The sequence below is a fragment of the Bos mutus genome, chromosome 26, assembly GCF_027580195.1.
Source record: "Bos mutus isolate GX-2022 chromosome 26, NWIPB_WYAK_1.1, whole genome shotgun sequence".
NCBI classification, from domain to species: Eukaryota; Metazoa; Chordata; class Mammalia; order Artiodactyla; family Bovidae; genus Bos; species Bos mutus.
In genome coordinates, this window is record NC_091642.1 from 15604562 (window position 1) to 16757994 (window position 1153433).

At 38.9% G+C, this 1153433-nt stretch overlaps 3 protein-coding genes, 1 long non-coding RNA gene and 1 pseudogene across 7 annotated transcripts; all 5 read right to left on the reverse strand.

Annotated features, from left to right (window-relative positions):
- Window positions 1-48867: 48867 nt before the first annotated feature.
- LOC138985804 (uncharacterized) lies at window positions 48868-69347 on the reverse strand. Its single transcript, XR_011462770.1, has 3 exons — window positions 68879-69347; window positions 55936-56082; window positions 48868-49946 (listed from the first exon to the last, which is right to left on the reverse strand). It is a non-coding gene; the product is annotated as an uncharacterized lncRNA (long non-coding RNA).
- Window positions 69348-76698: 7351 nt separating this feature from the next.
- On the reverse strand, window positions 76699-884208 carry ATRNL1 (attractin like 1). Of its 3 annotated transcripts, XM_070363366.1 has the most exons (29): window positions 883785-884208; window positions 848223-848306; window positions 847016-847129; window positions 836760-836888; window positions 834917-835125; window positions 821953-822127; window positions 818838-818925; window positions 814888-815143; window positions 775813-775996; window positions 749353-749507; window positions 725914-725998; window positions 724041-724249; window positions 722677-722795; window positions 718316-718448; window positions 714564-714745; window positions 700045-700258; window positions 698217-698405; window positions 683849-684067; window positions 661756-661893; window positions 638063-638156; window positions 616182-616234; window positions 597245-597339; window positions 590291-590369; window positions 588250-588407; window positions 548437-548498; window positions 519132-519210; window positions 362388-362495; window positions 207657-207771; window positions 76699-79389 (listed from the first exon to the last, which is right to left on the reverse strand). In XM_070363366.1, the coding sequence occupies exons 1-29, from the start codon at window positions 884078-884080 to the stop codon at window positions 79265-79267; spliced, it is 4146 nt and encodes a 1381-aa protein (XP_070219467.1). In that variant the 5' UTR covers window positions 884081-884208; the 3' UTR covers window positions 76699-79264. The 3 variants fall into 3 exon arrangements, 1 of the variants encoding a protein (XP_070219467.1); XR_011462739.1 differs by lacking the exons at window positions 76699-79389; window positions 207657-207771; window positions 362388-362495; ... (4 more) ...; window positions 597245-597339; window positions 616182-616234 and adding an exon at window positions 675373-675454; XR_011462740.1 differs by lacking the exons at window positions 76699-79389; window positions 207657-207771; window positions 362388-362495; ... (13 more) ...; window positions 722677-722795; window positions 749353-749507 and having other exon boundaries at window positions 724202-724249.
- On the reverse strand, window positions 319924-320456 carry LOC138985773 (cytochrome b-c1 complex subunit 6, mitochondrial pseudogene; annotated as a pseudogene).
- Window positions 884209-1001280: 117072 nt separating the features above from the next.
- On the reverse strand, window positions 1001281-1034424 carry TRUB1 (TruB pseudouridine synthase family member 1). 2 transcript variants are annotated; one of them, XM_005900282.3, is made up of 8 exons: window positions 1034106-1034424; window positions 1030070-1030168; window positions 1023799-1023854; window positions 1017930-1018011; window positions 1009600-1009672; window positions 1008054-1008193; window positions 1004902-1004958; window positions 1001281-1004129 (listed from the first exon to the last, which is right to left on the reverse strand). In XM_005900282.3, exons 1-8 carry the CDS (start codon window positions 1034395-1034397, stop codon window positions 1003870-1003872), a joined length of 1059 nt encoding a protein of 352 aa, XP_005900344.1. In that variant the 5' UTR covers window positions 1034398-1034424; the 3' UTR covers window positions 1001281-1003869. The 2 variants fall into 2 exon arrangements, with proteins under 2 accessions (XP_005900344.1, XP_070219556.1); XM_070363455.1 differs by lacking the exon at window positions 1030070-1030168.
- Window positions 1034425-1107684: 73260 nt separating this feature from the next.
- On the reverse strand, window positions 1107685-1145039 carry FHIP2A (FHF complex subunit HOOK interacting protein 2A). Its single transcript, XM_070364005.1, has 17 exons — window positions 1144680-1145039; window positions 1138336-1138414; window positions 1131454-1131623; window positions 1129625-1129729; window positions 1129053-1129175; window positions 1124711-1124989; window positions 1124338-1124534; window positions 1123034-1123148; window positions 1122344-1122420; window positions 1121844-1122036; window positions 1121503-1121672; window positions 1120964-1121107; window positions 1119689-1119779; window positions 1116548-1116691; window positions 1110937-1111077; window positions 1110250-1110353; window positions 1107685-1110149 (listed from the first exon to the last, which is right to left on the reverse strand). The coding sequence occupies exons 1-17, from the start codon at window positions 1144722-1144724 to the stop codon at window positions 1110044-1110046; spliced, it is 2283 nt and encodes a 760-aa protein (XP_070220106.1). The 5' UTR covers window positions 1144725-1145039; the 3' UTR covers window positions 1107685-1110043.
- Between the last annotated feature and the right edge of the window lie 8394 nt (window positions 1145040-1153433).

Consider the following 1153433-nt stretch of genomic DNA (forward strand, 5'->3'; position numbering starts at 1 on the left):
GTGTGTTTGTACAAGGTGGTTGCTCAGTCATGTCTGATTCTTTGCAATCCATTGGACTGTAGCTCATCAGGTTCCCCCGTCCCTGGGATTCTCCAGGCAAGAACACTGGAGTGGGTTGCCATTGCCTTCTCCAATGCATGAAAGTGAAAAGTGAAAGTGAAGTCGCTCAGTCGTGTCCGACCCTCAGCGACCCCATGGACTGCAGCCTACCAGGCTCCTCCATCCATGGGATTTTCCAGGCAAGTGTACTGAAGTGGGGTGCCATTGCCTTCTCTGAGCCATTGCCTAGTATGTTTAGGTAAATGTAAATAGCAATAAGTCAATCATAGGACTGGTATTACTTAGATGCTTCCTTGGTGACTCAGTGGTAAAAAAATCCACCTGCAATGCAGGAGACTTGGGTTTAATCTCTGGGTCAGGAAGATCCCCTGAAGGAGGAAATGGCAACCCACTCCAGTATTCTTGGCCTGGGAAATCCCATGGACAGAGAAACCTGGCAGGTTACAGTCCATGGGATTGCAAAAGAGTTGGACAGGACTGAGTGACTAAACAACAGCTACACTACTTAGACATGGCAGGAGACGTGAAGACAGTTGGAGAATGACTGAGTTTTGGAAACCACTGCTGTGAAACTTTGTCTCTCCCCAGACAGATAAGACAGAAGTTCTGACTCCTCTTCCTGGGAAAGAAGGCTGGGATGTTGGGAGGGTGTTTAGATGGCATGTGTCCAACACTCACATTGAATTCAGATACGTCAGTGTTCTCTAGTGGGCTTAAAAACAACACCAATTAGCCTTCCCAGGACTGTCAACACATTGTCCTCAAAATTACAATCCAGACTTCGATTTTGGCATCAAAATGGGAACAGCAGAAGCAAAACAATGTGTGCCTCTTTGGATTCTATGCCTTTGAGTCTCCCAAGCCCTGCTTCCAGGAATCTTACCCTCACAGATTCAGACTCAACCAATTATAGAAACACTGAGACCTGCAGCAGCAGCAGCAATGCCCAAGCTGTACAGGGGCAGGCCCTGCTCTAGTTCCTTAACCGGAAGTACCTCATCCCAGCCTCCCACTCCTGGGGCAGGATCGTTAGTCCCATTGTATGGTTTCCATTATTCATTTGGCTGCATTGGGTCTTAGTTGTGGCATGTGGGATCTTTTATTGTTGTGTGCAGGCTTTTCTCTAGCTGTGGCCTGCGGGCTCAGTAGATACAGGGTCAGGGCTTAGTTGCTCCACGGCATAGAGGATCTTAGTTCCCCGACGGGATACCCATGTCCCCTGCATTGGAAGGCAGATTCTTAACCAGTGGACCACTAAGGAAGCCCTAGTCCCATTTTAAAGATGCAGAAGCTGAGGCATAGAAAGTTCACCCCTTGTACATGGAAGAACCTAGATGTGAACCCAGATCCAGAACCTTCACTGATAACCATCACAAGTGTTATAAACACCTCAAACTTTCGGTCACTCCATGCTTCCCCCTCATAAGGTGCTCTGAAATATGAAATTCACAGTGAGGCCCAAGTCCAGACCTCCTGAGCCAGGCAGGAATGTGGAGGTTGCTGAGGCATTACCTATGTAAACAATTATCTGTCCCATTTTCTGAAGGCTGTGTCCTTGGCTGATGAGCCATTTTCAAGAAAAGAATGCAGGTGCTGTCAATAAAGAGTGATGCTTGCAAGAAAGTGATAGGTAATTGTTTTCTTTCTTTTTATTTAAATTTCTGGTAAATAAGAAATTTAATATTATGGTAGCATGATAGAAAAATATCTGACCACTGTCTCAACTTTATCAGGAAAATGAAACTCCTTTAGTCATCCTTTTCAATCTTTAAAAAAAAAAAAAACTTGATCTTCTCTCCCAAACTCCATCACTTCAGGATCAGATATGCCTTTTGAGAAAACATGATTGAAGAGCATCTGCACCTCATTTCTCAGCTTTCCTTGGCTTTTCCCAAAGAGAGTGCCTGTTAGGAGGCACAGAGATGATTTTTCAGCTCTGCTGTCAAATTGCCTATGAAAACGACTCTTCTTCTCAAGGTCAAATTAGTCTTTGAAGAATATTTGGGATCACCAAAGGAAAATTATTCTTAGGCATCCTAATGATAGGTAATAGAAAGAGAACTCCAATCCCCTTTTAGAGTTATGAGAATGAATCAAATGCTAAAATTAGGTAATAAGAAAAATAAGTGCTGTGTGGAGAGACACACAGTATTTGAAGTGGGTAGGGAGCAGGCTAGGAGTTAGTTCTACTGTGGCACTGACGCTGGTCAATGTCAAGTTTCTGACATGCACATGGGAAGCTGCTGGACCAAAGCCCTGGGTATATTTGCAGGTTACAATAAATTTGTTACCTTAGGTTGCAAGAAACCAATTGTGCTTACCAGGGGAACAAGACAAAAAGCCGTCTAGAAGCTCTTATCTCCTTCCCCCTGTCTGAACAAAGGCATGAAAGGAAAACTTAAAAAAAAAAAAAAAGTCGAACTGTTTGTGTAGTTAAAACAAACAGCCTAGGAGAGAACTCCCTAAAGCCAATCAGTCAAGATTCACCTAGGTTTTGACATTGGATTTCTCTCCCGTTTTCTTTCTTTTCTTCCATTATCTCTGTGTCAGATCAGCACCAGCCAAAGGCAAAATCAGATCTACCACCCTCTCTTGGAGCCTGGGTTTTGTGAGGCAATCAGATGACTGGCGGAGAAGGCGATGGCACCCCACTCCAGTACTCTTGCCTGGAAAATCCCATGGATGGAGGAGCCTGGTGGGCTGCAGTCCATGGGGTCGCTAAGAGTCAGACACGACTGAGTGACTTCACTTTCACTTTTCAGTTTCATGCATTGGAGAAGGAAATGGCATCCCACTCCAGTGTTCTTGCCTGGAGAATCCCAGGGACGGGGGAGCCTGGTGGGCTGCCGTTTATGGGGTCGCACAGAGTTGGACACAACTGAAGCGACTTAGCAGCAGCAGCAGCAGATGACTGGGCTTCATTGAGGGGCACAGCCAAGTTCACGGCCCCCAGTGCTTCTTATCAGGGCAGCTGACTGACGCCCTATAGACCTGTCATTGAAAGCCCATTCCCAGAAGGAAATGGCAACCCACTCCTGTATTCTTATCTGGGAAATTCCATGGACAGAGAAGTCTGGCGGGCTACGGTCCATGGGGTCACAAAGAGTCAGACAAGACTTAGCAACTAAACAGCAACAAAGGCAAATTGAGTCTTATGATGCCTTGTGGCAGAATGATTGTCACTAACACATCTGTTTGTGAATAATTGTAGAAAAAATCATAGGAAGAAGGGAGAAAATGTGACAGAATTCTGTACATTAAGATGCTTTTTAACATCCAAAGTTAGATATTTCTTTTTCATACACAATTCCTGAAAGTGTGACCCCCATCATGTGAGCACAATTTGACAAAGAAATAAAAGTATGGGAAGGAAAGAAAAAAAGAAAGTCCATTCCCAAAATTCCCTGGCAGTTGAATGGTTAGGACTTTTTTTTTTTTTTCTGTATGAAAAAGAAATTGTAGAAAGTTAGCACTTTCACTGCTGAAGGTCCAGGTTCAATCCCTGGCTGGGGAACTAAGATCCCTATACTCTCTGACATCTGCATTCTTAAGAATTCATGAATTAATGAAGCCCATTGTCTACACTGCCTTTCTCATGGCCAACACCAAAGAGTCGACCAAAGCCATCCCTCCAGTTCAGTAATAACTGACATTACCCAAGCTTTTTCTGTGTGTCAGGCACTGGGCTACCAACTTTGCTGAATTATGATTTTTCTTTTCTTTACAACAATAAAAACTCATTTTGCAGGTAAAGAAACCAAGAGAGGGAGAGGTTACCTTGCTATGAAGAATATGACTGGACCTGGCCTGAGACTCTGGCAGGGTAATAAACCCCAGAGCACACACTGTCAGTCCTGGTTAGTTCAAGTCTACCTGAAGGTGGGCTCCTGAGCATGACACTGATGCCCACTGCTGTGCTGTACAAATCCTTCAGGAGGGACCCACCACAATGGCAGAGTTGCCCTGCAAAACACATTTTTTCTATTCACTAACTCCATGCAGATATGAGCGCCTCCCATGATCCAGACCCTGCTCTGGATACTCAAGATATAGCTTGGTTAAAAAAAAAAAAAAAGTCTGTGAAGCCAAGAAGCTTATATTCTAGGGAGGGGTGAGAGACAGCCCCCTCTGTCTGAAGAGCAAAGAATAGGGCCAGTGGTTAGTGATAAAGAAGAATGAAGTCCAGTAGGGAGTGGTGGTGTTTCACACCAAGTGGTCAGGAAGGTCCTCTTCAATGAGGAGACACTGAGTGAAGACCTGAAGGAAGTGAGGGAGGAAGTTACGCAGATAACTGAGACTGGAGTGTTCCAAATGGTGGGAACAGTGAGCATCAAGCCTCTGAGCAGCAGTGTGCTTGGAGGAGCCTCACAGAAGGATAGAACGGCTGGGGTTAGAGAAGGTGGGACAGTGGGACCCTGTGACCACTTACTCACTGAAAAACACACTGAGCACCTCCTGTGAGCTATGAGGCCAAGGAAGAAACAACAAGGAGCAATCCAGCCTTGAAGGAGGAAACACACCCACTCGTGACTCAGGACACAGAATCCCGGAAGAATTACTTGGGGGGAGCAAGACAGAATAGTGCAAACTGAGCTGAAGGAGGACACAAAGGAGTCAGGAGAGATTCCTGTGGCCTGGGAGCATCTGAGAAGGTATAGGAGGAAGTGGAAATGTTCTTTGATCTTGAAGGGTGGCAGGATTCCTATAGGCTGAGAAAAAAGGGGACCAGGCTTATTCAACACAAGCACAGTGCCTGGCACATAGAAGATACTCCATGAACGCTGGTTGCACAAACTGAATAAATTAATCAACAAACAGGGAAGCAATGGGACATAAAATTGGAAGGCTAATTGGGGTCATCCTTTCAAGAGAGCTGAAAGCCACCCTACCACATTCCAAAGAGAATTAGGGCCTTTCTGTTCATTTCAGCCTTAAGAACAATTATTAATGTACTTTTAAGATTGCCATCTTATTTTTATTTCCACAGGCAAACATTTAGAACATATTGTCTAGGCTGCTAAAAAGGTATCAGCACATGAGTTTAAAGTTTTTTTTTTCAGTGGTTTTGGCCCAACTGTCATTAACAAGACCAGTCTGTAAAAACTTGTGATGAAGTTGTATGTTTCATAAAGAGATGGAAGGCCAGGCAGTGCCCAGATCTTGTGAAGGAGAAACTCAAAAATTCACAGATAATTGCTTCAGTAACCCCAGATTCTTGTTAATGTTAGAGTTGCATGCCAGTGTAGATTTAAAGTGCCGATGGGCCTGTTTCTTGGGAAATGGCAGCAGTGTTTTACCACAATCCCTTATTGCAGCAAAGCATTTGAAGGAGACTAGTAAATTACATCACACTGGTTGGGAGAAAAACCTTTGTTTTATTGTGGACAAAGTCTCAAGCTAGGTAGCTGTTCTATTTTCTCCTCCAGAATTAGGGCAGCATGTAAACTTCAGAAATGGATCATCTGCATCCAATTGTCAGGAGAATCGGTTTTGATGTGAAATTGCAATTTGGACTGAAGACCAATATCTTATATGCCATATTAAATAAAACATCACATAAAGCTTAGAAGCAGTAGGAGAGAGAGAGAAAAAAAAAAAGTTTGAAAAAATTTAGCAGAGTCATAGATGCCAGTTAAACCTGAGACAGAAGCTCTCTTCCCAAGACACTGTACAATGGCCTATTGCTTCTAGAACAATGCAAAAACAACACAAGCAACTGAGCCACCGTAGAGCTCAGAACCATTATAGGAAAAAAGTGATTTGTTTATATGATCAGCAGAACTCTCCAACAGCAGCAGCTGCGCTACAAGAGGTAATTCACAATCAACCACCACTTGGCACTGTTGCTGAATTTATTAAAAATTAAAATAAAAATCAACTCCTCCTTTTGTTGACTTCTGAGAAAACCAGGCCAAGGTTCAGCATTTCAAGTTGAAATGAGGGATGATAATGTTTCCTCAAAGAGGGACAGGTAGAGGGCATAGAACACCAACTCTCAACTTCGTTCTTTCATTTCCCACGAGCTCACTGCCCCTCCCGCTCTCCCTGGCAGTGGAGATGCGCACCATACCAAAGGCTTTGGCGTGGGGTTGGATGAAGGTGAGGGGAGAAGGTTTTCTAGCCTCTAATTTCTACACACCCTTTCATCTTGGCAGCCAATAAAGGAGACGGTACTTCTTTCACTACATTCTGCTCTCACGTACCGGGCTTCCTAGGTGGCTCAGTGGTAAAGAATCTTCCTGCCAATGCAGGAGAATCGGGTTTGTTCCCTGGGCTGGGAAGATCCCCTGGAGAAGGAAATGACAACCCACTCCAGCACGCCTGCCTGAAAAATCCCATGGACAGAGAAGTCTGGCAGGCTACAGTCTGTGGGGTGGCAAAAGAGTCGGATATGACTTGCTGACTGAACAACAACAAGCTCCTATTTCCACCAATGGCAAGAGGGCACTTAGAGGAAAAGGTCTCAAACCCAAAAGAAAGTTCAGCTCCCTGGGAAAGATGAAGTGGCTCCCGTTTCTTTTAAAAAAAAAAACACACACACACAAAGGCCAATAAATGAGCACCTTCCTGTACCTCCTCAGGGCGATGACTCAAGCCCCAAACCCAAGAGAGACAAGTTTGATGAATTTTCAGGAGATTAGGGCAGGGACTGCTGTGATCGATTCCCCAGAACTGCACATCTTTAAGATGGAAAATAGGCGTGTTTCCTGTGCTTGATGAGGACTTCATCTTCTCAAGTCCGGGAAGAGGAAGAAAAGCATGACTGATCTTTCTGATGACGGCATTATTAAAACTTTCTGTCTCTCATCATTCCATTCCTTTCTCATTGTCTAGTGACCTTTTTTATTGGATGGTGAAGACAGAGCCTTGTTGCCTGAAACTTATGATCCATTGCCTCGATTTAGTATTCTATTTACTCAAAAACATATCTATTGCCCAGAACCTCTGGCAATATGTTGGAAATATAGATGGGAAAAATATGACTCTTATCGGCTCAAGTGCTTGGCTTAAAAAATAGCCCAAAGTATTATCTAGCAGAAAATATCAGACAATGCACACAATGTGTTGCATCCCAGGCAAAAATGTCAAAAAAGTGGGAAGGTGGCCAGGTATGAGGCTTCTGGGTTTTCCAAGGACATCGGTAAGGTCCAAATCATTGGCTACCAAATTGAAGTTTCAAATCTGCTCAAAAATATGGGTAAATCTTTATGTCCTAATTCTTCCCTCCTCGATGTAGTTGTCCCATTTATAGATTTGCTTTGATGAATTACAGTAATGGTTCTGAATGGTACAAGACTGCTTGCAACATATATTTATAGAAGGCTAATTTATTCATCAGATAATCTCCAGGGAAGAGGGTTTGACTGATGGTATAGGAACCTATGTATGGGAGAAAACAGCTTTTCTCCTTTCTTGTGGAAATAAACATCCATTTCCATTGCTGACACAGGGAATTAGAAGTTCCAAATAGAGAAATGTAACTTAACAAGTCCAGCTCTTCATGACTGTCTGCTGTGGCATCTAAAACTTGGAAATGTGTGGTTTTCTAGTTAGTTCAGTTGAACTTCTGGTGACCTCAGAGAGAAAGGCAGTGGGTCGAGATCATCATAACATCTGGGTCTGGGGAAACTGTGATCTTCAGGGGCGGCCAATGAGGAAATGAAACCAAAGATTAAAACTCCTGGAGGTCGTCAAGCCTCTGTTTAACATCAGCTCTGACAAGCATGTCTCAAGTTCTCAAATGCCAGTGGTAGGAGGTACTACAAAAACAGAAGTTCATGGCTTTTATTCCTGCCCTCCTGGTGATTATAGTGTTAGAAAAAAAAAAAACCTACTCAGGTTTTCATTTCATTTTCATTTCATTCAGGTTTTCATTTTATTTTTCCCTGAATAAAAATTTGGCAAAGAAGAAGAGAAGTTCTTTTTCCAAAACTCTTCCAACTCTACAAAACCTGTATGTACCACATTTTAAAAAGTTTAGTCAACTGTTCAAATCATGTTAGGATTTGAGAAGCAAACACCAGTTGAGAAAAAAAGAATAAAAAGATCATTTTTCCAAAAATAAAACTATTCCAGATCCAAGATCCAAAGTTAAAGAGCCAAATGAAATTTCTAAGAAGAAAGAAAGAAACTAGTTCTAAATATTAAGAGTTCTAAAAATAGTGGCAGAGAGAAAAATGGTGGCATGAAAAGTAATCACAGTCCAGAGTCTGCAGCCAGCAGGCACTCCACTTAGAAGACTAGGTGAGATCAGGACTGCTCTGCTGACCTGGAACTCTGCATCTAGATCTGAAGCTATCCCTGAGGACACTTCATCAGCAGGTAAGGACCCCAAATGAGAAATACCTGAGACCAGAGACCCTCCTGGTCTTCCCACTGAGGCTGTAGCTAAATCTAAGTCTGACAAGTCCTTCAGAGAAAAAGAGCATGTGAGTCCAGGACTTCTTCACGGAGTAGTTGCATTTAAAGCGCTACATCAGGAAGTGAAGTTCAATTTCTCTGCCAGCACTGGGGCTGGTCCTGTGGCTCCTTTACCAGTGGAAGGCTATGGAAGTGATGATGAGCAGTTTCTGAACCTAGGCTTTCAGGGGACTGGCAGCCTCAGATTCCTTCCTCCTGGTACACATGTGTCTCAGAGAGACTGAGCCCCCAGATCACAAAATCTGGTTATCCCACTGGAGCAAACATAGCAAGAGACTGCGCACAGAAAGAGGTCTTGAGGCCAGGTGGAGAGAGAGAGAGGCCCAGTCATTCTAGCATCCCATCGGCCTTCATACAACTCCAGCCCCATTTTATTGCAGCCACCTGTGAGGCTCAAGACCAGCAAAAGAACTTCCAGGTTGAACCCACTCAATCCACAGAACTGTGAGATGTAATAAAATGGTTGTCATTTTAAGCAACTAGGTTTAGGGGTTATTTGTCACACAACAAAGGAAAACTGAAACACAAGGACATCTAAGTGTTTTGTTTTTTGTTTTCCATTCATTCTTACATTTGTCTTTTGACAATACTTGCTGAGTACCTTAAACATATGAGGCACTCTTTTAGTTGCTGGGGAATCAGTGTATGTGAAAGTCACTTAGTCGTGCCCAACTCTTTGTGACCCCATGGACTATAGTCCATGGAATTCTCCAGGCTAAAATACTGGAGTGGGTAGCCTTTTCCTTCTCCAGGAGATCTTTCCAACCTAGGAATCGAACCCAGGTCTCCCACATTGTGGGCAGATTCTTTACCAGCTGAACCACACGGGATGCTCAAGAATACTGGAGTGCATAGCCTATCCCTTCTCCAGCAGATCTTTCTGACCCAGGAATCGAACTGAAGTCTCCTGCATTGCAGGTGGATTCTTTACCAATTGAGCTATCAGGGAAATCAGCAGAACACAATATACCTGGTTTCTGCTCCCTTGGAGCCCCTAGCTCAGCATTGGAGCCCCTAGCTCATCATCAGAGATAGCCATGGCCATCAACAACTAGGATGCTGTGGAAGGAGCACAAAATATCCAACACCAAAAAATGTAAAATTCATAATATTTGGCATCTATTAAAAATTATCAGGTGTGTAAAGAACCAGGAAGAAACAACCTGTAAAGAGGAGGAAAATCAATAATAGAAACGGACCAAGAAATGACATAGATGCTAGAATTAGTAGGCAAGGACATTATAGCATTTATAACTACATTCCATGACAAGGAAAGACATGGTAGATACTTAAAAAACTCAAGTCACATTTCTAGAGGTGAAAATTACAAAGAGATGGAAAATATACCAGATAGTATTAACAGCATATAAGACAATACTAAAGAAAATTGAACTTAAAGACAGAGCAACTAAAAATGCCCAAAATAAAGCACAAGAAAAGAAGACTAAAAAGCAAACAAATAAACAAACAAACTACAAAACAGTGATCTGTGAGACAACATCAAGTCCTCTGAATAAGGAGGAAGGGACAGATAAAATATTTTTAAAGTAATAGCTTTAAAAATATTTTCATCAATTTTTCCCCAAATTTGATGAAGACAATAAATTCACAGACCAAACAACCTCAAAGAACCTCAAGCACAAGAAATACATATATTAACTATTCGAAGATACATCATAAGCAGGCTGTTTAAAACAAGTGGGCTTCCCTGGTGGCTCGGACGATAAAAAATCTGCCTGCAATGAGGGAGACCTGGGTGTGATCCCTGGGTTGGGCAGATCCCCTGGAGAAGGGAATGGCTACCCACTCCAGTATTCTTGCCTGGAGAATCCCATGGACAGAGAAGCGTGGCTGGCTACAGTCCATGGGGTTGCAAAGAGCTGAACATGACTGAGCAACTTAACACTTAAAACAAGTGACAAAAAGCAAACTCTTCCAATCAGACAGAGGAAAAAGAGTACATTGTTTACAGAGGAATAAAGATAGCAATGACAGAAAATACCTTCTCAGAAGTAACACAAGCCCAAAGATAGTGGTTAGATACTGTTAAAAGGCTTTTTGTTTGTTTGGTTTGGGGCTTCTTTTGTAGGGGAGGGTTTGGGCTCTACAGCCAGCAAATGTATCTTCCAAAAATGAAGATGAGAAGTTAAGTCAGCTTGTCGTCTCACATTTTCTGGTTTCACAACAATTTTCTACTTTTGAAGTTGAGGAAATAAGCTTGGAAAGGCAACTCTCAGTTCTCCTCAAGTTGATCTATAGGTTTGACACAATGTATTCTCAATAAAAATCTCAGCATTTATTTATTTATTTTTTGTTCACGAATTGACTGGCTATTTCTAAAATTTATATGCAAGAGGAAAGAACCTAGAAAAGCCAAAGCAAATATGAACAAAAGAACACATTTGGAGAGCTTGCACTAAATGGTTTCATGACCTTGTAAAGGTACAGTGATTACAACAGAATGGCATTGGTATAAGGTAAATATACAGATCATCATAACAGGTTAGCATCCACAAACAGGCTTCCTCTGGTCTTTTTGATTATACGAAAGGTATGAAAACAATTCAATGAAAATTGTACAATATTTTAAGCCAGTGGTGCTGGAATAGCTGATTAGCCAATAAATAAATAATTAAATAAAGCCAAAAAGAGCAACTGGATTGAAAGAAGAAAAAGTCCCTCAACCCTTACCTCATATAATACACAAAAATTAACTCATTGGATCATACACCTAAAAGTAAATGTTCAAACTATAAAATTTTTAGAGGAAAATGTAAGGGAAAAATTCTAAGCAATTTTACATTTCCCAAAGATTTTATTAAACAGGACATAAAAAGCATGAACTACAAAAGAAACAAACTCAATACATTGGGCTTTATCACGTCTAAGTTGTATTTAAAAGGCACTATTAGTGTGAAGAGAAGAGAGCGAAAAGCAAAGGAGAAAAGGAAAGATATAAGCATCTGAACGCAGAGTTCCAAAGAATAGCAAGAAGAGATAAGAAAGCCTTCTTCAGCGATCAATGCAAAGAAATAGAGGAAAACAACAGAATGGAAAAGACTAGAGATCTCTTCAAGAAAATCAGAGATACCAAAGGAACATTTCATGCAAAGATGGGCTCGATAAAGGACAGAAATGGTATGGACCTAACAGAAGCAGAAGATATTAAGAAGAGATGGCAAGAATACACAGAAGAACTGTACAAAAAAGCTCTTCACGACCCAGATAATCACAATGGTGTGATCACTGACCTAGAGCCAGACATCCTGGAATGTGAAGTCAAGTGGGCCTTAGAAAGCATCACTACGAACAAAGCTAGTGGAGGTGATGGAATTCCAGTTGAGCTATTTCAAATCCTGAAAGATGATGCTGTGAAAGTGCTGCACTCAATATGCCAGCAAATTTGGAAAACTCAGCAGTGGCCACAGGACTGGAAAAGGTCAGTTTTCATTCCAATCCCAAAGAAGGGCAATGCCAAAGAATGCTCAAACTACCGCACAATTGCACTCATCTCACACGCTAGTAAAGTAATGCTCAAAATTCTCCAAGCCAGGCTTCAGCAATATGTGAACCGTGAACTTCCTGATGTTCAAGCTGGTTTTAGAAAAGGCAGAGGAACCAGAGATCAAATTGCTGACATCTGCTGGATCATGGAAAAAGCAAGAGAGTTCCAGAAAAGCATCTATTTCTGCTTTATTGACTATGCCAAAGCCTTTGACTGTGTGGATCACAATAGACTGTGGAAAATTCTTCAAGAGATGGGAATACCAGCCCACCTGATCTGCCTCTTGAGAAATTTGTATGCAGGTCAGGAAGCAACAGTTAGAACTGGACATGGAACAACAGACTGGTTCCAAATAGGAAAAGGAGTACATCAAGGCTGTATATTGTCACCCTGTTTATTTAACTTCTATGCAGAGTACATCATGAGAAATGCTGGACTGGAAGAAACACAAGCTGGAATCAAGATTGCCGGGAGAAATATCAATAACCTTAGATATGCAGATGACACCACCCTTATGGCAGAAAGTGAAGAGGAACTCAAAAGCCTCTTGATGAAGGTGAAAGTGGAGAGTGAAAAAGTTGGCTTAAAGCTTAACATCCAGAAAACGAAGATCATGGCATCCGGTCCCATCATTTCATGGGAAGTAGATGGGGAAACAGTGGAAACAGTGTCAGACTTTATTTTTCTGGGCTCCAAAATCACTACAGATGGTGACTGCAGCCATGAAATTAAAAGACGCTTACTCCTTGGAAGGAAAGTTATGACCAACCTAGATAGCATATTCAAAAGCAGAGACATTACTTTGCCAACAAAGGTTCGTCTAGTCAAGGCTATGGTTTTTCCTGTGGTCATGTATGGATGTGAGAGTTGGACTGTGAAGAAGGCTGAGCACTGAAGAATTGATGCTTTTGAACTGTGGTGTTGGAGAAGACTCTTGAGAGTCCCTTGGACTGCAAGGAGATCCAACCAGTCCATTGTGAAGAAGATCAGCCCTGGGATTTCTTTGGAAGGAATGATGCTAAAGCTGAAACTCCAGTACTTTGGCCACCTCATGTGAAGAGTTGACTCATTGGAAAAGACTCTGATGCTGGGAGGGATTGGGGGCAAGAGGAGAAGGGGACGACAGAGGATGAGATGGCTGGATGGCATCACTGACTCGATGGACGTGAGTATGAGTGAACTCCGGGAATTGGTGATGGACAGGGAGGCTTGGCGTGCTGTAATTCATGGGGTCGAAAAGAGTTGGACACGACTGAGCGACTGATCTGATCTGATCTGATTATGAATACAAAAATACAAACCACAGCATGGGAAATAATATTTGTAGAACATATACCTTATAAAGGACTTGTCATTATATTACATAAAAAAAAACTCTTACAACATAATAATAAGAATACTAGCAAGTTACTTCATCAGTTACTTCTACAGATGACAAATAAGATCATGAAAAAAGACTCAACACTATTAGTTATTAGGAAACATAAATTAAAACCACACTGATATACCATTATACATTAATTGGAATAAATAAAATTACAAAGCCCGACAAAAACAAGTACTGGCCAGGATGGGAAGCAACTGGGACTCTCATATGCTGCTTTGGGAAATGTAAAATAGTACAACCACTTTGGGGAATAGTTTGACAGTTTTTTTTTTTTTAATTTAATCATGCAGCTCCCATGCGGCCCAGTCACTCCACACCTCGGTATTTATCCAAGAGAAATATAAGCATGTGTTTACATATGGACCTGTTTGAAATCAATGTTTATTGCAGCTTTATTTTAACAGCTCTAAACTGGAACTAAACCAAATGTCCATCAAACAGTGATAGAGCTCTAAAAGGAATAGTCATTAATAAAAACAAATAAACTGTTGATGCACACAGCATAGATGAGTCTCAAAATAGTTATGCTGAGCAAAAAGAGACAGAAAATCAAGAGTGCATACTGTATGATTCTACTCATTGAATTCTTGAGAATCCCCATACACCACCCTACATTCAGCCCATAGCACCTCTTTGTACAACAACTTCCAATATGTAAAAACATTCAAATGCACCTACCCCTTAATCTGGCGACTCTACAAATATAAATTTAACTTATAAACAGCCCAACTTAAAAATGAGAAAAGGTCTTGAATAGCTACTTACCCAAAAAAGATATGCAGACAGCCAATTTACAAACCAAAACAGACACAGAAAATAACCAGTGTTGGCAAGGATACGGAGAAATTAGAACCCTTGTTCATTGCTGATGAGAGTGTAAAACGGAACAGTCGCTGGAAAATAGTATGGCAGGTCCTCAGAAAACTGAATATAGAGTTACTGTATCATTCAGCAATTTCATTTCTGGGTAGATACCTAAAAGGAAGAAAAGCAAGGAGTCAAACAGGTATTTGCTTACTCATGTTCATGGCATCATTTTTCACAATAGCCAAAAGGTAGAAACATCTATTGATAGATGAATGGATAAATAAGTGTGGTACATGCATAATATGGAACATCGTTGTTCAGTTGCCAAGTTGTGTCCGACTCTTCACAAACCCACGGGCTGCAGGACGCCAGGTGTCCCTGTCTCTCACCATCCCCCAGAGTCTGGAATATTATTCAGCCTTAAAAAGGAAGGGAATACTGATGCATGTTATGATATAGATGAGCCTTGAGGACATTATGTTAAGTGACATGAGCCTGTCACAAAAAGGACAAATAATGTCTGATTCCACTTATATGAGGAATCTAGAGTAGTTGAATTCCTAGAGACAGAAAGTAGAATGGTGGCTGCCAGAGGAAGGAGAAGGCAGGGGCTGTGGGGTGGCAGGCCTGGGGCAGTGAATAGGAAATTATTGTTTAATGGGTGTAGAATTTTCATTTTATAAGATAAAAAATTCTGGAGATGGATGGTGATATTTGCACAACAATGTGAATGTACTTAATACCACTGAATTGTACACTTAAAATTTTTATTTAATGCATATTTTATCACAATAAAAAAGAAAATATGTTAACATGAGATATTCCCTGCAATGCTGTGTGTAATAGCAAAATACCAGAAGCAACCTAAGTGTTGGTGAATTGGAAGCTGGTACAAAAACAAAATAGCACATTTAAGAAAATGTAGCTGTTAAAAATAATTAGCTGGCTCTCTATGTATCAATAGAAAATGATTTCCAAACCTTCCTTGTAAAAGGGAAAAAAGCAAGAAAATAGTATCTGCTCCCACCCAATTACATAAATTAAAAGGGGGGTAACTGGGATTTTACACACAAACTCAGGCACATACCTAGTTACATGTGGATACAGTATCTAGAAGGATGCATAAGGAATTGGTGCCAGTTACTTCTGGGAAGAGTGAGAGAGACGCTTTATCATTTTCCGAAGTTTTACCATGAGCATGTGTAGTTTTTTTCTTTAGAGAGAATTAATTAAAGAAATTGTCACCTGTGAACTAGATTTCATCCTCTCATACCTCCTGAGAAACTTCCCTCCCACTCTTAGCACCTCCTTCTAGTAAATTCCCCAGCTTGCTCTTCACCAGCTTCTTGCCATATTCCCTCAGAATAACACCATCCCTAGAAAAAGCCTCTGCTCAGACCTGCTGCCTTCTCTAGAGATGGGTTTTCTATCTTCCTTTCACTGATAAGCCTCCTGAAGCGGTGGTGACGGCGGCTGTCTCCACTTTCTTGCCTGCCAATCACTCCTCAGTCTTCCGAGATCTGCCTTCTGCTCTCTTGATCTCCCTCAGATTGCTGTCTCTCCTCAGTTCAGTTCAGTTCAGTCACTCAGTCGTGTCTGACTCTTTTCGACCCCATGGACTGCAGCACGCCAGGCTTCCCTGTCCATCACCAACTCTCAGAGCTTGCTCAAACTCATGTCCATCGAGTCAGTGATGCCATCCAACCATCTCATCCTCTGTCATCCCCTTCTCCTCCCGCCTTCAATCTTTCCCAGCATCAGGGTCTTTTCCAGAGAGTCCGCACTACACATCAGATGGCCACAGTATTGGAGCTTTTGCTTCAGCATCAGTCCTTCCAATGAATATTCAGGACTGATTTCCTTTAGGATTGACTGGTTTGATCTCCTTGCAATCCAAGGGACTCTCAAGAGTCTTCTCCAACACCACAGTTCAAAAGTATCAATTCTGTGGCTGTCTCTCCTAGCCTCTGGCAACAGCTGCCTTCTTGCCAAACCCAAAAGCTCTACTCGGGGCTCCCTTTCCTCATTGACTTCTTGGCAGCAATTGGCAATGACCACTTCCCTGTTTCCAAATCTATCTTCTCTCATTGAATCATATATCCCATGGGTCTCGGAGCTGCTTGGGTTTTGAGCAGCATCGTCACCATCATTTCCCCAGGATCAGCAAGATACTTTGCACATAGTAGGTTATCAATGAATATTGGCTAAGTGAACCAAGCCCTCCTTCCCCATCCTACTTAACCACCTGTTCCTTTTCTTCTGCAGAATGTCTCTCACTGTGGCTTTGCCTTTTTTCCCTTGTCTATGTCAAGACATCTGTACATCTTTTGCCTAATGCAACCAATGATGTGCCAGACCCACACGCTGGTCCCTCTACAACTCTACCTCCAATGCTTTGTAGAAGCCATTCCTTGGATGGCTCTTCATCCATTTACGGGGAAGAGCGGGTCTGAATTTATCTGTTCCTCCAGGCCAACAACTTCTCCACTTTTTAGGAACTTTGCATTGCTAATTATCATCTATTTATCCATCCAGCAATCTGACCAGCTCTGCCTGTAAATGTTCTTGGCTCTTCCTTATCCAGTCACCTCATTCCTGCTTCCCTGATACAAGCCTCAGAAGCTCCTTAGACCCAGTGCCCTGCCCAGACCTCCAACTGGCCTCCCTGTTTCCTACCTTTTTCCCTACCATGACACCCTTCATACAGCCACCAGATTAATATTTTAAAAGTTTTTTTCCCCAACCACAACTAGATGTTAAGGTACGCACTTTGAAATGGTTCATTTTATGCTATTAATATGTGAATTTCATCTCAATTTTTAAAAACTCAATTACTGAAGCTGTTGTATCATTTTACTAGCTCCTTCATTAATTACTGAGTTAAATAAAATTTTCAACAAGTGTTTATTTTTTAAAAATTCAGTGACTATGCCCTCAAGAATCTGCCTGCAATGTGGGAGACCTGGGTTCGATCCCTGGGTGGGGAAGATCCCCTGGAGAAGGGCGTGGCACCCACTCCAGTATTCTTGCCTGGAGAATTCCATGGACAGAGGAGCTTGGTGGGCTAGGATCCATGGGGTTGGAAAGAGTCAGACAGCACTGAGCAACTAACACTTTCACTTTACTGCACCCTCATGTAACCTGCTTAAATACCATAAATGATCCCCTCATGTCCTTATGAAAAATCCGTATTCTTCAGCATGGTGTTGGGTATCCTAGGATGTCCATTAGAACTTTCTGCAGTGATGGAAATGGATGTTCTATAATTGCACTGTCCAATAGAGTAGCCACTTGCAATGTGACTAGTGCAAACATGGAACTTAATTTTTAATGTATTTTATTTAAATTAATTTAGACTTGAAAATAAATAGCCACTTGTGGCTACAGACAAGCACAATGGACAGCACATTCCTAGACCATCTTGGACACCGGTCTTTCCACCCTACCATTTCTTCTGCATGTCCCCAGCATGAGCTTTTTTTAACCAGCTAGGCTGGTCTCTTCTGAATGGGTTATGTCACTGAGGATTTTCTTCCTTTGCTCTGATTGCCTTTCCTATGCTCCTGTACTTACCAAAGCCAACCCATCAATCCAGCTCCATTCTCTGTCGTTGCACTTTCTCCTAGAAGTTTTATTATTGGTCCGGTCAGCAATGCTCTCCCCCTTGCTAAGTTCCCAGAAGACAACCTGGAGTGCTCACTCTGGTGCTCAGTGAAACTCTGCCCTTGAAGAAGTGGTGTCCTCTGGGTTCATCTAGACTCCCTCTTTCCTTCTAGATTGTGAACTCCCGATTAAAACACTTTGTCCCACTGCCTTTTCCCCGCCTCCAGCGCTTCCAATGCCTGACTCATAATCCACAATCAGAGTACGGTTTAGGGGACAGCTGCGCTGTGAGCAGATGACCACAGTGAGACCATATGCTCACACTTCCATTCACACCGACCACGACGACGTGCAAATGAGTGTGAAATGCTAAGATGAGAAGACTCCTGAGCTTCTATATCTAGGAGGAAAAATGGTGAGTACTGTCCCATATGGTCTTCATGGTTCTGTCTAACAGGAGACTTCCTTTTCAGTTTAACCCCCAAATGTTGCTTAACATATCCCACCAATCATGGCCTTGCACCACATGTAAAGAAAACTGCGACCCAAGGGGACTGAGATTTGTGCATTAAGCCAAGAAAGTGAGAAGCTGGACTTAGGCTACTGAGAAAAGCAGGAAGCAGCGTTTGGGTGGGTGTTGGGAAGAAAACACTGTCTCGTGTGCAATGGAATTGATAGGTCTGTGCTTAAATGTGAGCAAGTCCAAAGGCACAGACTGAGAGACAGATCTTAGTGTGAGGAAGAAAAATCTGAGTGCTAAGTAGGGAAACATAAGGAGAGGGTGACACAGAAAGAGAAAATCTGATAATTTGGACAATGCCTGAAAAGCCATATCAGTGTTTGACCATGAAGTCTCTCTTCTTTTTACCCACTTTTACTGAAAGATTTACTAGTTCTTTAGTTAAAAAAAAAAAAAGAGAACTGAAGCAGAACCTCACTAAATAATAACTACTACTGCCCCTCCTAGAATGGAGTAAGAGGAGAAACATTAAGAAGTAAACAGCCTAGTTGATGGTGATAAGATGTATGCAGTTTTCCCTCACACTGGGTTTTCAGTTGTTCTCAACTAATTTGTTGGCTGTCTTTATAAAGTCCCTGACTGAAAGAACATTTCGACATGCCCTTACAGATAAATATCTTAACTGAGCAGACCCTGCCTGACTTTGCAGTCAAAATTATAGTGCCCAGAGCAGATAAAAGCATGGAAGCAGTCAATTCCCGTGCAGAACTGTGTCTTAACAAAGCTTATTTCTCTCGGGGTCAGTGTAACTCTAAGGCTTAGAAGAGAGTAGCCCTGGAGGATAATGAGTTGGTCTTGTGTCTGAGATGTGAGTAAACAGCTGAGCTGTAGCCACTTTGCATGACTATTCTGAGGATTAGAGAAAATACGTGTAACTGCTCAGAGCATAATAAAAGCTTAATAAATGGTGGAGACGACAATGACAAGGAAGTTTCCCAGGACTTGGCAATGGAGTGGAAAGGGTCTTTTTGGCCTACGGCTCTAGAGAAGTGGGTCCTGTCTTTGAGGGGTTTGCCAAGCCAGCCTCACGGACACTGGGCCACGGTCTTGAGGGCAGAGGTCAAGCCATGGAGAAGAAATGCAGAGGAGACGGAGCCTCCTCCCACCCAGGGACTCGGAGCAGGTGATGTTGCAGATGGAGACATGAGGCCAGATCAGGCTTGCAATGCAGTCACAGACCACACAAACAATGGAAAAGCTAATTCTAAGAAATAAAGATATTGTGAAAAATATCATGACCCCTCAGGGTGGGCCCTTGTTTTAGAGACATAAACACATGTACTCTGATCATCCCAGAATGATCATTCCCAACACCCCTTTCCATGTCCAAAAAGGTGGAATACATTTCCTTTTGTTGGGCTATCGATTTTGGAGGAGGACAATGTCGCGGAGGGACTTCTTGATTGGAACTTAAGTGACCAAAAATGTGGTATAAAATATTCGAGTTTGAAAGGAAGAATGCCAAGTCTCAGCTTAATGTACGAGGTTGGGCATTTGTAGATGCAAACAATCAGCAGGGAACAACGGAGCCACCTGGAAACTAGCCTCCTCTTTCCGTTGGACCATTCGAGTCCTGAAAGCCCGTGACCTGCGACCTGACATACATGGTACCTGCTGATGCTGCTTGTAACAGAAATCCACGCTGGGTCCTTTTCACCGTTCTGAAAAAGACGGAAGAGCTACCATCGGGTTACCAGCCTCTGGGCCAAGGACTCCATTAAATCCTGTCAATTACCCTATGAAGTAGTTGCTGCCGGTGTCCTCATCTTTGGAAACGATCTCAGGGAGGATAAACCATTTGCTCAAAGCCCACAGCTGCTAAATGGTAAAGCCAGGATGACTGGCATGGAAGCCCCTCCTTGTCCTGCCATACTGTGCTGTGTTTTGAGTGTCTCTGAGAAATGTTGCCATATGCCCCAGGTCCTCTGCATCACCCCAAATGGAATGGCTGCCCCCTGACCCTGACATGTCCCTGAGCTGCTGGGAAGTTGACTCAGGGAAGGCAGTTTGGGAGAGGGAAGGGAAATGTCCTGCCTCAGTTTCTCTGCCTCTGGAGATGTGGATGCTTCCAGCCCAGCTTACAGGTTCCTCTGTCCTTGATATTATGGCATCTGCTCTGTCCTGTCTCCTCTGGGAACCTTTCTTGGAAATTCCAGTCCCCATCCCCCATTCATTTCTTCCTAGTAATTCAGTACAGGGTCATAGTGCCCACCTCCTGGGCTGACTTGGCACACTTCTCCTTAAACCATCACGTGGCTTTTCCCAAACAGCTGGCAGGCATGAGAGAGTGAGCACAGCTTGTTAGCCTCAACCTGAGCTGCCCGTTATGGTACCACCAGCCACACATGGCTATTGAACTTGAGATGCGGCCAGGCTGGAACGGAGATGTACTATGTCAGGTACACAGGATTTCCCAGCCTTAGCACTGAAAACAATTCTTTTAATAATTTGTTTATATTTATTCCATGTTGAAATAACGTTTTGAATATCTTGAATTAAATAAAACATACTAAAATAATTACACCTATTTCTCTTTTACTTTTTTCATGTAGCTATTAAAAAACGTATTATTTCATATGTAGCTCATGTTATTTTTCAGCTGGACAGCTCTGACTTAGGCCACCTCTTCTCTTGGGAGTTCAAGGGCACAGACTGCCAGATGACAGGTCCCTAGAACCAGGAAGATGTCCAAAAATGCCCTCCAAGGACAGCCTCCAGGTACACTTGACTTAGTATTTCCCAGTCAGCACACAGGAGCAGAGGGGAGCCAGGGGCAGGGCAGTGTTGAGTTAAAATCCAGAAAAATCCACAGGAGAGTCTCATGAACTTTGCCTCTAAAGGAATTTTAAATAATGAACAGGGGAAATAAAAACTCAATTTGCAAAAATAAAAAAGAGAGAGAGGGGGAAAGACAAATTAAACTAAATTGAAAAAAATAACTTCGCAGGGCCGTCAAACACCAGAAGAGAATTTGTGAAAACGTATTATTTTAGTTTCAGGGGTTTACCAGATAGATTGATTTGGTGATCAGGGGCTCCGAAAGCTATTTTCTCAGCTTCAGCAGAAGTTAACCACCTCAGAATGCCTCAGTATTTAGCTCTGCAGCTGACAGCAAACATGTCGGGGAAAAAGCAAGATAAATGAATGAACACACTGGATCAGAGCCCCTAGCAATCTGTACCGCTTCATCCCCCATGGCCCTGATTAACACCAAGGCCAGTTTAGAAATCTCACATTGTTTTTCTGGGAGCAGGACGGCAGCCAAAGTTCAGTGACGTGGAACCTGCTGTCAGCAGCCCCACAAACCAACAGGAAAGTTTTAATTGGGTTTTTAGCCAGGCAGACAAAAGGGGAAACGGAGAGCTTCTTTTGCCTTTTGGTTTTTTTTTTTCTTCTCCTGTAAGCTACTTCCAACCCCTAGGTCCCAACCCCCCAAACACACACGCTCACAACATTCCCTTCTTTTGCTCTGGGCAGAAAGCATAGCAAAATAGTGTATTTATGTTCCTCACCGTGAGACCCAGCAAATGACACACTTATAAACATTTGTTCTTGCAGAGAAAAGGAGAAACCTAATTTCTTTTGTGACACTTGTACAACCCCACTGTGTTTGGATATTTTTTGAGATGAGAAATAAAAGCTCTGTCTTTAAAGGCTGCTTTGTTCTCGCCTTTTCTTAAAATAAAGGTGTTCTTGAAAAACACATCTAGAAAACACTCAGATTCCAGGTACCGCTCTGGTTCTCCCACCCCTCCCCCTGCCCAGCCTCTCTGGGTAAATTCTAATTTCCCGTCAGATCCCAAACCACAGATATATAATATTGCTCTTCTAGCCGTCAGGGAGAAGGAACTGCCTTTTATTAAAGGCTGATCAAGCAGAGTGACAGGCTGAAAGTTCTGGATGGGATTCACAAGTCGGAGTGTGTCTCGGGTTTTGTTGTTCTATCCGCCCAGGACAGTTGTCATTCTGACCTTTGTCTGACCTTAAGATTATATCCGATCAAAATTGTCTCCGCTTATTCCTCCATCAGTCAACAGACTCACGTAGAGTGAGGACTGTATGCTATGCTCCTAAAAGACACTGAACAAGCCAGCCAAGTTCCTGAGGTCTGCCAGGGTATGAAGAGCATGCAGGCTGGTTCTCTGTGGTTGAACTTGAACTCCAAGGACTTCTAGCTTAGCACGAGGCAAAGAATGATGAGATTTTAATCATATGTGATGCTGGTGTGCAAAACATATAAATGCTCCCTCTTCCATTAGCCCATGGATGGGCTTTAAGCTCTTGTTGAGAATCAAAATACACTTAGGGAGTAATAAATTTGAGAGACAGGAAAATGAAATGGTCATGTATACTGTGTTTAGAACCAGACAGACCTGGGGTCAAATCCCAGCTCCTTCAATTACTGCCCATGTGACCCTGAGTTATTTATTAACCTTTCTGAGCCCTACTGTCCTTCCTGTAAAATGAAAATAATAGCCCCTCTGACTGTGGCTCTGAGGCAGTGATGTCCAGCAGAAATATACTGAGAGCCACAGACATAAGCCATTGACACAATTCAAACTTTTCTAGTAGCTACTTAAAAATAAATAAAAAGAAAACGGGTGGAATTAATTTTAACTAAAGAGTCGGACAGACTGAGCAACTGAACTGAACTGATATTTTATTTAGCCTAGTAGATCTGAAATAGTAGGTTTTCAACATACAATCAATATGAAATAACGATGCCTTACTCTGTTTTTTTTTTGGCTGCTCTGAGTCTTAGTTGCATCATGGGGGATCCAGTTCCTTAAGTAGGGATTGAACCCAGGTCCCCTGTATGGGGAGCTCAGAGTCTTAAGCACTGGACTACCAGGGAAGTCCCAATATAAAATATTATTGATGTCATTAATGAGATGTTTTATAATCTTCTTGTCACACTACGTCTATTAAATTCAGTGTGCATTTTATACTTACAGCTCATTCAGCTCAGGCTGGTTATGGTTACTTTTCAAGAGCTTAATAGTCATACACGCAGGACAGTGGGGCTCTGGGAGTTAAATGAGATAAGTCAACCCAAGTCCAGACTTGTAGAGAGAAGTCAATAAATGCTGGTCCCTATGACTGGGCTTCCCAGGTGGCTCAGTGATAAAGAATCTGCCTGCCAATGGAGGAGATATAAGAGACGTGGGTTCAATCCCTGGGTCAGGAAGATCTCCTAGAGTAGGAAATAGCAGCCCACTCCAGTATTCTTACCTGCTGGAGGGCTATAGTCTATGGGGTCACAAAGCGTTGGAAGGACTGAGCACACAGGCAAATGAATGTTATTAACATAACTACTCAGGGAAAAGTGATCAGGGCAGTTTGTGATTCTGGCTGCACTGGGACAAGATGAAGACCACCCACCCTCATGTCAACTCACAGGACTTACAAGGCTCCCCTAATGACTATCAAGAAAGCTGAGCACCCAAGAACTGATACTTTTGAACTGTGGTGTTGGAGAAGACTCTTCAGAGCCCCTTGGACTGCAAGAAGATCCAACCAGTCCATCCTAAAGGGGATCAGTCCTGGGTGTTCATTGGAAGGACTGATGCTGAAGCTGAAACTACAATACTTTGGCCACCTGATGAGAAGAGGTGACTCATTTGAAACAACCCTGATGCTGGGAACGATTGAGGGCAGGAGGAGAAGGGGACGACAGAGGATCAAATGGTTGGATGGCATCACTGATTCAATGGACATGAGTTTGGTTAAACTTTGGGAGTTGGTGATGGGAGGCCTGGCGTGCTGCGGTTCATGGGGTCGCAAAGAGTCGGACACGACTGAGCTACTGAACTGAATGCGCTTAGCCCCCAGCTGGGTCTTAGAGGGCAAAGCATATCTGGGCCAGGAAAATTTGCCATCCGTGCCTGAAAGAAATGTTCAGACTAATGGATGATAGAGTTAAAGAACCATGGAAATTTTATTAAAGAAAAAAAAAATAAAGCTGGAGAAGGGAAGGGGCTTTTTTAAGAGAGGAAAGAGAGCTTAAGGCCAATGATCTTTACACATAAAACAATCAACCTCTAATTAAGTACTTGGTTAAAAGCAGAGGGATGCGACTTCCCAGGTGGTCCAGGGGTTAAGACTCCACACTCCCAATGAAGGGGCACTGGGTTCAATCCCAGGTTGGGGAATTAGATCCCACTTGCCACAGCTAAAGATCCTGCATGCTACAACTAAGACTCAGTACTTTCAAATTAATAAATTTTGGGAAAAAAAAAATAAAAAAGCAGAGGACCGTAGCCAGTAGAGGGCGGGTTCCGCCAAGGCTGCAGGATTCCAGGCGTCTTTAGCTCAGAGGCTTATGGGGAGAGGCTGGGAAAGGCTACTAGAGTTGGGGCCCCCGGCCATCCTCTCTTTTCACCACGACTCACCCATGGTAGGTTGTGTCCTTGACAGTGTCGATGAAGGACCATTGACTTCAGCAGCTACCCCAGATAAAAGAAAATATATTTCCCTCAACAGGGTAAGCCCTCTCGACAAATGTGACAGCCCATTTATTAACCCTGAAACTCACGACATTAACGGGAGTTCTGGCTTTAGCGCAGTCTGTGGGTGAAATGTTTGGGGTCAGCGAGACCCTCCAATCCCGCTGCATGGTCTGCTACCCTGAGCAGCCCTGGTAGGGCATCAGGCAGGGCATTCATCCGGCTCCATATCTGGCAGCTTAAGCTTCACTTCCCTTCTTTTAGGGGCTGGGTGGTTTCTTAAATTTATTCAAGTTCTGAATAGTGCTTCACCAGCAATCAACTTCAAAGACCAGGAGAAGGTGAAGGAGCCAAATGCTCAAATGAAGCAAAGCAACCAAGTTAAACTCATTAAACAATGTGCAAGTTTGCCACGGGGTATCAAAGGACCCCCTGCCCAGCCAGCAGTCCTGACAACCAGTCAGGTGACCTCTTATCTGAGGGTGGGGGAATTGTTAAAGGTTGACTCTCTAGTCCTGTTGTTAGCTACGTGTTCCAGGAAACAAGCTCACTCAGAAGGACAATGCAGATAGTGGAGTGCAGTTTATTACACAGGTGGGCCCAAGGCAGAGTCTTCTCTTAGCCAAGGACCCTGATCAGTTTTTGTGAAAACGTTATATACCCTAAGCCTACGTGCCTAAACCCACCTCCCCAAATTCCCTGAAACTAGTCTGAACAATGGAAAAAGAAAGATACAATCAAAGTTAACCAGTGGTTCATATGCCTTAAGCCTAGGTAGTTAACAGTGGACAGTTATCAATAGCTTGTGGTAATACCCCAATAAGCATAATAGAATGTATGATTCTATTCGGTTACACAGATAATTAGGGTATTCTTTTAGGCGATGGAGAACCCTGGGGCTCTTCCTTCCAGGGGCCTGGTTTTCCAGTTGGCAAGTCGTTTCCATAGATACTGGGCCTATAGCTCAAAGTCCACAGTCCGGCCCAAGATTGAGTCCTGCTTTCAAGATAGAGCCTGTTCTGTTTCCTCCTTCAGTCCATTCCCAGAGGCTCAGGGGAACCTGGATGCTTGGAGAGGGCTCTTCCAAAGGCCATTAGAGCCACTTACCGCTTCAGAGCAGATGTCCAGCCTGCCTTTCTCAGCCATCCTTGCCCCTTTCCCCTCCCTGGTGGCTCAGTGGTAAAGAATCTGCCTGCCAAGCAGGAGACGTGGGTTCTATCCCTGGGTTGGGGAGATCCCCTGGAGAAGGAAATGGCAACCCACTCCAGTATTCTTACCTGGGAAATCCCATGGACAGGGGAGCTTGGTGGGCTATAGTCCATAGGTTTGAAAAGAGTTGGACACGACTTATTGACTAAACTCCCTCTCCATCTGGATTAAAGAGAAAAGACTAAGTCAGGAACAGGGTACTCAGAGAAGCAAGGTTTCCCTTTGACCAGGTCAACAGCCTAAGAGAAGCTGGCTTAGAAAAGCCTGATGAGCCCTGAGCAGAAGTCCTGTCTGGTCACTCTCCTGTCTCCTCTCTGAGGGTTCAAGAAAAAGTTTCTTGACTTCATTCTGGATGATAACGCATGGCTCCAGAGAAATCCCTGCTGGGAGTCCAATCACTTTTCTAGGCGATTTTGTGCTCTGAGCAAGAGTGGGCCCCAAGCGACTGGAGGGGCCCCCACCCTGGCCTGAGGTGGGAGACTTGAGTTGCCTGGAGGGCCTCCCCATGTCCTGGGGGGCTGCAGCTGTTAAATGACATTGTATAACACCAACAGATTTCCTAAAATACTTCTGTTTTGCCACCCAAGCTTCTTTCTAATAGCAGAATTCCCTTTTTAAACATAGGGATCCTGTTGAACCCCAGCCTATGATGGAATTGGGCCTTGTGTTTGTTGCTCAGAAGCTCCCCTCAGGGGCTGGCCCTCTCTCCCCTTTAAGCCGCAGGGGCTCAACTCTTGGGAGTGGTGGGTAATCCGCAGATGCCATGACGCACTCCCTCATCTTCTCCAGGAGCAGCCCTGGCCTGCTCTACAGTGTTCCAGAGTTGCCATTGCAAGTACTGCAAAGTGAGTGGCTTACATAATAGAAACGTATTCTTTCACACTCTGGAGGCTGGAAGTTTGAGGTCGAGGTGCTGCAAGGCCATGGTCCTTCTGCAGGCTCTTCGAGAACGCTCTGTTCCGGCCCTCTTTCCTAGTTTCCAGTAGCCCTCTGGCTTGTGGTGACATGACCATCTTCATATGGCATTCTTCCTGTGTGGGTGCTTGTCTCCGTGACCATCATTTTTCTTTTTGATAAGGACATCAGTACGGGTGTGAAACTTGGTCCATAAAGAAGGCTGAGGGCCAAAGAATTGATACTTTTGAACTGCTGTGCTGGAGAAGACTCTTGGGAGTCCCTAGGACAGCAAGAGATTAAATCAATCCTAAAGGAACTCAATCCTGACTATTCATTGAAAGGACTGATACTGAAGCTGAAGCTCCTTTGGCCACCTGATGTGAAGAGCCGACTCATTGGAAAAAGACCATGATGCTGGGAAAGATTGAAGGCAAAAGAGGAAGGGGGCGGCAGAGGATGAGATGGTTAGATAGCATCATGGACTCAATGGACATGAATTTGAGGCAACTCAGGGAGATAATGAAGGATAGGGAAGCCTGATGTGCTGCAGTCCATGGGGTCACAAAGAGTCAAACATGACTTAGTCACTGGACAACAACAGCAATAACCTCATCTGAACTTGATTACCTCTGCCAAGACCCTATTTCCAAATTTAGGTCACATTCTGAATTACTGTAGGTTAGGAATCCAACGTGTGGCTTCCCTGGTGGCTCAGCTGGTAAAGAATCCATCTGCAAAGCAGGAGACCCTGTTTCAATTTCTGGGTCAAGATGATCCCCTGGAGAAAGGATAGGCTATCCACTCCAGTATTCTTGGGCTTCCCTGTTGGCTCAGATGGTTCTAAAGAATCCATCTGCAATGCAGACCTGGGCTTGATTCCTGGGTTGGGAAGATCCCCTGGAGCGGGGCATGGCAATCCACTCCAGTACTCTTGCCTGGAGAATCCCCAAGGGCAGAGGAGCCTGGCAGGCTACATGGGGTTGCAAAGAGTCAGACACGACTGAGCAACTAAGCACTGTTTAGAAGGACAAGAATCCAACATATCTTTCTGGCTGACATAATTCAATCCCTCGTCTTTGCTTCTGTCCCTTAATATTAGCTAACTTCCTTCCCCATTTCCATAGCAGCTTTCAGCTTCTTAAAGCAATGCCTTGCATCTCAAATATCTCTATTTCAGAGAAAAAGTTTTGTCTTTACATTTCCATAAAGACCCCAGTTGGATGTTTTTCTGAAAACAAAGAAACCTTTTGCCCCAAAGGAATTTTGACATTCCCACTTCTTACAAGATGATCAGTTTTGGTTTGTTAAAAGGCAGGTTGGATTTTCTTAGTTGCTTTTTTTAGCTCTGCTCAGTAAGATTTCAAAAAATCTTAGGGTCTACTTTTCTGCTTAGGTACTCTGCAACATTAATATAAATTTATTTCATAAGTCCAAATGATTAAACATTTGTGAATACAATGACGACAGTCAATGAGAATAATGAAGCTATTTTGAGGAACATAAAAATTTGAAATCTGTGTTTATGGAAGAAAATGGTAATCTTATATCAGTCTCAGCATGTAATTTATTTCTGTATGAGATTTAAGTTGCATAAAATGGAGAAAATCTTGATTCATGTCAGTAAAACTGACACCCTTTACAGCTTAATAGCATGTGTGGCAATCTCAGAATAGTCTTCAATTAAACATCGATGCCCAGAGTTGTATTCAGAGAATTGATCAGGTAGTGTAAGTTAATCGACTGGAGGTCAATAACGTGTTAAAATTTAGTGTAAACCAAATTTGCATGTGCCGATGTAATCACATTACTGTTTAAAATGTGTAATTTGGAAAATTAAATTTAAATTATTTTCAGAGCTCCAGGAGTACCTCTGCTGTGCCTTGGGGCTTCTTGGGAGAACATAATTAGAAAATCTTTGACCTGCTCAGGCAGGCTCAAGCTCTCATGAATTTCACTTTCCCCTTTCAACCTCACTCCCTTTGCTCCCACAAAGGGCACTTCCATCCTGGAGGTGGGGAGTGTGGGGTGAGGAGGGGGTGTCGCTGGGCTTCTCAGGGCCCCTGGGCAAGTCTTTCTCAGCACTGTGTGTCTCAATAATCCCCAGATTTTGAGTGCCACCCATTCTTCAGGTTCAAGTCCATCCACTCACCCCCACCCACCATTGCTTGCTGGGTATCAGGGACCCACTGGACACTGCCATGTACAGCCTGGCTATAAAGACAGCAGACCACCATCGTGTCCCATGGGGCGCCCAAGGGCCGGGACAGGGGTCAGGTGTGAGTGGCCATTTGAATGCAGTAAGGTCCTACATAAGGAGGCAGGCACAGGGACCTGCAGAATCACAAGGGAGCTAAAGACGTCATTCAGAAGCCCCTGGCATGCCCTCATTTCTGTAGTCTCTGAATTTCAGTTTGCTCCTGGCTTTTCGCTTTGCTGTTCATTAATGTGCTCACAGGTTATCCTCTCTTTTCATAGCTCCTCTTCCATCTTAATTTCTTTAGGGGCAGAGCCTCAAACACCTTTTCATGCCCCTCATTGCCAGATACAGGAATAGGCTCATTAAGTGTTCAGGAAATGCGTGTTGGTTGGTGTTATGAACCAGCAGGATAGACAAGAAGACAAACGTGGGTGGAGTCAGAGGAGAGGACCATTGTAGGCAGAAGGGTGTGGGGAAGGGATGCCCATAAAGCTCTACAGTGTACCCGAGGGTCACATTGGCCCTCCCAGGGTGGCATCCTGTAGGGACACATTTGGTTCTCATTCTGGCAAGTGTTCCTTCTTTCACACTCCCTTGAATGCAATAGTAAGATTCTGTATTTTCTGAGCAGATATGACTGGTCAGTCCCAGAGTCAGTGGGCTCCCTCTATGTTTAATTTCCAGCCAGCGATATGCCTTCTGAACAGGGATTGGGAAGAGATGTGTACCATCATCCAGGGCGAGCTGACCAGAGCACAGAACTGATTGGAGTCAATGTTTCCTGCAAGGCATCACATTCAAGGAAGGGTTCTATAATCAAATACGACGTCCCGTCTTTGATTAATTTCAATTGCAGTCAAAAAATAGCATATAAAAGAGCTTATTCACAGTACAGGACAGACAGCCTAATGCCTCCCTTCCTTCTCACTGTCTGTTTTGATGAGTAAATAATGACTGACTGGCTTATGGATGAGACAGATCAAAACCAAGAACAAGATGCTCTGCTTGCAGGACTCTATGATGGTCCCTGCTCCCGAGTGATTTGTTACATTTGAATTCCAGAAGCCAAACCTGCCTTTCAAGATCCTACACAAAGCAGACCACCCCGTGGTGCTCGGAAATTGTCTCAAAATCACCCTCACATTCCAATCCAGTAGGTTGGCAGTAAGGTCCATGAAATAAGCACTCAGGTTTAAGAACCAGCCCTCCGTGGCAAGATTTTGGGGAGAGAAGAAAGAATGTTCATGAAACAACCTGCCCTGGGCCAATCTCTGCTCTGGGTGCCAGGGACACAGCGATACACAAACCAGATGCAGAATTTAAGATTTACTGAAAAGTATTTTAAAGCCTAGCTAGTTTCCCCTTTCCAACTCACCTTCCTCCCACCCCCACTCCCAATTACTATCCCTCAGCCCATCTAGTCTTACTGTAGGAACTTCCTTCCCAGAAAAGGGCTGGATCTGCCTTCCTGGGGGCCGGAGGGCTGGAATTGCCTCAAATGGCTCATAGGAGCTACGCCCCTGACCTGGGTGGGGTAGGGGATGCACCCAGCCCTTTGGTCCCACCATCATCTTGCTGTGGGACTCAGAGAACACAAACCTCCGACTCCACAAGCCCAGCATTTTTTTGAGGCAGATGCCTTGGAAAGGAGTAAGGCTTTGTCAACACACACCCATCTGTCAGAAGGAAACTTCTCTCAGAAAGACACAGCCCTGCCACTGTTCCAGTGCCCCACCATTGATAAGTTCACTGCACATCTTTCACTGCATCATTTTCCCCGTTCAAGGTCACCAGTTCCCACTCACTGGGAGTCGCTTAATGGGCTGAAGAGAATTCAAAGAGATTGGGGTCTCTTGACTACACTTTCATATCAAATGTATGAAAGCTGCGTTGTCAGTAACAGTTGCTGCTTTGACTGATGAGCCAGCCTCCAAGAGCAATGATTAAAAGTGATTTCCTTGAGATAGTTATTCAAACTTCTCTTTCAGTCCCTGAGCCGTCATCTGCCTGTCCACACTGGTTTTGAAATGCAGATGGCGGCCATTATTGTTCTGTATCCGAATACCCTCCTTAGAAAGCTTTGGCTTCCATGAAGGAAGAAACAATCCTCTGAACTGCATGCATGTAAAGCCCATCTGTTCGAGTCCTCCTCTGACAGGCACCTCGGGTGTAGGCACGCCTAATTTGTCTCTGTCTTGACTGCTGCACGGTCCCAAATTCCTGAATGGGAGTCTTTGCTCGCCTCCTGTAATTAATCTCTGTCTCATTGGGAGAAAACCCAGCTAGCAACAATGCAGCTTGTGTATCTGCAGGCAGCAGGCACCACACCTATTAGAAGTGCATGCACCAAGTTCATTTTCCCATCATGAACTCCCTCAGGTTTCTAAACAGAGACAGCTGGGTGAGCAAACAAACGAGGCTATGTAGCGTGGCCACCAGGGTCAGCGAGCAATGGACAAGGAACTTCAGGCCCGAGGACTTGATGCTTAATGCCCGCCCCAGGGAGCATTTTCCTTCTTGGCACATGTCTGTAGCTGAGTGGAGGACAGACCAGAAGCAGCTTTCATTTAGTCAAGAGACCACAGGTCCCTTCTGCTGTGTAATGCCCACTACTCCTGAGCTGGCAATTAATGTGGATGCTGTTGTTGTTCAGTCACTCAGTCATGTCCAACTCTTTGTGACCCCATGGGCTGCAGCACACCAGGCTTCCCCGTCCTTTACTATGTCCTGGAGTGTGTTCAAACTCATGTTCATTGAGTCAGTGATGCCATCCAACCATCTCATCCTGTGTGGCCACTTCTCCTCTTGCCCTCATTATTTCCGAGCATCATGGTCTTTTCCAGTGAGTCATCTCTTCGCATTAGGTGCCCAAAATAGTGGAGCTTCAGCATCAGTCCTTCCAATGAGTATTCAGGGTTGGTTTCCTTTAGGATTGACTGGTTTGATCTCCTTGCAGTCCAAGGGACTCTCAGGAGTCTTCTCCAGCATCACAGTTCGAAAGCATCAATTCTTGGGCACTCAGCCTTCTTTATGTAATTCTTCTCACATCTGTACATGACTACTGGAAAAACCATAGCTTGACTATATGGACCTTTGTCAGCAAAACGTTGTCCCTGCTTTAGAATACGCTGTCTAAGTTTGTCATAGCTTTTTTCCCAAGGAGCAAGCATCTTTCAATTTCATGGCTGCAGTCACTGTCCATAGTGATTTTGGATGCTGTAGTGGCTTATAAGAGGTGCCATTTTCCTTAAGTGGGCTCCATCTGTGAACTTGCTGAGCTCTGGCTGCCTCTGTGTGTGTGGTGGGAGGAGCGATAGCATGACCTTGGCCATTAACTTCCCTGTTGGAAATTTTTATTCTCTCCTTTTCTGCAGAAGAATGACATGTGTGATGGGGTGTGTGTGCATGCACACACACACACCCCAAATCCTGCTCCAGAATACAATCATCAGTCACTGGGACATTTGCTGCTCTGGGCCATGTGAAAGCACTCCCTTTTGACTATGCACTGAGTGGAATCTCCTGGCTTGTGGAATCTGTTAAAGTAGAACAGATAGGGCATAGGTGGGATGTTGGAGGTGAGAAGGGGAAGAGCGCTGATTAAAATATGGATGTTTATTACCTGAGGCCAACTGGGCTTCCTTCATAGTTCAGTTGGTAAAGAATCTGCCTGCAATGCAGGAGACCCTGGTTCAATTCCTGGGTCAGGAAGATCTGCTGGAGAAGGGATAGGCTACCCAGTCTAGTATTCTTGGGCTTCCCTTGTGGCTCAGTTGGTAAAGAATCCACCCATAATGCAGGAGACCCTGGTTGGATTCCTGGGTTGGGAAGATCCCCTGGAGAAGGGAACCACTACCCACTCCAGTATTCTGGCTTGGAGAATTCCATGGACTGTATAGTCCATGGGGTCGCAAAGAGTCAGACACGACTGAGTGACTTTCACTTTTAACACATGCAAACTACCTTTTGAATGAAGGTTAAAATAGAGTCTTTAGAGAAAGTGTTTACCTTCTAGAAAGTCCTCTGGACCTGCTGTATCTGATATCTTGGGTGCTTGTTTTCCTTCTACCTGTCTGGCTATTCCTGCTCAGTCTTTAGGTGGAGATTCTTCTATGAGTGTTCCATAGGACAACCTTCCTCAAACTGGCTGTACAAAAATAGGACAGAGGAGCCTGGTAGGCTGCAGTTCATGGGGTTGCAAGAGTCGGACACGACTGGGTGACTTCACTTTCACTTTTCACTTTCATGCATTGGAGAAGGAAATGGCAACCCACTCCAGTGTTCTTGCCTGGAGAATCCCAGGGACGGGGGAGCCTAGTGGGCTGCCGTCTATGGGGTTGCACAGAGTTGGACACGACTGAAGCGACTTAGCAGTAGCAGCAGCAGGGGAAGTCCATGCCTTCTCTTGGAGACCCACCAGCCCCTTTAGTGCTTACATGCTCTTCGTGGATTGATTGACTTCCAGACAATTATTCCAGCCCCCCTCCCCATTCCCAATGATTGGTACAAGCCAGCTGGTCCAGTGCTCTTGCTGTTGACTGATACAGGCATAGGCTTGCAGCCCAATTCAAGCCAACACAATTTGAGAAAACTTAGGGAAAGAGAAACCTTAGGAAGAAGCACTTTCCTTCCCCTCTTCAGCAGATGTATCCAAGTGCCCACCCTGCTGAACCAAGACATGCCTGTTCCAGAATAGAATCCTGCATCTCCATTTTCCAGTCTCCATTTCTCTCTTAAGTGTACCATCCCCTTTTCCGGCTGCTCATAAGAGTCCCAGCTCTGTGCCCTGGGAAAAACTGTGGGCTGACATTCGGGAGAACTGTTGATTCCTAACCTTTCCAAAACTGTTCATCTATTGGGTTTGATCCACATGACTCACGCTAGATTCCATTTTTACAATAAAAACTTGACTCCCACCTTCTGAGCCCCCAGCCCTGAGAGCAACTAGCTGCTCCTCTGTCATCTCAGTTGCTAATGCTGCTAATGCTCCTCTTTCTCCTGTCAGGGCTCTGTAATTCCTTCTATAAAGGTTTCCTTCTTTCCAGTTTGGAAACTGTGCATTCCCCTGAAATTCTTCTTTCCTTTAATCTTTATTTTTCTTTTCCATATCCAACCAGTACCCTTCCTCATAATCCAGTCATGCTCCTGCCCCTCTTGTAGTTTCTCCCTTTAAAAATAAGGAGAAAAATTATAATAGTTCCGGATTTAGGGCACTTCACACCATCTCTTCCTTCTGAAATTATCTATGTGGATACTACACAGATTCTAAACGTGGTGATCCGACCACCCTCTGTCTCTTGTTCAGAAATAGAAAAAGGCAATCCGTTGCCTTTAGAATAATCTCAAACCTTTCTTTATCAATCTGCACTCTTCATCAATTTCAGTTTTTATCACTTGCTACACTCCCATTTCTTGATGTAGCCTTTACAGAACCTGAAAGTGAAAGTTGCTCAGTCGTGTCCAACTCTTTGCGACTCCATGGAATTCTTCAGGCCAGACTACTGGAGTGGGTAGACATTCCCTTCTCCGGGGATCTTCCCAACCCAAGGATTGAACCTAGGTGTCCCACATTGCAGGCAGACTCTTTACCAGCTAAGCCACCAGGGACTTGATGTACCCTTTACAGAGCCTGGGACCCCAACATTCACTTCTTCCCAGAACCTCAGATGTTATTTGAAAACAGAATTTCTGTAGATATAATTCTTTGAGATGAAGGCGTACTTGATCCAATAACTTGTAGTCTCATAAAAAAGCCACGTGGAGACACAGATATATACAGAGGGATGCCAACCATGTGAAGGTGGAGGAAGAAATTGGGAACTGTGCTGCCACAAGCCAGGGAACACCAAAGATTGCTGGCAAGTACCGGCAGCTGGAATGGGCATGCAAGGACCCTCCCCTGGAGACTTCTGAGGGAGTATGGCCCTGCTGACTCCTCCATTCCAGATTTCTGGTCTCCAGAACTGTGAGGAGCTAGTGTTCTGGCCAACCGTCCATTTGTGGCCCCAGGAAAGCAACACAGAACCTCTCACCCAGGGCTCCAGGCGACCCCACCTGCACGCTTTGGTCCCTATCTCTGAAAAGATGTTCCCTCACTACGGGGGAGCGAGCTCCACCCCTGGCAAAGGTCATGAGGAAGGAGGCTCGGCATACGCAAAGGCGGGATCAAGCCTCAGGAGTCTCCCTGGAAATTCTCGAGCAATCTCCCCCCAAAACCAGAGTCTGCCTACTTTCTGCTTTGTGCTTTCACCTACACCTCTGACTTTATGGGGGGCTGTCCCCCACTACCTCTCTCTGAAAAAAGAGTTAGCTTACAGCTCCAGTTAATAATTCTTGGGTGTGACAGTGTTTCAACCTACAAACTCCTTTGGAAATCCTCTAGCCTGCCTGAATAGGTTTTTCCGGCCACATGTGATTGTTCAGAGCCTCCCAACTGTGAGAGGCAGGAGATGTTCTCAACTGTCTAAACACAGATTCTTTTGAGTAGTTAAAAGATTGATTAGAAATTGTATTGGTGAAGGGATTTTCACTTGTTGGGCCAATGTTTGCTGCTAAGTTTCCATATCCCTTACCTGCTGTGTCCCTGGCAGTGTATTGATTAATATAATTGGTGTAAGTAGTAGCTTTAATGTTTGTAACCTGGGACCCTTGAGTTAATTCTTTTTCTTGTTATAGCCCACCACACCTTTGCTCTGTAGGAATGCAACTTTATCTAATGCTTTTGGAGGGTGGCTCCTGACCAATCACCTTTAGAGAAAAATAAGTTTTCTGAAGAAAGGGTCTTAAAATGTTAACAGGCCTCTGGGCCAGAAGATGATGCAAATTACCTAAGCTTTTGCATATGATAAGTTTGCAGGAAGAAAGCCTGGCTTGCTGCACGACTCTACCCCTTCCCCCATTACCCTCTATGCATAACTTAAGGTATAAAAACTACTTTGGAAAATAAAGTGCGGGCCTTGTTCACCGAAACTTGGTCTCCCCATGTTGTTCTTTCTCTTACCTTCTGGCTGAATTATTCAGCCTCTTTTCTTCACTGAATTTCCTCACTGAGCTATCCTTATTCCATTACTCTTTATATCCTTAATTAAAGTTTAGTTAAGCAGTTGTTTCCTGATCTTCGCCTACGCCGTCTCTCCTTCGAATACCCTGGATCAGCCGGGGCTGGTCCCCGGCACCTCACCTCTGATCATTTGACATCTGTACATTTCTCAAGATCCAACTGATACATGACTACAAACAGTCTCACCCCGTTTCTCATGTGTGCCCTGTGGGCTGATTTTCTGACTGTTTCCCCCTCAACAGGGAGCCAGGGGCCCCTAACGGGATGTTCTTCTTCTCTGAGTGCCACACCTGATGCCATGGGTGCGTGGTCTGTGGCAGGATCTCACATGTAAGAGAATGAATGAGTGAATAGTTTACTCCTTGATAAAAGGCTGTGCCAGTCTTCTTTTTGTGGGAAAAGGAATGACAAGTATACAAGGCATAACAAGGTAAAAAGAGAGGCGCCTGTTTGTTTGCTCCTGAAGGTGAACTTTAAGATAATTTTTCAAACACTTAAAAAAATACATGCAGACTTCATAAGAATCTACATCTTTACATTATGTATGCAATTCTTTGTATTAAAAATTTTAAACGTCTTTCATTGAGATATATTTGTCATATAATAAAGTGTCCATGTTGAAATTACACAATCGATACTTTTACATTTACACATACCCATGAAACCATCATAATCAAGATAGTGAACATACCTATGACTTCCGTAAGTTTTTTTGTGTCTTTTTAAAAAATTATGATAACATACAGTAATATAAAATTTACCATTTTAAGCATATAGTTCAGGGGCTTTAAGAACATTCACACTGCTGTGCTAATGTTATCATGATCCACCTCCAGACATTTTTTATCTCGTAAAACTGAACTGCTGTATCCATTACATACTGCGTCCTATTCCCCCACTTCTGGCCCCTGGCAACCACCATTCCACTTTCTGTTCCAAATTGCACTATTCTAGATACTTCATGTAAGTGGAATCACACAGTATCTGTCTTTTAATGACTTGCTTATTTCACTTAGCATAATGTCCATTGTATGTGTATATTGCATTGCATTGAATGTATATTCAATCTGGGAGAACTGATACATTAGTAATAATATCCAGTTTCTGGATATTTTAACAAACTATACCTCTCTATTTAGCTAGGAATTCTTTAATTTCTCTTAGCAATGACAGGAATTTTAGTTGTACATCTTTTTGTTAGATCAATCCCTAGTTTCATTTTTTGATGATATTGTAAGTGATATTTCATTTAAAGTTTCATTCATTTGTTTCTGGTAATTAAATATATAGTTGATTTTCTTGTATTGATCTTGCCCCCTGAAACCTTGGTATAGTTAACTTATTAGTTCTTATAGATTTTTAGTTTTGTTTTTATTTTGGTAGATTTCTTATGCAATCATGCTGACTGTGAATAAAGAGAGTTTGCTGTTTTATTTCCAATCTGGGTGTCTTTTAAACTTTTTTCTTGCATTGTTGCACTGGCTAGAATCTCCCAGTGAGTAGAAGTGATGGGAACAGACATCTTTGCCTTGCTCAGATGTTAGGTGCAAAGCAATCAGTCTATCACTGTTTTATATGATGTTAACTTGTGGTATGGGTTTCTCTTACCTTGGGTGTGGTGTATCTCTTCACGGCTGCTCCAGCAAAGCGAAGCCATTGCTCGTTACCTTGGACGAGGGGTATCTCCTCACCGCTGCCCTTCCTGACCTTCAACGTGGGATAGCTCCTCTAGGCCCTCCTGCGCCCTCGCAGGTGTTGCAAGAGGGCATCAGACGGCAAACACACTGAAACCATACTCACAGAAAACTAGTCAATCTAATCACACTAGGATCACAGCCTTGTCTAACTCAATGAAACTAAGCCATGCCTATGGGGCAACCCAAGATGGGCGGGCCACGGTGGAAAGATCTGACAGAATGTGGTCCACTGGAGAAGGGAATGGCAAACCACTTCAGTATTCTTGCCTTGAGAACCCCATGAACAGTATGAAAAGGCTAAATGATAGGATACGGAAAGAGAAACTCCCCAGGTCAGTAGGTGCCCAATATGCTACTGGAGATCAGTGGAGAAATAACTCCAGAAAGAATGAAGGGATGGAGCCAAAGCAAAAAGAATACCCAGCTGTGGATGTGACTGGTGATAGAAGCAAGGTCCGATGCTGTAAAGAGCAATATTGCATAGGAACCTGGAATGTCAGGTCCATGAATCAAGGCAAATTGGAAGTGGTCAAGCAAGAGATGGCAAGAGTGAATGTCAACATTCTAGGAACCAGCGAACTGAAATGGACTGGAATGGGTGAAATTAACTCAGATGACCATTATACCTACTACTGCAGGCAGGAATCCCTCAGAAGAAATGGAGTAGCCATCATGGTCAACAAAAGAGTCTGAAATGCAGTACTTGGATGCAATCTCAAAAATGACAGAATGATCTCTGTTCATTTCCAAGGCAAACCATTTAATATCACAGTAATCCAAGTCTATGCCCCAACCAGTAACGCTGAAGAAGCTGAAGTTGAACGGTTTTATGAAGACCTACAAGACCTTTTAGAACTAACACCCAAAACAGATGTCCTTTTCATTATAGGGGACTGGAATGCAAAAATAGGAAGTCAAGAAACACCTGGAGTAACAGGCAAATTTGGCCTTGGAATACGGAATGAAGCAAGATAAAGACTAATAGAGTTTTGCCAAGAAACTGCACTGGTCATAAAAAACACCCTCATCCAACAACACAAGAGAAGACTCTACACATGGACATCACCAGATGGTCAACATTGAAATCAGATTGATTATAGTCTTTGCAGCCAAAGATGGAGAAGCTCTATACAGTCAGCAAAAGCAAGACCAGGAGCTGACTGTGGCTCAGACCATGAACTCCTCATTGCCAAATTCAGACTTAAATTGAAGAAAGTAGGGAAAACCACTAGACCATTCAGGTATGACCTAAATCAAATCCCTTATGATTATACAGTGGAAGTGAGAAATAGATTTAAGGGCCTATATCTGATAGATAGAGTGCCTGATGAACTATGGAATGAGGTTCATGACATTGTACAGGAGACAGGGATCAAGACCATCCCCATGGAAAAGAAATGCAAAAAAGCAAAATGGCTGTCTGGGGAGGCCTTACAAATAGCTGTGAAAAGAAGAGAAGTGAAAAGCAAAGGAAAAAAGGAAAGATATAAGCATCTGAATGCAGAGTTCCAAAGAATAGCAAGAAGAGATAAGAAAGCCTTCTTCAGCGATCAATGCAAAGAAATAGAGGAAAACAACAGAATGGGAAAGACTAGGAATCTCTTCAAGAAAATCAGAGATACCAAAGGAGCACTTCATACAAAGATGGGCTTGATAAAGGACAGAAATGGTATGGACCTAACAGAAGCAGAAGATATTAAGAAGAGATGGCAAGAATACACAGAAGAACTGTACAAAAAGCTCTTCAACAACCCAGATAATCATGATGGTGTGATCACTGACCTAGAGCCAGACATCCTGGAATGTGAAGTCAAGTGGGCCTTAGAAAGCATCACTACGAACAAAGCTAGTGGAGGTGATGGAATTCCAGTTGAGCTATTCCAAATCCTGAAAGATGATGCTGTGAAAGCGCTGCACTCAATATGCCAGCAAATTTGGAAAACTCAGCAGTGGCCACAGGACTGGAAAAGGTCAGTTTTCATTCCAATCCCAAAGAAGGGCAATGCCAAAGAATGCTCAAACTACCGCACAATTGCACTCATCTCACACGCTAGTAAAGTAATGCTCAAAATTCTCCAAGCCAGGCTTCAGCAATATGTGAACCATGAACTTCCTGATGTTCAAGCTGGTTTTAGAAAAGGCAGAGGAACCAGAGATCAAATTGCCAACATCTGCTGGATCATGGAAAAAGCAAGAGAGTTCTAGAAAAACATCTATTTCTGCTTTATTGACTATGCCAAAGCCTTTGACTGTGTGGATCACAATAAACTGTGGGAAATTCTGAAAGAGATAGGAATACCAGACCACCTGATCTGCCCCTTGAGAAATTTGTATGCAGGTCAGGAAGCAAGAGTTAGAACTGGACATGGAACAGCAGACTGGTTCCAAATAGGAAAAGGAGTTCGTCAAGGCTGTATATTGTCACCCTGTTTATTTAACTTATAAGCAGAGTACATCATGAGAAACGTTGGGCTGGAAGAAACCACAAGCTGGAATCAAGATTGCTGGGAGAAATATCAATAACCTCAGATATGCAGATGACACCACCCTTATGGCAGAAAGTGAAGAGGAACTAAAAAGCCTCTTGATGAAGGTGAAAGTGGAGAGTGAAAAAGTTGGCTTAAAGCTCAACATTCAGAAAATGAAGATCATGGCATCTGGTCCCATCACTTCATGGGAAATAGATGGGGAAACAGTGGAAACAGTGTCAGACTTCATTTTTCTGGGCTCCAAAATCACTGCAGATGGTGACTGCAGCCATGAAATTAGAAGATGCTTACTCCTTGGAAGGAAAGTTATGATCAACCTAGATAGCATATTCAAAAGCAGAGACCTTACTTTGCCAACAAAGGTTCGTCTAGTCAAGGCTATGGTTTTTCCTGTGGTCATGTATGGATGTGAGAGTTGGACTGTGAAGAAGGCTGAGCGCCGAAGAATTGATGCTTTTGAACTGTGGTGTTGGAGAAGACTCTTGAGAGTCCCCTGGACTGCAGGGAGATCCAACCAGTCCATTGTGAAGGAGATCAGCCCTGGGATTTCTTTGGAAGGAATGATGCTAAAGCTGAAACTCCAGTACTTTGGCCACCTCATGCGAAGAGTTGACTCATTGGAAAAGACTCTGATGCTGGGAGGGATTGGGGGCAGGAGGAGAAGGGGAAGACAGAGGATGAGATGGCTGGATGGCATCACTGACTCGATGGACGTGAGTCTCGGTGAACTCCAGGAGCTGGTGATGGACAGGGAGGCCTGGCGTGCTGCGATTCATGGGGTGGCAAAGAGTCGGACACGACTGAGCGACTGATCTGATCTGATCTGAATGAGGCCTTGGGCTTCCCTGTGGCTCAGAGGTAAAGAATCTGCCTGCAATGCAGGAGCTACAGGAGACTCCTGGGTTGGGAAGTTCCCTGGAGCAGGGCATGGCAACCCACTCCAGTATTCTTGCCTGAAGAACCCCATGGACATCTGAGCTTGGTGGGCTTTTGTCCATAGGATTGTAAAGAGTCGGACACGACTGAAGAAACTTAGCACACATGCATGCACAATGAGGCTTCCGTAAAGACCCCAAAGGAGAGGATTCGAAGGACTTCCAAGTTGGTGATCACGTGGAGATGCTAGGAAAAGGATGCACCTGGAAAGGCACGGGTGCTGAGTCCCTCCCACATGCCTTTCCTGTGCAAATCTGCCATCAGGCTGCTCCTGAGTTACAGCCTTTTATAATAAACCGGTGATCTAGTAATTACAGTTTTTCCTCTAAGTCTGTGAGCCTCTCTCACAAGGTCATCAGACCTGAGGAGGAGGCCATGGAAACCTTGGATTTATAGCCAGTTGGTCAGAAGCACAGATAACAGCCTGGGCTTTCAACTGGCTTCTGAGTAGGTGAGGTGCTGGAGGCGGGAGTCTTGTAGGACTGAACCCTTAACCTGTGCAATCTAATGCTGGCTCCTGGGGCCAGAGAGTGTCGGAATTTAGTTGAATTCTAGGATACCTTACTAGTGTCTCAAAATCATTTGTTGTATTTTTGGGGAACCGCCACCCCGTCTCCTACCCCAAAGTTGAAACTGAGTCTCAGAACACCAAGAACTGTGTTTTTTATAGACGCCTTTCTCCACCTGGCTTGCCAACATCTACTAGGCATACATACTGGATTTTGTCAAATACTTTTTCTTCCTTCCTTCTTTTCTCTTTTTTTCTTTTTGCATCTATTGGAGGATTATGTAGTTTTCCCCTTTTATCCTGTTAATGTGAAATAAATTGATTGATTTTTTAACGTTAAACAGTCTTGTTGTTCAGTCGCCCAGTCATGTCTTACTTTTTGTGACCCCATGGACTGCAGCATGCCAGGCCTCCCTATTCCTCACCATCTCCCGAAGTTTGCCCAAGTTCATGTCCATTGCATCAGTGATGCTATCTAGCCATCTCATCCTCTGATGCCCTCTTCTCCTTCTGCCCTCAAACTTTCCCAGCAGTCTTGTATCCCTAGTATAAATCCCACTTGTTATGGTGTACTTTTATTTAGACATTCTGTTTAACTGTTGGATACTGTTAGATGGCATCACCGACTCAATGGACATGGATTTGAACTAACTCTGGGAGATCATGAAGGACAGGGAAGTCTGGCATGCTACAGTCCATGGGCAAAGAGTTGGAAACAACTTGCTGCTGCTGCTGCTAAGTCGTATCAGTCGTGTCTGACTCTGTGCGACCCCATAGACGGAAGCCCACCAGGCTCCTCTGTCCCTGGGATTCTCCAGGCAAGAACACCAGAGTGGGTTGCCATTTCCTTCTCCAGTGCATGAAAGTGAAAAGCGACAAAGTGAAGTCTCTCAGTCGTGTCCGATTCTTAGCGACCCCATGGACTGCAGCCTACTAGGCTCCTCCGCCCATGGGATTTCCCAGGCAAGAATACTGGAGTGGGGTGCCATTGCCTTCTCCTGGACACAACTTAGGGACTGAACAGCAACAACAAATGCTGTTTAGCTCTATTTTTTGCTAAACTTTAGTTGAGAATGTTTGCATATATATTCATGAGGGATATTGCCTATAGTTTCCTTGCAATGTCTGTCTAGTTTTGGTATTAGAGTAATGCTGGTCTCACAGAAAGGTTTGGGGGATAACCCACGTCTATTATCTGGAAGAATTTTTATAGAATTGATATCATTTGTTCCTTAAAATGTTCAGTTGTAATTCACCAGTGAAGTCAGCTGAGTCTGGAGTTTTATTTCATGGGAATGTTTTGAATTTACTTAAAATGTAAAGGAATTCAGTTTATTTAAAGCTATAGGGTTATGCAGGTTACCAATCTTTTTCTTGAATGAACTTTTGTAGTTTGTCTTTCAAGACATTTGTCCATTTATCCAAGATTTTACATTTATTGGCATATTTGCTTGTATTATGCCCTGATTATCCTTTTAATATCCGTAGAATCTGTGGTAAAATTATCTCTCTCATTCCTGATATTAGCAATTTGTATCTTTTCTCTATCTCTTCCTCTTTTCCTGATTAATCTGGCTGGAAGCTTATTAATTTTACTGATGGTCTCAAAGAACTAGATTTTGGCTTCATTCCTGTCTATTTTGTTTTTTTCCTACATCATTGCTTTTTACTTTATTTCTTTTGCTTATTTTTGGCTTTATTTGCCTTTACTTTTCTAGTTTCTTAAGATAGAAACTAAGGTCACTTATTTTAGGTTTTTCTTCTCATGTATAGGTGTTTCATGCTAAAAATGGCCTTTTAAATACCACTTAAGCTGCCTTCCACAGATTTTGAAACGGTGTGTTTTCATTTTCATTCAGTTCAAATATTCTGTAATTTCCCTTTTGATTTCTTTGGTCATATGATATTTAGATGTGTATTATTTAGTTTTCAAGTATTTGGGAATTTTACAGATATCATTCTGTAATTATTTCTAATTTAATTTTATTGTGGTCAGAGAAATATTTTGTGTGACTTGAATCCTTTTGCATTTATTGGGACTTGTTTTATAACTCAGAATGTAGGCTGTCTTGGTAAATGTTCTGTGCATACTTGGAAAAAAAAATGTGTATTTTCCTGTTTGGAAGTAGAGTGTTTCATAAAAGTCAACTAGGTCAGGTTGGGTGATATTGTTGTGCAAGTCTTTTCTATCCTTATTGATTTTCTGTTTTTCTTTCTTCCTTCAGTTATGGAGAGATGACTGATGAAATCTCTGACTGTAACTGGATATGTCTATTTCTCTTTGTAGCTCTTTGGGGGAGGGGAATGTGGAGGTCAGAAAGTTGAGTACCATCCCCACTAGAAGCTGAGAATATTAATAAAACCCTGTAGTTGAATGGTGGGGAAGAAGAGGAGGACAGGGTGCCAGGAGGGACCCCACCATAGTGGCAGAGATGGAAGTCATGTCTCTTCCAGAAGGAAAGATGCTTTGTTGGGCTAGATTCTGGATTAAACAATTTACACTTCCTCTAACATGGTGATTCTCCAACTAGGATGTGGATCAGGATGACTTGGGAACTACTTAAAATGGGCTTCTCGGCCTGCCCCACTCACAGAGTTTCTGATTCTGTAGGCCTGCAGTAGGGGCCAAGACTTTGCATTTCTAACAAATTCCTAGGTGATGCTAGTCCTGGACTGCTGCTCAAATGCAGCCCCCCCACTTCCACTTTGGGCCTTACACCTGCTGTCCCTCTGTCCCCACAGCCCTCCCACCCTCTGACTCCCAGCCTTCCCACCTGGTTAATGTTTCAGCAGCTTCCCTGAGGCTCCACATCCAGATGAATTGCCTCCCTAGAAGTTCCTCGATCCCCCTGCGTCTCCATGTCACATTATGCCGTGACTGCCTGTTACCTGTCATCCTGTCCTCCCCCTGGACTGTCAGACCTCGAGAACAAAGGCCCTGTCTGTCTTGTTCACCATCGTACTTCCGGAGCAGAGCGCACGCTCAGACATTCACTGCACAAATGATGCCTAATTCCTCAAAGTGTGAATGGTCACAAAAGCCTCACCTGAGCTTTCCATACCTTCTGTGAACTGAATATTAATCAAAGCGACAATAAGACACCTGGAAATGGGACCAGAGTCTCCCAAGACCATCCCTTCCTTCTTGGGTGTTAGATTGGGGCAAAAAACACGTGAAACAGGATTGGGGTTTGGGGGAGCAATAATTTCAAACACACCTCCTCTCTTTGGAATTTCTTCCCCCAAAGCACACATCAGAAGTCACGGGGTGCTGTGGCTCCCTCTCAGATGAGCTGTTCCTGTCACTTCCTAGCCCTTCAGGGCAGCATCTGCTATGTGTCGACGGCAGCTGCCAGGTGTAAAGATGAATGACCCAGGTTCCACCTTGATGGAGAACTGCCCCCAACAAATTGGCACATGATCTACAGAGATCTTCTTTAGGAAATGTGACGCACAGAGATGGATGAGGAAGGAGGGCTGTACTACTGCTACCAGACACACCAGACCTGAAGACACTTTTCTGTGGCAACTGAAAACCAGGCCACCACACAGATCCAAAGGGAAACATCCCCATTCACTCAAGTCGTGGAAATTAACAACACCAGGCATTTGGATAATTTTGTACTTCTCACAGATCACTTTCTCTCAACTATTAAAAAGCAGAGACATCTCTTGGCCGACTAAGGTCCCTACAGTCAAAGCTATGGTTTTTCCAGTAATCATGTATGGATGTGAGAGTTGGACCATAGAGAAAGCCGAGCACCGAAGAATTGAAGCTTTTGAACTGCGATGCTAGAAAAAGACTGACTCTTGGGAGTCCCTTGGACTGCTAGGGGGTCAAACCAGTCAATCCTAAAGGAAATCAACCTTGAATATTCGTTGGAAGAACTGATGCTGAAGCTCTAATACTTCAATCACCTGATGTGAAGAGCTGACTCGTTGGAAAAGACCCTGATGCTGGGAAACACTGAAGCCAGAAGGAGAAGAGGGCGACAGAGGATGAGATGGTTGAATGGCATCATCGACTCAATGGACATGAATTTGAGCACAGTTCAGGAGATACTCAGAGAAGGCGATGGCCCCCCACTCCAGTACTCTTGCCTGGAAAATCCCATGGACGGAGGAGCCTGGTAGGCTGCAGTCCATGGGGTCGCTAAGAGTCGGACATGACTGAGTGACTTCACTTTCACTTTTCAGTTTCATGCATTGGAGAAGGAAATGGCAACCCACTCCAGTGTTCTTGCCTGGAGAGTCCCAGGGACAGTGGAGCCTGGTGGGCTGTCGTCTATGGGGTCGCACAGAGTCGGATACGACTGAAGTGACTTAGTAGTAGCAGCAGGAGATACTGAAGGACAGGGAAGTCCGGCGTGTTGCAGTTCATGAGGTTGCAGAGTCTGACACGACTGAGTGACTGAACAGCAACAACAATAATTAAATTATCAGTGAGATAGACAGGATAGGTATCACTATTTCCACTTTTCCTATGGGTAAACTGAGGCTAGAAGAGGTTAAATGTCAACTCCAAGGTCCCAAGTGCACTGGGGCAGAGCCAGGGCTGCAGCCTGTCATCTGGTTCCCCACTCCCAGCGGTCCTTATACCCACTCTCTGGACAGCAGGACGGGAAAAACACTGTCCCTTGTTTTCCTACAGAGCAGTCAAGAAAGGGCTGACTGGTAAGAAATGTTTGTGTACACATGCCTTGAGGCTGATTTATGGGAGAAAAACATCATGGGAAAGCATTTGGTTGGAGCTCAGAATTAAAAAGAAAAGTACATTTCATCACTACTGGTGCACCGCATGCCACGTTACGCAGCAAGCCCCAGGTGAGAGGGGCCAAAGCAGGTGGCAGCGACCATGTGGCAACAATGACCCAAGGCTTTATTCCTCTTGTACAAGGCCTTGCGGAAGCAGCTCATCCCTTCTCCACTACAGTGCTCTGTGCATTGCTTCAGGGGACAAAGCTGGGGTCCATGTACCAGCCTCAGGCCAATTAAGCCTAAAACAAGTGCTTAGGCTGCCAATGCACTGAAGACACTTGCAGTGCCGGGGGCCCCGACCCACAGCAGAAAGCCTGCTGGACCTGCCCCGGTAATTGTGCTGATGCGCCGGCTCAGCGTCCACGGCTTCCCTAATGACCAGTGCTGCCGGCTGTTGGTTTAGGAGCATTTAAAATGAGAAAGCACTAGAAAACACAGGTGCGGTGAGCCCACGAGTCAGGCCCCTCTGGAGGCCACTTGCTAGATGCACATTATAGATTTTTCGACTGCAGCTAGGGGCATATGTAGGAAAACTGAGATGAAAGGTCCAAAGATCTAGAGTTATTAAAAAAAAAAGGGGGTTGAGGTGTCTCCAAGTGTGAGAAGAACCTCAGATCAGGTGGGGAAAAAAACGTAGATTTTTTCATTGAGAAAACAAGCTTAATTTGGAAGAGGAAACAATTATTCATAAAATCCACACGTTGTAAATGTATGACCTCTTGTCCCATCAGAGAGAGATTCCAAATGGCTAAGAACTTCAGGATGATTAACCTGGGTTAGATTAACTTTGTGTTATAAATGGATCAAGTCCACACGGTTACGCAATTGTCCATTCCCACTAATGTATTTTCATAAGCAGCAGAAATAAGAAAATGAGACATAAGAAGATAACTCCATCTACTTGATTCCCGAAATGTTTCCTGAGTACCTACTATGTTTTGATGGGAAGGGTGTGATCCTCTGGGAAGAAAGAAACAATCTCCTAGGAGTTTGTGGTCTCTGGCAGAAGGGGTTCACTGACTCAGCATCTGGATGGGGAGGGATCCTGACAGTCATCACTTTCTCCAATTAGTCTCAACCAAGGTGCATGCATGCAAAGTCGCTTCAGTTGTGTATGACTCTGTGACCCTATGGACTGTACCCCGCCAAGCTCCTTTGTCCATGGGATTCTCCAGGCAAACCTACTGGAGTGTGTTGCCATGCCCTCCTCCAGGGGATCTTCCCAACCCAGGGATCAAACCTTCCTCTCTTACATCTCCTGCATTGGCAGGCAGGTTCTTTACCACTAGCGCCACCTGGGAAGCCCCTCAACCAAGGAATGCACAACAAAATACACAATCAGCCCCTTCCTCAGAGACTATCAAATAGGTCAGGGCCGGGCAGGTGAAGTGTTAGAAAGCTGTCCAGGTCATTCCACGTGATGAAGATCTAGTCTAATTCTTGCACTGTCCGGAGGTGCCAACTGAGGCAGTACAAGGTCTTTACTCCTTCTTGCAACTTCTTTTCATCGTCACATTTTTCACTGCCTCATTGACAGTCACCTCCAATGCTAGAGGATTAAGACAGGGAGGGAAGGAAGAAACTGAGTTCAGCTATTTGACGTGATATAGCCTCCAATACAGGAGACTTAGGAAACACGAGTTCATTCCTGGTGTTGGGAAGATCCCCTGGGGGAGGGCAGGCAACCCACTCCAGTATTGTCCCCTGGGAAATCCTATGGACGGAGGAGCCTGGTGGGCTACAGCCCAAGAGGTCACAAAGTCAGACACGACTGGGCACACACACCAGGCTCATGGTGAGCTATGAGTAGTAGTAATAATAGTAGATGGGGAAGGACTGGGTTGACGGGACCACCAGTTTCTGCAAACATCATTCTCCCCGCATTCGTGACATAGCATCAGAGAGTGGTCCCTGCTGTGGTGGCTCCCAGGACAGAACCCAGGACCACAGACCTATCAGGTGGCCTGAGCTCATCCAGCTCTTGACTAAGACATCAGGTGCCGTTGATTCATTGCTCAGAATATCAGAATGCCTTTTACATCTTCATGCAGGCCTGGGTCATTTCTTATTTCTTTTCTCCCTTTTCCTTTGATATTTTAAATTGCTTTGGACACACCAGGAGCAAAAACCAGAAGCGGGCTAATGCAAGTCTTCCCCAGGACCTGAAACTGTTGGAGTTGCGGTACAGGCTCCTGGCTCTTGAGATCAGAGTGAACCTGCGAGTAGAGTCAGCTTTAAAGAAAAACCCAACTCAAGAAAAAGCCCGAGTCAAGAAAAAACTGCGTTCGTTAGGAGAATTCATGGGGAAGGAAAAAAGCCTTCACAGGAATAAACACGATTTTTTATTAAAACTCAAAACTTGCCAAGTGTGCGCAGCTTGCTGTCTGATTAGGGTCCACAGGGAATTTGAAAATCCAGGGGAAAATAATGCACCGAGGAAAAAGTGCTGGATCAGGGAAACAGCGGAGAAGCAGCGGAGGGCCCAGGAGGCCAGTCATTACAGATGCGGGAGATGGAGGGTGTCAGGGAGCAGAATATCATTTGAAGGCCCGGGGGAAAAACTCAGATGAGGGAAAGATGGTGTGGGATCACTTCCTCTGCATGCACCTCTCCCCCTCCCTTTGGGCAGTACTCCAACTTTGCAAGGCTCCTTCACCAGGATCAGGAAAAGGGGAGGGTGAGCATCATTGAGGCTCAGGATGAAGTCACTGGTTCTACCCAAGTCCAGGCACTCACGACCCCAAGAGCCCTTTCAGCTGGGATCAGACTTCATCTTTGCCTCTCAGTAATCCTAAGCAAGCTTCCCTGGTGGCTCAGAGGGCAAATACTTTGTCTGCAATTCAGGAAACGTGGGTTTGATCCCCAAGTGAGGAAGATCCTTTGGAGGAGGGCATGGCAACCCACTCCAGTATTCTTGCCTGGAGGATTCTATGGGCAGAGGAGCCCGGTGGACTACAGTCCATGCAGTCGCAAAGAGTCAGACTTGACTAAGCCTGCATCCTGGTCTGTTAAGATATTTCACAAGAAGTCTTTGCTGGGCAGATGAAAAGACAAGAGAAAATGTAAAATTCCTTGGCCCAACATCTGTGCCTCCCAGCAACTCATTTTCTGTTGTTCAATCACCAAGTCAAGCCCAACTCTTTGTGACCCCATGGACAGGCCTCCCTGACCCTCAACATTTCCCAGAATTTGCCCAAGTTCATGTCCATTGAATTGGTGATGCCATCCAACCATCTCATCCTCTGTCAGCCTGTTCTCTTTCTGCCTTCAATCTTTTCCAACATCAGCGTCTTCTCCATTGAGTGGGCTGTTTGCATCAGGTGGACAAATATTGGAGCTTCAACAACTCAGTGCCCATCAGTTCGTCCATCCATTCATTCATTGTCAATAATTTGATGGTTCTGATTCTCCCCTGGAAATGAACCTGAAGTGTGTCCTACACAGAACTGCCAGATTAAAAAAAAAAATTCATTAAATAGCAAAGTGATCCATGAGAAAGAAACAAAACAAACTCTCCCTCCTAGAACACAACCAAGAGTCTTAGGCAATAGGTGTACATACTTCAAACGTCACAGTTCTGCCCAGTGCTCTCCCAGCTTCAAGCTGTTTTTGTGTGTCTGAACTATCCGGGTTGGTATGTGTAGTAATAAAGGCTCCTGTTTGTCAAGTGTTGCTTGAGCTATGGGGCCCAAAACTCAGGAGTCACCCTGTGGTTGCCGACCAGACAAATGTGAAGACTTGCTGTCTCGTCCATAGCTAGGGAGCCCAGAGCCCAAATTCACAGCCCTTCCACAGGCATCCTGCACAAGCTCAGGTCTCCTCAAGCTGAGGCATCTTATGGGAACAAGGCTCAGGGTGAGGATGGAGAACCCCCTGCCTCCCTGTATCACCCATTAACTCATTCTTAAAAATTTCACCAAGTGGCTGGTTTTCCAACAGATAGTAGGTAAAAGGGATCATATTACAGAAAAATCGGAGCCCTGTTGAGTAGCTTCAAGTCTTCCTTTGGAGGTCATTAAATACGTAATCTGAGATGAAACCGAGGTGTTTTAAACAACTGCTGATTAAGGAACAGTTAGACATATTTAAGAAAATAAATTCGACTGGTGGCTCAGATGGTGAAGATGATAACGAATCTGCCTGTAATGTGGGAGACCCAGGTTCAAGCCCTGGGTTGAGAAGATCCGTTGGAGAAGGGAATGGCTACCCACTCCAGTATTCTTGCCTGGAGAATTACAAGGACAGAGGAGCTTGGTGGGTTACAGTCCACGGGGTCCCCAAAAAGAGTTGGACACAACTGGGTGACTAACATAGTGACAAAAAATATTAAAAAATCCTCACATATGGAGATGCAGTCTTGAAAGTTTTATTCTGCTGTTTGTTTTTATCATTTGGTTTAGTGGGTGCCTCCAGGGCTCTGAGGTCCCCCTATAGCACCGATGCCGTCTCCCCATCAGCCTCAGGAGAGACGGGACCCCTGGAGACCAGGGCTGAGCCCCATCCCACCCAGGGCTGGGGCATCTGCTTTTCTGCTGCTGCAAGTCCAATTTCTGAAGTTGACTTCCAGAAGGGACTCTAGAAAGCCCTTGAGCTGAGATGAACGTAGAGCTGCTTCAGACTCAGGGTTTATAATTCCCTTTTCCCAGAGAGAGACATAGCCTGGGGAGCATTTCCAAAATTGTTGCAGTTTGGGACCGCGAGATGTTTAGTCTAACAGGCCTCCCTTCCCACGAGGCAGTTTCCAAAAGTAGAGAAGATTCTGGCTGCCTTTGAAAGAGCCTCCTGTGGGCTTTCTTTCTCGGGGCTTTGCATTCTTCCACAGCAGACAAGATGTTTAGAAAGAACTAGAAGGTCTTCTCCCCATATGCCCTGAGCTGGCCCAAACTGTCTGAGCCTCTCCTCAGGGAAGCAGAGGGAAGCTGATCAGATGGGCAGGCAAGCTGCCAATCAGGAGATGGGGTGGGTCTGGAGAAGTGGCAGAGCTGGGCACACCCCGCCGACCAACCCCAGCAGAGGGCAGGGGACATGCCAGAGCCCCAGGCCCTACTGGTGAGGCAACTTCCTGGGCTACAGTTTCTGCCACCCCTCAAAGGAAATGAGCCAAGGGCTCAAACTGAGTCCTAGAAATTCCTGAAGTCTGTCCAAAGATTTTTTTTTTTTTTTTTTTCTGTCCACAGAACTTTTGGAGCATCTATTAGCATCTCCAGGCACTGTTCCTGGAGACCCTTCCTGATGGAAGAAGACAGTAAATACACAAACTTGGAAAATAAATGAAGAGCACCCAAAGGAGAACTAGGGATCGAGGATTCCTGACCCAGGGATTGAATCCGGGCCTCCTGCATTATAGGCAGAGTCTTTATGGTCTGAGCCACCAGGGAAGCCCAAAGGAGAACAAGCAGAGGCTATTTATTGAGTGCTTCCTAGGGCAGGGAACCAGCTACCCTCACTCATATTCAGTTCAGTTCAGTTGCTCAGTCGTGTCCGACTCTTTGTGATCCCATGAATTGCAGCATGCCAGGCCTCCCTGTCCATCACCGACTCCCAGAGTTCACTCAAACTCACATCCATTGAGTCAGTGATGCCATCCAGCCATCTCATTCTCTGTTGTCCCCTTCTCCTCCTGCCCCCAATCCCTCCCAGCATCAGAGTCTTTTCCAATGAGTCACCTCTTCGCATGAGGTGGCCAAAGTACTGGAGTTTCAGCTTTCACATTATTCCTTCCAAAGAAATCCCAGGGCTGATCTCCTTCAGAATGGACTGGTTGGATCTCCTTGCAGTCCAAGGGACTCTCAAGAGTCTTCTCAAATACCACAGTTCAAAAGCATCAATTCTTTGGTGCTCAGCTTTCTTCACAGTCCAACTCTCACATCCATACATGACCACTGGAAAAACCATAGCCTTGACTAGACGGACCTTTGTTGGCAAAGTAATGTCTCTGCTTTTGAATATGCTATCTAGGTTGGTCATAACTTTCCCTCCAAGGAGTAAGCGTCTTTTAATTTCATGGCTGCAATCACTCATGTTAGGCAGAGTCAAAGGGAGGCAGGATGTGGGACAGCTTTAGACGTAAGTGGATGTAAAAGGAAGGCTTCAGGTGTGCCCTGACTGCAGGCTGGTGACCTTGGGCAGCTGAAGAGGGGTTAACAGAAGCAGAGCATCCTATGTGCTTGGTTGGGGGAGCATATTTGACTCTCTTGAGTAGGTCCTGAGTTGGAAGTGCATGGGGTGCAAACATTAGAGGAAGCTGGTACTCTCTGACTCAGGCTGGACCATTGTGTGCTGGCTGCTACAGAGGTGGTGGGTTAGAGTTCTACTGTCACATGGGGTCTAGCCATTGTCCATTTGTATATATAGACTCACAAATCAACAGGTAATGACCGCCATGATGAAATACCGCTGTACGTTGGTTAGAATGGCAAAACAAAAACAAACCAAAAAACCCATAACACCAAGTGCTGGTGAGGATGCAGAGCAACTACAGCTGTCACCTCTTGCCTGTGGAAATGTACCGTGGTACCGCCACTCTGGAAAAGGGTTGCAGATTCTTGTAAAGTTAAACATGCAGCTACCATAGGGCTCAGCAATTCTTACTTCTACTTATTTACCCAAGAAAAATGAGACCTCATGTATTCGCAAGAACCTGATCACAAGTTGCGGAGGAACTGTAATCACATTCACTCAAAACTGAAAACAACTCAAATATCCTCAATAGGGAATTAACATTGTGCAGTCATCCACACAATGGAATACTACACAGCTACAAAAAGGAACGAACTGCTGGATCCAACATCATGAATGAACCCCACACACGTTACGCTAAGAAAGGAAGACAGACATGAAAACACCACATATTATATGACTCCAACATTTATATGATGTTCTGGAAAAGGCAAAACTACAAGAACAGAAAACAGATTGCTGAGGACCAGGTGTGGAAGGATTGACTCCAAGGGGGCTTGAGTGAATCTGGGGAGTGATGGAGCTATTTCAGATCTTGACTGTGGTGATGATTAAAGGACTGAAGTTTCTCTCAATGCTCAGAAAACTGTGCATTAAAAGGAGTGAGTTTTACTGTGTGTAAATTCTATCAGGAGGATGGAAAAATATAATGGGAAGTTATAACGATTATGAAGAAAAACAAAACAGGCTAAGGGAAGAGAAAGAGACAGCTAAGGGGTTGTGTTTTAGATGGGTAGTGGGGGAGGCAGGGGAGTGACATTGGAGCAGAGAGCTAGTGGGTCTAGTGGGGCATATGACCCTATACGGGAGAATGTTCCAGGCCACAGGATACAGAGCAGGGGCCTGCGGCTGGTGCTCCAGGGAGGGTTTCAGGAATAGTTGGTTGGAGAGTGAGAGGGGGCATCAGAGCCACAGCCCTAAGCCCCAGCAAGAATTTTAGGCCTGAAGTCAGCTGGTGGCCATCAAGTCAGAGAATGACTCACTGTGACTTACACCTTCAAAGGCCCACCCTGGATCTGCTGGGGGGGATGGAGCAGGGGGCACTGGTGAGGCAGTGATGGGTGATGATGGCTCAGACCAGACAGGTGATGGTGGGGACGTGACGGTGGTCCTCTGATTTGGCTTTGGAACCCCTGCAGTGGTTGAGACGGGATTTGCTGATTGCTTCTCTGTGGATGGTGAGAAAATTAAGAGAAGAGAAGGGTCTGGAGTGAGTAAGCCAGTGAGGGTGGGCTGGGCCTTGGGCACAGCCAGAGCAAAGGCCAGGGAGGCCAGGGAGAAGGGGTGTAGGGTTCTGAGTGCAAGGTAAGCTGATCCATTTCCTGCAGGGATCTTGCTCTGGATCCCAGGCTCTGCCTTCACCAGTCGCAATCCTTGGAAAGCCCTGAAGGAAATCTCTGCTCCCACCTCTGCCACTGCTCTCTCAAGACACAGCTAGCAGTAGCCAGCCCATGGCCCACGGACCACCCCTGCCTGCTCTCTGTCTCTGATTCTTGGGCTCCTCTTGTTCCCTCATCTCCCTGACAGTTTTTCTCAGGCCTTGGCCTCTCCTCTCTCATTTCAGGCATCCCTTCCTTTTCAACATCTGTATCTCCTTTGGCTATTCCTGAATCTACCTTTTAAATTTCACTCCTTTCCCATAGGTGGCCCCACGTTTCCTTCTGCCTGTAGGAAGCTCCTCGGCAACTCAAGTTCAAGATTTTGAAAATCAGGTATTTAGTCTGTGCCCTCCGAGTGAGCTGAGGCATCTCTAGCCGCCCACACTAGACCTGTCATCCGTCCGCAGTCTTCAATGACAAGTTCCAGAGTTGTGTCAATTAACCTCTGGTCAAGAGGCTCTTCCTTTCTTGTTACTGTCACAGCCACTGCCTGGGCTCAGGGCCACATTCTGGACCCCGGTCATGACCTCCTGAGGGGTCCCTCATTTCTCTCCAACCCCTCCTCCTTGCTATCAGGAAAACTTTTCCAAAACTTCCGTCTGCTTCCTTAGCAAGAATCTCCTCCTGGCTTCTCCGTCTGGCCCAAGGTAATGATGCAATTTACCATCCAGACCAGGACGTGAGTGCATGCTAAGTCACTTCAGTCATGTCCGACTCCTGGTGACCCCATGGACTGTAGCCCACCAGGCTCCTCTGTCCATGGGCTTCTCCAGGCAAGAATACTGGAGTGGGTTTCCATGCCCTCCTCCAGGGATCTTCCCAATGCTGGGATTGAACCCAGGTCTCCTGCTTGGCAGGCAGATTCTTTACCACTAGTGCCACCTGGGAAGCCCCACACCTACCTCCCCTCACCCCCTCCCCAAGACCAGGACACTTCTGAACCAAGAGGGAGCTGTTAGAGGCAGGCCGGGATGACAGCATTCACCAGAACACAAGGGCATCTCATTCTGGCCTCATCTGCTAGCCTGTCTCCCACCCCTACCCCAGTCATGATCCCAATGGGGTCACAGGCATCAGATTAGCCTTGGATCTGTGGCCATGCTGTTTTTTGATATTTGAAATGACTCTCCTCCTCTGCAGTTATATTTAACCCTGCTTCTCCTTCAGACATGGCTCTCCCCCGACGTGTCTGCCAAAGTTAGCTAGAAAGTTGCTGGGGTGTCTTCAAAAATCCCTCGTACTTCCTCTGGCTCTGTACCCATGATAGCTTTGGCCCTGGACTGCGGCAGACAAGGCTGCAACCTCGAGAATTCCTTAAGAGTAGGCACCTCAGTCTCCACATCTCTAAAATGGGTGTAATAGCAGTGCCTCCAGGCCCTTGTGGGCGCTGAATGCTGACGTACTGATTGTGAATCACTCAGAGTGGTGAAGGGGAGGGGTACTCACATGCTTGCTCTGATAACTGTCTCACAGCACCTATCATACTGTGTCGCAGACAGAGATTCACCTCATAAAATCAAAAAGCTTAAAGCCACAGTTTCCTCCTCTCTCCAACCCTGGTTACAGTCCTGACTTCCTGGTAGATGCCAACACACACCTGAATAATGGAGGTCTCCAGGGGTGGGGGAGGCGACAGAAAAGGCTGGTGGTCTGTCTCAGCGACTGTGGGCTCTTGAGGGTCAAGCGGAATCATTAGCTGCTCCTTTGCAAGGGGTCCCAGGAGGAAGCCGAGTCCTAGGAAGGTCTGGAGAGATGCAGTTTATCAGAGGTGGACTTGAATAAAAAGTCTACCTGCAGGATAAAACCCCCGGGCTTCTCTTCGCATGGTTCCACTGGGTGTGCTGTGAGCTCATTAGTTCTAAGCCCATGTCACTGGTTTTGAATATTTCCCCATCTTTTGGAGCATCTTATATGCATGTTTAAATCCCATCAATGCTGCACTTCACCACTGTTCAACAGCCTTTTGCATTATTTCTGTTCTCAGCGGAAGCTGTGTGCATTCCTACCACCTTGCAGCCCCCACCACCTGCCCTGGCCCACTACGTTCTAACAGGGTCAAGGGGACCAGTAGAGGAACCAGAGGCCTTTCTTGAGGAATCCTGCATCACCACGGACTGTGTGACCCCCTAATCCAAGGAAGGGAGAGAGAGAGAGCACACAGGACTTGAAACAGAGGCAACAGCTATTTGTTATTTTGCTAAAGGACAGAGGAGCCTGGCAGGCTGCAGTCCACGGGGTTGCAAAGAGTCAGACACAACTTAAAGACTGAACAACAACAAAAGCTGGAACAAGAGGGATTCTTTCATGGAAGATAAAAGGCTAAAAAATCAATGACAGGGTTGTCTGTAGGCTCAAGTTTCATCTTATCTCAAGAAAGGAAACACACACATACACGCAGGAATCAGTTACTCCAGCCTTTCTCTATTAGATTTAGTTCAAAGATGTCACTTGCATTGGCAGTCAAGTGGTATGGGCTATTTATTTGAAGGATACTTGATAATCCATTTGTTTATTGATCAAGCTAAGCAGATGTCTGTAACCCTGTTTACTTGGAAGGAAAAGACATCTTCTATTATGTGAAAGAGAAATCTTCTATGGGTTAAAAAAGAGTTCTGTTCACATAGAAAAACAAATTTATTGGGGTAGAAAAATAAAATCAAGTGCTGTCTAAGCTATGAATATGTTCAGAAGAACCCAGAAAGTTATGTGAAATTGAAGATCTACAAAGAGGTGGGACATTTTCTCATTAAATCATAGTTGGAGAGAAATGAACCAGAGCCTGGGGAGTGGGTGGAGGGGCGGGGAGCTCCAGAGAGATTGTTCCCCAGTTTTGGAGCATTGGATGCCTGCAGACACGATTTCTTGGGAGGAACACGAAGAGGGAGTTGGACATTCAACTGTAAAGATGGCAAAGTGAAATGTTAGTCTGTGTGAAGGAGGAAGTGCGCCAGAGGAAAATCATTGGAGCTTTATAAAGGGTCAGGTATTTTAGATAACAGTGAATTTTTGATTGCTTAAAAAATGTTCAGAAAACAAGCTATGCATGGACAAAGATGTAAGTCAGTTCCTTTGTGGCAGGAGCAAAGAATCTTTTAAACAGATTTTTGTAACTTTGAATGCCAATCACATCACCAGGAGCCATGGGCTTTCTGAGAAGAAAACCATTTCATGTACACTCTGGACTGACTGCAGTTACTTGAGGCTGAAGTCAGGATTTCTCCATCAGGTGCTGTTGTCTGAATACTGGTGCACTCCCTGCCTGCCCCCCGCCCCCCCTCCCCCCCATTTGTAAGTTGAAATCCCAACCAGAAAGGCGATGGTGTTAGTAGGTGTAGCCTCTGGGAGGTGATTAGGTATTAAGGGTTGAGCCTTCATGATAAGATTAGTGTCCTAATAAGAGACTCCAGAAAGCTAGCTAGTTCATTCTGCCCAGTGAAGACACAATGAAAAGATCACTGTCTGGGAAGCACTGAGTCTACTGATACTGTGATCTTGGACTTTTCAGCCTCCAGCACCATAAGAAATAAATTTCAGCTGTGTGTAAACAATTGATGGGATTCTGTTATAGCAGCCTGAATGGATGAAGACATTGGAGCTAAACCCACTTTACTATAATGAGAGAATCACAGTGTGTTGGAACTGGGAGTGGCCTCCACGATCCCCAGCACTCTCATTATGCAGAGGAAAGTATAAGAGAAGAGGTAACTGATCCCTCATCACACAGCTACTTGCTCAGCAGAGGTAACTGACCCATGAGCACAGAGTTAGCTGCTGGCATCCTGAGGATGACCCCTGGGCCAGCTCATGTGTGTAAATGCTGGCCACCAGAGGGAGAGGATGGTCATTTGAGGAGACGATGCCAGGCATTCTGGCACGTAAATATTCCTTTAGAGTCTGAGCCCTCTCTGCTTCATTACTGACATTGAGTAGGAGAAGTGATATTCAGTGACACTTGGGCCATGCCTAACTCTTTCATTAACAGCTAGGTTTCTAGGTTCTGTGTTGGATGCCATGTTATTCTGCTATACATGTTATTCTTTGACTGTCTGTGGGCTTATGATTTTCCATGTGACATCCATTCAATCAGATCCTTTGGTGTCCCACAACTTGTTGTTTACTGATTATGCCTCATCTCAAATTATTTCCTCAACTACCATCTGTTGGACTGAACTCCAGCCTCTAGAGAGTCAATCCCCCAGGCTGAGGCATCTCTAGTCCGCTAGAGGGTCTGATTTGCTCAACGTTGGTATTTTCTACCTTCTACCTCTTAAGTCTCCTGTGGGTCTTATATTCAGTGTACTTCTAGATTTCCTTGGCAAGGCAGTACAGTGCGAGTCATGCATTGTTGGGTAGACCACCGAGAGTCTGCTTTTTTCTCTGCAAGTGGAGAGTTACAGCAACCACATCACAGGTCACTGAATGGAGCAAGGTATTTTCTGAGAACAATGGTGTCACAACAAGTATTAGTGTTAGTCCCCTTTGGATGGCTCTTTCTCTATATCATGGGTACTTTTAACTCACATGTGAACCATGTTCAATGAGTTCACAGGGTGAATGAGACCATCCAGAGGAATCCATCATTTGTTCACATCAGCCCTGCTGGGAAGGCTAGAAAAGGCAGTCAAAGTAGATGAAACGTCCAACCAGACTCTCTCCAAACAGTCAGCTGAAATGGAGAGCTTAAAGGAAATATTTTTTTCATGATGTGCTGTGTGTGTGTTAAGTCGCTTCAGGCATGTCGGACTCTTTGTGACCCTATGGACTGTAGCCCACCAGGCTCCTCTGTCCGTGGGGTTCTCCAGGCAAGAATACTGGAGTGGGTTGCCATGCCCTCCTCCAGGGGATCTTCCTGACCTCCAGGGATTGAACCCATGTCTCTTACATTTCCTGCATTGGCAGGTGTGTTCTTAACCACTAGCACCACTTGGGAAGCTCCATGGCAGTGGTGAAATAAAATGGGCATATTGGCTATACTACTTCATAAGCCACTTAACTCAGGTGTGTAAATAGTTCAACTATTCCCCACTACTCAAACCATTTATTTTCCCAAGCTTCCATTCCAACTGTGGCAGAATTTAAGGCAAGTTGAGGAAACTCAGCTACTTGAAGGTCTCGCCTAAGGTTTCCAGTTGTATCTCTCCCTTATGGCACATCTACCCTCCTGTGGGCAGAGTGATGGGAAGCAGGGGGTGTGCCCATGTCAGTGGGAAAGATGGTCTTTGTCTCCTGCCACCTTTTATTCATGGAGGCATCTCTGTGAAAGGTTGCTGCTGAACCACGAAAGACGCTGGGATTTTTGGCCTCCAGAGGAGAAGAATTCAATCCGGGGCCAGAGACGAGGCTGCTTGCTCAGAGCTTTTGTGTAATAAAGCCTTATTAAAGTATAAAGGAGACAGAGAAAGCTTCCGACATAGACATCAGAAGAGGGCAGAAAGAGTACGCCCCCACTAGTGTTAGCAATGGAGTTATATACCTTTAATTAGTTTTTACAGTGAATCAAAAGAATGTCTGGAGGTTGTAAAGACCTTACTAGACCCACTCCCATAATTTACATTTTAAGATAACAGGATTAGCCAGAAGGTTTTTTTTCCGGAAACTGTCCTCAAGCAGCATACATTATTGTTATATAATCCTAAGGGATGTAGAGGGAAAAAAGTTTGTCCTTTTCTCCTCCTTGAGAATTCCAGACCCCTTTCTCCTTGGGGACCCCTGGACTTCTTATCAACCTGCCTAGGAATTGACTCATCTGAGGATGGCTATCACTCTGTTTTGTTCTGCCCAGCAACATCCCCATTGGTATCTGCTGAGGCAGCTGGTTCTCTGCTAACCTTGGACTTGCATGATCCACAGGCTGCTGTCAACAGCTATGACCTTACGGCCCTGACACACAAAGGTATGGACATGCACACTCCCGTGACCTTTTGTCTTAGAGCAAAGGTGGGACAAGGCCTTCAACTCTTGGTCCAGCTTTCTCTTCTTCTCTAGATTCTCCATGTCATCGGTATAGGCATCTCTCATGGCTCCTTTCCATGGCTGAGCATGGCTGAGGGTAGAGGTCCATTGACTAAATATTCTGTCAAACCTATTGCTCCTGCTAAGCTTTGGACCTTGGAATCTTAAAACTCAGAACTGAATGTTAATGTATTTTCTATTTTGCTTGGCCTTTCTTTCTCTGGGAACAAGAAACCAGGTCTGCTCTGCTTGACTATCTGTTTTATAGTGAGGTTGAGGTACACCACAAAGATGATGTAAACAAACAAAAAAAGGGCAAAGTCCAAGAAACAAAAATGAAAACAGAAACCCACCTAATAAATGTCACATGGCAAAGATGCTTGCTCCTTTGAAGAAAAGCTATGACAAACCTAGACAGAGTATTAAAAAGCAGAGACATCATTTTGCAGACAAAGGTCTGTATAGGCAAAGCTATGGTTTTTCCAGTAGTCATATACAGACGGATGTGCGAGTTGGACCATCAAGAAGGCTGAGTGCCAAAGAATTGATGCTTTCAAACTGTGGTGTTGAAGACTCTTGAGAGTCTTTTGAACAGCGAGGAGATCAAACCAGTCAATCCTAAAGGAAATCAACCCTGAATATGCAATGGAAGGACTGATGCTGAAGCTGAAGCTCCGAATTGACTCATTGAAAAGGAACCTGATGCTGGGAAAGATTGAGGGCAGGAGGAGAAGGGGGTGATAGAGGATGAGATGGTGGGATGGCACCACTGATTCAATGGACATGAATTTAGCAAACTCCAGGAGTTAGTGAAGGACAGGGGATCCTGGTGTGCTTCAGTGCAGGGGTTGCAAAGAGTCGGACTCAGCTTAGCGACTAAACAACAAGTCCTCTCCACGGGCAAAGCACAGCAGTGGTGGAGAGAGAGCTGAGCGGTGAAAGGTAAGCTGGCTCTTTCCAAGAGAAGGAATGAGCACCAGGGTCGAGGCTCTGTGCTCTGCACAACTGGAGGTGAGAAGCTGGCTCCCTAGCGCCCCGGCTCCTCGGCAGGCAGTGGGATGAGTGGTCACCAGTATCGTTTAGCAGCACAGGGCGTTTAGGAGCAGACATCAAGGCTGAGAGCTCACTTCTGAAAAGAAGCTGTGCTTGCAAGATTGTGACAGCTCCTTCCCCCTCCTTCCCAGCAGTGCAAACAATGATTCTTCACATTAGTCTGCCTCCCTCCAGACCCTCATCCATCTCCATCTGAACGGCCCGAGATGAACACTGTCCAAAGAGCTCCTTTAAAAGCCTCCCTCAGCACAAATGTGCCGATGCCAGCCATGGCTCCTTCTCCCTGCTGGAGGTCAGGTCCCCCCACCCCTTGTCTGCAGAATTACCGCCTCCCCTGAGACCGCTGGCGCTGTGACCTCTGCCCACCCGGTGGCAGCCCCTGCTTTGCATGAGACCCTAGTGCCCCTACTAAGCCTTTTCCGGACCCATCTTGTGTCTCTCCATGGCTGCTAATGACCACCCTTTATTCATTTCAGTGGCCTGTTGGGTCTCCTCAGAGCTTCTGCTTTTGACCTTTCTCAGTCCTTATTGTCCCGTCAAATGGTTTTGGCAGAGAAAAGTGCAATTGACTCAACTCACTGTAGAATGGCAGCTGGCAGGCATAGGTGAAGCTGGTTTTCTAATTGTCCTTCTTCTCTGTGAGCTGCTGAAGTCAAGCTTAGCTTCTCCCTCTCCACCACCACCGCCCCCCCCAAATGTCCTTCCTCTTTCTGGGAGGGAGAAGATGGTAACAGTGACATCATGCACAGGTGACTGCCTTACTAGGCTCCCTCGGTCTAGTTTCTTATCCTAACCCAAAGAGGATCTTCTTTTGACAGTGTTTGAAGGTCTTATAGAAATGAAACGATTAATTCCATCTGCAAACTATATTAAAATCATGAAAAGGTAACATGGCTGGATTATAAATTGTGCCACAGGGAATTGCAGGGACTGTAAAGCTGGTGTGTTAGTTTCCTATGCCTGCTGTAACAAATTGCCACAGACCTAGTGGCTTAAAACAAGAGAAATGTATTTCTTCCTTTCTTTTTTTACAGCTCTGGCAGCCAGCGGTCTGAAATGAGTCTTTTGGGACTAAAAGCAAGTGCTGCTTCGCTCTGAAGCTTGAGGAGAGAATCCCTCCCTTGCCCCTTCCAGCTTCTGGTGGCCAATGGCATTCCCCAGTGGGTCACTCATCACTCCAACCTCAACTCTGGTGTCACACTGTCTTCTCTTCATCTGAAACCAATCCTCCCTCTGCTTTATTCTTACAAGGACATTTAGGGCCTAACTGGATAAACTTCCCATCTCAAAATCCTTTGTTTTTGTTGTTGAATGGCTAAGTCTGTCAACACCTCAAGTAGGGCACAATGCCACCATCCATCTCTTGGAAAGGGACCAAATGGCCAACTGACTTGAGATTAAGCGTTGCATGTGGCATTCTGGAACATTCATTCTGCCCCAGGCAACGAAACATTACCACCATTTAATCTTCCCAATTTAGCAGCTAGGAAATCCTGGTGGTGGTGGTTTAGTCAAGTCTGACTCTTGGAATACCATGGACTGTGGCCCACCAGGCTCCTCTGTCCATGGGATTTCCCACACAAGAATACTGAAGTGGGTTGTCATTTCCTTCTCCAGGGGATCTTCCCAACTCAGAGATCGAACCCAGATCTCCTGCATTGAAAGGCAGATTCTTTACCTCTCCACCACCAGGGAAGCACCTCAAAACCCTTACTTCCATAATATTTGTAAAGTGTCTTTTGCAGTAACTTGTACAGGTTTCAAGGATTAGGACATGGGTATGTTTGGAGGCCATTATTCTGCCTACCCAAACAGGAAGATCATTTTCAGCTTGGGCCCTACACAGGAAGGGATCCCTCTTGCCAAGGGGAGTGGATGACACCCAGCACTCAGGGAGATCACTGGCACGATCTGAGTGCCAGCAGATGAGGGAGACTGCTGCAGGGTCACTCAAGTGGACCAGAAGTACTCCGAGGGTTAGCACATAACATAAGCAGATGACATTTTGCAGAGTTGTGTGGAGAGAAAATCATAGTCAACAAAACAAGCGATGACTCCAGGTGATTTGAGACTAGAAGATTGTGGCAGATACTGATGGCTGCCTACCCCCAATGCACTTTCCGTCTTTATTGCTACCATAATCCTGATTTTCCCTTGAACATGCCCAGCCCCAGAGGCTGAATCATCATTGGTCTAAAGCTGGGATCACGATGTCGACTCAATAGGTCTGGGGTGGGTCTAAGACCCTGCAATTCTAACAGGCTCCCTGGTGAAGTAATTGTGCTTCTCCTTGGGCCACACCTTGAGTAGAGAGGGTCCGAGCCAGTCACAGAAATCACATTACCCCTTGCTGGGGACTGGTCCACGGTGAGCATGTGACTCAGTCTTGGCTAATGAAAGCTAAAAGAAGATGAGTTGAAGGTTAGGATGGACTTCCAAGAGAGATTTTCTCCCTGATGAAAGACCAGAGAATTCTAAGGAGAAACCAAGATCGCCCTTTGTGCAATGTCACAGGAAGACGAGGCCTTGAATAACGGCAGCTATCTTGTGACCAAGAGAGACACACTTGAGGAGAAAAGTCAATCCACTGAGGAGGAAAACGAGGGGGACATCTCTGAGCCATCAAAATCTCCGGACTCAAAAAAAAAAAAAAAATCTCCGGACTCTTATTGCCAGATTTTTTTGTTAAGTAAAATATAAATTCCATATGGTTTAATCCCTGTTTGCTCAGGTTGCTATTGTTTGTAGCTGCATATACCTGACTTCAGAAGAAACCTAAAGAAGAAGGAAAGGCATGGAGAACTGGAGTCCAGATACAACCACCAGAAGGAGACTAAAGGACTAAAGACTAAAAACCCACCAGTTCTTCACAGTGAGGAGTAGAATTAAACTCCTGTGTGAACCTCCAATCACCACTATGAGGCCTTATGCACTTACTAAATGGGAAGTGTGCCTTTGGTTCTCATTCCAGAGTTTATAATAGGGTCTCAAGAATCCTTTAGTTACTTCTGTAAGTTGCAATTGGGTAGATCCTACCTATAATAATTAGGAATCTAATGTTGACATTGAGCTGCTAAACCCTTTAGGTCACTTCCCCTTTTATCTAAAATATATAAACCCCCTCCATGTAAGATATTTCTTGCATGTCCCTTTCAGTATGTTTAATTCAGTCTGGGCACCACATCTCATGCAAATATCTCCCAAATCCTCCAAATGCTCCCTCAGCTCCATGCATCACAGCAATCAGTCACAAGATTAATTAATCCTCAGTGTAACTTGAGCTACTTTAAAGAAAATCCCAGGCAAATAGACATAAATACCTATTTTTCTGGTAGAATTGTTTGTTCAAATTCCCTCACTGAGATCAGACTTAATTATGCAATATCATAGAAATATATAAACATCTGCGATTTTATTTCTAAGCACATTTGAATGACAAAGACTTCAATATCCTGTGTGTTTTCTGTAACATGATGGACCTTCTTGAAGCTGGGGGTAGGGAGAGAAGGGAGTTAAAGAAGAAGGAAAAAAATGACTTCCTTTATTCAGAGGCTATGGAATTCAAAAATATAACAAACAATCAAAAGAGAGAGACCCGGGACATTTCATAGTGCAGATTCTAGGTTCTATACCAACTTTTCTTTTAAGAAGCAAATCTTAAGGACGTCACCATTGCCTCTGGGATACGGCTATAGCATGCCTATAGCACTGATTAGCTACATAACTTCTAAAGGAGAAGGTTACTAATTTGTCCGACAACTCCCCTCCCATCAGTGCTGTCCTTCTGTTTTCTGAGTCAGCACACTTACTCATAGAGGAGCCTGCATCTTGCAGAGCTGTCACTTCCATCAAACACAATGCCCTCAGGGTTTATGCTCATCATTAAAGGGGGAAAAAAAACTTGTTAGAGTATTAGCCGAGCCCAGTGCAGCACTGTTAAATTAATTTTTAGAGATGTATCTAGGTCAGACATCTGCATGTTGCATATAAACACACCAGCTAGTTACCTAGCTTTGGCATGTTTCTAAAATGTGAGAGCCATGCTTGTTGGAGACTTGCTGTTTATTCTGGCCCTGAATGGAGAAATGACTATTTCTCCACAATATAATCTTAATGTAATTGGGATGTCTCTTCTGAAAGTTGGCTGCCACAAAAATATTTTCAACCATCTCTTTTGGAGACTAAAGGACATTAACATTTCTGTTTCTGTTAACTAGCCGTTCTTCATATAGAATCTTTTAATGTCCAAATGATTGACTAATTCTCTGCATCTCATTTTATCTTCTGAATAGAAAGAACGTCCCTTTAGAGGTGATGAAGGTTTGACACACAGCTGAAACAATGAAGGCACAATATGTTGTCCTTTGGGTAGAAATTAAGCTTCACTGAGAAATAAAACAAGAATTGAGTATTCTGGTGGTGGTGAATAAAAGATATTTGAAGTATGTGTACCTCAAAGGCTCTCTTGTAAAAAAAAAATAAAGAAAATGTGTGAGAAGGCTATGATACCCATTTCTTTCAATGTGATACCATGCCAATCTGAAATATAACCAAAGTGGGACAAAATCAGAATAAAAACTGTGACCTCGAAAATGCCACCCCTGTGAAGATTTCTGTGCTGTTTTAAGGATATATATTTTTTGTGAAGGGCTTCCCAGGTGGCTCAGTGGTAAAGAATCTGCCTGCCAATGTAAGAGCCTCAGAAGTCTCGAGTTCAATCCCTGGGTCAGGAAGATCCCCTGCAGAAGGAAGTGGCAACCCACTCCAGTATTCTTGCCTGGAGAATTCCATGGACAGAAGAGCCTTGTTGGCTACAGTCCATGGGGGTCACAAAGAGTGCCCACAACTGAGGGACTGAGCATGCTCACACGCATGCACTAACCTGATGGGTTCTAACACAGCCCTCTTGGAGCTAATGCCATAAAAATCTAAGGCACAGTAAACTAGGCCGGCACAATAGCATTGCCACCTGGTAAGAATGCAGAGAGAACCAGCCAGCATGTCCTGACGTGGGCCTTTATGACACAGATGAGAAAACTAAGATTGAGGAAAAGTGAAGTCGCCAGACTAGTTCCACAAACACACTTTCATTGAAAAGCGTTGTGTGTCAATTCCTATTACTGTAGGACCTATGTAAGGAAAGGAAAAAAAGGGACGGTTAGTCCCTCAGTCGTGTCCGACTCTTTGCAACCCCATGGACTCTCAGGCTCCTCTGTCCATGGGGATTCTCCAGGCAAGAACACTGGAGTGGGTGGCCATTTCCTCCTCCAGGGGATCTTTCCAACCCAGGGCTCAAATCTGGGTCTCCTGCATTGCAGGCAGATTCCTTACCATCTGAGCCACCAAGGAAGCCCAGACCTATGTAAAGAAGTCTTCTGAACAGCTAGTTCTTATGAGAATAATACAAGAGTTCTGGGAAAGAACTGGAATGCCTCTTCTTGCAACTTGTAATGCGATTTGAACTGATACAAATACAGGGCACCCATTATAGCCTGTGCTTTATTCTCAGAGAGCTCTGAACCCTGGGAAGAGTTGGGTAAGCAACAGTGCAAGATAGAATCCAGCAAAGAGAGGTTTGTTCAGTACAGGGTGTGGAGAGAGTCAAAGAGGGCAGTGTGATAAATGCTATCCAAATGGAGTAGAAACGATGGACAAGTGAGTCTCTGCAAGGGCCCTGACCACCTTTCTGATGACCTTCTGCTCTGGGCTTTGATGAACCGCCCAACCACAGAGATATGTAAATCCCAACCAAGTGGAGTGCTGACAATATGATCACATCAAGATGTAACTTGTAATTGCAAAGTCACATTCAATTAGATCACTGGCACTTTTTGTGACCCGACGATATGACATGATTAGGTCTGAAGCCAGCCCAGGAACACGCACGGTGATTGTGTGATTAACTAAGTCGGTTCACGGGCACAGTAAGTCATGGGCATTTGAAAGCCTGAGGCTGCCTAGAGCTGGGGAGACTTACAACTCATTTTTGTGATGGCTCGGAAAGCTCAGATTGCTCATTAGAAAGGGCAAAATATCCTTTCAATTAAAACTGTTTCGATCGTTAGATATTATAGTAAGGGTATGATGGCTGGAGTTTTTGACATCATTTTTCTCGATGTTGTCTGAAAGCTGTGTGTTAATTAATCACCAGCAGGTTTTGGGGCACACTCTGATAGATCCTTTCCCATATCTTCCACTTGAACTTGGGAAGGTCAATTTTCTCACCTGTAAAATAGGGGATTCTAATCACCCTTTCTTATTGGTTGTAAGAGGATTAAATAACAGGCATACTTTCTGGCACATAGTAGGTACTATTCACTATTGGAACTTTTAGGAGATATCTGTCAAAACAGAATCATCTTCAGGAAGCTTATTCCATACCTATTGATTGATTTTAAGGGCAAACGTAAACAATGAAATGACCATTCATGCCTCTACAGGAGAACCTAGTCTCCCCAACACCCAAACTGCCTTATGACACAAGAGTCAGAAGAATTGATGGAAACAGCAAATCACATCAAACTTATTACACAATGTGGCCTAATTATACAACTGAGAGATACACCAGGCCAATTCATGACCCACAGAAGTATGCCACATGTCAGGGAAAGCTGAGCAAATGAGGTCAGTCTGTGCAGTGGGCGGGCACTTGGCCCAGATGGAGGATTTATGAATGGGCTTCTCTCTGAAGCTCTATACCAGCAAATTCAGCACCACTATGAAAAAGAAAAAAATGCTCCTTACATCCAGTTCTCCAGACTTGTCTGTTGCGCTAACTGGAGCCCTTATTATAAGCACAGATATCTGACAGAGCCCCAGATCATTCTTATCAGCAGGGCTGGAAAACATCATCCTGGTCTAGCTTTTTACAGGCCAGTCTGGCTTCTGGCAAGGCCCACTAGTACAGGTGGACTAGAGTCTTATTTTTATTCATAAGTTTGTTTTCAAATGTTTGCGATTCCAGTAAGGCCCTCAAGGGAACTTCCATGAATTAAAATATAGGCACTAATGTCATCTCCCTGCCCAAGTTCACCACTTAGCCCCTACCCAACTGATCCAGAAATTCCCCAGAGTTCACCCCAGAGACACAAGGTCCAGGTGCTTCCTGACAGCGCATCTCTGAGAAACACACTGGAATACATGAAGGACCTGGAGTCTTTGTTCAGTGGTGCATTCAAACCATGGCCATCTCCTTCTGATTGATTTGTTTACAACAGGAGCTCTGAAAGTGGGGTCACCAGCTCCTGCCTCAGCATCACCCGAGAACTTATTAGAAATAAAATTCTTGGGCTGCGTCCCAGAACTTTTGAATCAGAAACTCTAGTATTGGGCACCAGAAATCTATTTTAATAAGCCCTCCAGGTGATCTTGATGTACTCTAAAAGTTTGAGAACCACTGGTTAAAAAAAAATGTTTTTTCTTTCACACTTATTTCAATACAGGGAACCAGTAAGTATTTAACTAGTTAGGCCTCTCAAACATTTCTTTACATTTGTCTATATTCAGTTGGTTAGAGGAAGGAAAAAGAAACCCACCTCATTTCACATGATTGACGTTCCTGCAAAGTAGACTTGACTTGAAGATATCAAAATGAGATGATCAGAACCTTTTTATTAGAAAAAGCAGTATTTTAATTCTGTTACTTTGAATATTTATATTCATAAGCCAGTAGTCTCCTGCTGAAGTCATTTTTTATATGAACTATGATCTAATCATAGTGTAATGCCTCTTCAAGGTGCAACTTCTCCATAGATTATGAGTGTTTCCATGTACATAATGCAATGTGATTCAGCAGCTCAAGCTGTGAAGTCATTCAGGCCAGTTGTTTGAGGAGTGAAAAGAATTTTTTAATTCTTTTAAATTATGACTTATGACTCAACCTCTTTGATTCTTTTGCTATTGCTAAGTCACTTCAGTCATGTCTGACTCTGTGCGACCCCATAGACGGCAGCCCACCAGGCTCCGCCATCCCTGGGATTCTCCAGGCAAGAACACTGGAGTGGGTTGCCATTTCCTTCTCCAATGCATGAAAGTGAAAAGTGAACGTGAAGTCGCTCCATCGTGTCCGACCCTCCGTCCATGGGATTTTCCAGGCAGGAGTACTGGAGTGGGGTGCCATTGCCTTCTCTGGATTCTTTTGCTACCTATATGTAAATTACTCTTACATAAGCATGTTCTATAAGTGTTATAATAAATAAGGGTGTGAGATGTATGTATAAACACAACTATACAGACAGAGAAATGAAGTTTGTAAATAAATAGGACTTAAATGGGAGGTCTATGAAACACACACAAATGCATAAGGAAAACCATATTATGTAACACAATATACTCTATTTAATAATTCTCACATTGGTGTCTAAAACTCAAAAGAGCAGAGTTAAATGAACGGGAATTGAAAGTGCATGATAAATGCGTCCCTCATAGCATTTAAATCTCTTCCACTTGATTAAAAATTCTTAGTTCCTCTTCACTGAATTGTTTAGAGTTTTTGAGCAGCCTCTGCCCTGATTAAAACAAATTAGCATCAAAGATCCCCTGTTGAATGAGAAATCATTAATTGAGAAACATGCAATGCTCCTTAATTACCTTTAGAACAGTGAGAGAACAAATAATCTCAGGTTCCAGAGGGGCCTCCTGCTCTGCACTGTGGACTCATTTCATGTAGCTGCTGGAATAAAACTCAAGTTGCAAACACTATTGGGGACTATCAATGTGAGATTCAGTAAACACACTGCTGATTGTTTATCTAAAAGAAAAATATCTAGATAAGGACTCAGAAGGAAAGAGGGGGAAATGTCTGAGTTTATTATCTTGTTGAGAGCTTTCAAAGTGTTTTACATGTGCCAATATTGGTTGAGAAATAATATAAGCTGTTCTTTCTGGTACAAATTTTAATGCTTTGTGTAAAATACTTCATTTATGTAATTATCTGCTAACACTTCAGATGCTTATATACAGATGAGTAACTTTATCATTTAACAGTAGGATAGAAAGCAGCAATGTTAAATTTCACAAAATCCAGCTACAAATGGAAATTCAAATCATTATGTTGCACCTGAGTCATTTATTTCTTTATCTAGCGATACAATAAATACAGGAGCTTCTGTGGGTCCAGGGAGACCTGATGTACCCTTCTGCCTTCTCAGTCTAGAAAACACTGAATGCTACCCCCACAGGGTTAGCATTAGGAAATCAAATTATTATAGGTGCTATGACAATGTAAAGAATATCACTAAAGGTTCACACACACACTGCCATCTGGACAGCTTTCTGATAACAACAGCATATGGGACTGGATCTGAGTTTTTGAAAACTCTCTATTTCTCCTAAGTACCCAGGAAGGAAGGAGGCATGGTAAGACTTGTTATTTAGCTGAGGATAGTATCTTGGTTTTATTCTAGTTTTCTCCATTTTATCCACTAGCTCATGGGTCAACAGCCTTTGAAAAAAATGACAGAATTGATTCAACCACCTCTGCTTCTTTGGGTGTTTTTGGTTCGTGTATAGTTTAAACTGGTTCATGTAATATAAAGCACAAATGACCTCAACAAGGCTGCCATTTCAAAATTGATATTAATGTGGTTAAGACCCAATTCTGGGAGTTTGCATTTAATTTGAGTAACATGAAGTGACTTGTTTTGCATGTGGAATCAAACTTTTTACCAACAGTCACAGTGGATTGCAAACTTTGTAAAGATTTCTGATTATTATTATCTTCTATTTCATCAAGATAATAAATTTGACATTGTCATAATCTTTGAAAATACTGTAAATAAACCCTTGAAGACTACATTACAAAGAGGACATTGAGAATATCTACACAAAGTAATTGGCATGAGAGAGAGGAGAGGTTGAGAGGGACAGAGAAAGGAGACTGTCATTAACTGAATCAATGTATTATGAGAGGATATAAGAATCTTATGATATATTGAAACAGTAGAAAAACTGTTATTTTTTCTCATGGATTCCCATTAAGGTATATTCTTTATTTGGCCATTCTACTTTAGGACAAAATAAATCTCAATTCACTAATGTGCAAAAGGCCATGTGGTTCATATACGCTATCAAAGTAAGAATTACTAATGAAAAGTCTATCCCATAACTGTCTTCTATGTATGGTTTAGGAAAGGAAAATCTTGTCACTAAAACAGTGCCTATTATGTACAAAAACACAAACAAAGTATCCTTATATATCTTTACAAACCTCTAGTTTGTAAAGCTTATGAGAGAGAGACACAGCCTCTTGAGAAACAAAATGATGCTATTTGGTATTTTTCCCTTACAGAAGGGTTGTTTCTTTTAACAGTCAACACATTGCATTTTTGCAAGGTTGAAGGTCAAACTGGAGTTGTCACTTCAGAAATCAGCAAGGGCTGGATGTTGCGTACTCAGAGTTTGTTTCCTCTTCCAACTAGTTCATCTGCACATAAATGTTCAGAAGACCGTATTCTCTATCCTCACAGGGCAATGAGCTTCAAATGAACCTGGAGTTCTAACTCTCCGCAGGGAATAGTCCTGATAAGTAGGATATCCCATTTGCCATTATCTATTTGTGCTGCAAGGTAATTCATTTTAGGTTGAAATCAAATTGTTTTAAGCTGAGCTGGTATTTTTATTGGTGTCCTTCCAGCCGGCCTTCCTTTTAAGTACCATCGTATTTCAAACAAGCTGATCTAAAGGAAAAGATTACCACTGCCAATGCGCATTGTCACAAGGGAACAAAGATGTTCAAGACCTATTTTATGTTATTTATTTTTTTAAGCATTGATAGAGATATGAGAGTGCTAGTCTGCTACAGGCGGAAACAAGCTGACTAGTTGATGAAGGGTCGGAAAGATGTGTGATGATGGGAAAGAAAAACAATCTGTTGGTATTTGCTGTAAAATTACCCTCTAAAGTTGAGAAAATATTTGCAGAATGTAATAAATACTTTAAGAATCCTGAAAAGCACAACTCTGAATTACCAGGTAATATATACCATTGGTTTCTATTATAATTTGGTTATTTGGGAACTCTGGCACATATATGCCCTTTCAGTTCAGTTCAGTCGCTCAGTTGTGTCCGACTCTTTGCGACCCCATGAATTGCAGCACGCCAGGCCTCCCTGTCCATCACCAACTCCCGGAGTTCACTCAGACTCACGTCCATCGAGTCGGTGATGCCATCCAGCCATCTCATCCTCTGTCATCCCCTTCTCCTCCTGCCCCCAATCCCTCCCAGCATCAGAGTCTTTTCCAATGAGTCAACTCTTCGCATGAATTGTTGCACATGATTCTCTGAATTTAACTTTGAATCTTCTCATAGTACAAGGATAAAACATCAAACTCTGATCTACTTCCTATTTCAACAACAACATAAACCCATCACAATACCTAGGTAAGACAGATGAGCATTTTTTATCCTAGGTTACTTAGGAATAGTTTAGACAATTGGTCCAAGCCATTAAAAGAATTGGCATTTGAACTCACACTAGAACTCAAATATATCCCATACAAGACCTATTCTAACACAACCTATACATCAGTGAAAAGCACAAAATTTAAGGTATCTTTCAGCAACAGGGGCTAAAGAGGCACAAAGAATTGTTTCAAGAATTTGCTCAGTAATGCCATCTTCTAAGGCAGATTTTCTAGAGTGAGATCTCCTATCTGACCATGCTTATAGCTGGTTTAAAGAGGATGGTGCTTAAACTGCTGTCTTGCCTAACTGAACACTGCCAAAAATACAAAAAACACTCTGCCAAAAATAAAACTGATCAAACCTTTGGATGGATGAGAATACAGCATATCTGGAGGGGTCTTCGAGGGGTTCAGTTTCTTGTTCACTCAGGGCTGCTGCACAACCAGTCAAGCAGGACACAATTATTTCCTCATCAAAGGGTGGGATCCCTGGAAGGCAGACAGGTCAGAGTGGAGGTGGGGTGCAGTTTCTAGAAGCTCATCCAAAATACAAGGTAGTTTCACATTTAGGAGGCAAAATAATAATACTTGCTGTTTTCATTTGAGCGCCTGGAGAAAGTAAAGGTCAACAATACTTCTTGGTGGTTGTAGCTGTGCCAGGAACCCTGATGCTAAACAAGAAGAATGCATTAGAATTTGGAGATGGGGTTGCATGTTCACCAGAAAGCACTGTGAGTTTGAGCTGAAAGAATGCCAGCCCCTCACTCCAGCCACTTACAGGTGACTTCCCAGAGGAAATCTCTTCAGGGCAGAGAAAAATAAGTGTTGAATTGAAATCCTCAAATCCTCCGACAAGCACTGATCCACCATCAAGAAAACGGAAGAGGAGGATGCTCCAGGCTCAGACGTTCAGAGAAGTTGCTGCTTTTTGTTTTAAGAGGCTCCAGGGTTCAACTCTAAGTGCTACGTGCTTCAGACACATCTTCCTCTGAGGCCCGCCCCCCAAACTCTCATCTTTTCTGGGACATGCTAGCAGACTGGGCATGTTTTTCAGGGCAGAATGGTCCCCTTCCCTGACCTGACCTCTGGGATGTGTGGAGTTGGGCTGCCTGGGAGAAAGGGTCTGTCATGTTATCCCCCAGAGCACTAGCAGGGCCACCCTCAAGGTTCGGCCTTAGGTCAGGAGACAGAGGGTTTGCCTGAGCCCCTGAGCGCAAGAAGGGTCAGAGATACTTGGTCCTCCTGTGGGGTTGGAGAGAAGAGAGGCATTTGGATCTGTCTTGGCTACTCCCTTCTTAATAACGCCAGACTGAGGCCCACAAGAGCAGTGACACAGACATGGGTCAGGACACAGAGGGCAACGTGGGGACGAAACCCAAAACTCACCAGAGAACAAGCAGACTTTTCTTGGAAACTCCTCAGCTATGCCACGACTGCACCAGAGTCAGAAGGAGGCCTTTCACTGCCTCCTTGGTGGCTCAGTGATAAAGAACTCACCTGCCAATGCAGGAGACACAGGTTTCATGCCTGAGTCAGGGAAGATCCCCTGGAGAAGGAAATGGCCACCCGGATGCTCCAGTATTCTTGCCTGGGAAATCCCATGGACAGAGGAGCCTGGCGAGCTACAGTCCATGAGGTCGCAAAAGAGTCGGGCACGAATAAGTGACTAAAGAACAACAAGAACAACTTATGTAAACACAGAACACATGGTTTGGACAGAGATCCTCAGTTTGGGCTGGAATCTTGGGCACTTAGGCGTCCATTCTCAGAAACAGTTGAAATGTTCAGCTTGCAATTCAAAGAGAACATGGAGGGAAACTTCGCTGGTGGTCCAGTGGTTAAGACTTCACCTTCAAATGCAGGGTGTTCTGGTTTGATCCCTGGTCAGGGAGCTGAGATCCCATATGACCCGTGGCCAAAAAACCAAAATGTAAAACAGAGGCAATACTGTAACAAATTCAATAAAGACTTTAAAATGATCCGCATCAAAAAAATCTTAAAAAAAAAACAAACCCAAAGAGAACATGTAGAAAAGGCCAACAAAAATCAGGTGAAGGAGAGAGAAATATATTTTGAATGTGGAATTCAATAACCCAATTTTATAACCAAGTCATAGATGGCAGATAAACTTATCCTTTGGTTGAGTGCTTTTTCTTAGATGATCTTGGGGAGGTAAAAAATATATATAACAAAACTGCATTGGCAATGGGGGTTGGAAGATCCAATGTTTTTATTTCAGCAATTAAACTCCTGATGAATAGCATACTATATCATAAAATGTTGGCTTTTTAAAGCAGGTTTGAACTTTTACACAATCTGTTTCAACACTGGCATGCATACCTGTATACATATACACTGAGATGGTTCTAATTCTTAATTTAAAAAATTTGATACAACTAAAATGTTACATGTACACTATAACGAAAACACTGCTGTAACACCAACCAGATGGCTTGTATTCCTTGAAAAATTATTTAAAGCATTTTGACTTAGAATGATGACTTCATTATTTAAAGGAATTCTTCTAACTGTAAATAAAGGCAGCTCTTTGGCCTAGTGCAATGTATCCTTAATTTGCCTAATCCTAAGAATCACTGAGGTGCTTGCTTATTAAGCACATGAATCTCCAGGGTCCAATCCAGTCCTTCTGTACTTTAATCTCTACAGGCAGAGGCAGGAATGTGCACTGACCCAGGTAGTTCACATGATCAAGTTCCAAACTCATCTAAGTAAACTCACACCTATTTTAGCAAAGAGGCTTTGGAAAGCTGATTTTTTCTTAAAGCGGGTAGAATTCATTCATTTGATCAGTTTTAATTTTTTAAAACATTTTATATGAAACACTTTTCAAATCATAGTTTTATGTTCAATGCCACAAAGATGTATGACGTATGACAACCAAATGTAAGGATTGATCCCTTCTTGCCAACTTTGAACATGAAAGTGACAATCGGTGTTCCTGTCTAAATGTCACCAAGCAATCATTTAAAAAATGCTTTACTAAACCTATATATTTTGAAAGAGTCAAAGCTGATATTGACCCAAATATCCAAATAGATTTTTTTAGAAATCTCTATAGTCTAGAAATATAGGAACTGACTCAAGGTTTTTATGAAATCTTCATTTGCAAAAACCTACGTGGCTTTTACAGATGGTGAAAATATGAATGAAAAATTAAGAGATGAATTTATACAACAATTAGTAGAAAAAGAGTGGCCCCACGATTGTTAAAAACCAGCTACATATACTGCACTGAGGGCCCATCGTGGAAGCTTTGTGTTTATTATGTCCACTGTCTTGTAGGTTCACAACAGCTCTGCAAGGTGAGTACAGTAGCTTCCCCACACAGATGGTAAGTCTGAGGCTTCCAAAGGGTAAAACTTGCCAGCATCACACAGCTCAAAGCTGGTTGCAACATCTGTTCTCAGGCCCAACCACCAGTCTGCACTCTAAGTGACCCTGCAGCAGCACAAAGCCATGTAGTCACTGCTGTCTTTCTGTAACCCAAAGAAAATGAGATATTGGGAAGCACAGTAAGGATCGATTACAGGTTGAAATATACTCTATTTGTAGTTTTCCTACTGAACATAACACCATAGTATATGGCATACATTTTCCTTCTATGTGTCTCACTAAATAAATTTTCGTTTAAAAGCAATTATGAAAATCTCAGTCCTCTTCAAATGTATTAAATTGATCTGTGAGCATGTGCATCCTCTTTAACAAGAAATCTCTAATTTTCCACTATTAAAATGATTAAAAATTTTTTTAACTAAAACTTTTCATTCTATTTACCAAAGCTTTTCATCTTGGGTGGAATAAGAAATCCTAAAAGTTAAAGAATTTTTCAGTCATTCTAAACTGAAATGCACAGAGTTCCATTAAGGTAAATTTTCAAGAGAATCAGTCATTTAATGCCTAACTTCTTGAACAGTATCTGCGTATACTTGTGGTTTCTTTTTTTTTTTTTCAAAGGAAGCTTCCAGATTAAAAGTGTTTGGGATGTGGGGAAAAAAGAAAATGATACAGATTCAAAGCGATTATCCCCAAGGTCTTTTCAATCTATTTCACATAGGGTGAAGTATTTTCTTGCCAGTAAAAAGCTTTGGACAGTTGAGAAGATATTGCATAATTTAGTCACAGAGTTAGCCAGATTTGGCCCAGAAACATAGAGTATATGACTTTAACCTAACATTGCATTATGTCCCATAATTGTCTAAAATTCAAATTTACAAATTTTAAGAACTCTGAGATTTGAGATGAATGAGGCTTAACAATTCTTTCACAGTAATTCCATTTGTTTAGCCTCTCTAAAAATACAGCTGAAATAGATTTTACATTCAACTCTGTATATTTCTGTCTCTTTGTTATATATGCTTTCATTATAATTGTTACAGAGTATTAAGCAAACTGGGCAATCATTTTATTTTTACATGATTCTACTTTTGTATTCATCAGTTTTGTCAATCTATTTTTCCATGAGAAAAAAATCAACATTTAAAGGGCTCCCCCAGAAAGCTAATAAAATTGCTCGATTGTTTTCAGGAGACATTTACAAACTTCGCTCAATTTCTTTCTTTTTTTTGAAAGAACATTTCATAGGGAGGTTAAAAACAAACAGCTCCACTTCCTATCCCTACCCAAACCCCATAGGCTATAGATTAAATTGATCTAAGAATTAGTCTAACTTTTAATGCCTGGAAAATAGCAAAATTATCATGCCAACATAAGGAATATATACTATAATTCATAAATGCCTAATCATCAAAACAATGACATAGTCGTGGTTAGACGCAACCTAGCAATCTTATATATGATGCAACTACATATTTATGATCATTCCTGCTATACATCACATTCGATCCTCATCAAATTAAGCTGGCTATGTAAAAGTGGCATTGTGAAATAAACATTTAATATCACAACAGGGTCATATTCTGCTACTGTACAACCAGAGCATGCAAGTAACTATGCATTAGCTGTAAACAGTAAAGTGTCATTATCTTCCAGAAATCCAAAGAATGTGGTAAGTACATAGAGAGTACTAAACATCAATTATATTTAAATGACTTTCATACTGAACAAAACTCTGTTGCACAGGGCAGCTTTGGATGTGTCTCTTGTCACTGCTCTCTTCATATATTCTGTAGTCACCTTGAAGTTAAGAAGTTGCAGTTCCAAACAAGCTCTGTTCATCTACTGAGTTCTAGTGGACGGCTGTCAAAAATTAGGACACGCGTGATTCTACGTTCCAATGTGAAAGCTGTCTTAAACCGTCCTCCCTTTCTGCCATAATTCAGATGTTTGAATCATTAAGAATATGCTGAATGCGGGCAGTGACAAACCTATTTTATTTCTCAAATTGGAGACTTTCGTGACACCAATGTGCTCGTGTTAGAAATAGGAATACTCTAGATGCTTGCCAGCAAATGCTCTTCTCTACTTGGATTCTAAGTGAAAACAGTTGGCAGGAAGAAACCTGGGTCATATTATGACTTAGAGGGGGTTTTGACTCTAAAATGCTTTTCACAGCGTTTGTAAAAGGTAGATAAAATCTAGCAGCTAGGAGAGGAGGGCCAAACGAATGTGATCCATTCTTATAAAAATGCAGATGGATCACTGAGGTCTGATCCAATGATTCCGAGGCCATTAAAAAAATTACCATATTAGAGCAGAAGCTTGCATACTGTAAAATAACTATTTCAGCTCTCTTCAGGTTTGTGGCATTGGAGGCTGGTTTGGGAAGGAGGGGAAAAATTGATTGCTGGACAGGCTTTTCCATGCTCTATCAGCTCTGATAATGAGTTAGGCAGTTGGCATGGACGACAGCAATGTCCTCGTTACTCAGAATTCTAATAAACCTCCTGTGAAGTTGCACAATACCATCTAGCCAGATGGATTCATTTTGGTCTGCATTCCAGTTAGGTGAAAAAGAATCACATTTGAAAACTGAGTTTGGACATGATACGGTCCTGTGAAATATTTAAATACATTTACCTACATCCTACTAAATCAAAATCTTGCTTTTACATTTACAAGGAGATAAAATAGTATTTAAAGCCATTGCAGTTTGTTCATTTCCTGTTCATATACAAGTGACGTAAGTTTGCTTAGGAGGCAAAAACTGTACAATTCTCATCACTCAGGCATTATAAAATGTCTTTCTTTAAAGTCCTGGGATATAAACAGTTTGGTTTATACGAATTACATATTTTTCATCTGCATTAAGAAACAATATACATCTTTTTTTTCCAGAGTACTTTAATGTTATCTATGATAAGCCTAAGATAGCTGTAAAAACTAACTTTATCACCTGTGACCATCAATACTATTAATTTTATAAAACTCATGAACATTCTTTGGCCACTCGGGTCATTCCCCTTTCAGAGGGAACTGTGTTTGGGCCCTGGAACCATACAGAGATTTGTCTCCGTGAAAACTGAGGCCTTGGACCAGCCTTTAATGGAAGCCATTTACAGAGTCAAACATGACAGAATCTACAGGAGCAGTTTCTGTTTCTCAGACACAAGTTCCTTGACGCGTTGAGAGGTGGTGTTTTCGATTTCGGACTCCTGAAGTTTTGTCTTTACTATCTGAAGGCTTCTGCTGTGAAATATCTATTAGGGCACTGGCAATTGCAAGGCCTGGAAGAAGAGGAAAAGGCAGGTAAATGTTTGGTTAGACATTTTGGGGATTTCAACAGTGGTGGCCTAGTATTGTGTTATATTCAGCGATCAAACATATAGCTGTTTACTGGAAGTTGTCAAGTGGTTTACCCTTTACTTATATCTTGTTTTACTTTTTTTCAATTGAAACACAGTTGACTTACAACACTGTAATAATTACTGCTATACAGCAGAGTGATTCAGTTATATGCATAAATACATTCTTTCTTACATTTTAAAATATTTCTAACCTTGGACATATGAACTGTATACATGAAGAAGAGCAAGGACCTAACAAAATTAACTGACTCTGACTTTGGACAAGCAAATTGCTGTGTGACAAAACACCACGATCAGTGTGGATATGACTCCATACCCTTGTTACTATGTCCAAACACAAGTGTGTTCTAAAAGTATCAGGAACTTTCAGTGTTACTATTGGGTGTGTGTGTGTGTGTGTGTATCACAAAAGCCAGCATATTGTTTTTTTTTAATTAGAGTAGTTTTAGGTTTACAGAAATGTTGAACCAATATTGATACATGATTATTAACTAAACTCTCTGGTTTACATTAGGGATCACACCTTGGGCTATACACAAAGTTCTGTGGGGTTTGATAATGCATATTGTCATACACTTGCTGTGAAAGCATCATACAAAATAGTTTCATTGCCCTAAAAATTTCCTGGGCTTTACCAGTTTCTCCTTCCCCTTCCCCTGAGCTTCTGGTAACCACTGATCTTTTTTTCAAATATCTCTATAGCTTTGCATTTTCCAGAATGTCATAGAGTTGGAATCATACAGTATGTAGCCTTTTCAGATTGTCTAGTTTCACTTAGCAATATTCCTTTAAGTTCCACCATATCTCTTTTTGGCTTGATGACCCATTTCTTTTATTGCTAAATAATACTCCATTGTATTGATGTACTATAGTTTGTCCATACAGGCACAAGACTTGGAGACAACTTGGCAGCTAAACAAAAGCAGAAGCAATAACATATGATGTTGAACATCTTTTCCTATACTCATTTGTCATATGCACATATTTCTTTAGTGAGGTATCCATTCAGACCTTTTGTCTATTTTTAATTTTCTTGTTTGTTTTCTTATTGTTGACTTTTAAGAGATTTCTTTTACATTTTGGATAGCAGTCCTTTTTCAGATACAGGTTTAGCAAATATTGGCTCCCAGACTGTTGTCTGTCTTTTCATTCTCTTACATTGCTTTTAAGAGGTAAGAAAGTACCCTAGGGATAGAGCTGTGAAATGCACACAGAAGAAAGACAACTTGTAGAAATTTAGTGAAAAAATATCTTAAAATAAGAAAAAGATCATTAGTATTATCAATCGAATATCTACATGAAAGTGGATCTCTAGCTATCAAAGGTAATGAAGAATATTGTTTTGTCCACTGATTGACAGGAACATGTGTTAATATGTACAGAAATAGTAAAGCCTTTCCTAAATTTATACAAGCAACGGCTGCATCCGATACCCTGGTTTCAGTTCAGTTCAGTTCAGTCGCTCAGTCGTGTCTGACTCTCTGCGACCCCATGGACTGCAGCATGCCAGACTTCCCTGTTCATCACCAACTCCCCGAGCTTCCTCAAACTCATGTCCATTGAGTGGGTGATGCCATCGAACCATCTCATCCTCTGTCGTCCCCTTCTCCTCCTGCCTTCAATCTTTCCCAGCATCAGGGTCTTTTCCAATGAGTGAGTTCTTCACATCAGGTGGCCAAAGTATTGGAGTTTCAGCTTCAACATCAGTCCTTCCAATGAATATTCAGGACTGATTTCCTTTAGGATGGACTGGTTGGATCTCCTTGCAGTCCAAGGGACTCTCAAGAGTCTTCTCCAACACCACAGTTCAAAAGCATCAATTCTTCAGTGCTCAGCTTTCTTTATAGTCCAACTCTCACATCCATACATGACTACTGAAAAAACCATACCCTTGACTAGATGGACCTTTGTTGGCAAAGTAATGTCTCTGCTTTTTAATATGTTGTCTAGGTTGGTCATAGCTTTTCTTCCAAGGAGCAAGCATCTTTTAATTTCATGGCTGCAGTCACCATCTGCAGTGATTCTGGAGCCCAAGAAAATAAAGTCTCTCACTGTTTCCATTGTTTCCCCACCTACTTGACATGAAGTGATGGAACCAGATGCCATGATCTTAGTTTTTTGAATGTTGAGTTTTAAGCCAACTTTTTCACTCTCACTTTCATCAAGACGCTCTTTAGTTCCTCTTCATGTTCTGCCATAAAGCATGGTATCATCTGCGTATCTGAGGTAACTGATGTTTCTCCCAGCAGTCTTGATTCCAGCTTGTGCTTCATCTAGCCTGGCATTCTGCATGATGTACTTTGCATGTAAGTTAAATAAGCTGGGTGACAATATACAGCCTTGATGTACTCCTTTCCCAATTTGGAACCAGTCCGTTGTTCCATGTCCGGTTCTAACTGTTGCTTCTTGACCTGCATGTAGATTTCTCAGGAGGCAGGTAAGGTTGTCTAGTATTCCAATGTCTTGAAGATCATTTTCCACAGTTTGCTGTGATCTACACAATCAAACGCTTTGGCATAATCAATAAAGCAGAAGTAGATGTTTTTCTGGAACTCTCTTTCTTTTTTGATGATCCAGTGGATGTTGGCAATTTGATCTCTGGTTCCTCTGCCTTTTCTAAATCCAGCTTGAACATCTGGAAGTTCACAGTTCATGAACTGTTGAAGCCTGGCTTGGAGAATTTTGAGCATTACTTTGCTAGTGTGTGAGATGACTGCAACTATGTAGTAAAAAAACTGACCTTTTCCAGTCCTGTGGCTACTGCTGAGTTTTCCAAATCTGCTGGCACATTGAGTGCAGCACTTTTACAGCATCATCTTTTAGGATTCGAAGTAGCTCAACTGGAATTCCATCACCTCCTCTAGCTTTGTTTAAAGTGATGCTTCCTAAGGCCCACTTGACTTCACATTCCAGGATGTCTGACTCTAGGTGAGTGATCACACCATCATGGTTATCTGGTTCATGAAGATCTTTCTTGTGTAGTTCTCCTGTGTATTCTTGCCACCTCTTCTTAATACCTTCTAATTCTTTTAGGTCCGTAACATTTCTGTCCTTTATTGTGCCCATCTTTACATGAAATGTTCCCTTGGTATTTCTAATTTTCTTGAAGAGATCTCTAGCCTTTGCCATTCTATTGTTTTCTCTATTTCCTTGCACTGATCACTGAGGAAGACTTTCTTACCTCTCCTTGCTATTTTTTGGAACTTGCATTCAAACGGAACCTGGATTTTCTCCTTTGCCTTTCACTTCTCTTCTTTTCACGGCTGTTCGTAAGGCCTTCTCAGACAGCCATTTTGCCTTTTTGCATTTCTTTTTCTTGGGGATGGTCTTGATCACTACCTCCTGTACAATGTCACGAACCTCCATCCATAGTTCTTCGGGCACTCTATCAGATCTAATCCCTTGAATCTATTTGTCACTTCCACTGTATAATCTTAAGGGATTTGATTTAGGTCATACCTGAATGGTCTAGTGGTTTTCCCTGCTTTCTTCAATTTGAGTCTGAATTTTGCAGTAAGGAATTCATGATCTGAGCCACAGTCAGCTCCCGGTCCTGTTTTTGCTGACTGTATAGAGCTTCTCCATCTTTGGCTGCAAAGAATATAATGAATCTGATTTTGGTGTTGACCATCTGGTGATGTCCATGTGTAGAGTCTTCTCTTGTGTCGTGGGAAGAGGATGTTTGCTATGACCAGAGCATTCTCTTAGCAAAACTCTATTAGCTTTTGCCCTGCTTCATTTTGTACTCTAAGGCCAAATTTGCCTGTTACTCCAGGTATCTCTTGAGTTCCTATTTTTGCATTTCAGTCCCATAAAATGAAAAGGACATCTTTTTTGGATGTTTGTTCTACAAGGTCTTTTAGGTCTTCATAGAACTGTTCAACTTCAGCTTCTTCAGCATTACTGGTCAGGGGACAGACTTGGATTACTGTGATATTGAATGGTTTGCCTCGGAAACGAACAGAGGTCATTCTGTCATTTTTGAGATTGCATCCAAGTACTGCATTTCAGACTCTTTTGTTGACTATGATGGCTACTCCATTTCTTCTAAGGGATTCTTGCCCACAGTAGTAGATGTAATGGTCATGTGAGTTAAATTAGCCCATTCCAGTCCATTTTAGTTCACTGATTCCTAAAATGTCAATGTTCACTCTTGCCTTCCCCTGTTTGACCACTTCTAATTTACCTTGATTCATGGACCTAACATTCCAGGTTCCTATACCATCTTGCTCTTTACAGCATCGGACTTTACTTCCATCGCCAGTCATATCCACAACTGGGCATTGTTTTTGCTTTGGCTCTGTCTCTTCATTCTTTCTGGAGTTATTTCTCCATTCTTCTCCCGTAGCATATTGGGCACCTACTGACCTGGGGAGTTCATATTTCAGTGTCCTAAATTTTTGCCTTTTCATACTATTCATGGGGTTCTCAACGCAAGAACACTGAAGTGGTTTGCCATTCCCTTCTCCAGTGGACCACGTTTTGTCAGAACTCTCCACCATGACCCATCTGTCTTGGCTCACCCTCATACCCTGGTTTATCACAGCTATAAAGGAACCATTTTAGTTTCTGTCGACTTCCATAGAACTTTTGAATAAAATGAGATGTGCCAAATCCCCATACTAATACATGAGACGAGATTGCTTGCTTCAAGAAGTCACCAATTTCCCTTCCGCAAGGTCTTGAGGACTTGACTCTGAATTGAGTTGAACCAGTCCCTGAGCTCTCACAGACATCTTCTCAACGTGCTAATCTTGAAGTCCTCACATTGGAATCTCATGCTATGCGAGGTGTTGTTGAATTATTTTATTTCTGTCGGTCAATGTATACTAGATAAGTCTCAAATATGATCTGGCAAGAACAGAACTTCAGAGATTTATGAACAGAAAAGAATGTCAGCAAGGCAAAATGGGCACTATAAGAAGGTCAACTAGTCTCCTGCACAGCACTGTGCTGTAGAAATCAAGGGAAAGGGGGGTTCATGTCATCTGCATGAAGTACACAAGGGGCCAGCAGGCGAGGCTCGCCGCAGAGGCCTTTGGATCTGCTCAAGGAAGATTCTGGTGATACTGGAGTCATTTCCGTACTTAGCTGAGGATGGAAGCCAGACAATTCAGAAGGTAATGAGGTGAGAGGGAGTGTGGCCAACAGATATTACTTCTATGTTGATGACATTTGTCAATGGAAAGAGGTAAGTAAGCTGGTACACAGAGGAAGCAGCAGAGACTGCTTGCTTCTACAGATGAGATCTAGGTGAATGCATGTGATGGTCTGAGTACATATACTTTTTAAAGCAAAACAGAGTTTCAGGTACATTTGAAAACAGAAGAGAAGGTATTTATGGAGAAGGAGAAATGAATGATGTTATAGAGGGAAGGGATTAAAAAATTAATCACTGGCTAGGCTGATAATCTTCCATACTTCCCTTTTAAGAGTTGCTGCTAAATAAACTACTCTTTCAGGATATAAAATAACTATCCTGAGTTTCTTAGAGATAACACAAGCTCACAGGTTCAAAGTTTAAGTAAAAACTGCTTTTGTGACCTATGAAGAGCCCACATGAACTTCTGAAGTGTAAAAAATGGACGTTTTAACCACTTACTCTGCTGTAAGAAATAATTATTTGGTTATTTCTTTAAAAGAGGGAGTTGACGCACATTATTTAAAAAAAAAAATAAACCACAGACCATGGTTGTGCTAAGCGACAGTTCTGTTCAGACAGGCATTAAGTTTCCAAGAGTATCCTGGCACACTTCTGTCAAAATTTACAACCTTCTGTTATTTTATCCTTGGCACCATCTTATCCAGAGACAGCCAAATATAAAAAATAATACATGTCTTTTTTAATGTGGACAGAGACCACTTACACTAATTCTGATGATCACAGCATCCAAATATGAAATCATGTTATTCATTAAACTACTGCATGACCTCGTCCAAAGAGCCCTGAGAAATAGCACTTTCCCACTTACATGTGGCTGCAAACATTGTTTTCCATACAGAAGATACATGGCCAAGAGAGAAGTAAACAGTTTAAGTGGCCAAAACAGGAAATTTTATGCTAATCCTAAACTGTGACTGTATCTGTGTATTTTGGGGTATGTGAATGTGAAGTCTGGGTTTACTGATGATTTGTAAGCTTAGAAACATTCAGTTGAAACTAATCAGTCATAGACCATATTTCAGTCCTTAATTTAAAACTAAAATTAAAATCACGCTTGTTTCTAATTTGACAGCTTTTTATCCTTTCTTATGAAAACTGAACAACCAATTGCATTTTCAGATTCTACATTAACAGCAATTTGTATTCAAGAAACTGTGCTTTCCTCCAGGCAGTGATGTTTAAGTGACCACCACGTGTACTCATAGAGGACACTCAGAGGGCCATTTGCCCAGGTCTTATCTTCTTAATGGGCCAAACGATGCTTTTATTCAAATTTAAGCTTGAGTCCTTTCACTGGGCCACACAACTGGTGGCACACCATGAGTTCTTCTGCATTTAAACCCCGTAATCTGATTAGAAACAGCACAATCATCATAACAACTGCATGTATGTGTGTGTGCCTTGTGTTAAGTGCACGTTTTTATTACTATGTTTGCATTTCTTCATATTTTCATACATGTGTGTACGTGTGCTGAGTTGCTTCAGTCGTGTCCGACTCTTTGCCACCCTTTGGACAGCAGCCTGCCAGGCTCCTCTGCCTGGAATTCTCCAGGGAAGAATACTGGAGTGGGTTGCCATGCTTCTTCCAGGGGATCTTCCCAACTTAGGGATTGAACTCAGGTCTCCTACGGTTCCTGCATTGCAGGCAGATTTGTCACCACTCAGCCACTGGGAAGCCCACTCATATATGAAGAACCTTTAAAAATGGCAATAATTGATAGGCCCTCCTTCAACCTGAGGAGGCCCTGGAAACAAAAGTAAACTGGAGAGACAAAAATCCTATCTTCTTAAATTGTCTTAAATTTAATGAGTGTGTGAAGGACTCATTAAAAAAGAGAGAGAAATTAAAGTAATTTCTGTCATTACTTTTCAGCATATTTATTGTAAGGAACCTACTTTTCTTAATTGAGAAAAGGAAGTCAAATCAGTAGCCCTTTAAAGAAAGAAAATATTGCCTCCCTTCTCCCAGAAAATGTAACAGTTATATGCTGGTAAGAGACTAAAGATACAGACAATGGCCAGATGATATATGAAAACAGAACTCCGGCCCACAGGCTGTAGCCACCTGCACAGGATACCAACCTCTTATCTACAGTCACCGGCCCAAGAACCCCACCTGCTATGTGAGGCTTACAGGAGTCAGACTGCTATCTTTAGTAACAATTCAGGGTACCAAACAATTACCCCTGTAACAATGAGCCCTGAAAAGTCAGGACTTGATTAATGACTGACAGCTTCCCTAATTCTTGTCCCTGTTTTCAACTTAGGACCTACTGGAGAAAGGTAAATATATATATCCATAACCAACCATGTGGGCTTCCCTGGTGGCTCATATGGTGAAGAATCTGGCTGCAATGCAGAAAACCTGAGTTCAATCCCAGGTCGTGAAGATCCCCTGGAGAAGGGAACAGCAACCCACTCCAGTATGCTTGCCTGGGGAATTCCATGGACAGAGGAACCTGGCAGGCATCCTTGCGGTTGCCAAGAGCTGGACATGACTGAGGGACTAAACACACAACCAATCACATAGGATGTCCCACTTCTGGTTAGCCCGCCTCTAGCCTTCCAGCTCTCTGGTGCCAACAATCCCAAGAAGCACATACTTGAAGGCCTCTCTTTTTTTCCATTATAGAATGTTTCCACACATTTGCCTGTCTCTTAAGTCTTCACCAGGCTTCCCCAGCAGCTCAGTGGTAAAGAATCTGCCTGCATTGCAGGAGATGCAGATTCGATCCCAGATTCGATCCCTGGGTCAGAAAGATCCCCTGGAGAAGAAAACGGCAACCCACTCTAGTATTCTTGCCTGTGAAATCCCATGGACAGAGGAAGCCTGACACGCTACAGTCTGTGAGGTCGCCAAAGAGTCAGACGTGATTTAACAACTGAACAACACGTCTCTGCCACAGCGCAAGCAAGCAATGATGGATGACTCCCTCACTGGGTAGCAAGTTCTGAATGAGCTGTCTGCTTCTAATTTGGTTGGTCTTGGTTTATTGTCACACTGGCAACGAGGAAATAAAGGCAGCTTGAGATCTTTCCTGGATTGTTAAGAAAACGTACATCGAGAAAATCAAAGCAACTTAGAAATTAGGTCTCCGTATTGGTCTTTGAAGCAAATGCTTTCTCCTGGTTTAGATTTTGCTAGGAACTTTTTCCTAGTGAGAGGTTTTTCTGGTGATGATCCCACATTCCGAGAGCCACTGGAGAAAGTACTTCCTCCCGGCAGGAGGCTGCGCAGTGGCGCACGCACCATGTTCCATTAAAATCGGGTCACTTGCGAAGATCATTTTTCAAAAAGTCACACAAATCATCTGATGAAATCCACTTATTGTGTTCTCTAGGCCTAGCACAGTTTCTTGTTATCAAAGCAATACAATTAACTGGGGAACAATTCATTATTTTAGACTGGTGGTCTAAAGGAATTTCATTTACCATGTCAAGATGATGCACAGACGCTACAGGCTAGCAAAATTTACATCAAAATATGCCAGGAGATTCAATACATATGCTGAGGTTTAAATATTGATTATAAGCTTTACCTTTTTGCACTTTTAGTTCTTATACACCAGATACTATGACATTTAGATTATTTAAAATATGAATTATCAACCTTATAAGGAAGAAGGTGCCATCTTCTATCTCCTATTCCATTTTCCATGGCCTCTTGGCATTCTGAACTGGTGCTTGCTAATTGGGAGTGTCAGCAAGGCTGCCCTGGTTCACCAGGGTGCAGCAAGCTGGGAGGAAAGCAGGCTTCTCTGGGGCCATGCATGTTTCTTTCAGAACACTGGCACTGCTTCGTAGTCACTGGTTCGCATGCCAAGAGCGACCAGAGATATTTAGAACATGTAGAAGATGCACCCAAATCAGGCCTTTACTCAGGACCTTGGATTAAAAAACTATGTTTTCCTCTTAAATTTAAGAACTTCATTTCTCAGTAAATATGTACAGACACACCCCAAAGAGAAAGCAATGAAAATGAGTACTAGCTAAATAATTTAAATGGTAAATATATCTTTCTAAGACCACTAAGTTTGAGATAAAAACCACCAAGGAGAAACATTAGGAATTTAGTTATCTTGAGTAAAACGTTAGCTTTTTCTAATGGAAGTGAAATGGTATTAGTAGGTGCCAGCAGTAACAATCTAATCATAAAATTACTGATGTGTGTTTTTTTTTTTACAATTATGCAGAACAATTAATAAGTACAGGAATAAAATACTGCACATCAAATGAAATTGCCTTGGAAAGAACACTCTCGCTTTATGTACAAACATCGCACTTCCATTTTACATTTGAACAGAGCCTCAGAAAAGTCATTCATTTCGAAATGCTCTCCTCCCAAGTCTGTGTAAGAGCAGGAACCACTATATATTTTAATTTTCCAAGAAAACAGCTTCATTAGGCGTGAAAGGTTAATTGCAGGTTTAAGTGGAGCTCAGGGAATGGTTCTGGGTCTGTAGTGAATTGCACAGCCTGCTTCAGGAAGACTTGAATGAGTGCTGTAAAGTGTTTGGCCCGCTGGAATGTTTTACTACCTCATTTACTATCTGTCTTCTTTTACGGCTTGTATTTGTAGTTCTTCTAAACCTTTAATGGCTACAGTTTTATTTCACTGTAATCAGATTTAAATGGAAATACCATGCTGGGATGTTTAAATGCTTTCCCTCTGATTGTATACAGCTACATACTACTGATCGGAGTCTTGGCTATCCTTCACACGATTAAGAAAGTGACTTTGGGAAACTTTGGTGTGACATAGACTTGTGCTCTTGTGCAGACTGAATTTAATATTCAGTGTGGCCACCCTTGCCAACAGGCAACCAGGGCTGGATGCATAATTAGAAAATATGCATTTCCATTTTAATTTATCTGTTGGAAGGCCAGCACCACTGAAGTCATTATTAGGCAAAACTCCAAAGGTTACATTGTTGAACAAAAATGGAAATACTTCAAGTGCTGAAGATACTGGAATGACAAATGGACTAGTCATATTTGTCTGAGAGTTAAAGAGAGCATTCCCTTCACCTACTAAAAACCAGTGATAACTACAGATGCCAGTGTTTAAATACAAATGATTATTGTCTTCTGGTTTATAAAATTTTGTTTGGCCTTTAACACATCATAATATTTTAAATTTTCATTTAAATACACACTATAAAATTCTACAAAATGTAATCTTGCTTGAGCACCACAGTGCTGAGCACTTCCTGAATTTTATATGAACTGTTTCCTCATTGGAATGAGCTGAACAGATCATGGACGGTACTGTCTCAAGTCACTGTTTAAGGCAAATCCTCATGGTTCTTCACAAGCAAAGTTTCTCTTAGATCTTTTCAGTTCTGATTTTAATTACATACTAGGAAATTTTATTGACTCATTTGAAATACTTTGTGACTCTTTTTTTAGAGCCACGAACACTGTAAGAACCAGCTTTGCAGCTGCCTCTTCATGCTTTTAAGTAAATTTCTAATTGAGAATTCCCTGTTTCTAAGCCAACAGGGAAAATATATCCTAGTATTTTCTTAATTCAATTTAAAAAATCTGTTATATGATAATCCCTTATTTTAAGCCCTAATTATCTTTTATTTAACAGCATACTGTTCATTGAAGAAACTGAACTAGAGCAGTTTTATAAACATTGCAACATTTTATTTTCCATTATGTAGAGACACTGTATTTTAGCATTTCTAGTAGTACCATGTCATTGTTTGCTTTAGATTAAATGAAATTATATGTGAAAGTATTTTATAAACTATAGAGCATTATACAAAGTGAGCTAATCATTTCAATAATAGAATAATAGAGTTTTTTTTGTGTGTATGTGAGTGTGTGCTCAGTCATATCCCACTGACCCTGTGGACTGCAGTTCAGCAGGCTCCTCTGTCCATGGAATTTTCTAGAGTAAGTTGCTAATTCCTACTCCAGGGGATCTTCCCGACCCAAGATTGAACATGTGTCTCCTCCACTGGTAGGTAGATTCTTTAGCCCTGAGCCATCTGGGAAGCTCAGAATAATAAGATACTACCACCAATAATAAGAAATCACAATCAAATCATAAATGTTCAGAAAACTCTGAATTCCTAAGGATCAAAAAGTTGTTTCAACAGCAGATCACTTCATTCAACTATTATTTCTTGAGTGCCTACTATATGCCAGGTACTGCTTTGGTCCATTAGAGTTAAGTTAATAAGACAGACAAGACATAAAAGATTCTGTAGCTCCTGATGTTTACATTATAGTGAGTCAAATTCATGTATTCTTTTGACTAAGTTACTGTGAGGATTGAATGTGAAGGGCTTAGAGAAGCCCCCGGCATATAAAAGCTCAAACATATCCATCACCATCATCATCATCAACAGTGGGAAGTTTGAAGTCAAATAGGAAATCGATAAAACATTGGCCGTTCAAGATTTTGTCTCTATCCTTTAGGTTCATTCATTCAAAAATTCACTCAAAAACCAGTATAGCTATCATGTGGAATGAAAAAAGAAGGGGAAAAATTTGATAGAAAGACAGACTTAAAGACTCACAGATGGTATCATTTGAGAACAATACTGTCTGTGAGGTGATACTTTATGCAAAACTCAAGTCAATTGTTTTGATACTCTGGATAATAAACGAGAACTTGCTCATGAACATATGAATGACTTGGGTATGTTGCCTGCTCATTAAGGAATATAAAAATAACTGAAAGTGATAATGGCAAAATAGATGAATGACAATAGTAAAGAAACCATTATATTAATATTACTTGTACTATTAAAGACACCACTAATAATTAACCTGCATCCATTTTTTAGAATTAAAAATGCTTTTACATTAATTATCTAGGTTGTTCCTTAAGACTGTTCTGTTGAAGTAGGCCAGGAAGCTATTTTTATCCTTGCGTCACAGATGGCCAGAACAAGCCACAGACTGACTGAATGACTAGTTCAGGCTCACACAGCTGGTGGTCATGGCGGGACCTGAACTCAGGATTTTAGATCCTTTGACTCCCACTTTGCTCGATTTATTGCCATTAGCAGGAAACTTCTGTGTTAGTACAAATGGCTTTGATTTTGAACCAAAAGAAAAAGAAAAGAAGAAACTGGTAGGGATTTAAATTCAGTTATGGTCAAAGGCATTAATTATTGCTAATAGTTATGAAGCATCGTCAACTCAATGGACATGATGAATTGAAGGGAGCTCCAGAAGATAGAGAAGGACACGGCAGCCTGGAGTGCTGCATTTCACTGGGTCACAGAGAATCGGACATGACTTAGTGACTGAACAACAACATAGTTATAAAAACAACAGTAATAATATAAAAGAGTATGCCAGGCATTGCCCTCCACACTTTATATGCATTATTTTATCCATTTATGCAGATAGGAGTGGATGACAATACAGGTTAAACCCATCAACATGCATTGAGGACAATACAGGTTAAACCCATCAACATGCAACTACAGGCAGTGTGGTTGAGGTTGGTTGTTGTCAAAGTGTGAACAAGTGAAAGTGAAAGTAGCTCAGTCATGTCTGATTCTTTGTGACCCCATGGACGGTAGCCTGCCAGGCTCCTCTGTCCATGGAATTCTCTAAGTCAGATTAGGGAGTGGGTAGCCATTCCCTTCTCCAGCAGATCTTCTCGACCCAGGAGTTTAACCAGGGTCTCCTGCGCTGCAGGCGGATTCTTTACCAGCTGAGCTAAAGAGTCACTACCAGATAGCATCAAGCGAGGACAATGATGTTGTACAAAAGCTCCTAGATTTGCTAACAGTGGCACAGAGACAAATTCTATAAAGTAGGCCTGAGGCAAGAGAGGAAGAAAGATACAGGTGAGATCTGAGGGCTGGGTATGGAGGTGGAAGATTCCCAGGGAAGATTATCTCTGAGCTGAGGTTGAAAGATGAGAAGGAAGTAGTCAGATGAAGACTACTGGCATGAGGAATGCGGTATGCTCTGGGTAGAGGAACTAAAACACGCACAGCACAGAGAGGAAGGATGTTTGGGGAACCTCGGGACATTTGCTATGGGTGGAACATAGGTGTGAATGGAGAATGATGAGAGAGAAGAAAGATAGTTAAGCAGAAGTGGGTCCACAAACTGGCCTTAGGTGCCAAAGCAGGAAAGAGACTTCTAACCTATAAGCCAGAAAGAGCCATGGGATGGTTTTTAGGAGGGGAGAGGCATAATCAGACTTTTCAGAGTCACCTTTGAAAAGCATTTCAAAGAGATACCTCTACTCGTAGCACTGACAGACTGGAGTGGTGGGTGAGTCTACAATTATTAAAGCCAGATAAGATAGAGACAGCGAGGAGAGAGAAAACTGGGGGAGAATGGAGACAAGTACATGCATGGCTGAGTCGCTCTGCTGGGCACCTGAAACCATCACAACACTGTCAATCGGCTACACTCCAATATAAAATTAATAGTTAGAAAATAAAAAAAATAAGGGAGAAAGGAGATGAACAGGACAGATATTTAAGAGAGATTAATACGGGAGATTAAAAACAGGGAGGAGCCTCGTATGACTTCCATCTTTCCAGTTTGGGTGGCTGAATGCATACAGATGCTATTTGCTACTATAGGAAAGAGGACCAGGAACAATCAGGATGTGCGGAAGGGGGTGGATCACTTGCTCAGTTCTAGACATCCCGAGTTTGATGACCTGTGGAACATCAAGTGGAGATGTCTAGTTGGAGATGCAGGTGTGAAGCCTGGGAATAAGTCTAACCCCGTGAGGCTATTTGCATGTATTGAATATGAAGACTTTGTAAACGTATGGATGAGTAATGCTAGCTGTTACAATAGCTAAATCCTGCAGTCTCAATGGCTTAACAAAAAGAGATTTATTTCTCACTATATACAGACTCAGGTGGGAGTCCTGATTGGTGTCAAGATGTGTGAGGGGATGAGGAAAGCATCAATTCTATGTAGTTCCTCAGGGACCCAGACTGATGATGCATCACTCTGGGGTTTCCAGAGTGCCTTGAGCACTGAGATACTGGGGTGTGGGGTTTTTTTTAGATTTATTTATTTACTTTTGGCTTCACTGGGGCTTCGTTCCTGCATGTGGGCTTTCCCTAGTTGCAATGCACAGACTTCTCACTGCTGTGGCTTCTCTTGTTGCTAAGCATGGACTCTAGGTGCATGGGCTCAGTAGTTGTGGCTCACGGGCTTAGCTGCCTCACAACATGTGGGATCTTCCTGGACTAGGGATTCCTAGTGTCCTCTGTATTGCAAGATGGATTCTTAACCACTAAACTGCCAGGGGAGCCCCCTAACTTTTTGGCCAATTTTAAAAACAGTTTTAAGACATTACATTTTTCACTTACAATACAGTGCTGGTAAATGCAATGTTACTTCCTCGCCCTGTGGATACATTCCATGTTCAATTATCAAGAATGCCCAGTTATTTACTACAGCAGTTCAACTTTAAAACTGCCATGAAATGGGGCCTTCAATATTTTGTAAGGTAGCAGGTGGGAGAAGAGAGGGTGAAGAAGGTTCAGCCCCTTCTAAACCACTTTGGACCAGAAAAGCGCAAGACTCTGTTTCAATGCCATCAGCTTCCCAGAAACAATTCTCCCTGTTTGAGGGAAGGAGAAATCTTGGCTGAAGGGCCAGCAGCCTCCGCCACTGGAGTGGATAAAGCCTGGTAGCAAGAGAGTAAGAGGGAGAGAAGGACCAAGCAGAGGGCTAGTAATGGAGAAGGGGAGCCCATGAGAAGATCTGAACACCCAAAAACGTAGGAGAAAGACAGGACTGAAACAGTCCACAGACTCTTTAAGACGAGGCAGTGGCTAGTTACAACCTGTGGCTCCTGTTTCTGTTTGCAATAAATAGCCCCCAAATTCCATGACAACTGTAAGCCAGCTGAATTCGTGGCTTCCAAGTTTTTCTTGGTTTGGAATTCAGAATGTCCCCAGAGATTTCTCTTGGAAGGAAGTTGGAGAAGGTGGCTGCTAAGGTCACTTCTGGCTCCATGAATTTATGACTGCAGCTGCCTTTCTCCAGCAGGCCAGCAGCGGGGACCCAGCCTCTCTGCTGACCTCCTCTCTCACATGCGTTCTCACGTGACTGCCACAGGCACCACTGTGAAGTCAGGGGACTAGCTGGGTTCAAGATATTCCTTGCTAGAAATCTGCACTTATTTTTGGTAGTTAAGGACTTGGGAAGGAATGGATATATTCCTACCTGAGTGAGAACCACACTGGTAATATCAGGTATGTGTTGTTACTTATTCTTTGTTAGGTGTGGTTTCTACGAATATGATGTCATTGAAGAAACTGGCTCTAAGTCTCACATCAGAGAAGTAAAGAGACTGGGCAGTGTCAAAGACCAGGCTGGGACTTGATATTACACCTAGAAAGCTATGAACAAGCTAATAGACATTTTTTTTTCAGTTTAATTTTCTAATTCCTCACATTACATTACAATTCTATCTTTATAACTCTGCCTACCACTCATGATTGGGAGCACCTTGAAAGCAGGGATTACATTTTCATTATCTTTATATCCCAATGCTTACTTTAAGATGGGTGGTTGATAAATATTACTTGCATGAGAATTAAATGGTGTATCACAACGCTCAGTTGTGTTTGACTCTTTGTGACACCATGGACTGTAGTCCGCCAGGCTTCTCTGTCCAAGGAATTCTCTAGGCAAGAATACTGGAGTGGGTAGCTGTTCCCTTCTCTAGTGGATCTTCCCGACCCAGGAATTGAACCGGGGTCTCTTGCATTGCAGGCGAATTCTTTACCAGCTAAGCTACCAGGGAAGCCCTCTGTTTCTCTATGTATTTAGTTGCAGAGAGGTTACAGAGAGGAAGGTGGGAATCAGGCATGGCAGGGGATGGACACCCCAGCACCAGCATAGCTACCATTAACCTATTGTCCAAGAAGGTGACCCAGAGGAAAGTTTCCTGCATGAAGCCACTGTGCTGCAAAGTGTCCACACCCCTTCCTGAAGACTGGGTGTGCTCATGCCACGAGAGTGAGAGCTACATTCGTGAGCGTTGGGCTCGCGGTATCTCGGTCAACATTGTCCCTAAATGGGTTTTAGTATGTGTGGCTGTGTGTACAATACTGAAAACCTGAAGCGCCTGCAACATTTGCTTGGCATCAAAGCATTAGCCATTTAATTCTCCCCGAATGTCTTTGCAGAGACTTTTAATATTTTAAATCAACTTTAGCAGTACAACCAGAAGCTTCCTTTGGTTCCTGGATGGACCACTTCCCCAAAGGAAAAAAATCAGTTCACCTTTCATGTACTGAGATCTTCCTGGAAATTGTGCAAACATAGAGCCAACACAAAAATACAAATGAATCTTTTTAAAGAAACTAGATTACAATTTTAAATCAAGGTTAAACAGTGCTGACTGGTGATGTGAATCACTGCTGCCCATAACATTTATAGGAGTGTATCGGAGATGGTTACAAGCAGGGACTTCCCTGGTAGCTCAGATGGTAAAGCGTTTGCCTGCAATGCGGGGACCTGGGTTCGATCCCTGGCTCGGGAAGATCCCCTGGAGAAGGAAATGGTAATCCACTCCAGAACTCTTGCCTGGAAAATTCCATGGATGGAGGAGCCTGGTAGGCTACAGTCCATGGGATGGCAAAGAGTTGGACACGACTGAGCAACTTCCCTGACACTTAGGTTCTTTATACAGATATTCTCTGTCGTTCAGTTGTTAAGTCACATCCGACTCTTTGCAACCTCATGGAGTGCAGCCTGCCAGGCTTTCCTGTCTTTAATTATCTCCTGGAGTTTGCTCAAGCTCATGTCCATTGAGTCAGTGATGCCACCCAACCATCTCATCCTCTGTCATTCCTTTCTCCCCCTGCCCTCAGTCGTTCCAGTATCAAGGTCTTTTCTAATTACTTGGCTCTTTGCAACATGTGGCCAAAGTACTGGAGCTTCAGCTTCAGCATCCATCCTTTCAATGAATATTCAGGGTTGATTTTCTTTAGGATTGACCGGTTTGATCTCCTTGCTGTCTAAGGGACTCTCAAGAGTTTTCTCCAGCACTACAATTTGAAAGCATCAATTTTTTCAGTGCTCAGCTTTCTTTATGGTCCAACTCTCACATCTGTACATGACTACTGGAAAAACCATAGCTTTGACTACATAGATAAACCCCTGTTGAATATTAAAGGACAAGTTACCAACCAAAAATAAAAAATTAAGTATTGTCCAAGGTGATGTTTATGCTCCTCTAAGTTCCTAACAGTCAATATTTTAAAAGAAATTTCAACATTAAAACAAGTTGAAAACATGGAACTATATCTGCATAGTCAAAATACTATTTTAACAAACTTCAATGACAAATTTATGCCTTCTATATAAAACTCAGAGCCTGACAAAAATGGGAGGGAAAAAAACAGATAAAATTATGCAAATCCTCACTTCTAGCCATTTAGATAAAATGGATGAGAAAAATGCTATAAAGAATCATGATTTTTCCATTAATACTATTATAAATTGCTTAGACCTTACCAAAAGTTATTAAGGATAACTTAATAGCCAAAGGCATTTTAACAAAAACAGATGTGTCTGTAGCCAAATTGATCCTTGATAAATCTCTTTCACTGAAGGAAAGGCAATATAGTTGGACAGTGTATTTCTCAAAACAGACTTTGAACCATTTCTCTGATATTTGGTAAGTGATCCAGAACCCCAGATAGTACAGTTTCTCTCCAGTAATTCAAAACAGGGACTTGGGGGAAGTAGTTTGTTAAAATGACCTCCTTTAATCTCACAGAGGATAGTATAAAAGAAACCTTCATTCTCTGATGCAATTTTGAGAATCCGGCTGAGCACGTCCCATAAATGCTGACCCTGCTGAGTGAAAAAGGTATCTGTTTGCCCTACTTTGCCTTTGGGAGCAATGAATGTGGCCTCTGAGCCACTGTAAATTGAGAAGTGTCACAAAGAGTCAGCGCTAGTGGAAACCTTACGAACTCCACAGGCAGGTAAATCATAGAGGGAGCAGCCTTCAGAGTCATCTGGAACTTTCTGATGTTATATCCAGGGGGATAAACATGGCCTTGCATTCACTCCAAGCTATCTCCAGACACAAAGAGAATTCTCACGCACTGTTCCACAAACCCTGACTATGGTTTCCTAAGTGATCTGCCAAGTGTATTTGTAGAAGGGACGTCTTGCTAACCATGGGTTCCCCAGAGGTGGCGGGAAATGGGTCAAGAGATGGGTGGGGATAGAAATTCTTAATAGCACGTCATTATAGAAGGTCCACTGGAGAATCAGAAGGTCATTTGGGAGAAATGGAAGACTCTGCCCTCTTTATCGGGCACATTCACTTTGGATATTATCTACCTACTTTCAGTAAGGGCCTCAGCTAGCAGGAAGATGAAAAAACTTGCTTTCAGGTCAATAAAGGCAATCTCTTATGATCAATGGTTGATTAGAGCAGGATCTTCTAAGCAGGAGGCTCTGGGCTGCATTCTGTAAAGAGTTTGCAAATTAGTCTTACTCCGAGATCTGGGCAAAAGGCCAGTTCACCACCCAGCTGCTGATGACTTTCAACCCAATGGTCGATGAGTTCCCATAATTAGAAGAAAAAAAGAATTCTTTTTAAATAATCAAAAGAAACTTACATCTTAAAGGCATTAAATTTAAGGTAAGTATAGAGAAGAACAGCAGAAGGATGGTACTATCAGATTTTAGAAAGTACATATATTACATCAGATTTGTTTCATATTCCTTATGCTAAACCCTTGCATTAAAGTTGGAGAAATTCTGATTGCAATTATTTGCAAAGGTATTTAAGACTTGCCCAAAACAATGTAAAAGAGGATTTTGAAAGAACAAACTATAAATGTCTTATTTATAATTGACTAAATTGAGTCTTCCCTGTGTGTATAAAACTACCTTTTTGAAAGTATTTTGACAAACTAGGATCATAATAATCAAAACAAAAGCAAGTCCTTGATGAATAACTGCAGATTTTAATTATATATCATTCTCATTTCACTTTCTAGAGCTGTAAATAGACAATCAGTTGTTTGTATTTCTTTGGTCAAGACAGAATTGAGAGAAGGAAATAGAGACGTAAAAATATTGATCTTGAGTTAATGAGCCATGATGTCAAAGGGCCACCCATTATTTGTAACAGTTAGCATAATTTGCCAGAGAAGGCGATGGCACCCCACTCCAGTACTCTTGCCTGGAAAAATACCATAGACAGAGGAGCCTGGTAGGCTGCAGTCCATGGGGTCATGAAGAGTCGGACACGACTGGGTGACTTCCCTTTCACTTTTCACTTTCATGCACTGGAGAAGGAAATGGCAACCCACTCCAGTGTTCTTGCCTGGAGAATCCCAGGTACGGGGGAGCCGGTGGGCTGCCGTCTATGGGGTCGCACAGAGTCAGACACGATTGAAGCAACTTAGCAGCAGCAGCAGAATAATTTGCAAAGGATGGAAAGTCAGTGTTACAAAAAAGCAGATCCTAATGCTCCTGACTTAGATGTCTACTGTCTATCAGCATGACTCTCAGTTGCATGTTTACAACACTCTTTAAAGGGGATTATAAACAACATTATTCGTAAAAAGCGTTGGGTGACCTGCCTGAGATGGAGGACTGTCTTTGTAAAAAATGAACCTACTTGTTTGGCCAGAAGTGACACTCAGCTGAATCAATAGCAAAACCAATTCTATTCAGAATTTAATTTTAATCTAAATAAAAGCAGTTGAAGTGGAGGTGACTGAATTGCCTGGCTGTTTGAACCACTCCTATCAGTATCCACTTATGGTGCTCTTCGTGTATTACTAGATCATTTTCTGAAGTTTATGATCCAACAGGATGAGTTGTTACACTCCAATTCTGAGCATGGCCTTTATTTAGATGTGTAATTAAACATGGCAGAAGCAACGTCGAGGCAAATGTCTAATAAATCTCTACTGTTCTGTGGGATGAAATAGATTATTTAGTAATTTTAAATGACTAAAGTTTCATTTGGGAAAAAGCCTGTTTAGAAGAAGGAAACAGACCACAGGAGGCCATGGGGAGATAATTTTAAAGTATGGAGCACTGGCATTAAAATGTGAATTCAACATAATATATCAAATATAGTCACACCCCCTTAGGCCAGGTACATGAAGACTTTTCCCTAAGTGTCCCAACATGTCCTATATTTTATTATGCAAGAATGCACAGCACAATCTATGAAAAAATGTTGGCAACTCTACCACCAAACTTCAAGAGGTGCTTCTTCCATAGGGTATTTAACCTTTCTCAAACATTTACATTGGATTGATATTTGAAAAGAAAGGTGAACTGAAAAGAGAAAAAATATATTTTATATACATAAGCAATCTGTTCAACTTTCAGCCTTTAATATACTGACTTGTGTTTTGTTCTAGTATTGCTCAAAATTAGCTTTGAGATAAAAGTTCATGTTAATTATCCCATAATATAATCTAATCACTGCTGACATTTTGAAAGAAGACATGAGGCAGCCAAGACAAACTAAAAAGTGGGTGAAAAATATTACATATGTTCATCATGGGAAGCCAGTGGTTCTCCTCCATGAGTTCATTTCTTTTCTTAACTAAAACCTGGAGGCAAGATAGACTAACTGGCCCCTGTGACATTCTCAAGCACAGGTTCCTTCATATTGGGCACTTCTCTGGTTCTTAAATGATGAGACAAAAAGATTTTTGGATGCATTTCAGCTTTAATTTCATCGTTTTATCGATTTTTATGACTTTAAGTATGACATAAAACTAAGATAGGATGTGTCAACAATTTCCCTTTCTCAATTTAAATGATTAGCCCTAGAATTAAGTAAAGATTAAATCTAAGCTGGCACTACCTTTTGAATTTAGTGGATACTGCAAACTTTAAGATAAAAAAAACAGGTACTTTTATTATTACACAAAAATTCCTAAATCCCAGTATGAAGTATGTGCAACCAAACTTAGCATCTGCAAATTTTTTTCTTTTTAAAAAATAAGCATAAATGAGTTCCTCTAGTTTGTATTTAGTTTGTCAATATAAAAAAATTGAAATTTCTTCTCACTGAACTGAGTGAAAAAAAAAACAAGCATAAATGCAGTTATAATACAAAAGCAAAAGAAAATACTGACTTAAAGAGAATCTCGTGTTCTTCAGGATAAGTATTTAGAAAATGAGGTTTGTGGGACTATGTGAGTTTGGAAATGCCTTTATTTATTACAATCCTATTGAAATGAATTTAACAATTTTAAAAGGATGAAGGAATCAAGTTCACAGGACAGGTTTCTAAAATCATCCTTAAAATCTTATCCTACTAATAAAGATGCCTTCTACACATAAACACAGGCATATAAGTATGAAGTATTAGATTAAGTCTAAGAACCAACAACTTGCAAAAGATCCTATTAAATATATACTGGTTCTGTTTGTACTATCAATATGAACAGAAACAAAATATTCTCTATGTAAAAAAAAGAAAAAGAAAAAAACTTTTATTTCTGATTTTGATAAAAAATATTCAAACAAGGAAAAAGGTAAAACAGTGATCATTAAAAACTAAATCTGGGACCCTTGGTTTGAGATAGTTAACTAATCAATAGACAATTCTTCAGGAACACACAGGACCAGACATTTATTCAGGAAATTCTCAGAGTTTTATACAAGGTAATTAATACAAGCTTCACTATGGAAAATTACATTTTAATGACTTTCTGTGCAAGTTACATGAATTTTATGTAAGTAAAAGCTTATAAAGTTTAAGATTTTCTTTCCAATCAAGTTATTAAAATTTATATTTGAATATAGTTCCTTTCATTACCATTAAATCAGTTAGCTCTAATTTATGAAAAAGGACTGCTAAATTTTACCACAATAGTTTGCATGGCTTTGATTTGCATTTGTGAAAAAAAAAAAAACACAATAAATTAATTTGCTGCTTGGAAAGAATTTGACAAATGCATTAATCATGAAGAAACTGAATTCAGTTTTCTTTACTCTTTCTCACGAAGATAGATGTAAGATAAGAGACTACTGATTTAACATTCTTGAAGCAAAATGAGGTGTAATGATAATAGACATATTCATAGAACTAGGAATTTTGGAGCTGGAAGGAATCTTAGAAATTCTCTGGTTTAACAAATGCGGAAAGAACAATTTCTTCTCTAAAACTGTTCATGGAGCAGGGTAGTGAAGAGGGTGTATTCTCATTTTCTCCACTGGAAACCAGCACAGAAGTTAGAATTATTCAAGTGCTGACTAATTTGGCTTTTAAATGACTTCAGTTCCTCCTGAACCATGCTACTTCCCATCCCTAAGGTTTAAGAGTATAGTCTGAGCTGAGAGATCATGCTGAATCATAACTTGAAATACCTACTGTAGAATTTAGATTTTTAAAAACTAGCATGAAAACAGCACTAAAACTGTTCCTGGCATCTACATTGTACACTGATTCCTTTGACAAGTTAATGAAATATTGTCAAATACATTTACAAGCTTGTATCACTGTGAAATGGTTTGGATAAAGAAACATTCAACAACAGTCTTTAGTTTTTGTAATGGTACTGCAAATATTTCTATAATTTTGCCATTTGTCTTTTTACTTTGTTTTATTTATTTTCTCTTTTAGCATCAAACTTTTGTTTTCAGATGTAGTTTCAAGTTACAAATCATCTTTAGAACTCCTATGCTTATGTGCTGTTTGAAAAAGTCTCTCTTACTTAGACTGTCACAAGGTATTCCTATGTTGTTTTCTATTGCTTTTTTAAATTTAAATTTTGGTATTTTTTTTTTAAATACAAAGATTAGTAAAAGCAACAGTAATCACAATATTCTAAGCAAATGTTCAAAATTTTTCAATGAAATGTAATTATGCTTTTGATCCCCTACATATGTATTATGTATGTGTATATGTGTATATATACATGCATGCGTGCTAAGTCATTTTAGTTGTGTCTGACTCTTCGCAACCTTATGAACTGTAGCCCTCCAGGCTCCTCTGTCCACAGGATTCTCCAGGCAAGAATACTCGAGTGGGTTGCGATGCCCTCCTCCAGGGGATCTTCCCGATGGAGGGCTCAAACCCGTGTCTCTTACGCCTTTGGAATTGGCAGGCAGGTTTTTTACTACTAGCACCAGCTGGGGAAGCCCGTACATATACATTAATTACTGAGTTGCATAAAGATGTTGATATAAAAAGTTAAATCATGGAACCAATTCATCATAGTCATTTCACCACCATTAGAAACCTTTCAATCCTTAAGTAAAGACTTTGGACAAGAAAACACTGTAAGTGCCTACAGAATAATCTTAACAAAGAATTGAAAAGCTTTTTAAGATTCACACATTATGTTGAATTATGGAAATAATTTATATTCTCCTTTTACTGTGAGGGAAAGAAACACTACTATCTTAAGGAGAGAAGAAAAGAATCCATGTGCCCACTTACCACACATGAGTTGTGTTTTCCTTGTACTAAATTATTTTTACTCCATCGGTTCTTTGTTTCCATAGAAATAAATTTAATTTCTTCTCCTTTAGGCCTATAATTATTTTATCTATATGTTATTCTTCATATAGGAGAAGGAAATGGCAACCCACATATAAAAGAGCTTGCCTTAGTTCTCATTAGTTTAAAAATTTTAATCTGTTCTTATACTACCACAGATGTCAATATGGAAAAGAGTATTTTTTGCTAGAGATAATCCTACTGACTTTTCAGAAAGAATACTACCCTGGTTATTTATTTATATATGTAGAAGGGTTGTTGTTGTTTAATCGCTATGTTGTGTCCAACTTTTTGCAACCCTCTGGACCACACACAGCCTGCCAGGCTCCTCTGTCCATGGGATTTCCCAGGCAAGAATACTGGAGTGGGTTGCCATTTCCTCCTCCGGTGGATCTTCCTGACTCAGGGATTGAACCCAGGTCTCCCACATTGCAGGTGGATTCCTTACTGTCTGAGCCACCAGGGAAGTCACCTTAGAAGGGTCACATTATCTTATAGTTAATTTTTATGGGCTATTTATCCTCTGAAAATTTTAATGATGTCAATTCTAACTAAATGATTACAGACAAACCACTCTTCATTCCATTTTCTTTAGAAAAATGTACAAATCCCAGTGGACAAAATGTACTGTTTCTCTAAGAGATAAGAATTAAAGTAAAAATATTCTCCCAAGCTCAGGCAATGCCAAACTGCCTACATACATACACAAAAGTTTTCACTTCAGGTAAACTTGGAGCATAAAATATCTAGTGGGAATGTGAGACTGGGTTCAGAGAAGTTTCAGGCCCAATCCAGCACTGTCACCCACAAGCCCTGGGTACTAAGGCTGACAAGCAGCCTCATTCAGCCAAGCAAACCTTAGCCCTGATACTCCAGGTGGGTCCAAACCATTGAGACAGGGAGCGGATGAATGTTTAAGAAATATTGGGTTGGCCAAAAAGTTCATCCAGGTTTTCTCCCTGTAACACCTTATGGGGGCGGGGGCGGAGGGGGGGAATCCCTGAATGAACTTTTTTGCCAACCCAATACTTTCACTCATAGGTTTGAAAATAGAAAGTTTTGGTTAACCCTGAATTACTCACAACATTCAGGTGATCTCTTTTTATTTGACAATGTTTGAAAATGCAGTTATAAAGAGGTTATTAAGTTGAAGATAATTTTACTTCGATATGAGGGGATTCACTAATGTTTTATACTGACGTCCGTCTTAGAAAATCAATTTCTGCTTGAAGTGAGGCTTTGTTCATGTTACATTTCTTTTGGTACTGATGCTAGGTGTGCACTCGCGTGGCACCTGCTGCTTGCTGTTTTCAACACCTGAGCGATCTTAAGATTCAAGCCCTAACTATGAAGAACAGCTGCAGCCAGAAGGTAAATGGGGACCGTATTCTTCAAACTGCAGCGCAGAACAAGCTGGTAACATGGAAGCAGAAGGTATTCAAGAATGAAAGAACCCTAACATTAAAAGATGTTGCAGCATGAACCTCTTACTCATCCTTTTTTAAAAAAAAAGGTGCTAATTACTACAGTTTTCTTTTTATCCTTAATACATATTAGTTAGTATGCTGATATACACTTTTGAGAATAATACTGCTTAGCTACACCCATAACTTTGAGACTGTATGCAATTATGTTTTTCTCTTCCTTTTGTCATTTATTCTTCTTTTAAAAACACTCCTTTTTGTTCCTGGCTTCCTTTACTTTAAAGAGCAGATGGTTTAATGGCTGGTATTTGACATTCTTGATTAAATAATTGCATTATCTAAACCATCTTCTAGTTTTCAGAAACCTCCTTTTGTGAAACTACAATAATGTCTATTAAATTTTCTCTAATACTCTCTTAGTCTGTGACCAACTTAGACTGTCATATCAGTACCTGATACTGTGAAACTTGGAGGAAATTTCAAATGGTTTCAATCATCATTTCTGTTATTGTGCTATTCTGATCTCCTCATTTTGGTTAACAGATGATTTATATTTCAATATCTTCCATATATACATCAGTTATAGAAAAAAGTATTGATATTTTGATTATTCTTAACATCTTCATTTTTCTCTTAAATTTTGTGGGTTTTTTTGCAATTTCAGTAGCAATATCTATAAAACATTGAGTTCATATGACTTTGTTTTATGTATATTGATTAGAAAAGCTCACTCTTTTATAAATGTTCCCATCTAGGGTTACGAAGGTGACTTTTTTCAAAAAGCACAGTGGAAATGAATCCAGATTTTGGTTAACAGTGGACGGTCACTTTAAGGGACAGTTTAAAGCCACGTCACGCACTTTGGGGCAGGTCTGCCCCTTCTAAGTGTTCCTCCTGAGCATCTCTAGCACATGAGTCTCATGCCAGATCTGACTACCTAGGCTCTTGTGCCCCCTCGGCCTCTGAGTTCTAATGCAGATAAACAATCAGAGTCTTCCCCAGCAGGGATGTGTGAGTCTCGGAATGACTGTCTTACTATCACCTCTTCCTGCCCATAATCTGGCTTTTGCCATTTCTTTGGAGGAGCTTGTGATAACTTTAGGTTTTGCTGGTCTTGAGTTCCATAGGTAGTGGCAATGGTGACTGGGATGAGGACAAAATACGTTTTAGCACAATTCCTCAGGTGTGCTAGTGTCAGAATGAGGTTCTGTTCACCAACGAGCCCAGAGGAGAGATCAGAGAACAGCATGTGTCAGAACACAACAACTCTCAACACTGACATCCAAATCATCGCGTCCTCATGGGAGGAGGGATGTGGATGGTGGGGGTCTACGGTGACTATGGGAGAAGCAAAGATCTAAATTCACTGTGCTTTGTTGTAGCTTTGGTGCAACATTTTGTATGGCATGAAAGTGAAAGTGAAGTCACTCACTCATGTCCGACTCTTTGCAACCCCAAGGACTGTAGCCTGCAAGGCTCCCCCATCCATGGGATTTTCCAGGGAAAAGTACTGGAGTGGGTTTGCACTTCCTTCTCCAGGGTATCTTCCCAACCCAGGGATTGAACTGAGGTCTCCTGCATGGCAGGCAGACTCTTTACCATCTGAGCCACAAAGGAAGCTCATCATGTTCACTTTGTATGGCATCAGTTCAGTTCAGTTGCTCAGTCGTCTCCAACTCTTTCCGACCCCATGAATTGCAGCACGCCAGGCCTCCCTGTCCATCACCAACTCCTGGAGCTTACCCAAACTCATGTCCATCGAGTCGGTGATGCCATCCAGCCATCTCATCCTCTGTCGTCCCCTTCTCCTCCTGCCCCCAATCCCTCCCAGGATCATGGTCTTTTCCAATGAGTCACCTCTTCGCATGAGGTGGCCAAAGTACTGGAGTTTCAGCTTCAGCATCAGTCCTTCCAATGAACACCCAGGACTGATCTCCTTTAGGATGGACTGGTTGGATCTCCTTGCAGTCCAAGGGACTCTCAAGAGTCTTCTCCAACACCACAGTTCAAAAGCATCAATCCTTCAGCACTCAGTTTTCTTCACAGTCCAACTCTCATATCCATACATGACCACTGGAAAAACCATAGCCTTGACTAGACAGACCTGTGTTGGCAAAGTAACGTCTCTGCTTTTTAACATGCTATCTAGGTTGGTCATAACTTTTCTTCCAAGGAGTAAGCATTTTTAATTTCATGGCTGCAATCACCATGTATGGCATGGGTGACAGCTATTCTCTGCATCAGAAATATAACTGAAAATGTTATTGCATATTAAAAACAGAGATCCCTTAGCTTGCTAATAATTTTAATGCATTACTTTCAAGCACTCCACTGACTTAAAGCTTTGTCTCTTTATTCTCCAGTTGAATGATACCTTATATTTCATTGGTTTTTTCTATTTCTATTTTTAGGAAAAACTATTTTTAGTTTTCAGAATCAAGCTGGCATCCTAGCTAGCATACCTGGGAGGAATGATCGCTGATTTGCCCATTATTGAATGGGTCAGCATATGTACTATTATGTACCAAGATATGTATCATTCTTACAAACTGACAGTGGCCAGGCACCATCCTAAACACTTGAAAACATTAACTCTAACCCTACCAAAACTCTGCAAGGTAGTTGTTATTAATATTACCTTATTTTACAAACAAGAAACCTTAATCCTGAAAGAGGTAAAAGTTACTAACTCACAGTAAGTGGCAGAACCAGGGCTTGAATCTGGGTCTGACTGTCACTCTACTTTGCCTCTCAACACATCTGCAATGATTGAGAGCAATGGTTCTCAATATGCAATGCTTGATCACAGCTATGAGTAGTCATATCATTTCACTTATTAAAGACTCTCCAAGAATTGTTCAGGTACAAATGCAGATTGTTATCAGTGTCTTTTTGGTGAGGTTTTGAACAACTGTGGAAAGATGATAAGCCAATAAAGGTATAACCTGCTATCAACTTACCTGCTGGTTCTATTTCTGGAAAAATTCAGTCTATAGTAAAAACCATTTAAAATTGAGTTCAATATAAAACAGAACTTAAAACAGTTTTTGTTTTCACCTTCATGAATGTCTAGCAGGGCCCTCTAAACTGGTGAGGGAGTTAGGATAATTCTTTGCTGTGGCACTGTCCATGTTCCACAGGGCATCTAGGCCCTCTGTATCCTGCTGCTATCTGCCTTTCCAGTGGCCCCAATCATTATGAAACTCCAGTGTACTACAGATGTCTAGAAAAATCCTAGGCGGCAGTATTGCCCCCACTGAGAATCACTGTTGTCAATGTGTTCCTTTGGTCCAGATGTGAAAAAGAACAGAGGTGGACCAAGGCTTATCCTCCCTTTCTAAGGCCTGTCAAAATAAATGAGGAATTCTCATCTAACTCCTTGAATTTTTTCTGTTTTATTTTTTGTTTTTACTTCAGGATAACACTTTATACCTGACCAGTAATGCTGAAGAAGCTGAAGTTGAACAGTTCTATGAAGACCTACAAGACCTTCTAGAACTAACACCCCCAAAAGATGTCCTTTTCATTATAGGGGACTGAAATGCAAAAGTAGGAAGTCAAAAAGTACCGGGAGTAACAGGCACATTTGGCTTTGGAGTACAGAATGAAGCAGGGCAAAAGCTAATAGAGTTTTGCCAAGAGAATGCATTGGTCATAGCAAACACCCTCTTCCAACAACACAAGAGAAGACTCTACACATGGACATCACCAGATGGTCAGTCAGACTGATTATATTATTTGCTGCCAAAGATGGAGAAGCTCTACACAGTCAGCAAAAACAAGACTGAGAGCTGACTGTGGCTCAGATCATGAACTCCTTATTGCCAAATTCAGACTTAAACTGAAGAAAGTAGGGAAAACCACTAGACCATTCAGGTATGACCTAAATCAAATCCCTTACGATGATACAGTGGAAGTGACAAATAGATTCAAGGGATTAGATCTGATAGAGTGCCTGAAGAACTATGGATGGAGGTTTGTGACATTGTACAGGAGGCAGTGATAAAGACCATCCCCAAGAAAAATAAATGCAAAAAGGCAAAATGGTTGTCTTTGTAAGGAGGAGGCCTTACAAATAGCTGTGAAAAGAAGAGAAGTGAAAGGCGAAGGAGAATGCAGAGCTCCAAAAAATAGCAAGGAGAGATAAGAAAGCCTTCCTCAGTGATCAGTGCAAGGAAATAGAGAAAACAATAGAATGGGAAAGGCTAGAGATCTCTTAAAAAATTAGAGATACCAAGGGAACATTTCATGCAAAGATGGGCAAATAAAGGACAGAAATGGCATGGACCTAAAAGAAGTAGAGGTATTAAGATGAGGTGGCAAGAATACATAGAAGAAATGTATAAGAAAGAGCTTCATGAACCACATAAGCATGATGGTGTGATCATTCACCTAGAGCCAGACATCCTGGAATGCGAAGTCAAGTGGGCTTTAGGAAGCATCACTTTAAACAAAGATAGGGGAGGTGATGGAATTCCAGTTGAGCTATTTCAAATCCTAAAAGATGATGCTGTGGAAGTGCTGCACTCAATATGCCAGCAAATTTGCAAAACTCAGCAGTGGCCACAGGACTGGAAAAGATCAGTTTTCATTCCAATCCCAAAGAAAGGCAATGCCAAAGAATGCTCAAACTACTGCACAATTGCACATCTCACACGCTCGCAAAGTAATGCTCAAAATTCTCCAAACCAGGCTTCAACAGTTTGTGAACCATGAACTTCCGTATCTTCAAGCTGGATTTAGAAAAGGTAGAGGAACCAGAGATTAAATTATCAACATCTGTTTCATCACCAAAAAAGCAAGAGAGTTTCAGAAAAATATCTACTTCTGCTTTATTGATTATGCCAAAGCCTTGACTGTGTGGATCACAACAAACTCTGGAAAATTCAAGAGATGGGAATACCAGACCACCTGACCTGCCTCCTGAGAAATCTGTATGAGGTCAAGAAGTAACAGTTAGAACTGGACATGGAACAACAGTTAGTTCCAAATAGGCAAAGGAATACATCAACACTGTATATTGTCACCCTGCTTATTTAACTTATATGCACAGTACATCATGAGAAATGCTGGACTGGATAAAGCACAACCTGGAATCAAGACTGCCAGAAGAAATACCAATAACCTCAGATATGCAGATGACACCACCCTTATGGTAGAAAGCAAAGAGAAACTAAAGAGCCTCTTGATGAAAATGAAGGAGAGTGAAAAAGTTGGCTTAAAACTCAACATTCAGAAAACTAAGATCATGGCAACCGGTCCCATCACTTCATGGCAAATAGATGGGGAAACAGTGGAAATAGTGACAGACTTTACTTTCTTGAGCTCCCAAATCATTGCAGATGGTGACTGCGGCCATGAAATTAAAAGATGCTTGCTCCTTGGAAGAAAAGCTATGACCAACCTAGACAGCATATTCAAAAGCAGAGACATTACTTTGCCAACAAAGATCCGTCTAGTGAAAGCTATGGTTTTACCAGTAGTCATGTATGGATGTGAGAGCTGGACCATAAAGAAAGCTGAGCACTGAAGCATTGATGCTCTTGAACTGTGGTGTTGGAGAAGACTCTTGAGAGTCCCTTGGACAGCAAGGAGATCCAACCAGTCTATCCTAAAGGAAATCAGTCCTGAATATTCATTGGAAGGACTGATGCTGAAGCTGAAACTCCAATACTTTGGCCACCAGATGTGAAGAACTGACTCACTGGAAAAGACCCTGATGTTGGAAAAGATTGAAGGTAGGAGGAGAAGGGGATGACAGAGGATGAGATGGTCAGATGGCATCACCGACTGGATGGAGTTTGAGTAAACTCCGGGAGTTGGTGATGAACAGGGAGGCCTGGCATGCTGCAGTCCTTGGGGTTGAAGAGTTGGACACGACTGAGTGACTGAACTGAACTGACTGAACACATTATACTAAGTCACTGTATACAGTATCAATATATATAAAATATAAGGAAGTGAAGTGAATGGGTTAGTCACTCAGTCGTGTCTGACTCTTTGTGACCCCATGGACTGTAGCCCGCCAGGCTCCTCTGTGCATGGAATTTTCCAGGCAAGAACACTGGAGAGTGTGGCCATTTCCTTCTCCAGGGGATCTACTATCTGAGCCATCAGAGAAGTCCTAATATAACAAAGTACCCTCAAAAGTAGATATTTAGAATAATAAGCATTTTTTAATCTCACTGTTTCTGTGAGTCAAAATTTGGGCAGGCTAAGCCGACGGTTCTGGTTAAAGCTTCTCATGAGGTTGTAAGTAAGATGCTGGTCATGGCTACAGTCATCTGAATGAAGGCTTGATTGGGATCTGAGGATCCACTTGGAAGCTCACTTACATGGCTGTCAGCAGGAGGCCTCAATTCCTTCCTGGCTGCTAAACAAAGTCCTCAGTTCCTCACCATGGGGACCTCTCGGTAGTCTGTGTCCTCAGGACCTGGCAGCTGACGTTTCTCAGAACAAGTGATCCAGGAGAGAGAATGAGGGGAAAGCTGAAATGCCTTTTATAACTCAGCATCAAAAGTTGCACACTGTCACCTTTATCTTGTTCTTTTTGTTAGAAGGGAATCACCAAATCCAGCCTACACCCAGGAGGAGAATTAGGCCCCATCTTTTGAAGGAGGGAGTATCAAAGAATTTGTGGACATATTTAAAAACCACCACAGCCGTCAAAGCTGGGAACAAGCCGCCCCTGTTTGGAACATGAAAGACCTAGAGAATTAATAGGATTCCCACAAATGTAACATAACTTGGGCATGGAGTCATGGGAAACACTGGGAAAAGAATGGCTGTCTGTAGGTCTAGGTTCTGAGATGAATGAGGAAGGATGGGATTTTGTAGAGAGACGAGAAGAGGGTACAAGGAAGTAACATGGGCAGGTGAGCAGACTCTTAAGGCAACTATGAGTGTTAATTTACATATCACCTGTATGTAAATCTGTGGGCTTCCACGGTGGCTCAGCGGTAAAAAATCCGTCTGCCAATGTAAGGGACTCAGGTTCGATCCCTGGGTGGGAAAGATCCCTTGGAGAAGGAAATGGCAAGCCACTCTAGTGTTTTGTGTCTAGGAAATACCATAGACAGAGAAGCCTGGTGGGCTACAGTCATCCATGGGGCTTGCAAACAGTCAGACATGACTGAACAACTAAACAACAACAACATATATATATCTGGAACTAAATACTTACACTTGTATATTTATATATATCATCTATAGCACAGAATTCTAAAACTTTCATCATTTTATCTGAAGGTAAAATTCCCTGTGATTCTTAAATGTCTGCACTTTCGGATGACAGACTTGGCAGGAAATAATGAGACATGTGGAGAGCTCCCCACGTGCCTTCTCTACCTATCACTGGGGAACTCTGAGCTGGGATCGTAATGAGCAGAGCTGTGTTAGAAAACAGTCTCCATTCTGCTGCACTTCCTCCAGGCTGAGAGAACCCATCATTTCTTATCAAGTATGTTCCATTTAGCATTTCAGCCAGCTTTCCAATTTAGCTAACTTTCAAGTTCTCTTGTTTCCTATTTGCTTGTGCTCCCAAGTAGAATTCGAATATCTAATTTGCATAAACACAATCTGTTGACCCCTTACCCTTTGAAGATCTGCCTGGAAAAACTCAGGGCAATACTGGCATGCCAATTGGAAAGGTGGGCCTCAGTAGGAGCATTACCTCTTTCCAGGGGGTCATCTCTGTGAAGTTTTACTGCTGAGTTAAAGGCCAGTCACTTTAGCCATTCATAGTCAAGCTCTTACATTTGCTAATTATCTAGAAATGTTTTACACTCTTATAAGGTGAAAGAGTTCACAGATTCTCACTGCAGACCAGAGGTGCAAAACACTTAAGGAGTATATTTCGTCTGCCTATCCAAATTCTGTTCCCCTGTTTCTCAGGATCCAGCCTAAGACCTGACTTCTCCACAAGCTTTTCTGATTACCAAAGAATGCACTAAAATTTCTCTCCTGAACTTATTAGCACCTGAAGCTTGCATTACATAATTCAACTCCTGGTGGTTTTTATTGTTTAATGTTCTATCCTTAAGACTGAAGAGGATCTTCAAATCCCTAACCCCACTACACCTCTACTGTAGAAACACTCACTTGTAGTATTTTCAAAAAAGCTAATTATTTCCTAAAATTTACTAAACTAGTTGCCCTACATTTTTTTAAACTTTTCCTGAGAGTTTCTTAATCCTGTATTCTATGAGCTGTGTAAGCTACTACTACTTATTCATCCATAACTACTCAGAAGGCAAAAAGAAGATACTGGAACATAAACTGCTGTAAGCTAGAACACATATCACTCAAATTTCAGATGCTTTATTTATAGCAAGGCAAGAAACACCTTTAAAAAGATTTTAAAATGATAGTAATCATTATTTCTGGGACCTATTATTTACTATTTTAACAATTATTAGAAATAGGATTTCATATAACAAAAGCCAACCAATCAAAATACCTGTGTGTCATAATTATAATAGCAGGGATTTCTGTTGATCCTGCTCATTCTGTGGTTGCTTGTTTACAGGGAGAATACCAGGTAAGTAAGCACCGAGCTGACCTCATGTACTAATAATCAACCTCTGCAGAAAGTTTTCATTCAAGCACTATTATGAACAGAATATAGTTATCATAACTATTTGGTGAGCTTATTTCACAGTGTCTCTGTTTTTCTTTTATGAAACAGCATCTGAGAAAAATAAATAAGCTTTTTTAAAAAATATTAATCACATAAGGACTTTTTACACCACAGAAAGTCTATAATATTTAAGTAACCCTTCTCATTCAAAACAAAACCAACCAAACAGAAAACCACTACCCACTGAGCAGACTTTTGGCATACCTAATCACGTCTAGTTCACACAATCACTCCAGAAGGTGAATATTATGGCTTCCTCTTATAGAGGTCATAGATGGATTGCCCAAGATCTCACAGCTACTAAACTTGAAGGCAGAATGAGAATCCATCCCCAAACGCCTACAACATTCCCTCTACTGTGCTGCAAGATGATGGCATTTGCACTGTTGCCATACGTGGGGTGGGCTGGGCAACCTGCATGGCTGTATATGGCTTATCCTCTTCATTTGCATTGCAAAAGGGAAAGCTCTGGACTCAGTGCCCCACTTAGAGAGGACTTCTGATGGAGACCAATCCTAAGCCTGGTCCTACTGAACATTTTAAATACTGGGACAAAAGAAAAGAAGGGGTGTGGGTACACAAAGTCAAGCAAGGTATCTTAAAGTAGAAGAAATAACTTTCTAAGGGTCAGAGAAAGAGTGCCCAGCAAAGAGAGATTCTGAGCTCCCAGGACTGCAGTTGGTCCCAGCATGGAGAGGTGCCTTACAGACACTGGACAGCTGGGGACCTGGGGTGTCTGGCAGTTAACTCATCTGGATCCGTCCCCATTGACATTTTCAAATAAGACTTTTGTGAATTCTAATGCGTGTGGAATTACAGAATGGGAGTCCGTAGAAAATTAGGATTTGTTTTACAGATATTAACTGGGCAGCCACATGCTGTAACGCATAGACCATAAGGTGAGGGAGAGCCGAAATCACCAGGCTGTGTTCACCGCTGCACAAGTTCACGTGGCTTTAAATGTTACATTTACAGCCCTTTCCCCTCTTTGCAGTTGTTGCTGTGGGACTGATGGACGGAGACTGTTTCAAACAAAAATGTCTCTGAGGGTCAAGGCTAGGTCGACTTAACGTGCCTTGTAGAATACCACTCTGAGCTCAACAGGCATTTTAGGAATTTGTAATGTTATTTGGGGTTGGTAATTATGATTAGGCTAAAGCTTCAATCTGAAACAATTCAGCAGCAAAATGGAGACTAAAATGTAAAGTCACTGCCTCCCAGCAGTCACAATCAGATTACTGATGCGTGAGTATGACACGAAATGCTGGGGAAGGAAGCTGCCCTTTAAAACGCTCCATTCAAGCTGGAAAGCCTTCTGGACAAACGAGTGAGGAGCTGACTCACTAATGTGCCTGAAAACACTTTAAAAGTGTGCTTTAAATGATGCTCTGCTTTGAACAGATAATTGGCCCAATTCTTCCCTTTCTCTGAGTCTGTAACTCCCATTGAAATCAATGAGAATTGCATATTCAAAAGGATGAGAGAACAAAGTTGCAGGTCGAATTAATGGGATAAAGGACTGCAGATCTCTTAAAGCTTGTGCAATTAAATTGTGGCCTCACACAATTCTCTAGGGTCACTGGCAATTTGCTGGCCTAGGAAAGCTACCTGACTTCGTTTTCAGAGGTGTCACAATTTATAGAATGCACGCTTTTAGACATCAACACGTGAGCCTTCTCAGCTCAAAATCTACCTCCTTACTCTAATCTCTTTAGGATCCTCTACCTTGGGAGTCCAGGATTTTATTCACTTGTTCTTATCACCAGCTAAGATCATCAATCAATCAGCAAAATCTCCATTTAAAAGTCATGCAGACTAAGCACGTGTGAATATCTTATTTTTTCTATGAAAAGCTTTCTTTTATGCATCATTTGTATACATATTAATTATCTGCTGTCTTTCCCAACAGCTTTCTAGGAAGCTCCAACTGGCAAAAACTTTGTCTTACTTATCGTTACATCCTTAGCACTTGACCTGTTTGTAACTGTCAAATATTTTTAATCTTCAAAACACTTATGAGCATGTTTGATTAGATATTTCCAAAGCCACAGGAACAATACTGACTTTTAACACCACAAATGCATAAAATGCAATCTTTGCATTAAACGTTTCTCTACTGAAGAGAAGGAAGGGATTCACTGTTTAATATATGCTTGCTTCTCTACAAGTATTTCTTTTTACTGAATTCTCACAAGAGTGGGGTGGGATATAGTATTTTTATACTTATGTTACAAATAGGAAATGGAGGCTTAGAGAAATTAAATAGCTTTCCCAAGGGCTATAAGGAAGTAGCAAAGCTGAGGTTTGAATCGTCTTCTGTCTCTAAAGCTCATACTTCAGTGCAGTTCAGTTCAGTCGCTCAGTCCTGAACAACTCTTGGCAACCCCATGGACGGCAGCATGCCAGGCTTCCCTATCCATCATCAACTCTCAGAGTTTGCTCAGACTCATGTCCATTGAGTCAGTGATGCCATCCAACCATCTCATCCTCTGCCATCTCCTTCTCCTCCCGCCTTCAATCTTTCCCAGCATCAGGGTCTTTTCTAAGGAGGCAATTGTTCACAACAGGTGGCCAAAGTATTGGAGCTTCAGCTTCAGCATCAGTCCTTCCAATGAATATTCAGGACTGATTTCCTTTAGGATAGCCTGGTTGGATCTCCTTGCAGTCCAAGGGACCCTCAAGAGTCTTCTCCAACACCACAGTTCAATGGCACTAATTCTTCGATGCTCAGCTTTCTTTATGGTCCAACTCTCACATCCATACATGACTACTGGAAAAACCATAGCTTTGACTAGACAGACCTTTGTTGGCAAAGTAATGTCTCTGCTTTTCAATATGCTGTCTAGGTTGGTCATAGCTTTTCCTCCAAGGAGCAAGTGTCTTTTAATTTCATGGCTGCAATCACCATCTTCAGTGATTTTGGAGCCCCCCAAAATAAAGTCTGTCACTGTTTCCATTGTTTCCCCATCTATTTGCCATGAAGCAATGGGGTTGCAAAGAGTCAGACACACTGAGCAACTGAACTGAACTGAATGGGACCAGATGCCATGATCTCAGTTTTCTGAATGTTGAGTTTAAGCCAGCTTTTTCACTCTCCTCTTTCACTTTCATCAAGAAGCTCTTTAGTTCCTCTTCGCTTTCTGCCATAAGGGTGGTGTCATCTGCATATTTGAGGTTATTGACATTTCTCCTGGCAATCTTGATTCCAGCTTGTGCTTCATCCACCCTGGCATTTCACATGATGTACTGTGCATATAAGTTAAATAAGCAGGGTGACAATATACAGCCTTGACGTACACCTTTCCCAATTTGGAACCAGTCTGTTGTTCCATGTCCAGTTCTAACTGTTGCTTCTTGAACTGCATACAGAATTCTCAGGAGTTAGGTCAGGTGGTCTGGTATTCCCATCTCTTGAAGAATTTTCTACACTTTGTTGTGATCCACACAGTCAAAGGCTTTGGCATAATCAATAAAGCAGAAATAGATGTTTCTCTGGAATTCTCTTGCTTTTTCTATGATCCAACGGATGTTGGCAATTTAATCTCTGGTTCCTCTGCCTTTTCTAAATCCAGCTTTAACATATGGAAGTTCTCGGTTCACGTACCATTGAAGCACAGCTTGGAGAATTTTGAGCATTACCTTGCTAGCATGTGAGATGAGTGCAATTGTGCAGTAGTTTGAGCATTCTTTGGCATTGGAATAAAAACTGACCTTTTCCAGCCCTGTGGCCACTGCTGAGTTTTCCAGATTTGCTGGCATATTGTGTGCAGCATTTCTACGGCATCATCTTTTAGGATTTGAAATAGCTCAACTGGAATTTCATCACCTCCACTGGCTTTATTCTTAGTGATGCTTCCTAAAGCTCACTTTACTTTGCATTCCGGTATGTCTTGCTCTAGATGAGTGATCACACCATCGTGATTATCTGGGTCGTGAAGAGCTTTTTTGTACAGTTCTTCTGTGTATTCTTGCCATCTCTTCTTAATATCTTCTGCTTCTGTTAGGTCCATACAGTTTCTGTCCTTTATTGAGCCAGTCTTTGCATGAAATATTCCTTGGTATCTCTGATTTTCTTGAAGAGATCTCTAGACTTTCCCATTCTATTGTTTTCCTCTATTTCTTTGCATTGATCACTGAGGAAGGCTTTCTCATCTCTCCTTGCTGTTCTTTGGAACTCTGCGTTCAGATGCTTATGTCTTTATTATAAAGCCCATATTTATCTTCCATTATTTCACTGCTCAACATTTGAAAAATAAGGAAACGCATTCATAAATTGGAGAGGAGCTCAACATATGCCTCATTTTCCTTCTACTTTGACTCATTTGTGGCTTATTTCTCTCCCCCAAATGCCTGCTTTCTGGACATGGGACCTTAGGATTCCATCACTTCCACATGCTTTATAGATCACACCACATTTCTTCCTCTCAATGCATATCCTTTCCCAGTGTTCAGTCTCCCTGACACATGATCCGTCCCAGTTTGTCCATGAAGTGTTTTCAAATGTTAACCACTCCCAGTTTCCACTTACACTCAAAACCTACATAGAAGTAGGGATCCACGGTTTGGAGTTTACAGTCTGGGGAATCCACAAGCAGTCTGGATGTCCACTGGGATTTCTACCAAGTTCTGTAACATCACCTATGCTTCTTGTGCTGGCTGACATGTCCTGGACTCCTTAACCGACCACGTTAGAAGCACTGCTCTGTAACTGGAAACCGAAAGCCATGCAGGAGTTTGGGGCAGTAGAAATGATAATAATAAATCCTATATCATTTATTGTTGACTCTGTGCCAGGTATTGCACTAGCCAAGCCCTTACATGGACCATTTCATTTAATCTTCCCATGGCCCCAGTGGGGTTGAGGTTCTTATCTCCAACATCCCCATAGTAGAAGAAACTGTGGATTTACAGCAGTGTAAGCACGCTGACAGGTTTTGTAACAGGTACTGTGACATAGCTGAGGTTTGAACCAGGTGTCCTGACCCTGGAGCTGATCATCTTAACCACAATTCTACTTTGCAAGGCTCCATGTGAGGCCAGAACCATCTCTGGGAGCTGGGGTAGGTGGGTGTGATCAAAGGACTCATAACTGTTTGAGTGAAAGGAGCTTCCTTGGTGACTCAGATGGTAAAAAATCTGCCTGCAATGCAGGAGACCTGGGTTCTATTCCTGGGTTGGGAAGATCTCCTGGAGAAGGGAATGGCTATGCACTCCAGTATTCTTCCTGCAGAATTCCACAGACAGAGGAGCCTGGTGGGCTACAGTCCATGGGGTCATAAAGAGTCAGACACAACTGAACAACTAACACTTTCACTTTCTTTTTTAAAGATGCTGATGACAGCTGGGGAGATGCATGCTCTCTATGTGGAAAAAAATGAAGACTAGGAATGAATTGAAATATTAAACATAAACTGAAAAATTAGTTTATAAAGTGTGTTTACAGTTACTATGGCAATGGCAACCCACTCCAGTACTCTTGCCTGGAAAATCCCATGGACGGAGGAGCCCGGTAGGTGCAGTCCATGGGGTTGCTAGAGTCGGCACGGCTGAGCAGCTTCACTTTCACTTTTCACTTTCTTGCATTGGAGAAGGAAATGGCAACCCACTCCAGTCTTCTTGCCTGGAGAATCCCAGGGATGGGGGAGCCTGGTGGGCTGCCGTCTATGGGGTTGCACAGAGGCAGACATGACTGAAGCGACTTAGCAGCAGCAGCCTCCCTCCTACTACTAATTTTCCCTCTTGAGCACCTGCACTCTATACTAACAGCAGCCAGCTTCACCACCACAAGGCAGTTCTCATACACATCATCTTACAGTTCTCACTCTGAGGCAGAAGCAGAGGGCACTGGGAGGAACTGGGAGATCTGGGTAGTCTAGAGACCTTGCCAAGGCCACCTGGTTAGTTAGTGGTGGCAGCCAGGGCATCTGGTCCTCAGCCTAGGGTCCCCTTCCTGCCTCACATGCCCTCTTAGATATGGAGACTGTCTCTTCTTACGTTCTCACCATATGAAGAGCCATGACATTCTTCCAAGATTTAGGTGAATGAATTTTGAACACTTAACAAATTGACATTTCCCCTTGTCATTAAATATTCTTTGCATTATTATAACACATGGCTACATGATCATTTACGTACATTTTTCTTGCTATTATTTATCTAAGCTTTCAACTTTATACTATTAAAAATAATGCTGGGTTGACCTTCTCTGCTTTTGATTATTTGACCAGACTTCTGTTTTGTTTCCTTCAAATAGATTCCTAAAAATGAAATTACTAAGTGCAAGAATGAAAAGTGAAAAATGAAAATTTTCACTAAGGGCTTCCCTAATGGCTCAGACGGTAAAGAATCTACCTGCAATGTGGGAGACCTGGGTTCGATCCCTGGGTTGGGAAGATCCCCTGGAGGAGGGCATGGCAACCCACTCCAGAATTCTTGCCTGGAGAACCCGCATGGACAAGAGTTTGGCAGGCTACAGTCCGTGGGGTTGCAAAAGGCTGGACACAACTGAGCAACTAAGCACAGCACAAGTGCAAGAATATGAACCACGCTGAAGCTCTTGATACAGGGTCCCAATTATCTTACAGAGACTTATATCTCTACCCATGATGTTTAAAAATAGGCCTATTTCATGGTATACACATATAATATATATTTTTCTTTAATTTGACAGATGTTTTAATTTGACACATTTTAATATCTATTTTATTGACTACTACTCAGATTATAAGCTTTTAATATTTTTTATTGGTCATCAGTCTATTTATCGATTGCTTCTTTGTGTATTTTGTCTCTTTCTGTATTGATGTATTAGGTTTCCCTTATTTGTATGAGCATTCCCTATAATAAAACAGTCAACATTTTATTGTATTTGTTGGTAATAGTTCCCTAGATTGCCCCTCCCCTTGCTGTGGTTGTCATTTCATATCTTCATTATCAATAAAAATCTTCAGGACTGGGGTGCCACTGCTTCCTGCAGTTCTTCCAACCAAGTTCTTCCTGTTCTCCTAATGGATTGGAAGCTGTTTAAGTCAGAAAATGACTATTAAATCATTTAATAGTCTGATGTTAGCACATGGTGTGGTGGCAAGAAAAACTGCATAAAGGAGACACATCATATGGGGCTCTTTTAAGGTATGCAGACATAGGAAGTGAATCACAAATTATGACCTTCCAGATTTCAAACTTTCCAACTGGGCATGGAACAAGTTACTCAAATGATAGGTGGCTCAAATAAGCAGTAAGGGGGAGAAACACAGGATGGGGCATGGGCTAAGCAAGGCAGCAGGTCCTTGAGGGGCAAAACCAGAGCTTGTGTTTCCTTGTGCTGTTACTAGTGCCCAGGACATGCCAGCTATTGCTGTCTGCCATGGACAAAGCAACCTGGTGGGCTACAGTATATGGAGTCGCAAGAGCAGGACACAATTGAACAATAAACCACCACCACCATCACCTCTTCGGGGCTTCCCTGGTGGCTCAGATGGTAAAGAATCTCCTGCAATGCAGGAGACCTGGGTTTGAGCCGTGAATCAGGAAGATCCCTGGAGAAGGGAATGGCTAGTCACTCCAGTATTCTTGCCTGGAGAATTCCATGGACAGAGGAACTGAGCGAGCTATAGTCCTTGGGGTTGTAAAGAGTCAGACACCACTGAGCGACTAACACATTTCACTTTTCACTTTTAAAGGCTTGTTGGAGGAACGGTAGATGGATGACCACACCTTCCTTTCCTAACTGTCACCCAATGACTCTGTTACTTTAAACGGTTCTGCTGGGCCTTGATTTCTCCATCTGTAAAGTGCACTGAACAGGGTTGTGGTCAAGATCCAGTGAGATAACGAACATGAAAACAACCTGTGAGCTGTAAGGCAAAAAAAAAAAATATCATACATTCCCGTGGAAGTTTTGCTGTTGTTATTTAGTATCTTAAAGGAAAAGTTCATTGTCAAGTAGGGTGAGAAGCTTATGGTTTTTCTCAGATGATTAATCTGGTTTCATTTCATTCCCTCTCCTTCTTGCTTCTGCCTCGCGATACACATCTAAATGTCCCTGAAACACAGACATCATAGCCAGTTAACTTTACTTCTATGGTGGCCAGTTTAGCCTGCCGGACAAAATGTTTTATGAAAATACTGCAGGGAAATTCTGCTATACGCATATACATTCGGTATAACACATTAAAGGTTAGCATACAATATTAATTAATGACCTTTCCTGGCTGTGTCTGATGGGTTGCACCGGTCATTAGGAAGAGCTTCACAGATCTGATGTAGACAATGAGCAGGAATGGCCTGGTGTGCTGGTGGAGGGGGGTAAAAGGCTGATTCGGCTGCAGGAACCGCATGTACAAAAGTCTCAGGGTATGAAAGGGCACAACGTGTGTCCTGGGTGGCTTCTCTGAGAGGTGGAGATGGGTGTTGGGGAAAACAATCCATCAAAAATTCATCCACCAGAACAATTGGATTGAGCACGCTTAACACAGCTCTTAAAAAGTGAAAGAGGACAGTGTAAAGGGCAGAAGGATGAAGAATGAGGCTGAGAACGAAGGCACGGCGGCCCCTTTCCTCTGTTACCACAGCCCTGATCCCCAGCACAATATTCTCTTGGTTTAGGCATTGTGCCTCATAGGAAAGTGACCTGAGGAGAGTGTGATGCTAATGACCCTTGAATTGTTGCTTTTCACCAGGTAACCGGTGTTAAGACATCAGGTGACTCAGAAGGGGGATCTTCAGAGATGAGAAGGACCCTTCCTGGTCTCCATGCTCAACCCTCCCCAAATCAGGCTGTGATATCCCAAGAAGAAGCTGCTTTTCCATTATTTGCTTACTCCTAATGTCCACTGAGTGAAGCAGGAACTCAGTTATTCTTGGCCTGCCCATCTACTTTGTTTAGGGAAGATAAGGCTTGATGTAATGTGTGCATACTCAGTCGCGTCCAGCCATAGCCCACCAGGCTCCTTTGTCCATGGAATTCTTCAGGCAAGAATACTGGAGTGGGTTGCCATTTCCTACTCAAGGGGAATTCTCCTGATCCAGGGATTCAACCTGCGTCTCTTGCATCTCCTGCCTTGGCAGGTGGATTCTTTACCACCAGTGCCACCTGGGAAGCTCAAGATAAGGCTTGAAAGTGAAAGTGAAGTTGTGTCCGACTCTTTGTGACCCCATGGACTGTAGCCTATCAGGCTCCTCCATCCATGGGATTTTCCAGGCAAGAGTGCTGGAGTGGATTGCCATTTCCTTCTCCAGGGGATCTTCCCGACCCAGGAATCGAACCCGGGTCTCCCGCATTTCAGGCAGACGCTTTACCGTGTGAGCCATCAGGGAAGCTCAAGATAAGGCTTAATAATGCTTAAAACATCCTTCTGGCCAGGTATCACTTGCCACTACAATGTTATGTCTGATGAGCATACATTTTTATCTGAATTTAAATACACTCTATTTCCTCTCCTTTTCCAAGGCAAGATAATCATTCTAATATTTTAGAAAATCTCTCAAACAATGGGTCTCTCCCCCAGCCCCAGTTTTTCCTATTCACCAAAGAAGGAAAAAAAAACCCACACAGAGTGAACTTCGTCATCTCCTCTCTTGAGCACGTTTGGGGCCAGGCAAGAAGGGTTTTGCTGGAGGGCTGTGTGCAGTGGAAGCAATGAAAGACGAAGTTGGAAAGTTCGGGTAGGATCAGACTTTGAAAAGCCTCTGTGCTGAGGAGTTTGTCCTCTATCCTGCAGGCAGTCTTGAGGGCTGTTCTGGAAATCAAATGGGTTCCAATAAAAGACAAAAGTGAAACACTGGTTCCTGAGCGCAGTATGAAGCAGAAAATTGACCGCCATTCCCTTTTCTGTATGAGAAAACTGAGGCACAGAGAGGATCAGAAATTCACTGAGGACCACAGGTACATGGCAGATCTGACTCTGATAGCTTTACTCCCCTGCTGCCTCTGATTCCTTTAAATGATGGGGGACAAGGAAGAAGAGAAGTGGGGAGCAGGGGAACAGGGTCATTATTAGCCACGTCCATTAGTAACTCATACGGCATCTTGAAAGGACTCTCTGCATGTGGCAATTTTCTTAAAACTTTTTGTCCAACTAAAAAGTAGAGAAAACAGATAAATACAGGATAGAAAAATGTCAGTATGGATATGCAGACATCTCACACACATATCTGCGAACACAGCTCCCGTTCCCATCAAGGGTCTCTCACAGGGTATTATTATCAAGAGAATAAAAGGAAGATAGTGAATCATACAACTTCCCTATCATTAGGTTTAAGGGTAAAGTAATGAGTAGGAAGAGATGCAGCAGCAACTTGAGAGGTAGAACTCAAGGTGCATTAGGGGAGCCGTTACAAGGAACACAGCAAGATGAGCTGAACAAGCTTTGGAAATCACTCAGAGCCCCGAGGAGTCTACTCACCTAGAGCCTGCCAAGTGCCTCTGGTGGGCAGAATAACACCACCCACTAAAGATGCCCACGCCAAGTCCTAATTCCAGGAATCTATTGTACGTGCAAAAGGGACTTTACAGATGTAACCAAATTAAAGATTTTGAGATGGGAAAGACAATCCTGGATTGTTGGGGATCTGGGAGGGCCCAATACAATCGAGGTGGCATGAGTGGTAAAGAACACACCTGCCAATGCAGGAGACCCAGGTTGGATCCCTGGGTCACGAAGATCCCCTGGAGAAGGGCATGGCAATCTGCTCCAGGTTCTTGCCTGGAGAATCCCACGGACAATGGCGCCTGGAGGGCTACAGTCCATGGGGTTGCAAAAGAGTCAGACATGACTGAAGTGACTTAGCATGCATGCAATACAATCATGTGGAAGTGGTGGGCAGGGTCAGTCAGAGCGATGCAATTGAGAAAGACCCTACCAGATAGTTGGTGGCTTTGAAGATAGATGGAAGCAGGGGATGGGGAGAGGGCAGGGTCGGGTGGGAGCTGCCAGTATCCTCTAGAAGCTAGAAGAGGTGAGGAAACAAGTTCCCCCCTACCCCAGAACCTCCAGAAGAAGTGCAGCTCTTCAGACCTGTTTTAGATTTCTGACTTCCAGAACTGAAAGATGATAAATCTGCCTTGCAAGCCACCTGGTTTGTGGTGGTTTGTTACAACAGCATTATGAAACCAAAAAGCCTCCAAACTGCTGAGGACTGTACTAGGTGCTGAGAGGGAGTCATGGGATATTCAAAATAATGCAAATGGGCTAAGGGCCCTGGTTTATGTATTCACAGAACCTTTATGCATTCACAGAGTTTTCTTGGTCCCAGGCGTGTCACTGGCCTCAGGAGTTTATGATCCGGGCGGTGAGCTGGTTCACCTGCCACTCCCAGCCCTTCCTTCTCAAGCTTCCCCCCTCCCGCCTTCCTGATACTGCCGTTCACTGCTGCTTCTTCCAGGGTGCATTTCTTAGAATTACAAAATCAGAAGGCAGAGGAAGCATAATTCAAATATTTGCATGGTAGTATTCAAGAAAAATACCTATTAATTTTTACAAATTGATTACATACGAAGCTTATAAATAAGACAATGTACACTTTCTTCTTGACTCCACTCAGCATGGCTGCTGTGTACAAGTACAGACAAGCGGGCCACATGCTACGGAGTTTGTGAAGGACTGAAGTGAAATGAGTCATTACAAGGTTATTTTAAGACCTTCATAGATCCCTCTATACATCATATCAAATACAGTAAAATATATTGACATGAAATATATAGTATACAGGATTTGAAAAGTTTTTATAATTTTTATTTAAAAACATTTACTATAATATCTCATGGAACATATGATTGATTATGATTATTCAGTGATGATCCTGCTTACTCAGGGATTCCAATGAAGTAGGCAAACCTAGACTGTTTGCAAGTGTACTGAAATGTTTATGAGTGCGAAATTGACTAATTAATAAAGTTGGTATTCTACTACATTTTCTAGATATTCCTTAATTTAAGTTTTGCCTTATTTTACAGTAGAATTTTTGTTTCCTTTCTTAAACACTTCCTTATGCCTGAGGCACTGTGCTCACAGTACTGATAGATAAGATGGTTCCAAGTATCAAGACCACACCCACAACACCCAGAGCTCAACTAGACAAATGCTTCTTTTATAACACACATAATCCAATTTTCTTGGGCTCCAAAATCACTGTGGGAAGTGACTGCAGCCAAAAAGTTAAAAGACGCTTGCTCCTTGGAAGAAAAGCTATGACAAACCTAGACAGTGTATTAAAAAGCAGAGACATCACTTTGCTAACAAAGGTCCACGTAGTCAAAGCTATGGTTTTTCCAGTAGTCATGGACGTGAGAGGTGGACCATAAAGAAGGCTAAGTGCCAAAGAAGTGATGCTTTCAAACCTTGGTGCTGGAGAAGACTTTTGGGAGTCCCTCGGATAGCAAGGGGATTAAACCAGTCAATCCTAAAGGAAATCAACTCTGAATATTCATTAGAAGGACTGATACTGAAGCTGAAGCTCCAATACTTTGGCCACCTGATGTGAAGAGTAGACTCATTGGAAAAGACCCTGACGCTGGGAAAGACTGAAGGCAGGAGAAGGGAGTGACAGAGGATGACATGGCTGGATTGCATCATCGACTCAATGGACATGAGTTTGAGCACACTCCAGGAGACAATGAAGGACAGGGAAGCCTGGCATGCTGTAGTCCATGGGGTCATAAAGAGTTGGACAGGACTGAGCAACTGAAAAACTACATCCCAAGACTGAAGAGTTAAGGTTACTATGGAAACCACAATTCAAGTCTAGTGCTGAATGATTGCTAATTCAATCAGCTTGCTATTGCAAACTCCCTTTTGGGTGATATGATCATCACTTTCATCAAGAGGAGGCAGCACTGTGTAAGGATCAAGAGAATGGACTTTGAAGCCAGGCAACGTTGAGCTCCATCTGACTCTACCACTTGCTCAGCCCTATGACTCTAGTTAGGTCACTTAAGCTGTCTGTGCCTGAGTCCCCATCTATAACTTGGGTGTGATGAGAGTAGCTATCTCAGAGGATCATGCCGATGAAGTGGGTAAACATTTACAAAGCACTTGTAGCAGAGACAGATACCTATAAGGGTTATTCATGTGTTTGCTGAATTAAAAAATAGTATTTATTCAGAAGTTTACTGAGTATGATTACATGGCCCCCATTGTGATGATGAAGACTAGGACACAGTCCTTAACCTTAAGGCACCGAAAGTCTAGTCGGAGGTATGTGCTGGAGCAGAGGTATAAAAAATATGTAACATAAAACACTGGAAAGTCGTTAATTTTAATAATAAAAATTGTTTTACCCAGTTATAGTTAAAATTATTTAAAATAAGGAAAATATCTCCAAATACTGAAAATAAAATTAAAATAAGTGCCTATTTTGTTTGCCGTCCTGTATCGTCCACTGTATAAAGCCATATAGAGAGCTGCTCTGTGCCAGGGGCTTTGAAGATTTTACTTAGCTCTCTCAATTTTTACAACAAACTTTGAGTTATATATAATCACTTCCACTTTACAAAAGACTTACCTGAGTCTCAAATATGTTGTGACAGAGAACTTGAATCCAGATAAAACTCTGGCTCAAAGCCAACTTTACTGTTGCTAAATTAGTGATTTTCAAACTTTATTAGCAGAAAACTAGCTTTAAAAAGATCACACTTTGTTAAATGATTTTTTTACTTGTATAAATATGCTTTGTTTATAACCATTTAAGCAGTTACAACAGTAAACATTTGTCATAAAATGAATGAATGAAAACGGCTATAGTGATGAATTTTAAATCTGAGGTTACAGATGACAGTGAGAGTAATATTGGCCTTAGAGCCTGACTTATTTCTACTTTTCCTTTTTTGCATATATTTAGAAATTCCTACATCACGTAGTTGTAAATTATAATAGATATTTTAACAGGTCACCTTGTAAACCAGGCTATTTTTCAACTAAGGGCATATAGAAGCTCGAATGACATGAGTGGGAATTATATTCTATTACATTCTATTTTATTACAACAATTATTTATCAAGCCCTTCTGTATGCTAGGCATAGTTCTGGGTGCTAGAAATTCCATGGCTCACGTGACAGACATAGTTCTTGGCCTCAAGGTGAGTGTTTGAAAGGAGAAGTCCTGGGTCAAGAACACTCACTGGAGTGGAACATTTAAACAGATGGATTTTTTGCCCCATAGATATAAATGTATAAAGCCTAATTAACCTCTTATGGAAAGATTTTTCCCAGTTGACTTTATTCTCACAGGTCATGGATTCTGGGCATTAGGCATAAGCGGCCTGGAATTCTTGGGAGACTAGAACCAAGATTTTCTCCATCTACCCTTCACTAATTTACCACTGACTCTCTGCTGCGGTTTGGGGGATGGGATAATTACACTGGGGCCTGGGGACCAGCTCAAGGTCTAGTATGGATAAGTATGACGTCAGGGTTGAAATAATCTCAAGATTTGTATGAACTTCATGGACTCTTTCAAAATTACCCAGCAATTTATGAAGCACTGAAGGAACTAAATCTATCCTAATTCTGGACAGTCCACAATGAAGCTGCTAAAGAAACTCTAGCTCCCGTAGGTATCAAGAATCCCAGTAGTTGGCCCTGAACAACATAAAATATTGGAGAGAGTAAACTCTTTATTTTTATTTTTTTGAATTTTTTTTTTTAAATTCAGTGGGGCAAGAGAACCTGATTGCAGACTTCATTTACTTTGAATTTCAATTTGTAAAGTTATTAAATATTTGGATTTAAATGTCTTTGCAGGAATTTGAAAAATGGGAGTGGGTTTCTATTCAAACTTAGGGCGTCTTCATATTGGCAGTCTTATTAAAGAGTCTTAATGGTGTTTGATCTCTACAACCTGTTATGTGCTCTATTAGAAACATGGCTATACATAATTTGAAATGGGGAACAGGAAATGGATTTTCAGCCTTGACTATAGCATTGCCTTGGAGCTAATTTAATTGATGTATGGTTTTCATCAATTTCCGAGCTTTCGGTGGGGGAAAGATCTGCACTGCCCATCAGGGATCCCATGATGATTCTCAAAAGAACAATAGCTGGTACTGGGAGATTGGCCAGAAGGAACTGACTGCTCTGATTGTTTGCTGGTATCTTACCCTGAGGGCAGTAACTATGCTGCAAGTGGGGAAAACAAACAGCTGGGTGCGGGGGCCTAAAAAGGTGTCAGTTTGATCTACACAGTTGCCTGACAGCTTCAGTTGCCACCTCTTGGGTTCATCCCTGTGTTCAGGATGCCAGGGTTCTCCCAGGTTGCTCCCTGCCAGTGCTGAGCACGGTGAGAACCAGTGCAGGTCCACTCCAGCCTGACGAGGGACTTCTCCAGCAGGTGACTGGCTTGAGGACTTTCCCACTGGCCTTCCAAAGCTTTCTGAGAATGGTGCTGGGCCTACCCAGTCATCCTTTCCTCCCCCTCCCCTTTCACAGGTGTCAGATGTACATCCAGGTCGAAGTGTCTCCTTACTCATCCATGCTTACTCTATGTACCTTTACAGGCATTTCTCCCAATAAAGCTCTTGTTGGTGTCAGTTTCTTAGGAGACCTGAACTAACACACCGGGAAATGTTGTTTTAGTCACTAAATTGTGTCCGACTCTTTTTGGAATCCCATGGACTGTAACCTGCCAGACTCTGCTGTCCACGGGATTTTCCAGGCAAGAAGACTGGAGTGGGTTGCCATTTCCTTCTCCAGGGGATCTTACCAACCCAGGGATTAAACCCAAGTCTCCTGCATTGGCAGGTAGATTCTTTACCACTGATCCACCAGGGAAGCCCTACTGGGGGACATTAGGGGGAAATAAAAGTACTTTAAAAACATAAAGTTAAAATAAAATGCCTATGGGGCCTCCTTACTGTCCTCCCTACTTCCTCCAACATCAGTTTTCCTTGGATACATTTCTCAAACCACTTCACAATACTGAGGATGAAAAAAACAGGGCTTTGTTATGAGTGGGGGATAAACAGGATGATTCTTTAGGGAATTCTGACAACAGTATATCAAGGTTGAATTGGATCCCAAGACAAGGGAGAGGATATTAAAAGTGATTAATAAAGGACTGGGATACGGTCACATTTTAAACTAAAAAAAGAATGCTGGCTACAGGAGCTGAATCTCTTTTGGTTCCAAAGAAAGCTGAAGATAATGCACTGAAGCACGGAATTTGTTATAGTTGAGAAAGGAAGCAATTAAAGTAGGAAACATCTCAGAAGCATTTTCCGGGTCAGTATGAATAGTAACAAAAAAGGAGGCAGAAAATGATACTACAGAGCCTGGATTTTGTAGTCAAAGTCCAGGCTAAGGAGGAGGAGGACAAGACTGAAAGATACCAAGGAGAGGGCTGTTACTCAGAAGGGCTGCCTTCATCTTTGAAGTTTAAAATCCAATGTAAACTCAACATCTGCCAGATGTAAAATGAACGTCTCAATATTTTGAAAGAAAAGATGATGGCATGGGGACCTAGTCACACTTTAAATAATTTGACTCCCAGGCAATTAACTAGAAAATAAAATGATGAAAGAGAAGCTTGCCCAATTTGCATCAGGTTATGGGCTGCAGTCCATGGGGTCGCTAGGAGTCGGACACGACTGAGCCACTTCACTTTCACTTTTCACTTTCATGCACTGGAGAAGGAAATGGCAACCCACTCCAGTGTTCTTGCCTGGAGAATCCCAGGGATGGGGGAGCCTGGTGGGCTGCTGTCTCTGGGGTCGCACAGAGTCGGACACGACTGAAGCGACTTAGCAGCAGCAGCAGCATATCAGTCTAACATTTAAAGCTTTCATAAGACACACAAGTGGGCTAAGAGGATCACTGATTCAGAGGCTACACTGAAAAGTCAGAAGCAGTTTCCAGATTTTGATAGGTTTCAGGCAAGATATGTCAGAAGAGAAGCCTGACATGGACAGACTGGCTCCCCTGAAAATTCAGCTTCTGTGTACAGAGTTCTTCAGGTAACCAATTTCTACTTTCACCTCTGCCTCCAAAAGCAGGTCTCACAGGACTCTGCTTCAGCAACAACCTGTCAAGTCTCCCGGCTGCTTTTCATTGCCAAATTTCTCCTGTTAAGTTGTGTCATTCGTGCTAAAATAACAAATTCACATCCGATTGATTTGTGGAGGATGGAACTGCCTTGAAATTATTCACTGATTTTCTTTAATATACAACAAGCAGAAAGCATAGGGGGAAAACACATTTGTGAACTGAGCTGTTGGCTTTTTGTGCAGCTTCTCTAGAGAAAAACATGGAGATGTTCATGCCAGACTCTGCTTTTTTTTTCACTTTCTAATATGATGGCTCCACTCATCTCTATGCAAGTGTTTCCCTTCCATTAATGTTAATGGAAGTCACTCTTGTGTATCAAGGGGAGAATAGACCCCTTTGTCTTTTTAATTGGTCCTATAAAACAATAAATGAATGCACTATGTGAGTTCTGTCTAAAAATAAATTCTGGCCATCCATACTAGGTTGCTTTAAAAAAAAACAAAAACTTTTTTTTTTAAAGAAGATAATATGTAGCTTCCTGGTTGGACACTAGCTAGAAACCAAATACATAAAAAAAGTACATCAAAATTAAAGGGATAATAGGTAATTTCGTTCTTTAGGAAGACAATGTTAGTAAGTGCGTCTGCAGAGCATGGGGCAGAATACAAAGCACAAATCGCCTGTTAAGTTGAAGCAATTGCAACCGCAATTTAATGGAGGACAAGAAAGCAATTAACAGTGTAAAGTCATTGACGCGAAGGATAGACCTTGAGATTAGAATCTTATTAAAACAAAGGCTGGTACAACTTGATTATAATGAGCAAAGTTGAAAGATCTCCAAAACAATCTCAGCGTGCAGATGTGGAAAAGAAAACATAATCTACCCTATTATTATACTTCGGGCCCCATGAGCTGCTGTTAGCATCCGGATGCTTCACAGATCAATATCTCAAACAAACTGGACAGGAACCGCCTCTCAGACTTAATTTTTGCAGGACTGGACTGAAGGATGGAGAGGAGGCTTTTGTTTCTGTTTTTAATCACTATGACCATGATAGTTTAAACATGATGATTTTTAGCACTGATGTTAGGAACCTTTCTAGAATAAGAAGCCTCTTTTTTTTCTTAAAATCTTTCCTCTCTGGCCTTCTTATAATAACATCACTGAGACTGTTTTGCAGGCCAGTGGTAAAGATACACATTGGTTTGAGATGAACTGAGCTGTAATCTTCTGACACTTCTCTTATTGATTCAATATTTTAAGATAAATATCATACAAGGAACAGTGAGAAATGAGGCAAAGGACACTAGATTAAGTGATTAATAAAACACAGCCTAAAACCCTGCAATTAATTAACAGTTATTATTTTGGTTTGTCAACCCCTCCAAAGCAGTATAAAAATCCTTCTTAAATAGACTCAAGAAAACGTTAAATACTTTTTTCACTCAGATATGTACCCTCTATTTAATGAAAATAGACTTGAACGAGGCTCAATTTTTCCATCAAGTTTTAAAGACTAATTTTATATTTTATAAGCCAAAACTTCATAAGCATATTTTATAAATTGAAACATATCTGCTTCCATTTTTAATGGGACTGTTTCATGTGTCCATGTTAGACAAATGTGGCCTAAAGAAAAATGTGGCCTAAAGGGAGCTAGGATTTTTTTTTTTTAACAAAGTCTTTAGATAGTAGGACCAAAATACCAATTAATTAACTCTTATGAGGATAACTTTAATATATTGATTGATTTACAGTCCCTGTATGCCTGATGTTACAATATTTGGCAAACTTTTTGATCCTGGCCAATCAGGTGAATGTGCAATTATAGCTCTTTGTAGCTCTAATTTACATTTCACTGATGGCTAATGAAATTGAGCATTATTCACATGACTATTGACCACTGATATTTCCTATTCTGTGATGTGAATGTTAAATCTTTTGCCCATTTTTTATTGTAGTTAGTCTTTTGTTATTGATTTGTAGGTGTTCTTTATATATTTTGGATCATCATGCTTTATTTACTATAGCCGAGGAAGTATAACACAGTGTTCAAGTGGCTAAAAGAACGAACTTTGCAGCAAGTCTGCCTGGGTGCAAATCCCAAATTACCACCTACAGTGTGGACTTGCGCAAATTTCCTAATCTCTCTGTGCCTCAGTGATATCCATAAAGTAGGGATGACAATGTGACTTGTCTAACAGGGTAGTTGTGAAAATGAAGTTCATTAATATAGGCAAAATTCTGAGTACAGTATCCATCACACAGTAAGCACTCAAAAATTACTAAATAAAAATATTTGCCAGTTGCAGATTTTTAATAGCTCTTATGTTTTAACTTTTAATTTTTTAATGAAGTCTTTTCATGAACAGAAGTTGTATAATGAAGTTGAATTAATCTTTTTTTTTTGGCTTGAGCTTTATAGTAAATAAATCCCTCCCTTCTTCCCAAGTCATTGAAGTCTTTTGTAGACTGTCTTCTAAGAAATGTTTTATATTACCTTTCCTATTAAAGCTTTAAAGCCTTGTGACATTAATTTTGAGTTACTATGTGAGGCAGGGGTCCAGTTTCATTTTTCAAATTTGGATAGCCAATTTTCCAACACCAGTTGTTGGAACATGCTTCACACTTGCTAGCTTTGTATCAAGAATCAAGTTTCTAGATATGCATACATGTTGAACATTTCATTATTGGTTCATATACCTGTATTGTGCCAGTACCACACTGTCTTAAAGTTATTAGAGTTTATAATAATTATTAAAATCCTGATAAGCAAGTCTCCGCATTTTGATTATTTTGGGAGGACTTCCCTGGCTAGTTTTGGCTCTACAATCAAGTTTTTAGGAGAAGACAGATATTTACTTTTTTTTAGGGGAAGAAATCTTCTAATGGGATGATTTTATTATCGTCTACATGGCTCCTGAGCTTCTTTCAACCATCAATCCTCTAAGGATATTAATTATTTTCTTTCTACAAAGATGATTTGTTGTAGAAAATAAAAAATACAGAAAAATACAAAAACAGAAGTAAAAACTGTCCTAAGCTCCACATCTCAAGAAAATCACCATCAACTGGTTTTGTATATCCTCCAGAATTTTCTTTAATATGTATACCTGTGGTTGTTTACTCACTAAGTCTGACTCTTTGCAACCCTATGGACTGTAGCCCATCAGGCTCCTCGGTCCATAGTATTCTCCAGGCAAGAATATTGGAGTGGGTTGCCATGCCCTCCTCCAGGGGATCTTCCTGAGCCAGGGATTGAATCCGTATCTCCGGCTTCTCGTGCCTTGCAGGAGGATTCTTTACCACTGAGCCACCAGGGAAGCTCTAGAGCGTGGGGTACATAAACTCATTTCACAGAAGGGAAAGCCAATGTGGGGCCTGTATACCCGTCTACCACAAAGATGGTTATATAGTATCTCACAGTATAAATTAGGTGGCACAAATTGGTGTTTTGTAGGTCAAATTTGACATGTATGTGTAAGTAAACCCACATGGTGTTTTCTTTTATCATTAAGCTTCAGAATCCAATTTCCAGCTTCTTTTACAGAAAACTGGAAAACCTGGCAGCCCAGCTGAGTTCTGCAATTTCACAGCAACAAGTAGCTGGAGCTGAGAGGCGGTCCCCTTGAGAAAGGAACCGCCCTCCTGTTCTCTAGAGTCCCCACGTCTTCCTACAGCCTCACAACTTAACCCACTTCCCTCAGTTCACTCTTCAGCGTAAGAGATTTCTGTACCTCCTAAGAGAAACTCTATCTCCTTCCGATAAACATTTAGGGCATTTAAAAATTTTTCATTATACAAAATGCTGAAGTCAACAGTGTTGCATCTACCCTTAAATACGGGTTTGGATATTGTTAATTTCTAGATCACTTCACGGCAAATAGATGGGAAAACAATGGAAGCAGTGAGAGACTTTATTTTCTTGGGCTGCAAAATCACTGCAGATGGCGACTGCAGCCATGAAATTAAAAGATGCTTGCTCCTCAGAAGAAAAACTATGACCAGTATAGACAGCATTCTAAAAAGCAGAGACATTACTCTGAGAAAAAAGGTCCATCTAGTCAAAGCTATGGTTTTTCTAGTACTCATGTACGGCTGTGAAAGTTGGACTATAAAGAATTATGGATGGAGGTTGGTGACATTGTACAGGAGGCAGTGATCAAGACCATCCCCAATAAAAAGAAACGAAAAAGGCAAAATGGCTGTCTGAGGAGGCCTTACAAATAGCTGTGAAAAGAAGAGATGTGAAAGGCAAAGGAGAAAAGGAAAGATATACCCATTTGAATGCAGAGTTCCAAAGAATAGCAAGGCAAGATAGGAAAGCCTTCCTCAGTGATCAGTGCAAAGAAAGAGAGAAAACAATAGAATGGGAAAGACTAGAGATCTCTTCAAGAAAATTAGAGATACCAAAGGAACATTTCATGCAAAGATGGGCACAATAAAGGACAGAAATGGTATGGACCTAAAAGAAGTAGAAGATATTAAGAAGGGGTGGCAAGAATACACAGAACTGTACAAGAAAGATCTTCATGAACCAGATAAGCATGATGGTGTGATCACTCACCTAGAGCCAGATATCCTGGAATCCAAAGTCAAGTGGGCCTTAGGAAGCATCACTTTAAACAAAGCTAGTGGAGGTGATGGAATTCCAGCTGAGCTATTTCAAATCCTAAAGGATGATGCTGTGGAAGTGATGTACTCAATGTGCCAGCAAATTTGGAAAACTCAACAGTGGCTACAGGACTGGAAAAGGTAAGTTTTCATTCCAACATGAAATAAAGGCAATGCCAAAGAATGCTCAAACTTCTGTACAACTGCACTAATCTCACATACTAGCAAGGTAATGCTCAAAAATTTCCAAGCCAGGTTGCAACAGTACATGAAATGTGAACTTCCAGATGTTCAAGCTGGATTTAGAAAAGACAGAGGAACCAGAGATCAAATTGCCAACATCCGCTGGATCATGGAAAAAGCAAGAGAGTTCCAGAGAAACATCTATTTCTGCTTTATTGACTACACCAAAGCCTGTGACCGTGTGTAGATCACAACAAACTGTGGAAAATCCTTCAAGAGATGGCAATACCAGACCACCTGACCTGCTTGCTTCCTGAGAAATCTGTATGCAGGTCAAGAAGCAACAGTTAGAACCAGACATGGAACAACAGACTGGTTCCAAATAGGCAAAGGAGTACATCAAGGCTGTATTTTGTCACCCTGCTTATTTAACTCATACGCAGAGTACATCATGAAAAATGCCAGCTGGATGAAGCACAAGCTGGAATCAAGACTGCCAGGAGAAATATCAATAACCTCAGATATGCAGATGACACCACCCTTATGGCAGAAAGCGAAGAGGAACTAAAGAGCCTCTTGATGAAAGCGAAAGAGGAGAGTGAAAAAGTTGGCTTAAAGCTCAACATTCAGAAAACTAAGATCATGGCATCTAGTCCCATCACTTCATGGCAAACAGATGGGGAAATAGTGGCTGACTTTATTTTGGGGGGCACTGCAGATGGTGACTGCAGCCATGAAATTAAAAGATGCCTGCTTCTTGGAAGAAAAGTTATGATCAACCTAGACAGCATATTAAAAAGCAGAGACATTACTTTGCCAACAAAGGTCCATCTAGTCAAAGCTATGGTTTTTCCAGTAGTCATGTATGGATGTGAGAGCTGGACCATAAAGAAAGCTGAGCATCAAAGAACTGATGCTTTTGAACTTTGGTGTTGGAGAAGACTCTTGAGAGTCCCTTGGACAGCAAGGAGTCCAACCAGTGCATCCTAAAGGAAATCAGTTCTGAGTATTCATTGGAAGGACTGATGCTGAAGCTAAAACTCCAATACTTTGGCCACCTGATGTGAAGAACTGACACCTTGGAAAAGATTGATGCTGGGAAAGATTGAAGGTGGGAAGAGAAGGAGATGACAGAGGATAAGATGGTTGGAGGGCATCACTGATTTGATGGACAGGAAGCTCTGGGAGTTGGTGATGGACAGGGAAGCCTGGTGTGCTGCATTCCACGGGGTTGCAAAGAGTCGGAATGAGTGACTGAACTGAACTGAACTGAAGAGAGGTTGATAGAGCACTCCACAGTTTGATAAGTGTTGCCTCCAAAAGTGTGTCCTTCCATCAACGCATGAGCATGTTCCTCTCTTCAAACACTGTTAACAGTGGATAGTACAGACCTGTTTCATCTTTGCTTCTCTTTGTTGTTGTTCATTTGCTAAGTTGCGTCCAACTCTTTGCAACCCCGCATACTGCAGCACTCAGGCTCCGCTGTCCTTCTCTATCTTCTGGAGTTTGTTCAGATTCATGTCCATTGAGTCTGTGGTGCTATCTCACCATCTCTTCCTCTGCTGACTCCCTTTCTTTTTACTTTCAATCTTTCCCAGTGTCTGGGTTTTTTCCAATGAGTCAGCTTTTAGCATGAGGTGGCCAAAGTATTGGAGCTTGAGCTTCAGCATCAGGTCTTCTCTAACAGGTCATAAAAATTATTTACTATAGTCACAACTCTGCATTTCCTTCAGTTCAGTTGCACAGTCATGTACCATTCTTTGCGACCTCATGGACTGCAGCACACCAGGCTTCCCTGTCCATCACCAACTCCCAGAGCTTGCTCAAACTCATGTCCATGGAGTCAGTGATGCCATCCGTTCCTTAAATATTAGCAAAGTTTAATACCTTTTGCATTCTTATAGGCCATTCGTCTTTCTTTCTTTGGTATGCAGGTTTGTCAATTCCTATTCACTTCCTTTGCCTGTTTCCTACTGGCACATCTGTTTTCAAAAATTAATTAATCAGAACACTTTCATTAGGAATATTGAATCCATTATAAATATTTTAACTAGTTTGTCAGTTGGGTTTTAATCTTTCACTGTGGTTTTGGTTATGGAATTTATGTTTCAGTACTGCCATCATGGCCATTTAATCTTTTTCTTGGTGAGTCTTTTCAATTAAAAGTTATAAAACTGTTTACTCATATTTTGACTTTATATATTTAATGTGTGTCTTTTTATAGTATGTTATTTTATCCATCTCAAACTTATTTGGAAGTAAGGATAAATGAATTCATATTTTTAATAGTATAAGGCAACTGTCCCAATATCATTATTGAAAAATTATCCGTCTTTTACATATTTGATGTTCTTTATTATTGCATTGAATTGCCACATATATTTGTGCATATTTCTGTACTCTTTATTTTTCATTTTATTGATTTGTGATTTAGTCCAAGCCCTGCAGTGTTTTAATTTCTGTAGCTTTATGTTTTAGTATCTAGAATAATTATTCTTTTCTCATCATTATTTTCCAGGCTTTTACTAGATATTTTTATACCTTTATTGTTTTGAATAAATTATATAACCATTTTGTCAAGATATCTTTTTACTGTGCTTTCTTTGTCAGGTTTTGGACTATAGCTATACTTGCTTCAGAAAAAGTTGACTTAGATCTCTACACTCTGAAATAGTTTAATTAGCATTTGAATTGTTTTTTCTGAAAGGTTTAAAACAATTTGCCTATAAAATCATGTGGATCTAGCACTTTTTAGAGTATATGTTTAAAATACCTTTCTAATATTAAATATTTTGTGATTATTGGCCAATTTAAGCTTTCTGACTTGTGGCTCATGAGTTTCTTTATAACTTAATAGTATAGCACAGGAAGAAAAATAATCCAAGAGAACATGTGACACATGAGGAAGACAACATTCCACCGGATCCATTCAGAGCGGGCAATGTGGCTTTTTTATCAACTTGCTGACTATATTAGTGGAATGGATAAGGGAAATATAGTTTGAGGAGGATGTGATGGCAGTAACAGTGACAATAACAGAGAGGAATCTAACTGGGGTTCCAGCATGCATCCCATTTTCTCGTTTTATGGTCTCTTTCTTGGTTGATGGCATCCTTATCCACGTGGTCAATCAAGCGAGCAGATATAAAGCCACTCTTTCCACCTTCATTCATGCTCTCTCCTCTGTCTGGTAACATCTCTGCCCTCTACGTAATCGACCTGACAAATTCCTCACAACTTTCTAGACCCAGTTCAGGCACCAGCTCCAGTAAGAACGCTTCTAGGAATCCTCTTTTGCACATGCCCTTTGGATGATACCCACAGAACAAAATGCCATGAGCAAAAAGCAGGGGGAACACCCACTGCTCTGAAGTCGATTTCCTTCACAGGATATTAACATCTTTGAGTACCGGGCTGGCTCTTACTTACCTTGTCTGGTGTTTAGTGTTATCTTGTATAGTGCATGTGCTCACTAGGCATTTGCTGAATGTACAAAGCCGGGGTGCTGGCTCTCCTGGGTAGGGGAGACAGAAGATGTTTCACTCTGCTCAGATGTAGGATTCACAGGCAAGACTGGGGAGGAAGTGACCATAAGCCCGTGCTGGAGTGTCCCAGAGCTGGAAGTAGTGCATTCACATTAGAATAACATGATGCACCGAGACTGTGTAAAAACATACCGCTGGAGGGATAACTCTCTGGCAGCTGGGAATATACTGCTCTGTGTGTGTGTGTGTGTGTGTGTGTGTGTGTGTGCTAGGTAGCTTCAGTCATGTCTGACTCTTTATGGCCCTATGGACTGTAGTCCGCCAGGCTCCTTTGTCCATGGGATTGTCCAGGCATGAATATTGGAGTGGGTTGCCATGCTCTTCTCCAGGGGATCTTCCCAACCCAAGGATCGAACCATCATCTCTTAACTTCTACCTGCACTGGCAGGAGGGTTCTTTACCCCTAGCGCTGCCTGGGAAGCCCTTGTACTGCACGAAAGAATGTGAATTACAACAAATACCTCTGATAGATTCAGCTGTGTCCCCCAAGGACCAGAGTGGATTTGTTCCTTCAATACACACAACCACCGTGGACTTTGTACCTCTGGTCTCATTTCAGATCATGCAAATCTTTGAATACTTGTGCTAAAGTTATGAAAGTAAATTGCTCCTTTTATTGTGTTTTTAGAAATGATCTTTGGAGAAACCAAGAGGACATTAACAGTATAACAGCAATTTAAAATAAGAAGCTTTTGATGAAATTGCTTTAATTATATAGCCCACTTTGGCCTACTTCAGTTTTCATCATTATTCTGGATCTCATGCACACGGCAATTTGAGTTTTACTTAAGAAACAAGTAAACTAGAATTACCACACACAGCTTGTGAGTGAAACCAGTTACAACTGAGCGATTAGGAGCCATTTAATTGACCTAGAGGTATAGTAATTAACTACCAGGGGATAAACTAAAAGCTCATTTTGTAGACTCCAAGTGTTTCTACACAGGCCCCCATGTTATTTCAGTCTGCCAGAAGCAAAAGCCATTATGATTGCCTTTGTATAAACAGAAGGAGGTAGATATTTGTGGTAGATTTTATAAGGAATTTCATTGCCACTCTTACTGGCCAGCGGTATCAGGTGGTAGCATCCCAGACACAACATGACTTTGCTATTGTCTTAAATAATTATTAATAGGATAAAGATTCCTTTTATAAGAACATATTCTTGACCATGGTAACAATTCAACAGTGGTTAAAATCTTAGTAGCTACTTCAAACACTAGCTTTCCTTGGTAGTTTTTGGAGATTACCAGAACATTTATATCGCAACTCCAGTATATTGCAGAAGCCTGGTAAATGTCCTTGCAATGATAGACAAGGAATAAAATTCCCTTAGGTGTTACTGCTTTACATACATGGCACCTGGCTATAGCCAATTTCAAAGCTCTTAGATTTTTGAGGAAGTGACTCTAAAGTACTGTCTACTGGATGAATAGTGACAAGGCCAGCAAGTTCCTGAACAAAGCTCAATGTGACTTCCTAAAGGACAGCAAAATTAAGGAAAAGCAACATGATGCCAAAGTTCTGTTCTAGTCATTAATTTCATGGCCTATAAAGCAGAGAAATATAACCATCATCTCAGGCCTATTCCTCCAACCGCTTGGTGGAGAGTGGGCCATCAGCAATCCCCTCTGGTGCATCTTCAGTCAAAAGTTATGCTAATTAGCATCACTGATTCAATATTAATTATGTTTAAGACACTAGGCTTTATATGCAGCCTAGGAGTTAGCACAGGACTTCCTTGTCCCCCAAAGTCTCATTGAAATTCACCTTTATTCCTCTTACCTCTTTCTTCATCCTGTGGAAGCATGAAGTACTTCAAAGATTTTCGTTCCTTCTTGAAGGTGAGGTTATGGTGATCTTTTAAGTTTCCTTGAATTCTGGCTTCCTCGGGAAACTTCCTTTGTCATGTTGACTCAGGTATGTAACAAAGATCCTTGTTTGTTTCACATCATACGAATATCCATACTCAGCATTTGTGAGTGCAGTAGGCATTAGAAAAATTATCTTTGGAGGGAGTTCCTCAGAGTCACATTTCATACCCTGTTAGCTGTCTTTCCCCCTTGCTGGCCTTCCACTCCCACTGCCATCTCCGCTGCCAGCCCCTGGCCCCCAAGTCCCCCCTGGGAGCAATCAGCTCTCTGTGTTCTAAACATAGAGCAACTCAGCCGCCCTCAGGCTTGCTTCCAAAGTGCAACTGCTAGTCCAGCAGCATGCTCAGCAGAACCCAACGTCTTCCAAATGGACAGGATGCACCCTTCTTGTAAGAAAGGTGAGATATAAAGAAGAGAAACATTCTGTTATATACATGACAAGGAGCTCAATTTTATTTTTAGATTCCAGATATAAGCAAGATTATACAGTGTTTTTTGGTCTGACTTATCTCACTTAAGCATAATTCCCTTGGGATCCTTCCAGTTTGTCACAAATGGCAAGATTTCATTTTTTTTTATGGCTGAATAATACATATGTGTGTGTGTGTGTGTATATATATATATATACACACCTCACATCATTTTATCTATTCATCTGTTGATGGAACACTTAGGATATTTACATATCTTGGCTATTATAAATGAGACTGCAAAGAAAATTGAAGTGTATATATCTTTTCAAATGAATGTTTTTGGTTTCTTTAGATAAATACCCAGAAATAAAACTGCTGAATCATACGGTAACTATTTTTAATTTTTTGATGACCTTCCATACTATTTCCATAGTGTCTGTACCAGTTTACATTTCCTCTAAAAATGCACAAGAGTTTTCTCTTCTCCACATCCTTGCCAACATTTGTTATCTCTTGTCTTTTTGAAAGAAGTCATTCTAATAGGTGTGAAGTGCTATCTCATTGTGGTTTTGATTTACATTTCCTTGATGGTAAGTGATGTTGAGCATCTTTTTATGAACATACTGGCTATGCCTTCTTTGGGAAAATGTCTACATATAATATTTTATAATTGATCATGGAGTATGCTCCTTTTAATGTATTGTTGAATTCAGTTTGCTAATGAATGACTAAAGATTTCTGCATCCATGTTCATCAGAGATATTGGCCTATAATTTTCTTGTGGTGTCTTTGGTTTTGATATCAGAATAATTCTGGCCTTGTAAGATGAGTTTGGCAGTTTTCTCTTCTTTTTTAGTTTTTGGAAGAGTTTGAGAAGAATTGATTTTACTTCTTTGAATATTTGGTAGAATCCACCAATGTAGCTCTCTGTTGGGAGGTTGTTGATTATTGATTCAGTTGCCTTTGTAGTAATTAGTGTGTTCAGATTTTCTGTTTCTTCATGATTTAGTCTCGATAGGTTGTACATTTCTAGGAATTTATCCATTTCCTCTAGGTTTTCCAATCTGTTAGTGTTTAATTGTTTATAGTAGTCTTTTATGATCATTTCTATTTCTTTGGTATTAGTTGTAATGGCCTCTCTTTTACTTCTGATTTTATTTATTAATATTTGAGTCCTTGTTCTTTTTGTTTTTTTCTCCTTGTCCATATGCTTGAGGTGATTCTTGTATAGGGAGCATATAGCAGGTATTTTTTTAAAACCCATTCAGCCACTCTATGCCTTTTGATTAGAGAATTTAGTCCATTTGTATTTAAAGTAATTATTGATAGGTAGGTACTTTTTGCCATTTTGTTAATTGCTTGGGGGCTGTTTTGCAACTCCTCTGCTACTTTTTTCTTCTCTTGCTCTCTTCCTTTGTGTTTGATGACTTTCTTTAGTGGTATGCTTAGATTCCTTTCTCAGTAACTTTTCTGTGTATACTATAGGTTTCTACTTTGTGGGGGCTATGAGGGCTACACATAACAACTTATATTTGTAACAGTCTATTTTAAGCTGTCAACATCTTAACTTTTAACAACACATTCCAAAGCGCTACATTTTTACTCTCCCCACCACAAAGTTTTATGTTTCTGATGTTATATTTACCCAACAATCTTTTGGTTTAGGTATTGTTATTTTGACTTTATAGAAGTAATGGATAGATGCTCAAGGAGTTAAATACATTGCCCAAAGTACACAGTTTGCAAATCCAAAGCCTTGTTCTTTTGCTCTGTATCATACCCTTTAATAATTAAAAAGTCCTTCCCAGATACAGACTGTCATTCTTCTCTGTAACTTCTTTCTCATCACGTCACCTGGCTGATGAGTGATACACACAGTCAAGGTCTCCATAGCCTACACCCATCTCCCTCCACCTCTTGCTTAATATCTTGGAATTCAGCTTTTGCTCTCACACATATAACGAAACTTTAACCTGGACAGTCAGCAGTGGCTTCTGAGTTGGCAAACCCATGGTCTGTTCATATTCTTTATTCTCCTCCTATTCTTGAGGCATTTGACACAAGAATTTCCCTCTCATTCTTGAAACCCTTTCCCCACTAGCTTTCCATTACATGCATGTCCACATATAAGTCAACAGCAATTTTTTTTTTTAAAGCAACTGGTCTTGCTTAAACATTTCTAAAGCATTAATTCTAATTGAAACAATTTTTTGAGCTATCATTTTACTGGTTTCCAGAATATATAATTAGATCACTTAATTGTAATACAGTACAAATATAATTAAGGGTAAAATTACAAACACAGGGGCATAAACAGGCTTGTGAAAGAACTCAGTCCTTCTTCCTTACCCAGTTGCCGGAACTCCCTGTTTCTAAATGCTCTCTGATCATGAAAGATTTCTACCAGAATTCAAATCCATTCTGTAGTATGCAGTGCTATGACTCATTAATATGGGTGGCTTGAGGGGGCTTCTGGTCTTCTGTAATCTCCATTTGCATCTTCCCCAAATAAATATGCAGTATGTTATAAATTCTATACTTGCTATGTCTGCTTTCAAAGAGTTCATAGTCTTATAAAATACATATCAGCATGAAATATTGCTGCCCTAGAATCCACTATTCTTATTAAAATACAATAAGAAAAGTTGCATCACTTTAAATGATGCTGTGTCATATACAAGTTTTTAAGATTTACTGTACATATTGAAATTACTGATGGCTAAATAGGGCAGAAAATGCATTACCAGAAGTATAAACTACAAAGAAAAAATTGGATAGCTTTTACTTTGTACTTTTGGAAACTGTAAATTCACCCTTATTGAGTAAATGGTCTCTTCCACAAAACTTTACTGTACTCCTTTAACAGGGATTAGTAACTGGTTGTGTTTGTAAATCTGGAAAGTTTCTGAAACTGAAGCCATCAAATTTTGTTTTAATGAAAACTGCCTTTGTAATGTCATGAGATTTCAGAAATATCCTTGTGGGGTGGGGGGGGGGAACACCTAAGCTATTTGATAGGGTTTCAGCAGACTTAGTAGACTCTCATTCCTATTCAAATTCTGAATCTTAGTTCACAATTTTACTCTCACCATATAAGGATGAAGTTTTTTCTTACCCTGCATCCTGTCACTCTGTAAGTCAATGGCTAAGCGTTTGCACAACGCATTTGTGATGAACTGGACTGATGAGTTGAATTAATAATGTCCTATTTAAAGGGTAGGATATTTCATATATGTAAAATTATCTGATCAGTGTAACAAAACAACGTAAGTTTTATTAATAAAAGAAAAACAAGCTTTTATTAGTTTATCAGACTAAATTAAATGAATCTCAGCCAGATAATCTAATTGCCAAAACTAACAAACAGAAACTAAAGCTATCATTTCTTGTGACATTTGAAAGTTCTTCTCCATTTTGAGAGACAGATTCTTTACAATGAAGAACTAAATGATCTTATAATATAGTATTTGGAGACAATGCATTCTGAAACAGAAGAAATTAAGGAATAAATTTCCAATGAGTGGATCCAAGGACAGGGAAATAACTGATAGGAAGTCTATGATAATTCACTTTGAAACTAAGTCATTGCTCCAAATGTGGCATAATTCTAGGTACAATGTAATTTTATATGTTATCCTTGTGAACTTTTTGTATGAAAATAGTTAAGTATTCCCTCATTTATCAATATGTGCCAAACTGTGCATTTCAAAAGAGAAAGGCAAAGCAAGTTCACTCCCAAGTGTGTTTCTGGATCAGGTTGACAAGCTTAGGCAGTTTAGGGCTAAAATTTGGCTTTCCCCCTTCCTCGAGACTTTCAGGATTCTATACCTTACATTCTCTGCTTCCTGATCTGAATTTCTCCTTCTATAAATGTCCTCATTGTCCATTTTCTTCTTTGACTACTCATGTTTTTAATATGACAATGGATTCTATTTTACATATTGTAGGCTATCATTTATCATTTAAAGAATATGTCTAACGTAAGATGAACGTACGATTTTAAAAATAATGTATCCAGGGAAGACAAACACATTTTTAAAAAGTTCCCATTAATGCTGGAGGTGCCCTTACATGCCCCATACTTGGACTTGCTCCTTTAAAATCAACCATGAGTTCCTCTGGCATTTCACGATTCCCTAGTCTGCATCAGCAGTAAAAGGTACCATTTGAGATAAACCAGAGTGCCCACCTCCAACTTGATGACCATAACTCTAACATTCAAATCGAATATTCTTCTTATCAGAAACCTCCCTCAACACTAATTTGGCACAGAGGCAAACAGGTCATTGAGCAAACCTGTAAACCAAAGGTGTCAGATACTAAAAGGTATCATTAAATTGATAAAATATCTTTGCATATGAGTAGGCATCATTATGGGGCTGTATTTCTTAGTACCTACAGTTTATCGGCTCCTTCTTCAAACCTGACAGCGTCCTTCATGAACTATCAAACATCATGACACACGTTATTAAAGGAAATAGAAAGTATACATTTCTCTAAGTAATCTTTTCCTGTAGCAGATAAGCCTAGTGCAGTTGGAAAGAAAGAATGTGAAATAACAAGAAATGACAATTTTCAAAAAATGAGCTGAGAAAAAAAATCTTATTTTATAGGCACAGTAAGCCTTTTATAAGCACCATTATTGCAAATCTTAACAAAAATACAATGAAAACAGGAGATGAATGAGAGTGGTAGAGAAGGATTCATAGTGCCAAGTGCTCAATCAAAGGTCTTTACGTTCAATAAACAGCTTTAAAAATTAACCCTATTAGAGCTTGTGAAAAAAATGGACTCCTTCAGCCTCTCAGTCTGTGCTAAGAGATTCCACAATCTTCACCCCACACAGGCTCCCACTCTTGCCAGCATGCTTTCACGGCCACCGCCCACAGCAGTGTGGGTGCAGAGACAATGAAGAAAGGGCTTACAAGGGCTTCTTTGGCTTTCTTGTGATAAACAGTTTCACAATTTAGTGTTTTGACTGCACATAAAGCTAAACATAAAGCTAAGGCTGGTCTGACTTATGCAAGTGTAGATGAGTTTATATATCAAAGGAAAAAGGAACAAGGCACTCTGTGGCTGTTCTATCAGTTGGAAATCTCCCTCCCCTACAAGAAACTCATCCAAAGCAACACTAACCAATTGTGGGGATATCACCTTGGCTTTAGAGTTGTTGTTGTTTAGTCACTAAGTCGTGTCTGACTCTTTGTGATCCCATAGAGACTGTGGCCCTTCAGGCCCCTCTGTCCATGGGATTTCCCAGGCAAGAATACTGGAGTGGGTTACCATTTCCTTCTCCAGGAGGTCTTCCTGACCTAGGAATCGAACACACATCTCTTACATTGGTAGGCGGGTTCTTTGCCCCTGAGCCACCAGGGAAACTCTGGCTTTAGAATACAAAACTCAACTAAACACAGATACTTACATTCTTTGGAATTTGCCTGCAGTCTTGGCAAAATTCTAAAAGTGATCCCTTGGAGTCTATTATCCAAGTTAGGTCATGAGGATTATGATGGATAGATTAATTACACTACTTGTATGCACTTGTTCTTAAGGTGGATAAATATTCAGATGTTTAACAAACTCTTCAGTGTGGCATCATGGCTAAACACATAGGCTTTAGAGTCAGGCAGCTAATTGTGAGCTGTGTGGTCTAGAACAAGACACATAAGCTCTGAGATAAGAATGACTATATCAGAGAATTGCTGAAAGAATGACTGCATGGCAGAACATATAGACTGCCTAACACACTATCCAGCGTATAAACATTACAAGCATATCTTGTTCTTGTTTTATTGTGCTTCTCTTTATTGAACTTTGCAGGCACTGCATTTTTTTTTTTACAATTAAAAATTTGTGGCAACCCTGTGCTGTTATGATGGCTAGCATTCTTAGCAATTCAGTATTTTTCAACTCAAGTATGCACATTGTGTTTGGGAGCATAATGGTATACTATTTCACACTTAACAGATTACAGTATAGCAAAAAATAACTTTTACATGCACTGGGAAATAAAAAAATCCATGTGACTTGCTTTATTGAGATATTCACTTTATTGAGTGGTCTGGACTCAACCTGCAATATCTCTGAGGTATGTCTGTATTGAGAAAATTTTCATTAATATCATCACAGAATAGGAAGCCATCCAACAAAACCTGACTTTTTTGAAGGGAGGGAGGCTCAGGCTGTTGAGCAGGTGAGTCTGCATTACCAAAACCCGTGTCAGTACACGAAACAGCAATGGGTTTTAAAAGAAATATCTGCCAATCTTGTTCTGTACCTGCCTTTCTGTTTCTCTCTGGCTTTGTCTCCTGTCAGTTTTTATCAAATCTGAACATTCATTGGAAGGACTGATGTTGAAGCTGAAGCTCCAGTACTTCGGCCATCTGATGTGAAGAGCTGACTTATTGGAAGAGATCCTGATGCTGGGAAGATTGAAGGCAAAAGGAGAGGGGTGTGGCAGAGGACGAGATGCTTGGATGGCATCACCAACTTAACGGACATGAATCTGAGCAAACTCCTGGGAGACAGTAGAGGACAGAGGAGCCTGGTGTGCTACAGTTCGTAGGGTCACAAAGAGTTGGACATGACTTAGCTGCTGAACAACAGGGCAGCAGATTTTATCTTCTGAAAACTTAGATTATTCATTGAACCAGTAATCTATGTTAATTACCAAACAGGTAAAAGATCAAATAGTTCAGTGTTCTTATAATGATGACTCAGACCTTGACCTTGTCTTCTTTCAGGAGTTTACAGTTCGTAGGATTACGGGTTTTCATTTGTATTTGGTTCTGTGCACATTCTGAGGCATATGGAAAGATTATACTCCACTGTCTCATCCATTTAGGATGGATCAGATTATTAATGCAGTAGAAGTTACATGTCACTTCTGGGCCAGGTCATTTAAGAGACTATGAGGCATCTCCATGCCCTGTGATACCCTTGGGAGCCACATGCTAGGAAAACAGCAGGATGAGATGAAGGGAACATAACCTCTGAGACACTGGACGGAGGACTTGGTTCACTCAGCCCACTGGACTGACTGTCATGAAAATTAAACTTCTGTTTAACTTTTTAGCAACTAGGGGCTATTTACACCAATTAAAAAGTTATAAAGAAATTATTGTAGAAGGTAGTAAGTACCATATAAGAGGTTTTGAAGAGCAGTTTAGCTGGGAAGACCACATGCAGGAGCTCAATCTCGAAAGACAGGTATCATTTGTTATCTGACAATGGGGAGAAAAGAATTCCTCACAGAATTCATGAACAAAGGTAAGAACCTGCAGGACTTTGCCTATTATCCTTCAGGCCCTAAACTAGGTTACAGTAGTGGGAAAAATCATACGTGGTACCTTAACAGACCTTGCAGGCTCATGGGAATGTTAAATATTAACCAAAGGTTCATCAAAGATATTAACCAAAAAAAAAAAAAGAACATTGAGTTACAACTGACAAGAATACAGGAGAATAAATGAAATGGGTAAGATCACAGAATAAGAGGAAGAGATGTAATTACAAAGGCCAGAGAAGATTCTCTGTGGAAGGAATGATTGAGCTAAAGTCTAGGGAAGAATGGGAATCTACTAGATAAATTGTCTGGTGGTAAGAGAGCAAGGTGTGAGATGAGTGAAATCTTAAAGGACATGGTGAGTTTGGAGAGGCCGGTAGGAGGTAGATCTCCCAAGACAGATTTTCATCTTTATCATAAGAGCAATGGAAGGTCATTGGAATGTTCTAAGCATTGTGGAAAGTGAAAATAAGTTGGAGTGGGTAAGGATCAAAGAAGGGAGCCATTAGGGAAGATACTGCAAAATGTCCAGGTAGCAGACAATGATAGCTCAGACAAGGACGGTGACAGTGAAGAGGGCGATGGCACAGAGAGGACGTGAGAGATCCTGAACTTGGTGATAAATTATAAGTGGAAGATAAAAGAGCAAGGTTTCCATGTACATGACCAGGTGGATGACTAGTCCACTCACTGAGATGAGGTAACCTAGAAAAAGAACTAGATATGGTGGAAAAAATATATAAGTTTTACTCTGAACATGCTGATTTTGAGGTTCCTTTGAAAACCAAGAAGAAATGCCAGGGAAGCAGTTCTACCTTTGGGTCTGGTTCTAAGAACAGTGCACCTTAAACTTGAATATGACCAGAAATCACTGGGTGATCTTGTTAAAATGCAGATTCTGATTCAATAGACCTGGGGTGGGTCCATGGTTCACAGGTGATGCCAGTGATGCTGGCCTATAGCAGCTAAAGTTTGGAGGACAAGTTTGATTGGAGCTAAAATTGATGAGAAACTATAAAGAAAGCCTTGGGTGTGTGTAGGGGTGCTTTAGAGGGGGTGCAGAGAAATGATGGTCTAGGAGTAGTACTAGTTTTTGCTGTGGCTGGATAGAGGCATGGAAGACTGCACGACGGCAGAAAAGAGACAGACAGAAAGATAGAAGGAAACAGAAGAATATTGTGCAAGTCAAGTCAAGGCAGGGGAGTATTTTAAGAAAGAGAGAGCAAGATGGTTTGGGTATATGAGAAGGCCAGAATGTAGGCTGGAGTGGAAATGAGGAGATGGAGGCTGTGCACTTCACTTTATACCAGTGTGATGTGAAGATTAGAAAGATGAAGTAGTAAATGTGGGGTTCTGGACTTCTTGTTTTACTGATATGTTCTTAAGCAAATTCCCTGATCTTTGCTGCTGCTGCTGCTAAGTCTCTTCAGTAGTGTCCAACTCTGTGCGACCCCATAGACAGCAGCCCATCAGGCTCTGCTATCATGGGATTTTCCAGGCAAGAACACTGGAGTGGGTTGCCATTTCCTTCTCCAATGCATGAAAGTGAAAAGTGAAAGTGAAGGCACTCAGTCGTGTCCGACTCTTAGTGACGCCATAGACTGCAGCCTACCAGGCTCCGCCATCCATGGGATATTCCAGGCAAGAGTACCAGAGTGGGTTGTCATCACCTTCTCCGCCCTAATCTTTGAGTTTCAGTTTAATCGTTACTTGGCTATGAACCCCTCTTCCGACTTCCACTCAGCCTGAGGCTCTTTCTCTTATGCGGCCACTGTACACAGTGCATCCATCCATCACATAGTAATCACACTTCATAGCAGTGGTTCTCCAAATACGGTCTCCAGACCCTTACAGGTCCTTGAGGCCCTTTTAGGAGGGTCATTAAGTCAAACCATTTTCATAGCACAAAGACATCATCTACGAACATAATGTTGCTTAGTTACTAAAATGTGTCCAACTCTTTTTTTCGATCCCGTGGATCGTAGCCTGCCAGGCTCTTCTGTCCATGGGATTTCCAAGGCAAGAATACTGAAGTGGGTTGCCATTCTCTTCTCCAGGGGATCGTCTTGACCCAGGGATTGAACCCATGTCTCCTGCATTGGCAGGTGGATTCTTTACTACTGAGCCACCAGGGAGCCTTATCAACACTAAGACATTACTGCCCTTTTTTTTTTTTTTTTTTTGAGTATTTACCCATTTATTTATCCTTTTTCCCTAGAACTTTGCCACTGAAGCACAGTTTCAAACCATTGGATTTTTGCTAAGCCAGTAGATGAATAATAGCAGCACTGTATAGTTTTTAGTTTACATTTTCTTTAGGAGTGAAATTAAGCAGAATTTATAAGTGCAATGGCCCTTTCTACTTTCATTGGGTAGACATTTACACTGATAGTGCAAGTGACATGTTGGGTACAATTGCTAGAGCTGTATAGTGTGAATCAAGACGGTGGTACCAAGCTTAAGAGCACTGAGGTATTACTCATCTTCTCCACACTCGTGGCAAAAAAAAACAATAGCAGTTATGCACACAGCACTTCTGCTGCATACGAAAGTACGATGGCTGTCTCAAGGAAAGCACTTACGTGATGGTTTGAATTGCCAGATGAACTAGCTGTGTTCTTTCTTCTTTTACAGGACACCATTTCTTTCTTAAATGAATGACTGACAAATTGTGGTTATTCGGACTTGGGTATATGGAAAAATTTTCTCTAAAATGAACAAAGTAAGCTTGTCATTTCAGGAAAAATGAGTAACAGTACATCTGGCCAATGATAAAACATAGGCCTTAAAGTGAAAATAAGAATCATGGCATTTAAAAAATTTATCCATTTTCTAACAGAATACATATCAATTGACATAACTCATCTCCCCAAAAGCTATTTGGGGCCCACAATCATTTCTAAATGTGAAAACAAATGTTTGAGAATCACTGCCTTATGCCATCGCCTCCCTGTGAGTGGGGGCTCCGGAGCACACACGGAGTTCTTCTGCCTTTGAAGGCCCAGTAAGAAGCATGATGCGTATGCAGGGTAAACTCTCAGTAAATATTTGCAAATTGAAGTAAGTGAATTACTGAGGAAAACATTAAAATGAAGACAAAACTAAAGGAAGGAAAAGTAACTTGAAGACTCTGAACTCAAATTTGAGTTCAAAACATCAAAAACCGTAGAATGTTTACAACATTTGACAGTAATTTTATGTCTAAGAAATTTCCCCAAGGAAACAATTTATTCTAAGAATATGCATAAGGATGTAGCTGTGAGAACAGTGCAACCCAAATTGAGAAAATGTATAGATCCATTTTAAAAGAAAACTTCTTACAGCTCCCTCAGTGTTAGACTAAATTATTTTCACTGTGTTACTTAAATGTGTAAAAATATGAAATTACATAGTAACTATTTATGACTACAGTTCTTATACAACCAAACAATTTTAAAACAAATCTATACATTAAATAAAATATTTAAAAAACAAATACCATTCAAATCAACAGCATTAATTTAGAGTGACTGATATTTATTTGAACCTTGATTACTATCTGCTATGTGAATATGGTGTCAACTTCTTTGGTTTTTGTATCTGTGCTACTGCTGATGACACAACCCTACAACCACTTTTCTTTATTCTAACTTCCATTTGTCATGCACCCTATGAAGTTTTTTGGTTTTGTTTGGTGGTATCAAGTACACAAATAATTGCATAAGTCAACCTCCACCCTTTCTCATTAGTCCATGACAATGAAAGTGAATCACCAGGGCTCCAGTAGGGTGTGAATACAGATGTAAACTCAGGCACTGAAATTGTCACAAGGTAACTATTTAAAATAGAGAACCTAGAACATGATTTCATGAAAACATAATATTTAAAATTTCTCTTAGGGAATTCTCACACAGTGAAGGGCAAAATTGATAATTAAACGGTGGCGTGGATGTGTGCTCAGTCACACCCAACTCTTTGTGCCCCCATGGACTGTGGCCCCCCAGGCCCTACTGTTCATGGAATTCTCCAGGCAAACATACTGGAGTGGGTTGTATATTACATAAAAGGCCAGGCTAGATGAATCACAAGCTGGAATTAAAGACTGCAGGGAGAAATATCAACAACTTCAGATATGCAGATGATACTACTCTAGCGGCAGAAAGCAAAGAGGAACTAAAGAGCCTCTTGATGAGGGTGAAAGAAGAGAGTGAAAAAGCTGGCTTAAAACTCAACGTTCAAAAAGTAACATCACGGTATCTGGTCCCACCACTTCATGGCAAATAGATGGAGAAAAAGCAGAAACAGCAGTGACAGATTTAATCTTCTTGGGCTCCAAAATCACCATGGATGGGGGCTGTAGCCACAAAATCACTTTGCAGACAAAGGTCTGTATGGTTTTTCCTGTAGTCATGTATGGATGTGAGAGTTGGACCATAAAGAAGGCTGAGTGCTGAAGAATTGATACTTTGAAACTGTAGTGCTGGGGAGGACTCATGAGAGTCCCTTGGACTGCAAGGAGATCAAACCAGTCAATCCTAAAGGAAATCAGTCCTGAATATTCATTCAAGGACTGATGCTCAAGGTGAAGTGCCAATATTTTGGCCACCTTATGTGAAGAGCCAGTTCAGTTCAGTTGCTCAGTCATGTCAAACTCTTTGCAACCCCATGGACCACAGCATGCCAGGCTTCCCTGTCTATCACCAAATCCTGGAGTTTACTCAAACTCATGTCCATCTAGTCGGTGATGCCATCCAACCATCTTGTCCTCTGTCATCCCCTTCTCTGCCTGCCCTCAATTTTCCCCAGCATCATGGTCTTTTCAAATGAGTCAACTCTTCAAATGAGGTGGCCAAAGTATTGAGTTTCAGCCTCAACATCAGTCCTTCCAATGAATACTCAGGACTGATTTTCTTTAGGATGGACTGGTTGGACCTCCTTGCAGTCCAAGGGACTCTCAGGAGTCTTCTCCAATACCACAGTTCAAAAGCATCAATTCTTCGGTGCTCAGCTTTCTTTATAGTCCAACTCTCACATCCATACATGACTACTAGAAAAACCATAGCCTTGACTAGACAAACCTTTGTTGGCAAAGTAATGTCTCTCTGCTTTTTAATATGCCATCTAGATTGGTCATAAATTTCCTTCCAAGGAGTATACGTCTTTTAATTTCATGGCTGCAGTCACCATCTGTAGTGATTTTGGAGCCCCCCAAAATAAAGTTAGCCACTGTTTCCTCATCTATTTGCCATGAAGTGATGGGACCAGATGCCATGATCTTAGTTTTTCTGAATGTTGAGCTTTAAGCCAACTCTTTTCACTCTCCTATGAAGAGAGTGAAGAGCCAACTCACTGGAAAAGACTCTCATGCTGGGAAAAATTGAGGACAGGAGGAAAAGGAGGCGACAGAGGATGAGATGGTTGGATTGCATCACCGACTCAATGAACATGAGTTTCAGCAAACTGTGGGAGACAGTGAAGGACAGGGAACCCTGGTGAACTGCAGTCCATGGGGTCACAAAGAGTCGGACACGACTTGGTGACTTAACCACAAAATTGTGAAAAACTGGAAGTAAATGTCCATTGAAAATGGTTAAATAATTTAGGAATTATCAGTATTACGTAATATTACGGGATCATGGGAAATATGATGAGAAATAATACTTCATTAGAGGGTTCAGAATATACTGCTTTAAAAAGCAGGTTGCAATGTTTTATGTATATGTATACATATGCTTATATATGTGTACACATACACACATACACAGAGAGAGACTGATTCATTTGGAAAGAGACTCAAATTCTCCAGAAAGTGGTGTTGGGAAAATTGGACAGCCCATGGAAATCAATGAAGCTGAAGTGAACAAATCCTCACACCATACACAAAAATATACTCAAAATGGCTTAAATACTGAAATATAAGACATGACACCATAAAACTCTTAGAAGAGCACATAGGCAAAAGATTCTGTGACACAAATCATACCAAATGTTTTTCTAGGTTAGTCTCCCAAAGCAAAAGAAATAAAAGCAAAAAAAAAAAAAAAAACAACTCACAAACAAATGGGCCCCAATTAAACATACAAGCTTTTGTACAGCAATGCTATGCTGTCACTTCAGTCGTGTCCGACTCTGTGCGACCCCACAGATGGCAGCCCACCAGGCTCCCCCGTCCCTGGGATTCTCCAGGCAAGAACACTGGAGTGGGCTGCCATTTCCTTCTCCAATGCATGAAAGTGAAAAGTGAAAGTGAAGACACTCAGTCGTGACCGACTCTTAGCGACCCCATGGATTGCAGCCTAACAGGCTCCTCTGTCCATGGGATTTTCCAAGCAAGAGTACTGGATGGGGTGCAACCGTAAACAAAGTTAAAAGACAACTATAGATTGGGGGAAAATATTTGCAAATGATGCATCTGACAAGGGTTCAATTTCCAAAGTATACAAACATTTTATACAATTTAATAACAAACAAACAACCCAACCGAAAAATGGACAGAAGACCTAAACAGGAATTTCTCCAAAAAAGACATACAGATGGTCAAAAGATAATGAAAAGATGCTCAATATTGTTAATTATTAGAGAGATTCAAATCAAAATTACAACGAGGTACCACTTCTCATTAGTCAGAATGGCCATCATTAAAAAGTCTACAGATAAAAAGTGCTGGAGAGGGTGTGGAGAAAAGGAAACCCTCCTACACTGCTGGTGAGAGTGTAAAATGGTGCAGCTACTATGGAAAAAAGTATGGAGATTCCTCAAAACAGTAAAATAGGGTTGCTATATGATCTAGAAACCCCTTTCCTAGGCGTATATCCAGATAAAAACATGTTTCAAAAAGACACATCATCCCTATGTTCACAGCAACACTATTAACAATAGCTTGTTATAGTAAGTCAAGTAAGTCAGAAAGAGAAAAACAAATACTATATGATATCACTTACATGTGGAATCTAAAATACGACACAAAAAAATTTATCTACAAAACAGAAACAGACTCACAGACATAGAGAACAGACATGTGGTTGCCAAGGAGGACGCAGGGGTGGAGGAGGGAAGAATTAGGAGTTTAGGGTTAGCAGATGCAAACTATTACATATAGAATAGATTAAAAAACAAGGTCCTACTGTATAGCATAGGGAACTATATTCAATGTCCTATGGTAAACCATAATGGAAAAGAACATGAAAAATTATATATATATAGTTAAATATATATATAACTGAATTGTTCTGCTATACAGAAGAAATTAACACAATATTGTAAGTCAACTACAATACACCAGGGCTTCCCTGGTGGCTCAGATGGTAAAGCGTCTGCCTGCAATGCGGGAGATCCGGGTTTGATTCCTGGGTTGGGAAGATCCCCTGGAGAAGGAAATGGCAATCCACTCCAGCACTCTTGCCTGGAAAATCCCATGGATGGAAGAGCCTACAGTCCATGGGGTCGCAAAGAGTCAGACACAACTGAGCGACTTCACTTCAAGTCAACTACATTTTCTTAAAATAATTTTTTAGAAAAGAGACAAAGCATATAAAACAAAAAGATCACACAATACAGTATTATAATTTCTATTTTCTTCTGTTTTTCAACACTTTATGAATTTTCTACAATCAATACATATTAATTAGCATTATAATCAGATAAAAATGTTATTTTTGAAAAGAATTATTATAAAAAGCACCCAACACAAAACTATAGGGCTTAGTAGCTTAGACACAGGCCATATTTACAACTACAACTTCTAAGCATTTGTGCTTTGATGTACACCCAGAGAAAACAGTGAGAACTGCTGGATGGAACTCATCCCTCGTGGTGAGATGTACCACAAGGGACATCTTCCTGACCGTGGGGCAGTACTATCATCTTTCCAGCTCCAAGGAGTAACAGTATTATTATTAATTCTTGACATGCTATCTAATCTCCCTGAGAACAATGGAATTTACAATGAGATGTGATTCTTTGAAACTGTTTATTTTTTATTTTTTGTATAAGACACATTTTATATAAGTACTCTCTACTTACACAGTCACTGTTCATCATTTAATTATATAGTTAATGCTGTGGATTACAATAGCAAGTGCACAAAGATGTAATTATGGGATAAGTACCTAGTAATTTCTATTCTCTAAAGTGAAGATTGAATGTTAATTAGCTTTAAGCATATTACAGTAGGTGCAATTATCAGGTAATCTTTGGAAATGTGTACTTTTTGGATCAGCCTTTATTAAGGTGATCCCATGTAGTTACTGAGGAATGTCATAAAAATCTGCAGACCTTTGTGCATTGATAAAAAGAAAGAATAATTACAGAAGCTAATTCCACTGTCACCTTATTGGTATAACTATATTCCCACTGCTTCCTTGTAATTCTGTCCCTCTAAATGCTCAATTATTCAATATTTCCAGCTACCTGGGAAGCTTGGAAAAGCTGTACATGTGATGCATATCTACAAAATGCCTAAAGAAGCCAAGTCCATCGAGTAGAACCGCTCTTCAGCAGTTTTGCATTTAAATATGAAATTGTAATGAACTGTCCAGGTGGCAAAATTTTTTGCTCCAGCAGCTGCAGCACCGACTCAGGAATTCAAAAGCAGAAGCCCAACAGATTAACGATTCCCCATAATATTATCTCTGTAACATGCAATTTGTTCTCAATGATAATTAGATATTTAGAGAAAGACATAATTAGGAAGAAGAGGCTTAATGCTTTTTGTTGTTGTTTGCTGAGAATCTCCTAACAGCCAAGGGATCTACTCTGGGAGTAATATGATTCTGGTATCAGAGTTTGCAATAGCTGGCTATGTTGAGAAATGACTGAACATTCTGCACGATGAAATAAAACCATCCCAAATCCAAACTTTTCTATAGTTAATGTGTGTCACAGCTCCCATCCTTGAAAATAGGCCAGGATTCTGTTTATAGGTGCTTTGTAAGCGTGGATTACCAAAAGAAATATTGGACCAGATAGAAAGAGTAATGAGATAAGATACCATTTCAAATCCATTTTGGAATGATGATGGCTGAAACAGCCATGGAAAGGTAAGGTCCAGATGGAAATTGCTATTTTCTTTTGCCTTTTTATGACAGCCGGTTTCCCTTTCTCCTCAGCTCTAGCGCTGCTGCTACCAGATCCTGTATCTAAATGCACACTGTTTTCCCTGGAATTTTGTCTACAGTATCAACCATCAGGTTTCTTTCTATGAGCAGAGTGGATATCAAGCTACTGAAAAATGTCACTCCCCTGCCTCGAATGCAAATGCCCCACCATAGGCTGAAAGTAAAGAGTACAAAAAGATTGCATCTGCATTCAGATCCAGGAGACTTCTGAATGAGTCAGAGATCTATATGCCAGTGCAGGATCCAGACTTAGCCAGAACATTTACTCCTCAAAGTCAGTTCTCTCCATATCAAAATCCTGGAAGACTCCTTCTGCTCTCTCTTCTTCAAGGGTAACTACTAAACTGACTCCTATTATCATGGATAATTGTCATTAAAAAAACTAAATTAATATAACATTGTATATCAACTATACCTTAAATAAACAAACCCAATATATAAACGGGATCATCATGGCTTGCCAGGTGGCATTAGTGGTAAAGAATCCACCCGCCAATGCAGGAGACAAAGGAGACATGGGTTCAATCCCTGGGTCGGAATATCTCATGGAGTAGGAAATGGCAACCCACTCCAGTATTCCTGCCTGGAAAATTCCACAGAGTGGCCTGGCAGGTTATATAGTCCATGGGGTACAGAGTCGGACATGACTGAGTATGCACACAGGTACTGTAGGCACACTTCTGTGGCTGGCTTCTTTTGCTTAACCTTACCTGCATCTGCATTGCTGCCTGTAGCCATAGTTTATTATTCCATCGTTACATACTATTCCTGTGTATGAAAATACCTACACTTTACTTATCCATTCCACTGCCATGGCTGTTTGGCTTGTTTCCAAACTTTTAGCTATTCAGGAATACTGCCATGAACATTCCTGTTCAGGTTATTTTGTATGTATTTCTATCCATTTCTGTTGGGCTTGTAACTAAGGATACCATTGCCCTGGTGACTCCTAACAGCTGTTAACTCATTAGATAATTTGTAACAGAGAGTTTTGTTGGGGAATGGGTCTGAGATGGAGGGAGAAGTATGGAAGGAAATGGCATCTATTTTCCCACTGGGTCTTGTCAACTGGATGGGAGTTCCCTGTGAAGGAGGGGTAATAAGGCACCTACAGGTTGGGATGGGTATGAAGAGAGGTATGCAGGTGCCAGACGATTCACTCCCACTGTCCTGTCCGGGATTATAAAGAGGACACAACCTTGGATTGCTACTTGCATCTGTTCCCCTGATAGGTGAAGGAAGGGTGGAGGCCTCTAACAGCTTTGTGGGCAGGGGACATGGACAAGAGAGCTGGAGCCAGAGGGTTCAAGCAGAGTGGAAGGCTCATGGCAACTGTGGCTCATTCCTTTGAAGACTTCCAGAAATAACTAGTAGCCTACTGAGAAGCAGAGAGCACTGAAGGCTTGCTGTTTAGCCAGGGTTGAGGTATTTGCAGATATCTGGCTAATTATAAAACTGGCCAACACACAAAGTGGTTGATGCTACTATAGTAAGACAAGCAAACTCTCACTTACCCAAGAGTCAGTAAGGAAAGAAGAGATGCCATTCTCTTCCCTCTTCTGCTTCTCACTCTTCAGTTCAGTCCCCTACCTCCTCAAACTTTCTGTCTATTCCTCTGTCACAAATCCACAGAGAACAGTTTTTAATACCACTCTGGAAAGAGTCTGGAAGGCTTCAAAGAGGAGACAATGATGTGTGACCCCAGGAAGTGACCAAAATTCTCCAGGTGACAAACTGCCTTTATAGGCTGGGGGGATATCGTTGGATAAGGGAACGGATGTATGAACATACAAGGCACTTTCAGGAAACCATGAACCGTTCAGTGTGATTAGAAAGAAGAATGTGGCATCAGAGCCTGAGTGGTGCTTTTAAGCCCACTTATTTAGGTAGTTCAATAAAAATTGCCCCAACAACACTGGGTGATGTGAAGCTGGCTGCTAGTTTTCACCCCACAAAATCCAGTCATCACACATCCAGTCATCTAGACACTCTGTAGGCATCCCAGTGTACATGAGTCCTTGCTCATATCTCAGTTTTTATTTAAGACCTTCTGTGTCTCAGCTTCCCCACCCCCCAATTCCTTCCCCAGAGACAACACCTGTGTGTGAAGGCTCATGGTTGAGTGTACGGCATCTCCCAGCCGCCATTTATGCTCAGCAGCATGGGTGTGCTGGTCTCAGTCTAGTGGTGTTGGAAATGAGACCTGAGTGTTAGAAAATCCAGTTGGAAATATAAATGTGGGCTGTCATGTTGAAGTGGTTGAACTTCCCCTGTCAAAATCAGCTGGCCCTTGCACAACCTTAAGAGCATAGGCTGAATGTGCTTGAGGTCCTTACCTCTAGCTCCCAGGAGGGTGGGGAGGTGAGAGTGAAGTAGGGAAGCCATTCAGAGGCCCTGGAGCAACTGACGAGCACAGGGCAATGTGCTCAGCAAAAACACACAGGACTTGGAGTCACGCAGGTTCATTTGGATCAAAATACTTAAACTGTCTAATCAGAAGTTTCTGAATTTATAAAATGGACATAATGGCTGAGAAAGATAACCTGTGGTGAGTAAAAAAGATTCACAGTTCCTAGCTTTTTGAACTATAGAAATCGTATTTCAGAACTCAGAATTGGGATCAGACTAGCATTCCATTGCATGTGGAGATTGAGTAAGGAGTCAAAAATGATTTTCATATTTTGGTTAGGCAAGCAAGTGAGAACCAGAGAAATAAGCAGTTGTGGGGGAAAGCTACTGGATTCAGTTACGGCTCCAGTGCGTCTGAGTTGCTTGTACATCATCACCAAGGCAGAAACGGAAGCAGTCCTCAGGGTGCTCTGAGTGGCTGTGCGAGCTCACCACTGAGCAGGAACCCTAGGGAAGGGGTGAGTGTGGGCTGACATGCAGCTCACACTCTGGGTGCCAATACATGAACTCTGGGTGGAACTGCATTTGCTCAAAAGCGATACGTGAGCCAGCGGTGGCCCTGGGCATACAAGACCCCCATCTATAATTGAGAAGTGAGCAGGGTCGGTAGCCTGGCCCCGAGAGCAGTACTCAGAGATGGGAAAGTGTCTGCTCACACCACCCAGTCACTGACCAAAGCACAAAACTGAGGAAGCCCTTGGTAGAGGGGGGGGCCCCCCTGCCCTTGAAAAGACAGTTCAGGCTCTGAGGTCACAGGTACAAGTGCGGCTCCACAGACAGATGCATGCCCTCTGCTGTTGTTCAGTTGCTAAGTCATGTCTGACTCTTGGTGACCCCATGCACTGCAGCACCCCAGGCCTCTCTGTCCTTCACTATCCTGGAATATACTCAAACTCATGTCCATTGAGTCAGCGATGCCATCCAACCATCTTCTCCTTTGTTGCACCCTTCTCCTCCTGCCTTCAATCTTTCCCAGCATCAGAGTTTTTTCCAATGAGTCAGCTCTTCCCATCAGGTATTGGAGCTTCAGCTTCAGCATGTCCTTCCAATGAGTAGTCAGGGTTTATTCCCCTGGGTAATTTCCACTTGATGGGCATCATGTGATTCAGACTTAAGATACATCCAAGTAAGAAGGGGGTCTCCTAACTACCCACCCAAAGCTTGTTTATTTTGGTTTCTCAAGGGAACAATCCTTTATCTTGTGATTCACTGCCTCCCCCTGTCTCTTCTAAGGCAGTCCCTTCACCCTTATATACTCTGTACATTGTAAACACTCAGGAGCACAACTGCCTTTACACTAAGGTGTGCAAGAGAGTCAGGATAAAAACTCAATACGATGGTCGAGGTGTTTCACAACATTAATTACATTCTTCCAGGCCCTTTCAGTTTCACGCCTTTCCAATGATCACAGGTCTTCTTCTCTAGCCAGAGGCCAGGATTTTCTCGCTTTTCTCCTAAACCCGCCCTCTACGATGGCCAGGTTCAGGTTGACCCAACCGTCTCAGATCCATGGATCCTTCAGAAAGTGAGCTTTTCCATCTGAGCCACAGATCTACCTCCTGGGCTGGCAGCACTGCCAGTCTAGGTAAAGCTGGAGCAAGATGACTGAAGGCTGATGACTGGAGCAAGATGACTGAAGGCTCTACCTGAAGGCTGGAGCAAGATGACTTTATCCTGAAATAATTCTGCTTCAGCATATAAGACACTTCATGTCTGAGGCAATCTTTGCCTCATTTCCAGATACTTTTTGGCATCAACTTTGCTGTGTCGGCTTTTACCATCTGGTGAATTTTGATTTCTAGCTTCCGAAAATTGTCCTGGCTCTTAAACTCAGCTTTTACTGCTCCACTGTGACTCTAGGCTTCTTCATACTGTTATTTCATCTAGCTCCCATCCATCATCCATAGCTTCATTTTGGCTTTGATTTACTGGTGCTGAGTGCAACCTCAGTTTCTGGTTGAAAATGCTTTCCTTGCAGATGTAATTTGAATTTCCTTGCAGCTACTTGAACACAGTTGGACCAGAACCTCTCATCATTTCTTCTTAAAAAAACTTATGGTGAGGATTATTTATAATTTATCCACTATCTATTTCTTAAAAAGAGTTTAAAGCAGCTAAGTGACTATTATTTTTATTTGCAATTTTAATCATCATAGTCAGGGTCTTCCCTGTCAACCTTTGTCTTGATTCCTTTCAAAGTTCCTAATTTACAGGGTAAACAAATTTGTTTGCCCTATTAAACAGCCTCAATGAGTTCACACCCTCCTTTTACTTTAAAAAGAAATCTTTGCCTTCTACCTTCACATCCAGCAGAGGGCTCTCCCAGCCCTGTGGCTGCATAGCACAGAGCTGAACACATTGACTAGACAGCCAGACTGCCTGGGTTCAAATCCTGTCACTTGTTAGCTGTGTGATCTTGGGCAAGATGTTTTACCTTGGCTTCCAGATCAATGAAATTTCAATAGTGAGTATGCTGATCTATGGGGCTGTTGTAACCTTCGAGTGTATGAATGCATGCACACATACTATTTTAGGAGTATCTGGCATAGAATATGCAACATATATGCAATAGCCATTATAATTTTTCTGTTATACTATTAGTATACATAAAAATCCCACACTTTACTTTTTCTCATCCTTTCTACCGGGATTGTCCAATCCTTCAATCAAACAGTATTTGAGGGCTTAGGAGATAAATTCTACATGTACAGAACGTGTCACTGCTGGCCCAAGAAGCTACTTGCACTACCCTGTATACAGAGTATCAGGGGCACTAGCATTAAGTCGTAAGGGTAGTAACAGAACACGCACCTTATACAGCAAAGAACACAGAATCTTGAAACTATACGGTCATAATACGATGTCAAGTTGAATCTTCTTATTCTGATTATAATTAAAGCACATTCCAGATCCCTCTTGGGGCTTCTGCTGGTGGCTCAGTGGTAAGGAACCTGCCTGCAATGCAGGAGCCACAAGAGACGTGGCTTCAATCCCTGGGTCAGGAAGATCCACTGGAGGAGGGCATGGCAACCCACTCCAGCATTCTTGCCTGAAGAATCCCATGGACAGAGGAGTCTGGTGAGCTACATACAGTCCATAGGGTCTCAAAGAGTCAGACACGACTAAAGGGACTGAGTACACACGTACACACACTTGAATAGGAAAAGAAAATATATCCTGGAGGATATATGGCTCCTGCCCCAGATGAATCTACCAAGACTAGAGACACAGATATTTACTTATATGATACTCTTCAAGTTTAGACAACTGTGGGGCAGGTTCAAAGCATTTGGCTGACATGCGTGTGTGTGTGTGTGTGTGTGTGTGTGTTCAGGTATACTGAGGCTTCTTTCAACTTTTCCATATCTATTTCTGTCTCATAGTTGTCCATTTCCTAGGAGAAGAGTCTTCCTAGTGGTATTCTCTCCTGCCTACACCATTTGCTCTTCTCAAACCCTCGCTGAGAAGAGCAAATTGTGGAACTTCAGGGTGGTTAAAAGACACTCGCTCCTTGGAAGAAAAGCTGTGACAAACTTGGACAGTATGTTAAAACGCAGAGACATTACTTTGCCAACAAAGGTCCATCTAGTCAAAGCTATGGTTTTTCCACTGGTCATGTATGGATGTGAGAGGTGGACTGTGAAGAAGGCTGAGCGCCAAAGAATTGATGCTTTTGAACCGTGGTGTTGGAGAAGACTCTTGAGAGTCCCTTGGACTGCAAGGAGATCAAACCAGCCAATTCTAAAGGAAATCAACTCTGAATATTCATTGGAGGAACTGATGCTGAAGCTCCAATAAATTGGCCACCTGACGCAAAGAGCCAACTCATTGGGAAAAACCTTGATGCCGAGAAGACTGAAGGCAGGAGGAGAAGGGGACGACAGAGGATGAGATGATTGGATGGCATCACTGACTCAATGGATATGAGTTTCAGCATGCATGAAGGACAGGGAAACCTGGCGTGCTACCATCCATGGGGTCAGAAAGAGTCAAGCACAACTGAGCGAGTGAACAAGGATGGTTGGGATGAAGTTCTGTGTCCTTGGTGTGTGACCAGGGTGGGAGCCCAGCGCTCAAGATCTGAAATCGATTTAGCCACGATGGTGTCCTGCAGAGCAGAAAGAGGCACCCATCTGCATGTCAGATCACATGTAAAGTGGTTTCAAACTAGGTCCTCAGAGCCCTACAGAGGTTTGCCCAGAGGCCAGTGAGGGGAAGAGGAATGAGGTTTCTTGCCCTGTTCCATTTCTGCCAGAGCCTCTCCATTTTTATCTCCTGGGATTCCTCCAAAGTTATCATTTGCAGAAAGGATCCCATGGCACCACTTGATTCCTGTCTGTCTCTTGCACTAGATCATAAGGGTTCAGAAAGGCAAGAGTCTTAGTTCGCCGTACACCCACTTCTTAGGAGTTTGCCTGTACTCAGTAAATATTTTTGAATACACGAGTAAATGTATGTCAAATCTACTTGTTAAGGAAAACGTACTGCCAAGTCCCTAGTAAGGTTAAACTAACATAGCATTTATGGAGATGTATGGTTGGCTGAAATATTTAAGTTAAACCTGTATTGTTTGTTGTTTGCATTTACTATGATTTTCATATTCTCAAGTCATGCTTTTGTCCCCAAAACCCAAATAAAATAGTCTCATCCAGGTATTATCACAGGAGAAATATTTGAATGTGAGTGTACCTTACTGGGCTTCCCAGCTGGCGCTAGTGGTAAAGAATCCATCTGCCAAGGCAGAAGAGGTAAGGGATACTGCTTGGATTTCTGGGTTGGGAAGATCCCCTGGAGGAGAAAACGGCAACTCACTCCAGAATTCTTGCCTGGAAAATCCCATGGATAGAGGAACCTGGTAGGCTATGGTCCACAGGGTTGCAAAGAGTCGGAAATGACTGAAGCGACTTAGCACACACATACGTACATTACTGACTTGTCACTAACCTATTCTTGATCCAACTGTTTATACTAATAGGGTCTACCTGCACCCCCATATTCTGGAGGAAGAGTTAAGGGGAGATTTCAGTCTAAACTACCAACAGACATTCTTCATTTGAGTAAATTTGGAACAGTTTTTGCAATGTGATTTCTGCAACGATCTCCTCGGGTCTGACTGAACGCAGGGACATTTTGGTCTATACAGGCAGCTTCATTTCTGACCATGTGTACAGGCTACAGATCTTTTTGCAGAATGCATTCTGAGAAAGAGTGATCTCTCTATTCACATTAATAGCAAATAAAATGACTGCCATTCTGCCTAAAGTGAAGTACAATGCAAGTATCTTCCTAGCGTCAATCAGATAGATGCCTTCTTCTCAATTTTGTCCTCATGCTTCTAAGAAAGCCGGAAAAGTATTCTATGGTAATAGCAGCTCAAAGCAGCTCTATTACAATATACAGGCTACTCATTTTAGTTTGCAATTGCTTATAAAGCATAAAAGTTGTATGGTTCTTGGCTGGAATCCATAAGGCAGAAAATTTACTGTACTATACTTCTAATTGTCTACTACAAAGGGAAAAATCATCGTAGATAAATCGTTTAGCTGAAATGCTAGAAATGTTTTAACAGAAAAAAATGTTTTCTTTCCTGGAACTGTCAGAACAGTTCTCTAATTAAGACATGGTAGGCTATTACTAAGAGAATATTCAGAGAGCAGGAGGTTAGAATCCAGTTTACCAATCACTTAAAAACACAAAATACATAAAGATGCTTTGAAACCATTCTTTAATATACACTATCTTAGCAATTAATTAACTATGCTTATCACTGTCAAATCTCTATAATTATGCAGTAATCATTCATTCATCAAATCTTTAATTGAGCACACACTGAATCCTACGTCTCAGTTTAAGTAAATTTAAATGCTAATCCCCTCATCTTCCCTGGATCTGGAGATTTCATTTCAGAGAGCCTCAAAAGTAGGAAACACAATTACAATTTGAGAAAAAGGTGGAAAGGACTCAGACAAGCTTCTGAGAAGCAAAGAAAATGTCAGGTATAAAGTTCATGCATTTTACTGTGTGGGTAGACAGCTTCACATTATACCCAAACAGACATGAACCAAACAGAAAGCAAAAGCACTGGCGACACAAAGAAACAGCGTATCTGTTAGACACTGAACTGAGCACATGACAGGCATCATCCCTTTTGAGCCTCATGTCATTCTTTAGAGATAGGTAGTATTTCCCCCATTTTATAGAAGAAAATCTAAAGATAAGAGAGGCTACATGTCTTCCCAGGAAGAAACACCTAGGAAGTGGTCCACATGCATCTGACTGCAAACCGGACATTCTGACCATTAAGCCACGCCACTTTTTCCATCTAGCTTGTGCCTATAGGTTCTGGGCAGGATAACACGGGAATCTACCAAAGGCAGCAGTTCACCTACATACTTAAATGTGTCCTATTGCTTCTCTGTCTTCAAGGTTCTCAGTATTTGGTTTCCTAATTTGCCTTTCAAGTCCCTATGACTGAAAGTTGCCTTAAACTCTGCTCTGGTCTTTAATAGTTGGTTTGCCTCAGGGATTAAGTTCCCTACACACGAACTCAAATCTCCTGATGACTAATCTCCGCCCTGCTGCCACACCTTTGGCATGCCAGGAGCCAGCCCCCTGGCTCCCTGCAAATCACTGGCTTCACTCGCGCCCCCAAATCTCTTTCTTTTAGTCTTTGCCTGACTAACTCCTGGTTATCCTTCAAAGTTTCCACTGCACTGTCATTCATTCAGGCTTCCCAGATGGTTCAGTGGTAGAGAACCCGCCTGCCAATACAGGAGATGCAGGAGACATGGGTTCAGTTTCTGGGTTGGGAAGATCCCCTGGAAAAGGAAATGGCAACCCATTCCAGTATTTTTGCCTGGGAAATCCCATGGACAGAGTCATTTACTCAGGGAGATCATTTCTGCCTGGCAAATCCAAATGAGGAAACCTTGCTATACTCTCATAACTCTCTGTATTTTCCTTCCTGCAATGACCACAACTCGCAATTAGATATGTATTCGTGTGATTATTTGTTTGATGCCTGTATCCCACATCAGAAAGTAAACTCCATAAAGGCAGGGGTCATTTTGACTTTGTTCACCCTGAGCTTACATCTAGTAGGTGTCAATGCACATAAATGAAAGAGTCTATGCAAAGCTCTGAGCACATAATAGATGCTCAATAGGCATTAGGATTATTATTTCAATTTTTTAAATCGCAGTGTCCCTGGTGGCTCAATGGGTTTCCCTTGTGGCTCAGCTGGTAAAAAATCCACCTGCAGTGAGGGAGAGCTGGGTTCAATCCCTGGGTTGGGAAGATCTCTGGAGAAGGAAAAGGCTGCCCACTCCAGTATTCTGGCCTAGAGAATTCCATGGACCATATAGTCCATGGGGTTGCAAAGAGTCAGACACAACTGAGTGACTTTCATTTTGCTTCACTTGGTGGCTCAGTTGGTAAAGAATCTGCCTGTAATGCAGGAGACCCAGGTTCGATTCTTGGGTCAGGAAGATCCCCTGGAGAAGGAAATGGCAACCCACTCTACTAAGCTTGCTTGGGAAACCTCATGGACAGAGGAGCCTGGCAGGCTACAGTCCATGGGATCGAGAGAGTCGGACACGACTGAGCGACTAAACCACCACCCATAGTTGCTTTATAATGTTTTGTGTGTGTTTTATTTTTTTTTAATTTTATTTTATTTAACTTTACAATATTGTATTGGTTTTGCCATATATCAAAATGAATCTGCCACAGGTATACATGTGTTCCCCATCCTGAACCCTCCTCCCTCCTCCCTCCCCATACCATCCCTCTGGGTCGTCCCAGTGCACCAGCCCCAAGCATCCAGTATTGTGCATCAAACCTGGACTGGCGACTCGTTTCATATATTATATTATACATGTTTCAAAGCCATTCTCCCAAATCATCCCACCCTCTCCCTCTCCCACAGAGTCCAAAAGACTGTTCTATACATCATTGTCTCTTTTGCTGTCTCGTATACAGGGTTATTGTTACCATCTTTCTAAATTCCATATATATGTGTTAGTATACTGTATTGGTTGTTTTTCTTTCTGGCTTACTTCACTCTGTATAATAGGCTCCAGTTTCACCCACTTCATTAGAACTGATTCAAATGTAGTCTTTTTAATGGCTGAGTAATACTCCATTGTGTATATGTACCACAGCTTTCTTATCCATTCATCTGCTGATGGGCATCTAGGTTGCTTCCATGTCCTGGCTATTATAAACAGTGCTGCAATGAACACTGAGGTACACGTGTCTCTTTCCCTTCTGGTTTCCTCAGTGTGTATGCCCAGCAGTGGGATTGCTGGATCGTAAGGCAGTTCTATTTCCAGTTTTTTAAGGAATCTCCACTGTTCTCCATAGTGGCTGTACTAGTTTGCATTCCCACCAACAGTGTAAGAGGGTTCCCTTTTCTTCACACCCTCTCCAGCATGTATTGCTTGTAGACTTTTGGATTGCAGCCATTCTGACTGGCGTGAAATGGTACCTCATAGTGGTTTTGATTTGCATTTCTCTGATAATGAGTGATGTTGAGCATCTTTTCATGTGTTTGTTAGCCATCTGTATGTCTTCTTTGGAGAAAAATATTTATTTATTTGGCTGCACTGAGTCTTTTGCAGCACGTGGGATCCAGTTTCCCAACCAGGGATCAAACCTAGGCCCCCTGAGTTGGGAACATGGTCTTAGCCACTGGACCACCAGGAAAGTCCCTACAATGTTGTGTCAGTTTCTGCTGTACCGTGAATGAGAAGCTGCTGTATAGCACAGGGAACTCTACTTCACGCTCTGCAATGATCCAAATGGAAGGAAATCCAAGAAAGGGGGTATATGTATATGTTGGCTTCCCAGGTGGCTCAGTGGTAAAGAATCCGCCTGCAAATGCAGGAGAGTCAAAAGACTTGGGTTCATTCCCTGGGTCAGGAAGATCCCCTGGAGAAGGAAATGGCAAGCCACTCCAGTATTCTTGCCTGGAAAATCCCATGGACAAAGGAGCATGGCAGGCCCAAGTCCATGGGGCCTCAACGAGTCAGACATGACTGAATGAGCATGCACATACGTGTATATATATAGCTGATTCACTTTGCTGTACAGGAATATTATTTCATGAATGAATAAGCTCTAGTTGGATCCTTGCATCTTTAACCTCATTCCATGTTCCATTTTGTTTCAGGGACTGATACCCTGGTTTAGAGGGATATGTTTTGGGGTCCCTTTCCTGGCTATTCTTAGGAAAATCAATCCTGAAATTTTTCTTTTATTTGTCCTCCAGGATATCTAACCCTAAAGTACCTTCTGACTGGCTAGTTACTGTCCCTTCAAAACTGGGTAATGACATTAAGTTTTAATGGTCTCAATGTTGTATTTATATAGATTACCTGATTTTTAATGATGTCTTGCTTACTAAAATCTTTAGGGTAATTCCAACACTGTAACAACTTCATTCAACTGGAAAAGAGCTCTCAAATCAACTTATATTAAGAACTTTGCTGTTAACATGAAATTATCTTTAACATATAAAGGCAAGATGCACAAAAGAATAAATGATATATTAGTGAACTTAATTCAATTTTGTTACTGGCAGGCTCAGTCACTTCAGTCATGTCTGACTCTTTGCGACCCCATGGACTGTAGCCCGTCAGGCTCCTCTGTCCATGGGATTCTCTAGGCAAGAACACTGGAGTGGGATACCATGCCCTCCTCCAGGGGATCTTCCCAACCTAGGAATTGAACCTGCATCTCCTACGGCTTCTGCATTGCAGGTGGGCTCTTTACTGCTGAGCCATCAGGGACACCAAATTCTATTGATTCCTACTTTGCAATAATTTTCAAATCCATCAGATACTCTCCTTTCCTATCACCATCTGGACTCCAACCTGCCTGGATTACTGCAATTTTTTTCCTAAGTAGTCTTTTACTTCTGCCTAATCTTGTACAACTGAGTTTGTGTACTGCAGCAAAGCTAATTTTCTTAAACCCTGTGTTTTTAGATCATTCTCTGTTCAACAACCCATCATGGTTTCCTAATTCCCACCAAATCAAATTCAAATGAATCTTGGGAGTAAGGGCCTTCCTGCCATCTTCCAACTGCCTTAGCAACTCCCCACTTACAAGTCACTATGATTTCTGACTCTTCTTTGCTCATGAGTCCCTTGGCTTGGATTGACCTTTTCCTTCTATACTGTCTGCCTGCATCCTGCCCATCACTTGAAAATCTCAAGTTCTACTGACTCCATTTAATTTTTAATGCATTAGTCTTCCAGGGCTGCCATGAAAAAATATCACAAGTGGCTTGAACAACAGAATGCAGCTGTGGAGACTGGAATCCAAGATGGAGGTACTGGAAGGCTTAGCTTCTCCTGAGGCTAAGATTTCTCCTTGGCCTGCAGAGGATTGCCTTCTCTCTGCATCTTCACAAGGCCTTTTCTCTATGTACACACAACCCTAGTGACTCTTCCTCTTCTTATAGGGACCCCAGTCCAATAGAATTCAGGCCCCACACTGTGGGTTAGCACAGCAATGTGTGAATTCAGAGGAATATGGTTCAGTTCATAATGTGTAGAAAGTGTTTTTTTCTTCTCATTTTTGTCTTCTGTAGAAATGTTATGTTTCATATATTTATTGTCTGTCTGAAATTACAGTCTCCTTCAGAAAAGTAATTATCCAAATTTTCTTTTCTGTTCCTGAAGTTTGTGCATAATTAACATGATTTTCTTTCTTTAATAATGCCAAGTACTTGAGAAACAAACTCAAGAAACATCTGTAGAAGTAAACAACAGCTTATCCCAAGCTAGAAGTGGAGGGCAACCTACAAAAAGGCTTGACCAAAAGGCTAACCTGATTCCAGCAGGTAATGCCACCTGCTTCAGTTTGTACTGGTCACTGTGAGAATAGAAACTTCAGTTGAGAGGTAGGGCAACAAGGGAGGTGATCTTCAAGCAGGAGGAACTCAACCCAGGAAATACAAGGCACCTTTGGCCTCGGACTCTGTGTCCTAAGGAAGCCATAGGGTGGAGCCAAGATGAGGAGGCAGATGTCACTGGAAGGCAGAAAAGGCTACCGATCTTCTCCAGCAGGCCATTAGAGAGAGATCTCTGCCCCCAAGCTGAGAAGCATGGAGAGCTGTGCAGGAAATAAGGGGATGGGCAAGACGAAAGAGAGGAGAGTGGTGGTCCTACCTCTGGGCATTACTGTGCTGTCTCATTTTGGTTCTACCAGATCTATTATCCCTAGCAATTCCCACTACATCTTCAGAACCTTGCCTTTAACCATTCCAGCAGTTATTTGTATCTGGGTTAATATCCTTACCTGACCAATCAATGGAATTACTTAAAAGTTTTTTAAAGAATATATACTGCCTTAACTAGTACAGCCACTATGGAGAACAGTGTGGAGATTCCTTAAAAAACTGGAAATAGAACTGCCTTATGATCCAGCAATCCCACTGCTGGGCATACACACTGAGGAAACCAGAAGCGAAAGAGACACGTGTACCCCAATGTTCATTGCAGCACTGTTTATAATAGCCAGGACATGGAAGCAACCTAGATGCCCATCAGCAGATGAATGGATAAGAAAGCTGTGGTACATATACACAATGGAGTATTACTCAGCCATTAAAAAGAATACATTTGAATCAGTTCTAATGAAGTGGGTGAAACTGGAACCTATTATACAGAGTGAAGTAAGCCAGAAAGAAAAACACCAATACAGTATACTAACACACATATATGGAATTTAGAAAGATGGTAACAATAACCCTGTATACGAGACAGCAAAAGAGACACTGATGTATAAAACAGTCTTTTGGACTCTGTGGGAGAGGGAGAGGGTGGGATGATTTGGGAGAATGGCTTTGAAACATGTATAATATCATATACGAAATGAGTCGCCAGTCCAGGTTCGATGCATGATACTGGATGCTTGGGGCTGGTGCACTGGGACGACCCAGAGGGATGGTATGGGGAGGGAGGAGGGAGGAGGGTTCAGGATGGGGAACACACGTATACCTGTGGCAGATTCATTTTGATATATGGCAAAACCAATACAATATTGTAAGGTTAAAAAATAAGATAAAATTTAAAAAATATATATGAAAAATAAAACTACTCTGTGTGTGTGTGTGCTCAGTTGTGTCTAACTCTTTTGTGACCCCATGGAATGTAGACTTCCAGGTTCTACTGTCCGTGGGATTTTCCCTGCAAGAATATGGGAGTGGGTTTCCATTTCCACCTCCAGGGGATCTTCCTGGCCCAGGGATCAAATCTTTATCTCCAGCATCTCCCGCATTGGCAGGAGTATTCGTTAACCACTGAGTCACCTGGGAAGCCCATATAATCCAGCAATTCCACTCCTAGGTATATAGCCAAAGAAAATGAAAGCACTAATTCAAAAAGATGCATGCACCCCAATGGTCACAGCAGCATATTTATAATACAATAGCCATATGGAAGCAACCTAAGCATCGCTCAACAGATGAATGGATAAAGAAGATGCATGTGTGTGTGTGTGTGTGTGTGTGTGTATAATGGAATACTACTCAGTTATAAGAAGAATGACATTTTACCATCTGCAACAACTTAGATGGACCTGTAGGGTATTACGCTTAGTGAAACAAGTTAGACGAAGACAAATATTGTATGTTATCGCTTACACGTAGAATCTAAAGAATAAAAAAAGTGACTGTAACAAAAACAGATTCACAGATACAGACCAAACTAGTGGTTACCAGTGGGGAGGGGGAAAAGGGGATGAGGAAGATAGGGCTAGGGGGTTAAGAATCACAGACTATTACATATAAATTAAAGAAGCTACAAGAATATATTGTACAGCACAGGGAATATTGCCAACATTTTATGCTAGCTTTTAATGTATATAATCTGTAAAAATTTTGAATCACTATGTTGTACACCTGAAAGTAATATAATATTGTAAATCAACTATACCTCGATTTAAAACAGATTGAGAAAAAAGAATTCTCAATATGATTTTTCTTACTTGCACGCTAAAATTAATTAAGTTACTAATTAAAATGTGAAATAGTCCATAGGTATTCTGAAATTAGTCTTTGAATTTCTAATGAATTCATGAATATTGAATAATGAATGAGAAGTTGCCAGTTTATTTTTCTTTGTCATTTTGATTGAAAGTAAAAATGTTTACCCAACAGACAATCTATAGAGTAGATCCCAGAAAAAACTTTGGTGCAACAAAGTGCTTTTTCTATCTGGCCTCCTTTCCCCAGGCAAATATTTCTTTAAGGCATAGAATTTCAGACCTGAGCAAGTTAAGGAGAAGTATTTTATGGACGGATTAGAGTGTTAAAGGAGAAGGCAATGGCACCCCACTCCAGTACTCTTGCCTGGAAAATCCCATGGACGGAGGGGCCTGGTGGGCTGCAGTCCTTGGGGTCGCTAAGAGTCGGACACAACTGAGCGACTTCACTTTCACTTTTCACTTTCATGCATTGGAGAAGGAAATGGCAACCCACTCCGGTGTTCTTGCCTGGAGAATCCCAGGGACGGGGGAGCCTGGTGGGCTGCCGTCTATGGGGTCGAACAGAGTCGGACACAATTGAAGTGACTTAGCAGCAGCAGAGTGTTAAAGAGAGAAGGGCCACAGTTCTTAAAGTCATAAAGTATACAACTTCTCACTCTGAACAAGAGTTTTTTCAATCCTTACACACATTCATCTTGTGGATGAATTTTAGTAGGAAGTGAAATATACACAGAAGACTCTTGACTTCATATTTGCATCTCTGGTTTTCTAGGTCCTATCTTCTGGTCATCTTTACTATGACACAGTTGCTCTCTCTCTCTTATTGTAGCATCTTTACTGAATCATAAAAACAGCTTCTCTGCTGACAGCACAGACAGAACTGAATGAAGGTCACAGACAAACAAACAGGTAGACAGACAAAGGGATAGTTTTCTGAAGCCAGCCATATCCGGCATGAGGGTCTCAATTGATTACCCTCAGCTGTTATACAGCTATTGTCTCCCATTTCAGGGTACTTATCTCACAAAGAGGAAAAACAACGAAAGAAGACTGTGAAATATTATCGGAAGGATCTCCTTAAATGGCCAATAAATAGTGTGTACAGCTTGATTGTAAGGAATGGCAGCTATGCTGTAATCTTTGAAGATTCCCAGAAAATCTCGGCTTCCCAGAATTCTGGCTTGATTTACAAAACAAATCAAGAAAATGTTTTACTCGTGGATTCTTCATTATTTCTCTGACAAATGCTAGAAAAAACTGGCAAACTGAAGCATCTGCCTGATTACAGTTGCTCTTTCTCTGGCTCTCCTGCAGTTAGGATGTAACAGTATCTCCAAGAAACTGCAAATATTCACTTTATTTCAATTAGTTTTCTCCACCCAGTTCGCTGCCTCTTCAGCCAGCTCAAAAAACTCAACTTTTGGTTTTGCTTAAGCTGCTTGACTTGTGAGATAAGCATTGAACTCCTACCTCGTCATTCCCTAGGAAGATTGGGTCCTTTGTGTCTTATCAGTTTACCTGCTGGCATTTATTTAACATCATTTATGATGAGCTCTCACCTTTTTTTGCCCATTTGAATTCTGGCTTGATATTAATTTATCTTTATCTTCTGATTAACACAGTTCTACCTTTGTGACCTAGAGTCAAATTTTTCTTTGAATAGGCTCGTCTAAATACAAACCGCAGAGTTGAACAGTACTCACTTCTGAATAAGATTTTTAAGCTGGCACAGTCCCTATTAGGCTTTTGAACTTTTAACAAGGGAAAGCACTGACATCTCTGTCAACATTTTCCTGAACCACAAATTGCTCATGCATTAGAAATTCTCTAGAAATGACAGAAAAAAGGCTATGAAGCAAATGTATTCTTGTAGTGCAGGTCTGCAAGTCAGGGTAATTTCAGAATATACCACATAAGCTGAAAAGATGGCAGATGCAAGAATTGGATTTAACCATAGATGATAACCCAATTTTCTCCGTAGCACTGTAACTCAATAAGTCTTTAATGGCTTCTTAGATAAACAGATGGATGTCATCAAAAGGCACAGGATGATAAATCTGATTGGTGTCTGAATAATTTGCACTGCTTTACCCCCAAAACAAGTAGCAAGAGCAAAATGGGAGAACCCACCATGAATCCCCAGCACAGGAGTTTAGATTATTCGATTAGAAATAGCTGCATTTTCCCAGGGGCATGATATTGAAAACAACCAGAATGGCAAAGTTCAGGAAGTATAATATATCTTTTTAATTAGGGCCATGCTTTTGAAGATTTATACTCTTCAGTATAGCTGTGTTTATTTTTATTTGGTTGACTCCCATTTATTTTCATACAGACTTCCAAATATTCAATTAAAACCCTTTGGGAGATTATGACTTTCAATTATCTGTCACAGCCTAGAGTTTTCAGACTCTTAAGTCCATGGCCTAGTTTCTGCTGGTCAAGCAGTTCCTGATTTTTTGAACAGTTCCTTTACTTGGATGCTTTCTCATTTAGCTCATTTGTTCACCAGAATCATTCAGTGGAATTAAATTTCAAACAGTTTATTGATGGAAGTCCAATATATACACATGAAAAATCTGACCAAGCCTTTCTAGGGATGGAACTGTCAAACTTTAAACACACACTAATACCCTTAGATTTTTCCAAGTGAAGCCAAGTGAAAGAATATGGCTAAAACAGTTCTGAAAGGAAATAGGTTGCTTGTACTCACTGCCATTGTTATGTGTGGGTCGTTGTGAGATTGTGGGAAAGTTTCATGGTTTTTAAGTGTTAATTTAGGAAATTTCTTGCCTTCAACAAGATAGAGGGCTAGATGTTTTGAAAGATGTCTGATGATAAAGTATATACGTTTTTATATGAGAGGGAAAAGTGTCAAATAGGATGGGGATGGTAATGGTTTATGTCTCTCATAGAAGACATGGTTTTCAAATATTTCTGAGAGGTGCAAAAATTAACTAAGTATAGCTGCAATTAAAAACTAGTTTGCTTCCTTCCTTTCTTTCTCACTTTTTCTTTCTTCCTATCTTTATCTCTCTCTCTCTCCCTACTTACCTACTTACCTATATATCCTTTTCAAGGACAGAACCAGATTATTCTGGGAATCTACTTGAAAAATAGTCTTTGTTTTATTGACAGAATCCAAGCAATTGCTTTAAAATTTTTTATTATCTAATATTGTCTGTGGAAGTTAATTCTTAGGAATTTGAAATAATAGAAATAGAAGATTCATCTATAGTGTTACTATGGGTGTGCATATTAGTATTTTAGTTATATTAAGCCATTTATCCTTCATGGCAATTCTAAAGGAAAGAACTACTATTATCCTCAATTTATAGATGAGAAAACTAAGGCACAGATATATTGAGTAACAGGCCAAGATAACACAACTATTAAGTGGGAGGGCTAGGAATTAAACCTCGGGCAGTCTGGCTCCAGAGTCTATGCCCTTAACCATTTACATATTTTACTGCCTCTTGATTGATGTATAAAGATATTCATCATATTATCAGTAATCAAGTAGCGATGGATTGGTTAGACTCCACTGAATATAGGGATAATAATCTCTGCTTTGGAATCTGGTTGCTCAGTCATGCAGTGGGGAGCTCAGAGAACACTGCAGGAGGAAGTCTCAGATGACCAGGGCTCACCTCAAATGTCTTAAGGTGGAGTATATGGACTGCAGCCTGCCAGGCTCCTCTGCCCATGGAATTTTCCAGGCAAGAATAATGGAGTAGGTAGCCATTTCCTTCTCTGGGGGATCTTCCCAACCCAGAGATTGAATCTGGGTTTCTTGCAATGCAGGAGGATTCTTTACCATCTGAGCCACCAGGGAAGCCCAAATGATAAAGCACATTCTGGTGGTTCGGACATTAAAGAGTCTACCTGCATTGCAGGAGACCTGGGTTTGATCCCTGGGTCAGGAAGACCCCCTGAACAAGGAAATCGCAACCCACTCCAGTATTCTTGCCTGGAGAATTCCATGGATAGAGCACAGTCCATAGGGGTCGCATAGTGTTGGACACGATCAAGCAATTATGCATGTACACACACACAGCATATGTATAGATATATATTGAAAAACTTTTCTTCCAGCTTCTTCATATGCTAACGAGTGACCTTTTCTTAATTTCAGATGATTTCTACTGTACTCCTCCTCTACTAGGCCTCTGAAGAGGCTATGGTTTACTGAATGCAGGAGTCTGTCACTCAGTTCAGTTCAGTTGCTCAGTCGTGTCCGACTCTTTGCGACCCCATGAATCGCAGCACGCCAGGCCTCCCTGTCCATCATTAACTCCTGGAGTTCACTCAAACTCACGTCCATCGAGTCAGTGACAACATCCAGCCATCTCATCTTCTGGCATCCCCTTCTCATCCTGCCCCCAATCCCTCCAAGCATCAGAGTCTTTTCCAATGAGTCAACTCTTTGCATGAGGTGGCCAAAGTACTGGACTTTCAGCTTTAGCATCAATCCTTCCAAAGAAATCCTAGGACTGATCTTTAGAATGGATTGGTTGGATCTCCTTGCAGTCCAAGGGACTCTCAAGAGTCTTCTCCAACACCACAGTTCAAAAGCATCAATTCTTCGGCGCTCAGCTTTCTTCACAGTCCAACTGTCACATCCATACATGACCACTGGAAAAACCATAGCCTTGACTAGATGGACCTTTGTTGGCAAATAATGTCTCTGCTTTTTAATATGCTATCTAGGTTGGACATGACTTTCCTTCCGAGGAGTAAGCATCTTTTAATTTCATGGCTGCAATCACCATCTGCAGTGATTTTGGAGCCCCCCAAAATAAAGTCTGACACTGTTTCTACTGTTTCCCATCTATTTCCCATGAAGTGATGGGACTGGAAGCCATGACCTTAGTTTTCTGAATGTTGAGCTTCAAGCCAAGTTTTTCACTCTCCTCTTTCACCTTCATCAAGAGGCTTTTTAGTTCCTCTTCACTTTCTGCCATAAGGGTGGTGTCACCTGCATATCGGAGGTTATTGATAATTCTTCTGGAAATCTTGATTCCAGCTTGTGCTTCTTCTAGCCCAGTGTTTCTCATGATGTACTCTGCATATACGTTAAATAAGTAGGGTGACAATATACAGCCTTGACATACTCCTTTTCCTATTTGGAACCAGTCTGTTGTTCCATGTCCAGTTCTAACTGTTGCTTTCTGACCTGCATACAGGTTTCTCAAGAGGCAGGTCAGGTGGTCTGGTATTCCCATCTTTTGAAGAATTTTCCACAGTTTATTGTGATCCACCCAGTCAAAGGCTTTGGCATAGTCAATAAAGCAGAAATAGATGTTTTTCTGGAACTCTCTTGCTTTTTCCATGATCCAGTGGATGTTGGCAATTTGATCAGATTGGTTCCTCTGGCCTTTTCGAAAACCAGCTTGAACATCTGGAAGTTCATGGTTCACGTATTGCTGAAGCCTAGCTTGGAGAGTTTTGAGCATTACTTTACTAGCGTGTGAGATGAGTGCAATTGTATGGTAGTTTAAGCATTCTTTGGCATTGCCTTTCTTTGGGATTGGAATGAAAACTGACCTTTTCCAGTCCTGTGGCCACTGCTGAGTTTTCCAAATTTGCTGCCATATTGAGTGCAGCACTTTCACAGCATCATCTTTCAGGATTTGAAATAGCTCAACTGGAATTCCATCACCTCCACTAGCTTTGTTCGCAGTGATGCTTTCTAAGGCCCACTTGACTTCACATTTCAGGATGTCTGGCTCTAGGTCAGTGATCACACCATCGTGATTATCGTGGTCATGAAGATCTTTTTTGTACAGTTCTTCTGTGTATTCTTGCCACCTCTTCTTAATATCTTCTGCTTCTGTTAGGTCCATACCATTTCTGTTCTTTATTGAGCCCATCTTTGCATGAAATGTTCCCTTGGTATCTCTAATTGTCTTGAAGAGATCTCTAGTCTTTCCCATTCTGTTGCTTTCCTCTATTTCTTTGCATTGGTCGCTGAAGAAGGCTTTCCTGTCTCTCCTTGCTATTCTGTGGAACTCTGCATTCAGATGCTTATATCTCTCCTTTTCTCCTTTGCTTTTCACTTCTCTTCTTTTCACAGCTATTTGTAAGGCCTCCCCAGACAGCCATTTTGCTTTTTGCATTTCTTTTCCATGGGGATGGTCTTGATCCCTGTCTCCTGGACAATGTCACAAACCTCCAGGCACTCTATCTATCAGATCTAGTCCCTTAAATCTATTTCTCACTTCCACTGTATAATCATAAGGGATTTGATTTAGGTCCTACCTGAATGGTCTAGTGGTTTTCCCTACTTTATTCAATCTAAGTCTGAATTTGGCAATAAGGAGTTCTGATCTGAGCCACAGTCAGCTCCCAGTCTTGTTTTTGCTGACTGTCTAGAGCTTCTCCATCTTTGGCTACAAAGAATATAATGAATCTGATTTTGGTGTTGACCATCTGGTGATGTCCATGTGTAGAGAATGGACAGAATGTGGTCCACTGGAGAAGGGAATGGCACACCATTTCAGTATTCTTGCCTTGAGAACCCCATGAACAGTGTGAAAAGGCAAAATGATAGGATACTGAAAGAGGAACTCCCCAGGTCGGCAGGTGCCCAATATGCTACTGGAGATTAGTGGAGAAATAACTCCAGAAAGAATGAAGGGATGGAGCAAAAGCAAAAACAATTCCCAGTTGTGGATGTGACTGGTGATAGAAGCAAGGTCCAATGCTGTAAAGAGCAATATTGCATAGGAACTTGTAAAGTCAGGTCCATGAATCAAGGCAAATTGGAAGTGGTCAAACAGGAGATGGCAAGAGTGAATGTTGACATTCTAGGAATCAGTGAACTAAAATGGATTGGAATGGGTGAATTTAACTCAGATGACCATTATATCTACTATTATGGGCAGGAATCCCTTAGAAGAAACGGAGTAGCCATCATAGTCAACACAAGAGTCCAAAATACAGTACTTGGATGCAATCTCAAAAACGACAGAATGATCTCTGTTCATTTCCAAGGCAAACCATTCAATATCACAGTAATCCAAGTCTATGCTCCAACCAGTAACGCTGAAGAAGCTGAAAGGTTCTATGAAGACCTACAAGACCTTTTAGAACTAACACCCAAAAAAGACATCCTTTTCATTATAGGGGACTGGAATGCAAAAGTAGGAAGTCAAGAAACACCTGGAGTAACAGACAAATTTGGCCTTGGAATACGGAATGAAGCAGGGCAAAGGCTAATAGAGTTTTGCCAAGAGAACGCACTGGTCATAGCAAACACCCTCTTCCAACAACACAAGAGAAGACTCTACACATGGTCTGTCACTAGTTAATTGCAACTAATCTTTAGATTGTGGAATCTGACTGTCTCCCTATCTCCCATGGCATGCTAAGTTGCTTCAGTCATGTCTGACTCTATGCAACCCTAAAGACTGTAGCCAGCCAGGCCCCTCTGTCCATGGGTATCTTTAGGCAAGAATACTGGAATGGGTTGCCTGTGCCCTCTTCCAGGAGATCTTCCTGATCCAAGGATCAAATCCGCATCTCTCATGTCTTTTCTGCATTGGCAGGTGGATTCTTTATCACTAGCGCCACCTGGGCACTTTCATTAGGGAAAGGATGTGGTCATAATTCAAAACAATGGTTTTCATGACATTCAAAATGCCTCAATTCACTGAATATAAATTGCTAAAACTTTTCTGAAAAGCAACTTAACAATATTTATTGAAAATTTTAAAAAAAGGTTCACACCTACCAGTTTCAGAACTAATACTGTATCCTTAGGAAGTAATCAGAGATTTGGAAAAAAATTTTACATAAGAATCTTTATCATGGCATTATTTACAATACTCTACCCTCCCCCAACCCCTGCCAAAGAGCAGCAGCAGCTGCCTGGGGACAACATAAATAGCCCTTAAGAAGAGGAGAATAATTAAGATGTTTATGATACATCCATAAAATCCCATATTATACAGTCATTAAAATTGTTTTTGAAGAATTTTTAATGACACAGAGAAATGCTCATTATATAACATTCAATAAAAAGGCAGAATATAGGACTTCATGAGAAATGATACCACTTATGTAAAATGAAATCTAAATGTGTCTCAAGTCCTCAGAGGAAACATATCTTTTGTTGGTTATCTCTGAGTTGTAAGTTTTTGGTTTCTCTTTTCCAAATTTTCTAAAACGAAAAGATACTAATTTTATAATCAGAAAACTGACCAATAAGACATAAGTACCCATGAGCTACAGGGAGAACTGGCAGGTGTTTGTGAGGTGTTGGTGATGGTGGTGGTGGTGGTGGTGGTGGTGGTGGGAAGCAGTGGAGGTGAGCTGCAAAAGAGAAATGAGGCCTCCTTTTTCAGAAGAGACATCAGTGTCCCTTCACCCTCTTCCACTTGCTCAGTCCTCAGCAGCTGTGTGTGTGCGTGTGTGTTCACGTGTATACACACATGTACAGACATCTGATCACCAACCTTGTGTAGCTCTTTCCTAAAATGATACAAGATACATGAAAACTCGAGCTCAATCAGTGCTCCTCATTTCCTTCCTCCCTCTGTCTTTACAAGTTAAATCCTTGCTTTGGAAAGAACATGAATCCAAGATGAGTAGGATTTGGGCATTGGAGGAGTGAGAAAGGAAAGGCATTCCTGGGAGAAGGAACATCATAAGTGAAGGCTGAGAGTTGGGGCCACCAGGCTCTGCATGAGAAACACTGAGGATTCTGTTTCTGCAGAATGAGGGATCATCAGGTGGGAGTAGTGAAGAAGGGGGATCACAGAGACTTCTGGGAACCTTAGGATGATTCCAAATATAAAACCCACCAATCAAGAGAATATAAAGACTCAAGAGACTATACCACAGGCTTTGAAAGCAATTCAAAAAAGGAAGCCAAAACTTATTTTGAGCACTGGCAGTATGGTATGAAACCAATTGGCCTGGGAGTTAGAAGACATAGGGTCATATACTATTTCTGCCAATAATAAGTTGTACTGCTTTGGGCAAACCGTGGGCCTTCTTTAGGGCTTCTGTCTTTGTACATAAAATTAGAGGGAGAGAATTTATGAATGCATTCATTAATTCTTTCATTCAGCTAAAGTGTTGAGGGCCTGTTGTGTCAGGCGCTGTACTGGACATTCAGGACACTATGATAAAGGTAGATGGTGCTCATCTAGGTAAGATGAGCATGGAGCTCAGTCTAGGTAAGAAAGCTTTCAGTGTAATGAGTGGGTCACAGAAAGTGATAGTTTACCAAATTGTCCCCATTAAGAGAGATGGGGGTCACTGGTGACCTCAATAGGACAGATTTAATTGAGAAATAGTTGCTGAACAGCGGGCTGGGGAGTAAATGAAGATGTGATAATAGACACTAAGCATGAATTTCAGCTGAGAAGATGAACAAGAAGGAAGGGCAAGAGATTGAGTTTCAGTCTCATGGTAGTAGTAGTGGTAGTGAAAGTTGCTCAGTCGTGTCCGACTCTGCAACCCCATGGACTATACTGCTGCTGCTAAGTCATTTCAGTCGTGTCTGACTCTGTGCAACCCCATAGACAGCAGCCCATCAGGCTGCCCCGTCCCTGGGATTCTCCAGGCAAGAACACTGGAGTGGGTTGCCATTTCCTTCTCCAATGCATGAAAGTGAAAAGTGAAAGTGAAGTCACTCAGTCATGTCTGACTCTTCGCAACCCCATGGACTGCAGCCCACCAGGCTCCTCCATCCATGGGATTTTCCAGGCAAGAGTACTGGAGTGGGGTGCCATCGCCTTCTCCCCCATGGACTATACAGTCCATGGAATTCTCCAGGCCAGAATACTGGTGTTGGTAGTCTTTCCCTTCTCCATGGGATCTTCCCAACCCAGGGATCGAACCCAGGTCTCCCACATTGCAGGCGGATTCTTTACTAGCTGAGCCACAAGGGAAGCCCTTCAGTCTCATAGCCCTTTCCATTTCTAAAATACCAAGATTCATATCACTCAAGTAGGTATATTTAACCTTCCAAGGTAACAGCCTTGAAGGGAGCAGCAACCAGTTCAATGCATCAGCTCTAGTATGTTTGTATGAAAATCAATCACGCAGTGGCTATGTTCCAAATACTAAAAGGAAATTAAGATCTGGAAATTATTGCGGTGAAAACCTGGATAGTCTCAATGGGTGGATATATTTAAAAATATGAGACGGGCTCTGCACAAGACAGAGGGCTGAACAAAATGAACTCAAGTTGTCTGATCCTGTTATGCTAATAATACTGAGCTGGGAAAGGAGGAAAGAGGGCCAGTTCAGGGAGGAACAATCATACCAGAAACCCTAAGCTGCCTGCCAGGCTCCTGTTTCCAGTAAGCAGGCTTTGACCTTGTCTCTACCATTCTTTTGCTACTAAAGATGGTGTAAATAAATGGAAGCTTCCTCTGATTATATGACATTAGAGAGATGTTACTGCTTATGCAGTTGGTTGCTTAAAATTCCTGGATGTATAATCAAGATGACATTAAAGCCAACAAGTGACAGTGTGGAATTCTATTGTTCTAAGAAAATGCAACAGTGGAACTGAATTTTATAAAACAGCTAATGTTGGGGGCCAGAGTGAGGCACTCCGCCCATGGCAAAGGTCATGAGGAAGGAGGCTCGACATACGCAAAGGCGGGATGGAGCCTCAGGAGTCCCCCTGGAAATCCTCGAGCGTCTACCCCCATAACCAGAGCCTGCCTACTTTACTACTTTGTGCTCTTACCTACACCTCTGACTTTACGGGGGGCTGTCCCCCACCACCTCTTTCGGAGAAGGAGTTAACCTAGAGCTCCAGTCAATAAAAACTCTTGGGTGTGACAAGAGTGTTTTAACCTACAAACTCCTCTGAAGGTTCTCTAGCCTGCCTGACAGCTCGTCCGGCCACATGTGATTGCTCACAGCCTCCCAACCGTGAGAGGCACGAGATGCTTTAAACCTTCTAAAAACAGGTTCCTTAGAAAAGTTAGAAAACTATTAGTATAAGTATAATGGGCTGATTAGAAATTGTATTGGTGAAGGGTTTTTCATTTGTTGAGCCAATGTTTGTTGCTAAGTCTCCACATCCCCTGCCCTTACACACATTAATGAATATATAGAAGAAATAAGTATTAACCTTTGATATTAATCACGTTAGACCTTAGGCTAAGTAAATTCTTTCCTTAACTAAAACCCACTACACCCTCACCCTGTAGGAATGTAACTTTACTTGGGTGGCGTCTGTTTTGAGAATAATCAGCCCTGGAGAAATAAGTGTCCTGATTGACTGACCGCTGTCACAAGGAGAGGGTCGTAAATTGTCAGCAGGCCCCCCTGGCCAGAAGATGATGTAACACCCTAAGACCTCTGTATACATTTGTGTGAAGCACCTGACTTTAATAAAAGTCAGGACTGCTGTCCCCACGTGACTTTTTGTATAACATCTTAGTGTATAAAAACAGACTCTGGAAAATAAAGAATTGGGATCAGTTTCTCAAATACTGGTCTCCCCATGTCACTCTCTCTCTCACTCTGGCTGAGTCTCCATCTGGAGCGGAACCCACCATGCTTACTAATTATGCCTGGGCTTCTAAGATCCGACCGGGAGGCCTCAGTGTCTCCTCTCCTTCGGGAGAACGGAAGGGCGCCTGCGGCCCCACGTAAGTGGTGCAAACTTCTTCTTGTCTTGAAGTTTTATTGGTCTCCAGCGTAAACCAAGCTACTCAGCCTCTTTTCTCCACTGAATTTTCCTACTGAGCTATCCTTATTCTATTACTCTTTATATCTTTAATTAATATCTAATTGAAGCTATTGTATCCGGATCCTCGCCTATGCCGTCTCTCCTTCGAATACCCTGGATCAGCCGGGGCTGGTCCCCGGCAAGCTAACATCTGCAATTAGAATTTCTAGTAATCCAGTACCAGTTTAATGCTAATAATTTTTAAAAACACAAATATGTCTTTATTTTTTAAGGGAATTTTTTTTTTTTCTGTGTGAAAATGTAGGGATTTCAGAAAGGCAATTACATTAATCTTTGTGGTCAGAATTCAGAGGTACTATGGTAAAGGTTTGGATGTACTTTTTCATTAGCATTTTATCGATAGGACCAATTGGTCTGAACAGGCCTGAAACTCCCAGGATTTCCTGAAACTGACACCTGCGCCTTTCTTAAGCCGGTGGTTTCACACATGATGTAAATTTACCAATTACAAGACAGAGATGGGTGTGCATCTGCAGTGGTGGAGCCTTGGGTTTGAATCTCAAGTACCCTGGGTACAAAAGATAACATAATGTTTGATCTCTGAAACACTCTTTAAAATTCCTCCTTTCTTTTGGCTCTGTTTTTTTTTTTTTTTTAAGTGATAAACTAGAGCAAATTAAATGTAAGCTTAATATATATCATGCAAGGTCCTTTTTCCTGTCTTAGTTCTCTAGGCTGTATTTAATATTTCCCTGTCAGGGATGCATTAGAGAATAGGGATTAAAGGTATTAGCTCTATAGACAATGGGCAAGAATGGGAACCTCAATTTTCCTAACTTGTAAAATACACACGCACACTCAGCATCTAAGTAATAGGATTGTTACAAGATTAAGTGAGAAAATATAAGAAAACAATTATTACAGCCACTACAGACACATAGGGGCTTCCCTGGTGGCTCAGACATTAAAAGAATCCGCCTGCAATGTGGGAAACCTGGATGAGATCCCTGGGTTGGGAAGATCCCCCGGATGAGGGCATGGCAGCCCACTCCAATATTCTTGTCTGGAGAATCCCTGTGGACAGAGGAGCTTGGTGAGCTACAGTCCACGGGGTCGCAGTCAGTCATGACCGAGAGACGAAGTAGGGCACAGCACAGATACACAATAAGTATCCAATAAATGGTAGATGTTCTCAGTTTTGTGTGTTTGTGTGTCTGCTCACTTTGTACATTTACATAGCCTACCGAAAATATTGTTAAATTGAGAAGAATCAATAATAGTAATGACATTTGCTTTAGAAGCTTCACCCTCTATAATTGTTGATTACAACATGTCTGTGTCAACATAATTTAAGAATGTTTCTAATAGAAAGAAATTCTTAGTCTCAACATGATCTTGAGCTGTTTAATTATTTCAAACATTTTCAAAATTTTCACCAAAAATATGATAATGTGTGTTAAGTACAAATAATTCAGTAAATGAGTACCATCTTGCTTTAAGCTTTCATTAACTTTGCTCCTCCTGTTGCATGAGCAGTTCTACACTTTCTAACTTACCCATTAAATATGATTTGAAGATGGAAAGCAGAATTAGAGAAAAAAAAAATCTACAAGTTACTTAAAGCTAGTATTTTAAGAGTAAGGCATTCTAACGGACAAAATAAAAGATGACCACATAGTTCAAGGATCAGGGAACAATTCAAGAGACTAGCACAGGGACACACATGACATTTTCACTGTGTCCAATATGTGAGCAAGTGGACTGGCAGATGGGACCTCAGAGACTGCAACAATGTGGCAACTCCCATACAGGCCACACAGACTCGGCTCTAAAATCAGCTCTACAACTTGCTTGCTCTAAAATCTTTGGCAAATAAAACATTTTTGGCAAGTATAAAGCTTTTCTGAAGCTTGGTTTCTTTAGCTGTAACATAGGCAAGATTCCCTTAGGGGTTGTAGTAAGAAAATGAAATACACAAACACACCCCTGAGATAGTGACTGTACGTGGCAGGTACTCAGTAAATTTGATCCTGTTTATTTATATACCATACATTGAGTTTTCATTTATACGTTAACATATCATGAAATGGCTAGATAGACTTTCACTAAATTTGGAGGTATGCTTGGGATGGCCTGACTTAAGATATACTGTGGAGTCCATACAAGACTCACTTTGGAAACTGAGGAGAAGCTTCAAAGACTGTGATACCCATTTTCTTGAAAGGCTGAAACTGAGGCACACAAAGTTCGTGTGGCTGTTGACTGAGAGAGGTCATGTGCACAGACAGAACTCCTTTCAAAATCTGAGCCCCAAACTGAAAGTCACAGATACTCCCAACTGAGTTGCGAGAACAGATTTGGGATTGTGTGCGTGCGTGTTCAGTCACTCAGTTGCGTCCGATCCTTTGTGACCCCATGGACTGTAGCCTGCCAGGCTCCTCTGTCCATGGGATTTCCCACCAAGAATACTGGAGTGGGTTGCAATGCCCTCCTCCAGGGGATCTTCCCAACCCAGGATCCAACCTGCATCTCCTGTACTGCAGGCAGATTCTTTACCATTGAGCTACATGGGAAGCTCCGGGTTTGTGATTAAGCTGCTCCTTATCTGGGCAACTCTGTGTAGCATTTTCTTGGATAAGAAGCAGCGATGCTCCTGATGATGATCAATCATTTTTTCAAGGAGCAGCCATGAAAATGGTCATGGGGAACATTTCTTCTCTCCTGCCAGAGCTTCTTGGCATGCTAGCAGATTGGCCAAAAAGTTTGTTCAGGTTTTTCTGTATGATCTTTTGCAAAATTTACTAGCTACCTGGATATTTGCTTAAATTTCTTTATTTCTTACATAAAGGAGAGCATACTCTGGGTATTCTTTTGCAGTTAACACCTTTCACTTAATAATATATCCTGAAACAATCTCACATCAGTTTATAGCGATCTTCCTCATTGTTTTTACTGATGCATTATACTCCATTTGTGGGTGTATCATAATTTATTTTACTGCTTCCCTAGTACGGTTATTTAACTTGAATGAACTTTTTTGGCCAACCCCCAATTTTTTTTCCTCATTCTTCCACCACTCCCTACTTTGCTAGATTCTGTGCAGGACCATTTTCAGAATTTATAACTAGAGAAATCTGAGTCCCCAGTGTTCATAAGTGTGTGTGTGCATACGTGTGTGGGAGTATGCATGTGCATGTATGGCTGTGTGTGTGCATGTGTGTATGTGTGAACTCACATGCATAAGGATCATCAATATGTATTATCTATTCTTAATCCACTGTTTCTCTGGTTAAAACTCCAAAGAACACAGTCAGAGTAAACAGTTTACATTCTAGAACACATTGAGGATAGTTTATAAGTAAATGGAGACACACATACATTTTCGGTTAAATAAGCTCTTGGGTGCTAGCCCAGCAACCATATAGCCAGGTAAATATAACTTCTATGAGAAAATATAGCCTGTCATCTATGGGTTAACTTTTGGAAGGGGGCTATGCTCACCACTATACCACCAACATGGACTATGGATTAATTTTTGGAATGTGACCCATTTGAAGAAGAGGCCTGAAAAATGCTTTTTACTAACGTTTCCCTTTGAAATAATTTTAAACTTACAGAAAAGTTACAAAGAATTAGAGTTCTCATTTGCCCTTCATTCAGCTTCTCTAATGATAACATTTCACATAATTACAGTATAATTGTCAGAACCAGAAAATGAACATTGGCATAATACTGTTGAGCAATCTGCAGACCTTATTCAAATTTCACCAGTTTTCCTGCTAACATTTTATTTCCGTCTCAGGATTTAGTTCAAGATCTCACTGTGTGTAACGTCATTAGTCTCTAATCGGTGTTAATTCCTCAGTCTTTCTTTGTCTTTCATGATCCTGACACTTTTGAAGAGTTCTGGTCAGTTTGTTTTATAGGCTGTTCCTCAATTTGAATCTGTCTGATCTTTTCTCGTGATTACACTGGTGGTACACGTTTAACAAGAACACTTTGGAAGTGATGTTTTGCTCTTTTCAGTGCAACGTATCAGGAGATATACAATTTCTATGCTTTATTACCAGTGATATTAACCCTGATCATTTGGATAAGGTCATGTCTTCTACAGTTTTCTACGATAAATGTATTATTTTCCCATTTGTAATTAATAAATGCCTTGTGGGAGTATGTAATATCAATACTTTGAGGCTATGCAAGTGTACAGTTTATATTATATATTCTCCCATTAATTTTAATTCCATCAGTGGTTCCTGCCTGCAATAATTACTACTCTAGTATTTATCTAATGATCATTTTCATATTTTCCTTATTTTCTATATACTCATTAACTGAAATTCCACTGTAAGGAAGAGCTCCCCTTCTCTCTTACTTATTTATTCATAAATGAACAAATTTTATTCAATTTTAATTTAAAATTATATAAATTTTATTATTTATTCAATAGTCTACACAATTATGTTAATGTAGACTTACAAATATTTATTTTTTGAGTTATAATCCAATAGTATACTTATTTATTTTTTTGTTCAAGTTGTTCTAGCTTTGGCAATTGGGTGCCTCTGCATGTGGGCTTCTGTATCTTTTCAATATGTCATTATAATTTTTTGAACACTTACTTTCTGGGATCAGATGTTCTATTTCAACCTGCATTTTCCCTTCCTAGCCTTGGAGTCAATCATTTCTTCAAAAAGCCCCGGTTCCCTTTATTGAAAAACGGTGTTAAGAAACCAAGATATGGGTGCTAGGAGTGTTCGCTGCTCCTGAAATATCACTGCTTCCAGGCCCTCTCAGCAGACACAGCTGGGAAACATACATATGTATACCAACCCACTTACACACATCTCTATTTCTATTTTAATCTACCTGTATGTGAATGAGTCTATGCAGATCCCTCAAATACCAATTCCACAGGATTCATTCTACCCTTCTTACTTTCCTCATAAGTATCTGTTTTTCTCTGAAACTGAGAGAATTAGCTCTCATTATCCGCACCATATTTTCTTCTTTGTTCAATCCTTGCACAGACATAATGTCTTGTCAGAATTGCTAACTCAGGCCCCTGTTTCCAGAAGAAACAAATGTGCTAATCATAGTACAATGTGTATTTTTCTCTTTGCATTTAGCCTTACTCTATACAGTCAAAATAGTATTTTCCAAAATTACATAGGTTTTTCTTTTCTTCCCTATCCCCTCAGTGTATTTATGCTATTCATTTGTAAAGCATTTAAGTTCATTTTCCACTGTTCGTATTCCATTTTGGGTTCTCCACCTCCCAGTTTGATTTATTTATTAGGTATGTGAAACATTAGAGTGTTTCCAAGAGTCAGAGGTTTGTAAAAAGGTCCACTCAAAGAAATGTCTCTTCGTCCTCATCCCTGTTCCTCTCTCTCTCACTCCCCCATTTTATACTCCATTCTCACTTTACTTTCTGTAGGTAACCAATCTCATTAGTAGCCTTCTGGTAATCTTCTGCAAAATTTAGTAGATTTTTATATATGTGATCAAATTTCTTTATTTCTATAAAGGATAGCATACTCTAGGTAATCTTTTGCAGTTTACATTTTCCACTTAATAATATACCCTGGAAATAATCTCACATTAGTTCATTGAAAACTTCCTCATTCTTCTTTATTGATGCATTATACTCCATTTGCAGATGTATCATAATTTATTTTACTACTTCCCTACATATGGTCATTTACGCTGTTCTTAATATTATGTGGCTGCAAACAACACTATTGGAGAAGGAAACGGCAACCCACTCCAGTGTTCTTGCCTGGAGAATCCTAGGGACGACGGAGACTGGTGGGCTGCCGTCTATGGGGTTGCACAGAGTCGGACACGACTGAAGCGACTTAGCAGCAGCAAACAACGCTGAAATAATCAATGGCTGTGTATTTTCATGTTGCTGGAGGTTTATTTTAGGGTACATTCTTAGACATGGGACTGCTGGATCAAAAGAGTACAAGGGTAGCTTTCTTAGGTATTGTCAAATTCTCCCCCAGTAGGGCTGTACCAGTTTGCATTCTCATCAGCAATGTATTGTCATACTTATAAATTTTCACCAGCATGATAGGTGAAAAATGATATCTCAGGATTGTTTTAATTTGAATTCCTTAGAAATATTTTCAATGCAGATAGACAAAGGGCGTTGAGGGAAAGCTCAGATGGACAGACAAAACCTTCACAAAGAGATAAAATCGAACTTAGGAATGTCCTAACAAGGGATATATGTATACCTATGGCTGATTCATGTTGAGGTTTGACAGAAAACAGCAAAACTCTGTAAACCAATTATCCTTCAATAAAAAATAAATAAATAAAAAATTAAATAAACAAAAGACTAAAAGTCACTTACGGAGCTTAGGAAAAGATGATGCTTCTGAAGCACTGGAGAAAGTTAAGAAAAGCTGTTTCTGAAGTGTTAAAGAAAGTGAAAAACACTAATGCAAAGATTGACGTGGCCCAATGGAGATATAAAGGGAAACAGAACACTATCTGTAGTGCATAAGATAGGCTTAAAAAGACTGACTTATTTCTACATGAAAGATAAAAGGCTAAAAAATTATGCTCTGAGACTTCCTTGGTGTCCAGTGGTTAAGACTGCTTTCCAATGCAGGGGGTGTGGGTTCAATCCTTGGTCAGGGAAACAACATCCCATAGGCTGTGGGGTACAGCCAAAAATTAAAAAAAAAAACGTAATACACATTAAAAATTTTTTTTAAAATATGCTTAAAGCAGACTTGATGTCTTAGAAAAATCTGTCTTAACAATAACTGTGATCTAAAAACCAGCAACAAGGGATGTTAAAGCCATGTAGCTCAGCAAGATTAGGAGAGACTGAATATGGATGGTTGGGACAGCAAAAGCAGAGTATGGTGACCCACCTAGGCCACGAAGTCCCTGGTAGGGACTCTGATCTACTTAAAACACCAAGAATGAAGAAGAGCTTATGAAACATTCAGTTTTAAGAATAGGCAAAAAAGGATGGCTTTAGAAATGATCAAACAATGATTATATGAATGATCAAACCATCCAAGTGAGATTTTTATATGTGGGGGAAAAATAAAACACCCAAAGAAATTTGTCAAATGTAGAAGACATTTGACATCTGTCAAATGTCATATTGCAAAATGAATAACTGACCTGTGACAAACAGGCCTCCAGAATGAGGCTGAAATGATAGTCCTGGTCAGCAGTGACGAAGCAGTCATTCTAATTTCAGTAAAGTTTTCAATTCTATTTCACAAGCCAAAATTTAGACCAGAGATTAAGGAGGCTTTTTTTTTTAAAACCTAAGAAGTCTTTAGAATTAATTTATATTAAGGTATAAATAACAAGTACATGGATAAAATGCAATCAGGAAGTATTAATTCATAGGTAGCTTAAGAGCTGGACTCTGGGAAGTTAGCACCGATAAGGACGAGTAAGTAGGAGAAAGAAGGAAAATAATCGGGCAAATATTAATATATTGTGTTTCTTTTGTGCTCTAAGTATCACTTAGACCCTGGAGATATAATGATAAATAGAGGGGAAATCCCTGCCTTTAGCTTGTCTGGGAAGAACAGTGACAACGTAATGAAATTTTTATCAGTTCAGTTCATTTCAGTCGCTCAGTGTCCGACTCTCTGCCACCCCATGAATCGCAGCATGCCAGGCCTCCCTGTCCATCACCAACTCCCGGAGTTCACTCAGACTCACGTCCATCGAGTCGGTGATGCCATCCAGCCATCTCATCCTCTGTCATCCCCTTCTCCTCCTGCCCCCAATCCCTCCCAGCATCAGAGTCTTTTCCAATGAGTCAACTCTTCTCATGAGGTGGCCAAAGTATTGGAGTTTCAGCTTTAGCATCAGTCCTTCCAAAGAAATCCCAGGGCTGATCTTTTTTATAGTAGTACATAAAAAAATTTTTATAGTAGTACATAAAAAAAAAACAAAGTAGTGGACTGAAAATGGGCAGAGATGGGGACAAGTCTCACAGAAGAGGTGATCACTGAATAAGAAAGTCTGTTGGTGGAAAGGGTAGGCGTGTGTATTAGAGGACAGTTCAGGCAGAAGGACCAGTACTTGCAAAGGGACAGAGGTATGGTGGACCCATAACAAGTGGTATTTTAAAAGTCATGTTGGATTCCAGTGAGGCACTTAACATCTCCCTAAAATCATCATATTTGCAAATAACACAAACGGGGACAGGGTATGAGAATGGTGTTTGGAATGACATGATGAAGCTTCCAAAATAACCCTGAAATCTCAGAGAAATGAACTGAATCTCATTGCTCCCTTTTCTTGTGCAAGAAGAGTAGCAGGCATAAACACAAAATGCAGAATGGCAGAAAAGGTTAGGTGCGGCAGAGAAGTTCCACTGAACTATAAAGTGGGGAAGTAACCAGTGAACAGGGCAGTTCATTTCACAAGAGAGGTCAGGCACCGAAAAACAAACAAGAGTCAAGCCAAAGAAGCTTTTTGGATTCTAGCACTGGTTCTGCTGTGTAATAAATATTGGATTCCAAGGAAGACTGATCAGGTAAACCTAGGTATCCTCATCTGTCAAAGGGAAAGAATTATCTCTGTGTATGTGCTGTCATGTCCGGCTCTTTGTGATCCCATGGACTGCAGCCCACCAGGCCCCTCTATCCATTAAGATTTTTCAGGCAAGAATACTAGAGTGGGTTGCCATTTCCTCCTCCAGGGGATCTTCCTGATCCAGTCACCAAACCCATGTCTTCTGTGTCTCCTGCATTGCAGGTGGATTCTGTACCTGCTGAGCCATTGGGGTGGTTCTTAAGCCAGTGATATCTGGGAAGGCTGAAGAGCATTCTAACAGTTATAAGGTGACCTAAGCTGGAAGTCCTAAGGCAGGGTGTCCTATATTGAACCTGAACTGAAGGCTGGGAGGTGATCTCCAAACTGCTTTCTACCACCCACGTGATAGATGATTATAAGGAAAACAATCAGCTGCTCTCTATTTCTGGGAAAATGAGAACAAGAAGAAAAAGAACAAAAGAAAATGGGATCAAATTGCAGTGTGAAGACTGTTAAATAATAGAATGAATTTGTCCCGGAAGTTCTGGGTATGCCTTTTGGGAAAGTCTTTAGAAAAAATCTGTCTGTCCAAGATGGTTCTGGGCAGGGTCACCAGCTGTGGCTGCAAGCGGTTGGATGAGCCAGATGTCATTCCAGTGCCCTTCCTATCTCTGGTTTCTGCAGTTGTATAATCATGTGCATCAACGGAGTAATACCTAATTACCCCATTTATATACTTTATGTGTCTATTAATATGGACAACAGTTTCCTTTCTATTTTACTAGTAAAGTTTTGAATACAAATGTGACTCGGCCTCTCCCCATTACAGCTCTGCATTCAGAGCTAATTGCCTCACAGAACACTTAAGGAGTCATTTTTCATTATGATGGTGAGCAAAGGGAAGGCAGATGGCAGAGTCATGTTATTGATTTGATGATCCTTCCCTGGCTCCTTGAATAAATGGAACTGAATGTGTGGTCATTGTATCCATACTTTTAGAGCCTTCAAGGTTCAGTTCAAATTATGTCAGACAGAAGGATCATGGGGCAAAAATCCATTTATTCCTCCAAGGCTTCTACACGATAATCCCAGGGACCATGTAGAACTCAAACCACCTCCTGGGTGCCTGGTGGACTAATTTAGACTCCCAGGTCTTAAGGAAAAGGATGAGCTCTCTCTTAAGTTTTGTTGGTGCTTTAGCTGAACTTGCTGCCTGTCAGTTAGGGATGTTGGCCCAATTCAGATGGACTCTGCTAATTTGCAAATAAGGTGGGGGTAGGATAAACTGGGAGACTGGGATATACACACTGCTACATACAAAACAGATAACACTAATGAGAACCTACTTTATAGTTCAAGGAACTCAGTGTTTTGTGGTGACCTAAATGGGAAGGAAATACAAAATAGAGGGGATACTCCTTCTGATGTACAGCAGAAACTAACATGATCTTGATAAAGTTATTCTATTCCAATAAAAAATAATTTAAAAAATTACCCTTATGGAAGAAAGTGAAGAGGAACTAAAAAGCCTCTTGATGAAAGTGAAAGAGGAGAGTGAAAAAGTTGGCTTAACACTCACCATTCAGAAAACTAAGATCATGGCATCTGGTCCCATCACTTCATGGGAATTTGATGGGGAAACAGTGGGAACAGTGGCTGACTATTTTGGGGGGCTCCAAAATCACTGCAGATGGTGACTGCAGTCATGAAATTAAAAGACGCTTACTCCTTGGAAGGAAAGTTATGACCAACCTAGACAGCATATTCAAAAGCAGAGACATTACTTTGCCAACAAAGGTCCATCTAGTCAAGGCTATGGTTTTTCCTGTGGTCAGGTATGGATGTGAGAGTTGGACTGTGAGGAAAGCTGAGCGCCAAAGAATTGATGCTTTTGAACTGTGGTGTTGGAGAAGACTCTTGAGAGTCCCTTGGACTGCAAGGAGATCCAACCAGTCCATTCTAAAGGAAATTAGTCCTGGGTGTTCATTGGAAGGACTGATGCTAAAGCTGAAACTCCAATACTTTGGCCACCTCATGCGAAGAGTTGACTCATTGGAAAAGACTCTGATGCTGGGAGGGATTGTGGGCAGGAGGAGAAGGGGACGATGGAGGATGAGATGGCTACTGACTTGATGGACATGAGTTTGAGTAAACTCTGGGAATTGGTGATGGACAGGGAGGCCTGGTGTGTTGCGATTCATGGGGTCCCAAAGAGTCAGACACGACTGAGCGACTGAACTGAACTGAACTGAACTGAAAGTGAATGAAAGGAGGTAAATCATTCACTTTCAGAAGGCTATTAACTCTTTCCCCGAGAGCCCTTAGAGAAAGATGCTCTGGTGTTTTAAGGCATTAATTAATTATAATCAACATTTACCTTTTTTAGAACCACATTACTACTACTGCTGCCTGTTCCTCCACTGTCCATTAAAAACTAAGGCATAGCAAACTCACAAATACCTTTGGTCGATAGTAAAAGGTAGGATCTGGGACTAAATCAGCTAACAATGTAACAGAATTTTGATGAAAACGTGAGTGTACTCCTACTGGATTTATTAAGGAACCACTGGTCCTCTGAAGTGGTCCTAAGAAAAACATTTAGATGAGAAGACAGAATTCCCAGGACCCTTGAGCCACGTTTTCTTAGCATGAGAAAGAAATTTTGTCAGTTTGCTGGTAAGGAGACATATTTCCTCAAGTTACTTAATTCTCCTTTTTGGATCTAGGGAGTTCCTTTCTGTATGCCTTCTGGTAAGAAGTGGATTGTTATTATTTTTTTTTTCAGGTTATATTTTTCAACCTGGCTTAACGAACAGGAGGAAGAGGCAAAGTCCCTTCCTGCATGAGGGATGCAGAGAGTTTGGTTGTAGTTCCTGTCCAGTGTTAACCAGAGACAATTCTCGCCCCAAATCTGGCTCTCCAAGTTTCTTCTGCAAAATGTGGGACAGAACTAAGTGATTTCTAAGGCCATTTCCAAAGTTCCAAAAATTCTAAAATTCTCTGATACTCAGGCCACCCAACTGTCCTTGTTGAATGCAGGAAGTAGCCTTCTGCTGCTTCTGCATCGATTCAGTAGTGTCCGACTCTGTGTGACCCCATAGACGGCAACCTACCAGGCCCCCTTGTCCCTGGAATTCTCCAGGCAAGAACACTGGAGTGGGTTGCCATTTCCTTCTCCAATGCATGAAAGTGAAAAGTGAAAGTGAAGCCGCTCAGTCGTTTCCGACCCTCAGCGACCCCATGGACTGAAGCCTTCCAGGCTCCTCCGTCCATGGGATTTTCCAGGCAAGAGTACTGGAGTGGGGTGCCATTGCCTTCTCCAAGCCTTCTGCTAAATTCCCCTAAACCTATGTAATGCAGGACTATTTAATTCATAATCAGCTAAAAGTAAAATGTCTTTTTATTGGCAGTTTTTATATACACCATGGTGTTAGCTATCAAAAGAAATACCTATGGGGTCAGGGGTACTGATTAAGCTTTTGCAGTTTATTCATGCCCACAAAATTCTTATTTTGTTGTTTTTTTGCTTCAAAGGCAGCTTGCCTATTCCAAACAAATCTTGATTTTCCCCTTTGACTTTGTAAGTTGATTTGCTGAGTTGATATTTTTTCCTATTTTTCTCTTTGACCACAGTAATTATTTACCAGTCATTTCTAGAAATACCTGAAAGGGGTGGCACGTGGGAAGAAAAAAAAAAGAGAGAAATGTATTGACCAGGCTTTCAGTGCTGATGGTCTCATTTTTCACGTCCATAAATTCTGACCATTTATGTGAGTTTGTTTCTAATTACTCTATCTTGAAAGTATTCAAATCAGTTAATGTTTAGGGTGTTTCACTCACTTCTGCAGTATGTTTAATTAGCCATGTTCACTATGCTTCAAGTTTGTTGTCTTTATTTTCTTCTTTGGTTCATTTATACATTATCAATTTCTCTCAACTGACAATAATACAAAAATAAACTAATATCTCAAATAGGAGAACGAAGGCGATGTCACTTCACAGTGACCCCGGTCAGTAAAAGGAAAAGCTTGCCAGCTTGTACTATCCTAAAAAGGCACATGGCTAACCTCCAAATCCCCCCTACCCCGCCGCACCAATCCTGCAAAAAAAAAAAAAAAAAAAAAGATTTGGAAAGAGCACAATGGTGTGAAATTTTCTGGTTTTAAATTCTGGCTCCATCACTTAATTACTACGTGGGTAAGTAACATGGTTTTCCTGATGGCTCGGCAGGTAAAGAATTCTCCTGCAATGCAGGAGGCACAGGAGACACAGATTCCATTCCTGGGTCAGGAAGATCCCCTGGAGGAGGGCACGGCAACCCACTCCAGTGTTCTTGCCTGGAGAATCCCATGGACGGAGGAACCTGGCAGAACACAGTCCAAAGGGTCTCAAAGAGTCAGACACAGCTGAGCGACTAAGCACGAGTACACGTGCACAGGCAAAGAAGCCCCGTGAATTAATTTCCCTCATCTGTGAAATTAAAGTGATAATATATATATTCAACAAACATAAAGAACACAGAGTAGACTGGGCTAATGGTGTGGGTTAATGGTAACAGCTACACCAGACACTGATACTTTTTATTTGCCAGATATATTTTGTGAGGTTATTTGTTCTGTGTATAAGTAATATGTGGACATTTATTTCACAAGGTTCAGTATATATTTTTTGGTCATAAAGGGTGGACCTGAGTTGTGCTCTTTCAAACTTAAATAAAATGGTTTTGCAAAAAGTTATTATGGAAGAAAGAAATCAAAGTCCAAATTACAAAAATAAAACAATTTTATGATAGGTTTAGTACATGTTACACTGAAAATATAATGTTTTATTATTTTGTGTCATCTTTCACTAATATTCTGATTTTTCTTGAACCGTAAATCTGAGCAAGTAAGTTTTATAGATATTTTTTAATCAGAGGTACAGTGTTGGGCTTGATTTTAGTCCCTAAGAATGTAGCTTGACTCCTACATGAATCATAAAAGCATAAGGTCCATTCTATCAAAGATTATGGGCCTGTAATTATACTCATTAAAAATAGACAAAAATAATTAAAAAATGATTATGGGCCTGAAGTGAAATTTTACCTAGTAAAGTTTACAGTTTTGTAGTATATATCTACATATTTTCTACATATGTTTTGGTAAAGAAGTTCTATCACTTAAGGATGATTTTTACTCATTAATTGAACACTTATCAAGCAACTCCTAAGTACAAAGAATTTGTTAGCTACAAGGGATCCAAAGATAAACTGAGATATAACCACTGCCCTCAGAGAGCTTAATACCTGGGAGGAAAGTTTAAACAAAAGTACACAGTGACTTTGATACATATCACAAAGCAGTAAAGAAATGACCCAGCAAATTGTGTAGGATTTCATGAGCACAGGTCACATTTATATGGAGGAAACTGAAAAGGCTCCATGGAAGAAGTGGCATTTGAACTGGGCTTTGAACACAGGCAGCTGAGAGGGAGAGGGCATTTCAGAACAAGGGACAACAGTGAGCATGACAGATGACATACACACACTCATGAAATCACAGGAAGAAATACACAGGTGGAATCCCAGTCATAAAGACCTTCTACCCAGTCATCGTTCTTATCTCCTAGATGAGGAAACAGGGCTCAGGAGGTTAAAATCATTGCACATGGGCCCCAAACTAGCCAGAGGTGCCATGCTCGTGGGCACTGGCAAGGACGCCATGCCTGCTAACCCTGAAAGAAGGCTGGACAGAGGTCAAGGAGGGCCTTACATCCCAGAGTGAATGTCTGGACTCACTTCAACAGGCAATGAAAAGTTAGCAAAGGACTGGAAGAAGCACAAGCTGGAATCAAGATTGCCGGGAGAAATATCAATAACCTCAGATATGCAGATGACACCACCCTTATGGCAGAAAGTGAAGAGGAACTACAAAGCCTCTTGATGAAAGTGAAAGAGGAGAGTGAAAAAGTTGGCTTAAAGATCAACATTCAGAAAATGAAGATCATGGCATCCGGTCCCATCACTTTATGGGAAATAGACGGGGAAACAGTGTGAGACTTTATTTTTCTGGGCTCCAAAATCACTGCAGATGGTGACTGCAGCCATAAAATTAAAAGACGCTTACTCCTTGGAAGGAAAGTTATGACCAACCTAGATAGCATATTCAAAAGCAGAGACATTACTTTGCCAACAAAGGTTCGTCTAGTCAAGGCTATGGTTTTTCCAGTGGTCATGTATGGATGTGACAGTTGGACTGTGAAGAAGGCTGAGCGCCAAAGAATTGATGCTTTTGAACTGTGGAGTTGGAGAAGACTCTTGAGAGTCCCTTGGACTGCAAGGAGATCCAACCAGTCCATTCTAAAGGAGATCAGCCCTGGGATTTCTTTGGAAGGAATGATGCTAAAGCTCAAACTCCAGTACTTTGGCCACCTCATGTGAAGAGCTGACTCATTGGAAAAGACTCTGATGCTGGGAGGGATTGGGGGCAAGAGGAGAAGGGGACGACAGAGGATGAGATGGCTGGATGGCATCACTGACTTGATGGACATGAGTCTGAGTGAACTCCGGGAGTTGGTGATGGACAGGGAGGCCTGGCGTGCTGCGATTCATGGGGTCGCAAAGAGTCGGACACGACTGAGCGACTGATCTGATCTGATCTGATGAGAAAGGGAGTGAGAGAATTGTGCCTTCCTTTGGCAGAAGTCCAGATGGGAGGCAAACAGGGCCCGAGCAAAACATGGAGGGAGTGAAAACGGCAGAAGGAAGTCTGCTCTATCTGCCTCAGGGGTAAAACCTAAAGAGCTTCGTGGCTACAGGGATGTTGAAGGGGAGAAGAGAAGGAAGAAAGCTAACTCCAAAGTTTCAAACTTGAGCCACTGAGAAATGGACTTTACAAAAACAGTAAATTCAGGGGACTCCCCTGCTGGTCTGTTGGCTAAGACACCATGCTCCCAATGCAGGGGACCCAGGTTCGATCCTAAGTCAGGGAACTAGATTTCACACAGCACAACAAAAGATTCTGCATATCCTTAGCACAACCAAATAAATAAATTTAATTAAAACAAAACAAAACAGTAAATTCAGAGGAGGGGAGTAGGGGGCAGTAATGGGAGAGAGGGAAGGAAGAGTGACTTTACATTAAAACTGGAGAAAATCCAGTGATGGCTGAAGATCCATGGAGTTGGGAGTTAGCATCTGAAAAGTTCCTGCAATGAGCAAAGAGAGCATCATCCTAAAGAGAGAGGGTGGAGAAGGATGAGAAATTGGCTCAGGACCAATCCTTAGGGAATGCCCACCTATACTTGGAGTGCTGGTGAAGCAGGCAATGAAAACATGGGAGGTGCCCTACATCCATTATCTCAAGTAAATTCTCAGTAGGCACCTGTGATAGATCGAGGCGAAGAACACCAGAGAGAGTTTCCAGAAGGTGGAGAGGCAAGATGGGGAATATTCAACAGTCAAACACCACAGAGACACAATGACAAGAACTGAGGAAAGGGTATTTTAATGACTGTGTTTACCGTTTTGCTACTACTGCTGAAAGATATGCAAGCTTATCAATTGTACGTAAGTTTTATTTCACCTCTTTCTCATAACACTGTCTATTCTTCATTCACAAAACTTAACCTGTTTCACAATTACAGGTTTATTTGCATGGTTATTCGTTTCTGGGCATCTCCACACAGGCACTAACATCTGTGGGGGCAGGGACTCTGTTTTGTTCTCTACCATATAATACAGTGCTTGACCTGTAGCAGATATTTTTACATGTTATTTTTAATAAATAAATATAACAAATGAAGATGCATAATAACTATATTTTGGAAAGAAGATAAATTCAGTTTCTTCTGTAGATTTTGTTTACTTTGAATATCAGAGTTTTTTGAGACAAAGTCATATTATTCACAATAGTCCCAGACATTTGTTCTTATCTCTGTTGCACCCTGGGCTCTCTTTCCTCATTTTGTAGTTTATTTTGCCACGAGTGCCCACTGTTTCTTCCTTCTTTATGAAGACCCATATGCTGGATGAGACACTAGTGGTAAAGAATCCTCCTGCCAGTGCAGGAGATGCCAGAGATGTGGGTTTGATCCCTGGGTCAGGAAGATCCCCTGAGTAGGAAATGGCAACTCACTCTGGTATTCTTGCCTGGAAGATTCAATGGAGAGAGGACCCCGGAGGGCTACAAGCCTGATGGGGTGACAAAGAGTTGGACACGACTGATCACGCACGCACACTGCCTATGCTGGATGTAAACAATGTCTGAACTTGAGGTTAAAAGGTAACCTACGTGACAGATTGTTCTAATAAGTTGTGATACAATTCAGTGGTTTTATTTCTTATTCCAGCTACCTCAAACAAACAGAGTGCTAAGGTCAGATCAACAGGTGTGTTTCTGTAATTTGAAGATACTGTGGCAGAGTTATGGAAGGAAAACAGAGAGTCCTAAGGGACAGAAAACTGTAGAAGCTTCTGGAAAATGTAAATCAGTTAAAAAAAAAAAAAGGCTTCAGAGGCCTGAGTGCTGCACTGAGAGTCAGCAGACCTGGAGTCTGTTTCCAGTCCACCTCAGAGACCCTCAGTCTCTGACTGGTGCTATGAGACTCCTTTACTCACTGAAGTAGGGCAACATGAATGATCTGCCTTATCCAAACATGCTGCAGAGACTGGGAACTAGACTTTTTAAATAAAATTAAGAACTTTTAAAACTTTTTAATTGGAGGATACTTTACAATATTGTGTTGGTTTCTGCCATACAGCCACATGGATCAGTCATAGGTAAACATATGTTTCCTCCCTCTTGAACCTCCCTCCTACCTCATCCCACTCCTCTAGGTTGTCACAGAGCACCAGATTTGAGCTCCATGCATCATACAGCAAATTCCTACTGGCTAGCTGACTTCTCTAGTGGCTCAGCTGGTAAAGAATCCGCCTGCAAATGTGGGAGACCTGGGTTTGATCCCTGGGTTGGAAAGATCCCCTGGAGAAAGGAAAGGCTATCCACACCAGTACTCTGGCCTGGAGAACTCCATGGACTGTATAGTCCATGGGGTCACAAAGAGTTTGACACGACTGAGCGACCGTCTAGTGAAGGCCAGTGGTCATGTATGGATGTGAGAGTTGGACTGTGAAGAAAGCTGAGCGCCGAAGAATTGATGCTTTTGAACTGTGGTGTTGGAGAAGACTCTTGAGAGTCCCTTGGACTGCAAGGAGATCCAACCAGTCCATTCTAAAGGAGATCAGTCCTGGGTATTCATTGGAAGGACTGACATTGAAGCTGAAACTCCAATACTTTGGCCACCTGATGTGAAGAGTTGACTCACTGGAAAAGACCCTGATGCTGGGAGGGATTGGGGGCAGGAGGAGAAGGGGACGACAGAGGATGAGATGGCTGGATGGCATCACCGACTCGATGGACATGAGTTTGAGTGAATTCCGGGAGTCGGTGATGGATAGGGAGGCCTAGCGTGCTGCGATTCATGGGGTGGCAAAGAGTTGGACATGACTGAGCGACTGAACTGAACTGAACTGAGCGACCTTCACTAGTATTCTTTCCTGGAGAACGCCATGGACGGAGGAGCCTGGAGGGCTATGTCCATGGGGTTGCAAAGAGCCCAAGATGACTGAAGCGACCACCAGTTTCACTTCACAATGTGTATGTTATTTTTTTAGTTCAACGATTGGTGCTAGTTACTTTTATTCCCTAACATGTAATATATGGAATATAGTTTCTTAACTGGTCTTGAGCAGCTGGAAAGGCAAGTTAAGCTACACCTCAGAAACAATTTATTGCTCTTCTTACCCCAAACTGGCATGATTTAGCATAATGGATAGTAGAACTGTACAACAGGAATGGAGTGAAACCCATCCTAGGAATCAAACCCAATCCTGTCATCTCATACACGTAAAAATACGACCCAGAAATGAAAAGACTTGGCCACCCAGTTAGCTGGTGGCAGAGCTGGATCTGGACTTTGGGTGGGACTTGTGACTCACACACATATGAGCTAAAGTTGTGGTCCTAATAACATGTGGCCCCATGTTCTTAATACCAAATGGAGTCATATTTTCACTAGCAGATATGTCGCAGCATGAACATATTTGCATTCTATCAAATTCCTATAGTTAAGTCACCAGGAAGGAGAAATTTACCTTTCTTGTGCCTTAAACCCAATGCTTAGCAGAACCTCCATGTCCTTCCTCCTTCATCTGGATATAAAGCTTTTTCCAGAAGAAGAGCAATTGAGAATCCCACTGTATCTTTATCCAGAGAAGCACAGTGATAAGGCAGAGTCTTGGCTGCTGAGGATCTAGGTGGCCTTGAATTTGACTTCGGGTTTACTCACTCACTGGCAGTACTGGCCCTTGGATGAGTCATTTAATCTCTCTTGAGTTTAAGGATATATATTTTTTAATTTGTAAAAGTGGGATAATAATAGCTACTTCTCAGATTCATTAAGAGGATTAAACAAATTAGTGTATATAAAGAACCTGCTTCAGAGCTCTCTTCCCTCTTGTTCTGCTTTTTGTTATCCTTTCTTTTCATCTGATCAAATCAAAGTTCTCTTCTTGTCATTATTATCCATGATACTGTGGGTAGACTGTCATTTTAAAAATCGTACAATATTTCTAGATTTTTCAAAATAACCTGGTCAGCCTGCCAAAACTTCAAAGCCTTAGGGAAAAGAATTTCAAAACCTTAGAAATTCCAGTAGCTTTCATTTTGTTTGTTTTGCCAAACATGAAGCCAGATCAGGGCAAAATTCTACATTTTAAGTTAAGCACCTAACTCCTTTCGGGCAGTGGACATTTGGGCCACCAGATTTTTAATCCAGTGATAAAAGTTAATCTGCTTCATATTAGTAAGAATCCATAAACTATGAAATCAATCATCCTCCATCACAAAGTGACAGCAATCATGATCATTTTCAATTTATGCTTTTGAAGAGCTCTCTTTGTCCACATTTCATCTTAATATGACTATAAAATGCGTGGGGACCTTGCTCTGCAAGGTGACGGGTGATATGCTTGCCCTGCTTTCATGGGGACGTCAGCCTTTCAACCACTCTGAGGTCAAGAGAAAGTGGCTGTGTACATATGTCCACAGCAGAAATCCTGCTTTAGCCCAGAGAGTCTGGCGTGGTTGGCAGTGGTGGTTCATAGGAAATACAAGGATGAAGCAGCAGGTTTACAGAGCTAGGGAGCAGGGAACCTAATTAGCCCAGCGCCAGGAGTGCCAAAAAGCCTATTTAGTATTTTTTGCTTTTCTTCTTCTAAGCTACCTAGAGGGAGAATTGCTCATAAACATCTACATGCATTATATGGAAAAAAAAAAAAAAAAGACTACTGAATGGAGTAATCTAAAGGATGAATCTGCAGTTTCTCTTCTGACGTCTGCTAAGATGAGCCACAGAAGGGACTCCATGCATTTTAGACAGACACTAAAAGGGCCATGTCTAATATTACTTGCTAAATAATACTGGAATATCTGCTGGTAGAAAGAGCATAAAGTCCAAAGACAAGGCCATGCTTTGAATTAAAAAAAAAAAACAAAAAAACACACTAGTTGCTACTTAAAAGAGATGGCCAGAACTAACCTTTGCTTTTTTTCCAAATCACTTATTTGTTAGTGCTGACATGTAGGCTCTGAGAGAAAGCCACCATGCTTGCAGGATGCTTCCGCCTTCTCCATATCCTCAAACTCATCCTTCTCTTAAATGCTTTTATTCATGGTAATGAAGAGTGCATTATGAAAAGCATCATTTGACATTTAGGAAGCTATGTTTCAGAAAAGGGCCTGATTAAAAAATTAGAAATCGTACAAAGTACTGCAAGAGGACTTTTAATCTAATAATTAATGTTTATTCATCACTGAATAGATACATTCACATTAGGAGACATAAACAGCCCAAGAACCAAGAGAAGACTCTGGGAACCCTGTCCTTTACACAGTGGGAATGGCGTTTGTCCATGAGGCTCCTCCTCCACTTTCTTCTTAACTCCCTCTCACCTCTAACCCTGCACCAATGCTGGAGGAGGCTCTTCAGAACATAAGGCTCCTGGTGGTACAATTAGAGAATCAATGAATGGATTCTAGTCCAACTGCTCATTTTATTATTGCTCACTGAGTCTCATAGATAGAAGTGGTTGCTCAAGGTCATGTTTCCCAGGTCTCCTATCATTATCATCAAAAATATTTATGAACTGCTTTCTATACACTGTGATAAGCAGAGACACACATCTTTATCTTCCTGTCAAGGTACGAGATGAACCGAACATTAGCAATGAGATAACCAATGTCAACATTTCCCTCTGAAGAGCCAATATGGTGCCCAAACTATCAATGGAATGCATTTCTTCTCAAATACTTGATGATACTATGGTAAGTTTCCATTGACAAGGTACACACCAAATTATCTTGATGAAAAGGGAAAAAAATAAGCCATTTAGTTTGCATACTGGTGTCAACATTTGCCTTGATTAGAGAAAACGCGTATGTGAACATTAGAAAATTTCTATTGGCATTGTCTTTTTTACCCCTGGAAAGTCAAGAGTTTTTCTTAAAAAACATATTGTTTCCCACATCTTACCATGAAAAATTTCAAACACACAGAAAAGTGGAAAGAATTTTACAGTGGACTCCAGGATTCACATCACCTAGATTCTACAATTAACATTTCTTTACTTGGTTTATATCTTCCATCTGCTCATCCTACTATCCACCCATTAGTAATATTATGTCCTTTATGCATTTCAAAATAGACTGCAGACAGAAGACAACATTTTATTTTGAAGGAGTAGAATCAATGAGTTTTCCTAGTCCTATACAATTGGCTAAAAAAATTTTTTTTTCCAAGGAAGAACAAACTCATCCTGAATGGTGCACACAGATACTCAACAGAGTTCAATGTATAGCCACTATAAACAGTGTGGCAAATTAGCTCAAGTTTTTGTCTACTTTTATTAACCCTGTAGATGTTTTCAGTACTCCTCCAAATGTTTGACTTTGTGAAGACATGGGCTGTAGATTACAGAAAAATAAGCTCTCTCCTATAGATCATAGGAGAAAATTACCTGGAATGTTAGTAATAAATATTTTTGTTGGTGTTTGGCTCTGTACTCTAATACTTTCTAATTATTCCTTGAGTGTAGGAATACAGAGATTTATATACATAAATTCCTTTCATTTATAAAGTGAGTTTTATGATACCTATAGCTCATGCTTGTCATAAGGATCAACCATGAAAAATAGGAAAACACTTGGTAAGGAGTAAAAATCTGTGTGCATCTAATATAGCATTATCATTAGTAATTGCAATGCACCTTCATAAAACACAGCTGAGGTAATGGTCCCCACTGCTGTTCGGCTTTTTCAAATCAGTCAAATAGATTTCAAAGGTTAAAGGGACAGAGTATTGGCAGTTGCCTTCACTCTGCCTTTCAGTACGTCATCTTGTCAAGGATCTAGAAGAACCTTGGTGTATATCGCATAGACTTGTTTTCATTAGCAAAGTGTTTGTTTTGGACATCATCCCATCCTTGAAACAATCCTTCCATTAGCTGGGCACACTACCTATAATTATCCATCTTATCTGACCAGTGCCAAGGTATTCTGTTCACTGCATCCCCTTTACCTTGGTGGTTCTGAAAGGAGAAAGGGGAGGCACTCAATTCAACATACGAGAAGGTTTATTTCATTGAATAAAACAACTACAAATGAACTGTGGGTAGAAATTCCTACAACAGGATATCATCAGGCACCATAACTGACAAGTTTGGAGGTGATGGAGATCTTCTGTTGCCATACGGAAAAAAATATATTACATGAATATCTTAAAATTTATAAGCTATAAAGTAGGGTGGCTTCCATTTTTGTATCTTGTTGGGCACAAATCGAGAAAGTAAGGAGCAAGGTCAGAGCTAACTAGGGAATTAAGGAAAGAAAAATAAGCAGGGAGATGAGTTCATCATCAATTTCCATTACTGAGAACCTGCCCACATCCTTGCACTTTATTTTACCCTTAAGGGGAATTGAAGAGAAAGATAGATTTGAAATCACCCTTACCCTTAAAAAGCATCCATTTCACTAAGAGTTGTTTAGATAAAACAATTGGGAGAAAGAACAATTAGAAACTGTGATCAGAAAGAAGAGGATATGTACAAAGAGAAATAGACACACTTTCTGATTTAGCAACAAGTTATACTCAACATTGGGCATGTTTACAATATAGACAATGGTCAAAACAATGGGAAGATCTCTAAGAGGATACATGGAGTTACTTCAAATTTAAAACATGCTTTTTATGCAGGAAAACAAATATCAGAGGAAAAGGCTGGCTGTGCTCAACTAAAGGCGAGGGTCCCCAGGTCTATGAACCACACCTGGCTGGTGCTGACAGCAAGAACATATTTTAAATGTTCCAGGATGGATGCATCAAGCTCTTATCCTCTGATGCCACAAAACATTCCAAACATGCAAGTGAGTTCCTTAATTAGATTCCGTATTTATGAAGCAAGCTTCTAATCGCATTTATAATTTGGCAACCTATATGATACACATACTGGGAGAAAAGTAGCTGCCCAAAAGGGTCAAGAACTTGTTTTCCCCGCTAGTGAAAGTACTCCTTGTAATTACAATGACCAACTGAAGTGTGTGTGTATATACATACATACATGTGTATATTACATACAAATACACACATATATTCAATATGCATTTCTAAGACAAACATTGGCAAATCTGAATTTATAGCAAGGCAGATAGTGAGATACTTGGATAGAAGTTGTATTCTAATAAAATTTAACCATACTCTGAATTAGAACCTTGCAAATATCTTTATTATGCTGTCTGGTAGTATTGTTTATTTCTTCTGTTCCGTCTACATGTTTTGCTTAACTGTTGATGGTGCCTCATTCATCTTACCTGACTGCCCAGGGGGAGGGGCACCTGATGGCCCTCGCGGTAGACAAAGAAACACGGTCAGAACTGCAGCTCTGTTCCCAGCACAGGGTTCAATGGCTATTGGTTTGGGTGCTCCCTGAAAAAGAAAACCCATTCTAAATTTGCATTGTTTACACGATACTGTTACTCTACTTTTCTCTTATGCTTCAGGCAGCTAAAATGTACATTCTTAGTAGTTGAAGAGACACCACATTTCAATTTTTAATAGTTCAATTGAGTATTTTATTGTAGTACTATTTTGGTTTTTTTTTTTTTTTGTAGTGGTGGTCATTTACATTTGGAAAACATTTTTCTTGGGACATGTTAGCATGTGTTTTTGCAATTTTTGAAAAGTGCTCATTGCTTTGCTCTATTTTCATCTTTTTTTCTCTAACAGTTTATTTTTTAGTGAAGTGAGGTTTACAGAAAATTAAGAGGAAGCTATAGATATTTTCTATCTATATTATTTATCTTTTATTTTTATATATATCTATCTTATTTAACTTGTATGCAGAGTACATCATGAGAAACGCTGGGCTGGAGGAAGCACAGCTGGAATCAAGATTGCTGGGAGAATTATCAATAACCTCAGATATGCAGATGACACCACCCTTATGGCAGAAAGTGAAGAAGAACTAAAGAGCCTCTTGATGAAAGTGAAAGAGGACAGTGAAAAAGTTGGCTTAAAGCTCAACATTCAGAAAATGAAGATCATGGCATCCGGTCCCATCACTTCATGGCAAATGGATGGGGAAACAGTGGGAACAGTGGCTGAACTTTATTTTTCTAGGCTCCAAAATCACTGCAGATGGTGATTGCAGCCATGAAATTAAAAGACGCTTGCTCCTTGGAAGGAAAGTTATGACCAACCTAGACAGTATATTAAAAGGCAGAGACATTACTTTGTCAACAAAGGTTCGTCTAGTCAAGGCTATGGTTTTTCCCGTAGTCATGTATGGATGTGAGAGTTGGACTGGGAAGAAAGCTGAGCGCCGAAGAATTGATGCTTTTGAACTGTGGTGTTGGAGAAGACTCTTAAGAGTCCCTTGGACTACAAGGAGATCCAACCAGTCCATCCTAAAGGAGATCAGTCCTGGGTGTTCATTGGAGGGACTGATGTTGAAGCTGAAACTCCAATACTTTGGCCACCTGATGTGAAGAGCTGACTCATTTGAAAAGACCCTGATGCTGGGAAAGGTTGAGGGCAGGAGAAGAAGGGGACGACAGAGGATGAGATGATTGGATGGCATCACCGACACAATGGACATGGGTTTGGGTGGACTCCGGGAGTTGGTGATGGACAGGGAGGCCTGGCATGGTGCAGTTGATGGGGTCGCAAATAGTCGGACACAACTGAGCAACTGAACTGAACTGAACTGATAGATATTTTCCATAAACCCACTGCCCCCATGCACAGCCTCCCTGATTATTAAGATCCCCACTAGAGCAGCACATTTGTAAAAAGTGATGAACCTAGAATGACACATCTCTAGCAACCAGAGTCCTCAGTTTACATTAGAGTTCACTCTTGGTGTTGTATGTTCCATGGGCTTGGACAGACATATAATGACATGTACTCATCACTACAGTATCATATAGAACAGTTTTGTGTGCTCAGTCGCTTCAGTCTTGTCTGACTCTTTGCGATCCCATGGACTGTAGCCCATTAGGCTCCTCTGTCCGTGGAATTCATCAGGTAAGAATACTTGCTTGAGTGGGGTGCCATGCCCTCCTCCAGGGGATCTTTCCAACCCAGGGATCAAACCTGTGTCTCCTGCACTGCAGGCAGATTCTTTACTGCTGAGCCATGAGGGAAGCCCATAGAGTAGTTTAACTGCCCTTAAAGTCCTTTGTGCTCTGCCTGAAACTCCAGGAAATTACTGATCTTTTTATTGTCTCCATAGGTTTGCCTTTTCCAAAATATCATAGCATATAGCTGAAATCATACAGTATTTAGCTTTTTCATATTGAGTTATTTCACTTAAAAATACACATTTAATGTTTGTCTGTGTCTCTTCAATGTTTGGTGCTCCATGATATTCCATTGTCTTGATGTATTATACTTTATTTATCTATTCAACTATTGAAGGACATCTTGATTGCTTCCAAACTTTGGCAATGATTAATAAAGCTGCCCAAAACATCCATGAATAAGCTTTTGTGTGGACACAAATTCTCAACTCCTGTGGATAAATATTAAGGAGCATGACTACTGTCATGACTACAGTACCTTGTGTCATTTAACACTAAATCCTACATCTAAATAAATAAATGTATTTCAATATATTTGATATTTGATATGTAGTCTGTGAGCCACAAAGTTGCATAACTTCTGTTGCTTTTTCACAATTGCTTCTTCTCACCAATGATAAAATAGTTTAATCAAATTATCACAATCCAAAATATTATATCTTTAAAAATATTTTCCCAGTTTTATTGGGACATAATTGACATAGAGCAAGACACATCTTTAATATCATTTCAGTGAAATACATATGTAATAATCACCCATCAATATATTTTTAAATTAATTAATGAACTGTAATTTGGGCTACCCTGGGTCTTCATTGCTGCTCATGGGCTTCCTCTAGTTGTGGCAAGTGGGGGCTACTCTAGTTGTAGTGTGAGGGCTTCTCATTGTGGTGGCTTCTCATTGCAGAGCACTGAGAAGTGCCTAGTGGGCACTTCTCATTGCAGTGCCCACTAGGGCACTGGCTTAGTGCTGCCCCATGGTAAGTGGAATCTTCCTGGACCAGGGATGGAATTCATGGCTCCTGCATTGGCAGGTGGATTGTAAACCACTAGATCACCAGGGAGGTCCCCACCAATGCATTTGAATAAATGCATTATATTTGTATTAAATAATATAACTTTCAGTTCAGTTCAGTACAGTCACTCAGTCTTTGCAACTCCATGGACTGCAGCACGCCAGGCCTCCCTGTCCATCACCAACTCCTGGAGTTTACTCAAACTCATGTCCATTGAGTCAGTGATGCCATCCAGCCATCTCATCCTCTGTTGTCCCCTTCTCCTCCCGCCTTCAATCTTTCCCAGCATCAGGGTCTTTTCAAATGAGTCAGTTCTTCATATCAGGTGGCCAAAGAATTGGAGTTTCAGCTTCAGCATCAGTCCTTCCAATGAATATTCAGGAAAGACTTCTTTTAGGATGGACTCATTGGATCTCCTTGCAGTCCAAGGGACTCTCAAGAGTCTTCTCCAACACCAAAGTTCAAAAGCATCAATTCTTTGGCGCTCAGCTTTCTTTATAGTCCAACTCTCACATCTGTACATGACTACTAGAAAAACCATAGCCTTGACTAGATGGACCTTTGTTGGCAAAGTAATGTCTCTGCTTTTTAATATGCTATAACTTCAGAAATAAAATAAGTGAATACATAAAAATGATTACACGTGATGTTAGTACTTTTATTAAGTACTTCCTATGGATTAGTGTACAAAGTGCTCTCTATATATTAATTTATTTAAGTCTTACAACTGGATAAGCTAAGAACACTGAAGCAAGAGATTAAAAAAACTTGCTTAAATTTACAAAACCAGAAAGTAGCAGGGCTGAGATTTAAACACAGATAGGCTGTCTCCTGAGTCGATGTTCTTAGCAACACAGGGAAGTTTATCGTATTATGAATGTAGGAAAATTCATGCACCCACACACATATACATAAACACATGTGTAAGTGCACATGTGTGAACACATACAATCCACGCACACACAAGTGAACAAAAGCACATACAGAATTTAAGTTTAAATACAATGTCACCTTTGAAACAACAGGAATGTCATTTTACCTGAGGAATGCTGATTTTGGCTATTTCCCTCAAAAAGTACCGGTGGGACATGCTTGACTTATCAAAGAAACATCTACACGTTAAGGCAAAATTAAATAGAAGAAAAAGTACCATTACTTTAATTTTTAGAATAAATGATTTGTTTAGTCTTGGCTATTTCACTTTAAAAGTGCAGGTAAGACATGGTTGACTTATCAAAGTAACATCTCTACATAAAGGTAAAATCAAATAGAAGAAAAAAATACCACTGCTTTAGTTTTTAGAACAAATACCTTGTTTAGTCTTTTATTTTAAACTGATATTTGAATTTCTCAGAAGAAACACAGACATATGTATTCATCCACCTCGAATATTTTAGAATACTGCCAGTTCCAGAAAGTTTAACGAGGCATTAAAGATAAAATATGTCCCTTTTCATGTAAAACTTAGACTGAAATTTCTGGTGACAACGGTTTTATGTGGTTATAAAGGATTTCTCCTTTATAGTGATATAAATCTCATGTTTTAAAATTATCCTCATACAGATTCATTTTGGGAATTTTCTATATAAAGGTGAAAGTGGCCATGGTAACAGAAGAAAAGGGCATAAAACTCTTCCAAGAAAATGCTGTAAGCCATGTTGCAATACCTGTATCAAGTTACATGGTCTATGGTTTTCCCCTTTAAAGCTTACATTTAATTTAACAGACTTATTTTTGAAAATGTTAAGCCAAAATCAGCATAAGTACACAGATATTCTTCGATGATGCAAATATTTAGAGAATAGGCTTGTCATATTCCAAGGATAACAGAAAAACACTATGAATGTTTTGAACCATATTTCTAGGCTCCTGAAATTTATCCTAATTTAATAAATGCAAAGTATATGTAAAGGTCAATTGGTTAAAATATACTAAGAGAAGATAGAATGAATTCATGTTTAAATGATGGTGATATATTAGAAATACTCACATCCCTTTTAATATACCTAAGAAATAATTCATCATTTCCACCATCAGGCAAGGTTTTCTTCGCTATTTTGTTCTTAAGCACTCAATGAAAGTGAAGAAGTGAAAGTGTTAGTCAATCAGTCGTGTCTGACTCTTTGCGACCTCATGGACTGTAGCCTGCCAGGCTCTCTCCAGGGAATTCCACAAGTAAGAATACAGGAGTGGGTTGCCATTCCCTCCTCCAGGGGATCTTCCTGATCCAGGGATTGAATTCGGGTCTCCCACATTGCAGGTGGATTCTTTACCATCTGAGCCACCAGGGAAGCCCTAAGCATTCAACAGCACTACTCAAAATATCCAAAGCCACGCTAAAACACTTGATTATAAAACTAAGAACGATTTCGCAATTATAACACGTGCACACACACACACACACACACAAAACAACAACCAGTTGAAAAACGGTGCTCTTGGTTTACAAGATTTATAAAAACAAGAAACAATTTGAGAGTACATCAGCTGATAAATAGCTAACATTTATTAAGTGCTTACAATATGCCTTGTGCATATTATGTGTTGTCAGGCTGCATTTCTGCTGCTTTAAGCACTAGAAGAAAAGGTTTTAAACATCAGACGCCAAGGCCGAAAGCACCAACTGAGAGAAAAATTAGTAAAACAAAAAACAAAAAAAACTGTAAATTTCAAATAGAAAATGGCTTAATTATTTAATACTTTAAAACTTCAGAGAGTCAGCAACAGATAAAAGACAGTGTAATAAAATACCTTGACTGTGGGAAAGAAATTATTTGCATAGAGGCCACTTCTGTAGAATCTTCCTTAAAATAATTCTCTCACTCTTAATTTTACTGCTATTGCACAGAAAACATTCAGAAATTTCATTATATTGATAGGCTATATGAAAGGAGATTATAATCCTATTTTAAAATCAAATTGGCTTACAACTTTCTCTATTTTTAGCTATAAAATTTTCATAAAAGGATATTAGCAAAAATATGAATTATTTATTATGTTTAAAATATTAGTGACTAGCACAGCTCTTTGACACTTCTGGCAGAAATTCATATAATTTAAAAAATTATTTCCAAAGACTTTGTGGCAAATATTACTTTCAATAAAGTATTTTAAACAAAAAAGAAAAACAGTTTATAGCACTTGGGTTTTGCAACAGAAGACAGCAAAGCCCCCTGAATGAAATTTCTGATACCTTGAGTTTGTCAGTTGTTTAGCAATAAATACAAAGCCATGCATCAAAATCATTTCACAATGACATAACATGTTCACTGAACTGTGCAATTTATCATACATTTTCCATGGCTGCCTTTGAAAGCGATAAGGCATGGGTTTGTTTGCCCACAGCACTCAGCAACTGTGATTTACTTCTAGGCATTTTCATATTTGTTGTACCAAAAGAACCAGGCGTTAGACCGTGCCAGAAAACATCACTGACAGTTATGTAATTAGCAGTCCTTGTTTATTAAGCACACAGAGCTTTTACAAAAGACTTGTTTTGTTCATAGCAGTTACTTCTGAAACTATTGTACTCATATCTTTAAGTTCTTGCTTTTTTTTGGAGCAATTCTAAAACTTTTTCTGTTTTTGAGCTATCAAAGACCAGCAAGTTACCAGAGAAGCTTCTGAAATCATAAGGATTTTCAAGATTACAGTTCTTAAAACTTCCAGTAACATATTCTGAAACGGAAACCACCTTGTGAACCCGGGGTCTGTCCTGGAAAACTGCTGCTACAAGAAGCCCTGGGTGTTTAGAAGACTTCAGTGGGCAAAAGCTGGCTGCTTGTTCCCTCCTCCAGTGTTTGCTTCTCAAAGAGTAAGTGAAGGAGGAAGTGGGTGACTTACAGAAATCACACTGAAGCCCATCACTGGAAACTAACCCCAGAAGCTGAGGATTTGAGAGAATTACATGTAACTGATGGAGTAGGAAGTGGCTACCCACTCCAGTATTCTTGCCTGGAAAATCCCATGGACAGAGGAACCTGGCGGATTACAGTCCATGGGGTTGCAAAGAGTCAGACATGACTGAGCATGCACGAATATATAACTGAATCGCTTTACTGTATACCTGAAACACTGTAAATCAACTATACTTCATTAAAAAAATAAAACAGAAAACAAAACCAAAACTTTTAATACTGCCAAAGTAGGGCTTGCCAACTCAAATTACTTCAAGGAACAGCTCACATTTATTAAGTGCTTACGATATGCCTTATGCTATGCCAAATGTTTACATGGGTTTAATCCTATTCCAAGAGGTAGGGGCTATTCCCATTTCATAAATTGTGATACTGAAGCTCAAAGAGTTTATGTAACATAACTAAGGTTGCAGACCTAACAGGTGAACAAGCCAGGATTTGGAAAAATATAGCTATCTTCTCACCTTGTATGCCTAACCATTATGCACGCTGCCTGTACTAGGTAAGCAGATTGTCTTAACCTGTAGAGTAAGACAGTTAAAAGTGATGGGCACCACAGTGAACTGGAAAGTACAAGATTTATTTAAAACATTCACCCTCAAAAATGTTGCTGCCAAAAAAAAAAGTCTATGTGTTAAAACGGGCTGAGAGCCACTACTTTGTAAAATGGAATTCAAAATGTCACTTCAGAGTTGCCAGGCTCTTGTGTCTACCCAAATACCAAACTTCATCTTTTATTCTGCACAAGTGCCATGTTTTAGTCAATGTAAGTGCTTACTCTTCAGTACTCGCACCCGGGGTTTCCAGAATCTGTTCCTTCTTCATTCATAATATTCCTACTGTCCAGGAGATCCTTCCTATAGACCTCTAACTTTCCAAAAATTATATATCCCTCAGGGACAACTCATGCATGAAGTTTCCTCTGGTCTGAGGTATGTAGTCTCTCCTTCCTTAGTTCCCTAATTGTTATGGCCCTTTTCATTTTCCAAATGACACTTAAGCAAGTGTATTGTCTTCCCACTGGAACAAGCTCCTTGAGGGCAGGTCCAGTTTCTTATTCATGTCTATTGACCTTGTACTGACTTCCTCTATTAGAAAAGTGTAAGCACAGTGCCTGTGTTACCTTTTGGGAATAATTGTTTCCCAGTCTTATAGTAAAAGATTGATCCCAATCTTAGAAGATTTATAAGATAAATAAGATTTATAATCTTATAACAATCGTTAAGATTTTTTCCCAATCTTTTAGTAAAAGTATAGGTACTGATGTACATGTTGTATATCTCTATTAGATTCCTGCTCTTCCAAGGCAGATATCTAGTTAGACTCTTTTTTTTTTTTTTTACCTTACCTAAAACCTCCAATGGGGTGCTGGTGGTGGAGTGGGGTTGGGGAGGGTTCCCAGTGGCACAGTTGTAAAGAATTCACCTGTCAATGCAGGAGATGTAGGTTAGATCCCTGGGTCAGGAAGATTCCCTGGAGTAGGAAATGGCCACCCATTTCAGTATTCTTGCCTGGGAAACTTCATGGACAGAGGAGCTTGGCAGGCTACAGTTCATGGGCTCGCAAAGAGTTGGACATGACTGAGTGATTAAGCACACACACAGCATCTAATGGAATGCATTTTTACACACGGTAAGTGAATTAGTAAATGAAAGAATACATGGAATCATCACATGGTGAGATAACTGGTGGGCATGACTCAGTTTCTATCCAAATTATGAAATATTAAAGGGATAAAATAAAACACTGAAAAAGAATATTAGCTAACGTTTACTGAGTACTTACCAGGAGCCAAGAGCTGTGCTAAGCACTATATTTGATTACTGTCTTATTTTCTATTTTATACAGATGAATGAATTGAAATTCAGAGAAGTCAGACAATATTCTCAGGGTGACACAGCTAGAAAGTGGCAGGTTCAGGATTGGAACCTAGGTCTGTTTTTAACTGTATGATACTGTTAAAAAACATAGCTTAAGAAGTCAAGAAGTCTCTTATTCTCTCAGCTTGACTATTAATAGGAGGAATCAACTTAAGATATCATATTTAAAAGTTATATGTGTGTATCTGCCCCATTTCTGAGCAGGGCTCAGAACACTTGAGTTCCAGAACCAGTTCTGTCAGTATTTAGCTGTGTGATCCTGGGCTTATTACTGAATCCAATTTTCCCAAGGGGAAAATGAACACGTAGGCTGGATGATTTTAGGATCTCTTTAACATTCTGTGACTATGATTTATGGAAAACCTTCAGAACTTGTGACATAACAATATCTAACACTTACTCTAAGTACAGTGAAATTTGAAATGTCCAATCTTCAGTAATATTTTTTCCTGTTCAGGTACTTCAAATGACACATTTAATTTTTAAAGCACATTATTATACATATGATGAATACATCATATATTACTAAATGGCCACCACTGCATGCCAGAAAAGCAATTAGAAAATTGAATCAAGGAATTAAGGATTAATGTGGATATGCTATACCTGTCAGTGGTAGTAAGTGTTTTGACAAGGACAGAATAAAGTCTGACAGTATGCACAAATACTAATCTGATATATGAGTGAAATATTAAAAATGCAAACAACTGCACATTAATCACTCTAACATTTCCTTATTAGAACACTTTTAATGCTATTCTTATCCAAATCCATTTATAAATAAAATGAGTCTTTCTCAACAGCTTGCACAAGTTGGTATTTGAAGTTTAATGAGTATTTATATTGATATAAAATTTAGCTTTTAGTCACATTAGTAAAATAATATTAATTTACTGAACATAGATTTAAGTCAGCCTGATGGTCTGGCTCACAACTGATCAACTATGTTGATTCTATAGGATTAACAAATGCCAAGATTCCAGATCTCAGAAACGGATTCTCTAATTTTGTTGTTTAGACTTGAGAGAAAACCAAAAGTAAAAATCATATTCTCTCCTTATTTACCACTTGCATGAAATGATAAAGGAAAAAACCCATTAGCTAGCTTTACTTGCTAGGAGGATAATTCATATTAATAAAAGAAATTAAGCTGATGGACACTCTCAAAACCAGGGTTAAACTGCATTAGAAGAAAATTCAAAGAGAATAAGGTATTACACGTGGGAATAGGTGAAGGAATAAAACATAATTCACAGAATCAGTATGCAGCTCATGAAGTTCCAAAGGTATTCCTATCATAAGCTTAATTTTCGTATCGTAGCAAATATTTTGTCCTTTGTTAAAATGTCTCTATGTTCAATCTCTGTTCATAATCTCACTACACACACATATGCACACACACACATACACGCATTTTAAGGTTTATATCTATAGTAAAATATAGAGTTTAACTGAGTTTTACTGTTATTTTAATTGTGCGGCACTGCTTTGGGGAACGAATAGGCTAGATTATGGCAGCAGTTATTTGTCACTTGCTTTTTCACAGGTATTTAGGTCCCCCAAAATAAGATATTATCTCTTTTTGAGATATGATATAATCATGCTTTGCCCCTGAGTTAGTCAATACACAGGCATGTTAATAGGGGGTGATTTTGAACAGATTATCTTTAAAAGTTGATTCCTGGTAGTATTTTTCAAAAACTTGAAATAGATTATCTGTTAAATAATTGCCATAATTAGATTTTTTACAACCTGTACTTTTCTCCATAGCTCTGTGCAAAAAGCAACCTAACCATTATACTTCATGTATTAATTTCAAAACTGGGACCATCCTTTCTGACCTCAGAAAATACTGCTAAGTATGAGACAAATGTGTCTGTCAAATCCACTTGCTTCCCATCTTGCTTCAGCCCACCCTGTGCTCTTGTTCAGGCCATTTCATCTACCCAGATTTCTTGCCAACATCTACTATTTGCACACGATTCAGCTCAAAACTCTCAATCTGCAAGAAGCCATCCCAGGTCATTTCAGGCTATGCCGGCACCTTCTCACTCTACTCTATCTCAATAATTAGGAGTAAGCTATTTTTCCTATTGTGACCACTGGGAGGAAGCATAATGTAGTGGTTAAGAGACCAACCATTAGCAACCACTGCCTGGGTTCACGTCACTGAGCCTCTGTGCCTCAAGTTTCTCAGCTATAAAATGAGCTAACTATCCTTCTGCATGGGCTTCCCAGGTGGCTCAGTGGTAAGGAACTTGCCTGCCAAGGCAGGAGAAATAATAGATGTGGGTTCGATCCCCGGGTTGGGAAGATACCCTGGAGGAGGAAATGGCAACCCACTCCAGTATTCTTGTCTGGAGAATCCCATGGACAAAGGAGCCTGATGGGTTACAGTCCATGGGGTTGCAAACAGTCAGACACGACTGAGCACACACACATACACACACACTGGAAAAGGGAATGGCAACCCACTCCAGTACTCTTGCTTGGAGAATTCCATGGATGGAGGAGCCTGATAGGCTGCAGTCCACAGGGTCGCAAAGAGTCTGAATGACTGAGCGACTTACACACACACACATGTATCTCACAGTACTTGATAAAAGTCATCTATTATTATTATGATGCCATTCTGCCCAGTTCCCATTTTGCTTTTTTATTTTCTGTCCCATTAAATAATATGTTCAACTCAAAAGTAAGCTGTCTAAAGGCAGATACCATATTTTTAAAAGTTCTGTTAATGGCTTGAAATTAATTAATTAAGACATTAAGCCTCAAAGACAGAATTCTTTTAATTTAAATTTATTTATTTTAATTGGAGACTAATTACTTTACAATATTGTGTTGCTTTTGCCATATTGTGGGCTTCTAGGGTGGGAAAAATCTGATCTCAGTGCCAAATTTCCCACCTGTGTCATATCAACACTGTTTCTGTGTACCTGCCCATTTTTTCATTTTAGTTCTCTGCTTTTATCGGGGACTCCGATCTGACTGTGAGCATTATGTGCTACATAGAGTAAACTTGTCCTGGCACCTAAGACTGTGTGTTCAATAAATATTTCATGGATAAATGAGTATTTGATTTTTCTTTTCCAAATTGAGTACATGGTAAATCTCTAAAAGTTGTGACAAAAAAGTTATAAAGAGAAGTTTAGTCTACAGCAGATAGATATAAATCAGCAGGATCCTGGTATCTCTGTGTGTTTTGATCCTTTCCTAAACACATTACGTCATAAATGCAAGATGTGGCCTTGGTCATGAAGCTGATAGAGCAATTCAATTTAAAAGGTAAGTGTGTGGGGCTTCCCTAGTGGTCCAGCGGTTAAGACTCTGCACTCCCAATGTGGGGGCCAGGGTTCAATCCCTGGTCAGGGAGCTAGGAGCCCATATGCTTCACAGTGAGGAAAACAAAACAAAAGGTAAGTGTGTTAGGCCCCCTGCTGGCACATGGGGGTACAGCATGACACAGGCACGGTGCCTACCCTGGCAAAGCTTTCTCTGGGACAATGGGACTGGGGGCATCTAAGACTATGTCAGAGCTAAATGCACTCACAGAGGTATGGGGGTAGGAGTGGAGGGAGAAGGAGGATTTGAGTAATTCTCTGGGGAAGGACTTGACCTTGCAGAGGATGACTATGAAGGATGGAGAGTTCTGATAGAAGGAAAAGCATGAATGCAGAGGCATAGAGGCACGTAACTTACTTGGGAAATTACTAGAAATTCACGGTGGGTCCAGCCTCGGAAGTGCTGAGTAGATCAGGACAAGAGGAGGTCAGAGGAAAGCAGGGTCCTCTGTGAAACAGGACTCTCATCAGCCCCTTCAAATCCTTCCTGGTCAAGACTGAGATTGTCAGCACCTGCTGACAAAGTTATACCTAGATGCTCAGATGGAAACGGAAGAGTGCAGAACTCAGAGGGCCTCTGTGCAGCCTTCAAAGACCTGCTGCAAACTGTCCCCAGTGGACACCCATAAACTTTTCTTTCTCAGGAACTCACAATGCTTTTTTATTAAACCATTGTTCACATCTGTGATATCAATTAATTAATCTATTGTTCACATCTGTGATACATACCATGTGAACATTAAAACATTTATTTCTGAAACTTCAACCATAAGACTAAATCAAGAAGCTCTGCGAAAACTAGCCGTCAGCAGAAAAAATAAAAGTGCAGACATGGCAATATTTTTAACAAGGAATCAAATGTTAATAGATCCAGCATAATAAATGAATTTCTGGTATGATGATTATTATACCAATCACAGCCTATTATAAATAAGGAAAGAGTGGACAAAATTCTGAATGAAAGATCTTACCTGACTGGTTATGAAAACATGTATGTAATTAAAATACAGCAAAACCTACCTAAATCTCTAAGGGAATGAGTCATTCTGGATGACAGATTTTTTCCAAAAAGTTGGACATTAGCCCTATAAAGACTTTGCTATTTTAGGTTTTTTTTTTTTTTTTAAGTAAGGGTGAAGTCTCTTAAAATAAATATCCATTTCTCTGCTTCTCAACCAGACTGTAATATACTATAGGGAATTTAACATTATCTCCATGTCCCATGGTCACTATTATGAGTATAAATTTCCATAATATACTGAGGATACATGGAGTTGCAAATACATGTTTGAATATGTACGTTAAATGAATTGAAGGCCTGAAACCACAAATCTCCTGAAAGAGAATAGGTAGAACACTCTTTGGCATAAATCATAGCAGTATTTTTTTGAATCTGTCTCCTAAAGCAAAAGTAAACAAACGAAACCTAATTAAACTTAAAAGCTTTTGGACAGCAAAGGAAATCACTGACAAAACGAAAAGACAGTCTACTGAATTGGAGAAAATACTTGCAAATGATGACCAATGATGCTGAAGCTACAATACTTTGGCCAACGGATATGAAGAGCAGACTCATTGGAAAATACTCTGATGCTGGGAAAGACTGAGAGTAGGAGGAGAAGGGGATGACAGAGGATGAGACGGTTGGATGGCATCACCAACTCAATGGACATGAGTTTGGGTGAACTCCGGGAGTTGGTGATAGACAGGGAGGCCTGGCGTGCTGCGGTTCATGGGGTCACAAAGAGTCAGACATGACTGAGCAACTGAACTGAATTGAACTGAACTGAAGGACATTTCTCTGCTTCTCAACCAGACTATAATATACTATAGTTGGTGATGGACAGGGAAGCCTGGTGTGCTATATTCCATGGGGTCGCAAACAGCTGGATAGGACTTAGCACCTAAACAATAAACAAACTGGGGTTAATGTCCAAAATATATAAATATCTCATACAACTCAATATAAAAAATGATCTGATTAAAAAATGAACAGAAGACCTGAATAGAAATTTTTTCAGAGAAGATATACAGATGGCCAGTAGGCATAAAAAAAAATGCTCGGTGCTAAATGTCAGAGAAATGCAAATCAAAGCCATGATGAGATATCACTTCACACCTGTCAAAACAGCTATCATCAGAAAGTCTACAAATAACAAATGTTGGCAAGAATGTGGTGAAAGGGAACCATAGTACACTGTTAGTAGAACTGTAAATTGGTGCACCCACTATGGAAAACAGTATGAAGATTGCTCAAAAAGTTAAAAATAAAACTATTAAATGATTCAGCAATTCTTTACCAGCTGAGCTACCAGGGAAGCCCCCAGCAATTCCACTGTTGGGTATATTTGAAGAAGGCAAAAACACTACACTGAAGAGATACATGCACCCCAATGTTCATAGCAGTATAATTTACAATAGCCAACATATGGAAGCAACCTAACTATCCACCAACAGATGAAGAGATAAAGATGTGATATTTATATAATATGTACATATAAACATACACATAGACAACAATGGAATATTACTTAGCCATAAAAAAGAATAAATTCTGCCATTTGCAACAACATGGATAGATGTAGAAGATATTAGGCTTAGTGAAATAAGTCAGACAAGGACATACTGTACAGCACAGGGAAACACCGCCACTGTTTTATAATAACTTTAAATGGAATATAATTTATAAAAATATTAAATCAATGTTGTGCATTTGAAACTAAAATCGTTTGAATATGTACATTATAGGGCTTCCCATGGAGAAGGCAATGGCACCCCACTCCAGTACTCTTGCCTGGAAAATCCCATGGACGGAGGAGCCTGGTAGGCTGCAGTCCATGGGGTCACGAAGAGTCGGACACTTACTGAGCGACTTCACTTTCACTTTTCACTTTCATGCATTGGAGAAGGAAATGGCAACCCACTCCAGTGTTCTTGCCTGGAGAATCCCAAGGATGGGGGAGCCTGGTGGGCTGTCGTCTCTGGGGTCGCACAGAGTCGGACATGACTGAAGCAACTTAGCAGCAGCAGGGCTTCCCAACTGACACTTGTGCTAAAGAATATGCCTGCCAATGCAGGAGACATAAGAGACGTGGGTTCAATCCCTGGGTTGGGAAGATCCCCTAGAGCAGGGCATGGCAAGCCACTCCTGTATTCTTGGCTGGAGAATCTCATGGACAGAGGAGCCTGGTGGGCTACAGTCTATAGGGTCATAAAGAGTAGGACACGACTGAAGTGACTTAGCACACACGCACACATGCACATTACAGCTATAGCCCCAGGAGTTTCTTTTCTTTCTAATAAGCTACTAATGCAGAACTTGCTGTTTATTTGTCCCCTTATATTAATATAAAGGCAGCCTAAAGACTGCACAGCTGCTATATGAGTAACATGGCCACTTTTCTACAAAACCCATCAGTAATGTGAAAATTAAAGTGATCTTCTTCTCAAGGGGTTTTCTCATCCTCCCCAACATCTTTCTACCTGCTGCTATCCATGTGCTGGGACCTGTCAGCACCGTTCAAAGCACTGACTGCATCACCAATCCCAAAGATCACAGACATCTGGACAGTTTGTAAAAATCCTCCTATGTCACTTGAAGTTTGTGGGCACAGTAGTCTTTCTCATTTTGAGAATTTTGACAATAGTGTTTGGGAATAATCTTACCATAAAGTCTTGAAGGATTTCTTCAGGCCCAAATGACTACCAAATACGAAACAGGCTTGAATCCAAATCTAATGGGACTTAGGGCAAATTATTTAACTTTGCCTCAGCTTCGTCAACAGAAATTAGAAATGTATAAACATCAATCCTGTAAGGTTACTTTGAGGCTTATAAAAGATAATATATGAATAAGGGCTTTTAGCACAGTGCCCAACAAAACACTAGATGTTTAAATTTTTATATTAAGTCAAATCACTTGAGATGTAACTTTTGTTCATCAAAACCAATCGAATGTCTGCCATTTTTATCTGGCTCCACCTTAATCCTGTGGGCTTCCCTGGTGGCTTAGAGGTTAAAAGCGTCTGCCTGGAATGCAGGAGACCTGGGTTCGATCCCTGGGTGAGGAAGATCCCCTGGAGAAGGAAATGGCAACCCACTCCAGTACTCTTGCCTGGAGAATCCCACGGAGGGAGGAGCCTGGTAGGCTACAGTCCATGGGGTCCCAAAGAGTCGGACACGACTGAGCGACTTCATTTCACTTCTTCACCTTAACCCTTCCCTGCCCCTTTGTTTCGGCGATACATGGTGGGGCTGTGTGCGTGCGTGCTAGGTTGCTTCAGTCATGTCCAGCTCTTTGCCACCCTGTGGACCACAGCCCACCAGGCTTCTCTGTCCATGGGATTCTCCAGGCAAGAATACTGGATTGGGTTGCCATTTCCTCCTCCAGGGGATCCTCCTGACTCAGGATTGAACCCATATCTCTTGCATCTCCTGCATTGGCAGCTAGATTCTTTACCACTGGAGCATCTGGGAAGCCCAGGTAGGGCAGTAAGGGAGGTTTATTATCCAGATCTTTTTTTTTTTTTTAATCTTTTCCTCCTGAGACTTTCATTGGCTCAAACTTGGTTCCAGGTATGGGATCAGTGTTATAGATATCTGTTCATTAAAGGTGGAACCAAGCTCCAGGTTTTTTTAGAGAAGATGATAATTCATTGAGGCAAGTGGTGAAAAGTTCAGAGGGAAAAAGAACACACAAAAGATAAAGATTCCCTGAAATCTTTCTTAAACAGCAAAAAGAAAACTATCTTATGATGGACATACGTAGAAATGATTCCTAAGTGTGCTTTTATATGTCTGTGCAGCCTGGGAAACTTCTTTACCCAACATTATTTGCTGGATTAAAACTTCCTTAATTTTATAATCAAGAGGGCTGAGGGGAAAAATGAGAGGAAAGTGGATAATAGGCAGAAGATGCTTTTAGTAAGACCATGGGGTCCTCATGGAGGCATCCTGGTCATTCCTGGGCTCTCTGGAACTCACAGGATAGGCCTGCAGTTCCATTTAGGACCTGAGATATATTGAGGGATCATACTAAATATATCTGCATTCTTTTTGGCTTTTTCCTCTAATGATTTGATTGTGTGAACTCAACAACCTCATCGGAGCTTGCTTTGGAAAATGAAGTATGTAAAAGTGAATAAAATCTCTCTCCAAATCTATTTCCTCCCCCTCAAAGCTCCTTTCTCAGTATAACTAAAAGTTAATGGTCAGAGTCTGTGTAATGATCCTTCCTCTAGTTTTACTCATGCTGCTTTACCAATTCCCTCTTGGTCTTTCTAATTATCTAATTGATTAAGCCTTTGAGAAGCCTTCTGTCACTGGGTGTGGCCCACTGCACACAACTGTCTCACTGTATTTTCTTCAAAATAAAGAGCAGGCTAATGAAAACACTCGCAGCACAAATAAAGCTACCAACAGAGAGGCAAACCTTGTCTCCCTCCTCACCTGGTCTTCGTAGTGGCCTGAAGAGTATCCTCTCTCAAATTCCGTGCCTGCCCAGAACCTCAGTGTATGTGTGTGAGTGCGTGCTCAGTCTGTGCGACTCCACGGAATGTGGCCCGCCAGGCTCCTCTGTCCACGGGATTTTCCAGGCAACAATACGGGAACGGTTGTCATTTCCTACTGCAGGAAATCTTCCAAACCCAGGGACTGAACTTGTGCCTCTTGAGTGCCCTGCATTGGCAGGCGGGTTCTTCACCACTGAGCCACCCGGGAAGCTGCACAATGTGACTTTATTTGGAAATAGGGCCTTTGTGCATGTAATGAATTATTAAGACGAAGTCATGCTGGATTAGGATGGACCTGGTGTCCTTATTAAAAATAAGAAGAGGCCTTACAGAGGCTACATAGAGAAGAAAACTCCACGTGGATCCAGCGGCAGAGACTGGGGTGATGTATCTACAAGCCAAGAAATACCAAGGCTTGTCAGAAACCACCAAAAAAACGAGGAGAAAGGCAGGGAACAAATTCTCCCTCAGGGCCTCCTTAAGGAATCAACCCTGTCAAAAGCTTAATTTTGGACTTCTGGCCTCCACAGCCATGAGAGGAAACATTCCTGTTGTCTGAAGTCGCCTTGTCTCTGTTAATTTCTCATGGCAGCTCCAGGAAACAAATATAATCTCTGCAGTCACAATCTGAACCCTGACTGGATGGTCAGAGACTAGTCCTGGGTTGCTACCTTTTCCCCTTGTTTTGGAAATGATTATGGGGTATAACACGGGAACTATAATAAATACTGATCCCTCAGGGCATTTCTGGAGAAGGCAATGGCACCCCACTCCAGTACTCTTGCCTGGAAAATCCCATGGATGGAGGAGCCTGGAAGGCTGCAGTCCATGGGGTCGCTGAGGGTTGGACACGACTGAGCAACTTCACTTTCACTTTTCACTTTCATGCATTGGAGAAGGAAATGGCAACCCACTTCAGTGTTCTTGCCTGGAGAATCCCAGGGACGGGGGAGCCTGGTGGGCTGCCGTCTATGGGGTCGCACAGAGTCGGACATGACTGAAGTGACTTAGCAGCAGCAGCAGGGCATTTCCTCTATTTTGAGGTCATTTAAACTCCTTTCATTTGAAGAAGAAGGTACATATCACATGGTATGGCAAATGTCAATGGGAAAATTCCCTAGGTTAGGGGAGTTTGGTGATCATCATAAAATTGATGACATTCATAAATTTGGAAATAGTCATAATAATTGTTCCTCAGAATGTAGACAGAATATATGTTGTATGTCAAGGTTTCCTAGGAAACAGATTCTGAGACTCCAAGAATTGTGTGCATGAAGTTTACTGGAAAGAACCCTCAGGAACAACATCTGCGTGGGATGATGGAGGCAGAAATGGGCAGAAGGAAAGGTTCATCTCTGATGCATTTGCAACAGAGGCCTCTCTGCAACAGAGGGGTGGTCCTTTAGAGCTGTATCAAATCAAGGCAAGAGGCCAAGCCTCTGAACCTCCTAATGGATGTAGGTTGTCCCCAGGGAGGTGGCATAACGTTGGGTGAGGCAGCTTCTTCCAGCAGAGGGCGACTCAGCTGTGAGTTGTGAAAACAGGAGGCTCAGTCTTAAAGTGTATCCCAGCCCCAACAGTGTATTCATACTTCAAATAAAAAATGGCCTTGTTAGCTCAGAAAGTGACTTTGGCCAGACCCATACACAATACATTATGGCACAGATAAGATTACTGGACATGCACACTTTTGCTTCTTCTGGGGTGGAGCTGCTTTATTATTGCCATCACTAATCTTCCTATAAGGATGCTCGTTCTTCAGAGCCATGATTTCCCTCTTTAATTTTCCTACCTTGGCCAGCAACTCTGATAGTTATTTTTCTCTTCAAGAAAAAGGGCAAAAATTATGATCTCAGCGCTACGTCTATGGTTAGGTCAATAGTCTAAAGTACTGAGTAAGCATGGCTTACCCTTCACATTTATTCTGCAAATGACTCAACGCATCTTAGTTTTTGTGAAGTCATGAAGCTTCCAGAGAAAGAGGTCGTCCTTATTTTGCATGCAGGCACAGTGGAAGATGAGATAATTAATCAATATCACTGAAATTTTGTAAGTCATCAAAAGGAATGGCAGAGAAGATACCAATTTCTTCTTTTTGCACTGCTAAGTCATATTCTCTTCTGGTAAACTGCAAATTTATATGGCTTTTCTCTAATAATAATAATGGCAACTATTATTCACTGAGTCATTATTTATTGAGCACTCCCTAAGGCAGAGGGAGTAAGTGGGAATAAAAAGCAATTACTGGACACTGTGCTAAATACTAATATACACAGTAGCAAGATTTAAAAACTTTTTAAACACAGAGCATACGTAAGTCATACTTGGTTGTTAAAAAAATATTTCTATAAACAAACTAAATCTTTTGGGGAGAATGCTTCCATCAGTATCTTTAAGACAAAGGTTAGCTCCTATCATAGTAAGGCAAGAATATACACACTAAGGTAGACTACATAAAATTGAGGATGAACAGAGGGTACCAAGGGGAGGTATCAGGTCACAAAACTGTAGGACTACAGTGCAGACATCCAACTAGAGACATAACAAGGACGATGCTTTCTTAATAGCAGTTTCAAACCTAACACTAGCTCCATGTCTCCTGGCAGTCTCTTTGTGTTCAATGTTTCATTCTGTTCAATGCAAGCAGAAACTGATCATATGACCTAATTTAATTGATGACAGTTTCATTTCTCAGGCTAAGAATGAAGAAGCTGATATCCTGGTCTGGTTCTGAACAACAGAGACTTAAACAGGAATGACAAGAACTTTCAAAAGCACAATAGCACTCTTTGAGATGTAAATACTGAGCAAAAGCAATTCATTCATCTCACACCCACTCCAGTGTTCTTGCCTGGAGAATCCCAGGGATGGGGGAGCCTGGTGGGCTGCCATCTATGGGGTCACACAGAGTAGGACACGACTGAAGTGACTCAGCAGGAGCAGCACAGGTACTTTTTAAACACACACTTGGAGTAGGACTGTTCCAGGTATTAGGCAAAGAACACTGAACAAGCAGGTAGGATCTTCCCCTTCACAGAAGAATCTAAAATATGGCTCAAGGGATAGGAAGGTTTAAAATCTGTCATTTAAAATACAATAAATGACAATGTAAATATGATTTAAAATAAAATAAATGAAAGGATTTAAAAAAGGAATTTTGCATTTCTCATGGACGACAGTAAGATACGTAACAGTACATATCCACAGACTCAACAGACCTCCTGGGGGAGCAAGCTCTTGGGGCGGACCAAAGATGTAGGAATGGAGGGACATGCCAGAGAGCTGGCTCCTGGGAATATGAAAGTGAAAGCCCTTCAGTTGTGTCCTACTCGTTGTGACCTGCCAGTCTCCTCTGTCCATGGAATTCTCCAGGCAAGAATATTGGAGTGGGTAGCCTATCCCTTCTCCAGGGGATCTTCCTGACCCAGGGGTCTCCTGCATTGCAGGCTGATTCTTTACCAGCTGAGCTACCAGGGAAGCCCAATAGCAAATGTTTTAACTCTAGGTAGAAAAATGGTTAGTTACAAGCAAGTCCATTTCAGTGTAAGAGTGAAGAGCCCCAGAGACTGGGCAGGGCACAGCTGTGGGGAATCACTCCATGAGATATATTTGCTCCCTAGCATGCCTCACCGAGAACGAGAAAGTGCAAGTACAAGTGGCTCAGTATGTCCGACTCTGCGATCCCATGGACTACACAGTCCATGGAATTCTACAGGCCAGGCCAGAATACTAGAGTGGGTAGCCTTTCTCTTCTCCAGGGGATCTTCCCAACCCAGGGATCGAACCCAGGTCTCCCACATTGCAGGTGGATTCTTTACCAGCTGAGCCACAAAGGAAGCCTAAGAATACTGGAGTGGGCAGCCTATCCCTTTTCCAGCGGATCTTCCCAACCCAGGAATTGAACCAAGGTCTCCTGCATTGCAGGCAGTTTCTTTACCAACGGAGCTATCAGGGAAGCCTCACTGAGAGCATCCAGATATTAACTACAACTGCTGAAGGGCAGGTTACTACTGATTAGGGAGACCTTGCCACTACAGTTCTCAAAGAAAATATATTTTTTAAAAGAAATTCAAAGAAGTGAAATTAAAGCAAAAGTAAGTATGCAGTTGATACAGGATGGAGGTTACAAATATAGCTTCTGATACGATGCTACCTGGATTCAATTCTTAACTCTACCACTTACTATGTGAACCTGGACACATTTCTTAATTCTCTGGGCTCGGTTTCCTCATCTGTAAAACAGCAATAATTACAATACCACTTCATCTGATTGATGTGAGGATAAAATAACTTGACACTTTCAAAGCCCACTCGGGATACTGCCTGGCATAAGTCAAGTGTTCAACAAATGTTCAGTTCAATTCAGTTGCTCAGGCGTGTCCGACTCTTTGCGACCCCATGAACTGCAGCACGCCAGGCCTCCCTGTCCATCACCAACTCCCAGAGTTCACCCAAACTCATGTCCATCGAGTCAGTGATGCCATCCAGCCATCTCATCCTCTGTCATCCCCTTCTCCCCCTGCCCCCAATCCCTCCCAGCATCAGAGTCTTTTCCAATGAGTCAACTCTTTGCATGAGGTGGCCAAAGTATTGGAATTTCAGCTTTAGCATCAGTCCTTCCAAAGAACACCCAGGACTGATCTCTTTTAGAATGGACTGGTTAGATCTCCTTGCAGTCCAAGGGACTCTTAAGAGTCTTCTCCAAGACCACAGTTCAAAAGCATCAATTCTTTGGCGCTCAGCTTTCTTCACAGTCCAACTCTCACATCCATACATGACCACTGGAAAAACCATAGCCTTGACTAGATGGACCTTTGTTGGCAAAGTAATGTCTCTGCTTTTGAATATGCTCTCTAGGTTGGTCATAAATTTCCTTCCAAGGAGTAAGCGTCTTTTAATTTCATGGCTGCAATCACCATCTGCAGTGATTTTGGAGCCCCAAAACATAAAGTCAGCCACTGTTCCCACTGTTTCCCCATCTATTTGCCATGAAGTAATGGGACCAGATGCCATGACCTTAGTTTTCTGAATGTTGAGCTTTAAGCCAACTTTTTCCACTCTCCTAGCTATTGTTATTTTGTTTTGCTATTCTTAAATGTTCGATTAAATGCACCATGCATTTTTACTATAAGAATAATTTATAGCTTAGCTTAAATTTTCTAACTTATGATGGACCATCCTAGGAGCCTATATGTGGCTCTGGTATGACAACAGACTGTGAGGAGCCTCTTATAGGCAGGTCCTAGATTCAGCCCACTGCACTATGAAAAGCAAAACTGAGTTTGAATCCTGGCTCTACCACTTATACAGCATGTCACTTAGACAGCGAGACTGTTATTTCTAGGCCCAAGTCTCCTCAGCTGCAAAAAGGGAAAAAAGCCCTTTCAGAAAGGGCTTTGTAATGAGTGAATCAGATAACGTATGTAAAGTACTTGATATATTGTATAACATTCAATAAAGGGCTATATAATTATTTAGCCCTTTTTTTTCCTCTCCTTAATTTGAGATATCTTTAACTTGCCTGCTTATTATAATTAAACACTATAAATTTTTAGTTTGCTATTTCAATTTCCTTTTTTTTCTCCTTTCTTACATGTCCTGAAAAAATTAAAAAGAAAAACTCACTAGAATGAAATATTGTGCCATGAAAATACTTGTGATGGCCATTTTCCATTTAGAAGGGAATTACCTTGCTACTTTAGAAGGGAATTACCTTGCTACTTTAGAAGGGAATTACCTTGCTACCCTGCATCTCTTAACCATAGATCTTTGTACATTGAAACTATAATTCATGTTATTGTCAGAGCTGGGCAGGGCCAGCCAGGGGTCAGTGACCAGAAGAGAGACAGAGATGAAGTATCAAGAAGGGGTATATCTGAAGCAAGCAAAGGCAGCATAAGAGAGAGAATGGATAAAACCATGTATGGGTTTACAAGTAATATGCATAATAATAACAGACATTTTTTGAGTACTATATATTTCCCTTGCCTGTGCAAGGTGGGTGGAAGAGTCAGGAATTGAACCCCAGCCTGACTCTAATGCTTGGCTCCTTCCCTCTCTTCAGACTGGCATCTGGAAGGTATGAGATGGTATAGGAGAGAGGCAGACACATGGCCATTCATGCCTGGTTCATGGCTCAGAGATTTCCCTGGTGGTCCAGTGGTTAAGATTTTTGCCTTCCAATGCAAGGGATGTGGGTTTGATTCCTGGTTGGGGAGATGAGATCCCACATGCCTCCCCACCAAAACACCAAAAGATAAAACAGAAGCAATATTGTGACGAATTCAATAAAGTCCTTAAAAATGGTCCACATCAAAAAAAGTCTCTAGAGTTCTCTAAAGAAGACATACAGATTGCCAATTCACACATGAAAAGATGCTCAACATCAATAATTATTAGAGAAAAGCAAATCAAAACTATAATGAGGTATCACTTCACACCAGTCAGAATGGCCATCACCAAAAAAATCTATAAACAATAAATGCTGGAGAGGACGTGGAGAAAATGGAACCCTCTCACACTGTTGGTGGAAATGTAAGTTGATACAGCCACTATGGAGACTAGTATTTGTTGCTGTTGTTCATTCGCTCAGTCGGGTCTAACTCTTTGCAACCCCATGGACTGCAGCACGCCAGGCTTCCTTGTCCTTCACCATCTCCTGAGTTTGCTCAAACTCATGACCATTGAGTCGGTGAAGCCATCCAACCATCTCATCCTCTGTCATCCTCTTCTCCTCCTGCCTTCAATCTTTCCCAGCATCAGGGTCTTTTCTAACAAGTCAGGTCTTCACATCAGGTGGCCAAACTATTGGAGCTTCAACTTCTGCATCAGTTCTTCCAATGAATGTTCAGGATTGATTTCCTTTAGGATTGACTGGATTGATCTCTGCAGTCCAAGGGGCTCTCAGTAAAGAGATTCCTTAAAAAAACTAGGAATAAAACTACCATGTTTAATGTTATGTTAGTTGCTCAGTCATGTCTGACGCTTTGCGAGCCCATGGACAGTAGCTCACCAGGCTCCTCTGTCCATGGGGATTCTCCAGGCAAGAATATTGGAGTGGGTTTCAATGCCCTCTTCTGAGGGATCTTCCCAACCCAGGGATAGAACCCAGGTCTCTTGCACTGCAGGTGGACTCTCTACTCTCTGAGCCACCAGGGAAGTCCCTGAATCACCATACGACCCACCAATCCCACTACTGAGCATAAACCTTGAGAAAGCCGCACTTCTACAAGACACATGTACCCTAAAGGCCATTGCAGCACTATTTACAATAGCCAGGATATGGAAGCAACCTACAGATGAATGGATAAAGATGTGGTATATACATACAACTCAGCCATAAAAAAGAATGAATTTGAGCCAGTTCTAGTGAGGTGGATGAACCTAGAGCCTATTATACAGAGTGAAGTAAGTCAGAAAGAGAAAAACAAACGTCATATATTGGTGCATATATACGGAATCTAGAACAACGGTATAGATGACCCTATTTCCAGGGAAGGAATGGAGATGCAGATGTGAAGAATGGACTTGTGGACACAGTGGGGGAAGGAGAGAGAGGGATGAATGGAGAAAATAGCATCAACATATACATACCTCCATGTGTAAAACACAGCTGGTAATGAGCTGCTATATAATGCAGGGAGCTGAGCCTGGTGCCCTGTGTTGACTTAGAGGGGTGAGATGGCAGAGGAAAAGGAGGCTCAAGAGGGAAGTGATATAAGTATAATTATGACTGATTTGCATTGTTGTATGGCAGACACCTAAACAACATCGTAAAGCAGTTTTCCTCCAATGAAAAAATAAATTTAAAAGAGTCTTTAAAATGAGAGAGGGGAAATTTAAAATTTATTTTTCTTTTAACACCAAAAACATTTTGTATTAGGGTGCAGCCGATTAACAATGCTGTGGCAGTTTCAGGTTAATAACAAAGGTGTTCAGCTATACATATACATGTATCCGTTCTCCCAAAAACCCCAAAAGAAAAAAAAAAACTAAAAAACAAAAACAAAAAATAAAGTTCAAGGCTCAGAACTAGGAGATTCTGTGAGATTTGAAGGAATGAGACAAGAGCAAACAAATATTGAGTTGTGAAGAAATGTAGATGGACCCTCCAAACTTCTATCCCTCCCTAAGCATTGTCCTCTGGTTCTTGATGGCAGGAACCGATATCCCAATGGGGTTGGTGGAGGCACGAGATGACCAGAAGCTCCTGACCAAGACAAGGCTCACAGGAAAGATGCCATCAGAACCAGCCCATTGTGAGGAAATCCTATATTCTTCCCTATTTTACTCTGGCTCCCCAGACAACTATCTGACCTAGACAATAGTTTTATTTTTTAAAGGATCATGCCCCCTGGTTTCCTGGGTGGCTCAGTGGTGAAGAATCTGTCTGCCAATACAGAAAATACAAGAGACACAGGTTTGATCCCTGGGTTGGGAATATCCCCTGGAGAAGAAAATGGCCACCCACTCCAGTATTCTTGCCTGGAAAATTCCATGGACAGAGGAGCCTGGCAGTCTATAGCCTATGAAGTTGCAAAGAATCAGACAAAACTGAGCACACACACATGACTCCTATTCATGGAACCCATACATTTTAAAAAATAGGAATACAAACTAATTTCCCCAATTCTAGCAACCACGAGGCCTCAAATTTTTCATGACCTTAGCTTTTTTCCTTTATTTACCTCATAAAAAGGAAGTTAGGACATATTAATCTCTGTAAACGGCTCTATATTTTCTGAGATCTCAGAAGAAGAAGAGTATTTGAATAAGATGAAATTACTATTTGTCAGAGAATTTAATCATATTATTTTTCTTCTTGGTTGTAAAAGTTACTTATTGCTGTTGGCTAATAGCAGCTATAGTAATTTTAAAGTCTCTTTCAGTGACAGCAATCTCTACCAACTTTTTTTTTTGTTTTTGGCACTAAAGAGTTGACAAAATTCTTCAAAATATCACTTGAAAAAAAATTCTCCCGTGACTCTCACAGCTACTCTGAGGGGGTGGTTAAAGTAATAATCACTATCTAAACTTTACAGTCAAAGCTGGGGCTCTGGGTGTTGAGTCTTGGAAACATGAAATTGCGGTTATATGTTGCAAGAGGTGCAAGAGGATTGACTCTGGGGCTCTTCATAGTACAGAGTCACAGCCTCCGGTTTGCTTTCCACACCCTACTCCATCCTCACCCCAATGCCTTTGCCACTGGAGAACTCTCTTATGAGATTCCATGGGCTCTAGGCTTTATCATGTCCATCCATTTGTACTCAAGACTTTTGAGTGTCCCTTGGACAGCAAGGAGATTACACCAGTCAATCCTAAAGGAGATCAACCCTAAATATTCATTGCAAGGACTGATGCTGGAGCTGAAGCCCCAATATGCTGGCCACACGATGGGAAGAGCCAATTTATCTGAAAAGCCCCCGATGCTGGGAAAGATTGAGGGAAGGAGGAGAAGGGGTGACAGATGAGATGGTTGGATGGCATCACTGACTCAATGGACTCGAATGTGAGCAAACTCTGGGAGCAGTGAAGGACAGAGAAGCCTGGCGTGCCACAGTCCACGGGGCCACAAAAGCTGGACATGACTGAGTGAAGGACAGAGAAGCCTGGCGTGCCACAGTCCACGGGGTCACAAAAGCTGGACATGACTGAGTGACTAGACAACAATGAGACAACAAATGAGACATTTATTCCTATTTACTAAAGAAATGTAATTTGTCGGGAAAAAAAAGCAAACAAAAAACCCCCTAGATTCCCAGTTCTCTCTCCCTTGACAAGTCCATACACTATTGTAAACATTGAGACCTAAGACTGAAAGGTTGAAGGGAGACACACGAAAAGGAGGAGGAGAAGAAGTGCCGGGAAAGGAGAGAACCACAGACTAGCACGCTTCGGTCTTTTGTTTCCACTCTCGTCTCTCCCAGCTGCAGGCAGTAGGGGCAGCTCGGGATACTTCTGCTGGGGCGACCAAACCACAAAGAAAAGGGAAACAAGCAAACATCAACAACAACAACAAAACCAAAGCTTGGTGTGCTTCTTGGTGAACAAAGCGGGTAGGCAGGGTTATTATTCAAGAAAATAGCTTTTCTTAATATTTTTCACAAAAAACGCAGGCAGGACATTTGTGAAGGAATATGAAGAGAAGGAAGCAACAGCCAGAACGGTGTATGTGGTTTAGCCCACAGACACGCAATGAGTTTGCATCCTGAACTATGTTTCGGTTTTTCCCACTGCATAGCTTCATATGAGTTAGAGAGAAGTCACTCAGGCAGTCACGGTGAGGACCGATGCACAGAATTTAGCTGACGTTGAAAGGGCTATCAAGAAGCCATCTTAGCACCACTGACCAAAGGCATCTCGTTTTCCATGAAAAATGACCAGGCAGCTTTGGCCGAGTTTCCCCAAAGAGCAAAATTCAATTGTAAAGCTTCCTCAATATGTTTCCTGGTGCTTCTGCTCCCATCTACGGCCATCAGTGTAAAGCAGTCCCACCTCCGTGCCTTTTATTTGAAAAGCAATAGATTCCCAGATATTGCAATATTTTCTGACAGAGGATCTGCATCTATCTCACTTGAATTTTAGGAATTTGTGAACACAAACCCAATTGGAACGATCATCATCGCAACTCATCCCACTCAAGCAGATGGTCAGACTAAAACCTCTAAAGCTTATTGCTGCAAAGTCTTGGTAACAAGACAGTCATTCAATAAATGTTTATTGAGCATAGCCTATGTGCAAGATACTGTAGCCATGCCAGATTTCTTATTACTCAGTGTACTGCTTCGCATAATGAGACGGCTCGTCTTGCTGAATTCCAAATGAGAGATACCGCGAATCCTACCTCAACCACTTCCAACAGTATAAGGATACAAGAATTTATTCTGCTTGTAACTCTGTGTCTACATAGTCTTAGTTCAATTGGCCAGATTCATTTATTTTTACTAAAAAAAAAACCCAAAAAACTCCTTAGTCTATTCATTTGTACATCCACACATCAAGTATTTATTGAGAACCTGCAATGCACCAGGCCCCGCCCACATGCAGCTGGAGTTGTAGGCTTTTGGAAGTCATGGGCAGAATTTTCCAGCAATAAAGGCTGCTCCTTGCAGGTCTACGGATTAAGTCAGAATAGCTAACTCATAGAACACACTTCTGTAGAATAGGGTGAGTTGTAATATGAATATTTCACACAGCATAGACCAAGATGAGTTCCTATCACATAACTAGCCTGGCTTTCCTGGCTTCCCAGGTGGCTCAGTTGTAAACAATCTGCCTGCCACTGCAGGAGACGCAGGTTTGATCTCTGGGTCAGGAAGATTCCCTGGAGAAGGAAATGGCAACCCTCTCCAGTATTCTTTCTTGGAAAATCCCATGGACAGAGGAGCCTGGCGGGCTGCAGTCCATGTGGTCACAAGAGAGTCGGACATGACTTAGCAACTAACCACCACCACCACCAACATTAAAACCTCCAGCTGGCTGTCTTCTCCCCACACTCTGCTCCTCCTGACATGGCTGATGCCCTCAATTCTGGTCTCCCAACGTGTTTCCTTTTTATCCTAGAAATGTCTGCAGGGATGAAGGACCATCTTGCTATAGGTCTGGTCATTCTTTGCATTTTTTCCCTCAAATGCTATATGGGACTTGAACCTCATATTCAAAATAGTTCATAAACTATTACCTATTCACTTCTGGTTCTCCAGTGATATTTATGGAGTGAAATTCTCCAGATAGGAAGATTAGGGCAGGGGTGGGGGAAAGGGATGATGTAAAATAATGCCCATCCATAGAAATTAGAACTCTTTATCTTTAATCCAAGTCCTCTCCCCTAAAAATGCTGCCAACATACATAGATCTTGGGGTTTCTAATAACATTAGGAATTTGGAGAGGGCTAATAAAGTGTCATTGCATTTTTTAAAACAGGAATTTAGTAACACTCTTTCAAATTTATTTGAAAACTCTTAAATGTGTCCTACAGAGGCTGATAAATGCATACATATTTCACTATTTGCACAGCCTAGACTGAAGAGAAACTTGGCTGCAATTTAATAGACTACTGTGAAGGTTAGATTAGCAAATAACTCCCCCACAAATGGACTGGTGAAATATAATAAAATTTAGGGAGGTAACTATAATGACTATCATTTGCGCTTGTCTAAAGAATACAAAAATGTAAAACATTAATAAAACCCTGAGAAATCAGACAAGAACACCAGCAAGATAAACAGGTAGACAGCTGCCGCCATGCTACATGTCTCAGGGAGAAGTAAACACTGAAACTGCAGCTATCTGACTATTCCAACCTTCCCCTGCAATTGAAACGTCCTTTGGAGTGAAATAACTGACAAGCCATGAAGAATCTCTGCTTTATTTCCTTGATTTCCATTTTCCACAGAGCCTTTCCACACAGCCTTAACAGCTGCACACAGTCTGCTGTCCTGAGCCATGTGCCAGGCTTGGTGTTTCCTGAGGCATTCATGCCAGTCCGTGTGTGTGAAGGCCCTTGTTGAGGTCTCTGTTCCCCCGTCCCCATCTGGGCTGCCGCAGTTCTCTGAGGTCCACTTCCCTCGGGTGCTGAACGAGAATCAGCTCTACTGGCAGTGCCATCAGAGGCAGCTCCCCTGGGAACATTCTTTAGCCATGACCTCATTGTGACCGCAGCTTGAGGGCAGTCTGGGTTTTGTTTCTGACCACCTGCATGCTCACTGGGTCCAGGGTCGTTCCCTTGTGTCGTATTTGACAACTGTCTTTGCTCTTATGTCATCTCTTACCTATGCCAACATGAGGCACATGGAAGCCAGCCTGTTGACAAGGGAGCTCTCATTCCTCCTCTGATTTAAAATCTCTCCTAGGCAGCGGGTTGTACAGCTGTTAGGATGTTGTCAGAATTCTGTCCACAAGAAAAGTGAGCCCCACACCACATTTCGCAATAGGTTCATGATGTGGTCATTCCTCTGGAGAATCATCAACATGTTGCTGTTGTTGTTGTTGACTTGCTAAGTTGTGTCCGACTCTGCAACCCCATGGACTGTAGCCTGCCAGGTTTCTCTGTCCATGGGATTTTCCAGGCAAGAATACTGGAGTGGGTTGCCATTTCCTTCTCCAGGGGATCTTTCCAATCCAGGGATTGAACCCACGTCTCTTGCATTGGCAGGCACTGGCAGGAGGATTCTTTACCACTGAGCCACCAGAGAAGCCCATAATCATCAACATGAACATCAACTAATACCCAGCTTCTGACTTCAGAGGGCCTCAGACTGATGCAACAAAACATGGGAAATACACCCTCTGAGACAGCTTGAAGCCTGCCAGCATTCTGGGCTCAAACGGTACATGAATGCTTAGATAGCACATTAATTGCAGGCATGAATCGAGCATATTTTAAATTGTGAAATCCCAGAGCATGGGCCAATGTTATGATTTTTCTATCCTGAAACAGTTTGCAAGAATGTAAGCCTATAAAATTTGTAGGCTGAGTTGCAATGCTTTGGCTCTTCCCTCGTGGGTTTAGTTGTTTACACCTTTAATAAGGCAGTGACTTGGAGTCACGATGCTATTAGATTTCAGGCTTCGGGGGACCCTCTCAGGCAGGGACACTGTCTCCTGGAGCTCTGACTTTGGGCATATTAATGTTCTATCACACATCATAAGAGCAGGGCAGCAAGGATGCTCACACCCACCCAGTTTCACAAATGAATCTCTCTGTGGGGTTGTCCACTTCAATAAATGCAGTTCCTTGATGTGTGCTACCTGAACATAAGATGCCAGCAACTCTAGAGAAATTGAGGCAAATAGATCTAAAGAAATGGGATAGTATTTCAGTTGATTTATTTCTGAAAGCACAGTCAGGCTATGATCATTGCTAGAGTGACCATCTATGGTTTTTCCCGGGAGACAGCTCTCCAAGATGCTAGCTTTTATTACATGTGTATATTTCATGTAAGTTCAGCCTTGCAAAAGGTTTCAAGATGTTTAACAAAAAATATGTTTTTTAGTCACTAAGTTGTGTTTGACTCTTTTGTGACTCTATGGCCTGTAGCCTATCAGACTCCTCGGTCCATGGGATTTCCCAGGCAAGAATGCTGGAGAGGGTGGCCATTTCCTTCTCCAAGGGATCTTCCTGACCCAGAGATCAAACCTGTGTCTCCTGCATTGCAGGTGGATTCTTTATCACTGAGCCACCACAGAAGCCCAACAATAAAAGACCAAAAACTAAATCAATAAAAGTTAAAATCTCATGTGCATATATACTAATTTCTGTTGACAGCGTTCAATTATTCAGCAAACATACTGAGCACCATTTCTGTAGACACTGAGCGCTACATTCACCAAGTGGAGAATGTATAGTCGGAAAGACACCTAAGGAAGCAAAGGGTTGTGACACTGCAAACGTGGGCTGTGCAAGCTTATACAACTTGACTGCCTGCTTAAGGACTAACCACTGGGCCAGAGACCTTCCTGGAGAAGCCAGTGTTTGGCTAAAGAGCTAGTCTTAAAGGAGTAGTGCTCATTAGTATGTTTGTGAGGTCCTGAGAGAGCTTGGAATGCAGCTTGACATGATTAAAAACAGGGGTTACAAATAGGGAGGTGGTAAAGAATCCATCTGCCAGTGCAGGAGACATAAGAGACACGGGTTCGATCCCTGGGTCAGGAAGATCCCCTGGAGGAGGGCACGGCAACTCACTCTAGTATTCTTGCCTGGAGAATCCCATGGACAGAGCAGCCTGGTAGTCTACAGTCCATAGGGCCACAAAGAGTAGGACACGACTGAAGCAACTTAGCACACACACATAAATAGAGGAAAGGCTAGAGAGAAGGCTAAAAGGACAGAGTGTGGACAAGTCTTAAAGGACATCTGTCCCATTTGTAGGCCAAGGTTTTTAAAACTTCCAAAATCTGTTTGGTAATAGGAAGTCATAGGGCTTCCCTGATGGCTTAGCAGGTAAACAGTCTGCCCTGAAGGAGACACAAGAGATATGGGTTCAATCCCTGGGTGGGGAAGATCCCCTGGAGAGGGGAATGACAACCCACTCCAGTATATTTGCCTGAAAAATCCCAAGGCCAAGAGGAGGCTGGTAAACTATAGTCCAATGGGTCACAAAGAGTCGGACATGGCTGAGTGACTCAGCACAGAACAGGGAGCTGTAATTGGGGAGGTGGTAGGGGCAGAAGGGTTTTAAGGGTATAACATATTAATAATGCCAACTACATGCTAGATACCCTTCTCAGTATGTCACATATATAAACATTTAATTTTTATCTTTACCTACAAGGTAGGTGCTTTTATCATTTCTTTAGAAAAGGAAGAAATTGGGGCAGAGAGTGGGTGAGACAGGGGATAGAGCTAATAGATAAAGCTGTCAGAATAGTAAACTGCAGAGTGCCCCCTCTTTACAGCTCTGACCTGCCTCTCAGATAAAGGTCCAGAGAAGGAGGTCTGGGGACTGGGAAGAGTGGGCTGGTTAGAGAAAACAATGGAGCCAGAACCCTTTGACTCTGACTGTAGTAACTTGGTGTGATACAGCTCAGGCCTGTCTATATTCAATAGGAAAAAAAGTTTCAGAGGTCAGTTGTTAATTCATGAAAATCCAAGGCCTTGACATGTATTGCACAAAGCACTTAGTGATTTACACCTCCCCCCTCCCCCAAATGGCTCTATCTCCTTTTTGGATCCTGATGAAGGAAGCACCATCACTGACCTAGACCCAGACATCCTGGAATGTGAAGTCAAGTGGGCCTTAGAAAGCATCACTACAAACAAAGCTAGTGGAGGTGATGGAATTCCAGTGGAGCTATTTCAAATCCTGAAAGATGATGCTGTGAAAGTGCTGCACTCAATATGCCAGCAAAGTTGGAAAACTCAGCAGTGGCCACAGGACCGGAAAAGGTCAGTTTTCATTCCAGTTCCAAAGAAAGGCAATGCCAAAGAATGCTCAAACTACCACACAATTGCACTCATCTCACACGCTAGTAAAGTAATGCTCAAAATTCTCCAAGCCAGGCTTCAGCAATATGTGAACCATGAACTTCCTGATGTTCAAGCTGGTGTTAGAAAAGATAGAGGAACCACAGATCAAATTGCCAACATCCACTGGATCATGGAAAAAGCAAGAGAGGTCCAGAAAAACATCTATTTCTGCTTTATTGACTATGCCAAAGCCTTTGACTGTGTGGATCACAATAAACTGTGGAAAATTCTGAAAGAGATGGGAATACCAGACCACCTGACCTGCCTCTTGAGAAATCTATATGCAGGTCAGGAAGCAACAATTAGAACTGGACATGGAACAACAGACTGGTTCCAAATAGGAAAAGGAGTACATCAAGGCTGTATATTGTCACCCTGCTTATTTAACTTCTATGTAGAGTACATCATGAGAAACACTGGACTGGAAGAAACACAAGCTGGAATCAAGATTGCCAGGGGAAATATCAATAACCTCAGATATGCAGATGACACCACCCTTATGGCAGAAAGTGAAGAGGAACTAAAAAGCCTCTTGATGAAAGTGAAAGCAGAGAGTGAAAAAGTTGGCTTAAAGCTCAATATTCAGAAAATGAAGATCATGGCATCCAGTCCCATCACTTCATGGGAAATAGGTGGGTAAACAGTGGAAACAGTGTCAGACTTTATTTTTGGGGGCTCCAAAATCATTGCAGATGGTGATTGCAGCCATGAAATTAAAAGACGCTTACTCCTTGGAAGGAAAGTTATGACCAACCTAGAGAGCATATTCAAAAGCAGAGACATTACTTTGCCAACAAAGGTTCGTCTAGTCAAGGCTATGGTTTTCCCTGTGGTCATGTATGGATGTGAGAGTTGGACTGTGAAGAAGGCTGAACACCGAAGAATTGATGCTTTTGAACTGTGGTATTGGAGAAGACTCTTGAGAGTCCCTTGGACTGCAAGGAGATCCAACCAGTCCATTCTGAAGGAGATCAGCCCTGGGATTTCTTTGGAAGGAATGATGCTAAAGCTCAAACTCCAGTACTTTGGCCACTTCATGCGAAGAGTTGACTCATTGGAAAAGGCTTTGATGCTGGGAGGGATTGGGGGCAGGAGGAGAAGGGGATGACAGAGGATGAGATGGCTGGATGGCATCACTGACTTGATGGATGTGAGTCTAGGTGAACTCCGGGAATTGGTGATGGACAGGGAGGCCTGGCGTGCTTCGGTTCATGGGGTCACAAAGAGTTGGACACGACTGAGCGACTGAACTGAACTGAACTAAAGGAAGCACTATAATTCTGTGGCACTTGGGTAATGGGGGTCCTGATAATAAACACTGGAAAGCTGGAGAATTCAAATCAATATTGTAACACAACCTTACTAATCAGTCCTAGAGTGAATCTGATTGGCAGGAAGATGACACTGACGTGTGACAGAATGAAATGATGAAGAATAAAATGAATATTATGTTCTGATAATTTATGGAATTTCTGTCAGTTAAAACCACAGTGATTCTGAGTGTGTCTTAAAGAGGAATTTACCTAAATGATAGCAGGAGAGTAGCTTCGTATTAGGCTACCTTCTGGAGACCGTTTCCACATGGTTTGGGACTATAGTTATAGAGTAGTATCAGGGCATGTTCTAGTTTAATCTCCTAATAAACAACCTTCGTTCCTGCTCCCCCACCAAGCCCTTTTCCTCATTTTAACCAGACGTTAAGATTTCTTAGAAAGTGTATTTCCTGGAAATGGAATTTTGCCTTGCAAACGAAAGAAGAAGAAGGAGAGAGGGATTTTCCTGGTGGTCCAGTGGCTAAGAATCTGCACCCCCAATACAGGGGGCCAGGGTTCAACTCCTGGTCAGGGAGCTAGATCCCACATGCAGCAACTAAGAGTTTGCATGCTGCAACTGAAGATCTTGTACGCCACAATCATCCCATGTGCTGAAAGTAAGACCCGGCACAGCCAATAAATTAAAATTTTAAAAAAGGAGGAGAAAGAGAACTTATGAGATAAGGCAATGGTTAGCGTTTAATTTGGTGTTCAGTGGCAAGGGCCAGTGACAGGGTGAAAGAACATAACAGACTCTGCACATCTCAAGCAATTGCATCTGCACTGGGGTGTTTTATAAAATAAAATTTAATGGGGGTGTGGGGTTCCATTGAGAGACATCGTGATACAGACAGAGATACAGAGACAAAAAGAGTGTCTCTGTAAAATTATAAAAGAATTTAAAGTAGATAGAATGTTGTAATGATAATGACAAGGGGGTGAATTCCAGAGAGATTTGGGGATTTTCAGGACTAAAGAATCACTTGAACCCATCTTACTAATTGTGTAGGATACAGAAGATTCAAGACAACCTCTAATTTACTCAACACATACTTTCAATGCTTCGATTTATTAAGAACTAGAGATGTAGACCTGGTCAGGACAGTCTTCTGCGCTCATAGAAATCTGTAGTGAAAATATTCTAGGTAGACAGCAATACCATTAGCTAAGAAAAAAGAATATAATGGGGGATGGGGGAAATAAACGTCTGAAGAATAGATATTAAAACTAATGAGTTCAACTTTGAACATGCTGAGTTTGAAGAGCCAAAGGGACCCTCAGGTGGAGATGTCTAGCAAGCTCTTGGCTAATGGGTTTTCAGATCAAGAAAGTTGTCATCACAGGCACATCAAAGGTGGATGAGGTCTGGTGAGATCACCTACAGGGAACGGGTAGAGCAGAAAAAGGGCCTAGACAGGAAGCCCGAGGAACAGCAATATTTAACACAAAGAGCATCCAGCAAAAGATATTGTGATGAAAATGACTCAGAAAGAAAATAAACTCTTGCTTGAATAAAGTCATAAAATTAAAGGGGAGAGAGTTTTGTTTTCTGTAATTGCCTGTTTGCTTTGAATTCTTCACTGGGCAATAATCTCTGTCTGGGAAACGACCATGGTTATCTTGTTCACTTTGTCTTCCCAATGACCAGAATGGTATTTAAGATGTATTTGTGAGAGACTTAAGAGAGCACTAACCAATAGCAAAACATGCTTCAGTCAAGTCCAGTAGGACAAGGACTGCAAAACGTCTACCAGACTCACCAGTTAGGGAATTAGGCCATGTGGGGGAAGAACCATCTAAGTACTGGATGGAAGGACACCTAATACATATCACTGGCTTTGAAACTATTAGACGTATAAAGAACTATTAGGGAGAGAAGCGTAAACGCACAGTTTCTAGACAATAAGCCTTTCTTTGACAACAGTTCCTTTAACTAGTATGGAGTTTTATTATATTAATCACTTGCTGACTGCTAGACTGATATGAAAATACAATGCAGAATAAGATAGTTATAATGACAGTAGTAAAAAATTTTTAGATGGCATGAGTCCATCAATATAATGCTGAATTCTTTTAAAATCTGGAATAGTCACTTGAAAATTCTTAAGCAAAAAGCAATGCTGCCTAACCAGAAACAGTTTAGGAAGAGTTTGACCAGCTTATGATGTGCCTTCATGGACCGCATAGACTCCAACTCCTTAAAGCTTCAGCAATTGCATGTTCTGGTTCTTATTGACAGAAACTGAAATTACTGAGCAAAGGACTGGCTGATTGTCAAAAAATTACATTAAATGGATCCTGGACTTCAGCTTGGACTTAAGAACATTTGTTTCTAAACAAGCACTTAGAAGCCCTGGAAAGCAATAAAGTGAAATGCAATTTGCACCGACTAACGGAGCAGCTAAAAGAAAGGGAGTGGAGAATGGGTGCTGGTGAGAGAGGATAAGTTTTGTTGGGGAATTCTGTTGTAAAATAGTCTTTCCCTGATGATGAAACACTGGCTAATGACATCTAGAATTTTCAGCTGAAGCCATAATAGCTTCAAGTTTGGGTGGCTGCACATTAAAACAAGAAACAATGCAACATAAAGGCAAAGCCATATACTAAAATTTGGTATTTGGGGAAGTAGCCTATTTTATAGGGCTAAATATCTCTCAGTTAAAAAGCAAAACAAAGCAAACCCCCCACTTTTATGTTGTAGCTTAGACATTTAATGCTAAGTGCTAATTCAGCTCATGAAATAGCTTGACAGTTGTTTCCTTCTTGTATAGGAGGTGGTTTTATTTTCCTAAATACAAATGGTATAAGAAAGAAAACTATTAATAAGGTCTACTTCAACACAATCACTTGTAAGAATTTATGATTAGGTGTACGCATGTGGCTCACTCTTTTTTTATATTCTTCGATCATATATGTACATGTCTGTCTTTATTAGATCATATATAACTTTAAGGTCAAAAGCCGTGTCTCACTGGATTTTTGCCTGAGTGTTATATTTTATACTTAATGCTCAATAAACGCTGCTTAAACAAACAAATGATGATGTTTCAGGTGCTGGAGGCCCTCAGATAATTTAGTCTCATGAAATCCACATTAAGAATCTAAATCACATTCATTATTGCCTCATAAATAATTTCATAATTTTTCCCGAGATTTTAAAAATAATAGTAGTCCAGCATAATCAGATTTGCTCCCCAATTCAAAGGTCAAGGGAAGAAAAACCCTATGTTCTTCGTTATTTAAAGTAGACCAGGAGGTAGAGCTTAAATTCTTGGCTTTAAAGACGTCCGTAGAGGCCTTCTGTGCTCCGTTGACTCTGGGGCCAAATTTGTAGAAGTAAACATGCAGATGCCTGTTTCTGATTCTGAAGGGGAAGTGGGATGATACATAATACCTAAAAATGGACTCCGAGCGCGTTATTTCCAATCTGGCCTGGGATTTGTGTTTAGAGAAGCAATTTCCTTGCAAATTAACCAGCAGCACAGTAAGAAAAGGAAAAGTTACGTAAAGGAAAACAGTTTCTATTTGAAATAAACAGACAAATATGATTTGGAGAATACCTGCTATAACCCACGGGCAAATCTAGACATGATTTTATTCCAACTGTTGAGAGAGACTTGAGAGGTATGTTATGTATCAGAGTTATGGATTTTCTTCCCCCACGGTGAGGGTATATTACACAGATGAAAGGGAACAGGCATTAAGGCATTACACCAGAAATATCTGGACTTGAAATATTCATTTATTTGCTTGTTTATTTTAAATAAAACTATATATATTTAAGGTGTACAGCATGGTGTTTTGAGGAACTTTAACACAATGAAATGATTACTACTGGTGCTGGTGGTTTAGTCGCTAAGTCATGCCCGACTCCTGGGACCCCATGGACATAGCCTGCCACCCCTTCTCTCCATGGGATTCTCCAGGCAAGAATACAGGAGTGGGTTGCCATTTCCTTCTCCAGGGGATCTTCCTGACCCGGGGATAGAACCTGGGTCTCCTACATTGCAGGTGGTCTCCTGCATTTCAGGATTATTTACTGACTGAGCCATTAGGGAAGGGAAATGATTACTGGGGTCAAGTTTATCATCATCTCCACACAGTTATCACTTTTTGTGTGTGGTGATAGCACCTGAAATCTGCTCTCTTAGCAAACTGTTCAATACAATGAAATGATTACTACTGGTGCTGGTGGTTTAGTCGCTAAGTCATGCCCGACTCCTGGGACCCCACGGACATAGCCTGCCACTCCCTTCTGTCCATGGGATTCTCCAGGCAAGAATACAGGAGTGGGTTGCCATTTCCTTCTCCAGGGGATCTTCCTGACCCTGGAACTGTATTCATCAGGTTGTATATTAGGTCTCTCAGCTTATTGATGCTACATAACTGCAACTTTGTGCCTCTGATCACCATCCACCCCTAACTGTCCCTATCTCACCATTCCTGGTAACAGCATCCAACTCTCTGCTTCTAAGTATTTTACCTTTTTAGATTTCAAGTACAAATCCTTACAGTGTGTGCCCAAGTGTCTGGTACACAGTAGCTGTTCACTAAGTATGTGTTGAATGAATGAATGAATTATAATACATCTCACTCTTATTTTGTTGTTGTTTACCACTACATGTTTATTATGAGAAATCCAAAAAAAAATATTAACAATGCAGTGTGCTGACAAAGATGTGAAGCAAATTGAACTCTCCTACATGGCTGGTGACTGTATAAAATGGCACAGCCACTATGGAAGATACTTTGTCAAATTTTTTAGGGTTCAGGGTGGGGAGCACATGTATACCTGTGGTGGATTCATTTTGATATTTGGCAATACTGATACAATTATGTAAAGTTTGAAAATTAAATAAAATTAAAAAAAATTTTTTTAAAGTTTAACATATACCTAACGTGTGTGTGTGCACACGCATGCGCTCAGTTGCTCAGCTGTATTCGACTCTGCGACCTCATGGACTGTAACCTGCCAGGTTACCATTTCCTCCTCCAGGGTATTTTCCCAATCCTTGTGGCACAATGGTAAAGAATCTGCCTGCCAATGTCAGAAACACAAGAGACATGGGTTCGATCCCTGGGTTGGGAAGGTCCCCTGGAGGAGGAAATGGCAACACAGTCCAGTATTCTTGCCTGAAGAACCCCATGGATAGACAGGGTTGCAAACAGTCAGACACGACTGAGAAACTGAGCATACACACACAAACTTAATTTAGGATTCAGCAATTCCTCTGTTGGGATTTATCCTCGAGAATGAAAATTTATATTCACACAAACTTGTATATAAATTTTCAAAGTATCTGTTGTAACATCCCCAAACTGGATGCATCCCAAGCGAATAGATAAACAAATCTGTAGTATATTCATACAGGGGAATTGCACTCAGGAATGAAAAGACATGGAATATTATAAGTAGGTACATCTCATCCTTAACCTTTCACCATGGTCAACTGGGTTTCCCACTGTTCAGTGTCACTCATGCTGGGCAAGAGCCCAAAGAACTTGGGGATGCATAGTAGCCAGGGGTCCCTTATAGAACAAACTGGCAGATTGTGAGAAGCTGCAGTTGGCAGATCATACCCTGTGACAGCAGACACAAAGAATTCCAGCAATTTGGCAGGTAGACAGAGCTAGATGTGAAGTGATTAAAGTTTTGTGCTCAGTGGAGTTTCGTGGTAATGTGAATGTTTCTTATTTTCTACTGTCACATTGAAGAGGGATTTCGTTTTACTTAAAATTATCTTGTTTAGCCCCAAGACTGTAATTCACTGAACCCATTTCTAGAAAGTGTTCTCGGAGAACATAATTAGCCACATACCGCATGCTTACGTGGAACAGTACTGAAAGTTCATACAATCAGCTTGGCTTCCTATTTATTCTCTCTCTTACCCAGCAATCTGAGATTGAAATATAATTTTTTTAAAGAATTACAAGGCAGGAAATCATTGAGAAGATAAAATATACATCTATTCAGAGTCCCCCCACATTCTTATGTTCTAGCCTTTATAGATTTGAGTCTAGAGGCTCCTCTCGCTACTTCCACTGATTCTGTGCACACATTTGTACTTATTTCTATTGTTTTGTTTTGTTAAATCCTGCTTGATAAGGAGACAAAGTTAAAGGGAAAAATTTTTCCATTCTTAAATCAACCTCCACTTAAAGACAGGCCACTAACACTGATCTAAAGAAGGGAGGCTAATTTACAGTGAAGTTAGTCTTTTTGGACATTTGTCAAGCTTCACTTAATCTGTGATTTAAGAGAAGCACTGAAGAAAACATAATTTAAAAAAACAACTGGACATGTTGGTGGTGAAACTCAACAGCAACTTCATTTTTAGGTACTTGAAATAAAATTCAAATTCATGAACAGACTAATTTTATTACTTTCAAATAATAAAACTCTTATTTTTCTACAGTGCAGGTTCTCACAATTTAGTACACATTCTCAGCACCCATTCTTAGTCTTTATCATATTATACTCAAGTTAAAGTGTGAATAAGATGAGTGTGAGAGAAGTCTTGAAATGGACTGGCTTTTAGGAACTACAACAGGAATGAGCGAGGGTCTGAATTTTTAATGTTTGTGTGCTCATCTGCTGAATGGCTGCCACCTATTCATACATGCATTATGCAGGCAGGTATGTGCCTCTGCAAACGTGCCTCTCAGATTTCCTTCTACCCCAATGGTGTATGTGAGCAGTAACTGATATGTATCATGCTTTGCTTTGTGAGAAAGGTTTTTCCCAGGTACCTACAGAATTTAGATAACACAATAATTCTGTGAGGTCGATACTACTATCATTTTTAACAGATGAAGAAACTGAGGCCCACAGAGGCTTGACAACTCATTTCAGATTTTATATCTAATAGACATATAGAGGTTCAACTCACACCCAGGTCTCATGGCTACTTCCTATGTGCTTTCTTACAAGCTAGACCGTAAGAGAGGCACTATGAAAATTAAGAGTGCTTTCTCCTATAACCATACCAGAGCTGCCTCAATCTTTCTTTCTTCTGCCTGACTCTCTTGGCTAAGGCCATTTCCGAGCCCTGAGGGTTAATGTTCTGTAGCAATTCAAAGGCATGTCACAGAACATTGCATAATCCCAAAGGAGGAAGACAACGTTCAGACTGCCGAGGCCAGCTGCCCACTTGTTCTTTGTAACACTTCTCTCTCTCTCTCTCTCTCTCTCTCTGTGTGATTGATAGCTTACTGTTATATATGTCTCTGGAATGCTTCCTGCAAATTAGGAATTTATTTTAAATGATTAGACTCTATTCTTTTATTTTAATAAGATCTAGTGGGTAGACTGAGATTCCCCCTGGGAATCTCCCTGCAATGCAGGAGATGCAGAAGTCACGCGTCCTATCCCTGGGTCAGGAAGACCCCTTGGAGGAGGGCATGGCAACTCATTCTAGTATTCTTGCCTGGAAAATCCCATGGACAGAGGAGTCTAGTGGGCTATGGTCCACACAGTTGCAGAATCTGACATGACTGAAGCGAGTAAGCACTCATGCACTGGGAAGATTAAAACAATCAAAATGATAAAAATAAGCATATAATATTTTTCATTAAAAAAGGAACCACTATAATATTCTGATCTTCAGTCAATGACAAGTTCTGAGGAATCAGAAGGCTGAATTAGTTTATTCAGTTACCTGATCTTACCTTTATGTGATATTCAGAGACTGAACTGGCTTTTGACCTATTTTATTAAGGTTGCTTTTTAAAAAATCAGATATCATTTTCTCATTTTCCCAAAAAACAATACATACTGTAGCTTCCACCACTAGGATAATGAAAATGAAATTCACCACTATGGTTCAAATGAAAAAGAACTCTAATAAGATTCTCCTTTTCAGACTGTAGTTGGTTGTCAAAGAACATTTTTTGTAGGTACAAGATGTTCTAAGAATGTCTGATTAAAATTAATTAAGGGAGTAAGAAAAAATATACTTGAAAATGTCTGCTATAATTATGTTTTCTATAAATAGATAAACCACATTTCTCATCAAGACCTATTACTGTAATTTGTCTTATAAGGATTTTTAAAAACTAGACATCTATTTATTATTTAGTACCATTTACAGTTGCTGCTATTTGGATATCCTAATGGTGATGAATTTTGTTGTGGAAACTTTAAAAAGAAATTTAGAAAAGGTTATTTAAAATTTTTGTGATAATCTCATGTAGAAAGAATCCTGTTTCATAAGGGTACCAAGCACAGTCAGCAGCCATCCTATTGCAATAGCATAAAATCAGATTTTGATACTCTGCCAGTAATATGATTCATATTACCATTACTGAAAAACAATAGCACTGAATTTTCAACAACTCAGCTTTAGTTTTCTAAACATATACATGTGATTTTTTTTTGTTTGATAAAAATAGAAATTATCTGAGAGAGAGCCTTTTTTGGGTCTTACTCTCTGAAAAATAACAAGACAAAAATGCCAAACTATATTGTGGTTAAACAGATTATATGAAAGTGCTAGCCACTCAGTCATGTCCAACTCTTTGCGACCCCATGGACTGTAGTCTGCCAGGTTCCTCTATCCATGGAGTTCTCCAGGTCAGAATACTAGAGTGGGTAGCCATTCCTTTCTCCAAGGGCATCTTACTGACTCAGTGATCGAACCCACGTGTCCTATGCTGCAGGCAGATATTTACATTTTGAGCCACCAGGGAATATGTAAGGGAAATATGTCCCTGCAGAGATGTCAGGGGACTCTCAATATTTTTATTGAGATGATCTCAGGGAGGATGGGTAAAAGAATGTGTAGTGGCACTTCAAAAAGAGATTCCGGGAGTGACACAGTGCAATCTGTCTAAAGGGCTCTCTTTTTTCAGAGAAAGACATCTTTATTGGCCCTCTAGTCTATTCCTTCTACACAGAGCTTTAATTAAATAATCAGTGTTAATAAGACAAACTAGTGTAGGTGAAGCAAAGGTAAGGCAAGGTACCTGATCTATACGAAAAGCTCCCTAGTGGAATATAATCATTACTGTGGCAAAAAGGATGAGCAAGAATTAGTCAAGTGACACTGAGAAACAGAGGAAGACAGAGCAGAGAGAAAAAAGGCAGAGAGAAGAACCTGTGAAAATATCAGGAGGCTGCGAAAATGTGCCCCGTTGAAGGAATTAGAATAAGCTTATAATGTCCATACGTAGAGTAGAAGAAATGTTATGAAACAAGTATGATACTACAAAGGTAGGGCAAAGCCCATAAAAGGACCTTGTAAACAAACAATATAATAGATTTTAATCCAACTATATTGATTATTACATTAAATGTAAGTGGTCTAAATATATAAATTAAAAGACAGAATTGTCATATTCCAAACACCAGTTAAAAGGAAGCTGGAGTGGATATATAAATAGAAGAAAAAGTAAATATCAAATTAAAAAACCATTACCAGGAAAAAGGAAGGACGTTATAAAGTGATAAATAAGTCAATTCATCAACACAACAAAATAATCCTAAATGTGTACACAAGTAACAAAACAGCTTTAAAATACATGAAGTATAAACTGATAGAACTTAAAAAAGGATTCCACAAGACCACAATTATAGCTGGATATATAAACACTTCTCTTTCAATAAGACCATAAAACTAAGGCCAGATCAGTAAGAATACAGAATTAAGGATGTAGAAGACTTGAATAATATTATCAATAAAACTGACCTCACTGGCAATTCTAGAACTCTACAAAAGAACAGAATATACATTCTATTTAAGTGTACATGGATCATTCACCAAAACAGATCATATATGAGCCTTAAAAGATACCCAAACAAAGTTCAAAGGATGGAAAACATATAAAAATATTATCTGGACACAACAGTGTTAAACTAGAAATAAATCACAGAAAGTTATCGGAAAATTCTCAAATATTTTGAAATTCAACAACATGCTTTTAAAGAACCCAAGAATCAAAGAAGAATTCACAATGAAAACTGGAAAATGCTTTGAACTGAATGAAAATGAAAATACAACATATCAAAATTTGTGCAATGTAGCTAAAGGAATATAAAGGGAACTTTATATCTTTATACCCTTATACTAAGAAAAGAGAAAGGTTCAAATCAATAATCCAAGCTCCCCTTTTAAGACACTAGGAAATAAACAGTAAATTAAACTCAAACAAATAGAAATAACAAAGATATGAGTATCAATTACATACAAAATAAAAATAAAAGAAAAAATATGTAAAACCAAAAGTTGTTTCTTCAAAAATATCAATAAATTTGATAAATCTCTAGCCAGACTGATTGAGAAAAAGACATAGATCAGAAATGAAAGAGAAAACATCACTATGATACTACAAATATTAAAAAATAATAAGACAACATTGAAAAGATAATAAAAGCATCCCAATTGATTTGACAACTTAGATAAAATGACTAATTCCTAAGAAAACACAAATACTAAAATGTACTCAAAAAGAACAGCCTTTAAAGAAATACAGTCTACTAAAGTGCTGGATCATCAAAAAAGCAAGAGAGTTCCAGAAAAACATCTATTGCTGTTTTATTGACTATGCCAAAGCCTTTGACTGTGTAGATGACAATAAACTGTGGAAAATTCTTCAAGAGATGGGAATACCAGACCACCTGACCTGCCTCTTGAGAAACCTATATGCAGGTCAGGAAGCAACAATTAGAACTGGACATGGAACAACAGACTGGTTCCAAATAGGAAAAGGAGTACGTCAAGGCTGTATATTGTCACCCTGCTTATTTAACTTATATGCAGAGTACATCATGAGAAACGCTGGACTGGAAGAAACACATGCTGGAATCAAGATTGCCAGGGGAAATATCAATAACCTCAGATATGCAGATGACACCACCCTTATGGCAGAAAGTGAAGAGGAACTCAAAAGCCTCTTGATGAAAGTGAAAGAGGAGAGTGAAAAAGTTGGCTTAAAGCTCAACATTCAGAAAACGAAGATCATGGCATTTGGTCCCATCACGTTATGGGAAACAGATGGGGAAACAGTGGAAACAGTGTCAGACTTTATTTTTGGGGGCTCCAAAATCACTGCAGATGGTGACTGCAGCCATGAAATTAAAAGACGCTTACTCCTTGGAAGGAAAGTTATGACCAACCTAGATAGCATATTAAAAAGCGGAGACCTTACTTTGCCAAAAAAGGTCCGTCTAGTCAAGGCTATGGTTTTTCCAGTAGTCATGTATGGATGTGATAGTTGGATTGTGAAGAAAGCTGAGTGCCGAAGAATTGATGCTTTTGAACTGTGGTGCTGGAGAAGACTCTTGAGAGTCCCTTGGACTGCAAGGAGATCCAGCCAGTCCATTCTAAAGGAGATCAGTCCTGGGTGTTGTTTGGAAGGAATGATGCTAAAGCTGAAACTCCAGTACTTTGGCCACCTCATGCGAAGAGTTGACTCATTGGAAGAGACTCTGATGCTGGGAGGGATTGGGGGCAGGAGGAGAAGGGGACGACAGAGGATGAGATGGCTGGATGGCATCACTGACTCAATGGACGTGAGTTTGGGTGAGCTCCGGGAGTTGGTGATGGACAGGGAGGCCTGGCGTGCTGCAGTTCATGGGGTGCAAAGAGTCGGACATGACTCAGTGACTGAACTTAACTGAACTGAAAGTGTGTTAGTGCTCAGCTGTGTCTGACTCTTTGTGATCCCTTGGCCTATAGCCTGCCAGGCTCTTCTGTCCATGGAATTCTCCAGGCGAGAATACTGGAGTGGGTTGCCATTCCCTTCTCCAATAATCTACTAAAGGATTTCTTAAACCTGCCCCCCTACCTTACCTGCGCCATCCCACAAACCCAGGGACTAGACGGCTTTACTTCTTTACTTAGTGATTTCTATTAATAGCAAACATTGAACATTATATAATACCAATTCTGTATAAACTCATCAAGAAAACAGATGGTAAGGGAACATGTTCCCACCCATTTTATGAAGGTAGCATTACTTAGATATCAAAGTTGCACAACAACTGGCAAATAATCAAAATTACAAACCAGTGTAACCTAATGAACATAGAGGTAAAATAAAAACCTTTAAAAACAGCAAGTTGAATTCAGCTATATGTAAAAAAATGAAAAAAATGACATTATCAAGTGAAATTAATTTGCAAAACACAATTGTCAGTTTGACACTGGAAAATCAATCAACTTAATTTACAATATCAACAAACTAAAAAGGTAAAACCATGAGATGATCTTTGAAAGTGCAGAAAAACATTGTCAAAAGTCAGCATCCAATCCGGACAAAAATTCTTAGGACCTTAGAAGGAAATTTCTTACATCCAATACAGAAACTTTTAGAAAAACCTAAATTTAACATTATTTTTAATGGTAAAAGACCAAATTTTTTTCTTAATATAGCAATAAAGCAATAATGCTAGCTGACAACATTTTAATACAATAGTGTATTAGAAGTCCTAGCCAATGCAACAAGGTAAGTAAAAGAATTAACAGACATACAAATGGGAAAAGAAGAATTAAAACTGTTAATTTGCAGATGACACGATTTTCTACATAGAAAATCTTAAAGAATCCATGAAAAATTCTATTCAAATAAATAACTTGAGTTTAGAGAGATCACAAGATAAAGGGTTAAATAGGCAAAATTTGACTGTATTTAAGTATTCAGTGGCCAGAAACAATAGAAATTAAAACAAAAAAGTACCATTTACAATAGCATAAAAAGTGAAAAATACAAATTTAATAAACTATTTCACCACAACACATTGCTGAGAGGAGTTAAAGAGAACCTAAATAGAGAGATCCTGTCATATATATAGATTAGAAGAAACAAGACTGTTAACATAGCAGTTTCCCCCATATTGATCCATAGAGTCAGCCCAACTCCATTCAATACTTAGCTAGGGTTTTTCATTTTTTTCTTTTGTAAAAAATGAAAAGTTGATTCTAAAATTTACATGGAATTTCAAAAAATCCCAAAATAGCCAAAATGTATTTAAAGAGAAGACTCACCATTGTAAGATTCACACTATTTGTGGGATTGGTATAAGGATAGACATATACATCAATAGAACCAAATAGAGCCAATAAATAGAAACATACATATATGGTCAATTGATTTGCAACAAAACAGCTGAGGTAATACAAATAGGGCAAGGAAAGTGCTGGAGCAAATTAGATATCCATATTAATATAAAGAACTTAAGCCCATACCTCACACTATATCAGGCAAAAAGCAAAGAAGAAAAACTAACAAAACCTCAAAGTGCAGGATAGAGCTGAATCTAAGAGCTAAAGCATAAAACTTTTGCATGAAACCTTTTGTGACCTTGACTTACGCAGACATTTCTTAAATTTGAAACCAAAAGCATAATCCATAAAGGAAAAAAATTAAATAAATTGAGCATTATCTAAAGGACATTTGTTCTTCAAAAGACACCTTTAAGAAGAGCAAAGGGCAAGCTGGGAGGAAATATTGGCAGAACACATATAGGACAAAATACTTGTGTCCAAAATGTATTTTTAATCTCATAATTCTTACAACTTAATAGCAAGAAAACAAGCCAATTAAAATTGGGCAAAAAAACTGGAGCAGACACTTCATCACAGAAGTTATATAAATGGTCAATAAACAAATGAAAAGATGCTCAACATCAGGGAGCTATAAAATGAACCTATGATAAGATAACCAATAGAATTTCTAAAATTAAAAAATGTTACTATACCCAGTGTTGGATGTGGAGCAATTGTAACTTACAAAGACTTCTGATGAGAATGTGTAGCAGTGTAGCCTCTTCAAAGACAGTTTGACAGTTCTTCACAAAGACATCTATTTATCACACAATCTACTCTTAGGCATTTACCAAGAGAAATAACAATATGTGTCCACAAAAAATATCTTTACATAAATGTTCACAGGAGCTTTACTCATGATAGCTTTAAACTGGAAACAAGACAAAAGTTCATAAACTGATGAATAGATAAATTATTAAATACTATACTAAAGAATTCTATTTACTTACAGTGATAAAGAAAAATTTCTTCCTAGTACTGGTTTAAGTGTGCTACACCAAAAAAGATACCATTTTGAAAATGTTGCAAATGTCATCTTAAGGCTGAAAAACAACATATTAGCAACATTTTCCATACAATAACCTTCTCCATTGTAGTCCACTTAAACTAGTGCTAGGGGAAAAAAAAAACACAAGGATGAAAGTATTAGCATATATATTTTAGCCATTTTATTAACATTTGTTTGTCACTCATAATTATTAGTTAATAAAATGTAATAGCTTAATAATTCATATAGCAAAGATAAATTATACTAGGTGGAATGATAAAAGGTATTATCCCTTCAACTTTCCTCCATCCTAGGAAGAAACGTCTCAAAACTAGGGGCCCTTAATTAACTTGAGAAATTAAAAGCAACTTTAAAAGGCAATCCCAGTAATCAGACACACCCAGCTGAACACATAAGCACACGCCAAAAAAGAACAAGAAGCTATTTCAGGTATGTCACTGACTACACATTTCCATGCAGTACAAACAAGTGAAGTCAAAGTGGCTCATTCGTGATCCAGCTCTTTGTGATCCCATGGACTATACAGTCCACAGAATTCTCCAGGCCAGAATACTGGAGTGGGTAGCCTTCTCCAGGGGATCTTCCCAACCCAGCGATCAAACCCAGGTCTCCTGCATTGCAGGTAGATTCTTTACCAGCTGAGCCACAAGCGAAGCCCGCAGTACAAACAAAGCCACAACTAAAATTTGTTAGTGCTGCTAACTAGAGAAACAATACAGTCAAAGCGGCATACATCTTAATTCTACATTTGACAATGTCTTTATTTAAATTGCAAGACATGTTGATTGTAGGATGAGGATAGCCACAAGTGTGAAAAGGCAACCACGCTCTGAAAGCCTGCTGCCGTTCCCAGCGTGGCTGAGTTGCAGATCTGTGAGTTCAATCAACTGCAGCCCGCCAGGCCCCTCTGTCCATGGGATTCTCCAGGCAAGAATACTGGAGTGGGTTGCCAAGCCCTGCTCTAGGGGATCTTCTAGACCCAGGGATTTAATTCTGGTGTCCTGAGTCTTCTGCTTTGTAGACAGATTCTTTACCTTTGAGCCATCAAGGAAGCCCAAGTTGCAGATCTAAATGTTGGTAATTAAAGGTACCAGCCGCTGTGTTTCTTTGGGTATCCTGATTAACTGTTGCTGCTGCTGCTGCTAAGTCGCTTCAGTCGTGTCCGACTGTGCGGCCCCACAGATGGCAGCCCACCAGGCTCCCCCGTCCCTGGGATTCTCCAGGCAAGAACACTGGAGTGGGTTGCCATTTCCTCCTCCAATGCATGAAAGTGAAAAGTGAAAGGGAAGTTGCTCAGTCCTGTCGGACTCGTCGTGACCCCATGGACTGCAGCCTACCAGGCTCCTCCGTCCATGGGAGTTTCCAGGCAAGAGTACTGGAGTGGGGTGCCGTTGCCTTCTAGTATTCTTCCAAATGTTTTTTCAAGAATTTTCTGGATTCTCAGCAAGAGGGATCTTTTTACTCCCCCGTATTATCAGACACTTGGATTTTGTACTCATAGGACTGACTTAAAAGTATGTTTTAAAAAACGTACAATCAGGGGTTCCAATTGGATTCCCAGGCAAATCACTTAAAAAGTAAGCAAATTAATGTGAAAGACTCAAAAACTAAATAAAATTTGGGAGTTTATTTTATAAACTTAAATTTCTCTTCCAAAGATTTGGTTTCAATGGTTATGGGAAGAGATAGCTAATGAAAAGATATTCAACAAAATAATATTGAAGAAAAAACAAGTGCAGTCAAATGTGGCACTTGCTATGTACCAGTACTATACATATTAACTCTTTTAATTCAAACATCAACCCTATGAGAAAGGTTTTATCTTGGTCCTGATTTTAAACACAAAGAGATATAAAAGATTAAGTAAGTTGCCCAAATTCCCACTGCTAGTAAAGAGCAGACACAGAATTCAAACTCAGACAGTGTATTTCTAGAATCTATTTTCTTAACCAGCGAGCCACACTGCTTAGCACATTTCTGTATCTTAACCAGTTAATTAAATAATCTATTTTATATTAAATTTGACTACTTTCAGATTTTTGTCACTTTGGTTTCTTTGTCAAAGTTGCTTAAGAATTAAGAAACTTCAGAGAATTAAAAAAAAAAAAAAAAGAAACTGTGCACCTTAATTTATTCTGATGAATTTTAGTGACTTGCAACTGTAGCATGTATTTACTCTTGCTGGCCACCTCCCTCTTTCACTTTATTAATTTCCTACAGGAAATTGCAAGTTAATAGAAAAAGCAGTACTGGAACTGCCTCACATCCTATAGTTATTAATTAAAGCAAAATCTGGTTCAGTAACTTTGGATACTAAAAATATAGAGTTAAACAAAGCTGACTGCCTCTTGAAATGAAATTTCAACTTCAATAGTCTGTCTAAAAAATTTATGCATTAAAATCCACATCTTCCCTTAAAGAAAGTCTCCAGAAAATTTTTAGTGAATAAAGCAACTCAATATCTGACTGCTCCTCTCTAAGACTTCAGAAGTGAAAAGAATACGAGAGACATTGAAAAAAAAAATGACTCAAGTTTAAATACGTTTCTTTTAAAGGCAGTTAGTCACATCATTCTACTATATTCCCTTCTACAGGTTATTACCCACAATCAATAAAGCAAGAAACTGTATAAACTATCTTATTAATTTTATATAATGGTTAGTAAACTTTAAAATACTGTACTATAAAACTTTTAAATGTTTCTGATGGTTTTAGATCACACTGGATAATTTATCGTTTTATGTGGCATAAAGTGTTAGGTAAGTGGATATCATGCTGGGAAAATGCACATAATTTCTGAATGTGAAAATCCATTCCATTGTAGATTTTTCTTACATAGGTTATTATTGGGATGATTTTTAGAATCTAGGTCTGTAAAAGTCTCTAACAGACAAACATGCTGGCTATGTCTTCAAGCCACAGACTACCTGGGTGTCCAAGTATCCTCCCCATCATGCAGCTGGAGAAAACAGGAGTCTGTCAAGTTAAAGTTGCTTTTTGGTTCTGTTCTAGTAGATAGAACTAAACTCCCTGGCACTCTCTCAACACACCTCTAGCAGAGCAGAGGCAAGTAGGTGGTGTAGCAGTGGAGTGAAATAGCTGGAAAGAAATCATGAATGGTAAATGTTTGGTTTAGAAGAGCTAAAACATGAGTTGTAGGAATTTTTGAATGATCTAACCATTGTTTTATGTATTTATGAAAATGATTTTACAGAATCATAAATGGTGAGAAGAGACAAAATGGACCTGTGGAAGTAGATAACTGTAAGATTTAGAGAAGAAAGAATCATGACACTTAAAAAAAAAATAAGGCAGCACCTTGAAACCAACACAATTTGCTTTCACAGGAGAGTGAGACATCCAAGAATAACCTTATAATGTCCTCTTCTGGGATGGGCAGGATTTCCTGTAGTTAGGAACAGGACAGACTAAGGACTGTAAAAGAGGCCATACTGGATTTTTAGGCTGGTAAACAAATGGGCATTCTCTTCTACTATTCTTGGGGAGACGGGGAATATTTGGGCACTGGATGTGTAGCCCTTTGAAAAATACCTCCACATTTTCACATATTTTCCTAGAGGGCATACTGCTTTGAATTCCATCTAACATACACATATAACAAATACACAATTTGTAAATTATTCTTTTGATTTAATCTATGCTTTATTAGACAAACCTATAAACTACACTACTGTTTAACTAATCTTAAAATAAACAAATGTATGTTTATTTTATATATATTGAAAGGACTGATGCTGAAGCTCCAATACTTGGGCCACCTGATGCGAAGAGCTGACTCATTGGAAAAGCCCTTGATGGTGGGAAAGATTGAAGGCAGGAGGAGAAGAGGGCAGCAGAGGATGAGATGGTTGGATGACATCGTTACTCAATGGACATGAGTTTGAACAAACTTTGGGAGATAGTGAAGGACTGGGAAGCCTGGCATGCTGCAGTTCATGGAGCTGCAGAGTCGGACGCGACTTAGTGACTGAACAATAAAAACAAAGGAGTCTCAGAAAATACTTTGCCTATTTAATAATATTTTCAAGTTGACTGCGCTATAATTTAATGTGTTCTCACTTGGGTGACATATAGGAGGGAGGAAAACCACCTCTGCTTCACAGTGTCACAACAAAAAGTCACGGCTTTCATTTTAAGGTTTCTGTGCTGTTGGTGTTTGTGGTCTGCACGGATTCATGCATTGTGTGTGTCCTGGGAAGATGTTAGTCAAATGATCAACCAAGACAAGTACGTCTGAAAGATACTGCATGAAAGTAGTTAAGAATTGAACAACTTTTAGTTACTGTGTGTCTTTAACCTCTACAATCTGAGCTTTGCTCCTTTCTAAAGTAATGCTGCACTAGTTCCTGTAAGAATTTTAGAAGACAATTAAGTGATGTACCATCTTAGTCATTTCAGGTTGCTATCACAGAATACCACAGACAGGATGGCTGAGACAACAGACATTGGTTTCTCTCCATTCTGGAGGCTGGAAGTCTGAGATCAGGCTCCAGCATGCTCAGGTTCTTAGTGAGGACCCTCCTTCTGATGCAGAGAGTCAGTTTCTTCCTGGGGTTCATGGGGTGGAGAGAAAGGTCTCTTTCTTATCTCTTCTTTTAAGGACACTAATCCCATTCACTCCAACCGCACAACTAAATCAGCTTCCAAAGGCTCCACTTTCAAATACCATCACACAGGGGATTAAGGTTTCAACATCTCACTTCAGAACCTGGCACACGGTAAAAATGAATTAAATGTCAGCTATACGAACCTGATTGCTGTTTAGTCGCTAAGTCATGTCCAGCTCTTTGCAACTCCATGGACGGTAGCCCTCCAGGCCCCTCTGTTCATGGGATTTCCCAGGCAAGAATACTGGAGTGGGTTGCCATTTCCTTCTCCAGGGGATCGCCTCATGCATTCATTTAAAAGGCATATCAATTATTAGCTATCAAAAATATATTTCATAGTTCATACACATCTCAAGATATTTATACTTATTGGCAGGGCCATGAGCCTAAGGACCAAGGAGATGTTCATAACTGGAGAAAAACACATGATATAAAACTGGAATAAGTGAATATTTATATAATAAGGTACACCTGTTCTGATTTTGCTCTTGGAACAGACCATTTATATATTAGTAATTATGGTTACTAGCTACAAAAAAGGGGAATGAATATACAAAAATGCTCTGTACTGAGAATCTCATTAGTATTCATCCTGTAATAAAGTCTGTGCTTAATAAGAAAAGTATACAGAAAGCCCATTCATTTAAAATGTGAAAAAAAAAAACCCACTATAACAAAAAATTATGCCAGAGTAAAGCCTCTTCCATATTTCTAGGGGAAAGTACCCATGAGGGGAAACTAGAAATAAAATGTGATTCTATTTGTTCTCATTAACAGTTTACATAGTGATGTTTTATCTGCAAGGTCATATAAAATCATAAATATAGTCTATGTAAAATGTAGTCCTTGCTCCTATTTCAGCAATGGGTTAATTTACTTCTTTCTTTAATGACTGCTGGTAGATTCGTGTCAGTGCAATATATTATGTCCTTCAAGAAAAGAATGATGCACCATTTAAAGATATTAACATCTAAATTTCATTGTAAGAGGATTAGGACCAAAGTAATCCTGCCAAATTAATTTAGGTAAGTATACTAGGTAAATAAATCAGCATCCTTTCACTTCCAGAAAGCACTCCAAGCAATTTCAAGTCATTAAAAATACTCTTAGCCACAAGATTTTGCCTTTTAGTGCAGTCTTAATGGTTATATGACAGCATTTCTACTGCGGGCTGTATGACTTTTACGCCCTGGTAGCAGGAGCATTTTAGAAAACTCCAAAGAAAGCTAAAATCAGGAGTAATCTTGGAACAAGTCTTCCAGAATTTTTAAATCAAAAATGACACAAATGCTGTAAGCTCTTGTAAACTCGAATTGCATACATTCCTTTTGCCAAGCATTCAGTGGGAGACGAACCCTTCCTAAAAGGAGGTATGAAACAGGTAACGAATTGCAGAGGAATAAGGAGTCCCTAGAGAGTGTTCTGGAAAAGTTTTATCAATTTTCTGATTGGCTGATTTATGAACTACTCTTACAGGTTTGTGACTTAATTTCTCTTATGTCTACAAATGTCTCACATAGATGAATGTCATTAGGTTTCATATCTATTTAGATTAAAAGCCAAGTCCCACACAGCAAGAGACAGTCAATTATTTTCATTTTATATTGTTATTATGAAATACTTCCATTTTACAAACGTACTTCTGGAGAATGAGAATTGTTCACCAACATATTTTAAAGTGAATTTCAGGTGTCTGAATGCCAGGGAGAAAATAAATCTCAAAATATAACTTCAAATGAATTGTTTTTATAGCGGTTTTGTATTTTTTTTCCACTTAGTTTCCTCTGACAAAAATGATTAATTTTTTTTCCATTTCTATGCTTACTATACTAAGCTTTTGACAGTGGGAATACTTTTTCCTCAAGGAAAAATATGATGAGCTTACAGATTCTACAGGATAAAGATGAGCAGCTTCTCTTTTCTGGGCAGAATTAGATCTTTAATTTCCTAAGCCTGAGAGGAAATGGTTTCAATCACCTTCATGTTCTATGTTGGCTCCCTCACAATACCAACAGAATAAAACTTTTTCAAGCCCATTAATAAGTTGAGTTCATTGCTTACAATCACAAGGGAGACACCTTCCTTGCACAGTTTTAGAGATCTTTCAGAAGCAGGAGGGCAAAGTGGGATTATTTAAGGAATTCAGTGGTAAAGAATCTGCCTGTAATGTAGGAGACTTGCAGGAGAATCAACTTTGATCCCTGGGTTGGGAAGATTCCCTGGAGAAGGAAATGGCAACCCACTCCAGTATTCTTGCCTGGAAAATCTCCATGGACAAAGGAGCCTGGCTGGCTATAGTTCATGGGGTCGTGAAGAGTTGGACACTACTGAGCATAACAACAACAAAAGAATTTTTAATTTTTATCTTCCTGAGGGAGACTTTCTTAGAATGGTAAAAATCATGTTGATGAAGATGGTAGAACAGTAAAGTCACATTAATAAAGATGACTGAAAACTCAAGTCACACTAATGTAGACATTAAGCTGTGTGAGTGTAGATCATTTGGGTGTAGTCCATGAACAATATCCTCTCTCCCCAAGTTAAATGATCAAAGGATTTAGAAAGTGAACAATGGTTAACCACATAATTTGCATTTCCAAGATAAAATTCCAAAACCCTTATTGCAAATAAAGGGGGAAATGATTTATTAAACACATGTGGAAACATAATTCACTGAAATTTCAGAACCTTCTGCTTCAAAGTCTTATTTCTCTTTTTCTCTTAATGATATTTGCTCTTTCTTTTTTCTTTGTTTCCTCCACAGTAAAGTACCCTACCCTACTTTAAGGTTTTCCAAGTGGCCATAAAGATTATAGTTCCTAGAAGACTCATTTCCTCAAAGTCAAAAGAGGCCATCATTTAAAATCAGACAAGACAGAGAGTTAACTAGCCATCATACCAGAGGTTTGAGTCCCCAAATATAGGGCATTAAATCAAGAGAGGAAGGGATAAAGACCAGAGATAAAGACCAAACAAGGACTAGATGGCTGGGGAAATCTTGGGTTCAAGTGCAAAAAAATGTCCAGAAAGACAGAAAGTCTGCCATCTCCAACAAGAGCTGGAAAATGGGGATGTGAACCTACCTCTGAGATGGGTCTGGCTGAGGGAAAGGCCTTTCACTTGAATATTTAAAGAAAATGAAAAGTCATTTTCTCAGTAAGTTCAGCTGCTATAACAAAGTACCAAGTATGAAGTGGCTTAAACAGGCATTTACTTCTCCCAGTTATGGAGGCTGGGCAATCTGAGATCAGAGAGACATTACGGTTGATGAGGACCCTCTTCTTGGCTTACAGGAATCCTCACATGGGTTGTGAGGTGGGTACTGTGGATGGTGACTGCAGCCATGAAATTAAAAGGCGTTTGCTCTTTGGAAGGAAAGCTGTGACAAATCTAGACAGGGTATTAAACAGCAGAGACATCACTTTGCCAACAAAGGTTCCTATAGTCAAAGCTATGGTTTTTTTGCAGTAGTCATGTATGGATATGAGAATTGGAATGTGAAGAGCTCTCAGCTCTCTTCTAGTAAGAGCATTAATACCATCCCGACGACCTCAACTTTATGACCTCTTCTAAACCTAGGTACCTCCCAAAGACCATACCTACCACCCCATTAGGAGTTATAGCTTCAATGCCCTCAGGAAACATGAAAGTTCCTAAGAGTCTTGGTGGGAGTCTATGGTGTGGGAGATAAGCAGGAAAAGGAATAAAAACAATGGATAATGTTAAAAGCTTCTTTTTTCCTGGGCAGAACTGACCTCTGGGACTAAGAAAACAGAGCTGCTAACATATTTTATTTATTTTTCTCTGTTTCAAAAATGCCTTTCTCCACCTTTCTGTTTCTTTCTCAACAGTTTTTTTCCCTCTGATTTCCTTTCTTTTATGAGTGAGTGTAATTATGTAGAGTATGACATGAGAGTCAGGCTTGAATTCAATTCTAACTTTCGACTCCCAGTTATTTAGCTGTACAATTTTAGGCCAGGGATTTTCCTTCTCTTCGCATCAGATTTTTTGAATCAACAGAATTAAGATATCAGTACCTATCACCTTGTAGGCTACTATAAAGATTAGAGATAAAGCATGTAAACTGGCTGACATAGTATTGGTATACAGCAAGTTCTTGGAAAATGGTATAAAAGTAGAACCCTGCCATAATGCAAACAGTGGTGTCTGTTACAGACTGAATTGATGCTTGTGTCCCCCTTGCAATTCATATGCTGAAATCTTAACTCCCAGTGTGAGGGTACTAGGTGTCAGAAGGCAAGAGCTTTGGTAGGTGATTAGGACAAAAGGGTGGAACCCTCATGAATGGGATTTGTGCCCTTTTGAACTGTGGTGTTGGAGAAGACTTTTGAGAGCCCCTTGGACTGCAAGGAGATCCAACCAGTCCATTCTGAAGGAGATCAGTCCTGGAATTTCTTTGGAAGGAATGATGCTAAAGCTGAAACTCCAGTATTTTGGCCACCTCATGCGAAGAGTTGACTCACTGGAAAAGACTCTGATGCTGGGAGGGATTGGGGGCAGGAGGAGAAGGGGACGACAGAGGATGAGATGGCTGGATGGCATCACTGACTCGATGGACGTGAGTCTGGGTGAACTCCGGGAGTTGTTGATGGACAGGGAGGCCTGGCGTGCTGCGATTCATGGGGTCGCAAAGTGTCGGACACGACTGAGCGACTGAACTGACTGACTGACTGACAAGTGGCCCCAGTGAGCTGGTGATGCTCAATGAACCTGGAAGCAGGCCCTTACCACACACTGAACCTACCCACACCTTGTTCTTGGATTCTGTAGTCACCAGAACTGTAAGATATAAGTTTCTGATATTTATAAATCACTCAATCTATGACATTCTGTTATATCAGATAAGTTGGACTAAGACTGTGTTCAAAAACTTCAGCTGTGTGAAATGTGAAGTTGTGATATTACAAAATTAACAAAATGATCAAGCTGAGCCTGTGCAGCAGGCCACTTGGGAGTGTAAGGTCCATCTGACCCAAACTCCACCTACTCTGGTTTGAAGTTCGGCACAGCCTAGATTCTAACCCCAAAGAAGGGCGATGTCAAAGAATGTTCAAACTACCACACAATTGCACACATTGTACATGCTAGCAAGGTTATGCTAAAAATCCTTCATAGTAGGCTTCACCAAGACATGAACTCACAACTTCCAGATGTATCAGCTGCATTTCAAAGAGGCAGAGGAACCAGAGATCAAATTCCCAACATTTGTTGGATCATGGGAGAAAGAAAGGGAATTCCAGAAAAAACATCTACTTCTGCTTCATTGACTACGCTAAAGCCTCTGACTGTGTGAATCACAACAAACTGTGGAAAATCCTTAAAAAAAGAAGTACCAGACCTATGTATCTCCTGACAAACCTGTATGCAGGTCAAGAAGCAACAGTTAGAACCAGATATGAAACAGTTGACTTGATCAAAATTGGGAAAGGAGTACGTCTAGGCTGTATATCGTCACCATGCTTATTTAACTTACATGCAGAATACATTATGCAAAATACTGAGCTGGATGAATTCCAAGCTGGAATCAAGATTGCCAGGAGAAATATCAGCCACCTCAGATACACAGATGATACCGCTCTAATATCATAAAGCAAGGAGGAGTTAAAGAGCCTCCTGATGAAGGTGAAAGAGGAGAGTGAAAAAGTTGGCTTGAAACTTAACATTCAAAAAATGAAGATCATGGCATCCAGTCTCATCACTTCACAGCAAACAGAAGCGGAAAAAGTGGAAGCAGTGATAGACTTTATTTTCCTGGGCTCCAAAATCACACTGGATGGTGACTGCAGCCATGAGATTAAAAGATACTTGCTCCTTGGAAGGAAAGCTGTTACAAAACTAGACAGTGTATTAAAAAGCAGAGATATCTCTTTGCTGACAAAGTACTATATAGTTGAAGCCATGGTTTTTCCAGTAATCATGTACAGATGTGAGAGTTGGACCATAAAGAAGGCTGAGTGCCAAAGAATAAATACTTGCAAATTGTGGTGCTGGAGAAGACTCGTGAGAGTTCGATGGGAGATCGAACCAATCAATTCTAAAGGACATCAACCCCTGAATATTCTTTAGAAGGACTGATGCTAAAGCTCGAACACTTTGGTCAATTGATGTGAAGAGCCAGTTCATTGGAAAAGACTCTGATTCTGGGAAAAACTGACGGCAAAAGGATAAGGGGGGTGGTAGAGGATGAGATGGTTAAATACCATTACCGATACAATGGACATGAGTTTGAGCAAACTCTGGGAGATAGTGAAGGACAGAAGAGCCTGGAATGCTGCAGTCCATGGGGTCGCAAAGAGCTGGATATGACTTAGAGACTGAACAACAAGAAGTAATGATCACTCTAGCTTAAAATTGATGGGGACAATTCTGGGACATCTTGACATTCATGGACGTCTTGCAGCTGTGATTCTAGGAATCTTCTGGTTAGCTGACAGACATTGTATTGGCTGATACAGAAAGACTGAGTTGGGTGATTACTGGGGATCTACTTTTCACCTCACTGCTTCCTGAGATAAGACTGCCTGAATTTTCTCTGCCCCATACTATCCTAGCCTCCAATGTTTCCCTATTTTTTTCCTGAGGAACTTTGAGAGATCAGGTAGAGGACAGGAGTCACTTGCCAACTATTCTATGTAAATGATAAATTGAAAGTTTGATGGAGGATGTGAAATTTCTGTAGTTGCAACTTACCTTCCAGACAATATTGGGTTGGCCAAAACGTTTGTCTGGGTTTTTTTTGTGTGATGTTATGGAAACTATTCTAGACAAAAAAAGACTAAATTCAATGCCTGGGTCTCAACTGGATTGTTTTGCTATAATCTGGCTATAAGTGACTGAGCCAACTGATGAAACCTGAATGAGGCTTGAGGATTATATGGCAGTAATGAATTAATATGTAATGAATTAATTAATAGTAATGAATTAATTTCCCCACTTTGATGGCTATTTTGTAGTTATGGAGAAGAATGTTTTTATTTTTAGGAAACATACAAAGTATTGGGAGATAAGGGGGTTTCAGGCAGCAACTTACTCTCAAATAGTACAGGAAAAAAGGTTGACACAAATTATCTATAAATTTGTGGTTGTTTAAAAGAAAGAAGCATAATGTGTTGCAAGGCCCGAGTCTGCTTGTACATCTGAAGTAGAACCACCACTAATCCTAAATTCAAGTGATCTACCTTCTTCAGGACTGCCTAATAAAGTGCTTGATGCATACTTGCCTAGCTGATCAACACCGGCTTGAAGTCAATATTATAATCTCATTATGATGTTTTTGTCTTCCAGCAATAAAGCTTTATTTCTAAATAGCTTTATTTAAATCTAATTCACATTCTATAACATCCACCCATTTAAACCTAATTACATGGATTTCCCTGGTGGTCCAGTGGTTAAGAATTTGCCTTCCAATGCAGGAGGACATGGATTCCATTCCTGGTTAGGAAACTAAAGTCCCATAACCCTCTAGCTGCAACAAAGAGCCTGCACTCCGCAACTAAGACCCAACACAGCCAAAAACAAATAAATATTTTTAAAAGTAAACTGCATTGCATAGTTCAGTTTTTATCATATTCAAAGGTGTGCAACCAATACTGCAATCTAATTTGAACACATTTTTATCACCTCAGCCCCAAATCTTACACCCTTTAGCAGTCATTCTTCACTTCCGTCCTTATTAATTTCATTTTAAAAACATTTAATTTTCTACTGTTTCAGGATGTGGTAGCATACAGGAGGTAGTCAATAAATATTTGATGAATGAATGAATGAATTGCCAACTGACTGATATTACAGCTATTTATGACTGGCATCTTTAGGGGTAATTCCTATCTGCTAGTTTCTATATTTTCATTTTTAAAAAATGTGGTTGGTCTTCAAGCATCTTATATTAAAATAAATGAAATTTTCAGTCTCTTGAAAGTTATTTTATAAAATCCATGGTGGTAGTATTATCTTTATTGTGTCTAATAAAATGTGGATGATGAGCTACTATTATACCAATATGTTTTGGAAAGTGTTGAGGTCACTTTAACACAGATGATAATAATCAGTATATTTGAACTTATAACCTTTGCCACATTGGCAACCTATCATCAATTTCTATGATGACAGACTAAACAAAATTCTTCAAATGCAGGATAACTTTATTACATTGTTGAGCTGGAGACATATAAAATAAAATACTTCTTCCAATATGACCTTATGCTAAAAAGTGGAATGAGCACAGACTATGCATAACCACAGATTACCTTTTTTATAAACCATATTTTATTTTTATTTAAGATTGTCAGCAAAATCTTCTTTTCAAGAGCAATTCAATGCACAACTCTCAAAAGTGATCAATTATTATTTGTGGTAATGGTAAAAAAAATGTTTAGGCCTCCACTTTAAAATATATCCCTAAAATTTTAGTTCTTATATGGATACAATCACTTATATAATTGCATTCTTCCAGATACCAGTTATTTTTAAATGTTTGGAATAATAAATCTCTCAAAGAACTGGTTTAATTTGCCACAGAAAATAGGTACTATCTCTAGAAAGAATGACTGTTATAAAATAAATTTCTCAAACTGAAAATAGATACTTCAATTATATTTTTTGAAGTACAGTTTTATTGTGTGTGTGTGTGTTTTAGCCTATTTAAGCTTCAGTTTATTAAAGAGGATATAATCATCTCAATCATCACTTGAAAATCTGTTCTTTGAATGAAGAAAGAAATGCAAAAATATTAACACTATTGAAGAAAAGAACTAAGCCAAAAAATTACATTTTTTTTCCAAACAGAACTTTCAATATTTCTCCTTTACCAAAGGAATTCCTAGACTATGTATGGATAATCTATTGCTCCACAACTTTTGTTTCTGGTAAAATGCAGCCAATGCAGAGAAAAGGTAATTCACTGATAAATACTACAAGGAAAGTTAATTGAGATTTTTTGTTGTTCTTTGGTTGATAAGTCACATCCAACTCTTTTGCTATCCCATGGACTGTAGCCGCCAGGCTCCTCTGTTTATGGGATTTCCCAGGCAAGACTACTTGGACTGGGTTGCCATTTCCTTCTCCAGGGGATCTTCCTGACCCAGGGATCGAACCCAGGTCTCCTGCATTGGCAGGCAGACTCTTTACCACTGAGCCCCCTGAGAAGCCTAATTTAGATCTATACTGTTACTCTAACTGCATAATGCTTTGGATAGTTAAAATGGCAATATTCTAAACAGAAGATTTAGATGCTACACCTAACATATGTTGATAGTGCAGTGATTGCTGAATCTAAAAATTCATTTCGGAGGACAGTGACACAGTGATTGCAGCTATTGTAGAACTCAGATTGTGGATGAATGATACCTTTAATTCTAACAACATAAAAAGAAAATGAGCAGGTCTCTGGAGTCCAACGTGTACAAAAGAAAGGTGGACACTGTTCAACTGAAACCCTGTAGAAGAGGATAAGAGCGAACTCCAGCTAGGTGAGGATGAAGGACACTTGCAAACAGGCAGAGGTCCCAATGACGAAAACGTTTCATTTGCATAACCTCTGATTACAGATTTTGATTGTATATGAAATGATTGGGCACACTATCAACACAAAATGAGATCATCTGTGAAGCAGTATGCTTGTTAGGATCTTTGGAATAAATCGAAATGAAAATGGTGATTTGTACATGCGATAACCCTCGCCAAAGCAAAGTCACTCTGAGGACTGGACCAGGGAACAGAGAATTTGGCTGTCAACACAAGACTGAGCTGCTACTAGAATGGGTAGCAAATATCAGAAACTCTACCACCACTGAAATTTGTTTCAGGAATGAAAGAAACACCTGCCATTTGCCCAGTAGGTACTTTGGATTCTGAAGGGTGAATAATTTTCAGTAAAATTAGACTACATTGGTCAGTTGGTTCTGACCTAAGTCAAAAGAGAAGACTGTCCTATTAAGAGAACTGGGAAATAATCTGAAAATCCAAAAAGGGTAAATACCAGAGACTGAATAAATGCCAAGCAACGGGAAAAACTTGTGGGGTGAGGTGGGAGATTGGGGTAGAATAGATGTAGCTGAGATAGCTGGTTATGGAAGAGGCAAAGGTTAGACTATGAATGGGTTTTGGGGTGCTCTAGAGTAGGTCTAGAAATTCATTTGTACAATGAATGCCAAGTATCTTGATCTATTATTCTGACTATGATAAATAAAGAAACGATGTATTATTATTAATATATGCAAACACAGATGATAAAACAAGAAAGAAATGTAAAGGAATGGTTATCAGAAATGTTAAGATAGTGGTTACCTTGGGAAATACTACAGGGGAAGATTCATATTTCTTATCCTTGGGTGTGGCTACACAAGTGTTTGCTCTCAATTGTACACACGTTTTTTTACACTCTCCTGTATGAATGATAGCTTTCACAAATAAAATGAGCAAAAGCACATGTAAGATGCTGATGGGTGTTATGGAGAAAAGTAACACAAGGAAGGGAGGTGACCCAGGGTGTGTGGACATGTGGACAGGGAAATACAACTTTAAGTGAGCAGACTTGGCAGGGCCTCACTGATAGGGTGACATCTAGGCCAAGACTGGGATGAGGTGAGGGATTAAGTTATGCTGATCTCAGAGGGGAAAAGGCTCCCAGGAAGAAGTAAAAGGAAGTTAAAAGGCCCTGAGACAGGAAAATGTCATAATATATTTTTCTTAAAATTACCATGGTTACTAGTAGTTGCCTGAAAGATTCTCAGCTTCCATCCATGTCTATAACTCCTTTGGGTTGCTTCATGTAAATCACATAGAAACTGCATTTGGTTGGGAGATGGCAGAATCAGAGAAAACGTGTTTACTCAAAACTTTCTGACATCTTTTCTTTAATACTAATGACACTTCTACATGAAGCATGAAACGTATGTGAAGTAAGAAACTCAGAGTAAAGAAAATAGGTGGCTTTTAATTTTCTTCTAGTTTTAGCTTATTAAAATAGAGTAGCCAGAGACATAAAATATAGTTAGAAAAGTAAATGAAATATTACCTTTAAGCATGGTGGTGGTGGTTTTAGCCACTAAGTTGTATCCGACTCCTGCAACCCCATGGACGGTAGCTTGCTAGGCTCCTCTGTCCATGGGATTCTCCAGGCAAGAATACCATTTCCTTCTCCAGGGGATCTTCCTGATCCAGGAATTGAACCCAGGTCTCCTGTATTGCAGGCAGATTCTTTATTGACTGAGCTATGATGGAAGCCCCAAAAGCATGGGCATTCTAAAAACATATCCAGGCTAGGTCTCTCTGAAACCAACATATTCAGCTACATTTTTTAAAAAAAGTCAAGTTGCAAGTTTTTACAGCTAAATTAAGTAGAGTACCGAATGTCCCCTCTCTCTTTCTACCCTCACCTCAATTTGACTAGTGTACCTCTGGTTGAATATAGGTTTAATTTAGGTATTGTTTTGACACTCTTTAACAGAACAGACAGCTAAAAATAAAATAGGAAGAGGAAGGGACTGGGGATCAGGAAGAAAGATTTAGCACATGGGCCTTTTGATATCGGAAAGGTTGTCATTGTATTAGGGTCAGATCCTTTCTGTGGCAGCTTTGGGGACTAGAAATAGGACAGGACCAGTGGGCAGAAGTTACAACGAGGGAGTCAATTCAAATAAGGAAACGCCTTCAAACAATAAGAGAAAAACTATATAGAGAGAGATAGATATAGATATAGATATAGATACACACACACACACACACGCACACACACACACACATATATATAAACTAAAAAGGCTCTTTGGGAGTCCCTGGGTTCATCATTAGGTAGAGGCTGGATAACTACTGTCAGATTATCCTGCTCTTTAGTATTTGACATCTCAGACCACATATTTTATGGTCCCAAAATTGACTTAGAAAACATGCAAATACATGCAAACACACAAATAAAATGTGTTTTGGGGAAAAATGAAAGCAAAAAAAAAAAACCAATGTTTAAAGGCATTAAAATATCTTTATTCTCTGGCTAATAATACTATTTGAAATTACATGTTAAGCAAAATCTACTTATTCTTTATCTGTCATGTAATTAATGTTTTCAACCCTTCTTTTGTAGTATATCCTTCAATCATTGCTAATTAAAAAAATAACCTTTTGATTATGCATTTATTTTAAATATATTTTCCAAATTTTGATCCTCAATTGTGCTGACGCATTTAAACTGCTCAACCTGTAACAGCAGATTTGCATTTCTTTTGACTTTTGCTTCCAGGTAAAACTTTTCCATAGTCCTAGACACTTTGCCCTGGTTTGCAAGGTAGGAAGTCCTGATGGAGGTTACTGACTCAGAGGGGATGAGAGGCATGATGGGAAAACAGAACACAGGCCAAAGAAATTTAAAAATAGGGGAAAAAATGACAAAGGCATTTTCCCCAGTTAAATCATTAATTCTTCTGGCATACTTGTTCTATTTCTGGAGACTCTGACCTTATCCTCCTTAGCTCTTTCAGGCAACTCTCTGCCCAACCCACACAGCTGAACCCTTTTAGCACTGAGAACTGGGTGCTGTGGGCGGAGCTCCCTGGTGCCAACACCGCCAGCACCACCAGGCACACTGTAATTTGTGCTGTGTGCTCCCCTGCTGAACTGTGTCAGGAGAGGGAGTGATTCCGGCTTGTGCATTTCTCTTGACAGCAGATGCAATGTTTTCAGGTATTCCGAGTACCAAATATTTCAACGAGTTTTATTTTCTTGTTACTTGGGGGAGAAACTGTTTGACTTGCTGTCAGATGAAAACACATTTCCCTATTTCTAACCCTTCTCATTTACATGACTAGTTTATGACTGAGTGACAAAGAACAAAAAGCTAAACTGGAAGCTTAATCGGGCAGAAAACCTGCCAGGATTTCAACAACAAAACCTGCTAACCACAGGAAGCTTTCTGCTCAAGGTGAAACATTTGACTGAAATTCTGTTACCTGAAGAGCTGGTCTGGTACCATTGAAAACCAACGCAAACCAACATGATGTTCCTCGCAGGACACTTTCACAACACGTGAAAAATGGATGCTGATAACAAACCACCACCCCAAATCACTACAGCAGAATGGATTTCACAATCTGTTAGTCTCAGAATGAAAGAACTTTGAAGATTGTGATGATCCTGACATGGATCTAGGTTCAGGTGCAAGTTTCCTGGCAGGTTATTATTGTCAGTAGAGAAACGGCCCCAACCGCAGTCTTTTGCCAGAGGTAGCAAGACTCCGACAGCCCCTTCAGAGAAGGTTACATATAGATCCAGGTGGGTCTAGTCTGTGGTTTGTTTTACAGCTTCTCATTATGATATTGCCAGATGCATTAAGTCTCCTATCACTTTCCAGAGACTGGTTTTTCCTGCCCAGGAGACACTGGTACCATTTTGGTGGGTACAGTTTTCATTCTTGTAATTAGGTATGGGCACTGCTAATTGCTTTTCTAATTACCTGCTTGAGAATGCCAATTATCTCCTTGCTCCAACATAAGCATATGCAATTGGCTAATTAGACCTTCAAGTAGGCAACTAGAAATATAATTAGCCATTTGAGAGAACAATTCCTTGTACCATCAATTTTGCACCCATAAAGAAAGGAAGCTTTGGTTTAATCTGTAATTTATAAAGTGGAATGAAAACTGAATAGAACTTGAGCCTTTATAAAGGAATATAAATGTTTACAAAAGGAGGAAATCCAAAATACGCTATTCAAGTGGAGAACGATGTAGCTATTTTTTAAATGACATCACTGAAATAGTTTCCAAGTTCAATAGGAAAGTTCAGAGTTAATTCTGATTACCAGATTAGGTACAACTTCTAACATCAAAGGGCAGAGAGGTTACTCAAAACTCAGTAGATGCTTACTCCAAAGAACTACTAAGAAACAAAGTTATTATATATAAATCTAGATGCATAGGAAACAACAAGAGAATTTTATGCCAGTAAAAATGCTGCCAGCTTGGACCGAAAGGGACAGAGATGGGAGGAAATGAAGGAAGAAAGACTCTGAGGGCAGAGCCCCAGATGCAGAGGCCAGAGAGGACAACTGTGGGTCCAGAAGAGAGAGCATTGGTGGGGTATTGTTTTGGGTAGGATATGGTGCATCTCACATCTTCTAAGAGAAAATGTTAGCTGCTGTAACCACTCACATTTGATGACCTATAGCAACAGAAATTTACTCTCTCACAGGCCTGGAAGCCAGAATTTCAAAATCAGTTTCACTGGACCAAAATCAAGGTGTTGGAAGGGCTGTGTCCCCCTGAGAGGCTTTGGCAGGGGGGCATTTGTGCCTTGACTCTTCCACTTCTGGCCTTTCTTGGCTTGTGTCTCTATTACTCCAGCCTCTGCTTCTGTGGTCATATTACCTTTTCTGTTGTCTAATCTTCTTCCTCTGTTTTATAAGAAAACTGGTGACTATAATTAGGGCCGACTTGGATAACCCAGAATAATCTCCGGACCTGGATAATCCAGAATAACCTAGATCCTTAACCTAATCATGTGAAAGGCCCCTTTCCCAAATAAGGTATCATTCATGAGTTCCAGGGGAAAAAGTATTGTTTTTTTGTGGGTTTTTCTTTTTCCTTTTTGGAGTGGAGGAGGGTTTTAGCCTACAACAATATCTAAATGAGCATGTTCTCCTTAAGAACTTCAATGAACAACACCCCAGCTTATAACTAGTATGATGTATAATTTCTAAATATGATATCCCTACTACAAAGATTGAGCTTCCCAGGTAGCTAGTGGTAAAAAACCCATTTGCTAAGCAGGAGATGCGAGTTCCATCCCTGGGTTGGGAAGATGCCCTGGAGGAGGAAATGGCAACCCACTCTAGTGTTCTTGCTTGGGAAAGCCCATGGACAGAGGAGCCTGGCAGGCTACAGTCTATGGGGTTGCAAAGGGGCAGACATAACTTAGTGCCTAAACAGCACCAGTACAGGATTGCTATGAAGATAACAGAAGTAAAACCTAGTCAAAGTATTGGTGAGCAAAGGGGCTTCCTTAAAACGGAAAAGGATATTGCATCATAGGTTTCAAATGATAACATAGATATTCATTTTCTAAGGGCTAATCAAGTAAAGTATAATATTATTGGAATTATCTACATCATGTGAAAAGAACTGATGTTGTGAGCATCAGCCTGATGAGCTGGAGTAGAAGTTCAACTACACATTGATGTTTCAAATCTCCACTCTCAAGAGCTTAGAAAGTGCAATGAATTCATGGTCTTGGATATCATTCTTTTCTTAAAGAATGACCTTCAATTACAAACAAGCTAAAAGACTATTGACTACAAAGATAACTTTCAAAATCACTAGCAACTTACACATTGACTTTGCCACTGATTGATATGTTAAAATAACAAACCTCAGGCTGGGTAGACAGGGCAGACCATGTATTAAATGTCAATTCAGGGATTCATTTAAAGAACGCTTGATATTTTCAGCTTGAGCAAGTAATTAACTATGAACAAAAACAAAGATTATTATTTAACCACAGTCAGCAGCAGGCAGACATATTAATCCAATGAACTAAAAACAATGTTTTACTGTTTCTGACCTCACCTTGGCAAAATTCCCATCTCCAGAGAAACATCATGTTCAGATTTCTCAAGACATTGCCATCAATCAGCCCATCTGTCAGTTTAAAGGTTTAAATATTCAAGAAACACAGTTTGAAAAGAAACAGGGGATAAAAATACAGACAGTAGGTCAAATGAGTAAACTTTCATCACAGCAACTTCATATTAGCATTTTCAATCAAAACAGAGGATGCTGGATAATCAGGGATCTATAAGAAACCATATTGAGTTGACTTGCTGTTGTTTAGTCACTAAGTTGTGTTCGACTTTTTCTGACCCCTGGCAGACTGCAGCCTTCCAGGCTCCTCTGTTCATGGGATTTCCCAGGCAGGAATACTGGAGTGGGTTGCCATTTCCTTCTCCAGGGGATCTTCTCAACCTAGGTATTGAAGCCATGTCTCTTGCGTCTCCTGCATTGGCACGTGAATTCTTTACCACTGAGCCACTGCAGAAGCCCACAAAGTTGAATAGTGTCCATTTAAAACTCACATTCACCTGGAACCTCTGAACGCTATCCTTTTTGGGAAGACGATCTTTGCAGATGTAGTTAGTTAAGATGAGGTCACATTGGATTAGGGTGGTCCTTCTAAGAAGGCCTTATAAAGACACACAGGGAAGAAGTTCATTTGATGACAAAGGCAGAAATGAGATTGATAAGAAATGTTGAGGACTGCCAGAAGCCACCAGAGTTAGAAGAGCGGAAAGATTCCTCCCCGGATTCTTCAGAGGAAGCATGGTGCTGTTGACATCTTGATTTCAGACTTCTGGCCTCCAGGACTCTAGAGAATAAATTCCTTTTGTTTCAAGCCATCCAGTCTAGGATAATTTGTTATGTCAGCCCTAGGACACTGATATAGATTTGGGCACCAGGAAGTGAGGTGCTACTGTAATATACCCCTAAAGGCCTGCAAGTGACTCTGGTATTGTGTAATAGGTATAGGCTGGAATTATTTTTAGGCACATGATAGAAAAAGTCTAGATTTCCTTGCAAAGGCCATTGGTATAAATATAAATGTTAAAGGTGATTCTGGTGAGAGCTCAGAAAGAAGTTAGGGAAGCTATAGAGAAAGCATGTATTGTCTTAGAGAATAATATATACTTTCATTAACAATGTTGATAGAAATATGAACAATTAAAGCTGCTTCTAGTGAGCATGCTAATGGAAACTGGAAGAAAGGCATGGTTTAACTGTTACAAAGTGACAGAAATCTTAGCTGAATTGTGTTCTACCGTTGGGCAGAAGGTAGAATATGTAAATGATGAACTTGGATAAATTAGCCGAGGAGACTTCCAAGCATAGAAGATGTGGCCTATTTTCTCCATGATGCTTATGGTAAAATGTGAGAGGAACGATCAATTGAGGTATGATAAGCAAAAAGGAAACATCACTTAATGATGTGGAAAATTCTCAGCCTATTCAGACAGCAAAAGATGAGACAGTGTGTCCTGGAGAGAGTACAAGGGTTCTAACTAGACTACATTTTGTTGAAAAAATTAGGTATATGACTCAGGGATCAAATAAACTAATCCTGGAAAAAGTTTGCAATAGAAATAGAGTTATTCAGGAAGGATCTGTGGAGAACCTGATGTTACATGGTGTCATCTCCCTTGTGCTGCATGGGAGACAAACGGGAGAATTTTATACCAACAGAAATGGTGCCAGCTTGGCCTGAAAGGGGCAGAGATGGGAGGAAACGAAGGAAGAATGACTCTGAGGGCAAAGCTACAGATGCAAAGGCCAGAGAGGATAACCGTGGGTCCAGGTGATAGGGCACTAAGCCAAAGAGGATTATTCTCAGACCTTAAAATCTAGTAGAACCTGGTCTGCTCAGAGATGTCAACCTACTCCAGTATTCTTGCTTGGGAAATCCCATGGACAGAGGAGCCTAGCGGGCTACTGTCCATGGGATCACAAAGAGTTGGACACGACTTGTCAATTAAACAACAATGCTGGAATGAGTTAAGAACTTTGCGGATGTTGAGATGGGGTGAATGTATTTTGCACATGAGATGACATGAATCTGGGGGGACCAGAGGGCGACTGTACTGGGTTAAATAGGTTTCATGTTCCCCTAAAACCTTACAATGTGACCTTAGGGGTTTTTGCAGATATAATTAGTTAAGACGAGGTCATACTGGATTAGGATGGGCCTCGCTGAATCCAGTGCCTGGTATCTTTGTCAGGCCGTGTGAAAGCACACAGGGGAGGCAGCCCACATGAGGACCAAGGAAGAGATCAGAGCGATGCAGTGACAAGTCAAAGAATGCCAAGGATGTGTGGCAACCACTGGAAGCTAGGAGTGAGGAATGAGATGGGTTCTGTCTCAGAGCCTCCCTGAGGAACTCTTTCTTCTAGCTTCCAGAATTGGGAGAGAATAAATTTCTGTTGTTTTAAGTCACCCAGTTTGTGGTAATTTGTTACGGTACCCACCCCAACAGAGCCCATCTTTCAACTGACACATATCTGACTCAACTGTCAACTCTAGTTTAGGACCATTTCGTCTAAGAAGCCTCTGATTCCACTGCTCTGTGCTCCCTGCAATACAGTGATCACAGGACTTGGCACTCCAAATTGATGTTAGCTTTTCATGTGTTATTTCCTCCATGGGGGTCTATGGATTTGAAGGAAGGACCCAAGTTTTTCCTTATTTGTACCCAACCATCTAGGACTATGTCAGGCACAAATAAAAATCTTAGCAATCCTAATAGCTAATAGGACCTGTGTGTGGTGGTTATATAGATAGTCTACTTTAAGTTTCACTGGCTACTTCATGGCTTCCCCCATGGCTCAGATGGTAAAGAATCTGCCTGAAAAGCAAGACACCCAGGTTCGATTGCTGGGTCAGGAAGATGCCCTGGAGAAGGGAATGGCTATCCACTGCAGTATTCTTGCCTGGAGAACTCCCTGGACAGAGGAGCCTGGCAGGCTATAGTCCATGGGGTTGCAAAGAGTCAGACACAACTGAGTGACTTTCACTTTAAGTTTCACAATGCTGCATAAAGTGCAGTTTTCTAATTTAATAGAAAAGGAAACAGGTTTAGAGAAGTTAATTTCTTGCTTTAGCTCACAAAGCAAATAAGTGACAAAGCTAGGTCTTCATGACAGTTCTAACTCCAAATCACTTTGTACCTCTCCCTCACCACTATCCAAGCTAAGGAGTTCCAGCCTACACCTGTAAGTAATTCACTTACAAGAATTTTGTAAAGAGTTACTACTCTATGAGCCTATATAAAATTGTATTTAATTGTTAAACCTCATGGATAACCTAAAGGTTATTTTAATAATATCTGCATTTCAAGATACTTTGCAATCTATGCATATTTTAACATTTATTATCATATCCAATAGTCAAAACAAAGTTGGGAATTATTGACCTCTTTTTCAAAATGAGTCTGCTGGGGTGAATGGAGGTTGAATAATATTTCCATCGTTATTTAGCTAGTAAGTCTGACCTATACACTGTCTCTAAATATGAACTCTTTATGAGATCATGACTGAAGTTTATATCCCTGTGGATATTTATCAGTCCAATTTAGAGCTTTAAAAACATTTAGTTTTTTACATGCCTCCCACACATGTTTGTGTGTGTGTCTGCTCACATGTGTCTACTTAACATCCTACAGGCAATGGGAATCCACAGCCTCCAACAGCTCATCATCACCTCTATGGAGCCATCAGACTGCAGATATGCACAATGAATTATACTCATTGTTCATTTTTAGGATAAGTATGAACTCAGGCTGAATAATACTAACCAGATCACCAAGTACGTTCATGTCCTCAAATGCTGTATCTAAGATTTGGATACTTTTTCTTTTGTAAGAGGACAAGTCATGTGTACGATTAATAAAACAGCCTCCAACAAATGCATTGGATCAATTAACATGCCAACACTCTCTAGAACTTACCAACACTATCCTGTTTATTTTTAAAAATAATATGTCACAAAAAGATTTGCTCCATTCGTAACATCCTGGAAACCCTTTTATAGAGTTATAATCTTTTATTTTTATGACTGCTATTACGTTAAAAGTCACCACTCAAGACATTTCATTGCCAAGGGTTATTATTAGCTTATAGATTGAAAATAGGAGGGTCAGAGAGGTAAAATGATTTTCCTAAAAGGTCTAATAGGATGACCAGTGGAATCAGGAATACGACAGACTCCCAATTTCAATTTCACAGCCCTTTTGCTCTTTCCCAAGCACTGTCATTCTGTAGGATAAGCACAAACACTTTACAGTTGGTATTCTATAAGGTGAATAGATTTAGTTACCCAATATATAGGCGAGTGGAATCAGATGCTGTGACAAGGTGACTTCCATAATTAACAAAATGACAAATTGTGATTATATCAACATTTCTTCCTTTCACCATTATTCTCTGAGCTGGAACAACAGCAAATGCCAGGGTTAAAATAATGTTAACTGGACCTTGTGTGCGTGTGCATGTATGCTTGGTCATGTCTAACTCTTTAGGACCCCATGGACTGTAGCCCGCCAGGCTCCTTTGTCCATGGGATTTTCCAGGCAAGAATACTGGAGTGGGTTGCAATTTCCTCCTCCAGGGGATCTTCCTGACTGAGGGACTGAATGCGTGTCTCCTGCACCGCAAGGCGGATTCTTCACCACTGTGCCACCTGGAAAGCCTTAAGGAGTGATAATTTTCCTGTTCAATCCTTTGATCCCAAATTTAATATGGGTACTTTAAAAACATTTTTTGATGTACTTACTATAATTCTCTAAGGAGCTTGGTTAAATAAACCATGAAGTTGAGATGATATATTCAGGTTCTGTGGTACATGGCTTACTTATGTACCATGCTGTGTGTGTTAAATAGGTATGAAGGCATGTAAACCCAGACACTTACGGACCTTCCACTGACTCTTTAGCCCTTTCTTGGGTTCATGTATCATCGTTTGGCATAAAACCCTGAAGTATCTATCTAAGGATCTACAGGAATTGTCATTTAGGGCAGAAAAGCAACAGAAAAAAAATGTGGATGAAAAGAGTTGTTACTAACTGACCATAACAGCTCAACATAGATTTGAACCAGTGATGAAAGACTATTACATTTTTTTGAGGGAGAGAAATTGTTATTGAAATGTAACATACAGATACAAAACTACAAAAATCTGAAACTGGCAGCTTTTCCTGAAGTGAACAGACAGACCCCATGTAACAGTCTCCCATATTAAGAAAAAAAAAAACAACACACTCTAATCATCTCAGGATTTTGCCTTAATTTCTTTCTATTCTCAGAATGGGTAACCACTACGTTGACTTACATTACCATAGATTAGTTTTGCCTGTTACTAAACTTCATATAAGTAGGATACACTCTTTTAGTCTGACTTCTTTGCTCAACATATGTTTGTGAGATTTATCCATATGGTTATATCTAGCTGTAACTTGTTCACTCTGGAATCCCATTATGTGACTATACTACAATTTATCTATTTTTAACTCTTTTTTGGGTGAGAATATTTAAATTCTACTCTCTTAGCATATTTCAATTATATGGTACAGTGTTATCAAGTATAATCACCATGTTTTACATTAGATTCTCAGAACTTACAGCTGAAAAGTTAGTATCATTTTACCAGCCTCTACTTCCTTCAGCCCTCAGTCCCTCAGTCACTCTTTTCATGAGTTTGCCTTTTTGATTTCACATATAAATGATACCACACAGTATTTGTCTTTCTCTGTCCTAATAATATTCCTTGTGTGTGTACATAAAAATAGATATATATATCTCACATATTCTTTTTATACATTCATCCATTGAAGCACACTTTGGTTGTTTCTTGGCTACTGAAAATGAGGCTTCAATAAACACGTGGCTGTACACACCTTTTTTCTTAAATATATATTTGCTTATTTATTTGGCTACACTGGGTCTCAGCTGTGGCATGTAGGATCCAATTCCCTGACCAGGGATTGAACCCGGCCCCCTGCAATGGGGTGCAGAGTCCCAGCCACTGGACTACCAGGAAATCCCTATACGTATCTTTTTGAGTTGGTATCTCATTTCTGTTTGATAGCTATCCAGAAGTGAATTCAGTACAGTTCAGTCGCTCAGTCGTGTCTGACTCTTTGCCACCCCATGAACTGCAGTATGCCAGGCCTCTCTGTCCATCACCAACTGCTGGAGTCTACCCAAACCCGTGTCCATTGAATCGGTGATGCCATCCAACCATCTCATCCTCTGTCATCCCCTTCTCCTCCTGCCCTCAATCTTTCCCAGCATCAGGGTCTTTTTCAATGAGTCACCTCTTTGCATCAGGTGGCCAAAGTTTTGGAGTTTCAGCTTCAGCATCAGTCCTTCCAATGAAAACCCAGGACTGATCTTTAGGATGGACTGGTTGGATCTCCTTGTAGTCCAAGGGACTCTCAAGAGTCTTCTCCAACACCATAGTTCAAAAGCATCCATTCTTCGTGCTCGGCTTTCTTTATAGTTCAATTTTCACATCCATACATGACCACTGGAAAAATCATAGCCTTGACTAGACGGACCTTTGTTGACAAAGTAATGTCTCTGCTTTTGAATATGCTGTCTAGATTGGTCCTAACTTTCCTTCCAAGGAGTAAGCATCTTTTAATTTCATGGTTGCAATCACCATCTACAGTGATTTTGGAGCCCCGAAAAATAAAGTCTGACACTGTTTTCCCCATCTATTTGCCATGAAGGGACGGGACCGGATGCCATGATCTTCGTTTTCTGAATGTTGAGCTTTAAGCCAACTTTTTCACTCTCCTCTTTCACTTTCATCAAGAGGCTCTTTACTTTTTCTTTACTTTCTGCCATAAGGGTGGTGTCATCTGCATATCTGAAGTTACTGATATTTCTCCTGGCAATCTTGATTCCAGCTACTGGAACATATAGTTGTTCTATTTCTAATTTTGTGAGGAGCTTTCATACTGTTTTTGAAAGTGGTTGCCTCAAACACATTTCTATCATCAGTGTACAAGAATTACCCCCTTTTCACATCCTTATCAACCCTAGTTACTCCTTGTCTTTTTGAGGATTGCCATTCCGAGAGGTGTGAGGTGATGTCTCACTGTAGTTGTGACTTGCTTTTCCCCGATGATTAGTGATGTTGAGTACCTGTTGGCTATTTTTAATGAGATTTTTGTGGGGGGAGGTCATTTTGCTGTGTGAATACTTTACATAATTTGGATGTGTGCTTAGTCACTCAGTTGTGTTTGACTCTTTGCAATCCCATGGACTATGGCCTGCCAGGCTCCTCTGTCCATGGGGATTCTCCAGGCAAGAATACTGGAGTGGGGTGGCTATGCCCTCCTCCAGGGGATCTTCCCAACTCAGGGATCGAATCCAGATCTCCCACATTGCAAGGAGATTCTTTATTGCCTGAACCACCACAGAAGCCCATGAACACTGGAGTGGGTAGCTTATCCTTTCTCCAGGGGATCTTCCCAACCCAGGAATCGAACCAGGGTCTCCTGCACTATAGGCAGATTCTTTACCAGCTGAGCTACCAGGGAAGCCCATATTGGATATTAACCTCTTACTAGATACATGGAGAAGGCAATGGCAACCCACTCCAGTACTCTCGCCTGGAAAATCCCATGGATGGAGGAGCCTGGTAGGTTGCAGTCCATGGGGTCGCTAAGAGTTGGACACGACTGAGCAACTTCACTTTCACTTTTCACTTTCATGCATTGGAGAGGGAAATGCAACTCACTTCAGTGTTCTTGCCTGGAGAATCCCAGGGACGGCGGAGCCTGGTGGGCTGCCATCTATGGGGTCGCACAGAGTTGGATACAGCTGAAGCAACTTAGCAGCAGCAGCAGCAGATACATGAGACTTGCAAATATTTTATCCCATTTGGTAGGTTGCCTTTTCATTTTGTTTATGGTTTCCCTTGCTATTCAGAGCATTTTTAGCTTAATGTTTATTTGTTTATTTTTCTGTTGTTGTCTTTGGCTTTGGTGTCAAATCCAAAAAATTCATTGCCAAAACTGATGTCAAGGACATTATCATCTATGTTTCCTTCTAGTTCCATGATTTTAGATCTTACATTTAAGTCTTCAATCTATTTTTAGTTGATTTTTTGTATATGGTATAAGATAGGGATCCAAGTTTCATGGGGTTATCCACTTTTCTCAATACCATGTATTGAAGAGACTATACTTTAACAACTCATTTACAATTACACAGAAAAGAAAAAAATACCAGAGAATAAATTTAACCAAGGAGGGGAACTGTATATTGAAAACTATGACACTGATGAAAGAAACTGAAGAAGACACTAATAAATGGAAAGATGCTCTGTGCTCATCGATTGGAAGAATTACTGCTGTTACAGTGTCCATAACACCCAAAGCAATCTATGGATGCAACACAATCCTTATCAAAATTTCAGTGGTATTTTGAACAGAAATGGAAAAAAAAAATCTAAAATTTGTATGGAACCACTTGAAGACCCTGAAGAGCCAAAGCAATCTTGAGAAAGAACAAAGCTTGAGGCATCACATTTCCTGGTTTCAAACTATATTACAAACCTATAGTAATCAAAATAGTATGATATTGGCATTAAAAACTAACATGTAGATCAACAGAACAGAATAGTGAGCCCAGAAACAAACTCATGTGTGTATATGGTCAATTAATTTACAAAAAGGAGCCCAGCTTATCATTCTAATATTGACTGACATATGGGTATAATGAATTATAGTTGCTCAAGTGCTCTGCTCTTTTTCTCTATTGCTTAGACTACATCTTTTCTTATAATTTGAAGGAGGTCTTTATATATATATAATGAGACAAGAGTCTTTTGTTATATATTTAAGTAGTAAACACCCTGTCCCATTCTGCAAGCTATATATTCACTCTGTTAATGGTATCTTTGGCTAAAAAAGGGCCTCAGTATCATTTAATATATCACATTTTCCATTATGGCTACCACTTTTGCATCATGTTTAAGAAATCATTAAATATTGCCATAAAATACTCTTTTCCTTTTAAAAACTTTATTTCTCTATTTTATCACACTTTAAGTCTGTGATCTATTTGAATTTTGTATACAGTGTGAAAAGGGAATCCCAATTTTCTTTTCCTATATCTATATCCAATTAACCAACCATGATTTATTGAAAAGGTGATTCTTTCTCTACTACAAGGCAATGTCACCTCTGTCATATTCATACTACACTATCCATTGGTCTATCTGGCTATCCTTAAATCAACTCCAAATACTCTTAATTAATACAGCTTTATCATAGGTCTTGATATCTAGTAGCATATAGTTTATTTTCCCCCCCTTTGGATATTCTTTGCCATTCAATTTCCACAAATATTTTACAATCAGTTTGTCAATTTCCAAAAAAAAAAAAAAAATCTCTAGGATTTTGACTGGGATAACACAGAGTCTATTTTCAATTTGGGGAGAATTGACATCATTATAATATTGAGGCTTCTGATTCTTGAACATGGTGGATCCCTCCATTTACTATGACATCTTTGGTTTTTAAAATGTTTTCAATTTTCAGTATAGAGGCCTTACACATTTCTTGTGTTATATTTACTCCCAAGTATTTAATAATTTTGATGTTATCCTAAGTAGTACAAATTTTAAATTTTGTACCGTGTTGGTTGTCTGCTATCTCAATTTCATTCTAAAAGCATAGAAGATTAAGCTTAAAATGTCCCTTACAGACCCAGAAACAATAGCTAGCAAATGACAGAAACATACTTTGGATATACAGTCTAAGGATAAAGCCTGGATGAGTGGATAAAACACATGCAATGGAAGTTAGTGAGATCTCTGTTCAGTCTCCAGCTTCACCATGAGAAAAGTCACTGGTTCTCTGAGCCTTAATTTTCTCCCCTATAATATGGTAATACTCTGGTTGTGTTATTTGCTCAGTTGTGTCCAACTCTGCGACTCCAAGGACTATAGCCCACCAAGCTCCTCTGTTCATGGAATTCTTCAGGCAAGAGAACTGGAGTGGATTGCCATTCTCTTCTCCAATACTGTGGTTATGAGACATAATAATGTAAACTACCTAACACCATATATGTATAAAAATGGCAGTTGTTATTCTTATTTGAATTATAGGGACAGTCCTTTTTTCCCCAATATACTGTGCTATTCTTTCTGGTTCTTCCTTTTTGGCTACTTCCTTTACCAAAAATTAAAAAAAAAAATACCATTCAGCGTCACACATTCAACTATTTATCATTATTATGCATAATTTATAACCTGACTTATTCTCTAAAATATTTGAAATAGCTAACAATGAAATTCACATGTATACCAGGGCAACTAAGAATAAAGTCTAAAGAGAAGTCCATATCCATATAGATGAACTAGGGAGATTGTTCTGCCAGCTGTTGAAGATAAAATGGCTAATGCACTCAATCATTAAATATAGTTCTAAAATTTCTAACAACCAAGATCAAAAGGGATCTTTACCGCCATACAAAAGGACACATAACAATCATTGGGAAAAGAAAATCATTTTCCAGGAACTAAATTATAAAAGGGACAAGTCTAGAGTGTGTAACAGACAATGCGTCTAATGCTAGCTTTGCAGACTACTTTGACATTTTCCTTATGTTTTTCACCAACCCTGGAGGAATGCCAAGGCAGACTATTACCCTGTAAATCACTGAGAGTATTTCTTTAGGCAGTTTAGTTCTAATGCAGTCACTCTAAACTAAATTCTATAAATTTTTAAATTTATTTAGGTATAAATAATTAGCCAATTAATTAAGCTGCAGTGACAGATTTTGGGGGGGGGAAGGAATCCACTTAAAATCCTTCATATATTTAGCTTTCAAGTATCAATGATTTCAACTGTAGTACTGGCTGGAACTGCAAGGAAGGCAATTGAAGATGGAGCTTGCTGGCAAGTGGCCCGGATTATACATATCTTGGGTATTATTTGGCTTATGATCCATATGCTTTAGAGACCAGATATGTGAGTGAGTTATAAACATCTCAGCCCTCAAAGCTAGAGACTCTCTACCTGCTTCAGCTGCACCACCTCTGAATAGATGACTCCCCAACCACAACCTCTGCTCTAACTTCTCAGCTGAGACACACCCATTCTCACATTTCCAATGAAGGGTATAATCACTTGGCCATCCCATCAGTAACTCATATTTAACACGCACAAAACTGAACTCACTTTCATATCGGCTGTTTTATCTTTTTCTATTAAGAGCACCCTCAAACCCCCAGGTGTTAAACTTAAATCTGAGAGACTTCTTTAATTGCTTCTACTCCCATGCATACAAAGGTGGGAGGCAGTGGCAACAATCTTCCCTGGGTGCAGGCAATAAAGCAAGCTCTGTCCCTAGAGAATGCAAAAATAATAAAAGTGACTAAAAACTGGCTGTATTTTATCATCACCACATGTTGGCATTCTAAACAATGTCAGTCACCCCCCTACTTCGGTCTGCGCTGGTGCCTCCCTGGCCCTGGATGTTGAACTAGGTTATGTCCTTCTCCTCTGAAATAGCTCCTTTTGTGTCCCTGGTTCAGGCTCTCATTGCCTTATAGTCATTTTGCAGATTTTTCTTCTTCTAATTCATCTGACAAACCTACCAGATTAAAAACAAATAGCTAAAAAGTTCTAAATATTTCATTCTTCAGTTCAACAGAATAAATTTCAAAGTATTTAGCTTGGTATTCAAGGCCCTGGTGGCGTGGCTTAATCTCCTTTGCAACCATTCTTCTCTCCCTATAGTCTCCAGAAAGAACCATGTACTCGGTTTCATGTGTATGTTTTATTTCTGTGTCTTGGTTCATTCTTATCCTTTACCTTATGTATCTCTGCCCACATTCTGCTCATTTTTCTTCAAAGACCAACTTGGTGTTATCTCCTGCATGAATATCTCCCGTATATGTTAACTGTAAGAAAACTTTCTTCTTTAAATTCACCTAGCATTTTATCGAATCTTTTTTTATGGCACTTGCTCTTTTATACTCTGTATATCACAGAATTTTTTTCCCTTAGCTCTTCTAATAGACTGTAAACTTCGACAAGCCTGCCATATACTTGGCATTTAATAGATAGTGCTGTTTAATGTCACTCATAAACTCCTTGAAGTCAGGGCCAAATCTCATTCATGTTCGCCCTCGGCACCTCTCCCAATTCTTTATATGAAGCAGACAGTAAATAAATGCCTCTTGAAATGAAGGAAGGATATAATATTCAGCTACTAATCTTGTGATTGTTGTTACATATTCTGTTCTCATTCTTCCCTTCTGTTCATAATTCCCAAGGAAAGGCCTGCCCAGAACATTACTATCACTTTAATCATGTTCTGTGTTCCACCAAAACCACACCTTCTCAATAAGTTTCTTTCATATTTCAAAGGGCTGAAATAGGCATGGAAGCCCCAAAACTTCCACTTCAAGGCCATATATGATTTTTTCCTCTTCTGAACTCTCAGCACATATTATCTGTATTATTCATTTGGTTCTTAATCATATACTTCTTTGTTACTTGTCTTATATTTTTAACTCATGCATTGTTCTTTTTTCCCAGGGGCTGGATATTTCCTCCTAACCACACTGAGAGTCTTTTGTGGATGAAGGTCTTGTATTTTCTCTCTCCAGTTTCAAACACTGGGCTCTTTTTTGTTGAATGAGTTGTTTTGCTGAAAACAATGCATTGGTTAGAATTTTATACTAGATATCTTCTTTCTTGTTAGTAAACTAGAGTTAAATTTAAATTTCGCAAAACTAATCTTAAAGCACATCACATACCATGGAATTTATGTCAGTTAATTTTCCCTAATACTATAGAATTATTGCTCAATTTTGATATTATAGGAAATATATTAATTCCTCAGCAAGAACTTTACATTTCTTGACATAACCAAGTCGCAATTCCAGTAGTGAAATTAATCTTCTAAATTTAGAAACTTTTTAAAGGAAATTAAGATGCATACATAATTTTATTGTATTCAATTTCTAGTAGACAAAAAATAGTAAAATCTGTAAAAACAGTAACTTCTATTTTTTAAATGTTATTGCATATATTTAATTCTTACACCTACACTATATGGCAGGTATTATTACACTCTTTTTATAGATGATAAAATAAGAGGCTAGTGATTAAATTAACTTGGCCAGGGTCACACAGACACTATGTGGAAAAATAAGGATTTCCATCTTGGTCTGTCCGACTATAAATTCTGTGTTCAAGTGTGTAGCTAGGTCGTCTGCCTTCCCAACCAGAAAAATGATTGCTCCCCTTTTCTACTGATAAATGCATTTCCCAACAACATGTCATTATGAAAATGTTCAAGCATGCAGAAAAGTTAGAAGAACTGTATAGTAACCACCATATACCTGTCACCCAAATCTATAAATCTTAACATTTTGCTATATTTGCTTCATCACAGCTTTATCACAGATCTGTCCATTTGGCCATTTCATCACTCCATCTTTTTTGAGACATTTCAAAATAAGTTGAAGACATCAACACATTTCATTGCTAAAGCTTTCATATATATTCCTAATCGATGTTCAAGCTTATTTGTTCTAGGGAGAATTTTAATTTGATTGGGTAGCACTTTATCTGGCACAGAAACTTTCAAAAATTCTTTACAAATATTTTTCTATATGTGGAAATGCAAATCTTCAAACTTTCTTTACCATACCTTTCAAAGTATATACCTGTGTCATATGGAATGTGATATGAAAGTGCTGGTTCTTGTATTTCTTTAAATTGGGGGACCATTCTACTCTCAATGTCAATGTCAAGCTGGTAGCCAAAGTCTGAAAACAGTAGCTCCTTTATGTTGTCTTTGTCCAGTTTCTTAGATACACATACATAGAAGAGAAAAACCAATGATATCATATCATTTCTGTGATACTTATAATCTAAAAGCCCCAATAATAAACAATTCATATGTTCTAAAGATTTCCTATCTCTCTGACAATTATGTACATGGGTACCTTACCCTTGTACCCACTCCATGCTACTGTGATAAATTGTTTGTTGCATAATAACTGCCACGGAGTCATACTGAAGCTGCTACTGGCCTTCTAAGGCCTTTTGAGAGGTGTCTTGGAGTTTTGTGATGGTGCTGAGATGACAAAAGTGATCCACCCCATTCATACAGTTCCTCCTCAGTGCAAATTCCTACCAGGATCTGGGTTTTGGTAGTGGACTCATTGGGAAAGACTTTGATGCTGGGAACGACTGAAGGCAAAGGAGAAGGGGGCAGCAGAGGATGAGATGGTTAGATAGTATCACCGACTCAATGGATATGAATTTGAGCCAAACTCTGGGAGACAGGGAAGGACAGGGAGCCTGGAGTGCTGGCAGCCCATGGGATTGCAAAGAGTCAGACATGACTTAGCAACTGAACAATAATCAAATCTGAACAACAATGAAAATAATTGTGAAAGTAGTTGGAAGAGACTGGTATTTTTCTAAAATCCTGCTGTTGGTTTTATTCATCAGAATTCCCTAGGAACTGACCTGTTTTAGAGTTCCTGCTCCAACCCTTATGCTTGCTTGGATAGGGCATTTTCCAGTAGTTATGCTCAGTGGGCAAGTCCTTAATCAGTTCAGTCTCTCAGTCATGTCTGACTCTTTACGAACCCATGAACTGCAGCACGCCAGGCCTCCCTGTCCATCACCATCTCCCGGAGTTCACTCAGACTCATGTCCATCGAGTCGGTGATGCCATCCAGCCATCTCATCCTCTGTTGTCCCCTTCTCCTCCTGCCCCCAATCCCTCCCAGCATCAGAGTCTTTTCCAATGAGTCAACTCTTCGCAAGAGGTGGCCAAAGTATTGGAGTTTCAGCTTCAGCATCATTCCTTCCAAAGAACACCCAGGGCTGATCTCCTTTAGAATGGACTGGTTGCATCTCCTTGCAGTCCAAGGGACGCTCAAGAGTCTTCTCCAACACCACAGTTCAAAAGCATCAATTCTTCAGTGCTCAGCTTTCTTCACAGTCCAACTCTCACATCCATAAATGAACACTGGAAAAACCATAGCCTTGACTAGATGGACCTTTGTTGGCAAAGTAATGTCTTTGCTTTTCAATGTGCTATGTAGGTTGGTCATAACTTTCCTTCCAAGGAGTGTCTTTTAATTTCATGGCTGCAATCACCATCTGCAGTGATTTTGGAGCCCCAAAAAATAAAGTCTGACACTGTTTCCACTGTTTCCCCACCTATTTCCCATGAAGTGATGGGACCAGATGCCATGATCTTCGTTTTCTGAATGTTGAGCTTTAAGCCAACTTTTTCACTCTCCTCTTTCACTTTCATCAAGAGGCTTTTTAGTTCCTCTTCACTTTCTGCCATAAGGGTGGTGTCATCTGCATATCTGAGGTTATTGATATTTCTCCCTACCGGCAATCTTGATTTCAGCTTGTGCTTCTTCCAGCCCAGCGTTTCTCATGATATACTCTTACGAAGGTAAGGAGCAGTGGCTGCACTTTGCCGGAGCAGCCATGAAGAGATACCCTACGTCCAAGGTAAGAGAAACCCAAGTAAGAGAAGTCCTTAATAAATTTTCCATAAGACATGGGCCACAGAGGACAATCTCATCAGTAGTAGCTAAGCAGCTCAGGTTAGAACATCCTGAGGATCACCCGTTCTCCATCCTCAATCTCTCTCTTTTATACTCTTGCCATTTCAGCAGAAGATACAGAAAACAAAAAGCATCATTTAGAGTATTAGGTCTCAGTGATTAGAGACTCTAACACATTTAGACACTCACAAGACTCCACAGGGATGCTTACAAAATGAAGAATTCAGGACCCTACTGAGATCAGCTAAGTGAAAATGTCAGAGGGGATGTGCCTGAGAATCTTCATTTTAACAGCATTTCCCTGGTGATTCTGACACACACCAAAATTTGAGAACCACTATTTAGAATAGTTCAGCAGTTAAAGAATATGCTGGCCAATGCAGAACACACAGGAGATGCCTGTTTGATCCTTAGGTTGGGAAGATCCCCTGGAGGAGGAAATGGCAACTCATTCCAGTATTCTTGCCTGAAAAATCACATGGACAGAGGAGCCTGGTGGGCTGTTAGTCCAAAGGGTCACAAAGAGTCAGACACACGACTGAGTGACCAAGTACACCCATCTGGAGAAAAAAGAGACTTAAATTCCCATTAAGATGTAATAAAAATACAACCAACCTAATAACTTGCAGGTCAAATCTCGTTCAATAAAATTCAGAGGATAGCTAAACTGTTTGGAAGTGTTTAAACTTTGTTCTTAATAAAATTTCCAGCTTTACAGAAAATGACCTAACACTATGGAGTAAATTCTTTTTACATACTCTGAACATATACTGTACTCAACAGAGTAAACACAGACACACTTTCAAAGCTATTTAATTTCTATAAAATGCCTAGATATTTGTTTGAGTTGTAGAGTTGTACTGTCTTTTGCTTTTTGTTTTTCTGATAAATGCCTGAGGAGCTTCATTGAACATTTCTGGTACAAGTGCCCATGAGGTGAAAAGAACTAGAGTCCTATAACCGTAATTTCTGTTTGATGATAAAAGAAAAGGAGTAATGTAATCTCCTTCCTATCTGTAATGTAAATAGCATCTACTCTGGTGCTCTCATTAAGAGTGAATAGTCAATCAATGGACAAATGTGGTGCTAGACTCCACGAAGGCTTCCAGAGAAATATAGATTTGTTACCCGCCTTTCAGAATATTATGCACCATTGAGAGAAGTGAGACATGGATAGGAAGAACTATAAAGTAAAGAAGTCCATATAATCTACAAGTGGTACACAGAAGTAGGGGAATAGAGATGGTAATACCAGGCACCATCATGAAGAATAGTTTCGCAAAAATATGAACTCAGTCTTTAGTGATAAGTTGGATTTTTAGGAGATTAAGCAAAAGTTCAAGGCTGAGAGATGAGCAAGGGTGTGGCACAGGGGCATACACACAGATTTTTTAAGAACAGAGGTTTGGTCTGGAATCATGGAGGGAGAAGAGGCCAGAAAATGTAATTGGTACTTGATCCCAGAGGCATTTTAATGCCAGGTTGAGGAACTTTACTAGTAGGTGGTAGACTGGCACTTCGCCACCACCCTGAATTAACAGAATGATTGAATGACTGAATAGCATGATAAAAATTAGTGTTTTATATCTTTAGAAAGTTATAACTGGGACAAATAAATCTCTATTCAGAGAAGCTGCTCTACCTAAAACTTCAAAAAAGTATCCAAATTAACCTGTCCATTGTTCAATCCAATAATTATGGGTTCAGCATGGTTCTTGATGTGGGGCAAGGCCTGTTTTGAATACTTAGTACACACGCACAAGCTTACCATCACCAACCATTCTAAGGGCCGACAATGTCATATTCATCCTGCCTTGTGAAAAGGGATATTGTCCTGTTTCCCAATCGAAAGAAATATTGGAGGAAACGTCTAAAGAAAAGATACAAGCCAAGGATATACTTAGTCTTTTCAAATCCTCTATTCTTTCATATTTGATTCCTTACCTCCCATGTAATCTTATAAAGCTAACTGCTGCTGCAAATAATTCTAACAGTAGAATTCCCTGATGCATCTGAATCTGTAATTTGGGCAGGACTTGGAAGGGGTGGGCTTCCCTGGTGGCTCAGCTGGTAAAGAATCTGCTTGCAATGAGGGAGACCTGAGTTCAATCCCTGGGTTGGGAAGATCCCGTGGAGAAGGGAAAGGCTACCCACTCCAGTATTCTTGCCTGGATATTTCCATTGACTGTACAGTCCATGGCTTTACAAAGGGCAGAGAGGAGCTACTCCACATTCAAGGTCAGGATGGGTGACCTCGTCCAAGGTAAGGAGCAGCGGCTGTGCTTTGCTGGAGCAGCCGTGAAGAGACACCCCACGTCCAAGGTAAGAGAAACCCAAGTGAGATGGTAGGTGTTGCGAGAGGGCATCAGAGGGGAGACACACTGAAACCATAATCACAGAAAACTAGCCAATCTGATCACACGGACCACAGCTTTGTCTAACTCAGTGGAACTAAGCCATGCCGTGTGGGGCCACCCAGGATGGATGGGTCATGGTGGAGACATCTGACACAATGTGGTCCACTGGAGAAGGAAATGGCAAACCATTTCAGTATTCTTGCCTTGAGAACTCCATGAACAGTATGAAAAGGCAAAATGATAGGATACTTAAAGAGGAACTCCCCAGGTCAGTAGGTACCCAATATGCTACTGGAGATCAGTGGAGAAATAACTCCAGAAAGAATGAAGGGATGGAGCCAAAGCAAAAATAATACCCAGTTGTGGATGTGACTGGTGATAGAAGCAAGGTCTGATGCTGTAAAGAGCAATATTGCATAGGAACCTAGAATGTTAGGTCCATGAATCAAGGCAAATTGGAAGTGGTCAAACAGGAGATGGCAAGAGTGAACGTCGACATTCTAGTAATCAGTGAACTTAAATGGACCAGAATGGGTGAATTTAACTCAGATGACCATTATATCTACTACTGTGAGCAGGAATCCCTTAGAGGAAATGGAACAGCCATCATGGTCAACAAAAGAGTCCAAAATGCAGTACTTGGATGCAATCTCAAAAATGACAGACAGAATGACCTCTGTTCATTTCCAAGGCAAACCATTCAATATCACAGTAATCCAAGCCTATGCCCCAACCAGTAACACTGAAGAAGTTGAAGTTGAACAGTTCTATGAAGACCTACAAGACCTTTTAGAACTAACACCCAAAAAAGATGTCCTTTTCATTATAGGGGAATGAGTGAGTGAGTGAGTGAAGTCGCTCAGTCGTGTCCGACTCTTTGTGACTGTAGCCTACAAGCCTCCTCTGTCCATGTAAATTTCCAGGCAAGAGACCTGGAGTGGGTTGCCATTTCCTTCTCCAGGGGATCTTCCCGACCCAGGGATTGAACCCAGGTATCCTGCATGCAGGCAGACGCTTTACCATTTGAGCCACCTGGGAAGTTCCTTCATTATAGGGGACTGGAATGCAAAAGTAGGAAGTCAAGAAACACCTGGAGTAACAGGCAAATTTGGTCTTGGAATATGGAATGAAGCAGTGCAAAGGCTAATAGAGTTTTGCCAACAGAACTCACTGGTCATGGCAAACACCCTCTTCCAACAACACAAGAGAAGGCTCTACACATGGACATAACCAGATGGTCAACACTGAAATCAGATTGATTATATTCTTTGCAGCCAAAGATGGAGAAGCTCTATACAGTCAGCAAAAATAAGACCGGGACCTGACTGTGGCTCAGATCACGAACTCCTTATTGCCAAATTCAGACTGAAATTGAAGAAAGTAGGGAAAACCACTAGATCATTCAGGTATGACCTAAATCAAATCCCTTATGATTATAGAGAAGAAGTGAGAAATACATTTAAGGGGCTAGATGTGATAGACAGAGTACCTGATGAACTATGGACGGAGGTTCGTGACTTTGTACAGGAGACAGGGATCAAGACCATCCCCATGGAAAAGAAATGCAAAAAAGCAAAATGGCTGTCTGAGGAGGCTTTACAATTAGCTGTGAAAAGAAGAGAAGCAAAAAGCAAAGGAGAAAAGGAAAGATATAAGCATCTGAATGCAGAGTTCCAAAGAAGAGCAAGGAGAGATAAGAAAGCCTTCCTCAGCGATCAATGCAAAGAAATAGAAGAAAACAACAGAATGGGAAAGACTAGAGATCTCTTCAAGAAAATTAGAGACAGCAAGGGAACATTTCATGCAAAGATGGGCTTGATAAAGGACAGAAATGGTATGGACCTAACAGAAGCAGAAGATATTAAAAAGAGGTGGCAAGAATACACAGAAGAACTGGACAAAAAAGAGCTTCACAACCCAGATAATCATGATGGTGTGATCACTCACTTAGAGCCAGACATCCTGGAATGTGAAGTCAAGTGGGCCTTAGAAAGCATCACTACGAACAAAGCTAGTGGAGGTGATGGAATTCCAGTTGAGCTATTTCAAATCCTGAAAGATGATGCTGTGAAAGTGCTGCACTCAATATGCCAGCAAATTTGGAAAACTCAGCAGTGGCCACAGGGCTGAAAAAGGTCAGTTTTCATTCCAATCCCAAAGAAAGGCAATGCCAAAGAATGCTCAAACTACTGCACAACTGCACTCATCTCACGTGCTAGTAAAGTAATGCTCAAAATTCCCCAAGCCAGGCTTCAGAAATATTTGAACTGTGAACTTCCAGATGTACAAGCTGGTTTTAGAAAGGCAGAGGAACCAGAGATCAAATTTCAACATCTGCTGAATCATGGAAAAAGCAAGAGAGTTCCAGAAAAACATCTATTTCTGCTTTATTGACTATGCCAAAGCCTTTGACTGTGTGGATCACAATAAAATGTGGAAAATTCTGAAAGAGATGGGAATACCAGACCACCTGACCTGCCTCTTGAGAAACCTATATGCAGGTCAGGAAGCAACAGCTAGAACTGGACATGGAACAACAGACAGGTTCCAAATAGGAAAAGGAGTACGTCAAGGTTGTATATTGTCACCCTCCTTGTTTAACTTATATGCAGAGTACATCATGAGAAACGCTGGGCTGGAAGAAGCACAAGCTGGAATCAAGATTGCCAGGAGAAATATCAATAACCTCAGATATGCAGATGACACCACCCTTATGGCAGAAAGTGAAGAGGAACTAAAAAGCCTCTTGATGAAAGTGAAAGTGGAGAGTGAAAAAGTTGGCTTAAAGCTCAGCATTCAGAAAACGAAGATCATGGCATCTGGTCCCATCACTTCATGGGAAATAGATGGGAAACAGGAAACTGTATCAGGCTTTATTTTTTTGGGCTCCAAAATCACTGCAGATGGTAATTGCAGCCATGAAATTAAAAGACGCTTACTCCTTGGAAGGAAAGTTATGATCAACCTAGACATCCATCTAGTCAAGGCTATGGTTTTTCCAGTAGTCATGTATGGATGTGAGAGTTGGACTGTGAAGAAAGCTGAGTGCCGAAGAATTGATGGTTTTGAACTGTGGTTTTGGAGAAGACCCTTGGACTGCAAGGAGATTCATTCAGTCCATCCTAAAGGAGACCGGACCTGGGTGTTCACTGGAAGGACTGATGCTGAAGCTGAAGCTCCAGTACTTTGGCCACCTCATGCGAAGAGTTGACTCATTGGAAAAGACCCTGATGCTGGGATTGAATGGTGGCAGGAGAAGGGGACGATAGAGGATGAGGTGGCTGGATGGCATCACTGACTTGATGCACATGAGTTTGGGTGAACTCTGGGAGTTGGTGATGGACAGGGAGGCCTGGCATGCTGCGATTCATGTGGTTGCAAACAGTCGGACATGACTGAGCGACTGAACTGAACTCAACTGAAGTGGAAGGGGTAGCTTATCTCTTGAGGATCTCTGCCAGAGTGACTCATGTGCCTAGAAAAGTGCTTTTGTCATTCAGCTGTCAACTCAGCAAGGATTATCAGTGAGGCCTTAGTCCCTTCCCATATGGCTCTGTCCATACACTGGAATGTATGTGCTACCATACATTATGACAGCTTGTTTTCAAGAGTGAATATTCCAAGACACAGGATGTGGAAGCTTCCAGCCTCTAAAGAGTATGAACTCCCAAACTGGAAAGCTTCATTTTTACTATATCTGTTGGTCCAATAGTCACAGGACACACCCAGATTCAAGAGGAGGAAACCTAGTTTTAGATCCCACCTTTTGATAAAATGAGTATCAGAGAATTTGAAGCCATTGTTAATCTACTTAAAATATAAGATTGTTTAGCAACTGCTCATTATTATCAAATGGTCAACTCTGATCAAGGGCAGGGTTTACCATTACATTCTAAGCATAACATTAAAAATTAACAGTTAACTGTTCAAAAACTCAATGCTATTCATTTCTCAGCTAATGTCTTATGACTATTCATCAGCATTATAAAAAAAGGCCATTATTTCATTTAACTTTTCTTGATGCCTGTGGGATAGAGCTGGGAGAAAGAAAAGATAGCCTCAAATCAAAAGAATGACCTTTTTCACTCTGAACAGAACTGTGTGAAAGATCAGAAGGTCAGATGTGTTATCAGCTTTTTTTTTTAAAGGGAGTTCCCTGGCAGTCCAGTAGTTACGACTCTGCACTTCCACCTCAGGGGGCATGGGTTTGATCCTTGGTCAAACCCATCACCTAATCTTAAAAAAGAAATTAAGAAAAGTCCTAGGGCATTCTGTCAGTTGTGGCATTAATATAGAATTAATTATAGTGACATATAAACCAAAGATGAATTGAGAATTTAATAGAGGAATCAAAAAGCATGTTACTGTCAGACTAAAGTCAAAATAGGCTAGAAAGGAAATGGGTATCGGCTTACACAGCAGTTAACTCAATTTTAAACAGGAATGTGAAACCTATTCCACCCAGAGGTGCTTTTTATAGCTTAGGTGACCAAGACTCTTGAAGGCTTAATTTTCCTATTAACTAGGATCTCAGAGATCCTCACCCTAGGAACTCCTAGCTCTAGTTAATTTAATTCAAGGATTTGGCATGGCTACGTATGATCCATGACTATGTATGCTAACCTCAAACCTGGGGCTGGGAAAATGGCTGATTATTCTAGGATGAGTCTCGGCTTAAGGAGCCTAGAGGGAGCAATTCTTAGCTTTTTGCACCTGACTGGCTAAGAGCTAGGAATGACAAATGCGGACAGGGATTTTGAGCGTCAGGTTTAATGATGACAAGAGGTCCGAACCTGCAATACTAAGACAGGAACTCATGAATCCTGTGTATTCGCACAGGTCAGGCAGATGTGGAAAGATGGATAGGAAGATAAAATAGATCATTTGGATGGAAAAATATTGGATTTAGTGATTTCTAAAGTCCCACATTAACCTATAAAGAAGGGTTTGAATTTGGGTTTGAATTTTTGGTGTCAGTGTTAAGAATTCATAAGTCAAAATGTTTTGATATCTTTAATGAAATACTTCAATCAACCCAGGAAGCGTGTCTACCACTTTAATGACTAAAATGAAGGCTAACTTCATGGGCATGTGGCCTATGCAGCTACACAAAACCCTACACTTAGAATGGCCCCAAGCTTGCAAAAATGCTCTGCTGAAATTCTTAAAATTCTCCATCTTGAAATTTTTAATAATTTTTGAACAAAATGATTATTTGTATTTTGCATTGTAGATTATGTAATAGGTTGGCCAAAAAGTTCACTCAGGCTTTTCCATAACATCTTAGGGCCCAACAACAGTTGGTCCAGAACGTTATCCACTGTTTCGAGGTTATGTACCAGTTGTGAGAAAATAAAGCAAATGTTAAGGAAAAAAAGGAGGTGCTGGTGAGACTGTCATCTAGTAATCTTCCTAAAACACCCCACTCTTCTGAAACCTAATCCTCCCAAAGCAATTTTCTTGTGTTCTCCTTGTACAAGCCCTACCTGATGCAGGAAGAAATTAACCTCTTCTGGGAATATGAGTTTTCAAGGGAACTGATGAACAAACCTGATGAAGAAATCTAAAAGAAATGAATTGCTAATGGTGGGCATGTAGGGTAAATGTTCTGGTGGTGGCTTTTTCTCCACCTTTCCTTTTGTAGAAAATACACACTTGATTTCCTTTCATTGCCTGAGCTGAAAACTTTAAAAAAAGAGACACTGACCCTGCTCTTGCTCCCCTACTTTGATGTCACTTCTCAGCCAAGGAGGGTCCCTCTTTCCCTGCCTACCAGCAATAGTTTTCTTTACTAAATCTTCCCAAATGTTCTTTGCTAGTTCTTTGTATAAAGGGGATGGCAGGAAAATGCTGTGTCCCCAGTCAAATACCAGTTGAAACTATCTATTGGCTGTGGTTGATTTTTATCTAGTTACAATTTCCAAGACAATTTCCCTTTATGCTCATTTACACCACCCCCAAATCTCTCCCCTCCTAGCATAATGAATCTCGATGCAGCTGAATCATGCAGGTCTGATTTAGCCTGCAAAAATGTCAGTCAAAGCAAGCAAGATGTACTCTTTGGCCTTGAGTGCTCTAAGCTGCTATGAATCACAGGTTTAGTTTTTGCCAAATGAAAAGCAATTTCACTTGCAAAAAAATATCTGTGGGGTTACTTATGGCTTTTAGCTCATAGGGAAAATGTATGAAAATTGTCCAGGGAAAAGGACATTGTGCATGTGTATATGTGTATATCAATCTTTCATGAAACCAGAAAAAAAAAAAGCCTGAATAACTGCATTTCACTTTCAATTAAAATCTTTTCGTTTCTCAGCTTCATCTAACAGGTATTAACCATTAGACTAATAAATTGCTTCTTCAAATGGACCATGTCAAGGAGTTAAGATACTTTAAAAGGTTCAGATTTTTGTAGGGGAGCAATTTAGTTAAATTCAGTTAGGGAGACTTTTGTAATTAGTTGGCAAAATATTGAACAATATGATATTTCTCTAACTCCTACTTATAAGCACCAGGTATAGAATAAAATTGTCTCTATGAATATTGCATTCAGTAATTTTGAAATTTCTGTTCTTAGGAAAGAAGAATTTTTACAAAAAAATTTTTAACCTTCTTTTTCTCCTTGGAATCCAATTTCACAAATTGCAAGCTCTGTTCTGTGTGTATGGCACTTCATCTCTAGCCATAGAACACCTATAATGGTCAAAGGAGCTTTTATTTCTTATGAGGACTGTCTATCCTGACTTTTAAAGTGCAACTTAAGACATTTTTCAATATGTTCAGTCTATACTAGCCTTCAGCTAATCCAAGACTCCTCTAAACAATGGTTATCTAGTACAGTGGCAGCCCCATTAAGCTGTCTGAAACATTTCGTCTTAGTTTTTTTTTTTTCTCCAAGATTGTTCTTGTTATGAACAATTTTTGTAGCGTAGAAAAGAATTGTGAAGGAGTAAGCATTTCAGATAACATTTCAGATTAGGCTATTATACTAAAATTGAGCATCCCAATCAAGTCATCGAGCTTCTAAACTGATTTACTACATCTATGATCTTTTATATTTTTAACGATTTGGAAGAGATGGAAAACCATAACTGAGTTCTTTCCTGAAACTGTTCTCAAGGAAGGAAAGCATAGAAAAGAGGAAAGCTGGTATATTAGATTCGCAATCTGCTGAAAACATAATAAAAAAGGGCATTTTCTAAAAATGCTGAGAGATGATGTGAACTAACAAGATTAAGAAACAGACTGGAAGCAAGAATCCGAAGACTGCTTGTTCTGGTTGCAACAATAACCTTGGGGAAATTATCTAATCCTGGTTATTCGTACAGTTCTTTCTTTTTAAAATGGGAATGATGTTTTGTATCACAATGTAAGGAAACATATTGATAGATAATAATAATCTTTTCTGCTACTAAACGTGCTTTAATTTCTGTAAGATCTGGCTTCCTGAAAATTAGTGTCACCTATTTATTAAGATTAAAATTTTGTATTTTTTAGGTCAAACATTTTTAATATATTTTATTTACCCTCAAGTAGTTATGCTTTTTTTAAAGTTGGGGGTATACATTTTTTAAAAACCTGACTTATAAATCAAGTGTATTTTTCTGAACTGCTTTACATTGGATTTTTCATATGTTATACCTACTGAAAGAAAGTCTATCAATAAATTCTTTTAAAGACCAAGATTAACAATATACATTATAAGGCATTTACAGTAATTTTATTAAGACTTTATTCAAACTGATATCACCAGAAAAACTTTAAAGCAATATTTTCTCCAGTTTTGAAGCTAACTATCTAAAAGAAGAATATACTTTCTGTGGACTGTGGCTTATTTTTGTAATACCAGAGTTTGTTTCATTGATTTCAAATATATAACTTTCTCAGTTTCAATTACTGCATGTGTAAGTAACAGACATTTAATTTATAATTTGTTGGAAGATATGTGCCTCAGTATGCTTTTGAACAGTTGACTCATTGGAAAAGACTGATGCTGGGAGGGACTAGGGGCAGGAGGAGAAGGGGACGACAGAGGATGAGATGGCTGGATGGCATCACTGACTCAATGGATGTGAGTCTGAGTGAACTCCGGGAGTTGGTGATGGACAGGGAGGCCTGGCGTGCTGCAGTCCATGGGGTCGCAAAGAGTCGGACACGACTGAGCGACTGAACTGAACTGATGCTTTTGATACACTTTAAGTTGAAGAGCGACTGATATTGGTTTTGAACAAGTTTAATCGGTTAACTTCCTCATTGACCAGTTAAAACTATTTTCCCTTCTTTAAGGAAAAACAGCTTAGGAAACACCAAGTATAGAAAATTAGACAGGGACTTCCCTGTTAGGGCGGTGGATAGGAATCCGTCTTCCAGGGCAGGGGACATGGGTTTGATTCCTGGTCCAGGAAGATTGCATATGCTGTGGAGCGACGAAGCCTGTGTACCAGAACTACTGAGCTCTCATTCTAGATTCTGTGAGCTGCGACTACAGAGCCCTCAACTACTGAGTCTAGAGCCTGTGCTCTGAAATGAGAAGCCCAAAACTGTAGCGAAGAGTTCCCCCACTCACTGTAACTAGAGAAAGCCCACACAAAGCAACAAAGGCCCAGGACAGCCAGAAAATAAAACAAAACCAAAAACTTTAAAAGGGCACGCGTGACTAAAAACACACGTAGCACAGATAAAAAAACAAAAACAGGACTACTTCATAGCACTGATGACATTTCTTTTGAGTTTTACTGCCAACTCAAGTTACCTCTAATTTCCACTGCTTAACATGCCGTTTTTACTTGCAGCATCATTTTGAAGTTGAACATACAACACAAAATTTATGGTATTTGGGTTTAAAATAGGAACTTAATATCAATCAAGGTGTTCATTAGATGGGATCAACTTTTGGACTTCCTTAGAAAGAGTTTCCTTCAAATGTTTCAGTTATAAAGCAAGAAAAACAACGAAACCTTCAGGGCAGCAAAACCTAGATCCAGGTTTCACTGGAGCCTTGGCGTTTAGGAGGCATTCTTTAAGAAAAAGAATATAAAATTGAGAAGACAGCAGTAAGCATGAATCTTTGGAAGAGGCCTGTGCAAATAAGGAGCCTTTAGGCTTAACATTCATTAGTTTCAAAGTCAATCCACTCTGGGCAATAGGTGTTTGACTTTTTCATATTGTTTAAAGACATGCAGACACTGTATTTAGTAGCAAGAATATGAGTAATAAGAGCAACTACTCATTGAATCTAATAATTTGTATCAGGCACTGGAAAGCCGTTTATGTGGATAGTCTCCTTAAATCCTCAGGACCATCCTATAAGGCCACTATTTATTTTTATTTTATTAATAAGGAAACTGAGTTCAGAGAAGTTTAAGTAATTTGGCCCCAATCAGCCAGTTATCAGGTGATAGATCTGGAATATAAAACCGGATGTGGCTAACTTTGAAGTCGGCGATATACAAGACTGATCTAACCAAGGAACACTTTTTTTTCTCTCTTGAATCTCACTCGAAGCCCACAATAACACACAAGTAAAATAATGAAACCTCTTGAGAATGACTGCAGTCGGGGCTACTCCTCACCATAGCATCTTCTCAAAACAGCATGTTCCATCACCATAGTGAGCAACTATGTGGCTGGCCTCATGCTAATTCAATCCTTCCAGCAATCTGATGACGTGAGTACCAATATATTCATGTAACAGAGGAGATGAGAATCAAACATACATTTGTCTAACACCGTAAATCTACTGTAAGAAGGGTCATTCACAAAATTTTTCAAGCACTTTCATTTTAATTCTGAGCCCTCAGTGTTGCTGACATCTGTGTAAATTTCAGCTACAAATATTTTGGGAACTGAAAATGTGCACTGTTTAGTGGTGCTGTTTCTTTAGGTTTTGCTTTTTATGTGACTAGCCCAGCATCGAGTAACAGGCACTCCAAAGTCACCTGTACAGTTTCTAGCTCTAGTGTAGAAGCAGATGGCCTCCATATATTACTTCAACTTTGAACCTGAAAAACCAGTGTAAATATCCATGGTTGAAGAAGTGATATCCTTCATTTAGTTGCTCTGAGCATTTTCTCCTATCTTTGGTTAATTCCTTTGTTATTATTTTCCCCTAAATTATCAGAGAAAAGTCACTAACTAATATCACTCTGCCATATGTCTACACTTTGTATTTAAAAATAAGATTTCCATTTTTTCATCAGTAAGCAATGAAAAATATGAAAACAACTCATTTAAGATAGAACTTAATTAGCAAATGTAATTTAAGTAGCAACTTTTTTTCCCCTGTGGGAAACAAAGTACTTTATATTTTCTTGCAATTCTCACAAGAATATGATAAATACTATGGGTCTAAATTTAATAGAATAAATTATTATTCTCTTGATTTAAAAATTAAATGGAATACCTATAAACTGTAAAATAAAAGTGAGCTAAATTAACAAATAAAAGTCTTTTGAAGTGCAGTTAGAGGGAAGAAACAGCCACTTGACATTGTCAGGAGAAGAGACTAGGATGCGTAAATTTACAATATTCATGGCTTAGAATTGCTGCTGGCAAGAAAAATCTATAATGTTGCATATTCTCTTATAGCAAGGGAATAGTCAATGAATGGATGGTCAGAAATGGGACACTCATTTGCTTCTTGAAATAAGAAAATGTAATCAGATTTAAAAGATATAAAAACTGCAGTGATATGATAGGGCCTAGATCTTCAGTCTTCTTAATTCCAAGCAAATCTACCATGTCAGAAACTAATGACTCCTAAAGCAAGAAGGAAACGGGGATCCCAGCATCTCCAGAAGAGCAGAGAGGATATATAATATTAATATTAATAGAAGCATTCACTATTTATCAGCTGTTTAGCTGTGATAGATGATTTATACATCTCAGTTCTACCTCTCATCATATTTACAAATATAGATGTTATCATTCTCATTATACCTATGGAGATATATAAAGCTAACAGAGAATAGGTAATTTAAACTAAGTCATGGAGCTAGAAATTGGGAGAGGTAGGATGCAAAAAAAATAAAAGGCTTGCAGAAAATAAATATGAAATGAGAAAGAAAATAAATAAGAAAATAAAAATGATTAAGGAAAAGAATATTCAAACTATCAGTCAAATGATCAATTATTGACCATAAGAAGTTATCGTTCTCAACACCAAGATACTTATAAATCCTTGGTTAGCAAAGAAAAATGAAGTGCTTAATATATCCATGAGAATGTTCAAACCACTGTGTCAAAACTAGAATCACTAAGCTCCATCCAGAACTAGAGTCTAAAAGAGTGGTCCTGGGGATGGATTAGGTATCACAATAACTAACAGAACCTTCCTGAGGTGATTCTGATGTGCAGCCAGGGCTCAAATCCTCTATGAAACATTAAGGGAAACTGGCCAAGAAGAATGAATTAAGAGATAAAGAGATCAGATAAGCTGAACTATAGAGAAACGGAGAACATAGAGCAGTGGGAATGACATAGGTCTTGAAAGATGGTGCTGGTTGATAGGTGAAAGAACAGAGAAAATTCTAGGGCAGAGAATATTATGAACAAAACCCCACAGAGGCAGGAATGAGCTTGGCACAAAGAAAGGAAAAGTAGTTAGAAGACGGAATTGGTGGGGGTAATGACTAATGTTAACAGAAATACTTTGGATTTAAGGTGGCAGCCAACAGGAATTTACAGTTAGAGGGAAGGAACTGGAAAAGGTAGCTTTTCGTTTTTGTTGTTTTTAGTCACTATGTCAGGTCCAACTCTTTTTGTGACTCCATGGACCATACCTGCTGGGCTCCTACGTCCATGGGATTTCCCAGGCATTCTGGAGCAGGAAGCCATTTCCTTCTCCAGGCGATCTTCCCAAACCAGGGATCAAACCCACATCTCCTGAATTGGCAGGAGGATTCTTCACCACTAAGACACCAGGGAAGCCTGAAAAAGGTGGTACTCTATCTAAGTTTGGTCAAGGTACACAGGAGCTACAGGACAGGGGGTACAAGCAAGGTAGACGACTGCAAAGCTCCTACTCTCAAGGCTAGATTAACAATGGCATAAATAAAAGCAGAGCTGTTGGAAAGGAAAGCCAGTTTAGGGAAAGATAATCGTGTTTAATGTATCAAAATATTGAATGAATGAATGAATGAATGAGTCTACAAGATATTTGCTCAGTTAGCAGGAAAACTGTATTGCAATGATTTAAAGATTACAGAGTTAGAGGAAAGGTACAGTAAGGGTACAAAACGTCAATGTTGAATAAATAAATGAGAATAGTTTGAAGGGATTACTAAAGTACTGAGAAGAGATAAACTCTTGGGACACTATGAGTCATAAGATAAAGCAGTGGTCATAAAACCTTCATATAATTATCCTAAGCTCTTGCATTCAGAAAACTAAGATGAAGGCACCTGGTCCTATCACTTCATGGGAAATAGATGGGGAAACAGTGCAAACAGTGGCAGACTGTATTTTTGGGGGCTCCAAAATCATTGCAGATGGTGATTGCAGCCATGAAATTAAAAGACGCTTACTCCTTGGAAGGAAAGTTATGACCAACCTAGATAGCATATTCAAAAGCAGAGACATTGCTTTGCCAACAAAAGTCCATCTAGTCAAGGCTATGGTTTTTCCAGTGGTCATGTATGGATGTGAGAGTTGGACCGTGAAGAAAGCTGAGCGCCAAAGAATTGATGCTTTTAAAGTGTGGTGTTGGAGAAGACTCCTGAGAGTCCCTTGGCCTGCAAGGAGATCCAACCAGTCCATCCTAAAGGAGATCAGTGCTGGGTGTTCATTGGAAGGACTGATGCTAAAGCTGAAACTCCAATACTTTGGCCACCTCATGCAAAGAGTTGACTCATTGGAAAAGACCCTGATGCTGGGAGGGATTGGGGGCAGGAGGAGAAGGGGACGACAGAGGATGAGATGGCTGGATGGCATCACTGACTCAATGGACATGAGTCTGGGTAAATTCCGGGAGTTGGTGATGGACAGGGAGGCCTGGCATGCTGAGACTCATAGGGTCGCAAAGAGTTGGACACAACTGAGCAACTGAACTGAACTGAAGCTCTTGCAACTGTGAAAGGCTTCACACTTTGAAAACTGAATTCTTACAATAACTCAGTGATGTAAAGAGAGCAAATGTTATTGTCCACCAATTTTATGTGAGTAAATTGCAGTTCAGAGTTTATGTGACTTCCCCAGGGAAGCACAACAAGCAATTAGGAAGACCTGCATTTAAATCTAAGTCTTTTGAATTCAAAATTTGTTCATTAATTAAGACCTACTCTCAAATGAATCAAATGGATGAACGAGTCTATCAGAGACTTGCTCAGTTAGGACAAGTGTACTACAAATCTACAGAGAAGATTCAGTCCGTGAAGTCGTAACAGTATGCAGGTAAGAAAGGATTTGTAAAACCTAGATATTTTAACAAAGGCACATAGCATTTTTTTCCAGATGATTCCAGATTTCATACAGTCACTTTATCCCTTTACCTCTACAATGGAAAAACAACCTTAGCTTCATCCCTACAGAGTACAATGACAGGGATTCATCATACCAAAGTTGTATTAAAATGCTTTTAATAAAATTTATATATGACTTCATATGTAAATTAAAACCATGAGATAATAGTTTCCATCATCAGATTTCCAACAGCAAAATGTTTGCTAAAACTTGATAGAGTATTGACAAGGTTGTGGCAAACAGGAACTGTCATGATTTGGGTGGGAATCTAAGATAGCATAACATCTGTAGAAGTATTTCTTAACAAGGGAACACTTGTGAAGTCTGGAGACATTACAATTTGTTATCACATGGGAATAAGTTTTCATTCCAATCCCAAAGAAAGGCAATGCAAAAGAATGCTCAAACTACCGCACAGTTGCACTCATCTCACACGCTAGTAACGTAATGCTCAAAATTCTCCAAGCCAGGCTTCAGCAGTACGTGAACCATGAATTTCCAGCTATTCAAGCTGGTTTTAGAAAAGGAAGAGGAACCAGAGATCAAATTGCCAACATCCACTGGATCATGGAAAAAGCAAGCGAGTTCCAGAAAAACATCTATTTCTGCTTTATTGACTATGCCAAAGCCTTTGACTGTGTGGATCACAATAAACTGTGGAAAATTCTGAAACAGATGGGAATACCAGACCACCTGACCTGCCTCTTGAGAAACCTGTACGCAGGTCAGGAAGAAACAGTTAGAACTTAACATGGAACAACAGACTGGTTCCAAATAGGAAAGGGAGTACATCAAGGCTGTATATTGTCACCCTGCTTATTTAACTTATATGCAGAGTACATCATGAGAAACGCTGGGCTGGAAGAAGCACAAGCTGGAATCAAGATTGCCGGGAGAAATATCAATAACCTCAGATATGCAGATGACACCACCCTTATGGCAGAAAGTGAAGAAGAACTAAAAAGCCTATTGATGAAAGTGAAAGAGGAGAGTGAAAAAGTTGGCTTAAAGCTCAACATTCAGAAAACTAAGATCATGGCATCCGGTCCCATGACTTCATGGCAAATAGATGGGGAAACAGTGGAAACTGTGTCAGACTTTATTTTTGGGGGCTCCAAAATCACTGCAGATGGTCACTGCAGCCATGAAATTAAAAGACGCTTACTCCTTGGAAGGACAGTTATGACCAACCTAGATAGCACATTCAAAAGCAGAGACATTACTTTGCCAACAAAGCTCCGTCTAGTCAAGGCTATGGTTTTTCCAGTGGTCATGTATGGATGTGAGAGTTGGACTGTGAAGAAAGCTGAGCACCAAAGAATTGATGCTCTGGAACTGTGGTGTTAGAGAAGACTCTTGAGAGTCCCTTGGACTACAAGGAGATCCAACCAGTCCATCCTAAAGGAGATCAGTGCTGGGTGCTCATTGGAAGGACTGATGCTAAAGCTGAAACTCCAATACTTTGGCCACCTCATGCGAAGAGTTGACTCACTGGAAAAGACCCTGAAGCTGGGAGGGATTGGGGGCAGGATGGAAGGGGATGACAGAGGATAAGATGCCTGGATGGCATCACCAACTCAATGGGCATGAGTTTGTGTGAACTCCAGCAGTTGGTGATGGACAGGAAGGCCTGGTGTGCTGCGATTCATGGGGTTGCAAACAGGCAGACACGACTGAGCGACTGAACTGAACTGAGTGGTTAGAGGACAGTGATATTGATAGACAGTGTACAGCACACAGTACTCCAGAGTAAAGAATTATCAGGTTGAAAATGACTATAGCACCAAGGTTAAGATATCTTGCTCTATGAAGGTCACTTTGGCAATATTTGTCAAATTATAAATGCACGGTCCTCTTAAACTAGTAATTCTACTTCTACCATATCTTCCTAGACATAGTCATACATGTACAAAATTCATTTCTGCAACAAAGATTAAATTGAGCTAGCAAAACAGCATCTCTCCTTGCTGTTGCAGGAGATTTTTTGCTTTGTTGCAGAAATGAATCTTTGTTGCTCAAACCAGTCAAGTCAACCTTAGAGGAAATCAACCCTGAATATTCATTGGAAGGACTGATGCTGAAGCTGAAGCGCAATACTCTGACCACGTGATGTGAAGAGCCAACTCACGGGCAAAGACCCACCAGAGGATGAAATGATTAGATAGCATCACCGTCTCAAAAGACATGAATTTGAGCAAACTCTGGGATATAGTGGAGGAGGACAGAGGAGCCTGATGTGCTACAGTTTATGGGATCACAAAGAGTCAGACAGAACTTAGCAACTGAACAGAAACAACAAGAGTACAAAAGAGAAAAAATCAAAGAAACACCTCTGCCTTTTGGAGCTAACATGCTACTGTGGGGTTGGAGTAGGGACTGACAATAAAACAAGGGAACGAAAGAATTGGATGATGCTTTAGGATCCAGGCTGGGGTAAGTGGGGGGAAGTTAATAAGAAGAGATGGACAAGAATATTCACTGTAAGACTGCTGAAAGAGCTAAAGGTTGAAAAAAGACTAACTGCACATCAGAGGTTGAAGAGTTAAATTATAGTCAAAGTGGAAGAGTGGTTTAAATTTCATTTTCGCTATATCTTCTTTAGTACCTTTTGAGTGAAAAGTTTTAATGTTAGTCGCTCAGCATTGTTCGACTCTTTGCGAACCCATGGAGCCTGCCAGGTTCCTCTGTCCATGGAATTCTCCAGGCAAGAATACTGGAGTGGGTGGCCATTCCCTTTTACAGGGGATCTTCCTGACCCAGGAATCAAACCCAGGTCTCCTGCATTGCAGGCAGATTCTTTACCATCTGAGCCACCAGGGAAGCCCTGAATTTTGAGTACGAATGTTATATAACAGGCATTTAATACCTGTTAAAACAATATTTAATGCAATATTTTCTAAAAGTATCTTCATGCTATACAAGATTTTTAAAATATACATACTTATGTATACATGTATATATACATATATGGATGTGTATATATGCATGCATATATTATCTATCTACATATACATATAACACATACACCAAACATGCACACACTTTCTCAATTTATTAAACCCACAACACAAAACAAAGGTTTACTTAGAAATCACGCTTGTCCTGGATGAGCAACTCAGTTGGGAAAGGATGCCTGAAACTTTTCATGCATAGGAATTTTGTGTGTTTTTTTCAATGCTGAATCTCTAGTGCCTAGAACAGTACCTGATATACAGTGGGAAATCAGATATTTGTTAAATAAATGAATGAACTGAATAGCCTTATTTAACTCTTGGCTTTCCAAGTGGCACTAGTGGTAAAGAGTCTGCCTGCCAATGCAAGAGAGACATAAGAAACACTGGTTTGATCTCTGGGTTGGGAAGATACCCCGGAGGAGGAAATGGCAACCCACTGCAGTAATCTTGCCTGGAGAATCCCATGGACAGAGGAGCCTGGCTGGCTACAGTCCATGGAGTCGCAAAGAGTTGGACACGACTGAATCGACTTAGCAAGCATGTATTCCTATTTCTTTTCTGACTTAGTAGCTTTCTAATATCTTTCTCTGTCTTCAATCTTTTTCTTCTAATTTATTTCCCATAATACCACCAGGAGGATTTATCCAGAATACAGATGTATTGTGCGTTAAAATCTTCTCCAGTTCTCCGGGACCTACAGAATTCAGACTCTGTGACCATCCACTGCTCTTCTCCTTTGGCTCTCACCATTTCTCTTGGACCATGTTGCTGCTTGGCCAACCATACTGTGCTCTCTCTTGACCAGGTTTTGGGAAGGCCCTCTCTTCTTTAGGGGAACACTTACTTGCCCCCTCTCCCCCTCCACCAAGATCCTGCTCAAATATTGCCCCTTTATTGAAACAATTACTCCACTTCCTCTCTGATCCTATCTGTTCCTCTTTTATCTCTGTTCCTAGAGAATATGTACCTTTTATTGTTATTTTACAAGTCAAGCTTCTTGTCTCTCCCTCAACAGACTCTTAGGGCCTCAGGGCCAAGGCCTAAGTTTCATTAATCTTTTCATATAAAGTCTTAGCAAAATGCTAGACCTATGATAGTTCCTCAATAACTATTCTTGAGTGATAAATAAATGCATTAGTAAATATATTAATAACTCCTAACCTTTGATACAAATTATATACAGTAATAGGATTAAAATGTTTATGTGAAACGTAAGAAAACCTTATTGATAAGAATTTCACATATATACACAACTACGTGCAAAAGAGATAGCTAGTGGGAGCCTGCAGGGAGCTCAGGCCAGTGCTCCGAGGCGACCTTGACGGGCGGGGTGGGGGATGTGTGAAAGGAGGTCCAAGCGGGAGGGATACACATACAGTCGATTCACTTCATTGTGTAGCAGAAACTAACACAACATTGTAAAGCAACTATACCCCAACTTAAAAAAAAAAGAACTTCAGTACATTATTTTTATTGCATTGTAATTCTTATGATAACCTGTATGGATTATTCATTTAAACTTTCACAATTTCAGATGTTATTCATATTATACCTATGCTGTGAAAAGAAGCAGAGAGTATATTTTAATATAACATTTTTATATTTTAAGTATTAGTGTTTCTACAGACCTGATTTTTAAGTTGATAGTTCAATAATTTAAACAAAAGTAGGTAAAGATATTTAAGCACAATTTAAAAATTATAATCTGTCATTTTCTAAGCCATTAAAGAAATGAAAAAGGAAACCTGTTAGAGAATATTTTCACCTTTAACTATTTGTAGTTAATTCTTGTCCATAGTTAGAATTTGTCAATATAAAATATTATTGTTTTTATTTAAGTATAGAGCAAATTTTAATTATTGTACTTTTATAGAGTATTTATATAGCATTTTTTGAGAGGCTTTAGATGGGATGTAATGTACCCTTTCTCTCCAACTCATGGTATAATCAAGAGAAATTACATAGAGGTATCAATTCCTTAAGTCTTGATTTTTTTTTTCAGTTATCGAGTTCTATACCAGTACATCGGAGAAGGCAATGGCACCCCACTCCAGTACTCTTGCCTGGAAAATCCCATGTATGGAGGAGCCTGGAAGGCTGCAGTCCACGGGGTCCCCAAGAGTCAGACACGACTGAGCGACTTCACTTTCCCTTTTCACTTTCATGCATTGGAGAAGGAAATGGCAACCCACTCCAGTGTTCTTGCCTGGAGAATCCCAGGGATGAGGGAGCCTGGTGGGCTGCCGTCTATGGGGTCTCACAAAGTCGGACATGACTGAAGCGACTTAGCAGCAGTAGCAGCAGCATACCGGTACATTGATTCTTCTCATATTAAGTGACCATCTTATCAATGAAACCTTAATATTGAACTTTTCATTATTACTTAGGAACTACTAGATTTTATACATTCAATAAATCTGTCTCCTCTATACATTTCCAACCATCATGGATGAGGTCATACAAATCCTGGTTAATCTGCCAAATTGAACAGGTCATATCACTGCAGTCTGAGTCAGGAGGAATATAGCTCCCAGGCTTAATGACACATCTACTCAGAGTTTTCAAGACAGGAAGCAAGAAGAAAATTGAGGTTTCTTTTCATTCCTTTTTCCAAGGAGCATGAAGGTCCTTCCTGTCAGGACTGGGGCATTTCAACAGCTCTACATGCTGTCCTCAATGGTTCATACCTAGGTGTATTATACAGAGTAGACGTTAAAAAAAAAAAAAGTCTGATGAGTAACTGAACGCTGCCAAGGGACAATTTCTTCCATATGTAACTTGGATATTCTTTCATTATTGTGATCTTGGATTCTTAAAAAATAATAAAAATAATTAAAAGTATTAAAGAATTAATACTTTTAATTATTAATTATTTAAGTATTAAATACAAATAATTAAAAGTATTTGAAAAGGAATATATATCTATATATATATCTGTCTGAATTGCTGTGCCGTGCACCTGAAGCTAACACAACACTGTATATGTCAAATTAAAAAATGCTTTGATAAAAGAGGAAGAAAAAAGTCCTTCTGGGCAAGCTTCCTTGAAACTTCTATTCTTAGGGAAGGGAAAGTCAAGGGAAAGACATGTTCATGAGTGAGCCCCATTTTGATCCAGGCATTATACTATATATTTCACCTGTCTTAGTTCATTTAATATTTGCAACAATCCTTGTTGCTGTTCAGTGGCTAAGCTGTGTCCGACTCTTTGCGACCCCATGGACTGCATGCAGCACACCATGCTTTCCTATCCTTCGTTATCTCCCAGAGTTGCTGAAACAATCCTTAGGTAGTCATTAATGCACCTCTTTTGTTGAAGGAAATGAAGTTCAAAGAATTGAATTAACCTACCCAAGACAAACAAGAGAAAAAGCTGGAATTTATAACCAAGCTTGTTTGACTCCAAAGCTTATTCTAATGAATCACTATTTACTAAAAATAAACAAATCACACGAACAACCACCATCAACCACAAACACTGTGCTTCTGTCTGTCCTGTTCACTGTGAATCACCTCAATCCTCTTTTGGAAATAGGGGAGAATATAATAATGGGGAAAAAATCCTAATGCTGTCAATAAGGACATTGCTCTTCAATATCATTTGCCCAAATGGGGACTTTAATTGTAAGCAATATATAATGGGGGGAAATTATTTATGGCTTTTGTGTCTTATTAACACAGGTATGGATCATGAGGTGCTGCAACCTTCTTTTGAAATCAGGTCACAAACTATTAATAAATAAGGGATTTTGCTCGTCTCATCCAAGTATGTGTGCTTTTCCCACCTCTCAGACTGTTCTACTAGGAAACAACAAAGGATATCTACAAAGAGACAAACTTACAAAGGTAATTATTGTCTTCCTTAATACATGTTAATATTATTTGAGGCCAATTTCAAGCACTTCAAATACTGTATTATTATAATAGAAGAAAAGTTTTTCTAATAAAAACAGCTTTTTACGATCATTTCCAGTTTTCTTTTGATAATGTGAATTGATTTTTTTAAAAAGAGCTCCAACCGCACAGTCTTTGAAAAGCTACCTCAAATAGGTCAGAGTCTTACTTACTTTCCTGGTTGTGCCGTTCAGCATGAAAGGCTGCCTGCGTTTTCTCATGACTTTACTCCTCTGGGGACTTCCCGTGGATCATTTCTCTTAGTAAAAAAGAATCCATTGACTGAGCCTTTCCTAAAGCTAACAAACTGAGCTTTCCACGGGGAAACAACGGCAAATTGAGTACAGTTATTGACCAATCTTCTGTAGTTAAAAATACAACAAACTCTACTGTGTCCAATCTATTCTTGAATTACTGGTCATTTTCATGTACTGCTGGCATTACTTACTACTTGATAACATTTCAGACAAGTAGAACAAAAGTTTGGCCACTATTTTCTTTCTGTTTTTGTAATCTGTGCCTGTGTGCTAAGTTGCTTCAGTTGTGTCCAACTCTGTGCGACCCTGTGAACTGTAGTCTGCCAGGCTCCTCTGTCCATGGGATTCTCCAGGCAAGAATACTGGAGTGGCTTGCCATGCATGCCCTTCTCCAGGGGATCTTCCAGACCCAGGGATCAAACCCAGGTCTCCTGCATTGCAGGTGGATTCTTTACTGTTTGAGCCACCAGGGAAGCCTTTCCTTTACTCACAGTTAATCCCAAAGAAAGGCAATGCCAAAGAATGTTCAAACTACTGGACAATTGTGCTCATTTCACATTTTAGCAGAGTAATGCTCAAAATCCTTCAAGGTGCCTTCAATAGTATGTAAACCAAGAACTTCCAGATATACAAGCTGGATTTAGAAAAGGCAGAGGAGCCAGAGATCAAATTGCCAACATTCATCAGATCACAGAGAAAGCAAGAGAATTCTAGCAAAACATCTACTTCTGCTTCATTGACCATGCTAAAGCCTTTGACTGTGTGGATCACAACAACCTGTGGAAAAGTCTTAAAGAGATGAGAATACCAGAATACCTTATCTGTCTCCTGAGAAACCTGTATGCAGGTCAAGAAGCAACAGTTAGAACCGTACATGGAACAATGGACTGGTTCAAAACTGGGAAAGGAGTATGTCAAGGTTGTATACTGCCACCCTGCTTATTTAATTTCTGTGCAGAGAACATCATGCAAAATGCCAGGCTGGATGAAGCACAGGCTGGAATCAAGATTGCCAGGAGAAACATCAACAATCTCAGATATGCAGATGATACCACTTTAATGGCAGAAAGTGAAGAGGAACTTAAGAGCCTCTTGATGAAGGTGAAAGAGGGAAGTGAAAACGCTGGCTTAAAACTCAACATTCCAAAAACTAAGGTCATGGTATCCAGTCCCATCACTTAATGGCAAATCGACGGGGAAAAAGTAGAAACAGTGAAAGATTTTATCTTTCTTCTTCAGCTCTAAAATCATTGTGGGTGGTAACGGCAATAATGAAATTAAAAGACGTTTGCTCCTTGGAAGAAAAGCTATGACAAACCCAGAAAGTGTATTAAAAATAGAGAGATCATTTTGCCGACAAAGGTCCATGTAGTCAAAGCTATGGTTTTTCCAGTAGTCATGAAAGGATGTGAGAGATGGACCATAAAGAAGACTGAGCGCCGAAGAACTGATGATTTCAAACTGTAGTGTTGGAGAAGACTCCTGAGAGTCCCGTGGACAGCAAGGAGATCAAACCAGTCTATCCTAAAGGAAATCAACCCTGGATATTCACTGAAAGAACTGATGCTGAAGCTGAAGCTCCAGTCCTTTGGCTACCTGATGCAAAAATCCGACTCACTGAAAAAGACCCTCATGCTGGGAAAGATTGAGAGCAGAAGGGGACGATAGATGATGAGATGGTTAGATGGCATCACTGACTCTAGGGACATGAGTTTGAGTAAACTTGGAAATACTGAAAGACAGGGAAGCCTGGTGTGCTGCAGTCCATGGGGACACAAAGAGCAGGACATGACTTAGCGACTGAACAACAACAATAAAAAATTGTCATGCTACATATATTAAACACACGTTTTGTTTCAAAGTAATGGTACTTAAAACTCAATGCTTTAATTATACTAATGATAACCCAACATTTATATTTTTCTTTATTTTACTCAAGGATAATAGGATAGTAAGAAATGATATACCCTGATCAATTCAGTTCAGTTTAGTCGCTCAGTCATGTCCGACTCTTTGCGACCCCATGAATTGCAGTATGCCAGTCCTCTCTGTCCATCACCAACTCCCAGAGTTTACCCAAACCCATGTCCATTGAGTTGATGATGCCATCCAACCATCTCATCCTCTGTCGTCCCCTTCTCCTCCTGCCCTCAATCTTTCCCAGAGTAATCTAATTATACTACGAATTGTTTTATTCAACATTTTAAAGACTTCTAGACATATTACTTAGGAGTGGTTAAAATTATTTATGAATAATTTAATTACAAATTCAATAACAATTTAATATATTAAAATATTTTTTCACTTTATACTGTTTTTTTATATTCAATATCTTTTATTTATTTTTAAAATTTATTTAATTGGAGGCTAATTACTTTACAATATTGTAATGGTTTTTGCCATACATTCACATGAATCAGCCATGGGTCTACATGTGTTCCCATCCTGAACCCCCCTCCTACCTCTCTCCCCATCCCATCCCTCTGGGTCATCCAAGCGCACCAGCCCTGAGCACCTGTCTCATGCATCAAACCTGGACTGGCAATTCGTTTCACATATGATAATATACATGTTTCAATGCTATTCTCTCAGATCATCCCACCCTCGCCCTCTCCCACAGAGTCCAAAACACTGTTCTATACATCTGTGTCTCTTATGCTGTCTCGCATATAGGGTTATCATTACCAACTTTCTAAATTCCATACATATGCGTTAGTATACTGTATTGGTGGTTTTCTTTCTGGATTACTTCACTCTGTATAACAGGCTACTTGCACTTATAGAAAAAAATCTTTGTGATGATATGACATGTACTAGAGCAAAAATGAATAAACAAACTTCTTCCCTCCTCAAATTTAATTCATATTTGTAAAGTCAAAAAAAAATCAATGAAAACCAATAACACAAATATATTTAGTACAAATTTAGCAATTTTTGGTAAGAAGTATAGGGTAATGAGCTATGTTTTGTGGAAGCATTAACTGAGTAAATCGTATATAATGAGGTATATAGAAAGAAATCCCTGAAAAAATAAAAATAAAAAAAAAGAAAGAAATACATATATATGTATATACACACACACATATGTAATTTCCCTTTGACTAAAATTCACATTTTTATTTATGTAAATTTTTGTCAGAATAATTTCATAGGTTCACAATTATAAAGTTCTATTTACTTAAATATTTAGTGATTATATTATAAAATACCTTAAAAATCATTGTCTTTACTTGCTACTAAAAGCAAAACACATTAATCAGAACTTGGCTAATTTGCTGTGCTAAAGTTTAAAGCAGTAGTTCTCCCTGTTTCTCATTTGCTCTCATTCATCTGTTCTCACAAATGTCCCCGGGTTACCTCCAAGGGGACCCTTGACACTGCTGGGAGATGTTTTTGGTTGCCACAGCTTTAACAGGGGTGCTGCTGGCACCTAGTGGGTAGAAAGGTGCATGTGTGCATGCTCAGTCACTTCAGTTGTGTCCAACTTTACACGACCCTATGGGCTGGAGGCAACCCAGCTTCTCTGCACTGGAGTGGATTGCCAGATCTCCAGGAGATCTTTCCAACCCAGGGATCGAACCCATGTCTCATGTCTCCTGCTTTGGCAGGCAGGTTCTTTACCACTAGAGCCACCTGGAAGCCCCAGATGGATGCTGCTAAACATCCTACAGTGCTCAAAAAAAAAAAAAAAAAAAAGAATCACCAGCCCAACATGTTGATACTGCCACGTCAAGAAATCCCGGTTTAAAGATAAAGGTTAAGTCAGAACAACAAAAAAATTATTTAAAATACCTATCTCCCTAATACAGGACACATTTCAGTGTAACTACTCAAAACTTCAGCACCTGCATAAACAGTACAGAATAATGAGGGCTAACATCCAAAATGGTATACCTGAGCTCGTGTTTTAAATTTCTGAGATGGGGAGAGTAGAAATGCTAACTCAGCAGGCTGCTGTGAAGACTGTGTAAAGTATTTTTAAACTGTAATGCAAATAGTTTATTTATATTGATACAACAAAAAGATTCTCATAAAGTAATTGATTCTGTTACATGTATTCTACTTAAAAAGGTAGGGAAGCAATTTATTTTATAGTATATTTATGTTTAACCTATGACAATTGAAATATACAACGGTTGATAATTAAGTTAACCTGAAATTTTTTATTACTGATGATAATATGCCACTGAATATACCAACAAGCACCATCTGTCTATTTCATTTCACACTCACATCATCATTAAGGCAAGCATTAGTATGCCTATTTTCTAGACGAAGAAATGGAGCCATTGGTAAGCTAACTCATCTAGGATCTCAAGGCATTAAGAGGAAGGAGGGAGTTGCCCAGGTTTCTCCCTCGTCCTTGACCAAACTCATACATAACAGTTCTCTCTCTGGATCTTTCAATTTAGCAAGGTTCTGGAAACATTTTGTTTCTGTGGGATTTCATTAGTAAAGGAAATGAAGTGAAAAGAATAATCACCATACATTTTGTGATTTTGCAGTAGGGAGCTCATGATCTGAGCCACAGTCAGCTCCAGGTAAGAGCTTCTCCACCTTCAGCTGCAAAGAACATAATAAATCTGATTTTCGGTATTGACCATCTGGTGATGTCCAAGTGTAGAGCTGTCTCTTGGGTTGTTGGAAAAGGGTGTTTGCTATGACCAGCATGTTCTCTTGACAAAACTCTGTTAGCCTTTCACCTGCTTCATTTTGTACTCAAAAGCCAAATTTGCCTGCTGTTCCAGGTATCTCTTGACTTTCCACTTTTGCATTACAGTCCCCTATGATAAAAAGGACATTTTTTTTTTTTTTTTTTGATGTTAGTTCTTTTTTTGCTGATCACTAGACTTTATTAAGATGAAATCACTGATAATTACACAGAAATTACTTGCCTAAGCCAAAATCCTTGAGATTCACATGAACTTAGTTACACAAATAAACATCATGTTCAAAACTGAGGAAATATCCCAATGCCCAGGTGATGAAGGCTGGGGTGAACAAATATGCACACTTATTTCAAGCTGTTAAACAGTTTGTGGGCCACACAATGGTCCCTTGCATGCAAGAAATCCAAGAGCTCCTCTGTGCAGTCCTCCTCTGTCTGTGACATGGAGGATACACGCTCATCACAGAGCTCGAGCCGCTCCCGAGCCTTTACACATTTCTCCAGCTGCTCGCATTGCTCTCTCACTGTTGTTAGGGGATCCACTAATTCCTCCTCCTCCTCTTCCTCCTCCTTGGGATCTCCGGACCCGGTCAGCATCCTTTGCTTGTCCTCTAGTCCCATGTCCGGCTGCGGCCCTGGACTCAACACAAGCAGCAACAGCGGCACCTATTCCACTTCAGGATCAAAAAGGACTTGTCTGATGTTAGTTCTAAAAGGTATTGCAATTCTCCATAGAACTGGTCAACTTCAGCTTCGTCAATATCAGTGGCTGGGACATAGATTTGGATTACTGAGATGTTGAATGGTTTGCCTTGAAAACGAACCAAGATTATTCTGTCTTTTTGGAAGTTTCATTCAAGAGCTGCATTTCAGATTCTTTTGTTGACTAGGAGGGCTAATCCATTTCTTCTAGGGGATTCTTACCCACAGTAGTAGATATCAGTTCAGTTCAGTCACTCAGTCATGTCCGACTGTTTGTGACCCCATGAATTGCAGCACGCCAGGCCTCCCTGTCCATCACCAACTCCTGGAGTTCACTCAAACTCATGTCCATCGAGTCGGTGATGCCAGCCAGCCATCTCATCCTCTGTCGTCCCCTTCTCCTCCTGCCCCCAATCCCTCCCAGCATCAGGGTCTTTTCCAATGAGTCAACTCTTCGCAGGAGGTGGCCCAAAGTATTGGAGTGTGAGCTTCAGCATCAGTCCTTCCAATGAACACCCAGGACTGATCTCCTTCAGAATGGACTGGTTGGATCTCCTTGCAGTCTAAGGGACTCTCAAAAGTCTTCTCCAACACCACAGTTCAAAAGCATCAATTATTTGGCGCTCAGCTTTCTTCACAGTCCAACTTTCACATCTATACATGACCACTGGAAAAACCATAGCCTTGACTAGATGGACCTTTGTTGGCAAAGTAATGTCTCTGCTTTTGAATGTGCTATCTAGGTTGGTCATAACTTTTCTTCCAAGGAGTAAGCGTCTTTTAATTTCATGGCTGCAATCACCATCTGCAGTGATTTTGGAGCCCAAGAAAATAAAGTCTGACACTGTTTCCACTGTTTCCCAATCTATATACCATGAAGTGATGGGACCAGATGCCATGATCTTAGTTTCCTGAATGTTGAGCTTTAAGCCAACTTTTTCACTCTCCTCTTTCACTTTCATCAAGAGGCTTTTTAGTTCTTCTTCACTTTCTGCCATAAGGGTGGTGTCATCTGCATATCTGAGGTTATTGATATTTCTTCGGGCAATCTTGATTCCAGCTTGTGCTTCTTCCAGCCCAGCGTTTCTCATGATGTACTCTGCATATAAGTTAAATAAGCAGGGTGAGAATATACAGCCTTGACGTAACGCCTTTTCTTATTTGGAACCAGTCTGGTGTTTCATGTCCAGTTCTAACTGTTGCTTCCTGACCTGCATACAGGTTTCTCAAGAGGTAGGTCAGGTGGTCTGGTATTCCCATCTCTTTCAGAATTTTCCACAGTTTATTGTGATCCACACAGTCAAAGGCTTTGGCATAGTCAATAAAACAGAAATAGATGTTTTTTTGGAACTCTCTTGCTTTTTTGATGATCCAGCAGATGTTGGCAATTTGATCTCTGGTTCCTCTGCTTTTCGAAAACCAGATTGAACATCTGGAAGTTCACGGTTCACGTATTGCTGAAGCCTGGCTTGGAGAATTTTGAGCATTACGTTACTAGCGTGTGAGATGAGTGCAATTGTGCGGTAGTTTGAGCATTGTTTGGCATTGCCTTTCTTTGGGTCTGGAATGAAAACTGACCTTTTCCAGTCCTGTGGCCACTGCTGAGTTTTCCAAATTTGCTGGCATATTGAGTGCAGCACTTTCACAGCATCATCTTTCAGGACTTGAAATAGTTCAACTGGAATTCCATCACCTCCACTAGCTTTGTTCGTAGTGATGCTTCCTAAGGCTCACTTGACTTCACATTCCAGGATGTCTGGCTCTAGGTGAGTGATCACACCATCATGATTATCTGGGCCATGAAGATCTTTTTTGTACAGTTCTTCTGTGTATTCTTGCCACCTGTTCTTAATATCTTCTGCTTCTGTTAGGTCCATACCATTTCTGTCCTTTATTGAGCCCATCTTTGCGTGAAATGTTCCCTTGGTATCTCTAATTTTCTTGAAGAGATCTCTAGTCTTTCCCATTCTGTTGTTTTCCTCTGTTTCTTTGTATTGATTGCTGAGGAAGGCTTTCTTTCTCTCCTTGTTATTCTTTGGAACTCTGCATTCAGATGCTTATATCTTTCCTTTTCTCCTTTGCTTTTCACTTCTCTTCTTTTCACAGGTATTTGTAAGGCCTCCCCAGACAGCCATTTTGCTGTTTTGCATTTCTTTTCCATGGGGATGGTCTTGATCCCTGTCCCCTGTACGGTGTCACAAACCTCCATCCATAGTTCATCAGGCACAATATAATGGTCATCTAAATTAAATTTGCCCATTCTGGTCCATTTTTTTCCACTGATTCCTAAGTTGCCAATCTTCAATCTTCTCATCTCCTGCTTGACCACATTCAATTTACCTTGATTCATGAAGCTAATATTCCAGGTTCCTATGCAATACTGTTCATTACAGCATCAGACACATCCACAGACACCAGACACATCCACAACTGAGTATTATTTCTGCTTTGGCCCAGCCGCTTCATTCTTTCTAGAGCTATTAGTAATTACCCGTTGTTCTTCCCCAGTAGCATACTGGACACCTACCAACCTGTGGGGCTCATCTTCTGGTGTCGTATCTTTTTTCTTTTCATACTGTTCTTGGGGTTCTCCAGGCAAGAATACTGCAGTGGTTTGCCATTTCCTCCTCCAGTGGACCACATTTTGTCAGAACTCTTCATTATGACCTGTCCATCTTGAAAGGCCTTGCATGGCATGGCTCATAGCTTCATTGAGTTATGCACCCCCTTCACCATGACAAAGCTGTGATCCATGAAGGGGAAATAAATAATATATCTTGCTTTTATATGTATTATTGCTTTTCAAATGTATGTACTTATAGTGGGATAAGTAAAAAGCAAATTAACTTTTAGAAACATTGCTAATTTTATTCTAGTTTTTGATAATTCTTAGTTCAATATCTTAATTTTTTCCTTTTATTATCATTAATAAAGTAATGCTACTATGTAGTTAAAAAAAATCTCCAGAGGAGAAAAACAAATTGAATTTTTTTTTCTTACAGTAAAATCTTGAGTTATATATCTAAATGGTACATGTGGCGGAATACTTATTCACACATATCACTTACATAATTAAATGTTATTAGTATACTTAAAATTTATGATTAAAGTTATTTTTAAGGTTATAAAATCTATGATTAAAATGATTTTGAGGTTATAAAATGTAAATGTGCTCTTTGATAACTAGATAAGTTGTAATTTATGCATCTTTTCAGAAAAATGCTTCCTTATCTAATGATATGTCAAATAGTATTTAAGTTTGTCTATCTTCAGTAAGCTCTACCTACTTAGGGTAATCATAATAGACATAAATATTTCAGAAGTTGGATAGTATGATTGAGTACAAAATAACTGCAACATTAATATTAATATACTTTTTGTCCGTTTACAGATAAAGGAAACATTCATTTAGTACTATCTATTAAGTGCCTACTAAAATGCAAGCTCTATGAAGGCTTCTTAAAAAGTAGGTAGGATATATCACACTACATAGCACTTGGTTATGAAATTTCTCTTTCCATCTATGCAGACTATGAGTGTCTTGGTGATAGGAATGTGTTTGCTCTTGTCATGGTCAACAATGCTAAGTTTAATGGTTAATTTTCAGTTTTTATCTTTTACTTATTGTCTGCCATTTTTATCTCCACTAGAATGTAAGTTGTGTGAGGGCAAGAGTTTTGAATGTTTTAATAACTGCTGAATCACAGTGCCGATAACAAAGTTTAACAGAGTAGGTGCTCAGTAAGTGTCTATTGAATATATAACCAACTAAATGAACACAAAGTTTTACTAGTCTCCTGGTGGGATGGGGTGGGAAATGGTAGAAGGATTCAGGAGGGAGAGGACATATGTATACCTGTGGCTGATTCGTGTTGATGTGTGGCAGAGGCCAACACAATATTGTAGAGTAACTGTCCTCCAATAATTGTATTTTGTTCTATACTTCTCAATATTATACAATTATAATCTTTGATAATTAAAAAAATCTTGATATCTAACAATACTGATTCTTGCTTTTATATTATAGTACAATTTAACATAAAATTACATATTATATCTAATAATATAATTAATAAAAGTAGATTTATTTGTAGTTTCAATGTCAGTCAAGTCAATGAAGTTGCCTAGTCTTCCCTGGTGAGCCCAAGGGAAGACTGAGCGACTTTGACTTTCAATGTCCACCTTGCCACTTTCATTTAACAATATACCTGAAATCATTCCATAGCAAAATATAGAAATTTAAGAAAATAACTACATGATACAACATTTGACCACTCTTCATTCAACCAGTCTACTATTGATAGATATTTGAGTTGCTGTCAGTCTTTTTTACTATTACAAATAGTACTGCAATAGCCTTCTACATACCTTTTCATATTTTTCACCATGATAGAGATGGTCTGCAGGATCTAAGAGTAAGCATATATGTAAAGAAAGTGAAAGTGTGAGTCATGTCCAACTCTGCGACCCCATGGACTGCAGGCCACCAGGTTCCTCTGTCCATGAGATTTTCTAGGCAAAAGTACTGAAGTGGGTTGCCATTTCCTTTTCCAGTAGATCTTCTCAACTCGGGGACTGAACCTGGGTCTTCAGCACTGCAGTCATTCTTTACCATCTGAGCCACCAGGGAAGCCCCAAGCGTATATGTAAACACAGTTAAATTTTTCTCCATAACAGTTATACAATTTGCATTCACAACAAGATATGAGAGTGCCTGCTTTCCAAAACCTTTCTCTTAGAGAACTGAACTATTTGACTACTGCTATGGTGACAAATTACTACAAATTTAGTAGATTTAAAGCAATACAAATTCATTACTTAATAGTTCTAGAAATCAAAAGTCAAAAAATCGTTCTCCCTGGGCTAAGATGAAGGTGTCAGCAAGTGTTTTCCTTCCAGAGGCTCTAGAGGAGAAGTCTGTTTCCTCTTGCTAGAGGCAACCCACATTCCTTCGTTTGTGGTCCCCTCCCGTTTTCAAAGCCAAGGATCACAGAAGTCTGACCTCTGCCCTGATTACCACATCTTCTCCTGGGACTGACTCTCCTGCATCCTCTTCATTGGTAAAGAATGAGAGATTATGATCATACACTTATGATCATAGACTTAGTCTAACAGGATAATCCAGGATACTCTCCAGGTCTCACAATACTTAATCTAATCACACCTGCAAAGTACCTTTTCCCATGCAAAGTTCTGGGGATTAGGATGTAGACATCTTTGAGGGCTAATATTCTGCCTACTACAAATATGTTGCTAACCTTTCAGATTTTTGACAATCTTATTGACAGTGAAAGTATTCTCAATGAATTTTAATTAACTTTAATAATTATGAGTGAATTTGAACATAGTTTTCTATATCCTATGCTCTTTGCATTTCTTTTCCTATGAACTGTTTATATCTCTTGCCCATTTTTACAGTTGGGTCTCTTTGTTTCCATTTAAAAATTTTTGGGTCATTGTTGAATTTAATTCTATTCAATTTGGAACCGATTCTGTTTTCCCTTTTTCTATAAAGCTCTTCAGTTATCCCACGGCCACTTACTGAGAAGCCTATCTTTTCCCCACTGATGCATTTGCCACTTTTTTCATATACTAAATTTTCACATATAATTTTATCTATATCTAGTTTTTAAATTCTGTTTCATTTTAGATCTTTTCTTTTAAACTTTCATAATATATCTTACTAATATAAATATTGCTTGTTCTTAGGAAACATTCAGCAATCAACATTAAAGCCAATGACTGAAATGCAAGTATTATATTTATTATGCATTCCAATGTTTTTCCCACTAGAATTTGAAGTGGCTGGGTATTATATTATCTACTTTTATTTCCCTGGTCTCTAGCAGTGTTCCTTGTACATTAAGGATAATCAATAAATCATTATTAAAAATGTATAAATGAAAATGTTGGACAGTAAATCTCTGCTAGAATACTTTATGTTTAGCTAGCAATGTTGTGTTTGCTATCTAAATGTAGCAGACCTTATTTAAGCCAATGAGGACTCTGAGTGCTAGGCACCAAGGTATTTCTTACCTCTGGCTTTATAAATGAGGAATGTGAAGCTCAGAAATGCTTAAGCTACTTTCTCAAGGTCACTAATCAGAAAGTAGAACTGGAACTGGAATTAAATCTTCTGACTTCAAATTTAATGCTCTTTGTATTAGAGACTACATTCTTGCCCTTGAGTTCATTTCTCTATTTCTCTTACAATTCTAAAACAACACTCATCCATCAGATGTACATGTTACTAAGGTCTAAACCTGATCACAATGAAATGAACAAACTATTCCTCATCAAAAGGAGTGCATGAGAGCCAAAATAACATTTTCAAATGATCAGCTGTAAACATTATTTTGAGTGTGATAATATTACTATACCAAAGCCTTTGACTACGCTAAAGCCTTTGACTGTGGAACAACAAACTGTGGAAAATTCTTAAAAGAGATGGGAATACCAGACCACCTGACCTGCCTCCTGAGAAATCTGTATGCAGATCAAGAAGCAACAGTTAGAATTGGACATGGAACAACAAACTGGTTTCAGATTGGGAAAGGAGTACATCAAGGCTGCATATTGTCACTCTGCTTATTTAACTTATATGCAAAGTACATCATGAGAAACACTGGGCTGGATGAAGCACAAGTTGGAATCAAGATTTCTGGGAGAAATATCAATAAACTCAGATATGCAGATGACACCACCCTTATGGCAGAAAGTGAAGAACTAAAGAGCCTTTTGATGAAAGTGAAAGAGGAGAGTGGAAAAGTTGGCTTCAAACTAAACATTCAGAAAATTAAGATCATGGCATCCAGTCCCATCAGTTCATGGTAAATACATGGGGAAACAATGGAAACAGTGACAGACTTTATTATTTTGGGCTCCAAAATCACTGCACATGGTGACTGTAGCCAAGAAATTAAAAAACACTTACTGGTTGGAAGAAAAGCTATATCCAACCTAGAGAGCATATTAAAAAGTAGAGACATTACTTTACCAACAAAGGTCTGTCTAGTCAAAGCTATAGTTTTTCCAGTAGTCATGTATGGATGGATGTGAGAGTTGGACCATAAAGAAAGCTGAGCACCGAAGTATTAATGCTTTTGAACTGTGGTATTGGAGAAGACTCTTGAGAGTCCCTTGGACTGCAAGGAGATACAACCAGTCCATCCCGAAGAAAATCAGTCCTGAATACTCATTGGAAGGACTGATGCTGAAGCTGAAACTTCAACACTTTGGCCACCTGATGCAAAGAACCGACTCGTTGGAAAAGTCCCTGATGCTGGGAAAGGCTGAAGGCAGGAGAAGAAGGGGACAATAGAGGATGAGATGGTTGGATGGCATCACCCACGTGATGGACATGAGTTTGAGTAGGCTCTGGGAGTTGGTGATGGACAGAGAAGCCTGGCATGCTGCAGTCCATGGGATCTCAAAGACTCAGACATGACTGAGTGACTGAACTGATTGAATTAAATAATTAAGTAGTTTTGCTTAACATTTTTAATGTTTATAAGTTTTTTACTATTTTTATACTTTTTTACTAAAAGATTTGGGCTTCTCTGGTGGCTCAGAGGCTCTGCCTGCAATGCGGGAGACCAGGGTTTGATCCCTGGGTTGGGAAGATCCCCTGGAGAAGGAAGTAGCATCCCACTCCAGTATTCTTGCCTGGAGTATCCCATGGAGGAAGGAGCCTGGTAGGCTACAGTCCATGTGATCACAAAGAGTCGGACACGACTGAGCTACTTCACTTTCACTTCACTAAAATATTATGAAGACTAATTTTTATTAAGTTTTAAAATTTATCTATAAATCTATATGTTCAGACACCACCACAAGGCTGCACACAAAAGAAGCCAAGGAAATGACAATGCTGTATTTCTAGGTACAACTAACAGGATAGAAAGGAAATGAATGAGAAAAAAAATAGTAAGTTTTCCTTATTTGGAGATGCTTGGTTCATTGTTTCCAGTGATAGATGAGGAAAGAAACTAAAATAGAGTAAAAAAAAAAAAAAAAACAGATACTAAGTTATTATAATAATGTCGCTGAAACCCACTATATTCTCATATGTTAAGAGTATAAGATGTGTTTAGCAAAGTTGCTTCAATAATATGGTATTATATTTTAGATTTTTAGACAATATATTAACTAATTGATTAAGAACATCAGTTTTGCATCTGAACTCTGGTTCTTCATGAATGATTTACTGTAATATCTGTAGTTTAAATCAGTTTCATTGTGCTTATATTTAAAATCATCATAGACACTAATAAATTGCCATATACATTTTACTGTTACTCTATAGATCTATCTTTTAAATATGTATTATTCAAGCTAAAATATATTTACATTTAATAAATGAACATTCCAAATCTAGATGGAATGCCTATATCCAGAATTAAGGCTCCTAAGGGAGAAAACAAAATTTCTGCTTGTGGAAGCTAAACATAATGTTGTGTAATCGATTGGTTCACTTAAAGGCATCAGCCATGCTCCCTTTGAAGATAGATTAAGTAAATATGAGAGTAGACAGCACAAACATTATGGGTATTATACAGCCTATTGTAGTAAAAGACTATCAAAATTGGTCATGCTCTAGAGCAAGCAATATAGATGAAAGTGCTTTATGATAAATGTATTTATAAAGAAAGAGAGAGAAATGATTATATTAATTATATAAGTGGTGAATAAACAGTGACATACAGGGTAAATGAAAACCAAAATAGTCTTTAGGCTTTTCCAAAGCAGAAAAGAGCTCCAGACTTAAAAACAGCCAAAAGCATCAAGCATCATATAGGTTTATTCATTATATAAAGAAAAATCTCCATTTACACATGCATGGAAAAATCCAAAGTAACAAGAAGAAACTATAAGCCTAACAATTTGCAACTGAGAGACAAAAATGATACAGCTGGTCACTAACACTAAGCAAATGATTTCTAGATTAGATGAGCAGGACGGATTTTTGAGCAGGATGGGCTTTTAGCCTTCCTTAATTGTATAAACAGCACTGAAACTTAAGGACCCACAAGAGTGTGCTTCCACATTGCCAGCTGCCTTAGGGGTAGATTTCGTTGTTAAACCACACCGGGAGAATAATGACCTTACACATTCACCAGCTTGACTCACAAAGCTAGGAGGCAAAGCTACTGCAGAAGCGGCTGGCTACAAAGAATAGATTGCTATCAACAGTGGACTTTTTCTCCTCTGATCTTACTTAACCCCACCAGGTATCTTCATTATTCCTTCTCTGCCTATCACTGTAAAGTAAAAAACAAGGACATGTCTAACACCACACACAAAAAATCTGTACTTTGGTCATATTCATTACACATGCCTTGGTTAAAATCAGTATCCCCTTAATAAGTACTTGGTGGTCATCATCCTAGGGCCAGTCTGCAAGAATGGATAGACTTGAATTTGAACCCAAAGCTCATTTCAACAGCAGGTGACATGACACATTATGAAAGGCTGAAGGTTGTATTTTGTTTCCTTTCTGTGATAAGTATGTTCCTTATCAAAGTGAATACCAACTTCTATTGCTCATTAAGGCTGTCATGTTTTTCACAGTCTCATCTGCCTTATAATTGAAATTCTTATTTTAACAGCATTATCTTAATGTTATTGCTAGCTACAGAACATCTTGCGAAGACTGCAACATTAAAGTTAATTTGGCCCTACATCTTTGGGTAATGGACTGTCTGGAATATAACAAACTATGGATATTCATACTTGGACTGAAATATATCAAGGTTACTTCCCCCATTATTGCAGTTTGTCATAGGTGGCTCTTAAAATGGTTGGTTATAATTTCTCCCATCTGACTAATCTCATGCTGCTTATGGTCTTTTGTTAGAGTGGCAAAAATCAAAATTCCTAATGATGTAAAGTTTCTTTTTCTTTCATTCTTAATTAAAACTGGTTATGCACTTCAGTTGAGATTCCCAGTGAGAAAAATTAGATCAGCATTATAATAAGAATTAAGAAAGTACTCCTAGGATTATAGTCAATGTGTAATTTAAAAATTGTAATACTGAAAATAAAAATATAGATCAAATGACCTATATTGTTAACTTAAGTAGCACCTTCCATTAAGCAGAGCTGCAATTATTATAATTTAATGTCTATACAGTACTACCAAAGAAACAATATACACAATATGCTAATAAAGTAAAACAATTTCACTTAATGAGTTTTTATTTCCCATTCAGGTATGATGATTTCCCACAGCTTATTGAATAACACTTGGAATAACATAACTAGCAAATACTTTATACTTTACATATAAATAGGTCTAACCAGAAGACTGATAAAACCTTAGAGATAAATACTAGAAATTAATTTTTTAAAATTTAAACATTTAAAAATAGTTATGTTCAATACTAATAAGATAAATCAAGAGCTCTGAGAGTCAATTAAAATTTAATCTTTGATGTCTGGGATTTGCTTCAAAATAACCACCTGTGGAGCTGGGGAAAAACAGGGCAGAGATGAAATATGATTGGCCATGAGCCACCAACTGCTAAAGCTGGGGAATATAACTGATCTATTTCTATCTAGCTTAAATTTTTTATTATAAAATTTAAAAATTAATCTGATATTAATATTTCATTTCTTATTTAATGATGTTATTTCACTAAAGAGGGCCTCATAGAAAGCTGGAAAAATACAGCTGTATTATGAACATATTTTTCCAAAGTTACATGAAGATATTCTTACAAAGTTACATTTCTAGATTCTTATTTTATTGGAAAATATTAGATATCCTCTATTCGCAGTCTTTTATTTTAGAATATTTCTTAGTTGATGTCTATGCATATTATGTTTGTGGAAAAAATTAATATTTGAAGATATGGATAACTATAAATGGATAGGCAGGGGCTCCATCTATCTTGAAAAGACATTTAGGTCTCCTCAAAATCAAATACGACAAAGATATACCATCATACACATATCAGAGAAACAAAAGACAATCCAAAGTCACTAATAACTTGTATATGTTGCTGACAGGAATACAAAATGGTACAGCCACCTTTTGTTCAGTCACTAAGTCGTGTGCAACTCTTTCTGACCTCATGGACTGCAGCATTTCAGGCTCCCCTGTCCTCCACTATTTCCCAGAGTTTGTATAAATTTATGTCTATTGAGTTGCTGATGCTATCTAATCATCTCATCTTTTGCCACCCCCTTTTCCTTTTGCTCAATCTTTCCCAGCCTCAGTCTTTTCCAATGAGTCATCTCTTCACATCAGGTGGCCAAAGTATTGAAGCTTCAGCCACTTTGGGAAATAGTTAAATATAATTTTACCATATGACCCAACAATCTCATTGACAGATATTTCCCCAAGAGAAATGAAAACATATTTCCATTTAAAGACCTATGAGTGAGGAGTGAAAGTCACACAGTCGTGTCTGACTCTTTGCAACCCTATGGACTGTAGCTCACCAGGCTCCTCTGTCCAAGGAATTCTCCAGGCAAGAGACACCTCCAGGCATGGAGTGGGTTGCCATGCCTTTTCCGGGGGATCTTCCCCACCCAGGGATGGCACCTAGCTCTCCCGCATTGCAGGCAGATTTTTCATTGTCTGAGTCACCAGGGAAGACATATGAAAGTGTTCATGCCAGTTTTATTTCCAGTAGTTCCAGACTGGAAATAATCCAAATGTTCATCACCTGGTGACTGAATAAATAAATTGTGAGCATCCATACAACGGAATGCTCTTCAGCAACAGAATAAACTACTGACACCGATAATGACATGGATGCATCCTGAAAACATTATGCCAAGTGAAAGAAGTCAAACATCAAAGGCTACATACTATGTGCTTCCATTTATTTGGCCTCTCAGTAAAGGCAAAACTATAAGGAAATAATCAGATCAGTTGTTGCCAGGGGTTTAGGGCAGAGAGATGGAATTGACCCAGAAGGGAATGAGGGCACTGATTGAGTATGGATGAGGCGTCTTATGTTTATAATATACTTTTCTGTATTTTCCAAAGTTTCTATAATTAGAATGTTTAATTATATTAAACTTTGGGACAAACTAACATAAAATTAATAACTGATGTTATGACATCTATATTGCCTTGATAATTCTTGAATACATGGAAAAATAGTCAAGTAATATGTCATTAATAAGTCAACCATATATTCTCTCAGTATGTGATAAAAACTGCACATGCATTTATACAGGCATTTATGTACTCATACATTTACACTTCATTCACAGTGGGAGACTGGAGGTATTTAGTTAATTAAATGTTATGATGGAAAGAGTGATCTTATGTTACTCTCACTATAATAAAATAGCTTTATTACTAATTATACCAAAATTAAACTTTCTATAATGAGCCAAAAGTATTCTGAGATCTCATGGTGCTTCAGGTTTATTATCATGTGCATGAGTTTTTATAATGCCTGAGAGTGTGAGGAGCAACAGGACGAATCTGGGAAGAAAGGAAGGAGCAACAGGGGCAGAGGAGAAGGAGATACTGATCCATTCTCCATAGACAATAGACAGTCTGCAGCACTGATGATACCGGAGACACCTGTATATTTTCTGGAGCACCTAGTGCACGGCACATTTTCTTGCTACTTTTTCCTCAAATAAATGGAACCATCAAAAGCTGATGTACTTTTAATAAAATATTCTCTGGGACTTCTTAAAATGTAATTTATATAAGGTAAAATTATTCTATTTTGAGAATGTACTGCCTAAAATTTCCCCAAAACATACACACCGAGGTCATAATGCATCATTTCAAAGAGATATTCAAGGGCCACATATACCATATATACTTCAAAAATTTATAGAGTTTTGAAAGTGAATATTCTAACAAGAAGTCATAAGCAAAAAACTCATGTAGGGTATGTGTGAGAGCAGTGGACAGGCATATGAGAAATCTCTGTAATTGCTTCTTAATTTTGCTGTCAACATAAAGCTGCTCTAAAAAAAGTAAAATATGTTTAAAAAGTACGTAGGTTTAATAAGACTCAGTAATAACTCATTTAGAGTACGTAACTCATTTATACTTGCTTTCCCCCTGCATGAAGATACCTGCGTGCATGAGGACAACACGGTGTTTATATGACATTTTCCAATTTGGTCACCAAAAGACTTCGTTCACTCAAAATTACCATCTTCTCTAAAGAAAGCTTTTTTCCTGCTTTTTTTTTGTTTTTTAAATTCTGGGACATTGTGTGTTTGTGTGTTACAGTACATTAAAGTGAGGTATGGAAGTTGTAGTATTCAATGACTAGAACACATATCAGGCTTCCCCAGCAGCTCAGCAGTGAAGAATCCACCTCCAGTGTGTGAAAGGCAGGAGACTTGGGTTCAATCCCTGGGTTGGGAAGACCCCTTCAAGAAGGAAATGGCAACCTATTCCAGTATGCTTGCCTAGGAAATTCTGTGGACAGAGGAGCCTGGTGGGCTGCAGTCTATAGGGTCGTGAAAGAGTTGGACACAACTGAGAGAATGAACAATAACAACTCTATGTCTGGAGCAACCATATTGTCAGCCACAGACCTTTGCATTCCCTATTACACTCCTTATCTGCTCCCCTCAGCAATTTTAAAAGAGGCTCTCATACCAGCATCTCCCATTAACTTGATTATCCGTATTCAGCTTTCCAGTATCTAATCCTGAGTCACTTCATGGGAAATAGATGGGGAAACAGTGGAAACAGTGGCAGACCTTATTTTTTGGGGCTCCAAAATCACTGCAGATGGTGACTGCAGCCATGAAATTAAAAGACGCTTACTCCTTGGAAGCAAAGTTATGACCAACCTAGAGAGCATATTCAAAAGCAGAGACATTACTTTGTCAACAAAGGTCCATCTAGTCAAGGCTATGGTTTTCCCAGTGGTCATGTATGGATGCGAGAGTTGGACTGTGAAGAAAGTTGAGTGCCGAAGGATTGATGCTTTTGAACTGCGGTGTTGGAGAAGACTCTTGAGAGTCCCTTGGACTGCAAGGAGATCCAACCAGTCCATTCTAAAGGAGATCAGCCCTGGGTGTTCTTTGGAAGGAATGATACTAAAGCTGAAACTCTAGTACTTTGGCCACCTCATGTGAAGAGTTGACTCATTGGAAAAGACTCTGATGCTGGGAGGGATTGGGGGCAGGAGGAGAAGGGGACGACAGAGGATGAGATGGCTGGATGGCATCACTGACTCAATGGATGTGAGTTTGAGTGAACTCCGGGAGTTGGTGATGGACAGGGAGGCCTGGCGTGCTGCGATTCATGGGGTCGCAAAGAGTCGGACACGACTGAGCGACTGAACTGAACTGAACCCTGAGTCAACCCTACTAGGTGTTTTCCTCACTTCTGATTCCAGCTTTAAGACAAAGTCACTGTTGATGCTAAAATTCATGCTAAGTTCCTTTGGGTTTTCTTGCAATCCTTTTGTCACCTTAAGATAATGCTTTTCATTCACTTCTTCTTTTATTCAAACATTCTATTTTTTTTTTCTTTTCAGAGTAGAAGAATTAGTTGAATTCTACCACCAGATAGGCAAGTTCTTCTAGGACAAGTGAACAGCAGAAACAAAGATAGAGGCAAGGGACACTGAGCAGGGATCTGGTTATTGGCATGAGAAGGCAAGTAAAGACATAGTAAGAACGAACAACAGATTGCAGGATACAGTAAATTATGCAGAGGAATTTGAATTTTCACCATAGGAGATGAGAATCCAATGGGGAATTTTGGGAAGGGTGATATGAATATTTGCACCCTACGAAGAAGAATTTTGTAGCAATGTGACAAAAAGTCTGGAAGAGGGAAGTAGGTTGAAGGAGGGCAACCAGGAAGGAGGGTAACAGAATAGGATAAGGAAATAGATCTTGAGGCTTGAAACTAGAAAATCAGTAGTGGGGATGAGGTGATGAATTTAAGATATGTTTACACTGAAGATATGACAGAGGTCAATGACTGATAGAAAATAGAGACCGGATTAGGAGGAGGAATATTGGCTAACTCCTGGTTTTTGCTCTTAACCAATTATCATAGCCTTTCTTTTTTTTAAAATTTAATTTAATTTTTTAACTTTACAATATTGTATTGGTTTTGCCATATATCAAAGTGAATCCGCCACAGGTATACATGTGTTCCCCATCCTGAACCCTCCTCCCTCCTCCCTCCCCATACCATCCCTCTGGGTCGTCCCAGTGCACCAGCCCCAAGCATCCAGTATCGTGCATCGAACCTGGACTGGCAACTCATTTCATATATGATATTTTACATGTTTCAATGCCATTCTCCCAATCATCCCACCCTCTCCCTCTCCCACAGAGTCCAAAAGACTGTTCTATACATCAGTGTCTCTTTTGCTGTCTCAAACACAGGGTTATTGTTACCATCTTTCTAAATTCCATATATATGCATTAGTATACTGTATTGGTGTTTTTCTTTCTGGCTTACTTCACTCTGTATAATAGGTTCCAGTTTCACCCACCTCATTAGAACTGAGTCAAATGTATTCTTTTTAATGGCTGAGTAATACTCCATTGTGTATATGTACCACAGCTTTCTTATCCATTCATCTGCTGATGGACATCTAGGTTGCTTCCATGTCCTGGCTATTATAAACAGTGCTGCAATGAACATTGGGGTACATGTGTCTCTTTCCCTTCTGGTTTCCTCAGTGTGTATGCCCAGCAGTGGAATTGCTGGATCATAAAGCAGTTCTATTCCCAGTTTTTTAAGGAATGTCCACACTGTTCTGCATAGTGGCTGTACTAGTTTGCATTCCCACCAACAGTGTAAGAGGGTTCCCTTTTCTCCACACCCTCTCCAGCATATTGCTTATAGACTTTTGTGTCACAGCCATTCTGACTGACATGAAATGGTACCTCATAGTGGTTTTGATTTGCATTTCTCTGATAATGAGTGATGTTGAGCATCTTTTCATGTGTTTGTTCGCCATCTGTATGTCTTCTTTGGAGAAATGTCTATTTAGTTCTTTGGCCAGTTTTTTGATTGGGTCATTTATTTTTCTGGAATTGAGCTGTAGGAGTTGCTTGTATATTTTTGAGATTAGTTGTTTATCAGTTGTTTCATTTGCTATTATTTTCTCCCATTCTGAAGGCTGTCTTTTCACCTTGCTTATAGTTTCCTTTGTTGTGCAGAAGCTTTTAAGTTTAATTAGGTCCCATTTGTTTATTTTTGCTTTTATTTCCAATATTCTGGGAGGTGGGTCATAGAGGATCCTGCTGTGATGTATGCCGGAGAGTGTTTTGCCTATGCTCTCCTCTAGGAGTTTTATAGTTTCTGGTCTTACGTTGAGATCTTTAATCCATTTTGAGTTTATTTTTGTGTGTGGTGTTAGAAAGTGTTCTGGTTTCATTCTTTTACAAGTGGTTGACCAGTTTTCCCAGCACCACTTGTTAAAGAGATTGTCTTTAATCCATTGTATAGTCCTGCCTCCTTTGTCAAAGATAAGGTATCCATATGTGCATGAATTTATCTCTGGGCTTTCTATTTTGTTCCATTGATCTATATTTCTGTCTTTGTGCCAGTACCATACTGTCTTGATGACTGTGGCTTTGTAGTAGAGCCTGAAGTCAGGCAGGTTGATTCCTCCAGTTCCATTTTTCTTTCTCAAGATTGCTTTGGCTATTCGAGCTTTTTGGATTTCCATACAAATTGTGAACTTATTTGTTCTAGCTCTGTGAAGAATACCGTTGGTAGCTTGATAGGGACTGCACTGAATCTATAATTTGCTTTGGGTAGTATACTCATTTTCACTATATTGATTCTTCCAATTCATGAACATGGTATATTTCTCCATTTATTAGTGTCCTCATTGATTTCTTTCACCAGTGTTTTATAGTTTTCTATATTTAGGTCTTCAGTTTCTTTAGGTAGATATATTGCTAAGTGTTTTATTCTTTTCGTTGCAATGGTGAATGGAATTGTTTCCTTAATTTCTCTATTTTCTCATTATTAGTGTATAGGAATGCAAGGGATTTCTGTGTGTTGATTTTATATCCTGCAACTTTACTATATTCTTTGATTAGTTCTAGTAATTTTCTGGTGGAGTCTTTAGGGTTTTCTATATAGAGGATCATATCATCTGTAAACAGTGAGAGTTTTACTTCTTTTCCAATTTGGATTCCTTTCTTTTTCTGCTCTGATTGCTGTGGCCAAAACTTCCAAAACTATGTTGAATAGTAAAGGTGAAAGTGGGCACCCTTGTCTTGTTCCTGACTTTAGAGGAAATGCTTTCAATTTTTCACCATTGAGGATAATGTTTGCTGTGGGTTTGTCATATATAGCTTTTATTATGTTGAGGTATGTTTCTTCTATTCCTGCTTTCTGGAGAGTTTTGTATCATAAATGGATGTTGAATTTTGTCAAAGGCTTTCTCTGCATCTATTGAGATAATCATATGGTTTTATTTTTCAACTTGTTAATGTGGTGTATTACATTGGTTGATTTGTGGATATTGAAGAATCCTTGCATCCCTGGGATAAAGCCCACTTGGTCATGGTATATGATCTTTTTAATGTGTTGTTGGATTCTGGTCGTTAAAATTTTGCTAAGGATTTTTGCATCTATGTTCATCAGTGATATTGGCCTGTAGTTTTCTTTTTTTGTGGGATCTTTGTCAGGTTTTGGCATTAGGGTGATGGTGGCCTCATAGAATGAGTTTGGAAGTTTACCTTCCTCTGCAATTTTCTGGAAGAGTTTGAGCAGGATAGGTGTTAGCTCTTCTCTACATTTTTGGTAGAATTCAGCTGTGAAGCCGTCTGGACCTGGGCTTTTGTTTGCTGGAAGATTTCTGATTACAGTTTCAATTTCCATGCTTGTGATGGGTCTGTTAAGATTTTCTAATTTTTCCTGGTCCAGTTTGGAAAGTTGTACTTTTCTAAGAATTTGTCCATTTCTTCCATGTTGTCCATTTTATTGGCATATAATTGCTGATAGTAGTCTCTTATGATTGTTCATATTTGTGTTGTCTGTTGTGATCTCTCCATTTTCATTTCTAATTTTATGGATTTGATTTTTCTCCCTTTGTTTCTTGATGAGTCTGGCTAATGGTGTGTCAATTTTATTTATCCTTTCAAAGAACCAGCTTTTGGCTTTGTTGATTTTTGCTATGATCTCTTTTGTTTCTTTTGCATTTATTTCTGCCCTAATTTTTAAGATTTCTTTCCTTCTACTAACCCTGGGGTTCTACATTTCTTCCTTTTCTAGTTGATTTAGGTGTAGAGTTAGGTTATTTATTTGACTTTTTTCTTGTTTCTTGAGGTATGCCTGTATTGCTATGAACTTTCCCCTTAGGACTGCTTTTACAGTGTCCCATTGGTTTTGGGTTGTTGTGTTTTCATTTTCATTCTTTTCTATGCAAATTTTGATTTCTTTTTTATTTCTTCTGTGATTTGTTGGTTATTCAGCAGCGTGTTGTTCAGCCTCCATATGTTGGAATTTTTAATAGTTTTTCTCCTGTAATTGAGATCTAACCTAACTGCATTGTGGTCAGAAAAGATGCTTGGAATTATTTCAATGTTTTTGAATTTAACAAGGCTAGATTTATGGCCCAGGATGTGATCTATCCTGGAGAAGGTTCCATGTGCACTTGAGAAAAAGGTGAAATTCATTGTTTTGGGATGAAATGTCCTATAGATATCAATTAGGTCTAACTGGTCTATTGTATCGTTTAAAGTTTGTGTTTCCTTGTTAATTTTCTGTTTAGTTGATCTATCCATAGGTGTGAGTGGGGTATTAAAGTCTCCCACTATTATTGTGTTATTGTTAATTTCTCTTTCATACTTGTTAGCATTTGTCTTACATATTGCGGTGCTCCTATGTTGGGTGCATATATATTTATAATTGTTATATCTTCTTCTTGGATTGATCCTTTGATCATTATGCAGTGACCTTCTTTGTCTCTTTTCACAGCCTTTGTTTTAAAGTCTATTTCATCTGATATGAGTATTGCTACTCCTGCTTTCTTTTGGTCCCTATTTGCATGGAAAATCTTTTTCCAGCCCTTCACTTTCAGTCTGTATGTGTCCCCCGTTTTGAGGTGGGTCTCTTGTAGACAACATATGTAGGGGTCTTGTTTTTGTATCCATTCAGCCAGTCTTTGTCTTTTGGTTGGGGCATTCAACCCATTTACGTTTAAGGTAATTATTGGTAAGTATGATCCCGTTGCCATTTACTTTATTGTTTTGGGTTCGAATTTATACACCCTTTTGGTGTTTCCTGTCTACAGAATATCCTTTAGTACTTGTTGGAGAGCTGGTTTGGTGGTGCTGAATTTTCTCAGCTTCTGCTTGTCTGTAAAGCTTTTGATTTCTCTTTCATATTTGAATGAGATCCTTGCTGGGTACAATAATCTGGGCTGTAGGTTATTTTCTTTCATCACTTTAAGTATGTCTTGCCATTCCCTCCTGGCTTGAAGAGTTTCTATTGAAAGATCAGCTGTTATCCTTATGGGAATTCCCTTGTGTTTTATTTGTTGTTTTTCCCTTGCTGCTTTTAATATTTGTTCTTTGTGTTTGATCTTTGTTAATTTGATTAATATGTGTCTTGGGGTGTTTCTCCTTGGGTTTATCCTGTTTGGGACTCTCTGGGTTTCTTGGACTTGGGTGATTATTTCCTTCCCCATTTTAGGAAGTTTTCAACTATTATCTCCTCAAGTATTTTCTCATGGTCTTTCTTTTTGTCTTTCTTCTTCTGGAACCCCTATGATTGAATGTTGTAGCGTTTAATATTGTCCTGGAGGTCTCTGAGATTGTCCTCATTTCTTTTAATTCGTTTTTCTTTTATCCTCTCTGATTCATTTATTTCTACCATTCTATCTTCTAATTCACTAATCCTATCTTCTGCCTCTGTTGTTCTACTATTTGTTGCCTCCAGAGTGTTTTTGATCTCATTTATTGCATTATTCATTATATATTGACTCTTTTTTATTTCTTCTAGGTCCTTGTTAAACCTTTCTTGCATCTTCTCAATCCTTGTCTCCAGGATATTTATCTGTGATTCCATTCTGATTTCAAGAGTTTGGATCAATTTCACTATCATTATTCAGAATTCTTTATCAGGTAGATTCCCTATCTCTTCCTCTTTTGTTTGGTTTGGTGGGCATTTATCTTGTTCCTTTACCTGCTGGGTATTCCTCTGTCTCTTCATCTTGTTTATATTGCTGAGTTTGGGGTGTCCTTTCTGTATTCTGGCAGTTTGTGGAGTTCTTTTTATTGTGGAGTTTCCTCGCTGTGTGTGGGTTTGTACAGGTGGCTTGTCAAGTTTTCTTGGTTAGGGAAGCTTGTGTCGGTGTTTTGGTGGGTGGAGCTGGATTTCTTCTCTCTGGAGTGCAATGAAGTATCCAGTAATGAGTTATGAGATGTCAATGGTTTTGTAGTAACTTTGGGCAGCCTGTATATTGGAGCTCAGGGCTGTGTTCCTGTGTTGCTGGAGAATTTGCTTGGTATGTCTTGCCCTGGAACTTGTTGGCCCTTGTGTGGTGCTTGGTTTCAGTGTAGGTATGGAGGCATTTGATGAGCTCCTGTCAATTAATGTTCCCTGGAGTCAGGGTTTAGACTTAAGCCTCCTGCTTCCAGTTTTCGGTCTTATTTTTACAGTAGTCTCAAAACTTCTCCTTCTATACAGCACCATTGATAAAACATCTAGGTTAAAGATGAAAAGTTTCTCCACCGTGAGGGTCACCCAGAGAGGTTCACAGCATTACATGGAGAGAAGAGGGAGGAGGGAGTTAGAGGTGACCTGAATGAGATAAGATGGAATCAATAGAGGACAGAGCGGGCTAGCCAGTAATCACTTCCTTATGTGCACTCCACAACTGGACCGCTCAGAGATGTTCACAGAGTTATACAGAGAAGAGAAGAAGGAGGAAGGAGACAGAGGTGGCCAGGAGGATAAAAGTGGGGAATGAAAAGAAGAGAGACAGATTCAGCCAGTAATCAGTTCCCTAAGTGTTCTCCACCGTCTGGAACACACAGAAATTCACAGACTTGGGTAGAGTAGAGAGGGGTTAGGGAGGAGACGCAGGCGACCTGGCGGAGAAAAAGGAGAGTCCAAAGGGGGAGAGAGCAGTCAAGCCAGTAATCTCGCTCCCAAGTAAAATATGCGTACTGAAGATTGGGTTCTTAAAAGTACAAAATTGGTAACAAATACCTAAAAGCAAAAATTAAAAATCTAGAATAGAGTTTGGAATTTCAAAAATACAATGTTAAAGAAAAGAAGAAGGAAAAGAAAGAGGGAGAAAAAAAAAGTCACAAAAATTATAAAGAAAATATAGGTACAAAATTGATAACAAATACCAAAAAGCAAAAGTTAAAAATCTAGAGTTTGGAATTTCAAAAATACAACGTTAGAGAAAAAGAAGAAAAAAAGAAAGAGAAAAAACAAACAAACAAAAACAAAGTCACAAAAATTATAAAGAAAATATAGGTACAAAATTGATAACAAGTACCAAAAAGCATAAATTAAAAATCTAGAGTAGAGTTTGGAATTTCAGAAATACAATGTTAAAGAAAAGAAGAAGAGAAAGAAAAAGAGAAAAAAAAAGTCACAAATATTATAAAAAAAAAATAGGTAGAAAATTGATAGCAAATACCAAAAAGCTAAAATTAAAAATCTAGAGTACAGTTTGGAATTGCAAAAATACAATGTTAAAAAAAGAAGAAAAAATAAAAAAAAAAGAAAAAAAAAAAAAAAAACAAGGTCACAAAAATTATAAAATATATATGAAGTTTGCTTAAAAAAAATAGGGTCTTTTGTTTTGTTTTGCAAAGTAATAGTAGGTTATAAAAGTGAAAATTAAAGGAGTAATAGTGGTCTTAAAATTTAAAAAAAAATTTTTTTAAATAAGAAAGAATGATAGTAAAAACAGTAAAAATATACCTAGGACTTTTTCTGGTGTTATTGTGGGTATTGTGGGGTCATTTCATTTTCGGCTAGTTCCTTGGTCCGGCTTATATTTCTCAAGATCTACAGGCCCCTTCCTATATAGTTGGTACTAATGACAGGGTTTTAATCTATTGCCTGTCACTTCCAAGGCAGTTCCCTATGTTATAGCTTCTTCTGTTTGCTAGTCTCTTCAGTGTCTGATTTCTGCCCTCATATAAAGGGGGCGGTGGTGGACACTTTTTTTTTTTTTAGGCTCACTTGTTCAGTCATGCTGTGGGGAGGGAGAGACACTGCAAACAAATAACAGTGGCGTGTGCTCGCAGTGCCTCAGCCACACTGGGCCTGCCCCCGCTCACGGCGTGTGTAGCCTCCCTGCCCACACTGCCCAGGCTCTAGGTTGCTCTGCCAGGAACCATCTGAGGCTGGCCCTGGGCTGCTTGTAGCTCCCAGGTCTAAGCCGCTCAGGTTCAGGCACTCGCGTAGTCCTCAGAGGTGCAGACTCGGTTGGGCTGCGTTTTGTGCCCTTCCCAGGTCCGAGCAGCTCAGGTGATGAGGTGTTTGGTGAGCGCGGCTGCTGCGACTTATCACCTCCCTGCCGCTCGGTTTTCTAGGTGTACAACCGGCGCACCTTTTCAGGCGGATGTTGACCGTCCAGATCCCCAAGAAGTCTTAGTTAGAAAAAAAGCCTGCTTACAGTTTTATAGATAATGTCTCTCTGGGGCTGCGATTGCCCCCTTTCTGGCTGCCTGTCACCGGAGGGGAAGGTCTGCAGCCGGCTATCTCTGTTCAGTCCTTTGTTCTGTGTGCGGGCCTGGCGGTATCTTAGGTTAGGGCTGGCTTTTCGCGTGGTAATTATTCCACAGTCTGGTTTGCTAGCCCAAATTAGTTAACTCAGATAGCGCTCGGGGTATTCAGGCCAGATCCTTACTCTAAGCGATGCAGCCCGTGCCTCCCTGCCCATCCCCAGCTTGCTAGTGGCGGGTGCAGGCATCTGCGCTACTTCTCCACTGGGGGAGTTACTGTTGGGCTCGTAATCTGTGGGTTTTAATTGTTTATTTATTTTTCCTCCCTGTTATGTTGCTGTCTGTGCTTCCAAGGCTCTCCACAGACTCAGCAGTGAGAGAGTTGCCTAATGTTTGGAAACTTCTCTCTTTTTAAGACTCCCTTCCAGGGACAGAGCTCCGTCCCTCCCTCTTGTCTCTTTTTTTGTCTTTTATATTTTTTCCTACCTCCTTTCGAAGACAATAGGCTGCTTTTCTGGGTGCCTGATGTCCTCTGCCGGCATTCAGAAATTGTTTTGTGGAATTTACTCGGCGTTTAAATGTTCTTTTGATGAATTTGTGGGGGAGAAAATGGTCTCACCGTCCTATTCCGCCGCCATCTTAGCTCCTCCCGCCTATTATAGCCTTTCAAACAAGTGTTATTCTTAAGGCTCAACCTTACACCCCCAGCTCACAAAGTTAATTAATTCATCTTTACTCATCATTTTCTTATCCTGTCTTATCTTTACAAAATTAATCCTTATACCTGTCTCCTTGATTCCCTTTCTGCTTTCCCTTCTCCTTGACCCTAACAAGCATTATGTCTACTTCAAAAGTTTTCTCCCAGAGTAACTTTCCCTTGAAACCACCAATTTCTTAAACTACTGTCTCATTTCCTTCCTTCCTTCCAACATTATAGATTTCAAAACTGTAATCTACCTTGTTGTATCCATGTTCTCATCTTCAATCCAGTTCTGATGGTCTTGTTTCTGCCCTTCAACAGAAACAACTTTCACAAAATTCATTACATAGAAACCTACATTACCATAGGTAAAATAGATAGCCAACAGGAATTTGCTGTATGACTCAGGAAATTCAAACAGGGGCTCTGTATCAACCTAGAAGGGTAGGATGGGGAGGGAGATGGGACGGAGGTTCACAAGGGAGGGGATATATGTATACCTATCACTGAATCATGTTGAGGTTTGACAGAAAACAACAAAATTCTGTAAAGCAATTACCCTTCAATTAAAAAATAAACAAATTTATAAAAAAAGGAAAAGGTGGGAAAAAAAAAAGTCATCAATGACTACATAGTTACCAAATTCCATCTCCTGTAGTTCTCAGGTTCACTGACTAAGAAATGGAGGCATTTTTTGCTACTTAATCCTTTTTGGCATGGCTTCTTTTTCTTAACTCTAATGGTCCAAAACTTTTCAATTTGATTTCTTCCCAGTCTGGCATTTAATACTTTCTTTCCTTCTGTATGCCTCCAGTATTTCACTTGTAACAATTTCCTGAGATTCTGTCTTTTATTCTCTTTTCTCAAGTCTATGATTTCCAGTATGTATGAGGAACTCCCACGATTCTGTCCTTCCCTCTCTTTGCTCTAGACATGCTCAAACTACCCCACAATTGCACTCATCTCACACGCTAGTAACGTAATGCTCAAAATTCTCCAAGCCAGGCTTCAGCAATACATGAACTGTGAACTTCCAGATGTTCAAATTGGTTTTCGAAAAGGCAGAGGAACCAGAGATCAAATTGCCAACATCCGCTGGATTATCAAAAAAGCAAGAGAGTTCCAGAAAAACATCTATTTCTGCTTTATTGACTATGCCAAAGCCTTTGACTGTGTGGATCACAATAGACTGTGGAAAATTCTGAAAGAGATGGGAATACCAGACCACCTGACCTGCCTCTTGAGAAACCTATATGCAGGTCAGGAAGCAACAGTTAGAACTGGACATGGAACAACAAACTGGTCCAAATAGGAAAAGGAGTTCGTCAAGGCTGTATATTGTCACCCTGCTTATTCAAATTATATGCCGAGTACATCATGAGAAACGCTGGGCTGGAAGAAGCGCAAGCTGGAATCAAGATTGCCAGGAGAAATATCAATAACCTCAGATATGCAGATGACAACACCTTTATGGCAGAAAGCCAAGAAGAACTAAAGAGCCTCTTGATGAAAATGAAAGAGGAGAGTGAAAAAGTCGGCTTAAAACTCAACATTCATAAAACTAAGATTATGGCATTTGGTCCTGTCACTTCATGGGAAATAGATGAGGAAACAGTGGAAACAGTGGCTGACTTTAGTTTTGGGGGCTCCAAAATCACTTCAGATGGTGACTGCAGCCATGAAATTAAAAGACGCTTACTCCTTGGAAGGAAAGTTATGACCAACCTAGACAGCATATTAAAAAGCAGAGACATTACTTTGTCATAAAAGGTCCACCTAGTCAAAGCTATGTTTTTCCAGTGGCCATGTACAGATGTGAGAGTTGGACTATAAAGAAATTCGAACACCAAAGAATTGATGCTTTTGAACTGTGGTGTTGGAGAAGACTCTTGAGAGTCCCTTGGACTGCAAAAGGAGATTCAGTCCATCCTAAAGGAGATCAGTGCTGGGTGTTCATTGGAAGGACTGATGTTGAAGCTTAAACTCCAATACTTTGGCCACCTGATGCGAGGAGGTGACTCATCTGAAAAGACCCTAATGCTGGGAAAGATTGAGGGCAGGAGCAGAAGGGGACAACAGAGGATGAGATGGTTGGATGGCATCACTGACTCAATGAACATGAGTTTGGATAAACTCTAGGAGTTGGTGATAGACAGGAAGACCTGGCGTGCTGCAGTTCATGGGGTTGCAAAAGTCAGACACAACTGAGCGACTGAAGTGAAATATTTCTATATTTAATCAGCTATTCAGTTCTGTAAATTCTATCTCTTCATAGCTTTCAATATGTTTGCTCCTTTACATTCTGATAGACACTACTTAAGGGCTTAACTTGCCAACTTGTTTCTCCATCTCAATTACTCTTCAAAACAATTAATGCTATAGAATGCTGCCAAGGATAAACTTTCTAAAATCAATCACAAAATTCTGCTCAAAAAAAACTTCTGTGTGATCTTTAGCATCTTGTTAAAACTGACTTCCATAATATGTTCCAAGATCTTCTATCTTGAACCCCACAGTTTCTTCCTCAGTCAGCTAATTCCGTCGTTTTTACTGTTTCACAGACAACACTCTTTTCTGTCTCTTGTCTTTTACTCAAATTGTTCTCTCAGCTTCACAGGTCCCTTTACTCTTCCTTAATCTCAGTTCTACTCCTTCCTTTTATCTACTGACATCTCATCTATCTTTAGCCAAGAACAACTATAATTTTTCATGAAACATTCAACAATACCCTGAGTTTTAATTTTTTTCCTCTCCTTTGTGTTCTTTGTCCTTTTAGCATTACTCACTTTGTATATACATATATATGTACACATATATATACATATGATACATATTTATGGTATTTTTATGTCTTATACACTGATGGGAAATCTTTCCCATCAGTGTATAAATTCCTAGAAGGTAGAGAAAGTATCTTTTCTATATCCATCTGTACTGATTTGCATATAGAAAGTTTAGTAAATATTCGCTAAATCAATTTATTGTACTATAGAATTTCTACAATTGACTTTCCGTTATGAGATGTGGAAAAATAAATTTAGGTATTGCTTTTGTTTCCTAAAATGTGCTGGAGAAAGTCCTAAATAATAATGACCCCTTCTCCATGAAAAATTGCATATAAACTATTTGATAGTCTTCTCTATTTTTATATTTCATCAATGGTTAATCCAGTGCCTTTTTTTGTGAACCAAAAATTAAAAGAGGCCTAAAATAAATATGAACAAAATCATAAAGTATAAATATGAACCAAAGTCTCTGCTATAAAGGATAAAACTGTAATCCTTGATTAAAATGGAAATATATATTAAGATTTAAGGTAAATTTTCAGATTTAATGCCCTAAATTTTGACCTGGGTGCTATTTTATCTTCTAAGAAAGCCAAGTATGAGAACATATGAAAATGTTTGCTTAGCTAAAGTATAACATTATTGGTTTCTTAGATTTCTACATATAAAATATCTAGCACTACACTTCCAATATCTGGGATTATACTTTATAAGATTTCTATTTGATTTGCCAGCATTTTACAGAATTTTTTCAGTCAGTTATTCCACTGAGGATATGAACTTGATCAGATTATCTACTAATGCATGTATGGAAAGAAGGAAGAAATACAAGTTAAATTAGTAAGTGATTTTACATGAAAGATAAGCAAAAAGTAAACAAAGGCATAAATTTAGTGTAATAACATCTGCTATAGGGAACTATATAGCCTAATAAAATATTTAAGCAGGTAATCTGTTTAATAAAAATCAGAAAATAAATGCTGCACACTATCAGATATATAACTAATGCTTCTAAACAATCTAAAATGTTAGAAAAACAAGATAAAAATATACCTAACTTTGCACTCATCTCACACGCTAGTAAAGTAATGTTCAAAATTCTCCAAGCCAGGCTTCAGCAATATGTGAACCATGAACTTCCTGATGTTCAAGCTCGTTTTCGAAAAGGCAGAGGAACCAGAGATGAAATTGCCAACATCCGCTGGATCACAGAAAAAGCAAGAGAGTTCCAGAAAAACATCTATTTCTGCTTTATTGACTATGCCAAAGCCTTTGACTCTGTGGATCACAATAAACTATGGAAAATTCTGAAAGAGATGGGAATACCAGACCACCTGATCTGCCTCTTGAGAAATTTGTATGCAGGTCAGGAAACAACAGTTAGAACTGGACATGGAACAACAGACTGGTTCCAAATAGGAAAAGGAGTTCGTCAAGGCTGTATATTGTCACCCTGTTTATTTAACTTATATGCAGAGTACATCATGAGAAACGCTGGGCCAGAAGAAGCACAAGCTGGAATTAAGATTGCCGGGAGAAATATCAATAACCTCAGATAAGCAGATGGCACCACCCTTATGGCAGAAAGTGAAGAGGAACTCAAAAGCCTCTTGATGAAAGTGAGAGTGGAGAGTAAAAAAGTTGGCTTAAAGCTCAACATTCAGAAAACGAAGATCATGGCATCTGGTCCCACCACTTCATGGGAAATAGATGGGGAAACAGTGGAAACAGTGTCAGACTTTATTTTTCTGGGCTCCAAAATCACTACAGATGGTGACTGCAGCCATGAAATTAAAAGACGCTTACTCCTTGGAAGGAAAGTTATGACCAACCTAGATAGCATATTCAAAAGCAGAGACATTACTTTGCCAACAAAGGTTCGTCTAGTCAAGGCTATGGTTTTTCCAGTGGTCATGTATGGATGTGAGAGTTGGACTGTGAAGAAGGCTGAGCGCCGAAGAATTGATGCTTTTGAATTGTGGTGTTGGAGAAGACTCTTAAGAGTCCCTTGGAATGCAAGGAGATCCAACCAGTCCATTCTGAAGGAGATCAGCCCTGGGATTTCTTTGGAAGGATGATGCTGAAGCTGAAACTCCAGTACTTTGGCCACCTCACGCGAAGAGTTGACTCATTGGAAAAGACTCTGATGCTGGGAGGATTGGGGGCAGGAGGAGAAGGGGACGACAGAGGATGAGATGGCTGAATGGCATCACTGACTCGATGGACGTGAGTCTTAGTGAACTCCGGGAGTTGGTGATGGACAGGGAGGCCTGGCGTGCTGCGATTCATGGGGTCGCAAAGAGTCGGACACGACTGAGCGACTGATCTGATCTGAACTTTATGTTAGTTACTCAGTAATCTGTATTAATTGACATTAATATTGGTTTTATGTTAATATATTATATATCATTATTTTAACATACATACAAGGAATGAGTGTTGGAAACGTTTGACATTATTCAAAGATAACCATGAATACTGTGTGTTCTTGGTTGCAGCAAATTTAATCTGCCCATAATTTTTTTTGTATGGGTCCAATATACTGTCTGTTTTATCTGAGAGTAGGTGAAAGATAAGGATGTTGGAAATTCAATCTTTTTTGTCAGAGCTGGCTGGGACACTGCCCTCAAGAATTGCTAAACTGTATTTATGACTTCCCAATAAATGATACTGTAGCCTACTTTACATAGCCACTTCTTATTTGCAAAACTGCAACCATGATATGACAGTATCCTTAAGTAATGTATTATTCTGCTGAATGACAGCCAATATGGATATAGGCAGTCAGGGTTATAAGCCTTTTGTATTTGTAAATGTTTCTGTTTATCATATCAAACACCATGAGGTGAAACTGGCTTATCTTTTTGTTGTTGTTTATTCTCATCTTTATATTCTTCTCCATCATAGTTTACATTCATTTTCAGTGATTTAAGGCAAGATAATCTCAATGTTTTAATAGCAAAATGAAAATTTCCATTTATAAAATTTTAATTTTCAAAGTGCATAAAAATATAAATATATATCCTTGGCTTTGAACTCAGTGAATTCTGAATGATGCTAGCAGTATTTTACTTTCAAGTACAGTTAATCGTTAATCTAGAGCATTTATAAAGCTATGCATTAAAAATATAAACAGATGACTTCTTGCACCTAAACATACTATGACTTCTGATTATATTAATTTAGGGGCAAGAAGGGAGAAGGCAATGGCATCCCACTCCAGTACTTTTGCCTTGAAAATCCCACGGATGGAGGAGCCTGGTGGGCTGCAGTCCATGGGGTCGCTAGAGTCGGACACGACTGAGTGACTTCACTTTCACTTTTCACTTTCATGCACTGGAGAAGGAAATGGCAACCCACTCCAGTGTTCTTGCCTGGAGAACCCCAGGGACGGGGAAGCCTGGTGGGCTGCCGTCTCTGGGGTTGCACAGAGTCGGACACGACTGAAGTGACTTAGCAGGAGCAGCAGCAGCAGGGGCAAGAAGATTTCAGTAATTTAAGTATTGTATTATATTCATCCCATGTTAATAGGTTCTATCCTTATCATGTTAATTCTGAAGACTCATTCATCTTTAATTCTTAACTCATGCTTCGTTCAATCATGAAATCCATTATAATTGTTGTAATTTCAAACCTCATAAATTCTAAAATCTTTTTGGAAAACATTTTCTGCTACTGGAGAAGTCTGACAATTTTAAAAGAAAGACAATGAAAATTCTAAATGCAACTAGGGAAACCTGTTACTTCAAGTACTGTTTGTAACACTGTTGTACTGTTTTATATTAATCCTTTTTCCATACTGTTGGTGACTGATGCCCATGGGATATCAAGTTAACAAAATATTTAGTATACTTTGCTCTACCTGAGTATATATTCAAAGATCTTTATTTTGAAAAATGAGAGCTGTAACTGAGGAATACCTAAATGGACATGGGCAATAGTAGGAAAAAAAAAAAAGTACACAAAAGTACAAAAGCATTAATTACTACCAGTTACTTTCTTACTTCAAGACCAAAGATGTACATATAAAAATCTATTTTTTCTAAATAATTTTCTTAAAATAAGAAAGTCATTTGTCTTCTAAAGCATTTGTTATGAAGACTGTGAGAAGATGTGACCTTAGCAGTTTCCCTGTCTCTACTACTAATGGAAAATCATCTCCTTCTTTGAGGCAAACAGCCCCTGTAGCCTGTGAGTATTTATGTGCAAATAGGGCTTGGGTCCTGTGACAGTTCTAACTGAGGGGACTCCTGCAGAATGCTACCCTCTTTGAACTGGGAAAGTGAATAGAAATCAGCATCAAGACCCAGGGCAGGGATATTACAGAGACTTGGTCTACAGAGCTCTGTAAACACCAAGAAGGTCAATATAATCCCTGACAGAGCTTCCTAGGGCCCTCTGGTCCCCAAGAGGCTAAAAAAAAGCTTAATATGTGTTCTGAGTCTTTCTTGTTCTTGAGCATTAGAGGGTTTAAAAAGATCAGTAGGAAGTTGGTGGCTTGACTGTTTCTACACCACTAATCCATTTACAAGTAGGGAGAACCCTCCCTACCCTATTGCCTGCTATCCCCTCAGAGGTAGTCAATACTGGAATCTCAGTAGTGAAAATGAATATAATTAAGCTAATGCCAAGAGAACAGCAATCCAAAGAGAACCTGCATCCAGGGAAACTGAGCTCCTGCTGAAGACAAAGCTATTAATAATATTTAAGCAGGGTCCTCTCACTACAAAATAACCAAATTATAAGCATTGCAGTTAGGGAGTGCTCCAAGACAAACAGCTAAAACTGGAAAGGGGAGCAGGGAGTGGCAAGCAAACATAAAAGCAGAGATTCCCTGAGGATAAAAGCTGATATAAGTAATTTACAAGATAAGAAAGCTGAGTTTGAGATCCCTGTGCCATGCCATGGATCCTGGAAGAAATGGCTGGAGGAAAGCATTCTTTATTTAGGCCTTCAGGAAACCACAGATTAAGATCAAACAAATAAGAGTTTACAAGGATCATCAAACTCACAAGGAAATAAGCCACAGTAAATGAGAGCCCATAGAAAGAAACTGATAGATTTAGATTTCCAAAGATTTCAGATATGAAAATGATCTTTTAAAATATCTATTTAATAATGATCTATTTAATAAAATGATTTCAGATATTTAAATATTTTTATTTTATATTATAAAATAAAAATAATTATGTTTGGAATGAAATGTGAGGCAATAAAAACTAGCAAGCAAGAAGACTTTTGAAAAGTGCTAAGTGGATTTGAAGAAAAACCAAATAGAACTTTTAAAAAAAAAAAAAATCTGTTTAAAGATATCCAGTGGCTAGGGTAGAGAGCAGTTTATATACTACTGAACAAGAATTACTGAGCTGTAACAAGGCTCTGAAGAAACAAGCCAGAAGAAACAGAGAGAGAGGAGATAGAAAGCACTAACCTGAGAGATTAAGAGATTCTGAGGGTAGAATGAGTTAATCTGATATCCAACTAATCAGTATCTTAGGAGAACAGAGACAATGAAGGAGAGAAAAACTCAAAGGGATAACTGAGAAATTTTAGAAGTAAACAGAAAGAAATTCTAAAAGGTATGAATCCTTAGATCTAGAAAGCACAAAATAAGCCAAAGAGAATAAATACAAATAAATGTATGCTTAGGAAAATCACCATAACACTGCAGAACACCAAAGACAAAGGGATTTTAAAAACCATTGGTAAGAGAAGCTAGATTAGCTCTAAAAGGATGACAACTATACCATCAGAAGAATTCTCAGTTGCAACAATGGAAGCCAAAAGCCAGAAAAATTTTCACATAAGCAAAGTGTTTGAGTAAGGCACTCCTACTGCAAAGTAACTAGATGGTTGATAATGTGTATTTCCAAAACATTTTTTAGATTGTAAGCAATGGTGATGCTCCAAAGCCTTACGTGAAACTAAAGAGGGGGGCAATGCGCAACAAGCTAAGAGTTTATCATCAGAAGACATGTGCTAAAGGAATTTTAAAGAAAAATAATAGGCAGATGGAAACACTTCAGAAGGAAGCTCTGAATGCAAAGAACAGTGATCAAAAAAAATAGTGACTATACAGGAAAATTTAAACAAATATTGATCATGTAAAACAGCAAAAACAATAACAATGTTTAAAACTCACAAAACTACAAATAAGATAATTATGATACATAAGAGGAAAACAAGGTTTAAATTGTTTGAAAACCTTCTATTTATATTAGGGAAGAGCTCATTATATTCAGACTGAAACTATACCTGCTAAAATTTTAAGAGTATTGGCCAAAAGAGGAGAAAGAATGTGAAGGTGAGGAGAAAAGGAAATAATGATTTAAAAAAATCTTCAATTCAAGAGAAGGCCATCAAAGAAGCAAAGATCATTTAAAAATTTAGGATTAAAAAAAAGCAAGAGTAATATCTGAAAATATTACTAAACCAGTTTGATTAGTAGGAAAAAAATAGAGAAAACATAACATTTTAATAGCAATATCCAGAAGGGAACTATTTGTAACAGAAAATTACAAACATTTAATAAGCAACTTAAGCAAAAAAGTTCCAATAGAAGGATGAAGAAAGATACTGAATTAGTTAAGAAACATTTTCAAATTTTCTGTAACTAATAAAAAATTTCTTATGTAATCCAATTGTCATCAGTAGATGATATCAAACAGAAAAGGACATGGGAATAACAGTTAATAAAATGAGCTAGGAGAAATGCAAATGGTTAAAAATATGAAAATATTTGATGTTACTTTTAATACTAATAAGTCTGGTGGAGAATATAACATTTCTTATACAAAATTACCAAAATTGTTTTAAAATTGCTTTTAAAATAATTTTTAACAAAGATGTAGGAAAACAGGAATTCTTACTCCTTGTTAAAGGTAGTTTGAAAAAGGACCTTTCTGGAAAGTAAGTAAGCAATATATCAAGATGCATAAAAGGTCACAATTTTTGACCTAGTAGTTCATCTTTTTGCAGATTAGGATCAAGAGTTATGTACAAACATTAATTATAGCCCTATTTGTAATACTGTGAAATTAGAATCAAGCTATTTCAAAATAAACAGTCAAATAAATTATGTTATACTACAGACAACTGACAGGACATTTTAAAATAAAACTCAGAAGTACAAATTTTTCTTTTCTTTTTTTTTTTCAATGCCATTCTCCCAAATCATCCCACCTTCTCCCTCTCCCACAGAGTCCAAAAGACTGTTCTATACATCAGTGTCTCTTTTGCTGTCTCATATACAGGGTTATTGTTACCATCTTTCTAAATTCCATACATATGCGTCAGTATACTGTATGTATTGGTGTTTTTCTTTCTGGCTTACTTCACTCTGTATAATAGGCTCCAGTTTCATCCACCTTTAGAACTGATTCAAATGTATTCTTTTTAATGGCTGAGTAATACTCCATTGTGTATATGTACCACAGCTTTCTTATCCATTCATCTGCTGACTGACTCTGTAACTATGCTGTCATTTTGGGAAGTTTTTTTTTTTTTTTTTTTGCAGAATATATTGGGAGTTTGGACTGATGTTCATTTCCTCTGTTAAAATGGCATTCAGTACTAATTTTATAAGTGCATCTTGTGTGAAACTCAATAAATTCAATTTTATAATCTTTTTAAAAAATTAAAAAAGAAATTTTTCTTATTATAATGAAAAACAGGATGCAAAATCACGTATAGAATATACTTTGAATTTTGTAAACATACATATATGCAAAAGGAAAATGTTGGAAGGATATAAAAGTTTCAGCTGTGGATACTTATGGGTGAAATATTTTAATTTTGATTATTTCTGTATTTCTCTACAATGAGGATTTATTGTTTTTATGATCAGAACACTAAGAATAAGTTTTAATAAAATAATTAAAATATGAAGTACTGCAAGACAGCCATAACAATCTGAAAAAAATCAGAGACCCAGGAAATGCTCAGGCCAGCCACTGGAATTACTGTCCATGAAGATGCCAGTCCAGGAATGAAACGCTAGAGAGGCTACCGGCTGTGTCCATCAGCAGAGAACTGGGCTCATGCTGCTCTGGGAGCAAAGCCAGCAATGCTCTTAACATGAGAGACGCTCACTGTGTCTGGCCTTGATTTAAACAATGTGCCTGTCACCTTTTTTCTTGTGTAGTGTAATAGGTTGAACTGTCTCCATTACTCATGAGCACCAGGAATCAAAGAACACTACATAAATATTAGGTAACTCTATGCTCATAAACAGCTTTACAACAGAAAGTACTCCAGAGATACGTTGGGGCCTAAAATGTATTCTCAACATGAACTAAAATCAGCATATTTGAGAATGCTGTGAAAGAGAAACTCCAGGGCCAATCTCAGATTCAAACTCTATGCTTACTCTCTTGTTTAGTTGCTAAGTTGTATCTGGCTTTTTGCCACCCCATTCTCTACTGGTGACTAAACTGTGATCTTGACCAAAGATCTTAAGTTTACAGAGCCTCAGTTTCCTCAAGAGTAAATAGAACAAACAAAATCTGCTTTGTATTTTGTAAGATTGACATAAGGCTCAAATGAGATTGAGACAGTGTATGTAAATAAGTTTTGAAAAACAGTATCTTAAACTCAATTTAAACATTTCACTTGTTCTCATGACCTAGGAAGCTCAGGTTTAAGTTCCTTACCTTGACATATAATCTTTACCTGTATTGTTTGGAAAGCACTCTTGAGTGTAATGCTTGGTGAACACCTAAGTACTAAGCTTGTAGAATAAAACCCAATGGTCACCTACATTTTCAAAATTTGAAATGTGGATAAATTAATCATGATGGGTAAAAATGTTAACAGGGCAGTCCAGAATATGTATAATACGTTTATGAGTTTCTGTTCCCTAACACAGAAATGATGGTTGAAAATGTTTATTTTGAATAACTGGCAAAATTTCAAGCTCCAATATGCAGTCAGTACTAGCGTCTAAAACTTAAGGGAAAAACTTAATATTTTATATTTTTGCTTTGTTGTTGCTTTTATTTTTTCCTTGTTAAAAAGAGCCATGCATACCGTAATAAAAAGGACAACACTGACTTGCAACAAGAATAACCCATATATGCCACCCACCTATACAACATTTATTATTAAGAATTTATTATACCAGACTTTTTTCAATGTTTATCAAAAATTAGATCACAATTTATACAACATTTTGTAAAATATAATAAATTAACTAACAAATGCTTTACTTTTGGCCATTAAAATGTTTTCTAGTTTTTCAGTATTAGAGGTAGAAATATTATTTTGCTTCAGTATTAGAAGCAAAAAATAATTGGCTAAAATAATTTGAAATAAAAATAGAAACAAAGAACAATATCCCAGCAAAACCTATCAGTGACATTGGAGGACGCATCCAAGTTTATAAAACTGCCAACTCCTTCCCTCCTTCCTTCCTACAACTACTCTCTCCACAAAACACCATGAACAAGGAAAGTACATTTTTAACATCAAACTAAAGGGCTATCAATTAACTTGTTTGTGATCAAACTGTATACTTTTCACGTGACACCAGATCTAGGAAGCCCAGCCAACCTAAGTCACTCAATGGCCTCTTGGGTCTTTTACCTCAGTTTCTCATGGTTTCTGTCATTATAGAGGAAAGGCACGAATTTTGTTGTTGCCACAGTCACTGAGAGACTGACTATTTCTCTTAGTGATTAAGTACAACAGCATCAGAAGCTCTAGATCCATTACAGTGCCAGTTAAAGAGAGAAAATCGTGTCTTCTTTTCTGTTTGGATCTTACAAACACAAAGTCTCTAGAAAGACTTTCAAAATGAGAACACATCATGACTTAGAAACAAAGTCCAGAATCAGACACTTCCCTGCTAAAATCCTGGTCTCGCCACCATTACCTCCTGCACGGATTCCCACAGGAGCTTTGTAACAAGCTTCTCTCCCTCTATACTTGCCCCTCATAGCAGAAACTTTGGGTTGATTTCCAACCTCTCAGTTACCATGTCAGTTTTCTGCTAATTTCCAAGGCCAACGCCTTCATTTCTTTGCCTGGGGGCTTTCTCTGACTTCCTGGGAAGTGGCCCTCAGTCAGTGACTGGAGGGACTTGAGGAATAAACACTCAGCTCTGTTGCCCTGATGTCCATAGTGTGCCATGCATTTTACCCTGACTCTCAGAGTGTCTCCACGGAAATCAAGCCGTAGTTTACCATGTGGTATTAGCTGGTCTCCATTCCCTTTCTCATGGCTCCATTTCCCTACCAGCATATTCTTCAAATGAACCAATTCCTTGTCTTGATGTCTGCTTGTCAGGGAACCATCTAATGATATTCCACGTCAAACTATTGTCAACCCCAAAAAGCAGAATGATCTTTTAGAAACAGATTATGTCAGTCAGTCCGGCAACTGACTCTCTCCTCTTCGCTTAGGATTGAAGTCAAAGTTTTTACAAAAGGCCTACAAGACCCTGTATCTTCTGCCTCGTCCTGTACCTGCCCCTGCCCAAAGCCTGCTATTTTATGAACTTACCCGCCATGCCCACCTTAGCACCTCTGCTCTAGCCATTCTCTTTGCTGGGAACACTTTCCCTTGAGAATCTGCCACCTGGTTAATTCCTTTACCTCTTTCAAGCCTTGTTCAACTCTCACCTTCTCAATGAGGTCACCCTGACCACCACTTGATTCAATATGCACGCTCTCCCTCACCTCCACAAAGCACTCTCCAAGCCTTATCTTGTTTTATTTTTTTCCTGTTCCATTGCAATTACCACCTCCTAACATATTAAATACGGAGAAGGCGATGGTACCCCAACTCCAGTACTCTTGCCTGGAAAATCCCATGGATGGAGGAGCCTGGTGGGCTGCAGTCCATGGGGTTGCTAGGAGTTGGACACGATTGAGCAACTTCACTTTCACTTTTCACTTTCATGCATTGGAGAAAGACATGGCAACCCACTCCAGTGTTCTTGCCTGGAGAATCCCAGGGACGGGGGAGCCTGGTGGGCTACCGTCTATGGGGTCACACAGAGTCGGACACGACTGAAGCGACTTAGCAGCAGCATCAGGAGCAACATATTAAATAACCTATTTTCCCTGTTAGAACATGAACTCCACGAGGACAGGGTTCTTTGTTGTGTTCCCTGATGCTTCTAAAGTGCTAAGAAGAGCCCTTGACGTATACGCAGCATGCCATAAACATTTGTTAAGCAGTTACTATAAATTATCATGTTATTCCTTAGTGGAATAAAATTGATAAATACACACTATATGGGTCACAAGGTCATCACAAAAATAACCCTATTTTTTTCTTACAATAAATTTAAAACCAACTGACAAGTTGAGTTTATAAATTTATATTCTAAGTGTATTTATTAAATTTTAATAAGTTCTTAATTTTTCACTATAATTTAGAAAAATATAATGATTCAAACTTGCTTACAGATAATTTTGGGGGTGATTATTCACACCAAAATCTTTTTTTTACTCACAAAGAGCTTTTACACCTAGGGTGTACTACACACAGTTCCTATGAAGACTGAATACTCTTCATCCATTAAAAAAACATAATCAACTCATACAAACTTTTAGGAACATGTCTACTTCATAGAATAGAACATTTTGGTGTACAGAACCATTACTACGGATGCATCAAGTATAAGTAATTCTATATTACACCTATATTCTCCCCCTGACAATATAGATGTGGAACTCAGAGTGGCACATGAGAGTCCAATTTAATTTGAAAGAAATCCATTCCTTAAATTACCACATTATGAAGACTCAATGAATATTTACAGAATAGTAATAGCCAGCTAACCTATGGCTTTGGGTTGAACTTAAACTCTGAATTTTAAGAAAAACCCAGCAAAGGAATTTTAAAATTACTTTTATTTTCTAGGATTAAATGAAGTCCTTAATGTTATTTCAGAACAGGCCTAGGCTTCATATTTTGCTGTGTAAGCAAATCAGTGCCACATCATACTAGGTTATGTATATAAAAAGAGAGATTTGCAGTGGATCTAGAGTACTGTGACAATGGAAAGTAAATCTCACATGCAACATACAAATGTATATGTACACACATGTATGTGTATATATAGCAGAGAGATAACTTCCAGTTAGTAGTAATTACAAAATGCAAAGGAAAAAACAAAACATGATTTTAAACCTTATGCTTCTACCTCTATTATTTTCCAAAGAATATTAAATAAATTAGCAGTTAGCAGCCATTATTTATTTCTGATATTAAATTCATATAAGAAAACAATTTAAGCTCTAAAAATTACTGAAGGACAATATTTTCAACTTGAAATTAAAAAAAAAATTAAGTTGTCAATTTACTTGAGATCAGAAATATATGGATATAGGGAATTTTAAATATCAGAAATCATATTTGTTTATCAAGATGAAGAAAATCTGATATTGAATTTAGAATCCTAAGTTTATTTGGAGCATGGATAAAGGTACTCAATTAACAAAGCTACCACCTTAATAATGTGCATGTTAAGATATTGTTCAGTTCAGTTCAGTTCAGTCGCTCAGTCGTGTCCAACTCTTTGTGACCCCATGAATTGCAGCATGCCAGGCCTCCTTGTCCATCACCAACTTCTGGAGTTCACTCAAACTCATGTCCATCGAGTCGGTGATGCCATCCAGCCATCTCATCCTCTGTCGTCCCCTTTACCTCCTGCCCCAATCCCTCCCAGCATCAGAGTCTTTTCCAATGAGTCAACTCTTCGCAAGAGGTGGCCAAAGTATTGAAATTTCAGCTTCAACATCAGTCCTTCCAATGAACACCCAGGACTGATCTCCTTCAGAATGGACTGGTTGGATCTCCTTGCAGTCCAAGGGACTCTCAAGAGTCTCCTCCAACACCACAGTTCCAAAGCATCAATTCTTTGGTGCTCAGCTTTCTTCACAGTCCAACTCTCACATCCATACATGACCACTGGAAAAACCATAGCCTTGACTAGATGGACCTTTATTGGCAAAGTAATGTCTCTGCTTTTGAATATGCTATCTAGGTTGGTCATAACTTGTTAAGATACTGTAAATTCTCCCAAATTGATTTACAGATTTTATACAATCCCTATTAAAGTACTTGTGAGTTTCTTTGCAGAAATTGACAAACTGATCCTAAAATTCCTGTCAAAATTCAAACGACCCAGAAAAGCCAACATTCAAAACAAATAAAGCTGGAGGACTCATATTTTCTAATTCTAAAACTTACTACAAAACTATAGTAATCAAAATAGCGTTGTACTGTCATATTATAGATTTAAAACTATAAATGTCTATAGATTAATGGAATGGTATTGAGATTATAAAAACAAATTCTCACACTTATGGTCAATGGATTTGAAACAGGAGTCCCAAGATTATTCAGTGTAGATAGAAAGTCTTTTCAACAAGTAATAAAAAATTACCAAATTACCCAGAAATTCAATTCTTATTTATATATTCCAATGCAAGGAAACAAAATTTGTAGACAAATATTCACAGTAGCATTTTTCAAAATATTCAAAAAGTGGAAATAGCCTAGATGTTCATCAACTCACAAGTGCAAAAACAAACTGTGCTATATCAATAATGTGTGTGTGCATGCTCAGTCACTTAGTCATGTCCAGCTCTTTGTGACCCCATGGACTGTAGCAAGCCAGGATCATCTGTCCCTGGAATTTTCCAGGCAAGAATACTGGAGTGGGTTGCCATTTCCCACTCCAGGGCAATTTCCTGAGCCATGGATTGAACCCATGTCTCTTCATTGGCAGGCATATTCTTCATCATTGAGTCACCTGAGACATCCCTCTTGTATCAATAATATCAAATATTACTTGGCAATAGAAAGAAATTAAATACTCATCCACAATGTGGGATGAAACTTGAAGACGCTAAGGCTAAGTAAAAGAAGCTAGTCACGAAAGACCACATATTGCATGACCCCATTTATATGAAATGGAATGAAAATATACTATAGGAAACTCATATAAGGACAAAAAATAGATTAGGGCTTGTCTATGGTTGAGAATGAGGCTTGAGGAAAAAGAGAGGGGGTGAGAAGGGAGTTTCTTTAGCGGAAGATGAAAACGTTCCAAAATTGATTTTTGGTGATGGTTACACAAGTCTGGATATACTAAAACCCCTAAATTTCACAGTTTAAATAGGTAAATTGTATGGCATATGAACTACATTTTAATAAAGCTGTTTACAAAAAGCCAACAAAACTACACATTGGTAAGTAGAACCAGATCTCCAGAAAACTTTCTAAATGGGAGTAGGTAGGTAGGTTTTATTCTTCTGTGACGTTTGGAATTTAAGTTTTAGAAAACAAGGGATACACACCAGTTATTCATCTAACTAGTAATGACAAAAGGACACAGAGAAGTCGGAAACACGCGAATAAAGGACTACCAAGTAAACGTGAGCAAAAGGAAAGCAGAGGCAGAAGTTTTTAAACTCTACAAAATAAACTATTTATTATGTATATTTATTACATTTGTTCCTTAAGTTTATGAGTGTTTTATCTCAACTTACGTATGCATCATTTACATTTGTTTTTCTCTTATGAGTTGAGTTTTAACAGCATTCAAGAATGCTTTAAATCGATGAGGAGAAAAAGGAAGTTAGATTCAGATAGAGTTTTCAATTTGTTAAAAGTTTTGTACTAAAGGTATTTGAAATTAAGGGTCAGAATGAAATTAGAGCACTTACTGCGAAGTTAGAAATTAGAGCACTTCTCCCTAAGCAATAGAAGATATACCCACACATTATCTAATGTTCTAAGCTTCGGTGACAGCCTGTGATCTAGAGTAGTAAAAAATCAAGGACACAAAAGCTAAAAAAAAAAAAAAAAAAATTACTTAGAGAAATGTCTCCCAAAACTGTCCTTTGTGCATCATGTCTGATTTAGTTTTAGTTTTTTCAGAATAACCAAAAATTTTATGGACAAGATCAATTATATTTGTGCCTAGGTATTTGGAGGAGTTTATTTTTATATCCCTTGCTTTCCTCAAAGAAAAGCAAAGTCTAAATATAGCAACATGAAGTCAGTCACATAAGAGCACTTTTTAAAAGGTGAATAAAATATTTCAACTGTAAGGTATTTTTAAATCTTTCTGTTTAAACATCTTAACATGTATAAAACAAAAAATTTGGAAAATAAGCATAGAATAAAATTGCTATGCCTCAGAATGCTGTCATGAGTTGTGACTCACAATCTGTGGATTTTTGCTCTTTGGGAACCCCCATTATTTTCAGAAACCACGTCATGCACTATTTCAAGATCTGAAAACCACATTTACTCGCACATAATCATTTCTCTTTCACCATACTCCATCTCCCCATTTGCAATATGATACTGTACTAATACAGCCATAAAATAAAAATAGTCACTATATTCTACAACCTTCAACATTCAAAAAGTGAAACTATGTAATTAAAATGCAACTCATCTCCACCCACCTTTTATAGTCAACTTTGTTAATAAAGATAGATGTGACCTGTTAACTGAGGGGTGTTGGGCACTCCTAGGACTAAATACAGATGCGTTGTTTCTTTCATCGTACCTGTATCTTAAATTCCTTCAGTTCCTATCTGACAGGGAAAGGGTGCCAGGTGAGCAGTCTGTCACTCTTGCCTAGACTAATAGACTCTCCAGTGGCTTTTGTTACAGCTCATGTCATACTATTAAAACTATGTGCCTTGAAAATGGCATAACATATGTAGCTGAATCTTGTCAACTCTAGATAATCAGACTCTGTTTGGCTTCACAAGCAGATGCAGATTAGAGAAGTAATATAAATATGCAAATCACAGCAGTCCCCTCTCACCACCACTGTTCCTACCTCTAATGACCCTCGCAGAAAGTCTGTGTGTTCAGCTCCCACTTCCAGGGCTACATCAACAGACGCAAAGGGACGGCTGGCCATCTGCTGTCGTTCTCGGAGCAGTTGCTGGAGGGGGTTAAAAAGCACTCGTTTTAAGACAGGTTTTAGGACACGTTAAATTCAACAATATCTAGTCCTGTTTGGAAAAAAAATGGCATCTAAAATTTAGAGGTAATACACATATTCATATCTAGATCAATAAAAATGAAAATTATTTTCTCCTCATGGCCTGGGTTATATTTCCTTATAGGCTTGAAATGTATGGTGCCTCCTGACCGCCACCTCATAGGCCAAGTGAAAAGCACTTTGAAAACTTCAGGTGAGAGGTACTACTTAAGGAAAAACTGCTATTATGATGACAGGTGTGCCAAGTCTTTCCACTCAAAATAACTCATGCCTGTGTCTTAGCTGAAAGCAAACAGCAGTACAAATGATTGAGAAAAGAGAATGAAAAGTTGTCAAAATGCATTAATAGAGATTAAAGGAACATACACCTGCCAAGACCCCAGTCTTGTAAGTCATCAAGATCCCCCTTGTCAATTGCTATAGCACCAGCAGGGATTTTTATTGTCAGTGTTTTTAACTTTATTCAAAGCCATGGTGTTTATTATTTAAATGATTAGTAGGTTGCAAAAACGTGTGCCAGGGCTTCTAAAACACTCTTCAGATATTTGTTTCTTCTCTTTGCGTCTCTTCTCGGCTTTGCCCAAACAAAAACCAATAAACCAGCAAGTCCCAACCAAGTACCCAGCTAATTTATATTTCTGCCTCCCCTTGTAATTATAATATTCATTAAGTCATGATAAGAAAAAATTGATGACCAGTACTAGATATTGCGAATCTTGCCCTCCTCATTCGACACAGCTAATAAAATTATTATTAAATATTAAAAGTAGATGAGCAATGCAATTAAACACTCTTTCAAATGAGAAGAAAATCCTATCGCTGAAGACAAAATCCTTGAACACAATGAATGGCTTCATTATTCACAGTGATTTCTAAAGATTCACTGGCAGTAACTTAAAACATTAACAACTGGTCTTTGAATGTAAATGTACGGAGCACTGTGATGCATCATTCATAAAGTTCCCTTTCTCATGGTGAAGGAACAAAAGCCAACACCTGATGGCTCTTTATTTTTAACATTTTTATTTTAACACTTGTGACACCGCAGTGACAGTGTTCATGTAATGAGCATCTCAAACATAATCTAAGGGCTTGCTTTTCTTATTGAAGAGAGAACATCCGCTTGCGAATATGGGACAGAAATAATGCAACTATTACCTAGCTAGAGTTCAAGGTCTTAAATTGTATGTATTTTTAGAAGAAGATACATAATGAAGACATATTAAAAACATATTCAGAGTAAAAAGCAAATGTGATCTAAATCACCCAAATTATTCACTTTAGTATAAACTCAGACTTGCACTATTAAAAATACAGCTGCTGGCCAAGAGAATCTTATTTGTGTCTCTTTCGATAGGAGTGGCCAATTGATCTGAATACTGTGTCTATGCAAAATGCAAACATAATGTTACTCCAAATACCAGTGGATGCTAAGTGTAGAAGACACCATGTTCTTTTTATCTGATAAAACATAAATGCACACACAGATACACACACAGGAATACACAAACTGCCTCTGTTACAGTTAATATAATAATTCCCTTGAGAAAACTATAAATTCTAGTTTGGATTAAGGCAATTTTCTAACATTTGTATTAAAGTTTCTTCATTTTTACTAGTTTCCCTTAGCTTATAAATGGCATCTCCTATAATTGATTCTTTAAAAAAAAACAATTTGTTTCTTCACCTTGCCTTTTTGCTACACCTAAAAGTAAAAGCTCTACAAAATATAATTAATGAGAACTCAGTCCCACAGATTGTAATGTAAATCTATGATTATTCTAAATTCACTATCTTTAACAAAGACTAGATTTCTCTGAAAAAAAATGTATTATTTTGACCACCTGCTACACTCATAATAAAGAAAAATCAGTGATTGATAGTTTTATTCATTTTACAAAGTTTACCAATAGGACAAAAAGGCACTTTAAAAGATTCCAGTTTGTCTTCTGAGCATTGAGTTTTCATCAGTTTTTAAGAACTGAATGTTACTACAGTACTCTTCGCAAAGAGGAAAGACACTGTTCTTGCCCAGGACCGTAACACTGAAGTTCGTAAAACAAGATACGGTGAAATAAAAATAATGAGAGCACAAGACAGTGTACAGCAGAGGTTACAAACAGGGAATTCGCCAAATTAATTCACTCGGGGTCACGTAACAGAGGACTAGTTCGAGGACTTTGGCCAGTGTACCAAGTTTCTGACTTTGGGGAACCTAATGAAATCGTTCTGACCCGGGAAACTTAGAGGGAGTAAAAAGTTTTATCCTAAAACACTCTTGCTTTGATAGGATGACCCTAAAATAATAACATGGAACAAAGTGAGATTTGTCATGCTACTAAATTCCTGGCTCTCGGCTGAGTCCTTAACAATCGTCCTTTCTTTTGCCAGTTAACATCTATGTGCATTACTTCTTAAATTTTGCCCCTTCTGTGTCAGAACAAAAGAGACATAAACAATTCACATTTTATGCTTACAACTCAAATTTCCTGGAAATTTAATGATGATACTGACAGGCAATTTAGTTAGACTTTAGAGTTAAAAAAATCTGTGTTTGAATACCTGGTTTTCCACTTGGTAGCCGTTTAAGGTACTATTTATACCTCTCTGAATTATTTAGACCTCTATAAGCCTCATATTTTCTCATAGCAAAATTGGGCTATCAATAGTGTCTACACCTACAACTAGCCCTTAGAGAACTTGTTTTGATTCCCAGTTTCTCCACCCATTACCTACTGCACCATCATCAAATTACATAGACCTTTCTAAGGCTTATTCTCTATTAAACGGGAAGAGGAATGCTATTAGAAGTTTTGCTAATACTAAAAGCATTTGCACTGCTCTACACAGAATCTGGCACATTGTGAGAACTCAGTAACAGTTCATTGGTACAATTATTATGTTAAAATTTCAAGCCGTAACTTTGTCTTTAAAGATGGCACTCTAATTACCACAAGCCCATTTTCTTGGGCACTAGAGACACATTTTGCTCTATTAGTCTCCCTTTTAACAAATGTTGCAAATTTACGAGACAGTTGGAAAATGTCATGATTGTGGTAAAAATGAATTTAATTTGGAACCGCTTCCTGCCATTTGTGACTAAATGATAAAAACTCAACCTAAAAATTGTGAGGAAATATAGAGTACTTCCGTAAGAACTTTCAAAAATTATTTGTTGGTTGTGATTTTTATATAAAATGAAGTTTGACATTTTGCATATAGATAAGAAACCATATAACAGATGATCTATTTTATAACTAATCTGCAGTTGCCAATTATTCAGCAGAAAGAAAAGGCCAAAAGAACAAACTGATCATAATGCAATAGATTATAATCACGTTGCTGTAACCACTGTGGTGAAGGACATTTTAAAATTATGGATGTTCTTACTATCATGTTCGTTATGTATGATTGTTGTTTTATTATTCAAAGTCTCTTACAAAACAAACCATGAAATTAAAAACAATATGAAAATCCATGCTTACAGATGGAAACTGAGAACAGTCATTGATTCTATCAAATGTATATATGAAATGCTTCCACACGCTAATACTACTACAAATATCATATTAGTCCCCAAAGTTCATATTAATGACTTTTCCAATCACCCCTAAAGCTAAAACTCTAATGGATTTAGGATAATAATCTTTAAAAACACACACACTAAAAAAAAATCAAATCAGTAACCAACTCGCTTCCAGTTGTCTTCCTGTCGCCTGCCTCCTATGTTCAGATTCCATCTAGCCTCCCCCCATACCTCCAAATACCCTTCCACTCCATCCCAGGCGTGAAGTTATCATCTTATCTACAAGTTATTTATGATATTAGTGTGGCACTATCTCCTCAAACCTTCATGCTTTCCTGAAATCTTTAAGGCAAAAATTTATTTCTGTTTTTTATTTTGCTCAGCACTTAGTTTGTAGTCAATAGTATTTGATGACTAGACAATGAATGAGTGACTTAAAGTATAAAAATCTGTATCACCTGAATGTGACTGAAGGCAAGTTTTTATTAAACTGATTTTAATCATTGGAAAAGACCCTGATGCTGGCAAAGATTGAGGGTAGGAGGAGAAGGGAACGATAGAGGATGAGATGGTTGGATGGCATCACCGACTCAATGGACATGAGTTTGGGTAGACTCTGGGAGTTGGTGATGGACAGGGGAGGCTTGGTGTGCTGCGGTTCATGGGGTCACAAAGAGTCAGACATGACTGAATGACTGAACTGAATTATGAAGAAGCTTTTAAAAGTATATGTCCTCTGATATTCTGCTTTCCGGTGGCTCAGTCAGTCAAGAATCTGCCTGCAATGCAGGAAGACCTGGGTCTGATTCCTGGTTGGGAAGATCCCTTGGAGAAGGGAATTGCAATCCACTCCAGTATCCTTGCCTGGAAAATTCTACGGACAGAGGAGCTTGGTGGGCTACAGTCCATGGAATTGTAAAGAGTCAGACACGACTGAGCAACTAACACAATCACACTGTTCTGATATTCTACAATGCATGCCTTATGCTCAAAAGTAAGGGGATATTCATTTTTTTAAAATGGGTCAATTCTGTGGATCCAACAAATCACCACTAGGCTTCTTATCTGTCTTCATTCACTTTATTACCATGCTATAAATATTATAAGGAAAACTGCCATAAAGTCATCACAATGCATTCATATTTTAATAGAAATTATTTAGATTTAGAAAGGTATAAAAGGATCAATCAAAATTCTTTAGTCATTATTTTTGAGCTTACATACTAAAATGAACAAGGAGCTTGAATTATATGTAAAGCAACATTTCATGAAAAAGTATTTCTATTATTAACACAGACACAACACAAAGTATAATAAGCAAAAGATCATTTTTTTTAGTGGAAGGATAGTGCATCAATGAATTAGGAAAGCATGATAATTCTATCATTTTTATAACTAAATCTGCAAGCTACAAGTTTACTCAGTTTTTCTTCATTATTTTAAAGTAAAATGTCCTTAACTGTCAAATGGTCACAGCAGACATTCAAGGTAGATTGTTCAGGTATGCAGGTTTGTTGTTTAAGCAGTAATATGTCAGAAACAAAACCGACCTTTACTGTCATCAAGCCTACTACCAGAGAGAAGAAGAGAGTAGAAATGGAAATTTTTCTAAATTTTCCAAAATACAAAGTTCAATATTTTCTCTAAAATGCCAAGAGATTATATCAGTATAAAACATACTCATGTCAATGTATGTGTGAAAGTGTATGTGTGAATATTCCTAAAATTATATATATAATTCAAAGTAACTGAAACTCAAAACTAAAACTCTTATATAAAATTTCAAAGTGTTAGTTGCTCAGTTGTGTCTGACTCTTTGCAACTCCATGGTCTGTCCATGGATTCTCCAGGCAAGAATACTGGAGTGGGTTGCCATTCCCTTCTCCAGGGGATCTTCCTGACCCAGGGTTTGAACCTGGGTCTTCTGCATGGCAGGCAGATTCTTTACTGTCTGAGTTAACAGGGAAGCCCTTAAAACAAAATAAAATGTCAAGATAAAGATTAATGCCTGCAAATGAATGTCTTTGTTGTCATCTGAATAACATTGAACATATCACTGATATGAATAAAAGACAGTCATCACAGAGTTTAGACTTAAAAGGGACCTATAGATCCTCTGGTCCAGAGATTTTTTAACCTACAGACTATATAGACCTATAACGGGTAAATAGATGAGCACTAGAAAAATCTATGAATCTACGAATCTAGCACTAAAAGATGACACTTTTATTAATTTTTTTTCCAATTTCAGTAGATTCAATAATTTAACTTACTACTGTCTTTAGAAACTAATTGGCCCTCTTTTAGAATCAAAATGTAACTCCACTGTTTTCTTAAATTCTTTTAATAAACAAATCTATCAATATATATTCACGCTTAAAACAGAATGGAGTAAATTATAAAAGCAAGCAAGACAGCTTTAAAATTCCCTACACATCCCTATTTGCTAAATAAGAACTTCTTAAGTGCAGAATGGGTTTGAAGTTCAAACATGTGTTTCTAAAGTTTCCTTTTATTTCTTCCCTTTGTTTAGCTCAGTGTTTCCAAGCTTTGGGGTTTACACAGTTGTATGTGCAATGTGACCTATACTCTGTAGTGAATTATCTTGACTCTAAAGGTATCATTTATTCATACCCATTTTATGATATCATAACTTCCATGTGAAATATATCTCATGGAACTCTAAAAGTTTTCAATATTATCAAGAAGAGAGAGGCACAAACTATGAGGCTGATAGCATCACCATCATTTGCATGCAATAAGGTCTTAAAGGGCTTCCCTGGTCGTTCAGATGGTAAAGAATCCACCTGCAATGCAGGAGACCTAGGTTCAGTCCCTGGGTGGGGAGATCCCCTGGAGAAGGGAAGAGCTGGCTACCCACTCCAGTATTCTTCCCTGGAGAATTCCATGGACAGAGGAGCCTGGCACGCTATAGTCCATGGGGTCACAAAGAGTAAGCTTTCTACCGACAGGAATTACAGAAAAAGACATTCAACTTTTGTGAGTATGGGCATTTTAAGTCTGAGCTGGCTTTGTTTAGGTTAATTTAGGAAATGACAAAAGAAAGAGAGCATGACAGATCTTCCTTATCCTCATATATTTATGGTTATGCATTATTAATTAAACATCATCGAAACCAAAACCATACTTCTTAGATGGCACAATTCTTCCCAACTGAAGTTTGAAGCCAAGAAAATGGAAAGAACATCCGACAACTGTCTGTACATGTCAATCACTCTAAGTCCTCATGGAAAGTAGGTTTAATATTAAAAGGATGGAACATTTCTTAATACAAAAGCTGTAATTTCCAGCACCCTACAAGGTTGCTTATCAAATAAGTTAAGCTTCATATCATTGGATAGACCCTGGTCAAACCCTTTGTTTAGAGAGATCAAGCTGGTTTGTGATGTATAGCAAACAAAGAAAGTAAAACTCACTAGCCCCACCATCCCTACCAAATTCCCACATCTACTCCAGAAACTGCTAGCATTTGCCAACAATTCTCTTAATATTTTTAGGAAAATTAGCAAAGAATGAGTAGGTTCATCATTTCTCTCTAGTCTAAATGCAATATTGATACATGCTCCAGCTCTGTCAATTGCTGGTTTTCATCAACTGTGTGTCTGTTGACTACACTAATGGAGAAGTCCATCTTGTGAACACTTTTTCAGAAGAAAATCATCTGTAACTTAGTAACAGTAAACAGTTGATATTCCATGCAAAATTTTGATTATGCAGATGATATACTTGTGTATACTTGCTTTTATCTTACACATGGCAACATGTCTTGTATAATTCACTGATGAGAAAACAAGCATGGCTGTTACATCACGTGGTCCATCTCTTCACGCAGTAGCGATAAGAAAACAATTCTCAGGGACTTCCGTGGTGGTCCAGTGGTTAAGAATCTGCCTTCCAGTGCAAGGGATGCAGATTCGATCCCTGATTGGGGAACTAAGATCCCCCATGCCACGGGCAACTAAGTGCATACACCACAACAATTGAGCCTGTACTCTCTGGAGCCCATGAACCACAACTAAGTCCTGACACATCCAAAAAATAAAACAAATCAATATTTTTTAAAAGGAAAACAATTCTCAGTCAACTGTTACTGTGTTGTCAAGGAATTTCCTAAGGAACAGAAGCAGATGCTGAAATTCTTCTTTATTTGGTGTTCCAAAGGGTGAATCTTGAAGAATTTAGATTTAGATTCTAGGCAGAGTTTTCATTCCTTCCCTTCCCTCTCTCCACCTAAATAAATAAATAAATAAATGCCTAGTCTTAGAACAATTTGATAGGAAGTTCTTGATTTACTTGGTGACTACATTTGGCTGTGATCATTCACTCGGTGAATAGGTTTTACTGAGCTCTGTGTTCCAGACACTTTTCTAGGAACAGATATATGAGGTGAGTCTTTTGTTTCTATGTAGCCAGCATTTCCATGCTACTAAAAGAACACTGGTTTCCCTGGTGGCTCAGAGGGTAAAGAATCCACCTGCAATGCAGGAGACTCTGATTCAATCCCTGGGTTGTGAAGATCCCCCCAGAAGGGAATGGCTACCCACTCCAGTATTCCTGCCTGGGAAATCTCATGGACAGAGGAACCCGGTGGGCTACAGTCCATGGGGTTGCAAAGAGTTGGACACAACTGAGCAAGTAAGCATGCAAAAAAATATCAGGGATCCCTCTAGATCATCTACTGGGAGAATGGAAGGTGACAAATGGGGGAACCTTGTGATGTGGAAGAATTATTCAAGTAGCCTGGATTTGAAAGCAACAGAACCTTATCTGTTTCTTAGTGAGCTAAAACCTGAAGACATGTAAAACTACTGCAAACATTTTTGAAGGTTACTTTGGACAAGTGTAAAATTAAAATATGGATTCTTAATTCTACATTGACAGAGATGGCATCACTGATTTTGACTTTGCCAAAGATGATCTCATGTCCAGATGAAAGAAATAATGCAGAATGGATTCATCTAGAAGAGCCAATTACTCAGGTACTACTTGATACAAGACCATCTTTTCTAATGAGCAATAGAAAATTTAACAGAGTTTTGTAAGGCAGTATTTTGTTCTGTTTGTACTTTTTGACAATTAAAACAAAAAGTCAAAAAATGAAATGCTTATTGACAATTTTGAAGATTACTCTGGACACTTAAAAGCATAGTTTACAGCAGATAAAAGTCTTATTTGTTCAACATATACATATATAAACAAATAATGAAAATATTAAAGAAAAAAGCCGCTACAGAAAATACATAAGGGTTGGGAGAAAGACAGTGGAGAGAGAAGGTGCTTCAGACCAGAAGGATTACAGAAGGTCTCTGCGGAAATCACATTTGACCTGAAACCTTGAATACTCAGTCAGAGTAGGTGTGCATTCTCAAAACTCCGTTTAACACAAAAAAAGTGTATTTCTGGCTCACATAAACTTTCTATAACTCCAGGTAACTTCACATCTGGTAACTTAGCAATACGGATGCTCCAGTCCTAAGACTCTTACCATTTCAACCCAGGGATTCCTTAAGTGTAAAGGCAGAAAAGAGACTAGTGAATCCTGCATGGACTTTTCAATGTCTCAGGCCAGACATAAAATATTTCCATAGCCATAGAGCTCACCCTAACTAGAGACCACAAAATGCAGAGGAACAAGTGCAATATTACATGAGTGGAACAGGAACAAATAAAGCCAAAAAGAACTTTTCAGGCAGAGGTAAGAGCAAATACAAAGTTCTAGAGTTCCTCAGGCTTTAAGTGTGAGCTTGAAGTGTTCAACAAAAAGAAAGAAGTTTGAGTTTTATTAAGCAAGGGGGCAAAGAGCAGATGGTCAAAGGATAATTTTGGTTTTATCAAGGTTAAGAGAAATTGAAATAACATATACATATCATCAGGCATCATAGGATTCAAAAAAATCAGATTATTTTTTTTAAACATAATTTCCTTTTGTATTGCACAGACAGCCCATTCTTCTGGTGTTAGAAGTAGTTTGGAACAAACAGGCAAAAGAAATAGGCTTTACCCTCCTCAAATAAAGTTATTCAAGACATAACCAGAAAATAGCAACAGCAGTTAATCTCAAATACAATGAACCTAGCTCTCCCAGTAAGAATCGAAAGGTCAATTTTGTATGTAACCTTCTTTAATACAAAAGGCCAGGTGGTTGTAATTTATCTGAGCAAATCAAAATGAACAAAGGATGAGTACTGAAAAGGTCATTTAAAAGCTAGATCACTAGAATGGATGTTTAATACATATTACTCCTCAAAGAGCAACAATGAAAAGCCAAATAATTTCAAATTTTGAAACCTGCACTTGGAAAAACTTTTTTACCCACAAAGAATACCCCTATAGCCCCACTGTAAAATATATTACTTCCCCAAGTTAGAGGCCTAAGTTGCAAGAGGAGAAAATAGTGGTGCTGCTCTCAAGAAGAGCAAAGGAATGACTTTGACAGCCACGCGGCACTCAGCATGATCTAGTCAACCTTGACGCCTGGAAATCTAAAAGCAGCTGATTACAATAGAAATGACACATCGACTCTTGCTTGTGTGCCAGTCATTTATGACTAGAGGCTCTTGTTACAATAAAACTCAGATCAACCCTTCAGTAGCTTTATTCCCCCCTTAAGAATTAATTTACGAAAGAAAGATGTTTTTTTTCCTCCCTGATTCTGGGAATCAATACAAAGCTCAAGTTTCAATTCTGAACCACAACATGCTCGCTTCTAGGTTAAGAAATTCTAAATGCTACATAATCCGGTTAGCTTTTACATTTAGTGTATAAGGAGTCCATATTGAACATTTTAGTTTGTGACAATAATTTTGAAGTTTTTCAAGAGGTACTTAAAATCTTCCTGAAAATATAAATGATTCAAACACTGGCATTTTCCTCTTAAACAATGTTTTAAAAATATTTTTTCCTCTAAGAAAAATGTGATTATTTTGCTATTAGCTAATGGAGTCATTTTCAGTTCATTATTGAGAAACTCTAAAAATTGTTCTTTTGTAAAATATTTTGTTGTAAAATAAGACATCTACTTACTATAATGTATTTAATTCTCCATTGGAAGGTACTTATGATGCTCAGACGAATCACTGTGACAGATTAATATGCAGTATTATTTGTTTTCAATCTTTTCTGAAAGTAGGTATGATAGAACTATTTTAAAAAGCTAATTTTAATCATTTGGATTTTTAAAATGTAAAGGGCAGTTTGATGCAGCATAGATGACTCATGACTGGTATAAATTGGCTTTCCTACGCACTTGGAATGGTGTGTTAAACCACAAAAATCAGAATCACAAAAATCAGACAATCAATGATCATAACAGATTCATTGAAATAACTCATTATCAGAGCTGGAAGGAATCCTAAATGTTACCTGGTCCAAATTTCCCTTTAAAGTGGGATCAAAAGTACTATTACTTTTCTGACAGATGGTTGTCTAGTATCCTTGAATATATCCAGCAGAAGAACCACTTTTTATTAAGATGGTATTTTCCCCCAAAGGTTTATAACATTGTTAGAAAGTTCATTATTTTGGGGACATTTGTGAACCATTAAAATTAAATAGGATACTTCTAATATAACTAAAACTGCTTTAAATTTGTTATGTGTTTGAAACTTTTCTAATATATTCAAATAATTCTAATATTCAATTTTTTCATTCATTATTTTGCAACAGACATTTATGGAATATACCAAAGTTCAAGGAAGAGGGTCAGGTTCTCATGTTTAAGCAATACGAAACACAGTCTTATCCTCAAGGAGCTTACTCAGTCTCCTAAGGAAGACAAAACTTTCTATAATATGGTTTTCAGCATTTGGTTTTTCAATGACCTTCTTAAAATGTAAAGTGAACACAATATTCTAGATGTGATCTGATTACTGTGGAATATGGTAGAAATTTCCCTCTTAAATCTTCTAAATTAACATACCTTTTTTCTATTTCTTTAAAAATAGCCTCTTGTTATGTTTAGAAACATGCTATTGTTGGAACCAATCAACGATTTCAGGTCTTTTTCACATGAACTCTGATCAAAGCAAGTGTTCTGTACCTAACACTTCTATAAGTAAATTTTTTAAGCTAAATTCAAAACTTCATATTATATTTAAGTTTTCATATTTTATTGTTACTGTTGTTTTAACGTATTTTTCCTTGAGTGCAGAATTTTCTTTGATCCTTTCAACTTCCAACTAACATGACTAACAGCTGTCAAGCCCTATTCTATTCCCTTGACCAGGTCAATAGCATTTGACGGCAAAGAGAACAGTAAGACAGTGAGTTGCCTTGTTGGTGAGTTATAAGTTGCTTCAGTCGTGTCCAACTTTGTGCCACTCTATGGACTGTAGATATGCAGATGACACCACCCTTATGGCAGAAAGTGAAGAAGAACTAAAGAGCCTCTTGATGAAAGTGAAAGAGGAGAGTGAAAAAGTTGGCTTAAAGCTCAGCATTCAGGATACTAAGATCATAGCATCCGGTCCCATCACTTCATGGCAAATAGATGGAGAAACAGTGGCTAACTTTATTTTTCTGGGCTCCAAAATCACTGCAGATGGTGACTGAAGCCATGAAATTAAAAGACGTGTACTCCTTGGAAAGAAAGTTATGATCAACCTAGATAGCATATTCAAAAGAAGAGACATTACTTTGCCAACAAAGGTCCGTCTAGTCAAGCTATGGTTTATCCAGTGGTCATGTATGGATGTGAGAGTTGGACTATAACGAAAGCTGAGTGCCGAAGAATTGATGCTTTTGAACTGTGGTGTTGGAGAAGACTCTTGAGAGTCCCTTGGACTGCAAGGAGATCCAACCAGTCCATCCTAAAGGAGATCAGCCCTGGGTGTTCATTGGAAGGACTGTTGTTGAAGCTGGAACTCCAATACTTTGGCCACCTGATGTGAAGAACTGACTCATTTGAAAAGACCCTGATGCTGGGAAAGATTCAGGGCAGGAGGAGAAGGGGACTACATGAGATGGTTAGATGGCATCACCGACTCAATGGACATGAGTTTGGGTAAACTCCAGGAATTGGTGATGGACAGGAAGGCCTGGTGTACTGCAGTTCACGGGGTCACAAAGAGTTGGACATGCTGAGCGACTGAACTGAACTGAACTGGAGATGGGGGATAGATTGCAGATAAAGTCCCAGCTTTAGGTAAAGAGTGTCATTAAAGTTGATTTGATATATGTACTGTTTTAATCCATTTCAGGGCTTTCTGAATATAAAATAAAAACTGACTGCTACAGGTACCAGGGCTTCCCTGGTAGCCCAGATGGTAAAGAATCTGCTTGCAGTGCAGGAGGTCCAGGTTGGATTCCTGGGTTGGGAAGATCCCCTTGAGAAGGAAATGGCTAACCATTCCAGTATTCTTGCCTGGAGAATTCCATGGACAGAGGAGCTCGGTGGGCTACAGTCCATGGGGTCACAGAGTCGGACATGAATGAGTAACTAACACACACACACACACACACACACACACACACACACACAGCTACCAAGAGACTATCCAGAGAAGCTGTGATTGGCTTTGGTGCCCTCCGTCCTGAAGCTGAGAATAGAGTTATCTGGAAAACTTGTTGATCTATTTCCTCAGGGTGTATAATCAATGCCATAATTGACAATAGGAGGAGGAGTGACTTATTGTATTGATGAATTGGGATTGTTCAACTCAGGTCTGCCTCTCTTATTCTTAGGAAAAACCTGTCAATTCTACTCTGATCATTCATCTCACAACTTATCTGGAATGATTCCTACATGCAAACTATGCTCTATTCTAGCATTATCTATAGCAGATAACTATGCTAATTCTGGAGTTCATTATGTTTAGAAACAACCATTTAATTGTTTAGTTCATGTTTATTTGGAAGATAAGTGGAGAAGAGAGTGCTAGTTATTGCCCCCTCCTCAGAAACCATCAATAATAACTATAGTACTACACTTTTCTGTTTATTTCAAGAGAATATCAGGTATTGTTAAATCCCTTGCTGAAGTCAAGACGCATTGATACACTGTATCTGCAGCATATCATAGATGTATTAGTCAAGTTAACCTAACAAAAAAGTAAGAAGCTCAGGTCTGGTCTTAATTCACCAGCTGCTTTAGAGTTTCTTAACATCATTGCTTTTACTAACTAAATCAAGGAATAAACAAATGAATGATTAATTGTTAGGATAGTCAATTTTATTCTAGCATCTCCTGCCATGTGATCAAACAGCTTTTCTGTAAACATTTTGTAATCTATCCTGTTAAAATCTGGTGTACATATATGCTTAGCGCCTATGTTCCTTTTCCTCACTTTTATATACTCTAAAATGATATAATCAATTTCCCCTCTCTCTCAGGACTTATACTCCCCCAACCTGGACCTCCACTATTCCCTCAACCTTCTGAGAGGTGAAGTTGTCAGCAAAGCAAGTCAAGGATTGACCCTATCTTCAGCTTTCAGCAGAATGTGCCTTCTAGCAGATGTCCAGACGGGTTTCTATTCCCCTACAATTACTCTCTCTTGACTCAGTGCCAGTTTTGTAATCTGTCTTGGGGCAAAGACAATTTATCATAAGTCCTGCAATTACGACTGAACACACTTTCAGCTCAAGGGATACACTTTGGAATTAATTCCAGTTCAGTACTCATTAGAACCACCATCTCTAAAATGTAAATAATCTGATTCATGTACCCCCTTTCCATTTATCACACCCTTTATATTGATACTATCTTGACTCACAAGCCCCAGTCCTTCATCTCAGGATTATCATATGACCAAAACAAATAACTTACTCATGAACTACATGTTTCAAAGCTTCTAAATTTCACCCAAGTCTGCACGCTCTTTCAATGCTATTTTAGCTTTTAATATAGGGTGAGTTAGTTTATTTGGTGAACAGTGGTATATATTACACTCAATCAGTCAGTTCAGTTCAGTCACTCAGTTGTGTCCGATTCTTTGCAACCCCATGGACTGCAGCATGCCAGGCCTCCCTGTCCATCATTAACTCTCAGGGTTTACCCAAACTCATGTCCATTGAGTCGGTGATGTCATCTAACCATCTCATCCTCTGTTGTCCCCTTCTCCTCCTGCCTTCAATCTTTCCCAACATCAGGGTTTTTCAAATGAGTCAACTCTTTGCATCAGGTGGCCAAAATTTTGGAGTTTCAGCTTCAACATCAGTCCTTCCAATGAACAACCAGGACTGATCTCCTTTAGGATGGACTGGTTGGATCTCCTTGCAGTCCAAGGGACACTCAATCAATCACTAGAAAATTGAGAATCTTCCATAATATAAGATGCTTGGCTAAGGCTGTGGAGTTTAACAAGAATTAGGGCAGAGTGCTTATCTTCCAAATTTATATTCTACTTACAAAATTGAGATTTAAGGTATGAAATGTTAACTGACAATAGAATACTTTAGTGGCAAAACAAGTCAGAAATGCAAATGTGTGAAGAGTTGTCAAGTCAGTGACATAAACAGATGCTAGGATCTCAGAAAAAGATCATATTTCCATAGGCTGGACTGGTGCTAAAGGCCTTAAGAAGTCTGTCAGACAGACACTTAAAGTACGTGTAGAATTCAAATGAGCCACATCATGACCATTAAATAATTTGGGTCAGAATAATTATTTTATCTCACAATTCTGCTTTTTTGAGAATAGAGTCCTTTATCCTTCTTCTACATACTACAAAATCCTGTATATTATTCCTTTCTTTCATGCCTTCTTTCTCTCAGAATCTTTCAAACTATCTCATTTCTGAATCCCACAAATCTTTTTTCATCCTGCCTTTTTAATTCCTTTTTTAGTTAGAGTAACCACAGGAAATAAGATTTTACTTTCCAGACACATTGGAATTAGTTTGTGATCTGGGATTTGAAAAACATAGCTACCTTGTATCAACCATTCCTTCGACACAAGCTTTAATTACCAAACACTGCAATACATAGGAGTTGGACATGCATGGTATCAGAATGCGTGACATGCCAACAAACAGGAAAGGAACTCTGCCACGGTACTAGATGTTTAAAGATTTGTTAACTAAGAAACCATCATATATCCATCAGCCACTGGAAAGCCAAGTAGACAAAATTTCAAAGAAATTATATAGACTATAGGAAAGTGAAAGAGTTTTTATAAATACTATTAAAGTAGGCATGAAAATTCAATTGCCTCTGCCACTTTTCATACAGCTCTTCTCTACATCAGTAATAAAAGACTATCACATAAATTATTACTCAATCCACAGAATGCCACAGTTTTCAACAAAACACATGCATGTTTTCTAAGAATCCTAAGTAAACAATTATAATTTATTTTCCCAAATTATTGTTTACTTGATACGAAAAGTGAAATGACTAAGCAAATGATCCTCTAGTTTAAATGTTGCATTGACCACAAAATTAAAAAAGAGAAAGAGACCAAAATAATATTTTAATTCAAGTTAGAAGCTATGGTAAGCTCATCAGTCTAAGGAATATGTACCACAGACATTAGCAAATACACAAAGTAAATAAATGAGTTAAATCGTACCCTATAGCAATTCTGCTGCTAACATTTCAGCTTGAACTTACAATAACATTTATGATAATTCACTATATTCTGCTGACCTAAAACATTTAACTGGAAATGATGCAAAACATACCTTTCAGAGAAAAATGCATCAAATCTGGCTAGATTTTTGTTAGTGCAAACAAAAGAGCAGGAAGACAGGGCATAATGTTGGAAATAGTACTCTCTTCTTAAGAAAAGATCTCTGAACCCTTTCAAATAAACAGCATTAAAAAGAGATCAAGAGTTCATGAATTTTCAAATATCATTTTAAGTATTATCTACTGATATACTTTTTCATTAACACAATGAGTCCTTTAGGAATACCACACTTTGAAAGTGATTATATCTTCACAATACCTTTGTGAGGTCAGGCTCCGAGTTTCTCAAGGAACGGTAACGCACAAAGTATATATGGGACTAGCTAAAGTCTGCTGCTGCTAAGTCGCTTCAGTCATGTCCGACTCTGTGCGACCCCAGAGATGACAGCCCACCAGGCTCCCCCGTCCCTGGGATTCTCCAGGCAAGAACACTGGAGTGGGTTGCCATTTCCTTCTCCAATGCATGAAAGTGAAAAGTGAAAGTGAAGTCGCTCAGTCGTGTCTGACTCTTAGCGACCCCATGGACTGCAGCCCACCAGGCTCCTCCATCCATGGGATTTTCCAGGCAAGAGTACTGGAGTGGGGTGCCATTGCCTTCTCCAAAGTCTAGTCCCATATATACCAGTCTAGTCCCAAAATAAGAAGCTAGAGAACCCTAGGCTAATTAGGTAAAGAGTATTTATTCTCTGTTCCAGCATCTAATTCTTGACATCTATATTATATATATATATATATATATATATATATATCTCTCCTCTATATATCCATCTATATATCCTCCAATATTAGTTCAGTAGGTTGGATAATGATGATTTTTAGATATACTTTATTATGTATATAATATCAATAATTTAAAAGGAAAGAGATTCATAAGATAAATTGGTAACAAGAAAACATTAGAGTATTTTAATTTAATTAGCAAAAATTAATGAAAAGCTTCAGTAATTGTATTAAGAGAATCCAAATGATTTGGCCTTTCTGGAAAGCTATTTGCTAATAGATATCAAGAACATCATTAGTGCATATATCCTTTGATTCAGTAATTCCACTTTATGACTCCATATTAATGAAGCAATCAGAGACACAAGCAAGAGTTATAAATTTCTGCCAAAACATAGCTTATACTAGTGAAAAGGTGAGGACAATTTGGCCAAATAAACTGGATAACCAAAAGGTTAATTATTTATGACCATTAAAATTATGTTTTCAAAAAAATTTTAATGACATTGGAATATGCCAAGGATAGAACTTTACATGAAAAGTAAGGGTAATAATAAAAAAACCAGAAATCACAAAAAATTATATACATATATGTATGTATGTGTATATATATATATTAAAAAAACATGATCTGGTATAATGTTTACTTAAGGTTGACGGGTGAAGAGATGGAATAGGGGAGGACCAGTACAATTAATGGGCTTCCCTGGTGGCTCAGATGGTAAAAAATCTGCTTGCAATGCAGGAGACCAAGGTTTGATCCTTGGGCTGGGAAGATTCTCCTGAAGAAGGAAATGGCAACCCACTCCAGCATTCTTGCCTGGGAAATCCCACGGACAGAGGAGCCTGGCAGGCTACAGTTCATGGAGTCTTAGAGTTGGACACGACTGAGCAATGAATACACACACATTGTATAACTGATACAATATTTTGCATGAAGCACAAAATAAAAAAGATCACTGTAAAGAATTATTCCAATTATATGCTGCTGCTGCTGCTGCTAAGTCGCTTCAGTCGTGTCCAACTCTGTGCGACCCCATAGACGGCAGCCCACCAGGCTGCCCTGTTCCTGGGATTCTCCAGGAAAGAAGACTGGAGCGGGTTGCCATTTCCTTCTCCAATGCATGAAAGTGAAAAGTGAAAGTGAAGTCACTCAGTCGTGTCCGACTCTTAGCTACCCCATGGACTGCAGCCCACCAGGCTCCTCCGTCCACGGGATTTTCCAGGCAAGAATACTGGAGTGGGGTGCCATTCTCCAATTATATAACTATATTTAAATCATCTATGGGATTCTCTTGTGGCTCAGCTGGTAAAGAATCCACCTGCAATGCAGGAGACCCTGGTTCAATTCCTGGTTAGGAATTCCAAGATCCCCTGGAGAAGACAATGGCTACCCACTCCAGTATTCTGGCCTGGAGAATTCCATGGACTGTATAGTCCACGGGGTTGCAGACTTGGACACGACTGAGCAACTTTCACTTATAGTATCTATATCTAAACTATATCTATATCCCTATGCCTGGGAGGAAAGGGAAGGAAGTTTTATCTTTAGAACATGAATTTTAATTCACTTAAGTTTATATTTTCCCCAACTTTTATATACAAGTTTCTGTATAGAAAGGGGAGTATTTGTCATGATTTCTATGCCTCTGGATTTCTGAACCGCTATCATGAGACTGTATGACCTGGAAAACAAAAACACTAGAGAAATAAAGTAATAACTTTTCATATGATAAACAGTTGGCATATTTTGCATATTATTTATAAATTATGCGATATTACAGAATAAAAGTGGCAAGGATTAGTACTTGCCTGAGATAAAAGTATTAATAAAACAAAGTTTATAAGAAATCCTGTACATAAACAATTACAATTAAGATAAATAATGGTCAGTTACAATTAAATAAATATTAGTCAATAGTCAATTATTTATCTTAACTCAAATTATTTATATATAGTCAATAAAATTTAGGAAATATACAAGTAGTTTTTGGAAAAATAAGTGAATACCATACTGGAAGAATCTTTTATTGATATTAGATGTTACTTGAAGAATCTTTTACTGATGTTAGAACTAGATTAAGTAATCTGTTTCAGAAGCATTAAGGTGGCTTGTAGGACAATGTAAAAAAAAAAAATTGATTGTGTGTAGTTAATCTCATCAGAAATGATCTAGTATAATAAAAATTCAATTGATCCCAAACTGAGTGGCTTTTAACTGACTTTAAATTGGCATATTTAGACTGTGGAATTAGTTTGAGATTAGGATTAAGAATACAGTGACAAAGCTTGCCATCTGGTGGTCAGTGTGATACAAATCAGATGTCTTTATGTATTATGTTTTTATGTCAGAATTTTGAATTGGGTCTAAAATTGTGAAGCAATATTGATACTAAATAAATCCATGGATAAAATGAAAGTCACAGTAATGAAAAGTGTATTGCCTGATTTGGTCAGATAACAGCTGTGGTGGGCTGAATAATGGCCCCCAACAACAAACAACCACAACCAGAAAAGCATTCAGGTTCTAATCCATGGAGCCTGTGAACAGTATTTTATTTGGCAAGAGAGATTTTGCATATGAGATTAAATTAAGGATTTTGAGATAGGGAGATTATCCTGGATTAGTCAGAAGGATCCTAAATGTAATCATGGTGTCTTTATAATGGGAGGCAGAGGAAGACCTGACTACAAAAGATGAAGGCCAGGGCAATGTGATTGCTACACTCCAGGCTTTGAAAATGGAGAAAGGGGCCAGGAGCCAAGGAATGCATGTAAATGCAAGGAATGCAACTTCGGAAACTGGAAAAGGCAAGAAAATGGATTCTAGAATTTCTGGACAGGATGTGCCCTAACTCTGACTCTGATGCTGGGAGGGATTGGGGGCAGGAGGAGAATGGGAAGACAGAGGATGAGATGGCTGGATGGCATCACTGACTCGATGGACGTGAGTCTCAGTGAACTCCGGGAGTTGGTGATGGACAGGGAGGCCTGGCGTGCTGCGATTCATGGGGTCGCAAAGAGTCGGACACGACTGAGCGACTGATCTGATCTGATCTGTGCCCTAACACCTTGATGACAGCTCAGTAAAACTGACTGTAGGCTTCTGACCTCTAGACTGTCAGAGGGTAAGCAGATGTGGTTTTAAGTGTACTTTTCTTTTAAAAGTATTGCTTCCCAGGTGACTCAGTGGTCAAGAATTTGCCTGCCAATGCAGGAAATGTGGGTTCGATTCCTGGGTTGGGAAAATCCCCTGGAGGAAGAAACGGCAACCCACTCCAGTCTTTTTGCCTGGGAAATCCCACGGACAGAGGAGCCTGGTGGGCTGACAGCCATGTCTGTCAGTAAGTAATATATGCCACCTAAACTAATTTTTTCAAGGCTGAAAAAGTCATCAAATTCTTCAGAAAGTAACCAACCGGAAAGCACATACAAACTCTTTTCTGTCATAATCCCTGTGATCTGAGCAGGTAATTTAGAGAAATAGAATAGTGAATGTATTTCACTCAACTATTTAGGGGCTCGTCCTAAAAGCATAGCAAACATCTTAAAAGTATATTCATGTGTCACTCACCAATGTACTGTGAATGTTAAATATTAAGCAAAGGAGAGAGCTAGTCTGTGGTGGAGCACAGACTTAGAGTAAAATGAGGCTTGAGATAAAATTCAGTAAGTTCAACAAAATGAAAAGACATCCGGTGTGACAAGTAATCTACAGCGTATTCCTTCCCTGTATTATTTTTACCAATACCTCTATGATTTTAACCAATCCTATTTAAAACCCTGGGAAATGAAGAAGAACATTTTTCTACCTGTAATGCTAAAAATTTGTATTAGTATTTGAATCACTGTAATGTGTACTTACACTTGAAAAACAGAAACAGAGGACCTTAGTTTTTAGTTTTCAGAATTTAAAGGGAAATTGGTAGTCTGGTCAAGGTCAGAGAAACATAAGAGAAACATAAATGTAAACTAATTTATGCAGTTATTTAAGATCCAGGGCTTAGTTAAGCGAACATTTACTGAGTGCAGATCAGATTCTCGTACTGTACTAAACACTGAGAACAGAAAGACAGGACACAATTGAAATATTCCACAAAAGAGAAACCCACACCAGCTGCAGGGACAGAAAGGAATGGTCACTTTATACATACTGGGAGTGACTGCTTGGTGGGCTAGGGAGGCTTTCAGATGAATGTGTAGAGAAGGAGGAATGTAACGTGAAGAGACAGAGACATAAGGAGAATTCTACGTGAAAATGATCGGGGTCATGTATCTGCAAACCAAGGAATGCCGAAGGTTGACAGCAATCCACCAGAAGCTAGGAGAGGTGTGTGGAACAGACTCTCCTTCATGGTTTAGAAGGAACCAGTCTTGTCAATGTATTCATCTTGGACTTACAGAGTCTAGAGCTAGGAGAAAATAAATTTTTATTTCAAACCACCTAATTTGTGGTACTTTATTGTAGCAGTCCACTTACTCACAGATGCTCAAGGAAAGGACTTATCAGTATCTTTTAAGCTCCTCTGTTCCTTTCTCATTGTGACTCTCTCCTTCCAGAGACCTATATCCTGAATATTGTGTTAACTGCTCTCTTTATTTTAAATAGTTTTCATATATGTTTGACCTCAACCCATCAATAGAAAATTGGATTAAAGATTTACTGAACATGGCCCCACCTATCAGAACAAGACCCAGTTTCCCCCTCAGTCTCTCCTATCAAAAAGCTTCCATAAGCCTCTTATCCTTCTCCATCAGAGGGCAGACAGAATAAAAACCACAATCACAGAAACCTAACCAATCTGATCACATGGACCAGTCTTGTCTAACTCAATGAAACTACGAGCCATGCCTTGTAGGGCCACCCAAGATGGATGAGTCACGGTGGAGAAGTCTAACAAAACGTGGTCCACTGGAGAAGGGAATGGCAAATCACTTCAGTATTCTTGCCTTGAGAACCTCATGAACAGTATGAAAAGGCAAAAAGATAGGACACTGAAAGATCAACTCCCCAGGTCAGTAGGTGCCCAATATGCTACTGGAGATCAGTGGAGAAATAACTCCAGAAAGAATGAAGAGACGGAGCCAAAGCAAAAACAATACCCAGTTGTGGATGTGACTGATGATGGAAGTAAAGTCTGATGCTGTAAAGAGCAATATTACATAGGAAACTGGAATGTTAGGTCCATGAATCAAGGTAAATTGGAAGTGGTCAAAAAGGACACAGAACATTGACATTATAGAAATCAGTGAACTAAAATGGATTGGAATGGGTGAATTTAACTCAGATGACCATTACATTTACTACTGTGGGCAAGAATCCCTTAGAAGAAATGGAGCAGCCCACATAGTGAACAAAAGAGTCCGAAATGCAGTACTTGGAAGCATTCTCAAAAATGACAGAATGATCTCTGTTCGTTCCCAAGGCAAACCATTCAATATCACAGTAATCCAAGTCTATGCCCTGACCCGTAATGCTGAAAAAGCTGAAGCTGAACAGTAATGCTCAAAATTCTCCAAGCCAGGCTTCAACAACAGGTAAATCATAAATTTCCAGATGTTCAAGCTGGATTTAGAAAAGGCAGAGGAACCAGAGATCAAATTGCCAACATCTGTTGTATCATCATGGATCATCGAAAAAGAGAATACCCCCAAAATCTCTATTTCTGCTTTACTGACTATGCCAAAGCCTTTGACTGTGTGGATCACAATAAAATGTGGAAAATTCTGAAAGAGATGGGAATACCAGACCACCTGACCTGCCTCTTGAGAAACTTATATGCAGGTCAGGAAGCAACAGTTAGAACTGGACATGGAACAACAGACTGATTCCAAATAGGAAAGGGAGTATGTCAAGGCTGTATATTGTCACCCTGCTTATTTAACTTACATGCACAGTACATCATGAGAAACACTGGGCTGGAGAAAGCACAAGCTGGAATCAAGATTTCTGGGAGAAATATCAATGACCTCAGATATGCAGATAACACCACGCTTATGGCAGAAAGCAAAGAACTAAAGAGCCTCTTGATGAAAGTGAAAGAGGAGAGTGAAAAAGTTGGCTTAAAGCTCAACATTCAGAAAACTAAGATCATGGCATCTGGTCCCATCACTTCATGGTAGCTAGATGGGGAAACAGTGAAAACAGTGGCTGACTTTATTTTTTGGGGGGCTCCAAAATCACTTCAGATGGTGACTGCAGCCAAGAAATTAAAAGAGGCTTACTGGTTGGAAGAAAAGCTATGACCAACCTAGACAGCATATTAAAAAGCAGAGACATGACTTTGCCAACAAAGTTCCATCTAGTTATGGTTTTTCCAGTAGTCATGTATGGATGTGAGAGTTGGACTATAAAGGAAGCTGAGCATCGAAGAATTCATGCTTTTGAAGTGTGGTGTTGGAGAAGACTCTTGCAAGTCCCCTGGACTGCAAGGAGATCCAACCAGTCCATCCTAGAGGAAATCAATCTTGAATATTCATTGGAAGGACTGATGCTGAAGCTAAAACTCCAATACTTTGGCCACCGGATGTGAAGAACTGACTCATCAGAAAAAACCCTGATGATATAAAAGACTGAAGGTGAGAGGAGAAGGGGTCGACAGAGGATGAGATGGTTGGATGGCATCACTGACTCAGTGGACGTGAGTTTGAGTAAATACCGGGGGCTGGTGATGGACAGGGAGGCCTGGCGTGCTGCCATCCACAGGGTGGCAAACAGTCAGATACTACTGAGAGACTGCACTGAACTGAACTGAACTGAACAGTTTTTGAAGATTTACAAGACCTTTTAGAAATGTCATCCACAAAAACGTCCTTTTCATTATACGGGACTGGAATGTAAAAGTAGGAAGTCAAGAGATACCTGGAGTAACAGGCAAATTTGGCCTCAGAGTACAGAATGAAGCAGGGCAAAGGCTAACAGAGCTTTGCCAAGAGAACACACTGGTCATAGCAAACACCCTCTTCGAACAACACAAAAGAAGACTCTACACATGGACATCACCTGATGGTCAATACCAAAACCAGACTGATTATATTCTTTGCAGCCAAAGATGCATAAACTTTATACAGTCAGCAAAAACAAGACCAGGAGCTGACTGTGGCTCAGACCATGAACTCCTTATTGCCAAATTCAGAATGAAACTGAAGAAAGTAGGGAAAACCACTAGACCATTCAGGTATGACCTAAATCAAATCCCTCACAATTTTACAGTGGAAGTGACAAATAGATTCAAGAGATTAGATCTGATAGACAGAGTGTCTGAAGAACTATGCACGGAGATTCATGACATTGTACAGGAGGCAGTGATCAAGACCATCCCCAAGAAAAAGAAATGCAAATAGGCAAAATGGTTGTCTGAGGCCTTACAAATAGCTGTTAAAAGAAGAGAAGTGAAAGGCAAAGGAGAAAAGGAAAGATATACCCATCTGAATGCAGAGTTTCAAAGAATAGCAAGAAGAGATAAGAAAGCCTTTCTCAGCAATCAATGCAAAGAAATAAAGGAAAACAACAGAATGGGAAAGACTAGAGATCTCTTCAAGAAAATTAGAGATACCAAGGGAACATTTCATGCAAGATGGGCACAAGAAATGACAGAAGTAGTATGGACCTAACAGAAGAAGAAGAAATTAAGAAGAGGTGGCAAGAATACACAGAACTATACAAAAAAAGATCTTCAGAATGCAGATAACCACGATGCTGTTATCACTCACCTAGAGCAGACATTCTGGAATGCAAAGTCAAGTGAGCATCACTATGAACGAAGATAGTGGAGGTGATGGAATTCCAGTTGAGCTATCTCAAATCCTGAAAGATGATGCTGTGCAAGTGCTACACTCAATATGCTAGCAAATTTGGAAAACTCAGCAGTGGCCATAGGACTGGAAAAGGTCAGTTTTCATTCCAACACGAAAGAAAGGCAATGCCAAAGAATGCTCAAACTACTGCACAATTGCACTCATCTCACATGCTAGCAAAGTAATGCTTAAAATTCTCCAAGTCAGGCTTTAGCAGTATGTGAACTGTGAAATTCCAGATGTTCAAGCTGGATTTAGAAAAGGCAGAGGAATCAGATCCAATTGCTAACATCTACTGGATCATCAAAAAAAGCAAGAGAGTTCCAGAAAAACATCTACTTTTGCTTCATTGACTACGCTAAAGCCTTTGACTGTGTAGATCACAACAAAGTGTGGAAAATTCTGAAAGAGATGGGAATACCAGACCACCTGACCTTCCTCCTGAGAATCTGTATTCAGGTCAAGAAGCAACAGTTAGAACTAGACATGGAATAACACATTGGTTCCAAATTGGGAAAGGAGTACGTCAAGGCTGTATATTGTCACTCTGGTTAATTAACTTATATTCAGAGTACATCATGAGAAATGCTGGGCTGGAAGAAACACAAGCTGGAATCAAGATTGCCAGGAAAAATATCGATAACCTCAGATATGTGGATACATCATGCTTACAGCAGAAAGCAAAGAAGAACTAAAGAGCCTCTTGATGAAAGTGAAAGACGAGAGTGAGAAAGTTGGCTTAAAGCTCAACATTCAGAAAACTAAGATCATGGCATCCGGTCCCATCACTTCATGGCAAATAGATGAAGAAACAGTGGAAACAGTGTCAGACTTTATTTTTGGGGCTCCAAAATCACTATGGTGACTGCAGCCATGAAATTAAAAGACACTTACTCCTTGGAAGGAAAGTTATGACCAACTTAGAAAGCATATTAAACAGCAGAGACATGACTTTGTCAACAAAGGTCCATCTAGTCAAAGCTATGGTTTTTCCAGTAGTCATGTATGGATGTGAGACTTGGACTATAAAGAAAGCTGAGCACCGAAGAATGGATGCTTTTGAACTGTGGTGTTGGAGAAGACTCTTGAGATCCCTTGGATAGCAAGGAGATCCAACCAGTCAATACTGAAGGAAATCAGTCCTGAATATTCATTGGAAGGACTGAGGCCAAAGCTGAAACTCCAAATACTTTTGAAGAACTGACTCATTTCAAAAAACCCTGATGCTGGGAATGATTGAAGGTGGGAGAAGGGTCGACAGAGGATGAGATGGTTGGATGGCATTACTGACTCAATGGACATGAGCTTGAGTAAGCTCCTTTAGTTGGTGATTGACAGGGAAGCCTGGCGTGCTGCAGTCCATGGGGTTGAAAGAGTTGGACACGACTGAGAGAATGAACTGAACTGATTCACTGCTAAACAATATGGCTTAGATAGGCACCTTTCATTCATTACATGTTGTATATTTCCTGCAATTTGCTCTTCTTATACGTAAGTTTCATGATTTTGAGATTCATTCATGTGATGCCAGAGTAGGTAATTCTTTTCTTCCTCTCATAATGTTTCACTAGATGAATACAGTGCAATTTATTTCTAAATGGACATCTGTGTTAGCTGCAGTTTTTGCTGTCACAAATGTATTGCCAAGAAAATTTTGTACATGCCTCTGGCACACATATGCAAGCTTCTTTTTGCTATTTATCCAGAAATTCATGTGTATCTTAAACTTACTAAGATCCTATCCTGTAATTTTTTTTTTTCAGGTGAAAACTTTGGCTTTTGTTTGAAATGAAATTTTATTAATTTTAATCTGAGTTTATCTTTTGTTCCAGTTGACATCCTATTTCATTTTTCAATTTTTTTTTCATTTTTTCAATATGGATAATCAAATATCCCACCATGGTTTATTAAATAGCTTATCTTTTCCCCACTAATACGGAAATCAAGTCACAGATCAAATTCCCACAGGTTTTTATATATTCATGTGGGGTCTATTTCCTTTGTAAAGATTTACTTATTTATTTGGCTGTGTTGGGTCTTGGTTGCAGCACACAGGATCTCAGGGTGCCACGTGGTATCTTTCACTGTGGCGTGTGGGCTTAGTTGCTTCACAACCTGGGATCTAGCTCCCTGACCAGGGATCGAACCCACCTCCCGTGCATTGCAAGGCAGATTCTTCAGCACTGGATCATCAGGGAAGTCCATATTTCTGGACGTTTTATTCAATTCCAAGAGTGATCTATCGTTATGCAAGCACTACATTAAATTTTGATATCAGAAAAGGCAAAAATCTTTTCAAATATTTCTAAAGTATCCTGGTTTTTCTTTCTTCTATTTATTTAATATCCGTTTATTTCAAAATATTTAGACATACACAAAAGATTATATTTTAATGTATATAAATACATATGAGTTAATGCATATGTTGCCTGTATTCAATTAAAAGCATAATAAAATGAACATCAGAATCATCACCCTACTAAAGAATTAGAAATGTGACTACAATTTCCACCCACCTGTGTGCTCCTTTCCCATTCATTCCCCCACTTTCCCACTCCAAAGGTAACCACAATTGTCAATAGTCCTGGTGCTTTCTGATATTCATACAAATGTTCTCTAGCTGTGAACAGTCCTTTACAACTTGCTCTTTTCATTTAAGCGTATGTTTCTAACAATTATCCATGTTGTTGTATGAGGTTATAACTTATTTTATCCCAAATAATTATCACTGATGTATATCAAGTTTCCAAACATATGTGGGATTTTGCTCGCTTCTCTATCTCTACCCCTGTGCAAAATATGCACTTTCTCCATTACTCTAGCTACATATTAAACCTGGATATCTTGAAAGGCAAGTCATTTAATCTTATTCTTCTTTGTCAGGAATGTCCGGGATAGTCTCAATACTTTGCTCTTCTATGTAAATCTTAAAATTATCTTTTATATTCTATAAAACCCTGTTGAAATGGCAATTTCATTAATTCTACAGAACAATTTGAGTAGAACTCATATCTTAACTACAGTAGATCTTCCCAGCCATGAAGTTACCTCTCTCTACTTAGTTGGATCTTTATTAATATTTCTCAATAAAGCTTTATAAAACTTTATACCTTGTGTTGCACATCTGTTAGAAATATTCCTAAGTAGCTTATATTTTTGTTGCTACTATAATTTTTAAGAATTACATTACTCTTTTACTTGTGTATATAAAAATAAAATTTTCTTTTGTATATTTAGTTTATTTGAGGTTTCTAACTTTTTAAATATTTCTAAAATTTTGTTCATAGATTTAATCAGATTTTCTTTGTAGATGAGTACATAATCTGTAAACAATGAAAGATTCATTTATTTGTTATCCTGCATACTTTTAATTTCTTCTTGACTTACCGCACTGGCTACATGCCCCAGTACATTTTACATAGAAACAGGATAGATGGCATCCTTCTACCGTTTACAATTTTAAAAGGTGTCCTTTGTATATTTCTCCACTGAGTTCCATGTCTGCTATATGCTGGACTTCTACAGATACTTTTTAATCAATTATGAGAAATTTCTTTGTATTCATAGTTTTCTAAGTGTTTTAAATCATAAATAATGCTGAATTTTTTATTAATATCTACAGAGATGACCATATGATTTTTTCTATAACTATGATAAACACCAGTATTCAGAAATTGGAAATCAGACAAATAATGAGAAGGAATAATCATGACGTCGTTAAATAATTAAACCTGCATAAAGTTACAGATGCAAAGGAAGAGAGAGGTTCAAACAATAGGAGGGCTCTAAGGTAGCAGGCATACCCTCTTCTGATTTTTGTCTCTGACCTCTAACAGCCTGTGTGACTCAATCAGTGCTTCCTAATTCCTCTTGATATTGTTCTGACCTGGTATTAGCAACACTTAAAAAAAAATTATCTGCTTTATTGAGTTCATGCACCAGTGTTTTTGAACTTAGTTTGGCAACAGGTTCCTGTTTCCAAAGGATTGACTTTCCCCCATTATTCAGTTTAATTTTATTGGTCATTTCATTTTCTTGGCCCTAAACTGTTCTTGTGCGTCTCATCACTTGGAAGTTTAATAGGAAGTCCTTGGCTCTCTTCTCCTGATAATAATTTTTAAAAAACACAAAACTAAAATTTCAGTAGGTCGCGGCTGACCGCTGCTTACAAGATGTATTTCTCAGCCTATCAACAGTCCTAGGTGGCCTTACTCTAAAGGACTCTCCTTGTTGCCCATTAGACTTAGTACTGTTCTAACTCCTCAAAACAAATCAAAACAAGCAAACCGCAAACCCCTCCCCTCAAAGAAATAAATAAATCACTGCATGATGAGACTGTGGTTTGGATTTGCAGTTCTATTCACTTTGACAACTGTGTAAAGTTTTTGTTTTCAATGAAAAAATTTTAACTTGTCACTTTCTGAGTGTCACTCAGTCTATTCGTATTATAAGAATGTTAAAAATTAATCATAAGAGTAAAGATCTCCAATAGCTCAATTCAGTAGCTAGAAGTACCAAATTTACGTGATTAGAAACTTTACTGCATAGCCCCTAACACTTCTGCCAAATAGTAAAAGGTGTGAGAATATTATTCCAAACAGTCTTGATTTTCTTTTTGTTCCTCTGAGTTAGCTATTCTACACAGACTGTGTGAGCAGAAAGCACAATTCTGTTCATGCATGCACTGTGGATGGTCTTTTCGAGTGGGCCTTAAAAAGCATCACTACGAACAAAGCTAGTGGAGGTGATGGAATTCCAGTGGAGCTATTTCAAATCCTGAAAGATGATGCTGTGAAAGTACTGCACTCAATATGCCAGCAAAGTTGGAAAACTCAGCAGTGGCCACAGGACTGGAAAAGGTCAGTTTTCATTCCAATCCCAAAGAAAGGCAATGCCAAAAAAGCTCAAACTACTGCACAATTGCACTCATCTCACACGCTAGTAAAGTAATGCTCAAATTCTCCAAGCCAGGCTTCAGCAATACAACCGTGAACTTCCAGATGTTCAAGCTGGTTTTAGAAAAGGCAGAGGAACCAGAGACCAAATTGCCAACATCTGCTGGATCATGGAAAAAGCAAAAGAGTTTCAGAAAAACATCTATTTCTGCTTTATTGACTATGCCAAAGCCTTTGACTGTGTGGACCACAATAAACTGTGGAAAATTCTGAAAGAGATGGGAATACCAGACCACCTGACCTGCCTCTTGAGAAACTTATATGCAGGTTAGGAAGCAACAGTTAGAACTGGACATGGAACAACAGACTGGTTCCAAATAGGAAAAGGAGTACGTCAAGGCTGTATATTGTCACCCTGCTTATTTAACTTATATGCAGAGTACATCATGAGAAACGCTGGGTTGGAAGAAGCACAAGCTGGAATCAAGATTGCCGGGAGAAATATCAATAACCTCAGATATGCAGATGACACCACCCTTACGGCAAAAAGTGAAGAAGAACTAAAAAGCCTCTTGATGAAAGTGAAAGTGGAGAGTGAAAAAGTGGGCTTAAGGGTTCAGGATGGGGAACACATGTATACCTGTGGCAGATTCATTTCGATATTTGGCAAAACTAATACAATATTGTAAAGTTTAAAAAAAAAAAAAAAAAAGCTCAACATTCAGAAAACGAAGATCATGGCATCTGGTCCCATCACTTCATGGCAAATAGATAGGGAAACAGTGGAAACAGTGTCAGACTTTTTGGGGGGGGCTCCAAAATCACTGCAGATGGTGACTGCAGCCATGAAATTAAAAGACACTTACTCCTTGGAAGGAAAGCTATGACCAACCATATTCAAAAGCAGAGACATTACTTTGCCAACAAAGGTCCATCCAGCCAAGGCTATGGTTTTTCCAGTGGTCATGTATGGATGTTAGAGTTGGAATGTGAAGAAAGCTGAGTGCCGAAGAATTGATGCTTTTGAACTGTGGTGTTGGAGAAGACTCTTGAGAGTCCCTTGGAATGCAAGGAGATCCAACCAGTCCATTCTAAAGGAGATCAGTTCTGGGTGTTCACTGGAAGGACTGATGCTAAAGCTGAAACTCCAATACTTAGGCCACCTCATGAGAAGAGTTGACTCATTGGAAAAGACCCTGATGCTGGGAGGAATCGGGGCAGGAGGAGAAGGGGATGGCAGAGGATGAGATGCCTGGATGGTATCACCGACTCGATGGACATGAGTTTGAGTGAACTCTGGGAGTTGGCGATGGACAGGGAGGCCTGGCGTTCTACAATTCATGGGTTCGCAAAGAGTCGGACACGACTGAGCGACTGAACTGAACTGAACTGAATGGAAAAAGCACTGAGCAGAATAGTGCTAGTAATGGTGGTCTCTGGACAGCTGCTTTCTTACGTTGCTTCTGGATACTAGTGACAACTACAGCATCTTTTGAACTCTACTGAACTTTAACAGTGTACCATGTGCAATGCAGTTCCATCATGCTGGGATGCCTATTGTATCCCTCCTCTTGTAAATTCAGGTTCAAGGGCATTCAGATTCACCAAAATTCACCAAAATCATGGTGATACATGTCACCATGGGTTTTTTTTCCCCTACTTGATTTTTTCCCCTCTTTTAGAATAGTTTGCCTCATAGCATTTAACTAATTGCATTAACTTGGTAATCTCTATATGTCCCTGTCCCCTCTGTCAGATAGCATGCCCTTTTTAAAAAATGGTTACTCTAGTAGTACATTTAAGCTGGGCCCATTTCTCTGACTGTTTTACAGTCAAATAAACAGAAACTATGAAAGTATTTATAAATAGTTAATTCCTGTTTCTTTATCTACAATGAGTTGCTCAATATCCATGTGACAAAAAGGATAAATCAAAATACTCTGTCTGGAATTTTAAGTTCTACTTAGTGTGTTTCAAAAAGGAAAAGTTGGACAATTTAGAGTTCATCAATTACTTCACATTAAATTAGCCTCCATCCTTGACTTGGCTCAACAGTCTTCATCTATTTTAATTTACAACAAAAAGGACAGCCAAGTACAGGATAGTAGTAATGACAGGGTCAAAGGGAGGCTCTGTCTTTTTAGTTATAAAAAGTGCTTTACTTGGGTACCAGTAAGATGTCACTAAAGTAAAGATCTCTAACCAAAGGAAGTTTCAAAATAGCATAAAATATGATATAGCCCACAATACTAGCATTCATAAAAGCTGATTATAATGGAATTCTATGACACACTAAATTTTTTCATTAAGTAAAAAAAAAAACAGATGATATGCTTGTATTATAAGTTATAAATTCCAAATGTATTAATTTGTAGAAATTACCAAAGTTCTTTACACGATTTACCAGTCTTTACACTGCACAACCAGTTCTTTACACTATTTACCATTTTGTTCCTTCAGATGTACATATTTCTCATATAATTAAAACAATATTTTACAAACATTACTGGGTGAAGTATCAGCCTACCCATGACACCAAGCAAGAAGAGTAAAACATCTTTAATTCAGTTAACTGCTGCTGCTGCGTCGCTTTAGTCGTGTCCAACTCTGTGCGACCCCATAGACGGCAGCCCACCAGGCTTCCCGTCCCTGGGTCTCTCCAGGCAAGAACACTGGAGTGGGTTGCCATTTCCTTCTCCAATGCATGAAAGTGAAGTTGCTCAGTCGTGTCCGACTCTTAGCGACCCCATGGACTGCAGCCTACCAGGCTCCTCCGTCCATGGGATTTTCCAGGCAAGAGTACTGGAGTGGGGTGCCGTTGCCTTCTCCGTCAGTTAACTGAAATCAAAGCAAATGTAAACAGCCAAGGCAAGTTATGCGATGTGTAATGGAGTTCTCGGCTTTGAAGTTGAATAATACAGGGAGATTAATGGGGAGGACTTGATGTGTTAACTGACAATTCAAAGACAGAAAGAAATAGAATACAGATATAGAAAGACAAACCTTTATACTTCACTTAGTAGAAAACAAGAACATTCATGGAAAAGATAAGCGCAATCTTAGAAAGACTGTAAGATAAGCCTTTGCATATTTAAAAATAATATACTGATTTAATAAACATTAATTTATGTAATAACACTTGCTTATTTTTGCTTTTTGCTATCTACGCTTTTGGTATTAACTCCAAAAAAAAACCATTGCTGAGGCTAATGTCAAGGAGCTCTGTTGGTTTTAGAATGACATTATGCTAGATTCAAACTATTGAGAGCCTGGATTGTATGCTGGTAGATTCACAGACTCACTTTTCACCAACTTCATCTTCCATACTTTTAAAGAGATGACATTTAAATACCATATATATTTATAAATATTTCACACGTTTTAAAATTAAACTGTCACAGAAATAAACTATATTTTCACAGTACTGAAATCCAGGTGAAGATTAACTTCTTGGTTTTTATTTTTTGCACTTTTTATTTTGTATTATGATTTGGCCGATTAACAATGTTGTGATAATTTCAGGTGAACAGCGAAGGGATCCAGCTAACCATACACATGGACCCATTCTCCTCCAGTAACTTCTCACTTGTGATAATGGCCCCTTGAGATGAAATCTAACAATTATAGAAAACTCTACTTCAGAACAGCAATGCTAAAGTCAAATTTGGAAGATGTCAACCTGCTGACACCTGTCCTTTCTAGGTATGGGGAGGGAGGAGGGAGGAGGGTTCAGGATGGGGAACACATGTATACCTGTGGTGGATTCATTTTGATATTTGGCAAAACTAACACAATTTTGTAAAGTTTAAAAATAAAATAAAATTGTACTTGGAAAAAAAAATAAAATAAAATTTACCACCCCCCCCCATAAAAAAAGAGAGTGTTTGGGATTTTTCTTTTTAAATTAAAAAATAAATGTTCTTTTTGTCAGTTATTTGATCTTTCCCAAAGCTTACTTTTGAAAGCATCACATTTATTTCATCAAAATCAGTATGCTTTTGCTATTTAGGACACATCAGCTAAATCTACGGAGAAGGCAATGGCACCCCACTCCAGTACTTTTGCCTAAAAAATCCCATGGACAGAGGAGCCTGCTAGGCTGCAGTCCATGGGGTCGCTAAGAGTTGGACACGACTGAGCAACTTCACTTTCACTTTTCACTTTCATGCATTGGAGGAGGAAATGGCAACCTGCTCCAGTGTTCTTGCCTGGAGAATTCCAGGGACGGCGGGGCCTGGTGGGCTGCCGTCTATGGGGTCGCACGGAGTCGGACACGACTGAAGCGACTTAGCAGCTAAATCTAAACCATGTTTCACAACCTCATTCTTCTCCCCAGAGTCTTATAAATAAATAGATGGAGATCTTTAGTGTTTGTGTGTGTGTACATGTGTGCGTATGTATGTGTGTATGGTATTTTATAATATTTGTAGATGACTGGAAAAACAGAATTCAGTGCCCTGAAACTGCATTTCTATTATCCTTTGCTCTCCCAAATAAAGCAAGGAAAAGTCAATCTAATATTTAGTCTAATCATAACATATGCTTTATTCCCAACCTTGGGAAATTCTTTTCCAAATGTCTCCTCTTTTATAGTGTTTTTGTGTTCTACTCACAACTTTGTTGTGCTGAAAAATCATGTTTAAATAAGTTTTACTACTCCCTCAAATATTATTTATTTACTATCAAGAGCCTAAAAAGAACACCAGAAATGGTGTTAAGTGCATACAAAATATATATAACAGTATCAATTTCTTTGGAAATGCATTTTATAGGTAAATTTGAAAGTCATGTTTCTTCATATAACACTGTTACCTGCATTCTACTTTAAGCAAGATATTTGTTTAATATTTCCTTTATAAGAACTTATCCAAATTAGTTCTATAAGTTTAGAACACATGAAGTCTTATCTGTATGCACATATTTTCAGTAATAAATGATATGTACATAGTCATACACAAAATACTTTTATTACTATAAATATACACATATTTATGAACATAACCAATCATAAGACAAGTCTGTTTTAATATCTTGATATAGAATAAAGAGAACTTGACAACTGTCAGAAGAGAGGATTCAGGTTTGCTGTTGTCTAGATATGACAAATCACTAACCCTTTCAGCCTTGGTTTCGTTAGCTGATAAATGGGGACCCAATAGCTGCATCACCCACCCAAAAGTTTTTTATGAAGAGCAAGTGAGCTAGTGCAGCTTATCAAGTTTAACTAATTTCAGAACTGCCTTAGTAAACTTGTCATTTTCCCCTGTACTATTAGTTATATAACCTTTTGATTTAAATCCACTCACCTTTTATAATTTATTTCAAAATAAAACTAGTGACATTCTGTTTCGGATTTCAAAAGAAAAAAAAGACAATTTACAAATGAACATATATTTCAATGCTTCTAAATTCCAAATGTTTACATATCACCCCAAACTGCCTTACACATTCCACATCAGTGGTAGACTGGTTCTCTGCATTAAGTTAGTAAGCAGCTAACTTACTTCAAGAAATGAGATTATAAGCACTACAAAAATCTAAGGTAGTATCACTATTAACATACAATTCTAGAATATTATCATAATTAGGTAGTCAGCCAAATGTATGATATTCATGAAAGTATTTAATGAGTTCTACCACTGGGTAAAACTTAAGTCTTTGTATTATGCAACTGAATATAATGTTTGGGGTGTTAAATATGATGAGGGAGGGGAAACTAACTTATTTTGTATTACTAATATTAACATATTAGCTACATGTTTAATGGATGTATGTCAATTACCAGGGCTTTAAGAGAATGAATCCGAGCCTAGAACAGATTTGTTTTGGTAGAAAGCAAACAATTGAGTGGTGTTGGAGCAGACTCTGGAGAGTTTCTTGGACAGCAAGGAGATCAAACCAGTTAATCCTAAAGGAAATCAATTCTGAAAATCTACTGAAAGGACTGATACTGAAGCTGAAGTTCCAATACTTTGGTCATCTGATGTGAAGAACCAACTCAGTGGAAAAGACCCTGATGCTGGGAAACATTGAGGGCAAAAGAAGGAGGCAGAGGATGAGATGGTTAGATAGCATCACTAACTAAATGGACATGAATTTGAGCAAACTCCAGGAGATAGTGAAGGACAGGGAGGCCTGGTGCGCTGCAGTCCATTGGGGTTTAAAGCACTGGACACAAAGTACTGACCAAACAATAACAACATCAAACAACTGAGAAAGTTGAATGATTAGGTGTTCCTCAGAAAAGTGGTAATGGCTAGGTTCTGTTAGTGAAGGATTACCGAGAGAGGAAAGATTAGTGATGGAATGAGCAATTTCTTTACTATCTACTTAAAAATTTTGCTTCTGATCTGATCTTTAGCCACCACAGTGGTGGTAGTTGGTAGCTGAGTCATGGCTAAGCCACATGTCCAAATCTTGCAATCTCATAGACTGAGTCCATCAGGCTCCCCTGTCCATGAGATTTCATAGGCAAGAATACTGAAGTGGGTAACCATTTCCTTCTCTAGGGGATGTTCCTGACCCAGGGATTGAACTGGTACAGTCTTCTGCACTGCATGTGCATTCTTTACCAACTGAGTCCCCAGGGAAGCTCTTTAGCTACCATAGGGTATGCTTAAGAAGCTGACAGTGATCAAGAGTGGGCTCCGTGTATATGTATGTGTCTGTGTGTGTGTTTCTTTGTAGACTGTGGGAGAGGGGGTAGATACAGGGGTGGAAGTGAGAAATGGGAAAGTGGTGTCTAGAATAACAGAAGTGGCAAATACAATACAGAGGTTATATCAGAAAACAGTATGAGGGTTGATGTAGGATTTGTAATTAGTTTACCAGAAATACTGACAGTCATTTAATTTACATGTTATTTGATTTTCCACTCAAATATACTTTTTTGAAATGCACTTTAGTGAGCTTCCCAGGTGATGCTAGTGGTAAAGAACTCGCTTGACAACGCAGGAGATGTAAGAGGCACAGATTTGATCCCTGGGGCAAGAAGATCCCCTGGAGAAGGGCATGGCCTGGAGAACCCCATGGTCAGAGGAGCCTGGCGGGCTACAGTCCATGGGGTTGCAAAGAGCTGGACATGAGGGAAACAACTTAGCATAGCAGAATATAGCATTAGTGGTAGAGATATGGGGCTGGGGACACAGGAGGATAAAAGCTGACAAGGCTCTGGCCCCTCCTGTCTTCTACCACTGTCAAAAAAGCTTGTATTTATTTTACATGTAGAATCATGAGCAATTTGATTCAGATAAAGGGTACTGAAGTTAACCAAAAATGTGGAGATCAACGTTCTGTTGAAAAACTATAAACCAGCCATTGGATAAATAGATTTTTCTGGTCCAGTAGATTCGCTAAATCTCAGCCCATGTTTGCTCACATGAAATAGTGGTGCATTTATAGCTATTAGAGTAATGGTAATAACCTGAACTTAAGTATAGTTTCATTTCTGCCCACAATAGGATATTAAAAAAGAAATGAGTGCAAAAACATTTTGAAATAAGCAGTCATCTTTATGCTATATAAGTACAGCAATACCAAAGTACTACTATATATCAAAAAAAAGGTTGTGATATACCCTTATTTGAATAAAATCTCCCCTTTGTATTCTATTACATATTAAAAAAATTCAACTAATTTAAGAAAGAACTTTCTACAGAAATTGCTCCTCAGCACATAAATGTATCAAATTTGAATGGTTTTGCTAAGTGCCTGTTTAAGAATGTGGTAACTTGGAAGCAATCATGCCTATATATAAAGAAGTATATTGCATTTAAAAGAGACTATGGAAAAACAAAGATCCTGCCTGACTCATAGATTATATCTACAGTCAAATAATAATGGCTAAAGGCATACACTTTACAATGAGTCAAAGTATTTTCTAAAATATCAACATTTCCTACAACTACTATTTGGTTTTACAATTATTTCCTAAGTATTGTTTATGTTGGATCTCAGCAGGTTAAAACATGCATTCAATAAACTTTTTATAAGGCTATTTTTAAAAAATGCTTTAACAAGCCAACATCTGTTGTCTAAAAAAGCCTTCCAGGACCCATTGGCTCATAAATGTAATAGAAACGCCCTCACCTGTAACATATCTAGTACATGTGCTTAGGGTTCAGGGCTCCTGACTGCAACTTTGCACACTGGCAGTGCCATATGGCAATTTATTCTGCAAGTCCCTGCACTGTTTTGCTTACTGACAATCATACCTGAACTCTTGCCTCAAGTATAGTAATGGAAAGACAATTCAGGGTGCAATGACGTCCTTAAAGTAATGAGGTTCCATCAGACACCTGTCAGCTTCATATATTATTAACTAGAGCTCAGTTATTTGTTAATAGCCAACACTTTAATTACTGTAGTTGAGGGGAATACCATTTTCTTCAATTGTTCAGGAGTCAGGAATTTAGATTATATTATTTTATTCCACTCTAGAGAAGAATCTTAGAACATTACTGATCAGAAATGCTTCATTGGTGAAGTTCATAATATCTCATTCATCACTCACTTTTTATACACATTACTCAACGCAGTACTTGGCCAACATGTGTTCCAAATGTAGTCACGGTTTCTATCACTTGTTAATAAACAAGTCCAGAGAAAACTGGAAGACAGTAATTTGGATAGCAAGCCAGGAGTGCAAAACTTGAATTAAATGACTTATCTAAAAGTGACTTTAACAATTTAATCATACATCTGACATGTGAACGTCCACTGGCTTGAAATCTATTCAGTTTATAAATGCCCACTGAGTCCCAGCCAAAGCGTCAACAGTGTCACACTACATACTAGAGACGAAAAGTAAGACAGTACCCCTGCCACTCAAGCTTACTTTCCAGGAACAGAATTTTGTAGTGCCCCCAAAACACAGATGAGTGAGGCTGTAGGGCAGCTCCTACCAGACCTTCCTATTTTCTTATCCTGAGGACAAAGGGCAACGATTACATATTTACGAAAAATGTGACTAAAGCTTCTAAATGAACATGTCTCAAGGAAGAGTCAGACTAGAATGCTCTAAAAAAAAAGTCTGCAAGGGAGCAATGCTTTTTGCTATAAAGGAATTATTTTCAATACTGCATTATTTTCTTCCTTAAAAGGTGATGCTTTCTCTTTAACCATTGAAATATGTGGTTGTAGGTTTTCTCCCCCATGGTGTGGCATACCATTAATAATTCAGAATTAACACAATAGCACTTCCTCCTGAGAAAAACAAAACAAATGCGATTCAAATGAAAGGAAATGCTAAGCTTTTTATTAGAAAGTTATCTAATGATTGTTTTTTCACCTTGCGATTCCTTACAAGAAGAGAAGAATAAATTACAAACACCACTCTAATTTTCCTAACTTCAAGAAATAAACTATACAAACAACTCAAGAAAAAAAATTAAAAATTAGATCTCATATTTGGCAATTATTTATTTTTATTTATAATCAAACTATGTAGGCCTCCATCACTGTGCATTCGGTATGTAGAAAAAGACTTACTTTAAGAAATTAATGAGAAAAAATGGAAGATACGAAAATTTTAATAATTAAGTTAGATGTAAAAATTATGTAGTCATAAATTCTTTTCTTGGGCTTAACATAAGCATCAAAGCATAATCTAATACAAAAAATAAATACAGGGCTTTAAAAATCAGCAAATAATGTATAAACGATGTTCAATGACTATTCAACTTATTACAGAAAATAGGGATGTTTTGTAAAATTCTTTCATTTAAAAAATTTTTTGATACTCAATCACAAAGTCAACAAAGACAATCTCTGACTTTAAGTATTACGTCACCTGCCTATATAAGATTTCCCTACTTTAGAGGTAATTTTGGCATAAGATGAATTACTACATGCGTGATTGCCAGCATTTTAGGTTCATAGACAAGTGATTATGACAATAATTTAGCAATTCATGGAACTCTTCTCATGTTCCAGAACTCTTCTAAGAGTTTTGATTATTATCTAATTTTATTTTAACAACAATTAGTTGTGGGTTTCCCTGCTGGCTCAGCAGTAAAGAATCCATCTGCAGGTTGGATTCCTGGGTCCAAAAGGTCCCCTGGAGAAGGAAATGGCAACCCATTCCACTATTCTTGCCTGGGAAATCTCATGGACAGAGAAGCCTGGTGGACTACTGTCCATGGGGTCGCAAGAGTTGGGGACGACTTAGTGACTAAACCACAACAACAATTAGTTTTGGTATTTCCATTCTATGGATGAGAAAACGATGCAAGGAGAGGCTAAATACTTTTTGCCTTAGATCACACAGTAAGTGGCAAAGCTGATATTTAAAATAAACTTTAAAAGAAATTTGAGTCCCAACTTCTTTCTTTTGCTATGAAAAGATATTTTAAGACACTAAACTTTACTAGTTTTACTTTAATTTCATTGAAAATATTTGAATCACAACACAATTAGGAATAATACTTCAACAAAATTAATTTAGCTTAATGAAAAATTTATTATCCTGATTTTTTTAGTTGTACACTGAACATGTGGTCATAGATAGCACCCATCCACTGACTCATGATTGGAAATCGCTGATGTAGTTTAAGTAGTTCGTTTTGCTGATAACTACAGATAACTATTGCGTTTCATTTTTTACATTTTAAAGTTACTGTAAAAGAAACATTGATGTAGAATACTCAGTATTCTGCAGTAATAGCTACAAACCAATTAAATTACTAGGAAAAGATGTGGAAGAAGACCAACATTTTTTAAGCAACACTACGTGCTAGCCGCTTATACATACAGTGTCTTCTTTAATTTACCCACAACTCCATAACAAACATATTGTTATTTCAGCTTATATAGAGGACAAAACTGAGATTCAGAGAGGTTAGATAACTAATCCAAGATCACTGATAAGGAACACAGTAGAATTTTTTTTCCTAGGGAAGTTTTACTCAGAAACTATTATTTTAATTTAAATTATACTTTACTATGAACAACACTCAACTTCATTTGAATGAAGGCTTCCCAGGTAGCTCAATGGTAAAGAATCTGTCTGCAATGCTGGAGACCTGGGTTTGATCCCTGGGTCAGGAAGATCCCGTAGAGAAGGGCAAAGCAACCCACTCTAGTATTCTTGCGTGGAGAATTCCATGGACAGAGGAGCCTGGCAGGCTACAGTCCATGGACTCACAAAGAGTCAGACACAACTGACTAACACTAGTAATGTTATTTCTTCATATACACGTCTTATTCCAAAAGAATTTTAAAAACCTTAGAGTAAATCAACTATACTCCAATAAAAAATTTTTTAATTACATACAAAAGACCTTAAAGATTTAAAACTGTTTGGGGGGACATCAAAACATAAGATGAAAAGCTTTTAAAATGTTTGCTTGCAATAACATTATACATAACCACAGTGAGTCATGAGAAAAACAGAAAAATGTTCCCCATTATGCTTCATATTAAAGTTTTAATACATCTTTCAAATGCATTGAAATTGGAGGGCTCATGAAAAATTATTTTATTAGAAATATCTTATTAAGTACATAAATATCATGTAAAAGAGACATGACTGAACAACTAAGCACATACTTAGTAAACAATATATTGCCAAGTAGTAGCAAGTTTAATTCACTGGAAGGAGTGATGCTGAAGCTGAAATTCCAACACTTTGGCCACCTGATGCAAAGAGCTAACTCATTTGAAAAGACCCTGATGCTGGGAAAGATTGAAGGCAGGAAGAGAAGGGGACAGTAGAGAATAAGATGGTTAGATGGCATCACTGACTTGATGGATACGTGTTTGAGCAAGCTCCAGGAGTTGGTGATGGATAAGGAAGCCTGGCATGCTGCAGTCCGTGGGGTCACAAAGAGTCAGACACAACTGAGCAACTGAAATGACCGAGCAAGTTTAAACTAAAAACCTTCAGCTAATAGAAATACATTTTAAAGACATTACTGGATTTCTTAAAAACTTTCCTTTCAATTAAACAGCTGTGTAATTATTAATATAGGCTATATATAATAATATAGGAATATGGAGACAGTTATCCTGAACTATCTACTGATACTAGAAGAACTCATGACACATTATTAGACAAAACTCTATATATCAAAAATCTATATTACTAGCCTAGAATCTAATTACTACTACTACTAAGTCGCTTCAGTCATGTCTGACTCTATGCGACCCCATAGACGGCTGCCCACCAGGCTCCCCCATCCCTGGGATTCTCTAGGCAAGAACACTGGAGTGGGTTGCCATGTCCTTCTCCAATGCATGAAAGTGAAAAGTGAAAGTGAAGTTGCTCAGTCGTGTCTGACTCTTAGCAACCCCATGGACTGCAGCCTACCAGGTTCCTCTGCCCATGGGATTTTCCAGGCAAGAGTGCTGGAGTGGGTTGCCATTGCCTTCTCTGAGAATCTGATTAGGCCAAAACATTTAGAGTCAATGAAAATCTTCTTGGGAGGATTATTTATCTGTTTGTATGCTTTATCAATGGTTATGAAACATAGTAAATTTTTAACAAATATTGATGTTTATACAAATTTCAACCCAGAAATTTGGAGACAAAGTTCAACCCAGAAATTTGGAGACAAAGTTCTACCACTTCTGGGCCAAAGCAGAGATGTGAATTCTCCGTGAATTACCTATGGCTGCACTGGTTGACCAATAAGAACACTACTTCAGTAGTGTTCAACTCTTTGCGACCCTTTGGACTGTAACCCACCAGGCTCCTCTGTCCATGGGATTCTCTAGGCAAGAATATTGGAGTGGGTTACCATGCCTTTCTCCAGGGGAACTTCCTGACCCAGGGGTTGAACCTGTGTCTCTTATGTCTCCTGCATTGGCAGGGAGTGTCTTTACCACTAGCGCCACCTGGGAAGCCCCTAATAAGAACTGACAGTGAGAATCTAGATGTTGCTCTCATATTACTCTAAGTCCCTGGGTGCTATGTAGAAGAGAAGTCCCTGACTGATCACGTTTAGACATGTTACCAGAGTAAGAAATCAACCACCGTTGTATAAAGCTTGAGATTTCAATGTTAATTCATCATCACAGCATTACAAAGCATATCTTGACTAATCCACAATTGAAAGTTGGCATAAGGCACTGCTGTAACAAAAACCTAGCCACGTGGCATTGATTTAGTAGCTAGGTTATGAGAAAATTCATATTGGTAGTTGACTAGATAGCAATCCATGTTATCCAGTGGAAAGATATCTTGTTAAATGCTGTCTTTGTTAACTTGGGAAACAAGCCATGTACCAAGTACATTCAAACTTTAGGGGAAGAGATTGGAAAACAGAGCATTAGTGGAGTGTGTTAGGTTGCATTTTTCAAGGCATCTTTGATCATGAGAGAATTAGTTTGCAAAGAGACATGAAGGAAATGAGAGAGTACAAAAATTCGAGTTCTTGCAATATCGAGAAAGCTAACTGCTATAGACCCTAAACAGAAAATAATACAGCTGAGAAAGACTCTGAGTGACAAAGGCTCATTAAAATTTAACATTGTGTCAAAGATCAAATTAAAGTTATAGCCTTCTGCCCAGTTTGAAAATTGCTGAGCTGATTATGATGCCACAGGGCAAATATAATATAGCAATGATGTACCCTAAAATATTTCAATTGGATAAAATAACTTAGAACAAAGATCAGATTAAAAGCTCGGCCTTTGCACAGAAGTCAGATAGGTCAATGAAGCCCCCGCTATGTCTAAAGAGTGAGGTAAGGACAGAGAAAGTAAAGAAAGCAGCAGATCTGAGAATTATGTCTCTAAAAGAACCATGGACAGAGTTACTTGTACATGGAACTTACTGCAATCAAATAGAGAAGAAGCCCTATGAGTTTCTGAGAGAAACCACAAATCTGCAATAAAAAAATAATGGCATCATTCAAGATATAAAATTTCCCGTAAGCTATCAACTTTCTTTAAGCAGAAAGTGTGAAGAGAAAGCTTCACAGCCCCCATGTAAGGTATATTCTACCACACCTACTTCAGATGTGGCCAAGGAGGATAATAGAAGGGAAGTTCCTTCCTGAGAGTACACCCAGGGACTACAAGAAACAACAGACAGCTGAGATTCCTCACCCTCACAATCACCGCACAGGGAGTTTTCAAAGTGCTTGGAGACCAAGTGCTTGCTGCCTGTCTTCCATTCCTCATATTTCTGAATACAAGCATTTGCTCTGTTTATCCAGTTCCTGGTCTACCATTGTGCACTGAGTATAGCGTGAACAGAGACATTATCCTTGCAGTTCATAAGTCTCAAGACTAAGAAAGCCAGGTCCAGATGCAGTGACTGGACAGGACTTTTGGGTTATTTCCCTCGCTGGCATCTGTGACTCACGACATCTTTAGTGATGTCTGTAAAAAACACGCAGCCTAAGCATTTGACTTAAGATACAAGTTCCTCTCAGTAGGAGATGTGCTGTGCTAAGATGCTTTAGTCATGTCTGACTCTGTGCGACCCTTTGGACTCTGATAGATGATACAGTAAAAGGTTAACTCAAATAATATATTACAGGTATTAAAATGACATTAAACAATTACAAACAATCTCTCTCTTAAAAGAGAAGCTAGAGTGAGTTTTTCTAATACATAGTAGAACAGTAATAAAAGTACAATTATGATTCATTTTTCTTCAGGGGTTTAATTCATTCTCCCATAATGAATTCTCCATATAATATTCCTTTTTTATATTAATAAAAGTGAAAGTTTATTTCATAATCAATTTTCATAAAAACATTACTAGCTTATTTCTTAATCTATGGAGATTGGTATTTATTGTTCAGTTGTGGTTTCACTGAAACTCAAATCATAGAAATGATCATTAATTTGAGTATGTGTACACTGGTATAAATTTGTTCCTTACCATGATCTAATCTTTTAGCTTGACGTGCTTGAAAAAATTAAGTATATGAAATAATGCTGGGTAAAAGCCAATAAACTCACTTCTTCTCTTTCTTGAATTATTATCTTTTATATCCTGTTTACTTACTGTTATACAAATGAGCCAAACATCATCTCTGCACTTAGGTTGTTTATTTCTTCACAGAAGGATGAGACCCATTAGCTCAACAGCCCATCAGCACCTTTTACACAACCTATGGCCCAGACAGTAAAGAATCTGCCTACAGTGCAACACGTGGGTTCCATCCCTGGGTTAGAAGATTCAGTGAAGAAGGGAATAACTACCCACTCCAGTATTCATGGATGGGAAATCCTATGGATGGGAAGCCTGGCAGGCTACAGTCCATGGAGTTGCAGAGTTGGACACGACTAGTGACTATAACTCTATTGTCTAAAACATAGCCCAGACAAGCAGATTTTTAGTCAGCTAGAGCATTACAATCTCCAAAAAAGGCAATGACAAAGAAGGTTCAAACTACTGTACAATTGTACTCATTTCACTTGCTAGCAAGGTAATGCTCAAAATCCTTCAAGTGCATGAACTGAGACCTTCCAGATGTACAAGCTGGATTTAGAAAAGGCAGAGGAACCAGAGATCAAATTGCCAACATCTGCTGTATCACAAAACAAAAAGAAACTACTTCTACCTCATTGACTACACTAAAGCCTTTGACTGTGTGCATCACAACAAAGTGTGGAGAAATCTTACAGAGACAGGAATACCAAACCACATTACCTGCCTCCTGAGAAACCTGTATGCAGGTCAAGAAGCAACAGTTAGAATCCAAGATGGAACAATAGACTGGTTCAAAGTTGGGAAAGGAGTACTTCAAGGCTATATATTGTCACCTGGCTTATTTAACGTATATGCGGAGTACATCATCCAAAATGCTGGGCTGGATGAATCAAAAGCTGAAATCAAGAGTGCCAGGAGAAATGTCAATAGGCTCAGTTATGCAGATGATACCAGTCTAATGGCAGAAAGTGAAGAGGAACTAAAGAGCCTCTTGATGACAGTGAAAGGGGAGAGTGAAAAAGCTGGCTTGAAACTCCACATTCAAAAAACTAAGATTATGGCACCCAGGCCCATCACATCATGGCAAACAGATGGGGAAAAAAGTGGAAATAATGGCAGATTTAATTTTCTTGGGCTAAAAGAGCACTGTGGACATTGAACACAGCCATGAAATTAAGATGCTTTCTCCTTGAAAGAAAAGCTACAACCAACCATACAGCATATTAAAAAGCAGAGACATCATTTTGCCAATAAAGGTCCATATGGTCAAATCTATGTTTTGTTTTGTTTTAATTTAAACTTTATTTTTTTAGGGAACCATTTTTTGGTTCTTAAGGTTCACAATAAACTTCAGGGAAAGACACAGAGATTTCCCATACACTTCCTGTCTCAACATATGCATAGCTTTCCTCATCATCAGCACTCCCCTCAGTGTGGTACATTTGTTAAAACTAATGAACTGCATGGATAATTGGGGTTTCCAATAGTCATATAATGGTGTGAGAACTGGACCATAAAGAAGGCTGAGTGCAGAAGAATCGAAACTGTGGTGCTGGAGAAGACTTTTGGGAGTCCTTTGGACAGCAAGGAGATCAAACTAGTCAATCCTAAAAGAAATCAACCCTGAATATTCATTGAAAGGACTGAAGCTGAAGCTGAAGCTCCAATACTTTGGCCACCTGATGCAAAGACCCAACTCACTGGAAAAGCCTCTGATGCTAGCAAAGATTGAAGGCAGGTGGGTAAGGGTGCGACAGAGGATGAGATAGTTGGATGGCATCACTGACTCACTGGACATGAGTTTGAGCAAACTCCAGGAGATAGTGAAGGACAGGGAAGCCTAGTGTGCTACAGTTCATGGGGTAGCAAAGAGCTGAATATGTTAGCAACTGAACAGTAAGAGACTATCTGCTTTGTACACCCCAGATAACTGCCCTGCATCGGCTAGCCCCAGGATACAGATTAAAAAAAAGTGAAGTCGCTCAGTTGTGTCCAACTCTTTGCAACCCCATGGACTGTAGACTACCAGGCTCCTCCTTCCATGGGATTTTCCAGGCAAGAACACTGGAGTGGGTTGCCATTGCCTTCTCCAGAGGATCTTCTCAACCCAGGGATCGAACCTGGGTCTCCTGCATTGCAGGCAGACACTTTACCATCTGAGCCACCAGGGAAGCCCTAAAGGCAGATAATAATAAGTACTAGTGAGGATGTGAAGAGACTGGAAACCTCACGCACTGCTCATGGGATCACAGAACAGTGCAGCTGCTTTGCACAGCAATCTGGCAGTTCTTCAAAGAGTTAAATAGAATTAACACGTGTTCCAGCAATTCCACTCCTTGGTACACAACCAAGAGAGATGAGCACATACATCCACACAAAAACTGGCAGACAAGTGTCCACAGCACCATATCCATGATAGCCAAAGGTGGCAACAGCCCCAAACCCATCACCCTAGGCAGAGGTAAACCAAACGTAGTGTATCCATACCATGGACTATCGTACCACCATAAAAAGGAATGAAGAACCACGCACTATGACATGGAATAAATGTCACCCCACACGAAAGAAGCCAGACACAGAGGTGTATGATTCCATTAATATGAAGTATCCTACACAGGCAGATCACAGAGACCTAAAGTAGATCAGGGTTTGCCAGGGGCTGGGGGCTGGGCTATACCAGGGAAGACTGACTCAATGGATATATATTTGAGCAAATTCTGGGAGATAATGAAGGACAAGGAAGCCTGGAGTGTTGCAGTTCATAGGGTCGCAAAGAGTCAGATGTGATTTAGCAACTGAATAGCAACAAAAACATAAAGACTCAAACGCCCTTTGGAGCTCTCCAACCTGAGCAGACTCTCCAAGTGCTCCTGAACCACATCATGTAAACATGTAAGCTCCCCCTCTTTACCACTTCTCCCCTGGAAGCTTCCTTTTCATCTTCCCCCTTTGAGTGGTGGCTCTTCATGGTACATTCTAGAGTTTCCTGCTGTGGAGCAATTGTCAGAGTGTCACCCAAATAAAATGTGTGTGATGTTGCCACCTGTGGTCATACGTTTTTCATTAAAGAGCCCCCAAATCACTCCAAGATTCCCCTATGCTTACTTTCATAGCATCTATGCCAGGAGAGTAATTATGCATATCCACGACCCCTTTATCAGCTTATTTTCTTCTGTTCATTCATGCACACATGCATTTATCCAATAGATACTAACCAAATGCTTACTACATGTAAGACACTATGTTAGGCACTGAGAAAATGAAGATAAATAGAGCTAAATGCAGCATAATCAATTTTCATGGAGGCTTATATATGCTAGCAAGCAACCAGATACAAAACAAGCAATTATAGAAGAGAAATAAGTACTGCAGAAAAGATATATAACAGGAACCATAATGATTCAGCTATCTTTTGTTTCTACTTTAACTGAAATGTTAGGATTTTCAAAGAAAAATTAGGAACCCAGCTGACTCAATGAACATGAATTTAAGCGAACTCCAGGAGATACTGATGGACAGGGAAGCTAGGTGCGCTGCAGTCCTTGGGGTCACAAAGTGCTGGACACAACTTCCAGACTAAACAACAACAAACATTTCTGTACCACATTTTCTCCATCTTTAAGATGGGACTAGTAATAAACCACATTATAAGGCTGTTAAGATAATCAGAGTGAATAATATATGTAAAGCGTTTATAAGACTAGCTGGCATTGTGAGCACTCAATAAAGTGAGCTATGACAGTGCTATTAATGACATCAGCCAGGTGTACAACCACAGTAGGTGCACTGTCCTTTGAACTCATGTTCTTCCCTATTTTTATTTGCGGTAATAAAAATAGCTGTGGTGAACAAAATGAACAGTGAACCTTGGAGTTTAATATGTCTAGAGGAACATCTGTTAAAGGACCTTCATTACTATGTATTTCCAGGGGAACAGGAACATAAGGCAAGACAGAAGCTCCTAAAGAGTCTGTTTGGCTTAAGCAAATAAATAATGTGATCTAGGACAGAAAATGAGATTTTCAGTCTGAAACTAATGAATGTTACATTGTCTTTGGTTCACTCCAAATGTTAATATACTTTACTTTCTGAATTTTATTGGATTTTGAAGTCAGAATTGATCATTCATGTAGTTTAGGGCATCTTCCTCTTTACTCTTTAAAAATCTATACCTAGAGGTGAAATTTGTTGATTTAAAAGCATTCATTAATATCAAATAATTAAAAATTGATCAACTTTATACAGCAAATTTAGATTCCTGGGTGTTATAAGATTGTTGTATTCACATTTCAGCTGTTTTTTCTCTTTCTCAACAGTTTTGATACACTAATCTTCATTTTGTCAAGGGAATAGTAACTGGAACTGGAATAATGGAATAGTAACTGGAATAATGTCAAGGGATAGTAACTGGAACCCCATTTTCATATATTCATACTTTATCAAATTTTGTCTTATACTTTTAAAATCCATGATACATTCATGAACAAATGATGCAGCTGCAGTTCAAGGCACTGTGTTCAACTCAGTTCCATTCAGTAAATATTTGTTGAATGCTTCCTGTGTGGAATATTTCAATCTAGGTGGTACATAGGATATAGATAAAAATAAGTAGCCTTTGTTTGCAAGGAACTTACAGTCTAGTGGGAAGGAAATATAAAGAGATGGCACAAATTATTATTGAGCTTTCAGCAGAAAAATGTATCATATTTGGAAAGGCAGTCAGGAAATAGTTCCTGGAGAAGTAGTATTTAAATTGGGTTATAAAGAGTGAGTTGAATTTTGAAGAGCAGAGATAATTTAGGTCATCTTGCAGCCATGAAATTAAAAGACGCTTGCTCCTTGGAAGAAAAACTATGACCAACCTAGACAGCATATTAAAAAGCAGAGGCATTACTTTGGCAACCAAGGTCCATCTAGTCAAAGCTATGGTTTTCCCAGTAGTCATGTATGGATGTGAGAGTTGGACTATAAAGAAAGATGAGGGCTGAAGAATTGATGCTTTTGAACTGTGGTGTTGGAGAAGACTCTTGAGAGTCCCTTGGACTGCAAGGAGAGCAAACCAGTCAATCCTAAAGGAAATCAGTCCTGAATATTCATTGGAAGGACTGATGCTGAAGCTGAAACTCCAACTTTGGCCATGTGATGCAAAGAACTGACTCCTTGGAAAAGACTCTGATGCTGGGAAAGATTGAAGGCAGGAGGAGAAGGGGACAACAGAGGATGAGATGGTTGGATGGCATCACCGACTCTATGGACATGAGTTTGAGCAAGTTCCAGGAGTTGGTGATGGACAAGGAAGCCTGGCATGGGGTCGCAAAGAGTCGGACACGACTGAGCAACTGAACTGAATTGAGAAATATAGATTTTTTTTTTTTTTTTTTTTTTTTTTAGGAAAATCAGATTTCTGGTTGGAAAGTGCTACAGAAAATAATAAATGTATGAGAAGTCAAGGTCATATTTGAAAGGTATTGCATTCTAGGCTAAATACTTTAGACTTTCAAAGATCTCTTCTGGACAAAGTCTGTAAGTGGCAAGTAAACAATTAAGTATTTAGAAAAGTTTACCCTAAGACTCTGACTCCTTGAGATCTAAGATTATGTCTTAGGTGTATGTGTTTAGTCACATCCATCTCTTTGCAACCCCATGGACTGTAGCCAATCAGGATCCTCTGTCCATGCAATTCTCCAGGCAAGAATACTGGAGTGGAATGCCATTTGATGTTTCTGACTCAGGGATCAAATCCAGGTCTCCTGCAATACAGGTGGATTCTTTACCACTGAGCCACCAGGGAAGCGCTCTTTCCCTGATACCTACCACCAAATATCTCTTTGCTTTCCTCTTTGCACATACAGAACTTCATTCACAGGTCTGAGACCTGGGTTGAGTGACTTGGAGTCTTGACCCAGTTGAGTATGTCAACTGAGTGCCTGCATGGGCCTTCCTCATGTGACCTGGACTTTTAACATCATGGTAGCTCCCTAGAGGAGGTATGTTGAAAGGAAGCATCCAGATGGCAAGTGTTTCAAGATGCCAGAACTGCAAGAAGCCTTGCGGCTTCTTCCATCCCCAACTTAGAAGGAATACACTCCACCTCTGTTGTAAGTGAGTTGCTTCCAGTCCACACTTAAAGGGAGAAGAGTAAGATTCTACCTAATGATAAGGGAGTAACAACAGGGTTCTAGTTCTCACTATTCATTCCATAAGAAGATAAATGTCATATGCATTTCCATTTGAATCTTGGCATATATTTTTCCAGTAGTTATTGTACTGGAAACCAGAAGTTCTTTTATAGTAGCCCTATTAAAAAATATAGTGCTAATAACTCCATGTAATCATTATTAGTATATTTTTTTATTTAATATACATTATTTAAAGATGTTCTTACAAACATAATTCCATTTACAAGTATCTTACAAAAATTAAGTTAATGAACACTTGGCATCTTGTGTATACTTCTATCATCCACTGGAATATAACTTCTTTGAAAGCAAGGAATCTTTCTACTCTTCATTACTATAGTACTAGGACCTAGCTCAAAGCTTGGTATATACTAGTTCTCAAGGGGTACTTTTAGAGAAAATAAATTAATTATTGCACTTGTTATATATAATGTTCTGCATCTGCAGTGGGTTTTCAATGATTTGAGGGAAAGTTTCAATCTCTTAATTTTCATTATGCCTAAGAACAGTGGTGTCTTCTGTTTTATTTTTATTAATTAAAATTATAAAATATCTCATATGAGAACACAGTTATAAATTTACATGAAGAAAGAACAAAAATTAATCCCTAGGTCACTGTAAGAGAAATTAAAGTCAAAGGCATCAGTGGGGAGGTGAAAGTGGAGGTGGAAATAAGGAATAAGGCATCTGACAGTTCAAAAACAGCTCATTCCGCAAATGTATTAAGCTCTCTCACAAAAAGTTTTCTATCCATAGAACCAAAAGCTGAAATCTAAGTTGGATGGGGAGAAAGAGAATGGCATGAGATATATGATGTTTTCTACTAAGGGTTTTGCATCCCTTAATTTTAAGTGTCTAGTGCTGAATGCTTAATTTACTTAGGGTTATGTAAATTAGGGATTCTCTGGTGGCTCAGATGGTAAAGAGTCTGCCTGCAATGTGTGAGACCTGGGTTTGATCCCTGGGTCGGGAAGATTCACTGGAGAAGGAATGGCAACCCACTCCAGTATTCTTGCCTGGAAAATCCCATGGATGAAGGAACCCAGCAGGCTACAGTCCATGGGGTTGAAAAGCGTCCGGCACGACTGAGCAACTTCACTTTCTTTCTTTCATTCTTTATGTAAATTAAGCTTCCATGATGGCTCAGCAGGTAAAGAACTTGCATGCCATGCAGGAGACACAGGAGATGCAAGTTTGAAACCTGGGTTGGGAAGATCCCCTGGAGGAGAAAAATGGCAACCAACTCCAGTATTCTTGCTTGGGAATTCCATAAACAGAGGAACCTGGTGGGCTATAGTTCAAAGGGTCTCAAAGAGCTGGACACGACTGAGTGACTAAGCACACACACACATATGCAAGTTAGACAGGAAACTGAAAACATCATTATTGTTAAGTTTTCATCAGTGAATGGGCTGTACCCTGGGCTCTAAAAGTACTGTAATTGTTGGCTCATTTGTCTTTCTAAGAGATCTAACCCTTTTTAGTAAAGAAATTGCATTTAATTCTGGTTTTCCAGACATTATCCAGTGACTGGCATGCAATCAGACCTCCAAAAGCATTGGTGGAATGATAATAACCATGCAAACATACGGATATATTCTTAGACACAAGGCTTATAAAATAACACATGAGATTATTTATTCAACAAATACTTATGTGAAAGATACTAATCTACACAAAACAAATGTATATAAAAATAGAATGAGGTTACAATACATCCATAATTGCATAGTTGTTAAAATAGAGAGCTTAGGACTCACTTATAATTGCATTTAGTCATAAAACTTATATTTGAATAATACTTAATTATATGAAGAAATACTCCTGATATAATGAAAGTAAAAATAGCACAATACTAAATCATACAGATAGCATAATTTTAATATTCTTTTTTTAAAAAGCCTGGTATATAGTAATATCACCAAAAGCACTGGTTGAATGGATAAAAACAATAATACATATACAAATACATACATATCCTTACACATTTACCTCTAAAATAACTATGTTGTTAATTCATTTCTGTGATGATTAGTATAAAGGAATGGAGAGATACTCTGAAATTTTAGTAGTGGCTATCTCTGGAGCTATGGGTGATTAAAATTTCCTCTTTAAAAAGTTCTATTTTTTGAATTTTCAAAAATGAATATGTATTATTTTTATAATCAGCAATAAGTAACTATGTGAAAAATATATCATTCAAGGCTTATGGTGTGCAGAGATAAATAAGATACAGTTCTTGTTCTCAAGGAACATATGACTAAATAGGGTAATATTGTTGTTTTTAGTTGCTAAGTCATGTCCCACTCTTTAGCGACCCTGCCAGCTCCTCTATCAGTGGGATTTCCCAAGGAGGAATACTGGAGTGAGTTGGCATTTCCTTCCCCAGGGAATCTTCCCAACCCAGGGATTGAACCTGCATCTCCTGTGTTGTAGGCAGATTCTTTACCTCTGAGCCAGAAAAGAGTTCAGGGTAATATTATTCCCTGTAATGAAATATTACAACATAAGTCCCACAGGAGAAAGATGTGTGATTCTCACAGAGGTCTAGGGGAGAGTGATCATTCACTGTATCTGGGATGATTAAGTAAGACTTCTTGGGAGAGATTATCATTATATTCACATCCTAAGATAAAGACAGATTGTAACAGGGAAATGAGGGGTAGAAAAGGTCTTCAGATTCTTTATTTGGGTTTTTGAATTTGGGGATTTTCATTTTGTTCAAAATTTTAATAATATTTTAATTTTGGTTTTATAGCTTTATAAGGGCACAAATTTACTATATCTAATTTAATATTTATATACATAGAAGAGAATAAAATTAAAGTGAACCGTAAGAATGACGAGAGTTCTTTTTTCAAAATTTCTTTTAAAGGTGGGTGTTTTATCATTCAAGTTTGAAACTATTGTCTCAGATAAGTACCCTGAGCTCTGACTTCACTTGTAGCATCCTAAACACCTGCTGGATTTCTCCATCAGAATCCATCTCCATGATACTTCCACAACCACATGCTTCACTCAACACTGAGAAAAAATTAATACACACTTCTGGGGCATCTCTTGGTGAATACATAGACGACATACATCATTTTCTCAAAATCTGTAAAATAAAATATCAACTGGATTTGAAATGGGAAAAATAAACTGAGAAGTGGGAAGATTTGTCAGTGAATTAAGTAGCTGAAACAAAGTGTACGTGGAGGAAGGGAAAAACTACTAAAGTATCATAAACTGAACACATAAGACTATTTAATTTGCTATTGACACATGACTTCAACATGTATGAGGATTCAAAAATTGATTTCTTTTCTCTTTTTCTTCTTTTCTCAAATGAAACAGGAACACTGGATCCAAAAAAATTTTTTTAATATAAAAATTAGCCAATATAATTCAGTAAGTTGGAGACATTAATAACCTATGACTAGTCTTTTTTAAAAAAAAATATTATCAGTGTCTTATATAAATACTTTCTGCAACAGGAAAGGTTATTGTTTTGAAAATCTAAGAAGCTTATATTCTTAACTTCTCAATGTTTAGCTTAAATTTGCTTAAATTAATACTATTGCTTTGGGTTATTTTTATCCTCTTAATCATTTTCTTTGTACCAATCCAAACATGTTCCATTTTTATATACTATTTTCTAAAGTGCTATGATCTAAGATTTGGTATATGACATTACAAATATGAATTAGTGGGAGATACTTCTACAAGTAATTGCTGAAATAAGTTGTGTTCTTTCCAATGGGACATAATAAGTTGGAAAGAGAATAGGCTTTTGGAGTCAACCTCAAGCGAAATTCCAATCCTGAAATTTTCTACCTGTGTCATCTGGGGCAGATCAACTGTGCTTTCTTATTCCCATCTTCAAAATAAGGATTTAAACATTTACAGTGTTTCAAGTTATTGTTAGGATTACATGATATAAAGACACCTAGAACTGGCACCCCACTCCAGTACTCTTGCCTGGAAAATCCCATGGACGGAGGAGCGTGGCAGGCTTCAGTCCATGGGGTCGCTAAGAGTCGGACACGACTGAGCGACTTCACTTTCACTTTTCACTTTTATGCATTGGAGAAGGAAATGGCAACCCATTCCAGTGTTCTTGCCTGGAGAATCCCAGGGACGGGGGAGCCTGGTGGGCTGCCATCTATGGGGTCGCAGAGAGTCAGACACGACTGAAGCAACTTAGCAGCAGTAGCAGCAGAATAATTCCTGGTTTTGGCACTCACATATGGCAGTAGGTTTTATTATCAAAAGAATAATATACTACATGTAATCCATTGTTTTTATTGACTTATTTTCAAGCTTTGACCAAAATATTTAGTTTTAAAGATTATATTTAAAGTGAACATTTGCAAAAATCCAGTGGTGTTATCCCTGTATTTTCTAAAAACAAATCTGTATGTGAAATTTATTCAGAAGTCTTTTTTTTTTCTTATTTGTCATCAGTCTCACCATAATGTCATATCCAAAATTAACTCCAAGTACCCACAATCCAACCCAAAAGCCATGAAATGAGATGTAAAATTTCGGTTATGATTTTTTAGGATAAGAAACACATGGAAATTTGTGATATATATATATAATGGACTACTGTTCAGCTGTTTAAAAGGAGGAAATCTTATCATTTGTGACAACATGGATGGATCTTGAAGGCATTATGCTAAATGAAATAAGTCTGACAGATAAAGACAAATACTGCATCATCTCACTTATGTGGAATCTAAAAACAGATAAACAAAACTCACCAAAGTCATAGAAAAAGAGATCAGATTCATGGTTACCAGAGAGGTAGAGGGAGGAGAAATTGGAGGACTAATGTCACAAGATACAACTTCCAGTTATAAGATAAATAAATACTAGGGATGTGACGTATAACATATATAACACTGTCATATGATGTATAGGAAAAGTTGTTAACAGGATAGATTCTGTATGTTCTCAATACAGGGAGGAATACTTTTATTGTATTTATATGAGATGATAAAGTTAACTAAACCTATTGTGGCAATCACTTCATAATATATATAAATCAAACCATCATATGGAACCATTTAAATACATACAGTATTTATATCGAATATTTCTTAAAAAACTGGAAAAGAAAAGAAAAAGTTCTTTTCCTCTCCCTCTTAAAGAAACATCTTTTTAGTCAAAAGAAAGTCTTAATCTTTAATCAAGGTAAGAAACCACAAACTATCCACCATTAAATGCTTAAAGAATAACACGTATATGTTACCCCCCAAATGAGATGATTTTAAAGAGACTACTTACTTAGTAGGTAATATAAATAATTTGTTTTCCCTAGTTAGGATGGTGTTAGTGTCTCTGGGAATGGAGACAACCCATATATTATTAAATTCTCAATATCTAATATATTGTGAAATATACATATAAATTCTCAATATCTAATAATATGTGCTATATCATATATAAATATTAACTACAACACTTAAAATATCAAATAATGGTGAAGGAATGGGCTGCCTTCTTCCTCACTGTTGTTGGTTAGCTGCTAAGTCACGTCCAACACTTCTGCGACCCCACGGACTACGGCCTGCCAGGCTTCTCTGTCCATGGGCCTTCCCAGGCAAGCACAGTGGAGTGGGTTGCCATTTCCTCCTTCAGAGGATCTCCCCCTGCCAGGGACAAACCGGCGTCTCCTGCACTGCAGGTAGATTCTTTATCACTGAGCACTGGGAAGCCCTTTTTCACTGGAGGAAACTTGAAATAAATTAACAGCAATGATTGGAACGAAATATGTTCAATATTTGGAGCAAATGTATTTTCATTTTCCTTCAAAAGCAATAATGATAGCAATCACAGAATGTCCTATATGATATTCACAATATTAGAAACTCGAGTGGTAGTCGCTCACTCAGGTCTGACTCTTTGTGACCCCTGGATTGTAGCCTGCCAGGCTCCTCTGTCCATGGAATTTTCCAGGCAAGAATACTGGAGTGGGTTGCTCAGAGCTATTGCTCCCATTTAGATGAATATTATTTCCAGTTTTGAAGAAGAGGCTGAAGTATTAAGAGAGTAAGTATTGTGCACGAAGTTAAAAACAAGTTAAGAGGCAGAGCTGATATTAAAAACTCAAAATGTCTGGCTTTATAATAGAGCTCTTAACCACTATGCTAGTATGTGCTAAGTCACTTCAGTCAGGTCAGACTCTGCAACCCCACAGCCTGTAGCCCGGCAGTCTCTTCTGTCCATGGGATTCTCCAGGCAAGAATACTGGAGTGGCTTGCCAAGTGCTTCTCAGGGGATCTTCCCAACCCAGGGATCAATCCGATGTCTCTTACGTCTCCTGCACTGGCAAGCAGGTTCTTTATCAACAGTTCCAATGCTAGAAAATCCCTCTCAAATTATTCTTGTTTTTTTTTTTTTTTTTAATGTATATCAAATGTGAAACCTTGCAGGAGTGTAACACATTTCTAAATCAAAGTAGAAGGAAACAACAAGTTATGAAATTTAAGAACTGTTTTAAAAACACCTCTAAGTAATAACACCTCTTCTTATTCTCAGTGTTTCTATTCCGCTGGGAATTCAGTTGAAAAATCTAACAATGTATATATGAAGTTCAGAAACACAATTATACACAAGAATTAAATGCCTTAAATATTACCAAAATTGCATAAGAAAGTGCATTTGATTGAAATCTCCCTACTAGAATGTCAATTTTACCTGGCACATCACTGACATATTTTTGTGCTCCAGTGAATATATAGATGACTTACTGCTTGGCAGAGTGTTTCTGGCCTATTGTTACAAAGTGATGCTTTGCTGGAAACCTTTTGCACTTGTATTATGTCAATAAAAAAGTCACTGTAGTTCACAAGGAAGAGATTCTCTCATGAAAGGAAATGATGGGAATATGTCAGAAACACAATGAACCTGAACATAGAATGCCAGCTACAAAAGTGATACATGTTGCCAAGTTGGCATTTACCTTATGATAAGTCATATACATTTCTTATAGCTGCAATGAAATACCACCTTGTGGTGAACTCAATAAGGAAATCCAGTGTTTCTATATCTAGATACACTCCAGTTCTTGTGTGTATCTGCTACATCCCTATTTATAAACATTTTATATTCTTCAGAAAACTGTTACATTCTGCTGGCAATATGAACAAGAAACAAACAAGATTCAGGCTTTCAGTGATATAGTCTGAATGTACTTTAACATAATAAGGGTGACATATAACAGACCCACAGCTACCATCCTACTTAGCAGAGAAAAGATGAAAGCTTTTCCTTTGAGACCAGGACGAAGATATGGGTACGCATTTTTGCCACTTCTATTCAATAAAGTACTGGAACAGCCAGAACTATTAGGTTAGAAAAATAAATAAAAGGCATACATATGGACAGGAAGAAATAAATTGTTTGCAGTTGGCATGCTCTTACATAGAGAAAACCCTAAAGACTCTACCAAAACACTGCTAAAAGTGAACAATAACTTTTTTTTACAGTGACTCTTAACTTAGATGTCCATTGACAGGTAAATGAAAAAGAAAATGTAATGTATATATACACAATTTAATAGCATTCCTTCATAAAAAGGAAGGAAATCCTGCCATTAGCTACATGGATGTACCTAGATCGCTTTATGCCAAGTTAAATAAGCCAGATGGAGAAAAAGCAAATACTATATGATCTCTCTTGTATGTGGAATCTAAAAGAAAATAAGTTGAACTCACAACAGCAGAGAGTAGAATGGTCATTGCCAGGGGCCAGGAGGGTGAGGGGAACAGGAAGGTGTTGGTCAAAGGGTATAAACATGTAGTTTAAGATGAATAACTTCTGGGGATCTAGTATACACCGTGGTGAATGTAGTTATAGTAGTGTATTATATACTTAGAATTTGCTAAGACAGTAGATCTCAAGTGTTTTTACACACACACACACATATACAAAACAAGGTAACTGTGATTATGGTAATAATTTCACTACATATGAAGTCATCACATTATGCACTTTAAATATATACAATGTTATTTGCAATTATACTTCAATAAAATTGGTGGGGGATGAGAAACTACTCAGACACAATAAATCAAGGAGAGGAACTACCTTTAAAAAAAGCTCTTTTGGGTTTGAATTATTAAGACCAACTCTCTCTAACTGATACAGTTCAATTTTCAGCTTGACTGATTCAATGAAAGTCAAAGCATTGTTTAAACATCAAAATGTGTGAAGACTAATGAAAAATAAAAATAAAACTTTACAATATATATGTGTGTTTGTATATGATGGGGCCCAACAATTATACTCTCAGGTATTTACTGAGTGATTTAAAAGCATACATTCATACTAAAGCCTACAGACAAATGTTTATAGCAGCTTTCTCCATAATAAATAAAAACTGGAAGTTTCCAAATGTGGTTAATAAGGAAGTGAATAAGAAACAGTGGTATATCTATACAGTGGAATATTATTCAGTGATAAAAGAACGAGATTTTATTTTCCCCAACGCTGTGAATAAAACTTAAGTGCATTTAAAGAAGCTGGACCCAAAGGTTATGCAATGCATGATTCTATTAAGATAACATTCTGGGAAAGATAAAAATGTAGAAATGGAAATGGACTAATGGTTGTTAGAGGTTGAGGGGTTGAACAGTGACTACTAAGGAGCCACAGAAGGAATACTGAAGAAGGAACAGTTTTTTGCATTATGTGGGTGGTGTATATATGAAATTATGCATTGGTCAAAACTCAGAGAACTATACATCAGGAAGAACTTTTATGTATGCAGTATCACAGGTAAGAAGGGGCTGAGGAGACATGACAACAGTGTGGTGCCTTGGACTGGATCTTGGAATAGAAAGAGAAGATTAGTGGAAAAACTGGAGAAATCCAAATGTAGTTGGGAATTCAGTTAACGGTAATGTGCCAATGTCGGTTTCTTACTTTTGACCAAGGTAACATGGCCATAGACAATACTAACAATAAACGAATGGTCTGGGGTGTATATGTGAACTCTGCACTATCTTTGTAACTTTTTATAGATATAAAATTCTTTTAAAACAAAAAGCTTATTAAAATTAATATTACTTGTTCTGTGATTTCAAGTCGACATGCTCACTATTTTAGCTTTCCTTTTCCACTTTTAAGATGAAGGGAGGTGTTATTATTTTGTTAGTCTAAAACCTCTTAAGGTTGCAAAAAGAGATGGGTGAGTGACAATCAGTGCTATCTAACTCAGTATCTATCAAGTACTGGAATGCCTTTAGAACGCCATGCACTGTGTCACGCACTTCCTGATTTCTATCTCGCTGTTGTTCCATCAAGGAGTTAATACACCTAGTGCTTGGTTTCTCAATCTTAATGCTATTGACATCACAGGCCTGATGTCACTTCCTTTCTGTGGGAGCCATCTCAGTCTGTTCAGGCTGTTAGCACAAAACACCATTAACTGGGTGGCTTATAAACAACGAACATTTGTATTTCACAGTCCTGGAGGCTGGGAATTTCAAGACCAAGGCATTTGGCAGGTTTGGAGTACTGTGAAGGCCTGCTTCCTAGATAAACGTCTGCTTCTTAGATGAATGTCTTTGCCCTGTAACCTCCCATGGGAAAGAGGCAAGGAAGCTCTTTGGGGCCTCTTTTGTAAGAGTTCCACCTTCATGGCCTAAATACTTCCCCAATCTCCTAACGCATCACATTAGGTATTAAGTTTCAACATACAAATTTCAGGAGGCACAAACATTCAGTCTCTAGGGAGCTGTAGGGGGACAGTCTTGCTCGTTGTAGGATATTTAACACCATGTCCAGCCTCTCTTCACCAGGTGCCAGCAGCATATATTATGACAACAAAACTGGAAACCAGACATTACCAAACATCCTCCAGAATGTCAAAATCACACCCCACTCCTACTGAGCACAATTTCTATAAGGTAAGATATTATATATTATCACTTTGCTGGTTCACAAAATATTGCTGATTTCCAATCAGTAAGGTATCAGGAGGTAAATTACTGTTGTACAGAACAACAGTTTTATCAGTTCCTCAAAAAGTATCTAACAGAGAACAGCCAAATAGTGCAATAGAATTGACTCAGTATTCCCAACTCAAATTTTAATGTGAGAAATGAGTATTTTGAATCTAAAAATCCTAGTTATATGTGCTAATGTTTCACTTATTCATTTGAAATTATAAATTAAAAAAATATAAAATGAACTCATCTTTTTTAACCAAAGGTAACAATATTAAGAGTTTCTTATATATTTCCTGCCAAATGTTGGTGTCTATAACACAACAATGTGTTTAAATTTCTTTTTTAAAGGACACAAGAATATTGGCTGAGATTAATAAGATGGAGTTCCAATCTTGGTTAAATTAACTGCCTGGGTGCACTTGGGTAGGTCACTTATTTCCTCTGTGCCTTGGTTTCCTCTGGGAAAATGAGAAATTTTTACTAGAAGATTTTTAAGGAATTTTCATTTTAACAATCCATGGCTCTGCAATATATTTCTAATAAAAAATAATGCCTCAGTCCCTCTCCTCAACTCCTGTCTTGCACTCCACAACAGTCTTTAGTGTCTTAATAATTTTTATTTTAATGTTGGCTTCTACAATGAATATATTGTTTCTTCCACAGCTGCATTTTCTATATAAATGAGAAACCATTAGATGTTTTCCCATGCGGGCTTCAGTTTCAGTAGCCAAATGACCAAGTACACTTAAAAACATTTCCGGGATAATGTTCCTAAGCCAAACCAATTTAGCTGTGGCTTTAAAATTAAATCAACAAAAACTGAGAATTTAATGTCTAATAACACATTTTAAAATACAGAAACAGTGAAGAATCGGAGTAGCTTGACACAGAGCAAGGTGACCTGGATCCTGTGCAGTTCACTACTGGATACAGGCATAGTGAGGTAGGTTAAGAAGTACACAAGTGGCTTGGATTCTGACTCTGGGAGTGGAAGGAAGGGGGGAAAGCTGATTTTTTCCCTATGTCTAAAAATAAGCCTTGAAATGTGAAGAGGACAAATTTTATATCAAATTATTCATATGGTAATTTTCATGTATTGGAAAGTGACTGTAAACCTTGAAGATAAAAATAGATTAACATGAAAAATGCACAACTATTTTATGTCTGAATCTGTTTTTACTGCAAAACATTAAATTGTTGCAAAGCTGTATGCTTATTCATACATAATGGCAGGACATAAAAAGTTAATAAGCAAAATAATGACTCACTATCTTGAACAAAACTATTTTCTTTCTATATATGCATTCTCATAGAAAATTAGAAATAGAAATGATCAAAAACCTACATATTATCCTCATAAATCATCATTGTTCAAATCTAAAAGCACAGCAAGGAAAATGACATTTGGGATTTAAAATGGTGTGATGATTCACTTATTCTCTTTGCCATGTCTTTGTCATGGTGAAGCTGTCTCCGCCACTAAAACCAAGTTCAGGACATTTGACTCTGCCATGGAGACCACAGCATGTGATTAACTGTGAGGCTTGTTATACATTAGTACAGGAGTCAGCAAGTTGCTGAGGCCGTTAGCCACAGAAGCTGGCAAATATTTATACTTAGCCATCTCTTTAGCAGGGAACTTTGATTAAGGGATCAAGAAGGAAAGCTCAATGAGACCAGAAACCAGGGAAAGAAGCTACAGTAAGAAGGTTTCCTTTAAGTAAGAATAAGGTGAAGCACATCCTCCAGAATGAAACTTAGGCATTATGACGAAACAGAATGGACCAAGCAGAGAAATGTCTCAATTAGCCGAGTGGGGTGTCAGAATTCCAAATAAAACACCTTGGCTACATCACAGTAATATAGCTGCTGTACTATAAGTAGCTTCAGAACAAGAAAAGAATGGGACTGTTCAGTTTTACAGGAACCTTAATTCTAAAGTGGATGGATCTCAGCAAGTCTGTTCTCTGCATCTAAATCAATTCAAGCGTCTTATATCCATTAATGACTGCTCTCATTTCTTCCGAAAGACTCTTCTAAATGACACATGCCCCCCGAAATGGAATATGTCATCAAATTCTCTTTTAAAATTCCTATAGAATTTTATTTTAAAACGTCTATATAATTTACAAACATTTTTGCATATTATACAGTTATATGGTACTATATAGCATACCATTTGGCCTATACACTATTTTATTTGTATGTGTTATACTTTTTAGCTCGATTGAATATTCCTTGAGAGTAGAAAGCTTACTATACATTTTGAAACCCATAAAGTCTAGCGCTGTTCTATGCATAATAATAGTTACTACATAAATATTCCTTAAATACATTTAAATATATAAACAATAATAGCCAATTACATTATGGCTATTAATAATGTATTAATAAGGTAATAATTATGGCTAAGTATAAATATAATACTTAAAGTATAAATCACATGTTACAGATTGCCAAGATTATAATATGTATATGTAGATAGTACAACACAGAGATGAAAAGCATTGGTTTCCAATTCAGACTAACTCAGATTTGACTTCTTTTGCCTAGTTACTAGCTTATAGTCATATCAAGTCAATCTAAATTCTCTGAACCTCAGTTTATTAATTGGTAAATGGCAATAATAATAGTAATAATAGTTTATAGAACTGTTATGTAGATTAAATGAGATAATGTATAATAATATTTATACTTTATATTATTACATTTATTACTATATAAATAAATATTATTATATTTATAATGTCTATTATTATATTGTTTATAATAATAAAGAACTTGGTACAAGCCCTGATATATACTAATAAAGCAACACAGAGACAGCCAGTTTAAAAAACTGCACTAAATTTTAACTTGTATGGTAAGAAAAATTTTAGTCACTTTTCAGAAGAGACAACAGTATATATTTTTCACTTAATAGTTTCATTGTTTATATTATTTACTTTATATATTTACACAAATTAATTTTCATCAGCTAATGTTAAGAATATGTCAACTGTTTTCTTTCACCCTTAAACTAATAAGATTTTCAGTAAAATTATTTTTGTCTTATGTGGAACACTAATTTTTGTGGCATAAGAAAATCCAGTTACCATCAAGCTAATAATTCTACTTTTCTGATGGTGAGTCATTGGGATTTAGCTTCTCCTATCATTTAAAAAACAACTATTTTTTGGTGTTTTGAAATTGTATTATGAGAGATAGCAAAAATGAAAAAATCCACAAAGTCCTCCAAATATAAGTGTATTTTTAAGAATACATGATTATTCGAAATGCTTCAGAAAGAATGACAATGGGATGCAGAGAAAACACATCACACTCCCGCCAAAATAACATTCTACTACCACCAGTATAACCAGATGAAATGTCATTTTAATTGAGTCGTGGCCAAGTCCATGAACTACGTTGTGATGTATTATTACTGAATCCAGATAACTTCTGATCATTTATTACATTTTAAAGTTTAGCATGACAGAGAACCATGTGGCTGGTATGCAGTCTTAATCTAATGTAAACAGACTGGAGTCTCTTGAAACTGAATCAATCAATACAAAAGAACAGGTGAGATGTGGGACCGAGAAAACAAAAGCTGTCTACCCGTAATCATCTTACTCATACTGTTGGAACCTATATATTGAGTAAGGTTTGTCACATATCTCACTGATATCACTGTGGAAAAAAATGTCGGTTCTTCAATCTGTATTTTATTAAATTTAACCATATTGGTTTTACTCATGTCTCACATTTATCACTTTTTTTTTCATTTAGTGCATATTAGAAAAGCCCTGAAATTATACACTTAATACCAATTCAAAACTATTAAAACTGTTATCAAATGTCTGAGGTGGATAATTTAAAAATGTTTCTGTAGATAAAATACATAAGGAATGGATGTCTGACAAATTTAAAGATGGGATATAATGAAAGTATTGGCCCAGGATCTTGGGAGAGTTCTGAGGGAAATTAACTATTTTAGCAGGCTGTTGTTCCCGCTTTCCATCAACTAAAATACAGAAGATCCTACTACTATTCCCTAGGTAACGTTTTACATGCTGAGGATACAAAGAAACTTATAAATTCTGCCTTTTCAGTACCCAAGCTATCAGGAAAGAACAATGTAAACTGATAATATGGTTCCTTTCCTATCTTCTCATGGATGCAAATTTGTCAATTATTCTTTTACTGAACCTTTAATTTACTACCTATTGCCTGTTTCTGTTAGCATCTAGACCTCCTTAATCACTTCAGTTCAGTCACTGAGGCACGTCCGACTCTTTTTCGACACCATGGACCGCAGCACGCCATGCTTCCCTGTCCATCACCAACTCCCGGAGATTGCTTAAACTCATGTCGGTCAAGTCAGTGATGCCATCCAACCATCTCATCCTCTGTCGTCCCCTTCTCTTCCTGCCTTCAATCTTTCCCAGCATCCGGGTCTTTTCCAATGAGTCAGTTCTTCACATCAGGTGGCCCAAGTAATGGAGCTTTAGCTTCAGCATCATTCCTTCCTTAATATACCTCCATTAATGTACATGACTGAATGTACATTTATACATGTCCTTACATGTGTTCATACATATATTCCATCCATGTCCCTGAGTCACCATCGTCTCCACCAAAACTGCAGCCCTTGGAGAAAGAAATGACAATCCACTCCAGTATTCTTGCCTAGGAAATCCCGTGGACAGGAGAGCTTGGCCAGACTTCAGTCCATGGGGTTGTGAAAGAGTCGGGCATGACTTAGCGACTAAACAACAATAAAACAATCTTCTCCCTTGCAGAGAAAAAGTCCCTGAAAGGGTTGTCTATGCTCATTCTCTTTGCTTTCTCACTTCTCTAATCTGGTTTCCATACTCACCTCTCCATCAAAACTGGAGGAAGGCAATGGCAACCCACTCCAGTATTCTTGTCTGGAAAATCCTACAGACAAGGGAGCCTGGTGGACTACAGTCCATGGGATTACAAAGAGCTGAACACAACTGAACACAAACACACCTCATCATTTTCAGCTGTAAGCATTAATATATGCAAAGAACTCAAGCAGATTCACATTACTAGCAATTTGTAGCAGTTTATTACCCTTATCTTGCTGCCATCTAAGTGGGTTGGACTTGCCCCAAAAGTGTAAAATGCCTCAAAACATCCAAGTCAGACAAAAGTATTTACAAAATTCAGAAGAGACAGTTACTACAGGATGAGATTTTTCTCTATCCCCTAAAATTTACTCTTTTAAACCGCGCAAACTTTTTTCATGCCAGTATTTAAATAATAAAAGCATAAACTGAATAATTTATTAATAAATATACAAAATTATGACAACATGAGACAGCTGCCAAGGATGATGAAGATATAACTCATAATTCACTATTTTTAAGCTGTATAATGAAGACATTTTCAACGTCTCTTAACAGCTTTCAAATAAAATATAATAATTGCTTTGAAAAATAATGTATTTTTGTACTTATTATTCATGAAGTAGAGATGAAACTATGGCAAGCTTCCATGTTATTGCCTTTGTTCTGATTATGTATTGTAGTTTAACAAACCATACAAATGCTTAATTCACAATTTTGTGAGTAAGGAATTCTGGAAGAACGTGGGATACTCGGTTCATCTCTGACTCATATTGTGTCAGCTGAGGGTACTGGGAACGGAAAATCCACCTCTGAGACGGCTTTGTCAGTCATATACCTGGTGTCTTGATGCTTCTTTGTATGTCTCTTGCTCCTTCTATCCGAATCTCATTCCACTCCCTTCTACCCACAACACTGTAGTGTCAAAGAAGACAGACTTTCCTACATGACAGCTGACTTACCCTGAGTAAATATTCTAAGATCAAGTATTCTAAAAGAAAAGAAGTAGAAGGTGCCAATCTTATAAGGTCTGGGCCTGTAAACTAGCACAATGACGTTTCCACAGTGTACAATGGAACAAAGCCATCATAGAGATCACCTCGATTCAAAGGGAGGCGACAGAGTATCACCTATGTATTAGTGTAATGCCACAGGATTTGTGGTTATCCTAAATTCAACACATCTTATTTGAAGGAATAATGAAAATTATTCATTTTCCTGTCCAGTTCTCACACTTAGCTAAGTGAAAGTGACAGTCACTCAGTCGCGTCCCACTCTTTGCGACCCCATGGACTGTACAGTCCATGGAATCCTCCAGGCCAGAATACTGGAGTGGGTAGCTGTTCCCTTCTCTTCCCTGGATCCTTTATCCTTGGATCTTCCCGACCCAGGAATGGAACCCAGGTCTCCCACATTGCAGGTGTATTCTTTACCAGCTGAGCCACCAGGGAAGCCCAAGAACAGCCTTTGTACCTTTCCTGACCTAGGAATTGAACCTGGGTCTCCTGCACTGCAGGAGGATTCTTTACCAGCTGAGCTACCAAGGAAGCCCGTGTTATCTAAACATGAAGACCAAGTACATATAAAACAGCATGCTAAGTGCTATACAAAACACAGTGTCTTACTACAGGGAATCAAACATTTCACTCGAAGAACGAAAATGCAACTACAAACAGTTAACAATATTTTAAACTAGTCAAGGAGAAAAAGAGTAAGAGTGAGAAACAAATTTATTAGAAACCCTCAGATTTCCATTTTTCTACAATAGCAATGCCAACCTCTCTCATGAGGAAAAGACTAAAAATCACCCCTATTTTGACAAAATGTCAATGATGAATAGAATGATTCAGATTGCATACACTGCATTCAGTTCTGAGGATAAACACATTACCAGGGACCAGTATGGAGAGCTATTTCGCTGTCTCACAAGAGAAACCAAAGATAATCATATTTAATAGCAGCATTCAAGATACATTATCTAAATTTAGAAATGATGCATAAAAAGATATGAACATAGGCACATTTAATATTACATGTGTAGGTGGACCTCATGAATAATTTTGTTTTATAAACACTAATGAAACAAACATTAATTTAGTACTAGCTCTGTGCCAGGGTGTTGTGCTGTGCTGTTTTGGAGATATAAAGACGAAAAAAGACACCATTTTTGCAAACAAGGAACTCAGATAATTGGGGGAGAAATGAGTAAACTGGGAATTCTAAAACAGCCTAAGTTCCACAATATGGGGCGTGCAGTCTGGGGTAGGAGGACTTAAGGGAAATGTCAGCTGAAGGTCCATTACAAGGATATTGTCATTGTTTGGCAATGGAGACCAGTTTGGAGTAATAGAGGAGTTTGCAAACATTCTAAACAGAGGCACCAAGGTTATGAACAGATTTGGAAAAAGAGAAATCATGGCGGATTCAGAACAAGCCAGCGTAGCCTGACGAGATCTGAGGCAGAAAGACATTTTGAAACATATGCCCGGGGGAGATAACTAGTCTTAGCACTTAGTGCCTTTAATTTGATGCAGTGAGTATGATTTCACACTGAAAGCCACGAGGAGGCACTAATAGACAAAGTAAATGAACATGATCATTTCAGATGAATACTTACATATGCACAGCCACATATATAAAAGCATACTAGTAATCAACCAGTATAGCATTTTTGAAAAGTCACATATCAGAGTTCACAAATAAAAGCACATGAAAGCTTTCAAATTTAAAGTCATAAATCTGAAGGGTTTTATTTATGAGCTAAATGTGTTTTTTTGGTTGCTGGCATTTATTACAGTACCTATTGATTTAGTGTTTATAGTTTTATAGTAATAATTATTTTATGCAGTGAAACGTATAGACTATTATTTAAAAAGTGACTATTAAAAAAGCTTCAGTTCTATATTTTAACTAGAAACTATATAATATTTAAATTGGCAATAATAGACTTTGCATTTCACTACATTGATGGAAGATCTATATTCACTATAAACTTCTTATAATAATTCATCTATACTAAATAACCAATAATGATCTGGAAAAGAAGAAAATTCAGAAAAAAGTCCATTTTGTCAAAATAAAATTCAAGATTAATAGCAAACATTTTGTATCTAATTTTTTGGCTTAATAAAATGTAGTGGACTAGTCAGTTATAATACAACAATGTAACCATTAAAAACAATATTTAATCTTTATATGAATCATTTTCTAGGAATTGAATGATGAATGATTTTCTTATCTAATATACAATAAGAAAAACACAAAAGAGAAAAATCTCTAACTCTCTTTAGACTATGTTAATCTAACGCTAACACAAAAACAATGATTTTTGGAAAATATTTTTGGGAAAAGAGAAATGGTATCCTTAAATATGAATGAAAATATGAAAAATATATATAAACGGCTAGAAGTGCAAAGAATAATTACTAACAATTTTTAGGATTCTACTGTGTAGCATGAAGTTATTAAAATTTATAATAAATGTGTTCACACAATGGTCACTGAGTATAAAGAAATAACAAATTCCTATAACCTTACTTTAAAAAGGTTTTAATCAAGAAAACTATAGCGGTCTTTATGATCACAATGGTAGGTAACTAAAGAGTTCATCCTAGTGTATAATTTGGTTGCCTAATTTTAAGTTTCATATACAACATTTAAACACTGTTGTTATATAGAAGAGAGATCAATTCAGCACTGACCAACCACTGACAAATGACAAACAGCTGTAAAAGTCAACTTCAAAGTAAATAAAAGCCAGAAAGAAAAACACCAATACAGTATACTAACACATATATATGGAATTTAGAAAGATGGTAATGATAACCCTGTATGTGAGACAGCAAAAGAGACAAAGATGTATAGAACAGTCTTTTGGACTCTGTGGGACAGGGAGAGGGTGGGATGATTTGGGAGAATGGCATTGAAACATGTATAATATCATATAAGAAATGAATTGCCAGTCCAGGTTCAATGCAGGATACAGGATGCTCAGGGCTGGTGCACTGGGATGACGAAGAGGGATGGTACAGGGAGGGAGGTGGGAGGGGGTTCAGGATGGGGAGCAGGTGTATACCCATGGTGGATTCATGCTGATGTATGGCAAAACCAATGCAATATTGTAAAGTAATTAGCCTCCAATTAAAATAAATAAATTTAAATCAAAAAAATTAAACAAACAAACAAAGAAAACAAAAAACAAAGTAAATAAAAGAAGTTAGTTATATGTAACATCTTTCATCTTCTTATGAATCCCCGTTGTTGTTTGGTCACTAAGTCGTGTCCAACTCTTTGTGACCCCATGGACTGTAGCCCACCAGGCTCCTCTGGGATTTCTCAGGCAAGAATACTGGGTCAGGTTTTTATCTCCTCCTCCAGGACATCTTCCCTACCCAGGGATTGAACCGTGTCTCCCACACTTCAGGTGGAGTCTTTACTGTTGAGCCATCTGGGAAGCCTTATGATCCCAACAGAAATACATTTAATAATTCCTAGCAAGGTAGGCTGCCGTCTATGGGGTCGCACAGAGTCGGACACGACTGAAGTGACTTAGCAGCAGCAGCAGCAGCAAGATGCTAATTTCTTCTTTCTCTCTAATTTTTCATAATCTGTATGACTTTCATGAAAAGTTTGGTTATCTTTTTAAAGATAACTCTTCTTTTAATTCATGTTGAACTAGGATCATGGATCTTCCCCCTTATAAACTAAGAAAGTGAAAGCATTAGCTATTCAGTCAAGTCCAACTCTTTGTGACCCCATGAACTATAAAAGCCCACCAGGCTCCTCTGTCCATGGGATTTCCCAGGCAAGAATACTGGAGTGGGTTGCCATTTCCTTCTCCAGGGAATCTTCCTGACCCAGGGATCGAACCTAGGTCTCCTGCATTGCAGGCAGATTCTTTACCATCTGAGCTACCAGGGAAGCCCTGTATACTAGGTGGTGGCCAAAAGGTGAAATAAGGGCTGTGGTTAAGTATTTCTCCATGGCAAGCCAAGAGAACACTCAAACTGGCTCCTATTCTGCCTATAACTAAGTACATTGAAGCAGCATATGTGGATATTTCTTAGAACATGTCCCACATGGTCAAATCTAAACAAGTTCAGCATTATATAAATTAGGAGACTTCAGTCACTGGTACCAAAAGAGTACTGCAGGGAGAAATTATCCAGGTTGGGATAATCAACTAACCAAATGACAGAAATGGGAACACAATAATAATAATAAACACACTATTAAGCTTTTCCTCTTATAAAGCAGCATTTAGTACTTTTAAGATGGCTGACTTAAGTGTGCCATTTAACTTTTATTGACATAAAAGAGAAAAATGATAGACAAAATTAAAACAGAAGGCAAAGCAATAACACAATCCCCTTATAGTTTATTTTCCTCTTTGGTTTCTTTAAAAATCTTCTTAAATCCACATGGTCAGTTTTCCTATTCAAGTCAATCTATGTGTGTGTGCATGTAGGTATATTATATTGGGAGTAATTTGTTTTGCTTCACCCATATCATTAAATATCATATTATCTCCCTGATTTGATACCTCTTTAATAATTAACAACAAATATCTACTAATTTCGTTATATTCAAGCTTCCTAGGTGGTGCTAATGGTAAAGAACCTGCCTGCCAATGCAGGAAACATAAAAGACATGGGTTCAATCCCTGGGTTGGGAAGATCTCCTGGAGGAGGAAATGGCAACCCACTCCAGTATTCTTGCCTGCAGAATCCCATGGACAGGGGAGCCTGGTGGGCTACATTTAATGGGGTCACAAAGGGTTGGATACGACTTAGCGACTAGCACACACACATTCAAGCAATAACTTGATTTACAGCAAACAGTCTTCTGATCAATACAATTTTATTTCTATATGAATCATGATAAGCAAAGACAAGACAAGCAGAGCTTCTATGATATGAACAAAGAGCATACAGACTGAACTAGTAGCATGTTGGAAAATAATGCTAATTATAATTATAACCACTGTGCATACACTAAGGCCTCAAAGTCTTTGAACACATTGGGATGAAAGTCACTGAACTGATTTATTCTGCATGTGCACAGCTTAAGTACTATAATAATGAAATCACGTTCTCTTGGAAGAAAATTGTCCAGTGTTAAGTTGCCAAAGGCCATGTTAATAAGGCTTCCTACCTAACTTGGCTGATAGAAGCTTCCAGCTCAAATGCTATTAATTTATTTAGTAATTCTAAAACTCACAAGTGAAAGAAGGAGAGGAGATACTCTCTAAAGAAACACAGATAATTCAGGAGGTCTATTGTTGTTCTTTATAACAATGGAGCTTTTAGCTCTATTCTCTAATTTACTGTCACTTTATCACTTTTATCTTCCATTTTAAGTCTGTTTCTTTTATTGGACTATCTATTCAGCTGATAATTCATTTAGACTTTTGAAGTTCTATGCCATAAAAATTCCATTTAACTGCTTCCTAAATGGTGGTTAATCTGCACAAATTTTGAATTTGACCTTAATGGAACAGCTTATTCCTGAAGTTATTAGGACATTGGAAAACAGATCATGTCCTTAAAAGTGCACTTATTTGAAAGTTTTTTTTTTTTTCCTATCATCCACAAAACAAATTTTGCACAGAGAGATGTTTGCAAAATGTATCCTTTTACAATAAACGCAGAGTCATTTTCCCATCTGAATTCCTTCTGCACAGTTCAGAATTCCACTCAAGTATCAGATGAGGTGTCAAAGTGCTTTGTTAACAAACTTATTTCCCAGATGTGGCTAAAACAGGGACAGAAGGCGTGAATGCTCGAACATACCTAACAATTCAATTACAGTTATCTTATGGTGCCATCACATATTTTTCTTCAACGATCAAACAACCTCAGCTGGAAACCTCTAGCAATAACATAAATAAAGGACCATCTGGCTAGAATAATTAAGGAAGGCTGGAAATAAAACATTAATTAGTGCAGTATTTCAAACGACCTTCAGAGGCCTTATTATGAAATTATATCCAAACAGGTAATCATTTATTTCATGTTGCTGTTAAATTTAACTAGGCATGAATAAATACAAATACCAAAACTTTACTCTTTCAGTAGGACTACTGACTTAAAATGACCATGACATTATATTAAAGTGACAAATAAGTGAAAAAAATCACACGACATACTTTAAAAAAAAAACTGCATAACTTAAATGTCATAGAATTTTAACACTGAAAGGACTTTTGGAGATCACAACAGCCCCTCAATTTAAGGATGAGGAAACACAGGCTCAGGGAGATTAAATGATTTTCCCAAGGTCACACACTTAGAGAGGGTAGAGACTAGCAGCAAATACAGACCTGATTCTCACGCTGGAAATATTCTTTGCACTGTCTATGAGAACTTGCGTGTAAATGTTCTGTACAAAGTGTGGTGGTTGCTATTTTGCTGCTCCATTGAATTAAAACAAAATTTTGCAAAACCTGCTAATGTACTAAATTACAGGACCACATAATGAGACAATAACTAAAGTAATAAATACCTTAAAGAGTCCGTGCCAGAGATGACTAGCTATCCATCAATGGACAAAACTGCTCTTCTTAGGTAGCCTATGACTATTTCACAACAAGGCAACACAACAGATTTGGATTTGTATCATTTCAAGCTCCTGGTTTTTAAGAAGCAGCTGTGCCTTCTGCACTAAATATTCACTGCTCTGCTCACTGGAAGACCTAGGGAATGAGGGAGCCACAGATGGAAGGGAAAGGGCTCCTTGACGTACAATATGAAGGAAAACAGACTACTGGCAGGAATAGCTATATTAAACTGGTCCATGAGAGAGAAATAAATTCCTTTGGCTACTAAAATTAGCATTTCTATATTATCTTATTAATAAAGAGTTCAAACCAGATCTGATGTAGACTAATTTTCATGCTAGAGCAGCTATTATTATAAGGTATCAATATATAGTTTTAAATGAATAATAATTTTTACCTATTACTTTAAATCAATAAAACTTTTAAGACCTTTGCAAAGAAAATCATCTCTTTTATATGTCTTCCATGACTTCTGCTGTTCCCTTGGCTTAAGTGTGTGTATCATGCAGATTAAAAGTTAAAACATACAAAAAGAGAACACATGGGCTGAGCATAGCGCCACAAAGAACATGTGACCAGAAGGCAGAAGCCTGGTTTCTAGCGTCAGTTTTGCCTTGAGATGCCAAAGACTAAAACACATCTGTGTTCACCTTCCCCATCTTCACTCTTCAGCTTCTACTTCAAACACAACTGGGCGGGGGTGGTGTGAAAGGAATGGGACTTCAAGGTCAGTTCAGTGACAACTTCAGGCTAACTCTACCCTGAGTCACTACCAGAAAACAAACGGAAGAAATAACACCACTAGATAAACATTCAAAGTATGTGTCTATTGTCTACTTGGTCAAGTCTCTCTGCAGGCACTCTACAGATCCCCGTGCTATGGCACAGATCTTTTCTTCTTAATGTTTGTGGTAAGAACCCAGTTTGGTTACATGCCAGAATTCTTAGCAAATGCTGTGGTGCTTGTATATACATAAAAAGGAAAAAAATTGCTGAAAAGTACATATGGAACTTAACAATAGTGGAAACCACTAAGAATGGGTTGGGAACTGTGCAGGATGAGAAATGAAAGATGAAGAAAATTTTTCACTGTATTACTTTTTTGACAGTTTTTCTCTAAGAGGGACAGTGCATTTAAGTGGAGAACACATTTTTTTCTCATGAGTAAGTTAGAGGTTTAAATAGAGAAGCTTTATAGCTTCTCATCTACGGTATAAAGTCTCATGTAAGTATGCACGGGCAAGCTAGATATACACCTCCTACCACTGAACACAGAAACCACAAGCAGGGCAAATCTTATTGTTTCACAGAATCTCTTGGAAGAATATTCAGCCTTACACTAGGCTTCAGTGATGAGGTAAAATCTTGACATCTTAGATAACATCCCTCACCATATATTCTCTAAACTCAACTGAGAAATAACATGAAGTGAAAATATCTGATTTTGTCTTACAAATAACTACTTCAGAGCTGAGTGTTTCACTAGAAATTTTAGATAAAATGTTGGGCACTTAAAAGGATTTTAAGAGTGAGCCTGCTGGAACAAAGATTTCCACAAATACTCATGCACAACAAAGGCGGGAATGATAAGTGTTACAAGTTATTGTTTACTAACAACATGCCAGAAATGTTGCCTCTAAGCACCTTACAGGTAGCTTTCTAATTACCATGAAATCTCCCTTACTTCAAAATGAGGAAAGGCAGTGAGGCATAATAATAGTTATAATGTATTTAGTATTTACCTGAGACTAAAAAAGATCTTCATGACACAGATATCATGATGGTATGATCACTCACCTAGAGCCAGATACCCTGGAATGTGAAGTGGGCCTTAAAAAGCATTACTACGAACAAAGCTAGTGGAGGTGATGGAATTCCAGTTGAGCTATTTCAAATCCTGAAAGATGATGGTATGAAAGTGCTGCACTCAATATGCCAGCAAAGTTGGAAAACTCAGCAGTGGCCACAGGACTGGAAAAGGTCAGTTTTCATTTAAATCCCAAAGAAAGGCAATGCCAAAGAATGCTCAAACTACCGCACAATTGCACTCATCTCACGTGCTAGTAAAGTAATGCTCAAAATTCTCCAAGCGAGGCTTCAGCAATACGTGAACCGTGAACTTCCAGATGTTCAAGCTGGTTTTAGAAAAGGCAGAGGAACCAGAGATCAAATTGCCAACATCCGCTGGATCATCAAAAAAGCAAGAGAGTTTCAGAAAAACATCTACTTCTGCTTTATTGACTATGCCAAAGCCTTGGACTCTGTGGATCACAATAAACTGGAAAATTCTGAAAGGGATGGGAATACCAGACCACCTGACCTGCCTCTTGAGAAACCTCTATGCAGGTCAGGAAGCAACCGTTAGAACTGGACATGGAACAACAGACTGGTTCCAAATAGGAAAAGGAGTACGTCAAGGCTGTATATTGTCACCCTGCTTATTTAATTTATATGCAGAGTACATCATGAGAAACGCTGGGCTGGAAGAAGCACAAGCTGGAATCAAGATTGCTGGGAGAAATATCAATAACCTCAAATATGCAGATGACACCACCCTATGGCAGAAAGCGAAGAGGAACTAAAGAGCTTCTTGATGAAAGTGAAAGAGAGTGAAAAAGCTGGCTTAAAGTCAACATTCAGAAAACTAAAATCATGGCATCTAGTCCCATTCAGTTCAGTTCATTTCAGTCACTCAGTAATGTCTGACTCTTTGTGACCCCATTGGTTCATGGCAAATAGATTGGGAAACAATGGAAACCATGACAGACTTTCTTTTCGTGGGCTCCAAAATCACTGGAGATGATGATTGCAGCCATGAAATTAAAAGAGGCTTGTTCCTTGGAATAAAAGCTATTACAACCCTAGATAGCATGTTAAAAAGAAGAAACAATTACTTTGCCGACAAAGGTTTGTCTTGTCATATCTATGCTGTTTTCCGGTAGTCAGGTATTGATGTGAGAGAGTTGGACCATAAATGAAGCTGAGTGCCAAAGAATTGATGTTTTTGAACTGTGGTGTTAGAGAAGCCTTTTGAGAGCCCCTTGGACTGCAAGAAAATCAAAGCAGTCCAACCTAAAGGAAATTAGTCCTGAATATTCATTGGAAGGACTGATGCTGAAGCTGAAACTCCAATACTTTGGCCACCTGATGTGAAGAGTTGACTCATTAGAAAAGACCCTGATGCTGGGAAAGATTGAAGGCAGGAGGAGAAGGGGGTTTGAGGATGAGATGGTTGGATGGCATCCCCGACTCAATGGACATGAGTTTGAGCAGGCTCCATGAGCTGGTGATGGACAGGGAGGCCTGGCGTGCTGCAGTCTGTGAGGTCGCTAAGAGTTGGACGTGACTGAGCAACTGAACTGAACTGAACTGAATTCTTTGTGTGAGACTATTATAAATAATCGTTGTAAATGTTTAACATTATCTCTAGCCTTTACCAGTAGCAAGCTCCCAAATATGAGAACCAAAATGTCCTTGGGCATTGGCAAATATTTTCTCTCCCTGGGAGTGCAAAACAGTGCCCTACTGAGAATAATTACTTTAGAATATTTTGAAATTAGGACTTCCCCGGTGGCTCAAGTGCTGTGAATCCTCCAGTTTGGCACTTTCTTAAAATTGTTTTGGCTACTCTAAGACCTTCATATTCTCATATGCATTTTAGAGTAATCTTACTAATTTATATTAAAATATATACTGGAATACTGATCTGGGTTATATGAAATCTATAGATCAATTAGAGAACTACTGAAATGTTAACATTATTGATTCTTCCGATTAATGAGAAAAGTAGATTTCTCCACCTAGGGCTTTGACTTTTTTTTTTATCAGTCTTTTGTAATTTTCAGCACATAATTCCTTAAATATTACCTAAATATTTCACGTTTCTCAGAGATATTCTAAGTATCACCTTTTAAATTTATTTCAATTTCTCACTGTTCACTGAGTGTATATAAAAGTCCCTCAATTTTATGTATTGACCTTGTAAACTCTGGCCATGCTAAACTCACTGATTTTTGAAAACTTTGATACTACACCACATAATGCACTTGTTTTAGTTTTATCGAGTTATAATTGATAAGCAACAAACTGGACACATTTAATGTCTATATTGTGATGAGTTTGAAAATATATCCAAGATACCATCATCACAACCAAGATACTAAACACATCAATCTCTTCTAAAATCTTCCTTGTGTTTGTGCACGTGTGTGTTTTGGTAAGGAGAATTAAGTTGAGATCTTTCCTCCTGATAATTTTTAAGTGTAAAATATCACAATTTAAAGTATAGATACTTTATGTATATGTTGTACAGCACATCTCCGGAAATTATTTTATCTTACATAAAAGAAACTATATACTCTTTGAAAGGGCTTCTCTGGTAGTTCAGCTGGTAAAGAATCTGCCTGCAATGCAGGAGAACCTGGTTTGATTCCTAGGTCAGGAAGTTCCACTGGAAAAGGGATAGGCTACCCACTCCAGTATTCTTGGGCTTCCGTGCTGGCTCAGATGGTAAAGGATCTTTCTGCAATGTGGGAGACCTGGGTTGGGAAGATCCCCTGGAGAAGGAAATAGCAACCCACTCCAGTTTTCTTGCCTGGAGAATCCCCATGGACAGAGGAGCCTGGCAGGCTACGGTCCAGGGAGTTGCAAAGTCGTGAGCGACTAAGCAAAGCACACGGTACTCTTGAAAAATAATTTCCCATTTCTTCCTCCCCGTAGGCTCCAGCAACCACCAGTCTCTGCTTCTAAGAAGCACTATATTAGGTTTGTGAAAAAATAATTGAAGTTTTGCACTGTTGAGCTTTGCTGCTTGATACTGGAATACACTCTTAAATAAATGTGGTTATATTATACCTTAATTTTGATGCACATTTCCTGCTTTATGTTTTTGCCAATGAATTATTACTTGCTGCTTATTGTATAATTATTTTGGATGATGGAAACGATGTGAGACAATAAGCAAAGTCCAGTGATTTTCTTATTCAACTACAAAATGGGTCATAAAACAGCAGAGACAAACTCATCACATCAACAATGCATTTGGCCCAGGAACTGCTAATAAATGTACAGCGCAGTGGTGGTTCAAGAAGTTTTACAAAGGAGACAAGCACCTTGAAGATGAGGAGCACAGTGTCTGGCCATCAGAAGTCGACAATGACCAACTGAGAAGATCACTGAAGCTAATCCTCTTATACCCACAGGAGAAGTTGCCCAAGAACGTCAACCATTCTATGCTTGTTCGGCATTTGAAGCAAACTGGAAAGGTGAGAAAGCTTGATAAGTGGTTGCCTCATGAATTGACCAAATTTTTTTTAAAAAAAACTGTCATTGTGAAGAGTTGCTGCTGCTGCTGCTGCTAAGTCGCTTCAGTTGTGTCCAACTCTGTGTGACCCCACAGACAGCAGCCCACCAGGCTCTGCTGTCCCTGGGATTCTCCAGGCAAGAACACTGGAGTGGGTTGCCATTTCCTTCTCCAATGCATGAAGTGAAAAGTGAAACTGAAGTCACTCAGTCGCGTCCGACTCTTAGCGACCCCATGGACTGCAGCCCACCAGGTTCCTCTGTCCATGGGATTCTCCAGGCAAGAGTATCGGAGTGGGGTGCCATTGCCTTCTCCGTTTGAAGAGTTATCCTCTCTTATTCTATACAATGACAACAAACCATTTTTTGATTGGATTGCAGTGTGTGACAAAATGTGGATTTTATACAACAACCAGCGATGATCAGCTCAGTGATTAGACCAAGAAGAAGCTCCAAAGCACTTCCCAAAGCCAAACTTGCACTAATAAATGGGTCATGGTCATTGTTCTGTTGTCTGCTGCCTGTCTGATCTACTGCAGCTTTCTGAATCCTGGCGAAACCATTACATCCGAGAAGTATGCTCAGCAAATCGATGAAATGCACAGAAAACTGCCATGTCTGCAGCGAGCATTGGTCAACAGAAAGGGCCCAATTTTTCTCCGTGACGATGCCCAACTGCAGTTGCTTCAAAAGTGGAACGAACTGGGCTGAGAAGTTTTGTCTCATCTGCCATATTCACCTGACTTCTGGCCAACTGACTACCATTTCTTCAAGGATCTCAACAACTTTTTGCAGGGAAAACGCTTCCACAACCAGCAGGAGGCAGAAAATGCTTTCCAAGAGTTCGTCAAATCCTGAAGCACGGATTTTTATGCAATAGGAATAAAATATCATTTATCATCAGCAAAAATGTGTTCATTGTAATGGTTACTATTTTGGTTAATAAAGATATATTTGAGCCTAGTTATAATGATTTAAAATTCAGGGTCTGAAACCACAATTACTTTTGCACCAACCTAGTAAGTTGAATCATATAGTATTTGTCCTTCTGTGACTATTTTCTTTCACTTAGGATAATGTTTTCCTATTGATGCAAATAGCAATTTCTTCCTCCTTTTTAAGGATAAACTGGTATTCCACTGTGTGAATATATCATATTCCCCTTATCCATTCATTCATCTGTGTACATTGGGTTGCTTCCATATCATGGATATTGTGAATAATGTTGCAATATACATGGAGGTGCATATGTCTCTTTGATAAGTTGATTTCATTTCCTTCATATATATGTATACCCAGAAGTGGGATTACTGGATCATATAGTAACTCTTATTTTTATTTTTTGAGGAACTCCCATGTATATGTGCTTAGTCACTCAGTCGCGTTCGACTCTCTGTGGCCCCATGGACTATAGCCCGCCAGGCTCCTCTGTTCATGGAATTCTCCAGGCAAGAATACTGGAATAGGTTGCCATTTCCTCCTCCAGGGGATATTCGAGACCCAGGGACTGAACTCACATTCCCAGCATTGGCAGGTGGTTCTTTACCACTGAGCTACCTGGGAAGCCCATGCCCCTCTATTCCTCAATTGCTGTTTTTTTTTTTTTTTAATAATCATGAATCTATGTTGAATTTTGTGAAATGCTTTGTCTGCATCAATTTATATGACTATTTATGATAAGAGTTTCATTTGCTACATATCATGGACAAACTCAGCATTGTCTTTTCATTTTAGCCATTTGATAGATGTGTAGTCTTCTCTCATTGTAGTTTTATTTTGCATTTTCGTAATGGTTAAAGAAACTGACATGTTTTACATATGCTTATTGGGTATTTGGATATTCTCTTGTGAAATGCCTGTTCAATTATTTTCAAATTTATTTTTATTATTTATTTATTTATTTTTAATTTTGGCTGTGCTGGGTTTGTTACTGAGCGCAGGTTTTTCTCTAGTTGAGAAGAGCGGGGACTGTTTTCTAGTTTAGGTATGCAGCCTTCTCACTGCAGTGCTTCTCTTGTTTCAGAGCGCACGCTCTACGGCACACAGGCTTCCGCAGGTGCAGCACATGGGCACAGCAGTAGCAGCCGGCAGGCTCCAGGGTGCAGGTTCAGCAGTTGTGGCACGTGGGCTTAGCTCTCCCGCAACATGTGGGATCTTCCCAGACCAGGGATGGAACTGATACCCCTGCACTGCGAGTCAGATTCTTAACCACTGCACCACCAGGGAAGACCTGTCTGTTCAAATGTTTACCCCCTCTTCTATTGGGTTACCCATCCCTTTTTACTGATTTGTAAAAAGTTCTTTATATATTCTAAATATGCTTCATTTGCCAGATTTATACATTGAAAATATTTATTCCCACTCTGTAGCTTATTTTTCACTATCTTAATCATGTACTTTAATGAAGATAAATTATTAATCTTAATATAATCTAATTCATTAATTTTTCTTTTATGGTTAAGATTTTTATGTCCTGTTTAAGAAATCTTTGTCTACTGTAAGGTTATTAAAATATGTTTTAATAAGTAACACATATTTTGTTTCCACAAATTTTGTAATGTGTATTTAAAAATACATCTAAAATATTTAGAAGTATAATTTATTTAGAATAGACCAATTGCATCTACTTTTTAAATTACTGAGCATAACGTTTACTACTAGGTAGTAAAAAAAATTAAATAGCTTAAAATCTTTTAGATTAAGCATTTTCCTAAATTTCATTCAAATAGTAAAGGACAGTTATGATTTTCCAAAATACAGTTTTACTCAAATCCATTGGCTTATATAGGATATGGCTATACCAGGCTTAATGGACTACTAAATTACAAGAATTTTTGACATCTTATTTGCTTACTGTCTGGTGGTAAATTAAACTCATTGTTCCAGTATGAATTTTATCAGCCATAAAATATGTTACATTTTACTCAATTCTAAGACTCTCAAAATCCAAATATACATATCAGTATTCTTCAAACTATTCTGGAAATAGGTCAGTGTTTAATATGGTTGATTGAATTCAAGTGCCATTATAGACACTAATGAATTGATACTGTGTAGTGTGAAATAAAAAAATCTGTTTCACTGCAGTGACTTAGAAAATAGCAAAAATAATTTAGCAAGATAATAAAATTATATAATAATAATGGCATGCGGAGCCTGGTGGGCTGCCATCTGAGGTCGCACAAAGTTGGACACTACTGAAGCGACTTAGCAGCAGCAGCAGCAGGTTGGTTTATTGGATAAGATTAGTGTGGTTGACTTTTTTCACTGACACTAATTTTAATTTTCAGATCTTGGTATCATTAGTATTATATTATCAAGATATATAAAACACTTGCTTCCCCTTCCCTTTTCTCTATTATAATAAAGATTTTGAGGATAATAAAAAGTAAATATAATAAAGGTAATTTTCTCTTATAATAAGAAAAACTTTACCCACAGCCAATGCCAAATACAGGCCTTCTCTCATTTCTACCATGGGACACAGGAAAAGGCTCACTTTCTAAGGCATCCTTGATGTCCAAGTACTTCAGGATTTCCGTATTTGATTATTTCTAAAGAATCTGTTGCCAGAAGCATTAATGCGAAGATACATTAGTTCATGCTTACAGTATTTACAACTTATAAAATGCCTACGTCACACACACAGTGTTAATAGTAAGCTGCCACACATTCTATTTATGGTAGAAACAATTAGAAACAAATGCAAGCAATCATTTATTAGCATTACTGACTGGGTTTATTTTTAAATCAGAGCCCATGGCTATATGTCTGCTACCAAAACATTTCAACTCATGCCTTTGAAATGACTCTAAAGATTATAGGAGAAAAGAATGTTTGTTTCCTTACAGTGTATACCTATAAACTAAATTCAACACATTGAAAGAAACTGTCCAAGATGAGTCCCAAAACAACCCAACCTGCCAACTTAATAGTGATAAAAATACTTGCATTAGCATAAACAGAACTGAAACTCAAAGATCGTCTGTACTTCATGATAGAAATGGTTTTCCCATTAGAGATACACGCATTTTTGCAATGAATAATTGACAAGAATACTGTCTCTTGAAATTTTAGCTTTAGGGCCTAGAGTTTGTATTTACAATACTGACTCAGGATTTTAAAACTTAGTTTTATATTATTCATGTACTGTGGCTTACCAAAACACTGTATGTGTATGTGATAATCTCAGTATACCTACTAGAATTTCCTAGTGTGATTAAAAAAACAAATAAATAATGGAGCATATTCCATCACTCGATGCATATTCCCTTTATTATTTATGGTTTTTGAGAACTCTAAAGAAATACCCAAAATATCACAACATGTAAAATTAGGTAGCTTGCTAAGACAAATAAAATCAGCTAACATTTGAGTGAAATGAGAAACAGAAAGACAGTTAACATCCTACATCAAATAAATTTTTAAAGAAGTATAAAATGCTCATTTAAGAAATACTCTACTTCTCATCTCTATCTTTACTTTGAATACAAAAGATAAGGAGTTCTTATTTATAGTCAACTTGCTTATTCGCTGAAGACCATAGAAAAATAATCAAGCATTGAGTTTTTTCTTTCTCTCTTTATCCCAGCCATAAAGATACAGTGCTCCATTCCCAGTAACATTGATTGGATCTACAGGGTTGTATTCCTTTCCAACCTCATAAGCATGTAATAAGCAATTCCTTCACATCCAGATAACTGGACTACCTGCTTATATAATCTCCTTGCCTTTACCTAGTCACTAGAAATCACCTGTCCCACCCCATGGATTTATGTAACTCTGTTAACTATTCTCCAGAATTAATGCTTCCCTTCTTTCTTTTAATACCAGAATGGCCTGCAGGAACAGAGCTGCAGAGCCCATATGTTCCATAGTGCTTTGAAACTAGTATATAAATTTTGAGCACTGAAATGTGAACCAAGTGATGGGTATCAACACTGAAGAATACTCTTCAAAAATGATTTTGAAAAAGTTCTGATTTCTTATGGTTACATGGGCTGGAACGTAAGGACGTGCTACTTGAGAGTGAGCTGCAGCATATAAATGAGGAAACATCTGGAGCACAGAAGAAAATGAGAGAATGGACCTCGGGTCCTGGATGAGCTTGTGGAACACAGTTGCCTGTCTGCCCTGAACCATTCTCCAGCCCTGGAATACCATAGCAGACACATTTCTATCATACTGTTTTCTGAAGGGTGTCCATGACAGCATTCAGTCTGTCTGCTAAATAATATGAATAAGATAAACTAAACGTATATATGCTATGAGAGATTAAGATGTGTTTACTATATTTTTGTTGCTTCTCAGGTGGTTTAGTGGTAAAGAATCCTCCTGTCAATGCAGAAGATGTGGATTGGGAAGATCCCCTGGAGAAGGAAACAGAAACCCAATCCAGTAAATCCCAAGGACAGAGGAGCCTGAAGGGCTACAGTCCATGGGGTCGTAAAGAGTTGAACACGACTTAACTAGTACACAGGCAGTGTAGTTCTGTTATACAATTATACAGTACACAATGCTTATGTCTATGAGTGGAATTAAAAACTTTTTCTTGAGGAGACTAATGAACCATTACCTAAATGCTATGTTTTCCCAAAGATCTTCCCACATCATCTTTTAGCAGAACGTGCTCTAGAATGAAAAGCATCTACATAGCAAGGGATGTGAGTTTTCAAGGAAAGGCCCTGCTTTAACCAGTAGAACCTCTTTGTAGAATATCAAACTGTACTTGCTTATATGAATCCTGCTAATCTGAGAACAAGAGAAGAGAAGAGGACTAGAAAATCTTATATTTTCATTATACAATGAAACGACTACAGGATTATTGAGTCAGATGCCCAGAGGTCAGGCCCCAAGCCGAATGGTCACTTGCTCTGCAACAATGGGAAGATCACTTTCCCTCTAGGAGTCTATATCCTGATCAGATGGCTATCTCACTTACTCTACTGTGGCATGAAATGGCACCATGTTTACAACGGATGGAAGATAACAATGGAATCCAGGGATACTGGCTAGTTGATCAAGTATATCTTTTAGCATGGATATTTCAACTGGCCTAGAAGAGAGAACAACTTCTGGTTTTTGGACTCATAAACCCAGAAATTTGATTTTATCAATGTTTTCGAAATGGAATAACTATATAGCAATAAAATACCTATTAGAATAATTTATTGACTACAAACTTTATGCCAAGTACTGTTCTAGACAATTCAACGTGGACAACATTTGATTTTCACAACAACTAAGAAAGGTTCTATAATTATTATCCTTTCATTCTTTCTTAGAGGCAAAGAATTTAAGTGGCTCTTGGTTACACAGCTAGTATGTGACCAAGCTAGTATCCAAACCCAAAAAGGAAGGCTGGTTCCAGAGTGAGCAGTCTTAACCAATACACTATACAGCTTTATCATAATCATGACTCAAAAAAACACTGAAAACTAAAATAACACACAAATTCATTAATTTATATTGGGGAAAATATATCAGGAATAATCAGTAGTTTTGCCAGTCTGAAAAGGGTATTCTTTTGTTAAATCCAGGCAATCTGGGAAATTAAATCACAATGAAAACATAGTGTTGTAAGCATTACTCATCCATGGAATTCTCCAGGCCAGGATACTGGAGTAGGTGGCCTTTCCCTTCTCCAGGGGATCCTCCCAACCCAGGGATCGAACCCAGGTCTCCCACACTGGAGGCAGATTCTTTACCAGCTGAGCCACCAGGGAAGCCCAATTTGGGAAATTAAATCACAATGAAAATAAAAGTGTAGTAACTGTTACCATCTGAAGAAGCAGAGTTTCTGCCACAGATGGAGGCACTCCACCCTGCTGCTAGTAGACTAGACGGCCATTCTATCAGTATATTAATAACCCATGCTCAGTTCTAGAAACTCACTAGAAATGTTCTCATGATGTTTATCCTCCTTTCACAATATGATCTTGATTATATCAGAAGGCGTCACCACCTTATGTTTGGTAACAAGACTCGTGAGAGTCCTTTGGACAGCAAGGAGATCAAACCAGTCAATCTTAAAAGAAATCAACTCTGAATAATCATTGGAAGGACTGATGCTGAAATGACGCTCCAATACTTTTTGACCACCTGATGCGAAAAGCTGACTCATTGGAAATGACTGTGATGCTGAGAAAGACTGAGGGTAGGAAGAGAACAGGGCGACAGAGGATGAGATGGTTGGATGGCATCACCAACTCAATGGACATGAGTTTAAGCAAACTCTGGGAGATAGTGAAGGACAGGGAAACCTGGCGTGCTGCAGTCCATGGGGTCGCAAAGAGTCAGATAACTTAGCAACTGAACAAGTGTATGTCAGATTTAATATACTACTATAGGTAGACATTAACTAGAACATACCAGGATCTTTTGATTATGACTTCGATGTTTTGAAAGTTCCTCAATTAAGTTATCACTTCGATGTGGTATCAGCACCTCTGGCTTCAACAAATATTTGTGTATTCAAGCATGTCACCGTTGAGCTCTGGAACTTCTCAATGTCTCTCCTACTTATTCCCTTACACTCACTAGCCTCCCTAACTGGGTTGACCTGAAAACTAAGAAGCACAATACATGTGAGAACACACGTTGTCTTTGTATATCTATATCCATTATCCTAAGTATACTATAAGAATCTTTGTTAGCAGAGCTCGTGTTTTATTCTTTGTAATCACCACTTGGTGCTCCTTCTTGCAATGCCACTTTCCTTCTTCTTTGCTTAGGTAAGTGCTATCTGTTCTTTAACATTCAATTCAAATATCTTTATTTCTGGGAAGCTGTATCTGATCTTTAGTCATACTTAGACGCACCTCTGGCACTATGCCCCCCTCATAATAAGGATGTTTCAAGTTCAAGAAAGATAATTCCATGTTCAGGCTGCCATAAACAGTAAAGAAATTTATGAGCTCACATAAAGGTAGTTCAGTCCTCAGCATTGGTTGAGCCAACAGTTCAATGATGCCATTAAGGACTCAGTTCAGTTTGGACTCTCTGCTCTGCAGTCTCCACTGCAGCTTCGCGGAAGACTGCTGTTACCATTCAGGGAACGCATTTCCTAATTCATTTCCATTGGAAAGAGATCAACTTTCTATGGCTTTCTCTTTAGAGTAATAAAACTTCATTTCCGTAACCCCTTAGAAACCTCTCCTGAGACTTCTCCTAGCCTAAAGTGACTTAGGCATACGCTGTCATGAAAAAAAATTCCTGGCAAAGGACATAAGGTCCCATGGTTGATTTAGACTAATCATCTGCAGTTGACATAGCATCCTGAGCCCACCTCAATATTACCACTTATCGGACTGAACTTAAATTGCTGATTTACTTATGGTGGCACCACGCTAAACATGAAGCTCTTCCTGGGGAGGAGGGACAGTGTCACATTCAACTTTACATCCCCTTCTGCCTAGCACAGTGCCTACAACACAGTATCTACATCAATGTGACAATGAAAATTATAGATTAATAAATTTAAAAGTGTAGATAACAAAATTTCTATGAAATTTAGCTTATGTAAGGATAAACACATAAGCCAATGGAATATAATTGAGAGCCTAGATAAACACATACATCTATGGCAAATTGATTTTGGGGGCCAAGACAAGGTGGTCAAAACCATTCAGTGGGGAAAATAGTGTCTTTAAGAAATGGTCCTGAGACAAATGGAAAATTTCTGTATGACTCAGGGAACTCAAACTGGGGCTCTCTAATGACCTAGAGGGATGGGAAAGGGTGGGAGGTGGGAGGAAGGTGCAAGAGGGAAGAGACATGTGTATGCTGCTGCTGCTGCTGCTGCTAAGTCACTTCAGTCGTGTCCAACTCTGTGCGACCCCACAGATGGCAGCCCACCAGGCTCCGCCGTCCCTGGAATTCTCCATGCAAGAACACTGGAGTGGGTTGCCATTGCCTTCTCCAGTGCATGAAAGTAAAAAGTGAAAGTGAAATCGCTCAGTCGTGTCCGACTCTTAGCGACCCCATGGACTGCAGCCTACCAGGCTCCTCCGTCCATGGGATTTTCCAGGCAAGAGTACTGGAGTGGGGTGCCATTGCCTTCTCCAGACATACGTATACCTATGGCTAATTCACTTTGATGTATGGCAGAAATGAAATCAATACTATAAAGCAATTATCCTTCAGTTAAAAATATAAATTAAAAGAAATAGTACTGGGACAACTGGATATCCATATGCAAAAATAAATAAATAAGAAAAAGGAAAACATGTCAAATTCCTTTCTCACAAGAAATACAAAAAAATGAATCAATGACCTGAATATAAGAGGTAAGACCACAGAACTCAGAAAAAAACATAGGGGTTAATCTTGATGACCTTAGATTTGTCAGTGAGCCCTTAGCTAGGATATCAAAATCACGAACAACAGAAGAGTAAACACAAATTAGACTTCAACAAAATTTAAAACATTAGTGCATCAAGCAAGATTTGTAAGAAAGTGAATAAAAAAACAACCTACAGAACGGTACTGTTTGTAAATAATATATCTTATAAGGGCCTAGTATCCAGAATATATTACAACAACGGAAAGACAAACAACTCACTTAAAAAATGGGCAAAGGACTTAAACATTTCTCCCAAAAAGATTCACAAAAGGCTGAAAAGATGCTCAGAATTATTAGTCATTTGGGATGCAAACACAAACCATGAGATACCACTTCATACCCACTAGGATAGCTACAATTTTTAAAATGGAAAATAACAAAAAGTTGGCAAAAATGTGGAGAAATTGGAACCTTTGTACATGGCTGAAGGGGATTAAAAGGGTTCATTTTGTATTGTGGAAAACATTTGGTGAGTCCTCAAAGGTTAAAGACAGAACAAACATATTAACCATAAGTTCCACTCCTAGGACTATACCCTCAAAGTGGAAAACTGGTACTCAAATACAAGTACAGTCATGCTCCTAACAGCAATATTCATAGCAGCCAAAAGTTGGAAACAATATCTATGTCCATCAATGGAAAAAAAAATCATCGTATACACATACAATGAAAGACTAATACGTGCTACAATATGAACTTTGAAAACCCTGCTAAGTGAAAGAAGCCAGACACAAAAGGCCCCGTGTGTGACTCCATTTATATGAATTATTCATAACAGGTACATCCATAGAGCTGACTCAGACTGGTGGAGGTCAGGGATCTGACTGGTGCAGGGTTGGGGGGATGAGGTATATGCTTAATGGGTACAGGGTCTTATTTTGTGCTGATGAGAAAGTTTTGAAACTAGATGGAGGGGGTGGCTGCACATCATTGTGAATGTTTGAAAACACATTGAATTGTTCACTTTAAAATGGCTAATTTTAAGTTTTGTGAATTAATTTTTTAATTGACTCATTTATCTGCCTAATTATATTTCGATCATCAGAGCATGAAATATGGAGATTTTAAGGAGGCAAGAAACATGTTAAACATAAGAACTGAGAAATACATATGTGCCAAGGATTTTCAAGAGGGGCTAATCAAGAGCATGCCACATTTACTGATTATTTCCACATGTGGGGATGACTCTTCTCTGGGCGCTAGAAGATAGATTCCCTCTTACATGTAAGCTCAAAATAATGTCATAAATTGAGTTAGGAAAAACATATTATTTTTTTCTATCAATCAGTGATAAAAATCTTCCTTTGTGACATTTTCACTTATTTTGTTTCAAATTAGCCCCAATTTAGTTTGTGTACTCTGAGAAGCTTATTTGCAAGTTAATCACTAATATAAAATACAAATAAGATGAAAAGCAGATTTATTAAGAACTTAAAATAATTTAATGTGCTGCCTGTGTAAGGGAACTTGGTAAATATTTTCCAAGGGCTATCAGAAAGTCTACGGTTTTATCTAATTATTATAACAGAACAAAATATGCCAAACATGAACCAGAACATATTGAAACATTACAAAAACTAATTCATGGACAGATGCTTAAGCAATATAGAGACCAAAAATAAACTGTTTGAGCCAAATCACTGTTAACTCTAAGTATAATTACCAGGACAGCTGATGCTTCAAATAAAACTCTGCTGCTTTGTCTACTGGATAATTTATAAAATATAATTATTCCTAATCCTTCCCGAAAACAATTGCTATAGGAAAACAAACTATTTATCCTACAATTTATAGGTTATATATTGAGAGAAAAGTGAAAGTGTTAGTAACACAGTCGTGTCCAACTCTTTGCGACCTCATGGACTGTAGCCTGCCAAGTTCCTCTGTCCATGGGATTCTCCGGGCAAGAGTGCTGGAGTGGGTAGCCAATCCCTTCTCCATGAGATCCTCCTGACCCAGGGATCAAACCTGGGTCCCCTGTATTTCAGGCAGATTCTTTACCACTGAGCCACTGCTGTGTATGAGTTGACCAAAAAGTTCATTTGGGTTTTCTATAATACATAAGCCAAACAAATTTCTGACCTACCCAATATGTCTTAGCAAAAGTAGTATATGTGTAGATGTGTGTGTGTGTAAATGATGATTGATATATTAATATATCCAATCTACTCAAGAAGGACTAACTGGACATGGAACGACAGACTGGTTCCAAATAGGAAAAGGAGTTCGTCAAGGCTGTATATTATCATCCTGTTTATTTAACTTATATGGCGAGTACATCATGAGAAATGCTGGACTGGAAGAAACACAAGCTGGAATCAAGATTGCAGGGAGAAATATCAATAACCTCAGATATGCAGATGACACCACCCTTATGGCAGAGAGTGAAGAGGAACTAAAAAGCCTCTTGATGAAAGTGAAAATGGAGAGTGAAAAAGTTGGCTTAAAGCTCAACATTCAGAAAACTAAGATCATGGCATCCGGTCCCATCACTTCATGGGAAATAGATGGGGAACCAGTGGAAACAGTGTTAGACTTTATTTTTCTGGGCTCCAAAATCACTGCAGATGGTGACTGCAGCCATGAAATTAAAAGACGCTTACTCCTTGGAAGGAAAGTTATGACCAACCTAGAGAGCATATTCAAAAGCAGAGACATTACTTTGCCAACAAAGGTCCGTCTAGTCAAGGCTATGGTTTTTCCAGTGGTCATATATGGATGTGAGAGTTGGGACTGTGAAGAAGGCTGAGGGCCAAAGAATCAATGCTTTTGAACTGTGGTGTTGGAGAAGACTCTTGAGAGTCCCTTGGACTGTAAGGAGATCCAACCACTCCATTCTGAAGGAGATCAGCCCTGGGATTTCTTTGGAAGGAAAGATGCTAAAGCTGAAACTCCAGTACTTTGGCCACCTCATGCGAAGAGTTGACTCATTGGAAAAGACTCTGATGCTGGGAGAAATTGGGGGCAAGAGGAGAAGGGGACGACAGAGAATGAGATGGCTGATGGCATCACTGACTCGATGAACGTGAGTCTCAGTGAACTCCGGAAGTTGGTGATGGACAGGGAGGCCTGGCGTGCTGCGATTCATAGGGTCGCAAACAGTCAGACACGACTGAGCGACTCATCTGATCTGATCTTGTTTCAGGTCAGTACCAGTCTCAAGTGGCACAAAGATATACCACACACTAGGAATTATTATTAACAAGATATTTTCCCTGCAGGGCTGCTGCTGCTGCTGCTGCTAAGTCGCTTCAGTCGTGTCCGACTCTGTGCGACCCCATAGACGGCAGCCCACGAGGCTCCTGTCCCTGGGATTCTCCAGGCAAGAACAAAATTTTGCAGGGGCAAATTTAAGAGGTGAGAGAGAAGGTGTGCAATCAGTAAAGTAAGGGTGCTTCATCAAGGATATACTAACAGAGGGCAAGTTGGGATGCTGGAGGGATTTTGATTTAGGCGCATTAAAGTTTACTCTGGAGAGAGAAGCTGTTCAATGAAAGAAAAACTATAAGCATGCAGGATCATCCCTCATCCTCAGCATCCAAATCCTGGGTTCTCCATGATCAAACTGCTCTCAGAAGCAAGAATAATATTCAGCAAACTCAGGGACAGCAAGTATCTTCTAGTTTCAATTGTGGTAACATAGATTGGAAAGTGCCACAAATAGTAGAATGAATGATGACTGTTGGAATGCCAGTTCAATAGGGAAAACTTCTGTCAAACACTAAATGCATATACAGTGATATTAGTTAAAGACACATCACGCAGATGATTGCTTAAAGTAGTACCCAATTTAAACATTAGATTGTCTGACATTCCTTTCAATAAAGTCATATCTTTGTGCTGAACATTCAGTACTTGTTACGATAAAAGGCAAGAAACACATGAAAATCAACACAGAATAGGATATTTACATAGCACAATCGGATTCTAAGGCTTTGGAAGCCATGCAGTATCCAGCAGACATATATGTGTCCCAATAGTAATTGACAGGGGTAAATCAGAATGAAATAAAATATTAATCTTTTTTAAATTTGTATGCATTTTAAAAATAGCTGTTAAGTCTTTAGACTATAAAAACTTGTTAAGCTGTCTGTATGTAACTATTTACTAAACAAAACAGGTACTTCTTTGGCTTCAGAGCACAGAGACACTAAAGGTACTAGAACAGAAAAAGCTTTGGAAACGTCTTTGGAAAATACAGCTCACATAACATGAAAGTCCCTTAACCTAAATATACAAAAGGAAGAAATGACTGACAATGAAACTCAGTCAACTAAGATATAAATCAAAATAAAAGAGTTAGCTGTGGTAAAAAGACTGGTGTGCTCAGTTGCTCAGTCAGGACTGACTCTGTGACCCTCTGAACGGTAGCCCACCAGGCTCTACTGTCCAGGGGATTTTGCAGGCAAGAATACTGGAGTGGGTAACCATTCCCTTCTCCAGTAAATGGACTGGTAACATATATCAAATCCATCACAATACATAACCAACCACAAGAATTCATAGACTAGAAGGTGACCCTTAGAAGTCAACACAATATAGAGAGTACACAAATAACAAAATTGGGAGGATGGTCAGGGGAGATGTGAAGTTGTGATGAAAACACTTTTATTTTCTTTTATCAAAGCAGCTAATCAAATGATACACAGAAGAACTATACAAAAAAGATCTTCATGACCCAGATAAACATGATGGTGTGATCACTCACCTAGAACCAGATATCCGGGAATGCGAAGTCAAGTGGGCCTTAGGAAGCATCACTATGAACAAAGACAGTGGAGGTGATGGAATTCCAGGTGAGCTATTTCAAATCATTAAAGACGCTGTGAAAGTGCTACACTCAATATGCCAGCAAATTTGGAAAACTCAGCAGTGGCCACAGGACTGAAAAAGGTCAGTTTTCATTCCAATCCCAAAGAAAGGCAATGCCAAAGAATGCTCAAACTACCGCACAATTGCACTCATCTTACATGCTAGTAAAGTAATGCTCAAAATTCTCCAAGTCAGGCTTCAACAGTACCTGAACCATGAGCTTCCAGATGTTCAAGCTGGATTTAGAAAAGGCAGAGGAACCAGAGACCAAACTGCCAACATCTAGTGGATCATCGAAAAAGCAATAGAGTCCAGAAAAATATCTACTTCTGCTTTATTGACTATGCCAAAGCCTTTGATTGTGTGTACCACAACAAACTCTGGAAAATTCTTCAAGAGATTGGAATACCAGAAATACCAGATTTTTCCTGAGAAATCTGGATGCAGGTCAAGAAGCAACAGTTAGAACTGGACATGCAACAAAAGACTGGTTCCAAATAGGAAAATGAGTACGTCAAGGCTATTGTCACCTTGCTTATTTAACTTCTATGATGAGTACATCATGAGAAACGCTGGGCTGGATGAAGCACAAGCTGGAATTAAGATTGCCAGGAGAAATATCAATAACCTCAGAAATGCAGATGACAACACACTTATGGCAGAAAGCTAGGAAGAACTAAAGAGCCTCTTGATGAAAGTGAAAGAGGAGAGTGAAAAAGTTGGCTTATACTCAACATTTAGAAAACTAAGATCATGACACTTGGTCCCATTACTTCATGGCAAATAGATGGGTAAAGAGGTGGAAACAGTGACAGACTTTCTTTTTGTGAGCTCCAAAATCACTTCAGATGGTGACTGCAGCCATGAAATTAAAAGATGCTTGCTCCTTGGAAGAAAAGCTATGACCAAACTAGACAGCACATTAAAAAGCAGAGACATTACTTTACTAACAAAGTTCCATCTAGTCAAAGCTATGGTTTTTCTAGCAGTCATGTATGGATGTGAGAGTTGGACTATAAAGAAAGCTGAGGGGTGAAGAATTGATGCTTTTGAACTGTGGTGTTGGAGAAGACTCTTGAGAGTCGTTTGGACTTCAAGGAGATCCAACCACTCCATCCTAAAGGAAATAAGTCCTGAATATTCATTGGAGGGACCGATGCTGAAGCTGAAACTCCAATACTTTGGCCACCTGGCAGAAAGTACCAACTCATTTTAAAAGACCCTGATGCTGGGGAAGATTAAAGGCGGGAGGAGAAGGGGTAGACAGCGGATGAAACGGTTGGATGGCATCACCGACCCAACAGGCATGAGCTTGAGTAAGCTCCGGGAGTTGGTGATGGACAGGGAAGCTTGGCATGCTGCAGTTCATGGGGTCACAAAAAGTCGGACACGACTGAGTGACTGAACTGAACTGAACTGAATAAAAAGATTCTCTAACAAAGTTAAGTGGCAAAACCAATACAATATTGTAAAGTTAAAAAATAAATTTAAAAAAATTTGTTAATGTGGTGTATTACATTGATTGATTTGCGGATATTGAAGAATCCTTGCATCCCTGGGATAAAGCCCACTTGGTCATGGTGTATGATCTTTTTAATGTGTTGCTGGATTCTGGTTGCTAGAATTTTGTTAAGGATTTTTGCATCTATGTTCATCAGTGATATTGGCCTGTAGTTTTCTTTTTTTGTGGGATCTTTGTCAGGTTTTGGTATTAGGGTGATCGTGGCCTCATAGAATGAGTTTGGAAGTTTACCTTCCTCTGCAATTTTCTGGAAGAGTTTGAGCAGGATAGGTGTTAGCTCTTCTCTAAATTTTTGGTAGAATTCAGCTGTGAAGCCATCTGGACCTGGGCTTTTGTTTGCTGGAAGATTTTTGATTACAGTTTCAATTTCCGTGCTTGTGATAGGTCTGTTAAGATTTTCTATTTCTTCCTGGTCGAGTTTTGGAAAGTTGTACTTTTCTAAGAATTTGTCCATTTCTTCCACGTTGTCCATTTTATTGGCATATAATTGTTGATAGTAGTCTCTTATGATCCTTTGTATTTCTGTGTTGTCTGTTGTGATCTCTCCATTTTCATTTCTAATTTTATTGATTTGATTTTTCTCCCTTTGTTTCTTGATGAGTCTGGCTAATGGTTTGTCAATTTTATTTATCCTTTCAAAGAACCAGCTTTTGGTTTTGTTGATTTTTGCTATGGTCTCCTTTGTTTCTTTTGCATTTATTTCTGCTCTAATTTTTAAGACTTCTTTCCTTCTACTAACCCTGGGGTTCTACATTTCTTCCTTTTCTAGTTGATTTAGGTGTAGAGTTAGGTTATTTATTTGACTTTTTTCTTGTTTCTTGAGGTGTGCCTGCATTGCTATGAACTTTCCCCTTAGGACTGCTTTTACCGTGTCCCACAGGTTTTGGGTTGTTGTGTTTTCATTTTCATTCGTTTCTATGCAAATTTTGATTTCTTTTTTGATTTCTTCTGTGATTTGTTGGTTATTCAGCAGCGTGTTGTTCAGCCTCCATATGTTGGAATTTTTAATCGTTTTTCTCCTGTAATTGAGATCTAATCTTACTGCATTGTGGTCAGAAAAGATGCTTGGAATGATTTCTATTTTTTGAATTTACCAAGGCTAGCTTTATGGCCCAGGATGTGATCTATCCTGGAGAAGGTTCCATGTGCGCTTGAGAAAAAGGTGAAATTCATTGTTTTGGGATGAAATGTCCTATAGATATCAATTAGGTCTAACTGGTCTATTGTATCGTTTAAAGTTTGTGTTTCCTTGTTAATTTTCTGTTTAGTTGATCTATCCATAGGTGTGAGTGGGGTATTAAAGTCTCCCACTATTATTGTGTTATTGTTAATTTCTCCTTTCATACTTGTTAGCATTTGTCTTACATATTGTGGTGCTCCCGTGTTGGGTGCATATATATTTATAATTGTTATATCTTCTTGGATTGATCCTTTGATCATTATGTAGTGACCTTCTTTGTCTCTCTTCACAGCCTTTGTTTTAAAGTCTATTTTATCGGATATGAGTATTGCTACTCCTGCTTTCTTTTGGTCCCTATTTGCATGGAAAATCTTTTTCCAGCCCTTCACTTTCAGTCTGTATGTGTCCCCTGTTTTGAGGTGGGTCTCTTGTAGACAACATATGTAGGGGTCTTGTTTTTGTATCCATTCAGCCAGTCTTTGTCTTTTGGTTGGGGCATTCAACGCATTTACATTTAAGGTAATTACTATGAAACGAGATGCCAGTCCAGGTTCAATGCACGATACTGGATGCTTGGGGCTAGTGCACTGGGACGACCCAGAGGGATGGTATGGGGAGGGAGGAGGGAGGAGGGTTCAGGATGGGGAGCACATGTATACCTGTGATGGGTTCATTTTGATATTTGGCAAAACTAATATAATTATGTAAAGTTTAAAAATAAAATAAAATTTAAAAATAAATTAAAAAAATAAAATAAAATGAACATCAAAAAAAAAAAAAAAGAAATTAGATTCTGAAATCTTAACATTTTTCATACTTTCTTGCAACCTTAGAGGTATATTTTAGAAATTACTATCTTTTATGGTAATAAAATTTTTGAATTTCAAGAATTATTTTACTTTCAGTTAAGTTTCCATTTCTTAAAGTAAAACGAAATATAATTATTTTCATGAAAGTAATACCCATGTTTACCATGAATCTTTCTGGTTGTTTTCATTCCTTTCATCCCTCATTCTTCTACACTCATGGATGAGAAAATGGCAGGAAAGATTTTCAGAATGTTATGGGTGATGAATACTAGACAGAGATATTTGGATTCTTTGTTAATATAAGCATTTAAGCCTATAAATTTTCTCTAAGTACTGCTTTTCCTGGCTTCCCAGGGGACTTAGTGGTAAAGAATTCCCCCTTCCACTGCAGGAAACTCAGAAAACACAGGAGACCCATATTGGATCCCTGGGTCAGGAAGATTCATTCCTGGAGAAGGAAATGGCAACCCACTCCGATATTCTTGCCTGGAAAGTCCCATGGACAGAGGAGCCTGCCAGGATAAAGTCCACGGGGTCACAAAAGAGTAAGACATGCCTGAGTATGGCTATTGCTGTATCTTGTAAGTTTTCATAAGTAACATCTTCAGTATGACTCAACTACACATAGTTTCTGATTTTTACATCAATTTATTCTTGGTCCCATTAGCATTTGCTTTTAAAGATTTTTCTAATTCCTGGAATTTTCTAGTTAAATTTTTTAATATTAATTTCCCACTTTTCTGCATTAGAGAAACACAATGAGATTCGTATGAAACTGATTATTTAAAACATTCTTGACATTTTATCAAGTTTCCCTTTATGAACAAATGCCAACAGGGCACAGAGAAGGCAATGGCACCCCACTCCAGTACTCTTGCTTGGAGAATCCCATGGACGGAGGAGCCTGGTAGGCTGCAGTCCATGGGGTCGCGAAGAGTCAGACAGGACTGAGCGACTTCCCTTCCACTTTTCACTTTCATGCATTGGGGAATAAAATGGCAACCCACTCCAGTGTTCTCTCCTGGAGAATCCCAGGGACGGCGGAGCCTGGTGGGCTGCCGTCTATGGGGTCGCACAGAGTAGGACACGACTGAAGTGACTTGGCGGCAGCGGCAGCAGTCGACAGGGCAAAACTTCCTCAGTGCTTTTTTCTATCAATTCTCCTTTACCCTAGTGTTTTGCCTTATAACTACCATCTTGTCAACTTAACTCATTTATGCTTTTGGGAAAACTTTTAAAAATTATATAGTACTTTAAAATCCAGTGGAAAAATTGATCTGGTTAACCTCTTCTGTCAATATGAGTCTCTAAATTACTGGCCCTTATTTTTTCTATATAACATTATTACAAGCCACAAAGTATGATTAAAATATTAATCAAACCAATATTAAACAAAAGCTCTTTATGTCTGTGTGCATTACATGAGAACTGATGGCATTTAATTAAATATCACACCATTTTGGGCTTCCCTGTGGCTCAGATGGTAAAGAATCTGCCTATGTAATGCTTTGATCCCTGGGTCAGAAAGATCTCATGGAGAAGGGAATGGCGACCCACTCCAGTGTTCTATCACACCATTTAGCTACTTAAAAATTATTCTTTTCAAAATCAATAAAAAGTATGCTATAAATACAATAATTCTTCTTTCATTACATAAACGTTTCCCTTAGAACATAAACATGTGAAAGACAGTAGACTGAGATGCTTCATGAATATACTTAAGAAATAAACTAAATCCATTGAATTATATAATCCTAAGGTACCCATTCTATTAATTTATATTTTCTACCTCTGTTTAACTTTAAATGCTTCATTTTGATAGTATCCAACAAATGCTATATGAAATAAAATCTAAGCAACTTGATATAAATAAGTCTCCAAATGAAATGTATATATTTTATAAGCTCAAAAAGCCACCTATAAATAATTGTACATTAGAAATAAATTTATTTTCCCAATATTCTTATTATTTTCTTTCTTTATGTTACTTACATTAATCTCCTTATTTAACAACACTATCACATGGACAATTCAACAATACCCACATAGGTATACAAATGCCCAATCCAATCAGTTCCACCTTATTAAGTTCTTCTCTCACGATTTCATTGCATTATGCAGTATATAGTAAAAAGAAAAAGAAACAAAGTCCTTTGAAACCTACTGTGTTGTTTGGGGAGGATTTGTATTTTGAAGCTCTACATTTGTATATTATATCATCTATATAATCAGCTGAAGCTGAAACTCCAATACTTTGGACACATGATGCAAAGAACTGACTCATTTGAAAAGACCCTGATGCTGGGAAAGATTAAAGGCAGGAGGAGAAGGGGATGAGAGAGGATGAGATGGTGAATGGCATCACCAACTCAATGGACACGAGTTTGAGTAAACTCTGGGAGTCGGTGATGGACAGGAAGGCCTGGCATGCTGCAGTCCATGCGGTTGCAAAGAGCTGGACATGACGGAGCGACTCAACTGAACTGAACTGATAAATTCAAAATTTTAGAACAAAGGTAAGTGATTACATTTGTTATTTTATTTTAATGATACTCTTCATTAACTCATAATGTTACAATAAAAACAGTCTTTATTCTATCATTTTGAATGCTGCTTAAGTATATCATAAAAAAAAAGAAAAACTCCTGATGAGGCTTTTGGCTCATTATTGCTACAGAAATAAAGCTACCAAGAGAATATGAAAGTCTTTAGTAGACAGATTTTTCTAGTTCTAAACCATTTTCATAGAATTCAATTGCTTTCCTTAATTTATTAAATTTATTCTATTAGCTAATGAAATCTGGTTTTACTCCAAGTTTGGAAAGATGATACAGTGTACCAGAAAGAGCAGTTAAGAGCATGGTTTCTGGAATAATGATGCCCAGGTTTGCATTCTGGTTTCTGCCTTACTACCTGCATTATGTTGGGTATCTACATAGCCTCTACAAGCTTGGTTTATCAAACAGGGATAATAACTTTATCTACTTCACAAAAGTAAAGGGGAAAAGTGAAATACATTTTAAAGGAGGCACTTAGCATAGAATTTAACGTAAATTTATAACTTTTGTCAATTATCTTATGTCCTCCTGATTAGACTCAGTATCTCATGATATCAGCATACTTATGCCCTATCGCCCCACCCTGTGGATGCAACTTCTTGCAGGTTAGAGAAGAGTTCCTTTGTTTGGATTTCACCGTAGTCTGAGCCAGTGTTCTCACTACACATATCCTGGCTACTCCTTTGTCAGACAATCAGTGTGCTCCATATCATATTAACAGAGAGCAGTGAAACTGAAGAAGCAGTGATGCTTGCGGAGAAAGCAGGATAATTTTGGTAGAGTGAAGCCTTAATAGCCCTACTATAATTATATACCTTTTTAAAAATTCATAATTTTCACCAAACATTATTCATAGTAATTAGTGTTATTCCATTCTAATAACATTAAAATAAATACTTCAACTTAATTTTTATTTTTGAATGTATCTGTTAGTTACAAAGTATTTATATTAACAGTATAAGTACTTATATATCTGTAATTCATGTCATCCAATTAGAAATTTAAAAATAATCTCCAATCAATATTACCATTTATACACAGCAAATCAGACAAAAGTTTAAAGAAAATTTTTCAATTATGTCTCCTGAAATTTTAAACTATTAAGGAATTCACTACTTCCAATCAAAACTTCAAACCATACATTTTTTAAAATAAAGCTAAGAAAACTAAAGTGTGCAGCTTTATTTAACCTGTAGGCACTCCACTGAACCTAATCCTTTTGGGAATTTATGTTCCCATAAAAAAACAAAAAAACAAAACAAAACAAGAAAACTCTTCAAACTTCCAACAATGGAAATTATTCTATTTAGTAACAGTAAAATATATTATTGGTATGAAAGTGAAAGTCGCTCAGTGATGTTCAACTTTTTGCGACCCCATGGACTAGAGGGTCCATGGAATTCTCCAGGCCAGAATACTGGAGTAGGTAACCTTTCCCTTCTCCAGGGGATCTTCCCAATGCACTTTTACCTTTTGGATTTTTAATTAATAAAAAATCTAGTTATTATCTATATAACACAATTTAAATAGCTGAAAATATGAATGTCTATTTTTTGTAATAATTTTGAATTGTCACATATATGAGCTACTATGATACATGGCTATAAATTTTTGTTTAAAAGTATCAGCATAAGTATGCAATGCTCATGATCCTTGATTTTTGACTTATGGGGAATTTTCTAAACAAAACTTCTGACACAGAACTCAACAGTTCAGATATAGTTTTCAAATTAACTCTTGGTATAAATTTATTGATCTTGAGGATTTTTGAAATCCAGATTTCAGGTTTTCAAGTTATACATTTTTCTCTTTTAGATGCTTTATTGTAGAAGAGTGGTTATAAGGAATTAATTTATGCATATGACATTGCTAATAATATAGAATTTAAAATTTTACAGAGCCTACTTTGAAGAATATTGTTGGATAGCATAACTTTGAGTGAAAATTGTGTCCCTAAAAAGTCTAAAGTGCTATGGGGAAATTAAAGACCAAATATCACAGACAGGCAGATTGTAACTGGAAAGACAGCTGGCATTAATCCAATAGCATATGTTCCTGCATGCTAAGTCTCTTAAGTCATGTCCAACCCTTTATGACCCTATGGCCCATAGCCCGCCAGGGCTCCTCTGTCTGTGGAGTTCTTCAGGCAAAAATACTGGAGTGGGTTGCCATGCTCTCCTCTGGGGGATCTTCCCGACCCAGGGATTGAACCTGCATCTCTTATATCTCCTGCATGGGCAGAAGGGTTCTTTACCACTACCACCATCTAGGAAGCCCTAAAAGAGTATGTTGGGTCTTATTAAATCAATAAAATGAAATTATCCCATGCCAACACTTGCAATCAATAGGTACTCGGTGAAATAAAATCAACTATAGTGAATGAAAATCTTCAAACAATGGTATTTCTTATCTGTGTAAATATTTCTCTTGAAATGACTGTATGGATATATGGAGGAAAAATAGGGTTGGTAATGAGCCACAGAAGTTTGGTAAGCAATGAGGTGACATCACTTAAGAGTGATAATTTAGAAAAATTAATACAGAAGCAACCATGGAACAACAGACTGATTCCAAATAGGAAAAGGAGTACATCAAGGCTGTATATTGTCACCCTGCTTATTTAACTTATATGCAGAGTACATCATGAGAAACGCTGGGCTGGAGGAAGCACAAGCTGGAATCAAGATTGCTGGGAGAAATAATAACCTCAGATATGCAGATGACACCACCCTTATGGCAGAAAGGGAAGAGGAACTCAAAAGCCTCTTGATGAAAGTGAAAGAGGAGAGTAAAAAAGTTGGCTTAAAGCTCAACATTCAGAAAACAAATATCATGGCATCTGGTCCCATCACTTCATGGCAAATAGATAGGGAAACAGTGGAAACAATGTCAGACTTTATTTTTTTGGGCTCCAAAATCACTTCAGATGGTGACTGCAGCCATGAAATTAAAAGACGCTTACTCCTTGGAAGGAAAGTTTTTAATATGCTATTAAAAAGCAGAGACATTACTTTGCATATTAAAAAGTAGAGACATTACTTTGCCACCAAAGGTCCATCTAGTTCAAGGCTATGGTTTTTCCAGTGGTCATGTATGGATGTGAAAGTTGGACTGTGAAGAAAACTGAGTGCCGAAGAATTGATGCTTTTGAACTGTGGTGTTGGAGAAGAGTCTTGAGAGTCCCTTTGAACTGCAAGGAGACCCAGCCAGTCCATGCTAAAGGAAATCAGTCCTGAATATTAACTGGAAGAACTGATACTAAAGCTGAAACTCCAATACTTTGGCCACCTGATGGGAAGAACTGACTCACTGGAAAAGATCCTGATTCTGGGACAGCTTTAAAGGCGGAAGGAGAAGGGATTGACAGAGGATGAGACACTTGGATGGTATCACTGACGCCATGTAGATGAGGTTGAGTAGGCTCTGGGAGTTGGTGATGGACAGGGAAGCCTGGTGTGCTGCAGTCCGTGAGGTCTCAAAGAGTTGGACATGAATGTGCGACTGAACTGAACTTTTTTTCTATGAAAACACAATGCTATATTTATGCCAGTACTATGCAATGTTTAAATTATCAATAAATATAAACAAATACGAATGGAACAGAAGGAAAGGTATTGGATTTGAGGCCAAAAAGCCTAACTTTAAGTTCAAGCTGTTTGATCTTAGGGTATTAACATCCCTGAGTTCAATACCTTCACCTGTAAAATGGGGATAACATTTTCTGAAATACCTACCAAAAAACTGTTATCAGAATGAAAATAAATATTGCATGTGAAAGCAAGTTATAAACTTCAAAGTACTATATGAATGATAGATGATTATTGAACAAGGAGAATTAATGGCTGGCTAATATATAATAATAACTATTTTACAAAACACTTTCCCTATTCACTGAAGTCGCAAACAGGAAGAAAATGTAAATGGATTAGAGAAATCTACAATCCTACCACTGTTATATTTCATAAGAAACAACAAAAAGAAATTCAAAATGTGGTTTTATATATTAAAAAAAAAGAGAAATCATAGTTGATTATTTAAAATAAAATTAAAGGTTAAAAATGACAGGTTCTTTAAATTGTAATATATATTTGCCTTAAAATTTAGCAAGTACCTAACAAACTTAAGGAAACAGTTTAAGATAAAAAAATTATATTGATTAATAAAGAAATTGCTGAAGAAATAACAGATGAATCTCATTATTTTGACCTTGAGTAAGAAGTCATCGGGAAATATCCTCCTGCATTAATACATTTAGCAATGCAGGAAGACAATGTCCCTCACACTTTATCACGCATCACTGAACTGTAACAAATGCTGACAGTTAGAGAGCATATCTCTAAACATTATGACACCATCTTAGTGACAGCTAAAGAAGAAAGCTGAGTACATCATTGTTTCACATTTACTACCACAGGCCTAGCTTGAAAATATAAAAATAAATTGATTTAAACCATTTGGATAAACATCTTTAATTCTGACATTCTAGGGGGGGAAAATGGGTGCATTTGTTTAGTCTTTTACCACCATCAATTTATCTTCAGGTCTTATGTATAATACTATCGCAGATACATTTATTTTTAAAAGAGTATTCAATAACCTTGCTCCATTACAAAGTAATTCATGACAAAGGTCTTTTGCAATAGCAATAATATTTGCATAATAACTGCAAGCACAGGAAAAAAAATTGAAATGCTACAATCATATTCCAGGAGTTTTCTTCTTCATAAATTAAATTTCCCAAAAAGCACTTGGAAAAGTCAATATTTTATTTCTGAAATTTGTTACTTAAACATTAATTTTTAATGGAATATAACATTCTTTTGTTGTGTCTTGAAAATGAAATGTAGATAAGAACACTTCTTAATGAATTTTTTTGATTGAAAATATTGAGCAGGAAGGGATATATTTTCCATGTAGAACTAAATTAAGCATGCAGTTCTCATTAACAGTTTTGGCAGCTGTGCATTTAATTCTATGAGTGCCATGCTGAATATGTACATTCCAAAATCAAATATGCAAAGCCTAATCTGTATAACTGCTATCTGAACTTCTGCCTCTCAATTAAATGGTCTGTGTGAAAAATATTTTTGAAAAACACAACATTGTACATTTGCAAAATGACAATCCAAGTCATGTCTAATACATCTTAATTTACTCCAGAACAATCAATGTCAGGGAATGGATCTTGGACTTTTAACACATGATGATATGATATACTCATCAAAACACACTACTTTTATTTTTTCCCTACCATTTTTTTTCAAACCATTATGTATGTTATTACTTAATACATGGTAAGGACCATGACCCTCAAATTCTTATTTAGAAAAAGTAAGTTTTCTACAACTCAGTCTGTAGAAATTAAGATAAATATAATTCAGAAATAGCAAAATGTAAAGGAATTAAATACTTTGATGAATGAGATCCACTGATTTTTGCCTATGGATTTCTGTATAACATACTGAAAGACACTGCTCTACCGTAAAAGATGTTTGAAAGGTAAAGATGAGAGTAAATGTATTTAATCTATGAAAAGCGTAAAGGTGTTTCATTAAAATATTCTCTCTCTTCATATATACATATACATACTGCTGCTGCTGCTGCTAAGTCGCTTCAGTCGTGTCTGACTCTGTGCGACCCTATAGACGGCAGCCCACCAGGCTCCCCCGTCCCTGGGATTCTCCAGGCAAGAACACTGGAGTGGGTTGCCATTTCCTTCTCCAATGATGAAAGTGAAAAGTGAAAGTGAAGTCTCTCAGTCGTGTCCGACTCTTTGCGACCCCACGGACTGCAGCCCTCCAGGCTCCTCTGTCCATGGGATTTTCCAGGCAAGAGTACTGGAGTGGGGCGCCATTGCCTTCTCCGACATATACATACAGACACACTTAAATATGCATGCATGCTAAGTGTAGCTACTGGACATTCTCTTATTAGCAATTATGTTTGCACATTCCTCTAGAGGTAAGTTTAATTCATCATCAGGATCTAGCATATTATTTGCAAGTAAGCCAGGCAAATTACTACCTTCAAATGAAGGAAACTAACAATCCTATTGTACTTCCAGCATTCAGAGTTATTTTTCCTGGTGAACACAATAAGAGCAACATCGAACGATCTTGCAATCTAAGGCATTATAAGGAAATAATGAAAAAGAACTCTGCGATCCAAGGCATTATAAGGAAATAATTGTCATAAATGAACTGATACCAAAAGAGTAAACATTAGAGTCTTTCTGCACAGAGGTCACAATTTAAAAGAAAAATCTTTGATAATATGTATTTTAGATACCAATTTTAGAAACCTAATTGGAAATACATTTTTTTAATTAAAAAGCAAATTAAGATGCCCACATCTGGCTATATGATTGAGTTACAGAGATTAGATTTATCCTCCTGTCAGAAACAATTAGAAAAGTGGACAGAGTGTAGAATTGCTTCTAGATATTGGACAATAGGCAGAATAGCACTGCAATTCCTGAGAAGAGAAACAAATCAAGTGAGCTAACAATTGCCCTGGTTTTCTGGTGGGATATCACAGCCTGGAGAGCAGGAAGTACAACCAAAAGGAGAGGTGACTTGAGTTAAAAAACCTAAGTTCAGGGAGGCTGAGGTAGCGGCCAGCTGTAGGGCTCCATCCTGGAGAGGAGGGTACCTGCAGAAAAAGAACTTCAAATACATTTAAATTTCCACTGTTTCCTCAAAGGAATAAGGCGAGGCAAAGAATGGCCAAAGAATGGTGAGTTTCATAGTTTTCTGAGCTCAGAAATGGCTGGAAGACACTTGAGCTCCCATCAGCCAGGTTGTTGAGTCTTTGTTAGTCATTATAAGTACTCAGTAGAGAACACAGAAAGCCTGTACCTTAGCGGTTTCAATCTTAAAGAAAAGGATAGTCTGGATTGCTCTAAGAAAGCTCAAAATAATCCTCAAAAGAATTAAGTTAAAGTATAATTTACTTATACTGCCTGCCAAAATAAAATTCACTTAGTAAATATTTATTTTAAAAATGTTTATTAAAAAAAAACCAGATAGTCAAAAACGTAAAATATATTATGTCTTGAACCCAATACAAACTTACTAGACATGCCAAGAAGCAGGAAACTGAGCACAAGGAGAGACAAATAAATCAGTGAATAAACACAGACCCAACACAGAACCCCCCAAAAAATGACATTATGCCTAGATGAACAAAGACTACAGTAGACTTAATCTTCTTCACCAGAGGTTGTGCAATTTCAGCCCTTTAAAAACATCTTTCCTTTTTCCTCGTTGCATAGTCAAACCATATTACAAAATTAGCCTGAACTGATCACAGTCAAACATAAAAGCTAAAACCATAGACTAGAAAAAAACCACAGAAGATACATTTTTGTGACTTTTAAATAAACAAAATATTCTTAAATGTTCACACAAAAAGCAGAAGTAATAAAAGACAAAAATTATGAAATTCATCAAAATTAAAAACTGTACATATTTGAAAGACACTAAGAAAATAAAAAAAGCAAGCTTTTAGGTTTGGAACAAATGACGTGAATTGCATAAACCTAATACAGACTTGCCCAGGATATATTAAGAGCTCTTCCATTTCAATAAGATTAAAAAATAATATAATGAGAAGATTAAAGACATACTTAGCCAAAAAGATATGCAATTGGTAAATAGACACATGAGAAGAACTTCAATATCATTAGCAACAAAAATGAAAATTTAAACCACTATAAAATCACTAGAATGACTAAAATTAAAAAGACTGACAGTAGTACATGTGGAACAACTGGAATTCTCATATATTGTTGGTGGAACATAAAATTGTTCAACCATTTTGGAAGAGAGTTTGACATTTTCTGATAAAGTTAAAATGGACTTTTAGAGTAATATCAAAATATTTTACTCCTCAGCATTTACACAAGAGAAATAAAAGCAAATGTCCACTAAAAAAATTGTAAACAAATATTCGCAACAGTTTTGAAAAACAACTGAGCCATAGAAATTATTGAACTGGTTGTTGTTCCAGTTGCCAAGCTTTGTCCAACTCTTTGCCACCCCATGGGCTGCAGCAAGCCAGGCTTCCCTATCTTTCACAGTCTCCCAGAGTTTGCTCAAACTCACGTCCATCAAGTCAGTGAGGCCATCCTACCATCTCATCCTCTGTCTACCCCTTCTCCTTTTGCCTTCAGTCTTTCCTATCATCAGGGTCTTTTCCAAAGAGTTGGCTCTTCGCATCAGGTGGCCAAAGAACTGGAGCTTCAGCTTCAGCATCAGTCCTTTCAATGAATATTCAGGGTTGATTTCCTTTAGGACTGACTGGTTTGATCTCCTTGCTGTCCAAGGGACTCTCATGAGTCTTTTCCAGCACCACAGTTCAAAAGCATCAGTTCTTCAGTGTTCAGTCTTCCTTATGGTCCACTGCTCACATCATAAAGAAGGCTAATCTCCAAAGAACTGAACTGGTGTCAGACACAAAAATACTTATATATCTCAAGACTATTGTGCTGGGTGAAAGAAGTCCTATACAGTATATGTATTTATTGAAACTCTAGGAAAGAGAAATAAAATCTATAGTGATAGAAAGAACTTCATGAGCTTCCCTGGTGACTCAGTGGTAAAGAATCCAGTGCCCAAACAGGAGACGTGGGTTAGATCCCTGGTTTGGGAAGATCCCACGTGCTCCAGGGCGACTAAGCCATTGTGACACAACCAATAGCTTGTGCTCCATCGCCTGGAACTGCAACCACTGAGCCCTCGTGCCACAGCTACTGAAGCCTGAGCACGCTACAGTCTGTGCTCCACGACAAGAGAAGCCGCCACAACGAGCAGCCCAAGTGCTGCAACCAGAGAGAAGCCCTTTCTTGCCGCAACGAAAGAAAAACCCAGGCAGCAACTAACACCCAGAACAGCCAAAAATAAAAAAATTAATTTTTTAAAAAATAAAGAAAGCACATCAATGGTGCTTTAGAGTGAAAATGGAAATGGGGAGTGACTATGAAGAGATACAAGGGAATCTTTGGAGGTTATGAAAATATTATTTATCTTCACTGTAGTGGTAGATAAATGACTGCATATTTCTCTCAAAATTCATTAAAGTATACAGCTAAAATGGTGCTCTTTATTGTAAATTTCATTTTAATTAAATTTAGTTTTTAAAATTAGCAAATTGATATAGAGCAATAGTAGTGTGAATTATAGATTCTGGGAAGCTCTATAGCGGAGAAGGCAATGGCACCCCACTCCAGTACTCTTGCCTGGAGAATCCCATGGATGGAGGAGCCTGGTAGGCTGCAGTCCATGAGGTCGATAGAGTCTGACACGACTAAGCGACTTCACTTTCACTTCTCACTTTCATGTATTGGAGAAGGAAATGGCAACCCACTCCAGTGTTCTTGCCTGGAGAATCCCAGGGACGGGGGAGCCTGGTGGGCTACCGTCTATGGGGTCACACGGAGTCGGACATGACTGAAGTGACTTAGCAGCAGCAGCAGAAGCTCTACAGAACGCATCTGGGTGTCTACTAACATTTTGACGTGAACTCTAGGATGCCATTTGCCTTTCACACTGTGTGGACATTTACACAGACAGTGCAAGAGTAAAACTGCTGGGACTTCAGCACAAATCACAGTGGCTCCAACCTCCCAGTCATCATGGAATTTCACTGCCAAGCTCTTGTAGAATGACAAAAACAAACAAAAAACAAATTCACTTAAATTTTTCCTTGATAAATGAGGAGAAATTACTGATTTAAAAAAATTGCAACTCTTGAGTGCATAAAATGGGAAGGACACACACAGCATTTCTGCTGCATAATGAAAGGTGACTCAGAAATGCACTTGTGTGATTGCGTTGCCACTGATCCAGCTGCCTTTTTTGTGGAGCACTATTTATCCTTGAGGAGCTTCCCAGGTGGCCCGAGTGGTAAAGAACCTGCCTGCCATTGCAAGAGACACAAGAGACACAAGTTTGATCCTTGAGTTGGGAAGATCCCCTGGAGGATGGCATGACAACCCACTTCAAAGTATTCTTGGCTGGAGAATTCCTATGGACAGAGGAGCCTGGCAGGCTACAGTCCACGGCACTGCAAGAGTTGGACACGACTGAGGAGAAACGGTATGCATTTCTCCTTGAAGAACGACTTACAGACAAAGCTATTAAGACTGGATATTTTGCAGACATTTTCTCAAACATTAACAAAGGAAAATGACGGTGTTGTCAGCAATGATAAAATAGGAGACTTACGGAAAAAAATTATATTATACACTGTGATTTTGACAGCTTCCCAATACTTAGACTATTTTTATTCTTTGATGGTGATATACTTTGATACGATAATATGAAATAGGGCAATATTTAGAAGACCTGAATTATTCAATGAATCAGTATTCTCCAAGTGACCAGTGCATGATGCTATACAATCATGCATGGGTACAAAAATTATACTGCTGTATTTTCAGATTACATATTGAAACTAACTTTAAGAAATTACTACATGTCAGGTTTTGATGAAGTATCAAAACAAATATTCTCATTATCTGAAAAGACTTTAAAAACACTCCTTTTTTTTTTTCCAACTACCTGTCTGTGTGGTCAGACTGTCTTGCTGTACTTCCCAATAAACATATCTCAAAACATTAAATGTGAGAAACAGGTTTGAGAATTCAGTTATCTTCTATTGAGCAAGATATTAAAGAGATTTATTAAAAGTGAAACAATGCTACTCTTCTTACTGATGTCTTAAAAAAATACTTTTTTCTTAAAGAATATGTTATTTATTATAGCAGGTATGAGTTTTAGGTTGTTTCTTAAGTAAATTTTGTTACATTTAAAATTTTGTCAATTTTAATTTGTAAAATGATAAACATATATACCTAGATCCCACATACATAAAACCTCTCTGGGGTCTTCAAGAATTTTTACGCATAAAAACAGTCTTGAGACCAAAATATCTGAGAGCTGCTTTATTGAATGGAATTATATTGTTGCAGTCACTGCGGTGACCTTCCTGAGCTCCTGAAATTGTTCTCAGCCTGTTTCCTCCCCATTTCTTTTCTCCTCGTGGCCCTGCAACAGTTAGGAAAGGTTGGCCCTTGTGGCCCAGGTAGTGCAGTGGTAAAGAATCCACCTGTCAAGCAAAAGATGTAGGTTAAATCCCTGGGTTGGGAAGATCCTCTGGAGGAGGAAATGGCAACCCACTCCAGTTTTTGACTGGGAAATCACATGGACAGAGGAGGCTGGTGGGCTATAGTCCATGGGGTGGCAAAGAATCAGACACAACTTAGTGACTAAACAATAGCAAATTCTAAGCCTCATTACTCTCTGACACATGCATACAGTAGGTTAACTGTTGCTTTCGCCACATGAATATTTCAACTTCAACCTTTAACAAAGCAGGGCATTCCTGTTGTAAAGAGGCAGAACAAAAATGAAAGAAATTGCTATTTTACTTTACAAGTGAGAAAACAGAGAAACACAGCTAGCAAATATCAATGCTAAGAGTGATCAACATCAGAAGTGGCTAAAAGCAGGTAACATCACTGAGTGACGCAAACTCCATCGGAAAGCAAGAGAAAGTGGCGAGACCTGGAGTGAACTAAATACCGTGCAGCCTGTTTAAGTGGAGCAGGCACTATTCACTCCCAGGTAATTTGTCATTTTGAATTAAGTCTCTTGCTCCTATGTCTCACAATTTTTAACAGAAGCTGAAAATCTGAATTTTTATGTGAAGTATTTTAATTTTAAAAATCCTGTTTAGACTAAAAGAAACGTCGGTAGGCTTAAAGAAATGTATATACCACTAGGCAACACATTCAGTTATATGACTATAATTCTCGCTACTATAGAAATTGTACAAAAATGTTGAGGATATCTTTGTTTAAAGAGTCTGCATCAATGTTTCAGAGTATGTTTTCAAAATATTATCCAATACTTTATAATAAAAATTTTAACATGATTAAAACATATTTGTATATAATTACTATTTTAATTCATATAGTAGGCAAGTATTTAGTAAAACAAAAATATTTTTCTAAAATTTTATCATAAAATAGACTGAATATATAGAAAGATATTATTCTACTTTGCATTCATGTCCTCTTATTTTTCAACCACTCCAAGAGAAAGCTAGAGTAGCAATGGTTTTATACCCAAAATAGACTATAAAATTTTCAATAATTATAACTAGATTACTATTTTATTTATTATTATATTAGATCTGATAGAGTGCCTGATGAACTATGGATGGAGGTTCGTGACATTGTACAGGAGACAGGAATCAAGACCATCCCCAAGAAAAAGAAATGCAAAAAAGCAAAATGGCTGTCTGAGGAGGCCTTACAAATAGCTGTGAAAAGAAGAGAAGTGAAAAGCAAAGGATGCAGAGTTGAATGCAGAGTTCCAAAGAATGGCAAGGAGAGATAAGAAAGCCTTCCTCAGCAATCAATGCAAAGAAGGGAAAACAATAGAATGGGAAAGACTAGAGATCTCATCAAGAAAATTAGAGATACCAAGGGAACATTTCATGCAAAGATGGGCTCAATAAAGGACAGAAATGGTAGAGATTTAACAGAAGCAGAAGATAAAAGAAGAGGTGGCAGGAATACACAGAAGAACTGTACAAAAAAGATCTTCACAACTCAGATAATCACGATGGTGTGATCACTCACCTAGAGCCAGACATCCTGGAATGTGAAATCAAGTGGGCCTTAGGAAGCATCACTATGAACAAAGCTAGTGGAGGTGATGGAATTCCAGTTGAACTATTTCAAATCATAAAAGACGATGCTGTGAAAGTGCTGCACTCAATACACCAGCAAATTTGGAAAACTCAGCAGTGGCCACAGGACTGGAAAAGATCAGTTTTCATTCCAATCCCCAAAAAAGGTAATGCTAAAGAATGCTCAAACTACTGCACAATTGCACTCATCTCACACGCTAGTAAAGTAATGCTCAAAATTCTCCAAGCCAGGCTTCAGCAATATGTGAACCATGAATTTCCAGATGTTCAAGCTGGTTTTCGAAAAGCAGAGGAACCAGAGATCAAATTGCCAACATCTGCTGGATTATCAAAAAAGCAAGAGAGTTCCAGAAAAACATGTATTTCTGCTTTATTGTCTAGGCCAAAGCCTTTGACTGTGTGGATCACAATAAACTGTGGAAAATTCTGAAAGAGATGGGAATACCAGACCACCTGACCTGCCTCTTGAGAAACCTCTATGCAGGTCAGGAAGCAACAGTTAGAACTGGACATGGAACAACAGACTGGTTCCAAATAGGAAAAGGAGTACGTCAAGGCTGTATATTGTCACCCTGTTTATTTAACTTCTATGCAGAGTACTTCATGAGAAACGCTGGGCTGGAAGAAGCACAAGCTGGAATCAAGATTGCTGGGAGAAATATCAATAACCTCAGATACGCAGATGACACCACCTTTATGGCAGAAAGCGAAGAATTATAGAGCTTCTTGATGAAAGTGAAAGAGGAGAGTGAAAAAGCTGGCTTAAATCTCAACTTTCAGAAAACTAAGATCATGGCATCCAGTCCTATTACCTCATGGGAAATAGATCGGGAAATAGTGGAAACAGTGTCAGACTTTATTTTTTTGGGCTCCAAAATCACTGCAGATGGTGATTGCAGCCATGAAATTAAAAGACACTTGCTCCTGGAAGGAAAGGTATGACCAACCTAGACAGCATATTAAAAAGCAGAGATCTTGTTTGTCAACAAAGGTCTGTCTAGTCAAGGCTATGGTTTTTCCAGTGGTCATGTATGGATGTGAGAGTTGGACTATAAGGAAAGCTGAGCACCAAAGAATTGATACTTTTGAACTGTGGTGTTGGAGAAGACTCTTGAGAGTCCCTTGGACTGCAAGGAGATCCAACCAGTCCATCCTAAAGGAAATCAGTCCTGGGTGTTCACTGGAAGGACTGAGGTTGAAACTGAAACTCCAATACTTAGGCCACCTGATGTGAAGAGCTGACTCATTGGAAAAGACCCTGATGCTGGGAAAGATTGAGGGCAGGAGGAGAAAGGGACGACAGAGGATGAGATGGTTGGATGGCATCACTGACTGGATGGACATGGGTTTGTGTGGACTCTGGGAGTTGGTGATAAACAGGGAGGCCTGGTGTGCTGCAGTTCATGGGGTCACAAAGAGTCAGACACAACTGAGTGACTGAACTGAACTGAACTGAGATTATTATTTTAAGTAGTTTTGAGATTTATTTTTGAAAATATTTGTTTTTTAGAACTTGTACGATTCACTAGCTGAAATGATGAGCCTCAAATCATTTTGGTAAAACAATGAAAATAAAAAAGTAATTTTATCTTTTCTATTGAGAAAAAAATCTTTCAGCAAACACAGGGAAGATACCGTCTTACTGTTAAAATAATTTACTTATCTATCTTTTGAGGTAAATACAATCCAAATACTAGACTGTTTAAGATCAATTTATTTAGGGCTGAAATACGAGATGTGAGTAATAATACCAAAAGAAATTAACATTACAGTGAAAGGTTTTTTTTTTCAAGCTTATTGTTCATGTTTATTTTTAACTAACTCAATAAATAAGAAATAAATGTAATACAAGTTAGTTATGGTATGCAACTTGTAAGTTTAACCTGATTTCAGGATAACAATATGTGGTTTTTATGACAAAGAAATGATCTCAGATGTGTTTTTAATATTACATATTAAGAATAATGATATTTAAACTAACTGTAAAAATAAATGGATTAATCATTTCAAACTAATTTAAAGCTTGACAAAGTGAATTTTTGCATAAATATTACTTCCTATTGACTATCATGTAAACATCAATACATATGAAATCACAGGTATGCAGTATTATCCTAGCACTTTTCCCCAGTTCACATAAATCTGTACACTCACTGAACATGAGTGTTCCTTCTACTCCTTTTATTAGCCCATTTTCTCTACTATAAAATGTTAGAAAAAAGTATAAAGCCTTTCAATCTGTTACTCCTTTTGTTTATTTATGAATGTCTTTGTGTTTACCATGAGTTGAAAATAGTATTTGAACATGTATTTAAATGCTACCCTATGCCTATTAACTCAAATGAGAAAAACAGGTAATTCTTGTGACTCATTTCCAATTACAAGCACACCATAAACTGTTAACACCATTCCAAGTAGTACTTTTCTAATTACAAGATCACAGGGAGAAAAAAACTGAAGGAGAACTTGAAGACAGTGCTGTCTACAGAATCCTGCTGGAGTTTTCATGATCACTAACCGACAGATGAAACTGACAGACTCGTGAAATTCTCACCTCATTCAAGTAGCTTCACAATAAATAGACTGACCTTTTGATTTCAAATTCTAATTATCAATCCTTAATGCTTCACTATAATTAAATCTAACCTTTCAAACTGAGAGCAAATTGTAACATTTTGAGTTAATAATAAAACAATTCATAAAATGCTGAGTCATAAATATAAAAATGTCAACAGCCATATTGCTATTTTTAAGGTAGAAATTGCTGGGCAATCAGTATAAGACTCTGAGACCTAGATCTTATTTTCAATACACATCCATTGGCCTAAAGTTAATTCCGTGGTCTGATAAATTATCACACTCAGATTTAGGGAAGGGCAGTAATTAACTTCTGTTCCATATGCCTGTGGGAACAACAACTGGTGATCATTAATCTTTAGCTCATACATCTGGTCCACTGTAAACTGGCCAGGGAGCATGAAAAAGGCTGATGACTTAATCCGAGGATCAAGAGAAACCATAAAGATGTTAAGTTAAGCATCTTGATCTTTAAAATGATTAAAAATGATGCATTTTAAGGACAGGAGACAACCAAAAATGTAGATATTCAGGCTATTAAAACTGCTGCCCCACCTTTGGGGGACTGTCTAACCCCTCTCAGAGTCTATGCTGAGAGGTTTGTACTTTCCTTCTTTAATAAATCCTATTCGCTTGCTTGTGTGTTTGTGAAATTCATTCTTCAGCTCTGCGAACAAGAACTCAGATTCCCATTTCATTTTTATGTCTAAAAAGATTCAAATGCATCATATATTGTGACAGTTGAATCTTGAGAAAAATAAAAAATTAACTCTGCCCACTAAATAAAATGAGTGGGAATATAATATATATGTTCAAAGAAATGAAAAAAAAATGTTTTTACATAAAAATAGAGCTCCTAAAAAAAAAAAAAAGCTCTTCACTCTTTTAAAATAATTTTCTTAACATATTAACCAAACATAAGTTAAATCTAAAAATGAATAAAGTACCAAGTAAAAGGTGGTACAGCAGCTTTTAATAGCTATTTTTACTAGATAAAATATAACATTAAAAATTTCCGCTTGGGGCTAGTGCACTGGGACAACCCAGAGGGATGGAGGAGGGTTCAGGATGGGGAACACATGTATACCTGTGGCGGGTTCATTTCGATATTTGGCAAAACTAATACAATTATGTAAAGTTTAAAAATAAAATAAAATTAAAAAAATAAAAATAAAATAAAAAAAAATTTCATGGTGGTCTCTATTTAAACAAAGTAAAAACATTTCATTTATGCTTGAGATTTTCCATTTGGAAATGGACGATATCAGATAGATTTTATGGGTATCTTGTATTCGACCTCTTGTTAATTAAAAAAAAAAAAAGAAGTGAAGGAAGGAAGGGGAACTTTTTTTCAAATGCCCAAAGTGGCCAGAGATGATTGTAATTAAGATGTTGAAACAGTATTATTATTTTTTCTTCTTTTTTTTCTTTTCTTTCCTTTTTTTTTTTCCTTTCTTTTTCTGTCACAGTGAAAAAAAAAAAAAAGAACAATGTAGGGCAGCACTGTTTATAATAGCCAGGACATGGAAGCAACCTAGATGTCCATCAGCAGATGAATGGATAAGAAAGCTGTGGTACATATACACAATGGAGTATTACTCAGCCATTAAAAAGAATACATTTGAATCAGTTCTAATGAGGTGGATGAAACTGGAGCCTATTATACAGAGTGAAGTAAGCCAGAAGGAAAAACACCAATACAGTATACTAACGCATATATATGGAATTTAGAAAGATGGTAACAATAACCCTGTATACGAGACAGCAAAAGAGACACTGATGAATAGAACAGTCTTATGGACTCTGTGGGAGAGGGAGAAGGTGGGAAGATTTGGGAGAATGGCATTGAAACATGTGAAATGTCATGTATGAAACGAGATGCCAGTCCAGGTTCAATGCACGATGCTGGATGCTTGGGGCTGGTGCACTGGGACGACCCAGAGGGATGGTATGGGGAGGGAGGAGGGAGGAGGGTTCAGGATGGGGAACACATGTATACCTGTGGCGGATTCATTTTGATATTTGGCAAAACTAATACAATTATGTAAGGTTTAAAAATAAAAAAAAATAAAAGACGAAAAACCAAAAAAAAAGAGAAACAGTATTATTTTAAAAAGGACTGTGCTTCGGTAGGGGCTAAGTAGACCTTCTGTAGTGCAATTCTTTATATAAACATATGTGGATGATGGTTACACAGGAGTTCTCATTCTGTGAAGATGCTAAGGTAAATAAATTTATCTTGATGCATTTCTGATTTATTTAATGATTCATATGCAGCATACAGATTAAACCTCAACAGGTACAGTCCTACACATAATAATTAATGGAAAGGTTTTTTCTTTTTTAAATCAAAGAAAGAATTGCTAAGCTTCCATTACCAGAGACTTGAAAAGGGAAGATGGCTCAAGAAGGATGGCAAGCAGATTCTGAGAAATCTACTGTGATTTGGAGCCATCAATCACCAGGTGACCTCTTTGGGGAAACAGAGGATTACAGGAAAATAAGATTACTGGAGAATTACTTTCTTACCCTAGAGTCCCTGGTGAGGCAATGAAAATTGAGACACATCCAAATTCACACTACCTAAGACTCTTTGTAAAAGTCAAATTTTCAGAGTCTTCAAGCAAAGTTTATGGAAGCAAAATGAAATTCCCCCAGGAAAAAACAAGAAAAGAGCCTAAAAATCAGCTTACACTTAGCATATATTTATAATAAAAGCAAATCAGTTATATGTGATGTTTAAGGGGGATACGAAATAGGCAACATTTTATTTGTGATCTATAATTCATGTATGCTTACATATATAGATAGATAGCATTTCAAATCTTGAGGAATTTATTGCATTCAGATATGAAAGATGGGTTAAATGCTTCTTCCTCTTCTAGGAAGAATCATTAAATTATAGTCATAAGAAAGTATAGTTATATTCATTCTAAACCAATAAAAGTAAATATGAATTGTGTTATAGCTGATTTGCTGTTGTTGTTTATCACTAAGTCATATCTGACTCTTTGCGACCCCACAGACTGCAGCCCGCCAGGCTCCTCTGTCCATGAAATTTCCCAGGCAAGAATACTAGAGTGCGTTGCCATTTCCTTCTGCAACAGATCTTCCTGACCCAGGGATCAAACCATGTCTCCTGCATTGCAGGTGGATTCTTTACTACTGAGCCACCTGAGCTTCCCACAGTTGATATAAATAGATCAAAACCAAACATATCTGAAATCTTACTGACCAAATTATACATTTCAGAGTTTATTTCATAGTGCAGTATGAAAATCCATCTCTTAGGTTACACACAGACACACACACATATACAAGCCTATATTGAACAAAATAATCATACACTACGTGGGGTAAAAGATAAGAAACGTAAATCTTTGTTGTAAAACAAGATAATGAGAGTATGTAATGAGCAAAATACCTATCCTTTTAAAAGATTTTTTGATGTGGACCATTTTTAAAGTCTTTACACTATTTGTTACAATATTGCTTCAGCTTTATGTTTTGTTTCTTTGATCCTGAGACATGTGGGATTCTGTCTCCCTGACCAGGAGAACTACACATTCTCTGCATTGGAAGGTAAAGTCTTAACCACTGGACCTCCTGAGAATTCCAAAAATATCTATATTAAAAGACAAACTACCTATTTAACTATTGTCTCAGAATTATTACAAGGAAGAGCTGATACTAATTTTCTTACAAAGTAAATTTTAGATATAATTGTTAAAACTGTCATTAAAGCAGAGATGTGTTGGAAATGTTTATGATATGATGTTCATTAAAAATAATATAAATTTCCATATATACATGTTCATAAGAACATATTAGGTGCCAATGTAAATAGACATTTGTGGCAAAATGATGAGATAATTATGATGTTTCTGTTTTTTTCAAATATCACTTTAATGACATATTAGTTTTCAATAAAAAATAAAACACAGAAGAACTATACCAAAAAAAAAAAAATCTTAATGACCCAGATAATCATGACAGCGTGGTAACTCACCTAGAGTCAGACATCCTGCAGTGCAAAGTCAAGTGGACCTTAGGAAGCATCACTTTAAACAAAGCTAGTGGAGGTGATGGAAGTCCAGTCAAGCTATTTCAAATTCTAAAAGATGATGCTGTGAAAGTGCTGAGCTCAATATGCCAGCAAATTTGGAAAACTCAGCAGAGACCACAGGACTGGAAAAGGTCAGTTTTCATTCTAATCCCAAAGAAAGGCAATGCCAAAGAATGTCCAAACTACCTCACAACTGCACTCATCTCTTAGGCTAGCAAAGTCATGCTCAAAATTCTGCAAGCTAGGCTTCAACAGTACATGAACTGAGAACTTCCAGATGTTTAAACTGGATTTAGAAAAGTCAGAGGAACCAGAAATCAAATTAACATATGCTGGATCATAGAAAAATCAAAAGAATTCCAGAAAAACACATACTTATGTTTCATTAAATATGCTAAAGCCTTTGACTGTGTGGATCACAACAAACTGTGGAAAATCCTTTACCAGATAGGAGTACCAGACCACCTTACTTGCCTCTTGAGAAATCTGCATGCAGGTCAAGAAGCAATAGTTAGAACCGGACATGGAACAACAGACTGGTTCTTAATTGGGAAAGGAATACATCAAGGCTGTATATTGTCACCCTGCTTATTTAACATCTATGCAGACTACATCATGTGAAATGTCGGGCTGGATGAAGCACAAGCTGGAATCAAGATTGCCGGGAGAAATATCAGTCACCTCAGACATGCAGATGATACCACCCTTATGGCAGAAAGCAAAGAACTAAAGAGCCTCTCAATGAAAGTGAAAGACGAGAGTGAAAAAGTTGGCTTAAAACTCATTATTCAAAAACTAAGATCATAGCATCTGGTCCCATCATTTCATGACAAATAGATGGGGAAACAATGGAAACAGCGACAGAGTTTATTTTCTTGGGCTCCAGAATCACTGCAAATGATGACTGCAGCCATCAAAGTAAAAGACGCTTGCTCCTTGGAAAAAAAGCTATGACAAACCTAGACAACATATTAAAAAGCAGAGACATCACTTTGCCAAAAAAGGCCCATATAGTCAAAGCTATGGTTTTCCCAGTAGTCATGTATAGATGTGAAAACTGGATCATAAAGAAGGCTGAGCACTGAAGAATTGATGCTTTTGAACTGCGGTGTTGGAGAAGACTCTTGAGAGTCCCTTGGGCTGCAAGGAGATCAAACCAGTCACTCTAATAGGAAATCAGTATTAAATATTCATTGGAAGGACTGATGCTGAAGCTGAAGCACCAATACTTTGGCCACCTGATGCAAAGAACTGACTCACTGGAAAAGACTCTGATGCTGGGAAAGACTGAAGGCAGGAGAAGAAGGGGATACAGAGGATGAGATGATTGGATGGCATCACCGACTCCATGGATGTGAATCTGAGCAAGCTCTGGGAGTTGGTGACGGACAGGGCAGCCTTGTGTGCTGAAGTCCATGGGGTCACAAAGGGTCATATATGATGGAGTAATTGAACCGAACTGAACTGAACTGATGAAAGAAAACTTTAAAAATTAGAACACTGATACATGGTTTGCTAGTTAGAGATGTATTACTAAAATAAACCTGCTAGAAATCTGTCACTTGATTTGCTGATAAACTGTGGAATAAAAATGGAATTCAGATCAATTATGTGTCCCCAAACCAAACTCCTTGATCAATGAAATTTACAGACTGGCGCACATTCAAGCATTTGAAATATTCTAAAATGGCAAATGAGTTAACGTTTAATAAAACTCAGGCAAACTATGGAACAGAATCACTCTGTGTTTGATTTCAAAAATCCTGCTTTTCGACTCTCATAATCAATATTCAGTGTTGCATCATCAAAATATAAGCTCCTATTTGAAATAAAACTTTATTTCCATGATAGAAATGGAATTCTTTTTCTTGTAAGACTCTCAAATACAACAATAAACCACATAAAATATTCTGAAACAGTGAACAAACTATTTAGATACTAATCACTTCATTCATTTTCTTACAAACTGGGAGTTGCTAACTGATACAAAGAAAAAAGTCATATATTTCCTTTCTTTTCACAGACGATATCACAAATATCCTCTTGCCACCCATTTTTCCTCATGTGTCCTGCAAGGATTCTTCCCAACCTATTGATTTTGGACTTGATTATGTTCTTTGCTTTGGTCAATGAAATGTGCACAGACATGATATATGCCATATTCTAAAAGAGCTTTAAATGCAATTACACCGTTTGGCTTGACAGCTCTGTTACTACTGGTCTCTGCCATAAGAACAGCATGTCTTCTCAGATGGGTGTTGCTGATGCAATTAAAGTCTTAGGATAAGAAGAACATGGAACAGACTCACAGTCAATCTGCTGCCTGGAGGAGAGCCACCGTTAACAGTCCCCACCATCATACAGTAGGAACAATTTCATTACCTACTACAATTTAGGGGTTACTACAAAAAATGCTGATTACAAAAAACAAAAACACAGAAAAAAAAGGTACCTAAAACTTGGGTTGTTACAGTAAACTAAAGTACACAGCATTGGCTTCAAAACCAGGAGACAGATAGGACAGTATATGTGGAGGCTGGATAAAGGCAAGCCTTGTTATAAAGTGACAAAATAGTTGGTAAATCTATAACACTTTAAAGTATAACAAATCATTTCATATATAATCAACATATGATTGTAGACAATAAGTTCTCAAAGAACAATTATTACAATGTGAATTAGCTATTACTGCTAAAAATAATGAGCTAATACATTAAGGAAACGATCTCAGAAAAGAACTGTCACCCTGTTCAGGAAGAGATGAAACTGAAAACAGACAGGTCAGAAATTCCATGACATGTATGCCTTTTGTTGAAGTCTGTGGTTAGATTAAGTCGATCCCAGTAAATCTATTAAGTTGAACAAAATGTCTCAGGGAACACAAGTAAAAAAAATATATATACCAAAATGCCTGATAAGCTCAAAGTACCTATAACTAGTTAAAGGGAAGAGAGTGATCAGTCAGATACAGCATTTCCTGTAAAGAACTGTGAGTAGGCACACGTTGCTGACTGCACTCAGAGAGTAACAACAAAAAGAACTATGTTTTCCAGGGCTTCGTACTGTCAAAAATGCCACCATCCTAGATGAAAAGAGACAATGACTGCTGGAAAAATACGACACTATATTTAATATTCTTCAACAACAAACAGGAATGAAGTACTGATACACGATACATCACGGATGAACGTCAAAAAGACAACGTTAAGTGAAAGACAACAGGACAGATCTGGTACAACATGATTTCATTTACAGAACTGTCCAGAATAAGTAAATCCACAGGGACAGAAAATACAGACGACTGCCAAGGGCTTGGTGGGAGAAGGAGGGGGGAGAAAATGGGAGAGTGCCTTTCAATGGACAGGGTTCTTATGAGAGTGATCAAAATATTCCAAAATTGTGACAACAGTTACACAATTTTGTGAATACATAAAAACCACTGACGGGTACACTTTCAATCAGTGAATTGTATGTGTACAAATTATATTTAAAGAAAGTAGTTATTTTTAAAAGGACCATCTTTGAAATCTCAAACATCCAGGTAGAAAATGTCTGAATGTGACGGATATTTTCCAAGAACATTCAAGACTTTATGGGGACTTCCTTGGTGTCCAGTGGCTAAGACTCTGTGCTCCCAATGCAGGAGTCTGGGGTTCAATCCCTGGTTAGGGAACTAGATCCCACATGCTGCAACTAAAAGATATGGCATGCTGTAACAAAGATCAGAGATCTCTTGCCCTGTAACTAAGATCCAGCGCAGCCAAATTAAAAAAAAAAAAAGACTTTATGAAAAAAATATTACTGGCAAATTACACTAAAGTATAATGAAAGAGCAAACAAATCTTAGAAGGTAAAGATAAGGACTTAACAGAAGATTGAGGAGCATCTCCCCCAGAAATATCTGTTCACATTCCAGACCAAAGGTCCCTCTCTCCATATCCAGATCTGGAAGGGAGAGGCACAAGTACCAGCTACGTTATAGAAACTCCAAGACTCATAATTTCTCCTGTGGTACAAACCTCACTGCATGTGCAGAATAAATCTGGTTCTCGCAGGGTCACCCTGCAGGAAAACAAGGCACAGGGAAGCGAAACAAGCTACAGTGTGGGCAAACAGTGTGTCTCTGAACCAGAGTTTTCAAACTCTGTTAATATAATGTGCATGTTATGTGTGTGTGTGTGTGTGTGTGTGTGTGCAAGGCCTGTGTATACACCTGCATATATATACATACATATGTATGTGTGTATGCATATATGCATGTTGTAAATAACTATATATGTTTGTATATATGTGTATCTGTACCAAACCCTTCATGGTTTTAGACTCAACACTCAAACTCCAAAGAAAATAGATTCTGCAACGCCCTCTTCATATATGACCAAGCAAGATCATGGTAATAGAAGGATTTCCCAGAGGGCAGAATCAAGACCCATGAGCAACAGACTAAGGAGTTGCTACCAGAAAGCCTAAGCAAAGAGTTCTGACTCATAGTGAAGAAGACGAGAACATACGACTCGCAGGAGTGCAGAAGTGCCGTGGGCTGTGTGCCTTCATTCTTCCCTTTCCAATGGAAGTGTCTGTGATGGTCATCCTGTCTCGTTTCACTGCCGAGTGCTGAATGTGGAGGGAGATGGGGCTAGACACCTTAGATTTTTACCTCAAGGTTTTTAAACCATTAGATGAGACATCTGAGCTTCCTCCTGGATGAGGGAGCTGGGCAATGAGTGCACACTTTATATAAATGGAAGGGAAGGTCTTATGTGTGAGAAAATGGACTGTAGTAGATTTCACTATTGTTTACAAATATTTCTCCTCTCTTTCCCCATGACACGAAAAGAGTATATTTTCTTTTTATATTTACTTACTTACTGGGCAAGCAATGTATTTATCACAAATAATGGAAAACACAAATAAAAAATATTAAATATCTACCCAAAAACAATAATTAGGAAATTAAAGGTTAATATATACATTTTATCAAATGCATATACTTTCAGCAAAGTGCTAAGGCAAATAACATAACTTAAGTTACTTATGATCATAACGAAAATAGGATGCCACTGAAATAGTTACAAGCCTTTTTCCTCATGATGAACAAAGTATAATTCAGAGGCCAGAATAAGCCTACTAATCTTGTTAGAACATGCATTCATGTAAAATCAGTTTCCGCATTTCTGTCTAAAAGAAGCACTTAGACCTTTTAAAGTTTTGTGGCCTATGACAGAAAATGACTCCAATTATTTAACAATCAGACTCTTTGCAATTCAGATCTATTTATTCTTACAGCTACTAAAGTCCATGCTTCTGATTTAAGTAACACAACAATGAATTCATTTATTTTGCTACAATATATTCTATACTGTGAATTTCACATTATTGGAGTAAGCTGCTATATTAGAGGATTTTTTTTTTTTTAACAGAGAACCAACACAAAGCTATGTTGGCTATAATTTAGTCTCATACGTAAAACGATGAACATCAGCAAAGGAGACGGCCTGTTGCCAAATGGAGTTGTCTGATAAGACTATTACTGGCCATGGACACCTAACCTTTCTATTGGAAGGTTAACAGCCTCATCTCTCATCAATAAGCATTCTGACATTTTGGATTCAAAAGACTTTGGGAAAAAATGAGGCGTTACATAAACAAATTTAATACTAAACAATGTCACTCAAAGTTAAAATCAAAATTGATGACAGATGTTAAATCTCTGTCAAAACTTATTGCCAAAAAGATAGCCACAACTGGGTATAGATGGTCTAGGCCCAGGAAATATTTTATCCTAAACACTCCAATAAGGAAAGAGAAGTAAACTTCCTTTGTCTTTTTGAAAGCCTTTGAAAGTCGTCTTTATACAGTGAGAATTTGAGAGTATCTGTGTGAGGTCCAGAGCTCCTACACAATGACTGTCAAAGGGCCAGATAGTAAAATACAGTCCGTGTGACAATACAATGTGTTTTGTTCATTAAGTTAATGACAATCCAGTGACAAAGCAAGAATATAATTATAAAAGTCCGTGAATTAATATGATAATCCTCATACTGATCTAGGTGGCTCTTTTGAGTTTTTTTTTTTCTTTTGAAAGATAACTCTTGCCCAAGATAAATGCTCAAAGGGTACTTGAGTTTTAAATAGATCATTTAAATATTCCTCAAGCTTCACATAAGTAATAACCATGGCAAGCATTTCCTTGACATTATTGACAAAATTTACCTTATGCTCTATAGATCGTAAGTATGATAATAATCTTTAACGGAGAAGGCAGTGGCACCCCACTCCAGTACTCTTGCTTGGAAAATCCCACGGGCGGAGGAGCCTGGTAGGCTGCAGTCCATGGGGTCGCTAAGAGTCGGACACAACTGAGCGACTTCACTTTCACTTTTCACTTTCATGCATTGGAGAAGGAAATGGCAACCCACTCCAGTGTTCTTGCCTGGAGAATCCCAGGGACAGAGGAGCCTGGTGGGCTGCCGTCTCTGGGGTCACACAGAGTCGGACACGACTAAAGTGACGCAGCAGCAGCATGATAATAATCTTTAAAGTCATTGTAATGTATTATGTTATAGTCATGGCATAATTTTATCCTAAAAAATATTCATTTTTCCCAGTATCCACCATCACAATTCATAGACATATGTACTTTCCTTATATTTCTTATTTCGCTTGCCATTTCTCTACTGTTCAATTTATTGTCAGGTGGAAGCATCAAGTCGTAACTTCTTTAGTACTCGATATTAATGGTGTAGTCATCTGTAAAAATGCTCAACATGGAAAGAAATGCTCCAATTGTAAAGAAATCACCTATAGTTGTTTTAAGTGTGCCTGAATTCTACATCTAGGATGTTTGCAAAATATAGCTGTGGCAAGTAGATGTCGTTAACATGCAGAAAGGAAAGAGGTCTCTCTAACACCTGGAAAACACCAGCAGGAATGGAAATGGCTATGTGATCAACAATGAAAAGAGAGTAAAAACACATTATAAAAATGTTGAAAAACACTCCAGATGTCAACAACATTAAACCTTCAGACATTCAGAGAAAAATAAATGCAATAATGTTCACAGAGTTTGCTTCTCAACTTGATCCTAGTTAGTGCAAAATTCTGACACCATTCTCTGCTTCACTGAAAATGAACATAAGCCTTCTTTAATGCACTGCATCTCTGTTTTAAAGGTTTTACTACACACATAATTGCTCAGATCTCAGTTCGAGCTTAGCAAACAAAATGACTTGAAAGTGGATGGCCCATTAACAACATACAATTTCTAAGCTCAACATTAAGTAGAAAAAGATGAATATGTATTATATGCTCTACCTAAATCACTTTCCAAAATCTGATGCTCTAAAATAGTGCAGTTTATAAATTCTGGAGATAAAGAGTATTTAAAGACTTTCCATTAAAACAATGAGTTTAACAGGTTCAAGGAAAAACTAGCAATGTTTATTACAATTCTATTTTTATTTATTTATTTTTAAATGGTTCAAAGATGAATATTTTTAATGATAAAAGGTACAATTCACAAAGGAGATAGGCATCATAAACCATTAGACATGTAACAACAAGGAAACAAAGATACATAAAGCAAAAATCAGAAGAAATAGAGGGGAAAAGAAAAAATATATAATCATAGTGAGACATGTTAACATTTCTCTGAGAATATTTTATCAAGTGCAAAAAAATAAGGATAGGAGCATCTTGAATGATGTCATTAATAATGTAAATATAATATTTGTTTTTGTATTAATTTATATTAATCTTATACCCAACACAAATATATTTAAAATTTTATAACATACGTTGTTATTAGATATCCATAGGACACTTAGAAAAACTGGCAAAAAAAGATAAACAGGACTAAACTTCAAAAAGTAGAATTTTTTCTTATGATTCAGTTATACATATATATATATATATATTATTTTTGAAATTATTTTCCATTACAAGTTATTACAAAATACTGACTATAGCTTCCTGTGCATACACTAAACTTTTGTTGCTGTTACATATCTAATTTTTTAAATTAGAAATCTAGCATATTCATCTAAGTCAAACAAGTGGAATCAAAATATCATAAAATTTTTAGCTAGGCAAAAATGAAGTGTTACCTGTATGTTACACTGAATTATGTTTTTTTAATTAAGAGCCAAACCTAAAGTACTGTATACTGTTTTGAAATACCATGCCAATAATTTTCCACAACTTATAGCCATTTCAAAATAGTTTATAACTGCTTTTTTAAGCAATTTTGTTTAATTAAGAAATATATCTAAGTGTACACAAAGAGGTAGGCTATGTTTGAAATGAATCTGCACAGAAAGAATTGGGGAATTTTTGTCCTAGCATCCTGTTATGAAGTAGAAATAACAATAGTCAAGAACAGAATTGAGCAAACTCTAACTGGCTTTCATGCTAGCAATGACTAGGGGATTTCTGGGGATACTGGAAATCTGCATATGGAAATCAGCTAAAAAACCTCTGGCATCTGAGGAACAGAGAGTTTAAATGTGATTAGGGTAAAAGAAAATGGTAGACTGCATTTAGGAAGGAATTTCGGCCAGATGCTCCACATAGGTTGCAGAAAAATTATAAAATGTTGAGAAGGTGGGTTTATCATTAAAGAACTCAAGATAGTTAATGATATACCAGTTACGATCTTTTGATTTAAGTACATAGAAACAGGAAAAATAATTTGAAAGAACGTGTTTCAATGGAATAATACTAAAAAAACTACAGGCATCTTTTTTGAAAATGAAAACATTCATGCTAATGGTTCATATATCCATATGTATACATGGATATTTTGCTCTAGTTAGCTTGATTCTTATACAAAGTAGGAGAAATGGCATGATTCCATAAGGAATAACTGAGATAACCATTTTTTCCAAAGACTATACTGCTTTAAATGATTTATTCAATTCTGTTTCCAAATTTTTCCTGCTTGTTGTAACTTCTATAGTCAGACACAGAAGTATCTTTTCACTTCATCTTTCAACTCACACTGGATGGATCAGTATTTTTAAAACAAAGTGTACATCCATTTCACACCTATGAGGCACCTATAACTTAACAAATCTAACATGTTGATTGCTGCCTAACTACCCTCTCTGCATTTTTTCTATCCTAGTTCTTATCATTTCAGATTATGGTAAAACCTATTATTTAGTCATTGAAGATAAAACTGTTAGTGGTATAGTGAGATTCAGACTTTCTCTCTCCCTCACCCATTACATTCAATCTCTCAGCAAGAACTATACAGTCCTCCTCTAACAAATCCTTAATTTACCTGTCTCTCCATCACTACTACCACCTACTTCGTCCAAACCACTAACATCTCTTACATGGAATATAAGCTAGTCTTACATGGAATATAAATTAGTCTCCCTACTTTTGCTTTTATTATCCTATAATTAATTCTCCACTTGGTACTTAGAGCTTTCTGATTTTCTTTTTTACAATTCTACTGCAATATAATATGCATACCATAAAATTCACCATAATGCATAATCCAATGAATTTTAATATATTTAGGGATTTGTGAAAACCATCTCCACAATATCTAATTATAAGAACATTTCCATCACCCAAAAAGCAACCTCTTCCCCATTTCCAGTCATTCTTCATTCTCACATTAGCTCTAGGGAGTCTCTACATATTTGCCTTTTCTGCACATTTCATGTAAACATAAGCATACAATATTTATTTTGTGTCTGAAGCATATAATATATATACCGTGTAGGCTTCATTTTTATTTTATTTCCTCTTTGACTAGTAGATAATTAATTAAATTGGTTTTGACTTTTCTGGCTGCTATGAAAATTCACATACACATCTTTGTGTGGACCATTTTTTTTTTCATTTCTCTTGGGCAGATAACTAGGAGTAGAATTGCTGAGTCATACAGTAATTCTAGGTTTAACATTCTGAGAAACTTACACCTGCTTTCCAAAATAGTTGTACCATTTTAAATTCCCATCAACAATGTGTGAAGGCTCCAATTTCTCCTTCTTTGCCAAAATGTAGTATTTACACAGATCTTAAAGACATTGGATACCGTTGACTAAGAAAATTTGTCACAACCTGAAAGTACATAGTTATTTTATTTGGTGGGAATGTTAGGACTCTGAGCCCACGAGACAGCATTTCACGTAGCCCTGAGAGACTGCTCCTAGGAAGCAGAAGAAGGAATCAGACTATATACAAGTTTGGGCAGGCAGTCTGAACATGGAAGATTATTGCTAAGTAAGGAAAACCAGATATCAAGTTAAGGAATTTAGTGCTCTTCTGTTTGTGGTAAAATGCAGGAGTCTTGGATTAAAGCCATTTCTTTCATATGCATCTCAGCTATCTGTGGCCAGCATCCTGTCCTTTTGATTTCTCACATCCCCCCGCCCCCCAGCTCATCAGCAATTACCTTAGCAGGTGGGGGCATCTGCTGGATCACAGGCAATGGGTTCCCTTTTGGGAGCCCTCATTCACCTTTGGAGGCCTGAAGTCCCTGATGGCTGTTAGATCCTTGTTTATTGATATGGCAGAAGCGATTTTATTTCACAATACAAATTCAACACAAATTCTTAAGAAAAATACTCAATAAAATAGAATTATAATTTCATGGATATGTAGATTAATCAATCAGCCCCAAGCTGCAAAACATCTTACTTAATGCAAAATCATTGGAGAGGTTTCCACCAAAGTCAGGAACAAGACAAGGACATCCACCATCACCACCATCACTAATAACACTGTACTGTAGACATCAGCCAGAATAATTAGACAAAAGAAGTAAATCTAAGGTGTAAATGTTAGAAAGGGAAAAATAAACCTGTTTTCAGCTGATGTGATGGGAACCCATAAGCATGGACCAAAAAACTATTACCGATGATCAGAAAATTCAATACAGCATAAAGACGTTAAATTAATAAATATGAATTTATAGTACTTATATTTGCACATATCTATGTATGTCTGTGTTTATAAACTTAAAATATGTAAAATCTACTTGAAGAAAGCCCTTAAGGACCCAAAAGTAGAACAGGAAGACTCAAAAAAATATGTAAATTTATAATTTTAATTTAATCTCAGTAAGAACACCAGTAGTCTGTTTTTTCCACAATGTGACAAACTGACTATAAAATATATTTATAAAACCAATTATGTAAGAATACACAATAAAATTATGAAAGCAAAAGAATGAGAGGCAACTAGCCTACCAGAGAGAAACTGTAGTCTGAGGCCTCAGCGTGGTGGTGGTGGATGGACAGACAAGCTAATGGAAGCAAACAGCAGAGAAATCATCGGAATTTATAATGTAGTAATAAAAGCATCTCAAAATATTAAAAGAAAGGAATTTATCCACACACAGTTTTGGAATAATCTAAGAGCCATCTAGTAAAAGATAAAATTGGATCAAATATTTAAATGTGCGGTATATTAAGAATAGATAATTTTCAACACTTATCCCATGAAGAAGGCAATCTACTCCTCCATACCTTGGAATCAGCTAGTCCTGTGACTCCTCCCGCCTGCATAGTACAGCGGAGGTGACACTGTGAAAATTACAGGCCAAGCCTGTAATCGCAGCTGCCACTTCCCCTCAAAACTCAGCTACCATGCTATCAGAAGAACCAGCAGTCACATGGACAGACTCACCTGCAGGAAAAGGAGCCCTTAGCCAACAACTCCACTGAGCTCTAAGCCAATGGCCAGCTCGTCACTGACAAAGATCCTCCAGTCCCAGTGGAGCTGCCAGAGCTGATGCCATCTCGTGAAGAGACAGGCCACGTGTGCTGAGTACTGCCTAAATGCTAAGCAAACAAACGATTTTTCTTACTTTGAGCACTAAGTTTGGAGGTGGTATGTAACAACTGAGTGGCTTAAAGCAAAAAAGCATTATTTCTCACAATCCGGTGGGTTATTCAGAATGTTCTGCCCCACTTGAAGTTGGGTATGTCTGGGACAGCTGCAATCAGCCAGAGGCTCAAGTGAGAGCTAACCTGGGCTGAAGGGTCTAGCACACCTGAATATTCTGCCTCATCTGGAGATGACCGGACACTCAGTGAAGCCACTGTCTGGTGATGGTGGTTCTCCCTGAGACGGCCTCTTAGCTGGGGCTGCCTTAATATACGATGGCTGGGTTCCCAGGAGTGTTTCATTAGTAAGCTTCCAAGATGGAAGAAGAACTGCCAGCTTAACTAAGGACTGGACCTCAAACTAGCAAAGCATCACACCTATCGTGTTTGATCAGACAAAATAGTCAGAGCCCCATTGGAGAGTCAGTATAGAAAGGGTGTACTATATATAGGGTGTAAATATCTGGATATATGGACCATTGGGGGTCAGCAAAGTAAAAGTCTACACAAAATGTAAAAACTGAAGCTCTAACATTTCCAGATAAAAACATGGGAAATCTCCTTATAATCTTAGGGAAATCTTTCTAACTCTGGTTCAAATTCCAGAAACCAGAAAAGAGAATTTTGAGAGATTTGACTGCATTAAACATAAACAATAACTGTATGTTAAAAGAAAAATAGGTGAAGAATCAATAGAAAGCTGAGAGACATACTTACAACTCATATCAGAGGAAAAAAGGTTAATCTCCTTAAGTATACAGAGTGTCCAGAAAAAAAGATGAAAAAATCAACAATCTCATGGAAGAATGGACAAAGAACATGAAGAATGCAGGAAAAGAAAAACAAATGACCCTTAAACATAGTCAACTACTCTTGACCTTACTCTTATTCAAGAAATACAGATTAGAACCACTTTGAAATACCATTCCTTGATTGGCAAAAATCCAAGCTTGACAACATACTCTTCATGCAGCTGCTGGAGAAACATAGTGGTGAAACTATACTTCCGTTAAAAGCTATAAAATTACAAATGTCATTACTTTTAGGCCAGTAACCCCATTTAGAATTGATACTGTAGTTATATCTGTAACACATAAAAAATAATCTATATACAAAGTTTCAAAAACTAAAAACTAGCAAGTGTCATTTATAGGGTCTAAGCAAACTAAAGTGAAAGCGACTCAGTTGTGTCCGATTCTTTGTGACCCCATGGACTATAGAGAGTCCATGGAATTCTCCAGGCCAGAAAACTGGAGTGGGTAGCCTTTCCCTTCTCCAGGGGATCTTCCCAACCCAGGGATCAAACCCAGGTCTCCCACATTGCAGGTGGATTCTTTTTTTTTTTTTTTTTTTTTTTTTTTTTTAATGCAGGCGGATTCTTTACCAGCTGAGCCACAAGGGAAGCCCAAGCTAACTAAGGTACAGCCATTCTATGAAATACAATGTACCTGTAAAAAAAGGAATGAAGAAGGTCTGCAATGCAAAGATATTCAGGTTATATTATCAAATGATAAAAGTTATGTGTAGCAGAGGATTCATACCATCTTCATTCTAAGATGTGAATATTTCACATTTTAATATTTCTGACATTGCAATGCACTTTATAATCAATGCCATGTCCCAGTCTAGCTGCCAGCATTTTTCTTTCTTGGTGATACATAAAAATGTTGTGCATTATATTGTGTGCTGTCAGGTTTGAAGAAATAAGAAAATATATTACTTGGTGTAAGAAATGAGTCCAAAATAATTATATATTTGCCTTTGTGGATATTTGTATCAATAAACCTGGAAGGACATGTAAGAAATAGCGTTCTATGTAAAGGAGTAGACAAGGTTACATCAGGATGTGAAACTTCTCAATTTATAATGGTTTATTTCCTTATAATTTTAAACTATGCAAATGTATTACTTATCTAAAATTAAACTTTATTAAAATAAAACATGCACTGAAATATCAATTTTAAAATAATGTTCAAAAGAATCTACCTTTGCTTTTTACTCCCCACATGATTTTCTTGCTAAGATAACATCTGAGTTTTTGCCAAACATTACTGAGAACTTTTAATTTAGAATCTAAATTCTTGTAAAAAAATAAAATTGGAGGTAACATCCAGTCCCTGTAAACATTATCATTATGGACAATACTAACTGAAAATAAAGGCATAGAAGTATTATTGCTGCAATTTAAAAGCTTTAATACAACAAAAAGCTAAAACATGGTTTTAGAAATTGATATACTATCTTCAATGAATATACTTTATTCTTATTAATGCTCCTGTACTCAGGTTATTAAGATCACTTTCAATATTAAATTTTTGGCATAAAAAAGATGAAGTCAATTAGAATTTGTTTCATTTCTTGTGAACTTCAATATTGACAAAGGACTTACCATAATATCCTTTTTCCTCTAGCTGAAATAACACACATCACCAAGATTTAATAGCCTGCACAAAGTGTGCTGGCCACTTACTATGTATGGCAATAACCTCTGCCAGACGTGATTCTATGCACCCACACTCATAAAAAGTTATTCTACTCTTATCGTTAACTGCCAGCTTTCAGCGTCAAAGTCACCTTCATTTGAATCCAACAAACATTTATCTTAAGAAAAATAAAAAGTAATTCTAAGAACAATAATGAGGCATATTAAGTAGAGTAACAACTAGATAAAGAATGATAGTACTCAAGCTGCCACCAAATATTTCACTCATCAAGAAGCAAGACTGTAAAGGTTTTATAAAGGTTAAACCAAAAGGAAACACAGACAGTGTGATCACTTATTATGCAGTATTCTCCTTGCAAGCGCTTTCTAGAGAATTTATTTGGTTTTCACCATCCTAATTAAACTTACTGTTATTAAAATGCCTCCTAGTTGTTCACTAATGAGCAGATAATTTGCTAATTATGAGATGTAAAAAATGAGTAAGTCTTAACAAAATAAGGAAAAAATATGTCCTTGCATTAATCTAAAATTACACCTTAAAAAGACTTAAGAGTAAGTACATGATTTTAGTTTTCAATTATAAATAGAATAAAACTATCCACAGACACATCAAAGTAAAATGAATCTTAACAATTCTTGATTTTTCATAGGTTGTTGGCTGTACAGTATCCCTGACCAACTCTTCTGATATGTACTATTAATTAATATATATTTTTCATGATAAAATAGATCCATCAAAATTATATGAAAAACAAATTTAATTAGGCAAATCCTAATTTTTAACTAACCTCTGAAACAAAATGAGATGTTTTCGTGGAGAAAAAACTGAACCAAATACATTTCAAAAAATTATTAAATACAGTAGTCCATTTTACCACAAAACCACAGAAAACAAAAAATAGCAATCTAAAAGAGCACTAACTCTATATTTGTAAAAATTTAAGATTATAACCTATTACCCAAGACATTAAAATTCTGAAAACTAATTATCTAGCAACATAAGTTTCCAGTCAGAGCAAGATTCTATTCTCAATCCACTCTCTTTAAAAGCCTAATAATTTTAGACTTTTAAAATGAAAAGCAACCATTGTACCCAATATTGAGCAGTTGCTAAACAATATGTGTTAAGCAAATAAGATGTTCTCGACAAACACTTTTTGCATGACCTAGGTGACAGACAGGTCACTTTGTTTGTGAAATACAGGCCGACACAATCCTGTTTAGTCTATTCCTTTTGTATTGTTTCACTAAAAAGCATTAATTTAGTACTTCCTGAAGTACTGACATTGTGGACTTTGTTTTCTCCAAAATTGGATTTTAGCTGCCAGTAATTGATGTCTGGTTCACCAACCAGCGTGCAATTAACTGGTTATTAATGTGTTGATATGAGAGTTGGACCATAAAGAAGGCTTGGCACCAAAGAATCGATGCTTTCGAATTGTGGTGCTGGAGAAGACACTTACAAGAGTCTCTTGGACTAGAAGAGAGCAAATCAGTCAATCCTAAAAGAAATCAGCCCTGAATATTCACTGGAAGGACTGATGCTGAAGCTGAAGCTCCAATACTTTGGCCACATAAGGTGAAGAGCCAACTCATTGGAAAAGATCCTGATGCTGGGAAGACTGAAGGCAAAAGGAGAAGGGGGCGGCAGAGGATGAGATGGTTAGACAGCATCACTGACTTAATGGACATGAATATGAACAAACTCTGGGAGATAGTGAAGAACAGGGAAAGCTGGCATGCTGCAGTCCATGGGGTTGCAAAAGCTGGAGAGGACTTGGTGACCGAACAACAACAACAATATGCTGATGTCCTCACTTTAGGGCATCCCCCGGGGTCTGTATCATAGCTCATGGGCAGGAAACCTGCATTCTCAAGTCCTCCCTCTTACCCGGTGTATCTTACAAACTTATCCTTTTAATTTGTACCTGACTTGAAATAGGCTGCTGTGCTGATGCACTCAGTTGTGGCCAACTCTTTGTGACCACATGGACTATAGCCCGCCAGGTTCCTCTGTCCATGGAATTTTCCAGGCAAGAACACTGCAATGGGTTGCCATTTCCTTCTCCATGAATAGGCTAGACAGCATAATATAGAAACAATAACACAATTTCTAGTGCTGTTTTTATAGTAGACAAAGAAAATGCAACACTGGAAACACTTTGACAGTTTCACTTGTTTGAACTGATGGAGAAAGAACCTAGAGTAGTGCACAGAGATTACAATTTAGCTTGGGTACACTTGGTTCATACGCCTCAGGTATTCAATAGTCTCTACAGAATCACGTAGCAACACAATTGTCCTAAAATAATACTGCATTTTAATTAGATTTTGCATTTCAAAGCATTTTCCATATAGAAAATAATTTTATGCAACTTATATCAATACCCTAAGATAAAAGAATAGCCAAAGGTTATATGTAAATTACTAATTATCTAAAGGAAGTAAAACTGATTTACAGCTTAATTCATGTTAGCTCATCTGTTAGGCAAATAACTATTCTGAAAGTAACAATAAATTGTCCACAGCTATTTGAGATAAATGTTTTATATTCAATGATACAATATAAAACCGGCCTTAAAAAAATTGTGCATTTCTCTCATTTTGATTAGTAACTATGGGCTTTATGTAGAATTGTTTAAACAGTTATGAATGGTTTTTGAAAGTCAAATATAATGTTCCAATTATAAACCTCACCGGAGTCCACAATGTCAGTACTTCAGGAAGTACTAAATTAATGCTTTTTAGTGAAGCAATACAAAAGGAATAGACTAAATAGGATTGTGTCGGCTTGTATTTCACAAAAAGAACTTGGATTTTTTAAGAAAAATACACTTTTATGCTAGTAGAAATATTTGATAAAGAGCAATATATAAAAATAAAGGTAGACCATTAAAGATGAAGGCAGACTATTCTCTCCCCAAGAAAAGATAGTCAAAAGGGAAATTTCCAGTATAAATGATGACTTCTGGATTTTTAATTATTATCTTCTATATTTTACCTAAAATGCTAACCATGTGTAGATTTTAACTTTGGATGTTACTATAGTTCAAATTACTAGCAGTTGGAGAGATTGTATTTGGGAAGCCCATTTCAAAATCACAGTAAGTCAATTTTCGAAGCAAAAAATTAGGGCCAAGGTAAATAAACATGAACTGCTCTAAATGAAATAGGTGGAAGATCAGTAGATGAGTGCTGATTTATGAGTCTGTACCATCCTTAAAAACAATGCTATCATACAAACTTATAACTACATGACATAATGACTATACAATTACATAGCCTTATCATACAATTCGGAGAAGGCAAGGGCACCCCACTCCAGTACTCTTGCCTGGAAAATGCCATGGACGGAGGAGCCTGGTAGGCTGCAGTCCATGCTAAGGGTCAGACATGACTGAGCGACTTCACTTTCACTTTTCACTTTCATGCATTGGAGAAGGAAATGGCAACCCACTCGAGTGTTCTTGGCCTGGAGAATCCTTTTAATTTGACGGGGAAGCCTGGTGGCTGCCGTCTATGGGGTCGCACAGAGTCGGACACAACTGAAGTGACTTAGCAGCAACCATACAATTACATAGCCTTACTATACCAACACAAACTATTTACATAGAAATATTTTTAAAGTTTAAATGAAGCAAAAATAGCATATGCCAAATTTTATTATTTTTCATTTATTCACATTTCAGAGTTTACAATATAATCTAAAGCAGTTTTACAATATTTTAACTCTCAAAGATTATAATTTAGTTTGTTGTGCCTTAAATTTCTTACTGAAATCCTTAGGAATTTTCATTATATGATTATTATAAACATTATTATTATTACTTACTTATTATTATAAGAGCAATGAACTTTTGAGAGGTACTCCACTGGGAGTGTGGTTTTAACAATGATTTCTCAGTAGCAGAAAGGGAATGTAAACAAACAATCCTTTGTAAGGTTATATAAAAAAATAAGAAAATCTGAGGAATAAACCTCACCAAGGAGGTGAAAGATTGACAGAACATTAATAAAGGAAACTGAAGGTGACTCAAAGAAATGGAAAGATATCCAATATTCTTGGATTGGAAGAATTAATATTGTTAACATGGCAATACAAGCCAAAGCAATCTAAAGAATTAATGTGATCCCTATCAAGTACCAATGACATTTTCCAGAGAACTAGAACAAATAATCCTAAAATTTATATGGAACCATAAAAGACACGTAATTGTGACAGCAATCCTCAGCAAAAAGAACAAAGCAGAAAGCATAATCCCCCCATCCATTAAATGATATTACGAAGCAAGAGTAATCAAAATAGTATAGTGTTTGCACAAAATCAAAAATATGGATCAATGGAACAGAACACAGAGACCAGGAATAAATCCACACACTTATGGACAAAGGAAAGAATATACAATGGAGAAAAGATGTATCTTCAGCAAATGGTAATGGGAAATTGGAAACCACATGTAAATCAATGAAGTTAGAACACACTCTCACATCATGCACAAAAATAAATTTAAAAATGGCTTAAAGATTTAAATATCAGACAAGACACTATAAAACTCCTAGAAGAGAACCTAAACAAAACATTCTCTGACACAAATGGTACCAACATTTTCTTAGGTCAGTCTCCCAAGACGATAGAAACAAAAGCAAAAATAAACAAATGGGATCTAATCAAGTTTATGTTTCCACAAAGCAAAGGGAACCATAAACAAAATGAAAAGATAACCTCACAAACTGGGAGAAAATATTTGCAAAGGAGGCAACCAATGAGGGCTTAATTTGAAAAATATACAAACAGCTCACACAATCCAATAACAAAAAAAAACCCCAATTTAAAAGGGAGGAGAAAACTGAAAACGATATTTCTCCAAAGAAGACATCGAGATGGCCAATAACCACCTGAAAAGATGCTCATCATTGCTAATTATTAGATAAATGCGAATCAAAACTACCACGAGGTACCTTCTCATACCAGTCAGAATAACCATCATTAAAAACTACAAATGATAAGTGCTGGAGAAGGCATGCAGAAAAGGGCATCCTCCTACACACGGGCTACAGTCCACAGGGTACAAGAGTTGGACACTAGTAAGCGACCACGCTCTCACTTTCCTCACTTAGAGGAAATTAAACTGGTGCAGCCACTATGGAAAACATGTGGAGGTTCTCAAAATACTAAAATAGAGTTGCTATATGATCCTGCTTCCGGGGTGGCTCAGATGGTAAAGAGTCTTCCTGCAATGTAGGAGACCTGGGTTCGATCCCTGGGTCGGGAAGATCCCCTGGAGAAGGAAATGGCAACCCACTCCAGTACTTTTGCCTAGATAATTCCACAGACAGAGGAGCCTGGTGGGCTACAGTCCATGGGGTTGCAAAGAGTTGGACATGACTGAGCAATTAACACACACATATGATCCAGCAATCTCACTCCTGGGCATATATCCAGACAAAACCATAAATTCAAAAAGACAGATGCGTAGTTATGGTCATAGCAGCACCATTCACAATAGCCAAAAAATAAAAACAACCTAAACGTCTAGTGACAGATGAAAAGTACACACAGTGGAGTATTACTCAACCATTCAAAAGAATGAAATTATACCATTTGCAGCAACATGAGATTATCATACTAAGCGAAGTCAGGAGAAAGACAAATATCATATGATATCGCCTGTATGTGCGATCTAAAATATGACACAGATGACCATGTCTATGGAACAGAAACAGACTCAGACGTACAGAACAGTCTTGTGGCTGCCAAGGTGGAGTGAGGGCAGGTAAGGGAAGTAATGGGAGTTTGGCAACAGCACATGTGAACCAGTACATACAAGATGCATAAACAAGGCCCTACTGTATAGCAAAGGGAACTGTATTTGATATTTGTGATAAAAAATAATGGAAAAGAATATCAAATATATATGTGTATAACTGCGTTACTCTGCTATATAGCAGAAATTAACACAATACTGTAATACCTTAATAAAAAGTTTTAGAAAATAATTATTTTTCAGAATTAATAAACTGGTATACTGGAATTCTTACAAAAATCTCTTTGAAAGAATAGTCTAAGTTCATGACTTCACTGCAGAAATAAATGGTAAAGAGGAAAAAAAAATTTAAATACTCAAAATGTGATATAGCATGAAAATATCAATGTACATACTTTTGACTCCTCACTATTAGATATGAGATATTATTTTAAATAATAACTAAGAATTATAAGAATTTATCAGAATTTTAAAGTTAAATGTTAAAATCTTCCAAACAGGGTGTATGTATTATATGTCATCACTGTAAATAATAAGGGGGCAATGGATGTGCACAGTCACTTGTATATGCATTGAATAACTTCAAAAGAGTACAAAAACAAAAATGCCCTGGTAACATGGATTGGCTCTGGGAAGGAGAGAATTGAGTGATAAGGAAATAAGGGTGCAAATGCTGAATTTGAAACAGATACATCACTTATTAAAAATAGATATTAAAAATGAAACAAGTAAAGTTAATAAAAACAATGTTTGATTTGGTAACAATGTGCCCATGTTTACTTGCAACAGAGAGGAGAGTGACTGTTAATATTCTCTTCCACTATTAGAATATAATTTTGTAATATAAATTACCAAAGAAATGAAAAACGCTGTGTCTAGAAAAAAAAAAAGGGAGGGGGAAAAATTCATGCTTGTCCTTAGCTAATCAAATGAGTTTGAGTTTGTATGTGCTAGGGAATAAAGAATCAAGCTGTCATTGTCTGCCCTTGATCAAGGTACTGGTTATATTGTAACAGTGTTTTCGGACTCAAATTAATTAATATACTAAAATAGCTAACTCCTTCAATATTAGATTCATTCAAGTTCTACAAATACCATGTTCATTAAATATACTATTCTAATAGTGTTTTACCTAAATATCACAATTAAAGTATATGAATATTTCAGTGAATGGCAAGCCAAATTAGACCATAATTATACAGATATTAAAATAATTTTAAAATAAATAAATGTAACATACTACATAGCAAGAATACCAGGTAATTTCTTGATAAAGACAGTATATGTCATTAAATGCCAATTTAGCATTATTTCCAGTACAACTATGACTCTAGGGGATGAGAAAGGAGAATTGCCTCTCTAAAGGGGACATCAAAATCATCCAGAGTAGACATTTTCAAATTACACTATTTTGAAATGTTCTCTTTGACTGAGAATCCCTAATACAGTAAACTTTATATACACACATGATACTACCCTAATGGCACAAAGTGAAGAGGAACCAAAGAGCCTCTTGATGAGGGTGAAAGAACAGAGTGAAAAAGCGGGCTTGAAACTTAACCATTCCAAAAAACTAAGATCATGTTATCTGGTCCCATCACTTCAGGGCAAAAAGATGGAGAAAAGGTGGAAGTAGTGATAGATCTTATTTTCGTGAGCTCTGAAATCACTGCCGATGGTGATGACAGCAATTAAACTTCCTTACAGCTTAATGCTTGGAAGGAAAGTTATGACAAACTTAGTGTATTCAAAAGCAAAGACATCACGTTGCCAATACAGATCCATATAGTCAAAGCTTTGGTTTTTCCAGCAGCCAAGTACGGATATAAGAGTTGGTCCAAAAGGAAGGCTGAGTGTCGAAGAATCGATGCTTTTGAATTGTGGTGCTGAAGAAGACTCTTAAGAGTCCTGTAGACAGCAAGACCAAATGGGTCAACCCCAAAGGAAATCAACCCTGAATATTCACTGGAAGGGCTGATGCTGAAGCTGAAACTCCAATATTTTGGCCACCTGATGTGGAGAGCCAACTCATTGGAAAAGATCCTAATGATGGGAAAGACTGAAGGCAAAAGGGGAAGTGGACGGCAGAAAATGAGATAGTTAGATAGCATTAGTAACTCAAGACATGAGTTTGAGCAAACTCTGGGAGATGGTGAAGGACAGGAAGCCTGGCATGCTACAATATACGGAGGTGCAAAGAGTCAAATACAACTTAGTGACTGAACAGCAACAACAATTTACCATAAACCATTACCCGTGATGGAGGTGCCCAGTATCAATTGTTTCAATTTATTACTGTTTTCATGTTCCTTTTAATATGGTTGAATTAATAGGAAAAAACCCCACAATTTTTCAGGGTGCTGATATTATTAATAAAAGCACTTTTATTTTGAAATAAAAATACTAAGCACATGACAGAGATAACTATATGCTGTTAGGTAACTAAACTACTTTTGGACAAGCAATACGTAATGCATTACAGTAACTATATTCAGTCAGAACATAAATGTTTTGCTGGAAGCCAATTCTTTCTAATTAGAATCAGTAAAATGTATTTTTAAAGTTCACAAAGAGAAGAAATTTTAGCTCATAAAATTATACAAACTGCTTAATTATGAATTAGGCTTAAATGTATATATAAATGCCCAAGTACTAATAATATACAGCTATCAAAATAGTGTGCAGTGGCAAGGGGGAGGGTGTAGGAAGGAGGTAGGAGGTGGGCATGCATGCAGGGTAAGTCACTTCAGTCACATCTGGACTCTTGGTGACCCTAAAGACTGCAGCCCACCAGGCTCCTCTGTCCTCCACACAAGAATACTGGAGTGGGCTGCTGTGCCCTCCTCCAGAGGATCTTCCTGACCCAGGGATCAACCCGCCTCCTGCATTGGCAGGAGGGTTCTTTACCACTAGTGCCACCTGGGAAGCCCCAGGAGCCAGGTGGAGGGATTTTCAAACACAGATGTGAAAATTATGGAATATTCTTATATGAACAATTCCTTATTTTAAAGAATTTTTAAAATATGAATGATGATAATATAGAATGATGGCAACATTATCTCCTACACACTCAACTTTTAATACAATTCAGAAAAAGGCTATGTCCATCATTCCACAATAATTTATGGAAAACAAAAGATCATAAACTGCTACTTTGCAAAAGATATTATTTTAGCAAGGGCAATGCAAATTCTAATAAAAGAAAAATTCTTTTAGTAACCAGGTATTTTTATGTTAAGAGGGAACATACTAGTGCTTAGTCGCCTTTCCCTTCTCCAGGGGATCGAACTGGGGTCACCTGCATTGCAGGCAGATTCTTCACCAGCTGAGCCACAAGGGAACCCCAAGTATACTGGAGTGGGTAGCCTATCCCTTCTCCAGGGGATCTTCCCAACCCAGGAATCGAACTGGGGTCTCCTGCATTGCAGGCAGATTCTTTGCCAACTGAGATATCGGGGAGCCCAAGCTAGTCATCTGAAAGTGAAAGTGCAAGTCACTCAGTCATGTCTGACTCTTTGCGACCCTGTGGACTTTACAGTCCGTGGAATTCAGTCATGGAATACGGTCCATGGAATTCTCCAGGCCAAAATACTGGAGTGGGTAGCCTTTCCCTTCTTCAGGGGATACTCCCAACCCAGGGATCAAACCCAGGTCTCCAGCATTGCAGGCAGATTCTTTACCAGCTGAGCCACAAGGGAAGCCCAAGAATACTGGAGTGGGTAGCCTATCCCTTCTCCAGGGAATCTTCCCAACCTAGGAATCAAACTGGGGTCTCCTGCATTGCAGATGGATTCTTTACCAACTGAGCTATTAGGGAATCCTAGTCACCTAGTAGGTGTTAATACAAAAGAAAAATGGATTTCTACTTTAGTTTGTTTCCTCTAATACTGACCCATGTAAATGATAGTCAATAAGAAGCATCGATCTTGGCTTTCAAATATAAAATGTAATTTCCTTGCTTTGCTCTACTTATTATATTAATGAAGACTCCATTTGCGTTGTTGTTGTGTTCACTGTTAAGTCCTGTCAGACTGTTTGTGACCCCATGCTATGCAGCAGGCAGCAAATCATTTACGTTATACAACACCAAAATTAAATAACCAGTGTACATGTGTGGCTTTTTTTTAAGTTCAATTAAGTTCAGTCAACTATATGGTTACCTTATCTGTGATTTAATGAGCATACAGTGTAGAAGTAGGAGGATTAGCTTTAGCCTGAAGCACTCACTGAACATAAATTTCCCCAGAACAAAACTCAGCAGTGTAAAATATACACACTCTACAGGTACAAGGGTCCCATGGAAGCCAAAACCCTCTTCATGTACACATTGCTATACTCAAAATGGAGAACCAACAAAGACCTACTGTGCAGCACCATGAACTCTGCTTGGTGTGATATGGCACCCTGGATGGGAGCGGGGTTGGGGGAGAGTGGATACATGTACATGTGTGGCTGAGTCTATTAACCTGAAACTATCACAACATTGTAAATTGGCTATACCCCAATACAAAATAAACAGTTTTTCACAAAACAATTAGCTACACTTTGTGTTTTAAGTTCTCTCTTCCTTCTCCTGTCACACCTCTTCTTTTTCTAACAGCTATTTTGAGATATTCATACACAAGACAATTAACCCTTTTGAAGTATAAATTAAATGGTACTTAGTACAGTCACAGAGCTGTGCAACAATCAACACCAATCTAATTTAAATATTCCCAATGACACAAAAAGAAACTCTATACCTATTAGTAACCACCTGCTATCCAGCCGCCACTCCTACTCCTCAAAAACCAGTGACCTCCCAGCCCAAGGCAACCATGAAATTACTTTCTGTCTCTACAGATTTGCCTAATGCTGTCAAGGTTCATCTATTATTGTAGCATCTATCAGTACTTCATTTTTTTCTAATACAGGGTTTGGCTTTTTCGACCCTCTATTGAAATTCTCATGTGATCAATGTCCTTAATTTTCTTTATTTGGTGTATTGTATTGACTGATTCTCAGATGCCAAACCAGTCTCCTAGCCATAGAATATAATTCTTTGGGTTGTTGGTATCAGTTTGTTAGCATGATCTTGAGGATCACAATGGATATCAGTCTGTGCTTGTCCTGTGATGCTGTAGTCTGCATTTGGTATTAGGATAATATTGGTCTCACAAACTGACTTAGGAAGTGTTCCTTCCATTCTGGTTTTTGGAAGTGTTTGCAAAGGATTGGTACTAATTCTTTAAATGTTTTATAGGATTCACCAGCTAAGCAATCTGAACATAGATTTTTGTGAAATTTGTGAAATTAAAAAAAAAAAAAACTTCATTTTGTAATAGTTTTAGATTTGTAGAAAAATTACAAAGATTTCTTTTTTTCCAGAGAGTTTCAGTATGTCCCATACCCAGTTGCTCTTATTAGCATCAGTTTGCATTCATATGGTATATTTGTGCAATTAATGAACCAATATTTATTTGGTTAATAATTATTAGCTAAAGTCCATTATTTTATTCAGGTCTCTTCCTTTCTAAACTAGTATCTTTCTTGATGTTTCAAGACCCTTTTTAGGACATCACATTACGTTTAATAGTTGTATCTCCTAAGGGTTTGATAAGTACTAATCAAGTATTTTTTTAGAATCAAGTATTGTTCCTCAGCTAGGACTGACCTAATGTTGCACTCATGATCCGATTAGAGGCATAGGTTTTGGGGAGGAAGACGACAAAGATAAAAAACCTTTCTTATTATATCATATCAGAGCTACTACATACTGTCACCCTGACTGGAGGGCTACAGTCCACAGGGTCGCAAAGGGTTGGACACGACTGAAGCGACTTAGCACATAGCACACCTCACCATGACAAATCTTTGTTGATGTTGACCTTGACCACCTGGTTAAGGGAGTGTTTGCCAGTATTCTCTGCTGCAATGTGACTCAGTTCTACTTTTTTTACCCTATTCCTTACTGTGTTCTTTGCAAGGACTCACTATGTTTATCTCACACTTAAAGAGTATCCAGTTAGGGGCAAAGTACCTACATAAAATTATTTTGCATTCTTCTTCATGGGCCAACATCAGTTCTGCCCCATTTATTAATTTATTTAATAACTTTTTATCAGTATGGGCTCATTGATATTTATTTTATATACCTGATTATAATGAAACATTACTGTTCAAATTGTTCCTGTATGATCATGGGAATTGTTGCTGGTGGCTCTACTGTTCCTTTGACGTACTCGCATCATTGTAGTGTTTATGTGGGTGTGTGTTTGAACAATTCCTAACATTTTGGCACTACAAAAACCTCCAAACTCAATTTTTATATTCCCTGTCCCAGTCTTAGAATTGACCAATTCTTGAAAACACCCTAGTTCCTTTCATCTAAGAACTGTATTAGAAAGAAAGGTCTGGGCACTATATGTGCTGGTTACAGACACGACATTGATCTATCTAGTGGGAAATTTTGAACTTACTAATGCAATCCTTCTGTTTGCTACATGATTCAGATTTTATATGTCTTCACTGAATTTGTTTTGACAGTTTATGCATTTCTAGGAGTTTTCCATTTCAGCTAAATTATCCAGTTTGTTGGCATACAGACGTTCAGAACATACCTTTGGATGCCTTGTATTTCCAGGTCAGTAATAATATTGCCTCATTCACGTCCAGTTTTAGTGAATTGAATCTTCTTTTATTCTTGCCTAGTGAGCTTTTTTGTCAATTTTATTGATCTTCCAAAGAACCAATTTTGTCTTCACTGATTTTGTATTTCATTTTCTGTTCTCGATTGCATTAATTTTTCCTCTAGTCTTTATTATTTCCTTCATTTTCTGCTACCTCTATATTTAGTTTGTTCTTCTAAGTACCTTAACATGGAAGGTTAAGCTACGGATTGAATTTCTTTTTTCTTTTTAATATTTGCACATGCAGCTATATATTTCCCCCTGAGCACTGCTTCCGCTTTGTCCCGTAAGTTTCAGAATATCATGTTTTCGTTTTCATTCCTCTCAAGATTTTTTGCTTGTTTTGCTTCATATTCTTTTCTATTATGGCTTATTGTAGGACACTAAATGTACTTCCCTGTGTTATACAGTAAGATCTTGTAGTTTATCTATTCTATATTAATATGTAGCAGTTTGTATTTGTGAATCTCAAATTCCTAATTTATCCCTCCCCCAAACACTCCGGTAACTATAAGTTTGTTTTCTACGTCTGTGAGTCTGTTTCTGCTTCATAAAGGTCACTAGTGCCCTATTTTGGATTCCACATATAAGTGATACCATGTGTTATTTGCCTTCTCTGACTTACTTCACCGAGTAGGAACATCTCTAGGTCCATTTATGCTGCTGCAAAGGGCACTGTGTGCGTGAAGTCGCTCATCGACTCTTTGTGACCCTGTGGACTGCAGCCCGCCAGGCTCCTCTGTCCATGGGATTTGAGTGAGTGAAGTCGCTCAGTCGTGTCCGACTCTTTGCGACCCTGTGGACTGCAGCCCGCCAGGCTCCTCTGTCCATGGGATTCTCCAGGCAAGGATACTGGAGTGGGTTGCCATTTCCTTCTCCAGGGGATCTTCCCAACCCAGGAATCGAACCCGGGTCTCCTGCATTGCAGGGAGATGCTTTATCCTCTGAGCCACCACGGAAGCAAAGGGCATTACTTCATTCTTTTTCATGCTGAGTAATTTTACATTGCCTATGTATACCATATTGTCTATAACCATCCATCTGTCAATGAACATTAAGGTTATCTGACTATTGTAAAAATTGCTGCTATGAACACAGGGACGTGTGTATATTTTTGAATTATAGTTTTCTTTAGATACAGGCATAGGAGTGGAACTGCTGGATCATATGGTAGCTCTATTTTTAGATTTTTAAGGAACCTCCATGCTGTTCTCCATAGTGGCTGTACCAATTTACATTCCAGTCCACAGTGTAGGAGGGTTCCCTTTTATCTACACCCTCTCCAGCATTTGCTATTTATATATTTTTTAAATAATGGCCACTCTGATTGGTGTGAGGTAGTACCTCATTGTAGTTCTGATTTTCATTTCCTTATAATTAATGATGTTGAACATGTTTTCATGTGTCTTTGGTCATCTACATGTCTTTGGAGAAATGTCTGTTTAGGTCTTCTGCTCATTTTTTGATTGGGTTGTTTTATTTGTTATTGTTATTGAGATTCATGGACTACTTATATATTTTGGAAATTAAGCCTTTGTGGTTCGTATTATTTACATATATTTCCCCCTCATCTGTAGAATATTTTTTTATTTGTTTTGTTTATGGTTTCCTTTTCAGATAAAAAGCTTATAATTTTCCTTACGTCCAATCTGTATTTTTCAATTCTGATTTTCCATTAGGTTCTCTTTTTTTTCTTATAATTTTGTCTTGTTATTGGTATTCTCTATGCAATGAGGTATTTCCATCCTCCTTTCCTGTCCTTCTTTAATCTCTGTTTCCTTAGTTCTGTGGACATATTTACATTGGCTGCTCTGAAGTCTTTGTCAGTGAAATTTAACTGCAGAGTTCTCTCAGCAGGTTCTGTTGCCTGCTATTTGTCCTGTGTATGCACTGCAAAGCCATCTTTCTTTGAACAGCTGATAATTTTTTGTTGAAAAACACTGACATTTTAGGTAATAGACTGCAGCAACTCTGGATAGTGATTCTTTTCCCGCCCCCTACCCAACATACCCAACACTTGATGTTTTTACAAGCTTGTTTGTGCAGTAACAATGTTGGGCTATTTGAATGAAGCCTATTTTCTCTGCAGTGCAGCCTGTGACCTTGTTCCAGAGATTGGAGCTTTGGGCCTGTGCAGTCACCTGAGATTACAGTGGTTTGATCACGGCTCTCTTTGACTGCTTCTTTCTAGATCTTTCTTTTTAGCTACCTGCTGTCTTTGGTATTACAGAATGATCTCTGTTCGTTTCGAAGGAAACCATTCAATATCACAGTAATCCAAGTCTATGCCCCAACCAGTAATGCTGAAGAAGCTGAAGTTGAATGGTTCTATGAAGACCTACAAGACCTTTTAGAACTAACACCCAAAAAAGATGTCCTTTTCATTACAGGGGACTGGAATGCAAAAGTAGGAAGTCAAGAAACATCTGAAGTAACAGGCAAATTTAGCCTTGGAATATGGAATGAAGCAGGGCAAAGACTAATAGAGTTTTGCCAAGAAAATGCACTGGTCATTTTCATCATCTTCCAACAACACAAGAGAAGACTGTATACATGGACATCACCAGATGGTCAACACCTAAATCAGATTGATTATATTCTTAGCAGCCAAAGATGGAGAAGCTCTATACAGTCAGCAAAAACAAGACCAGGAGCTGACTGTGGCTCAGACCATGAACTCCTTATTGCCAAATTCAGACTTAAATTGAAGAAAGTAGGGAAAACCACTAGACCATTCAGGTATGACCTAAATCAAACCCCTTATGGTTATACAGTGGAAGTGAGAAATAGATTTAAGGGCCTAGATCTGATAGATAGAGTGCCTGATGAGCTATGGAATGAGGTTTGTGACACTGTACTGGAGACAGGGATCAAGACCATCCCCATGGAAAAGAAATGCAAAAAAGCAAAATGGCTGTCTGGGGAGGCCTTACAAATAGCTGTGAAAAGGAGAGAAGTGAAAAGCAAAGGAGAAATGGAAAGACATAAACATCTGAATGCAGAATTCCAAAGAATAGCAAGAAGAGATAAGAAAGCCTTCTTCAGCGATCAATGCAAAGAAATAGAGGAGAACAGCAGAATGGGAAAGACTAGAGATCTCTTCAAGAAAATCAGAGATACCAAAGGAACATTTCATGCAAAGATGGGCTTGATAAAGGACTGAAATGGTATGGACCTAACAGAAGCAGAAGATATTAAGAAGAGATGGCAAGAATACACAGAAGAACTGTACAAAAAAGATCTTCATGACCAAGATAATCACGATGGTGTGATCACTGACCTAGAGCCAGACATCCTGGAATGTGAAGTCAAGTGGGCCTTAGAAAGCATCACTACAAACAAAGCTAGTGGAGGTGACAGAATTCCAGTTGAGCTATTCCAAATCCTGAAAGATGATGCTGTGAAAGTGCTGCACTCAATATGCCAGCAAATTTGGAAAACTAGCAGTGGCCACAGGACTGGAAAAGGTCAGTTTTCATTCCAATCCCAACGAAAGGCAATGCCAAAGAATGCTCAAACTACCGCACAATTGCACTCATCTCACATGCTAGTAAAGTAATGCTCAAAATTCTCCAAGCCAGGCTTCAGCAATATGTGAACCATGAACTTCCTGATGTTCAAGCTGGTTTTAGAAAAGGCAGAGGAACCAGAGATCAAATTGCCAACATTCGCTGGATCATGGAAAAAGCAAGAGAGTTCCAGAAAAACATCTATTTCTGCTTTATTGACTATGCCAAAGCCTTTGACTGTGTGGATCACAAGAAACTGTGGAAAATTCTGAGAGATGGGAATACCAGACCACCCGATCTGCCTCTTGAGAAATTTGTATGCAGGTCAGAAAGCAACAGTTAGAACTGGACATGGAACAACAGACTGGTTCCAAATAGGAAAAGGAGTTCGTCAAGGCTGTATATTGTCACCCTGTTTATTTAACTTCTATGCAGAGTACATCATGAGAAACGCTGGTCTGGAAGAAGCACAAGCTGGAATCAAGATTGCTGGGAGAAATATCAATAACCTCAGATATGCAGATGACACCACCCTTATGGCAGAAAGTGAAGAGGAACTAAAAAGCCTCTTGATGAAAGTGAAAGTGGAGAGAGTGAAAAAGTTGGCTTAAAGCTCAACATTCAGAAAACGAAGATCATGGCATCTGGTCCCATCACTTCATGGGAAATAGATGGGAAAACAGTGGAAATAGTTTCAGACTTTATTTTTCTGGGCTCCAAAACCACTGCAGATGGTGACTGCAGCTATGAAATTAAAAGACGCTTACTCCTTGGAAGGAAAGTTATGACCAACCTAGACAGCATATTCAAAAGCAGAGATATTACTTTGCCAACAAAGGTTTGTCTAGTCAAGGCTATGGTTTTTCCTGTGGTCATGTATGGATGTGAGAGTTGGACTGTGAAGAAAGCTGAGCGCCGAAGAATTGGTGCTTTTGAACTGTGGTGTTGGAGAAAACTCTTGAGAGTCCCTTGGACTGCAAGGAGATCCAACCAGTCCATTTTAAAGGAGATCAGCCCTGGGATTTCTTTGGAAGGAATGATGCTAAAGCTGAAACTCCAGGACTTTGGCCACCTCATGCGAAGAGTTGACTCATTGGAAAAGACTCTGATGCTGGGAGGGATTGGGGGCAAGAGGAGAAGGGGACGACAGAGGATGAGATGGCTGGATGGCATCACTGACTTGATGGATGTGAGTCTGAGTGAACTCCGGGAGTTCGTGATGGACAGGGATGCCTGGCGTGCTGTGATTCATGGGGTCACAAAGAGTCGGACACGACTGAGCGACTGATCTGATCTCATCTGATCCGTGAGCCTCATGAATTAATGCCTGATTATTGCTTCTGATAATGCTCTAGGGCTTAAATTGCTTTGTAATCTGATCCACTTAATTTGGGGCCCACTGTAGGGAAAATGGCTTCCCATGTGGCTCAGTGGGTAAAGAATCAGCCTGCAGTGCAGAAGCCATGGGTTCTAACCATGGGTTGGGAAGATCCCCTGGAGGAGGGCATGGAAACCCACTCTAGTATTCTTGCCTGGAGAAGCCCATGGACAGAGGAGCCTAGTGGGCTACAGTTCATATGGTTGAAAAGAGTCGTACACGACTGAAGTGACTGAGCGTGCACGTAGGGATAATATTTGAGACCAGTGCTTTGATGTTTTTTACAGCCCTAGGAGGGATCTTTGTCATGTTATATAGCCCTGGATCTTTCTAGTAAATTTCTAGATGATTTATGACTTAGCTTTTTGGTCTCATGGAGAAATTAGTCTCCTCTATTGATTACCACCACAATCCCCATTGTTTTCAAGAGAAGCTTTAGGGTTAAATTTACCTATAATTTGTTCCAAATAAAGTCACTTCACTTAAAGAGACACTTTTAAGCTCTCCCTTCTTACAACCACCTGTCATCCTAGGCAAAATTTCTATGCTACTGCTCCAGAGCTGCTAGTAGGAAGAATGGTTCATACCTCTCTTGATTAACTCACCTATTTTGTAAAGAGGGTGCTAGAAAGGTGTAACAGACCTCTGTGTACTAGCAGAAAGACAGTGCTCTTGTGTCTCTTTCTTTTTCATAAGGGCACTATTCCCATCACAACTGTACCAACCTCATGTAAATTTAAATACCTTCCGAAGACCTACCCTCCAAATACCATCACGTTGGGGTTCAGAGCCCCAAATATTAATCTGTGAATGAACACAGTCAGTTTATAACAATATATTTGTATGCCTCAGGGCTTAACTCTCCTCTCTTGGTGATATCATCCAGTCTCATGATTTTATTTGCTCTCTATATCTATATTCTGAGATTCCCAAATTTGTCTCTCCTGTCCACATCTATTTCCTCATCCAGAATCAACTTCTGCTTCCTTGACTTGTCTAATTATATATCCAATGTAACATGTAAAATTGAACTGTCAAACTTAACATGAAAAAATGAACTCATATCATCAAACCAATTTTACTTGCAATCAACTCCATCTCAGTTGATGGCAACTTTATCTTTACAGTTGCTCAGACAAAAACCTTGAAGTCACACTTGTTTTTATAATCCTTTGAAGTCATGCTTGGTTTATTTCTTTCTCACACCACCCCATTCATCTAATCCAGTTATTATGTTCAAGAAGTACTCATAATCCAATCACTTCTTGCCATATATACTGCCACCTCTTGATCTGAGCTATCATCATCTCTCACAAGGTATGGTAATAACCTACTTACTAGTCTCCCTGTGTCTAAAGGGTCTGTCTATAATTTAGTCTCAACACAACAGTGGAATTATCAGTTTAAAAGCACAGCCTTTTAACTCAAATCACATACCTCTTCTGTAGAAAACCCTTCAATGTTTTTCTATCTCTCTAAGAGGAGAAGTTCAGTGCTAATGGTGCATATTATAATCAATTATGGGCATAAAATAGATACATCAAGCTGAGACTCAAAGAAATTTTGATTTATGAATCAGGTGGCGGTAGAGTACTGGAGTGACACTCAGGGATACATAAATATATTTTTTAAGATCTACAGGTGATTCCAAAGTACCTGCTAGATTGATAACCCCTGTGTCAAAGTGGATATGGAAGAGGAAAATAATCCTAGATATACAGGAGCTGCTGTTATTAATATGAATGCATAATATAACACTAGTCATTATTTATTTTACATCTCAACAACCATAGCTAACTTTTGTTGCAGTCTGGTAAGTAATAGGCAGTGAGGTATTCAGCCCATATTAACTTGTTTAGTACCATAAACCTTATAAAGTAGGCCCTACCATATTCTATTGACTCTAAGACATTGTTTTCACATTTTAATATCTCTCAAGTCTGATGTGTCTTACAATCAATGAAACTGTACAACCAATACTGGCCAGATGGCAGTTATGATATAGTTGTCATTGCTTGTACAGACACAAACTTGATTATTCTAGTCAATAATATTATGTGAAATACACAAAACATTTTTTAAGTCAAAAAGTGATTTATGAAAAACTGAACTATGAATGTGAACAAGTTTTGGTAATAGCTTGACCAATTTATTTTGCTTCTACTTTCTGTTCAATAAATACATGTGATGATATATAATAAAATCTATATCTAAGTAATTATTTAAGAGTCCTTTGAATAAGTATAAAACAAATACTCTTAGTGGCAAGAGAACCATAATTAATAGGCAATGGTCTTTCTTTATGTTACCTCAAATAAGGATTTATTTGTATCACAGTGTTAGAGTAAATGTTAAGTAAATATAAAGTAATACTAAGGCCATTAACTGTACAGATGGACATTACATGAGCTCATTATTTAATAACGATTTTAAAACTTGTTGCTTTTTTGACAAAGGAACATGTTTCCTGGAAAGTTTTATCTAGATATTGGAATCTTTGACTATTAAAAGTAAAATGCAAATTCTTAAAGTACCAAGAAATTCTATAAGAAGTTTTGTAGAGTACCTAACTAATTAATTTTAACTTTTCCACCCCCAAATAATATGTTCTCATTACTTTCTTCACTCTATGTCCACTCTCCTCTCTCTAAATAAATTGGATGTATTTCCAAAGAGGTAGAGCAACTTACTTTGTAAACATTGATTCATTGCATTAATAATATTTAGATGAGAACACATTTACTGCAAATTTACCCTCTCAGAGATGATTTTATCATAAATTATTTATTCATGACATGTCTTTAGTAAAGTTTAACAATGATATTAATTTTTCTCTGGGTATTTTTTTGTGACCTAGAACAGATACAGAGAAAATAATTAGTTTGTTACTCAGAGCTACTAGATTCTATTTATGAGTTTCAGTTTATTATTTCTAACTCAAATTTCAGGTAGATTGTGTTAAATTCTAATTTAGGGTCTATGCTGTGTGATTGTGAAATGTGTAGGAAAATAGAGCAACATGAACACAAGATCAACTACTCAGTGGACACTGTCTTATCCCCAATATTGTTCTTATTCATTTTCAAGCATTAGAGATGCATTATCATCCTATGAAAGACAAGCAAATAATGTGATAATGATCTATAATAATATATTTTTATCCTTTAAAGAAGAGTAAAGAGAATTAAAGAAATAAAAGCTCCTGGTATAAGAATCGCAATCATTCAAACACACAAACCCAACAGAATTATGAAGTTGATTACACATAACCTTACCTTTGTTTATGGGATCTATTATTCCATAGACATTTCAGTTAGATTTTAATGGAGGCATAATACAGTTAAACCACCCAAAATAAATGGGAATAAATGTGTCAACTGAAAAAATTAACTTCTTCTAACTATTAAGATATGCACAATAGTTTCACTTATGTTAGTCAAATATAAAAGTAGATTTCTTTATTACAAGGAGTAATCATAACATTTTAATGAGTGTATGCCTTTTGATACCCTGGACTGCCAGGAGATCCAACCAGTCCATTCTGAAGGAGATCAGCCCTGGGATTCCTTTGGAAGGAATGATGCTAAAGCTGAAACTCCAGGACTTTGGCCACCTCAAGCGAAGAGTTGACTCATTGGAAAAGACTCTGATGCTGGGAGGGATTGAGGGCAGGAGGAGAAGGGGATGACAGAGGATGAGATGGCTGGATGGCATCACTGACTCGATGGACGTGAGTCTCAGTGAACTCCGGGAGTTGGTGATGGACAGGGAGGCCTGGTGCGCTGCGATTCATGGGGTCACAAAGAGTCGGACACGACTGAGTGACTGAACTGAACTGAACTGAAAATCTCAAATTTCAGTTTAAGCATGAAAATTACTAAGCACAACAATTCTATTTTAAAAGTCTCCTTTTAACATATACTTGGTCCTAACAAATGTTTTTGTAATGTAATGACTATCTAAAATTAAATATGCCACTGAAAATGAAGGTTTTCAAGACCTATGTAACAAGCATAAGCTATAAAAATGAACTAATTCTTCTCATACATAATAGTATTTCCACTGATCAATATTCACTTACTGTATCCATTCATTAGCATAGCACCCTCACATACACACAAAAGGTTCATGTTTTTAATAGAGTTGTCACAGAAATGAGTTTTGAGCTCTTATATGAAGAGGTAACATTAAAATTAAACTCCTTTATAGTTTCATTTTTGTGTTTTTAAGAGCCCCTGAATTTCAAGAGGTATTATTTGAAGGCAGAAAATTACTAACTGGCTTCTGATATTAAAATTATAACACAAAATTCTATGTGTGTGTTTATGAGACCCAAAGTTTCAAATAGCTAAAAAAAAAAACAGGAGTATGTCTGGTTTAATTAACACAATATATTTTTAAAACATTCAAAGATACTACTTATTTTAAAACAGTCCTTATATTTAGACAATCAAATAACACAATTTCTGTAACAAAATTATAGAAATACTAAAAAGGAAGAATCTTTTAAATGACCTTCATTTACTGTTACAGATAAATTGTCATTCTACTGTTCACAGGGATCCTTTGTGGTTTATAATAACTGAAGTCTTAACGCTTTAGAGAAAGCAACATCTCCATATAAAGAAAAAATACTGAGGTCTTTTCCTTTGGGGAATGTTAGTGTTAATCTATTAGGTATGACTGAATAAAGACAGATAAAAATACATTTTAACCTCCATTTACAGAAAGTCTATAAATGGGATTACCACATTTGTTACCACTGGGTAGTTAAAAGTCTTTGGGTCTCTAAAACCAAAATGACAATCTTTTAATAATTCAAAAATTACTAATTAAGTAGATGTCCGGTAGTCATCAAAATAATGTCATCTTTACTTTGGACATCAGCATATGAGTGGTTTCTAAGACATTTGTAATTTTACACTTAAAAGACTTAATAAAATTATAAATGATAAAATTCCTCATAATATTTCTTAACATATGATATTGTAACATGACATGACCCTTCAACAGGACAGATTTTTAAATTTTCGTAGAGGTAGCAAATTAAATGCAAATATTATTATACTCTAAAAAGACTCATTACCTAAAAGATTTGGAAAGAAGGACATTAAATTGCGGATTATCAAGAGGACACAATAACATTTAGAACCACAGATCAGAACAGGTCCGGAGGTCCTTAACCAAGTTCATCCTTCCTAGTTTTCCTTCATTCTCAAATGTGCAACACATACTTTGAAAGATTTTGACTGCCAGTCAAAAATTAAATATATTTATGTATTTTTTATTTAAAAGTTTAAAAATCTTTATATATTTATATTTTAAAAATTTAAGTAGTTTCATTTTACCAGAGCATCCAATAATATGCAGTAAACATTACTATACTGAGGTCATAGCTTAATGAATAATTTGTCATTTTGAAAAGTGTCAAAGTTTCATAATTAAATGAACAATTCTCAACATTTTTCTCAAATATTTAATAGCTTATAAACTTTAGTCATTAAATATAAACATTCCTACAGTTCTAGGAACCTCTAACTGAGATTAAGCTATATAGTGCAATACAAGAGGAAAGCAAATTCAATTAGAGCACTCATCCAGCTAGTTAACGGCAGAGTTGTACACTGATCTTTCCACAATGCTATATTTATATAGTTATACTTTATAAACTGTAGAAATCAGATACTTAAACATTGCTAATCATAATGAAGTATGAACCCAATCTCCCTGATTGCTCCTGACCTCTTTTTTAATGAATTAGAGGCATAAAATGTCACTTGTTCTCTTCCATTATGGAAGGTCTTCAAACTGCTTCACTTATTTTTCATTTGTTTTAGCCTTACTGAATCTATACTTTTACCTTAACAAATTGCCTAGCATATGTAGAAGATTTTTGATTTCTACACAGAACTCTTTTTGCAAAATATTTATATATTTACACTTTAAAAACTCCTTTTAAATTGGATTACTTTTTATCATAGCATCATACCAAGTAAATTCTCACTGACACTGCACTGACCATATGCAGAAAATCAGAAAAGTGGAGGTAATTAGGATCAGTAATTTATATGCAGGGAAGTGGTTTCAAGTTTGCAAACATAGGTAGGCACTGGATATTTGAAAACAGAATAATTAAGAAGAACTCATATTATTTACTAATTCTATAGTTTGGAATATTCTGGATTGTTTTTAAACATAATCTTTTATTATATGAAAATAAGTAGGTAAGCAATTATATCTTTGCTATACATCACTGCACAAAATTAAACATATAAAAATATACTGGGCAATGCAACAGCAAATAGAATGCTAATACTACTAATATTAATAGTAATAGACAGAAATAATATTAATAAAAACAGAAACTTGCTTTTCCATTATATAAAGCATAGAACAATAAATCTACTGTACACATGGGGTCCTCATATTATAATATTTCTTTGCTCTTTTCAATTAACTATTACATACAAAGTTAAGAAACTATATTTGTATATTTATATCATAAGCTGTTGTTCTGTAAGACTATTACATTTTTTATCAATTTTAAGATTATAACAGATACACATGATTAATTCTGCTATAGTAATGTATCATATTGAGGGGCAATACAGACATACTTGGATTATCAGATACCCATGAAATGGAAAAAATTTGAAAATTAAAAAATTCTATGAGATACAAACCAAAAAATTAATATTTATTGCCCAGAACATTCCTTTAAATTTTAAGAGTTATAAAAATAAATTATGTTTTTATAATATAATTACCTAAATTAAAGTGATTGAAGGTTATTTAATCAATAAAACTAATATTTGTATTCACTATAAATTCTAACAGTATTTTTTAAAAAACTGCTTTCAACTAAACAATGCTTCTACACATATGGACTTAAGATGACGGTGGCAAATTTTGCTCTAAAGCTTAAACAATGCTAGATTGACTCGTTCAATCTTAATAAATGAAATTCATTTGAAAAACTCTATTTGAAAGGAGCATGTCAATTAAGCACTAGAGATCCATATGTTTGTCCGAATCTTTAAACAAAACATTAAGTAAATATTACTATTACCTCTCTCCGCCGAGAAGCCCAACATGTTTGCTTGATCTTCCATACCACAGCAGCCACCAATAATAAAGATAAAAAACAACTAGAAAATAAAACACAAATAAATTTTGCTTTAAACACTTGTAATATATCATGAAATAATAAAAGAATATGTAGAATATTTTTAAATATATTTAACTAACCACTTTGCCTTGGTAAATATTCAAGAGAAAGAAGAGTAAATTAGAAATTTTTAAAACATTCTCAAGTAAAATCAAGGTATACATGTAGAAAAAATTATTTATACTCCTTAAGATACAGTAGAGTCTATCTCTCAGATTTTCTCTGTCAGAAGGAATGTAACTTTATAATTCTGCTGGTTTTACATAGCAATAAATCTATCTAGAATTGGTACGAGTCATAAATTCTGGCAATTTTATAAATTTAAAGATCACACATTTATTCATTTTAAATTATCAGCAACCAACTTATATCTGAGAATATTCCTATAGTTCTGAACTGAAGATGATCTAGCCCTTTCCCGTCTGCCACTGACCCGGACCGGGGACATTTAAAAACATCTAGATACATATTGCTTTTGAACTGCAATTTTGGAGAAGACTCTGACAGCAAGATCAAACCAGTCAATCCTAAAGGAAATCAGTCCCGAATATTCATTGAAAGGACTGATGCTGAAGCTGAAGCTCCAATTTTTTGGCCACCTGATGTGAAGAACTGACTCACTGGAAAAGACCCTGCTACTGGAAAAGATTGAGGGCAGGATGATAAGGGGACGGCAGAGGATGAGATGGTAGGACGGCATCACGGACTCAATGGACATGAGTTTGAGCAAACTCCAGGAGATGGTGAAGGACAAGGAAGCCTTGCGTGCTATAGTCCACGGGATCACAAAGAGTTGGACATGACTTACCAACTGAACAACAAAATACATGTCTGATTATCACAATGGGAGAGAAGTACAACTATACTCTAGTGAGTACAGCCAGGCATGCTACTAAGTATCCTGAAATGCACAGGACTGCCCCCAGTGACAAAGAATTATTCAACCCAAAACATCAGTTATACTGAAGTTGAGAATCCTTGTATATGCCAATGTGTAAATTAAGAAATAATTCAGGTATACATGTATACCTGTGGTGGATTCATTTTGACATTTGGCAAAACTAATACAATTATGTAAAGTTTAAAAATTAAATAAAATTAAAAAAAAATAATTCAGTTACAATGTATATACATGTGGTCAATATATATGAAGTACAATATGCCATAGACAATGATAATGGAGAATATACATTTTTAGCAGTAATTTGAGACTGATAAATCTCAAAATAACAGATTTATGTGAATATGATTAATCAACCCCAGCCATACATTACTGCTTCTTTTCTCTTCCTTTGCTCTGTGGTCAAAGATTACGCTATCAAAAGATCCAGTTTAGTTCAGTTCAATCTCTCAGTTGTGTCCAACTCTTTGCGATCCCATGAATCGCAGCACGCCAGGCCTCCCTGTCCATCACTAACTCCCAGAGTTCACTCAGACTCACGTCCATCGAGTCGGTGATGCCATCCAGCCATCTCATCCTCTGTCATCCCCTTCTCCTCCTGCCCCTAATCCCTCCCAGCATCGCAGTCTTTTCCAGTGACCCAGAAGGGAGTGGAATAGGGCCACTACAAATTCACTGGCCATTGGTCATTACAAAAAAACCCTGTCTTCACTGTTAATGATAATTGTTGTATTCATCAATTGATTCACTCATAAGCAGTGTAAATGTTGACACTTTCTTCTCTTGTCAAATCCTTAAATATATTTTTTCTGCTTAAATATATTTTTTCTCCTTGCCTCACTTAGAGATCTTAGAATATCTTTCAATGATGACGACAAAGACAACTCTAACACCGATACACTGAGTAGGAACACATTCCAGATAAGTGCTAGGTATGTCACACTGTTCTAAGAACATTTCCAGACAGGATATACTATTCTCATTTTAGAAAAGAACAATCCAGTGCTCAGAGAAGTTCAAAGTAACTTGCTGACAGTCATACAGTGAGTTTAAGTGATAGAGCAAAAATTCAAAATGAGCCAGGTAAGCCTCAAACTCTTTCCTCCCCACCTGTTAGGAACTCTGAGCTTGCACACCATCTCACAACCAGTTGTTCTACATATTCCCCAGGATCAACCACTGAGGTGCCTTTCTGGTTTTTACATAATTGTCTTTCTCCCAAATATTTATAAATCATTTGCTTTGTCTAAATTCAATTTTTCAGAAGTGCTTAAGTCCCACATCTCCTAAAAAATAAGAAGCAATAACCTTATTTTCTTAATCCTGAAGCTTTCTCTAGGTGACTGAGCAAGTGGTCCACATAGCCACTGCCATGTCAATCTTCTCACAACCTTATTTAGTATCTTAATAAGTTGGTATCTAATTTTTATACTAATTAAACTGTTAGTATTGATAATTAACGTTTACAAAGTATGCAACATTTTAGTGACTACTTTCCTCACTTTTTAAAAATTAAATAAACTAGTCTTTTCTCTATCAACTAACTTTTACTTCTCAATTGAGAATACCAGCCAACCATTCTTTTCCTTCTGAACACTTTATTTTCTTGGCTTCCTTTCATCCTTCTTGACACACTATGGGGTCAACGAAGGTAGACTGTGTTCCAAATTCCTTGATTTAAACTATGGACATCCCTGAAATTTTGTTCACAAAACCATGTTGCTATCTACTCTTGTTCTCAGATGAAGAGGTCAGTCACTCTCATGGCTTCAACAGAGACCTCAATTGGAATCATTTCCAAATAAAAGTCATTAAACATGCCAAAGTGAGAGCATCTTATCATTAGAAGAGACCTATGGTTTTAGAAAAGGCAGAGGACCCGAGATCAAATTGCCAACATCCGCTGGATCATTGAAAAAGCAAGAGAGTTCCAAAAAATATCTATTTTTGCTTTATTGACTATGCCAAAGCCTTTGACTGTGTGGATCACAATAAACTATGGAAAATTCTGAAAAAGATGGGAATACCAGACCACCTGACCTGCCTCTTGAGAAACCTATATGCGGGTCAGGAAGCAACAGTTAGAATTGGACATGGAACAACAGACTGGTTCCAAATAGGAAAAGGAGTATGTCAAGGCTGTATATTGTCACCCTGCTTATTTAACTTATATGCAGAGTACATCATGAGAAACGCTGGACTGGAAGAAGCACAAGCTGGAATCAAGATTGCCGGGAGAAACATCAATCACCTCAGATATGCAGATGACACCACCCTTATGGCAGAAAGTGAAGAGGAACTAAAAAGCCTCTTGATGAAAGTGAAAGAGGAGAGTGAAAAAGTTGGCTTAAAGCTCAACATTCAGAAAACAAAGATCATGGCATCTGGTCCCATCACTTCATGGGAAATAGATGGGTAAACAGTGGAAACAGTGTCTTTATTTTAAATAAAACAGACTTTATTTTTTGGGGCTCCAAAATCACTACAGATGGTAATTGCAGCCATGAAATTAAAAGACGCTTACTCCTTGGAAGGAAAGTTATGACCAACCTAGATAGCATATTCAAAAGCAGAGACATTACTTTGCCAACAAAGGTCCGTCTAGTCAAGGCTGTGGTTTTTCCAGTGGTCATGTATGGATGTGAGAGTTGGACTGTGAAGAAAGCTGAGTGCCGGAGAATTGATGACTTTGAACTGTGGTGTTGGAGAAGACTCTTGAAAGTCCCCTGGACTGCAAGGGAAATCCAACCAGTCCATTTTAAAGGAGATCAGCCCTGGGATTTCTTTGGAAGGAATGATGCTAAAGCTGAAACTCCAGTACTCTGGCCACCTCATGCGAAGAGTTGACTCATTGGAAAAGACTGTGATGCTGGGAGGGATTGGGGGCAGGAGGAGAAGGGGATGACAGAGGATGAGATGGCTGGATGGCATCACCGACTCGATGGACGTGAGTCTCAGTGAACTCCGGGAGTTGGTGATGGACAGGGAGGCCTGGCGTGCTGCGATTCATGGGGTCGCAAAGAGTCGGACACGACTGAGTGACTGAACTGAACTGAACTGCATGAGATTATTTAGTTCAGACTCCCTCCCAGGAAAGAAATTCCCAGCAGAACCCCAGAGCCTAAATAAATATTCATGGTAGCAAAGAAGATGCTGACTTCTGTTAGTGCATTTTATTTTTAAGATAATAGCTCAAACTATGAAATTTTCTATTAACTTGTCTTTCTAACTTTAATTAATCAGTGCTGCTTCTGTCTCTGGGTTACACTGAATCAGTCATTTCTTTCTTCTATATGCTAATACTTCTTTATATAGTTGAAGACACTCACATGATTCCTCTAGCCCAGTGGTCATCAATCAGCAGAGTTTTGCCTTCCAGGGCACATTTGACAGTGGCTGGAGACCTTTTTGGTTGTCAACAGTTGGTGGACACAAGTGGATGCTGATAAATATGCTACAATAGACAGGCCAGTCCACCTCCCCATCAAAAGACTTTCCCCAGCCCAACCCTCCAACACTGTTGAAACCCTGTTCTAGTGTGAATTGCTGGCACAGCAGTTACACTTCCCATGTATTTCCAGGTTAACATGAAACTGTTGAAATACAGTACTGAGAATTGATAATTTATATATAATCTAAGGATCTAGTTATCTGAATTTAAGTCCTACCCTATAAGAATTTTAACATAAGAGATAAATCTGCCATATACAAACTGAACTCAAGAATAACGTTCATAATAAAAGGAACTAACATCTACTGAGTAATATGTACCAAGCACTGCATGACATGTTTCACAAGCATTAATTCTTTCATTACCACAATCACACATGATCTATATTCATTTTAAAGATGAGAAAGTTGAGGGCATGAAGTGTTTATGTAAATTGCCAAAGTTATCAAAGTCTTAAATTGCAAGTCCTCCCCTTTATGTTGCCTTGTCTATTATTTTTCCAGCTAAAATGTCAAAACACATTCAATTTTATCATCCCTTATACTCAGTCAGACGTCACATCTTGCCAACTGTTTCTCTCACAATGTCTGCAGTAGTAGGCAATAGTATAAGCACCAAAATCCATTCATATTTAATGATTAAACACAAGCTAAATACCAATAAAAAGTATTCATATTTGAAAACCAGTAATTCACAATATTCTCCCCTCCAGAACAGTTACATGATCAAGGTTCAGTTTAGGACAGTAAAGACTTATCAAATTTCTCCATTCGGAACTTAATCTTTCTGATCTAAATTTCATGACACGGTAAAGAGTGTTACTTTTATAACAATACAGAAAGCCAGTATAAAATTTTTCAGTTTTAATGATTTTTTCTCCTTGAGAAGAGGAGATATACACTTTAGGGGTCTGCATGTTTTCTATGTTAATTCATACTAGATTGGTAATAAAATGTAAACAGAGATTATCCTGATGAGAAATTGGTAAAATCAATAAATAGCTTAAGCAAATTTTCTTCTAATATTCTAATAACCTCCAATAATTAAAAATTCAATAAAAATATATCTCAATTCCTGGCATATAGTAGTTATCATTAAACCTTTACTAACTGAATAAAATTGGTTAATTGATTTGAATATCTTATCATTTTTTCTGAAACTGAACGCCTTTTTTGGCATTATTATCCTCATGGCAAAGTAAATACTTCATAAAGCTTTTTTATTTCTACTAAACTACACAGCAAATAAAACCTACAGTTCTTATTAAAAATCTACATAAAATCCAATTAATTAAGGACTTTCACTTTATTAAAGTGAAGTTGCTCAGTTATGTCTGACTCTTTGCAACCCCATGAACTGTAGCCTACCAGGCTCCTCGATTCATGGGGTTTTCCAGGCAACAGTACTGGAGTGGGTTGCCATTTCCTTCTCCAGGGGATCTGCCTGACCCAGGGATGGAACCCAGGTGTCCCACAGTGTAGGCAGACGCTTTACCATCCAAGCTACCAGGGTAGCTGGTATTCACTTTATTAAACGGCAAACAAATGAAAACACTTAACTTAGACAGCATAATTGAAACATTGCACTCATACTTTGGTGACTGTTAGAAAATGCCAGTACCCACTGACAATCCTGGAAGCCTGAAGAATGACAACATTTTCATCAGTCTAATTTCACTGGTGGCACAGTGCCCTACATACCACTCTGCCCCTTCCACATGTTCCCTTTTGCACACTGAACTTTAAGTGAATGATAAATGAACTTTGTATTATTATTATCTAAAGTGACCAAAATTCTGGGTTTATCTGCTCCAATTAGCTTTTCCCTAATATATTTCTTAGGTCAAAGGTCTTAATGGGCAACATCAAACATCCTTTAATCTAATATTGCAGCAAGTTTGTCAGATAAAAATTAGTTTTGCTGCTGTCTTTCATATCTTGTTTTCTATTGTATTTTACAATAGCTTGATTGTTCCTTGGTATAGGTATTGCAGAGGGAAGCAGGGGTACAGGAAGTAACTGAGCTGTCTTTTTTTTTTTTTAAGCTGTATAACAGTCTAGAAGATGGGAACTATTAAACACCCTTCAAAAAATCCTCCCAATGGAAACAGGAAAAAACGAAAAGAAAAGGAACTCTTAAAAGCAAATGTATAAGCTACAGGGATTTAAAAAAAAAAAGGAAACGTAGGAACTCACGGAGAGATATTTGAATAATTTGATTTGAACCTTCATAAAATGGTCATTATGGAAAAGATTGTTAATGTGAAAAAATAAGGAAGTCATTAGGTACTCTCATTTAGGGAAAATTAAAAAGAATTCAAGAAAAGTAACACAGTGTCGTGTAAGGTTATATTGTAAAGCACAGTTTTATTGACAGAGAAATACTCTCTAGTGGTAATCTAGTCAGCCAAATGCAAAAAGAGATAATATTGTCAAGATTTTATAGAAATTTAGGTTAAGTGATCATAAAATTTGTCTTAAATACATTTTTTAAAAGATGCTTTTATTTCTCTGAAAAAAATGTACAAACTAGGGAATTGTTTTGAAATACAGAAACATAATATTATAAAAACTCATTTACTTCTTAATTACTACTATTGCAGAAAATATATTTTAAAGCTTTTAAAAACACCTTCCTAACACTTGAAGGATATTTTTGTCTTAACCAACTAAAATGTTCACAAAGTAAATTATCAACTTAGAATGTAATACATCTGCATATTTAAAAAAATTACTTGTTTCCATCATCATATTTGCAAAGATGAAAACCCAGAAAAGCTTAGGGGGTGAAACTGGAGAAGTAATATGTTCACAACATAAATTGCTACAAACTTTCTTGCGGGTTGATAAGCAAGAGTTGGACTGTGAAGAAGGCTGAGCGCCGAAGAATTGATGCTTTTGAACTGTGGTGTTGGAGAAGACTCTTGAGAGTCCCTTGGACTGCAAGGAGATCCAACCAGTCCATTCTGAAGGAGATCAGCCCTGGGATTCCTTTGGAAGTAATGATGCTAAAGCTGAAACTCCAGTACTTTGGCCACCTCATGTGAAGAGTTGACTCATTGGAAAAGACTCTGATGCTGGGAGGGATTGGAGGCAAGAGGAGAAGGGGACAACAGAGGATGAGATGGCTGGATGGCATCACTGACTCGATGGACATGAGTCTCAGTGAACTCTGGGAGTTCGTGATGGACAGGGAGGCCTGGCGTGCTGCGATTCATGGGGTCACAAAGAGTCGGACACGACTGAGCGACTGATCTGATCTGATCTGAAGCAAGAGTTAACTACACTTTAGAAGGCACTGTCAGTTAAGATGATTTTGAATACAAGTAACACAAAATAACACAAAATGGGATAAGCGGTCTTGGAATTAAACAGATTTTACACTGTCTCCTATGAACTGAAGTATGTTCTCCCCAAATTCATATTTTTGAAGCCCTAACACCCAACATGACTATATTTGGAGACAGGGGATTCAGGAGCTAATTAGGTTAAATAAAGTCATAAGAGAGGGAACCAGATGCAACAGGATTAGTCTTCCTGCAAGAAGAGACTCTAGAGAGTGTTTTCACTCCCATACTTTCTCCCTCTCCCTTTACTGCCCCCCTGCCCGTCTCTCCCTCTTCCCATGGGTACACACTGAGGAAAGGCCAAGGGAGCATCCAGGGAGAAAGTGGCCATCTGAAAGCCAATAAGTGGCCCACATCAAAAACCAACCATGCCGGCAACCTGGTCTGGGACTTGCTGGCTTCCAGAACTCCGAGATAATAGATTTCTGTTGTTTGCATTCAGTTTCATGTTTGTTACAGCAACATGAGCTAAGACAGATTTTGGGATCAAATATCTACAAACACAGAAACAGCTTTGGAAGTGGGTAATGGGGAGAAGCTGGGGGGATTTTGAGGTGTACTCTGGAAAAAGCTTTGATTGCTATGAAAGGACCATTGATAGAAACAGACATTAAAGCCAAGTATGATGTAAGCTCAAAAAACAAACAAAAAAAACAAACAAACAGGAAAGCTAAAAAGAAAGCTTCCATTTCTTAGAGAACACATAAATAATCAAGACCAGAATGCTGATATTCATAAGGACTTTGAAGGCCATTCTGGTGAAGTTTCAGATGCAAACAAGCAATAGGTTATTGGAAAATGGAGAAAAGGTCATCTTTGTTATAAAATGGCAAAGAACTTGGCTGAACTTTGTTCTAGTGTTTTGTGGAAGGCAGAATTTGAAAGCATTGAAACTGAATATTTAGCATAGAAGGTTCCAGAGTATTGAAGATGTAGCTTTGGTCCTCCTTATTGCTTACAAAGGTTCGTCTAGTCAAGGCTATGGTTTTTCCAGTGGTCATGTATGGATGTGAGAGTTGGACTGTAAAGAAGGCTGAGCGCCGAAGAACTGATGCTTTGGAACTGTGGTGTTGGAGAAGACTCTTGAGAGTCCCTTGGACTGCGAGGAGATCCAACCAGTCCATTCTAAAGGAGATCAGCCCTGGGATTTCTTTGGAGGGAATGATGCTAAAGCTGAAGCTCCAGTACTTTGGTCACCTCACGCGAAGAGTTGACTCATTGGAAAAGACTCTGATGCTGGGAGAGATTGGGGGCAGGAGGAGAAGGGGATGACAGAGGATGAGATGGCTGGATGGCATCACTGACTTGATGGAAGTGAGTCTCAGTGAACTCTGGGAGTTGGTGATGGACAGGGAGGCCTGGTGTGCTGCGATTCATGGGGTCGGAAAGAGTCAGACACAACTGAGCGGCTGATCTGATCTGATCTGATCTGATTGCTCATTGGCTTCCCTGGTGGCTCAGAGGTTAAAGTGTCTGCCTGAATGTGGGAGACCGGGGTTCGATCCCTGGGTCAGGAAGATCCCCTGGAGAAGGAAATGGCAACCCACTCCAGTACTCTTGCCTGGAGAATCCCATGGAGGGAGGAGCCTGGGGGCTACAGTCCATGGGGTCGCAAAGAGTCGGACACAACTGAGCGACTTCACTTTCACTTATTGCTTATAGATAAACTCAAGAGGAGAGAGATAAATTGAAGTAGGAATTAATAAGCAAAAGAGAACCAGAATTTGGAGATTTTGAAAATTCTCAGTCTGTCTATATTGCAAAAAAAAGCGGGGGGGGAGCTTGTTCTGAAGAGAACACTAAGAGTGTGGCTGAAGAACCATTTTATGAAAACATCATGGGTGTGACTCATAGAATTAATCAGCCATTTCAGCGTGAGCCAGGAAAAGAGAAGTGATAATACCAGGGGAGATACCATGAGTTTAAAGGAAACAGAGAAAACAAGATGGAACGAAAGAAGGTGGTAAGGTTTCTTTGATTCTGTAAAATGGGAACATAAGGCTGTTCAGCTGGAACATGCTTTATCCTTTAAGAAAAGGGAAGAATGACTCCAAAGGTGAATCAGAGATCTTTAGGGCTCCTACTCACACCACAGGCCCAGGGGACAAGAATGGCTGCTCCTCAGTTTCAGAGTGTGGAGTCTGGTTTTGCAGGACCAGGATGCCACCACCAAGGGCCTTGGGGGCAAGGCTGCAGCCACTGCTGCAGCATCAGGGTCACCTCGTCAAGCTACAGCAGCAGGGCCACTCCATAGAGCTATGGGGTGACACTGCCCCCTCGGGGGACCTGGAGGTAGAACACTGAACCAAAGAGGAGTGTTCTCAAATCTTTAAGGTCTGATGGAGCTAGTCTTACAAGGTTTTAGACTTACTTGGGACCCACATGCCTTTCTTCCTTTACTTTTCTTCCTATTGAAGTGGGAATATCTATTCCGTGCCTATCCCACCATGGTATTTTGGAATAATATAACTGGCCTGGTATCACAGGCTCATGACTAGAGAGGAATTTTGCCCGAGGTTAAATGATACCCCCCAATCTCACCCACATTTGATTTAGATGATATTTCGATGAGACTTTAGACTTCAGTGTTGATTCTGGAATGAGTGAAGCCTTTGCGGGTTGTTGGGATTGAATAAATGTACTTTGCATGCAAAAAGGACATGACCTAGGGGGCTAGAGGCAGAATGCTACAAATGCTCCTCCCAAATCTGTATGCTGAAGCCCTAAAGCCCAATGTGATTACATTTAGAAGGAAGAACTTTTGGATGTAACTAAGGCTGTGCATGTATGCTAAGTCACTTCAGTCATGGCCAACTCTTTGTGACCCTATGGGCTGTAGCTCACCAGGATCCTCTGTCCATGGGATTCTCCAGGCAAGAATATGGGAGTGGGTTGCCAGGCCCTTCTCCAGGGGATCTTCCAGACCCAGGGATCAAATCAGCTTCTCTTTTGTCTCCTGCATTGGCAGGTGGGTACTTCTACCATTAGTGCCACCTGGGAAGCCCCACGTGACTAAGGTTAATGCAGTCATAATGGTGGAGCCCTGAGACAACAGAATTAGTGCCCTTACATCAAAAGGCACCACAGAGCTTGTGCTCTCTCTCCAAGCACTCGTACCAAGAAAAAGGCCAGAAGAACACACACCAAGAAGGCAGTCATCTGCAGGCCAAGAAGAAAGCTCTCACCAGAAGCCAGTTATGCTGGCACTCAGATCTGACTTCCCAGTCTCCAAAACTGTGAGATTATAAAATATCTGTTGTTACAGTCACTCAGTCTGTGTTAGTTGCTTATGGGAGCCTGAACAGACCCTCCTCAAAGTAAAAAAGAAGAATAACTTGCAGGTCTGTTCTGGTCAAGGCTTTGGCTTCATTTCTCTCTGTTTTCTGAACTACATACTCTGTTGTGCATCAGCTTAATTCTCAGGCTTGTTTTCCTCTTAGATACAAAAATGAATGTAGCAGTTCCAGATTTACATCACACACAATCATGCACACCCACTATTCCCCAATCATTTGGTGAACTGAAGGTTTCAGCCCACCCATGACGCTGGTGGGAGATCAATTTCTCCCAAATTGAATCATCACTACACAGCCATGCGGAAGGAATTAAATGAAGTTGGGAAAGAATCCATAAAATCTATTACAGATATCATTTATGAAAAATTTGTAGAAAAATATCAAAATGAACCCCTCAAAATTGCTAACAGACTTAAAAATCTACAGAGGACATTTGTTAACTATACATTCCTTTCTTGAAATATTTTACAGAAAATAGAGTGCTCTAAAGCCTCACTGGCAAACTATTAAAAAAGCAAGAAACATATCATAAGGAAGACCTTCCTGGTTAACTTCTCCTATTACAAATCATGTACGTGGATAACATCTTAATCTTACAAACTTACACAAAAATTATAAAGGTCAATGTATACAGTATTCTTTTCTACACGCAACTTTTATTTAAAGCACACCTTTTGAAACCTCGTAGATAGGATAAAAAGTTTCAAATACAAAATATTCTAAATATTTTAAAAGAAGTAAACACTGTTTTTAAACAGTTTTCCTAAAACATTAATGCACAGTACACATAGAGAAATGATAAATCCACAGCTCAGTGAATTATCCCAAAGAAAATATCCCCATGTAACCACCACCTGGGGCTTCCCAGGTGGCACCAGTGGTAAAAAGAATCTGCCTGTCAATGCAGAGGACATAAGAGACATGGGTTCCATCTCTGGGCAGGGAAGTTCCCCTGGAGGATGGCATGGCAACTCACTCCAGTATTATTGCCTGGAGAATCCCAAGGATAGAGGAGCCTGGCAGGCTACACTCCACAGGCTTGCAAAGAGTCTGATATGACTGAAGTGACTTGGCACGTTCACAAGCAACCACCCCAGTAAAGAAACAGTACTTTACCCATCCCCTCTTCCTCACAGGTCACTATCAAAAATTTTTAGCACCACAGTTTGTTTCTGCCTATTTTGAACTTTATACAGATGTAACCTTAAAATATTATTTTATTTCTAGCTTCTTTTGTTCAACACTTTGTTGATGAATATCATCTATATTGTTTTTTGAGGATTAATCAGTTCTTTTTCATTGTTCCATATTCTATTAGTTTTAGGTATTTGGGTTATGCCAAGGTTTTAGCTATTTGAAATGCACTATTACAAATGTGTTTAATGTGATCTTTGATGGAATGGAATAGCTGGATCAACATAGGATATGTAAACTCAATTTTACAATATAGTCACATTATTTTCAAAGTTACTGCACAAACTTCTAGACTGCCAGAAGTGTTTACAGTTCCACGACTACTCCAACATTTGATCTGGACAGTCAACAAATGTCCATATAGTCAAAGGCATGGTTTGTCCAGTAGTCATGTATGGATATGAGAGCTGGCCCATAAAAAAAGGCTGAGTGCTGAAGAATTGATCCCTTTGAACTGTGGTGTTGGAGAAGACACTTAAAAGTCCCTTGAACTGCAAGGAGATCAAACCAGTCAATCCTAAAGGAAATCAACACTGAATATTCATTTGAAAGACTGATGCTGAAGCTGAAGCTCCAATACTTTGGCCACCTGATACAAAGAGCCAACTCTTTGGAAAAGACCCTCCTGCTGGGAAAGACTGAAGATAGGAGGAAAAGGGGGCAATACAGGATGAGATGGTTGGATGGTATCACCGACTCAATGGACATGAGTTTGAGTAAACTCCAGGAGATGGTGAAGGACGGGGAAGTCTGGCGTGCTGCAATCCACGGGGTCACAAAGATTTGTACACAATTGAGTGACTAACAACAAAATTTTGTTCTTTCCAGCCACTATGACAGATGAACAGTAAACAGTATTACATTGTGGTTTTAATTTGCATTCCCTGATAAAAACTAAATGGAGTGCCTTTTGATATTTTGTTAGCCACTTTTATATCTTTTTTCACGAAGTGCTTGTTCAAGTCTATTGCCATTTTAGGGGAGCAGTAATGAGATTTAAGACTGTTTTTTCTTTACTTACACGTTATACATTGTGACTATAAGGCCTTTGTCCTTTATATAGTATGTGAGTATTTTGTAGTACTGGATGGCTTGCTTTCGCATGATGCTAAAGACATCTTCTGATGACAAAAATTGTTAGTTTTACTGTAATTTTATTGATGTGCTTTGTGTGTTCTGTTTATTTCTAAGGATGTGAAGAATTCCCATATTATTCACTAGATACTTCATTGTTTTCCCTTTCTTCCTGGAATTTATTTTTATTATTAGTATGAGGTAGAAGTCAAATGGTACTTTTCTCAATATGGATGGTTAACAGATCCAATAATAATAAAGTTTTTCTTAAAAGATATGAATAAATATTGACAGACACTCACTGACTTGCTAACCAAGCTGAAGAATGGCCCACTTCCATCACAGCCCTCTCTGATGTATCAAACTTACAGAGGGACAGAGGTCTTACTTTATCCTATAGAGATGTTGGTATTATTATAGAGATACTTTATTTTAGGTATCAGTAGGCTGTGCTTACAATGTACCCAAAGCTTTTTCAGTTCTATTTGAGTCTGTCCTGTGGATTCTGTCTAAGGCCTGGGAAGAGTTCTAACCATTAGCCTCTTCTTAAATTTTTTGGTATGCTAATTAGGAAAAGAGCCTCACATGGAAGATTCCAGAAGTTCACCTTTCAGTTCAGTTCAGCTCAGTCGCTCAGTCGTTTCCAACTCTTTCCAACAGACCCCATGGGCTGCATGCAGCACACCAGGCTTCATCCTCTGCCATCTGCTTCTCCTCCCGCCCTCAACCTTTCCCATCATCAGGGTCTTTTTCAAGGAGTCAGGTTTTTGCATCAGAGGGCCAAAGTATTGGAGCTTCAGCTTCAGCATCAGTCCTTCCAATGAATATTCAGAACTGATTTCCTTTAGGATTGACTGGTTTGATCTTTTTGCTGTTCAAGGGACTCTCAGGAGTCTTCTCCCACATCACCATTCAAGAGCATCAATTCTTTGGTGCTCAGCTTTCTTTATGGTCCAACTCTCACACCCATACATGACTACTAGAAAAACCGTAACTTTGACTATACAGACCTTTGTTGTATAAAGTTCAACTTTCTGGGATGGCTTTTCTCTCTCTGATATTTCCCAAACTTTTTCTGGACTTCACTTTGCCTTCCTCTGGCACGTAACTACCCACTTCTGTGACTGGACCACACTCTGCGTTGGGAGGACAGAGAAGAGGGAAAAGCGATGGACTTGTGTAGACGCTTACGATCACAGTTCCACATCACCTGGAAGACTCGCACCTCTTGGAGATCTTGTGTAGACGCTTACGATCACAGTTCCACATTACCTGGAAGACTCGCACCTCTTGGAGATCTTGCTCTAGCAGCTTTCCCCTCCCAGGCATTTTAGCTGCAGCTAATGTCACTGCCTCAAGGCTGCTTGGAATTGGGGATGAGTAAATTTTTGAAAAGAAAGGAAAATTGGGGGGTGGATCTCCCCTACTCTCTTTGTAGCTTTAATAATTTCCTGTTCCACAGCATAAGTCAGAAATAGAGGATTTGGGGACTTCCCCAGCACTCCAGTGGTTAAGACTTTGCCTTCCATGGCACCTGGGTGCAGGTTTGATCCCTGCTCAGGGAAACCTGCGGCTCCCAGGTTCCATATGCCACAGGCGTGACCAAAAATTAAAAAAAAAAAAGAACTGGAGGATTTTTCCAGGATGTTTTCTGTCTAGACCACAATAGTCACTTTAAGTTTTCACACCACATTGAGGCTGAAGTCAGAGGAAACTGGAGGGGAGAAACCATTAACTTTCAAACATTTCAGGGTGTTTCTGAATTTTGGTGTTCTTCCCTGATCTGTCCAATGAAACTACCCAAGCACATCATCCAGGTTTTATAGTTGAGACCAATGGGACATAAAGAGAGATGTATGGTTATATAGTGTTTCCTGGGACTGGAAACTAGATGATGAATTGATTTTTGACAGAGTTGCAAAGGCATTTCAAAAGGAAAGACCAGTCTTTTAAAGATATTCAATGTCAGCCATTAGAGAAATGCAGATTAAAATGATAAGATACTACCACGGGGGCTTCCCTGATGGCTCAGGCGGTAAACAATGTGCCTGCAATGCGGGAGACCAGAGTTCAATCCCTGGGTCAGGAAGATCCCCTGGAGAAAGGCATGGCAACCCACTCCAGTATTCTTGCCTGGGAAATCCCATGGACAAAGGAACCTGGAGGGCTACGCAATGAGTCAGAAAATACTGAGCAACTAACAAGATACTACCACATCTGAATGGCTAAAATAAAAAAAATTCTAACAGTACTAAGTATTGAGGATTTGAAACAACCAAAACCCTCATACTTTCTTAGTGGCAAAGCAAAATGATACAGTCACTCTGAAAAAATAGTTGCAGTTATTATAAAGATAAATATACATTTACCAAATGATTCCGCAATCTCACTTCCACTAAAGAAAGTTTCTTTAATCTCACTAAAGAAACAAAAACTTATGTGTGCACAATCCCCTACAAGTTATGTATCTTGTCCAGGGCAGCATTATTCATAGTTGCCAAAAAGTGTAACAAGTCATATCTATCCAAGGGTGGATGAATAAACAAGACTGGAGTCTATTCATTCAATGGAATACCACTTAACAACAAAAATGAAATGAACTACTGATGGGAAAAAAATCAACTTGGATAAATCTTAAAAGGAGTATGTCAATGGAAAGTAATCAGTCTCAGGAGATAACATACTGTATGTTTCCATGAACATGACATTCTGGAAAAGGCAAAACTCTAGTGACAGGGTACCAGCCAATAGGTGCCAGGATTTATGGATGAAGAAAAAGCATCAGTGTAAAGGAGGCCCTATGAAGGATTCCTTGACATTCTGGAACTGGCCTATGGTAGAGCTGATGATTACAAGAAACTAAAAAGCAAGAGAGCTCCAGAAAAACATCTATTTCTGCTTTATTGACTACGCCAAGCCTTTGACTGTGTGGATCACAATAAACTGTGGAAAATTCTGAAAAAGATGGGAATACCAGACCACCTGACCTGCCTCTTGAGAAATGTGTATGCAGGTTAGGAAGCAACAGTTAGAACTGGACATGGAACAACAGACTGGTTCCAAATAGGAAAAGGAGTACATCAAGGTTGTATATTGTACCCTGCTTATTTAACTTATATGCAGAGTACATCATGAGAAACGCTGGACTGGAAGAAGCACAAGCTGGAATCAAGATTTCCAGGAGAAACATCAATAACCTCAGATATGCAGATGATACCACCCTTATGGCAGAAAGTGAAGAGGAACTAAAAAGCCTCTTGATGAAAGCGAAAGAGGAGAGTGAAAAAGTTGGCTTAAAGCTCAACATTCAGAAAATGAAGATCATGGCATCCGGTCCCATCACTTCATGGGAAATAGATAGGGAAACAGTGGAAACAGTGTCAGACTTTATTTTTGGGGGGGCTCCAAAATCACTGCAGATGGTGATTGCAGCCATGAAATTAAAAGACGCTTACTCCTTGGAAGGAAAGTTATGACCAACCTAGATAGCATATTCAAAAGCAGAGACATTACTTTGCCAACAAAGGTCCGTCTAGCCAAGGCTATGGTTTTTCCAGTGGTCATGTATGGATGTGAGAGTTGGACTGTGAAGAAGGCTGAGCGCCGAAGAATTGATGCTTTTGAACTGTGGTGTTGGAGAAGACTCTTGAGAGTCCCTTGGACTGCAAGGAGATCCAACCAGTCCATTCTGAAGGAGATCAGCCCTGGGATTTCTTTGGAAGGAATGATGCTAAAGCTGAAACTCCAGTACTTTGGCCACCTCATGAGAAGAGTTGACTCATTGGAAAAGACTGTGATGCTGGGAGGGATTGGGGGCAGGAGGAGAAGGGGACGACAGAGGATGAGATGGCTGGATGGCATCACTGACTTGATGGATGTGAGTCTGAGTGAACTCCGGGAGTTGGTGATGGACAGGGAGGCCTGGCGTGCTGCGATTCATGGGGTCGCGAAGAGTCGGACACGACTGAGCGACTGAACTGAACTGATACATATTTTAGAATTCATATGGCTGTATCCCACCAAGTGGAATTTTACTGCACAATAATTTTAAAAGACTTTATAGGAATGAAAAACAGAACAGACAAGAAATAAACCAGATACCTTCAAAGAAAAAGAGACTGTAATATAGCAAATTCGTGGAGAGTATGAGAGGAGGCATATAATTAGGCCTGGTTTCAGAGGAATTTGTAAGTCTAGTTTGAATTATAAATGTGAAGGGAAGCTTTTAAACAATGGATTCTCATAAATTATGTTAAAAATAATTTTTGCTGTTTTGAATATAATAGATTGATAGACTGAAGGAAGAATCAGGTTTTTTTTTTTTTTTTTTTTGAGGGATGGTATGGGGAGGGAGGAGGGAGGAGGGTTCGGGATGGGGAACACATGTATACCTGTGGCGGATTCATTTTGATATTTGGCAAAACTAATACAATTATGTAAAGTTTAAAAATAAAATAAAATTGGAAGAATAAAAAAAAATTATAGTAGAAAAATATAAAAAAATAAATAAATAAATAAAAAGAGATCAAGAATCAGGTTTTATGCATGGATTAAATGTATTGACACAGGGGGAGCAGCAGTGCCCGTAACTGAGCTAGAAAATGCTATTAATAGAAAAAAGAGCTGTTTGCCAAGACAGAAAGTTTAGGACACGTTATTTTGAATTGTTAGTCAACATTCTGGTGAAAATGTGATGTTACTGATATCACTCTTACAGAAGTATGTTTTAGTCTATAGTGTTCTAAATCTCAGCATTGAAAATGAGACATGGAGCACTGGTTTAGCTAAGTTGCAATGAACTTGGCACATTCTTACTCGAGCCATATTTGGTATTTTGGTTTAAAAGAACAGTTGGGACCTATATGTCTGTTTTCTTCTATAGCAAAGCCAGGGAGAGAATTCCTGAAGAAACCTCCAATATAATAAGATTTAATTTATGGTTTCTACTTAGGGAAATCTGTATCTTCAGGCCTTATTTCCATTCACATATCCATTATCATAATTTTACTTTGGAAGAGGAGGACTTGTATTTTTCATTCTACCAGCGTTCTTTGTTCTTATAGCATTAAAAAAAAAGAAAGTTTATAGCACATACCCCTCTGGGCTATGCCATTTTGATACTAATGACTTAGGTTTACCTCTCTCCTTGTTACATCTCTCCTTTTTGTCTTTTGAAATATCTTCGTGGACAACATGATTGCTTCATTTTCCTAAATCTTGATCACTGTATTAATTTTAAATTATTCTTCCCACTCACATTCTTACTTCTATAAGGTCATCTTTGATTATTCTTGTTTTTAATTGCTAAACTCCTATTTTTTCTTTCTTTTTCTCTTCTTTAGATCCCTAACCCTTTCCTTTCTGGATCCTCCAAAATAGTTTCACCATTTCTTTTGGCACTTTATACCCACTAAGATGGCTATAACCAAAAAAAGAGATAAAAGAATGTTACTGAGAATATGGTGAAACTGGAACGCTCATACATTCCTAGTGAGAATGTAAAATGGTGCAACTCATTTGGAAAATGGTTTGCCAGTTTCTCACAATGCTAAGTCCAGAGTTACCATACGACTTATCACTGCCCCTCCCAGGTACATACTCAGGAGAAGCACAACATATAGCCACACAAAAACTTGAACACAAATGTTCACAGTGGCATAATTCACAAGAACCAAAAAGAGGTAAAACTTCAAATGCCCATCAACCAAAAAAGGAGAAATGAAAAGTGTCTTATCCATACAATGGAATATTATTTAGCAATAAAAAGCAATGATGCACTGATACATACAACATCATGGACAAATCTTGTAAACACTGTCACAGGTGATAGCATCCAGTCACAAAAGAGCACGTACTGTATGATTCCATTTATACGACAATGTTCCGAATAGGATAATCTATGGACAGGAACTAGATTAGTGACTGTTTAAAACTTAGGATGCCTGAGAGGGATGGGAAATGACCACAAATGTGCATACAGTTTATTTGGGGGGTGATGAAAATGTTCTAAAATTACTGTGAAGATGGCTGCAGAGCCATTGAATTTTACAATTTAAATAGATGAGTTACACTTTAAATATCTCAATAAGGCTATTTTTAAAAATAAATTAAAATTAGAAATTAGAAAATGAATTGAAAATTAAACAACTGTATGTAAAATTGGAAGTTTCAAATTTTCTAGTGTTCCTATATGATTTAGGAGTAGAAAAAAAAAGACACTGATTAACATTAATGCTGGTTAGAAAAAATATACATGTTAAAATTTAAGGATAGTCATCAAAGAAAAAATATAAAATGTATAATCCTTAAACTGATAAAAGGAAAAAAATAAAGGATATTAAAAGGATATTCGATTTCTTAGAAAGCAGGGGAGAAGAAAGAAAGATGACTTGAGAAAGCATTTTAAAAAGTGAAAAGATGAAGAAAAAACTAAAATACATTAGTAATCACAATAAATAGAAATTTATTAAACCTGTCACTTTAAAAGTCAGAGATTTTTCAGATTATTAAAACAGAATAAACAATGTCCGGTTATTTGTGGTGTACAAGAAACATTTAAAATCTAATAAGATAAAAAATGCTGAAAGTAATGAAAATAGATTTACGAGGGAAATTCTAACAAAATGATACTAAGTTTATATAAAATAAGATATAAATTAAGACTGAAATTTCACTAGAGACAAAGAGAATTCAAAATTGTTAAAACAACAATTGAAACTCCTCTTTAAATAATGGATAGGAACATCAGGTAAACAGAAGAAAGGAAACAGAGAATTAGAACAACACAATAAACCAACTAGTTAACAGACATATATAAAACACATTGCCAACAACAGGATACACATTCTTCTCAAATGCACATGAGATATTGTCCAGGCTATACATATTTTAGGTCACAAATTTTCTCAATAAATTTAAAATAATGGCTATCATGAAAAGTATCTCCTTCAACCACAGCAAAATAAAGCTAGAAATAAATTAACAGAAAAAAAAACTGGAAAATTCACAAATTTGGGGAAATGAAACACCAGACTCTTGAACAACCAACAGCTCATAGAAGAAATCACAAGGGAAATCAGAAACTACTTAGAGACAAATGAAAATGAAAACAGAACATATTAAAACTGATGGGACTCAGCGAAAGCGGTGCTAAGGAAGATTTAACTATAAATGTTCTCATGGAAAAACAAGAAAGCTCTCAAATCAACAACCTAACTTTAAACTTAAGGAATCAGAAAAAGAACTAAACCCAAAGTTAGCGAAAGGAAGGAGATAATAAAGATTTAAACAGAGATAAATGAAATACAAAATAATAGAGAAAAATCAACATAACCAGCAATCGGTTTGTCAAACAGAAAAACAAAACTGACAAACTTTTTGCCAGATTTACTAAGGGGGGAAAAAAGGCAAGAAGATTCAACTTACTAAAAATAAATTAAAAATAAATATAGTATAGATAATACTACTCATCCTAAAATGATAAAAAGGATTTATTAGAGTGTATTATGAACAAATGCACACCAACAAACTGTGTAACCTAGAGGAAATGGACAATTTAGGAATTTGTGATTTAAGGAAAAAACGAAAGCAACCAAGCTTGAATCATGAAAAAACTGACTGAATGTCTAGAACTATGACTAGTAAAGAGACTGAATCAGTAATCAAAAATCTCCTGACAAAGAAAAGCCTGGGGCCTGATAGCCTCACTGATGAATTCCACCAAGCATTTCAAAAAGAACTAATACCAATCCTTCTCAAATTGTTCCAGACATTAAAGAAAAGGAAACAATTCCTAACTCAATCCATGTGACCAGCATTATCTTGATACCAAAGTCAGACAAAGACACAAGAAAAGTACTAACATTCTTTATGAATAATGACACAGAAAAAGGGAAATTATTATTATTAAAAGAATTATATATGGTGACCAAGAAGGATTTATTCTTGAAATGCAAGGATGGTCTAACATATAAACAGCATCAATGTCATACACCATATTAACAAAAAGGGGGAAAGCTCACATAATTATCTGGATACCCATATCCATTTGAATTTTAGGACCCTAAGTAGCCCGAAAAAATCTTGAAAAAGAACAAAGATGGAGGATCCACACTTCCAGATTTCAAAATTTACTACAAATCTACAGTAAGCAAGAGAATATGATACTGGCATAAAAATGGGCAAAAGAATAGACCCAAAAAAGATATGAATGGCAAATAAGCACATGAAAATGTTCTTATCAGCAGTAATCATTAAAGAAATGCAAATCAAAACCACAAAGACATGCCAAGTTGCATCCACTAGGATGGCTACTATGAAAAAGAAGGAAGGAAGGAAGGAAAAGAATGAAAATTGCACGTGTTTGGTGAGAATATGGAAAAATCGGAACCTGTGGTACTGCTGCTGAGAATGCGGACGGTACAATTAAACAGTATGGAGGCCCTTCAAAACGTTAAAAATAGAATTACCATATGACTCAGCAATTTCACCTCTGGGAATATACCCAAAAGAACTGAATCAAGATCTTAAATACATACTTATATATTCAAATTCACAGAAGTATCATTCTCTACAGCTAAACAGGGAAGCAACCCAAGTGTCCATCAACAGGTGAATGGATAATCAAAATGTGGTATATATAATACATATAACGGAATATAATTCAGCCTTAAAAGAAGGGAAATTCTTACATATATCACAACATGAATGAGCCTTGAGAACATTATGCTAAGTGAAACAAGCCAGTAACAGAAGGACAAGTATTATATGGTATTACTTACATCAGATAACTAGATTAGTAAAGATCATAGAGACAGAAAGTAATCACCAAGGCCACACTTTCTGAGCATGGCGGTGACAGCAAGGAAGGCCTGATCCTGAGAGATGAGTAACTCCTCTGTACATGCAGTTTGACTTGAAGACTCACCACTGACCTTGTCAGACTTTACATATGACTGCAATGGAATCTAAATTACACAATTAGGCTCTTCCATTCAGCTTTCGTTTCTTCCTGCTCCACTTCACAAATGTCAGACTGGCACTGTGGTCTAAAAGATCTCTCACCTTCTCCCCTGATCTTTCCGTCACAAGAGTTCCCCCTAATACATTCACTGCATGGCTAATGCCATTCTGGTCTCCACTTCTCTGAGGACTCATAGTCTAAGATAGCAGGAGGTAAAACTGAGATTGGTAATTGGCTCACTCACTACTTGGCAGGCTAAAGGGAAACCACCCATGTTGCTTGATTCAGCCCTGGAAGAAGACTTCAACTGCTAAAGATTTCACCAGTGGTGATCTGGGGAAAATGTTTTCAAAAGATAGTGGAGTTGGATAATTACTGAATGTTTGCATTAACCCGGCAAAGGGCTACTGAGAGACTGAAGGCCATTAACAAATATTACAGGCTAAATATAAGAGCCAGGGGGTCTCTTTTATAGCTTTAATTCAGACCCGTATCCCTGACAGTGGAAGAGCCAATATGAATGAGCAGCAGACTAATGATCCAAGGGTGAGAGCTGCAGAGCTCCAGAGATGATAGACTGCTCAGCTAAAGAGGTCCTCTTATGTGAAGACAATGGCCATGCTTGGGAAAATTGGAGCTCTTGAAATATGGGATAGGAATATCTAAAATGAAATATCTAGATGGATGTTTTTGAGGAAGTCAGTTCAACAACTATAGAAACAATAGGGTCGTTTCCTCAACAAGCTGTCAACGTCTCCTTTCCTGGTTGCTAGACTGATAACTAGGGTTTAATGACAGCATAATGCATCCTGGGCTGATAAAAAAGGAAGGAGATTATATACTTGGAAGAGCTGCAAGAACTGGCTAGCAGGTAATGGCAACAGCCAGGGGAGTATAACAGGAATTAGACATCAGTGGTATCTGATCCTGGGGGATGGAATCAGCAAGAATTCATGAATTTTGGTGCACAGTCTCAGGACCAGGAAATGCAATATCCTATGAAAGTATGGGGATGGTGCAAAGTTGAAGAAGAAGTGACTCTTAGAAGTCTGGATAAAGCAATGGCCAATGCAAAGTGAAATGGAAATGCCCGAGTTCCCTGAGAAGACGGAAGAGAAAGAGAATAAAGAAGCTGACAGGAGGAAATGTGCCAGAAAGAATGTATTGTGTAAGGTCAGAAGAACTACCACAAGATTACTTTCCATGGGATGCATCATTTCACCAAGGCCATGAGGAATCTGCTGATGAAAGGGATCATCTGCTAAGTTCAGTGATGGCTTTCTTCTGAAGAGCAAAGCTGACAACAGGAGAGGCAGTGACAGAGCTAGGCGTTAGGTGATGGAGTCCCAAAGGGAAAAAGACCAAGGGTCAGTGTTTAACTGTCAGAATCCAGGGGTCACAATTAGGATAATGATCAACAAGCCTGGAGAAGCAGACAAGGGTGCTGCCCAACAAAGACCTGTGGGATGACTAATAACGGATGTTATCTATATGAGGAGCAAAATAGGTGGGCAGCTAACAATGGTGCTACTTAACATTACTTGAAGTAGGAATGGAGGGGTAAAGGCTGAGGGTTGTTGCCCCAAGAGACGATTGTGATCCTCTGCTCAGTTCCAAGATGAGTTAATTTACGAATCCAGAATCCACTGACTGAACAGATAGCTGAGTTCACAGAAGAAAGGTTGTCTTGAAACATCTTGAAAAGTGTATAAAATGATTCCCAAAGGAACATGTGTATGACTACTTTTAAGAGATTCGTGTTTATTTGGGTATATACACAAGTATATTTATGGGTATATACTCAGTGCAAGACAAATTAATATATATTTTCATTAGTATAAGACACAGGGTTAGTGATGACCCAGATAGCCAATGACTAGAACACCACCAAGGCCCCTTGTTAGAGTTGGGGTGTCTCCAGGGTCCAGATAACAAATTCTGGCTAAATCCTGGCTCATACTGGGAAACTGTGTCTATACATCCACCCTGTGATAATGGCATCCGGTCCTATCACATCATGGCAAACAGATGAGGAAAATGTAGAAACTGTCAGATTTCATTTTCTTGAGCTCCAAAATCAATGTGGATGGTGAATGCAGCCATGAAATTAAAACATGCTTGCTCCTTGGAAGAATAGCTATGACAAACCTAAACAGACGAGGAAAATGTAGAAACTGTCAGATTTCATTTTCTCGAGCTCCAAAATCAATGTGGATGGTGACTGCAGCCGTGAAATTAAAAGATGCTTTCTCCTTGGAAGAATAGCTATGACAAACCTAAACAGTGTATTAAAAAGCAGAGACATCACTTTGCTGACAAATGTCCATATAGTCAAAGCTATGGAGAAGACAATGGCACCCCACTCCAGTACTCTTGCCTGGGAAATCCCATGGATGGAGGAGCCTGGTAGGCTACAGTCCATGGGGTCGCTAAGAGTCGGATACGACTGAGCGATTTCACTTTCACTTTTCACTTTCATGCACTGGAGAGGGAAATGGCAACCCACTCCAGTGTTCTTGCCTGGAGAATCCAGGGACAGAGGGCTTCCATCTATGGGGTCACACAGAGTCGGACACGACTGACGCGACTTAGCAGCAGTAGCAGCAGCATGGTTTTTCCAGTAGCCATGTACGGATGTGAGAGTTGAATCATAAAGAAGGCTGAATGCTGAAGAATTGATGCTTTTGAACTGTGGTGCTGGAGAAGACTCTTGAGAGTCCCTTGGACAGCAAAGAGATCAAACCAGTCAGTCCTAAAGGAAATCAACCCTGAATATTCATTGGAAGAACTGATGCTGATGTTGAAGATTCAACACTTTGGCTATCTGATGTAAAGAACTGACTGACTCATTGGAAAAGACCCTGATGCTGGGAAAAATTGAGGGCAAGAGGAGGGAGCAACAGAGGATGAGATGGTTGGATGGCATCACTGACTCTATGGATATGAGTTTGAGCAAACTCAGGGAGATAGTGATGGACAGAGAAGCCTGGCTGCAGTTCATGGGTTCACAAAGAGTTAGACACAACTTAGTGATTGAACAACAACAACAAGTGATGATTTCCTTACTTTTCAAGTGTATAATTAGAATTTATGTACAAAGTGGTTGGAGTAAACCCCTACACTGTGTCTCTGGCCTGTGAGGTAAGATCTATCAAGAAAGATAAGAAAGACCAAGTGGCAACCTCTGAAAATATCCTCCATTTGGTCAAGATGGTAAATCAAAAGCATTATGTAATCCTTGTAGGACAGTGAAAATTAGAACCACCATTTAAAAATCTAAATGGTACAGGGTCCTTGCTATATCTCCACTTAATTTACCAGGCTGAACTTCTTTAAAAAATTCAGACTTTTCAGATTCACAGACTTGCTTTTCGATTTTACATACCAGAAAAGTCTTTATTTCTTAAATGATTTTTGTCAATTTTTTAATTACTCACTGTTGTATATTACGGTACACTGCAGGCTCTAACAACCACACCTTTTAATTCTATTACGATAAAGGACATACATATTTGTGTATGTTTATATATGTCTGAATACCTTCGCTGTTCACCTGAAACTATCACAACATTGTTAACTGGCTACACTCCAATACAGAATAAAACCTAAAAGGACTGAGATTCAGAGGAACTAGGTTCTGCTTAGGCTCCCCTGGTGGTTCAGATGGTAAAGCATCTGCCTACAATGCGGGAGACCCGGGTTTGATCCCTGGGTCGGGAAGATCCTCTGGAGAAGGAAATGGCAGCCCACTCCAGTACTCCTGCCTGGAAAATCCCATGGACGGAGGAGCGTGGTAGGCTACAGTCCATGGGGTCTCTAAGAGTCGGACACGACTGAGCGACTTCACTTGCAGGTAATCTGCTTAGATGGCGCCTAAAGCTAAGACCAGAGCCAGGCTGTGACTATAAATGATCTAACTAGTACTGACTGAATTACGTTTACCACCAGAACTATTCCCAATATAAAAGTAAAAGGCTGACACTGGCCTCCTTTAAACCTTGGCTAAATGAAAGGCTGACCCTTCAGCTATACTACTTCAGTAATACAGAGACAGCAACAGCAGTAATAGTGGCCTGATTGAAGGCTGCCCATAAAAGCTGAACTGTCCAAAACTCTCTTTTAAAATTTAACAGTAAGTCTACTTAATATAAAAATAAACTTAAAAGTATTCTGTCCATGATTTTCCTTAACAATGAGACAATTCTAAAATCATCTAATTTACATTTCACTACTGAAAAAATTTAAATGATAAAAAAACCATCAAATACATTTGATCTCACACAATAACGAGAGTATATTACTTTGTCTATGATGCCAACATAATAAATAGGATCATCTCTAAGACATGCTACACATTAACACTTGCTTTCTTTTACTTAATAAAAGAGCTATTGAACACACAAATTCAAAAGCTTAAACTAAAACCCTAAACACTTAAATACTTTATCAATTCAGCTTTGTGAATTTTTATACAAAATAAACTTTTCAGTGTATTAACATCTACATTATCCTGTCAAAAACTTTTAGTTTTATGCATTAAATAAACCTCATTTGATTATAACTTCTAACACTTTTCAAAAAAATTGTAACATCATTAAGTTTTAATATCCCTTAATATTCACAAGTATAAAATCAGAAAGTGTTTAAATATATTTAAGATGTTTCCTCAAATTTCATCTTTAAGGGACAAATTTAAATATGAATGAACTCTGCAATGTTAGTAAGAAATATGTTTTCAGCATTAAATTTTGGAAATTAATGTTTTTAAGGGACAGACCAACCTGATTGTTTTCAGAGCAAAGTGACTAACATGGCAAGGATTCTGACAAGAAGCAAATAACCAAACAGAAATGTGTGAATTGGAGAAAAGAGTTTAGAAAACTGGAAGGCCATAAATGGAGATGAAGGAATTAGACTTGCTATGGATGGGCCCATATGGGTAAATTAGAATAGCTATCCCAGGGAGGCAGATTTCATCTCAATTATAAAGAACAACTAATTATCTGAAATTAGAAAATGCTATCACAAGAGATGTTCTGTTTCCTGCCATTAAAGGCATTCAGGCATAAGTTAGATCAGTAGTTGGACAAATTGTGTCCACAGGCAGGATTCAGCCTGTGTGCACGTTAAGTCACTTTAGTAGTGTCCAAATCTGTGACCCTATGGACTACAGCCTACCAGGCTCCTTTGTCCATGGGATTCTCCAGGCAAGAATACTGGAGTGGGTAGCCATGACCTCCTCCAGGGGATGTCCCCCACCCAGGGATGGAACCCAGGTCTCTCATGTCTCCTGCATTTGCAGGAAGGTTGTTTACCACTAGCACCAACAGGGAAGCCCATATTCAGGCTACCAGCTATTTTCATTCTAGTAAAGGTTTATTGGAACATAAATAGTCACTCCCATTTGTTTCCAACCTGACTCAGGCTGCTTTAGCACCACAGACACCTTATAGCCCACAAATCTTGAAATTATTTACTAACCAGCCCTTTATAAAAAATGTTTGCTCACTCCTGTGGATAACCGATTAGGAATTCAAGTATTGTATGGTATCTTGATAAGATAACCAATATTTATCATTTACTTAGGTGCAGAGGAAGTACTGGGCATACCATCTGTGTAAAGGACTGGGTTTAACAGGTTCTTTACTGTACAAAGCTTCCCTTGTGGCTCAGCTGGTAAAGAATCTGCCTGCAATGTGGGAGACCTGGGTTCAACCTCTGGGTTGGGAAGACCCCCTGGAGAAGGGAACGCCTACCCACTCCAGTATTCTGGCCTGGAGAATTCCATGGACTATACAGTCCATGGAGTCGCAAAGAGTCGGACACGACTGAGCAACTTTCACTTTCTTTACTGTACAAAGCAGCCCAGACAACATGGTGAGTGAAGGTCAAAATCATCTGCATCTTTGTGCTGTGATGTGGGGCTATGTCTACCAGAAGGAGGAGACACGATTGTCTAATTCACACAAAGGCACCCTGTGGATCAGTATAAGCTGTACACATCATAATCGTGTTAATAAAGATAATATTTTTTTTTAAGTACTGTATTGACCAACTAGGTCTTTTTATTTTATTGGAGTATAACTGCTTTATAATGTTGTGTTAGTCTCTGCTGTACAATGCAGTGAATCTTCTACATGTATACATATGTCCCCTCCCTTGAGAACTTCCCTCACCACCCACCCCAGCCCACCAAACTAGATGCCATGTCTCAGATATTCTATCAGTGAAACTCAGCTTCTTCTCCTCACCCATTGTTTAGTTACATCCCATGGAAATGAACATAAATGCTCTGTGAAAAGAACTTTTAGGTTTTGAGAAATGCTACAAAATCTATCCTCTCTTTTAGAACGATACACTGCAAATGAACACATTAAAAACTGTGAGATAAAGAGACCTATTTAACTTTAGTATACATAGTATTTTCCAAACATATTTAATTATGGAACCCTTTTTAGTGAACCTACTGTTAACATCTCAAATAACTAAAGTTCTAGGAAATTATGGTATAGTCTAGGTCACATTTAGTACTTCCAGATTACATGCTCTTTGAGGGCAAAAAAATACATCCTTTTTCTCATCCCCTATTGATTTTGTCACATTGCTAAGTACATACAATAACAACTTAAGAAATCCAAGAAATTGATTTTAATGCTAGGAAACGTACCTAATCAATATGATGAAAACACTGTTAATTTCACTAATTAAAACAGGCTTTAATTACTTATGTGACAGTAGAACGCAAGGTTATTATCTTCTTTCCACTAAATTAACTAGCTATTAAATAGCAGTATAGCAAAATAATCCTGTAATAGTACATGTCGAATATGTTTCTTCCGCTCTGCAGTATATATTTAAGTACATAAAACTATACAAGACACACTGTATCATATTCAAGGTTAAAGAACTGATACTACCTAACAGATTGACAGGCCATCAGAATACAGATTTAACACATTCAAAGTCAATAAAAGCAAATTACCTGAAGAAGGTGACAAAAAACTGCACAAGATCCATGATTGTGTTGTGTTGTGAGAACGCAATCTGAAAAATCAAAATAAAAGGAAGTTTGAAACTTACTGAATCTATGTTCTTCTTCAAAGTGGTGATGTTTCATGGCATTTGTAAATACAATATTTTTAAATCATCAAGAAATTTGGATTACCATATTATAAATCATTTGTGCTAGAACCAAAATTTCATTGACAACACCTCATACATACAAAAACTGAATACAACCTTTACACAGGCTATAACACTAATGCTTTAAGAAAACTATTATAAAATTACTTTAGTAATCTATGCTAAGATTGTCACTTGAAATCCTATAAAATATGCCTAACTAAAACATGCAAATGCATTTCTACATCTAATAATGGTCATATTTTTCTATCAATACAGTTGATAATTGCTTATGAGATAAAAAAATTAATTTCAACTCTACGAAGGAAACAGAGGGAACTGGTTTTTCTCATGTATTATTGTCTAATGAAGATGCAATTATTTTGTTATAAACCCCTGAAAGAATAAAACATATTAAAAGTTTATATTTTCATGTTAATGATTTCAGGAGAGAAATCAATAATCTAAAGTTGTTCTCCACTTTTGTTAACATCATAGAGATCATATTGTAAAACATTTCTTGAAGAAGAATTATTATACATTGTACTAGTCAATAATGTAGCATGTGAATAGAGAATACTTGATATGAAAAGCCAATTTTTCACTTATTAGGTGTAAATATCCTGGAAACCTATTTAACCTACTTTTGTCCCATGTGTGAACAGTAATAATAAAAGCATCTACTTCATTGTGTTAGAGGAAAGACTAACTCAATTAATAGAAATAAAATTATTACCATAATATCTGGTATATAGTAGGCATAATACAATAAATATCATGCTTTTACATCATGTATAAAGGAGCTGGTCAACACTAGTGAATTTTTCCAGGTAGCTGGAGGTGAACAATTAAGTTCTTGAAATCTCCTTCCCCTTTAATAATCTTTTATGTAAATCTTTCAAAAATATGTAATACAATTTCCACTTCCATTGAAAACAGACTAACAAATATGAGATTTCTCTCATCTTAAAGAACTAAAAACTATACAAAATATACAGAAAAACCATTTTCAGACATTAGACAAAAGGCAGACAGGGATATAATCCATGAGTGAAGGAAAACAAAGGAAATGAATTTCATAATTGTACCAGTTTTCAGGGCAAGGAAATGAAATGGCATTCTAAAATAAGAAATATTGTTTCTTATATAAAACAAAGAATTATAGTGAGTCGTGAAGATAGTTAAATTTTTGTATATACATGAAAGCTTAAATATAATAACATTCATTTCCAAAATGCTTCTAAGCATTTGAAGAATTACAAAGCATTTACACAGAGACTGAGGAAAGATAATTGCTATAGGAGATTGGTTCTAGGTGAAAACATTTTAAAAAATTTAAGAACAAACATCTTTTAAAATGGAAATGATACAGATGAATCATCTCCCCAGGTACTGTCCATGAGAGTATCTTACAAACAAAGCTTACCAAATAATACTGTCAACAATAACTTAAAACCATAGTAAGATGATTCAGAATACAGCAATTGAGAACTAACTGGATAATCTTCAAAAGGATAATTATTTTGAAATCCTAATAAATGAAATTGGTTTAAGATAAATTGGATTAGGAAGGTAAAATTAGACAGTGTTGAGAAATAAAATAATAAAGAAAAAGAACTTGAATAAAGACTTGAATAAATTAGTAAATACAAAGAAAAAAGAAATGAAATAAATAATAAGCTTAAAAATAAAAGAATAAGATGAAGTATAGAAGCAGTTGCATTAAATGTGACAGACTGAATCCTCATCAAAAGAAAGAGATTTCCATAGCATGTTAAAAGGCATAATTTACTTTATGTTTTCTATAGACAGCACATCCACAACAGTGACACACCTATAGCCAAAATATAAAGGATTGTGAGGGAAGAAAAAAAAAATTGGCTCTTAAAAACAACAACAATGAAGCCATGAAGGATAATATAAATAGCAAAGTGAAATTCAAAATCAAAACCTGGTCTAATAAAACATAAAAGGCACAAATAATTCATAAAAATAATATGCAGGCCAAATAAGTGAAAACACAAGGTTGGACTTCAATAAGAATTAGGTAACATAATTAAATAGTAAAATTTTAATATGTGTATCTCTTTCATAACTGATCTGAACAAGCAGACAGAAAATTAATTTATTCAGTCATTCAGATCATGAAGAAAGATTCAAAGAAATACTGCTTAAGCAAGCTCTGTTCTAGGAGCTGGGGACAACCTTGTAAATAAGACAAAGTTCCTTGTCTCTTGGAATTGGCATCCCAATAGCAGGAGACAGAAAATAACCAGGTAGACTCATAAGTGGATATCATAATTTTCGATAATGGCAAATATTCCAAAGAAAAATAAGGTGATGTGATGAAGGAGAAGGCTACGTAGCTAGTTTAGATCAGGCAGTTCAGTAAGCCAGACTTACTGAAGCCACAGGTAAGCTGACATACAAAAGAATGGTAAAGCCACACAAAGATCTGTTAGAAGAGAATTCGAGGCTTAGAGGATAGCATGCTTAGGCTAGAGATGTTTAAGAAACTGAAGTCACAACAGCTGCAGTAGTGTGAGCTACAAAATGAGTACAGTGTGACAAGTTGGGGTTAATTCACCTAGGTCCTTAGCATGATAAAGAGTTTGGAATGTTTTATAAGAGCTAAGTCATATAATAACATGATCTTACTCTCAAGAAAAATATTCTGGCTTCTGGGTGAGGAAGAGATGATAAAGAAAAGCAGGGACATTAACAAGAAGGACACTAGATTTTTCTAGCTATGATAGTAGCTTGTACAAGTGTAACATCCTTGCAGATAAAACCAAGTTGATGCGCACATAATTTGGAGTGAAAGGTGAGAGGGCCTGGTAAAGACTGGATATGAGTCATCTAAAACTCAAAGGAAGTTTAGGGCCACCCCATTATCAGAACTAACAAAAAAGTGAACAATTAAGTAGGAGGAAATCAGGAGAGCATTGTGTCAAGGATGTCCAGGAAAAGGAATGTTGCAAGAAGAAAGTCTTGGTTGGTTTTGTTGGTTGAGTAAGATGAAGATGGGAATATGACTATTAATATTAAATTTGTACTTTGGCCACCTCATGCGAAGAGTTGACTCATTGGAAAAGACTGGGATGCTGGGAGGGATTGTGGGCAGGAGGAGAAGGGGATGACAGAGGATGAGACGGCTGGATGGCATCACTGACTCGATGGACGTGAGTCTGAGTGAACTCCGGGAGTTGGTGATAGACAGGGAGGCCTAGCGTGCTGTGATTTATGGGGTCGCAAAGAGTCAGACATGACTGAGCAACTGAACTGAACTGAACTGAACTGACATCAACCTTGTGCATGGGTAACAAACAAATGCACTTTCAATGAAAGGTTGGGAATGTTCATTTAAACAGAGAACACAAGGCGAACATGTAATGTGAGGAAGTAGAGACAGCAACTACAGATTGAACTTTCAAAAAGATCTGTTAGAAAACAGCAGACAGAATCAGGAGCACATAAAACAGGGAAACAAATATTTTCCTAAATCCACAGTGCATTTAGAAAAGCAGACAGTATACATTATGCAGAGAAACTACTTAAAAATTCCAAATGGTAGGGGTTTTATGTACTATCAGATTAAAACTGTAATTTTAAATATAAACAAAAAAAGCTTAACTACTCAGAAACTGAGAAATATAATCGGTGAGGTCAAGTTCCAGGTGGAGAGTGACAATGGTAGCATAGATTTTTGTTTAATATCCCTTAATTTCTACATTAAAAGAAAAAAACTCAGTATCTATCTGTCTGCCCATTACCTATCTATATCAAGTAAATTGCAAAAAAAAAAAAAAAAGAAGAAGAAAATAATTCAACACAGTTAAACGAAAAATTCTCATCCTCTTGATTGCTGAAACATGAACAGGTACTGATAAGCCAGGGCACAAGGCACATATGGTACCAGAGTCCACGTGGGAGTAAGCAGAGAACGAACAGGATAATCCAAAGACATTCACTAGAACCAGGCAGGCCGATCTGAATACAGGAAGTAAAAACTGAAGTGGTTTTGTCTACTCCAAGAGCATATGAGTGCAAAGGGTCTTCGAGAAGTTCCAAAAGAGGCTAGAACAGCTTGGGACACATGAATTTTCAAAAGCAACCACTCAAATCTCTATTCCAAGACAGACCCCATATTGAGGAAAAACTGTTGGAAGTGAAATCAAAATTGAGCAGAGCAGGGAAAATGGAAACAAAGGAAAAAAGGTCCAACTCTGGGAGAGGAACAGAGCCTGGAAATCTTTAAAAACCAAGTGACACATATTGAGGAGAGGGAAAACGGCATGTATATATATATATATAGAGAGAGAGAGAGGAGACACACACATATGGGGTTCCCTCATTGCTCAGACGGTAAGGAATCTGCCTGCAATGCAGGAGGCCTGGGTTCGATCCCTGGGTTGGAAAGATCCCCTGGAGAAGGGAACGTCTACCCACTCCAGTATTCTTGCCTGGAGAATTCCATGGACAGAGGAGCCTGGTGGCCTACAGTCCATAGACTTGCAAAGAGTCAGACACGACTGAGCAACTAACACTACCACTATACATTTATATATGTAGTGTTAGCTATCATCACTCTGACTCTTTAATCTACAAAGGGTTTTGTATTCCTTCAAGATAAGTAATGCAAAAACACTGGTTATAGCCAACAGTGTTAAAATACATTTAGGATGGCAAAGTACATGACTCAGGCTGGTACTGCAGAATTTTATTATTGCTTTTTGCCCTTTCTAGGTCCATATAGCTAAGTAACTTGGGAAAAAAAAAAAAATCATGTTTTGAGGCAAGTAAGCAAAACACAGACACACATGAAAATACCTTCCTGAATTTCCCCAAAGAATATTTGTGAAAAGAAAGCAGACAAGGCAAGCATCTACAAGCTTCAATAATGAACTAAACCACTAACACATTCAGAAACTTGTATTATCTATCTGTGTCTAATCTGTTAACATAATTGTGCTGAAGAAAAAGTGTGGATGGCACAAGCAGTCTCTATACTTAGCATGCCATCTGGGTTCCAGGGACTCAAGCTGAACAGCGTCTGATATTGGTTGTTCAAACAGAAAGTCAGTATTACAATGGGTGTTGCAAATCTCTTTCGTTGTTTCTCCACCTGGGATTTTCTAAGAAGTTCCACGGGAGATAGCCTTGGAAAGATACTGTGTCAGCGAGTCCAGCATCAGGTACGGGTGTAAAAAGGGAAGGCAGATACAAGGAGATTTGGTTGCACTGGTGAACAAGGCCAAGCAAATACTAACTCAAGCAGATTCCCTCTCAAGCTTCCCTCTCTGGAGAGTTAATGTATTCAGCCATCAAATATTTCACTGAAAGTCTATTATAATCTGGGCACCATGTCAGACTCTTGGATATATCACTGAAAAAAAAGATTCTTAGCGTTTGTAGCAGAGGTAGACAAAAACAGTAATAACGATTATAAATTATAAACTGTGTCAGAATTTAGTGACTCTAATGGTGTAAAAAAAACTAAATGTGCCCTATTTTCTATATAAATGTACATGGTTATCTAAAAATAGGCAGGAATACTGAGAACAGATAAGAGAAAAAGGCAGGAGTAGCAGAAAGAAATGATACGAGCATTAGTTGCAAATGTATCTGACTATTCTCAGCATTTCTCCATCTAGGAAGAGTATCCAGCAACTCCAGGTCCCTTCCAATGAAATCGGAAGACCTACAGAAAAAGAACTAAATAGAGATAAATGAAGAACTGTTCTAAGCGATACTGGCAACTGGTCTTCATGTGATATTGGTTGATAGGGCTAGCTCCTTATCATTTAAATTTCACCTCAAACACACTGCTCTAAGACACTGAGACAAAGTAGCTGCCCTCTCCCTTATTCTATACTGTTATGCGAACCTACTTCTTTTATAAATATTTCATTCTGAAATTATCTGATTTGTTGGTTGATGTTTGATTATTAGTTAAAATATCTTTCCCCACTAAAATGTAAAGTCCTTGAGAACACTAGCCTTGCTCACATTATCTGGGGCACTAGTCTACTATGTAGAGCACTATTTGGTACATAGTACCTGCTGCTGCTGCTAAGTCGCTTCAGTCGTGTCCGACTCTGTGCGACCCCATAGACGGCAGCCCACCAGGCTCCCCCGTCCCTGGGATTCTCCAGGCAAGAACACTGGAGTGGGTTGCCATTTCCTTCTCCAATGCAGGAAAGTGAAAAGTGAAAGTGAAGTCACTCAGTTGTGTCCGACTCTTAGCGACCCCATGGACTGCAGCCTACCAGGCTCCTCCATCCATGGGATTTTCCAGGCAAGAGTACTGGAGTGGGGTGCTATTGCCTTCTCCGACACAGTACATAGTAAGCATTTAATTTTAAAAAATCTGCTAAATAAACAAATAACAACATCAAAATTTAGCATATCATAAATCCTTATTAACAGCCATGAAAGGAAGGAAGAACAGATGTTATTCTTCAAAACATTAAAAAATTATTTATTTGATCTTCCTTTATAAATCAATAAGCATACAGACTATAAGTACCTTCTAATTTCAGATCATAAAATAGCATTAACTCTTAGAAAAATTATATAGAGTTCAGATGTTCTAAAAAAATTGCATGTGAATAAAATGTTTGTATTTATAATCACAGAAAAATTAATATCTACCATTTATAATTTTACCTACATATAAATAAAATATTTTGAAACCAAGATATCAGAAATAGTTTCTTAATATGTATTTTACCTCAGTTCTTAATTTCAACAATAAACATTTTTAACTAGGCTTGTCTTCCAAGAATTTCTTTCAGAAGATGACTTAGTTCAGACTACAATCTTCTCATCTAAACCATATGGTATTGCCTGAAATATTACTTTTTAACCAATGAAAAAAATGATACTGTTTTCAAGTGATCTTTCAGAGTGGTCTTTTGATCACTTAGCTAATATTATTTAGACAACAGTGAGACAAATTATAACAACAAAAGCAATACTATATTCGTAGTTTTCCTGAAAGTGTATCTCTAGAGGATATGGGACACTTCTGACTCTAAAATCTCTAATTGTCTAATAAGAAAGACTTGGCTATAACATGGCTCTTTATGGACAATCAATATGTTCCAATTTGGTTTTCTGGTCATTACTATGAAAAATATGAAAAGTTTACTTAAGCTGAATTTAAACTTAGTTTTAAAACTTTAACCAACAAAATGTACCTCTGAAATTCTCTTTTCTTTAATGATTTTTTTCAAGTTATCTAATAATTATTCAAAGAAAATTATTTAAAAATCAGGAAACCAATTAAAGTTTCACAATATTCTCATTTTCTTCATGCTTTTAAAGTGCCCCAAATGACTGATAAACTGGAATGCTAAATATCAGAGTTAGCTGAAACTACAGCAACAAAGATAATAATTTTGTCCATTTAATCTTAAATGCAAATTCATATTGAAAACATGTCCAAAATCTAAAACCTGATTTAAAATATGTTGTATTTTTCATTAACAACAATAATGATCAACATTTTGAATATATGATTTGATGAAAAAGTAGAAGTAGATTCATAGTTTGATATTTACCACAAAATGTCAGATTTTATAAGACAGAAAAAATGTTCTTATTATGAAGGACAAATTGGTGTGTTTAGCAAAATGTCAGCTTGCTATAAATTCTGATATAATATTGAGATATAAAAAAATGAAAATATGAAGAGATGTGTTAAACTGATTAAATTCATCTAATGAACTGCAAGTAAAAGAGAGGTTCTTCAAACCACTATTTGGATTATAGTCCTTAAAAATGATGACATAAAAGCACAGTTAAGTAATCCAAGTTAGTCATCAAGTCATATCTCAAAGACAGCTGGGCTTGTTTCAGGCAAGCTTTTCAAAATCATATTAGGTCTATCTCTGCATTTTTAAAAATAAAGTACAATGGTGCTTAAATTAACTATTACTGAATAAGCTCTACTAAGATAACCTATTTGAGATATTAATAAGCATAAATTTCCTATAGATAACTAATATACTGCTTATCGATAATATAAATTTATACCATTTCTGATAAAGTAATATTTTTTTAAATGCAGTTAAATAAAAAATGGATGATTTTTAAAATAGAATAAAATGTATGATGAACAAACATACTGGCCAATTCTGCATAAATACTATACAAATTACTCTGATTACAAAACCTTGAATGTTATCTATAAAAATTTAATGAGTTTAATTCTTCTTAAGAGAAAATACATGCTTCAGTGAAGGCACTTATAACTTTCCTCCTGGTTTAATGTAAAAACCTAACTGTCTTCAACCTTGTAAGTTTCTGGTCATTCTTTACCCGCCTACAAAATGTTCTTTATTTGAAACTGAAGGACTTTCCCATAATTCTACTCCTCAGGATCCTTCACTCCCCCACTTAAATATCCTCACTGTTTTCCCACCACTTTTAGCCTGAACTCCAACTTCCTTGACATAGAAGCAATGATCCCCAAATCTTGGCCCTTGCTTCTCTCCACGCAGTGCACTGGCAGGGCCGTGATCACGCTGCACACATTACCAGCCTCGGCGCTTTGTTTGCCACAAACTGTTTCCTCCTGCGCTAACGCGTTCTTCTCTTGAGTAACTGCTATCCAAATGATCCGCTTCCTGGCACATCCAGATCCTGTACAGTGGCCCTTGATTGTACGCCTGTTGTTCCTACCATACACTTTTACTGCAGTACTACTAAAATACTAACACTTATTAAAGTGCTTACCATTGCCCAAGCACTATGCAGAGTGTTTTTTACACACTAGTTTATTTAATCCTCAGAATAAGCCAATAAAGTAGGTAATATTATTAAATTCATCTTACAGATAAGAAAATAAAGGTTTATGGGTTACTCAGGCAATAAGCAGTGGAGGTAAAATGGAAACCAATGCATTCTGAAGCTAATTCTTAAGTTCCATACTTCCCTAGCAAAAATCAGAGTACGCTGCAATAATTAGCACAGCTGTCTTCTCTTTCCATTCAACTTCAAGATATTTGAAGTCAAGTATTACAATATTGAGCTAAACACTTTTAGCAACTAGCAAAGAGCCTAGCATTTTTACTTATATATCTTTGTGTACTTAGTCGCTTAGTTGTGTCTGACTCTTAGCGATCCCATGAACTGTAGACCACCAGGCTCCTCTGTCCATGGGATTCTCCAGGCAAGAATGCTGGAGTGGGTTGCCATTTCCTCCTCCAGGAGATCTTAGCAACCCAAGGATGGAACCCAGGTTTCCCGCGTTGCAGGTGGATTCTTTACCATCTGACACACCAGGGAGTGAATGAATTGCAGTAACTTCTAGAGATTTGCAACTTAATGCTCTAAATAGAAAGTCTCAAAACAGTTTCATTCTACTGAAGGTCAAGCTGTTCAGGAAAATGATTAGTTTTAAATCAAGAGTAGTCAGTAAAAACACATAGAGCTTTAAATCTACATATTCAGAGTAAATTTTCTGTAAGTTAAAGGATATTATCGTTTCAAAAACGGTATTAAGTGTTAAAAATGAAACCAAACCATTAAAATGAAAAGATAAAATTTTGTATTTGTAATGCTACCTGTTCCTGATTATTGTATTAGCATATTTAGGAGGTATTCTTCAAGTATCAGGTTTTAATTCAAAGATATAAAACTGCAAGAGTAATGGCTAATATAGAAGTCTATATGCAGTTTATGCTTGTAACACTACCTTCTATAAATTATCTTTTTTTCCCCCCACAACCTAGCTTCTCTTCTATAATTTAAGTGGTGAAAAGGGACCTTCCTTTTATAGAGTGATGTTCACCAACCCTTCATCATTCAGTTCTACCTCTAAAACTTCAAAAACAGGTTTACAACTAAACCCCAAAGAAGCAAATGTAGCCACAGTCTTACTAAAGCATGTGGTACTTGCCAAATGTCATTTTTTCCATACATATATACTTCTACTAAATAAGTGATTGAACCATCTGCATTCAAAAAGGCATTAATAGTTGCTAAAAAAACAATGAAACTTATAAAATTTCCAAGAAAAAAATATTTTCTATACACATCTAATTTTGAAACTTTGAAGGTTAATTTTTATTCTCTTCTCTCCATTTAATTTAGACTAATGGACCAGAATGCAGTGTATAAGGTGCTTTCCATAAGAAAGTGTTTTTAAAACCAATTTAGTAGGTCCCCACAACCGTTCTATTCCGTTGCACTATTCATTTAAGAATGTCTTATCTCTCCTTGCTAGTCTCTGGAAGTCTACATTCAGTTGATTGTATCTTTCCCTTTCTCCCTTGCCCTTTCCTTCTCTTCCTCTTAGATGAACAATACAAAGAGAGAGAGGAAAACAACAGGATGGGAACAGATCAGATATTTCTTCAAGAAAATTGGAGATATCAGTGGAACATTTCATGCAAGGATGCATATGATAAAGGACAGAAACAGTAAGGACCTAATAAAAGCAGAAGAGCTTTTTAAAGCTCTTCTTAAAGAGGTGCCAAGAATACACAGAACTGAAGGTCTTAATAACTCAGATAATCATGATGATATGGTCACTCGCCTAGAGCCAGACATACTGGAACATGAAGTCAAGTGGGAAAGCACTGAAAGTAAAGTCGCTCAGTAGTGTCTGACTCTTTCCAACCGCATGGACTGTAGCCTAACAGGCTCCTCTTTCCATGGGATTTTCCCAGCCAAGCGTACTGGAGTGGGTTGCCATTTCCTTCTCCAGAGGATCTTCCCAACCCAGGGATTTAACCCAGATCTCCCACACTGCGGGCAGATGCTTTACCATCTGAGCCACCAGGAAAAGCATTACTATGAACAAAACTAGTGGAGGTGACAGAATCCCAGCTGAGCTATTTAAAATGCTACAAGATGATGCTCTTAAAATGCTGTACTCAATACGCCAGCAAATATGGAAAACTCAGCAGTGGCCATACGACTAGAAATGGTCAGGTTTCATCCCAGGCCCAAAGAAGGGCTATGCCAAATAATGTACAAACTACTGTACACTTGCACTCATTTCACATGCTACCAAGGTAATACTCAAAATAGTTCAAGCTAGGCTTTAGCAGTAGGTGAACCAAGAACTTCCAGATGTACAAGCTAGGTTTAAAAAAGGCAGAGAAACCAGAGATCAAATGGCCAACATTCATTGGATCATGGAGAAAGCAAAGAAATTTCAGAAAAACATCTATTTCTGCTTCATTGACTATACTAAAACCTTTGACTGTTCAGATCACAACAAACTGTAGAAAATTCTTAAAGACATGAAATTACCAGACCACCTTAACCTGTCTCCTGAGAAACCTCGAGTTCAAGAAGCAATAGTTAGAACTACACATGGAACAACTATCTGGTTCAAAATTGGAAAGAAGTACATCAACGTTGAATATTCTCACCCTGTTTATTTAACTTACATACAGACTACATCATGTGAAATGCCAGGGTAAAAGACAAAGAAGGGTGAATGCAGAAGAACTGATGCTTTTGAATTGTGGTGCTGCAAGAGACTCTTGAGAGTCCCTTGGACTGCAGGGAGATCAAACCAATCAATCAAAAAGGAAATCAATCCTGAATATTCATTGGAAGGACTGATGCTAAAGCTAAAGCTCCAATATTTTGGCTACCTGATGTGCAGAGTCAACTCACTGAAAAAGACCCTGATGCTGGGAAAGACTGAGGCAGGAGAAGAAGTGGGTGCCAGAGGATGATATGCTTGGATGACGTCACCGACTCTATACACAGGACTTTGAGCAGGCTCTGGGAGATTGTGAAGGACAGGGAAGCCTGGCATGCTACAGGACATGGAACTGTAAAGGGTCAGAGATGACTCAGTGACTGAACTGCAACGAAAACATTTTTAAAACTTCAAATTTCAGCTATGTACAATAAAAGGTGTATGACAGAATAAAAAATTATTTTAGTTTTAAAATTAATAATGGAGATTACATAGAAACAAAAATTTTCTGTTTTATATAAAAATATTACAGTCTATAAGATCAAATTATGAGTGCAAGAATCTAAAAATATTTATTAGGTTATGTGAATATTTAACTTATATGCAGAGTATATCATGCAAAATGCCAGGCTGGATGAAGCACAAGCTGGAATCAAGATTGCCAGGAAAAATATCAATAACCTCAGATATGCAGATAACACCACCCTTATGGCAGAAAGAGAGGCGGAATTAAACTAAACTTTAACCTCTTGATGAAGGTGAAAGAGGAGAGTGAAAAAGTTGGTTTAAAACCCAACATTCAAAAAAACAAAAATCATGGCATCTGGTCCCATCACTCCATGGCAAATAGATGGGGAAACAATGGAAACAGTAACAGGCCTTATTTTCGGGGGCTCCAAAATCACTGCAGATGGTGACTGCAGCCATGAAATTAAAAATCATTTGCTCCTTGGAAGAAAAGCTATGACAAACCTAGATAGTAGAGACACTGCTTTGCCTACGAAGGTCCTTATAGTTAAAGCTATGGCTTTTCCAGTAGTCATGTATGTATGTGAATGTTGGACCACAAAGAAGGCTGAACAACAAAGAATTGATGCTTTTGATCCGTGGTTTTGGAGAAGACTCTTGAGAGTCCCTTGGACTGAAAAGAGATCAAATCAGTCAATCCTAAAGGAAATCAATCTTGAATATTCATTAGAAGGACTGATGCTGAAGTTGAAGCTCCAATAATTTGGCCACCTGATGCGAAGAACTGACTAGTTGGAAAAGACCCTCATGCTGGGAAAGATTTAAGGCAGGAGGAGAAGGGGATTACAGAGGGTGAAATGGTTGCGTGGCATCACTGACTCAATGGGCATGAGTTTGAGCATGCTCCGGGAGATGGTGAAGGACAGGGAAGCCTGGTGTGCTGCAGTCCATGGGGTCTCATAGAGTCAGACATGACTGAGAGACTGAACAACAATGAATATTTAGACAGAATGCATTAAAAATCTTAAGAGATTAATTAAACATCAAAGGAAAAGTAATGACTTTTAAAAATACTACTATAAAGTTGGAAAATTTCTTAGAAATATTTAACAAATGAAAAGATTGAAAATGTTCTTTATAAGCCATATTCTTAGAAAAGTATTTTACACTTAAGCTATCATATCTAATTGAAATTATTTTGTTGGTTATAAAAAACAGAATTGGTGGCAATATTTCATATAAGGACTCACCAAAACTCTGAAGAGAACAACTTAGTACATATTTTGTGATTTCTGAGCAATATGGTCTCATTTTTACTACTTAACTATGACATTATAGCGTAAACGATATATCTTCCTTCTCTGAATCTCTAGAGCATTTGTACCTATCATAACCAATCTTATTTTGTCACTGTCATAAAAACTTTCCATTCCTCTCTATAAGAATATATTCCTTAAATATTATTAGATTTAGTCCTCACATAGACATTTTCTGATTATCAGAACTGATATATTAGTTGAGTAACTGATAAAATTAACAATTTCCAATGCTATTTCTTGAAATTGTGCTAACAGTTTTAATGAAAGAAGAATCTTAAAAGGAAAGGTTCATTTGAAAATATATATAACAAATTTCTCAAGCCATTAACAATTTCAGTTCAGTTCCTCAGTCGTGTCCGACTCTTTGCGACCCCATGAACCGGAGCACACCAGGCCTCCCTGTCCATCACAAATACCCAGAGTGTACCCAAACCCATGTCCGTTGAGTTGGTGATGCCATCCAACCATCTCATCCTCTGTCGTCCCCTTCTCCTTCTGCCCTCAATCTTTCCCAACATCAGGGTCTTTTCAAAAGACTCAGCATTTCACATCAGGTGGCCAAAGTATTGGAGTTTCAGCTTCAACATCAATCCTTCCAATGAACACCCAGGACTGATCTCCTTTAGGATGGACTGGTTGGATCTCCTTGCAGTCCAAGGGACTCTCAAGAGTCTTCTCCAACACCACAGTTCAAAAGCATGGATTCTTCAGCGCTCAGCTTTCTTTATAGTCCAACTCTCACATCCATACATGACTACTGGAAAAACCATAGTCTTGACTAGACAGACCTTTGTTGACAAAGTAATGTCTCTGCTTTTTAATATGCTGTCTAGGTTGGTCATAACTTTCCTTCCAAGGAGTAAGCGTCTTTTAATTTCATGGCTGCAGTCACCATCTCCAGTGATTTTGGAGCCCAGAAAAATAAAGTCAGCCACTGTTTCTGCTGTTTCCCCATCTATTTGCCATGAAGTGATGGGACTGGATGCTGTGATTCGTTTTCTGAATGTTGAGCTTTAAGCCAAGTTTTTCACCCTCCTCTTTCATTTTCATCAAGAGGCTCTTTAGTTTTTCTTCACTTTCTGTCATAAAGGTGGTGTCATCTGCCTATCTGAGGTTATTGATATTTCTTCCGGCAATCTTGATTCCAGCCTGTGCTTCCTCCAGCCCAGCATTTCTCATGATGTACTCTGCATATAAGTTAAATAAGCAGGGTGACAATATACAGCCTTGACATACTCCTTTTCCTATTTGGAACCAGTCTGTTGTTCCATGTCCAATTCTAACTGTTGCTTCCTGACCTGCACACAGGTTTCTCAAGAGGCAAGTCAGGTGGTTTGGTATACCCATCTCTTTCAAAATTTTCCACAGTTTGTTGTGATCCACACAGTCAAAGGCTTTTGCATAGTCAATAAAGCAGAAATAGACGTTTTTCTGGAACTCTCTTGCTTTTTTGATGATCCAGAGAATGTTTGCAATTTGATCTCTGGTTCCTCTGCCTTTTCTAAAACCAGCTTGAACATCTGGAAGTTCACGGTTCACATACTGCTGACGCCTGTCTTGGAGAATTTTGAGCATTACTTTACTAGTGTGTGAGATGAGTGCAATTGTGCGGTAGTTTGAGCATTCTCTGGCATTGCCTTCCTTTGGGATTGGAATGAAAATTGACCTTTTCCCATTTGGAAGACAATAATAACAACAGCAGATAATCATGATAATAATGCTTTTATTATAATATGTCCTTTGAGTTAATTTGGGAAAAATTATACAAGGACATCTTTATTATTTAGGTTTTCCCAGAAGCTCAGCCGGTGAAGAATCCACCTGCAATGGCAGGAGACCCCAGTTCAATACCTGGGACAGAAGATCCCCTGGACAAGGGATAGGCTAACCAATCCAGTATTCTTGGGCTTCCCTGGTGGCTTACCCAGTAAAGAATCTGTTTGCAAAGCAGGAGGCCTGGTTTCAATCCCTGGGTTGGGAAGATCCCTGGGAGGACACGACAATCCACTCCAAGATTCTTGCCTGGAGAATTCCCAAGGACAGAGGAGGCTGTCCACGGGGTCACAAAGAGTTGGATACAACTGAACAACTAAGCACATCTTTATCAATACACATCTGTTATGACTTTTACTTTCACACCATATACACAAGATAAAACCTCCTGTAGACTCCAATCCCTGTTTGTCAAGTAGCTAGCATCTTCTTCTGTGCTCAAATGACTCATGTCTATGTTCAAAATACTAACAGACTTGTGATAAAAATTTACAAACATCAACATTAGGATTCTGTTCTTTTTCTCTTTGGTTCTATATAACTTAACTATTATTAGTAAGAGGATATCACCTAGTGTACTATGGAAATTAGATTTGCAAATTGAAGAATGATTCCTAGCATCATTCTCATTAAAAAAATCAAATCTAAATTATGACATCAGTTTGCAGATTGACTTAATAGTGAATTACCAAATTCCATTTACTCAGAAACAGGTAATTTAGATTCAATCTAATTTAATTTAAACGGTGATGTATAAGTGTTGATGAGTAGCATTATTGCAGGAGAATACAAAGTACTTAAGTTCAATTCACTCTGTTTTTAAGGTATTAGCATTGCAGTTATAGTAGTAATTTTTTTTTCTTTTTTATTGTCAAGATTCAATTGCATGGCATTACAAGTAATAAAGAATAAGGGTTAACAAAATAAAATCTCCCCCAAGAAGCTGATGCAAATCAACTGAACAGCATGATTCCTAACATTACCAAAGAAAAAATTTTCCTGTTTAATTACTTCATCATTGGTATATTTATCACATAATACTGCTAGCTAGGGGTGTTACAGTCACAATTAGGAGTCTTAAAGATGTGTGAATGCTAGTGTTTGGCAATCTAAAACATAAAATACTCTATTGAAGACAGTAAAGAAAATTGTTTAAAAATTAGAATGATTTTAAATGGAAATGGCTGTCTTAAATATATAAATTGATCAAATAATACGTTAAATGGCAGAGGCTCCCCCTTCAGTCAAAGTCTGATTAATGTGTACAAGTGGCTACCTACTTAAAAATGTCCTACTCTGGTAGATAGTTACGTATCTGGCAGAACAAAATAATCATCATGATTTCTAAAATTCTATCAGTAAGAATATTATTTATGATACAATTAGAATTAAACCTTTACAATCCATACAACTCACTAACAGGGACTAAAAAATAATGGTATAGCACAAAAAAATAACCTCAGTAAAGACGTTTATTCCTCAAACATGTTAATGAGTATTAAAAAAATCATGGGGCCAGTGGATTTTGGTGGAAATAGTACTTTTAGAATGAGAAGCCTTAATTTACCTTTTAACTTAGCAATTATTACAATATTTAGCCATATGCCATCTATATAAGGATTCTAGGTTATATAAGTCATATTAAAAGGTTCTACTGAATAATAAAAGAATAAAAAAATTTTTAATTTAATGGGATTATTGAGGAAAGGGACAAGAGATAGGTAAAAACAAAAACATTTGATATACAGCTTGTAATAAAATATACATTATAACCAAAGGAAACTATATATTTCCATGAAAGTGTAATACAAATACTAATATTATTTCAGTCAAAGTTTTATTTTAAAAATCCAGTTTATAAAACTTTCCATTTAATTTTACTTTTACCTCAGGTCTAAAGATAAACAGATGATAGATAGATGTGTACAGATTTATAATATATTTTACATGATATGTATAATATCCCACATTCACTACTTTATGTGTATTTGTAAGAGTTTACTAGTTAACAAAAAACTTTAAAAGAGTTTGCATTTACCTACTCAAATTGCATTTAAACTATTTGTATTTCATCAGCTCTGACTTTTTCAGAACATTTTCTGCCTACCTAAAACAAAGTATATAAGTGACAGTAACTTTAAAGCGTTTAATGAGAAGCTTTTCATTAATCAAACATACCAATTACTATAAGCATTCTAATAATTAAGTGGCATAAACATTTTTTCATCTGTTTAAAACACAAAATCTTATGGTGTGATTAAATTGGTAGAATTATGAAACACTATAGCTAGAAAGCCACTTATATTTCCCCTAAAATGCTTATGACTATAATAAAGCCTCTACTTAATTTTGTAAGTGAAGTGATCACTATTAAGGCTGGAAAACCATTCTTTTGGACAAGTCTATTCATTAGAAATTTTGTTTTAACTTGCACTATCTTTCTCTATCCTGGAGAAGGAAATGGCAACCGACTCCAGTATGATCACCTGGAGAATCCCACAAACAGGGGAGCCTGGCAGGCTACAGTCCATGGGGTCGCAAAGAGTCAGACACAACTTAGCAACTACACACCACAGATCTCTCTCTATAACATCAACTGACTTATTTAATTCACATGTTTAGTGTTCCATGTATATGTGTGCTTAGTCATTCAGTCGTGTCTGACTCTTTGCAACACCCTAGACTGCAATCTGCCAGGGTCCTCTGTCCATGGGATTTTCCAGGCAAGAATACTTGAGTGGGTTGCCATCTCCTACTCTAGGGGTTCTTCCTGACCCAAGGATCCAGCTTGCGTCTCTTGAGTCTCCTGCACTGGCATGCAGATTCTTTACCACTGCACCGCCTGGGAAGCCCACACACATACACACGTATTTCTCTATAATATCCATCAACTGACTTTAATTCCACTCTCGAATGTTCTATAGAAATAATTAAAATTTTAGTCCACATAGAAGTGTCAAAATATTAACCCTTATTCATATAATTCCCATGTACAGTTTATTTCTGTATGTATCCCAGTTTGTCAATATCCCTGTTAATATGCAGCAACTGGTACCGGATAATTCTCTTCAGTTCAATTCAGTTCAGTCGCTCAGTCCTGTCCAACTCTTTGTGACCCCATGGACTACAGTACACCAGGCTTCCCTGTCCATCACCAACTCACAGAATTTATTCAAACTCATGTCCATTGAGTCGGTGGTGCCATCCAACCATCTCATCCTCTGTCGTCTCCTTCTCTTCCTGCCTTCAATCTTTCCCAGCATAAGGGTCTTTTCAAATGAATCAGTTCTTCGCATAAGGTAGCCAAAGTATTGCAGTTTCAGCTTCAGCATCAGTCCTTCCAATAAATATTTAGGACTGACTTAATTTAGGATTGACTGGTTTGATCTCCTTGCAGTCCAAGGGACTCTCAAGAGTCTTCTCCAACACCAACTTTCAAAAGCATCAATTCTTCAGCATTCAGCTTTCTTTATAGTCCAACTCTCACATTCATACATGTCTACTGGAAAAACCATAGCTTTGACTAGATGGACCTTTGTTGGCAAAGTCATGTCTCTGCTTTTTAATATGCTGTCTAGGTTGGTCATAACTTTTCTTCTAAGAAGCAAGCATCTTTTAATTTCATGGCTGCAGTCACCATCTGAAGTGATTTTGGAGCCCCAAAAGATAAAGTCTGTCACTGTTTCCCCATCTACTTGCCATGAAGTGATTGGACTGGATGGCCTGATCTTAATTTTCTGAAACTTGAGTTTTAAGCCAACTTTTTCACTCTCCTCTTTCACTTTCATCAAGAGGCTCTTTAGTTTTTCTTTGCTGTCTGCCATAAGGGTGGTATCATCTGCATATCTGAGGTTATTAATATTTCTCCCAGCAATCTTGATTCCAGCTTGTGCTTCAGGCAGGCCAGTGTTTCTCATGATGAACTCTGTATAGAAGTTCAATAAGCAGGGTGACAATATACAGCCTTGACGTACTCCTCTCCTGATTTGGAACCAGTCTGTTGTTTCATGTCCAGTTCTAGCTGTTGCTTCCTGACCTGCATACAGGTTTCTCACCAGGCAGGTCAGTTGGTCTGGTATTCCCATCTCTTTCAGAATTTTCCACAGTTTGTTGTGATCCACACAGTCAAAGGCTTTGGCATAGTCAATAAAGCAGAAGTAGATGTTTGTCTGGAATTCTCTTGCCTTTTCGATGATCCATCGGATGTTGGCAATTTGATCTCTGGTTTCTCTGCGTTTTCTAAATCCAGCTTGAACATCTGGAAGTTTACAGTTCATATCCTGTTGAAGCCTGGCTTGGAGAATTTTGAGCATTCCTTTGCTAGCATCTGAGATGAGTGCAATTGTGTGGTAGTTTGAACATTCTTTGGCATTGCCTTTCTTTGGGACTGGAATGAAAACTGACCTTTTCCAGTCCTGTGGCTTGGATATCCTCTATATATTTATTATACAAAGGAATAAAGTTGTTTTTTTTGAGAAAATATTACAGACAATATTTTTGGACATGTTAGTCTGAAATGTCTTTTATATATCAAGTGGGCATATCAACAACGTAGCTGGATATGCAAATCTAGTGTTGATAAAACAGGACTGGGTTGAGGTATAAGATCAGTTCAGTCGCTCGGTTGTGTCCCATTCTTTGTGACCCATGGACTACAGCACACCAGGCTTCAGGGCTGAGTAATAAATTTCTAAATAACAAATTAACATGCCTTGGAGATTTTCATCTTATACATTTTCAACATCCGTTCTGCCACCTATAGTTAACAGGTCTGACACACACTATTGTCTACTACACCTTCCCATGTGCAGTACTTTTTTCAGAGCAGCCAACTTCCTTAGGCTCCCAAATTTCAAATTATTCCCATAAACATATTAAAACTTAAGGGAAAATATGAACACATTGTGAAAGGAGAATTAGGAAACATTTAAAAAATAAAATAAGTGAAAAAAAAGCAGAATGAATGGATATATGAAAACAATAAAATATTATGCTAGAAGAATAGATTGAGAAGCAAGAAGGAGAGGAAAAAGGAAAATTTGAAATAGAAGCTAAATGGTTTGGAAGATAGAAACAGAAATGTGATCGGACAAATAATGAGAACCTGAAAATAGCAAAGAAAAATGGACTTAAAGAAGTATTTGAACATAAGGTAGATACAATTCCTTGAATTAAAAAAACATGATGACAAAAATCCTTCACCTGTCCATATAAGAGTAAAATTAAATAATATCAAGTATAAAAAAAAATTCTTGAGACAAATGTGAAGTTTTAAAGAGAAAGAGTATATCACATAAATAAGAATTAGAATGATGTGGCATTTTTATAATTTAAATCTAAGTTGATATTTTATCTGTAAAATATACATCTAGTTTATAACCTAGCTGAGCATCACTTTACAAAATCTGAAGGTTATTTTAGTTTCACATGACTACTTTTAGTGAGAATCAAGAATTTTATATTTAAATAATATTAATTACAGCTAACACTGGTGGCACCCCACTCCAGCACTCTTGCCTGGAAAACCCCATGGACAGAGGAGCCTGGTGGGCTGCAGTCCATGGAGTCGCTAGAGTCAGACACGACTGAGCGACTTCACTTTCACTTTTCTCTTTCATGCATTGGAGAAGGAAATGGCAACCCACTTCAGTGTTCTTGCCTGGAGAATCCCAGGGATGGGGGAGCCTGGTGGGCTTCTGTCTATGGGGTTGCATAGAGTCGGACACGACTGAAGCGACTTAGCAGCAGCAGCAGCAACACTGATTAAGTCCTAACTAGAAATTTTGACATGTATTATTTTTTTAACCTGCAAAACTACCCTAAAACAGAGTGGTAGACAAAATTCTAATAAGGCCTCCAAGACTCCAGTCCTTGGTGTACACACCCTATACATCCTTTCCCATGAATCTATGAAAAGGATGGAAGCCACACCATTAATCAGGTTACATTTTATGGCAAAGGTGATGGAACAGTCACTCCCATGATTGTTACATTACATCAGAGTCCCCTTTAACAGACTAAACAGAAAGATTTTAAACAAAAAAGATTATTCAGCTGATACTGAAGAGGCAACATGCCATAATTCTTAGAGGGTCAGATGGCAGGCAATGGCAGTCAGCTTCTAGGGGCTGAGAACATACTATGACTGGAAGCAGCAAAAAAAAGTAGGACTTCAGTCTTACAACTCCAAGCAACCGAATTCTGCCAAAACATCTGGGCACAGATAAGAGCCTGGCAGACACCGTGACTACACCTGGGGAAACACTGAGCAGAGGAACGAGCTTGACCCTAAAACTGATGCTCTACATGGATGTTGTCTTCAGCTGATAAGTTTGTGGCTAAATGCTATTTAGCAAGAAAACTAATAAAGGCAGACTCTATTATCATTTCCAGTTTTGCAAATGAAGAAACTGAAGTACTGACACTTAAAAAAGACTCCTTCCCAATCATACAGCTCGAAAATGGAAAATGTAAAGGTATAGTCTGATTTAGGATCTGTGTTCTCAGTACCTACTCTATAGCACCATGAAGAAAGTAAGCAACTGTCACCTGGAGAGGTAGATAAAAACATTCACAGAAGACCAGCAGTGATAAAAAAAAATATTATATATAATTTACCTTGCTCCAGGTTAATTAAAATTAAAATTAATATACTTCCTGTGTATTTTAAAAATACAGGAAGTCTCTTTTCTCACTTCAATAACAATCGTATAATTTCCTCAGTGAAATATGTAATATTTTCCTAATATAGGCAAATATCAATTTCAGAAAGACACTTTCATTCCCTAGATAATTATATATTTTGAGCAAGGTCACCTACGATAGCATATATTTGTTGATTTCTGGTCACTAGAAAAAACCTCCTGCCCCAAACAAGGAATTATTTTATTCAAACCTTTGTTTTCTTACTGAGGGAGTGCACTCTAGTCTCATATATTCCAGTATAGAAGCTAAAAACCTCTTTTGGGAAATCTTTTTTCTCCCACCCTCCGGTACAACGATGGAATAGCCGGGTAACCTAAACTGGCCAGACTCACTCACCTGTGATTCTCAGATCCAGACTCACTCACCTGTGGTTCTCAGATCCTGACTGAGTAATATGGAGGAACAGAAAAAGCCATGAGACTTCACTCACTACAGTAGCCATGACTAGGCAAGAATGTAAAGCGCTTCACAGAACTGAAAGCTTCTAGGACTAAGAGCTTTCTGTCTATTGCAAACTGGATTACTTATTCCCTGCTTCACATTGTAAGTACCATGTTATGCTAACAATATATTTTCCATCTGCCTGTTATCAGAGACAGTTTCTACTCCTTACAAAAGATTTTCTCTAATAAAACTACTATACAATTTCATTTTTGGAGGAAAAAAAAAAAGGTTTGGTTTTGTTTTATAAGAATCCACATGTGGTTACTTTATTCCTAGCTTTTTAAGGAATCTCCATGCTGTTCTCCATAGTGGTAGTATCAATTTGCATTCCCACCAACAGTGTAAGAGGATTCCATTTTCTCCAAACCCTCTCTATGTAGACTTGCTGTGATTTCTCCCTCGGGAGAAATAGATTACTCATCTCTTAATTTAAAAACTATTCATTGAATTACTTCACCTAAGCAATGAGGACAGTTTCTATTGTAACAGAGTTCTGACGCTAATAGGGGATAAAAGATTTGGACGTGACTGAGCGACTGAACTGAGCTGAACTGGAGTGAAACCATAATTACAACAAAATGTGATATGCTGAAGAATCTGCCAGTTTAAGAGAAGAGTCATGTATACGAGGAGGTTATATCTGCACTGGGACAAAGGCTAAGCAATAGTTAGGAAGTTAAGACAAGAAAAGTCATCAACAGAAACAAACCAAAAAAGAGAGTAGACAGACGCTGGAACTGCAAGTTACCTTGGTATGGCAAGAATTAGAGATAATAAAATAAAGAGATGTTATAACAATAAAAGGGTCAATACAGCAGGAATATTAGCCAAAGTAAATATCTGTAGGAAAGAGTGCAATTGCAAAGAATTAAAAAGAAAATCGGAGAGTACTGAAATAAGAAACTGAAAAAAATCACCAAATATAGTTGGCAATTCCAAAAACATACTCAATAATTGACAGAAAAGGGTGAAAGAAAATAAGGGTACAGAATACTGAACAATATTATCCACCAAATACTCAACTAACATTTAAAGAATAACAAAATATTGAAAAGTGCACTTGTTTCTCTAAATAGATATGAATTTTCAGCAAAAGCAGCCATATTCTGGGCAAAAGGTAAACAACCAAACTCAAAGCCAATAAATATAAAAGATTAAAATCATAAATAGTTTTCCCTGGCCACAGAGAAAATTAAATTAGGAAATAATAAGAGGGTCACACATGGAAAAAACCAAAGTATTTGAGAATTAAGACAACTTTAAACGACTCAGGAGTCAAAGAGTATATCACAAGGGAAATTAAGAAATACTTGGGGGTGAATGAAAATGAACATAAAAGTTTTCAAAATTTGTGGAATGTGTCTAAAGCAATGCATTGAGGTTAACATATAGTATCAGAGGCATATAAAAGAAGAAAGTTCAAAAATCAGTGATCTAAACTCCAATCTTAAGAAGCTAAAAAAAGTGAATTAAACTAAATTATTTAAAATAAACTATTTCATTTTCAACTGTTATATAAGCAGGCATAATTGTTGTACTACTTTTTGTTGTAAGATACCAACCTACTATAGACAAGTAAAATAAATACCATTTATCTTAAATGGTATGAGAAATCGTAGAAGAACTTAAACAGGTGAGATATATGATAAGAAGATTAAAAACACTCTTACATAACAGTGATGATAATGGTGCTGAGGAGGGAGAAAATGATCATCTATCTGCTGCTTACTGCAATTATTTACTGTAGTACAGGCAGGGTTCTATTTTACATAATTATGTTGTTTAATTATCATGATAACCCTATGATGTAAGCACTACCGTCTTTATTTTATAGATGAGATAACTAAAGCAAAGGCAAAGGAATAGCTTAACTGAAGTCACAAATGGGGGATGGACAGATTTAACAGAAATCAGAGAAAAAAGTAGTTCAGAATGAAAAAAAGAAATCAGTGAGAAATGCTACGGAGACCTGAATAGCATAAGGACTAAGCAGGATCCATTGGCATGGTAATGAGGACATTATCACTGACAAACTGACTGGTATGGCTTAAAGCTGCTTGCTACATACTAGCTGTCTGATTTCCAAAATACATGACATAATACATATAAATGGTAGCAGCCTATCATTATAGCAACTGAGAAAGGTGAAAATTTTCTGGAATTTGAGAATTGGCTTCTAATCGTCCTTATAGTCTGTTTTCTGCTTTTTTAAACTATAGATGTATATATCCAAAGAAATTTGTGCTCCAGTAAGTGGCAAGTTCAGTTCAGTCACTCAGTCGTGTCAGACTCTTTGTGACCCCATGAATCGCAGCATGCCAGGCCTCCCTGTCCATCACCAACTCCCAGATTTCACTCAAATTCACATCCATCGAGTTGGTGATGCCATCCAGCCATCTCATCCTCTGTCGTCCCCTTCTCCTCCTGCCCCTAATCCCTCCCAGCATCAGAGTCTTTTCCAATGAGTCAACTCTTTGCATGAGGTGGCCAAAGTACTGGAGTTTCAGCTTTAGCATCATTCCTTCCAAAGAACACCCAGGACCGATCTCCTTTAGAATGGACTGGTTGGATCTCCTTGCACTCTCAAGAGTCTTCTCCAACATCACAGTTCAAAAGCATCAATTCTTCACAGTCAGTTTTCTTCACAGTCCAACTCTCACATCCATACATGACTACTGGAAAAACCATAGCCTTGACTAGAAGGACCTTTGTTTGCAAAGTAATGTCTCTGCTTTTGAATATGCTATCTAGGTTGGTCATAACTTTCCCTCCAAGGAGTAAGTGTCTTTTAATTTCATGGCTGCAATCACCATCTTCAGTGATTTTGGAGCCCAGAAAAATAAAGTCTGACACTGTTTCCACATATTTCCCATGAAGTGACGGGACCAGGTGCCATGATCTTCATTTTCTGAATGTTGAGCTTTAAGCCAACTTTTTCACTCTCCACTTTCACTTTCATCAAGAGGCTTCCTCTTCACTTTTTGCCATAAGGGTGGTGTCATCTGCATATCTGAGGTGATTGATATTTCTCCTGGCAACCTTGATTCCAGCTTGTGCTTCTTCCAGCCCAACGTTTCTCATGATGTACTCTGCATATAAGTTAAATAAGCAGGGTGACAATATACAGCCTTGACGTACTCCTTTTCCTATTTAGATCAAGTCTGTTGTTCCATGTCCAGTTCTAACTGTTGCTTCCTGACCTGCATATAGGTTTCTCTAGAAGCAGGTCAGGGGTCTGGTATTCCCATCTCTTTCAGAACTTTCCACAGTTTATTGTGATCCACACAGTCAAAAGCTTTGGCATAGTCAATAAAGCAGAAATAGATGTTTTTCTGGAACTCTCTTGATTTTTCGATGATCCAGTGGATGTTGGAAATTTGATCTCTGGTTCCTCTGCCTTTTCTAAAACCAGCTTGAACATCTGGAAGTTCACGTATTGCTGAAGCCTAGCTTGGAGAATTCTGAGCATTACTTTACCAGTGTGTGAGATGAGAGCAATTGTGCAGTAGTTTGAGCATTCTTTGGCATTGCCTTTCTTTGGGATTGGAATGAAAACTGACCGTTTCCAGTTCTGTGGCCACTGCTGAGTTTTCCAAATTTGCTGGCATATTGAGTGCAGCACTTTCACAGCATCATCTTTCAGGATTTGAAATAGCTCAATGGGAATTCCATCACCTCCACTAGCTTTGTTTGTAGTGATGCTTCCTAAGGCCCATTTGACTTCACATTCTAGTATGTCTGGCTCTTAGGTGAGTGATCACACCATCATGATTATCTTGGTTGTGAAGATCTCTTTTGTACAGTTCTTCTGTGTATTCTTGCCACCTCTTCTTAATATCTTCTGCTTCTATTAGGTCCATACCATTTCTGTCCTTTATTGAGCCCATCTTTGCATGAAATGTTCCCTTGGTATCTTTAAGTTTCTTGAAGAGATCGCTAGTCTTTCCCACTCTGTTGTCTTCCTCTATTTCTTTGCATTGATCACTGTGGAAGGCTTTCTTATCTCTTCTTGCTATTCTTTGGAACTCTGCACTCAGATGCTTATATCTTTCCTTTTCTCCTTTGCTTTTTGCTTCTCTTCTTTTCACAGTTATTTGTAAGGTCTCCAGAAAGAATGAAGGGATGGAGCCAAAGCAAAAACAATATCCAGCTGTGGATGTGACTGGTGATAGAAGCAAGGTCCGATGCTGTAAAGAGCAATATTGCCTAGGAACTTGGAATGTTAGGTCCATGAATCAAGGCAAATTAGAAGTGGTCAAACAGGAGATGGCAAGAGTGAATGTCGACACTCTAGCAATCAGCGAACTAAAATGGACTAGAATGGGTGAATTTAACTCAGATGACCATTATATCTACTTGCAGGCAGGAAACCCTTAGAAGAAATGGAGTAGCCATCATGGTCAACAAAAGAGTCCGGAAATGCAGTACTTGGATGCAATCTCAAAAATGACAGAATGATCTCTGTTCGTTTCCAAGGCAAACCATTCAATATCACACTAATCCAAGTCTATGCCCCAACCAGTAATGCTGAAGAAGCTGAAATTGAACGGTTCTACGAAGATCTACAAGACCTTTTAGAACTAACACCCAAAAAAGATGTCCTTTTCATTATAGGGGACTGGAACGCAAAAGTAGGAAGTCAAGAAACACCTGGAGTAACAGGCAAATTTGGCCTTGGAATATGGAATGAAGCAGGGCAAAGGCTAATAGAGTTTTGCCAAGAGAATGCACTGGTCATAGCAAACACCCTCTTGCAACAACACAAGAGAAGACTCTACAAATGGACGTCACCAGATGGCCAACATCAAAACCAGACTGATTATATTCTTTGCAGCCAAAGATGGAGAAGCTCTATACCGTCAGCAAAAACAAGACTGGGAGCTGACTGTGGCTCAGATCATAAACTCCTTATTGCCAAATTCAGACTTAAATTGAAGAAAGTAGGGAAAACCACTAGACCATTCAGGTATGACCTAAATCAAATCCCTTATGATTATACAGTGGAAGTGAGAAATGGATTTAAGGGACTAGATCTGATAGATAGAGTGCCTGATGAATTATGGACAGAGGTTCGTGACATTGTATAGGAGACAGGGATCAGGACTATCCCCATGGAAAAGAAATGCAAAAAAGCAAAATGGCTGTCTGGGGAGGCCTTACAAATAGTAAGTGGCAAAGATGTCATCAATTTCTGCTTAAAATTATCCTTTAAAAGAGAATATTGAAAATAATACTATAATATTCCCATCCAAACAACCACTTTAAAATTTTCTCATCAGTTCATAAAGAATCCTCCTGCCCAATGCAGGAGACGCAGGTTCAATTTCTGAATTGGGAAGATCCCCTGTAAGAGAAAATGGCAACCCACTCCAGTATTTTTGCCTGAAAAGTTCCATGGACAGAGGAGCCTGGCCAGCTACAATCCATGCAATTGCAAAGAATCAAACATGACATAGAGACTAAACAACAACAATTAAGTACTACACTGGATTGTTAAATAGCAATCTGTTTTCATTAATTTCATACATTCAGAAGCTACCTTTTAGGCACATACAGATTCAGGATTGTGCCATCTCTTCAGTGGTTCTGTTACCTCTTCATCTTGGTGAAACATACCTCTTTAACTCTAGCAATGAATCTTGCTTTAAAGTGCGCTTTGTATGATTCAGTTTTCTTTTTGTCTAGAATAATTTTGGTATAATTTTACTTCCAATCATTTTGAATCATTATATCTAAAGTGTGCCTCCTTTAAAAATTATTAGTATTTTTTCAACCATATATGACACATTTAGGCTTCTTCTTGGTATATTTAGTCTACTTACATTTAATATAGTTACTGATATAGCTAGGCTTGTATTTTCATTTTACTATTTAATTTTTATTTGAACCCTTTATTATGTACCTTTTTTCTCTTTTCACACATTCCTGTGAGCTCTTAAAACATTTCTATTCATCAACTCTTCTCAATCAACTTGTTATTTCAGTCTTTACTTTATTCTTCTTTAGATTTACCCTAGAAGTCATAACATTAAGAGACTTAATATTTGTTACATTTGCCATGTCATTGATATGCTGACACCTTAGACTACTTTAGGATTACTACCATCACTTCATGGAAAATAGATGGGGAAACAGTGGAAAGAGGGTCAGACTTTATTTTTCTGGGCTCCAAAATCACTGTAGATGGTGACTGCAGCCATAAAATTAAAAGACGCTTACACCTTGGAAGGAAAGATATGACCAACCTAGATAGCATATGCAAAAGTAGAGACATTACTTTGCCAACAAAGGTTCATCTAGTCAAGGCTATGGTTTTTCCAGTGGTCACGTATGGATGTGAGAGTTGGATTGTGAAGAAAGCTGAGCGCCGAAGAATTGATGCTTTTGAACTGTGATGTTGGAGAAGACTCTTGAGAGTCCCTTGGACTGCAAGGAGATCCAACCAGTCCATTCTGAAGGAGATCAGCCCTGGGATTTCTTTGGAAGGAATGATGCTAAAGCTGAAACTCCAGTACTTTGGCCACCTCATGCAAAGAGTTGACTCATTGGAAAAGACTCTGATGCTGGGAGGGATTGGGGGCAGGAGGAGAAGGGGATGACAGAGGATGAGATGGCTGGATGGCATCACTGACTCGATGGACGTGAGTCTGGGTGAACTCCGGGAGTTGGTGATGGACAGGGAGGCCTGGCGTGCTTCGATTCATGGGGTCACAAAGAGTAGGACACAACTGAGAGACTGAACTGAGCTGAAGACAATGATGATTAACATTTTTTGAGCTACTTGACAGTGGAGAATACTTTCAGTACTATTTCATCCCCTAGCAAAATATCCTGTGTGTGACTGAAACTTAAGAAACATCTGTTGGATGATAAGTGCTAAGTCACTTCAGTTGTGTCCGACTCTATGCGACCCCATAGATAGCAGCCCACCAGGCTCCCCTGTCCCTGGAATTCTCCAGGCAAGAACACTGGAGTGGGTTTCCATATCCTTCTCCAGTGCATGAAAGTGAAAAGTGAAAGTGAAGTCGTTCAGTCGAGTCTGACTTGTAGCAACCCCATGGCCTGCAGCCCACCAGGCTCCTCCATCCATGGGATTTTCCAGGCAAGAGTACTGGAGTGGGGTGCCATGCCTTCTCTGTCTGTTGGATAGTATAGCCAAAAATTTATATAAATGTACAATATTCGCCATTTCCGTAGGAAGCACTACTTTATATTAGCCTTTGACGGATTAAATACAGAAGATACTGAGAAACAATTATTATCAATCCTCTTTATTTTCTTAATTTTTCAGAAATATACAAAATTCTATCATCACGCTACTGCTTTTTCTCAATAAAAGCAAAATTAGATCCAAATCGGATCAAACCAGATGAAGTACTTGTCTACTTTCTTACATATCAGTTAAAGTGTCTCCTTATTTATGTAATACTTTTAAAATTGTGATCTGTTAAATGTGTTTAAACATACATAGAAACATTATAACTGAAAGTACTCAAAAGAACTGTAATATAAAAAAGTACCACATAAACATATTTAAAAACTATCAACAATAATTAAAGCAAAATCTATATGAAAGGTTTGGCTTGCAAAAAGGATATGGTACGAAGATGTCCTGTTATGCAAACAACAATTAAATATTAAACTCTTCATACATCTTTTATGCTATAGCATATAAAAAAGAATTAAATTACAAGCAGAAATTCTAAAATAACATGAAATACTTACTTTTAGCTATATACACTAATTTCTCTCCCTGTGTAACAAGTCAACTAAAGCAAATATTAAACTACATTAATTAAGTAAAAACAATCATAAAAATTAAAAATTTTTTATCAGAAACTATTGCTGCTTGTTTGATGCATCACTGATAAAATTCTGTGAAAATAAAACAGTGACGTATGTCTTTGGACAGAGAATTCTTGGTGCCTCGTGGTCTCATGGATATTTTTAAATAGGAATTGGATCTTTTCACTTTTTACTTTCAGCCACTTTTCAAAATAACTGCTTCCATAGAGTGTAGATTATAAATACTTGATGAACGATTTCATCTATGGATTGTAAACTTTTTCATAACTTGCAGCTTGCTGGAATTTGCAATAGTATTTCCTTATGAAACTTAAAATATATTGATACATGTCTATAAAATGTCATTTATCTGAAAAGTATTTGAAAACTTAAATTCAAACTATAAATTAAGCAATTTATCAGTAAAAGCATAAAACTTATATAGTTAACAGTCATCATGTATCGCTATCATATTAATCCAATTACTATATGAACTGAAAATTATATGTAGGCTTTCTACTTTCTTTCAAAAGGGAGTATCAGGGAATGGACTTGTCCTTCTGCCAAAACAACTAGTAAAGCAGACCAATTATACAAAACACTGCTGTTCAGATACTGGATATTAAGTAATATAAGACAAAGATTTCCAAAAGGAGAAAAATGATGTAAGCCTTTGAATGCCACAGATTATTGTGGCTCTCTGCTGCTAAGTCACTTCATTCGTGTCCGACTCTGTGCGACCCCATAGACGGCAGCCCACCAGGCTCCCCCATCCCTGGGATTCTCCAGGCAAGAACACGGGAGTGGGCTGCCATTTCCTTCTCCAGAGCATGAAAGTGAAAAGTGAAAGTGAAGACGCTCAGTCATGTCCAGCTCTTTGCAACCCCATGAACTGCAGCATACCAGGCTTCCCTGTCCCTCACCAACTCATGGAGGTTACTCAAACTCATGTCCATTGAGTTGGTGATGCCATCCAGCTATCTCATCCTCCGTTGTCCCCTTCTCCTCCCACCTTCAATCTTTCCCAGCATCAGGGTCTTTTCAAATGAGTCAGTTCTTCACATCAGGTGGCCAAAGTATTGCAGTTTCAGCTTTAGCATCAGTCCTTCCAATGAATATTCAGGACTGATATCCTTTAGGATTGACTGGTTAGATGTCCTTGCAGTCCAAGGGACTCTCAGGAGTCTTCTTTAATACCACAGTTCAAAACCATCAATTCTTCGGCACTCAGCTTTCTTCACAGTCCAACTCTCACATCCATGCAAGACTACTAGAAAAACTATAGCTTTGACTAGACAGACGTTTGTTGGTAAAGTAATGCCTCTGCTTTTTAATATGCTGTCTAGGTTGGTCATAGCTTTTCTTCCAAGGAGCAAGCATCTTTTAATTTGATGGCTGCAGTCACCATCTGCAGTGATTTTGAAGCCCAAAAAGACAGTCTGTCACTGTTTCCCCATCTACTTGCCATGAAGTGATGGGACTGGATGCCATGATTTTAGTTTTCTAAATGTTGAGTTTTAAGTCAACTTTTTCACTCTCCTTTTTCACTTTCAAATGCTACTTACTGCAGAAAAGACTATACAAGGCTGGGGAAAGGACCATGTGAAAGGAGCAGAGAGAAAAATCCTCACAACTCAGATAGGGTTGGGAACAGTTCATGCTCCAACCATGGAAGATAACCTGTAATTCATGTGTCATAGAGTAGAGTACCCCTATGGGTAGTGCCTCATGAATGGAAAGATTAACCCTAGACTAAATTATGCTTTCTTCTGGTCTATTAAAGAAAAAAAAAAAGTCTTGAAAAGATCAACATTTCGAAGCAAGTTAACTCTATTGCAGAACAAAGGTAAAACTTACCTATCAAAATTGATAAACACCCAAAAAACTAAAAATCAGAATGTCTGGCAACTAATCAAAATATTACCCATAAGGAAGAGAAAAATAAATCAACTGAAAAAACTCAGAAATGACACAAATCACAGAATGTGCAGACAAGGACATTAAAAGAGTTATAATAACTGTAATTCCATAACTAAAGAAGGCAGAAAATTGATGGACCCTGTTAAGTAGAAACATTCTTGAAATAGAAACATTATATATGTCTGAGATCATAGATAAGATACACTGGGTGTGATTGGATACTATAGAAGACAAGATTCATGAACTTGAAGATACAGGTAACAAAAATATCCAAAGTGAAACACAGAATGAGTAAGAAATAAAAACAAGAATTAGTGAGCAAAAAACAATTTCAAACAGTTTAATACAATATTGTTAGAATTCCTAAACAAAAGAGAGAAGTGGGAGAAAATCAAGAAATAATGGCTTAATATTTTCTAAATTTCATGAAAACTACAACTTCATAAATTTAAGAATGTCAATAAATCTCATGCACAAGAAACATAAAACAAAAACTCACACCTATGCACATTATAATCAAATTGGCCAAAATCAGTGACAAAGAGGAAAAAATTTTTAATGCAGATGGAAAGAGAAAAAAGTCATTACACACAAAGGACCAATAAGGTTAAACATCGATTTCTCATTGGTAACAATGGAAACCAAGAGATAATACACAAAAATAGTGACAGGAAAAGGCTACAATTTAAAATTTGTCAAAGCCCTACGGAAGTAAAATTTTTTTTTCCAGATATTCGAGCAGATATAATGTACTGCCAGCAGATCTGCACTGAGTATTAAAGTATGTCCCTCGGAGAAGGCAATGGCACCCCACTCCAGTACTCTTGCCTGGAAAATACCATGGGCGGAGGAGCCTGGTGGGCTGCAGGCAATGGGGTCGCTAAGAGTCGGATACGACTGAGTGACTTCGCTTTCACTTTTCACTTTCATGCATTGGAGAAGGAAATGGCAACCCACTCCAGTGTTCTTGCCTGGAGAATCCCAGGGACGGGGGAGCCTGGTGGGCTGCCGTCTATGGGGTCGCACAGAGTCGGACACAACTGAAGCGACTTAGCAGCAGCAGCAACAGCTTAGATTGTAGGAAATGATAGTAAACACTGCTATACTTAAAACAGATAATCAACAAATACCTACTGTATAGCACAGGGAAGCTGCTCAATATTCTGTAGTAGCCTAAATGGGACAAGAATTTGAAAAAGAATAGATACATGTGTATGAACTGAATCACTTTGCTGTATACCTGAAACTAACACAACATTTTTTGTCTACCATATTCCAATATGAAATAAAATCTTTAAAAGTCTGGATTTACAAAAAAAAAAAAGAAATGATGAATGCTGGACACAATAAGTATGTAGGTAAAAGAGAAAATGTTTTCTTACTTTTAATATCTCTGAATAAATCTGACTGTAGCAAAACTAGTAAAAGTATAGCAAGAGTTTTATAAAATATGAAGCAATAAAATAGATTCAACAGGGGGAAGGAAATAAAAGCAGACTGCTTTAAGGTTAATGCACACAAAGAAATGAGTGATATAATATTACTTAAACATAGACAATAAAAAGTTTAAGATGTATAAAATGTTACAAAATACCCACTAAAATAACACAAGGTAGAATTGCAGCTAATAAGCCAACACTAAAATTAAATCAAGAAAAAAATGTTAAATTCAGAAGAATAAGCACAATAAAGGAAAGAACAAACAATGGACAAATCAGAAAAATAGAAAACAAATAATGATATGTTAGATTTAAACCCCAAAATATACAGTAATATCCCAAAGATACTCTAGGTTCAGTTCAGGACCACTGAAATAAGGCAAATATTGCAATAAAGCATTTCACATCATTTTTTTTTGTTTTTTAGTGCATATAAAAATTATATTTGTACTATAGTATAGTCTACCAAGTGTACAATAGCACTAACCTAAAAAAATGTACATAGCTAAATTAAAAAAAATATTTATTGCTGTAAAGTACTAGCCATCACCTGAGCCTTCAGTGAATCCTAGTACTAACATTAATGGAGAAGGCAATGGCACCCCACTCCAGTACTCTTGCCTGGAAAATCCATGGACGGCAGAGCCTGGTGGGCTGCAGTCCATGGGGTCACTAAGAGTTGGACACGACTGAGCGACTTTATTTTGACTTTTCACTTTCATGCACTGGAGAAGGAAATGGCAACCCACTTCAGTGTTCTTGCCTAGAGAGTCCCAGGGACAGGGGAGCCTGGAGGACTGCTGTCTATGGGGTCGCACAGAGTCAGACACGACCGAAGCGACTTAGCAGCAGCAGCAACTAACATTAAAGATGACTGAACACAGATCATATAACTAATAACAGTGAAAAAATTTGAAATATGAGAATTACCAAAATGTGACACAGAGACACAGAGTGAGGAAATGCTTTTTGAAAAATGGCATCTGCAGACTTTCTCAATTCATTGTTGCCAAAAACTTCAATTCATAAGAAACATAATGTCTGCAAAATGCAATAAAAGAAAGCACAGTACAATGAGGTATGCCTATAAATATATATATACATTACATGCACATGGATAAGGATTGGATAAAAAAAGACATAACTATATGCTGTCTAAAATAATCTACTTTAAATATAAAAACACAAATAGGTTAAAGTAGAAGGATGAAAAAATGACACAGCATTCTAGTAATATTTTTTAAAAGCTGGAGTGACTATACTTTTTATATTTGGCAAAATAAATTTTGAAGCAAAGAATATTACCAGGGATTCAGAAACCAATTTCCTAATAATAAAGAGGTCAAGTCATCGATTCATCAAGAAGACATTAAAAACACTAAACATTTATCTATCTAAGTAAGAGAGTTTCAAAATACATGAAGTAAAAATTGCTAGAAGAACAAATAACCTAATCTAAAATCACAGTCAGAGATTGCAACACTTATTCTTCAAACTGACAGAACATCGACGTGGACACTAGACAACTTGAAAAAGTTGACCCAACTGATCTCTGTAGAAGCTTCACTCAATAAGAGCAAAGGACGTTTGCAACTGCCCCAGGAACATTGACCAAAATAGATTCATATCCAGGTGATACGATCTTTGGAAGATGATTAGACAGGTCATGAGAGTGGATTGGTCATGAGGGTGGGTGGTCATGGATGGGGTTAGTGCTCCTATAAAAGAGGTCCCACGGAGCTCCCCATCACCTTCCCTTATGTGAGGGCACAGGAATCATCACCAAAACCTGACCACTCCATTCTGGTGCTTTGATCTTGGACTTCCCACCTCCAGAATGGTGAATAAAGAATTTCTGTTGTTTATAAGCTACTTAGTCAATGGTATTTTTTCATAGCTGCCCAATGGACTAGGACATTAGGTTTATTCATTTTCTATTGCTGCTGCTGTTGTTCAGTCGCTAAGTTGCACCCAACTCTTTGCGACCCCATGGACCGCAGCATGCCGGGCTTCACTGTCCTTCACTATCTGTGGAATTTCCTCTAATTCATATCCACTGAGTTGGTGATGCTATCTAGCTATCTCATCCTCTGCCGCCCTCTTCTCCTTTTGCCTTCAATCTTTCCCAGAATCAGGGTCTTTTCCAATGAGTTGCTCTGTGCATCACGTGGCCAAAGTGCTGGAGCTTCAGCTTCAACATCAGTCCTTCCAATGAATATTCAGGGCTAATTTCCTTTAGGATTAATTTAGAAGAAATGGAGTCGCCCTCATGGTCAACAAAAGAGTCTGAAATGCAGTACTTGGGTGCAATCTCAAAAATGACAGAATGATCTCAGTTCATTTCCAAGGCAAACCATTCAACATCACAGTAATCCAAGTCTATGCTCCAACTGCTGATGCCAAAGAAGCTGAGTTGACTGGTTCTATGAAGACCTATAAGACCTTCTAGAACTAACACCAAAAAAAAGATGTCCTTTTCACCATAGGGGGCTGGAATGCAAAAGTAGGAAGTTAAAAGATAGCTGGAGTAACTGGCAAGTTTGGTCCTGGAGTCAAAATGAAGCAGGGCAAAGGCTAACAGAGTCTTGCCAACAGAATGCACTGGTCATAGCAAACACCCTCTTCCAACAACACAAGAGACAACTCTATTTATGGACATCGCCAAATGGTCAATACCAAAATTAGGTAGATTATATTCTTTGCACCCGAAGATGGAGAAGCAAAAACAAGACCTGGAGCTGACTGTGGCTCAGATTATTAGCTCCTTACTGCAAAATTCAGGCTTAAATTGAAGAAAGTAGGGAAAACCATTAGGCTAAACAAGTATGACCTAAAGCAAATCTCTTATGATTATACAGTGGAGGTGACGAACAGATTCAAGGGGTTAGATCTGATAGACAGAGTGCCTGAAGAACTATGAACGGAGATTTGTAACACTGTAAAGGAAGCAGTGACCAAAACCATCCCAAAGAACAAGAAATGGAAGAAGGCAAAGCGGTTGTCCGAGGAGCATTACAAATAGCTGAGGACAGAAGAGAAGTGAAAAGCAAGGGAGAGAGGGAAAGACATACCCAAGTGAATGCAGAATTCCACAGATTAGTAAGGAGAGATAAGAAGGCCTTCTTAAGTGAACAATTCAAAAAAGTAGAGGAAAACAACAGAACGGGAAAACTAGAGATCTCTTCAAGAAAACTGGAGAGATCAAGTGAACATTTCTATTGCTGAGTAACCAATAAGAGCAGTCGTAGTGGCTTAAGACAAATCACATTTACTATCTCATGTCTGTATGTAAGAACTCTGACAGAAGTTTCAGTGGACTAAAATCAAAGTGTCAGCAGAACCACATTTCTTTTTAGAGGCTCTAATGACGAATCTGTTTCCTCAACTTTTCTAGCTTCTAGAGTCTATATTCTTGGCTCGAGTCCCCTTCCTCTCATATTCCAACCAAGCAACGTTGTTCTGGTCTGACCATTCTCCCATGGGCATATCACCCTCTGACCCTGATCTCAGCCAAATAAAGGTCATAATAAGGACTCATGTAGTTAGGTTGGGTCCACCTCAGTAACTTGGAGTAATCGTCCTAATGTACCAAACTTAATCACATCTTCAAGTCTTCTGTCCACGTAAGATAATATTTACATAGGTACCAGAGATTAGAATGTGATCACCTTTGCGGAGCCATTATTCTGTCAAACACTTTGAACCATAAAATAAGTCTTGACAAATCTTTAAAAATTCAACATGTGACAGAAGCACTTCTAGACATTCTCTAAATAGTTGGTAATACAGTATCTCACTTCTAAATACCCCACTGATCAAGGAAGAAATCAAAAAGAAAATTAGAAAGCATTTACCTACCTGAAGAAAACAGAAAAAGAAGAGCAAATGAGTGTCAAGGAAGCACAAGAAAAGGAATAGTTTAAAAGAAGTAATTAATGAAATAAAAGAAAAGTAAATGAACTTGCTAACTCTTTAGCCAGACTGAACAAGAAAAGAAAAAATGAGAACGTGGAAACTAATTATCAGTTTCAGGAATTAGGTGATATCAGTGCGTAATATGTGAATATTATGAAAAATCTTTTGCCAACAAATTACACAAAATAGCCAAAATGGGAAATATACAACTGAGAGACATAAACTGATACAGTTCACTCAAGAAAAATAGAGATAACCAGAAAAGTTCTCAATCCACAAGATTCAATTTGTAGTTAAAACATTTCAACAAAGAAAATCTCAATTTCAAATAAACTCAATGTTGAATTCTAACACAAATTTAAAAACATAGACATTTTATATCAATAGCTTTAGAAAATTACAGAAGAAAGAACACATCCCAATTTACTTTGTAACGCCAGTAGTACCATCCTACAAAGTTAGTAAGACTGCATGAATACAAAACTACAAACTAATTTGCCCCAAAAACATAGGCATAAAAATTTGTAAATTTCAACACGTTGAATCCAGCAATATATTAAAGTTGTAATACAAAATGACTAAGTGGAGCTTACCCCTTATTATCAAGATTGGCTGACCATTCAAAAATAAATCAGTGTAGCTCAATTCTATTAGCAAACGGATCTCAATTAAAATAATTTTACCATTTTACACTTAAAAACAAAGTTTATTATAGTTGTATAAACATACACACATACTCTTAAGCCTTAATAGTAACATAACATATTCCACAGGATTGATATAATGATTTTACTCAAAGAGTAGGAATTAGGATGTACTTATCTTGACCATCACAGTTATTTTCAACATTTTATTACTTTGGGAAAGTGGGATATTTTAAATTCACTACAGAAATTCTGGTTTGGCTTCCAGAACACATTACTAGTATGATCTCAAAAGAAAATCCAATTTAGAAAGTTAATTTCTAATCATTAAATATTCATGAACATTCTAAAGTGTGTAATTTGCTTAAAAATAAAATATAATTAGATAGCCATGAAATAAAGGGCAGGAAACAATCAGAAATATAGCAATTCTTTCAATTTTAATTACTATTTAATAAGCTCATGGATGAGCCTTTTGTCACCTTCAATCATAATCTGAATAAAACAAATGAAATCTGATTAATATTTCTATATAAATCATAAAAATAAAATGATACCTCCAGCATCCTAAAGGTCAAAATTCTAAAACCCATAAGAAAACATTTCTGGCATTTTTTTACTATATTAACATCTAATTCAATCACAATAAAGAAGTAAATTTATCAAATTAATTATCATTACTACTTACTAAGTAGTAATTTATACCAATATTTCTTGAACAAGTAAGTAATTTCCTCAATTTAGACATGAAATCAACCTTACAAATCAAAATTTTTCAAGCAAATATACAATTTTTAAAAGTCACTCTGTCTTTCCGCAAATCACATAGAAATTGATAAAGCATGTAAGAATTTTCTAGTCACAAATAAAAAATGGTCATTTATTAATAAAAAAGAATAAATTATCTGTAATTTTTTTAAAGATAACAAAACATAACAGCTCAGCACAGGGTTTGGCACATATGAGCTATTTAATAAACTAATCTGAACTCAATCTAATCATACAATCATAAAAGAATGAATAAATAAATCTAAACATTTTAACACGTAGATATTTCTTTCATAAAAGAATAAATTAAGAATACACACCTTGACTATTTTAAGATAGTAAGAATAACCTAAATGTCCCTAGCAATAAATCAGAAGCCTTTAGCAGTCTATCACTAAACACAATAAAAATAAAATATATAACATATACAGAGTACATAAAGAAATCAGTAGTGAGAAGTAGTGAGCCTTAAAGAACTAACTGTAAGGTACTGCTAGTTCTAAATTTTTCATGATGATTTGAATTATGTTCAATATAAAATAAATATTGCTAAAAACAGTCAATGATTTCAAGAGGCATTGTAAGAAAACAATACCTATCTAACCCTCAAAGAATGAAATTAATCAGAAGATATAAATGTCATAGTTATTTCAAGTTCTGATACATTTTTTAAGAATATAATCACATTGAAAAATTAGTACATACTTATTCAGTTCAGTTCAGTTCAGTTGCTCAGTTGTATCCGACTCTTTGCGACCCCATGAATCGCAGCACGCCAGGCCTCCGTGTCCATCACCAACTCCCGGAGTTTATCCAAACTCATGTCCATACTTATTAGTACATATTCAATGTTATTTGTTCAAATATTTTTTACGAAGACATTAATCAACACAGACACCCACTGTATCCTTTTTATGAAGGATCAATACATGCTTCACATTGTGCAAAATATAGAAACCTTTATCACCTCTTTGAACAAAAACAGCATTCTTTTTCATATGAAAATATTCAGTGTTCATTAGATTAAGTACTATTAACACTTACCTGTATTTTAATAGGCCATGAAAAGTTGCTGACGTATACATAGAATGTAATGTTTGGATTGCTTCTAAAGTTAAATTTTTCATAGGAAAAACTATCTCTGTATTCTTTTATATTAGTCTTGGAAACTATAGGAGTCTCCTCTCCAGATATTGTTCCAGCTAAAATGTAAATAATAACAAATTTAAATAATTCATATTAAGGAAACATATCTTTATTAATGTAACACTTACATATATATGATATTTACTTAATTTTTGTAACTGTGTTTATAAGGACATAACTATCCAAATTAACTCATGTTTATAATTTAGAATGACAAGGAAGAAATAAGATTTGTCATAAATATAATGGAAACAGATTTAGTATAAAAACTATTTTTTAAAATAATACCAATTATTTTAAGTGTTACATACTAGGAACTGGCTTAGAGGCTTTACATTCTCTTCTAATAAAAACTTTATTCCATAGGTATTCCATCTCTGTTTTTCAAATTGGAAACTGAGCCTCAGAAAGATGAAGACATGTGCCTCAAGTTTGTAGCTACTAAACAGTAAAGTCCTCTTTGGAACTCAAGTAATACATAGCTTCAGGAACTGATATTTTGCTACTTATTTCTCCACAGAGCCTTTCAAAACAAAATATGTCTCAATCCAATTAAAAAACGGAAAAGAAATCAATTTTTTTTTTGTTTACCACGTGTTGAACCATCACTACTTTGAATAAAGTGGAAAGAAGATATAATTTAAAACATGAGCTAAAAATTCAATTAGTTAAGCACATATTGAGTACTCAATAAATATTTACTGAAATTAACCAAATGGAAGAAAGGGTTAAGAATAGTTAGGGTACTGAGCAACTGAATTATTTGCTAACCGCTCATCTGTTCCAAAATTATTATGAATGCTTTTTTAAAATGCAGGTTTCTTGGTGACATCTTCCAAAACTAATAAATCAAAATATCTAAGACCTGGTCTTGAGAATCTGAAAGTTACAAGTAATCTCTTGCATACTGAAGGCACTGCTCTAAAGTGGTAACTGAGGTTTTATATATTTTTGTTGCCAAGTTTTAAAACTCTTGTAGGGTCAATTTGTTATACAGAATTTCAAATTAACAGTACAAGTTATCATGAATTCATAGTTAATGAAACTTACAGTGCCAAGATTTTACTATATGTTTATACTATTGTAACAAAATATGTACATACGTATCTAAAGTTTTCAATTCTTATATATGTAATATAAAAACTGGAATTGCAAAGACCCCTTCTCATTTGAATTATGTTTCTATTATTCTATTAATACTTATTAAAATAGCACGTGATTTAACTTTAAGAAATCAAATATGGATTTCTAAAGATTCCTATATTTTCTTTAAAAGTTTACAGTATTTTTACGCAACAGTATATACCCTTTATATAGAAAGTAGAAATACAGCATTTCTTTAAGACAGCAAGCATACTTTTTCATAATCCAACATACAGATTTGTACTTTTTGTATTTCTTAAAAGTTAGCAATTTCAATTTATAAACCTTATTATGGAAGAAATATTAAGTGTAGGGTTTTTTAACCCTCTCTCAGAACCAAACCCAACAATGGTAGGGGGTATAAATTCAAGCTTAAAGGTAATAGGTAAGTTGGTAATTTACCAACATACACAGACAATTTGTTGTTTTATATCAATATTAAAGTTATTAAACTTATAGCTTCAATGGTGAATCAAATAATTGAAATGTCAGTCTCTTTAGTCATTAAAGAAGTAATTTGTCTTAATTAAAATCACAGGAATTCATAACACTGCCATAAAAAAAGTAGTGTAAAATATCTGTTATCCACCTAATATTAACTGAATTAGGGAGAAAGTTAACAGAATATTGATACTTTATTAATAACGCTACTTAATAGTTTTACCTAAAACAGCACAAAGATTCTGGCATATAATATTTTTATCTCAATTATTTAAGTTAACAGTAGAAAGGTCGTATTAGAAACCTTACATATAGGAACAGAAGTAAAAGACACAGGTCAACAAAATTCTCTTACCTGTTGAACCAACCGACCATGTAATGTTGAGATTAAAGTTGTTTGATGCATTAATTGAAATATCCAAATTTTTGTTTGACTACCAAGAAAGAAAACATGAAGATTAAAAAAACAGAAGTATACTAGATGTTACCTTTAATGTTTTAATTATGTCCATGCTGTGTTTCTCTAACTGTGAACATTAAGCGAGAAAGTGTAGATGCCAATTATACTTTTTTAATGAAAAAAAAAGGTGATAAATTCAAAGGTATATTTAAAGTTTCCATTTATCTTTCTTACTGTAACCTAGTCTTCCACATGTAGCCAGAGGCTGCTATAATTCAATACCTGTGTTTTGATTTTCTTGGCTTACCTGTAGTTAATATCTAAATGGTATGGGTTTGGCTAGTCCAAAGTTATTTCACAGAAATGGATGATTGTTTTGTTGAAAGATTTCATGTTAGCTGCATATAGTATTAGTATATACACATTTTCGGTGGAAAAAAAAAAAAACTTGAAATGTAAAACTTAGAGGTAAAAGTCATAAACCTACTTGGGGAAAAAGGGGATCAAGTCATATAAACATCTGTAGAGAGGAGCACTGAAGAATTTTATATTGATCAACCTGCATCTTGTCATTAATTTAATTGCACAGAAGCAAATACCCAAGAGATTTCTTTAAATGTTATTTGCTATTATCCTACTCCAAGAGACGAAGAACAAAAATTACATATGATTATAACTATCAGGACTTGCAGAAAAGAATAGAAAGACAGTCATATTGAATAGCTTTAGCTACAGATATTGAGTGTGCTTTGCTGTGTTTTAAATATACAGAGACTCTTAGAAAAAGCTGTGTTACTGAGACCTAGCTACTAAAATAATTAAAATTAGTACCTTGATATTACAACTTTTTCTAAATAAGAATAAGAAAGCCAATAGAAAACATATTGCCAATTTTCTGAGTGGCTCTTAGAGAAAGTAAGTCTATAAGCAATTAAGTGCCCCATATCTGATAGAAATAGTGTTAGGAAGAAACTGACAGAAGGACCTGGTTCTTCCCTGATATGGGAGGAGTAAGAGGAAGCATGATAAAAGGCAAGGGCTGCTGGGTGATGTGTGACAGTCATTCCCCGTAAATGATACACCAAGACCCAATTATCTAACCTCAAATAAAAACTACTCTCGGAGAAGGCAATGGCACCCCACTCCAGCACTCTTGCCTGGAAAACCCCATGGACGGAGGAGCCTGGGAGGCTGCAGTCCATGGGGTCGCTAAGAGTCGGACACGACTGAGCGACTTCACTTTCACTTTTCACTTTCACACATTGGGGAAGGAAATGGCAATCCACTCCAGTGTTCTTGCCTGGAGAATCCCAGGAACGGGGGAGCCTGGTGGGCTGCCGTCTATGGGGTCGCACAGAGTCGGATGCGACTGAAGCGACTTAGCAGCAGCAGCAGCAAAAACTACTCTAAGTGACTGCCATAGAGACAGGGACAGCTGGGCCTCTATTAAAAAGTACTAACAATGCTCCATAATCATTGAAAGATACTCTCTTCAAAGTTTCCAGGAAGCAAATATACACTCAACAGGAATAGTCATCTTGAAAGAGCCTACAAAATAAAATGTGTGGTAGTAAGGCTGAACAATTTTGCCACATAGACTTTTCAGGGTAGTGCTCATTACTACTGAAGAGATAACATCGGAGAATTTGAAGTGATCAAAGAAAAACAAGGCTTGGAGTTTAAAAATATACAGTATTTGAGAAGGGCATTATATTATCCATCAGAGTCATTTTTGTAACTGGCCACAAACATAAGAAGGAAGTTAATTTACTGAGTTCTATTGGTAAGCTATTAAAATATTCTCTAATATGTACCACAAAACTTTCAAACTTCTTAAGATCTTTCCACTTTTTAAAGATATGAAAACAGATGACACTGATTCAAAAATAATGCCAATATTAATGACTCAAGTAATAAATGCAAAAAGCTTTTGTCCGTGTGCAAATAAATCTGTCTAACAGACTGCATTATTCAGGTGTGGTAATAACATCTATTTCATCATACTTACAATGCTGCATTAAGGAGAACCCAGATATGAAAAGAAAAAATTTCTTTGGTAATAAATACTGATTTACTCCATCAATAATGAACTAACCAGACCCAAAAACCAATCACTGCTTCATATTAATTAAATCGTGTTCATGAGGCAATGAAGTGAATTTGCAGAGTATTCACTGTTGAGTCGGATGAGCTTGGGTTCAAATCTTAGACCTTTAATGTACATGCGTATTGATTTAGAGAGAGCTACCCTTATCCTTGGGGCTTCCCTGGTGGCTCAGAGGTTAAAGCGTCTGCCTGAAATGTGGGAGACCTGGGTTGGATCCCTGGTTCGGGAAGATCCCCTGGAGAAGGAAATGGCAACCCACTCCAGTATTCTTGCCTGGAGAATCCCATGGACGAAGGAGCCTGGAGGGCTACAGTCCATGGGGTTGCAAAGAGTCAGACACGACTGAGCAACTTCACTTTTCTTTTCACCCTTATCCTTCCTGAAAATTAGCTTTCTTATCTCTAAAATGGGCTTCTCTGGTAGCTCAGTGGTAAAGAATCTGACTTCCAATGCAGGGGATGGAGGTTCGATCCCTGGGTCGAGAAGATCCCCTGGAGAAGAAAATGGCAGTCCCCTTCAGTATTCTTGCCTGGGAAATCCCATAGAGAGGCCCCAGTGCATGGGGTCACAAAAATATTGGACATGACTGAGCAACTAAACAACAACAGTCTCTAAAATGGGAATATCATGACTTCCCTAAAGACTTTTTGGAGAAAATGAAACACGATAATTTCTCAAAAAACTTATTATGGTTTCAGGCCACCGTGCTAATAATGGTCGTGTTGTTGATATTATTAGGTCTGAGGACACAGGATTTCTTCTTTTCCTTCTCCTTTTTCATCTTCCTTTTTACTAGAGAACTCAGAAAGAAGGCATGACTGCTGACCTTTGAGAAAGGCTGACTTTCTTTATTATTAATCAACTAGTCAAAAAAAAAGTTGTTTTCTATGAAAACAAAACATAGTAGAAACAGTGCACCCCTAAGAAAGCTTAAATCTATTTTTATCATGAAACTGCATCTTAGTAATTGTGTGTGTCTTATTTTGTGTCAGGAAAATTTGAGAATAACTGCTATTATTACTAAAAAAGGTCACACAAAATTTCCAACTGATATAGAAAACTATAGAACTTTTCTTGAAATTTTACTTCATCCTCTCATGTTAAGGCATTACTGAATATATGGTACTATAACTAAAGCCCTATAAAATATATTTAAGGTCAAGGAAAATATGCTGGACTCCAAGAATACTGTGACTACCGCAGTAAATGAAAAAATTAGTCATTTAGAACATTGTTGTTAGACATGGTTAAGTTCAGCAAGATCATATTATACAAGAAACTACTCCAGAAATTGTTAACATGAAAGCCTTGGTTGAAGATGATATATAGTATGTTAGAATTAAATTTGTTTTCAAAATGTAATAAATGCATAAAAATGAAAGTACTTCATTTTTGTAGAAGAGGCCCAGACTAACAATACATGTTAATTTCAGAAATTGTTCCAAGTTGCATTTCTCTTTAATTATAAATCATATGCATAGATATATATGTAATTATAAACTACTTGTAATGATGTTACAAGCATTCTTAGCGGTACTAAGATATGATAGTTTAGTGTCCATCAGTTTCTCAAAACATGTGTCTGGGCTCTTGGTTTCAACTGAACAAAACAGCAGCAAGTGAAACTGAAAGCTGTGATACTGTAAGAACTCAAGGATTTCTGGGACTTGAAAGAGGAGAGAATAGTCAAGAGAGAAACAAACTAGAATTATGGCTAATCTGAGCTTATTTGTATGACACCACATACTCTTGCCTGGAAAATCCCATGGACGGAGAAGCCTGGTGGGCTGCAGTCCATGGGGTCGCGAAGAGTCGGGCACGACTGAGCGACTTCACTTTCACTTTTCACTTTCCTGCACTGGAGAAGGAAATGGCAACCCTCTCCAGTATTCTTGCCTGGAGAATCCCAGGGACAGGGGAGCCTGGTGGGCTGCCGTCTATGGGGTCACACAGAGTCGGACACGACTGAAGTGACTTAGCAGCAGCAGCATGATAATGGCAACCCACTCCAGTGTTCTTGCCTGGAGAATCCCAGGGACAGAGGAGCTTAGTGGGCTGCTGTCTGTGGGGTTGCACAGAGTTGGACACGACTGAAGCGACTTAGCAGCAGCAGCACGGATAATATTGGAGAGAAGTACTGTTCACACCTACATTGTGAGCCAGATATCCCACTTATATTAAATTTCTTATATCCTCAATGAACTCCACAAATTTGGAATTACTATTTATGAATAAAATTCTGATTCGTGCAACAATATGGATGAACATTGGAAACACTGAAACATTGAGCTACATGAAATACATCAGAAATAGAAGTAAAAATGTTACATGATTACACACATGAGGTACCTGGAATATAGAGACTGAAAGTAGAATAAAGGTTTCCCAATAATGGGAGTAGGGGTTTCCCAATAATAACTCAATAGAGAGTTATTGCTTAATGGAAACAGAGATCCTACTTGGACTGATGAAATATTCTGATAATGGATTGTGGTGATGGTTGTATAGCATTGTAAATTTACTTAAATGCCATGAAACTGTACACTTAAAAATGGTTAAAATATAAATATTACTTCATGTATGCTTTACTACGATAAAAAAGTCTACAGTGTTTACAATGCATTTATTAAAACACTCATTATACTAAAATTGTAGATTCTGACGTATTATTAATGTCTTCATAAAAATGCACGCCATCAGTGAAGAGTATTATCATGTAAAGAAAATATCTTCTAAAGTCCTTATTTAAAAATCAAAACTTTATACAAAGTTTTTTATTTTAATAATAAAATGTTTTGTTTTTAAAAATACTCAGTGTGAAAAAATAACTATAAAATGCAACTTGTTATACTGGAGTGTATTGCCATTTCCTACTCCAGGAAAAGTCAAAACATTAAATATAATCCCCAAAATGTAGGCATTCCTTAAAACCTAAGGACTAAGGAGGAACATAAAACGAACTTCTCTATTTTGGGGAAAGAGAGATCTAATTTACTGAAAAATGAAAATTTAAGCAATTACACTGTTTGCTGGCAAGTTAGGTAAAACAATTTAGAGGAAAGAAGCTTGCAAGTGTCAGGATACATTTTGAGGTTTCACCTATTCAAAAAACTATTAAAAAACATGACATGGGCTTAATAAGCTGAATTAATGTATAGTTAGAATGAAGCACTACAGAAAGAGTGACATCAGCAAAACAGTGTAATAGGAAGTCCTAGCCCTCATCCCTGACAAAAACACCAATTTAACAATGATCTATGGACCAAATTACCGTTATGAGCAGACCAAAATCCAGTTAAGAAGTTGCAGTACAAAAATTAAATGCAAAACTGAGAGTAGCTACAATATAATGCATAAAAAGAACAATTTCACTCTACCAAGGTCAGCAGCTCACCCAAGAGAGCACAGCTCTATATCAGAAAGACCAATATGGCCAATGACCACTCCCTTAAGGGAAAGAGAGTATAACATGCATCCAATATACTTGATCTGTATTTAATGTTACTGCCCAAATGACCTGTTTCTGTCTCGACTAGACAGAAAGCACTGAAAAATCAAGCATAGTGTAGGCATCTGACATCAGTTAAGAACAAACAAACAAAAAGCATGTGGTTCACTACAGCCAACATGACTCAGAGAGATTGGTAGAAGGTGCACAACTCTGAGAGTTCTCCCCCAGAAGAAAGTGTTAAGAGATACAAGCTTGCAAGCAGTGTGTGCTGAGTTGCCTCAGTCGTGTCTGACTCTGCGATGCTATGGACTGGAGCCCACCAGGCTCCTCTGTCCAAGGGATTTTCAAGGCAAGAATACTGGAGTGGATCGCCATTTCCTTCTCCAGGGGATCTTCCTGACCGAGGGATCCAACCTTCCTATGTCTCCTGCACTGACAGGCGGGTTCTTTACCACTAGCACCACGTGCTAAGACCTAAAGATGTAATGGTCTACACAGTGATTATGAATAACAATACTGTTGCTCCTGTCGTCGTTGTTCAGTCGCTCAGTTGTGCCCTATTCTTTGCAACCCCAAGGACCGCAGCATGCCAGGCTTCTCTATCCTCCACTAACTCCCGGAGTTTGTTTAAGTTCATGTCCGTGAGGACATGAGGATGAGCTGGTTGTATAGCATCAGTGACTCAATGAACATGAATAACAATATTATATCATAAATTTCAAAGTTGTTAAGAGACTTTAATTATCATTAACTCCCCAAAATTACAATTAGGTGACATGACTGCAGTGTTAGGTCATGCTATGGTTGTAATCATATTGCAATATATACATATATTAAATCAGCATATTATACATTTTTAACTTATATTGTAAGATGTCAATTATATCTCAATAAAAATGTTTTTTAAAACCTAGCATTCATACAATTCAGATAAACCAAAGGGTTTATTAAAAAGATAATGAAAACCTACTATTATGTAACAGTATATTAAAAATATATATATATATATAACATAGCTTGTGTTATGAAGTAATAGGTTTTATTTTCAAAGAAGACTACTACCAGTGTGAAAACATAATTAAAAACAGAAACACTGCTGTAAGCCTGAAAAAATATCAGAAATAATGTACACACTGTAGGACTATTTGCAAAATCTGAACTATCAAGGTCCAAAGTTCTCTGATTACAAAGATACTTAGGTTTTATGAAAACAAAAACCTAATAGGATTTGTTTTTCTACAAAAGCCCTACAGTGTGATAATTCTGAGAAGAGGCACAATCACAATGAAACATAGAGAAACATCGCATCCATTGATATAACTACACTATAAAAGTTAAAGGATCGTCTCACCTGTTCTGGGTTTGCTATGAAGTTTATGGCAGTATGGTGGCGATCATCTTCCTGTAATAAGCTGAATGTAAACTGATAATCAATCAAAAGGCTGTCTGTAGGGGAAAAAAATACAATCCCGCTATGTACTTTTAAAACTTGCTTGAAAACAAGGTAGGTGAAAATATATTGAATATCAGCATTGAAAATTATTGTCATTAAATTACTAGTGGTGTACTCAAGACTGGCAAAATATAAATCATTGTTATTAAGCAACAAAAAGTAAAATGCAGATATAAAAGCACTTAACACTTCAAAATTCTATTTATTACTCCTGTTACCATTATAAAATTTCAACAAACTACAGTTTTTTCTGAAAAACTACACAAGAGAATAAAATAAAGTCATCCATAATCTTACAATCAGAGAAAAATACAGGTAATATTTTGGTGCATTATATTCAAGTTAAAATTGTATAAATAGATAACAGGGAGACATTTTGATGTTCTACTTTTATAAATTCAAAATTTTTTGAAAACATGAACTTTAATGGCTAAGTAATTCTGGTTTTAGAAAAGGCAGAGGAACCAGAGATCAAACTGCCAACATCCGCTGGATCACTGAAAAAGCAAGAGAGTTCCAGAAAAACATCTATTTCTGCTTTATTGACTATGCCAAAGCCTTTGACTATGTGGGTCACAATAAACTGTAGAAAATTCTGAAAGAGATGGGCATACCAGACCTGACCTGCCTCTTGAGAAACCCGTGTGCAGGTCAGGAAGCAACAGTTAAGAACTGGACACGGAACAACAGACTGGTTCCAAATAGGAAAAGGAGGAGGTCAAGGCTGTATATTGTTACCCTGCTTATTTAACTTATATGCAGAGTACATCATGAGAAATGCTGGACTGGAAGAAGCACAAGCTGGAATCAAGATTGCTGGGAGAAATATCAGTAACCTCAGATATGCAGATGACACCACCCTTATGTCAGAAAGTGAAGAAGAACTAAAGAGCCTCTTGATGAAAGCGAAAGAGGAGAGTGAAAAAGTTGGCTTAAAGCTCAACATTCAGAAAACGAAGATCATGGCATCCGGTCCCATCACTTCATGGGAAATAGATGGGAAAACAGTCGAAATAGTGTCAGACTTTATTTTTCTGGGCTCCAAAATCACTGCAGATGGTGACTGCAGCCATGAAATTAAAAGACGCTTACTCCTTGAAAGGAAAGTTATGACCAACCTAGACAGCATATTCAAAAGCAGAGACATAACTTTGGCAACAAAGGTCTGTCTAGTCAAGGCTATGGTTTTTCCACTTGTCATGTATGGATGTGAGTTCGACTGTGAAGAAAGCTGAGTGCAGAAAATTGATGCTTTTGAACTGTGGTATTGGAGAAGACTCTTGAGCGTCCCTTGGACTGCAAGGAGATCCAACCAGTCCATCCTAAGGGAGATCAGTCCTGGGCGTTCATTGGAAGGACTGATGTTAAAGCTAAAACTCCAATACTTTGGCCACCTGATTCGAAGAGCTGACTCATTTGAAAAGGCTCTGATGCTGGGAAAGATTGAGGGCAGGAGGAGAAGGGGACAACAGAGGATAAGATGGTTGGATGGCATCACCAACTTGATGGACATGAGCTGGGTGAACTCTGGGAGTTGGTGATGGACAGGGAGGCCTGGCATGCTGCGGTTCATGGGGTTGCAAAGAGTCAGACAGAACTGAGCGACCGAACTGATAGTGAATATTTCACCACATTCCATAAAGAATTTACTAGTCCCTATTATTATGGTAATTTTTACTTTGTGAAATCTTTTAAATATTTCAAATTATTTAAATAGAAAATAATTTTATTTTTTGGAAACATAACTTTCATGTTATGCTCTCAGCTGTTAAGTACTATTAAAGTTAAAAGTAAAGATAGGAACAATGTCACTGGATTTACTGTCAGAGCATCAGTCTTCATGTTGCTTCCTTTATACCTTGTAAGATCCACTCTATATATTTCTTATGTAATTTAATAAAAGGCAATATTTTGTTTTTCCAAGATTTTTTTACAGGCAGCATTATCCATTATAATGAGGATTATATAATAGGTCATATTTCTGTTTTTCATATGATTGCCAGAAAATGCAGGGAAAATTCAATGGCCCAGTGTTGTTCCAGACATTGGAAATATAAAATAATAAAAGATAGAGATTTGTGTCCCATGCAACTTATATCAAATGGACATTGAAAATTAATAAGTAATTTAAGCATATAGTATAATAATGACAATAAGTGTAATAGTCATAATCCAGTAAAGAGCAGAGAAATTTTCTGCCCAGGTAGGAGTATGCTTGCAATTTTGCAAAGGAAAATTTACAGAAATGAAACTGAAGCTGAAGCTGTAATATTTTGGCCACCTGATGTAAAGAGCTGACTCACTGGAAAAGACCCTGATGCTGGGAAAGACTAAAGGTAGAAGGAGAAGGGAGAGACAGAAGATGAAATGGTTAAATACCATCATTGACTCCATGGACATGAATCTGAGCAAACTCCAGGAGATAGTGAAGAACAGGAAAGCCTGGTGTTGCAAAGAGTTGGACACGACTTAGTGACTGAACAACAACAACAATTTAAAGATCAAAGGCAGTTAAGAGAAGAAGTCATGGCAGTTACAAGAGAGGCAAGTTTCTGCCTGTAATCCAGGCAGAGGAAACAAGCTCCAAAACCTCAACAAAAGAACAAGTCTTAAGTGTGATTCCTATAAAGAGACTGTGGCAAGAATGCTACAAAAAGTGATGGCAGAGATAGGAATAGCAAAGAAGGTACCGGAAAGGGGTCAGACAGTGAATGAATTTGGAAGGTGTAACAGACAGAATTAGCTAAATAAACAGATGCAGCATTTTAAAGAAGGAAAAGGTTGTATTTTTTGGCCCAAGACCAGGTAAGATGTCAGCTTTAACTGAGATGGGTGAGAACAGGTTTTATTTGCTGTCAGTGTGGAATAATTAGAAGCTTAGTTTTGAAGATGTTAAGTTTGAGTTACTTATTGAGTATCTACATGATACTCTGAGCTCAGGAGCCTAATGGATAACAATTTGGAAATCATCTGCCAATGCAATGGCCTCTAAAGCTGCGAAGCCAAGAAATCACCAGTCATGAATAGAGTAGAGGCGCCAGGGATGAGCCCTGAGGTAAAACAATGTTAAATAATCAGATCCTCTTTAGAAGCCCACAAAGGAGGCTGACAGGGCAACCCACGAGATAGAAACACAACCAGAATTTAGTGTCCAGTGAGTGAAGTGCTTAGAAAAGAGAACGAAGTAAACGAAGTGCTTAGAAAAGAGAACAGTGATCAGCTCGGTCAGCTGCCGCTGAGGAGGTTCTAGAAGTACAGACAGCTACAATACTGAGGAAAGATACCATCAATTCAGAATAAAGAGAAAACACTGAACTCAATGGACAAGAGTCTGAGCAAACTCTGGGAGATACCGAAGGACAGGGAAGCCTGGCGTGCTGCAGTTCACGGGGTTGCAAAGAGTTGGTCAAGACTGAGCGACTGAACAAACATCCCCACCACTGAGGAAAAATAAACATTTCAAAACTATTTTCAAATGCTTATCTCAATAATTATCTTCCTGTTTTTCTAGCTTGAAACTTAGCATTAAAAGTCAGGAACAGAAGGCTTTCAGGAGGAAGGGACTGGGTGACTGGGACACTTGAACAGCTCTGGGTAGAGGCTCCAGTGCCCCGGTCCTATGAACATTCTTCTGCTTTGGGGACTCTGGTCCTCAGCCACAGTCACCCAACTCTTGCCCAGACATTTGATTTCTCTATTGCTATTTATTATAGTTGGAAGAACAAAATCAGTACAATGTATATTAAGCATGGTAATGATCAATCCTAACATCATCTGAGCTAGAAAGTCAGTCTGAATCCTGGGGCAAAATTAGTAGGAGCATTATTGAACTCAAGTGACTAATCAGGTACTACTCAGTGAATGTTAATTTTTATAAACTGAAGAAAGTTCAGAATTCTACACAAAATGGTTCCTTTTAAGGTTGCTTAAAGTCTTCTAGAAACCAACGGTACAATTTTCCACTTAACCAGAAGTTATATTTCACTCCCTAATTTCAAATACTATCATGCTGGTATATTTTAAAGGGGTTGCAAATGAGAAATTACCTGGCACAAAACATATACCTTAATGCTATAATTTACTCTGAACTTCTTAGCTAAGTAGGGTACAGAACATAAAACATGAAAATCCTCAAGTTTATGCAAATGTGCATAATTTGAAAATAAGTTTTTGTACCACTTTAATGAAGCAATTTATTATGGTATAAAAAAGAAAATCATGTTTGACTATAAATCAATTCAAATAACATTGAATTATTGACGAATACAAAGAAATGACAGAATTGGAGGAGCAAGTGTGAACAGTGCAGTAAGAGAACTTCTTTTTTAAACTGTGAGAAAGAACAGCTTTTCATAATAATTGGCCTAAGTAAAATTTAGTGGAACAGAAAAAGTTGATGATAAAGGAGAGAGAGAAGAAATTTTAGAACAATACCCTGGGGTAGGTAAAAGGCAGTGATCTCCTAACTCAAAAGATGGCCCAGATGTGAGTCCCCTGGGTTTGTGGGGGTTTTGTTTCGTTGGTTTTTCTTTCCTCTATATCTCTCCCCACTTGTGTGCTAAAGTAGCTGTAATCTAGAAATAACAACAAATTCACAACAAAGGGAAAAAAGAAAGCCTTAAGAAAATCCTGCTACTGAGATTGTAGGATGAAGCCCTGTACCGCATACCCATCCTAAACTAAGGTGAGCAGAGGTAGAGCCCGTGCTGCTGCAGGAAACAGAGCAAAGTGTTAAACTTTGTTAAACTCAGTGATAGGTTCACAATTTTAAAATCATGTTATTGTTCAGTCACTCAGCATGTCAGACTCTTTGCGACCCCACAGACTGCAGCACACCAGGCTTCCCTGTCCTTTTACCATCTACCGGAGCTTGCTCAAACTCATGTCCATTGAGTCAGTTATGCCACCCAACCATCTCATCCTCTGTTGTCCCCTTCTCCTCCTGCCTTCAGTCTTTCCCATTATCAGGGTCTTTTCTAATGAGTCAGTTCTTCTCATCAGGTGACCAAAGTATTCGTTTCAGCTTCAGTATCAGTCCTTCCAATGAATATTCAGGATTGATTTCCTTTGTGATTGATTGGTTGGATCTCCTTGCAGTGCAAGGGACTCTCAAGAGTCTTCTCCAACACCACAGTTTAAAAGCATCATTTCTTCAGTGCTCAGCTTTATGGTCCAACATTCACATCCATACATGACTACCAGAAAAACTATAGCTTTGAAGATACGGACCTTTGTCAGCAAAGTAATGTCTCTGCTTTTTAATATGCTGTCTAGGTTGGTCATAGTTTTTCTTCCAAGGAGCAAGGGTCTTTTAATTTCATGGCTGCAGTCACCGTCTGCAGTGATTTTGAAGCCCAAGAAAGTAAAGTCTGCCACTGGATCATGCAGGAGATCTTTTAAAATCATATGTTGTACAAAACTATATATACTATACATATGAAAATACATACTATACTTTTTAGCATATTTTAGTCTTTCATAATTAAAAAGGAAAACCTGCATTGTGTATGTTTAAATGTAGTACTGGGGCAACAAAGGATGAGATGGTTGGATGGCATCACTGACTCAACGGACATGAGTTTGAGCAAACTCGGAGAGATAGTGAAGGACACGGAAGCCTGGTGTGCTGCGGTCCATGGAGTCACAAAGAGTCGGACACGACTTAGTGACTGAACAACAACAAATATAGTACTAACTAGAGACAACTATTTGAAAACTTTGTGAATAGGAAAAATACCAAAGATACATTTCAAAGCTTGAAGAAAACTATCAGTTCAGTTCAGTCGCTCAGTCGTGTCTAACTCTTTGCGACCCCATGAATCACAGGACGCCAGGCCTCCCTGTCCATCACCAACTCCCGGAGTTCACTCAGACTCACGTCCATTGAGTCAGTGATGCCATCCAGCCATCTCATCCTCTGTCGCCCCCTTCTCCTCCTGCCCCCAATCCTTCCCAGCATCAGAGTCTTTTCCAATGAGTCAACTCTTCGTATGAGGTGGCCAAAGTACTGGAGTTTCAGCTTTAGCATCCTTCCTTCCAAAGAAATCCTAGGGCTGATCTTCAGAATGGACTGGCTGGATCTCCTTGCAGTCCAAGGGACTCTCAAGAGTCTTCTCCAACACCTCAGTTCCAAAGCATCAATTCTTCGGCGCTCAGCCTTCTTCACAGTCCAACTCTCACATCCATACATGACCACAGGAAAAACTATAGCCTTGACTAGACGGACCTTTGTTATAAACACTACATAAATCAATCTTCTGATTTTGTAGGCTGAGCCCTGAAGGTTGTAACAGCTGCACTAAATATTCCAGCTAACAATTAGCAAACTATCTTTGATAATTCCAGGAAATCTAGATGCTGGCCATTAACTTCCCAATTAGATCTAAAAGCAATATGGGTGAGTGGGATGTACAAGTGTGGTAGACCTTAAGGGAAACATGAGGTTGCTCATATGTCTGGCCTCAAATTTTGACTGTATAAATGAAAAAAATTATGAAAATAAAGAGAAGAGAAAAGTTGACATCTTTTGTATTGTTAATCTGACTTGCATAGTAAGGAGAGAGAAGAGAAAAATATCAGTTTGTCAACAATAGAGTCAGTGTGTTAGGTCATTTAAAATATCTATGCAGTATGCATGAAAGAAAAAAGAAAATATCCCACATACTTAAGATCAAAGACAAGATAATAACACTTAAAACTACAATAAAAGAGAGTTAGGTAAGTTACAACTGTAAGAAACAAAACAGAAACAAAATGCAATTATATAATGGCAAAATTAAAAATAATAGATCAGAAAATAAGGGAATTAAAACATAATTATGCATCAGTGCTATGTAGGTCAAATCTGAAAAAGCCTCTGTGAATAGAACAGAGATGAAAATCACTCAAGAGGAAAATTAGACACAGAAAATTTCAATATGTGCATGGAAAATACTGCTAAAGCTGACATCAAAACAAATCGAAAAGAACATAACACTTATATGTTAAATATATGATAAAAATCTGTTGAAGATTCAAATCTAAATATTAAAAGGAAATAACCTGCATAAAATATTTAAAAATCCAGTGTTATTCATAATAGCCCCAAAGTAAAAACAACCCCAATGTCCATCAGTTGATGAATGGAAAACAAATATGATATGTCCATACATTTGAATATTGTTTGGCCATGAAGAGGAATGAAATACTGATACCTGCTATCACTTTGGATGATATGATATGGACGAACCTTGAAAATATCATGATAAATAAACGAAGCCATCACACAAGACCACATATTCCAAGATGTCACTTATACAATATTTCAGAGTGGACAAATCCATAAAGATAGGAAAAGGATGTCAAAAGCTAGGGGAAAGGAAAGGAGTGACTGATAATGTCTCCAAGATTTCTCTTAGGAGAAAAATGTTGTAGAATTAGATAATGATGATGTTTTCACAGCCTTGTGGATATACTGAAAATCACTGAATTGTATTTAAAAGGGTGATATTTTAGGTATGTAGATTATATTTTAATTGTTATTGAAAAAATACTATTGCTATCCAGTCATGTGCATATGGGCATGTGCACACACACACACACACACACATTCACACACACAAAGGAAATATTTAGAAAGTAAGATTAGGCAAGATGTTAGGTGATCTTAAGTAACAACATAAGTCAAAAGAAACTGGATCAATGTTTTATGAAATATATATTAGCTCCTGCAGTACCATTCTAGGTGTTCATCCAAGAGAGTTGAAGTTGAGATCTCAAAGAGGTAATAGCTTTCCAGTGTTACTGCAGCACTATTTAATACAGTCAAGATGTAGAAATAGCTTAAAACTTTGTCCCCTGCCTGTTATCTCTCTTGACATTATTCTTGATTTGTTTCCACATGTGCTTTAATTATGCTTGAAGTATGTTGTGTTCAGTTTCCATGAAGGCCTATAGGACTTGAACACTCTGTACTCTCAGGATAGCTTTATTATAAGCAGAGGATATGCATTGAAAGGGGCCTGGAGATCTTAGATGTTAGGGTTAACTATATAGTTATAGTAATTAAGGTAAGGAGCTAAGTGAAATACAACAGTCACAGAAGTACAAATACTGCATGATTCTACTTATACGAGGAATCTAAACCAGTCAAGCCCATCAAATTAGAGAGTACCAAGAGGGTTGCCAGGGGCCAAGAGGAGGGGGAAAATAGGAGTTGACAGTCAACAGACATAAAGTCTCAATTAGCAAGGTGAATAAAAATTTGTTGAGCATAGATTTCATGTTAAAGATGAAATATAATTTTCAATTTAATTTGATTTAGAAACTGCTAACATGGAAAACCAATGAATAAAAATAATTTAAAGCTATGATATGCTGATAGAGACAAGAGAACATATGACATACCTAAAGGTATTAAGAACAAATTAAAGAATAATAACATTGTGAAATACTTCATTTGTAATGCTATGCTTGGAAAAGAAATAAATACACAAAAAGTGTATATGTTTTATTTACTGCTGCTGTTACAAATTACAAGAAACTTAGTGGCTGAAAACAACACAAATTTATTCACTTATAGTTCTGGAAGTCTGAAGTCCAAATGATTCTTACAAGGTAAAACCAGAATGTGACGCTGGTTCCTTCTGGGGGTGCTCAAAAAATTCCATTTCCTGACTCTCTCAGCTTCTGAAGACCTCTCACTCTTTAGCTAATGAACCCTACCTCTGTCTTTCCAATCTTTTGCTTATGTGATTACAGTTCCCACCACTGTAGTCACACCTCCCTCTACCCTCTTTCAGAACACACGTAACTACACTGGGTCCACCAGAATAATCCAGGATAATCTCAAAATTCTTAATTGGATTCTATCTACAAATGCCCTTTTACCATTTATGGTAATATATTCACAAGTCAAGGGTTAGAATGCGGCCTTCTTTGGAGAGTGAGGCATTTATTCAGCATAAAACAGTGTTAGTACATAAATAAAAGACTGAGAAAGTATCTGATACAATGTTGCCAACAATTTTCTCTGGATAGAAGAATTATCGGTGCTTTTTAATTTGTCTTTTTTGTCTATCTCTTTTCTAGAATGAAACATGAATAACTTTCATAACTGGGCCAAAAGGGGGAAATTTTTTTTTAAAAAGTGTGCAGAGAGCTTTTTTCTTTTGATCCTTGATCTTTAATGTGCTTTCCACATGACTTACACTTGCATGTCAAGAAATTAAATTTATATGGCTGCAAATCTTTCCAAAAATGGCATATCTAATTCCAAATTCACTTACTTCTTAGGTAGAGATGATTGAAAACATGTAAAATAATCAGACTGTCTTCCTAGTCTTCTGTGGCTAGAAAAAATCAAGGGTGAAGTTCCAACATGCAACAAATTTTTTTAGATAGTTCAGTCAATACAGGACTAGTAGTTTTGGAGCAACAACAACAAAAAAGTGGCTGTTATTTACTACAAATAATTAATAACAAGTTATATGTAAAAATCAAGGTCATGAGTAAAACTCAAACAGTATGCTAAAAGGAGTTTAAGCAAATAAAATATCAAAAGAACAGATTTAAAAGGTCAGATATCCCACCAAACTAATGATTAATTGTAAAGAGATGACTAAAAATTTACACATAGAAAAATACATGTTCAAAGAGAACTTGAACTGCGAGGGAGGTTTTTGAGTACATGCTATATTGGGGTGATGAAAAGCAAATGGTGAATATTTGCTTTACTCTTTTAGCAAAAGCTATATAAAATAATGTATTTTTAAGAAAATGGTGACCAGTGATAAAACCCAGCAAAGATACTGGAAATATCTATATATCTGAGGTCTAAAGACAAACCTGTCAGGATTGCAAATGAAATCAATTTGCATATGATGTATAAATGCACTGTTCAGACAAATTTCAGAAATTCTTAACTTGAATATTTTGAGAAAGGAACTAAGGTTTAATGATTTGCTTTTTTACCAGTGAATATTGCATTTTACTTTTAACTCAGCATTATGCACAGTACTTAAGCAGATCTTAATTGTAATCTCCCATGTACCAACTGGGTTATAGTATACTGGTTAATTTTCTCAGTGAGATTCAGTGGTGCAATGAAGATAATACCACCTACTTCATAAGACTGCTCTGTGGGTTAAACATAATTGTGTTAGTATGTATTAGTGCCACTGTCTCATAAAATCAAGGCATTCAATAAGTATTATTTCACTTTCAATATTCATTGTACTGGGGCTGAATGAATTCTACAAGATTTCAAAAATCAATTTCAGAGCTGCTCAATCATGTCTGACTCTTTGCAACCCCATGGACTGTAGCCCACCAGACTCTTCTGTCCATGGGAATCTCCAGGCAAGATACTGGAGTGAGTAGCCATTCCCTCCCTAGGTGATGTTCCTTACCCAGAGATGGAATCTGGGTCTCCTGCACTGCAGGCAGTTTCTTTACCATTTGAGACACAAGGGTAGCCGATATACTTATGTATTTGTTTTAAATATATGAGCTCATGATTATGTATTTAGCCATCCTGAGGAGCGTGAAGAGGATATATATAGACTTTGACGACAACAACATTGAGAATCCTAGTATGTTTTGGAGAAGGAAATGACAACCCACTCCAGTGTTCTTGCCTGGAGAATCCCAGGGACGGGTGAGCCTCGTGGGCTTCCGTCTATGGGGTCGCACAGAGTCGGACACGACTGAAGTGACTTAGCAGCAGCAGCAGTATGTTTTAAACAATGGCATATGTAAAAGTACATATCACTGATATGTAAACACATACATAAGTACATGTATATGTACAAAATCACTGCAAATGGTGACCGCAGCCATGAAATTTAAAGATGCTGGCTCCTTGGAAGAAAAGCTATGACCAACCTAGATAGCATATTAAAAAGCAGAGACGTTACTTTGCCAACAAAAGTCTGTCTAGTCAAAGCTATGGCTTTTTCAATAGTCATGTATGGATGTGAGAGTTGGACTATAAAGAAAGCTGAGTGCTGAAGAATTTATGCTTTTGAACTGTGGTGTTGAAGAAGACTCTTGAGAGTCCCTTGGACTGCAAGGAGATCAAACCAGTCAATCCTAAAGGGAATCAGTCCTGAATATTCACTGGAAGGACTGATGCTAAAGCAGAAACTCCAATACTTTGGCCACCTGATGAAAAGAACCAACTCATTGGAAAAGACCCTGCTGTTGGGAAAGATTGAAAGCAGGAGGAGAAGGGGATGACAGAGGATGAGATGGTTGGACAGTATCACCCACTTGATGGACATGAGTTTGAGTAAGCTCTGGGAGTTGGTGATGGACAGGGAAGCCTGGCGAGCTGCAGTCCTTGGGGTTGCAAAGAGTCGGACACAACTGAGCGACTGAACTCAACTTTGTATAAGCACATGTATGTGCCAACTTAGACAACTGTTTATAAATGATAAAACTTAAGTAATATAAGGTCAGGTATACTTATAGTCTAAATGTATCACAGCCATAATTAAAAAGTAACTATGGGAACAATGCCTCAGAAAATGAGCTAAAATGAGCTCTCATGCTCTATCGCCCTCACCAAGCTGTTTGACACACTGCAAGCAGCCTGATTATATTACATTTTAACATTTTACTTTCCTCTTAATATCCTTCAATGGCTTCTCATTTTTCTTAAGATGAAGACCAAATGCTCTATTAAGCTTGCATGCTCTATAAAGCACTGCATGATCTGATCCTGCATATCTCACATACCTCATCCCTTGATTCCTTCTCCTAATTCTCTGTGTTAACGTGGGAGCATCTCATGCGCCATGATCTTTCCAACCACTGGCCTTTGTGGATGCTGCCGCCACTGATTCTACTTCTTCCCATCGTCACACCATCACCAGTCCACTACCAAGTCGCCTTTCACGTCATCACTTCCTCATTCTCTTGCTTCACCCACTTCTACCCCTTGGTCCACGAATTAGGTCAGGCTCTCTTGTAATCTATTCCCAAAGCATCTATAATTCTTATTCAGAGGTCTTATGATCATCATATCTAGGTAACTGTATGACAAGTTTAATATCTATCTTTCCTACTGCTTTATCAGCTTCAATGGAGCAGAACACAAGTAGTTAGTCAATCCCCAGAGTAGTTAGTCAATAAATATACGTTGAATGAATAAAGAAAAGCAAGTTAATTCCAATAACTGACAGTCTCTCCAAGCTCTATTAGTGTAACTCTTGAGTAAGTAAAAATTAAGGAGAAAAAAGATGTCATCCTGTGCATATTAAATGAAATAATAATAAATTGCTTTGCAAGTAATAAATACTCAATAAATACTAACATTTCCTTGCATGCTGAACAGTACTATCCATACTTACAATTGTTAAGAATTTATACTAAGCTTGAAACATTTAGAATAATTGCAAAGGCAAAATCTGTTGTTTAGGAACTTTAAAAGCTGAACACTTTCTAGGTACAGTATCACAGAAAAAAATACAGAACCCTTGCTATTATCCACACTCTGACTCATTGTGAGGCCTAAGATACATACTTCAACCCACTGAGTCTTACTTTTTTCTCAATGAATAACAGAAGATGAACCATGATCACCAATGTCTACATGTCAGTGATTCTAATTTACAAGTTTTCATGTAATATACCATGATCTCTTCAAAAGCCACCTCCCTTTGCTTCATACTATCTCCAAGTAGCTAAGCTTTCTGCAGTGATACATGGAAAACTGCTCAAACTGTATTGGCTGCTAACGTCCCACAGGTTAACTAGAAAAACAAAGACTGAAACTCATTTTTATTTAAATGAATGGCTGGTGCATAAAGCTTTTCAATGATGAACTGTACCCCTTTAAATAAATTAATTTAAAAAATAATGTAAAGCAACTTTTACTTGATAACCTATAACACGATTTCCAAAAATTTTGGTCAAACACCCCATCAGTTAAAAAACTTGCCCACACAGCACCAATATATGTATATTCATTTATTTATTAATAGCTTACATGTGTACTCCCAGTATATTTACTGAAAGCTTTCCTAGGAGACACAGGCTTTTCTATTATAAATATGGTTCCAACAAGAGAAAGTCCTGGGCTCACAGATTTTCTTTCTAGTGAGTAAAGAAAACCACATTCAAGTAAACAAATAAGTGAGATATAACTTCATTTTAGTGTAAGTGTTAGGATGGAAAAAAAAAGTTGTCATAATCCCTAAGCAAGTCTATTTTAGGTAAGAGTAGAGTAATAGAGATGGAGTATTTGAGGCAGAAAAACAGTAAATCCAAAAGCCATGATCTAGGGTAAAGTCTGGGATATCTTAGAACAAGCAGATTAAGTCATTAAGAACTTCTATAAAAATAAATTGACTGCCATAGAAATTTCCAAATGTTCAGGAATCTAATTCTGAACTCTGTCTTATTAATTCGATTCCTACACCAAATAGGAACCAGTACAATTAGAGTTACCATATGTCTGGATATCTACCAGGTGGGAATTTCTCACTATTTTTCCTTTTTATAATTTTACTGAATATTCTAAAAGTATATCATTTAAAATAAATTTTACGATAATTTACTCCAATGCATATATTTCAAAAAATTAAACTGAATGAATTCTAATTAAAACTATATAAAATTTATATATCCATTTTGGTAAGCCTATTTTCATATGAAGACATCATTTGAGAAAACAGTTTAATTTTTTAAAATTATTTAGGTCCTGTTTTCATTTTCTTTACCATGACATTTTTATTTTATTTATATATATACACATACATTTATATAAAAACAACTCAGGTTAAATATATCATGAATTTTAGTAGAAACAGTTTTATCACCTGTAGTTGAGAGTGGGTGATATAGACCCAGAAGACGCTATAGACCCAGGCTGCCTGGATTAAAACTGGATTTGACATTTCCTCGCCCTGTGATCTTATATAAATGAATCAACTTTTCTCTGCCTATGTTTCCACAAATGGAAAAAAAAAAAAAGGTGATAATAAGCATACCCTTCTCAAAAGGATTTAACAAGCTAATAAATGGACAAAGCTTAGAATAACCTGGCACAGTAAGTGCTCAATAAAGTTTAACTAGTTTATCATTATTTTAAAATCAGATGGTTTTCCAGTTTTATTTAATAAATGATCCAAAATAATGAGCTATATATCTGTGAAAAATAGTTGTTCACAATAGGAATATGAGACATGCTATTACCTCTTTTATGTGAAACCCTTCTCAGGACATAATTTATTTAGAAAAGCATGCATTCAGCATCAGAAAAGCACATTCAGCATTTTCATACAAATAAGGAGCTATCAACCGTTGCTCAAGACTTATAAAGCCCCACATCACATTTCATGGCTTAGCAAGAAAAGTAAGTACAGGCCAACAGCTGTGCGCTCCCTCGCATTGGGCACCTTTACAGAGGAGAGGCACAGCAGAGCTCCACCTGGGAGCCCTGGGGGGAGGTTTTCAGGCATTTTTGCTCCCCTCCTTAAACTTTTTTTTTTAACTATTTTTACAATGTTTATTTACATAACCAGAATAACATAGCACGTCTTTATAAATATACAATCAAATAAATTTTCATCTCTTTTCTAAGTTAATAGCAACTTTTTTCTCTCAGCTTTTTTCACTTTCTCATAATTGTGCTATGTCGTCCTTCATTTTGGAATATGCTAAGATCTTCAATAATTCTAAGATACATATTTAAAAACACTGGCGTATAAGCTTCAGGAAATTTAATAAAAACACATGAATCAAAGAATAAGATTAAAATGTCAACCATGTGGCTCATTTATGTTTTGCCAGATCAATCTTCAATTCATCATTCTTCAATTTGTGAAATATAAAAATTTAGATTCTTTGTGTCGATCAAGGTCACTTCTGCTGTATTTGCAGATGTACTAGGCAGATTTAAATTGCTATTTATATTTATCATTTAAAAAGTCACAGTCTTATGGACTCTGTGGGAGAGGGAGAGGGTGGGAAGATTTGGGAGAATGGCATTGAAACATGTAAAATATCATGTATGAAACAAGATGCCAGTCCAGGTTCGATGCACGATACTGAATGCTTGGGGCTAGTGCACTGGGATGACCCAGAGGGATGGTATGGGGAGGGAGGAGGGTTCAGGATGGGGAACACATGTATACCTGTGATGGATTCATTTTGATATTTGGCAAAACTAATACAATTATGTAAAGTTTAAAAATAAAATAAAATCAAAAATAAATAAATAAAAAGTCACATAAACCACTGAAGTACAATATATTTCATTTAAAAGAGGAGAAATTTTTTACTCTGTTTTAAAACAAAACACAGAATAGTTATACTAAACATAAGGTTAATTCAAGTTTTAATTGTTTTCACTATTTTACATGACATAGAATTTTAAGTAATTAAACTGAGGCTGATATTTGTTAATTTATAGCTATAACACACACTAGAAACAACAAAACACACACTAGAAATATTATCTCTCACTTATAAAACAAAAGTAAAAATCAAATCCAGTAAATAATACACTTATAAATAATGTCTTTCAGTCAAGACATAAACATCAATTAAACAAATCAATAACAATGAGAGGTTTTACAGGGAGATAAATGCATAAATATTTTAATTTTTAGTAATATGAAGGAAGGCAAGATGTGATCAGTGGTAGAGGTGAGAATGGAATATAAAAGTAGTAAGTAAAATTCTTACTCTTAAAAGAGGGAAGTGTATTATTTTCATCACAAAATTGCACACTGAACTCTAAAAAGCAATGGGAGAAAATCAAAGCAAAACAGCTATTTTTTCAGAGAAAAAGGTGACAAAAATATATTAGATTACTTGGAAATATACTGAAATACAATCAGCAGTTTGAACATTACATATAGTAGAAGCATAAAGTAGATGATTTCAGTAAGTGGCTTTTCATACTCTGATTCTACTCATGGAAATATATCCTCTATAACATCTTCATAGTCCAGTCTTCCATCTTGTGTTTATGGTTTTCTTCACTATAATTGCTATTATAATTTTTCAAAATGCATTACAAAAAAAGAAATTATACTAGTTCGTAGCTACTACTTTTCATATTTGCCTAGAATAATTAAGTCCTTCAATGTTTACAGGGGTCAATCAAACTTGATATCATTGACAGAAACTTTTTTTCCATGTGATACATGATAGCTATCAAATACATTTGATTTGGGGGTTTAAACTGAATTTTAAAAAACTAAGACTGTCTATAGGATACAAGCGCTGTAGTATTAGTTTCAATTAAATTAACACCACATCGCGGTCAATTGCTGCAAGTTACAGTGTACACCTGCATTTTAAATTTCACTCCAGTCTTTAAAACCAGGATAGTTTCCATTAACATTATTACAAGAACCACTGACCTTTTTTCTCTTTTTTAAAAAACACCATTTCTTTTAAAATGTTATTACTCTTTTAAGGTCTCATAGCAAGTGACAAGACTGCCATCTAGTGCTTTATGACTATTCCTATAACATTTTAAAGAGACAATGAGTCCTATATAATAGATGAGCTTCCAATATGGTAGTCACTAAGTCACACGTGTCTTAAGTAATTAAAATGTGACTAATATGAATTGAGATTGCCATTAGTATAGTATACAAGCTGTATTCAAACACTTGGAAAAAATAAAAATAGGCCATTGATGATTTTTTATACTATGATGTTTTAGATATTTTGAATTAAATAGTATATATTATCAAAATTAACTTCATCCTGTTTATTTTAATATTTGAGATATAGCTAGTAGAAAAATTTTAATTCTACATATGGCTTACACTAGGTTAATTTGGATAACACTGATCTAAAGAAAAATCATCTTAGTCTTAAATATAAAAGGCTTAAATATTAGTATATTCATTATTTCTAAAAAATGAAATGTAATTTATTTGTGTCCATAATTGTAACTAAATTACTCTTTGGGGATATAATAAACACTAAAATTTAAGAAGAATCAAACAGGAATTTCTAATTTTAAAAAGTCAGACAAAAATATGTCCCCATAAAATCCAGGATGTTTGAGAGAAGTAAATAAAATTCATGTGGAAAATATAGAGAACGAAGATAAATTAAAACAAATAGAAAATAGACAATGTGAACATCAGTAAGGACAATAATTGCAAGTGGACTGAAACATATTAAATACGCATGTGTCCATAAGTTTATGACACAAACACAGCAAACCGAGTTGCAACCTTATTAAGCATTCTTTATTTTGAAAACTGATATATTTTTTAAAAATGTATTAAAAATTTATCATGCCTTTCCCACGTGCCTGTAGCAATAAGTAAGCAAACGCCTGGCTCAAGGAAATTTGTTTTCACAAAAGTTTTCCAATCAAGAAATAAAGGAGTAAGAATACCAGTTTATAACCCCTAAATCAGTTGCAATCTAACATTGAGCATCAGTGTCTGCTAAGAACAAAAAAGAGACTGTGGGCATTATGTGCTTCAGTTACATGAAGAACACAAAACCACCTGTGAAAGTATTTCCTCCAAAATCATATCTGAATCTGATTAAACCTCTAAATCAGGGTTTCTCAACCCTCATGGTGTTGAAATTTCAGTCAGATGATTCTTGGTTCAAAGGAGCTCTGATGTGTATTGTAGGACACGTATCAATAGCAACCTCTACCCACTAGAAGTCCACAGGCTCCACACGCCATGCCTACCTGTGATACATAAAAACCTCTACAAGCACTGTCAAATCTCCCATAGTTTACAAAAATATCTTACTAAGCAAAAATATCTTACTAAGTTTGGGGATTTTTATGCTACATTCTCAGTAAAATTATAAAAAATAATTAAAACAAGGGTTTTAGTAAGATTTACTTAATTGAAATTAAGAAAATTCTTAAAAAACCAAAAAGAAGTTAAAATTGAACCACAAACTATACAGAAAATCATATTAAAAAGCAAACATAAATCAAATGGAGGCAAAAACAACAATTACAAACTATAAAAGAGAAGGACATCGCTAAGGCCAAAACCTAAAATAGATGAACTAGAAAACAAAATCAGTGGAAACAGTGAATAAACCCAAAAGCCCACATTTATGTATGTGGGAAAAGAAGATGAACAACAACAAAGAATCTACCAATTTAAAAACCGCCAGATCCAGAGATCTCAGTTGAATTTAGTTAATCTTTGAAGTTCACTTCATACTGTTTAACTATTCTTGTTTTAAAACATAATCTTGTCAAATTCATCTTTGAAAGTTATTACCATAGTTACACAAAATGAAGTTAGAAAAGAAAAACCACACTTAGAATGGCTAAAATGTAAAAGACTATACGAAGTGCTGAGAGATTTTGAAGAACTGAAATTCTCATACACTGCTGGTGGAAATGGAAAATAGTATAACCATTTGAGAAATCGTTTGCTTGTTTCTTGAAAGTTAAACATATATCTGCCATATGATCACTACCCAATAACAAGATCTTTCAGTACAAAATCAGTATTGCTTTTTAGTAAAACCAAAATTGCCTCCCAGAAAAATCTATCACAGAATTCTATTTGTTCAAAATTTAACCGTGATGAAAAAAGATTACATTAAAATCCAGCTGAGTTACTCAAATTTTGTTTTTTGTTGCATGTTCAAAATAAGATCTACTGTTGTTTTATTCCTCAGAGTGGAAAAAATGCACCAAATATTAATATAATTAGAGAACAGAGCAAAGAGACACTGACTTCCCTAGCAAAATATATGGAGCTATAAGATTCAAAAATAGAAATGATAAACTATTAATGACATTAGTTATTCAAAATGAATTTTATTACCTGTAAAATCAGCTGAAATTAATAAAACAAACCAATTATCTAAAATAAAAAACACAAATACTTACAATAACATGTTCCTCTAAGTGGATTACCAACATAGCGATTTTCAGAGTCACATCTGTAGAAACACAAAAAAACTCATTTACTATTAAACAACAAAATTCAAAAGCTTCATGTTTTTCCTTCAAGCAAACAAGTAATTAAACTCTACATTCAAACATATTAAAAGCTATACTATTAATTAAAGTTTTAAAAGCAAATCTTCAAAAGAATTAATGTAGAAAGCCTATATACAGACATGAGTGAGAGAATAAGTGGAAAAAAACACACAAAAGGAATATAGAGGATGGGATAAAATTATGAATTAGGGGATATGTATTCTTCCTTAACACATGAGGAAGAATTTTCAAGTCTGGATAAAGATTTAAAGACATTTTGTTAGGTATGGGAAAGTGTGGGAATTCATAAATCATACCATTTTCTTACTTCTGGTAATCAAAATTAATATATTTTCCAATTTTCCAATTCATCTGTATTTTTAAAAGACATCCTCAATTGGATCATGGAGAAAAGCTTTCTTTAAATCATTCAAGATTAAATTCAGGAGGTCAAACTTTTAAGTCTTGTAAGCAGATTACAACGAAACGGAAGAACACATGAGCATTCAGGCTCAGGAATTCTAAGTTAAATTCTTCAAAAATATAGTTAACTACAACAGTAGGAGAAAATCCTAAGTATTTTGAAAATTTCTGAAGTTTGTATTTTTCCAATCTCTGTTTCCAGAATTCAGTTAAAATGACAATTAATGCCTAAAAGAAATATAGCTTGGTTTTGCATAATGCTACTTCTTGGAATGTCCTCCAAATTTAACTATTATAAAATATATACATGTGGGTAACTGAATAAAGTGCCTCAATATTAAATTATATGTAGAATTTTAAAAAGCAAGAAGGTTCTTCCAAAAACGTCTTTAGTTTTAATAGAGTCAATTAGAACCAAGGAATACATATATATTTTAATCGACGAAGGCCCAAACAGTTGAGAATAATAAAGTAAATAATCAGTTGCATTCTGAATGCATTTTTCAGTCATGCATAACTGCTAATATTTTGTATCCATGAAAAAAAAAATGAAGTGAAGAGTAAATATTTTTCTACATTAACTACAAAATTATTATATAGCCCTTTATACCACTAACTTTATTCTCTGGAAAAAAGTATTTGGCATATAGGTTTTCTTCAGGGTACAGATGACTTCTCCAAAAGGTACTTTTTAAATGTGTGATATACAGTAGTTTTCTAGCTTTAGAAAATGATGAAAGCCATTACTGCTGGGTTAGCACTTCAGAATCCATTCTATTCCTATATTTTCGTTCCTTCCTTTAGACTTAGCTCCTTAAATCCTACCACTTTATACCAAATATATACATACGCTAAAGGACTGATTTACAATACTGCTACAATTCCGTTTCTCTCACAAAAAGTAAACTTGACTTGTTGCAAATGGATAACTCAATACTGCACTCCCCTGGTGGCTCAGATGGTAAAGAATTTGCCTGCAATGCATAAGGCCAGGGTTTGATCCCTGAGTTGGGAAGATCCCCTGGAGAAGGCAATGGCAACCCACTCCAGTATTTTTGCCAGGAGAATCCCATGGACAGAGGAGCCTGGCGGGCCACAGTCCATCAGGCAGCATTTTCAAAATAGGAAAACATTCAACATAATACTCACTGCATTTTTATGCATGATATTCCTTACATATCTTACTGCCTAAATATTGAATAGAGGACTTTCAAGTTCTCATAGCAATTTAACATGACAAACGACAAGGGATTTCAAATACTTTTTATCAATGAGTTAACTTTAAAAGCTCCAACCCAAACCTATTTTCCAATATGGAAGTTATGAAGTTTTCATTCTTGTTATTAATAATTCATTTTTCAAATAATCAATATACTTATAACATGTATACCTTCAACATAATTTTGACAAGGAATACTTAGCATTTTATTTTCTCTAAACACAAATTTTTTCAGAAGGATGAAATTATATGCTTCTGTTTAGGAAATGACTTCTCCTGGCTTTCATTACTCAAACTTAGAATTTTAAGATAAATAAGAAATTAACACGACCTTGACAAGAATAAAACTCAAAGGCTTTACAGAGTTCTTGAAGGTATCCAATATAAAAATGACATTCTCTTTACATTTTCAAACTCAAAACAGTAAATTAGAAACAACATTGTCTAAAAGATTTTATATCAATCATTATTGAAAATTTTTGAATGATTAAAAGTACTTTCAAAATATGAGCTGAGTTTAAACACCAGTTTTGGGCATTTTAATTTCAGATTTCATTTAAAGACTCGCCAGTGTTTACAAACAACTGAGGAAATAAATAGTTGCAAAGGAAACATATGAAATTTCAGACATAAAATTCAGCTGGAGAAACACAAAAGTATATATAAATAAACTGAAAGACGTGCCTTGTTTTTCATTAGGCTATCTCAAGATCATCAAGTTGGAAGTTAATTTCAAAGATAATGGTTAATTTGATCTAAGAAAAATTCTAATGAGCTTTAAAGGAGCTAGAAAAGCTGATTTTAATGTTCACATGCAGGAATAAACATACAAGAATAGCTAGAGAAAAAAAAAAAGAATAGCTAGAAGCAACAATGAAAGGAAGGGCTTTGAGGGAACCTAGACTGAAAAGACATCTCTGTGGGAGAGGGAGAGGGTGGGATGATTTGGGAGAATGACATTGAAACATGTATAATATCATATATGAAATGAGTCGCCAGTCCGGGTTCGATGCACGATACTGGATGCTTGGGGCTGGTGCAATGGGATGACCCAGAGGGATGGTACGGGGAGGGAGGAAGGAGGAGAGTTCAGGATGGGGAACACGTGTATACCTGTGGCGGATTCATGTTGATATATGGCAAAACCAATACAATATTGTAAAGTTAAAAACTAAAATTAAAAAAAAAAGAATGTACGAAGAAAACAAATGAAAGAAAAAAATTAAAAAAAAAATAAAATATACTCAACATGTATATAATTAAAACAATATGGTATTTGTACATCAATACAAAGATAAATGGTACAGAATAGAAATTCCAGAAATAGGTACAGCTACTATTTTCTAAAATTCTAGTGTATGATAAAAGCAGTGCTTTAAATGACTGGGGTAAAAAGACAGTCATCCTCTTACACAGTACTTGAGACAACTGGATAACCATTTGGAAAAATGTAAGATTAGATTCAATCCTCACACCACGCACACACACAAAACACTAAACATAATTATAGAAGTGCTATCCATCATCTTTGCTAAATTTTCTGGTTTAGAAGTAAGTCACATGTCCTCCCCATAATCAAGGAAAAGGGATTATACAATAGTGTGTGAAGACCAGAAGGCAGAAATTATCGGTAGTCACCTAAGGATCTGTCTACAATAATATTTTTGTTATACACAAAGTTTTTATGATAAGATATTTTGATACAATTATTTGAGATATGAATATGTACAATCTAATTCACATAATAAATAATTTGAGAAGCTAAAAGTACTTGACTGAGGTCAAACTCATAAGGGGTAAAGAGAATATGAATGGAAAAGTATATGCATAAATAATTCTTCAAACCAATTAGTATGGTACTATATAGATTACATTAATAATAATTCAGTTATGTAAGCTAAGTAATGTTTTTAAAACTCATAATCTTTCTGTATAAAGATTAGAAACAAACATTAAAAGCCTTCAGAAGTCTTCTGCCTGGCTTAATTAAAAACATAACTTCAAAGTATTTCTGGGTCTAAGCAAAGAGATAATCATCCTCTATTCCCACTAAGCAAACAGCCAGACCTTTTTATAAAACAGGCTTAGGCTGAAATATTCATTAGGGACTTTGAAAGGGTAAATATTATCATTACATGGCACCTAAATAATGGTTACCATTTATTTATGTGATCATATTAAATCATAAATATCATTTTGAAAAAACAAAATATAAAACAATCCCCCATTTCTAAGTGTTAAAATATCACCTTTCATTTTGTTCCTACTTATATATATTTATATATATATATCTTACTGTAAGATACAATTTTTCTACTCAGAAGCTAAAGAAGGGTTAAATCTAATTGCTATAATTTGAAATATCAAAACATAATATTTAAAACAATTGAGAATCTGATAAATAAATTTATGTTTTTGTAAAAATTATGAAAGTTATACACAAAGTAAGACACACTTGCTTTTGTTTTGCTTTTCCTCTAAAGGGACTCATAAAAATCACATAAACAAAAAGATTACATTAAGTAATATCACAGTATCGATATTGATATCATACTTCTAAGACAATGTATCATAAACAAACAGTAAAAATTCAGACATGAATGTATGGTAAATCCTGAAATAGTAGGAAAGGTACACGTTTAAAACTGTAGTGCTATTTACGGACTTGAGAGTCCAGTAATAATGAATAGAACTAGCCAGGTAATTAAAAACTACTAAAAAGACTAGGTTTTTTTTTTTTTTTTAATACTTAAAAATATTGGAGAGCAAAGGGGTGAAAAATTACCAGGCCAAGATGCAGAGAAGGATAGAATCCCAGGATGCTGAACCATTTCAGGGGTCCCTATGTCTCCAATTATGAATGGGAACAGCATATCACAGAAAAGGACTGGAGTCCAGGCACACCAAAGACTGGTAAGCTTAACTCAAAGTGTAATTTTAGGATTAAAGGCATTAAAGGGCCTTCCAGAGACTGCAAATCTACTTTGCATGCTAAATCGCTTCATCATTTCCAACTCTTTGTGACCCTATGGACGGTAGTCTGCCAGGCTCCTTTGTCCATGGGATTCTCCAGGCAAGAATACTGGAGTGGGTTGCCATTACCTCCTCCAGGGGATGTTCCCAACATCCCCTGGTTCAAACTTGCGTCTATTATGTCTCCTGTATTGACAGGAGAATTCTTTACCTTAGTGCCACCTATGAAGCCCAAATCTACTTTGACCCAACCTTATCCCAGAAAATCATGAAGATACTACTATTTTCAGGCACAAAGGAGAATTAACTTCTCTTATGATTTAAGTAAGCAATGGTCTCAAATTTTCTACAAACATATTTTGCCAATATGGCATCAATAAAAAATAACCAGGCACAGACAGGAATAGACAAGAAAACAAGAACAGGAACCAGCAGAAACTAAGGATAATGGAAACAGAGCTGTGGGAATTTAGATATTACCTAGAAAAAGCCACTGGCTTTAAAATAACTATTAAATTGGAGAAGACAACAGGCAAGAATAAAAATCTGTCTAAATTTTGGAAACTATAAAAGGCAACTAGAAACTATAATAGATGAAGAATTAGAATTCAGTCTGAAAAACTAGAAAATAAAAACAAGCAAATGAAAACACGATAACCAAAATTAAGAACTGGATGGATGAGATTAACAGCAAACTATACACAGTGGGAAAAAAAACAGTAAACTGAAAAATAGGTCAGGAGAGAGTGGAAAAATATGAAAAAGAAATAAAAGCTATGGTGTTACTGGCTCCGAAAGCAGAAGACAGAGAGAATGGAGAATAAGACACATTTGAAGAGTGTTGGAAATTTCTGAAATGCCCAACATGGCAAATGAAAAATAATAACTTCAGCAATTACTGTAAAATTGGTAAAATAAAGAAAAAACTTAAAGTCAAAGAGTAAAAGAGACCTAGGAAGAAATTAAAAATCTGAATAGCTTATTACTCTTAAATAAATTCAAAAGTTTATATCTCATTTTAAAGATGTAATTAAAACCTTTCGACAAAGAAAAATCTAAAACCATCTGGTCACCTTGTTGATGAAGGTGAAAGAGCAGAGCAAAAAAGTTGGCTTAAAACTCAACAGTCCAGGTTCGATGCACGATACTGGATGCTTGGGCTGGTGCACTGGGACGACCCAGAGGGAGGGTATGGGGAGGGAGGAGGGAGGAGGATTCAGGATGGGGAACACAGGTATATCTGTGGTGGATTCATTTTGATATTTGGCAAAACTAATACAATATTGTAAAGTTTAAAAACAAAATAAAATTTAAAAAAATAATTAAAAAAACCAAAAAACAAAAAAACTCAACATTCAGAAAACGAAGATCATGGCATCTGGTCCCATCTCTTCATGAGAAATAGATGGGGAAACAGTGGAAACAGTGTCAGACTTTATTTTTGGGGGCTCCAAAATCACTGCAGATGGTGACTGCAGCCATGAAATTAAAAGATGCTTACTCCTTGGAAGAAAAGTTATGACCAACCTAGATAGCATATTCAAAGTCAGAGACATTACTTTGCCAACAAAGGTCCGTCTAGTCAAGGCTATGGTTTTCCTGCGGTCATGTATGGATGCGAGAGTTGGACTGTCGCCGAAGAATTGATGCTTTTGAACTGTGGTGTTGGAGAAGACTCTTGAGAGTCCCTTGGACTGCAAGGAGATCCAACCAGTCCATTCTGAAGGAGATCAGCCCTGGGATTTCTTTGGAAGGAATGATGCTAAAGTTGAAACTCCAGTACTTTGGCCACCTCATGTGAAGAGTTGACTCATTGGAAAAGACTCTGATGCTGGGAGGGATTGGGGGCAGGAGGAGAAGGGGATGACAGAGGATGAGATGGCTGGATGGCATCACTGACTCGATGGACGTGAGTCTGGGTGAACTCCGGGAGTTAGTGATGGACAGGGAGGCCTGGCGTGCTGCAATTCATGGGTTGCAAAGAGTCGGACACGACTGAGTGACTGAACTGAACTGAACTGAATACAGGGAAAGATGAGGAAATTGCAAACAGAACCCCCCAAAAGCACTAACCATATGGAAAAGATTGATGTATTGGATTATATTAAAATTAATAACTTCTCTTCACCAATGACATACAAAACAGGGTGAAAACCTAAACCATCCCATGGCATTTACCACACGTATCATCAATAGAAGATAAGCATCCGGAATAGATAAAACACTACAAAAAATTAAGCAAAGGAGAACAGAATAGGGAAAAAAAAAATCATAAGAAATTTGAAAGAGCACTATTTCAGAAAAGAGAACTTCAACTGATGATTAAACATATAAAATTTTTTAAATATTAAGCATACTAAATCTTAGAGAACTAAAGAAGCACTTCAGTTCTTAAGAAAATGTAAATTCAAATTGCAACCTATCAATTATACATTCATCAGAATCCTTAAATTTAAAATGTCTTATAACACCAAGTATTGTCAAGAGTGCAGAGCATTAAGTAAATCCATACAGCCCTGGAAAGCATATAATTTCCAGATAGCAATTTTATAAGAGCTAATTCTCTAAAATTGAAAAAATGGGTGCCCAACAAAGACTATCAAAAATGTCTGTACTTGTGAATCAAGAGACACATGAGAATCCTCTAAGCCCACCAATTTTAATGGTTAAAAGAAAGAAAACTATAATTTTCAACAGAAAAATAAAAGAATGATTAAATGAAGTGTGGTATAATCATATCACTGAAACATGTAAAATATCATGTATGAAACGAGATGCCAGTCCAGGTTCGATGCATGATACTGGATGCTTGGGGCTGGTGCACTGGGATGACCCAGAGGGATGGTGTGGGGTGGGAGGAGGGTTCAGGATGGCGAGCACGTGTATACCTGTGGCGGATTCATTTTGATATTTGGCAAAACTAATACAATTATGTAAAGTTTAAAAATAAAATTAAATTAACAAAAAAAAAAGAAATAGTTTTATCTAGAAAGATGAATCTGTTTTGATTAATTCACTCATTGGTTCCTTTATGTGTTGATTTATTCAATCCATATATATTAAACCTTTTTTGCAGTTCAAAAAAAAATATAATCAAATACTCTATGGCATTGAAAATATCAAATTATAGTTACATGGATGCAGTTATTTATTCTATCAGGCCCCACAGTTTTCACAGTTCTTTCTATAACACAATGGCTTCTTCCAAGGTGAAATCCTTCTAGACTTTCAGGATGTTCACTTTATTAGAGTTCCCTTCCATAGCATCGACAATCCTTTTCATTGAGTCCTGTGTATAATGAGCCTTAAAGGTTCTTATGAGGCCCTGATCTAGAGGCTGAATTAGAGACATTGTGGGAGAGGGCAAGTAGAGCATTTGGATGCCTTCAGTATTGAAGTCGAGATGTGGGTGGCCAGGGGGCATAGCCCAATATCAAAAACAACTTTAAAAGGCAATTCCTTATAGGCAGACTTCCCTGGTGGCTCAGACGGTAAAGCGTCTGCCTACAATGCAGGAGACCTGGGTTCGATCCCTGGGTCGGGAAGATCCCCTGGAGAAGGAAATGGCAACCCACTCCAGTACTCTTGCCTGGAAAATCCCATGGGCAGAGGAACGTGGTAGGCTACAGTCCATCGGGCCGCAAAGAGTAGGACATGACTGAGCAACTTCACTATGGGCAGGGTACTTCCTGACTTTAGGAACAAAGCATCAATGAGACCAATTAAAAAAATATATATATATATTTATATATATATATATTTTTTTCCTTGTCCAGGCCTTCTTGTACAACCAAAGACAATTTTTTCCTTTCTAGATTCCTTGATTAGCAGCTTTATAGATAATGGCAGTCCTGATCATAAACCTGATTTCATTTACACAAAATAGTAGAGTTAGCCTATCCCTTCCTGATTTAATCTTGGTGTGTGCTTCTCTTCCTTACTCATAGAAGTCCTTTATGGCATTTTTTTTTTTTTTAAGACTAGAGCATTTTCATCTGCATTAAAAATCTGCTCAAGCAGATATCCTTTCTCATCAATGAGTTTCTTAATGGCATCTGGGAAGTCATTTGCTCTCTCTCAGTTGGCAGAAGCTGCTTCTCCTGTCATCTTGACATCTTTAAGCCAAACCTCTTTTTAAAATTATCAAACTATTCTTTGCTGGCATTAAATTCTCCAGCTATAGACCCTTCACCTTCCTTTTGCTGTAAGTTGACATATAATGACTTCACTTATCCTTGAATAAGAGGCGGCTATAGGTGTACATTTCTTAAAGAAATCGTAAAAAAAAAAAAAAACTTAAATAAACTGCATTTTCAATGTTAGATTAAAGCTTTTACACAATGAGTACAAGGGTTGAGCACCTTCTGGGGTAGCAGAAGTGACAGCTTCACAAATTTCCTATTCTTTTATTTTTTACAATGGTCCTGATGCTGGATTCATTTATCTTGAAATGGCAGGTAACCGCAGCTACAGACTTCAATCTATAGGACATATCAAGCAATTAAACTTTTTCCTATAGTGTCATGAGTTTGCTTCTCAGGAGCACTTCCAGTATCACAGGTGGCACTTCATACGGGTCCCCTGGTTTCACGGTTTACAACACTGCACTAAACACGACGAAAAATACACAAGAACCATGAAAGATCACTTTTTACTGTGATGTATAATTCACTGGAGAGAAGAACTGCTCATGAAGATATGATTAGCATCACAAGGCATTTTAAGTGGATACTCACAGCACTTGAGCTCACCGCAATAGCAACACAAGTGGCTACAAGATTATTACAGTAGTAAACTATGTATTACTGTTAATTTCATGCAGTTATAATTTAATACTGCATCTTTACATTTATTTACATTAATTCCAACTGCAAATGGAGCCTTGTAAGGTCTTATAAGTACATGCATAACTTTTCACTAATTTTTCCTTTTTATAATAAATTTTTAAAGGCTTCCCAGGTGGAGCAAGTGGTAAAGAAGCGCCTGCCAATTCAGGAGACACAAGAGAGGCCAGATCAAACCCTGGGTCGGGAAGATCCCCTGGAGGAGGGCATGTCAAACCACTCCAGTATTCTTGCCTGGAGAATCCCATGGACAGAGGAGCCTGGCAGGCTACAGTCCATTGGGTCACAAAGAGTCGGACACGACTGAAGCAACTCGCTGCTGCTGCTGCTAAGTCGCTTCAGTCGTGTCCGACTCTGTGCGACCCCATAGACGGCAGCCCACCAGGCTCCCCGGTCCCTGGGATTCTCCAGGCAAGAACACTGGAGTGGGCTGTCACTTCCTTCTCCAATGCATGAAAGTGAAAAGTGAAACACTCAGTCGTGTCTAACTCTTAGTGACCCCATGGACTCCTCCATCCATGGGATTTTCCAGGCAAGAGTACTGGAGTGGGGTGCCATTGGCTTCTCCCTGAAGCAACTTAGCACATAATAAATTTTAATAATAAACTTTTATTTTATGGTAGTAAATGATAAATTAGTATCAACATGTATTTTATACATTCATGACATTTTTCTTAATTTTTTCAATGCTTCTATATTATAGGGTTTGTCTGTGATTTTTTTCCAAATTGTCCCAACTACTCATACGTTTTTCCAATATATAATTGAAAAAATTCCATGTTTAAGAGGACCCATCCAGCTGAAACACATGTTGTTCACAGGTCACTTGTAGTTAATTCCTAGTCTCATACCACTGTAGTTGGAAAAGATATTTGATACAATTTCAAACTTCTTTTAATCCATTGCCCCCAAATTTAATGTTTTTAACGTCATATTATCTTTTTGTTCTGTATATCCCTTAACTACATATTGTGAATACGGAAGATTTTGCTATGTTTGTCTTTTAACCTGACTACTAGCTTCAAAAGTAGCTGGTCTATTACTTCTTATTGTATGTTTGACTTTACCAATGAGATTTTCCTTTTTATAATTTTCACATTTCTACGTGGTCTCTTCTTTTCCACTTAGAGAAGTCCTGTTAACACATCTGGCCTTTAAGACCAGTTTTATGGTGCTGAACTCTTTCAGCTTTGGCTCGTCTGTGACCTCTTCATCTACCCCTTCAAATGTGACTAACTTTACCTGGTAAAATATTCTTGGCTGTAGGTATTTTCTTCTTATTGCTTTGAATGTACTGTGCCTTTCCTTTCTGGGCTGCAAAGTTTCTACTGAAAGTCAGTTTATACTCTTGACTTCCCACGTATGTACTCAGTTGCTTTTCACTTGATGCTTATGAAATTCTCTTTTACTTTAATTTTTGCCATTTTAAATATAATGTGTTTTGATGTGGACCTCTTTGGATTCATCTTCTTTCAGACTCTGTGTTTCCTGGGCCTGGATGTCTGTTTCCTTCCCCAGGTTGGTAAAGTTTTCAGATAGTATTTCTTCAAATAAATTCTCTGTCCCTTTCTCTCCCTTCTCCGCTTGCAATCTGTACATTTTATACTATTTCAGAGGTCTCTTAAACTATCCTTCTTTCTTTTCTTTTTTTCATTTTTCTGTTCAGCTTGGGTATTTTCACATCCTCTGTCTTCCAGATGGCTGGTCCTGTTCCCCTATCTCATTTAAGCCACTGTTGATTCCTTTCAGTGTTTTTTTCATTTCAGTTATGGTACTGTTCAGATTCTCACTGTGTTCATCCATTCTTCTCCCAAGCTTAGTGAGCATCTTTATGATCATTACTTTGAAATTTTTACTGGGGAGACTGCTTATCTCCAATTCGTTTAGTTCTGTTTCAGAGGTTGTGTCTCATCCCCTTATTTGGACATATTCCTCCCTCTTATTTTGCTTAATGCTCTGAGTTTATTTCTATTTCTTAAGTAGGTGGGTTATGTTTCCCAATCTTCAAGAAGTGGCCATCTGTAGGAGATTGTCCTATGGGGCCCATTATGCTTGCCTCTGGTAACCAGAACTATATGGTGAAGGGGTACCCCTATATGAGCTGTGTGTACCCCTCTGTGTGACACAGCCTACTCCTATGGGTATGCTGGTAGGCAGACGTGGGCTCTGGTCTGGTGAGCTATGAGACCATGCTTTACACAGTAGCTGCAGGCCCTCTAGATGTGGGGTAGGCTTCCTGAATAGTTGGCTGAATGGCCCAGGGAAAGTGGATGGCAGGTTCAAGGCTGCTATCAGCTCATTGGTGGTCAGGCCAGGACCTCACACGACTGTCTGCATTCCCCTGCAGGGCTTGGGGCTTGTGCCAGCTCACTGATGGGTGGGTAAGCCCCTGGTAGAAAGAGGCTAAAGGGAGAATTCCAACATGACACTTGCCAGTGCAGTGTTATCACTATCACAGTAGAACAAGGTCTCAGAACTGTCTGCCACCAGTATCTCCATCCCAGGCAGAGATCCAGCTGCTTCCTGCTTCACTGGGAAGCTCTCCAAAATGAGCACCTGCGTCTGACCTAGGCTCCTTTCAAACTACTGCCTCAGCGCTGGAAGTGAAAGGGTTTGAGATTTTGTGCACATCCTTTAAGAGGGGAGTCTCTGTTTCCAATAGCTCTCTGGCTCTCATGAATATAAGACCTGCTGCATTTCAAAGCCAGACATTCTGAGAGCCTGTCTTTCTGGTACAGGATCAGTGGGCTGAGGAGGCCAGTGTAAGGCTCAGACCCACCACTCCTTCATGACTGTAATATTCCTACCATTTTGGATCACCAGCCCAGTGGTGTGGGTCCTGAATATACTGTGTCGCCACCTCACTTACTCATCTCATTGTGGTTCCTTAGTGTCTTTATTTTATAGCAGGAATGTCCTTTCTGCTAGTCTTCAGGTCAATGCCATAGATAGCTTTTCTGTAATTAGTTGTAATTTTGATGTGTCCATGGGAGGAAATCAGTTCAGGTTCTTCCTACTCTGTCCTCTTGGTCACTATATTTTACGATCATTTTATTCTAACAATCCCAACAATTCTACATGTATTGAGACCTACTCTGACACTCTAGAGTTAAAACCACTTAACTTTGCACATGAATTTGAGCAAACTCAGGGAGACACTGAAGGACAGGGAAGTCTGGTGTGCTGCAGTCCATGGGGTCGCAAAGAATCGAACACAACTTAGCGACTGAAGAATAACATCTTTGTTATGTCTGATGTCAATGCAATAATCAAACTGGAGATCAAGGACAAGGCAAAGGCTCCTAAGAGCCAGCCTCCGATGACAAAAGCTCTGATAGAAGAAATGGAGAAGCCTGCAACGGTTCTGAGAGATGAATGGGAATCAAGGAACAATTTGACTCTAAATCTCAGACATTTCACTAATCTAAACCTAGAAGTCACACTTAAAGAACAGGTCATTTAAGGTTATTCAAATTAAAGTGCAATAGTTAAGGATGTCAAGCAAGCTGCCAAGTGAACATAACTACTTGTGGAAAGGTGTGTGACTCTTGCAACAAACATTCTTAAAACCTAGTCTTTTATAAAAAAGGTTTGTAGCTTAAGGCACAATCCAGTGTAGAGGGGTGGAATGGAGGAAGAGCTATTCCATGCAATTTTCCAGGATTTGGGCTGTTCCTAAGTCCTGCAATCTTGTAGGTCCTCATCTTTATCTCCACTGAAGCAATATATGGGGAAAGAGAGCCTGTATAACACAAGGGCTTTTAAGGGGCCAGGTCTGAAGTGGTGGACATAATTCAATTACATGACCTCCAACCTAAGTCTGATAGAAAATGGGAAACAATGCCGAATTGTGTTCAGGAAGTTTTCACAACTGACAACTAAATGAAAATCAATCTAATAGAGTTCTGGAGGATGATGTGTTGGCTTAGAAACACTGATGGCAGAACTAACATTTAAATTTGAAAGTTCCTAATAATCCAAGAGTTTTAAACTCAAAAAGACACACTCAACAATTCAAATATTTACCTGACATGGGAGATTTTATATTAATATTCAAGTTGACCTTCCTACCAGGATAAGTACTGGTTTTCCCCTTCCCAAAAAGAAATTTAGCAAGGGGTGGGGGGTGTGGAAATAATTGGGGAAAACAAAATCCTAAAATACACTAATTTACATTTGTTTTATAAAACCCTTGTGTGTTGTGCTGTGCTTAGTCGCTTCAGTTATGTCCGACTCTGCAACTCCCAGGAACTGTAGCCCACCAGGTTCCTCTGTCTGTGAGGATTCTCCAGGCAAGAATACTGGAATGGGCTGCCATTGCCCTCCTCCAGGGGATCTTCCCAGCCCAGGGATCGAACCCAGGTCTCCCGCATTACAGGCAGATTCTTTACCATCTGAGCCACCAGGGAAGCCTAGAAACCCTTACTATGTCCCAAAAACTAGTCTTAAGAGGAAGGCACAACTTTGATCATCCAAAAATGGAAAAGGCACTGACATCCTCCTCTGCCTCTCACCATCAAAACAACATAGATTAAAATGAGTAATAATCTTAAATACTGCTGGTCTAAAGGTAAACTAGAGAGGAAAAATTGCTCAGGAAGAAGACTGTCCTATGGCAATATTTCTTGAAGTGTGGCAAGAACTATTAATGCTGCAATGCTTATAATAAAGCAAAATTTTGATCCCATCACAGAGCTTAAGTCACCATTTTCCAGGAGATTCTTCTTCACCCTACTTTTGAGATCCAGAGTCTTAATCCTACCATAGTAGCTGTGAAAAAGTTATGACCACTAAAGAGGAAAGATGTAAGGAAGAGAAAGGGGGGACTCAGTTATGAATTGAACTACTAAACTTAAAATATCCTGCTTACTAATAGTGCCATATATCTCAGGTAGTTATAGTTCCAAATGCCTTTGAGAAACTTTATCTTCAATTTACTACTGATAAAAAGTAAAGCAGGAATCTGGGTCAATCCAAAAATTTTGATTAAATTACCAACATAATATCTAATAACATCAAGAATGTATATACTTGTCTCCAGAAGGAAATAAATTGCTCCAAGATCTCACCCTGCTTTTTTAACTTATATGCAGAGTGCATCATGAGAAACGCTGGGGTGGAAGAAGCACAAGCTGGAATCAAGACTGCCAGGAGAAATATCAATAATCTCAGATATGCAGATGAAACCACTTTTATGGCAGAAAGTGAAGAGGAACTAAAAAGCCTGTTGATGAAACTGAAAGAGGAGAGTGAAAAAGTTGGCTTAAAGCTCAACATGCAGAAAACGAAGATCATGGCATCTGGTCCCATCACTTCATGGGAAATAGATGGGGAAACAGTGGAAACAGTGTCAGACTTTTGGGGGCGTGGGGCTCCAAAATCACTGCAGATGGTGACTGCAGCCATGAAATTAAAAGACACTTACTCCTTGGAAGGAAAGTTATGACCAACCTAGATAGCATATTCAAAAGCAGAGACATTACTTTGCCAACAAAGGTCCATCTAGTCAAGGCTATGGTTTTTCCTGTGGTCATGTATGGATGTGAGAGTTGGACTGTGAATAAAGCTGAGTGCCAAAGAACTGATGCTTTTGAACTGTGGTGTTGGAGAAGACTCTTGAGAGTCCTTGGACTGCAAGGAAATCCAACCAGTCCATTCTGAAGGAGATCAGCCCTGGGATTTCTTTGGAGGGAATGATGCTAAAGCTGAAACTCCAGTACTTTGGCCACCTCATGAGAAGAGTTGACTCATTGGAAAAGACTCTGATGCTGGGAGGGATTGGGGGCAGGAAGAGAAGGGGATGACAGAGGATGAGATGGCTGGATGGCATCACTGACTCGATGGACATGAGTTTGAGTGAACTCCGGGAGCTGGTGATGGATAGGGAGGCCTGGCGTGCTGCGATTCATGGGGTTGCAAAGAGTCGGATACGACTGAGTGACTGAACTGAACTGAATATCTTATATACAATAAATAAAACAACAAAGGAAAACACTAATTAACTAGATCAGTGGTTCTCAATGGGGATAAATGTGCAGGTAACAATTATCTCCATAATTATAGAGTTCTAATGGACCATATTAAAATAACTAAAAAAAGAGGCAGAGGATGATAGATGACCTGAATGCACAAGGCAATTCCACATGACAATAAGAGTCAATCCAAATTTTATACCTTGGAAAAGAGAAAAGAAAGAGTTTTGTCTATAATTATTTGACAGTAGAACCTAACCATTTTACCTATAAACAAAAATTCGTTTTCCATGTTTATAATATATAGTGAATTTTCTAGGAATGCTGTTACCACATAAGTTGAAAATAGACCATATATAATTTTATTCAGAATTTAACAAAGATGAATTCAACATTTCAGAAAACTTCATCAACAAATACTTATGCAATTCATGGTATATACAGCACACATTTTGGAATATGTGTCCAGAGAATGTTTCAGACTCCTTCTAAGAAAATAAGAACTAATTTTGTTATTTTAATCCTATCCTATACATTTAAAAATATTGTATTCCTATGATATAAAATGTACATGGTAAAAGTTACATATTAAAACTATTTATTTGAGTAATGCCAATTGATTTTCAGCTAGGAATTCTGACAGCATTCCCAGAAGCCCAAAACACAACTCTACCAGCTTGGTATTACTGTGTGTTTTTCCAAATTATCCTCTATTTCCTATTGTCTAAGAAATGATATAGTTTCCAAGGTCTTTTTAAGTTCCAGAAATAGAATGTGTGCTTTGACATGTGGTAGGGTTTCGGGTAGAATGAATGCTTTCTGTGACACTTTATCTAAATCTTACCTATATTTTAATCTAAGGAATTATTTTGGCAAAGGGTCAGACACGACTAAGCAACTGAACTGAACTGAACATTTACAAATAAGATCCAGCTAATACTTGAGAATATAATACTTCCTTATTTTCTCCATTTCAACAGCCTATCACTTATCTTGGTGTAAGATCTCTAATTTCTAATCTACCGTCTTCACTGGGTCCAGAGTGGACGGAAGGAGTTTCAGAGACTCCTTCTACTTGACCCTTTCTACGTAACAGCTCTTTACCCAAGAGTCAGAAGACCAACAAGAGGTTCTGTCAGCTGCCACATATACCCATTCCAATCATGCACGTAGGGACAGGAAAATGACCACAGAGTGAGTTTACAGACCGATGTAGGGGGCTTCCCTGGTGACTCAGACTGTAAAGAATCTGCTTGCAATTCGGGAGACCTGGGTTTGATCCCTGGATCTGGAAGATCCTCTGGAGAAGAGAATGGCTACCCACTCCAGTATTCTTGTCTGGAGAAATCCAAGGACAGAGGAGCTGGTGGGCTACAAGTCTATAGGTGGCAAAGAATTGGATACAACTGAGGGACTATTGCTATCACACTTAATTAAAAAGATTTGGACCAAAATTCCATTTATAACCTGGTCCTATAAGTTTCCATGCTAACAAAGGGGCTATGATTCATCTCCAAAGGCCGTAGCACTATCTAATTTTTTTAATATAAATTTATTTATTTTAATTGGAGGCTAATTACTTTACAATATTGTATTGGTTTAGGAAAATTCATTAAGTTCTAGAGATGCCATTCCATCATCACTGAGAACCACTGACCTAATAAATGGATGTTTCCTTTGTCCAACCAAAATATTTTGAGCTTCATACTTACTGGGTACAATATATAACATATTATTGACTTACACTTCCTGTTTGTACCTGAGTAGAAATGAGTAGCTTTGCAACTAAAAGAGTAACAAAGATCTTCATTCTTTATGCAGAATATTGAAAGGTACAGGAAAGTTACTACTGTAGTCATGGTGAAACCATGGGAGTTGGCCAGACGATATAAGTATATACCATAATATTTTATCAAAACTTCTTCCACCTATTTTCATCTGAAATCTTTTATTTCCCACCAAGAAACATCCGTATCTATCAGAAGTGTTGTCAGAGGTTGAAAGAAAAATAAATGAACCACTGACCTTCTTAAAACTTCTGACCTTCTTTAAACACGCATTGAAAATGACAGACATTGTATTGTACATAATGCAAACAAGCATCACCTTCACATTGTTAACTGAGAAATTTTACAGGAAAAATATGTGTTTTCCTTAAAGTCTGCATGTTGCTCCTCAAATTGAAAAAATTTTCCAGAGAAACAATTTTCACTCATTTCATGTTAGCTTGTATTTTCATTAAATTCATTTTTTTAACTTACCAATTTTGGGTTCCAACTGTGTTCAGGCCAGTGCCAGAATGAGGACTCTACCATGGCAAGATTAATAATTTGGTGTTCCTTTAAATAAATATTTTGACCCCATATTGTAGGCCTGCCCAGGATGTCTGCTATTCCTCTCCCCCTATCTTACACCACAGGAAATGCATTGTTAAAATTTTCTCTAATTATTTCCCGTGGGGTTCATGGAAAGACTAAAAAGGGTGGGGACCTGCAACTCCACATTCCCAAGACCTTCATATTATTGATGATGAGCACTTGAGCACTAATTTATCAACTGGACATTTAAGCTTCCTTTTGGCTTCACTCCATGTTAGTCAGTATTTATCATCTCTCCCTGAAAGCTCTTGCTTCTCTTTAGATTTCTGGCCATTTGGTCACCCTATAATCTCAGGACTCCAACGCTTTCAAGAAAACTCATGAATCTGCATTTGCCCAGCTTTACTTCTTTCATTGTAAAGGTGGGAATGATGCTTTTTCCAGCTCTCTACATCCTTGAGCAAAAACTAGAAATGCTATGATCATGTTCATGTTTACTTCTTTGCTTTACTAATGTTGTTTCCCCTTCCCTTTACTATATTCTATACTCAGAAAACTTGAACTCTCTCCAATTTTCATCTTAAATATGCCCTGTTCTAACTATCCTTATTCTTCCATGATAAATCAATCATTCCTTTCAGTCCTCATTCAGTATTTTCTTCATTCTATTTCATTAAATAAATTTGTTGAGCATTTACACTGTGGTACTGATGCAACAGTACCCAAAGAGTTTCACTCAATAAAGGATACAAGCAAGTACATACATCATACATTGGAAAAATTCATAAATAGGAAGAGACTCAATTTCAGTTTGGAGAGGTTATGAAAAATCTACCAGAAGATGTGATGTCTAGCTACATGTGCATGCTGTGCTAAGTTGCTTCAGTCATGTCCGACTCTCTGTAACCCTATGGACTGTAACTCGCCAGGCTCCTCTGTCCATGGAATTCTACAGGCAAGAATATTGGAGTGGGCTGTCATGCCCTCCTCTGGGGGTCTCCAGCATTAGGCGGATTCTTTACCACTAGTGCCACCTGGGAAGCCCCCTTCTAACTACATTTGTTGTTGTTCTGTTGCTCAGTGGTATCCATCTCTTTGCAACTCTTTGCTTAAAGCCAAACAGAAATTATCCTGGGAAGAAGGAAAGGCTCATTCATAAGCATCTCAAAGCACTAATGTAAGAAAGTAGTATAGTATATTTTGCCTAGTGTCTCCACTGAAGTAAAAGCCATGTGTTATTCATCTTCATTAATAGTAAGAAGCACTCATTTAATGATTGTCTACTGACATGAGTGACTAGCTTTGCTTCCTAACAAGACCGTTTTTTCCAGTATAAGCACATGGCAGGAAATTACGTTAAGAATGAGGACCCTACATTTCCCTGGCAGTCCAGTGGTTAAGAATCCACCTGCCAATGCAGGGGACACGGGTTCAATCCCTGGCCTGGGACGATTCCATGTACCGCATGGCAACTAAGCCGGGAATCACAACCACTGAGTTCACACAAGGCAACTAATGAGCCCAAGCACCCTAGAGTCCGAGGTCTGCACCAAGAGATGCACCAATGAGAGGAGCATGCATCGCAATGAAGAGTAGCCCTCACTCACCCCAACTAGAGAAGACCTAGTGCAACCAAAAAAAAAAAAAATTAATTAACTCAAAAAAAATTTGTGAGGATGCTAATGTCACCACTGCCCCAAAGTAAAAGAAATAAAACAAATATTTATAGAAAAATAAATATAGGTATTTAATATAAATATGTAATGTAAACACTTTTATTTTATAAATATAATATTATGTAGATAATTACAAATATAAATATAAATAAATAAAACAAGTAAAATGAAAAAGCAATGAGAGTAATTCTATCTATAAAAACTCAGACAGAGTGAAGTAAGTCAGAAAGAAAAACACCAATACAGTATATTAACGCATATTTATGGAATTTAGAAAGATGGTAACAATGACCCTATATGCGAATAGCAAAAGAGACACAGATGTAAAGAACAGACTTTAGACTCTGTGGGAGAAGGTGAGAGTGGGACGATTTGAGAGAATAGCATTGAAACATGTATTTTACCATATGTGAAATAGATCACCAGTCCAGATTTGATGCATGAGACAGGGTGCTCAGGGCCGGAGCACTGGCATGACCCTGAGGGATGGGATGGGAAGAGAGGTGGGAGGGGGGTTCAGGATGGGGAACACGTGTACACCCATGGCTGATTCATGTTAATACACGGCAAAAACCACTGCAATATTGCAAAGTAATTAGCCTCCAATTGAAATAAATAAATTAATTTTTAAAGAAAAGAAAAAACAAACAAAAAAACTATCTACAAAATATGCCCACAATTTAGTATTCCGATTTCTCCCATACTTGTAAAAAATTTCCCCTAATTATAGTAACTAGCAGTAAAATGTACTTTCATCATTCAGAAATACATAAATTATTTTTCTAATATTTCATGCATATGTCAAATTTTATAACTGTACATCTAGCTTACAAACCGATGAGTTCAGTGAATTAAAATACTGTCTCTTTCACCTGGAATCAAAAATGTGTTACTAAAGTACTACATCACATAAGAGATAATTTTTATGGATGACTATGCCATTTATGAAAAAATAAAGTACAAATTTAAACTGTCAGTGTTTAAAATGATATTAGAAGCTCAACAAAAATATTTGTTGCTTAAGACCAAGATCTACTACATAAATCACTAGGAAAAGGGGAAGCAAGGAACCGGGGCAAATGAAAATGAAGGGCTCTTGTTAAGAATCTATTAAAATTTTAATATGGCAACAGCAGAACATTGAATCAGGCAAGAAGCTCTTCTAAGCACGAGGCCCTGTGCAAATGCACGTGTCACATGACCACCAAGTTAGCCCTGCTTATAACAACCAGTAAATGGCACTGCAAAATACCGGTGGCATCTCTTGACTTAAAGCACAGGACTCCGCTTAATTGAATTGGTACTGAGAACAAAATAGCCTTCCTTAACAGGAATTTCCCTGTGATCTTACGCTTTGACTTTACTTTTAAGTTTAGAGACTATGGAGAAGGAATAAAAACTTGTTCTGCTCACCTTCTCTTGAAAATCTATGACACCTCAGAGACTAGCCAAAGACAGGATCATCTAACATGAAAAATGCAGGATAATTCTACAGCAAATAATATATTTGTTCTAAGTAAAAACAAGCAGAAAGATCATTTTCCAAGGCTAACAGATTTCTTTGGATATAAACTTTTATTTATATATAGATAGATATAGTTTTGGAGATGCTTTCTTAACTTTTAAAATAATTATGTGGTTTATGTCAAATACAGTATATTATCTCTAATACAAAGATAAGTGCATGCAGATAAATAATTCAAAACTATCAAAATGACTTTAATATATAAAGAATATGAGTAAGAAAAATCATTTAAATAACCTAAAACAACTAGTGTTTAAAGTTACTTCTTTTGGAGGTGGACGAGAATCAATCTTCAGATTAACAACTAAATTACAAAAAGACAAAAACCACTCACGAACTACTAAAAGCAGAGTAACAACAAGAGTGGGTTCATGTCTAATGAAATAACAGAGAAACAAAAGAAAATGAGTATAAGAAACCAACGGAAAGGCTTAATGAGATTTTGATGATCAGGATTAATAATAAAAGATTTAAAACAAAGAAATGCACAGAAACATTGAATTTCAGTTCTTTAACAAGATGTAGAGGAAAATTATAAAGATAGCCACCCAAATTTGAGATTTCATATATAAGATGTTCTAGAAAAAATAAAAATATTTCTTTTTATCAGAAAGGTACAAAAGACAAATATTCTATGGGCTCTGTTTTAAAGCTTCCACAAAATTGTCATTTAAAGGCTTAACTTTTATGAAGATTGATAAAATGCAAATCAGCATAGTTGATAATAATATTGGTTGCTTAACTAACACAACACTAAACTTCAAAGGGAAACCTGTAGTAATTACTTCTACAGAAGAAATTTAACCCACAAAAGTTCTATAAAGTAATTTTTACTTACAATTGGCATTGATCACCTTTTATTCCTTTAGTTGTGCAGAAACATTTTCCTGTGTGCATATGACAAATATTTGCATGGCCACTGCATGTACAAGCTGTAAGTCAAAACCAAAATGATATTGAATATTCCCCATCACAAACATGTACATCACATTTCAGGGAAGATTTTATTATCTTATTTTTAAAATCATCGATTATCCTCTTGCTACCCAAAAACTAGGGTTATGACATGGGTTATTTTTAATTAAAGGGAAGTTAAGTTACTCATTTAAAATTTTTTGTGAAACACTTCAAAGTCTTTGGAGAATCCTGAAGTCTAGTGTGGATCCAAATATTTATCCCATCCTTTTCTGGATGTTTTCCCATTTCTAATTTGGAACATCTACTTAATAAAATGAGTTTCAAAGAGCACAAGATCTTTAGAGTCAAACAACTTAGCTACAAAATGCACATCTATAATCACTTTATGTTGACCTTGGGCAATTTATATAACCTCTCTAGTCTTAGTCTCTCTGTCTTCAAAAGCAGGGAGATACTCTTGGGACTTTTGTGAGAATTAAATGAGATAATGTATTTTAAATTCTGAACACATATCAAGGACTTAGTAACTATTACCTCCACTACTGTTACCAATGTCAACAATAAAATATAGTTTTATGTATTGTATAAAAAGTTTATTTGCCCAAAAATCATTCTTTTAAACTTCTAAAGTCATTCTCAGTTTTAGTATTCCGGAATACTACCTGAAACATGCCACAGTATAATAGTTATGCCCAGTGAATTTGGTTTATATGAACTCATTTCATTTTCTTACTCCACATTCCTTTGTTAAAGATCAGTGTTCCAAATATTTAGGACACAAACCTCCTACTTCATTGTGCCAAACATCTAATCAGCCAGTCCATTCTAGATTCTACAAGGAAGCATCTTTCTTGTATCTGACCTTTCCTTTCCACGGTGATAGCCATCACTCAAGTCCTGTCACTCACACTCTGACTGATACCAATATAATTCAGTAACTGATCATTCCACCTTCAGTTCGGCTACAATTTCCTCAACCTTCAGACATGTTTTAAAAAGATAGGGCTGATCATGCCATTAGGACTTTAAAAAACCTTTAATGAGAACTATTGTGTTTCTTCACACAATCAGCTAGTTAAACAATTCTACTGATAAAAATGAAATTATTTGGCTTTTTCCTGATTTTCATACACGTTTAAAAATGAGATAATGAGTCACTATTTTGATCAAAATATAAAATACTGTCATGTGGAGTTATTTGCTTGTGCATTCAGGATACCTATTGTCTTCTGCCTCTTTTTAAATTATTTTAATAGGATCCATTAGAACTTTATAATTACAAAGATAATTGTCATCCCCACATTTATCCCCACTGAGAACCACTGATCTAATTAATTTGTATTCCTAGGATATAAAATCTATGTGGCAAAATATTGCAGAAACTAAGCTTCTCATTGCTTATGATCACTCGCTTTGAAAAAACACATAATTAATGTACAGTAAAAACATACAACCCTACATACACACAAAAAATAATTTTGGTAGTAGGTAGATTTTTATGAACCTCGGTTTGCTTTCTTCAAGAGATGAGATTTTCTTTCAAGATTTTCTTTCTTCAAGAGATAGGAATACCAGACCACCTTACCTGCCTCCTAAGAAATCTGTATGCAGGTCAAGAAGCAACAGTTAGAACTGGACATGGAACAACAGACTGGTTCCAAATTGGAAAAGGAGTACGTCAAAGCTGAATATTGTCACCCTGCTTATTTAACTTATATGCAGAGTACATCATGGGAAATGCTGGACTGGATGAAGAACAAGCTGGAATCAAGACTGCCGGGAGAAATATCAATGACCTCAGATGACACTACCATTATGGCAAGAAGCAAAGAAGAGCTAAAGAGGCTTTTAATGAAAGTGAAACAGGAGAGTGACAAAGTTGGCTTAAAACTCAACATTCAGAAAACTAAGACGATGGTATCTGGTCCTATCATTTCACGGCAAATAGATGGGGAAACAATGGAAATAGTGAGAGACTATATTTTGGGGGGCTCCAAAGTCAGTGCAGATGGTGACTGCAGCCATGAAATCAAAAGATACTTGCTCCTTGGAAGAAAAGCTATAACCAACCTAGGCAGCATATTAAAAGGCAGAGACATTACTTTGCCAACAAATGTCCATCTAGTCAAAGCTATGATTTTTCCAGCAGTCATGTATGGACATGAGAGTTGGACTATAAAGAAAGCTGAGTGCCTAAGAATTGATGCTTTTGAACTGTGGTGTTGGAGAAGACTCTTGAGAGTCCCTTGAACTGCATGGAAATCCAACCAGTCAATCCTAAAGGAAATCAATCTTGAATATTCCCTGGAAGGACTGATGCTGAAGCTGAAACTCCAATACTTTGGCCACCTGAGGCAAAGAACTGACTCATATGAAAAGACCCTGATGCTGGAAAAGATTGAAGACGGAAGGAGAAGATGACAGAGGATGAGAAGGTTGGATGACATCACTGACTTGATGGACATGAGTCTGAGTAAGCTCCGGGAATTGGTGATAGACAGGCGTGCTGCAGTCCATGGGGTCACAAAGAGTCGGACACAACTGAGCTACTGAAGTGAACTGAGGTTTTCTTTATTAGAAAAGATTTCTATATAACAGTGTTTTTCCTTCATAAAGAATATGCAAATAGATCAGATTACATTTGTGAATAAACTCTGCAAACACAATATATGAGAACCACAGAAATGAATGACAAGGTACAGAAATGCAAGGAAAAGGAAATTATCGTGAGCAAAAAAGGAACTCAGATGTACTGATGACAGGTAACATCATAAATAGTAAATGAATATCACATGATATCTTTTAATATTAACTTGAAGTTTCATAGTAATACTATTTGTATTCAAAACGACACTAAAAAACAAATGATATACATTAATATTTTAAAAGTTGGGTAAACATTTTATTTATCCTTATGGCAGAGCTAAATAATGTCATACTTGCAGTGTTTCTTTAAAGAATTATCATTGTATAGTAACTTTAATAATTTCTGAGATAGAAAAAAATTGTGTTAAAATACTTTTCAATGTAAACTCATTTTGAGAGAATTCCCTTGAGGTACTATACTTTGGGCTAAAATGGCACAAATGTATTTTAAATTCAATTGTTTAAAATGTATATTTTATGACATGACAATGTTGAAATTATTCTGTTTTTGTCAGCATTTGGGGTTATCTTTTTATGCTGAATAAGCACCTATAAAATCATCATACTGTGGCCTTTTATTTGGTAAATTTTATATGATGATGATTTTACAGCTTAGATATACACTAGAGGAACATTATGTGGTCACATGGTATTTCTGTTTCCCTATAATATAAATTTTCAATATCAACTTATAACCGAAACTAAAAAATAAGGATAGGAAAACAAATGCTATAAAAGTTATTTAAATAAATTGTATATAAAGAACATACTTAGAAAACTGAAATCGAACAGTAGTCACTGGCAGTATTTGTTTCAAAGTCAGTTTACTTGCTTAGAGCTTTAATTTCTACATCATTGCTATTTCTCACAAACACATACGACTTCTGGGAATTGGGAAATCATGTCCATTTAATTTCCTTTCTACATTTCTAGCATAATTATACTTGATATTTAGTAGATATACATTAGGTTTCACATATAGTAAGAATTCTGGCAAAGACAAATGTTCAAACAGCCACATGACTTAAAATTATATTTTCCTTCTTATATTTTTATTTACAGTTCTAAGTTCAAATATTCACTATCTGTGGCTTAGGCAAATAGGAAAAAAACATAGTTGAAATAAAATAAATATGAAATGTCGATATCAATATCTTAGCAATCTGATTTTTCTCACTAAAAACTCAAAAAGTACAAATATTATCACATATTAACCTGTTACTCAGAGTACGATTTTGTTTTCTCCAGGAAAGATAAGTCTCATAATTTAAAATATGTCATTTCATTTATGAGATTACTTTGTTTACTTGGGATACTGGGCACCTGTATTTGCCTAAATACAGAGTAAATGAGAAATTAAGAAATGATCCTTTCCCCAGCAAGTGAAGTACAGTGAAACTCAGTTATTCTGTCCTTGTTCCAGTTGTTGGATGCTACTGGGTGAAAGGCGGTACTCTAGAGCTACTCTGGGATATGATGGTGAACAGTAATCTACAACTTAAGGACTGGAACTGCCAAGTAAATGGCGCTGTTTTGAGGATTTAAATTACAGACTGAAAAGTCTTAAAGTGACAAGAGGGCTGTAAGTTTCATATTTTACATTTCAAAGCCATCTAACATATTGAAAAATGAAAAAAAACAAACTCTTAACCATCTGTTTAAGAATTAGTAAACTATATCTGTGAGGCCAAGTCCTCATTTCCTATTTTAAATGGCTCATAACTTGAGAACAGTTTCTACGTATGGAAACAATTGTGAAGAAGGAAGAGGAGTTGAAGCTGGAGGGAAAGAGGAAGCAGAGGAGGCAGCAGTAAAGCAACAATAATACCTGGGTCAAAAAATAATCATTTACTCTCTGATCCTTTATAGAAAAAAAAAATGCCAACTCCAGAAATACAATCAGAAAGCCTGGAGTCACATAACTTGTCAGTTTTACATTCTGAGTGAATGTTAAAAACTAAGCTCTCATTTAAAACCAACAAGGGGGCTTCCCTGGTGGCTCAGTGGTAAAGAATCCATTTGCCAATGTAGGAGACACAGGTTCAATCCCTGATCTGGGAAGATCCCAGATAGTGGCAACTAAGCTCGAGTGCCACAACTACTGAACCTATGCTCCAGAGCACAGGAGCCCCCTAAGACCACACACCACAACCACAGAAGCTGCTGTGTCCCGGAGCCCGTGCTCCGCAACAAGAGAAGCCAGTGCAAAGAGAAGCCTGCACGCTGCAATTAGCCAGCAGCCCCTGCTCGCCACAACCAGAGAAAAGCCCACACAGCAACAAAGATCCAACACAGCTGTAAATAAAGAAATAAAATGTATTAAAAACAAGGTTTTGGTTTTCCTTTTTGACAGAAGAGGGTCAGGCATAAACACTGAAAAATTTTGACCAAAATTAATTTCAACCCAACTGTCCTGGAATTGTATTTTTAATATCTTGTATTTCGCTTGGATAAATGAGTAACTTTAGTCATATTTCATTTTCTAACACTAGCAAGATAAATTTCTTGAACACCCCTAATCACTACCATTAGTTTTTGCCCTCTTCAACTTTGACTTCTTATATTTTCTTTCTTTAATCTGTAGCTTTCATTCAGCTAAAAAAGTAGGGCAAAATGTTAATACCCTGTGCTAGAGAAGAGGCAAGAATGCCACATAGTATTAGAATCTATTCACAAACCAAACATCAATAATAAGTGAAATACCAGGCGTTTTTTCCCCATATTCAGGTCTACCACCCAAAATTACTGCTTGGCTCAGGTTCAAATTCTGAATTCCAAATTATTGAATTTTTATCATGTCTCTTTTCAAATCTGCATTGCTTTCAATGAGGTTATTTTTTAAAGTTGCATTGAATTGTAAAAACATAGATACACAGACATATACATAGATGCACAGATATATATACAGGTAAAATTCACAGACAGACAAAACAGAGAAGAGAAACCTTTTCATTGTAGAAAAAAATCTAACTGATATTGTAGAAAGGATGACAGAATTAGAAAATCTCCATTTGGAAAAAAAAAATCATAAAAATAGTGGATCAAAGTTTGAAAAGTAATACAATATTCACATAGTCTCAAAATATCTCCTACAAGACATTTTTCCATTAAAGGAGAAACTAGTAATTTCATAGTGAAGAAATCTGGCAGACACCACTTTAACCAAATGTTCATAGTGAACACTACCATTTACTGAAAGACGACAGCATGTAATTCCTGATATGGTGAGAAGAATTTAGCATAACTGCATAGGTATTTCTGCCAAAAGTGTGTAATCAAATGTTATGATGAAGAAATGTCACACAAAGCCAAACTGTAGTATATTCAATGTTGTTGTCCAGTTACTAAGTCATGTCCGATTCTTTGTGAGCTCACAGGCTGTCAGTCAGTTCAGTTCAGTTGCTTGTGTCCGACTCTTTGTGACCCCATGAATCGCAGCACGCCAGGCCTCCCTGTCCATCACCAACTCCCGGAGTTCACTAGACCACGTCCATCGAGTCAGTGATGCCATCCAGCCATCTTATTCTCTGTCGTCCCCTTCTCCTCCTGCCCCCAATCCCTCCCAGCATCAGAGGCTTTTCAAATGAGTCAACTCTTCGCATGAGGTGGCCAAAGTACTGGAGTTTCAGCTTTAGCAGCATTCCTTCCAAAGAAATCCCAGGGCTGATCTCCTTCAGAATGGACTGGTTGGATCTCCTTGCAGTCCAAGGGACTCTCAAGAGTCTTCTCCAACACCACAGTTCAAAAGCATCAATTCTTCGGCACTCAGCCTTCTACACAGTCCAACTCTCACATCCATACATGACCACAGGAAAAACCATAGCCTTGACCAGATGGACCTTTGTTGGCAAAGTAATGTCTCTGCTTTTGAATATGCTCTCTAGGTTGGTCATAACCTTCCTTCCAAGGAGTAAGCGTCTTTTAATTTCATGGCTGCAGTCACCATCTAGAGACATGCAGAAATAGGCCAGACAGGTTTCCTAGGACACCCTAAAGCAGAACAGTCTATGAAACCTTTCCTAAATTGAAATGGTGTAAAACAAAGGGGATATTAGCATAGGACACATCTTGCTAAGAATGTACAAAATAAATCAAGACAAAGCACAGATGCTCACAGAAGCAATTCTAAGCTACAGCAGCTTGATGCTGAGATGCTGAGGGTAATTCCCAGGGAAGGAGTTTGGTGGTACCACTCTTGTAGCTTGGGGGGTTTGCTGTTTCTCTAATTGTTCAGTCATTCAGTCATGTTTGACTCCTTGCAACCCCATGGACTGAAGCACGCCAGGCAACCGTGTCCTTCACCATCTCCAGAGCCTATTCAAACTCATGTCCATTGAATAGGTAACACCATCCAACCATCTCATCCCATGTTGCCCACTTCTTCTCCTGGCTTCAATCCTTCCCAGCATCAGGGTCTTTTCTAATAAATCAGCTCTACGCATCAGGTGGCCAAAGTATTGGGAGCTTCAGCTTCAGCATCAGCTCTTCCAGTGAATATTCAAGGTTGATTTTCTTCAGGGTTGCCTGGTTTGATCTCCTTCCAGTTTAAGGGACTCTCAAGAGTCTTCTCCAAAATCACAGTTCAAAATAATCAATTATTTAGTGCTCAACATTCTTTATGGTCCAACTCTCACATCCATACACGACTACTGGAAAAACAAGAGCTTTGACTATATGGACCTTTGTCCACAAAGTAATGTCTCTGCTTTATAATAGATGTCTAGCTTGGTCATAGCTTTTCTTTCAAGGAGCAAATGTCTTTTAAGTTCATGGCTGCAGTCATTGTCCGCAGTGATTTTGGAGCACAAGAAAATAAAGTCTATCACAGTTTCCATTATTTCCCATCTATTTGCCATGAAGTGACAGGACCGGAAGCCATGATCTTTGTTTTTTGAATGCTGAGTTTTAAGTCAGCTTTTTCACTCTCCTCTTTCAACCTTCATTAAAAGGCTCTTTAGTTCCTCTTCACTTTCTGCCATAAGGGTGGTGTCATCTGTGTATGTGAGGTTATTGATTGTTCTCCCTGCAATCTTGATTCCAGCTTGTGCTTCTTCCAGTCCAGCGTTTCTCATGATATACTCTGCATATAAGTTAAACAAGCAGGGTGACAATATACAGCCTTGACGTACTCCTTCCCCAATTTGGAACTAGTCTGTCCCACGTTTGGTTCTAACTGTTGTTTCTTGACCTGCATACAGGTTTCAGGAGAGAGGTAAGGTGGTTTTGTGTTCCTATCTCTTTAAGAATTTTCCACAGTTTGTTGTGATCTACATATTCAAAGACTTAATGTAGTCAGTGAAGCAGAAGTAGATGGTTTCTTTTTTTTTTTTTTTTTTGAGTTCCCTTGCTTTTCCTATGATCCAACAGATGTTGGCAATTTAATCTCTGGTTCCTCTGCCTTTTCTAAATCCAGCTTATACATCTGGAAGTTCTCAGTTCACCTACTGTTGAAGCCTAGCTTGAAGGATTTTGAGTATTACATTGCCAGCATGTGAAATGAGCAAAACTTTCCAATATTCTTTGGCATTGCCTTTCTTTGGAATTAGAATTAAAACTGACCTTTCCCAGTCCTGTAGCCATGGCTGAGTTTTCCAAATGTGTTGACATACTGTGTGCAGCACTTTTACAGCATTATCGTTTAGGTTTTTAAACAGCTCACCTGGAATTCCATCACCTCAACTAGCTCTGTTCATAGTGATGCTTCCTAAGGCCTACTTCACTTCGCACGCCAGGATGTCTGGCTCTAAGTGAGTGACCAGACCATCATGGTTATCTGGTTCATTCAGACCTTTTCGTACAGTTCATCTGTGTGTTCTTGCCATCTCTTCTTAATCTCTTCTGCTTCTGTTAGGTACTTGCCATTTCTGTCCTTTACTGTGCCCATCTTTGCATGAAATGTTCCCTTGGTATCTCCAATTTTCTTGAAGAAATCTCTAGTCTTTCCCATTCTGTTGTTTCCCTCTATTTCTTTGCATTGTTCATCTGGGAAGGCTTTCTTATCTCTCCTTGCTCTTCTCTGGAACTCTGCATTCAGTTGGGTATATCATTTCCTTTCTCCTTTGCCTTTTGCTTCTCTTATCAGTTATTTGTAAAGTCTTCTCAGATAACAACTTTGCTTTCTTGCATTTCTTTTTCTTGGGGATGGTTATGATCACCATCTCCTGTACAATGTTACAACATTCCATTCATAGTTCTTCAGACACTCCGTCTACCAAATCTCATCCCTTGAATCTATTTGTCACCTCCACTGTATAATCATAAGGGCTCTGTTTTAGGTCATACCTGAATGGTCTAATGGTTGTCCCTCTTGTTGTTCAGTTGCTCAGCGGTGTCCGACTCTTTGTGACCCCCATGGACTACAGCACGCCAGCCTTCCCTGTCTTTCACTATCTCCCAGGGTTTGTTCAAACTCATGTCCATTGAGTCAATGATGCCATCCAACCATCTCATCCTTCATCACCTCCTTCTCTGCCTAACCTCAATCTTTACCAGTGTAAGGGTCTTTTCCAATGAACTGGCTCTTTGCTTCAGGTGGCCAAAGTAAAGGAGCTTCAGCTTCAGCATCAGACCCTCCAGTGAACAGGGTTGATTTTCTTTAGGATTGATGAGTTTGATCTCCTTACTGTCCAAGGGACTCTCAAGAGCCTACCCCTCTCTTCAATTTAAGCCTGAATTTTGCAATAAGGAGCTCATGACCTGAGCCATAGTCAGCACTAGGTCCTGTTCTTGCTGATGTATAGAGCTTCTGCATCTTTGGCTGCAAATAATATAATCAATCTGATTTTGGTGTTGACCATCTGGTGATATTCACTGTAGAGTCATATCTTGTGTGCACTAAGTTCTATGTTTAATAACAATAAGCATCAATGTTACTGGCCTGATTTCTATAACTATAATGTAGATAAGAGAATTCCCAGGTTTTAAGAAATAAATCCAAAAATGTTTAAGGAAAAGAGGGACATCAAGCCTATGATATTTAACTGAGAGATAAGAAGAAAAAAAACAAATTTGAAAGAATATCCTAAACAACTTTTCTGTGTAAAATTATGCTCCCCAAAATTAATAGACCTTTTTGACTTTGAAAAGATTAAATATATCTACACTTAAAAACAGACAATAAAATACACTTTTATGTATTCTACTTATAAGTCAGTAATAACATGCTAACTGCATTTGAAGAGTTCCTTGTTTTTCTTGTATGTTACTAAGGGTTTGTTTTTATACTTTTGAGTGAAGGGACGTGGTTAACAATATATAAAATAAAAAATGATTTTATTTCTCAAGAAAATATTAGTCCCTACTTTTAAAAGAAAAGTCACCCTATGTGAAGAATTATCCAAATGCCTTCTATTACAATGGGATTCATAATCACAATACAGCTTTGAACTTGAAAGAGTTAACTGCTGGCAGATAGAAGAATAAACAAAATTTACTCTTAAAATCATTAAATACACAAATCATATAGTATAGGGAAATAAATATTTTTGATGTCAGCTGAAAACATTTATAGGATGATACATTCACTAAAATGACCCCAAATTAATAGGTTAGTGAAGTGAAATGTAGATGGTAAGCTTAGGGAAGTCAGACACCAAGATTCTATTGTATTGTCTGAAAAACTAGAAACTGAAAAGAATTACACAAATTCCATTTTATTCCTTATCCAAACTTCATATAACTCCTTTTATCAGTACTTAATGAAAAATGTACATACAAAATACTGGATTATTACTCAGTATATGTTATAGGTTCAGACTGAAACACCATTTATAATTATTAAAACTAACCCTCATTTAGAGAAAAACAATATATATACTTTGAGTCAATATTGCTTCTTGCCTCTATTACTGAAAAATAAAACTGAAAAATTAACATGCCAAAAATCATAACCTGCTTTTTACCTCTGGCTCTAAAGTGAAACAACTGGTTGAAATGTGAAAGCCATCTAGCCAGAAAGTCTGAATTCCACTTTCTCTTGGATTATATGAAAGTGAGTAAAACGTATCACACAAACATTATATTTTCTGAGTAACTAATTTAGCAATGGATTAACTGCATACCAAGCACAGTACCACTAACTATGTAATAGGGACACAGAGATAACATAAAATGAGTTTTTAAACGTAAGACAAAACTTTTCTCATCAAGAAGTTCACATTCTACTTAGAAAGACACGAGAACAATAAATTACAAAAACACTGACGGCTATCACCGTGAAGGTACAAAAGCTGCCTGAAGTCAGGATGGAAAGTACAAGTTTTAAGGCTGAATTTCCCCTCAGCTGACATTTGAAAAATGCGTAATGGAGTGCAGAGGCACAGTAATGTCCAGGAAAGTAAACATCAGAAAAACGGGTGAAGAGTTGGGTTAATATAAAGAAGCGACTGGAGATGAGGTGTAAAGAAACAATATTGTGAATATCATAGAGAAGAACAAATGATCAAGTGAAAAAAAAAGAGAGAAGATGAACTATTTAGGAATAATTACAACGGGTTAAGCTAAAGAAAAGATAAACACAACCAGACAATGGCAGTTCAATTATGGCTTTTAAATGCATAAGAGGTGACCACTGTTTATTCAACAGAATAAGTACACACTTGCTTTGGAGCACAAGAATCTGGGAGTCCACATTTGAATTCTGGTCCCATCACTTGCTGGCTTAACCTTTTACATGACTCTCTGGCCCTATGTCTTTTACTTCTCTGTAAAATGGATGTAATAGTACATACTTGAAAGAATGCTTAGGAGAGAATGAAAAACATTAGGGAAATTTCTTAGCAATATTCCTGATACAAATAACTATTAAATATTAGTTATATATGTTTTTAATATAATTCCTGGAGCTTGGCTGACTAGGAAAATGTCAGAATCTTAACTGTGGACACAGAGAAGAAGTAAAGATGTGGTAGAATATGAGAACCATGGTAGGATATTAAACCAGAAATATCCCTCAGGGTCAGAGCATAAAAGGCCTTGAATGTCTTGTCAAGGAGTTTTTACTTATTTCACAGATACTCTGGAAGCGATGAAAAATTTTGGAAATGGTCATAAAATCACTGAATTTTGAGGGACGAAAATGTGTCTTTGTCTTCCGATAAAGGAGGTATAAAGGTGGATTACAAATGGAGAGACTGCATATAAGGAGGGTAATCGTTCACTAACTCAACAAATATTTAATAAAAATCCATTCCATTTTAGGGCTTCCCGGGTGGCTCGGTGGTAAAGAATCTGCTTGCCGATGTAGAAGAAATGAGCTTGATCCCTAGGTCAGGAAAAACTCCTGGAGAAGGAAACGGCAAGACCTTAGTTTTCTTGCTTGGGAAATCGTATGGACAGAGGAACCTGGGGTTACAGTCCATGGAATCACAAAAGAGTCGGACACAACCTAGCAACTAAACAACAAAGAACAACACATAACATTACAGGTAATCTGTAACCTCCGTCAGCAGTCGAAGAGAAGACGACTCACGAGGACCTAAACTAATGAGGGGAATGGAATACAAAGGAGGGCACAGATACCACACAACGTGGAGTCTGTCTGGGGCACAAGGGTTGAAGAAAAAGAAGAAGTCAAAGGTACCATAGAAATCGAGCCTAAAGATGCGGGTGAAGGGAGAACATTCTTTCACATAATAGTTACTGAATTTAGTTTATGAACATTAATTTGAATAATACTGGTCTTCTACAGAAATGCTTAATAAGAAGTCAAAAATAAGTTAAAATTGCTTAATAAACTAGGCTGTTATACATACAATTTATGAAAAACATAAACTATATGCTAAATATACAATTAAATGTTTATATAGTTGCTTTAAAGCTTAAAAGCATAGACCATGGTTATTGTAAAATTAGTAAATTTTATTTACTAAAATTTGAAAGAAAAAGCAATATACAACGTATAGATAAAATTATATGTGATTAAGAAAAAAGCTAACACTTACATTGAGGTCTTATGATATATAAAAATGGACCTGTGAAGAAAAGGCATTTCTTCCTAAATAATATGTTAAGACAGACTTTAATATGTTTATGAACTATTTACAGACAGTATTTATGCTGGTGCTTTCTTACACCTGCTCTAGGCATTTCTAATATATAATTAACTTCGCCACCATCACTGAGTAGTTTTGAGATATGAAAAAGTGTGTATGTAAATTGGTATTTAGCTTGATTTTGCTTTTGAAAAAATCTGTAAGTATCAGAAAAAGATAAATACATGCTGAGAGCTTCTTAGTTAACCTCTAATTTTCTGTAGCATACTAAATAAATGTTTTATATGTTTTAGAATATGAGTAGTACCCCCCAATTTAAATTCACCTCTTCATTTTCATCCTACGCCTGTCATTTGAAGCTAATAGGAATTCCTCAACATTTGTAGGTTTAGGGTTAGAGCCATTTTGGTCTTTAAATTATAACACCTTATCTTACTTTTTAAAAAACAAATTGTGCCAGTTCCTTGCAACATAAAACCTAAAGTAAAACATGATGAGGAAGCTAAGCATTACATCAAGCAAAACTAAAGGGAAACATTGAACACTTTGATGGTTTCTATCTTGTCCCCAGTAGGTTAAGTATTATTATCTGGTCCCATCATTTCATGGCAAATAGATGGGGAAACAGTGGAAACAGTGGCTGACTTTATTTTTCTGGGCTCCAAAATCACTGCAGATGGTGATTGCAGCCATGAAATTAAAAGACACTCACTCCTTTGAAGGAAAATTATGACCAACCTAGATAGCATATTAAAAAGCAGAGACATTACTTTGCCAACAAAGGTCCATTTAGTCAAGGCTATAGTTTTTCCAGTAGTCATGTATGGATGTGAGAGCTGGACTATAAACAAAGCTGAGTGCCGAAGAATCGATGCTTTTGAACTGTGGTGTTGGAGAAGACTCTTGAGAGTTCCTTGGACTGCAAGGAGATCCAACCAGTCTATCCTAAAGGAGATCAGTCCTGAGTGTTCATTGGAAGGACTGATGTTAAAGCTGAAACTCCAATATTTGGCCACTTGATGCAATAAGAAGAGGTGGCAAGAATACACAGAAGAACTGTACAAAAAAGATCTTTATGACCCAGATAATCACGATGGTGTGTTCACTGACCTAGAGCCAGACAACCTAGAATGTGAAGTCAAGTGGGCCTTAGAAAGCACCACCATGAACAAAGCTAGTGGAGGTGATAGAATTCCAGTGGAGCTATTTCAAATCCTGAAAGATGATGCTGTGAAAGTGCTGCACTCAATATGCCAGCAAATTTGGAAAACTCAGCAGTGGCCACAGGACTGGAAAAGGTCAGTTTTCATTCCAATCCCAAAGAAAGGCAATGCCAAAGAATGCTCAAACTACTGCACAATTGCACTCATCTCATATGCTAGTAAAGTAATGCTCAAAATTCTTCAAGCCAGGCTTCAGCAATATGTGAACCATGAACTTCCTGATGTTCAAGCTGGTTTTAGAAAAGGCAGAGGAACCAGAGATCAAATTGCCAACATCTGCTGGATCATGGAAAAAGCAAGAGAGTTCCAGAAAAACATCTACTTCTGCTTTATTGACTATGCCAAAGCCTTTGACTGTGTGGATCACAATAAACTGTGGAAAATTCTGAAAGAGATGGGAATACCAGACCACCTGATCTGCCTCTTGAGAAATTTGTATGCAGGTCAGGAAGCAACAGTTAGAACTGGACATGGAACAACAGACTGGTTCCAAATAGGAAAAGGAGTTTGTCGAGGCTGTATATTGTCACCCTGCTTATTTAACTTATATGCAGAGTACATCATGAGAAACGCTGGTCTGGAAGAAGCACAAGCTGGAATCAAGATTGCCAGGGGAAATATCAATAACCTCAGATATTCAGATGACACCACCCTTATGGCAGAAAGTGAAGAGGAACTCAAAAGCCTCTTGATGAAAGTGAAAGAGGAGAGTGAAAAAGTTGGCTTAAAGCTCAGCATTCAGAAAACGAAGATTTGGCATCTGGGCCCATTACCTCATGGGAAATAGATGGGGAAACAGTGGAAACAGTGTCAGACTTTATTTTTGGGGGCTCCAAAATTACTGCAGATGGTGACTGCAGCCATGAAATTAAAAGACGCTTACTCCTTGGAAGGAAAGATATGACCAACCTAGATAGCATATTCAAAATCAGAGACATTACTTTGCCAACAAAGGTCCGTCTAGTCAAGGCTATGGTTTTTCCTGTGGTCATGTATGGATGTGAGAGTTGGACTGTGAAGAAAGCTGAGCGCCGAAGAATTGATGCTTTTGAACTGTGGTGTTGGAGAAGACTCTTGAGAGTCCCTTGGACTGCAAGGAGATCCAACCAGTCCATTCTGAAGGAGATCAGCCCTGGGATTTCTTTGGAAGGAAAGATGCTAAAGCTGAAACTCCAGTACTTTGGCCACATCATGCGAAGAGTTGACTCATTGGAAAAGACTGTGATGCTGGGAGGGATTGGGGGCAGGAGGAGAAGGGGACGACAGAGGATGAGATGGCTGGATGGCATCACTGACTCAATGGACATGAGTCTGGGTGGACTCCGGGAGTTGGTGATGGACAGAGAGGCCTGGTGTGCTACGATTCATGGGGTCGCAGAGAGTCAGACAAGACTGAGCGACTGAACTCAACTCAACTGATGCGAAGAGCTGACTCCTTAGAAAAGACCCTGATGCTGCGAAAAATTGAAGGCAGGAGGAGAAGGGGACCACAGAGGATGATATGGTTGGATGGCATCACCGACTCAATGGACATGAGTTTGGGTAAACTCTGGGAGTTGGTGGTGGAAAGGGAGGCCTGGCGTTCTGTGGTCCATGGGGTCACAAAGAGTTGGACATGACTGAGCAACTGAACTGAACTGAAAACCATTGAATAGTTTTTCTTTTTTTTTTAATTCCATAATATATATAGTGAACTTACTAACGAAAAGAAAGCATTCATGTGACACACTTCTCGGTCAAAAACTTACAAATCAGAGGTGGAGATAATCTACATTATGTCTAGGAGCCTAAAAACCATTAAACAAATGCAAAAAATCAGAGAAAAAAATTTAGTTAGTAAACTCTGCAATAAAAAGTGAGAAGGGAGATGATGAGGAAAGTCCCAAAGTCAGTCATGCATGGAAAAGTTCCCAGCTCTTAGAAATTCACTGACTAATATCTCTAGCGGTTTCATGAGACAGCCCACAGACATTCTTGCAATAGGAATCTAAGAGAAAAGAGGATTAAACTGCATCTTCTAATAATCCACAATCAAAGGTCATTCTAAAATACCTGATGATATCAGGGCCAAAGAGTTTTCATAAACTCTTCTTGTCCTTAAAGTTCTTCTTGTCTTTTAAAGTTCCTTTTATGAGGACGAAAAGTATGAAAAGAGCTTGAAAGATGGAGTAGAAAAAGAAAACAGGGCTACTGAGCATTTGATGTAAAGAAACCCCTCTACAAGGTAAACAAAGGATATCAAAAAATTAGTATAGGGACTTCCCTGGGGGTCCAGTAGTTAGGACTCCATGCTCCCAATGCAGAGGCCGGGGTTCAATCCCTGGTCAGGGAACTAGATTCCACAGGCCACAACGAAGACTTAAGATCCCAAATGCTGCAGCTAAGACCCAACCCAGTCAAATATATTGTTTTTAATATTTAGTATAAAGAGAAGAGAAACTAGCTAAAAATAGTACAGAAACTGTGCACCAACTGTTTTTTTAACCAGGCAGATGAAACGAGCAGCTCTATTTTAAAAGGCTCTCTCATTTTCTTAAATTTATATAAAAATGTCATTTAAGAGAATTTTAGGTCAAAGTATAGCTTCATGACTATACCCTATGCTAAATATCACCATATAAATGCAATTATTTATTTAGTGTCCTCGCTTTGAAATATTTAAAATCTCATATTGCCGTTTCTTGGCCACACAGGATGATAATGTATACTCAGAAAATACACATTTTTAACTTTGTTGTGTCAAAATAATCCACAGAAACAAGATTTCCATATCCACTGATTTTTGTTATCTGCATCTTTAGATTATTCAGGCCAATGCTCCCATTTTGAGAGAATTAAACTCTTACACTTAAGAAATGCTCAAGTTCATTTGGGTATAAATTTTCAACCTCTATGAACAATCTGCAATATGTAAGGAAGGTTTAAAATGAAAAAAATTTCTTATTTCAGCAGAGAGAAGGAAGAGTTCATTCATCTTCTTTACTATCCTCAAGTCTCAGAGAATAGCCCAGTGTGTTTAGTAAAGTTTTAACTGTTTCTGTAAAAGCCTGCTAGGGACAGATATTAATAGCATGCCAAAAAGAAAAACATAAGTTTTGCTATTAAGAAACAAAGGTAAAAATAGAACTGTCACTATGTTGAAAGAACTCTTTATATCCCAGACTGAAAAATAATTACTTAACACTATTGAAAGTAAAAATATACAGAAAGAAAATCATATAAGTATACTATTTAAGAACCTAAAAAAAGAATAATAAAATGAACTAAAAGACATAAGCAAATACAAAATCGGATTTACTAAAACAAGTTATGCATGCAATGTTAGAGGAAAAGAATTTATTTGTAACATCAACAAAACCCATTAGACATCTTGCAGTAAACTAAAAAAAAAGTAAGACCTAGATGAAGCAAATTATTCGTACAAGATTGCATTTTTTAAGATTTTTTTAACGTGGATCATTTTGAAAGTCTTTACTGAATGTGTTACAATATGCATTCTGCTTTATGTTTTGTTTTGCTAGCCACAAGGCATTGGGATCTTAGTTCCCTGACTAGGGATCGAACCCACACCCCCTGAACTGGAAGGTGAAGTCTTAACCACTGGACCACCAGGGAAGTCCCAAGACCGCATTTGTTTAAATGTCTGTATATTTCAGTATGGAGAGCTTTTGTCTTATGGTACATTCTATGAATAATGAAACAAAAAATATATCTAAATATATTAAAATATTTTTAAGATTAATAACACTATAGCTTAGTTTCTTATATTCAGAGAAAGTTGTGAAAACATGCAACTAATGACAATCACATAAAATTAAGCTTGTAAACTGCCCTCAATTTCAAGGGCCTACCCAATACTCTCATGAAAACTAATCTTAGTCCGTGATTCTGTCATTCAGCTTCTGCGTGCCTGCTAAGTTGCTTCAGTCGTGTCCGACTCCGTGTGACCCCACAGACGGCAGCCCACCAGGCTCCCCCGTCCCTGGGATTCTCTAGGCAAGAACACTGGAGTGGGTTGCCATTTCCCTCTCCAATGCAGGAAAGTGAAAAGTGAAAGTGAAGTCGCTCCGTCGTGTCCGACTCTAGCGACCCCATGGACTGCAGCCTACCAGGCTCCTCCGCCCATGGGATTTTCCAGGCAAGAGTACTGGAGTGGGGTGCCACCGCCTTCTCCGTCATTCAGCTTCCACATAACACTATTAAAGCACCTACACAATGTTCAGTTGATCCTAGAACAAAGGGTTTGCTGATGCCAACCTTCTGTGCAACAGATAAATCCTATATAATTTGTAGTCGGGCACTCCATATGTGCAGTTCCTCCAGATATCAGGTTCCCCCTACACACAGTTACACATCCTCTATACACAAGACTCAATAAACTGCAGACAGTGTAGTACTACAGCATTTACTGTTTTAAAAGTTCATGTACCAGCGGACCTGAGCAGCTCAAATCTCTGTTAAGTCAACTGTATATAAATTTAAGTCCTAACATACTACTTTGCATATAGTAAGTAGTCAATAATTGGGGAATTGAAGAATAATCCTTCACCACAAAGTAATACAGTATAATGAGTGTTGAATTGTTGTAGCACATTGAGCTGTTACTCTTATTCAATGAAATTTTCTCTACTTATTTTCTCGACTGAAATGTATCAGTCATATTGGAGATAACAGAGCAAAAGCAATACTGTCCCACAAATATGATTCATACGCTTATATTAAAATACTTAACCCTAATGATGTTCTAAATAATAATAATATGCAATAACAGCTTGCACTGTTAAGCTAACATTTGCTAGAAACACATGTTATTTCCTGTTTGCTCAAGCCACACAATAAATGAAATTCAGCTGCATTTTGCAGGTGAGTAAAGGGAGACACTAAGAGGTGAAATAACTACCCAAGGAGACAGTGACAGTGCCAATATATGAATCCAATCAGCATGATTTCAAAGCCCAAACACTTAACAATGGTATGTTCTTTTATAGCTACGTATACAGATAGACAGATAGACAGACAGATAGATGTGTGTGTGCATGCTCAGTCGTGTCCAACTCTTTGTGACCCCATGGACTGTAATTCTCTGTCAATGGAATTTTCTGGGCTAGAATACTGGAGTGGGTTGCCATTTCCTTCTCCGGGGGTTCCTCCTGACCCAGGGATTGAACCCATAGCTCTTATGTCTCCTGCAATGGCAGGCGGATTCTTTACAATGAGCATCACCTGGGAAGATAAATAGTTATCAGCACCAGAATAAGTATGTATCAAGGAATCTGACTGAACATTAATAACAAATAAAATAGCTTAATAGTAAAGCACTCTCAATAGTTAATTGCACTAATAGAACAGCCATAAATATACCATAGTTTAAAAACAACTAACAAAAGTTTGTAAGTACGTTTATATATTTACAACAATGTTAAAGGGCTTTAGTAGGCTGAATTTTTAAAAGAATATCTACATCTACAGTACATTTAAGCCTTACCATTTAAATATAAATCTATTTCCTCACTTCCCTTAATACCACTATGGACTTTGAATTTTAATAAATGCAAATACTAAGGGAAAAATGAACTTTTCTCAATGAGGTGAATGAAAAAAAATGAAGAAATAAACTTTGCCTCTCATTTTTTTATAAATTGATTTTAGCCTTTGCCGCATTAAATATAATTCACTGCATGTGGCATATTTTTGATTTAGTTAGATAACTAATGTGGCTATAAGAAATAAAAATGAATTTCATATATCACATCACCATAGAAAAGTCACAGACAGCAAAATATTATTTTGCCAAATTTGGGCAACAAGGAAACTATAAGGAATTATTTAAAGCTTCATAAACTACCAGAGAATGTGCAACAGCAAAAAAAGAAAGGTATTTATCTTTCATTCTCTTTAATTTTCTATTGCATTGTACCTCAGCTCTACAGATGTATAATGTCAGCAACAAAAATAATATGAAATAACTGAATTAATCTTAAACCTAGCAGAGAAGTATGATTCCCAAAGGGAAACATATTTCTAAAAGCACTCTGCCTGTCGGAATAATAATAACTTATTTTAATTTAAAACAGCTTTTAGCTAATAGAGTTATTCAAAGGTTCCTTTTGCCTATGTCGGCAAAAAAATTAAAATAATACTTTGGGTAATCTTCATGACATTATATTCTTGGATTATTAGATATGCACCAAAGCACAAGCAATAACAGAAAAACAGAGATAAACTGGACTTCATCAAAACTGAAAACTTTTGTGCCTTTAAGAACACTGTCTAGACAGTGAAAAGACAGCCTATACAACGGGAGAGAATATTTGCAAATCATATGTCTGATAAGGGCCTCGTAACTAGAATACGGGCTTCCCTGGTAGCTCAGTGGTAAAGAATACGCCTGCCAATGCAGGAGACGCAGGTTCGATCCCTGGGTTGGAAAGATCCCCTGGAGAAGGAAATGGCAACCTGCTCCAGTATTCTTGCCTGGGAAATTCCACGGACAAAGGAGTCTGATGGGCTACAGTCCAGGGGTCGCAAAAGAGTTAGACAGGACCTAGCAATTAAATAACAATGACTAGAATATATGAAGAACTCAGAATTCAACAACAACAAAACCAAATAATCCAAATAAAAAGTGAACAAAGGACTTAAATAGACATTTCTCCAAAGACATACAAGTGTGAAACAGGCACATGAAGAGACCAAAAAAAAAAAAAGAACAAATATTTGTACACCCATATTCATCGCAATATTACTTATAATAGTCAAAAGATGTAAGCAACTCAAGTATTCAACAGATGAATGGATCAAAAAAATGTAGTATACATATACAACAGAATATTCAGCAATAAAAAGGAAGGATATTCTGACATATGTTAAAACATGAAAGAACCTTGAAGACATCCTGCTAACTGAAACAAGCCAATCACTCAAGGACAAATTCTGAAAATTCCACTTATCTGAGGTATCTAGACTAATGATATTCAAAGTGACAGAAAGTAAAAGAGTAGCGGCCCAGCAATTCCTCTTCTAGTTGATACATAAAACAACCAAAAACTTGAAATCCCCCCCAAAAAACATGTGCAGTAATGTTCTCAGTAGCAGTATTCACAATAGCCAAAAAGGGTGGGAAAAAAACAATGTGCATCAATAAATAAATGGGTAAAACTACTGTGATACATGTATACAGTGGAATAATATTCATCAGTAAAAAGGAATGAAGTACTGATAGATACTACAACAAGAATTAATATTAAAAATATTATGGCTAAGTAAAAGAAGCCAGGCAAAAAGTCACACATTTTATAATACCATTTATATGAAATATTCAGAACAAGTAAATACATAAAGCAGCTTAATGATTGCCAGGGGCTTGGAATACCTGCTTAATAAATATGATATTTTCTTCTGGAGTGACAAAAAAAATTTGGAACTTGATGGAGCCGATGGTCACACAATATTATAAAGGAACTAAATGCTACTGAATTGTAACCTAAAATGGTTAATATTATGCTATGTGAATTTGACCCCAATTTAAGAAAAACCCTTTAAAAATGGGGCTATGGATGGAAGCAATATATAAATAACAGGAAAATATTAAGCAAATTACTTCACAAAATCCCCATGCACTGTTATATAGGCATTAAAATAATTTGGAGAGCATAAATAAAATAACTTTTATAAAAGTAAATTAAAACAATTATATATAAATATTTGAAAGGTTGCAAACACATAAAAATTGCAATGTAAAAAAAAACAAAAAAACCCAGAGATGGTTTTTTTCCTTAAAGGCATGGAAACAAAGCATTTATATGTGTGTGTGTGCATGTGTGTGTGTATGTGTGTGTCTGTGCTCAGTAGCTCAGTCATGTCTGACTCTGTGCTGTCCATGGAATTTTCCCGTCAAGAATACTAGAGTGGGTTTCCCTTTCTTACTCCTGGGATATTCCCAAACCAGGGATCAAATCTGTGTTTCCTGCATGGGCAGACAGAATCTATCAGCCACACCACCTGGGAAGCCCTGTAAATAATCATTATCTATCTAATCTATCTGAAATACATTTTTTGTCCAGTGAAATTTTTGGCTAAAGAAAATTTAGTAGTAAAAAGCGTTGGAAAACAGGATGGTTCTTTTTACTCAACAAACATAAAATAACAAAATATAATACTATGATTATAATAGACAAGCTCTGAATTTTTTGGATTCCATTGTACAGATATCTCCTGCAGCTTCTTTACACATTGAACACAGCACTAAGCTGTGGCTTTTGGCTAAGGGTTCCTGGATCCTCCCTGTTCACATTAACACTACTTCTGCATTGATAGTCAAGAATTAGGTCTAAGAATCAGATATTTTTTGCCTGTTAGTAGCAGTATAATCTTGAGCATTTTACTTAACTTCTTTGTATATTTGGCTGTACCTAAAAAGGAAGCAATTGTGATTCCTCCCTTACAGTTGTCTTGAAATGAGACAATGAATATAAACTATGAGTACAGTACCTCAAGCACAGAAAATGTAAGTGTCAACCAATTCATGTGTTAGAGCCTCAATCAGGGCACAGCAAAATTTCCATTCAGCAGAAATGAATGGAAACCCGCTACCGCCAGTTTCATTGACTCTAGGACATAGCTCATCATTCTGTCTTTCTCAACTCTGACTGTAAACTTGAGTCGTTTGGGCAGACTTAAAGAACCAAGAATCACCCTAGGACCTAAACTAAGAGATTGATTTCATTATTTTAGGGAGTGGCCTATACATCCATATTTTTAAAAAAGCTTTGCAGGTGGTTTTAAAATGCAGGTAGTATTAAAATTTTTGTCCAGATCAGCCCTAGGCCCAGTTCTCTCTAAAGATTCTGCATCTTACCACAGCTTTTCTGTGAGTGCTATTCAGACACTCTCCATTTAGAAAAAGTAGAGTAAAGATTTAAGGAACAAGGACCAACTTAGAAATGAAGACAGTTATTGAAAAATTACAACTTGAAAGAAATTTTTTTAAAGAAAGACCAAAATTTATTTTTCAAAAAATTGGAAGAAAAAAGTAGCAAGACAGAGAAAGAAAACAGATAAAAGGATTTCAGGATCAAAACCTGAGATGGTAATAGTTAGCACTTACAATGCTCTTGTAATGTACTTTAATTCCTATTACATGTGCCTCCATTACACATGATCTCACTTGATCTTTACAACAATCCAATGAAGTATTATCATTTCACTTTTACATATGAGAAAAATGAAGCACTCTCTAAGGTTAAGTGAATTACCCAAAGCCATACATTTAAACAGTGGCAGAGCTGGAATTTCAGCCAACAACTGATTCCAAACCCATTCTCTTAAACCTTATGTTTGTCAAAAACAAACAAAAACTTACCAGATATAAGGCATACACAAAATCTTTATTTCTTATTTCTAAATTAAAATGTAAAGTGATCACTTACTATTATTAAAAATAAGTTATAAGCAGTGATTTTTTTCAGAATACTGAGATGACACATAATTTCTAAATTTAATTTGTCTGCATTTGCTAAGTTTCCTATAGCAAATATGTATTCATTTTCAAATAAGAAAAAGTAGGAGTTTCTTAAAGCAAGTATATCACAGAATTTTTATAGTTCATAGCCCTCAATAAATACATATTATCTTCCAAAAATGCTCAATGAAAAAAACTTCTTTAATAAAATATATTTTCCACAAGGGGCTCATCTTTCTTAATTTTCTTTCCTATAGTAAAACTACATTGAAGTGAAAGAAAAAATAATTACCTGTACACTGTCCTCCATTGGTTGGATCACCATAATAACCTGGCATGCAGTCTTGACACTGCTTTCCTGTGGTAAGATTTTTACACTGTTCGCACACATTATTATTGATGCAAGTGCTATGTCCATTACACTGGCAAGCTAAAGAAAACAGTAAAAAAAAAAAAAAAAAAGGTTGATAATACCTACATAACAATATCAAGTATAACTGCCATAAAGACAAAGAATTTATTTTACAATCTGAATGACAGCAAAGTACAAATGGCATTTCCCAAGTGTTTTTTCTTTATTTTTTAACATACATCTCAAAATATTAACATGGGATAAATTTTGCCTATGATCTGTAAAACATAACGGTAAAAATTAAAGTGAAACATAAAGTTATAGCTAAGGAGAGAATGAAAAGTCAAAGTGTTATTTGCTTAGTCATTCGACTCTTTTCAACCCCAGGGACTGTAGCCCACCAGGCTCCTCTGTCCATGGAATTCTCTAGGCAAGAATAATGGAGTAGGTAGCCATTCTCTTCTCCAGGAGATCTTCCCAAACCAGGGATCAAACCTGGGTCTCCCAAACTGCACCCAGATTCCTTACCATCTGAGCCACCAGGAAGGAATACATTTTAACATAGTCCTTAAAGATGCATGTGACTGTTATGTCTATTAAGTTAACACAAGAATAAATAACATAGCTCTGATAAAAATGCTAAAATGTTTCATTTGTCCTTAGGTATAATAAAAAAGGATCAATAAACAGAGAAAACTGTGTGATGCTAAGGCCTTACTTCAAGAAAATACATCGGTGTAAAATTTAACATAGTACTTTTAAATTAATTTGTATAAATGTTTATCTTCTTGGGCAAGAAAAGCTTCAAGGCTTACTAGAAATTTTACTTGAAATGTGAACTAAAACAAAGAAATTTGAAGCATGAGATATTTTATATCTTGATATCAGATCTAATATATTTTCATATTAATATTACAATAGAATTTTAAAATTTCAGATGAGAAGTAAAGTTTATATATGAAAGCTCCTGTTTATTGTCTATTGGGGGCATAATATTAACTTTGGTAACTTTTTGTAGAAACATCATCATTTTCATTATTATTACAACTATGCATTTAATTAGCACCCTCACCTCAAACCAGTAAAGCCACTATTATTAAATCGATTGCAATAGTCTGTGCTGTTATCTATTCTGCTTTGTCAGTTCACATACTGCATCAGTTTTCTTAAATATTGTAATTACTAACCCACTGCAAGATAGAACACCAAGTGGTATATATGAATTATGTAATTTAATCCTCACAACAGTTTTGTATAGAAGGTACTATTGTCAGGATTGTTTCCAAGATCAAGAAGCCAGGATTAAGCAACACATCTAATCAGTAGCAGCAACAAACACACAATCAGGATGTATGAATCAAAGATCAGATATTAAATTTCACACATACTCTATGTACAAAATTTGAAAGTAAGAGGGAAATCCCAAGAGACTAGGTCATCAACATGAGTTAACATCAAAGGGTAAAGAAAGAGAGTAAAAAAATAAATACCTATATATTACAGAAATTTTCTGTATATTCTACAGAAAAATTCTACTATAACATAGTATAAAAACGGCATGCAGCCATCAAGGAAAAATGTACAATAATCTTACTCCTAATAAAACTGAGAGAATTACAATATAGTTTTCAAACTTTATATTACAAAACAGCTTGGAGAAAATTTAATAACAAGAAAACCATTCATAATAAAGTAAGTAAAGTAAGAAATCAAACATTGCATCTAAGTGAAGTGAAGTGAAAGTTGCTTAGTTATGTCTGACTCTTTGTGACCCCTTGGACTATACAGTCCATGGAATTCTCCAGGCAAGAATACTGGAGTGGGTAGCCTTTCCCTTCTCCAGGGGATCTTCCCAACCCAGGGACCAAACCCAGGTCTCCTGCATTGCAGGCGGATTCTGTACCAGTTGAGCCACAAGGGAAGCCCAAGAATACTGGATTCAGTAGCCAACCCTTCTCCAGGGGATCTTTCTGACCCATATCTAGAATGACCACACTTATGTTTTGAAATGTATAAATATGCCCATGGAAAATGGTGGTTATCTTTAGTAAGATTTTTCTACATCATCAATTTTCTACTATAAATTCATATTACTACTATAATAAGAGAAAACAATGATAAGAACTTTAATTTTTTAAAATTGTGCTTAAATTTTTAAGTCATTTTTTATAGAAAATTTTATGTAAGGCCACTAGGGTTGATTCACTCAGGTAAAAAAACAAAATTCATTGAGTTCTTACTACAAGTAAAGTATTATCTGAAAAAGTCAGAATAAGAGATAGGTTACTACAAGTATTTTTATGAAACCCCTGGCTACATTTTTTTCATCAGAAACATAAATGCCTTAACTTCTGAAAAAAATTACTAAATTTAGTAATCTCATCTAATATCCTCCTCAAAGATTACCAATGAAATAATAAGAAAACTTGCCAGCAACAACAGGAATTGTAGTCTGATGTTGTTGTTGTAGTTGTTCAGTCTCTCAGTTGTGCCCTACTTTCTGAGACACCATGGCCTGCAGCACACAGGCTTCCCTGTCCTCCATCATTTCCCGGAGCTTGCTCAAACTCATGTCCATTGACTTGGTGATGGCCATCCATCTCGTCCTCTGTCATCCGCTTCTTATCCTGGCTTCAGTCTTTCCCAGCATCAGGGTCTTTTCTAATGATTTGGCTCTTCATATCAGGCGGCCAAAGTATTGGAGCTTCCGCTTCAGCATGAGTCCTTCCAATGAATATTCAGGCCTGATTTCCTTTAGGATTAACTGGTTGGATCTCCTGCAGTCCAAGGGACTCTCAAGAGTCTTCTCCAACACCATAGTTCAAAAGCCTCAGTTCTTCAGAGCTCAGCTTTCTTTATAGTCCAACTCTCACATCCATACATGACTACTGGAAAAACCACAGGTTTGACTAGACGCACTTTTATTGGCAAAGTGATGTCTCTGCTTTTTAATACACTGTCTGGGTTTGTCATAGTTTTTCTCCCAAAGAGCAAGAATCTGTTAATTTCATAGCTACAGTCACCATCTGTAGTGATTTTGGAGTGCAAGAAAATAAAGTTTGTCATTGTTTCTATTGTTTTTTCATCTATTTGCCATGAAGTGATGGGATCAAATGCCATGATCTTAGTTTTTTGAATGTTGAGTTTTAAACCAGTTTTTTCACTCTCCTCTTTTATCAAGTGGAGAAGGCAATGGCATCCCACTCTTGCCTGGAAAATCCCATGGACGGAGGAGCCTGGTAGGCTGCAGTCCATGGGGTCGATAAGAGTCGGACACAACTGAGCGACTTCACTTTCATTTTTCATTTTCATGCACTGGAGAAGGAAATGGCAACCCACTCCAGTGTTCTCGCCTGGAGAATCCCATGGATAGAGGAGCCTGGTGGGCTGCCGTCTATGAGGTCGCACAGAGTCGGACACGACTGAAGTGACTTAGCAGCAGCAACAGCTTTTATCAAGAGGTTCTTTCATTCCTCTTCAGTTTCTGCCATAAGAGTGCTGTCATCTGCATATTATCTGAGGTTATTGATATTACTCCCAGCATTCTTTATTTCAGCTTGTGCTTCATCCAATACAGCATCTCACAATAATAAGTTAAATAAGCAGAGTGACAATATACAGCCTTGACATAATCCTTTCCCTATTTGGAACCAGTCTGTTGTTTATCTGGTTCTAACTGTTGCTTCTTGACTGGCATATGTGTTTCTAGGAGGCAGGTAAGGTGGTCTGGTATTCCCATCGCTTTAAGAATTTTCCACAGTTTGTTGCGACCCACACAGTCAAAGGCTTTAGTGTAGTCAATGAAGCAGAAGTAGATGTTTCCCTGGAATTCTCTTGCTTTTTCCATGATCCAACAGATGTTGGGATGACAACTACATAAATAAAACTAGAAAGTAGAAACCTACTATATCTCTTGGAATTAAAGGAGGACTTCTGGCATAACGCCACTGAACTGTAACCTTCCTAAAAGTGAGAAGTTCTGAAGGCAGCTCTGGGTTATGGTGCAATCCAGAAGCACATCATTGTTAGCCTCCATACTGCTGCTAGAATGTGATAGGGCAAAGTCTAAGGTTCCAAGTAATGAATATACCATACAGAAGGCTGATATAATTTAGACCTAACTGCTGCAAAATTTCCAGAAAAAAAAATATATATGGTCATTCTTGCAGTTTGTAACTAGTATGGCAAAGAAGGCATGTGATAGAGAGCAGGACCCAGGAGTAACAACTGTATCAAACATACAGGAAAAGGATACACCACGAAACCTAGGAGGATGCTCTATTCTCCACTACCATCAGCTTGTTGGATCAAAGGGTAATGTAAGCTTGTACCTAACAGTTCTTCCAGGATCCACTGTTACTTGAACAGTTCTAGTAACAATTTGGTTCTGTAACATGAGTGAAACTAAAGAGAAGTCATCCATATTGTTTTGTTTAAATTTTAAAACTAGTCCAGATGGCTCTTCACATATATACATACAAACAGAAAAAAACTCAAAATAGAACATCATGAAAAATACATTTGATATGCAAATAAAATACATAGTTTTGAAAAATATGTGTTCTCTAAAACAGATGTAAGACATTAAAAAATATATGCTTGGCATTCTCAATAAAATTCAAAAAAATACACACAGAAAGTCAAGACTAAAATTTACCCAGAAGATTTTTTTCAAAACATAGTCCTTTAAAAGAAAAGGGAATTATCATTGCTAAAAATAAAACTGGGATTCAAAAGAAGAATGTTAAAGAGAAGCTGGAGCTAGTGACAGAACTTTACTATACATGGGACTAGGCAAGCAGAGCTAGTGGGTTTGGGTTTCAAAACCCAGATGACCAGGAGATATAATCTCTGGCATACTTAAGAGATAACCTGAACCATATTTATAATGCTTAAAGCCTTCAAGTGTAGCCTCTCTGTGTAAAAGGTACTGCTGCTGCTGCTGCTAAGTCGCTTCAGTCATGTCCAATTCTGTGCGACCCCACAGACGGCAGCCCACCAGGCTCCCCATCCCTGGGATTCTCCAGGCAAGAACACTGGAGTGGGTTGCCATTTCCTTCTCCAATGCATGGAAGTGAAAAGTGAAAGTGAAGTCACTCAGTCATGTCCGACTCTTAGCGACCCCATGGACTGCAGCCTACCAGGCTCCTCCATCCATGGGATTTTCCAGGCAAGAGTACTGGAGTGGGGTGCCACTGCCTTCTCCAGTAAAAGGTACTAAAATACATCAAAGCCCAAAGAAGCAGAAAAGAACATTAAGTCCACTGGCATATTGCATAGAAGACAAAAGTCACTTATGAGAGCCTGTGCCAATCAGATGGGTTGGGTTGAAATTCACATTGTCTATATGGTAGAGAAACCTCAACATTAAACAACAGTATTAAAACCTGCTCTGTAAATAAGAAAAGCCTCATGCAGCTTGCAAAAGCAGTTTTAAATGACCTCTTGAAATATTTCTTCAACTCAGGTCACACAAGTATGTCAGGCTCTGCAGACCATGGAATCTCTTCACAACTACCATTGCTGCCTTTGTAGGGCAAAAGTAATCACATACAATATGCAGACAATTAATAATAGCTATAACCCAGTAAAATTATATTCATAAAAATAGGCAATCAACAGGTTTGGCCATCAGACCTTGGTCTGCAAATCCTTGATACAGAAAAAAAACAACAACACTTACTGAATTAAACCTCAAAATGAATAATTATAAGCCGCATAAAGGAGAGTCAGGAAAAAGAGAGGGAGATAATAAAAATGAGAACTGACACCCTAAGAATTTGAGTAAAAGGACAGTTACAAGACAATAAAAGTATTCAAAACAAAAGCAAAAAAACTGAGAAAACCAAGTTTAAGGAAGTAAAGGTGGGTATTACTAGATTACAGTCTCATCAAAAAGAAAATATCAAAAAATATAAAAATTATAAAAAATAACTAATGGAAGCGATAAAAATAGAACAATAACTGAAATGAAGGACGTCCCTGATGGCCCAGTGGTTAAGGCCCAATACTTCCACTGCAGGGGGCACAGGTTCAATCCCTGGCTGGGGAACTAAGATCCTGCATGCCATGCAGTGTGGCTAAAAGAAACAAAAAGTAAACAGAATTCTACAAATACTGGGGGAAAAAGCATTACAAAAACTGAAATGAAAATATACTACAGAGAGAGATTCAACAGTTAATCTGAACTGTCAGAAGAATTAGAAAATGTGAAGAGAGATCAATAGAAACCATGTCAGCTGAAGGACAGAGAAAATAAAATGAAGAAAAATGAACAAAGCCTCAGTGGGAAACCATGAAAAGAGCCAATCTATATGTAATGGGAATGTCGGGGGGATAGGAAAGAGACGAAGGCTAAAATTTACTTGAAGAAATAATTCCTTAAAAGTCACCAAATTTGATAAAAATATTAATCTACACATCCAATAAGCCTGAATATTCATTGGAAGGACTGATGCTGAAGCTGAAACTCCAACACTTTGGCCACCTGATGAGAAGAACTGACTCATTTGAAAAGACCCTGATGCTGGGAAAGACTGAAGGCGGGAGGAGAAGGGGACGACAGAGGATGAGATGGTTGGATGGCATCACCGACTCAATGGACATGAGTCTGAGTAAACTCTGGGAGTTGATGATGGACAGGGAAGCCAGACGTGCTGCAGTCCATGGGGTCACAGAGTCACACACAACTGAGCAACAGAACTGAACCAAGAAGCCTAATGAACTTTAACTACAATACATATGAAGAGATTGACAAATACATTATAATAAAAGTGATGAAAGGCAAAGACAAGTAGAAAATCTTGAAAGCAGCAGGAGAAAATATTACTTCTCACTTACAAAATCCCAATAAGATTAATAACTAACTTTTAATCAAGAAAAATGGAGGTCAGTAGGCATTAGAATAATATATTCAAAGTTCTCAAAAAAAAAAAAAAACACATAATCAACCAAAAATTTTCTACCAACAAAACCATTTCTCAAAAATTAAAGCAGAACATTCACAGATAAACAAAAATTGAGAGAATTCACTGCCAGGAGATATACCTTACAAGAAATACTAAAGCAAGCTCTTTAAGGAGAAAGCATGTGATACAAGACAGTAATTTAACTCCACAAAATAAAACAAAGAGCACCAATAACATAACTGTCATTATAAAAGAAGGTAAAAACATGTATTTTGTCTCCTTTCTTCTTTTACCTGATTTTTACAGGTTGCATTTTAAATGATATAAGGGTATTATTAATAACAGCACAGAGGAAGTGCATGGGAAAAAAAAATCTATATTGCTCTAAGGATATAATGTGGTACTACTGGATGGTAACACAGATTCACAGGAACAAATGAAGAAAACTAGAAACGGTAAATACAAAGATTAACGAAAACTAAAAGTAAATACTCGTCCTCCTTTTTTCCCTCAGATTCTTTAAAAGACATGAAATTATATAAAGTGATAACTGTAAAATGTACTCTTTGGTTTGCAACATATATCAATGTAATATATATGACGATACCACAAAAAGAGAAGAAATTAGACCTATAAAAGTAATATCATTTTATCTCACTGGAATTATGTTAGCATAAATGAAGCATATTTTAATAAGTTAAGATATACAAAGAAAACCCTGGAGTAACCACTAAGACTATAGCTCGTAAAATATAATGAAAAAGTTATTAAAAAGTAAAATGCGGTATTATAAAATATTTACTTACTGCAAAATAAATACATGAAAAGTGGAAGAACCAAATTCATCATATACAGGGGAAAAATAACATAAATCAAATTACATAAAAATAACAGTAAATGTGAACAGATCAAATGATTCAATCAAAAGGCGGAAAAGACAGACTAGATGAAAGACAAAGAGCTAACTATGTATCCTTTACAGGAGACACACGTAAATATTTACATACAAACAGCAACCACAAGAAAGTTGGGATGGCGTTTAAAATGTTACCAGAGATGAAGAGGGACATTTTATAATGAAAAAGAGGACAATCCATCAATAAGATATAAAAATTGTAAACATACATGAATCTAACAACAGAGTCTTAAACAACATGGAGCAATCACTGCCAGAAATTAAAATAGAAATAAAGAATTCAACTCTAAAAATAGTGGGAGACTTCAATACTTCACTTTCAATAGTGAATAAAAGAATTAGACAGATGATCAGCAAGGGATTAGAAGACTTAGAAAACGCTATAAACCAGTTGGACCAAATAGAAATAAATTAAAAAATCCATTTAACAACAGAATATACTTTATTCTCAATTACACATAAAAAACTCATCAGGTCTTAAACCTCAAAAAATTTAAAAGGACTGAAGTAATATAAAGTATGTTCTCTAACTACAACTGAATGAAATTCGAAATGTATGGAAAAACCACAAATTATGGAAATTAAGCTACACATTTCTAAGTAACAAATGGATCAAAAACAATCCTAGGAAACTTAAAAACTACTTTCAGGTAAACTAAAATAAAGCATAACATACCAAAAATCTTACAAGATGCGGCCAAAAGACTGTTCAGAAAGAAATTTCTATTGTAAAAGCCTTCATTCAAAAACAAAAAAGGTCTCATATCAACCTAACTTTGCACCTTAATAAACTAAAAAATTAATAGAAAACTAAACTGAAAGCATGCAGAAGAAAGGAAATTAATAAAAATCAGAGTGAAAATAAATAAAATGCAGAGCAGGAAAAGAATAAAGAAAATTAATAAAGCCAAATACAAACTGTTCTTTGCAATGTGCAACAAAATCAACAAAGCTTTAGCTAGACTAACAAAGAAATTTAAGAAGACACATTATTAAAATCAGTAATGAAAGATGAGACATACTACTGATAAAGACTGGGAAGAAAGACTGTAGGGAAACACTATGAGCAGCTGCATGTCAACAAAGCAGATAACCTAGATGAAAGGGGGAGATTCCTAGAAAGATACTACCAAGAAAATATGCATAGGCTTTAACAGTAAGGAGACTGAGTTACAAATCAACAAAGTGCCAGAAAAGAGTAGCCCAAAAGCAAGAGGCTTAGCTCAGAAATTCTACCAAACACTTTAAGGAGAATTAACAATTATTCACAAACATTTCCAAAACACAGAAGCAAAGCGAACTTAACAAACTAGGAACAGCAGGCAATTGTTTTAACCTGATAAAGGACATGTATAAAAACTTCATAGCTAACGTCATATTTAATGGTGAAAGACTGAAAGCTTTCCTTTTAAGGTCAGGACCAAGACAAAATCGTCTTCACTTGTCACTTCTAACAGCAGTGTACTGGAGGTTCTGGACAGGGCAATTAGGCAAGAAAAAGAAAAAAAAAGCAACCAGATTTAAAAAGAAGAAAACTAACTTTGCTTGCACATGACATAATCTTGCATACAGAAAACTAAGAAATCTATAAAAATTATTTAATCTACTGGAGATCAGCCCTGGGTATTCTTTGAAAGGAATGATGCTAAAGCTGAAACTCCAGTACTTTGGCCACCTCATGCGAAGAGTTGACTCATTGGAAAAGACTCTGATGCTGGGAGAGATTGGGGGCAGGAGGAGAAGGGGATGACAGAGGATGAGATGGCTGGATGGCATCACTGACTCGATGGACGTGAGTCTGAGTGAACTCCGGGAGTTGGTGATGGACAGGGAGGCCTGGCGTGCTGCGATTCATGGGATCGCAAAGAGTCAGACACGACTGAGCAACTGAACTGAACTGAACTGAATATCCTCAACAATGTTACAGGTTTTTTACAGAGAAATCAGTTTCATTGTATTGATATACATTTACAATGAAAAATTTGAAAATGAAGTTAAGAAAACTACAAAATATCATTGAAAAAAGTGAGTGAAAAGGCTTCTGTATTCATGAATTAGAAGACTTCATATTAGGATAGCAATTTATCCTAACTGATCTGCATATTCAATGCAAATTCCAAAAGATTTCTTTTTCACAGGAATAAACAGCAGGTCCTAAAATTCATATTGAGAAACAGAAGCCCAGACTAGGCAAAAAAGTCTTGATAACAACAGAGTTAAAGGTACTGACACTTCCCAATTTCAAAACTTATTTCAATGTCTTAATAATCAAACCATGCATCACTGTCCTAAGGATAGACATACAGATCATGAAACAGAATTAGATACAGAAATAATACCATACATCTACGGCCTATTGATATTCAACAAAGGTGTCAACAAGTTTAAATGGGGAAATAAGAGTCTTTTCAACAAATGGTGCTGGGACAGCTTGATATTCACATACAGAAGGATGAATTTGGACCCACACTTCACAACGTATAAAAATTAACTAACATGACCAAAACTTAAGAACTAAAATTATAAAAATGTTAGAAGAAAATATAGATATAAATCTTCATGACTTTGGATTAGGTGACAGTTTCTTAGATATGACATCAAAAGCTTAAGTAACTAACAGAAAAAGATATACTAGACACCATCAAAATAAAAAATTTTTAAAAACTGTGTCTCTGTGTACCCCAATGTTCATCGCAGCACGAAGAATACATTTGAATCAGTTCTAATGAGGTGGATGAAACTGGAGCCTATTATACAGAGTGAAGTAAGACTGAAAGAAAAACACCAATACAGTATACTAATGCATACATATGGAATTTAGAAAGATGGTAACGACAACCCTGTATGCGAGACAGCAAAGGAGACACAGATGTATAGAACAGTCTTTTGGACTCTATGGGAGAGGGTGGGGGGGAGATGTGGGAGAATGGCATTAAAACATGTATAATATCATACAAGAAACGAATCGCCAGTCCAGGTTTGATGCAGGATACAGGAAGCTTGGGGCTGGTGCACTGGGATGACCCAGAGGGATGGTATGGGGAGGGAAGTGGGAGGGGGGTTCAGGATCGGGAACACGTGTACACCCGTGGCGGATGCATGTTGATGTATGGCAAAACCAATAACATATTGTAAAGTAAAAAAAAATAATAATAATAATTTTTTAAAAGATACTTTAACTGCAAGTTAAAAAAAATAAAAACTGTGTCTCAAATGACACCATCAAGAAAGTGAAGACACAACCCACAGAATAGGGGAAAATAGTTGAGAATCGTATGTCTTATAAGGATCTCATACTCAGAACATATAAATAACTCTTATAATTTTACAATTTAAAAAACAACTTAATTTTTTAAGTGGGCAAATGATTTAAACAGACGTTTCCCATAGAAAGAACATGAGTAGCCATTAAGCAAATGAAAAGAACATCATAAGTCATAAGGGAAATATGAAACAAAACCACAATGAGTTACCACTTCACATCAAGTAGGAGGATAATAACGAAAATGATGAATAACCAGTATTGGTGAAGAGAGTTATTAGATCCAATACACATTGCTGGCTGTAACATAAAAGGATGCAATAGCTCTGGGAAAAGTCTGGCAATTCCTTAAAAGGTAAAATATACATGTACCATTTACCAAAAACATCAACTCCTAGATAAATACCAAAGAGAAAACATGTTCACACAAAAACTTACATACAAACGTTCATAGCAGCAATATTCATAACAGCAAAAGAGTGGAAATAAGCTGAAGATCCATAAACTGATGAGGTATAAGTATGTGGTATGCAATTTAATATTGAAAGTGAAGTGAAAGTGTCAGACGCGCAGTCGTATCCAACTCTCTGAGACCCCATGAACTGTAGCCCACCAGGCTCCTCTGTTCATGTGATTTGCCAGGTAAGACTACTGGAGTGGATTGCCATTTCCTTCTCCAGAATTTAATATTACTCAGTCATAAAAAAGATGTAAAGGAATGATATACGCCACAGTATGGATAAACCTCAAAAATGTATGCTAAGTGAAAGAAGTCAGACACTAAAAGACACATTATATGACTGCATTTAAATGAAATGTCCAGAATAGACATATACACAGAGAAAAGAAAGTAGATTAGTCATTTTCAGGTATTAGAGGGGAAAATGAATAGATAGTGATTGGTAAAGGGTATGGAATTTCGTTTGGGGGTAATTGAAGTGCTCTGGAATTATATGATGGTTGCACACCCACTAGCCATACTAAAATCCATGGAATTGTACACTTTAAAATGAAAGATTGTATGTATGTGTCAATAAACAAAACAGAACTAAATGGATGAAATGAGAAATAATTCACCCTAGTTCTTGCCATATCTGTATGTATACCATCGATAATATTACTTTATCCTTGCTCTCATTGAAAAAGTACAATTTCTTCCCACTTTCTGAACATGGATTGGCATCAAGACTTTTTCAGAAGAGTAGAATGTAGAAGTGATGGTATGGAAATTTTGAGTTTAGGCCTCAAGAGGAAAATACACTCTGCTCTCTCTCTCAGAGTTCTGTTTTTAAAATACCATGTAGAGCAGCCCCGTCTACACTTCTGGAGGATAACAGACCAAATACAGCAGAGAACAGTCATTTGTAGCTGAGGACTCCGAGATCAACCATTCAGTTCAGACTACCAGATATGTGAGTGAAGAATTCTGAGATCACCCAAAATCAGTAAAGCAGCCAAATAACTTGAACCACAAGAGAAAAATCAGGATAGTCTGGCAGAACTCCCTAGCAGAATTCAGGAAAACAGACGACATAGAATCATGAATAAAACTGTTTTAATACAGAAATCCTGAAGTGTTATGTTAAATAATGATAATTAAAACATAGTTCTAAAAGAAAACTGGGAAATTGTGAAGAAAGAATCAGCGAATTGAAATACCGATCAAGGGAGATACAAGGATGTAAAATACAGACAAGATAGTAAGAAAAGACGGGGACATGGTGAAAAAGCCTAACATAAGTGAAGCAAAGCCTTCAAATAGGATAGATGCAATATCTGAAGAGATAATGGCAGAAAAGTTTACAAACATGAAGAGAAACATCTACAGAGCAAATAGACTATACAATTCACAGTCATAATTTAAAAAAGGAGACGAATACTTAGGTATGTCATACTAAAATTAATGACATCTAAAAACTAAGGAAAAACATGTATTTTAAAAAGTCAGAGGGAAGAAAAAGATACGCTGCTTTCAAAAGAGAAACAAAAAAAAAACTAATAAAGGATTCTTAAGAGAAAGTAGAAGCCAGAAGAATAAGAAATTAAATCTTCTAATTACTAAAAATATACATCCATCAATATAGAATGCTATTACCAGTAAAAATATCCTTCAAATATGGACACACAATAAAAAATTTTTCAGATGTATAAAAGCCAACTTATAGCCACAATTTAGAAACACACCATTTTAAAATGTTACATAAAATTCATCAAGCTAAAGAAATGTTACAGCAAAAAAAAAAAAAATTCAGATCAATAGGAAACAGCGAAGTTCACAGAAAATGGTCAATACGTAGGTAAACAAAAAGATTTTTTATTACTATGATTTCCTTATGAGAAAATTATCCTTATAAAGTAAAAAAAATAATGTATTATAAGGTTAATAACATATACAGGAGTAAAATATATGGCAATAATTACACAAAGGACAGGAAAACAGCAAATGGATTACACTTTCGTAATATTCTTACCTTATACATGGAGTAGTATAATATTGATTCAAGGTAGACTGTGATAAGATAAAGATGACTATTACAATCACTACAGCAGTCACTAAAAAAAACACAAAAGAGGTATAGCTAAAAATCCAATAAAAGTGATAAAAGTGGACTTTAAAACACTCAATTAATCTAAAAAAGGCAAAAGGAAGAACAAACAGAGAAAAATAAAGAAAATTTTAAAAACCAGTACTCTGAGGGTAGAACTAAACTCAATAACACCAATATTATATTAAATCTAAATTGACTACACAATTTGATAAAAGACAGAGACTATCAGAATAGATTTTAAAAACAAAAAGCAAGTAGTGTATGCTATTTACAAGAAATTCATTGTAAATAAAAACACTAGAAGATTTCCACTTCTTCCCATGAAGGATTAATCACTGTGAGGATTGACCTCTACTGTAAACCATAAGGAAACTAAACAAAATATATGAAATGACTACTTTCAAATATAATAGTTCAGGAATGGCATCCTTGAGGAAAAATAAAACAAAATATGACTTCCTTGACTTGCTACCTGGAGGCAGATTTGAGGCTACAGTTCAGGGAAGGAACCCCAAACCCTCACATAGTTGAGGATAAAGATCAAAGTTCAGGGAGGCCATGGCTCCAGAACTTGAGAGGCAAATATTAGAGAACAGAGAGCTGCACTCAGCAATCTGCAAATGGGTGCCCTTGAATCTTTGGTTGAATAATAAACATAATGTGAAATTCTGTAAAGCTGGAGAAAGAACCATCAGAAAACAGTATGTTAAAACAATGCCAAGAACTCATATGGGATTGGAAATAGCTTGTATTCCCATTAGTCAGAGTGAAGAGACCTCTTAATACAAAGGACATCATATAGAGACCACAGAAAGCACTGTCTTAGTAGTGGGAATAAATTAGCACCGAACTTATAGCTGCTATGTACAGGCCTTGACAAATCTTACAAACAATCTTCGAAGTAGCATAACTTCATGGCAGAATAAAGTCCAACATACTAAAAGAAATAAAGCTGAATAACCTACAAAAAAATCACAATGTCCAGAAAATACCATCAAAAATAATTATCCTGGAAATTTTGATCCATGACCAGTAAATACACACAAACACACACATACACACACTCACACACACACATCCCAACAGAAACAGAGAAAACAGCATACCAGTTGGGATGAGTAGAGAAGGATTTTTAAAACAGCTATTTAAAGTATGCTTCATATACTCAAGAATACAAAGTAAAATATGAAAATGAGGAGAGAAATGGAAAATATAAAAATGACTAAAATTCAATTTATAAAGATTAAAAATATATACAAAATTAAAAATAAATGTAGTAAGACAAGAATAGTCTTTCCAACAAATGGTGCTGGGACACTCAGATAGTCATGTACAAAAGAATTAAATTGGGTCCCTATCTTATCCTACAGACAGTTAACTCAAAACAGATCAAAGACCTAAATGTAAAAATGTAACTACACATCTAAAAAGAAAATATAGATGAAAATCCTTGGGATCTTTTATTACACATGATTTCACAGGCATGAAAGCAACAGCACAAGAAAGAAAAGAAAAAACATCATTAAAATTTAAAACTTGTGCTTCAAGGACACTATCAAGAAAGTGAAAAGACAACCCACAGAATGGGAGAAGATACTTGCAAATCAATCTTTGGTAAGGGACTTATTATATTCAGAATATATAAAGAAGCTTTACGGTCCAATAATAAAAAGACAAATATCCCAATTAAACAGTGGGCAAAGAATCTGACAGACATTTCTCAAAAGAAGAAATATCGGTAGCTAATACACACATGAAAAGATGTTCAACATCATTAGTCACCAAATAACTGCAAATCAAAACCATAGTGAGATACCACTTCACACCCACAACGATGACTATAATCAAAACAGTACGAAATAAGCACTGTGTGCAAGGATGTAGAACAATTGCAACCCTCATGCCTTGCTGGTGGAAATGTAAAATAATACAGCAGCTTTCAGTCAGGCGGTTCTTCCAAAGGTTAAGCACAGGTACCATCTGACCCAGATATCCCATTCCCAGCGTGATGAAAATATGTTCACACATAAACTTGTACATAGTATTCAAGAAGCGTATTTTAAAAACCAAAAATCAGAACCACTCAAATGTCCACCAAATAGCGAATGAATGAATAAAACATGGCATATTCACGTAATGGAATATTATTTGGTAATAAAGGGAAGTGAAGCACTGCTATAGGCCACAACATGGATAAACCTTGAACACAGCATGCCAGTATGAAAGAAGCCAGTCAAAAGAACTACAACTGTAGATTCAATTTATTAAGATGATCAGAAGGCAATCCATAGCTGACAAGGGTATGCAGGGTGAACAGGTAGAGACTGCTAGGAAGTACAAGATCTCTCTGGGAGATGATAAATGTTTTTAACCTGATTGTAGTGATGGTTGCAAAAGTCTGTGAATATGCTAAAAGCCACTGAGTTCTACACTATAAATGGGTAAACTGTAGTAAGGTATGCTGGTTAGTCTTATGCATCAATGAACGCAGGTGGTAATACCTCAGTTATTTAATCAAATGCTAATGGCCTCGTTCTGAGTATGGTAGCATGTGCTCAATCACTGTGTCCGACTCTTTGCGACCCCATGGACCGTAGGCTGCCAGGCTTCTCTGTCCATGGAGTTCTTCAGGCAAGAATACTGGAGTGGGTTGCCATTTCCTACTCCAGGGGATCTTCCCGACCCAGGGATCGAGCTTGCATCTCCTGCACTGGCAGGCAGATTCTGTACCACTGTGCCACCTGGGAAGTCCTGAGTGTGGTAGGGACCTGCACATACGATGGGACAGTCACTGACTGATGACTAGGTTATGTCACACGGCACAGCTGGCTTTGAGAAAGGGAGATCATCCTGAATGGACTCCATCAGATAATCCCTCAAAAGGCACTGGTCTTGAAGAAGGAGATACAAGATGTGGGTATTTGCATTTCAATTGTGGAGACTCTACACTGTTAGTTCTGGAGATGGAAGAGGGATGGGGGAGAGAACATGAGCACTCTCTAAGAGCCCAAGTGGTCTCCTGGGCTCTTAGAAACAGTCACCTCAGTCCTACAACCACAAAGCACTGAATTGTGCAAACATGTGAATGAGCCTGGAAGCAGATTCTTTCCTAGAGTGCTGGTCAAGTATGCTGAAAAATGTCTTTCGATCTGCGTTAGTCTGATGTTTGCTCATGACTAAACTGGGTTACAGACTTGGGGGAAGAATATTACAAAGTGAAGTGTCCTTCTTACCATATAACATCAGGGGTACATGATATTAACATGAATTATCACTGGTGGTGTTAACCTTGATCACTTGTTCAAGCTGATGTCACCTTATGTTCTCTACTGTAAAGTTATAATATTTCCCTTCCACACAGTGGAAGTGAGTCATCATGTCCAATTCACACATGTTGGGTAAAGAAATTAAGCTCTACTTCCTAGAGAAAGAAGAAGAAAATGGCAACCCACTCCAGTACTCTTGCCTGGAAAATTCTTTGGACTGAGGAGTCTGGTAGGCTATAGTCCATGGGGTCACAAAGAGTTGGACACGACTGAGCGACTTCAGTTCAGTTCAGTTCCTAGAGGAACAAGTGTCAAGGTATTTGTGGACATACGTTCGAACCACCAGAGCAGTTAATAAATACTTTTGAAGAAGATACTTGGAAGCTACACAAATATCTTGTTTCTCCTCAAAGTTTCACCCACTAAATTTGAATATCCTTAAGCAGATTTTTCTTACAACACTTAACTATTGTAGGATTCTAACAGTAATTTTTTATTTCCTTCGTTCATTCTTCATTTATATATTTGCCCACATCATGCAGCCTGCAGGATCTTTTTTTTTTTTTCTCTTTTGGTGTAATTTTTTATTATTTTTTTTTAGTTTTATTTTATTTTTAAACTTTACATAATTGTATTAGTTTTGCCAAATATCAAAATGAATCCATTACAGGTATACATGTGCTCCCCATCCTGAACCCTTCTCCCTCCTCCCTCCCCATACCATCCCTCTGGGTCGTCCCAGTGCACTAGCCCCAAGCATCCAGTATCGTGCATTGAACCTGGACTGGCATCTCGTTTCATACATGATATTTTACATGTTTCAATGCCATTCTCCCAAATCTTCCCACCCTCTCCCTCTCCCACAGAGTCCATAAGACTGTTCCATACATCAGTGTCTCTTTTGCTGTCTCGTACACAGGGTTATTGTTATCATCTTTTTAAATTCCATATATATGCGTTAGTATACTGTATTGGTGTTTTTCCTTCTGGCTTACTTCACTCTGTATAATAGGCTCCAGTTTCATCCACCTCATTAGAACTGATTCAAATGTATTCTTTTTAATGGCTGAGTAATACTCCATTGTGGATATGTACCACAGCTTTCTTATCCATTCATCTGCTGATGGACATCTAGGTTGCTTCCATGTCCTGGCTATTATAAACAGTGCTGCGATGAACATTGGGGTACACGTGTCTCTTTCCCTTCTGGTTTCCTCAGTGTGTATGCCCAGCAGTGGGATTGCTGGATCATAAGGCAGTTCTATTTCCAGTTTTTTAAGGAATCTCCACATTGTTTTCCATAGTGACTGTACTAGTTTGCATTCCCACCAACAGTGTAAGAGGGTTCCCTTTCCTCCACACCCTCTCCAACATTTATTATTTGTAGACTTTGGATCACAGCCATTCTGACAGGTGTGAAATGGTGCCTCATAGTGGTCTTGATTTGCATTTCTCTGATAATGAGTGATGTTGAGCATCTTTTCATGTGTTTGTTAGCCATCTGTATGTCTTCTTTGGAGAAATGTCTATTTAGTTCTTTGGCCCATTTTTTGATTGGGTCATTTATTTTTCTGGAGTTGAGCTGGAGGAGTTGCTTGTATATTTTTGAGATTAGTTGTTTGTCAGTTGCTTCATTTGCTATTATTTTCTCCCATTCTGAAGGCTGTCTTTTCACCTTGCTGATAGTTTCCTTTGATGTGCAGAAGCTTTTAAGGTTAATTAGGTCCCATTTGTTTATTTTTGCTTTTATTTCCGATATTCTGGGAGGTGGGTCATAGAGGATCCTGCTGTGATGTAAGTTCATAGCCTGCAGGATCTTAATTCCCCAACCAGGGATCAAGCCCGGGCCCCTGCATTGGGAGCACAGAGTTCTAGCCACTGGACCACCAGGGAAGTCCTTCCTTCTACATTTATTATTTGGAATTTTCTGTAAGAAACATTTATCCATTTTCACTTGTGTATTATTTATTCCATCATTAAATCAGTGAAGAATCATGGATATGTATTATGTTCTTTGGGTTACACTCCAATACAGTCATTATTTTTTCGCCCAGATTTGACCCACTGAGAACTCTTTCAGGTTGACTATGCCCCTTTGACATGCTCCCATCCTTCTTTGCTTTGTTTTCAGCACTTTCTTACTTTCTAGCCTAGGCAATACTTCAGGCTAATCTTGTATTCTCCCTGCCTCAGTTGTAGAATCAGTCATTTCTCCAAACAGTCCTAGTTCATTTCACTGGAAACAGTATTTTGAAACCAGGATGTGGGCACTGGAGATGCTCATTGCTACTGGGGCACTGTGGCTTCCAGGCCTTCTTGAGGAACTAAACTAGAAAATATATGTTGGGAAGGTTCCCTGGAGAAGGAAATGGCAACCCACTCCAGTACTTTTGCCTTGAAAATCCCATGGACAGAAGAGCTTGGTGCAGGCTACTATCCATGGGGTCGCAAAGAGTCAGGCACAACTGAGCGACTTCACTTTCACTTTCATACATCACACATCTACATATATATAAATATTAAAATAAACTTGAATTTATGCTTATAGGTGAAACCAATAGCACAAGGTTCTGTTGTTTTGTTGTTCTTTTTTTTTTTCCGGCTGTGCCACAGGGCATGGGGGAATCTTAGTTTCCTGAACAGGGATCAACCCTGTGCCTCTGGCAGTGGAACCATAGAGTCCAAACCACTGGAAGGCCAGGGAATTCCACACAGGGTTCTGTATAGTCTTTACTCTGCATATTTTTAACTTTTTTCTCTGACAGTGAGAAACCTGGCTCCCACTGGCTCACATAAAACACAATTAATTTATATATTTGTCCAAACCTAGGCAATGGCACCCCACTGCAGTCCTCTTGCCTGGAAAATCCCATGGACGGAGGAGCCTGGTAGGCTGCAGTCCATGGGGTCTCGAAGAGTCGGACACGACTGAGCGACTTCACTTTCACGTTTCACTTTCAATGCATTGGAGAAGAAAATGGCAACCCACTCCAGTGTTCTTGCCTGGAGAACCCCAGGGATGGGGGAGCCTGGTGGGCTGGTGTCTATGGGGTCGCACAGAGTCGGACACGACTGAAGCAACTTAGTAGTAGTAAACATATAAGTATTGTTAGAACTGTTAATCTGTACTATGTGAGAAACAAATTTACCAATCAGAATATAATGTTGATATAATTTTTTGCTTTAGTTTCACAGTATCCAAACAAAGTACTATTTTCCAAGATCACTTAGATCAGCTCATTTTTTTGATGAAGTTATGGCATTTGTAAAACAGTTACATTTACTCGTCACAGTTGCATCCTCTGACATCCTGGTTGATTGACTTCTTTTTTTTAATTTGCAGTCAGCAAAGTTTATCTTTTGTAGTATTCAGTATGGCTTGACAAATGCATAGAGTCATTATCAACCACCACAGTATTAAGAACATTTTCACAACCCCAGAAGTTTTACTGTGCAGCCCTCTTGAAGGCAATCTCTGCCTTTACTACTTCTGGCAAATAACTCATCTCTTTTCTATCCCCATAGTACAACACGTGGCCTTTTGGTCTGGCTTCTTTCACGAGGCAAAACGTATTTAAGATTCAGCCATGCTCTTGTAGGAATCAGTAGTTAGTCCCTCGTCTCAGTTTTCGTACCTTCCAAAGCTTATGAAGAAGTGTCACATTTCCTCAGTCTACCTGGTTTCACTGTCAATGCCTCACCTAAGGCAAGTTCCACGGTATCGTCTAGCTTTTTGCCTCAGGACGCTTACTGGTATCAGGACAAGCTGATACCAGACATGCTGGCACAGCGCAGAAGTTCAACACCCTCAAAGGCATCACTCAACCCTCAATGGAGGAGAGTTAGTGGATCAATACCCCACTCTCCTAGTCCTTCAGTGGTTTAACCCTGAGGAGCATTCTACATATTTCTTCAAAGGTCCCAGTGGGTCTGAGTTCATATTTCCCAGTACAGTACCCAGCTTCATAATGCACATATTGTTGGTTTTCCTCTCTTCTCTGAAACTCTCTATTGCTTCAATTATGCTTCCCAGGTTCATCTTGTAAATAAACTATCTCACCCAGTCCTTGTGTCTTTTGGAACATTCTTTCCCCAGACAGCCCCATGGTTCACTCCCTCATCTACTTGAGATGTTTAATAACCGTTTCTCCTGAGAGAGATCTTCTCTTACCATTCTATTTTAAATTGCAAGCTTTATCTCCCTTTTTGATTTATTTAATAGGACTTATGACCATCTAACTTATAACCACACACACAGTGTGTCTGTGTTGATTAATTTCAATTAGAATACAATTAGGTTCAACTAAGTGTTTACCTGGTGGCTCAGCTGGTAAAGAATCTGCCTGCAATGTATGAGACCTGGGTTGGATCCCTGTGTTGGGAAGATCTCCTGGAGAAGGGAAAGGCTACCCACTCCAGTATTCTGGTGAGGAGAATTCCAAGGACTATATAGTCCATGGGGTCTTAAAGAGCTGGACAGGACTGAATGACTTTCACTTTCACTTTAGGCTCAATTAATGCAGTGGTTTTAGTCAACTTTTTTAACTGTTATGTCACTAGAATGTAAAACACTCTTTGCATATAGTAGGCACTCAATAGAAATATACTGAATAAATTAATTTTTCAAGTGGTTGATTTTATTCCATATAAGAACCAACTTCCTATTTTAAAAACTCTAAAAGCTTCACTGACCTTCAAAATTGAATGACACCAAACACCAAAGGTCAAATGACTCTATCAGGCATATTACACAAAATATTTCCATACTTAGCATGAAGCTTGACTGAATCCTCTGAGTTGCCTCTGAAGTCTAAGATATTATATTATAAACAATAAAAGACTATACTACAGTATAGAAATTTGGTATGGAACCAATATTATTTTTCCTTGTCATAGTTCACATGAAACCAAATCTGACAGTTATATATCATGTATCTGGTGAGCCTATTTAATGATTCCAAACATAATATCACCTATACAACAAACATGGATATTGGAAAGAATTTTTTTAATCCTTTATTTTCAGTCTCATTTTCATTATTTTTTTTTCCTAAATCTTTTTATAAGAAAGGAAAGTAATTCTTGGTGTTCTTGAGCAGAAATTAAAATTCCTTTCAGAATATTTTTATTACCTGGACACTGGATAAAGGACCACTCATAGTTCTTCTCTTTAGGACAAAGACTGGTATCAAGAAGCATCTCGTTATTAAGCATTCCAACAAGCTTCATTGGTCCCCGGGAAGACCCTTCAGTGCAGTGTCCTCTTCCAGTGTTACTAGGATCGTTGCACCAGCCACATCCAGGTTGTTCCAAACATTGTCCACAGGTCCTCAGTCCAGAACAATTTTGGGCTGCATGGCAGGAACATTATTAACAAATATGTTACACGACTTTATATTCAAATGGAATTACAAACTAATGGAAAAATAAATATGATCTGGAAAAAAGACAGTAAAGGGTCATCTATGGTTAATGTAAACATTTTGTAATAATAAGAAACAGCAATTACTTCAAGAGCAAGTAAAGCATACATTATGAATAAAGAAGAGATGAATAGACTGGCATGGAGAAAAATGAAATTAGCACTCACACACTTCTGAGAACTGTACCAGTACTAGGACCTTTTTATGCAGGAGCCCAGAGACCACACTTACCATCGTCTGTGACATAGAGCAATGTTAGCTCTTCTTGTGCTCAGGAAGTGCCTCTAAGGAAAAACTCTGCATCTGCCTGTGAATGTCCACTCTAAGTCATGCTTACCCATTCCCTGAGATAGCTGACCCCAGCATGGACAATGCTCTCCTTAAGGGTCCAAGATCCTAGCATCTGCCTGATATGCGATGCTTGAAAGTAATCTCACTCAAAGAGCCAAACTGAACGGTAATATGGAAACTGGATACTCTGCCTCAGCAGGCAACCAGCAGGACAGGTTCTCTCTGACTTCCAGGGCTGCAGAATATTATCTCACTGAAGCTCAACCTTTTTTTGTCTAAATGATATCTAGACTATGAGCCTCAACAAAGCCCATGAAAACCGTGATGCCTTTCCCAAGGATGAATATATTACCACCTGCCATCATATTCACAATAGCTGCTATGTGATGTTTTGAATTTTTACTTCAAAGTCATAATACCCTGTATCAGGCTGAGGTTTCTTAAATTAGTCTCACTGATTTTTTTTTTTTTGCTATAAAAGGCACATATTTTCTTGGGAATTGTTTATCCATAGAACACAGCACATAAGCACAAAGTACCATGAATGGTCTTCTAGTCACGAGCTAGAAGAACCTCAGAGAGTAAGAAAAGCAAGGCAGACTTCTGGCCGTCTCAATTTCATTTTTGTTGTAATAACTTAATTGTTACTCAGTTGTTTAATATTACTGGAAAGAGGAGTGCGCCTCAGAAAGCTGCAAATAAGAACAGCATAAGCTTCTCAGCAAACAAAACAGGAACTCAATACTGTAGACGGTGCAGGGCTAATAGAATATTGGATTAAAGAATTCATCAATTACAGTATGATTTGTTGTTGTGAATTTTTTCAGTGCTGAGCATTTCAGGGACTAGATGTAAGAAAGTGAAGAATGACTACCATCTCCCATATTTACTTAATAATAAATTTAAAAGGAAGAATATTCTTTGAGTCATTGAACACAAGTGATTAATGTTAACCCTGTAGACAAATAATTCAATGACATGAACATACTTCTTTCTGAAAATTTTTTTCAGCAGTACACGGCATTAAATGGCACTTCATTTAAAATATCCTTAGGTAACTGAACCTTTCATATATTATAATACTCCTCCTTAGACTTTTTACTGTGAAATATTTCTCTTTTATCTGTAGCTAGCCCACAGTACCGTTGACTAGATTATTCTAATTGTCTTCAAACCTATATTGGGTTGGTATGAAGCCAATGGGAAATAATGTCAAACATCAAATTAGGTATGCTGGCTTAACATTCTCATTATTTCCTATCACATGATAAACTGAAGTAAATCTTTACTAGGTCTCATCTAGAATAATATCTAGACTTTATAGTCTAAAGAGATCTCTGAGGAAAATAAAATTTATTTTAGGATTAACTTTTTAAGTACAATAACCAATCAAATTTCTTAAAGAAGCATAATGTACAATATCCGCCTGAAACTGGGGAGACCTGGGTTCGATCCCTGGGTTGGGAAGATCCCCTGGAGAAGGAAGGACATGGCAACCCACTCCAGTGTTCCTGTCTGCAGAATCCCCATCAACAGAGGAGCACAGCAGGTCCAGGCCATGGGGTCGCAAAGAGTCAGACGTGACTGAGAGATGAAGCACAGCAAGCGCACTCTCAAACACAGCATGCCTGCTCTGTTGCTTTTCAAACAGCTGGGTAAGTCTTAGATTGAAGAATCCTGCCTTTCTTGCATTGACTGAATGACAAACTAATAATGGTCTGTTTATTAGAATTTATGCTTTAAAAAGGAGAAGGCAATGGCACCCCACTCCAGTACTCTTGCCTGGAAAATCCCATGGACGGAGAAGCCTGGTAGGCTGCAGTCCATGGGGTCGCGAAGAGTCGGGCACGACTGAGCGACTTCACTTTCACTTTTCACTTTCATGCATTGGAGAAGGAAATGGCAACCCACTCCAGTGTTCTTGCCTGGAGAATCCCAGGGACGGCGGAGCCTGGTGGGCTGCCGTCTATGGGGTCGCACAGAATCAGACACGACTGAAGTGACTTAGCAGCAGCAGCAGAAGCTGCAGCAGCATGCTTTAAAAATGAGCTACAAAATGTCATATTTAGAGCAACATTCACTCTCCTATATTTTTTATATGTGAAATTATTACAAAAGTTAATACTGGTTTAGTTCTTGCTCAAGAGTGTAGAGCAATGTGCACGCTGAAAAATTACCAGAATATTCATTCCTTATAGTGGTAACCAAAAAAACTGAAAGACTCTAATGATTTTTATTTTCTTACAGAAAACAATAATATGGGAAAGTTTTTGTAGGCTGTGCTATTTTGACTACATTATGGCTAGAATGGAGACTATGTATGAGCTATAAGTAATCAAAGCAATCATTTGTTACTTTATTTTTGGCTTTTTGAAAAATTAACTTTTATAATATTCAATATGGTTTATGAGATGTGTAAGAATTTGAAAAATCAATCCGTAACAAATTATATCACCAAATGATGACTGGAGACTTCTGGTTTCCAGTGCAGCATGGAAGGAGTTTAGAAGTCACCACTCCATCTTAAGAAAAAGAAAAATCAGCCACAAACTGAAAAATCAACCACTCCTTAGATCCATGAGACAAGTGAGGTCACAGGGCAAACAACAGCATCCATAATTGGAGAGCGAGCAGAATACACAAAATCATGACTTAGTGGCACGGAAACCTCTTCAGGACACAGTGCCGGGGTAAGATAACCTGAACTGTTAACTACTGAATTGCCGGAATCTCAGTGTGGACAACTCTAAGGCTTCATATCTCCAGGGGAACCCAGTTACAGGAAGAGCCCCGACATTTCTGTGGGTGTGACCTTCAGAAGCCCTAACAGGTTCTCACAGTCAATATTGAAGAAAACCCCATTGTGCTTTTGACAATGGGAGGGGAAAAGGAACTATTCTGAAATATGCCAGAGCACTGTTCTTAATAAGTCTGGAGAAACTGTTTAACAGACTAAACTGGGGTTTTATCAGAGCATAACTGAACCAGTTAAAGGGAAATAACCAACTCTAGCCTCTTCTAGTCTTTCACGTGGGGAACGAGAAATATACAACTCCAGCTCCCTCGGCTATCCTGTACCACCTGAGAGAGGGAAAAAAGAAAAAACAAAAACAAAAAAACTGGGATGTACTAGTGAAGTGAAGTTCAGAGAACTGTACAGAGCACAGGCTCACCAAAAGACTGAGACCTAACCACAGGACTGTAGAACACCTCCCCTCCCCAAAATCCTACTACTACATTACTAAAAGCCTACTTACAACAGTTTCTTTTACCCATATTTTGTATCTGACTGTCAAGAGAAAAACTACAAGGAATACCAAAAGGCAGAAAACACAGAAGAGACAGAGTAATAAGCATCAGACCAGACAGGGCAGGGATGTTGGAATTATCAGATCAGGAATTTAGAACAATTATGATAAATATGCTGAAGGTTCAATAAAATACGCTAAAGGCTCTAACAGAAAAAAGACAGCATGCAAGAAGAGATGGGCAATATAAGCACAACTATATAACTCTTAGAATACAAAAGATAAGAAAATCTAAATGACCTTGGGTCTGGTGATGATGTTTCAGTCTAACACCAAAAGCACAATTTATGAAAGAAAAAACTGATGAATTTGACTTTGCCAAATTTTAAATCTCTGCACTGTTAAAGATACTGTCAAAAGAATGTAAAGACCAGCCACACAGTGGAAGAAAATATTTGCAAAAACCACATCTGATAAAGGATTGGACTTCAAAATATATAAAGAATATTCAAAATGATAATAAGAAAACAACCAACTCAATTTTTTAAAATAGACAAGGAAGTGGGGAGGGACTAGATGATACATGAGATTAAGGGATACAAACCACACTGAAAAAAGAGATAAGTAACAAGACTATACTTATTCTTGTATAAGTATATACAAGAAATATAGTCAGCACAGGGAAATAGTCATTATTTCATAAAAACTTTAAATGGAGTATAAACAACAAAAACACTGAATCACTATGCTGTACACCTGAAATGAACATAATACAGTAATCAACTATACTTCAATAAAAATTTTTTCATAGGCTAAAGACCTGAACAGACACCTCACCAAACAAGATATATACAGAATGCAAGTATCAAAAGATGGTCCACATCATTTATGATTAGAGAATTGAATACTAAAACAATAAGATATCATTATAAACCTAATGCTGTTTTTGTTGTTTAGTTGGTAAGTCATCCGACTCTTTATGACTTCCTCTCTATTCCATTCCCCTTATTAGTTTGCTGCTGCTGCTGCTAAGTCACTTCAGTCGTCTCCGACTCTGTGCGACCCCAGAGACGGCAGCCCACCAGGCTCCCCCGTCCCTAGGATTCTCCAGGCAAGAACACTGGAGTGGGTTGCCATTTCCTTCTCCAACGCATGAAAGTAAAAAGTCAAAGGGAAGTCACTGAGTCATGTCCGACTCTGAGCGACCCCATGGACTGCAGCCCACCAGGCTCCTCCATCCATGGGATTTTCCAGGCAAGAATACTGGAGTGGGGTGACATTGCTTTCTCCCCTTATTAGTTTAGGCCCTCATGATTCCTCTTCTCCTACACTGCTGATGGATGTTACAGATTACCTAAAATGGAATGTGTTGTTGCTTGTTGTTTATCCACTAAGTCATGTCTGACTCTTTTGCAATCTCATGGACCGTAGCCTGCCAGACTCCTCTGTCCATGGGATTTCCGAGGCAAGAAAACTGGAGGGATTTCCTTCTCCAGGGGACCTTCCCAATCTAGTGATGAAATCTGCATCTCCTGCATTCAAAGGAGATTCTTTACCACTGATCCACCCGGGAAACCCCTATAAACCTATTGGAATGGCCAAAATCCAAAACACTGACACCTCCAAATGCTCACAAGTGTGAAATGTGAAGAAAGAGGAACTCTTGTTCATTACTGGTGGGATTACAAAACACAGCTACTTTGAAAGACAGTTTGGTGGATTGTTCCTCATTTACAAAGAAAAATTTCCTTCAAGTTTCATTTACTAAGAAAAACACTTCAAATAATCACTGAAGACAACCTTCTAAAAGCAATATAAAGCTTCAGTTCAGTTCAGTTCAGTCGCTCAGTTGTGTCCGACTCTTTGCGACCCCATGAATCGCAGCACGCCAGGCCTCCCTGTCCATCACCAACTCCCAGAGTTCACCCAAACTCACGTCCATCAAGGCGGTGATGCCATCCAGCCATCTCATCCTCTGTCGTCCCCTTCTCCTCCTGCCCCCAATCCCTCCCAGCATCAGAGTCTTTTCCAATGAGTTAACTCTTCACATGAGGTGGCCAAAGTACTGGAGTTTCAGCTTTAGCATCATTCCTTCCAAAGAAATCCCAGGGCTGATCTCCTTCAGAATGGACTGGTTGGATCTCCTTGCGGTCCAAGGGACTCTCAAGAGTCCTTCTCCAACACAACAGTTCAAAAGCACCAATTCTTCGGCGCTCAGCTATCTTCACAGTCCAACTCTCACATCCATACATGACCACAGGAAAAACCATAGCCTTGACTAGACGGACCTTTGTTGGAAAAGTAACGTCTCTGCTTTTTAATATGCTCTCTAGGTTGGTCATAACTTTACTTCCAAGGAGTAAGCGTCTTTCAATTTCATGACTGCAATCACCATCTGCAGTGATTTTGGAGCCCCCAAAAATAAAGTCTGACACTGTTTCCACTGTTTCCCCATTTACTTCCCATGAAGTGATGGGACCTGATGCCATGATCTTCATTTTCTGAATGTTGAGCTTTAAGCCAACTTTTTCACTCTCCACTCTCACTTTCATCAAGAGGCTTTTGAGTTCCTCTTCACTTTCTGCCATAAGGGTGGTGTCATCTGCATATCTGAGGTTATTGAAATTTCTCTCGGCAATCTTGATTCCAGCTTGTGCTTCTTCCAGTCCAGCGTTTCTCATGATGTACTCTGCATATAAGTTAAATAAGCAGAGTGACAATATACAGCCTTGACGTACTCCTTTTCCTATTTGGAACCAGTCTGTTGTTCCATGTCCAGTTCTAACTGTTGCTTCCTGACCTGCATATAGGTTTCTCAAGAGGCAGGTCAGGTGGCCTGGTATTCCCATCTCTTTCAGAATTTTCCACAGTTTATTGTGATCCACACAGTCAAAGGCTTTGGCATAGTCAATAAAGCAGAAGTAGATGTTTTTCTGGAACTCTCTTGCTTTTCCATGATCCAGAGGATGTTGGCAATTTGATCTCTGGTTCCTCTGCCTTTTCTAAAACCAGCTTGAACATCAGGAAGTTCATGGTTCACGTATTGCTGAAGCCTGGCTTGGAGAATTTTGAGCATTACTTTATTAGCGTGTGAGCTTAGACCATTTCTAATACTGTTCTATTTATAACTGTAAAAATGGCTGTGAAGACTTACTACTGTCAAAGGTTTGGTGAATAACTAGAAACATATAGCACAAAAAGATAACATAAATCCACTGCATATAATTCATACTAAAAAAAATACAATGTTGAAGGCAAAGCATGACAAAACTCTTGCTCAGCAGCTGACATTTTGAAACAGTAAGACTACTGCTGAAAGCACGTGGATTTTGAGCAAGGATGTCATCTTCATTCCTAGTCTCTGTTTTATTCTCTGGCACTTCCTCACTGCTCAGTAAACGTTTGTTAGTTAAACACATGGAAAAGTATTAAATGTAATAGAGAAGGAGTTTGTGTTCATAAGGAGTGGGTCACTGCCAGGTAAATGCTACTTCCAAAGAACACCAGGGCTCCTTGAGGCAAGATAAAATGCCCCTCTTTCCCACAAGGATGCACAGGATGTACAATTTTAGAAGTTATGGAACAAAAACAACTGTGATTAGACATCATCAGCTCAAATGAGCTATATACAGCCACAGGGAAGACAGATGTGGTGACAGACATAACAGTGAGAGAAAAGACCTAGAGAAACAGAAAATCCAGCAGACTAGACTAACTGCTCAAGGAACAAACGGCAGAAGTGGAAAGTAAGCCTCTACAACAATCAAGAAAGCAAAAGAGGCAAAACATCAAAAATCAAGAGTGCCAAAGCAGCTCTAAAGAACTGATCCATGCATGCCTAGCTAACAATCTCACCAACAATAGTTATCATCATTTGGTTCATCTGTGGTCAAACTGAAGTTCTTATCTGTGTTAAAATAGTTAATCATTTTTAATTTACCTTTCCAAAAATGTAGCTTCAATCTTTACAACGGGATTACAAGGTTCTCAAAAATTCACTTTAAATAGATAAAAAGCTCCAGATTTTAAAAAAACACAAAAAAGGAAAAATATTTGAACCTCATTTAACAAATAACAACATGGAAAGTACAAATGAATTTAAGATACACTAAACTTTTACAAGGATAAAAATGGCAGAATGGAGCACACCTCCCCCCAGAAACAAAACAGAAATACCCCTACAAGTGGAAAAATTTTCACAAAAAACCAACTGAAAACTGGCAAGAGGTCTCTTATTCAGCCAAAGCTGTAAGAAAAGATAAAAACACTAATCTGAAAAGATAAACGCACCCCAATGTTTACAGCAACACTATTTACAATAGCCAAGACATGGAAACAATCAATTCAAGTGCCCATCAACAGATGACTGGCTTAAAAAGATGCTGTGTGCAAAAATAAACTCAGAATGGATTACAGACTTAAATGTAAGGCCAGAAACTATAAATCCATTAGAGAAAAACATAAGCACTATACTCTGTGACATAAATCACAGCAAGATCCTCTTTGACCCACCCCCTAGTACACTGAAAATAAAATCAAAAATAAACAAATGAGACCTAATTAAACACAAAAGCTTTTGTACAGCAAAGGAAACAAACAAGATTAAAAGACAACCCTTAGAATGGGAGAAAACAATTGCAACTGACAAAGGATTAATCTCCAAAATATATAAGCAGCTCATATAGATCAATATCAGGAAAACAAACTGCCCAATCAAAAAATGGGTAGAAGACCTAACTGACATTTCTCCAAAGATATACAGATGACCAATAAAGTTATGAAAAGATGCTCAACAACCCTAATTATTAGAGAAATGCAAATCAAAACTACAGTGAGGTATCACCTCATACCAGTCAGAATAGTCATCAAACAAAAAAATCTACAAGTATTAGAGAGGATATGGAGAAAAGGGAATCCTCCTATACTGTTGGTGGGAATGCAAACTAATGAAGCCATTATGGAGAACAGTGTGGAGATTTCTTTAAAAAGTAGGAATAAAATCTACCATATAAAACAGCAATCCCACTACTGGACATATACCCTGGGAAAGCCACAATTCCAAAAGACACATATATCTCAGTGTTCACTGCAGCACTATTTACAATAGCCAGAACGCTGAAGCAACCTAGATGTCCATCTACAGATGACTGGATAAAGAAAATGTACATATATACAGTGGAGTATTGATCAGCCATAAAAAAGAATGAATTTGATTCAGTTCTAGTGAGGCGGATGAACCTAGAGTTTGTTATACAGAGTGAAGTAAGTCAGAAAGAGAAAAACAAATATCATTTTTTTTTATTTTTAAACTTTACATAATTGTATTAGTTTTGCCAAATATCAAAATGAATCCATCACAGGTATACATGTGCTCCCTATCCTGAACCCTCCTCCCTCCTCCCTCCCCATACCATCCCTCTGGGTCGTCCCAGTGCACTAGCCCCAAGCATCCAGTATCGTGCATTGAACCTGGACTGGCATCTCGTTTCATACATGATATTTTACATGTTTCAATGCCATTCTCCCAAATCTTCCCACCCCTCCCTCTCCCACAGAGTCCATAAGACTGTTCCATACATCAGTGTCTCTTTTGCTGTCTCGTACACAGGGTTATTGTTATCATCTTTCTAAATTCCATATATATGCGTTAGTATACTGTATTGGTGTTTTTCCTTCTGGCTTACTTCACTCTGTATAATAGGCTCCAGTTTCATCTACCTCATTACAACTGATTCAAAAGAATTCTTTTTAATGGCTGAGTAATACTCCATTGTGGATATGTACCACAGCTTTCTTATCCATTCATCTGCTGATGGACATCTAGGTTGCTTCCATGTCCTGGCTATTATAAACAGTGCTGCGATGAACCTTGGGGTACACGTGTCTCTTTCCCTTCTGGTTTCCTCAGTGTGTATGCCCAGCAGTGGGATTGCTGGATCATAAGGCAGTTCTATTTCCAGTTTTTTAAGGAATCTCCACACTGTTCTCCATAGTGGCTGTACTAGTTTGCATTCCCACCAACAGTGTAAGAGGGTTCCCTTTTCTCCATACCCTCTCCAGCATTTATTGCTTGTAGACTTTTGGATCGCAGCCATTCTGACTGATGTGAAATGGTACCTCACAGTGGTCTTGATTTGCATTTCTCTGATAATAAGTGATGTTGAGCATCTTTTCATGTGTTTGTTAGCCATCTGTATGTCTTCTTTGGAGAAATGTCTATTTAGTTCTTTGGCCCATTTTTTGATTGGGTCATTTATTTTTCTGGAGTTGAGCTGGAGGAGTTGCTTGTATATTTTTGAGATTAGTTGTTTGTCAGTTGCTTCATTTGCTATTATTTTCTCCCATTTTTTTTTTTTTTTTTTTTTTTTAGGACACTGAAGAGGGCACCACATAGACAAGAACTATTTTCTCCCATTCTGAAGGCTGTCTTTTCACCTTGCTGATAGTTTCCTTTGATGTGCAGAAGCTTTTAAGGTTAATTAGGTCCCATTTGTTTATTTTTGCTTTTATTTCCGATATTCTTGGAGGTGGGTCATAGAGGATCCTGCTGTGATGTATGTCAGAGAGTGTTTTGCCTATGTTCTCCTCTAGGAGTTTTATAGTTTCTGGTCTTATGTTTAGATCTTTAATCCATTTTGAGTTTATTTTTGTGTATGGTGTTAGAAAGTGTTCTAGTTTCATTCTTTTACAAGTGGTTGACCAGTTTTCCCAGCACCACTTGTTAAAGAGATTGTCTTTAATCCATTGTATATTCTTGCCTCCTTTGTCAAAGATAAGGTGTCCATATGTGCGTGGATTTATCTCTGGGCTTTCAATTTTGTTCCACTGATCTATATTTCTGTCTTTGTGCCAGTACCATACTGTCTTGATGACTGTGGTTTTGTAGTAGAGCCTGAAGTCAGGTAGGTTTAACACACATATGTGGAATCTAGAAAATGGCATTGATGAACCTATTTGCTGGGAAAGAATGCAGACACAGACGTAGAGAAGAGACTCGTGGACACAGCGGGGAAGGAAAGAGTGGGGTGAATGGAGAAAACAGCATCAACATATATACACTATAATGCGTAAAACAGATAGCTGTTGAGAAGTTACTATATAACACAGGGCGCTCAGCCTGGTGCTCTGTGATGCTAGAGGGGTGGGATGGGGGAAGGGGAGAGAGCCTCAAGAAGGAGGTATATGTGTATGATTATGACTAATGCTCGTTGTTGTACACTGAAGCCAGTACAACACCGTAAAGCAATTTTCCTCCAATTTAAAAATAAAAAAAAGATGTGTGTGTATAGAATGGAATGTTACTTATCCACAAAAAAGAATGAAATATTGCCATTTACAGTAACATAATGGACATAGAGATTATCATAGTAAGTGAAGGAAGTTAGAGAAAGACAAATATTATATATCATGTATACAGAGAATCTTAAAAGAATTAATGTATACACAAAACAGAAACAGAATCACAGATTTATAAAATGGACTTATGATCACTGAAGAGCAAAGGGAGGGTAAGGATGGGGGACTAAATTAAGAGTACGGGATTAACAGATAAAAATTACTATACATAAAATAGATAAGCTACAGGATTTACTATATAGCACAGGAAACTATATTCCATTGTCTTTTTAATAACCTATAATGGAATATAATCTGAAAAAGGAATATATATATATGTATATGTGTGTGTATATATATCTATATACTTTTCTACACACTTAAAACTCATATTGTAAATAAACTATATTACAATAAAAAATGCAAAAACAAGAGCTGTTAAGATATACCCAGAAATTCCAACAACTGTTTTAAGATTTCTAATAAGAGTAAAGAGAAGAAAACAATCTATGACATTAAGGAATATTCTTAGCAAATGAATAAAGAAAATATTCTTCAGATTAAAAAAGCCAATGAGAATCCATTTTTGAAATCCACATCAGTTACTGAAAACATTTGGCAAAACTAATACAATTATGTAAAGTTTAAAAATAAAATAAAATTTAAAAAAAAAAAAAAAGAAAGATAAATTGCAAAATTCTGAATGCCAAGGATAAACAGAAAAGTTTTTAAAGCTCTCCAAAAAAGGGGAAAAAAAGATGTCTTATAAAGGAAAGAATATTTGACTGGCATGAAAATTCTAACCCACAACATCAAATGCTAGATATTCTAAGGAAGGAAATATTTAGAACTCTACACCCAGGTATTTCATGATTCAAGTGAATATGAAAAAATGCAAAGATTCAAAAGGTTTACTTCGTGCTAAGTCATTTCAGTCATGTCTGAGTCTTTGCGAACCCATGGACTGCAGCCTGCCAGCCTCCTCTGTCCATGGGATTCTCCAGGCAAGAAAACTGAAGTGGGTTGCCATGCCCTCCTCCAGGGGATATTCTTGACCCAGGGATCAAACCTGTGTTTCTCACATCTAACCTGCATTGGCAGGAGGGTTCCTTACCACTAGCACCACCCAGGAAGCCCAAAAGGCTTACTAACCAACAACTTATTTGGAAAGAATTACTGAAGACTGTTTTCCAGAAGACGAACAAATGAGATGGAAAGAAAGATTTGTGAACAGAGAGGACAACTTAGACAACTCTAAATAATTTTTAGAAAGTTCTTAAAATTTTAAGAGCTTGGAGACTTTCCAAGTACCTTTTCCCCTACCTTTTAGACTTCTTTTCATTGTGAAATATAACACACCTACAGAGAACTACATAAAGAAAAATGTGAGATTAATAAATTATTGTAAATGAATATTCTGTGCCTGCATTCAGTTTAGAAGCAGAACACTGCCTCCCTACCCTTTTCCTAATCAGCACCTCTAATCTTTCCCAGCAGCAACCACTAGCCAACATTTATAAAAACCTTACCCAACAGTTCTACCTAAAAAATTCATTCCTAAATGATACAGCATAGTTTTGCCTAACTTTATCTAAATGGGTCATACATACATAATCTTTTGTGTCAGGCATCTTTCACTAAACATTGATGTTTCTGGAGAAACAAAAGCAGCAATTAAGGCAGGAGAGGCTGAGCAATGTCTCAACTCCCCACAAGTATCCAGGGCTGGTATTCAACTCTCCTGGGGAGCTGGTTCCTAGTTATAAGACAATTTCTGTGCCAGCAAGACCATTTTATGTCCGCAACAAACCCACTGCTACAGTCTTGATCAAGTATATTCCTGTTCTTTATCAAAATTCCTAAAAAGGGAGAGCAACAGGGAGCTCAATACAGTCAGATCCAGCCATCCCTTCCCAGGAACACCTCTCTACTTGATACCAAGAGCCTGGGAGGATAAATGCACACAACAGCTGCAGCCTGCAAGTTCTAGTCTACATGGTAGCAATTACCCTTTGTCTCAACTCTTTACGATACAGTGGTGCCCAATATGGAACAAAAATGGATTTGGCTAGGTTCCAAGGAGAAGAAAAGGCTTCCCAGGTGGCACTAGTGGTAAAGAATCCACCCACCAATGCAGGAAACACAGGAGACTCAGGTTCAGTCCCTGGGTCGGGAAGATCCCCTGGAGGAGAAAATGGCAACCCATTCCTGGATTCTTGCCTGGGAGTCAGGAGGGCTACACCATGGGATCGCAAAAGAGTCGGACATGACTTAGCAACTAACCAACGACACGACATACCACCATTGTGATGATATCCTCATCAAAAAATGCTTAACTTGAATCTAACCATAAGGAAACAATTAGGCAAATGAGGAAACCTGCAAAGCAACTGGTGTAAATTCTTTTAAAAACCACACTTGTGAAAAAAAGAAGACGTGGGAAGTGTGGCTCAGACGGTAAAGCATCTGTCTACAATGCAGGAGACCCGGGTTCGATCCCTGGGTCAGGAAGATCCCCTGAAGAAGGAAATGGCAATCCACTCCAGTACTATTGCCTGGAAAATCCCATGGACAGAGGAGCCTGGTAGGCTACAGTCCATGGGGTCGCAGAAAGCCGGACACGACTGAGCGACTTCACTTTCACAGAAACACAATGAAACAATATATGATTCTTCCGAAGGAGCACTTTCATGAAGTATTCCACTGTCTGCAATACACACTCAGAGTTTGGGGGAGCACAAACATGGCAAAATGTTAAAGGCTAAGAAAATTACTGGAATTCAAAATGACGGGATAATGTAAATCAGGGGCTTGTAGCATTAAGAGGCTTTAAAACTAGTTTTTAATTGTAAATAGCAATTGTTAATGGTAACTAGTTGTAGTGTTAATCGCTCAGTCATGTCCAATGCTTTGGGAGTCCACAAACTGTAGCCCGCCGGGCTCCTCTGTCCACGGGATTCTCCAGGCAAGAATACTGGAGTGGATTGCCAATCCCTTCTCCAGAGGATCTTCCCGACCCAGGGACTGAACCTGAGTCTCCTGCATTGCAGGCAGATGCTCTACCTTCTGAGCTAAAAGGAAGGCCTAGCAACAGCATTTTTTCTCATTTTTTTTTAATTAAACTTCCTCAAACTTCTCGGCCCGTCACAGAAAGGGGATTTATGTTGCAGTTAAACAAAAAGAGACTCTAGAGAATCACTTACGAGAGCAGGTGGCAGTCTGCCACTCCAGACACTGCCCGTACGGGAAGGAGATTATGTAGGCGTTGGAGTCGACGCACCGCTTGGTGCTGCTGCACCACATACACTCCATGCCGTTGCTCGTGCAGTTGGAGCACGACGTCCTTAAAGAGCAGGGCTTTTTGCACGGCCTCGCGTTCTGATTCGGACTAACTGGAATAAATCAACAAAAGATAATTATTGTATTTACTAACTGCTTTTTTGACACAAGGATGTGAGTGTTGTTCGTTTTGTTGTTGTTCAGGGAAGGTTTCAATGAAGCCAAGTGTGGGATAAAAATTAGAGTCAAGATTATATAAGGTAAAATGAGAATGAAGATGGCATGTCAATACTTCTTAAATGTATTACCTACTTTGAAATTTATAATACCCTGGAAAATTTTAATCCTTTACAAAGTACACAAAATTGTACAACTTAAATTTGTTTAATAGCAATGTAATACATGACTTAGGCTTTTGTTTCTATTGGCTAGATAATATGTATGGTTATCATTATTTACTTTTTAAGCTAGCCACACTTCTGTTAATATAAACATTCCACACCTTATAAAAGCAACTAACAATACAATTTACTATAAAATCTTAACATAAAACATAATCTTTATCACACCTATTTGGATTGCTATGTTTTAAATGTTAGTAAGTATGTGGGGAAATTGTACCCTGTACTCCACTTCTAGGAATGGCAAAATGGTGAAGCTTCCGTAGCAAACAGTATGGCAAGTCCTCAAAAAATTAAACACAGATTTACCATATGATATAGCAATTCCACCTCTGGCTATATACACAAAGACGTGAAAGCAGGAGCTGAAACAGTTATCTGCACACCCATCTTCACAGCATCATTATTCACTATAGTCAGTAGGTAGAAGCAACAATGTCCACCAATGTATGAAGAGGTAAAGAAAATGTGGACTATAAACACAATGGAAAAATATTCAGGTTTAAAAAGGAATGATGTTCTGACACACACTACAAGATGGGTGAACTCTGAAAACATTATTTGAAAGGAAATAAGCCAGTCACAAATGGACAAATACCCCATGATTCCACTTATATGAGATACTTAGCAGTGGGGTTGGGGAGGGGTGATTTGGGAGTTATTGTGTAATGGATATGGAGATATAGTGTGGGAAGATGAAAAAGTTCTGGAGATGGATAGTGTTCACAGATTAACAACAATGTGGATGTACTTAATGACACTGAACTCGACACTTAAAAATGATTTAGAAATCTCAATCATATCTCAAAACCACTGAATGAAAAAAATGGCTAAAATTAAGCTTGACATTATGTATATTTCACTGCAATACAAAATATAATATTTGAAAAGAGAAAAGAATTCAGTACTCCTTTCTCACTTAACGAAACTCCATTTCAAAGGATGTAACAGGAATGCTTCTTTTCACTTGCCAACTGAAATAGAGCTATAGGATTAAAATGATTCTATATTTGTTGTTAATCTTAACGATTAATCTTTCTTACAACTATTATTATAAAAGCAAAACACAGTAAAAAATTAAGAACAGATTATTACTATAACATCAATATTTTAACCAAGAAATAAAGATTGTATAAAACAATACAATTCTATTACTTTAATGCTGAGGTCACTAACAGTAAATGGGGAAAGTGGACAAAGATAAAATTTACACAGAAATCAGCAGCATTAAAAGATGGTGAAAGTTACTTCAGGCCTATGTAGGATCACAGGCTGGAAGGGGGTTGTGGGAAGAAGAGCTGGAAATATAAACTACATCTTTAAAGAAACATTAGTTTACAGGACTACTTACCAACAGGTTTTTCACAGACAAGCCCATCTGCCATAGACGTGCAAGGATTAGCTTTTAAGCCTGCCACTGCAGCCCTTTCTAGATACGCACAGAATCCAGAGTCATTAGGTTCACCAGGAAGCCACTGCAGCGTCGTATTTGTAAATGGAGACATGTCTTCCCATCCCCAGTAGGATATATTGATCTTGCGTAAGCCTACCCAAGGTGATACTTTCTGTAAACAACAGCAAAAGCAACATTTTTTAAAAAGTGAGATGTAAAAATCCTGTGTCACCTTCCTTAGCAAACAGTTCATTCTCTTTAAAAATTACATTTTTAAATATATCATAGTACCTTTCTAATCACACCTAATACCAAGGAAAATTAACAATCCTAGAACACCGTGGAAAATGATGCACAATACAACACTATGTCTAAACTATACATTTAGCGACATGACTCAGGTCATTTATTTAGCCTTTGTGAACCTCAGTTTCCTATTCTATAAAATGGGGTATCTGATATACATATCTGTCTTACCTATCTTATGAAATGCATGCATGCATGCTACGTCGCTTCAGTCGTGTCCGACTCTGTGCGACCCTATGGACAACAGCCCACCAGGCTCGTCTGTCCACAGGATTCTCCAGGCAAGAATACTGGAGTGGGTTGCCATTTCCTTCTCCACTTATGAGAATAGATCATTTTTAAAAACAACATATTGTATTGCTACTGTTGTTACTGATATTTCTGCTGCAGCTGCTATTACTAATGCTACCATCAATCTAATGAGTTATGGAGTTAAAAAAAGAAAGCTCAAGTGCCATTATACACACTACGAGAAAATAGAAAACAAAACCATGAACAGGAATAAAGGCTGAGTGAAGACTTCACAAGAGGTTCACAAAAAGACAAAGAGGTGCCTCTCTTCCAGATCAGACCTCTACTAGTACAGTAGGACTTAAGTGCAGTTTTAGATAAAATTAGTCATTTATTTTCATTATTAAACAGATCAAGAAATAAATAATAAAGATCTTTGACCCTGTTGCCTAAAACTTAATTAACAGAGGTTGATAAATGCCACCAAAGTAAATATTCTTAACACTCTCAGCAATATTTCAAAAGCAGCTTAAAAACAAAGTATATTCTGTATTTATATATTTTAATCATTCCTAAATTTTAAAAGGCTATTCTAATGAGACTGACAAAATAATGATATATTCTTATGCTAGGCTACTCTCCTTACAAATCTTTATAGATTGCAAACATCTCTTTTTCTTGTCTTGTTTCTGCTTAGAGTTATACATCTCTTTTTGAGATTCTAATTTTCATTTTTTGTAGCTTAACTGAGGTATAATTGACAAATGAAAATTATACATATATAAGGTGTGTGGCATATTTGTTTGGTATATGTGTTTCACATTGTAAATTATCACATCAAGGTAATTAAGCACAAGCTGGAATCAAGATTGCCGGGAGAAATATCAATAACCTCAGATACACAGATGACACCACCCTTATGGCAGAAAGTGAAGAGGAACTCAAAAGCCTCTTGATGAAAGTGGAGAGTTAAAAAGTTGGCTTAAAGCTTAGCATTCATTAAACGAAGATCATGGCATCTGGGCCCATCACTTCACGGGAAATAGACAGGGAAACAGTGGAAACAGTGTCAGACTTTATTTTGGGGGGCTCCAAAATCACTGCAGATGGTGACTGCAGCCATGAAATTCAAAGACGCTTACTCCTTGGAAGGAAAGTTACGACCAACCTAGACAGCATGTTGAAAAACAGAGACATTACTTTGCCAACAAAGGTCCGTCTAGTCAAGGCTATGGTTTTTCCAGTGGTCATGTATGGATGTGAGAGTTGGGACTGTGAAGAAAGCTGAGCGCCGTAGAATTGGTGCTTTTGAACTGTGGTGTTGGAGAAGGACTCTTGAGAGTCCCTTGGACTGCAAGGAGATCCAACCAGTCCATTCTGAAGGAGATCAGCCCTGGGATTTCTTTGGAAGGAATGATGCTAAAGCTGAAACTCCAGTACTTTGGCCACCTCATGCGAAGAGTTGACTCATTGGAAAAGACTCTGATGCTGGGAGGGATTGGGGACAGGAGGAGAAGGAGACGACATTGGATGAGATGGCTGGATGGCATCACCGACTCGATGGACGTGAGTCTGAGTGAACTCCGGGAGTTGGTGATGGACAGGGAGGCCTGGCGTGCTGCGATTCATGGGGTGGCAAAGAGTCGGACACAACTGAGTGACTGAACTGAACTGATCACCTCATATAACTTTGTGTGTGTGTGTGTGTGTGTGTGTGTGTGTGGTAAGAACATATAAGATCTACTCTCTTAACAAATTTCAAGCATACAATATAGTATTAACTACGGTCAACTGTCCCATACACTAGATCTCCAGAACTTATTGTCCTTCATAACTGAAACTTTGTATCCTCTGATCTACATTTAAACATTTCTCCTATACCCAGCCCCTGGCAACCATTATTCTACTATCTGCTTTTATCAGCTCAACCATTTTAGATTCCACACATAAATGAGAACACCCAGTATTTGTCTAAGTCTAGCTTATTGTACGGAGAAGGCAATGGCACCCCACTCCAGTACTCTAGCCTGGAAAATCCCATGGATGGAGGAGCCTGGTGGGCTGCAGTCCATGGGGTCGCTAGGAGTCAGACACGACTGAGTGACTTCACTTTCACTTTCATGCATTGGAGAAGGATATGGCAACCCACTCCAGTGCTCTTGCCTGGAGAATCCCAGGGACGGGGAGCCTGGTGGGCTGCCGTCTATGGGGTTGCACAGAGTTGGACACGACTGAAGCGACTTAGCAGCAGCAGCACTAGCTTATTTTATATAGCATAAATGTGTCTCCAGGTCCATCCACGTTGTTAAAAAACAGAAATTCCTAATTTAAGTCTGAATAAAATTATACGTGTGTGTGTGTATATATATATATATGTACATAAATATTTATGTTTGTATATTTTCTTTATCCATCCATGTATCCATTCATGAAGACTTAAGCTGGTTCCATAACTTGGCTATTTGGAAGTGCAGATATCTCTTCAAGATAGTGATTTTATTTCCTTAGGATATAGAACTGGGCTTCCCTGGTGGCTCAGATGGTAAAGAATCCACCTGCAATGCGGGAGACCTGGGTTCGATCTCTGGGTTAGGAAGATCTCCTGGAGGAGGGCATGGCAACCCACTCCAGTATTCTTGCCTGGAGAATCCCCACGGACAGAGGAGCCTGGCGGGCTACAGTCCGTGGAGTCGCAAAGAGTCGGACATGACTGAGCCACTAAGCAGAGCACAGGATATATAACTAGGTGTGACCCTGTTGGATCATATGATATTTTTAATTTGGGGGGGGAACTCCATACTGTTTTCCAGATTGACTATACCGGTTGTATTCCCATCAACAGTATATAAGGATTCCTTTCTCCACATTGTTGCCAACATTTGTTATCTCTTGTCTTTTGGACAACAGCCTTTCTAACAAATGTGAGATGATATCTCAATTGGTTTTGATTCACATTTCCCGGATGTTTAGTGATGTTGAACTTTTTATAATATGCCTGATGGCCATTTGTATGTCTTCTTTGAAAAATATCTACTTATGTCCTTTGCCTGTTTTTTAACTGGGTATATTTTTGTGTGTGTGTGTTGAGATGCTTGAGTGCCTTATATATTTTGGACAACAACTCTTTATTAGATACATGTTTTATAAACATTTTCTCCCATTTCTCAGGTTGTCTCTTTATTCTGATGATTATTTCCTTTGCTATGCAGAAGCTTATTAGTTGGACACTATCTCATTTGCTCTTGTCTGTGCTTTTGGGCTCACATTCAAAAAAATCACTGCCCTGACCAATGTCAACAAGACTTTTCTGCATGTTTGCCTCTGGAAATTTTACAGTTTCAAGTCTTACAGTGTAAGTCTTTAATTTATTTTGAATTTTGTATATGGTATGAGAAAAAGAATCCACTTTCATTCTTCTGCATAAGAACATCCAAAATCATTTATTGAAGAGATTGTCCTTTTCCCATCCTGTATTCTTGACACCTTTGGCAATCATCAATTGATCATAAATGCATGGATTTATTTAGGGCTATTATAATGTGTCTTGGTGAAGATCTTTTTATGTTCAATCTGCTTGAGGTCCTTTGGGATTAATGGCTCTGGATGTTCATTTCCTCCTCCATATTAGGGAAGTGTCCTGTCATTATATCTTTAAATGAGCTTTCGAACTCCCATAAAGCACACATTGATTCCTTACGGTCTACAATAAGTTCCCTAGGCTTTCTTCACTTTTTTTTCATTCTCTTTTTTTGAACTCTAGGTAATTTCAAATGACTTGTATTTGAGCTTGCTGACTCTTTATTCTGCCTGATAAAGAGTCTGCTACTGAAGTTCTGTGTGGAATTATCTAGTTCAGTAATTACGTTCTTCAGCTCCATTAATTACTCTTGGGTTCTTTTTTTGGTCTCTCTGTCTTTGTTGAACCACTCAATTAACTCTTCTTTCATATACTGTTTTCCTAATACTGCTAGGCTGTTTATCTGTGTTTTCTTATAATTCACTGAGCTTCTCCCATTGGTTATTTTGAATTCTTTGTCAGGCAGTTTGTAGATCTCCATTTCTTTTGAGTCAGTTGTTACTGTTTAGCTGCTAAGTCATGTCCAACTCTTTGCAACCCGAGGGACTGTAGCCCTCCAGTCTCCTCATATCCATGGGATTTTCTAGGCAAGAACAGTGGAGTGGGTTGCCATTTCCTTCACCAGGGGATTTTCTCAACCCAGGAGTCAAGTCCATGTCTCCTGCATTGGCAAGCAGATTCTTTACTGCTGAGCCACTAGAGAAGCCCTTACCCGTGCTTTACTTTATTCTTTGGTAACATCATGTCTCCCTGATTTTTCATGATTCTTATGGCCTTGCATTGGTGTCTGCACATGTGAAGAAGTAATCACCCCTTCCAGTCTTTACAGATTGGCTTCAGTAGGGAAAGCCTTTCTCCAGTCAGCCTATCCAGGGATTCTGGCAGACTGTGTGGTGGGGTCTGTGGCAAGCTTACTGTTGAAGTCCTCAAGTGGGCTGCCCTTGAGGACAGCCTAGGCCATGGGTAAGCAGGCCTAGAATTTGGATCCAGAGGACCTGTCTGGTGCCTGGGTTCAGAGGGACAAGCTTGGATCCTGGGTCCACTGGGAGGGTCTGGAGTTTGGGTCTGCATGGACAGACTCAGAACCAAGGGCTCCATAGGGGCAAGCCTGGAACTGGAGCCAGGGTGCAGGCCTGGATCCGAGGTCTGAAGGGCTCACTATGGCACAGGGGTCCACTGGAATAGGGCTGGTGTGACTGAGTACAAAGTGGTGGGCCTAGAACCTAGTCCACAGTGCCAAGCGAGCAAATTCGGTCCACAGGGGTCAGTCTGGAGCCTGGATCTGCGGGAGCCACCCAGAGGCATGGATCCACAGGGCTTACCTGGCACTGAAGCAGGCCTTGAGCGTAAATCCACTGGGGCCAGTCTGGTGCTCAGGCAAGCTGGGCACCTGGGCCCACAAGTATGGTCCTAAGGCTGCAGGGGCTAGCCTGGTGCCAGCGTCCACTGGGACAAGCCTGGCCCTGAGTCCATGAGATAGGTGTGATACCTGTGTCCATGGGGGTGGGCCTGGTATCTGGGATCACAGGGGAGGGCCTAAAGCCTGAGTCCCCTGGAATGAGCCTGACCCTTGGTCTGAAGAGGCCAGCCCAAGGGAGCACGTGGATCTTAGGTTTCCTAGAGCCCAGGAATATATGGGGGCTGGCCTGGACGATGGGTCTGTGGGCACCAGTCTGCAGCCTGAGGCCACAGGAGCCAGTCTGGCACTGGGGTGTACCTGGCGCCTGGGTTCACAGGGAAAATCCACGCACTGGGGTTCATTAGAGCAGAGCTGGGGTTGGGGACCACAGCAAAACCAGTGCTCATTTCATCCTCTTTCCCCTTTTCAGAGGGTATTTCTCACTAAATTTCACTGTACTGTGGAGGCTTAGGGGAAGGATGATGCAGGTAATGTGGAACTGTCCTCTCTACCATCTTTAATCAGTCATTTCCTATTTCTGGGTTCCCTCTGCCATTCCTGATGCTATAACCTTTCGCCTGGACTCCTGAGCTTCTGGAAAGGTATTTTGTATATGGGTAATTTGTTAAATCAGTGTTTCTGGGAGGGAATGAGTACCAGAAATATCCATTCTACCATCTTGCTAACATCATTCCGAAACATTCCCACTTAAATACACATAATAATACATTTATGTTTGAAGTTATTGAGTTAATAATATTATATTTTAATGTGAAGTGGTTTCAAAACTCCACATCATCTTTTTTTTACATTACTGACTGTCAGGGTAGAGAAAAATATGTTCCTCCACCGGGTCTTTGACAATATAGAAGTAAGATATGTTAATTCAGTATTTATTCTAAATATGTTGTACAAATGGTCCTTGAGAGCTTCTAAAGAACTAATACAATTATGTAAAGTTTAAAAATAAAATAAAATTAGAAAAAAAAATTATGCATAAAAAAAAGAACTTGTAGACCTTGAAATGTATACAGTGTACAAATATAATGATTTTTACACATAAATACTCAACGAATATTTCTTAAATAAAATTAAAGTATTATTAACATTCATTAGGGGCTTCCCAGGTGGTTCAATGATAAAGAATCCACCTGCCAAGCAGGAGACACAAGTTCAGTCCCTGGGTCAGGAAGATCCCCTGGAGAAGCAAAGAGCAACCCACTCCATTATTCTTGCCTGGGAAATACCATGGACAGAGAAGCCTGGTGGGCTACAGTCATAGGGCTGCAAGAGTCAGACACAACTTCGTGATAAAGAACAACAAACATTCATTAGAACAGATCTCATATCACCCAGCAAAGTACTGTACATATCATAGGTAGATAATAAATTTTGCTAAACAAGGCCAGTAGAACAGAGATAATTATTTTCTAACATCCAGTTTTTGACACAGAGACAGTGCTTAATAAATAATGTTTTCTAACTATAAAAACACACATGCTGCTTTGTCTTGTGACCATCATATATTTCATACATTATTTTCAATATATTTTGATAACAAAAAAGCTATACTATTTTTATAGTTCTTGATAATAATAGCAGGAATGAATCCAGCACAGATATTTCAGATGAATAATTGTGCTTTACATTATAGCAACTCTGCCTGTACTTCCAAACTATCTATAGTAAAGACAAGTCATTTAAAATGAAACATTTTTCTCTAAAATCGTCATGATAAGAATCTGCAAGGAAGAAGAGAAGAGCAGGAAAATAAGCAGTTGATAAAACATTTAAAGTAACTATTACCCAGTAAATGAGCTGGACAGGCAGTTGAGGAACAAAAGATAAATTACTATATTATGAAAATTACTGTAGCACACCATAAATCACTGCAACATTTCATTAGCCATTGCCAATAAGTAAATGATCATTTGACCCAGGACATCTCTTCAAAGGGCATGAATTTGTCAGTCTCCATTTATGATGGAAGGGTTATCTTAAGTTTATACAAGTGCAATGACTCAGGGTATAATTCACTTTCTATAATGATACGTTTAATGCAATATCACCTTGCAGAAAATTCCACCTTTGAAATTTTGCTAAACTTCATATTTCTAATGAAACAAAACATTTATTTACAGAGAAGGATAGTCCACAAACTATTGAATCTAAGTTCATCATGCATTCAAATTAATTGTTGGTCTAATCTTTATTATTTATAAACATAAGCAAGAAAAATAAGCAACTTGAAGAAGTCTTGAAATGTGAAGCTTCTAAAGTAGCGCTTTTTAAGATTATAATGTAAACACTAAGAATAACATAAACAAAGGAAAAAGCAGTTGAGTTCTAATGCCAGACACTGTGCTTGTTTGTGCTTGTGCTCGACTGCTCAGTTGTGTCCGACTCTGCAACCCCATGAACTGTAGCCTGCCAAGCTCCTCTGTCCATGGGATTATCCCAGCAAGACTGCTATAGTGGGCTGCCATTTCCTTCTCCAGGGCAACTTTCTGATCCAGGGATTGAACTCATGGTCTTCTGCAGCTCCCTCACTGGCGGGCAGATTCTTTATCACTGAGCCACCTGGGAAGCCCAAAGCCAAACACAAGTACTTTTCTAAAATTCAAAGAATGTGGATCTACCAATAAGAGGCTCTTTGTAAGCTAAATATATTCAGTAGAACTAATGTCCAAATATTCACTGATAACTACCCTCAATTTTGTAATGAAAACAATGAAGCGCGTGCTAGTACAAAAATGCAAATAGATCTTAAATTATGTTGTATGCTCCATATGACTAAAAACAAAACTACAAATACTGCTTTGTTACATTTTTCTAAAATATTTTTAAAATGAAGAGATCTCTCCTAGATGATACCATGTGCCTCTTATCCTCAACTATAAGGCTGCTGCTGCTGCTGCTGCTAAGTCGCTTCAGTCGTGTCCAACTCTGTGCAACCCCAGAGATGGCAGCCCACCAGGCTCCCCCATCCCTGGGATTCTCCAGGCAAGAACACTGGAGTGGGTTGCCATTTCCTTCTCCAATGCATGAAAGTGAAAAGTGAAAGGGAAGTCGCTCAGTCATGTCCGACTCCTAGTGACGCCATGGACTGCAGCCTACCAGGCTCCTCCGTCCATGGGATTTGCCAGGCAAGAGTACTGGAGTAGGGTGCCGTTGCCTTCCCCGAACTGTAAGGCTAGTAGCTCTCAAACAAGATAAATTGAGAGAAAAACAAAATCAGAGGTATTTCTCTGAATCCCTACAAATATCTTTATGTACTACTGGCCAACTCCAAGTCTTGCAACAAGTAACTAGGGTATTATTCCAGGAAACTCCTTAAGTTGACATTACATGTCAGATATCTATCCTCTAACTGCATATATCACCCTGTGTGCATTTATCATTGCAATTATCACACTTTGGTATAATTGGGTTTGTCTTTCTCCTCCAAAAGCTCTTTGACAACAGTAATTGTTTTTAATCTCTACATTCTCAGCAAGCAGAAGACTGCCAAGTACCCTGAGGGTGCTCAATAGATATATACTAAATGAATGAAGATTAGCCCATCCTTTCCAGAAAAATAGCTTCAGTTCACACAAAAATGGTTTAATAATACAAACTGAATTATTATAGTTTTTCTTTACCCTATTAATATCAAGCATTTAATATATTGGTTAGACAACCAAGTATCATATTGTAATGTCCATGTAAAATTTTTGAGTATTTATAAAAACTAAGGATACATTACTTTGCCAACAAAGGTCTGCCTAGTCAAAGTTATGGTTTTTCCAGTAGTCAGGTATGGACGTGAGAGTTGGACCATAAAGAAAGCTGAGCACCAAAGAATTGATGCTTTCAAACTGTGGTGTTGGAGAAGACTCTTGAGAGTCCTTTGGACTGCAAGGAGATCCAAACCAGTCCATTCTAAAGGAAATCAGTCCTGAATATTCACTGGAAGGATTGATGCTGAAGCTGAAACTCCCATACTTTGGCCATCTGATGCGAAGAGCTGACTCCTTAGAAAAGACCCTGATGCTGGGAAAGATTGAAGGTGGGAGGAGAAGGGGATGACAGAGGATGAGATGGTTGGATGGCATCACCGACTCAGTGGACATGAGTCTGAGCAAGCTTTGGGAGTTGGTGATGGACAGGGAAGCCTGGCATGCTGCAGTCCATGGGATCACAAAGAGTCAGACACGACTGAGTGACTGAACTGAACTGAACTCAAGGATATAAATTATCAATTTCACAAATGAAAGGGAAGACTTTTGACTCTGTACAGATATAAAATGTCATTAGAAATTAAATTATCCATATCAATACTCATGAGAAACACACACACTAATATCACCACAAAAATTGTGGTAGGCAGTAATAGTGAATTGAATATTCATACAAACATTTCAAAAGGGTATGTGCTTAAGTGCCTCTAAATTTTTTAATATTTATACAAAACTGTTAAGTCACTTTTTAAAACTCACTTATTCCCTTGTTATTATCAAAAGGAAAATCCATAACATATATTCATATTCTTTAACATAAATCAGGAATGTTCTTGAGAGGAAAAAGATCCTAGTATAATTAATGGAGATGGGGGAAGGTTTTGTAAAATGGAAAAAATATAAATGACCCAATCAAAAAATGGGCCAAAGAACTAAATAGACATTTCTCCAAAGAAGACATACAGATAGCTAACAAACACATGAAAAGATGCTCAACATCACTCATTATCAGAGAAATGCAAATCAAAACCACTATGAAGTACCATTTCACACCAGTCAGAATGGCTGCAATCCAAAAGTCTACAAGCAACAAATGATGGAGAGGGTGTGGAGAAAAGGGAACCCTCTTACACTGTTGGTGGGAATGCAAACTAGTACAGCCACTATGGAGAACAGTGTGGAGATTCCTTAAAAAACTGGAAATAGAACTGCCTTATGACCCAGCAATCCCACTGCTGGGCATACACACTGAGCAAACCAGAATTGAAAAAGACACATGCACCCCAATGTTCATCGCAGCACTGTTTATAATAGCCAGGACATGGAAGCAACCTAGATGTCCATCAGCAGATGAATGGATATGAAAGCTGTGGTACATATCCACAATGGAGTATTACTCAGCCATTAAAAAGAATACATTTGAATCAGTTCTAATGAAGTGAGTGAAACTGGAGCCTATTATACAGAGTGAAGTAAGCCAGAAAGAAAAACACCAATACAGTATACTAACGCATATATATGGAATTTAGACAGATGGTAACAATAACCCTGTATACGAGACAGCAAAAGAGACACTGATGTATAGAACAGTTTTTTGGACTTTGTGGGAGAGGGAGAGGGTGGGGTGATTTGGGAGAAGGGCATTGAAACATGTATAATATCATATATGAAACGAGTCGCCAGTCCAGGTTCGATGCACGATACTGGATGCTTGGGGCTGGTGCACTGGGACGACCCAGAGGGATGGTACGGGGAGGGAGGAGGAAGGAGGGTTCAGGATGGGGAACACGTGTATACCTGTGGCAGATTCATGTTGATATATGGCAAAACCAATACAATATTGTAAAGTTAAAAAATTAAATAAAGTGGAAAAAATTAAAACATCAGTTTGGGGTAAATATTTTTCTATAGACAATATCAATATTAACTCTTCATTGAATAAATTCATTTAGTTACCTAAAAATTCATTATCTAATTAATGATTCCTAGAGATAGTAGTAATAGCAATAATGGAAACATACAAAAATAACAATCTTAAAAATGCAAACAATAATAATCATAAGTAAACACTTAAATAAAATTTATATTCTTCACATACAACATCTCACTTATTTCTCACAATAAACATTAGTTCAGTTCAATTCAGTCGCTCAGTCATGTCCAGCTCTTTGCGACCCCATGGACTGCAGGACGCCAGGCCTTCCTGTCCATCACCAACTTCTGGAATTTACTCAAACTCATGTCCATTGAGTCAGTGATGCCAACCAACCATCTCATTCTCTGTCATCCCCTTCTCCTCCTGCTTTCAATCTTTCCCAGCATCAGCATCTTTTCAAATGAGTCAGTTCTTCACATAAGGTGGCCAAAGTATTGCAGTTTCAGCTTCAGCATCAGTCCTTCCAGTGAATATTCAGGACAGTAGCAAATAACTATCCCAGGTTACAGATGAGGGACATAGGGCTGTGGAAGTTAACTTGCTACTAAGTTGTAGAGATAAGCAATATTTCCAGATTGCCTGCTCTCCATCAGTTTGATACTTAATGCATCATTTGTCCTCAATGTTGTTTAAAAATCAGTTATATCAAAAACGTATCACTTAACTAATTGGTGATATATGTTCTGAAAAGTTTTCAAACCAAAACAATCTCCACTGCACTGTACCAAGACTCCTTGCCCAAATAAAAGTCATAACTTAAGGTCAAAAAAAGTTGTTGAAATCTAATACCATTTTCAAAGCAATACTGTCATACCTCCATTAGTGAAAGTTGCTCAGTCATGTCTGATTCTTTGCAACCCCATGGACTATATACAATCCATGGAATTCTCCAGGCCAGAATACTGGAGTGGGTAGCCTTTCCCTTCTCCAGGAGAATCTTCCCAACTGAGGGTCTTGAATTGAATCCAGGTCTCCCACATTGCAGGCAGATTCTTTACCAGCTGAGCCACCAGGGAAGCCCCAAAATACTGGAGTGGGTAGTCTATCCCTTCTCCAGGGGATCCTCCCGACCCAGGAATCAAACTGGGCTCTTCTGCATTGCAGGCGCATTCTTTACCAGCTGAGCTATCAGGAAGCCCTGTGTAGAAACCATGCCACCTTGTGGATTATTTGCCCCGTGGTGTCTATATGTGTGTATACATTTTAAACACTGGGCAAAAGTGTACATACCTCAGATCTGAGGTATATATTACTGTTCAGCTTTATCACTTAACTAATCTATACTGAGCTCTAATTTTACTTTTGACACAAAATACAAAAATCTATAATGATGCTATGACAATTTACATTAGCATATTTCAAGTATATATTTGAACTAAATAAGGTATTTCAAAACTAGATTTAGTAAGCTATTTCTAAATCTCCTACTTAAGCTATTCTTAAGTGTTGACTATACTTCTTCTTTTATTTGATGTATGTGAAGTGAAAGACATTCAGTCATGTCCAACTCTTTTTGTGACTCCATGGACTGTAGTCCACCAGGCTCCTCTGTGCATGGGATTCTCCAGGCAAGAATACCAGAGTAGGTAACTATTCCCTTCTCCAGGAGATCTTCCTGACCCAGGGATCGAACCTGGGTCTCTTGCACTGCAGGCAGATTCTTTACCATCTGAGCCTCCAGAAAAGCTCCATCAATTGATGCATGATTGACATATAATATTATCTTAATTTCCAGAACTCAAAATAATGATTCAATATTTGTATACATTGTAGAATTATACGTCTAGTTAACATATGTCCCCATACACAGTTTTTTGTGAAGATTTTTAAGATCTACTCTCTCAGCACATTTCAAACATGAAATACAGTATTATTCACTATAGTCATCACATTGCGTATTATAGCCTCATAGCTTATTTATTTTATAATTGTAAGTCTGTACCTTTTGACTGGTTTCATCCATTTTGCCCACCCTCCATCCTTACCTCTGGCAAATACCAAACTGTTCTATCTGTGAGCCTGGTTTTTTAGTTTTTAGCATGTTTGTTTGTTTGTTTTAAATTCACCATATATGTGAGATCACGGAGTACTAAAATCTTGCCATTGGCAAGAACATGGATAGATCTAATTTAAATAAGTCAGGATAAGAAAAATACCATATATTTTTATATGCAGAATCTAAAAGAAATCCAAGAACAACATGTATCACAATAAATACAAATATCAAATCATTATGTTGTACACCTAAAACAATACAATGTATAATATAATCTACTCAATTTTTTCAAATGTCTTCAAGACACTTCAAGTAAGTATATGAACTAAGATATTTCAAAACTATGTTTTGTAAATTATTTCCAAATCTCCAACTTAATCTGTTCTTAAGGGTTGACTATATTTTAACATCCCAAGAACAGCAAATAACTACTATGGATTCCTATTAAAAGTTTATTTTAAAATGATATTTGATACCATTTCCAAGCAAATAGTCCATTTCTATGGAAATATTTTCCATAAAACAGTTTTCAAGGAAATTAAAAATGCTTCCAAGTGTTGTATGTTCCAAATCTTCCATATACTTTAATGATCTGTTTAAGTCCAGCTAACTACTTGTATATTATTTCAAGCATATCTATACTAAGAGGATAATTCAAAATTTTAACCCTCAGAACATATACATAAACACACATACACACAAATACACCTATACAAATATTGCCAATATGCTGGTCTAGTGTTCTGATTATAAGAGACATCCTAAGTTACAAGAATAATAACACTTCAAACAAATTATTAAATTATACACACAAGTTTTAAAGTATATTTATTCATATGAGATGACTTTTTGCTAAGGTAATGCAATGGTTTGCTGAGCAAAACATGAGATAAGCAATTTAGAAAATTACCAAACTACCAAATGCTGTGCTGTGCTCAGTCACGTCCAAATCTTTGCAACCCCATGGATTGTAACCTGACAGGTTCCTCTGTCCATGGGATTCTCAAGGCAAGAATACCGGAGTGGGTTGCCATTTCTGTCTCCAGGGGATCTTCCTGACCCAGGGATCGAACCCACATCTCTTGCATCTTCTGCATTGGCAGGTGGATTCTTTACCACTGCCACCTGGGGTGAGGGGCATATTACCAAATACAAGTACGGAATGAGCCCCCTGACTATTGACTATTGAAATGAGTTCTACTTTCACTTCCAAGGTTTATTAAAAATAATGTATTTAATAACAGAATGACTCATTGCCAATAGCTATATGATTATAAGCATATTCCCATAATAAAAACAAATACAGTTGTTACCTGTTGTGTATACTTCTGTATTTCATCCAGTACAAATTCTACTTCTTTTGAAGTTGTTAATGAAGCAAGATTTCCACTAAGATTATAGCAGTAAAGTTTTGCATTGTCATAGTTTTCTCTACTGGAATTAATTCTAAGACAAGCATCCCCGACGTGAATCCATCCTTCTCCACAAAGATGAGCTGTCAAAAAAAAAAAAAAAATCATGTCTTATTTTTTGATTATCCAAACACATGCATATTTTTCAATTATTTCAGAATGCTAAATAAATACAACTTATAGATTTGCTTAAATAATTTTTATGATAAAATTTAAATATATCCTTGTGTTATACTAAGCAAAATGTGACTACTATTTTGGTGAAGAATAAGAACAGAAGATCCTAATTTTTTCTCTATTAAACATAAGAAAAGCTATGGCTCTGTAACATCAGTCAAAATCTGCTGACTGTTAGGTCTTCTGTGTAAATCTAGTGTATTGATATACGGTTTCGCAGCAAGTGAAATCACTACTGCATTTATATGTCGCAAGGTTCACTTTATACAAGATCACTTCAGTAGAAAAATAACCAGCACACAACAAAAGCAAAGTTATTCCTACAAGTGTAGCTATTAATAACCGTCCTCTGGGCTACGGAATTAGATTAACTAATCTCCTTAGCCCAGGTGTACTATTTTGATATAAGCTGGGTTCTTTGATTAATTATAATTATGGGGCGAGAAGTCTCATTTCATTTATGCTTCGTAAAGAATTTGCTTTCAAATATTTATTTTTACACAACCTTTCAGGTCTTTTGAAAGTTTAAACATACTATTCAGTAACAGTGGTTTATCCGTAGGCTCCAAATTGAACTTAAAACAGTATCTATTTTCTAAAACACAGACTTATAGATTCAATATAAAGTTATGCTCTAAGACACACTAACATTGAGGTGTTTTATTGACACACCAATCTGTGAAGCTTGACTTGAATATCCGTCAGTTTCATATCACTAAATATATCAGTGCCTCTTGCCCTTTCAGGTTGGATGCATCAGTTCAGTCTTATGGAATTATTATAAAGCAGCAGTTCTCAAACATTTTGGTCTCAAGACCCCTTTAAACTCTTAAAAATTATTGAGAATGCCACAGATTTTTCCTTATACATTTTATATCTATGGAGCTTGACCATATTAAAAATTAAAACTAATCTTTTAAAAATACATGTATTTATTCATTTAAAATTTTATTACAAACCTACTCTTCCAGTTTCTGGGATGTCTTGTCCCTTAATGCTATTATTACACACCCAAAGAGGATGTATTAATATCTTCACATTTTCTCCCTGAGAAAGTAAAGCTGACGGTTTTAAATTAGGCCCTTGCCATCAAAAATTGAGATGGGTTGATAAATGAACAGGGGATGGATAGGCAGAGAAATCAGAGATAGAGCAGAGTAAAATATGCATCGTAGACTCTAGGGTGTGGTTACTGAGTGTCTTCACTAGAATTCTATTTTTTCATAAAAAAAAATCATAAAAAAATGTTTAAAATTTTTCATTAAAAAATGTTAGGGAAATACATAACAAAATAAGTAGCATATTTAATTTCTCTTAATTACAGTCTCAAAAAAGTAAAAGAGTTAAGAGTGTGGCTTTGTTCTAATTTCTGCAAATCCCTTTAATGTTGGTTTAACATTCAATCTATTAGAATCATACACTATGTAGCCTTTGGAAAACTATTAATACGGAGTAAACCTACAACAGAATGAGAATTACAAAAGCACACACTATCTCAGTATTACAGGGCCCTTTGCTTCTTGAATAACTACTGTCCTATTAAACTAGGTAATGAGAATTACACAGTGCTTGGAACACAGTAAGCACTCGATACACCACATTCACTCAGCAAGACTTCAAACGCCTCTGTTGTTTCCATTTTCAGGCTACACACACAGCAATCTTCCTTGTCTTCTGAAATCTAAACTACCAGCTCACTTCAAGGAAACAGCACAGGAGTTTTTGTTAAATTTCAGCTTTTTCTTTCCTTACTGAATCAAGGAAGGATTTACATTAGTTTTGGTTATCTTTTGTTTTATAAGATCAAAAATACTTGGTTAATGAATCGTACAAATGCAAACAACGCACGGGCCTTTGAGGCTAAAAACTAAATCAGACCACTAAACCAAATGTTGTGATGTCTTAAGTTTCTGTAGTTTTGAGCACCACCTCAACTTTAGGATACTAGCTAATTTTTAAAATAGGTTAAGCTTGATAAATTCAAATTGCCAGTTTCACAGGAGATCAATGGGAAAAATGCAATTCACAAATTTTCATGGAAAATGGCAATTACTACAGACTAAGTTCTCCATTTAGAGCATTCACTTCCTTGAGACAAGCTGAACAGAAACCAAACTACATATAATGCCAAGCTGGCTCTTAGTAAATATGAATACAGAACAAGGGGAGTTAGTGTATAATAAAATAGCTTATTATATTTATTATTCTCCAAAGTAATAACCTGGTCAAGTACAACCCTTAGGCCAAACCAAAATATTTTCCCAGGCAAGAGTAGATGGGTATTACTAAATATAACTTCAGTATTGTTTTCCCAAATTTCCACTGGTAATCAAATTTTCTTCTTATTGAATAATATTCCTTTACATATATATTCCTTCAATCAACTCTAATTTTAGTCCAGGATTTACTCTTTTTAAAGAAACTTTATAAGTATTTTTATTGATCTACATGTAGCTTTTAGACTTGAACACTTAGAAATTATTACCTTCAAGTTTAGTGTGATCTCACTATTGCTTCTCAAATCTTGCCTACCGCATTAATATCCTCTAAACTACTCAAAATGAACACACATGCAAACATTGTTATTTAAAAGCTTAGTACATAAACAAACTTCCAAAATCTCAATGGTACTTTTAAAGGCAATCTAATTTTTATTTTATTACATGGACTTATAAGAAAGACTTAAATCCTATGATGGGATTTTTCAACACTTTCTAGAATTACATAGGTTCAGATATTTTTCAATGAAAAAAACAAAAAATCATGAGGTAGAAACAGGCAAAAAACTGAACAGAGATAAACACCCAGTTACTAGTCCCCTCTACCATTTACAAGTCATGCACTTTTTTAAGCAGGTCATGTAGCCAGTCTCAGCTTATCTGTATAACAAGAAGATGGAACTGGTTAAATATCTATACAAGTTTTTGATTTTCTGATTTTCTCTTTCATAAATACTTAGGGATCTACTAAGAAGAATGCTAACTGTAAAAATAAATTGAAATTTATTTTTCAAATGAGTTTTGTTCTGGTTTACAGAACTTTAGCATCTCACTGAATCATATAATAATTATTATAAATGTTACCATTTCTAATAATAAAGAACAGTCAGTAAAAAACTGCTCCTGGAATTTAAAAAATAAAGGGCACTTAAATCCAATATGCCAAAATGTTAACATTGTTAGATCTGGATATTAATCTGAGCACTTACTATTTTCGATGTTTTTAAGATATAATTTTTTAATTGAAAAGTATTCTGATCAAGTCAACAGTAATAAACAGAAGATACCTTGAAAGTCTTAATGGGAAACAAATGTATAAATCTTTCTTATAGAAACACTGCTGTCTTTACTCCAATACTATTGTTTATTTGCTACTGATTTAATTTTATAAAATGGAATGTTGTTACTAAACGTTCTTTACAAAAATAGCATTCATCTGTGGACTATAAAACCGATTTACCAAATGTAAATCTTTACCTGGTAGAGCCTGGCACTCTTGCTGTCGCTGATCCCACTGGCAATTCAAGTTTAGTGAACAGCTTTTACAGCTAGTAAGTTTGTTACAAATCTGCTCATTTCTCACATGGCATTTGGTATAGTTTTTCACAGACTATAAAGTTAAAAGATAAAACACGTTACCTTTCGCCTTTGTACAGTAATGACTCATGAAGTGAGCGTAGACATAAATCACCTGGTGAACTTTACAACACAGACTTCTAACACCAAACCCAGTTCTACTGAATCAGAATTTCTTATTCATTTACTTATTGAAGCAAAGTTCTTAGATTTAGAATGTATGCTTATTGAAAAAACAAGCAAATTACACAATCTGAAACAGAAATCAAGTAATGAAAACGTATTCTATTGAATCTGATAACAGGCTTCCAATTCAATAATAAAGCTGATGAACAAAGTCATTTCTCTCAATGATCACATCAAGGAATTCTAGTCATAATAAAACCATCATGCAGACTCCTGGGAATGAAGTGGAGTGGGGTGCCATTGCCTTCTCCAGGAAATAGTGAGAAGCAAAAGTTAAAGAGATACTTTATCAAAATCCAATACAATCTAAAACGATAAATTATTTTCTCAATAACTCAAACTAAGTTTACTTCCACATACATTAAACAACAGTTTTGGTTACTTCCACAGACATTAAATAATGATTTTGGTTAACTGATGTTTCTCCTGTGTGTATCTATCACATTTCCTCAATAAAGGTTGAAAAGAACCTGCAAAAGTTACATTTTGATCAGTCCTATTACACAACTACTCATATTTCAACTAACTTCAGGTCTAAGAGGTTGAAGGTTAAAGGTCAAAAAACAAAACAAAAGGCAACATAGGAACTTTGGTGTGAGTTCCCTACGTAAATCAAGGTTTGGTATTTCACATGATGTTATCAATACCTGTGATAACGAAAATCAGATTCTTTGGGCTCAACTCTTCTTGTGACTCATTTTTGAGGAAAAAAAAAAACAAAACACAAAGGTTTAAAAAAGCACATGCTACATCATAAGCTCCCTTTCCTTTCCAGAGGTAGACACTCTTACCTGAGGCTTTCTCATGAAAGGGTGATTAAATATTTCTTTTCAACCAAAAAACTTGACAATTAAAATTTACTTATAATTTCCCACACATAAAAATGGTTGAAGAAATTTTTATCTTATTCTTCCTTTAAAAAATTCACATAAGATACATTTTTTAAAGCCCAAATTGTACTGCAAGTCTTATTCAACCACCATTTTCATTAGGAACATGCAAATTTTCTTGATGTTATTTTTCTGACTCAAAGCTTTTTTTTCTCATATAGCATATAAATCTTAGTATTATTTTATAGGATTACTATACTTCCAAATGTTTGTCACATAACTGAAAACAAATCAATTTACTTGAATCATCTGATAAATAAAGTAGTCTATAAGAAAGACAAGAGAATAGCTAAACAACATATTAGAATAAGAGAAAGAATGAAAACTTAATGCCAATCTTTAGAACAGCAATGGTAGAGTCACCATCGAAATAACTCTACTGCTCTTCATAACAGTATCATCATTTATTGATGCTGAGCCAGTACAATAGATGAAACTGTATTTCCATCACACACAGGGTCAATTTATTCAATAATAGAAGAAAGCTGACTGCTACTCTGAAACATGGCTGGCATTTTTTGGCCTAATGAACCAGATGCACATTCATAAACAGACTATGAAGAATAACCAGTACTCTACTCATCTTCACCCTAATATATCTAGATGTAAATTTAAAATGAAAATCTGCCAGAAAAAAGCAGTTATTTGGGCTATTAGAGCACAAAATATGCAACTTGCCGTAAAAATGACTAAATAATGAAACAGAATATCAATGGACATCATTTATGCTAAAATCTCATAGACCCTTCTGTATCTATTAGCATTTGGTTTATTTTAATCACCAGACATTCTGATAAAACTGTCCAAAAGACACATTACATCAAAGTCTAAGTTATAAGAGACTTCCATCTGTTCACTTGTACTATCTCACCCACTGATTTCTTTTTTAACACATTATCAACACTAAACTCTAAAGGAAAAGGCCACTTTATAAAATGAATACTTTATAGTAATTTGCATAATACAATTTTTGAGATGTGTATTTTCACATACTGTAAATGTCTAAATACAAATTAACTCAGTTATTGAACAGTTTTAAATAAAATCTGCTTGCAATTCTTATCTAATGACATTCTCCATTTTAGTCCCTTATTCTCATGTTTTATTTTACTTTGCTACCATGTCTGCATTATTCACTAAATAACTCCCATTACATGAATATTATGCAAATATAAAAAAGTAATTCAAACATTCAAAGTGAGTCATGTTCTATTAACATTCAAACTCAAATAAAATTGAAGTATCTATTATTATTAAAGCAACAGATCTCTGCAAAGTATACACCAACACAGTAAGTATAAAAACAAAAGGGTTCAATCTGATGAGGCAATAATTCAAAGCTTTCCTTATTAAGATTTTAATATTATTTTAGAATAGAATCATAAAGCTTTAATTATTTCAAAATATGATTGGTTACTGGAGAAAAATTTTAGATAACATAATAAAAACTTTTTACTTAGTTTTCAAATTCCCTTTTCTTTACCTTTTACTTCCTGCTATCTTGAAAAACAAGTGGATACTTTTTTTTTGCTTAATAAAATTCAAAAAAAAAAAAAATTAATATGTATTTATTTTAAAATCTGTATGGGAACTTTTTTAGTTATTGAAGCTACACTTCAATACGAGAATCTTTAATCCTATTGAATACAATCCTTAATAACTTTTTACAATTTTCCTTCAATTTGTTGACATCTAAAAAAACATGGAACATTTAGATGCTATCCATTAAAAGGTTAGTTTTTACTCCTCTCGATGTATTTTAATCTATCAATATTAATTTCATTATATTTTCAATAGCCTACCTAAAATAGGTTCTTGACCTCATCACTAGTGAAACTTCGAGCCAGGTGATGATTTTTCATGTCAGCGCTATTCATTGACTGTGGATGTTTACCTGTGTCCCTGGCTTCTCTATGTTAGATGCTGGTAGCAGTCCCACAGTTGTGAAAACAACTGAAAAATAATCATTGCCAGATGTCCCAATGCGGGACAGAATTGCCTCAGAGAACCACAGATCTCAAGAAAAATTTTTTTAATTTAAAACACAGATCTATAGACGATTGTAATGATCAAATGAAACTACTAATATCAACACTTTAGATTAAGCTTGCACACAAAGCATGTAAATAAAACCTAAGTCACAACACTATTAACACATGTCTGACAAGATTCTCATAGAAATGACTTCAATACTTACTTATACATTCCTATTTCTATCAGCACAGAAGCCAATGTTTCTGCTACCGTCTTTTTAAATTAAGTTTTGAAAGAATTTTCCAATCTTATCCATGGAAAGTAAAGGTTATTGGATTCAACATGGAATCTAGACTGACCAACAACATATCAAGAAGTAAGTGATGCCCTACATATTTTCTAAGTGTCTTTTTTAATTGTTGGCTTACAATATTGGGGCTTCCCTCATAGCTCAGTTGGTAAAGAATCCGCTTGCAATGCAGAAGACCCTGGTCCGATTCCTGGGTCAGGAAGATCCGCTGGAGAAGGGATAGCTACTCACCCCAGTATTCTTGGGCTTCCCTTGTGGCTCAGCGGGTAAAGAATACACTGCAATGTGGGAGACCTGGGTTCAATCCCTGGGTTGGGAAGATCCCCTGGAGAAGGGAAAGGCTACACACTCCAGTATTCTGGCCTGGAGAACTCCATGGACTACACAGCCCATGGTGTCACAAACAAAATTTTATAGGGCTTCCCTGCTGGTTCAGATGGTAAAGTGTCTGCCTGCAATGCCAGAGACCAGGGTATGATCCCTGTGTCAGGAAGATCCCGAGGAGAAGGAAACAGCAACCCAACTCCAGTATTCTAGCCTGGGAAATTCCACGGACTGAGGAGCCTTGTAGGCTTCAGTCCATGGGTTTGCAAAGAGTCGGAAACAACTGAACGACTTCACTTACTTACTACAATATTGAATTAGTTTAAGGTATACAACATAATGATTCAACATTTTTAAGATTATATATTCCATTTAACATTCTTACAAAACAATGGCTATAAATTCCTGTCTGTACAATATATTCTTGTTGCTTTTTATACATAGTAGTTTATATCTCTTAATACCATAATTCTATTTTGCCTCTCCCCTTTCCCTTTTCTAAATGTCTTGATACAGGTAAGCTAATGATTATAAAGTAGCAGTGTTAGCTACATCATCATTTACCCATAAATACTAACCATGCTGCAGTTACTGGTTGATGAAATGCATTTCTTGTCATCACACCACTGGCACCCATTTGTATTGGCGGTACAGCTGGCACAATCTGCATATCTATAACATCTGTCATCAGAAGCAGCTGTGATACAAATGGGAGACAGAACACATTAGGATGAAAAGAAAATGTCACACTTCTTAATTCACATATTTTTAACATCTGCTAAGAATCACGAGGACATTTTTAAACCATAAATATAATCATCAATATCAAAATAAGTTCTCCAATATGAAGGCAGTTTTGTAATTTAATTGGATTTACAGGGATTTAAATACCTCCTGCCCTCCTCTTGATTATTCACTCTATCAGGATCCTACACTCATTTGACATTTACACATTATGAAGGAAAAAAAGACTTAGAGGTATTTTATTAAACAAAATGTATTACTATACATTTAAAAGAAAAGATTATAACAAATGCTCATTGTTTATCATTCTTCATAAAGCTATCTAGAGACATCCGACTGATTATAGATTAGCAAAACCTGATCTGTTCATTGTAGCACCAAAAATATATAAAAGCCCCATTCATTCAAAGAAAACTGAAAATTTATGTCCAAATCATTCTTTATAAATATTTACTATTAATTATTCATAAATCAGGGCATCCCAGGTGGTGCTAATGGTGAAGAACCTGCCTGCCAAAAGAGGAGACAAGAGATGCGGGTTTGAGCTGGGTCAGGAAGATCCCCTAGAGGAGGGCATGGCAACCCACTCTATTATTCCTGCCTGGAGAATCCTCAAGGACAAAGGAGCCTGGAGGAGTACAGTCCACAGGGTTGCAAAGAGTTTGACATGACTGAAGCAACTTGGCATGCAAATTTATAAGTTTGAATTATTTATTCAATATTTTATAAGAAATATTGAGTTATAACAGGACATCAAAATTCTAGAAACTTTTTAGCTTTATGAGATGGTTTGACAATAATTCAGGAAGAAAAAAAGTACCAAATGCAGAATAAATTACTTCATTTTATTTCTTTGAAGCATACAATATATCTAAGAAAGGATGTATTTGAGAGAATTTTATACTTACATACAAAAATAATTCATATAATATGGCTATGTTACATGTCAAAATTGATATATTACTATTACACAGAGATATATGACTATTACACATTCAAAAAAGAAAACTAAAGATAGTTAAGAAAGATATTAAATTATTAATCACTGCTAAATTCAAACATTAGGATTCTTAATTAGAGGATTATGAGTTTTTAATTTTTGAAAACTATTAAGGTAATTCTTATGAGCAGGAATGCACTTCCATTTCAAGCCAAGTAGAGATGCTTTATGTCAAAAAGAAGTAAAAAAATATTTCACCTGTTTTCAGAGGGCACTTTGCTCTAAGAATATTATTAGTATTCCCAGAGTCCCAAGATTCACAGTGATTTTTGTTCCAAATACATTTTATTCCTGGACCAGCATTTTTACAAAGTTCTTCATCTCTGAAAGCCTTGCAATTTGGAGGCTTGTATACAAGTATATCGTTAAGGAGTACACTAGAAAATCCTCCAAATATATACATGGACCTATTAAAAACAAAACAAGAATCTTAAAAAAAAAGTATCTAATGAGTTTCTAAAATAATTTAAATATGCATTTTACATTTTTTATCTAGGTAGGAAACAGTTTTAGAAATATATAGTAGCTATATGGAAATAACAAGATATACTTTAGAATTGCCATATAGAATTAAATTTTTTGAATACAAAGAATTTAGAAATTGGATATAGAGTTCTTTGTATACTGTTACTATCCTTTTATAAAATAAAATGACCAAGAGTAAAATAATCAAAAAGATTTTCAAAGTTTCAATTTGAAAAGAAAAGCCCAGATGATGACTGAAGTAATACTACCAGCACCAAAGAAATTTGAAATGGCCTCAAAACAGCCTAATTTTCATTTATGGAAAAGATCAGAAAATACTTCAAGAATATTTTTTATTATTTAAAAAGTAAAATAAAAATCAACGAAATGCAATTTTCAACAGAGAAGCTTAAAGTCTTTATGTTTACACTCTGGATTTCACTTATTTCCATTACAAAAGCCAACTGATACCATTTACACAGTTTATTTTCAGCATCATACTGGACAACTTTCACATAATTAGAATAAGGTAGTAATAAAATGACCTCATAAAAATGTCATTATGAATCACAAATTTTAAGCTAATGGATGATCTAGCATGTTATTTATGGTCATGAGTCCACATTAATGGATTTTTGCTATAGAAATAGCAAAATCACACTACCCTACAGGAGAAAGGTAACAATGATCATCTAGTCCAAATTCCCAGTGAATATAAGGGTACTAAAGGCCAGATGGGCTTCCCAGGTGGCGCTAGTGGTAAAGAAGTGAAGTGAAGTCGCTCAGTCGTGTCCGACTCTTTGCGATCCCATGGACTGTAGCCTACCGGATTCCTCCGTTCATGGCATGTTCCAGGCAAGAATACTGGAGTGGGTTGCCATTTCCTTCTCCAGAGGATCTTCCCGACCCAGGGCTCGAACCCGGGTCTCCCACAGTGTAGGTAGACGCTTTACCGTCTGAGCCACAAGGTAAAGAACCCGCCTGCAAACGCAGGAGACATAAGAGATGCAAGTTTTATCCCTGGGTCAGGAAGATCACATGGAAGGGGACATGACAACCCACTCCAGTATTTTTGCCTGCAGAATCCATTGGACAGAGGAGCCCAGCAGGCTATGGTCCAGAACGTCGCAAAAAATCGGACAGGACTACAGGACTAAAGAGACTGAGCACGCACACATGAAAAGCCAGATAGGTTAAGGGACTCGTCAAAAGTCACACATTCAGTTATGACAGAACCAAAATGAGAACCTAATTATTCTCACTTCCCTTGCTCTCCTCAATAGAATATGTGGCTAGCCTTTCTATAACTTCAGGCTGATTTTTTTAGGGAAATAGTTCATGATCTGATCTCTGGAAAAAGAAATTAAGGCAGGATGAAAATTTTAGAGTATCTGAAGCTCTATCTCAGCATCTTTCCTCTGATACTCCCCTGCCCCTTAAATAAATTTAAACAGAAAAGAAAAAAGGATAATGGTTAATGAACCAAAATTTATTCCCTCGGTATTGAAGCAATACATAAAAATACTGCCATTGATTACAAACAATAATTTGCTTAAAGAATAACAAAATCTGTGGGTAGTATGACCGGTAAACATGCTTCTTTTACCCGTTGATGACAACTGCAGAGTGACCAAATCTGTTGACGTCTCTATGAAGGTTTGGTTTCGGTAGTATTTTCCATTCGTCACAAGCTAGAAAAATGAAAACAGCAAAACAAAAAATGAAATAAAAGAACAATTTAAGACACATACTACAAAACGATCACTGGACAAAGATACAATACTTAAAATTAGGAAAGCTTTCATTAATTTCCCATGACCTACAATTTAACGTGATTTACTCAACTAGCATTATTCCCTAAATAAAAATAACTTCTAAAATTCTCACAAATAATTTTATATGTATGAGAATAAAGGAAATTAAAGGAAACAAATTAGGTGTACTTTATTTTGGAGGGTAATTTCAATGACTTTATTTTGGAGGGTAATTTCAATGACATACTTTATTTCAATGACAATTTCAATGAATAAAGGAAATTAAAGGAAACAAATTAGGTGTACTTTATTTTGGAGGGTAATTTCAATGACATATAAAACAAGGTTCATATGGCAAAATTCATGAACATCAATACTGGGAAAATGTATCATAAAGTTAAATCATTAAATCAAATTTTACATGTATGCATGCAAAATTAAATAGAATGTAAGTGGAAAAAGCCTAAAATGGAATCATCAAAATAAAATGTTTAAATCAGTTTAATAAGTTGATATTTCAAAAGAAAAGTCTTCATTTTATGTAAAGAAGAGCTTTAGTTGCAAAAAATAGGAACAAATGAAAAAAAATCTAAATAGTTCATGAGTTACATAATGATTATGGAAAGAAAAATTATTAAAGAAAACTTTTTCATTTACATATAACCTCAGAATCCACACATCAATTATTAGAAATCTTGACATGTCAAATAACTCAGGATTCAGTGACTAGAAACATTCTCAGGACAGTGTTCTAGATTTTATCCTCTTAGGTATAGCCTATCTAAAAGCAGGCCTAGGTATTTAATATAAGTACATAGGTATAACAAGCTTTAAAAACATTTTTTTTCCATATTTTGGCAACTTAGAAGCCCTTCTGAAAAAGAAAAAAATAATCTAAAATACAGTTAGTTGTAATTGTTGAATTACTTATTTTCCTATATAAACAGCCACATATATTACACTAGAAGAAAAATAATAAATTTGGTTTCAATTCAATATTATTACTAGTAAAGATCAAGGGAATTACAAAAACCAAAATCGTAGCTTAGAAAATTAAACTGGAAGACTCAGAGTAACAAAATGTATCTTGGGTTTTATGTCCCACAGTACATAAATACCCTCCACCAAAGGGGTATTTTTTAGTTGATATAATCTTTTTAGTCCATGAAGTATATTAAATACTCTGAAAAAAGAGAGTACAAAGGCACAGAAGCCTAACTTTACTAAACCCGGTGTTTTCCCAAAGTTTTATCCATAGAAGCACTATTCACATAGAACCTACTTACAATCCCAGGGGAGCCAAGGCTCTGAAGATCACATTTTGAGAACTATTATACAGGCCTACATGTAACATTCATAGTCTACCACTTTTTACATGCTCAAGTTCACTTAAGAAATGGGCATTAATATGCACATAGTAATATTAAAAATTTCCAAGTGCTTTCATCTGCATAATTTAAGTAGTCTTTGTGAAGAATCCAGTGAGGCTAACTGAGCAGGTATTTCCATATGCTAGAAATGAAGAATGAGACCCAGGAGAAGTCAAGTAATGTCCTTAAGGCCCATTAGATTACCTTCGTTTTGCTATAAATTATGTTTATGAATGCCTGATTTATAAAAGGATATTGATGGGATTCTGAAAGATTATTCCCATTTGGAGAGAAGGGTGACTTGTAAAGGGTAGAGACTTTGAAAAAGAAAAGAGATGAAAATGTTAGAGACAGGTAATGAGTTAGCATAGATAGATTTTAATCATGCCACCAAAACCCAACACACACACACACACACACACCCCCCTCACATGACCAATAATTCATAAATTGTGTGTTGAATATAGTATTCCAACAACAGAGTCAGAAACCTGAGTACGCTTCAAGGAAGTGAAACAGAGTCAAATGAAAGAGCAGGACTTCTGGAAACCAGTTCATCATAAAAACCTCCAAAGAAGAATCATCTCCAGCATCATTCTGGGGACATTTGGAGTCCAGAAAAGAAACTGACCCAATAACCTGAGCCTATCCAGAACTGAAGACTAAGTAATTTGGCTCATCATTCAAAACAAAGCAGCAGGAGGGAGAAAAGCAGATTTCAGAGATGAGAACCAGGAAAAACGCCCAAAGAAACCATTTAAGAAGTGAGTCAGGAAAAACAGCTGAGAGAATAAAGGTCATTTTCTAAAAATTAGGCCTTTATAAGAACTCTTTCAGTTCTACAAGCTACTGTCTTCAGGAAAAAAGAAAAACTTTTAAGCACACAGAGTAGTAAAAACAATGACATCATAAGTACCTACACACCAGTACCCAGACTTGTCACAGGCAGTACTTTACCAAGTCTATGGGAGAGTTTTTAAAGAAAGCGTTACATATATGATGGCGGCTACCCAGATACACACTCTCAAATTTGACTGCTTTATGTCTTCTGTCTTTGGATGCAATCACTATCCTGTATTTGCTTATCAATTTCATATTTATGATCTGTATAGAGTATTTTTGTAGGTTATAAAACTTTATATTAATACAACTGGTATAAAGCTATGCAAACTATGTAGATTCTTCTCCACCTTGCTTATTCTGTTCAACCTGTTGTTTTTTGTTTTCCCCATTTTCACCACTTTTAAAGCGGACAGATCAGTAACATTAAGTACATTCACACTATTGAGAAATTATCATCACCATCCATCTCCAGGGCTTTCTTCATCTTACAAACTATAACTCTGTACTGACTAAACAATAACTACCCATTCCTCTCTACCCCAGCCCCTGGTAAGCATTATTTGACTTTTTTACCTACAAGTGTGACTGCTCTAGCACCTCAATGAATAAAATCATGAAGCATCTCTCTTTTTGTGACTGGTTTATTTCCCTCAGCATGTATTATTCAAAGTACATCTGTGCTGCAGAATGTTCCAGAATTTCCTTCCTTTTAACCCTGAACATTAATAATATACAAATTGTATGTTTATATGACACTTTTGTATATACAGTGAAATATTAATATATTATTAAATTTATTGTATTCTATTAATATTATATTATATTTATGTTATTAATATATTACTATTATATATTATTGTATTATTAATGTTTGACTACTATAGCAGTCAGATTTGTTCTAATTTATTCTTTGACTGTGTGGATCACAACAAACTGTGAAAAGTTCTTAAGGAGATGGGAATACCAGATCATCTGACCTGCATCCTGAGAAATCAGTATGCAGGTCAAGAAGCAACAGTTAGAACTGGACATGGAACAACAGACTGGCTCCAAATAGGAAAAGGAGCACGTCAAGGCTGTATATTGTCACCCTGCTTATTTAACTTATATGCAAAGTACATCATGAGAAATGCTGGGCTGGATGAGGCACAAGTGGAATCAAGATTGCCAGGAAAAATATCAATAACCTCAGATATGCAGATGACACCACCCTTATGGCAGAAAGTGAAGAAGAACTAAAGAGCCTCTTGATGAAAATGAAAGAAGAGAGTGAAAAATCTGGCTTAAAACTCAACATTCAGAAAAGATCATGGCATCTGGTCCCATCACTTCATGGCAAATAGATGGGGAAATAATGGGAACAGTGACAGACTTTATTTTCTTGGGCTTGAAAATCACTGCAGATGACTACAGCCATGACATTAAAAGATGCTTGCTCCTTGGAAGAAAAGCTATGACCTATCTAGACAGCATATTCAAAAGCAGAGACATTACTTTGCCAACAAAGGTCCATCTAGTCAAAGCTATGGTTTTTCCAGTAGCCATGTATGGACGTGAGAGTTGGACTACAAAGAAAGCTGAGTGCCAAAGAATTGATGCTTTTGAACTGTGGTGTTAGAGAAAACTCTTGAGAGTCTGTTGCACTGCAAGGAGATCCAACCAGTCCATCCTAAAGGAAATCAGTCCTGAATATTCATTGGAAGGACTGATGTTGAAGCTGAAACCGCAATACTTTGGCCACCTGATGCGAAGAGCTGACTCACTGGAAAAGACCCTGATGCTGGGAAAGATTGAGGTCAGGAGGAGAAGGTGACGACAGAGGATGAGATGGTTGGATGGCATCACCAACTCAATGGATATGAGTTTGAGTAAGCTCCGCGAGTTGGTGATAGACAGCGAAGCCTGGCATGCTGCAGTCCATAGGGTCACAAAGAGTCGGACATGACTGAGCGACTGAACTGAGCAACACTTTCTTTGTTTATTCATCCATAGATGGATATGTAGGTTGTTTCCAGATATGAACTACTGTGAGTAATGCTGTGAGAAAAATGGATGTACAGATATCTGTTCCTTCCCCTGTCATCAAATTTGTGTGTGTATATTCCCAGAAGTAGAACACTAGATCCACTATGTTTAAGCTAGATCACTATGTTTAGGGTTTTGAGGCACCTCTCTACCCTTTCCTATAGCAGCCACACCATTTACACTCCCCTCAGCATCGTACAAGCGTTCCAATTTTTCCACATCCTTGCCAAAAACTGCTATTTTCTATTTCTTGACATTATTTTACACCCATCTCACTGTGGTTTTAATCTGTATTTCTCTAATGATTAGTGATGTTGGGTGTTTTTTATATCCTTATTGGGCCACCTGTATATCTTCTCTGTAGCACAATTCAACAGAAAGCCTCTACATTAACTTGGTCAAACTTACTATTTTCCTTATGATTTGTGCTTTTTACTCTTACCTCAAAAGATTTTAAAGATAATCTCTAATTTTCTTCAAAGATGTATAGTTTGGCTTTTACTATTTTTATCTTCAATCCATTTGGAAGTTATTTTGCATTTGTTGCATGGATCGAACTAAATTTTTCCCATATACCACATTTCCCAGATACTTCTCAGTATATTTAAATATACCAAATGCCTAGAACCATTTTTTGAGCATTTATCCCTGACCCACTATTTGTCTCCTTTCATTTCTATACTGTCATGGTTTATTTTTATTCCAGTTGCAAACACACACACACAAACACACACACACACATACATACACATGCAAAGTTTAAAAGTCAAATAATCCCACCAGGCTCACCACAAAAAATGTCTCCTGATCCCCTACTATAGGCTATGTGCTGTGTGCTGTGCTAAGTCATTTCAGTCATGTCTGACTCTTTGTGACCCCATGGACTTAAGCTCCCCAGGTTCTTCTGCCCATGGGATTCTCCAGGCAAGAATACTGGAGTGGGCTGCCGTTTCCTCCTCCACTCTACAAGCGATGGAAGCCCAAAATAGAAATGCATATAGCTGCTTCTAATTGTTAAAAAACACTTTTAATTACTAGAATAATACTGTATAAAATTACCTGAAGAATTCACCAAACCTTTTATAGTCCGTTTAGATAGGTGGTGGTGGTGGTGGTGGTGGCGGTGGCGGTCGTGGTGTTTAGTCACTAAGTTGTGTCCAGCTCTTTTGCGACCCCATGGACAGTAGCTCACCAGGCTCCTCTGTCCATGCAATTTCCCAGGCAAGCATACTGGATTAGGTTGTCATTTCCTTCTCCAGGGGATTTTCCTGACTCGGGGAATGAACTCAGGTCTCCTGAGCTGCAGGAGGATTCTTTACCACTGAACCACAGAGAAAGCCCTTTTAGACAGGTAAAGATTCCTAAAATAAGTGGCAGCCATGACCTTTCACCTAGTAAAAATAATATGCTAATTGCTTACCAGTGCTATAAAATATTTACTTCTCAGAACAACTCTGAGAAGTAAATATTTTTATCACTGTTAAAAATAGGGAAAGAGTCTTTAGGGGTTAGGTAACTTCCTTAAAGTCATTAAATACTAAACTCAAAACAAAACCAGATCTCTTTAACTTCTTTATGCTATACCGCCTCAACACATCATCAAAAGATCCTTTTTGATATAAACATTAACTTCATGAAAATAAAAATACAATAATAATCTTTTTTTAAGTACTCAAATCCCTTCAGAAGAAAAGCATTCAGTACAGTATTTAATTACACGAGAGCAATTAATTTCGACAAACAATAATACAACACAATTCTACTTCTAAAATTATTTGCCTTTTAACATATGCAGTAGTAGGAGGTGAAGGTTTTATAACTATCTCTAGGACATCACCCTCAATTATACTAAATTTTCAAAAATAATTATAGACAATATTTGTGGCAGACATTGGTGCTGCTCAACAAATATTCCAGTCCTCTTCCTTAATGCCTACGGCAAAATGATACTCACACACTCCTGAGAACTTGGATGTGACAGTATAACTTGTTTTAGTCAAGGAAATGCAAGCTAAAGTGATAACGCCATTTCTGGATGGAGCCATTTAATTGCCAATGAAAGAAAATGTAATGTAGCCTTAACCTCCAAGTGACAGATTAAGCAAATCCGTCCTCCCCACCATCACTAGGCATGAATCAGGAGTGAAAAATAAACTTTTATTGGTGTTAATCTGAATTTTGGAGATTTGTAATGGACATGGATATGTGCTGCCTAGACCATCATTCAAGGCAGAAACTGTGTTGCTAAGAATGCTGTCAGTGAACAGTCATCTGCTTAAGCTCAGGAACTGTCTCAGGAGCAGAGTCACTCATTCAAGGACACATTTTTCCAAGGATGACCTATATGCAATGGTTGATCAAAGGAGGGTTTTAAATATCCCGCCATTTCAGCCCAATATAGAACAACTCTGAGCAACAATTTTATCTCTGGAGATCCTTGTAGGGCTGACTGAGGTTATCCGTCCAGCATCACTCTCCCTTTGTCCCACCCTGCTTCCTCCTCTGCCTCTTTAGAGACACTGATCTTCAGGATACTCCCAATGGACATCATGAATACTAAACTCTATCATAAGAGTTTGTTTCCCAGAGAACTCACACTATGGCATTTGGAGCCAAGAGTGATACAAGAACACAAGAAATAAGATGGAGTTTGGGAGCTGAAGCACAGACTGCAAGGCTAATAAAGAAGCATCCATCACCGGTGGTGGGTGGGGCACAGATAGCAGCCAGCACGAGGTGGCCATCCAACTGGTAAAACTTAAACCTGTGGTATATTAGGAAGGTATGCCCCTGGAAGGTAATCCTCCACAGGTGTGAAGAATTACATGTTTGAGAAGCATCAATATTAAAAGTATTACTATACCAGAATTCATGTCTACTGCTTGGTCATATTGAGCTCTAGAAAAAGATAATGAAAGGTTGGGAAAGCAGAAGGCCTCCTTAGTGCCTTATAAATAGGCTCCCAAATACGGAGAGTCTGCTAGTTAAAGAAAGTCCACTATTCCAAAGACCAGGCCCTGACAGGAAGAGAATAAGACCCTGACACATGGCATGGGAACATCTGAAGTGATGCCCCTGAAAACCTCCCCAAGTTTTGCGTTCTCAAATTTTCCTCTATCAGCTGAGACTGCAGAAGTGGTCTACCCTACTACACTGAGAGACAGTACTCCACCCTTGCTTGAACACAGGGCAGAGGCCTCCCGCCAGCAATACCTGCGCCTTAGTTCAGAATCTGCTCACACTTTTCCAAATGGCCAGTAGGCCTATAACTTGGCTCAGCATAATCCTGCCAGATATAGGCTGGGACTTCTAAGAAAAGAAAGAGGCTACATCCCAAATGACCTATAAGACCTAGACAGCACATATTGGTAATAGTTGGGGGAGGACACATGGTACAAGCTGCTGAAGGGGGTTTGTTCAAAAGAGTAGACCCTTATATTGGATTAGGAAGAATTTATTTATATGAAAGCACTCTCCAAGATGCAAGATTTAGGACTCGTCCCCTTACAAGAACCCTGGAAGACAGTATGAACTCACTACGAAGATAACTCCTATTCACAGCAAAATAAACCATCAACAAAATGAAAAAGTAACGTACTACTGAGTGGAAGAACATGTTTTAAATCATTTATCTTATAGGAGTTAATATTCAAAATATATAAGGAATTCAAACAAGTCAACAGCAAAAAAAAAAAAGCCCAAACAATATGATTAAAAAATAGGCAAAGGAAAAGAATAGATATTTTTCCAAAGAAGACACACAAATGGTCAACATGTACATGAAAAGGTACTCAACATTCCTAGTCATCAGGAAAACGCATATGAAAACCACAGAGAGACATCACCTTACACATGACAGATGGATATCACCAAAAAGATAAGAGATGACAAGTGTTGGCAAAGACGTGGATAAAAGGAAACCCAGGTGCGCTGCCAGTACGAATGTAAATTGGTGCAGCCGCTGTGGAAAACAACATGGACGTTCCACAAAAAACTCAAAATAGAACTGTCATATGATCCGCCAATCCCACTTGTGGGTATATATCCAAAGGAAATGTAAACAAGATCTCAAAGAGATACCTGCACTCCCTTTCACTGCAGCATTATTCTATAGCCAAGTTATGGGAACAACAAAGTGTCCGTCAATAAATGATGGATAAAGAAGATGCAGTGTATATATACAAGGGAATATTATGCAGCCATGAGAAGGAAGGAAATTCTGCTCTTTGTGACATGTATGGGAGCTTGAGGGCATTATGCTAAGAGAAATAAGTCAGAAAGAAAAAGACAAATAATGAGCCTGGCACGCTGCAGTCCACGAGGTTGCAAAGAGTTGGACACAACCTAACAACTGAAAAACAACACATCATTTATATGTGAAATCTTAAAAAAAAGAAGTCAAACTCAAAGAAACAGAGAGTAGAAAAGTGGTTTGCAGGGGTGGGAGAAATAGGGAGAGGTTGATGAAAAGGTGTATATGTTCAGTTATAAGACAATATGGTCTAGGATCTAAATGTATAACTTGGTGACAACAGTTGCTAGATGGGAGGAGAGAATTGTTTCACAATGTGAATTTATATCAAATCATCAAGAATCTATATCATATCATCAAAATGTGCACTTTAAATATGTTACAGTTTTATCAACTACACCTCAATAAAACTGGGGGTGGAGAAGAAACATGGAAACATGGAAAATTAGGCTATGCTAAGTAAAGTTAAAACATCATAACAAACATGAAAAGCAGAGATTAAAAGTCTAGGAATACGACAGTGTCACAGTCGGAAAAAGTAGTATGTGGAATATATAGAAAGTCCCTGTGAAAGAATCCCAGTGCAGATTCTACAAACTTGCCAAAGGTCATGCCATCTGCAGTGGAAATCTTTACACCTCTCTTCCTGTCATGCTATTGAGCCATGGCAGAGATGGAGTGCTTGACATCAACAACTAAGTGAACATGTGCCCTGAGCTTTCTATCATGATACTCTGTGTAACACCAGAAAACCCACCAGGTCATTATACTTACAGAACAGACCAGAACGGATGCCATTTACTGAAACCATGACGTGATGCTGAGAGGGATACTGGCATCACTAAGAAAGCGGTGGCTTTCCTCCACGGGCCTAAGCTGATGGTATAAAAAACCGTAACGGAACTGTGCTCAGTGATGGAGACAAGAGGAAAAACAGGGGCCAGCTGGTGACTTGAGTAGCATGCAATTATTGTAATAAGTAGCAAGGTTGGAGAATCAGTCAAGGGGACTGACCTGTTGAGAATTACAGAGACATTTAATAGAACACAGCATCCCTAGAAGCAAAATAGATGGGTAGTCAATGAGGGTGCTAGCTAACATGTCATTGGAAGAAATCAAGGATAAATGATCAGAATTCGAATGGCAGATGGTGCAATGAAAAGTCATAATTCACCACTCAATTTCTGGACTTGAGTCACTTTTTAAATCTACAGCTGATACATTTAAAATTCTGAGGCCCAGGAAGAAGGACCCAGCAATACCACAGCAAGTGTATATGCTAAGAGTGTCCCTAGTTCTTCCTCAAAGGTACCAATGGACATTTCATTGGGTAATCCTAGCCTAGAGAAAGAAACCACCACAAACATGGCAGGTACGGTTGGACACAAGGTCTGAGCTGATGCTAGCACATCACAGCCTCTCTGTACAGCAGGGACAGCATGAGGATGATGAGATTAAAGGCATCCTGGCCAAGCTTCTGCTCAAAATGAGCCACTGGGTCTGAAGGCCTGTGCAGTGGTCATATCCTAAGTCCCTAGATTAATAATTGGAATTGACCTTCTAGGCAAATGGCATCATCCCCACCTTGGGTCCCTGGATGTTACATTGAAAAAGAACTGTTACTCGTTGGTTATAAAATAAGTTTTAAAATACTGTTACATTTCAGAAGGAGTGACTGGGACACATTAGCATCATTCTAAATAATCTACAGAATGCTGGATCAATGTGTTCTTTTCTAGCCCTATCAGAAGAGAGGGCCTTGAGCAGTATGCATTCATATGGGCTAGAGGAGCATACATTCACAATTTTGTTTCAGGGTTATGTTAACTTTTATCAGAATACATTTGGTCCAACTGAACATCTTGCAGAACATTTTATTTTTCTGCTACATCAATGGCATCATTCTAATAGTGCCAGATGAACAAGAGTTGGTAATGCAATGGAGGCCTTGTCAAGACATAGATACTTCAAAGGGTGGAGGATAAAACCTACAAAGATTCAGAGACCTTCCATGTTACTAAGTTATTTAGGAGTCTGGAGGCTGAAAACATTCTGAGATAGCTTACTGAACTGAAATACCAATTATTACACTTTTCAACTCCCACTGCAAGGAAAAAAGCAAACATCCAGTAGGTCTTTGGGAGTTCTGAAGGCAGTATATTCTATTCCTGGGAATACTGTTCAAACTCATATACTGCTGCTGCTGCTGCTAAGTTGCTTCAGTCGTGTCCAACTCTGTGCAACCCCATAGACATCAGCCCACCAGGCTCCCCCGTCCCTGGGATTCTCAAGGCAAGAACACTGGAGTGGGTTGCCATTTCCTTCTCCAATGCATGCAAATGAAAAGTGAAAGTGAAGTCGCTCAGTTGTGTCTGACTCTTAGCGACCCCATGGACTGTAGCCCACCAAGCTCTTCCATCCATGGGATTTTTCAGGCAAGAGTACTGGAGTTGGGTGCCATTGCCTTCTCCAAACCCATATACTGCGAAATATCAAAGGCTGCCAGCTCTTGAGTACACATCACAGCAGAAAACAGATCTGCTATAGATTCAGGATACAGTGCAAACAGTCCTGCAGCTAGGGCACCATGCTGCAGTAGATACTATGGCTATCGGTGGAGTGTTGGAAAAAGTATCATGTGGAATTATCTGGAAAGCTTCTGTGAATGACTCCCAGTGAAAACCCAACACTCAAGTCAAAGCCCCTGCCATCTGCAGTGGAAAATTTTACATCTCTAGTCCCACCACACTATTGAGCCCTGGCAGAGATGGAGAGCTTGACGTGGGTTATTAAGTGACCATGTTTTCAGAGTTTTCTGAGGTTGTCTCTGTCATCAGTAATCACAGGAACATAGGAGGGAAGCTGTACTCAAGATCAAGCATGAACGAGAGTGCAGTGCACACACAATCTGCATGAGCTGGGAGCTCAGCCCTCATGTCCTCTACCACCACTGCCTCGGCACTCATCCTGCATCTGACAGCCACGGCCATTAAGGAATCCTGTATGCCCAGATAACAGAAAGAGAAAAAGGCAAACACAGATGCTTCGTGTGCAGGCACAATTTAAAAATGGTTATCACTACAAGACAGCTTCACTCAGGGGCGGCCTGGGAGAACAGAAGAAAAGGAAAAAGCTTCCCAGTTAGGGCAGGCCTTTGAGAAACATGCTCATGTACATTGTGTGGAAAGAGAAATGGCCCAAGAGCAGTAGTTAATGACCTACCAGGCTGGTCAAGAGACTAGAAGAAGAAACATTGGAGATCAGAGACAAGGAGGCTCTGGAGTAGACACATGTGGATGGATGTATCCGGATGAGCGTGAAATGTCGAATTCTTTGTGATGTAGGTAAAAGGCCATCAGAGGGCATGCAACATGGAAGAGACATTAAACAACTAATAAACAAACAACTGAGACAGCTAACACCAGTCAGTCTCTATCACAGAATGCCTCAGTGCCAACGAAATGCACGTGAACTAAGTAGCCACACAGCAGAGATAGAAGTCATCCAGGAATTCACTGATAGGGGCTCCTTCTGAGAAAAGTTGATGGAGCTACTCTTACCACTAAGTGTCCCGCCTCATAACAAGGTATCACTTCTGATCCCGTGATAAGGCCAATCCCCAAGAATACCAACTGGACACTTGGGGCAAGTTGACTACGCTGGGCCCCTTCCACTCTGGATGGGCTGATAATTCATTATGACAAGAACACATATTTTGATACATGTTTGCTTGTTCTGCCCACAGGGTCTTAACCAGCATGATCATCATAGAAATGAACCAGCGTCTGATCAATCAATCCCATGTATTAGGAGACAAACTTCACAGAAAAGAAGGTACAGAAATAGGCCCATTACCTTAAAACCCACTGGATCACAAACCACACAACTTGCTAGAGATTTCCATAGGCACAACTAAAGCACCAGGATGTCGCTGAAGTGAAAGTCGCTCAGTCACATTTGACTCTTTGCAACCCCATGGACTATACAGTCCATGGAATTCTCTAGGCCAGAATACTGGAGTGGGTAGCCTCTCCCTTCTCCAGGATATCTTCCCAACCCAGGGATCGAACCCAGGTCTCCCACATTGCAGGCGGATTCTTTACCAGCTGGGCCACAAGGAAAGCCCACCAGGATGTATGATATACCTCAACTTAAGACCTTTAAATGGTGCTACATAACCAACAGGAAGAACACACAGTAGGTCCAAAAATCCAGGAGTAAAAGCCACTTCTTGTGGCCTCATTTTGGACTTCAAGATTAGAGATACTGTTCTGCAAGGGGAAAAATATTCTGGCAGAAGTAGCAATGTCCCATTTAACTGTAAGCTATAATTGCCACTTGGGTACTTCAAGCTCCTTGTGTCAAGGGACCAGCAACCAGGCAAAAAAGGAGCTGACCATCAAAGGGAGGGACTGCTGTTACAAATGCGGGAAGGGGATACATCTGTTACACAGATGATACATTTAGGAGTCTCTTGGTGTCCCTTTGCCAAGTGTGATGAAAAATGGGCAGGTACAGTAACCCAGGCTAGAAGGTACATGGCGATCAGGAGATCACATACTTAAGGGCAAGGGGCTGGATTATGCTGCCAGTAAGATAACAGTGCCCAGAAGAGGTGCTAGCTGAGGGGAAGGGACATGAAAGAGTAATAGACAAGGGCCATAGATACAGCCCTGAGACCTTACATAAGCCAGTGCGATAATCTAGGCTCCCCCGACTGGAGCTGTTTAACAAAAGATTAGAAGAAGTGGGCTGAATGGTCCAAAGAATGAATTGTGATGACCAAGGAAATGCACTGCCTGAATATCCCTTCAGGGAAGGACTTGTTACTGGTAGACATCATTCAGCTGCCAGCTCCTGCAGAGATGGCCTTAGCTATGGATAGCTTCTGTACCCAAGGTCCTACTTTCCTGGGAGCGACCCTCATACACTGCCCCATCTAGGTCCGTTTCACCCTAATGAGGAATGCCTCTGATGGGCTTTCAACCCGAGTTGCCCTGGGGTTGCCCGTGGCTGTTAATTAAGTCTGCTTGACTTGTACTTTTAATTTCACGGCTGCAATCACCATCTGCAGTGATTTTGGAGCCCCAAAAAATAAAGTCTGACACTGTTTCCACTGTTTCCCCATCTATTTCCCATGAAGTGATGGGACCTGATGCCATGATCTTAGTTTTCTGAATGCTGAGCTTTAATCCAACTTTTTCACTCTTCTCTTTCACTTTCATCAAGAGGCTTTTGAGTTCCTCTTCATTTTCTGCCATAAGGGTGGTGTCATCTGCATATCTGAGGTTATTGCTATTTCTCCCAGCAATCTTGATTCCAGCTTGTGCTTCTTCCAGCCCAACGTTTCTCATGATGTACTCTGCATAGAAGTTAAATAAGCAGGCTGACAATATTCAGCCTTGATGTACTCCTTTTCCTATTTGGAACCAGTCTGTTGTTCCATGTCCAGTTCTAACTGCTGCTTCCTGACCTGCATATAGGTTTCTCAAGAGGCAGGTCAGGTGGCCTGGTATTCCCATCTCTTTCAGAATTTTCCACAGTTTATTGTGATCCACACAGTCAAAGGCTTTGGCATAGTCAATAAAGCAGAAATCTGGAACTCTCTTGCTTTTTCGATAATCCAGCTTACTCCTTGGAAGGAAAGTTATGACCAACCTAGACAGCATATTCAAAAGCAGAGACATTACTTTGCTAACAAAGGTCTGTCTAGTCAAGGCTATGGTTTTTCCAGTGGTCATGTATGGATATGAGTTGGACTGTGAAGAAACCTGAGCACCAAAGAATTGATGCTTTTGAACTGTATTGTTGGAGAAGACTCTTGAGAGTCCCTTGGCCTGCAAGGAGATCCAACCAGTCCATTTTAAAGGAGATCAGTCCTGGGTGTTCCTTGGAAGGAATGATGCTAAAGCTGAAACTCCAGTACTTTGGCCACCTCATGCGAAAAGTTGACTCATTGGAAAAGACCCTGATGCTGGGAGGGATTGGGGGCAGGAGGAGAAGGGGATGACAGAGGATGAGATGGCTGGATGGCATCACCGACTCAATGGATGTGAGTTTGAGTGAACTCCGGGAGTTGGTGATGGACAGGGAGGCCTGGCGTGCTGCAATTCATGGGGTCGCAAAGAGTCAGACACGACTGAGCAACTGAACTGAACTGAACGGACTTGTACTTTCTGCCCAATCCTGCATCTTCCCCTTCTCTTTCACAGCTGCTCAATCCAAGAACCTAATTAGTATCCTGAACACTAAACTCTGTCTCAGAGTCTGTTTTTCAGAGGATCCAAACTGACAGGATTATTTGTTACCTCAGTCTAACTTAACCCGTACTGATGGATACACTATAATAAGTGCAAATTTCCCTCTAGAGTATCTTAAAATAGTTAATAAATTGTTTTTGCTCCCAAAATTGTTTAGAAGAAAATTTAACTTGCAAGCTTATAAAAAGCTAGTTGAGGTAAGTAATCTTGCAGCTCTAGAGACATTTCATGCTTGCTGGTTATCTGCACACCTGTCAGGATTTGTCAACAGAATGAGAAGAGAAAAACATAGGTACGGTTGCAGCAAATACACTTTCCACTTATCCCTTCCAACTTTTCAATAACAAATAAAGAGGATGTTGGGCTAGATAAATTTTGTTGCTAAGTTTTCACACTCTTGATCAGGATTCTCTGTAAAATCTAGAAATTTCAATTGCCTTAAAGCTCAATATTAAATTAATATAACTTGTTTACAAATGTCTGACTGCAAGATCCATAATCATATTTTTTTGCCAAGAATAAAATATATTTCCAGAGCACTCAGGTCATTATTGCTTCATAAACAGTTCAAGGATAGACAGACTAAAGCAAATTCCACACAGTTATTGACATCATGAAATCTGACAGAAATACCATCCCATACCAACAGAAAAGTCACACAGCAATAAAGACCAAAGTAAAATATACTCTCTGGAATACAGACTTTTTAAAAATCTATGCTACAAGGTACTAAATATTGATTTATAAACCATACTTTCAAAAAGCACGATCAAGAAATTAGAGTAACTATTCTCTCAAACACAAATCTCAGCAGTGAGAATACTGTGCTGCCAGGACTATTCACATATGAGGGACCATACAGTTATATTAAAACCAAAGGCTGAAATTTACAGACAGATTTATTTTACGACTTATGCATAAAACAGTACAGGTGAAAAAAAATGCACATTCATTGGCGAATTTTTCTACTCACATTCTTCCATGAAAATATGTATCTCTAATACTCTAAGGACACATTTTACAAATTCACTTAATACTCCATCTCAAATGCCAGTTCATAATTCAGTCTTAATTGCACACTCAAAATACACTAACAAGAGCACATGTCACAGGCATAAGACTCAAAACTAAATGAATACAAAGAAAAACTTGTATTAGCCACTTCGATATTTACGTACCAAAAAACCACATTTCTGAATGTTGCCAAAAATCTTTTTCCCCCTAACTGTGACATGCTGAGGCTTCACTGGCCCTACTTCCCCAGGTAAAAATTTATCATAATATTTTAAAAGGTGCACACTTAATGTACCCACAGTTTCAACTCCACAGTTACTCTCAGGATTTTTATCCTCTGGCATTCATTCTACAAATATTTATTTAATTTCTCATCCTCTATCAGGCAAAGTGGACATCAATATTTGACATTTCAAACCGAAATGACTTTATCATGTCAGTGTGGTTTCCTGTTGGCTTCAGTAAATAGTCTTGAGGTAACAGATTATATTTACTGATTCCCTGATAATGAATCATACTTGAAATTCTAGAATAATTCCTATTGGGTAAAGTTCATTATAACTTTGAAACACTGCTGAATTCTATTTGCTAATATTTTACTCTAGGTGTTTGATTTTCTGTTCATGGCTGTGTTCCTTGCCTGCCTCCACATTTAAATACTTTTCTTTCAGTGTACATTTCCTTATGAGAATCTTTATTCACCAAATTTTGCATTCGAGACAATGTCTCAAAATGCTTATAGATCTGTTAAGAAAGAGATATACTGCTCATTACTCTTTCCTTCTTGATTTTCTAACTTAAAGGTCACCGATTAAATGTATCAATAAAACTAATTTTCTTGAGTGTCACATCACATTAACAAATATTATATGCCTTTTCCCAAATTAAAGATCATTCAAACTTTTTCCTGTTACATCAAGAAAGTACCAATACATAGTACAGTGGTAGAATCAAAAGAACTTTGAACTTAGACCTAGGTTCAAATTCTGAATATACCATCCCACAACCTATGTGAATTTGGATTTAGTCAGGCTAAATCACAGTTTCTGCCTTTATAAATGAATGTAATAATACAGTTTACACAGGTGTTATGAGATGCCATGAGAATTACTTTATAAATGTATGCAAAGTACAAAACACTACAGGAAGCCTTCAGGGAATATTAGTTCTCCCTTTTCTCAAAGTGAAAGGTCACTTATTCCCTTACGTACTGGCCTCTTTTTTAAAAAGAAGAAACTTATTTTTTCTATGCAACAGTTTATCATGGAAAGAAAAAGAGAACCTTGGACAAAGGATGTAGGAAAGCTTAAAGCAGTCAACAGTTGGTGACAATTTTTGAAAAAATTACATGACGGTTTTAAAATTTTTCTGACAAAGAAACAAACGGGGTCTTTCAGGACAAAGGGTTCACCTGGACAAGGGGTGCTGCTTTTGTCAAGGAAGAGCCCTAAGGATTTAACAAAGTGCATAGAGAAATTCTGATTAATAAAGAGAGAAACAAATAAAATAACCTCCAAAAAATAAAAATAATTAAAAACATGAAAAGTGAGCAAACTTGAATTTTTGTAGTTTTACTGGAAAGTTCCAAAAAGTTGAAAGGCACATGATTCCTTATATTGTATGTATATGTGTGTGTGTGTGTGTGTATATGTATCAATTTACAGGGCTGTACAAAAACATTTATGCTACGTTTCATAAACTAGTTAAGTGATTTTAAGGGTATACATAACTACAACTTCACTGTGTTTAGAATGATTTTTATATATTACCAATTAAAGTAAGATTACTTCTTCAAATATAGAATTAAGTATTTTGCAGGGTTTTTTAAACTATGTTTTTAAATTATTGTCTACCGATAAGTATGGGAAATTCTTAAAGAGATGGGAATACCAAACCACCTGACCTGCCTCTTAAGAAATTTCTAAGCAGGTCAAGAAGCAACAGTTAGAACTGGACATGGATCAACAGACTGGTTCCAAATCAGGAAAGGAGTACATCAAGGCTGTATATTGTCACCCTGCTTATTACTTATACGCAGAGTACATCATGAGAAATGCCAGGCTGGATAAAGCACAAGCTGGAATCAAGATTACCAGGAGAAATATCAATAACCTCAGATATGCAGATGACACCACCCTTATGGCAGAAAATGAAGAACTAAAGAGCCTCTTGATGAAAATAAAGAGGAGAGTGAACAGGTTAGCTAAAAACTCAACATTCAGAAAACTAAGATCACAGCATTCAATCCCATCATTCCATGGCAAATAGATGGGGAAACAGTGGAAAGAGTGGCTTTATTTTTATTGGGCTCCAAAATTGCAGATAGTGATTGCAGCCATGAAATTAAAAGACGCTTACTCCTTGGAAGAAAAGCTATGACCAACCTAGACAGTATATTAAAAAGCAGAGACATTACTTTGCCAACAAAGGTCCGTCTAGTCAAAGCTATGGTTTTTACAGTAGTCATGCATGGACGTGAGAGTTGGACTATAAAGAAAGCTAAGCACCGAAGAATTGATGCTTTTGAACTGTGGTGTTGGAGAAGACTCTTGAGAGTCCCTTGGACTGCAAGGAGATCAAACCAGTCCATCTTAAAGGAGATCAGTCCTGAATATTCACTGGAAGGACTGATGCTAAAGCTGAAACCTCAATACTTTGGCCACCTGATGTGAAGAACTGACTCATTTGAAAAGACCCTGATGCTGGGAAAGATTGAAGGTGAGATTGGGGATGACAGAGGATGAGATGGTTGGATGGCATCACCGACTCAATGAACATGAGTTTGAGTAAACTCCAGGAGTTGGTGATGGACAGGGAAGCCTGGCATGCTGCAGTCTATGGAGGTGCAAAGAGTTGTACACAACTGAGCAACTGAACCAAACTGAACAGAATAAGTTAAATGTCATAAGTAAAACTGTACTATGCAGGGAATTTATTTTTTAAATTGTATTAATTGTATTATTGTTTTGGTTTGAAGTTTAGGTAATTCACTTTACACAATGTATTTCTGATGTAAATCTGACACCCTACTCTATTCTAAACTAACCTACTCAAAAATTAATCAATGTATCTCTGAGCTATCTTTCATCTTGTTTCACAATTCTATGCAATCTACTAACTCTTAGATAAGTTTTCTTGAAAAATAATAATTGAAAAATATTAATAAATATTAAATAAAATAATAATTGAAAAATAATAACCACCATTTGTAATTAAAACCATCATAATTATGGTAATTAAATTATTATGTAATTAAAACCATCATAATTATAGGCCTACTGAAAATCCTATAATAGATTTTTTTAATAATACTGAAATAATGTCCCAAGATTCAATTCAACTTTAAGGTATGTTTAAATTCAGGAAAATCTCTCATTTGTAAATGTTGAAATCTCCAGTCAAATCCCTCAAAAGATTGGTGGTTTACTAAAAAATACGTGAAAAATTTACAAACTGCTTGATTCATTTTATCCCATGGACCCTACAAAACTAACTTTTATGACACTATTTACTTTCTACAGACGAACAGGTTAAAAGCATCAATGCTGCTGCTGCTGTAATCTGGCCTCTAAGTTGTGAGTGCCTCTTTGTGACACTGCGGACTGCATCCCACCAGGCTCCTCTGTCCATGGATTTCCCAGGCAAGAATACCGGAAAGGGCCGCCATTCCCTTCTCCTGGGGATCTTCCCAACTCAGGGATCAAACTCATGTCTCCTGCTTGAGAAGAAGATTCTCTATCACTGAGCCACCTGGGAAGCCCTGAAAAGTAAAACTATGTCTCGGTAATCCCCTGGTAGCCCCGTGGTTAGGACTCTGTGCTTCCACTGCAGCGGGCAGAGGTTTGCTCCCTGGTCTGGGAACTAAGATCCTGCAAGCCACACAGCACTGCCAAAAATAATTATTTTTTTAAAGTATAAATGTAACTAACAACCTGAGATCAGCTCAGTCAGACAAGTCCTTGCATTGCACCTTTAGCCTCAACGGTACTACAAGGCTGTATCTTTACTAGATACAGATTCATTTTAATCTTGAATCAGGTGCAATAAGGATACCACTAACAATGACAAAAATATATTAATAAAGTTTTCACATTTAAAATGTGATCAAGCTAGATTTACAAGCTAGAAAATTTCGTAACGTATCATTTTATCTGTTACAGTCCACTGAGTCTTAGTCACCAGGCTGGTTCTATGATCACTTGTGCCTGAGTCATTTTTTTAAAAAATATGAATACGCAGTGCCTAATCTAAGAGAATCAGATTACTGAGGTCTGATTTTTCTCCCTTCAACCTTCAAAGGGAATGCCAAGGTAAGTCATGCTTGAAAATCACCATCATATGCCTTCTACATCCATCATGTATAGTATAATGAGAACTGGGAAGGCAAGGTTATGTCCTCAAAGATTAATGACACCGGCTATATAAAATTTACTATGGCAGTACGATTGAAATAGTACATTTTAGAGCAATGAAAAATTAGTATTACCATACATATTTTTATTGTCTAAACATCACAGAACACAAGGCAATCAACTAAATCTTAAGGTGCATTCCAATTAAATATGCCATAAACTCCGAGTGTACTGTACAAAAGAGAAAAACTAGCAACATGACTTTTTCCCCCAAAAGGATCTATTTCATAGTTGGTTCATTATGCAATGGTTGTATTTTATTTCCACAAAATTATACTTCATAAGGAAAACAATTATTTTGGAAGACATTTTCTGAAATGTGAAAAGCACTTTTCCCAAGAAAATATTTCAATATTTGATGATACAAACCCAGGAGAATAAATACAGATTGGGCAGGGAAGGAAGACTTTATTGGGAACTGCAGAGAAATAATCCAATAAGGTAAAACAAAATGCTTTTATCCTGTATTGATTGTAAGGCTGTTTTTGTTTTTATTGTTACTTATTAGCACAGGACAAACAAAAACCTATGTTAAAAAACAATACTGTTAAAACATGCTATTCTTCCTCCAATTTTAACAATTCGCTTGAAAAATGAAACTAATTATTTGCTTCTATCTTTCCATAGCATTGGGCTTCCCTGATAGCTCAGTTGGTAAAGAATCTGTCTGCAATACAGGAGACCCCAGTTCTATTCCTGGGTCAGGAAGATCCCCTGGAGAAGGAAAAGGCTACCCACTCCAGTAATCTTGGACTTCCCTTGTGGCTCAGCTGGTAAAGAATCCGCCCGCAGTGCAGGAGACCTGGGTTTGATCCTTGTGTTGGGAAGATCCCCTGAAGAAGGGAAAGACTACCCACTCCAGTATTCTGCCCTGGAGAACTCCATGGACTTCATAGTCCATAGGGTTGCAAAGAGTTGGACATGACTGAGCAACTTTTACTTTTTCCATAGCATTAAGAAACATTACTAAAAATTACTAAACATTACTAAAACTTAAGTGTCTTGTACTTTATTGACAAAATTAAGAACATACAATGGAGTCAACTAAACACCACAGTGTAGTCAAGTGGAAAGACTATCAATTTAGGAGTTTTTAACAAAACTGGATTTACTACCAGCAGGGCTTTGGACTAATTCCTTTTAGTCTTGTGTTTAATAATCTAAAATTGAGTTTACTAACATCTTATTTACAAGGTTATTAGAGAGGTTACAGACACTGTAAATAAAGCTCTTATTATAGGGCTTCCTGGTGGCTCAGCAGTAAAGAATCCTCCTGCAATACAAGAGACATAGGTTCAATCCCTGGGTCAGGAAGATCCCCTGGAGGAAGAAATAGCAACCCACTCCAGTATTCTTTTGCCTGGGAAATCCCATGAACAGAGGAGCCTGGAAGGGGTCACAAAAGAGTCAGACATGACTTAGCAACTAAACAGCAACAATAGTACCTAGCTCTTGGAACTGACTTAATAAAGAGTAGCTATTAGAATAATAATAATCTGAGCCCTTTCTTTCTCTGAAAAACTTATATTTCTAATGTTTTTCACTTTGGTATATTTTAAATGTATAAAACCTAAAATATGGTCATCTTGAACAATATGGAAGAAATAAAAATAAATTCCCAATATGTCAGCTACAAAATAGCTCAACATTAATTTGCTCACTGAAATATAGAAATTGAGTAGAAGCTGCTTGAAGAATCTTTTCAAAAGTTCAACATCTCACTTCATGGATTTTTAACAATAACAACAAAATTCTACACTTTTCCTAGGATTTTAATTCCTAGAAGAAAAACACATAAAATGTTCATCCACCTCCTGAGAAATAAGCTTACTGTCTCATCATAATAAACCAGCCTAGATTCTGTATTTCATTTAACTGATTTTCTGGATCTGGGGCACTGATTTTTAAGCCTTATAAAAGCCATTACAATCCCATTTCATCATGAATCATGACTTCAAATTATTATTTCAAAAAGGCAAATATTTAACTATTTAGGCTCTAAAAGACAGTGAATTCTTTTCAATGATGACTCACATGCAAATACTCATAGAGTTTTAAAACTATGCCTAACTTTATTACTAGGAATTTCTTTCCAAACATGCTTACAATAGTTTAGAAGTCAAAGTGCTTATTAATAGTTCATAATTGTCTTTATATGCTGACACTTGAAATAATTTTCTAAAGTAGATTATGTACCATTATGATGTTTAAGAGCGGAAGTATACTTCTTATATCCATTAAATGTGTTATTCTTTGGTCTTTTTTATTTTTATTTATCAAAGTGTTCCTTAATAGCTTAAAATTGGTATATTACCTCACACAATCAATAAAAAGTGCTCTTAAGTGCTGCTAAAGATTTAAATCAGCTAGGTTTTATCTATAACATACAGAGAGAAGAAATTCTTTCATTACAGTGGTCTAATAGGTAGCTAAATTTAGTATTTCAATAAATACATTGTTTAACATTCAGAAATTGATAGGACTATAGATAAGATAATTAAAATCAATTAAAATCATAGACGTATTATATTTCTAGATTCCCTGGTAAAAACTTATTTAGTTACTTCCATGCTTAGATATGTTCTGGGTTTCCATTTTGTCCCAAAATATTATTTCATTAGCTTTTCTATCTTTGTATTTCTTTCTCTAATTCTATCAGCTTTCTATACCATGAAAGTATATCTTGTGAGTTTAATTTAAATTTTTCTGTGCTCATCCCCACTAAATCTAAAATGCTTGTATTCCTACTCTCTGCAATGTAAATTTGATAGTGCTTCGTATCTATCCATTATCAAAACTAACACAGTAATAGTCAAACAAAGCAGACTAACAAAGTGCTCATGTAGGAACACAAAACACAAAAGCCTTCGAATAGGACATTCAAACCCAGATTCCTCAATCCCCTGCCTTCACCACTCATTCACCTCAGTTCATTTGCTCCCTTTGCCTATACTACTGTTTATGCTGAAATTGGAGAGAATTCCTTTCAAAATCTGTCGCTGAATCTCTCTCTCTAAAATGACATATACACATGCTGTCTAGTAATGTATTTGAGAATTTCTACATGAAAAACTTCTGGTATTTCCTACTTTGTACAGTCCTAACAGATACATACCTATGTCATATGCCAGGAAATCGGCAGAAAAACATTTTGCACCGTTACTCAAGGAAGTGTCATTATGGGTATTTCCTCCAAAAATAAGCATAGCTCCATTGATAAGAACAGCTGAATGAAGGTATCTGGCAAACCCACTTTCTTTCAAAATAGTCCTACAGGATAAAATTTAAAAATGTATTACAAAAGATAAAAAGACCTCCCTGATCTTATATCAAGTACAGAAAGGATCTAGTTTGAATACAGAATTTTCCTTGGAATTGTAAAAATAACACGCTTTATTATTTTTAACAAATGGCCTCTAAACTTCAATGTTTTTAAAAAATACTTTGAGATTCAGAGTACCTTAAAATGCTTTGAGGAAACACAATATTAAACATAATCATTAATGATTTCATAATAATTTATATCTTGCATCTTGTTTTTATTTATAAAAGTAGGAAACAAATTTTCTTTAAACTAGAGGACTGACTTATCATCAGTTTTAAATACCAAAGTAAATAAATAGTTAAATGTAATAAATTTACTCTAAACAGTATGCAGTTAAAACTATATGACTCATATGGATCCAATAAAATATTTTTTAACTCATTAAATATATACATAAAAGTGCACATAAGTCTAAAACCCAATGAATTTCCACAAAATGAATACAACTAAGCAATGAGTACTAAGACCAAAAAATAAAAAATTACCACTATTCTGATTCTAATAGCAAACATTTAGATGGCTGTCTTTGTACTTTACAAAATGGAATGACATAGTTGGTATTCATGTTCATTTGCTCAAGATTATTTCTGAGGTATATCTATATTGTGTATAATTGAAAATCTCAATGCATTTTTGAGAAACAATAAAATTAATGTAAATGTTCTTTTAATTAATTACAGTGCAATTTTGAGATAAAAACTACAAGTATATGTTCACAAGTATATTTTACCTGAATGAACTAATATATATTAAAGGTTCAGGACAATATGAGTCAATACTTTATAAATAAATCCCCAGTACAAACAAAGAATCAGAATATAAACACAGTTAACATGTATGGTACAGTTAGTAAGGCAAGTATAGTATCTTAGAAACCATAGATTTAATACCACTCAATGGACATGAGTTTGAGCAAACTCCAGGAAATGGTGCAGGACAGGGAAGCCTGGTGTGCTGCAGTCCATGGGGTCGCAAAGAGCTGGACACGACTGAGCGACTGAACAGCAACAAATGCTTAAAGAATATGGAAATGACCTCCAGAATGGCAACATAAGGAAGTCCATAAACAATCTCCCCAGGGAAAGAACTATAATTGGTAAAAATTATTTTTTTAAAAAGTGTATTTTTTGGATCTCAAAACCTTTGCCAAGAGCAACAACAAATAAAGAAAGAATTACTCAGGAACATCAACTAAATTTCAGTAAGAACAGCAACAGTTCATGATGTCTGACTCATTACCAACTCTCATTCTTCCCGTTATCACCACCTCCCGACACATACACAGCCTGTTCAGCAAGACTGCTCAACCCCAGGCTGGTATGGTTGAGAACGGAATACTCCTTTATCCCTCAGTTCCTAGTTCAGGCCAATAATATACAACCAGGAGCAACAGATTGCCAGTATTTCTCATGCCCCCTAATTCTTGGTGGCAGAAACTCTATCCAAGGAGAAAGCACGAGAGGTGTGAGTGCTCATTCTCTACCTTGCTCCCACTCACAGGGTGGAAGCTATACACCAGGCCTCACATACAGGTTAAGAACACGAGGGCCCAAAAATCTTCACCCCTAATTTACAGGGCAACAGTTCCAAGATAAAAGAGGAAGGCTGAGAAGAGCAAAGGCTACCATCAATATCCAGTGTACATAACACAGTGGTGTCACTGAAAGAACAAGCCAGAAACCCCCCACCTATATTTCCAAAGCAATCACAGAGAGGTTATCCCCAACAGGGAGAGGCAGCCTACGAAAAGGAAAGGCCCAAAGCTCTCCCAAGGGAACCTGACTTCACTGGGTACAGGGCAGCAAACTTCAAGCCTTAAAGGCACTCTCAGAAACAATGGAGGTTGTTTCTCAAGGATCTATGTGAGAATAATAAGTTAAAAATAGACCTACCAGAAGTTCATCGGAGAGAATCAGGGGGAAAGACAGCTAATAAGAGCCTTACTAGGGTCAGAACATCAACGACTAGCCTCACAGACTACCCCTGTAAAAGGTATAAAATGCAATTCAGACCATGGAGCAATTCATGCCCACAAAGCTTTGCTGAAAATAACAGAACTATCAGTTGGCAATTAGTGGAGGCTAGGGTGTGAGGAAATGGCAATCCACTCCAGTACTATTGCCAGAAAAATCCCATGGACAAAGGAGCCTGGTAGGCTATAGTCCATGGGGTCGCAAAGAGTTGGACACAACTGAGAGACTTCACCTCACAGCGGGTGAGGTGATACAAACAGAGGAGACAGCTTAACAAAGAGCTCAGAGGAAAAAGCTGAAGAACTCTGCTAAAATCCCAATCATCCCAGGGTGACTATGTGCCTCCCCAGCCTGTCCCATCTGAAGAGGAACATCAGAGGACACATGTGGAGAAAGAGAGACTTCACTAAAAGAATTCAGCCAAGTCCCTAAACAAATGAAATTACAGCAGCCTCAGGGAGGGAGGAAGAGTCAGGATCCAGAGTTGCTGCAATGTACTGCCTAAAATGCCTGGCTTTCAGGGAAAATTATGCGTGCAATGAAATAGGAAAGGGTGACCTACGCCATGGACAGGAATAAAAGCAAGCAACAGAACCCCCTTTGAGAGAACCCAGATGCCAGATGAAACAGAAAAAGCCTCTAAAGCAGCTATTAAAAACACTGAAAGAAAACAAAATTTAAAGAAGTATAACAATATCTTATTAAATATAAAGTATCAACAAAGAAAAATGACCAGGAAAAGAAAAATGTGGAGTTTTAAAGTATAAAATTGAAATTTTAAAATTTAGCAGAGAGGCTCAATAGCATATTTCAGCAGGTAAAAGAAAAAAATCAGTGAACTAGTAGATAAATCAGTAGAGATTCTGTAGTTCTAAAAACAGAGAGGAAAATGAACAGTCTATGAGAAATGTACACCACCATTAACAGCAAGAACATGCATTTACTGGGAATTCTAAGATAGAGGGGGAAAAGGTAAAAAATTGTTTGAGAAATAATGACTGACAACTTCCTAAATTTGATGAAAAACATTAGCATACATATCGAAGAAGCTCAACAAACTGCAAGTAAGAAAAAAGTACAGAAAGAGCCACATTCAGACATAAAATAGTAATACTGAAAGCCAAAGATAAAATCTTGGGCAACAGCAAGAAGGTTCTTTGCATACAAGAGAACCCCAATAAGATAAATAACTGACTTCTCATCAGAAACAATAAGGGCCAAAAGGCAATGGGATGGCATATGAAAATGTTGAATTTTTTAATAAGCCAGAATAAGAAGACACAGAGGAGACACATTATCAAGGTGCTGTAATAAGATTTTCCTGCTGTGAATAAAAAATATTGCCTGTCATATCAGTAAAAAAAAAAAAAAAAAGGATGCTGCAGCCATCGAGCAATCACACTGCAACCTCGATGGTGAGCCCTGAGGAAACTCAGAATGGAACCAGAATGCCTGCCAGTGAGGCCACCCTGGACAGAGCACCCTGAGCAGATTCAGGATGAGAAGCATCTGGCCCCAGATAGCTCAGGTGCATCTCAAAGCAATGATTCCTATGAGCCTAGATTTTGTATCTTTTCATATGTAGAAAAAGTGCTAAGTTCCTTAATTTGAGATGTCTGGTTTTCCTTAAGTAACAGTAATCTTCTGATGTTCTGACTACATGGACTTTGCTGCAAAAACTCCTATTAACCTGGCTTCTCTCTTGCCTTTCTGGAGCAGTCTCTCAGAGTTATCTGAGATGCTGTGTCTTGGGCCTAAGTCCTTAGATTTGTCCACCAAATAAAACAGAATTCTGAACCCTTAGGTTGTGCGTTATTTTTTCAGTCAACAGCACCTTGGTGCTCCCACAGAAGCAGTGATTTTTCAACTACTTGGAGACAGGAGTACATTTGTAAGAGCCCAGCAGTCCAACAGAGAAGTCCTAGCACTACTTAGAGCAAAAATTCCAAGAACAGGACTGAAGCGATTAGTAACAGTTTAACTTTCTCACTTCACCTGCCCCAAGGCAACAGCTCACTGCCAAGAGAAACTTCTCCAAGCTGCTGTTTCACCCATGAGCAAAGAGAGAGCCTAGTGGGTGACTAGCGTCCACCCAAGCAGGGCAATGCCCAAGAAGCCCACTTCTTTTTCAGGCCATCCAAAACAATAATGGGATCAGCAGGGGAGAGAAAACAGGGCTCTCAGCAACCAGCGTACAAAACCCAAGAAGGGCAAAGGTTTCTACTAACTACCTCAGGAACTTCACCAAGAAGCCCACCCATAAACTTCATAGGATGAGTAGATTCACCCAAGCTAGCATACGCATAAATCCCTCCCCCATGTAGCCAGTACCCCAAACACACCCCGCAGATAGTACACTTGAGTTTCTACACGTCATGCACGAGCACACGTGTATAACTGGCTCCACTCTGTTGAGTGGCAAAATGTGCATAACCTTGCACACTTTAGGCACTTGCACACTTCAGGCAATGCCCTGGGCAAAATAAATAACAGGTTCTCCGGAGCAGGCCTGGCTTGGCGGAGTGGAGAAAACGCAATCTCTAAAACGTATAAAAACTCACATAACTCAATAGAAAAACAAAGAGAACAATTTAATTAAAAATGAGCAGAGGATCTGCAGAGACACTTTTCCAAAGACAAAGAGTCAGCAGATACATGAAAATCACTCAACAAGGAAATGCAAATGAAAACCACAATGAGATACCACCGCCCACACACACATACTTGTTGGAATGTATTATTAAAAAAACAGGAAATAACAAGTGCTGGTGAGGATGTGGGAAAAGGGAACACTTAAAAACTGTTGATGGGACTATAAATTGGTTCAATCACTGTGGAAAACAGTATGGAGGTTTCTCAAAAAATAGAACTACCAAATTATCCAGCAATTCCACTCTATTTATCCAAGTGAAATAACTATTTCAAAAAGATATCTGCATCCCCATATTCATTGCAGCATTACTTATAATAACTAAGGCGTGGAAACCACCTGAGTGCCCATCAACTGTTGACTAGAAAAAGCTAGAGAAATATTATTCAGCCACAAAAAAGGAAATCTTGCCATTTGCAATAACACAGATGGACCTTGAGGGACACTAAGGGAAATAAGTCAGAGAAAGGCAAATACATAATGATCTCACTCATATGTAGAATCTAAAAAAATCTTTTAATGAACTTATAGATATGGAGGCTAGATTGGTGGACACAAAAGGCAGGTGGTAAAAGGTGGGTGAAATGAGTAAAGGTGGTCAAAAGTTATATGACAAATAAGCCCTGATAATATAATATTCAGCATGGTGATTATAGCTAACAATACTGCATTATATGTGAAAGTTGCTAAGAATTTAAAAGTTCTCATCACAAGAAAAAATAATTCATAACTATATGTATAAGTTAACTAAACTTACTGTTGTAATCATTTTACAACACAAACATGTATCAATTCACTAAGCTGTACACCTAAGATTAATATAATGTTATATGTCGATTATATTTTAATTTAAAATAATTAACAAGTTTGAAAAGCTAAGTGTTAGCAAGGATGTGAAGAAAAGATATAGAAGTACTACTGATGGGAATGGAAACTGGTTTAGTCAATTTGGAAAATAGTATGGACATTCCTGAAAAAAATAAAAATAAAAACTGAACTACCAAGAGCTGCATATGATCAAGCAATCCCACTTCTGTGTGTGTGTATATATATATATCCAATAGATACAGCAAAAGCCTTGAAAAATTCCAACACCCTTTCCTGATAAAAAAAAAAGAACACCCAACAAGAGAGAGACAGAAGGTAAATTCCTCAACCTGGTAAGGCTGAATGGTGCCCACCCCAAGAGATGCATCCATGTCCTAATCTCCAGAACCTGGGAATGTTACCCTATTCGGAAAAAGTATTTTTTTCAGATACAATTAAATTAAGGATTTAAAGATGAGGAAATAATCAGAGTTTATCCAGTGGACTTAAGCCAATGACAAGGGTCCATTTAAGAGACACACAGCAAAGAGGAGGAGGTAAGGTAACCGGCCTAATACTAAATATTTAAAAAACAAAGATCATGGCATCTGGTCCCATTACTTCATGGCAAACAGAGGGGGAAAAGGTAGAAGTAGTGACAGATTTCCTCTTCTTGGAATCTAAGATCACTACAAATGTTGACTGCAGCCATGAAATCAGAAGACAATTGCTTCTTGGCAGGAAGCTATTATGACAAACCTAAACAGTGTGGTGAAAAGCAGAAACATTACTCTGTCAACAAAGGTCCCTATAGTCAAGGCTATGGTATTCCCAGTGGTCATGTATGGCTGTGAGAGCTGGACCATAAAGAAGGCAGAATGCCAAAGAATTGATACCTTCAAACTGTGGTGCTGGAGAAGACTCTTGAAAGTCCCTTGGACAGCAAGGAGATCAAACCAGTCAGTCTCAAGGGAAATCAACCCTGAATACTCACTGGAAAGACTGATGCTGAAGCTGAAACTCCAGTATTTTGGTCATGTGAAGCAAACAGTAGACTCATTGGAAAAGTCCCTGAAGTTGGGAAAGATTGAGGGCAGGAGAAGGGGGCATCAAAGGATGAGATGGGTGGATGGCATCACCCATGCAATAGACATGAACTTGGGCAAACTTTGGGAGATGGTGAGGGACAGGGAGGCTTGGCAAGCTGCAGTCCACGGAGTCACAAAGTCGGACACAACTGGGCAACTGAACAAGAACAAAAACCAGAATGTAACTATGGCAGCAACTGGAGTGGTTCAAGCACAACTCCGGGAACACTAACAGGCCAAGCTAGAAGAGGCAAAGAAAGGCCTTTTCCCTGCACTTCTGGAAGAGGCATGGCCATGGTTATACTTTGATTTTGCATTCCTGGCCTCCAGACCTGTAACAGAATATCTTTTCATTGTTTTAAGCTACAGAGTCTGTGGTAATTTGTTACAGCAGCCTAATACAAAGGATATCTACAAAACTAACAAACAAAACACACAGCTAACATCATACTTCCGAGAGAAGGCAATGGCACCCCACTCCAGTACTCTTGCCTGGAAAAATCCCATGGACGGAGGAGCCTGGTGGGCTGCAGTCCATGCCGTTGCGAAGAGTCGGACACGACTGAGCAACTTCACTTTCCCTTTTCACTTTCATGCACTAGAGAAGGAAATGGCAACCCACTCCAGTGTTCTTGCCTGGAGAATCCCAGGGACAGGGGAGCCTGATAGGAGGCCGTCTATGGGGTTGCACAGAGTCGGACACGACTGAAGCAACTTAGCAGCAGCAGCAACGTCATACTTAAAGGTCAAAGACAAAATGTTCTCCCTCTAAGATCAGGAATAAGCAGAGGATTTTTACTCTTGTCACTTCTATTCAACTTTGTATCTGAGATTATAGAAAGGAAAATGGGCAAGAAAATAAAATGCTTCTAGATGGGAAAGGAAGAAGTAAAACTCTACTGGTAAATGACATGATCTTACATAGAAATTCAAATAAACCTACAAAAAACTGCTATAGCTAATAAATCAGTTCAGCAAGTTTGGAGGCTAAAAGAACAATGTGCAAAAAAAATAAACTGTCCTTCTATTACAAGAAATGAAAAATATTAAGATAAAAATAATAAAACAATTTTCAACAGGATCGAAAACAATAAAGCACTTAGAAATAAATTTAATGAAACACATAAAATTTATACCAGGAAGACAAGAAAATATTGAGGAGAGAAATTAAAGACAGCCTAAAAAATGAAAAGATATCTTTTTACCTAGATTGGAAAACAAAATATTGTTAAGATGGTCATACTCTCCAAACTGATCTACAGATTCAACTTACTCTATAAAATCCCAATTGGATGTTTTTTAACTGACAAACTCTTTGTAAGTAAAGCTATGACAAATACAGCATAGTTAGAAGCAGAACCATAGCTTTGCCGACAAAGGTCCGTACAATCAAAGCTACAGTTTTTCCAGTAGCCACATACAGATGTGAAAGCTGGACCATAAAGAAGGCTATGCACCAAAGAATTTTTTCTTTTGAATTGTGATGCTGGAAAAGACTCTTGAGAGACTCTTGGACTGCAAGGCAATCACACCAGTCTATCCTAAAGGAAAGCAATCCTGAATATTCACTGGAAAGACTGCTGAAGCTGAAGCTCCAATACTTTGGCCACATGATACAAAGAGCAGATTCATTGGAAAAGACCCTGATGCTACGAAAGATTGAGGGCAGGAGGAGAAGAGGGTGACAGAGGATGAGATGGTTGGATGGCATCACCGACTTGATGGACACTAATTTGAGCAAACTCCGGGAGATAGTGAAGGGTAGAGGAGCCTTCAGTCCTGAGATCGCACTTAGCAACTGAACAATAAAAACAATCCTATGATTCATGTGGAAATTCAAGGGCCCAAAATAGCCAATTCAAAGAAAGGAAAGAATACTCTTTTCAATAAATGGTGTTAGGGCCACTGGATATCCAAAAGAAAGAAACTGAACCCTTCCCTTACAATATATACAAAAATTAACTAAAAGTGAATAAAATGCCTAAACTTAAGAGCTACAAGGGATAAAACTTGTAGAAGAAACTGTAGAAACAAACATTCCTTGCCTTGCATTAGGCAAAGGATGCTTAATATGACACCACAGGTGTGACAAAATGTATAACAGATAAGAGAGTCTTAAAAATTAAAAAATCTTGAGCTTCAAAGGACACTAAAAATAACATGAAAACTAACACACAGCATGGAAGAAAATATTTATAGGTCATGTATCTGATAAAGAATTTATATTTAGAACATATAAAGTACTCTAACAACTCTAAGAATAACAACTCTAGGAATAGAGGGGCATTTCCTCACCTTGATAAAAAAAAATTATCCAAAATTTATGCTTAATGGCAAGAAAACATATGCTTTCCTTCTAAGAAAAAGACAAGATATATTCTGTACCACTCCTATTCAACATTTTACTGGAAGCTCTAATTACTGCAATAAGCCAAAAAAGAGGAGGGGGGGGATAAAAGATATACAAAATGGGAAGGAATAAGTAAAACTGTCTTTTCACACATAACACGATCATCTATGTACAAAAAACCGAACAATCAACAACAATAACAATTTTAAAACTCCTGGAACTAATAAGTGATTATAGTTTCAGGATACAAGGTTAATATATGAAAGTCAATCGCTTTCTTACATACCAGCAATAAACAATAGATACTTGAAATAAAGACACAACACCATTTACATAGCACCCACACGAATTGAAACAGGTATAAATCTAATAAAATGAGGATAAGATCTATATTAGGAAAATTACAAAACTCTGATCAAAGAAATCAAAGAAGTAAATAAAGGGATAGTCCATACATATGGACAGGAAGATTTACTATTATCAAGACATCGCTGCTCCCAGTCTAGTCTATATATTCACTGCAATCCCAGTCAAAATTCTAGGAGGAACAGTCAACACAATATTGTGGGAGAAGAACAAACTCAGAAAACTGACATCACTTGACTTCAAAACTTACCATAGAGATACAACAACCAAAACAGCATGGTACTAGGGGAAGAAGAGACACACAGATCAATGGAACAGAACAGTGAGCCCAGAAATAGACCCACATACAGTCAACTGGCTTCTAACAAAAACAACTCAACAGAGAGAGACAGTCATTTCAAAAAATGGTGCTGAAACAACAGGACATCCAAATTCAAAAAAAAGAAAAGAAAATTGACAGATCTAATACCTTTTACAAAAATTAACACAGGATGAATCATAAGACTAAATGTAAAATACAAAACTACAAAACTCCGTGAAGATAACACAGGACAACCCCAGGGTGGCCATGAGATTCATGACTCTTTAGATACAGCAACAAAAGGACAATTTATAAAAGAAAAATGCTAAGTTCAACTTCATTACAATTAAAAACTTAAGTTCTCTGAAAGACATCATTCAGAGAATGAAACAGTACGCCAAACTTGGAGAAATTATTCCCAATAAATATCTGATAAAGTACTTGAATCCAAAACATACAAAGAACTCTTAAAACTCGACAATTAGAATATAACGCAATTAAAAGTTGGCAGAATATCTGAAAATACAGCCTTTCAAAGAAGACATAAAGGTGGCAAAATAAGTATATGAATAAATCTTCAACATCATAGGGCATTCAGTTCAGTTCAGTACAGTCACGCAGTCGTGTCCGACTCTTTGCGTCCCCATGAATCGCAGCACTCCAGGCCTCCCTGTCCATCACCAACTCCCAGAGTTTACTCAAACTCATGTGCATCGAGTCTGTGATGCCATCCAGCCATCTCATCCTCTGTCGTCCCCTTCTCGTCCTGCCCCCAATCCCTGACAAAATCAGGTCTTTTCCAATAAGTCAACTCTTCACATGAGGTGGCCAAAGTATTGGAGCTTCAACCCAGCATCGTCCTTCCAATGAACACCAAGGACTGGTCTCCTTTAGGATGGACTGCTTAGATCTCCTTGCAGTCCAAGGGACTCTCAAGAGTCTTCTCCAACACCACAGTTCAAAAGCATCAATTCTTCGGTGCTCAGCTTTTTTCACAGTCCAACTCTCACATCCATACATGACCACTGGGAAAACCATAGCCTTGACTAGACGGACCTTTGCTGGCAAAGTAATATCTCTGCTTTTGAATATGCTTTCTAGGTTGGTCATAACTTTCCTTCCAAGGAGTAAGCGTCTTTGAATTTCATGGCTGCAATCACCATCGCAGTGATTTTGGAGTCCCCCCAAATAAAGTCAGCCACTGTTTCCCCATCTATTTGCCCTAAAGTGATGGGACCAGAGCCATGATCTTAGTTTTCTGAATGTTGAGCTTTAAGCCAACTTTTTCACTCTCCACTTTCACTTTCATCAAGAGGCTCTTTAGTTCTTCTTCACTTTCTGCCATAAGGGTGGTGTCATCTGCATATCTGAGGTTATTGATATTTCTCCCAGCAATCTTGATTCCAGCTTGTGTTTCTTCCAGCCCAGCGTTTCTCATGATGTACTCTGCATATAAGTTAAATAAGCATGGTGACAATACACAGCCTCGACATACTCCTTTTCCTATTTGGAACCAGTCTGTTGTTCCATGTCCAGTTCTAACTGTTGTTTCCTGACCTGCATACAGGTTTCTCAAGAGGCAGGTCAGGTGGTCTGGTATTCCCATCTCTTTCAGAATTTTCCACAGTTTATTGTGATCCACACAGTCAAAGGCTTTGGCATAGTCAATATAGCAGAAATAGATGTTTTTCTGGAACTCTTTTGCTTTTTTGATGATCCAGCAGATGTTGGCAATTTGATCTCTGGTTCCTCTGCCTTTCCTAAAACCAGCTTGAACAGCTGGAAGTTCACAGTTCACATATTGCTGAAGCCTGGCTTGGAGAATTTTGAGCATTACTTTACTATCGTGTGAGATGACTGCAATTGTGCGGTAGTTTGAGCATTCTTTGGCGTTGCCTTTCTTTGGGATTGGAATGAAAACTGACCTTTTCCAGTCCTGTGGCCACTGCTGAGTCTTCCAAATTTGCTGGCATATTGAGTGCAGCACTTTCACAGCATCATCATAGGGCATTAGGTAATTACAAATTAAAATAATGACTCACCACTACTTATTAGAATGGCTAAAATTCAAAACATTAACACCAAAAACTAGCAAGGATGCAGAGCAACATTTATTGCTGGTAGGAATGAAAAATTGTATAATCACTCTTATAGCACTAAACATAATCATAAAAAACTAAACACACTTACCACACAATCCAACAACTGTGATCATTGGTTGAAAATTTATATTGATGCAAAAAAAGTTTATAGCAGCTTTATTAATAATTGTCAAAACTTGGAAATAACCAAGATGTCCTTCAGTGGGTGAATGGATAAACAACTGTACCATATCCATACAACAGAATATTATTCAGTGATAAAATAGGCTATTAAGCCATGAAGAGACTTCAAGGAACCATAAAAACATATTGCCAAGAGAAAGAAGCCAATCTAAAAAAGGATATATACTGTATGATTCCAACTATATATCATTCTGGAAAAGGCAAAGCAATGGAGACAGCAAAAATATCAACAGTTGCCAGGGCTTGGGCAGGGAGAGCAGGAGGTGAGCACATGATTTCAAGGGCAACTGAAACTATTCTGTATGATACAGTGCAGTGGAACACGTCATTATACACGGTGTAAACCCACCGGACCTACAACACGAAAGTAAATCCTGATGTAAACTATGGACTTTAGTTAGTAACAATGGATCAATATTGACATCACTTGTAACGAATGTACCAGACTAATGCAAAATGTTAATAATAGACTGGGGATGGGGAACATATGCAGGTATTTGGGCATGCTTGCTTGCTCCCTACCTTTTACTAATTTTTCTTTAAACCTAAAACTGTTCTAAAAAATAAAGCCTACTAATCAAAAGACAACAAGAAAATAAAGTGATGGTGATAAAAATTACAGCTGCTTTTCCAGATATGATACCTTTACTACAATATATAAACCAACCTCCAGTACCTAATAAGCAGATACTTATTAAAAAATACATGAACTGTAAAATGGGATCTGGATTTTTCACTTTCAAAAGGGATTTGGGATTTACCAATATGAAGGAGAGGAAGTCTAAAATAAATCCTATAATGTTGTATTACATTATTATGCAGCTTAAACAGATATACAGTAATAAAGATATACACCAATTTCTATGAATAGATACAGATGTATGTTTGTAAATCTCCTGGCTCTATCTTCTGACAGGATCTATAAACAATACTAGAGATCTCTTCAAGAAAATTAGAGATACCAAGGGACATTTCATGCAAAGATGGGCTCAATGAAGGACAGAAATGGTATGGACCTAACAGAAGCAGAAGATAGTAAGAAGAGGTGGCAAGAATACACAGAAGAACTGTACAAAAAAGATCTTCACGACCCAGTTAATCATGATGGTGTGATCACTCACCTAGAGCCAGACATCCTGGAATGTGAAGTCAAATGGGCCTTAGGAAGTATAACTAGGAACAAAGCTAGTGGAGGTGATGGAATTCCAGTTGAGCTATTCCAGATCCTGAAAGATGATGCTGTGAAAGTGCTGCACTCAATATGTCAGCAAAGTTGGAAAACTCAGCAGTGGCCACAGGACTGGAAAAGGTCAGTTTTCATTCCAATCCCAAAGAAAGGCAATGCCAAAGAATGCTCAAACTACCGCACAATTGCACTCATCTCACATGATAGTAAAGTCATGCTTAAAATTCTCCAAGCCAGGCTTCAGCAATATGTGAACCATGAACTTCCAGCTGCTCAAGCTGGTTTTAGGAAAGGCAGAGGAACCAGAGATCAAATTGCCAACATCCACTGGATCATGGAAAAAGCAAGAAAAGTTCCAGAAAAACATCTGCTTTATTGACTATGCCAAAGCCTTTAACTGTGTGGATCACAATAAACTGAGGAAAATTCTGAAAGAGATGGGAATACCAGACCACCTGACCCACCTTTTGAGAAACATGTATGCAGGTCAGGAAGCAACAGTTAGAACTGGACATGGAACAACAGACTGGTTCCAAATAGGAAAAGGAGTACATCAAGGCTGTATATTGTCACCCTGCTTATTTAACTTATATGCAGAGTACAACATGAGAAACGCTGGGCTGGAGGAAGCACAAGCTGGAATCAAGATTGCCGGGAGAAATATCGATAACCTCAGATATGCAGATGACACCACCCTTATGGCAGAAAGTGAAGAACTAAAGAGCCTCTTGATGAAAGTGAAAGAGGAGAGTGAAAAAGTTGGCTTAAAGATCAGCATTCAGAAAACGAAGATCATGGCATCTGGTCCCATCACTTTAGGGCAGATAGATGGGGAAACAGTGGAAACAGTGGCTGACTTTATTTTGGGGGCTCCAAAATCACCACAGATGGTGACTGCAGCCATGAAATTAAAAAGGCGCTTACTCCTTGGAAGGAAAGTTATGACCAACCTAGATAGCATATTAAAAAGCAGAGACATACTTTATCAACAAAGGTCTGTCTAGTCTAGGCTATGGTTTTTCCAGTGGTCATGTATGGATATGAGAGTTGGACTGTGAAGAAAGCTGAGCACTGAAGAACTGATGCTTTTGTACTGTGGTATTGGAGAAGACTCTTGAGAGTCCCTTGGACTGCAAGGAGATAGAACTAGTCCATCCTAAAGGAAATCAGTCCTAGGTGTTCATTGGAAGGACTGATGTTGAAGCTGAAACTCCAATATTTTGGCCACCTGATGCAAAAAGCTCACTCATTTGAAAAGACCCTGATGTTGGGAAAGATTGAAGGCAGGAGGAGAAGGGGACGACAGAGGAGAAGTTTAGAGGGCATCACTGACTCAATGGACACGAGTTTGTGTAAACTCCGGGAGTTGGTGATGGACAGGGAGGCCTGAGGTGCTGCGGTTCATGGGGTCACAAGGAGTTGGACACAACTGAGCGACTGAGCTGAACTGATAAACACATCAGAAAAGTAATAAACATACCCAGTCCCCTAATCTTGTTTTTAAATACAATTATATACTAGTTTCCCTCATAGCTCAGTTGGTAAAGAATCTGCCTGCAATGCAGGAGACCTGGGTTTGATTCCTGGGTCGGGAAGCCCCTGGAGAAGGAACTGGCAACCCACTCCAGTATTCTTGCCTATAGAATCCCTATGGACAGAGGAGGCTGGCAGGCTACAGTCCACGGGGTCTTAAAAGAGTCGGACACGACTTAGCGACTAAACCACCACCAACCAACCATACACTAGATGCAATCAAGGTTCCTTGAAGACATAAATGACTTACTCAAGCAGGGAAACTGTAAGATGTAAAAAAAATTTATTTTATGCCTGTGCCAACAAGTATAGAAAGGCACAAGAGTGATTGGGGACGTGTCTGAATAATACGGAACACTTACTGAAATAGTTCACAGAGGCCAAATCTGGGACACTCTGGGCACCAAAAGAAGGAATAGTAATAGATTATAAAACATTGAATAAAATAAAAATCTATCCTTTCATACTGATATAAGTGAACATACAACTTGAGATATTTATACAGAAAAACATTAGCATACCACCATATGGTAATCATCATAGTAATAACTGTTTCTCACAAGAATTATTAATGGATGCTAAAACTAGTATAAAATATATGGCATCTAGAAAGTGCTGCTGATGAACCTATCTGCAGGGCAGCACTGGAGATGCAGACAGGGAAAAGAGACTTACGGATATGACCGGGGGAGATGAGGGAGAGAGAAAGTGGGATGAATGGAGAGAGTCGCATGGAAACATATGCAATTACCACACGTAAAATAGATAGCCAATGGGAGTTTGGTGTATGACTCAGGGAACTCAAACAGGGGCTACCTAGAGGAGGACAATGGAGTGGGAAGTGGGAGGGAGGTGCAAGAGAGTGAGGACATATATCTACCTATGGCTGATTCATGTGATGTATGGCAGAAATCAATACAATATTGTAAAGCAATTATCTTCCAGTTAAAAATAATTTTTTGAAAAAATTTAATGAGAAACTGTGTTTACATAAGCTAAAAGTATCCCCCACAAGGTTATTATTTTAAAAAGAAAAATTGTATCTTTACAGAGGAGAAACCTGAAAACACTTTAACCATTACTTTAACCAAAATATAGTTAAACTCTACAGAAGGTTCACAGCAGCCTCACTCACAATAGCCCAAAGAAAAAGCAACCCAACAACTGTCCATCAACTGATGAGTGCATTAACAATACGTGGTATATTCGTACAATGGAATATTATCCAGCCATTACAAAGAATCAAGTGCAGAAACATACTACAGCATAGACGAATCCTGAAAAAATTATCCTAAGTGAAAGAAGCCAGATGCAAAAGGTCACATACTGTACATTTCATTGACATGAAATACTGAGAATAGGTAAAACTACAGAGACAGAAAGTAGATTAGTGGTTTCCAAGGGATGGAGGGAAAGGGTAGAGGAAAGAACAGGAGTTCTTTTAAGGGAGAAGGAAATATTCTGAGATTAGTGATGGCAGCATAACGTTATCAATAAACAAAAACCACTGAATTGTAAACTTTAAATGGTTAAAATGGAGAATTTTATGTAACAAGATTTCTTTTTTCCAAAAAAATAGTCATAGAAGAACACATTTTACTGTTCTACCAAAATGCAAACTCTGAATATAATCATGAGGAAACATAAGACACACTACTTTTTTAGTATTTCTAAGTATAGTTGAAATCTTCTTTTAAGTTGAAAAAATGGAAAAAAATATCAAATTTATAATTACAGCTGTAAGTTGTAAATGATAATGTTTTGTATGTATCTTATGTGTTAAAACATACTGTGCTTTTGTTATTGCGTTTTAAAGGAACACAATAATAGAGAAAACAACTTCAACAATAGGATAAAAAAATCTGAGGTCTGTTACATAAAAGCCTTGACACAGAAGAAAAATGAAGATGTGAGCTCCTGCTACAAGCTCTACAAACACGTACATGCAAAAAACATTATGAGACATCTCATTTAACGAGGCTAAGAAATGGAGACCCTAATGGCCCTGGTACCAAAAATCATTACAGCAAATTTAAAGTCTCTTAGCAAAGGATAATACCAATAAATAAAACATCCTAAAATACAAAAGGAATCATTTTTGAGAAATGAGAATTTCTACAAATACAGGATGTTTTAGATAATGCTTTTGTGGTACTATATTAAAATCTCAAAAAAATCTCTGAAATCACATATACTTGAAATATGTTTTCATAATGATGTTAATCTGGTTCCATGAAATGATTTCCTATAGCTTCTTAAATTTGATATAATGAGAGTTATTTTTACATTAGAGTATTCAAAGCTGACTCAATGGACATGAGTTTGAGAAAACTCTGGGAGACCGTGATGGACAGGGAAGCTTGGCGGGCTGCAGTCCATAGGGTCACACAGAGTCAGACACAACTGAGCGGCTAAACAATTCAAAGCTACTTTACTGAACTATCAAGATTTTGTGATTTCTCTAAAAATGTAACTGTCAGAGGTTTTGGAAAAGTGACACAAGACAATTTCACAAATATGTTATTAGTTAGCAGTATTCTACAAAATACTGATGAACGTGCCATTGGTGTGTTTATCCTTGACAATCTCTCTGCATAATGAGTGTCTGAAATACAGTGTATTTGTATACTATATTTATATTTACATGTACTGTATTTATGAAAAAGTGAGGGTCACTCAGTTGTGTCCAGCTGTTTGCAACCCCGTGGACTATAGCCTGCCACTCTCCTCTGTCCATGGAATTCTCCAGGCCGGAATACTGGAGTGGGTAGCCGTTTCCTTCTCCAAGGGGATCTTTCCAACCCAGGGATCGAACCCAGGTCTCCCACATTGCAGGCAGATTCTATACCCTCTGAGCTACCAGGGAAGCCCACAATATTTATATATATTTGTATATAGTATATTTGTATACTATATTTGCATATATAATACATTTGTTGAATATATAGCTATAAAACTATTTCATAGGATACATAGATTACATATGTGTATGAATGTATTCAAATTTAGCAGAAACTGTCAACAGGTTTTTCAGAATGCTTCTACCAGCTTATACACACTTGGATAAACCACCTTATAAATTTTAACCATTCAGGTGGATGTGTAGTGATATCTGAGTGTTATTTTAAATTACCTTGTGGTAATTGAGGTTGAGCAGTTTTTAGTATGTGTTTTTGTCGTTTGGATATATTTTTGTTCAAGTTGCTTCCCCATTTTCTACTGAGTTGTCTGACATTTTCTTGCTGATTTGTAGTACTTCTCTATATACTCAGGAAAAGTGACCTTTGTTGACTTTACGTATTGCCAGTCCGTCCTACACTGCAGTTTGCCTTTTCAGTTTCTTAGTGATATTTTTACATGTATATAGTTCAGTTTATCATTTTTCCTTTATTGAGAATACTGTTTAAATTCTATTTTTAAAGTCTTTCTTCACCAATAAAAACAAAGACATTTATCTGTTATCATCTACAATATTTATTATTTTGTACTCTACACCTAGATTTACATTGATCTGAAACTAATTTTTGTGTATGAGATGTAAAACAGGGCCCTGGATTCATTTATTTCAATTGTATAACCATTGACCCAGAATCATTTATTGAAAAAACAACTGCCTAGTGCCGACTGTGTGATACTCTGTGTCCGTACTTAGTCGCTTAGTCGTGTCCGACTCTTTGCGACCCTCCAAGCCCCTCTGTCTATGGGATTTTTCAGGCAAGAATACTGGAGTGGGTCACTGTTTCCTCCTCCAGGGGATCTTCCCAACCCAGGGACTGAACCCACGCCTCCAGTATCTCCTGCATTGCAGGAAGATTCTTTAACCCACTGAGCCATCAGGAAAGCCCCATGTTATAAAGTTCTGATAAATGTATAGGTCTATCTGGGGAGCTCCTATTTGCTATAATGGTTTATGTCCCTATCTTTGCAGCAATACTTAATTACTGTAGCCTCACATTCATGAGATCTAGAAGAGAAGACTTTCAGCTTTGTTCTTCTAAAAGCTAGTTTTAGCTATGATTGATCCTTTGAATTTTCATATAAATTTTAAAATAGGCATGTCAACTTCTAAAAGAAAATACTACTTTCTGCAATTGTGTTTTGGGATTACACTAAATCTAAAGATCAATTAGGACAGAATAGATATCTCTACAATACTGAGTATTTCAATTAATTATCATAATACATTGGGTTGACCAAAAAGTTCACTGGGGTTTTTCTGTAGGATCTTATGGAAAAGCCCAAATGAACTTTTTGGCCAACCCTGTATCTTCCATTTATCTAGGCCTTCAATTTCTCACAAGGTTTTTGAGTTTTCTGTGTAAAGATCCTGCATATATGTCATGACATTTACTTCTCACATTTTTGACATCCTAATCTTATATTAAATTATCATTTTCCAATTGTTCTTGGTATATAGAATTGTATTTTCTTTATATTGACCTTATGTCAAGCAAACTATTACCAATGTATCTTTTATACTTTGTTATTTCCTTTTACTTTAATTGTATTATTGCACTGTCTGGATATTCCAATACAATAGTGAATAGAAACAGTGATAGTAACCACTCTTGTTCATTCCTAACTTTAAAGGGAAATTTTTCAACAATACACTCTAATGTTTGCAATAAAGTTTTTCTTTTATTACATGAATAGTTTACTTCTATTCCTACTGCATTAGAGGTTCTTCATGAATATAAGTTAAATTTTTTATAAACATCCTATGTATTGTTTGAGAAAAATATATGCCTTTATTTCTTTATTTTTTTAATGTGTTAATTATTCTTTCATGAAATTTTATTTAATCTTTTATTCTTAAAGTGAATCCAAATAATGTATTATTCTTTCCATAAATTGCTGGATTCACCTGCTTTTTTATTTTAATGAAAAAACATAACACTATAATCTCCTTACTGTAATATCTTTTTCATATTTTTGTCTCAAAGTTTTGCTACTCCATAAAACTGCAAAATAATTATTTCTGTTCTCTGAAAGTTTGTGAATGACTGGTGTTATTTCTTAAATATATACTTCTTAAATATCTGGAAACATTCACAAATAAAGTTATCTGGGCCTGGAGAGTTTGGAGTTTTATTTTGTCTTGCTTTGTGTTTGTTTCTTTAACAGAAGAGGATTTCAAGCATAGACTCTACTTCTTTGTTATAAGATTATTCCAATTTTCTGTCTCTTCATGCATCAATTCTAGTAAGTTTCATTTTTCTAGGTATTTGACATGGCTCATTTAATGTTTTTAAATTAACTGTTACTCTCATACAGTTGCTTATCATGTTCATTTATTATCATTTAATGTCTATAATGTCCATAATGTCTGTTTTCATTCTGAAAATTGGTTATTTGAGTACACAGCCATCCCTCAGTATCTGTGGGAAATTGGTTCCAGAAGCCTCGCCAATTCCAAAATCCACAGATGTTCAAGATCCTTACATAAAATGGCATATGACCTATACACATCCTCCTGTATAATCTAGGTCCTTTCTAGATTACTTATAACACCTAATACAATCTAAATGCTATATAAACTGCTGTAAACACAATGTAAATGCTATGCGAGTAGCTGCTGGTGCATGACAAATTCAAGTTCTGTTTGCTTTTTTGAACTTTCTTTTTAATATTGTCAATCCATGATTGGTTGAACCCACGCATACAGAAGGCCAACTGTGATCTCTGTTTCTAAATCTGGGTGGGGATCTATCTCCACAAACAACCAACTTTGCTGATTTTTGATGGCTGTATCTCTATCAAATGTTTGTTTTCTATTTCACACTAATTTGTGCTCTATCTCCTATTGTCTTACTCTACATTTATTCATCTTATTCTTTCTTTGAGATTAATCTCCTGCTTATATTCTGACTTCTTGAGGTTAAGCTTAGACCACTGATTTTCAGGCTGTTTAAAATATTTTCTAATAAATGCATTTAAAGTTATAAATGTCTTTATTTGACAGCATCATAATCATCTTGTACTATTATTCAGTACAAATGTTTTCTAATTTTCTGCATAATTTAGTTAACCAATTTTAAGGAGTTTACTAATTACAGACATCCTTTTCTAGTTACTTTTTATTTATTTCACTGTGGTTAATTACTTCGCATGATTTCATTCTTTTTAAATTTCTTTAGACTTGCATTAAAACCCAGTATAAGCTAAATTTTAGAAAAATGTTCCCAGGGTACTTGAAAACAACATATATTCTGCAGTCATAAGATAATATGCACTCATACTTTGGAGTTTTTCTGGTAAAAAAACTCCAAAATTATAAATTGAGCTTTTCAAATCTTTTCTATCTTTACTGGCTTTTAGTGTTCAAGAACAGTTACCAAAATAACTGGGTTTAAAACATCATACTATGATTTGTCCCATCTTCTGTCAGTTTTGCTTTACTTACCATAGAGTTATAAGGTACATTTAAATTCAGAACTATTATATTTTCCAGGCATATGCCTGACTTAAATTCTCATTGGTCTGATAGAATAAAATTCTGAAACAGATGGGAATACCAGACCACCTGACCCGCCTCTTGAGAAACCTATATGCAAGTCAGGAAGCAACAGTTAGAACTGGACATGGAACACCAGACTGGTTCCAAATAGGAAAAGGAGTATGTCAAAGCTGTATATTGTCACCATGCTTATTTAACTTATATGCAGAGTACATCATGAGAAACGCTGGGCTGGAGGAAGCACAAGCTGGAATCAAGATTGCCGGAAGAAATATCAATAACCTCAGATATGCAGATGATACCACCCGTATAGCAGAAAGTGAAGAGGAACTAAAAAGCCTCTTGATGAAAGTGAAAGAGGAGAGTGAAAAAGTTGGCTTAAAGCTCAACATTCAGAAAACAAAGATCATGGCATCTGGTCCTATCACTTCATGGGAAACAGATGGGGAAACAGTGGAAACAGTGTCAGACTTTATTTTTTAGGGCTCCAGAATCACTGCAGATGGTGACTGCAGCCATGAAATTAAAAGACGCTTACTCCTTGGAAGGAAAGTTATGACCAACCTAGACAGCATATTAAAAAGCAGAGACATTATTTTGCCAACAAAGGTCCTTCTAGTCAAGGCTATGGTTTTTCCCATGGTCATGTATGGATGTGAGAGTTGGACTATAAAGAAAGCTGAGTGCCGAAGAATTGATGCTTTTGAATTGTGGTGTTGGAGAAGACTCTTGAGAGTCCCTTGGAACAAGGAGATCCAACCAGTCCATCCTAAAAGAGATCAGTCCTGGGTGTTCATTGGAAGGACTGATATTGAAGCTGAAACTCCAATACTTTGGCCACCTGATGCGAAGAGCTGACTCACTGGAAAAGACCCTGATGCTGGGAGGGATTGGGGGCAGGAGAAGAAGGGGACGACAGAGGATGAGATGGTTGGATGGCATCACCGACTCGATGGACATGGGTCTGGGTGGACTTCAGGAGTTGGTGATGGACAGGGAGGCCTGGTGTGCTACGGTTCATGGGGTCGCAAAGAGTCCAACACGACTGAGCGACTGAACTGAACTGAACTGAGTACAATTATACCAACATTCTTTTGTTTCGTGATTGCATAATATGTATCTTTCTTCCACCCTTTACTTTCAATTGCTCTAAATACCTTTATACTTTTTGTATATTTTCTAAGAAGCATATGGCTAGGCTTTAATTTTTATACCCAGTCTAAAAATCTTTAGCTTTTGACTGGAATATTTAGTCTCTTACATTTAGTGTAACTGGAATATTTCCTTCTTCACTTTTAGTGTAATGATGACATATTTGGAGTTAATTAAACCATCTTCCTTTATATTTGTCCCAATTTTATTTTGTTCCCTTTCCATTCCTTTCTTGTTTTCTTTCAAATGCACTAAGTAGTCTTCTTATTCTTCCCTCTCTTCACTTGTTGGACATAGAGTGCTTTTTTGTTACCTAATGATTATAATATAAATCCTTAACTAATTATGTCCACTTTAAATTAGTTTTCTAATTAATTCCCATATAATATGAAGACCTTAGAAATACTGAACAACATTTACCCTTCTTCCTGAGTTATATGCTGCTATTAACAAGCGTTTAAATTTTGATATATTTAAGCCTCTATTACCATTATGAAAGTGAAAGTGAAGTCATTCAGTCATGTCCGACTCTTTGCAACCCCCTGGACTGTAGCCTACCAGGCTCCTCTGTCCATGGAATTTTCTGGGCAAGAGTAGTGGAGTGGGTTGCCATTTCCTTCTCCAGGGGATCTTCCCGACCCAGGGATCAAACCCGAGTCTCTGAGTCACCAGGGAAGCAATTACCATTAAACCATCTTCCTTTATATTTGTCCCAATTTTATTCTGCTCCCTTTCCATTCCTTTCTTGTTTTCTTCCAAATGCATGAAGTAGTCTTCTCATTTTTCCCTCTATTCACTTGTTGGACATAGAGGGATTTTTTATAATTACCATTATACTATTTTACAATAAATAATCACTTAGATTTACCCTTTCCATTTCTCTATTCCCTCCAGTATCCAGGATTATTTTTCTTCTACTTCAATAGAATTTTCTTTATTTATTCAGTATTTTCTGTATTACAGATCTGCTATTGTCAAATTCAATTCTTGTTTTTCTGAAAAGTCTATTCTTTGCTTTCATTTTTTAAGGGTTTTTCACTGCGTAATTTTGGACAGATGATTATCTTCCTTCAGCTATTTGAAGACACCATGACTTCTAGATTCCATTTTTCCAATTAAAAAAATATCATTTGTCAGTCTTAGTGTTGCTCCTTTAAAGAGAATATGTCTTTTTCCCCTCTGGTGGCTTTTCTCATTCTATTTGGGTTTTCATCAATTTTGCAATGATATTTTTAAGTGTATGTTTCTTTGTACTCACCCCTCCATACTCATACACAATTTGTAGGTGGACATCTTTTGTCTTAAAAATTCTCAGGCATTTGAGACTTCAAATAGTCTCTACATTATTTTCTCAATCCTCTTCTGGACTTCAATCACATGCATGTTACAATATTTCCACATGTCCCTCACATTTCTTTCCCTCTTTTATTTTTCATTCTTTGTCTTTCTTTATTTCAATATGATCCATCTTCTGTTTCACTAACCTCCCCCTCAGCTATGTCTAACCTGTGTTCGGTTCAGTTCAGTCGTTCAGTCGTGTCTGACTCTGTAACCCCGTGAATCGCAGCACGCCAGGCCTCCGTGTCCATCACCAACTCCCGGAGTTCACTCAGACTCACGTCCATCGAGTCAGTGATGCCATCCAGCCATCTCATCCTCTGTCGTGCCCTTCTCCTCCTGCCCCCAATCCCTCCCAGCATCAGAGTCTTTTCCAATGAATCAGCTCTTCGCAAAAAGTACTGGAGTTTCAGCTTTAGCATCATTCCTTCCAAAGAAATCCCAGGGCTGATCTCCTTCAGAATAGACTGGATGGATCTCCTTGCAGTCCAAGGGACTCTCAAGAGTCTTCTCCAACACCACAGTTCAAAAGCATCAATTCTTCGGCACTCAGCCTTCTTCACAGTCCAACTCTCACATCCATACATGACCACAGGAAAAACCATAGCCTTGACTAGAATTTATTAATAATCAATTTTCCAATTCTATAATTTCTACTTGATTATTTAGTAATCAAGTTAGTATAAGTTTCCAGTTGTCTGTCAATATTTTCCTACCTGTAATTCCTTGATCATAAAATCCTAATTATTTTATAGTTTCTTATGAAACCACCATTATCCTATTGGTATATTTCAAATGGCTGGGTTTTTTTTCATGGCTTTTCTTTTTCTAAGACTTACTATTTTTTGTTTTGCAACATATATTGTAAATGAACTAATTTGAGCCTCTGTATGATACTATTTTACTCAAGAGAGGATTTACTTTTCTCTGTCACCAATTTAGGCCATGGGTAGATCACCACAATCCAATCAAAGAGCATGATGTTTCAAAGATAAGCTTATCCTCACTCTTAGGTTTAGAACTTCAGGGACCAGACTATATCATTAATAAAAACCTCTCTTCCTTGGCACACCTAGAAATACAACTTGGTCCTTCATATTGATTGACAAAAGTTCTGCTCAGTTTCTCAGGAAGCTTTCAGGACTCACAATTGTTTCAAGAACAACAGTTGTACAAAATGCCAGTCATACCTCCTTTGTCATTTACCTCTCCTAAATCTTGACCAACATATTCTTACTGTCTTTACAGTCCTCTCATGCCTTAAAAAGAGGTAATTCCTAATTTTTCTAAGTGGAAATTATAGTCCAGAATAATTAACTTTACCACTGAAAAATAATTTCTCCAAATACACATCTTCTAAAAGTTCAGCAAAGTAGTCTATCTACTAAAATAGAATACTGCATTTTATTTAAACTAAAAAAAAAAAAAATTAATTAGCAAAGCTACTCAAAGGAAAAGTCTTCATTTTCTTTAATTCTGTCTTTTTTTTTTTCAAGTAAAGTAAAAATTAGAATATATGTGTGAAAGTGAAGGGCGCAGAACAAATCACAATTCAGTGGAAAACTGTATTTCATTTAAACATATAGTTAATTTCATGTAAGTTTAAAAGAATGTTTAGTATCTTAGAACAAAACACTGGTCTCTTTCCAGATCTTAGAAAAGAAAATGAGTACAACAAAAAGAATCTAAAAAAAGAGTGAATATATGCTTCACTTTGCTGTACACTTAAAACTAACACACCACTGTAAATCAATTATACTTCAACTAAAACTTTTAAAAAGAAATAATTGCTGAAAATTTTCCAAATATAATAAAAACTTTAAATAAAAATAGCATATTGGTCAATAAAACTCATATACATAGAAAAATCAATAAATGAAAAATTAACATTTTAAACATAAGAAAAAATTATGGCTGTGAATAAGCAATTCACTAAACAAAAAACACAAGTGCAAATGAACGCATAAAAATATGCTTATTCACTATATCAATCAGGATATGCACATTAAAATATCAGTAGGATACCATTCACATCCATTGCACTGGCAAAAGGAAAATATCCTCATAATTATTAAGTATTGGTGGGACTAAGAAGAAACGAGAACACTTATACCCTGCTGGAGGAAGTGGTACGTCATCACAGTGACTCAAAAAGCAATTAGGCTTGCTAAATGTGTCCTAAAGTTGAGGATGTGAATATCCTCAGATACAGCAATTTCACTTCTAGAGATGCACCCTAGGGAAACTCTTGCTTATGTAAAATGACTGGTTCAAGATGTACATTGTAGTATTATTTATAACAACAATAAAAGAAAATTTACCTAAATGTCACAGCTTTGTATTTCACAGGAAATTAGACGATGACACTGAACAAATGCTTTCAAAATTTACAACGGACAATAAAATATGTGTAAAGAAGAACAAATCCCAGTACAGATAATGTCAAAACTCAAAGATACATTGGTAAGAAAACTGCTCTTCTGAACTGCACACAGTATCAGCACTTATGAGTGATTTATACAGAACAAGACTGTCTACAGGACTGGAAAACACTGCAAAGTCAGTCATTTACAGTAAAGATGGCTACAGAGAAAATGCATTATGTAGTGCCTCTGCTACATAACAGACTATCATTAGTCGAAATTAAGATGGGAAAAAAGTCAAGAATACCTCCTTGAAAATATTTAATACACACCACTATTATACAAATATAAAATAGAACAGTGCCCAATTTTCCCATCATACTTCAGCCCAATCTACTCACCAAGTCTTTGGGTTAACTTCATACTTATAAAGGTCATCTACCAATCCATATTTGTTGCCTGGCAATGCTTTATAGCCTCCATGAACATAAATGGACTTTGTTATTTCATCATACACACTGGTATGGCCATATCCCCCTTGAACAATAGCTCCTTTAGTTTCTGGAACAAGCCAAGTGTTTGATGCTATAAGAGAAAGAAGATAAAATGTGAACTTAAATAGTATTTTTAAAAAACTAATATACCACCAAACTACCAACGAGTTCATCCTAATACCACATTTTATGAGTAAAGTATATCTAATAATAATTTAAAGTATTAAATATGTGCTAGTTACTATGTCGGGTGCTAAAGACCAAAGGTGATTAAAACTGGCCTCTTTGTAGATTTTAATTAAACTTTGAAATATTGAAAATATCTAATTTTTTGTATATGCAAGAAAAAACTAAACCTTATTCTCACATATATTTCTGTATCTGTAAATAACCCTGAAAAAAGAAAGATTTAATAAAAGTTTGTGAGAGGTTATTATGTTACAGGCTGAGGTAGTCACTGACATTACAAAGACTAAAAAGATAAGACTCCTGTCTTAACAATTTTTAGCACTGTGCTAGTCTTTTATCTCTTGATTATGAGTCTCACTATCCCTTCTAAGAGTCCTTTGTATTACTGATAAAAACCTAAAAATTAAATTTCCAAGACTTATTTGACAGCTGTGCTACCATCAGTTTCCAGTAATGAAAGGACTTGGGAGAGAACAGAAGGCAAATGGAAGAAAGACATTCTACTTTCTTTCTTCTCTAGCAGTAGGAACAGGTAGGTGCTACTGGGCAATGGCAGCGGTGGTTTGACAGCAACAGGAGCAGGCGCAACACTTGCTCAGTGGCAGAAGCGGCATCTACAGTAAGCAGCTCACCTACAAACGTGGTCCTAAGTTCCAGCCCGGGTATGCAGCAGCTCCAGATTTCTGACTAATTCCCTCACTTTGGTGTCTCTAGTACTACTGTAATTAACTCCCTATTTTAAGTCCCATTCTACTTGATATATCTAGAAGGGACTCTCATTTCTATAGCAAATTCACTGAAACAAGTTCTAATCATATGCAAGAAATGCTTTTAAGAATATGCAAATGAAAAACTACATATCTTTTGGCCTTAAAGGAATTTAGATTATAAAGAGCAACCATACAGAAATCTGTTATTAGTCTTTAAATATCCAATCACACTTGCATCTTCCCTCTAACTTTGTCACCTAAACTTTGGCATTCTAGACAGCTCATTGAAATACTCAAAGCAAGGAACAGAAAATAAAAGTGATGCTTAAAAATTCTTCACATTCACACAATTTTAAGGTAATAAAGAATATACTTCATCAATCATAAAGTCATAAAAGAAGTATCAGAAGGATTTGTTAAAGCCAATTTTACTCAGAGAAAACTAAACATATTTAAAGAAATTTCAGAGTATTCTTGTAACTAATGGGCATTCTTTTAACATTCTCCAACTACTTATTAAAGCTATATATATGTATCTGTGTGTATATATAGTGCCAAATTGAAGGTTTTCATGTTTTTATTCACCTCTTTTTAATAAAAGATAAAACTACTTATCAAAAAATATTGTGACAATAAAGAGGTATATAATGCAACAGTGCATGTTACCTTCTCCCCTAGCCCATTATCCAGAGGTATTTTCCACAAATTGTTACATTCAGAATATTTTGAAACTACAGTTCTGAATATTTAATTACAATAGACAAGACAAATATATATGACTTACATGTACATAGATACCTATAAATATTTATACCAAAAAAATCATGCGATTTCACAACTATATTTTCACTTAACAAAACATCTGGGGCATCTTTTCACATCCCATTTATTACTTTCACTTTCATTAGCTAAATTCTATTGTATTGATGATGACTTATTTAAATAATCCTACACAGTGACTCATTAGTGTTTCAGTTTGTTCTTAAAAACAATAATGCAATAAGCAACCTGGCAATCAGCTGTAGCACCATTATCTACAGAGTATATATTATGTCTCAGGGAGTATCTCACTAGTTTATCTGATAATATGAAAGCTTTGAAAGTTTACTATTGCTATCCTCTCTTTACAACTAAGGAAATTTAGAGTTTAAAAAATTAACACACCAAATGTTTAAAAGTTGGTGTAGACTAATTTCTCCCTCTCCTTCCCACTAACAAACCCAGTAAACAGTCCCAAAGAAAACTGCAGGAGAAATATGAAAGGTGTAAGGAGGAATGCTGACTCTTAGGGCCTCCAAGACTATAGGATGGATGTCTCATTACCTCCGACCCAACAAAAGAAGGCCAGTCAGCCCAGCATTTTCTCAACCCATAACCCAGCAATAAAAAGCAACTTAGATAGGCTTATTCCTTCCACAAATTGAAGAGGAACCCCCATGGATAACCCCAGATGACACTAGGAGCCCAGCAAGAGGGATTCACCAAACACCGCTTACATTAAGCAGACAGGGGAAGAGTTCCACTTTCCCCAAAGGCCTGAGATTGGAAAAGAAGCTCCCACCACAAGATCTTAATGCTAAACCTAAACAGAGTGACTAACCTGCTAAAATAGAAGATTTAAGACAGATTCGAAGACTCCCAATATAAAGCCAAAGTGTCCAAGACACTAATAAAAAAAAATCACTTGTCATGTTGGGAACCAGACCATTCAAGTGACACTAACTCTGAGATGTTGAAATTATCTAACAAGAATTTTAAAGCAGCCATGATACAACAAGCAACTACAAGTTCTCTTGAAACAACAAATCTCAGCCAAAAAAAAGGGTGAGGAGACAAAGGAAGGAGAGAAGGAAGGGAGGGAGGCAAGCAGTGAGGAAAGGAAGGAAGAAAAGAAAATACAGTAACAAATCTGAGTTAACTGGACAGACTCAATCGTAGAGGTGACAGACAGAATCAGTAAACTAGAGGATATAGCAGTAAAATTTACCCAATCTGAACACCAGGGAAAATAAACAAACAAACAAAAAAATCAACAGTCTAAGAAACCTTTGGGACAATAACAATTGGTCCAACATTTGTACCACTGGAATCCCACAAGAAGAGAAAAAAGAGAATGGAGCTGAAAGAGCTATTTTTAAAAATCGTGGCTAAAAACATCCAAACTGCGTATAAGACATAATAAATATGCAGACTTCCCTGGCAGCTGAGTACTTAAGACTCAGCTCTTCAATGTTTCCCCTGCAAGTGGTGTGGGCTCAATTTCTGGTCGGGGAACTAAGATCATACATGCCATGTGACACAGTCCAAAAAAAATTTAGTTAAAAAACTAAACTAAAACACTCTGAAACCTGTGGCCCTCTCCTTAAAGAATGGCTTAAGAAAATTCTTCAGACGAATGAAATGATAACATCAGGAAAGAACAACAAATAAAGCAGATTCGTGACTACACACAATAAACTCTCCTCTTTGCGGCTTACAAGTAATATCTGATGAAGGAAACAAAAATTATAATGTCATCTGATACTCACGACAATGATATTTAGAAGTGGGGAAAGTGAGGGATGTAAATGAAAGCAAAGTTTCCACGTTTCACTTGATGTGGTAAAATGTTGATACCAGTAAACAGACAAGTCACTTACGTATATTTTAATACCCAGAGCACTCTCTAAGAAAAGTACACAGAGAAATACACTCACACACACTATAAATAAATCAAGACTGAATTCTAAAACTTGTTAAGTTAACCCATGAGAAACAAGTGAAGAGAAACAGAGGCACAGGAAACAGGAAACAAACAAAAATAATCAAATAGCAGACTTAGGCACTAACATACTGAAGTTACCTTAAATGACCCACTTATGACACTCTTAAAATTGTAAGATTACATAAAGAACAGATGAGTGATTGTCAAGGGTTAGGATGGGAGGGGAAAGGAACAAGGTATTAAAGAGATAATGTTGTTGTTCTTTAGTCACTCAGTTGTATCTCACTCTTTTGCAACCCCAAGGACTGTAGCCCGCCAGGTTCCCCTGTCCATGGGATTCTCCAGACAAGAATACTGGAGTGGGTTGCCATTTCCTTCTCCAGGGAATCCTCCCGACTCAGGGATCGGATCAAACCCACATTTCCGGGGCTGCAAGAGGCTTCTTTACCACTGAACCGTAAGGGAAGTAGGTGTGTTCTAAAAAAGATGATGTGAAGGATTCTTGTGTTGACAGACAGTGCAGTGGTAGCTACATGAGACAATATGCAATAAAACTGCCCAGAACTAAATATACACACACATCTACACACCCTACATACATGCAGATGCAAAGGAGTTCTAATGAAACTAGAGAAATCTGAACATCAGTGGATTGTATCAATGTTAATATCCAGGTTGTGATTCTGTACTATATTTTTGCAAGATGTTTACCACCAAGGAAAACTGCATAAAGGATACACAGGATCACTCTGTTCCTTCTTACAAGTGTATGTGAATTTACAATTTTCTCAAATTAAAATTTAAATGGAAAAAAGTATATCACCCTACTAGCAATGGCAAGTTCATCATGAAATACACTATTGCACTCAGTTCAGTTCAGTTCAGTCACTCAGTCGTGTCCGACTCTTTGCAACCCCATGAACTGCAGCACGCCAGGCCTCCCTGTCCATCACCAACTCCCGGAGTTCACTGAGACTCACGTCCATCGAGTCAGTGATGCCATCCAGCCATCTCATCCTCTGTCATCCGCTTTTCCTCCTGCCCCCAATCCCTCCCAGCATCAGAGTCTTTTCCAATGAGTCAGCTCTTCGCATCAGGTGGCCAAAGTACTGGAGTTTCAGCTTTAGCATCATTCCTTCCAAAGAACACCCAGGACTGATCTCCTTTAGAATGGACTGGTTGGATCTCCTTGCAGTCCAAGGGACTCTCAAGAGTCTTCTCCAACACCATAGTTCAAAAGCATCATTTCTTCGGCACTCAGCTTTCTTCAGAGTCCAACTCTCACATCCATACATGACTACTGGAAAAACCATAGCCTTGACTATGGTTTCCTTTGTTGGCAAAGTAATGTCTCTGCTTTTGAATATGCTCTCTAGGTTGGTCATAACTTTCCTTTCAAGGAGTAAGCGTCTTTTAATTTCATGGCTGCAATCATCATCTGCACTCAAATACTCATTAAATATTTTTTAAAAATTTATTTAAAAGTGTAAGAGCTATGACACAGGTCTGACACCAAAGTGAGTTACTAAATACCCCTGCAGAATCTCTGAAGATTTAGTCACCAGCAGTTCAAATAAGAAATGGTGATATGGTAGTTCAGATGAAAAATTAAGAAAATAATTTTGTTCAGATATAGGTGATTAACTTGAAATGTAAAATTAATTATGATTACATTCTCATTTTATTTTATTATTTTTGCATTTGGAAATGTGCACATAGTAAAAGATCATTTTTGTCTCAATAAACATTTAAAGTAACAAAATATGTCATTTCAGAAAAAGTATTTGCTTATGATTGATATGTTATTTGCATATGAATGAATTTTGTTTCTAATTCTGTAATGTGCTCTATCACATTCCCAATTTATTAAAAATGAAACACTGATTCATTAAAGAGAAGACAGAGACAATAAATAAACAAATACATGAAGCAACAGAATAATTTTGAAAAAGTAAAAAGCAAAAATGACTTATATATACCAGGAGTTCTTTATCAGGTTATGATGGAAATATTTAGATAGCATTTAACAACCTGCCATAAACAACTTAAAAAGCAGAAGAAAATATTAAAAATGATACTGGATAACAAGCAGCACAGAATTATCGTTTTAAAGAAAAGAGAAACAAGATGAGCCCTGTGATTGCTGAAACATATGCTGAGGGGAAATTTCTTACCACTGAGCAAGAAGGGGGATTTGATTGCAAATAGATTCTGGTGACCCTACCAGGTTGAGAAAACAAAGAGCAGCATTTGAAAAGAACAGTTCTACCTTATCTTTGACAAAGGAGGCAAGAATATACAATGAGAAAAGACAATCTCTTTAACAAGTGGTGCTGGGAAAACTGGTCAACCACTTGTAAAAGAATGAAACTAGAACACTTTCTAACATCATACACAAAAATAAACTCAAAATGGATTAAAGACCTAAATGTAAGACCAGAAACTATAAAACTCTTAGAGGAAAACATAGGCAAACACTCTCCGACATAAATCACAGCAGGATCCTGTACAATCCACCTCCCAGAGTAATGGAAATAAAAGCAAAAGTAAACAAATGGGACCTAATTAAACCTAAAAGCTTTTGCACAACGAAGGAAACCATAGCAAGGTGAAAAGACAGCTTTCAGAATGGGAGAAAATAATAGCAAACAAAGCAACTTACAAAGAATTAATCTCAAAAATATACAAGCAACTCTTGCAGCTCAATTCCAAAAAAATAAACAATCCAATCAAAAACGGGCCTAAGAACTAAACAGACATTTCTCCAAAGAAGACATACAGATGGCTAACAAACACATGAAAAGATGCTCAATATCACTCATTATCAGAGAAATGCAAATCAAAACCACAATGAGGTACCATTTCACGCCAGTCAGAATGGCTGCGATCCAAAAGTCTACAAGCAATAAATGCGGGAGAGGGTGTGGAGAAAAGGAACCCTCTTACACTGTTGGTGGGAATGCAAACTAGTACAGCCACTATGGAGAACAGTGTGGAGATTCCTTAAAAAACTGAAAATAGAACTGCCTTATGATCCAGCAATCCCACTGCTGGGCATATACACTGAGGAAACCAGAAGAGAAAGAGACACATTTACCCCAATGTTCATCACAGCACTGTTTATAATAGCCAGGACATGGAAGCAACCTAGATGTCCATCAGCAGATGAATGGATAAGAAAGCTGTGGTACATATACACAATGGAGTATTATTCAGCCATTAAAAAGAATACATTTGAATCAGTTCTAATGAGGTGGATGAAACTTGGAGCCTATTATACAGAGTGAAGTAAGTCAGAAAGAAAAATACCAATACAGTATACTAACGCATATATACAGAATTTAGAAAGATGGTAACAATTACCCTATATGCGAGACAGCAAAAGAGACACAGATATATAGAACAGTCTTTTGGATTCTGTGGAGAAGGCAAGGGTGGGATGATTTGAGAGAATAGCATTGAAACATGTATATTATCATATGTGAAACAGATCGCCAGTCCAGGTTCGATGCATGAGCTCAGGGCTGGTGCACTAGGATGACCCTGAGGGATGGGATGGTGAGAGAGGTGGGAGGGGGATTCAGGATGAGGAACTCATGTATACCCATGGCTGATTCATGTCAATGTATGGCAAAACCACCACAATACTGTAAAGTAATTAGCCTCCAATTAAAATAAAAAGAAAAGAACAGTCCTAACAAGCTAGAATTCATAGGAAATAATACCAGATATGTGGTTTCTACAGAGTGGATGCTCAAGAGATCGGTGGGAATGTTGCAAGTTTTTGCTGAGTACTGATTTGCATGTGCATAAGAGAAAACTACTTAAAGCCATGGAAAGAACCACCAGAAACTAGTAGACTGAACAATTCCTGGATCTCACACAGGGCTGGGAACAATCTGAGCTCCCAGCAGCCATAGAAGATAGACCTCATAGTATAAGAGGCATTAGGTCCTGAAAAGGAAATGTAATACTGGATGTAAAGGAATGAAATACTAGATTACATTAGCCATCAACGAAAAGTTACTCTGGATCCTCTCTAACAGACCTCAGAAGCAATCTCCCAAAATATTTACACTTGAAGCTTAACCCCATGTGCTAGTACAAAGTCCAACATTCTTTAAAGGAATACAGCAAAGTCCCCAGCAGCCAACAGAGTAAAAACATACAATATTCAAAATGCATTAAAAAATTAACAAGCATAGAGGCCAAAGAAAATACAATCCATAACAAGAAGAAAAACCAATCAAGAGAGACACAGGAATAAAAAAGAAGATAGAATTAAAAGAAGAGAATGCTTCAAAACCTACTGTAAATCCACTCAAATATGTTCAATAGTGTTAGAAAAAATATGAACATGAGATTTAACAAAGCCTCAAAAAGAATCCCTGGAAATGAAAAATACACTGAATAGAATTAACACAAGAGTAAACACTATGGGAAAAGAACAATTAATTTAAAGCACAAAAATAGAAACTATTCAAAATGAAGCATACAAACAAAAACAATGAAAAACAATTAACAGAATATCAGGGACCTGTATAACCATATCAAGTAGCCTAATCTAATATGATAAGAGTTTCAGAAGTATGCCAGTGGCAGACAGAAATAATGACATCTTTACAGATACTTAAAACCAAGAAGATCAATGATATAAAACAGGGCAAAATAAAGAAATAAACCCATGCCAAGGAACAGCATGAAGTGATAAAGATGAACAAGCAGAAGAGCAAAAATAAGAATGCCAGTTGACTCTCAACAGAAACCAAGGGTTAGAAAGGGTTAGAAACCAAGGAAGGGGGAAGATAAGGAAGTTACACTTTTGAATTAATGAGAAGCACTCTATACTAAAAAGTGACTATCAAAGCAGAAATCTATATCCCACAAAATATTTTCCAAAAGTGAAAGTAAGTAAAATCTTTTTTGACAAAGGAAAAAAAAGAAGAGAGGATATATCATTGAAGACTTGCCCTATAAAAAATAACCCAAAAAGTTCTTTAAACTGAATAAAAATTACTCTTGAAACTAGACAGAATCTGGATTTCTATAGATGAATGATCAACCATAGAAATGGTTGATATATGAGTAAATACTCAAGGTGTCATTTCTCATTTTCCCTCCCAGTAAATGATGATTAACTGTCCAAACTAAAAACTATAACAATGTATTATGCTCTCCATAGCATACAAGATATGATATAAGCACAAAGGAAAAAAGAGGGAAATGCAGGAATACTATTCTGAGCTTCTGACACTATGTGTAAAGTGGTAGAACGCTACTTAAAAGTAGAATCTGATAAGCTAATATACATATTATAAACCCTAGAGTACCCTTTATAAAAATAAAAATTTAAAGTATTCTGCTGCTGCTGCTAAGTCGCTTCAGTCGTGTCTGACTCTGTGCGACCCCAGAGACTGCAGCCCACCAGGCTCCCCTGTTCCTGGGATTTTCCAGGCAAGAGTACTGGAGTGGGTTGCCATTGCCTTCTCTGATTTTAAAGTATAGTTAACAAATTAATGGCCCTACAGATTCAAGGAGCTGAGAAAACCACAAACAGGATAAATTTCGTGAAATCCATATCACAATGCAACTGCTGAAAACTAAAAGCGCAGAAAACATTTCAGAAGCAGATACAGAAAAATTTTAAAAACCTATAGGGGAACAACAGCTCAAGTGACACAGACTTTATCCTAAGAAACTATGAAGGACAGAAGGAAGTAGCCTTGTTGTTCAAGCACCAAGTCCTTGTTGATTCTGTGATCCCCATGAACTGCAGCATGTCAGGTTTCCCTATCCTTCACTATCTCCTTGAGTTTGCACAAACTCACATCCACTGAGTCACGATACCATCCATCTTATCCTCTGTCACCCCCTTCTCCTCCTGCCCTCAATCATTCCTAGCATCAAGGTCTTTTCCAGTATTGGAGCTTTAGCTTCAGCATCAGTCCTTCCAAAGAATATTCTGGATTGATTTCCTTTAGGATTGACTGGTATGATTTCCTTGCTGTCCAAGGGGTTCCCAAGAGTCTTATCCTGCACCAGAATTCAAAAGCATCAATTCTTCAGGGCTCAGCCTTCTTTATGGGCCAACCCTCACATCCATACTTGACTACAGGAAAAACCATAGGTTTAACTATATGGACTTTAGTCGGTGAAGTGATGTCTCTGCTTTTTAACACACTACCTAGGTTTGTTATAGCTTTTCTTCCAAGGAGCAAGTAGGTTTTAATTTCGTGGCTGAGTCACTGTCAGCGGTGATTTTCGAGCCCAAGAAAATGAAATCTGTCACTGTTAACTTTTTCATCTATTTGCCATGAAGTGATGGGACCAGATGCCGTGATCTTTGTTTTTTGATGTTGAGTTTTAAGCCAGCTTTTTCACTCTCCACTTTCACCTTTATCAAGAAACTCTTTAGTTCCTCTTTGCTTTCTGCCATAAGGGTGGTATCATCTACATATCTGAGGTTATTGATATTTCTCCCAGCAACCCTGATTCTAGCTTGGGATTCATCCAGCCTGGCATTTTGTGTGATGTTCTCTGCATATAAGTTAAAAAAGCAGGGTGACAATATCTCCTTTGATGTACTCCTTTCCCAATTTGGAACCAGTCCGTTGTTCCATGTCCAGTACTAACAGTTGCTTCTTGACCTGCATGTGGGTTTCTCAGGAGCCACGTAAGGTCATGGGGATTCCCATCTCTTTAATAATTTTCCATAGTTTGTTGTGATCCACACAATCAAAGGCTTTAGCATAGTCAATGAAGGAAAAGTAGATGCTTTTTTGGAATTCTCTTGCTTTTTCTATGATCCAGCATATGTTGGATCATATATCATTTCTATGATCAGCATATGTTGGTAATTTGATCTCTAGTTCTTCTGCCTTTTCTAAATCCAGCTTGAACACCTGGAAAGTCTCGGTTCACAAACTGCTGAAGCCTACCTTAAAGGATTTTGAATATTACCTTGCTGGCATGTAAAATGAATACAACTGTGTGGTAGTTTGAATATTCTTTGTCATTGCCCTTTCTTGGGATGGGAATGAAAAATGACCTTTTCCAGTCCTGTGGCCACTGCTGAGTTTTCCAGATTTGCTAACATACTGAGTGCAGCAGTTTAACAGCACCATCTTTTAGGATCTGAAATAGTTCAGCTGGAATTCCATAACCTAAGTTAATTCCATCAACTAAGTCCGTGCACTACAATTACTAAATCTGTGTGCTCTGGAGCCTATGCCCTATAACAAGAGAGACCACCATGTTGAGAAGCCTACACAGCACAACTAGAGAAATGGTCCCTGCTTTTCACAAGTAGAGAAAGCCTAGGGGCAGCAATGACAAATCAGTAAATGAAAAAACAAAGGAAAATGTTAATTTAAGAAAATTAATTAACTAACTTTTAAAAAATTAAAAATAAATGAGTAAAGCAAAAACCAGTAGAAGTTAAAAATGAAATAGATACATCCACAATCATAACTGGAAATTTCTACACTGTTCTTTCAAGAACTAAAGAAAGTACCAAACAAAAGATGCAGAAGACTTGAATCATTTTATCAACCATAATATAACCAACAACAGCAGAAGACGTATCTTTTCAAATTCACATTTAACATTCACAAAGGTAGACCATATTCTGGATCAGAAAATAAGACTCAAGAAAAAATTTAACTGTAAAATATATAGTCTCTGACAATAGTAGAATTAAACCAGAAATAAAGCCAAGAAAGATATCAGAAAAATCTTCATATAAATATATAAATCAAACAAAATACCACTAAACAACCCAGGAGCCAAAGAAAAGAACCACACACAAAAAAGCAGGAAACATTTTGAACTAAATAGAAACAAGAAAGAAGCAGCCTCTTTCAAAGCGTATGTGATACAGCTAGAGCAGTACTTACAGCGGTCATTCTCAACAGTGGTTCCCGGAAGCAACTGGCATTACCTGGAAACTTCCTAAAAATGCAAATTCCCTAGCAACAATCCTAACATAATGAATAAGAAAATCAGAGTTTAGGGCATAGTGATTTATTTTAACAACCCGCCAGGTGGTTCCTAGGTATGAAGTTTGAGAACTACTGACTTGGAAATTCATAACAATACTTTTTTTTAAAAGAAGAAAGATCTCAATCTCAATTCAATGATCTGTTCTTTCACCTTAAGAAATCAGAAAAACAAGGCAAATAAAACTCAAAGAAGAAAATAAATGTAACAAAAAAGCATTAATCAATATGACAGAAAACAGGAAACAAACGCTGGTTATTTGAAAAAGTCAATAAATTGATTAACCTACTAATCTCTAGTCAGACAGACCAGAAAAATAAGACACAGATATTCTTATCAGACATAAGAGGAAATATCACTACAGATTTTACAAGTATTAATAAGAATAATAGGGAATATAATGAACAGCTTCATGCCAATAAGTTTAACATCTTAAATGACACAGACAAATTTCTTAAGAACCCAGACTACCAAATGTCATTCAAAAAGAAATTGATCATTTGAATGTCGCTAACATTTATTAAATAAAATAAATGCCATAGTCAAAATCTTTCCTACAAAGAAAGTTTCTGGGCCAAATAGTTGCACTGGTGAACCCAACATTTAAGAAAGAAGTAATACCAACTCTACACAAACTCTTACAGAAAATAGAATAGGACAAAACATTTCTCAAATCATTTGACCGTTACCCAGATTATAAAAGCAAAGACATTACAAGAAAAGAAAACAATAGTCCAAGATCTCTTGTGAGCATAAACATAAAAACCCTTAACAACATTTTTGCAAATCAATTATAGCAATGTATGAAAGGAATAATACATTGTGGCCAAGCAGAGTTTATCCAAAATGCAATAGTAGCTTAATATCTAAAAATCAATGTCATTCACCACACTAAGAAATCAAAAAAAGAAATAAAAGAAATAAAAAAACAAACGATCTTCTCAATAGATACAGAAAATTATTTGACAAAATTTAACATTATTCATGAAAATGACTCAGCAAACCAGGAATAAAAGTGAATTTCCTTTATAGCTTATGGGAACACACTTGTATCCAACTGGTGTGTGAAAATTGTATAAATCTTAATTATGTTGAATTGGTTCACAGTGCTTTTCAGGTCTACTATATCCTTCTACTTCTCTGTATATTCATTCTATAATTTGTGAGAGTTTGATATTGAAACTCCAACTAAAAATCTTAATTTATCTACTTTAAAAAAGTGAATTTCCTCTACCTGATAAAAGCATCCCCCAAAAAACACATCACTAATATAGTAACAGTAATTAAAAGACTGGAGCTTTCTTTACTAAAATTTTTAAAAAGGCAGAAGTGTCTGCTAGCACTACCTCTACTCAGTATTGTACCAGAGATTCCAGCAGTACAAAGAAATTAATAAAATGTATATAGAGTGAAAAGGAAGATGAATATTTATTAGCCTGAGCATAATACATGATGATCTGTGTACAAAACAAGAAAGAATCTACCTAAAAACTACAAGGAATAATAAGTGTTTTTAGCAAAGTTGCAGGGTGCCAAATGCTGAAGTTAGAAGACTCAATATTGTTAAATGCTCAATTTTCCCCAATATAGATGAAATATACCTCCAATTAAAATTCCTACATACTTTTCCTTGAGAAACTAACCAACTGAGTCTAAATTTTAAATGGAAATGTGAAGGATCTAGAGTAGGCCAAAATTTTTTAAAACAAAACAAACAAAAAATGATGGGCAGACAGTCACTGCCTGATTTCAAAGCTATAGTAATCAGTAGAGTGTGATGTTAAACATAATACATCAAAGAACCAGAATAGAATCCAAAGGTTGACTCACACATATATTGTTAATTGACTCTTCAATATATCTACCAAGGTAATTCAATAGGGAAAGAAAAATCTTTTCAACCAAAGAACAATTGTATATTCTATAAAAACCACAGCCCTTACTCCACGCCACATATGAAATTTAACTCAAAGAGAAGACACATCAGAGGATGAGAGCCAAAACTAAATATCTAGTAAAACACGTAAGAGAAAAACTTTTGTGACCTTGGACTTGACAAAAGATTTGTTAGGTAGAACACATTGATAAATTGTATGTCATCCAAATTTAAAAGCTCTGCTTTTTAAAAGGCACTGTAAAAATGAAAAGGTATGCCACAACTGCAAGAAAGAATCTGCAAAATATACATCAGAGAAAGGACTAATGTCCATAACATATTTTTTAAAAATCTCCTAAAATTCCATAATAAGGAGTCAAACAACCCAATTTTTAAAATGGACAAAAAGTATGAACAGACATTTTACCAAGGAATATATAAACAGCAAATATTGAAATAAAAAGACATTCAGTAACATTAATCATCAGGGAAATGCAAATAAAAAACTGTAAGATATCCCTACAATTCCAGAATAGCTAGAATTAAAAAAAAAACTAACACTACCAAGTGTTGGTGGGGATGAGAAGTCACTGGAACTTTTGCTGGTAGGTTGCAGATGTTAGTATCACTTTGGTAAATAGTATAGAAGTTTCTTATAAAGTTAAACACATAACTGCAAATAAGCCAGCAAGAATCATGAGAGATTGATTGTACAGGGGCATGTACTCATACTTTTTGGAGTAATGGAAATGTTTTATATCTTGATTCAGGTGGCACTTATACAACTATATCAATTTGTTAAAGCTCATCAACCTGCTCTCTGAAAACTAGTATTTTTATGCACACACACACACACACACACACACATGCACAACACACATACATATGTACTGGTGACAAGTAAATCTGCTTTACTCAGGCTCCCTCAACTTAGTATAGTGCTTGGCCAAAGATTTCAGAACTATCCTTGACTCCTTTTCCTCACATTTTACATAATCTCTCAGTGATTCCTAAGTAGTGATCTAAGATAAAGATCAAGAATGTTAAAAGATCAATATACAATAATAAAGCTTCAAAATATGTAAAGTAAAAACTGAAAGAATCATACAGAGAAATCTACAAAATCAACAGCATCATGGAAAATATAATGTACCCTTCCCAGTGACTGACAGCACAGTTAAAATGTCAGTAAAGATCTACAAGATTTAAACAACACGAGTACTTAAATTTAATAAACAACTGCATTAAGCCATTTTGGAAAAAAGTTCTGAAACTTTCTTAAAAAAATTAAAGATATGTTTTCCTCCCGACCCAGCATCCTTAGTTATTCAAACAAGAGAAACAAAACCACGTCTACAAGTTGATTTGTATATTATGTGCATTGCAATTGTACTCACAACAGTCCAAAACTGGAAATAGCCCAGGCCCTGGAGAAGGGAAAGGCTACCCACTCGAGCATTCTGGCCTGGAGAATTCCATGGACTGTATAGTCCACGGGGTCACAAAGAGTTGGACACAACTGAGCAACTTTCACTTCCACTTTCATTCATCAGTAGGAGAATGAACAAAGAAAATGCCATGTATTCATCCATTGGAAAAGAACTCAACAATAAAAAGGAACAAATTACTAATAAATACAACATGTATAAGTCTCAAAAGCAGCATGATGAGTGAAAGAAGCCTTATTTTGAAAGAGATGCATAATGTGTGATTCCATTTATACGGAATTTCAGAACAAGCAAAACTATTTGATGATGAAAAAAATCAGGAAGCAGGACAGGTGTCAACTGTGAAGGATCATGAGAGAACTTTTACAAGTAATGGTCAACATCCTATATCTTGATATAAGTTTGGGTTACAGATGTATGTTTTGTCAAAACTCAGTGCACAGAATTTATGCATTTCACTATACGTAACTTTTGAAATTAAAAGATGCTCTCTCCTTGGAAGAAAAGCTAACCAACCTAGATAGCATATTAAAAAGCAGAAACATTACTTTGCCAACAAAGGTCCATCTAGTCAAAGCTATAGTTTTTCCAGTAGTCATGTATGGATGTGAGAGTTGGACTGTGAAGAAAGCTGAGCACTGAAGAATTGATGCTTTTGAACTGTGGTGTTGGAGAAGACTCTTGATAATCCCTTGGACCTCAAGGAGATCCAACCAGTCCATCCTAAAGGAAATCAGTCCTGAATATTCATTAGAAAGACTGATGCTGAAGCTGAAACTCCAATACTTTGGCCACCTGATGTGAATACTTGATTCATTGGAAAAGACCCTGATGCTGGGAAAGATTGAAGATGGAAGGTGAAGGGGATGACAGAGAATCAGATGGTTGGATGGCATCACCAACTCAATGGACCTGGGTTTGAGTAAGCTCTGGGGGTTGGTGATGGACAGGGAAGCCTGGCACACTGCAGTCCATGGGGTCACAAGGAGTCGGACCCAACTGAGCAACTGAACTGAACTGATATGTAACTTTTACATTAAAAATGTAAGCAGAGAACTCAAGTTAATAACAGACATGGTATTATCTTTAGAGTGTACTGATGTTTCCAACAGTCTTTAAAAGGCAACAACAACAAAAACACTGACAGATGGATGAGAGATACATTGGTAACTGAAAAAGCAAAAGATTAACTGTAGAATGTAGGTAGCATGTCTATGAGAATTCAATGCACAATTCTTTCAACTTACATGTCTTTCTGAAATATTTCATAATTTTGAGGGGAATTCCATAGGATATGTTCTGTGGTCATAACTACCTAGATATTAGTAATAAAACATAAATAACTAGAAAACCCGTGTTTGAAATTTTTCATCTGCACTACTAAATAACCCATGAGTGAAAGAACAAATGACTATGGAATTTTAAACACACTTTGAGCTAAAAAATACTTAAAATACTAGATACCAAATCATACAGGATACAACTATAGCCATGTTTAACATTGTTTATGTTACAGCTTTAAAGGCATATATTTTTAAAAATGCAATGCATAAAACCTGAAAAATAATGAGTTAAGCAACAATATAAAATGGAAAAAGCATAACAAATCAAAATATGTTAAAAGGAGATCATAATAAAAATAAGAATTAATGAAACTGATAAATAAATATATTAAAAATCAATAACTCCAAAATTAGTACTCTGAAAAATATTAAGATTTATAATCTTCTGGAGAATCTGATCGAGACAAAAGTAAGAAGGCCCAGGCAGCCAATATTAGGCATATAAAAGGGGATATGACTATAAACTAGGGTTTTCTAGGTAGCTCAGTAATAAAAGAATCCACCTGCCAATACAGGAGACACAGGAGACGTGGGTTCGATCCCTGGGTTGGGAAAGATCCCCTGGAGGAGGATATGGCAACCCAGTCCAGTATTCTTGCCTGGAAAAAAAATGCCATGGACAGAGAAGCCTGGGGGGGCTACAGTTCATGGGGTCACAAAGAGTCAGACCTGACTGAGCACATGCACGTATGGCTACAAACTATTTTAGACTTCACTAAAAGCATTTATGAAAAACTTTAGATCAATACATTGGAAATTTTTAGATAAAATGAATACATTCTGAAAATAAAATCAAATTACCAAATCTGACAAGAGAAAAAACCTGAGTAGTCTTACTATCAGATAACTTGAATCTATCATTTTAAAATCTTGCCAGAAACAGAACAGATGACTTACACCAAGCATTTCCAGGAAAAGTAGTAATAAAAAGACTTGCAGACAATGGAAAAAAGAATTATATTGCCTAGTGAAACAGAAACTGTTTCTCAAAAAGTTATCTGTGGAAGAGATTATGACTTTACTCCAAAACTCCTAGAAGTTTTTTGTGATGCTCAAAAAAAAGAGTTAATTTTTAAAACCAGTAAGTATCCAGTTGGTATGCAGATTTCTAATTATCTTATAAGTTTCTTTTCTTTTTTTTTTTGGAAGTTTGTTGAAATCTGGATTTAATGAGATCTACACATCGCAGTTGCCTGATGTGATTTTTGAACCTCTTTAATCTATATATTCTGTATCCCCTTGTTTTTATTGCCAACAGTTTGCTCCTCAACATTGTTTGTCAGTGCCTAGGATGAAGGTATAGAAGTAGTACTTATTAAATGACCACTGACCCAGTAAAAGGAGGAATTAATTAAATCTTTAAATACAAGAATTATGAATCAAAAGCAATGATGAGCTGAAACTATTTTAACAATGTATTAATAGGTCAAGCCTTTCACTGAGAGTACAACATTCAATTGATAACTATAGGATAAAGTACCTTACTTCCCAGAAGTTACATAAAAAACAAACATCGATGAACTACGGTAAAGAATCTGCCTGCAATTCAGGAGCCACAGGAGATGCAGGTTCGATCCCTGGGTTGGAAAGATCCCCTGGAGGAGGAAGTGGCAACCCACTCCAGTATTCTTGCCTGGAGAGTCTCATGGACAGAGGAGCCCGGCGGGCTACAGTCCATGGGATCGCAAAGAGTCGGATACAACTGAACCAACTTTGTTGGTTTGTTGGTTGTTGGTACACAAAGTTTTCTTCTTTGTAGGCTAGCTACAAAATCAACATAATAATATTAGTATAAAACATAAATTTCAGTTGCAATAAAAATATTAATAAAAATATGTCCAGAACAAGTGAAAGCAATGATCTCACATTAGGGAACACATCATTAAGCTCTGATAAGTTTGAATAGGTCAAAATAGTAGTTTGTCCAGAGAGTATGATAAAGACAAAAAAGGGTCAACTAAGATCGTGTGTGTCTTATATTTCTACAATCCTAATTTTTCATTTAGTAGCTGTGTGATCACTGGCCAGTTAGGGGAGACATCTAAGCCTCAGTTCCCTTATCTGAAAAATGGGTAAAAAGAGCACAAATTTGCATGTTCATGTTGAGGACTAAACGAGTCAATACTTGTCAAGTGTTAACACTAACACCGAGCACAGAGTAACACTTGCTGTTATTATTATTGGAAAATATTCTTGAAATCATTAATATGTGTTAATGCAAGACTATCAAAAAGATGTAAGTGGAAAGCTTGTTATGTGAAGACTGAAGGAACAAAGGATGTTTATCTAAAGCATGGAAAATAGTAAGTTGAAACTAAGATATCTTGAAATATTTGCAGGGCCAATATGTGGATGAGTGATTACCTTGCCCAGGTACAGTTCTATATAGTTATGGAAATCTAAGTACGAATTATAAGAAATGCATATTTCTTCTAAATAAAAATTTTAATACATAAAATAGTAGGATGGCTGTCTTTTAAGGGACTGATACTTCCATCAATGAAAGAATGTTAAGCAGAGACAAAAAGACCAGAGTCTTCTGAATCCTGAATGCACATCTATTAAAACATTTCAATATAACCAATGCATATTTTCAAATTTGTGTATAATATTTATATGGCTTATAAACAGTTTTAAAAGAATATAGAATAATTCCACTTATCAAAACTAAAGGTGCTTTTTACTGTGGTACTTTGGGAAACATTTAGTAAATATAAAAACATATACCATCTTAACAGTAGTCTTTGTCACACAAACCTAGCAATTTATTAAATATTTTATTTATTACATTGCAACTATTTCACTTTATCTAATTAGTTCTCCAAGTTCTTTACAACTGAAACTACACATCAAAGTGAGTGAGTGAAAGTCACTTAGTCGTGTCCGACTCTTTGTGACCCCATGGACTGCATCCCATCAGGCTCCTCTGTCCATGAGATTCTCCAAGCAAGGATACTGGAGTGGGTTGCCATTTCCTTCTCCAGGGGATCTTCCCAACCCAAGGATCAAACCTGGGTCTCCTGCATTACAGGCAGATTCTTGTATTGTTTGAGTCACCAGGGAAGCCCCATACAGCAAATGCCAAACCTAATTTATGCACCATTAAAATTTGTCTTCTATGATTCCTATGATTGGATTATTTTTAAAGGGAGATTACATATATTAAAAATTTCTAATTTTCACCGCGTAATATTGTGTTCTGTAGGTCTATATTTCCAAGTAGCCAGTGCGCTGAAAGCAATGTTCAATCTACACTTGAAATTCACCACAGAATTTTGAAAAAAAAAAATGTGATGTTAAAAGTGAAGAGACGAGAAAGCCATATAGTATCACAATTCCTATAGAAAAAAAATTTACCATGCTAAGAACACCATATCTAATGGTTTTTAAATCAAAAGAAAAAATGCAAAGTAAAATGACATTAATAATGGCTTCCCAACTATATCTCCAAATCCTCATGGCATGTAATATAGCACAGCAAAACATTATTATACTAACGTTGAGACTCACGTTGAGAGCCTTAGAAAGTGTATAATGTACTGCTAACCTAAAATGAAATAAATTTCTCTCAGGACTAACCCAGAAGAGCTTTATGACCCAACTGAGTAAAACCATGCACATAATTCCCCTTCGAGATTTATAGATTCTCTAAAATTCCTGTAATTGTAAGTGCAGCAAAAAGGACAAACTGACATTCCCCTCACTGCCAGAGCAAGTTCACAAGTTCAAGTATGTATCCTATGTAACCCAAATGAAAAAAGAGTCTATTTCCTCTCATCTATTTCAGCACTTCATTTAGATACAATTTCAAAGATACAAACAAGTTGTAAGAATAGTCAAAAAATTTCATATACTCATTACTCAGATTCACTAATGGCTAATATTCTGCCCATTTGTTTTATCTTTAGTTCCCTCTCTCCATCTCTCACACGAACATGTGAGCACACATGTGTGCAAGGGTGCAGACATACTCACATACACACACACACACAAGCAGGCATGATCATTCCTATTACGCTTAAATATTTGGTGTATATCTTAAGAATGAAAACTTTTTTTTTACAAAACAATATTATAGTTATCCACATAAAGGAGGTTAACATTTATATACTGTTTAATAAAACACATATATTTCAATCTATGAATTCAAGTTCTCCCAGTGTACAATTCAGTCTTTTATCACTTAACTGCATTCAATTGTCATGTTTCTTTAGCCTTCTTTAATCTGGAACAATTTCCAGCCTTATATTCTCTCTCATGACATTGACACTCTTGAGGAAGAGCTTTCCTCATTTGAAGTTTATACAATATGGCCTCATTCAGGTATTAATTCTTAGAATACTGTAAGCCAAAGGTCAGCAACCTATGTTCCATGGGCCAAATCTAGCCGGCCACTCATTTTCATAAACAAAATGTACTGGCACACAGATATATCCATTCATTTACATACTATCCATGGCTTGCTTTCAAACTTCAATGGAAGAATTGAGTAAATCAGAGACTGTATGATCAACAAAGCCTAAAATATTTACTATGTAAGTTTTTACAGAAAAAGTTTACAGAACTCGGCTCTAAGTAATGTTTCTTTTAGCAGGTACCATATCCAGAGGCACATAATGTCCAATTTCCCATGGTTTGTAATGTTAATTTTCATCGCCTGACAAGGTTCTAATGGATTTTTACAGTACATAGTTACTATTTTTCCCCCGAACCCAATGAACAATCTATGGGAAAGACATCTAAATATCACGCACATTAAAAATTTGTTCCCACCCCCACAGATTTGGAATTCCATTGCTGATTCTTTCCTAAATAAATTTTCACCGTGATTGTCACACAAAAAAATGATTTTTCAACTTTAGCAATGTCAGTCAGCATTCCGTGTAGGAAAGAGGCATCCCTTCTCCTCTATTTGTATCTGTCAGTTTGTGTAGGTTCATGAATTCCTGTGTTTTCAGTGGTTCATAAATTATACTAATTACTCTAAATTATTCTGATGGGCTTCCCTAGTAGCTCAGCTGGTAAAGAATCCACCTGCAATGCAGGAAACCCCTCGTTCAATTCCTGGATCGGGAAGATCCACCAGAGAAGGGATAGGCCACCCACTCCAGTATTCTTGGGCTTCCCTGGTGGCTCAGCTGGTAAAGAATCCACCTGCAATGTAGGAGTCCTGGGTTCGATCCCTGGATTGGGAAGTTCCCCCTGGAGAAGGGAATGGCTACCCACTCCAGTATTCTGGCCTGGAGAATTCCATGGACTCTACAGTCCATGGAGTTGCAAAGAATCAGACAGAACTGAGTGACTTTCACTTTCATTTTTCTTTCTGATGCTCAAATTATCCCAGATATACCAAAGGAACCCCTTCAAGCTGACCTCTATGTTCTTTTGACATATTTTCTTTATTTAACATAACAAGACATACCAGGCTTATCTTTATATTTCCCTACCACAGCCCTAAAATCGGCCAATTCTCCAAAGAGTCCTGCTTCTTTTGGTAAAAATGTTATTAAAAACTCTATCTGGGAATAAGGTTGACCAATGTGTTCATGATTACTGGGGTGTCTTCACATCTAGACCCTTTCTGAAGAATTAATAAGTATCTATAACTATCTACCTTCTAATCTAAATCTCACGCTGATACCTCCAATTCCAAACCATCTTGGCAGTATCCTTCCTTGCCTTCCTCATTTCTTATTTGTATCTCCTGTCTTCCATATCAGGAACTCTAGCTCCCAATAATATCAACACATGTACTCATTCTTTCAATCTAACCATGCATCTGAAATAATTTTAGAACTGCTTTACCAAATCCTTCAAAAAACAAACCTGCAAGATTCATTAGTAGTTCTTCCTCACATTCACACATATTCTAAAGGCAAACAAATGTCATTGTAAAAAGCCTTAGATTAGTTCCTTTCTCCGCTTTCAGCGTTTAACTACACTATTGGTTTGAAATGAAGCTGGGCTCATTTGTTTCAGTTTGCATTACTGTAGAGTTTTGTTTTCTTTTCTTCTTTTCCTTGTTTACTTAATTTTTATATATAGACCATATATGTTTCTAATGGCAATATGCTTTTAAAAATCCAAACTGTTTTCTAAAAAATATGAATTAAGGGAAATAAATTTTCATTTCCTATCCTTTCCACAGCATTCTCTGCTGCCCCTTGTAAGTAATCTACATCACTGTTTTCTGGTCTATCCTTCTGGTGTTCTTTGCTCATATCAACAGGCATAAGTATGTTTTCTGATTTCCCTTTCTTCACTAATACACAAAATGTAGTACATTATGTATATTATATACTTGGTGACAATATATCCTGTAAATCACTCCATTTGATTTCAGAGAGTTCATCATTATTTTCTACAAGTGCATGACCACTAATGTGGATGTACTATCTTATCCATCACTTTCTTAGTTTTATCATTGAAGGAGTTTCCAAATAATGTTACAGTGAATAACCTTGTACATACAAAAAAAAAAAAAGTATCTGCAGGATAAATTCCTTGGAATGAAATTGATATGTATTTCTATTGGAGATTCAAGGGATTTTAAAACACAGCCCAAATTCTCTTCAACACTTACCACTAAGAAGGAGAATCTATGAGCCCTCCCTCTGAATCAAAAGAGTCTATGACTATTTCACTTGAGAGAATATGGACCGTGATGCTATGGGATTTCTAAGGCTCTGCTATAAAAGATATGCAGCTTCTGCCTGATTTTTGTGGATGCTTTATCTTCTGATGTTCCCTCTCAGGTTCTTTTCAAACTCAGCTGGCATGCTGAGAAGTCCAAACTATATGTAGACTGTGTAAGTTACCTAAAAACTGTCCCATTTGAGTTTAGCTTTCAGTCATCTCAACTGCAGCACAATATATATGAGTGAAAACGCTACAGATGATACCAGCACTGCCCCCAGTCAAGTCACCCCAGCTGTGTGGGCCCACCCAGCCGAGGTCTCAGATATCACAGAAATGGGGATATGGTTCATTTATTTTCATTCATACTAATATAGTTGATCAATGCTAAAAATATTCCTCTGATGACTGCTTTTAAAAGTATCTCACAGATTATTATACATGTTGCTTTTACTGTCATTATTTTTCGGCAATTTTATAATTTAAGTTTGCATTTATTTCTTCTTTCATCCAACCAGAAGGCTTTATTTAACATGCAGGTATTTAATTTCAATATCTGCACCTTTTGGAAATTACTGTTTTCTTTATACCCTAGTATATGGTCAACTCACTTTTTGCGAGTTTTCTACGTTTAGTTGGACAGATAACATTGTCTGTAATCAGGCTGTATTGTTTGACATTTATGTGTGTGTGTATCTGTGTGTGTATTTTTTTGTCCTCAAGTACTGAAAGTAATGCTTGACTTGTTTGCTAGTGACAGTGATGCCATCTATTTCTCTCTGCATCACCTGTAATTTCAGTTTTGTATAGGTGGTTGCTGGGTTATTTGGTGCACTTATATTCTTCTCATATATCTTATCATTATGGTGAATTGTGGGTTTTTTATCTTAAGGTGTTCTTATGTAATGTTTTGGTGATCTGAATTCTACTTTCTCTGATTGAGGATCACAGCCCCTCTTTCTCACTGTATCCACTTTTTCTAATAAACCTTCCTTTGTCTCTTCATTTTAGTCTTTCTGAATCAACATGTTTCAAGGGCATTTTCCATGACCAGCATAGAGTTGAATTTTGCTTTATGAACCAATGTGAATATGTTTTCTTTGAACAGGCAACTTAATCTCATCCATGTTTATTGATAATATTATGTTGAATCTCAACTCTACCATACTAATTTATAATTACTGTGTGATTTAGGATGAGTTTTTCTGAGGTTTTTTTCCTATCTGATATCTTCTTTTATTGGTATTTAAGAAAATTTCTGTTTTTGCTCTAGTGGTTTCCTCTATTTCATACCTTCACAGTGGCCTTAATTCTCTCCTTTCCTACTTAACTTTTAACATTTGTATCTCAGTTTTAATCCTAAGTATCCCAGGAACTACAGTAATCAACATTTACTATCTTGGTTCAATAATTCCTTTTACTTATTTTATGTTATCAAGTCATATTAAAAATAATTATAGAAAACTAAGAGGATAGTGAAAAACTACTTCTTGAAAATATCAGTAAGAATTTAAATATAGCAAAAAAAAAAAAAAAAAGTGAAACTGTGAGTTGCTCAATCATCTGACTCTTTGCAACTCCATGCACTACAGCCCACCAGTTTCCTCTGTCCATGGAATTCTCCTGACAAGAATACTAGAGTGGGTAGCAATTCCCTTCTCCAGGGGATCTTCTTGACCAGGGATTGAACCTAGGTCTCCTGCATTGAAGGCATATTCTTTACCTTCTGAGCCATCAGGGAAGTGAAAGTGAAAGTTGCTCAGTCGTGTCTGACTCTTTGCGACCCCATGGACTATACAATCCATGGAATTCTCCAGGCCAGAATACTGGAGTGGGTAGCCTTTCCCTTCTCCAAGGGATCTTCCCAACCTGGGGATCAAACCCAGGGCTCCCACATTGCAGGTGGATTCTTTACCAGCTGAGTCACCAGGGAAGCCCAAGAATACTGGAGTGGGTAGCCGATCCCTTTTCCAGGGGATCTTCCCGACTCAGGAATCGAAACAGGGTCTCCTGCACTGCAGGCAGATTCTTTACCAACTGAGCCATCAGGGAAGTCAATATCAAATAAATGTTGGGGCATAAATATACTAAAAGATTAAAATATATTGCTCACTCATCAATCTTTGAGCCTGAAAAAATTATTTAGGGTATGAACAGTCATATATGAGTCATATATGAAGAGTCATTAAGTGAAGAGTCATAGTCTGAGATCTAAAGTAGATGATCCATCTATTCCATTATCATTATAGGCATAAATGAAAAAACCGACATTTTCAACTGTGTTCAATAAAAGCTAAAAACAGGCTACTATGATGATGCTTCCAGTCTTCTCTTATGCTTCCTTTAAATGTGATAAAATAATTTGGGCACTACCATAAGAAAACAGAAGGATGACAATATATTTCACTGTAGCATAATCCTTCTAAACAACTTATTTTCTCGGTAATTTAATTTTTAGCACAGTTGGGAATAACTGATGAGCAATGAATTCCTAGGATAAAGTAACAAAATATTTCAAAATATAGAAAAAAAAAAGAACACTAAGATCCCACAATGTATCTTAGATTTGTAGAAGGGTCCAACGGATCCATCTAGGTAATTACATACAGAATATTTTATTTCATATTTTAAAATAAGTGAAAGTTCTCTTTGTTCTTTGGAAGCCTTCTAAGAAAGAATGAAATTTTTGAGACAACTTCATAGATAATTGTGTGTATGCTTAATCACTCAGTCGTGTCCGACTCTTGCGGCCCCATAGACTGTAGCCCACCAGGCTCCTCTGTCCACGGGATTCTCCAGGCAAGAATACCAGAGTAGGTTGCCATTTCCTTCTCCAGGCAATCTTCCCAACCCAGGAACCGAAACCAGGTCTCCTGCATTGCAGACAAACTCTTTACCAACTGAGCTACGAGGGAAGTCCCATCATAGATAGTTGAAGTGAAGTGAAGTGAAAGTCGCTCAGTCGTATCCGACTCTTTGTGACCCAATGGACTGGAGGAGCCTGCCAGGCTTCTCCCTGGGATTCTCCAGGCAAGAATACTGGAGTGGGTTGCCATGCCCTTCTCCCCATAGATAGTTAGGTCTGCTCAAAAAAGAAACTGAAAAACTAAAACTGGGTCCAACTGACCCATACAGTATACCAAGCATTAAACAGTATCCTATCTATTATCCTACCTATTATCTACGCAACGGTCCAGGTTCTTTTTCTGCTTCCCCTTTCTCTTTCTTCTCCTCTCACTTTTAGTTGTATTCTTTCTACTTAGAACATAGTAACTACATTTGCATACTATTCATCTACTGACATCCCCACCACTCTTGTTTTACTCAGCTCTAAAATTAAATACATGAAATGTTCTCTATCAGTTTTTTATATGAAATGTTCCCATTCACCTCCTCATTAAATATCAGTAAAAACTATACATGCAGATAAATTTTACTGATACCTATATAAATATATATGGTACATATATAAATATATGTATCTTTCATATATATATATAACATATTTATATAGGTATCAGTAAAAGTTATATATGCATGTGTATAATTCTGACTGATAAATTTAATATCGATACAAAAAAATTGCAATATCATAAATATATTACCACTTCATTAGATGGAGCTTATTCTCTATGATGAATTGAGTGGTGACAATATAGACTATGGCCTACCCAGCCTAAACTACTTAGTAGCTAGACCTTTAAAAAAAAAAAAATCCAAAATTTCTATTTTAATACAAATGGTAATGGCCCACATGTACAGAATTATCTGAGTTTGGCCATGTTCAAAATGTTTTTTCTATAGGTTTGACACATGAAAAATTATTTGGCAAAATATAAAAACCTTTAAAACTCAGCATTCAGAAAACTAAGATCATGGCATTTGGTCCCATCACTTCATGGCAAATAGATGGGGAAACAGTGGAAACAGTGACAGACTTTACTTTAAATCACTGCAGATGGTGACTGCAGCCATGAAATTAAGACACTTACTCCTTGGAAGGAAAGTTATGATCAACCTAGACAGCATATAAAAAGCAGAGACATGACTTTGCCAACAAAAGTCCATCTAGTCAAGGCTATGGTTTTTCCAGTGGTCATGTATGGATGTGAGAGTTGGATTATAAAGAAAGCTGAGTGCCAAAAAATTGATGCTTTTGAACTCTGGTGTTGGAGAAGACTCTTGAGAGTCCCTTGGACTGCAAGGAGATCCAACCAGTCCATCCTAAAGGAGATGAGTCCTGGGAGTTCATTGGAAGGACTAATGCTAAAGCTGAAACTCCAATACTTTGGCCACCTGATGCAAAGAGCTGACGACTCACTTGAAAAGACCCTGATGCTGGGAAAGACTGAGGGCAGGAGGAGAAGCAGATGACAGAGGATGAGGTGGTTGGATGGTATCACCAACTCGATGGACATGGGTTTGGGTGGACTCTGGGAGTTGGTGATGGACAGGGAGGCCTGGCCTGCTGCGGTTCATGGGGTTGCAAAGAGTAGGACACGACTGAGCGACTGAACTGAACTGAACTGACACAGCATATTAAAAAGCAAAGACATTACTTTGTTAACAAAGGTCCGCCTAGTCAAGGCTATGGTTTTTCCAGTAGTCATGTATGGATGTGAGAGTTGGACTATAAAGAAAGCTGAATGCCAAAGAATTGATGTTTTTGAACTGTGGTGTTGGAGAAGACTCTTGAGAGTCCCTTAGACTGCAAGGAGATCCAACCAGTCCATCCTAAAGGAGAGCAGTCCTGAATATTCATTGGAAGGACTGATGCTAAAGCTGAAACTCCAATACTTTGGCCACCTGATACAAAGAACTGACTCATTGGAAAAGACCCTGATACTGGGAAAGATTGAAGGAAGGAGGAGAAGGGGATGACAGAGGATGAGATGGCTGGATAGCATCACTGACTCAATGGACATGAGTTTGAGTAAACTCTGAGAGTTGGTGGGAGAAGACAATGGTACGTACTCCAGTACTCTCGCCTGGAAAATCCCAAGGACAGCAGAGACTGGTAGGCTGTGGTCCCTGGCATCGCTAAGAGTCGGACACAACTGAGCGTCTTCACTTTCACTTTTCACTTTCATGCATCGGAGAAGGAAATGGCAACCCACTCCAGTGTTCTTGCCTGGAGCATCCCAGGGATGGGGGAGTCTCGTGGGTTGCTTATCTATGGGGTCACACAGAGTTGGACATGACTGAAGCAATTTAGCAGCAACAGCAGGTAGGAGTTGGTGATGGACAGAGAGGCCTGGCGTGCTGCTGTCCATGGTGTTGCAGAGTCGGACACGACTGAGTGACTGAACTAAACTGAACTGAAAAACCTTTAGCTTATATTTTCTTTCCTTAAGTTTCTTGAAATATTTGTTCCATTGCTGCCATGAGTTTCAAGCTGTTAATCTAATCTCTTGCTCTTGTAAGATAGTTCATCTTTCTGCCTAAAGAGTCTAGGAATTTTCTTTATCTTTAAAAATATATTATTTTTACCAAAATGTCTCAAAATTGCTTCTATGGGTAAATTTTACTGGATACCCAATCTGAGAGCTTATAAACAGGAAAATGGATAGGCAAATCACAGAAGAGTCAGACAATGAAATACATCAGAAAAGTTAACTATAGGAATACAAAACAATATGAATTAATCCTGGTAATACAGTGGTGAAAGAAATAAAATAAAATCACAGAAAACTGCATAAAATATTATTTCTGCTTTATAAAAATTAAAATATAAGTAAGCAAAATAATATCCCATATAAGCATACATGTCTATGTGATAAAGCTCTCTTCCTTTTAAGGAAAAAAAAATAGTGCATTTTAAGAAATTCTGGATTTCATACTAATGGAAAGCAGAAAACTTTTTTTTAAATAAAAAAATTATGAACATGAACAATTATAAAGAGAAAACTTAAAAGAACACTACAAATTGTTATTTTTAAAAAAATAAATATCCTCATCAGGTATGTACTTTTGGGGGTGATTTTTCTAGTAAAAATGACTACTTCTATTTTGATGACATAATAACGAAATAAAGTTGAGTTAGAGTAAACATAATTATAAGAAGAAAACTTAAAAGAATATTCAACAAATGTTTGTTTTTCAGTAATTAGAAAGTAATAAATTGACAGCTAAAAATGCTGCTTATTTAAAAAGCCAGAATAGTTAATGCTCTTAAAAAATATTAAGCAAATATATCAATCTTTAACATTAAGAGAAGCTAAAATGCTACAGATAACCGCATTAAAATTTAAAAATTCAAGAACAGTAGTAGTAGAAATGGACTAAAGGACCTAGCTCCACCCTATTTCAAAAGTTTGTATTTCTTCTGACATTTTTCTCCATTAATCAAGTGTGAAGTCCTCTCACAAAACACTTCATTCTCCCAACTTCCAAGATCCTAATACCTCAGTACACACCAAGTCCCATTTAGGTTAAAAGTTATTATTTGAATGAATAGTAGGTGCAGGCAGTCAGCGCCTGGACAGGAAGCCCAACATGCTGAAGATGACTAACTGCGAAGAGTCTGACAGGGCTTCCCAGGGCTCAGTGGTAAAGAGTCCACCTGCAAGGCAGGAGACACAGGAAACGTGAGTTCAATTCCTGGGTTGGGAAGATCCCCTGGAGGAGGGCATGGCATCCCACTCCAATATTCTTGCCTGGAGAATCCCAGGGACACAGGAGCCTGGTTGGCAACAGTCCACAGGGTCACAGAGTTGGACATGATTGAAGAGACTGAGCATGCATGCGTGTTCACACATACACACAGAGTCTAATAAAAAGACTATTTACAGAAGTATGTGAAAGTGAAAGAGTTCGTCGCTCAGTCGTGTCTAACTCTTTGTGGCCCCAGGGACTGCAGCCCACCAGGCTCCTCTATCCATGGGATTCTCTAAGCAAGAATATGGGAGTGGGTAGCCATTCCCTTCTCCAGAGGATCTTCCTGACCCTGTCTGAGCCACCAGGGAAGCCCTACAGAATCCTGGGACTATGATAGCAGCAAGCCTTTACTAACCTGTCGCATGAAAAAAGCAAGAGGAAGAACATTTCTAGAACTCAAAAGAGCAACTGCTATGGGGAAGAATTCCTCACAGTGCAGGCTTCAGCAGGACAACACAATTAAACCAAGAAGATCCAGCAGGGAGGGGGCAAGAGGAGAAAAACACCTTAACCTCACCCATCTCCCACCTTCTGATCCCAAGTGAAAGCTGGAGGGCATGGGAGCAGAATGCAATGATGAGGGTAGATCTGGAGAGACAAATGGAGATCATCAAATCCAGTACCATACGAATCACCATGAAAAAAGAATAAAGTGCACAGTTCATAATCGAAATAATTTGGCTAATACACTTTTTAAAAACATTCAGGAAAAGAAGAGATTCACTTTTAAGGAATATTGATGAAAACATTGCACTTTACTACAAGTACATATACAAAGAGATATATAGCAGGATTCTGCTCCAAAATTAACTTAGAAAAAAAATATAAATATAACAAGAAAACCTTTAAAAAAAAAAGCAGTATATGTGTCATATTCATTTATAAACAAAGAGATGCAGGAATTTAGAGGATAATTAAACCATTTCCAGAAAATGAAAAAGGCAGAAGTACATCTGTGGAACACAGAGAGTCTTTCATCATTACACAGTTATAAAGGCCACCTCCACTTTGTTACTTAAACCAAAGTTTATGGAGTATTTACTGCAAGCTAATTTTCCCATTATACATACTCCTGTTAATTTCTAATAATTTTTTGCATGAAGCTTGTTGGTTACTGTCACTCCCAACCCCTTGATAACCAAATAATTTTAGAAGTTGTACTCTAGGGTACCTGATAAAAAATTTCTCCACCAGATCTATTCACGTGTGCTCCACACAAGCTATTACCGTACTAAGTATTCTGTTGTTATATTCTGTTATGTTATCTGCACACATTTTAATATAAATCAAGCCACACTCGATGAAACAAATCCTCGGCTAAAGAATCGATTGACTTTATAGAGACAGCCCACAGAACTGAAACAGTATGTGCTGAGTTAAAGCCTGGACAACTAAGCTCCATCACCACTGGCACATGCCTTACTAACAGACCCTTTAATGGTGGCCTTCTCACACCTGCATCACTTCTCAAATCCCTTAAGAGTGACACCGGCACTTTCAAGTGAAGTAAAATTCACTTGAATTCTTGTTTCATGGTCTGCTTCTGTGAAAACCCAGTTTTTAAAGCATCCTACATTTCCTGCCGCTAAATTTCTTTGCTCTTCTTCACGAGCAAATTTCCTTGAAAGAGCTGGCTTTGCCCACTATCAGACTCCACTCCTCTCACTTGGTCTTAAATCCAATCCAGCCAGGCTTTTAACCCCAACACTACACCAAAACTGCTCTTGTCAAGATCACCAAAGATCTGCAAAGTGCTAAATTTACTGGTCAGGCCTTAGTAATTATTCTACTTGACCCATCAGCAGAGCAGCATTTGGCACAGTTGATAACTCTTCTGTTTAATAATCTTCCATCACTTAGCGTCTAGTTCACTGTACTCTTTCTTGCTTATTTCCTTCTTCTCCCTTACCTCTTATTACTGGAACAACCTAAGGCTCAGTCCTTTCTATCTATACCCACCGCCTTAGTGATCTGATCCAGTCTCATAGTTTTAAATGCCATTCAAATGCCAAGAGCTCTTAAATTTACATATCCAGCCCAGATCTCTCTCTAGAACTCCAGAACCAAACAGCCAACTGCCTACTTGACGATTTCACTTTAACGTCTAACAGATATCTCACATAAAACGTGTCCAAACTGAACTCCTGACCTTCAAACCACCTTCACCTCAAACCTGCTTCAGAGACTTCTACATGTCAGTCAATGGCAACTTCACGTTTCCAGTGGCTCATGCCAAAAACTCTGGAATCATTCTTGACTCGTCATTTTTCCTCAGACTCTACATCCAAACTCTAAAAATTACTACCCTGTAATACATCATATGGGGCTACCCTGGTGGTTCAGTGGTTAAAAAACCTGCCTGCCAACTGCAGAAGATGTAAGAGACGCGGTTCAATCCCTGGGTCAGGAAGACCCCCTGGAGAAGGAAATGGCAACCCATTCTAGTATTCTTGTCTGGGAAATTCCATGGACTGAGGAGCCTGGTGGGCTACAGTCCATGGGGTCGCAAAAGAGTTGGACATGACTTAGCAACTAAACAACAACAAAAAAGTCATATATAAGCATACCTATTATGTTTATTTTTTACTGTCTGTATCTTCCTGTTAGAAATAAGTTCTATAAAGAAAAGGAAAAACACCTGATGTATCCTTGCTGAGAAGCCTTACTACATATCTGTGGAACCAAAACTGAGCTTCAATAAGCTACAAAGCTGACACAATATTTGAAGGCGGTCTGGCAGAACAGATACTCTAAAACTCATAAATACCAATGACTGTACCTCAGACTTTTAACTACAGTCTCACGAACTAAAAAATATTCTGCAGTATCTCAGATATTTTTCAAAGGTCAATGTACAATGTTCAAATTAAGATAATTAGAGGTAAGGTAACCAGATAGTTCCTTTGTTCTAAATCATATTACAAAAATCTCAGAGAAGATACATAGTACTAATCACAGAGCCAGAGATACTTCAGAATTATCTGCAATATTATTAGAAATTGAGTAAGTGGTCACTTGGAGTATGCTAATTGAAAGTTTTTGGTCTTTTTAAAAAATTTCTACATAATGGTTAAGACCAATATCCTTTGAGTATATTTCAGAGTAAAGTTTTACCTAGTAAAATGTCCTGTTTGCGTGGATGACTATGCTATAACTTCAGCTTTCTTTTCAGCTACCCTCACTGCAATGCTGGCTGAAGACATAGCCCCTATTTAATTTTTTTAAAAAACACTTTTTTCTTAGTTATCTAGAAGCTTTAAAAAAGTAAGGATAATCAAAGTAAATCCAATCTACATTTGGGTACTTAATGCCATTAAAAATAGCCAAGAAAAGAGAGCCTAAGTCATATCACAGTGTAGGAATTACCACTAAGAACAAAGGAGAAATGTTTTTAACTCTGCCTATGGCACCCCACTCCAGTACTCTTGCCTGGAAAATCCCATGGACGGAGGAGCCTGGTAGGCTGCAGTCCATGGGGCCGCTAAGAGTCATACACGACTGAGCGACTTTACTTTAACTTTTCACTTTCATGCATTGGAGAGGGAAATGGCAGCCCACTCCAGTGTTCTTGCCTGGAGAATCCCAGGGATAGGGGAGCCTGGTGGGCTGCCGTCTATGGGGTCACACAGAGTCAGACATGACTGAGGTGACTTAGCAGCAGCAGCATAGAGGCTTCCCTAGTGGCTCAGACGGTAAAGCGTCTGTCCGCAATGCAGGAGACCCAGATTCGATCCCTGGGTTGGGAAGATCCCTGGAGAAGGAAATGGCAGCCCACTCCAGTATTCTTGCCTAGAAAATCCCATGGACCCGGAGCCTGGTAGGCTTCTGTCCATGGGGTCCTGAAGAGTCAGACACGACTGAGCAACTTCACTTTCACTTTCATAGAAATAAGCATTCACTTATAACTAAGATAATTATCTCATTACTTATGTTCAGAGCAGCCTTACTTACCTTTGTATCATTACCTGAAGTAGAACTTGTCTATGGTATACACAACTTAGCTATTCTGACGGTCTTTAAACTATATACACATATTGTTTTGTATTCTTTTCTAAGCACTTTTAAAAGTGGAAGTACTTACAGATTATTTTTTTGACATCACATCCTTTAACAATAAGCTACAAATTCAAAATGCTTTAGGAGTAAAGTAATATTAATATGATAATTTTATTATTAAGATATAATTTTAGAAAACTTGAATTTTACTTTGTACCTGAGTAATTTACAGAATTTTGAAACTACTCATAATTCACTTACTATCCTTATAAAACTCATAAATCATGTATTCTTCCCATTTCTATCTTATACTACATTCATAAAGGTGCCTGACAAATAATACAAATAATAGGACAAAAATCAAACCAAAAATTTATCCTTTTGATAAATTTACTCATTGACAGAAATAATATTCTGATTATAGGATAAGCCAAATAAAAACCCCTCAATACTTTTAAATTTACCAGAACTACAACTGGCATCCTATAATCAAATTATTTCAAATAAAAACAAATAACAATCTATGTTAACATTTGAGATTAGAACAAATTAGTTGTGCCTTCCTAACTTCTCTGGAAGTATAGCCACCACCATGTCTCAGGCCTATCCTTCAATAAAGGGAAATATGTAAAAAGTAAGATGCATTTTGTGAATTGTAAACTATATTCAGATGGCAGATGGGGTAGGGAAGGCACGTACCAATCAGGTGGCCTACAGAATTTGGTTTTAATAGCCAATACTACAGGTAAACTCACCCTGGAGAAGGAAATGGCAACACACTCCAATATTCTTGCCTGTGAAATCCCATAGACAGAGGAGCCTGGTAGGCTATAGCCCATGGGGTCACAGAAAGTCAGACACGACTGAGCGACTAACACACACACAGGTAAACTCATGCAGTTATTGCATCACAGAACTTCTATATAAAGCCAGGATCCCTAAAGGGCTTAACTATTAATGAAAGGTGAGTTTTTAAAATCTGTTCTGCAGAGGCAAACAGAAAAAAAAAAAAATCTATTTCAGTTCGGGCTCTACACAGAAGAAAAAACTAGTTTGGTTATAGACTAGACATCATGTCACTTTGGGGCATAAATTCATCCTGCAAACAAACTCCAGGAAAAAAAAAAACCCACAGGCCAAAACTTTAACTTCCTTTGGACCTGGGTTGCTAGGCCCCTAGAAGTCCACACACACTCTCTCTAGAGAAGGGGTAGACAAGCTAAGACCCAAGGCTAAGTCTAGAACAAAGCCTCGCCCATCTGCTGATGTTTATGGATCCTTTCATGTTGTAACAGCAGAGTTGATTGGTTTTGACAAAGACCATATGGGCCACAAAGCTTAAAAAGGTTACTATCTGTCCCTTTATGGAAGAGATTGTGACCCCTCGCATTAAATACTTATAATAATGTCACATGTGTTCAAAACAAAACAGTATTAATTAAATTAGTAGAAAACAGCAGCCTGTAAATTGGAGGTTGACCAAAGAGTAAAAGTCCTGGTTAACAGTCAACTTAATTAAGTATTCATCTTAAAACTTCAAAACTCATCACATATGGTTCAAATTCAAAAGCATGATGACGGTTTAATCCTGAATCTTCCTGTTCTCCCCAAGACATACAAAATAAGGAAAACATTGAGTGAGGGAAGTGAAAGAAAAAGAAAATTAAATTTCCAGAGAAACTAGGAATGAAAATAAACTCAACAGCTCCAAATCAGATGTGAATGTGCAAAAAGCCAATGAAACTAAGAGAACCAGGTAGAGAAACCTGCAAGAACGTAGAAAGGAAGACAAGGAACAAGGCACATGGGAGAAGCCTAATGGCAGATCTCAAAAATTACCCCTCTCATTCTCACAAAAAAATGGGCTCCACGCTCCCTAAACATGAGAAGAGCCATAACTAAAAAAGACAAACAAAACACAGAAAATGTAGAAAAACCAGATGGGATCACAAGGTAAAATCCAACTTTCTCTTGTATACAAGAGATACATTTAAAGTGATTCTTAATGGTTAACAATAAAGGAATGGGCAAAAATACACCAAGAAAAGACCAACTTGCCATCCCCCAAAATTCAAGAGCCATAATATGAATAATAGACAAGGTAGAAATCAGGTCAGAAAACAATAAATAAACAAAGCACCTTATGTACTATTAAAAGACACAATTCACGATAAAGATTTAGTAGTTATGAATATCCATGATAGCAAATTCTACAAAGCATAAATTCAAGAATATATAAGATAAAAGCAAAAATAAACTAGTATTTTTATACTTTCATTAACTTTCAGAGCATGATAGATCAAGTTAATCAAAAAATCATAAGTAAGGAAGAGAAGACCCAACCAGAAGGAGCAGTAAAGTAGATTTTAGACAGACTTTTTTTCCTTGGGCTCCAGAATAACTGAATGGTGACTACAGCCATGAAATTAAAAGATGCTTGCTACTTGGAAGAAAAGTTCTGACAAACCTAGACAGCATATTCAAAAGCAAAGACATCACTTTGCCAACAAAGGTATGTATAGTCAAAGTTATGGTCTTCCTAGTAGTCATGTATGGATGTGAGAGTTGGACCATCAAGAAGGCTGAGTGCTGAATTGATGCTTTTGAACTGTGGAGCTGGAGAAGACTCTTGAGAGCCCTTTGGACTGCAAGGAGATCGAACCAGTTAATCCTAAAGGAAATCAATCCTGAATATTCATTGGAAGGACTTAAGCTGAGGCCGAAGTTCTAAAACTTTGGCTACCTGATGCGAAGAGCCAATTCATTAGAAAAGACCATGATGCTGGCAAAGATTGAAGGCAGGAGGAGGAGACGATAGAGGATGAGATGGTTGGAAGGCATCATTCACTCAATGGACATGAGTTTGAGCAAAACTCTGGGAGATAATGAAAGACAAGGGAGCCTAGTGTGCTGCAGTCCATGGGGCTGCGAAGAGTCGGACATGACCGAGTGACTGAACAACGAAAACAACCTATGCGTATCTTGATATAATAGGATTCACCTCCTTTTCAACTCTCCATGGAACAATTATGAAAACTGGGTTCCAAAGAAAATGTGAATAAATTACAAACAGGAGAAATAATCCCCAAAATATTCCCTGAACACTATAATAAAAACAAAAATTAAAAAGCAACTTTTTTTACACAGAAAATCTGTAACTCTTGCTTAAACAACTCTGGGGCCCATTTGAAAAATGAGAATGACTCACCCACATCTGCTTCATTGCGGGCATGAGTGTTTATGACAATAATGCACATACACAGGCTTATTTAATGTAGCATTTCTTATTAACCATTACATCCAAAATGTTCCTCTCACCAGAAGTCTCTTTCAGTTCAGTTCAGTTCAGTTGCTCAGTCGTGTCCGACTCTTTGCGACCCCATGAATCGCAGCACGCCAGGCCTCCCTGTCCATCACCAACTCCCAGAGTTCACTCAGACTCACGTCCATCGAGTCAGTGATGCCATCCAGCCATCTCATCCTCTGTCGTCCCCTTCTCCTCCTGTCCCTAATCCCTCCCAGCATCAGAGTCTTTTCCAATGAGTCAACTCTTCGGATGAGGCAGCCAAAGTATTAGAGTTTAAGTCTCTTTAGAGTTCCTCTATTTTCTCAGTAAAATAAGAAGTAAAGTCATCAACTGAGAGTAATGATGAGGCGTAAACTGTTACAAGTTTTAAGGGAGTGGAAAATATATGAAACAGCCATCTTGGAGAGCTGTAAGAGACAGTGGTGATTATGAACTTAAAACTTGGTAAGTGAGAAGTAAACAGACAAAAGAGGGCGCGGAGAGACTGAAAACTTGACAGGAGGCTCAGTGGACTATTGAGGTAAGGATGAAGAACTACCACTCTGGATCCTCTTCAGAAGTAAGCTGGAAACATCATTAGCACTTGAAGACTAAGATATCTGAAGTGGAAATTACAGGATTCATTGCAGGTACACAGAGTCAAGGGTACCACAGGATGGAAGACAAGATCTTTGGAAGAGAGATCAAAAAAGTTGAGAGGCCAGAAGTATTTAATTGGATGTTAATATACCTGACTAACGTCTGCGGGACACAGATAGTGAGCCAGAAGCTATATTCTTCCAGGAATTAAGCACAGTGACCAAAGGAACAACAGAAGAGTGTAAGAAGAGGTAACAGGTGGTACAGTCTGATGCCATAAGATTCAAAGCTGAGTGATTTCAGGGAGGATGCAGCAAAATCAGGAAATGGCAATAAGAAGTAAAGAGGATACATATACCAATTCTAGCCCAGCTGCACTTTGAGATGAAAAAGAAGAGATCACTTAAAAGGACTGCAGGAGAAATAGTGGAGTATTCAGGAGGGAGTCCTTTCCTGCACATGCAAGCTCTCCTGTTGCTGCTAATGCTGCTGCTGCTGCGAAGTCGCTTCAGTCGTGTCCGACTCCGTGAGACCCCAGAGATGGCAGCCCACCAGCTCCCCCGTCCCTGGGATTCTCCAGGCAAGAACACTGGAGTGGGTTGCCATTTCCTTCTCCAATGCATGAAAGTGAAAAGTGAAAGTGAAGTCACTCAGTCGTGTCAGACTCTTCGCAACCCCATGGACCGCAGCCTACCAGGCTCCTCCGCCCATGGGATTTTCCAGGCAAGTTGCTGCTAATAGTGATCTGCAAATGAGTCTTCTCACTGAGACTGCACAAGGACTCTAAATAATTGAATACAGTTATCTATACACAAAAGGGCCAAAACTTGAGTTCATAATTCTGGCTAGAACTAGAAATGAAGTATGTTCTTGAATCTAAATAGCAACCACAGGATATACATATTTGTAGACAAATTAAGAAAAAAAAAAGCTTACAACTATTTGAAAATGTCATAAAGAATTCAAAGAAATAAAGTACCAAGAAAATAAATTAGAATATTTAAGAGTATAGTAGAGAAAGTCATATATGATTGTCCCAGTCACCTTCACACATCAGATATCATCTTTCATAGAAGCCAAAATACGATTCTTGCGAAGCTTACTTCAGAAGAGTAATACATACACAGAGATACTGCAAAAAGATTATGAGCAAAATCCTGAAAAATGAAAAATCCTGAAGTCATGGAATGCATAGTAAAGATAAATGGGTTAATTTTAGCTCTCAATTCATAAGTAAAATCCAAAGAAATAGCACCATCTATTGGAACCTCTCATACTTAAAAATACACATTCTCAATCCTTAGAAAATGTGTCTATACTGTAACATTTCCACACATTTAGCTAAGAAGATAAATATTATAGGGTAATATCTAACACAAAATTTAAAAGTTTATATTAAAAAAATACTAATTCTTGGCTTGTAATTCTAATTTCAAATAACTAATCATTTTGATAAATCCAAATCAATATTTTATTAGATAAAAATATTCTCAACCAATAAAAAAAAAAGAGTATAGCTATATGTTCAAAATAACTCACAGATATGGTATTCCTGAATGCTGCTGGTATAACCATATATTGCAGAATATCCAAATATTATGATCATGACAACATCTCTACTATCCAGCTCCATAATGTGTGCGGAGTGTCCCTCCACAGCGTACTGCTGGCCGTGTCCAAGTACGGTGGGCGTTTTTGTGCTCCACGACTGACTGTGTATGTTAAACACCCACAATTCATCTGTGACGTTGCCATCACTTGTTTCAATTCTGCCTCCATACATAAAGATGTTTTCCTGTAAATTAAAAAACATATGTTAATACACCAAATATTTCTATCTTATCAAGATACATGAATTAAAGACTATGTTTAAACATTAAATTTTAGTAACTGCTCACAACATGCATAAGACATAGTTCTTATGTGCAAAAAGTCAAATGGGAACACATGAGCAATGATGATTAAGTCTTTTACTTACAAGATGGGGGGAAAGCCACACTTCAAAAAGTTACTTTAAGGTGCTCTAATTAAAAATTCTATGGTTGATTAAGCATCGTAGTTGTTAAGTCCCTGGTTATTATATTTGAATTCTACCATCTATTTGTACTGCTCTGTGCAGTACAGACATTCACCGTTTTCATCAAGCATTGTTCACCAGAAAAATAGACACATTTCTGTATATTATGTGGGGTACATTTTTATTACCACTTCTCATGGCTATGAGCAGATACTTTACAGCACTTATAAATTATAAAAATCATACGGCATTAAATCATATGTGATTGAAGTGAATGATATATAAATCATTATTATTTCAATAACCTAGAAAGAGAAAAGAATTTCTTCAACCTAATAAAGAGCACCTAAGAAAAACACAAAGTTAATATTGTATTTAACGATAAAAGGCTGGATGTTTCACCAAGGTCAGTTATAAAGATGCCTGCTTTTTGCCACTTATATTCAACACTGTACTCAAGATTTTTAGCCTGAGCAAATATGCAAAAACTGAATAAAGGCATTCAGATTGGAAAATAAGAGTAAAATATTTCTGTTTGTAGGTTATAGGAATTTGTATATACAGAATCCTAAGAAATAAAAAAGAATTAGAGTTATTGACTTCAGCAACACTGCAGAATAGAAAATCAATATACAAAAAAATCAATTTATATTTCTATACACATTCAGTGAACAATCCAAAAATGAAACTTAAGTAAACAATTCAATTTACAAAGCAGCAAAAAGAATAAAATAACTAGGAATAATTTAACAAAAGAAACTCCAAATTTATACTTCAAAAGCTACAAATAATTGTTGAAAGATCTAAATTAATACAAAGACATCTTGTGTTCCTGGATCAGAAGACTTAATATTGTTAAGATTGCAGTACTCTCCAAACTGATCTACAAATTCAATGCAATCTCAGTTAAAATTCCAGATTTGTAGAAGCTGACAAGTTGATTCCAAAAATCATATAGAATTGCAATAGATCCAGAATATTTAAACAACCTTGAAAAAGAAAAATAAAATTGGAGGGTTAACACTTTTCAACATTAAAACTTTCTACAAAGCAAAAGTAATCAAGATAGCAAGCTACTGGAAAAAATAAACACATAAATCGACATAACTGAGAGTCCAGAAAAAAATCCATATCCTACGGCTAACTGATATTTGACAAAAGTGCCAAGACCATTTGACGAGGAAAGAATAGTCTCTTCAACAAATGATGCTAGGAAAAGAAAGATAGTTACATGCAGAAGGGTGAACCTAATCCTTACTGCACAGAACATACAAAACAACTCAAAATGGATCAAAGACCTAAAAGTAAAAGCCAAAAAGCTATAAAACATTTAGAGAAGATACAAGCTAAATATGCATGACCTTGGATTTGACAACATATTCTTAGATATGACACCAAAATCACAAGCAACAAAAGAAAAAGTATATATACTGGATTTCATCAAAGTTAAAAACTTCTGTGCTTCAAAAGACACCACCGAGAAAGTAAAAGCTCACAGAATGGGAAGAAATATTTGCAAATCACGTATCTAATAAGGGACCTGTATCTAGAATAGATAAAGAACTGACATCTCAATAATTTTAAAATGGGGAAAGAACTTAAACAGACATTTCAAAGAAAATACAAATACCCCAAAAAAATCACATGACTACTAACATTGTTAGTCAACAGTGAAAGGCAAATCAAACATAAAATACCACTTCATATCCATTAGGATGGCTATAATCAAAAAGGCAGTAACTAGTGTTGGCAAAAATATGTAGACATTGGAACCCTCATACAAAATTGGAAATGATACCAAAAGCACAGGCAAAAAAAGAAAAAAAAACAGATAAACTGGACTATTTCAAAATTAATACCTGCCCATTAAAGGACACTATCAACAAAGTAAAAAGACAGCCCACAGAATGACAGAAAATATATGCAAATCATATATCCAGTTAGGAGATAAAATCCAGAATATATAAAGAACTCCTACAACTCAACACCCAAAAAAGAGCAAAACTTAAAAACGGGCAAAACACTTTTGATATATGTTTCTTCAGAGAAAGCATACAAATAGCCAATAAGCACTTGAAAAGATGTTCAACATCATAAATCATTAGGGAAATACAAATCAAAATTACATGAGATACTGCTTTACACTCATTAGGAATGTTATTATTTAAAAATAAGAAAGAAAGAAAAATAGAAAATAGTAAGTATTAACAAGGATATGGAGGAATTGGAAACCTTGTGCACTGTTGGTAGGAATATAAAATGGTCAGAGTTTCAGTTTTGCAAGATGAAAAGAGGTGTGGAAATAATGGAAATGACTGTGCAACAATTTTAATGTATAACAATTTGAATTAAGTACTGCCACTAGATGGACTGTATTGTTAAAAATAGGTAAGATGGTAAACTTTGTTATGTTTATTTTATCAAAATTTTTTAAGTGATTGATCTGATGACAAGGTATAAAGTCATGGACAAAAACTCAATCTTCTTTTCTCCCCATGTTCAATGGAGGATAGCATGTTCAATGGAGGAAAACAGTATGGCAGTTCTTCAAAAAAAAAATTAAAAATAGAATTACCAATAAATCTAGGAACTCCCCTTCTGACTATCTATCCAAAAGAACAGAAATCAGGGACTTGAACAGATAGTTGTATACTCATGCTCATAGTAGCATTATTGATACTAGCCAGAAAGGGGAAAGCAACCCAAGTATATACTGATGGATGAATGAATAAACAAAATGGATACAGTGGAATATTATTCAGCCTTTAAAAAAAGAAGGAAATTCTGACACATGCTACAAGACAGATGTATCTTGAGGACATTGTGAAATAAGTGCCAAGTGAAGTGCCAAATTTCACTGCCAAGTAAAATAAGCCAGTCATTATATAAGCCAGTCATTTATTAATCATTAAATACTGTGTGATTCCACTCACATAAGGTACCTAGAATAGTCAAACTCAGAGAGACAGAAAGCAGAAGGGTGGTTTGCCAGGGGCTGGGAAAGGGGGGAAATGTGGAGTTACTGTATGGGTACAGTTTCAGTTTCGGAAGATGAAAAAAAGTCTGGAAATAATGGAAATGCCAATAATGGAATAATGGAAATTATGAATGGAAATGACATTCATGATTTGAATGCACTTAATGCCACTAGATAGACTGTATTGTTAAAAATGGGAAAAATGGTAAACTTTTGGTATGTGTACTTTATCAAAATTTTTTAAGTGATTGATCTGATGACAAGGTATAAAGTCATGAACAAAAAGTCAATCTTTTCTCCCCATGTTCAATGAAGGAGAGCATTAAAATCTATTTTTTTACTAAAATAGTATAAAAAATCTATGACATTTCAAGTTATTGTGATTCATCTTATCTCTTATTTTCATTAAGTATTTGAAATAAATCTGAGATTTAGTATTTTTTTCTCTAAGGCTAATTAAAAAAAAAAGATTAAAATTTAAAGCAGGATCCATACCTGATACAAAGCAAGAGAATGCCCATATCTCTGGAGAGGTCCCCTTGATACAGCTCCTACATTCCATATACTGCTTTCTAAATTGTAACTAAAAACAAGAAGAAAATAAATATAATTTCATAAGCTAAGATTCATTTTAGGTTTTTTAATTTGCATATGCTTTCTCTGTATTTAAATATTCATTAAATTCAAAAACAATTACAAATAAACTCATAATTTCATATACCATATTAGAAATTTTTAATAAAGACTCATTCAACATATACCTACTCTAAATTAGGATTCAATCATCTAAATATGTAATATGCATTAACTTGACTAGGCTATTTATTACTGGAATTATTCTGTTCAGCTTAATCATTTGAACCAGTTGATTAACCTAAACAACAGTGAGCTCTTCTACACTTTTAAAGTCATATGGGCCTGTTTATTGCCTCTTGAAATCTCCAAGCAGCATCTACCTTACGGCTTTTGTCTGGCTCTTTTCTCTGCCTCCAGATAACTGCACCACTAATGTCTGACCTCCTTCAAGTCTGCTCAGTTCTCATCTTTCCCATGAAGCCTACTTTAACCACTGCGTTTATAACTGCAACTCCCTCCTCTTCAGCAGTCCTAATTTGCTTACCGCTGCTATCTATTTTACTATCTATCTATATCTATCTGTGTATATATGTGCATATACATAATACATTTTGTTGCTGTTGTTCAGTGGGTAAGTCATGTCCAACTCTTTGCAACCCCAAGGACTGTAGTCCGCCAGGCTCCTCTGTTCATGGGATTTCCCAGGCAAGAATACTGGAATGAGTTGCTATGCCCTTCTCCAAGGGATTTTCCTGACCCAGGGATCAAACCCGAGTCTCCTGCTTGCCAGGCAGATTCTTTACGACTGAGCCACTTGGGAAGTCCTGTATACTTGTTATCACATTAGTTACTTTTTTCTTCTAATTGTCTATCTTTCCTCACTAACTTCACAAAGATAGGATATTCATCATATCCACTGATATATCCCAAGCTGTTATTGTTCAGTCACAAAGTTATGTTTGACAATTTTGCAACCCTGTGGACTATAGCCTATAAGGCTCCTCTGTCCATGGGATTTCCCAGGCAAAAATACTGGAGTAGACTGCCATTTCCTTCTCTAGGGAATCTTCATGACCCAGGGATTGAACCCACATCTCCTGAATTGCACATGGATTCTTTACCACTGAGCCACCTGAGATGTTCTATATCACAAGAACTAAGCACATAATGCGTTCAAAACGATTTGCTATGCCCATGATTACAAGTTAATTTTCACTAATGTCAATGAATAAATATTCTGTAAAATACTCTCTAATAGACATTAATACAGAACTTTTATATCATTTACTGAATAATTTGTCTTAAATGTAACATGTACACCTCAATTAAATTCTATTATAGAAGATTAATCAACTTATTACTGACACCATCACTTCTAAAAAGCTTTTTAAACATTCTTACCTACAACTAAACTGCCTTCAGAATAATGAAAAAACATTTTCTAACCTGTGAAAACAGCAACAAAGTTACTTCTAATCTTATACCTCTAGTTTACTACAAAACTAAATAAACACTGTAACCAAAAGAAACAGGTTTCAAACAAAAACAAACAATCTATCTGGTTCAAATAGAAAATATATGTTTAGGAGAATATCAGTAAAATTCATCACTTAATTTAAAATGTGCTATTTAACTTGTACAGAATACAAACTTTTAAGATGTCCAAATTTCCTTGACAACTATACTGTCTTCACAACTCTACTTTGCAAATGCCACAATTTAATCCAAACTTCCACTCTATTTTCACAAACTTTTTGTTTTCATGAATCATAGCTAATTCCTTTTCTTTTCCACATTTAAATCTCAGTTCCTCAAGTTCTTTGCATATCTTAATAATCCTACCAATTCTCTTTCAGTTCTTTCTACTATATTTTATTTTTCATTTATTGTTACAGGATATTGAAGGATATTGTTATCCTTCATTTATTAAAATGTTTACTCAAAATTCTTCCTTCCTCTCTCCAGAATTTATTTTACACGGTAATTCCAGTCATACTCAATCATAGTTTTAAATCAATCTCCTCTTATATATAGAATTTTTTAATCCCCCAAATTAATAGGGCTAATATATTCAGAAATTAGGGTTTATAGATACAGAATGCCCAGCTAAATCTGAATTTCAAATAAACCACAAATTTTTTGGTATAAGTATGACCCATGCAACACTCAAGACAAAACTGAAAAATAAAATTACAAAAGGCCTACTCTTACTAAAAAAGTATTCACTGTTGATCTGAAATTCAAATATAACTGGGTGTCCTATATATTTATCTGCTAAATACAGCAACCCTTTTGGGGTATACACCATATGGTACACCGCCCAAGGTCATTTCTGACTGCTTGATGCCCAAGTTACACCAGTTATTACATATTATGAATGTGACCCCTGAAAACAACACTGATAATCAAATCATTTTTATTTCCTCTTTCATTTTGTTATTGAACAGTTCATAAAATACAATCAACAGCTGAAAAAAATCAGATAAAGCTGGCATTCATGCAACTCTCCTTATCATCCAATCATGCAAGGGACAATCTCCATTAAGTCCACAGTAAATCAATAACCTATTTTACAACACTGGTACCGCTCTACCAATAAAAGTTTGCAAAGTAAATGCAGAGAAAAAGTTTAGGTAAATTAAAATTTGAGGGGGGAAAAAACTGAAATTATTTTTATGTAAGTAATTATACTTCATTCTGAAAAAATAAAAGGTGACCAGGATTCATAAAGGCCAATATAGGCCTGGCCTGGCCTTATTTAAAGCTAATACTTTCTTATTCAGAATTTAATAAAAGCACTGTAGAAAGTTAAAGAAATATCTACAAAGAACAAACATATACGCATAGTGACAAATAACTTTTGGATATACTGAGTTTATACATTCTCAAATCAGTCCCATGCGGAAAACAGATACTATTACAAAGACAACCATTCATGAATCAGCATAGCAATAAGACATTTAGGATAGTCTTCATTATCCAAAAATACCCAGCTTAAAAAATAGATTGTAAAAATATGGGAAAAAAAACTTACTTCAAGACCATTTGAAAAGAACTGTAGTTAAAAGTATATCCACCAATCACCCACATAAATTTCCCATGTAAAACAGCTTTATGGGAAGCCCGACCTACAGAAGGACTGAAGGGTTTAACATTTGGCAGAATCCAGTAAGACTCGGTAGAAGGAACATTCAAAGAACAATCAGGACCTATGTAAAAGAAAATCAAACAATGCAATGCATTAAACAAAGACCTTAGACTACAGAAATAGAATATATGGGTTAAGGGAATTTAAGAATTCAATGCTCATCATATTAATAAATATACTGTACATAATAAATAGTCTGAAATATAACTTACAGGAAAAACTCTAACAGCAAATGTAATGCTTACAGGAGGAAAAAAAAATCATATACTCAAATTAGGCTTGAATATGTTCAAATACATATCACAATTTGAAAGAACCCTTTAAATAATATAAATTTCAGATTTATTTTAGTATGCTAATATTGTATTTGAATATTAGAAAGGAAAATGGAAAACAATGTACTCAAACCCCAGTTCAGTCACTGAAAGTGTGACCTTGGGTAAGTCTGTTTACCTCCGCCACCATCAAGCCTTCATCTATAAAACAGAAATACCTCCTAAGGGTTATTATAAATATTTAAGTTTTTTTAAAGAAGAGTGGAAATTAAAGTATTTGTAAATTGTAGCACTTTCTGTTTACAACTGTATTAAAGAAACACAAAAATAAAAATTACATTTTTTCTTAGCAGCATTCTTATTGAACAACCAAAATTGGCATTGGTAGAGAGGCTTACTGTTCATAAACTGAAAAAATTATTATGCATAATTTAAAAAAACTATTAATGAGTAGAGGATAACTTAAATACTACAAGTTGAAAACATTGTCTTTTCCTATCCACATTCACTATGTTGCTCATAAGTCTTGGTTCATCATCTGTAAAATGTAGCCAACTAGGCTAGATCAGTGTTTCTCAAACTTGGAAGGAATGCTAATGGAAATATATTTATTTTCATCAAATTTAAGGGCTCATAAACTATTTTAACTCTAATGAAACTAATAGAAATATATTATGTTCTAAGTTCTTTTATAAATATAAAACTAACATAAGCTTATAAATTATGTTCATAAAAAAGCTTATAAAATCAGTAAAATTAATATTTGCTTAACATGATGGATGATGTTGTTCTGCTCAAAGTAATTCATTAGACTCCTGTTGGAAATGATATTAATGCTATAGCACCTTTTTTACACAACTTTAAGATACCTGTATTATTTTGACAAAATAATTCTCACGGCACTTTTCCTTCATCTACCATTTACAAACCTTTCTAATTTATAAAATAGACCCTAACATCATTTGACCTCCACGGATCACAAAAGTATCAGTACATTTTATTATTTTTTTTAGCCTATAATATAAGAATAGTATTTGGTCCTAGCTCAACAGTCAACACAAATGCTGGCACTGCAATCAAGCAGCATTTTTACACAATTATGAAAGTAATGATTTCTTATCAAAAAACGTTTTAGATCATCACTGAATCACAAAATTTTAAAACATCCCAACAGACCCTAATTTCAGAAATATTAACCTTTACAGTTTTTATTTGCTTATTTATTCACTCACCCATGCATTCATTCATTCATCTTCAAAGTCCTTTTCAAGGTTTACATTCTATGAGTCTGTATTTTTCAGGTAAAAATTAGATAGATCACCTCTTTGATAACAAAAAAATCTTTTAAATCAGATACAGAAAAGTTTATCATTTCTAGGTGAAAAGTCAGTGAACTACAGCTTAGTAACCAAAGAAATTAAAGGAACATGTTCATTTTTTTTTAAGTTAAAATTACAATTCTAAACCACTGAGACCTCTTTTAACTCAGGTTGGCAAAAAACAGTCCATGAGTAAAATCCAACCCAGTACATGTTTTTGTAAATGAAGTTTTGTAAGAACACAGTATGCTCACTCAGTTAAGTATTACTGAAGGCTGCGTTTGCCATACTCGGCAGAGTTGAGCAGTTTCAAGAGAGATCATACAATTCACAAAGCCAAAAATACTTCCTATATGGTAGTTACAGAAAAATTTGCCAACCTCTAATTTAACTGAAAAGAAATAAGATCATATGAGCATTATACATAAGTGGTATACCTACTGCTCTGAATGCTAAATGCTGTTTTCTTTAAAAGAAAAATGTAGATTTAAGTCAAGAATAATAAACCAAAATTATAAAATGTTAATAATAGGTTAATCTGGGTAAAGGGCATTTGTATATTCTTTGTACAATCCCTGTTCTTGCAATTTTTCTATAAATTTGAAACTCTTTCTAAATAAACAGTTAAAAACAAGTCTGCTGCCTAAAGGCACAGAGTTGGAAACAGTCAAATAATACATAGTTTTGCCTGGCAGAGGTTGATAGAGAATAATGGCATGTAAACTTCTTAAGATTTCAAATCAATAATCATGTATGAAGTCCACACTAAAACAAAACAGTTCAGAGCAAGCTTGTGGTAGGCTAAATAATGAGCCCCAAAGATAAAGCAGGTCCTAATCACTAGAATCTATGACTCTTACCTTATCTGGCAAAAGAGACTCTGTAAACATAATTAGGTTAAAGACCTTGAGCTGGGGAGTTATCTTAGACGAACCAAGTGGGCTCTTCATGTAATCACACACGCCTCTCTAAGAGAGATTTGACTAAGGAGAAATCACCAGGACCACTGAAGCAAGATGCTGTGCTCCATGCTTCGGAGACGGAAGAAGAGGAAAAAGCCAAGGAAAGCAGGCATTGCAACTCTACTGCTAGAAAAGTCAAGGATGCAGATTCTTTCTTAAGAGACTTCAGAAGGAGTGTGGCCCTGCCAACACCTTACCTTGACTTTGGCTCAGTGAAACCCGTTCAGACCTTTAAGTATGTGTTAAGACACCAAAGTGAAAGTGAAAGTTCCTCAGTCATGTCCGACTCTCTGCGATTCCATGGACTGTCCATGGAATTCTCCAGGCCAGAACACTGGAGTGGGTAGCCTTTCCCTTCTCCAGGGTGTTTTCCCAACCCAGGGATCAAACCCAGGTCTCCTGCATTGCAGGCAGATTCTTTAGCTGAGCCACAAGGGAAGCCCAAAAACACTGGAGTGGGTAGCCAATCCCTTCTCCAGGGGATCTTCCCGACGCAGGAATGGAGCCGGGGTCTCCTGCATTGCAGGGGAATTCTTTACCAACTGAGCTATCAGGGAAGCCCCCGTTAAGACAAGTTTGTGGTAATGTGTGACAGCAATTGTAGGAAACTAATGCTAATAACTGAACTGACTGAACGTTAATAACTAAAATTTTTGATTTAACTTACTTAAGATAAATATTGTTATTTAGTACAAGAAATCAGACTTTAGAGATTTTAAAAACTTTACTGTGCAATCTGAAATATCTACTTTTCTATGCAAAACAGCAACTTTTTCCTGTCTTTGTTACTACCATATTTTCTGTAACTTCTAGCAGTGATTAGAAGGAATGGTCAACAGCCAAACTCTACAGATTGTCATTATTTTACTCTAAATTAATACATTTATATACAGAATGAAAGATATATGAATATGACTTAAAATTTTAAGGAAGATTAGATGTCTTAATTTGTAGTTTTCTGTACTCTACAACTAAAATGATTAAGAGAGTAAATTTATATACTGAATGTTAGTTTAAAACACAAATAACTATAAAGAATGAATTATACACAAAAAGGCTCCATCACCCATTAAATATCATTTAAGGCCATCCAAGACTCCATTTCATAAAAATACATCCATGAAAAATCCACTACTCTATTATCTGGACACTTATGGAATATCTCTGCATAATTCTCTCTGCATAATTCTCCCTGTATAACTTTCATCAATCAATATGGGAATTTCCTCAAGGTAAGTAGATTACAGCTCTCTTGAAAAAGATGTACTAAACTAGTTCAAGTTACAGTGTGTTTCATAAATATTTAATATGCTACCTTTTCCACGGGTTAATCCAAAGAGCACAAATGAATTTCTAATGATGTAACTTTTGGCACTAGTGACAGGCTGCTGCTGCTGCTAAGTCGCTTCAGTCGTGTCCAACTCTGTGCGACCCCATAGACGGCAGCCCACCAGGCTCCCCCGTCCCTGGGATTCTCCAGGCAAGAACACTGGAGTGGGTTGCCATTTCCTTCTCCAATGCATGAAAGTGAAAAGTGAACGTGAAGTCGCTCAGTCGTGTCCGACTCTTAGCGACCCCATGGACTGCAGCCTACCAGGCTCCTCCGTCCATGGGATTTTCCAGGCAAGAGTACTGGAGTGGGGTGCCATTGAGAGACAAATTTTTGAGGCTATTCTATAACCCAAAGTAGAATTATACTCTGATCCCTCTCAAATTTATATCTCTATCCTTACAATCTCTCTTGAATTCTAGACTCAAAATTAAACTACCTACATATATTGTCACCCTGCTTATTTAACTTATATGCAGAGTACATCATGCAAAATGCCAGGCTGGATGAAGCACAAGCTGGAATCAAGATTGCTGGGAGAAATATTAATAACCTCGGATAAGCAGATGACAGCACTCTTATGGCAGAAAGCGAAAAAAACTAAAGAGCCTCTTGATGAAAGTGAAAGGGGAGAGTGAAAACACTGGCTTAAAACTCAACATTCAGAAAACTAAGATCATGGAATCCGGTCCCATCACTTCATAGCAAACAGATGGGAAACAACGGCAACAGTGACAGACTTTATTTTGAGGGCTCCAAAATCACTGCAGATGGTGACTGCAGCCACGAAATTAAAAGACTCTTGCTCCTTGGAAGAAAAGCTATGACCAACCTAGACAGCATATTAAAAAGCAGAGACAGTACTTTACCAACAAAGGTCGGTCTAGTCAAAGCTAAGGTTTTTCCAGTAGTCAAGAATGGATGTGAGAGTTGGGCTATAAAGAAAGCTGAGCACCAAAGAATTGATGCTATTGAACTGGGGTGTTGGAGAAGACTCTTGTAGTCCCCTTAAACTACAAGGAGATCCAACCAGTTCATCCTAAAGGAATCAGTCCTGAATATGTATTAGAAGGACTGATGCTGAAGCTGAAACTCCAATACTTTGGCCACCTGATGCAAAGAACCGACTCACTGGAAAAAAACCCTGATGCTGGGAAAGATTGAAGGCAGGAGGAGAAAGGGATGACAGAGGATGAGATGGTTGGATGGCATCACTGATGAGATGGACATGAGTTTGAGTAGGCTCTGGGAGTTGGTGATGGACAGGAAAGCCTGGCGTGCAGCAGTCCTTGGGGTCGCCAAGAGTCGGACACGACTGAATGACTGAGCTGAACTGAACTGACATGACATTTCTACTGGGATGTCTCATAATCATCTCAAACTTAATATGTCCAAACCTAAAATCTTGATGCCCCCCTCCCAAATCTGTTCCTTCACCTGTGTTTACCATCTCAGTAAACAGTACTCTCATTCACCCAGCTGTTCAGGACAAAGATCTTAGAGCTACTGAGTTCTCTTTTTCTCCCATATCCATATCCAACAAATCCTGGACTGACATTCATTAGGTATGTAGGAATGCAGCCTTTCCAACTGTTAAAATCTGGAAATACTTCACTGATACAGTAGATGCTGCAGGTTACCAGGTCTTCCCCTTCCAAGTTACGCTGGCCCCTCTGCAATAATCCAGACTCTTCACAAAAGACAACTAAAGAGGTAATTACCTTACACAGCATGGCTTATCCAGGATCCTGTTGATTGGCTGGTGTCTCAGTGTCTGAACTTTACCAATTATAAACATTTTTAAATTCAATCATCTCTACCAGTCTCTTCACACAGATCCTTTCCTTTACAACTAACATCCTTGTCCAAGCCACCATCCATCTCACCCTGATTACTGAAATAGTCTCCAAACTGGTCTTCTTATTTCTATTCTTCTTCTCTACCTATCACATTCAACTCTCCACAATGCAACCAGAATGATTAAAAATATAAATCTACTCATCAATTCCCTCAAAATCTTTCAATGATTTGCTATCACGCTAAAAATAAAAATCCTAAAGATGGCCTACGACTCCTACATGACTGGCCTCAGTATTCACTTATTGAATGGAAGAATGAAAATGTTCTTAGGATCACAGAAGATTAAAATGAAGTCAAACCTTGCTTTCCCACTTATGAGCCATGAAATCTTGGAAAAATGATTTAACTTTTCTAAACTTCATTTTAATCATGGAGATTATACCTAAAGAACATAGAATCCTGTGTAAATAAAGTAAGATTGAATGAAACTGTACTTAATATTGAATACTACTATGAAAGCTTCATAATAGTAAGCATATTACTATTATGAAGTTTATTCTCTCATTTCAATATACAAGGAAACTAAGTATAATTAAGTCTACAGGCTAAATATGCTAATGAAGCCTAGCATTATTAGGTATTATAAATATACATGCCAAAAGAAAACAGTAAAATTATAACTAAAACATTTCTACAATCACAGGTAAATCCAATTAAGAAATAATTGCAAATGACAAAACCCAGAATAAAGTACTACAAAGTTTTGAAAGTTTTTCCAAAGCAATTCCAGAATTACTGAATTACATTCTTCCTTCCTTCTCTCTTTTGCACTGGAAAAGTTTTTCTAAGGGAATCTATCTCTGATACGATAATGGAAATCAGTACAAAAATTTTACTTGCTTTAGACAAATCTTATAAAATACTTTTTCTTCCATAAAGAATGATACAAATTTAAAGTCTTCAACTGAGTGAAACAGCAATTCCTGGAAGGTCCCCTAACTTTATGAATAGATTTATACACTATCTGCTGATGTTACTAGAAAAACTGTAAGTGCTATATACAAAGATGCAGGATGGAAAATCAAGCAGTAAAATTTTATCTCTCCTAACAACTGACTGGCATTTTAACAGCATGCTTTGATTTCTCAGGAAAAAAAGAATTAGTCTGAATAGAGTTCCTTTATATCATTTTAGAGCAGGAAAAAAAACTGAAAAGTAACCCAGTCAAACAAGAGTTTGGGGGGAAAAAAATCATGCTCCAGAGTTTTAGACTTCTTTTTGATACAGTTTTGGCTCATACATTTAATTCAAATTTAATCTATGACACCATGAAAAAAATATTTATCTTACTAAGGTGAAACATATTAAGGACAAGTTTTTTATTTTCTTTTTGTAGTTCCTCAACAGGAAATATTAAATAAACACTGCTAACTTTGAACTATATCAACACAACTCGTTAAGCTGCATTTCTATAAATAACTCTATATTGAACTTTTGGTATTTTAAATAAATCCAGTTACAGAAAATACAACTTGTCCTCTAATAGTATCTCTAGTGTCGTATATCAGATTTCTTTGACTGTAAGCCACAGAAACTCGTTTTGGGGAAATTAAGGAAAAATGGGAATTTGTTGAAAAAATATGGGGAAATTCAAAGAATTTTTAAAAGAGGCTGAAAAGTTACACTTAAAATAGGTAGGTATATGGATTTATCATCCCATCAAGATTACTCACAATGAGTGAAAGGCAATTGCCCAAAAAGAAATTGAATTGCTAATAGGAAAGGAAGAAATATGCTGAGAAGGGAGATGTGAAGAGCAGTACACGTAACTTACTGTAATCACTCCAGAAATAGTCCTGTAATCTAATATGTGCACTGCATCTGAAATTCTCTACAGTAAAAGGCAAATGAGATAACACTGCTGCAAGCATCCTATCTTCTAACATCGTTAGAAAAATCTGATTTTGGTTCTATATCCAAAGTATTCTAAACATTTTCAAGGCCCATAAAACCAATCTCCAAAAGACAGTTATCAATTTTAGTGCAGTTTAAATGTCCACAGCTGTTCCGACAATATCTGAATTTTATAAAACAATGAATTGTGTGAGTGGTAATCACTACAGTAGGTCTGTTCCAAGAATACGTGGTTCTCACAGTTTAGGTCAATGATGCTATTACACTATGAAAGGAACTGTCCTTCTTTTAGCAAAGATCAGTGCTCTCCAATTACTGTTTTTGTGTTGTGAAAGGCCTGAAACAAAGCTTTACAGACTGGTTCTGATTAGTTGAAAATGATAAATACAGAGTGAGATGGGATTGAGAACAGGATCTGCCTATCCTACGTCTAAGCCAGAGGCAATAAAATAAGTGGTTGTAAGTTTTTCTGCATTAGGTAAGTTTCTATAAGCAAGGAACCTCTGTCTGGCACAGAATAATGGCCTGTGAATTTTGTTGTAACCCGCAACTCAGTCCTTTGTTCCATTCTCTCTCTGTACTCCCTTCCTTCATGATCTCAGCTGAACTCATGGTTTTTGGTATCATCAACTATTCCCAATTTAACATTTTTAAGCCAGTCAGCCCGAAACAGTACAGACCTCTCTCCACTAAACTCCAATTGCTTTTCAACATCTCCTCTAAGACGTCTAAAAGATATCTCAAACATAACATGCCAAACCCAAACTGATCTGCCTCCTAAAGTCTCCCTCATGTACATTGATGACAACTCTATCTTAATCTAAGGTCAAAAAGTCTTAAAGTCAATTTTAGTGTAGTTTAAATGTCTCTTTTCTTTCTCCCTTTATTAAATTTCTAAAGGAAAATGTAAGTTATGCTGTGTACTTATACACACTATACTAAAGTAACTATGTCCTAATATGTTACATGACTAACCCTGAGAAAAATAATTTATGATAAAATATTCATGGATCTGAGATAGAAGATTTCCTATTTTTCTAAAACAAAATCATCAAGTTTCTACAACTTGAAAAGTGCCATGGAGTCTTAAGTGCGTGCTTTGGTAGTCAATACTGCCACCCGATGGCAAATACTAAACTCTAAAACCAAAGGATGGAAAGAAAATACCTGACCAGACTGTTCAAATTCAAATGCTCACCTCAATATGTAAAATGTTTTATTTAGCAAGTAAATTTCATAATTTATTGGAGTACTCGTCTACTGAAACATCTGTACCTGAATGTCCACATAACACTAAACAGGCAAACTAAACCTTTCTAATTCATTCATTTAAGAAAAAAAAGAATTTGAGTGCCTACTATACAACAGGCACTAGAGAAGATGCTGAGGATATAAAGATGATCAAAACATAATTATTCTTAACTTCATGGAGTTTACATTCCAATAGGAAAGATAATCAAAGAATCACACCAGCGTAACTGTGGTGGATGCTACAAATTGAAAGGATTCAGTGCTAGGAAAGCGTCTAATGGAGGACCTTCCCCGAGAATGCTGAGGGTGAAGGAGAAGTGCAGAAATAAGAAAGGCCTTGAGATATTTAGGGACAAAGAACACGCAAGGAACCGAAATAAATCCAAACAAAGTGTAACTAAATTTAAAGAATCAGAAACACTATAGAAAACTACAAATTACCTGACGTACACATTAAGATGCTATCTTTTAATCAATAATCTCAAAGGCTGAAAACATCCAACTTCAATCCTTACCTGAGAACTACGACTGGACTGAAAAAGAATACTGAATATTCATAAAGAATTAGAGGACTAAATGACAGAATTGAACAGGATATGCCAGAATAGGAAAGGACCGGGGACGATTTTTCAATGTCCAAGTAATGATCTTTCATACAAAACCTGATAATCTGGTTTTCAACTCCATAGAATTGGGGGAGGGAATGTTCTGTGGTAATAAGTTGAGAATTGTACCCTGAAGCCTGCTGGTTTATCTTTTCCACCTGTCGACTACTACCATCTATTCCACATCACAAAGTTTTTCTGAGCAGACACGAGAGAACTGTTCAACACATTCCTCGTCAATTATGGCAACAATCTATACTTTAAAATATTTTATTTGTATTTTTTCCTTTATTTAGAAGACTCTAATCATCTGAACCCCCTTCCTTGTTTAGGAAAATCTCTAACTGTGTGGATTTTGTTCAGAAACAAAATCTATTCCCACACAATTCAGAAGGTAGGGGTAAGACCAAAATATAGCCAAGTAGATATTACCGAGCAGGCCTTCAAACCTTCGTAAGTGATAACAAAGATGTGGGGAGAGTTTAGAACTTCTCTACCCAAGCCTACAGCATGCCGTATCCACAGCAAGGACACAGGGGTGGTGCCCCAGGATCCAGTGGCAGCAACAGGAATATCCTAATCAAACTTTTCTGTGGCTATATCTGTGCTGGGAACCAACCCACTAGCCTTCCGTTACACCTATCCCTTTGCAACCAAGGTTTTACAGCCTTCCCATCACCTTTGTGAGCTACCCAATGTCCTTTTGTATTAGTCAGAGTACAGGTTAAGACAACCAAAAGTAAGTTGCTTAAATAAGCTAAAAGTTCATTCTTTTCTCATAAAACACATTCTACAGGCAAATATGCGAGTGTTACCACAGTTGCTGCCATTTACCAGCCATTGTAAAAGATGTCAGTGATGTAAAATTCCCACACAGCATTTCCACTCATATCCCACTGACCTAACAGTATAATAACCACGCTAGATGCAAAGAAGGCTGAGGAATATGGTATGCAGCTGAAGACCATGTGCTTGAGAGCTACAAACTCAGTGAATTCTATCACCAAAAAGAAGGCAAGAACAAATGCTGGGAGGCAGAGATCCCTGACATAGTTCCCAATAACTGCCTTTTCTGCTCAGGGAAGCCAGAACTGTGTCTGTTGCTTACAATCAAACCAAAGACTGCCAGTGGTTCTGATTGTCTAAAGTTATGTAAGAGAGAAACCTTGAGCCACTCTGATTAGGGAGTTGATTAGGGGCAGGGGTGGGGGAAAACACATAGCTACTTGAAGCTCTGCTTCCTTAAATACAAAATTAGGGATCAGATCTGAGGCTCAAAGAAACCAGACTATACATCATCTGTCTTGAAAGAAGCACAATATCCATTTCACCAAACACTACCCATAAAATATTCATCAGAGATAAATTAATTACTAAGAAGCAGTAATGGTATACAAATGTCTAGTTTCTATGTAATATTTTATAATTTATAAAGCACTTTCACATTATTCTCATTTTAAAAAACGTGTACATGTATACACGTGTATGTGTTAATATATATATATAAACTTCATATTATCACTTTGCTTTAAAAGTAAACATACCCAGTATTTGTTCCCCATGTCCACTTTCTTTTAGACATTTAAGAGTCAAGTCCTGACAAGAATAATAAAATGTGAAATGCCAATAAACAGAGCCAGAAAAACAACAGATAACGTTTTCAACCAGATATATATTACAAAACACCCAGAAAATAAAGTATTTTAAAGATGGAAGAAAAGAACAAAGAAAGGACAGAGATGTTCATAGAGAATATTTTACAAATATATTTCTCATTTGCTTTTAAGACTGTTGAGATGAGCTGGGGACTAATAGCAGATGAAGACAAGTTAGAAAAAAAAATCTTGCATATAAGCTATACTTCTATTTCTCAGGCCTTAGCTTAAATATATTCTTGATGTACTTACTAGTCTCTTCAGAGAAAAGGACATTATTTTAGATTCAAGACTGAAATGGAAAAAAAAAAAAAAAAGATACCTCAAGGCACTTTTTAAGGGAAGAAAGGCCATGAATTATTAAAATAGCCACTCAACAAAATACATCCTATAATTAAAAACACTGAGAAATTTGTATCTGTCATAATCATAATAGGGAATCAAATGCAACTCAATAATCACTGATATTTCATATGGTTGGAGTAACTAATTTTTTAATGAAATAACATGTGTTAAAGATGGGCATAATTTATGGAAAGCCTAAAATAATTGCTCCAAATAACTACTCAGCACACTCAGCAACATTTGTTTAATTTGTCTGAGTAAAGTTAAATATGAGGAGCACACTCTCCTTGGTTTTTACCTGGGTCTGATAGGAACTACTGCTACGACTGCTACACATGGTCATGTAACTTTAGATTATGTATTTCTTGAGTCATATTTCCCCCATCAACAGGATTAATACACAGGATTCTCAATGTGTAAATATAAGTTGCACAAAGCAAGCTCTCGGTAGGTAAGTACTGTAGTTGGCCAAAGAGTTCACTGGGATTCTTCTGTAACATCGCAAGGGAAAAACCCAAATGAATGCTTTGGCCAGCCCAATCTATAAATATATTTTATACAGACCCTATATAATAGTAAGATTTATGATTTTATACCCAAATACTTAAAGCTAAAACTTGTCAATATACTCTAAATTTAATATTTAATAATACATGTTGATAAAAATTATTTAGAAATTCTTCCCTAATTCTTACTGCTTTTGCCACAGGCAACTGAAAAACTTTTTAAAATATTCTATGTTCTTTTAAAAATAGCCACAAGAGGTCAGTCTTTACTAAGAAAGAAGTTTAATATAGTCCAGTACCTTCCAAGATAAGCATCTATTTTTACAACATGCTATTTATGTTACCCATTATAAATCAAATTTTGATGTACCAGGTGTTAATTTTAGCCAAGCCACCAAATCTTTGGGAACCCATCAAAAAATTAAAGAAAATCAATAATCATACATCTACAATTTAAGGAGTTTCATTTATAAATTTATTTGATTCTCATAATAGCATGTAGACAAAATCTTTACTGATTTTGTGAAAAAAGTGAAAGTCGTTCAATCATGTCCAACTCTTTATGACCCCATGGACTACACACCACCAGGCTCCTCTGTCCATGAGACTTCCCAGGCAAGAATATTGGAGTGGATAACCATTCCCTTCACCAAGGGATCTTCCCCACCCAGGGATGGAACCTGGGTCTCCTGCATTGCAGGTAGATTCTTTACCATCTGAGTCACCTGGGAAGCCTTTTGAAGAAGCAAATTATTAAGACGTTGACTACTACTGAAATTCTAAAAATGAATCTATGAGATTTGGGTGTGCAAACTACAGCAAATGAGTGTAGATATTATTTGTATTAATATATTAGCTATGTGACTACATGTTTCAAAAGCCACTTACCTTGCCAACTATCATTGCAGACACACAACTTTTCTCCTGTTAGGTCACAGTAACCGTGATCTGGACTGCCGCAATTGGCTTTACAGTAGGGGATATCACAAGCTTCACCCTTCCAGTATTTATCACATTCACAATACACTTGACTTGAAACAGAGACACTAGTTGTACACTTCCCATGACCAGAGCAATTGTTAGGACAAGAATTGATTCTGTAAAATATAATTCATATATATTCAAATTCAAGATGATTAGAAAAATAATCTGGGCTGGTATTTTGTTAAATTTATAAATGTTATATGTGTCCATGTGTTTCATTTAACACATTTTACAATGTGACTTCAATTCTTTACTCTGTACTTTTTTACCCCTAAGGCGATTCAGGTATACATATCTTCAACTGGCCTCAGTCCATTCAATGAATTTACTCTGCTACCAAGACTACACACTCAACATCTGTAGGATCTATACAGTTCCAAGCACAATGTTTGGTAAATATTCAAGTACTCAAATGTTTTATAGGATATGAGTACACTTTATAGGTAAAAAATAAGGTCATGAATACATGAAACAGTAAGAGAAGACAAAACATAAACTGGTTGCTGCTAAGCTAAGTCACTTCAGTCGTGTCCGACTCTGTGCGACCCCATAGATGGCAGCCCACCAGGCTCCCCCATCCCTGGGATTCTCTGGGCAAGAATACTGGAGTGGGTTACCATTTCCTTCTCCAATGCATGAAAGTGAAAGTGAAAGTGCAGTCGCTCAGTCGTGTCCGACTCTTCTCGACCCCATGGACTGCAGCATACAAGGCTCCTCCGTCCATGGGAGTTTCCGGGTAGTAGCACTGGAGCGGGTGCCATTGCCACATGACACTTAAATAGCATGCTATCACCTAAACACTGTTGTGGAAATTAAAAGGTGTTTATCGGATTTTATTTTAAGGCTCCCTAACTGATTATATTTTACTATATATTTATTCTCCCTTGTGTACATGCTTGATATAAATAAACTCTATAATAAATTGTTGATTCAAGGATATTTAGGATGTCTTATTCCTCATGAAAAATCCTCGGTTATCATTTTCTACATTACTGAAGAAAACAAACAAACAAAAAAATGTATCAAATTCTTCTGTGGTCATTCCTAATGAAAACAACCAAAAGAATCTCTGGCTAATTCACTTCACCCTTGGACTTCTATAAAAATTTGCACAGAGAGTTAGACATAAGAAACACTCAAGAAATATTATTTTTCTAATTTTAAAGAGACAGTGGTATGTAGCCACTTACCTTATCTCCTAAAAGCCTCAATTTTCTCATGTGTAAAATGGGGAAAATACTCACTTGACAGAACTGACGTGAAGAGAATTAAAGAATCTTATTGTATATACAGCATTCAGCACAGTTTCTGCAATAAGAAGGACTATGAAAATGTAGCTCTCTTCATTCTTCAGATTAGGTATAAAATACCTTGGAGCACAGAGGGGCAGATAACAGCTCTCTGCAATCCTGAACATTTGTGACTTAAAGTTACACTCAGTGTGTGTTTCTTTACTTAATCGTTTCCCGACGATTTTTTTAATTTTGTAATTAATTTTCAACCAAACCTAACTTGTTACCATGGTGCCTTGAAGCTTACAAATTATCCTAATACAAGCTTAGACAGGATTTGGGGGATCATATTATTAAAAATCTTATGTAACAGGAAGAGACGCTGTATATTTTGGAATTTAACACCCTAGCCGATTCCTGGTACATAAGACATTTATACAAAAAAACAATAAACTCTTTTATGTCAAATTATAAGAATCATTATTACAATACGAATTTAAAAAAAAAATACTTACGAGTAAAAAATGTTGAAACCAGTTAGATTATATGCAGCATCACTAAAAAAATGTAACAGTGCATAGCCAGATGTTGTAACAACTTCAGGCACAGTTTCATTTCCCCGTATTTCAGGAACTATCAAACCACTGTTAAGAGCAAAGTTGAACATTGTGTATATTAATGTACGTATGACTGTTAATCACATAAGACTTATTCAAAATATTCTTTTCACAATCATTAACTATCTATTATATATTACAATGCACAACAAGAAGAATAAATCTAAAATGAGTTCCCAGTCATTTCTCACCAATGAGCTCTACTGCTGCTGCTGACGACAGAAAACATCTACTCTCAGGCCACCATACTCCTTTCTCTCTTCTCAACACTAGACTGTAATTTCTGCCCTTTGCCCTGTTGTCCATTCTCTCATAAGACCACAGGGTGCTCTTTTACTTAAGTTCTATGTAAACCTCCATTTAAAGATACCTTGGGAAAGAACTGTTGTTGCTAAGCTGCTAAGTCATGTCTGACTCTTTGGAACCCCATGGACTGTAGCCCACCAGGCCCCCTGTCCATGGGATTTCCCAGGCAAGAATACTAGAGCAGGTTGCCATTTCCTTCTCCAGGGGATCTTTCCGATCCAGATATCAATCCGCATCTACTGCATTGTAAGGCAGATTTCTTCACCACTGAGCCACCTGGGAAGAACTAATACGGTTAAAATGTCCATTCTACCCAAAGCAATACTACCTTTATTTTCTTGGGCTCCAAAATCACTGCAGATGGTGACTGCAGCCATGAAGTTAAAAGGCGCTTGCTTGCTCCTTGGAAGAAAAGCTATGAGAAACCTAGATAGCATATTAAAAAGCAGAGACATTACTTTGTTAACAAAGATCAATCTGGTCAAAACTGGTTTTTTCAATAGTCGTGTATGGATGTGAGAGTTGGACCATAAAGAAAACTGGGTGCTGAAGAATTGATGCTTTTGAACTGTGGTGTGGAGAAGACTCTTGAGAGTCCCTTGGACTGCAAGAAGAGCCAACCAGTCTATCCTAAAGGAAATCAGTCCTGAATATTCATTGGAAGGACTGATGCTGAAGCTGAAACTCCCTCCAATACTTTGGCCACCTGATGCAAAGAACAGACTCATTGAAAAAGACCCTGATGCTGGGAAAGATTGAAGGCAGGAGAAGGGGACGACAAAGGATGAGACGGTTGGGTGGCATCACCAACTCAACAGACATGGGTTTGAGCAAACTCCAGGAGTTGGTGATGGACGGAGAAGCCTGGCGTGCTGCAGTCCATGGGGTCACAAAGAGTCAGACATGACTAAATGACTGAACTGAACTGAACACAAAGCAATCTACAGATTCAATGGAATCCTTAGCAAAACATCCATGACACTGTTCATGGAACTAGAACAAATAATCCTAAAATTTGTATGAAACCACAAAAGATCTTGAATAGCCAAAACAATCTTGATAGAAAAAAAAAAAAGAACAAAGCTGGAGGCATCCTGCTCCATGACTTTTGGCTATAATACAAAGATACAGGAATCAAAACAGAATAGTTTTAGCATAAAAAAGACAAAAAGATCAATGGAACAGAATAGAAAGCTCAGAAATAAACCCACACACTTATGGTCAATTAATCAATGTCAAAGGAGGCAAGAATATACAATGGAGAAAAGCTGGTCTCTTCAACAAGTACTGCTGGGAAAACTAGATGGTTATATGCAAAACAATGAGATTAGAACATGCCCTCACACCATACAAAAATAAACTCAAGATGGATTAAAGACCTAAATATAAGACCAGAAACCATACTACTCCTGGAAGAAAACATAGGCAGGATACCCTTTGACATAGTTGTAGGATTATTTGGGGGGATGTGCCCCCTCAGGAAAGGGAGACAAAAGCAAAAATAAACAAATGGGACCCAATCAAACTTAAAAGTTTTTGCACAGCAAAGGAAACCATCTGCAAAATAAAAAGACAACCTACTGAAAGGGAGAAGATATTTACAAATGATGTCTGATAAGGGGTTAATGTCCTAAATATAGAAAGAGCTCATAGAACTAAGTATCAAATTTTTTTTTAAAAGTTTTTTTTTACCTGATTGTGAAGACATGCATAGACATTTTTCCAAAGAAGACATACAGATGTACAACAGGCACATGAAAAGATGCTAAACATTACTAATCATTAGAGAAATGCAAATCAAAACCACAATGAACCACCACCTCACACCTGTCAGAATGGCTATCATCAAAAAGAGGACATAACAAATGTTAGAGAGGATGTGAAGAAAAGGGAACTCTCTTGTACTCTTCATGGGAACGTAAATTGATGCAGCCACTACGGAAAACAGTATAAAAGTTTCCCAAAAAATTAAAAACAGAATACTGTATGACCCAGCAATTCTACTCTGGGATATATCTAAAGAAAATGAAAACACTAATCCAAAATGGTATATGTATTCCAAAGTTCTTAGCAGCATTATTTCAAAGTCAAGATATGGAGGCAACCTAAGTGTCTACCAAGAAATGAATGGATAAAGAAGATGTGGCACGCACACACACACACACACAATGGAATATTACTTGGCCATAAAGAGAATGAAATTTTGCCATTTGCAACAACATGGATGAACCTGAAGGGTATTTTGCTTAGTGAAGTAACTCAGAGAAAGACAAATAAATGCTGTATGTTTTCACTTACATGTGAAATTTAAAAAAATAAATAAAACAAACAAATGAATAAAAGAAAACCGAAACAGACTCACAGACACAGGGAGCAAACCAATGGTTGCCAGTGGGGAGAGGGGTGGTGGAGGGAACAAGATAGGGGAAGAGGCTTAAGGGGTACAAAGTACTAGGTATACATAAATAAGATACAAGGACATAACATACAGCACAGAGAATATAGCCAATATTTGATAATAACTTTAAATGGAAGATAATCTATAAAAATATCAAATCACTATGTTGCATACCAGAAACTAGTATAATATTGTAAAGCAACTATACTTCAATTAGATAGATAAAATAAAACCACCTTGGTACTCTCTAACAAGTGACCTTATAGCGTTACTCTTCCCCACTGGTTGCAAATTCTCATGAAGCTAGACAGAACACTTCATCCGATCAGCTAAGTGATTACAATGATATTCCAGTTAAAGTTGCACATCTGCAATTCACTAACCTAGTTTTAGATTATCTTAACATACATACTTTTTATAATTCTTTAGCATTTTGCATACTCATGCAAATTACATCAATATATAATTATTCCAAAAGACAACAAACACAAAAGAAAATGAAGTTTGTTGGGGAAAAATATAACTGTGTAAAAGCAGGAGTTCTATATTAATAACTGGTATTTCTGCCTTTTTAAGCATTCTTGTTCACAGGGGAAAATTACATATCTTCATTTACTTATACCATACTATCCTCTCTAAATCTAAGAAAACATATAAGAAAAAAAAAGCTGCTAACAACAAATTACATTACTCAAAGTATCCGATTCCTTTAGACACTGTTAAACTTATGTTTAGGTACCAACAGGTACTGAAGTCCCTCATTCAGATTGTATTTGACAGAACAAAATGAAATATTATAGTCAAGTAATTTATTTTGTAAACACATTTTGAAAAGCAAACAAATTAAAAAGTAAACAACCCCTGATGTTTTAACAATTATTATAACATTTACTAGCTTCTGTTTGTGAAGGAACAAAAGATTTTAAAAGCAGACTGTCAACAGAATTAATTTCTGTAAGACCAGTTTTAGTTACACATATATAATTTTCACTGTAGTGAGATTACATCACATGAATACATTGCCAAAAATAATATTCCAGATCTTTTTAACAGATATGATTAAATGCTCTGAAACAGATGAAAAGAGCAGATTTGTTTGCTTGGCTGTTTGTTTGTGTTTTAAAAACAATAAATGAAAGAAGATTCCCACTTCCCACATAACATACCTATTTGGACCAACCAACCTTCTCACTGAAGTCAACTAGAAAAGGAACTGGCCTCACCATTTCTCCATACAGGCATTCACTAATTTCAAAGTTAGAGGTCAGGTTCAAAGGGCTAAGAAACTGGACTGTTTCACAGAGCTAGGAAACCACAGAGTAGAACACAGAACCCCCTCTGACCTGAGACCCCAAAGACTAGGAGTAAAAGTGAACCCATAAAACACAGGACCTTCAGAAACGACAGCGTGGCTGTGAATCACCTCAACACCTGATTTAGAATCCAGCTGGCTGTGAATTTCTAGTGTCCCCGGCATTCTCCGGGAATACAACAAATTCCTAGGCCTCAAATTATTATTACTAATGATTTTACAATCAAGGTGTCCGGCACATGATTGTCCAGCACACAATAAAAAAAATAACACATCTCCATTCCAATCCATCTCCATATTATAAAATGGAGAATTATATATAGTTCTATCTTGCCTACAGAATAAAGTCAATTTCTTTAGTGTGGTAAGAAGAAAGCAATGTTACAGTGATCTGCTGCTGCTGCTGCTTCTAAGTCACTTCAGTCGTGTCTGACTCTGTGCGACCCCATGGACAGCAGCCCACTAGGCTGCTCTGTCCCTGGGATTCTCCAGGCAAGAATACTGGAGTGGGTTGCCTTCTCCAATGCATGAAAGTGAAAAGTGAAAGTGAAGTCGCTTAGTTGTGCCTGATTCTTAGCGACCCCATGGACTGCAGCCTACCAGGCTCCTTCATCCATGGGATTCTCCAGGCAAGAGTACTGGAGTGGGGTGCCATTGCCTTCTTCAGTTACAGTGATCAAGGGACAATAATACCAGACTTATATTCTGATTCCACTGCTTACAAGTTAAGCAACTCTGAGCCACTCACAGAATCTCTCTGTGCCTCAATTCTCCATTTACAAAATAGCAATAATACCTACCTGAAAGGTTACTGTGAGGGGTCAATGACTTGATGTATATATAAAGGACTTGATGTATATATAAATGCTACCTGGCACATGAGCATGCAGGAGATGCTACTGATTACCATTTATAGAGTACTCGGGCTCCCACCTATCCCTTCATATTTCCTATGATCAAGCTACTCATCACTACTTACTACTGTCCCAAAATATAATGTTCTTTAGGGTGTATATGCCACTATGAACAAAGCTAGTGGAGGTGGAATTCCAGTTGAGCTATTTCAAATCCTAAAAGATGATGCTGTGAAAGTGCTGCACTCAGTAGGCCAGCAAATTTGGAAAACTCAGCAGTGGCCATAGGACTGGAAAAGGTCAGTTTTCATTCCAATCCCAAAGAAAAGCAATGCCAAAGAATGTTCAAACTACCGCACAGTTGCATTCATCTCACACGCTAGCAAAGTAACGCTCAAAATCCTCCAAGCCAGGCTTCAACAGTATGTGAACCGTAAACTTCCATAGGTTCAAGCTGGATTTAAAAAACGCAGAGGAACCAGAGATCAAGTTGCCAACATCCATTGGGTCAATGAAAAAGCAAGAGTTCCAGAAAAACACCTACTTTTGCTTTATTGATTAGGCCAAAGCCTTTGACTGTGTGAATCACAACAAATTGTGGAAAATTCTTAAAAAGATGGGAATACCAGACCACCTGACCTGCCTTCTGAGAAATCTGTATGCAGGTCAAGAAGCAACAGCTAGAACTGGACATGGAACAACAGACTGGTCCCAAATCAAGAAACCAGTATGTCAATGCTGATTATTGTCACCCTGCTTATTTAACTTATATGCAGAGTACATCATGCGAAATGCTGGGCTGGATGAAGCACAAGCTGGAATCAAGGTTGCCAGGAGAAATATCAATAACCTCAGATACGCAAATACACCACCCTTATGGCAGAAAGCGAAGAACAACTTAGGAGCCTCTTGATGAAAGTGAAAGAGAAGAGTGAAAAAGTTGGCTTAAAACTCAACATTCAAAAACTAAGATTGTGGCATCTGGTCGCATCACTTCATGACAAACAGATGGGTAAACAATGGAAACAGTGAGAGACTATTTTGGGGGGCTCCAAAATCACTGCAGATGGTGACTGCAACTATGAAGTTAAAAGACACTTGCTCCTTGGAAGAAAAGCTATGACAAACCTAGATAGCATATTAAAAAGCAGAGACATTACTTTGCCAACAAAGGTCCATCTAGTCAAAGCTATGGTTTTTTCAGTAGCCACGTATGGATGTGAGAATTGGACTATCAAGAGAGCTGAGTGCAGAAGAATTGATGCTTTTGAACTGTGGTGTTGGAGAAGACTCTTGAGAGTCCCTTGGACTGCAAGGAAATCCAACCAGTCCATCCTAAAGGAAATCAGTCCTGAGTGTTCACTGGAAGGACTGATGCTGAAGCTGAAACTGCAATACTTTGGCCACCTGATGCAAAGAACTGACTCATTTGAAAAGACCTTGATGCTGGAAAAGATTAAAGGCAGGTGGAGAAGGGGACCACACAGGATGAGATGGTTGGATGGCATCAGCAACTCGATGCACGTGAGTTTGAATAAGCTCCAGGAATTGGTGATGGACAGGGAAGTCTGCCATGCTGCAGTCCATGGGGTCACAAAGAGTCGGACACAACTAAGCAACAGGACTGACCTGAACTGTGTTTTTCTCCATCTAGGATGTCCTATCTAATCCCCACACTTTGTATTCACTCTTCTACTGACAATGAAAGACACCATGAAAAATTAGCTACTTCTGAAATCATATAGCACTCTTTTCAGAATCTGATTACAACACTTGTTACATGTAAACAGTCTGTTTACATGTCACTCTCAGGGCACATCCACTGTGTGGTGATACAGCCTCCAAAACCTTGCCATTTCCCAACTGACAAGAATGTCTCTATTATTTACTGTGGGCTCACAGTTTATGCTAGAGGTGACTCAGGATAGGAGCTGCCCACAACAGAAAGACCAACCAAGTGACTGATTAAAGTCCTGGAGCTCTAAGCCACAAGAAATTCACCTGACTTCCAGAGTCAGAATGGGGGTGGAGACTGAGTTTGACCATGTGGTCAATGAGTCAATCAATCATACGAAACACAATTCCCAATTAACTCTATACACCTAAAACTCAGGAGAGCATCCTAATACACACTGATACATTGGGAGGATAACATCTGTCCTAGGGACACAGAGTGCTTCCCTGGTGGCTCAGCTGGTAAAGAATCCACCTGCAAGGTAGGAGACTCCAGTTAAGATTCCTGGGTCGGAAACTTCCCCTGAAGAAGGTACAGGTTGCCTAACTCCAGTATTCTTGGGCTTCTCTGGTCGTTCAGATAGTAAAGAATCCGTCTGCAATGTAGGAGACCTGGGTTCAATCCCTGAGTTGGGAAGATCCCCTTGAGGAGGAAATGGCAACCCATTCCAGTGATCTTGCCTGGAGAATCCCATGGACAGAGAAGCCTGGTAGGCTACAACCCATGGGGTCACAAAGAGCCAGACACAACTGAATGACCAAGCACACATAAGGACACAGAAGCTTTGTCTGTGATGCCCCCAGATCTCACCCTATGTGTCTCATTTGACTGGTCCTGATTTTTATAATTTGGAATAAAACTATAATCATAAGTACAGTGCTTTCCTGAGTTCTGTGAGTTATCTAGTTAATGACTGAACCTGAGAGGGTTACGGCACCTCTCAACTTGTAACCAGCTGGTCCAGAAGTGCAGGTGGCCTGGGCACCCCTGAACTTACAGCTGGTGCCTGAAGTGAGGGCAGTTTTGGGGAGGGCTGTGCACTTAACCTGTGAAGTCTGACCCAGCTTCAGGTAGCTGTGTCTGCAGTAACCTGTACCTTACTCCTTACTGCATCCTCCAGGCTTATGGTAGTCTCTGGAACTGGGTAGGTTATCAAACGTTTATTGAACAATAAATACTCATACAACTCATTCTTAGTAAAGTAAAGTACAAACAGTATAAGCTTTAAGTCCTAATCCTGGCTCTACCATCTATCAGAAGTCAGACTTGATTTTTCTGGGGCTCAATTCTCTCAACAATAAATGGGGTTAACAGCACTTCTACAGTGTCCTTATGAGGACGTGATGACATTTATACTGCCTGATACAGTGCTGAGGATCAAGTGGATATTTAATAAACATGAACTTTCTATCTCCCTCAGGATAGCTAACAGAAACACTTGCTAATGAAAAGTCACTGGTTCCACCTTCACGGTCATACTAAATCCCATCCTGCTAATTATCTAACAAAAGTTTCCTTTAGTATCAAAGAAATGGTTGGTAAGAGCATTAATGAATCACTGTTAATTAACAGAAAGTCATCACAGCTACTAGAAACACAAATAAAAAGCCACACATCTAAATGATGGGCAGCAAATGTAGACCAAGCTAGAGAAATGAAAAGTTATATCTAAATTGCAACAAATAAATGTATGAACCTAGGATCTTATCTAACTATCGAAATGTAATTATTCACAAAGCTCTGCTCCATTTTCCATCTACTATTCTTAGATGAAGGGTTACTCAAGAATACCCTTTATATAACTTTCAAACAACTCAAAAATTAAGTTCTATAAGTATCTTGAGCAATCGCAATGTCAGAGTGTGTCTAAGGTCCGAAGGAGTCACTTTAAAACAATCATTCCAAAATACAATTCCTTGGTTGTCCAAAAAAATAATAATTTACATTCCTGTTAAAACAGGATAATGACAACATAAATAGTAAAAAGAAAAGTAAAATAAAAAGTTAAAGGGAACAGTAAGCTTTTACCCATATATAAATTTTTAACAATGACAGAACATATCAAAGATACTGGGGTAGGGCATCCTTAGTGGCTCAGTGGTAAAGAATCTGCCTGCCAATGCAGGAGACTTGGGTTCGATGCCTAGTCCAGGAAGATCCCACATGCCCTGGGGCAACGAAGCACAGGCGCCACAACTACTGAGTCTGTGCTTGAGAGCCCAGGAACCGAAAGTACTGAGCCATGAGCTGCAGCTGCTAAAGCCTGTACACCCAAGAGCCCACGCTCTGCAACATGAGAAGGCACCACAATGAGAAGCCCATGTACACAAACAGAGAGCAGCTTCACAGCAGTGAAGACCCAGCACAGACAAAAGAATCAATCAATAAAATTATTTTTTTTTAAAAAAGAGATACTGTGTAAACAACAGAAGTAAGGAATAGTGTAATGAATAACTCAACAATCATGCTAGTTAAACTGTACACAAAACCTATACTATATGCTCAAAATTTTTTCTAATATGTTTTCTTCTGTTCATAAAACATTTCATAATAATGTACATACACACATAAAAAAGATTTTTAAATTGATCCTGAAAATGCTGTGATTTAAAAATTTTTAAATTAAATCTGACCATCTGACTAACAATAATATATTTTGAAGCAACCAAAATTTCCAAACTATGAGAATACAAACGCCTCTATTAAACCACTACATAAAATATAATGTAATCTTTTTTTACAGAATTTAAAATTTATAATTTCTCTAAAATTAAAAAAACTATAAAATACATGTCTATTCCCAGAGAAGGAAATGGCAACTCACTCCAGTATTCTTGCCTGGAAAATTCCATGGACAGAGGAGCCTGGCAGGCTACAGTCCATGGGGTCACAAAAAGACAAGACGGAGCAACTGAACACACACACTATAAAATTGTGTGCTCATATATACATATATAATCATGTTATAAATTTAAACTAACACAGTATGTCAATTATATCTCAATAAAGCCAGAAAAAATAAATTTTAATTTTCTTAAAAAAACACATCCATTAATTTTTTTGTCAGTTAGAACTCACATTAACCTATGCATATAGGCAGTTTTGAAAACATACACAGTTAAAAAAAAAAAAAAAAAAAAAAACACAAAAACATGACCCAACTATGCACTGTTGACAAGAAACTTATAATGTTTATAATGATATAGTTGAAAGCAAAAGGGTAAAAATACATACTATACAAACATTAATTAAAAACATTAAAAATAAAAATATGAACTATGTATAGCAAGAATAAAGGATATTTATAAGTAAATCTATATTTCTGAGATAGTACTTATTTATCTTTGTTATATCAATGTTTACATTATTATACATACACCTAAGTTGACATAGTATCAACAGTCTTATACCAGCTTTGAAATTTAACCACCAATGTCTATGCTAAATTTATTTTTGAAGTACAGATGAGTATATATTTAAAATTAATAAACTATACAGTTACTTTTCTACAACTGACTATAAGTTCACCAATTAAACAAAACTACTCACCTAAGTACAGCTATTAAAGGTGCATATATTGAATCTCCATCATAAACATACATATGATCCCAGCTACATTCTGTAGCAAAATGATTGAATCTTAATCTTAACACTGCATTTGGACTGAAAAAAATTAAAATATTTAAAAATTAATATGTAATATGTAAAGCATGATCTGAAGAAATCTTACAATATTTTATTAAAAATCTATTTACAGAAACTTAGCTATAAATCCCTAAGTCATCAGTATAAAAGATTGATAAGCAGTCATATGCAATTTGTAAAAAGACATACAACTTCAAAATCTATTAACCAGCCATAGGCATGCATCATCCTTTTCTAAAAATTTAATCGACAGGAAATGTTCTATGTCTTAATTAAGGTAGAGATACATAAACTGTAAACTTCATTGAAACTTTATTGACATGTACACTTAATATATATTCAAATTGTACTTAACTAAAGTTGATTTTTAAATTCAGCACTGAAGACTATTCGTATTTCTATCAACCTTTTACTACAGGTACTAATAAGGTCTTCAAATTTAATCAAAACATCTCAGTATAATACACTGCCATTTGTTAACAAATAAAGGAGACCATAGGTTCACAGGGAATTAATGACTCTGAAGTTTAAAAAAGCTTTTAAAGTAACAACAACAAATACCCAGTTTTCCAGACTCTTTAAAAATCATAAAACAGTAAAAAAATAACTAATATCAATTCATCTATGATTCATTCATATGTTTAAATAGATAAATTCAGTCACAATCCTAATTATTGAAAAATGCCTCTAAAACGACAATTAACTGTTTTACAAAATGTTCTTTTTTTAATACCCTTAGAACTAAAATGATGAACAGTATGAACAAATGGCATAATTCAGCATGGAATATTTTATACTTTCTATGGAGTCTTCAAATTCTAAAACAAGCTATTTAAAATAAGCCAAAAATGCATACTTTATTTAATGCCATAGTGACAGAACTTAAAAATAAAATATATGCAAAAATTAAACTATTGTCACAAGGGTACTGTAATTTATAGTAAACACGATATCTAAAATTTATAAATCCCATTTTAAAATATAATGAATGTTTTCCAACAATAAGCAACAGAATATGTAACTTTGAAGCTGTTATACCTTTATAATGTTTTATATTGCTAAGCATTTATCACTGCAGAATAAATTAATTTAACCCAAATTGTATACTTACTAGCCTTCAATTAGCCATGTACATTTAGTTTTATATTTATAGTTAATTGGACCATCTGTTAAATATCCAGAAGGTTCTGTTAACCTAGAAAACAAAATCACAAAAATGAATACCTATAATAGCATAAAACATTTAAAGACACTAATCCAAGCTTCCAAAAAGGAGAACTTGTTTACAACTTAAGAAAATTTTCAAATTGCCATTTATCTCTCTAAATCTCAAAAAAACTTGTTTTTTTAATTTCTTTAAGTTTTTATATGATTGTTGCATTTTACAAACTGGAGAAACACACTGAAAGACTGACATTATACAGATGGGTTCCATGCTGATGCAAAATGAATTCAGTAATACTTCCTCTGCACAAAAATTAGATGGAGGCAAAAGAAAGATCAAATGCATTTGAAAGATGCAGATCCATGGACCAGAGAAATAGTATATGTACCTAGCGCTTTGGGGGGAGGTTACACTGTTAGCTCTATTTGTTTTCATGCAGCAGGATTGCAAAGTAGATATCACCAGACTTTACTGAATTCAGCTACCTGTTTTTATATCATTTTCTTTTGCCTACTTTCTACCTAGTCCAAGAACTCAATTTTAAAAATAGGGTAAATCAAGGGGTTTTTAATTATCCTCTATTTTAAACACAAAAAAGAAAAAGATAATTAGAAAAGCTTCAGATTTTCAGACTTTTAAAATATTTAAAGAATAACCCAGTTCTACTTCATGTTGTTCTTAGCTCCAGTCCATTTATTTTATAAAGAAAAGACAATGTTTTAAATAATTAAGACATCTTTCCATTTAGCCTTTATACATTTATATAGGCACACACATACACACAGGCTTCCCACGTGGCGCTAGTGGTAAAGAACTCTCCTGCCAGTGCAGGAGACGTAAGAGACACAGATTTGATTCCTGGGTAGGCAAGATCCCCTGGAGGAAGGCATGGCAACCCACTCTAGTATTCTTGCCTTGAGAATCCCATGGACAGAGGAGCCTGGCGGGCTACAGTCCACAGGGTGGCAAAGAGTTGGACATGACTAAATCGACTTAGCTCGCACACACACATACACAGAAACACACCCTGGGGCTTATCGGTCTTTATACATTCACATATAGATACACACACATATATATACATGTACACAAAGATATCAGGGTCATTATCTAGTTTAAGGCAATATTAAATTCTCCTTATAGCAGTGAGTATTAAAAACATTAGGGGGGAAAAAAGCTTCATTTACCTAAACCAGCATTGACATAAAGATCAATTAATATAAATGTTACTTATAAATCTTTCAGAATCCCTGAAAATTACTTTGGGCAAAAAAAGGGGCTAATTCATGCTTGGAAAACTCCAGGGTTCTCAAATTAATCTAACACTAAATTTCCTACATATCAGGTGTTACTGTAAGCACACAGTGCTGCTGCTGCTGCTAAGTCACTTCAGTCATGTCCGACTCTGTGCGACCCCATAGACGGCAGCCCACCAGGCTCCTCCCTCCCTGGGATTCTCCAGGCAAGAACACTGGAGTGGGTTGCCATTTCCTTCTCCAATGCATGAAAGTGAAAAGTGAAAATGAAGTCGCTCAGTCGTGTCCGACTCCTAGCGACCCCATGGAATGCAGCCTACTAGGCTCCTCGGTCCATGGGACTTTTCAGGCAAGAGTACTGGAGTGGGGTGCCATTGACTTCTCCGAAGCACACAATTTTACCTCACTTAAAAATCTCAAAAACTCCACGAGATAGTAAACATTATTAATCCCATACTACAGATAAGAAAACTGAAGTACATTTTTAACAACAGGTTAAATAACTTGTCCTGATTTGTCACTTCCAATAATAGCTCCAGATGAAGTAATTCAAACAAACTTCCACTGAAGATAACTGAAAAAGTTAAAAGAACAATTTTTAAATCTTATAAGTAACAGAATGGTTAAGATCTACTAAGCCAAGATCCAGAAGTTGCAAATTCTTTAAGAACTGGGCATCCAGAGTGACTTTTGCTATGGAGAATTTCATCTATTTATTAGAGACTGCCAAAAGGCAGAGAGTGCTTTTTGCAGCCTCAAGGAGGGAGGGGGACAAAAGTTGGAGGCAATAACCTACAAAAGTAGGGGCTCGAATAAACAGCATGGCACTCTGATCTAGGACATGATGATTTGCTAGAAGGGTGAAGATGAACCAGAAACAAAACCTGCATGGACTGCAAGCCAGCTACAAGTCATCGGGATGGCAGAAAACTCCGAGACCTACCGCCGGCTTAAGGTGAGACTAGAACTACTATTTGGAGAAGGAAATGGCAATGCATTTCAATATTCTTGCCTGGAAAACCCTGTGGACAGAGGAGCCTGGTGGGCTATAGGCCACAGTGTATTAGGCCAAGTCTCCTAACAGAAGATACAAAAACATTCTGTATAAAAAGATAACATGATCCCAGTCCTCAACTTATTCCCAGCAGTAATTTTTCAAATAAGATGTCTACTATAAGCATTTCATGGGAATCTAACAGAAATATATTGTAAGGTTATTTTCATCATAAAGATCTCATCAACTTTGCCCCCAAAGCAACTACTTGACTTGTTTGGTGTTTTCCATTTTCATATAAATCTTATATATACAGCTAGTGTACCCAAGGACACCAGTAAAAGCAGTTAGATAAGTGTACCCAAGGAAAGATGAAAGGTACATGAGAATTTACATCCTGTTTTAAATGTATCTAGTGTATATTTCTTGTCTCCAAACAAGTTCATGTTTGTTCTTTTACTTATTCTTAAGTGAAGTTGTAGACTGTTAGGCCCATTTTATAAATAAAATTGTCACTTGTTAGGTCAGCAGCCGGAGAAGGCAATGACACCCCATTCCAGTACTCTTGCCTGGAAAATCCCATGGATGGAGGGGCCTGGTCGGCTGCAGTCCATGGGTCGCTAGGAGTCAGACACGACTGAGCGACTTCACTTTCACTTTTCACTTCCATGCATTGGAGGAGGAAATGGCAACCCACTCCAGTGTTCTTGCCTGGAGAATCCCAGGGACAGGGGAGCCTGGTAGGCTGCCGTCTATGGGGTCGCACAGAGTCGGACACGACTGAAGTGACTTAGCAGCAGCAGCAGCATAATCAAAGATAATCAGGTATATGAAGATAGAAGACAACAAAATAACAACCAACAGAATAGCTTCAGAAAGAGATCTGAAGAATTCCCAATATGTGGAGATTATCAGATGTGCCCTACACAATAAACATGATTTACTAAGTTCAAAAAGACAACAGACAAGATTTAAAATTTTGGCAGCTAATTGAAGCCATAAAAAGTAACAGTATGATCGAAAAATAATGGAAATTCTAATTATGAAAACTATATTAATCAAAATTAAGAATCTGATGGACAGTTTTAACAACACATTGTTGATGTTATTGCTATTATTGTTGCTGTTCAGTCATCCAGTCATGTCCAACTGTTTGTGACCCCATGGACTGCAGCATGCCAGGCCTTCCTGTCCCTCACCATCTCCTGGAGCTTGCCCAAGTTCATGTTCATTGCATTAAACATATTAAACACAGCTGAAATAGGATGAGCAATCTAGAAGACAGGTCCATAAGAAAATATCCAGACTACAGCAGGATGATTGAGGCTTCAACCCATTGAGTGTGAGTCACTCCAACAAGCAAAACTCCAAGAAGATGAAATCCTAGCCAAGGACAGGAGAAATATGGAATGGGGAATGGAAGAACAAAATCATATACATCAATTATGGTCTTTTAACACATTAAATAACACATTAAACCCAGATAACCATGAGGGTGTGATCACTCACCTAGAGCCAGACATCCTGGAATGGGAAGTCAAGTGGGCCTTAGGAAGCAGCACTACGAACAAAGCTAGTGGAGGTCATAGAATTCGAGTTGAGCTATTTCAAATCCTAAAAGATGATGCTATGAAAGTGCTGCACTCAACAGGGCAGCAAATTTGGAAAACTCAGCAGTGGCCACAGGACTGGAAAAGGTCAGTTTTCATTCCAACTCCAAAGAAAGGCAATGCCAAAGAATGCTCAAACTACTGCACAATGGCACTCATCTCACACACTACCAAAGTAATGCTGAAAATTCTCCAAGCTAGGCTTCAACAGTACATGAATCGTAAACTTCCAGATGTTCAAGCTGGATTTTAAAAAAGGCAGAGGAATCAGAAATCAAATTGCCAACATCTGTTGGATCACAGAAAAAGCAAGAGAGTTCCAGAAAAACATCTACTTCTGCTTTATTGACTATGCCAAAGTCTTTGACTATGTGGATCACAACAAACTGTGTAAAATTCTTGAAGAGAAAAGAATATCAGACCACCTGCCCTGCGTCCTGAGAAATCTGTATGCAGGTAAAGAAGCAACAGTTAGAACTGGACATGGAACAACAGACTGGTTCCAAATTGGGAAAGGAGTACGTCAAGGCTGTATATTGTCACCCTGCTTATTTAACTTATATGCAGAGTACATCATGTGAAATGCTGGGCTGGATGAAGCACAAGCTGGAATCAAGACTGCTGGGAAAAATATTAATAACCTCAGATATGCAGATGACATCTCCCTTATGGCAGAAAATGAAGAAGAACTAAACATGTTCTTGATGAAAGTAAAAGAGGAGAGTGAAAAGGCTGGCTTAAAGCTCAACATTCAGAAAACTAAGATCATGGCATCTGGTCCCATCACTTCATGGCAAATAGATGGGGAAATAATGGAAACAGTGAGAGACTTTATTTGGGGGGACTCCAAAATCACTCCACATGGTGAAAGCAGCCATGAAATTAAAAGGCGCTTGCTCCTTGGAAGAAAAGCTATGACCAACCTAGACTGCATGTTAAAAAGCAGAGACATTACTTTACCAACGAAAGTCCGTCTAGTCAAAGCTATGGGTTTTCCAGTAGTCATGTATGGATGTGAGAGTTGGACCATAAAGAAAGCTGAGTGCTGAAGAATTGATGCTTTTGAACTATGGTGTTGAAGAAGACTCTTGAGAGTCCCTTGGACTGCAAAGAGATGGAACCATCCTAAAGGTTCGATCCTAAAGGTTTCCATCCTAAAGGAAATCAGTCCTGAATATTCACTGGAAGGACTGACGCTGAAGCTGAAACTCTCTCCAATACTTCGGCCACCTGATGTGAAGAAGTGACTCACTGAAACAGACCCTGATGCTGGGAAAGACTGAAGGCAGGAGGAGAAAGGGATGACAGATGATGAGATGGTTGGATGGCATCACTGACTCTATGGACATGAGTTTGAGCAAGTTCCAGAAGTTGGTGATGGACAGGAAAGCCTGGCATGCTGCAGTCCATGGGGTCACAAAGAGTCAGACATGACTAAGTGACTGAACTGAATTGAACACATTAAGTATCCTAACAGCTTTGAATAGTGTCTATTTGATACACACACCCCCACATCTTCTCTCTCCTCCACATTTTTATTTACAAGTTGCTGTAAGTTAACTTTACAATTTAGACTTTAGTTAATGTGTGCTTATGACTGAATATGAAGAGCAAGTAATACAACCAGTGATGGATACAATGACTCTGGAAACTGTTTCCTTGTTTTGGACAAAAGATGAGAACTTCTTCACTTAGAAAAAGTATATATTCTTAGGTAGAAACACAGCTTTGTTGGTTGTTGGGGACTTCATATGTGTTTAGAAGGATGCATACAGAAGAAGCTAATTAAAGGGCAGACTGTATCAGTTATCCATTGACTCCCACTTCAAAATTTTGCCTACTCTGTGAAAATGGATCTAGGCCCTTTGAACAATTTTTTTTTCCAGATGGCAGGATACTAAGCCTGCAGGCTTTCTCAACAGAGCACACTGGAGACTGCAGAAGGAAAGAGATCTGCCTCCTAGGTTCCAATGTACTCACACAAGCTCCTGCACCTTGCTGGCTTCTGGAGCACTAGGCTCCTACAGTGCCTGATGGCCACCAGCACCCAGCCACCAACAGGACCCCCAGCACTTCCCCTCAGCTAGTTCTGCAGAGGAGTACCTCCAGGGAGACACCATTCCGTGAACAGCTTTCCCCAGCATCCTGTAAGTAACCACAGCAAGGCACAAAGGGCAAATGGCAAGCAAATTTCACAGGTAGAGCTTCCAGCGACTTTTCAGCCAAACAATAAGCCAAGTTTCCTCTCCCAAAAAGGTCTGGATCTCAGGCCAGGTTCCAAGGACTCTCACTTACGTGCTCTATCTCAGACATAACGTGGTAGGCACTGATCCTTGTATCTAGTATTTCCATATCCTGCAGAGTTCTCTTTATTTCTTAGAAAAGACCCTGATGCTGGGAAAGATTGAGGGCAAGAGGAGAAGGGGATGACAGAGGATGAGATGGTTGGATGGCATCATAGACTCAATGGACATGAGTTTGAGCAAACTCCAAGAGACAGTGAAGGACAAAGAAGCCTGGTGTGCTGCAGTTCATGGGATCGCAAAGAATCAGACACGACTGAGTCACTGAACAACAACAGCAGCCAACTTCTCATTGCTCCAATTCATGTTAGAGTCTATAATCCTTTACATTAAGTTTTTTCTACTAAAATGACTCTGTGATTCTCTTTCCTGATTGGACCCAAGTTAGTTAAGTGTTAGTTGCTCAGTCATGTCTGACTCTTTGCAACCCATGGACTGAAGCCCTCCAGGCGCCTCTGTCCATGGGATTCTCCAGGCAAGAACACTGGAGTGGGTTGCCATTTCCTTCTCCAATGCATGAAACTTAAAAGTGAAAGTGAAGTCACTCAGTCATATCCAACTCCTAGCAACCACATGGATTGCAGCCTACCAGGCTCCTCCATCCTTGTGGTTTTCCAGGCAAGAGTACTGGAGTGGGTTGCCATTGCCTTCTCCCCCAAATATACTGCATGTACTCAATTTTGGTTTTAGAAACCAAAAAATTCATGTGACTTGCTTTACTGCAACATTGGCTTTATTGTGGTGGTCTGGAACAGAGCCCACAATATCTCTGAGGTATGCCTATACTTCGGAGAAGGCAATGGCAACCCACTCCAGTACTCTTGCCTGGAAAATCCCATAGATGGAGGAGCCTGGTGGGCTACAGTCCACGGGGTCATGAAGAGTCAGACACGACTGAGCGACTTCATTTTCACTTTCATGCACTGGAGAAGGAAATGGCAACCCACTCCAGAGTTCTTGCCTGGAGAATCCCAGGGACGGCGGAGCCTGGTGGGCTGCTGTCTATGGGGTTGCACAGAGTCGGACACGACTGACGTGACTTAGCAGCAGCAGCAGCATGCCTATACTTGTTCTTAAGTCACAAGTAACAGCAGAAATGATTAAATCAATGACAGCTGGCTATAGGAACCATGCATTCAAAAGCCATGTAATTACTGGCAGCCCTATATATATATATATATATATATATATAGTGACCAAAAACAAATGAATTTAAAATCCCCAAACATTTGGCAGTTAAACAGACTAGTAAGTCTGAAGAACAATTACAAAAAAAAAAAAATGTAATTGTTAATACTAAAACCACATCATACCAAAATTTATAAGATGAAGCTCAACCACTGTTCAGAAAGAAATTTATAGCTCTAAACATATATATTAAAAATTTCAAAATCAGTTATTTTGACTTGGGAATTTGGGAAGCCACATGCATGCTCAGGGAGACTTTTCTTATACTTCAAGCTCAGAAAAATACCTGAAAAGACTCTACACTTCCACCTCTGGCTGATTTTTAGACTCAGAGCAAGAAGGAAGTGAAGGCTAAGGCAGGGTCATAAACCACCTGGCCAAGCACTGCAGAAGTGTCCAAACAGAGTTCATCTGCACACAGTAAGAGAGTTCTTTATTTTTTCTTGATGTCAGACACTTGAGGAAATCTATGTCAAAACACTAGCTTACCATAAACTAAGGAACAGTGACTTTAGAAACCATACATAACAAAGAATACAGTCATTACAAAAAATAGTTTAGAAAAGTCATTGAACAAAAATACACATCTACAACCACGTAAAACAAACCCTGAAAGGGGGGAAGAACTCAATTTCTAGAGTTATCACGTTAAAATAATCCAATGCCCAGGCTCAACATAAATCACGAAGCATATAAAGAAACACGAAAGTTTAGCCATTCACAGGAGAAATTAACAGATACTGTCCTTGAGCAAACACAGAAACTGTATTTGTTAGACAAACACTTTAAATCAAGTATTCTAAATATACTCAAAAAATGCTAAAGGAAATCAAGACAAACAGCTCCTGAAACAGGAAAATGATGTCTTGACAGAGAATATCAATAAATATTTAGAAATTTTACCATCACAACTTCAAAGTCATATATTATTTCCATTATCTCAAAAATCAAGTGAATAAAAGAGGAAATTCTCTATAAAAATTTCCTCTGGATTTAAACAAGGCTTAGATCCATCAGTGGGGTCCATTAAGAAATCCTTCTCCATAGTTTCTGATAGTGTAACAAACCCTTAAAATAAAAATATTGTTACAATTTAACTGCAAAAATCCCAAACTGGGGCTGAACCTAATGATACAAATTATCAGACATAAATTACGCCTGTTTGATAACAGTTTAGAGCCTCAGAGAGTCAATTTTAGAGGAATCTTAATTTGTTCCATGACCCTACACAGCCGCTTTTTCCATTTTTTCTCTAATGGAAGAGAAGTATAACATATTCAAAAAATACCTTAATAGTCAAGAAATATGCAGCTCTTTTATCAATAGTAAGAAAATAAACCTGGAAGTTTAAGAACAGACAACTTTGCAACTGCTGTTTTTGTTGTTGCTATTCAGTCATTAAGCCATGTCCGACTCTTTGCAACCCCATGGACTATAGCATCCCAGGCTCCTCGGTCCTCCACTGTCTCCCAGAGTTTGCTCAAATTCATGTCCATTGAGTCAGTGACACTATCTAACCATTTCATCCTCTGCTGCCTTCTTCTCCTTTTACCTTCAATCCTCCCTAGCATCAGGGTCTTTTTCAATGAGTCAGCTCTTCAAGTCAGGTGGCCAAAGTATTGGAGCTTCAGCTTTAGCAACAGTCCTTTGCAACTATTATCTACAGTATAATCTATCTTCTGCAAAGAGTTGGACACGACTTAGCAAGAAAGCATGCATGCACTCTAACTTCTTAGTTAGGAATATCGCTCCTGAACTGCATATGAGGAAATCTACTGCTTCTTGGGACTTCTTTCCCCAAAACCTCTCGATTTCTCTATCACCCACTCACTCAAACTAACCCAGTCCTGTGCTATGTTCGGAAACTTCTTCCCCTTAGTTTAAAATATATTCCCCCTCCTCTAAAGAAACACATACTGTAGGAGTTACCACTATAACCCTTACCTACCACCCATAAAAGGTCACGCAAAAGAACTGTTATATTCCCCCACCTCAGCTGCACAACAAGAGCACATGAAACCTACCTACTCTGTCCCATCCTCTTCATCTTCAGAGGCACAATTACACAGACTTAAGAGAAAACGCTACTCACCTGAAATTCTTCTCTACCTTCATCCCCATCCCTAACAAAAGTACCTACCAAGAGCTTATCTTCACCTCTACTTACTGCAAAGAGGTTTCCTTTTTGCCGTTTTCACTCTATTAGAAATAAGTGGGGTGCTGACACAAACCAAGACAAAAGGGATGGAAAATCCTTTCTTATCATCAAGAGTTAGGAGAAAAGGGGGGAAAACTCCTACCACTTCCACAATATGAAGGAGCTCCTGATCTCTTCTCCAGCTGAAAGAATCTTCACCTTTATGCCACTTGAACAAAGCACTCCCATTACACACTTTGGACATCTTCACAACCTGGAACTGTTCTTCTAAAATTCAGAAGTCTTGCGCTCCAAGGTCATACTCTGACCACAAACACCTAGTTTCCAACCTATTTCTTCACCTCTTACTCTTAACGTCTATACATTCCAGATGGGTTGAGATTTTTAAAAATTAGGTAGCATACACTACAGGACCAAAGGTCCATAGCACAGACATTATTTTTCTGACAAAGGTCCATCTAGTCAAAGCTATGTTTTCTCCAGTAGTCATGTATGGATATGAGAGTTGGACCATAAAGAAAGCTGAGTGCCAAAGAATTGATGCTTTTGAACTGTGGTGTTGGAAAAGACTCTTGAGAGTCCCTTGAACTGAAAGATCAAACAGTTAATCCTGAAGGAAGTCAATCCTGAATACTCACTGGAAGGACTGATGCTAAAGCAGAAGCTCCAATACTTTGGCCACCTGATGTGAAGACCTGACTCATTAGAAAAGACCCTGATGCTGGGAAAGACTGAAGGCAGGAGGAGAAGGGGATGACAGAGGATGAGATGGTTGGATGGCATCACTGACTCAATGGACATGAGTTTGAGCAAGCTCCAGGAGATGAAGGACAGCGAAGCCTGGTGTACTGCAGTCCATGGTGTCGCAGAGTAGGATATGACAGAGTGACTGAACAACAGTTCAGCTACATAAAAGGTAAAATATGCTGCTTCTGTTTCTCATGTTGTTTCTACAATGCATTCTAAGTTTTAAGCAATTAACTTCTCTCTTAATTTGTAGCAACTGTGTTCTTGAATTGAGAACCATATTGACATGGTTAATCTAGATCAGGGCTCCATAAACCTGTAGCCTATTGTGTGTTTGTGTAAATGAAGTTTTATTGGAACACAGCTACACCCATTTGTTTACATATATCTAAGACTGCTTACATGTTACAAGAACAGTTGAGTAGTAGCAAAAGAGACCATCTGGCCTACAAAGCCTAAAATATCTACTATCTGGCCCTTCACAGAAAAAGTTTGCCAATGTCTGTCTAGATGCCTGCACGTGCCCATATGCCTTGCCAATGTCTCACCAGCTGAAGCGCTTCAATCCAGAGCCCTTAATCAAATAAGCACACTACGATGTTTATAACACAGGAATGGCCACTACTAAATGCAGAAAAACCAGCAGAAACATTAAACAGAATTAACATTAAATCAATTAAAGTGTTATTCTCTACCCTGGCCATGAATACAAAATCTGATTAAGACATTTTAAAAATAAGAAAAATGCAATTGTTTTAATATTATAAAGTATTACAGAAAACAATAAGTCCTGCTTATCAAAGTATATGGCATTAATGCCAGCATAACCACTATAGAGAGAAAATATCAGATCCACCCAGGGATAGTCTTTACCCAGAGTTGCCTTTGGAAGTCAACTTCACATGCAAGTCTTTTATTAAATAGTGTTTTTAATTAAAATATTACTTGATATTTATTGACTTATTTTTAAATAAAATGAAGAGAACCTCTGGATTACATTCATTGTTTTTCCCTCTGCACTCTGATACTTTATTGAATTACACCGTGCTGAGCCTGCACTTCTTCCTGCTTTCTTTACAGTGTGCTGTGCATCTTCACTCCCAAGTCTGCACTCTCTGTCCACCTGATCCCTAATAAAAGTTGAGGTGAGATGACTTTTTCCACTACAGTAGAAGTCTCCAAACTTTAATTATCATGTTCTCTCATCAGGAATATTTTTTACTACATAAATATAATATATGTATGTGTGTGCTTATCATATCTGACTCTTTGCGATCCCATGAACAGTAGCCCACCAGGCTCCTCTGTCCATGGGACTCTCCAGGCAAGATTACTGGAGTGAGTTGCCATTTCCTTCTCTTAGACGTATATTTACATGTTAATAAACATAGACCATTTAAATATTATGGACGATGAAGCATAAATTTAAGAAATCAAAATTAAAAATAATAGTAACAGAAGTCCTAATGTTTTCTTCCCACACTCCAGTAAGTCACCTTGGATATCAGCCCACTTTGGAGATCACTAATTTGTATGAGTCATATCCTGGCCACAGCAGTATTGACTTTATTAGCTAATATTTTCCCCCATATAAGTACACTAACCAAGCTGCATATACTAACTGGACTGGCCCCCAGCACACACTAACTAAAATGTCTGCACACTGACCTCAGTGAGAGCGAACAGTATGTGTTTGCTTAGCTATCAAGCCTAGTTTTGAAGGAAGGCGCTTTTATTCCTCACTCTCCCAGGATCTGGGGTGGAAAATCACTGACTTCTGGTTGAATGCCACTGGTAGGACCATCGCCACCTCCCTCCAGCAAATAAAGAGAACTCTTTTCTATGATCCTTCAAAATACTGTATGCCCATTGCTGAGTGAGAGAGTTAGTTGCTCAGTTATGCTCAACTCTTTGCAGCCGTATGGACTGTAGCCGGCCAGGCTCCTCTGTCTAAGGGATTCTCCGGGCCAGAATACTGTGAGTAGGTAGTCATTCCATTCTCGAGGGGATCTTCTCGACCCAAGGATAGAACCCAGATCTCCTGCACTGCAGGCAGATTCTTTACCACTGAGCCACCAGGGAAGCCCCATTCCCATTGTTAATCTTTCCCAATTTCATCTTCAACCAGACTTCAAACAGTTGCCAGGACAAAACAGTGTCTTCAGGCAGAATGTTACTAAGACCAATCTCAAAAAGATTTTGTCATCTCAATCCATTAGTTATTGTACGTCAATACTTATCAATGGATAAGTTATATTGGACTTGACAACAGTTATTCTGGGTCCTCAGAGGCCTAATTCAAATATTTGAGTATCTGTGGGCCAAATATCATAATTAAGCATTTAATTTACTTTCAGATTTCTGGCCATGTTAAATATGGTTAATGTCAAGTTGAGTTCCACATCAAGCAAGGAAACTGCAAAGATAGGAAGAAAAATTATTAGGCAAAGCTGTTTCAATTTTGAAGAGGCTATTTTCAGTCATACTTTTTTTTTTTTTTTTAGTAACTGTAAAAGAGCATATATTGTCCACTCTTCGTGTTTCCATATGGAAGGATTTTGATGAGACTGACACTCCTGGCCTCTCTTCCCACATCTCACTCCCTCCTCCTTCCCCAGTGCAGAAGCGGTGACTTCTGATTGGTAAGTTAAGAAGAGAAACCTGGACAAGTGAGGTGCAGCCAACTTAGAAGTGATGCATTCTGCCTACCTTCCTCTACACAGTAAGGGCTCTGCCTGGAACTATGGACCAGCAATTGCCTAGCACTGCCTATGGATAAACTATATAATTCAAGTATTTTTTTAGTTACATAGTCCCTTCCACATGCTAATCATCCTTTTCAAACTCATCTACTATCTAGTAACACAGACGACCTCTTCCCCTTTGGCTAAACTGACATCACATCTACTAATCATTTCAGAACCTTAATGTGTCTGTAACAAAATTTTCGGATTCATTTTTAGGTAGCATATAGTTTAGGTACCTACAGGGTAAAACAGGTATCTTTGGCTCAAGCAGTGTTTCAGAAAAACACTGGGGCCAAACTGATGAGACCATCAAAATTCCACAGCATCTTTCTTATCAATTAGTAAACTTATACCAATCACTCAGACTATGAATTCCTCTAAAGTCATTCCTTTAAAATAATTTAGAGTGTGAAGAACCATTTAAATGATTCCTCTAAAATCATTTAGAGTGTGAATAATCATGGTAGATCAAAGAAAGCCAAGGGAGGTATACAAAGCATTATAAGAAACTAAACCCACAAATTATCCTGTATTATTGTTGTTAAAAATAACAAAACTCAATTGACTACCATGCTTAAAGAAATGATTTAATTTTATGGTTAATTGGATAATATGATTAACTAACTCAAACAGAATACCTTCTTTCAATGATTTGCTGCTATATGTACTCTTGAATTTATTTTTATTGCTGTGTTAACTACCATAAACTTAGAAATCCCAAACAGCATGCTTTTCAACATTATTTTCTCACATTCCTATAGGTCGGAGTCCCTGTGGACTCAGATGAGAGTTAGCTGAGCTGAGCTCTTATCTGGAGGCTTCTGAAAAGAGTCCACTTGCAGACTCATTCAGCTTGTTGACAAAGTTCAATTCTTTGAGTCTGTGGGACTGAAAGCCCGTTTCCTTGACAGCTGCTGTCCAGGGGTTGCTCTCAGCTCCCAGAGGTCATTCTAGAGTCCTTTTCCACATGGATCTTCCATCTTAACCCCTCTAGCAACAATATGTTAAATCCTTCTTGCACCTCCAACCTTTGGCTTTCTCTCCTTCCAGCAATCCTAGACACTTGTAAATGGCCCATGTGACTAGGTTAAGTCTACTGAGATAGTCTCCCTCTGGCCATACAACATAAAATCATGACAGTAACACCAGGAAGCAAAAGTCATAAGAGCCATCTTAAATGCCAAGCAATATTCTTGGTGTGGGGGTAAGATTTTGAATATTAACCTAGGGAAAGAAAGGAGAGTGAACGTTCTTAAATACAAGGTTGACTTTATGGAATGATGAAATGTTCTAAAATTATAGTTACAGATGTACAACTCTGTAAGTGTATCTTAAAAACCATTAAATCGTATACTTTAAACTGGTGAGATTTATGTTATGTAAATTACATCTCAATAAAGCTGTTAAAATAGATAACACACAAAAAAAAAAAAACAAAGGAAAAAAAGTCTTTGCCCTCCTGGACCTTACATTCTAACAATGCTGTCCAACAGAACTTCCTGAAATGATAGAAATGTTTTATATGTGTGCAATATGGTAATCACTAGGCACACGTGTCTCCTGAGCACTTGAAATGTGACCAGTGCAAAAAGTGCACGGATCCTCTAAACTTTCATTTCAATTTACTTTAATAGCCACAGGTGGATAGTGACTGCCACATCGGACAACTTAGGTCTAGAAAGAGGGGAGATAATATATAAATAGCAAATAAGTGTAGAACATATAAAGTAATGATACGTATCATATAGATGGAGTGATAGAAAACTTCCCATCACAAAGATGGAGATCTAGAGAAATACGTCAGGTATGTGTATCTATGTATATACACACACAAACATACCTACACCACATACATATAGAGAGAGAGAGAAAGAGATTCATTGTATCTATATGTATCTACATGTAATATACATATTCAGGTAATACAAATATTGAACACTGTAATTCAATCAATAATAGGAAAAATTTTTATCCTCATTGTATAATCTTCTAAACTTTTTTGAAAAAATAAATTAAAAAACTACTTTTGAAATCATTCCATCTGTGGAAAACTATTTTTAATTGTACACACACAGTGACCATTATTATACTTCCTTTCCTACAATACAATGATTCTTACCATTTTGAGATCTGAGATCACTTTTGAGAATCTTGTAAAAGCTATTACCTCCTGCCTAGAAAAATTCATACAAATAATATTTTATATACAAATCTGAGGGCTTCCCTGGTAGCTCTGCTGGTAATGAATCTGCCTGCAATGCAGGAGACCCAGGTTCAATTCCTGGGTTGGAAAGATCCCCTGGAGAAGGGATACTTGGGCTTCCCTGGTGGCTCAGACAGTAAAGAATTCGCCTGCAATATGGGAGACCTGGGTTTGATCCCTGAGTTGAGAAGAGCCCTGGGAGAAATATCAATAATCTCAGATACGCAGATGACACCACCCTTATGGCAGAAAGCGAAGATGAATTAAAGAGCCTCTTGATGAAGGTGAAAGTGAAAAACCTGGCTTAAAACTCAACATTCAAAAACACTAAGATCATGGCATCCAGTCCCATCACTTCATGGCAAATAGATGGGGAAACAATGGAAACAGACACAGACTTCATTTTCTTAGAGCTCCAAAATCACCGCAGATAGTGACTGCAGCCATGAAATTAAAAGGTACTTGCTCTGTGGAAGAAAAGCTATGACCAATCTAGACAGCATACTAAAAAAGCAGAGACATTCCTTTGCCAACAAAGGTGTGTCTAGTCAAAGCTATGGTTTTTCCAGTAGGCATGTATGGATGTGAGAGTTGGACCATAAAGAAGCCCAAACGCCAAAGAATTGATGCTTTTGAACTATGGTGTTGGAGAAGACAAGATCTTGAAAATAACTTGGACTGCAAGGAAATCAAACCAGTCAATCCTAAAGGAAATCAATCCTGAATATTCACTGAAGGGATTGATGCTGAGTCTGAAGTTCCAATACTCTGGCCACCTGATGCGAAGAGCCAACTCATTGTAAAAGACCCTGATACTGGGAAAGATTGACGTCAGGAGGAGAAGGGGACGACAGAGGACAAGATCGTTGGGTGGCATCACCGACTCGATGGACATGAGTTTGAGCAAGCTCCAGGAGATGGAGCAGGACAGCAAAGCCTGGCGTGCTTCAGTCCATGGGGTCACAAAGAGTTGGAAGCGACTGAGTGACTGAACAACAACATACAAATCTGAGGATTCATCAACTACTCACAGCCCATCCAGGAACCTGATATTAAAAGTTCTGTTATAATACACATTCAAATAATCAACAAGCTTGGAGATACATGAAATACTGCTATATCATGGAGAATTATTTAATGAGCTTAAACATTTCTTTCAGTATCTCTGTGTGCTGTAAAATGCACTCATTCATATTAACTTTATAAAGGACACGTAAGAACTCTGTAGAATATTCTCTCTTCACTCAGGAATAGACACGAGTAAGAAACTAGAAGAAACATGAAAAACTTCAGGAGAGCTACAGGAATCTTCAGCCTGGTCACCTGCTGGATATGTCACGCAAACTCCCTAAGCCACAGTTTCTTTGTGTGTAAAATAATTAGAGTAATAACACTTATTTCACAAGATTGTTTTAAAACTACAATGACATAAAAATTAACAAGTCTTCAGTAAAGCAACAAAGTAAACCCATGCAACATTCACGGCACAATGGCAGAAACAGATCTCAAATCTGTGTCAGTTTGGTGCCAAAACTCATGATCCTAAGAACCCCTATGCTATCTAAAAATCCAGAAGATTAGAGATTTATATCTAAGGAGAAACTTTGTATTGAAGAGTAGAAGATGGCTTGCTACGGAAAAAGACCCAAAAAGACCTGCTTGGCAACCCAGCTATCAATTTAGTAGCTATCAGACTTTGCATAAATAACTGCTTCAGGTTTTTCATTCTCTGCTGCTGCTGCTGCTGCTGCTGCTGCTAAGTCGCTTCAGTCGTGTCCAACTCTGTGCAACCCCATAGACGGCAGCCCACCAGGCTCCCCCATCCCTGGGATTCTCCAGGCAAGAACGCTGGAGTGGGTTGCCATTTCCTTCTCCAATGCATTAAAGTGACAAGTGAAAAGGAAGTCGCTCAATCTGTCTGACTCTTAGCAACCCCATGGATTACAGCTTACCAGGCTCCTCCATCCATGAGATTTTCCAGTCTCTACCGCAATTGCAAAATGAGAATAACAAGAGGATTTTCATCAGCAATGAAAACGGCAATACATGTAAAAGCTTTTTTCACCACATAATATCATTTCTCCTCTAAACTCATATTTTAACTCGGGAAATGTTAGTTTCAATGCCATTAATACTAGTCTTACATGAGATAGCTCGAATAATAAATTCTATTTTCTAGAAAAAATTCATTATTAGCATAATTATAGTGTCATAAAAGTACAAATGAAGCCTGGCATAAAACTTAATACATCAAAATGTAGAAAATGCTCTTAATCTTCTATTTTTTATAAGAGACAGAGAATCAACTTGAAAGTTCCTAATTTACACAGTGGCTTTATTTTTTAAATGCTTACATTCCCCACATTCTATGGGGGAAAATGGTATCTCTCCCTCCTCCTGGAGGGTGGGGGCAGTAAATGGGGGTGGAGTCACTTCAACCGTCCCCACCTGTGCTAAGCAAACACCAGCAGAGAGGCCGCACTGCTGCCGCTCACCCCTGAGGGTGCAGCAGCTACAGAGACTGTGGGGCGGACCATCTCTGCCCTGCACTAAGCGAATAACAGCAGAGTTAGCACCAAGGGAATGGCAAACCATTCCAGTGTTCTTGCCTGGAGAATTCCATGGACAGAAGCCTGGCAAGCTACAATCCATGAGGTCGCTAAGAGTCGGACACAACTGAGCAACTAATACATACATCCTCCTAACTAGAGAATGGGAAGAAATGACAAAGATAAGAAAGGTGAAACAGGATTCTTTACAGCCGGTATGAAGTCCTTGACATTCCCACACACCGTTTCACATATGTGAAACTAATCAGAATCAGCACAGCAAAAACTTACAGAACTGAACTACGGTATGGAACGCCATCTGTGTTTCAGAATGGTCTCTGGGAGGTAGACAAGCAAAGCAGACGAACAGCACTGCCAAAGACAACTAAATTGTAACTGAATGGGTCTTGGAATTTCAGCACAATGAAGAGACAGCACACTCCTAGGATACACCCAAAAGAAATTAAAACGTGTCCAGAACCTGTACACAAAAATCGATTAGCAGCATTATTCATAGTAGCCAAAGGGTAGAAATAACCCAAATGTCCACCAGCTGATAAACAGAAAAACAAATGTGGAATGCCGATACGATGAAATCTGACAACATGCTAAGCAAGAGAAGTCAGGGACAAAAGATCATAGGATTATATGATTCCACTTATATGAAATGTCCATAAGAAGCAATCTCATAGGGAAAGTAGATTAGCAGCTGCCTAAATTAATGGAATTGGTGGGTAAGAAAATGGAGAGTAACTACAAATGGGTGTGGGTTTCCTTACAGGGTGATGAAAAAGTTCTAAAACTAGAGAGTGGTGATGGCTGCATAACTCTTTGAATATATTAAAGACCACTGATCATATACTCTAAAATGGTATTATGGTATGTATGAATATTATGGCTATAATTTATAACTCAATAAAGCTGTCACTTTTTAAAAATGAGCTACATCATATATGCCAAAATGAGCCAACTGCCTCCTAGAACAGAATATTTAAATAGGAACAAGAGTCTCATACACAGTACTCAAAATAATCCAGAATACAATCCAAAATTACTTGCCATATAAAATCTCAACTCACCTGAGAAGAGATCATCAGCAGGTACCATTACTAATATGTCAAAGATCCTGGAATTATCTGTCAAGAATCTTAAAGCAGCTATCAGAAAAATGGCCCAACAGCAGATACAAACATTTTTGAAACAAATATAAAAAAAGTTTCAGCAAAGAAACAGAAGACATAAAGAAGAACAAAATGTAAAAATATAATAAATTAAACTTGTCATAAAAACTCACAAGATGGGCCCAAGAGCAGAATAGAGAAGATAGAGGAAAGAATCAGTGAACATAAAGATACATAAATAGAAACCATCCAATCTGAATAGATAGAAGAGACTGAAGGAAATGAACAGAGCTGTACTGACCTAAAAGTTAATAACAAAACATTTCACATTTGTCTCATTGGAATCACGGGAGAATTAAAAACTGGAGAGCTGAAAAAAATTTCTGAAGAAATGAACTTTTTGCAAATTTTGAAAAAGATACAAACTTACAAGAAGCTGAGCAAATAATAAACAAAGTAAACTCAAAGAATTGCACATCCTAACCAAATTTCTGGAAACCTAAGAGAAAAAAAAAAAAAAAAAGACAAAGGAAGATGACACATTACTTAGAGGAGAATAACAATTTAAATGACAACAGATCCTTCATCAGAATCCTTGGCATCACTATCTTAAATACTCCAGTTCTTAGGCAAAAGAGTGCTCAGTCACTCACTCGTGTCCAACTCTTTATGACCCCATGAACTGCAGCCCTCCAGGCGCCTCTGCCTGTGGGATTTTCCAGGCAAGAATACTGGAGTGGGTTGCCATTTCCTTCTCCAAGGCAAAAGAGAGATATGATCAAATTTTTCTTCTATCAAACAAACTCTGGCAGCAGTACAGGATAAATTAGCAAGAAGAAAAAAAAAAAAGAAGAATCAGAGAGATTAATCAAAGGGCTACTGCAACAACTCAAGAAAGAAAACTTTAGGAACAGACAAAAACGGCCAGAGAGATGGCAAGGATGGTCAAACCTGGCGAGGACGGCAGCAGTACGTGCAAGTGTAGACCACATCTTAACAGAAATTCTGTCTCCTCAACAGCAAGAATAACTGGCTAAAAGTGTCCTTTCAAGACGAAGAGTGTGGGAGGAATCATAAGAAAGAGGAGCTGAAGATGGAGATATTCCAGTTCTGTATATGAACCCACGGAAGACTCAGGCTCAATCTGAACTGCTCATGTGTGGGACAGATCCAAAAGCAGCTTAACGGAGGCTTTGAGAACTGAAATCAAATTTAAAACATTGCAAAGTTTCAGACTAATCCTGAGTCGCGTGTGTGCATTCAGATCCAAAGGCTTTGAAAACGGAACTAAGATTAGAACCACTGGCCTCCGAAAGCACGACAGAGAATTTGCTGCTGCTAAGTCGCTTCAGTCGTGTCCGACTCTTTGCGACCCCATAGTCGGCCTTCCACCAGGCTCCCCTGTCCCTGGGATTCTCCAGGCAAGAACACTGGAGTGGGTTGCCATTTCCTCCTCCAATGCATGAAAGTGAAAAGTGAAAGTGAAGTCACTCAGTCGTGTCCAACTCTTAGCGACCCCATGGACTGCAGCCTACCAGGCTCCTCCATCCATGGGATTTTCCAGGCAAGAGTACTGGAGTGGGGTGCCACTGCCTTCTCCAAGAGAATTTGCTACTTGTATCTAACTGGTGGGTTGCCTACTATATTAAGTACAAATAAATGGACAGGGCTTTTCAGGTGGCTCAGTGGTAAAGATTCTGCCTACCAATGTAGGACATGCAGGTTTCATCCCTGGGTCAGGAAGATCCCCTGGAGGAGGAAATGGTAACCCACTTCAGTATTCTTCCCTGGGACATCCCACGGACAGAGGAGCCTGGCAGGCCACCGTCCACAGCGTTGAAGAGAGTCGGTCATGACTGAGCACCATGACCACCACCATCAAATAACTAAATAAATCAATATTCTCCAGGACCCAGAACCTACATAACATCCAGAACACATCCAAAACCACTCAACACCCAAAGAACTAGGACTATGTAACAAATTCTCAATGGAAAAGAAAATCAACAGATATCAATCCTAAGAAAATCCAGAAATTGGAATCATCAAAGATGTTAGCTATTATAACTGGACTCCATGAGGTAAAGGTACTTAAATGAAATGGCAAGAAAAGTTTTCAACAGAGAAAAATAATTCATAAAAAAGAACACAACAGAAATGTTACGACTAGAAAATATATCTTAAATTTTAAAATGACTAGATGGGTTCAAAAGCATAGTGACTACAGAGGCAACAGTCAGTGAAGCTGATGATAATTCAGTAGAAATTATACAATCTAAAGAAAGAAAAAAATAGAACAGAGCCTCAAGGATTCATGGTACTAAACAAAAGTCTAACATTAGTATCACTTAAGTCCCAGAAAGAGAAGGGCAAAAGACTGGTGCAGAAAAATATCTTTCAAGAAATAATGCCTTTATTAAAAAAAGTCCCTGTATTTGGTGAAAGACAGAAATATAAATTCAAGATGCTCAGCAAACCCTCACCAGAGTAAATTCAAATAAAGCTACACCCAGATACATCAGAATCTGAACTGCTAAAAACAAAAGATGTATAAAAAGCTTAAACGTAAGTAGGAAAAATGGAATTGGACACACAGGGGAAAAACAATTAGAATAGAATGACTTGCAGACTTACCATCAGAAACCATGAAAGCTAGAAGAGAGTCAGGCAACATCTTTAAAATACTGAGAGAAAAGAACTGTCAACCCAGAATTCTGTACTTGGGAAAATATCCTTCAGTAAATAAGGCAAAATAAAGATATTCTCAGAACAGACTACCCACTCCAGTATTCTTGGGCTTCCCTGTTGGCTCAGCTGGTAAAGAATCTGCTGCAATGTGGGAGACCTGGGTTCGATCCCTGGGTTGGGAAGATCCCCTGAAGAAGGGAAAGGCTACCCACTCCAGTAGGCTTACCTGGAGAATTCCATGCACGGTATAGTCCATGGGGTCACAAAGAGTCGGACACGACTGAGCAACTTTCACTTTCAGAACAAGGAAAACTAAGATAATCTATCAGCAGCAGTTGTGCCCCCAAAAAAGCAAAAGGAACCAATTCAAACAAAAGGGAAACGACCCTAGCAGGAAATTTATATCTTGAGAAATAAAGAGCAAAAGAAAGAGCAGATATCCGAGAAAATGTAAAAAGACTGTTTTCACCTTCTTGGATTCTTTAAAATATGTATGATTTTTGAAAGCTAAATTTATACCTTTATCTGATGGGATATGCCATACATGTAGATGTGAGATATATATATATATGCATATATATATATATATGTAAATATACACCCACTTCAGTATTCTTGCCTGGGACATCCCATGGACAGAGGAGCCTGGCAGGCCACGGTCCACAAGGTTGCAAAGAGTCGGATATGACTGAGCATATATATACATATGACAATTATAACAAAGATCAGTGGATGAGGATAAATGAACCTATGTGATTCAAAAATTTCTTAATTTTCCTAAAGTAATATAAATATTAACTCTGAATAGACTATAAAAAGCTACCCATGCATATTGTAATCACTAACACACTAGTATAACCACTAAAAAATAATATAGACACAGACCCAAAGGGACAATGGAAAATTTAAGTAGAATGCTAAAAGATATCTGGATACATTAAACGTAAACAGCCTCAACAGACCAATATAAAGACAGAGATTATCAGATTGGACTTTATATATATATTTACATATGCATACATACATATGCTTAGGTCAGGAAGATCCCCTGGAAAAGGAAATGGCAACCCACCCCATTATTCTTGCCTGGAAAAGCCCATGGACAGAAGGAGCCTGGTGGGCTACAGTCCACGGGGTCACAAAGAGCTGGACACAACTTAACAACTAAACAACACAACCACATACGTAAAAACACACATTATTCTTTCCAAATCAAAAAAGATACATAAAGCAAACAATAAGCAAAACTACTGTGGCTCTTAATGTCAAAGTAGATGTCAAAGTAAAACCAACTGCCAGAGAAAAACAGGAAATTATATAATGATGAATGGGTCAGTTCACCAAAAAGACATAACAATTCTAACTGTGTATGTGTCTACCAAAAAAGCTCCAAAATACAAGAAGCAAAACGGACAGAAATGAAAGGAAACAAACAGATAAATCCATAAATAAAGTTGGAAATTTCAACACTCCTCTTTAAGTAATTAACAGAACAAGTGGATAGAGTAATATTAGGGATATAAATATAAAATTCCTTTGGAAGGAATGATGCTGAAGCTGAAACTCCAGTACTGTGGCCACCTCATGCGAAGAGTTGACTCATTGGAAAAGACCCTGATGCTGGGAGGGATTGGGGGCAGGAGGAGAAGGGGACAACAGAGGATGAGATGGCTGGATGGCATCACCGACTTGACGGACATGAGTCTGAGTGAACTCCGAGAGTTGGTGATAGACAGGGAGGCCTGGCGTGCTGCAGTTCATGGGGTCCCAAAGAGTCGGACACAACTAAGTGACTGAACTGAACTGAGGGATATAAAGGATCTGAACAATTTAAACAACCAACTTGACCATCTTGACTTTTCTGTAAAACGCTCCAGTCAACAACAAAACATACATTGTTTCAACTGCACATGCAACATTCACAACAGACCATCAGTTCAGTTCAGTCCAGCAGCTCAGTCCTGTCCGACTCTTTGCGACCCCATGAATCGCAGCACACCAGGCCTCCCTGTCCATCACCAACTTCTGGAGTTCACTCAGACTCTCATCCATCGAGTCAGTGATGCCATCCAGCCATCTCATCCTCTGTAGTTAAGTCCAAAAAACAAGTCTTAACAAATTTATAAAAACTGGAATCATACTAGGTACATTTTTTTTTAACATAGTGGAATTAAACTAGAACTAAATAAAAGAAAAAGATCTTGTAAATTCCCAAATATTTGGAAATTAGACAAAACACTTCTACATAAGCCAAAAAGAATGTCTCAAGGTAAAGTATAACAATTTAATTACACTGAATAAAATCAAAGTACTGCATATCACAATATGTGAGATTCAGCTAAAGCAGTGCTTAGAAGAACATGTATAGCATTCAAATACTCTTATTTGAAAGGAAGAAATATCTCAAATTAATGACCAAAGCTTTTCATCTTAAGAAAAGCAAATTAAAACCAAAGGAAGCAGGGAATTCCCTGGTAATCCAGAGGTTAAGATTTGGGGTTTTCACTGTTGTGGGCCCAGGTATAAATTTAAAAAAAAAAAAAGGAAACAGCAAGCAATGAAGCTGAAAACAACAAAAGAAAAGGCAAACATCAGGAATCAATGAAACCAAACACATAGTCTTTGAAAAGACTGATAACATTAATAAATGTCCAGCCAGGCTTAGCAGGAAAAAAGAAGGGAAAAAAACATAAACTACCAATATCAAAAATTGAAGAAGAAACATTAAAAACCCCACAGACTTTACAAGGATAATGTATGGCAAAATCAATACAATATTGTAAAGTAATGAGCCTCTAACTAAAATAAATAAATTTAAAAAATAAAATAAAAAACAAAAAAATAAAAGGATAAGGAAATATTATGAACAACTTTATGTCCATAAATTTAAAAACTTAGATGAAATGGACTCATTTTTGTTAAGGTACAATCTGCCAAAACTCATTCAAGAAATAGATAAAATGAATATCCCTGCACCTATTAAAGAAACTGAGTTCACAGTTTCAAGCCTTCCACAAAGAAATTCCAAGCCCAGATGGCATCACTGATGAATTTGTCAAACATTTGTGAAAAAAGTAATACCAATTCTACATAAATTATTCCAGAAAACATAAGAAAAGGGAGCAATTTATAACTCACTTTATAAGGTTAGCATCATACCATGATAAGGAAACCAAAGACATAACAAGAAAATTACAGAGCAATCTCTCATCAACACATAAGCAAAAATACTCAACAAACTATTATCAAATTAAATCCAACAATATATAAAAAGTGTTCAGTTCAGTTCAGTTCAGTCACTCAGTCGTGTCTGACTCTTTGCAACCCCATGAATCACAGCACGCTGGGCCTCCCTGTCCATCACCAACTCCCGGAGTTTACTCAGACTCATGTCCATTGAGTCGGTGATGCCATCCAGCCATCTCATCCTCTGTCGTCCCCTTCTCCTCCTGCCCCCAATCCCTCCCAGCATCAGGGTCTTTTCCAATGAGTCAACTCTTTGCATGAGGTGGCCAAAGTACTGGAGTTTTAGCTTCAGCATCAGTCCTTCCAATCAACACCCAGGACTGATCTTCTTTAGGATGGACTGGTTGGATCTCCTTGCAGTCCAAGGGACTCTCAAGAATCTTCTCCAACCACAGTTCAAAAGCATCAATTCTTCAGCACTCAGCTTTCTTCACAGTCCAACTCTCACATCCATACATGACCACTGGAAAAACCATAGCCTTGACTAGATGGACCTTTGTTGGTAAAGTAATATCTCTGCTTTTGAATATGCTGTCTAGGTTGGTCATAACTTTCCTTCCAAGGAGTAAGCGTCTTTTAATTTCATGGCTGCAGTTACCATCTGCAGTGATTTTGGAGCCCAAAAAAATAAAGTCTGACGCTGTTTCCACTGTTTCCCCATCAAGTTCCCATGAAGTGATGGGACCAGATGCCATGATCTTAGTTTTGTGAATGTTGAGCTTTAAGCCAACTTTTTCACTTTCCTCTTTCACTTTCATCAAGAAGCTTTTTAGTTCCTCTTCACTTTTCTGCCATAAGGGTGGTTTTGTCTGCATATCTGAGGTTATTGATATTTCTCCCGGCAATCTTGATTCCAGCTTGTGTTTCTTCCAGCCCAGCATTTCTCATGATGTACTCTGCATAGAAGTTAAATAAGCAGGGTGACAATATACAGCCTTGACATACTCCTTTTCCTATTTGGAACCAGTCTGTTGTTCCATGTCCAGTTCTAACTGTTGCTTCCTGACCTGCATATAGGTTTCTCAAGAGGCAGGTCAGGTGGTCTGGTATTCCCATCTCTTTCAGAATTTTCCACAGTTTATTGTGATCCACACAAAGGCTTTGGCATAGTCAATAAAGCAGAAATAGATGTTTTTCTGGAACTCTCTTGCTTTTTCCATGATCCAGCGGATGTTGGCAATTTGATCTCTGGTTCCTCTGCCTTTTCTAAAACCAGCTTGAACATCTGGAAGTTCACAGTTCACGTATTGCTTGGAGTATTTTGAACATTACTTTGCTAGCATGTGAGATGAGTGCAATTGTGCAGTAGTTTGAGCATTCTTTGGCACTACCTTTCTTTATAAAAAGTGTAATACGTTGCAAACCAAGGAGTTTACCCCAGGAATGCAAGGTTGATTAAACATTTGTAAATCAATCAATTTAATTCACCAATAGTAACACACAAAAGAAGAAAAATCAAATGACTATCTCAATAGACGTAGAAAAAAATCATGTGACAAAATTCAATACCCATACATGACTATAAATGGAAAAACTCTCAGTTCCTCTCCTCCAGTGTAGAAAAAATTCCAGTTCTTCCCCACCGTGTATTGTTCCCGGTAAGTCTCCTTTTCTACTCACACCACTTTCACTTTGGTCACCAAATGTATGGCGGTTTTTCCCCCATTACCAAGGAATTCAGCTGAAGCTCCAATACTTTCGCCACCTGATGCAAACAGCCAACTCGTTGGAAAAGACCCTGACACTGGCAAAGACTGAAGGCAGAAGGAGAAGAAGGCAACAGAGGATGAGATGATGGGATGGCATCACCAATGCAATGGACATGAACTTGGGCAAACTCCAGGAGATGGTGAAGGACAGGGAAGCCTGGGGTGCTGCAGTCCATGGGGTTGTGAAGAGTCAGACATGACTTAGTGACTGAACAAAGACAACAGCCAAGGACCTCACAGACACCAGAAGGGTGTCCAAGAATTCAACTCAATTCTGGAGTTGAACAGGAGACAGCATCAGATTCCACAGGTTAAGGGTTCAGTCCTATAAAGCTCCCCCCTCAACTCTGACACCAACTACAATCCCATTTAACACCTATGCTTCTGACCAACTAGCCTCAGACAGCGGGATCCAAACATCTGCTCCTCGTATTGGATCAGCTTGCTACAGAGGCTCACAGAACTCAAACATTTTATTTACTAGATCACTGGTTTATTATACAAGTATATAATTCAGGAACAGCCAGATGGAAGAGCTACATAGGATAACGTACGGGTGATGGGGTTCAGAATTTCCCTGCCCTGCCCAAGCACATCACTCTCCCAGCACCTCCAAGTGTTCATCAACCAAGAAGCTCTCCAAACCCCAAACTTTGGGGATTTATGGAGGGTTGACCATGTAGACATTGTAGATCATTATCTCTATTTTCAGCCATTCTCCCTTCTCAAGAGAATGGGGGACAGGGCTGAAGAGTCCAAGCTTTAAACAATGACTTGGTCTTTCTGGTAACTAGCCCTTATCCAGGAGCCAACCAGGAGCCCGTGAGTCGCCTCATAAAAACACAGTATGATCACCAGGGAAATTACAAGGGTTTCAGGAGCTCTGTGTTAGGAACAAAGGTAAAAGAACATCAGAACACGAGATGCTTCTAGTACTCTGATCACTCAGGAAATTATAAGGGTTTTAAGAACTCTATGCCAGGAACTAGGGGCAGATCAATATACATTTTCCATTATCACATAATGATCAGCTCTCAAAATTAGGAACAGCAGAGAACTTCTTTAACCTAATAAAGGGCATTTATTTAAAAAAAAAAAAAAGCCTGCAGCTAACATGATACTTCATGTTTAAAGATGTTTAAAGACTGAATGTTTCCCACCTAAGATTCGAAACAAGGCAAGGATATCCACTCTTCTACTATTATTCAACATCAGGTCGAAGGTCCTAGCTAGGGCAACAGAACAAGAAGAAAAACAGGGGATGTAAGGGGAAAGGAAGAAGTAAAACAGGTACGACTGTAGCTACTGAAACTGAGTTTAGCAACAATGCAGAAAACTAGGTCAACATACAAAAATCAATTGTTATTTATACGTAATAAAAAAGAACAACTGGAAACTGAAATTAAAAGAAACACTATCAATTATAATAGCATCAAAGAATACAAACTACTTGGGTACAAATCTAACAAAATACGTTCAGGATCTGTATCTGAAAAGAAATCAATGAAAACCTACACAAATGAAGAAATATATCTGTTAAAGGGCTGGAAAACTCAATATTATCTAGATGTCAATACTACCCAAAATGATCTCTTGAATCAACACAATCTCAATCAAAATTCCAGCTTTTTTTTTTTTAAGAAATTGACAAACTGACTTTAAAATTTATATGGAAAAAGCAAATGAACTAGAATAAACAAATGAATTTTCAAAAATAAAAACAGTTGAAGAAATCTCACTATCTAATTTCAAGACTTACTATTAAGATTCAATAGTCAAAAAAGGCATCCCCAGAAGGACAGACACATGGATCAATGGAACAGAATAGAATCAAGAAACAGATATAGAGATGACCAACCAATTTTCAATGGAGCAAAACATCAATGAAAACAGAATAGCCTCTTCAACAAATGCTCACTCCATAATGAAAAGGGGAGCAATTTACCAATAGGATATAATATAAAATTTCATGCACCTAATAACAGAGACTCAAAATACATGAAACAAAAATAGATATGACTGCAGAGAAATAGATAATTACAAAGTTATAACTGAAGATTTCAATATGCCCTCTCGATAACTGACAGAAACAGACAGAAAATCAGAGAAGTTTTAGAAATCTTAAACAAAACTATCAACCAACTTGACCTAATTGAAATTTACAGAACACTCCCCCATCAGTAGCACAATACACACTCTTTTCACATGCACAAGGAATATTTACCAAAGTGAACAATACTCTAGACAACAAGTTTAAGTCCTATTCATACAGCCTTATACATATCAAATAAATTGAACTTCTAGCTATACCTATTAAATGAACTGAGTTTATATTAAATAAATTAAATTCAAACTTAAAGAATTAACCCCAAGTCTTGAGGGCGTCACTGGTGAATCCTACCAAACATGTAATGAAGAAATAATGTCAGTTCTACACAAACTTTCCTGGCATATTGAATAGGAAGGTCCCAGCTCATTCTATGAGGCCAGCGTTACTCTGACTCTGAAACCAGACAAAGTTACTACAAGAAAAGAACAAAACAATATCCTTCCTGAACATATACACAAAAATTCTTTAAAATTTTTAATAAATCAAATCCAAAGAGTACATAAAAAGAAAAATATATCATTTCAGATGAGGTTCATCCCAGGAATGTAAGGCTGGTTTAATATTCAAAAATTAAGCAATATAATTCATATTAAGCTTAAAATGAAAAATTATCATCTCAACAGATGCAGATTCCAATTTCAACTCAATTCCAATAAAAACTCTCAGAAAACTAATAGAAAGGAACTTCCTCAATGTGATAAAAGGGATTTACAAGAAACTGACACATACTATCATATTTAATGGTTAAAGATTGAATATTTTCGGAACAAGACACAGTCAACTACTCCTTATCACCTGTATATATCACTATAATGGAGGTTCTAGCCAGTGATATAAGGCAAGGAAAAGAAATGAAAGGCATCCAGATTGCAGAGAAAGGGCTTAAAGTATCTTTATTTGCAGACAACATAATCAAGTATGTAGAAAATCATAAGGAATCTACAAAAACTACTACTACTACAAACAAGTAATTTTAGGAAGATCTAAGGATACAAAATCAAAATACAAAAATGGAGGGGGGGCGTGTAAAATGAATTGGGAGATTAGGATTGACACATACACACTTTGAGGAGAAGGTAATGGCACCCCACTCCAGTACTCCTGCCTGGAAAACCCCATGGACGGAGAAGCCTGGTGGGCTACAGTCCATGGGGTCGCAAAGAGTTGGACACGACTGAGCGACTGCACTTTCACTTTTCAGTTTTCATGCATTGGAGAAGGAAATGGCAACCCACTCCGGTGTTCTTGCCTGGAGAATCCCAGGGACGGGGGAGCCTGGTGGGCTGCCATCAATGGGGTCGCACAGTCTGACATGACTGAAGCGACTTAGCAGCAGCAGCAGCAGCAGCAGCATATACACTTTGATACTATGTATAAAATAGACAACTAATGAGAACCTACTATATAACATAGGGAACTCTACTCAATGCTCTGTGGTTATCTAAATGGGAGGAAATCAGAAAAAGAGGGGATACATGTATACATATAGCTGATTCATTTTACTGTACAGCAGAAACTAAATGCAGAAGTAAATAAAAATGGACTCAACCTAAATGCAAAGTGTAAACCTACAAAAATTCTAAAAAAAAAAAAAGAATTAAAGAAAATCTTTCATTTAGACAAAGGTTTCTTAGATACTAACACCAAAAAATAAAAAAAAAATCCATAAAAAGAAAAACTTGAGAAGCTGTAATTCATTCAATTTAAAACTTCCATCCATTGAAAACTGTTGAGAATGAAAAGAAAAGCCCCAACATGCAAGAAAATATTTGCAAATGACATATCTTATAAGGAAATAGTATGTATAATATGTAAAGAACTTATAAAAACCAATAATAAGAAAAAAACAATTTTTAAAATGTGCAAAAGATCTGAACAGACACCTCACCAAACGAAACTACAGACGGCAAGTAAACACATGACAATATATTCAGCATCATTAGTCACTGAAAGTTAAAGGAAAGGTGCTCAATCGTGTCTGACTCTATGCAACCCTATGGACTATATACTTCATGGAATTCTGCAGGCCAGAATACTGGAGTGGGTAGCCTTTCCCTTCTCCAAGGGATCTTCCCAACCCAGGTATCGAACCCAGGTCTCCCGCATTGCAGGCGGATTCTGAGCACGGAAGAACTGATGCCTTCAAACCATGGTGCTGGACAAGACGCTTTAAAGAGTCCCTTGGACAGCAAGGAGATGAAATCAAGTAAATCTGAGAGGAAATCAACCCTGAATATTCACTGGAAGGACTCATGCTGAAGCTGAAGCTCCAATACTTTGGCCACCTGATTCGAAGAGCGTGACTCACGGGAAAAGACCCTGATGCTGAGAAAGATTGGAGGTAGGAGGAGAAAGGGACGGCAGAGGATGAGATGGCTGGATGACATCACCAACTCAATGGACATGAATTTGAGCAAACTCCAAGAGATGGTGAAAGACAGGGAAGCCTGGCGTGCTGCAGTTCATGGAGCTGCAAAGTGTTGGACGCAATTGAACAACAACCAGGAACTTTTGAGAGTGACTAATATTTTTAGGATCTTGACTGTGATGACAGTTTAAGAGGGGCATACATACATCAGAACTTTTTAAATTGTAGTTTACTGCAGGTCAATTATACCTTGATTAAGCTCTTAAAAATAATTTTTTAGAAAAAAAATTTCAACTCTAATTATTCATTTTCAAAGTGCTACAAAGAAAAACAGTGCTCTAAGAGTATATAATGAGGAGTCAGGTAGTCTGAAGAGTTAGAAAAGCTTCCTTCAGACACTAGGATATGCTAAAATTTGAAGGATGCTTAGTAATCAGTCAAGCAAAGACCACACAGGAAAGAGGGCTCAGAGAGATGTAACAGTATGTGTGAAACGCCCTGAGTCCAAAAGCAATGTGGCACTTCGAAGGCACTTTAAAAGGCAGGAAAGCTAAAAGAATGTGTCAGTCATCTGCTAAAGGAACCAAATTATGCAGACACATGGTCTTGAAAACCATGCTACTCTAAGTAACTTATCAGCTGGGAATCTCAGAAACACTCAATTTAAATTATTATAAAATTCCATTGTGTGATTTTCATAGTTGAATAACATGAAAAGAACCCATGCATATAAATTACATATTAGAATCAGTTTGAAATAAAGACTTGGGGACAGGGAGCATTCAATTTAAACATCACAGTTACTGATAGCTTCCCTATTATTATTAAAAAGGATTCCAAATGATGTATGTGTATATACACACATATATTGGGGAGTTTTAGCAGTAACTTAGGAAAAATATTTACACATTTAACCCTACTGCTTTCTACTTACAACAGCAACCTCACTCCTGGTAGTATATCTTCATTTTGCTGTTAAAATAGAAATAGATTACTTCTATTATAAATGTGTGAAATTCATTATCCATATTTGACTGATCAAAGAGGTTTAAAAAAATCTGCATACATTAAACCTACAGCAAGATTTAATAGATGATTACAGGAATATTCAACAAATACACTTTAATAATAAATTTAGATTTATAAAATATTTAGAATATGAGGTATTTTCCAATCTCAGAACATTAATCTCAACTATTTTCTTTACCTAAGAGAAATTAGAAGTCTTAGGTTCCTAAGTCATATAAGCAAAAAAATGTCCAAGTAGGAACTCAAATTATAAATGTATATAAACATAAATCTCAACTACTCTACAAAAGTAATTCTAAAAACCTAGCTTATAACAGAGTATTATTCATTCAAATAGAGTTTGTAGCAAAATGCTTTCTAGCCCAATGTTATACAATGCTGCCCAAGTAAATGTAATCCAAATTTGCATATATTTCATATATCATATCCTTGATTATTGTATTTCAAATTGGCACTGTCCTTTCTGATTCTCAGTCCTAAGTCTTTCGGTCTAGCTTTGGCTAAAGATCGGTGTTCATTCTGTTTTACCTAGCTGAGGAATGGCCTACAATCTGAGAGTTTTATTCTTTTCAAATAGAAACAGAAGGCTGAAATCAATCCTAAGAGAACTGAAGCACCACTTTTGATAACATATTTGCTGCTGCATTTCTCCCCCCAACCATCAATCTTCCCTTCTAAAGAAGCATTTGAAGAATACTCATTCCCTAGTGAAATCCCTACACTAGAAAAAAAGAGCTAAGTTACCATGGAACCAGCCAATTAATTTTGACACCTGCTTACCAAGATTGATCATTTTTGATGTCTGTGTGTAAGGTTGCTATCCTTCAGTTTAGTAAAAGATTTTCAAGATAATTAATGAAGCGAGAATTTCCAGTTAAAAGTCTTTCCCACTGTGTTATTACTTCAAATATTGGATAAAACAAGCCAACATTCTGAAAGAAACCTTTCTTAGCTTAGCAGGTACTTTACCCGAAGAAATCTTTTCTTCTAAATTGATTCGTCCCTTTAACATTAAATACTTCTTTACCCTAAGAGTATATATAACAGAACACAAAGAGTTGTACCAGTTATATTTACTCTAATTAATAGCTGGTACTCCACAGAGAATGAAAAAGTACTTACTAATAAGAGTACAATGAATCATAGGAAATAGCTTCCAAGGAAATGAATATTCAATGATTAGTCCAGGGTTTATTGTTATTTAACTACATCTGTATTTTAAAAAAACTATTCCTCTTTTACTCACTAATGTATTGTTTATGAACAGCAACCATCTCTCTATACTATTCAAGCCGGTTTTAACTTGATCTGTGACCTTTCCTACTAACTGGGACAACATCTGCTAGTGAGGTTACAGGCTGCTGATCTAGCTGATTAACAATTCCACTGCTATACAATGTAGACAGAGGCTTCTCAGGACTGCAGCAATTTTTGTCCTCTTTAGACAAACAGAGCAATTCCAACCAAAGGCCAATGTTCCTAAATTACATATGAATCAGGCAATCTTTCTCTTTATGTAAAAACAGATATAAAAAATGTATGTGGCTTTTTTTTATTACTGACTACTATTTTTCCTATGTTCAAAATCCTCTATTGCCAGGTAAAGAGGCTGGGCTGGCTGTTTCGATCAAAGCAAAAGTTTAAGAACACTTAAGTAAAAAAGACTACTAACAAGCCCAGTTCAAAACAGTATCTTTGTGGGTCTTGAAACATTTTTTAAAACTTTTAATTAGTAACTCTACTAAATTTTTAAAAGTATTTTTAAAAAACAAGAGTATTACACTGATTTGTGAAATTACGAAGCTAGGAAACATTTCAACTTATTTCTACAAAAGAATTTCATAAAACTTCATTCTGAGATTTCACTTCCAAAATCTTGCTGTTAATTAAACAGTAAGATCTACTTAAATTTAAAAATCCCCTTTTAAAAAATACATTTTTACAATAAGGTTTCAAGGACTTGTCTTAACCAGCAAGTTTAAAATAAAGGGAAAATAAGCTGTTTAAAACTCCCAGGAAATTTTCCTTTGATACCTAAGTAAAGGGAACCATCGGCTTCCCCGGTGGCTCAGTGGTAAAGAATACATCTGCCAATGCAGGAGGCACAGGTTTGATCCCGGGCTGGGGAGGATCCCCTGGAGAAGGAAATGGCAACCCACTCTAGTATTCCTGCCTGGGAAATCTCATGGGAAAAGGAGCCTGGTGGAATATACAGTTTATGGGTTTGCAAAGAGTTTGGTCACAACTTGGTAACTAAACAACAACAAAGGTGAACCATATTCTCATCTCTGCCTTAGAACCCAAGAAGACACTCCACTTAGACTTGGCTATCACTGTGACAATAAGTAACCCACAGAATGCAATTTCTGAGCCACTAACCCAGCCAGCAAACTTGATCTCAACTATCTGGATGACACAGAAGTTGACTTAAAGGACTGTTCTGCACAAGTTGTCAGATGGATACCCTATTAGTCTCAAGTATTTTATCTGCTGCTGCTGCCCCACACTCATCCATTTCTTTTCATATCAGGCAGCGACGCAATACACATGAACCAATAGGGGACAAGTATTTTTACTGCTGTAAAGCAAGCTCCATTAGGGCCTTAAGCTTCCGAAAAACCGAAGTGATGCTTCCACACAATAGCTGAGAGTTAAATAACCAGTTAGGAATATCTATTATCGCCACCACATTATAAAGTCCAGGTATTTCATCCCTTTGTCTAACTCGAAGTCACTCTGTATTTCTCAATCCAAGATTCTTTTCGCACAATTCAGCACAGTAATACTGGCTAAAAGTAAACGTTCTGGAGTTAGGCTAGCTGATTTGGATCACAATTCTCCCATCAGTACTGTGTAATCTTGGGCAAATTACTTAAATTCATTACCACGATTTCTCTCTGTAAAACCAGTATAGGAATCCTGTTACTAGGAACTCTTTAAGGAACAAATGTGATAACCCACGTAAGGCACTCAGAACAGTGTTTGGCACATAGTAAGGTCATCAGAAATTCGACTTATGATCACTGTTACTAAATACACTAACAAGTTAGCAGGGGTTACCTCTAGAGAAGGGAGTAGGCTGGGGAAGAGGGAGATACCGGCAGACCAGAACTTTTAACCTTTACACTTCTGCAATGTTTGAACGCTTCACAATGCGCAAGGATTTCATGACTTACGTGCATCATTTTTTATTGAAAAACAGTGTCCGCTAACAAAATGGTGTTTGGCACCGTAACTGAGTGCCAAATTTTTGACGATCAGGGAAAAAGACGGGCAGCGGACAGGTAGACCACCCGGAGTGGCTTCGCGTCCACGGCGGTCGTGCTGGGCGCTGGGCGCAGGGTCGGGATCTCCGAGGCGCGGGGCCCGGAGGAAGGCAGCGCTGGGGGCCGCTCCCAGCCCGGGGACCCCGGACCAAGAAGGGACGGGGGGGACAGGGGGGGAGGGGGGCGGGGGGAGGAGGGTCCGGCGAAGGCACTTACTTGAACCTGCCCTGGCAGTGCTGGCACTGGTCGCCCACCCATCCCGGGTCGCAGAGGCAGGTGGAGTTGACACAGCGGCCCGAGAAGCAGGAGCCGGTCCTTTCGCAGGGTTTGGACTGGGACACCTGCGCGTAGAGCGCCAGGTAGATAAGGCCATAGCACAGCAGCCAGCTGTTCCCGTCCAGCAGCCAGGAGGAGGCGCCCCCGCCGCCGCCGCCGCCTGCCGGCCGAGCCCTCCACGGCCCCGGGGCCGCCGGCTGCGGGGGGCCAGTGCGGGCCCGGCCCCCCGGCTCCATCTTCCCCAGCGCCCCGGGCCGGCGGGGCTGCGCTGGCGGGCGCCGACAGGGATGCTCCAGAGGGGAAACCCGGCCGGAGAGGAAACCACCGCGCCGCCGCCGCCGCTCCTCCTCCTCACCGGCGCCTGCCCCAGTCCCGCTCCCCGGTCCGGACGGGCAGATCCCAGCCGCGCTCGCCTCCGCTCGGCTCCCTGCAGTCGCGCTCGGGCATCGCCTCTCCGTCCGCTGACCTTGTCCGCTGCAGGCCGAGCCCACCGCCGCGGCGCCCCGGACCGGGCCGGAGGCGGGGACCTGCGGGAGGGGGAGGGGACCCCGCGCGCGGCCCCGCCTCGCCCGCCGCTCGGGCCAACAGCCTGGGCGCCCCGCCGCGCGCGCCCGGGAAGGCGGGGGGCCACGGGAGCCCCCCGAGGTGGGCGCGCCCACCGCGGGAGGGGGTACTCGGGAAGCGGGGCTTCAGCCTCGTCCCGCCCGGCCGGCCTTCGGCGGCCCCCCAGCAGCCATCTGCTCTCCGGTGCCGCTTTAGCCAGACGCCAGGGCTGCCTCTAGGGCCCGCAGGGTGCGGGGCCACCTCCCGCTCGCGCGCGGGCCTCCGCTCCTCCCCGCCGGGCCCTGCGCGTGGTCTCGCCCCGCCCCTACAGAGACCCGGGACTCCCCCCGGCGCGCGCGCGCGCGCGCACCTACCCCGCCCGGCCCGCCGCGGGAGGGGAGACCGGCCCCCCCAGGTGTGGCCCCCAGCGCCCGCGGTGCCCTTCCCCTCGGGGCCCCGGAGAACCCGGCCCCGCGCCTCCGGATCTCCCCCCCGCGACACCCCACCGCAAACGAAAGATCAGAGCGGGACCGGCTTCGCAGCTTCAGCAGAAAAGAAACCCTTCCAGGCCACTGTCTACAGCGGTAAAAGTGCAGCGTTTTTCCCCCAGCGCTCCCCACACCCCTTCCTCCGTCCCATCCTCCAGCCTATTTCTTCTTTTTTTCTTAAAAGAGAAAAACTCCAACAACACACAAAGAGCTGAGCATGTGCAGCAGGCAAAAGTCTTAAAGGCACCGCAGTCCGACCACGTTGAGGGGTCCACAAGAACTGGGAGGGGCGGGGGCGAGGGTCGCGGAGCCGGATCCGCCGGCGAAGGACCTCTCGGGGCGGTGGGCGGGGGCCGGTGTCATTTCTTCCACGGAAATAATGACTCCCCCGCCCCCAACAAAGAGCGGCGAGGTTCTGAAACCCCCCCCCCGGCGCGCCGCACCCCTCCGACGCTGCCTCAGAACCCCAGGTATCTCCTTTTCTGCTTGTCAGTGTTTCCTTCTCCATCTGGGACAATATTCTGCCATGAAAAATATTGCAACATCGGGGCTTTTTTTTTTTTTTTTCCAGAAGGGCAGAAATGATGCCCAGAAAAGAGCCTTTTTTTTTTTTTTTTAACTTCCTCGGTGGTAGGCTTTCCTCCTTTAAATGACTTTCCAAGATTTGATGGCATATGCTGAAATTTTTGCTTTGTACCTTCGTACCTTCTCTGAACAGGCTATTTGAACCTTTGAGAAAGATGAAATGCAGCCATGGACACTCGAGTTACAGCAATGTTATTGGATCCCCACCAAAGAGTAGGCAGTATGGAAAAGAATTTGAAATCTACCAAAGGCACTTCTGACAGCAAAAGCAGAAAAAGTTTTTATTGTAACCACACAGTCATAATATTATTGTTAGATTGAACTCGTGTTTATTTGGGGCATAATGTACCCACGTCATCTGTTTTAATCTGTTACCCCCACTTTGTAGATGAAATCCTCCATTAACCCCATTTTGCAGATGAGAATAGAAAGATTCAAAAAGGTCCAAAGATTTGTCAATGACATATTAGAAGTAAGCAATGAACGGCACTTTAAACACAAGTCTTCTGACTTGTGTGCTTTTTCAACTATTTACCAGGCTGTTTCTATTAGCAGATGCTTTGTTCTAGATTGGTGAATAAAATGTAAATGTTGGCTTGGTTTGCAAATACCTCAGCAATGACTTAAGGAGGGGAAAAAAGGTCAAGAAAGAGGTGACTCCTTCGGAAGTAAAAAAAAAAAAGGGAAAGGAAAACCATGATTTTCGTTTATATAACAAACAAATTACAATTCCCCCAAAGTAGCAGAACCAGAAATGTCCTCCTCAAACCTAAAAACTAGGACAGCTCCTTCACCTCACAACTTTTCCATATCAGTTTGTCCCTTAGAGATTAGTTGAAATGAGGAGAGGAGAACATTTTGGAAAAAAATGTAAAAGGAGGATATTGTTCTAGATCACACATTTTAATTTCCATGAAGGCAAAATCACAAGTCTCTAGTATTAGCCATGCATGAACAATCCCTTGTGGCTTTCTCCATTCCGCTCATGCCAGCCAAAGTTTAAAGTCAACCACATCCTTCTCATGTCTAATGTAGAGGTGCTTTCAGACAGGTGGAAAGTGGCCAAGCTCTTAAAACCATCACTGAGTGCAAAGGTAGCGCAAAGGGTACACAGGAGGCACTTTAACATGAGAGATCACTGCTCAGCCACTTACTGACTGTAGGCAATATTTAAGCAAAGGGTTTGTCCATTAAAAATATACATCTTTTAATCTTCTAACCACTATAATCAGCTCCGTACTTTACGTTACACTGAAGAACATGCAGCCCTACAGGCCTCCTCTCAACATTGCTTTAGAATCAAGCTGAATATATTATATTTATATAAAATTGTTCTCAGAAGGATCTCACAGGATTTTCACTTGCCCTATATCCTATTTTTCTTTCAAACTCTTTCAGTCAGCATTTACTGAGTAACTATTATGAATTTAAGCAAGAGAAAACAAAGATGAATAAAACATGATTTCTACCCCTGGATAAGCTTATCTTTTATTAGGCTCACTAGACTGGGAGTTCCTTATACAGTTGAATGTCACATATTTTACAAATGTAGACACAGAAAACTTAAATGATTTGCAGTGGTCTCACAAAATAGTCAGTGATAAAACTTGCCCAGAATCTTGACGAATGTTTCAATATCTTCTTTGATCAAGAAATTTTAAAACTCCAACATGATGCTTTCTCTTTTTTCCAAAGGAGGAGAGTCAGCATCCTTGCTGTGCTACATGACACTACAATAATTCATAGTATTGGTAATAGCAGTCATAAATCCAGCAGAAAGGTGAAAATTTACTCCAGAGAGAGAGTGCAGGAAAAGTCACTTTCACTGAAGTAGAATGAAACTGTTAACATTTTGAAAGTATCTATTAAATTTGCTCCAAGGGGAAAGATAAGAATGTATATTTGCTCAACGATTAGCCTTATATCAGGACCTTTAACTATTAGGGGGAGTGTGTTCCATTTCCATTCGTACCACCTAACAATGGGTCTATGATATAAAAGGCAAAAGTCTGAGACTTCATGTTGCCAAATTGAAGGAAATGCAAATGATTTTGCTTTGAAAGAACAAGAGAAATTATAGATCCATTGCTCTGTTGATTGCTATTCAAAATAAAGTAAAAGATCCTATTTGAACTTATGAACCAAAGCAGTCCCTTCTCAGTTGCTTGATTGAAGAATGATCTCTACTCTGGTTGTTGTTCATCATTTTGCTCATGGGAGGCTTCTGAAAGCAGCCAAGGTAATGAGAGCTGTAGCTAGTGTGGCCCCAAGAGCCAGAAATGCATTAATTCAAAGGGACCCTTAGTGCAAATGGGGCAGTATTTTAAGACACTGATAGAGTATGAATGGTCTATGAGTTTTGAGCATAGGGGTGGAAAATCACCTTTAAATACTCATTTAAGTATATTGATCATATTGAAAATATTGATATGGCTCTGACCTGAAACCCCGACTTCCCTCCACAACCAAAATCAAACACGCTGCTTTCTCTTGGATTCATTCTTTTCTTCTAGCAGTTTCTCCTGCTGTCACACTTGCAAACACACACATACAGACTGATCCTGCCAATTTTTTCAGCTTAACACATTTCAAACATATTGTTATAAGTAAATCCAAGGAAATAAGTCCAACAATTTTAAATATACTCTGCTGGACTAATACATTTTTGTTTAAAACTGGGAAATAAAATGAGCATGTTTAAACTTTTTATCCCAAATATTCAGACTTGTTACCCAAAAAAGTTGATTGCCAGCACTCAGTTGCAAAAATGTGTCTTTTGTGAAACAATTCAATAAAAATATGGGCTAGGACATCTTGTTAAACATAGTGGACTAAGTATATGCATTTACTCCTACTCTGAACTTTGCCAACATGGGAGGAAAAAAATAATTTTTTTTTTAACTTTTAAAGGTATAAACTCACAGTCACAAAGAAAATGAGAATAGAACCAAGTAAGTAGTAGATGACAGGTATCCATGCATTTGGAAGAGTCAATTCATTGGAAGGAGGAAACTGAATGGAGAAATACATTTCTGCAAAGATAAATTATAATAAGAAGCCGGTTTCTCCTGAATACCCCAGGAAAGTCAAGATTCAGAGGCAAGAGTTATCATGGAAAGTAAAGATGGGGCTTTAGGATGAAAACAGGGTAAATGATTAAGGTAACATAAGGACCCACAGTACCCTTCCTCACCCCAAGCAGCTAAAACTAACCCAGGCCCAACTGACAGGAGGTTAAAGCTCTTAAGAAATTAAATCAAAGAGGTTTCAGATTTGGGGCACCAGAGATGATGGAAGGAGGCAGTGAGGAGGTACATAGTTAAAAATGGAGAGATTAAGTGGAAATCTATATATTGAATGATATCATTTCCTTGCCTCCTTTACCCACGTATTCCCAGAACACCTATAGCCAACTGAATAACCTCCAGGTAGAAACCTGAAGGATGCCTATCAGCAAAAATTACATGGTCCACGAGAAAAGATACTGTCATCTGGGGTCTCCCAACCAGATGGCAAATGAATGAAGCCCAGTGGAGCCTGCTAGTCAGTAAGCCCAATTCAATCCTTTTTCTTATGACTCTTTCTTAAATATAGACAGCAAAAGTTCATCTGACATAAAATACAGAAACCAAAACAGAGAAAAAGAAATTAGAGAAAACACAGTCAAAGCAATAAAAGAAAGTTTTGCAACCATGAAATAAGTACTGGATAGTCTTAAAAACATAAAAGGACACTCAGAGAACATTAAAAAAAAAAAAAGGATAGCCAAAATTAAAATGCAATAGAAAGTTGCATTTTAAATAAATGTAGATGAATATAGGAAATCATCTAGAAATTAGAATAAAAGACAAGGCATCTCCTCTTATGGATAAAGGGAAACTATGAAAATTAGAAGCTTCATTAATGATGACGTATGATTATAAATTAAGCATTTATCATATGAGTACATTTATTAATGTAATGGTTCATTAATGCACAACTCCAACGTAGGAGCAGAAAAAAAAATCATCTAGATTAATTTATTCAACATAAGAAAATTTCCCAGAACTAGACTGAGCCTCCAGATTCCTAAAACACTGAGATTAACAGACTCACATATATGGGGGGAGTGGAGGAGAGAGAGAGGAAGGAGACAGGCAAATGCAATGGTATCCGCAAGTATGAGGATAAAGACATTTTCAGACACACAAACCTCCATAAATTGTATCTCCTGAGGGACCCTTCTTTAGGAAACTCCTGAAGAATGAAACAAAGGGACAAGAGGCTGAATATAAGAGAACTGTGAAAGGATATCCTAGGATGGTGCACAGCAGTGCCCCAGCAGAGGCTGGGGAGTGAGGTATCTAGGAAAGTAACGGATATGAGTGCTTGAAACTTTTGGAGCTTTTGGGAAAAAAATATTAACAATATGTGACAGATCTTGGAGTATTTGGGTAGAAGATGGAATAAGCCAACAGAGACCTAAGTAAATGAACAAAATGAACCGATTGTAGGCTAGAGAAAAAAAAGAATGAGAAAAAGGAAACCTTCATGAGATGGTTCAGCAGGAAATGATACTTACATAGTCATAATAATGCAAACTGTATTGATTTGGGGACTTCCTCCATGGCTTCCCCTGTGTCTCAGATGGTAAAGAATCTACCTGAAATGTGGGAAACCTGCCTTAGATCCCTGGCTCTGGAAGATCCCCTAAAGAAGGAAATGGCAACGCGCTCCAGTACTCATGCTGGGAAATCCTGTGTACAGAGGAGCCTGGTGGGCTACAGTCCGTGGGCTAGGACATGACTGAGTGACAAAGACTTTCTTTTCTTTCCCATAGCTCAGCAGGAAAAGAATCTGTCTGCAATACAGGAGACACAGGAGACGTGAGTTTGATTCCTGGGTCAGGAAGATCCCCTGGAAGAGGAAGGGTTCTTGCCTGAAAAATCTCATAAACAGAAGAGCCTAGCAGGCTACAGCCCAAAATGTCACAGAGTCAGACATGACTGAGTGACTAAACACGCACACTATTGATTTAACCAAAAATCTATAATATGTCTATATTAAAAAGATGGGAGCAGAGTAAAGGAGGATAGTGCTAAATCTTAATTCTTTAATAAGAAATGATTACAAGTTCAAAGCTGATAAATACGGAAGTAGTAGAATAAGTACATGACACTGAAGAAAAGAGTTGAAAGCTACTTTCTCTTAGGGAATAGGGAAGAGGAGCAGGAGATGCAACAGTTTATTATAAAACTTTCAGTACTCCTTGATTAAAATTTTTAAATTACTTGTAAAATATACAGAAATAATAAATAAAAATATAGGTCCCTAAGAAAATAAATAAGGTAGCATGGGATCTAAGACTCACAGACTATTGAGTTTGATTCCAAATTCTGCCACCTATATATTAGTTACCTTTGTGTGAAATTAACCTCTGTGACTCAGTTTTGTCACCTGTAAGATGGGAATAATCAAACTACTTGTCAATGCCCATTTCAGAGCTGGGATGACAGTCCAAACAGAATATGAACACACCTAGTAAATGGTAAAGTACTATACAGTGTTATATTATATATTAATATAGTGATAGTCAAGTCACTCAGTTGTGTCCGACTCTTTGCAACCCCATGGACAGTAGCCAACCAGGCTCCTCCGTCCATGGGATTTTCCAGGCAAGAATACTGGAGTGGGTTGCCATTTCTTTCTCCAGGGATCTTCCCAACCCAGGGATCAAACCCAGGTCTCCCACATTATAGGCAGACGCTTTACTGTCTGAGCCACCAGGGAAGTATATACTATATTGTAAAGTATAATATATTAATAATATTGATATTTAATGTTCAAAAATTACTTTTAGGAACAGAATTCTAATCCCATGTGAGGTAAAGAATTATTGAGAGATTTGGTCAATACAAAAACACAAAGAAAGAAGCAGAGCTATAAGAAAACTGCATTATTTTAAAGATGAATCTAGTGCAAGTTCCTCATTTTGCAAATGAGATGCTGGGACCCAGAAAAGTGAAGTTTTATGCAAACTCGCACAGTGATGGAGCTTAGTCTAAACCTAGTTTACTTGAAAAGCAGTCCAGTTTTCTTTGTCTTATACCTTAAAAGTTCAGGCTAATAGGAGAAATTTTCAGGTTAGTCATCCATACCTAGCTCCATAAAGGCCTTCCAAGGCCTTAATGGAGTTAACTGATTTGCCCAACATCACATAAATTAGTAACATCAGAGGCAAAACTAAACCAAGGGGCAGACAAAGAATGAACCTTGTATCAAGCACTTAGAAAAATTGCCAGCAGAGCTAAAGGCAGACCTTGAAAGCCTAGCTCAGACTCTGCAACATACAGATTATCAATTAGTATCAATTAACCCGCTGAATAAAGGTCCTGCCAAAGTATGGAGAGAAAAGCCAGAAAGAAAAAGAAAGAAAAGAAAAAGAAAAGAAAAAAGAAAAAAAAGAAGAAAGAAAGAAAAAAAAGAAAAAGAAATTTAAAAAGAAAAAAAAAAGCTGCAATTAACATAAGCCAAGTCAGCAACAAAATTTCTCTTGAAAATGGAAATGTAAGAATTTGACTTACTGAATGAGAGAAGGATGTGAGAAAGATGGTAGAAAATGAAGAGAGGGCATGGCCCATGATAGACAAAAAAAGTCAAGAAACGGTACCTAAATTTAGAATTCTCCAAAATATTCCAAGATAACTCATAGGTCTCCCTATCTTCTCCTTTTTTGTGACTGTGTTCAAAGAATGAAGGCAGAGAAAAGTTTCTCTATTGCATACTCAGCATCTCATTTGCTGGTACTTTCCTTCATGCAAAAGAACAAAAACCCCTTTCAAAAAAAACATAGTTTCATTAATAGAAATATTAAAAACTTCAATTTGAATGAGGTAACAAAAAAGGAAATATTATAGTCTTTTATTTTCAAAAGTCATAATTTTTCTCCAATATATAATTCTGATTTCTCCAGATGACTCTTATTAGTAATCACTGCATTATGCTGTATCACCTTACTTCCAAATGAACCAACTTTAAGAAAGGTCATACACTGAAAAAATAGTGTCATTGAATACAAATGACTGAGTAATAGAAAGAATTGCTCTAGTTGTGAGAAAAATCCAACAACTGCTATACACTCCTAAGCCACTGTCTACATGTAGCCAAGCTAGGTAGAATTTCTATAAACCTTAGTTAAGTTGGGATTTGCCTCATGTTCTCTGTTTTAAGAAAAAGTGAGTCACTGTAAGAAAAACAGGAAGTACTTCAAAAACAAAAGCTCCCAAGCAAAATAAACAATTCATATGAACAGTAACATACTAGCTTTAGAAAGCTGGGGTCCTGACATCAGAAAATATGTTCATGTTTACAAGGAAAAGAACATGAAAGAGAATTATGGACACTCTGATCAGGAGAGACCAAGCCATCAGGATGCAGCGAGGTTTCCTCGAACAGAGCTCAGACACACAGAAGAACCACAAAACAGCACACATAAAAAAAGAAAAATATCTGACAAATGATAGCCAGGCCCCACAACTCCCGATAACACGACATTCTACTTATTAAAAACATCAGTCTTGGAAGACTCCAGGCACAGTAATTTTGAAAATATACACGAGTAAATTAAAACCAGGCTTATGATTCTTCCTATTGTAAGGCCCTCACCCATATCCCTCTGCAAAGCTGATGTGAAATTTAAAATGCAATGAAAAAAAAAAAAATCAACTTGAACATTGCTGATTTTAAGCAAGAACCTCAAGTTTTCTATTTTTAACTCAGAATGTAGTTGGAGAGACTTCCTGCATGTGAAGAGGATATATATTTTTCTAGGAAAATTCCTTCTACAGTAAACAGAGAAAAATGTTATATCCACAACTAGGAAGTATATGCGAGAGCTGTATTTATTAAATTATCTAATCCACTTGACAGCAGATGTTTTTGGACATGCTTTACGGCCATGCTCTTCCTTACTGGACACGGTCCTTTCGTTTTTGGAGGTAGCACACAAGAGTGCCAAGAGGATGGAATAAAGAGCCAGGAGACCCAAACTCTAAAACTGAACAGTATGTGCCTCACTTGCTCTCAGTTCTTTCATTTGTAAAACAGCAAAAAATATTAGCCATCCCTGAATGGTAGTGGGAGAATCAAAATTCCAAATGAGATAAAATGTCAAAGTTTTTTAAAAACTGTAAAGCCCTATTTGTGCCTCCTTTTATTCTTTCTGGACAAACTCTGTGGTGGGACCCATAGGGGCCATGTGACACTGAAGAGTCACAGAGCAAACTCAGTAGCTCCTCAGTATCTTGATTCCCCATTGCAGTAACCTAGCCCATTGCCTTATGCCTGGGTGAAGTCAATGACCACAGGTGTACAGTGACCACTGGAAAGGCCCAGAGAACAAAACATACTACCCCCACACTCTAGTTAAAACCTGGAACTCAAGCTCAGTACTTTTGTCTTTTAGCTTAAGGTTTTGTTTTGGGGCACTTGTGCTAATGCACATGCCTTCGACAGGTTAACTTATTTAGTTTGTACCAGTCGGAGAAGGCAATGGCACCCCACTCCAGTACTCTTGCCTGGAAAATCCCATGGATGGAGGAGCCTGGTAGGCTGCAGTCCCTGGGGTCCCTAGGAGTCGGACACGACTGAGCGACTTCACTTTCACTTTTCACTTCCATGCATTGGAGAAGGAAATGGCAACCCACTCCAGTGTTCTTTCCTAGAGAATCCCAGGGATGGGGGGAGCCTGGTGGGCTGCCGTCTATGGGGTCGCACAGAGTCGGACACGACTGATGCAACTTAGCAGCAGCAGCAGCAGTCAATAACATCTTAGTATGAATGACTTTGTACCTATTCCTGAGACTAGTTTTGATAATAATTACAAGAAAAGTATAAAGATGTATCATCTCCCCAACCACCCCTCCCTACTACTCAGGATACATGGCACACAGGGCGGACTACCCAGTCTGTTCTTAAGAAAATTAATTTAAGAAAATAGTAACACTCTTTAGCAATTTATTATAACATGGTGTCCATGGGCTGGTAGGGAGGGGCAGGATGGGGGGGAGGGGGTAGGTGGGGAGGGCAGGGAGGGCTGGAGGATTGTTCTCCTGTCTCCTCTCTCTTCTAAACTCTCTTTGCTGCAGACCTCGGCTTTTCAGTGAGGTGGCAAAATCACTGCAGATGGTGACTACAGCCATGAAATTAAAAGATGCTTACTCCTTGGAAGGAAAGTTATGTCCAACCTAGACAGCATATTCAAAAGCAGAGATATTACTTTGCCAACAAAGGTCCGTCTAGTCAAGGCTATGTTTATTCCTGTGGTCATGTATGGATGTAAGAGTTGGACTGTGAAGAAGGCTGAGCGCCAAAGAATTGATGCTTTTGAACTGTGGTGTTGGAGAAGACTCTTGAGAGTCCCTTGGACTGCAAGGAGATTCAACCAGTCCATTCTGAAGGAGATCAACCCTGGGATTTCTTTGGAAGGAATGATGCTAAAGCTGAAACTCCAGTACTTTGGCTACCTCATGCGAAGAGTTGACTCATTGGAAAAGACCCTGATGCTGGGAGGGATTGGGGGCAGGAGGAGAAGGGAACAACAGAGGATGAGATGGCTGGAGGGCATCACCGACTTGATGGACTTGAGTCTGGGTGAACTCCGGGAGTTGGTGATGGACAGGGAGGCCTGGTGTGCTGCGATTCATGGGGTCACAAAGAGTCGGACACGACTGAGCAACTGAACTGAACTGATATATATAATGTCCACGGAGAGAACGTTTATGTTTTAAAAGAAGTCTAAGGAATTCCCCAGCAGTCCAGTGGTTAGGACTCCATGCTTCCATTGCAGGGGTCATGGATTTGATCCCTAGTAAGGGAACTAAGATCCTGCACCGTGTGGCATGGCCAATAATTTTTTAAAAATTAATGAAGTCCAATAAGAGAACAAACACAAATGAATTAAACGCTAATGGCGGGATTTTAGACAGTGGCTCTGTATGAAAAAGTTGACACGGGCTGTATGGTGGGTAGCTAACCTACTTCTAAATGGAAATTGGACTAGCAGTAGGATTTTTGCATCTCTGACTACATGATTAGTGAATTTAAGGGAAGAATTAGAATGAAAGGTTGGGTGTTTGCTTGGAAGCACCCTCCCCAGACTCGATTCTGGTAGGAATCATCAGCAAAAATCCTGACTATTTTTAACGGCTAGGAGGATGCTTAAGGAAATGTCAGTCTCTAAGATTACCCCAAGTCTCCTCTGCATAAATAATAACATCACTGCCGACAGATTCTTGGCTCAACTGATCTTCTTTTAAACATGCAGACTAGTCAAAATGAAATACTTATTAGAGAAAGATTGGAAAGGATGAAACTGGAAATGATCACTCAAAATAAAGAAAAAAATCAGCCTCATTAATAAGGGGGAAAATCTGGGCATTCTGAGCTAGCCAGACACCAAAAATATGTAGGAATAAACAGCAAAGCAGCAGTACTGTTGGTATGATGTCTTTGAGTGTAGAGTAACTCAAGGAAACTGCTGAAAAAGCTGATGCCAGCACCCGAGCACATGCTCAGAAGGCTTGAAGGTACCGGACGGTCCCACTGGGTGAACAATGTTACATCAAGTGGAAACATTTCCTCTGGCTTCTGATCAGTGTATGCCCTGAAGCCCCAGGACGTGCTGGTGCTCATTATTTTTATTCTAACTCTGTTGCTGCAAACGCTATCCTCAGTCACATGAATGCTTGATCTTGCTAAGTCATCCCAAGCTATCTGCAGCAATTATCCCATGATTAAATTTCTAAAGTTAATTGTTAAGTTAAAAAAAAAAGACTCTTTTATTAGTTTAAAATTTTTCTGCTTTTTCATTTTACCAAGTGTCCTTTTAGTCCTTAATTATTAGAAAACATAAATAAAAGTGTCCAATTATCCTTCTCTTTAACCTTTATCATTTTATAGCTCTTATCAGATTTCTGCTTTCTTTTCTCCTGACTACAGATTCCTCACCATTCATCTCTGGGTTCTATCTTCCTATACGAGCTGTAATTATTTTACTTGAACTTGTCTAATTTATTTCTGATCTGGCTCAGTCATTTTTGAGATAAAGAAAAACAGAAAGAAGCCATTCAAAATTAGGACATGCCCTTTGTAAAAATGAACATAGATTTATTACAATATTTTCTATAACCCTTTTAACCAGAATGGTTTCTTATTACTTATTTGGCTACCACTACTCTTTAAGATGTACTCTTTGAACAGTTCTTGATGGTGTCTACATACTTTTCCAATATGGTTTAGAAAAAATTCAATACCCATGGGGATATTATTGAAATTATTCCTTTCTCAGACTCATTAGAATCAAAGAATCTCAAGATAAATTTCTATCTTTGGTGTGATCCTCTACTTAGTTAAGTAAAATGTGTAGGTACTTCTAGATTTCCACATTTATGGGTTTTGAGTAATCCACTATTTCTTTCCCATCTACACTGCTGCTACTGCTGCTGCTAAGTCGCTTCAGTCGTGTCCAACTCTGTGCGACCCCACAGACAGCAGCCCACCAGGCTCCCCCGTCCCTGGGATTCTCCAGGCAAGAACACTGGAGTGGGTTGCCATTTCCCTCTCCAATACATGAAAGTGAAAACTGAAAGTGAAGTTGCTCAGTCGTGTCCGACTCTTAGTGACCCCATGGACTGCAGCCTACCAGGCTCCTCCATCCATGGGATTTTCCAGGCCAGAGTACTGGAGTGGGGTGCCGTTGCCTTCTCCATCCCATCTGCACTAGATAATTATAATTAGAGATAAAACCCACAACTTCTTTTGAGGAAAAGAAGCGATTTAGCATGCATGCATGCATCTTTCCCAGGTGTCCCTAATGGTAAAGAATCTGCCTGCCAACGCAGGAAACATAGGGTTCAATCGCTGTGTTGGGAAGATCCCCTGGAGGAGGTCATGGCAACCCACTTCAGTATTCCTGCCTGAGAAATTCCATGGACAGAGGAACCTGACAGGCTATGGCCCACAGTATCGTGCAGAGTTGGACAGGACTGAAGCAACTTAACACGCACATCCTTCAGATATCCTCCTCCACTGATAAAGCCTACTTAGGCAGCCCTGTTTGGCACACATGATTGAATGAATGAATGTGTTAGTCGCTCAGTCGTGTCCTATTCTTTGCAACACCATGGACTGTAGCCCCCAGGCTCCTCTGTCCACAGAATGCTCCAGGCAAGCATACTGGAATGGGTTGCCATTTCCTTCTCCAGGGGATCTTCCTGACCGAGGGATCAAACCTGGGTTTCCTGCATTGCAGGAAGATTCTTTTCTGTCTATGCTACCAGAGAAGCAGCTCTGCTTAACTACTACTAAAGGCACTTCCCAGATGGCTTAGATGGTAAAGAATTTGCCTGCAATGCAGGAGACCCGGGTTTAATCCCTGGGTTGGGAAGATCCCCTGCAGAAGGGAATGGCAGCCCACTTCAGTATTCTTGCCTGGAGAATTTCATAGACAGAGGAGCCTGGCAGGCTACAGTCCATACAGTAGCAAAGAGTTGGACACAATTATATGCAGAGTACATCATGAGAAACGCTGGACTGGAAGAAACACAAGCTGAAATCAAGATTGCCAGGAGAAATATCAATAACCTCAGATATGCAGATGATATGCAGAAAGTGAAGAGGAACTCAAAAGCCTCTTGATGAAAGTGAAAGTGGAGAGTGAAAAAGTTGGCTTAAAGCTCAACATTCAGAAAATGAAGATCATGGCATCCGGTCCCATCACTTCATGGGAAATAGATGGGGAAACAGTGGAAACAGTGTCAGACTTTATTTTTCTGGGCTCCAAAATCACTGCAGATGGTGACTGCAGCCATGAAATTAAAAGACGCTTACTCCTTGGAAGCAAAGTTATGACCAACCTAGATAGCATATTCAAAAGCAGAGACATTACTCTGCCAACAAAGGTTCATCTAGTCAAGGCTATGGTTTTTCCTGTGGTTATGTATGGTTATGAGAGTTGGACTGTGAAGAAGGCTGAGCGCCAAAGAATTGATGCTTTTGAACTGTGGTGTTGGAGAAGACTCTTGAGAGTCCCTTGGACTGCAAGGAGATCCAACCAGTCTATTCTGAAGGAGATCAGCCCTGGGATTTCTTTGGAAGGAATGATGCTGAAGCTGAAACTCCAGTACTTTGGCTACCTCATGCGAAGAGTTGACTCATTGGAAAAGACTCTGATGCTGGGAGGGATTGGGGGCAGGAGGAGAAAGGGACGAGAGAGGATGAGATGGCTGGATGGCATCACTGACTCGATGGACGTGAGTCTGGGTGAACTCTGGGAGTTGGTGATGGACAGGGAGGCCTGGCGTGCTGCGATTCATGAGGTTGCAAAGAGTCGGACACAACTGAGCCACTGATCTGATCTGATCTGATCTGAGCGACTAAACACTGCTGCTGCTGCTGCTGCTGCTGCTAAGTCGCTTCAGTCATGTCCGACTCTGTGTGACCCCATAGACAGCAGCCCACCAGGCTCCCCCGTCCCTGGGATTCTCCAGGCAAGACACTGGAGTGGGTTGCCATTTCCTTCTCCAATTCATGAAAGTGAAAAGTGAAAGTGAAGCCGCTCAGTCATGTCCAACTCTTAGCGACCCCATGGACTGTAGCCTGCCAGGCTCCTCCATCCATGGGATTTTCCAGGCAAGAGTACTGGAGTGGGGTGCCATTGAACTACTGGTAATTAGCACAGACACATGCACCAACCTAGGGGCAGCCAATCCTTAGGCTCACCAGTGCTAATCAAACAGAGATGAAGTAGGGCAATCAAATTCTCACATTTGGGCATTTGAATTAGGAAATATAAAAAGGAAGCAATTAAGAGCAGCAACTAAAGTTGAAAATTTGTGCAGAAAAAGAGAAACCATTGGATAGAGAAGAAGCCAAAAAGGTATAACTCAACTTATGAGAAGGTCAGAGTTATGAAAAAGAAAAAATTGTAGATAAGTAGCAACTCTGACATAGAGAAATGATAAAGTAGAATATAAGGAGATTTTTCCCTCTAGTAATTAGACAAAGAAACAAACCAAACCCATAGACAGTTGTTGAATCATACTGCCAGCAGTAGAGTGATGAGCCATGAACTCCTGTGGCTGAGGATTCTAGAGCTGCCTTGAAATGACCACTCAATTCCTATCTCCATGACTCCCTGTCATAGATTTTCATGAGTGTCAAACTTGTACTGGTATTTATCCAACAACTCCATTACTGGAGCTGGCTTGAGTGAGTCTCATCCTAGAAACTCTGAAAGCCTAACCATGAGTGTCATTCTTATCCATATTTTAGCTCAGATCATCTTCCACTGGGCTTCCCTGATAGCTCAGTTCGTAAAGCTCAGTTGGTCGCCTGCAATGCAGAAGACGCTGGTTTGATTCCTGGGTTGGGAAGATCCACTGGAGAAGGGATAGGCTACCCACTCCAGTATTCTTGGGCTTCCTTGTTGGCTCAGCTGGTAAAGAATCCGCCTGCAATGTGGGAGACCTGGGTTTGATACCTGGGTTGGGAAGATCCCTTGGAGAAGGGAAAGGCTACCCACTCCAGTATTCTGGCCTGGAGAATTCCATGGACTGTATAGTCCATGGACTCACAAAGAGTTGGACATAACTGAGAGACTTTCACTTTCACATCTTCCATTACAAGCATTTTCTCCAGTTTATGTCACCTGTCCTTGCCTTGTGCTCCCACTCTGAAATCCCATGGTGTCTTTGACATACCTCTCTGATAACATCTACATCATTGCATGTTACACAGTCTCCTTTCCTAGACAGTGAGCCTATCGGAGGCAGAGACTGCCTTGTTCCAGTGGTAGGAGATAGTTGTTTCTTGATAAACATCTGTTAAGCTAAATGAATAAGTGAATGACTCTGTAATCTATACTATAATATTTATTCTCTCCTCAAGATCATTAATGACTATATTAAACTTGGAAGTGAACATTGGAGACATAAACAATCCAACTGAAAATGGGCTTGAATAGATATTTCATAAATGAGAACATCCAAATGGCCAGTAAGCACATGAAAAGGTGCCTAACATCAACAGTGATGAGGGAAATGCTAACTGAAGCCACAATAAAATACCACAAGGCAGAGATCAACATAGCCAAAATTAAAAAGGTCAATGACATAAAACATTTCCAAGGATGCTGAGCAACCAGAATTTTCATACCTTGTTGATTAGAGTATAAGTTGGTACAAGAGTAGTTTAAATACCTACCTACATACATGCATATACACATATATGTTTATTAATCTTGGTATACTCATGTCACAGAACACTATAAAGCAATTAAAAAAAGGAACTACAGATATAAGCAATACCATGGCTGACTCTCACAGATATAAGATAGCAAAAGAAGGCAGGCACAGCCAACTTTATCATATATTATTCCTTTTAAATAAAGTTAAAGAATGGGCAAAACTGATACATGTATAGACATCAAAATCATGGCAATGTCAAAGTAGGGGATTACCAAGTGCTGAAAATGTTCTATAACCTGGTCGAGCAGAGGTTACAAGGAAGCATACAAATATAAAAATTCATTGAGCTATATATATATTTAATATTTGAGCACTAAACTGTATGCATGTTATAACTCAGTAAAAAAAAAAAAGAGAGAGAGAGAGAGAAAAGTGAGCACTGGGAAGCAGAAAATACACTTTCCTAGAAATGTACTGTTCTCTGGTTTGCTTTGTAGATTTACTACCTATATTAATATTTAAGCCTTATATAGTATGCTGCAGAGAAGGCAATGGCACCCCACTCCCTTCTCTTGCCTGGAAAATCCCATGGACGGAGGAGCCTGGTAGGCTTCAGTCCATGGGGTCGCTGAGAGTCAGACATGACTGAGCGACTTCACATTCACTTTTCACTTTCATGCATTGGAGAAGGAAATGGCAACCCACTCCAATGCTCTTGCCTGGAGAATCCCAGGGATGGGGGAGCCTGGTGGGCTGCCATCTATGGGGTCGCACAGAGTCAGACGCAACTGAAGCAACTTAGCTAACTTAGCTATAGTATGCTGCTGCTAAGTCACTTCAGTCATGTCCGATTCTGTGCGACCCCATAGACGGCAGCCCACCAGGCTCCCCACTCCCTGGGATTCTCCAGGCAAGAGCACTGGAGTGGGTTGCCATTTCCTTTTCCAATGCATGAAAGTGAAAAGTGAAAGGGAAGTCGCTCAGTTGTGTCCAACTCTTAGTGACCCCATGGACTGAAGCCTACCAAGCTCCTCCGTCCATGGGATTTTCCAGGCAAGAGTACTGGAGTGGGGTGCCATTGCCTTCTCCTTGTATAGCATATTTTGCTCAGTAACAGCACCAACCTTATAGCCAATAGCATGATGTATTCGAGAGATTTGAGGTTAGAAGACTGGGTTCCCCTAGATACATAAACTGACCAAGTGAATGAATCCAAACTTCATTTTTTTCTGCTCTTACTTCTCTGCTCTAATGAGAGGAGGTAACAAACAAGCAAGATATACAGAGTGCTAATGAGAAAAAGAAGTCAAGAAAGGGCAACGGAGAGGGCAGGAGGGAATTGTGATTTTACAAAGAGTCATCTTGGAAGTGCCCACTGACTTTTGAACAGGACTGACAGAAGCAGAGATTTAGAAGAGGGTCCCAGGTGGGGAAAAAAAAAAAATGCAGCAAGTGCCAAGACTCTGAGGCAGGAATGTTGGTGGCATGTTTGAAAAGAAGGCCAGAGTCCCTGGATTAGATTAAATTGAGGGACAGCATAACAGGAGATGGGACGGACACCGCAGAAGCATGGCTGAGAGGAGCTACCCCTCGCCCAAGGTCAGAGGCAGCGACCAAGAGTGCCAGGCTGCGTCAGCACAGGAGCGGCCGAGAGGAGCTACCCCACATCCAAAATCAGGGGTGGCAGCCGAGAGGAGCAAGCCCACGTCCAAGGAGCAGTGGCTGCATGGGCGCAGGAGGGCCAAGAGGAGCTATTCCACATTCAAGATCAGGAGGGGCGGCCTCAAGGAGATACCCCTCCTCCAAGGTAAGGAGCGGCGGCTGCACTTTGCTGGAACAGCTGTGAAGAGATACCCCAAATCCAAGGTAAGAGAAACCCAAGTAAGACGGTGGGTGTTGCGAGAGGGCATCAGAGGGCAGACACACTGAAACCATAATCACAGAAAACTAGCCAATCTGATCACACGGACCACAGCCTTGTCTAACTCAATGAAACTAAGCCATGCCATGTGGGGCCACCCAAGATGGGAGGGTCATGGTGGAGAGGTCTGACAGAATGTGGTCTACTGGAGAAGGGAATGGTAAACCACTTCAGTATTCTTGCCTTGAGAACCCCATGAACAGTATGAAAAGACAAAATGATAGGATACTGAAAGGGGAACTCCCCGGGTCGGTAGGTGCCCAATATGCTACTGGAGATCAGTGGAGAAATAACTCCCGAGAGAATGAAGGGATGGAGCCAAAGCACAAATAATACCCAGTTGTGGATGTGACTGGTGATAGAAGCAAGGTCTGATGCTGTAAAGAGCAATATTGCATAGGAACCTGGAATGTCAGGTCCATGAATCAAGGCAAATTGGAAGTGGTCAAACAAGAGATGGCAAGAGTGAACGTCGACATTCTAGGAATCAGTGAACTGAAATGGACTGGAATGGGTGAATTTAACTCAGATGACCATTATATCTACTACTGCAGGCAGGAATCCTTTAGAAGAAATGGAGTAGCCAGCATGGTCAACAAAAGAGTCCGAAATGCAGTACTTGGATGCAATCTCAAAAACAACAGAATGATCACTGTTCATTTCCAAGGCAAACCATTCAACATCACAGTAATCCAAGCCTATGCCTCAACCAGTAGTACTGAAGAAGCTGAAGTTGAACGGTTCTATGAAGACCTACAAGACCTTTTAGAACTAACACCCCAAAAAGATGTCCTTTTCATTATAGGGGAATGGAATGCAAAAGTAGAAAGTCAAGAAACACCTGGAGTAACAGGCAAATTTGGCCTTGGAATACGGAATGAAGCAGGGCAAAGGCTAATAGAGTTTTGCCAAGAGTACGCACTGGTCATAGCAAATACCCTCTTCCAGCAACACAAGAGAAGACTCTACACATGGACATCACCAGATGGTCAACACCAAAATCAGATTGATTATATTCTTTGCAACCAAAGATGGAGAAGCTCTATACAGTCAGCAAAAACAAGACTGGGAGTTGACTGTGGCTCAGATCATGAACTCCTTATTGCCAAATTCAGACTTAAACTGAAGAAAGTGGGGAAAACCACTAGACAGAGTGCCTGATGAACTATGGACAGAGGTTCATGAGATTGTACAGGAGACAGGGATCAAGACCATCCCCATGGAAAAGAAATGCAAAAAAGCAAAATGGCTGTCTGAGGAGGCCTTACAAATAGCTGTGAAAAGAAGAGAAGCGAAAAGCAAAGGAGAAAAGGAAAGATATAAGCATCTGAATGCAGAGTTCCAAAGAATAGCAAGGAGAGATAAGAAAGCCTTCCTCAGCCATCAGTGTAAAGAAATAGAGGAAAACAACAGAATGGGAAAGACTAGAGATCTCTTTAAGAAAATTAGAGATACCAAGGGAACATTTCATGCAAAAATGGGCTCAATAAAGGACAGAAATGGTATGGACCTAAGAGAAGCAGAAGATATTAAGAAGAGGTGGCAAGAATACACAGAAGAACTGGACAAAAAAGAGCTTCACGACCCAGATAATCACAATAGTGTGATTACTGACCTAGAGCCAGACATCCTGGAATGTGAAGTCAAGTGGACCTTAGACAGCATCACTATGAACAAAGCTAGTGGAGGTGATGGAATTCCAGTTGAGCTATTTCAAATCCTGAAAGATGATGCTGTAAAAGTGCTGCACTCAATATGCCAGCAAATTTGGAAAACTCAGCAATGGCCACAGGACTGGAAAAGGTCAGTTTTCATTCCAATCCCAAAAAAGTGAAGTGAAGTCGCTCAGTCGTGTCCGACTCTTTGCGACCCCATGGACTGTAGCCTACCAGGCTCCTCCGTCCATGGGATTCTCCAGGCAAGAATACTGGAACCGGTTGCCATTTCCTTCTCCAGGGGATCTTCCCGATCCAGGGATCAAACCCAGGTATCCTGCATTGCAGGCAGATGCTTTAACCTCTGAGCCACCAGGGAATCCCAAAGAAAGGCAATGCCAAAGAATGCTCAAACTACTGCACAATTGCACTTATCTCACACCCTAGTAAAGTAATGCTCAAAATTCTGCAAGCTAGGCTTCAGCAGTACATGAACCGTGAACTTCCAGCTGTTCAAGCTGGTTTTAGAAAAGGCAGAGGAACCTTGCCAACATCCACTGGATCATGGAAAAAGTAAGAGTGTTCCAGAAAAACATCTATTTCTGCTTTATTGACTATGCCAAAGCCTTTGACTATGTGGTCCACGATAAACTGTGGAAAATTCTGAAAGAGATGGGAATACCAGACCACCTGACCTGCCTCTTGAGAAACCTATATGCAGGTCAGGAAGCAACCATTAGAACTGGAGATGGAACAACAGACTGGTTCCAAATAGGAAAAGGAGTACGTCAAGGCTGTATATTGTCACCCTGCTTATTTAACTTATATGCAGAGTACATCATGAGAAACGCTGGGCTGGAAGAAACACAAGCTGGAATCAAGATTGCTGGGAGAAATATCAATAACCTCAGATATGCAGAAGACACCACCCTTATGGCAGAAAGTGAAGAGGAACTACAAAGCCTCTTGATGAAAGTGAAAGTGGAGAGTGAAAAAGTTGGCTTAAAGCTCAACATTCAGAAAACAAAGATCATGGCATCTGGTCCCATCACTTCATGGCAGATAGATGGGGAAACAGTGGAAACAGTGTCAGACTTTATTTTTTGGGGCTCCAAAATCACTGCAGATGGTGATTGCAGCCATGAAATTAAAAGATGCTTACTCTTTGGAAGGGAAGTTATGACCAACCTAGATAACATATTGAAAAGCAGAGATATTACTTTGCCAACAAAGGTCCGTCTATCTAAAGGAGATCGGTCCTGGGTGTTCTTTGGAAGGAATGATGCTAAAGCTGAAACTCCAGTACTTTGGCCACCTCATGTGAAGGGTTTTTTTTACTCATTGGAAAATACTCTGATGCTGGGAGGGATTGGGGGCAGGAGGAGAAGGGGATAGCAGAGGATGAGATGGCTGGATGGTATCATTGACTCGATGGACATAAGTCTGAGTGAACTCCGGGAGCTGGTGATGGACAGAGAGGCCTGGCGTGCTGCGATTCATGGGGTTGCAAAGAGTTGGACACGACTGAGTGACTGAACTGAACTGAACTGTGTCAAGGCTATGGTTTTTCCAGTGGTCATGTATGGATGTGAGAGTTGGACTGTGAAGAAAGCTGAGCGCTGAAGAATTGATGCTTTTGAACTTTGGTGTTGGAGAAGACTCTTGAGAGTCCCTTGGACTGCAAGGAGATCCAACCAGTCCATCCTAAAGGAGATCAAACTCGGTGTTCTTTGGAAGGACTGATGCTGAAGCTGAAACTCCAGTACTTTGGCCACCTCGTGCGAAGAGTGGACTCATTGGAAAGACCATGATACTGGGATCGATTTGGGGCAGGAGGAGAAGGGGACGACGGAAGATGAGATGGCTGGATGGCACCACCACCTCGATGGACATGGGTTTGAGTGAACTCAGGGAATTGGTGATGGACAGAGAGGCCTGTAGTGCTGCAATTCATGGGGTCGCAAAGAGTCAGACAAGACTGAGCGACTGAACTAACTGAACTAACTATAGTAGGAGATGAGATCAGAAGGGTGGAGAGTATGGGCAGATGACATAGGGTCTTAAAGACCAAATGCAAGGACTTTGACATTTATGAGGAGCCACAGGGAGGTTTTAATAAACCTATAACATGATCTGGTTTAGGATTTTAAAGTTTTTTAGGCAGTCCTTCTACCTGTTTCATTAAGATTAGGCTGTAGTAGGCACAAGGATAGAAGAATGAAGATAAATTAAGGAGGCTATTACAATAATCCAGTTAAGAGATAATGGACCAAAATTGTAACTGCAGAGGTGGAGAAAAGCGGTCACATTCTGGCTATGTTTTGAAATTAAAGGTTTCAGAATATGCTAGTTGATTGAATGTGGGGTTTGAGAAAGAAAGTAGTCAGAAGTAATGCCCAGGTTTTTTAGTAACCCTGGGAGGATGGGATTTCCATTTACTGGGATGAGGAAAACTGTGGGAAAGGCAGCTTTAGAAGGGAAGATTAGAACTTCACTTCTGGACATGGCATGTTTGAGATGCCTATCACAGATCCAAGTGAAGATATTGAATAGGCAACTGGATATTCAAGGCTGAGCTTAGGAGAACGATCAGGAATGAAGGTATATATTTGAGAATTGTATACAATCAAGAAGTATATAAATACAGTATATCCATTATATAATACAGAGTAGGATATGTAGATTAGCATTTACATTTAAATTTTTTAAAAAGATAACATTGGATGAGGTCACTCAAGACTGAATACAGAGAAGTTTTCCAAAGATTATAGAAAATAATATGCTTAAAATATCAATACAGTAAGTGTAGACTTCTGAGGACTTGACACACTTCCCAACACCCTTTAAAAAATCAGGAATTGTAATCTGATGGATCAGGTTCCAGGACGCTGATGGATTATTTATACTAGTGTTCCAGATCACTGTGTGTGTTAAACACTGCATGCATGGAAGTGGCAGGTTTTTTTTTCCCCTGCTTCATCTGATCAGGTAGTTAGATTGATAAGAGGACAGCCCCCTTGAGGTCATCATCTCCGTCTCCTCTCTAACCAAGTATGCTTGGAGTCTCTTGTCATTCTTTTTTTTTTTTCGTTTTCTGAATGTTGATCTTTTTTTTTTTTTTTTTTACTTTACAATATTGTATTGGTTTTGCCATACATCAACTTTAGCTCAGTGGAGTGGCTGTAAGATTTAGATTTGGGCTTAGAAGGAAAGAGATTTCCTTCTCTACCTCCCATACTACCCCCTTGGGTCTTGTCTCTAAATCCCTAAAATCCAGTCCATTTTAACAGCAAGTTGACATAGAATTTTGGGAGCAGACCCAGATAATAATAAAGTGGCACTTTGATTTTCTAGACTTTCCATTAGTCCTTGTACATATATCCATCCCACTTTAGGAACTTCAAGGGGAGGGGTGGATGTAGGTTAAGGTAGGATTTTAGCATTCCTGGATCCTAGGCCATAGTGTCATCAAACCAGTAGTAACCCCTATCAGTAGGCACTTAATATCTGTTCATTCTTTTCCTTTAACATTCCAGTAATTCCTGTTACATAGACATTGACCTACACGTCAAAGAGAAAGCTTGCTCATAAATGGAAAACTTACTATTCCTTTCGTCCTTCATTGTTAGAGCAACCCCATTTCCAACTCCCTCCAGGGCCGCACACCAGAGACAAGAGGGAGGGAGCAGAGTGATGGGCACAAGTGAAAAAATTATAGGAAAAACAGGGAGGTGAATAGAGACAGGCTGCCAGCTTGTCTGTAAACACTTTTAGCTGCTTACACACATGTGCATATGTGCTAAGTTGCTCCAGGCAAGAACACTGAGTGGGTTGCTGTGCCCTCCTCCAGGGAAGCTTCCCGACCCAGGGATCACACTCGCATCTCTTACGTCTCCTGCATTGGCAGGTGGATCCTTTATCACTAGTGCCACCTGGAATGTGATCAAAGCTAGAAAAATAGGTGCAAACCAGGGGAGGAGGGTTAAGGAAGACTCTGAGGCACGCTTCTTTTAGGAAAAGGCTCCTATCATGTGCCATGATGGTGTGGGCGTGGACAGTGAGCAGCGGGAGGGCAAACCCTTGCTGTTCTTGCTCGCCTCTTTCAGGCTGCAACTCCCAGCATAGGTACCATGCCACCTTCTGAGGCTGTCTCACCAAACGTTAAACTGCCTTCATTCTGTGCAAGCAGAATACATCAAGGTCCTGATGAGGGTGCCCAGCATTGCTGCAGAGCTACCTGGGCCATTCTCAGAACTGGTTCAATTTTCTATTGTTCTGTAGAGTCATCAAGTCTATATTTTTATCCTCTGTGGGCTACCAGAAAGCAAACTAGTTTAATATGTCCTTTCTAAAAAGGAGAATAAAAGTCTGCTATATGCTGAGAATAAGAAATAATGAAGATATGATCCTGCAATCCCACTCCTGGGCATATAACTGGAGAAAATGTTCGCTTGAAAAGATACATGCACCCCAGTGTTCACTGCAGCAGTATTTACAATAGCCAAGACATACAAACAAACTAAATGTCCATCGACAGAAGAACATTTAGAAGATATAGTACATTTATACAATGGAACACTGCTCAGTCATAAAAAGATAATAAAATTACGCCACTAGAGATTAGTCTACTAAGTGAAATAAGTCAAAAAGAGAAAGACAAATGCCACACGATGTCAGTCATATATGAAATCTAAAATACAACACAAGTGAACTCATCTGCAGACTTGCAGACACAGAGAACAGTCTTGTGGTTGCCAGGGGGAAACGGAGATTGCAGAGCGATGGATTGGGAATTTGGGATTAGCGGCTGCAGACTAGTATACAGAGGATAGATAAACTAAGTCCTCCTGTGTAGCACAGGGAACTACATTCAATATCCTGTGATAAACCATAGTGGAAAAGCTGTACAGCAGAAAATAATATGACATTGTAAATCAACTATACTTCAATAAAAATAAATTTTTAAAAAAAGAGATAATGAATCCAAGTTTTTCTTTTTATGAAAATATGTGAATGTTTTCCATGTTGGTCAAAATGTCAATATTTTTCATCCAAGATTTAGGGAGCTGGATGAGGCTGTTTCCTTGTCTTTTCTATTAAAAAAGAAAAAAAGTGGTTTACTTGTGAAATAATGGAGTTTTAAGTCATATTTATTGATGTTAAAAACTAAAAATTTAGCACGTGGAAACCTCTATATGACCAAAAGTTATCTTGCAATTAGAAAGAACATTTCAATTATTTAAACTTAGAATTTTGCACAGATGAGTATTCAATTATTCCAGGGTGCTTTTAAATAAATTCTATTTAGATTTCTATCATCAGATGCCATAGTTAAAAACATCTTAGGCAAAAATTCCCAGTATAAGTAGCATTCTTTAAATGCAACTTAAGATAGTATATTTGAAAAGCATTAATAAACAGTGCACTCACAAAGAATTCTTTAATTTTACTACTTGCCGTCAGCTCTTTGCTTGTTGATCAAACCCATGGTGAAGGGCCTTAGACACAGTTTACAAAGAATGTCTAAGAGTGTCCAGCTGATTGATGGTCCATTTTGCCTTTGATATTTAAGATCTTTGCTTCTTTGTCAACATAGAGAACATTTTCCAGTCATGTTAGAATGTGTCAGGACTCAGCTAAAAGTAACATTTTAGATCAAATTCAACAAATAACAAGAATCTTTTGTTTTGCTAAAAATAGAGGTACCCAGAACTGTTCCAATAAATTTTATAAAAATCTTCAGATGTAAACTTGACTTCAGAACACAGTCTGTTCCTAAGCTTAAGGATTTGATTTGTTTTGCTTGTTCTACTGCAGAAACAAATTTCCCCTGGCAATCAGCATTGATACCTTCCTAAATTATTTTTTTTCTTAATTTTTCCTGTGAAGGGAAACTATTTTAATTGACATTTATCACAAAACAGGATAAGAATCATTTCAGTTCTAAAAATTTGGAAGAAACATTTCCCATCTGTTTCAATAACCCAACTGGCTAATTACATTGCCAAGAATAATTTGTCAGAAACAGAAAGACCATTCTTTGGAGAAAAATGCTTACTGCTTTATCTTATATTACATACTGATTGATGAGCAATTTATAGAAAATGCATGATTCTAACTTATGCTGTGAGTTTATTTCACAAATCAGAGTCCAAAAAGAATCTCAGAATTCTGGTCAATAATTAACATTGCTTTAAAAACAGGGGATGGAGTCTCTCGGTTAGATCAAATTATATCAGAGAAGTTACATATATTAATATTAGCCACATTCTGCTTTTAAAGTGTAGCCCACTGGAGTATGAATGAATAGGCCTAAAAAGGAGGAGACAAATACCAGAGGTGTGTCTAATAAGATGACCACTCTTTGTAGTAAAGTATAAGCACTGATCCTAGACAGTATTTGGATCCCAGCTTGAGTACTCACTTACTTGGCAAGTTATTTAAGTTCTGGGTGTTTTGGATTCCTCATCTGTAAAATGGGTATATTTCTAAAATTTTATTTTATTTATTTATTTTTTATTGGCATATAATTGCTTTATATTGTTGCGTTTGCTTCTGCTGTACAGCAGCGTGAATTGGCCATATGTGTACATATATCCCTTCCCTTCTGAAACGCCCTCCACTCCCCCCATGCCCCTCTAGGTCACCACAGGGCACAAAGCTGAGCTCCCTGTGCCATACAGCAGCTTCCTGCTAGCGATCTATTTTACACACAGCGGTGTATATATATGTCAGTCCCACCCTCCCGATTCATCTCATCCTCCCCTTCCCCTTGCTGTGTCCATATGTTCGTTCTCTACGTCTGCATCTCTGTTCTTCCCTACAAACAGGTTCATCAGTACCATTTTTCTAGATTCCATATATATATGTTAATATACAGTGTTTGTTTTTCTCTTTCTGACTCACTTTATATGACAAACTCTAGGTCCATCCATATCACTACAAATGACCCCAATTTCATTTCCTTCTATGGCTGAGTAATATTAAAAGTGGGATTATGACCAACCTAGACAGCATATTCAAAAGCAGAGACATTACTTTGCCAACAAAGGTTCGTCTAGTCAAGGCTATGGTTTTTCCAGTGGTCATGTATGGATGCAAGAGTTGGACTGTGAAGAAAGCTGAGCGCCGAAGAATTGATGCTTTTGAACTGTGGTGTTGGAGAAGACTCTTGAGAGTCCCTTGGACTGCAAGGAGATCCAACCAGTCCATTCTGAAGCAGATTAGCCCTGGGTGTTCTTTGGAAGGAATGATGCTAAAGCTGAAACTCCAGTACTTTGGCCACCTCATGAGAAGAGTTGACTCATTGGAAAAGACTCTGATGCTGGGAGGGATTGGGGGCAAGAGGAGAAGAGGACAACAGAGGATGAGATGGCTGGATGGCATCACTGACTCGATGGACGTGAGTCTGAGTGAACTCTGGGAGTTGGTGATGGACAGGGAGGCTTGGCGTGCTGCAATTCATGGGGTTGCAGAGTCGGATACGACTGAGCGACTGAACTGAACTGAATATTAAAATGGGCACATTAACAATAATAGTAACTATCTCACAGAGTTGTTGAAAAATAAATCGGCTAACACGTTTAAAGCTCAGTGAATATTAAGTATTCATATTAATAATATTATTATTATTATTACTGCTCTTGTTCATATTGTTTTTATATTCTTTTAAGTGTTAACAGTTTTCTGGTCTCCCAAATCCCCAAGAAAAGCAAATTCTCCCTGGAAAAGTTCACCTCTTAAGCTTTAATTATCCGTGTGGTTCTCAAGTTTGGCTGCACAGTAAGAAATACCTAAAAAGTGGCAAGAGGTGGAGGAGGGAGGGAGGAGAAGGGATACTCAGGATCCACAGGAAGAGATTCTAAATTAAAGGGGCTTAGATAGGGCCCTGGCACTCACTTAAAAATTTTTTCCTAGGCGTTGCCTATGTATGATCAGAGTTGAGAGCCACTGACTGCTGGATCTTAGCAGGGAAGCTGAATGTGTGCAAAGGGACAAACCTTAGGATCAAGCACACTAACACCAGTAAGGCAGACAGAAAAAAGGTGCTGAAGTCCAGGAGAGCAAGAGAAATTGCAGGGAGGACTTTTTGCCCAGGAAGAGTTACGCTGTTTGCATAGCTATGCTGTTTGCATTGCTTACATCTCAGAGCTTGTTCTAGTATAATTATTTCTTTAAAAAATTAATTTATTTATTTGACTGTGTTGAGTCTTAGTTGTGGCACAGAGGTGTCTCTCTGGTGGGATCTTAGTTCCCCACCCAGGGGTGGAACTGTGTCCCCTGCATTGGAAGGTGGATTCTTAGTCCCTGGACCACCAAGGAAGTCCCCATAATTATTTCTTGATATGGCCCTAAGATTAAACTTAATAACCAAGTCTCCTGCTGACCTCTGACTTTTCCTTTCCTTCCAACCAAGCATCTTGCTGTTATCTTTTTGTGCCCCCATTTTAAAAGCAGCAGAATCCTTCTTTGGATATTTGATTTATAAATTCCAACAAGGAGCCTCATTTCTTTAGTGATAACTTAAATTTCAGACAGATGGAGTATAGTTACAATGATGAATAGTTTCAGCTCAAGGGACTTTCAGCCACTAAATGGATGTGCTTGTTCTTTCGAAGGAATGAGAGGCTCCAAACCTTGAGGATGAACTAGATTATTGTTCTTGTTTTGTAATAGCTTCAATAGCTCACTTTACTCGAATGAAAAGAGAGACAGGAGGGGAAGGTGATAAGCATTGATGCTCACATTCAAAGAGTCAGAGAAATGGGCCAAGTGCAAGAAGCAGAAAAATAGTCTTGTATTTATGAAGTTCTAAAAACCTGAAATTTTGAGTGACCTTATCACTTCATTTCTGTCTCTACTCCACAACATTCATTTTAGAAAAATTTCAAAAAGTAATGAAAGGTACAAAAAGGACGTTAAAAATGACTTACAATTCCAATACTTTTTTCCTTGCCTTATTTTTAGAATGACAATAATACCCTCCTCCATTCCTCCAAAGATTAACCCTTCCCCAAATGTTTTGTATTTATGTGCTTCATAAAGACATCTTAGCACGCTTATGTTTCAGAAACATGATAAGCTCTTTAAGGGAATTAGCTCACTTAGTCCCCATGATAACCCTCAAAGGTGGATATTATTAATATCTCCATCCCCTAACATCCATTTTAAGGGTGAGGAAACAGAGCCTTGGAGAAGTCACCTTACCCAAATTTATTTCTAATTTATTCATTCACTCAGCAAATATTTATTGAGTCCCTACTATGTGCCAAGTACTATATGCCACATACCCTAGACATCAGGGGTGTAAGAGTGAATCAGCCAGCTAGCCATGTCCATTATCCAACTCCTACCTCCCTTACTGCTATCACCCAAGCCTAAACAACCGTCACCTCTCACCTGGATTGTTATAATAGCTGCTAGCTGGTTTTCCCACTTCCACTCTTGTTCCCCGGCTGTCTACTCGAAACACAAGGAAACCTCAGGTTCAGAACCGTAAATGTTTGTGCTTGATGCCCAACATAAAAAGCACAGCATTAGGTCTCAATAGTTGACTTTTCAATGACGTTAAAAGCACTGTTTAATGTCATGGAGCAGGAACAGAAGATTAAATGTAATGCCCAAGAACTGAGTGAATGTTACAATGATGGCACAGATAGTTCTGAGAACTTTCTACTGAAACGACTTGACACTGTGCAATGGATGCATTGAATCACAGTTTACTTCTAATGTTTTGAGATAAGCCAAGGCTGGTGAGCATACAGAGGAGCTTTAGGTCTGTCAGCTGTGAAGTCTTTTAGCTCTGATACCTTCCTTTTACTGTTTTCTTTCTATAGAGGATTCTCAGTTGCTGACTATAATAAAAATACTTTTAAGAAATATACTGTAAATAGACAGCACAAGAGAAATTGGGTATTCTACTTTTCTGCTGGATTTTTATTTCTTCTAGAAACCAGATTAACATATGTAGAAACAAGCTGTTCAAATTAAAAAAAAAAATACTATCTCTACTTCCCTACTGTACTATCAAAACACAGTATTTCTCATTTTTCTTTTTATACCTGTCTAGTTTTTTAAATTTACTTTTAATTAAAAGATAATTGCTTTACAATATTGTGCTGGTTTCTGCCATATGAATCAGCCATAGATATATACATGTCCCTTCCCTCTTGGACCTCCCTCCCACCACCCACCTCATCCCACCCCTCTAGAGTGTCACAGAGCACCAAGTGTGGTGCCTTAGAGCAAATTCCCACAGGCTCTGTTTTACATATGGTAATGCATATGTGTGAATGCTTCTCTCTCAATTCCTCCCGCCCTCTCGTTCCCCCACTGTGTCCAGAAGTCTGTTCTCTGTGTCTGCAGGGCAGCAATGTACCTGTCTACTTTTCGTCTATGCCAATGCCAAGTCACTTCAGTCGTGTCCGACTCTGTGTGACCCCATAGACGGCAGCCCACCAGGCTCCCCCGTCCCTGGGATTCTCCAGGCAAGAACACTGGAGTGGGTTGCCATTTCCTTCTCTTTTCCTTCTTTTCCTTCTTCTTTTCATCTATAGGCTCACTCTAAAACTACACAAATTCTTTTTAAAGAAGAATTAGGTCATTTATCTAGTTGAGCTAAGTTGCTGCCACATTCTTTCTAGGAATCTCTCTAAATAGAAACTACCCAATATGCTGAAATAACAGCTTCATAGGGCTGGAAGGGACCTTAGAGATTATCTGGTTCAGCCTCTGCATCTCAGTGGTGGCTACATTGTCCAAGTGGTTGGCCTTAGTAGTTAGTTTTAAGAGCTGCTGCCGTTCATTCATCAGAAATACGTGTTGGATACTTCCGCTGTATTACCTCTAATTTACCTGACAATTCTGCAAAGAAGGAATGAATACAAATGACCTGGCTTTGAGTCCTATAACATGGGGACAAGAATAGCACAGCTTTGTAGGTTTATAGGAAGGATTAACTGAAGTGATGTATGTAAGTTGCTCGGCATCGTGCCTAGCTATTTTCATCATTATTGTCCATGTTTCAGTTAAAGGAACCAAGGCTCAGAAAGGTTAAATAACTTTGTCACATCATTAGTGAGCTTCGGTTTCTTACACATGCACCTCAGCTAGTGCCTAGGACAATGTTTCACAAGTACATTTGGTGGTTTAATTACCTAGAATACAGCACAAAAATCAAGCGTCCAGGGCCCTTCCCAATCAGCCACTCAATTGGACACTCTGGAAGTCGAGAACAGGAACATCCATTTTAGAAGTCTGGTAGGTGCTTCTGTGCATTAGAGTTAAGAGCTAGCTAATGCTCTGCTTTCCAAACTCACCAGCCAAGGGCTCTAGTCGAGGTTTCTCCCTCTATGAAACGGGAATACGATTACTGCTCCTCAAACTGGTTGAGAGGATTAAACTAGGAAAATGCTTTGTAGATTATACAAGTGTGACTGTTTCTCTCTATCTCAACCAGGCCCTTGACAAATAGGAAAAGACAGTGTCCAACATCTTCAGGTAAACAGTACCATCACAGACACAGCCCATACTGGGCCCAACCAAACAGCCAGTGAAACTGTACTTCATTTGTTTTTCTCTCATTATTTAACCTTTGCTCTACAAATGCTTTTCTGAAGACTTGATGTCAGGGACTTCCTTGGCAGTCCAGTGGTTAAGACTCTGAATTTCCAATGCAGTGGTACAGCTTTGATCCCTAGTTAGGGAAGTAAGATCCCACATGCAATGCAACAAAAAAAAAAAAAAAAAAGACAATGTCATGTCTTTCTATCCCCCATTACCGTGGTCTTCCCAGATAAAATCAGACATTGCTACAGTTGGCATTGTCACCCTCCTTATTTAACTTATACACAGAGTACATCATGTGAAATCCTGGGCTGGATGAATCACAAGCTGGAGTCAAGATTGCCAAGGGAAATATAAACAACCTCTTCATAAGGGTGGAATGAGGAGAGTGGAAAACTGGCTTAAAACTCAACACTAAAAAATCTAAGATCATGGCATCCAGTCCCATCACTTCATGGCAAATATAAGAGGAAAAATGGAAACAGTGGCAGATTTTGTTTTCTTGGGCTCCAAAATCACTGTGGATGGTGACTGTAGTCACGAAATTAAAAGATGCTTGCTCCTTGGAAGGAAAGCTATGACAAACCTAGACAGTGTATTCAAAAGCAGAGACATCACTTTGCCAACAAAGGTCCATATAGTCATAGTTACGGTTTTTCCAGTAGTCAAGCACAGATGTGAGAGTTGGACCATAAAGGAAGCTGAGCACCAAAGAATTGATGCTTTTGAATTGTGATGCTAGAGAAGACTCTCGAGGGTGCTTTTGATTGCAAGGAGATCAAACCAGTCAATTCTAAAGGAAATCAACCCTGATTTCCTTTGGAAGGATTGATGCTGAAGCTTAAGCTCCAATACTTTGGCCACCTGATGTGAAGAGTCAATTCACTGGAAAAGACGCTGATGCTGGGAAAGATTGAGGGCAGGAGAAGAGGGTGACAGAGGATGAGATGGTTGGATAGCACCACCGACTCAACAGACATGAATTTCAGCAAATTGTGGGAGATAGTGAAGGACAGGGGAGTCTGGACAGTCCATGGTATCACAAAGAGCTGGACACAGCCTAACGACTGAGCAACAACAGCAGTTGCTGTTAAGTACTGTCCTTCAGTATCTTCTTTCCTTGCCTGTTCCATTAGTCCGTGGGCAATGAGAAAGCCTGCAGTTTGCTTTGTCCTCCATGTTTTATATCTTGAACTATTAAAGAGTGTCTGACGTTTTCTTTTCCAGGTTTATGATCATGAGTGTATTCAAACCAGCCCACTTGACTAATCTCCCTCTCGATAGAGTCACTTTTAGAGGAGGGAACATGAGCAGTAGGGAAAGAGAAGAGAAAAAGTTCAGAAGCCACAAGGGTAAGGAATGACATGTGGACCGGGGGAAGGACAGGACTAGACTGCCAGGAGGAGGTAAGTGCTCCCAAAGAGAAACAGCTTGAGTTGTCTTCTTCCTTCTCTCCCACGAAGCTCGCCTCTCCATGGAAACTCTTCACAAAGAATATGGAAATATTTTTAGCTGGAAGAATGTGGATTTTCATCTGCCTAAAAGAAGATGTGTAGGCCACATCGGCTCTGGATATCTGCGCTCTTAGACCCACATACTATAAACTCTGGGGAGGTTTGTTGTTTTCGGCTTAACTAGTTCCTACTTTGCTCTGTTCTTGTGAGTCTTGTGGAATTACCAACGCTGGCTGAATTCTCCCTCTCAGAAGCCAGGATGTACAGACTGAGTCAATGCACGTTCTGGCCTGGGATTCTCTTCCAAATTTGAAGCCAGGAGAAAAACAGTCTTTGTGCTTTTGGTCACAGATGTGGAAAGATATATTGTTGGTTGTCATCACCATCATGGATAAAAGCCTGTTTACAGAAAGAGAGAATATAAAGCCTTGTGGAATTCAAGAGAATTGGAAGTGAGAGGAGACACCTGCTTCCCCACAGTTACCCTTCTGATAAGCTTTCTTTGACTTGAACTAGCCTGAATTCAGAGAAGGCAATGGCACCCCATTCCAGTACTCTTGCTTGGAAAATCCCATGGACGGAGGAGCCTGGTAGGCTGCAGTCCATGGGGTCCCTACGAGTCGGACACAACTGAGCAACTTCACTTTCACTTTTCATTTTCATACATTGGAGAAGGAAATGGCAACCCACTCCAGTGTTCTTGCCTGGAGAATCCCAGGGACGGGGGAGCCTGGTGGGCTGCAGTCCATGGGATCCCTACAAGTCGGACATGACTGAAGTGACTTAGCAGCAGCAGCAGCAACCTGAATTAGCCAAAGTGTTCTCACTGCCCCTGCCTGGATCTCTCCTGTCTCCTCACACTGCTCCTGAAATACCCAACATTCCTCATTTCCAGACTCCAGATTTACAGTAAGTCTTTTCTGTCTGTTTCTCGTCTTGATGAACCCTCCATTGGGGAAATGGCATGAAAAGGCTAGTAAACTAATCCCCTCGAGGTAGCTCATGGCTAATCCTAGCTTAATGTGCTGCTTTTCCCAGGTTATGACACTACTAGGCAATTGAAAATAGTGGGCTTCCTGGGTGGCTCACACGGTATGAAACCTGCCTGCCATGCAAGAGACTCAGGTTTGATCCCTAGGTCAGAAAGATCTCCTGGTGAAGGGAATGTCTACCCACTCCAGTATTCTTTCCTGGAAAATTCCATGGACAGAGGAGCCTGGCGAGCTATAGTCCATGGTGTTGCAAAGACTCAGACACCACTGAGTGACTAACACTCACACACATTGATTATAATAACAACTGCACCAACAACAGTAATTACTATTTATTGAGTGGAGGGTCTGTGCTAGGCACATATATGTATTAAAACATTTAAAACATCACAACCTTACTATCTCTATTAGGGATGTAAGGAGGTAGGAGAGAAAAGAGAGGAGACTCTTAAACCAAAGGAATAATTTTCAACAATGTAATTTCAGGGATTGTAGCTACTCCTTGTGTGTCTGCATGCTTCAGTCTTGTCCAACTCTTTGTGACCCTATGGACTGTAGTCCGCCAGGCTCCTCTGTCCATTTGATTCTCCAGGCAAGAATACTGGAGTGAGTTGCCATGCCTTCCTCCAGGGGATCTTCTTGACCCAGGGATCAAACCCATGTCTCTTACATCTCCTGCATTGGCAAGCAGGTTCTCTACCACCTGGGAAGTCTGTAGCTACTGCTTACTCATCCTTAAAACTATGTCACCACATCTACAGCTCCCATGGATAACTGGTTGAGGTACAGGGTAGGCAGGCCTAAGCAGAGAATCCCATCTTTTTCTTTTGATTTGGAGACTTTGTGGCTAAGAGAGGCCAAATTCCAGCATTTGCCAGCAGAAAGGAAGGCCGTGTACTATCTGTTTAAAGCAAGCAGGGTGCAGGCTGGAAGCCAAGGAACCCTGGCCAAAGAGACCAGGGCAAGAGAATATTTATTATCAACTATCACCCATACAGTGAACACATGATTGAAAACTCCCCAGAGGAAAGGGATCAATGACATTGGGAATGTGGTTCAGAAAGATGAGCCCCAGGGTTTTCTAGCCAAGCCCCTTGCAAGACTGAATCTTGCCAAGTTTAGTAACAGGACAAGCTCTGCCCTAAAGTTTCTTCTCCCCTGGTTGCTTCTCTCCCTCCCTTCCTACACGAGACAGGCAATTTATCTTTCCATTCTTTAATAGATTTTTAGTGAGCCTCTACCACATATTAAGACAAGATTCCTCCCCCTGAAGAAGTTATAATTCATAAGAAAATCAGGCAAGAAAGCTAGCAATAACAATAGAGTATGCAGTGTGTGGTGATAGAATATAAAGAACATAGGTTTAAGAAATTCTGAGCCAAATAGATTTAGCTCAGAATCATTATGCTGCCTTCTACTGATATGATCATGGACAAGTTATTTTCCTGCATGTGCCTGCATTTCCTCATTTGTGAAAGGAGGATAATCATCATTTCTATTGGAGAGGATTGTTGGAATGATTAAGTGAGGTCTATAATCCATGTAATGCCTCCCTGGTGGCTCAGACAGTAAAGAATCTGCCTGTAGTGCAGGAGATACAGGTTCGACCCCTGGGTCAGGAAGATCCCCTGGAGAAGGAAATGGCTACTCACGCCAGTATTCTTGCCTGGAGAATTCCATGGACAGAGGAGCCTGGCAGGCTACGGTCTACGGGGTCACAAAGAGTGGGACACAACTGAACAACTAAACACTTCACATAATCCATGTAAGACACTTGGCATGGTATCTGGCAAATACTGAGTGTTCAATAAATGGTTCTACTACTTCTCTACAGGTGCTTGTCCTGAAGAGGCAAGCTGGTAAAGCAGCCCTTCGTTGCTTCTGATTTTATTCAACAAGCATTATTAAGAGCCTATTAAGAGTATGGTATCTGGTGGGTTGTTGTTCAGTCACTCAGTCGTGTCCGACTCTTTGAGACCCCATGGAGTGCAGCACACCAGACTTCCGTGCCCCTCACCATCTCCCAGAGCTTGCTCAAACTCATGTCCACTGAGTCAGTGATGCCATCCAACTATCTCGTCCTCTGTAGGTAATTTAGGAAAAATCAAACAATATAAGACTCAGTCTCTATCATCAAACACTGCAAACTAGCAAATGAACAGTTTGGATACATAAGAAACTGTGCATTTAAGTACTAACAAGTGTGATTCTACTAATAAATGTCCTTGGAGAAATAGAGTGGTCAGAAAATGTTTCATGGAAGAGGTGGGCCTGGAAATGGGCTTTGAATGAGAGAGAAGATGTGATCAGCAGAGGAAGATATTCAAGGTGGGGAAATTGCTTAAGTACTATTGGGAATCCGTAGGTCAGAAGCTCAGAAAGGTCCCATAGGTCCTGTGTACCATATTGGGGAATGGAACTTGATCTTGAATTCAATGAGTAGCCATGAAAGTCTGTATATTGGGAGAAAGGCACAATTTGAGTGCAGGTTGAGGAATATAAATTGCTCCATGCGAATAGGATAGATTGCTGGGGATCAGCTTCAAGGGGGTGGAGGAGGGGAGACTAATTTGATAACAACAGTTGTCCATACTTGGGGCAACAGAACTGGAATAAGACTGTAGTAGTGAGGAAGACAAGGAAGCTGACTATAACATATTTTTAAACTGGTTTTTTTTTTCTTTTAAATTGTGAAAAAAATATACATCACATAAAATTGACCTTCCTAATCATTTTCAAGCATACAGTTCAGTAGTCTTAAATACTTTCCCACTGTTGTGTAATCCATCTCCAACTTTATCAACTTGCAAAATAGAAACTATACCCATCAACTTCCCATTTTCCCCTCCTCGCAGCCTCTAGTTTCCACCATTCTACTTTGGGCATAAGAGATATTTTTATATCATTTAGAACTGTTGATTTCAAGAGCAAAAGAACTTAAACTAACATGCAAAGGGGGTAGAAAGGGATGTATTAAAGATTTATACAAGCAGATCATGATGCTCCCAGAAGCAAATGCATCTGGGCCTCTGAACTGGCTAGAATCTAACCAGAAAGGTATCAGGCTTCTCTGAACTCATGTCTGCTTCTCCTTGCTACTTCATTCTCTCTATGCAGGCTGACTTCCTCGCCATCTCTCTCCACTTCTTAGCCTCTTCTGTTCCTCCAACTCTGAGTTTATGTTTCATTTCTACCCTCATGCAGAGACTAAATGGCTATTTCTGAATCTCAATTCAAAATCCAAGAGAGAGAATTTGATTGGTTCAGTTAGTGGCCATTGCGCATCAGTGTTCCAATCAGTTATTGCTCCAAATGTGTCACATAGTACAAATACGGCTGGTAAGGCTGATTTCAAGAGAGAACGGTGGTCTTTGGAAACTGGCAGATATTCAAAAAGGAATTTCAGAGAAAGGATTAAGATGGCTTGGTGACAGATGGTTGGAATCCTGTGGCACAGAAGTGGCTGAGGAGATCAGGGAGGAGTAAGAGATGGGGGGCTGCCTTAAGGAGCTCACAACCTAATTGGGAAGATGAGTTATTCAAGGAGCCTTCAACTCAGAGTGGACTGCAAAAAATTCTGCTGTTTTCTAAAGCAGCCACTGTGGCAGCCACCTTCCAGAAAAGCTGCCATAATCTCATAAATTTAAAAAGATACCATAGGAAAGGAGGCTATTAATATCATTTACATTCTGTGGTGAGAAACAGAAGGGAGACCTTCTCCTCTAGGGTCATTCATTGCAGAGGAGAGCTGACAGACCTCGAGTTATAGCCTGTGTGTTAGTTGCTCAGACATGCCTGACTCTTTGCGACCCCATGGACTGCTGCCCACCAGGCTCCTCTGTCCCTGGGATTTTCCAGGCAAGAATACTGGAGTGCGTTGCCATTCCCTTCTCCAGGGGATCTTCATGACCCAGGGATCGAATCTGGGTCTCCTGCACTGCAGGCAGATTCTTTACTGACTGAGCTTCCAGGGAAGCCCATGAGAGTTATTTGTCCTGATTTATGAAACCACCTCCAAGGTCAGGGTAGTTCCAGTTGTTTTTTTTTGTAGCCAAGCTCCCAGGATATTTCTGCAAAGACGGTTTGTTTCTACTACTGAGGATTAAAAAGACAAAAAATAGAAAGCATCGTTCAGAGAGAGCTCAAAATTAAAAATAAAATTCAAATCAAATCAGCCTCTGAAACATCCTGAAAACCTCCCACCAATGATTCCAGACTTTGTTATCAGGAGATCAGTGACTCCAGCTGTACACAAAATGCAATAAGCAATTAAATACAGGATGCAAAAGGAAAAAATGATATAGTCACGAAGCTACTGGAGCCTTCCTTTCTTCAAAATATTTAAGCTCTAGCTTCTTTAAATTTAATTTCACTTAAAAATTTCAAGAGACTAGTTGACTTCTCTGAGATTATATATTCTGTTTTAGATGAAAGCTGAACAGTTCGGTGAATTGTATTTCAACTCATTTCTCTAGACATCAGTTACCAGAAACCTTTTTAATGAAAGCTTTGAGGACTGTCTGTCCATTATGCTGCTAAGGAGTCTGAGTCAGCAAGCTCATTCAGATTTAAAATTTTAACTGGCCCTCTTCCAATCTTTAATCAAAAGCTAATGTACTTTTCCAACCTAAGTCTTTTGCATTCACTGTCTATGGAGGATACTGGATACAACATTCTTGGGAAACAGCTGGTTCAGTCTGTAAAATGCCATCACCACTGTTTTGCAGAAATATTGTGTGTGCGTGTGTGTGGGCTTAAAGAAATGGCCTATAGAAGGTCCTTAATGTCATCCAGCATTAATGTACGTTTGTAAAGTCAGTTTTGCCACAAACACATTTTCCAGTACAGAAAATGGACTAGGAGCATTTTCTTCTTGCCTGTCTTCCAGAACTTAGGGACAGAATAAGCAATTGAATGAATCTGAGTGATGGAAGAGATGATAGAGATTTGGCAGAAATCTAAATTCCTTCCCTAGATCTTTGACATAAGGCTGAGTATATCCTAGAAGGCAAGCCGAACTTTTGTTTACAAATTTTGAACTGTATTGCCATATACCTGAGACTCAAATAATGAAAAAATGAAAAGAAGTTGAACAGTTAATTCCATGTATTTAAGTTGATCCCAAATGAGAGAAAAATGAGCGGTGTCAGGGTCTGGGAAAACATGTAATGAATTAGAAAAGGTAACTACTATTAATAGATAGAACTCTGGCAGAATGACTTCCCCAAGGATGGAAGAGGTATTCTCACAGAGGGATTTGTTTATTCTCTTTCATTCACTGAAAGATTAAAATATAATCCAGAGTGCTTTTAAAAGCAAGCCAGGGCACTTATTTCAGTGCTCCTGCTAGATGAGATTTTATGGCAAAGCCATCATTCTATGTAAATACAACAGGTCAGAGAGGTTATCACTGACCACTGGAATCAAGATAGTTCTCATCATAAATAATATAATAATTACATTATAATATATTATATATAATATATTATTATTAATATATAATTGATATATAACATATATTATTATATATAATATAATGCAATATATATAATATATATATTATATTATATATATATATATTATATATAATAGACTCTCAATGACCTGATTAAAGAAATACTGTCTTTCATGCAGTTTCTTTTGTCTTATTTTTGTATCAGGGAAAGTCAGTCTGTTCATTTAACTGTATGGATTTTATTTTTTTTTCCTGAGCTGAGGATGCCTTTGTTACATGTGAGCATAGAAATAGATAAATCAGTCTATCTCAGCAATCCCATGAATTCTTGATATGTGTAGAGAAAAGATCTTGGTATCAGAGTACTCAATAGCCTTTGCATGTCAGCCAAGAGCCATAACCCATATAAAACATTTACACTTGAGAAACACAGCTCTCATTAATACATACGTATTAGCAAAGCCAAGTGCTGCATGGGAGAGAATTGTGTGTGAATGACTTATAGGAAAATTGTACAAATTATCAGTGGATTCAGAATAATTATGCAATAAAATGAGGGAACTTGTAAAAACAAGGTTTATCTGAAAAGCTCAGCTTTCTCATTTCACTCCTATAATCTATCACAGGTCCTGCAGCTCGAACACTGAATGCTTTCTGGGACTGTCAGGATTACTTACTACTCCAGGTGATGGTTTTGAGGATCCAGGCACTGCTTTTCCTGTGGAGAGTCAGCAGATACCACAGCTGACTTCTGAAGGGAGGAAGGCTGGCCAAACAGAAGAGATTGGTTTCACTTCTGAAGCTGTGTTGCATGAGACCAACCCCATGGATATGACAGACATAGGAGTGTTAATTTCCAGTGCTGTGCCCTAAGCAAACCTTTTGGAGAAGACATTATGTGCCCAAAATAGTGCTCTCCAGAACATTCCACATTTAGCCCTCCCTACAGTTCGGGGGCAGACAGTAAAGAATCCGCCTGCAATGCAGGAGCCCTGGGTTCAGTCCCTGGGTTGGAAAGATCCTCTGCAGAAGGGAATGGCTACCCGCTCCAGTATTCTTGCCTGGAGAATTCCATGCACAGAGGAACCTGGCGGGCTACAGTTCATGGGGTCGCAAAGAGTTGGACACGACTGAGTGACTAACACTTACAGTTCAGGGGCAGTCTGGCTGGTGTTGCTTTTAGTGGGGTCATGTTTCAGTTTCAAAGTGTGAATAACTTTTACTACATATCAAAAACAATTGGATTTTAGAATGTCTATTGTGAGCTAGGTTTTTCCCTATCCAGGAATGCTTGACTTAAGCTAGACCTAAGCATGCTCCCCAAATGGGAGCATGGCCCAGGTGGAGCAGGGGGAGACTAGCCCCATTTGCTACAGTTCATTTGGTTTAAGGTAATCTGAAGACTGCCCTCCAGGATCAAAACAAAAGCAAAGTTAGGCAGTTCATGCCAACAAGTCATCAGCCCCAGGGGTCAGGAAATGAGGAAGCTCACTAGTATAAAGCAACAGGGAAAGGGCAGAACCATATGAGGAACCCAGCGTGGGAACCACTTTGTAGAAGCTTTTTACAGGCAACATATCAACCCACTCCAGTACTCTTGCCTAGAGAATTTCATGGACAGAGAAGCCTGGTGGGCTACAGTCCATAGGGTCGCAAAGAGTTGCACAAGCAATTTAGCATGCACACAGGCATAGCCTCAGGCAAGGCAGTGACTGAGCTGTTCAAGGCCAGCATGAGGCTCAAGATACAAGAACAGTAACCACAAGTATAGTCCCTGTGTTCTTTCCCCTGTGTGCTACTTTGTTGGAAGTATTTGCACAATTTAAGAAGACACCAAAAGCACCATTTTAAAAATGGTATGGTGGCCTTACCCTTGTCTGCTCACCCCCACCCTACCATACATCCCTTCCTCTAAGAAGCCTCCACTATCCCCCTCCCAGCTCTGGAGCAGGTGGGCAATCCACCCTGGATTAATCCGAGTATCCCAGTCTTTTGTCCCTGAGCCCTTATCCACCCTGGCCTCTCTGTGATAAGGTTATGTGAGCCAATATATTTTCCTTTATGACTCGGGTTGGTTGGAACTGAGTATCTGTCGCTTGCAACCAGAGAGTTCTGAATAATATACATGATAGTCTAGTTTTCACTTTTTCTTTATCTCTCATACCAAGAAAGATAGGCTTTCCATAAACACACACCAGAGTACTCAATATTTATACTGCTATGATTAAATAATAATTTTGCCTACATCTGGCTCCTAAACTCTAGCAGTTTACTCCCTGCAGAGAGTCCAGAGTGGGTCCATAGCATGAATAGAAGAGAAGATGATCAAAAATAGCCCCCATAATTCAGTTTAGCTCAGTTCAGTTGCTCAGTTGTGTCTGACTCTTTGTGACCCCATGGACTGCAGCATGCCAGGCTTTCCTGTCCATCACCAACTTCTGGAACTTGCTCAAACTCCTGTCCATAGAGTCAGTGATGCCATCCAACCATCTCATCATCTGTCATCCCTTTCTCCTCCTGCCTTCAGTCTTTCCCAGCATCAGGGTCTTTTCTGATGAGTCAGTTCTTCACATCAGGTGGCCAAAATATTGGAGTTTCAGCTTCAGGATCAGTCCTTCCAATGAATATTTAGGACTGATTTCCTTTAGGACTGACTGGTTGGATCTCCTTTCAGTCCAAGTGATTCTCAAGAGTCTTCTCCAACACCACAGTTCAAAAGCATCAATTCTTTGGCACTCAGCTTTCTTTACAGTCCAACTCTCACATCCATACATGACTACTGGAAAAACAATAGCTTTGACTAGACAGACCTTTGTTGGCAAAGTTATGTCTCTGCTTTTGAATATGCTGGTCATAGCTTTTCTTCCAAGGAGCAAGTGTCTTTTAATTTCATGGCTGCAATCACCATCTGCAGTGATTTTGGAGCCCCCAAAAAACAGTCTGTCACTGTTTCCACTGTTTCCCCATCTATTTGCCATGAAGGGATGGGACCAGATACCATGATCTTAGTCTTCTGAATGTTGAGTTCTAAGCCAATGTTTTCACTCTCCTCTTTCACTTTCATCAAGAGGCTCATTAGTTCTTCACTTTCTGCCATAAGGGTGGTGTTATCTGCATATCTGAGGTTATTGATATTTCTCCCGGCAATCTTGATTCCAGCTTGTGCTTCATACAGCCTGGCATTTCACACAATGTACTCTGCATACAAGTTAAATAAGCAGGGTGACAATAGACAGCCTTGATGTACTTCTTTCCTGATTTGGAACCAGTCTGTTGTTCCATGTCCAGTTCTAACTGTTGCTTCTTAACCTGCATACAGATTTCTCAGGAGGCAAGCTCTGCTACTTGCCAGGGGCCTCAGAAAACTGAGGGCCTGACACCAGGTCAGGATTACATTTCCCTCTCTGGGTTCTCCTTTAGCTGCTGCAGGGATGGAACCAGAGTTTCAGATAAAGCTAATTATTTCTCTGGTACTCTGTGGAGATGTTTGATGTGAGTGGGGAGCAGCTGGAGATAAGGAAGGAGAAAATGGATCAAGTCAATCAATGTCTGTTGTACACTTCGTTTGTCAAAGGCACTGCCAGGTGCTATGCAACATCTATGGATGGATGGAACATGGACCAACACCCTTGAGAAGACCACGTCTATCTGGGGAGAAAAGACATGCACACAAACATACACTCAACAAGAAAAGCTGTATAAATTCAGCAGCAACATAGGTCACTACAGACTGGTGTTTTATTAGTCTTTTGGTTGCAAGAAGACTCTGGCTAACTTAAGCCAATATAGGAATATGGTGGAAGGACTGGTCATTGAACAGGAGAAAGGGTTGAGCAACAGACCTCTGGATGGACAGAAACTAGGGTGGCCCTAGATGACCTACTTAGTGGCCATTGTCGTGGTGAAGGTGAAGAGAAGGGTCTCACTGGTAGGGAGGCAGTAAGAAAGAAAAGGGAGCAAGGAGAGAGACATTTAGAAGTTCTCCTGTCCTCTAAACCTGGTAGAATACATATGTATCACTCTTGGAGACTTGAAAGAGACAGTTGATCAGATATAGCTGACTCAGGGAGCTAAGAAACTGGAAAAAGATTTGTGTATATTAAGGGCAAAAATGTCATAGCAGCATCTCAGCCATAACTAAGATTTCTTTGGACCCGGATAAGAGACCAGCTGGGGATTTTAACCACTTAAGAAGTAAGACTAACATTCTAAAACTGACTGCCTGAAAAGTACTTCTGTACTGAGAAATCTGATCCAGCCATTAGCATGCGGAAGAGAACGCTTGGCCTGGTGGCTTTATTGAGCACTATTGATGGGACCAGGGATCCATGACACCGAATCACAAAACCCCAATCAGCTCTTGTGATTGATCCACCCTAGTGCCCCTTCCACGGACTTCTGCTGCCCAGAGAAGGCTGGCACACGCTTGGACCTGAAGGGGACCCCACAGAGAAAGCAGGAGGCCCCCATGGTGTCTGGGAGTTACATCAGAGAGCGAACAACGCAAGCATCCTGACAGTGGTCTGTATTTCATAGGAGAAGGAACACATTTTATTTTTTAAAGGAACAATTTGAAGGCCACATGGTAGGGAGTTAGGGAGTGGGTGTGGAATTATAAAGTTGACAAAATCATATGCAGCCACCACAGATGGCTCCCTTCAGCTCAGCCATGTGGGAGGCAGAAAGAGTTGAGGAAAGATACCCTCTGATCCTCGTTTTCCTATTACTAATAAGGATGTGATTCTTCACTGTAAAGAGGGAAACTTTCTTCTCCCAAACCTCAGATTTCCATATTCCCATAAAGACACCCAGGAGGTAAAGATGGGGAGGAACTCTTGCCCCCTCTGTCTCCACACCCACCTACTGGCCTTGTCCAGACTGAGCAATGCGATTGTTGACTCAGTAAGGAGGACCTGACCAGCTGTGGCTCAGGGCCATCCATGCTCTGCTCTTTGGAGTAGCCCGTCCTTGGCCAGTTTTCTCCTCCATTACTGAGCAGGAAGACGCTGCCCTGTGAGAGAGACACAAAGTGTCCAGATCTGTCAATGACAGGTCAGTAGGTCTGTGTCCTTATTCAGTTATGAAGTGTAAGGAAGCCTGCTGTGGTCACACTTATACCATCTCCCAGTCCAGATGATAGCTCATTTTCATCTGTTAGACTTGTGCAGGTATCCCAACTGCTTCAAAACTCAAGGCAGAAAAAGAGGAGTGGGTATCCCAAGGCCCCAGTACTCTTTATGATCTCCTGCAGAGGTCTGAGAGATTTCTCCGTGGTGTTCAGTACTGTAAGCAACCGTGCTAATATTTTACATTTGCAGAGAACTTTCCACATAATCCCTATGTGTTCCACAAAATCCTATGAGGTAAGTAAAGAAGGTATGACTCTTCCAGTTCTATAAAACTTAGAAAACTAAGATTCACAGAAGTTGAGTGAAGTCCCCAAGGCTATGCAATTACTATGTGGTGGAATCAGGAGTCCAGCCTGGTTTTCTGACCCAGGTTCTATAGAAAGAGATGGTTGAGATTCAGTTTTATAGTGGGGTTAAAAGTCACATGGATTTGGATTCTGGCCCTAGTACAACCTGTGGGTGAGTTAATCAGTTCTCTAAGTCTACCTTTCCTTATCTATAAGATAGGGATAATAGTAATGTCATCATTTGAGAAGTACATGGAATATTACAAAGCCATTTGCAAAGCGTATATCAAACATTCAGTAAGTGTCCATCTTTTTTACAGATTTAAGTTCATTTAAAAGGCAATCTGTTTACTATCCTACGTTTGGTTCAGATCAACCTATAAATGCCTGTTTTGCCATAATGCTTTACAATCTCATAAACAACTCAATAAAATTGTTTAAAAGTTAAACTGAAAGCACTCAATGTTCCTACATCGAGTGCTTTCAACATATTATCTACTACAAGGTCCTTCTGAACAGAGAAACAGATTATTGTAGTGTTTTTCAATAGTACTTTCAGTAACATATACAAAATGTAAATTGGTATAATCCTCCTAAGAAATATTTAAGTAACTTATATTAAGAATCAGAAAAATGTTCCTATCTTTTGACTAAGTAATTCCACCTCTAGGAGATTACTTAAAATATGTAAAAAGCTATTAGACACACATACAAGCTTGCATACAAAGATGTTTACCAGAGAAGTATTCGAAATAGTAAAAATAACTAAAGATGACTAGCAACAAGTTTACCATTTGGAATTCCTTGGCTGTAAGAACAGAAAACAACTCTAACAACCTTCAGCAAAAAAGAATATTGAGAAGTTTGGATAGTTTCTCAAATCAATGGCATCAGGAAGGATAGGAAGCAGGGTAACTCCAGGAATCTAAGTTAGCAGACGATGTTTCTCAGGGATGCTGTGATGAGGATGACCTAACTTCAACTGACTGTAGAGCACAGGGAACTCTACTCAGTGCTCCGAGGCTACCTAAATGCAAAGGAAATCCAAAAGAGAGGGGATATGTGTACACATATAGATGATTCTCTTTGCTATACAGCAGAAACTAACACAACATGATAAAGCAACTATGCAAATGTAAATATTTTGGTCACTCAATTGTGCCTGATCTTCATGACCCCATGGACTGTAGTCCATCAGGCTCCTCTGTCCATGGAACTCTCCAGGCAAGAATACTGGAGTGGGTTGCCATTTCCTTCTCCAGGGGATCTTTCTGGCCCAGGGACTGAACCCAGGCCTCCTGCATTGCAGGTAGATTCTTTATTGTCTGAGCCACCAGGGAAGCCCCATACTCCAATATAAAGCAACTATACTCCAATAAAAATTAATTTTAAAAAATATGTAACACCTCCTCAAAAAATAAGTCCTAAAACACAAAAAAGGGAATGACCCAATGTCAGTCACAATTTTTAATTTAAAAATTAAAAGTGTATGTAAATAAGGAGAATAACAAAAATACATTTTAATTTTAAGTTGTTGGCTCATCAAGGAAACTTTGAGTGGGGTGATATTTTGCTCAATACTATCTGGAGAACATATCTAACCAGCCTGGCTTTTTCTTAGTGAGGCAAAATGAGGAATGAAAATATTGTGATCAACAAAATCTTATCCATGGGCTTCCCCGGTGGCTCAGTGGTAAAGAATCTGCCTGCCAATGCAGGAGACATGGGTTTGATCCCTGTTCTGGGAAGATTCCCACAGGCCTTGGAGCAACTAAGCCTGTGTGCCACAACTACTGAGCCTGTGCTTTAGAGCCCGAGAGTTGCAACTACTGAGCCCATGAACTGCAACCAAGCCTGCAAGTCCCAGAGCCCATACGCCACAGCAAGAGAAGCCTCTACAATGAGAAGCCTGCACAGCACAGCTAGAGAGCAGCCCTTGCTCTGCACAACTAGGGAAAAGCCCATACAGCAACGAAGACCCAGCACAGAAAATAAACATAAATAAATAAATAAAATTAGGGAAAAAATCTTATCCAGAGGGGGAGTGGCATTTCCAGAGAAGAAAGAGAGATGCTGAGAAGAAAGAACAGATGTTCACTCTTGTGGCAGAATGACCCAATAAATTGTTATATACCATTTGGAGAGTACTTTCTTCATTAAAAATGATGTTTATAGAGATGATATTAAATACTTATAATGTAACTTTAAAGAAAAAGACAGGCTATTCAAATGTGTGGGAATGTCCTATAACTATGAAGGAAAAATGATACTAGAAAAGGACTGGAAGGAAACTCAAGCAGATCCTTGGGTTTCTGAGGGATTTAGGCCCACTGGATAGGAGTGCCTGCCTTATGGACTGAAGCCAGAGGGAGGTCTAGGTCTTAGAGTCCCTTTTGTTCTGAATGAGGGGTCTGGAGGCAGCAGAAGGGGCTAGACCAACCAGAGGGAAAGGAGGAGCTTTATCCGTCAATAAGCGAATTAGGTCCTAGGGATTGAACTGCAACAATTACCAAAAGTCAAGAGCTGAGATCAGGTTGGAGGAAAGAGAGTGGGAGGGTCAACGGCTTTGGTCTGATCAGGATTAGGTTACCTAGACACTTCTCTTGTGAGACAGGGGCTGCACACTAAGCAATCCCTATGCCTGAGGAAAGGGGCTTCCCTCATAGCTCAGTTGGTAAAGAGTCTGCCTGCAATGCAGGAGACCCGAGTTTGATTCCTGGGTTGGGAAGATTCCCTGGAGAAGGAAATGGCAACCCACTCCAGTATTCTTGCATGGAGAATCCCATGGATGGAGGAGCCTGGCAGGTTACAGTATATGGGGTCGCCAAGAGTCAGACATGACTGAGCAACTAAAGCACACACACACACACACCCATGCCTGAGGAAAAGGCATAGATTGGAAGGAGATGGTTGGGGAGAGAGAAAGTGAGTGATCTTTTGCTCCCTCCTTCTTTCAAATCTTTTGTGGGGATTTACAAATTTCATGTAAGGGCCTCCTTCGTGGTCCAGTGGCTAAGACTCTGTGCTCCCAATGCAGGGGACCCAGGTTCAATCCCTGATCAGGGAACTAGATCTTCCATGCCACAAATAAGACCCAACCTGGCACAGTTCAGTAAATAAATGTAAATATTTTTAAAAATTAAAAATTTATGCAAATAAAGAGAATGAAAAAAACACATTATAATTTTTAATTGTTGGTTCATTCTATTTATTTTCTTCTTAAAGGCAGGACCTCTATTAGCCCAGTAAAGGAAGTTTTAAATTTGGAATGGGAGAAGTCTATTAAACTAAACTGCTGTTAATACCCTTGACTTGTAATATTTTACTTGTTTGACTTAAAGTTATCTAGCTTTATCTGAATCTCAAAAGGCAATCTTTCTCTTCTTCTATAACTTAATGATCCAAGAGGAAATTTTGCTTATACTTAAATGTAATGACTTCACGATTGTTTCTCCTGTAGGTTCAGTAATCTATTTGCTTTTATAACTCTCCAAAGATTCAGGAATGAAAACATTGCCTAGAGCTTTCTTTAAAATTTCTACAATTTGTCCCTTGATAATATGAGGACAAGGAAACTGTGAATAACAAATTACCTTTCCCGAAAGGAAGGGCCTTTTTGCAAAACAAAGTAAAAAAATAGGGGCCTTCAGAATTTTATATGCCTGGTTGGGGATATGGCCCTCCTTTTTCATCTCTACATAATAAAAAAAAAAAAAAGACATTGGTCCTGGTGTCATGCAAAGAAACACCTAAGCTTCTGGAAGGGGAAAAAAAAATCTGTGGAGAAAAATATATTTATGGTTAGGAACAGTTTTCGAGGACATTGAAAAAGAAGTAAATATATATATATGGTTTTATAACTGCTGATATGAACATTTTGAAATACATATTCTTTAGAGCAGGAAGAAAAACACCTGTATTTTACAGAAAGACTGTCAGCCTTACTGTACAGAGCTATTTAATGCTTCCTTGAGGAAAGATGGGCCATAAGTCAAATGAGCTTCTAAAGCCATATCATGAAACTTCTTTTGATTTAAAACTGTATCTTCTCTTCTTTGACATGTCCTTCAACCACAGAAGTCTTTCTTTTTCTTTAAAAAAAAAAATCTTACAGAATATAAAAAGCATATTGAGAAATACAGGTGAAGAGAGAGGAAAGAAACCTGAATATGCACAGAATCGTTTGCTGGGCTGAGAACATCTTGAGAAGAATCACACGCTTTAATCTCCCATGCTGTCATCTTTTCATGATGAAAGCTTAAAACCTTAAAACCTGAACCAAAGTTTCTAAGGAAAATTAATTTGTTATATTAGAAGAAAAAAAAAAAAACCCACAGCTTGTCATTTGAAGTGATGAATGCCGTAATTCAGTGCTTACATGATTATGTCTTAGACCTAAATATGCAAATACACCCATGGGGTTTTGAATTGGGCTTTTATGCTAGTTGAGCTTTCTTCTCTAAAAAAGGATAAGAAACATAGAAAAAAAATATTTTTGTGGTCTATAAGTCAGCATAGTTAAGAATTACATTGTCAAGTTTAAAAAAGTTCTTGCTACTCTTTATTTGTTTGAAATTTTTTTAAGATTTCTTTTTTTATGTGGACCATTTTTAAAGTCCTTATTGAATTTGTTACAATATTCCCCGTTTTATGTTTTGGCTTTTGGGGATATGGGATCTTAGCTCTCTGACCAGGGATTGAACCCATAACCCCTGCATTGAAAGAGGAAGTCTTAACCACTGGACAACCAGGGAAGTCCCTCTTTCTACCCTTTAAATCTGCTCTAGGACCTCATTTTCCCCCTGCCCCAGCATAAACACTGTCAGTCCCCTCAAATTTTCTATATGCTCATAAGTAATGAAAAGAATTCTTTTATCACTTCAAGCTTCAAAACATGGTCTTGTTTTAATAATTAAAATAGACAGTCCCACTATCATCAAGATATAAAATGCTTTTGAATTGAATAATAACACCAAGTTTTTAATTTTCAACCAAACACTTCTTTCCTTCCCCCAACCCAACCCTGTGGCAAAGGAGAAACTTGCAGCTGAGGAAGGAGGGAAAGCTGCCTGTCTGTCTTCCCACCCCGGGTTTCTACTCCTCCTCTCCTCTTCTTATGAACCCTAAGATTAGAGAAAACAGAAAATGGAGGAGGAAAAGGTAAGCGGAGGAGCAAAGCTCTTACTGCCAGGTATCCTGGTAGTGATTTAGTATCTGAGTTTTTAAAGGCTTGGCATGTGTTTACAGCTGAATGGTTAACTAGCTTTTTGTGTGTGTGTGTGTGCGTGTCTGGGGGGCATGTAACTGTTAGAGGTATCCCCACTTACCATGACAGGGAGTCTTATCTTTCCCAAGTCACTCTTACATGGGTGAATGAATTCAGTCCCCACTGATCACTCATTCTTCTTCCTTCAGCCCCGAAGGTACTTCTGGCCTCTCTGCTGCTGTGTGCTGCTTCCTCCAAGGGCATCTCTTGGCCAAGACCCAAGGAAACATTATTTTCTTCATGAAAATAAAAAATGATTTTTTAAAAAGTTTTTATTGGAGCATAATTGCTGTACAACATTGTGTTAGTTTCTGCTGTACAATGAAATAAATTAGCGTGCTGCGATTCATGGGGTCGCAGAGTCGAAAACGACTGAGCGACTGAACCGAACTGAACTGAATATATATATATATACACACACACACATATATCCGCTCCCTCTTGAACCTCCCTCTTACACCCGATTCCCGCCTCCCCACCCCCATCCCACTTCTCTAGATCATGACAGCACTGAGCTAATCTCCCTGAATCATACAGCAGAGCCCCAGGGTAACATTTAAGAGGCACTCCAGCACAGTTGATCTTCACTCCGCCATCAAAGCAGCCAACCAGAGTCTCTCCCTTCCCTTGAGAGTCAGCAACCAGAGCCCTTTGTTTCCTGAAGCACAGTTTTCCCGCAGTAGGCTCTTGAAAGTCCTGTTGAAGACCCTTTCCAAGCACGTTGGAAGGGAAGGACAGGCCTCCCTATCCTATCTCCATGGGGGTGTTCTAGGAGGGGTGGGATTCATTCACAGCAAACAAACACCTCTTCCAAACATGCTCTCTTCCTGATTTCCAAATCCCACACTTGCATCCTCTTATCAAGGATGAAATATTTAGAAGTTGTAAGACTGATATTTCTCTCATCTCTCCCCACCACACTCTGCCAACACACTTAAAAAATCTGTATGGTGGTCTGATGTTCATTTTGGAATCTGGTATTTTTATTGTGTTTATGCGTGCATCCTACGTCACTTCAATTGTGTCCAACTCTTTGCAACACCACGGACTGTAGCCTGCCAGGCTCCTCTGTCCACGGGATTCTCCAGGCAAGAATACTGGGGTGGGTTGCCATTTCCTCCTCCAGGAGATCTTCCCAACCCAGCGATTGAACCTGTCTCCTGCGTTGCAGGCTGATTTTTTACTACTGAGGCACCAGGAAAGTTTTAGATAAAACTTCCATTTTGATATTTGATATTGATGTTTACCAGGTGGCTCAGTGGTAAAACTTCTGCCTGCCAATGCCGGAGATGCAAGAGACCTGGGTTCAATCCCTGGGTCAGGAAGATCCCCTGGAGAAGGAACAGCAACCCACTCCAGTATTCTTGTTTGGAAAATTCCATGGACAGAGGAGCCTGGCAGGCTACAGTCCATGCAGTTGCAAATAGTCGGACATGCCTGAATAACCGAACACATTAATGTTCACAAGAATGTTCTAGTTCAGTCCTCAGACTTCAGAAACTGTAGATATATGTCAGCTATTGGATGCTTCAGATTATTATAAAAACTCACAGATCCTCAGTGCCACCCAAATGTAATATAAATATGAGTGATTATAATTTCAATAATGCAAAATAAAAATATCAGAAAGGCAATGCCTACAAGCTACATATGGTTCTGCTATTGTCTTATTAAGCAAGTCATTATCAAAGAAAATAAGTCGAGAACATGTCAGTTGCAGAAATTATTTACTTTTATCAAAGAGCCATTGTTTTCATGCCTGTTCCTCTTCTTAACACTGTATTTGCTGCCTCCCCAGAGATAGCCTAGTCAATTACATGGTCTTCCTTTCACACTTACATCGAGGCCAAGAGTAAACTGTTTCAAGCACAATGCAACAGCCTGTTTCTTTTGAAGCAAATAAAATAGGGCCATCGTTTTCAATCTTTTTTTTTTCTTCTGAAAAGTGACAGGATAAGAATTAGGCTAAAGAGAAGCATGAAGAAACATTTTCTTCCAGTAGGCTGAACAGCACTCACTATATTCACAATGCACTTCCTGATGGGTAAGCAGAGAATCCTTTTGTTTACTAAAAATACCTCAATCAATTTTTCTTTTAATGACTTTCATCACCACTACCTACATAGTGCTGAAGGACATCTCAGTCCCGACTCTTATCTTTCCTCCTGTTCTTTATTGTTCAGAACAAGCACATACACTGTGGTCATGTGATATACCTTATTGGCTGTAACTGAAGCTTAACGGATATAATTAATGGATTATTCCAACCCTCTCTTTAGTTCCTTGGTTCCTTTTATTCTTAAAGAGATGAATTCTAATAGTGGCATTATCAGATTCTACATATAGTAGAGACATATTAGAAGAATAAAATGCCCCTTAGGACTTACCATGTGGCTTATTGTAGTTAATAGAATAAATGTCCATCCAGAGAGAGACTGTTAGCTTTTTAGTGCTTCTCTCTTAACCATTTCCTGGAGACTAGATATCTGTGTTCCAACATCCTTTCCAAGCCCTTATTAGCATGGGATTGGCAGGTCACTTACCTTCTCAGTTATATCATCTGCAAAATAACCCCAGCAAGGAGATGCCTAGCCTAGATAATTTCTTAAGTCAAATATGCTTCTCCAAACTGTAACCTTCGATGCTTTACTGAATTCCTAGCATTTGTTATTGTTTAGTTGCTAAGTTGTGTCCAGCTCTTTTGGGGACCCCATGCACTGTAGCTCGCCAGGCTCTTCTGTCCATGGAATTTCTCAGGCAAGAATACTGGAGTAGGTTGCTATGTCTTTCTCCAGGGAAATTTCCCTGATCCAGAGATCAAAGCCATGTCTCCTGCATTGACAGGCAGATTACCACTGAACCACCAGGGAAGCTCATTCCTAGCATTTACTTAAGGCTTACTAAAATCAGAATGTATGGTACAATTATGGTTGGAATCAAGATTGCTGAGAGAAATATCAATAACCTCAGATATGCAGATGACACCACCCTTATGGCATGAAGTGACCCTTATGAAAGTGAAGAACTGAAGAGCCTCTTGATGAAATAAAGAGGAGAGTAAAAAAGCTGACTTATAACTTAACATTCAAAAAATGAAGATCATGGCATCCAGTTCCATCACTTCATGGCAAGTAGATGGGGAAACAATGGAAACAGTGAAAGACTTTATTTTGGGAGGCTCCAAAATCACTGCAGATAATGACTAAAGCCATGACATTAAAAGACGCTTGCTCCTTGGAAGAAAAGCTATGACCAACCTAGACAGCATATTAAAAAGCAGAGACATTACTTTGCTGACAAAGGTCCATCTTGTCAATGCTATTGTTTTTCCAATAGTCATGTATGGATGTGAGAGTTGGACTATAAAGAAAGCTGAGCACCAAAGAATTGATGCTTCTGAACTGCGGTATTGGAGAAGACTCTTGAGAGTCCCTTGGACTGCAAGGAGATCCAACCAGTCCATCCTAAAGGAAATCAATCCTGAATATTTATTGGAAGGACTGATGCTGAAGCTGAAACTCCAATACTTTGGCCACCTGATGTGAAGAACTGACTCATTGGAAAAGACCCTTATGCTGGGAAAGATTGAAGGCAAGAGGAGAAGGGGTCGACAGAGGATGAGATGGTTGGATGGCATCACCGACTCAATGGATAAGAGTTTGAGCAAGCTCCGGGAGTTGATGATGGACAGGGAAGCCTGGCGTGCTGCAGTCCATGGGGCTGAAAAGAGTTGGACACAACTGAGCGACTGAACTGAACTGAACTGATGCATTTGATTCCTTTACTATGTTTAAGGTTTCCACAATGAACAGGAATTATTTTAATAATAAGATAAAAGTTATCTAAAAAGAACAAAAAGAAAATAAAAATTTACAAAAATACATTTTGGCATCTAACACATCCCCAGACCTCATCCAGTTGCATTAGAAAATGCAAAACAACTTGATGTGTAAAGATCACTGTGACACATTTAAGAAATCTAATCAGATGAGTTTAAATGTAGCATTGTATCAGATTTGAATAACGTTTGTAGAACATCACATGGAAAAAGTATATGAACAAAAAAGCAGAAAAAAAGCTTAAGGGCAAATGACATGTGATCCTAATTTCACACTGTGATTGGGAAACCTGGGCTCAACTCAGTTTGGTTCAACCAGTATTTATTGAATCCAAGACACTGGAGAATAAAGATGAATGAGGGGATTATGATACAGTTGAAGGGACAGATATTTAAACAACTCCCAAACTAGTCAGACTGGCAACTGTTCTGAGAAAGGCAGAAATGAGACTCTGTCAAGTGTGAGTTCGTGCTGACTTGGGGACACCAAAACCCTTGCAAGTTTATGTTAATTAGGGAGTTTGCACTGCAGGGTGAGTTGTGCTCTGTGTTCTTAAACCAGTTACTTAGCCTCTCTGACCATCTGTTTTCCCAGCTGAAAACTAAAGAAACTGGATTTAAAAAATTTCTAATCATATCTGTTTTTCTAAGGGTCCGTGATTTTATGTTAGGACAATAATGAATGAGGCTCCTTATTAGTGCTTCTTTTGACTTTTCTCTGTAGGCCACCTAATCACAACTGTTGTCACTTTTTATAATGAAATCCAGGTTGGGGTTATTCCTCTTCCTCTGGTCCCATTTCTCTGTGATGGCAAAACTACGGAAGCACCCAAATTGCCGACGGAAAACTCAAGTGTTTGACCTGAGGGTACACAACAAAGAAAATCTGGTTCACAGCTTCCCATTCTTCATTATTTCTCTTTAAGGCTTATTGATTAAATGCAAGGTGGGGCAGGAGGCAAATATGAAAACCTATTAAATTAGCTGTTTTTATAATTAACTGGCTTGGGCTGTCATTCTGATTTAAAGGCATGCAGAGAGCTCATACTTTTTTTTTGTCATAGTGATATTTTTCAGTTTCTGTGAATCTTACACATTAACCTTGAAGCCACATGACATTCTTTGAATTCTTTAAATAGATCTGGGGGGTTGGATTCATGGCTGGCTTTTATTAGCATTACACTCTCAGCAAATAATAGTACTTTGCTTTCTCTTTTAAAGAGCATTATTCTTGGATCCATTCAAAGGGAACTGCATGTAGCCTGCGTTTGATGATTCACTCAAGACAAACAGAAGTTCTACTTCTAAGTAGCCATTTTCCTGTTATTTATTAAAATCTGTATGAAAGCAATATTTTAATCTGTTCATCCATTTAATTAAAAAATATTTACTGAGCTTCTGCTATGTGAAAGGCAAAGATATCGTTAAGTGAAATGATCCATCCTTTTATGTGAATTTATTCTTTCCTTGTGATATTAAAATGATTCAACCCTTTAAAAATTCTCCAGAAACTGCTGGGGCAATTGATTGTGGGATGAATCCTAAATGCTGAAACAATTGACTAGAATGTAAAAGGGAAAAGGAAAACAGGGTTTCTTAACTTTGGACCGATTGACATTTGGGGCTTCATGGTTCCTTGTGGGGAGACTGTCCTGTGCTTTGCAGGACACTTAACAGCATCCCTGGTCTGTGCCCACTATATGCCAGTAGCATCTCACCACCCACCCCCAACTACAGTGACAGCCATAAATGTCTCCAAACATTGCCACCAATTCCCTGGAGTCACATTCACCTCTAGTGAAGAACCAATGAGCTAGAATGACTCTCCCTCTGATAAAGTGCCAGTCTCTACTCATGAAAGTTTATTCTCTTTTTTCTTAGAGATGATATCTAAACATAGGCACTTCAGCCTGTGTACCTTGAGACTGCACATAAAGCAAATTCCATTCCTGTGTTTCTCCCTCTGTCACCAGGGGTAATAATAATAGGTAGTCCCTTCTTGGAAATGACTGAAAAGATGACTACTGACCTAAAGTCAGGGCTAGAACTTTGTTTTCCAAAATTGGGGTAAATTTTTACTAATATATGTATTCTTGTAATGGGGGAAAGCCTTTGTATCCTATTATAAGTTAATCACTAAATTTGTGTTGGCAAATTTTAACAGCACTCCAGGAAAAAAAAAAAAAAAGCACCAATCTCCATGGTGCAAATATTCACACTTCTACTGGGGTCAATTTCCAGCTACTAGCCCAGTGTTAGTTTATGTGGAGTTATGGAGAGAACCCCATTATAAAATATTATAACCATATGTGTACAACAAATGTAAAGAATCTTGAGGAATAGATAGTAAAATAATTATGAAAGGAAGAGTATGGAGTAACCATTGCTTTAGTTTTTATTTAATAAATGTATTTATATAAGTTAATTTAAAATAGTAACTGTTCTGGGACTTCCCTGGCGGTCCAGTGGTTAAGACTCTGCTTCCAATGCAGGGGGCACAGATTCAATCCCTGGTTGAGGAACTAAGATCCCACATGCTACATGGCCAAAAGAAAAACAAAGCAAGCAAGCAAAGAATCCCGATTTTAGCAACCAGTTTACAAAATTTCTAAAAATTTAACAACTGGCTCTGATGAGCTACTACAAGCTGGCTCCAGCGCACCACTGAAGGACTAACCTATCACCTACCCCAAATGGTACCTCTATTTCAAACATGCATATTTCTTAGAGTTTCTATGTGGACACAGAAAAGGGTAGTAAGCTCAATCTGACTACCCACGTGAGCTAAACAATCACCAACCCAGTCTCATTAATCTCCCCATCTTTTAGAGTATACAAAGAGCCCTTGTGCATATAATTTCAACTGATTTTTTAATCACTTTATGTGTGGAATATAACAGATATTTCCCTCGTTTTACAGATGGAGAAACTAAACTGAGAACAGCTAAATTACTTGCTCACACTTAACAAGCTACGATATGGCAGAGCAGAGAAACAAGGAAACTACCATTTGTTGAATGTCAACCATAGACTAAACATGGACATTGTGGCTAATCCTCAAAGCAATCCTATGAAATAAATAGAATTGGGCCTATTTTAAATACGAGGAAACTGAACTCGGTGAGATTATGTAACTTTTTCAAAGATCATATCTCTAGTGTGTCTAGAAAGTGAAGTCGCTCGGTCGTGTCCGACTCTTTGAGACCCCCATGGACTGTAGCCTACCAGGCTTCTCCATCCATGGGATTTTCCAGGCAAGAGTACTGGAGTGGGTTGCCATTTCCTTCTCCGGGGGATCTTCCCAACCCAGGGATTGAACCCAGGTCTCCCGCATTGTAGGCAGATGCTTTTACCATCTGAGTCACTAGTGTTTCTAAGTTAGGGTTAACTACACTGCTGCTGCTAAGTCACTTTAGTTGTGTCCGACTCTGTGCGACCCCATAGACGGCAGCCCACCAGGTTCCCCCGTCCCTGGGATTCTCCAGGCAAGAACACTGGAGTGGGTTGCCATTTCCTTCTCCAATGCATGAAAGTGAAAAGTGAAAGTGAAGTTGCTCAGTCGTGTCCAACTCTTAGCGACCCCATGGACTGCGGCCTACCAGGCTCCTCGGTCTATGGGATTTTCCAGGCAAGAGTACTGGAGTGGGGTGCAGGATTAACTACACAGTGTTTCTCAAACTCTAATGCACATCAGAAGCACAGGAGAGCCTATGAAAAGAGAGATTTCAGAGCTCACACCTACCGATTCTGATTCACTGGAGTTAGGATCAGACCCAAGAGTTTGTATTTCTAACAGGTTTCCTGGGGAGACCCTGATGCTGGTCTGGGCACCCACTTTGAATACCCCCAAATGTACCATGCAGGCTATTAATTCCTGGGAGCCCAAGGGTTCTGACTTCTAGCTTTACACTCTGTCCACTTCAGCAGTGTTCACCACATATTATGATAGTTTATATTGACTTTTAAACTAACCAGGCAAAAGGTGATATTGTGCATATATATATAAATGTTTATTACGCATACTAAATTAATGTTCTCATTAATAATATATACATACATTTAATCCATCAAGGTGTGGTGGTTCTGAGCTTTTGTGTGAACTGATATTACATAGAAAAAAAAAGTTAATTGTCATGAAAGTCATTAGGTAAATACCTAATGACTAATTTTAAAAATCTCTCATTGGAGTTTATTATTAAGGTTCTGAACATTCCTGGAAACAAAATTTTTAAGTCAAATTTTGTTGTCAATATTCTATGTAGGAAAAAATTACATATGTGTTACACAAACTTTGGGATCATATACGGCAAAATAAGCCACCAAACTTGCATTTTCAAGTTTCATTTTTGTTTCAGGGAAAACTGACTTCTTAGCTGATATTTATACTTAGAAGATCTGCATTGAAGCAATACTTAAGGATAACATATATTATAATATTTATAAGACATCTTTCCATGAGGCTCTTAAGTAACTACTTACAATCATGTGATCTTTTTCCCAGTATGGGCTTAGGATAGAGAGAGAATTATCAAATCCATCTTTAAAGATGACAAGCCTGCAGTTTTGTGCACACCTCAGGTGCCTTGGTGAAGGTCATTCACAGACTTAACAGTAAAGAGAATCAGAACCCAGGCTTTGGAAATCCTGGTTCGGGAGAGCCCTAGTTACATAATCACTCTTTATTTTAACAGATGAAAAGCCTCTGCACAGTAGGGTCAGGGAAACGGTGAACACAACAGTGAGACTCAAGCCAGCCTGTGTGGTTACTGGGTAATGACCTAGGCAAGAGGAAAGGAGATGAGAAGAGTCAAGCTATGGCTAAAAGTAAACCATTAGTTCGAATTACTCATTTCTCTTTATTTCCCATTATCACAGGAAAAAATATGAGTTGAAATTGTTCTTTATGGCTTATCAAATGTGACCTGGGAGAACCTCCTAGAGCTTCTGAAAATTGATGCTTTATTCAAATAGATTTAATGTATTGGATTTGCACATAAACAGTTAGGAGGCAATTCATTTTCAAATAATAAGGGCTCCAAGAGTACTTAATTAAAATTATAATTTGATTGTCTTCAATTGCAGTATATGATCGGGGGAAACGTATTTGAAGCATTTGCCCCACCCCCACCCTTCTTCCCTTTGCCATCCTTGGAAAGTGCCGTGTTTGCCCGGCGAGCACTCATTTTGCCCTGCTCCAGGTGATGCAGCAACTTACTGTACCTCCCAGAATGTTCATTTCACGGATGACTGAAAATGGTGCTTTTCATTGCATTGCAGGTGCTTTACCCCTTCCAAACGATGAGTGGCTTTATGAGTTGAGGATCTTGGATTGTTTTCATGAGCAACATCCAGGGAGTTCCAGGGCCTAGGCATTACACTGCTGGGAAAGTTCCCCATGTATTAGGACCTCGGGCCAGTCCCTGGAGGCCCCGGAGGAGCCTGGAAGCACATCCACAGGTGCCGCACTGAGTGTGAATTTGGGAGGAGGCTGAGTTGTCAAGATTTGGTGAAATGTCTCTCTCCATTCCAGCCTCACCTTTCACTCCATAGACACTGAACTCGTTTAGGCTTGCACCGCGTCTGACCCCTTACTCATTGCCTGGCCCAGCACAAGCGCTCATATGTTAACTGTTGTTGCTATTGTTTCACAGTCTTTTAAGACCGCCCAATTTCTCCCACATCTTATCAAATTTCCTCTGCTGCAACATAGATGTCCTCCAGTTTCCACTCTGCTTATGTACTCCAGTAGTCTTGCCTAGAAAATCCCATGGATGGAGGAGCCTGGTGGGCTACAGTCCACGGTGTCGCCAAGATCGGTCGCGACCGAGCAACTTCACTTTCACTTTTCACTTTCAGGCAGTGAAGGAAATGGCAGCCCACTCCAGTGTTCTTGCCTGGAGAATCCCAGGGACGGGGGAGCCTGGTGGGCTGCTGTCTATGGGGTCGCACAGAGTCGGACACGACTGAAGCGACTCAGCAGCAGCAGCAGCAGTATGTGTATGCTAAGTCTCTTCAGTGGTGTCGGATTCTTTCCAACCCCCTGGATTGTAGCCTGGGCTTCCCTGGTGGTCAGTGGTAAAGAATCTGCCTGCAATGCAGGAGTCACAGGAGATGCAGGTTTGATCCCTGGGTTGGGACGATCCCCTGGAGGAGGAAATGGCAATCCATGCCAGTACTATTGCATGGAGAATCCCATGGACAGAGGAGCCTGGTGAGCTACAGTCCGTGGAATTCTCAAACAGTCAGACAGAACCTAAGTGACTTAGCACGCATGGACTGTAGCCTGCCACGCTCCTCTGGGTTGCCATAACTTCCTCCAGGGGAGCTTTCCAATCCAGGGGCCAAACCCATGCCTCTTGTGTCCTCTGCATTGGCAGGAGAGTCCTAGTGCCTCCTGGGAAGCCCCCACCTATGTCTCTCTATTCATTTTCCCTGTATGTCTCAAAATACATCAGAATCACTTTGGGTTGCTTTTTCTACAACTGCAGACTTGCAGGTTTCCCCTACAGTGTACTGTATCAGACCCTTTTGGAGCCAAGCCTGGGAATGAATTTATAACAAGCTCTACAAGTGTTCCTTATACACTCTATTAATAATTAGAGACTCACTGACCTGTAAGATAGTGTCCACAAACTTTTGTGTGGCTCTTTCTCCTTAAAACTTGGCCCAACTCTTTCCCCAGTCTCACTTCCTGCCACACAAAATCAATGATACAACTGAAAAATCGTGAAAGATTTTGAAATGAGAAAAAAAATCCTGCGTGTCCTGTCTAGCATACCCTTCTGTGCTATCTCTGCCTTTCACTGTTTTTGAGCTATTGCACAACTCCGTTAGTTGTAGAAAATTGATAATGATGCAAATAATCCCTGACTGTAGAAATGTAACAGAATCATGTCTCATGGAATGTGATTGGTTATTGTTCTACGGATAAACCAGCTATGCATCCATTTGCAAATTCATTTCAACATTCCTCATTGCCTGTATTTGAAAAGTTCTTGAATTCTCCTTTGAACTGGTTATGACTTGAACCATTTGAACTAGTTGAATCTTACTGGGGTTCCTGATTAATAAATTAATAAATAAAATCTTTGGCAAGTGTTCACTTTACGTTTGTATGAGGTCATGATTTGACCTTTAAAAATGGTCCTTAACATCCTGAACATGCCTCTAGCATCTTTGGTTTCTCCATCGTAGGATGGTTTCTTGTGCCTCCTTGCCGCCTCGGCTCCTCTGCCCTACCCACCAGTTTCTGTGAAGTCTCTCATACTTTTCAAGGCTCCACAAAAGTTGTGAAGCATCAGCTTCTCCATCAAACTTTAAGTCCAAACCATCTGTCCATCCAAACATCATCCATCCATCCCCAAGTGCCCAATTTAGGCTCAGTGCCCTTGCTCACACCTTATTAGACGATTTTGCACACCACATATTGTAGTGATATTGTAGTAACTGCTCAATAACTGAGGGTGCAAATATGGCCCCTTCTCTCCTAAACCTCTTTGCATTTCAGTTTCCTCATCTATAAAATGGGGGTTATGACAGCACTGACTTCAGAGGGCTGTTGTAAGGATTAAATGACTTAATCCACATCTGTTACAGATGACCCTGAACAACATGGAGGTGAAGGACCCAGACCCTCTTCACAGTCAAAAATCTGCCTCTAATTCATAGTCCACTGGCCCAGTTCTCCTGTATCCGAGTTTCCCCCATATCCATGGTTCTGAATTCACATCAGAATTCACGTAGTTTGGATTCAACCAACCTTGGATCATGTAGTACTATCATGTTTACTACTGGAAAAATCTACCTATAGGTAGACCTGCACAGTTCAAACCCATGTTGTTCAAAAGGGTCAACCATATGAAGTTCTGAATAAATGTTAGCTATCACCATTTTTCATTATATTGTTCTTATTAGCTTCTTGAGATTCCCCATATCCTAGGTAGCAGAAACTACTAACTGTCCAAAAAATCCATCTTACTTAGATTACATTTCCTAGCCTCCCTTCTCTCTAGGTATGACCAGAAATGGAATATACACATTTCAGGTCTGGCCCATAAAAATTCCCACACATACTCCTCCAAGCTACCTTCTCTTTCATCAGGGCCACAGTAGAGATGTCAATAACCACAGTCACCTTGGAAACCAGATGTCAAATGGCAGCTTTGCTTTCCGCCTAGGTTCCTGAATAACCTCCTGAAGTAGTACTCACCCTTCCTCTCCCCTACCCAACATCCCAGAGGGTGAAGTATACTCCTCATTAGACTGCCTTCTCCCAGGAGTTACTGGGTTTGCTGAACACAAAGATCAATCAGTCTTCTTCCAACACCAAAAGGAGATGGAGACTCTTTAGGGCACCACTTTTACAAGGCGTGACAGTCCCTCTCACGATGTCTTTTTACTAGTCTGATCGTGCCCTTTCTAGCCTAGATGGAAGCACACAGGCAATGATTTTTTACAAAAGTATAGCCCTCTCTGCTGGAGTGCACCTTAGCCAACGATGTGTACACTTGCTCTGAAAGTCACGGCTGCTAGTGCTTAGTTATTACAGCTCAAAGTCAAGGGCATATGGGGTCCAAGCGTCAATCTCATGTCAGTGTCTGCCACCTCACAAAACCAGATGAAACAGGTCCCCTTTACCTGAACAGTTGTTACCTGGCCATCCTTCACCCAAAGAGTGAGGCTGCTTTTTGCGTGCCAGAAAACACAAAGATCTCTTTACACTTTTCTTGAAGCCTGCTCATCCAACCTTCATATAACAAAGAGTAGCCATTTACCTGTTGAGCCAGGCCATCTACACTCTGGGATGCTGGAGAAGCTGGGATTTTTAGCCCAGCCTTCAATAAGCACCACATTTGATCATTCGATCACTGTCTTGACTAGCACCCTGATACACAATCACTTTCTAAATCTCCATTCTATAATGAATATCTCAGACCTAGAAGCAATAGGTGGGGTTTGGAGTCAAGAACACACATTCTTATGTTTGCAGGGATCTGAAGAGGGTACCTCTCTGGTTGTTGTTTAGTTGTTAAGTCATGTCCAACTCTTTGATACCCCGTGGACTGTAACCCATCAGTCTCCTCTGTCCATGGGATTTCCCAGACAATAATACTGGAGTGGGTTGCCATTTCCTTCTTTCCAATAGAGTGAGAAACTTCCTGACTCAGGGATTGAACCTGTGTCTCTTGCGTCTCCTGCATTGACAGGAGGATTCTTTTCCACTAGCCACCAGGGAAACCAGGGGTACCTCTTCTAGATTGTCCTTATTGTTTTTGCTCCATGCCTACTTCCTTCTGATAACCGTGAGGACTAGATGTGATTACACAGGAGAGCACTTAGCACAGCAGTTGGCACACAGCAAACACCAGGAGATGTACCCTTCCATTATAATTCTGGGAGGGCAGCCATGCCCTCCAGTCCTTCCCTTCACCATTGTCGGAGCAAGAATGCTGAGCAATACACAAAGTACAGCCCATGCGACTATGCAGGAATAAATATACCTCAGCCTTAAGAAGTTCTTCTAATACTTACAATAGGTCCTTGTGGATTTTGCCAAGTTATTTCAGAGCAGTTACCAAAGTGACAAAGCAGTTACTAGAGGGGTAGACCCTTTATTTCATGGTCAGCACCATTGCCTGACCTCCACACATATTTCATCACCCATCACATCTTCAAGTGGCCCTGCCCATGGGTGACCCTCACCCAAACTCCCTTTCTGCTTCAGAATCTGTGGGGTGGGGGTGGAGTGTAGGGAGAGAAGCCTGCAGCACTGCCAACTCTTGGCAGGAATCCTATTTCATTTGGAAGACTGCTTCTAGAGATCTTTCAGCTGTGCAAAGATAAAGGCGTAAAGCATTGTCGTCACCATTAAGAGCAAGGTTAGTCGGCATGGTTTTCATCAGAATGAGGTTTCTTTCCAAGAGAGAAGCAACTCTATTACTGTTGGCAGTGAATAAGTAAATGTGTGCAAGTGTGGGACAGAGAGGCAAAGACAGGCAGGTGGGAGGGGGATGGAGGGTGAAATGTGTTTCCTGCAATGCCTATAGAAGATGTGAACCTCTTTTCACAATGCAGTTCTACACTGAAACACCGTGTTAGGAGAAGTCAGACTTTCTGTGCTTTTCCCCTCTGTGAGCACTTCGTTTCCTCAGTCTGCTGGGCAGTTACTTGAAGAGCATTTTCCAAAGAGGATGATGCAGCATAGTGAGTGGCCCTGGGGACTGCTCTGTTCAAACCTAAATCAAAAGTCGCTAACACTGTCTGATGGCTACTTGGCAGTCCTTGTGAAAGGCGCTCACAGCAGCAGCTCTGCACCCTGTGGGCTTCTGAGAGCTCCAGCCAACTGACCAATCAGGACTGAGCTGGCTGCTGTGCAAGGACTGTTAAAGGCGGCCAGGTGAATCCTGATCCACATGGCAATCCTGGGGAGGGTGGGGGTCACAGCTTCAGAAACCACACACTCTGAACAGGACCCGTGACCTGACGTGGCCAGGCTGGAGTGTGTGTGCCAGAAAGCTGGGTGTGTAGGAACAGCAGACTACCCAGTCATCACACACATCAGACCTCCCATAGTGTCTGCTTTGAATCATTTGAAAATGAAAGTGAAAGTCACGCAGTCATGTCTGACTCTTTGCGACATCAAGGACTATATGATCCGTGGAATTCTCCAGGCCAGAATACTGGAGTGAGTAGCCATTCCCTTCTCCAGGGGATCTTCCCAACACAGGACTGAACCCAGGTCTCCCACATTGCAGGCAGATTCCAACTGAGCCACAAGGGAAGCCCTTGAATCATTTAGTACATCAATAGGTAAGAATAGATGAACAAATGCTCTTGTTCTTTTCATACCATAAAATAATTAAAACAAATTTGTCAACTCAGGATGAACCAAAATTATATACAGTTATTTAGAGGAGCATGTCAGATAAATGATGACACCACCCTTATGGCAGAAAGTGAAGAAGAACTAAAAAGCCTCTTGATGAAAGTGAAAGAGGAGAGTGAAAAATTTGGCTTAAAGCTCAACATTCAGAAAACGAAGATCATGGCATCTGGTCCCATCACATCATGGAAAATAGATGGGGAACCAGTGGAAACAGTGTCAGACTTTATTTTTCTGGGCTCCAAAATCACTGCAGATGGTGACTGCAGCCATGAAATTAAAAGACACTTACTCCTTGGAAGGAAATTATGACCAACCTAGATAACATATTCAAAAGCAGAGACATTACTTTGCCAACAAAGGTTCGTCTCGTCAAGGCTATGGTTTTTCCTGTGGTCATGTATGGATGTGAGAGTTGGACTGTGAAGAAGACTGAGCGCTGAAGAATTGATGCTTTTGAACTGTGGTGTTGGAGAAGACTCTTGAGAGTCCCTTGGACTGCAATGAGATCCAACCAGTCCATTCTAAAGGAGATCAGCCTTGGGATTTCTTTGGAAGGAATGATGCTGAAGCTGAAACTCCAGTACTTTGGCCACCTCATGTGAAGAGTTGACTCATTGGAAAAGACTCTGATGCTGGGAGGGATTGGGGGCAGGAGGAGAAGGGGACGACAGAGGATGAGATGGCTGGATGGCATCACTGACTCGATGCACGTGAGTTTGGGTGAACTCCAGGAGTTGGTGATGGACAGGGAGGCCTGGCGTGCTGCAATTCATGGGGTCGCAAAGAGTCAGACACGACTGAGCGACTGATCTGATCTGAAGGACTTCCCGGGCCAACCAGTGGTTAAGACTTTGCCTTCCAATGCAGGAGGTACTGGTTCAATCCCTGGTGGGAGAGCCAAGGTCTCATATGCCTCCCAGCTAAAAACTCAAACCCAGAAACAGAAACAATATTGTAACAACAACAACAAAAAAAGCTTTTAAAATGGTCCACATATAAAAATCTTTTAAAAAATTAACTGAATTTAAATTACTGGCTTATGAAGGCATACAGAGACAAGGAAGACGGGAGAGAGAATCCAAGTACAAGTAACAAATGTAACTTAAAAATTAAAATAAATATACATTACGGTGAGCGCTAGAAGGAAATTTACAGGGTAAAAAGAGTGAGAGTGGAGGGGTCACTTGAAGCAGGGTGAGAAGACAGCTGAGCTGAGTCCCACAGGATGAGAAGGAGGTGGCTTTGGGAGGAAGTGGGACAGCTGGGCCAGGGCTTGGAGACAGGAAGTGCTTTGGTTTGTTAAAGACCAGAGAAGAGGCTCCAGTGTGGCTGGGATGGAGTGATCGGGGGGAAGGAGGTTAAGCCATGAAGGTAACACATACTAAGACACAGAGGGAGAGGTAGGAGGAACAGGGCACACGAGCCTTCCAGACCACGGCAAGAATGGATGGCAGGTGAGCACTTCCAGCTGGCCAAATGGAATGGGCTGCTTTGCCCGAAGAGAAGTTCTCATCAACCAAAGCTTAACTCTGCTGCTCTCAAAACTATGATGCAAGATTCTTTGGGTCTAGAGTCTGGTTACACAATTATCTTCATCACGTATCATATTATTGGATTCATTTCCTCCTTCTTGCCTGAGGAGCTCTTTTCAGATAACTATGCCTCCAGTGTTCTCATCTGAAAGCCATAGATAAAGACTGATGAGGGTAAGACTGAGGACGTGGCCACCACCAGCTGGCAGCTAAACCTGTCTGCCAGCAGGGGCTAGAAGCCATTCTTAGGGATTTCATGTAGGGAATACCCCTTAGATGGGGAGAGGATGACCTTTACTATCTCTGCCATTCCTGAGAGGTAATGAGATCTGTGTGAATACATTACAAAGCATAGCATACTTCCTGGTGTTAGTGGATATTTAAGGGAATATTGGCTTCATGAAAATTTAAGATGTAGATCTGCGGAAAGCAAATCTTTTTTATTTTTTTTGGTAATATATAATGAAGACAATTTTTATTATAACTGATAAATATTTCTTTTTATGCCAACAAAATGCCTCTGTCAAGTATGCATGGTATCTTTTCAGCAATTGCTTCATCACTTGGACCCTGGGAGATATTTTGAAATACATAGGCCGTCCATCATCGTCATGATCTAAGGAGAAAGCTGTGTGACAATCATTGTGCACTGGGTCCCTTTTTAACCTCAGTCAGTGTTAGTCTGAGTTAGTCTCAGTCAGTCACTCAATTGTGTCTGACTCTTTGCAACCCCATGGACTGTCGCCCACCAGGTTCCTCTGTCCATGGAATTCTCCAGGCAAGAATACCGGAGTAGGTTGCCTTCCCTTCCCCAGCTTTTTGACTTAGGTGCATTTTTTATTTTTGCCAGAATTAGAATGTTCCTACTTAAGGAAGCTAGGCTAAAAGATCTAGCCTTTTGAAGAACCACTTACCTTAAGCACTGAAGCACAGCAGGCAGAACCAATTCTTTTTGGAAAATGCAGAGCATCCCACAACCGATTGATATTTTTGCCCTGTGATCACAATCCACCTCCATCTCCACTGCTGTGAATCACTTGGAGCTGAGAACTTTCAGCTTTGGTAGCTTGTTCCTCTAAGTGCAGTGTTTTTTCTTATTTTCAGAATTAGTGAGATGGGATTCATCTCATAATAAAAACGTTCATGTTAAAAAAATCCATCTCCTGAAACTACTGAAGAGTTCGAGAGCGAAGGTGCTAAGTGTTCCCAACAAGAGCCACGTTCGCCCATGACAGGGACACACGGCCCTGCCCCTGAGGAGACTGCCGTGCTACTTGGGGTTCTCACTGCCTGTCACAGAAGAGGCCCAATTCCCAGAAAAACACCTTTGACCAAAGGCCTTCGTACCTTCTTCTCTCCTGTTACAGATATATCAGGTAAAAAATGGGCTGCTTCCTTGAGATTGTTTCTCAAAGCTTGGTCCTTGGAATCACATGGGGTGGGGGTGGGCAGATGCTTGTTTATAGTGATGAATCCTGGGCTCTGAAAGTGAAAGTTGCTCAGTTGTGTCTTACTCTTTGTGACCCCATGGACTATAGTCCATGGAATCCTCCAGGCCAGAATATTGGAGTGAGCAGCCTTTCCCTTCTCCAGGGGATCTTCCCAACCCAGGGATCGAACCCAGGTCTCCCACATTGTGGGTGGATTCTTAACCAGCTGAGCTACCAGAGAAGCCCAAGTAGACTGGAGTGGGTAGCCTATCCCTTCTCCAGCAGATCTTCCCAAACCAGGAATCGAACTGGGGTCTCCTGCATTGCAGGCAGATTGTTTACCAGCTGAGCCACCAGGGAAGCCCCCCCGGACTTTAGTCCAACCATCTATGGGGTCGCACAGAGTCGGACATGACTGAAGCGACTTAGCAGCAGCAGCAGTGAATGAAAGTCTCTCAGGATGGAACCCAGGACTTTGCTTTATTTGAGATGTTACCCTTGTGACTGTCAAGTGTGGGAACCCCTGGTATTGCTTTTCTTGGACAGACTTTTTGTCCATTTTTTGTCAAGTAATAGCAATAGTGGCAATCAGTGCTTAGTCACCACTCTAAATACTTCCATTTATGTATTTACTAATTTGACACTTAGGACAACTTTGTGGCAGAAGTATATTTACAATCTCCATTTTATAGAAGAGTGGGCAAAAGCACAGAGAGATTAAGAAACTTGCCCGAGATCACACAGCCAGGATTCAAATCCAGGCAGAGTCTGGTTTCAGAGTCTACACTGTTAATCGTAGATGAGTCTGTGTTCATACCTTGGATTTTTATAATGTGAGCACAGCCCCCATGTCCCATTTATCTGGCCAACACTTCTTCTTACAAGACTAACTTCGCACTTCTGCCTCTGTGAATCCTTTCCTCGTCCCCTGTGAAGTAGAATACTTCTTTTCACTGTGAGTGAGAGGAGAGATGAGGTCCCAGGCAAGGGGCAAAGTTACCACTTGCTTCTCCCCCTCCCTGCAACACTGTTGTTAGGGAACCATTGACCAAAACTGCCCACCCTGGCCAGGAAAATTAATAATTACTTGCCTGAGTTGTCTCACAACAGGAGGTCCCAATAAGGAACACAGTGCTGCTGCTGCTGCAAAAAAAAAACTAACTGGGAGATCTGGGAGAGGCCAAAAGGAGGGAGGAGACGCCAGCCCAAAATACATCCTGCCAACCTCCCAGAAACCCTCACGCAGGAATCCATCTTGGCTGAGAGATGGTGTGCCACCAGGAGGGGCCTGAATTGGACCAAATAGGGGCACAAACAAGATGACTGTCCAGAGATGACCTGGAAACTAGCCCCATTGCCATAAAACCTGAGACTGTAAGCCACATGGCAGAGCAGTCCCCCTGGTTTCCTAAGCCTGCTGCTCTCTACCTGGGCCTTCCCAGTAAAGTCTTTGGCTGTGTCAGCATGTGTGTCTCCTTTGACAATTCATTTCTAAGAGTTAGACAAGGCCCTGGAAGGGGCCCCCCTTCCAATATCTCTATGACATCTACCACTTGGCAGCATTGGAATAAAAACCACAGTTCTTAGGTTAATAAAAGTAACCATACCCAGCAAGTCACTGCCATTGAATTTACCTAACAACCGAACCTTAAAAACCCATATCAGATTTCCATATGTGAGGTGAAAGTTCTCATTTACTAATCAGAGCCGGTCCAGGTAAATGGCTGACCCAGGCCAAGGTACCAGGGACCTCCTGCTGCTGCTGCTGCTAAGTTGCTTCAGTCATGTCCGACTCTGTGCGACCCCATACACGGCAGCCCACCAGGCTCCCCTGTCCCTGGGATTCTCCAGGCAAGAACACTGGAGTGGGTTGCCATTTCCTTCTCCAATGCATGAAAGTGAAAACGAAAGTGAATTCGCTCAGTCGCATCCGACTCTTCGAGACCCTATGGACTTCAGCCCACCAGGCTCCTCCATCCATGGGATTTTCCAGGCAAGAGTACTGGAGTGGGGTGCCATCGCCTTCTCCGAGTGACCTCCTAAGGCAAGACAAATGTTTCTAAATGCCCAGGAGAGAGCAGGAGTTCTATAGGAGTTTGCGGAATGAATGAATTCAGTGTAACTATATGCCACTTTGTTTTCTCATCAGTGGAAACACCAGGGCCCAGGGTCTTCTCAGTCCTCACCAGCCTCCAAGCCAGGGATCCTACTTTGCTATGAAGATGCTAACCTTCCCTTACCAATTGGAAATGAGCTAATGGACATGAAAATGCTTCATATTTATGTAGTGCATTTATCCCAAAATAGACTGCAAATCCTCTTGAATTGTCTGATCCGTCTACAATAGTAGAAGGAATTGGGCTTTGTCATCACCCTCGTTGGGTCTGTAGAAGGAGTAGAACTGGAGGAAGGTTAAGGACTAAGCACAGGGTCAGCACATGTGAGAAGCTCAGCCATCTTTAGAAGCAGGTTCCCTAACTCACAGGCTGGCCTGTGAGTTCCTTCCTGCGGTCCTTTCTGCTCTTTGACTCCTAATGACATCTGCTTCACTGCATATCTGCAAGCTCTGGTCACTTACATGTTTCCTGGTGTCGGACACGCTCTCATTCTCCACCAAGAATATTTCTAGTGTGACCATTACTCCATCAGCCACTCCAAGCAGGAAGATTTGAAAGGAGGGCCGCTATTTTCCATGAGCACAATTATTTATGTGCACAAATGATTGTGCACATAATTGGCTAATGGAGAGTGCAATCGGCCACATGTGGGCATAATTAGCCACTTGCCCCTCATTTGGAGGGTGTAATTATCAAAGCTGGCAATTTTATATCTGCAGATAATTGTACATGCAGAAGAGAATGATGGGTAGGAAATCCAGTCCTTAATTACTTTTCATGTCGTTATTTCCAGAAAAGCATTTAAAGGTAAAGGTAACTTTCTGTTTTCAATTTCTTGTTTGGATCCACCGATCTAGTTGTGGGGGTGAGAGCAAGGCGTAAGGGAGAATGAGCCAGGATCTGTGTCCCAAGCTGAAGTCTGAATGGTCCTTGCCAAAAAACCCCAGCAGCCAATTACCCTGGACATTACACCGAGGCCCACCTAGTGGTCGGCCATCTGCCTCTGCAGACAATAGAGCTCAATTTTTTATCCTTCTTCACTACTGTGTATCATTTTTGCTTTAGCAGTTTTAGCGTTTTCCTCACTTTGTGGTTTTATAATCTCAGATACGCCAGTTGGCTTGGCACAGTAAGTGATTTTGTTCACTGCTGGAAATGGGTCATTTAAAATGCTTTAACAATACCTTTAGCTAGTCATTCATCTGGGGATGAACATAGAATAATAAATTGAGAGCACGTCTCTCTGTGGTTTTTCCGAGACCTTAGATGATAGCGATTTTACATTCTCTGCTGTGCCCCCTGCATTCTGGCTTAAACAGCTCTGCAAAACTTTTCCCACTCTCCCACTCAATCACACAAAAATACACTTGCTAACAGCAGATCCTAAAAATACATGTCACATGCGAGCACAAGGGAAATTATTTCTTAACATGAATTGACTCTTTAGGAATATGCCAACTGAGGAATTTTTTAAAAAGAAATTCCAAATCTCCTATTACACCATCCTGCACCTCCATCAGAGTATTATCTGTATGGGTGAGGAGGGCAGTATGCACAGTGGTTAGGGGACAGACTTTTGGACACTAGAAAGACCCGTGTTCCAGGCTTGGTTCTGCCACTTGCGAAGTATGTGACCCTGGACTCAATTTCCTCATCTATGAGTTGGGCTGGTCTAAAGATTAAATGGAATGCAGGGAAAGTGCTTAACACAATGTCAGGCACATTCTAAGGACTCTAATAAATGGCATCTATCATTAATATTAAGAGTCTCATCTTTTAATCCATAGTATACTTTATCTGTGGGCTTCCCAAGTGGCGTTAGTGGTAAAGAACCCACCTGCGAGTGCAGGGGATGCAAGAGACGTGGGTTCAATCCCTGGGTTGGGAAGATTCCCTGGAGGAGGGCATGCAACCCACTCCAGTATTCTTCCCTGGAGAATCTCATGGACAGAGGAACCTGGTGAGCTACAGTCCATAGGGTCACAAGGAGTCAGATATGACTGAAGTGACTTAGCATGCACATCTTGTCTGTAGCAGTCACATGACACTCCAATTCCCGGTGCACTGGCCTCATTCCCTACTAATTGATAGGAATGTCTTCTGCATCTTTATAATCCACACAGTGTCAGACCCATAGAAGAGGCTCAACAACAGGTGATGAATAATGGTGACATCAAAGAAGTCTGTCTCCAACATCCACTGGTCTCGAGCACCGTGTCACACGTCCTTTATGGCTTTTGGACCTGGAAGCCATAGAAGACTTCTATAAACTCCATCTTCCACCCCACCTATGCTCACCCGCACAGATTTACGGATCTTCCTAACCTCCGTTTCCACCTCGTCAGCTTCATAGCCTCTGCAGTCATTCCTACACCCACCCTTAGCACAGCCATACGATAGTGGTTCATCATCCCTCAGACCTGAGGCACCTCAAGATCTGGAATTTTCTTTGACCTTGTTGATTTCACCTTCCTTACCTTCCTCCTTGGCTAGGAACCAGTCATGTGCAATCTCTTCCCAGCTCTGCTTTCAGGGCGATGGCTTGAAACCAGCCATAGTGGGAATATTTATACCACAAAGGTAAAAAATGCTGCAAGTCAGGATTTCCCTCCACACCTAGGAAAGCCAGGTGCTAACCATTTTCCACTGTCGCACTGTGTGTGTTTACATACAACATCATAAGAATCCCTTCACACCTAACTGTTCCCCATCACCCCCTATTGGCATCATCTATCTTCCTGTTTGGTACCCCAAAGTCAGCTCTCACAACAATACATGTAGCACCAGCCTTCCATTCCAAGCCCTTTGATGCTCTGCTGATTCTTCTGTCCTATCTCTGCTTATGGTTCTCTGGACCAAATCTCTTGCCCTGATTCCTTTCATTCCTCCTGTTACCCATCTCTCACTGACTCCTAACATGCTCCCACAATGGATATTCTTAATCTTCAGCTCCTGTGCATGTTAAGTTGCCAGGTCCATCTCTGTGTGACCCCATGGACTGTAGCCTGCCGGGCTCCTCTGTCCATGGGATTCTCCAGGCAAGTATACAGAGTGGGTTGCCAGGCCCTCCTCCAAGGGATCTTCCTGGCCCCAGGGGTTGAATCTGCATCTCTTGCATCTCTTGCATTGGAAGACGGATTCTTTACCATTAGTACCACCTAGGAAGCCCTCAACTCCTGATACCTGTAAAATTTTAAATACGATAGACAACTGTCTGTCTGCGTTCTTACTCATCATTCTGATACTCTCATCTTTTTGAGAAACAGCAGGGGAGGGAGAGACAGAAAAGAGGTCACATGCCGGTCTTTTCATGGCTGGCCCATAAGTCCCTTTAGAATGTTTTTAAACCCTGTTTTAATACTAATGTAACCCTTCAGGCAGTGACTTTCATGTGGCATTTGATGGTTTTTTTTCATTCATTTCAAAATGGAATTTGTTACTGTGGATCCTTGCACAACTCTCTCAGTGCATCTTCGCCTCGAAGTGTTTATCAAAACTGATAGAGCTCTTCCTTGAAAGAAACAAATCATAAATATTGCCTTTTATAAAACTAAAAGTCTACAGTGCGGTGCTTACCATAAGTCATGCATCTCAGTGTTGTTTATACTGCTGCCGCAAATAACACCCAGTGTTCCTCTCCGGAATGCTCACTGGACAGGAGCCCTCAGGGGGCTGGAGGGAGAAGAAAGGTTACCGAGGGGGAGGAGGGAGGAAGGAAAGGGAATGCTTACAAGGGCTTTGTGCACCGCCATCTGTGACCATCCTGCATGCGGCTAAGTGAGAGCCTGAAGACGGAGCTCGGTGCATTTGGCCTGCATAGTCCTTTTGGAAATTTAAGAGATTTTACACACAGATCAAGATTTCTGGCTTTTCTTGAGAAATCGTCAGTATTGGCCATCCCCAGCCAGTATTTCTACGTGGGAAGACAATTGGCTGGAAAATGAGAAGCAGCTGCCCCTTTAAAGCAGGCGTGCTCTCCAGCTGGAATCAGCCCTCACGCCCCACCCACTGGCCCATAATTGTTTTACATCCAGCCCAAATCCCACATTTCTGTTGTCAGCTGGGCCTCTGTAGGCATGTGAGTTGGTGACTTCTAGCAGAGTCGGACACAACTGAAGCGACTTAGCAGCAGCAGCAGCAGCAGCCTAAAGAAGCCCTGGAGCTTATGCACATTTTACAAATTTCCCAACATGTTGGTTTATAGAATACAGTGGAATCTCAGGACTTCATTCATCTCTGATGAATCTTTCTGCATCTCAGTGAAAGTGAAAGTTGCTCACTTGTGTCTGACTCTTTGTGACCCCATGGGTTCTACAGTCCATGGAATTCTCCAGGCCAGAATACTGGAGTGGGTAGCCTTTCCCTTCTTCAGGGGATCTTCCCAACCCTAGGATCGAACCCAGGTGTCCCACATTGCAGGTGGATTCTTTACCAGCTGAACCACAAGGGAAGCATGGCAGCTTATAGATAAAGCAGGTGCTCAGTTAACTAGAATGAAGTAGTCAGTGAATGAGAGGGATGGAACATCGGAGCAAGACAGACCCCAGCTGGACTTGCTGAAGCTCAGTTACATGAGTACGCCTGGGACAAGAGCCACAGAATGTCATCCATAATGCTGTAGGCTTTGCTCTCTTGGCAGTTGTTGCTTTTAAATTATGGTGCTAGAGAAGACTCTTGAGAGTTCCTTGAACTGCAAGGAGATCAAACCAGTCAATCTAAAGGAAATCAACCCTGAATATTCATTGGAAGGACTGATGCTGAAGCTGAAGCTCTAATACTTTGGCCACCTGATGCGAAGAGCCCACTCACTGGAAAAGACTCTGATGCTGGGAAAGATTGAAGGGAAGATGATAAAGGGGCAACAGAGGATGAGATGCTTGAATGGCATCACCGACTCAATGGACATGAATTTGAGCAAACTCTAGGAGGTAGGGGAGCCTGGTGTGCTGCAATCCATGGGGTCGCAAAGAGTCGGACACAACTTATCGACTGAACAACTACAACTCTGAGCAGTGGAGGTGAAATTCTCTCCAGATGTGTGCACAAAATGTGTAAGCCTTTGGGAGAACACCAGTTAGAACCAATAGGGTAGGGGAGCTTCTTTCAATAAACAAATTTATTACCGAGTCAAGACTTCAGTGCTTAATAAAAGGACCAGAGCTCTACCTACTCATTTAATCCACAGTTTACCACTGTGAGCCTTGGCCTCTGTTTCCTCATTAGAGAAGCAAGCGTTTGATGGTGGAGTGAACTTCTACCTGATTCCATTTCTGGCTTCCTCCAGAAGAGGAATTGGTGAACTAGTTAATCTCAGTGTCTTCACAGTAAACATCTTTATAATTGAGCTTGTTACTGATGTTAAGGGCTTCCCTGGTGCTTAGACAGTAAAGAATCCGCCTGCAGTGCAGGAGACCTAGGTTCGATCCCTGGGTTGGGAAGATCCCCTGGAGAAGGGAACAGCTACTCACTCCAGTATTCTGGCCTGGAGAATCCCCAAGGACACAGGAGCCCGGCGGGCTACAGTCCATTTGGTCTCAAGTAGTCAGACACTACTGAAGTGACTTAGCACACACTAACTTTAAAATAAATTTTTAAAAATTTCTGAATTCCAATTAAAATCATCAGTGTTGTTTTTCTGATGTATAAGGAAGTGGGAGATGGTGAGAATGCTATTTTCTAACCATCTTGACTTGTTCTTTTTAATCCCTGGGTGGGTTGGTGGGGGCTTCGAGAGTTCTTGTCTTCCTGAGAGTTGTTACCTCCAGCCTTGAAGTTTAGAAGCAAAAATCCTGCATGGAGATTAATGAAGACCTGTGTCACACTGCCTTCAAAGCATCTGCCGGCTCTCAAAAAAGTCATGCTCTCATACTAGTGTAGAGCAGAACAAAATGGGTACCTTTCCTTCTCGGCTGAAAATTAAAAACCAGGAAACTGTTCCCCCCTGTTTTGATGTAACCTGACACCACTGCGCATGTGAAGCATCTCTGGTATTGAAATGAAGGATAAAGAAAACACCAAGGTGCTAATTGAATTCATATCTCCTCCTCTCCCAGATGCTAGAAAAACAGAACTCACAAAGCACTTTCAGTTCTCAGAATCGAAATAGCCCAAATGGACCCCTTCACAAGTTAAAATCCTTTTAAAGCATCTGAAACTGTTGCCAATTAGATTTGATGCTTAATATTGCTGTGTACAAACTGTCTCAGTGGAGGGCATTCCCCAAAAGGAAACAAGAATGTTATTTCACCAAATAATGTACTTATCACATAAACAATGATATAAAATCTATGGGGGCTTAATTAAGAACTGCCAGAAGCACTCCTATCAAGTCAAAATAAATTAACAAAGATGAATTTCTTAGATGAAGACCGAGATGCACATTTAAATCAATGCAAAGCTTTTGAATCATTAACAATATTTACGGGTTTTAGTGTTTAAATATTTAATAATTTGTAGTACAAAACAGTAACTCTTAAATAAACCTTCAATAGCAGCTGTTATTGTTAAGTACCTATTTCATATTAGACTCTATCTTGACACTTCATAAGTTTGCTCCTCAATACAAACCATTCTATCTTACATGTGGAGAAACAGATGCTGAGAGAGGCAAAGTCATCTGAGGTCATTCAGCAAGTGGCTTTATTAGGATTTGAATCCAGGTCTAACTAATCCTACCACTAATGCTTTAAATTATAAAAGCATTTAAGATTATGAGTTTGACCATAAGCACAGCTTTGACCACATCCAGTAAGTTAAACATTCACTGTTCTTGTTATTTTCTAAATTGTTTATTAGAGTTTTTATTTTTTCCTTTTCAGACACATCTCTTGAAGTCATAAAATGTTTTTACATGTATGGGTGGCAGTTGTCATACTATAAAATTATTAGCTTTTTGTTGTTGTTCACCATATCTGTCTTGACTATTTCCTTCTACCTCTGAATACTATCAAAAATCTACTCTCCGTAGTTGGACATTCTGCTATTTTTGTTTCATTCTGGTCAAGAGAATTAATGGATAGGAATGAATAATTAAGAGATGATGGAAGGATGTGAGGTTTAAAAAAAACTAAGCAGTGAAGAAAACAACAGTGTTTGTGTCGGTAAAGAAATGTGCAAAATAAAATAAAAGGTTTTAAAAGAAGCAGTGAGGCAGGATTCTAAGAGTTTCTAGGTTTCTAGTAGCTCTTAACAGCTATTTACAAAAATGCCAAACATTTAATTTATTTATTCATGTGTTTGTGAAAAGCAATAACACTTCTCCAATAAAATATCTAGTAAGTCCCATATCAAACCCTCTAAAGAACATCTGATTTTAAAAAGTTAATAATGTTGACCTCCATGGCCGGTGACATAAACACCATTGACGTATTGCATTTTTCTGTATATATTTTTTGCATTTTTCTGGTCACTTTTCCATCTCTTTACTTCCCCTGTCAGGAACTTTGGGAAAGCCACTGAGTTTACTTCTCCTAGCATCCCCTGTGCCTAGCACAATGCCTAACATGGAATTGACATGTGGTAAATTCTCATTGAACGAATAGAGTATTGCCTGGAAATGCCTACTGGACACTGACTGGATTGGACCCCCAGAATGAGTATTGGCCCTGGTCCAGCACAAGTTTTTCAAGACCGTTTGAATACAAAGTGTTAAGCTGCCAGGTCCCCAGCCTGGGAGGTGAGTCAATTTCCCTAGCTTTGGTTTGACCAACTTCAGCTTCCTCTTCTCCATCAATGTCTTAGCAAGCCCATATACAAGAATACATGAATTATGATACTAAATGTCCAACTAATCTGAAGACATCCTAGATGAAGGGATTCTTGAGCACTGATGAGAGTGCAAAGTGAAAAGCATGGCATAAAAACTGGGAACATAGACAGGAGACAATCAATTAGAAAGAAAACTTGAAAAATTCCTTTAAATTTGCCAGTGAGATTGGAGGTCATTGGCAAATCTTTATCATATAATTTCAGACATGAGAAAACGGAGACAGAGTGTGCACTGACTTGCTAAAAATCTTTAGTGCCGAGGAAAAGAGAAATAGTGTGGTAGGTAGTGGGGAAATTAGCATGGAGGATTCGGTTTGCTTTCGGCTTTTGTTTTTACTGCTTGGTGACAATGCAATAGACAAAATCTGAAACAAAGGGAAGACAGAGCCCCTCACCCTTAGAACTCACACTGAAAGGAGGTCACTATAATTTAAAAAGGGATCTAAGTCAGCCATGACATAACCTTCAAAGATTACAAGAAATCAGGAGGAGAAGCAAAGGCCTTAGAGAATGTGACTGTACAAGTAAATGTCATTTTGACAGTTTCTTTCTTGGAGGTACATTTAAGATTATTCGAGTTGTCATTTTCTCTAAGAAGACTTAACTTTAATTATACAAATATTGAATATTTTTCAAGATAAAAATGGTAAAGAATTTGCTTTGAAGTCCTTAGCCTTCAAACACTATTATGTGAAATTCTCATTGGAGAAACAGTGAGGAATATGGAAATAAGTGCAATCCGGCCTCATAAATGAGGAACTGTGAATGTTAATGGTGCAGTTTTACCACAAACCTTTTAAAGGGCCAACGGAGAGGCTTTAGTATTTCAAATATCACAGATCTGAGGGCTCCCTAAGGGAAATCATGATAAATATTGGTAAAATGCCTATAAAGACAGCAAGGCAAAAAATAAGCCAAAAGTTTGAGTTGGCCATTTAAAAAGCCACCTAACCTTTCATTTAATTGCCTTTTTGCAGCAAACCAGACATCAGATTCAAACGCAATGTGTTCTGATTGCCCAGAATACGCTCTGAAATACCTGCTATAAGAGGATTTAAAGTGCAATTGCTTTGCTCTCAGCTTGAGTGCAACCAACTGGGGACAAATTGAATTTTGGTGGTGGACTGTGGACATGTGTGTCTCTGGCAGGGGTCGGGGGTAGAGGGTGAAGAGGAATCCAAAGAGATGCTATTGAGTGATGGGCAGCCTGAAACAGTGGAAAGAGCCAGACATCATTTGAATGCCAGCTTTTTATAGTTGAGTGATCCTGCCAAATTTACCAAGCCTTCCTGAACTTCATATTGCTCATCTGTAAAATAGTTGCATTAACATCTAATTTGGAGACCTATTGTTAGGGTTGGTAGACATCAATTCATTCATTCGATAAGCACTTACTGAATACTGTGTGCCAGGCACTGTTCTTGGCTCCAGGATTAGAGCTCTGGACAAAACAGGCTGGCATTTTAGTGTAGGAAGACAGGCAATGTAGAGGACAAATAAGTCAATTAAGTAGCATGCTAAGTGAGAAAGAAAAAGCAAAGGAGAGGTGGCCAGTTGAATTGTTGATAGGCGGCGTCAACAATATCTCCCATTCCACAGGCTCTTATTACAATGCTACTTGGACTTTTCTCCAATAAAATGATGGCTTCTTTGTTTTCTCTCCTTGAAACTGGATGGGGGTTTCTGTCTTTTCAACCAATAGAATAGAAGATGTAGCAGTGATGCTATGTGAATTCCGAGGCTAGACGCTAGATCATAAAAGACAATGCAGCCCCCACCTCACTTGCTGGAATACTCACCTACAAAGCCTCAGACACCATATAAACAGCATGAGGCAAGGTAGTTAAAACTAGCCCACATGGAAAGACCCCATGGAAGGGCACTGAGACTGTATGGAGAGAGAGAGAGATAGGCAGAGTCCCCTGCTACTTGCACTCTGCTTTGTTCCAGTTCTAACCACCATTTGTGTGTGCTTCATGGCTCAGTTGTGTCTGACTCTTTGCACCCCTTTGGAATGTAGCCCACCAGGCTCCTCTGTCTATGGGATTCTCCAGGCAAGAATATAGAGTGGGTTGCCATTTTTCTCCTCCAGGGGTCCTTCCGGGAATTGAACCTGTGTCTCTTGTGTCTTCTGCACTGTAGGCAGATTCTTTACCTGCTGAGCCATCAGGGAAGCCCCAACCACCATCTGACTACAACCATATAAGGGATTCCAAAACCAGAACCTATAGCTGAGCCCTTCCAGAATTCCTGATCCTCAGAAACCCTGAGAATAAAATGTTCGTTGACATTTTAACCCACTAACTTTGGGGGAAGATTTGTTACATGGCAAAAGAGAACTAGAGTGGTGGATAAAGGACTAGAGTACAATTTCATGTCGGGGAGAGAGAGAGAAGACTTCACTGAGGCACTCAGTCAATGAACTGGGGAGTGAGGGAACAAACTAAGATATCTGAGGGAAAGCATCCCAGGCAAAGACAGTGCCTGGTATCTTCAAGGAACAGCTAGGAGATCCAAATGTGACTGGAGCAAGTAAGGGAGAGAACTAGAAACAGCAGGTGAGGTCAAAGACTAGACAGTCTAGGGTCTTGCTGGCCATGGTAAAGATCAGTTTTCACTCTGAGTTCAGAAGCTACTGGATGGTTTTGAGCAGAGTAATGCCACGATGTGATTTATGTTTGAATAGAAACCTTCCAGGCGCTCTGCTAAAACTGGTACCTTAATTAGTACCTTCGTTATAGCATCTCTGTAGAAAGCAAAGGTCAGTTTGGTAAGGTTAAAAAATTTATGCTGTCACTAAACTACTAATAGCAGAGATGGGACGCAAACCCTCATTATCTTTTCAAGTCTTAAGGAGTCAGTTTTACAGACACTAAACGTACGACCATAACTTTCGGGCTGGTCACTGCCATCACCTCAGTTCCTCTTGGGCTGACCCCTTTGGTAGAGAATATAAAGCACAGAGTCACAAGCTTGGACTCTGGAGTCAGATGGGGTTCAAAACCTGGCTATGCCACTTACCAGCTCTACAATATTGAGTAAGTTATTTAACCTCTCTGTGCCTCTATTTCCTCACCTGAAAAATGAGGATAACTGTACCGGCTTCAGAGGGACCTGGCGAGGGGGAAGAGACAAGCCTCTCAGGCACTTAGCCCAGTAACGGGCACATAGTCATGTCACACTGGTCATAAGCACAGGCACCCAGTGACTCCCCGAATTCTGCCTCCTTCTTTTCTGCACTCAAGAAAGTACCATCCTACACTTAGCCCCCTCTCCCTTGCCACCTCCAGCCACATTCTCTTCCTTCTGGGCTCATCAGCACCTTTCCTCATGTCCTCCCAGTCAGAGCTTCTAACCGCATGCTCTGTGTCCTGAGTTTTCCCTCTCGGTGTTTCTAACTCCTCTCTGTGACAACCTTGTCAATTTCGCCTTAGGAGACCTCAGGGACCTGGTTTCCCACCCCCGCTTCCAGGCTCTCCTCCCACCTCCGGTTTGCAATCACGACTGCTCTTAGTCATCATCCGCATCAGCATATTCCACCCATTCCCTGTTCTCTTCCACCTCTGGAATCCTTTCTCATCTTCCTGGATGATTCCCAGAACATGGCTCACAGTCTTTTTCTCTACTGTTTTTCTAGAAGACTTTCCAACATCGGTGCTAATGGTGTTTCCCAAACACCCTGGGTTCATAGTTCATCAGACTCTTCACTTGCAGCACCTTTAGCTTGCCCTTCTGTCGGTCACTGCGATGCAGGAGACCCTGATTTGATTCCTGGGTCAGGAAGAATCTGCTGGAGAAGGGATAGGCTACCCACTCCAGTATTCTTGGGCTTCCCTGGTGGCTCAGCTGGTAAAGAATCCACCTGCAATGTGGGAGACCTGGGTTTGATCCCAGGGATTCCCTGGGTTGGGAAGATCCCTTGAAGAAGGGAACGGCTACCCACTCCAGTTTTCTGGCCTGGAGAATTCCATGGACTCTATATCCATGGGATCACACAAAGTTGGACATGACTGAGCTACTCTTTCACTTTTCTGTCAGTCACATCACAGGCATGCCTGTGATGTAGTGCTCATGACTTCTCAGCCATTCCACCTCTGTGATTATGTTAGTTCTGTTTAGGCTGTTATAACAGAATTCCATACGCTTATGAACAACAGAAATTTATTTCTCACAGTTTTGGAGACTAAGAAGTCTAAGATCAAAGTGCCTGCATGTTTGGTGTCTGATGAGAGCCCGTTTCCTGGTTCATAGATGACTAAGACCTCATTGGATCCTCATGTGGTTGAAGGGGTGAGGGAGCGCCTGGGGCCTCTCTTTTAAGGGTATGAACCTATTCATGACACTGTGCCCTCATGACCTACCTGTTGTTCAGTTGTTAAGTTGTGTCCGACTCTTTGCGACCCCAGGGACTGTAGCATGTTGCCAGACTTCCCTGTCCTTCACTGTCTCCCGGAGTTTGCTCAAATTCATGTCCATTGAGTCAGTGATGCCATCCAACCATCTCATCCTCTACCGCCCCCTTCTCCTCTTACCCTCAATCTTTCCCAGCATCAGGGTCTTTTCCAATGAATCTACTCTTCACATCAGGTGGCCAAAGTATTTGAGTTTACACTTCAGCATCTGTCCTCGTGGCCTAACCAACCCGCAAAGGCACCACTTTCAAATACTCTCACATTGATTAGGTTTCAACATATGGATACTGGGGGGACAGATTTACTCTGCAGCAGTGATCTAGGGGTGGAGGAAAGAGTACCAAGAATCTAAACATGCTAACAGACTGGGTGACTCAAGTAAGTCACTCTCCTTTTCTGAGTCTTAGTTTTCTTCACTGAGGACACGGGAACTTGGACATTAATCTGGGAACTTTAGTTGTGGCTTTTCTGTGTGACCTTGAGCAAACCAACTAAATTTTCTGGGCTTTATTTATTATCTGTAAATCAAGGTGGCTGGAGAAGAATGGCCTTTGATGGCTACTATAAGCATGAAAACTTTATGTTCTCTAAGACTGAAATTCCATTTCTGATTCCCTCCTTTCCTCCTGGTCTCCCACTTCCTCACTTCATCTGGAGCCATTTTTTTGTTCTCATTATGGTCCAGCCTTCACCTTGGCCTTTGCACCTTCTTAGTCCCCTCACCAGGAATCCTGGTGGCTCAGCAGTAAAGAACCCTTCTGCCAACGTAGGAGACATGGGTTCAGTTCCTGGGTTGGGACAATCTCCTGGATAAGGAAATGGCAACCCACTCCAGCACTCTTGCCTGGGAACTCCCATGGACAGAGGAGCCTGGTGGGCAACAGTCCATGGGGTCGAAAAGACTTGGACATGACTAAGCAATTAAACAACAACAGTCTCCTCATTGTTTGGATACCTGCAATTTCCCAGGTATCCATCCCATCTCCTTCTCTGCATTTGCTGATGCTATTTCCTGAGAGACCCTCACTCACTTCTTCTCCAACAAAGCTCTGAGTCCCCCTTTACAATCTGGCTCAGGGTCACCTCCTCCCTGGAAGCTTCTCTGGACACCCTTGTCCCACCACTTTCTACCCATCTCCACAGAGCCTACTATTCATCTCCATGAGAGCCCTTGTGCCATAAGATCATCTATTCAACTTTGAGACCTAGGATGGTATTAGTCATTTTCATATCCTCAGTTCCTAAAGTACACGGTACTTGGTGAACTGCCACTCAGCAAGTGAAGAGATCCCAGCACACCAATGAGGGTTTATGTGCCACTTGGACATGTGCTGTGGGATGTGCCTACTAAAGAAAGACCAAAATTAGAACCTCTATCCTCCCCTCTTTTTTTTGGCTGTGCAACATGCAAGACCAGGGATCCCAGGACCAGGGATCAAACCCTCAAGAACCTACAGCCCCTGCAGTGAAGTGGAAGACTTCCCCGACCATCAGGGAAGTCCCTCTATCTTCTCATTTTAAAAGGCAGATACTTTCAATGGGATATCTCTTTAAAACACATAATCAGGACATCATGCCCTATATTTCTAATGCTGAACTCACTTTCCCTCCCAGACCAGACATTTATTTTTTTTTCCTTTTTTTAAAGACACACTGTCTCCTGCAGGCTTAAACCTTGGAACCCTCTTTGGCTCCTTCCAATGTCCTTATCTCATTCTTTCTTGAACTTTCCTACTGGTTTTCTAATGGGCCTCTGATTCTCCTCTATCACCTTTGAATATACCCTACAGATTAATCTTCCAAAAGTTCAATCCCAATTGTGTCATTCTTCTTTTAAAAGAAAAGTCCTCGTGGCTTACTAAATATGATCTAAGCTCCTCCAGCTCTCATTCAAGCCTTTTATGATCTTACGCTAACCTCACTTTCCTAGATCAACGATCCATCAATGGAAGGCAAAAAAATACTGTCTTCAAACTTCAGAGTCTTCATCTGGGTTTTGGAAAAGATGGATGAAATTCAACGTGGTCTGGTGATCAGAGCTATGAAGATGTGAAGATTCTTAATCACAGTTCTATCACTTACTGTTTGAGTGACCTGGACAGCCACTTCACTTCTCTGAATCTTAATTTTCTTAATTAAAAACCAGAGTTCTGACAGTTTTCCTGGGTGCTCTTGGGGCAGAAAAGCAAGGAAAAGCTCCCATTTGGTTCAAGAGGCCTTGCATTCATATAGCTAGTTTCTTTGATCGACCAAGTCTAATTATGATACTGGGGTAAAATTTACTTAGTTTTCTCCCAAGAGAAATTCTCTGTACAGGCAGTAACAGAAAGTCCCGGTGGGGAGGACCTTCCTTGTCTTATATTGAGTTTCTTGGGTGGTTCTGTGGCTTATGAAAGTGCAGCCAAGCAGTGACCTATTATCTTAGGTAAGGATTATATAACATGGTGTTTTTGCCTCTTAGTCATTCGAAGAGTTGATTCATTGGAAAAGACTCTGATGCTGGGAAGGATTGGGGGCAGGAGGAGAAGGGGATGACAGAGGATTAGATGGCTGGATGGCATCACTGACTCGATGGACGTGAGTCTCAGTGAACTCTGGGAGTTGGTGATGGACAGGGAGGCCTGGCATGCTGCAATTCATGGGGTCGCAAAGAGTCGGACACAACTGAGCGACTGAACTGAACTGAACTGATAGGTGTTGCTTCCAATTATGAAGAACTTTGGGAAGGGAAGGTGTATGTATTTGCAAACTAGTACAGGAGCTCCTATGGGTTGGATTGTGTCTCTCCAGAAGATACATTGAAGTTGTAACTTCAGTAAGAATGTGACCATATTGAGAAATAGCATCATCACAGATGGGATTATTAAAATGAAGTCATACAGGAGTAGGGTGGGTCCTTAATCCAACATAGCAATTGTTCTTATAAGAAGTTTAGGAGAGACACAGAGACACTGGAGAGGAGAACACCGTGATGATAGAGACAAAGATTAAAGGGCTGCAGGCAAGACATTCCAAGGATTGCCAGCAAACTACCAGATGCCAGGAAGGATTCTCCTCTACAGGTTTCAGAGGGAATGTGGCCCTGCCAACACCTTGACTTTGGACTTCTAACCTCCAGAACTGTGAAAGAATAAATGTCAGTTGTTTTAAGCCACCCAGTGGTGCTTTGTTGTGGCAGCCTGGCAACAACTAGTACGGGGGCATTCTGGAGGTAAAGGAACTTGATTTCCACTCCCTGAGATTCTAAATAATCCCATGGCTGATAAAAGTAAAAATATTGGTGAAATAAAAGACCTTGAAGAAAGAGCGTATTGGGAGCAGCGACCCAGCTTTTCCACAGCTCTGGAGGTAGGCAGGTTCTGGTACAGCATTGTGGTCCAGGCAGGAAGCTCTTCCAGATTCAACCACTTCTGTGTGGTGGGGGTTCTCAGGGATAAAAGGACTGACCATGTGCATAGGGACTGGAAAGGGCTGTTACTCAGGACTAATAAAAAGCTGCTAGTCTCTACCAAGGGCTTCATTAGTGGCTCAGTGGTAAAGAATCCACCTGCCAATGCAAGAGACGTGGGTTCAATTTCTGGGTTGGGAAGATCTCTTGGAGAAGAAAATGGCAACCCATTACAGTAGCGTTGCCTGGAAAATCCCATGAACAGAGGAGCTTGGTGGGCTATAGTTCATGGAGCCATGAAAGAGTTGGACATGACTTAGCAACTAAACAGGACTTCCCTGGTGGCTCAGACAGTAAAGACTCCGCCTGCAATGTGGGAGACCTGGGCTCAATCCCTGGATTGAGAAGATCCCTTGGAGGAGGGCATGGCAGCCCACTCCAGTATTCTTGCCTGGAGAATCCCATGGACAGAGGAATCTGGCAAGCTACAGTCCATGGGGTTGCAAAGAGATGGACACGACTGAGCGACTAACACACACACATTGCTCTACCAGTGGCTGATGGTTGATTATTCAATGTCTGTTATAACTTGTAAGTTCAACAGGAGCACAGCTGCAGCTCGAACAGGAACCTTGCCTGGTCAGCATGCCATCATCAAGAGGACATGGGTCCACAGATCGACATAGGAGCAGTTTTCCAAAGTGAGCCTTTGTGGATGACAATGGCTACAGTTCTTCCCCCCTGGATGTTTAGAAATAAGACTGACACTTTACAGAACAAGTACGTTCCTGGATTGAGAAAAGGACATTCTCAAGAAGATACTGACCTTTCTGCTGAGGAGGGAAAGTGGGAAATCAAGTAATTACTTAGAAAAATAAAAAGAAATTGTATTCTTTTGTATCCCAAGTTGAAAATGTAGGTCATAATGGCAAACACAGAACACAGTGAACAACAGAGCTAGCCACATGCTTGGCTGTGAAGGATAAAGTGTTCCAGGAATAATAGATGAGAAAGGCTATTATTGGAAGGTTCAAAAGACGTTTTGTGAGAACTGTAGTCCAGCTTGTTGAACCAAATCTCTGAATGGACTTCAAATAAAATCTCCTTTCTGCAGAAGTGAAGCTATTACTCACAATCAACCAAGAGCAAAAGAACCACATTACAGCAATGAAAATTGGTCAACTGTTTCCACGCAGAATCAAATTCATAAAAATTTTCATTTTCTCCACACCAGCTTGTCATCAGCTATGAGTTCCACTTGGAAAAAGCCAAGTAATGCTCACAGTCTGACATTACATGGATATAACATAGATGCAAGAGCCCCTCCTCCATGGGCAAAATAAGTTGGCAAAAAATGATGAAAGGAAGCATGTGCACCCTCTGAGTGCTCAAGATCAGCATGGTGGTGCTTAGCTATTCCTGCCACCTGCTTCAGTGGGGTCTTGGTGGGACCTGCTGAAAGTACAGTGCTGTGTTAAAGTGGGAACTGTGTGTGCACATAACAATAAACAGTTAGGAAGTGCTCAAAGAACATGACTGCTGATGTTACTGAATGTATAAAGGGGACTTTACAGGGCTGTTATAATCCTAAGGATTACGGGAAACAAACATGATTTTCTGCTGCACAAGAGATAATCATAACTTTGGAGAGAGAGACAAAAGGTGACGGGTTACAAGCTGGGAATCTGAGTCCTATCACCAGCACCTGGAGGTTTATACTTCATTTCCATGTTGCAAGTCCCTATTTAAGTCAGAGGTGATGAGCCATCCCATCTATATAGTGGACACAGAAGCCTTTCTCATCTACAGGGATACTAGAAAATTTGAGAAAAAAAAAAAAAGAAAGTTTGATGGGCCAATGGCTCCTATGTTAATTCCCTAAAACGAAGGTGCAAAAAAAGTGAACTAAATAAAAAGTGAAGAAAGATTATTATGTACCCAGTTAAGCTTCTTGGATACTACTGAATAAGAAAGGATGATTTTTCTGCATATTATTCTTACTTGACCCCCATTTTCATGGTTCCTCTTTTTCTTTTCTCTTGGTCTCCTTTACATGAAAACACATAAGACAGACTACAATTTTCTTCTTTTTGACAGGATCCTTCATGGCAAGACCACAGGGAAATAGATTTGTTCATTCTGTAAACATCTATCCCTTGCTTTTGATAGATAAAGTATAATACGTTAGCTACCAGGGAAGCTAGAACATCACTTTTGCCTTCAAGGGGTTGAAAACCCTTTGGGGAGTCTAAAATCATAAGGGCAAGGAAGGCATGAATTTACAAAGAACAAAATCAAGCAAGTATTGTGCCAAAAAGATTTGTAAAACCAAGTTTATGGATTTTCAGGAAAAGGAAAACTCTTCTTGGAATTTGAGCTAGCATTTAAAAGTCAGGTATGCAGTTCAGCGTGGGAAGATGAGCACAGGATGTTCCGGGAAAAGGCAATGGTGGAATGAAGCCCTGGACGGTTGGTGGATGACTTGATTCCACAGATGACAACTCAGTAGTCTAGTTTGGTTAAAAAGTGGGTTGTCCGTGGGTGGACAGTCCTGTATTAAGCTGGAAGGTCATTTAGATTTCGATTGAAGAGGGAACTAAGTGTCAGGATGAGTCTAAAACAGTGTTGAGAACATTTTTTTGAGCTTTTAAAGATTATTAATAGTATTGGGATTATTATTTCATTATTTATTATTATAAATTATTACTAATTGGGGCAGATGGAGCTGCTATGGCTGAAGTGCTTCTTCTCATCACACTCACATACTTTGGTGCCTTTAAGGAGCCCCATGGAACTCAGAGAACCTTTGAACTTTGCAGTGGGCAAAGGGCAGTCATTAAATGTTTTTCTTTTTTAAAATTTTTATTGGTGTGTAGTTGCTTTACAATGTTATGTTAGTTTCTGCTGTACAGCAAAGTGAATCAGCTATATGTATACATATATCTTCTCTTTTTCGTATTACCCTCTCATTTAGATCATCACAGAGCGTTGAGTAGAGTTCCCTGTGCTATGCAGTAGGCTCTCACGAGTTATCTACTTTATACTTAGCAGTGTATATATGTCAACACCAATCTCCCAATTCATCCCACCCCACTTTGCCTCCTTAGTATCCATATGTTTATCTTCTATGTCTGCTTCTCTGTTTATGCTTTGCAAATAGGTTCATCTGTTCTAAGCATGGAGATGGCATAATCAGAACAGAATATTCTGAATATACACCCGGTAGGACTTTTGAATTAATTGACAGGGGATGGACTAAAGACAGGAAAAACAAAACAAAATAAAAATGTGCTGGCAGAATGTTTGGTATATACTAGGTGTTGGAGAAGACTCTTGAGAGTCCCTTGGACTGCAAGGAGATCCAACTAGTTCATCCTAAAGGAGATCAGTCCTGGGTGTTCTTTAGAAGGACTGATACTAAAGCTGAAACTCCAAAACTTTGGCCACCTCATGCGAAGAGTTGACTTACTGGAAAAGACTCTGATGCTGGGAGGGATTGGGGGCAGGAGGAGAAGGGGACGACAGAGGATGAGATGGCTGGATGGCATCACCGACTCGATGGACGTGAGTCTGAGTGAACTCCGGGAGTTGGTGATGGACAGGGAGGCCTGGCGTGCTGCAATTCAGGGGGTTGCAAAGAGTCGGACACGACTGAGAGACTAAACTGAACTGAACTGAAGCACTCAATAAATGTTTGCTGAATGAGTGAATTATAATAGGAAAGGACATACAGATTTTTTTCAAGGAAATCGACAACATTCGCAGATTGATTATGGGAGACAAGAGGGAAGTTGTGAAAACATTCACAGTTTCAGGTCTGGGTTCCTAGAAGTGTGGTATCATGAATAGGACAGGGAAAGCTTAAGCAGAACTGATTTGATGGGAAAGATTATCTGTTAAGTATTCCACAGGCTAAACGCTGAATATATTAGAGAGATTGGAAACGCCTAAGGACTTTTGTAATGGAAAATAATGGGAGACTGGGGCTTTAGAGAAAGACCAGGGTAATTGACATAGATAGAATAATGTGATAAAGACACGTGTGGACAGGATGGGCTTGGGAAGTCAAAGAGGTGAGGCTGATCCTGGGAAAAAATGACATTGAGGACAAGAGGAGGGGAAGGGAAGCTGAAAAGATAATGGCGTGGCTGGAGAGGGAATTAAAAAAACCTCATCACTTCATATCTTGAAAACCAAGTGAGAGACGCTTTAAAGGAGAAAATAAACAATACGGTCAGATGCTCCAAGAGCGTAAGAAGGAAGAGAACTGAGGAAAGGTCACTAGATGTGGAGCGTATTAGTCACCCTCAGAGAGAAATTTCAAGCAGTGAGAAAGGAGGCCTGATTATCCTAGATCAAGGAATAAAAAATGATGGAACAAAATGAAAACAATGATACAGGCCAGACTTCCAAGAATTCCAGCAATGAATGGAACAAGGGAATCAGACAGTAACTGGATAGTAAGAGAAATTTTTCTTTGCTTTTTAAAGCTTGGAGAATCCTGAGTGTGTTTATAAGCACATTGGCAAAAGGGAAAGAGTTGATGGAGGGGAAGCTGATGGAAAAAAAAGAAAATCACAATCATGTTAAATTTTCTGAGTGATTAAAACCATACTTTCCAAATTTGGAGATACAGTCCGTGAGAAGAGAATGGATGAAATGTCTTGTAATTGGATACTTATTGCATATTACAGCTGCATCTTAAGAAATCCCAGGAAATATACTTTACCTGGAAAAATGCTCTAGCATACCCAGTTAGTCATCTGGCAAGAGAATAAGCAGCATTGTTTTCAGTTGGCCCAGAAAACAGAGATGTTTAGTACCTTCAAACACTGTTATGAGCCATCATAACATGAGGCTGTTTGTTCACTGCATGAAAATATGGAGCTGTGATGCTTCAAAGAAACTAAGCTAACGTCCTCATACTTTGCCTAAGGCAGATTAAAACTCAGTCCAAGCCAAGAGGAGCCTAGGAAGCCATGAAAATCAAACGTCATATGGCATCCTGTGGGTTCTTGGAAGAGAAATGGACATTAGGTGAAAAATAAGGAAATGTGAATGAAGGATGTGTATGTTAGTCACTCAGTCATGTCTGACTCTTTGCAACCCAATGGACTGTAGCCTGCCAGGCTCCTCTGTCCATGGGATTTCCCAGGCAAGAATACTGAAGTAGGTTGCCATTTCCTCCTCCAGGGGATCATTCCAACCCAGGATCAAAACCAGGTCTCCTGCATTGCAGGCAGATTCCTTACCATCTGAGCCACCAGTGAAGCCTGAATGAAGGATAGTCTTGAGCTAATAATAATGTATCAGTATTGGTTCATTAATCGTAATAAATGTAGCACACTAAGGTAAAATGTCAATAATTGTGGACACTGATGGGGTTCATGGGAACTCTGTATTGTTGTCTCAATTTTCCGGTATTCTAAAACTGTTCTAAGAAATAAAGTCTAAAGGAAAAAAAACAAAACAAAACTCACTCAACCTCAGGGCCTGGAAACCACACCTTAACTCTGGCCGTTTTAAATCTGTAAGACATTAGAGCATAAACGCATGGGCCAGCTGGAAGATATCAGTGAGGTTAGTGTGCACAAACACACACTAGCAGGGAGAGTTCATCAGGACACTAGCTCTCTGCCTTGAGATTCTTTTTTTTTTTTTAATTAAAGTGAGATCTGATCACACTTTCTGTTTCGGCTACTGGAAAACACAGAGGCAGATTTGGGCCTCTTCTGCCAAGCTTGATACTCACGTTAGTCCAGTGATTGAAAACATGGAACCGAGTCAACTCTCAGGTTCAAATCCTGCCTCCACCACACATCAGCTATGAAAACTGGGTCAGTTGCTCAGCCACTTTGGGTCTGTTCCTCATCTATTAAATGGGGATGATAATGCCTCCCCCAGAGGGGCAATGAAATGAGTTAATGAATGCCAAGAGATCAGAATGGTTACATTGTAGGAACTTAGCTATCTATTAGTGGTACTTTTTTGTGTTAGTCTTATCCTTTTCTTTCATTCAAAAGCAAATTTATTTCCCAGCCCTCATGGGGCCTGTGCCCCAATGTCCTCATTTATTACTTTTTTTTTTTTCACTGATGTAGGGAGAAGGCAATGGCACCCCACTCCAGTACTCTTGCCTGGAAAATCCCATGGATGGAGGAGCCTGGTAGGCTGCAGTCCATGGGGTCGCGAAGAGTCGGACATGATTGAGCGACTTCACTTTCACTTTTCACTTTTATGCATTGGAGAAGGAAATGGCAACCCACTCCAGTGTTCTTGCCTGGAGAATCCCAGGGATGGGGGAGCCTGATGGGCTGCCATCTATGGGGTCACACAGAGTCGGACACGACTGAAGCGACTTAGCAGCAGCAGCAGGCAGCATGCTGGATCTTAACTGACCAGGGATCGAACTCGTGCCCCCTGCACTGGGAACATGGTGTCTTAACCACTGGACTGCCAGGGAAATCCTTCATTTATTATTCTTTATTACGTTATTCCATCCTTTTGAGTATATTTCATCATGTCATTTTGAGTCTTTAACCACATGCATTTTCCTTTAGGTAACTTAGGGTTGATTGTGGAACTACTGATATTTTTCTTACTAGCATTTTTTTTTGCAATTTTCAAAATCGTAAAATACACATAGAATTTATCTTAGTGGGTTTCAAGTATACAGTTCAGTGATATTAAGCACATTGTGCAATCATTACCACCATCCATCTTCAGAACTTTTTTCATCTTGTAAAACTGAAACTCTAGCCACTAAACTAATTTCTGCTTTTCCCCTCCCCACAGCCTCAAGTGACTACCATCCCACTTTCTGCCTCTGTTATAATTTTGACTATGCCAAGTCCCTCAAATAAGGGGAATCATATGGCACTTGTGTTTTGTGACTAGCTTGTTTCACTTAGTATAATATCCTTCACGTTTCACCCATGTGGTGGCATATATTAGAGAGGTTTCCCCAGTGGCTCAGACGTAAAGAGTCCACCTGAAATGTGGGAGATACGGGTTTGATCCCTGGGTTGGGAAGATCCCCTGGAGAAGGGAATGGCAACCCACTCCAATATTCTTGCCTGCAGAATTCCATGGACAGAGGAGCCTGGTGGCTACAGTCCATGAGTCAAAAAGAGTTGAACATGACTGAGTGACTAACACTTTCACTTCACTTCCTTATTCATCTGTCAACAGACACTTGGATTGCCTCCATATTTTAGCTATGTATTGTGAATAATGCTGCTATGAACACAGGTACATGGATATCTCTTCAAGATTCTGTTTTCGATTCTTTTGTGTATATACCTAGATGTGGAATTCCTGGATCAGATGGGAGCTCTATTTTCAGTTTTTTGAGCTACCTCTACACTGTCTTCCATGGCAACTATACTATTTTACATTCCCATCCAACAGTGCACAAGGAGCTAGTTCCTCCATATACTAGCCAACACTTGCTATTTTCTGGTTTTGCCTTTGTCCATCCTAGAGGATCAGAGAAGGCGATGGCACCCCACTCCAGTACTCTTGCCTGGAAAATCCCATGGACGGAGGAGCCTGGTAGGCTGCAGTCCATGGGGTCGCAAAGCGACCATGGGGACACGACTGAGCGACTTCACTTTCGATTTTCACTTTCATGCATTGGAGAAGGAAATGGCAACCCACTCCAGTGTTCTTGCCTGGAGAATCCCAGGGACAGCGGAGCCTGGTGGGCTGCCGTCTATGGGATCGCACAGAGTCGAACATGACTGAAGCGACTTAACAACAACAATCCTAGAGGATATGAGATGTCTTATGGATATAAGATGGATCCTTATGGATATAAGGATATCTTTATGGATATAAGGATATAGGATGTCTATATATCCGAGAGGATATATTATGCCTATCCTAATGGATATGAGATGGCATGTCATTGTAGTTTTGATTTACATTTTCCTTGCTATTAGTGATGTTGAACATCTTTTCATGTGTTTATTGGTCATTTGACTGCCTTCTTTGGAGTCTTCAAGTCCTTTGCCCATTTTTGAATTGGGTTATTTGTTTCTTTGTCACTGAGCTTTAGGAATTTTCTGTGTATTTTGCATATTAATTTCTTATCAAGTGTATGATTTTCTAACATTCTTTCCCATTCTGTGGGATGACTTTTTATTTTGTTGAAAGTGTTGTGCTGCAAAAAATTAAAAAAAACTTTAATGAAGTCCTGCTTGTCTTCTTATTTCTTCTGTTGCCTGTGCCTTTGGTGTCATGTCCAGGAAATCATTATCACATTATGAGTGATTTTTGAAACACAAAAGTACAAATTTTATATGCATGTCAGTTGTTAGGATTTAGGTTGATTGACATTTATGACTGAATTTTAATATAATTTCTAAATGTCTGTGTTTCTGTGTATTTTATCTAAGCAACTAAAATCAGTCTGTTGACGAAAATAGTTAACAAATGAAATGTATTATTTTGTGAGGCTATGCCAAGATCATTTTGATATGCTAAAAATTCCCAATATAAACTGCATCTGTTGGTTCAGTAAATAAATTTAATCATAAAAGCAGTATACTCGACTAATTTTGCCTGGTGTTAATAGATGTCAGAATTAGCTCAACTTTAACTCTGTCCCCCTCCATATGCAAAGAACTGTCAGTCTCCCGGTCCTTCAGGTATATAATGTTTATTTTTAACAGGGTTGAAAAAAGAGAAACTGGTCCATCACTTGTTTTTTAAAATATAAGAGGTTGGACTGTGAAGAAGGCTGAGCGCCGAAGAATTGATGCTTTTGAAGTGTGGTGTTGGAGAAGACTCTTGAGAGTCCCTTGGACTGCAAGGAGATCCAACCAGTCCGTTCTGAAGGAGATCAGCCCTGGGGTTTCTTTGGAAGGAATGATGCTAAAGCTGAAACTCCAGTACTTTGGCCACCTCATGCGAAGAGTTGACTCATTGGAAAAGACTCTGATGCTGGGAGGGATTGGGGGCAGGAGAAGGGGACGACAGAGGATGAGATGGCTGGATGGCATCACTGACTCGATGCACGTCAGTCTCGGTGAACTCTGGGAGTTGGTGATGGACAGGGAGGCCTGGCGTGCTGCAATTCATGGGGTCGCAAAGAGTCGGACACAACTGAGCGACTGATCTGATCTGATATTGAATGGGATGATTGAATTCATCATATGATAAGCCAACTTCCGTATTAATGCTCAATCAGGGAGTCAGTGCAGAATGTTAAAAATAAAATTCTTTTTAGGAAGAGGGAAGGGTGGAGAGGTAAGATAGGGGTAGAGGATTAACAGATACAATCTAATATGTATAAAATAAATAAGCCATATGAATATATTGTATAACACAGAAAAAACAGCTAATATTTTATAACTATAAATGGAGTATGGGGCTTCTCCTGTTGGTCTGACAGTAAAGAATCTGCCTGAAATCCAGGAGATGTGGCTTCGATCCCTGGGCCAGGAAGATCCTCTAGAGAAGGGAATGGCTAACCACTCCAGTATTCTCACCTGGAGAATTCCATGGACAGAGAAGCCTGGTGGGCTACAGTCCACGGGGTTACAAAGAGTCAGACACAACTAAGCGACTAAGACTTTCACTTTCTCACTTTCATAAATGGAGTATAAGCTTTAAAAACTGTGAGTTACTATGTTGTACACCTGAAACCTATTTAATATTATAAATCAACTATACCTCAATAATTTTTAAAGTAAAAAAAAATTTACTTAAAAAATTTTTTAAAGACAAACCTGTGTAAACTATCAATAAATGACACCCAGACCTTCTAAAAAATTTTCATAAAAATGCTTTGATAAACTGGATCTGTCTTACAGTTCTGCAACTGTAGTTCATCAGTGGCATGGTTGGGTCCAGAAGATACTAAAAAATATATGTTTTCAATGTATTTATCTTATATAGGTGTCTTTTGCCAGAGAAGGCAATGGCACCCCACTCCAGTACTCTTGTCTGGAAAATCCCAGGGACGGGGGAGCCTGGTGGGCTGCAGTCCATGGGGTCGCGAAGAGTCGGAGACGACTGAGCGACTTCACTTTCACTTTTCACTTTCATGCATTGGAGAAGGAAACGGCAACCCACTCCAGTGTTCTTGCCTGGAGAATCCCAGGGACGGGGGAGCCTGGTGGGCTGCCGTCTATGGGGTCGCACAGAGTCGGACACGACTGAAGCGACTTAGCAGCAGCAGCAGGTGTCTTTTGCGTACATGCTTAGTCGCTCAGTTGTGTCCAACTCTCTGCAAACCCATAGACTGTAGTCTGCCAGGCTCCTCTGTCCATGGGATTCTCCAGGCAGGAATACTGGAGTGGGTAGCCATGCCCTCTTTATAGATGTCTTTTCTCCATCTCCAATTCATTTAGTATAAGGGATGAGGTAGAGAGTCAGTTTACTTCTCTCCTAGTGACAAGGCAATTATCTCAATATCAATTATTCCATGGTCCATTTTCTTCCACTGGTTCACCATATTAGCTCTATTTTATATTAAATTACTTTATGCATTTGAGTCCATTCCTGGACTTGATGTCTGCCTCATTGATCTGTTTTTTTTTTTCCCTGCACCAGTTCAGATTTAATAACTATGGCTTGTGGCTTCATAGCCCATTTTGATATCCTGTATTTTATGTCACAAATATGCAATGTAACACTTCCTGGGACCAGGATCCTTTGCTGTGTAACACTGGGAAAGTTTTCAGTGGTGGAGATGGGTCAGCGGCACATTGTAAACCTCTTAGAACACCACACTTCTCTGTCACAGAGCTGCTTTTTTCTTTTTCATCTGACACTTGTGATTTCAGAGACTGAGTAGTAAGAAACCCCGGGTGTTCTGCCAGGGAACTGCCTGCTCCCTCTTGCTCTCATTCTCTGTTTATAGTCTTTTCCTCCAGTTTTATTGAGATATAATCGACATTTAACATCATATTCATTGAAGGTATGTAGTATAATGATGTGATTTGTATGTTTTGCAAAATGATTACAACAGTAAATTAACACCTAGCACATCACACAGTTACAGATGTTTCTTCTTATGATGAGAACTTTTACAATTTACTCAGTGGCATTCAAATATACAATGCAGTATTGTTAACTGTAGTCACCATGATGCTTCACATTACACCTGCAGAACTTATTTATTGTATAACTAAAACTTCATACCTTTTGTTACTTTTATCCATTTCTTCCTCCCACAAGCCTTCCTCCCAGAAGCCTCCCACACCTGCTTCTGGGAACCACTAATCTGTTCTGTTTCTGTGAGTTCAGTCTTTTAGTGTTCCATGTGAAAGTGAGATAAGTGTGCCCCTATTTGTCTTTCTGTCTGAGTCCTTTCGCTTAGCATTAATTCTCTCGAAGTCCATTCCTGTTGTTGCAAATGGAAGGATTTCCTCCTTTCTGTGGTTGAATCACATTTCATTGTGTATGTACCACATTCTCTTTGTCCGTTCATCCATTGATGGACACTTAGGTTGTCTCCATGTCTTGAATATTGTAATAATGCTGCAGTGAACGTGGAGGTGTAGGTATTTCTCTGAGACAGTGATCTAATTTCCTTTGGATATACACACAGAAGTGAGGTTGGTGGATCAAACGGTTAGTTCTATTTTTAATTTTTTGAGGAAACGCCATACTATTTTCCACAGTGACTGCACCAGTTTACATTTTGAAATTTACATAGTACATAAACTTACATGTAAATACAGCTTATGTATATTAATTACATTAAAGCTGAGTCCTAAATACTACATAGCTTAGAAGAGATGAATAACCATTCTGGGTAGATAGAGCATCTGCTATGGTTTTACATTTCTTTGAATCTCTTCTTGATTCTACTTGCAGGTCTCCTTACTCAGAAAGGATCAGATATGATCTCCATAAATTTTATTCTATAGAAATATACATGAGTATAAACAATGTCAACCTTCTTTGATGTTGTTTTCCTAACAAATAAGTCGTTTAGGTTATTATTTTGGTTCTCTCTTCCCTCTTTTCTTTTTCCCTCTCTGTCAGTTTCTAACTGAGTCAAGAATCTTCTCCTTGCTGTTAGTATACTGCCTAATTTATGCCTTCATTTTTACCATCAGTTCTTATATTTTCATTCTTTGTTCAGCAAAAGATAAGCAGCTTCCTTGTCTTTCCATCTCTAACAGAGAAGAGGGAGAAGGAGACACCACAGCATAATCAGAATGGACTCTGAAGATACAGAACTCAGAAAAAGGAAAGAAGGGGAAGACAAAGAGGAAGGAAGAAAACCAGTTTATGTTTTCCTTGTTGGGCTGGCTGCCAGACAGGGTGTCAACTTTTTCCAGGCTGCCAGAGAGCCTATCCACACGAAGAAGAATCTTCCATCCACACTTCTTCCTGCTGGGAAAGGCCCTTAAGTCTTGCCCTGCAAGGATGGGATGACTTTCTGGTGTGTCATGTGCTCCAAACTCTGATTCGAAGGAAGAGAAGGAGAAAAGGAGACCTGGCGATGGGAGTGCTCATGGGCCTCTGGCCTCAGAGTCTTCTCATAAGAATGATCAGGATGGACTGAGTGGCTCACAGGTCCTACCAGTGAACCAGTTTCTGAGTAGGATGTGGTGACAGCCCTTTCCTAGGGCCTGGTTCTGTGTTAGTGTGACTGCTCTGCAGAGAAGAGGACCCAGCAGACTTGTGGGTCCCTGAAGGAGGTCACACCCCAGTGTCAGTGAGTGGATGTGAGAAAGCAGCCCTAGGAAGCCAGAACAGCTGACCGAGAGTCTCCCCAGCAGCTGGCAGCTCACAGGCTGCTCTCTACAGGAGCCCTCGCTGAGCTCTGGGCTACACAGGGCAGCTCCAAACTCTTCCTCAATATGGATCAAGCTTCATCGGGTGTGTCTCTTGCATGCCTGTGCTTCATGGGCACAGACTATGTCGGTTTCACCTCAGGACCTTTCAGAGCCTAGATCCATGACCCTATCATCTATGGCTCAAGCCCACAGGGGTCTCTTTCTTTCCAATATTTTCTATGTCCATGCTGGTACACATTCTTATCACATCATACTTTGGCATTACTTTCAGAAGAGGGAAGTAGTTGGTGTGCTCTGTGAAATATTATAAAGAATCATAACAGTGGAGTTTGTTACTGGCATTCAGTTGAAGGATAAGACATACAGGAAAAAAGAATCTGTTAGAAGCTCTTTATTCTATTAGCCAATTTGATCTACAAGGTAATAAGAGACCTGAAGTTTGATGACCAGAAGTGAAAATTAGTCAGTACCAAGTTAGAGGTATGCTTTAAATCCTTAAAGAAACAAACAATTTGAAAGAAATAAAATATCAGTATTATTTTTGCAGAAATGCTAAAGGAACCAGAGAATTTTCTAAAATTCCATCTTTGGAAGTTTTACTTCAATGCATTATTTTTAAAATGAACAATAAGGTAGAAATGAAGGCTTGAGAAACAAAATATAAGATCTGAGAAAACATAATTAAATACTTCTCTGAAGAATTTCAACACTGAAGTAAGCTCTCTTTTGTCACACATGGTTAAAGATCTCCCTATACTGGGGTTCTGGAGCATCTTCATGGAGTTTGATTTGGGAGTTACACTGGATATAGTGCAATTGTTTGTTCTAGCAGATTCACGTGGGAATCGAGACATAAAGACAACCCTTTGACCATATCCATGCAAGAGTCCATATCCCGCATGAAGAGGCTATTAATTTTTACACACTTAGGGTCTGAAGTCACAGCTTTTGGCCTCCTGTATGAGATTGTTAGACAATGCGCAGTGACACACACACCTCTCTCCGTCCCACCCTAGAGAAGGAGGCAGCTGGGATCACAAACAATAGTCTGTTTACCCAGCTGGCTACTCCACTGAAGATGCACATCAAAATCTCCGTAATTTCCTGTTGGAGCACTAGGCTTGAGCCTGGGCTGAGCACACCGTGTTTAAGGGACATGAAAGCCACCCTCAGCTTCCATAAACTTATTCTTCCCAGAGAACTTACACGGATTTCAGTGCTTGTTATAGCTCCTTTGAACCTCAGTTTCCACATCTGTAAAGTGGGGACAACAGTATCCTCCAGATTAGGTTGCTGGGGACACAAAGGAAGGCTGTGTGAGGTGAGCTGTGATGCAGGGCTGGGCACGCGAGGGCCCTACCCCATGGATGCTGACCATTCATGTCCTGGCTGCCTGGCAGGCCCAGCCCTGCCCCTACAGCTCCCCTTCCCTTGGGTCGGCCCAGGGTCTGTAGGATCCCTACAGGTTCCCCAAGAGTGTCCTGTCTGAGAACTCAGCTAGGGTCAGTGCATCACCTGTCAGGGAGGTGGATGGTGGACTGACTCATGGAGGTACCACCATATCTGTCACATGGTACCACCATATCTGTCACATGGTCCAGAGTCACAGCCCCGCACCCATCAGCTAGAGAACCACAAAGCCATGCATCTCTTTAAAGTTCCCATCTTTAAATTGGACATCTTGAAATTGAAGTGACTTTCAAGGGCAAATCTTCAAATAAACAGAAGGAAGACAAGAAAACTTACCTGTAGTTTTCTCTCCCAGAGATGGTTATTGGCATTTCCAGTCTCTTCTGCTATGCCTGTGTGGATCCCTATTTAGATAAAAGGGACCAAGCTGTTTTTCCTTTTAATGGAATATAGTGTATGTCCCGGGTATTAGGTGGTTCCCAAGAATTATTTGCTGAAATCATGAGTTGAAATCAGCAGTATTTTGAGGCCAATAGAAGAGATGAAGCAAGTTGAGGCTGCTAGAGTTTGCAGCCCCTGAGTTATGCTGAGCAAATGCTACCGGCTCCAGGCACACTGGCCTCACTCTATTGAATCCCCTATCGTGATTCTGATTTGTTCCACTCAGTTGACGATCTGGTCAAAATTACAGTACCCTGCTCCTGGGCTGTTGGTAAGATCAAACGAGATCATGCATTTAAAACACTTAATATAGAACCTGGTATATAATAAGAACCAAATGGAGAGATAAGAACTGTGGAATATTCTGCAGCAATTAGAATCAATAAATGTGATATGCACACAGCAACAAGGATAAATCTTAGAAACCTAGTGAAGTAAAAAAAGAAAAAGATACATAACGCAGTAAGTATCATTATGTAGATTGAGAGTACAGGTTTACAACATTTGTAAGAATGCACACAAATAAACAAATACACAGCAAATACATTAGAGCAATGGGAGCAAGCAGGGAGTGGTTAGGAGAGAACAGGAAGATGGAACAAATACATGAAGGAAGAGCAGGTGCTGGAAAATTGGCACTAAACGTGCCATGGGACTTCTCCGGTGGTCCAGTGGTTAAGGATCTGCTTGTCAATTCAGGGGACATGGGTTCGATCCCTGGTCTGGGAAGATTCCAAGTGCCGCAGGGCAGCTAAGCCTGTGTGCCACAACTACTGAGCCTGCGCGCCCTAGAGCCCGTGCTCTGCAACAAGAGCAGCCACCTCAATGAGAAGCCCACGCACAGCTAGAGAGTAGTTCCCACTCACTGCAACTAGAGAAAAGCCTGTGAAGCAACGAAGACCCAGCACAGCCAAAAATAAATTTAAAAAAAAGAAAGTGTGCTGTGAACTGAGCAGTATAATTGACTCTATTCCCTGCATCTGAGGTTAAAAATAAAAAAGATGATAATAGTTATTATTAATACTCTCAGACCTCCCACATCCTTTCAACTGTAAAACATCGGAATATCCTTCAGACGGCATCCTTATTGCCCCTGCTCAGGAAGGAAAGCGTTTTCCTCCAGCTTTCTGGGTGATTTAACACATCGTGAATAAGTATCTGAAAAGACATGGAGCTCCTGTGTAGCCATTTCTGGACCTCGGAGCTAAATTGCAAAGTTGGTTCTACACGTGGTTTCATCTATGAAATTAGGGCAAGGTAGGAAACTGACACAGAGAAAAAAGGAAAAAAGATTTCTTATAGTGTTGCTATCCCTTTCAGTGGAAGGTCAGCTGCCTCTTTTTTTTCCATTAGTTCAAGGCAGGATTGACTGAATGTGGCTGCTATAGCATCCCTTCAAAAGCACAGCCTGTGAATAATGCTTCAGCAAATATGGGAGTGCATATTCACATTGGCTGAAAATGGAAACAGCTCAAATGCCCATCAACAGATGCATGGAAAAAACACATGTGGTACACATACATAACAGTTTAGTCATGAGAAAGGAGGATATCCTGCCAGTTGTGATGACGTGGATGGACCTTGAGTATATTATGCTAAGTAAGATAAATCAAAAGACAAGTGTTGTATGGTATTACTTGTACATGGAATCTAAAAAAGTCAAACCTGTAAAAAGAAAATAGAGTAAAATGCTGGTTACTAGGGAGATGGGGAGTGGATAAGATTTACGGTATTTAAAGGTACAAACTTATAACAACAAGTAGCATAGAGATCTAATGCACAGTACAACGGATGCAGACAATAATGTGCTGTAATTATGCAATGTGATAAATATCACTCAACATTATATTACAATACATAAATGTATCAAGTTAGCACATGGTATACCTTCAGCATACACAATATTAGGCGTCCCTGGTGGCTCAGATGATAAGAGTCTGCCTGCAACGCAGGAGACCCAGGCTTGATCCCTGGGTCAGGAAGATCCCCTGGAGAAGGGAACGGCAACACACTCCAGTATTCTTGCCTAGAGAATTCCGTGGACAGAGGAGGGAGTCTGGGGGGCTACAGTCCTCGGGTCACAAAGATTCGGACTCGACTGAGCGACTAACACTATACAATGTTACATGGTAAATTAATTCAATAAAAATTTTTTTGAAGAAAGAAAAGAAAACCTACGGAATGGAAAAAAACAATTGCAAACCATATATTTGACAAGGGGCTAGCCTCCCAAATACATAGAGAACTCCTACAAAAAAGGAGAAAGAAACCAAAAACCCACAGCCTGATTCAGGAGCTGTGCTGTCCACATCTGCACGGCCAGTTGCACAGTGAGTAATCATGGCATCTTGATGGTGCAGACTCGCACTTAGCTTGATCAGTGCTGGCACAGCAGAAAAGAATGGATAGGGAAATGTTTGGATTTTAGAGGTAACAGAGAGAAGTTGGGAAACAATTGCTGGCCAAGCCTGAGAGCTCTGGTGGAGGCTGGTGTGGGACTGTACTTTTCTGCTGACAGCTGAAAGTGAGCCTAGCTTTAGTGGAGCTGTTTTTCTTCCTTTTTCAAGGTTCCCCCAGTTCTAATGATCAGTTCTCTCAAGAAAGCAAGAAAATGGATTGGGGAAGGGGGAGTTCGGTTCGTTCTTTTATTATCCATAATAGGACTGAAAACATGTTTTCCCACCAAGTGTCTGCTTGTAAACACACTACTGCAGGTGCACTAGTGTTTTTACGAAAGTGAACAGGTCTCAGCAGTCCCGGAAGGAACCTCGTTTCCGCAGCTCCGCCAGGACTGCCACCACCTTCTTAGATGAGACGTCTCACCCCGTCCCCAGGCTTCACTACGAAGTCCGGTCCAACTCTCCTCCCTTGGCGCTGACTGATCCTCTCTCAGATGGCTCATTCTGTTCACCTTTCTCTTCCCATCTGCCAAGTCAGGGATGCACACGTGTGTGTGTGTGTTGTCAGCCCGTGTAAAGACACGTTTCAGAGTCTGGGAGTAAGGGCTGAGTTTGAAAATAAAGTGGCATTTTTGTCCTGTTGTTTTGATTTCGTTCACCATATTTAATGGGACTTGCTGGCTTAGATGGTAAAGAATCTGCCTGCAACACAGGAGACCTGGGTTCGATCCCTGGGTTGGGAAGATCCCCTGGAGAAGGAAATGGCAATGCACTCCAATATTCTTGCCTAGAGAATTCCATAGACAAAGGAGCCTGGCAGGCTACAGTCCATGGGGTTGCAAAGAGTCAGACAGGACTGCAGCAACTAACACAGGGCATTATAAATAACATCACGGGTGGATATGGAGTTCTTATGCTCATCACAGGGGGATGTGAATTTTTGAGAGTCTAAGAAACCTGACTCCATCGGTAGATATTTTCAAGGGTCTAAGCACCAGCCAGTGATCAGCTCACCGTCCCTGCCCCTGTTACTGGAGTGTCTCTCTCTCTTCCATATACTTAATTTCACTCTCCTCACTGACCTCATTTACTGTTACAGCTTTAATTTTTATTTCTGTGTAAACAACTCCTGATTCTCTAGTCCATAGGTCCTTCTCTCCCCCTCCCCTGCTTCCTTCCCTTCCCTTCCTTTCTCTTTTCTCTTTCTCTCCCTCTCTCTCTCACAATCTTCTATGAGTATCAGCCTAGTAACTAAGAGCAGGGGCTCTGGGGTCACAGTGCCTGAATCAAAATCTTTGCTCTGCACTAATCAACTGGTATAACAGGCAAGCTACTTAATTTCTCTATGCCTCAACGTTGTCATCTGTAAGATGGGCACGTGGTATTAACTTAGAGGGCTGCTGGCAGGAGGGCCTGCAGTGACTACTGGTTGTTTTTCTGGCCCCTTGGTCTGGAGTAAAGCACACACCCAATAAGTCTTACATATGATTTTGAATGGCCTCTGAACCTACTCTTTTCAAGATCACCAACAAACTCAGGGGCTCCGGGTTCAGTGATCACTGGTCCTGATCTGACTAGTTCCCTCAGCAGCACCAACCAGTCCCATCTTCAGTCTCCCCGGGCTTCCTCCTACCACACTGGCCTGATTTGGGATGCCTAAGGACCCAGGAGTCATTTAGCTTCTCCCTCTGCACTCTCCTTAGAAGGATGACTGGTCCTACCCCATGGTTTTGAGCACCTGTCATACGCTGAAGAAACTCAGCTCCTCAGCCTCCGTCTCTTCTTTGAGACCAAGCCACCTACCAGCTCCTGAATATCAGACGTTTCTCAAAGCAGCGCAGTGGGGTCTCACTGTCCTCCAGACTTCCACACTTGCTTATCCCTCACTCTCACCTCTCCCGGACGCTCAGAGAGGAGACCTGCATAGGGAGAGAAAGGAACCCACTGCGGAATCCAGGCAAGAGCGGCGTGTGGCTTGGACTGGAGCTGTGCTATGGAGGAGGTGAGCGGTGGGCATGTACCAGCTTGCCTTGGCAAAGGATGGAGTGAGGAGAGGAGAAGCCTTGGAGGCAGATGCCAACACGCAGTGTATGTGAGACGGGCAAGGTCGAGAGAGAGTGAACTTCACATCAAAGACAGTTCGAGGCAAAGGACAAGGCACCTTCTGGGCACGGGAAAGAACGTGCGCTGTGCTGCCTACCGTTGGATAGGTGCGGGAGAAAGGAGACTCGTTTCATGAGAGAATTTTTAGGGACGCTAAGGTACAGTTAAAGGGAACGGAATGTTGCAGAAAAGGGTAGATAAAGGCAACACAGATCCTTATGCTGCTAAGTCACTTCAGTAGTGTCCGACTCTGTTCGACCCCATAGACGGCAGCCCACCAGGCTCCCCCACCCCGGGGATTCTCCAGGCGAGAACACTGGAGTGGGTTGCCATTTCCTTCTCCAATGCATGAAAGTGAAAGCGAAGTCATTCAGTCATGTCCGACTCTTAGCGACCCCATGGACTGCAGCCTACTAGGCTCCTCCGTCCATGGGATTTTCCAGGCAAGAGTACTGGAATGGGGTTCCATTGCCTTCTCCAACAGATCCTTATAACCAGATATAATTGCCCAGTTCCCTAAATTAATTCTCCCAGTACTATATACAATGTTATATACATTAAAAAAAAACACACACAACTTTTAAATGACATTTCAAACATGCAGGAAACTATAGACTTGTGTTATAAATATCCTTATACCCACCACTCTGTTGTGATGTATATATACATTTTTCAATTTTTTAATTTAAATATATTAAAATTTTTTTTACAGTGTTGTATTGGTTTCTGCCAAACAATAATGCAAATCAGCCTTAATTATACATACATCCCCTTCCTTCTCCACATCCCCTCTCCAGTGCCAGACTGGGATCCCTGTGCAACACTGCAACTTCTCGCCAGCTATCAACAAATATACACTACCAGATGTAAGATGTAACCTATATATCTTTTGGGGCTTCCCAGGGTGGTGCTAGTGGTAAAGAACCCACCTGCCAATGCAGAAGACATAAGAGATGCTAGTTTGACCCCTGGGAAGATCCCCTGGAGAAGGAAATGGCAACCCACTCCGGTATTCTTGCCTGAAAAATCCCATGGACAGAGGAACCTGAGGGGCTGCAGTCTGTAGGGTCACAGAGTCAGACACAACTGAAGGGCTAAGTGTCTTTTTAATGGCAGTTGCCTCTGTAGTATTATTGTGCTGTTATGCATTCACTTTATTTTCTTGAATTATAGAAAATGCCTTGAGGGCAGAGGCTCATCCTCCTCTTTGTATCTCAGAGGCATCTTACATGATGCCTCACACACACAGTAGGTCTTCTAATCTTTGCTCAGTTAAACTGAATTCTTGAAAGACCTCGAAGGGATCTTCAGGAAAAAAGAAATTGTGGCAAGCAGCGTGTACTATTCTTACAGGTTTGAGAACCTGCAGCTATTTTTAAGAGATATTAATTCAGAAGGAAGGCTGTAAGAGAAAATAGGGCAGTAGCTGCATCTCATGACATAAAACTAAGAAAATGTATTTCATTTGCTGACATCCTTGGCTAACATTTCTGACTCTGGAATCAAAGGCACAGGTAACCCAAATTTCAACTTTCCCCTGTAGGCTTTCAATATCTGTGCCCTCCTACAAATGCTAAGTATATTTGACTTATTAAGAAAGATGTTTAGGAGTGTAATATGGCAACAATTGACTATCAGCTATGGCGGGTTTACCGTTAGGCAATGTTAAAGGTTTTGTCAAGTCCCAGTGGCTGTGTGTTCTGCCCTAATATGTCTTTTACCTCCTACACATTCAGGAAAAGTGTGGTACTGACTGATACATTAGAACCTTCCATTGCGCTCCTTGACACAGAGCTACATCAGTGACTTACCAGAATTCCTGGAAAAACTTGCTATATACCACGGAAAATGAGACTTTTAATAGCCGTGGCAAGTAGTTAGGGTGACAATGGCATCTGGTTGTCCTGGATAATCTCAGTTTAGACCTGCTGTAGATCAGTAATGTCTCAATTATTATTAGGAATCCCATGTCACTCTCAAAAGCATCTGGGTTGAGAAAATAAATTATCTGGTCACCCTATCAATTTTTCCCTAAACTTTTTACATCGCATGACTGCCATATGTGACTGAGGCTTCCATTTTTTAAATTTCTGCACTGTCCTGACAAATGGATTAAATAAGACTTTTTGCTTTGTTTTAGGAAGCCACACTAGACATCACAAACAAGCCTATTTTTGGCAAGCTTTCTGAACAGAACACAAACTGAAATAAATCCGTTCACCCAGATGTTTCCATCACAAATTGTGCCGACACGGCACAACTGCCTTTCCACAGAGAAAGAGCAAAGCGTCAAAAAACAGTAGGAACTAAAACTTAAATTACACAGTAAAAATGTCCAACATTTAAAGTCTAGGACTGTGGTTACAGAATTTAAGTCAAAACCAGCTTAAATTGTTGTTGTTTCAAAAACAACAACAAAGATCCAGGATGGCTTTTTATTAGAAAAATGATCTCTCTCTTTTATTTCATCTGCATCAACTTCAAAAAAGGAAAAATCATACAACATTAGAGTAAAATGTAGTTATAACTATATTTTAAGCCTAGCAATTTCAGCTCAATTTTCAGCAGCAATGTTTCACCAGAATCAAAGATTTCCTAGATGGTTTAAAAACACAGTGAAAATTTGGCACTTTGAAACCTTACGTGAATACAGCTTTAACTTCTTATTTTCAAAGAAAAATGAGATTTAACACACAAAAAAATAAGGCAATGCCCCTTAAGGTCCTTAAAAAAAAAAAAAGAAAAGAAACTCAACCTGCTGTACACATTAAATAATTCAAATCAATGATCCTTTTAAGCCCTTAGCAATGCATGAACCAATGGGGAAAAGCAATCTAATACTTCATGCATTTAGGGGACTGCATTAGAAAGAGTCTTAGCCTGCTTCTGCTTTTATAAATGCAAATATATGCAGAGCAGACAGATTGGGATCTGTACAATTTAGCAATGATCGAAACTTGTAATTTTTGAAAATGGGACAGATGTCCAGACTAGTTATATTAAGATGTTGTTTATTGAAGAAGAAACCAAACAAACAATCCAATTCCACCTCCTCCTTAAAAAGGAAACAAATAAACAATGCTACCACAAATTAGAATAAGCTTTATGTCATCTTGTTTCTTTTATAGAACCCAAAAGCTGAAAGGCGGCTTAGGGTAGAGGAATAAACATTTCCCGACTGTATCATTCACTGCATTACTCATCTTCCTGTCCCTAAAACACAGAAATGGGGGGAAATGCTTCCCCATTCAAGGACCACTTAGAGTCTAAAGGTCAGAGATCAGCTAGATCTCTGGTCAACAAATAAGGGCTGAATGAATGCCATCTTACTTTATTCACTCAAAGTTGTTGAGTGCTTACTGTCTTCCTACACTTGGAATATAATGGTTCCCAGGGCTTATTTGATGATATTGAGTGCCTAGAACGTACCAGGCACTGAGGAAATATGATGAAAACATAGTAATTGCCCTCAGTCTCATGGGGAAGACAAGTAAATAAATACATGATTTAAATGGGGTGCTAAGTATGGTAATGAATGTATATGAGGTACCATAGCAAATGAGATGAGGATGGATTGATTCTGACTGGGACATGAAAAAAGACTTTATTACTATACACTTGGGCGTTTTTGGGTGGTGCAGTGGTAAAGAATCCACCTGCCAATGCAGGAGATGCAAGAGACGTGAGTCTGATCCCTGGGTCAGAAGACCCCCTTGAAGTAGGAAATGGCAACTCACTCCAGTATTCTTGGGTAGAGGAGCCTGGTGGGCTACAGTTTACGGGGACACAAAGAGTCAGACATAACTGAGCAACTGAGCATTCACGGACTATATGCTTCGAGATTTGAAAAACTGCTGAGTGTATTTCCTAAGAGTTTAAACAGAGAAATGACATGATCGGTTGTGTTACAAAACAGCCACTCTGGAGGCAAAGTGGAGTAGAGTAGCATAGGGAAGAGGCTAGTGGTGAAGAAGTCTAATTATGGTAGCTACATAGCCCAGGTAAGAGATGACAAGGGTGTGAGCGAATAGAATGATGCTGGGCCTGGAGAAAGGATGTCTAGACACAAGATCAACCAAATGTGTCCACCACTGAGCCTCAGCCACATTTCCAGAGAGCACCAGCGGCTACAGGATCCACTCTTACACTGAGCTGGAATCAATCTCACTCCAGCTACCATTTGCTGGCCTAGTCGTGCACTCTGGAGAAATTCAGACATGACAGATCCTCAAATGCTGGCTCTGTGTTCATGCTTGATTGCCATCAGTGAAATTCAGATAAAATATGTATATTCTTCTAACTAACAAAACAGCAGAGTCGGGACATACATTTCAAATGTGTACTAAATCTCCTGCCCTAAACATTCACCTTCAAGGTAAGCTGAGATCTGCTCTGAGACAAAGTAGAGCAATTGGTTTTTTTAAATCTTTTTAAAAAAAATCCCAACAAACTTCCACTTCATAGATGTTTGCTGGGTTTTGAACTCATTCACCTTACGAGTTACCCCTCTCCTTGCTTCGTAGACTCTACAAATGAGGTTCTTCATTCAAGAGAATAGGATATGGCCATTCTGAAGGCACCTGCTTCTCTGATCAATGGCCAGTACTTTACATGAATGAGGGACAGGAGAGCAGGAGAGGTCATTCATGGTTCTACAACCCTGCTCTCTGCACTTTCACTGCAGAAATTCAACGTGCTGAAGCTACCACTAGAAGCCTACAATTCTAAGAATTGTCCTGGATTTCCCTCCACAGTTTTAGAAAGAGTCCTTCAGCCCAGCCCAATCTACCTCCCAGAGCAAGATGGTGAGCAGCGGCCCTGGTCAAGCAGGTCTCTATGTGTGTCATCGGTAAGGTTTTCTATTCAGGGAGGCCAGGGATTAATATACTACTGAGTTTTGTTCAGGGAAACAGTGATTTTTTTATTATGAAAGTTTTCAAATATATATAAAACAAACTCACATATGAACTTCCTTCAGATTCAACATTACCAACATCTGCCCCTCTTGCTTCATTTATCCTTTTCATCCTTTTTCTTTCCCCCTCTTTTTTGACTTCCTTTTTTCTTTACCTCCCTTCCTTTCTTCCTCCCTCCTTCCTTTTGTATAGTATTGTTAAGCAAATCTCTCACATTATGTTGTTCTATCCCTATGTCAGAGTAACTCTAAAACATACTTTCTAGGGACTTCCCTGGCTGTCCAGTGGTTAAGCCTCTGGGCACAGGTTTGATCCCTCATCAGAGAACTAAGATCCCACATCCCACAGCCAAAAAAAAAAAAAAGGACATTGTCTTATATAAACACACTGGCCAAATTCACTATTACACCTGACCAAATTAATGATCAGTCTTTAAAACCATCTAGGATCTAGTTCACAGGAAAGTTTTAGAAGAAGCCTTGCAATCTCTGTTGCTTCTCTAAGGGAAAGACTATGCCACAGAGCTTTCTTAGATTATCAGGATATTTCCCTTTATACTCAGCTTAAATTTGTATCCAATCACTATATATCCTCATGTATCATGTTAATTAATCTACCCTTTTAATGTCTACACATTTCGAGTATTTGTATATAGTTAGCTGGTTTTTCCTTAGTCTGTACTTAACTGAGCTATACATATTTAATTCTAATCTTCTCTTATTCATTGATGCCCTCAGCCCCTTAATCATTTCAGTGTTTTGCTTTGAACCTCGTCCACCTGGTTTCCATAAGCCCGGTGATGAGTACCCCAGAACCAGATGCAGTGTTCCAAGAGTGTTTGCACCCCGATGAAACTGCTCCCCATTTTTCCCCCTGAATGTTCAATCCCAAAGCACAAGAGCCGTGCTCTGTCATATTGTAACAGAAACAAATGTTTTATTTTCTGCTTTTATTTCCAGTTATTTTTTGGCATTACAGCATGTGTTTCATTCCTCCCGCTAAACATCTGTGCTTCAGCTCACTTTCCTCCAGATGTAACACAAACAGCATCTGGGAATCAAGAGAGTACAGAGACCCAGCCCTGCCACTCTAGCGATGCAACTCTGGCAAGTCACTCAGGGCCACTTCAGGTCCTTCACCTAAATAACAGATAAAGACATTCTTCCTAATTCACAGGATTGCTGGAGGGTCAAATGAGATGATGTAAATGAAAAATGTTTACTAACCATTTTTTTAAGGTTTTTAAAAAATTAACTAATTTATTTATAGCTGTGTTGGGTCTTCGTTGCTGCATGCAGGCTTTCTTTAGTTGTGGAGCAGAGGCTACTTTCCACCTGCAGCGCATTGGCTTCTCACTGCGGTGGCTTCTCTTATTGTAGAGGGCAGGTTCTAGGCGCGTGGGCTTCGACAGTACCCAGGGTCAGCAGCTGCAGCTTGTTGGCTGCAAAGCATGGGCGTCATCAGTTGCAGCACAGGAGCACATTAGTTGCGGCTCATGGGCCCTAGAGCATGCAGGCTTCAGCAGCTGCTGTGCGCGGGCTCAGCTGCTCTGCAGCATGTGGAATCTTCCAGGGATTGAACCCACATCCCCTGCATTGGCAGGCAGATTTCTATCCACTGTGCCACCAGGGAAGTCCAAGGTTTACTATTAATAACTTTAATGCCATATGTGTTTATGTGTGTGTACCTATATTAGTACATGAAATACAGAAAAGGTGAACATTGACATTCGCTAAAGACTTTTTCTACTTGTATCAATACCCTATTGTATCATTTAATAATCTCCGGTATCAGGAAATTTTTTCTTTCAGCCCTGTTCTTCTCATCAAAACAGAATCATATAAAGCATCTCATATGCCTGGACTACACAAGCATGAGAATTTCAGGTTTATGCTTCACTTACATGTAAATCAGGTACAGGACATTGGCTTCTGTTTACTGAGTTCTAGGAAAGTATGCTAAACACTTTACCTGAAAAATGACCTAATTTAGACCTCATAATTTCATAAAATAGTCACCACTGATATCCCCAATTTACATATGAGGAAACTGGGGCTCAGGAAAGTTAAGTAACTTTCTTAAGGTGAATAGCTGAAGATAAGCAGTAGAGCTCGGTAAACCTAACACCTCCAGAGCCCTTGCTTCAATAATGGGCATGAGTTAATATTTCAAATAATTAGGAACCCCTAACTACAGATAAAATTCAACAAACCTACTATATGCCAGACACTTAGAGAAGTGAAAAGGAGTAATTCTTTTCAGGTGGCTTATTGTTTGATCACTGAACTCACGGCTGTTAAAAGGAACAAGTAATCATGGCTGTTATAATGATGACTCATGGCCATTGTTATCAGAGGCAACTGTACCAACTATCCACTGCCTAAGAAAATGCTTGAAAGTGAAAGTGTTAGTCCCTCAGTCATGTCCAACTCTTTGCCAACCCATGGGCTGTAACCTGCAAGCTCCTCTGTTCATGGGATTCTCCAGGCAAGAATACTGAAGTGGGTAGCCATTCCCTTCTCCAAGGGATCTTTCTGATCCAGGATTGAACATGGGTCTCCTGCACTACAGGCAGATTCATTACCATCTGAGCCACACTCTTATGCAAAAAATCAGATTAGTTTAAGAAAATCTATTTGATGACTATTGCTAATCATTTTTCCTCCAATTCTCTGGCTGTCAGTTATCTAATAAATCACTGAATACAATCTCTTTTTCTTTAAACTGTCCATTCAAAGACGTATTATCTGAGAAGGCTCTAGTTCGGACTTTTTATTACCTCAGTCCTGGATTACTGCATTAGACTCAGTTCCCACTGACTTTCTGCCTATTTCTACCTACTGTGGGCTTCCCTGGTGGCTCAGTGGTAAAGAATTCCCCTGCCAATGCAGGAGATACAGGTTCAATCTCTGGGTCGAAAAGATCTGCTGGAGAAGGAAATGCCAACACACTCCAGTATTCTTGCTTAGGAAATCCCATGGACAGATGTGCCTGGAGGGCTACAGTCCATGGGTTTCAAAAGAGGTGGACACGACTTAGCAATTAAACAACATTTCTACCTTTTTAGTTCCTGCCAGACACCACTGCCAGGTAAATTTCCTTAAAATAAAGCTTCCGTATGAACCAGTCCCTCCTCTGAAGCTTTACTCAGTTCTGCCTTTCAAGGCTCCAAATGATATCATGACAATTTGCTTTTCCAACCACAACATAAATTCTCCTCTCCACCCAGACCATCCTCTTCTTTGCTGACTGAATGTGCCTTGTGTACCACCGTCTTTGCCGGAACTCTTCTCCCCTCCATCTGACTTGTCTCCTCTTTGAATAGTATCTATTGTTCAAGGCCCAACTCAGGTCTTCCTTCTTGAGGTAGCTGTCCTGGTCACTGAACATCCATGTTCTCCTTCCTCTGTTCTCAGTAGGAGCTCAGCAAGTGTTTGCAGAAATTAATTATAGCTCCATTGAACATCAATAGCATTTTTTTGGGCCATATCACTCACTGATACAAAATTATGTACGTATGTACGTATGGCACCACAGCATGTGTGCTCCGTCGCCCAGTCATGTCTGCCTGTTTGTAACCCCGTGGGTTGTAGCATGCCAGTCCCTTCTCTCCATGGAATTTTCCAGTCAAGAATACTGGAGTGGGTTGCCATTTTCTTCTCCAGAGGATCTTCCCAACCCAGGGATCGTAGCCGGGCTCCTGCATTGATAGGCGGATTCTTTCCCACTGAGCCACCTGGGAAACTCAGTGGTGCTACTTAACTTTCTATATGTACATTTCTTGAGTTCCTATTTGAAGTAAAGTGAAAGCTTCTTAAAGGCCTGAACCGGGTCTTCAAGACTTCTTTTGTATGCCATATACTGTTCCCCAGGCAAAGGCACTGTATACTTAAACTGACATACAGTTTAACTGACTCTGATGCTGGGAAAGATTAAAGGCAGGAGAAGAAGGGGGCAACAGAGGATGAGCTGGTTGGATGGCATCACCGACTCAATGAATGTGAGTTTGAGCAAACTCCAGGAGATGGTGAAGAACAGGGAAGCCTGGCGTGCTGCAGTCCATGGGACTGCAAAGAGTCAGACACAACTTAGTGACTAAACAACAACAAATACTTAAACAATATGGAATAAAATCACCTAGTCAACATGTTTAGATAATATAGCCAGTTCGGCAGGCTAAAAGAACAGTCACGACTTAAGATATCTGGCCTCTAAGTCTTAGCCTTACTAATGCATTAATTTAGAGCTGATGAAAATAAACTGAAAATGCAAGAAATTCAGATGCCCTCAAAAGGATAAATGCAAAGGAAAATACCTGGACACATCAGAGACAAACTGCTGCAAATCAAAGATAAAACCCTGAAGGCAGCTACAGAAAACTATACAAGCCAGAAGACAATTGAATGACACGAAAGTGCTGAATGGAAAGAAAAAAAAGTTAATGAATCTAGATTTATATATCCAGAAAAACTGTAATTCAAAACAAAAGGTAAAATAAACACTGTTCAGACAAACAAGAGTAAAGAAAATTCACTGCTCTCAGACTTGTGTTATAAGAAATGTTCAAGGAAATTATTCAGAAAGGAGTATGATACCAGATAGAAATTTAGATCTACATTAAACAAATGAAAAACACCAGGATGTAGATAAATATAAAAGTTTTAAAAACCTTTTTAGATTTAGAAGTGTTTAGAAGGAAATGGCAACCCACTTCAGTGTCCTTGCCTGGAGAATCCCAGGGACGGGGGAGCCTGGTGGGCTGCCATCTCTGTGGTCGCAAAGAGTCGGACACAACTGAAGCGACTTAGCAGCAGCAGCAGCAGAAGATAACTAACAGTCAGGGGTCGGCAAGCTACAATATGAAGGTAAATATAGTTTTATTGAAACATAACCACATCCATTCATTTATGTGTAGTGTCAAGAGCTACGACCCCTGGTCTAAAGCACCAAAGTAAAGAACAATTTAAAAAACCCAATATATTATAAAGTTTATCATGTAAAGTATGTAATGTAAAAGCTTATAATGTAAAAGTATGAAAACAGCCCCAAATATAGGAGATATTTGAAGGTAATCTGTGATAAGGACATGTATCATAAACATAAAAAAATTTTAAAGAGGTAATATTAACAAGTCAATAGGGAGATTATAATGGAATACTAAAAATATTTAAAACTGAAAGCTAATCAAGTGCCCATCATTCAGAAAAATGGATAAATGTAGGTATATTCACACAACGGAATACTAAACAATAATGAGAATGATTTATGCCTGTATACAAGACAATGGAAGAACCTCACAAACGTAATTGTGAGCAAAAGAAGCCAGACAAAAAAGAGTATATACTGTTCACTTTATTTATAGAAAGCACAAAGGCAGACAAAATAACAATCTATAATGTTAGATGTGGTTACCCTTGGCAGTGGGGTGGGGTTAGAGGGCTAGTGACTGGAAAGAACTCTCTGGAGGACCTCCAGTGAATTAGTAACCTTCTGTTTTTTTAATTTAGTTGTTGGTTACACATGCTTGCTTTATGAAAATTTGTTGGGTGATACATTTATGATATATGCAATTTTCTGTATGGATATTAAATATCTGTAAAAATTATAAATATACATATATTAACTTTTACTGATACTTATATAAATATATATGATATGCTGCTGCTGCTAAGTCACTTCAGTCATGTCCAACTCTGTGTGACCCCATAGACGGCAGCCCACCAGGCTCTCCGTCCCTGGGATTGATATATACTTAAACTAAAACCCTGATAAAAGAATATGACAACACACACCAAAAGAGGGATTTTGAAAAAAAGCTGATGTTCTATAAACTTTAAAAAGTCACAGTAATTTTGAAATAAATATATAAGTAAACAGTAAATTAAAATAGCAGAAGAATGAATTCATTATCTGGGAGAAAGATTAAAGGAAATTCTCTAAGCAGCAGCACTGAGATAAAGAGCTGGAAAATATGAAAGAGTAATTAGATACAGAATAAAATGAAAAGACATAAATCTAACAGGACTGCTAGATGCAACAGATGTGATATTCAAAGAGATAAAGGATGAGAACTTTCCAAAATTGATGAACAGCATGAAAGTTCAGGCTCAAAAAGAATGTGCTCTGAACAGAATAAACACAAATCATCTATATTCAGAAGGCTATGGTAGTGCTGCAAAAATTCTTAAAGATAGACTAGCTGTCTCCTTTGTTTTAAAGTCTTTTGGACTCTGTGGGAGAGGGAGCGGGGGAATGATTTGGGAGAATGGCATTGAAACACGTATAATACCATAAAAGAAACGAATCGCCAGTCCAGGTCTGATGCAGGATACAGAATGATTGGGGCTGGTGCACTGGGATGACCTAGAGGGATGGTACGGGGAGGGAGGTGGGAGGAGGGGTTCAGAATGGGGAGCACGTGTACAGCCGTGGCAGATTCATGTTGATGTATGGCAAAAACAATACAATATTTTAAAGTAATTAGCCTCCAATTAAAATAAATAAATTTAAATTTAAAAAAAAAAGAATATTGAGGCCTAAAAAGATTAAGTGATTTGCCTCAATCAAAAAGCTAATAGTAGAGATGGAAATAATCTTAATATGTTACAGTTTAAGGCTTACTTACAGATAAGAGGAGCAAAATAGTAATTTCTGACTTCAACTTTCCTACTGGTATCATCATTTATAATAGCAATATGAGATATTACTGTTCACAGAGAGAATTTAACTCAAGTTGAAACTATGAAGAGATTATGGATTCAAGTGCATGCAGCAAGTGTTTAACAAGGGATACTCAGTAAGTGATTAGGCCAGGCTACTGCTGCCCACATATACCTTAAGTTTCAAGATAAATTTCCTATTTCAATTTAACTACAAGACCATTAAAATCATTTCAACCCAAAAAACCTACATTTTTCATATTCCCCTATTTAAATGTTTCAACATTTTAGAGTGCTTTTGAATTACAATTTTTCTGTTATATGCATCAACATATAAGGTAAATTATTTTCTTCCTTTGAAACAGAACTGATTAAACCTCTAAATGCCCACTATAAGTCTGATACAAATTTCAAACTGGTCTGAAAGATAGAAAATGTACTAAAGACCTGTTATAAAGCATTCTTTTCTTATGTAGTACAATGAGTAATTTCTGATGGTGGATCTGGAATAGGTATTAATTCAAGTATTAAAGAAGAAAAGATCTAGTTAGGATAGGAAAGTGTTAAGTTTAGTTCTTATTCAAATTTTATAATTTTGAATAATCAGAGAAAAAATTATATTATTTTAATGATCACGGGTCTTAAATCTATAATAAAATAATTCTATGGCCAAGTCTGCTGACTTTTCAGACAGTATTTTCCAGAAATATAAAAAAATTAAATGTCGAAATGATCTGTATATTCCAGGTAGAAGCATTTTCAGAAATTTCTAACACATGTTTTCTTACAAATAAGATAACTTTATTATGACATGAAATACATAGGCACAGGTATTTAATATTTTGACTAAAGTGAAAAAAACGAAGCAATTGGTACATAAATACCAGACTCAGGAGAAAACTAATTTGTTTTATGGACGAGTCAAACTTTTTAGAGCATCTTGATCAGTTACAGCTGCTTATGAAAGTTAATAATGTTTTTAATTTTCAATAAATTTTAACTATTCATACTCATAAATCTGGCAACTATAAAGGAATTCTTAAAATCAGTTAGCAAATTTAGTCAGTAAAAATGAAAAATGAAACTAAAATAAAAAAAGACAACAGACCATGAAAATACTTCTACCAAGTATTTACTGCACAAATAACACACAAATGTATAAAGAAACCATTAAGACATTTATTTATACAAGTGACAAAGTATATGAAAAAGTCACACAGAGGTAAACTGGCAATTTTGAACTCTTTTAACTTACTAAATTAGCAACAATAACATATAAAACCCCCACTCAAAGCTGTAAACTTCTGGTGAACTGATATACTCAAATGGTAACACTGTAAAATGTTACAACTCTCTGGGAAAGCAATAAGGCAAACTTACTAAGAACCATAAAACTGTTTATATTACTTCATTTAATAATTCCACTTCCAGGAACTTATCCTAATAAAACTGAAAATAAACTTAAGAATTTAGCAATCGGGAAATGGTTTAAATAAAGTAAAAAGATTAAATAATCATTATCAAAACTAAATACCAATAGTCAAATAATATGAAATAAAAAATAGTTAAAAAAAGAGTAATACAAAATGAAAGTTCTGAAGTCACTTCAGCGAGGTGGTGACGATTACGGGTAATTTTTCCATTTGGCAAAATTTTCTTCAGTGTTTTCAGTAAAAGAAAAAGATCGATTACCATTTCAGAAAGTCACTTGTCTTTTCAAAACATTTATGCTCTTTACCATTAGCAAACTATGCATGCCAAAATTTAAGTTGAGAAACAGCCAAGATGCCCCAGGTGCTTGCTATTCCGTACCAGGCGATGTACGAAGGCGTACTGTGACTTATCCCTTTCCAACAGGAAGAGGCAACCACCGCCACCTTTGGTTACGCAAACTGCAGGGCACTGGACACAAGCAAAGCTGTAAAAGTCTCAGCTTACAACTTTGTATGTCTGAAGTTTTATTTAAGGCATTATGATAACTAGCTCTTTTCCTTATCATTTTCTGTGTCATTTAAGAAAGTTCCGTTTTTAAAATGTTGACAATACGCTGAAAGTGCTCTACTGAAGCATGTAACTTTTTAGACTGAGTTTATATGAGGTTCACCACAAATACGACCATTTTTCTTTAACATATTTAAAATTTCGAGGTTAGAGGTTACAAAACAACTACCTTTGCAAGAAAGACAATCCATAAAAATCTAAAAATTCTTATTTGATGAAAATTTAACAACTCTTCCCTTTGAAACTATATTTATTTGAATAAATGCAGTGGGATTTAAACAGACTGGCTGCATTATATACTGCTTTCCCATAACAAAAATATGAAGCACTCATTATACATGAAATTTATTCTTTTGGAATGTGACTGTTTTCAAAACTATGGTGAAGAGGGACAGGGACCTGTCAGTAGGCCACTTGAATGCAAATGTTTGAGAACAACTGTTTTTCAACATTTAAAGAGAAGGGATTAACTGCAAATACACGGCAAACCTCAGCATTTGTAAACATCATTTGAAAAAGCAAACTGAAAAAATACCAGGGGCTTGATACCCTAGAAAAAGGTATAAATAAATACTAAAAAATAAAGAAAAGAAGTTTTTAATTGAAGACACATTCTTTAGCTTAATTTTTAAAAATTAGGTTATTTAGTATATTGGCACAGGGTGGTCAACTGTATTGATTACCAGGAAAACATCTCATAGCTGCCAAAACATAAGCCATAGGAGCTGTCCTATGCTAATGGTGGAGTAGAGGTGAATTTAATTAAACATTTAGTCTTCTCTTTACTTTCCATTAGTGGTAGCAGCAATAATTTGGTTCATTTAGAAATATTTGTTATAAAAGTTTATTAGTTTCCAAGATCTAAACAAACACAGCTATTACCAAGATAAGTATAACATTATTAAAGAAATGTTCTTAATAATCATAAACTCTATAAAACATAAGAGTTAAATAACGGCTTTTTCAAACATAGTTAAGGAGTTTCAATAACCAGAGCCACCAGGAAGCCAAAATAAAGTCAAAGAAACAAATACACATTCACTTCATGACACCAAAGAAACATGTAGCTCATTGTTTTTCCCCTCTGATTAGAAAATATGGTCAACTTTTTCATAGGAGAAGACTTTTAAGAGAGATCAAAATCAGAAAGTTGCTTTTCCTGAATCTGATCTAATAGCATGACAATATTCTATAGTACAACAAGAAATGAACAACTGCAGGGCTATTTATAATGTACAGCAGATAAATTGTGCACCATAGAAACCATAAATGATGGACATTTTTCTTCATGCAAAAAAAGAAAAAAAACCCATAGGTATCATTTGTCTTTTGCACGAAGCCTGTCATTCTGCACACAGGATTCAAATGTCAATGAGGAAATGATAACAATCCCAAGCCAGTCTTAAAGTGTCTTAATTACATCGTCTTCTCCCTTTGTCTCATTCAGAGTTATACACTCACAGCTCAAAACTTGCTCATTAGACTCCTCAGGTTTTGATTTTTTAAGTGCCAGCTCTGCTGGGAGAAGAGATGAGCACCGCTGGAGAGACTGTGCAATGTCATCAATCGTCCATTTGTCTTCGGGCAGGGCATGCTCCTCCAGGGTGAATGGTCCCTGTTTGGTTCGTGTCAGCTCTAGCACATTGGCACAGGAAGAGAGTTCTGTGGTAACAAAAGGGGAAAAGAAAATGCATGATAAATGATTTAGTATTTCATAGTCTATCATTTTTCAAATGTCTGAGGGACTCAATTCAAACCATTCAAAACTACCCTAAATGTAAAGTTGTAATCATCCAAAATAATAACCAGAAGCCTTGAGATTATGAAATGATTAAGTAGCCAAATAATATTTAATAGCTCATCTAATAAACTGGTTTAAAGTCTAGAAGGAACGGGCATTCACTTTTCTTACTTAACCCATGAAGCAACCTCCTGAGGTAATATTACTCTCACTTTGCAGATGAGGTAACGAGGACTGTCCCGTGTCACCACAGCCAGCCAATGGCAGGGCCAGATCTCCAACTTCCCGGTTGTTAGGAAGACGATGGCTTCTAGGTTGCTTTAAAAAATGTGACGTGTAGCAATGAAAACAATTTTTTTTTAAAGGAGTAATCTTTTCTTTTTGTCCCTACTTTTGAGTTAAAACATTTTATGCTTGAAAAAAAATGTTGGCCTTAGATTCACTATTCACATCTTCATTTTCTGTTCCTCTTTTTCTCCTCTCTCCCATTACAAGCATTTCACTGCAGCTGTGGATGCTGCTAACTGTCTGCCATAAACCTAGAATGCTTTTAAGGCTGAAAGCACAGCCTTCAGTACTGGCACAGTTCCTAAGGCCAGTACTCAGAGACATGAAAAACGGAAAATTCCTTCTTCCCATCAAAAAGGAATATTACTCTCTAAATGGTAATTCATAATTCATCTTTATGCTTACCTTTGCCAATGTCACTGACCAAGCTTCTGATATAAAAACCTCCTCCACATTCGACATCTGGAATGTTAATAGTGACATGGTGAATTGCTAAGCTCCTATGAAATCCACTTTACATAGAAATGATGCCCCTAAACAAATGTAAAAATGCACTATGCAAACAATCGAGTGATAAAATATTTATGTGCCATAACATAAATTATTCATCTAGTAGCATATGTGTGAGACTGAAAAGTCAGAGTGTAGAGAAAGCAAATAGCAGAAACTCATGAGCATGTTTTAAATTACATGGCAAGTCATACCACTTTAATACTTCAGCCTCGTTCATTTAATAGGTTTTAAATAGTTAGAAATCTCAGCTTTGCTATCATGAGCTACAGACTTAAAAAAATTTTTTTCAGATTTGCACATCTTGTTCATTTAATAGGTTTCAAATGGTTAGACATCTCAGCCTTGCTATCATAAGCTGTAGATTTTTAAAATACTTCCAGATTTACATACTCGAAAAATACAACAAACAAACAAAAATTCCCTTTTCAGTGGCAGGAATTATGTTTGGGGTAATATATTACAGAGAGAACTCAGCATATTTAAATGTTCTTTTGGAAATATTCCTGAAAAAAATCATGAAATAACTTACAATTACACAATGTACCAGAACTGACTGCATGTCTAAACAGCTTCTTAGCTTAGCCTAATACAAGTTTATTGGTTAAGAGCAAGGCTCTGGATTATTTTTATTCATCCACAAGACATCCTGAAAAGAACTGTATTTCCACACGAAAAGACCACATTCCACCTGTTTCTAGCTTAGCATACACTAAAGTTATTTGAGGGAATTAATCAAAACTCCCCACCTAAGTATTTCAATTTCTTTTTTTCCCTATCAGCTCAAGGTTGGGAGCCACTGCTGAGATTAAAGAAAAAATAAAGAGCACTAGGACCAAATGGAGGTGTGCTATCAAAGGTGACTCTTTGATGAAAGAGTCAAATGTGGCCTACTATAACTCCAATGAACAAATGCAACTGGAAAAACTTGAGGGTTTTTTTTTACTTTCATAGATAATATCTGCTTTGCCAACACAGCTGCTGCTTTTTCATGGAACATAGTAAAACACTTTTTAGCATATTTGTTTCATTGTTTGTCTAATGTTTTAGAATCAGGAAACTTAAGGAGTGACTTCCTAAAAAAACTGTACAAAACCCACAATCTACAGGAACTTACACTAAATAATAATCTCAAAAGGAGAAAAAAAGAGCAACAAAGTTTAGAAAAAAAGATTTGGGAAATTATTTCTAAAAGTCAACCTATTCAGAATGCACCATGAAATTAAGAGCAGGGTCAATTTCAGGGAGACTGAAGATTAAGAAGAACTACAGCTTTTGATTTTTCACAACTCTTACACATTCAGGGCTTTAGCTAGGAGATCATAAAATTTTCAAACAATAGAGAAAGCCTTTGTGGGTTGTAAATTTATTTCAAATATGGATTATAGATAAATTCAAATTGTTCATTTGAATTAAACTTTACCATATGTCCAAGAATACATTTCTGCATTACCCATTATTCCTATATTTTCATGATCTTTAGCAGTAATTTGTTGGTGACAAAGAGAAAGAAAAATCACTCAACTTTTAGAATTTCTTGTTCAAAAACTGAAAAAGCATTGTTTTAAAAGGACAAATAAATATTAATAAAAAAACTGAGAATAGACTATCAGGTACTAGCCAAAATGGGAAACAAGTATTCATAAGACAATAAAATAGAAAATACAAAATTTTGCAAATATGTATTCCTTACCTACTCTTCTCTATAGAGATCCAAAGTATGTTACTTACAATTTTATAGCAAGATAATATAAGAAACTCAGATGATTTAGGACAACTCTGAACCCCTATATAGCCATCAGATCAGATCAGATCAGATCAGTCACTCAGTCGTGTCCAACTCTCTGTGACCCCATGAATCGCAGCACCCAGGCCTCCCTGTCCATCACCAACTCCCGGAGTTCACTCAGACTCATGTCCATCGAGTCAGTGATGCCATCCAGCCATCTCATCCTCTGTCGTCCCCTTCTCCTCTTGCCCCCAATCCCTTCCAGCATCAGGGTCTTTTCCAATGAGTCAACTCTTCACATGAGGTGGCCAAAGTACTGGAGTTTCAGCTTTAGCATCATTCCTTCCAAAGAAACCCCAGGGCTGATCTCCTTCAGAATGGACTGGTTGGATCTCCTTGCAGTCCAAGGGACTCTCAAGAGTCTTCTTCAACACCACAGTTCAAAAGCATCAATTCTTCGGCGCTCAGCCTTCTTCACAGTCCAACTCTCACATCCATACATGACCACAGGAAAAACCATAGCCTTGACTAGACGAACCTTTGTTGGCAAAGTAATGTCTCTGCTTTTGAATATGCTATCTAGGTTGGTCATAACTTTCCTTCCAAGGAGTAAGCATCTTTTAATTTCATGGCTGCAGTCACCATCTGCAGTGATTTTGGAGCCCAGAAAAATAAAGTCTGACACTGTTTCCACTGTTTCCCCATCTATTTCCCATGAAGTGATGGGACCGGATGCCATGATCTTCATTTTCTGAATGTTGAGCTTTAAGCCCACTTTTTCACTCTCCACTTTCACTTTCATCAAGAGGCTTTTTAGTTCCTCTTCACTTTCTGTGATAAGGGTGGTGTCATCTGCATATCTGAGGTTATTGATATTTCTCCCGGCAATCTTGATTCCAGCTTGTGTTTCTTCCAGTCCAGCGTTTCTCATGATGTACTCCGCATATAAGTTAAATAAACAGGGTGACAATATACAGCCTTGACATACTCCTTTTCCTATTTGGAACCAGTCTGTTTTTCCATGTCCAGTTCTAACTGTTGCTTCCTGACTTGCATACAAATTTCTCAAGAGGCAGATCAGGTGGTCTGGTAGTCCCATCTCTTTTAGAATTTTCCATAGTTTATTGTGATCCACACAGTCAAAGGCTTTGGCATAGTCAATAGGTGTCAAAAAATTATTAACAAATTCTAACCTTGTTTAAATTCAAATTTTTAAAAATTTCCAATATCCTCGGGATCCATTAAAATTACAGAAAAGTAGCCAACTATAAAATAAAGGCACAGTAAATACAAATGATTTCAGATTTCTCCATCTTACCTAGTGTGAAAAATGGTGGCTGGAATTTCTGAAGGGAGAGACTGTATACAGTAACTGGCCTGGCAGGCTTTGCTTCTACTACTTCACCTCTCTTCATCAAAGTTGAAAGTCTCTGGCCATCTTTCTTTAATGCAGAATAGCTTGCAAAGTAGAAGAGGGAGACAAAGAGAGAAGAAGGGAGCAAGAATAAAGAGAGATTGAGAAAGCGAGAGAGAATAATTCTAGATTACAGCTTGGAAAGAAAAGATGATTAGCAGCCCTTTCAACTGAAAATCCTTCTAAGAATGAACTTTTTTTTTCTTCTAATCTACTCCACACTGGTGTCAGGGATAGAGTTCCTAAATATCTTTGAGGCCAATACAGTTCACTCTGGCACTCAGTGAGCAATGATGTCAATATTCCTCTTTAACCATCTTCCTGGAGATGGTCTATTCACGTCTTCACTAGTCCTCATTCTGGGTAAAGGGTACGAGGCATCCAGTAACAATGATCTCAGCTGTATTTCCTTGAAACAATGCATTTCCATTGTAATATTCATTTTCACATAAAAGTTACCAAAATGTTTCCAAAGAAAAAATAAGCAAATAATCTACTTAACAGCACTTAACTTTGTGTGATTAAGTGTGATTAGTCCACAAAAATCCTTGGAACAATCACAGGGAAGAAAATCCTAAGACAATTCTTAAATATACAAATGTTTACTATATCTTAACAATAATGATCCAAAATAATGTTTGTTCAGATCCTGCTACAATTTTTAAGTCTTCCCATTTGAGGCAAAATTATAAAGAAACATTTCCCCACAGATATTTCATGTTCTTAAAAAAAAACTAAGATTAAAAAAAAAAAAAAATTCTAAAAGAATTTTTAGTAACATATCCTGACACATTCTATATGCCATTTTTTAAAAAAAGGAAGCAATTTGCTTGAAATTATAATGTGCACAAAAATATGGCTTAAGTGGTAAATCAATATACTTATACTTTTAATAAGTTATAATTCTCATCTGTTTCATTTGTTGCAGAGAATTGTGAAATATAAGATTCTGGGCCCAAAAAGAATGGTCCCAACACCTGACAGGAAGTGTCAACTGGACTCTAAAGCATAACTCTGATGCCTGTACCAGATGGGACTGGTCTCTTTTCCTGCTATTCTGGGAAAAGCAACATGTCTTCTGCTCTCCATAACTGCCCTGATGACTACAGGTAGAATCAGAAAAACCAACAAACCCTGGAAGAGCACAGATGTTAGGCTGGGGCAATACCCAGGGACAAAGGAGACTACATCCTGTGTGTGTATGCGCTGTGCTCTGTCGTGTCTGACTCTTTGTGACCCCATGGTCTGGAGCCCACCAGGCTCCTCTTAAAGACATCAGAGGCTCTGTATCCTATCTGAATCAGGGTCACCTCACTTGATCAGTTGCTAGGTCTAAAACGTGCCTTGCCATAAAGTAAAAGCAAGCCCCTCTCCTTTTTCTTCATTAATACGATGTTAGCCACTGGAAAATAAAATTAAACATTTATTCAAATTCAACAATTGAACTTACAGGGGAGGTACTTGCATTATATTCCCAGTGAATTTCTGTAGAATGCTTTCAATATCTTCTTGTGTTATTTTATCTGCCAAAAATGAACCCAAAAAAGTGACACTAAAACAATCATAGAAGTACATATGCTATTTTCACAGTACTGACAACTCTGAAAATTAAAAAAAATTTTTCAACAAAGCACTTATTACAGTATACATTTTGTAGGTCATATTCTACCTTGTTGAGATGGATAAAATACACAATAATGAGATACAAGGGGGAAAGTCTTATACTGTCCAATATTGAGACTAAATTCAACTTCCTATGTTTCTTTTTTTTTTCCATTAAAAAGAATCCAATCATTTTACGTGCATTTACTACATAGTCACTAGGGCCTTCAGCAGACCTTAGAAAAATGCTGCATTAGCTACAGAAATGGTCCTGAAGTGATCAAAAATAATGTGATGACAAAGTAAGTAGAAAAATACCCACAAAGTTATATCTAAGGTTCTCCAGAGTTCAGATATTATAAATAACTAAACAAGTTATTGAAAGCTATCAAATACCAATCACATTTAAAATTTTACCTGATAGATTTCAAAACTGCTGTATGATTGGCATAGTATGAATTTTCTACACTCACATGTTAACTCTGTCCCCAAATAAAGCTGTATTTATCTGTCTCCTTCCCTCCCTTCACTGCTCTTAGAACTTCAGTCAGGAGTCTGGTCTCAAAAATAAGCCAGTGTAAGAAAGGAAATACACTGGGTGGGTTCGGGTTTTGATGTTATGGAAAATCTGAATGAACTTTTTGGCCATCCCAATACATAACAAAGATTTTATCTGTCTTAAGTCATGTTTCCAGCTTTTGTTTGATACTCTTTCAAACAAAATGATGCACTATTAAAATACGGTTCTCTAATTTTAACAACTGGAAACTAACAACTGAAATTCAACATTTGGGGTTTTCACATATAACTATACAAATTTCATATTCAGTAAAAAAAACTAGGTTACAGAAATATTCTATAACTTCTATAAATTATAGTCAATGGAAAGAAATTAGTCTTCTATTTTCACTCTGTAGGAAATTTACTTGAACTTTTTATCCTGATATATACGTGTTGCATTTGATCTTCTTATTTGAACAATATTAAACAAAAACTACTTATTGTGTTTTGAATTAACTGTACTAACACCAGAATAAAAATTAAAAGACAGCAAGGAACACTGTCCAGATTTTAATATCAGTGCAGCAAGAGAGCTTTAATCTCTGTGTGACCTTGATCCTTATGAGCTAAATATGAACGAAAGACCAGAATCTACGAGACTCAAATAGAAAACACCTACAAAACTCAAAAGAATAGCACCTAGAAGCTCCAAAAAGGTAGAGCTGAAATGCCCATTTTGTTCAAATTGTTTTACAAACAGATGTATCTCATGATATGAATGAGGATCCATGAAAAATGTTTACTCTCTTGAAACATTAAGACATAATTATTGTTGATATTTTAGTTATGCAAGACTTGCAAATCTAGAGAGCCAATGCTACCACCATGCTGGCAGTTGCTGAAAGAAATGCCACTGCTGATAAAATTGCTACAGTTCATAATTTAGTCATCCATACATTTTAAAAATAAGACCAAACAGCTTTCGAGTTCCACCAAGCTGGTCTCTTTACTGACATTTCTGCCAAGGCCAATTCCCCTGTCCTGCCTGGGTGACTCTTTTACTGATATTTTCCCACACAAGGTGATGAGATGTATTCTTTCTCATTCTACTTCTGCCATGGTGTCGCCTTCTCTGACTTAACATCCTAGGCAGGTATGGTTTTGCTGTTCCTGCAATTAATCATTCACAATTTTTAACAGCTATTATATATATATATATATATATATATATATATATACACACACACACACACACACATATACATATACACACACACATATATATATGTAGGTATTATCTCACCAATGGAATTCTAATCTCCTAAAAAGCAAAGATAGCTTTTCTTCTTATATAATGCATACAATTAAGATGGTGCTCGAGACATTCTTGTTGAATTAAATTTGCTGAGGAATAATAGAATCTCAAGGTCAAAAGAGCATTCCTAGTCACCTAGGAATCATTTATTTGATGCTTGAATCACCAGACAGAAAGCCTATGCAGCAAAAAAATTTTCTTATAAAATTCAATGGTTGCTCATGATTAAAAAAAACAAACAAATGGCAAATTAGGAATAGAAAGCAATTTCCTTACTTTGATAAGAAAACTAAAAAGCCTATAGAAAAAAATCTATAAAAATAAGGTACAAAATTTGCGCTTTCAGATAACAAGACTTATTCTAAAACTACAGCAATTAACATAGTTTAGTGTTAACACAAGGGTAAACAGACCAAATGCAACAAGATAGATTCCAAACAAACCCACGCTTATAAGATGCTTGATTTGTGATCCAAGAAACAAGGTAGCGGGAAAAGTGCTGAGTGAACTGGATATCCATACAGAGAAAAACGGTAGACTGTAGATGTAATGTGAAAGGCAACGCAATGAAGCTGCCAGAATGTAGAAAAATATCTTAATGCTTTTGGCATGGGAAAAGTTTTCTTAAACAGGACGCTAAAAAACTAACCATAGACTAAAGTAAAACCAGCAACTTGTTTTCCAAAAGACACAGCTAAGAGAGTTTTGTAAAAGACAAGCTACAGAGAAGATAATATCTGTAACACACGTGATCAAACAGAAGAGCACATATCCAGAGTTTTGGGTTTTTTCCCCCATAAAACTCATACAAATCAATCTTAAAAAAAAAAAAAGTGACTCAATAGCAAGGGAAAGAAGAAACAAAACAAAGAAGTGGGCAAGAGACCTGGACAATAAACAAAGACGGCTTAGTACCCAAAAGACATATGATAATACTGCTGTATCTCACTGTGTGTGTGTGTTGCTCAGTCGCGTCTGACTCTTTGCAACCCCACGGACTGTAGCCTGCCAGGCTTCTCTGTCCATGGGATTCTCCAGGCAAGAATACTGGAGTGGGTTGCCATTCCTTCTCCAGAGAATCTTTCTGACCCAGGAATCAAACCCTGGTCTCCTGCATTGCAGGCAGATTCTTTACTGTTTGAGCTGAATCTCATTAGTAATGAAATTTAAAACCACAATGAAACACCATGACCTACTGACCAGAATGGCCAAAACGAAAAACACTACTCATTACCATGTGTTGCCAAGGATGTGGTACAAGTAGAACGCTTATACACTGCTGGTAGAAATGCAAGGTTGTACAACCACTTTAAGAGTTACTTGGCAATTTCTGGTACAGTAAAATATGCACGTACCCCATGACCCAGCAATTCCACTTGGGTATGTATCAGGGAGAAATTATTGCACATGTCTATCAAAAGACAGGCATAAAATACACATTGCAGCTTTATTCATAAAGTCTCAACCTGGAGTCAACACAAATATCTCAGGACAGAAGAATATGTATGTATACACACACACATCTCTCTACGTATTTTATACAGATGCACATAAATGTATGAGTGTGTGAGTGCTAAGTCACTTTAGTCAGGTCCGACTCTTTGCAACCCTATGGACTGTAGCTTGTCAGCGTTTTCTGTCCACGGGGATCCTCCAGGCAAGAATATTGGAGTGGGTTGCCAAGCCCTCCTCCAGGGGATCTTCCCAACCCAGGGATCGAACCTGCGTCTCTTACATCTCCTGAATTCACAGGTGGCTTCTTTACCACTAATGCTACCTGGAAACCCACATAAGTGTCTATGTACATATACGGGCTTCCCAGGTGGCGCTAGTGGTACAAGAACTCACCCGCCAATGCAGGAGATGTAAGAGAGGCAGGTTCGATCCCTGGGCTAGAAAGATCCCCTGGAGGAGGGCATGGCAACCCACTCTAGTATTCTTGCCTGGAGAATCCCATGGACAGAGGCTTTGCTGGACTACTGTCCAAAGGGTCAGAGAGTCAGACACGACTGAAGCAACTTAGCACATGTACATATACATACTTTTTTTCACACAGGAGCATAGGCAAAGCTATACTATAGTTTTAGGATTATCAGCAAAGCGTTGGACATTAGAATAGTAGTTATATTTAGAAAAGAGAGATGTTACAGTCATTGGGATGGGGCAGGAAGGGGGCTGCTAAGAATTTTTCTTTTTTTTTAAGGATTTAAAAATATTTATTTATATTTTTGCTGTGCCGGGTCTTCATTGCTGCACACAGGCTTTCTTTAATTGTGGCAAATGGAGGCTACTCCCTAGTTGCAGCGCACGGATTTCTTACTGTGGCGGCTTCTCTTGTTCCATGGGCTCTAGGGCGAGTGGGCTTCAGGAGCTGAGGCACGTAGGTTCAGTAGTTGTGGCTCATGGGCTCTGGAGTGTGGGCTCAGTAGTTGTGTCACAAGGGCTTAGCTGCCCCATGCCATGTGGAATCTTCCCAGACCAGGGATCAAACAGGTCATCCCTCACCACAAGGCGGGTTCTTAACAACTGGACCATCAGGGCAGCCCCTCTATTTCTTGACTAGACTGGGAGCTGCATGGATATTTGTTTTGTGATAGTTCATTAAGTTGTAAACTTACACTTTCTTCACTTTCCTTTATTTGCATAATACTTTATAAGAAAAAAGTTTCAGTATAAATAAAAGGTACCATGGGATGACTGATGCCCAGCTACACCCTAGCCCCAATATAGTGTGTGCCTTATTTGTTTAAATGACAACTGGAGACCCAATTCAACTTTTCAGCTTCCTCTAGGATATGTGGGCAAGCCAGACCACAATCTAGGAGGAGCCACTTGCATCAGATACAACATTAGCGGCATCCATTCGAGAAGACTTGGCAACATTCTCTTACGGGACCAAGAGGTGGTGGTGTTTAGAACAGAGAATTAGCAAGAGATGGCGCTTACAGTTTACATATCTTGCCTCCCAGTAACAAAGCCACAGGAGGCACAGAAAAAAGCTATTCCCATCACCAGAGCAGTAAGGCCGTCCCAGAAGCTTGCATATCCAAGACAGCCTGGGAAGCCACGGCCTCAGTGTCCTGAGCTCCCTAAAGAACAGATGAGCACGCTGGAGCTGTGTATCCTCAGAGACACGGGCAGCTGTACCTGAAACGAAATACCTCACTGTGGATGAGAAAAGAGCAGCAGAAGGTAGGAAGATGCTTTGCCTTTCCTGGGACTTCCCTGCAGTCTTTTCAACGCCTCTATCACCAGCCTGGTTTATTCGCACCCGCTAAATACTTTATTCTATATGCCATCCATAGCTCTAAGCACCAAAAACCAAGAGAGACATGGTCTCAGCCCAGCTTAGGAATTAACGTATAAAAATATATTAAATAAGTGGCAAAAAATACTATTTAGAAATAACAGAAGGTGTCAGGATAGAGAATAAAAGGGCCCTATTAATAGGGTTTGAACATTGAGTCTGAGCTAGGGACTCATTTTGTATGGCTAAAAATAGTAATTTGTCTAGATAGGATAAAGTGACCTGAGGTCATTCACGTGCCATTTACTGCATAACCCCTTGTTTTACCCAGATGGTGGCTGTTTTCAACAGGTCAATTAAAAGCTGTATTTTTCATTGCTGTGATGACTGGTGGGTGGCATCAGCAGCAGCACTTAATAGGAGGCCCAGGGATGCCAGACGGCCTGTGGCGTGCACAGGGCGGCACAGCGAGGAGCTGTCCATGCTCTGCACGAGTGCCGGACAGCTGCCAGATGCTCAAGTGGGCGACCTTCTGTTTAGAATTACTTTAGGCTAGAACCGGGCTTCCCTTGTGGCTCAGCTGGTAAAGAAAATCCACCTGCAATGCAGGAGACTGGGGTTCGATCCCTGGGTTGGGAAGATCCCCTGGGGAAGGGAAAGGCTGCCCACTCCAGTATTCTGGCCTGGAGAATTCCATGGCTTGTACAGTCCATGGGGTCGCAAGGAGTCAGACACGACTGAGCGACTTTCACTTCATTTAGGCTAGAATCTAAGTCCATTTTCCACTTAAATACAGAATTTTTTGTACAGTCTTGTTTAGTTGCCAAGTTGCGTCTGACTCCTTTGCGACCCCATGGACTGTAGCCCACCTGCCTCCTCTGTCCATGGGGTTTCCCAAGCAAGAATACTGAAGAGAGTTGCCTTTCCTTCTCCAGGGAATCTTCCAGACCCAGGGATGGAACCTGCGTCTCCTGCACTGCAGGCGGATTCTTTACCACTGAGCCACTGGGGAAGCCCCCAAATCATTCTCTTCTTCAGTTGCTCCCACAAGGGGATACTGAACTTTTCAGTACTGAGTCATGAACACAACACACCTGTCTGCCTGCATTTGACTTGTGGCATTCACAGTGACTGATGTGTAAGTATCTGTTACATATATGTATCTGATTACTCCATGAAGACTTTCGGTGTAGTAATATCTGTGCATTTACACACTGATGTGACTATTTTACTATAAATTACCTTTATTTCTTCTTTATAGTCCATTTACTATAGTACATTGATTTTTTTCTTTTAATGTGTAGGTAGGGAAGAAAACCTCTGAGTTTTATTTCAGCATAATAAAGAAGGCATTACAAAATACCAGTTACAGGTCTTAGGATTAAGTCTCAGAGGGTTGAAAACACAGGTCCTAGTTCTCCATATGACACAAGTTTCTTTACAAGGTAGGTTTTATATTTATTTCCCCCTTGGTACCTGCTGTGCAGCTTAAACAGATGACAAACTATGCTGCCTTACCAAAATTATACAGAAAAATCATGTCAATCAGCAAAACTCTCTGAGCTCTCATTTTCTGGGACTACAAACAGTGTTCAGTCAACTATAGGGAGCTCTCCTTTTGAGGGCCTAAAGAAAGTTGTTTCGTTTCTTATATTCTCAGATTTCAAGACTATAATGAGATGATTTCAACACACTAACATACTTTCCTTAAGGTAAGTAAGGTCGTAAATGATACAATACAAAGGAGAGTTTTTAAAAATTCCAAAATGCTTCAGGGTAGTCCTTCCTACCAGTGTGTATTGAAGTAGTTCATCCCCCTGGTCCTCTTGTAATATCCCTACTCAAAGAACTGCACCATCACATAACAGTTTTAAAACCCAGAAACCTACATCTTTTTTAACAACTTCCTCTCTGTCCCCATCCAACCAACGAGTCTCACCAATTTTACCGCCTCACCATTCTTCTAACTATATATAAACTGACATATAATGTAGGATACTCTGGAAATCTCTGACATCCTCCTAGGCCTCTTTAATCTTACGAGCATTCTGGCTGAAGATTATGGTTGGCTTTCCATTAAGTGGGCATATGCTGTTATTCCATCATCATAATAATAATGATTTCAAGGTTAATTCAACATTTATTTTTTAAAAGACTCAAAATAAATTGGTGATTTTTCTCTTCATTATGGTGCTTGATTAATCATGCAAGATACTAAGCCACATATAAATGTTAACAGGACAAGAGAAGCCATTATGAACAAGGAGAAGGTTGGTCTCTCTACTGGGGGAATATGTAATATACAGTAAGACCACTCAACACAAAAACATAGGGAAGCAGATGTTAGACTGCCTAAAGCTACATTAAAAAAGGTAACATTAAGCACAGGCAAAGAACAAAACAAAACAGAAGGCTTACAAATAATTCAGTTGATGACATAATAATGTAGGTGAACTGACTGTACAAAAACCACAACTGCTGCATTATAAATAGCATAAGCACGATGAGAGTTGCTAGGAAACCACTTCATTTATCTATCCTTTCTTAAAGAAGTAAAAGAAGGGATGGTAGAAAAATTAAAGTGCACCCCAGTGAGTTCTCTTTATTTCCAGAGAAATAGCTTTCCTTTTGCTATATCTTTTTGCATGCTCGAAAAGCACAGGAATAGGATCAGTTTTAAAGTGTGAAACCTAGTACGTTTATTTCAACAGCTACGAGATAATTATATATACCAAAACCAAAACAACAACAACAACGACAAGATGCAGGTAAAATCCAGAAAGAGAATTTCTCTGCTTTGTTTCACCAAAGACTAGGAAAAATGTCCTAAATCCTATCTATTATATAAGTGGTTTTTGCCAAGGGAGTTATTCGGAAGAATTCTGCATGTTAAAAAAAATATTGATTATAGGAAAAGGCAATTACTGCAATTCTTTACTAATAGGCATACCATATAAGCAACAATATGATAAACAATTTCCAACCTTTTTAACCTAAAGAAATGTACTGACAATTAAAATCACCGGAAACATAAGAGGCTTATTTTTAAATTCCAAATTCAGAGAAACTTCCTTTAAATATTAGAAATAAGGACTACATATTATGAGCTTCATACCATACGGTTTCTCTTCTGTTACGTTCCCTGTAGAATCTAGCGTGTCGGTAGCCTTCCCCAGTTCCCCAATGGCAACATATCTCTAGAGGAAGAGACACAAGAGAGGGAAACAGGCCATAAGGTAAAGAACTGTTATGCACGTCTTAAAGCTTATACAGAACCTTACTAATAAACCTAACTGATACAAAATAAAGGCAAAACCAATAGACTGTAACTGCTTGGTTAGTTGTTGATATGTGGGAAGCACTGTATAGAGTGAGGAACATTCACAAACTTTCCAAACCAGCCAACATGACAAGGAAAAATCTGATTTTATTGATAATCATCGCTTATAAATATACAGTTGTTGTTCAGTCACTAAGTTGTTTGCTACCCCATGGACTGCAGCATGCCAGGCTTCCCTGTCCTTCACTATCTCCCGGAGTTTGCTCAAACTCATGTCCATTGAGCTGGTGATGCCATCCAACATTGTACAAAAAGTTTTAAAAATCAGTTTTCTACTGGGTAGTGTAGACTGTGAAGGAAAAATTTTAAATGTACCTAGGAGTAGAGATAATGGTACAATAATCCCCTGCTTAGTCATCACAAGATTCAATATTATGTTGTTATTCAGTCGCTAAGTTGTGTCTGACTCTGTGACCTCATGGACTGCAATAATATTACTCCACATGCAACTAAAATTAATTTTTAATTATTATTTCTTATATGAAATACCAAGCTCAGTCTTAGGAACTTGATTATGCATTTAAACAAAAGCTAAATATGTAAAAACTAGTACAGCAGAGATAATGTACATATGTGTTTCTTGTAAGGAGAAATGGCTATGTCTTAAGCTCTCTGAAAGGATAAAAGTCACTTCTCAGAACTGCTCATTACTCACAAGTGAAGAATTAGATCACTCCTAGTTAACTGAGGATTGTTCTGCTTTCTGTCTTGGATCACACTGGTACTACATATTCTTTATTCTCCTCTCGTTTGGTCAAATTCAAATTTCATTTCGAGGATCACAGGAATTAGCGAGAAAAACGCAAGGAACAGAATTCTCACTGAAAAGAATCGGCAGTTATGTGAGCAGTTTAAGCTGGAGTACTTTGCAGAAATATGAGTTTATTAATGATAAGCTTATTATGCTACCACGCTGAAACATGGTTTTGAATGTCTTCATTAACAAGGAACAGCTCTATACAGTGCATAAAATGTAAGTCCTTCAAAATTTTCAATATAGTACTTATGAAATATAATGAATATTAATAGAGTGTGAAGAAAAGGTGCAAATTGGACGAACCTCTGGAGTAAGTGGATTAGAGATGCTCCAATCTTAGAGAGTTGCTAAGTTTCACAGGAGGAGCTTTATTCAAGTCACACTTCGCAGTTGACACTCATTAGTTAACCTAAAAATGCTTGTGTACACCTGGGGGAAATTACTCTCCTCTGAACACATCTGGGGGGTAACATCTGTAGACCCAGTGATAATACCCGTTCAATGGTTGAAGGGGATACAAAGGCTGCTTTCTGCTGAAATGCTGGCTTTGCCTACAGGCGCTATGGTTTTTCTCCACGTAGACATGAGAGCAGCCTTATACCTGGGAAATGCTAGTTAAGAGCATTTTCATGGCACCAGCAATCTCGTAACAGAACATCAACCCTTCCATGGCTCATCTGGTTTCAAAAGCACATATAAATAACCAACTTTTAATCAGCAATATAGGAAGCTAATAAAGATAACACTCCAAAACCTCATCAAAGCCTGTTACTTCAGGGTCCATCTGCCATCCAGCTTCTCCTGAATGACTGGCTCAAAGAAAGTGTAATTTATGGAAGACAGTAAAGGGACTGTGAATCTATTGCCTTCTTCTGGGTGAGCTATATTCCATACTTAGATCAAGTTAAGTCAAAGGGATGTGTTCACCTAACCCCTAGAATCATTTTACCTGTTGTGTTTCATGCAGAGCCACTTCTGCACATGTTGTAGAACTATTTTTGAGAACCACTATCTATCATTCAATCTCCCGTACTGTAAAAAATTTCTTTTTGACTTTAATACCCAGAGTAAAGTTTCTTCCTTAAATAACTGGCATGCTTCCTCTTTCTCATCAATGTCATATTTTTGCCTAGGCCATCAAAAAGTCAGAGGTAGAAATAAAAGGAATGAAATTAACTGCATTCAAGATTTCCAATAGAAAGTGTTTGAATAAAATTAATGTCTATGGCATCTGTAATCAGAGTGACCCAACAGCCTATAACTCAGGAGAGAGAGATTTGGGGATAGATGAAACACATGGAAACAGTAATAACAATATTTACTGAGCAACTTTTGTGTAACAGGCCCTGTACAGAAAACCTATGTGCTTTTTTTACATAATACACTCAGAACCCCAAAAGAGAATGCAGTGAGAAAAAAATGACTCAAGAGAAAGTTGATCATCGGCACAGCAAAGCCTGACAGACAGGAGAGAAAGCTAATGATAAAGACAGGAAAGGCTCTTTTCTTAAACCTTGCTCTGATCTGACTGGGTAGGAATGCATATAAGGAGTGGTGGTGGTGGTGGTTTAGTTGCCAAGTTGCATCTGACTCTTGCCACCCCATGGACTGTAGCCCACCAGCCTCCTTTGTCCATGGGATTTCCCAAGCAAGAATACTGGAGTGGGTTGCCATTTCCTTCTCCAGGGGATCTTCCAGACCCAGGGATCAAACCCGAGTCTCCTTGCAGGCGGATTCTTTACCTCCCAGCCACCAGGGTGCTCTAAATAATTGCCTTTACAAAATGAAGGCGAATTAATCCAATGGCCTAAAGATTTTAATGAAGAGGTTAGTTCTCTACTTATTAATTGATAGTGTTGCATGAACTGGTATTTAGCACACTGAACAGGATTCTAAGGACGTCTCTTGGTTCAGCAGGAAAGAGTGTTAGGCCCTGTTCCGTTAGCAACCTCTTTCATTAGGACTGGATGGTAAGGCAATGGGGTATATGATACGATTGTTAGCCGAACAATGAGTATCTGCCATCCTGGAACTAGATATCTCTACCCTTGTGGTAACTCCCCTCTAAATATACCAAGACATATTATGGGTCCTGGTCAAAAAAATTTTTTAAGTCACTGCTTAAGAAAAAAGATCTCCAAGATTCTGGCCAGTGTGAAAAACAAAGGCTATTTTTAAAAATTCATTACAGCTTCTAACTACTTTGATAAAAGTGTCACCTTCAACATGAAAGTGAAAGTGAAGTCGCTCAGTTGTGTCCGACTCTTTGCGACCACATGGACTGTAGCCTACCAGGCTCCTCCGTCCATGGGATTTTCCAGGCAACAGTACTGGAATGGTTTGCCATTTCCTTCTCCAGGGGATCTTCCCAAGCCAGGGATCGAACCTGAGTTTCCCGCATAGCAGGCAGACGCTTTACCCTCTGAGCCACCAGGAGCGTTGATACTTAAAGGTAAAATGTAAAAGATTTAATTTTTTAAACAAGTGAGTAAAAGTCACTTAGTCGTGTCCAACTCTTTGCGACCCCACGGATTATATAGTCCATGGAATTCTCTAGGCCAGAATACTGGAGTGGGTAGCCTTTCCCTTCTCCAGGGGATCTTCCCAAACCAGGGATCGAACCCAGGTCTCCTGCATTGCAGGCAGATTCTTTACCAGCTGAGCCACAAGCATGTAATCTAAAATTAAAAGTATAAGAAATACGAACAGCTACCAAGATAATAATAACTCTTACTTTGCAATGGTGAAGTACCCAAGAACTAGGTCTCTATAATAAGATGCACCTGGAGTTTTCTACTTATATTACAGTCATCTGAAGATCAGTGATTTCACTGTATGACATTCAGCTGTCCTAGCTGAATACCAAAACGATTTGTGATAAATAAAATTTAAACAAGAGCCAATGATGTATGTATTTTTCCAGTCATCATACTTCTGGAAATGTGTCTGGAATTTACATGTAAAACCTTTCAAAAACATATAATGTGTTACATGTACTTACGGGTTTTTTTTTAGGTGGGTGGATAATGAATATTTCAGTGAACTTAACACATTTTATCTTGGTGGGGAAAACAAACAAACAAATGCCTTAATGTAAAATATATCTTATGTTTTTATTAAAAAGTGACTTTTCATTGTAAAGATTTTGAAGAATACCAAATAGTATGAAAAAAGAAAATAAAATCATCCATAATCTTGTATCAAAATAACCACGGTTTATATTTTAAAATTAAACATATATTAAGCAATTGGAAAATTCTGTACCAGAAACAGATTCTAACCTCCACATGTCAGGATTTAAATACACTGTTCAAATTACTGTACAACTGTCAAATTCCTCCATTTTGACACAATTGCTATATTCTATGATTTTGGAGATTCTTCCATTTATCTAAGGTATGAAGGTCCTTCCCAACTGAAAAACAGGCTTTTTATGCCAATTAATAACTAAAACGGGATGTTAAAGGCAATAGGTTTTCCAGGGCTTTTCATTTTAAGAAACACTTACTTAGACCTCTGGCCCTGAGAGTCTGGCCCAAGGGCCAGTACCCACCATGAATATGTTCAGAAAATGAAGGTGCTTAGAAACTTATTTAGCAATTTGATATTAATTATATTTTTATAAAAGTCTGCAGTGAAATGGTAAATTTTTTAAATGGTCTTTGACCACATTTTCTTTTCTAAGAAAAAATTTAGAAAGCACCTTGCTGCTTGCTGCTGCTAAGTCGCTTCAGTCATGTCTGACTCTCTGCAACCCCACAGACAGCAGCCCACCAGGCTCCGCTGTCCCTGGGATTCTCCAGGCAAGAACACTGGAGTGGGTTGCCGTTTCCTTCTCCAATGCAGGAAAGTCAAAAGTGAAAGTGAAGTCGCTCAGTCGTGTCCGACTCTTAGCGACCCCATGGACTGCAGCCTACCAGGCTCCTCCGTCCATGGGATTTTCCAGGCAAGAGTACCTGAGTGGGGTGCCATTGCCTTCTCCGAGAAAGCACTTTACCAACTATTTATAACCCGCTTGCAACAAGGGTTTTAAAACAAGTAAAAAGTTTAGTCCAGGAACTTGCTGAAATTCTTCCCTTCCTAATGGATTATTAATCTTCCTTCCACATTTTCCACATTTCCTATCTTCCCCATTTTCACTGGTCCCAAGTCCAAGCTATTATAACCAGCATCTAGCTGCTAATTAGAATACAGATATTATTACCTCTTTTAAAGCTGGAAGAGGCCCAGAGAGGAGAAACACTGACATCTAGACTCATCTCAGGGCTCCTTCCACCTTGCCAGTTCAGTGAGGGTTCTCACTCAAGGCCTAAAGCCCAGGTTTAGAACCCCTCCTGTCCCCACTTAATCCCTCCTCCCTCTCCTATTCAAAGCCTTAAAGATGCTTTTACATGCAGTCAAGGAATGATGTAACATCATCTTTAAGAAGCCCCATTCTTTTAGTTAGTAAACATTTTGTAAACACTGAACAAAACATGTCTTTTGCTGGAAACTGCATGGCTTACCAAATGATATTGTTTCTACAAAAATTCTAAGGTTTAAAAAAAACTAATAGAATTTATGATCTTTAAGTTTTCTTTAAGAAATATAACTATACAAACAAAAAGAAACATACAAAAAACACCCTCACAAAAACTAAACACATATATTTAAGAATTATAGGTACCACAAAGTTTTGCTTCTATAAGTCAAATTTATTTTTCAATTATGAATTTACAGTCTCAATATTTTGAATCTGAGATTTCATGATTATAGACACTGTGATTAATACCCAGGATTGACACTCATTCAAGCAAGTTATACAGTTTATTTTTTAACTGATAAAATCCAACACATAGGCCATTAAGAAAACATTCAAGAAAAACAGAACCATTCCAGTATTCTTACCTTGGACCCTGATAACATACTGGTCAACATTTTTGTTCCCCTTCCAATTCCAACCACTACAAATCAAAGAAAGAGATATTATGATATCCTATTGTGAAAACTAGGTTTTAAAAATATGCTTTATGACATACACTGGGCACAGTTTCCTGGCATATGTAAAGTTAGAAAAGGCACTTATTTAGCATAAAGTCAGGGCTCTTATTACTCCAATCAGTTGAACCTGTCATGCAAGTAAGAAATTCTGAAGTGGGGGTGGGGAGGAGACCTTCTTTCTTTCTCTAAGTGTGAAACATAATATTAGAAACCTCAATCCAGACAATTAGATAACAAAAAGTTTTGAAAAAATCTCCAAGGACTCACTGGAATATTATATGGGCATCAGTGAAAAAAAAATGCTACAGTTAATCTTGGGATGATAAAGTCTCTAACAGAGTTCACTATTAAACAAAGCAAAAGCTATCATCGTAACTAATGAACCATTTAAAGATGATTAGTGCCCAGCAGTATACAATCAAGAAAATAGAAACATAACACATCAACCCAACACAAAGAATAATACAGGGTAAAATATGAGTCTGGAGAGTATATGTTTGCATGGACCAAATAAAAAGTACAATGGCCCACTTGTCTCCTTAATTTCAAACATTATCCTTGTGACAACACATTTCACCAGCCAAAGATGAGAAGATGTAATCATTTCTTCACTTAACAGCAAGCAAAGTTTCATAAGAATTGAAGTATTTCTCATTAGCGGATACAATTTTGTAAAAGAACACATACAATACATCCGTCACAATTCAGAACTATAAGAAACAAAGAGAAATGACTGGCAAGTTGAATGAATTATCATGGATGTTTATGGCAGATATCATCCAGTGAGTTTACCAAGTATCAAATTCTACTCTAAGTGCTTTCCATTTATTAGCTCATTTAATCCTTAAAACAAGAGGATACGATTATCCCTATATGATAGCTGAGGAAACTGAGGCATAAGAGTCTCAGAACTTTGCCCAGTATCTCACAACCAGTAAATGTTGGAATTAAAATTCCAACCAGACTAACAGCAGACCTCCTTCCTTTCATCCCCCTGCCAACTTACTCATCCAGGCTTTCCTCTCACCGCCACCAGCCTAAATCAACCTCTCTGTTCTACATCCTACCTCTTCTTCTCCCAATTCATACCATTTCATTACCATTTCTGAAAACTCCACTGCACAAAGCTCCTGAACCATCCTCAATAGGGTCCCAAAGCCTACAGTACCAACTTCTTAGTAAAGTATTCAAAGTGTGTCCTTTGAAACACAGCGCACATCCCCGTTCCTTCATAAAGTCTATCCCAAAGCCCCTCTCAGCTTCTTTGATAGTCACAGTGGTTCAAGGACTAACATAAAAAGGGTCTGCCTTAGGGATCCTCTGTTGAGCAGAGCACTCTTCAAATAAGAGCACCTGCTGCTGAGGCAAAAACTTTGTATCATAATAACAAAGATTCGATTCAATTTTATTCCATTCAAGAAACCCCAATCAATATTTTGCAAGCAGCTACCAGGCACTCCATCCCAAGAACACTTTTAATGGAATAGCACATATCCTGACTTTGAAAGGGCTTATAATCTCGTGGGCAAAATACAATACAGACGAGGGAAACTGCAAGTGCTCAAAAAAATAAAAAAAGGTTGCCTGAATTAATGAAAGAATAACATTAAATAACAATACAACAGTACATGATTGTGTCAAAATGAACACAGGGATGATAACTACTGTAGGAGGTCACTCTAAATGGCAACAGAGTCCAGAGAATGCTTCGTTGAGGCCTTCAGAGTTAGGCCTTAAAGGACGTACAGGATTTGAACATGCAGACAAGAGAGAAGCGTGTTCTAAAAAGGAACAAATTGACAAATTCTCAGACACAAGGATGAGCACAGTGGCTTTATCAACCAGAATGCAGGGTTAAGAGCAGGCTGATGTGTCTGACTCTATCATAGTGAAAAGGCTGGACTGATGACGATTTCTCTGCTGGCTCAGTGATCCACAGTAGACAAGAAGGCATCTGAGAGTAACCCAGCTCGTACACGTATACAGTCTCCTGTGTCAAGCGCTCAACTGCTTCTGACTCTTTGCGACCCCGCCAGGCTCCTCTGTCCATGGGGATTCCCCAGGCAAGAATGCTGGAGTGGCTTGCCATTTCCTCCTCCAGGGGATTTTCCCAACCCAGGGACTGAAGCCATGTCTCCTGTGTCTCCTGAACTGTAGTTGGATTCTTTACCCGCTGAGCTACCGGGAAAGCCCAGAGTATATATAAAAAAGCTGAATTAAAAAAATCTACACAGACAAAAAGCTAGGGAGAAATATAACCACAATGTTGACAATAATTATTGCTGGAAGGTGGATACTTTTTACTTTCAACTTGATGTTTTCTTGTATTTTCTAACCTTTTTCACCATAATTTTCTAAGTTTTAAAGTTAAACTTCAAAATAGTATATCAAAACTTAGTTCCGTTTTAAGTAATTTATACTGAATATCACCTTCCTACTGCTTGTGCAACAAATTACCAACAGAGTGGTTTAAAACAACACAAACTTTTTATCCTACAGTTTTGGAGGTCAGAAATCTGAGGTGGCTTTTACTATGGTAAAAATCACAGGGTCAACACACTGCCTTCTTTTCTGGAGGCCCGAGGGGAGAACCTTTATCTAGAGGCTTCCCAGGGGAAGTTCCTTGCCTTTTCCAGTTTCTGGAGGCTCTTTATCTTCCTTGGCTCAGGACCCCCTTCCTCATCAAGGCCAGCAATCGCATCACTGCAATCTCTGCTTCCATTGCCACATCTTCTCTGACACTCTTCTGCCTTCTCTTCCAATTTAAAGACCCATGTGATTACGCTGGATCCACCAGGATATTCCAGGATATCTCTTAAAGTCAACTGATCAACAACATTAATTCCATGTGCAACTTCAACACATCCTTGTTATGTAACCTAACATATTTATAGGTTCTGGAGACTGGGGCATGGACATCTTTAGCAAAGTCATTATTCTGCTTACCACAGCATTTTTCAGAATTTTGTAAGCCCTCTTTATAGAAATATATATGCTTTATATAATATATATGTATTATATGTAATAATTATTTAATATTTGAAAACATTTTATAAATATTTCTAGTACTTATATAAAATATAGATTAACAGAATTATAAACCTGAATTTCATATTATATTTTAAATTGTCAGCTAAATTCTTAAATCTTTACCATCAATATTTCCCCCTAAAAACAGCAAAAACAGCCTAAAATGTTGAAAGTAAAAGTATATTTTTCTACTAGGTCCAGTTTTGTTAAAAACAACAACAATACAAAAAACCCCTTTTACAAAGCTCTTCACAGGGTAGAGTATATATCAGTATACTATAGACATTTCCTAAGATATTTCAATAAACCTTCTGAGAATTATAGTAGATGTTATCACTTTTTAAGAGATAAACTGAAATTCTGGGAGGTTACAGGATTTGCTCAGGGTGTACGTACTTAGTAAATAAAGTAGCCAGTATACAACTCATGATGATTACAGCCCAGTGTTCATTTTACCATACACCAAAAATCAACTTTGCTTAACAGTCTGTAGAATTTAGACAACAAACTTCCCTTATTCTGTGACTAAATGTCTACTTTTTAAAAAAACTATTCTCAATAGAAATCACAGGTATTAAGAAAAAAGTTAATAATTTTGACATATGAACACACTATATCATCATTGAAGGACACGTGTGATCAAATATAAATTAAGCCTCCAAATAGAAAATTATTTCCAATGCAATTTCTTCCACTCACACAAATCTCTAACAAATGCCACCCTTTCACAATATTAAAATGGAAGCTTTCAACAAGATCCCTTAGATTTAGGGTAAAAAATAAACTTCTTTACTCAGTACCCTGAATATTACTATTTTCTGCATGCCAATGATTAACAACAATCATAAATTAATACAATTGGTCTATTCATAAATAAGTGCACATTTTATCCCCTTTCTTCTTGGACTTCTATTCTTGCTTTAGAAAGGGACTTCCCAGGTGGCTCAGTGCTAACAAATCCACCTGCCAGTGCAGGAGACACAGGAGACACGAGTTCAATCCCTGGGTTGGGAAGATCCCCTGGAGGAGAAAATGACAACCCACTCCAGTATTCTTGCTTGGAGAATCCCATGGACAGAGGAGCCTGGTGGGCTACAGTCCATGGGGTCACAGTCAGACACCACTGAGCGACTGAGCATGCATGGACGCCTTAGGAAATGGAAGGCTGTAATAGGCGTCAACTCAAGAAGAGCTGAACTGATAAGAAGCATGAACCCACTTCTGGAAGCAATGGTAAAGAATGCTGTGGTTGATTAGTAATCTCTGCTGTGGACATGGGGAACAAAGGCAGGAGTGCCAGCTATTTGCCATCCCAGGTTAGGGCAGAGACTTTAACACTCAGCACATCCAGTTCAACTCTTGATCTCACCACTCACTAACCATGGGACCTCACATACAATAAGTGCTCAATAAATGACTATCAATTATTATGGTCAGAAACAGTAGTTAAGGTGTCCGAATTTGCCTATTCAAGTCTTCTAACTCAGGAAAATGAATTTTCATGTGTTTTAACCTCAAGTAAAGATGTTTCTGCCAACATGCATCACATAAAACCTGTAAATTTTAGAAAATGCAAATCATATACTGTTTCCAATTTTCTTGAAAAATATAATTTTATTCACCAATTTTATCCTTTTCTTCTAAATAAGCATCCATTTCCTTTGGCTGGCTTAGATCAGGTTTGTTTTTATTTGCATCTAATTTTAGCTCTAATAAAATGGATTGGATGCTGTAACACAGTATTTTTCAAAGCATGAGTCACATTCCATTAGGGCAGCATGAAATCAATTTAGGGGATTATGATCAACATTGTAAAAAAAAAAAATGGAATAGAGTAAAATAAAAAACACCAGGGCATGTAAAAAGGTAGGCTTGTTTAATAAAAGTTTGTTTCTAGTATGTGGGGCAGGGGGAAATAGGGAGAATTCCAAATGTGTATTTCTGTGACTATGGATACAGTTATAAAAAGGTATCTAAAAACATACCCCATCCTGCGGATACACACTTTAGCAGTCTAAAAAGAAAGACTTCAGGATCTCTGCATGTGTGCTAAGTCATTTCAGTCGTGTCTGACTCTGCGACCCTCTGGACTGTTGCCTGCCAGGCTCCTCTGTCCATGGGATTCTCCAGCCCAGAATACTGGAGTGGGCTGCCATTCCCTCCTCCAGAGGGTCTTCCCCACCCAGAGACTGAACCTGCATTTCCTGCAGATCCTGCACTGCAGGCGGATTCTTCACCACAGAGCCACTGGGGTGTTCCCTCAGAACCTCTACTAGATGCAAAAAAAAAAAATACAAATTAAAGAGGTGGAAGAAAAAGGGCAAATGACTCTTCTCCCCTCAATCAATTCGATCCATCTTCTCCCACACGCAGGAAGACGATCAACTACTGTTCCCAAGAGAAAGTGACTTCCTCTGAGTAACTGTAAGGTTCATTTTCTGAAGATACAGGCAAAAAAACAAAAAGAGTCATATACTGTGTCAGGAGTCCCCAAGACTCTCCCACGCTGAAAGATTCACCCATGGCTAAGATTTATCTACAGTGACATCCTAAGTTTACACAGCTGGATCCTGTTTCCTTCCATAACTGAAAAAGGAATAACATGTGTACAATGATCCTGCTCAAGGGAGCCCATTGGAAACCCAGCATCCATAGTTTTTATTGGAGGGGATGAGAGGAATGGTCATCCATGCACCCTCTCACTGCATGGTAGGACAAAAATCTCAGACTCCAAGACGGACAGCAGGTGTCCAGCATAAACCACACTGTTTACACAAACCACGGAGGCACACCAAACCACGCTTATCGGATGGGGAAGGGTGGGTTCAACCCCAAATCCAGGTCCCCAGATGCAGGCAGGCCTTCAGAAAGATAGTGAACTCAGGCCTGCTGTGTTAATTCTTTTCTGCAGATACAAATCCTTTCTCAAGGTCCAACCACACTCCACAGACGAAAGTGGCTATTTCTAATAGCCTTCTATACCTTGTAGAAGGGCTTCTTGAGAAGCTGGCACTATAAATCTAGTAGATTTGAAATATTTCAAGTAGACTGAAAATGACATGGCTTTAGTCAATTTTGTCTGTTCTTAATCAATATTGCTTTCTAATATAAGTGGCAGTTACATCAAATTTCCATTCATATCTCTTACCCAGGACTCCTCGGGCTGCACTGTCTAGAGTCCCTCCATGCCCAATTTTCAAAGTCTGCTTTTTCCTCTTGGTCCATTCTGGAGAAGGCATTCCAGCTTCTTTAAGAGTAATTGGGATTAAAAAAAAAAAAAGGTAATTACTTAGAGAAATGAAGTACAGTCTCCATTACTATAGGATGAGGCAGTGTGGATGGAGTACCCAAAACAAATAAAAAGTATTGTACAAACTTAATATATTAAGGTTATAGGAACTAACTCATTTGAAAAGACCCTGATGCTGGGAAAGACTGAAAGCAGGAGAAGAAAGGGACAACAGAGGATGAGATGGTTGGATGGTATCACCAACTCGATGGGCTTGAGTTTGAGTAAGCTCCGGGAGTTGGTGATGGACAGGGAGGCCTGGCGTGCTGCAGTCCATGGGGCCGCAAAGAGTTGGACACGACTGAGTGACTGAACTGATAACAACATTACTGACAAAGAACAGACTTTAAACTATACAGACACTATCTAAATTACAAAGAAATAGTATTCCCAAATTAGTTGTCGAAAACCTAGAACTCATTTTGCAAGGGAAAAAAAAATTTTTTTAACTGAGTAAATATCCACACTAATCCACAAAGATCCAGTAAAGTCCTGGCAGTAGTGGGCTGGTAGATGGAGGATGATGAGAAGAAGTTTTTACACAGGCAGCTAGTTTTAAAAGTCCTCAATTCCACCTCTAAAATCTCTCTTGTTCCCTGGTGTTCTCTGCTGGTCACTCCAGCTACCTAAACATTTGGAGTATATCTCATTCAGGGTTACTTCTGAGAACACTAAGTCCCCAAACTATCTGTATATCTGCCCTCCTCTCCTAGTCAAAAGTCACCAATTGCTTAAAGAAGCTAATCTCACCAAAAGGTTACATGGGAAGAAGGTAACAGTTTAAGATGCCACTTATACGCCAAAGCATTTAGATTTTAAATAGAGACCAGGAAAAAAAACAAAAGATGCCAGCCTGGCCAATCTCATATTCCTATTGTAAAGAATAAAATGAAATAATGCTACCTGAATGTGCTTTAAAAACTCAAAGCTCTATACCAATATGCTGTTATCATCATCTTCATGGTATATAACAATATATTGAGAGAATACTAGCTACTGGACTTCAGATGAGAATGGAGAGAGAAGCAGGAAGAGCTGTATTGATCTGTATCCTTCCAAACCCATAAAACTTTCCTTACTTCCCAGGTGACACTAGTGAGAAAGAGCTTGCTTGCCAATGCAGGAGATGTAAAAGGCCAGGGTTTGATCCCTGGGTTGGGAAGATCCACTAGAGAAGGAAATGGCTACCCACTCCAGCATTCTTGCCTGGAGAACCTATGGACAGAGGAGCCTGGTGGGCTACAGTCCATAGGGTTGCAAAGAGTCCCACACAACTGAAGCGACTGAGCATGCATGCCTTACCACTGACACAGAGAAGATGGGAAACAGAGTACAAGAAACTGAAAAGCAAGGACAGAGCAAGGTAAGGAGAGAAGGCAGAGCAACAATGGAGAAGCCAGGTGAAAAGGCCAAAAGGATGTGCCGGGCTGTAATCACCACTTAATTACCACCTTAGTGAGTTAGAGGAGAAGGCGATGGCACCCCACTCCAGTACTCTTGCCTGGAAACTCCCATGGATGGAGGAGCCTGGTAGGCTGCAATCCATGGGGTCGCTAAGAGTCGGACACGACTGAGCGACTTCCCTTTGACTTTTCACTTTCATGCATTGGAGAAGGAAATGGCAACCCACTCCAAAGTTCTTGCCTGGAGAATCCCAGGGACGGGGGAGCCTGGTGGGCTGCATCTATGGGGTCGCACAGAGTCGGACACGACTGAAGCGACTTAGCAGCAACAGCAGCAGTCAGTTAGAACTCCGGTGTCTGGAACACGATCCTAATGTTACTCTCTGATTATGACGTCACCATGCTTGGAAAGATATGATGATATGCTTTAACATGAACTGTAAGGCTAGGCCTAGACTTCAAACCCTTCACCTTGACCTGTAACCCATTATGACTCTCTCATACTGTACTTATAGAAACATTTTGGGAACTCTTTGTATTTTTAACTTAACAGTGCTTGGAGAACGGAGGCCCTAAAGTTTACTGTCTTCCCTTTGTGCTTTTCCCTTTTTCCAAGTTTGACGATACCTGACCTCTACTATGTTGGAATCTGGTTCACCCCACTGGCATCAAGGATGAATATTTACTAAGATCTTTTCTAGCTATAAAATTCTGCTATGTTTTAGGCCTTGAAGGATTCAAAAAGACAGAAGAGCAGAGATTTTAGTGCCAGATGAATCAGTTAAAGGCAAGGAATATTAATAAGGGCCATGACAACTGACTGTGGCCTAAATCAGCAATTGTCAAACCTGGCTGGCATTAGAATGTTGTGTTCTGGAATCTGTATCTTTAAGAGAACCTTCCAGGTAAATTCTGACAACGAGTCAGAATAGCATTTAGAAAGCCCTGGTCTAGCTAACATAAATATCGAATTGGCCAATCACAAGCAATATAGAGATGGAGAATAATCAGAATGTCTACTTCTCAGTGAGTGGTTTCCAGAAGACAGTTCAGCAACAGCACGGAAACAATCAATTTTAACTAAGTTTCAACAAGAAATTTCAGTTCCTGGAGACCGATTAACCAGAAAGCCAGGCTATGGCTTTAATCCTATGAGAAATCCTATGAGAAACCCATCTAAAAGAAAGAACAGAAATTATTACTTTGAGGAACAAAAAAGCCATAGCTTAGCTAACAAATAAGGCCAAAGGAAACCAATTCTATGACGGAATCAACTCCATGACGACACCACAAAGCTTGTCCCTGATGTAATTACCTCCTTCAACATCCTTACAGATAACAAAGTATAATGAAAGTATTAACAAAAGAATGAGCAGATATAACACAGGTATTAAATATCTTCAGGAATTTACCAACTAACATCTGAACCTGTAATGTGTCAGTTTTAATTAACAAATTCCTACCAGAATACTTTGTTTTTGCAATAAAAAGGGAAGCAGTAACATTTGCCAGGGGACACTATTCAAAGAAGAAATTTCCTGTACTGATTTGATGGAAAAATAAGGAAGGGCCAGACTCTGGAGGGCCTTGAAAAGCTAGTTAAATAGTTTTATCACCAAAGGCTACAGAAATTACTGCTATGAGCTCAGTTAAGGAGGAGTTGGTGTCTTTCAGATCTGGCTTACTGCAGGTGTCAAAAAAACTAAAAGTTCCTTGATTTCACTGTATGAAACGAACTACTGGATTGACAAACTGAGAGATCCTTTAGAATTTTCTAATATTCTCCCAGTGTATATAAAGAAACAAACAAACAAAAAGAATGCTCTTAGAAGTGACCAAATTATAGTGTTCAACAAAATGTGGTCCATAGACTGCTTACACCAAAATCATTGGGAGCAACAGTTTAAAGATGGACTTTCCTAAAAACACCCCATACCCTCAGAATCACTATCTCTGAAAGGGTAAGGATTAGAATCTGTATCTGTGCAAGGGACTTTAAATAATTCTTATGTCCACTCTGTGAAAAACAGTGTTAAGACTTGGTTAAGTAATATCTACATTTCCAACATATTTTTAAGAAAGCAGCTTTGGAGTGTAGAGAGCCAGTGATTCATTTGGGTACAGTTCACTTATGTGAGCCAAACAAAAGGTTTCTGAGGGATTAGATTACAGAAAATTGGTCTGCATGCCCAACAGCAGAAGTTTATTTGTGGGTGTGTAGGTTTTGTTTTTTGTGTTTTTTTTTTTCTTGTTTTTTTTTTTTTCCCTTGAGAACGACAACTGCCAACTAGACTACAGGAGTTCACGTTAGGACAAGTCCTAGCCGGAGATGCTCCAGATTTCTGTCCAGAGTTTACACAGTGGTCGTTCTCCCTTTCCCTTCCTTTTATCACTTGAGCCTTGAAAGGGCAAAAAGCCTAGCATGCTCCGTGCAGCTTCCGCTCTCACGGCGACCGCATGGCCTCCGCCTGGTCCCCACCCGGCTGCAGTACCTGCCAGCAGCTTCTCCTTCAGCCGATTCAGCAACTCGGCTGAAGTGGGCCCTTTGGGCTTGTGCACAGCGAACACGCCGCTCAGGGACAACAGCTTAGTAGCCAACGCGGGCTTGGAGACCCTGGCCTCGGATCCGGTCCTGGCCGCGGCCGCAACCGCCGCGGCTGCAGCCATCGCTGAGGATGTGGCGGCCGTTGCTGCAGCTGTCCCTGCACTTTCGGGGACTGGGGCTGGGTCTGCTTTCAGAAAGGACGACAACACCACCGCCGCCGCCGCCTCAGCAGCTGCCATGCTTTTGTAGTCCAGACCGGTTTTTTATCTTGGAGTCGCACGCTAATGACGTAACAAGGAGCGCGCCCGACATCCCTCCTGCCTTTCCCTTGCTTCGAAGTTACCCGGGTGGGTGGAATCGCAAGGGCTTGCGGGAGTTGTAGTCTTTGGTTTTCTCGTGCTGGCTGAGAGTCTCTGACCCTTCTGAGGGCTCTGATGGAGTAGTTTTTCTTCTATCATCCTGTTTGCTTGTTAAGTAGGGTTAATTCGGTGCCGCACGTGTAATTCACAGTTTCCGAACCCAAACACCAAGGCTGTGTAGATTTTCGGCGAGAAATATCTTCACATCTCTCCACCATCCCTTTCAAGAATTAAGTAGACCCAGCATCCAAGAACAGAAAGTTCAGTTCAGTTCAGTCGCTCAGTCGTGTCCGGCTCTTTGCGACCCCATGAATCGCAGCACGCCAGGCCTCCCTGTCCATCACCAACTCCCGGAGTTCACTCAGATTCACATCCATCAAGTCGGTGATGCCATCCAGCCATCTCATCCTCTGTTGTCCCCTTCTCCTCCTGCCCCCAATCCCTCCCAGCATCAGAGTCTTTTCCAATGAGTCAGCTCTTCGCATGAGGTGGCCAAAGTACTGGAGTTTCAGCTTTAGCATCATTCCTTCCAAAGAAATCCCAGGGCTGATCTCCTTCAGAACGGACTGGTTGGATCTCCTTGCAGTCCAGGGGACTCTCAAGAGTCTTATTCAACACCACAGATCAAAAGTATCAATTCTTCGGCGCTCAGCCTTCTTCACAGTCCAACTCTCACATCCATACATGACCACAGGAAAAACCATAGCCTTTACTGGACGAACCTTTGTTGGCAAAGTAATGTCTCTGCTTTTCAATATGCTACCTAGGTTGGTCATAACTTTCCTTCCAAGGAGTAAGCGTCTTTTAATTTCATGTGATTTTGGAGTCCAAAAAAATAAAGTCTGACACTGTTTCCACTGTTTCCCCATCTATTTCCCATGAAGTGATGGGACCGGATGCCATTATCTTCGTTTTCTGAAGGTTGAGCTTTAAGCTAACTTTTTCACTCTCCACTTTCACTTTCATCAAGAGGCTTTTTAGTTCCTCTTTGCTTTCTGCCATAAGACTGGAAAATTCTGAAAGAGATTGGGAATACCAGACCACCTGACCTGCCTCTTGAGAAATCTGTATGCAGGTCAGGAAACAACAGTTAGAACTGGACATGGAACAATAAACTGGTTCCAAATAGGAAAAGGAGTACGTCAAGGCTGTATATTGTGACCCTGCTTATTTAACTTAAATGCAGAGTACATCATGAGAAACGCTGGACTGGAAGAAACACAAGCTGGAATCAAGATTACCAGGAGAAATATCAATAACCTCAGATATGCAGATGACACCACCCTTATGGCAGAAAGTGAAGAGGAACTAAAAAGCAAATTTACTAATAAAATGCTGACTTCTGCTGCAGCTTGTGAAGAACTACGGTTCCCATGGTTGACTGCTTTATTCAATGTATTGTGCGCTTGGATTCATGATTCAGAATTAAAATACACCTAAACGTAAGCTCTATTAGAGCAAAGAATCTGTTTTACCTAGTTCACTGTTGTATTTCAGTGCCTCACACGGAGTAGGCACTTAAATATTTGGGAACACGTAAATGGATACGAATTCTTCGAATTCCTAGAAGAAACCTGTAGGCCAAGCCAGTGCTAAATCTTGTGGGCTTATTTTGATGCCCTTCATGCAGGCCTTTCCACCCCTTAAATCCTGCAACTCACATGCAATTCTTAAGAATTCTAAGACATTTAATAGTAATTCTTCTATGGATTGCATTCTTTAGTAACACATTGCTTAGGCATTATTGCAGTTCATAAAATTAAACTTTTCCTTTTGATTTGAGACCTATCGAAGTTATTCACTCCCAAACAAGATTCAAGAACACTGTTCTGATCCTGGTAGAAGGCAAAATGAAGAAAAATTCTTCATTTTTACTTCCCCAGATACATTAAATGGTATTATGAGTATTGTGAGACAGACGAAGTTTGTGTTCACTGTTCTTAGAAAATTCCTTACAATCACCCTTTGTCTGCATCATCTTTTTTCCCATTAGTGTCTAGAATCCTAATGATGCCTCTTAGCTACTCAGAATCACCCATTATGGGATCCCATTTGAATTTGCCCCATTCCTTAAAGAACAGGAAAAAAAATGTTTTAAATACAATAGTTATTTCTTCCTATATTTCCAACCCTCCCCTGCTTCAGTCAGATCACCAGACCCTCAGTAAATCTTTGGAGTGCCCAACAATGTAACCTAGCCACACAACTGTACACTTTTAAATGGTTAAATGGGAGATTTTATGATATATATTATACCAGAAAAAGAAAGGAGGAAAAAAAAACCAGTATCTGAAGAGGGGTGGAGAAAGAAGGAGAGTTTTCGTAGGGTGGAAAGCTGAAATTCCTTGAAGGAATTTACTTACTCTTGTGGTCTATTATAAAAACCTAAGCTAAATGAAAACATTGTACGCAGTCTACTTTGGATGCCAGAAGAAAAAAGAATTGTTTTGAAAATCAGAAGAGAGAAACTGAGATTGACAGGTCCATAATTAGTGAACATCTGAGCCTCCTTCAGGATGTTCCTTTTTTCAGGAAGGTGGCTCGACTTCAGATGAGATGACTGCACCCTAGGGAGCAAAGCATCCTTCGACCTTTGGAAGGTTTCTATGCTCTCTTCTTGGCATAGAAGCAGAGAGGCAGGGACTTTAAGAGAAGATATAGAGCAGGCTTGTACAACGATGACGTGGAGATTAGAGAGCCTATACCTGTCAGTAAGCTTCTCTAACTCTGTTGTGACTCTAGGATTGGGGGAGTGGAGGGAGGTCATAACTGGGGGTGAAAAATAACACTTTCATTTGAATTTTCCATAGGCCCAGTGCAGGATCAGAGGTAATTTGATTCAAAGAAAACAAAGAAATAAGTATTTCTTGTACATTTTATTTCCTGGACACTAGGGAACAGGAGAGGGCTTCCCAGGTGGCGCTAGTGGTAAAGAACCTGCCTATCAGTGCCAGAGTCCTAAGAGATGCAGGTTTGATCCCTGGGTCAGGAAGACACCCTGGAGAAGGGCATGGCAACCCACTCCAGTATTCTTGCCTGGAGAATCCTATGACAGAGGAGCGTGGTGGGCTCCAGTCCATGGGGTCGCACAGAGTTACACATGACTGAAGTGACTTTGTATATGCAGGGAACAGGATAATTAATTCAACTCTGTATCACATCTTCATTCTTGTCGTCAGAAGCACCAACTTCTAATTTTCTGAAGTAACCAGCGTCTCCCACTTTGGGTGAGCATTGCATTTATAAGTTATCCTAATATATGTGTGAGTTAGGATTCTTTGGTTGAGAGTGACCAAAACTGATTCATTTCAGCTTGGAATTTATCAGAAGGATTTGTTTTGGAAAAGTTTATCAGAAGTCTACAGACTATTATGCAGAACCTTGAAGGTTCTTTTTGTCCCTCTCTCCCCTCATTCTCTTTTCATGATACTCTCTTGTATCTTTTTCGTTCTTCTCTTTTGCCAACCTAGACAGCATATTAAAAAGCAGAGACATTACTTTGCCAACAAAGATCCATCTAGTCGAGGCTATGGTTTTTCCAGTGGTCATGTATGGATGTGAGAGTTGGACTATAAAGAAAGCTGAGCACCAAAGAATTGATGCTTTTGAACTGTGGTGTTGGAAAAGACTCTTGAGCATCCCTTGGACTACAAGGAGATCCAACCAGTCCATTCTGAAGGAGATCAGTCCTGGGTGTTCATTGGAAGGACTGATGCTGAAGCTGAAACTCTAATACTTTAGCCACCTGATGCGAAGAGCTGATTCATTGGAAAAGACCCTGATGCTGGGAAAGATTGAGGGCAGGAAGAGAAGGAGATGACAGAGGATGAGATGGTTGGATGGCATCACCGACTCAATGGACATGGGTCTGGGTGGACTCCAGGAGTTGGTGATGGGCAGGGAGGCCTGGCGTGCTGTGGTTCATGGGGTCGCAAAGAGTCGGACACGACTGAGTGACTGAACTAAACTGAACTTTTGCTTCTACCAGACTTTTCCCCCCTACTCCTTACTCTACATTCTTGGTTCAGACCATCCTGTTCTGATCCAGTTCCAAAAATACCCTGGATGAAGCCACTTCTGGCCACCTACCAAACATAGCACTTCACTGATTTCATTCCTCAACTCCAGCACTTTCCTTGCTTCTTTTCCTGCTTGCTTTTTCTCCATAGCATGTTTTATCTGACATACCAAATATTTACTTATTTTGCTTACTGTCTTATTTCCTCCATCAGAACGTAAGCTCTGTGAGAAATGTTTGTATGTTTTAGTCATTGCTCTATCTCCAGGACATGAGCTAGTGTCAGATGTAGCACTCAATAAATAGTAGTTGAAGAAAAGAATGAATAAACATGACAGCTTCAGCAGAAACCATGTAGATAGAGGAAAATTAGCACAAGTTTCCAGAAAAGTAGAGTGCTAGAGACAAAAATTTGTATATTCCCACTGCAGCTTATCTCATGTGGCTTCAATTTTTCAATCTCCATTTTATATGTGTGGAACTGAAGCAAAAAAAAATAAGATTACCTAATGCTATATAAAACTTCAACTTTCTCGACAAGCTTCCATGCTGTCCTCACCTACCCATGTGTCTTGAAGGATTGTTAATTAACAGCAATTAAAAATTGACAAGACTTTCAGGTTTTATTCCAAATCTGTCCCTGGCTCTGCTGTGGTTGCATCGCTGGGGCATTTCTCTGGTTCTTGCTATAGGCACAGATGCCTGAGAGAGCTATTCTTTACAAAAGTTTCTCCGGTTGTTGGTCAACTGTGCCACTTTCTATAGAGATAGAATCATAGAAAATAGTACCTGATGAGGACTTACAGAGGATATAACCTGAGTCTTTCAGTTTAAAATGTGCTCCTGATACCCAAAAGAGAAAGCTCAAATCTATACCATGGACTTGACAAAAGCGTAGATTTTTAAAGTTTAGAGAAAAGATGGATGTGTTTCATTGCCTGAAATTTGAGAGAGCCAGAAACTCTTCAAAAAGAAACCCTTCTGTTTATTGCATCGAGAATTGTCTTAATAGGGAGGAATATGGTAAGATAATTAAAGAAACCAGTAGCACAAGGATCTCTACTGTGAGCTTCAGTAGATAAAAGAAATACATTGTGATTTCTCTAGAGCAGAACTTCTAAGAAAGTTTAAATAAGTATTTTAATTGTTTTAATTTTGACTATACATTTCTTTGTAACTGGGAAAAACATGTAGCAATAAAATATTTTTTAATTAGGCAAAGAATTTTTTTAAAAGGTTAGATAATAAAAGATGAATATGAGAAAGTGCCACAAATATGTAGGAGTAAGGCCAGAAAAGTTTTATTGGGAACAGGAAGAAAATACCACAGACAGGAAAATAAAATGGAACTTTTAAAGAAGATCAAGAAAGATATATTTACTGCTTGAGGCCAATAAATCATAAAGGTCAAGCAAAGCTTCTACTTTGCCTGTCTTCTCTATTGAGGAGAACGATTTTTGGATGAAAATAAAGAGTAAACAGTTGATAGGAGGAGGAGGATGTCCATGGGGGACAGAAAGGTTGGAAGAGGACATCACTGTACTCATTGAAGTTAAATCTCCTAGTCCAGACAGTTGCATCCAGGGGTCGGGGGAGAGGGGAGATATAAGGACTCACAAACAGGATTGCTTAAGAGAACTAACTTTTGTTGAATACCTATGCTTTGTGCTGGTACTTTACATTTTCCTGGAGTTTCTATAGTAACTCTTCAAGTTACGCGTGCAAAGAAAATACAGTGTAGGCTGGCTGCCAGAATTTCACTGCAAAGCAGGTATTATTATTTTACAGATGAGCAAAGTGAAACTAAATGAGGTTAGATAATTTCATTGAGGGTGTATAGCTTGCATAAAGTGAATGGGCCAGGGTCCCCAAGACCAATCTTACACTGGATATGCTTGAAGGACCAGCAGAATTCAGAAGAGCTTTAATGCTCATGATTATGGTTTATTATAGCAAAGGATACAGATTAAAATAAGCAAAAAGAAAAAGCACCTGGGATGAAGGCACCAGGAGAAAGTGGGTGTGAGCTTCCAGATGTCCTCACTTAGTGCAGTCCCGAGGACAGCTCTTAACTCTCCCATCAGGGAAACGTGACAATATGTGTCCAGTGTTGCCCATCAGGGAAGCTCATCTGAGACTCGGTACCAGAAGGATCAATTATGTAGGGATACAGTGCCTGTGGGCTTCCCTGGTTAAGAGCTCAGACGGTTAAGAGCCTGCCTGCAAGGCAGGAGACAGGGATTCAATCCCTGGGTCAAGAAGATCCCCTGGAGAAGGGAATCGAAACCCACTCCGGTATTCTTGCCTGGAGAATCCCATGGACAGAGGAGCCTGGTGGTTGCTTCACAGTCCTTGGTGTTGCAAAGAGTCGGACATGACTGAGCATCTAACACACACATGCCTGTATGACTAACCTTAGGGGCTCAGTCTCTGGCCTTCCAAAGGCAGTGTAGCCTAAGGTCTCAGGTACAGGGAAGCATCCTTGTCAGGCAAGATACACCAAGGGCTCAGAGGTTATCACCCAGTAGCTTGACAAGGGCTAGTCTTTCCTTTGAATGTGCAGAATTAGCACAATAATTCATCTGACCCACACTCATTAAATCTGACCCACTCATTAAACAACCCTGAGCAGTATTATTGCAAGGTAGACTTGAGGAACTGAGGCTCAAAAAGATTAAGCAACTTGTTGAAGTTCCAACAGCTAATAAAAGGCAGTTAGATTTAGTAGAATTCAGGTTTGCCTGACTCCAAAATCCATAATCTTAACCAGTTATCAGTGACCTGTAATCAGAATGGATGCTGCTGCTGCTAAGTTGCTTCAGTCGTGTCCGACTCTGTGTGACCCCATAGACGGCAGCCCACCAGGCTCCCCCATCCCTGGGATTCTCCAGGCAAGAACACTGGAGTGGGTTGCCATTTCCTTCTCCAATGCATGCAAGTGAAAAGTGAAAGTGAAGTCACTCAGTCGTGTCCGACTCTTAGCGACCCCATGGACGGCAGCCCACCAGGCTCCTCCATCCATGGGATTTTCCAGGCAAGAGTACTGGAGTGGGGTGCCATTGCCTTCTCCGATCAGAATGGATAGCTGAATTCAAATGAATTTTTACAGAGATGAACATTAAGTCCTAGAATATAGATGCCAAAAATCAATTTTCAAGGGCAAGTCATAGAAAACATAATATGGAATCAACCTAAATGAAAAAGTTGGAGGGAGTTCTGTCTACTGTGAGCCTTACACCAGTGCATTATAAACTTTATATGAATATTAAATGGCCACCAGAACAACTAATGTAATCTTGGAAGCAATAACAGAATTAATATGTCTGGAATGAGGGAGGTATTATCGGGCCCTGATAATATGGCAGACTCTAGGTAGTGTTTCATACTCCAAGCCTTTCCCTTTAGCAAAGATCTCTGCCCTCTCCTTCCTTAGTTTTAGTTCAATAACAAGGCAATCTGATAAATTCTTCCTATGAAGGTATGATGTTGAATCAGATACAAGTACTACCTATGTAGGTCAAAATGTTTGAATATCAGCAATTTCAGTCTAATATAAACACCTAATAATAATTTAATGTGTCATTTCTCCAGGGGTATTTGCATTTTAGTGTAGAAATCCATGAGACAACATTTCAAATCAAGAGAGGCAGATACTTGTGAACTTGGAAACATTCTGATGCTTGCCAAAGTACACCATACCCAACCTATGTTTTCTTGACAGTTTGTTCCATTAAGCTATACCAATATCTCTTTATGGCCCTGTCAACTCATGTCCATTCAAATAAATTAATGTTCCTATCTCAGCTGACTCATTTGGCAGTAAAAGCTAGTTCATATGCCAATGCATTAGCTGGCTCATATGACCTCTCTATCAAAAAAGGCATGTTTTCACAGCAATAAGCAAGAAGGAGCAATATACCCTTTCTTGCCCAATGTAGTAGTTCAATTTAAACAAATGTGAAAAATGTAAAGGGCAAAGGAATGGAAAAGATGAGACAATGCAGAAAGACCTGGGATTATACAGATATCTTACAATGTATAAAATAAGAGTACTTAATGTGTTATGTTTTTAGGTCTATAAAAAGATGATTGTAACTACTTCTGAGCTCTCAGAATTTTCATTCAAAGGGCACAACTGATTCCCTACAATGTATACAATCTTATCAAGGTACATTAAGGACATTTAATAAACTCTCAAATTAAATCAATATACACAATTGTAAATATTAAAATTTATTAAATGGTATGAATAATATAAAGTTGATAGTTTAATGTAAGCTAAATACATGTGCTTTTATATAGATATTAAAGTGAAAGTGAAAGTTGCTCAGTCGTGTCCGACTCTTTGAGACTCCATGGACTATGCAGTTCATGGAATTCTGCAGGTCAGAATACTGGAGTGGGTAGCCTTTTCCTTCTCCAGGGGATCTTCCCAACTCAGGATCGAATCCAGGTTCCCTGCTTTGCAGGTGGATTCTTTACTAGCTGAGCCACAAGGGAAGCCCTTTCACTTTCACATTTATATTAAGCAAATTACAAATACAAAAGAACGGATTACTCTGGGGTTGGTTAAATGTTGTCTTTAATGCTGCAGAAGTGACACAGCAGATCTGATTGTTTGTATGTTATTTAACACTTATTTGTACAACAAATGTTTATTATGCACTTGCTCTGTGATAGGCATGTGAAATAACTTTCATATTGACCACTGCTGCAAATAAAGTCATTTATAAACAGCTTGGAGAAAGTGTTATCAGTATCTGTTTTTAAGTAGGCTCTGAGGATTTGAAATATTTAAACCGGTTCTACATTCACGTTCCAAAGATAATGTACAAATTGTCTTCATTGATTAACGATGCTATCATAAGCTGGGAAATGTCCTTCTATGACTTCAGTTTTCTTTAAACGTTTAATAATGTTCTCCACTAGAGGAAGGGTTTAAGGCTGGACTCAGAGACAAAGGTGATGGATGATTCCCATTACCAGGTTGAATGAAAAGCCTCTTATTTAGCATGGACTATGCCTAGAGGCTAGCTGAACAAGAAAGCTTCAACCGGTCATTTGTTATCTCAAAACTCCTGAAGGATTCAACCTGTTCTTTTACTACTTAATTTAATTTAGAAAATTATGGTTTCTTCCTTTTAAATATTTTACATATTTTTGCATGTAAAATTGGATTTTTTTTTTTTTTGGCCTGGAGAAGGTTTGGATATGTTCCTTCTAATCTGTGATTTGTTATCTCTTCCACAGTTTTAAAACATTATCATGTTTTGGTTAAGTTGGAAAATAAAAGTATGTTCTCATATTTTGGAGCCAAAGCACAACTTGCCTAAGTTTCTTGATTATGTAGATGAAAAAAAGTTCTTGATTTTTGTGGTTAGCTTGAAGTATGGGAAACTATTTCAAAAAAAGCAAAGCTTGAGTATTAAATCCCAAAATGATTTCTTACTATTAAACATTGGATAACATATAGTATGTTATACATTTATCACTATGAAATAAAATTAATATTTTATGTCAATGAGAAACAAATTTTTTAAAGAACTATTAACTTTAAGAAAAATGTGTTCGCTGTGCCAGATCTTTAGCTGCAGGATGTGAGCTCTTAGTGGCAGCATGCAGGATCTAGTTCCCTAACCAGGGATTGAACCTGGGCCCCCTGCATTGGGAGCATAAAGTCTTAGCCACTGAGCCACGGGGGAAGGCCCTAAAAACTTAAACGTGAAAAAATTTTGTCTTCTCTTTGACCTCCTCTCTCCACGCTACTGTGCACTGTGTATCTATATTAGGCATTGACCAAATCTCCCCATCAGCAGAAATACCTGCTCAACATAAAGAGCAACATTCCCCTAGTATCAGCAAGTATGTGTGTGTGTGCTCAGCTGCTCAGTCATATCCAATTCTTTGTGACCCCGTGGACCATAGCCTGCCAAACTCCTCTGTCCATAGCATTTTCCAGGCCAGCTACTAATAAGTCATGTGTGACTTTTTGCAACCCTATGGACTGCACAGTCCATGGAATTCTCCAAGCCAAAATACTAGAGTGGGTAGCCGTTCCCTTCTCCATTATTAGTAAGACAACTCCTTAAAAGATAACATTTCTTCTTGATCTTGTAAGGAGCCCCAATGACCCACTACTCACTAGACTGTATAAACTGTCAATAATACATCACTTAATTACAGCCCTCTGTCTCAAAACCTTATACAACTGTTCTTTGGCCCCAAACTTGTTCTTAGGTTCTGAGAAACAGTTCTTAGACCTTTCTGAGTGGCTGTTCCCAGGTTACAATCCTCAGTTTGGCTCAAATAATACTTTCCATTTCATGAACTTATTTAAAAAATAGAGACTCACAGACATAGAAACAAATTTAAGGTTACCAAAGAGGGAAGGTGAGGGGAGGGATAAATCAGGAATTTTGGAGTAACATATATACAATGTTATATACAGTACACACATATGCAGTATGATACATAAAATAGGTAACCAACAAGGACCTACTGTAAATTACAGGGAAATATACTCAATATTTTATAATAACTTATATGGAAAAAGAATCTGAAATATATATATATATTTATATATATAGTACACTTTGCTGTACTCCTGAAGCTGAGACAGCATTGTAAAATCAACTATACTTCAATAAAATAAGTAAATAAACAAGAGAGTAAACGCTAAGAGTTCTTATCACAGGAGAAAATTTTTTTCCTTTATTCTTTTCTTGTTTTTTTTAAAAAAAATGTGTATTTGGCTGTGCCCAGTCTTGATTGTGACACGCTGGATCTAGTCCCCGGACTAGGAATCAAATCCGGGCCCCCAGCTCAGGAACTTAGTCACTGGACCACCAGGAAAGTCCTTTTTCTTCTCTTCTTTTTTAATTATCATCTATATGAGAAGACAGATGTTAGCTGAACCTATTGTGATAATCATTTCACAATATATGTAAATCAAACCATTGTGCTGTATACCTTAAAGTTATACAGTGATCTAAGTTGATTATTTCTTAGTAAAACTGGAAAAACTTACACTCCTAAAAAATTTTTTCTGTTTGTTTCTTGGATCGATTGATTGTTTTTGTTGACATTACCCTAGAGACTTCATAATAGGAATCTCAAGAATAAGACCTTGCTGCTAAGTCGCTTCAGTCGTGTCGGACTCTGTGCGACCCCAGAGACAGCAGCCCACCAGGCTCTCCCGTCCCTGGGATTCTCCAGACAAGAACACTGGAGTGGGTTGCCATTTCCTTCTCCAATGCAGGAAAGTGAAAAGTGAAAGTGAAGTCGCTCAGTCATGTCTGACTCTCAGCGACCCCATGGACTGCAGCCTACCAGGCTCCTCCGTCCATGGGATTTTCCAGGCAAAAGTGCTGGAGTGGGGTGCCATTGCCTTCTCCGGAATAAGACCTTAGCCCATAATAATTTTTCCTTCTTTTTTTTTTCTATTTGACTCTCCCACTTTGAATAAGCACTAACTCTCTGTGAACACACTGGTCATTTTCCCCAGAAATAAAATTTGGGTCTACTTCACAGGGTTTCCGAAAGTGTCACGGGCAAAGCCCACTGGCGTAGGGGTGGGGGGATAGGATAAGGGCTAACCTCTTCTTTTGTGCTTAGTCTAGTTTCACTAACCTACATGCGGCACCTGCAGTAATCTTGCGCCTAACACGTGGGATCAGCATTCTCACACGTGGGATCAGCATTCTTAGTGCAGAATTGATGCACCTGGCACATGACTGCAGAGGTGATGTACCTGACCCTTAAGTCACCATGGCAACAGGGAGCGGTGTGCAGAGATGCTGCACCTGGGGGCAATCTGGAGCCCTGAGCAACACACCTGTGCCTGCCCTGCCCACAAGACCTTCATCCCTCCCCTCACAGATGAGATCCCCATAAAGCGGCCCCATGGACATCCATGGCCTGTCCGGAGAGTGTGTGCCCTGGGACTATGGCTGGCACCTCTCCGTTTTGTTTTGTTTTGTTAAAAAGACTAAAGCTTTTCTTTGCTCCTGAACACTATTCGATATTTTTCTGCTGAACTGAACGACAGCGGGGAGCAGGACCGCAGCTTGGGGCTGACTCTGGAGGGCCAGTAACAGAAGGAAACAAAACAATTTCTCTCAGTTTAGTGAAGATCACTCTCAAACTCAGTGTTTCTTAAGCTGTAAGATGGGAACTTCAAGTTTATATTTGGTTTGTGAATGAATTGTGCGGCTCAGCTAATGGTGGAACTATCCTGCTAAAGGTTATATCCTACCTGTAGGGGAGGAAGAAGTTTTCCTTCACTCCCTTAGGTTCCCTCACAGGGTCAGAAAATTAAGCTGGCAGATTAATGGGAGAAAAGCATATACATTTTACTGAATTTTTATATATACGTGGGAGACTTCATAAAACAATGAAGACCCAAAAAGTGACCGGAAGAGGAGACTTTTATACCTTTCAGACAAGCGTTATGCAACCTTTTTGGCACTAGGGACCAATTTCATGGGAAACAATTTTTCAATGGACTGGGGGGTGGGGGCGGGGGCGATGGTTCGGGGATGATTCAAGCACGTTACACGTATTGTACACTTTATTTCTATTATTATTACATCAGCTCCACCTCAGATCATCAGGCCTTAGATCCTGAAGGCTGGGGACTCCTGTTAAACAAAGATGCAATGAATAATTGACAAGGCAAAGGGATTTGGGATTGGAGTGGTAAATGGTGAAGAAATAACTAATAAGGGTTAGTTTAACAAGGTTTGTTTTGTACAGATTTCTAGGCCCCAAATTCTTGGCTCTAGTGTGATAAGAAAGCCTTCTTTCCTCCTGGCACAGAGAGGGTACCTTTCACGTGGGAGCTTTATCTCCCGCTTTCAGGGAAGAAAAACAAGGGCGTAAGGTCAGAGTGACCTTCTCGCTTCTGCCCTTTTCTCACATTCCTTCAGCTTAAGATATTCAACATAGCAAGGTGACAAATTTTGGAGTAGCATATCCTGAGCCCCATTATAACCAACAAATACATGCATCTTTGTGAATAAATACCTCTTTCAGGAGAACATCTCTCTCTCAGTCTCTTTCTCTCTGATACATATAGTTTTTAAAATAATATGGAGATCCTGCCATCTAACAAAATAAATATTCCATATTTTATCAGAAAGCTGGGGTCCTTATGACATTCATAAAGCTGCCAGTCTGTGTAATTCATCAACTAGATGAGCAAACCCACATATGAAATTTTAACCTTGATTCCTTTCAGAGTTTAAAACAAGCCAGCTTGTTTTATTAAACATATGTGTCTAATATTTAAGTATTTCACATGCATAAATTCTATTTTCTGATTACCATGAAGACACATTTAGTTCACACTCCAACATAAAACAGATAGGGTTGCCAGGCAAGGATTTTTAGACATGGTGTCATTTTACTGAGCGATACATTCTTTGCTGATAAATGGCTTTGAAAGCAGCTGTGTGGCCCTCCCCTTCCTCATCTCCCCCACCTCACAGAGGGTGTCAGGGCACCTTTATAACCTGCCTGAAGAGAATTATAATCTGCAGTGTGACTTTGCCAGCCATTAATCTTCCTCCCGTTTTAGTATCTGAAAGGAGAAATCCCTAGAGCATGTTTTCCCCTGGCCTCCGAATCATCCTGTTAGCTTCCTCGGTCACAGATAAAAGAGCAGTCTTGTGCTCACGCAGCGGGTCTCTGGGGGCAGAGCCAGCCACACAGCTCGATTCCTGCGATTTTTCCACGAAGGATTCATGCTTGTCACCAACTAGCAGAAAATCAACGTCAGTTAAGGTGTCACTATAAGCAGAAGATGTTTTCATGGCCTGAACACAGCTCTGAAAATAAGGAAATGACACATGCCATTGAAATCTTAAATACATTATCCTTCAGGGTGTGGGGAAAAGATTTCTTTTAAAAGCTTTCATAAAAATAACATTTTTCTGCCAGCAGCAGCATTTTATCACCAGTTGCAATAACCTACTCCTTAAATGCATATCTTCCCTTGGAAGTCATGAATAAGCCAATTCTGATTGCTGGGTACATAAATTGTCCAGGATGTCTCTTCCAAGTGCCAGATTATATGTCTATCTTCTGCCCACAGAAGAGCGCTGAGCTTATCTTACAGCCCTGCATTATTCACTGGAATGCTCCAGCGAGGCAGGGTAAAGAGCACCGCTCTCAATCAACACCATGTGTAAATCGCCCCACTTAAAAGCATCTTCAACGTCTGTCACTAAGGCCCATGATCAAAATGACTGGAAGGTTCACTGCTATGTCCACACTTCATTCTTTTTTCACCAAGCACCATGAATTAAAACTCAGAAGCAACATTACCTCATGGGTCACTGGTCACTAATTGTTCCATTTAACATTCATCAAGCACTTCCTGCAACTCCCTTTGTTCCAGGCACCAGGCCAGAGGAGCTCAGGGGCATACATGTGCTCCCTGGAGTGGCCCAGTGCTCCCAAATCCCTCAGAAACAGACCCAGGAATTGGTCAGCAGTCTATCAGTACAGGAAGGAGAAAAGATCTATTTCTGGGTATCCTAGAGGTGCTTACAGAAAAATCATACTGGGGGCTTCCCTGGTGGCTCAGATGGTAAATAACCTGCCTGCAACACAGGAGACATGGGTTCTATCCCTGAAATAGGAAGAGTCCCTGGAGAAGGAAATGGTTACCCACTCCAGTGGAGAATCCCATGGACAGAGGAGCCTGGTGGGGGCTAAGGTCCATGGAGTTGCAAACAGTTGGATATGACTGAGGGACTAAGCATACACACACAATTCATGGAGACTTATACTTTTGTAAAATATTTTAAAAAATAAACTACAAGAAAAATTAAATTAAAAAAATCCACCAAATATGCCATGTGATTTATTACTTTGTATTATTATGTTATTTTATATTATTATAAAATTATTATCACTCTGTCAAACTGCTATAAAAGTTCCTAAATGCTTACTTTCGATTTCTGTGTTTAGCTCATCACGGACTGATAAGACATAGGTCACCTAACACAGGTCTGCTTTTGCTGTTGTTCAGTCACTAAGTCGTGTCTGACTCTCTGTGACCCCATGGACTGCAGCCTGTCAGGTCCTCGGTCTCCCACTGTCTCCTGGAGTTTGCCCAAATTCGTATCCACTGAGTCGGTGATGCTATCTATCTATCTCATTCTCTGTTGCCCCCTTCTCCTTCTGCTTTCAATCTTTTCCCAGCATCACCACTGGTCTGTAAATCAGGCTTACAGTGGCACTGACCTAAGTCATAGCCTTTGTGCTTGAAATACCTAATGTGTTTTAAATGTGTGCCTTTATGAATTATAATCAAACTGAGATGTAAACATTTTCAGAGAAACCTCAGGAGAGGAGAAATCCCTCTTCAGTGTGGTGGTAACTATCCTGCAATGGGGGGCTTATCTTTCCCTTTCTAGGAACGGAATATTATCATGGAATAAACATTGACTTTGGGTCCACATAAATCAAGATTTGAATCCCAAATCTGTCTTTTACTAGCTATGTGACCTTTGGCAAGTTAATGAACCACTCTAAGCTTCTTCCCTATCTGTAAAATGCAGTGGGCAAATGACTTTCTCTCAAGATTGTTACAAAGGTTAAAGATAGCAATTGCCAGTCCAGGTTTGATGCATGAGACAGGGTGCTCAGGGCTGGTGCACCGGGATGACCGAGGGATGGGATGGGGAGGGTCCGGATGGGGAACACATGTACACCCATGGCTGATTCATGTGAAAGTATGGCAAAAGCCACCACAATATTGTAAAGTAATTAGCCTCCAATTAAAATGCATTACAAAAAAGAAAAAGAAAAAACATGACAATAGATAAAATGCATCTGAAATGAAGCAGATGTACAATAACGTAGCCCACTAACCTGGGAGCTCCTCTGAAGCAGGTTGGAGGAAAAAGCGCATCTCTTGGAATGTCTCCCAGCTCCTAGCTCAGTAGCCAGCAATAAATGCTTCTGGGTGTAAATAGAAAGGGAAAGGGAAGGGAAGGGGGTGTAAAAGAAGGAAGGGAAGAGAAAAGAAAGCAAAGGAGGAAGAGATTGCTAGCCATGGTAAATCAAAGATTTCTTCCCTTTAATGAGTTTCAGAAAGTGCTTCATTATAACTTGCAGAAATCAGAATGGATGAAACGGAAATTCCTTGGTGAGCTGCCAATGAGGGTTCAAAGTAGGGTCACTATCTTTCATCTGGCATTAGACGTCCACTCGGGTTAATCCACGTGCAGTCATGGAACAATCCATCAGTCAGTGGTATTTATTGAACAAGGTACCCAGCCCTCTCTAGGCCTATAGAGCATGAGGTTGGGTGACCTTGGGACACACCTATTTAATTGGGGAAGGGGGGGACACAATTCCATAATTCAATATCACCTTGAAAATTAGAAATTGTCCATAGCTCCAAAAAGAAACATACTTAGCAGTTTTTGATGAACAATTAAAGTGTGTCAGTGGTTGCTAACATGTAAGTGAAGTTGGGTATCATTATTCAGAAGGTCGATCTAGTGGAGCCGAGTTTGCTTCACAGATAAAAGTGGCAGTGTAGGCTGAGTGGGATTATTTATAACCTGCCGCAGTTTCGGCAATGCTGATGGAAGCTTCGGAGTATGAGTCCTTTTCGCAGATGACGTCAATTATTTTGGTGTGTGTTCTTTTCTAAAAGGTTGTTAACTGGCTTCAGCTGTGATAGGAAATGATCTTGGTCTTTGGCCTTTTGCTATTACAGTAATAAAACCTGTAATTGGGTATTAGTGTTCAATGATTCATTTTAAGACCACAGCCTTTGCTTTGCCCCTCTTTCGTAGGGAAGAGCTGTCACTGGAGAAACTATATTTTGTTCTTCCTGAGAAAGAATCACCATTTTCAGTATTGCCTAGAAATCTATAACACAATGTTCTTTTTCTTGCACTTACAAGACAAGCTTTTCTGTGATTGTTTTTAAGTACTTCGCCTGGTACTTCTGGTAAGAGGAAGATTTTAGTTTTTACTGAGGCTAAAATAAAATATTCACCCATCAGCAATACTGTGATGCTCTATGCTGTGAGAATACTCGCTGTGGCAATTACTTCTCTGGATAGAATGGATAATGACTGCTTTTTTTCTGAAATGAGTCTCTTTTATTTCTAGGGATGTGTAAAGGAAAATGTGTAGGCTTACCAGGGCGCTAAGGAATCACTCTCCATTCCTACAAGGAATTCTCATTTTCATTATGTGGAATTTGCCAAGTTCTTTGGTTTCCTTTATTTTAAAAAGAAAACAATTCTTTAATTGTATAAGTCCTTCCAAACTAAACCCCAAAAGATAAGTTCTAAAAGTGGATGAACAACAAGGTCTTTAATAAAGTCTCTTCCCTTTCAATGCATTAAACATTTGTGATCATCAGGAATCTATGTGTATAATTAGTAATGAACATTGTAATATCTCATCTCGAATATCAGCACAGTTCTTCATATTATGACAAGATAGCAGGCAGATCCTGACATTGGAAGAATCAGGCCACCCAGGGGAAAATGAATGATATATATTTTACAGTTCTTTGATTTCCTCCTAACTCAATGGGGCTTTTATTCCTGGTTTAAATTGATAAGATTTATGATCATTCTACTTGCAATAAAAATATTCTCATTTTTCAAGCAGGAATACTCTAATTAATAGTTAAGGAAGAAATGACTATAACACAGTGGAATGTAAAACTTTAAGAGCTTTCAAAAATTATCAGTATAAACAACTGGTTATTTAGGGTCGATGATGGATCTTCTTTTGTTCTGGCAAGACATGAGAGGAAAATTATTTCTATAGTTTTCATCCTCTGTCAGTGATAAAAACAAAGATTAGGACCCATCCTGGCATGTGAACACACCAGTCATGGCAAAAGTCATTTATGAAAAGCTTGGAGCAGAATTTGGCTCCACACTGAAACTGTAATGAACCCCAGCTGAGTCCCCTAAATTGCCTAGGAAGCAGTGTCCTGTGTTTAACATCATCTCCCAATTCTTTAGCAGTATCTAGAGACACCCAGATCCCACCTTCTGGATGTGTCTCCAGTGACCCTCTCCCGGCCTTTGGTCATGATTTAAGCTTTCAGAATTGAGACACAGTTGAGATGATTCCACATTTTTCATCAGAAGATCCAAACTATTTCTCTTTCTCTTTATTGTACTCTTCCTCTCTGAGCCTGGCTGTTTCATTGTTCCAATAAGCTGAAATACCATAAGGGTATATTTTCATGCATGTTGTTCCTTTATAATCTCTGCATACAGGGTCCTAGGAGAATGGTGAGGTGTCAGGCTTGTGTGCTTCTCGCCAAAGCTGACTGCCTCACATCTGCTACTATCCTTTTACGCCCCCTCACCCCCCTCTCAAACTTTTCTTTGGATTCTCACTTATACTAAGGTTCAAATAACTGATTACGACCTAAAGTAATAGTTCTCATACCAGAGTGCACATCAGAATCACATGGGGAGTAACGTTTCACGTGGTTTGGTTCTACTCCAGTCTTACTGAATCAGAATCGTTAGGAATGCGCACCAGGAGTTTTTATTTTGTAAAAGCCCATAAACATTCTTGATTAAGAAATATTGGCCTTCCGTTGTATCTGCCCTATAATTGGTTCAAACTGGCAACTAAAGTCACTATGATCAACTGAAGAATTTTAAGCAGCTGTGGAAGTGAACTGCAAAAAGCCAAGAATTCCCAAGACAAAATGGGTGGAGGACTTTGGCTCTAAATTCTTTGCCTTTACAATAAAAATTTTAATAAACTTTTTTATGATCAAAAACTGCATATTCTTTATAGAAAACGTGAAGAATATATAAAGGGGAAAAAAACATGTTCATAAGACATAAACTCAACATTTTGTCTTATATCTTTCTATTCTTTAGGCAACTATTTGTATTTAAAAAATTTTTGTTTTTTATAAAATTGGCCTTATCTTTTTCATATTGTTTCCTGTCAGAAAACAGTCTGTTTGATGAATGTAGGATCTATACATAATATTCTCTTTCTCCCTCTCTTTCACAAACACAGACACACATACACACAATGCCTAACATATAGCACCTCTAATATTTCATTTACTCAATAAATATGTGCAGACTAAATGAATTCAGAGGCCCAGTTTTGGATTCCTTTCTAGGTTTTCACAGAAAGATAGTGACAAATTATAATAATTTCTATTTCTTGCCTTCTCAATCAACTTTAAAAGATAATCATTTTTTAAGATGATTGTGTGAAAAACACAAAATAGAATTATTAAATAAAAATTGAATAGCTCTTTACTCTTTCAAAATAACTCAACAGCAACATTTAAATTTGAAAAGAATCTGTCTCCTAAGAAAACTGAGTACAGAAGAATTGATGCTTTTGAACTGTGGTGTTAGAGAAGACTCTTGAGAGTCCCTTGGACTGCGAGGAGATCCAACCACTCCATTCTAAAGATCAGTCCTGGGTGTTCATTGGAAGGACTGATGTTGAAGCTGAAATTCCAGTACTTTGGCCACCTGATGCGAAAAGCTGACTCATTTGAAAGGACCCTGATGCTGGGAAAGATTGAAGGAAGGAGGAGAAGGGGACGACAGAGGGTGAGATGGTTGGATGGCATCACTGACTCAATGGACATGAGTTTGGGTAAACTCTGGGAGTTGGTGATAGACAGGGAGGCCTGGCATTTTGCAGTTCATGAGGTCGCAAAGAGTTGGACACGACTGAGCGACTGAACTGAACTGGACTGTCTCCTAAGAAACAAGGCTTCTTCTGCTAACTTAGTTTCTTCCCAAAAGTATCACTTTTAATGCCTTTAAGCAGCTGCAACAGTCACAATTGGGTTTGGTTGCATACATCAGTAATGGCAAATAATCTGGTGGGCTTCAGTCTATGGGGTCGCATGGAGTTGGACACGACTGAATCGACTTAGCAGCGGCAGTAGCAGCAGCAGTTGAAAGAAGAAAAAGTAAAGAGACAGACAGTTCAGTGCTGGCATGGTGGTTCCATGGTCAATTGGAGACTAAGCTCCTTCTTTCCTTCTGCTCTACCACCTTCGTGAGTCACTTCCATCTTTAAAGTCTCCTCACAGTCAAAAATGTCTGTTGGAGTACAATTTACATGTATATTCCAGGCAAGTAAAGAGAGCATCTTGTCCAAGTTAGTGCTCTTTAGGGAGCAATCTCAGAAGACATACCCATCAATTTCTGTTGACTTCTCAGTTAAGCCCTAGCCTCAAGAGAAGCTGGGAAATGTGTGAAATTGTTACTGAGAATATAATCAGGCTTCTATTCATATGAAACAAAAATGGACAACAGATACCATACAGGCAGCTAGCAGTCTCCCTTCCACAGCATAGCCGTTTATGCCATTTATCGGTTATGTTTGTGGCCACAAATAATAAAATATCTAACAGTAAGTGGCTTAACAGCCTGGTGTGCTGAAGTCCATGGGGTTGCAAAGAGTTGGACACCCTGAATGACTGAACTGAAATGGCTTAAACAGTAAATTTTGTCTTAGAAACTAAGTCAAGCTGGTTGAGAAGCTTATGGATGTTGTCAAAGCCCAAACACCTTCCATTATTCTGCTATGCCATTTGTAATATATCAACAGTATCTTTCTTTAGGGCTTCCAGGTGACAAAGTGGTAAAAGAATTTGCCTGCCAATGCAGGGCACACAAGAAACGTGGGTTCAATCCCTGGGTCAGGAAGATCCCTTGGAGTAGGAAATGGAAACCCACTACATTATTCTTGCCGGAAAATTCTATGGACAGAGGAGCCTGGCGGGCTACAGTCCTGCTGCTGCTGCTAAGTCGCTTCAGTTGTGTCCAACTCTGTGCAACCCCATAGGTGCAGCCCACCAGGCTCCCCCATCCCTGGGATTTTCCAGGCAAGAACACTGGAGTGGGTTGCCATTTCCTTCTCCAATGCAGGGAAGTGAAAAGTGAAAGTGAAAATGAAGTCGTGTCCAACTCTCAGTGACCCCATGGACTGCAGCCTTCCTGGCTCCTCTGTCCATGGGATTTTCCAGGCAAGAGTACTGGAGTGGGGTGCCATTGCCTTCTCCGAGGCTACAGTCCATGGGGTCACAAAAGAGTTGCGACTGAGTGGACATCTTTCTTTATTTTCGAAAAATGGCTGCACCATGACTTCACATTACAACATCCAAACACTGGAAGGGTAAATTCTTATTTGTGTCCGTTCAGGGTAGAAGCCATCCCATGTGACTCATGGGGTGTCACATGTCCATGCTTAAACCAATTATTAGCAAGAGTGATGGAATTACATCAAGTGGTTTAAAGTGATTCCCTTCTGGGGCTGAGTGTGTGGGAAGGCAATTCTACAAGATCGGGGTTCCGCTACTAAGGAAGAAAGGAGGCAGTCAGGCAGTGGGAAATGGCTATTGGATAGATAAAAGTTTGCATCTACCATCCTTTTTCTGTTTTACAAAACACAGTGATTTACAACTGCTTTCCTGAGTAGTGAAAACTTAGGAAATTCCATGATATCCAACTCATTACTTAAATAGCATTTTCTTTCTAAAGGGCAAAAGACAAGCCTGAGATTGGACAATGAATCATTAAGCATTAACACAGAGACACATTTCTGTTTCTATTTGTTGTTGTTCGTTGGTTAAGTCATGTCTGACTCTTTGTGATCCCATGGACTGCGGCATGCCAGGTTCCTCTGTCCTCCACTGTCTTCGGGTGTTCATGCAAATTCATGTCTTCAAGTCGGTGATGCTATATAACCATCTCATTCTATATCTATAGTTGTAGAAAATAAAAGGATTGTATCAGTATTCTTTAAGTGTTAGACAGTTAGCATTACAATGGTGTTGAGGGAAAGGACCAAAAATCCCAATTATTCTAAAATTCAAATAATCATAAAATAATGTGCATTTCTCCCACATAGATGAAGATATATTTTCACTGGATGTTCCATTTAAACTGCTAAGGACATGAATAGGTCAATGTAAAATTACCCTTTATTTTCCCCCCAATCATAACATTTGTGTTCTCTGTTGTAAGCATCACTCCACTCACTTCAAATTAAGCAACTCAGCCTCCTGTGTTGAAGATTTTAATTTCCTTAGCTTCAAGAAGAACTATTTGAGCTGAATTCTCAAAGTCTTAAACTGGTAAGGGTTTCAGACTTAGATTATCTTGGATTGGGGAAACAGAGGTTTCTGGGGGTTCAGGGAGAGACAAGTGAACCTACCTGGGAGAGTTAAATTCCATCAGACTGAGTAGGGTGGTGGGATGGGATTGCAACTTCTACAAGGCGTGGGATCCACTCCCACCCAGAGCTCTTGGGGTGACTTAGGACCTGATGGATGCCCCTATGGAGACTGGATTTCTAGCACTGTAGTCTGGAGAACTGCCTCCGGCCAATGGATTTCTGTGGCAACAGTCTTGGATCCCACTCAGAACACTTTTGCTTGGTAGCAGAGCATGAAGTTAAAGAAGCCTCAGGAAAGATGGCAATTATCATAAAATCAGGGACTTTCTTGTTTTCCCAGAGTCAAATACATTCTTGGATTCTTATGATCCAGTGAAGAGAGGGAGGGAGTATGATTGTGTCTACCTAATATTCATTCTTTCTCGCTAGCAAAACTGTGCTATTGAAGGCAATTGTACCTGGCCTGAAAAAAATACATTATCTGATCTTTCTCACACGTGTATGGCTGATGAGAATAAAGAGAAGCTGAGAAACACTTCTGAAAAATTTCCTTTGTTCTAAGACTTTTCCTTCTTCCTTCCAGGAATGACATCTGGAAATCCGACAAGCATCTTTTAACCCAGAAGGTTACTAAAGATTGCTGTGCAGAAATACAGGAAGTTGGGCTTTTCTGGTGGCACAACGGATGGAAGTCTGCCTGCTGATGCGGGGGACATGGGTTCGATCCTTGGTCCAGGAGGATTCCACAAGCCAAGGAGCAACTATGCCCATGAGCCTGTGCTCTAGAGCCCTCGAGCCACAACTACGGGACCCATGTGCTGGAACATGAAGCTTATGTGTTGCAGCTACTGAAGCCTGCATGGCTAGAGCCTGTGCTCCACAGCAAGGGAAACCATCACGATGAGAAGCCCATGCACAGCCACGAAGAGTAGCCCCCACTCACCACAGCTAGAGAAAGCCTGCACCCAGCAATGAAGACCCAGTGCAACCAAAAATAAATAAACAAATAAAAGAAATAAATTTTTTTTCCAAAAAAGGGAAGAAATACAGAAAGAGACTTGGTTCCTAGTGACTTCCTGGGGCATCTATACCAGTTCAGGCTGCCTCCATGGGAATTCTACATGACAAATTAAGTGGTTCAGGTTTCTTATTGGCAGAAGTATTAATCTCCTAATCAATTTATGTCAGTGTCACAACAACCTTGGAAGTTTTACTATGACTGATCCCATTTTTTTAAAAGATTTTTTTATGTGAGCCATTTTTAAACTCATTATTGAATTTGTAACAATATTGCTTCTGTTTTATGTTTTGATTTTTTTTTTTTTTTTTTGGCCTCAAGGCACGTGGGGTCCTAGCTCCCTGATCAAGGATAGAACCTACACCTGCCTTGGAAGGCAAAGTTCCAACCATTGGACCTCCAGAGAGGTCCCCAGTCCCATTTTTTTACATGATGAGAGACTGATAAATCATGGAACCAGAATTCAAACCCAGTTTTGTCTGTCTATAAACCACATACTTTTAAGTATCATGCTATCTGGTAAATCAAGCTAGGATAGTTAAGGTTCGGAAGCAATCTGTGCAAATACCAGAGCAAAAACTAGGTAGCCAGAAGCTAGGGGGAAGAACCCTTGGAGAGGAATGTATGTATGTGTATGCAGTTACAAGGCCCAGGAAATATCATCAAACTGATGAGTACTGCTCCATTTGCTTTTTAGCCCTGATTGTTACACTCAAAGTATTTCTGAGCTTGAAATCTGAAGCTCAAATAAAAAATATGCCTAACCATTGGTCCACTAATTAAATTAATGTAGGTGCCAATCCTGAAAAGTCAGAATCTGAAGAAGAAATTTTGATCTGAATTAACCAGTTTAATTGTCTGCGAAATCCAAATTGACCAAATAATTGCACGTTAATCCTTTCACTTAATGCTGTGTAGATCCTCCCACTCTGATTGGAAACATGCTGTTTGTATTCTCAGAGCTTTCAGCCTCTATCTAACAGGCTTGACTCCCTTTACCAAGCGTGGAGTACAATGTCTTCAGGGGACCTTTGGCAATGTCTGGAGACGTTTTTGGTCATCACAACTGGGTGTTGTTATTGGCATCTAGTGGATAGACGCCGGTCTGCTGCTAAACATCCAGCTCCCCCAACAAAGAATTATCCAAGCCAAAATGTCAATTGTGTTGCTATTGAGAAACCATGCTCTAGTCCAACGGTACTTAGTGAAGGGAAAATTGGGCTCTTTAAATGGTTAATGATAGTCCAATCGGTTACTTCAGGCTCCAGAGTAATATTTAAACCTGGCCTCTTGATTCATCAAATTAAGCAGGTAATTGATCATGCTCTATTTCCCTTTTTCCATTGTGGATGCCACCAAAAAGTGAAGCTGATAGGTTGCTAAAATCCTTCATCCTTTCTGTTTCAAGTCTGTGTTTACTGGAAGGTCATTAAGTTGCTTTGCTTTTGAAGTCCATTTATTACTTCTAAATCTAGTGCAGTCAATTTAGTCTTTCTTAATGCTGTCTAGTGAAACATTAATGAGAAGCTCACGCATAGTCATAGAATTTGTCTGATTACATCATTAATTTTTAATGAGTTTGCTGCTTACACTTCAGGATAATAGAACAGAAATTGGATAGTGTAATTCTTTCCGGGTGGAGTGCCCTAAATTTGACTCTCAATTATTAATCATGTAGGCCGGGGACATTAAAGAGTCTTTTGCCCATTAATTTACCCAAATCTTTGGCTACATAATTTCTATAATATATTCTCTTCCCAGAAATTTCTTTTGATCAATTATTGTGGCTGAAAACATCCAATTTTCTCCAGAATGAAATCCTCAGAAATAAAAATCTGAGAAATTGAACTTCACTGTAACATTCAAACTTGAGCCTACTACCATTTAGAAACATTATGATCTCATCAGTTTCTTAAAAATGAAAGTGACTTGTTTTTCTAAATATTAATTTATGGTTTCTCTAGAATCCAGGTAGTAGCTTCAATCTATTTCTGTACCTAGAGCATCTAAGTGTATTATACATTGTTTTAAAATTCATTTGAATTTGGGGCACAAAGTTTTATTAATATTCTACTAATTTTGCATCTATGAGTAATTTAAGTCCCATGGTAGCCATGATTATAAGATTACTTGGCCAATAAAAATTCATTTTACAATTGCAAACATCTCAGCACAAAAAAGGTTGAATTAGTTATTTTAGTCAATAAACCTAGAACTTCTGTATCCTAGCCCTTTTCTAAGAATGGAAGCAACCATTTCTTTCCAATAGAGCAAGAATAATGAAAGTCAGACCATAAAGGTTATGAAGGCTCCTATATATTCCTGACTATATCAGTCCTATCTACCCCATGCCAACCCCCCCCCCCAAAAACAAACCAAAAACAGCAAACTAATTCTGTCAGTTCATGGGAACTATAAATCAATTCAGGCTGTGTTCAGTCTAGAAACATTACAAAAACTACAAAGGAAGCATTCCACTGAATTAATCAACCTCAGATCATCAGCACAGGAGTGCAATGCGGATGACCAATTCTTCCCAGTCTCTAGTAATCCACCATCATGTCTCTCAGCCAAAACCAATTGGCTTGACTGCAAGCTGGAGTAATAAAGCTACAGCAAGGGCTTTGTAGTGCCACTTCACAGCATGGCTTTTATGGAAAATCAAAAAATCAGAGTCAAACGGGTTATTTCAGTGATGTAGATGAAACTGCTAGGATGGGGCTTATTAGTCACATCCTTTTGCTGAATTAGTTCAGAAGCAGACTCAGAAGTCAAATGATGATCAAAATATGAATTTATTGCTAATAAAGCTAGACTTGGGTTTCCCAGATAGCGCAAGTGGTAAAAGAACCCACCTGCCAATGCAGTAGACATAAGAGACACAAGTTCGACCCCAAGCTCAGGAAAATCCCCTGGAGGAAGGCATGGCAACTTGTTCCAGTATCCTTGTCTAGAGAATCCCATGGACAGAGAAACCTGGCGGGCTACAGTCCATAGGGTCACATAGATTCGGACATGACTACGCACACAAAGGAAGCTTGGAGATTTTGAACAGTGGTTCTCAGCTCTGACTGCACACTAGAGTCCCCTGATGAGTTTTTAAATACTGCATATGTGACAGTCCTCATTTCCAAAAGTTTTCATCTAATTGGTCCAAGATGTGGCTCAGATATTACCATTTGAAGAGATCTCCAACTGTGTAAAGGGTCTTCACTAGGTGGATGCAGCCCCCAGCCAGGGCTAGGGTTTGGCTCCAGTTGTGCTCTGCCTCCTACTTCTCAGCAGGGCCTTTTTGGATCAGTACAGAACTGTATGAGTATTCACAGTCGCTCTGCTTCTAAAGTCCTACTCCACAGATGTGGAAAGAAAGTAAACCCAAAGGTAAGTCTGAAAATAGAAGGAGAACTAGATTGAGTAGAGCCACAAAAATCTGGAGTTACAAGCAGCAACCGCAGGAGTTAGTCTGAGGTCTCTCTCTTAAAAGCTGTGTGATCTTAGAGACTCAAGCTCTCCGGGTCGCTGTGCCATCCTCTGTTACAAAGCACAGTGGGAGTGAGTTGGGTTTCTGTTTCAGCTCTGGGGAACTCTAGAGCTGATTTTGTTCAATTTAATCCAAATATAGGTGTGGGGTGTGTGTTAGATTAAGAATGTTTTCTAGTTCCAGAGGAGGTGTTAAAAGCAGATTTCTCCCCTAAATAAGTGGCTTTTTACTCCAAGGCAGGACTTTTTACTCCAAGACAGACACCTATATTTGGATTAAGTTGAACAAAATCAGCTCTAGAGTTCCCCAGAGCTGAAACAGAAACCCAACACACTCCCACTGTGCTTTGTAACAGAGGAGGGCACAGCGACCCAGAGAGCTTGAATCTCTGAGATGGTGGCTCAGATGGTAAAGAATCTGCCCACGATGCAGGAGACCCAGGTTTGATCCCTGTGTTGGGAAGATCTCCAGAAGGGAATGGCAACCCACTCCAGTATTCTTGCCCGGAGAATTCAATGGGTAGAGGAGCCTGGCAGGCTACAGCCCATGGGGTTACAAAGAGTCAGACACAACTGAGCGACTCACACACACACACACACACACAGAGATTCACAGAACAAGGAGAAAGCACTGCTGGTTGTATTGGTTCCAATCATCCTTCTAAGACCTGATGAGGAAGAAAGGAGAGGATCCCTGACTAAAAGAGGAGGTTTAAAGGGCAAAGAATCTCCCCACTCTTGGTGAATTTGGGGTCTGCTCAAGGTGAAGAAGGGCATGTGGATGCACTCAATCAGGATGCACGGGGAAACTGACCTGTTCTTTGCTCAAGATCATAATTTCACTGCTTTGTCAGATATCAGTAAACAGAAAACTGGCCATTGGACTGATACTTTACCACAGGTGCACAAATTTTAGCATGCATCAGAATGACTCAGAGGAAATGTTAAAACCCAGGTTACTGACCTCCCCCATCTAGAGTTTTTGTGTGAAAGGGGGCCTAACAATTTACTGTTTTGCTGGTAAGAATCTCTACTTTAAATTATCTTAGAAAGAGCCATGAGGCTCTCCCTTTTATATTAATAAATGAGTTGCAATGTTTTGGGGCCACTATGCCAAAGCCTTTGACTGTGTGGATAACAATAAACTGTGGAAAATTCTGAAAGAGATGGGAATACTAGACCACTGATCTGCCTCTTGAGAAATTTGTATGCAGGTCAGGAAGCAACAGTTAGAACTGGACATGGAACAACAGACTGGTTCCAAATAGGAAAAGGAGTTCGTCAAGGCTGTATATTATCACCCTGCTTATTTAACTTATATACACAGTACATCATGAGAAACGCTGGGCTGGATGAAGCACAAGCTGGAATCAAGATTGCCAGGGGAAATAACAATAACCTCAGATATGCAGATGACACCACTCTTATGGCAGAAAGTGAAGAGGAACTAAAGAGCCTCTTGATGAAAGTGAAAGTGGAGAGTGAAAAATTCGGCTTAAAGCTCAACATTCAGAAAACGAAGATCATGGCATCTGGTCCCATCACTTCATGGGAAATAGATGGGGAAACAGTGGAAACAGTGTCAGACTTTATTTTTTTGGGCTCCAAAATCACTACAGATGGTGACTACAGCCATGAAATTAAAAGACGCTTACTCCTTGGAAGGAAAGTTATGACCAACCTAGATAGTATATTGAAAAGCAGAGACCTTACTTTGCCAATGAAGGTTCGTCTAGTCAAGGCTATGGTTTTTCCTGTGGTCATGTATGGATGTGAGAGTTGGACTGTGAAGAAGGCTGAGTGCCGAAGAATTGATGCTTTTGAACTGTGGTGTTGGAGAAGACTCTTGAGAGTCCCCTGGACTGCAGGGAGATCCAACTAGTCCATTCTGAAGGAGATCAGCCCTGGGATTTCTTTGGAAGGAATGATGCTAAAGCTGAAACTCCAGTACTTTGGCCACCTCATGTGAAGAGTTGACTCATTGGAGAAGACTCTGATGCTGGGAGGAATTGGGGGCAAGAGGAGAAGGGGACAACAGAGGATGAGATGGCTGGATGGCATCACTGACTGGATGGATGTGAGTTTGAGTGAACTCCGGGAGTTGGTGATGGACAAGGAGGCCTGGCGGGCTGCGATTCGTGGGGTTGCAAAGACTCGGACATGACTGAGCGACTGATCTGATCATATTCTTTGAAAACTTCTGAGTCCACCTGTATTCTTTGTAAAAGACAAGTCCACTCTTTAGGTTTCATCAGGATAAAAGTACAATATTATTGTTAACCAAAGTCAAATGTTATTCTATTAAGCTATAAAAAAAGAAAACCCAGAAAACTTGACCTTTTATTTGACAAATTAGTATCATAAATAAAGATCACACTGAGATATGCTTCTATATATCTTCTTTGACAGTTTTCAAAGTCCTATATGTTGACTATTCGTAAATATGCCCTTTTCTACATCGTAGCCAGGAGACTATTTAACATTTTGCTATTATGAGTAATGCCTCAGTGAATATATTTGGGTATAATATTTTTCACAGAATTTTGGATTACAAATATAGCTATTGTCATACTGAGCAAAATTACACTTCATGTACTTTATTAGCCTGGGTTCTCCAGAGGAACAAAACCAATAGGATGTAAAGGAAATTTATTAAGAGTAATTGGTTCATGCAATTACAGAGACTGAAAAGTCCCAGGGTCTGCCAACTGCAAGCTGGGTCCAGGAAAGCCAGTGGTGTAATTCAATCTGAGTCTGAAGTCTTGAGAAACAGGGGAGCTGATGGGTAGAAGGAAATGAGAAATTCTAGCTCAAGCAATGAGAAAAAGAAACAGATTCCTCCTTCCTCCAATTTTTGTTCTATTCAGGTCTTCAACTGATTGGACGGACAATGCCCAGCCACACTGGGGAGGGTCATCTACTTGAATCAGTCCACTGATTCAAATGCCAATCCCATCCAGAAACACTCTCATAGATTCACCCAGAAATAATGTTCAAACAGATATCTGTACATTCTCTGATCCAGTGAAGTTGACACATAAAATGAGTTACCACATGCACATTATAAAACATCCTCTTCCCAGAGAATGCTTCTGACCATTCTCCACCTCCTTCACCTACCATAGTTATTGAGTACCTACTATAGTTCTGACCTAGATGACAGAAATACAGTGATGGACAAAACAATCATAATCCCTAATTTTACGGAGCTTACATTTTTTTAGAGACAGACAAAGAAGAGAGAGAGGAAGTAATTGCAAGTTGCAATACCTATTATAAAGAAACAAATAGAGTGCTGAGATAAAGACTAACAGACATGAATGATCACTGAGGAAGGCCTCTACAAGGAGTCATTTACGCTCAAACCGAGGATAGGTAGTAGCTAGCCATGCAACTGCAGGTAGAACATTCTGCACATTGCATGTGAAAGGCCTTGGGGTGGAAAAGACTTTCAGGTGGAGAAACTGAAGAAAGAACAGGACATCTAGAACCAAGGGAACAGTGGTGAGAGATGCATGCTTCAATAGTAAAAGGCTTTGTAAACCTTTGTGAAAAACTGGGATTTTTATTCTTAATGACATGGATGGTTTTAAGCGGGGGAATTATATAATCAGATTTTTGTTTAAAGCAGATCACTTTTGCTGTTGTGTGCAGAGTTAGAGGAGGAAGGGTAGAAATGGGGACAAGGTCATTGTGGTGTTCAGGCAAATAATGTTACAAATCAGACAAAAGTGGGGTTGTGGAAATTTTGATTAAAGGACAGACGATAAGTAAAGGAAACGGAGGTAAACTCTGGGATTTCATGAAAAATGGGGATGAGATAGGGAAGGGCAGGAAGGAATCAAGGATGACTCCTAGATTTCTCAGAGATGGAGGGAGTAGTCACGCAACTTAGAGGCCTATGTAAGATCTGTGAAGTTAGGGAAAGATTGCCTATGAGGCACATGAAGTGGTGATTGTTGAGTGGTTTTCCATGATGCCCTGCTAAGGAAGTCAGCTGAGGGGGAGACTGTGAGATGGCTACCTAATTTTCCCTTCCTATCTCAAATGATCTCTTTTGTTTGGAATTCTTCCCCTCAAACCAGGCTACAGGATGCAATAGTCTTTCTAGTTACCTAACTCTCAAGACCACAGCCCCTCCTACTTTTCTTGCTACTTCTGTAGCTCTGAAGGATTTTACTGCTAATTACAAAGAGAAAATAGATATTAGGAACTTTGTAAATACACTACCATGTGTAGTGTATTAAATAGCTAATATCCATTAAGGAAGCTAAAGGGAGGCTGCTATATAGCACAGGGAGTTCAGCTCACTGCTCTGTGATGACCTAGATGAGTGGGATGGGGTGGTGGGAGGGAGGTCCCAGAGGAAAGGGATATATATATACTTACTGCTGATTCACATCATTGTGCAGCAGAAACTAACACAACATTGTAAATCAATTATACTCCAATTTCAAAAAAATTCCAATTCCTGGTTCTTTTCTTGTATTCAGTCATGGTAAATGTAAGCCCAGTTGAGTTCCATGCTTGGAGATTTTACTTACTTCACCTACTTCTCCATCTCAAGCCCTCTTGTTCTCAAACTTCCTCTAGAACCCAGCTCCAGACCTGATGGGCTATTTCCTCTAGGAACAAAATCACTTCATGCACCGTGGTTTTGTGAAGCCATCATGTTCCCTCCCTCCTTAAATAGGTGTACTTTTCTTAGGGTTTCCATAACAAGTGACCACAACCTGGGGTGGGGAGGGGCTTTACACAGAAGAATCTCGTTCTCTCACAGTTCTAAAGGCTGAACATCTGAAATCAAGGGCCATGTTCCTCCCATGGGGGAGAATCCTTCCTTGCTGCTTCAGCTTCTGGTAGCCCCAGATGGTCCATGGCTTGTGACAGCATCACTCCAATCTTGCCTCCAGGCATGCTGAATTGAAGCCCAGCCCTATTTCTTTATGTCCTCATTTTAACTGAACTAATTCCATCTACAGTGATCTTTCCAAATAAGATCACATTTTGAGGTACTGGTCGGGGGGGACTAGGGCTTCAACATATCTCTCTCGGGAACTCAGTTCAAATCATAACAGCATGCAATCTGAATTTCCTTTAATTCCAGACCATGTGAACCCTGTGGACTGGTGCCCCTGGGGTATGCCTTCCATACCAGCCTGTACTCTCACAAGCTTCCTGGGACCCCAGAGGTGATGCACCTCCATAGCTTACCCTGCACTGTCATATCATTAGGGCGTGCTGTGCTGTGCTCAGGCATTCAGTCATGTCCAGCTGTTTGCAACCTTAAGGACTGTAGCCTACCAGGCTCCTCTGTCCATGGAATTCTCCAGGCAAGAATACTAGAGTGGGTTGCCATTTCCTTCTCCAGGGGATCTTCCTGACCCAGAATTCAAACCTGTGTCTTCTGCATAGCAGGCAGATTCTTTACCACTGAGCCACCAGGGAAGCCCTATAATTAGGGTACCTGCGTGAGACATACTGAATGTAGGGCTTCCCTGATAGCTCAGTTGGTAAAGAATCCACCTGTAATTCAAGAGACCCCAGTTCAATTCCTGGGTTGGGAAGATATGCTGGAGAAGGGATAGGCTACTCACTGCAGTATTCTTGGGCTTCCCTTGTGGCTCAGCTGGTAAAGAATCTGCCTGCAATGTGGGAGACCTGGGTTTGATCCCTGGGTTGGGAAGATCTCCTGGAGAAGGGAAAGGCTACCCACTTTAATATTCTGGCCTGGAGAATTCCATGGAGTGTGTAGTCCATGGGGTCCCAAAGAGTTGGACACGACTGAGCGACTCTCACTTTCACTTTCACGCTGAATGTTTGTGTCAGACCGATCAATGAACTTTTTTCCATGTAGACAAGCCACATAGGGACAAGCCACATAGCCACAAGTTATCAGACACTTGTTTGCAAAGGATGGGATAAGCCGGAGGTGTACGAGTGGGAGGGGCTTCCCATATGGCACTAGTGGTAAAAAACCTGCCTGTCAATGCAAGAGACGTAAGAGACACTGTTTCGATCCCTGGGTTGGGAAGATCTCCTGGAGGAGGGTGTGACAACCCATTCCAGTATTCTTGCCTGGAGAATCCCATGGACAAGGCTCTGGCAGGCTACAGTCCATAAGGTCACAAATAGTCAGACACGACTGAAGTGACTTAGCATGCATACATGTGGGAGGCAGGAGTTTTACAGTTTGGATATTTGGTGGCATCCATGCAGGATCACAGTAAGAAGAAGGGTCCCCATATGTGACTAGTACTCAGATGGGCACTGTTAGTCTTGTCTCTGGCAAGTGATTTCTAACTCCTTGGCTGACCAAACCTTCCCTTGTCCTCATTTAGATACACTTTCCTGGTTTCCATCTGATTAATGTCCATTCTTACTGCCTTGGGAACCATTTAGTCCTGTTAAGGTACTTAGTAATCTCTGCTCTGATCCATTAGGAAATCATGTATAGTTTAACTCTGAGAAAGCAGCTTCATATCTAAGGTTTTGAGGGACACAGTGACAGCCACACTAAAAATATTTTGTTTTTCCTCAGTTTCTTGGCTTCAAAAAGAACAGACATTGACATTTTTGGACCAGCTAACTCTTTGTTGTGTAAATTTATTATATGCCTTATGGGATATTTAGCAGTATCCCTGGCCAGGGGGAGAGTGGGGGCAGAATCACCCCCAGTTAGGAATCACTGGTACTTTGTGTCTGTCTGTCTATCTATCTATTATATAGCCATACCATATTTATATCCATGTCATATTTACATCATGTATCATATAGAAGTAGATACCAAAAAAGGCACATACACACATACATGTATATGTATCAGATCAGATCAGATCAGATCAGCCGCTCAGTCGTGTCCGGCTCTTTGCGACCCCATGAATCGCAGCACGCCAGGCCTCCCTGTCCATCACCAACTCCCGGAGTTCACTCAGACTCACGTCCTGTATAAGATTATATATATGTATACATATGTAAGACTTTATATATTCACTGCTGCTGCTGCTGCTAAGTCACTTCAGTCGTGTCCGACTCTGTGAGACCCCATAGACGGCAGCCCACCAGGCTCCCCCGTCCCTGGGATTCTCCAGGCAAGAACACTGGAGTGGGTTGCCATTTCCTTCTCCAATGCATGAAAGTGAAAAGTGAAAGTGAAAAGTGAAAGTGAAGTCGCTCAGTCGTGTCCAACTCTTAGCGACCCCATGGACTGCAGCCTTACCAGGCTCCTCCGTCCATGGGATTTTCCAGGCAAGAGTACTGGAGTGGGGTGCCATTGCCTTCTCCTTATATATTTACAAATTATAATAATACATATATAGATGTAGATAGAACTATAGAAAAATAGACAATAGCTATAGATAATAGCTAGCTAGCTAGGAGCTCCTGACATCCAAGTGGCCTGGTATGATAAGTCTTGTTGTGCTAAGAGGTGGCCTGGCACTCATTGCTAGGTCTTAATTTCTTTTGTTAAGTGAAAGTGAAGTTGCTCAGTCACTCTTTGCAACCCCATGGACACCAGGCTCCTCCGTCCATGGGATTTTCTAGGCAAGAGTACTGGAGTGGGTTGCCATTTCCTTCTCCAGGGAATCTTCCCGACCCAGGGATCGAACCTAGGTCTCCCATATTGTAGACAGACGCTTTACCGTTTGAGCCACCAGGGAAGTCTATCTCTTTCTTTTGTTAAGCATTATTTTAAAAACAAAATAAAAAATAACAGAGAGAGCATATTCTGATGGAAGGAGGGAGACAAGGAAGATGGAGGTCCAGGCAAGGGCTGCCTTGTTAGGACAGTGCACTGTGAACTCTCAGGAATGGTGAAGCTGGGCAGCTGCTGGGAGGAGGGTGGTGATAATAGGAAGACCCTGAGGAAACGAGAGCGAAAGCTAAACTTGACTTGCAATTTTGCCCCAGAGTCAGTTCAGACCGGATCCTCCTTCTTCTCCACAGAGAGCAGCCAGTGAAAACAGATGACAGCAATGTTTTGGTTTTTTTTTTTTCTTGTAAAGCTGGGCTCAATTTGAAACAGAATATCAACAGCAAAAGGCTCAGTATCTCATTACCAATCCCCACAGGCATAGAGTCCCCAGAAAAGATAAATATTTGAATAGATGATGATAATATGTATGATAATTTGGAGTCAGCATTCCACATGCATTTTCATTGACTCTTTTATTTTGAACTAGTGCTTCAGAGTGAGATTTGCAGTAATTACATACATATAAATTTTGAATTCTGAACTCAGGATTTGAGGATCATTAAGTGTTCTTGCCTGGAAAATCCCAGGGACAGGGGAGCCTGGTGGGCTGCCGTCTCTGGGGTTGCACAGAGTCGGACACGACTGAAGTGACTTAGCAGCAAGTCCACACAAGCCTTCAAAATAGAGCAGCCTCCTTATTGATTTACCCAGAACGGGCAAGACCATGTCTAGAGTCTTTCCCTTTTTCCTTCACTTCATTGAGTAAAAATAGATTGAGGCTTATACAGTTTCCTCAAAATTTTGCTTGAAGGTGAACTTGAGGTCACCTTAACAGCTATCAGAACTCTTATTGTCAAGCCTGGAAAACTTCCCTCAATTTTCTGTTCGAAAGTCTGTCTTTGGGGGAACTTTAACTTCCTCTGACTTCTAATCAGCTTTTTTTCAATAACAAGAGTTTAGTGGGAAGTGAAAAGTCACAGAGGTTGCCTGGGGCACACAGGTTGCAGAAGTAATGGAACTCTTTCTTCTCTTCCTCTGAAGCAGTTTCAGGCATTAATATTGTTGTCTTTAAAGCCTGCTTTGGAGCTAAACCTCCCAAAGAAGGTATTGAAATATACAAGCAGATACAAATTCCAGTATCGGCCATTGGTTGATTTATGCTCATCCATGCGTCTACACTTTCACGGGTTTGTCTTCAATGACAGCTCTTACAAGATGAGTCATTCTTACATGCACTCTTCATAGACAACCTTTCAGATCCTTCATTCCTTGTAGTCAGTACATTCTGGAGTCAATCACTTTCCTACTAGGTAGAGAACCGTTCCTCAAGTGGAAAGGGAGCCTTCCATTCATTTGGATATGGAGTAAGGCTAACTGGCGGAAGAGTCATTGTCTCAAATATCTTCATTTCAAAAGAAGTTCTTTGCTCTATTTTCACATTGCTAAAAGACCCAGTCAGGTGATTTTTTTTTTTTTTTAATTAAAAAGAGGTCTGTCTTAAAAGATAAATTTATTTATTTATTTTAATTTGATAAATCCTCTGTTTTATTCCACAAATATTTACTTTGTACCTACTGTGTGTCAGGAAATTATGCTTGGTTTAAAATATAATTTCCATCTTCATAGAGTTTACATTCTGGAGAGGAAGACAGAGAAAGAGTGAGCAAAGACAAGAGAAGGAGACAGACGTGGGAAGTGAAAGAAGAGTCTTTCAGGCAGAGGGACGATGGAGAGCAAAGATCATGAAGTCAGAAATAAGAGAAGTAGAATTTTAGAACAGAAGCAGTCAGCATGCCTGATGGAAGATAGGTGAGAACAGAGAAGTAAGCAGGAGCTTTACTGACAGAGACCTGGTACATTAAAGTCAAGAGTCTGGATTTTTCTAAGGCAATGAGGAGCCACTGGGATTTCAATTATGTGAGTCACACAGTCCATCTGAAAGGTGACCTGTTCAATAAATTTACCCATTGACAAAAACCTTGTTTTTATAGTCATGTATAATCATTAGGATTATTTAGAGCATAGTGGATTTTACCAGCCCAGTTTTGAAGCATCTCAAATTGAATGTAACTGTTTTAACAGCATCTGAAGATTCCTGTGAAGTTTTAGTTGCCTGGTTTTCTGTTTTGTCTCCAGAGCAGCACATTTAGGAATGATCAGATAACACTCTGGATTATAGAGTGGTTTAGTCTTCTGCAATTATATTTTATATCAAATATCAACTGTAACTGACACTTTAACATTTTACTTAGGAATTTTTATGTTTGCACTTATTTCTAACTCTTTCAAATGTCATTTTAAGAGTAGAATTTTCTGTTTTCTTAATATTTTATTTTTATTTTTTGGCCATGCCTTTATTTTTATTTTGCCTAGTTCCCTGACCTCAGAGCTCAACAGTAAAAGGACAGAGTCCTAACCACTGGATCGCCAGGGAATTACCTGTGCTTTTCTAATATTTTAGCACTTTTAAGACACTTTATCTTTCCAAGTAACAAATCAATGTTTGTTATTTTCAGCTATTTGTAGCTTGAATTTCTTATGTGATGTGATTGCCTTTGTCACTTTCTGGTTCATTTCTTGAATTAGACTTTTAAGGGTTTTTAAACTTTTTTTTTTTTTTTTTTTAATTCTTCCTTTACAATTTCATGTTTATGGTTAAGGCAACCCAAGTTTGAAGTACTAATCCTACAGTACATTATGCTAGCCCTTTCCAGACATTCTTTCCACTCAGCTAAATAATTTTCCCCTTTTTACACTGAGTCTTTCTTCAAATTGCTACAGAATCAGTGTATAGCACATCTTCTGGTTTGTTGTAGATATTGTTCGGGCACTCAGTTGTGTCTGACCCTTTGTGACCCCTGGACTGCAGCATGCCAGGCTTCCCTGTTCTTCACCATCTCCCAGAGTTTGCTCAGACTCATGTCCATTGAGTCAGTGATGCCATCCAACCATCTCATCCTCTGTTGTCACCTTCTCCTCCTGCCTTCTATCTTTCCCAGCATCAGGGTCTTTTCCAATGATTTGGCTCTTCACATTAGGTGGCCAAAGTATTAGAGCTTCAGCTTCATCATCAGTCCTTCTAATAAATGTTCAGGACTGATTTCCTTTCAGATTGACTGGTTTGGTCTCCTTGCAGTGCATGGGACTCTCAAGAGTCTTCTCCAACAGCACAGTTCAAAAGCATCAATTCTTCAGCACTCAGCCTTCTTTATGGTCCAACTCTCACATCCATACATGACTACTGGAAAAATCTCTTGGTGAGAAATAAAATTTTTAGCATTTAATACATGGCAGGTTTGTGTAATGTGTAACAGGTTTTCTTCTGTTTGGGAGACTCTTTAATGTTTGAAAAGTCAAAAATGATATTGAAAAAAAATTTAGAAACTTTTTTAATAAATCAATAAATCTGGAGATTTGTTCATTTGGTAAATTGTCATTGGATGAATTGAATTTCTGTAAACTGACATTAGGCAAATTGATTTTCAGATAATTCATTCAGAAGTGATTCAATTTCCATTAGAGAATAAAGAACACCGATGTGTTCTTTATGTGGAAATGTGGAAATATGTCTATAATGTGGAAAATGTATATTGAACTCAAGTCTCTACCTTTTGAGAGAAACACAGCCTGCCTAGAGAAATAAATTGGTAGTTTTTAAAGATCAAAATCATCAAAGTTGCAGAAAACCTTTTAGCCCACCCCTAGGCAGGCATCTCTTTATATCTGACTTTTATGAAACTTATAAAATGTCATATTTTTTGCTAGACTTTCAGGATAGACTGTTCAAATGCTCACCTTTCATAAATAATTCTTTCCTAGGATGAAAACTCAATTAGTAAGGAGAATAGACAGCTTCAATACAACAGAGACACGCATTTATTAGTGCTTCTCATTAAGTGTTTTCCTGGATTTTTTCTCCAACAAAGTTCCTGGTATACTACCGGATGACTACCCCAAATGCTTTACAACTGTGGGATGTTTTGATTTAAAAATAATGTTAAAATCAATCCCTCCGCCATTTACTCCAAGACACACTCCCTTGCTTTGTTTTGCACTGTTTTGAAATATGGTCAAATGAAAGACGCCTTCCCTGGCCTTCAGTGTCCTTTGAGTCAGAGTTTACACCTTCCTCTCAGTTGAGTTCCATTTTATGAGAACGGCAAATATTTTTTATATGCTTTGCCTTTTTCTTTCTTTCATTTTTCTCCCTTTCTGAAGCTATGCTAAGAAGCTGCTTCTGAATTTTTGCCTTCTTTCTACTCTGCATCTTGCTCAAACTTTTCTATCTTTTCTTTTTCTTATCTTTATTTTACTTTCCCACATGTGGGCAGTGTAAAAATTAAAATGAATATGTTTTAAGAAAATGATGAACCATTTCATTTCTGCAGAGGAAGCAAGTGTTCTTGAAATCCCAGTGTTCTTCACCCAAGATAAAGAATGAAAAACACCTGAATTCGAGATACTTTAGGTTAGAAGACAATCATTTCCTTTAAATGGGTGACTTCAAAATTCCCATTATTATTATTACAATATTATTTGGGCAGGCAGCACAGGTTTGCTTGTTTTAATGAGTGAATACACTGGTTCAACAGTATGCTAAGTAACAGCTTCCCTAAAGATGTCCATGTCCTAAACCTTGGAATCTGAATTTGCTACCTTACATGGCCAAGGGATTTTGCAGATGTGATTAAGCTAAGAAGTTTGAGATGAGGAGATTATCTTGGATAATCTGGGTGAGACCAATGTAATTACAAAGGTCCTTGTAAAAGGAAAAGTGAAGTTGCTCAGTCGTGTCCGCATGGACTGTAGCCTATCAGGCTCCTCCGTCCATGGGATTTTCCAGGCAAGAGTGCTGGAGTGAATTGCCATTTCCTTCTCCAGGGGATCTTCCCAACCCAGGAATCAAACCCGGGTCTCCCACATTGCAGGCAGACGCTTTACCGTCTGAGCCACCAGGGAAGCCTGTAAAAGGAAAGCCAGAGTCTAAAAAGATAATAGATGATGAAAGTAGAGGTTAGAGTGATGACATTTCTAGAAGAGGGGCATGAGTCAATGAGTGTGTGTGTGTGTAAGTTGCTTCAGTCTGATTCTTTTTGACACTATGGACTGTAGCTCACCAGGCTCCTCTGTCCATGGGATTTCCAGGAAAGAATACTGGAGTGGGTTGCCAGGCCCTTGTCCGGGGGATCTGTCCAACCCAGGGATCGAACCCGCATCTCTTTTCTCCTGCATTGGCAAGCAGGTTTTTACCACTAGCACCACCTGGGAATTCTGAGTCAACAAATACTCAGTTTTTAGTAATTGGAAAAGGCCAGGAAGCCGATTCTCCCCTAGAGCTTCCAGAAGGCATGCCGCCCTGCTGACCACTGGTGAAATGCCCTAAATTTTCATTCCCCAAGAGTCTGAGTCCTCCATTATAATGCTTTATTTTTTTGCTCCTCTAATTTTCTTATTAACCTTTACTATTGGCCTGAAAGTACTAAGAGGAACTCTGGAGAGTCCTCTGTGTTCCAGATATAGTCTTTCTTGCTTTTATTGTGTAGCAGCAACTTAATTTCCCCTGGGTGATTGGGATCAGTTATTCTAGTCATTAGAGTCACATCATTATCTGCCTATTGACTCAGTGGCATAAGAATCCCAAAATGGCCAGATGGCAGTCCCATCTTCCAGTAAACTGCGGTATCACAAAGCGTGGCAGAGAAGGCTGGATTTGAAGCTGAGAGATAATAATAAATTGATCACTGGCATGATTATCTGTTTTTCCAGTGAGAAAACTATGGTTCAGGGAGGTTGATTGGTGTGTCTCATGGCACCTATTAACAAGAAGCAATGTTCCTGATCCTCAAACTTCAGATTCGAATATTCTTTTCTGTTCTTTTAAAGGTGGTGGTTCAGCTAGACTGGATCAACCCCCAGTCTACTGAACTCTAGCATTTACTCACTGTGAGACCTGGGGCAACTCACTTAACTGGTTTAGCCTCAGTTTCCTCAGCTGTAAAGCCGGGGTGATAGTTCCCAACTCAGAGGATTAGAATAATTGAATGTGTTAACAGTCTATGAAAGCACTGTATAAACTTGGCAGACTTCACAAAGGTATCATTATTAAGGATTGTACAACTCTCCATTTACTGCTTACCCACTGAAAATTTTGATTAATTCCTTAGCACCTCGTAGTTTATGAATAATGGTCTCTGTTAAGGGGAGTTGCTGCTACCTTGGGCAGCAAATGGGGTAAATTCTAAAATCAGCAGAGAACACAGAGCAAGTGAGCATAGTCTGGCGGAAGAAACTGACAGAGTTCTTTGTACCAGTAATCTCTGAATCTCAATTATTTTTGTCAAATATTTCTTTCAAGTCATTTTGGGAAATGGCTCACTGCCTTTTTCTGTTTTATTAAATCTAAGAACCTCATTAAGTCAAACTATCAGTGATGCATTGTCAGCAGGCAGAAAATGGGGAAAATCCTCATTCAGTGTTTGATCATGAAACCTTTCTAAGGAACCCAAGACAAACACATTCCCCTCCCACTGCCTATTCATATGGGATTAACTATTGTGCTGGTTCACAATATTCAATCATCATTTCTTACCCATTTAAGAGCTGCTGCACAGAATTAGGAAGTGGAGACCCAGCGGCTCCAGGGCATCTTTCCACATTCTCAGCACTAGAAATATGGCTTAATTAAATGCAATTAAAACAGTGACACAACTTAAAGCTTCTCTCTCCCCCAAATAAGGGAAAAGATAGTAGAAGGTTTAAAGTTTATTTTCTGCTCTCTAACATCCAGTCCTGGCTGCTCCTATTTTTCAGTTGTCCCACATTTCATAGATCATTATTTATAGTCCTGTCACAAACACCTGTATTTGCTTTAAAAAAAAAAAAAATTATTTATTTGGCTGTGCTGGGGCTTAGTTGCCGCATGTGTTACCCCAGCTTCTTTCTCTTGCTTGTTCTCAGCACTCCTGCATATTTTTAGATACCAAGGAGTGATTTCTTTTAAAAATTTATTTATTTATATTTACTTTTACTTATTTATTTGGCTGTTCCGGGTCTTAATTGTGGCATGCAGAATCTTTAGTTGCCTCATATGAACTCTTCGTTTTGGCCTGTGGAATCTAGTTTTCTGACCAGGGATTGAACCTGGGCCCCCTGCTTTGGGAGCACGAAGTCTTAGCCACTGGACCACAAGGAATTCCCTATAATTTGCTACTTGCCTTTACCTCTTACACTGATGGTGCTCGCTAATAATAAACACTTGAACATGTCTGAAGGGAAAAGCATAATTTCAGAAGCTCAGTGCAACTGATGAAAGTGTCCTATTCCACCTGTTTTTCAGGGAATTGTTACATCACTAAAGTGGGACCACTCTCTTACACCATCTGAGAGCCTAACCTGGTGTCCGGTTCACAATAAACATGTATTGAATGTCAGTCTTTGGAGTCATATCGTGGCTTACTTTCTCAGTGAAAGACTATTATAAGAAGACTCACAGGGGATCTCAGGTGTCATTTAAAATAACTGGTTAATGCTAAAGCATGATTGTTTCAGAAACAGTCTTCCCCCCTCATTATCAAAGTGATAAATGGTTATTACAGGATTTTTCTTTTTGAAAATAAATAAATAAATAAAAATATAAAAATCACCCATAGTCTCAAAATACAGAAGGAACTATTTTTAACATTTTTGTGCATTTTCTTCCTAGTTTCTCTCTCTTGCCACCGCACCCCACCCCCATCTCTATGTCTCTCTGATTTGTCCTTGTTCAGTTGCTCAGTTGCCTCTGACTCTTTGTGACCCCATGGATTGCAGCATACCAGGTTTCTCTGTCCTTCACTAACTCCCAGGGCTTGCTCAAACTCATGTCCATTGAGTCGGTGATCCGTCCAACAATCTCATCCTCTGTCGTCCCCTTTTCCCCCTGCCTTCAATCTTTCCCAGCATCAGGGTCTTTTCCAATGAGTCCACTCTTCACATCACATGGCCAAAGTATTGGAGCTTCAGCTTCAGTCCTCGAAATGAACATTCAGGTATCTCTGATTAGGATCATACAATACTGAGTAGTTCAGTATTCAGTTTTCTCATATTACATGTTTTAAAAACCTTGCTATTAATATCAGTTCAGTTCAGTTCAGTTCAGTCGCCTAGTCGTGCCTGACTCTTTGTGACCCCATGAACTGCAGCACGCCAGGCGTCCCTGTCATCACCAACTCCTGGAGTCTGCCTAAACCCATGTTCATTGAGTCAGTGATGCCACCCAGCCATCTCATCCTCTTGTCATCCCCTTCTCCTACTGCCCCCAATCCTTCCCAACATTAGGGTCTTTTCCAATGAGTCAACTCTTTGCATGAGGTGGCCAAAGTACTGGAGTTTCAGCTTCAACATCAGTCCTTCCAATGAACACCCAGGACTGATCTCCTTTAGGATGGACTGGTTGGATCTTCTTGCAGTCCAAGGAACTCTCAAGAGTCTTCTCCAATACCACAGTTCCAAAGCATCAATTCTTCGGCACTTAGCTTTTTTACTGTCCAAGTCTCACATCCATACATGACAAGTGGAAAAACCGTAGCCTTGACTAGATGGACCTTGTTGGCAAAGTGATGTCTCTGCTTTTCAATATGCTATCTAGGTTGATGATAACTTTTCTTCCAAGGAGTAAGCGTCTTTTAATTTCATGGCTGCAATCACCATGTGCAGTGATTTTGGAGCCCCCCAAAATAAAGTCTGACACTGTTTCCACTGTTTCCCCATCTATTTCCCATGAAGTGATGGGACCAGATGCTATGATCTTCGTTTTCTGAATATTGAGCTTTAAGCCAACTTTTCACACTCCTCTTTCACTTTTATCAAGAGGCTTTTTAGTTCCTCTTCACTTTCCGCCACAAGGGTGGTGTTATCTGCATATCTGAGGTTATTGATATTTCTCCCAGCAATCTTGATTACAGCTTGTGCTTCTTCCAGCCCAGCGTTTCTCATGATGTACTCTGCATATAAGTTAAATAAGCAGGGTGACAATATACAGCCTTGACGTACTCCTTTTCCTATTTGGAACCAGTCTGTTGTTTCATGTTCAGTTCTAACTGTTGCTTCCTGACCTGCATATAGGTTTCTCAAGAGGCAGGTCAGATGGTCTGGTATCCCCATCTCTTTCAGAATTTTCCACAGTTGATTGTGATCCACACAGTCAAAGGCTTTGGCATAGTCAATAAAGCAAAAATAGATGTTTTTCTGGAACTCTCTTGCTTTTTCCATGATCCAGTGGATGTTGGCAATTTGATCTCTGGTTCCTCTGCCTTTTCTAAAACCAGCTTGAACATCTGGAAATTCACGGTTCACGTATTGTTGAAGCCTGGGTTGGAGAATTTTGAGCATTACTTTACTAGTGTGTGAAATGAGTGCAATTGTGCAGTAGTTTGAGCATTCTTTGGCATTGCCTTTCTTTGGGATTGGAACGAAAACTGACCTTTTCCAGTCCTGTGGCCACTGCTGAGTTTTCCAAATTTGCTGGCATATTGAGTGCAGCACTTTCACAGCATCATCTTTCAGGATTTGAAATAGCTCAACTGGAATTCCATCACCTCCACTAGCTTTGTTCATAGTGATGCTTTCTAAGGCCCACTTGACTTCACATTCCAGGATGTCTGGCTCTAGGTCAGTGATCACACCATCGTGATTATCTGGGTTGTGAAGATCTTTTTTGTGCAGTTCTTCTGTGTATTCTTGCCATCTCTTCTTAATATCTTCTGCTTCTGTTAGGTCGATACCATTTCTGTCCTTTATCAAGCCCATCTTTGCATGAAATGTTCCCTTGGTATCTCTTATTTTCTTGATGAGATCTCTACTTCTTTCTCATTCTGTTGCTTTCCTCTATTTCTTTGCACTGATCGCTGAGGAAGCCTTTTTTATAGTATTTGAAAATAAACATTTTAATAAATGCATGATATCTCATAATAGATTTCTATTTATGTATGTTCGATAGGTATGTACATACACACACACACACGCACACACACACACACACTACTGCTTACCGCAAAAACTGAATGTATTGCTGACTGTAGTAAGGGAGCAATATGCTGGTCAACCAGCCTCAGCAAGCAGAACACACTGATCATCACATGCAGGGTTTGGGAGAGTATGGAGTTCAACTGATTTTTCAAGGATAAAAGTAGATTGACCTCTGCTCAAAAAATGTGATTAGTCTAGTGAGACTTCTGCTGACTGGCTGGCATTGAAAAGCATATTGGACCAACTTCATTCTTGATTGGCTGACTTTTGGAATGTAAGAGACTGTCTCTTATTGGTTGGTTTGCCAAAGTATGTTCACCAAAGCAAGCTAGTGGGTAGAAAAGGTCTAAATCCCAGTTGTGGTGGTACTTGTTACTAGGATTACAGAACAATCTGTAGTTTCCTAAGAATATGAAAAACTTTTATTTCAACTTACCATAATTTATTTAACCATTCTCTAAAGTGGAAGTGAAAGTCGCTCAGTTATGTCCGACTCTTTGTGACCCCATGGACTATACAGTCCATGGAATTCTCCAGGCCAGAATACTGGAGTAGGTGGCCGTTCCCTTTTCCAGGGGATTTTCCCAACCCAGGGATTGAACGCAGGTCTCCTGCATTGCAGGTGGTTTCTTTACCAGCTAAGCCACAAGGGAAGCCCAAGAATACTGGAGTGAGTAGCCTGTCCCTTCACCACCAACAGATCTTCCCCATCCAGGAATCCAACCAGGGTCTCCTCCATTGCAGGTGGATTCTTTATCAACTGAACTATCAGGGAAGCCCTGTGGGGTAACTGGATTATTTACAATTTTCCAACTATTATAATTAATGCTGCAGTGACCATCCTCAGCACTCTTTGAGCCTATCTCTGGGTATGTTCTTAGGAAAGATTCCTAGAATGGTTGTTGATACAATAGAAGAATTAAAAGAAAAATTTTATAATAGTAATACAGGTTCATTACAGAACATTTAAGAAATATAGATGCATTAAAAAAAGAAAATTAAAACAATCTATAAGCCACCCTCCTACCCACCATATAATCATTGTTGAATTTTTAGTGCTTATCTTTCTAGTCCATTTTCTGTGTCTTTAGATCTACACAAAAAATACAAATAAATGCTGGTAGCACTTTTTTCAGTTTGCTTTCTTCACCTAATTAGTTATATCTTTCGTTGTCATCATACAGCCCCTTTTAATCGGTGAATAATAATGTGTCTATCTATATCTGCACATAATACAGTTTATTTAACTTTTTTCTATTGTTGAATCTTCAAATATCCTTCCCTCTTTCTTTCTGTCCAGGCCTGCCTGTGCACCTGCTTTCTTTTTTCTTTCCTTATTTTGTTATAATTATTATTATATTATTTTAAATGCTATTTATATGCAATGACATTGCATATATCTGTACCTAAATGTTTGCACATATCTATGTTTATTGTTTTAGGACAGAGTCATAAAAGTTTAATTTCTTTTATGTCAATTAGCAGGCTAGAGTTTTAAGACTTTTGATAAACAAGGTGCAAAATTAATTTCCAGAAAGATGAAAAATTTTAGGCTACCACCAACAGTATAGAATGTATACATGTCTATTTTTCTGTACCGTTGGAAGTACTTTCTTTTTTTGGCTACACCTCCCAGCTTGTGGGTTCTTAGATCCCTGACCAGGGATCCAACTTGGGCACTGAAAGCCAGAGTCCTAATCACTGGACCACCAGGGAATTCCCAAAAGTACTCTGATTTGGTATTTTTTCCTGCTCTTTGCCAATTAATTGAAATAATTAATATTATACTAATTTGTATTTCAGTGCGAAGGGGTTAAAAGCTATTTACGTTTTTATTAAAATTTTGGTTTTTTTCTTCTATCAACACTTTTGTTCGTAAATTGTGCTCTTTTCCCTGCAGGCAAGCTTGCATTTTCATAAACGGTTGTTAGAAATCTTTACAAGAAACATATCCACCCTTGTTGCATTTCAGGTATCTTATGACTTCCTTTCAATTTTGTTTTTAGTGTTTAAAAGAGTCTCTTTTATGGAAACGTTCATGTTTTTCATATTCTGTATTCGATATTAGACAGAATAGTGTAAAGAACTTCTGGGAACTCTCTACTCCATTTGAATGATGATCATGACCCATTTTATGTTTTCTATACTTTTGTACTCTCTTACACTCCTGATTATTTGTAAATGAATCTGAGACATAAAATAGTTTTGTCTGTAAATATTGTTGTATATGTATATATTTAAAAGCATAACAGTACCACATCAAAAAATACTACAATACCACATCAAAAAGTGCTACAGTAATTCCTTAATGTTTTAAAATATCCAGTCAGAATTCATAGTTTACATGACTATGTATCATGTAAGCACTGGATTGTGAAGTTAGACTCACACAATCAAAAGTCTTACTCAGGATCCAGCTGCACAAGTAATTGCAATAATACAGGCAATCAAGAGAATCAGAAAAATATGGAGAGGTCTGGGACAGCAGGGGAAAGTTTCTTAGGTCCTTCATTCCTAGAATAGACAAATCTCTGGCCTAAAGAGAACTAAGTCTCAAAGTTAAGTTTGAAGATTTTCACCCCAGAAAGTGTTTAGAATGTAAAGCATCCATTTTTCAGTTTACATGACATTGTCCAGGAAGTCAAAACCATGAATCTATAACCTGGAAGTTCTCTGAACTCAATGCTTTTGCATTCAAAAGCATTGGAAGAAGAACTTAGTGCCCTTCCAAACTGCTGGGAGCCTGGCAAAAGCAATAGCCAACTCTCAGAAAAGTGGAAATGCCTGGGATGCCCTGACAGATGCTGGATAAAGACTGCTAGCTAAGAGGAGTAAGCATATTGAAATGAGGCTGGAAGCATATACTATGAGGCTGGAAGACCCATCAAAACATTCTGATCCTCAGAGAGCCCAATGACATGCCCTTTACTAAAGGTTTTTAGGAATGTGCTGGTGAGAGGAGCCAGAATTCCAGCAAGTTCAGTGATGACACTTCTCTGATGGTTGAAAAGATGGCCTTAAAGTTGGGTTTGTTAATATCCATAGGGATGATGGGCCTCAAAATAATTTAGACTACTGACTCGATGGACGTGAGTCTGAGTGAACTCTGGGAGTTGGTGATGGACAGGGAGGCCTCGCGTGCTGCGATTCATGGGGTCGCAAAGAGTCGGACACGACTGAGCGACTGAACTGAGTAGTGTTTACCCACCAGAAGCCAGGCCGTGATTACTGTAAAGACTAACTCTATAGAAGGGGCAGACAAGGGAGCTTGACCCACAAGGAGTTACGGAGGTAACCAGTAAAGAATGACATTCTTTGGTACAAAATGGACAAGAAGGCAGCAATGGTGGTGCTTGACATCCATAACCACCAAAGAACAGGAATAGGGGCACAGTATGAGAAAGTGCCTGTCTCACGGCTCCTCATCAGGACTGAATTTTTTTTTTTCAAGTATTTGCCACTAATTGCAGTGTATTTTGCTAAGAAGGTGGGCTACAGTCCATGGGGTTGCAAAGAGTCAGACGTGACTGAACAACAGCATGCACACATGCAAGGACAGGTGTAGGACAAGTGTTCCTTTGTCGCATTTGAGGACCAGCCGCTTTGTTTTCCTCTGAGCATTCCCTTGCCCATTCTCCTTTCCCCATCTGGATAATTCCTGCTCCTCCTTTGAAAGTCATCTTAGATTTCACTGCCTTTCAGCAGCCTCCCCTCCGCCCAAGTCTAGGTAAGACATCCTTCCTGACCCTCCCCCACAGCCTCCTCTGCTTACACTTATATCAGTCAGGATCCCTGCCAGAAACAGACATACACTCAAGAGTCAAGAGAACCCACAAGGGATGACGAAGCATCTGGGAGCCACTCCCGCCCCAGAACCTAAAAAAGCAAAGAGAGGGAATGGGACATCCTTGCGAGAGCTGGGGCCGCAGAAGAGGAGTCAGCAACAGAAATTGAAGCCCTGGAAGAATCAAAATCTCTGCTAGAACTGAGGCTCAGCAAGGCTGAGGTGTTGGTGAATAGTACCCTAACTTCTCTCTGTCTCCTCCCTCACTCCAGTATCTGCCCAGAGGTATTATACTTAAGCAGAAATCAGAGGGCAAGAAACCTCTGTCTCCTGGGCATCAGGTTTGACTTCGGGTCAGGTGGCAAACAGATGGAAAGTGTCAACAGCTGCCGTACGTCTATTGCAGTCCTTTTTCACTTGGTGTATTGATGTATTTGCTGATTTGTTTATTTCAGCTCTTCGGAGTCAGGTGCTACATCCTCCGTGCTATGTCACATATATGTAAATGCTTGATAAATATATATTTAGCAAATTCAATACACATTAGGTCAGGTAATACACATGATTAATTCTCCTATTAACCCCGTTGCTTCAAGTATGCGGAGAAGAATGATCTATTGATACCATTTCTGCAATAATTAGTGAGAGGCATCTCAGGGCACCGGCACAGCTGAGAGCCCAGACTCTGGAGCCCCACTACCTAGGTTTGGGTCTGATTCCATCACTTCCTAACAGGGTGACTCTGGGCTGGGTGCTTGACTCTCTGTGCCTCAGTTTCCCATTATAAAACAGAAGTAATAACAGACCTACTTCATAGGTTTTGAGTGAGGAGTCAATGATTTAATACATGTGAAATGCTTGGAACAATATCAGGCACATAGTAAGCATCATAAAATTGTAAGGTGCCTATTATTAATGAAATTATAATGTAAAAATGAAAAATACTGCAATTATTGGTCTTGTTATTTGTGGTTGCAGTTGTGCTCCATCTTGGAAAGGAGCTGCTTTTTGAGTATTGTGGTGCCTGTGGATGTTTTGGTCAATATTCGTACAATATAACAATCCTGGCAAATGTGCACATATATAAAAGTATCTACTTCATCTGGTAAATATACCTCAAAAGAACAGAAAACGACTCTGTGGTTTCCATCTGTGGTAGAAAGCTGGCAGCTATAGGAAATGCATGGAATTATGGCCTTCAGGTCAAACAGATTTATGAAGATTCAAATCCCATCTTTCCACTTACTAACCGTACAGTCTTAAGACAATTCTTTACTTCTCTCATCCTTGGAGTCCCCATGTGTAAAAACAGAGAAAACAGCATCTGCTTCATAGGGTTATTCGAAAAGTGAATGAGGTAATGCATATGCTAACACCTAATGCTTTGTTTGGACTACTGTAGATATTCAATAAATATTTCTTTTCTTTCTTTTTTTTTTTTTTAAAGAGAACATTTAAAAGAACACTGTACAAATAAAAACAAAATTTAAAAGCAGCTGCTGCTGCTGCTAAGTCGCTTCAGTCGTGTCCGACTCTGTGCGACCCATAGACGGCAGCCCACCAGGCTTCCCATCCCTGGGATTCTCCAGGCAAGAACACTGGAGTGGGTTGCCATTTCCTTCTCCAACGCATGAAAGTGAAAAGTGAAAGTGAAGTCACTCAGTAGTGTCCGACTCTAGCGACCCCATGGACTGCAGCCTACCAGGCTCCTCCGTCCATGGGATTTTCTAGGCAAAAGTACTGGAGTGGGGTGCCATTGCCTTCTCCGAAAAAGCAGCTAGTAAATGTTTACTGAGCATTTACTATCACCAACTCTGAAGCATCTGGCTGATGTTGGCAAATCAGGACCACCCCAGTAATAGCGGGCTGACCTTCAGCAAGTTACTTAAACTCTTGGTGTTCAGTTTCCTCGTCTGTAAAATGAGAGTAATAATAGTAACCATCCCTCGAAGTAGTTTTGAAAATTAAATAACTGAGGACAAAATTAATTAATAATAATTAATTAAAATTGAATAATTGAGACATTATTCTACACATCTGCTTAGAATAACGTCTTGTATCTGCAAGCACTTACTAAGTGTTGGCTGTTCCTCCTATTATGGTTGTTATTAATATTTGATCACTGCAAGAGACGCTAAGATGCTTTGTACAATGCCGCTCCCATCAAGAAGATTGTCGTCTTCAATTCAGAAGCCTCTTTTATGGAACCACATCCATGCCATCCTTTTATGTTGCTGGGAAGGTTTTCTTCAAAACCCGTAAGAACAGATGAAGCCCCAGGATGCTTAATGCAGCATGATAGTAAAACCTGGTGATTCCGCTTTACTCTTTGCTGCAGGTTGTATTCGGGTCCCAGCTGAGGGAGAGACTGGTCTTGCTGGGGCTTCCCAGGAGGCGTGAGTGGTAAAGAACCCACCTGCCAATGCAGGAGACATAAGAGACATGGTTCGATCTCTAGGTCAGGACGATCCCCTGAAGGAGGGCATAGCAACCCACTCCAGTATTCCTGCTTCTAGAATCCTATGGACAGAGGAGCCTGGTGGGCTACAGTCCCAGGAATTGTGAAGAGTCAGACATGACTGAAGCAACTTAGTATGCACGCAAGCTGGTCTTGTTACTACAAGACACAGATACAGAAGGGAAAAAGGCAGGGGAAGGTTTATCCCTGAAGGGACTTGAGGCTACATCAATACAATCAGTAAAGGCAACGAAACTGGCCTGAGTGGCGTAAACAGCGTGGGGAATATGAACAAAGCAAATGGTGATCACGTCTGAGAAAAGCTTACAGCACAGCTGCTTAATTCTACCTTGCTTTGTTGGCACAAAAATTCTTCGTGTCAAAGAGCTGGCACACCAAACACCAACATCATGAATTAATATTGACTAAGTGTCCAAAGTCTGCTGGGTACGGCAGAGCAAGAACAATTCCTAGCATTAAGATAAAAAGAGCGTAGAGAAAAAAGTCACCATCTTTTCATGTTTGTTTCCCCAGGAAAGTAGGCAGGATGGAAAACCATTCATTTAAGGATATTCTTACAGTGAAACGGAAACCATCATCCAAATGATGATAATTGCAGCTACATTTACTGAGTTCTTGCTATGCATCAGGTACTGTCCTTGTACTTTACAGATGCTGAGTCATTTAATGCAGGTGTTTAATCCTTTTTCCCTAATGAATGAAGAGAGAACGGGCTAACATCTAAGGGCTTAGTAAGTGTTTGGCACTGTACTGCGTTCTTTTATACACATTCTCATTAAATGCTTAAATGGTCATTTTTTTCAGCTGAAGCAAAACAGGTTCAGAGAGTTATGCTCTTTGCTAAGGTCTCAGCACTAATCAGTTGCAGATTGCTGCTGCTGCTGCTAAGTCACTTCAGTTGTGTCCGACTCTGTTCGACCCCATAGACGGCAGCCCACCAGGCTCCCCCGTCCCTGGGATTCTCCAGGCAAGAACACTGGAGTGGGTTCCCATTTCCTTCTCCAATGCATGAAAGTGAAAAGTGAAAGTGAAATCGCTCAGTCGTGTCCGACTCCCAGCGACCCCATGGACTGCAGCCCACCAGGCTCCTCCATCTGTGGGATTTTCCAGGCAAGAGCACTGGAGTGGGCTGCCATTGCCTTCTCCACAGTTGCAGATTAGTGGTTTAAATTAGTTTTTCCTGACCCTCAAAAGCCATAGTCTTCTTTTTTTTTTTTTTTATCACAGTAACTGTATTCTTATGATATTATTGAACAAGTTTCAGAGTTTAAACAATAGGTGTCTACCATTAACATGTTGTCCAGGGAATATCTCCTTTCTCTTGGGATGGGACCATCCTAACCAAGTGGAAGGCACCATCTTTACTCAAGTTCTACTCCCTGGCCCTCCTCATCATTTCATGAACCTTCCCATCAATCAGCCATTTTCTTGAGCTAATTCAAGTTGAGTTTCTGACACTTGCAACCTCATGTATCCAATTCAATCCCCACTGCAACCTCAAGGATGTGGCAGGACATTAATTCATTTTTGGAAGATCACATTGTGAGATGGACATATTACGTCATACATAATGAATCAAAATCAAATGCATCTTTGTGTGTGAAGGATGGAAAACTGGACTCTTGCTGTCTAATCACACCTTTTATGAGGGAAGCATGATTTAATCTGTGATATAAGAAAATCTATTGTGTATCATTTTAAACTGGAACGGAATATTGCATTTATATTCCTTCAGTACAAACCAATCAGATGCCCTATCTTTTTACTCTTAAATAAAGGCATAAGCAAAAGTTGTTCCTTCTAATAGCAAATAATTAGGGCCATAAAGGTATGTGTTGGGGAGGGAGTGTTCTAAAATGCATGATATCTTTGAATTCAAGGAATTTATGATGTAGATGAGAAGATCAGATCAGATCAGTCGCTCAGTCATGTCCGACTCTTTGCGACCCCATGAATCGCAGCACGCCAGGCCTCCCTGTCCATCACCAACTCCCAGAGTTCACTCAGACTCACGTCCATCCAGTCAGAGATGCCATCCAGTCATCTCATCCTCTGTCATCCCCTTCTCCTCTTGCCCCCAATCCCTCCCAGCATCAGAGTCTTTTCCAATGAGTCAACTCTTTGCATGAGGTGGCCAAAGTACTGGAGTTTCAGCTTTAGCATCATTCCTTCCAAAGAAATCCCAGGGCTCATCTCCTTCAGAATGGACTAGTTGGATCTCCTTGCAGTCCAAGGGACTCTCAAGAGTCTTCTCCAACACCACAGTTCAAAAGCATCAATTCTACGGCGCTCAGCTTTCTTCACAGTCCAACTCTCACATCCATACATGACCACAGGAAAAACCATAGCCTTGACTAGACAGACCTTTGTTGGCAAAGTAATGTCTCTGCTTTTGAATATGCTATCTAGGTTGGTCATAACTTTCCTTCCAAGGAGTAAGCATCTTTTAATTTCATGGCTGCAGTCACCATCTGCAGTGATTTTGGAGCCCAGAAAAATAAAGTCTGACACTGTTTCCACTGTTTTCCCATCTATTCCCCATGAAGTGATGGGACCAGATGCCATGATCTTCATTTTCTGAATGTTGAGCTTTAAGCCAACTTTTTCACTCCCCACTTTCACTTTCATCAAGAGGCTTTTTAGTTCCTTTTCATTTTCTGCCAAAGGGTGGTGTCATCTGCATATCTGAGGTTATTGATATTTCTCCCAGCAATCTTGATTCCAGCTTGTGCTTCTTCCAGCCCAGCGTTTCTCATGATGTACTCTGCATATAAGTTAAATAAGCAGGGTGACAACGTGCAGCCTTGACATATTCCTTTCCTATTTGGAACCAGTCTGTTGTTCCATGTCCAGTTCTAACTGTTGCTTCCTGACCTGCATACAGATTTCTCAAGAGGCAGATCAGGTGTTCTGGTATTCCCATCTCTTTCAGAATTTTCCACAGTTGATTGTGATCCACACAGTCAAAGGCTTTGGCATAGTCAATAAAGCAGAAATAGATGTTTTTCTGGAACTCTCTTGCTTTTTCCATGATCCAGCGGATGTTGGCAATTTGATCTCTGGTTCCTCTGCCTTTTCTAAAACCAGCTTGAATATCAGGAAGTTCACAGTTCACATATTGCTGAAGCCTGGGTTGGAGAATTTTGAGCATTACTTTACTAGCGTGTGAGATGAGTGCAATTGTGCAGTAGTTTGAGCATTCTTTGGCATTGCCTTTCTTTGGGATTGGAACGAAAACTGACCTTTTCCAGTCCTGTGGCCACTGCTGAGTTTTCCAAATTTGCTGGCATATTGAGTGCAGCACTTTCACAGCATCATCTTTCAGGATTTGAAATAGCTCACCTGGAATTCCATCACCTCCACTAGCTTTGTTCGTAGTGATGCTTTCTAAGGCCCACTTGACTTCACATTCCAGGATGTCTGGCTCTAGGTCAGTGATCACACCATTGTGATTATCTGGGTCGTGAAGCTCTTTTTTGTGCAGTTCTTCTGTGTATTCTTGCCATCTCTTCTTAATATCTTCTGCTTCTGTTAGGTCCATACCATTTCTGTCCTTTATCGAGCCCATCTTTGCATGAAATGTTCCTTTGGTATCTCTGATTTTCTTGAAGAGATCCCTAGTCTTTCCCCTTCTGTTGTTTTCCTCTATTTCTTTGCATTGATCGTTGAAGAAGGCTTTCTTATCTCTTCTTGCTATTCTTTGGAACTCTGCATTCAGATGTTTATATCTTTCCTTTTCTCCTTTGCTTTTCGCTTCTCTTCTTTTCACAGCTATTTGTAAGGCCGTCCCAGACCCATTTTGCTTTTTTGCATTTTTTTTCCATGGGGATGGTCTTGATCCCTGTCTCCTGTACAATGTCACGAACCTCTGTCCATAGTTCATCAGGCACTCTATCTATCAGATCTAGGCCCTTAAATCTATTTCTCACTTCCACTGTATAATAATAAGGGATTTGATTTGGACTCGATGGACGTGAGTCTGAGTGAACTCCGGGAGTTGGTGATGGACAGGGAGGCCTGGCGTGCTGCAATTCATGGGGTCGCAAAGTGTCGGACACAACTGAACGACTGATCTGATCTGATCTGATCTGATACCTGAATGGTCTAGTGGTTTTCCCTACTTTCTTCAATTTAAGACTGAATTTGGCAATAAGGAGTTCATGGTCTGAGCCACAGTCAGCTCCTGGTCTTGTTTTTGCTGACTGTATAGAGCTTATCCATCTTTGGCTGCAAAGAATATAATCAATCTGATTTAGGTGTTGACCATCTGGTGATGTCCATGTATAGAGTCTTCTCTTGTGTTGTTGGAAGAGGGTGTTTGTTATGACCAGTGCATTTTCTTGGCAAAACTCTATTAGTCTTTGCCCTGCTTCATTCCATATTCCAAGGCCAAATTTGCCTGTTACTGATGAGAAGATACAAAGATATTTAAAAAATGAGGATTAAAACAATTGGTAGAGCCCCACGTATCTTATCAATTAGTTGGTTGTATTCCAGAAGTCCCTTAGAAAATTGATTTGTGCAACTTGGAATATTTCCCCATAGGAAGAATGTGATAGAATGTCCTGCAGTTCTAGGTGTCATTTATAGAAATGATTGAACCCTGTCATATCACAAAATGACCCAAAATCCTTAGCCTCCAAGCCCTTCCCCAGTCTGGCTCCTGCTTTCCCTCCCAATCTCTCAACTCTCCTCCTTACTTTGTCCCCAGTCATGTGTCTCTGACCTTTTTAAGTGACTCCAGTGCTCCGCTCTGTTGAAATACTTTCACACTGCCTGGTCCTTCTCCTGGACCGCACTTTTCTCCCCATCCCTGACTTACCTTCACTACCCCTATGTCTCTGTATCCTTCTGGCTCTGGCTTCAACATGACTTACTCAGGAGGTGTCTCCTGACCTGCAGACCAAATCTTCCTTCGAAACACTAATACCACCACAGCTCTTCTTGGCATGTCTTTTGTGATCCTTACTTGCTCCTTAGAAGAAGCTATGACACACCTAGACAGCCTATTAAAAAGAAGACACATCCCTTTGCCAACAAGGTCCATCTAGTCAAAGCTATGGTTTTTCCGGCAGTCATGTTCAGATGTTAGAGTTGCACATTAGTTCTGAGTGCCGAAGAATTGATGCTTTTGAACTGTGGTGCTGGGGAAGACTCTTGAGAGTCCCTCGGAATGCAAGGACATCAAACCAGTCAATCCTAAACAAAATCAACCCTGAATATGCATTGAAAGGACTGGATGGAAGATGAAGCTTCAATACTTTGGGTACCTGATGCAAAGAGCTGACTCACTGGAAAAGATCCAGATGCTGGGAAAGAGTGAGGGCAAGAGGAGAAGGGGGCGAGAGAGGATGAGATGGTTGGATGGCATCACTGACTCAGTGGGCATGAAGTATTTGAGCAAGCTCCAGGAGATGGTGAAGGACAGGGAAGCTTGGTGTGCTGCAGTTCACGGGTCGCAAAGAGTCAGATACGACTTAGTGACTGAACAACCACAACTGTTTTGTAAGAGTTTATTTTATGTCTGTATCCTGAGCCTGTGTCTCCATCTGCATGATGGAGTGTGCACCATGTGGGGTTGTAGGGATGGAGATAATGCCAGCAAAGCCTGTGGCACAGACTAGATTCTTCAACCAGGAGGCTTCCTCTTGTCCTGTGAAAGGACCTGAAATGCCTCCTCCTTCACTTAGAGGTGCCTCCCTGAGGTTTCTGCTGGAGGTTTTCAGGCTCCCAGGAGGCGGTGAGTAGTGGCCGCCCGGTGAAGGCTGCTCAGAGAAAGCCTGTGAGCATCTGTTCGGCTCCCTGGTCAGCTGACGTGTGCACACGGCCACACATGGTGCTGATTCGGGTCAGCAAGCCCGAACTCTCTGCTCATGTCAGGCCAAACAGGAAGGACCGCATGTGGCCTCATTAAAGCAAAGAGATGACAAGCAAGCAAATTACATACACAGACACACACACACATGCCCATGCACATGCTCACAAGTATGATTTAATAACTAGGTTTGACTGTCTTTGAAATAGATTGGCCACCCGGGCTAAGTAAACCTACAAATAAACCGGGTCATGTTTGGCTTCCCCAAGAGGGAAGGAGATGAAGAGAGAACTCTGCATGTGTGTATATGTGTGTGTGTGTGTGTGTGTGTGTGTCTAGCAGAGCTCTGAGATGCCCTAGAATGGGCATTCAGGGAGAACCATCAGGCTAGTCATCCTTGAAATGTGTAGCTCTTCCTCATTTTTGAGGCTCGGCAGACAACGAGGACCTACCTGTCAGGCTGAATTAGTGGCTCTGTAAACCCAGCCTCTCTGGCTAAACAGTAGGGACAAAAGTCTCTGAAGTCTCTTACATCCTGGCAGGCATCTCTAAAATATTTATTGGGGGAGGCAACGTGGTAAGCCCAGGAGCTTGGAGATCTAGGGCAAAGGCCCAGAACAAAGCCTGAAGGGTAATCTTGGGCAAATCTCTCAACTTCTCTGAATCTCCTCTCTTTACCTACAAAAAGAAACTTAAAAACCCCTGTGTACCTTACAGGGTGATGGTGAGGAGACGCATACTAAACAGCATCTCAGCTCATGGGCAGATGATAGACAAGCAACAAAGATTCTTTTTGTTTTCCAAACCTTTTTTTTTATGTGGATTGTTTTTGCTCTTTATTGAAGTTGTTATAATATTGCTTCTGTTTTATGTTTTTGGTTGTTGTTTTTTTTTTTTGGCTTCTTAGTTGGGGAACATGGAATCTTAGTTCCCTGACCAGGGATCAAACCTGCCCCCCTTGCATTTGAAGGCACGATCTTAACCACTAGACCACCAAGGAAGTCCCAACAGAAGTTTCTTTCCCAAGTGTTGTTCCAGTTTCTCTGCCTTACCTTGGAAGGCTTTTGGAAAGCTCTCCAGAGGCTGTGACCTTGTAATCAACCTGTATTTATTTGCACGGAGGCTTCTGTAAATCAAGGTTTTAAAAAGGGACTGGGCTACGGAAGTATTTCTGCTCACTGAGAAAATGAGCTTCAGGCCCAGGAAGGAGAGCTGGGAGGCTGAGGAGAGCTTGCAGGCGTATTTGCCTCACTAAACACCCACATTGGTTAGGGCACCGTGATTATCTGAAGTCCCTGAGCCATTCTCCTCTAGATCAGCCATGACCAGCCTCTCAGCAGTTTGAAATTGTTTCCGGGGATTTCTGTTATTTTTACACTTGAAAGTTTCTCCCGGTCTCTGGAAGAATGGAATTTCCCTATAATAACGGAGCTGGCCTTGTGCAGAAGCCAAGCCCCTGTTGCAGCTTCGGCAAAGAAAGGAAGAAGAGGAAGCTTTTATCTTGTCTCTGAAGCAGAGGCTTTTCTAGTGCTTCCTGAATGCTTGTCTCATGCTCTTCACTCAGAATCACCACTTAATCACTTTCTTAAATTACAGATACCTGGTTTGCGTGCGTGCTAAGTCATTTCAGTCATGTCCAACTTTTTGCGACTCCATGGACCGTAGCCTGCCAGGCTCATCGGTCCATGATTTTCTCCAGGCAAGGGAACTGAAGTGGGTCACCATGCCCTCCTCCAGGGGATCTTCCCCGACCCAGGGATCAAACCTGTGTATCTTGTGTCTCCTGCATCGGCAGATGGGTTCTTTACCACTAGTGCCACCTGGAAAGCCCCTACAGATACCTGGATCCCAGAGAAAGGACACGGGATTCTGTGTTTTAAACAAACCCTTCAGGTATTCAGTTGCCCAGCTGGGCCCGGGAAAGTGGATGGGAGCTTTCCCTCTGTGTTCAGTGCATAGAGGGCCCTGGTGACTACTTGTGATCCAGGGCTGCACCTGCAGGGGTCCTGGGAAGACTGACCGTTTGACCTCCTTCAAGCAAATGTTCTTTAAATACATACTCAACGCCTATTTGGGCTGCCGAAGAATTGATGCTTTTGAGCTATGGTGCTGGAGAAGACTCTTGCGAGTCCTTTGGACTGCAAGAAGATCCAGCTAGTCCATCCTAAAGGAGACCAATCCTGGGTGTTCATTGGAAGGACTGATGGTGAAGCTGAAACTCCAATACTTTGGCCACCTCATGCGAAGATTTGACTCATTGGAAAAGACCCTGATGCTGGGAGGGATTGGGGGCAGGAGGAGAAGGGGACGACAGAGGATGAGATGGTTGAACGGCGTCACCGACTCGATGCACATGAGTTTGGGTGAACTCCGGGAGTTGGTCATGGACAGGGAGGCCTGGCATGCTGCTGTTCATGGGGTTGCAAAGAGTCGGACACGACTGAGCGACTGAACTGAACTGAACTGATGGCTCAGCAGTAAAGAATACGCCTGCAATGCAGGAGACACGTGTCCATTCACTGAGCTAGGAAGATCCCTTGGAGTAGGAAATGGCAACCCACTCCAGTATTCTTGCTTGGATAACCCCATGGACAGAGGAGCCTAGCAGACTACAGTCCAAATGGGTTGCAAAGAGTCAGACATGACTGAACGACTGAGCACAAGCACAACACCTATTTGGAGGAGAGACACACGTATTGAGTGGGGAAGATGCCTCTGTTGCCTGCAGCAAACCTGCTCTGGCCCCAAACCTGCCAGGGTTACTCAGTTACCACGTGCTGTATGATTCCACTTACACAAAACGTCCAGAGTAGACAATCCATAGAGCCAGAAAGCAGGTTTGTGGTTGTCTAAGGCTGGGAGTAGGGGTGGGGCAGTTGGGATGATGGCTATGGGAAGGAGGGTTTCTTTGAGAGTTAACAAAAATGTTCTAACATTGATTAGGGAGATGAAAGCACAGCTCAGATGAAAGCCACTGAACTGTGCACTTTAAATGGGTAAATTGTATGGTATGTGAATTGCATCTTAAGAAAATTGTTTTCAGTAAACAGACTAAAGTTTACTAGGAAAAACCAAAATCTTGCAGTGAACCATGCCCACTTCTCCTTATAAGGTAGCTGAGTAGCCATCCATTGCTACTGGGGGAAGGGGAAAAGTCCCTTTTCAGAGATTCAGTAAATCTTGTGCAGGGCTCAAATACTTGTATTTTAAACCAGTACTTCTGGTGATTCTGATATAGTAAGAATACACATAGGTCTTTGGGAACTGCTATAGAATGCTCTGTTACAGAGACCATTTTTCTTGTATCACTGCCTTTTTTGAAAAAAAAAAAAAAAAAAGTGCCCCTGTGTGTCTGTCTGTCTGTCTGTTAGCATTCCATATGGATTTACTCACACATGCTTTAGTCTGGCTGGTATAACTCTACATTTTATATATGAGATCAGTTCCTTTCTCTATTCCAATTTTGGGGCTTGCCTAAGCAAAGTTCCAAGGGAAGGAGGTAAAATGGGGATTAAGGGGTTTGCTGGAGAGCTTTTTGAGACTTCTTAAGACAATATCCAACTTTATAAGAGTCCTTCAGTAGTTTGATCCTACGTTAAGTTCAGGTCACTACATAATTATGGGCTGCCCAAGATTGCTTGGCATTGTGGCAATAGTGTGGGCTTTGGCTGCCTGAGTTCAAATTCTGGTCTGCCTTTAATAACCATTATCTTATCCCTTCCAGCCTGTTTTTTTTTTTTCCTTCACTCAGTCTTGTGTCAACTCTTGCTATCCCGTGGATTGTAGCCCGTCAGCCTCCTCTGTCCATGGGATGGGCAAGAATACTGGACTGGATCACCATTTCCTTCTCCAAGGGATCTTCCTGACCCAGGGATCAAACCCTCATCTATGTATCTCCTGTGCTGTGGATTCTTTACCCTTGAGCCACCGGGAAAGCCTTATCTCTTTTAGCCTATAGATTTGAATGATTCTGAAGTGTATATGATGTAATAATTGATGTACACAAGATGGCACCAAGTGTCTGCTCAGTAAAAAGAAGCAGGTATTACTGTTGTTTTACTCCTTGTTTCATGCATACTGTTTCCTCATTTGGATTCTAAGCTCCTTTGAGTACAGTCCTTCGACTCCCACACAGCTCCTCTCATAGAGAAACTTAAGGAAGGACAGATTGTGGAAAACACCCATGGGCTGCCAGCCCAGCCTCCGCTCTCCTAGGCTGATCCTGATCCCACCACCTGCAAGGTTACAGCTGGGAACTCCCAGCCGAGTCTCTCATGGTGTAAACTCACCTCAATCATCCTATGCCACAGCTGATTGAATTAGCTGAGGACTCCCAACCCAAGCTTGGTTAATGAGTCCCTTTCCAGGAAATGTTACTGGGCCTGAGATTCCAGCTGGTGTCCCCAGGCCTCTTAGAAAGAGACTATGTAAATTACCTCTAACAACATGCAGCTACTTTCTACTAGAAGCATAATACCAAGGCCTGCAGTGGGGGATAGAGCTTCCCAGGTGGCTCTGCAGTAAAGAATCTGCCTGTCTAGCAGGAGATATAGATTCAGTCCCTGAGTCAGGAAGATCCTCTGGAGAAGGAAATGGTAACTTGCTCCACTTGCCTGAGAAATCCCACGGACAGAGGAGTCTGGAGGGCTACTGTCCATAGGGTCACAAAGAGTTGGACCTGACTTAGCGACGAAACAACAGCAACAACACTGGAGTGGGAACATAAAACACATGTTCTCATGTTTCTCTGTCACTTCATAATTTGAAGGGTATTCATATGGTATGATTTTAGCTATTTGTAAGACTTCCAAAGAAGTTTTTTTAAAGCATGGAAAATGTACATACCATAATATTAGGGTAAAAAGGATGAAACAAAATTATGTAGATCTCACAGATTGAGAATATACATAGAATCATAAAACACTGGAAATACATTAAAGTGTCAATAGCAAAAGAGGGATTGTAGATGATTTTTATAACTTTCTGGCTTTTCAAGAAAAGTCTATACAGGGGTAAGAGAAATCAATGTAAGTTTTCTTCTCCCTTTTCTTTAAAAAAATTAAAGCTCCTCTGACCTCAGTTTTGTCAGAAACCTAGATATTTTGATCTTTGAGAAAATAATTTGCACTCTGGAAAGGCATTATTGAAAATGGGCTTCCTCAGGCAAGGTGATTTTATGCAGAAGTTCTCAACTGTTGATCCCTTCTAGAGGAGCCCTTCTGCAAGAGGTAAGCAGTTCTACCTCTAAATCAAATATCAATAGTGATTTTCCAATTTGTTGGAGAAAACATGATAGAATTTACCAAAATTAAAATTTTCTCCCTAAAATTTTCTCTTGATGCCTGTCTCAATTAGAATCTCTCAGACTGAACATTAGACTCACTGGGGAGCTTTAAAAATATGCAAATACCACAGCTCCATTTTCCAGAAACCCTGACTTAATCAGTTTCTTCTGGAGCCCAGATGGTTACAGTTTTTAAATCTCTTTAAGTGATTCTGATCTTTAAGCAGGATTGAGGACCACTGACCTAGTATATCTGGTTGTATGCAAAATTCTACTTTCATTTATTTTATTGTCTGAGATTAATATATACATATTTATTAGGATTCCAGGAGGAGCATCACAATTTTCACATGCCCTACTAACTGAAGGAATTGGAAACTCCAGCCAGAATTCATTCCCTGGGCACTGCCATTCCTGGTGGCCAGAGAGACTGTTTGGTGACATCGCCCTCCTGTGGCAACACTTGTAACTGTTCAGCAGGGCCTGGGTTCACTCTTCTTCCCATTGTTTGTCTCTGTCTCTTTTTTCTCATTGTGTCTTTAATAATCGTTCCAAAGTCAGCTCTGAACCTTGCCTGGCAGAGCGTCCCATGGAGTTGGCCTCCCTTTCAGCCACTGACTGGCGGGGTGTGGGGCTGCCCTTTGAAAGCTCCCTTGAATTAGTAACAATGTGTGCCCCTTCCCTACATGTCAGCAGCTGGACTTGGAACCCTAAACCTGGGACAAAGTTTCCAGTCTAATTCTTTGCTGTCAGGAGTGACGACAGTTGCTGATATAAGCTACAGAGTTGCTTATTGACCCTGGGAATGCTGAACCAACTCAGAATGTTCCGTACATTTACAGGGGTGGAAAATGCCATCAACATAGGGAAACAGGGAAAGTGTAACTATTAAGCAAAACAAACTCTTCAGAATATTCGGTTTAACTCTTTCCCTTGTGTAGGGGCAGAAGTCTGAGGGGGGACGGGGGAGAGGACAGCTGAGGAGAGGAAGTGTCACCAGGGTGACAATGGGCGGTTCTGCAGACCTGGGTCCTGGAGCTGGCAGGTGGGGAAAGACTAACCTGGGTGGAGAGAACTTCATTGCACATCAAAGCCACCTGGGAAACTTGCCCAGAAAGCTCCTATGTAAGCTTCCACCAGTTTGATTCAATCAGTCCAGGACTCTGAGGGGACTGAGAAGCAGAGAAGAACCTACTGCTCCCTGGTGCCCATTTGGTCCCAGGCACAGTGCTACGACATCATTCTCTCCTCCAGTCCTTACATCAACCCTCTGAGGTAAATGGTGCGGTTCCCATTTTACCGATGAGGAAACCGAGGCTCAGGGAGGTAGTGTTGGGTGCCCGAAGCCTCACAGCCAGGCAACAATGGTGCATGGATGGCAATGCCAGGTAGGAAGGAGTTGGCAGGGAGCTGTTCCCAGGAACAAGTCGTGGGAGTAAGTCAAATTCTGCATTACTAGGTGCAAAGTCAAATGTCAGAGCCGGACCTGAGATACGCTGAGGCTTCCGAGGGGGCGCTGGCGGTAAAGAAGCCACCTGCCAATGCCAGGGACATAAGGTATGTGGGTTCGATCCCTGGGTTGGGAAGATTCTTTGGAGGACGGCCTGGCAATCCACTCTAGTATCCTTGCCTGGAGACTGCCAAGGACAGAGGGAGGATCCTGGTAGGCTACAGCCCATGCGGTCACACAGAAATATGCCAGGCCTGCGAGCTTCGTGGGGACCTTCTGCTCTCCTTGAGGACAGCTGTGGTCTCAGAGCCTGAATGGTGCCAAATCTATGCCAGGTGGTGAAGGGAAGCTTGGAGTGAGGTAGGGATGCAGGGAGGGAGGAAGGAAAGGTAGAAAGAGGAAGAGGAGGCAGGACCCAGAGACCAGCCAGACCAGAGGACTGCAGAAGTCACAGGGGCGGTGGACTGCGGGGAGCTGCCCGTGAGAACGGGGTCCTTTGCTTGAAGGACACAGCTCTGGGAGCTGCCTCAGTCCTTGAGGGTTTGCTTGCAAACATAGCTCTCTGTCCCGCCACCCCAGAGATTAGGCGCTTATTTACTGCAGGCACCTGGAGTTCTGTGCAAACTTCTCACGCAGAGAGAAATGTTATCTGGTGTAAGAAATAATAACAGGGTGCCATTCCCATGCTCTCAAGATTTCTTGTGACTGTTTGTAAGATGTATAGGTCAACCAAGAAAAAATGTCAACTGTCTTGTCTTTCTCACGCTTTTCTGTATAAATATAAGATGCTGAATAAAGTTGATGTCAGACTGCGTCCCTTCGTGGTGACGTGTCTGAACCTCTCGACCCCATCTTTGTAGTCTCTTGCTTTAGTTTCTTTCTTAGCCCCGCCGTGCACGTTCTCAGGACCTGATCGACTTTGCCGGCTGGCACTGGCAGTGGACATGAGGAGCCAAGCGCTGATCAGCTGTAAGGTGGGGCTGGGGGGTCCCCTGTGCCCTCGCCCTCCTGCAGCTCTTTCTCCTTGAGCTTCTTTCTTCCTTCTGGATCTTCTCATGTTCCTCTCTTCTCCTTTCTTCCTGTTTCTTTTCCACATTAAAGGAAGGTTTTTATCTTCCCTCAGAAATCCTCGGCGTGTCCTCCCAGCATGTCACACACTCCTCACAGGATATCAAGGGGAACAGTCAATCGCTTGAATAAAGAAAAACATCAAAATCCAATCCCTCTGTAATCAAAACCCACACCAGCCTTCTTCCCACAGCGCGCACATCCTCGCTGGCCTGAGCCCTCCTCCCCGGCGCCTTCCCACTGAGGTGAGATCACCCTGGGCTGGGAAGAGCTGCCTGCAATTCCTTGTGGCAACAGCACTTATCAGTGTCTCATGTTTAATGCAAGCCAGCTTCAGAGACAGGAAAGCTTTCAAGATACAGGTTAAGATACACAAATGCTGCCCTTTCCAGAGCGCACAGAAGTATACGCAACCCATGTGGGTTGGTTGGAATAATTGCATTCTCATCTGTACAGAGTTAAGCAAACCAGTTCTGTCAGAGGAAAATGTATCTACCTAAGAGCCTCTGTGGCCCAGAGAGGTCTAGGTTCCCTCCACCCTTTGAGTCTTGCAAGTGTTTTTAGAATGTTGTTGTTGTTCAGTCTCTAAGTTGTGTACGACTCTTTGTGACTGCAGCACGCCAGGCTTCCCTGGTCCTTCATCAAGCTCCTGGAGCTTGCTCAAACTCAAGTCCATCGAGTCGGTGATGCCATGCAACCATCTCATCCTCTGTTGCCTGCTTCTCCTCCTGCCCTCAGTCTTCCCCAGCATCAGTGTCTTCTCTACTGAGTTGGCTCTTCGCATCAGGTGACCAAAGTATTGGAGCTTCAGCATCAGTCCTTCCAATGAGTGTTTGATCTCCTCGAAGTCCAAGGGACTCTCAAGAGTCTTCTCCAGCACCACAATTCAAAAGCATCAGTTCTTCAGTGCTCAGCCTTCTTTAGAATGAAGAAATGCCAAAATCAGGCTTTAAAAATTCCAGTGGATTGTCAGTTCTTAACATTAGCAAGTTAATATTTCAAATAGCAAATATATACTGAGTTACCAGCTAATTATCAGATTTGCATAAAGTAATATAATTCATGGACACAGTGTAAAGCTGTGTTTTGAAAAACTTCTTTCAATCCTGTCTGTGTATGATTCCTTTGGAAGTAACATGAAAGTCTAAAATTGAATACTTCTGTGGGGCGACGTTCGAGCTAACAGTGTTGGTGACTGTGGAGGTTTCCCTTCTGTTAACACGGACCCTCTTGTCCATAAGTCTTACTGTTCTTCTCACTCTGTCATCCATTCTGAATCAGATGGTATATCAGTGTCCTCTGGTCTGTTTCAAGAATGCTCAGGTCAGAAGGGCTTTATAAATAACACACATTTAGTCCAATAGCCTTTCTTAGGCTATTTGGACCCAAAGCTTCATGTCAAGTCAACACACTGCTGTATAATTCTCTCTCTTTTTTAATGGCCCTGGTGCTGCTTAAGAAACTGCTGATTCTAGGATTAGGGCAGAAAACACAGAAGATGAGCCTGGAGCATCTTACAATGCCAAAAAGTAAGGAAATGCTAAAAAACCAACCAAAAGAAACCCCTACATTGATGGCGGTGTCAGTGGGGCAACTGGGGCAATTTGAGCAGACAAGTCAAGGAAGCAGCACGGGCTTATAACCTGAAGTAGAAAATAAATATTCATGAGTATTATCAATATACAGGATTGAATAAATAAATAAATGGGGGAGGGGACATAGATTTTCCTTGAAGAGCTGCAAATAATTTATGTAGACACTCAACCTTCAACAAGATAGCATGTAACTCCCCAGTTCTTAATGTAGACTGTGCATTGCAACTCATTTCCAAAGACAGCAGTGTGGAAAGAGGTCGGGAGTAAATTTATCGTGGGAACAGAGTCAAGGGAAGATAAAAATGTATCATTAAATCAGGCCAAGTGTATGGATGTATTTATTGAAGTCTAGATTTAATGTCAGCTCATCCATCTGGACATGGCTGTAGCAGTGTTCTTGATAGATTTAATAATGTGTGTACTCATTGGTGGGGCTTCTCTGGTAGCTCAGATAGTATAGAATCTGCTTTCAATGCAGAAGACCCTGGTTCAATCCCTGGGTTAGGAAGATCCCCTGGAGAAGGGAATGGCAACCCTCTCTAGTATCCTTGGACTTACCTGGTGGCTCAATGGTGGCCTATATCCAATGAGCTGAGATGCCAGAATTTCCTAGTGTAATGTAGAAAAGGCATGCAAAAGCTTAGGGAGACAGGAATGTAGATTTACGTGGGCCATGAGTACCCAACAATATCTCCAGATGGGGTCCAGATGGCCATGTTCTCACTAAGGTATGAAGAAATATCAGGAGAACATCTGCATCATCAGAAATGTCTGTGGGGCTGTCCTCTTGAGGCTGAGGCTCAGACAGGAAGATACTGCCATCGAGATGGGTCCTATCAGGACAATAGAAACCATGGAATTCTCCAGGCAATAATACTGGAATGGATAGCCATTCCTTTCTCCAAGGGATCTTCCCAACTCAGAGGTTGAACTGGGGTCTCCTGCATTGCAGGCGGATTCTTTACTATCTGAACCACCAGGGAAGCCCTAATAAAAACTATACCATAGAGATGTCAGCAGAGGGAATTTAATATGGGAATTCATTACACTAGTGTTGGAGGGCTGAGTGAGGAAGAAGGGTGATTCTCTGTGGTGCTCCAGAAGTAATAACCCAGGTTGGGCCCTGGGCAGCCAGGGCTCAGGCCTCTGACAGAGGGCATTACTATGCTGCTGTTGCTGCCTCCGGGAAGCCTGAAGAAACTGTTTCTGGGAGAGCTTAAGTAATGCATGCATACTAAGTCTCTTCAGTCTGTCCAACTTCGCGACCCCATGGACTGTACCCCGGGCTCCTATGTCCATGGGACTCTCCAGGCAACAATACTGGAGTAAGTTGCCATGCCCTCCTCTGGGGCCGACATAATAGAAGCCAAAACCAACTGCTGAGAACCCAATTCTGAACAGGTATGTCTGGAACAGCAAGTAAACTCAAATAAGTTTCTTCTCCCCTCAGGTTTCCCCGTCTCCTTCTTGAACCCTTGATTGACAAAACCTAGTAGAAAGCCAGCTAGTAAAGGAAAAATATAATTTGTGGAATCCCAGCTTAGGACCCTAAAGAATAGAGAAGAGTGGATTTGAAGATGAAGGAGCAAGTCTTCATCATCCGCACAGAACTCACCTCATCCCCTCTTCTTTAACAAGCAAATCTCTCAAAGACACACACTTTCCTGGACTCCCCTCCCTTTGCCAAAACCAGATAAAAGTGAAGCAAAAGTGAAGTTGCTCAGTCATGTCTGACTCTTTGCTACCCCATGGACTGTAGCCTGCCAGGCTTCTCCATCCATGGGATTTTCTAAGCAAGAGTACTAGAGTGGGTTGCCATTTCCTTCTCCAGGGAAAGCTAGATAGGGTATCAGTAAATACTGGCTGAGCATCACCACTGATGTTACTATAATCCTGCGACACAGCACAGTCCATTTTAGACCTCAGATCCTCCTATCTATAAACACAGAGCTCGGTTATGTATTTAGCTAGAAGATTCTTTCCACTGTAATCAGGATCATTTTGGAAAGTCACATCAGGAGAGCAGAGCCCTTCCTTTGATATAAGAGGTATAGACTTTTGATGTCAGTGGTCTTGATGAACAGAAATGCTGAAGGCAGCTTAACTACTTCTGTAAAATACATTATTCTTTTAAAAAATAAACCATTGTAAGAGACAGGGATCAGCTCAGCTTCCATGGTGATGTGGGGATTTCTGAAGAGTTCGCAGATTTTTTTAAAAATGTAATGCAGGGTATGAGAAATTTGCAAGATCTTTCTAAAAATAACCTCAGAAACAGCAGAAAACTCAGCATTTATATCTGTTCAATGCCTGGCGTGATGCAGTCCATGAGTTTGCAGAGAGTCGGACATAACTGACTGACTGAACTGAACTGAATGTCTTTCTCATCCAAAAAAGGCTGATAGTGAGGATTTCAGTTTTAAGGCCTTATGGCACAGTTGAGTGACTGGTCACACAGCTCCCTGGAGGAAGGGCCAGAATACAATAGTCTTGTATCAGAAAGTATAGAAATGGCATGCTGTATCATGAGGATGAAGAACTTTTCATAATGGCCTTAAAACAGTGTTGATATTGAAATGCTCAGCCCAGAATTATCTATGTCAAACTAATTACACTTCCCTGGTCTTTTTCTTCCTACTGAAATAAAAACGATAATAAATGAGCAAAACACTACTTGGCAAGATATATATCAGCTTTTTCTTTGAAATACTCAGAACTCAATGAATATCAATTATATTAGAGGCTGAGCATGAAAAGACTCCCACCACTAAGAATGGTGCGAATTTTACTTCAATGTCAAATTCCAAAGAAAAACACCCAGAAATTGCTATGCACATTCACATTTACAGCTTTTTTTATTTTGGGGATGCGGTTTGGAACCCAAATTCCAATGAGTTGTGTGCTCTTGCCGACAGTATTTTAAGGGAAAAGCTTCCTTGAAACTCCATCACATTGGATCTTTTTAAGGAAAATTCAGGTCTTTGTATACAGAACCTGTTTATTGTCAAGGAGTCCAAGGTACATGGACTATTGGGATAATGTTTATACCCTAAAAGGAGACGTTTTCTTCTCAACTTCCATTTCCGTTGGAATCCAACACCAATTCAACTCAAGAAGAAGATGTTCTATTTGCTAATCATCTCTAAAATGGAATTGATATGATGACTGCAGGACACTCTAATAATTGACGTAGCCAACAAAGATCACAGAACAATGAAATGCTCTGTGACTTGCTACACTGTTGATAAGAGCAACAGGATAAAGAGATTTAAGAAGGAAAGTGTGTTTTAAACACAGAAGAATAATATTTGAGGAATGACTAGTTTGTTTCCCTCTAGAAATCTCCTGTACACGGGTCTCTTGGGAAGTCTAATCAATTAAAACCCTACATGCTATTCTATTTGTGAGTGGAATGAAGCATACATTTCTCATGTTATTACATAAATGAATCTCATCTTCAGGGCTTTGAAATATAACATTATCCAGACTATAGCGAATGTGCATGCCCCCTCATCTTTCTGCATTATGATGAAATTGATTTTATGATTCTCATAAATTACAGGCCTGAGGGAGTAACAGACTTGAAGATGGTTTTGCTTTGTCTCCTCTAATCTCACAGGCTGCGTGTGTCACTTGCTCTTTTTCCTGTTTCTTTTTCCTGAGCTGCAGATAGCTCTTCAAGTTTGCAATTCTTGTTATAGTTCTCAACCAAAAAATGTGCTTTGAAAAAGATTCATCTGTTAGACCCAGGATGTATTCTTGGCTTATTTAGATCCTCTAACCTGAATATTGGGTTTGCCTGGTGGCTCAATGGTAAAGAATCCACCTGCCAATGCAGGAGATGCAAGAGACACGAGTTTGATCCCTGGTCCGGGAAGATCCCCTGGAGAACGAAATGGTAACCCATTCCCGTATTCTTGCCTGGAAAATCCCTTGGATAGAAGAGCCTAGCAGGCTACAGTCCGTGGGGTCGCAAAGAGTCGGACATGACTGAGTATACACACACACACCTTAAGAAAACTGAGAATGGGAAGGGAGATACAAGTCAGGTCTCCTCTTCTTGTTCTGGCAGGTGTGATCCCTTACCCGTCCAGCTGCCTGCTAGACTGAGCCTGGCCTTCAATTTCAGGAACAGATGGAGTTATGAGAACCTAGTACAGGTTTACAGATTCTATCTCCACACATATCCAGCACGAGGTTTCTGAATTTATCTGTTCTGTTTACATCAGCCCATTTAATTCTCTCTTAATTAGATATGCTTCAACCTGTGTCCCAGCCTAGCAGAGAATAAAGATATGTGGCCAAGGGAGCATTGAATTCAAGCCAGCAGAAAGGTTTCGTTCTACAAATGTATTCAACCAAATCTCACCCTTAATGTTCAGATTATCTTTTGGCCTTAAATCTTTTGGTTTTAGTATTTCAGTTGACTTTTGGCTTTCTCTATATATAAATAATAGTTCTATAAAGAGATAAGTCAAATTAGAACTGCTACTATTCAACAATTGAGAAAATATGCCTCCCCCTCCCAGTACAATTGGGGCTTTCCTCATAACTCAGTTGGTTAAAAAATCTGCCTGCAATGCAGGAGATCCCGGTTCAATTCCTGGGTCCAGAGGATCCCCTGGAGAAGGAAATGGCAACCCATTCCAGTATTCTTGCCTGGAAAATCCCATGGACAGAAGAGCCAGGCGTGCTACAGTCCATGGGGTTGAAAGAGTTGGACACAATTAGTGACTAAAAATCCCATGGATGGAGGAGCCTGGTAGGCTGCAGTCCATGGGGTCACTAGGAGTCTGACACAACTGAGCGACTTCACTTTCCCTTTTCACTTTCATGCATTGGAGAAGGAAATGGCAACCCACTCCAGTGTTCTTGCCTGGAGAATCCCAGGGATGGCGGAGCCTGGTGGGCTGCCATCTATGGGGTCGCACAGAGTCAGACACGACTGAAGCGACTTAGCAGCAGCAGTAGCAGTGACTAAAGCACAAGGAACAATCACTTGGGCTGGTGCCTTATACCAGTCTCAGAATGAAGAAGGTGGAAGGAAACAGCCATGGTAAATCTAACAGGATACACAAGAGCTGACTGTTAATTGCTGAGTGGGACTTTTTATAACTTCTCAGAATATCTGGCCTATGTGTACTTACAACTATGAATATCATTCAGTCAACACTGGAGGCTGGGGTTTTCCCTTTTGCTGATCTGCAACACCACGAGCTCTCACAATGCTTGGGTGCTGTTTCTCTATCAGTGTTCCAGTGCGTACTTTATTTTTGTAAAAACACTGAACCAGGACTGAGACTTTTTGAGGGCAGAAAAGCTTCTATTTGTTTTCCTACCATCTTAAAACTTGGTTCATAGGAAGCTCCCAGTATTTGTTGAATAAACCAAATTATCATTTTGGTTTGAAATTACATGTAGGTATCCTATTTCTGATACATTTTTAGAAATGCTATGATAACACAAATAAAAACTCCTAATGCACACAACAGTCAAGAGTATATGAAACAGGCTTGATCTCTCTAAGGTGGGTAGTGGGGTCTAGTTCCAGTGAATTTAAAAAGCAGTCTCCTATGAGGCGAGGTGTACAGGCAACAACTTTCCTAATTGACTTTAGACCAACCAAAACCTATTCAATTTCTTCCATGGAAACCTCAGCATTGAACTGTCATGCAGTGTTTTTGCTTTTTTTTTTTTAGATGAAGAGATAAGCTTTTACTGGAAAGATTTTACTCTAACAAAAATTTCAACCCTAAGAATTTTATTTCTTTAAATTCCCTTGCGATAACTAGCATTCTAGATGGAACACTGCAAAATTGAGAACCAGGATTTTGGACTGGGAATCTGCTGATGCATTCCTAAAACGCAGGTGGCTTTTGAAGCAGCTCATAACAAGGAGGTGACTTCGATTCTTCAATGTCTGAACCTTACCTCTCCTGCATCCTTAAACCTGTTGCCTTCTTTATTTCCTTATAAAACTATTTTGAGAAACACTGGCTGAAAAGAACCATGGGTAGGTGGGATTAATAACTACATTTTTTTCCCATTGGGCCGTGTATTACATGTTTCTTTCAGTTTCCAATTAAGGGACTTGGCAAATACTTAAGTGAATGGAATAAGCTTAGAGTCAAATTGTTTCAAATGTCAATTAAAGAGAAGGGTTTTTATGTTATAAATCTATTAAGAAATAATGCTTACAATGAATTACATTTCTTAGATTGCATAAACAATCCTTTCTTAAGGGAAGTGATTATGAAGGAGGTGGGGTGGAAAATATAAAGCTCACCCAGGGGGATTTTTTTTAAAGCTATACATTCTCCCTCCACAAATATTCTGATATATTCCTTTTTGTTCTCTCTCTGGAATCAGTGCTATAGTGAACCACTGACTGTTACGTGTCGTATCCTTTTGTATATTATGAATTATTGTTTTATATTTATCAGTGAATGACATGTTTCCAATTAGACTTCTGCAAAAATATACGACAATATTTTGTTTAAATTACATTATTTATTTTTAATTATCCCTCTTAGTCCTGCATGCATTGTTAGCACAAAAATTTGATTACAACCTCCATTGAAGAGATAGTAGGTACACAATCACCATCTGAAGAGTTTCTTCAGAGATGACCGACCTAGAATTCCAGGCCATCATAACACTGTCAGTAACCTATACAATGTTCAATAGAAAAATTTACCAAATATCCTTTGTTTAATGTAAACAAGGCAGGAGGCAAAACAGATATTATAGTAACACTATTTTACAGGGCCCAGAAATATGATTACCTACCATGTTTTAACACATCAAGTGTCACAATGACATGCATATTTTGATTAATTGTACAATCCAAAATATAATTACCATATAAATTGTGGTTTTAGCAATTCACTGTAACTTCTGTCAATACTTATAAACTTCATAATTAAATGGTAATTGTATATTAATGCAATAACTTATGGAAATATGTTACCATGAATTATGAAGTAATTCCATAATTGTGCCCCGTAAAATTAAGTGTAATAATCTTTACACTAGCAACAGTGTAAGCAAGCTAAGGATTTTGGTCCTCATAGATATATACACAGATATATATATACAGATATACACATACAATAATGTACAATTAAACCAAAAAGCTATGAATTCACTCACAGCTTATATATTGCACAGACAGATACATTATGAGAACATTACAGAGTTAGAATGTGAGTACTACAATGATAATTGGCTGGCTAAGGACAAATCTTGAGTTCTATCAAGTAAAGAATGTGGCTCATTACTAAAAAAAAAAAAAAAAAGAAAGAAAAAAGCCAAAGACTATACTGTTAAGAGAGAAAGTTTAAAAAAGAATGTTACACCCATACACCAATGTGAAGCAAGACTAAAGTTCAGTTTGGAACTTGTTATGGCAAGCGATCCTAGGGTGGTACTGTCCACCCAACACAGTGTGCAGCAGTCACTGTTCTGCACATGCTAAGGAACAGAAACAGTCAACTTCCGAAAGTATCAATATGGCTAGTCATGTAGCACAATGTTTCATAACAAATCAGACTCACTCTGAGACCTTGTGCTGGCTCTAGGTCTGAACTAAATAAGAAAAAGAAAAGAAGGACAGAAACCAACGGAAAAGATAAGCAAACTATACCTTAAGCCTTAGCTGATTACAAATCAAAGTCATTATAATAATTTAGGAAAATAATTATCTTTAAGAAGCAGCATACACACACACACACAAATAGGAGTTAAAGCTTTTCTGAGCTTGGTTTCATGGATTAGCCAAAAGGTCCCATTGTGAAATCAAGGATAAAATAGTATTTGGCTTTCGAGGTAACATTGCCATTACACTTATTGAACTCTATGAAAACATTAAGAAATATCTAATACCTCTTAATGTTCTATTTTAAATCCACCTACATCAAAGTAGACTACAACTACATCTAAAAATAAAGATGTTGCAGTGTTCCTTGCATCAATAAATACAGCAAAAAGAATAATATGCCTTCCCACGGTTAAAAATCATTTAAAGAAAAACGTGCACAAAGTAACTATCTCCCACTTATTTCTTCATTGTTTCGCTTAATAAATCTCCTAGAGTGAGCTAACAAAGATTTGCATTGAATTTAGAAATTTAGCTTTTTTTGTCATTTTTAACAGTGGTAAGTCAGCCAAGAATAGTCATAATTTTTTTGACATTTTGTTCTTAATAAATAGCAAAAACTAACTACAAAATAAATCAGAAAAACAAACACAACAAAATTAGCAGTAGGTGTAAAATATGCTTCTACACACATGCTGTAGGATGCAGAGATGCAAATATGCTGAACAAGTTCTCAAGGGGCATTCGGTCCCTTTCAGGCTGGAAGGCTCGCTAGACTGCTGCTCCCACACACGCCGGTAAATGGGAAGGCAAGGAGCAAAGTGCTGCTGCTTAACACATCAATCGAAAAACAAAAACCCAAGAAAGCTCAGAAGCATATTTGAGTGATAAGCATCACTTAAAAGGAAGCACAGAAAGTGGATCAGCAAACCCCACTGTGTAAACCGAGGACACGCGTGCTGTGCACAGCGCAGCCAGCTCCCCACACCACTCCTTCCTGCACCCGTGCCCACACAGAGACCACTTTACCCAAGTTCTTTCATATGTAAACAGGACAGATCAGTTGGTTTGCTTTTAAATCTCTTTAGAATGACTTAAAAGACTGAGAAAAGAAACTGTAAACACTCAGGAGGCCATCGGCATTTTGATTGCTGCCACCTACACCACAATGCGTTTCAATACGAAAATCAAATTATAAAGCAAGTTTCAGAGAGGGACGCAGAGACAGAAAAAAAGAAAGGGTCTCAACCCAATACATGTTAATCAACTTAAAAAATACTACTTTAGTAAACGATACCAATGGTGAGCACAAATTCAATGTTGTTGCAAAAATGACAAAGTGTAAATTAACTGGGACCCATACATGAAAATCAATCACTAACCTGGCTGTGTGCACAAAAGAGTAAAAGAACGTTTCTTTAAAAAATATATATATATTAATCAAGAATTTATCATATTAAACTGTTATTCTTAGAAAAGCTGAAGAAAGTTAATGGTGTTCTACACATTTTAATCTTCTATTATTAATTCATTTGATAGTTTCTAAATTGTACTTTTTTTCTCATTTACAGTTCTTTTAAATATTTTGTTTGATAAGAATTCTGACCTTAAAAAGTTATAAAATTAGGGTTTTGGCTTTTTATTTTTTGCTACTTGTTAATCCAAAAGAATGTAAGCACTTGAGTCCCAAAGAATGTCAAAAGGCCTTGCTACCTAAAAGGATATTACATTAACAGAAATATCATCAAAGTCATGACATCAGAAATTTTGCAGCTTTTCACACAGGCATTAGAAATGCTTATTTCCTGAAGTTCCTTTGATTGTATCCTGGATTCAAGGATGTGCAACTTTATATACAGAACCATTATGATAAAGCCAGTGAAAACAACATCACACAACACTGTACTGAGAGCGTCCACTCAGTGGGTTCTGAATGGTTCTGTCCAGTTTACAGCAATGCTTCATTTAAAAAGGCTTTTTATTGTCACGTGGCTGGGTGGAACTGAGGCTTTTTTGATGAAATGTACATGATAGTTCTATTCCCTTGGTTACTTGAAAGATGCTGTTTAGGGTGTGGAGGCTGCGTGGTATTTCACGAAGGCGATGGCCGCCAGCTCCTTACAGAACTCTTCCAGCACAATCACACCCTCCAACAAGGTGATGTGGTCAATCCTAGGAAGGGAAAGCAGGCAATTAATCAATTCAGGATATTAGCAGATCGTCAAATGAAGGCAAAAGCTTTAGACAAACAACGTGAGAAACACTGACTTACACATGTCCTTCAGGTTCCAGACCAAGTAATCGCTTTCTGACTAGTAGAAGCTTGGGAGTAAAGTCTTGAATACGCTGGATTCGAACCATGAGGTCTCCAACAACCTGCGTCACAGGGACGAAAGGGGCTCAGTTCCTGAACAACTCCATGGGGGATTTTCAGGATAAAAAAAAAAAAATTCCATTTCCTATTACTAAATGAAGACTGTCACTTTTCACTATTCACGTAACAATCTTGGACAAAGGACCCACAGCTATCCCTTAAAATACAAGAGTTACACGTATTATTTAAGAGAATGAATCTCCCTTTTTTCTCCACATTCTGCAGTAAGATAATTCTAAACAGAAAAATACATGATATTTTTCATCATTGTTGTTTAGTGGCTCAGTCGTGTCTGACTCTTTGCAACCCCATAGACTGCAGCACACCAAGCTTCCCTGTCCTTCACCATCTCCCGGAACTTGCTCAAACTCATGTCCATTGAGTCGGTGATGCCATCCACCCATCTCATCCTCTGTCGTCCCCTTCTCCTCCTGCCTTCAATCTTTCCCAGCATCAGAGTCTTTCCTAATGAGTTGGCTCTTTAGATATTTTTCATTACATAACACTAATTACAAACAATGTTATTAAGATGTTAATTGGTCAGGCTGATCAATCCTGGAGAATATAACAGAACTGAAAACTCACCCTGACGATTACAGAGAATAGAGATCTACAGCCAGACGCAAGGTTCACATAAGGGTCCAAGAGGTACTCATGTATGTGTGGATGAGGGAAGAGAGAAAGTCTAGATAACACCGATGTTACTTGTAAGTTGACATCATATGGCTACAGAGAGGGAGAAAGGAAAAAGATATTTGACATTATCTCTATGTATATACCTGAGCACTGAATTTACCATTTCAGTTTGTCTTTTCAAGAAAGGACAATCTACCATCTTAATCCTTCTCTATATGCTCTTCTACAATGACAGTATCTGTAACTAAATTAGCTCTAGCTCTTACCGTCTCAAAATGCATACATCACAGTCCTGAAACCTTAAAAGCAGAAAAGCATGCACATAAACATATAGGAAAAATAAATATGTGACACTGACAGAATGTCTCTCCTTTTTGCAGGCTTTTTAAGTTAGTAAGATAGTTCAAGAGGTTATCAAAACCCAAAAAGACTTATATACTACAAACAATAGAAGACACGTTAAATATTAGACAAAAGACAAAAGGGAAGGTATTAAAATCTTTTAAGTAATCTAATTTTAGAAATGACAGTCCTTATTTTAAATTATTCAACTGCTGCCAATTATCAAAAGCATATATACAATAAAGTCATATATATCACAGAACCTTGTCAACAGAGTAAAAGTACTTGAGGGGTAGAAATAACTACCACAAGCCTTAATAGTGAACTAGAAGATAAAAAAATCACGATTACAGAAAGGATCACCTTTACTGGGCAAGAGCATTAACTCTTCCAAAACAATGACTATATATCTGTGTAAAGTTCCTCATACACGTTTTGTATTACAGTATTACAGTTTTATTAGTTTTTTATACTTAATCTGTTTATTCCTCATAGAAAGCAGCTTGGAGGTGCTTTACAGAGTATGTGTCAAAATCAAAGCAGGATGCATGATATGCAAAAAGAGTTGCTATTATTGTGCCTAGAACTTTCAACAGAAATCTCTCCTCCCTTTCAGTTCTTCTAAGCAGTCAGGGGCAACGGAGTGGCTGAAACAAAACTGACTTCAGTGAGAAGGCTGGAAAGAACCTCAGTGACTGGATGAATGAGAAACAGATGCTGCAGCAGGAGGAAGGGAAAAGTGATTCAGGACCAAGATAATATTAATCAGAAATGGTTAATCAGAATAGTTTACTCTCATTCACTGAGTAGCTTTTAAGCCCTTGATCAAAATGAATACCAATTAAGAAGTAAATATTTGGCATTCAAAGGATGACCAATGCTTGAGCATGTGCCAGAAGATATCAAAGATACTGTTATATGAATAAAAATTCAAGTCCTGTGCTAAAGTCTAATTTCAGTCATGAACACAGATTTTCTGAAAGAAAACTTCCCCTAAGTCACTCTTATTTAAAATCTAGCTTTACGCAAGATAAGTGAAAGCAGATACAACACCCATTGAAGGATAGACTTAAGGGCATCTTTTCCTACTTGATAATATTGGCGACAGAATAGCCTTCTCCAAGATTCAATTCAAAACAATGAATTCACATTAGATTGCATTTTAGGCACAAAGGAAACACTTTAAAAAATCTTTAAGAAGAAAACATTTGGTAAAAAACGTGGATAAAATCATTTAAAATACAACTTAAATACAGTATTGTATGTGACTTCATTTCAGGCAGTTCAAATTTTTAGGTCACTAAATTCCACCATTTATAGGTGCTTTAAGTAAATAAACTGACAAAATTTGGCTTTTAACAATGATATATTACTACTTAATTTTCTCTATATGGTGTTACTTTGGTTTTAAGCTTTTTGAAACAAGAAGCTATCTCTTTAGTTGTTTAAGAAACTTAAGGCTGGCTCAGATTATATTTTAATGTTGTGAAAATGAAAATAAAATTCAGCTAGATAGAAACTGTTCCATCATACTCTGAAATGGTTTCTACTTCATATTGGTAATAACTTTAAAACAAGCTGGCTTTTTAGGGGATTCTTAATAGTAACTGTTTGCATCTGTTATTTTGATTATGTTATAGAGTGTTCACCTGAAATCAAAGTTAACTAGATTTTTCTGACACGTTAAATGGACTTGGCCCATTTTTAAATGAGCTCACCCTAAATACAAGGTGTGAATTTTAGGACAATGAACTTTGACTTGGAAGTCACCTGCTAACTTAACTCTTTTACTAAAGGCCAAATATGTGGATGGCCAAAATTATAAGAATTGATACATCTCAACAACTCGGTAGTCTCTGAAATTTCTTGTAACACCTGCATTTAACAAGATTTTATATTTTTAAGAGCAATTTAAATTACTTTTATCCCCCCATAGTTCTTTTAAGCAAATCAAGTAATGTCAACTTCACTTTAACAATAAGAAAATGTGAGAAACAGCTAACTTGAGTTGCCCAAATTAAAATTTTTCCCTTTGAACTTGGGTTTCCCCACATTTCTCCTGGTACTCTTTACATTCTGTTGTGGACCTTAGCATTTTACTATCTTTTTAAAATCACTACAGTTAAAAACAATACTAAACACACTATATTTTTCAAAAATTAAGGCTGTGACAACACAACAGTTTCATGAATACCTGATATCATAACTTCTCAATTATATACACAGAAATTAGCTACTTTATTATTAATTATCCATAATAATGTTTAATCCCAGCCTGGTTAGCCTGATTACTATTAGGGGTATCTACCTCATGCGAAGAGTTGATTCATTGGAAAAGACCCTGATGCTGGGAGGGACTGGGGGCAGGAGGAGAAGGGAACGACAGAGGATGAGATGGCTGGATGGCATCACTGACTCGATGGACGTGAGTCTGAGTGAACTCCGGGAGTTGGTGATGGACAGGGAGGCCTGGAGTGCTGCGATTCATGGGGTCACAAAGAGTTGGACACGAGTGAGCAACTGATCTGATCTGATCTGATGTACTATGAACATACAAGCAAACATCATCTTTAGCAAAAGCAGTTAGAAAAGAGAGAAAATGAAATTAAACCAAGCACATTAGACCCACCAGAACTTATGATTATCTTTGCGATCTGATTATAAAGTCCTTAATCAAAAAGGCTTGGGAAGTCAAGGTTTTTAAAGACAGAAGGCTTGAGGCTAGGCTCCACAGTTCATTCACTAAGTCACATTAACTAAAACTAAGGATTCGTCATTTATACAATACAGGGAGCTGTCCCGCCTATCACTCAGGGTTCCAGGAAGAATGAGTGGGACACTGTCTGAACTGTACTTGCACTGTGAAGAGCCATCTGGTGAAAGAAAAAGAACTGCAAACATTTCAGGATCTTGTCTCCAGTGTATCCTCTGTGTCAGTGCACTACAGATGGAAGGGAAAAATGCTCAAGTGTGATGGGGATTCCAAGGGGATCTTTCCACTCAATTCAGAAACTACTTTTGAATATTTAGATTCCTTTTGAGTGCTTTTGGTCAAAATTTCTATGGATTACTGACTTGGTACTGATTGTTGATGTCTCCTGGGTGTTTTGTTTAATCAGATTCAAACTAAGTCTAGAAAACTTAGTTTGTTTAATCAGATTCAAATTAAGTCTAGAGACTTAATTTGCCAGCACAAAGGCACAATACACTGGGAGGGTTATTGTAAACCTCCCCACTAGCTGGTGGGGCGGGGTGGGGCCGGGGGTGGGGTGGGGTGGGGCGGGTTAGATAGCCATGAGGTATACAGCATAATACCTACTGTGAAAGTGAAAGTCCCTTCAGTCCTGTCTGACTCTGTGACCCCATGGGCTGTAGCCTACCAGGCTCCTCTGTCCATGGGATTTTCAGGCAAGAATACTGGAGTGAGTTGTCATTCCCTTCTCTAGGTTATCTTCCCAAATCAGGGATTGGACCCGAATACTCCGGTTGTTAAGTATTAAATATCAATCAACAAAAAATGAAACAGCAGAAATTCAGTACGTGTTGTTAGGAGGTTAAAAGAAATCAGGTGATGTGACTTAGTGAGCGAACTGTGGAGCCTAGCCTCAAGCCTTCCATCTTTAAAAACCTTGACTTCTCAAGCCTTTTCAGATAACATTATAATCAGATTGCAAAGATAATCATAAGTTCTGGTGGGTCTAACATGCTTGGTTTAATTTCATTTTCTCTCTTTTCTAACTGCTTTTGCTAAAGATGATGTTTGCTTGTATGTTCATAGTACATAGATACCCCTAATAGTATCAGGCTAACCAGGCTGGGTGGAGAAGGCAATGGCACCCCACTCCAGTACTCTTGCCTGGAAAATCCCATGGATGGAGGAGCCTGGTGGGCTGCAGTCCATGGGGTCGCTAAGAGTCGGACACGACTGAGCAACCTCACTTTCACTTTTCACTTTCATGCATTGGAGAAGGAAATGGCAACCCACTCCAGTATTCTTGCCTGGAGAATCCCAGGGACGGGGGAGCCTGGTGGGCTGCCGTCTATGGGGTCACACAGAGTCGGACACGACTGAAGTGACTTAGCAGCAGCAGCAGCAGCAACCAGGCTGGGATTAAATATTATTATGGATAATTAATAATAAAGTAGCTAATTTCTGTGTATATAATTGAGAAGTTATGACATCAGGTATTCATGACACTGTTGTGTTGTCACAGCCTTAATTTTTGAAAAATATAGTGCGTTTAGTATTGTTTTTAAAAGAAAAAAAGGACTTGACTGTATGTCTTTATTGATTATTATCAGAAACAGGGCTGACTGAAGTCAACCCAGTGAAATACTTCTTAATTATCATTTCTTTATTTGGCTTTCTGGTTATTGAAGACAGCCTGATTGTACAATAAATTTCTTTTGTAACTCCCTAGGCTCGTATAAATATTTAACTAAAATGCTAAAAAAAACAAGCACTTTAACATAGGATTTCAAATTAATTCTAAATTGGCTAACTCAGTTTTCATGCTGAGGCAAGTTTAATGCCACACAGTTTCACTTCAAGTGTCCATATCAACATATAAGACATTTCAAAGCTCTATCGTTACTCTATATGTCAGGGAGAGAGGGAGGGAGGGATTCTCTAACCTCAAGGTCAGTTCTCCTGACAGTCGGTGAGAGAGACACAGCAGCATACCAGCTGCCAGTGATTCTTACTTCCCTTGAAATAAGTAAATTGACTTTTTATATTTCACTTCCCCTTATAAAAATGAATATCATTCACAAATTCTTTGTCTGAAGAAGCAGGTTCACCTAATACTGTTCTGTAATTTTAGCGAGACCAGAGCACTCAAGATTTGGTTTGAAATGACGTTTAAGGTCTTCTTCAACTCAACAAGTTTCACTCTATCTGTACCTGTACTAACCAAAAGGCTTTCTAGGAAAGCACTCTAGTCACTGCCAAAAGGTGTTAAGACTACTGTTAATAAGACAATGGCCTACAATGAGAAGTAAACACACAAATCTGTAACACCTGTCAGGCCAGATCAAAGTTTTAACATAATGAATGCATCAGAAACCCACCAATTGTTGGCAATCAAGCTTTATGAAAAAGTTATCTGGTGGAAAAAAGAAAACAATAAAACTACTGAAGATGTAAACTAAGATGTGAACAGAACCCACGGTGAATGGTAACAAAATAATACGAAATTAATACTTTAAAACTTATTACCTGATCAAGAATTCTTCCCATCCTGTCAAATAAGACTTTCAAAAAATGACCTTCAAAAAAAGCTGCTTCTAAATTGCACCTTTCCAATGCTTTTGGAGAGCCAGGCCACTCCCATCTTAAGCAGATAGCACAGTAGTCCCGGAACTGTGGAGAAAGCATTTGACTCGTTAAAGAAGAACTGAGCAAAAACAGATTGAGATTAAATAGAAACAATTTCCCCGAATAAGCATAACAATCCACTTGAATGCTGAGTGTCTGCTGTGTCAGGTACCATGGGAGACGGGAGAAGATGGCACAGGTGACACCCTGACTGCAGAGAGGCACAGGTAAGGTTAACAGCCACCAGTACCAACAGGCTGGTGAGAAAGCAGGCAGATTCTAACTTTACCAAAGTGCCCCTCGCACTGCTGGGGCAAGCATAAGCATACGCTCTTCCCTTTGGAGGACTTCAACCCTTTCCTTATACGCATCACAGATGTAGAGTATTTAGAAAGCAAAGTAAGTCTTAGCCACATTTCCCAATCTATTCTCAAATGTCACATGTAATGTACAACGTAGATGAAATATAACAGGTGAACAGATGCATGTCATCTGAGAAGCAAACTTGACTTTGCTGCCATGTGCTTACCAGGCACGCTGCTGTGACTGTTATGAGGGGAAGAAACAGGGCTGCTGCAGGTACAGTCTGAAAACTGTTCAGTACCGCCACAGTGAGACGAGCACAAACACGGAGTCAGTACCGCCACAGGGAGACGAGCACAAACACGGAGTCAGTACCGCCACAGGGAGACGAGCACAAACACAGAGTCAGTACCGCCACAGGGAGACGAGCACAAACACGGAGTCAGTACCGCCACAGGGAGACGAGCACAAACACGGAGTCAGTACCGCCACAGGGAGACGAGCACAAACACGGAGTCAGTACCGCCACAGGGAGACGAGCACAAACACGGAGTCAGTACCGCCACAGGGAGACGAGCACAAACACGGAGTCAGTACCGCCACAGGGAGACGAGCACAAACACGGAGTCAGTACCGCCACAGGGAGACGAGCACAAACACGGAGTCAGTACCGCCACAGGGAGACGAGCACAAACACGGAGTCAGTACCGCCACAGGGAGACGAGCACAAACACGGAGTCAGTACCGCCACAGGGAGACGAGCACAAACACGGAGTCAGTACCGCCACAGGGAGACGAGCACAAACACGGAGTCAGTACCGCCACAGTGAGACGAGCACAAACACGGAGTCAGTACCGCCACAGTGAGACGAGCACAAACACGGAGTCAGTACCGCCACAGTGAGACGAGCACAAACACGGAGTCAGTACCGCCAGTGAGACGAGCACAAACACGGAGTCAGTACCGCCACAGTGAGACGAGCACAAACACGGAGTCAGTACCGCCACAGTGAGACGAGCACAAACACGGAGTCAGTACCGCCACAGTGAGACGAGCACAAACACGGAGCCGGTTTAGAAACTTCTCAATTTCACTGAGTGAAATTTCACGTCTGTTCAATCTAATAAAATAACTGGGGCTTGTATTTAGTGTTTTTTTTCATTTTTCTGGTATTTCATTTCTATATTTTACAAAAGCACTGGTCTGTGACAGGTTAAAAGTAAGTGGAAACTGGCCCTTACTATACCAGTAAGGAACACCACAATATGGATTTTTGTAAGCACAAGAATATCTCTTATAATAAAAAGAAAATTTAAAAGTCTTCTCTGACATGTAATCTACTGGAATTTAAAAAAAGAAATTTGGAGCATAGTTTTCTTCCATATTCTTTTCCTTTTCACATTCTCCTTATTAAATAAAGCAAAATTACTTTGACATCAGTAGTTTACAAATTAGCTGAGATTAAAACATATTCTTACTACAAAGCAGTAGCTTCAACTTTTAAAAGAAAAACATTTTAAATGATTAAAAACCCAACTCTTCAATATTTTGTGAGTTTTAAACTATTTCTTTCAATAGACAATTTTCTTTATAAAACCACATCCCAATATTTAATAAAGCATTTTATATTAAAATTTTTGAATTTCTGAGCTAGAAAATAAGTCTAAATTTTTTTTTATTCTTTTTGTCTCATTTCAAATATTCCTAAAACAATTCTAACTGTTATCAGAATATGGAAATAAAACTTCTCAGAGAGAATCACAGTACTTTAAAAATCCAATTGGTACTACTGAGGTTGGGGCTGCTTTCATTGTCTCTATTCTGTTGTTACATGAATGTATTTGGTACCCTGGTACTCTAGTTATTCACATAGTAATGGGGACTTGAATTTAGGCTTAAAGCATCATGAATTAACTGTAAGGGCATGCAAGTTAATTATCAATAAAAGCACACTTCCACCCAAAAGATTTAAATGAAAATTAAATGCATATTTTTCTGATGTGAGGCATTTCAAAACTTTGGAATTTGGTAAAATGTAAAATGCTACAGGGGGCTTCCCTGGTGACTCAGCAGTAAAGAATCCGCCTGCAGTGCAGGAGATGCGGGTTCAATCCCTGGGTCGGGAAGATCCCCTGGAGAAGGAATGGCTATCCACTCCAGTATTCTTGCCTGGGAAACCCCATGGACAGAGGAACTTGGTGGGCTACAGTCCAAGGGGCTAGAGGGACTGAGTATGTGCACGCGCGCGCACACGCACACACACACACATAATGCTGCAGAGGGAAAAGATGATTGAGAGAAGTCCACTTAATAACTAAGAGGAGACGTTTGAGAAAGTGGTTTCAGGGAGGTGGAAAGCTGGGAAGCAGAGGCTGAAGAGGCAGTCCTTGGGAATTACAGATGAGTGAGAACAGTGGGCAAGAGGGAAGGAAGCAGCCTGTGGGTTGGGAGTAATGCTAGAATCATTTAAAAGTCATGGTTTAGATCAGCAGGGAGAAGGATCTAGGGGAGAAATAACTTCAAGGACAGAAAGAAAAGGAAGAAAAGGGGTGGGGGTGGGGAGGAAGCACAGAGAAATCTTGGGACAGAGACACACACTCAGTGAAAGGCAGTCAGGTCACTGACAGAAAGTTCAAGTGGTTAAGAAAGGGGAACCTCTGGAGAAATAACCGCGGCCCGTGTGACGAGGGCTGAGTCTGTGCATCTTATTAGATCTCGAGTCAAATCACTTCACCTACCTGCCTGTGAGCGTCTCGGAGGTAGGTGTCATATCCAGTGCCCTCCACATGGTAGGACGATTTTGCTTCATCTGGGACCAGACAGAGAAAACTTAAAGGAAAAACAGCCATCATCAGTAACACAAATACTCTCACAATTCAGTATCTCTGTGTGTATTAAACTATCTAGCAGTATTGTCAGTTTAGCCAAGTATTAATGCAGATGGAAACTTGAAAAGTATTTATCTTGAATCAGTCCTACAATTTACTGATTAAATACTGTCATTATTTTAAAGGTTTTCTTTAAAAATTACTCATTCCACTTAAAGTAGAAATCAAGCAGAAGATGACTTTTTCTACATTACAGGGAATGACAGACAGCCCTGATGATTGTTAGTCTCAGGAAACTGGCTTTTACGTAACAGAACCTTAGATTCTCATGCACCCTAACTATGCATCTTGCACTAGTGTGGAGTTTTCTCTAAAGCCACCTCGCAGCACCTGGCATGTCACTGATAGGATTACAGAGGAAGAAAAAGAAGAAAATTACTGGGGAAAAGGCACTTAAAAAAAACCCTTCATAAAGGACTTTTCTAGTGGTGCAATGGATAAGAATCCACCTGCCAATGCAGGGGACAGGGGTTTGATCCCTGGTCCTGAAGATTCCACATGCTGCGGAGTAAATAAGTCCCTGCGCCACAACTAGTGAGCACGTGTGCCGCAACTACTGAAGTTCGCACACCTAGAGCGCGTGCTCCGCAACATGAGAAACCCACACACCGCAAAGAAGAGACCCTGATCTCCGCAACTAGAGAAAGCCTGAGCCTGAGCAAGGCAACAATGACCCAGCACAGTCAAAAATAAATAAACATAAATTAATTAATTTAGTTTAAAAATATATATAAAAACACAAACTAAGGAGAAGAAATAGCCCTCCACTTAGCACATGTGAGTACATGGCTAGTAAATTCAATCCGTCAAACTGGAAATTCTCAATGTTGTTCCAACTGGGAATTACTTAAAATCATTTACATTTAAAAAAAAAAAAAAAAAGGAAGAGTACCCTGAAGATTAGTTTCATCACTATCACTCTAGAGGGTTTTTTTTTCCTCTTTTGTATCGATTGTTGCCTCTAGGCTGTTCACTAGCTACATCAGCATTTCAAAAAGATGACATAATCTTTAAAAAAGGGAAGATGAGTTCATGACATATCTCTATAATGATCAAAGAGCAGAGCTGTTATACGTTGTAAAAACAAGTGAAAGAGATGTAAGTCAAATACATACAGCAACTCACCTATTTACAATTTTGTGGACTTCAGTTTTCCCATCGGTTTTGGGGTGGTCTGGAGTAGCAGGAGGTGAGGAACTAAGCCACTCTTGATTTGACAAAGTGTTATCTGGTGAAATGTCAGTAAATAAGGGATCTTCTTCCAGATCTCTAAGTTTAATTTAATGATGCATAAAAAAATTTTATTATATTTTCTAAACCAAAAGATTCTCTGCTATGTTCTCAGAAACCTTTACATAATTTTGCTAATAAAGGAATTAAGGAATAATGAATGTATTTATATTGTACAGAGAAATTAACATTTTTTACTAACATCAAATTCAAGGTTATATTGACTTTGTTAGGTTTAGTGAATAGATAGTGCCGCTTGTGATTTGAAGGGACAATAGTATCAGGACATCTAAATTTTATTTAAAAAAAACTTTTAAACTGTTAAAGTATTTTTTAAAATACTTTAAGAGAAGAAGGAAGAGAAGAGAAATTAAGAGGGGAGAAAATTATGACTTAATATGAAATGTTAAATTCAGAGCTGGATAGAAACTTACACTGCTCCTGCTATTAATCCATTCTCCACTACATCTTTATCTTCTGGGCACACAGGTTTATATTCTGTATAGTTTCTTTCTTCAAGATTTCTTAGGACCAAGTTGTAAAGAATGTGCTCATTGGGTTTTTGTAAAAGATGTTCAAACATTCTTAATGTCATTATACTGATCTGAAACCGAAAATGATAAAAGGTAACTGAAAAATACTTAAACTATTTTTCATGATTTCAATTTTCAAAATAAAAAGCCACAGAAAATAAGGCTGTATTCAAAACATGACAAGTACATCAAAGTCAGTACCTAAGAACCTAAGTCCAATTCTAAATCCTTGTATAGCTCACCTCATCAGATATGTGATCACAGTGTTCAATTAACCTGTGTCTTAAAGGATGTCTGCTAATTTCTGCCAGAGTTTCTGGTTCCCTCTGTTCTCCAAGGATGAAAAACACCATTTCTTGAAGCAAAATGTCGGAGGTTACTTGCCGAACAATGCGATGGAGCAGAGCAGTTGATGTCAGAATACCCATCTCAGAACTGCATAATAAACAGGTAATTAGGGCGCAAGAATAACAAGAACACAGTGATTTTTTTTTTCAAAAAGTAAAGAGGCCACTCATGGGCATCCCTGGTAGCTCAGAGGTAAAGGATCTGCCTGCAGTACAGGAGACATGGGTTTGACCCCTGGGTTGGGAAGATCCCCCGGAGAAGGAAATAGCAACCCACTGTAGTATTCTTGCCTGGGAAATCCCATGGACAGAGGAGCCTGGCAGGCAACAGCCCATGGGGTCACAAAGAGTCAGACATGACCTATCTACTAAACAACAACAAAGAGGCCACTCACGTTTGCATTAGCTGAGGTTCCATAACACCAATAAAAAATCTTTCATGAACAGCTTTGGCAAGAGCAACAGCAGCAGTCTAGAACATAGTATTAAGTATCATATTTTTTTAATGAGAGATTAATTTATAACACCAACAAATCAATTTGCACTCTCCATCTAATTTAATGTAGAAAAACAAACTTGCCTATTGCTTATCTTGTTGATGGCATATAAACCTAGATGAGATGTTAGCTACTGGTTCCTTTACATGTTATTTAAATTTCCAAGAATAAAGACAAACAGGATAAAAATATTATCCCAACCGCTTATTGTATTAACATCTCCCCAAAGAGGAGAAATGCAGGGAAGCCGATGTTACCTTGTAAAGGGTTGTGCTGTAATACTTAAAGAAACATAAGGGCAGAACTTAACTGTCATTTATTCCAGATAAATCATACATACATACATGATGTGTATGCCATACACATATACATACATACCAGATGTGTATGCTGTAATACACATACATGCACACATGCACAAACACATATATACTTTTGGAGGGTTTGTTATTTCATTTTATTTATTTCACTAACTGTGCTATCTATCCTAAGACAATTAAGACATTTATGAATATAGATTGAGTATTCAAATTCACTCAGTAGTTATTTACATTTTTAAGTTATCAATAAACAACAAAATATTCAAACCTTTTGTGCTTCCTTTATGAGTTGATCACAATAATCAAACCAGGAGAGAAATGAAATTAAGGCTCTTTTTCCGGGAAATGCTGAAGCATCTTCTTTATGACTATATGAGTCCAAGCTATAGGACACAGAAGAACACAGAGTTATTCGAAAGCATTAATTCAATTCAAAGCATACGGGGAGATAAAAGCCCGTGAATGAACACACAGGATGATATATTCAGGCGGGTGAGACTGGACGACAATCAGAAGAGGGTTTTATACATGAAAGCCAAAGATAAAACTTTTTAGATAAAAGTTGCAAATAATTTTCACTCATTAAGTGGAGAATGGAGCTACAGCAGAAAAACCACTGAGACAGCTCCTCATATTTCTACCATAAATTTGACTGAGTAATAGGAATGGAAAGTTGGAAGTTCTCAGCCTCTAGGACAAAAGGAAAGGAGCATAAAGGAGGGACGGCAAAAGGAACGGACTGGCCTGCTTCTCTTCCTGCCTTAAAATACTACTCAGTAGTGAAGTTAAGAAGTGGGTCTGGCCTACAGATGTTGACAGAATACAGGGTGGAAAAAAAACAAGTATAAACCAAAGAAAGGTTAAAAATGCACATAGAAACAGTAACAGGTCTGATGTCAAAAATGTTAGGCTGCTTACAAGCGGTGGGATTACGAGTAATTTTATTTTTGCTGCTTTACACTTTTAATGAGCTTCCCTTGTGGCTCAGCTGGTAAAGAATTGCCTGGAATGCAGGAGACCCCGGTTCAATTCCTGGGTTGGGAAGATCCACTGGGGGCGGGATAGGCTATGCACTCCAGTACTCTGGCCTGGAGAACCCCATGGACTGTATAGTCCGTGGGGTCGCAAGGAGTCAGGACACGCCTGAAGTACTTTCACACTTTTAATAACTTACAAATGTTCTGCAGTAATCCTGTTTCCATATGAGAATCAAGAGGGTAGCCGTAATGCTGGGGGAAACAGGTGAGAGGTGGGAGGTGAGGTTCCACACAAGTTTTTTGGTTTTTAAAAAAATATAGTCAGATAAAGTTATCGATCTTAAGGTATTAACTGATCACTACAAGAGACAAAGGGAAATAGCTTAACTATGTAACACCTAAACTGTTACCACGCCAATTCGTTCCTGATAACAAAGTTCAAAGCAAGCTTCAAAACAACAATCTGGTTTAATGATGACTAGCAATGTTATATTTTTCAAACCTAAAGAGGTCTATCACTGCAAAACGCAAATGGATTTAAAAGTGTATGTTTAAGAGGTCACGTTCATAGGAAAACACAAACAGCGGCTCTTACCCCCAGTTAACTGCTTCCACTGTTTCAATATCTAAGGGGTCCACTGACTGAGGTAGGGCCTTGTACAGGGAGGCGAGCCTGTCGGTGAGCAGTTCGCACAAGCATGTGCTCTGCGTGAGGCACTTGGCGGCGGCTGGCTCCGGCAGGCTCACTAAGAGCATCAAGCCCTCGCAGGCTTTCACGGCTATTCGGCCATCCTGAGGGGAAAAACACACACCCTTACGGTGCTTGAATCAGACGTACCTCAGGTTGTTTGGAAAAATTCCCCTTAAACAGATTAACGTTTTATGCCAAAATAAACATAGAATTTTTTTTTCTATGCATTTAATGGTGATTATGTTAGGGGGAAAAAAAAGAAAAGAAGATGACTCACAGGACTTCTAGTAAGATTTAACAAAGAATTCACTAGGTTGTAATCCTGGTTTGGACGAACAACTGTAGCCTCTGGGAGTGCAGTGACACTGAGGTTTTCCAAGCTCGTGGACAGGTCACCCATCTGATGAGAAGGCTGATCTTCCGTTCCAGAAGCGCCCAACGGTTCCTCTGGCTGACAGGACTGGCCTGTATCTGTTGACAAGGAATCTTGACTTTTTAATACATCTTCTGAAATTGCATTTGGGCCTCCTTGGGAAATCAATGATTTAAACTTGTTCTGAAAAGGAACACATGTTTTGTAAGATTCACGTCAAAAGCCTTACAGAACAGAAATCATATTTTAATGTGTTTTTCTGTAATCAACACTCAATATCTGGCCACTGTCACAACAGATAAAAGTGTTATGACAAATGAAAATACCTAGACTTAAACAAACTGTGGTTTAGATGTCTTAAAATTACATAGACATTTATCACAGTCTTCAGAACAGGATCTACAAAATGTTTTACACTGACTGTAAACAATGAACAATATTAGTAATAATTATTTGACTGCTACTGAAAACAACTGACGTTAGTGAGGAAAAAATAAGATTCAGGAAGTTTCAGCTGCCGTTAATTGTTTTCTCATCACTGGCCTACTAAAAATAAATAACCCTAATGCTGATTCTTCTAAAATTAGTTTCTAAGATGATTTTTCTAAGGCTTTTCCTTATACCTCTGCTCTGTAAATATAACTCAATACCCTGAGGACATTCTTGTTAGTGTTTCTGAAGATAAAAACGAAGATTTGCTTGAAATATTTTGACCCCCTCCCCACACTGTACACAGCCAAACACAAAAAGAACCTAACTGGAAGCAAATCATTAGTTTCCAGGCAAAGGTTTCCTGCTTTCTATTTAAACGCAAGAGCAAAAAAATCAAATCACACACACAATTTAGAATTCATCATAAATCAGCTTCTCTGCAGGACCTATCAGAGTGCTTCATCAGAGAAGTGCATTAAATGCTGAATAAAGTCAAAGTTCCACTTCCAAAATTACATGATAGATATTATAAATCACTTTTATTGCTATTAAAAGTATAGTTTAGACCAATCTTACTGAGAAATTGAGCTCATAGCACATATATTAGAAGAAAACAATCCTATGGAACTGAATGAATATTCCAAACAACTTCCCAATTTCCTATGGAGTCAACTGTGTATTATAGTTTTTATGAATGTCAAACATTTTATTCCATCTAAAATGTTAATACTGTTGTTGGGAGTAGCATCTCGGATAAGAATGGCAAGAGGAAGAACAATCCTGGGGTCACAAAGAGTCGGATATGACTAAGCAACTAACACTTTCACTTTCAGCACTCACTCCCTGAACTAGTGTTTCTCAACTCAGGACTGCTGGCTCGCGGTTTTCTGTGGGGCTTGATAAAAATGCAGAATGAGAATATCTGGAGGTGGAACCAAGGGATCTGCATTTTAAAAAAGCTCTGCAAGCAAGCACGAATTCAAAGCCTTTGACAATTCCGATCTATCCGTCTGGGTCCCTTTCTTACCACATAGCCTAATTAAACTGTGAATCACACCACGGACTCCCTATCTTCACTCCTTTACTTGTGCTCGCCTATTCTTATTCAAACATCTGTCAAGGCTCATTTCAAGGACAGCCTCTTCCATGCTCCCTCCTAATGACCAAGCAGATGTGATCTCTTCATCCTGTCAAGTTTTAGGGGCATTTACTCTGTATCTTTCTTACTCTTATCTTTCTTATGATACTCGCCTTACTCTACCTTAGATTACAGTATTTGAACGTTAGTCTTCGCTCATCACCAGACTACCAACTCCTTTACAGCAAAGAATGTTTCTAACCTATCTACCATCTGCATTTAACTCATAGCAAACGCATCTACTGGCTGATGTAAACGAAGCAAGAGATTAGATTTCAAGGGATGTATGCTTGAGAAATGCAAAGTACTTCCATTACTAGTGAAAGTGAAAGTCGCTCAGTTGTGCCTGACTCTGCGACCCCGTGACTACACAGTCCATGGGATTCTCTAGGCCAGAATACTAGAGTGTGTAGTCTTTCTCTTCTCCAGGAGATCTTCCCAATCCAGGGATCAAACCCAGGTCTCCCACACTGCAGGTGGATTCTTTACCAGCTGAGCCACAAGGGAAGCTCTATTACTATCATACTAGTAATAAAGCTGCATGTCTCAAAAGATTCATTCATTCAATGTGTTAATTAAACAGTTATTGCGCATTGTGCTAGATACCAGAGAAGCTATGGGGACCCAAAGATTAATAAAATAGAATCCTTGTTCTCAAGGAGCTTACTGACAAGGAAGAGAAAATAAAATGCACATAAATGACTCTAATGCCAGGGAGACTGTAATAACTGACATTAAAAGCATTAAAATTTAATATTAAAAGCATAGGAATAGTCAAGTCAGTTCAGAAAATGGAGTCACCTACCACCCCAGGCTTTGGAGAAGTAGGTGCTATAAAAATGTGGGATCACAGCAGACATGACACTAATTCAGAAGGGTGCTTTTTATGCTGAGGTCTACCTGTAAATGTTTCTCTGAAGACAGGCAGCCATACATATGCCTGCAAATTTTCAGTTTCTGATCTATGGCTGTGTACTTCTGAAACAAGTATCAGAGATTCTGAGAAAATCTCCTTAAAGCTTAAGCTTGGGAAAAAATCTATGCATCTAAAGTAATTTGGTTACCCAAGCAAACTTAACTAAAAATGAACTTTGAGAAGAAAAATCTCACAGTTAGCCAAATCAAGATATTTGATATGTTTATATCACAAGGCTATTATAATCATTTTGAAGCAAATTTTCAAAATATATGTCATGAAAAACAGGTATTCATAGTCCTTAACACTAACTTAGAAATTTAAATCCACGCAATTTTGCAGCTTGGTAAGGTAGGTGCTTACCTACCCGCAGTAACAGTGCAGAATAATATCCTGAATTACTTACTCAATAAAATGAAATAAAAAATGAACCCATCTATTAGAATGGCTAAAAGTTTTAAAAACAAAACAACAACAACAAAAACACCCACTCTGACAAGGACGCGGAACAACAGCTCTCATATGTTGCCCCTGGGCTGCAAAATGATAAACCCACTTGGAAAGAGTTTTGCAAATACACACTTACTACTACATGATCCAGAAATCCTACTCTTAGGTACTTCCCGAAGTGAAATGAAAATCTAAGTCCACACAAAAATCTGTGAATGTTTACGATGGCCTCATTTGTAATTATCTCAAACTGGCCCCAAAATCCCTCAGCTGGTGAATGGATAAACAACGGAGGTACATCCGTACAACAGAATACTACTCAGTAGTATAAAGTAGTATCTGTTTGTGACCAAAATCACAGAAGACTCTCAAATGCATGGAAGTGAAATAAAGAAAAACCAGACTCAAAAGGCTGACTATATTTTTATGACTTTCTGAAAAAGAGAAAACTTGGGATGAAAACGGATCAATGATTGCTAGGGGCAGAGGTAGAAATAGGATGACCGGGAAGGGACATGAGGTAAGGAGATGGAGCTGCTGTGTATCTTGACTGCAGTGGTGGTTATAAAACTGTGTCTGTCAAACTCACAGAATCAGAGACACTGAGCTGTACTGTGTATAACACACCTCAATAAAAAAAAAAAAAAAGATAAAAAAAAACCTTTTTTTAAAAAGTAAAAAACACCAACCTTTTCCCTAATATATTTCTAAATGACTACTGCTAAAAAAAAGTAAACGAAAGCAGGAAAAACAGAAGAGTTATTTTCTAATTTAAAACTGGAAATAAAATCCAAATATTAACTGATTTAAGTAAACCACAATTTGGTGACTATGGCTAGGAAAAAACAGTACCAATTAGCAGAGCAATAAAATGCTATACCAGGGTGGGGAGGTGACTCGTGATGTTTCACATCTTGTCCAAATCTACACACACCATTCTTTCCCTAGGTCAGGTTACCCACACACCACGCTTGAGCAAGCCTGGCTGAAAATATGATAGCTTAAAAACTCCCATGACTTCCCTTTTCCACATTTGCCCTTCGAGCTGTGCTCCTAAGCTGTAGCTTTGTATTTGTCCAGCCCCTGTTCTGCTCCCTACATGTGGTTCAGTCACATTCTTTGAGAGCAGTTTTTCTCAGGAGATTTCAGGTTAAAATAAAACAGTGCTCCTAAATGAAAATAATTCTGGGGAAGTAAAACAGGCTGTTACTCACAAAATATAATTTCTTCTAATATTATTTAGAGAATTCAATTCTCATGATAATTTTAATACACACATACTTTGAAGGTTGACAAGAAGTAAACTATACCTCCAGGAAAAAATTAACCAAATAGGGATCTTGTTTCAGCTTTGCACACACAATGCAGAGAAACTGAATTTCTTCATTTTCTGTTGGCGTTGCAAGGACTTCACCACACAGTCGAATCAGCTTCTGTCAAAAAATTTAAAACAAAATTTAAACTTAGGCTATTTTTTTAACAAGTATCTAAACAGCCATTCATTCACTTTCAGGATATTTAAAATTTTAAATAATGCAAATACATTGCATTTTCCAGAAAGAACACTATTTGCAATCACCTGTATCAAACAGGTGCTAGTATCAAGTTTTTCAAACATGTTATTCTAAAAAATTAGTGAGGTATTTAATAAACTTCTTGAGATGTCATGGAAGTAAGTAAATGGTAAAATTAATGTATAAAATTTTAAGAGAGAAATATAGAGACATGAAGTGCATTTAATACAATGTCATGCATCAAGAAAGTTTCAAGTATCAACATGTGCTACTTTGCATGTTATTTTTACCCTTAGAAAAATCATATAAAATTACTTCTATGCAAAAAGCAGCGAACCAAATAGTTCGATGTAAAGGGAAGGAGCTACCTGCACGGGCCTGTGCACGTTGATGTGTGGGAGCAGTGGCTGCCGGATTTTCCCCAGGAGTTTGGTATAGAACACCAAGACTTGCTGTTTCATTCCTGGAGGACACTGGGTGCAGGAGAAACAAAACACAAACAAGAAAAAAACAGACAGTGCAAACTTATTTACTCAAAAGCTTGAAAAAAACCAGAGACAATGTATGTGAATGTATTCCACCTTCAAAAATCAATGCAATTAGACAACAGTTAATGACTTTGTCTAAATAAAATTCTGAATCAAATTATTACTGACTGGTATTCTATAAATAAAATTTATAAGAGTGTGTGAGACCAAAGACTGATGTAATCACAAACAGCATGGTGATAATGTGCCATGGAGACTGGAGTTTGGTTCAGGTAATGCCAAGCTGTTAATGTTCTAAATGCTAGGGTAAAAGGAAACTCCCTGGCCCAGGCAAAGGCAGCATCTTATCACTTACATTTATGACAGGTAATCAATAACCTTTCATCATATATATGGAGGAGTAAATAAAGTCTAACACATGTATGTAAATAAAGGAATCCTGCGATTCATGGGGTCGCAAAGAGTCGGACACGATTGAGCGACTGATCTGATCTGATGTATAAATGGCTGTGATGTAATCTAACAATGCTATTTTAAATTAGTCACAAAATTATTTACATTATGATTATTATAGGCAATGAATATTTAATAAATAAGTTTTGATAACATGCCAATTGTTTTAAATATTTGCTGAAAGGCAGATAAACCTGACGATTACGCACGCTGTAAATTAAGAGAGTATGAGTTAGCAAGGTTACACGTTCTAAAATTAACCTGCTTATGTTGACTCAGATTTAAAATAGTCACAAAACATTTCCAAAACATCAACATAGACACATTATATGGAAATAGCATAAGCTATAATCTTAAGCCCAATAGTATGTGAAGATAGTAAATACCTTAAATTATGCAGATAAAATACAATATTTATAATCATCAATATCAAAATAAAATTCCCAGTAGAATAATTACTAACATTTGCTCAGAAATTGATTAATATGTGTTCAATATAATGTTGCATAATCTCTCTCTATAAAGGACAGGAAAAAGGAGGGAGGAAGGGAATGAATTGGAAGATACTAGTGAGTAGATATTTAGCTAGAAAATATAAACTGAATGAATCTAACCTAAAAATGAATTGGAGAATTACAGACTTAATTAAAAGGAAATCGTCTTCAATATGACTTCATAATTCTATTTGCTGTTTAAACATCTGTTTGAGATTTCTTTAGTTTGATTTTCACATATATTACAGAAATTCACAGAACAGAAGCACCAATTTTTAGAGCTGGGGGAGGCCTGTTGCTGATCAACTCTTTATTTTTAAAGAGGAGGAAGATTCATCAAAGAGACTTACTTGAACTGGTTCCACTCATCAGAAGTGTTAATGTCAGAATGATCAGTGACATTTTCTTTCAGGATTATGAAAAATAATTTTTGTAACCCAATATTCAATGGGATCCTTCTCATTTCCTTTGATTCTGAGCATTTGCACTTGAGTAGATTTTTATAAATGTTTATACTGTAATTCTAAGCAGCCTAAGTACCAGTTGTCTAGAGGATTTGGGAGCTTTGCTACCTCTATGGAAAGTCATACTCATACAGGCCATACAACTTTCTTTTTTTTTCATGTACTGACTTGAATCCTTCCATGCTTAATATACACCTCTACAGTTAAATTTAGTGCTTGGCAGCTTCTTTATCTCTAAGACATGAAAACATATATTACATGTACTTGCCTAAGAACATCATGTGGATTAGGAACTTACATCAGCTTTCCCTAAGGTATATAATGTTTCCAAGATCTTGTGATGAAGTAAATATTCCATACATGGCCCCGTCTCTCCAAATTCCCGTTCATTTTCTTCTTGTACTAAGATAACTAACATCTGTTCCAGATGAGATGGAATATTTGTATCTGTCACCGGGGCTTTATCATCTAAAAAATAAAGACATTCATCAAGTATTCAAACATTTTTAAATTGTACATTTGCACCTAAAATACTCTTTGTATTTCCCTGTTTCTATTCAGAGAAAAATCTGAATTGTTCACACGGGTGAGGTTTATATCTTATTCAAATACAATCTATATTCTGAAAGATATTCTAAAGCTAATACTCATGCATAATAATTCAGAAAAGGAACCATTTATGGGGTATGGAAATGGAAACATGATCAGAAAAAAAAACAAATAAACTCAGAACTTTGTATGCATTTATAATTAAAAAAAGTTATTTCAATTAGCCAGTTCAGAAGATCTAAACTTTCAGTTCAGTTCAGTCACTCAGTTGTGTCCAACTCTGCGACCCCATGGACTGCAGCACACCAGACCTCCCTGTCCATCACCAACTCCTGGACTTTACTCAAACTCATGTCCATTGAGTCAGTGATGCCATCCAACCATCTTATTCTCTCTTGTCTTCTTCTCCTCCCACCTTCTATCTTTCCCAGCATCAGGGTCTTTTCCAATGAGTCAGTTCTTTGCATCAGGTGGCCAAAGTATTGGAGTTTCAGCTTCAGCATCAATCCTTCCAATGAACACTCAGGACTGATCTTTAGGATGGACTGGTTGGATCTCTTTGCTGTCTGAGGGACTCTCAAAAGTCTTCTCTAACACCACAGTTCAAAAGAATCAATTCTTCGGTGCTCAGCTTTCTTTATAGTCCAATTCTCACATCCATACATGACTACTGGAAAAACCATAGCCTTGACTAGATGGACCTTTGTTGGCAAAGTAATGTCTCTGCTTTTAAATATGCTGTCCAGGTTGGTCATAACTTTTCTTCCAAGGAGTGTCTTTTAATTTCATGACTGCAGTCACCATCTGCAGTGATTTTGGAGCCCCAAAAAATAAAGTCTGCCACTGTTTCCTCATCTATTTGCCATGAAGTGATGGGACCAGATGCCATGATCTTAGTTTTCTGAATGTTGAGGTTTAAACCAACTTTTTCACTTTTCCTCTTTCACTTTCATCAAGAAGCTTTTTGGTTCCTCTTCACTTTCTGCCATAAGGGTGGTGTCATCTGCAAATCTGAGGTTATTGATATTTCTCCCAGCAATCTTGATTCCAGCTTGTGCTTCATCCAGCCCAGCGTTTCTCATGATGTACTCTGCATATAAGTTAAATAAGCAGGGTGAGAATATACAGCCTTGATGTACTCCTTTTCCTATTTGGAACCAATCTGTTGTTCCATGTCCAGTTCTAACTGTTGCTTCCTGACCTCCCATCTCTTGAAGAATTTTCCAGTTTCTTGTGATTCACAGAGTCAAAGGCTTTGGCATAGTCAATAAAACAGAAATAGATGTTTTTCTGAACCTCTCCTGCTTTTTCGATGATCCAGAGGATGTTGGCAATTTGATCTCTGGTTCCTCTGCCTTTTCTAAAATCAGCTTGAACATCTGGAAGTTCACAGTTCACATATTGCTGAAGCCTGGCTTGGAGAATTTTGAGCATTACTTTACTAGCGTGTGAGATGAGTGCAATTGTGTGGTAGTTTGAGCATTCTTTGGCATTGCCTTTCTTTGGGATTGGAATGAAAACTGACCTCTTCCAGTCCTGTGGCCACTGCTGAGTTTTCCAAATTTGCTGGCATATTGAGTGCAGCACTTTCACAGCATCATCTTTTAGGATTTGAAACAGCTCAACTGGAATTCCATCACCTCCACTAGCTTTGTTCGTAGTGATGCTTCCTAAGGCCGACTTGACTTCACATTCCAGTATGTCTGGCTCTAGGTGAGCGATCACACCTTCATGATCATCTGGGTGGTGAAGATCTTTTTTGTACAGTTCTGTGTATTCTTGCCATCTCTAAACTTTAGGTCTCTTTATACAAAAATAAGTTGGCCTTGAATGTTAAGCTGAATAATGCAGGATATGCGGAGAGGACAGGCTTGGTTTTGATCACTGCTACATTGCTTTGTGGGCTTCCCAGGTGGCACTAGTGGGAAGAACCTGCCTGCTAATGCAGGAGACCTAAGAGACATGGGTTTGATCTCTGGGTCAGGAAGAGCCCCTGGAGAAGGGCATGGCAATCCACTCCAATAGTCTTGCCTGGAGAATCCCTTGGACAGAGGAGCCTGGTAGGCTATAGTCCACAGAGTTGCAAAGAGTCAGACAGGACTGAAGCGACTTAGCATGAACATTGCTTTGTAATATTGGGAAGTCAAGACTTGAACTGCCCCCAATTCATCTCCAGATCTGAAAACATGAAGAGCCCAAAGAAAAACCCTCTACTGAAAATTTCTGACATCTCCTCTCATCAGCAGATATCTACTCCCAAAGTAAAAGCTGCTTCTCAGGAAAATTCTTACAAAATACTGATTTTTTTAAAGTAAAAATTAATGAATACTTTTAACATAGTAAAAACACATGGTTTTACCAACCTAAATTTATTATATAAGGGTTAAATTACTCTTATAAAATGTGAAGTGTTATAAAATGTTTAAATATAAAGTGTATTAGGGAATGACAAGTTTTTTTATGTCTCTATTGTTCTTTGCTTAGTACTGCTATAGTTTGTGCAATACAATCCTGGTATGCTGTGTATCTGATGATATAAAGCTCCGTCTGTACACTTACACATGTATGTGTATATATACACACACAGACTAAACCATAATACTAAAGGCTTATGGAGAAAACAAGGCAAAGAGAAGAGTCACTTTTGTTCCCAGGAGGACGTATCAAATACGACTGAGTATGGGATAGTATTAAGAGCATGAGTCCTGGACTTGGACAACCTGGATTCAAGCTTTGGCTCTGTCTCTTTTAGCTGGGTGACCTGGGCAAACTACTTAAGCCTCAGTACCAACATCTGTGAAATGGAGCTGATCAACACCAGTAAGTGCTACTGTATGATTTCAACGAAATAATGTGTGTGAAGCCCAGTGCCTTAGCACACAGTAAGAATTCCAAGAACGTTAACTTATGATGTCTCACTTCATTTTCTTCTAAAATGAGTAGCCTAGGGCTAATAAAAGATGGTGTGTAATTTTATTTGAAATTTACTTTTTACAAGTATTTTTTCACCTGTTTTATATAAACATTCCAGGAAAGAATGAATATTTAAGCATGGTTTGATTACACATATTTATGGAGAAAAACAGTCAAAAAGACCTTTTTTTTGAGAAATAAATGAACTATTAGCTCAACTTGACAGGATTAAAATCCGAGCTCCCTAGAAGATCTAGTTTCTGCTGTCCACTCTCACCATCCTAAACCATGTTTAGACCCCAGCGCCTTTGCATAAGCTATTCCTTCTACTGAAATGCCTTTGCCCTCCTTATCTACCTCAAAAGTTACTGCTCATCCTCAAGCCCGGGGTCAGACCCCGCCTCCTAGTTTTCTCCCTGCTTCCTTCTCTCTCTGTGCCTGACCCACTTTTTTGTCCCATACTTTATTGTAACATATACACTTGCTTTTGCTATGAGATTGCAAAAAAAAAATCATTTACAGCAAGAACTTACAGGCCTTCCTTTAAAGCATTTCCTTAAGACTATGGAGGGGTGAAAAACTCACAAGGGTTAAGAATAGCCATTTTTTGAAAAGATTGCTCCTGTCAAAAACCTTTTCTATAGATGTGCCATCTAAACATCCAAATTGAGGTGAAAATTACACTTCACATTTAAAGGTGTATATATAGATAGTTTGCTATCACTTATTACATAAAAATGAGGAATTTCTTACTTTTAAAGAATTATCTATGACCCCACCAGCCTGCCAAATCAACTTTTTGTTTCTTCATGTATTCTTTCAGTTAAAAAAATATGTGTTCAATCTGCACATCCACTAGCGTTGACCTCTATACTCCTTAAGGGAGCCCACAGGCCTATGGAGCAAGGCTACTACTCTATTTCCTATTTCAGAGGTTGCCAAACTTCAGCTCAGGGAACAAACCCAGCCTTGCCATCTGCTTTAATAAAGTTGTACTGGAACAAAGGAACGCTCTTCTTTTAATGTATTATGGAAGGTTGCTTTTGCACTGTAACAACAGAATTGAATAGTTGCAACAGAGACTGTATGGCCTACAAAGCCTAAGATATTTACTGTCTGACCCTTTACAGAAAAACTTTGCCAAACTTTGACCTAATTTATTCACATTTCCCCATATTCGCTCTTCAGCCTATTCACTAAGAAAGACTGAAGCACAAAGAAGATAACTTCCAAAGACGTCCACACCATGTCCACTCTTTTCCTGCATTGACACCCATATGTTTTCCTTTCTGCCTTAATTTTATGGATGTGAGCTGTCCATAAACCTATGAAGGCTAAGCCTTCGCTAATGCACTAGGATCCAATAACCCACTTGCCAACTTAAGGATATGGCTCAGAAATTATCTCCTATGACTCTCGTCCCACCTTTCCTTCTCTACCAGCTCATTCTCACCAAAGTACAAATGGAAGTACCTTCCATCTTAAAAAAAAATTAACCCCCCTACCCCCACCCAAGGCCACTTCTCCCTGTGGCTGTTGATCTGTCTCTCAACTCTCCTTTCCACTAACACTCCTCAAGAGAGCGGTCTTCACACACCATCCAAATATGTTCTCTGTCCATTGTCTCTTACACTTCCTCCAATCAGGTCTCCTCTCTCTTTCTTGCTATTAAAAGGGCCCTTATCAAGGCCACTGATGAGCTCCTCATGGCTGAATCCAATGATCCATTCCTAGCCTTCATCAACTTGACATCATTAGACACTTTGATCCTTCTCTCCACTTCCAGCTTTAAGAACACCATTCTCTCTTGGCAGTCTGGCGCATCACTGGCAAAAGCAAAATCTCCTTTGCTTGCTGTCATTCTCATTTTCCTAATCGCTGAACACTGAGTATGAGGGCTCAGTTCCTGAATACTTTTTTTCTTCCTTCTGTCTGTAGCTATCCCTGGGTAATCTCAGCTAGTCTCATGGCTTTAAATCCCACTTAAGTGAAGTGAAAGTGAAGTCGCTCAGTCGTGTCTGACTCTTTGGACTCTTTGGTCGTGTCCGACCCCATGGACTGTAGCCCACCAGGTTCCTCTGTCCATGGGATTCTCCAGGCAAGAATACTGGAGTGGGTTACCATTTCCTTCTCCAGGGAATCTTCCCGACCCAGGGATCAAACCCAGGTCTCCCGCATTGCAGGCAGACACTTTACCCTCTGAGCCACCAGGGAAGTCCTACTTACATGCTAATGATTCTCAATTCCATGTCTAGTTTATTCCTCCACCCTAAATCCCAGATCCCTTTTTCTTACTGTCTGCTTGACAATATCCAGCTGCACATACAATGGGTGTCTCAAATTAAACAAGTTCAAAATGTTCTCACAAACCTGCTCCTTCCGGAATCTCCTCATCCCATTCTCCATGAGTGCTCCTTCTATTATTCCAACTGCCTAAGCCCCAACATTTGGAGTTATCCTTCATTCTTATTCTTTCATACCCAATATTCAATCCATTAACAACTTTCTTTAAAATATACCCAGAGTACAATCACTTCTCACACGTCCACCCTGGTCTGAGCCACCGACATTGCTCAGACCATTGCAACAGTCCCCTGTTCTACCAACTTCACCTCTGCACACTTGCAATCTAAGTTTCTTGCAGAAGCCAGAGTGATCTCTTTAAAGCCGATTATGTTACACCTCTGCTCAAAACCCTTTAAAGGCTCCCCATCTTAGAGTAAAAGCCAAAGCCCTCGCAATGGCTTCAAGGCCTTGGGTGAACTTGCGCCCCTCCCCTGTCGATGTCATCCCCTCCCATTTCTCTCCTTGTTCACTTTGTTCCAGCCACACTTCCTGCGGTCCCCAGTGCATGCCAAGTGCTGCACCCTGCAGCCTCAGGGAGTGTGCACTGCGCGCCCTCCTGGATCTTTTCCCTAGACACCTCCAGGCTTGCTTCCTCCTTCCTTCAGATTCAGCTCAGAAGTCACCTGGGGTAATGAGGATTTCTCTAATCTTAAAGAGCCGTCTGTCTCCAATGGCTCTGTCCCCACTCCCCAAACACTTCCATCCCTTTCAGCCTGCTTCATTTTCTCCTTAGCACTTATCATCCGACACACTATGAGAACTTGTCTATTGTTTGCTTCCTCCTAATCAATATATCTCGGAAAAGGGAATGGCAGCCCACTCCAGTATTCTTGTCTGGAGAATCCCATGGACAGAGGAGCCTGGCAAGCTACAGTCCATGGTGTCTCAAGAGTCGGACATGACAGAGTGATTAATACAATCAATATATCTGGGCTTCCTGACTGGCTCACTGGTAAAGGATCAGCCTGTCAATGCAGGAGACGCAGGGTTCCATCCATGGGTTGGGAAGATCCCCTGGAGAAGGAAATGGCAACCCACTCCAGTATCCTTGCCTGGAAAATTTCATGGACAGTGGAGCCTGGCAGGCTACATAGTCCATGGAGGTGCAAAGAGTCAAACACAATTTAGCAACTAAACAACAACCATCAACATACAAGCTCTGTTAGGACAGATATTTTGTCTATTTGAGTGGCATACCACCCAGTGCCCAGAACAACACTGACACACAGTGGGTGTTCAACAGCTGTATTTTTCAATGAGAGGAATGAAAATAAATTGCTTATAAGTTTCATGCAAAATAACTTTGAAGAGTAGTTTGTAGTTTAATATTTCATAAATTTTCTGTTTAATTAATATCAGTATGGTTTCTTACCTGAAGTCTCTATATAGTAATGGGTAATTGCCTTCCAGTGGTAAACAAAATCTTCTTGTAAAGGAAGAGAAGGTGCAAGCTATACAAACACAAACAAAAAGACCACAACAATTAAGAAAATGGCATTAAAATTTTCATATTAAATATAACTGTATTTTTCTACTAATGATGCAAAAGCAGCATATTAATAAGGAATGAGCTTTAATTTGATTCTGTATGTCAACTATCAAGGAGAAACACAGACAATGTCAAATCCAAGAAAGTAATATAATTTATTAAGAAAGAGGAAAAACACATTTATCAGTGTTATTAGTAATTATAGTATTGGGTTTTTTTCCTCCTTCCCTGAAAGTAGTTACTATACATGACTTCAAAAGTAACAGAGTTCAATGAAAACACACACTATTCTATTACTAAAGTATCAGTAAAATGAATTATTGATAACCAGGGATCTTTGTACCTAGGACTTTGAAATGCAAAACAGTAAAGAGCTGCTATGTAACAGTTACACATCACCACTACTAAAATACATACCAAAGTCAGCCCTGTAATCAGAGCAAAACTGTTCTCTATTTTCAATGACATACAAAAGTCAATCTTTTCTTTTTAAGCCTAGATTAGGCAGTGCATATTTTTAGCAAAATGACCACAGGAACAAGACACTACCAATTTAAATTCCACAAAGTCAAAAACGTCTCACATTTTTGATTTTGAAATTTACTTCAGACGTTTTAAGGCCAAAACTATATCCCTTCAACCATCTCATTGCAAACTTAAAAGTATTTTAAATGGGTATTAAACAGATAGAAAAAGATTTGGATGCACCTTTACAATATTTTCTGTTCTTTAAAATGAGTGACAGAGAGAGCATGCTCTCCCAGTCCTAGCATTGTCAATAAATTTTCATCAGAAAGTACAGCTGACCCAGTTTTCATAATAGCAAATAGGTTTCCATTTTGGGAACCTCAACTATGGCAGTGTAATCTCCCATTTTCACAGATTCATCTAAACAGATGACCTAAGAGGTCATGTTACTTCTGAACTTCTACTTGTTCCATTTTGATTGGTTCTCCCATAAAGACCTCAAAGTTCAAAACCCTTCAAAACAATTTCCAAACTACTGAGTAAATTATAAACATTGGTCATGATATCTAAGTGTTTCAATCCAGAAGATGAAACGTAATCAGGAAACAAATGGACCTGAAAAATTTTCTGCAATCATCAATATCTTTCTGCCAACTTTTTCATCCGTGCCTATTCACACCACTCTGATAGTACTGCATTAAGAGAATGTAAATATTCATCTCATTTCCAAATAGAAGGCTATGAAAAAATTTAAAGACTTTAAGATCCTTAACAATGGAGTTAAAAATCTTTGGCATTACTATACTTCAGGAACATGGAGAGAGAAAACTCGTGGGAGACTGAGAAAAAAATTAGAGAAATAAGAAAGAAAGAATTAATTTGGGAAAATAATCTTCCTGAAACTTTTAGATTAAAAAGTCAGTTTTAATCAGCTACTTATTTTTAGAATCTCCTCAAAATATACAGAATTTCTCTTGTGTTATAGACCTTTTAACACACTAGCTTTATGCAGTATTAACAAGTGTTATTAATCAATTAATTCTGTATTAACAATTGGGACAAACCCAAATGAAATTTGGTGTTTCAAAAAATGTACTGAGTTTGTTAAGTGTAAATATTACGCTTTGTTTAATTTTTCCAAGGGAATTTCCAGGGTATATCACTTTCCCGGAGAAATCTGGCCAGACTTCCTGTCGAGGGCACAGTCCTTTCCACACGTGCTTGCGGCATCCTCTCCCTGACTGCCGGCTCCCTCTCTCCCAGCCCTGAGCCCATGCTGGTGACTGTTGAGTTATCCATCTCCTCCACCAGACTGTGAACTCAGTGAGTTTACAAAGATTATATCATCTTGTTCATCACCGAACCCCTAGTTTCCAAGTCAATGATGGCGCATAGTAAGCACTGAATAATGTTTATTGAGTGAATACAGGGCAGCTGCTGCCATTTAGTGAGTAGGTACATGCCAGGGCTTCCCTGGTGGCTCAGCTGGTAAAGCATCAGCCTGCAATGCGGGAGACCCGGGTTCCATCCCTGGGTCGGGAAGATCCCCTGGAGAAGGATATGGCAACCCACTCCAGTACTCTTGCCTGGAAAATTCCATGGATGGAGGAGCCTGGTAGGCTACAGTCCATGGGGTTGCAAAGAGTCAGACACGACTAAGTGACTTCATTTTTCTTTCACTTTTATGTGCCAGGCACAGTGCCAAAGTTTACACTTACATGTGGCCTTAAATTCTCACAATAAACTCCGACTTTTCCCAAACTCTTGTCAAGACTTAGAGCCATTCACTGACCTGCAGAAGGCAACACTACTGGTAATTAAAAACCTGGAGGTCTTTCCCCAAAATACCTACCACACAAAAGGACCTACCTAGCTGATAACTCCAGAGAAGGCAATGGCAGCCCACTCCAGTACTCTTGCCTGGAAAATCCCATGATGGAGGAGCCTGGTAGGCTGCAGGCCATGGGGTTGCGAAGAGTCGGACACAACTGAAGTGACTTAGCAGCAGCAGCAGCAGCTGATAACTCAGATGAGAAGTAGTGTTCTCAGAGCCTTGCCTGCAGCCTCACAGGCATTATCAACATTCCAGGCCCAACTCTTTTAAATTGCTTCTTCCTCCGGGCAATTTTGTGACACCCCCCACCTATCTCCTCTGCTGCTGTATGTCCAGCTCAAGTCTCACTTCCTCCAGGGAGCCTTCCAGTCCTAAGTGCTTGCTCCCCTCCTCCTACAGAACGCACTGACAGAACAATGATCCAAACAGTAACAATAATGATTAACATTTATTAAGCACTTACTATGTGCCAGGCACTGCATTAAGTACCGGTCATTCTAATTTTCACAATTCTATCAGATAGGTCTAATTACTTCCATTTTACTGTGAGGGAAGCCAGCTGTGCTGCAGCCCATGGGATCCCAAAGAGTAGGACACGACTCACTGACTGAACAACAAAAATGAGGAACTGAAACATACAAAGACTAAGTAAGTTGTCCAGTGAACAAGTAGGGGGCAGAGGCAAGCCCAGAACCCTGCTCTGTCTGGCTCTAGGGGCCAGGCCACAAGCTTGGGCACGGCTTATACTTCAACCTGTGCGTCTGTTCTGCCTACCAGTGCAGTCTCACCGTGAACTCGCACTGTGCTTTCTTGATGGGCTCCTAAAACGTATGCTGCGTGACTAAAGGATGACAGTTAAAGAGCACTTGCTGGAAAAGAATACACTTAAGAAAACACTACCTACGTTTCATTTGACATTTTAATTCCTACTGCAGAGTAGATTTTTAAGGAATTGCTAGTTTCAACAATCATCATTAAATCTTAATTATAATTTTACAAGAAAATAATAATGCATCCAAATTCTGAAAGATGACTTACCTTGAACTAACTAGTTAAGACAGATAAAACATTTTTTCCTGACATTGCCCTTTTATCCTCCTGGAATAAATCTGCCTTCAAGGATGGAACTGACTGGAATTACAAGATATTAGTCCCTGGCAGACCACCTCACACAGACTAAGGCCCTCAACAAATACTGAGTTGTACTAATGGAAGGTGTTTTATTTATCCTTTGGAGAAGCTGGGCTAAAATGATCCACCTCAGAACTAATTAGATGAGAGGCCTGATTTCAGACTTGTGGCAACTAGCTAATTTCCTGACTCTTACTAGCCAATCATTTCTATCCTGAAGGAAAGCTGTCATTTCTGAAAAAGGAGGCAAGAGTTACATTACAGTTTTTGTTTTCGCTCAAGGTGTGAATTTCTCTCCTAAACTCAAAATGTAGCCTATCAGATTAATAACACATCTTCAAGCACTGATCTTTGAAAATATCTTAGTTGTATGTCATCCTTTTCAGTAGTTAACAGGAAGTGAGAAGAAATCATTAATTAAACAATAAGGAAAACTCTACACCTAAACCCTATTTAAATGAATGTGTATCTGGTTGACCCTAAAAAACACACTTGAAGATGGATCCAACTGAACCAAAAAACCTAGAAAATAATAATACCAAAATGGTTGAGAAAACATTACAAAGATTCATACAGTGACACAATTGAAAAAAGGTCATGTCAGCATCTGTCTGCAGGATTATCTCCCTTCTCTGTAGAACCCTGATAATCGTAATTGCAATGCTATATCAGAAAATACTAATTGGGCAAACAAATTAAAAGGAGGATAGAGAAAAGCTAATGAAATGAACTGAGGAATGGTAAGACTAGGCCATAGAAAAAAAGTCAAGCAAATAAACAGAACTGAATAAATGGAAACCAATCTTGGGCTAGGGAAAAAAAAGATATTCTTCAAATAACACAAAGATGGCTTATTCAGCATTACATCTGGGTTCATTTCCAAGAGAATGGTAAAAGGGAAAAGAAAAAAAAAAAAGTACACCAAAAATTTTTCATCACATTTAACTGCCTATCAAGGTAAACTAGTAAGTATCACAATTGAAAACATTAATGCTAAGTAAATAAAAACATTACTTTCCTAAATGCAGTGCATTAACTCCCAGGGGCAGGTGAATATAATCCACTCTTTTTCTAACCTCAGCAAAGCAGACAACCTGGATATTACAGAGGCAGAGTCAGACAATTTACACGGATAATTTGGGAGATGCTAACATACACAATTATAAGAAGATAATGCAGACAGAAAACACAGGCCTCAGGACAAAAATGAGTCTTTACTGTGAGAGCACTGAAAGCCATCTTTCTTTTTCTAAGTACTTATTTCTGTAAATATCGGCCTGAATTAGTATAGAATACGAATGATGTAATACATTCTTATCCCCAATTATCTCAGTATGAAGCTGTATTCAGTGTCAAAAAAGTAAATGATTCTTGATATTTTAAGTTAAGGAATAATATAAAATGTAAATATCACTGTTTTTTATAAATTTTAATTGAATTCTAAAAGTAAGGTGCTGTAGCTGGTGTATACGCAAGAAAGAAAAATTAAAAATTGCCTTAGAGTCTAAGGCTATCATCTCCCTCAAGAGCAATACTGCTCTTCATTCATGAAAAACCGTGTCTTGCCTGATTTGATACATTCCTTTTCTCAAGAACCTGTAGCAGATCTAAAATGACTCAAAACATTTCCCACACAGCACTTAAAAACTGTACAAAAGTTTTCCATTACTGAGTTTTAAAGATCCATTTTATTTTTATCTGGCCGTAAAAACTGTTATATTGCAAATTGTGTGTTTTCCCCCCTTAAAGTTATGTAGATCTGAATGTGCTATGTCACCCAAAAACTAAACACAGAAAGAGAATGACATTTCTAAAACTAGCCAAGTAGCACGTCTAGCAAAACTGCACTTGTTATGAACTTCAGGGTGCATTTTTCGATTTGGGCAATTCTGCCAGCCTAAGGTAAAACAACCGAAGTAAAGCAATGCGACCCCTTATCACTGAATCAGCAGGAAGACACGTTCTTATGAGTTACTTCTCTTTTAGTAGTGTTAGATTTGAGTGCTGTCCCCTATGCTGGTGTCTGAAATCCTCAAATCGGGGTACAACTGCAGGAAAGACGAAAAGCGTCCAGGAAAGGAAGAGAAGAAAGGAAACAGATGGTCCTGGTGCTGGGTGAGGGCTTGGAAAATGTCTAAAGCACACTCGATCAGACCTTCCAAATGCATTTCACACCGATCAAGGAGATCCAGCTGAGTCCGGCCGCCCGGCCCGCGAGAGCAAAACCTGGCTAGATTACGAAACAGGTCGGGTGGGCTGCCTCCCTGCCAGAGCCGCGCCCCCCGGCAAGAGCACCCCGTCCTGCCCGCCCCCCCCAAACAAAACAAAACAAACCCAAATAGTATTAGGCCGTTTCTTTTGTCTCGGTCAACGCTGACCACTTTTTGAGGGAGAAGGTTAACGGTCAGGGAGTCCGGGGGAGCGCCCCAAGACCTTGCCAGGTGCTCCCCGACTCCCCTGGTCCCATCGGAGGAATCGGACGACCCCCGATCCGGGCCGGGAGCGGTCGCTCCTCCCGGGGACTCCCGCCTGCCCTCTTAGAGCGAGAAAAAGGGCTCCAGGCCGGCCCGGAGCAGGAAGGAGAGCAGGGGGTTCGCTCAGAGCCAGGCCCGAGGCCCCCGGCGCCCCGACGACCCCGCAGCGCCCGCCCCGGGCCTCGCTCCTTCGCGGGTCCGGGGACGCCTAGGGCCGCCGGGCCGAGGCCGCCAGGCTCTCTCTGCCCGGGGCCGGCGGCGGGGAACGTAGGCCGCCGCCATCCCCGGCCTGTCGTGCGCCCGCAGCCCCGCGGCCTTACCGCCTCCACGGCGTGCTGCAGGATGGAGGTGAACTTGGAGAACATCTTGTCCCGGGACTGCAGCAGCTTCTCCCGGGACGACCTGGAGAGCTCCTCGATCCGCCGCCGCCGCCCCTGCTGCGGCTGCCGGGGCCGCTCCAGAGTGAAGGCCGGTGCGGGGCAGGGAGGACGAGCAGAGGGCCGAGGCGGGCCCGGCCCGGCCGCTTCAGGTGTGAGCGGGCGGCGCGGCGGCTCCGGCGGGCGCGGCGACGTGGCGGGCGGCGAGGAGGGCGTTCCGCGCGGACTCTGGGCCCGCGACGCTCCAGCGGCGGTGGCTCTGGCTTCGGCTCCGGTTCGGGCTCCGGCCCCGGCTTGGACACGGTGGCAGCTCGGCTCGGGTTCCTTCCGCCCGCTCTGCCCGCCGCGGCCTGTAGGGGGCGCCGCCGCGGCCTGGGGAGGCCCCCGCCAGGCCAGGCAGACCCTGCGGCTGGGCGGCCGGACGCCGCGGGGGCGGGAGAGGCACCCAGAGGCCGCGGCCGGTCTGGGGTCGGGAGTCGGGCCTGGGCGCTGCCGCCTCAATCTCCTGCCGGCACACCGTCATGCTTACGTTTAAAAAATATAGCCGTTCCCACTGCGACTTGTTTCTCCAGTGGAAGTAAATGCCGATTTTGTAGGAAAACGAAGCCATACATGTATGTGAAATTCAGAGGTTCGTCTTTTAAGGGCAGATTTGCAAGACCGGCAAGAAAAAACACAGTATTCCCAAGGCAAACAGGAACGGTGGGTTTAGATGCTAAGAATGAGAACAAATCAACGAAAGCAGATGAAATGGCTTTGCTAACCGTAAAACTTTATTATTATTCTTATTGTTGTTATTATTTATTGAACATTAAAACAGGAAGCCCCAGATTGACGAATGGTAAGATGATTCAGTTATTAGTTTGGAACATTTGATGGAAAATGAATTCAGGATAGCATTTTCTATTCAGTTCATCAGTTGATTCTGGGAAACATCAGTGAGGGAAAAGAACTGAAAGGGATTCTAGGAAGTGCAAAGGACAGATAAGTGGAGCTACAGTGTAAGCACTTGGATGGAGGCTTCTTTAAAATAGTATGCAACAGTATATTCAGCACACCTTGAAGAAATACCACTCGGGCTAGTACAGTTTAGGTTGGGTTGATACAAATTATGAAAATGTTCTTATCCTGGAGAACTTTGTTTTTGCTAGGATTGCCATTTTATCAAAAGGACCATTAAATTCTTGATGAGGGTGGAGTCAGTGCTGGACAGCCCGTGCTGAAAATTTATATTTGTAATTGAATTAGTTGAGCAGGGGAAAGGCAGAAAAGATAGCAGCAGTGCAGAATGATGTTTAGGGCCAGTCTCTGAAACTGGGTAGCCTAGATTTATAATCTCATTTCTGCCATTCACTGCAGCAAGCTGTTTAACCTCTTTGTGCTTTGGTTTACTCGTCTGTAAAATTCCAGCGGGGGGCCGGGGATTGGGGTGTAGGGCCTGGGGGGTGGTGGTAATACCTACCTTCATGAAGTCGTATGAAAAATTTTTAATATATGTAAAGTAGTTTAACATGTCCAGTCTGCAGTAAGCAATGCACGAACATTTGTTATTAGTAACAGTTCAGTTCAATTGCTTAGTCATGTCCAACTCTTTGTGACCCCATGGACCGGAGCACATCAGGCCTCCCTGTCCATCACCAACTCCTGGAATTTACTCAAACTTATGTCCATTCAGTCGGTGATGCCATCCAACCACCTCATCCTCTGTCGTTCCCCTTCTCCTCCCACCTTCAATCTTTCCAGCATCAGGGTCTTTTCAAATGAGTCAGTTCTTCGCATCAGGTGGCCACAATATTGGAGATTCAGCTTCAACATCAGTCCTTCCAATGACTATTCAGGACTGATCTCCTTTAGAATGGACTGGTTGGATCTCCTCGCAGTCCAAGGGACTCTCAAGAGTCTTCTTGAACACCACAGTTCAAAAGCATCAATTCTTCAGTGCTCAACTTTCTTTATAGTCCAACTCTCACATCCATATGTGACTACTGGGAAAAAAAAAAACCATAGCCTTGACTAGACGGACCTTTGTTGGCAGAGTAATGTCTCCGCTTTTTAATATACTGTCTAGGTTGGTCATAACTTTTCTTCCAAGGAGTAAGCGTCTTTTAATTTCATGGTTGCAGTCACCATCTGCAGTGATTTTGGAGCCTCCCAAAAATAAAGTCTGTCACTGTTTCCCCCACCTATTTGCCATGAAGTGATGGGACCGGATGCCATGATCTTAGTTTTCTGAATGCTGAGTTTTAAGCCAACTTTTTCACTCTTTTTCACTATTAGTAATAGTGTAGTATTTAACAAAATAATAGGGCCAGAAATCAAGATTTAAGGAGACTTTTACTAGTCTTGTCTTCTTTTCTCCCATTTTTGTTACCTCTGTCCTTGGATATCAGGTGAATTTGACCTTAATTTCCTGTACAGTAGCCTCCAGAATGCTGGAGGCAAATTCTGTCATTCACTGAAAATCAAAACATGCTCCTTATCAAATTCTAGCTTATCATGTCTTCTTCAACCAAGAGTACATGCTGTTTATTATTATTATTATTACTCAACAGTTTAAGATGGTTAGTCATATTATTAACTATAATTATTTTCCTGACCTAATTGTCATACATTTATATGGTATTTTGTATTTTCATAATACCTCACAACCACTAATTGTATGAAGAGGTCTATTTAAAGCAGGCCTACTTAGAGTTGTTTGTATTTGAAGATGCCTGTCTCTGTACACTTATTGTAAGTACAATAAAATGTATGTTTTGCTCTAGATTAATATCAGTATTTATGATGATGATTCATCTATTCAATATGTAGCTTCCAAACATGCCAGTGGGATAGAACTATAACTGAGCAGATACTGTTACTTATTGTTATCCTAGAATGACACTAACATTATCACAAGCCTTTATTCATGGGCAGAATTGGACCCACCTCAACAGAGTAGCTTATAATTTATGAAAGCATAACAAAGGCTTCTCTGGGTCTCCAAAACACTTAGATGTGGGTGCCTGAAATTATTCAATTAGAACTTTAGGAAATTCTCTGGTGATCCAGTGGTTAAGAATCCTGCCTTCCAATGCAGGGGACAGGCATTCCACCCCTGGTCAAGGAACTAAGATCCCACATGCTGCAGGGCAAATAAGCCGGCATGCCAACCAGAGAAGCCTGCACGCTACAATGAAGACCCAGAAGAGCCAAAAACCTCATTTCTTTATTCCTTTGACTTAAGGCAAATGAGAAATTTAGTCCCTGCTCAAATTAAAACCAGAGAAGGCAATGGCACCCCACCCAGTACTCTTGCCTGGAAAATCCCATGGACAGAGGAGCCTGGTGGGCTGCAGTCCATGAGGTCGCTAAGAGCCGGACACAGCTAAGTGACTTCACTTTCCCTTTTCATTTTCATGCATTGGAGAAGGAAATGGCAACCCACTCCAGTGTTCTTGCCTGGAGAATCCCAGGGACTGGGGAGCCTGGTGGGCTGCCGTCTATGGGGTCGCACAGAGTCGGACACGACTGAAGTGACTTAGCAGCAAATTAAAACACTTTGGAAATAGATAATACATTAAACTCTAATTCATTACACTTCCTCAGGGTGAATACATTTGTTAAGTTCTTTTATGAATGAAGTTTAATCAGCAAGGACACACAAAAAAATCTATAAAACTGAAACTCAATTGGAATGGAGTTGAAGAAGAAATAGAGTTGGAGGACATCTTCCAAAATTTGGCAAATTTCTGGACATTGCATTCCCAAATTTCACTAAAATTACATGAGAGGGATTTAAAAAAAAAATACAAATCCAAATGGTACAAATACATTAAGAGACAGCAGTAAAAATTTGAGAACTGGAAAGTAGCTGTAAAGGCCATAACTGATATGACTGACGTAAGAAAGCTGAATCCCAAGGTAAAAAACAAGAACCAAAGTGGTGTGTTAACACATTCACAGACCCTCTCAATGGCTCAGGAAATGGTAACATTAAGTACCTCTGGAGGTAGAGGTAAAAGTGGGACTGAAGATAACAGGATGGCTTGAAAGTTTATTTAGAATTGGATAGATGCACCTCCGGAGAAGGCAATGGCACCCCACTCCGGTACTCTTGCCTGGAAAATCCCATGGATGGAGGAGCCTGGTAGGCTGCCGTCCGTGGGGTCACTAAGAGTCAGACACGACTGAAGCAACCTAGCAGCAGCAGATGCACCTCCACTCCACGAGACTGCCTGGCTGCCTCCTTCCCACCCTGAAATAACATGAGAGACATCTTCCTAGAAAGGGAGGGGCTCCATACTGAGAAAAGAAAAAAAGAAAAAGGAGGATAAAGTGAAAATAAACCTTGTGAATGTTGAGACACAGGTCCTCAACCCTCATCCTCCTCTTGGCTCAAAATATAGTCATCAGGCTGATCCCTCCAGGTAGAAGATAGAAAGGTCCTTTCTGGAGAATCTGTTTCATCCAAGAGAATAGCCCCAAAGATCCTGCAGAGGAAACCCAGACAACTTTACATTGCAGCTCCCAGTTGACAAGCTCTGTCCACCTACTCAGAGCTTCAGTCAGATTCTTTGTGCACCTCTCTTAAATAGGAACACACAGTCTGGGATCATCAACAATTCTAGGAAAGCCTGCAATATTCAAGTTAGAGCCCAAAGGAAAACCAGGACCAAAAAGAAAACTTGAAAGAAGTGGGTTGCTTACATTGAACAGACAGGGAAAGATGGGAAGAAAACTTCCATAAAACAACTATTTTAATATCCTCATTAATATTGCATGTATAAAATAAGAATGGTGTGCTATTTTTAAAAAGCAGCATTTGGAGAACAAAAAAGAGACACTTAGAAATCAAGTATAAGATAGAAATTTGTTAAAAACAACATTAAAAGGGTAGAAAATAATCTTGAAAAAAGTTTAGCAAGCTTAGACTAGAGCAAAAAAAGAATGGAAAATAGCAGGGAAATTTGTTTTTTAAATTAGAAGGCTAGTCCATTGGATCCAACATCTGAATAATTGGAGAGCATAGAGGGAGGGAATAATTGACTATATTAATAACTTGATATAATTTTATAGATTTGATAGACATTTGTCTCTGGATTGAGAGGGTCCATTAAATACAATGAATGGAAATAGAGTCACTGTAGAGGACATTATTGTGAAATTTCAAAACAGTGGGTTCAAAGAAAGCGCCTACGAAACTTCCAATGAGAGAAAAAAGAAAACAAGTTTGTGCAAATAATGAAAAATCTCAATGGCATGATGCTTTTCAACAACAGCATGGGATGTCAGAAGTCTTTGAGGCAATGCATTCAAAATTCCCAGGTAAACCAATTTCAATCTAGAATTCCATACCAAGAAACTGTCAATCAAGAGTGAGGGTAAAATAAGTCATTTCAGATGTGCAAGGTGTTGAAAACTTTTCTACCTTGCTGTCTTTCTCAGGAACCTTCAGAAGATGTACTCCATCAGAACTCAGGGAGTAAACCAAAGAAACGAAAGATCAACAATCAGCTAACAAAAACCCACCATGAGAAGTGGTGACCGAAATGGCCAGGATGATAGTAAAGCAGAATCTCAGGATGACAACCGCACATCAAGATGGGCTAACAACCAACTTCTCCAAACTGGAGCAAGTCAGAAGCGATTTTCTACAGAAACAGACCTGATAAAAAAGACAAACCAGTGCTTACCAAAGTGGGGATGGAAGGGGGAAGGGGGAAATTACGAGTGTGGGATTAAGAAGTACAAGCTATGTCTAAAATAAATAAGCAACAAAGATACATTGTATAGCATTGGGAATTATAGCTATTATCTTATAATAACTTTTAACAAAGTATAATCTGTAAAACTACTGAATTGCTGTGCTGTACATGAGAAACTAATATAATGTTATAAATCAGCTATGCTGCTGCTGCTGCTGCTAAGTCGCTTCAGTCGTGTCCGACTCTGTGCGACCCCAGAGACGGCAGCCCACCAGGCTCCCCCGTGTCTGGGATTCTCCAGGCAAGAACACTGGAGTAGGTTGCCATTTCCTTCTCCAATTAAATCAACTATACTTCAATTTAAAAAAACAAGAGATGTCCTCAAGAAGATGAAACTGGTGGATGGACTACTTATGTGTTTGAGCAGATTTATCACTTAGGAGGAGAGTGATAATGAATTAGTAATAAATACAAAGAAAACTAAGCAAGGGGGGCGGGGGAGAAGCTAGATCATTATTAACACCAGGAAAAATGTTGTGTAGAAATGTGTAATCGTAGTACACACACAGCTCAACTGTAAATAGTGCTTATATAGCCATAATCATGTAAACACTGATCTAATGAAAACTTACAGTATTGCTGCTGTATTTAGGGAAGAGGAAAGGATGTATGGTGGGGGTGGTGTGTGTGTGTGAGAAAGAAAGCTTAATTTCTATCATCGGTAGTCAGGAAACATTGATATTGTTTAAAGCAGAAATATCAAGAAGTAACACTATAAGCATGTCATTTAAAGAAAGGAAGTAAATAACAAAAGAGTCCATCCAAAGTGTTGAAAGAGGTTGCCTCTGCGAAGCAGGAAATTGGGAGTTTTGGAGGAAAGACTGGGACTTTCATAACAAACCTTGTAAAACGTCTTGACTAAACTGTATGCTGGTGTAACTGATATGACCAAAGTTTGTTTGGCAAAGGAAGAAACTAAAGGCAAGAACACATTTTTTGGTGTGTGTGTGTTTTTTTAAAGTTCAAACAAGAGATTACGAAAGTTAATAACTGTGGGAAATAGGAAGGAGATGGTAGACTCGAAAGATGAAGCAAGATCCACCACATTTTGCAAGTGATTAACTACAAAGAATGAGGAATAAAAAGTAGTCAAAGATGTTGACATTTCTAACTTGGATGAAGTTAGGTGAAGATGCCATTCATTGAGATACAGAATATGGAAATGTAGAAAGATAATGAGATTGTCCTTCCATAAAAGCTGGGAAACTCCGTGGCAAGTATAGCAGATACTGCTGGTGTCCAGTGTCATGATCCTTTGGTCCTCTTCTGACTCCAGCTGCAGCTGATTGCAGATCTGTGCATGCTCAGACTCACTTCGTGGGGACAGCATCTTACCTCAGTCCCATGCAGCCCTCTTCAGAACTGCTGCCGTGGAAATCTCTGTGTGGGAGAGCCTGTGGTAGAGTTAGAACCCACTGGGATGACTGTCAGCCAGTGGGGACGGGAATCTGGTGGATAAACACTCCAGTGTCCTATCTCTCGGGTAGGAAGCGATTCTCAGGAGGTCCTGCTGGGGTCAAGTACCCACCGACCACAGTGGCGATGTCAATAGCTCTCATACTTTTCCTTCTTCTTTCTTATTTTCCCCACCTTCTCACTTCCTGGGATCCGAACTATTGATTAATTACTTAGTCAAGTCTTTGTCTCAGGGTCGACTTTTGAGGAAAACCTCAAAAACTGTGACTGGGAGTTAGAGTAGAGGAAGTCTGGAAGGGGAGGCCAAGTGCCACAAATTGGGTCTAGACTAAGAGAAAGATACCTTCACCCTGTAGGCTAGAGAATTATAATAAAGGAAGCCAGTTTTGGAAATGAGCAGTGCCCATTAGGTCCAGCTGCATGTGACCAAAAAAAAAAATTAAAAAAAATTTTTTTAAATAATAGTGACTTTTAAAGAAGTTTTTTTCTTTTTCAAGTAAAAAAAGTTTGTCTGGTAGGCTGTCAGGACTCTTAACTTTCTGCACTCCATCCAGTTCTGCCATACTCAAGATCACTTCATGGTCTCACAGTTACTCATTTTAGGGCAGTTATAGGAAGAAACAAAGAGAAAAAGGATTACCTCCTTCTTTTGGACAATTTTTTCCTGAAAGTTCCACACTTCTTACGTTCTATTGGCTTACATAATCACACCTAGTTGTGTGTGTGTGAACGAAAGTTGGGAAATAAAAATCAGAGTATAACTTTCAAATTCAGCACAAAAGTTTTCTGAATGCAGTGAAATGCAGGAAAGAAGAAAAATATGTAAAAAAATTTTGCTTCATCCAGAATTAGAGGCACACACTGGAAGGCAGACGCCACATATGACTTATGACTCTTTATTATTCATGCTCTGAATTCCGGTATCTTTCAGGATCTGTGTCACCTCCAGGGCACCTTGAGATTTTTCTCGGGAGCTGCCAGCCTGCTAGCCTCCGTGATCTGTCAAGTGCTCTAGACGTTTTTTTTTTTTTTTTTAATTTTAACAATGAAACAATTTTGAAACAATCTCAAAAGTACAATAAAGGTTCAAGTACAGTTCCAGAAAAAATAAGGGTTTTTAAGTATGAGGTTAGGTTGCTGATATGATGCCCATCACTGCCAAATACTTTAGTGTGTATTTCCTGCACACAGAACATTCTTCAACAGAACCACAATACAGTGTAACCATTTCCTAGGGCTGTCATAACAGATTATCACAAACTGGAAGGCTTAAAGCAACAGAAATTTATTTTCTCACAGTCTGGAGGCTGGAAGTCTGAAATCAAGGTGTCAGCAGAGCTGTGCTTCCTCTGGAGGCTTTTTACAGTTCCTCATGGCTCCAGGAGTTCCTTCGTTTTATGGCTCAGTTCAGTTGCTCAGTTATGTCCGACTCTGTGACCCCATGGACTGCAGCACATCAGACCTCCGTGTCCATCACCAACTCCCGGAGTTATGGCTACATTACTCCAATTCCCGCATCCATCTTCACATGGAG

Bases quoted from the DNA above. Each gene is read 5' to 3' on its own strand.
- ATRNL1 (XM_070363366.1), bottom strand. From the start codon at position 884,080: ATGGAGCCGGGGGGCCGGGCCCGCACTGGCCCCCCGCAGCCGGCGGCC. The intron at 725,999-749,352 runs GTATGTATCTGT...TCATTTTTCTAG, and splicing joins TTTCCTGGCATATGACATAG to CTTGTGACGAATGGAAAATA. The intron at 362,496-519,131 runs GTAATAGTAATA...AACCCCCTCCAG, and splicing joins GGGCTTCTCGGCGGAGAGAG to CAACTGCTCCGAGAACGACA.
- TRUB1 (XM_005900282.3), bottom strand. From the start codon at position 1,034,397: ATGGCAGCTGCTGAGGCGGCGGCGGCGGTGGTGTTGTCGTCCTTTCTG. The intron at 1,030,169-1,034,105 runs GTACTGCAGCCG...TTACTCTTAAAG, and splicing joins GAAGGAGAAGCTGCTGGCAG to AAGCTGGAATGCCTTCTCCA. The intron at 1,009,673-1,017,929 runs GTATGAAGCTCA...CATTTTTGGCAG, and splicing joins AACAGAAGAGAAACCGTATG to ATAAAATAACACAAGAAGAT.
- FHIP2A (XM_070364005.1), bottom strand. From the start codon at position 1,144,724: ATGTTCTCCAAGTTCACCTCCATCCTGCAGCACGCCGTGGAGGCG. The intron at 1,124,535-1,124,710 runs GTGAGTCATCTT...TTTTCCCCTCAG, and splicing joins TAAATCTTACTAGAAGTCCT to GATGGCCGAATAGCCGTGAA. The intron at 1,121,673-1,121,843 runs GTGAGCTATACA...TTTCGGTTTCAG, and splicing joins GTGATCACATATCTGATGAG to ATCAGTATAATGACATTAAG.